This window comes from Lates calcarifer, linkage group LG21 (assembly GCF_001640805.2).
Source record: "Lates calcarifer isolate ASB-BC8 linkage group LG21, TLL_Latcal_v3, whole genome shotgun sequence".
Classification (NCBI taxonomy): domain Eukaryota; kingdom Metazoa; phylum Chordata; class Actinopteri; family Centropomidae; genus Lates; species Lates calcarifer.
Genome location: NC_066853.1, coordinates 10528109 through 11594225, shown reverse-complemented (window position 1 = coordinate 11594225; position 1066117 = coordinate 10528109). Strand labels below are relative to the sequence as shown.

At 40.3% G+C, this 1066117-nt stretch overlaps 35 protein-coding genes, 4 long non-coding RNA genes and 2 other non-coding genes across 87 annotated transcripts in view; 24 read left to right on the top strand and 17 right to left on the bottom strand.

The window, feature by feature from the left end:
- Positions 1–1765: 1765 nt before the first annotated feature.
- sik2b (salt-inducible kinase 2b) lies at positions 1766–50449 on the bottom strand. 3 transcript variants are annotated; one of them, XR_001961446.2, is made up of 19 exons: positions 49871–50449; positions 46272–46388; positions 41448–41511; positions 30892–31053; positions 25165–25289; positions 24544–24667; positions 21209–21435; positions 20387–20539; positions 19748–19906; positions 17888–18119; positions 17475–17768; positions 14673–14830; positions 13719–13832; positions 13383–13474; positions 11491–12645; positions 4408–4471; positions 3867–3945; positions 2923–2965; positions 1766–2617 (listed from the first exon to the last, which is right to left on the bottom strand). XR_001961446.2 is itself a non-coding variant. In XM_018681271.2 (15 exons), the coding sequence occupies exons 1-15, from the start codon at positions 50006–50008 to the stop codon at positions 12000–12002; spliced, it is 2805 nt and encodes a 934-aa protein (XP_018536787.1). In that variant the 5' UTR covers positions 50009–50413; the 3' UTR covers positions 10381–11999. The 3 variants fall into 3 exon arrangements, 2 of the variants coding, with proteins under 2 accessions (XP_018536787.1, XP_018536788.1); XM_018681271.2 differs by lacking the exons at positions 1766–2617; positions 2923–2965; positions 3867–3945; positions 4408–4471 and having other exon boundaries at positions 10381–12645; positions 49871–50413; XM_018681272.2 differs by lacking the exons at positions 1766–2617; positions 2923–2965; positions 3867–3945; positions 4408–4471 and having other exon boundaries at positions 10381–12645; positions 13383–13471; positions 49871–50412.
- On the top strand, positions 6711–11229 carry LOC108886413 (uncharacterized). The gene is made up of 2 exons (XR_001961447.2): positions 6711–7164; positions 7856–11229. It is a non-coding gene; the product is annotated as an uncharacterized LOC108886413 (long non-coding RNA).
- Positions 50450–51346: 897 nt separating the features above from the next.
- laynb (layilin b) lies at positions 51347–58248 on the bottom strand. The gene is given in 9 exon segments (XM_051078948.1): positions 51347–53601; positions 53603–53669; positions 54082–54199; positions 54347–54424; positions 54979–55023; positions 55311–55468; positions 55766–56072; positions 57297–57541; positions 57860–58248. Coding segments are annotated over 8 exon segments (1107 nt in total). The 5' UTR covers positions 57370–57541; positions 57860–58248; the 3' UTR covers positions 51347–53340.
- Positions 58249–63196: 4948 nt separating this feature from the next.
- Positions 63197–66454, top strand: LOC108886406 (zona pellucida-like domain-containing protein 1). The gene is made up of 11 exons (XM_018681267.2): positions 63197–63334; positions 63592–63690; positions 63890–64116; positions 64271–64461; positions 64594–64666; positions 64754–64851; positions 64977–65060; positions 65165–65336; positions 65921–66020; positions 66129–66152; positions 66255–66454. The coding sequence occupies exons 2-11, from the start codon at positions 63597–63599 to the stop codon at positions 66410–66412; spliced, it is 1221 nt and encodes a 406-aa protein (XP_018536783.1). The 5' UTR covers positions 63197–63334; positions 63592–63596; the 3' UTR covers positions 66413–66454.
- A 139-nt stretch (positions 66455–66593) lies between these two features.
- zgc:162608 (uncharacterized protein LOC100037332 homolog) lies at positions 66594–68514 on the bottom strand. The gene is made up of 4 exons (XM_018681268.2): positions 68458–68514; positions 68232–68290; positions 68057–68150; positions 66594–67944 (listed from the first exon to the last, which is right to left on the bottom strand). The coding sequence occupies exons 2-4, from the start codon at positions 68278–68280 to the stop codon at positions 67086–67088; spliced, it is 1002 nt and encodes a 333-aa protein (XP_018536784.1). The 5' UTR covers positions 68281–68290; positions 68458–68514; the 3' UTR covers positions 66594–67085.
- A 22834-nt stretch (positions 68515–91348) lies between these two features.
- si:dkey-103g5.4 (uncharacterized) lies at positions 91349–93115 on the top strand. The gene is made up of 3 exons (XM_018681277.2): positions 91349–91485; positions 91693–91890; positions 92117–93115. Exons 1-3 carry the CDS (start codon positions 91351–91353, stop codon positions 92249–92251), a joined length of 468 nt encoding a protein of 155 aa, XP_018536793.2. The 5' UTR covers positions 91349–91350; the 3' UTR covers positions 92252–93115.
- A 5260-nt stretch (positions 93116–98375) lies between these two features.
- ttc12 (tetratricopeptide repeat domain 12) lies at positions 98376–115778 on the top strand. Its single transcript, XM_018681266.2, is given in 22 exon segments — positions 98376–98594; positions 99428–99582; positions 99828–99849; positions 100884–100961; positions 101077–101198; positions 101684–101743; positions 102370–102441; positions 102896–102956; positions 103611–103799; positions 105682–105751; positions 107022–107110; positions 107541–107626; positions 107628–107710; positions 108073–108168; positions 109355–109418; positions 109499–109633; positions 109795–109887; positions 110138–110206; positions 112339–112440; positions 113439–113538; positions 113778–114006; positions 115252–115778. Coding segments are annotated over 22 exon segments (2100 nt in total). The 5' UTR covers positions 98376–98539; the 3' UTR covers positions 115322–115778.
- Positions 109567–146625, bottom strand: LOC108886409 (uncharacterized). The gene is made up of 3 exons (XR_007808947.1): positions 146399–146625; positions 130603–130750; positions 109567–109652 (listed from the first exon to the last, which is right to left on the bottom strand). It is a non-coding gene; the product is annotated as an uncharacterized LOC108886409 (long non-coding RNA).
- ankk1 (ankyrin repeat and kinase domain containing 1) lies at positions 134208–142900 on the top strand. The gene is given in 10 exon segments (XM_018681269.2): positions 134208–134673; positions 134865–135147; positions 135276–135427; positions 135779–135828; positions 136824–136979; positions 137634–137679; positions 137681–137753; positions 138179–138212; positions 138703–138943; positions 139539–142900. Coding segments are annotated over 10 exon segments (2262 nt in total). The 5' UTR covers positions 134208–134488; the 3' UTR covers positions 140581–142900.
- A 6878-nt stretch (positions 146626–153503) lies between the features above and the next one.
- drd2a (dopamine receptor D2a) lies at positions 153504–187547 on the bottom strand. Of its 2 annotated transcripts, XM_018681265.2 has the most exons (9): positions 187281–187547; positions 187013–187183; positions 169403–169713; positions 163850–163959; positions 159581–159717; positions 157355–157563; positions 156186–156272; positions 155482–155869; positions 153504–154830 (listed from the first exon to the last, which is right to left on the bottom strand). In XM_018681265.2, exons 3-9 carry the CDS (start codon positions 169679–169681, stop codon positions 154634–154636), a joined length of 1407 nt encoding a protein of 468 aa, XP_018536781.1. In that variant the 5' UTR covers positions 169682–169713; positions 187013–187183; positions 187281–187547; the 3' UTR covers positions 153504–154633. The 2 variants fall into 2 exon arrangements, with proteins under 2 accessions (XP_018536781.1, XP_018536780.1); XM_018681264.2 differs by having other exon boundaries at positions 187013–187547.
- Positions 187548–210084: 22537 nt separating this feature from the next.
- scn3b (sodium channel, voltage-gated, type III, beta) lies at positions 210085–220038 on the bottom strand. Its single transcript, XM_051065464.1, is given in 8 exon segments — positions 210085–211106; positions 211696–211779; positions 213959–214020; positions 214022–214098; positions 217164–217392; positions 217517–217689; positions 219223–219497; positions 219822–220038. Coding segments are annotated over 6 exon segments (660 nt in total). The 5' UTR covers positions 219278–219497; positions 219822–220038; the 3' UTR covers positions 210085–211106; positions 211696–211715.
- A 3589-nt stretch (positions 220039–223627) lies between these two features.
- On the bottom strand, positions 223628–254431 carry si:ch211-286b4.4 (zonadhesin). Of its 2 annotated transcripts, none has more exons than XM_018681257.2 (63): positions 254343–254431; positions 253833–253932; positions 253411–253583; positions 252866–253103; positions 252521–252708; positions 251950–252070; positions 251465–251615; positions 251121–251260; positions 250718–250864; positions 250231–250359; positions 249594–249749; positions 248314–248430; positions 248071–248232; positions 247659–247877; positions 247142–247312; positions 246678–246812; positions 245739–245954; positions 244914–245092; positions 244517–244619; positions 244238–244396; positions 243912–244074; positions 243425–243528; positions 243132–243311; positions 242811–243032; positions 242255–242434; positions 241931–242122; positions 241231–241380; positions 241001–241101; positions 240033–240235; positions 238508–238728; positions 238239–238385; positions 237986–238150; positions 237672–237823; positions 237286–237454; positions 236762–236870; positions 236191–236327; positions 235894–236019; positions 235176–235355; positions 234242–234466; positions 233971–234097; positions 233644–233843; positions 233326–233538; positions 232987–233132; positions 232260–232387; positions 231969–232113; positions 231214–231346; positions 230930–231091; positions 230696–230822; positions 230378–230589; positions 230099–230261; positions 229838–229926; positions 228543–228703; positions 228284–228398; positions 227390–227571; positions 227255–227303; positions 227019–227165; positions 226589–226924; positions 226333–226430; positions 226136–226242; positions 225962–226041; positions 225207–225235; positions 224981–225109; positions 223628–224574 (listed from the first exon to the last, which is right to left on the bottom strand). In XM_018681257.2, the coding sequence occupies exons 2-63, from the start codon at positions 253864–253866 to the stop codon at positions 224059–224061; spliced, it is 9858 nt and encodes a 3285-aa protein (XP_018536773.1). In that variant the 5' UTR covers positions 253867–253932; positions 254343–254431; the 3' UTR covers positions 223628–224058. The 2 variants fall into 2 exon arrangements, with proteins under 2 accessions (XP_018536773.1, XP_018536774.1); XM_018681258.2 differs by having other exon boundaries at positions 250730–250864.
- An 18916-nt stretch (positions 254432–273347) lies between these two features.
- Positions 273348–276088, top strand: LOC108886398 (uncharacterized). Of its 2 annotated transcripts, none has more exons than XM_051065505.1 (10): positions 273348–273505; positions 273677–273982; positions 274098–274151; positions 274252–274287; positions 274444–274554; positions 274667–274691; positions 274790–274830; positions 274911–274961; positions 275068–275181; positions 275798–276088. In XM_051065505.1, the coding sequence occupies exons 1-10, from the start codon at positions 273373–273375 to the stop codon at positions 275809–275811; spliced, it is 885 nt and encodes a 294-aa protein (XP_050921462.1). In that variant the 5' UTR covers positions 273348–273372; the 3' UTR covers positions 275812–276088. The 2 variants fall into 2 exon arrangements, with proteins under 2 accessions (XP_050921462.1, XP_050921461.1); XM_051065504.1 differs by having other exon boundaries at positions 274444–274560.
- Positions 276089–276096: 8 nt separating this feature from the next.
- LOC108886399 (enolase-phosphatase E1) lies at positions 276097–280061 on the top strand. Of its 2 annotated transcripts, none has more exons than XM_018681252.2 (5): positions 276097–276203; positions 276389–276617; positions 276700–276779; positions 276906–276949; positions 277651–280055. In XM_018681252.2, the coding sequence occupies exons 2-5, from the start codon at positions 276464–276466 to the stop codon at positions 279410–279412; spliced, it is 2040 nt and encodes a 679-aa protein (XP_018536768.2). In that variant the 5' UTR covers positions 276097–276203; positions 276389–276463; the 3' UTR covers positions 279413–280055. The 2 variants fall into 2 exon arrangements, with proteins under 2 accessions (XP_018536768.2, XP_018536769.2); XM_018681253.2 differs by having other exon boundaries at positions 276099–276203; positions 276393–276617; positions 277651–280061.
- A 1355-nt stretch (positions 280062–281416) lies between these two features.
- On the top strand, positions 281417–285777 carry LOC108886400 (neurogranin). Of its 2 annotated transcripts, none has more exons than XM_018681256.2 (3): positions 281417–281637; positions 283058–283259; positions 284802–285777. In XM_018681256.2, the coding sequence occupies exons 1-3, from the start codon at positions 281623–281625 to the stop codon at positions 284855–284857; spliced, it is 273 nt and encodes a 90-aa protein (XP_018536772.1). In that variant the 5' UTR covers positions 281417–281622; the 3' UTR covers positions 284858–285777. The 2 variants fall into 2 exon arrangements, with proteins under 2 accessions (XP_018536772.1, XP_018536771.1); XM_018681255.2 differs by having other exon boundaries at positions 281424–281637; positions 283055–283259.
- A 3363-nt stretch (positions 285778–289140) lies between these two features.
- hepacama (hepatic and glial cell adhesion molecule a) lies at positions 289141–295791 on the top strand. The gene is made up of 7 exons (XM_018681247.2): positions 289141–289369; positions 291843–292190; positions 292527–292808; positions 294188–294278; positions 294538–294605; positions 294797–294867; positions 295238–295791. Exons 1-7 carry the CDS (start codon positions 289273–289275, stop codon positions 295598–295600), a joined length of 1320 nt encoding a protein of 439 aa, XP_018536763.1. The 5' UTR covers positions 289141–289272; the 3' UTR covers positions 295601–295791.
- A 4013-nt stretch (positions 295792–299804) lies between these two features.
- On the top strand, positions 299805–310947 carry pde9ac (phosphodiesterase 9ac). Of its 4 annotated transcripts, none has more exons than XM_018681246.2 (20): positions 299805–299970; positions 300442–300618; positions 302367–302437; positions 303069–303146; positions 303406–303449; positions 303613–303667; positions 303925–303995; positions 304115–304202; positions 304321–304402; positions 304516–304590; positions 304680–304766; positions 304961–305065; positions 305300–305382; positions 305626–305782; positions 305957–306070; positions 306376–306480; positions 306595–306723; positions 306815–306910; positions 307826–307902; positions 308807–308906. In XM_018681246.2, exons 2-19 carry the CDS (start codon positions 300550–300552, stop codon positions 307868–307870), a joined length of 1554 nt encoding a protein of 517 aa, XP_018536762.1. In that variant the 5' UTR covers positions 299805–299970; positions 300442–300549; the 3' UTR covers positions 307871–307902; positions 308807–308906. The 4 variants fall into 4 exon arrangements, with proteins under 4 accessions (XP_018536762.1, XP_018536757.1, XP_018536758.1 ...); XM_018681241.2 differs by having other exon boundaries at positions 307820–307902; XM_018681242.2 differs by having other exon boundaries at positions 299805–299983; positions 307820–307902.
- An 11442-nt stretch (positions 310948–322389) lies between these two features.
- Positions 322390–337374, top strand: oafa (OAF homolog a (Drosophila)). The gene is made up of 4 exons (XM_018681237.2): positions 322390–323162; positions 334152–334286; positions 334405–334585; positions 335414–337374. Exons 1-4 carry the CDS (start codon positions 322863–322865, stop codon positions 335686–335688), a joined length of 891 nt encoding a protein of 296 aa, XP_018536753.1. The 5' UTR covers positions 322390–322862; the 3' UTR covers positions 335689–337374.
- Positions 337375–337554: 180 nt separating this feature from the next.
- tlcd5a (TLC domain containing 5a) lies at positions 337555–342433 on the top strand. Of its 3 annotated transcripts, none has more exons than XM_018681238.2 (3): positions 337555–338160; positions 339328–339534; positions 340008–342433. In XM_018681238.2, exons 2-3 carry the CDS (start codon positions 339336–339338, stop codon positions 340535–340537), a joined length of 729 nt encoding a protein of 242 aa, XP_018536754.1. In that variant the 5' UTR covers positions 337555–338160; positions 339328–339335; the 3' UTR covers positions 340538–342433. The 3 variants fall into 3 exon arrangements, with proteins under 3 accessions (XP_018536754.1, XP_018536755.1, XP_018536756.1); XM_018681239.2 differs by lacking the exon at positions 337555–338160 and adding an exon at positions 338886–339150; XM_018681240.2 differs by lacking the exon at positions 337555–338160 and adding an exon at positions 338886–339171.
- Positions 342434–344451: 2018 nt separating this feature from the next.
- Positions 344452–379696, top strand: arhgef12a (Rho guanine nucleotide exchange factor (GEF) 12a). 5 transcript variants are annotated; one of them, XM_018681233.2, is made up of 42 exons: positions 344452–345369; positions 345741–345900; positions 358556–358576; positions 359399–359490; positions 361584–361649; positions 364115–364213; positions 365482–365531; positions 365767–365824; positions 365921–366093; positions 366420–366497; positions 366893–367012; positions 367501–367608; positions 367926–368060; positions 368253–368354; positions 368523–368633; positions 368755–368853; positions 369200–369242; positions 369546–369651; positions 369823–369960; positions 370082–370114; positions 370719–370833; positions 370927–371032; positions 371115–371318; positions 371407–371545; positions 371637–371669; positions 371760–371911; positions 372163–372309; positions 372646–372731; positions 373474–373599; positions 373887–374001; positions 375509–375609; positions 375832–375909; positions 376093–376168; positions 376291–376458; positions 376585–376672; positions 376759–376836; positions 376930–377024; positions 377167–377370; positions 377502–377738; positions 377915–378144; positions 378266–378341; positions 378452–379696. In XM_018681233.2, the coding sequence occupies exons 2-42, from the start codon at positions 345869–345871 to the stop codon at positions 378460–378462; spliced, it is 4329 nt and encodes a 1442-aa protein (XP_018536749.1). In that variant the 5' UTR covers positions 344452–345369; positions 345741–345868; the 3' UTR covers positions 378463–379696. The 5 variants fall into 5 exon arrangements, with proteins under 5 accessions (XP_018536749.1, XP_018536748.1, XP_018536750.1 ...); XM_018681232.2 differs by having other exon boundaries at positions 344452–345591; XM_018681234.2 differs by having other exon boundaries at positions 344452–345900; positions 377918–378144.
- A 687-nt stretch (positions 379697–380383) lies between these two features.
- On the top strand, positions 380384–392959 carry LOC127139049 (uncharacterized). The gene is made up of 3 exons (XR_007808878.1): positions 380384–380532; positions 386264–386381; positions 392886–392959. It is a non-coding gene; the product is annotated as an uncharacterized LOC127139049 (long non-coding RNA).
- Positions 392960–393072: 113 nt separating this feature from the next.
- grik4 (glutamate receptor, ionotropic, kainate 4) lies at positions 393073–655466 on the top strand. Its single transcript, XM_051065501.1, is given in 25 exon segments — positions 393073–394462; positions 397630–397705; positions 398061–398223; positions 462413–462641; positions 517570–517703; positions 549082–549098; positions 549100–549247; positions 552160–552257; positions 570859–571024; positions 577959–578137; positions 581485–581538; positions 602116–602277; positions 605988–606140; positions 607655–607759; positions 624390–624497; positions 632625–632828; positions 635470–635529; positions 635531–635584; positions 643823–643932; positions 645231–645404; positions 645903–646068; positions 646830–647055; positions 647946–648074; positions 648182–648300; positions 649899–655466. Coding segments are annotated over 21 exon segments (2904 nt in total). The 5' UTR covers positions 393073–394462; positions 397630–397705; positions 398061–398223; positions 462413–462641; positions 517570–517621; the 3' UTR covers positions 650289–655466.
- A 138-nt stretch (positions 655467–655604) lies between these two features.
- Positions 655605–661629, bottom strand: ccdc153 (coiled-coil domain containing 153). The gene is made up of 6 exons (XM_018681229.2): positions 661218–661629; positions 661060–661128; positions 659981–660100; positions 659658–659750; positions 659427–659557; positions 655605–657862 (listed from the first exon to the last, which is right to left on the bottom strand). Exons 1-6 carry the CDS (start codon positions 661267–661269, stop codon positions 657734–657736), a joined length of 594 nt encoding a protein of 197 aa, XP_018536745.1. The 5' UTR covers positions 661270–661629; the 3' UTR covers positions 655605–657733.
- A 151-nt stretch (positions 661630–661780) lies between these two features.
- cbl (Cbl proto-oncogene, E3 ubiquitin protein ligase) lies at positions 661781–697605 on the top strand. The gene is made up of 16 exons (XM_051065699.1): positions 661781–662651; positions 667832–668079; positions 682527–682673; positions 683566–683722; positions 685980–686101; positions 688148–688285; positions 689094–689181; positions 690186–690317; positions 690512–690730; positions 692240–692375; positions 692891–693306; positions 693838–693926; positions 694120–694329; positions 694452–694540; positions 694941–695183; positions 696881–697605. The coding sequence occupies exons 1-16, from the start codon at positions 662505–662507 to the stop codon at positions 697174–697176; spliced, it is 2877 nt and encodes a 958-aa protein (XP_050921656.1). The 5' UTR covers positions 661781–662504; the 3' UTR covers positions 697177–697605.
- Positions 697606–701258: 3653 nt separating this feature from the next.
- mcamb (melanoma cell adhesion molecule b) lies at positions 701259–737034 on the bottom strand. Its single transcript, XM_018681225.2, is given in 19 exon segments — positions 701259–703051; positions 703196–703307; positions 703739–703862; positions 704315–704356; positions 705514–705603; positions 705920–706061; positions 706707–706809; positions 706811–706832; positions 707303–707444; positions 708694–708809; positions 708933–709068; positions 709291–709421; positions 709811–709844; positions 709846–709991; positions 710130–710217; positions 710339–710409; positions 710949–711180; positions 711273–711397; positions 736859–737034. Coding segments are annotated over 19 exon segments (1923 nt in total). The 5' UTR covers positions 736923–737034; the 3' UTR covers positions 701259–703048.
- Positions 737035–746701: 9667 nt separating this feature from the next.
- Positions 746702–750724, top strand: rnf26 (ring finger protein 26). Its single transcript, XM_018681226.2, has one exon. The coding sequence runs from the start codon at positions 747210–747212 to the stop codon at positions 748557–748559; it is 1350 nt and encodes a 449-aa protein (XP_018536742.1). The 5' UTR covers positions 746702–747209; the 3' UTR covers positions 748560–750724.
- Positions 750725–757123: 6399 nt separating this feature from the next.
- c1qtnf5 (C1q and TNF related 5) lies at positions 757124–761964 on the bottom strand. Its single transcript, XM_018681223.2, has 3 exons — positions 761750–761964; positions 758174–758418; positions 757124–758079 (listed from the first exon to the last, which is right to left on the bottom strand). The coding sequence occupies exons 2-3, from the start codon at positions 758403–758405 to the stop codon at positions 757559–757561; spliced, it is 753 nt and encodes a 250-aa protein (XP_018536739.1). The 5' UTR covers positions 758406–758418; positions 761750–761964; the 3' UTR covers positions 757124–757558.
- Positions 761965–765263: 3299 nt separating this feature from the next.
- On the bottom strand, positions 765264–803513 carry kmt2a (lysine (K)-specific methyltransferase 2A). Its single transcript, XM_018681222.2, is given in 36 exon segments — positions 765264–770179; positions 770285–770414; positions 770735–770815; positions 771083–771190; positions 771558–771732; positions 771871–771945; positions 772222–772448; positions 772532–772600; positions 773137–773457; positions 773459–775783; positions 775885–778561; positions 778690–778836; positions 778940–779100; positions 779263–779341; positions 779449–779560; positions 779723–779881; positions 779975–780112; positions 780195–780289; positions 780396–780610; positions 783195–783268; positions 783674–783784; positions 784123–784299; positions 784456–784640; positions 784888–785001; positions 785212–785332; positions 785643–785741; positions 786954–787100; positions 787211–787447; positions 787564–787637; positions 787761–788452; positions 789018–789246; positions 790007–790184; positions 790682–793414; positions 793416–794005; positions 794143–794215; positions 803142–803513. Coding segments are annotated over 36 exon segments (13650 nt in total). The 5' UTR covers positions 803388–803513; the 3' UTR covers positions 765264–769903.
- A 1935-nt stretch (positions 803514–805448) lies between these two features.
- ube4a (ubiquitination factor E4A (UFD2 homolog, yeast)) lies at positions 805449–818153 on the bottom strand. Its single transcript, XM_018681221.2, has 20 exons — positions 818047–818153; positions 815392–815561; positions 815037–815213; positions 813833–813945; positions 813439–813591; positions 813124–813283; positions 812795–812997; positions 812382–812573; positions 811953–812286; positions 811661–811787; positions 811150–811457; positions 810521–810653; positions 810182–810372; positions 809903–810003; positions 809082–809195; positions 808774–808948; positions 808502–808682; positions 808108–808255; positions 807781–807932; positions 805449–807616 (listed from the first exon to the last, which is right to left on the bottom strand). The coding sequence occupies exons 2-20, from the start codon at positions 815519–815521 to the stop codon at positions 807481–807483; spliced, it is 3228 nt and encodes a 1075-aa protein (XP_018536737.1). The 5' UTR covers positions 815522–815561; positions 818047–818153; the 3' UTR covers positions 805449–807480.
- Positions 818154–819889: 1736 nt separating this feature from the next.
- On the bottom strand, positions 819890–835573 carry si:ch211-235m3.5 (BICD family-like cargo adapter 1). Its single transcript, XM_018681218.2, has 10 exons — positions 835091–835573; positions 832966–833181; positions 827020–827139; positions 825746–825892; positions 824941–825123; positions 823237–823401; positions 822555–822632; positions 821971–822083; positions 821680–821800; positions 819890–820936 (listed from the first exon to the last, which is right to left on the bottom strand). Exons 1-10 carry the CDS (start codon positions 835334–835336, stop codon positions 820694–820696), a joined length of 1632 nt encoding a protein of 543 aa, XP_018536734.1. The 5' UTR covers positions 835337–835573; the 3' UTR covers positions 819890–820693.
- Positions 835574–839622: 4049 nt separating this feature from the next.
- im:7138535 (uncharacterized protein LOC797998 homolog) lies at positions 839623–842849 on the top strand. The gene is made up of 8 exons (XM_051065379.1): positions 839623–839790; positions 839909–840015; positions 840703–840828; positions 840942–841198; positions 841314–841397; positions 841485–841598; positions 842064–842210; positions 842311–842849. Exons 1-8 carry the CDS (start codon positions 839714–839716, stop codon positions 842476–842478), a joined length of 1080 nt encoding a protein of 359 aa, XP_050921336.1. The 5' UTR covers positions 839623–839713; the 3' UTR covers positions 842479–842849.
- Positions 842850–843007: 158 nt separating this feature from the next.
- Positions 843008–845794, top strand: chchd2 (coiled-coil-helix-coiled-coil-helix domain containing 2). Its single transcript, XM_018681217.2, has 4 exons — positions 843008–843176; positions 843941–844193; positions 844699–844885; positions 845365–845794. Exons 1-4 carry the CDS (start codon positions 843127–843129, stop codon positions 845373–845375), a joined length of 501 nt encoding a protein of 166 aa, XP_018536733.1. The 5' UTR covers positions 843008–843126; the 3' UTR covers positions 845376–845794.
- A 176-nt stretch (positions 845795–845970) lies between these two features.
- phkg1a (phosphorylase kinase, gamma 1a (muscle)) lies at positions 845971–852711 on the top strand. The gene is made up of 10 exons (XM_018681215.2): positions 845971–846306; positions 847773–847920; positions 849051–849229; positions 849492–849546; positions 849644–849709; positions 849821–849984; positions 850709–850799; positions 850887–851040; positions 851156–851281; positions 851519–852711. The coding sequence occupies exons 2-10, from the start codon at positions 847838–847840 to the stop codon at positions 851783–851785; spliced, it is 1185 nt and encodes a 394-aa protein (XP_018536731.1). The 5' UTR covers positions 845971–846306; positions 847773–847837; the 3' UTR covers positions 851786–852711.
- A 47-nt stretch (positions 852712–852758) lies between these two features.
- Positions 852759–855187, bottom strand: LOC108886381 (uncharacterized). The gene is made up of 6 exons (XR_001961441.2): positions 855019–855187; positions 854491–854568; positions 853840–853920; positions 853307–853402; positions 852969–853030; positions 852759–852879 (listed from the first exon to the last, which is right to left on the bottom strand). It is a non-coding gene; the product is annotated as an uncharacterized LOC108886381 (long non-coding RNA).
- Positions 853122–853260, bottom strand: LOC127139090 (small nucleolar RNA SNORA15). The gene has a single exon (XR_007808978.1). It is a non-coding gene; the product is annotated as a small nucleolar RNA SNORA15 (small nucleolar RNA).
- LOC127139088 (small nucleolar RNA SNORA15) lies at positions 853662–853802 on the bottom strand. Its single transcript, XR_007808976.1, has one exon. It is a non-coding gene; the product is annotated as a small nucleolar RNA SNORA15 (small nucleolar RNA).
- A 932-nt stretch (positions 855188–856119) lies between the features above and the next one.
- psph (phosphoserine phosphatase) lies at positions 856120–859968 on the top strand. The gene is given in 7 exon segments (XM_018681214.2): positions 856120–856276; positions 857777–857920; positions 858080–858214; positions 858870–859015; positions 859198–859295; positions 859297–859347; positions 859440–859968. Coding segments are annotated over 7 exon segments (792 nt in total). The 5' UTR covers positions 856120–856169; the 3' UTR covers positions 859551–859968.
- A 2-nt stretch (positions 859969–859970) lies between these two features.
- LOC108886375 (protein NipSnap homolog 2) lies at positions 859971–867120 on the bottom strand. The gene is made up of 10 exons (XM_018681213.2): positions 866978–867120; positions 866188–866327; positions 866049–866094; positions 865609–865703; positions 865005–865075; positions 864751–864891; positions 863382–863413; positions 861971–862065; positions 861337–861420; positions 859971–861109 (listed from the first exon to the last, which is right to left on the bottom strand). The coding sequence occupies exons 1-10, from the start codon at positions 867067–867069 to the stop codon at positions 861045–861047; spliced, it is 861 nt and encodes a 286-aa protein (XP_018536729.1). The 5' UTR covers positions 867070–867120; the 3' UTR covers positions 859971–861044.
- A 42473-nt stretch (positions 867121–909593) lies between these two features.
- Positions 909594–957250, top strand: elna (elastin a). 17 transcript variants are annotated; one of them, XM_051078967.1, is made up of 49 exons: positions 909594–909909; positions 920843–920932; positions 921592–921639; positions 922784–922867; positions 923372–923398; positions 935518–935568; positions 935671–935742; positions 937059–937088; positions 938134–938187; positions 938662–938742; positions 939759–939806; positions 939943–940005; positions 940217–940252; positions 940366–940428; positions 941204–941245; positions 941346–941432; positions 941516–941566; positions 941708–941797; positions 942022–942054; positions 942225–942371; positions 942620–942736; positions 942839–942967; positions 943054–943128; positions 943223–943252; positions 943439–943498; positions 943614–943652; positions 943883–944014; positions 944150–944245; positions 944426–944524; positions 944612–944644; positions 944998–945117; positions 945204–945239; positions 945759–945809; positions 947305–947331; positions 947446–947460; positions 947586–947615; positions 947747–947773; positions 948027–948053; positions 948254–948301; positions 949500–949541; positions 949616–949699; positions 949840–949896; positions 950120–950155; positions 950534–950596; positions 951632–951673; positions 952210–952266; positions 953772–953807; positions 955387–955461; positions 955629–957250. In XM_051078967.1, the coding sequence occupies exons 1-49, from the start codon at positions 909834–909836 to the stop codon at positions 955673–955675; spliced, it is 3003 nt and encodes a 1000-aa protein (XP_050934924.1). In that variant the 5' UTR covers positions 909594–909833; the 3' UTR covers positions 955676–957250. The 17 variants fall into 17 exon arrangements, with proteins under 17 accessions (XP_050934924.1, XP_050934926.1, XP_050934931.1 ...); XM_051078969.1 differs by having other exon boundaries at positions 922781–922867; positions 938683–938742; XM_051078974.1 differs by having other exon boundaries at positions 922781–922867; positions 942261–942371.
- Positions 957251–958897: 1647 nt separating this feature from the next.
- limk1a (LIM domain kinase 1a) lies at positions 958898–1013024 on the top strand. Its single transcript, XM_018681195.2, is given in 17 exon segments — positions 958898–959141; positions 962746–962845; positions 985968–986106; positions 1000536–1000645; positions 1002026–1002050; positions 1002052–1002242; positions 1002590–1002695; positions 1003263–1003474; positions 1003808–1003994; positions 1004295–1004381; positions 1006416–1006547; positions 1006768–1006827; positions 1007293–1007358; positions 1007785–1007953; positions 1008127–1008182; positions 1008866–1009023; positions 1009573–1013024. Coding segments are annotated over 17 exon segments (2025 nt in total). The 5' UTR covers positions 958898–959083; the 3' UTR covers positions 1009742–1013024.
- A 21936-nt stretch (positions 1013025–1034960) lies between these two features.
- septin4b (septin 4b) overlaps positions 1034961–1066117 on the top strand; it is a 34601-nt gene continuing 3444 nt past the window's right edge. Inside the window, exons 1-17 of one of the 15 annotated variants that reach the window (XM_051065715.1) lie at positions 1049225–1049389; positions 1050440–1050787; positions 1051226–1051322; positions 1051448–1051534; positions 1051653–1051776; positions 1051941–1052075; positions 1052810–1052927; positions 1053089–1053190; positions 1053789–1053885; positions 1054106–1054268; positions 1055292–1055391; positions 1056814–1057067; positions 1061708–1062177; positions 1062543–1062991; positions 1063357–1063826; positions 1064192–1064640; positions 1065006–1065454. In XM_051065715.1, the coding sequence (XP_050921672.1) occupies positions 1049240–1049389; positions 1050440–1050787; positions 1051226–1051322; positions 1051448–1051534; positions 1051653–1051776; positions 1051941–1052075; positions 1052810–1052927; positions 1053089–1053190; positions 1053789–1053885; positions 1054106–1054268; positions 1055292–1055391; positions 1056814–1056882 (1590 nt within the window). In that variant the 5' untranslated portion in view covers positions 1049225–1049239 and the 3' untranslated portion in view covers positions 1056883–1057067; positions 1061708–1062177; positions 1062543–1062991; ... (1 more) ...; positions 1064192–1064640; positions 1065006–1065454. Of the gene's footprint in view, positions 1035121–1042141; positions 1042567–1049224; positions 1049390–1050439; positions 1050788–1051225; positions 1051323–1051447; positions 1051535–1051652; positions 1051777–1051940; positions 1052076–1052809; positions 1052928–1053088; positions 1053191–1053788; positions 1053886–1054105; positions 1054269–1055291; positions 1055392–1056813; positions 1057841–1061707; positions 1062178–1062542; positions 1062992–1063356; positions 1063827–1064191; positions 1064641–1065005; positions 1065455–1066117 lie in introns of those variants that run through there. The other 14 variants (XM_051065714.1, XM_051065701.1, XM_051065706.1 and 11 more) reach the window with 14 other exon arrangements.

Genomic DNA, 1066117 nt, shown 5'->3' with positions numbered 1-1066117 from the left:
TGTCATAGTGTAGAATGCTGTCAAAAATGGTCAGAAAATGTCATAGTATAGTAAGGTGTAAAAAAATGGTCAGAAAATGTCATAGTATAGTAAGGTGTAAAAAAATGGTCAAAAATGACATAGTATAGTAAGGCATCAAAAATCATCAAAAAAAATCATAGTATAGTAAGGTGTCAAAAATGGTCAAAAAATGACAGTATAGTATGGTGTCAGAAATTGTTAAAAAATGTCATAGTAAGGTGTCAAAAATGGTCAAAAAATGTCATAGTATAGTAAGGTGTCAAAAACCATAAAAAAAAAATCATAGTATAGTAAGGTGTCAAAAACCATCAAAAAAATGTCATAGTATAGTAAGGCATCAAAAACCATCAAAAAATGTCATAGTATAGTAAGGTGTCAAAAATGGTTAAAAAATGTCATAGTATAGTAAGGTGTCAAGAACCATCAAAAAAAATCATAGTATAGTAAGGTGTCAAAAATCATCAAAAAATGTCATAGTATAGTAAGGTGTCAAAAATTATTTTAAAAAAGTCATAGTATAGTAAGGTGTCAAAAATGGTTTAAAAATGTCATAGTATAGTAAGGTGTCAAAAATGGTCAAAAAATGTCATAGTATAGTAAGGTGTCAAAAATGGTTAAAAAATGTCATAGTATAGTAAGGTGTCAAAAACCATAAAAAAAAAATAGTATAGTAAGGTGTCAAAAACCATCAAAAAAATGTCATAGTATATTAAGGCATCAAAAATCATCAAAAATTTTCATAGTATAGTAAGGCATCAAAAATGGTCAAAAAATGTCATAGTATAGTAAGGCATCAAAAATGGTCAAAAAATGTCATAGTATAGTAGGGTGTCAAAAACCATCAAAAAAAATCATAGTATAGTAAGGTGTCAAAAACCATCAAAAAAATGTCATAGTATAGTAAGGCATCAAAAATGGTCAAAAAATGTCATAGTATAGTAAGGTGTCAAAAATGGTCAAAAAATGTCATAGTATAGTAAGGCATCAAAAATCATCAAAAAATGTCATAGTATAGTATGGTGTCAAAAACCATCAAAAAAAATCATAGTATAGTAAGGTGTCAAAAATGGCCAAAAAATGTCATAGTATAGTAAGGTGTCAAAAATGGTCAAAAAATGTCATAGTATAGTAAGGTGTCAAAAAACCATCAAAAAATGTCATAGTATAGTAAGGTATCAAAAATTATTTTAAAAATGTCATAGTATAGTAAGGTATGAAAAAAGGTCAAAAAATGTCATAGTAGAGAATGTTGTGAAAATCCATCAAAAAAGGTCATAGTATAGTAAGGCGTCAAAAATCATCAAAAAAAATCATAGTATAGTAAGGTGTCAAAAATGGTCAAAAAATGTCATAGTATAGTAAGGTGTAAAAAAACCATCAAAAAATGTCATAGTAGAGAATGTTGTGAAAATCCATCAAAAACTGTCATAGTGTAGAATGCTGTCAAAAATGGTCAGAAAATGACAGTATAGTATGGTGTCAGAAATTGTTAAAAAATGTCATAGTAAGGTGTCAAAAATGGTCAAAAAATGTCACAACATAGTAAGGCGTAAAAAAAATCGTAGTATACTAAGGCATCAAAAGCGATCAAACAAGGCGTACAAAATTGTCATAGTATATAGCAAGGTGTCAAAAGAATATCATGGTGTAGTAAGGCTAAAAGCTGTACCCCTAACCCCTGTCTGCAAGTGGCCTATGGTAAAAATATTCACTTTCATAAAATATTAAACAGACTGACAAAATATTCAGTATTGAGAAGTATTTATTTTATTAAAAGTAAGATCATCCTTTAGTCCCACAGTGGAGAAATTCAGTGTTGTAGCAGCAAAAATATAAAAGGGCATGACATAAACAAGGCAAGAAATAAAACAACACAATATATAAAGATTATAAACAGGACTATGTACACAGTAATAGACTGGATTTAAGTACTGACATTGCACTGCTTGAAATAGCAAAATACCAAAATGAAATGACAAACACAAAATCTAACTTAACCCACAAACACTGTGTCATGAGTCAAGAGGCATGAGTGTGTGAATATGTGTGTCTGTGGAAAACAAAAATAAGCTGGCTGCTTTAGGTTGTTTCCTTTGTCTTAAGACAATTGTTATAGTATAGTAAGGCATAACACTACCATTAAAATATCACTTAAAAAGGCTATAGTATAAAATGCAGTGAAAAATGTCAGCATATTCTGTCATTAAAAGATGCCACAGAATATCATGTTGTTAAGAAAATACAATAGCATAGTGAAAAATAAAGTAATTCATTTAAATAACAGTACACTTTAAATTGTTTTCCTCAATATATTTCATGGTTTATTTATATCTGTGAAATTTGAGAGATAACTATGTAATAATTACAGTATGTTCTTATTTTATAAAGTTTGAGAACTATTTCTAGTTATTACTGTGGCTATAATAATTACAAAAACACACTAAAATATGTGATACTGAATGAGTTGTAAATAAATAGTTTATCAACAATGAATAAAGGTCAGTTTAGGAAAGGAAAAATAGATTTACTGATGAGTTCCTGTGATTAACACGTCTTCTTGTCTGTGCAGGAGGAGAAGACGACAGCAGCTGAAGACCTGAAGTGGATGAAAGAAAACAAAAGTGTTACGAAGCTGATAATGATTTTTCTCTACCATCTGTAATGTTGTCACGGGCACATTTTCCACAGACTAATATGTCTTTATTAAACACCTGTGTGAACATTCAACTGCTCATGAGACAACTATTTAATTAATAATTGTACCGCAATGCAGTTAAATGATCATAAAGATGCTTAATAGACATATTCATCAGCCATTTGTTCCAGACAAGAGGTTTTAAAGTGTCAAACTGCAGCTGAGATAATGCAGAGTCAGACTGAAAATAATAAACTATCACTGACCTTCTGGAAATGTCTTTATGTCTGTCTCTTCTGTGTTTGAATCCTGTGGAGAAAAATGCAACAAACATTAATATAAAGATGTGACTTTTAGTGCATCAAAATAAAAACAGAGAGTGTTTCTGGGTATTGAATTTTAAACTCAAAAGATAAGTAAAAGACTCCAAAGAAACCAGAGTGTGAACTAACTGGTTATGGACTAAAGAACTAGTCCAAGACTTGCTTTATACACAAAGACAAGAAGAAGCTGCTCTGACTGGAGTACTGACTCCATCAGCTCCAGATATTCACACAACAGCAGTGGAAGGAAATGTTTTTTTCAGTTAAAATTTGAACAAAATTTGGTCGTTAGAAGTCAAAATGAAGCAAAAATGTTTCCAGTGTGACACTGAACTGGAGAGACAGCGATAGAAAAAGAGTCTGGTTTGGGTGGAGGGGGGGTGCAGAATTAGAGAGAGAGAGGGTGAGGGTTAGGTCTAGGTGAGGTTAGGTTAGGGCCAATCAGGAAGCAAGCTGACTGAAGACGAAGTACAACGAACAAGAGACGTCGTCGTATGCCATGTTTGTTTACACTAGAGTTGTAAGATTTGAGTTCTGAGAGTCCAGACTCTGGTTGTTGGTGGTGAATCTGTTAGTGTGTGGTGTGCCGTGTTGGTCTTCTCTTTGCACATCACACACACTAAGAACAAAACTCTGAACTCTATCATTATTTGTTGTCATATGTGTGGTCTCTCACATTTTCTACATCAGATAAGATTTTTAAAATCTTTTGGTGTGTGCCAGGCTTAAGAGAGCGAGGGTGAGAAGGAGCGAGAGAGCTTATGTTTAAATTCTTAATTTTCTTTGAACTGTACATCCATGAACTATGTAAATAAACTTTAACAATGAGTTAAGTCTTTTAGTGACAAATCAAAAAGTACTGTGTTGGAAAGTTGTTTGTGAATTACCTGGAGGCCTCAGTCCTGGTTTCAAAGAACTTCTTCATGGTACGAAGACTCACGGTGATTGTGGACAAAGTGGTGACACCTGGAGGAAATAAAAAGAGAAAGATACAAAGGAAAATTATCAATACACTATGGGCTGTCACACATGACAAGAAAAAGCATCACATCTTTAGGGATTAATAACAATAAATATTTGGGAAGAATTAACTAAAATGATTATCTTCAATTTTAAATGTCTATATTAATTGTCTGACAACGAATCACTGGAGGAGTCATGTATATTACTGTGAACTGCATTATAAAAAATAATAAAAACTTTAACTCATTTTTGAGAGCAGGGTTTTAACTTGTGGTATTTTTGATTATACTTCAGTCCACAGGCAGAAAATTAACTGAAAACTATTTGGAGTTTTAAAATATTTTCTGACAATTTATAGACACGATTAATCGGTTATTCAATACTAAACTCTAAATACCAAGGATTTAAACACTGTTAGTAACATTAACATCAACACATTTTTTCTTAAATCTTTAGGACACATACCTGTTTGGTTTGTATGGTGAGAGGTGGTGTCTCTGTCCAGGCTGCAGCAGCTGAACAAGTAAACCTTGAAAACACAAATACAACACTTGAAAAAACAAATAACCTCATTAATAGTTCACCTCCAAAACCTGAACACTGAAAACTAAACAGTAGATCCTTGACAATCACACGTTTAGTTTCGAGGTATTATGTTACCAGAATATGACTTTATTAATCTCAGAGAGAAAAGCAAATTTTAAAATAATTTTCAATACTCATAATTAACTGTAATCCCAGCTCATACATTGTGACATACTCTTGAGGCTTGAAACTTGTGGAGGAGCACAGAGTTAAAATCTAGTTTTCAAGCTTCTATTTAACAGAAAACTGAGCTCTTGAGTCATCAAAAACAAATTTCTAATCAATAATATACACAACAGGGGATCAATTGGTGGCTATGGAAAGATTACCACAAAGCTACAAAGACACACAAAATGACAGAGGCAAAAAAAGATGCAAAATGCTCACAATGAAATGCTAAACTGCCACATTGAAACACAAAATGGCCAGAAAGAAACGTTAAATGACCAAAATCAACATGCGCGATATGCACATGCGAAGGCTCCTTGAGCTGCGATTTAAATGGTATATTTCCATGTGCTCTGCATTCACTCTCTACTTGTCAATATGTATGGCCAATCAGATGGAGCCATTCTGCCCTAGACGCCCACCCCCTGCATAGATGCTATAAACTGAGGTAGAAGAGCATGGAGAGTTAGGTAGTCAGCAAATTAAGCTAGACTTTTTTTCTGACGATCAACATGTTGGTTCATGTTAATGTCATGCTAATGTTAACATCCAGGTGTAAAACGGCCAGGTAGAGAAGCATGATGATATAAAATGACTACAAATAGCCACACACCGGTGACAAAGGCATGATAAACCATCATAAACTGAGTTAAAAAGACCAGGATGAAACACAAAATAACAAAGAGACGCAAAATGTTGGTAAAGTGCCTGTGGATATTCTCATTCATCCAGGTCATAGTTATCTCAAGGAAATTTAAATCGAACGCAACTGGACTTAGTTGTAGTCTGGGAAGACGTTTCACCTCTCATCCAAGAGGCTTCATCAGCTCCTGTACGCATCTGACCAGGCTGGGACTGGTCCAACTAAAATGTGTGGAGACCCAGATATTTAACCTCTGTGAGGGCTTTCACAAGACCGATGATGTCATGGATCCTTTGTGCTCCATGTGTCAACGACAGTCGTTAGGGTGACAGTCGTTGGTAGAAAAGTTAGTTTCGACTTCGTTAGTGGCCCATTGTGTTGTAACGACAGTCGTTAGAGTCACATGAGGCTTTTTGTGAAACGTTGTTTTTCTTAGAGGCCGAATCGTTGAGTCTCCTGGGAAGGGATGACAGGGCGGCATTGTAAATTGGGGATAGGTGGTGTCTCAGACCTCCTCCTCTGTTTCTCTATTTTTACATAGATGGCCTCTTTCACTCCTCTTTCAAACCATCTGTCCAAGACGTGGACCTTGTTGTCCTCAAAGAAGTGGGCTTTCTCCTTTAGATGTAAATAGACAGCAGAGTCAAGGACCTGAGGAGTTAGCTCTCCTGTGTTGGGCCATGCGTTTGTGTAGTGGTTGTTTTGCTACCACTACACAAACGCCATCATCACCGCGACCAGCTCCATCCGTAATCTTCCCCATGAGGAGGATTTACCACACTGAGACAGTTTAAGCCTTGAATAAATAAATAAATAAATGTAGTTGCTCCGAACTGACGACAGGTTTAATGAACTTCAATATCTAAATATCATACTGTGTGAAAATGGCTCGGCTTTGAGTCATTTATTCAGTTTTGCCTTTTACACATCACACAGCGTCGCTGTAAGCTAGCAAGGACCGCGCGTAGGGTGCCCGCACACAACCGTGACGTTACTCAGAGAAACTTGACTTTTCTGGGATTTTTCTGATCTTTTGAGAGGTTTTACAAAGATTAAAACTCAATGGTTTAAAAATATAGATTAGAAAGAGTCATAATTGACTATGCGTATAGCCAGAAGTGTCCTGCCAACAGTTTTACAGGCGTACTACTTAATGGTGGCCTATGAAGAAAATACGTTTTGGGCCCCATGGGGATTTTTCGTTGCAGTGCCACGAGTGGCCACTTAGCCGCAAGGCTGAGTGGCGACACCGTATCCAGTTCTCATAATACATCCATGGAATTAAACGACATCATTACAAGGTAATGTTAATGCTAACGCTCTCCGATAATGCTAATGCTAACGCTAGCCGCTAACTGTTTGGCTTACCTTCGTGCCACACGTGTGTTCTGCGTCCAGTCTCACTGGTGTTCGACAAAAAATACAATTCCAGAGTTTGTTTTAGCATCCAGACTTCTTCATTAACGACAAAAAACAGCTCCAGAGTTTGTTTTCGCATCCAGATCTCTTCAGTACCGACGTTTTCTCACAGTACTGACAAACAGAGGTAATGCTTTAGACTTGGTTTAAATGTTTCCCGACTTACTTTCTCCGCCTCTCTACGCTCCTCCCACAGGTTTGTGGCCAATGACGAGCTACGTCGGGGCCAATGACGACATACGTCAGCTAAGACAGAAAAACGCTGATTGGCCGGCCGAATCTGGTCCGCCTAGCAACCGCCCCTGACTGGTCTTAAAATACATCCAACCGTAAAGTCGGAGGGCAGCCTCGGATGTATTATAAAATCTGGCCTACAGCCATCCACTAGATGCATCATCAGCCACCAAGTAAGAAGGCGAAACTCCTTTATTTATGACTGTTTTCTGACAAACTGGACATATGTCACATGTAATTTGTAATAGCCAAGCTAATGAGCATGTTCCTGTAACATATATGTATACAGGTTTAATGAATTTAAGTCACCGTCGACGACTGCAACTGAGATGTAAGAGGGAAAATACATTTCCCAGTAATTCTTCTTTAATATCATCTGAACACAAGAGAGCTTGGATCTAATTTGTCTACAAAGTAAAACAAACATGGGAATTATTTAAATTTGGTTATAAGCCAATTTTGTGTAAATAGTTTGATTTAATGGAAATTCACCTCTACTAACCAAACAGGACTTGAAAACAAGTCAGCATGTTACTCTGACCAGATGGGTAGAGTCTATTGCCTCGGTGTAATTCTGTCCATCTAAACTGTCATTACTGACAGGTAAAGATATCATCTTTCCTATATGTTTTGAGGCAGCCTTAACATCCAACTACTCATCTGTCATCGCCTATGTAGTTGTTTCAGTTGGTAGCTGAAGTCTACCAGTAGAGAATATAAATATTTAAATGATGCAACACAACCAGTCCTGTAGCTTCTGCTGTGTTGACTGCCTCTGGTGCTTTAGTTCTGGTTGAAATGATTTCAGGTTCAGCTATGACTCAACAGTTTATATGAAGCACTTGGTGTGATTCATTTTTCCAGGTCATTAACCCACGCCTACACCGCGCAACCCCTGGGGCTCTATCAGACGGCTGCAGTTTATAGTTACAGGACAATTGGATTATGTGGAGAAGATAGCAGTGTGTGTGGTAGAAAATACTTAAGTGTCAGCTCTGTAACCATGTTTCACTATCCAGTCATTTTTAATGTTTGTCAAAACACACTGACAAATCGTGTGACTCATCAGCACACACAAAAGAAAACACCCACAATGTTATTCTGTTCAATAAACCTTTTTTAATCTCAACAGCAAGTTAGCTTATGTGTGGTCAACATCAATGAAGGTAAATATAAAACTGGATTTCTATTGATAGATTTTGTTTTATCAGCAGGAGGTGAAATTATGATACTTGGAAACACATCCACTAGAATCTTCATGACTTTAGTCTTCAACTAGAGAAATATTGCTATAATACTTTTAAATGGCATACACTGATTGACCAACGAGAAAAAGCACGGTAGAGAAGCTGACAAAGAAGCTCCAAAACTCCACACGGTGGGTCGTACAGGGAAACTTCTGAGGGACTTTGGTTTTGTACCTTTGTAAAACCTGGCTCTACTTACTTTCGGGGGAGAAAAAAATATAGAAAAGAAAAAAGTAATCAAAATAAATGATAAAAGGGTCCAACCAGAAATAATGATGGTAGTCAAAATCTTGGTTTCGATTGAAAATACGAAAAGTAAAAGGCACACTGAACACTTTTCACGTTCAACACAAAATTCACCTCTGTGCAACTTGAGTGTGCACTGAAGATTCACTACAACCCCTAATTTGTACAAAGAACACTCATCATAAACTGAGAAGTGTTACTCTTTCTTGGATTCAAATCAACAATCAGATAAAGTGTTACTATGTCTGGTCTTTCTTTGAAAGAAATTTGTTTTGTGTCCATTATTGGTGGGGAAGGGAGAGGAGAAAGGTGTTTCCTATAGATTGCGGTTTGTTTCATCTGCCAGGAAACAGCAGAGCAATACAAACCTTTTACACCTCATCCTTCTCTCACTACATCTCCTCTTCCCCTCATTGACAAAGTGCTCCAGTATTCAACTTCCACAGATCATCCTGTAGCTGTTCTAGCCTGACCACTGGCAAAATGAAAGAAAACAATCATCAAAATATTCATTTAAAAGGCAAAATCCACCCTTTAATACTCTTAAACTATCATGTATATACTATATAATATTATTACTCTATTACTTAAGTTCCTTGTCTTTTCTAAATGACATTCTCAACTTGACCCACACACTGGGCGTAAGCTTATTCCTGTCAATAAAATGTGGGTGTATGAGCATGTAAACATCCAGCTCACCAACTATTTTGTACATTTTTGGGTGGAACTATTAAAGCAGCCACAAGACCTGTTTTGCAACATGTCTTGTGGCTGTAGTGCTCTCTTGTCCATGGAGGCAGTTGTTGCTGGAATTATTAGAACCTGTGACTGGTAAATGTCAGGGCTACATGGTGACTAACTCAGCTTTAACTCCTACGTCTAAAGAGACTGGCATGAAAATTTGATATTTAACAGATATTTTAAATCCTAGAAACACCTAATATATACTCATACTCATATATACTCAGTCACAATTTATCAACACATTGTTAATCTTTTTCTTTTTTTCACACAAAAGAGCCAAAAAGTGAGAAATTTGCCAGTGTTATAAATATTAAATATGTTAAATTGTTTTTTGTTTTTGTTTTTTACTGTTTTCTGAAATTTAAAATACTAAAACTAAACAACTAAATCATTAATTAATTAATCATTTTATCATCAGCAGCCTTAATCTGTTGTGAAACGGTGTTAAAAGTATTTTAGGGTGGATTTATCCTTTAAGTCTTACACAGGACTGCAACCACAGTTGGTCCATATTCCTAGCCATCATTAAAGACTGTCAACTACAAAGTATAAAGACCACAAGTCAAACCACATCAGTACTTTAGAGTCTGATTGTGAACTCTATAAGGTGTCTGCTGAGTCCAGTCAACACACTGAGAGTTACTGCCTCATCTGAAAGCTAATCTGACTACAAAAACTCTGACAATTTAACCCACGACCACTGAAGGTCATGCAGTCTGTCAGATGGTCACAGTCCAATAATCTCATCTCAACCCACTGATGTTTACTGTCCTATTATTCCAATGAAAAGTTGTTTTTTTTAAATCAACATCATCTGTCAGAGAAGATACATCTGTGCACTTCAAGTAGATTGAACACAGTCTAAGCGCTGTTTAAAAAAAAAAAAAAAAAGATCTCTCGTCACTGGTTTGCTGTCAGTCAAAGAGCGGTGGAGAGCCAACAGTCAAAATCCAGTGTCAGGTGACTGATGACGTCCTGCTGGTCTTTATCTCACAGCAGCCCCAACGTTAGAGAGGAAACATTCTTTCATTAAATCTAATGCAGGGAATCTTTAAGGGGGTCATTCCATTATTCTAAACATAATTCATTGTTAAAACAACACAGAGGCATGACTGGAGCACTGAGGATGTAAACCAGAATTAATCTAAAAGCTACAACTGTGTGTTATTTTTAATGGGGGCTCTTTCAGTAATGACGACAAATGATGCAGAAAAATTTGAATTCTGAATTGTGCAAACAAACATAATCACACTCAAACTCACACACGCACACCCTCAAACACGCGCACACATTCACACAAATGTCTCCAGACTCATCCCTGCACTTCCAGGGCGAGTGAGAGGGAGAGAGGAGAGAGAGAGAGAGAGAGAGAGAGATTATCTCCTGGTTACATCATCAGCTCAAGTGATGTCACTGCTGACGACTCAAGAGGTCCCCAGGAACCAATCGGAGCTGGCTGTACAGGTGAGGCTTCCATTCATAATCCCTCAACATTAAGGATTAATATTGCTTCAGTATTGCCACAAAAATAGAATAAACTGTCACCGCAACTTCTCAACCAAAACACACGTTAATTATGTCAGCCCTCATTTATCAGGCAAACACATGACCCACAATTCAACTGCTAAACAGACGTGTGGCCATTTCGCCTGCAAAAACGGATAATTATCCTCATCGCATCGAGTATAATGAAACCTGGCAAGTGTGTGCAATCGGATGGAAAGGCGGAAAAGCAGTTCAGTAGTGTAAGAAATAAATCAGGATCAGTAGTTACAAGTTACAAAAACCACAAAGAAAACAAACAAAAAACTGTATTATTTATGTCACATAGCCTACACAAAAGCCTGCAGTTGTATCTATTATTTTCATTAGTCAGTTAGCTAAAAAAAATAGCTTGGAGAGAGTTTATCACTGTTAAAAGCACAAATGTAGCAAAAGCTCAACAAATGGTGCTTCACTCCGCACGTTTAGAGTACTTGTTTAGGCAAATGACAAAGTTACCTGTTGTTTTTTTGGAGGAATACTCTAAATGTTAGTGTTGAACCCTATGCACGACCATCATGTTAGCCTTTGCACTCACATTAGTGTGTAGAATAACTTCTAAAAATGGACACTTTTAACACTTGAATTTGCGGTGATATCCATGGTACCGTGATAAATGAGGGCCATTTTCTCTTGTTCACTTGTTTTTTTTTTTTCATCTACTGAAATAAAAAAATGCACAAAAGTGTTTTGAGATGTGTGTTGTAGATGGTGTCTTACTTTAAATACAAAAAGCACAGCCGGCCATTGTGCTTTTGGTTGCCAGTCAGTCAGTCCCTAAATAAGTTCACTTTCAAACCATTTGTAGGTGAAATGCTGCACTCTGGCAGCCTCCAGGATGTGCACCATCCCCCTCCCTGGGCTGCACGGCGCAGTCCTCATGGGTGGCACAACATCCGTGACAAGAGCAGCCTCGCCAAGTCGGCTGCGGCGAAGCTCAGGCTGCGCCACATATCGGACCTGTTCCTGCCTCACAGAGCTGATGAGAACGAGAACAGAGGAGGAGAGGGAGAAAGGGAGGTAGGCTAAGGGAGGATTTTGGTAGAAATGTTGTCTGAGGTTCATCACAACTAAGAAATGAAGTTTGTATTAGTCGTACAAAAATTAACACTTTTCCTTCCCTGTTGCTACACTTGTGACCTCCACTTATATCTCCATTCTCTCTGCTCTTAATGCTGTGTAGGTTCTCATTGCTTAATACTGCTTTCTATCAACCCGCTCAGCTGGCTTTAGTTGACCAGTACGAAGCCATGCTGAGAGTCCACTGTCTCCATCATCTCACTGTCCAGGAGGGAGCTCTGCAGCTCAGGCAGGCTCAGGCCATCTGACTGCCTTGGACCAGCTAAAACCCCAGCAGCAGCTCTGTTCTCAGCTTCTCCTAGAGCAGGTGTGACCAGTGAGGTGGGGTCCAGCGAGAACTCATACTGCTCTGAGTGAAGAGCCTCAGCAGAAGGCCCCAGGGCCTGCTGCTCACATCCTGCAGCGTAGCTGAACCCCAGGCCGCTGGCGGATGCTTCGTGAGGCTGGGGATGGTGGAGCTGGTGGTGGAGGTGAGATCCAGGGGGCAGGTGTTGGGTGTAGTGGTGGTGGCTCATGTAGGGATCATAAACGAGGCCCTCGCCCGGTTCCATTAAGGGACTCAAACTGTGGGGGTGACTGAAGGGAGGCGAGGCCTGAGGACTGCCCTGCTGCTGGGGCTGAGGCTGATGGGCGGCTGACATGGGGGGGCCCTGAGGGGAACTTTGAGACGCCACTGCATCCAAAGCAGGGCTGCCTGTCGGGTAGGATCCTTCAGCTATCTGCATCTGGTTGAAGTAGGCCTGCAGCCCCATACCCTGTGACTGCTGCTGCAGGTACATCCTCTTCTGGTTCAGTCTGTGGGGAGAGCAGTAGACCCCACTTAGATCAAGATAAAACTTTGAATCTATACAAGTAAGAACAAAAAGCTCACAAAATGTATGCATAAGCTCTCATGGGCAAAATTTGGAGTGAAAATGGAACTGAGAAACCGAAACGTTGAATTGAAACATGGTACGTCCTGCACATGTGGGAGGGGTAATTGTTAGCCGTCTAAGACCACTGAATCACTGCCAACATCACCATTTTGTTCATTGATTCAAATGGGTCTGTTGTGCTCATAAAACAGTAACAGTCCTCCTACATTGCTAGCTTGCTTCCTGGCTACATCCATGAAAAATAGTGAAAGAAAAATGGTGACAAGCGTGAATGAGACTGAGTTGAGACTACCCAACACTTTCCTGTCAACTAAAAATGACATCAGAAGGAAGTATGTGTCACTCTCTACAGACAAGGTTAGGGCAAAACAAAAAAAAAATGACCCCACTTCTGATTAGAAATTGCAAAATGAACACATTTTCATGTCTGATAACCAAGCTAGGTAACTATGGCTCCATGGCTCTTGAGTGTTCATTCACTTCTTGTCAGTGTAGACCAGTTTATGACTAACTCTTCTTATTAGAACTTATTTGCAATTGTGTTTTTGCTCTAAATACAAACTTCCAGCAGTGAAAGGCCACTACTGCTAACACTACTGTGAACAATAGTAAATAAAAAGTAAAAATGTGTGGAAAGACATTTGCAGTGTAATTTACCTGTGTTCCTGCAGCTGTTGCTCTAAACTTCGAGGAGTCTCCTTACAGAAAAGTTGGCAGCTAGCAGGACTGTTAGCCAGGACGCTGGCCTTCTGGGCAAAAGAGAGATTGGGACTGATGACTGCATTCTGGGTAACTACCATGGTAACTGTGTCATTATTGTTGCATCATAGCAGAGCTGATAATCCTCAAATTTCCAAAATGATATCACTGAATGTTAGGCAAATCAGCTATTTGGCTTGATAAGACAGGTCTGTATCAGACATAAACTTGTATAAACCAGTTGATCACTGGACACAGTCATAATGAGTGAGTGTAGCTGGTGTTAGACTGTACCTGTAGTCTATGAGTGAGGTATTGTGTCTCCAAACTCTGTCTGCGGGACAGGAGAGGCGGCTGCGGCCCGCCTTGGTATAAAGCTAGGCCCTCCTGCTGCTTGGATGCCTCACCCTTTGATCAAAAACATAAAGCATTAGAATTAGGGATGTGAATGCCCATGTGCGTATCTGTCCACGCATGCTCAAGGGCACATGTATCCCAGATCCCCTCTCCTGTCAGTTAATGAAGCCGTGTCAGGGTCTGGGTGCTTCATCATGTAGTCTAACTGGATTATCTGTGCTGTCTCCTGCCCAAATGCCTGAGTGGTAACTGATCAGCCAGATGCTTTTCTCTAAATGGCATGTACCACAGGGATTACACATTAGTTAAATGAAATGAAAGCAAATTAAAAGGATGATGGGGACTGAGTATCATAACCAACAAAGAGCTGTGTTATTGCATTATATAAGATGGACAAGAGGAAAACAACTAGATCTTGTCTGCTTCCGCAATTGATTTTGTGTGTGTCCTTTTTGTAGGAAAGCCAGTGAATGTTTCCTCAAATGGTTCCCGTTGTGGTGTGTGCATCATTTGGTGTATATGTGTGCCCGTCTTTGTGTGTGATTGCAGCTTTGCCTGTTGAGTGCCAGTCGCTACTATGGGTAAGTCAGACTGACTTCAACAATGGCTGCATTCACTTTGGCCTAGGCTCCAGGCCCCAGAGGGATGGGAGACAGTAAACAAGCCACAGTTGGCTGCCTCTCCTGAGGTTACACAACAGCCTGGGTGCCTGTATGTTTTTTTTTTTTTTTCTGGACAACATGCGGGTGAGGATAGTAGGGGGACTGAGGCTGAGAACAGGCTTGGGAAGAGAGAGAAATTGAATGTGTTTGAGTGAAGGATATGCATGTGTGTGTGTGTGTGTGTGTGTGTGTGTGTGTGTGTTTTGGATGATTATGCGGAAGGACTAACCTCCAGGAGGTTGTGCAAGTGGTGCTGTGGTCCCAGGGGGCCCATGGCAGCCCCTTCTCCGGAGCCCATCTGCTCCACCAGCATCTGTACTTTGTTCAGCTCCAGAATGCCTTTGGTCCTCGCCAAGTTCTGGAGGTGCTGACGAAACGCAACCAGACCTGAGAGCACAAACAAATCCCCACAAGTCAGAGTCACTATTTTTGCCTCTGACCGACAGAATCACTTTTGTCTTCGCAACAGGAAGTCAAACTTAATCACTGACGTTAGCAAACTGGTTGACCGGTTAGCACTTCTCATCATCCATCCTGACAATGTGACTGTGAATGTACGTCATGAGCCGCTGTGGGTGTGTGTGTGTGTGCACATGTGAGAATATCTGTGTGTGTGTGTGCAACAGCAAGTAGTTCTGGTAAGACCATCCAGTGGTGACGAGCTGTAGCTGTGAACGATAGGACCTGACTCACTGCAATGGTGGGAGTTATTTAAAACCAGAGTCAGCACTCTGACGCAAAAGAATCCACCGCATCAACACTCTCCAAAGAGGATTATGAAGAATAAACAAATAAATAAATAACCACAAATACCAACTGGGAGTGCACAGTGCAGGCTGTCAATGTAGAAGCTAGAGAAGTCATGCACATTTTTAAGCTATAACTATACTTTATGCTTGGCTAAAGCACAGGTGATTTACAACCAGGATAATGTAGCTGTAATGGGAAAAAATGGAGAGGCTAGATAGAGGTTGTTTAACATTCTCTCTTATATTTCAGCTCCTCTTTCTCTCTGATGTGGAGTAGAGACAAATCCTGCCTGCCACAGAGTGAAACTTTGAAAGGTGAAAAGAAAAGCGCAACAGAGAATGAGCAGTACAGAGGGAGAGGGAGTGAGTGAAAAAGAGGGGGGTAGAGGGATAGAAGGGGGAAGAGAGAGAGAGAGATGTGGGCTGAAACCTTCAAATATCTGCCTGTGATTCATAATGTGAATCACCACCATCATAGTCGTCACTGGAGAGGATGAGAGAAGGGGAGAGAGGGGAGGAAGAGACGTGAAAAAAGTGTAAAAGGGAGTGTGTGAAAGAGAGGGGGGGAGCCAACAAGAGGGTGGGAATGAGACAGTATATAGATATATATGTGTGTCTGTAGAAGGGTGTGAGGGACCAGCTGCAGCAGGGGTGTTGCGTCTGTGTCATGAGAATCAGAGCTCTTCTTCTTGACTGGTGCTGTGTGGATCCTGGAGCCTCAGACATATGTGCTGTGACACTTTATACATCAAACTCTCTGCAGCTCATAGTGACTGGGCTTCAGGGGATGTGTTGGATCTGGCATTTAATTGACACTTATATATCTGGCTGTATTGCTGAATTCAAAGCGTTTCTCTCTCAACCTGTCATGTCTACTTCCACTTGTGACAGTGATTTTCTATATGTCAAAGAATGTCTTTCAGCAATGTCTCAAGTGAAAATCTGAACTTGCTGCTTTCAGCTGTGATAACGGATGTCAAAATATCTTGTGACTGCATTACATTATGATCTATTGGGGCTTTTAACAGAGCACTGCGTGGCTTTAGCATAGCACTTCACAATCTTTTTCACAATCTTACCTGCCAAAGAATTAAAGTATCTTTATTGCTATATGACATATTGTTTTCAAGTCTTCCCAGCAGTACATAACAGTAATTCCTTATGATATTATTAAATATATTAAATTAATGTACCCTGAACTGAGGTAAGTGCTGTAAAATGGAGTGGAATTTTACAGGATGGAGGATGGACGAAGCTTTTCTTTCAAAGATGACACTTCCCCATTATGAGACGTGACAATGAGCTTTCTAGTTACTGTACTTAGCAGTACTGACAGTATTTGTTACAGATTTGACCCAGACAAAAGGACTAAACCTCCTGCACAAACAAAATTCACTCTCACAACAATCCCATTTTTCCAATTATAGATGTATATCATCTCCCAGCCTGCAAACACATACAAAAACATTTTTAACTAACAATGCTGCCCACAGCAGGAGAGAAAGAATATTTAAGACTTTTGTAAATTAAAGACTTTTTAATACCTTCTATTACCCTTTTTAGGAAACTGAATTCAGTGCAGATACCCTGCAGCTTTTAAAAAGTATCAAAATCCATGCAGCAGAGCCAGAAATACTGTCTTTTTTATTCTATGCATTCATCTTCCCTCAGTCAGTGGATTTAAGTGAGTTATGCTACCAGAAGCTAAGCTTAGCTCGAGCTAAGTAGAGGTGAGGATTGGGCTAAATACGTAATTTTTCCAAACTTAACACACCCAGACTTTTTTCATTTTCAAATTTATAGTTTTCAGACCCAACTGACATCACTTGAGGCAGTTTATCAGACTTCCATCTGGAGCCACAAATGGCCTTTTTTCCACACATATGCAGTAGTGCTGCACAACACCTGTGAACACACTTTGATGTGTAAAAATGGTACAGTTCCCCTTTAAGATGGATCTGTCTTATTGCCAATGGCTGGGGAGGAACTTAATTGTCTTTCCATTTCTTCTTTGCAGCCTTTTATCATCTCATCATTAAACTGCACTGAAAATGCAATGTCACATAAGACAAGAGAGACTTTCTATTAAGTTAAGAATGGCCTTGTGCATATTGAGGTTGATCCTCAAATGGAGTGTCTTACTGAGGAAGATACTTAACCCATTATGAAGTCAATGAAGTCTGAGTGCGTACAGAGAAGTGGGTAATTTGAAAGAGGTTCTTAAGAGAAGAATGAATGCATAAGAAATAAGGAAAAGACTAATTAACACTGGTGGGGCTGACCTTGGGTGAGGGAGGTGTCAGAGGCACGGCGTCCTTCTCTGAAGCTAATAGGGGAGCGGTTGTGTGTCTCCCTGTGCTGGGAAGTCAGGGCAGCCATTGCTGGGTTGGCAGGCCGAGCACTCAAGAAAGGCGTAGGAGTGATGCCGGGGGTGGAGCTGTTGGCCGGTACCACTTCACTGAGAGAGGGGGGATCCTCCAACAGACCAAGGTCACTGTGCATGGAGCCCATGTCATAGCCGATGTCAGAGTCCACACTACCCATGGAGGGGTTGTGGCCCAGGGTGAACAATTTACCTATAGCACAATTTAAAAAAAAACATTATCAAAAAAGTGATCCAGAAGACAGTTTCATTTTAGCACTGAATGCACGTGACAGACTCTAAAGGTATGCGTTTGATCAGGTGACATCATACCCTGGTTTGTAGGCCCTGGCTGGTTGGTGACCTCAGAGAGTGTGTGCCGCCGTTGGCCAAACCGAGCCGTCTGATAAGCTGAGAGCAGGTGGGGTGGATCATCCTCTGTGTCGGGCTCCTCAGTCTCGATGCCCTCATCGATCGACATCTCCATCATGTTGCTAGGCGACGAGGTGGAGGACTTGCGGAGGACAGTGGGGGGAGGCAGGGGGTCTAGCAGGCAGCCATTCACCTAGATGGAGGGGGGGATAAAAGGGACAGAGAAGAGAACAATAACTTTACGTTCAGTATTGACTTTGCCAGGAGGAAAACAGCTCTGCACTACTACGACATTCGCATTGAGACAATCAAAAACGAAGGCTGTTAGTCAAATCAGGAATCTTAAACACACACACATAAAATCCATCATTTGCAATAAAGGCTCCATTAGTTACTCTCCACTCTCTTGTTTTCCCTCCACTCACCACAGTTGGTCTGTGTGTTTGTTACAGTGCACAGGCCTGCGTGTGTGTTGGCGTAGAAGTGGAGGGTGGGGATGAAGGAATGCAGGGCCAGGAAGTGAGCTTTGACTGAAAGTGCTGTGTGACTGACACACACAGACATAAACTCACACACACTGACACACATTGACTGACACATACACACACACGCACAAAGATCATCTGCATGAGTTGCTGCAGTAACCGGAAAGCCTGGTGTTGGTCTAGAAAGAGCAACTTTGCGCAGTTCCCCATCTGCTTTCTGTGGTGTGCTGGGATAGGAATGCTGTTACTCAACCGACACACACACACACACACACACACACACACACACACACAGAGGACAGAAGGGGGGAAAATGACATTGAGAAATAAGCAATGAAAAGGGGTGGGGTCACAAGGGCAGAGAAAAATTAAGAGATGAAGAAGCAGAGAGGGAGAAGAGGAAAAAAGGAAAACAACAGGAGAAGGAAAGAGAACGAGGAGCCGTTGGCTGACGGGTAGGAAGTCACGGCAGTGAGATCGCTGGAGCTGCGCAGCAGCTTCCTGTCCATGTGTATTCACTCAGCCCCACATTAGGTCACATCATCATCACAGGACTGCTTACATAACCATGCTCCATTCATCCAGATAACACGCACGTCTCTGCTCTGTTCTGCTTACACACACACACACAATTTAATGTACACATCACTCTTTAATGGAGCCAGGAGAGGGGGTGGAATAGAAAAGAAATCTTGAAGAATGATACTGCATGTATGTATGTGTGTGTGCGTGTGTGTGTGTATCAGCATGCGTAGTCCTGCAGGTGTGTGAGGCCGTCAACTCAGACCACTGGTGTCTGTGTTCTGTAATAGTCGGTCAGCTCAACAACAGGCCTGGAGGAAAAGGTCGCTGGTTGGCACAGATAAACAGAGAAAGAGGAATAGCATAGTGTGTGTGTGTGTATATTGTGCGTGTGTGTGTGTCTAGAAGCTGTGCAGGACAGGCAGCTGTCCTGTCTGATGTGAGTGCTGGCTGAGTGCTTACATAAGAGAACAAGTCAGCTGCACTCTGGCAGGTTGACGGAGGGAGCCAACGCTCAAAACCTCAAAGGAGTCTGCAGCGCGCACAAACACACACATACACTCACACATGCAGGCGCGCACAGGCATTTCTGATTCAGTGAGTGGGGTATGCTTATCAAAGCGAATCACTGTCAAGCTTATTGGGATAATTTTTCAGGACATACTTGCACAAGCTGATAATGACCGTAATAACTACAACTTCCATAACGGGAAGGCCGGATGTGAGTGAGCTGTCGTATAAAGAACGAACACACAAACAAAAAGACATCCTTGTCCCCAAAGCCTCAACCTGTTTTTACTGGTAGTGGACCTACTTTGGGCGTGCTGATGTCCTCCACCATGAAATTCTGCTCCAGGGGACATGCAGTCTGGGGGAAGGTGAAAGCATCAGACGAGGCCTGCGGCACAGCGGGAGAGCGCAACAGACGAACACCCTGCGGGAGCAAACCCACCTGGGCTGAACCACTGGTCGACTGTAGGGAGAAAAACAGAGACGATGAGTGTCTTTGGTAAAAAAAAAAAAAAAAAAATCTTCTCCAATTCATGGCCAATACTTACACAGCATCCTTGATAATAATGCAATTATGACAAAACTGAACTGTAGTGAAATTGACTTTAGAATTCATACTAAACAGGACAGCCAGATCGTAGATGGTGTGGGAAATGAAAGTGAAATTGCCCAGTGTCGGTAACAAGAAACAGTGGGCAAAGAAAAGAAAATGATGAATTATGTAACTAAGGGAGACGCATTAAGATCAAGGCTGGTCAGAAAAGACTGCAAGAGACCATGTGAAGACAGAACCTGGCTGGATAGATAAATGAATGCGTGTCTGTGCGTTTGTTTGTTCCTGGGTGCAGGTGTGAATAACAGAGCTTTGATCAGGGAGGCGTGGATGATAATCTCTGCATACATTATTCAGATCCCCCTCGTCGCCCTGACGTCCTGCGGTTACCTTGACGACTGTCTGTTCAGCGATGGTGCTGGGCCGTCGCTGGCGGGCATCGAGCCTTTGTTCGACAGGGAAGCTGCAGCGATGGGCCTTGAGCCGCTCCACCAGCAGGTAGTAGATAGCAGCAAAGTGGTTGTAACTTTTGTTCTGCAGAGACTGGACGATGACAGACAACATAAATGGCGGCATCTGTAAGTTATTACTGAAGCACACCTTCCATTATGGATGACTGTGACAGCTCTTTAGATATACTGAGATAATTCTTTAATTATCCCTGGATGAAACTGGGTTCAGGACTCAAAAAAAGGGAAAACTTGTGCTGAATATTACTGAATCGCAATAAATGCAAAAATATATTTATATATTTTTAATTCATCAGTACATTTCTGTATGTTATTTACCTGTGTACATGTTGTCAAGTTAAGTACAAGTATCTCAGAACTGTACTACAGTACAGTAAATGTTATTTCCTCTTACTGTCTAGTTGTGTTAGCAGCCAATGAAATTCTCAAGTAAGGGTGAGATTAAGGCACAAGGGAGGCCCCATGTCTGGTTTTTCCCAGGGCCCCTACATTACTAAATCCACCTCTAGCTCCACAAGACTGAGGAAATGATTCCACGTTTTTATCCTACTTGTAACTGTATGTTGCTCCATTACACTTCTGGACACTGGCAATTCTATTTTATGAGTATGTGTAGTGATGCATATCTATTGTCCACTCTCTTTATCCTCTTCACAGTATGAAGCGCTGACCTTTAAATCTCACCTCTTCTTATCCCTGTTGAATAAATAAAGCCAACTCCTCCCTCCAGCTCAGTCCTCACCTCTATAGTCTTGTGCTGGTCGATGCCAAGGCTGTGCATCAGGCGAAGGACCTGTTCACTGTACTCTCCCACACCTGCCTCGCCCTCAGCAGAAAGGGGCTGTTGGTACAGGACAGGCCTCTGTACTGGAACGTCAAGAGCCATCCACTTGTGCTCCTTGATCTGGGCCACAGACAGACGTTTTGATGGATCCAGGACCAACATCCTGCGGATCAGGTGCTCACAGTCTGGGAGAAGGGGAAAAGAACAATCATAGATATTTTTTCTGGTGTCTCATATTTTAGATCATCATTTTTTGTTTCTGTCTGATAATGCTGAGCACTTCTTGTTTAAGTTATGATGAAGTACATTAAGCCACAAACAGTCATGTCCTTGTCAAAGTAGCCCAGACAAACTGGGGCAGAAATAACACTTAGAGCTTAAAATCTGCTAAATTTATTTTCTAAGTCTCTTCTGCCGTCACATTTTGAACAGTGTGTCTCTCACTCTTTTCTACTTTGCTCCTCTCCTAATGAGAGCTCCTCACCTCTAGTTAGTGGCTAGATGAGTTTGACGTCAGACACAGCTGGGTTCTTAACAGGATTACAGTTCCCCTGGCTGTGCCGCTTTGGCCTGCCTGCACCCCTACCGCCTGCACTGCATTCCAGCCTGCCACACAGCATCCTTACCCATGTACCCTGCTGCTACACTCTTAAAGTAAAACAGATGTGTTTTCAACAAATAGGCCTTGCAGTTGGTCATTATTTTCTTGATCTTTAATGCTTTGTTTACTGGAATATATTGTAAAATGAATGACCTGTACCTTGAATTTTCTGATTCAAAGTGTGTTAGTGATTAAAGTTGCTCTCTTTACATTTTAAAATCTCATTATCACATTGCGTTTCTCTCAATTTGCACACTTTAGAGGGAGAGCAAATTAACTTCCCAGATATAAATGACACTTCATACATGAGTCACTTTTGGTAAATATGATTAAGCTTTAAGCAATTTCAGAGTTTTCAAAGAGTGAAGGTTAATTTTCTACACAAATGGGCAACCTGCTGCTCTCCTGCTCTACCTGTGTCCATAGCTGTCTTCAGTCACAGTGTTAGGAATAAGCCCAAGGGCCTGGCTGCTAACATTAACTCCCTGCTGCACATTCTTCCCAGTTGCCCTGCTGATCTACTAACGTCTGCTTACATCACATTTTTTCTACCTCGTGCCTGGCAGTTCAGCCGTCTCAATTTTTTCCTCCCATTGTGAGCAGAACCAGTGTACCCTTCACTGCACTTTTACCCCATGCTGTGGAATCTTAACAGCTTGTGCAGCTGCAACCTGCTTCAAATACAATACAGCACAATAGACTACAATTTCTTTGACCCAGAAGTCACTCAGGCTCTGCGTTGCTACAGCCGTGTTTATAGCAACAGTTTAAGCTGAGCACATTTTTTAAAGCTACTAATCAGCAGGGAAGGTTGGACTATGTAAAGGGGCCGACACTGCATAACCGTCTAGCTGGCTAGCCAGTTGGGCTGGCTGATTGATTGGCACACTGTTCTTAGCCAGTACATTACACCACCATGACTCAACCACAGAACCATCCCAGTTAACACATGCAATGTCCCAGTGGTGTAGAGTTGCACCAAGTCCCCCAGTGAGGGAGAACAGCACTCGGTTGCGAGAAGTTAAAGAGCAGAGAGCAGGTACTAAGGCTGACTTAAGCATATCTACAGTATTTCACAACAGACTATAACCAATGTATTAAAAAATGTGACCATCATGCATGACTGTGACCATAAGATTAAGCAACACAAACTGCAATTTGAAGCTTTCAAACATTATCAGATTTCACCTGAATTTCAACAACTCACTGATTCTGTGCTGCTGCAACTCAAGACAGAGGAGAGAAATGCCACAAACAACAACACAACAGGCCAAGCTTAACAAGACAAAGCTGCACATGTATTTTTATTTTAAAATTGGAGGCAGTTATCACTCAATTAGTTAGAAAACACATTGATTTGTTAATCAATTGCAGAAGTTCTTAAACATTTTGTAGATGAAAAATGTATTGATTAAAAGAGAAAATACTGAGTTATGCTTTGACCTGCAGTTTGCAGTGAGTTTCATCTGCAAATGTGAGGTATGTAGGGTTAGACATACACAATTAAAAGACACAGACTCAAGGATTTGGTTGTTTGTTTTTCTGGATAACACGACTGACTCTAGGCTATTCTATAAACCAAGCCTGTGCAATGTGCAACAGCAGGGGAGTCATAAGACAATATCTACTGTAGTCAGTAGGCTGGGAGTGGACCACAGCATTCACAATGCTAAGTTGTTCTACTGAGAGTTTACTGTGTGGTGCTAGGCTGTGCTGTGTACCACAGCTCCGGTGAGAGGAACAAGAGTGGACGAGATGGACTTTTTCTGGATGAAGAAATCGGCACACTCTGTTCTCCTTGTTCAGGGAACAGGGGCTGGACTGGGGGTGGGGAGGCGGGTTTGAGTGTCAGTCTGGCCAAGGAGCTGACATTACACTCCTACATTCCCCTTACGTCTTAATTGTTTCAAGGTCCTGAAGAGAAAAAAAAAAATCTGGTTGACTCGCTCACCACACCCCCTGTGGGGAAAGTGCTACAGACTTGCAGATGGGATACAGAGAAACAAGACAAGAGAAACAGACAGGGCCACAGACGGACAGGAAGATGTCTCACAGACTGAGAGCATGAGTCAGACAGACATGCAGACAGACAGACAGGCAGAGTCTCCTGTGAGAGACAGACAGGCAAGCTGCTGGAAGGCTTCACTGGCTCTTCCCCAGGTTACATAAACAGCTCCAGCTCTGGACTTAATCTGCTGCCAGCTAGCTAGCACAGCCGCTAACAGCAGGGCAGCTTTGAGATAGTTAGCCATACTGACTCACTCTGCAGGCATGTATGCATGCATATACACAGTGGCACAATAAAGAGGACAATGGCAGAGTGTCTTTTACTGTAGCCCCTCTAAAGGAGCATAATGCTCTTCGCTTAATGAAATGACCCCCTGACTGGTTGCAGCCACAAGCAAGTCTGTCCGTGAACATTCAACAGTATGGTGACTCAGATAAGAAAGTGTGATCTCTTCATCTGAGTGGCAGTGTGACAGGAATTTTCATGCCATTTTTGCCTCAGATCGACTGCGTACCATGAAAAAAAAAAAAAGAAAAGAAAAAAAGGCTAGAAGGTGTCTCATAAATACACTGAATACATGTACATTTACAGGAATGCAAGGTACTGAGGGGTGAGAGTTGGCACAGTCTCCTATCTTTTTTAGTGTCTAATATCCCCAGAGATGATGAGCTCATCTCCCTTTACCTTCAGTCATGAAGTAAGGGATGCGAAACCTTCCTTCTAGGACTCTCTGTCTGAGCACAGGCAGAGTGGGCCCATCAAAGGGCAGCGCACCACACACCAGGACGTACAGCACCACCCCCATACTCTGTGAACATGAGAAGATGCACGCACATAGATCAAGGTCAGGGCAGGAGCTAGGAACAAGTAGTAGATCGATCAATCAATTAGAGGTGAGCAGATGTAAATAAGGTTAAGATTGTTTGCATTCACAGACTTACACGCTGTATACACAAATGCACTGCGCTTCACACAAAAACAAAAAAATGTGGTAAATGATGGCAAATACAGGAAGCAATAAACTGCGGTTGGGAAATCACACTTCACATCCTTGCAGCACCATGACAGGAACAAATCAGCTGACTTCATATTAAATATGTGTAGATACATATTAATATTATATTAATAATAATATTCAAAAAATCTATTGTATCAGCTGATGTCATGTGACTTAGTAAAGTAAATGTGGCACAAAATGATCTCAAGGAAAGAGATGGATTCGATGCATGTATCACTGTAGGTTTAATTAATTATTAAATATGATGTGGTACACAGTTATCTTCTTTATGCCACCAGTCATCTTACCCAGATGTCAAGCTGTGGGCCCTCATACTGTTGTCCCTCAAAAACCTCTGGAGCAGCATAAGGTGGGCTGCCACACCATGTGGCCAGAGGCTCCCCAGGCTGGAAGAAGTTCCCGAATCCAAAATCTATGCAAGACAGAACACCGCAGGGTAAATGGGTTAGTGGGAGGAAAGGTACAGATAATTTCAAACATTAAAGTTTGTCAGAACTGAAAAGGCCCATCCAAAATCTGATGGCTGACCACGTGGTGTTCAAAGCAGCAAGAACCAACCTCTAACTGTAAGTATTTCTTGTGACCGGAATAAAAAAGGGAAGAGGTTACAGTTACAGTATAGCTGTGGTAATTCACGTGTTGAAGTGGTCAAATTGTACAAATGTGCAGGACAAAGAGTAATGCCTTGTGAGTTTTTCCAGTGTCTCCATGGGGTCTGCAGGTTTTGCATAACGCAATATGTGATCTACATATTTTTACGCTGAGGACATGGGCTTTTGTATGAGGTAACCTCCCCTGGAGACTGACATGAGGTTACCAATGCCGTGCTCTGATTGGCTGTCTGCAGAGTGACTTAAAACTCGGATTTTAAATCTTCAGAGGAGTAAGACAGAGGGTCTAATCTTACACTTGCACAAACACACACAAACGCGAAACGCGGAGAAGTTCACGTCTGCCTTTCATTAAAATCCAACTAAAAGCTGCAGTAATATCTGCCAAATCGCACTGAGTCAACTTGCGTGCCTGCAAGCACTCAGCCAATCCCCCCCCCCTTTTTTTCTATCAGCTCGTATCATTCGCCCTCCTTCTCATCCCACCCCTCTTTCCCAAACTTTCTCCATTAAATGATCCATTGTCTCCTCTCCTCATTTGGTTTTACAAGACTTGCTACTAGTGCTCACTTCTGGTGCTGAAATTATCAATCCATTAATGGATCAACAGGAAATTCATTGAACACGAGTGACTTTGAATAACCAATTCATAATTTTAAGTCTTTCATCAATAAAAATCTTAAACAGTTGCTGATGGCAGCTTCTCAGATATGAAAATTAGACAGTTCTCTGATCCACATGGTTGTAAATAGAATCTTTTCAACTCGCAACGGGCACTGGTATTATCTTTAAACATTTTACAGCCGAAATGATTCACTGATAAGAAATAAAATCAACATATAAAAGATAAGGTAAATAATTGCATGCTCATTTAGTACATTATCAGTGATGGTGTCATGGGACATGACAGCTACAGAAGCAATCACACTCACTTAACCCTCCACCCCCATCCTTTTTTCATAATTCGAAACAGTTACATAAACAGAAAAAATGTATTGCAAAACAAATAAATAACACTGATAAAAAAAAATCTGACTTACATAATAGGGCTGGAGGTGATGCGGGTTCACACACATACACACAGTGAACACAGTGAAAGCAACAGAGGCCGAATATGTGACCGATTCATTTCTCCTTTTCTCTATTCTGCATCTTTCAATTAACAGGAAACAATCTGCAACCCACTGTCACATTCAGAATGACAAGTGCACAAACACAGCTTGAAGCCACACAACATCTCACATTGTGTAGAGCTGCATTTAATTTCGTATTTAATTACGTACACTAAGAAAGTAGTGAAAACATAATTGCTTAGGGCACAACAAAACAGCTCAAAAAATAAACAAATAAAAATAATTCAAAGATAATCAGTTTGCAAATATACTGAACAGAAAAGCGGCAAATCATCACTTTTAAGAGGCTGAAAGTGACAAACAGTTGGAAATTTTCCTTAAATTTACTTGTTTAATTATTAAAATTCTGTCTGACTGCAATGCCCATTTCTAGTAGGGGACCTTTTGTTGCATGACACTGCCAATCTTGCTCTCTTTTGCCGGTAAAGAGGAGAAAAAAGCAGGAAATTCCAGTTCACTGCAAAACACATGTAGGAATCAGGTTTGAGAGATTAGAGCCAAACAAACTCCAACTGAAAAGGAAATATCAGGGTTGTGAGTGTATGTATTCAATCCGTGTAATTACTGCAGTGCAGGTAGCAGCGGCAGGTGTGGTTGAAATAAATTGGAGGGTAGAGCAGTGTGCCACAGTGGGGTTTATTACAAGTATGTTTACTGTCTGATGCTGCTGTGAAGGTGAGATGTGAGATGCAGGCAGAGCAGAGCGGAGCAGTGCAGTTGGTTTATCGTCAGAAGCTGTGACCCATTTCATGGAGCTGAATACTGAGCAGACTGGTTGACGTCAAACGCTTCAGCACGCTGCAGGCTACTAACAGCACTCACAGCTCAACGGGGGTGGGTGGGGTGGGGACGATTGTGTGTCGCGCACAACAGTATTAGCATAATATTAGCCTAGACATGTCACACTGGAATACACACCAGCTAACAGGCTTCTAAAACTGTCTCTGTCTACGAGTGTGTGTGTGTGGATATGGAGTGTATGAGTAAGGAGCACAGTATCCAGCAGTCAAAAATGTGTTGTTTCTCATAAGAGGGCATGAGCATTGATACAGTTATGGCTGCAGCTGAGGATGCCCTGTGCTGGATTCACTTGTTATGACCTTAAAACTTTCTCCTTATATGCCTCAGGTTCTCAAAACCTCTGCCTGTTCCTCTCTTATGAAAAAGCATACTTCATTGTATAAGATGAGACTATGGAACTTTTGAAAGAGGAAATAATAAATTCCTCCCCTAATTAATGAAAAGTTAAATTCATAAGCAATAAAATGCAAACTTGAATTCAATCATGGGTTTTGCCAACACAGTCGTACTTGTTCTGGTATGACCAGTAGCTCAAACTAATTGATTACCTGAACCCAGTACAATCAGTTTAGCTTTGAACAATTTTCACTGCAGTTTTAAATCTGGTAATAATACTTTCTCAAAACGGGAAATACGGTACATATCATGGCATCTGTCACAATATCAACCTGTTTATAGACATGAAGATGTAATTGAACATCCATTTTGTTAAGTAACATTTTTTTTTTTTATATTTTTTTGTTTGATAACATAGATTTTAATTGATGAATTGATCATATCTGATTTTTGTTGAAAGGACTTTTAAGTTTGATGGGAATGCTTGATTGGGGCGGGGTGATTAAATAAAGTGAATACCTGACCTGTCAAGGACCTTCGTCCCACTGTTTCAAAAATCTTGTACAGCAGTCAGCAGTGATTTGCAACATAGACCACAATGATCCAATATATTCAGACATAATACTAGGATAAAGACATACCAGTACAATCTCTATCTCTAATGCAAGTTGTCATATTGTCTAACCTTAGTGGTTTGCTTTTGTTTCTTTACTATAGAATCCATTGTGCACTTGATCTGCAGATTGTTTGTATTCACTACATTGTTTAATTGAGCATGAAGCACCTTTCAGGTTTCGTGCATTTCCAATGACATCATTCTGCGGATGGTTTCAACCTTGAAAAATTCAAACAGTAGTTAATGAAGCTATAAAAGTTTTCTCATGTGGGGCAATGTAAGAAATATCAGATTCTGTTTATGAAACTGCTTTTCAGAGCCCATTTTTTTTGCCTTTTTTTGACCTTAGAAACTCAACCAAACATAACCCAAAACATGCAGGATACAAATATTTCCTGTCAAGTCATAAAGGCTGCCTCCACACCTCCTCTGATCCAGCAACTGGCTTTTGTTTTTGTTATTTCTCCTCCGCTCTTTCCATTCCCTTCAATCTGTCAACTTGAACGTAAAGGGGATGTTTGAAGTGAAAACATGAAGGGCACCCCCCGCCGCCACAGTTTCCCTCTCCTCTGCAGCCACCATGAGGATGACCTTTCTTTGACTGACCGCTGCCTGGTTAAGCTTCATACAGACTGACCAGTGGTGGCCTTTTAGAAAGCTGGGAGGCATCACTGGATTGTAGGAAAAACCCAGAGGCATAGGTGCTCTGCATGTTCAGAGCAGTGTAGCAATGAGAGACAGAAAACAAACTGGTAATTTTACTAATCAATTAACTGTTTAAGACATTTATCAAGCAAACATGCCAAACATTAATCGGAGCCAGGCTGACAAAAGTAAGGATTTGCTGCTTTTAGTTATTTTATATCACTGTAAACTGAATATCTGGGGCCCCTCTAGTGTGTTAATTTTGTTGGTTGGACAAAACAACCAACAGAATAAATGTACAGTCCAATCCGTCATTTCTTGTTGTTACTTGCAGCCCTACCCAATTTGCATTTAAAGTCTAAAATGAATCAACAGATGAACTGATAAGGAAAATAACCATTAGATGAAGCAAATAGAAGAGTACTTTTTGACTTCTCTTGGTTGAATAGAAGGCTAATCTACAATGACATCAACTGACTAAAGCAGTTGGGTATTCTGAAGTGAGGACTTTCTTTTTTGTGTACAGTACGAATCTAACATGATTTCTTCATGTACCGTTTACAAAACATGTCGGAGGACTTTGTGGGTAAGAAGGGTACAGAATGTACTTTGCTGCTGATGTCCTCCCCAGAGACATTTTCTCTAATCACAAACCAGGTAATGTTCTGTTCATTGTTTTCCTGCTTCAAATCTAATCTGTTGTGCGGACAATCGGCTGTGAGTCAGACACGTTGGTGAAAATTACTGCTGGGGTAATAACATCTCCAGGTTATCATCTTGGGCCTTTCTGAGAAACAGTGAACAGGATGATACATGTGAAACATTGGTTCTCTATCAGTTGTTGTATGAATCAGCCCAATTTTTCCTTATCTGATTTTACCTTTTAAAACAAATAAAAGCTACTGAACACTGACCATGACTTTCATGAAGATTAACTGAGGTGCTCATCTGTCATTTACCCCCCCCTTGAAGTAAAATCTATCAGACCAATGAACAATGATTTTATTTGACTACTTTAAGTCCATGATGTGAAGTCGTTTGAGGACAAGAGGGCATCTTCTCTGGAGCGCACATTCATGCTCAGTGTGTCTGGTATCCATTCACACCTGTATTTTTAGCTGTCCTCATGTGATCTGCTCACCTTAGATGGATTGCAGTATCAGCTCTGTATAAAGCCTGAGATAAAGCCCAGCCTCTTTCAGAGTGTTGCCACAGCTGCAGCCTTGCCACCCTGCTATGCACCGCTCCTTATCATTCTTCGTTCATCCTCTCATCTGCTCCTCTGTCTCCCAAGTAGCCAATCCATTTTATCACCTCCTCTCCTCCTCCAATTAAACCCAAACTCTTTCCTCCCACTCCCTCCCAGCCTCCCCCTCCTCCACTCCAGGACACAGCAGTAGGGTGACATTCTCACTAGCTAGCTCTAAATGCCAGTTGCTTAATAATCACACTTTGAAGCTTGTACTACAGACCTCCAGCTTAGTCTCAAATCTCAGCCTCTGGGTCTGTTTCGCTTTTTGTCCTTTAACTTTAAGCTTTCCAGCTCAAAATTAAAGCCAGGGTCACCGGGAAGGTATTTATGATCTCCTCTGATCATCAGTTTTGAAGAGGTGGCACAGGCCTTAGGGATTCTTGCTGAGATTTTAAGATGTTTGTCGTGGCATCTTTCAGCCAACAGCTATCTCACATACAACCTCAGACCACTTAACAACACTGTGCAAATGGCTCAGGCAGGTAGTCAAGACATTTCTGAACTACACCAGCACTGAAATCACATCAGGCGTTGGATCAAAACTAAATGTTTCCATGCTGACATTATTTCCCATCCATCAGTGAGCTTATGGGTCGTCCTGCACAGTGCTGTTGAGATACCTGCAATCTTGATGTTCATGTGGCCGTCCAGGAGCAGATTCTCCGCCTTCAGGTCCCTGTGGACAATGTTGCGGTTGTGACAATACTCCACCGCCGACAGGATCTGCCAGAACTTCCTCCTGGCCTCCAGCTCACTGAGACGGCCGTGCTTTGCCAGGTAGTCTACAGCCAGAGAGAGAAACACAGAGTGCAGAGAGGTGAATGCATCAGGTTAGAAGCATATTCATATGTTTTATATTGACTTACATAACACTACTCGACACTTTCAAACACAGTATAAGGTATCGTTTTGTGCAACTGAAAATAATGGATTCGTGCAGATTTTCATTCCACAGAGTGTTGGCGGTTGTGTTGAAAGGATAATTTATTTTTGATGAGGTGCAGGCCTGGTGCCAATAGTAGTGTACAGCTGCTCTATATTACAGCATGCTTTGTAAAATGATTCAGTGCAAGACGTACGCTGTAATTGTTCTTCGGAAACCCCTGCTGTAACCCTACGTGTGTGTGTGTGTGCGTGTGTCTGCACATGTGTGAGTAGGCAATGGCTGACAGCGGAGACTGAGCTGTGTTGTCATAGCCCGAGGAGGAAAGGGGAGTACAAGATTTCTGAGAAGTGGTGTTCTACTACATCACATCGACATTAGTACAAGTTGGAACAGGGTGCGAAACTCTGGGGTTGGTGAAAGGTTTAATGTGTGATGCAGTGTTTGTCAGTGTGTGTGACTGCAGCGCACAAACAGACATACAAACAAACTTGACAGTCAGAGGGACAAATCAAGATGCTGGTGTAAATATGAACCCGAGTTCTTGCCCAAAATGTAACAAAAACTTCAGATTTATTTGTTTATCTGCTGAGCACAGGCTGCGCACAGAGAAGTTAGACAGACCAAGTTTGTGGTTGTTTAGAAAGACGCATGAAACCAAAGTCAATGCTGTTTCTGGTTGGGGGCAAAGTCATAAATTTGACTGTCTTCTTTCTCCAAGCATTCAGATCACTGACCTTTCTCTCATTGTCTGCTCTCACAATGCCCTTCTTGTTTTTCTAACCTTTTGCACTCAGTGTTCACTAATTTTTTACGAAGTCGACCTGACAGAGTATTTTACAAGATGCATGATTTTTTTGCAGTCCCGTGAACTTTGGAAAGTGTGGTGTTTGTTGCTGTCGGCAGGGTTCCTCTTCACACCTCTCTGTCCAGATAGCTTGCTAACTCTTCAATTCACACTCTGTGGCAAACAAGATAGGACACTCTGTTGGCTTTCCTTCCAGCTGGCATGGATACAGACCACCAACCAAACCTGACAACAATGCACAACAACCACAACAAACCCAGCCAACAAAAGTTCATATATGAGTAAACAAAGTGTGCAAAATATATGGAATGCAATTACCTGAAGATCCACAAGGTCAAACTCATAAAAGAGTGATTCTGTAAACACAAAGCAGACAGGGACCTGCAGCTTAGTTTGCTCAAGATATTAGAAAAACAACTTTTGGTCTTTGCATTTGTTAGAAATACCTTATGTATTTTCCTTTTTTTTAAACACAAGCAATTCAGCTGTGATTTCCCTGGTGTATACACACATTTGTGTGAAGATAAGATCACTGACAGAATTTCAAAACTAGGCCTCTGTCAAGACGCACAGAGATGGCACACTAAGCCAATTTCACAGCCCATTAGCGTGAAAAACACTGTGCCATCAACTAAACATGAGATATCTAAACTAGAGCAACATATGTCCTAAGGCCAGTGACATGTGTCATGTTGTTGTAAACACCTCATCCTAACAACTCTGTATTGTCTCAGCTCAGGGTTGACCAAACGGTCAGCTGCATGCTGGGACAAAGACTGAACAATAAAAATGACTAAAGGCCTTGAGTTGCATTATTAAGCTTCAGGGAGATGATGCTGTGCCATCACCCCCAGTGTGGTTGATAAATAGCTAACATCTGACACAGTGAGAGAACCTGATTAGATAGTAGCTGGCAAATTCCATAGAGGAGGCCATTGAGTGACCAGGGCAGCTTTCATGCAACGCTGCTAATCAAAAAACACACTGCACAGGGGAATGTGCCAAAGAGGTCCAAATATGCACCTGTGAGGAGCACAGGACTCTGGAGTGATAACTGTTCCAGGATCAAACCTCTCCCTCTGTCTCTTAAAGCATCAGTAAGCTTCAACCAAAGTGCCTGTCAGATGGTGAAACAGCAACAAGTTACACAAACAAGTTTGATTGGAGGATGCCCCTGCCACATCATCCGACCACAAACCACATGAAACCAAAAGTGTGCATGGTATAGCTGTTGCACTCAGAGGCAAGGTGGAAAGCCTGCTGTTACAAAGAGGGGCAAGACAAGATAATCATCCATACAGAGAGATAGTCGTGTGCATTTTCAGACATTCTTTCCTCGAACGCACACAAAACACAAAAACTGACTGAAGTTGTTTTGTGAGGTGAAAAAGGGATTAAGAGATTAATCCTGCATACTTTCTCACCTCCACACACCTGGCAGATCACTGTCTGAAGTGGGTGTGTCAGATTGGTATACTAAAATTCAGGAAAAATACAAACTGTCAAATACAGCCATTACAATACACTGAAAAGGCACAAGGGTTTCCAACACCATTAGACCATCCTACAGTTAAAACATACTCATGCCCTAACTGTCTCACACACACACTGCATACATTATTTAATATAATACTTAATAAGAACTCTGGCACCGCAACTGACGATTACTTTTATCCGTCAGGCTAACTGCTAACTATTGTCTCCATAATTGTTTGGTTTATAAAATGTCACACAATCACTGTTCCTCAAGTTGACAAATTCATATTGCCTGTGTGGTCGAAACCAACGCTATTAAAGAAGACAAAGAAAACCAGCAAATATTCATTTTTAAGGAACAAAAACTAGCGAATTTATGGAACTCTGTCTTGAAATCTTAATTATTAAAAGTGTTGCAGAGGGGGTAATTAACTGATTGTTTTAGCTGAAAAATAAAAAACCCTGCTTGACTGTTTTAACACTTTATGCACTGAAATGCTCAACAAACAGTGGAGCTAATCTTAATTCTATATGAACAGCAGCACTGTGTTCCTATTGCTTGTTCTACAGTATCACTTAAATAACAAGCCATTACTGTTTTAGCAATCAACACTGTGCAGCCATACACACATACACATACACGCACATAATGCGGTATGTTGCCCCAGTGGAAGGATGAGTAATCCACTGATACAATGTTGGCGAGGGCAAGGACCTCAGCACAGTGAGGCATGCAGAGATGCATTCTGGGAACAGTGAACAGAACAAGTATGAATCATAGGGGTATTAGGGAACAGCTCAACAACCACTGTGTTCCACTTCTGCTGAGAGCCGGGTGAGGAGCTAAATCTCTTAACAGCTGCTCAGGTTTGGAGGGAACAAACATCATGGGTACGAACTGGCTTGTTGGATAGACCTCTGGCTGGACTTCAGAAAACACCATGGGCCAAGCCTGGGGAGTGTGTGTGTGTGTGTGTGTGTGTGGTGTGTGTGTGTGTGTGTATGTAGAGGACAGGGGGCAAACACACACAGTCACACACACTCTGTTTCCACATCAGTAACTGATACCCAAATCACTTAAATGCAGCAGCCACATTAAAGTCAAATCCCTGTGCCTGTTGATAGATGTTGGTGCTGATTTAATACTGGCACCCTCAGGGGTTAAGTTGGGCTGGAGCCAGTTGGAGCGAAGCCTTGCCCTTTCATCCAAGTTATAACCTGCCAAAGATCAACTGCAGCTACTGGTAGTGACAGTTAATTTCTCTTCCATGGTATTCATTCAGGAGGTTTTCAAGTACAACCCCCCCCCAAAAAAAACCCAAATCATAACTTATTTTTGCATCCCAGCCATTTATTATATGCTCTCCATTCAAATTCATGCATTATTTATAGTCAAGTCAAGTCATGTATAGTCACGGTCTGAGTTGGAAAATATGTTGACTGTGTGACTGTTTTGTATTTGAAGTCAAACTATTAAAACAGAATTCTGAACTTTCACAACTAGAATGTGTAGGCCTGATACAGTTAGGCAATTAATCAATAAGTCAATCAACTGAAAAAAAGGCACCTATTTTGAGACATTTTCAGCTTTTCAAATGTGATGATTTGCTGCTTTTCTTTGCATTAAATGACAGTATTAAATAACTTAATTTGTGTTTTGGACTGTTGGTTAGAAAAAAACAATTTCAACATCATCTTGGTCTCTGAGAATTTGTGATGGTATTTTTTTTTTTTTTTTTTTTTTTTACAAATCTTTCATGTTTCATAGACAAAATAATTAATGAATTAATAATTAAGAAAATAACTGGTACATTTACATTGAAAAAATGTTCATTTAGTGAGTGCCACCGGAAGTCAAGGCTATATTATATTGGTTTACATTGGAATAGCAAATCCCTACAATATTCCTTTGAAATTCCTACATGAATGTATAGCAGGCAATGTCTAAAGTTCAAATATCATTTACAGGGGTCATCATGTGACCCCTGTGACATCATGTGAAATGTGACTTAAACTGGGAGTTGAGTGGAGAACATGCTGCTCTGTTTCTGGTCAGTATGGATTCACTTCTCCTTTTATAATCGCATCTTTTTTAATCTCCTCAAAAATAGCACCTACATATAAAGACTTCCCATTTATCTGCTTCTTAAGTCTGATCAGGCCTGTTAGGTTTGGATGGATGGCTGCTTCCTGATGCAATCATTAAGTTAAGACCATTTTCAGACACAAAAACAGGTGCTCTGATGTGGCACAAAACACTGCCACAGTGTCAAACTACCTCTTGGCACACTTTTGGCTTTCATCACTGTCTTGGTCTACTGGGAATTATCATGCATTCAAGGAGTTAACAATTTGCATGTTGTTGGAGGAACACTGAAATTTCATAGGGGATGTTAAAACTGGAGCAGGAGTCAGAATTTACATGACAGGATTTCACAGAATCAACTTCTGACTCTACAGAGATGTGTTATGTTATTTATCTTGCTGGAAAATAAGTCTCTATGAAGGCATGTTATAATCTTCTCTTCAAAGTCTACTTTGAATGTTACAGTGCAATAGTTTGGTATTAAGTGGTAGTAATAAAGATACACTCTTTAATAAACACTTCATAAACATAATTAAGTTCTGACACTTAAAGATGTTTGACATACTAGGTCCTGTAGATGACGCTTGTTGGTTTTTCTGTACTGGATGATTAACGCCACCACCACTGATTAATGTTCTTTGGATTTCTGCTTCACAACCAGGTGCCAGGGAAGTGACTAAGAGACATTAATAAAGAATAAAATGATACCACTAAAATTTGATGATGGCAATACCTCTGTTTACCTATTCAGTTTTGTACTGAATGACTGGTATTTTGCACGAATGCAGACATCTAAAAAACACCACATTATTTATACGTGTTCTGATTTATTTATCGCTATAACGCTACACTGTTTCCAAATGTTTGCAACCACTGAAGAAGACGAGCACAAATTACCTCAGCTCAAATGTAGAAAAACATGTCAGGTTTATTCTGGCACAACATTTTCCTTCTTGTATTTCTTTTTTTTTTTTTTTCTTTTTTAAAGCGACAGGTGGATCCTTGAAAGCTACCATGTAAGATGCTGCCTGTCACTCAGCTGGAAACCCTTTTTGTATGTATCAAAAGAGAAAATCTGCTCTCTCCAAGCATCACCAAATCTCTGCACAGAAAGGCAGTCCTACTGGAATTCAGTTAGTAATGGTTAAATCTGTACAGAGGTAGAACACTGCGACTAATATAAATCAACAAATGTAGCATTCACATATGAAAATGACAACTCAATGCAACATATCTGGCATAAACCCAATAAAGACAACTGATATATTGCTATCCATGACTGATATACAGTACGGCTGCAGCTAATGATTATTTAATCTTTTTTTCGCTTCTTTTGTCATATCCTGATGTTAAGTACTCGCAAAAGCACTTTAATGAACTGTGCCATACAAACAAAAGTTATTATCATTATTCAAGTTGTTATTATTTTCCTTCTCAGTTAATCTGCCAACCATTTTCTCAATCAATTGACTGTTTTGTCTGTAAAATGTCAGAAAAAAGCGAAAAATGCCCATTAAAATTTTCTACAGCTCAAGGAAATGGCTTCTTGTGTTCAAAAACACTATTCATTTTATTCAGTCATTTAGAACAAAGAAAAGCAGCAAATCTTCACATTTGAGAAGCTTTCTGTCGATTGACTGACAGATTAATTGACTAATCGTTGCAGCTCTGTTACAAGGTTTGTAATTGACTGATATGTGTCTATGTATGTCTTTTGTAGCATATATGCATTGTGTTCTCCCAAAGGCTTGGATCATTTGATAGTTTATTTTTTTGTAGATGGAAAACTAAGCTTTGCAAGTTATTTGGTACCAAACAACAGGTCCTACTTTGGGCAACCCCTGCTCTATTCATTTATGTTCTTCTCCTCCGGTCATCAAAGTCAAAGCTGCCACACCCCGGCAGCTGACAGATGGAGAAAACTGAGTGCTCAGTATTATCAAGGACAGTCTATAAAGAAATAGAAACTGACAGCCTAAGTAAATAAGAATGTGTCTCAAAAAATAGCCAGAGTATTCCTTTGAAGTCAACAGTCTCTCTGCCTCACTCCCTCTTCATCAGTGAGACAAGATGCGCATGAGTGATTCTACTCACTGCCAGCTATTATACTCCCCTCTCTCCAGCAGCGCTTTCTTAAATATGCATGCCCTACATTTCCCCACCACCTTCCAAATTCAAATGGATGTCCCCTGCTCTCGCCTCTATTCTCTTCTGCCTCCTCTCTTCTCCTGCCTCTGCTCTCCGCAACTCCGCTTTATTTGTGGTTGACCCAATTTCCAGGTTTGATACATACTGCGGTGTTGAGGCAGACTGTGGAGCGGCAGACTGACTGACTGACTGACAGACACAAAGGCACATCAACAAGCTGGCATGGATGCCTCTGCTGTGCCCATTACTGTGCCCACCCACCCCTTTTGCGAGAATGAACCCATCACTCTCCGCCTCCTTGTGCCAAACCCAGCTCCGTTTCTTTGTCTTTACAGCTCCAGACGCACACACACACACACACACACACACACACACACACACACACACAAATATAGACTAACCCTCCTGCTCCTCCACAACACCGTTTACTGTTTGGTCTGAAGAGAAAAATTGGAGGCTCATCCATCGTCTAACTGATTCACTGTAACAGGGTGGGCTGTTAAGCATCCACAACAACTTCACATCTTCCGCTCTGTAACCTATGGCCAGGAGCAGACCTGAGAAATTCATCATGTCAGAAAAGCAGAGGCAACTCTCTGGAGGGTGATAGTGGAGGAAGAGGCTGGAGATGTGGCTTGGCAGCGTATCCATTTGCCTGAGTGCATCACGACTGGATGACTTGACCCATCTCCAGAAAATGCATTTGGAAATCAGAAATGAATGTTCAATTTTGTGAGATTGACTACTGTAATACTAGTCCAGCGTTACAGCTACCAGTCGGTGTCTGCCTGGCTGAGTCAAAGCTGCTATTGCTGCAGCTGATGATGACATACAAATGTCTTACATAACTATATTACATTGTGCAATCAGGGCAGAGGGGTCTGAGGAATCAGGACACAATGGTTTTATAATACTCTGAGATGATCTATGGATTATGGAAAATTAGGTTGACCAATCACGCCTTGTTATTTAAAGTAACAAGTTAACATTTGGGGAGATATGCAAACTCTTCCCAGGAGTTAGATGAGAGGATTGATGCCACTCTCACTGAAAATGAAAATGAAAATGGCTACCTATTTCTCCCTGCTCCCAGTCCTAGAGCTAAAGCTAAACTAGCCTAACCCTCTCCTGGCTATAGCTTCACATTTAGCACACAACTATGAGAGTGGCATATAAGTATATTTCCTTTAAGAGTATACATTACATAGCTTGTCTAGGCGAAAAGAAGCATGCTGCTTGGTTTTAACTACAAAAAGCTGCAGTGGCTGTAGCATACAGTATGTAATGAAACAGATAAATCGCTCTGTTTTATCTCTCTGCACGTCTGAACTTCCTTCACATTTTTAACCACGCTCTTTTCTCATTCATTTTTTTTTCTGGTTTCTGCTTCCCAGCTCTCTCTGGGTCACAGGAGCAGGAGCTGCTGCTGAGTCAACATCACAAGTGGAACACTGGCCTCAGAATTACAAAGACAGACACACACACACACACACACACACACACACACACACACACACACACACACACACACAACAACAGACATGACTATTAAGTTCACCTGTAGACTGTTTCTGCTGTAAGCTTCTCAGCTACTGTGTCTGGATGTAGGCTAAAGTGCAAACATTCTCAGACTGTCTAATAGGTGAGGCCAATAATCTATGTGGATCATGATCCATTTACAGCTTGTCTACGCCAATTACTAGCAGCACAAGGCAAGGGGCATACAGGGAAATTGTTTTCAGACAGGTCTAAACTTGTGCTATAATTCTCGGAATATCTGAACATAATTTTTTTTCATGTTTGCATGTTCAGAACTGGAATAATTCCAGGAATTTTTTGCTTTTGAAAAATATAATCCTGCGATATTCCATCTGAACCTTTCTAATGCAAGTGCAAATGCAAAGAAAAGTGCAATAAACATGCTCTTTCTCTCCCATGTACTGGATTGGAGATTGCATTGTGTACACACTGTACAAAGTGAGTGTGTGTTGTGTGTGTGTGGTGTCGATAGAGCGCATGTGGTTGTATGGCAGACGAAGATAATTTGTTATCTTCATGTACTATTCTTACTATGTTCTGACTTGTCTGTCCCTTCCAACACAAGTCTCTTTATTTGCACTTTAGCCTATCACAGTGTGTGAAACATTTCTACTGACATACTTAATAGAAAAAATAATTATTGTAACTTGTATGTTCAGACTGTCCACTAGAAAACTTGAATCATGTTTATGTGGCAAATTTGAGCCTACTTCCTTATTGGGAACATTTGTCTCTGAAAAACGACTGGAAATTATTGTCTACACTAAAGGAATGTTTTTTTCTGTGTCCTGAATGTCCAAAATGAAAATGGTCCAAAGTGAGTAAGGCAAGGTGTGCTGTAAAATGAGTCAAAACTTCAACATCTGGTCTTTTTAGTCATTTAAAAATCATTATGTAAGACCTTCAGGCTCCCATGACCAATCATTTGTCATCATTTGTTTATGTGATAGCTATTTAGACCAAGTACTTCATCCAGCTGGTCTGCTGCTGCCTTCAGAGAGCTCATGGTTCATATTGTCAATTTCAGAACACTGTTTTATGAAATTATTGAATTTTTGAAAATCAAGACTAGAGTATAGAGTTTTCATGCTACTTCAACTTGTTTCATGGCATTCTCCTCCTGACCCAGTCTCTTCTGGAAGAGAAAAATTTAATATAGCCGAAAAGATTAGATGACCCATTAATTAGCTGATCAACAGAAAAATTAATAATTTAAATAATTATTCATATATTATTTATTATTAATTATTCATTACATTTAAGTAATGGTGTTTAAATAAATCTTGATGTCTGATTCATTTTTTTTTTTTTATGTTAAATATGATCATGTGTTTGGGTCAGCATTGCTCTGTGTATATATCGCCTCATGTTTTCCTTTACTTGGTTTGTCTTTGTGTGTATTTTACTTTTTACTGATCTGGGAAAAGGTTCACTGTATAGTATAAGCCTACAGTTTCTTGACCTCTCCTGTCATGTGCTTCGCGGACTGTTATCTGTTATAATGCTGTTTGTATAGTGCAAATATAAGTGACCTAACTAAACCAGTAGCTGTACCTGTCCACATATGTGACATGTATTTGTGAAATGGTGTCTTATAAAGATGTTCCTATTTTAATCGCTCTTTTTTGCAGATCTGCTCTTAAACATCCCATCAGTTAAAGTGAAAAGCAGAATAAAATTTTATTACTTACAGTTCACTGTATGTAATCTAAGTGTCACGTAATGGTCAATGAAAATGGAGGAATGATGCCTTTGTTCGTCAGCAGGTAGAAAATAATCTTGATATCTTGCATAATCTTAACATCTAAGCAGTAAACCAGTGAGCAGCAAGTGATTCTGAAACACACAGAGTAATAAATCACTCTTTTTCTCTTTGAGGCTGCCTCTCTGTGGCCTTCAAGGGCCCTCAGTGATGTCACTTTATACAACAAGAAAACGATGTCAGCACATTTAGCTAGAGCAATAACGTGCAGCACATGACTATGGCCATATCGCTGCATTGTTCTCAGATTTCCATCAATCATGTGACCTTTGCGATTGAGGCCAGGATTACTGTAAGAGCACCGCAAACTCAACAAGACTTTGATACTTCCTTGTTTGTCAAAAACATTGCTGACGCAACAATGCAGAATTTTTTGTGCAACTGATATAGGGAGGACGTAAATGAACTGGGCGGGACAGTGTGTGTTAAGATACTGAGGTCAGACTGATCTTGTACTTGAAAAGCATCACTCACCGAAGATCTCCCCATTCTTGGCATACTCCGTGACTAAGTAAAGCATGTTCTTCGTCTCCATCACCTGAGAGAGGGAGAGGACGAAGGAACAGGGGCCAAGGGAGGGGAGAAAAGAGTAGGAGAGTGAATGTGAATACATACAGAAGACCACTTTTCAGTAGCAATATCATCAAATAATACAAAAGTACAGTCTCCTGCAACAAGAGAGAATTAGAAAAAGACACCCATAAACAACAGATAAAAATGACCAAAATATTACACAACTGTCCACAAGGCTCACTCTGTGGTTAAGCCGCAGCGTCTGGCAAAGTCATGAGCAAAACAAAATGCATGAATGGCACAGGGTCTAAATATGGTAACCATGTAAGAGAATGGAGGTGGACTGTTGGTGTTGCCGAGTATATTTGAATGGTCCTTAAAACCTTTCAGTCCTCATACGGTGCCGTGTTGTGTAGGAGGAGGAGAACCGATTTAGAAACAGAAACACTCTGGAGATGAATAGAATTAAATGCGGAGGGGAGAATCAGATGGAGAGGGGAGGATGAATCAGACACAGCGAGCCAGACATTCACACTAGAAATCCCACGCTCATTGTTTATGATCAATTTTCCATCTGTTACACTGACCGATTCATGGATTTCGGAAATGAAAGCCAGTTTTTTTCTCCCTTTGGTTGGCCTTGGTTGTGTAACAAACACATTTTGTCCTCTCTGTATCGTGGAGCTGGAATACAACCGATTGATGAATTAAGCCCGGCATCAGTATCTAATCTGGGAAATAAACCTTTTCTCACAGCGGACATTTTGACTTGTCGCAGCAGGAAAAGCACAGGTGTAACTAATAGTATTAACTATGGCTCCAATTCATTTAGGTGTGCCAGTAAACCAGCATGTACAATAGCAGGGCCCTGGCATTGGCACACCTGAGTGGAATGCAGCCATTATTAATGTTATTAGTTGAACCTGTGCTTGACAACATAAAATATCCACTGTGAGAGAGGTCTATGTTCAGTTTATGGCAAATATCTTTCTATAATTCTGATGTTCTAGCTGTGATGGAATCCAGCAGAACCATGTTGATGTTGGCCTCATATATTGTCTGTAATAAGTGCATTAGCTGTCTTAAGCTGTTCATTCATCCATTTTATATTGTGTCTGCAATCTCAGGGTTGTTTTTCATCTTGAGCTAATTGAACTAGCTTAACTTTTATCTTAATCTTAATTTTATTATCTAAATAAAATTATCAAAATTTGCATGATATATTAAAACTGAATCCGAACAGCTATTCAATGCCAGAAAGTTAGCGCTGACATGTTGGTCTCTACCAAAATATTACAGAGGTCTGATACCCAGCCCTGCTTGCAAGGCCAGGTGTCAAGCCAACACAATGACTCATGCTCTTGTATGAAATGAATAGTTTAACAGGATCTTAATATTTGTGTTACAGACCGTGCTACAGTAGGCAAAGTGGAAACACTGAAAAACATGCATTTTTATTATATGCCTGCAGCTGCTTAGCAGCCTTGCTGCACTGACAGTGATTACCATACCACTTCAATTCAGTTAAGATAAAACATTAAACGTACAATATACACTGTTATAAGTATGTAGTATATCTGGCTCCAGAGAAAAGACTCCTTGTTGTAAGTGACTGCTATGGGGGGAATAACTGAAGCCAAATATCTGGCATGATATAAATTCTAATACAAGCAGAGTATTCATAGTCTGCATTCCAGATACCAAGAAATGAAAACTGCACTTAAATGTGTAGCACTTCATGAGGTCTGTCAAAGCCTTTCTCTAAAAGTGATATTTAACATTCTATATACAACCTCACTGCTTGTGCAAACAGACTGGTCAGTGTTAAACCAATCATAACATTAATCAACATTTAACATTTAATCAAACATTAAACACATAAAAATAACAATTTGTCGTTGGTTTTGAATTTTATTATGAACATTATGAATAGGTCTGAAGATCATCTGATGCCATCTGAATATCAAGCCACAAGGAAAGGCAGCTATAGCCCCACACATGCTGTACACAGGCTATGCTCTTTAATGTTTTAATGCAACACTGCAAATGAATAATTTATATATTTAAATGTAATTATTTTAATGGTTTTAACGATGTGGGCATTAGTTGTAGTCTAGAGGATATTGACTTAGTGTCATGATCCATCCAGTATCCTCAATTAATTCAAGGATTTCCTGTAACACAATTGATATTCAAATGATGTATTCATTCTTTCTGGCATCACTTGAAAAGTACAGAAAGACATAGTGGTTTTGTCATTTTGAAAACAATATCCAGTGATAATTTTGTCTGCTTGTAGCACTTGTAAAGAGACTCTTCCAGCCTAGAACCAGGGAGAACATGGAAAGCTGTAAACCCAGGAGAATCAGATAATGGCGAGATGTGAAAGGGTAAATGAACTGAAGACTGGGGTCAACAAAGAAGAGGCAAACTAGAGTGGGGTCCACAGTTGGGTTGTCTGTGTCTCTGTGTGCCTTCATTAGCTAGGGCTTCCCCTCCGGGCAACAGGGCCAATCCCAGTTTATGAAACTGAAAAGGAAATCACTAATTGACATGAGCTGATTGGATGGATGGGCCGTGTGGAAATAATGATACACACCAAAATAACACAGCAGAAAGCTGGAGCAGTGCCACATTGTTGTGTAATGATAATGAACACTCATTTTCTTTCCCTAAACAAAGTAACAGGACCCAAAGGCTTACGTAATACAACTGCATCACCAAAACTGTTGAGTTATTGTATTGTGCAGACTGTGACATCAGTAGTGAACATGTTTCCTTTTGCCTGGCTAACATACTGACGAAGTGCAACAACCACAACAAATCATTTTAGAAAATAAACTTTGAACGTCTTATAAAATTCATTTGAACTTGGCATAGCTGGACATATGTATGATTGTTATAAAAGGTGCAAGGGTGACATGAGGGAAATGGCATTTATGGGATTTACTTCTATAAAACTGCTTTTAGCACACATTACACTACTGATACTGAGACTTTCAATAGTACAACTGGCAAAGACTACCACACATAGAGATTATTTGCTTTTTGAAGCAAATTTCTGCTGCATGAAATCATATTACATTTTAAAATGTATTTCAAAAATTAACAATGATATGTAACTTTCCAGTTAACAGTTAAGCCATGGTGTGCCTTGTCACAGACACCTTTTGGACAGAGGAAAGAGATAAAATAGACTGGAATTAGACCTTTACCACAGCAGACATAAGATTACTAATAACATTAACAAGGTGTCTCAATAAGTAAATGGAATTCAGCCAGTTTTAATTTATATACATCTGTGCTTTTCCTATTGTCACATGTCAAAATCTCTTCTTCTGTTTCTATGTGTCTGGAGGATGTCATGTAGAAACCAAGACAATACCAAGTTAGAAGCCACCAGTTTAAAGTGCATGGAGGCACACTGCATCCAGCATCATTCTGTACCTACTGGTTACCCTTCAGTTTGTGCTTTGTAATGCTTTACTGAAACAGATCCGGTCCTCAGACATCAATTCTCAACATGCGTCAGAGATTGAAAAAATATCAACATATCAACATAACTGTATCACTTTGCTCTGGCTCATGGAACTCCCATATGTTGCAGCTCTGCTTCCACCTTTTTCTCATGCATGCTAGGCAAAGAAGTCATTTTAGCTAAATCATTGTGCAAATGAATACTGACACTACGTGTTCCCATTTTCAAATAAGTACTTTTTCAAGGCCCCAGAAGAATTAATCAGGCTTTTTAACAAGCAGTAAATTTATGACTATCAATAAAAAATGTGGACGTGAAATACACCTACATCTGATTTTAGAGCCTGACGCTACAGTACATGTTAATAACTGGCATTACCTAGTTTCAATCAGGCCAGTAACACCTTCACAAAGTGTAGAGCACATACAGAGACGCACACAGCGCAGAGTGTCAGTCAGTCATTAACTATGCTCTCATATCTTAAACTATCCAGTGGTGGCAGGTTCTGCTAGGCAGCAGTTGTTTGCTAATGCATTAGAAAACGACCTGGATTGGTCGTGCGCTTCAGCACCCCGACTACTAAAGTACCGTGAGAGAAGATCAACAAAAAGCAGCGGCAAATTCTGCTCCACGAAACTGATTTGTTCACAGATCAGCCAGAGGCACAGCTAATTCTCGGGCCCCCTCAACAGATGTTACACTGCGGCCACACTGCAATGCATATTACATTATTGCAGTTTCACCCTAAGGGGGTTTCTTCACAGTGCCCCGTAAAACTGTTTAAATCAGACATCAAACCAATAACAGTTGAGATACAAATAGGTCTGTGTGAATTCAGGCTAGTGTAAGAGACATCATAGGTGTTACTAAAATGTTTTTCAAGTGTCAAGGTGAACACATTTGTTAATAGAAAATGATTTTAAAAACATCCTTATGTGTGGAATACTAACTGGGGTAAATATCTAGTACGGTTACATTCTTCCAACATCACTGCAAAGACTTGTGATGAGATGGGTCAAAGAATAAGTTAGATCCAAGCACCCAAGACAGAAATAAATCTCCTGAAAATCTCTTGCTTGACAAGCTGTGTCAATCAAAAAAGAAAACAAAAAATGCAGGTTACAAAAGAGGAAAACAAAAACCATTTATCATTGCACAGCAGTACAACATGGGGAATAACAATGTTTGCCATTATAGACAGACAAAGAATACACAAGAGCCCAGATAAAACATGATACAGGCAAAGATTTTGCATGCCAGGCAGTGAAGAGGTGTTGATTGTGTAGATAACAGACAGCAAAACTCACCTGGTAGAGCTTGATGATGTGGGGGTGATCAAGCATCTTCATGATCTGAACTTCTCTATAGATCTTCTCCAGGTTGACAGCATCCAGTTGTGTCTTGTCGATGATCTTAATGGCCACCTGCAGAATAATGGGAGCTATGAACAACACAGCTGTAGTCAGTCAGTTTCAACAGTAAAATCATTGTTAGAGCTCATCAGACTCTATGGGCAATAAGACAGACCTCCCCACACTAAAACAAACACCAGAACAGACAACAATTTAATATTCTCCAGGTAGCAAAAGGATACAGTGTGTTCTTTTCAGCTATGAGAGCAGAAACTGTCTCTGAGACAAAACATAAATTCTTAAATACAGCTCGTGCTGAAGCCTTCATGAACAGGTTTAAAATCTGAGCTATGATCAAATATCATATGAAGGTACAGCAGAGGCAAACACATGCCTTGTTGAATATACAGACACCCAAAGTGACATGTACATGTGTAAATCGCACTCTCACAACTTCAACACTCTTGGCGTTGAGTAATGATGTCCGGTGGGTAACAAGGCAATATTAACATCTATCCTTCGTAAGGTCTCATAAACAACATTTCATCAGTGTGATCTCAAGTGCTCAGAGTGCCTGTAAGCCAAGCTGGAGGAATAAACAACAAGGGACCCAAGTTCCCCTCTCAGAAATTAGGTGAGGATAGAAAACTAAGACTGTTGTGTTAAAAAAGAAGAAGAAAAGAAAATGAATCAAACTGTTCTGATAATCTTTAAGCAAAAATGGCAAAAAATGTAAGTTTCGGGCTCATAAATATGAATACTTGTTTTCCTTAGACCTCTTTGATAGTACACTGACTTTATTTGGCTTTTGGTGTGTCCGTCAGACAGAACAAGCAATCCGAACATGTCAGCTTGGGTTTTTGAGAAATTGTGATGGTTAATCAATGACTGAAAAACTGCTAGTGATCAATCACGAGAGTAATCGTCAGCCGCAGTCCTAAGTGAGATGACAAAACAGGATCCAGAAAGCAGGTTTGAGTAACAGATCCATGAATTTGAAGGGGTATCAGATTTTATCAGTTTTTCATGTTGTGCCTGACAAAGGATTTTCCTCTGGAAACTTATCACATTGGTGATCATTTTATCCTCCACCCTGACGATCAGATAAAGTGCAGAATTACCTTGTCCAAATTGTAAAGTATCTTACCAGGAATGTGCGACTGCATGTATTTGACTGGCTAACACAGCGCACTGCCTGCCGACATCACATTGTGTTATGGCAAAAGCGGAGCCAGGTGCAACGTTTTCTGCTAAATGACCCTTCATTTCTCTGAATTTCTGCTGTGTTAATGCAGTGGTATCACTGAAAAAAAACAAGGGGGCTGTGTTGTTTCATTCTGTGATCATGTCATTATGATATGAAGTCTGATACCTCCATCCTACTGACACCCATTTTGATCCTCTTTAGCCTATTTGTAGTTAGCACTTAAAGAATAATGGGAAGTGTTTAACTTCCCCTTATTATCTCCATCCCCACAGTACAGACAGGTATGCAACTTGGCATGAAATCCTATGAAGAAATCCAAATCTTTTAATGGCACTCCAGCTTCAAGTCAGGACCTCTAGGGCATCAAATTTAAAATGACTGGTCTTGTGGAGAGGGATTACAGGGTACTTAGCTTAAAAAGATCTGAGCTACCTAATCACATTGTCAACAATATACGCACACAAACTCACACACGCGACATAAGACCTCTTATGAATTGTGTTGGCAGAAGGTCATTTGAGGACAATGTGTTGCTGGGGAATTTAGCCTGTACACAAAGTAATAAGAGCAGAAAAGCAGGAAGATGCTATGGTGAAGATAGATAAATGTACACAACCACATGGTAATGGGTTTGCTCTATGTGAACCCACAAGCTGCAATATGTACATAATGGGATGAATGGGTCAGTATAACATGCGGGGGCCATGAGTAGAAAAAGTAGGTTATGCACACACAGGTACACCTATCTGGGAATATGTACACACATGCGCACAAACACATCAGATCTGCTGTTTAATGTGTCATTAAACTCTGGTTTTCTTCCCACACATGCACCAGGCTAACATCTCTTTCGCGCTGGCATATCCTCAAGGCAGATGGCATCACATAAAGTTGATAGCCTGCTTCTCCAACTGACCTTGGCCAGTCTAACAAACAGCCTGGCTCTGGCCATGGGCCTGGCCGAGCCAAGCAGCTGCAGTGGCTCTCTGTACCAACCAGTGCTGAGTGACCTCTACCAAACCAGCGGCCTGAAAGCCACCAACAACATGCATGTTTTCTGTCAACCCAAATACCACACCAGCTGAGGGAGAGGTGCAGCCACTCAGTGAAATCACCTGGTGTAGTGTTTGCCTGAAATGAAAACCCACATTCACGTAGCTGTTAGTGTTACATGGTTGCAGATTACCTGGCTAGACTAACGCTGTGCCATTTCACAGGCTTTAATAACTAGATTAACACAGTAAGAGTCTTAAGAGTCGTTTCCTTGCCTTGTTATTCATTAAACCTGACCAAGGGTCTGGTCTGACTGATGACGTAAATCTTTGTTTTTCTGCACAGTACAATTGCTCACGTTCAATGACAAACAGTTGAAGGCTCCGGAGACCAAAGATCAAAGTGTGCAACTGTGGTTTTCACAAGTCACTCAGCCTATTTTTCTATCACCCCTCCCACCCCCCATCTCACACAACTTAGCTTCTTCTCACACAGACTGGATGCTCCTTACAGTAAGTCCCTGTGTCTGTCATTACAACACAAAGTCATGACACTCAGTGGTACTGCTCAAGAAAGGTCTCTCTGCACAGAGCTGACATAAAACTGTAAGTAAACTCAGACAAATCCAAGCCCTGTTCCCCTCTGCGCTTGTGCTGCAACGCCCGACAGCATGCAGTGTTTGTAATATCAAACCCTCTCCATACTACATGAAGACCCCAGAGCAGTGTCAGTGGATTGCAGTCTGCATGCATGCGTGCAGAACACTTTGCTTTCCAATTACAGAGCTCTGGCTGGCATATCCTGCTCCTCAGAAAGCTCTTGGCACTGCTGGCACAAGAAACCACTAAATCACATCATTATTTGGATTACATAATGGGACCACCGACCCATGCTGCATGCCCCAGATACAGCAACAGGGGTGTTTACACCAGCCAGACTCTTGAGTTGGTACACTATGGTACTGTCTGGGTCGTTACCAAAAGAAGTGCAGGTGAATGATGCTGGTCTGGCGTAGGAAATAAAGCATGCATGTTTACAGTTTGTGTTTCCCAGCAGCACTGGTGGTCAGACCTCTTACTGGCAGTGATGTTGGCTGAGGGGGGGGGTGAACGTGCAGTCAGTCATTGCTCCTGTACCTGCAGGATTCAAACACACCAGCTGTTGCTCGCACTGGAGCAGCCAAGTGGCCGGTGGCAGTTACCTGATCCAAGTTTCTATTAGTGCACGATGTGGACAGCATTTCGGTATCTGCTGTGAATATCTGGGGTGTCAACTGGTGCATAAAAGTTATGTAACTCAGCTGAACAGTAGCCTAAGTTAGCTTTCAGGCTAACTAGTTCACCGACACACTCACCTCGGTCTTGGTAATGCGGTGTCGGGCCAGCTTCACGACAGCGAAATTGCCCTTTCCTAAAGTGCGCTCGATGTCGTAGAAGCCCACTCGGACCGGACCCCGGATCAGCGGTTTTTGGACACTGTCAGCCATGACCATGCTGTTCTAAATGTGACTGTCTGTGGACGAGTAGGAGGTAGCCAGGCGAGCAGAGGGACACACGGGGGGCTCACACGGGCTTGCTCTTGCTTGCTTGCTTGAGCAGCTACAGATAAAGACGAAAGGAAAACAAACCGCCCGCCGCCGCCGCCGCCGCTGCTGCTGCTGCTGTTGCCGCCGCCGCCGCTCGAAGCGTGTCCATTAAAAATAGACAAAGTTGATTTCTGTGTCGCCCGGTCAGCTTGAACGCCTATGTGGCGACACTCTCCGTCAGTGCAGCGATACGAAGCAGGCCATTTGCCGAGCCCGGGGGCTGTCACACCACGTTCTCCAGTACAATACAGCTATAATATTTCAGCTTGAGGTGCCTCTATCAGCTACAGAGCACACGAGTTGACTTGCAAAGAGGCATCATGTTCTCTGGTTGACGTGTATTGACGTCAAAGCCATAGGGGTATTTGTACAGGGGGCGGGGCCACGGAGCCGCTCCACACTTCAGTGCCAATTGGTTGCCAAGACAACCAGACCCACCTCTTACGTCAACCGGTAAAATTGCTATTCTGAAATCTGTTTGCTTGTCTGCTCTCCTTGATTGCACGCATAGGTAACTTTGAAGTTGTGCCCTGCAGGTGTTTAATAAGCCTCTGTGAAAAAAAATGCACAGAAAAGGGTTAAATACTTTCAAAATCTGCCTGAAGTTGCCACTCTTACTCGCTCATAGTAATGCTCTCTGCAAGTATGAATGGAAAAAAATACATTTATACAAAACAGCATGCTGGGATTTAATATAAATATAAAGAAAAGAAAACAAGTTCCTCATCATACCTACTTTTAGTCAAATAATCCAGAAAAAAATGCATTGAACATCACAAATCCTAAAGTATCTATACTATAGAATAATACCCTTATATAATGTAACATGCAGGACCTCATGTGAAACCAGACATTTTATCAGCCACAAAGACACTTTGTCCAGCTACATAACAGCACCATCTGTTGGCAGAAACTACTAATTGAAGGAAGGCTACACATTTCCTTTAGGCTCCAAGGAGTAGATTCTGGGGGAAGTGAAGTCTAATTCCCCCTCAATACGTTTCCCCTTTTACCTTAACCTGAGCCTAACCTTTGTGTGCTATGATACTTAATCTGACCTCAACTTTACCCCAACCCTTACCATTTCTCTCTGCCAGCTCCCATGCCTCAGTATCTAATGTTTTAAAAAGTTGTTCAGTTGTTCTCATACTCAACAACAACAGGCATTTTAAATCACTCCACTTACACAAAAATATGCACACATTTGAATGTACCCATACTATTAGTAATAACAGAACCACAATATCCTGTCACCAAACTTTATTAGACAACCAAAAAGTCATGTCATGTTTGAGATACAGCACACATTCACACCCAGCGGCTGTTTTCTTAAGCCCCAACGGTGACAGTCTAACAGAGAACAGTGGATTGTTAAGCAGGCAGGCAGAGCAGCGTTCCGAAGGCCTCCACTGTCACGCATAGACTTCCTGAATGTAAGAGTTCCAGATGTGCTTTTGGCATTTCCTGTCTAACATTCTCCAAGAACACACTCAGCCTCTCCTTACTGGGCTCACTACATCTTTCCAAGACACCGACCCAACAGCCCACTCGGTACATACTCAGAAAAAAACATGATTTTTATTTATTTATTTTTTACACATTTATAAGACAGGCATATGCTTTTACAAGCAAACACTGATGAATAAATTCATGACATGTTCAAAACTGTATTGTCTGTATTGTCAGATCAGTGGGAGGGTTGAGTTTCCCGCAGTCAAGTGGAGTCGGGAAAGCCCAAGGCTTTGAGGTTTACTGGGGTCAGCAGAGTTCTGTCATCATTGTTTCCGCATGTACTGTCCTGTTCCCTGACATCAGAGTCCAAACAGGAAGCCTTGCACAGGGCTGACACCACTCTTCAGGTTTCGAGAAAAGGTCAGAATAGTCCCTGAACAGGACAACTCCAGAGCTGTAGAGAAACAACTAAATCTTCTTGTCCTTGTGTCTCATAATATCTGGTGACGATTACTGGAAAAACAGTTGAGTAGTTTAATTTTGGATTGTTTACAAGATGAGTAACCTTGCATGAGTCCTCACAACTTGCACTTATTCCCAGGGTTAGATGTGTAATCTATCGTGCCAAATATATCAGCAGTACTGCACCACCAAACTGACCTGACTCATTAATGCTTATTTGAGTTCATTAAATGCCTTTTTGCCTCTATCCTGTTGTTACATAATTGGTCATTTTCTTTACACTGCCAAGATTTCCGACTCTGACTGATATTTGTTTGATGTATTTTTAATCATAAAATATATTAAATAAACTTGAAATATATTAACATTTTCGGTCTGTCCATCAGTTTGGTCCAGAATGATATTACTTCAACAACTATTAGATGGATTGGCATGAAAACTTGTACAGCTAGCCATGGCTCCTCGAGGATGAATCCTAATTACTATGGCAGTCCTCTCACTTTTCCTCTATGGCCTCAAACAGGTCAAACTTTTCACTTAGCCTGTGAAATATTTCAACAATTATCAATGGATTAGTATAAAATTTTACAGACATTCATGGTGTCTAGACGATGTATGTCAGTAACATAGCACTGCCATAAGTGTCTCAGCAAATATAGGATGGACTGCCACAAAATTTTGGACACATATTCACTTCCCCACCAGGATTATAATGATTTTTGTGATCCACTAATTTTCCTCTATTTAATACACTGGTCTATGACCAAATACCTGCAAAACTATTTCCATGACATTTCCATTTCTAGTGCTAATTAGCAAATGTTAGCATGCCAACACCGTAAACATCATCCCCTCTAAATATCAGCAGGTTGTCATTGGCCTTTGTGAGCATGTCAACACATTTAGCTCAAAGCACTACCTACATATCTATTACTCTTGAATCCAAAGCCATGGTCAGATTCCCAATTTGTTTGACAATTTGAGAACTCTCTGTTAGTGGGGTTCTGGGAAGTTTGGAGCCTAAATATGGAGTCGCAGTTGACCAAACTTTGGGAAACCCTGCATTAACCATTAATCTGACTTGTGACTTTGAAGGCTGGATGCTCAGGAAGCAGCACTGGTAATACACACAGGAGACAGACCTATGTTCAAATAACCAGGCTGACAGCCATCTATTTAGTAATCCTACACCACCCAAGTAACCAGTAGGGTGCAAAGGAAGAAAAGGGATGGAGAACATTGTGTTCTTCTGTCTAGCTGGGGCATATTCAGAGCTGCTGTGAGGTTTACAGACACTTGCAGAGACCAGATAGGCATCAGCAGCTTTATCCATAAATCTCGTTTTCCACCCAACCAGTCTGACTGCGGCAGCGCCGGCTTTGAGCTCTGCAGGTCTCATAGATGTCATTGGTCACAAAACCGCTCTCCCTGTCCGTGCAAGACACATTCTCATAATCATCACAGTGGGAGTCCTGGTAGGGAGTGCAGGAGTACTTTGTCATGATGTTTACTGGTACACTGCTGTCAGGAACAGGGTAAGGCAGTTTGGTAATGTCACTAAAGGCGTAAGGTCCTTGTATGGGGCAATGGTGAAGCTGCTGTTGGCATCCATGGTTTTGATCTGTTGGGGTAGCTTTCTGTTTCTGTCTTCCTCCTGAATATGAAAGAAATGATGTTAAAGAGCATGGTGGGACAACATGGTTTAAAGGAAGACACACTGTTCATCAGTGAAATTACCACTTTACAAGGCACGTAAAGTGAGAAAACATGTTTCTAACCACAAATTTTTATAAGCCCAAGGATACAGGAGATATATAACTTATATACAGTATATCCTTAGGAAATAAGTGCTCACATTAACCAAAACTAAATAAACACTTGGAGAGGAGCTGCATCAAGTGCATTAGTGCATTACATAAAGAGATACAAACTTCCTCTGCAAAAAGGAGAATGTTTCTAAGTATGCCATTTCATTAATCTGCATCCAGAAATACAGTGTTTTATACCTGGAGTACAACAGCTAAGGACACGATGTGGGTTTTAGTACAACACCCTTCTGTTTTTACCTCTTAGCATGCTGTTTGTAGCAGATGAACCCAGCAGCTGCAAACAGCAGCAGCAGGAGAGCAGGAATAGTTGCATAGAGGATGTAGGAAATATACAGAGTGTTGTCTGAGAGAGACACTGCAAAGGAAAGCATAAAGTCTTTTAACATAACATAACACAATTTATTACCACTTGAAACACTGATTTTTTAGCAGTTGCCCTGAAAGCATAAAGGGCATTAACTCTAAGTATCAAAAATAAAATATGAAGTGTTTTTTTTTTTACCTGATGACTCAGGTAGTGCTATTTTTATCCTCTCGTCAATTTCTGTGGTTGAGAGTAAGTTTGGCTTCAGAGATGGGACTGGAGCAATCAGAAAAAAGTTGTACATGACATGATACAATACGTCGAATGACACTGCTCATCTAAACCACTGCAGATTTGAACTGATTTCTACCAAAAGAAGCAAGTAACAATACATGCAAGAATAAGATTTAGAATATGAAAAGCATTGTGTATAGTAAATTCTGTGTAATTGTTTGAATTTTTCTGTTTAAATGTCCTTGGTGTTAAGATGATGTGATCTCACACATCGCTATTTAAATTTAGCCAAAGTGACCAATTTTGAGTTTTCAGAATGTATGTGAACACATGTATGCATGTCTTGACTGGGGTAAAACCGATAACTAGTTCTTCTTGAAAAACATCTAGAATTAATTAGAGCTAAACATATCATACATGTACTGTGTTACCTAACCTGTAGGTTTGAGCTATTATGCGAAATAAACAAAACAATCCTTAATACATTTTTACTATAAGAGGTCCTCATTTACACAGAGGGTCATTAGTGATATGTTGTTTCTTAAGTATAAGTATAAACATCTCACATATGTGCGGTAGTCAAGTGCATGTTGTACCTGCATGTGCCGTGTTCCCTTCATCAGTAAATACTGGTACTTTTTCTGCAAAAGACAGAGAAAACGAAAAGTTCACGCCATTCAGCCAGATTCACCAATTCTCCTTATAATATATTATATATTATATAATTTTAGGTTGCCAGAGGGCAGAGCATTACAGTAACCAAGGCAAACAACATAAAAATTTTACATTACCTGTTTAGTACTGGCTGTTAACAGCAGTAGCCAAATTTTAGTAATGGTCCAATTCAGATTTTGTGGACTTGAGAGCCAAATAAAACCAAGAGTGCCAAATAATTCCACAGTGCTGTGTCTGTGATCCTCTGGCTCACCTTCCGGGTACTTGCAGACAAAATTGTTCTTGGAGTTGCAGTTATCGTCATTCCACTGGAACAGGAAATGACCTTCTTCGTCAGGTGGTGCAGACGGCTGGTGGTACAGGACCACACACATGTCGCCACCACACGACGGCTCATCCCAGTGCCAGTTCCTACAGTAAATAATTTTATCACATTTCTTATCACAAATTGGACAACTTACATTATCACATTTGAATTTCTCATTCCCAAATTCTTGCAAAGAACTGCACACATTCCATCACTCCCACACAAGCATCATTTCATCCAATAATTTTTTCCAAGTCATGACTGACTACAAGATTTTTCCACTATCATTTCCTTTTTTTTACTGTGCGGCAGCCCTTGAGGTCCCTCATACAATTTTCACAGATGCAGTCGAAACATTCAGACAAGAGTGAAATGTTTAAAAAAAAGAGAGAGAGAAAGACCTGAACTTGGCCTTGCTTCCATCCAGCCAATAGTACTGTGAGGGGCAACCCGGGCTTGCGGTCCCTGCCTTGTAGCGCTGTGGGTTACGGCGGAGCCCGATCCAGAAGTCCCCATCTCCAGCCCGCAGCTCTTGTATGAACCTCTCAATCAGTCGCTGCTCGCTTTCTGTTTCAATGCTGAGCAACTCGCCTCCATCCAACCTGCAAGCCTGCCTGGCATCCTCAAAGGTCAGCCTCCGCCTGCTGTCCTGGATGTAGGACACCTTGTAGCATGGCCGCTCTGTCCCACGCCGACAGATCCTCTGGCCTGGACACCCCAGTCAACATCAGGGAGATAACAAAATGATGAGTGCAGGGTTTTTGGTTTCTGAAGACTTCATGTGGCAGGAAGATTATAAACAACTTACAGTACAACGCACAAATAAGGAACCAGAGTTTTTGAGTTGCATTGATTTGCCAAAGGCTTCCCACATTTTCCTGCAACGTGGGTAGAGTAAACCATATGGTAGTGAAATTGTAGTATAAACACTATATTTTTAAGGGCTTAAAAAAGATCTTTTTTTTCCCCTACATTGGTCTTGTACCAGTCAAAATAGTTCTGATGCTGTGGTGCATTGTAACAGACAGAGAAAAGAAACATTTTAAATACTCAAGTCTGAACGTGTCTGAAATGCAGTGGTTTGCTGAGGTGGCACAATGACTAAGTCAATTACTGACTGAGGTTAATTATGGCTTTTCACAATAAAGTGAGTCTTGATTGTCACTGCTAGCATTTCATCTCTTTTTTTATTTCAAAATGTCAACTAATAAACAGGAAGACAACTAGAAATAAGAAACTATTCTGTGTTGCCAGAGTGTTTGTTTGTTTGTTTACACATCTGTGATCCTCTAGGGAACCATTAAGATTCATCTCAGGGCATCTGTGGATGGGAAAACCCTGGGTTAAACCAGTGAAATGACTAAGCAGTAAGACAGTCAACAATCCAAGAAGCATCATTTCCATTTTTTTCTTTAATGAGCCAGCTCCGAGCTCGTCTACAGACACGGGCGTCTGTTGCATAACAGTTAATAGGACAATGAAACCTTTAGCTGTATAGTCGCTTTCATACTTGTCTAGTATCAGTATCATCAGCATGAGAGTTGTTATCAGAACAATTATGCGACCTCCTGACTTCACAACAGTGATCTGAATCGCAAACACTTCTCCTGTTGATGTTCATTTCCCACCGCATCACGTGCTGCTGTGCCGAGTTTGGATTGAGTCTGTTTGTCATTATAACGCACTTCTTCATGATGAGCCTGCTAACAACCCTGTAAACCACCGAGGATAATATGAAAACAAGATTTGGTGTACAACAAGTACAGCACAGTCTGCGCTGCATGCAATCTAAAAAAAATAATAATAAAAAAAAAACTCTCCGAGAACACAAACGAACAACAACTCTTACCATGGAAATACAATACAAAACATTACACATTAAACAGCAGAGTTTAAAACGGGAGTTTTCGCTCCACCGAAGTCAAATCTTACCATTTATCTTAGAGACGGATCCAGGGTGGAACAAAACGGCGATAACGGTGCCAAATAGCTTCATAAAATCCATCTCTACATGTTCACCCGAGTGTGCTGGACGGTTATTATTTAAATTAAGTGTAGACTACTTTGTTAGGAGGTGAACTTCGGAGATAAACACAGTCTATGCTGACAGAGGCGGCAGAGCACTTTGTCCAGTCGAAAGTGGGTCGAACCAGGGAAGGCGTGCATATGGCGTCTAGCTAAGGGGAAAAAAAAAAAAAAAAAAATTAAGAGCGAGATAGTCCAAGATCTTTGCTTTGAAAAAGACAAAGTGTTGTTGCTTTTCAGTGCCTCTCTTTCCCCTCCACATGCAAACTCAAAACACAGAGGTATGAAATTGTGCATTTGTGCAGTCAATGTTCAGCCTGTGTCCCCTTTAATCCCATTTCACATTTAGTAATGCCATTATAATGGAGTCAATGGAGTTCTTTGTGCATACAATATGTATCATGCTCCCTGTAATAAAATAAAGAATGAGTATCTCTCAGTCACACACACACACACACACACACACTCACTCTGATTGAGTGCCCTCTGGGGAAAACTAGAGGAGAAAATGAAGCGAGAAAGCAGAAACAGCAACAAGGTTGACTTCAAAAATAATGGTCCGTGTTAAAAGTACAAGTCAGTTTTTCCTTTTCTTTGTCTGGTAAACATGCTGAGCTCATGTGATGTGATACAAGCAAAGTAAGTTTATTGACCACATGTCTAATGTGGCTGGTGAGCACCACGTTTGAAAAAAAGAAAGAAAAGAAAGACAAAAATATCCAAATGTCCAGTAAAACAAACGTGGAAGGAAAGTGACTCAGGCCCCGCTGTGAAAACACCATGCTTAAAAAGACACTGCAAGGACAAAAAGTGAAATAGGGACAGGGTGAGAGATAAAGAGGAAGAGCGTGAGAGGGAGAGATTGCACATGGAGCAGGAAAGCAAGCAGAAGAGGAAGGGGAAAGGATTTTTCCCCCCTCAGAACCATACTTCCTGTTCATTGCTTTGGGTTGGTTTCCAGCCTTAATATCCAGAATATGAATGAATGTGAACCTCTGAGGTCATCCAGGTTACGCAACAAATATAAATCATTTTACACTGCCTAATCCAGCAAAAATCATCAGAAAGAAACGTTCCCCCTGAAAGACTGAGAGGCTGTCAGGTTAAATGGTGACCTGCTTCAGTTGTGGTTGTTGTTGTTGTTGCCTTAGAAAAGAAAGTCTTCAGGACTGTTTCTATTTATGAACCACATCTACTCTGGTCAAACAGGTTAAAGATGTGAAAGTGAAACTATGTCTGACTTTTTGTTTCATTTAAATTAAGTTGATTGTAATATGAATCTGTTATTACTACTTCATCTTTACAAAAGATACATGCCACAGCCTAACACACACTGTATATTGTACTGGTATGCTGCCTAAAAAAACACACGCACCTCCCAATTTAAAACATATAACAACACATGATCAAAACACAGCACTGAACAATTTACAGTAAAATACAACAGTCAAGATTTCTATGTTTTGGCTGATACGCATTCATTTGTGTTTTGAAACATACAAATGTAGAAAATAAAGATGGGAGAGGAAAAGAAAAAAATATTATTGACAAAAACATTAAAGATTTGCAATAGAAAACTGAAAAAGGGGGAAAAGGTTATATTTGTTGGAGATATAAATCTGGAGAAGTTTTTCCAAGACATAAGAAGACACACAGACTCACAACACATGATGTCAGCTTTGACCTCACCACAGGCTGCAGTTTATCCACCTCATGTGTTGTGTGATTTTTAAAACAGCCATCAACAGGATGACCTTGGAAGCAGAGTAAATGAACGCCAGCTCCTCTGTGGAGAGCTGTGATAGTACAGACAGGCAGCGGGCTGTTTTTCTGTGTGTAGCACTGTTGTCTACCACCTGGCTTCAGGCCATGTCTCTGTCTGTCTGTCCGTCTCTTTTTAAGGCTGACACAAGTGTGTCTGTCACACAGGAATCCTGTTGTCAGTCTGAGCCTCTGCATGCTTGTCATGTGTGACCTGGAATGATTTTTCCTTGTTTTGGTCTTCCAGAGCCTCTAAAATTCATTTGATTATTGGCTGGTGCATGCATATGTCTGTCATGTGATGAAGAGCTGTGACTGTGTGTTACAAACACTGCCCCTGTTGAGCTTCTCTCACATCATCAGTGCGTTTATTGTAGGGCAACAGCCTGAAAGATTATTTATGCTGAATAGAGATGTTACCATGGATCACTCCACAGCAGGTCCTTAATGCTGTGCTGTATATACAGGAGCTATTGTGAAATAATACATCTTGTTCTTATATAAGCATTTGAAAAACTGTGTAAATAGATGTATGAGCAGAGTTTTTTATAATCCAGTTTCAAGATAAACAGGACAGTTCAGGGCAAAAATGACCTTCTGGGCTTCCATTATTCCCTCTTTCTTTCACTCTCTCTGGAATGTGTGCAGTTTTTATTCCCCAGAATACTATCTGGACATAGATATTAGCACAAATGGAAAAGTAAGCTTCTACAACTAGTTTCCAAAACACTGATCCTTATTCAGCACCTCAAATCCATGACCTGACCTTAAGGCCCTTGTCATGTTAAGCTTAAGTGAGGTATACTCTCACACAAATCTTCAATTAAATTAGCACAAAACTTTTAATATTCAGTAAGCCCAGAGCTTTTGGGGGCCCTGGAGCAGTTGTCCACTTTGCCCAGTTGGTAATCCAGCCTTGGTCAGAGAGTGGCTCCTGGTACAGAGAGAAACATGAATTTCTGTTTACTGTAGATGATTTTGTTTTTGTGTCTTAGTTTACTCCAGATTATTTGCATATCTTTTGTTTATTGAAATTCATGCCTATTGGCATTTTTCTGCAAGCAGAATAAACAATGGCTCTCACTGCGCTGTGGGTTCAGTGAGGAGGATGTTGTGTCTCTTGGCTTGTGCTCCTCAGTACCAGTGAATCACGAGTCTATTAGACCCAGGGAACAACAAGGCATTTGAGCTCTGTCTAATTCTGGCCAGCAGATGACACCAAATTACTCATGAAATAAGGCAGAGCAGCAACTCCCACTCACTTCTGAAATGAATCCAGTTATTTTCCAGTGACGCCATTGATGAAAAAATAACTCAAGTACTGTACCTACCCACAATTGTGAGCTAATGGCACTTTACTTGAGTACTTCCACTTTATGCTACTTTATACTCCTACTCAACTACAAGGCAAAATTGTCCCTTTACTGGGCAACATTTATCTGACAGCTGGAGTAAGTTGCTATTTTTACAATTAAGATTTTACTTTAAAAACACACATGATAAGCTTATAAAATACAACACATTGAACATTAAATCAGTGGTAGAAATCTTTTGTGAAATCAAGTTGTGTGTCTAGTTGTCGCACCTAGATCTTGTTTCAAGCTGTTATCAGTTCCACCAAAGAGATATTTCCCCCTCTAAATTTTTCACATGGTTTCACATAAATAACAGTTCAAATTATCCAGTATTTCACAAAAAGAGCACTGGACTGAAATTTTTAACCATATATAAAGCAGCTACAGCAGGTACAACAAAAATGCCTCCTACACACTCATGCGTCAGTATTAACATATAACGTGTTTTCATATGTAACAATATTTTAGTTGCAGGGGACATTGTTTTGCATAACACATACCTTTAATTGTAATAGTAAATTTTGCTAATAATACTTCTGTACATTTACTAAGCAAGTAAAACTTAGCCTGAGTAAAACTTAGTCTAAGTAAATGTACTTGGGTAAGTTTTTTAGTTTTTAGTAAGTAAAATTAAAAACTTTTAATTAATTATCTGAATGCTTCTTCCACTGCTGAATGATCATATATTCTCAGCAATAGCAATTTAAACTTGCCTGGTGACATTTCATATGGTTTAAGAATATAACAGCATTGAAATTTATTGCTAATAATTTCTACACATGTAAATATTGTAGACACTGCCTTATAGAAGAGACAAAAACTCCCTAGTAACTTTGGAGTGTTGCAGCAAACATATTTACTTATTAGGTTATGTAATATACACACCCTGAGCAGTCATTAGCTACACTAATGATCTGCTTTGCTGTACATGCCCACAGAGTACAGTACCGTCTCCTCACAAGCTTCCCAGTGTATCCTCTTTCTTCCTAAACTAAATCTGTGTCCTCCCCAGGGCCTTGTTGTCATTGTTTTCTAATGGTGATTGTATGTCAGAAACCATTATTGTGTTTGGTGAAAGGAGCTGGTGAAGATGTGCACTAATCATTGCCGCAGCACACTGTCATAATAATCCTGGGAGTGTGGTCTATCTACCTTCAGACTTTAGTCTCTATATTATACAAAATGGTGATTCTATGATTAATCTCTATTACTTTATAATATCATTTAGCATCATGTAAAATAAAATCAAAATAAAATGTACATACTGCTGCTGTGTGCAAAAATGCATCTCAGAAATATCAGCCCTGATTTTAGTTTGTGACAATGCATTTATTATTAATATTTTTCTGCCCCATAAAAGAAAAGGTAATTCCTCAGTTTATATATCAAAATTCCTAAAATTGGAGATACAGGATTTCATTGGGGAGCGACCCTATTGGAGAGCAAAAATTAAAATGTAATTGTGTTATCAGCAGTTTACATGATGATTTCATTTAGTGATTATTTGTGGTTTATTCTGGCTTTTCAACTTTTCAACTGGACAGGTGAATGTCCAGACACCCTAACATAACCTGCAATTACCACCTAACCCTGCAGCCAAAACGGATTATAGCAGAATGAAATGGAGAATGTGATTAAAGTGCAAAAGAATGGCCAACAAGATGTTTCCAAACAGGTGTCCTATGAGCTAAAATCCTCGGATGCAGGCAAGAACTGAAGAGATTGTAAAAGAGTGACGCACCTGTGGATAGAGTAACAAATGTCTTCTCTCACCATGGGCACTATGGCAAAAACATTGACGCTCCTTTTCATTCTGTATTTCTGAGCAACAATGGAGGCTTCTCAGTTGAGCGGTAACAGTTGTGGCCTATAGCTATGTACACTACCTCCAATGCAACTGTATGGAGACAATAGAGGAGAGGTTTGACATGCAAGGGAAATTAACAAAGGTTATTCCTGGTTGGCTGAGTACTTCATAGCTTGTGGCAAGCATGATCACCTTTCAGGTATTCAAGGTTTTCCATTCTCAAGACATGACTCCACTATTCAAGGCAGGGCATCTTTCCACAATGAATATCTCAGTAAATGTATGTCTCCTTTTTGAGATTGACAAGATTTGATATTTTTGGTTCTGAATATAGATTTGTAATTCATTTAGAACATGATACAATATCTTTGTTATTAACTAAAGGGGTCATTGATACAGAATTAGCACATAAAATGTGTTTATTCTGCCTGTTTTCAGTCATTTCTCTTTTAAATTTTGCCAGTAGCACTTCAATTATGCTAATCAAGGACCTAAAGGGTTTTAGCAAAGTTCCCTGAAACTGGCAAAATGCATATGAAATGTGGAGGCAATCTGTTCATGGCCAACTGACAAACACAGTTCTCCTCCCACAGTACAGTGTGTTTACTCACTGACCTCAGCATAACCAGCCAACAACTTTAACTTTCACCACCATTCTTTAATAGCCATTTTTGATAGAGGGAGATGTGAGACAGCAACTGTAGTTAACCTGAGGCATCTGTGTCAAAACCCACTGACACATTAATCTACCAGGTGAAGATCTGACGGTAAACCCTGCCAGGAGCTGCTGCTGTCTAATCGAGAGGTCACAGTAGAAACATGGAGAAAGTGTGTGTAATTGTGTGTGTGTGTGTGTGTGTGTGTGTGTGTGTGTGTACATAGGGGTCTATAATTAGGTGAAGGGAGGGCTTGAGAGTCACACCTCTATGGTGGTTTTAGGTGTCTTGAGGCACTATCCAACACTATAAAAGTGACACTGCATGACTTTGTCTGTGACAAAAACCTGCTCAGGTACCAGCAAGGTAAGACCCTCCTCAGGTTGTCATAGATTTTAAACTGTAGCACTTTAGGGATAATAAAAGCAAAACAGAGCAAAACAAAATTAGCAACATAAATTGATATTGAAAATTCCACTCGCAGAAAAATTAATTCATGTTTTCTTTTCTAAATAATCACTTGCATTTTGTATATCTGCTCTGACTCAGTTAATTCTTGTAGTGTCATGTTTTTTTTGTCCATATAAATACAGGACTAATGAGTTTAACTATTTCTCCTCCAGACAGAATGACTCTTTACCTCTGTCTCCCTCTGGTGGTTGTGCTCCTGCATCCTGCTCTGTGTCTGTACAACTGCACCTCTGAGTATGAGAGGACCCCAGGTAGGTTAACTATAACATTCCAGTCAGATTATATGAGATGCCATTTGTGGTTGCCTTACTAGTAATTTTGTTATGGACTTTTTCTCATCTCATCGCAGCAACTGGATAAACATGCTAATTTTCTTTATATTTCCAATGGAACACAGTACACAATATTATGCACTTAAATTCTTAATTTCTCTATCTTCCTCTTTCATAGACAACTCAGACCTGACAGTTGACTGTGGCACCAGTATGATCACCCTGGAGATCAACCTGTGCACGGCTCAGTGGTCAGGCTTCAACACCACAGACCTGGCTCTGAACGGGAACCACAACAGGTCTGAGTGTCAGGGCACTGTCGACACCAGTGTGAACCCTCCAATCATCCGTTACCAGCTTCCTGTTAACCACAGTCAGGATAACCCCTGTCGCCAGTCTCTGCAGGTCAGAAGGTTTCTGGTAGAAGATGCTCTGTAATGTTGAGAGATGAGAGAGAAAAATGACACACACACATGGACATTAGATGGATAGTCGTTTATGCTAAATTATTTGGCACCAGAAGTCTATATATGATGATTGTATCTTTTGCTGACTTCAGATCGTGGATGAGGCCCCGGATCCTACAGGTCCCTTCAGCAGTTTCCTAAGTATCCAGTCAGTTATCATTACAGGGTACATTGACACACCCAGATCCGACCAGGGGGTGATCAGCTACTCCACAGACCTCTACTATCACTTCTCCTGCCGGTACCCACTGGAGTACCTGATCAACAACACACAGATTGTGGCGTAAGTAGTTATTAGTGCTTATTCGATTATTTAGGGATTATTTAGGCAAGATGTAAATCTATCCTTTCGCGTTTTAACTGAGGCAACACATTAAGCTTTTTTTTCTCCTCTACCTTTTCCATTATTTTTTAGCTCCTCAGTCTCGGTGGCAACCAGCGATAATAATGGAACCTTCATTGATACATTAAAAATGGCTGTTTTTAATGTAAGTGCACCTTGGCATCCAGCTGTTTTAGATACACTTAAGAGCCATTTCTCTTGATTTATTTTACGTTGTGCCTTATTTCTTCAGGACTCTGACTATGGCTACCCATTAGTGGTACCTTCAACAGGACTTGAGCTACGAACCAGGATCTATGTGGAGGTCAAGGCTGTTAACCTCACAGGAAAGTAAGCGAAGTACATTTGGATGAGGGGATGCTCACAGTAAATGTGTTTATCAGAAAACAAATATTGAAGTAAAAGAGTATTCTTGTGGCACACAGTAACTCACTGGCTTACTGTCCTGTTTTCAGTTTCTACATACTGCTGGATCACTGCTTTGGCACGCCCACCCCTTACAACTTGTCACAGAGCGAGCAGCACAACTTCTTCGCCGGGTATGGAGCCACACACCATTAGTACAGCTTTATATACAGGGGAAAAAATATGATTTTCACTTGACTTTTTAGAATATATACTAAATAACTATGCTCTCCTCTAGCTGCTCAGTGGACCAAAGGACATCTGTGACAACCAATGGACTTTCCAAGGTTGCTCAGTTCAACTTTGAGGCCTTCCGCTTTGTTCAGCACCGTGAACAGGCGAAATCCAGCATCTATCTGCACTGCATACTGAGACTATGTGAGCCCAGCAAATGTCAAGAGCTGCTGTCTGTAAGTTACAAAATCAACAATAAATGACTCTGCTTTAAAAACATCGGAGAAAGTGACAGAAACACTGTAAACTTGGAACGGTGGCATTATTTCTAATGCAAAGACTTGAATGATATAGGATAAGTTATGTGCGCCACTATGCACATGGCTTAACCTGTTTTTTGCATCTCACAAACGTGGTGAAAATAGAAATAATAGATAGAATATATAATAGGAATAATAATAGAAATAGAAAATTGCTCAGTGTTGAGCAGACAATAAGTCACATTCAAAGCCACAAGAAAGGCTATGAACTCCAAAAGTGGTTGAGTAACAGTAGTTTTTGGGCATGTCATTGCAATTTTAGATGGCTGATAGGTGAGCAATGATGGTTAATGACTGCAACAAAGACAGATTTAAACTAGAAATGTTTTGGTTCATAGTTTGCACCTTAACAATGAGGCTGTCAGGGCACCTCATTTTAGTTTCATCACTAAATAAAACAAATAAATCACACTTTGTTTCTTAAACTTAAAATGTATGTTGAAAAGCCATAGTGTTACATTATATGACATAGACTGGACTGGATATCTATTGTTTTTCAGGCCTGTAATAACAGAAGAAAAAGATCTCTGACTCCCTTTGGAGAAGAAAGCAAAGATTCAGCCACTGTTTCAATTGGACCTCTTTACACTGCTCCAGAAGGTTTGACCCATTAAAAAAAACAAAACAAAAACTTTTTCCTCTAATTTTAAAATAGCAACATCATGACAAACTATTTTGGTGACTCTCTCTTATCTTCCCTCACTAAAGACAGGCCCTATGCAGCTGCCTACAGTGAGTGTACTTTAATCACACCATAAATCCAGACATATATCCTAATATTGGAAACTTTGATCAACTCTAACCTCCATTACTCTGCCCCTTCCCCGTGTGTAGGTAATGACATGGCATCAAAGGGGAATGATGTGAACGTGACGGGCCTGGTGGTTGGGGTGGTGTTCGGCTCTGCTGCTGCTGTCTTGCTGGTTCTGGGTGGCTGGTTTGTCCTGAAGAAGTTTTATTGGGCAGGAGGAATACCTTATTCCTTTGACTGACCTTGTACCTCATAAAATCTGACAATGTTGTGATTTCTCAGTAATAAGTAAATGTTCTTGCCAGGTGACTATGGAAACCAAACAAATACTCTGATATCTTATGTAACTTTTTCTGTCTATACTCACTGCATATGTATTCAATAGTCATTTACTAGTAATGAAGGAACAGTCAAGCCTGAACTGGGTGTAAAAAAACAAACATTTACTATGGAACAGTAATTTCAATATTTTATGAAAGTATAACTTTCATAATGTTTGGGAGTCTGTCATTTTATAGATGTCTTTTGGTATCTTGTACAGAATCTCAACTGCAATGCTTAGAACATTTTTTGAGCAAATTTAAATATAGAATATATGTTTTATACAGATTCAAAATAAAGTTTGAAATCAGGTTGGTGTTGCACTGTGTGGCTGATTACATACCTAAAAAACAGCAACAGGTTATTTGTCATTTATCAATCATCAACAACTTTACTCAGCAGCTTTTTACCTAGTACAGAATACTGACAATTATGCACTCAGTCACATACAGAATGAAACAAATACAATCAATCAAATACATTAATTCATAAATATTTACAAGCTACTTACTTGGCTGGTACAGCGGCAAACAAAAGAACAAATTCATCGAAAATTATTAATTTTAAAAAAATATATACAGGTGTCTCTGTCGCTACACTGAGTGCAGAATGTCCTGGATCAAAGCAGAGAATTTAACTGAGAAATCCTCCTGCAAAGAGCCACCTGGCTGTATGGATGAGGAGATAGAAGAAGGAGACAGGCTGGAGGCTCTTTGGACCTCCAGCTCCTCTTCTAGCCCCTGAAACAGCCTCTCCATCCGGGCCTGAAAAACTTCGCTCTGCAAGGCTGCATTTTGGCAGAACCGCTCCATACTGGCTGCCACTTCAGCCTTAAGAGGTGGAGCAGTTTCTTGCAGAGCAGCAAGCTCTGCTTTGAGAGCCTCCACCCTGCTCTGCATCTCCACCCTCAGTAAACTCACTTCCTGTCCCAACCTGGAGCTCACCACCTGCCACAGCTCTGACTTGGCCACCTCTTCCTCGCTAGAGCCGATCTCTTTCAGGTGTTCGATCGCCCCGACAGTTTTGGTATGGAAGTCGCTGATGATGTCAGCCAGCTTGGAGCGGCTGTGCTCCAGGGCTTGTGTCATCCAGTGGAAGGTGTCCTGGTAGAGAGCCGGAGTGGCCTCTGCCTGGGCCTCTGCTGTCTCCAGGCCCTGCAGATAGAGGCTCAACTGGCCACACAGATCTTGGGTGCTGCTGCTGAGAGAGCTCTGGAGCTGCTGGGTGAGGGGAGCCAGGCGGTCCCTCATGCTGGCCAGGGTGGAGCTGAGGTGGGCTGGAGACGGGGACAACCTTTTCTGCAGCTCGGCAAGCTCTTGGCGCAGACGGATACGCAGACGCTCCGACTCCATGTTGAGCTTGAGCTGCATCTCCTCTGCCACTGGATTTTTGTTGTCATCATCCTCTTGGCTGTAAAGCCGACTGCTGTCTATGTGACTCTTATAGATCTTACTTTGTAAAAGACGGACATAAACACTCTATTACAAAATGTTACTTGAGTGTATGAATGCAACCTTATTTCAGGTATTGGACTGATTTAAAGTACTTGATTTGGTCAACTTACTCTACATCTTTAGTGAGGTCTGTCTTGTCATGAGCCTGGTTGGCCTTTGAATCAGTCCAGATTACTTCCCTTGTGTTTCGATGGAGTGGGTAAGCTACAGGCAAAGAAATCAGTCATGACAAAAACTAATTTCAACATAAACGACACTGAATAAAATCTGAGGAGCGATATATACCTGAAGTTGTCAAGAATGACAGGGTCAACACCAGGACTTTAAGATGCATGTTTATATTTCTGTAGAGGAACGGATGAGAGAAACACATTTTTCACATTAGAATAAACAAATTACTGAAAACTGAACACTTCCACAAATTATATAAGATTCCTTTTACATACATTCCCTTCACAGTCTAAGACAGAGGACAAGAGGATCAACATGTGAAAGAGTGGCTGGTCTTTACCTGAGGATCAGGGGTCTGTAGAGTGACTTCTCCTCTCATCTGACTTATAAAGGTCCTTGTTATCAGGGCCGCTGCCCAAACTCTGCCTGTGTCAATAGACAACACGTGGAGGGTCACAGTGATGATAGAACATAACATGCATACACACAGAGAGAACTACACACACACACACAAAGAGTGAGGCTATGCCACTGTTTGAATGGGATTTTTGCAGTATTAATTTAAGGAAATATTGAATGGAAATGGAAATGGAAATTGAAATGGAAATTGAAATTGAAATTGAAAAGGATGCACCACCGTAAGATAAAGTCTTGAAGGGAGAGAATACTATGATAACTAGCGTGATAGAAAAGAGTAAAAGGTGTGAATACTGTTTTAATAATGCTATAGAAAGACTGCAGCCAACTCAGGTTCAACAAGTTCAAGTTTGTTTCTCCACAGTCAGATAAGAAGGTTGGCTGGGTTTCTGGCTTTTTACGTCAAAGCCCCACTTTGTCAGGAACCAGAGTTATATGAATATTTACAGTGGGGACCACTTGTTTGATCCAGAGTGTTTGCTTCTAAGCATTTTGCAAGATTTGAAGTGGGTTTTCTATGTTTTAAATTGTGTAAGAATTCAGTGTATCCACTTTTAGACTGACTCATAGAACCTTGATTGTCATGGCTTGTTTTGGATACTTGACAATCAACAGCGTACACATCAGTGTTTGTGCTGTTAGTCAGGACAGGGCAGCTCAAAACAACCCCAGTAAACACCGCTGATTATGATAAATGGTGTGCTTTTCTCTTTCACAAAACAAGAAATAACAATTTACAGGGCAACTTTAAGTGTATTACTGCAAGCACATGCTCATGTATGCGTACAATGTGAGGCGCCAGTGAATTTCTCATTTCATAACTGGTAATAAAAGTGACTCATATTTCCTACTATCTCTTGTTTATTATCTAATTATGCTGTTGTGCATTTGTAAATGTAAGGGTAGAGGGATTTTTTCCAGCAGTGACATGAATATGTGGGTGAAAGTTGAATCCTGTTCAGTTACGTAAGATACAAGTCGTCATTGGGGGATCATAGTCCATGGCTACCATGTTGAAATATGTAGGTTATTCAAGTTATCCAAAGTCCACCATTTATTTCAATACAATAACAGTGCAGAGTGAGTAAAGCATCAGTTACTGTACATAAAAACAGCACAGTTGACGACTCCCTGCACTGATGGGTTGATTGTTACTATGTGTGCACACATACTCAATTATCTATAGCTCTATAACACCATGTGAATGAGTGGAAAACACAATGCATTTTACATTATAGTAAGCTGGAGCTACATCTCCTAGTTCATTTGAAAATAGAGCAAAGGGTAATAATCTTATCTTGGTTATTGTACACAGACATGTAAAGATTAGCATCAGAGGACCTACAGTATATGCAGGTCAAAGGTCTCCATGAAAAATTAAAAGTGTGCAGGTTACTTATGTAAATAAATACATATAAAAAGCATATATGTGGGCCAGAGCAGCTTACAGATGAAACAGATTTATTGATGAAAATGACGTGGCAGTTGTGGGCCACGCAGACCTTGACCATATCTCATTTTGATTTCCACAAGTAAAGACAAATGAACAACAGTAAATAAGCTTCGAAATGGGTTGCTCAAATTGGTTCATTTACAAGTGAAGGTGAACATCGCAGGTGGCTTGTATAAACTCAGTATATCTGTGCAGATATCTGAGCTGTCAATTCAGCAGCTGCTGTGACGCACATAATGCTAAGTAGACTCCTCTAAAGCAAAGCTGTGATGATGTGTTTAAAGCCAAATCATTAATCAGTTTCATGGTAGGATTGAGAAGAACAAATGCAGTAATGTGATCCTGCAGCAACAGGCAGTCATACTCTCTGTTTTCCCTGGTCCCTCTCGCTGTCATGGTCACCTTACCTCATGGGCCTCATAAATCATTCAGCAAGTCAGTGAAAGTTATGCAGACTAACAAGCCTGCTACTTACCGACAGGCAGATCAGGTTATGTGTGCAGAACTACAGCAGACAGGAGAGGTAGATCAAGGTAGTAAGTTAGCTACAGCATCTCCATAACTACTTTTTTGGCTATGGCCAAAACAAGACAGGCAACCAAGAGGTTATTTACAGATCCTGGATGAAGAATTACAGATCTGGAGGAATAGAGCTGGGGGTTTTTTTGTTCACCTGCCCTGTACTTAAACAGGTGGACACATTAACAATGCAATGGACTTGCAGATGCAAGAGTTTTAGGTGTTTGTGGTGGCTGTTTGCGTCTGTGCTACTAATTCTGGCACATGGAAACAACTTCAGTCAACATAAGCAGGAGAGGCCGCACTGCCAGCCAGGTAGGCTGTCCTGACTGTATGCAATGGCTTGGCCTTTTCTTTATTCCATCCCCTACTGGCTTTTTCCTGTAAATGTTTTGAGTGAATGATGGCCTTTTCCAGGGCAATTGTCTCTTAGGGGATGTTAGAGACAAAGTGACAGTAGAGCTGGATCTTATTGCCTCTGTTAGGTTTCTACTGCCCAGTGGGAAGCTTCACTCCACTCCCCTGTCCTAAGGGAACCTTTGGTCCGACTGCTGGTGCTGTGTCCATAGACAGCTGTCTGAAGTGTCCTCCTCACCATTACTGTCCTAGACCAGGCTTATCTGCCTCCTTGCTCTGCGGTCCCATGGCTCAGCAGCCTCTCTCTGGTCAGGACACCTGCATCTGCCCAGGGGAAGGTCAGAGTTTTCAGGTGACAAAGTATTCTCACACGATAGTAGGATTAAGTCAGTCAATTCTGCTGCGTGCATGTTCCCTCTGGCGTGTTTATGTAACCTAGTTTTCATACCATCGACCACCACCTCCTACTGTACCAGTCACCCACTTCCTTCTTTGTCTCGTGAGCTCCTTTATTCTATAAACCCAAAGAAGAACTCAAATTATTCAAGGCTATGATTTTTTTGTGTCACTGCTGAGTCCTGGGATACAGTGAGCAGACTAATATAGGCATGAGAGCTTCCTCACTGTCTGTCAGTAACTTTAGACTAAACAATCTGTAGCTTCAAGCTGAAAGAGCTCAAGATCAAGTTCCCTCGCAGCAGGGTCTTGTTTCCTGGTCTGTTGCAGCCTGCATGAGTGTTGAGCCTCCCACTCATCATCTCATAATAAGGAGAGTGAGATTTTTTTTGCATGGGTGTTGGTGTGGGGACTCATGTCAATGAATGAAAGAAGGAAGGAAGGAAGGAAGGAAGGAAGGAAGGAAAGGATGATGGAGTCAACCAGGGAAGGAAGGAAGAAAAGAGGGAAGGGGAAAAATTAAGGAATCAATTAGAGAAAAAAGAAAGAAAGGAAGGAGGGAAGGAAAAAAGATGAAGAAATCAATGAATGAAGAAAAAGAAGGAAGAAAGGAAAGAGGGAAGGAACAAGGGAAAAACAGATGAGGAAAGACATGATGGAAGGAAAAACAGATGAAGGAATCAGTGAAGGAAGGAAGGATGGAAGAATGGAAAAACAGATTTGGTTTGATAGAATGACCGACTGACTAAATTTGCACATTAGATAACAAGTTGACCAGGATGTGAACCCTATATGCATCGTTACACAACGCAGTTGCTGCTTTCTCTGCAGACCAGCGATGGGCGGTGCCACTGTGCCATCGGCTACCAACCTACCAACAATGGTGACATGTGTGCACACAAACTGTACGATGTCTGCAGAGATGGAAAAACACGTACGCAGTATGGAGACTGTCTGGACAGACATCAGTGGTCACTTCACTGTCGGCAGCAGGTTATTAGACTTTGTGCAATCACATCACACACAGCATCACGCACAGATGTACACACTAGAAGCAGGGCAAAGGTAACTGGCATGTGTTTCACAAACTGACACCCTGAAGATGTGACTAAACAGTGCTTGAGAAACTCTAGTTAGGTTGTAAACTTGTGATCTGTTTACAGAAGACACTGACAGTCACAGACAAGGTTAATGAATGCAACCTACATGTCTTTGCCCTTTTCCTCTATGAACCTGACAATAGTTTATCTAGTGCAGGATTGTATTAGTTCCACTTAATATTTAACCATAAACTGCTTCCTCTGACTGTTATCTGCATGCAGTGTTTATTTTTGTCACTGTCCTCCACAGTAGTCTTGTACAGTGACTTCTCACCCAGTTACACACTCAAACCGAGCATAAGTTAAGAATGCTGCCGGTTTTTTACGTGGTTCTTAAAAATAAAATATGGTCCAAGCAGAGAAAAAATAACTAATATAAGATTAGAGCCGACTAATAAAGCTTTGTGCTGACACTAGCTTTGTGCTGGTTACTTTCCTGCAGGTGTGTCAATCTGCAGAGGACTACCGGGGCTATGATGGAGAGCTGGGCCTGTGTGTTTGCAGAGAGCCTCCTGGAGGACCTGCGTGTGGAGGCTTGTGCAGGAGCAGGCCAGCTGCTGAGCTGCAGCTCCAGTGTCGGCCCGGTGGAGATATGGAACTGGTGTGGAGCTATGAGAGTAAAGTGAGCAAAGGCAGCTGCAGATTTACATCAGCACTTATATAACACAATATATTCTATTCATCCACTTTAGGAAAAACATACTGAAAAGAGAGCACATGGTCTGGCATTTTGTTCCTACTCATGTTACCCCATACCTATATCCATACAGTGTTTCCATTGAAACCACCTTAGAATAAACATAATGAATAGCCTTAACTATGTTACCAGGTCGGACAATGGATATAAAACCTTTACACAATGTAGTCTTTATTGCACCAGCAGTGGAAAGCTTAAGAAGAGCGTCTCTTGCGTTGCAGTGACCTACAAATGGTAAACACTGTTATTGTGTGTGTGTGTGTGTGTGTGTGTGTGTGTGTGCAGGTGTCAAGCGTCTCAGGCAGCGTGTTGGAGATGGTTTTTAAACAGTGGGACTCCCATGGGACTCTGCAATGCAACAGCCATCTCAACTCTTCACGTCCTGTCTACATTGTTCAGACAACAGGTGGAGAGACACACATTCACACATGCACAAACACACACAATGGCTTCTCTGTCTCGCACTTGATTTCCTTGTGCCCCCCTCCCCTCCCCTCCCCTATCTCTCTCATGTCTTCCTCTCTCTACGTTCTGTCTCTCTTCTCTCTGTCTGATTGCAGACGCAGGCTTCCTCGGCCTCCTGAGTGGCCTCTCAAAGGAACTACAGCAACTGTTTCCTGTCACCACACAGCGGGACTCACATAGCTCAGCTGGTTTGTCACAGCACAACAATATTTTCTTACGATTGAAACACAAACAATATTTAATACATGATCAATTTGACCTGCAGACTAATGAATAATTACTGCAGTAACAAAGGTCTTGTACTGTTGTTTTTTTAGAGGAAGATTCTGACTTTCTGTGGGAGGTCTCCAAAGTTGAAAATATCAGTCATGGAGGTAGAGAAATGAATTCCAGCAGGATGAGGGGGAACAAGAGTGATATGAGGGAAGATGTGAGAAGCGTGACTGGAGTTCTGAACCCAACAGCATGTCTCCGTTTGGGTGATGTTATACTGTTCACTGTTGACACGCGTCACTATCCTGAGTATGACCTGTAAGTCAGATACTGGGTTTTCCTCCTATGAACCTGCTATGGATTGCGGCCTACTTTACACTTGCCCTCAATGCATTGCCTCATGTCTTTCAGGGACAGTCTGTACAACACAAACAGTGACTTTGACTGGGGTGTGTTCAGACAGCTAAAAGAGGAGCTGACTCTGTCTTGGACACCTCCCAGCTTCTTTTCAGTGGTCTTTAGCCAGCCTGGCGTGTATGTTTTCACACTGAGCAGCCATCAGCACAAACACTTGGTAAATACATTTAAAATAATATGAGCATTAAGGGTAGCCTATTAAATTTTAATTTTAAATAAACACAAAGTTTTTTACATCCAAAACTCGGCACAAAAGTGCATTGTGCATTCCTAACACGCTGAATACATTTCTTACAAACTCCAACATGCAAAGGCATTTTAAAAATATATATATTTTACTATCTTTTCAGATCTTTGGATTTGGGTACCAAGGGTAAAGTCACCACTTTACCCTTTGTGTGTAAGGGCTTCCTGATAAATTTGCTGGTAGAGCACTTGATAAAAATAGCAGCAGGACTAGGTAATCAAAATATCGCTCTACAGCACCACCTAGTGGTCAAAGGTTTCACAGGGTACCTTTAAGTCTGCAAATACCTTTACTGAGGTCTATGTCAAATTAATTCTTACATAAATTTAAATTGGGAACACCTGTATAATTAAAATATTCTTAAGTAATCTCCCACTTCCTGCTCTTTGTAATTTTACTGTGATATGAAGAGGAAGGGAGAGGAGCTGTTGAATACAGAAAAGCTCTTGAAGCACATCAAGCTTGAAACACACTTTTTCTATTTTTGTGCCATTAAGAATCTGTATTTGTGTGATATTGTTCTGTATTATTATTGACCCATTTGGGAAGCCTTTTTCTACTTTTTTCCCATTCTAATATTTATAGAGAGATAAAATGATATGTATCAATCAGTGTTTCAATCAAACTGACCCTTAATTTTGTTCTTACTTAGTATGTGAGGGTGATGCCTGCAGGGGCCCAATGTTATGAACCTGGCCCCTTCTTTCCCACCATCCCACGTCATGTGACTAGGGTGGGAATCAGCAGGAGACGAGACCTGTTACTTCGGCCAGACTGGTTTGTGACTGGAGGATTGCTGTTTGGAGCTGTGGTCATCCTATGTTTATGTGTGACAGTTCTGGTTAGTGTACATACCCAAACACATGCCACCATCACACATTAAATACAACACATTCATACTGTAAATCCACCCCACATGCAGATTCTGTTTCGTGAATATGGATGGCCGGCAAAAGAGCCAGTCAGAGTGCGGTATCGCTTGCTACAATTGGCCTACAACATGGATGACTACGCATCAAAAGGTTCAAGGGTGATCTCACTCAGGAAGACTCACCGCAATCAACAAGCCAGAATGACACAAGACTCCATTCAAGCAGGTGCAATATTGTAGCTGTAACCACAGATATCACACACAAACACATGACCCCTCATGCTCATTTATTAAGAGCCAAAAGGCCAAGAGTTACATAACTTACATTCAAACATATTCTACCCAATGTCAGCTGATGCACCTGCAGCATGCACACATGACACACACATGCACAGAAAACACACTGACACTTTGTTGGTCTTTGAAAACCCTTGTGGCCTCTTATGTAACGCCCTAACGACCCTTGGGTGTTGCTCCCACCCAACCAGTTACTGCTGAAAAGGCTCTTGTCATAGACCTCATATCGCGTGCTGTGACTGACTGCTGTAAAAATGACAATAGTCCAAATGTCACAGGACTTCGTAAACACACAGAACGGCAATATCTTGAGTTTGTGCATTTTATCACTGAAACTGTCGCTCTATGAAAAGCAGTTAACATAGCTTCAGAGAGTTATTTCTGATCTCTCTCCTTCTGTGTCTTTGTATTTTACTCTGTTAACAGCAGTCTGTGCAGACACCTCGGGTGAGTTCTGGGATTATGAACACCAGGTGGATCTGGAGGCATTCAGCAGCAACACCTTCTACAGCCTCCTGCTCAAACAGAGCCTGTCTGTCACCACACGGCTGGGACAGCTCACCACTGAGGTCTGCAGCTCTTAGTTTAAATGCAAAATAAACATACAGTACATTAAGGGAATGACACAGGATGTCTTTTCCTTCACACATCCTTTTCTCTGAGGCTTCTCTATCTTGAAACATCAGAAATTGTTCCATGTGGTTCCATACACACAGTTAATGTCCTGTAGTACATTTATAATATTTTGTGAGCACCATCCCAATTGTAGGAGAACATCAATCACACATCAAGTCACTGAAATATACACATTGATTGATCAAAAGTTGATCTTAAAGTAAAAGTTTGACATTTTCTTGCTGGCTAGCTCTTTCTTTGTGCTAAGCTAAGCTAACCAGCTGCTGGCTGTAACTTCATATTTATAGCACAGATACGAAGGTGGTATTGTTCTTCTCATCTAACTCTGAACAAGAGGTGAATAAGTGTATTCTAATTATTAGCTATTTTTATCTGAATCCATGTACCATATGTCTGCATATGTTGGTCTGGATTTGGTTTCACAATGCCTTAGATGTTTTGTGGTTTTAACCATTAGCCACCACAACATGGGTATAACCAACAGTAAGCTAGGCTGTGGCTACAAGTTTGGAGTTATGGCCACAGAGCAATAATCTCACAGCAAAAAGCAAAGTGAATCAAAAAATGCACAAATGACACATTAATTTACACGTTTTTCCTTTTTCAGGTGTAGATAGGCTTGCACTAATCTTTTTATGTAGCGCGTCTTTGTGTTATTTTTTTCATCTCAGCCTCCAGCTAGGTTCCAGTTGCCATTGTTTAAAAGTAGATACTGTATCTCATCGAATGTCAGTGCTTTAGTTTGTCCAAACACAGCAGAGGAAGGGCAGATACTTTGCTTTCCAAAACTGCATATTGCAGCTTCATGTTAGTCCATGAAGCTGATATCCAGTATCACATCGTCAATTCTAATCACTTACTTCTTTCATTTCCCTCTTTTTTTCTCTCAATTGTTACTGTCCCATCTTTAAGTATATCCCATTTATAAAGTTCAAGTCCATTGAAACAGATTAAGTGTCACACTAGTATGCTTCTGTTTGTAGTTGCACTTCCCTCTCTCCTGCCTCCCTCCTGTTTGTACCATCAAACTGTTGGCTACAGTGTAGGAGACAGAGGTTTTTGTTACAGCCCTCGGGACAGCTGAGGCGATAAAGATGTAAGGGGAGATGGTACATCTTGCACCCCTGTGTTATCCCACAAACGTGCATGTCTCATCAATGTAGATTAGCTAGGTGCACAGGGTGGGGTGAGATGTACAATCTGATTACTACTATCTCATGATATTTGTGTGGCAGTCCATACATATCCCGTGTGTGCATCCAGGTGAAGGAGCTATACCAGGGTGTGCTTGGGAAACTGCAGCTACTCCACCCACGCCTGATCACCGAGGAGAGGATGGGGGAGGGATATGAGAGGATGAGGAGGGAAGTGGAGAGAGAGGTGGTGCGACGGAAGACTCTGGCATCGCAGCTGAGGACTCTGCTCGACAGTCAGCTACAGGTTTACATTACATTCCCAACCGTATATCAACCATTATCCCTTTCTAAAGACTAGAAAAATCCTGGTTTCCCTAATAAAGAACTAATAAGTCTATTCCAGTTACAAGGACAGTGGAAGATAAAGAGCAGGTGCATTTATGTGTTCTAGACAGATTTTAAAGAGACAGCAATCTCGATTGGGCTGCAAATGATCATTATTTTCATTGACAATTTAATTGCAAGTTATTTTCTCGATTAATTAATTAATTGTTCGGTCTATTGGATTTCCGAAATAGAGTAAAAGCCCATCACAATTTCCTAAAGCCCAAGAAAACCCTTAGATATTCAGTTTAGTTTCACCTATGACAAAGATAAACAGTAAATCCTTATAATTTAGGAGCTGGAAAAAAGATCATGTTTAGCATTTTTGCTTAGTAGTGACTTGGATTATTAATTGATCAATCATTTCAGATTAATCTTAATTTCGGTTTAATCTTTCTAGATTACTATTTTAGCATTTTACATCAAGAGTAACTGTTTTGCTTTTTTCCTCCAGGTTCTGAGGCAGGAGCGACAGACCCAGCAGAGGGTCCACAGTGTGTTTACAACTCATCTCAGAGAGTGCACCAGATTACTGTCTAAGGTTTATAACAACAACCAGCCATCCTGTGAACTACGTCAGCAAAAGTAAAGGTCCCATTTATCCTTTGCATGGTGTCACAGACAACAAGTAGAATGGAGTAAATGGAGTAAAATGGAGTAAACCCCTCACATCTTCAATCTCTTGTTTCCCATCTTCAGTTTGATCCAGAGGCTAACATTCCTGGTGGATGAGATGGGAGAGCTGGTGTCAGGAGAGTGTCAGCGTCAGGGGGCCTGGGAGTTGCTGGGTGAGGGTACAGGGGCTAAGCTGCTCTGCCCTGACACTGGAACTGTGCTGACCAAGGACCACATCTTTAGTGAGTCCATCACTCCTGAGTTAAATATTCTAAACACTCTGTCCTTGACTTTTAGACAAACTACACCATCTTCTGGTAAAAGTATGCACTACAATAATGAGATGGCCTAAAATTGTGGTCAAATAAAATCTATATTAAACTTTATGCTGAAATTATTAAATACATAAAAATTACACATTTATCAACATTATTTGCAAGCATACTTCAAGGGTCAAAACTTTGTGACCTAGGTTTTGAAATGTACTTACTTTACTTGAAATATATTAGTATTTATGTTCAAGCTTATATATTTCTAATCTGAAATATACAGATATGCATGACTTTCAGAGTATTACTTTACACCCATAAAGTTCCATACATTAAGTTCTGTAACCAGTCCCACGGTCTGAGATGTATGATATCTGCAAGTTATGATTAAAAAAAAAAAAAAAATCCTAGAAAATGAGGTCAGCTCAGATGTTCCAATTACAACTGATGAAGACCATTTCCCCTCCGCTAACAATTACATTATAAAATGACATGAGCACTCTGATTAAGCCAGCCCACCATTGTGATAAGTGATACAGAGACATGATTTGCTACTTGATTCATGCTTTTCCACAACAGTGCTCTATTCAAGAGCAGATCAGCATGAAACACTGCCTGGCCAGCATGTGACTGTACCCTAATTCAAAAGCACTTAAAATCATCATCATAACCATTTACAGTTTGAGGACTGCTCACAGTGATCTCTCCCTCTGCCTCACTCCAGGTCCTGATGGGTCCCTGCGTGTCTGCCGGGCGCTTCATTTTGAATCAGTCACAGGCCTCATAAGGCCAAATGCTCACACCCATATGCTACTGGGCAGCTGTCACACCACGGCAGTGCCACCTGATTTCTTCCTCCACCCACAGACTGGCAGAGTTATGCCCATTGCTGGCAATGTGGCCTACGATCCTGCAAGCTCTACTCTGGTGTTCACGACTGACTCATGTACAGGTAACGTGAGGGGTGGCAGTGCTAAATTAAATAAGAGTGTGGAAAAAGCATTTGATCATGAAAGTCCCCAAACTCTCAAGAAAGCTGCTACTGATCATTGTCTTTGCATTTGCACCTGTGGGAAACCAGCAAAATATAGATGATATTAGATAGGAATGGATGATTTGATCATATTATTATTGGATTAATTATAGTGTGAGAAGTTGTGGACTGGACTTTAGGCTGACTGGGTAGTTGAACATCTGGTTAAATGTCACTAGTTGTTGTCGTTGTTCTCAGTGTGTGAGAGCTATTCATTTGTTGAAATCTGTCATGAAATTAAAAAAGATTTCACAATGTTGGTAATTTGATTTCCAGCCTCCTTCCTTAGATCAGATAACATTTACATTTTTGAGTGCAGTTTGACCGCATACTGGGTTGACTTGTTCTGATTCATGGTCATAAAACTAGAAGAAGGCAATGGATTTGTCAAAGATGCAACAGGATAGCCAATGAGTAGCAGTAACAATGTTATAGTAATCTATATTAGAGACTAAGGAATTGAACTGTTGACCTACAGTTACAATCAAAAATATGATCTCTGCTGAATTTATCACAACTTCACTGAACTGTCATAAAGTAATCATGTGGGTGGAAAATTGGTCATCACTTAATCTGGGATGAATTTAATAATCTAATGCTAATTTTATGTGCGTTACTGAGAAGCATTCTAGTAAAAGCATAAGTCAGCAGTATAACAAGAAGAAAATGCAGGTCTGTGTTATACAATGTAACTAATAGCATTCATTAAACTGACTTGATGACATATGGGAGCATAAGAGTTATATGGCTCATGAAATATGTCATTACATCACTCAGATTTATGGCATACAATTCTCCAGGGTGAACCTCTCCTTCAAAAACGTATGCTATTCTTTATCCCAGGTGACAACAGAAAGTGGGACAGTCCCCTTCTTCCTTTCATTCCTTACCCAACCTCCTGCCACTCAGACCAGCCCCTGTCCAGCACTCGGCTCAGAGGCCTAAGACCGGGCCAGAGACTGCAGCTGGGAGCTCCCATGGCAGACCCCGACACGGGGGTCCCAGTGCCCATTCTGGCTGTGACCATCCACCCCCAGACTGGACTAGTCTACCCGCTGGGAGGGGTGCATAACTGCCCCATCACTCGCCTGCCTCAGCCCATACAGATTGGTTATCCCATGCTGGACCCCAGGACGGGGAACGTTGTGCTCACAGTTGGGGTCAGTTTAGATCCGGTGACAGGTCAGTGCTGCTGGTGAGACCCCAGTACAGCCTGTGTGAGAGTTACTATACCTTCATTGTTAACCTTGTTCTGTGTGCTTGTGTAGGAGCTGTGCTGCCAGTAGGTGGAGTCCTGCTTGCTGAGTCCTTCATTGAACCCCTGAGTGGGCGGATGGTGAGAGTGAGAGGGGCCAGCATGCGGGCGGGACAACTGGTGCCTAATGCAGGAGGATATCAAACTTTACTAGACAGCAAGGTACTTGATTACACTGTGACAAACTGATTTTGATTGCATTTAGAAAATAAGTAGGAAATTTAGTATGATGTGTGATAAAATAAGACAAATCTCTCCAGTGTGGCTTATATTCTCACAGTAGTTCTCAGAGAGCAAAACAGCTTTGAAATACTCCCTTTCTCCTGAAACAATGTAAAGAAGGACTTGATATTGTCACTTTATTACTGTTTGTCGGCTCAAGTCAGTTTTAAATTATCTGGAAAATGATGCTCATGGTTAGTGTGTTTGTCATTAAAATGTATTGTTTTTACTTTATTTTAGATTATATAATCATACCTGTTTATGCACTTTTACTGGACACTGTTTAACCTCTTTTTGTAGCATGTGATAATTTTCTATGCCTGCTTATGTTGTTTGTATTTTTTTCCTGTAACAACATTTTTTCTCAACCAGGTTCTGGCAGCGATGTTCAAAGTGTTGGATCTCCTGAAGCCACTAACCGAGGAGTGGGGTTCAGACCCAGCTTTGCAGCATCCGCAGCCCCATCCAGCCAGTGAGAGAGAGAGCGGTCGACAAGATCATCTTCTGGCTGTAGCCAAGGAGCTCCAGCAGGCCTGGGGAAGGAGCCTGCACTGTCAACTCCAGTTACAGACCAGGTTGGAGCTCCTGCTGGACTGGGCTGTGGGTCTCCAGCAGGATGGAGGGACTCTGGGTGAGGAAATGCCAGTGAGAGGATAAATGGATATGAAGAGTCTCTTGTGGGCAGTACATCACAAACTCTCATTTCTCCAGTCCTGCCTCTCTGTGCTGACATGGTCGCCTCTCCCCCTCCTCCACCGCTGTGTAGCTGCGAACAAGCTGTTTTCTTTTTCCTGTACTTTGCAGTTATCTATCTTCTGCATTTGCTGAGACTTTTGCAAGTGTCTGAGAAAATATTATCTTGTCATCACTGTGCCATAAATCTGCTCGTTGCTGAGTGGAAAAATACGCAGCAAGGGCCCATTACTTTGTATTTGCTCATCTGTTTCTTCTTTACAGATTTTATTGTGATATGTGAAGAGAAATTCATCACATGAAGGCCATTGCTGCTTTTAAAATTACATAATTTTATATTTTTTTCAATATTGCATGAAAAAAAGCAAAATCTTTGACTAACTTTTAGGCTCCCTCTGGGTATAAGAGTGCTGTCCTTAAATACCCACTGCTGCTAAAAACAAATTTAGACAAAAGTGCCTGTGCTTTCTTTTAAGTTTAAAATGGGTTTTTGGAAAGAATTCATAAGGAGGATGACATTTCCTACCTCAAAGACTTTCCGCATGACCTTTCTTTCTCACAAGCAGCCATCCTCCACAGAAACTATGCATGCGACCTGTTTGTCCCAGATAACCACATTATATTAGGACATGCGCCAACTCATATGCAGCCCATGTCCATGTTTTATGATATGAGATAATAAAGAACTTCTGTACCTTCAGCATTCGCACAGTGGAGCTCAAAAATATCCAGACATTAAAACCTCCAACTCAGGCCACATTACCTTTTCACTTATTTGAGTCCCTGACTTATTAATAATGAAATTATTTCAGCACCATCATCACAGTGATAGGCTTATTATGATCTCTGCATTTTGCTCACTTTGCAACACTTGTGGCTGAATATAAGCTGCTGTTGTTGTATGGTCACATGTGCTCTGCCTGATAATCTCCTTCTTATTTTTGCTTCTTATAATCTTTAATATGCTTTGCTAGATGTGGCATGCAGTCACAATCCTGTTTCACGTACCTCACTCTCTCTGTATTTATTTCTGCATTTACTTTTGTTTAGAGGTTGTTTGATCCCGGCCAAAGCAGACATCAATAAACAGTGTTAGCTTATTCTGGCACAAAAGTAAACTGAATGTAAAAACTGTCATTCCTTTCTACTTGGTGTCCAAATTCTGCTCCTCTAATTTGTTACAGAAGTGTGGCAGAAACTTTCAGGAATACTTTTGGAAATAAATATTTGAAGACCTCATCATGTTTAGTTTGCTTCACTCTAACCCTCTGACTTCTTCTGTGCTGTTCAAACCAGGTGAGATTCCTCTCTCAGGCTCTGATGTGCGTGTACCAGCTCTGCTAGGGATAGAGTACCCTGACCCCATGGGATCTGGTCTTACTGTCCCTGTGCTGGGATGTCAGACTGACCCCATCTCTGGGATTACAATACCCTTAGCAGGGACCATGGAGGACCCAGATGGGAAAGGTATTGTGAAAAACAAGCTGTTAGGGCAGTTCACCTGACACCTAATCCACTTAAAATTATATTGAACACAACAGAATAAAATGAAAACCTTTTTCTGTGTCTATGCTGTTTCACTTCACAGGTCTGGTGGCGATCCGTTATGGATCACAGACTGTTGATCCAGTGACAGGGGTGTTGGCCCCAGTGGTTGGAGCCAGGCTGGATGTGTCTAGAAAAAATGTTCTGCCTGTTACAGCTTTGTACTGGCTGACAGTAGCAGATCAAACTGATAGTGTACAGGTGGGGGAGTGATTGAAACAGATGTTTCCATAAATGCTGTCACACAATAAATCTTTAAAGTGACCATGGAGCATGAGGCTGATTCAGCTTTCTGTTCCTTGTATTTTACAGCCTAACAAGGGAATTTTATGAACTTGATAAAAGTGATTCCAGTCTACATGTGTTTAACCTTCAGCTAACTGAATTAAGTGAGATGGAATTGTAAGTCCTTTCTTTTGTTGTTGCTATTGTACACCAGGTAGAGGCACTGCAGAGAGAGGTGTGCGTGCGAAACACTTACTGGCAGCATCAGAGGCAGCGGGAGGAAGACATTCTCTCTGATCTGGACTCAGCTCTTTTCCAGAGTCTCATTAGAATCACAGAAGTTAACTCTTCTCAGGTCAGCGAGGGGTGTTTGCTGTGTTGCTCATAAATATCTTACATAGCCCAGCCACTGAGGATAGGAGGAGAAATTCAAAGGGGTTGAGCCTTTTGAGCATGTGGAAATGAGTGAAGGGATATGTGAATGTGGGGACAAACAGCATTGGAAAGTAATTCAAGGGAAGCTTTTCATATCCTGCCATGCACTGCCAGAAAGAAAGTTGGTGGTTAGCTTTTTCTTTGCGCACAACTAAGAGTTGGTGCAAACTGCAAAGTCACCGAATCTCTGTGTGTGAGTGTGTGCTTGTGCCATACCTTTGTTCCTTAAACTGAGTATGTAGATGCATCTTTTTGTGCCAGTATGTTAAATTGTGCTCCACTCTTCGCGTTCCAAGTGTGTGTACTCCGCAGCAGGTCCAGTGGTCGGGGAGACAGCTGAGGGAAGCAGCCGTGGAGCTGCAGGATTCGGCGCAGACAGAGGCCCAGAGGAGAGCGTCTCAGCGCTCCCGACTTGGCTCTGATCCTGCCTCTGCACGTCTTACACATCCTCACGCTGGGTAAATTGGCTGGCAAACTGGCAGAGTGAAGAGCATGAAGAAAATTACAGTCATGACCCACACTGCTGTTGCATTCATTGCTTTCCAAAAAGGAGACGCTCCATGCCAAGTGTCTCATATCGCACCCTTCAGTTTTACAGTAATTAACATAATTTCAATGTTCAATATTTTATATGGGTTGGCAGCATGTCTTTGTGCATCTCTGTCTGTGTGTGTGCTGTAGGTGATGAAGAGGAGTGGGATCAGCAGAGTGTTTGGCACTCAGAGCTCTTGTCGGGCCTTGATAAGGTGGATGTTTGTATGGAGCAGCTGCAACAAGAACGAGAAAGGTGGACAATGCAGGGAGGAGAGTGGGCTACAACCCTGCATACTATGGTCAGAATAGTGGCTCTGTGGTTTATTAATGGCCCTGTAGCTTAGTTTACCTTTCAAGACACCTATGCTAAATGTATATGACTCATGATAAAATAAGGATGTTGGGAAAGTCTATGAACTTTGATGTCAGCTCTGTGCTGTGAGACGCACACTCTCCCTCTAAATGTAAATAGGACTTAATGCTTCTTCTTACAAAAACCTGTGTTTATTTGTCCTCCAGGACAGAGAGCTGAGACAGAGAGAGCTGTGGGAGCAGTGTTGCTCCAGACAGACAGAGTTGGAGGCTGCTCTTATTGCGCTGCACTTTGTCAGACACCTTTCTCAGCTCCGCGCTGACACTGCTCAGGTCAAAACACACACAGTCGCACTCTGTATAAATAAATCTATTCTTTGTTTAAACCTAGGCTGAACAGTCAAAGAAAATGGTGTTTCATTCCGTAATTATTAGCTCTGCTTCTTCCAGAATTATTTTGAGCTACTTTTCTCCTCTTGATTGTTTAGGCGGTGCTGTGTGGGAATTTTTGGTACAAGGAATATGGTCTGGTCCAGTGCTGTAAGCAAAGACAGTCTGTGAAGGTCACAGGTTTGCTTCAACAGAAGGCTCTGCCTCTGCTGGAGAGACTGAACCAGCTCTTAGAAGATAAACAGCCTGCAAGCTTCTCACCCAACACCTGCAATCAGCACATCGCAGGTACTGTATCAATTCCAGATAAGGGTCCTGCATTTCCTACATTGTAAAGGTACTGATACATGATAGGAGGCAAATATTTAGATACAATACACACTTATTTAGAGACAGCAAAGTTTCTCATTGAATAATAGCATTATTTTGTAGCTATACAAATTTTTGGCATGTCTCTGTGTCGCTGGATCTGAGAGTTCAAAGTATTTTGATATACAGTACCAGGTAATGCATTCCATATTTCCTTGTAGTCACACTCCATGTTAGCCTATACATTCCTAGATAAGAAGCCATTATCTACATTTTCCCACGCAACCTGGTACTGTGGTTGGAGATTAAGGTTGGTCTTGTTCTATGTTTTTTTTTATGTCAACAAATCCCATTAAAGGACTGAGACCAAGCCCTGTGATTTCTTCCGCTAAATCTCTAGAAATTGTGAAATATGTAGTTCATAAAAAATTAAAATAAAAAAATAAATATAAAAATAACATTTTTTGGTGCTTAGGGAGTAATTACATCAGCAGGACAGTGTTAGTGGGATTGACTCAACATAAACTACACAATCCATGTTCATTGTAACAAAATGGTCCAGTGCAACACTGAGGCTTTTTAAAATGTGTTTTCAATAGTTTTTGTGAAAAACAATGGCGCTCTTTGGTACAGAAAAAATTGCTACAGCATATCAGGCTTTGACTCAACCATCTGGTCTATTGATAGGATTTGTTGACAATGAAGAAAAATATATAGTATAGCCAGGTTTGTACTTTAAGTTGACTGACTGACACATTACAGGTTTGTCGACAAAGCAGGCATACGGGTTGGAGATAGCTTCTAGAGTATGGACAGCTTCTGTGCCTGTGGTGAAAGGTATGTGGTTTTCAAGCTGCTCCAACCTTGCGATAACATGTGTGTATATGTGTGTACAAAGAGTGTGTGTTCACAGAGTGCCTAAAAATATAAATAAATACGTTGATTGTCAAAATGCAGCAGGATAGAGCAGTGAAAAAGGAAACAGCCTCTGTGTTGGAACAATTCACCTTGCTGATGTGTTCTGGAGTAAAAAAAAAAACAACAAAAACATTATTTTTGAAAGCTGAAGCCCTTTGAAATTAGGGATAGAGTAAAAGGAAGTAAGGGATCAATGGAGTGTCACAAGTATTATAATTCTGACAAGTGTTGAAAATAATGTTGCTTACGCCAAAACTTTACTGTATATGTAATGGTAGAAACCACTAGGCTAAGTTTTAAAATGAGAAAACATAAATGGTTCATGTCTCTGTCAAAGCTAGCCCTCTCGCAAAATAACGTGTCTTGGGAGAACTAACGTTACGAAAGGAGGACTCACAGCTGCTTGAGGAGATACTTTGATGTTTTTCAGAGGAATTGGCTTGATCTCCAGCTTGCAATATTCACAAGGTCTCTAACAATTCATGTTTCTAAAGGAATCTCCACCCAGTCTTTGAGGGAGCCTGTCAATCTAGTTCAATCCCAGGACACTGGTCTGCAGGCCAGCTCAGCGCCGACACACAACTCTCAAAGACACATTGCATCTTCTGGCATTCACTCCCAGGGTGAGGCGAAGAAGAAATTACAGTTCCGAATGTGAGACCCCCATTTCACCCTGTGTTGTCCTTTGTGAGTGATACAGTATGTTACTGTTGCACATTATCTACATTATCTAAATTCTGGTAATAGGTTTCTAGGAAAAGACACACAGATATATACACATCCATACATAGACATGGAGGGAATTAAAGTGCACATAAAGCTAGTTATACAGCAAAGCATACCTCTAAAGTTTACATTTAGGAAAATATGCTTATTCTCTTTCTTGCCCAGAGTTAAATGAAAACATCACACCACTGTGTTACAGCTAGCAGCTTGTCATTTTTACGCTTTGACGTTTGCATACAGAGAGCCCCATGCCCCAAAGGTCCAGTCACCCAAAAAGAGAATGAAGTTTAGAGTAGATTTCCTTATTAAACTCTTAGCACGAAGGTGAATAAGAGTATTCCCCAAAATGTCAAACTATTCCCTTGGCAATGATGAGTCATTTTAATCCTAATTTCAGAGAGCCAGCCTGTGAAAGAGTCTGCTCAGCCTACAATCATCTCTGTCCCGACAATACCAGGTAAAATTGTGATGTAAAGTAATGCACAGTCAGAGCAGTGTGACATGTGGTGTGTCACGTTAACATTATCCATGTTGCCTTTATTCCCCAGAAGAGGAGTGGACCAAGCTGCTGGAGCTCTCTCCTCTGTTCCAGCTGCTAAAAATGGTGGAGCTACAGCTGAAGGACTGGGCCTGTGGGGCAGGGCTTCTTAGAGGAGAGCTCGCTGGTAGGTCAGATACCTTTGGGGTTGTCTATTTTTAACTGAGTAATGAGCCTACACACACCAACTGTGCTGCACAATTTCACACATATACATGCGTACATGCACAAACACGTACAAACCATGCAGACAGCATAATCATCCAGGTATTCACACACAATCAAGCTGAGATATTTTCTCCCCAAATCAAACCTAGAGAAAACTTGAATGCAGTCTTGATTTCTATTTTTTAAATATATATTTTTGATGCTGAATAAAGGTCCCATTATGTGATTGTGTAGTTTTGTGAAAAGGGAAGATTACAACCTCGTTTAAGCATTGTGTATTCTTTAGAATGCAGCACTGCCTGCATGTTTTTTCAGCTGCCTCTTCCTCTCGCCCTCCAGAGCCTTTGATGAAGCCCAGGAGGTAGATATTTCCTGAACCACAAGTGTTGAAGCATATGCTAGCTTATTTGGCTTCAGGGACTCAGGGTTTAATTTACTCTCATCAGATCTGTCTTACTGAGGCTCTGCCAAATTATGTTAGCAAAAACAAATCCTGGTGTTACTATGGAGAAACAGCTTTTTTTTCACTAGCCAGTCTAACTGTGTGACAATACTGGATGGCCTGCCATGCAGTACTGCAGTATTGTAGTGTTTAGCTGGGCTACAGAGTAAAATAAAGCTAACTTTAGCTTTGTTTGCCCTAGTGACAGCAGTAAGCAATTAAAAATTTAAGTGCCACCATGAGTTTGACATTTGTTTTTTGGTGAAATGTCTTGAAAGCATTTGGATGGATTTTTAATTGTTTGCTGATGTCACTAAGGCAAATAAAGCTTAAGTTAGCGCTATTTGGACAAGCCAACATTCTGTGGCTCAGTTAAACAGTAGCAGATTCGACATGAATCACACAGGTTTTTCATTCAAAATGGTGATTTTTGTTAAAAGGTGATGAGTTTGCAGCTATGACAGTACAGTCAGTGACTTCCTGGCACTGTGTTTTGTCCAGGCAGAGGCAACAGTTTTGCAGACGTCCTTGATGCTCAGTGGGAATGTGAGGGAGAGCTGATCCCTTTGGACCTGTCAGTTCTTAACCCCAGAGAGTTCCTGGTCTACCAGCACGGACTATTCCTGATGCAAACATTGCATAATCTGAAACTGGTTGGTGCCAAAGTTTCACTCTTACTTTAAACTTTGTTGCTTATTCTTTTTTTTTTTTTTACTGTTTTCAACTGTTGAATCTTGAAGCTTTGAGTGGCCTGTCCCCAAGCTATCTTTTAAATGTTAATGTCTTGTGAGCCTCTGTGTGGGCTGAAGTAATCAGCCAGGAAAAGTTCTAACTACCACTGGATCGCAAAAGTCCAAAGTTGACTTGGCCTTTGGTACGTGAGCTCTGGGGCTTTAAAATGCCCTTCCTGAAGAATTCAGGTGGATAGCAAATACTTTTACCTTCATTCTTTTTGTTGTGTTTTCTCTATGTCTGTCTATGTTACAAACACATTTATTTATTAATACGTTGTTGCTATTTTAGTGTCTAGATATATTTGCCTGCATTTATTATTATTTTCATTTTTACTGTGAGCAGAGGTTTCAGTCTGCATACTTTAATAAAAAAAGGCTTAGATTGTTGTTTTCTTTTCCAACAGACTCCAGTCATTTCACTTCAGATAGCTGCTAGTCTCCCAAACAACAACTACATGAACAACGCCTTCAGAAATTCCTTTTTTTATCAGGTAAACTTAGAGCTGTTGTCTGTGAGAGTATAATTTGAGATTTTCTTTATGTCTTTCAGCACCAGTGCAATTGTTTAATTGCATCTGTGTCCAAATTTGAAACAGCTCCGTAATAGTTGTGAAATAGTACTCGCTCAATTGAGACCATCAAATCCCAGGATTTGCCACTCCCACTGAAGTCCATTTGGAGAACACTTTGTACAATTCCAATATTCCACTTGCCTTTGTGACTGTGTGTACTCTGTGCTGAAACAGTGCTGTCATGAGAGCATATGGTGCACACATGTTGTTCTGCTTGGACTGTGGTCTGTGATAGTGTTGTCTCTTGATACCTGTGGGTAAATAAATATCTGTAGTACAGATCCATAATAAGTATGTCTGATTAGTGTATTTGTTGACATATAGTTGGATGACTTGTCCATAACCTCCATCTTAACTGATTCTCTCAGCTGTTATGACTGTGTTGTGAGGTACCATCACAGATGGTCAGTATTATCATAATCTGTTAAACACCATTAACATCAGAAAAGTACTGAGTTTTTGAAGGTTGTGTTAAACACAGATGTCTGTTAAATGTAGAAGGAGGTGTGAACTAGATACAGTGGATAAGATTTTGATTTGTGGGTATGAGAACTGTGATACTATCTGTGGTGGAAAGTAAAGGGAAAGCATGTTCTCTTACTCCTACATTCCTCTGATAGCTATAGTCAGTGGTTACTCTGCAAATTAGTATTTTATATACAATAAAAACTGTATCATCAGCTTATAAAATACAACAGAAAAATTTCAATGCAAGAAAAAACTACTCAAAAGCATGCTAAATTCTTAAAATTTGCTACAACCTGGACCAAATTCAACGTTAAAATTCTGTCAGTAATGATAATTCAACATTATAACACATACTTATTTACTTTTACTTAATTAACATTTTGAGTGCAGGACTTTTATTTGTAATGGAGTATTTTTCATTTGTTGTTTTGCTCCTGTGGGGAATCAGCATACTTCCTCCCTCACTGAATACTGTCATCCATGCATTCATTGATTCATAATTGTAAGTGATACTTTCTGTGACAATATTGGCATGAGAAATGATGAAGACTTAAGTCCTCTGCCCAAACTTTCTCTGAATCTGAACATCAAAACTAACTAGCTCAGACAACACCACAACTGCAGCTTACTGTGTACACCTGCTGTTTACATTTTTTGGAGCCCTCACTAATGCTGAAGGGGCAAATCAGTGAACAGGCCTCAGAGTATAAAGGCTTTATGGGACATCCTCTCCAGCCCTGCTGATCTGTGGACAGAAAAGATTCCATCTCTGCTCACCCCCCACTGTTCACAGGGGAGAAAGGTCAGACTAAAACACCCTTCAAATCAGTAAATAACCAGCATCTCCACTACTTTCAGGTCTCTTGCATGAGCTCAGGGTTATAAAACCTGTTCTAGGGTAGGGTCACACTGTTTCAGATTCCTCCTACAGTACAGAGAGATCCACACTTTGTGAAAGAGGAAACCAGCTGCAGACTGTGGGCAACCATTTCATGCAATGGCCAGACAAATACATGCATTTAATTAAGAGTTTGCAATATTAGAAGTGTATTCCTATTTCATATCTACTGCTTATGTCAAACAGCACATAGATAGGCTTAATGCGCACAAACAACAAACAACTCCAGCTTCCACCGAGAATGTAACTGCATTATCTCTGAAGTAGGCATTTTCTGCAATCTAAGATGCATGTGAATGACTGCTCTGTTGATAGGAGGCAGAGGAGATGCTCTTTGTCCGTCGCCAGCGGCTCCACTCAGTGGGAGGCTTCTCTCTGCTGCTGCTCCACTGTCTGTCCCATGTCAAAATTAAAGACATGACCTCAGATTCCAGTCCTGCCTTCCAGAGGCTTTTCTTTAAGGTACAAACAAGCACTCAAAGGGTGAATGATTTATTAATGGTGTGAGAAAATATTGAAGCAGGAGTATGTTTTGATTTCAAATTTAGGGTCAAATAAAGCTGAACTTTGAAATTCCAGATGCTTGTTTTATGGGTTTACCACTACCAGGAAGACTTTCACCAGTATGACATTAATTCAAATGTTGTTTTGTTTAATGTTATATCACAGGTACTGCAGGCATGCCTGGGGGAGCTGTTTCAGGCCAGACTGGGCACCCCCCACTCTGGACAAGAAGCCAATTTGTGTGTGTGGTTTCAAGACCAAGGGGCCCCTTCAGGAGAGCCACAGGGGACTCTGTCAGACTCTCATGCTGCCTCCTTGCTTCACAGACTTCATAAACCAAGCAGAGGGCTGCTGTCTGAAGATGTAAGAGCAGATATATTTCCACTATGATCGTTTGCTGTGGCATGGCATCATATGTTAGCTGTTATTCTAACTTCTCTCAGATTCTTTAACTAGAAGCATGTTTGTTCAATATTATATTTGTCTGTTAATATCGTGCAAGACCGGTGGGAAAAACGGTGAGCCAGAGAATAACCAGAGCCACCTTGCGTGTCTCTTGTTGTGTGTCTGTTTGTGATTATGGGAGCAGGAAGTTGAGGAACTAAAGAGAAAGCACAAAGAAACGTCTCTCCTCTCCCATCTTGAGGAACTTTTGAGAGAGAAGAGTGCTGAAGCCACAGAGAAGGGGGAGAGACCGGACACATGTAAAGACCATCATTGCTGATGAAAATCCTGAGTTTTTCATAATATTCTATCAGTTGTGTTTAACAGAAAGGCAATGATAGCTAAACACTGACTGAACAATCAGAAATCTACGCCTAAGGCTATTTACCACCAACTTCAAAACATATTTTTCAACCTGCAAAATGTCCCAGTTTCAACCTGTTTAATGTTCTGCTCAGACCAACATTTTAAAAGCGTAGTTTGTTGAGTTGACTCATATATTTTTGCATCATGTGTCGAGCAATTCCTTTCATTTAAATAGGATATAAGTAAATGTAACTGTGAGACAAAAATACCTATAAATAGTATTTTTCTGATAATTTTAGGTCATGTGTCTACAACGTCGGTCACTTTTTATTTGTTTAGTCAATGAAAAGTATTTTAACTACTTCAGTTTGCTGCCCTTCATTTAGTCAATGGCTCGTTTAATTCCAGAAAGAGGTTTTTGACACTGCTGGTAAAGTAATCTCGCTTGTTTGTTTAGTGTGAGAGCTGTAAACTTTTTTTCTTCACCAGTGAACTTCATTTCTGACATTTCTGTAGCTCTTGTAATCACTGATCACAAAAAAGTCATATTGCTGTGTTTGTTATTTTTATTTTATTTTTTTTGCAATAAAACAATTATTCCACTGTAGACCAGCAACAACTCTCTCCTTATACAAATCTTTTAACACCATAAGCATTACAATGGCATTCCTGGGGTCTTTTTGGGTGTAACTCATTACAAGAGGTACACAGAAAAACATATGTGTACAATCTGTGTGCGTGTGCACATACAGACATCTGTGGTCCTATGTGTGGGGGGAGGGAAAGTCCATAGTAACAAAAGCTTGGCTGAAAAAAAAATGGTGCCCTCAATGCTGCTGTTCACATCTGAGTGGCTTTGAGAGCGATGAAAATGATGAGGAAAATTATTCCACAGACAAGCCCGATGACATTTAGGATCTTGGCTGTCCTTGATGCATCGTCAGCTATGGCTGATTGTCCAACAACATTTGCATTTTGTGCCTTTAAAAAAAATGATCAAAATTAGTTTTCAAATTCAGATGAACTTTTAGAATGTTTTAAAAAACTAAAAAATGTTTGTATAGATTTTGATTTTAGGCCATCACGTTAGAATACAAGATAATTAAAAAAAAGTTTGATAATTAGGAAAAGTTACCTACCCTACAGGAGCAAACAATAGCAGCAATTCCTAGAGGCAGACAACAGCATAAAGTGTTGAAAATGGACCATCCTAGGTAGGTTGGAGCAGCAGAACGGGTCTGACCTCCTTCCATAGTTGGTCTCTGTCTCACTTTAAGTAGATGGGAGTTATGTGTTGTTGGCCAGTGTCTGGATCCAATGGCTGGTGGGGGTTGCAAACCACACTTTTTTATCCTTTATGGGTGTGGTTTAAGGGGTGTTGTATAAACTATGTGAGAAACCAGTGGAGAGAAAAAAAAGACACTATGCCCATACTGAAAGCAAGTGAATTCGGGGCGTCTCTTGTGACTTGGACTTTACAGCGTAGAGTTAGTATAAACAGTTGAGACTTTAAGATGGAGGTAGAAACCCCTCAGATTAGCCATTTGCAACTTTAAAAGTCAACCCGGATAAGGAAAGCCACAAGTTCCCTCAAGTTCCCTAAAGTTCCCTCAAGTTATTCCTGAGATATTGTATTCACAAGAATGGAATGGATATGAGGTAAGTGCGGCTGTGACCTTTGACCTTCGACCACCAAAAACTAATTAGTTTATCCTTGAGTCCAAGTGAATGTTTGTACCAAATTTGAAGAAATTCCCCCAGGTTATTCCTGAGATATCACGTTCACAAGAATGGGATGGATGGCCAACCAACAACATAACACCCTCAGCCATGGCTGTCACTGCATGGAGGCATAAGAATAACTGCACCTCTACTGCCTGAAATATATTGCATCAGTCTCCAGTTATAGCACCATTCAGCCATAACATTAAGCATCTTCCGCAGATATTTTTCATGCTCTGCAAGTAAGATCATCATCTCATCATCAACATGCATTCTTGTTAGTTAACAACAGTGCAGTTTTAATTGTAAGCGGGTAATTGGGTCATTCATTAAGCCTGGTTTGTCATCAGTTATTATGCCACTTGTTTGCTCCTGGCAAATATATATCAGATCAAAAGAGAAATAATGAATGCAGTGATTATCATTAGTAGTCCTATAATGTAATGACTAATAATATTACTGAAGCAGTTCTTTTCTGTGCAAATAAAATAGCATTTTTCAATTTAGCAACTGAGATCTAACTTTTCTTTGCTTTGAATTTAAAACAATATTATCCATATCTAATATCGCCATAGTTATTAATTACTCAGCAACACAATACCATGATCAGTGTTAATTAAGTTCATTCTTTTCCTCAACTGAAAGAGCAGATCTCTTACTGCTATCGAAATAGATTCACAAGACTCTCAACAACAATCAAGAATTATCTGACAGATAAGCTGTCTTGTAAAATTACTATTTGATTGCATTAGTGAGTGAGGACAGTGACTGTGCACCTGGTTAGTGGCAGTGAAACCTTCATCACATCAACATTTATCACCACTCAGTTGTTGTGCTCATAAATCAGATGTGCAAGGTAATATCCGAACCTGGCTTCAGCAGTAATATGCTTACATTCAGGGAGCTGAGGTAGGGACACTGACTGACCTAAGACAGTCATGGTCATTCACTGTGTTCAAGGTCTTGCTTTAATGCATTTGATTCGAAGGAGTGCTCCTAGTTTTTCCTATTTTACACTTTGCTGTCTGACTCCAGTACTTTAGGAACAACCTTTAAGCCAGTTATACATAAAAGATAAAGTAGAAGTGTGTTTATATACTATCCCACATTGTAATTCTGAATGTTTTTGATTTACTTCAGATTTTTTAATGCTGTGCATTCATTCCATTTCTAGTTTTTATTGCCATTAATTCTTGTTTTTATGTGCATTTGTGTTATATTCCATTTTTCCCCCTGGTAAAACAATTTCCCACAGAAATAGCAACTTAACTATCATTATTGATTGTTCTAATGATATGTTTGTTTATGGATTATAGTGTTTTTTGCCAATTTCTTTTATATATTTCAAGCCTGTTCTTTCTCTTTAAGTCAAATTCAGAAGAGGAAGAGAGGGATTGACTGCATCAGGCTGCATCCATCAATTTATGCTGGATTTTGTGCAATTTTGTTTTGGCGTATTATAAAACCTAATAGGCTTATAAAGATAGGACACTGTGTCCAATATATGTCATTTAAACTGTTTACTATATTGGTATAAAAAGTTTTAGAACAGTATGGCCTGACTTGAAGCACTTTTTTTAGCTTGCGGTGCAGTCTTGAAGTGGGATTCATCTTTTGAGATAACCTCAGAAGTAAGACTGGAGCCATGAGCAGATTCATTGTGCAAAGGCAGATAAAGAGAAGAGCATTTAATCAATGACAGCATTGTGCTGCCAGTATCTGTCATCCTCTAAGACACGACACTATGGCATTCACAGCAGTTGGAGTCTGGCCGCAGAAAATCCTCTGCCTGTAAGCAGACCAAAATAACTCCATACATTCTGCAATGATCCATTCCATACATACAGCAGTGAAGCAGTTTATTCTTTTCCAACAGCTGCCATACAATGAAGTCTGGTATGTACGTCTGGTAATTACTCTGACACACAATACATAAACAGCTGCTGGACTTTGAAATTCTACAGGCTAGCTTTATTTTGAAAGCAATTCTCTGCAAATCGACAACTTGCATTATTTTTCTGCATGTGTCTGATTTGATGTTTGAATTCTCATCATACTCCTCATGATCATTAAGACATTCCTTTCTGTTTAGGCGTCTGGCTGTGACCCCTCTTGACCTCTGAGGTCCTCTGAAGTTCTGGAAAACTTTACAGCGTGCTATTTAAAGACTGGTGACTGCTGCAGCAGCAGAAAGCCTGTCACTGTGGAATGTGTGAGATATAGGCATAGTAGTCTTTAAATGAACCAATTAACAAACATTCAAACTGATGATGTAATAAATGTTACTACAACTTAACATTTCAACAACAAGATCAAAGTGAATGGTGAGTGAGGATGCTCAGTGCTGTGTCCCTGGAATGTTTTTATTTTCGTTTGCTTTGTGGAAGTGAGGATAAACAGCCTCACTGTCTGTAGCTGTTGTTGACTGGGATGTAGCTGTGGCTCTGGAAGGATGAGGTCAAAACTCCCATTCCTTTTTGGAGCACTTCATAAAGCCCAATTGTGCAAAAGTGATGTTGCTCAATTTTATTTCCCCGCTGTGTGGTGGTGAGAGCTCCTATTTTTCCCCACCAGAAATAACTTGGTACAATGTCTGTCCTTATCCAAAATACTGCATCAGAAAATTACATCCCGTCACATAATCTGAATGACAGTACAAGTCTCAGTCATTCGAATTATGTAGTATGTAGCAAATGTCCCAGACAAATACTTAGAGTTTTGGATTGAAAAGAGAGGTTAAAAAGGCAAGTTGTAATTTTGTGGCATAGTTTCACTTTAAGATGAAAAAAATCTCACTTTTTAATCTTAACTCGATTACTTGGCTGATGTTACCTGTTATGCCAAACATGCTATCCCAGCTATGTCAGAGAACTAAAGCTATTTTTCAACATCTTCACAATTAGACTTTCATACACATCCCCTGATGGCTTTGAAGTGGCCCAGATAAGCACAAACAGCTGAAAGGCATATTTGGGACGCTCATGTCACATCACGAAAACCTTTTAAAATTGGGTGACAGCCAACAGTTTCTGACAATTTCCATTGACTGAAGGGTGAAATTACCACTTTTACATGCAAGAAAGCCTGTAGCTGTCTTAGACAGACCCAATTGTTATGTTACTGCTGATTACTACATATGTAATAAAATGCATCAGTGTAATGGTTTTTACACACTCGTATTGCACAAATTAACAAAAGAGCTTAATTTTAAACAGTTGGAATTGATTAAAAATTATATATATATACATATATATATATATATATATATATATATATATACACACACACACACACAACTACAACTACACAATTAATTGTATATATATATTTTTTAATTGTATGAAATTGACCCTTCCTTTCTGTTACTTCTACTACTACTTATTTTGCTATTATTAATTAATTCATTAAGGGCACAGTTTGAAGAAATAGAATTACTGTAGGAAGTTACTGCACCTATTTTTTGGCAGAGGATTCAATTAAAAAAAAAAAAAGCCTGCTAAGCTGATGAGGCTTATCAGAGCCTGTGCTCCCTTTTTCCTCTGTTCATATATAGCTGTATTAAAGTCTTAGTTTAACCACTATATAAACATAAAGTTTTTATGTAAATAAGCTAAGACTTACTCCTTCCTAAAGTTATGGCAACATTGAATGTTTATTTGTTATTTAATAAGAATCAGGAGTTTTTTGCCTATGCATAGTTGTGTCTCTTTATATATCTTAAACCACAGGGAGGCAGTGTTGATCTGTTGCTGAGAAAAAGTAAGGAGGGAGTTCAAGATGTAGGGCGCTTTCTTATCAAGAGGGACACTAAAAGCAGGTTTGTTGAAGTTTTAAGATCTACAGCACATGATCTTTGGCCTTTCTGCACAGATTTCATAGCACATACAACAGTAGGGATGCACAGAGTACATGTGCAGGAACAGGAGTCCCGTGAAGCACTACAGTCTAATGGAGAAAAAAAAAATGACAGCCACAAAATGATATATGTTGATTAATGAAAATAAATAAATAAAATAAATAAAAACATCCAAATCCTGAGTGAGCAGTGCTGCCATCAAGTGCTTTCATGAAGATCACAATTATACACATAATAAACACAATGCACTTACAACAGTGTGATAAATAATTAAAAACTAATAGTATTTTGATGACAGCAATACATCGTATTTAAGTTTTAAAGCAGCATTTGTAATAAAGGAAGATGAGAATACAGATACAGGTGTTGATGGTGTTTCTTAAAAATAGTTTTTGTTTAAAATAAGTTTCGTTAGTCCTCTTTCTGCGTGTGCAACTCCGGTGTAGTTAAAAAAACAACTCCGTCGACTTCAGCCATTCTTTCATTATTATCTTCTACTGTCGCACAACGACAACCGTATGCACCCTCAGCTTTAGTACAGGGGTTTACGATCGGCCCCGAAAGCATCAGGTCACTATGGTAACGGGACGCTGAGACCTCTGAGGGTAGATTCGTCGTTAGCCAAAACAAAGTAGAGCTACCTAGCTTATTAAATAATCAAAGCAGGCTTGAACGGGCAAAAGCATGATGGAGAAACTTGAAAACGTCGAGAGCTTTTTGAAGAAAGTTGACAAGATAAGTGAGTAATATAGCTGTGAACTTTATAAGCAGGCTAGCGCTGGCTAAACAGGCAGATGAAGGATCGTTTGTATTAACGTAACTCTAAATTGTTAACGTTAGTGAAATGATCGACTTGATATTAGAGTCAGACAAATCAGGTGTTGTTTCACCATGAGGGAATAAAGAAACAGCTACTGTCTGCTTTAAATTATTGCTGTGGTTAAGACAATGAATTGTGAAATGTGCCTTCTAGCCATTGAGTAGGCTAAGAGCTATTTTGTTGTACATGATGTCCGCTTGCATGAAATTGTTGGACGTTTTAACATTAATTGCCTGGTAACAATTTGTATATTGTAACATATGCGCCATATGTAAATACGTTATAATGCACAAATATGTATGAGGAGCTGCAATGAATGGTCACTGGTCGATAAATATTATAAACAGTATTGTTATTATTTTGACAGTCGATTAATCGCTCCAGTCATTTTTCAAACATTTTGCTGGTCCCAGCTTCTTAAATGTAAAGATTTTATTCTTTTCTTCGTCATACATGATAATGAACTGATTATCTTAGGGTTTTGGACTGCAGGTGAGACAAAAAAAGGCATTTAAAGACATCACCTTGGAATGTGGTAGATTATGAATGGCTATTTGGCTATTTTTTCTAGAATAAATAATTGATTGATTAATCTCCAAAATAACTGGCAGGTAGTTGATAACAGTGGTTAGTTGCAGCCCTATTACGACAAAATAAACAAAGTTGTCGGAAAAAGTATATGAATTGTACATTCTACAGCATATGTTATTATTAGGCTGTAATCAGTAAAATAAATCACTAACCCTTTTTAGGTGAGCTAGTGAAGGATCTGAACTCTTCTCATGTCGAAGTACAGCAAAAAGCAATGGAGGAAGCGGATTGCTACATTGCTGCCTTGGATGAACCCTGCAGGACAAAAGTCAACAAGACTACAATCAACACAAATCCACCACTCCAGCCTTCCTTTGTAAAGACATGCACACAAAGTCATCTGCATACAGTTGCACGTCTCCTGTTCCTCAGTCTGTCTCAGTCTTTCTCACTGTTTGCACCTCTTTCTTTCCACCTCTTTCTCTCTCACTCTCTTGCTGTCTCTGTCTCTCAAGCACATAAACATACTTTGTCCCTTCTTGTCCAAGGTGATGCACAGTAAGTAGTGACTGGGGAGGGACTTCTTAACATTCTTCTAATCATTTTTTCCCTGTTTTACAGAGTTCACACAATGAAAGTCCAGGTAAGAACCAACAAAATAAATCTCTCGGTGGTTGGGCTCACTGCATGACTCTGTGTATTTTTTAAAACAGTGGCCTGCTTGAAGAAACTCAGCTGTAAAAGATGCAGTCTGTTTCACTTGGATTTTAGCTGGTGTGAATATCAACAGCCTTGACTATATACCGTGTCCTGGCTCACGTCAGTAAAAACTCGAATTACACACACTTGAATAATCCACAAGTAGAATGTATAGCTGATTCTGTTAAGGGTAAATAGGTTTATTTGTAGAATACCATTCCTGTGCTACATAGATTAGTGTAGACATGCAGTTTGTAATAACATGTGGGTCTATTTTTATGGTGCCACACTGAGGTTTACTGCAGACGTGACATTCAGGTTTTTTAATCAACAGCGCCTGTTTGGCAGGTTGGTGACTCACCACATGCTATAGTAGGAAGAGAGATGCGGTTAAAGATGTACCCTTGACATTAAAGTGGGCTGACCCTGTTTTGCAATATCTGCCACTTGGCTGCTCAGACAAGCTCAAACGCCCTCTCATTTTGTGCTATTTTTTTGTCGGTTTAGTTGGCAGAGTTTTGACAAAGAGTGTGAAGTGAACTCGTCACACCCTTATCAAACTGCCAGTATGTCATGGTGAGGAGTGCACTGCAATGGATTAGAGGATATAACTGATTGGATGTGACTGATATGTTTTTGTTGGTTTGTTTGTCTAGAGTCCTCTTATCAATACATACTGGATAGTATTTAAATTAATCTCCAACTGATATTTGTTACATAATTGAGCAATAACTGTTTTGGGAGAACATTTTAGCATTGACAATAACACACAGAAGATACCCTGTGGGGCTCTCCATAGTCACCAACAGTGACTTCAAAAACTTGAAGTACTTTAAAAACTACATTTTTAACTTTTTGATTGGATTGGTAAATGTGTGATTGGTATGAATGCTACCTAACGACAAATACCTTCACAATTCCCTTCTTTTCTGTTCAAGCACTCATGCTGAAGAGCTTTTGTGCTTTATTTTTTAATAGAGACTTTCATGAAGATTATGGAGAGAGATGCAGAAGACAGGAGAATAAAGCGTATTGCTAAAGAAAAAAAGGCAACAGGTAAGTGATTCTCTGCTCCTTAAAAATGCTGTTGGAACTGAATAGTTTGGCTGTAATTTATACTCTGCTGGGCCAGCAACATGTCCTTTTAAATGTACTGTTTGTGTCACTGCAGCATTCAAAGACAAGGGAAATGAAGCTTATGCTCAAGAAGACTATGAAACTGCAGTGAGGTATTACAGTGATGGCTTGGCTGAACTACGGGACATGCAGCCACTGTACACCAACCGAGCACAAGTGAGTATCTGCAACCTATGTTTTTCATCTCTTAAATGTTTTACGCTGAAAACACAAATTGTGTTTTGTTGGAAAAGTTTATTTTCAATTTAATACAAATCAGTTGATGTCAGTATTTAAGAATTACGGCAAAATCATTCTTTTTTCCTCAGAGGCAATCAAAGCTGCTTTTGTGGGTGTGCTTATCACTGTGACATAATGAAGAAATGTTTAGTTCCACAGAGCTGTGAGGGCAACCTGCAGGTTGAGCCACCTGTAGATTTTAATTTCAGTATGATTTTGGCAACCTGCAGTCAAGTTATTTGTACAATCAATATGTTCCCTTCCAAAGACCCAGCATCTTCAAAGTGTACTCTGTGGTATATTAATGACCAAACAATGCTACGCTACTAATTACATTCCTGACTTTGTGAGGCCAGATTTATTGCTTTCTCTATTTTTGATGCCCAGTTAACAGTTACTATGCAATGTTTAAATCTACTTAGGCCTACATCAAGCTGGGAAGGTACAGCGAGGCCATCAGTGATTGTGAATGGGCCCTGAAGGTAAGGCCTGGCTGGGAACTTGGGTCAGTCAGTTGCTGCCTCATTTGTCATAACGTCATACGAAGCACTGGTCTTTACCTGGGAGCTCAGAGGAGACTGTAATGTATGTGTGGTAGGAAAATGGGTTGGATGGTTTAACAGTGGGCTCTGCTTCGTCCTGTACTACACTCAAAAAACCAGTAATAAGTTCAGGATGAAGGTCACCAGCACAATGTTTAGAGTCTTCTCTTCTCTTAAGAGAAGACTGTAAACATTGTGTTGTGAAGAGGACATTCAAGTGCATAAAAATGAATAGTGTTTGACTTTATCCTAATTTTGTAATTTCTTTGTGCTAGGTTGTCTTTAGGTTATTCAAAAACGCACTAAACGCAGGTTTACAATGCAAAAGTCTTGATGCATGTTTTGGATGATAAATATACTCTATAATGTGCTCAAATGAATATCGATAATTTTACTGTAGTACCAAGCTTTCTACAGTGTAGTATACTTGTATCATTGAGATTGAATGCTTCTTTCTTACTATGTTTGTGCTATCAATACAGAAACATTAAGTCACCATTATGTAGATGTGCTGCTGATGAAGTGCTTTAACTAATACACCATGATGATCATTTTCTCTCTATTAGTGTAATGAGAGGTGCACAAAGGCTTATGTTCACATGGGAAAAGCATATCTGGAACTGAAGAAATATAATGAGGCAAGTATAATTGTCTCTTATCATATCTAATGGTACATTTTTACACAATGCTCTTGTATACAAATAACTACACTTGGCATCTCATCTAACTATAGCACAGACATGGCTACATTATGAAAGTTGTATGGCTGCAATAGGGAACAAAGTTAGTAAGAATTCTGAAGGAAATATAAGCATGTTGCATATATGCAGTCCTAGTCTCACAACAGTCCTCTGTAAAATCAGGTTTTATTTATTTCAGTTCATTTCAGTTCATTGAAAAATAAGTTTATATTTACCATAGTTTTATCTGGTAAAATTTTAAAAACTATTGAAATAGTTTTCTATATACCACACTGTTGTGCTGAGATACTGTAGGCTGCTGGAGTGGTGAGGACCATACTGATTTCTATGGGTCTAGAAGAGACCAGTGAAGCACATCACCTGTGACAAACCAAATTTTTCTCTTTTTCAGTCCAGAGACTGCTTTGAAAAGATACTGGAGATTGAACCTGCGAGGGTGAAAATGGTAAAAGGTAAAGGTTTTTCAGGGAACAGGTTGGAAAAACTCTGATGTATTTAAGTATTCATGTAAATATTTCATTCATTTCATTATTACTGCATGAAATCATTTATGCAGTACATTACTGAGAGTGGTCTTGCCATATATGCCCCAGATTTAAGTTAGCCCAGTCGATAAAGACATCTTGTTTTATTCCCTGTATAATTATGTTTAGCACTATAGTTCTTTTTTGTTGTTTACAAATACCTTTGAAAATGATTGATCCATCTAAAAACTCTAAGAAGGCCTTCTCTACATGTTGAGCTAAATATTTGGTTTGTCACAGGCAGAATCTAACCTTCCTTTACTCTGTGGTTATAATACATATGTGCAGTATTGTGCAGTCTCTTTGCTATTGTCATATGTAAGCTATTAATATAGGTGGTATAGCATTACATTTATAAGACATAGCTACTTATAATATAGAATACAGACCTACTTCTGTCTGAGCACATGTTTGTGGCTATAGGTGGGTGGGGTGGTCATCTCAGGCTGGCTGTTACACTGTAAGAGACTTTCAAGTTCATGTTTTTCTGTGACTGTGCAACTACGCTTACTGCTACAGAATAACTTTCTGTCAGATCAGTCTGCTTTTTCTTCTTTTATCTCCTTTGTTTCCTCCGTACAGAATACCTGACCCGGGTAGATTTGGAAGAGGAGAGAGAGCATCAGGAAAGGAATGCGAGGAAAGAGTTTGACAATGGAGAGGGGAAGGCTACAGCAGTGCCCCGGCTGCTAGAGAAGCTGTCAAGGCCTGGCCAGATGCCCCTCTTCTACTGTGGAGGATTGGAGATTCTCTTACAAGCAGTTACTGACTGTGAGTGTTCCTCTGGGAGAGGCTTTGCACAGTTATCTTTCTCCTCTAATCTCCTTGTGCCCACTCTTTCCTCAATAACCTGCTTCACTGCTCCACCTATTACATAGTTTTTATGACTAAAATTATTTCAAAAGATCAGCCTTCAGTTAGATTAAGAAGACCTGAAGGAGAAAAAGAGAGTTAATGCAATACTTGGTTCTCACAGCAAACATCTTAGGACATGACATCTATGACAATAAAACGGGAGACATCACTGATTTCGCTTTATGCTCCATTTGCTTGTCATAGTGAGCAAATTTGGAATATAGACTACAAAAGACCAAAACAAAACCTTAGAGTTGCCTGGTGATAAACTGTGCAAAGGACAGGCACTATTACACTATGTGACACTATAAAATGACAAAGAAACAGCTGCATCAAACAGCTGTCTACTACTTGGCAATGCCTGGCGACGAGTGAAGCTTCCAGTGGCATACCTGCACTCAACCCTGTCAGATTTAGAGTGGGTAGCTAGTGAATGGTGGTACCTGTCCTGCCTTTGTAGATTTATGACAGCCTAGCCAAAAGTCCTCTAGATGGACAAGAGCACTGGAACATGCCAGGGATTATCAATGCTTATATATATTTCATGCCAAGAGTGAGCTGCTGTCAAGAGACCCAGAATTCCTAGCAACATCCCTGATCAAGAAAAAAAGAGCTTATACGAAAAAAGGCATTTGGCTTTAGGTTCGGCACACTGCTTGTTGCTCAAGGTTTCAGGTGAATTGAACCAAACAGAAAAAAGAATTGTGATCTTGTGCTGTCAAAGTGGGAGATTTGTAAGGCAGGAGATATTTCACCGCTTGCACCCATCTGATAATGGGGGCATCGGGTTGAAAAGAATCTGATACTTGTTTACCAGGTCCTCTACCGCATGAAAAGAGGCCATTGTAGACAGGCAGCAGTTGCTGTCCTGCTCTGTCAGCTGTTGATATTTTTGTGAATGTTTTTGACCCAACAAATGACTTTGAGACTCCACACCTCTAATACAACTCCTTTTTAGCTATTGCTTTAAGGCAGAAATTTAGCTTTTTGTAAAACAGCTTAACAGTACAATTAATCAAGGTCAATGGGCCTCTCAGGAGTATTTATTTTGTTATATTCAGCTAGTCTCACATAGTGAGATCCCCACAGCACTCTGTCAGTACTGAAGAATGTTTATTTTAGCTAAGGAAGAAACTGTAACAAAGTATTTCTGACATGCTTTATCCCTTTGCCCCCCTCATGCAGGCAATGTAAAACTTCATATATTTTGACCACACAGCAAAGGCTGATGGGAGTGATGGAGCTTGTTGCTCAGAAAACCACAACCTATAAAAAACTTACATCATGTTGCCATGCTAACTCCATTTTTGTTTTGACTTGTATCACTATTTGTAATACACCATATTTTTTGTACTGCCTGTCCTCTGCAGATAGGCAAACATTTCTACTCAAATTGCTCTTTTTTCTTCATTTAGATGAATAAAAGTGTACTGTCAAATGATATAATGCCTGTCTCACAGTGCCATTCAACTGAAAAGGGCAAAACTTACATAACTCACAACTGAAAAGATCTCAGCAGGGCTGACATTACAAGCTTTCACCCCTAAGAGTACTCCCTCACTGCTCTGCTCTACTTTCTGTACACTCCAACTCATTATTAGTGGAAAATAGACCATTTCTCACTGTACCTTACTCTCTCAACATATTTTATTTATTCTTTTCTCTCATGCCCTTGACTGTAAACCAGTGAACAAGGCAAGCTAAACTAAAAGAGAGTTGTTGTACTGCTATAAAACCTTGAGGCTACCTGGTAATGATAGTTTTCTGTCTTATACTATCTACTGTTCTCTTCTAACAGGTACAGGCCAAACCCTTTTCAGACTCAACAATGGCTTTACTATCATCAGCAGCAATGACACGGTGAGGAGGTAAGGAGACCAGAGGGAGAGGTAGCTGTCAGCCCTCAGAGGAGCTTTGATAGATGGACCCAGAGACAGGGGCATACAGAGACAATGATGGCCTAAACTAGAGAGATCATTCTCCACCACCACCCCCCTCACTCTCTCTCTAGTTGCTTGTGTGACAGCCCAAAGAGGAAAAGACGATCACACTGGAGATTGAGATGAGCACTGAAACGAGCAAAGGCTCTGTGTTTTGTCCCAGAAAGAGGGGGTGTTTTGTACAAGATACAAATTATGACTCCCTCGTGTCAGATCACTAAGGCTATTATTAACTTGTCTCATACGTTCCACGTTGTCCATTGTTAGCACTGTCATTATTCAAGTTAGAACACAGTGTCTGGGACGTAGAGAGTGCAAAGAAATTGCAGTCTGAGCTTGATGAAAATAGCCAATAAGGATACTGTTGTGAGCCAGAAAAACCAACTGAAGTCTGTGTGGGCCATGTAGCAAAGAAGGCGAGTGCCACTGTTGCCTGTCCTGATCACAATCTGAAGGGGTACTCTGAGTGTATGTGCTCTTGCAACTGCTATAGAAAGTCTAAATTCTTGTCAGGAGTCAAGAGTTAAAGAAAAAGTGGGAAAAGGTCTAGAGTGTTTAAAGCAAAAAAAGTCTTAGTGCTCCATGGTATTACAAAAAGTGCTGTTGAGATGGCTAATTTATCATTCTTACAAACATAACAGATATTAGGACAAGAAATCAGGCTATAACCTTCAGCCAACAAATAGTGGCACTTACAAGCTTCTTCACAACAGAGACACCAGTGACATGTCAATGCAAACACCTTGGGAAAACAGATGATTTCTCAGGTGACATGTGACTGATGGCAAAGTCACCTGCTCCAAATGGGCTGCCAAAGTGCTTTAACATGTCCAACTGTAGTATCAGTGCCTTTACACCTGTATGCTCCCAAAAAAGTTTTTACATACATATTGCCTTTAATTTCATTATATAGCTGAACTAAAATAAACCTATTAATTCACTAGATTTTGACAGGAAAGTGCTTTAAAAACTTGCTTGCTGTCTGTATATTATTTAAATTAAGTAAATATTATCAGCATTTCTTATGTGTTACATTATGTTTTTGTGGTTTTAATGTGTTTCCATACTTATGGTTGTGTTGAAATATACTTTGTCAGGCATCCTTTGTGTAAATAAAAATTTCACTATGTGACAGTAATATTTTTAATTTGTATTGTGTCAATTGGAGGATGGAGTTAAGAGTTTATTGTCTCCACAGTTGCCTATTGCAGAAAACAAAGGATCCTGACAGCCAGGAGTTATGTGTGGCTATTCTGAAATTATGGACGGTTATTTGTTGTGGAAATGGTATGTAGATCTCTGTATTACACTTTCTTTTCAGTCTGTGTAACGATTGGCTCTCATTGATTCAGCAGAAATAGAAGAAAAGATTGAATAATTGAAATACTAATATAATCCTCTATTTTGGCATTGTGTGATTACTGCACAGCTCGTCAGTGTGATACCTAAGCCTTCACTTCTGTCATGCCTTAATTTGTCTTTGGATCACATAAGCTACGTGGGCTTCAGCCCATCAGCTATTTGTTTACACAACCTTTCACAATGTGTGTGTGTGTGTTAATACCATATAAACAACAAAGCATTATCTTCATTATAGCAACCTAATGCTCATGTAATTTTGTTTACAGCGTAAGTTATTGTTTCATGGGAACATAAAAGGGTACTGTGTCTTGTGAACTCATTCTTTGTGCATGCCCTGGATTTCTTTTGCTTTCAGATGAAAACCAGAAGATGTTGATGACATGCCCAATCACCAGGCAGGCCGTTGTTCATATGGTAACATCAGAACATGCTGCAGTGCAGAAAAGAATGCCTGGCATTACTATGTTTGTACTCACAGATGCCACATGGCAGACGTTTGGCCATTGACAGCCTGGATGTGCACATGTAAGACATTTCTTTATTTTGCCATCCAGTGCAACTGGAGAGAGCAGTAACATAGCTGTAAAAATGCCTTTCTGCTCCTTTAAACCAAGTACCATTGCAGGAACAGAATTATATCTTATTATCTTTATGTATGATCATATCTGAGATGGAACTGATTGGATGTTTTAGAAAATTAGGAAGAATGAGTAATTTTGCACCATTTTTGGCATCATTAATTTAATGGTCCAAAGGTGGACACCACCGTTAACTAGATACAATATATATATAAAATATTCATTAAGAACGTAGAATGGCTGATTCACTTTTTCCTTCCATTTCTCTCTCTTTCTTTATCTGACTTTACTCTTAATCTGGATTTAAAGGTTAGTGAAGAACCTCATGACGTGCATCTCAAAGACAGCGCAGCAGCAGGAGAACACAGCAGTCAACATTCTGGAGAACTTTGCAGCAGAAAACAAGTATTACTGATATACAGCCAAACAAAAACCATTACTCTGCTCACACCATAAAAATTATTAGTTTTATCTCTGGATGAGGAAATACATATTTTCAGATACTCTGCAGTCTATTATCCTCCTATACTGTAATATCCATTTATATTAAAAGCACTTTAAAATCTATCCACGTGAAGAGAGGTTGCCTGAGAAATAGGAAATGTGGCATCTTTAATAAATCAGCATGTGCTATCCAAGTGTTAATGTCACTCAAAGGCAAAAGGCCATTCTAAACCTGCTCCCCACTCTGGCGCCTCATAAAAACAGACATGAAAGGACATCTCAGGCTCTCTAACACAGCAGGAAATAAGTCGAGGTGTCAAGCGGTGAAATGTGGAGATCAATTCTCCCTGTCTATAGCTCAAAGAGAGTTACACAACAAAAACGTGTATATCCTACTGAAGTTGTCTCTTCATTGTAGGAGCTCAACTGGGTCAATGTTGGGCTTTCATTTCAGTGAAAATTAATACATGACTGATCCAAATTGACTCCTGTAATTGATTGTAATTAATTGTAATTGATTCTTGTAAAACATTTACAGCAGGTACACAAATTTGCATGCATTTGTGTATTTAACACTATGTACATGTCATAGAACACATTTAACTATTGTGTATGAGTTTAGACTGTGATGTGTAGAACACAGCAAATCAATCCCTTTATCACGAGTGGATGAGTGAGAGACTTAAGAGACATGACAATCAATACTATTTAATCGGTGAATTAAATTGCTATATGAATATTTCAATATGAAGTATTTTGTTTACTTTAGTGTGTAAAGGCCATATGGGTCTACGGTGGTGTTTGATGCACTAGGCACTTATTGGTTCACCTTAAAAAGACACCTCTCAGTTTTTGTGGTCCCGTTCAAAAATTTTCTTTGGAGGTTGTACCTCCTCAGTCGACAGAGTTGCTGAATCGTTTAATTTTGTCTATGAAGAATTTAAACTAAAGATTAAGCTCAACTTCATTCACTACCTCTCCAAAGCTTTTATGCTCATTGTGATACAACAGTGTGCAGAATGTTGTGTATGAGCTACTTCTGTTTAATAAGACCATTAACCCCTGTGAATATCATTACACATGCACTACTATAAATAGTATATCTGTCTGACATATACAATCAAAATGTTTTAATGTTTCCTTACAGATTCTGCTTTCAGTTAAGGAATGTGTTAACAGACGCTGTCATTGTGCCATTTACAACAATACTGGTAAGATATGTAAATATTTGTACACAGTGTGTGTGTGTGTGTGTCTAGGCAATCTTACACACCTGTTTCTCATTTTTCAGAGCAATATCAGCAAGTCCAATCATCATGTCCTTCCATCACTGATATCGGCCATTGGCTGTCTGGTTCAAGATGATGTCATCCGTCACAAATTAGCTCATGATCCAGGATGTTGGAGAGCCTTTCTGGTTGCCATTGTTAGTACTATTACAGTCTCTGCAGTGAAAAAAAGAAAAGTGCTGATTAATTATTCATTCAGTTATTCACTGGATTTCAGATGCTACAAGTAGGTGTTAGTGTTATTTAAACTCACTTTATACAATTTATTCAGTGCTGAATGTGTTGGCTTTCATTGCAGAAGCAGTGCAGTGAATACGGATACAAAGAGACCCTTTACCCCATGCTTGGGCTGATCATCAACCTTTCAACTATCACATCTCCAGTCATCCAGGTAAGACAGGTGACACCTGCCTGGATTTATTATGAGTGCTCTTGTGTGTGTGTGAAAATTGTGACTGAAAATGCACTTCTTGCTACTGAAAATCAGTAGGTTAGAATATATTGTCAAATATAAAAAAGCAAATGTACAGTGGACCCAGAGGGAGCAGCTGTGTGAACCATGATGTGTGATGTCACATATTCAGAGGTGACATGAATGTGAAAATTGGCTCAACCACTTTTCTGTCCCTGCCTTTTCGTAGGAGCATGCTGTTTCACTCTGTGGCTGCTGTCTGGGCCTGCTGAGGGATAGTGACGGAGGAGTCATAAACGTGAGTGAACCTTTTTTTTTAGCACTACACTATAGTATAGAAAAAAGAGTCATACAGTGGGACTTATACACCCTGACACATCACATATGTAGTTGCTTTATTGTGTCATAACTCCGGATAGGCTTTCATATTTGGATATATTACTGTGTTGAACCAGAGGAGGTTTGAAATAAATTACTTGTTTCATTTACAGTTGTGGAGGATGCTTACTGAAAACTTTTTCTTGTTTGTTTGCCAAACTTGTGTACATCCTTTAAAGCAAAAGCCATTTGTTCAGGTAACCAGACGAAAATAAAAGACATTAGTCTTGAGTAATGGGCCTTTTCCAGGGCTTGTGAGCTCACTGGCAGTGTGCCCCAAAAGGAGGTAACAGCAATCCATGATGTTCGGAGGATGCTGTATATGTGTCATTACAGCTGATTAAAACTCCAGCTCCAGGTGCTGTTGTCTGTGCTAATGGCTGTTAGAGCAGTTTCACACTACCTATGCAATGACCTCTGAGTCCCACACTTCCACCCAGCTGCCTCTTTTCTCTGTTTTAGTGTTTACTCGTTGCCTGGCTGGCACTTTTTCTTCCTTGTCACCTGATGTCAACATCGTTTTTGTAAATCCTCTACTTTTGTCTTTTCTTTTCTTGCCTTGACTTTTCTTACTTTCCTTTCTCTTAAATGCATCATAATAAGTACACCAAAGTCCTAAGGCCCCAGCCCATAGTATTTTTTTTTTATTTTTTAGATTTGAGGCTGCCTTAATCAGTATTTGGAATCAGGAGGCACAGGAACCCCACAGACACACAGCCCTCAAAACCCTGATAGTATTATTGCCTTTAAAACTATGCAAGGAAAGGTTTAATCGAAAGCAACTGGACTTAGTTATAGTCTAGAAGACGTTTCACCTCTCATCCAAGAGGCTTCATCAGTTCGTGTTCGCAGCTGGGTTTGGGCTGCGCTATGGGTTCACCAACATAGTTATTCCATATGTGTCCGGGTTATCTGAAAAACTCAGGAGGATCTTCAACACAGTATCCCTGTGTATTTCAAACCCGGCAACTTTCGATTAAACCTTTCCTTGGATAACTATGACCTGGATGAATGAGAATATTCACAGAACTTTAAAACTATGACTAACATTTTAAATAACCATTTCATTTTTAAATATAGCAGACAGTGAGCAGTGTGTCTCTTGCTGCCTGACAAACAGTCCTGTATTCATTGCTTAAAATATCTGGGTCTTTAGCTGCTAGATGTTCAGTTTTCTTCACCAGCTAGTCACTAACTTTGTGTGTCTGCCATTTGGTGCTGGGTCGGTGTCATACAGTGGGTTAATCAGAGCCCATTTTGTGAAAACAGCTGCTTGCTGCTTCTAGGAACACAGCTGATGAGAGCAGTGACACTCAACTGAAAGCTGTATTGGTTAAAATTGAAGTTTATCTGACCTATAGATGCAAGACTTCATGATAAATTATTCACTCAAATGAGTCATTTGTGCCTTCATTTACAACTAATTCTCTCAAATTACTAATTTGCACTCTAACTAACTCATTTCATTCCCTCTATTTAGTAAGTCATACACACAAATTTATGTGTCCTCAAGTGACTAAATTACCTCAAATTACTTTATGTAATGATGTGTAGTTCAAAAGATTCAGCCTCCAATCCAGAAGAAAAAGCATGTATGACCTTTCTCTAAATCTTATGCATTTGCATGCTTCTATTCTTGTATTTGTTCTTCTCAACTTGCTGTCCTTGAAAGGGTCACTACAGTTTTATGTTCCCTCAAACATGTCTTCGCACAACTCTCTCACCATCTTTCCAATGCACTTTCTGTGCTTGCTGCAGACACACGCCATAACACTGACTGATTAATGCTGTGAAAAAAAACCCAAACATTTTCTACTGTTTTCTTGTTCTCCACCTGTTTCCTACCAGACTCTCTCATTCTCTTTTTCTCCAATAGCAGCTGTTTTTCTCTCTTTCTCTCTGGTAACTTTCTTCCTCCCATAGCTGTTGTCTATTGATCTTGTGCTATCCTGCCTATTTCTGTGCTGTGTTCCCATCTATCTTTCTTCCTGTACTTAACTCCGTCTTGTATTTTCTCTTTCTCTAATGCCAACATTCTTCTTTGTCCTCCAGAGAGCCACAGGTGTGTTGAGCACTGTCCTCCCTCAGTCGCCCGAGGCTGTTCAGCATGTTACTCAGGGGGCTGTGGTTCAGACCATGTGCCGTTTGCTGAAGGTACATCCTGTACATTCCACAGCTTCTGTGAAGACACATATTTAAATGTATCTCACTTGTTAAATGATGTTTTATTTCCCAGCCATCTTAAAATGGATTCATTATTCTGTTTCTGATTTCTCAAACATCCTATATGAGAGAAAACTGGTTTCTGTAATTGCAGATGGAGATCAGAGGCACTTGATTTCCCCAGCTAGATTTCTACTGGAGAATGTTGATTTCTTGGCCATGTATATAGATTAACCACAGTTCAGCCTGTGCATATGTGCATGACAATGACTTCAGACTGGGAAAGTAACAGCTGAGGGGGGGATGGAAGAAGAGATCATTACACATAGCAGTGCATCCTCATAAAGCAACTCCATCCAAAGTCTAAAGCTAAACCAACATAAAGTAGCCTCTAGAAGTCTAAATAAGTTTGTCTCCAAAGTTGAACATTTGACTTGACTTTGTTAAAGACAGATTTGCACATTAAGGAATAGCTGTGTTCTGTGTGTCTGCTGTGATACACACAGAAAGTCAGGATTGAGACATCATTGTGTATCACTAGTACAATTATATTAAGAAAACCCTGGTTGCAGAACCAGACTTTTGACCTGCTGCATGTACATGTGATGTTAGAGTGACCAATTATTGTATCAGGTGGTTGTGTGGTGGCATTCATGTGCTGACATGACAGTCCAGATATCTAAAACGTGCATCCCCAGCATTGCATTCACATACAGTTTAAGTGATCGCTGATCACCAGCATTCACAAGCTGCATCTTAACAAAAAGATAATCAAAAAACAAAAACAACGTAAAAAGGAAACAATACTTTTCTCATGTTTCTGAATGTGGTCAGTACTTTAAGTAGCTGTGCATTTATTCTTCATAAATGTACTAATTCCACTATAAGTCAGCTTTTCTTCATACTTTATGTGACCTCCAAGTGTAAAGTTTACAAACATATGTTCTACTTTTTTAATGTCATTGTTATTTTTATGCCTGTCTACCCAGGGAACTGGGCAGATTGCCACTAAGTATGCTGTTAAGACTCTGACAGTGTGCACTGCTGCCAGTCACTTGGCACGGGAGGAGCTGGTGAAGTGTGATAAAAGTGAGAAATGATTGACATTTTAGCATTACTTTTACAAACTCCTTCATTAGTCCATGAATAATATTTGAGGGTTGACCTAATATGCAAATCAAGTTGTGTGTATGTGTCTTTATTGATATGCATGAGTGTGAGTGGAGTGTACAACATACCTGTATTTCATATCATTGCATGTACTTTAGTCAATATATTTAACAGCACAATTTTCTTCCTATTTCCTATTAATTTATTGTTCAACACAGAATTGTCTATTCTACGTCATTTGCTGGGTTCCAGCTGTGATGAGATGGTGTCAGGCAATGCAGCCCTTTGCTTGGCCCACTGCCTTGAGTTGGAGGGAACTGCCAGCAACCTGCTGGGGACTGATATTGTGCTACTGCTGTTGCGCCACGCTGCAGGGGATTCAAAGAAGACAGCTGTGCAGCAAAATGCAGCAATTGCTTTGGGGAGGCTGTGTCGATCTGAGCCCAGGTGCCCTCTCACCCCACTCTGTAAACCACATGCTGTTGATTACATTGTAGAGACTAGCCTGAAGGAGCATTAACAGACTTGACGAAATGACATACTGACAATGAGCTAATGTGATGTTATGGCTCTGGATGAGGAAGACAAATTTCTGACTTTTAAAACTCTAACATTATTATATATACCACAGAACTGACTACTGCAGAATCATTCTGTGCAAGTAATGACTGGCTACTGTTCTAATGCACTTTCCTCATATTTACAGTTGGTTTGCTGCTGAATCATGATAGATAGACTGATCGACTTTCAGCAGACTAAAACATGTCTCTGTTTTCAGAAGGAAAAAGTAAAAGAGAGTGAGAGAGAGTTTTGACTTCATAAAATAAAATAGTGATACTGATAAAAATGGAGACAATCAGCAGATCCTCAAATATGAGTCAAGTCAAGCCAATGTTATTTATATAGAACCGATTCACAAAAAAAGTTACCTCAAGGCTTTTTTTGTATAGAGTAGGTCTAGACTGTACTCTTTATATTATTATATTTACAGAAAGACAAGCTGGAATTTTGTGGATTTTTGCTTAAACATTATTAAAACAAATTATTGGTGATCAGAATAGTTGCGGATTAATTTTCTGTTGCTCAGCTTATCATAAAACTGATTAACTGTTTCAGCTTAGTTTCAAGAGAATGAATATTCAAACATTTATTTGGCAATTTTGCAGGACTGTAAAATCACATTTGTGCAAACTCTACTAAAGATCTTGTGAAAAATACTACTACATTTACACTAAGTTTACAGTATCTTCCCCTATCTTTAGTCTGTTAGCTCCCCTTTTCGTTCTTGTTTGGAAAGGGTTTATTTTGTGCTGCTGAGTAAATGTATGTGTAGACACAATTTATTTCTACATTCCAAATTGAGTTATATAAAACACGATCACATGCTAACTCAACAGTGATGTTTTGCTGCTGTAGGCCGTCTTCCATATTTTGTGCTGTAGTACCTCTGCGATTATGTGAGTGTAACTGTTGTGTTGCAGTATCCTTAATAATGAAAGATGGCAGCAACAAACACATCTCTTTGTTCCTAGTAAGACTTTTACTCCAGGCTATCGAGCTCTGCTATGGCTGTGCTGACAATGAGTTGATCTTTGTTTTCCAAAGTCACAAATTCACACAAACGAGGTTTCGATTGATTGCTAACCCAATGAACACATTGTCACTGTGTTTTTATTTTGTTTTCATTTCCAGACATATGAACAAACTTCGAGAACTACACGGCCTTGAGATCCTGCACTCCTGTATGAAGCTCATCACATGAACTTGTGATGATATTTTTTAGTGGTGTCATGGTTATCATCAGTCTTATTCTCTTCTATATTCTCTTTTTGGTTTAGACACCTACTCACCTATTGAGGAAAACATTCACTAGAAAAACATCATCATTCCTTGTCATCATATACTTTATTTTTACTCTATCATTAATTTCATTATCATTTGATTTCTAGCTTAAAAAAATCTTTTCTTCCTAAGCCTTCCTCAAGAATAATTAAATGTTTATTTAATTTGAATATGATTCTGCTTCCAGTTGCTTAATCTACATAAACAAGGTCATAAACATTAGCAATGTTCTTGACTGCCCTTGTTTTTCATGCCCATGTAAATTTATATGGTTAATTACCATGAATACACTCAGATGGAGGTAGGTGGAAGTGCAGTCAAGTTTTGCCATCTTAATGTGTCTGTTCTTTATTAAAATATTACTAATGTGTCATGAATCCAAGTATTTGTCCTGAATCCTTGAGAAAAATTACTTAATATGAACAAATATCAAATAAGTGTCCACTCATACAAACTGTAATTGCTTTTCATAGAAGTAGAAAACTAGCACTTAACCATTCTCTTGGTTACCATGACGAGGTGTGTTAAATACAAATTATGCAGAATACTGCTTCGTTAGCTAGTGTTATCAACAGTCTTATCAGCCACATATATCCATATGTGACCATAATAACAAGTTCTAATAAACAGTGTGTCAGGGGGGTCATTTTATCTTGTGATGGCCTTTGATATTTCTCCTGTGTTTTGGTTCTTATATGTGTGGTTTTTCATCGGTGTTTGGATTCTCTGGATGGCAGAAGTGAACGGACAAATCATTTATCTGCATATTTTTGAAATATGAATTTACTTTTAAACTCTCAGAAAGGGCTGTGCCCAGGAATTTAACGTGGAGCTTTTCTTGTTAACAGTTCTAACCACTGCACCATAGTGCTGCTGTCACTACTTGAGTGTTGAACCCAACCACTGTGAGAAGGTCAGAGCCGTAACTCGACTAGCATGATGTTTGCACAAACACGGTGATGGCTTGTAGAGTTGTACTGGGAGAGACAAGTGGAACAAAAATTATGTTTGCCTCTCACCTCGGCCACACCATATTATATGAATAGCCTTGTAGAAAGCTGGCATCAGAAATCCTATTATAATATTAGAAACAAAAAAGGAATTATGTCCACTGTGTCCACTTATTAAACCTATTTTCTAAAGAGGAAAGAAAAAGGTAACATGGATATTCAGTGTTTGTTTTCTTGTCAAAATTTTTTTTAACAAATAAAAACTTATCCAAAGTAGTACTACCACGGAGGACACTGGGATTATTTATTTATTTTTAAACCAATGTTGCAAGTCAATAACATTTTTAAAGACCAGTTTCAGTATTTTTATACCTAGATACAACCTCTAAAATACTTCAGTTCTTAACCACTTTGCCTGTTGTGTGTGTAGCACCACAACAGGCAGAAAAAGGAACAGTTCCTGAGAAATCTAATCCTTGTATAAATGAGCTGCAGAGGACAAAAGCTCCCTGTGAGGGATGACACCATCTCTGTGTGTGTGTGCAAACAACCGATACCTTCTGCTCAGTTGGATTAAACAATAATAAGAACACTTATCCACTGGGGCTTGAGTAATTGTAAACAGGACTAAACAAAAATGAGGAGGCTTTACTGTTTCACATTAGAGTTCTTCCTGCTTACAGGTATGTACTCATCTTTTTGTGTTTAGGTACAATACAGTAGTTGCTTCCATTATGACATTGTTTTTTTAAAATGAAAAGACCAATGCACTCATTTATTTCGAGTACTTTCACAGCTCTCAATGATGCGACACACTGCCACCATCATTAACTTAATAGTTTTTTTTCTTGCTTTTTATCTGCCACACCGGGGTTCGTATTATTACAGGTACTCTGTGGAGTTTTGAATGTACACCATAAGTTTTGCTTGCATTCAACTGTCAAATAAATTTCTTAGTGCAGGAAACAAGCAAAATCCTTGGTAACATTTACGTAAGTATTTTCTTAGTGCAAACACTACATTGTTAAATTGGCTTCTTCTCCTTTTTTATTTTCCGTCACATCGCTTCAACGTGAAATTACTCGAAATTTCCAGACCTCTTACAGGTATTCTCATACTGAGGAGACAGAGAGAATTGTGATTGATCACTGGGCTTCTTAAATGTGTTTTTTCAGATTCCAGCACTAGAAAAATGTATATATTGTAAAAAAAATTGTGTCATCACTGCATTATTGTTCATTTAAGAGTGCAAATATGATTACTTAAGGGTGCTGCTGAACAACTGTCTGATAATGTACAACACCCATTTAGTGTTGGTGTAGGTGCAACCTATAAAAAGGTAAAATCTGACACTGAACCATGAATCAGTTCTGGTGCTACAGGTAGTCACTGAGGGATCACTAAAACATGTGGAAAGAGAGAAATAAATGCACCTTAAATCTACTCTGTCCATTGTTATGGTTTTCTGCAGACAGCTGAGATTCTCATCGCATTGTCCTTGTCCTAAGAAAACATGTTGACATGGGGAAAACCCATTCATCTGAACAATTCTCTACAGCAGCCCTTGTTGTCAAAAAACCACCATACCTCAATCATGATATAAAGACTTGTCCTAAAAGTAGGAAGAATGTCAAAAAGTTTTTGCAGATACCCCATAACCAGAACTGATGGCACTTAAAGTGTTCTGTAATTCCTCCATATGTCCTCCAGACTGTACTTTTTGCACTGTAGCTATAATTATAGATGCAGATGTTGACATCTAAAAATACTTCTTAATTAGTAGCAATCCCAATTTATCCCCGAACACTCTCTCCAACTGTCCGCAATCACTGAGGGAGATGAGCACAAATTAAATGGGGGCAAGAGCACTCCCTTCAATCATCAAAACGGTGCTAGAAGTACACCTGATCTCTTCAAAATTAGACAGTAGTTTAGATAGTAGGGTGTAGCCTACATTACTAATTAGTCTCAAGTATTTTTTACATGAGTGTTTAGGGAGGACAGCCATTGGGGAAGAAACCTGAGTAATGTGCTTTGTTTTTCCTTTGCAGTCAGGGCAGATGAAGATTTCAAAGGTTACCACACAGGACAAACAAAAGGCACAATTGTCACAAAAGATCTGCTTTTGAAAAAGGAAAACACAACTATACACACAAAAGCAACAACTATAGAGAATACACATCGACACCCTGCAGTGGTGGTGACCGCCAAGTTTCCAGGGGTGGTCTTGTTTGACACCAGGCCAATGCCACCTCAAGAGAGAATACAAGTCACAAAAGCATCAGCTATTATTGCCTCATTGAGCGGAGAGAGTTTTGTTTCCAGAAATGGGCAAAACTCTCTCACACCAACAACAGACAATTCATCAGCTTTGAGGGTTCCCACTGAATCAGAAATCCCACTGATCTCTAATTATGAAAAAATTGTTTTCTCTTCTGCACAAGCTGCATTTGAATCAATGATGAATGGCACCTCTGAGCCAGAGGTCCATTTGTCCGCAGATGCGGAGAAAGCCTCTCTTTGGCTTCACACTCCGCTTGATAACAGGAATCAGAGAAACACTGACTCTATTACTCTCACATCTGCTGATGGAGGGCCAGGCGATCCAATCCTATCTGCATCTCATCCTCATGTAATTGATAACCTGGCCATGCTGCGTAATGACTATGATGACAAACGATCTCAAGGCAAGGATGAAAAGGGGATTTCAAACCTGGGAAGAAATGAGTATCTGTTGGGTACAATGCAATCCATCTTCCAAAATGATACAGCAGAAGATGAGAGGAAAGTGAGAGCAAACACTGTGACAAACTTGTGTTTGACCTGCCAGAAAGATCGAACAGCATCCGCTGAGAAATCTGTGGCTCTGCATGCACTGTCACCTGATGCCTCCTCAGACTCTCTTCGTACAGAGGGACTCGCTTTATATTTCAATCAATTTTCAACCTCATTACCTAATTTACATCAACAGTCAGCTGGAGAGCCAGATGAACAGAACAAAGACATAAGTCACCAAAACATTATCATTAACTCTAGTTACAGTGTGAGGGAACAAGCAGTTTTATCCCTCAATAAAACTGTGAATAACAGTGACAGCATTTTGAATAATTTCCAAATCAAATCTTTTTTCTCAGATACAGGAACAGTCGCAACCTGACACACGGTCTCTTGTGGAGATGTCATCAGTAACACAGAAAGACACCAAGAAACAATTGAGGAACACCTATCCTAGCAGAACTTTTGTCACTGAGAGACTGAGCTCAACAACCACAGCGCTTTATCACTCATCAAAGTCTGGAAGGAAACCAGAAACCAAAAATGGAGAACAAAATATGTTTGGAAAAGTGAGCATCAGGGACCAACAGTCAAAACTGATGTATTTCTGTGAGAATAGCAAAAATACTTCCCACAGTCTCTCGACAAACTTCAAACATGTATTTATCCAAAACCAAACCTTAGAGTCCAGCAATGGGACAGTAAGCAACACTCCTGTCAGCGCTGAAGCTCCCCAAAGAAGTCAGAAAAATGTTCCTCCAGAGGCCAGTGATCACAGCGCTACATCATATCCAACTGCAAGAATGAGGGTGATTGAAACCCTAAGCACACCCTTCAGCCTTAGTGGGTCAGCCACTTCTGCAGTCAAAAGTCCTGAGTCCCACTCTCTGACAGGAAGAACTGATTCCTCCATCTCCATACTGAAAAGCCAAACACCAGCTAAAACAAACTTTCAGACTAAAGAAACCACATTGACTTTGTTGCCAAAGGATTCTGTCATCAAGTTTGCATCTGTAACCACAAAGAGACACCTGACAGATAAGCAAGACTCTCAGACATTTAACACTGTAAACAGCACTTCTAAACCCTCCATTGTTGAGCCTTCAGCACCAGAGAAAAAAACAGTTACGAAAGAACTGCAAACTCCAACCATTGTGCCTGAGAAGTTGTTTTTTTCAGAATCAAGACGCAACTTTGATGACAACGCGTCCATGTTGACACTACCAGCACTGTCAAGCATGTCCTTCTCTGAGGGACTGACAATGAGCAGACTTTTAGGGACTCCATCAAAAATCACTCAGGACAGGGCTTTTGATGTTAGCAGTGATTACTATGTGGCACCAATGCACCAGTCTTTTGCAAAACATGACAGGGATTTAATCACTGAGTCACTAACAGACCATAATCTGAAGCTGGGAGATAAAAATGAGCAGGTGTTGACTGCAGAAAATGAGGACAAAGAAACTATTAAGATGGAAGGCGAGCATGGCGAAGAAATTAAGTTGCGGGAAGAAGAGGAGAGCAGGGAAGATGAAGCACTGGAGAGCAAAAGAGAAGAAGTATTTAGATCAGATAAGACAGAAAGCAGTACACATACAGACAGGGATGGGGAAAAAATGGAAGAACATAAGGCCAAGACAAGTAGTGAGGAAGGTGGGGCACCATTGGAGAGGAGAATGTAACATTGAAACAAAACAAAGATCCAAGAGAAGGGGATGTAAAGGACAAAGAAGAGGCTGAGACAAAGGAAGGAGCAGAGGATAGAGGAGAGGAAACAGAGAGAAAGGAAGACATTAAACATAACAGAGAAATTGGGAGAGAGGACATGACAAATTTTCTTGTTGGACCTACTACTAATTCCAAAGAACTTAACAGAGACAAAGGGCACACTATTAACAACTTGTCTTGCTTCCACAGTGTGATTCAACAGCTGGGGGCCACTGAGTATAAGGGCATTCATCTGGGTGAAAATATTGCACAAATTGCAGAAATGAAAGATAAGCCATTTTCCAACAAAGTGACAAGCGATCACAGACCACTACACTCAACTCTGAGTCCAAAACTTTCAAGTATGATATCGCTTCCAAAAAAGCAATACACATCGATTGAAATTCATCTGTTCACCCACAGGGCTATGCTTACAAAGCAAAGAGATATGTCTTCACTTACTGAAGCAAGTACTCAGAACAAAGTTGTCGAAGCTACACTTTCTGTGAACGCTGAACCAGAAATGGTCCCAAAACTCTCTCACACATTAGGAGTTAGCAATTCAAATTTTAGCAATACAGCAAAACCAACAACTTCCCCACTCAGCAGTACAACTAAATCAGCTCACCCTGTACTAAACAGTGTCTCTAATATGATGTCACTCACCACCCCACGATTAGCAATCACAGCTGGGTTCCTGAGAGCTCAGTCCCACTTTACAGTAAATAGCTCTACTCTCAGTGCATTAATTATTTACAGCATTTCAGATCATAGGCATAAATTTAGTACTTCAGTTTCAAAGCTAAATTCACTTTTAAAGACCATGAATGAGAGTGAGCAAACAGAACACAATGAACCAGCAGCGTATATTTGAATCCAGTGTCAAGGACCCTTTAACCTCTAGCATGATTGAAGAAGTGCATACATCTACTTCAGTGAATCCTGCTCCGCCCCAGCAGATGAATAATAACTCATCTGCCAGGCCACCCGCAGCTGCAGCCTTGTCATCTGAGGCCCACATCTCCATAGGCCAGCTGCAGCATCACCAAGGGCAGTCTGCCCCTCAGATAAGTCAGTTGTCCTCCTCTTTCAACATGACTTCAGGCCAGCCGTGCTCATTTAAACCGTCAGAGCAGATAGTCCATTCAGATGCTTTGCATGCTCCTGTTGATGATAACAAGCAGAGACCTGTACAGACCTTAATGCCATCAATGAGCCCTAAAGCAAAACACGATCAATTTCCTCTCAGCAGCATGTCACCGCTGCTAAATCTCCTGCTGTTTGGAGGTGACAGTTTACCTGGCATCCATAGCCTGACAGGACTAACAAGATCAACCTCAGAAAAAGAAATATTGAGGGCCACCTCCGACGCTGGATATGCAAATAGTGGAAGTGGCCATGCTGGGTCCTTGTTAGGGACTGCTGATGAGACAAATCAAACTAAAGAGTATGACAGTGTGCAAACTCCTGTGACCTCGGCAGTAAAGCATTCACATGCAGTCACAAGGAAAATGGCAGAGAACAGAGATGAAAAGAACATTTCCCCTTTTATAGCACAAACAGTTGGCAGGAGTAAACACCATGCTAATAAGACTGATGAATTCAACTTTTTGTCTATAATACAGACCGAGAAACTAGCGGTAAAAAACACTAATGAGAATAACCCTAATGACCTGCTGAATGTAGATGGCACCGATGAAGCAAACAATACAGGGAAAACTACCCTAAAGAATAATCATCTGTCCCAGATAGAGGGTTATGGTGAAACAAGCACTAAAGCCACAGTCTTTACAATGCAGACCACACACAGGATTGAGCAGATAATAAGTGAGGATTTTGTGCCCTGTTACGAGTAATTTTGCTATGCCTGTGCTTGACACAAATGATCGAACTGGCACAACTGCATTTGTTAAGTCAGATAGTCTGCCTGAAATACAGCCTAATGATGTGACTAACAATCCTATTTCTATGGTGCATCACCCAGAAAACACAACTGAAAAACAACTTGATCCCTCCACACCACAAGGCACTGTGGCTAAAAATAATATTCCTGCTCCACACAATTTCAGAAGTGACCTTAAGGTCCCCAGTATATCCACAGAGCAGATTGCTGACCAGATAATGGATGTTACCTCTGCATTTCAGATAACCACTCCTAAAACCAATGATTTTGTGTCCCTGGCACCAACTGCTAGCATAAGCAGGCCTATTGTGTCCACAGAGGCTCATGAATCAGTGCTGACCACTACTGAGAGTATGCAAGTTGTTATTGAAAAGTCACCTCAGGTTGCAGATGCTGAGCATATGGCACAGTCCAATAGTCATATTGAGTCTTTGTCACTGAGAGACCCTCCCACAGCTCCCACTACTGGAGAACTTACCCCTGTGGTGAAAAGAAAAAACACAACAGAGACTCAGAGTGTAGAGCAGCCTGAGCATGAAATGTCTGTACAGGCTATAGTACAAAGCCAGCATGCTCTGCCTGGTGTGACAGCAACAGTAGCACCTACCACTCAAATTGTGCAGGGTGTCCAAGCAGATTTGTCCAAAGTGACCCACAGCACTGGAGGGGCACATGACAGAACACACACCACAGCTAAAAGAGTGAAATATTCATCATTTAAAGATTCTCCACAGGGGAGGACTTCTGCAGTACATACATCTGTTACAGCAGTCCAACATAAGAAGCATGCATTACCTGAAAAGACCTCAAGTCAAGTGATACTTGGAGGTGTGACTGTCCCACCTACAGGGATCTCGCCTACAGAGATTATTAATAAAGCCAGCTGTGGCACAATTGGCTGTGCTAACTCAGGCGAGACTACTAAAACAACACTTGGAGCAGGTGAGATTGATCATACTGCTGCAGAGAAAATGCATAAAACACAAGCTGGAAACACTAGAGATCATTTCAATGCGCCGCACGCTCCTGACACAAAACCAGAGAGTGGCAACTGTAGCACTGACTGCCCTGTACCTGGAAAGGCTACACCACAGGCCACCAACCTCGATTATGCGGTGCTTTCACCAGCCACCAGTAAATCTGACCACAACCGTGCCAGTACTGATGCCAAGAGTATGCCAGGTGAAACACAGAGAGTACTTATTGAAGCTGATCATTTGGAGCGACATGGGACACAGCAGCAGGTTAAGTTTGCAGAGAAAACAACACAAATACCATCTCAGAAAAAGACCTCTGAGGCTCAGGAGGCTATTGCAACAAAGGTCACTTTACCTGAACTTGAAGCAAATACAGCAGAGCCCACTGTTAAGTCTGCTGAGAGAACACTGCCTGCTGAAAAAAATTTGAAAACACAATTAAATAGGAGAGCAGCCAGAGCTGAGATATTTGAGGCACAAAATGCCACCAGGTCAGCACGTGCTGTGGCTAAAGGAGAGATGGCAGTTCAAGAGTCTGGGCGTAGGCTGTTACCACCGGAGATAGAGTCTGAATCAGAGCTGCCAAGCCAGAAACACAGGAGGACCTCACCTCATCTGTATCTCCCTGGGTAACTTTATTGTGTAGCTCTATAGTACTAACATTATTTAGTGATCACACTTTAACAAATTAAAGAACCATACTAGTTATTTTGCACGATTTATGTTATTAAAAATATTTTAATATTTTATAAGTCTGCTGGGTAAAAGTGTTGCATGCGCATGCCGTCCCTTAACTTTTCATTCTGTGTCATCATTAATCAGACATCATTTTTTCTTCATCCAGCTCTGTGGTTTATGTACAATACCTGCAAAAGAAATGACATTCCCATCAGCCTCAGGTGTACTTTGTGTACAGTGTCAATTAGCAAATAGCCTGCTAACACGCTTATGGTCTGTTTATTGCCTAAAACAAGTAAAATTACTAGTATAGTAGTATAGTCCTTTAATTAAGATCTTTATTTGATAAACTGACAATGCTCATTGTTTCCATTTGCAAACTGCAATAACTGCATTAATCTATTGCCAGTGTAACAGAAGTTTCAGATGACTTGTGTGGCAGTGGGAACTACACAGCAGAGATGAGTCTGAACCTGGGTAGAGGTGTAGAGCCTGGTGATGCTGTACCCGCCCTGGGGAACCTACGGGTGGTTATCAACCTGAAGACAAACAACAGTTGGATAGACCTTGAGGTCACCTCCTGTTGCCTGTCCCCCACCATCCAGCCCGACCTCACCAACTCCACCTGCTGCCTTTTCTCCAGGTACACAGGGGAGTCTGAAATTAGGTGGCTGGGAAGAGATTTTGTTTCTTTGTTGATAAGTGGGTTAGGGTTTGCTGTGTTTTCATTTTAAGGGGAAGAAAGGCTCAATTTGGGAAAAATAATACAAGGTCAAAGAGCATAGAAAAATGTATTTTCCTGTGATATAAAACTAAACACAGATGAGCAGAGTCAGCTACAGTACATTGACTGACTGACATGTAACTATCTGGACTGCTTTTCATGAAAAGAAAATCAAGCTCTCTGTCTCACTGAGTTTATATCTCATCTGCTGCCTGAAATTAGACTGTGGTTTTCAAAGTAAATGACAAACACCCAACCTTTGTTTTTTATGAAAAATATTATAAAATACATCCACGAATAATGCTATTTTCCAACCTCTGTAGCAGGCTTACCACAACCTGCCCAGGTTGCCACTGATTACAAACATGTTTACAAGAGACACAGTGTTACTATAATTCACATCAATCCAGGGAGTTGCAGTTACATTTTTAAGAGCTGGATATTCTCCGCTCAGTGAACAGAGGACTGCTGTAGGTAGATGGTGTTATCTCTCTGAGCCAGCATCACTCAGATAGATGGAAATGCAGTACGCTGAGAAAAGCAGCAGTATAAATGCACAACCTCTACACAATGTGTCAAAATGCGAATAGGCTGGCAGTTGACTTTTACTGTGTATCTGAAAAGAACACTTGTAAAAAGTACGTACACTGGGGACAAGTCTTTTTAATATGTACTACTTTAGGTGGAAGGAAGAGAGATAAAACATTTAACATCACACTGAAATCATAACAAATCTCTCCTTAGATGCAGAGTACACTGGCCAAAAATCAGCATGCTCTGGAATAAATTCTAGGTGATAATGTTGAATTTAAATACATAACTTATTAACATTAAATATCATGAGTAATGATGCTAATCTGACAGCAGCATAAAGTAAAAGCCGACCTTTGCCTAACATGATTTATTTTCTCTTAAGCTTTCGACTTAATTAAATCTAAAATATTGATGGCAAGCAGGACTGTGCCATTTTTCTGCTTTCATGTTTATTGATCAATACAGCTTCATTGGCATTTGGTGGCTGTAGCGATACTTAACCTGCAGGATATTCTCAGTCTTACTACTTTAACTTAAACAATTCACTATTGCTTTTAAGGGAAATGACTCAGCTAAGGTTACACTGTGTGTTTGTGTTGGTGCCTTAGGTTAGCAGCAGAGCCAGCAGGGATCACGCTGCTGCCCAGTGCCCTGTCAACCAGTGCCAGCTTCACCATCAGTCTCTTCCAAATGATTAATTACTCAGTAGTGTACCTACACTGTGATCTCAGCATCTGCCTGAGGAACCGCTCCGATTGTGAGAGGGTAAGGCTTGCAGTGGGTGCACGGTGTAATGAATGCGAGAGGATGAGAGAATGAGCCGCTGAGAGTGATTTAAATTTAGTGACACAGGGTTTGACACTGTGAAAACAGAGAGACAGACGAGGTGTGAACAGGCTGATGTAAATGGGCAGGGAGACAAGCAAGAAGGGAGACCATGGTGAGTGAGGAACTGGAGAAGAGGTAAATAAATATATGGCCAAATATGAAGAGGTTAAGTAATTTTCCTGAACTAGAAGAGAAAAGGAAGGGAGTAGTATGATTACATTATCCTGCCATAGGCATAGGAACCGTGAAAAAGAGTGATATGCACTGGCTAAGGCCAAGGCTGACAGCCAAAGACACGCTGCCTAAAACATCTATCATGTCATTATGCACTCTGAGGGTCACATAAGGTCTTTACAAACTTACGAAATAACGTGCGGTGTAGCAGAGGATGCTGACGCTCTGACACCAACTGCTGTCTCCTGCTGTTGTGGGAACGAGGTATCTGATTTAATAGGAAAAACTGAATCATCTGACAAGTGCGTGTTAGAGGGCAGAGGTGAAACAGAGGATAAACTCTGGAGACTCATTTTGATGTCTGCCTTTGCTGAGCACTTCTGCACCTCTGTCAACATTGTTACTTCTACTGTCTCCTTGTTTTCTAGTGTTACAAAGTTCTCTAAGATCAGTAACTACTTTTTTTGCTGCAGGTTATGGTCACTTTAAATTCATTATATTATGTTTTCACAGCTTTACTGATGTTTAAAATGCATTGTTCAAACTACACTTCATTATGTATATATTTTCATGCTTTTCCACCTAATCTGCAACAGCATCTATTGATCTTTTTTTTCTCTCCTTGAAATTGTGTTTCTTTCTCAGCACTTGATGTCAGGGTACATATTGCCCAGCAACCTTTCTTTTACATTCGAGCTATACACTACATCTCAACTAATTTGTTTGAACTGCTCCAACTCAGAGTAGACCAGTGAGATTAAAAGGAACGTTGCTTTCAAGCTAAAATCCTATTTCCAGCTCTCTATTTGAAATAGATGTTTCTGCTCCTGCCCTTTTATCCAAATAAAAAATACCACAAAGGAAAACAGGTTTTTAGACATATCTATCAGAGAGGTGCACCTGTATTATTTCAGTTACTATTTCTGTGTATTGTTCCTGCTATCTTTGATAATAAACAGGAACATCATCCTTCTTCCAAAAAGTTAATTACCTGTTAGCTACTCTATCATTTTTCATGCACATATGCGACATGTTTCCTTTGTCTTTTTATAGCAGTGCCTTCAGCAGAGGAGTGCATTTCCCTTAGAGGCTATTGTCACCAATCTCAGTAATCGCATATCCTTTGGTCCCATGTTGAAAGAAGTGAAGAACTCCACCTTCCCAGAGGAGATAGGTAATTATTAGCTGTGCCTTAAAACAAAAACGATCAATCTGAGATAAGGGAGCATGCACAAGAGATGCTGGTGGACAGGAAATGAGAGATGACCATGTCATTTATCTATAGCATGTGAGGAAAAAAAGCCATGTTGTTAACCGGCATATATATATATATATATATATATATATATATATATATATATATATATATATATATATATAGAGAGAGAGAGAGAGAGAGAGAGAGAGATAGAGATAGAGAGAGAGAGAGAGAGAGTTCTTCATGGATTTATCATGTAAAACTAGTCCACACTCAATAAAGGCAGGGTAACTGGATGGAAAACCCTAGAGGACAGAGCACACACCAATCATGACAGAAGCCTCATGTCAGATTACTGTATCTCTCTATTTGACTTTCAGATCCATCAGAGCTGGACCTGGCTCTGGTCATTGTCAGCCTGGTGGCTGGCTCCTGTCTCGTCACGGTGACACTGCTGTTGGTGTGGCTGGCCTACCATCGCCGGGCAATCTATCCGCTCCACTCAGCAGCTCCACCGCAAGCCTGCTGTGGCTGTCTGTGCCAAGGTGGTGACTTGATCCTACCGTGACCAAGGAGGGACCACTGCCAATTACAATGATCACATCCTCACCAAAATAGCGGCAGACAATTACATTAGTCAACAGACAGTGGAGCAGTCAATCATATTAGCCATAGAGCAGAGGCGGCTAGTCGTATCAGCCGGTATAGGCCAGACTAGACGATGAGGAGCAATCCAATTCACACCTCCTCTCTTAGGTGACACAGCTGTTGCAGTCAAATTTCACACTTAACCAAGAGCAGTCTATTATCATTCACTGAAAATAAACACCTTCCTCAAATAGAAAAGCTGCTGTGATCCCTTTATTTTCACTCAGTGGCAACAAATCAATACTCTTTGTATCCCACTTTGAGATTGATAGCTCATTAATGCTGGTTTAATATAATGTATGCATTCGTTGCTTGACAGTTATATCGAGCCCCTGTGATAGACTGTTTAGGGAAAATGTCTCTCATTGGTTTAGGGCTGTTTCAAGCTCATTTATTATTGCAAGAAAACATACAAGAACCCTCTGAAAATCCTTTAAATGTCCAATCAGAATGACTTATCATACCATATGGCAAATAAGGTAAAATGTACAGTCATTAATCATGATCTATGTAATAATTGATTTAACATACTCTATTCCAGTGGTTCTACAAAGAAAGAAACTGTGGGTTTTTTTTTAGTAGTTTCTCTGACCTGAATCCTTAATAACTGCAATGAAGTAATATATAATGGAAAAAGCTGTTTCTAGTATTTTTCCTCACATTGTATTCCTTCATCCATTTCACCTGTATACATGAATTAACATTATTTACTTATAACACTATCAACATTGTGATTTTTCTTTCCTTACTCGTGTGTAGGTGCACATCTATGCAGAAAGCTAAACAAACTTCCCATACAGGTTGAAGTCAGCAACTGGCTTGTGAGGTTTTCACCAAAAGCAATTGTGAACTGTGTACTATTAAAACAGTACTGGACCACACATTGAGCAACGGTGACAACATCTCAGAAAATGATTTCAGATTTTGCAAACAAGAGTTAGAAGAGTTAACAGAGTAACAAGGAAACTGGATACTTAAAACTATAGACTATAATGTCAGGTAATGAGTGGAAATTAAGCAAATTCAGAAAAAAAAAAACTTCAAAATACTACAAAAATCTTTTTACGCTCAGCTGAGGTGGAAAATTTGGTGTATCAATAACAGCAAAATGTGGTGCAATGGAAAGTGCATGGAAACAGGCTTAGTGAATGAATAATAAATTCTACCAAAAATAGCAACCTAAGGTTACAATGATTCTATTTGGTTAAAATTTAAATTACAGTTAGATGGAAACCTAACTAAAACAATTACTTAAAACAGTAAGTTACATAGAATGTGGTATTAGCTACACACTAGCCTTGTGCAGCTTGTATAATGGCTAGCTTTGTTAGCACTAAAGCTATACTAAAAGAGTACCTACAGATAGTACAACAGGGACATCTGGGAGTGTAAAAAAAGCATCTCAGTATTTATTTTGTCATAGATCTGGCAAAAGGGTCAGTGTTTACTGACCTGCTGGCAGGGTTTGCACCTGAAAACAGCTGCTGTTGTTGGAATACTGATTCAGAGTTATTTTACCTGACCACCACAGAAAACAATGGATCTACTTTAAATCGAAGTCCACACACATAGCAAGAAAGGTTTATCCTGGCTAATATCCAGCTAGATCAAAGCAGACACTGCTGTATATTAAGTGAGGTTTCAAAGATTTCGAAGGCATCTAAATAGATGATACACAGGTTTGAAGCAGGGGACAAAAGAGGAATATATTATCATATTGCAATTATTCCTTCTCACAAGTACATCCTAGACACCCTGTGCCTCATGATTCACTGTGTTACTTTGCTCTGTCACATACCTCGCATGTTTATAATTCTGCATAAATACAAGTGGTAAAAATATCTGCATTAGCTAAGATTTTGATTAAAAATGTCCAATGCTCTTGAGAGATACACAGGAACCAATTAATGTTCTAGGCTGAAACACACAGCTTACAAACCCTGTTCAAACTGCCCCTCCCCCCAAAATAGTTAATTTTGCTTGGTTATGTTTAGCACCGTCTACGCTCACAGAATATGGATGAGAGATACTGGAGTTAAGCTTGTTAGTTACTTGAGGACACGAGGGACAATAGAAAAGCCTTTGGCTCTAACCAGTCAACTTACCCAGTATGGTGGAGCCTGCTAATGCAATTGGCTGAGCTGAGAGATGTTGGTTCCATCAATGAAGACAGACGTCTCCCCTCAGGTAGCCTATCAGGAATCTGATCACGACTGCCTGGTTTTCATTGGAACATCAATCCATGAGTCTGTCCTAAATAATAGTGTGAGTTAGTGAAGCATGAAACTATGGCTGTCAGTGAATGTTAAATTCATCTATTACCACGCCTGGGTACATAAAGGCAGAGAGTTGAAGGGTTGTGGAACACTGTGTTGGAAGAAGTTGACGCTTAAATTAAAGTAATCTGCAGAGTATTGGCCAGTAAAAAAAACATAGATGGTGCAGATACAGCAGATACCTGTGACAGTAATAGGTTTCAGTGTAGCTGTGAATGGCTTGCGTGGGGACAAACGCCATTCAAAAAGAACTGACTCTGTATTTAATGATGGTGCTCTTTCATGTTTTTACAAGTGGGTATTCTCTTCACATCTTCTCATATTTCAGCTTCAAAAATTTTTGACAGCTGATTGTTTCCATTTTGGGTGGACATGTATAAATGCAAATCCTCCCACAGATGTGCACCCTCTCTCTGTCACAGCAGTGCAGCATGAGCCAACAGATTTAAAAGGAGAGGAGGGATATCCTATTGAAGTGAAATTATTGATAAATATTTCTAATCATGTTTTAGAAATGAAAGCCTGAACAAAGAGCGACCTCAGACCACAGAAAAAAGAGAAGAAATGACAGCAGAATTCTGACCGGTAGATGCTCTCTCATGAGACATACTTTATGGACTGAAATCCAAATGAATCACACCTACATTTACAGTTCATAAAAACTGGAGAAATGGCAGAGATAATGGGAGATGGACGGCTGCCTGGTGAGAGCTGAACATAGGTTTGAGTTTGTGGTTGAGATTTGCGTCATGCTCTCAGCAGGAACCATATTGAATCTAAATGTGCTCTGTGCAAGGAATGAAGAAACCCAAGGGAGATGGCCCAAATATTTATATGCCTGCCAAAGCTACTAGTGGCCCACAGGAACAATTTCTATATGTGTGTGTGTGTCTATAAATGTACATGTTGGAGTTACCACAACAGTTCATGTCTCTGGATAAATTCAGCCATAAAGGGGGTTGAGTGGTGGTAAAATATAACTGACGAGCCCATAAAACGGAACTGCAGGTGGAAATAAAAGGGAAGGTGAGAGAGGACATCTTTGTTTCCCCATCTTCTTGAATGAGTTTCTTATTACCATAATCCTCCCAACATAAGCCTGGCAGTTTAAATCTCTCAAAGAACACCCCGCTTTAATGATGCAGAAAGATGAAATCCACAATTTTTGGGGTATAAGAGAAAGTCGAGGTAGAGGGCAGTGAATGTTCTGACACACTGGGAACTGGAATGGTTGCAGTTCACACATCATGGTCCTCACAGCATCGGGAGATACACTCAAAGTGAGCTTGCAGCAATGCTAAATTTACAATTCTTCATCATTTTACTGTGTGCCAAATGAGTTGCATGACCAGCTCCAGCAGAGAATGAGACAATATGTCATTTGAACTAAATAGTCTTTCCAAAGACAGAGGCAGCGAGTATAATGAAAAATGAAAAATTCCCTTCCCTTGTCTGTTGAAAACAATAAGCCTCCATACACAAATCAGTTCAAAAGCTTTTAATCTCATTCTGTTTTCTATGTCTCTGTGTTGTAAACAGAGAAAGGAAAACCAGCCAGACTGCATGTAAGTAATTATTAAGAGAGACATGAAGCTCAGCTATGGCTACTGTCATAGCAGAGTCTTTCTTTACACATAATGAATGCTTGGGCTTTGCCAGCAAAGTACTGAAGTACATTTTTAACATAATTTATTGCAATTCATTAACCAGTTTAACTTTACATTATTAACAAGTGCAAAATGTGAATATGATATGATATGATTATCTTTGGCTTGGTTTGAATTTTCACTCATTGTTTTAACTTTTTAAATTTTTTTTTGGAATTGTTGCCATAAAAAGAAATTGCTTTTTGTCCTTCACCTGACATTATGTGATAACAACAAAGTAATCCTAATGTGTTTGTACAATAGTTTGGAAAGCTCTGAAGCTTGAAGCTGGCATTTAAATCAGTGCCCAAACCGTCCAGAGAGTACATTTATCTCAGACAGGAATCTGCAGTAAATAAAGGCCTACACAAAACAGTTTCACAATAAACTGATAAAGAATATTGACTGATATCACTCTCGTGTCTATATGGAGATGAAAATTCAGACAGCAGCTGGTTAGCTTTGCATAGCATAAAGACTGGAGACAGGCATAAACAGCTAACCTTACTGTGTCCAGAGATAACAAAAGCAGCTTACCAGCACTTCTAAAGCTCTATTATGAATATGTTATAATTCATTTGTTTATATTTACATTTACTCATTTGGCAGATGCTTTTATTCAAAGCAACTTACAAGTGAGAGACAACAGTAAAGCTTCAGGGCAGTGGGAGACCTTGAAGTAGCAGCAGGAGACCTTGAAGAGTTTAATCCATTTTAAAAAAACAAAGTGCTAAAATTATAAATTGTTGTGTGTTATGTGCATGACTATGCCCTGGCTTGGCTTTTGGGAGCAATTTAGGGTTCAGCGTCCTGCCCAAGGACGCTGGGACACATGCATGGGCAAGAGGAGCTGGAGATCAAACTGTGAGTGACCCGCTTTACCTCCTGAGCCACAGCCACCCTGTTTCCCTGGTATTCTTGGCCAGAAGCCGTAACTTCCTCTGCTGGCTGACAGTAACAAGAATACTCCCCCTCCCCTTCTGTAAAACCACTAAAAACATAAAACCTGCTGAGCTTTAGAGGTGCTGGTACGTCGGGTGGACTGCTGCCCTTGTGCAGAGACAGGTTAACTGTTTCCCCATGTTTCTAGATTTTATGCTGCGTTAAAATAACTGTCTGCTGGCTGTAGCTTCATATTCAACTGACAGATGCGAGAGTGGAATTGATCTTGTCATCTATGAAGCTCTCAGCAAGTAAGGGAATAAACATACATTCCAAAATATTTAACTATTTGTTTTGCATGTGAGAGTATAAAAAAACTATAATAATATGTATACAGGATATGACAAGGCTTTCTCAGTAATTAGCTCTATTTTAGTTTTTGTTTTCTTATCCATAAATCAAGTTATGTTAGATATTACTACCACAAATGTGCAGGTGCATGCGGGTTGTACACGTACGTACACGTACACACTACACACACACACACACACACACACACACACACGCCGCGCGTACTCTGGTGCTACAGAGAATGGCCATATTCTCAAACATCAGACTACTGAGCCGCTCCACTGGAGCTGCTGGGGGTTAAGTGCCTTGTTAAAGTGCAATTTGATATAAGTGAACGGTTCATTAGGCAGCTCATTTGCTGTATATACAGACCCAAGTTACAATGGGCAAATCTATCATATCAGCTTTCATAACTGATACTCTGATGGTGCTGAATCTACACATTTCTGAGGACATGTTCGTGAGTTACTCTTGGCATTGGAGGTGAAAGATCAAACATCACACAGTATGACTGAATGACTAAAAGCTAGGTCGGCAGCCTCTGCAGCTGAAAACCTGCTTTGCAACATTTCAGTGCAAACAAGTTCTGCAGGTCAGCTCCTCCCACAGAGGAGGTGTAGTCTAGTATGTATGTGGCTCCACATGCCTTTCACACGGCCGGCTGCCACTGGGTTTAATGTGCATCTATGTTCTACGGCCTTCTCTTTCCCTACGTGACACACAAGCTCCTGCTGTGCTGCTGATTGAAGTTGAACTGGAGGATAAACCCTGTTTATGTTCAGGATTAAAGAGTGAGTGTGTTGTGGGGGCTTGTGTCAGAGAGGACCTCTGTGCTCATGGATTGCTTTGACGGATTGCCTGGGGAATTCAGGAACTTCAGGAAGGATGACTTCGAGGCGAACTGGATTAAGGTGGCAGAATGTAGATTTGGTCAAGTCTACCAGGTCAAGCTCAAACTCTGGCGGGAAAAATGTGCCCTGAAAAGCTTTGACACCTCCTTGTGCGCAAACAACTCTTACAGGTGGGACTTAAACTATGTAAGCTAGCACAAATTCCTTACTATTGAACTTAAAGATTTTCATTGATCTTGTGATTACTCTTTGTGCATTTACAATGTCTGACACAAAAAATGATGTTTCCATTGGTCAAATTACAAAATATCTATTTAATGGCAAAAAACATCTATGCTGACCATTATTTTTTCTATCACAGGAGAATAATAGATGAGGCATCCAACATAGCCAAAGTGAAATTCAAGTACATTACGTCCATCTATGGACTGTGCAGTGAAGCCAATGCTGTCGTGATGGAGTACATGAGTAATGGATCGCTGAACAATCTCCTGGCCAGTCACACTTTGATGTGGCCTAAGAAGTTCCAAATGATTCACGAGGCCTCCATGGGCATGAATTTCCTCCACAGTATGAAACCTCCACTACTCCATCTTAACCTCAAGACGTCCAACATCCTACTAGACGATCATCTCCACATCAAGGTCAGAGAAACTCAGCAAAAATGGCATAATGAGGCTGTTGATGCTTACACTGATCTCTTGACATTTCTGAGCTCTACAGAGCAATGTATGATAATTCTGTACAGTGGAATTGTTGTTTTTCTATTAAGATTTCAGATTTTGGTTTAATCCACTGGGAAGAGGGCATGAGCAAGACATTGTTCATGGAGCATCTGACAGCAAGAGGGAACATAAGTTACGTTCCACCAGAGACTTTCACTCAGTGCCCCAATCCTCCAGGAACTGCCTTTGATGTTTACAGGTGACTAGCCAAGGGCATTCTTGAAATTGCACCATCAGAGTCACTGCTTTTTTTCTGATTCAGTGCACAATCCACACAGTGTAACCTTGCACTCTACTGTATATATTTCTACTCTATTACAAGTCACCGGGACATATTCTATATAGTCTACTCTGGTCTGACTCTTTCTTACCCTTTTATATTTATTGGTTTTATCTTAAATGTGTTCTTCCTGAAACAAACAAACAAACAAGAAAAACAATCAAATTTTTATTGCCTTTTATATAAAAGGATTGCCACAGACTTCAATGCAGGATGTTGCAAAACTGAGATGATTAGGGCTGAAGTGCCTCTTTCTGCTTTCATCTATAGTTTTGGAATTGTGATGTGGGAGATCCTGACACAGCAGAAACCATATGCAGGTAGGAATTAATTCATTTAAAGTGCCTCACATCTTCATATCTGACAGATTTATAGGTGTACTTTTAGCAAGGACTTATCACAAAACAGCATAAGGGTCAGGGGTCAATGTCATCTTCCTGTTTGCTCACAGAGCACCAACAGCCTTAGCCCTCCAAAATATTGTAAATAACCATGAAAAAAAAAAACCCACAAAAAGTGAGAAAAACACTCACTCAAATGGTCTGGTAATGTCTACTAATGGGTATAAAGCACTTCAGTAAAACAACATGCTGAAAGATTTATTAGTGCAGAGGTTACAATAATAGAAAGACACATACTGTCCATCATCCCTCAGCTTAATTCATGGCATCCCTGAAGTCAAGGTTTGTTTTCACAAACTTTTTACTTAACAATGACTGAAAACTTGTTTTGGTGAATTGTGTTATGTGAATTTGACCTCAGCCCATCCACTAATTATCTAAACCAAAGCCACAATTCAGCCCAACCTGAGCATAACCATGAGGTAACATCTGAAAGAAACATTTAGACATTTTGGGAAATAGTTTTTCCCCGCTCTCGCAGACAGATCCATACAACTCCGTCTATTAAACATGATGCCAACAGACTCTTAGTTTAACTTAGCATGAGGACAGGAAAGAGGGGGAAACAGCTAGCCTGGATCTTTCCAAAGGACCAACCTACCAGCACCCCAAAATGAATTAATACATTATATCCTGTTTACTTCATACAAGTGTACAAACTAAGTGTAAAATTCCACACCTTGTGAAACCATTCTTCTAACATAAACAGGTAAACATGGTGTGCTGAATGAATTACAATATGTACAATACTAGAAGAAGAGTGTTCTCATAAATTTAGTGCACAACTCAAGAACTTGGCTCACAGCTCCTCTGACAAAATGTTTTGATAATGTCTAAAAACAAGTAAATCTGCTTTGCTCACTCTCTGCATGTGTTGATCTCCACTGAACCTCGTGTCTGACCTGCGGACGCAGGGTGGAGTGTGACCACAGTGCTTTTACAGGTGTCACATGGTAAGAGACCCTGTGTGGAGATGATACCTGACCAGAAGCCCCATGAGTGTGATCAGATAATCATGATCATGCAGCAGTGCTGGGAGCAGGATCAGAGGAAGAGGCCACCGTTCTCAGGTACAGCCGTCAAAAACAAAAACTAAAAAAATGTACTACACAGAGTTCCCAAAGCTATTGAGTTGGTGCTTTAACAGAATAAAAACTGATTGTCCAAATCAATTGAGATGAGAAAACAACAATAATGTTTTTCATGCATAATGAGTTTGAACAAAGCACCAATTTCAAGATATGCATGCAAATAAAATCTTAAATTCTCTAAACTTAAGGAATGATATTTGATGCACAGCTCTCTACAACAAAAATGTACCTAACAAAACAAAACAAGTATGTTGTCCTCTTTGGCTTTGTATGTAATTATCAGGTCACAGTTTAGTGAGAATGTTGTGATGCTTGAGTGAAATGCATACAGAGTGGTTCACCTTTGTTTAGACAAGCACTTATGGCTTGAGGAATCATGTTAATGAATACAAATGAGTGTCATGTTTATTCATAGACAGCAGCTATTTTAATTTGTGATGTGCACAGAAGCTCACTAATATTATTATTTTGTCTATGAAAGAATTTACCAGTAATTCATGCATGACTGTTCATTCGCTGTAGTGATGTAGTTATGAGAGGATCCCACTGGGTTTTGGAGTTGCAACTCTGAGAATATACACTTGCTTGACTGGGCAAATTCAGAACAGTCCCTGACAGTTTTTTTGCTTGCAGACACTGTGATGAAAACAGAGACTCTGAGTGAAGTCATGCAAGGCCCAAGGACCAAGGCACAAAAATGGTGACAAAGGACAGACATCAGATTATTCTTGGCTGGTTCCCCCGATACATGATGTGAGTTCAACTTGATACTCTGCTTGAATGGTACTGTAGTATCTACTGTAGCTACTCCACCTTTGCCAGAAAGGGTGGTGCAGGTTAATGGTATTGTAAGGAAGAGTGTGGGAATAAGTAACACAGTTTACACAATAAAAGACCACATTCCCACTAGCAGCTCTAGTAGGATGTAATTAGGCAAAGTGTGACTTTATGGTAAGTACCAGAGTTGCCAAAAACTAAAAAATACAAAAACTACCTTGTCATTATTCTGTGCAGTTATTAATACTAAATATGTGTTTAACTGTTGAGTCATTCACACCCTTGAACATTCATGCTCATATACAGTGCCAATTGATATATGTGCTTGTTAGCCACTTGTGATGATTGATGTCACAGATAATGACTTTTGAAGTATTTTCTTTCCTTCTTTTCCATTTCAGCTTGCTTTGCCTGAGATGCCTGACCTTCCCTCAGGTAAACACATGGTCAGGGTAGGGCAGGGCGGAAAATCTTGTTCAATGCAAATCCTAAATGGCTTACATTTAATAAGTGCTATTTACATTGCTGTCACATTTTTAATATTACCTTTAGTAGTGAAAAGACTAATCAACCATCAGTGAAGGAGAGAAAAAAAAAAACATTCAGGCAGCCTCTTTGATGCTTTTTCTCTGAAATGCTGACTAGATTATTAAATAGATGATTCACAATAGAAATATAAATGTACATTTGTTCAAACACTAACGCACAAGGTAAACATTTCCCTCCAGCGGCTGATAATGACTGATCACTACAGACTCTAGAAAGCTACCACTATATACATAAGCACACTGCTCTACACAATAAAATGTGGAAACTCAACTGTGATAAAGCAAAATTCATAAAAATAAAAGTTCCCATGACACACTATAACCATCATTTCTGCAGCTCTGTCTCTCATATAATTCCCTTTGCTTTCATTTCACAGATGACCAACATGCCTCAAACAGCATTCTCTCCATGCTGTCCAAAAAAGACTTTGGTAATTTCAGACAGTCTGTGAAAAAAGAGCACATACACACACAGCTTCCAGGGAAAAAGAGTCTCCTTCACTACACCGTAGCCAGCGGGGATGCAGAGAGTGTCAAGCAGGTCCTGAGTCTGGGTGCTGAAGTCAACTGTACGACTGCCAGAGGTTACACTCCTCTTATTATTGCTGTTCTGCAAAGGTTTGTATAAAAATGTATTAGCACACTGTTTAAGGAGTGACACAGGGAAAAGTCATTTGTGCCAGCAACTGGTTATTTTGATATTTTTGTCTGCAGTTCTAAGGTTATTCAAAAGTAAAAGTCATTCAGTAGGGCAGTTAGGTCATTCAGTTGGTCAACTTGGGAAAATGCACTCTCTAGTTTGTATGCTGAATTTGAGGCTAGACGCAGAAGATGGTTAAATTAGCTTTGCATATAAAACTGGAATCTTTGTTGGTTGCCAAGCAACATCACAGTGATGAAACATGGACTAAAGAAATATCAAACACATAACCCCCAGTAAAATAACAAATTGTTGTTTTGTCACTTTCATTTTTGTATAGACTGACAAACAAGATATAACATGTAAATCAATAAGCTTCAGAGGTGCAGGTAGATTAACTAACTGTATATCTGTGCTTCCAGCTAAAATAACCAGCTCAATATTCATATTTAATGGACAGACATGAGAGCAGTATCGATCTTCTTATCTAACTCCTGTTAAGAAAGCAAAAACTGTCAAACTATTCCCTCATAAGTTATAGACTACAGTAAGGATGAAACATATTTTCTACAGGCTTCACGACATCATCTCTCTGTTGCTGGAACATGGTGCAGCTGCCACCCTGGGAGATGAGGACCAGTGGACAGCGCTACATTTTGCTGCTCAGAATGGCGATGACAGAACTGTACGTCTCCTTTTGGACAAAGGAGCTGTGGCTGATGCCCGGGAAAAAGCTGGTTGGATGCCGCTCCACCTGGCCTGCCAGAATGGCCACGAAACAGTGGTGCGCCTGCTGCTTTCACGGCTGTCAGAGGAAGCAGTCGAAGAACAGGAGGAGGCACAGGGGAGGACGCCACTCCACCTAGCCTCCGCCTACGGGCATCTGAATATTGCCAAGCTCCTCCTCTCTCAGGGAGCGGATCCCAATGCTACCGACCACTCTCTTTCCACTGCTCTTCACTTAGCAGCTGACGAAGGCCACAACAGAGTAGTGAGACAGTTGGTGAAGAGTGGGGTGAGCACTGACAGTGCAGACAGCAGAGGATACACTCCACTTCACCTGGCTGCTCTGAAGGGTCATACAGGCATATGCAGGCAGTTGTTGTCAAATGGGGCCAACCCAGACTCCAGGACCCTCCAAGGCTGGACTCCCATACACCTGGCTGCCCTGAGGGGTCACGACGCCACGGTTGTCCAGCTGGAGAGTCAGGGTGGTTGTGTGAATGCTACAGGGGAGAATGGATGGACCCCGCTCCACCTCGCCTGCCACCAGAGTGAGCCGGAGGTAGTGGCAAAGCTCTTGGCAGCCAAAGCCGACCCAAACGTGACAGAGGACAGTGAAGGATGGACACCATTACATTTAGCCTGTACCAGTGTCAGTTTCCCAAGTGTCCTCCACTTAATTTCACATCATGCAGATGTCAATGCAGTGAACTCGGGGAAGGCGACACCTTTACACCTGGCTGCCCACCATGGCTGTGTGCCAATTGTAAAGGCTCTAATGCTGAATGGAGCAGACAGGACACTGCTGGACTCTTCTGGATCTACAGCACTGAATATCGCCCAGAGGTGTGAAAAATGGGAAATAGTACAACTACTGGAAAAGGGATGTTAAACGTGACTCTAGTTGTCCAATTTTGCCAGTAATTATTTTTCTGTGCCATATGAAGTCTTGCCATTGATGCCAAATCAGGAATTTCTATTGAAATCAATATATAATAGTGTGTAAAACCCTACAAGGTGAGCCAGCACATGGGGTCAGAATCAGGTGAGGTAGACTATAATGACAAAACACTGATTCTCCTGTGTGCTTTCCTGGTGAATGGGAATAATGCTGCAGCCACATATGGATGCAAATGAGAATATGAAAGAGCTGCCGTTATAATGACTTATAGAGAGATTCATTTGATTAAACCTGTCAAACCTTATGAAGACCATTATGTAATGGACTTTTCCAAACTATAATGCATATATGTTTTACAACAAGGCAAGATAACTTATGATTATCAATCATCCCCTGCAGACTGAGGGAAGCACTGCCCAGCTTATGCCACACTTTAGCACAGTGACACCTTATTAAATAGAAATGAAATGCATGGATTCAGGGGCTGTATTGACCTACATGTTCACAGGGTTTTCCCTGAAACCACAAGAGACTGATTCTGATGGAGGGGTGGAAGCTGAGATGAATCAAATGACTATAAATGAACAGAGCAGAATTAAATTTGACTTTTTTTGTTGCCAAACAAATGTATGATTTTTAAATGGTTATTTTATTATTTAATTCCAAAATGTCTATTTTTTTTTCTCCCTCAAGTGTTTGACCCTGAGTATATTTGGTGTGGTCTGTTAGCTGGATTTATCTCGCAGTGTTTTTGAATGTCAATGCTGAACCACCCATCCATCCTCTTCTAATCACTGGGGATTAGAAGAGGATTGCCATGTGTGTTGGAGTTTAAGATTCACTAAAATTACATTTGTTTGTGGTTGTGTAAAGCCAATCTAATGACAAATAATGCTTGAAAGTGCACACCCATGGACTTACACCAATTTGCAACCTTAACTAAAACCTAACTGACCTAAGATGAGTGTGGCTACTTCACAATAAAATCCATTAAAAGCCATGAAACGTAGCCATGGTAAGTTTAACAAAATGATAACATTGCTTATTCTCTCTGGTGCTGGCTGTGTTTTTACCCCCTGATACTTTAGTGACACTGTTTTATTATTTATTTCTGAATCATTTTTAGACAGCTATCAGGAACCTGCACTCACTTGGGGTGCCTTAGATTTAGATAAGCTAAACCTTGATTTATAATGTCATATGGTTTTTAATCAGGAGCCTGACAGAGTAAAGTATGTGCTGACTCTCACTGTAATTTGACCACTAGAGTTTGAAAAGCAGCTATCACATTATGAAAAGAGGCTCTCTGGAAAGCACCGTGTGCTTCAGGTTGGGTAGGATGATTTATAGTTGAAAGTATCCTTTTTACTGCAGCAACTCTCATTTGAAATTTATGAGGTTTTTCATGTCTTAAAAATTGGAAGCAAAACACATTTGTGTGATTGTATCTACAGTAAACAGTCTGATGACAATTTAACAGATGGGAATGGCAAAAGGACCACATTTATATAGTGCGTTTCTAGCCTTAACGTCTAATCAAGGAGCTTTACACTACGAGTCACATTCACACTCATATTCATACAGCATTTCTGTGTACACAGTGCCTTTCTAACACACACACACACACACACACACACACACACACACACACACACACACACACCGATGCTACATCAGGGGCAATCTGGAGTTCAGTATCTTACCCAAGGACACTTCGACACCTGGTCTGGGGATCGAACCACCAACCTTTTGATTAGCAGACAGCCGTTCCTCATGTGTAGAATCCACAGCTGTGTAACAGCGTTTTTGTCCTTCTAACATCCAAATCAAACTAGTCTTTGTGTGTTTAACTACATGGCTGTTCTGATGCCAGTGCCTGAAAAATTAAACCTACTTTCCCAACAACATCTAATCAGGCCTACCTAAATCAATGGTGCTGCCCCAACCTTTTTACACATATGGTGACACATCAGCCAGTAATTGGGTTTGCGGGCACCTAAACTAATTTTATTTTCTAACAGGAAGACAAGCAGGAACAAGATAATGTCATGTACGTCGCTGGTACAACAAACACTAAAGAACTAAGGAAAGAAAGAAGTGCAATGTGGTGTTTTCTTTTGTTTGTGGCTAACCAATTCCCTGCTACGTTCTTTAATAACACTCTTTAATAACTGCATTTATTTAGCATTTCTATTATTCATATGAAATAGAACAAAAGCTTAATGAAACACTTTAAAATGCTAATACACCTTTGTGCTCTTGCTTATGTTTTTTGCAATGCAATAATACCAGCTTGTACATTTATTTTAAATAAAATTAAATAGAAACCTTACTTCCTAATTGCTCTGACGGAACTGCAACTCACCATGGTGTATTTCCACCTATACAAATTAAAGATGTGCTGCTGCGTTCAAAGGCTCTAAAGGCTTTGCTATAAAACTCATCTGGAGAAATTTGCATACATAATAGTATTTTCAACAAGTTACACAATTAGATCATATGGGCTTGCTATGAGTGAGCTGCTTAATCTCATTCTCTGATGTTACTTAAACCCCTGCACACTATTTAGGCTGTTTACCAAAGTTTGAGAGCACAGATGTTATGTTTGCATAAAGATTTTAAAATGTTATTTTGTTGCACTGGTGCCTCTGACACACAAGAAGGTCTGTCCAACACTCACAGCTCTCATCTTAATGATAGGATGTAATCTGGCTACTTATTGGTATATTTAGCTTCTCAGAGGAGAGCCATTACGTGTTCTCTGCAGAGCCCCTCTTAACTGGCAGGGTTAAACTCACCACTGAGCTGTGCCCTGTGGTGTTAAGCAGCTGCAATCACGACTGATGCATCTGTGTCTTATGACCCAGGTGTGCCACCTCAGCAGGGACAAGCAGGCACCTAGGCAGGCTCTCTCTGGTCCTTGCCACCATAATTGATTGAGTGATCTATCATGTCCCCTTGGGGATGATTTTTCCAGAGTGATGATATGGAAAACATTTTTCGCCCCTGTCATCTCTGGGTGACCTCTCACTCTGCGAGATGACAGTGGAAAAAACACCCCAGGTCGGTCTCTCTACATCCCCAAGGTTTTTACTTGCTGATGCGCAAGTGGCTGCTCTTTTTCCACCTCGGTGAACCTCCATTCAGGGAGTGAAAGCATTTGGATTAAATGGCTTTCTCATCACGTAAATACCCTGAATAAGTAACCTAGATTAAGAAACAGCACATGGTTTGCTTTAGAAAGATGATTCTTAATTTTTGCCTGAAGGATTTAAAATGATTATCTATTCCTATACTGCAGAATGTATTTTCAAAGCAACTAAACTATTGCCACTGAATGGCCTTGTTTTCTGTGTATTCTTATTATCCTTTCAGCTTCCTTTCCTTGGTGTTGTCATGTTCTTGTGAAATGATTAATGGTGGATCTCACTGCTATCTCCCTAGCACGGAGCAGAAACCCCCCACCCCCCAAAAAAACACTCAGTAGCTTTACACTATCTGAATACCCTATACAACACAGTATGCATAGTTTAGCAGCGTCTCATACTGGGGAGGACTGTATGTCCCATCTGTGCTACAGTTTGTCAGAGAAAGTCTATGTCTGTTGACTTCATGCATCATACCCCTTTGTTTGTGGTAATATTTTATATCCCCAGGAAATTATCTAATTTAGCCTTTTATGATGATAAGTAATTCTTATTATCTGAGTTTGTCTCTGTTTCCTGTTTTCTTCCTCAATATTATCAGTGGTTCAAAGAGTGTTAAATTCCTGAATTAATTAAACAGAAAAGCAATTTTCAAGTCTCTATACAATAAAACATAGCTGTTGGGCTAGAACTTTATTAGCAGCCATAATGCTGAGTCGTCTTTTGATTGTTGTAAAAATACACTCATGGTGGTGAAAAAAAGTGTAATTTGAGCAAAATTGCAGAAAAAAGTAGCAATTGTTTGGCTGTTTGTTCTTGTCAGGCAAAGCAAAGGAATTGATGGCTGCTTTTAGTGCTGCTCTGCCCCTGCACATTTTCACAAAATGTATTAGTAGTTTTTGTTCTGTTTCAAAGGCTCTAATCAAATTGAATGGATAGATTATAAAAGAGTTACACGGAAGTAAAAAAAAAAAGGAACAGAAGTGATTCAGGTTAATTTTAATCCTGTATTATCTCTATTACTTATTTGTTTGTTATTTGGCCTTAAGCCTGTTTGCATTACAAGTGAACTTATATCTCAACAGGGGTGCATTTGCATATGCTAGGTTTCTGGGCTGTAGTTTCCAATTATCTCCTATTGGGAGGCACTGCACTGAGGAAAAGTTTCTTAATTTAGAGTAAGATTTTTTTTACCTGTAAATTTATGTGTCGTTCTTTAAGAGGCAATTCCTACCACAGTCTTGTCTCCTAAGGTTCAATGACTGCAAAACAATTACTTAATAATAATCATGATGGTCACATATCAAAAGCAAAAAAAAAAAAAAAAAAAAAAAATGGAATGGCCAAGGCAGCCCAGAAAAAGAACTGCTAATTTTGTGGCATCACGATTTTAATATCACTTGAGAGAAATTTACTGGTTTTCCTTCTATTATGGCAATTATGGAAGCTGTACAAGATTGTACAAGATTCACCACAAGTGCTCACAACTCAAGAGTAGCATGTTTGAGTGAGTCCGTTTTTAAATCTGACCAATTCAGGGGATGGATTTTCTGTCAAAATAAAAAGATCTGTTCTTTTTAAAAAAAAAAAAAAAAAAAAAAAAAAAAAGCATACTGTATGGATGAAATCTTCTGAAGTTAATGTTTTAATCTAAACAAGTAAGAACTCTTCTTTACATAACTGAGACCATGGGAGTGCCCTACATGCATGTGTCTCACAACTAGCCTCTGGGGTCTTATGGAGATGCATGCTTTAGTATAGATGTGTTTTCTGTCTCTAAATTGCTTTGTGCATCTGTTGAACTGTATACTATGAATAAAAGAAGAGAAAGACACAAGTCATGGAAGGCATCTCAGCAACTTTTTAGACTTAACTCCATAAAAGTTTTACTCTGCACAGATTAATGACAAGAAGATATATTGCTACTGTAGAGCAAGTGCAGTGGAGATCTCAATATCATAACGTTCACACACGCCTCTCCTTGGACAAGCTGCCAGGAAGACCAAACCGACAGTGAATTAAACACTACTCAGATATGTATCTGTTTCATTTCCTCCTGCCTTCACCTCTTGTCCTTCAGGCTTCAGTATAGATTACATCCAACCTCTGCAGATGAGCGAGAATTGTTTTCATCACAAGCCACTCCTTCACTTAAAACAAAGCATCTCAAACCATCAGTTAATGCTGCTCAGTCCCTGTCATCCTCTACAGACCTCAGTCACTTACACATGATTCACTTGAAATCATGCATAGCGTGCAGGCATGTCAAACTGCATGTTGGCACGCAAATAACTGCGCTGCACGAGCTTTTCAACGATATCTGACGGCAGAGCATGATTCAGCGACACTTCGGAGTTTGATAAGAAATATCTGATATAAACTGCCTGAACATGCTCTCAGGCCTAAAATACAAAACACCTACACTGCGAATATAAAGTATCCCACTGCTGTAGGCAAACACTTGAGTAGATATTCTCCAACGTACAGACTACTCATACAAATTTGCAGACTCTGATAAAACAGCCTACACATTTGTTTACAGAAATTGGGTAGAAACTAGTCAACTCCTGACAATAAAAACAGTGTAGGGTAGCACACGTCCATTTTACGGATGTCTGAGGCAAACACAATGTTTAACTTTTGAAATGTAAGCGTTTACTCACCGCTGAAGTTTCAGGAGAGGCACCGGACAATGCTACCGCACCTGTTTGCCATCTTCTTTTAGCACCACGGTTAGCAGTTAGCTGACTTCAGAGATGGCAGTCCCACGACAGGTGGAGAGTCATGAAAACGTACGGAAGCCTGTTTGTATTTGTTGTTAAAGCTGTCCAGTAGTCGTACAGTGGTATTTTCAGCTCCATTGCACAAAGCAGGCGGTGTTTTGGTCGTTTGAGGCTGTCACCTCCCCAATGGCTACCCCTTCACCTGCAATAAACTAAACTCATAATGGCACATGATGTCCTTTTTAGCTGAGTTCAGACTGGCCCCTTATGTTACCATCATCTATAATCCCTGAAAGGTCAAATGTTGCACTTTTGAAATATCCTACAAAAATGGGCCAGAATCCTCACTCAAAAGCAGCCACTGAAATACCCTTGATATTCTTTGCAGCAAGGCTGGAAATATGAAATGAGAATAGGTTATCTGTTATAACCCCCTTCACACTCCTTCATGCCAGCCAGGATCTAGTCAGAAAATGAATCAATACATTCAATACAATTCTAGATTAAGGTGAGACTGCTGGAAAAAGCCTAAAAGCTTTTATTAGAAACACTGAGCAGATGTGCCTTTGCAGATATAATTCATTTACAAACCTTTCCTCAATATTTCTAATATTTATAATGATGGTTATAAATATAATATATTTCCAGGACCTTTTCTTTCTAGGAAAAACATTTCTAAACCATTCTCATAGAATCAGTCACATACTAGTGATTAATCTCTCTATTTTTCTCCCTCTTTTCTCGTGTATCAGGATGTCACTTACACACATGACTAGGTGACAGTTATGTCTTGAAAAATCACACACTCTTAATGACTGTCAAGCAGTATCTGTGATGCCTCAGACGCAAGGATGTCGATTTGGTCTCCTGGGTCGATAGCTGACAATAGAGCAAAGGTTGTCAAACTTTGTGTAAGGACCCTCAGAAGACACAGCTTTTTCCTCCCAGCAGCAGTCACAAGGATGTTTTGAGCCCTGAAACTGCCTTTTTAAATGTAGTTACCATATTGAAATCTGCAGATTGCACAAAATATTGCGGCCTAATCAGCGTAGCAAAGCTTTAAGCTCTCTCTCTGATTAATCTGCATCTGTTTTACATATCGTAATTTGTGATCAGTGAATCAATAAGACATCATTACCTTTACCCTGATGCACGTTTTGGTGAGATACAACTAATGGACAGGATGGATGGATTGTCATGATATTTTGTAGCGAAATTCAAGATCCCCAGAGGATGAATAATAAAAATTTTGGTGATCCCCTGATTCCTCATCTACCACCATATTCAGGTCAACATTTTAATCTGCCAAATGCTTATAGCATCCTAGGAGTCATAGTTAATTTCAATTTATTTACAGAGTAAAGAAATCCACATTAAAAATTCCAAGGACATGACTTCAGTGTGCTCAAAGGTAGCTGCAGTTCTGCTGGGAAAATTTAACAACTAACTTACAAAAGCAGAGAAAACTGAAGGAAAGAAAGAAAACTGATGTCTTTCTGGTTCTGTAGGTCAGGTGCAGCTCTCCAGTGCTCCCCTGACTCTGATTGCACAGGCGAGTGAAGAGAGGAAAGGAGAGCGGTGTGCAAAAGCAGAGAGTGGAAGACTTTAAACACGGCTAAAGTGGAGACAGAGAGAGAGGAAGGGTTCATCTCACCAAGAATGTGATTATGACTATCTTCACCAAGAGTGCTCTCCAATCTCTCACTTTCACTCCCAGTACAATTAACAACATCCCCCACTGCTCCTATACCAACCCAGAGCTTCTGATTTGAAAGATTGTGTTAAGATTTAGATTGATACTCTGCCCTAGAGGGATAAATGATTACAAATGGCTCTGGCCCATCTTCATAGACCTCGACTAAAGCAGAGGAGAGTCAGGTGGAATCAGCTGGTTAGAGAGACAAGGGAGGGGCTGGAAGATGAGTTGAAAAGCTCAGCTCACTGAGCTTCATTTCAGTCATTTGCTTTCAACATCGTGCTGTCATGCATATCAACCCAAGTTTGCAGAATCAGAGACGAAACAAGACGTGGAGCATATCCAATCGATCAAATTGTATCTACTGCAACACTGTTCTTGTCTTACAAACCCCCCCCCCCGCCCCAGGCACACTTTGAGATTAAACAACTTCCACATTTTGAAGCTTTACTGTGTTCTTGTTTGACACTTTTAACTTGCTTTCACCATGCAAATGATTTGCTTGGTGCCACTGTGTAAGAGGGACTGAATGCTTCCTCCCTAATGGCGTCATGATTGGCATTAATTCACCTCTTCTAAAGATGTGAATGCAGATGAACAGGTTCATCATAGTGATTACCATTTATCTCAATGAACAGCTTGCAGCATTATATGAATGATGTGGAAAATACACATTCCATCAAGCAGGAAATGTTTAATGCAGATTTAAATCTACATCTAAATTGTTTTTAATTATAATAGTAATTATGACAGTAAGCTTAAATATGGTTTATTATTTGACAATTGTATTGAATTTGGATCCAGATAATTTAGATTACATGATACATTTTCCTTTTCCTTTAATATTCCTCAGAGCTATTCACATCTCATCTCTGCCACTGGAAAACAAGATTCAGTATTAACAGTTATTAGATGGATATTATTACGAAAAAAGCTCCCAGGCTCCAAAGCTGTTAGTTGTTTCATCTTTTTCAACCTTCTAAAACTCTCTTACATCCATCATCACTTTAGTGGAGATACTAAAAAAATGAGCATGTGTGAGATTCATGAGGTTGATGCTACATTCGAGGCAATAATGGCCCTAGTCAAGAGCAGTGATAAGGTGGAGAATATTCACACTTTTAACAGGCATTTCATTCAACATCCAAATGAATGCAATGATTTAATAATTGCTGATATCCTGGAGGGGTTCTCAAGCTGTTGAATAGCTGCCTCAACAAACACATATTTCAAAAAAGGTCATGATAAGAGCTGCTCCAAGCATTGTGAGTGTCTCATTGGAGCCTGAATGATGATAAGAAAATAGGGCCGGCTGTGCTTCAATGGGGCCTTCTTCAAATGCCATATCAGTTCCTTGACAATTAGTGTGAGTGCTTCACTAATAGCAACACAGTGTAACAGTAAATAATTCATACTGTAACACTGGTAATACTGAGCTACATTAACATAGGTAATAGATCCACAGAAAGTCCTGCAGCTCAAGTTCCCATACCAACACTAATGGCCACTTCTGACCTCTTGTAGTGGTGTGAATAAAAATCATAGTAATGGCATCTTGGTGGCAGGCTTTGACTTGGAGCAGCTGAATGCTAACATAAATAATGGATTGTTATTTGATTCTGTCACAGTAAGACATAACACTTTCAATTAATCCTTCACAAAACAAGAAAAGAGGAACACCAAATATTATTATAATGCTTAGCCTACCTTAGTCTATTGCTCAGTGGACTCGCATAATGGGGGTTCTGAGGTGACAGTGCTAGCCAGTGTGCTACTATTCCACCCCCCCCCGAGGAAACTCCTTATGAAATATACAGAAATATATTTTCCCTTGTGAAGACTGTACTAGGAACAGACATATATCAACAAATCAGTGGTATTTTTACAAACCATATACACAAAATGATTTTTAAGTAACTAAAATAATTGACAATTGAACAATTTAAGCAAACATGAATTTTACAGAACCTCGACGTAATTAAGGACTTATAATTACCACATACCCTTCAGGAAGCAGACAATGAGGCAGCCTCTTTTACATTTCCTCTTTGTGTCTCATGAGCAGGGAGAACAATGGTGTTTGCGACTCTCTTGACTTTTGTGGGTAACTAGCAATTTCTATAAATGGTATTACCATATTGTGTCACTTTGTCTTGCTGAGCATGTGGCCTTCAGGGCCTGAACAGAGAATAAATGCTGCTGGTTGATGGTCCAGCAGTAATCACACCTAAGGACTCAGTGCCAAGGTAGAAGAAGAAGAAGATTTTAATAATTCAGGAAAGCTATCATGGTTCAGTTAATTTACTGCTTGAACATGCAGTACACACAACCCCCACCTCTGTCTAAACTCTCCTTCTTCAACCTCTGGGACTATTTTTGGACATGCCTGTCACTGAGTTCAGTCTAGCCAGAGACTGTGCAGAGATGATGAGGGAAAACACCCCCTGCAGATTAAAGGAGGGAGAGAAGGAGAAGACAGACATAAGGAAATCTCACTGCAGAGATTCTGTGTTCCATCTCCCTTCAGGCACAGCTGACAGCCAAGGTTACCTGCTTTGTTATTGACATTGTATTTGATATTCCTCACAGCAGAATCAGTGATATGGTGTGTAACATCATAAATCACCAATGAGTACCAATGCTTGGTCATGTGTCATTTCAGATGCGCTTTTAAGAGACAGGCGGAAGATTGACGGGGTCTAGAGAGGATGTATGGATGTGTTGGTTTCGGAGTGTGTACCTGTGTTATCAGGAGCACTAAAGTAAAATGGACCTTCAGTATATCAGTGATGCTTGAATTGGAGTCCTGGGGGGCTGCAGAACAGGTGACACTGGGGGCAGGCTGGCCAGCATTCAGATATTTCCCCTGATGTAATCAGAAATTCAATCAGAGACATGGTGCTGCCCTGCAGAAACAACGATAAAAGAGGGATCAGAACAATAGCTGTTTATAGACTGACACAAAAGGATGGAGTGCAAAAACACTGCATTAGAATTTAAGCTTTTTTGTGCTGACAGGAATAACCACTTAACATACTTACATATGTGTGGCAGTGTGTCTTTGTCTGTGTGCCTGTGTTTGTCAGTGTGGATTACAGCAAGTGAGTCTTGCATTCACTGTTTTTACACTAACGAGCTCTTAATTATGCATGAATTCAGATGCAATTCTGGTGTTAAATCTCCAGTGAATTTTTCACTGATACTAAATTCAGATACATGTGACCATGTGTTAATTCTTTAAATACTCAACACAAGCACCAATAATTGAAAACAGGGATTTAAAAGATAGAAATAACAAGGACCACCAAAAGGGCTGAGCGCTTTAATGCTATATTCTAGCTTTATATATGGACTGTAAAATTGTTTTTTTATTTTTAACTGACAAGCCTGAAAATGAACAGAATTCATAAATAATAGTAATTACAAAATGTTAACATGTACAGCTGCTAATTAAAATGATTCAGTAGCTATTATGAAGACAGGAATGGTGCCAACACAGAGAATGTGTCAGACATGATTGGTGCTAGTCCAATCTGTTTGAGTAGGGAATTCCCCCAAGGGATTTTATTATGGGAATACCATATATACATGTGTCAGACAGGACTATGGAAGATCCATATATAGCTGAAAAAATACACATGGATCATATTTGGATATATGCCAATAAAAAATACACTTAACCAGGCTGTAAGAGGGTAACATGTGACTGAATTGTACAAGCACAATACAACATGCTTTTTACACATAAGTATGTTTTTTACCTCCCGATTTCACTATAGAGATACCTATAGTGAAATATGAGACATAAGATTAGATTTCTTTGGCTGTGTTAATAGAAATGATTGTTTTTCTTTTTTTGTCATTTAAAAAACCTGTGTCTTGGCTCTTCCACAACAGCTTTACTCTGATATGTTTGCTAGAGGGCAAACACAATCCAAATGTCTTCAGAGATAGTGTAAGTCCATTAAGCTGTGTCACCAGATACATCAGTCAGTCATTGCCTGAAGGGACTCAGTGAAACTGACAAAATACCCCGCACACTGATTCTATTGTCTTACCATGAAGAAAAATTGTAATGAAAAGAGATTAGAAGTTTTTGAGCTGCATTTGTCTGTATTCCCTATACATTGTTTCTTGCTGGTATGGTGCACCAGTGAAGTGCAACCGCTACAGAGTAAATCCTTAGGGTTAGGGTTTCTTCATCAATAAAAAATGGTAACAAAGTCCTGCCTGCCAGCAACTCTAAAACCCACAAATTAGTGTGCTATATCTTTTTTCATGGCCAAGAAACAATGTGACACATAACCCCCTGTAAAACTGTAACTGTTTTTGCGCTTTGATTTTTTATACACCCGAAAAAGGTGAGATACAATTTGTTAAATAGGGAGTGTTAGAGGTACTAGAAGGTGAAATTTCAGTTTTTTTCCTTTGAACAGAGCCTGTCTCTTCTGTTTCCCCCATTTTAAGTGTTTATGCTAAGTTAAGTGTTGTCTCTGTGTAAAAATCATATCATATTGTACTACTCAGTCATATGTAATCCTCTTACAACCTGCGAAAAAGATTTTGGGTTTAAAAATCAATTATACTGCTTTATTTATAAGAATTTAATTTAATTACATCTAGAAAAAGTACAACATTTTGAGCCCAAACTGGTTCTTCATCAGGCACATATGTAACAAACTGACTATGGAGTGTGCCATTGAAAAAAGTGCAGAGTCCCTCCATTGGGTTTTGCAACAGCCACAAGACCAGTGCATGTTTCGAAGCCAGACTTAATAAAATTTAAGTAGTACTATGCAAACTAGCACTGTGTACATGGGAAATTTATCACAAAAACAACATATATAAAATAGCATCACAGAAACAAATCAAAACATTACACACACACACACACACACACACATATATATATATATATATGCAGACAAAAACACTTAAAGAACAATCGAATGAATAAAGTCATACACACCTATTGCTTCAGACAAGGTTGATTTAGACAGCATGAGCTTCCAAGATATAATTTACCAAACTAGGTGTTAATGCAAAATTATATTCAGATTAGAATCCTCTTCTCCTACTTGTTATGTGAAAATCAGAGCATACATCACACTTCCCATGGGAGGGACTGAGATTATTCATCTAATGACACACACCTGAGTCTGTTTGATACCTCTCTGTCTCATGAGGAACCAATCTGGGCTCAAGTTGAATATTTTCCAAAGAGAGTATTGTACTGTTTTGCAAGTCTTTGGGAAGTAGCAAGATGTGCATGTCTTTTGCCTACTGTTTCACAGAATTTGAATATTGTGATTTCACTTGACCTCCAGTACTTTGTGGCTGATATTCATCAAACACTTTGTTGATAATAATAATCTTTATTGTTGAACCAAAAATAATGCAGACTTTGTTGCCCAAAACAATACACACAGATGTGTAGCTGTAACTCTTACTTTAGTTTTTCCAAGTTCACCTCATTCTTACAACTCTGGGGAGTTGCTTACGGGGTTGTGCATGTCCACAGGATAATACCTGGAAGCTGCAAAGTCCACATACAGGTCATTAGGTCAGTTACTTCCAGTAAACAAAATTACTCAACTCCAGACAAATTCTGGGAATAAGAGAGAGGCTGCTGAATAATGACAAGCCAAATATGGGTGTCTGGGTCCTCTGTATGCACACAGCAAACACTAATATTCATGTGGCACTTTACAGTGTCTCATTACTTCATTTATTGGACATCTTTTGTAATTTTTTTGTTAAACATACATTTCATGAGAGGTCAAGTAGAGGAGCAGTGTAGCATGCATCACATTTCCATTGCAGGCATATAATCACAGTTAATGTGTTAAGAAAAACTATGTACAGCAAATAATAATTAGAATATTAATAATAATAGTGGTAATATATTTTTCAATTTATAAAATTGCAAATATGTGGATATTGGCATTGCCACATTATACAGCAAGTAAATTGTCTCTGTCTTGAACACACATTCCAATCAGTGATAGGTTTTAAAATTAAGAGCTCACATATCAGTTTTAACACTGCAATGAACACTGACTTGATATCTATAAGATTTGCGGAAAATTTCCATCATCAAAACATACACACAATAAATAGCAGTTTGCAACTTGAATGTGTGTGGTATACACAGATGGCTCCTTATGTGACAAGTACAATGATTTTAGAGAACAATGATACATTTTTCTTTTTCTCCATGAAACAAGTTATTGTTACAGACATTTCTTGTTTTACATTCAGTGATTTGGAGTCCACAAACAATTCACATATAGAGCCAACATGTCTTTAGGTAAGACACTGTCAATTTTTTCAGTCACTCAGCTCCATAACTTTAAAAAGCAGATCGCTGTTTTCCACCCCCGTGGTGCGTTTTCCTTAGCAGGATGAGGTATTTGCCGGAAGAGATGCTTTTATCCATCACTCCTCCCTCAGTCTGATGAGACAAATGATGTTGCAGTTTAGCAGTGCAAGATCTTAATGAACGCCTTTCTGAACTCGACATTAAAGGTGGTGTATATGATGGGATTTACAGCACTATTCACGTAGCCCAGCCAAGTGAAAGCATTATACATCTCAGCAGGAACCTTGCATTTTGTGCAGTGGGTGTTCAAGATGTGCGTAATGAAAAACGGCAGCCAACATATGATGAATACACCTGAGGAGATATGAGAAAAAATGGAAATATTAGAAAAAGACAGAGAGGGCAAAGTGGCAAAGAAGGAAACTCTTATATTAAACACCCAAATATGGGTGACATACGGAGGAGTTACACTCAAGTTACAGAATGATTTCCTTTTGTTGCATCAGTGCCTGACTTGTTTTCAAGTACTGTTTTAGGTCATACCAAAACATTTGAGATAGAAATAAAAATACATGCGGGGCAGCCAAGGACCTAAGGATGGCTGGGAACTTATACAAAAGAAAAACTGTTTTTTAAATTGTACATATAAGATTAATCTATGTTTGCATTAAATTATAAGACATATACATATTTGGCCTTGATGAGTTTGAATCCCCTGCTGTTTTGATGCTGTGATCACTGCATGCTATGATAAACAAACACATAGTTATTTGGTTATGGAAATGTCTCATTTCACAGTGTCAGTTTCACTTTGATGTGTATACTTGCAAAAAACAGCATTTGATGTAACTTATCTTCAGTGTAACTGATCATGACTTATTTATACTGAATGGGAAATAAAAAACATGATACCCCCACCCCCCATCCCCAAACAAACAAACAAACAAACAAACAAACAAACAAACAAACAAACAAACAAAATCAGTAGCAAGCAGACCAACTTACCAAGAACTATGGCTAACATCTGAGTGGCCTTCTTCTCCTTCTGCTGGGAGAACTTCCTCTTGCTCATGGTTTTCACAGAGGTCTGAGTCTTGCCATTAGGTAAGGCCTGGGTCTGGAAGGCTTTGGCCACAACAGGTGCTGGATCCCCCAGAGCCTCCTTGGTAGGATCTCCATTCTTTTCTGCTTTCTGGCCCCCCTCAGGGGGTGTGGGAGGTGTGGAGGTGGGGCTAGCATTAGCCTTGTTGGGCATCAGTTGCTGATGGCTCGTGGCCGGAGTGTCTCCGAGAGCACATTGTGGCTGCTGCTTCTGTTTTTGGCTGCTGCCGCTGTTGTTCATCTCGTCCAGCTCCAGATCTTCCCCCTCATTGACTACATCTTTGATGAAAATCTGAGCAAGGTCAGAACGAGCAGAAAAACATGTATTCAGATAGTCATTTTTCATTTAGGTTATTGCACAAATGAGTGACATTTAAAGTAATGGATGAAAAATATTTAACCAATTATCACATTTTCAGTCTTTAATTTAGATTTGCTGAAGCACAAAGGTGCCTTTTCAAGCCGTATTTTCTCTAAGAAATGGAAGAAAACTTCAAGGTGACACCTCACTAAATCTTTTATGGGCAAAGCAAATATGTTTCCAACAATTAAACTTTTTAGAAAATAAAATAAGAGCCATAAACAAAATAACAAAAAAGATCACACACCACTTTCTTCTTGTTGACAGGAAAACTCCCATTAGATTTAACTATCATGGTGCATAACCTCACATCCTCTGGATGAGTGCACTTATCCTGAAACTGAAAACAGCTGTGTCAGGCAAAGGAGAGGGTACAATGTCAAAGCAAAACTGACGAAAGGGCTGTCTAAGAACAGGTCCCACTGCCTACTGGGTCAAATGAGGCCACAGTACAGACACGCATTTCAGACACGTTTCTCATACAGAAAGGCTGTTTAGCAAGAATCGGATCTGCAGCTTCAACCGCAGCTGTAGGTCAATTAACCTGACAGTTTAAAAAAATAAGTGGGCTGAGATTATTTCAGAAAGACGAAACAAACTCAGCCAACACTTTAGTGAAACTTAATTAAAAAGGGTTTTTTTTCACTCCATAATGATTAATAATAATCATATACAAAATCTGCCAATATGCTTCCATATAATGATTTCACACATGATTAAGTTGTATCGTAATGGATGACTGCCCTGTAAGCTCCCCTGTCTGTTATAATTTTTCCCTGAACTCAGTCTATTATATACACACATATACACAGAAAGAGCAAAGCCATGCATGAACATGAGTAATGTGGTGCACTGGATCAAGAACATTACTTGGCTTCCTGTGCGCAGCCCACTGAGTTTCACTATGTCAGTAAAATCGATAGCCAGAAAAGCAAAAGGTCATTTGAGGGCCATCATACCTAGTGTTGCGTGGTGGCTTTTGACACTGAAAAGTATCAGTAAATGTAACATTATGATTATACTTGACTGACATTAAGATTGTATGGGATGGAACCAGTTCTAGCATATTTGACATACACATAAGGCATTAAAAGGTATTAAAATGCCTTAGGTATAACTGAGCCTTGCCCTTACCATCGTTTGTCTTGAATGTTATCCATTGCTTTTTTTAACCCAGAAAAATAATCGTTTTCTTGTCTTCCCTTTAAAGCATGTTGTTATGTAATACAATGCCTGTCAATAAAACCATCAAGTATGATTGGTTTGAGAAAATCTTTTTTAATTGAAAAAGACATGAGTCTAAAATATTCAGAAAAGATAAAGATTTCTGGTTTTATAAAGGTGTAAGTCAAAATCCAAATAAAAGCCATAAAGGTGTGAGCTGTAAACAGGAGCCATTTTGCTATAGCAGCTCACCTTCAGCGAAATGGCCACATCAGGTTCAGCAGCCTGAGAGACACGCTGCTTTGGTTTCGTGTTCACGCGTTTCCTGCGCTTCCTCAGGACCACATAAATTTGCACATAAACCAGCAGAGTGATGATGAAGGGAACATAGAAGGACACGATGGAAGAGTATACCACAAAGGCTGGATTGGCAATCACACAGAGAGACTCATCACGAGTAGCTGTGGAGATAAGCACGGAGTGAATAAAAGCCTGAAGACTGAGTGTAATGTTCCATCCAAATTTATTTATTTATTAATTAATTTTTTGTGCAGTTTTGCTGTGTTTTTGTCACTGTGACTCTTGGAACTTTCTACAGTAAAACTGGAAACTTAGTTTGGCTTGAACTTGCAGCTAAGAACCAAGGATTTGTGCTTTGATTTTAATCTATTGAAAATTCATCTAAAAATCTTACCATTCCTTCACTCTCCTGACTTGGAGGTCATTCACACAATTTTCTTTCTCCCCCTCCCAATCCTTTTATTCCTACCTACGTCTCTCTGAGCTCCCTTATATTGTGGTTTATCCAGAATGCTGCCACAGGGCTTCTATCTGGTGCCAAATGTAGAGATCATATAAACCCAGTTTTAGAATCTGCTACTTACTACTTGTTAATTTTAGATTTTACTGATTTACTGAGTATAAAGTGAGCCAAATTTGCCTGAAGCTACATCACTGACTTTTTAAACTCCTTGCAAACCAGAGCACACACTAAGATGACAGATCTTTGGACAGAGCTGTCCTCGTCTGTACAGCTCTTGGACTCAGATCCAAAACAGACTAAATAAACAGACCCTAAAGACAGCTTAGGAGACAGTTGTTGCTGAGCAGGCTCATATAACAGCTGAGTCATTGTGGATATACTGTGGGTGTCACAGTTAGTGTCACAGTTGTGTAATTAATGTTAACAACTTGTTATCTTCATGCTTAGGATGACTGTGGCTCAAGAGGTAGAGAGTGGTCCATTAAAGGGGCACCTATATTTTACATGGGAAAATCAGTTTACCCGTCAGGAGGACTACTTCTGGTAATTTTTAACCAAAAGCCTGCATTACAAACTGGAGGTGTGACCAGAAGTGGACATCACGGGATATGTAGAATCCACTGTCTTTGAAACTTGACCCTACTAGAGACCAAAAGTCAGGACATCTCAGACTCTGCTGGTCAGTCTTGACCATTATTTCTTTAATCTGTCCCTGGCCAGACCCCCCAGCTTTATGGAAGTTATACTAAATTGCTGGAATACTGCATGTTTGTTAGTGTAACTATGACAGCAAAACTCTGGCACACCCACCGCCATATTAATTGCATCAAACAGTAGGGACACAACCCCTATGCAAAAAGTATGCCCTCACATTGGCATGCACTTAAACTTGTGACTGTGAGTGCGTGCCTGAGTTTGTGTGCGTGGGTGAATGAGAGGCACATTATACAGTGCAGTGCTTTGGGTAAAAGCACTCTATAGATTGCAGTTCATTAACTACACAAATCTGCAGTTTTCATGATCTGTGTTCACTATAGGTACCACCGACAAACTTCACTGCTCAACAAGCTTTCAGTCTCACAGGTAGAAATAGCTTAGCTATAACTTAAAAACAAATCTTGGTTGCTTGTGTTTCACTGGTTCCTGCTGCTGAGATTTCTGCTTTCATTCTCCCTGCAGCTTACGCTAGCTACATCTGCAGCCACTTGAAAGCGGTTGAGAGGCTCACAGATCCAAATGTCTGAGTCCCGGCAGACTTGACATTACATCAAGGCACTCAAAAGGATGAGTGGAGCTTCAAAGTGACAGGATGCAAGCCACAGGAGCTGGTCAGCAACAAGTCGGCACCTCCACAAAGCCTTTAATCGGAACCCGGTTTAACTGTAATCCTTTGTTAAAGCCCTTGTTCTGTGCAAAAAGCAGCCTGAGGGCCTAAGACTCACTAAATGTAGTTATATGTAATTATGAAGTAACTGGTTACTGGCATGGGAAAGTCTATGCAAAATGCATGTCTTCACCTCTGTAGTAACTGCAAATGTGCACTGACATTGACATTCTGTATCCACAATGTACATACTGTACTGTGCAGTGAATGCACCCATGAATAATACAGTACAACACCACTATTGTTAGACCAATTTAGTCATATACCATGAAAAAACATGTTTGTCTGTTTTAAAGACAGTAGAGGAGATGTGTATTGTGATCTCTCTTACCTGTGTTATTCAGGCCGAACAACAGGGGACATGATATGGCGAAAGACAGCACCCACACTACAGAGATCATTACTGTTACCCGTCTCCTGGAACTGTAGCGAGTGTTGTACAGCATTGGCATTGCAACCGCTGTGTAACTGTGAGGGGTGAAGAAAAAATAGGTGCTTCATTTAGAATGTATGAAAACATAACACCTCTCTGCAAAACATTGGGGAAAATATGACAAATTCAACAAAAAATTAATGATCTACGGCTAAATGTATCCCCTTTCTGTTTCCAGTTCTATTTCTTCATCAGAGGAAGATTTTGCTTAAAAGAGGACCAAGAACATGGAACCTACAAGTTGGTTAAGCAAGAAATGTTGCCTGTCATCTTGGATCAGATCCTGTTTGATGGTGGACTGGCCCTCTGGAAACAGCTATGTGCTGTGGGCTGCAGTTTACATGAAGATGAGGTTCTGTACGATACAGTGTTTTTCCCCCCAGTGTCTCACAGGAAAGAACTTATCATTCAACCTTGCTACACTGGTTGACCTTATTAGACCTTAATGAACCTCCTGTAATCACCAGGAAATGCACAGCTTTTTACAATGTCACATACATTGATTTCTGTGTAATTTGGTTTCAAAGATTTTAGAAATAAAGCCAAGTGAGTAAGGCTTTTAAGAGACAATTGTGAATGGGTTTCTTTATGAAAACACAAAAAGGAAATCTGATTAAACCTAAGGTAATTGTATTACTCCATGTATGTTGCCATAGCTTGTGCCACACACACCCACTGCAACACAGGGTACCACAGTCTTGGGTGAAACAAATTGGCCCCCAGCACTGATGCAAGCACAGAAGATAACCAGTTTCACGGGGAGCAAGAAAAACGTTGTCCACCTGCACCTGTATCTCAGTTTTGGGGCTGGAAACTGACCCCTCTGCACCTAGAGTGGTGCAGCAGAGGTAGCTGATGCAGATAAAGTTGCAACAAAAATTAATTACTTTTAGCTCATTCTTTAGCCATCGATCAATAACTTTACGGTTTTTGCTAATTCTTTCTGCTTGTATAGCATCGTTTTTGGCTGCAGCAAGCAGCTGTTTTCAGTGAAAAATCTATAATCCCACAGTAGATCACAGTAGACTACCTGCCAAGCATGAGCTTAAGCAACTAGCCCCAAATGAGAGTGACTTTTGCTCCATGACTGCTGGATGTGTAAATGAACAACTAACAAGTTAACAAACAACCTAAAAGGTGATGCTACATTAATTTTGCATTCACAACTTGTTTTTGCTTCCCCCAAGTGGGAAAAAACTATGTGATTGTTAATTGTATAGTAATGTCACCTAAATAGTAGTATGAAGGTGTACTCTTTCACATGGGTAAATCTCAGTCTCACGAATGATATGGGTGTCACATCTGCAGTTTTTAATTCTTCAAACCCATTCTTGCAGGATTAACATAATCATATTTATGTCATGTTGATGAGCTGGAGTTTATGTAATTATCCATGCAGTATAAGTATATACTTAAGTAAGTATAAGTACTTATACATATACAATATACAGAAAATATTTTTGCCTTGCTATGTCACTAAAGTTGAAGCTAAACTTCTCTGACATCATTGTCCTTTAAAAAGTTTTAGTCTGCATTATGACTCACTGAAAGCATTGTGGTATGGTAGTGTCCTCTGATTCTACTTAAAAACCATCTGCCTTTTTAGGGGGCGCCCCCGTAGCTGAATGGTTGGGGCGCGTACCACATGGGCTCATGTGCCCTAAGCAGCTGACTCCCGGCTCAGCCGGACCTTTATTGCATGTCATTCCCCTGCTCTCTCTCCCTGTTTCCTGTCTTATCTCCACTGTCCTGTCCAAATAAAAGTGAAAAAAAAAAACATCTGCCTTTTGGCAACACAATTGGAGTTCTGTTAAATCATATTTGGCATGTGTATATTCATATCACCTCCTACACAAGAGTTTTGTCTTAGATCCATTAGTCTTTTGCTAGATGATTTGATTGGCCATTGTTGGCGGGCACCCCAACTCCAAATGCTAATAATATATTAATCCTTTTAACAATAGATTAGGTAATTAACCTCTTTTCCAGCCTTTGGTCACAAAATTCTAAAAGTAAATTATTGATGCTGGTATATGCATATTCTCTGAATATTGACTTGCATTTGCACACAGACTGACCAATCCTTTGATGTAAATATTACAATGATGACAGGAGCTGCTAAAGTGATAAAAGGAAACACATTCATCTGTGATTCTTAAATTGCACAGCATGCAGGCACAAGTCATATAAATAACATCTAAATGTAAATTTGGATGCTATTCCTCTTAAGCATGCCTGTAACATTCATTTCACAAACACACAAACAATGATCTATCATCAGATTATTTCAGACTTCAGACTAATACGTTTTTTCCACATATGAAAGACATTTATATTCTAATTCAATCATTCCAATAAGAGATGAAACCGTGTACATGTGTGACCATTGTGAATATTTATTCTGCATATTGGTTTAAGATGAAAATGCACCCATGCAGAAAATCATATAAAATGAAACATGACAGAATTCTATAAAATATGGGAGATGTTATGTTCTCTGTATTATTCAGAATTATCTGCCAGTGCTTCATTCACAATATACTGAGCTCTCACACTTTCAATACATATTCTAGTTGTCAACCTTTCATGATCACTTCTAACAGGTTTTAATACAGAAAGCTCACACTTCAAAAGCCTTATAGATGAACAGCTTTCCAGTGCAACTCAGCTTCCTTCAGCTGTCTGTGATTATTGTGTTATTAATCATTCAGTTATCATGCCACTTACATATCTAAATAACTGAATTTATGTTTGAACGAGGCATTAATGAATCTAGGAAGATAACATCTTCTACTGCCAGACACTGGTGCTTTAAATTGGACTTTATTTGTGTATTTATTTAAAGCTGCTTTCAGGAAAAACCTGAAAAACAAGTGGGGAAGGATGATAATAATCGATAGGGCCACAAGACAGATTCCCTCAGCCCTGGAGTTCTGCATTTCTGCATCTTTCAGCACACTGTTATGATTTTCTAGCCCACACGACTCTTTAGCTGCTTTCATAGTGAAGTTTTTCCTGTGATTTGCCCACTTTTGTGATGTCTTCTATAATTATCAGTCCAGCACCAAACTACAGATAGACCAATTGTTCCCACTGTCCCCAAATGTCAAAACAAATTGGAAATTGTGGGTTTAAAGTAAAAAACATTTTCCACTGTCAGACTTTTGTTTCCATTGAGGGTGAACAGTGATGTTGTGTATTCTTGCAGTAAGTATATTCCAAGGATATTTAAATGAGCTTTGTCTATTAAAGAGTGACTCATTACCAGGCAGAAAAGCAGTGTTTCACCATCCTCTTGCATCAAAGTCTTAAGTCTGATCATGAGCGTCAAGTACTCTATTGAACATGTAACCACACCCAATAGTGACATCACAATGCACTGACTCCACCCTGGAGCACACTTCTACATCACTTCACAAAGTTAAACCAATGGAGGTCAACAAAAACAAGATTTACTGCTAGCTGCTGTTAGTGCTACTACTTTAACTCCCCTTATGGGAGCTTAATATAAGATTATATATTTAAGTGAGTAAAGTGTGTTGCCTTTCCTGTACTGTTTATTACTTGTGTTATTTGGTCTCAAGTATATATTTTTGATTCATGAAAATGTATAGCTCTATGCATGTATTTAGAATTTAGTGTTCAATCATTTTAGGAATTCCTGTGATTTGCCCACTTTTGTGATTGGTTGTTGAAGTCTGTAGGAAAGATACTGCTAAACTGTCTTGTTTATTTTATACAACTAAACATTAGCTGCCTCAAAATTTGTGCTGACAGTGTACAGGAGACTACAACTTTGTTATTAGACTTCATTCTCCTATGCACTTGTCTTACAGGTGTTCATTAAATCATACGCACTTTTTCGTCCAGAAATTGCAGCAGTTTGTCATATTATATGATTTTCACATTTATAACCCTGGGACATCTGGTAGCCAGTAATTATGATGAGTATTGTGCTTCTATATCAATTTACATAAATGTTGTTTATGGTGTAAAATCCATGTCTTGAAATTGCATTTAGTCTGTAAATAGACGTGGGCTTTGATGGTCATGCACTTAAAAGGTAGCAGTTCCCTTGTGTTATTCAGGAGGTAAAGATTTCCATTGAGAATCCATGCAGGAAGCATAACAGACAGGACTGAACAATCTGTGAAGTGACAAACTCACCGATCAATGCTGATGGCACAGAGATTGAGGATGCTGGCTGTACACATCATCACATCCAGAGTGACAAAGATGTCACAGTGGATCTTGCTAAAGCGCCACTCTCCCACTACCTGGAAGAGAAAAACATCAACAAATGGCAGTTTACAGCAACAGTCAAGAGAACAAAGCCACTTTTTTTCCTTCTGGAGCAAAAACGATTCTGACAGTCAAGCCTCCTTATATATTTTTTCATATTAGTTCCATGCCGGTAACAGGAAGAGAGGGGAAATAAAGAGAAACTGAACCATAGGGGGAAAGAATGAAGGAGGTTAAAATGAATAAACATAAAAGAAAATCTCAGAGTGCTCTGAGTTGTAAGTGGGGTCCAATAGAAAATAGACTGAATGGGCATGAGTTATACATTTCAGGTGAAAAACATTTTACAGCATAAACAACAGTCTGTCATTTTCACATTACCAAAAGAATGTTACACCTGACATGATGGCAATTGACCGATTATCTGACTTGATTACTCAGTGACTTCATGGCTTTTTACATCTTTTCACCGACAACAGTAGGAATTAAAGAGTATAAATTATTGCAAACCTACAGACACCCTCAGTGTCAGTGAGATAATTATCCTTTCACGTGCATCCTGGTCTCCAGCCCCAGGCGGCTTCCAATCAAAGACATGATTGAAACCTATTTGTATTCATACCTCTGTCACTCTCTGTTACATGGCCAAACCCCATGATGAAACTAACATAATCAGTGATGCTCTGACAGGTTCGATACCACCCACCTCGTCTGACACTACAACCTACCTGCTTCCTCCCACAGCTCTGAAAAGGGTAAGGGAGATCTGTGTATGTCGCAGGGCAACTCCTACCTCTCTGTGACTGATTAATCTTGGGCTGTGTCTTTATAAAATTAAGTGCCAGCTTAAAGAGGCATATGTTGTTGCTGGTGTCCACAACGCTAGCAGTGATTGCAGAATGATCTGACAGCCTAATGAGTGCCCTTCCCCCTGTCACAACCTCTCTTCTCTTCTCCTCTTTTTTTGCGTTTCTCTAACCTTTTGCTCCTGACATTTGTCTTCTCTGTATCTCTACACTATCCTTGTGTTCTCTGCATTCAGTCTGCCTGTTTGTCTCCCTCACTACCATCACTCAATTTCTTGTTCTTGGTCTTTATATGTCAATCTACAGGTTTCTCCTCTCGCCAGCTCCACCAGCACATCCACACCTTTTTACATCCTCATCAGTAGCTGCAGCCCATAACAAATTTAAGAGCCTCACAAGAGCTGAAAACCATTACAGTGCTTCATGGCTGCAACACAGGTCTATTTTCATCAGTACAGGGAGACACTTTTACTGGATATTAAACTGTGTTTTTATTGGCATCATGTCTCAGGCAATGAAATCAAAACAAATATAGTCTAAAAGGGGATAATTGCTATGGAACGTTGACTGTGGGATATACACATTTTCTCAATTTTGTCCATGCTATTTCACTCCCTCCCTCCACGCCCACCTCTCCAACTTAATTTATAACTTCCAACTGTGCATATGTGCGTTGCACAGTTTGGAGTGAATCAGCATTCTGATTTAATTTGCAAAGTTAAGGTGTTGGGAAATTGAAAATGCAGTAATGGGGGCAGTGGTTAGAAAGAGCAATTTGAGACGTCACTTAAAATCAAGGTGAAATTAAACTAGCGTACCCTGCTCTATTATCTAAACCTCTGTTGTTTTTTATAACATTGACAATAATAGTGATAAACGATGAACTTTGTTAATCTAGGACCATTCATAGCAGAAATGATTAAGTGTATGCATAAAAATAACTGACCTAAAGTGTAACAAAAACTAAATAGATATAAAACACATAACACACATTATTTACACATATTACTTGTCAGCGACATAACACATAATGACAAATACTACCCATCATTTATCTTTATATCACAAGGTTGAATGGACTCCCTTACTGACAACAGGGAACTGTTTTCATGTACTATTCACCATTTTTAATACATTTTGTCACATGTAAACTTAAACTGGACTGGTACTGGAGTTTTTTTGAGGTTTTATTGCTTTTCTTAATTCTTTTTTTATAGCCTGACTGTTGGCTGTCTGGCTTTATAGGTCTTGCTCTTACTGTATAGGCAGATTGTATGGTTGTTTGTGTCTTCTCCGGTCTCTTATGATCTGAATGAGACTACTGTCTGAGCATCATACATTTAGAAATATTACGTTATATGCATGATATATTACCATTTATATTACTAATGACATTTCTTTGTGTTTTTAAGGACATGTGACATGTTTTTTTTTTTTATTCCCCTTGATTTTAAACAAACTCTGAACTTCAAGTCATGCATAGTGTCCCCTCCATATGCTCTCTAAATCAGTCACACTTGGCAGAAAGCGAAAAACTGTGGTAATTAATGCTAATTTAGCATTTAATAACAAAGGGCAAGTTGAATGCCCTGCCCACACTCTGTGACTAAGCTCTCACTGTGTTTAATGCTGATACATTATTAACATGAGAAACACAGTCACGGCCACGGTCTGCAAGAATCAAGTTTAAAGTCTGCATGTAGAAAGAAAGAAAAGAAAGAAAGAAAAATGAGTTGTTCAGACAAGAAAATAAGAGACAAACAATACTGTTACCAAACAGTGAACATAATTGAAAGTGTGTCATTATCTGAAGACATACATAGTTTTAGGTTTTGTCTCTGATGGAAAAAGCATGTTCTGAAGAAGGTGAAATGAATAAATAAAAAAATCTTCCAGCCAAAGCTCAGCTGTGAGCTTTGCTTCATTCATGATATTTAGCTGGTATTTCACCTTCACGACACAAATACAGATCTAGAGATTATTATAAACTGGTATTTGCCTCAGAATGATGTAAACTGTGTTTACCCGTCTGTAGATAATCTGTAGGCAATTGGAAACATCAACATTCCCACTTATACCAAATAATTTCTTATTTGCAGGGATTTATACCAGTCCACAGATGAGCATCCCACTCCAAACACACGCCGGGTAATCCATTTTGACTTTGACAAACAGCCAGTGCATAGTTCTTATATTCATCTGTGGATGATTTCACTCAAACTGTTATTATTAACCATGGGTGTCTATAAGAAGGAAGCTTAAGAAGGAAGATTAAGTCCTTCTCTTTGTGAGAAACTTCTTAAATGGAGCAATTCTCCGTGTTATTGTCATAGAACAGTTGAGACAGGAAACCTTGAACATTGTTGTACATCGCCCCCACCAGCCCCGCAAACATGTTCAGGAAAACACTGTGAAACTCTAATCAATTCTAAACCTTAATTAAATAATAATCATTGCAGCCTCTGATCTAGATTGGAATTCCTGTCGCTCACATGAATAATTTTGCAACAGATTTTGTGATTTAAACGTGTCCACTTTGCCTCAGCAAAAAAAAATAAGGGACTGAAAATAGCAACAACCTTGTACTGTAGATCCATCCTTATTGATCACATATCAACAGACCTCAGAAGTATTCTGTTTCCTTTCAAAGGATCTTAAGGATCATTCTACAATATATGTACAGTATACCACGTTTCTCAATGTGCAATGACAAATTATGACAGAGGATAAATTGTAAACTTTTCAAAGCACATATAACTGATCTACTGTTAATACTTTACTGCATATACAGGTAGGTCAGTTTAGTTGTCACAAGGAGTTAAGCCTCTTAAAACAGATGTTGTTGTCACTTCTTCTATGAATACAGAGGAAGCCTGAGAGAGTAATTCCAGTGATGTTATAGTGATGTCTCCCAGGTTATCTTGGCTTGAGCCTGGAGACTAAAAATATTTATGACAGAAAGCCTTGCCTTGTCAGGGATGCCAGCAGAAGCACGAGAGCAGTAAGTGTTCTTGTAACTTAGTGTTGTATTTGCATGTTGCCAGTAATGTAAATTTACAGGAGACGCAGTTGTCACATTCGTGGCCAAAAACTTGCTGTGACTTATACTGTACAATCGGTGGTGCCAGAGCTCACCACATTCTAAATGAGTTGCCTAGAGACAAACGCAGTTGAAAACACGCACACGTACACTCAAACCACTTTACAGCATCAAAGACTCACTGCTCTGCTATGATACCAAAATTAATATTTTATTGACAAAGTTTTACGCTACAATTTGGAGCTTTGATACGTGGCTGATTACAATTCAACTCCCACTTTTCGGAAATACTTTGATGTAGGCTCCCTCTGTGTGTACCCAGCTGCCCACATCAACAGAGAAAGCGGGTAAACAGCTCTGATAAAAAAACACAGTATGCAGGTTGCATGTATTATGGAAAAACAAAGTTTAGTCTAATTGGTGCCAATGATCACAAAGAAGTTTTACGTTTACTGGTGACAGCAATAGTAATGGAATAGGAATTTATCTCATTCTACATTGCTGAAAAGTATAAGTGTTTCTGTAATACCACTGAGTGACACATTTCCAATCATCCCTGTGCTGTATGTACAAACAAACATATATAAAAACAGGCTGAGACTGTGGCATCCTATGGATTGATAAACTGTAATCTGATCAGAGTGATAATCATCATGACTCACGGAGAGACACAGGAGGATTAGAGTCCCTGTAGTCTTAGATTGCCTTTCTCTACATCAGACAGCGTGACCTAAAGCCTGATGGTCAGAAATAACCCCCAGACCGAGAGGATAAACAGAAGTGATGAGCAAAGACTGAGAGATACAGTAGAGAGATATTTTTTCTGAAAGATAGCCCACATCCTGCCTGCTATTGATTCGGCAGATTGGAGATGATTTTATGCTCAATCCAAGTCTCTTGTTTTCTTTTAGGTTGCCGTGGTTAACAGGCAGCTTGGCACTATCCCACACAGGAGTGAATGCACAATGCTGCATCCCAGAATTAGGAAGAATTATTCATAAACATGCGACCTCTGACTGAATAGACTTGTCTGCTGCTTCGACACTGTCACACAGTGCTGCTATCATAGGCCTTTAACCACTGTGGGACTGATATTTACAATGCTGATGTGAACACATTAGCCTTCACCCCTGTTTCACCTTGAGCCTTCGACCTGCTGATAACTGTGAGCAGCTTGTTCGGTTAGAACTCTTTTCGCCAGCATTTTCCTGGCACTAGATTTCATATAAATGTCTGTTGTTTGCATATTATGCTTTTCTGCTTTTTTTTCTTTCACGCTGGGAATTTTCTTTGCAAAAATAAAGTATTGATTGCTTTCAGAGGCTGTCCTCTCATATTCTGTTGAGAGTGTACACATTTGCGCTATTGGACATGACACAGAAAGAGGAATGTTTTTACAGCTCTTGTACTGCAAGGCCGCAAATCACGACTGTCTTTTCTTTTTCCAAAGCTGTTCTAATGGCATGAGATAAACACAGAGTGAAGAGGAGGCGTACTGTAGGTATAGAGAAAGGGAGAGCATGTCTGTTGTGTAGGGAATGTCAGGTGAATTATGTCTCTTCAATTATGTACAAAAGAATATAAATGTGTGTAGGTGGTGCGTGGGTGTGTGTACATCTTTGCTGCACCTACCTCCAGGTAGACAACCCAGGGCATAACCAGCGTGGCCACCAGAAGGTCAGCAACAGCCAGGCTGACAATCAGGTAGTTGGTGGTGGTCTGCAGGGCCTTCTCTCTGGACACAGCCATGCACACCAGCACGTTGCCGAAGACGATGACGAAGATAAGCAGAGTGAGCAGCATGGCGTAGTAGTTGTAAGGGTGCTTCTGCTCTTGATCTGTTTCGTTGAAGCTCCATGTTCCATTGTCATAGAAACTGTCATTGTAGGCATACTGGGTAAAGACATCCATTAGCTGTGAGTGACAAAGGCCAAATATGGGCCCTGCAAAACAGGCAGACAAAGAGGGAAAATGGCATTTGAATGAACAGTTGTATTTACCATATTTCCATCTGATCAAACTATAACTATAACTTTCTGGCATCATCTGGAACCTAAAGGGAAAAAAAATCAAAACTCTGAGAGGCTAGTGTAGGAAACTGGCAGAAATTCAGATGCATCCTGCAGCTGCTGGTGAGTGGCCTTGAGTATAAAACATATTGTGATTTATAAAAGTTTGTAAATGTATTCCCCTCTGTGCAGAAAGTTTTTCTTCAGGAATCTGAATAATCATTTCCAGCCACTCAAGACAGGTACATTAATTCCTTTTGTAATAAAACAGGGGTGAAAAGGGTTGAGAAGTTTAAAATGAAAAGGTAAGTTTTTTCTACAATGTTATAGGAGCTGTGAAGTTTTCTTGTAAACAAACACAGGTTTACATTCAGCGTTTCTCACCAAAAGGCACTGTGTATATCCTTGAGCCATAACAAAAATCTCAATGAATTTCCTCCCTGATATATATTTTAAAAAATATTTTGAAACCTGTATTTCCAGGTGCATTGCCACAATTTTCGGTACATAACAACCACCAGCTGATGATCAGTTGGATAGTGTAGCTTCCTGCATATTTTCCTTACTGCCCTCTGCAGCTGCCAGATATCCGAGTGATGTCACCCATGTGCTTGTGAGTGTGTACATTAATTTTCATCTGTGTGCTAGTAGATCAAGAGATCTACAAACAAATCAGGGACACACTTATTGAAATATTGCTCCACAGCACTGCCAGGGGACAAAAACTACATAGCTTACTTTTAAGGCAAAGGGTTTGAACCATTTAGAGCCGTAATTGTGTCTTATCAGAACACTTTTTCAGCAGAAGCTTTGACGGCTATTAATGCCTCAAAATCCATCCACCCATTACCTATATTGCTTATCCGTTAAGGGTCGTGGGGGGGCTGGAGCCTATCCCAGCTGTCATTGGGCAAGAGGCAGACTACACTCTGTACAGATCACCAGTCCATCACAGGGCCAACATATACAGACCAACTACCACTCACATTCACATTCATACCTATGGCCAATTTAGAGTCACCAATTAACCTAACGTGCACACAGAAAAGCCCCAGCCTCAAACCGGGGCTCAAACCTAGAACCTTCTTGCTGTGAAACGACAGTGCTAACCACTACACCACCGTGCCTCCCCGTTTCAAGATCTATTTTTCAAAAGCAAACAAACAAACAAAAAAAACCAAGCAAAAAACACTGACAGGTGTCATATCTGGTGAGGCAAGTAAACAGTGGAGCTGTCTTCCCTTGACAGACAGATCACCATGATATCAGAAAAGCCTAATTAGTGGTATTGTGCCACTGAAACACATTCCATTAGAGCAGACTAAATGTGTCTTTTGTTTAATGAGCGTAACCTCACATTCAACATTTCACATTCACTGAAAATGACTAAAAATACATGACTTTGACGTTGAAGTGACTGGTTTTCAGTTCTTATTTTATGACTTGTATTATCAGACAGAAAATGAAATGTTAAAAGAAAGTGCTCTGCCAGTGTGCCACAAACCAACCACAATGAATCATCAGTCTAATCAGTGTAACATCTTTGTTGCAGTTACTGGAGCTTCTGCTTGCATGATGAAATTAAAAAGATTTATTAGCTTCTGCTGCAAATAAAACTGCATTTTATTTAAAACATCATATACACTGCATGGGATGGTATATATGATTACGGACTGAATGTTCCTCATTAATATTAGAAGTCTGTTTACTTTGATGTATGTGTGTTTTGCATTATTTCTTTGTTTGGTCACAGAGGCTCATAGTCTATATCACTCAGCAGATTTCCGATTGTAACGCTATGAACCCACCACTCCAAACTTAATGAAGCTATATGTCTCATCTTTTTTAGAAGAATGTCAAAAATACACATGCATATCCTATTTTACAAAACCCTTAGCTGTGCAGTTCCCTCATACCTGTCTAGATGAATGTTTATGTCATCCTCCAGTTTCCCAGCTCCATTTTCACCCCCTCCTTCCCTCTCACTCATACCCTAATTGGTTCTACAGCCTTTCAGGCTGCTGCTCCTGCTGACTAGAATCTCCCCATCTACATCTAACTCATTTTATCATTGCACCTAATTTCATTTTCCACAACCCAACAATTATTTTCTTACCCTTGTAATTGTTTCTGTGAATCGTTTTTTTTCTTGTAATTTTTCCCCTGTTGTAGGTTATGACTGTTATTTGTCACTGCTAACCTTTGCCTATAACCAAAGGCATTACTGCAAAAATCTGGTTAAATAAAGTTTGAGAATGAATGAATGATATAAAGTTTTAAGAGGTTTTTTTGGATGCACTGCTTCCAAAATGTGACTGACTTGGCTACAAAGTTTTTACACAGGACTTAAAAGTCTCTGATTTTATTTTACTATCAGTACATAAGTACATTTAATGTTTGGTATCTTTCCCATGGCTACCCTCAGGTGGTGCCACACCATTAGGCTTATAATCAGGAGTTTGACTCAGGTGTTCCAAATTGCTAATTTTCTTCAGTTAGGGCTGCTCTGGACACCCCAGTTGTGAGCCATTTTTGAGCTGTTTGACCCAGCAAGTGCTAACTTTTCATAACACAAACAGATTACCCAGAAATTGTCATGATAAAAACTTCAGATTTAATTAAAAATTCATTGAGCCCGGAGTGGTTGCACTGGAAATAAAAAGAGGACACAAACCAAGATGCTCAGCGCATCAAAGTTCATGACTAAAGAATAAGGTTTTTTTTTCCATGTCTGTGTCAAAACAGCATTCACATAACAGTTTGTAGAGAATGTAAGAGATGGAGGACCAAATGTACTCCTCGTTATGTGTAAGAACATTAATACATTCCTTGGTTCAACTAAAGCTAATATGAAGACTGAATTAGACAAATCAAAGGGGTATCTTCCAAAGTACACGGTACAACTGTCCAACTGTGTGCTAATATCTAACAGCTCAGCAAGGAAACAGTACTGAAGGAGTGAATCACCATGTCCATCTCCACTGGAATCACAGTAAGAAGGGATCGTTTCAAAGCCATTATGGAGTGGAGGAACAATTACAGCAACAAGGGAAATAAAGAACAGTTTCAAGGTAAATATGAACATGAGAGTATTAGATGAAGGTTAGTCCTGGTGCTGCTATGCATACATGCATAAATTTCTTTTTGAAAACTCTCTACAGCTATTTTTTCCCTGCTTGGGCTTAATACAGAACTCTTGAACTGACTATTTTTTTAAATTTCCATTAGTTATATTTATCTGCTTGAATGATGACTTGTGAAGGGCAAATTCTTCGGAGATGCTTTTGAGCCCTTTGCAGCTTTATGTGAGCTTGACGTGTTCTTATTCAGAGATCCTTGAAAATCTCAGATGATCAGGACACGTTGCACTTGCGGAGGACAGACTCTCTTAGCAATTTGTAAATTTTTTAATAGGGTCAGGGTACATCTGACCTGAAGTACATCTGAATGTCACTGCACTGATTAGATTACCTTATACTTCCACAGACATTTGCACACTTGTTCTGGCCTTGACTGTAAATGTTAAAACCTCAAAAAGCATTTGTCTGCTGCTTCTTAGTTCAGACTGCTCTTACAGAGATAATCAGACTAGATAATATCAGGGTGCATGAATCACAACTAAGTAACTGTGCATGCAAAAGTGGCAATATAACTGTAAGATATACTCAACGAGATGAATTCAACTGTGGATTTGTGCAGAGGAAGCTATGTCACGTCCAACTGTGTGCGCATATGTTTATTTGGACAACACAGAGTGCAGTGCAGGAAAGACTGGGCATCTTAACATTTTTTAAGCTCAGTAGCCAACTATATTAATAAGAAAAGTTACCAGAGGAGGGCAGAGGAAAGCCTTAGTGCAGAGACAGGGAAAAGAAGGATTTAGTAAGAACCAGTGGGGGAAAAAGAGAGTGAGAATAAGGGAGTGAGTGAAGGAAGAGTGCTCCTGTTAGGATGTGTAAGCATTGCTCTGGGGCACCAGTCTGTGTGTGTACCCTGTAGATGCCCTGTGCTGTCTAATCTTATTTATTTGCCCGCTCTACTTCCTTACTTACAGTATGTGAGACTGTTCTCACTGCTGGCCTGATAGCTGGTGCTTCCTTATAAACAAAAACCTCAGCTCTTCCCCCTGCTGCCTTCGATATCTAATTTTCTTTAAATTATGTCCTCTGTGACCTGTATCTGATAGTAATAATAATAATGTCCTTCTCCACAGGTAAGTCAGAGGTCAGGGTCAATGGCCCAATATAGATTCAGTGGCTTGCACAAGGAATCTTCAACAGAGTGGAAGCCCTCTGAATGCTGAAACATGAACCACTGTTCCCTATTTAAATGCAGTATCACTACAGCAATCTTCTTATTGCTAAATCCTTAGTACTGTCCATCGACTGGCTGTTTACTGGTGCTCTCCTACAATGGTGTTAGGCGTTAATGGAGAGTTGTAGGTGACCTTTTATTTTTTGATTCTGGCTACAGTTGCGCTTGACCAATGGTCAACCACACCTTCAAGGATTTGTGTAGTTTTTGTGTGTACTTAGGGACTGATACTGTTGTAATCCAGATCCTTCCCACCTTTTGCTCCAGTTGGAGCTGCTATTGCTAATCCCTCACCAGCTTCCCACCTAAAGCCAGGCTCTCTGTGGGTAAGTGATTTTTAACCTTATGAACTTGCCACTCAATGAATGACTTGTTTTTCTTTCCATAAGCTTTAGATTTGAAACAAGCAGACCACCCACTGCCAGGGGTGATGTACTGTATTGTTTACAGTGCTTATGTACATCTACATAAATGATTTGGTCTGACCCAATTGATTGCCAAGCCAGCCTGTGTTTGTGACAAATCCTGCTATGGATGACATGGATGACAGTATGTCAGGAAGTGACAAGTGGACTGAGGCTGGTGGGCTTCTATGAGAAGCTGTGTGTATCAGTTGTGGAGTTCCCTAGGATAGTGTGCAGGACCTCTTCTGTTCTTGTGTTGTAAAATTGACATGAAATTTATTTGCACTAATTATTTGCTCTTACACAACATGATACAGGAAATACTATCTAATGAGTGAAGTAGAGTAAAGATCTGACTATCAGATAGTTGGGTTCTGATTGCATGGTTCAACACCTCAGAACCACTGCCAACAAAGTTGTTCTCACAAATAGTTGTTTCTGTGACTCTGGAAACAGACAATCAGCATGTTTGTAAATGTGATTGACAGTGTGATTAAGGCGACAATCTACAAATCTAATGTGCAGCTCTTGAGGCTGCTGCAAACGGACTGACTGAAATAACAGCTCTTAAATTGTTATACTGAAAGAAAACACAACAGCGCACTTAAAGGCATATCTTCAAAAAGAAAAATGTTTTTGCTGTTGTCCCCATAGGTTCTGAAAAAGTTTAATTTATCAAGTGGCCCCTGTGGTACTTGAGGAAATAGTTTTTAGTTTTAGTGCTTATAGTTGTTTCTCCTTGATGAAGGATTTAGGAAAAGAAGCAAATAGGTTTAGCAAAACAGCCATGTAGCTTAGAGGGTATAGTGAAAATGAAATAGTAAGTTGTTAAGTGTATATTTAATGCATAGAACAAGTAACTACAATCTACCTGACAAACACCAAGCTAACAGCTCCAAAACTGCTAACGTAGCAACAGCTGTGAAAATCAATTGCAGTAACTGGTTTGGTCAAAATACTAAATGGTAGTTCTGTCTTGATATCAGATTTCTACCCCACTCCAGGACTGCATGACCAAAGAATAGGCTGATACCAGGGCAAATAAGGACTTTGGTCTAGACATAAAAATTGGAAGGAAATGACCTACATCGTCTGATGAAGCTAAGCACAGTTGTGTGCTCAGTTTTGAAGATTTTGAGCAAGGAAACCAAAATAGATAACTGGCCAGGAAAGCAACATTCCTAGACATGGGATGCCTGAGCAACTGGCCTCCTGCCTAGTTTGGTGTCATTTTGAATGTGATTAGTTCATGGCAATAGGCCAACAAAAAAGACATGAAATAGAAACTTCAAATATAAGAAAGCAAACTGATTGGAGCTGAATTACAGTTTCCAGCTTAAGGTGCTTACATTTGAGAGAATATCGTATATATATATTTATAGAGACCTCCCAGGCTACTTTGCCAACTTCTTCGGAGAGTAGGAAAAGTTTACAGGTACAACACCAGAGGTAGTGAAGCAAACTAAAACCTTTACAGATATAAGACCAGGATATGTAAAACCTTACATATTTTTTTTCATGCCCACCAGTGAAATGGATGTAATTACATAGTTGTCACACACAATGATTTGCCCTGAGTATCATGCCCACCTCTCCATTCTGCTTGTTGTTGTCAGTTGTCTGTTGCCAAATATAAATAATGCTCAAATTCAGTTTCATTAGATAACAACTATATGAATACAACGATTTTACCAACATAATAATGTCAAAGTTGCAATAAAAGGTTACTCTCTCAAAGCACAAATTGGTCTTTCCATATCAAAGATTCGACTGACTGTGTTGCTGATCAATACCAGTTTCTCTGTCATTATTTTTCTAGGTGCTGTAATTTCCTGCTTTGAAAACAGATCTTTCAGTGTGTCGTCTCTGTTTTTGAATCAACATATGCACTTTGTGCCTCTTAAACAAAGAAGAAGGGGCAATAAACAAGCAAACAATGTCGGAACATGTATTATTTTTGTAGCCCATTATGGTGTAGCCTATTATCTTTTGAAGCGCTCTGGTAATTAGCCATCCTTCTTGCTGCTTTTGTGAAAATGTGACTCTTAAATTTGTGTCTGTTGTTTTAGTCATGTCTATTTGGGGACACAATAAGCAATGCCAGACACCTGTCAGTGGTGTTGCAGTCTTCCATATTATTATCCTTTCAGCTCAGAAGCTGCTGCTGTGTCGTGGTGAGTGTAAATAAGAACAGTAGTCAATGCACTGCAGGAAAGAAAAGCCTCATACACAAACTTAAAATACATAAAATGGCCAGAAAGCAATTGGGAGCTTTAACTGCAAAGTAGAGTTTATATCACAGATAGAAACTGAAGTAGCCCAGTGGGTGTTCTCCCTGTCCTACTAAACAAACCTGGCAGCCAGTAAAGTAAACAAAGTGTGAAAGCAATGCTAAATAAAGTATAAAATGGACTATTACAGTTGAAATTATGTGAAAAATATTTCACCCATTGCATCAGTTATTTGATGTGTAATACAAGTGTTAGTGTATGCTTTAATTATTTTGGCTTCAGCAGAAGAACTTGTTTTTGGTGTGTTTGTGTGTTGGAGATCAATGGTGTCAGGAAACTAGAGAGGAGAAAAGTAAAGTAAAATCATTAAATGTGTATCACAATCTGACATATAGTGCAATAGACTTTCCATCTTAAATAGTGGTTTTACTTTAAGCGCACCAGCATATATTTACAAATGTAAGGACACATGAAAAAGCCAACAAATACACGTACATGTACTGATTAAACATGGTATAGCTAATGTTTGTTACTATGCAAGCAGTATGCTATTTTATGGGTTTATTCTTTATGTTCACTTCTAATCTGATTATAATTCCACAGCTTTATTTATTGGGTTCTGTTCTAATTGACTGATGGAAAGGTTGCAAAGATGTGACAGCAGCCCAGAGTCTTTTTAAAATACAGAATAGCAAAGTTGATGTCACAAAATGCCTTGTTGTAATAAAACACCATGGATGTAGAAAATTTGTGCTTGGTCATAAAAGGGCAGTCTGGGCTACAAGCATTTAACGCTTGTGCAGATAAGCTGCAGCTACAGCTACAGGAAATAACTATAATACTCTTTTACAGACTCTGTTTATCTAACTTTCAATACTGCCATTTTCTATGGTAGTTTGGAAAGTACACGGAGGGGAGATAATAAAAACTAATGACTTTATAAGACAAAGTGCATAAAATACAAACTATTCTAAATGCTTTCTAGGCAAGACAGGAACACTTGGATGGTTTTAGAAATACACTTGTTTGCTGTCTTACTCAGTGCTAGTTGAAAATATATGTAGCCTAACTCTGCTCAGTCAAGAGAAGCAGGGTAAACACTTAGTCAACACATACAGTATTATACTGGACTTAAGGATACAAAAAGAGGTGATGCTGCACTGGTGAATCACAGTGCTCAATGCAAAAGTATTTCTATCCTTAGTACAGAGGCAGCCATTTACAAATTTGGAGTGAGTCTAATCAATCTGTGTGCAGTGGAAGCACTACAATTTTGAAAATGCCCTTTTCTTATTGTCACACACACCGTGCAACCCCTATCCAGAGACCCATTAAGACAAACACACTGAGAGCTTTTCCTGCTATATCATGTTCTTTACTGTACACTCATACTCACATGAAGGTTTTGTATTATTAAACAGGTGGATCACAGAGCTGCAACTACAGCGTACACAGCTGTGATCATTAAACAGTTAAATAGTGCCGTAGCCAACCAGGTGACCTCTGAATTCTGAGCAGTTGACCTGTCCTGGATATAATCTTTAAATAGCCTGACCTCACTTTCTACCCACAATCCCTCAGTCTTCCATCTAACTACATACTCTTATTCCCAGGTGACCCCAGCACTGATCTATGAAAGCAGGAAGCATTATCTGACTATCCTGGATTTCCACGGTAGTGACAGGGCTTTTCTCTGCTGACTGGCAAGCTCCCTGGCCTCTGCTGCCAAACAAAAGCAGATAAGAAGCACAAGTGAGAGTATTTGTCTTGTATCCAGTAACTACACGTCTTCCATGTAGGCTTTCTGTCCCACATCAGATAAAGTGAAGACTTTTATTCCGAGAGGTAATAGCCAATGTTGGCAATATTATATATATGTGTATGCTGTATATGTATGTTGAATCTTCCTGATTAAATATGGGTATTACAGCAATTTGACTTTATTGGGTGTAGTTTGTTATACTGTACTAGCTGTCATGTTACTGTCTAAGATTACAGCCAGCAAATGACAGTGTAATTATTTTGTAGTATTGGAGTGCTTATTAAATAATTAGGAGTTAACACAATTTAGTCATTAAAATTGTTTAATCATGATTTACTTTTACTTTTCTCTTAAATCCAAATTACTGTACACTATTACTGTACCCAAAATTGTTTTAATTCATAAAGAATTACAGGCATCATTTTGGGCTGTAATGTTGCTAAATGCTGCTATTATACAATTGTACTGTTCTGTAATTGCAGTCCAATCTCCTGTAACATTTTCAATTGAAAAACTAATCAGCAAATCAAAAAAAATAATCAGGCATGTTCCTTGTTGCTGTTGAGCAATAATCTCATCCAATCAGTCAGCAGCGATTCAGCCATCAGTTTATTAAACCATGCAACAAACTGCTCTGTTAATCTTAACATAAGCCCCATTTAATCAATAGCTTGGGTATATTGAATCACTGCTACTAAACAGGCCTGAAATTTGATTGTTAAAAACATACAGAAATACACACACATGCATAGACATGCACATGCATGCTTTCTTACTACACACATAAACAACACATACTGTATGTGCATGCAGCAGCTACACAAACAGAAACACACCATTTACCACAGTACCTGCATTACCTCTCTTCAATGCATAATACATCCCATTAGTGTCACTGTGCTCTATTTTCTCCATGTTGCCTTTAACCCATAAGAACCCATGGTGACACAGGTGTCACAAACTCTTTAAATGTCTTTAAGTGTAGAGAGTTCCTCATAATTGAATTTTAACTCATGAAGTCCCCAAGAAAATCATACAAAATTATATATTAAAAAACTTGCAGTGATGTTATATTTGGTCCATTTAGCTTGTTTTATATCCCCCATAATTTTCCTAAAAGGAGAAATGGGTTTAGGCTCTCATGGGTTAAGTTCTTGGGCATTGTTTGAAATGCTCTACCACCAATGTGAAATGTGTTTCCTTGAGCAATTACCCCAACTGAAACCAGCTGAAAGTGTCTACTAATAATGGAATCATAAATCAAATTTGAGTGGCTAATATATCAGGTTTATATCTTCTCCGCTTTGATTATGCCAATTATTCACACACGATTTTTGTTTGTGTTAGAAAGTAATGAGCATATGTGGTTCTAATGGCACAGATAGGGTATTTAGTTTTGCTATCCCTCTCTAGCCTCTGCAACATTAAATCTTTTCTTAATTCCCAGTATCAGTGTATGCAAAGGAGAAGCAAAACCACATGCTGATACCACTCTGTCAATACTGTCAAAGTGTTTGATTCTACTCTGCGATAGCCTTCATCCTAATTAGTTTTCTAACTGCCACAGCCCTCTTAGTTGCCTGGTGAAAATCATTGATGCAGGCAAAGTCAATGACTATCTTGTGAATTCCCTTTTGCAGAAAATAGCTCCCTTTTGTTGCTGTGTGAGTGAAGAAGCAAGTCATCACAACTGTGAAGCCACTTTCTGTGTAGGTGGTACCTGCTATGACTTTTACTGAGCTGAAAATAAACCTGCTCATTTGGAGTAGCAATTACTATGTCATCATCTTGCCGTTGCAATTATGCCCTTTCTCTCTGCACTTTCCATTACGGGAGAATTTTTTGTTACATCCATGAAGTTGCATCTGGTTTGGTTTGGCACCCCTCTGCGATAAATGCAATAAATAGTTAACTTAAATTGAAAATATGGGACCTGCTTGATAAAGTATATACTGTACACTGCATCTTCCCAGTTCCTTCCTTGTATAGAGGAGGACAAGTGAGTCTCACAGCCACAGTCTTATGTGTTTATAGCAACTGATAAACATCATCACACAGCAGCTGAAATGTTGCAGTTTGAAAGGATTTCTGATTATAAATCAAATCTACATTTTTGGTATTGTATGCACCTGATTAACATCTCTATATTTCAACAGTAAAAGAAACAGAGGGAGACATGCAGCAGTTTGTTTCAGGATGCTGATCTACCTGAAACTTGACTTATGAAAAAGCACAACAGAGACCACCTCTCAGTCATTTATTTGACTGACATATGCAATAACCTGTATCCCTGGAAATAGGATTCAGAGGAACAAATTTTAACACTGACAAGGGACTTTTCACTGTGGAGATGCTGTCAGAAAGAGGTTAAAACAACTGAAATACTGGAGGCCATCCAGGAAGCTTCGAGACAAGTCACACTGAGAGAAAGGAAAAGAGGAATATAAAAGGCTAAATAAAAGGCACTGATGCATCATGCTCAAATATGAAAGCCCTCAGGGCACAAATTCTACTTATGCATCAATGTTATTGATACACTAAGACATAAAGGTTATTGTGGTGGTGATTTCAGCCATTACCTACTCAATTCAAGCTGTAAGGGTGAAAATGGTAGAGCATCGGCCCACTGGAAAGGGAGGAGAGGGAGGTTGGTAACAAGCCTCCATCGACCTCATTAGATTGTAGGGAAGCTCCAACCTAACAACAGGTCTTGTCTCTTGTGAGGCCACATGCTGCACACACACACACACACACACACACACACACACACACACTTCTGGCTGCTTTTCCATTACACTGCATGAGAAGTACATACACACATAGAAGCGGATGTAGGTGTGTGCAACCAAACATCCATACACAACACCTCTGCTTTTTCCTTACACACCTTGGCTGCTCAACAGAGGCTTGTAAGCCCCAGGTAAATCAAGTGCAACTGTAGACATCACTGTACCTGTCTGCAACTATGCTGTTCATGAGGTAGATAAAACAGGGTTTTCCCCCACCTGATCGCTGCCCCTGCTGTACTGCACAGTCATCAGAGGCAGTTTGTAATCCTGCATTGGTGGGATCAGACAGCAACAAAGGAGGCAGATTCTTTACATTAGATCAATACAAAAGTATGGATATTGTGATACCTGTGTCTTGAAATTGATTTCCATAGCTTGAGTATCAATATAAGCTAAATACACTTATGTGTTCCTCCCACCTGTGTCCTTGTCGTGAAAATGTGGTCATCTGAAATATATTTAATTTATTTAATTAACTCTGGACAGAAAGTTCTCATCAATGAAAAGTTTAGGTATCACTACTTTGCATATGCAAATGCTGGAGCCTGTGACAACACGCAGCAAACTAATAAGACGTATCAATACATGTCAGTCATTTTCTAAGTGAAAATGGGATTTTGGAGGACAAAATTTGAATGTGTGAGATTTCCTTCGCACATTGTAAGGCACCTCCACCAGTTTCGTAGCCACAAAATCAACACACCACAGTGGGATGTGAAAGTGCAACAAGTGTGACTCTGCAAAAAGGTCACATGGCCAGATGGATTAGTAGTGACAACACAAACCACAACATTCAACATTCAATCAAGGTTGTCACTTTTACAATGTATGTGAAAGAGATGTAAGCTGCTCTGTGATCATTGAGAGGCATACAAGAAAAAACTGCATATCCCCAGTTTTTAAAAGAAAAAACAATTAATTTGCTGATTTTTGAGGTGACAAGCTGCCTATGGTTCTGGGTGGGTGATCAATGAGAGTCATTGGCAAACAACCACACAGTCTATTCTAGAGAGCTGAAACAATGAGTTGAACGTGGCTGCAAGCATACTGGAACCTTTGGGTTGGTTGTTAAATCTCAGTGGGTTAAGCACGATAACCAACCATTTACATAAACAGGACTATTCATGGTATTAACACACCTAGAAGCTCACTGGTTTCATTTACTTACTTACTTACTATACTTTTCAAAGCTGTGGTTTTTGTAGGCTTTGCTATTTTCAGAGATTAGCGGTTGCTAAGAAAGTACTTGATTGAACATTAATTTATCAAAGCTAATACCAAAAGGTCAGACAGACAGGAGAATCTATGCTGGCTTTGTTCACCAAACAAAAGACTCTTGAGGAAAATGTCAAGGAAGCTGCCACTGAAAGGCTGTACAACCCCAGCTTTTATTTGGCACTTGACACAAGAGGTTGAAAAAAATTGTTCAAAGTGACACATGAGTCATGTCATGCTAAGCTTTAATCTGACTCATCGGCCCTCCTCATCTCACTTTCACCTTTTAATTTTTTGGCCTTTTTAAGCCTGAGATACAGAGCCAGGAGAAGAGCTTTTGACTGAGCAGTGTAAATAATTTCTTTCCACACCTTGAGGGTCTGTGTGTGTCATGCTGTATCTTCTAGAGCTGGAGTGATGTAGTACCCGTGCTACTCATTTAAAGTCTACAGGGAAACACTCTTGAATGGACCCGTTTCAGGGTATTCAGACCAAAGACACTGCACAGAAAGATAATTGGGAAGAAATTTCATTTCTCCTGGGAAATTCTGTTCCTTCTTTCCACTTTTGCTATTCTTTTCCCTCTGTTCTAATAGTCACCCTATTGATGGTTGCACAGTGTCTGTCATCCCACTGATCCAAATTGTTTGCTGGAACATTCAAAGAATTCCCCTGTGGGCCTGGAAGTCATTTTTAAGTCATTTACCTCTGATATTTTATCAAACTCTACAGGAGCCACAGCCAATTGGGACATTCCCTGTCCAGTGACATTCATTGTGCATGTGTCCGCGCACAGTGCACTTGTGCATGACTGTAGGAGGGGGTGCCCAACATCCTCTGACAGTGTAGCCTAACTGTAGCTAAACCACTTTCACACCCCTCAGGGGAATATTGTGAGTGTGTGTCTAGCTTTTCAGCAGATCAGTGAGATAGAGAGTCATGGAAAGGTTCTCTGTTTTTTCTGTGCACCTAGAGTTTTGACCGCCTGTTGCTCTGGCTTCAGAAGACCCAGACCAATGGGTTGTTTTTCAATCTAAAAATGTGTGATGATGCATTTCCATCCAGCAGAGCATTCAGTGTGACAAGATATTTTGGTCCTCTTTTGATGGCAATGCAGTCACTTTAGCAACTTTGTGTATTTGCAAGACATGAGTTTGTGAAGGTGTTAGTGATATTCAAATGGTACAAACTGCACTGTTAGGGCAAAGAATACAGTACTGTGTGTGTTTGCCTCACTGCGTACTGAAGGCACTCAAAAACCATGTATGATAACAGATATAATTAGTGTTTAAAAATAAATACTTAGTGAAACTACTCAGTGCAACAAAATTCTATTCCCATATATTCAGTTAAGGTTACACTTATTACTCATACATACTGTTTATATACATCATGTGGATCAATAGGAACTTGCACATTAATGGACACACCATTAATGTACAGACAGACCAACTAGCTGACATAACTTTCTCAGCATATTACTGTAACCTGGAGCATAACCAGATCATGGTGGATCTCCTATTGGCTTTTGGACCTAATTGGCTCCTCCATCCTTTCAGTGAGGGCGCTCGTCCCTAGAGTGTTGACGTATTTGACATGGTGGGGAATGGGTTTCAGGATAGAGAGAATGTGGGCCAGTGGGATACATTCACAGAGATCCAATACAATTAAATGATTTACTTGTCAAAACAGAATGGGGCTGCTGAGCCACATGACCACCATACACATAATGTAAAACATATAGGAGGAACTGCAGAGCTGTTGGTCTGTCACATTAGGCTTATGAAATATTACTGATACATATATGAATTCTATTGCTAGTTAGAGGGACTGTGTTTACACTGTGTGTAATTTGGAGGCCATTTTGAGCACCCAGTTAGTATGCTTTAGGTTCTGCTGAAAAGGTAAACTATTTATATTTCATCTGAGCTTGCTTACATTTCAGACAGAACCACACGCAAAGGTCACCAAAGCTCCCCTGCCCATTTCTTTGCCTTTTTTCCTCTGCTTACATTGGCACAACTATGAGAAACATGCACTATTTTTTTTTTTTTTACATTCTGTGTCTGGTATAAGAGCCATGTTATCCATGCATAACGATTAGAAGGTGTTTGTGGACCTTGACATTTACATGGTTTAACTTTTCTGAAAGCAAAACTATCACAAATAATCATGTCACTATCAAAGTATGCAAGACACCAATTAACCTGTATTAAGGCATGCCAGAGTTTACACCTCTTCCAGATGCCCCAACACTGCTCTACAGAGAACAAAATGAAAGATGTAATTGTAGACATAGATGGATTGTGACATTCCCAAGAGTTTTTATTTTTTTACACCCTGTGTAGCTTGTAGGATTTCATAAAACTGGTAGCACTTCTTTAATGAAAAAAAAAAGATACTGCATGCCTTATGCGTTCCACATTTTGCAAAACCTGATCACACCTCACTTCAGTGCATGTGAGATTTCTCTGGTGAGTGTCTTTCAGATGTGTTTGTTTAATAAATGAGGTTGTGATTTCACAGTCTGGATCAAATTTGGGTGTCAGCAGCCTGAAAACAAATAACTTTTGTTTTGTTTGGGTTTGTAATTGGATTTAATAAGCACAGGCTGTGACACTGTTTTTGTTTTTGTTGAATGCATGTCATCTCTCTTGGGAGCAGTGTGTTGAATTTAAATGCCAGTATTGACTGACCAGCTGCATCAAGTGATTTGGCTTTAAACCCCTTAACTGTTGTGCTAATATTGTGCCTTATCCTCTTAAACACTGTGTACCACCTTAATGTAATTATCCTTATGTAATCCAGTCTCTCACAATGTAAAGTCCTTGTTATTGTTTCCCGATATTCATTTTAATAATTCATGTTAAGATACATTTATTTTTTTTCAATGGACAATTGCCTGGAAAAATCCAGGAGATTTGATTCATTGGAGCTGTCTGTGTCAAACAGCTGGGTTCGACAAGCATTGCATCAGGCAGCTCTGGTGACGCTGGTTTTCCACACAATGAGGTATGACAGATCAGAGAGAGGGAGGTGTAGAATCCATATGGATGAACAGTGAGCCTGAAAACTGTCACCAGAGAGACAACAAATGGACACAGCATCCAGTCTCAGCAGATATCTTGGTATCTAACTAAAGAGCTTTCACTCTGGATTAGCTGGTCAGTTTCTTCTGCTAAGAAAGTATTCAAATCGCTAATTCTGCCCAAATGGAGTTGACGTAACCAATTTCCCTTGTCCAATGAAGCCTGGCAGTGTCCTTTTTAATGACAGCACTGAATTGACTGTCAGGTGTTTTGACCAGCACTGAGCTATCAAGAAATCCATACCTGCTGACTTACACAACAGCTGCTGACCAAATGTCAAAGCAATTTCTATATTATTTTTTGGCTGAGGCACAAAGCCTATCATTTGTTCTTTTGGTTTTTTGTCTTCAGTTAATTCAGTGAATACTGACTCCTTAAAAAGCTGTATCAATACCATTATCATCATCATCATCATCACTATCATTCTGTCACATATTATTTTAAATATGGCAAATTTACCATAATTGTGGAACGATACCACAGATAAAAAGCACTAAAACACCGTGAAGTTTGGAGGGTCCAAATACAAACAAATAAACAAATAACAATTCAGCAACGTCAGACTACATATACGGGCAATTAGAACACCACAAATACACACACACAGAGAGAGGCCACGATAAACTCTCTATTACAGAAAGTACCGATACGCTGTAAGCCCACACAGGTTTATCAGCAGAGCTGCAGATAAACCGCCCCCTCTTATTTTTGCCTGCTGCTGTTAACTTATTAAAGCAGCTCTGCGAGTGTCGATAGATACAGGACGGGTTGTGCCGCCAGAACAGCAGTCACCTGCTCTGCATGTGTTGAGACGCGCTTCCTCTGGTGAACCCAGCACTAATTACTGTAAGGTACAAACACATCTGAAATCTGCGCTCCGTGTTTTGGGAAGGACAGTTTGACACAGGCACACGCTGCCACACTCAATAATTAAACTACAGCTCACTTAGACTACTTTACCTGGGCTGGATTTATGCAGGAGAGCAAATGTTTGCTTTCAGTTGTTTTACATTAAAAGACAACCTGGATCAATAACCTACAGTAAATAATCGATCTGTTACACAAATAATTCCTCCCTATGTACAAAGCTGCGTATGTGGCACATACACTGTTAGTGCGCGTTCATTCACAGAAACAGAAAAGTGCCCGTTTGGAAATGGGGAAAATGCGCTTTAGGGTAAAAGCCACCGACAGCAGCGGTAAATTCACCTTGAAAGTTAATATCTCAGGAATCACAGCCAATAAATCACTTTGTATAACCTCGAATCTCTCATGAGGTATAGGCTGAAGTGGATTGCCGATCCCTGCTGGATAGAAATGCTTGCACATATAAAATTTAAAAATATTTATTTCTAAGTCTGATCGAAACAATAAATTATCTTGTTTTTGCCACGTTTGGAACATCACATACAAAAAATAACTGTCTTACCTTCACGCCATAAGTTTTACTGAATCTTTGTTTTTGCAGGCACCAGCTGTTAAATCCAAGAGCGTCCACACTTAGCTCCCACTGTATCCTTCATTTGCTTTGCACATTGTTTACTCTTTATAAATTGACCGAGTCAGTGCAGCGGCTCGGGTGCGAGGCATCAGTGCGAGGCTGGTAGGGGGGGGAGAGGAGGAAACTGCGATACTGGAAGCCAAAATACATACAAATGAAAATAAATAAATAAATAAAGCCACTTAAAATCATTTACTTCATACACTGTTTTCCGGTTGTTTTCCGAAACCCCGAGGAATGATTTTCTTCAGCTACGGTCTTCAGAGAGATGAAGCAGAGGATGAAATTGTGCGGTGTCCGTCTGATGTCCTGGCGCTTTACGCACGGAGTGGAGTTACCTTCGGTTCTGACGGAGGCAGGAGACGCGGCGACTGTAAAGAACTGTGGAAAATCGAGGCGGGGTTACATCTGTTCAAACCTTGGCAGGGACTTATGTTTCCCTTAATGTCACTGGCACTGGTAAAACCTTACGCTCGTCTCACATTTTCCGTACTGCACTCACCACTTTGCGCCACTTTGCGGCTGTGCTTTTTAGTTATTAGAAGGTAATGGGGAAAGAGGTTTAAAAATGGATGTGAAGTATTTCAGCTTGTGATGGCAGACTGCGCGAGGTTTGAAAGATAAATGCTTTGGTAATACTGAGCACAAATTTATGTTATAGTTTGTGACAGAGCAGTGCATTAATGCAACACGACAAATTAATTAATAATGTGATGATAAAATTCAATTTAAACCCATACAGTTGTATCAATACCTCTCTCTCTCTCTCACACACCACACACACTCTCAGAAAAGCAATAATTATGTTGTTAGTGGGTTTTTTCCTCCATCAACACACCATGTCTTATTTGATAGGTGACATCTCAGTCCTCAGAGCTTTGAAGGCCATGTAATCAGGAGCCAGTTTACACATGGGATGCTTTGTGAATGAAATTAACTACTTGGAAGGATAGAAAACCTGTGGTATTCTGAACACTGGGGACAAGGGTTTAGAAACAATGCAGCATCAACTTTCATATCACATCACTGAGATGTATCTAGATCTGCAGCCTTGAGATGCATCCAACACAAATTACACACAGACCTCCTGTGTCTGTTTGTGCCTTTATAGATGAGTAGAAACCAAGACAAAAGCAGCATTAGCATTGCTCTCGACTAAATCCATGTTTGTGAAAGGATACAAGGGTTTATTAACACAGAAATAATTTCTTCTTCTTCTTCTTCTTCTTCTTCTTTATATCAAGTATGCCAGAAACAGCACCATAGTAGTTTCAAGTGTCATACAGATTTTCCTGGAGGTTTTAACCAGAATTAACGGTTGTGTTTACATACCCCTATACTGATGATCCCTTCTCCAAATCAGTTCTGAACAGAAGAAGCCTCTTGGAAGGGGGGTGAAACGTCTTCAAGTAGCCAAGTCCAACTGCCCTTGAATTCAGCCCTTCTTGGATAACCATGACCTGGATGACTGAGAATTTCCACAGACAGAATGTCCATTGGTTTTGCATCACTTTGCTCTCCGCTCCTCAGTTTTTGTTAGAGCACAACCTGGCCAACATATACAATATATAATCAATAGAGTACCTTGTTCTCATTATTGCAGAATAAAAAAATAGGAGAGTGCCAATATTCTGTGGAAGTCAAACATATATGTGGAGGCAAGCAACAGATTTGGTCACTTATAGGCTGTTGGTGGTAAAGATATATACTGTATGTAAACACCATTCAGCTACTACATTAAAACACACAGAAACTGATCATACACACAACTTGTTGTAACTTCTCATAGACTTACCAAACCCAAAATCAGTCAGCAAAGTAATCATTAACCACAGTCACTTGCTAGTGATTATTGCAACCTGGTTAGTTCACAAAATATCAAGCAGACCAAAACAACAGAGCTTTTCTTGTGAAAATCACAAGTCACCATGTCAGCTTTTGAGCTAGCATAGGTATACTAATGGCCAATCTAGGAATGCTAGTAGCTAGCCTAACATTTTGATTGACCAGCTACATATTCCAAGGTTGGAATATTAATTACCAGGCTTGTCAAATGAATAGCTTAGCTTGGCGAATGTGCAGCTTGCCTTGGAGAGCGATGAGGGAGAGATACTGCTGGCCTCTCATTTACCACTGCCAGCCAATCAGTGACTGAATCAGTTGCCTGCCTCAACATAGGCCATAGGCCTGTGCAATTTCTCAGTAGTCTGATAATTTGGCACTTTCCTTGCAACACAGTATTCAGCAATCATTCTCGGAGAAATCCACCACCACAGAAGAAGAGCCTACACATTTCAACACCCTATAACCCCCTGATGCCAGATTTAAGTTTTTCCCTACTGCAGACACCAGTATTACCTTATGTTATTATTGTTACCCTCACCTTCATGTGAAATCCAACTGGATCTAACAAGTCTGCAGATGTACTCTGGGGTTGCCAAAAGGCATTCTGGGATATATAGGCTACAAATAATTGAAGCATTAGTAAGCAACACAGACTGAGGGAACATGGATACAGCAAAAAAGCTAAATTGCAATACCCCAAATCTTTGCAATGGATGAAATGTCACTGATTAGTTATACAACCTAAGCATGGAATTTTCCTCTGCGTTAAGCAGCCCTCACAAGGAATGTTTTTTCTCACTTTAGTGCTCTTGTGGGGACATCTGTACCTGAGTAGATTGCCAAATCACAGCTTTCACTTTCTTATTCACACATATAGATACACACTCAGATGCATAAACCAGTACAGTACACACACAAACAAGTACGGTCCCCAGGCTTGATGTGGGAGGCACAAACACATCTAACTGCTGACTGCCATAAGGTAACACTGCAGCCTGGTGCTGCCTGATATGGCCTCTATTAACTTGTGTTGATGAGTGGATGTTGGCAGAATGCAAAATAAATTACAGCAACTTTGATGATGGTGCTTAGTTTGTATTATTTTACACACCAGTTTCAACCTCATGTTAAGCTAATGAAGGTTTTCATAATCCACCAAGGATTTCTTCCAGATGAGCAATTCACAATATTGTGTGTAATCTTAATGTCATGGAGTAAGGGGTAAGTCAATCTCGTGAATTGGCATTCACTTTTAGTCTCAGGTTAAACAGGGCTTAGAAGATTGTAGATTCTAGACACACAGGCATTTCTCTCAGCCTGGCCAAAGAACAGAGCCACCACCAGTGAGCTGGATGCCGACTTGAGGTGGGCTGGGGAAAGGCACAGACCTGGCAAGAGGGGGGACACTGCTGTGACATGAAAGGCTCTCACTCCCTCTCCACTCACATGAACATGTACAGCACACACACACACACACACACACACACACACACACACACACACACACACACACACACACACACACACAATCTCTCCACCATTAAGCAAGGTCCTGAAAGTGAATCATATTTTATGCACCAGCAGTCATCGCTTTAAAGTTCACCTCATCGTATAAAGAATTTAAGACATAAACACTGGTTAATGCCAAATAAGCTTGTGTGACATCTTATGCTTGATACCAAGGCTCGTTCCCTGGCTGGCACTGGCACTGTAATCTGACATGCTGTGTGCTGAGTGAGACAGAGAGACAAAGAGGCAAAGAGTTTTGGCGTGACTGCCTGTTTTGGAGATGGGGGTGACAGTAGAAGCACAGCAGAAAGGAGTTAAGGTGAGATGAGGAATAGAGAGAGAGATGATCTCTGGATATGAGAAATGTACTCACAGCTCTTTTTACTCTAGGGAGAGAGGATTGTTTGAAGGGTAAAACAGCCAATATTCTTTACTTTTCCTATTGTCAACAAATTCTGGAAAAACACCTAAAACAACAACAAATTGATCCTGTTGACAAGTATTGTCTGTGCAGCTAAAGCTTGACATAGCTTTTTGCTCTGTGCCTCTTGTTCAGACGCTATTAAAACACACTAGTGAGACACATCATTGTATCAGAACAGATATTCCTTTATGATGATGAACACAGCACTGTAGTTTATTTTGACTCAATTCAAACAACTAGTATACAAATGTGTATTAATCCACAGCTGAAAATAGTCCCAGTAAAATCATCATCATGCTGGTGGAATGGTTTAGGAATGTTGGTAGACTGGTTGGACCAGACTGAAATACCTTCAAAAACTATTGGATGGACTGACGTTGGTATAGACATGGCTCCCAGAGGATGAGGCCAACGAACACTGCTGATTCCAGGTAAAACATTTTGCTTATCAGGTGTATCTTGCCGGATCAGGACAATATTTGCTGCAGTCGAGTTCCTGGACAATTACTTTTCCTCCAGTGTCACCGGCAGGTTGACATGTTTGGTTCAGAATTAAATGGATAGACAGGATTTGGATGAATTGTAATGACATTTGGTATGGACATTAATGATCCTCAAAGGATTAATTGTAATAACTTTGGTGATTCCATGATGTTTCATCTAGCTACCACCATCAGGTCAAAATTTGTATTTTTCCAATACTGCAATACTAGCATACTGATATAGTATTTCACTCCAGTCATTGCTGTGCCTAAGCACAGCCTCAAAGAGCTGCTGGCATGGTTGCAGACTCTTAGTCTTGTTTTAAAAATGAAACTATACGTTTCTTTAGTAGTATCAGATGGGCTTTGTTTTGAGAGCCACAGGCAGGGTTCGGAAGTTGTTAAGTATTGAGTGGCAAACTAACATATTGTTGTTTGAGGTCTTTTCATAGGAACTTATTGACATTAAGAAAAGTACAGAATAACACTACAGCCTAATGAGAACATGATGTAAAAGAGTTGTAAAATCAAATCAAGTCAATGCTTTTACTTACCCCTTTTTGTAGAGTGCCACCCTATAAGTGAAGAACATACTATATCATTATCTTCTTCAAGTAGTGGCTAGAGGCTGCTTAGCCTGGAAAAAACATAAAACACAGATATATGGTGTTAAGAGAAAATCGCAAAGAGAAAGGGAAGGGAGAATGACAGAAAATAAAATTAAACTAAACTAGTGGCGATAGTTTCTTCAAGGGAATTTTTATTATAAATTATAAATGAAATGTGAGAAAAAATACTGTAAACAGCAGAAAAGTGAGTGCAAAGCTGTTTAACAACATAAAACTCAGATATACAGTATGTGTGGCGCAAAAGAGAAAAAGAAGCAGAGTAAGATGGTAAAAGAGGAGAATTAGACTAAACTGTAAAATGATAAAGGTAAAGTGAATTTAGATTAAAAAATCTAAATTAATTAGAAGGTAAAGCTCTGCCCACCCCAGAGATTGACTGTAGAGCGACTTAACTTTTTCTTCCTTTTACAGATACTGATTTAGTTTGTCCACTCAGGCAGAGTAATTATGCATTTTAGAGGACATTATGAGGAAACGATGTAGCCTGCGTGAACACAATGAAGAAGCTGCTTTCAGCAGGCAGGATTTATGTTTATTTCATAAACCTGTTTAATTGTACCATTTTATGTGCAATGTATGACTGGACTTAGCTCATTACCATTTGCTAGTGTTCATGGCAACTTTCCATCTTGTTTTACTGTTACTGCTTCTGTTACTGTCAGATGATACAGTGTGGCAGGTAGGGGAAAACTGGAGGAAGGGAGAGAAAGAGAGGTCCTGAATGAAATATAAGTGTTGAAGGCAGGAGGAGTTGTAAGATAAATAATTGATGGTGGAGATTTTTAAAATCCCAGGTTCATCACTTTCTGATGGCCAGGCACTGAATCTTTGCCCATGAGTAGCATCAGATGCAAATTATTACTTTGTCAAACCAGTGTGACAGAGGAGAGTTAAGGCAGAGAGAGCAGAAAGCAGTCTGGTAATCATGAGGCTCAAGGTCACTCGTTGCAGAAACTGCCAAGGCGAGCAGCATGTGGACAGTATGATGGGGCACTGTGGAGTTGACTTTGCATTCACAAACAAGCTTGTTAGCCTTATGGCCACCCATGCCTGAGAACAAAGAGTGTTTGCCTGTGATGAATTTGTTAAGATGCTTTCATGTATCTTGTTCCCTCTGCTTGGAACTGATTGCAGACTGATTCAAAATTGAAAAAGCTTTTCTCTTAGTGAGTTGGGAGTGATTATGCACAATCCAGAGGCCAAATGGGAAAATAGCCATTTACAGCTTGATTGAATGCAAAATCAATTTTTGCCTTTGTTCGCACTTGTCTGTTGTTGCATATTCTTTTGTAACCTTTGTTTCCCACCCTGTTATTTTCTTTTTCTGGACATATACATATACATATACATATACATATACATATACATATATATTCTCTCCAATACACCTGCCATTTACAGTTTGCCATTCATTGAACAATAATTATATATGACCACCTCCTGGCTGATATAAGGGAAAGTTTAATTATAGCTGAACCTCATATAGAGCAAACAGCCTATTCTACAGATAAACAACAGATAAAAAGAAAACCATAAGAAGACAGCAGAATGTAAACAATCCAACCCTGTGCACCATATTGCTGTTAATGGAAGCAGAGCTGTGGCATGTGACAGACTTTATTGGCTATATTGTTCTGCAGATTGAAGCACTGACTCCCTTCTGAGGCTTCACTGGTGGTTTAATCAGCTCCATGTGGGCTCAGTGCCACAGAGGGACACATGTCACGTTATATTAACTGACTTGTAGTTATCATCCCTTTCTCACCTTTATCATTATTAGCTTATTTTACATAAGTGGATGGGAGGGTGAGATGAATCTTCGTTAATTATTATGGGTCCTCTCACATGCTAACCAAAGCCATTGTATGAATGCCTTTGTCTGCTGCAACTATTAGATGTAAAAAAAATAAAATAAAATAAAAAATACCACAGTGGCGTCCATGTCATAGTGTATTATTAAAGAAAACAGTAAGAATCTGTGTAAATGAGTTTTGAAGGTAATATGCTTATTTGTTTTCTTACTTAGCTTAATGTAATGACCAGAAACAGGGCTAAACAGCTAGCCTGGCTCTATCCAAGGGTAACAAAATCTGCCTTCCAGTACCTAGAAAGCTCACTGATTAAAATGTCATTTGTTCAAAAATTGTGATTTAGGAATTTTCCAGGAGTCTCCACCAGTTTCTCGGCAACCTTACTGTAACAGCATGACTTAGTTAATTGCGCAATTACACAAACGAGATACAATGTGTTAATTACAGTGAGCTGTAGAGGTGCTTGTAGGTGGATTTTGTCATCATTAAATAGAACCAGGCTAGCTGTTTTCCCATCTTTCCAGTTTTGCAAAGCTAAGCTAACATCTCCCAGGTCTAGCTCATGTTTGCAAGCGTACTGATACAAAAGTGGTATGAAATTCTCTGCAGGAAAATAAGCATATTTCCCAAAATATCAAACTATTCTTTTAACAGGTAAACACTGATGTAGTCAAATCATAATGCGTACATCTAAATGCATAGGTTGTTAACTAAATTATATTTAACTTATAGCATAATCATTACAAAAGAATCATGGTTCTAACACAAACACTGCAAAACCTTGTCCACCCTGTTAATAGTCAGTGTAGACTTATGTTTGAACTCTGTACTACTTTATATTACTACTACTACTACTACTACTACTACTACTATAGCTGCTAATGCTTCTCTGACTATCCACGCATATAGAGAACCACATTCACATAGCATCTATGGTCTTACCTTCCCACTGAGACTTAGTTTTGAACACCAACCCTCATCTGTTGAGATGAGAGAACAACAGTCTTGCTTTTCCAGAGTCACTGAGACTGCCCTCTGGTCTTTAACCACACAGAAACACAAACACATGTCTGTGACCTACTGTGCAATCCAGTGTGTGGGAGAAAAGAGAAAACAGTTGAATGGATATGAAGAGACAGCATGAAAGGAAAAGGCAGACAAAAAAGTTATGATTGCGGATTTTTTTTTTTTTTTTCAGAAATTTTCTGTTTCTTTAAAGTTCATTGCATCACTGTGGCTGTAAAAACATGGCTCCTGCTTTCAGCTTTGTCAAGTGAAAGCTAGTTTGCTTTGCAAAGAAGGCATGTGCATCACTTTAAAAATCTCAAATCTGTCACTGAGGTGTCCTAGAGGAGAATTCACAAAGGAGAAATGGCTGTGAGTATCACCCAGAGGGCAGTAATCTATGTGTCTTCATTTGTCTGTTTCTGTCATTTTGTGGGGGGAAAAGTGCACACACACACACACACACACACACACACACACACACACACACACACACACACACACACATTTCTTCTGAATATTTAATTGGGGCAGAATGTTTTTAACCTCAGTTCTGTGCCGCTCGCAACTGCCCTCAATCTCCATTCTAAAGCCCAGATTGACTCATTATTTTCAACCTCTGTCTAAAAGAGCCTCATTTTCTTTTATAGCTGCAGAGGCTGAGAGAAATATACTGGTGACTCTTATGCAGCAGTCAATACTATATCATGCACTTCAACATACAGTCCTGACAACAATGATTAAACTACAAAACTAAAAAGAACACAGCTACATCCAAAACAAGTCATTTTATTCTGTTCAGCATGAGGAATTCTTTCCGTTGTATCTGACTACTTCAACAAAAGTGAAGTCGGTTCCTGCGCTTGGCATTACTTGATGAGGAGGGCAAAGTCTTGATCACGACTGTTCTTGTTTTCAGGAAAAGTTTGGTCCATTAAAGAAAGGACGAAACAAACACACAGCACAGGAATGACAGAAGTAGTGATTAAAGAAAAGACAGGCGGGTACAGGAGAGGCTGATGGGTCGGAAGGACTGGCAGACGGACAGACAAACAGACAACCTCTGGTAATGAAGTCAGCAGGAGTTGAAGTGCCCTCAGTAGCAGGAGGATAAGAATCTTTATTTTAAAGAAGCCATCTCTTGACTATAATTGGGAGCTAGTGAGAGCCAAGATGTGGGTCTATGATGTGATCATTAGTTCAAGTGTGGAGGTTTCCTCCTGAGTGAAAGAGGGGAGAGAGTAGGAAAAAAGACAATGAGCAGAGATGGGGAGACAAGTAAGGCCATGAGGGAAAGAATTTTTTTTAGACCAGCTTAAAGGTACCAAAGTGCAAAATTGCAAGTGTCTGGATGGAGAGATGGAGAGATGGAGGAATAAGATGATAATGGTCAGACCTGACAGAGGTGGAAAACAACCAAGAATAACCTGATTCATCCAGGACACCCACTGACACTGGAGAGCAACAATTCATCCATGTCAGAAAGAGCTGTGGGGAAGCATCTGCTGCTGTCTTGTGCTGGACTTTGTGGCAACATGAGAAATGGGTCCATTGGTGGTCCATTGCTATACCTGGCCTCAGTTTGGTGAAGGCAGCGACTGGATACTGTTTGAGAGATGGATGCCTGAGTGCGGATCAAAGGGATGTACTTTCACAGTGAGCCAACTCCATTTGTTGGATGAGTGGTATCAGGCTTTAACACCGCAACAAAAGACCAAAACCTCAGCCAGTGACATTAAATGTCTCATTACCACTTGTTGCATTAAGTGGCTTTTTTCCCTCAGGATTCAGCAGGCAGTGTGGCACATTTTGAAACAGAATGATTACTGGTTTAAAATGTGTATATTACAGGATGGCCTTGGGTCCTGACAGCACACTGGTGGGCCTGCTGAGAATGGTACTGTGGCTGCCACTGTATAACTGAGACCACTTGATCTGCTGGGAGTTCTTTTGTAACCATTAATTTGCAATACTGAGACACAACAGCCCACAAAATGAAAAGTGAAGCCCTAGTAATTCTTACTCTACTTGATTCATCGCCATCTCCCACATGCAGGGCTTTTGCCCTTTACCACTCGACCAAACCATAGACTGTCAGATCTTTCCATCTGACCACAGTGCCCTTCCCTAATTAGCTACAAGTGGATCCATCGCTCCAGCTAAATATTTTATTTGGTAGTGAAGGTCATGGCGGAGCTGTATGGGATGTTATTTGAGAAAATGTTTTAATTTATGCCTGCAATTATCAAAGTCAGGCACTGTGACCAAAAACAGGCCTCATTCTGCATTACTGAAGGAAAAATAATGAAGAGAAAGGCCCAGGAGCACAGACCTCTGTAGATGTGTCAGCAAACAACAAATGCATGAAAGATGGAGAAATGAACCACGTCTAAAACACGGTCCCGCAGAGACAGTTCACCTCGCACATTCCACCTACAACACATGGGAGTGTAACTGAAGCATGCACAGTCCGAGTTAAAGGCCATGCATTGATTTTCATGACAGTGTAATGGCTGCACACGCCGGTTTAGACTTACCTGCTTACATTACAACACTGCTCTTTTTAGCCTCACTCCTTCCATGTTCAGGCCTGGGACTGTGCTTGTTCGCCTGCCTCACAGCAGAGAGAATTTACTGTGCAAACATTCTCTTCATCTGCATTTTTAGGATTATTCATCACCCCAAAATGCTGAGAAACTGTGATCTGTATTTACATAAGGAGTCTGGACCAGGCAAGAGGTCTCCTTGCCCAGGGTGTGTTGGTGTTCCCGAGTGCTGTCTCCTCTGACTCTAGTCGCACGTCCTCAGGCTACCTATGTACTGCTCGTATTTGTCCATGGAGCCTGTCAAATTCAAAACTGTCATGCTGTCTCTCTCTTTCTCACTCTCCTTCTCTTCCTTTTCTTTCTTTTGATCTCTCTTTTCCCTCTCTCACTTCATCATGTGGTACCTCCACTGTCACTGTCATCTTGGAGCAGAAAGTCATCTTTTTGTGTCTTTGCCTTTTCCTGTCTCCCTCCTCCTTACCCTCCCTCTTTGTGCCATTTCTACAGTACTATGCTATCCCAGTATATTGAGTGTATTATGTCCTCTCACACATCAACATTTTTTGTCAGACGTTTAATGTTGCACCGAAGTCAGCACATCTATTGGGAGAACCCAGAGTAGGAGCCCATCAAGAGCCATTCTCCTCATTTGCTTGTGTCAGAAAATTCTTTTTCACCATAAACTTGTGAGTGTGTGTGTGTGTGTGTGTGTGTGTGTGGTAGCTTGTGTGTTAATGAGCCTTTAGTGCTCTTTTTGATCGGAGCACAATAGAATTCAACAGCCAGCTCTGCCGCTGTATTATGAGTGCTGTGAGGTAGGATGTGGAAAGGATGCAGAAAGTGGATTCAAAGAGATAGGAGGAGAAGAGAAAGCACGAGATAAGAAGATGGCATGGGAAGGGGGCCAAGGGAGGAATGAAAAAGAGACACATATGGAGGCTGGGGGGAGGCCATGAATAATATGAAATGACACCATAAAGGAAAGATCTGAAGTACCCTGCTGTCTCAACAGCTACAGGGAATACAGTTTTTAAAAAATTGCTTTGGATTCACACATGCAATTTTATTTAAGCATTTATTCCATTGTAATCAAGGACCATGACACTCCATAGGGGTTCACACCTCCAAACACCAGCTCTTATGTATGTAAACAAACTTTGTGGTTTGCATTTTATGCAGCATGTTCATTGAGTGGATCTTGTCAACCAATGCCTTTGAAATATTTAGTGACGCAGTCTTTAAGGGGAGATGTACAGTACAGAGCACTGCAGCCCCACATATCTGCAGGGCACAATGGGATTTGGAGCGTTTGTGGCGCTGCCTGTTCCCTCTGTCCCTCTGCGATAGTGCCAGTTGATTGGCATGTGTGTGGTTATTTGTGTTTGTAAGAGTGTTTATGTTAGTATATATGTGTGTACACTGGTCTGTATCAGGTGGAATGGCTGGTGACAGAAGTCTTCCCTTGTTAATGTGTTATTGACTGTCACTCAGCAGGACCTTCACAACCATCACAATCAATTAATGTCTTATCATATAGCCAAGAAGTGAGCAGAAGTGTCACCGTGTGGGTTGGTTTCAAGGGCAACTAGATATGAGCAGTGTAATCCACTCACACAGTTGATTATGGTGATGGATCAGCACACACACACAGTGAAGCAAAATAAGCACTGTTGGAAAAAGAATCATTGTGCAATCATATTATCAAATGTATCGACCAACTTGCACAGCAGAGAGAATCAGTTTGTACATCCAGTGTTTTATATAGAAAACGTGTCATCAGATTGGACAGACTGGGAGAAAAATAAAGACCTATTTCACATACAGAGAAAAAAACAACAACTCCATGATCATTTAAGGACAATGAATCAACACTATACTGTAGGTATCTACCTTTTCATAATCTCTGCTCATTATTACTCTTTCCCTCTCTTTAATGTTGAAACACCAGCACAAGTTCTCCAACTAATGAGTTCAGATGCTGTGGGGACGAATTTAAAGTTATGTGCAATTAGACTGAATGTGTTCATGTTAGCTATACAGCTCTTGCTTTCTAAAACCCTCTGTGAAGTAATTTCAAAATTCAGTGAAAGTGGAAATGATTGCTTTGAGGCAGTTTCATTATGGAGCCATATGCATGTGCAGAGTGGACTTTTTGACAAAAGGTCATTTACTTTTTTCTCTTGCACCAGCATGAAGTTGATTAATTTAGTTTACTTTGGTATAGTTAAGATTATTTATATAAGCAAACAAGAGAAATACTGTATTCAGGGATCAGACTAGGTTATATCAAACACTGGGAACAACAATCAACACTGGGAGCAAAAATTGCTCATCTTGTCAGGTATAGTCTGTCATAGTGTAAGAAAAGCAACACAACATCTGGAAACTTCAAAAGACCCTGACCCAGACCAGTGTGTAGATTTTTTCTACATCTCTTGTCTAGTTTGATAGCTTCCATGACATGTTTCATTACAGTGAATCAAAGGAGAAAGGAGCAGTCTTCCATGCGCAACAGTAAAGATGGTAAAGTGTAAAGGCTCCCTTACATTGAGCGATTATAGGCTGTCCCAGAGAAAAGTTTGTCAGTCCAAGAGAAACATGGTAAAATCACGTATCATATTGTGTGACAAGTCTAGTGACTGCTGATTCAAAGCCTCTGCAACCAAAGAGGCTATGTTAAAATTCTGTCAGAGATTAAGAGCCAAATTCTCACAATGTGATTGCTGCTATGACTCATATCTATCATATGTAATTCAATAAGACATTAAAGTACATTGGCAAGCGGTTCTGCTAAGAAACACATTATATATATATATATATATATATACATACACACACACACACAATATATATATATATATATTATAACACATACCTCAAACTCACATAGCAAAATCAACATTTCATGTTGTTCTCTTTTCCCTAGCTACAACCAATGTAGATGGATGATGCAAGTTGATGCTTTTTTAAAATTTCAATGTATGTATTCACATAATAATGGCAGCTGTAGAATGTCTTCACTTAAGCAGCTGGAGTTTGATGTTAGATGCTTTGCTCATGGGCACACGGACCTTTGTTGCTTGGAGACAGGAGAGTAATAAGCCTCACCCTACCCCCTCCCCCCTGATTCCTCTCGAGCATCGGTGATTTTGAACTCATTTACAGCTTCTCTGCTGCTCAATCTTGGCCTCCAACATTAAAGCCTTCGCCGACCCCCACTGTTGATTCTGCAGAGCTGTTAGCAATCAGACAGGTCCATTAAGTGCATGGTCGGCCAGCCCCGTGGTCTCTGACTAAGCTTTACCTGCTTTATCCCAACCATTCCTCTTTGTATATCTGAAAACCTCAGGAATATGGATGTGAATCCTATTTATATTCATCTTTATACTGTTTCTGGCATTATTGATTTCAACCTTCCCACAATTTCCAGAGGGTTCCTCATTTATCAGTTTGGCATTAGTTTGTATTTGCACAAACTAGTGAAAAATAAATATCCCTGGAAGCAGTTCATTTTCCATGCTGATGATATTTGAACACCATATTTTTTAAATAGATAGTGCAGGGAATGTGAAAATGTTTCATGTGTGTCATTGAAAAATGGATGTCATAGAAAATTTTGTTTGAGTGAGGGTGAAAGCTCTGTGTGTGGCTTTAAAAGAGCAGCTGGAGTTTTTTTTGTAATTGTTCACATACGAGTAAAAAGAGAAGTATAATGCAAACAGAGCAATCGGTAATTTACTTTAAGATCAAAGATGGTAATATACAGGCTGAGCACACAGATACTCATAACACAGACAAGGTATTACTGGAAAATGACTTTGTGCTGTCCATCACATTATTCCTGATCAGTAAGAAATCACTGACACACCAGTGTTACCACAGAGTTTGTATTTTTGAAAGGTATGTATTAAGTTCAGAGACACATATCTGCTGCTTCTTTTTTTTCTTTGAAATTTTAAATTTTTCCTCAGGTTTTCCTAGTGAAGAGAGAAAAGTACACAGAATAATTCATTATGTGACCAGAGAGATTAATATATTCAGTCTGCCAGTTACGACAAGATCGAAACAAGAAAAGCTCCTGCATAACTCATTTTTTTCCCCGGGAAATTAATTACTGCAGGACAAATACTTGTCATGCAGTGTGTGTCTGTCTCTGAGTGTGTGTGTGCATGTGTGTGTGCGCATGCATGCACATGTTTGTGCATGTTTCCATTGCCTTCAATTTAGGCAGCCTTTTACAAGGAAACCACTGAAGAAAAATTAACCGGAAACCAGAAATACAAGTACCATACCAGGAAAACTCAATTGTCTTAAGCCCCTTCTTTATACTCCATGCTCCCATTCTCTCTCTGTATACATCAGTCACAGTCACTGAACAGAGACAGAGTTACTGTGTCTACACCATTAGGGGACCTTCAGAAAATGAATAGCTCTTTTAGAATAAAAACAAAATCTAAGACACAGGCAGTTTATTTTACCTTTAATCAAGGTTGACTGAATAATCAGTTCAATTCCTCTCATATTCATCACCCAGGTACATACAATAATAACCAAAATGGGTCTTACCCTATATTTTTTCTTTGTCAAAACAGACAAAGTCAAGAGAAGCAATGGAGAACTGAGACTGCTGTTGTATGTGTTGGATGTTGTATAAGTCTTGATTTGAAGTCCCCGAACTAAGAATCCACAGTTGGTAATGAGATATGCTTAGCGCTCACATTTCTCAAAAGATGTATTTCTGCTATAATTTCTTTCCATCACTCCCTATAGGTAAGTACTTACATATGCAGGCTCCCCTTTCATGTCACTCTCAGTTTCCAGTGAAAGTGTAAAATTCATATTTGTGAGTGTCCACAGGTTAATTGGTTTGGGGCAGCTGCTGAGAAGCAATTTGTCTACTCTTATCAGAAAAGCCTCACCTCAGTCAAGGTCTACTCTAGTATTCAATCACACCTTTTCTTTTCTGGTTTCCACAGTTTCCAGAGCACGTAACTCAATCCAATTCAGCCTAGATCAAATTCACTTGGTTAAGTGATTTTTATGGTGCAGTGTAGGTCAAATTCACTAGGGGAGGTAAATTTGATCTACACTGCTGAGAGGTGCAACAGTGAGGTGTTGAAAATATATGGAGTTGGATGGAAAGACTGAGGTAATGATGTTGTTTGTTGCCTTTTTCTCTCTATTTTCTCTACCAAAATGGGCTCATTGGTCTTTCTTTCATTCTCTTTTCTTTTTTTTCCCTCTTCTTTTTAGTGCCAGACAATTCAGACAGCGGTACACAATAGACAAGACAAAAAATACACACACACACACACACACACACACACACATACATATATATATATATATACATACACTCACATACACATTTTAGATTAGCGCCACCAAAACTTTGACATTGGTGGTTTTCAGTGAAAGGTCTCAACTACTGTTGGCTGAATTGCCATGAAATCTGGTACAGCAACAATTCCTCCAACCTTAACGAATGAGGAGATATGCTGCAATTAAGTTCTTAAAAATTACTGGTGAAAAAAATAAACAACTAACCCTTTTATATTGTGACAATACTATGGTAAAGCTTTGGTTAGATTCAGGGGCAAACATGAATTGGTTAGGTTTAGGGAAAGATTATGGTTTGAGTTAAAATATATATTTCGTTAAGGTTAGATGACCTTCATTACCATAGTTACCATAATAAGCACACGGTTAAGGTTACAGAACAATTGCAATCATGGCTAAAAGAAACAATGTGAAACAGTCTCTCTTATTAAATAAATCTGTCACATCCATCCATATCATCCATAATTACCACGGCCAGTAGAGGGCACTTGAACGTAAAGATGTTGTTCTGGGGCATTTGCAGATAAGACTGATACTGTCTGTAGGAAACAAGGCACACAGCTTACAGATGGCAAGCATGGATAGTACAGCATCCAGAGAGGTAGACTTGAGCCCACAGACAAGCCACAAAAACAACAATGCCACGGGCTCTCTTTATAAAAAGCCTATCTCTAAACTACTCTTACCAACAAGCACAAGTGTGACCAACATAATTACAATATACACTATTTACAGTATACCAGAAATCTATGATATTCAACTATAAAATAAATTCTATAAATATTACATTTATGACAAAAACACCAATAACTGAACAGTTCAGTTATTGTGCAGCAGGAAAACACCACTACTCATCAACAGGAAGGGGACCTCAGAGGGAGAGAGGGATTAATTAAAGCATTGACACAAATACTCTACATGAACTCAAAACCAAAGACTAACAAACAAAACTAAGATAAAACAATTTACTGCAAATGCATCAGAAACGTTACATATCTCTAACAATCACTGAAGCATTATTTAGCAGAAAGTCTGTGCAATGAAGGGGATGTCTCACAGCTCCCCTTCACTGTTGCACAGGACCGTCAGATGTTGTTCAACAATAAAACATAACTATGCTCTCCATACTGGACAGAAGGCCAGTCCCTCACAGAGCTAGCAGCATGGCTGCAGACTCTTGGTCTTGTTGCTTTTTGGTCTAATTGAAAACAGACAGATGCAATTGTGGTCATTTCATGTATATGATAGAATACAATTCACAAAATAATCCTCAGGATAAGACTGGCCACAAACTCACTATGCTCTCCACTGAATGGGAACACCATGATTTCCTTACATTATCACGTTTACTGAATTTTTAAAAGGGTCGTGATGAGTCATGATCCTAGGAGAAAGCTGCAGTTCAGTGTGAAACAACAGTAAGTTTATCTCTTGAATTTAAAAATGAAAAACGGGTTTTGTAAACAACTCAGTTCCCAATACATCCAACACCAAAATATCCTATGCTCTATCATGCAGCTCTGTTTGATTCCAAGTGATTTATTATGTTTTGGATGTTGCCTCAATACAACGAGATGCCGATGAACCTTTGGTTCAACATAACCGTCTTTCCACTGATGTAACTTCCTGCGTCTCACTAACAGTTCCTCCTGTTTTCAGGCCTTTGACCCAAGTCGAGGCAGATAAGGTCAGCTGTTCCCACTGGTAGTCAACTGCTGCAGGGATGTGACAGGCATACTCCAGTAACTGGCTATGCTGCGCGGTTTTGCTATTGATCCAGTGTGTTCATTAGTTGCTGCTCCAAATTATTAGTTAAGTCACAGAGGATGCTCACATTTATCTCTGCCAGATAAGCTTGAAGGCTTAATCAAAGTACAAAGGCCAAACTGTAAATTCTGTAAATAATACTACCTCATTCAGGAAATAATCTGGCACAAATTTAAGTTGGGGATAAAACTTCCTGTGTCCTGTCCACCTTGTGTTAATTGATCCCAGAGGATTTGTGGAGAGGCGTTTTGACTTTAGTGCCTTTAAAGACTTGGATTTATTGTTGATATAGGGGTATACCACCTTCCCTGAGATAGGAGTAGAGAAAAGCAGCTGTTATTTCTCACTGCCAGTCTATAACTGTATCCTCCACGGACTGAACCTGCTGGCATGAGAGGCTACCATGGAGTTTAATTAATTGGGTTGTGATCCACAGCAGTAATGATGTCAGTCTCTGGTTGTGAGATGCCAGTTATAATTTCTAATGATTGCCCTTGATGCATGGTATTCATGTGAGCGTACTTGTGTGAGGAGTGTGTATGTGTGCATTTATAACCATGGGGTTAAAATAACATTAATCAGACATGGTGGGGTTCTCTCTAACTAGTAGTGTCAAGAAGGGTATCACTCAACTGCTGCCTTGGCTGCTGCTTAGAAGTAATGCAGCAGCAGGCTTGTCAGAGATCTGGCAATGTTTTCCCCTTCTCAACATTTGACTACACAGCATAATTGCAAATCTTCAGAAATCCACAAGGCTAATTTCCATTTCCTCTACTTTTGTAGAATCACATTTGGTGATGTTTTATTGTCTGCGCCTCTCCTCTCAGCAACACACAATAAATTCTCATCTCATTGACCAACCAGTTGTTGATTGATTAGATGAAAAACCCGCAGCTCAGGCACAGTTACCTTTGAATTCAGCCAGCCTGCAGTGTAATGTTCTGCTTTGTGCCACTTTGTGTGGAGGGCCTCAGGTGTGGCTAAACACACAGCAGTGATTTAGCACTTCTCTGGCAGCCAGGTGTTCATTTCACTAACAATAGAGCTGTGACGTCATCATGCCACGGGCTAGCTCCATCCTCTCATCGCAAATTAGAAAGCGTGGCCCAGTCACTGCCTCGCTTCCGAGTCTGACTTGTAAATGGTCTTTTTATTTAAGGCATCCTCTTTGTCTCGCTAATCAAAGATGCCTCTTGTTTGAAATGCGGGTGAATGAAATGAAGGATGGGTTGATGGATAGGAGGGATGGATGGGAGAGAGGAAAGGTTAAGGTATACCGGTGAAAGGGTTCCTGTTTAATTCAAGGATTCAGTTTTGATTAGGAGTTTTAAACAGCTGGGGTTTTGGATATGTTATCTCCTTTTTTTTTTCTCAGCGTCTGCCCTCAGTGACAAGCCTTATCGTGTGATGACTAACAAAGACAATGCAAAGGCTTGAGTTCAGTGATTTATTTGGGATTGCACACTACAGATAAAGGAAACATCCAATTTCAGCTGCAACATAAGACTAAAGCTACTGAGAAAACAAACAGTACCTGTGTTCTCTAATACACACAGTGGGTGAACAGAGGTCTGGCAGTGCTTAAGTCACACATATGAAGTGACAACAATGTGGCTGACAGCAACAGCCTCCCATTTGGTTTATTGTTGATTCTATATCTACTTAGAGGTCTACTGCATCTGTTGCTACATGTTTGTGAATCCAAAGAATCCAATAAACAAAAAATAGCTTTGTGGCTGTGATGAAAGAAAAAAAAAGATATACCAGATTAGAAAAGCTATGACAGGTTTGAGGATTGCTCGACAAATATCACACATCTGCGTGGAATGACAAGAGGAATAAATATATATCCACATTAAAAATCTACTGCTAGAGACAGGAGGTGAGGAAGCTGAAATACCCAAAAGACCATTTCTGTTGAAAAGGAGCTTTGATGGATTACAAGACAGTATAAATGAATATTCCTGAGACGATAGGCTTCTCATTCAGTAGTCAGGAGCAGCTCTCTATTTGTCAAACACCTCTACCTCTTTGCTCTCCTTTATTCCAAAGACACCACAGGGGGATGACAACGACTCTGTAATGGCAAGGTTGATATAATTATACACACACTCAGGAATAATTCACAGGGACTGCATTACAATGTCCAAAGTCAGATTATGCTAAACTTAAGTGGAGAGGTTCTCCAGGGGTGCTTCAGAGTAGTTCGGGTGCAATTTAACGACCAATAAAGACACTATATAAACACCAGTGATGTGTTGTGCCAGCCGCTTTCTGTTTCCATGATGAGCACTGACTTTGAGGAATGTATGAGTCAGAGGGGCGAGGTAAATGTCTAATCAAATACTGAGCAGATAACAGCTAATGTATCCAATTAGAATGACAGCCATGCATTAGTATAATTGTGCTGACAGAGCCTGTTCAAAATCAAAAATCATTACCAAAATATTTTTTTGAGCTGTATAGAGCTGGCTTGTGAAGAAATACAATACATGTCAGAAACACAATGATGGTTTATAAGGTTATAGATATATAAATTGAAAGAATAGTTTGGGAAAACACACTTATTTGCTTTCTTGACAAGAATCAAATGCAAAGATTTATATAACCCTCATGTCTTTCTGTTTAGTAAATATAAAGCAAAAGCCAGCAGGTAATTAGCTTAGTTTTAACATGAAGATAGGAACCAGCTAGCCTGGCTCTGCCTGAAGGTAACTAAATCTGCTTACCAGCACCTGTAAAGATCACTATTTAACATGCTATCTCTGTTTTTTTGGTAGGTTACCTGGCTGCTGACTCTAGCCTGATATTTACTAGACAGGTAGCCTGTCTTGTACTCAGGAAATGTCAGACTATTCCTTTAAAAGTGATCTTGAACAATACATTTAATGTTTGTTTTGGATGAAAAAATCCTATTTAGACTGTGACTGACTGAATCAATTATTGATGTTTAATGTGGTGTATCTGCAGAGACATTTACCCTTAATCATCATACGACAACACAGCACGATGAACTGTTACATTTCTAAATTGGCTTACCTTTCAAATAAGCCATTTTGTTTTCAAAAGGTGAGTCTAATTATTGCTGATTTATTATCAACACAGCCCGATAAGAAGAAAACAGTCTGGCTTTAGCTCTATCTTTGGTCCGAGAATCTGGATTGCAGTTTAATTTGTGTCCTCTTGAAGAGAGATTGTTTGCAATCCAAAAGTATCTCTCATCTCTCCTTGGCTGGAAATATATAATCAAACTGAAACTTGCACATTCCAAAAATGAATTAATAAGGTGTGGGCTTTTTTTTACATGGCACAGTCAACAGCCGTTCCCTGTCAAGAAGTATACCGCTTGAAATGTGTGAAGATTTATAATTATGAGTGGGCTGCCAATGGTTATCTTAGAAAAGCTTCCTTGGAAGAAATTATTCAATTTCAGTGCCTCCATTTGAAATGTGTGCACTCGTCTTCAGCCGCTAAAAGAAATGGAAATTGGCAGGCAGGAGAATTACAGTGGAAACACCCTCTTAGCTCCAGCCTGGTCTGGTACAATGCTTTAAAAATCCCTTTAGAGACTTCACCACACAGAAGGTGGACCCCTCAGAGGAAGAGGAGAGGAGAATGGGAGAGAAAACTGATTTCATGGTTAAAAGGTTACATGATATCCTAGTTAGAAAGCAGAAAACCAAAGCATAATAATCACTCATTTTATAATTTATCAATATTTTCCCATCTATCATAACTCTCAATCCTAAAACAGATAGAACTCAGCTTCAGCAAAGTGACTATTGATCAGTGATCAATAAGAAAGTGGTTCTGGGTGACTGCAATGTCTGGCAGCATACAGCACACTGCATCAATGCTCAGACCACAACCAAGCATTTCTGATCAACCCACCTACCAAACAGAAAAGATCAATACAATCACTAACATTAATATCTGAATTTATCAGAAAATATTGCAGTCATCAGAAACTTTGAATCAGCAATTGCTCTCCTCGTCGACCAATCACACAACAGTGTTTTTTTTCTGTGTGAGTCTCTCTGGACAGAGTGGAAAAGAAAGCTTGGTTTTCATAACTTGTCTGTGATTACACATCAACATTTGATGACATAATATGCTTTACACTAGGGGGAGACAAAGACCCTTCATAGATGGTCAAGTTTTGTATTCAGCAGATTACATGATTAATGATTTATGGTCACATTTTATGATGAAAAATAGCTGCAGCTCTTGTGGTTGTCCTCAGGCAACCACTTAAGGCAACATCAAATTAACCAACTACAGGCCCGCAGAGAAGGGGAAAAAAGCAATGTTGCATGTGCAGACTGCTTCATCAGTGAGACATTGTGCCAACAAATCGCTTTATGTCACTAGTGACACTTGACGTGATTAGCTATTTCCATTTATGAGCAAAGAAAATTAACTCCAAATTAAGAGTGTTTATTTTCACAGCTAGCCCACGTTCTAGGTGTGACGTGACTTAAAATGCTTACCAGAACACTGAGGCAGTTGGGACCTGGTGGTTTAATTGAAACGTATTTTAGTAGAATGTGGGCCATATTACTGGGTTGTATCCTCAGGGAGGAACAATGTAACAATAGAGAGGGAGGAGGGAGAGAGAGAGAGAGAGGGAGAGAGAGAGAGAGAGAGACGGGAAAGAGAGAGAGAGAGAGAGAGGAGGGGGAGGGTTCAGAATTGCACTTTCACAATGCATTTCAAAGCCATAATGCCACATTGTTGCAGAGTTTATGGGATGTGTTGCACAATCAATAACCAATTTATATGAACTTGATGGATGGATAAAGGGTGCACTTGTTACACTACCTGTTTGCCATTCAGACAATATACCTGACCTTGGTAGGCTTGTGAAGGTATTTCTTCTTTTCCAGGATGGTCTATCGAGCCTCCTCCATTCCTGTTGGAGCAAAGCATTCTGGGTGACTGGTGACTTCTTTAATTTTCTGCATAGTAAGTAATAAAACGCTCTACATTTTTTATGGCTGTGCATAAATGAATGTGTCTCAACTATTGCATGGTAATATCTTTGCCAGGCAGTCTGCCTTGCTACAGGCATGCCTGGGTTGCTATAACAACAGCTGCTGCTATATCTGTCACTGCTGTGGGTCACGGCTAGCTAAAAGAGCAACATACATCACATCTCTCTCTAACTGCCAGTCTTCTTCACATCCTACAGTAGGATGTGAAGAAGACTGGTGGTCTTTGTGTTCCACAACCTTTCTGGCCTTGCTTATCTGGACCAGTTCTGCCCCCACTGAACAAAAGCCCCTGCTACACAGTGCTGTGTGTCAGCTCTGTGAAGACTGACAATTAAAATACATCAGGCAGAAACAAATCAAAAGTCCTCTTTGTTAACTCTTATTCTGCTGTGTTAATGAGAGCTGGAAACGCCAGAGGTTCTTAATGTGGTTCATTTAGAGCCTTCTCCTTCCCTTCCAACACAACCACAGTCACAGATAATAAGGAGAACCTAAGATAGAAGCTGCTGAGAGTCAATACTGCATTTTCCTTCCAACATTCTTGTAAAAGGCTAAAAAAGGCTCATCTTATTGTGCAATTTCAATGGCATCTGCGCAATTACACTGAAGTAAGACGTTTTCAGGGGAAAGAAGAGCTTCAACATGAACTGTGGAATGCATTGTATTTAATAGTTCAAAAGCAGCTCACTCACACAGGAGATGTCATCTGTAATAGACAAAGAACAGCGCGGTATGATTGAATCACAAATTACATACATTTCTACAGTGTTGTACTATAGAAATAGGCACACATTTAGTCTCAATAGCAATGCTACTGTAGAACATCAGCAACAGTCAAAGCCTAAGAATAAATTTTATAGTGATTATATGCAGTAAGAGTTAACCTACTGAATGTACTTTGACATTAGCGCTGAATGTGGATTAAAGATTAACACAGAGGAGAGTATAGGAAAGACCTCTAGATGAATTCAGATCAGCTGAAATCGAGTAACTTGATACGGTTTTGTACATTTTATATATTTCTGTTACAGTGATTCATACAACAAAAACAGAGAAATGCACATCCATACAGTATAAAATCTATGCAATCCATTTTCCTTAAAAAGACATCAAAAAGATATTGGCCAGTACAAATAAAACTGTGACCCAAAATCTCAGCGTGATCTATAAAATTGTAATAAAACAGACTGAACTAAACAGTGACTACAGAGTCAGTATGACAGCCTTGACAACAGTAGGACAGGTTCTTTCCTTGGATCATATCTGACTATATAGGTTATGAGTCACATAGGCACCACTAACTACAGAGAAAATGTTTAGTAACTCTATGCACTGGCAGGTCCAAATGAAGCAAGGCTGGTATTTTTCTGATAATAAGTGCAGGATACTGACATTTTTGTTCTGCTGTTTGTAAAAGCACTTGATTTCAGATGCCTGGCACGAAGGTAAAAAGAAGAAAAGGTGAGAGAAAAAGGGGGAGAAAAATTGAGCACTTGGACATTTTTGACTGGCTCTTCACTAGACACAGTCGATACACAGGGGAGGTCAGTTGGCAGGATTCCCATGGCTGTCTGGGAGTTACGATACCTTCATAGTGGCATAGATGAGATTGTGGACTCTATGCTGTTTCTGTCACATGACACTGAAGTCCCATCGTGATTGGTCAATACCTGAAAACAACATGGAAATGATTTATATGCTAAATAACTAGTGTCATATCTGCAATATTAAACAATATACAAATTCCACACCATCTAATTCACATAAACAGCTTTGTCCTTTAGGATTATGATAATGCAGGTACCCTACTTCATATACATGCAAATGGCATACATTTTAGATTGCTATAATTTACTATCCTCATAATGCAGAGCAGTGCCAGAGGAGAATGTCTTTTAATTGTATATATTTGATTTTGTCATCCTCAAATGAACTCACATGAGACATTAAGCCATACATCAAACTGTATGATTTAAAACACTATATTCTGCATTAAATACATTCTAACATTTCTCAAGGCAAATTCTTGAGAGACATTGTATACTAGATGGAGAGTGAGTATGGAGGACCAAAAATGGCAGGAATGAAAGCCACTTTTAACGGGAACGAGCAAGAGGAGACACGTAAGGTGCTGAAGCAACAGGACTCCACTACAGAGCTTGCACAGTTATGACCACTAAAGGTACAAACAATGAGTTGAAAGAGAGGGGAATGATTTCACTGGTTGGGATCAGGTTGAGAGAGTCACACTGAAAATACCGTGTCAATGACAACCACTTTTATTCGGTAACAGGAGCGGCTGGATTGTCTTTCTGCTCAGAGGGAATGGCTAGGTAGTTTGTCCTGCAGGTAGATTGGTAGAAAAACAGAGGAGTGTCTGAGACCTGGTGGCAGGGCCTTCTTCTACCACCATTCACCACAATCTAGTAAAGTTTGAACAGTAATCACTACAGTGCAGCATGACTGCATTTCTTTCTTTTGGGGACAGCGAGGCTCTGGTGTTTTTAATTTATGAAAGTACCCCCAGGGGGAATTAATTTTAAAGCATCAAAATCATCACTGTAAAGTGAGCAGTGGAGAGCCACTAAACAGACTGCACATGAGGGAGACATGGCACCCTTATACAGTATTTAACAGCAAACTTTCATTTTGTTTAGAACCACAATACCTTCACTTAATATTCACTCAGTTCAGTGGAGCTGCACAGAAATGGTGTAGACGAAGCAAAATTCATTATAGTGAAAAGAACTTTGTGACTCTGTCAGCAAGTTTCAAACATAGCCTCACTTTGTATCTCTTCGACAGATTATCAGCTTTTTCAGTAACATGACTAATATGATCCGAGCCACTAATTCATCACAAAATGTAACCTTGCAATGTTCTAGCTGTGGTACATATCCATTAAGTGCGGGTAGCTAAGAAACCCACCACAAAACAGCCTCTTTGAGTGGGTGTAGCCTCTCACTGTGGGATATGCCGTCATACAGGTCAATAATGGCTCTGAGGTAGCCACAGCCCATTAACTCTTTCAGCTGCAGGAACTGATGACGTTTACACATTCGATCACTTGATGCTTAACCTAATGTGTCCTCTTGATCTGTGTATGGATCAATTAACTTTACCTAAATGCTTCGGGCAAAGTGGAATGTGATTTCTACTTAAAAAAACATTAGTCAGCTGCAGCTTTGTGGCTTAAATGCTTCACTAAGTGCAGCGTATAACTATAAATTATAATTCATGGTTATTATTAATTAATCTAAAAAGGACCTAATTGATCTGTTTTCAGTTTCCAAGCTCAAAAAATGCTAAAATGTATATCCTGAGTTCTAATAATGTTTTATCCCCAAAACTGCAATTATTAAACATATTATTGTGAATTTGGATGTAAAATGCAGTAAAATATAATTTAGGAGGAGAATAGTTTTAGAATAGTTCTGTAATAAACACTTCCATTGTGAATCTCACAGTTTTATCTGATTCAGTTGTTAATTAAAGCCACAATGAAAAAATATTATTTTCGATTTACTGAGTGATTTATTTTTGCAATTAATCACAATAATCACAACCTCAATTAATCACACTTAAGTCAAATAATAAATGGATAAAGTGAGCTTATTTTTATTTTAGGAAACTTTGCAGCAAACTTTTGTTCCCCTGGTAAACATACAGTAAACAGAAACTACTGTATTGCAGAATATCTTAAGGTTAAGGTTAAGGTTCTGGGATATTGTATTGTGTCCACTCCTTGTATAATCACTGTTTTGAAAGCAGACAGAGTTAGAAATACCTTGTGCAGTACTTGGGCTTTATATGTCATTACAGGAGTCAGACTTGGAACCAAAAGTAATTGTCTGGAAGACCACAATAACTCGATCAGCACCTGTGCTGTGTGTTATCTGCAATTGTTCTGTTCAGGACATAAATTGCCTTTCCAAAAGTTGTCAGCCTTGATAGACTGACCTCGTCAACACCACGACAATCCGGTGGGAGCTGACTATACAGGTGCATTCGGGTCTTTGTCAGCACTGACAAGGTGACGCAAAAAGTCAGTTTCTGATGGAGCTGCAAATCCACCAAAGATGTAAAAAGGTTGTTTAGAAAAAAGAGCAGTCAGCAGTGCTTAGAATTATTCAGGCCTGTCAGGCAGTCTTAGTGAAAGACAGATTACTGTTGGAGGAGGGTTACAAACTGACACAGTGTAGACTCAATTACCTCTCTGTCCGTCTGTCTGCTTGCCTGACTCTCTCCCCTCCTCTCTGTCCTGCTCTCTTCCTGATTGCCTCCTAAATTTCTTTTGCTACCACATATATTATATAGATAGAACATATATAGATTTTAAATTACTATTACTTAATAACCAGGATTCAAGCTGTCTTGCTGTGTTTAGAGTCATAGAGATGAGAGAGTTAGAACAGTTATGTATCTGGACATGTTTGTTTTCAGGGTACACAATGTTCCCAGACTCACACTTATCTGTGATTGTGTCTGTACATCTGTACATTTATCTCTGTGTGAGACTCACGCTGTGTCCTGCGCCTGCTCATCAGACTTGGAGATCTTCCTGTAGCAGTAGACCATTTCTACGAAGCAGCCAGAAGGTCAAGAACACCAGCAGCACATACATCATGATCTCAGAGTAGAGTGCTGTGGTGTCTTCACTGGCTGTGGAGCAGAAACAGCAAGGGACATGCATTATTCAGTTTGCATCCTTCCTCTGAATATTTTCTTTCTTTGTTGAATAGAGGAGGGAGACTCATCTATTCACAGGTTTAAGAAAGTATACTAAGCTTGTTCATGTATGTGCAACACTGCTGACCCACAATCAACCCCATCATAGTAGAAAAGCAATTCTACCAAACACTTCATTGTTACAGAATGACAAGTCCAATTCAATATGTACTACGCAGTTGAGCTTTAAGCAAAGTTTTCTGGTGAACATCCTGTTCGTAGATACACATATACAAATATACGCTATGTTGCATACAGAACATTATGACCATACCTGTGGTGCAACGATAGTAGAGCCTAGGTAGTTAAAAGTGCCCTGTGGAGTTTTCTTGTATACAAACAAAACTTTTGGGTTTTTTTTTAGTGTTTCTTACCAGAATGCATTGTATGTATCCTCAGCTCTAACAAAAGCGTTGGGTGTATTTCGTTCCTTGTAAAACATTTCCACAGATGATTTTTAAAAAAACATTAAACATCCATCTTTTTGTCTTGTTCCTCACTAACTCTGTTGTTGCATTGGAATGTTTTGTTGGTGCGCCAACAGCTGTCGATCAGCAGAATAGTATGAATCCTAGTACTTGTACACAAGCGCATCTTTGTTCTAGTACACGATAGAAACACAACAGTGACCCATTCATAAAAAACATTGCTCAATAGCGCTATTAATGGTCAAAAACTCCACAAAGTACCTTTAAAAATGAAATAAGATGGATATGCAAGGTCACAGTGGTTCTCAGGGCATCACACAGATTCTACATTTAGAGACATGATTAGATCATATTTTGATTTTATGTAGACTTTTATAAATATCATAATATCATAACATTATAAATATCATTATAACCAATTAGTTAGGTGATATCATTGCATTTTACTTGAGGGATAGGTTTACAAGTCTGTCTTAAATCAATACTCATAAGCTCATCAAGGCAGTTTTTGGTTGTTGTAATCCTTCCTCCTGTTCATACTGTTTATTAAAAGGTCCTCTCCCAACATGCTTCCAGTATAAGAGCTTGGGGAACAAAATAAAATCCTTGTTCTATGCAAAAATATATTCCAAAGTTATCTGGAGTTAATATGAGGCTTCAGCTGTCAGTTTGTCAAAACAAAGTTACAAACTTTTTAGAATAGAATTCCACAGTTTTTGTTGTGGTTCCACAGACAGTGTTTCCAGGCTGAGCTGTGGTGGAAGAACAGTAATGGAAACAGGGAATTTCAGACAAAAATTTTGTATTTTCTTGATGGCCAGTATGAACAGAAGAAATTATTGCAGCGAGCAAAAACCATTTTGTGTACACATGAGCACCTAACTAGTGTTTAAACCAGACTTGAAAAAATGTGAACCTATGCTTTACTATTATTCATTTTAGGATTATTATGACCCACTGTGAGTCACTGTGCCAGTGAGTGTGTACCAAATTCCAGAGAGCCTCCTGACCAGACAGTTGACAGCTTTCACAGATTCTGCAGTCTCTGCTCTATTAGTGTAATATAATCCCTTAGATGGGAAAGCACAGATACGTCCATCATGTGAGCAAATGCATTCTACTAATATGGACATCATTACTGTAACATTATCCCCAGGCTATGATGTACAGTAAACTGGCTGTAGGCTTTGTGAAATTTGATACCACTGTTGTATGAGATGTCAAGTGGAGGCTTTTAAGTATGCATAACAAAATCAAACAGTAGTATATTTTATAAAGGTTGCTTTGTTGGATAATCTAAATTCAAACTTGCACTTCTATTTGTCCAAATACAAACCAAACCCTGGGATACAACAAGCCTATCTTTATATGCCTCTAATTGTTAACTATGTACCACGTGCAAGCAGATATAGAAAATGTTAAGTTAAAGAAATGGGGAGAATTAAGTTGTTCCAAATATACATGTTGTATTGTATATTCGATCAAGGTGGAGAATGACACATTCAGCAAGCCAAGCATTCAGGAAGCAGAATACATTACCCCTTTTAATAGATAGCAAAGTAGTTGGTATGAATTAACCCCTTCACTGACAACAGAAGAAAGCTTTGATGGGCAATAAAGGCAGACAAAACAAAACACACAATTATTCCTCTTCATTAAAATCACAAGAAAGGGGAGAGAAGGAACGTGGTGTTGTTAGTGGCAGACTGCCTTCACACTGATGCATCACTTAGTGAAAAAAGCCAGCTGGAAATATATAATAGAATGCAAAACCCACTTAAAGCGCTCTGATAAACACTTTATGCAACATTAGAGGGGGGTGGGGGTGGGGGCATGTATGACACAAAAAGAACACAAGTCAACGCAGCACACAGACTAGTGTTTCTACCATGAGATGTAGCAAATTAACACATCTAAACTGAACCTCCTCAGCATATAACTGTGTGAATCATCATCATGTTTAATATAGGAGCTGGGCCAGTCTGTGTTACAATGTGCAATACTACAGTGAAATGATCAGTTATTGTCCTGCATCTGCAAATCAAAATCTTTTTATTAAAGTAATTGAAATCTACATATATCTGGTCTGCTGATATTGTAAAGCAGGAATGTATTCAGTCTCTCCTGTTGAGACACTAGGACCTCTACTAGCTTTTAAAAAAGCTTATATTTATATTAGAGCCAAATATGAATTATGCATTTGCTTTGGAGCTGTAACAACATTTCTTGCATTTCTTTTTTTTTAAATGTTGGAATGGAACAACTCTGTAATGCAATATATTATGTTAATTGCAAAAACAGTTTTCAGCTTAAGTGTCAGTTTTGAGTTGTGGATCCCTTGGGACTGATGTCTATTTTTGGTAACCTCGCAGAGGCATGCCACTGGCTGAGAAGCACTTAGCAGCAAACAAGTCTAAGGCCTGAATAACCTCATGTGCAGCTCTGGAATAACCCCGTTAAACTCATTTGTATCATCATCAAGTACTCACATAGAAATCAAACCTTTGGCTAATGCTTTGCACAGAACAGGGAGGAATAACATGGAAGAGAGTGGAAAACAATCGGCCGCACCTTTCTCTTTCACCCTCAGTGTGATGTTCTTCGTGGTGAGGGCAGAGGGAGTGAAGAAGTTAAACTTAAACTCGCGAAGAATGTTGCACTCATAGATACCACTGTCGTTAAAGGTGACGTTAAGGATTTGAATAGAGACATCTTGTAAGTCCTGGCTCCCATTCCAGGTCAGGCGGCCCTTAAATGGTCCATCCAATTCTACTGGTGTGTCATCCTCAAACTTGTATATCTACGACAGAAGAGAAGCAAGAATGCATACATAAATTATATACAAAGCATGTACTAGTATGAAAACACTGCTTACAGTTCAGACATATACACCTATGATGTACAATAATGGCAGAGCAACCTACGTTAATTTTTGTGATGTTTTTTTCATTTTTTGGCATGTAGTACCACTCCACAGTTGTCTTTGCTTTGACCTCCTCCCTCCTCATACAGGAGATGCAAGTCAACATCATGTTTTTCCCCAGGACTGCTTCTGTCTCCGATGGGACGTCGACACATACTGGCTGGCTCAGGTGGACTGGAGGAGCATGGAAATGTTACACACAGCTAGCCTGAAGAAAGCTCAGTCAAAATGTTCAAGTTCCATTAATTCCAAAATATGTTTGACTTGGATGTTTGACCTTCACTTTGCAGAATGATTCATGTGCAGAGTTAGACACTAGAAGGATGTCTTCACATCAGTCTGCTTAAGTATATCTGTGCTAGCCTCAAATCTCAGTTTAAGTTGTGTAAGTATATAATGGCATGGCCCAACTACTTTGAAAGCCAATCATGGTCCAGTGTGCAACTTACACAAGTGTGATTTGAGAACTTGAAAATTTGATTTTACATTGAAGTGGGAAACATCATGTTAAAATCTGAATCAGAGGATTTTCATAAGTTTAAAAACATGTTTGGAGAGGAGCATAAACTACAGAGTTTAAATTATATCCAGCAGCAGTTTTTGAGAGAGCTCATCAGCACTCATCAACAAGAGCATTTCAATGTAAAAGAGCTAGAAGATGAAGCTACAATTCATCTTCTCCAAATTCTTCTCAACAATTATGAGCACCAGTTTTGGCATGTAACTACAAACCCAGCACTCAGAGATGTCATTTTCAGTCTTTATTCAGTGACTGTGAGAATACAACCACACACACTACTATGACAGTTATTTATCTGTAGCAACAAATGGCCTAGTCTTTCTTATTGAGGCCATCAGCTCCTGCACTCTGTGAATTGAATATAACATTGAGCACAACGCAAAACTCAGTAAGCGACATAAATTCAATTATACAGCTCCTGTGAGCACTGGAGAGACTTGAGTCACAATACTGATAGCAAATCCAAGATCATCCATGCCAGTAAGCACTAATGATGGCCTCTGCCCATTAGTATCAGCTGGCAGAGGGAGGAATAAATGGAGGGAGGGAGTGTTGGATGGAGAGACTGTGTAGGAGGAGGACAGCAAAGTACTGTGGGCAAGGGGGAAGAAGGGGAGGAATTGACTGATATATACTGTGAGTGCTTTGTAAGAGGTGGAAGAATTAGAGGAAGGCATGGATTTCTTCTAGACTGAAGCAAGGCAGTAGTCTCACAGAGCCAGCCACATGTCTTTGTGTGACTGTTACAACGTTGGGTCCAGTGCTCTTATATAACCCAAAGCCCCCTGGGCAGACAGTGACAACATCGATTCCATCTCAACTTCTTTTTTTTTTTTTTTTTGAGGGCTGATACAAACACATAGAAAGAGGGCAGAGAAATATGGATACAGAGAGGGAGAGTTGGGGAGGAAACCAACTGGGGGGTAAAGAAAGGGGAAAAAGCTTAACCTTAGTGTCCTCAAGTCAATGAATCGACCGATTTGCACTTAAATGCTGACACCACTGAGCGGTGTTGCACTCTGCAGACGTCAGTGGGACTGCTCTGAAACTGGGTTTTGAGTTCACAGCCAGTTGGAAGATTCACAATCCATTAACAAGGCCCATGATTAGTCATTTGTGCATCTGTGTAACGCTGAGACAAGGCATGCAGAATTTACAACCAAGCTATCTTACACAGTTATACTTACCGACAAAAATCAAAAGTAACAAAGTGTGCAGGTGAACTCTGGTTTGAGTTACCATATTAGGCTTTTCTGTTTGTTTGTTTCCGTCTGACTGTTGGTTTTCGGAGGAACCCTTAAGTCGTCTTCACAGGAGGCCAGAGGTGAGATAATAGGAGTTACTGAAACGGCTTCAGAACCACGGACAGCGCCTCTCCATCGGCAGATGAGCGCGCAGGTAACTTCCTTCTTCACGACTGGAAATCCAAACCCAACTGTCTGCCAGAAGGCAGGATTTCAAACTACAAAAAGGTAGAGGAGAGTTGCAGAGACGATGTTGTGAAATCTTTACGTGCTCACCAATTAATCTAAACCTTCCGCCAGCCCCTGGGCTCCCTGGCAATTCATCATCTATCTAAGAGAGAACTAACTTCATTATTCCTTCCACTCGGTGAAATAAACAAGTCCGAGATGTCTGACAGCTACTGGGGTGATGCAACAGTTCCTTCGCCCACAAATGCTGTCATTCGGTTCAGATCCATCCAGAAACACAGAAGAAAGAGGTGGGGGGAAAAAAGCAAAGAGGAAGAACCTGTGGATTCTCAAAAGCCGATTCAGCCACTTACTGTTGCGAGATCTGGAGTCTCGTTCGCCCACAAACAGCAAAAGCAATGATGACGGTTCTGTGAACTCGCCCCTCAAACAATAACACTATTGACTGTTTATGGTTTATTCGCTCTATTAAGAATGACTGGTGACATTTCCTAGCCGCGTCTCTCTCTCTGCCTTTGTTTTTCAGCAGTCACTTAGCGCTGGCAGAAGCAGAGGCTTTGATACGCATGCGTGAGTCACTCCCTCCAACACTACAATGTGCATGACCATATTATTGTCATTTGGATAGGCCTAACCAAATCATCATGCAAGCCTGTTTGCATTTGTTTTTCTTTTGACTGCAGGCTGAGGAGCTAGACAAACAAACCACAACATTTATATAATAGCATGTGTAGATATATAAACCTAATGAAAATCAGTTACATTAAGGTTTATTCTATGAAGAAAAATAATGACAGCAAACTGTCTGTCATGTGTTATATAACCTTGTTTAGCAGCTGCTAGCAGAGCTCCTTCTCTCAACAGCTCATTTGTTACACATCAGTACTTGCCATCATTTCTACCTCCAAAGTCTTTGCAGTGCCTTTGTAGTCCAAAGACAAAATATATGATTACTGTTAAGAGTATACAGTGGTTCAGCCCAAATCTTTCAGTCTACAGTCATGGCTGCAGCAATAGACATGCAGGTTTACAAAGGATACATACTGTAGGCTACACATTACTAATGTATATCCACGTTTGCAGACATAAAAGCATATTCAAGTATTCTTAGCCTGAATTGGTATTTTCAAATCATGATTGCTAAGCACATAGCCAGACTAATCTATATCTTTGGCTTTCTGCAGCAATGAAGCTGATAAAATACAGCGCAGGATACAACCCACTAATCTAATGATCTTCCATCCTCTGGAGTTTAGTCTTAAAAGGGCCTGACCTTTTCTGCGATACTCGGTTTATATTTGGGTACAAACTCTTCCATGCTGCATGACTGTGCTCCAGTAACAACTGCCTCTTTTCTCTGTTTTTCTTCCATTTTCTTTTATCATTTAAGTGTCAAAATACAAAAGGTAAAAGAAGAAATCTTAATTTATTCAGTTAGAATGATTCAATGAGTCAGGTAGAAAAAACGTCATTCCTGTCTATCACACCAACACAGCCTGCACCAAAGAGGACTGAAGTGCTTGCTGAACAGTATAATTATATCACATTTTTTCTCTCACTGACAACAGCAGTGATTTGACTTTGGAAGCTGAAAGTGTGATGATACAATTAAATGGCCACAAAACCAAATCCACAGAGTACATTTAGCTTTTTTCTGTTCTATAGACCTGCAGTATGTCCAGTATGAATATCAATAGACTTACATTGACAAGTCTAATCTTTATGCATTGCCCCTCTGGGTGAAAAGGGTTGTGAAACTTAATGGACAGAAAGTAAGTAAATATTTCAACCACTGTTACCATAATTATATACAAAGATACCAACCAAGAGAGATGCTGTTTCTGTGTTTTGGCCTGCAAGTCACAAACTAAATTCTTCTCTTTTGTCTCAAATGTTTTACTCCATCCCAAATGTTTCTGAGACACCCAGCAAGAAATCAGGATGACTGTGATGTTTGTTGTTGTTATCTGTCATCTCTGTGAAAGAACAAAGAAAAAACAGGTTAAGATGAACCTCTGATAGTGTCCTCCTCGGGCCTGGAAGAGCCGCAGTAATCTCAGTGTGACGTCACAGCATTTAATCTTGCAGCTATTGTATCTGGAGTATTAGAGGATTACTCCTTTGGAGAATGGGAATCAATGGTTTGATAATTTCATAATTTTTTTCTTTTAAATTTGAGCTGAAAAACTGCATTTCTATTTTAAATATCAAATGAGTATGCCTTTAGGATACACTGTGTTAGAGCTGTAAAAATTCTGAAAACTGTTGAAACGGTAAATCCACAGGAGTATGAAGTAATGCTTAGAGTTACTAATGCAGATTTAAATGTAGAAAGAAGAGCAGAGAGACAGTTGAATTGCACTCTTGTGTGGCTGTCAGCATCAACAGTAGGCTGGCAATATGAGGAGCAGACTAAATATGGCAGGCCTGGTTGAACCACATCCTGGAGATAAGGAAACCATAGCAACGGTAATGCAGTGCCATGGTGACTACAGGAGGTCTGCTTAGCGACAGCCCGCAACAGGAAGCCTCAAGCCCAGCTCTCTGTTTTCACAGGTATCTTGGCTTACTTTCTGCAAAAAAGCAAAGCATTTCAAAGAAAAAGGGTGAATAAATAATGTGTTTTCATACTTCAGGCGTGGCTCTGTGCTTAGAGCTAAGGTCTTTTTATATGAGGGTAAACTTATCCTAAAGACAGTACCAATGCTAAAACATTTTGAGACAAAATACAGCTTTAACCAGGAGTTTACATTAGAAAATTAGGGACAAAGTGTACAAAAAGTGAGTTATAGAGAGTATGTGTTTGTTAATGTATGTGTATGTATGTGTGTGTGTGTGTGTGTGTGTGTGTGTGTGTGTGTGTGTACAGGCACTCTTGAGGATGTATTGCAACGAGCAGATTTCTAGGGATTTGGAAGGATTTCAAGATTATGACATGATTACAGCAGTCAGCCATGGATGAAACATGCTGGAAACTGAGATGTAAATCTCATGTGCTGCTTGCAGGAAAAAACCTCTTAATGCTGCAATATGGCCAGTGCAAGCAGGACTACACTCATTTCTCTAAATATCTCCCATCTATATTCATTCCTGACCCTCCTGTGGGTTGACTGTATCTGTACATCCTGCACTTATCTGTCCCAGTGCACTGTGAAATTACATTGGATTTTGCAGCTACAAAATATATACATTACATATACTAACTATCACAAGAAGTTTGCCACTGCTCAGAAATATTTCATAAAAAACTAAGAGTGAGTTGTTGGGAGGAATCAGTGTAGAATGTGCTGTTTTGCATCTGACTGTTTACTGCCAGTTTATTGTGCAAAGTAGGATCCAAGAAAACAACATTCAAATTAAACACGAGATCACACACAAAAGCCTACGCATGTGCACATATCTATACAGATGTATACTCACACAGACATCACACAAAGGCAGTCTAGCTAAAAATAACCCATGTGTTGATCTAAACAACTAGAGCAAGCATAATGTTGTACCACTGCAAATCACCACGCAAACAGTTACACGCACAATACTCCAGAGCAGCTCAGCATGAAGTCATATGATGCCACGTCCCACTTTGAGGCACACACACAAGCCAGATCAGTGGCACATAGCAGCTAATCTAATTGATAAGGCGTGTAATTCTCAGGGAGCCACTGAACCACACCCCTCACAAGCACAGACACAAACACACACACGCAGAGCTACAGGGCAATGCCAGATTCAACCCGGGGGGACTTGGCACAGACCTCTAAGCTAACACTGATAGTAAGTGAAGACTTGTTCCATCTGACCTTCTGATTTGGCTCACAGCCCCCTGTAGGAATACTCACTTTCTATTATAAGACCCAGAACCCTGTGCGTCAGATAAACCATCGAACCAGAAGGAGGCAGCGGTCGTGTAATGTAGACTTTTGCAGCAGATCCAACAGACTTTCAAATTTTGTAGCTACTTTTAGTTTCACTCAGTTAGCTCGTTGCTTGTAGAGGAACGTCACTAAAAATGAAAAGGGCTCAGAGAAGAAAGGTTAGCAGGCCGACGTGTGCCAGACAGAGAACAAGGGAAGAGAATTATTGTAGTCATATTGTAGTTAATATTAAATATTCATGAAGACATGTGGGTCATCACCTTTACACAAGGAGGAGGTTGTTGAAAGCAGGAGGCAATGCAGAAGCACAAGTGTCACCTTGTGTTCATTCAGTTGAAGTTTATTGCCTTAATTAGAATATGGTAATGAACAGAATCTGTCTTTGAGGCCGGTATTAACTCCTGACTGAGAAACTATTTGGACAAGATGATGCTTGTTGCCAGAAATCATTTCTGTCTGGGATCACAGATAATTACAAAGAATGCAGATTAATTGTTTTAAAGCTGGTGCAAATTACCACAGAGGTCACTCGGATCCTTCCTCTGACAAACAAGACAGAATATTATAATGTACACTGATAACCTAGCTATTTTAGGAATAACATGAAAGAGCACAGAAAAGGCAAGGGACTGAGAAATAGTGGTGAGAGAACCACATTACAACACATTTGTCAGCATTTATTCATATTCCGATCCAGTTTCTGATCAGTAGGCAACTATATGTCATCTGTATTTGTATGTCTGGTCATATTTTCTACTGTGATCTGACTGTTAAGCTCCTGTGTCCCTGTGGCGTTAAGACACACCCGATCTTTGCTCTCTAGCATCTGGCAGTTCAGTAATATTTCAGGGTTGTTGCTCTGGACAGGGTCACTCCTCTGCTGGTCAGAAATATGACTCTCCAGTTTATAGTTACCTAGACCTCTGCTCCCTAAGGTTTGTTGGCTGTGACTTTGGCTAGCTGGAATGCTGTCCTGCTGCTGGCCATCAGTGGGACTGCAGCCAGCTAGGCCGGGATAACGCTCCTGCTGCTTCTGCTGAGTTGTGCTGCTGTCTGTCTGCATACGGCCTCTTGTCCTGTCTTTTGACTTGCTGTCATGCTGCTGGCACTGTGTGATCTGGCCTAATGTGATTTGGAGCTCATTGAGGCGCTGCGATACATAGCGTCTCTTCAGTTCCAGCAGGATTGTTCCATTACGACTCAGGCTTGGCATGCTTGTTGGTGTTGCCCTCTGCAAGAGGATAGATCACAGAGTACGTATTGTAGATGATGTGTGGTAAAGAATATAAATGAATTCATGTGCACAATCTAAAGCAATGATGCAAACATGCAAATGCTGGCACACATCACACTTATGCATACTGATTCACACATTTTTCTCTTAGGTCAGGACTGAATAGGGGCAAATGAATATCAGCTTGAGGGAAAGACATTTGAATGATTTATCACCAGTCAACTGTATATATCAAAGTAATATGTCATTTTCATGTCAAACGAGGTATCTCAACATGTTGAAATTAGTAGGAGATAAAATACTAAGAGATCATTTCAGAACACCTCACAACACAATTACCACTCAGATTAATTCTTTGGAGTATGCAATTATATATGTAATGTGTAATATTCCAGCTAATTACCGCAGAATCGGCAGCACTCTTCTCTCTCTCCTTTTGCCATGCGCTCATTTGAGCTCTCTTCTGTAGCTGCATGCTAAGCTGCAAGAAAGACTCATTCAAGCAGTCAAGTTCTTCCTCTATACAGGATATCTGGAATGGAGGAAATGTTGAAGTAACTTGGTGCTTGAAGGACAGTTAATATTCTCTTAAATTAATATAGTTTATGATATTTAACAGGGGGATATACCTGCATTGGTGTCCCTTTTGGTGGTAAACCTGCAGAAATTAAACTAGACTTTTATTTTTTATTTTTCATTGATTTTGGGTAAACATCATAATGGACTTTGTATTGATGGAAAAGACATAACTCAAACACCTAATAATATATAATGTGTATCTACTAGAAATACAAAGACCTATTGGCTTCAGAATAGCTTCAGTGCTCATTGGCATGCTGTCATTAAAGTGTGTCCTAGGATATTGGACCATTCTTTAGGAACAAGGAGGTCGTTAGCTGACAAAGCAGGTGAATCGACTTTTTCTCTTCACGACTTGCTATAATGGTTTAATGACATTTAGATCTTGTGACTGTAGAACAGAACAGATCAGAAAAAAAACTACTTCAATCCAAAATCACCACTGGATTGGTTCATTAGTTTGTATGGGTGCATCATTGTTGTGAAATAATGGGACTTTGTGGGTTTCACCATAATGTTTCAGCCATAATGGCTCAATGGTTCGACAACTGAGAACTGTGGTCTGAAAGCATTACCCATCCCCATAGAGAGTTAGAGAAGTGTACAAGACTCCTGGTAGGACCTTGACAGGTTTTGCATTGATCAAGGGTCAAAGGTTTGTACTCCTTACACCAGGTTATAATTCTTATATATTGACTATAAATGTCATAATTATCATATTTTAAATTAACTAATGATCAGAGCAGTTCTGATTTTGCATATTGTATAACAGCTGCATCTCATTAAAAATTAACAATTGTCTTACCTGTGTCTGTGCCCTCAGCTGAACTCTGTCTGAGGTGAGAGATGAGCTGCTCTAACTTGAAATACTTGTATTTCTTGAGTCTAAATTGGAGGATAGGCAGAAAAGTTATTGAGTTGCCTGATTTTGTTTAAGGGCATACTATTTTGTGCTGCAGGGTTCATGTTTTTCACCTACCTGCTAGCTAATAGGTGCTCAGTGAAATGTGCTTCAGTAGGAACTCTAATGTTGAGAAATTCTTCAACTAATGCACCATGCTGGCCTTCTGACACATTGAATTTTGACTGTAAAAAAAAAAAAGGCATAAAAAGTTATATGCCCCGCACTCCAGCAGTTTGAGGATCATGTGTGAGGTTTATATGGCACTTACTCACCTCTGCTCTGCTCCATTTGAAAGAGAAGTTGAACAGCTGAAAGCTTAGAGCTGAAATGGCCTCATGAAGAGCTTGCATAAAGCTCTGTGGCTTGGATTCTGGATAAAAAAATGATTGTAGAGATTGTAAAGATTACATACTTTGTGCTTTCAAGATGATTGCCAGGGCTATTATACTACACTACACATGACTGTTGCAAGACAAGGGTACAAGAATGGGTATGCAGGACTCACTCCAATGACCAGTTTCTGATTACCTGATGCTATGTGGGCCATGGACTGCAGGATGATGCTGATAAAATGTCCCACATGCTGGAGCTTTGCCTCTGACAGATAAAGGATTTGATTGGCTGCATCAAAATAAAAGTCCCCTGAGCAATGTGCCAACATAGCCTCATTAGAGCAGGATGAAGAAACAGGGATTGACTTGGCCAGTAGCAGAAGCACAGAGGGGAACAGGGGGCAGTTTTCAAGCAACTGCATCACCTGGCAGCCAAACAGGAAAACAGCAGAGTGTTGAGGTGAGAGGCTGTCCAGTGCAGTTGGTATGAGCTGTCCATCGTGGTTCTCTGGGACAGAATGCTCTGCAGCAGCTAAAACAGATGGAAAATTATATTTTTGTTGTTACATTCAGTTTCTCTTTCTGAGATCTTAAATTATGTTTTCCTTTTTTTGATATGTCTATACCATTGTGGAGATGCTGACTAGGCTCAGCTGTGGTGAGGCTCCGTAAAGACTGCTGGATCTCCTGCAGGGTCTTGAATAGAGGAGATATGCTGACCAGCTTGGACAGGTCATGGTCACTTAAACAAGGAGCTGGGCTCTGTAGATGGACTAAGGAAGACAGAATCATCTCACTAGAATAGAAAACATCCTGAAGGTTTTGGAAATGCAGCAACCCTTTGTTTAGATTTGTTCCATACCTGGCTCATGAGGAGGAGCTTCTGCTTTGGTCAAATTTATTGATGAAAACTGTGGACATAATTTGGGGGAAAAAATTATTCTCCACTTCATTATTACACTATATGCTGCAAACACAACAAATGCCACTACAGTACCTGTGTATAGCACAAATTGGTTTCCCCAGGTTGTGGCTCACATTCCCTAGCATCATGAGGACCAGTGTGACAGTATGGGAGACCAGGCAAGTCCTGGCTCTGCCAACCTTCTCCTGTCAGCCTGCATAAGACAGCTTCCACAGACCTGAGAACAGTCCCCAGTAATGCTGTAGAAGCCTCAGCTGAGGTTGGTGGGTATGTTCAGCCCCATGCACAAAACAGTTTAGAGAGAAAAAAAACATTTAAGAAAGGATGTGACATAAGTTTCAGCCTCTAAAAGCTCAACAACAGGTGATTTAAGCAGCACAACAGTTAGGTAGCTATGAATCTTTTGGGCATTAAATACAAAGGAAGCACTCGCTTGGTTTAAGGTACATGAATAATTGATTGTGTACTTCCAGTTTAAAAAATGTGCTCCATTAGTTCTTCTGTGTTAGCCTACAACTGAGCACAAAATGTGACAGTACAGTTAAAGGAATAGTACAACATTTTGTGAAATACATTTATTTACTGCTGAGGGTCAGATGATACTTCTCTCATGTCTGTATGTACAATATAAAGCTGGAGACAGCTTTATATTGTCTATAGCACCTATAACAGCTCACTAACTAATGATGACAATTTGTGGCTTTACACAGGGTTATGTGCAGATAATACAAACAAGACATGATGTAGATGGATTTAGCTACCCTCAGGCAGAGCTAGCAAGTCAAGTCTTTATGCTAAGCTAATCTAACAGGCTCCTGGCAGTTGGCTTCATATTTATGCTCGATATGATAGTGGTATTGGTCCTCACATCTCAGCTGTCAAGAGAGTGAATGAGCATACTTCCCAAATGATCAGACATCAGTTTCTCTAATCACACACATCACTATCGTCATTATCCAGTTTTACCTTGTGCATCTCTCTCTCCCACAGTGCTGTTAGATGGTTTATCGCTCATTGCATTATGGACCAGCAGCTCTTTAAGAAGACTCAGTTTTTTATGATCCATATTCTCAAAGACATTCTGAAAAAACAAACACAATTTTACACTTTTTTCCTGTGGCGCTTGGGAAGACCACAAGTTTTAAATAATACAGATCTAATTTCCAATTGTTTCTTGAAAGAATTATTTTATGCATTAATATTTTTTCACTCTAGTACAACTCACCTTAAGTGTTTCAGTCTGCTGACAAATGTTTCTGTAGAACTCCTGTGTGTCTTTGCGGTGTCGAGCCAGTTGTGAGGCTATGTGGAGGTTCTGATCCTCCAGTTTGTCGTATAGAGTTTTCACATTGAACTCCTCCAAATCACACCGCCTTGACACACTTCCTGAATGGAAGCAGTAAATGTCAATAAAATATAAGTGAGAAAGGGGCTGAAATAATGTGGGAAAAAGTCTTTTCTCACTTTTTCATTATCCTAAACAACTGAGAAGATACTCTCATGATGAATCACTGCATCTTGAAATCAAAAGCTTCCTTAAATGGGCTTCATAACAATTCAGTAGTCTCTGGCTGTCTGCACAGGCCAGGATGGAGCATGCAATAGATGATAAGTACTTGAATTAAAATGGCAAAGGCTAACTAGAGAGTTAGATAACAGCACAAGTCATTAGAGTGTGATATTAGCCATTATTTTCTTTATCATCAATCAAACAGGGAATAGGCTGTTAACTGCAACCTGGTCATGCGTGATGGTTTCATAATGACTAGACCAATGGACGTTTAAACGCCCTATCAAGCCGCATGAATAATGCAATAAGCACTAAGTGAGAAACATTAAAGCCAACTCTACCTTATAGTCATTTCAAACATTATCACACACCAGACAGAAAACAATGGCAAATGTTTTGAAAACCAGTCAGATGGAAAAGTGTTTTTTTTTTTTTTTTTGTTTGTTTGTTTGTTTTTTTTAAGAAAAACTTCTCTGGGAACATTTTCAATGACTGGTTTATGAACAGGATTACTGAAGTGATGCAGGAAATAAAAGATTTATCAAATTTATCCAAAATATTTCACAACTCATATCCTAACTCATATATCTCTATTGACAGCAATGTTGATCAACCACTTTGGTACAGACTGAAATATCTCTATAACTATTAGACAGTTTGCCATGAAACTTTGTACTCGCTACTTTTGATGTAGCTTTATCATCGGGTAAAAATTAAAAACTTTCAAATAATTTAGTCCATGATTAAAAATCTGCACAACTGTACCTTGTTTTGCTTACACACTAAACTATCTCATAATAGCCAGTAAAGTGGCTTCTTGTGTTGTAATAGGTGATATCTAATTGTAGTGTGATGGATCCCATTTGTGATCATGTCAGAGTACAACACTAATCTTTGAGACATAACTGAACTCAAACTCCACTGCAACAACTGTTGCCACCATTTTAAGGAGGTTTGGGTCATGGTCATAGAACTATGCTACATCACAGTATAATAATTGGTGACCTTACCTCCCTTTGAAACAGCAGGTTCCTCAGCCTCAGCGCCTTCTCCTACACCCCTACTGCCTAGGACGCCACCTATGCTTGGGACAGTTATGCTGTAACAACACATGGCACTTCAATGAGACCGGAAGGAGGGTGCCATGCTGCTTTGAATATTTAATATATAAAAAGGGGACTTTGTCCTGTATGAGCCACCAGGACACACATAAACAAAATCCTGACAGATGGATAAAACACAATATTAGCCTTGCTGTCACACCAACGGACCTGTCTCCGCTGCAAACACAATCCACGGGACAGAAGGGCTCCCCAAGGCTGCGCCACTTTGGCTTCATCTTCCACTGGGATACAAGTTTTGATTTGCTGGGTCGCAGAATTAGCACTATGGTTGTCAGAACTACAACTACAACCAGCAGCAGACTCAGGATCCCTGTACACAGTCAGCATCTTGTCATGATAAAATATCAAGAGCTAATCCATCAATGTCATACTATAACATGACCAAATGATGAGTAGACATTACCAGTGAACAATAAGGATACACACCTGCAATCACTCCCCAGTCAGGAAGAAGGTTGAGTTTGTGCTGCTTGACAATCCCGTATCTCACCAGCTGTGCTGGGGTCATGGGCTGGAACACAGATGCTCTGGAATCACACTCAGTCCCCTCCTCGCTAACTACCACCACCATACTCCACTCTGGGACAGCACTGTCCACAAACACATACTTCCCTTGCTCTGAAAAGATGTGGGCAAACCTGAGAAAGGAAGAGGAGTTTGTGATTAATAGGAGACATTGTCACAAAATCTGATTTCAAATTAGCAACACCTGAGGCTCTACCTGCAGCTTGGACTCAACACTACCTTGTGGAGTTGAAGTTTGTCTGCTTCATGAGTATCTGCAGATGTCTGAAGGCACCAAAGTCCCAGCTGGGGTTACTATTAAACAGGTGGTCTTTTTGGTACACTGGGAAATGACTCATGCTGCGGTCTTGGGGGTACAAATGAATTTAGCTAAGTACAACATTCAAAACAAAGATTAAATTATTATGTCATGATTAAACCAATAATCACGTGTGAAGTAAATGAAAGCAGTACCAGTGTGGTTGATGGTGAGATGGAAAATAAGCATGTCACCAGAGGAGAGACAGACTATGGGGTTAGGGATTCGAGGGAGAACAGCCAAGTCACCAGCATCATCATCATCATCCTCTGTGTCTCTCCTCTGTCTGGGTCTTGTATTCAGGAGTTCTACTGGTTCTGGGTAAGGTTATCAAATCTATGTTATTTTCCTGTAAAATAGACTGACTATGGGAATCAAATAAAAAATAATAAAATAATAAAAAGAAAATCAATCAATATGACAAGTGAAGTCTGGTCACCTGACAGAAACTGGTTGATAAGTCCAATATGTGTGGGAATCCAACCAAACACTCCTTCAGAGTCAAACTGGACCAAATGGATTTTCCCAAAATTCTTTGTATGGATATCTGGTCCTAAAACATCCATAACAGTCTGGAAGTAAACAGAAACAAGCTTGATGAGAACTACTGCTATATTCCATGCACAACCAGGTGTCTAAGAATTATAAAACAAGGGCTGCAAAATATCTCTAAACAGGACTAAACCCACTCAAGTGCACATACATAAAACATGCACATTCAAAGGTGATGAAACTTGTGGAAAATGTTGAGAACAAGTAGACATCTTATTGAACTACTAACTAAATTTTCCTTGCACTGAGAGAGAAGTTCACTATTTACCACTTTCCCCTGGCTTTAATGGAAAGATATCTCAAAATCTGCAGCTGCAACATTTTTCAGGTGTCCTGCTGGTACTCAGACTGGCCAAGACCCTGATAAATGCTACACCTAGCTTTCCACCAGCTAATCAATTCAGCTAAACCCTACAATCTGACAAGTCTCTGGGTTGCATCAGTAAAATACTAATGTTGTGTTTGTGCTCATTCTTATCTGGTGGCAGCAGCTTCCGAAAATCTTTCCTCTCGTTCATAAACAGACTTAGACTTATACTTACCGATCAATTACACTCGTAATTGATCGGTAAGTATAGGGTATGTGCTTGCAAGGTGTGGCTGATCATCAGGTTGTCAAACGCCCTGTCAACTCTCCCTCACCCTTGCCCAGACCATGCCATTTCTCTCCCTCAGGCTGAGCAGCAGGTGTCCATCTGGCGAGAGCTGGGCAGAGAGCTGAGGTAGTCGGGAGAGGCAGGAAGTATTGCAAAGCTCCTCAGCAGACACATATCGCTCACACTGGCAGCTGGGGCATCAGGATCAGGCAGATAAGACAGAAAGACACTTTGAGATCATAATTCATCTCTTCACTTTAGTGAAGTTTTAAAAAGTCATTGACTTTACAGGGTGTTGTGAAGGACTAAAGTGAACTGAAAAATATGAGAGATTTACATTCCCATCTCCACATCCAGAGTTCCTCCATGTGGTCCACAGGTGATATTACAGGAGTGGTGGGAAGGTGACACACACTCTCTGGATGCTGCCAGACGTACCTGTCCTGTGGCACATCGTCTGTTCACCTGAAAACCACACACACACAGAAACACACATCTAAAAGGGACTTCAAACACACAGACTTTGCTGGTCATTACATCATTCATGACTGAACTACACCACAAAAATATTTCCCCATTTCAGAGAGTTATATTGATTTCCAAGTTCTCTGAAAAAAGCAAATTGCAAAGTAAAATCATGGCAAACACGACAAATCAATGCAGTGTTTTTCACATTTCAAGAATTTATTTGTCATGGTTGACCCTGAGTGGTGTGGGGGTTGTTTTTGTGCTACTAGAAAACTTCAGCATCACACACTCAGACACTTGAGAGCTGGCTGCAAAACATCTCTCTATTCACAATTTGACTTTGAAGGTAAGTCATTTTTACTCTCTGTACAATTGCACAAGAACACATCTGTCTGGAAGACTTTCAATCAATCCACACCCTCAAGTGAGAGACTACATTTCTATGAAAACTTTTGAAAGAAGGAAACTACAAATTAACATAAACATAAATGAGTGAATCTATTTGTGTAAATTGTTCAAATATGGGAAACACAAGGAAAATAATTAATAGATAACCGCAAGGGAAAATAAATCCTGATTCTATAGCCGATACTGACCTCAGGTTGGCAGTCCAGTTCACTGTCAGAGGTAGAACTTTTGAAATCCAGCTCGTTGTAGAAGATAAAACCAGTTCTGCACAAACATGAACCATCTGAGTGCTGGAATGCACGGTTCTTACCAATACAGGTACAAGAGGCAGAACCTAAGGAAACGTGTGACACAACAGGCCAATATGATCAATAGAGATACCTTCCTCCCAGCTGTAGGGGGAAAACAAGCAACATAGAGCCTGCCTAATAAAAAACTCAATTTTGATTGTTTTAGCTGATTAAAGTTAGCATAGTCTTTATTCGGGTAAGAGTATTTTAGGTGAGGGACATCTGATCGGTTCTAACCGGCTGGTGAAGTAGATGAGCTGCCACAAGGAAAGCAGGCCCTCTGTGCAGGCAGGTGGTTGAAGGTGCCAGCTGGACATGTGTGACAGTCACCCATTTTCTCAGCATGAGTGAGGTTACCATAGGAGCCAGGGGGACAGGCTATTGGTTCAGTGGATCCCATTGGACAAACATACCCAACAGGGCATGTGTTACTCTTATAGTAGTCAGTACCTGTTGAATTAAAATAAATTCACACTTTGGAGTTAAGCAATGAAATAACAAATGTTGTGAACATGAAATGAGATCTGGAATGATTTGTGGTGGTGAGTCAAGTACCTGGGGGACAAAAGTATCCCGGTGGGCATGGAAGGCATTGTGGGATGGGGGAGAGATACGGACGATAGGTGCCTGACTCACACACACTACAGCAGCTGCTTTTGGATCCTCTGAGCCCACTGGTGTTGACAGGCATAGAGCCCCCTTCACAGGACTTCATGACAGAGCTGTTGGCTGGGCAGTAGTAGGGAAACAGACAGCTGTGGAGCATGGTAACAGGAGATATTTATAAAGATTTAAGCCATTAGCATTAATCATTTCTATGTCCATCTTACAAACACATGTTTGCATGCCAGGGTTTAGGATATTAGACCATCACACACTCACAGTTGTTTGGGGGTATTGTAGGAATGGGATCCCTCAGGGCAAAAGTAACCTTCAGGACAGACTTGAGGCTCTGCAGTCTGAGGTCCACAGTATGAGCCAGCTCTGCACAACCTCTCTGAGACTGCCCCTGGATCCCAAGCAAAAACTCATTACTGCAGAACCTGATTAGTGCCTATAGGGAGAGAGGTATTTAATAAAAGAAAAAAATTCAAAGTCATCAGATTCATAAGCTAATATATGCTAACACTATAAACTGTGTTGATAAACCTACCCATGGGACACTGATAGGAAGCCCTGCAAGGGATCCCCTCCACATTGGGCTTCCCGGTAGCCCGAGGGTCTGGGCAGAAGGTTCCCCCTGCGCAGGGTTCACACTGCTTGGGTGTAGCAGCTCCAGGAAGGGGCCTCTTGGTGCCTGCAGGGCAAATGATGGGGGGTCCAGACCCACTGCACCAGTAGCCAGGTGGGCAGGGGCTGTTGGAGTAGTCTGTAAGCCCTGGGAAAGTTTTCAGAAAGACCTATTCATCACTTTGCACAGTGTAAATGCAGCATTAAAGTTGCTGCATCATTGTCCACACACCTTGAGCAGGACTAAGTTAAAAAAAGAACCGTTAAGCTTGTCACCAACAAAAGTGAAGTAGTGTAGCTCTTTATTACTCATTAATTAAGAAGCCTTTATTTATGCATGCAAAAAAAACAGAGGCAGTAGACAGAGGGGGACCATCTGCTGGGCATAGTCCACTAGACTAAATAGTAATATGGTGATTTTTAAACATTAAGCAATTCTGAGGAAGAATAGAAAAAAGTTTTACTTTGTACAACTACCACTCAATCATTACTGTGGCCTTGCCTGTGTGACAAGTTTTAAATTCATTGCCTTCAATCACATTGTATTCCCTTCACTCTTATCTCAGGCACAGGTATAATAGTATGGGTACATAGTGAAATTAATACAACCTGGGAAGGCACTGTGGTTTGAATTATCCATGCAAATTAAATCTGTGTGAATTCAAATTCAAATACATAAGAGAGAGGCATATAAGGGTATCTTACACTTTTCATACAGTTGGCACATAATATAGCGGAATAATACAAATCACTTTCAGTGGAGAATAAAGGGATCTGTTACATTTGCATGTATAATTTTAGTTCATCTTTGTAGTCATTGGGTAGTGGTCTGCTGTGTGAGAACCAGTGTGTCAGACCTGTGCTGTTACAGTGTGAACCAGGAGGGCAGGGCAGGCAGTCAGCCTTGCTGCCTGCTCCAGGGGAAGCTCGATAGGTATACAGAGGACATGGCCTGGGTCCTGTCCCTCCACTGAAGTCACTGCCAGGCAGACCATCACAGTAATAACCAGCTGGACACAGATGAAGGACTGGATCTCCTAAAAAGAAACACTGAGGAATTTATCTCACTTTACCGATCACTCATCAAGTACTAGCCCAAGGCTGCATAGCAGACCTGTTAGCCCATCATGAGCCCAGGCTTAGTCATATTTCTCAGTCTAAGTCTTAGACTGTGGATTTTGACTGTAGGTCCAGTGCTAGGAACCTGCTGGTATCTACTAACACACACTTTACACAAGACACATGATGACTGTACTTAACTATGTGCTAGGATAGCAAGCAAACAATATGCAGCATCCCAAGCATTAGGACATAAAACTGTTCATCTGGACCAAAGGAAAAATAATCAATTTCTTTACTGTCAGAGCTCTCAAACTACAGTATACAACACCCTTCTTGCTTTTACTGTCTGACACTCAGCCATTCCTTTTTATAACTTCTCAAAACCAAATCATCAAAAAAAGGCTGCTTCATTATTTAAACTCTACCCTGCACTTTTACCCTAGAAACCGTACAGTAGCTACAGAAACACTTCTGATCAAAGACACACAGAAACAGGCCATTATCAGCTCATACCAGGTTTACACCAGTACTGGGATGGGCAAGGTAAGCAGTCCTGTGGGCTGGCACCTCCTGGGGAGCTTCTGGCTGTATTTGCAGGACACCACTGAGCCTCCTCTGTGCCCTCAGGACAATAGAAACCTTGAAGAAAGGATGTGATCAGTTATTTTAAATAACTTATCTATAAAGTGATAAACCATTCAAATAAGATGGTGATAACCTCAGAAGCAAAAGAACTGGAGAATTAAGTGTCTGAATATCAGTTTTCTGTAGCATTTTTTTTCTTGTCATGTTTTCGCCCACGTATTGCACCTGGTGGACACGGTCCAGCACACTGCATGCCCCACTGACACTGGGTGAAGTTAGACACTGGTCCCTGGGGTGTGAAATCTGCACTCCCAGAAACACAAAGATATCCTGCAGCACACATGCCCTGGATCTTTCCAGCCCTGAGGAAAATACACACAGGGTTAGTTAAGCCACATACCTGCAAGATTCACCAACACAAAGAGAAACACACATAACATTTAGAAGACACTAAAATGTATGCTTCATTAGGTAAATAGAATGATAATTACATGATTTCTAACATTTTTGCCTCTAATGGTCATATCTACATTCATTATATTCATGAATATTAAGGTGTTAATTTGGCTGCTCTGTGAACCGTGACTCGTGAACATGATATACTCTTCCATTCTGCTAATTGTGAGTATAATCAAAGCAGAGATGAGTGTTTGCCTTTGGGAATGTGATTGTCTGTGTATGCATGCATAGAGGATGTGCTATGTGCTCTGTGTGTGTGTGTGTGTGTGTGTACATCTACATGTCATTTTGTGTGAGCACTTCAGCATGCATCAGGTGTTTGATGCATCCAGTGTACCTGCAGAACTTCCCTGAGGGGCAAGGTAAACACTCTCTCTCTTCCTGTAGTCCTCCCTGGTTTGAATCAGTGTATGTCCCATTGGGGCAGGGCTGAGGCACCATGGTGCCTAGAAAAAAAAAAGATGCAGTAGAACAGAGACAAACTGCATGATTTATTATGGTAATCACCATAAAGGCAATAACTACCACAAGGTAATATGTTGCAGCTTTATTTTGCATTCAAAACAAACTCCTTTAAGTCATTTTGGCTCTCTCAGGGATGACTTCAAATGTTAAACAATGATTTAAGGAATAGTTCATCATTTTGGGAAATGAGCTTATTAATTAACTTGTTTGCTGAAAGTAAATATGATACACAGTACAGTAAATATGATGCTAAAGCCAACAGTCAACCACATAACATTTTGTATGGATTAAACAAACAAGATATAGTGCGTTAATGTATGAAATGTAGAGATGCTGGTAAGTAGATTTAAATGAAAGCTGCCATCCTTGGTAGCCTAAATTGTCCTTTAAGTGTACCTGCAGGGCAGAATGAGTGTGGTGGGCAGGGCCAAGGCTCCCCCACTATGGCCTCCTCACAGTAGAATCCGGGTCGGCACGGAATACAGCTATCTGAGCCCTGGTTTGGTTGGTACTCTCCTGTGGGACAAGGCAGAGCCATGGCAGACCCTTCTGGACAGTAGTGGCCCTAGAAAAGAATGAAAATGACAAAGGTGCATCCAAGTGGCAGCATTCAATGCAACAGGAGATTAATATCAAGCAGTGTCACACAAGCTTTTCTCTGAGAGACACTGTTTAGAAAACAAAATGAACAATGAATAAGGGAAGGCCAGTACGGGGGATTTAGTGGAAGAGAGGGAATACAGAGAGGAAAAAATAATCAAAGAGTGTATGATAACCTTTACCTTGGGACAGAGGTAGGCATATGGAGTGGCTGAAGAAAAGTCAAAAGGGCAGTAGAAACCAGCAGCACAGGGGCCAGTGGGGCTGGCCAGACCCTCAGTGGAGCAGTAGTAACCTGCAGGACAGGCAGAGCAACTCTCCATGGACACACCTCCTATAACAGAGTGGCAAGGACCAGATAAGCAGAGATCCCATTAGGAAATGCAGGCTGACCAAAGATATGAAGTGGATGACAAATTATTCAATTTACCACACAGTGGTATGAGTCTAACAAAGGAAAATACTATTTCATGATGAGTGTAAACAGTAGGTGTACCAGTGGTGTTGCGAATACTGCCAAGAGGGCATGGAATTGGGGAGAGGCACCCTGCCGGGCAGTAGTGGCCCACAGGACAGGGACCGTTCCTGGGGAAGTTGTCAGAGCTCTGCGGTGTTGGTCCCATGGCCCCCCCCTGGCAGAAATAACCCTGTAAACAGGAACCTGGACAAAAATACAAAACACTGTCAGTTTGGTTATTTATTACTAAATTGTTTAACATAAGGCTGTGTGCATTTTATCGTAAGACCACCTTGTGGTGTTGAGGCTCCATATGAGCTACAGTACACTCCAGAGGGACAGGAAGTGCAGACAGAGAGAGAGTGGGCTCCTGTCTGACTGCTGAAAGTCCCTAAAGGGCAGGGATGAGGCAGAGCTGTCCCAGCAGGACAAAAATGGCCTAGAAAAGGAGCACATAATCATTACTGTAGCAAATTCCATCAATGGACTGTGTTATACATAAACTGTCCGATGATTTGATTCATACTGAAAGTTGAAGGCTTATTTTCAAAATTTCCCCACCAGCTGGGCAGATAGACGGCTCATGAGTGGCTGAGGATGAACACATTGTCCCTTTCGGGCATATTATGCAGTGGGCTGCTCCAGGGGCAGGGCTGTAAGTGCCAGGCTCACAAGGCACCTCACTTGCTGAGCCAACAGGACAGTTATGGCCAGCGGGGCAGAGGTAGCCATGGGAGCCATCTGATGGGGTGGGACTGGTGCTGCCACCCAGGCACACATACCTATAGGCATAAACAGGGAAGAAAACAAACTTCATATTATAAACATTGCCACAAGCCTAGTCATTAGCAACTTTCAACAAACTGTCAATGACAAAATTGAAGTTCTTAATTTTGGAAAAACATTGCTGTGAAAATGCTCTTGAAAATAGTTAGTAAAGGCAATAACAAACCAATGATCTTGAGTAGGCTACAGTACACCTCTTAGGATGTGCCATATAAAATACTTTAAGGCAGATTTTCAGTGGGTAACATTTCAGTTTACAATAACTATATTTGTCTGCATTTAGACAACCTGATCTGATATACAGACTCTGAAAGCAGTGCACTTTTAATCAGGACAGTCTAACCAGTCAGTTCAGTCAGTTTTAAAACCCCACACAGTGTTTAATGTTAATGCAGTTACCATTACCCTTAGAGTTCTATTTATTCAGAAGTAAGCACCAACACCTGTCAAGTATAGCATGTTTCTGGAAAAAAAAAACAATGTTTTAATAACTGGGAGATTAATGACAGAATAAAACTAATATTTTATGGCTAAATATCTTTGAACTGAATTGAATTATGTCTTTGTACTGAATTTTAATTCTACTTTCCCAAAGTGTGATTTTTTTTCTTATCTTACTTACAGCTTATAATATATAATATATAATAATATATATATATATATATATATATAAATAAAACATTCGGCATACAGAGTGCAGTGTCACAGGTGCTTTAAAGTGGGTTTCATCTCTGAATTTTTATTGCAGAGCATATTTGCAACCAAATGCATCATTTAGCAAAGTGTTCCAAGAGTAGATCTTGTCCCGCTGAAGACACCTGCTCCCTCTCCTGCGGAGACTCAGCAGACCAATTTAAAAGGCGTCTGCTGTCATCAATTATCTGTCTGATTTTGTAGTTTTCACGCATACTGGTTTGCATTTGATTTTTGAACACACCAGATTTTGCTGTTATGTTAGTCTGGTCATTTTAATCCAAGTATAAATCCCACACATAAATCCAAAAATAATTTCAAAGAACAAAGTGAGAACACTTTGCATTAGACATCTGAGAGAGGCTGAAAGAGGAACAGAAAGGTAGAGGAGAGACATTTTGTTGATTATTATATTTATTATTATAAAGAGAAAAGAAAACTGTTTCAAAACAAAACAATTTTCTCAACCATTTTCTCTTCAGGTCAGACGAAAACGGTTAACAATAGGAATAATACCCATTATGGACAGAAAATTGAACAACGTGTGCATCCGTACTCAGAATGGGGAGACGTGAAACTGAAAAAGCATAAAAGCAGAAGTGTTTACCCAGCATGACATGGGAGAGCATCTGAGAGCTTTGCTATTGCAGGCTTGTCACAAAACAGTCCAGGGGGGCAGAGTGGGCATTCATCAACTCCCTTCAGTCCTTGGGAGATGGAAAGAGAGCCTGTGGGGCAGGGGGGTGGATAGCCAGTGCCAGAGGGGCAGTAGTGGCCAGAAGGGCAGAGATGGCTTCCGGTAGAATTCCCCTAAGAAAAATTAAAAAGATAAAAACATGATAAAATTAAAGCACTAAGAAACATGACAAATAAAATGACATTTGCAGTTGATAATATAATTTCCTTAAAGCATTTGTTGCTTGCATTTAATAACCAACCTCTAATAAAGAAGTAGTCTAATAAAGACCTGAGATCTCTAGGCACTGGAATGTTTATTACACACCACAATAAAAATAAAGTATCTGCATGAATGCAAAATAGTGATATTCCTTTTCATAGAGTCTATCTAGCAGTGGGAATAAAATGTGATGTGGAAGTGTCATGTAGTCATTACATCAAGACATTATATTCCCATTAGAGTATGAATATGCTCAGTGATATGGCAATATTTCTATTTGATTATGTTATGTATGAATCTGACATTTTGCCCTAAAGGGAAATGGGGAGCAGAAATGTGTTAAGTGAAATTCAACTCAAGGTTAGACTCTAATATTTCTTGTGTAGCAGAAAATTTTGCAGTAGCATTAGAGGAGAACCAATTAGTCGTAAAGGCACCAGCAGTAACCGCTGCAAATATCCTGGGAAGCATGAATATTCTCAGTGTTTTTATGTTGTTCTGTTTTGTTACAATTTATCAGATTTTGATACTTCACGTGGACACATGGAAGTTTTAACATTAATGTGAAGCTAGATGAAAGGTTGAAGGGTGCCCAGTATGATTGAGAATAATTCACTGAGGACAAGAACCGGCTGACCAACATCAACAGGTTATGCACCAACGAACAAGAACACCACCTGATACTCAGAGTTTGGGCTGGTTGATCCAGCAGGACAGTAGTATCCTGCTTCGCAGAGTCCTGTGGGCTGGGAGAGACCAGACTGAGAACAGAACATTCCTGCAGGAAACATAATAAAACCATCGTCATCATAAATATTTTAAAAAGACTGACCTGACTGCACAAGAGTATTTTCAATTAGAGTTAGGGTTATGATGATGCAGAACAAAACACTAATCCTCTCCATACCAGCAGGGCAGGGCAGGCAGGCATCAGAAGTAGAAGCTCCGAGCTGGTTCTGCACAGTGCCAGGTGGACAAGGAAACTCAAGTCCTACAATCAGTCCTGGAGGACAGTAGTATCCCAAGGGACACAGGGCAGGCTGGACAGTACCTTCAGCTGAGCCACACAAAAAAGAATTAATAAGCACAGGTGATATCTTATGAGGTAAAATTACCAGCTTTTTTGGTGTCTAATGTCTTTGACTTTGGAAAGAAACAGCAGCATAATTAAAGTAATTGACTGTCTGACACTGCAAAATCAGTTGTCACTTAGATAAGCAAGGAGGTGTAACTTCCACAAGCTGTCCTCATTTTACCTCAAGATGTATCAGCTCTGCTTTAATTGGTAAAACTTTTCCAGAATGACTTTGGAGAATCCCCATAGAATGGATGTGAATCTGTTGCGCATTAAACAGACAAGGCCTGCAAATATTCTGGAGCTTGCAAAATAGCTGTGATCATAGCTGTGTGCCCTATTAAAGACAACTTATTAAAAATATATCTTGCAGCTGAACTGCCTGCTAATCTATTGTCACTGCTGCTGGAAAATAAATTACAATGTTTAACCCCCAGTGTATAGATCCCCAGATCAATGTTGAATCTTGAATGTATAAAAGCGTTCACAATTCTTGCTGAAGATGGCTTTAGGGACAATCCATGCTCCCTACCTTGACAGTAGGATCCAGGGGTACAGGTGGTGCAGTTGTCCTGGTGTGTGTTTCCTGTTTCAGAGCTAAATGTTCCTGCAGGACAAGGCATAGGGACTGGTGTTCCACTAGGGCAAAAGAAACCAGCTGGGCACAGGGCCTGATCTGGTCTGCTAGAGCCCCAGCCGCAATAAAACCCTGCCCAGCAATCACCTAGAGCACAACAGGGAAAACAAATGGAGGGTATTATCTTTAAAATTCAGCAGAAATTGCTTTGAACGGACTGAGAATCCTAAATATTAATCCTATCACCCCAGGACTTCTGCTGTCTTTCACTGTGTCTACCTGCTCTTTGCCCCCGCTGGCAGAAAATCCCAGGTGGACAGAGAGATCCAGTTCTGTTGTCAGTCGGGTTCGGTACTGTGGCACCCACCAGACAAAGAAACCCAGAAGCACATGATCCGGAGGGCTCAGTCAAACCTTCAGAGCCACAGAACTGACCGGGTGGACACACTAGGCACTCACCTGCAAACATAGATTGACAGCTTTGACTCCAGTCCCTAAAAGCAAAACACGCTTGCTGCCAGGTGCCATCAATCAACACTTCCCCGGGACAGCTGCACACTGCTGTGAGTCAGTATCCTGAAGCAAACTAAATTAAGGAAGATCATTTCAAGAAAAAAACATCTGTTTCACAAGACTTGTCTGTTATAGACAAGTCAGACTGTCTCACCTGAAACTTTTGTCTTTGGTCTGAGGCAAAATCCAGTTTGAATAACCAATTGTTGACTGAAGTCCGCAAGAGCTACACCACAAAGCATCTGCCTTAAATCATTTATACTTAGTCGGTGTAAGATAATTCCATTTGATCCCTTTTTTCACAAAGGTTCTGAATTTTTACCTGTGACAGTGAGACCCTGGTTTGGACTGTAAGTTCCTTTAGGGCAGGGGATTGGATGACTGTCTGGACTCTCCCTGGGACAGATGTAGCCAGCTGGGCAGGGCAGAGGGCTAGAGACACCAGTGGAGCTCCCCCTGGTGGGGATGGGACTCAGGGACTGGCAGTGGAATCCAGGAGGACAGGGATTACATTCTTTCTGGCCTGATAACTCCTGGAACAAGCCTGGGAAAGACATTCAAACAGTGAGGGCAAGGGAATTTGTACAGTACAAAAAAACTCAATTTTTCAAAGTTATTGCATATAGTATAACTTCTTGTTTACCAAAAGGGCATGGTTTGCAGTCATCTTTGCCCTTTCCTCCAGTCTCATTTTGGTAAGAGCCAGCTGGGCAGGGTGAAGGCACACTGCTGCCCTCTGTACAGTAGTGGCCTGCAGGACAAACACTTCCAGATTCACTTGACATTGGAGTAGCAGTCTGGGATCCCTCTAGACAGTAGTAACCTGGGGAGAAACACTTCAATATAATGCTTGCAAAGCTGCTCTTTCATATCAAGTAGGATAATGCATCAGACTTCACACTAACAAAACTAAATTATTCATCTTTTACTTCTTACCTGGCAGGCAGGGTCCAGAGACTGCAGAGAGGCCACTCTCTGAACAGTAGAAGCCAGGACTGCAGCTATGACACTGAGACTCATCTACAAGCCCGCTCTGTTCACTGTCAAAAGATGTGAACATTTTGATAACCACAAACCACAGTGTTAGGTGAGTGATTTCATGTAATTTGGATAATGATTGCTTAGTATTTCATCACAGAGAGCTCCAGAATTTGGCATCAACAGCATGAGTCCATGGACTTCCAGGCTGCTGCTGGTGGTGTAATGGTGTGGGAAATGTTTTTCTGGCACATTTTGGGCCTGTTAATACCAATTACCAATTAAATACCCGAGTCCATGTTTCTAACATCTTGTGGAATCCATGCCATGAAGCACTGAGGCTGTTTTGAAAGCAAAGGGAAGCCCTAACCTTTACTAGTATGGTGTTCCTGGTAAAGTGCTCAGTGAGTATGTATAGTACACAAACATACTGCAGAACATGCACCTGAATGTTCCTTTTGGGCATGGTTTTGGAACAGAGGTCCCCACAGAGCAGTAGAAGCCAGAAGGACATGGGAATCCAGTCAGAGCATCGGACGGTGCAGGTTCAGAGGCTCTCCCAACACATACAAACCCGGCAGCACATTGCCCAGTGGGGTGAGTCCTCCCTTTAAATAAATATCATTCAAAGAAGGTTCTTATCACTCTGATAACAGAGCAGCCATTTGCTTCCAAGTGTTTCCGGAACACATCACCAAATTTAAATTGCAGCTGTCTGAGAAATAGATTGCCTGTGAGAAATACATAACAAGCAACTGATAGGGGTCAAACCTGTCCCTTCACAGTACGTCCCAGGGTCACACGGTGAGCACTGCCATTCCTCAACCAGTCCTGATATGTTTCCATAGGTCCCTGCTGGACAGGGATAGTGATTTACTGATCCACTGGGACAATAAAATCCTTTCTCACAGAGAAGTGGACGGGTCATTCCTGATGTACAGACACAGAGTTCAAAGAGAAACAGACCACAATTTAATTGATAATGTACATTTATGCTCCCCACTGATAAATGCTTAGTCATCCAGCATTTTGTCAACCCCTCAGATTTACCTTGATCTTGACAATAGAAACCAGCAGGGCATGTCTCGCAGCTGCCCTGGCCCTGTCTGAGCTGGTAGCTGCCCGGAGGGCAGACTGTCTGTCTGACACTGCCCTGAAGCAACCATTAAATTGATTTTATTAGACTTTATATCTAGGAAATAACATGCATCATCAAAATTAATCATAATGTAACAATAACAATGGAGATAGACAGATATGGCACAGAAACAAGACAGACAGTCAAGAAAAATAGGAAGAAAACATCAAATGACTTAGTATGCGTAGTGCACAGCAATGCACTTGTTAAAAACCACATCTGAGGGGGTAGGCTCATGCAGAGACATCACATGCAATATTCAGCAATGATGACTGACAATAGCTTGAAGACTAATACTGGATGGCTGACCTTCTCACAATAATGTCCCACTGAGCAGACATGTTGTTGTGGTCTCTCAGAGCTCTGTCCCTCAGGACAGTAGTAGCCTTCTGCACACTGGCCACTTGGCTCAGCTCTGCCTCTCTGGTGGCAGTAGTGACCTGGAGGACACAGCTGGCACGCCTCAACTGTAAATCCACCAAGGGAAGCTGGTGGGTAGCACACAATATACATATCAATTGGAAATTTATTCCCAAGAAGTTCTGAATTATCTTTATATCCACGTGTACACAGCGTTTGATGACTTGCAAAAAAAAAAAAACATAAAAAACAAATCACATTGTAAGTTGAGGTAATGAAAGTATTAACAGAGATAACAATGTTAAGTTGATGCAAAGTACATACCTATTCCCTCATCAGTTTCTAATTCATAACCATACAAAGGAGCTACAGCACATTTTAATAGGATTCTAGTTGTCCGCCGCAAGACAAGAATACAATTACACGATTAAACCACTTTGTGACTGAAATTATTCATAGGCGCCCAAGGGGAAGAAAAAAAAGCTTCAGTGGAAAAGTTCATGTTTCCCTGCATCACTGAACTGCAGTGAAACCAGTTCACATGAGGACATTAACGGGAAAAACTGACAATGTGTGCAACAACCGATATCAGGTATTTCTCAGTTTAGCACTGCGTCTGATAACTCACTCGTCATTACTTTATGACTGAGGATTACAGGTCTCTCTTCCCAGAGGATGTGTTGATAACTAAACTAGTTCATAAAAATCAAACAATAAATGACATTAGATAAATCTAACAATTGCAGCTATATGACAAAAAAAGCAACATCTCACATTTTATGGTTCCAATAGGGCAGGGCAGAGGAAGAGGAGTTCCAAGGGGGCAGTAGTGTCCTGTGGGGCAAGGGGTGGCATGGGCGTCTAAAGAACCTTTCGGGCAGTAATATCCTGCAGCACATGGCCCTACTGGGGCATCCAAACCTGTCCTGTTGCAGTAAGAGCCAGCCTCACAGGGCTGGGGGTAGGCGGAGCCCAAGGGACAATAGAAACCTGAAAAAAAGCCACAATAAAATATCACACATAAATCAACTTCAGCAAGGGCAAAAGTCCAATCAGGAGGATTATGGTTCTTCACACGCTCCCTCTAGAGATAGAAGATTTTCTCAAACCCTGAACTTTTCAACAATCTTATTTTCTGCTTATATTTACAGATAACTCACCAGATTTTTTTTTAATTTTGCAGGGTGCAGTAATTACTTCGTTGAGAGAATTTAAAAGTGTGCCCTGCTGGTCTGACATCAGCTTTTATTTAAGTGCTGCTGTTTTATGCACATCACCACATAACTATCTCTAGAGAAGTCCAACTCCAGCATTCAGCCTTTCTGGTCTTCAAATTGGGGAGTTTAAACCTTCAAGGGTGAGGTTCATTTGCAGGAGGAAGTCTATTTGCATAACAATTAGTATCTATCTTGTGTTGCCTTCCCTGAGTTACTGTATCATTAAGATAATCTTATGATGGAGTGTAATTGACAAAGCCTTCTATGTAATTCTTGACTCCATTATAAAAATTATAAAAGTGTCCACATAAACCCAAATAAAGTGGAATCAAAGCTGGAATATGCCATGCACACTGCACATATACATCAGTTGAAATCAGTCATATGTCACAGCAATTACACTACCATGTCATGAGCAAGGAAGATAATGTGTATGCCTGAGGGGTCGAACAAAGTACCACATGGGTGTACAAGTTCACTGTGAGGATTTACCTACCCCTAGGGCATATATCTCCTCTGTAGGTGGAACATGCATAATCTTGACTCTTGAGACATGGCGGTGAGTGAGTCACAATATGGTCTGAATCTGCCTGTGGTGCTGTTACCACTTCGATCCACTTAGCATCTCTCCCTATAATAGGACATGGCAGATAAAAGCACGAAAGATGTCTAAGTTAATATATTTGTCTTGCAGACAGAAGACCAAAGAAGAGCAACTCTTCTCTTTCTACATGCTGATTTAACAGTTTTGACTATCAAGGGGACATCATCTTTGCACAATGAAACACTGTAAGGCAATGATTAATTGCAGAACACTTTAGGGGGAAGGTCAAACTGAAAGGCTGTTGCTTTGAGGGGCATTTATCACGACACATAAGGCTCTGTACTCTGGTTGAACAGTTTGAAGAAATTGATGTACTGCCCTTTCATTATTACAAACTGATGAAACCCGTGTTTTACCAGAATTACTGGAGTTATTGAAGCAGGGCAGATTGCGCATCCAGAAGGCGGTCTCTGTCATTGTCGTATAAACCTCCAGTATTTCATGAAGACAGCAAAACAAAGAGGAATTGGCTCGAGGTGTGGGGCTATCTGCACCTTCAGAACAGAAGAAACCTGGGAAACACAGACCTAACATAGGGAGGGAGGTATTATATAAGGGTTGCAAGCATGGATTAATTATATCTCTCATTATGTGTGATATTAGCCTGATAACCAGACTAAATTGCCATTTAGTTTTACTATATAATTTAATACTTGAATATCTGAAAAATGAAGATATCACTCATTTGGGCAGTGATTTAGAGGTCTGAAACAAGGCTAATGTGATGTGTATGACTCCTGAGCTTGTGCTTAGTTGCAATTTCCAGCTGAAATACGAAATGTTGCGGATTGTACACAGTTGGCTCTATACACTCATTAAGCAAACATAAGCATGACTGTGCTTGACTAATCGAAGACTAGTGAAATCTCCCACCTGTGGGCTGCGAGGCTCCAGGACTGAGGCAGTATTTCCCTGGGGGGCAAGAGTGGCAGTGAGAGGGGGAGGAAGCACCAGGCTCTGGAAGGAAGCTGCCAACCGGACAGGGTTTTGGTGACCCACTACCCCGAGGACAGAAGTGTCCCTTGGGACAAACATCTCCATAAAGCTGGGAGACAGGAGAAGGCTCAGTGGACCCGAGGGAACAAAAATGTCCTGTGGTAGACAATGCAGTTAGACATCTCTCTGAGAACACTGCAGTATTTACGATGTAGGACCAGTGAACTGTGTGATTCAGGAGAGACTGTGGCTTAGTACAGTGCAAAAATACAGTAGAGGAAAAGACACTTTTATACTGCAGCTCAGTTCTCTGACATTATTTCCCAGAGGTAATACTGGACTGTCAGACCTGGGCTGCAGGGTCCAGACAGCTCTGTCAGAGCACTGCTGTTACAAAAGGAGCCAGGGGGGCAGGGGGAGCAGTCACTGAGGGACGTCCTGCCAGGTGATGGATTGACATGGCCCGCCGGACAAGGAGATGGTACAGATGAACCCTCCATACAGTAGAAACCTGGGCAAAGTGGTGTTTATATTAACCTTCAGGTCACCTTTGTTGCTTTGTGTAGAGTTTATTGTCTACAAATGTGAGTACCTGGTGGACAGGTGTTGCAAGTTGACTGGCCAGATGAAGACTGAAAAGTGCCAGGACTACAGATGGCTGGTTCAGCACTATCATGTGGGCAGGCATGGCCAGGTGGGCACTGACATCCTGTGACACAAAGAAAACTCATCTGGTTCCTCTTTGTTTACAGTGAAAACCAGAGGATGGAGGATGTACATATAAAATATCCTACTCATACAATTTATCCTAAGTACACAGAGGAGACCATTTTCCCTGAAAAAAACACAGCTGATTTATTTCACTCTGCTATTCATGTCACTATTCACAGTGTGGTACCATGGAAACAAAACAATGAAGAAGACACTGACTCTGAGCAGTATTCGTCCTGTATGAAAATCCTGTGGGAGGCAAGGGGAAGAGCAAGCAGGCTCAACAGCAGGTGCCTTGACTCTGACAGCAACGAGCTGGATACTATTTTTAGGTTCTGGGTCATTTCATGCTCAAATTAGCAAAACGTCTTCACGATAAAAGGCAAAAAGAGGACGGAGGATGCCTTTCAAAGAATCTCTAGGTGTGCATGTAATATTAGACGAGGGGGAAAGCTCATCTGAGGTATAAAATCACCTCCATGGTACATGTAAAGTTGGTTTGGTCAAGTAGTGAATGAGCTCTGCTTCACTGTCACACCCCCCAATTACAGGTCCAGTTACTGCACCAGTTACAGGACAACTACATTTAGAGGGCAGGCAAAAAATAATATGAACACCTCACGGAAAAGACTTTAAAGTAACATATTACAGTTGCAACCACTGCTATAACGTTGGGTCTGAAATGTAGTTAAACTGCAAAATTGTCAAATATCAAAGAAAACTTTGTTAGTTATGATGACAAGCTGAAGCAAGATGAGAAACTGACCAAAAGAGGCAATGGAAAACATATATTCCCAATGTTGGTCACTTTTAGCTTTTCAGATAAACTCAAGGACTAGGTGTATTATGTGTTCCTTTACGGCCTGAGAAATTTCTCAGTCAGAAATCAGAAAATTCTGTCATAAAACTGCAAAACAGTGCTGTTTGTTTTCCATTCGTTTCAAGTGAAAATATGCAATCATAATCACATATAATGTCGCACTACTGTGCAACCTTTTACAGTGATTAAAGTAAGCAATGCTTGGTGTTCTGAACCAACTTCAGCACGTTGAGCATATGTTGGCCAACTATTTGAACTGACACTGTGTAGAAATACAGAAAATGATGTGCAAAGACTACTATGGTTAAACCTGAGCTGATCCCTGATAATGTTTTCTGTACCTGGTTGATGTCCAGACATTGATCCTGGTGGACAGAACCACCCTAGGGGGCAGAGGAGGTCAACAGAGATCTGAGCCCACGAGGGGCAGTAAAAACCTGGGTAACAAGCTTCACAGTCTGCCTCAGACTCAGCTGCAGACTTCCCCAAGAAAGTGCCTATATGAATGAGACAAATTATCATGTGAGTAAAAGTAACTTCTACTGTATTTCCTTTGCAGACACACACACCCACACGGAGAGAGAGAGAGAGAGAGAGAAGAGGAAATAACATGGTATAACAGTGTCTTCTGTGCACACCAAAGATGACTCCATGTAATTCACTTGGTTAAGTAGCTAGCTGACCATTATGACAGTTTTATTGGACTCCCATTAGGTTTTACAACCTCCTCTAAAGTTCTGGATACATTAAGCAATTATACTGTACCTCTGGGGGCTTTATGGCACTGTACACTACCTTTGGAGGCAGTGTAATAAAAAGCAAGAGGTCAGACACATAATTCTTTCAGGGAAATGACAGGGGTCTTACAGCATATACAGCCTTCTGTTTAGCAGCACATTCATAATACATACATACATAATACATGCTAACAGGAATAATTTCCATGCCTTTCAGAGCTCTGATATGTTGGTTTTCTACCTGGAGGACAGGGGCTTGGCTCTGCACTCCCTCTAGGACAATAGTGGCCTGCAGGACACACATCACCATGGAACTGACCCAGGTCTGAATCGCCAGGAAGTGGGGATGGAGAAGTGGTGTATCCTGTAACTAAGACAATAGACCTTTATTGGATGTCATTACTCATTAGGTTAGTGAGTGAACTAAAAGGCCAGGGCCATTTTCTGCAATCTGAGGCAGAAAAATACTACCAAGAGAAAGCAGTGGGGAATGGTAAATGTTCTGTAGAGACCTCTCCAGCAATGTGGTGTCAAAGGCCATGAAAATATTAAATGAAAACAGAAGTGCAGTGAGAGAAAACTGTGCACAGCATAGTATTTTTCAAGCTCATGTCAGATTACCCTGTTTGTTTTTTACACTACAAATACCATTTCTAAAATAAGCAGTTGTGCATGTTGCCATGCATTTATTAGCACTACACGAAGGGCAACAAAAAGCAGCCCGTTACCTATGATATTACCCCAAGGTGTTGCCGTTTTGGATCCTTCTTTGCAGTAGAAGCCAGGGTTGCAGGGTCCAGATGGGGAGGAGAGGCCAACCTTGCCACAGTAATGGCCAGGCAAACAGGGCTGACATACTTCTATAGAAACTGCCCCTGGTAAACCAAGAATACAACTCATATATATGATTTGAAAGGAAAAACTAGAAATAAAATATGGTATGAATTACTATAAAGTGAAGTATTTCCACTTGACCTGTTTTCAGTAGCTGTTTTTTGATAAAGGAATGTACATTACAAAAATGTTCACTAATCTAAATCAATAACCTCAATTGAGTTGGTCTATTATGTGCAATAGTCACACTAGTTCAACAATAGTGCATCTGTGTAATTATTCAGTGCTATGTATCACCATCTATGGAGCTGAAGGTGCCTGCAGGGCAGGGAACCATATAGCTAGTGCCCTGGGGGCAGTAGGACCCTGCGGAGCAGCGGCCTCCTGTTGGGCCCTCCTCTGGTTGGGCAGAAACAGAACCATGGATACAGAGGTAACTAGAGGCAGAGAGATGAGGAGGACAGAGACAAGGGGGTAGGGGTGGGGGGAGTGATAGATGAGAAAGACAGTGGGAGAGACAGAGAATAAGGGAGGTTTAATTATAGACAAGGGAGACAGAATTAAGCACAAAAAGGATGTCATATCTTTCATAGTCTGTCTGTGAACATGATGAAGTGTGTGTTCATTTTGCCTGTGTTTACCCAGGAGAGCAGACCCCAGTGGGAGCAGCCAGTCCAGAGGAACTGCAGTATCTCCCCGGAGGACAGAGCTCACAGCTCGACTTATTGGACAACCCCATCTGCCTGCTGAAGGCACCAGCTGGGCATGGGAATGCAACACCAGACTGCGTTCCTGTAGATTAATAGCATATAATATCTACAGATGGTCCTGGCCTGAACATCACAGAACAGTTTGTGAGAACCATCCCTATCTTGATTATGCTCTATAATGGCCATTTGTATAATGAGAAAGCCATTTACTGTTATAGCCACTTGTTCAGGAGTACATTCAAAACAAGATCAATATTCCACATTTTACATGCAATACAACACATTATTAGTTAACCACTCTCGCTGAGCCTGAGGCATCACTTGTGTCTCACATGTATTTATATCTAATGACATGACCTGATAACACTGTACATTTGTCATGAATGAATGTGAATAGCTGCACTATTGTATCGTACCTGACGGGCAATAGTGTCCTTTAGGACACAGCATGGGAGTGTGAGTCCCAGACACATATCCAGTGTCAGGATCCACTGAGCCAGCACAGTAAAATCCTGCTGGACATTTAAAACACTCTGCCTGTGGAGGGATAAATTTACGCACATAATTTTTTCTACACAGTACAAACAAAAAATTATGACTACAGATGTTCACTGATGGAGCCATGAACATTTTAGATGCTTGTGCAAGAGATAAAAGCAGAATTGTAAAGTGTTTGCAGTACACACAGATGCTAAAAAAGAATGGCTGTCGGGACATGATTTTTTGCTTTCAGGAGAGCCATAACTTTCTCCAGAATGTGCAAATAACACAGTCTCACAATATATCAAGAACTTAGCATTTATAGTGCTATTTTAGATGCAGAGCAAATCATTTTTAGTATTTATAAATCATTTTTCAGTCCAGAATATGACGCAAAACACTGTGTGAGACAGTAGCACAGTTACTGTAAGTTATTTTATTTGCATTATATAGTAGGTGCATTTGGGACTGCAGGACATATCAGAATATTCAACTTATCTTCCTCACCTGTCCTGATAAATCCTGGTAGGTCCCTGGCAAGCAGGATATCTGCCTATCAGATCCAGGTGGGCACATATTTCCAGGTGAGCAGGGTATAGAGGCCAGCTGGCTGTTGTTTCCTCTGCCTGGACAGTAAGATCCAGCTGGACAGATTTGAGAAGGGAAAGAGAGCCCTCTGGTGACACACAGGAAACCTACAAAACAAAAGCAACACTGTTAAGCAGCCACAGACACTGTGCAAGGGGATTATCCCTAGATAAATCAAGTTATGTAATGGAAGCTTTATCCTCTGTCTGATAAAAGACACATATTAAAACACTAATGTAAACAATGTGCTAAATTAGTGTCAACCTGGAAGACAGAGCAGGCAGTCGGAGAGATGACTGGTTCCCGGTTTTGTTGCTATAACGTCCTGTGGGACAGGGTAATGGTGCTTTGGAACCCTGGGGACAGTAATGACCTTCAGGACATCTGTCACCTGTCCTCCCTCCATCCTCTGGCATGGGTGACCAAGCCCCAGAGAGGCAGTAGTACCCAGCATCACATTGGCCTGATGCAACACCTTTCCCAGGTGACGCACAGAAGGAGCCTGGATTGAGAAGAAAAACAAAAGAAAGATTGAAAAGAAGATTTAAAAATGGAAAATTACTCTGCAAAACCAAGAATTTACAACAAGTACTGTACACTGTATGAATTCCAGTTGAAGTACAGTATATGTCTGTTTATTTAGCTACTTTCCTACACATTTTTTTTTAAACAACAGCTGCTTTCTGAAGTGAACTTATTTTGGCAATATGGCACTTAATTACCACTGACTGCCAAGGTTGCTCTAAACCCTGAGTCAACTACTTAATCTTGAAGAAACTCATACTCATTAGCAGTAAATGATGTGTGACCTGGAGGGCAGGGCAAGCAGTCCTGGGGTGTTGCCATCCGAGTGTGGGGGTTGATGGATCCAACTGGACAGGGGTACTGGTGTTTGGACCAAGTCCCGGATGGGCAGTAATGACCCACTGGACACTCATTACTTCCCGACAGAGAGTCATTACCAATGCCAGGACAATAAAAACTATCCAGTCAAAACAAAAGAGAAATAACTTAGCTCTTGGCTGTTGGCAGTAGCTGTAGTTGGCTTGAATGTGTTTGTGTTTGTCCATGTATATACACATGTATGCAAACTGAGAGGAAAAAATAATAATTTATGTGTAAACATTGTATGTATATTTACAGCGCTTGCATAATTTATTATATCCACATGTGAAAATGTGCATATGTTTACAGTACAGAGTGACTGTGTGTGGCTGATAAGCGAGTTTACCCCTGGGGACAGGTGCTGCAGCTGGCTCGGCCATCTTCTGTACTGATGGTTCCCAAGGGGCACTGCTGAGGAGCCACAGAGCCCTCAGAACAGTAATAACCTGGTTGTGTGAAGACAAGAGTCATGAAAGAGAGGCGCACTCAAGCACACACACACAGAGATGCACAGACCACAGGGGACAAGGTTCGATTTCTAGTGTCAACAGAGCAGCTGCTTATGTTTAACCCTATTAACTTGAAAGAGTGTTTTGTTTACCTGCTCACTAAGTTGGCTCTGGGCTTATGTAAATTTTAAAATTACTTGTGTCCTTCACAATTTCTTTTTTCTTTTGTATTTTCTATAATGACATGCAAAGTGTAGTTTTGCCATTTCCTCTTTAAACAATAGACACCTGATTACATTATCCCCATGTTTTTCCTATTGACTGTCTTCATGCATTTTCCTTTGGAAATTCTCTCTTTCACTTTAGATTAGAGTTACAGATGTCTAAATTCTGAGGGATCTGATCACCTTTTGGACACGGTCCTCCACGGCTGTCTCTCAAAGGAGGGTCAGGGCGATTTGCACCCCCCAGGCAGAAGAAACCTGCCCAGCATTCTCCTGAAGGCGCAGTGAGCCCCATGGTATCGCAATAGTAACCAGGGAGACATGAATGACAATCCTCCTGAGAGAGGAAATGAGAGAGACAAAGGAGAGAGAGAGGAGGGAGAGATGAAAACAGAGAGGCTGTAAGAAAATGAAAAAAAGAGAGCATGCCTCATTGCAACATTGATTTGGGATTAGGTATTGATTGGCTGACACAAAAGAGAAAACATTTTACATTACTGTATGTTTAAGGCTGGTGTAGCAAGGCTGCTGACCATAAACTAAGATAGATATCCAGGTGATGCTCTATGGTGTATAGAATTAATAGAGAATAATGACACTATATCACATAAATAAATACAAAATATCTAACCATAAAATTGCAAAACCATTTATTAAATGCCTGTTTTGGCTGTCAATCAAGATAAGCATGGCAGAACCAGTTATGTTATTAAGTGTTACTTTAATTTATTTTTCAGTATGAATCTTTATTTCACTACTTATTTTCCAAATGCCATCCTGGTGTAAAAAATGTCTCTCTCGGTCTCTGTCAAGGAGATATATGAGTGTGATATTGAGAAAAACTGACTTGGGAGACTAATTTGGTGAGGTTAGAGAATGTTCCACGTGGACAGGGCAGAGGATGGATGGTGGCCTGGGGGCAGTAATGACCAGCAGGACATGGCCCTCCCTCTCCTGGTGAGAGACACAAGGAACACAGCTGCCATTTGTCACCCATCTCAAAAGTGAACCACTTCCTTGGATAATTATATGGCTGATATATTAGTAGGACAAAATGTGGATATATTAGACTGTGCTGTATGGTATTTCCTGAATTTGTGAACATGCAGTGCAGGTCTGGTAATCATGTGTGTTTACCTGCAGCATGTAAGAGAGGTTGTGGAGAGGTGTTTCCATGCGAGCAGTAATATCCTTCCTGACATGGTCCAGAGACAGTTGTACCATTTCTGGAAGAGCAATAGTGGCCGCCGTCACACTGCCTGCACTGAGAGACAGACCAGTACCCTGGGTCAGGACCGTAAGTTCCCTCTGGACAGCTTCTCAAGTCAAATCCAGTTCCTTCAGGGCAGTAAAAGCCTGCAGGCCACAGAACACACACAAGGAAAAGCATAAATATGAAGGATCTGATCATTACTGTCTGTTTCTGTTTTTTCAGCAATTATTTTGCTTGGTTAGATCATTAAATTAGCATACAACCAAAATATTTTTTAAAGTGGTTTTAAAGGCATATAAAACAGTGAACCACAAACCTGCAGGACACAGGTACGGAGTGCCAGACATACAGTACCAGCCTGGCACACATGGCTCACATTTTGTAGCATGTGTAACTGCAACATATGTCCCTGGATCACAGGGAACAGGCTGAACAGTTGCCTCTGGGCAGAAGTAACCCTCAGGACAAGGTCCCCCTGTAATTCCATCAGTAGGGGTGGATGTGATGGCTCCCTCTACACAGTAATATCTGCATATGAAACATGAAAGCATGAAAACTCAAAAACAAATATAATGTGCATATTATGAGCCCCAGTGATGGGTAGTTTTGAAACCTAAGTGGTAAAATGGCTGGGAGGCATTTTTGCATGAGTTAGTCTTAAATAAAGTAATGCTTATTCAATCAGAGTCTGGTGTACCCTCCACTGCAGGGTCCACTAGGTTTAGTGAGGCCAACAGAGTCACAGTAAAAATCCCCCCAGACAGGGCTTGCAGTCCCTCTGGCTGCGCAGACCTGAGCTGTTTGACCAGCTTCCTTTAGGGCAGGCCAAGGGAGCAGTGGTGCCTGTAAAGATGAACAAATACCAATTCACATTTCAACTTCAGCAAATAGAGGAATATGCAGAAAACTGTTACAATATGACAAAAACACTGAACAACACAATATACTGTGACAATGTTTTCCACACAGTAAGCAGAATTCAAGTGCAAAAAAGAGTCAGACACTCTTAAAATAAAAGCACCACTGCTGTGTGCAACGTCGAGCAACTCACGACAAGGCAGAGTTTACCCCACAGCAGCATTTTTAAAGCATGGTCATTGCCCCAAGTCAGAGAGAACAAGCGTACAAATTAAAAAAAAAACAAAAAAAAAAAAAAAAAAACAGTATCAAAATGTATAGATAAATGTTGTCAGAATGTCCCATAGGCCACCAAATTGTAATTATCATGAATAAAACATTGTAGCTCTAGAATGTAATAGGGTAGAATGTTAATAGCCTCACACAGTATAAATTTGGTTAAATTAGCTTATAAAATGAGCTGCATCAGTGCTGGATTACAAAATACATTATTTTGAAAATGTGGGCCCCATGCAACTTGATAAATTTCAGGCATCAACAGTACAGCAGCATTTAGGCAGCTGCTGGTAGCTGATTGCTTATTAAGAGAAAACAAGCCAGTAACCTGAGGGGCAGTATTGACCGGCCGGACACAGGGAACCTGAGAGTCCATCCAGCGGGCTGGGAGAGGATGCTCCTTCTCTGCACCAATAACCAGCATGGCATGGTCCTACGGGTAGAAGAATATTACAATACGTCAGTACCACCACCAAGACCACCACTTCCGAGTTTAAAGAATCTGATCAACCAAATTGAGAAAAAAAAACATTTACTCACTTTAGTTCAAATACTGTAGTTTAAAGTATTTTTTGGCCTAGCTTTAGAGATATACTTCTCTGAGATAAATCTGAAAGTAAATCTTCCCATTTAAATACTTGAAGCAGACACAGGGGAACTGTAATGTGAACCTTACATAAACCCTTCAAATAGCATATATACCAACACAAAATGAATAACAAATGTAAAGTGCAGAAGCTAGTTTACTGAAAATTACAGTGACAGCTGAAAATAATTGGGCAAAAAAATGGAAGATGAATGAAGAGAAGAGATGTCTCCTTCTCACCTGCTGACTCTGACAGTCCCACAGAAGGGCAGTACTGTCCAGCAGCACATGGCATGCAGCCTGCTGGGCTGTCAGCGCCCTGTCTTGGGTTGAAGGAGCCTATAGGGCAGGGGTGTTGGTTGGGCAGGGCTGTACCTGCAGGGCAGTAGTGTCCTTTAGGGCATGGCCTTGGCAGAGAGGCATTTCCTAGACCCAGTCTCAAATCACAGTAGGAACCTTGAAAGAAGAAAAATGTGTATTTATGCAAGTGTGGAAAAGTACTGAGGACATGGTGATGGAAAATTACACACTTAAACCTATTTGTAGAATACTTCTTCACTTGAAAAGTGCAGTATAATAAATGAAAAACATTTATGTGAACAAGCCATCAACTTCAATAAATAAAGCACTTGCTGGGTTGCTTGAGAGCTGTTTTCATTGCAGCCTGTTAAGCCAAACAAAAATGGCACAAGACAAAATAATTCTTAAAAAAAATAAAATAAATGTATGCTTCTGTTAAGAGAGTTTTTTTTTAAATCAAAAAGGACAACTCTTACCTGCCTCACAGACAGTGCAGGCTTCTTGTTTCTCTCTGCGCTGGTAGGTTCCTGATGGGCAGGGCTCTGGGGCTGCACTACCCTGTGGGCAGTAGTGGCCAGGAGGACATGGTAGAGCTGTAGCCACAGTCTGACCAGGAGGGCACCAATATCCTATCAAGTAACAAGAGACACAAGACAGTAGAGTGCAAAAGGGTAGAAAGGAAGCTTTAAAAAAAATGTATCATACTTTTATCAAACAATTTGCAGAAACATTTCAAGTTTTACAATACCAGTGATTGACAGTGATTGACAAAAAAAATGTACCTTGGCTGCAGGGTCCAGTTGGAGCCCTGAGGCCTACTCCTCTGCAGTAGAAACCTGCGGTACAGGGTTGACAGCCAACCTCACTGGTTAGACCTGACAGTGGGGAGAAAGTACCAGCCGGACACAACTCTGGTTCTCCTGAGCCCTCAACTGCAGAGAGAAATAGTTGGAGTAGGTGGTAATTCAGTCATTTGTTCATTCATTGCCTTTACATACCAATGACTATGCAGGATTATAGGACACCGTAGCTTACACCAGAGTGTCATGGTTTGTATGAAGGAGCATGAAGGAGGACCCAAATGCAGCACAGAGAACAGTAAAGGCCAGAACAGATCAGTAATTTTATTAGAAGAGATATAATATTAAGGCTCACACGCAGGAGGCAAGTAGCAGGTACAGGAACAAAACAGGTAACAGGACAATAAGAACACAACAATCTGCTAAGCATGAATGATGCAACAGTCTGGCAAATGACTGGAGACAGATGGCTGGTATATACTGTGAGCTGATTGGGGAATGGGAAACAGGTGAGGTGGGTGTGGCAGTCATGCTTGGGTGATTAGGGAATGAGAGACAGGTGAGCAGGTGGGTGTGGGGAGTCAGGTGACTGAGACAGGGAGGAGAGTCTGGGGACATCTGGTGGGCAGATGGAGAGGGGCAGGAGACATGGGCAGACTGGCAAGAATAAACAGGGCTGAGACAGGAATCGTGACGCAGGATACACTGAACAAAAAAAAGTGTGGAGACAGGTCGACGGTTTATCTACACTAATAGACACAAGATGACTCATGCTCATACCCATGGGTAACTTAAGGTGTCCAATCCACCTGAGTCATAGTTATAGTTATTTTAGAGTCTCCAGTCCACCCTAATTTGCATGTCTTTGGTCTGTGAAAAGAAACAGGTAAATCTGGAGAAAATCCCAGTGTTAAAGGCTACGGCCCTCTTGCTATAAAAAAAGAATTCCAATCAATTCTTAAGAGCTGCCCTTTGAATACAAAGCTAGCTATGATAAGACTTTGCAGACTCTTGTACTGATTTACTTATTTGATGGTCTTGGTTTCCCTAAGCACCCTCAGTTTATTTCTGCTTAAGATTCTAATGTCCTCCCTTAATATATCAAAATGTACAAATAGATTCTTATAAAACAAAGACATGTATTAACTCACGTTTTGCTCTTCAATTCTGAGTGGCAGTCAACAAAGCTACAGACAAGGAAGTTTTTTTTTTTCCAATTAAACTCACATACAAATATTTAAATTGTTATGCCAGGCCTCTGTGGACTCAATCCACTGTCCATTTCTCCAAGCATCTTACTACACAACTATTAATAGGCGCAAAAAACGTGCTGGCAATTTGTTAATGCAACCGTTCCAAGGCAGTAAGGCAGGGCTTACCACAGTATGTCCCAGGTGGACAAATGCTGCCTGTTTCTCCATCTGTTGGTCTGGCCTCAGTGGCTCCTCCTACACAGTAATACCCAGGGGAGCAGGGGCCCATTGGCAGAGCCAAACCTTTTGAGCAACACAAGTACCATTGTTATTTGTATTGTATATACCTTAAAATATTATGAACAAGTTGAATAGAGATTGACATCTCATCATGCAGAATAATGCACCCATAAGGGACCTCGGATCAAATTGCTCCAGGGTTGTCTTATCTACTCTTTCACTCCCATATACTATGTTCAAGTATTCCCCCTCATGAAAACATATTATATGACTTAACTGACTTCATAACCTTAGGATATAAAGTGGCCCTCACTGACCCATATAGCCACTTAGAAATAACACTTCCATGTGACAAAAAGTGTATACTTTTCACATATGTATACTTGTGTAAAATATGGCATAATATATTTAAAATGTATTTTAAAATGTACCACTTTTTGTCATTGTTGAGGCAATAAACTGTTTTTGTTTTTTTTTAAAAATATATTACTGTTTATTTTTCAGTCTTTTGATGCTTTATCATTTCTGATGTTTTCTAAGCATAGATTAGTAAATGTGAAAGACAAATATGGCTTTTGCAGCCACCCTGCTGGCCTTGGGGTTAAGGTGCTGACAATGAATAGCAATGTCCCTGGTTTGGTTCCAGCCTTGGGACTCTGTTGAATTTCAAATAGCCTTACTTTACAAACACTATTTTGTGTTAACTGTTTAGTTTTACTGTTTACAGGTTCTAAGTGAGAGCTTAATTGTTATTAAGTGCATCGTTTGGTTGGGAGACCACTGACATGCTGGTTGTGAATTAATGACTACTGTACATAATTAGGTATTTTATTATCAGTACCTGAGATGTTACAGAAGGTTCCAGGTAGGCAAGGCAGGGGCTCTGAGCTACCCAAGGGGCAGTAAAAGCCCACCTGGCAGCGCCCCCCTGTGGAGGTAGCTGGACATAAACAGTTGGCATTTGTGTAATTGTCTAGGTCAAAAGGCTGCGAATTCCATGCTGCTGACACGCAGAACCAACCTGAGAGAGAAAACACAGAGACAGAGTGGGAGACAATGAAGGTGATGTAGTGATATTTTGACTGCTGTCAGTTTCTGTGATATACAAACACATTTGCTGCTGACACATTCTATAGCATGCAGAGTAGATATCATATGATAACTCTCTCAGCACAGGGTGAAGTGAGACACTCAACAGAGCAGGAAGACAGCAAAACAGAGCAAGGTGAGGAAGATGAGTCATCAATGAGGAGAAAAAGGCTAATAAACCATGTAGCCACTCTTGTAATATCTGTCTGAGACTTGTATGCATTTTCTGGTTGATATATGAGCCAGGCTGTTTTGCATCTTTGTACCTAAATAAGTAATACAGAGGGGATTTAAAGCTGCTGTTGTTGCTGAAATGCTAGAGTAGTGTATAAAGGGGTGACGTAAAATAATGACTGATGTTTCGTGCTTAATGTGCACTCTTTGTTTCCTACCCGCAGGTACTGCAGACTGCTTTGGACTAGCTTGCCAGCCCCTTGAGACAAATAAGCTTGGAGAGGACAAAATCCTGACACTGAGAAACTGGGCAGTATGGCTGTGATTGTATCTTTGGTAGAAATAAACAAAGACACTATTACTGACCAGCCTTGCATTTTCCAGACACTTTGGTCAGCCTCTCCTTCTCACAGTAGTGTCCTGGAGGACAAGGCAGGCAGCTGTCCAGACTCTGAGTCATGGGCTCTGGGTTGTAGTATCCACGAGGACAGGGAAACTGGGTGGCATGCCTAGTACCTATGCATAAAATACAATTATATTTTAAATAAATGGCACGAGCCATGTTGGTGTTTTAAATGCTGTAATGTTTTTTTAACACGTATTGTAAAAGCTGAGGGGAATGGTTTATCGAATCAGAGGAAATCTTTCTGTATAACAAGAGAGTCCTCTTTAGAGACTATACTAGATTTACAATATGTCAATAAAGTTATTCAGTAAATTTATTAAGAAACACAACCATGACTGATAGTGTTTTGGGTGAGTCTACCATCAGGGCAGTAGAATCCAGGAGGACAGGGGAACCTGGTGAAGTTGGCAGTCTTTTCTGGACAGTAGTATCCAGCAGGGCAGCGGGAACACAGTGACTGGCCTGTCAGGTTGGTGTAGCTTCCAGCTGGGCAGGGCATTGGGCTAGCACTGCCCTCAGGACAGTAATGAGCTGGTAGGCAAAGACCTCCTTCTGAGCCTGGAGAGGAAAAACCAATTAGATGTTGCAAATTACTGAGATTATGACTGCTAAGCCCTTAATGTGATGAGTCCTGTGATAAACCCTGATTAATTCAGTAATCATTCATTCAACAAAACACCCTCACACATTCAGATTTCATGCATTTATCAGCATTTGTTTCTCTTCTATCTGATGCCTATTCATAAGAGTTCTATTCACACATTATACATTAGCTCTGCTCTCCACTTTTTTGCTTCATGTAAGAAATACATTAATAAATAATCATTGATTAATGAACTGTTGAATCATTCTGTTGATATTTGAAGATGATTAAACTGAGTTTACCCAGCAGAAATGATTAATGAAGTAAATTACAGTGGCATTATTCCACAAGCACAAATTAACTTCTCATGACATAAACAAAAAGCCAGAATTGTGCAGTTTTACCTGTAGCTGTTTTATCTCCCCCTGGACAGTAGAATCCTGCCTCACACAGTCCAGATGGACGAGTGAGACCTGCAGTACCACAGAAGTGACCCGCTGGACATGGACTACAGCTAGAGATGTCTGTCAGATGAAGACTGCAACCATACACACACAGACATATATAGTTTACATTATAAAGAAGAAAAAAGAGCAGACTGCTTATGACTATGTATGTATGATATTTTGGCCTACCAACCTGTTAGAGTAGGTCCCTGGTGGACAGGGCAGAGGGAGACTGGTGCCCTCAAGACAGTACCTCCCCTCTGGACATGCTCCTCCAACTCCTGTACTGAAGTTGCCATCTGGGTTCTGAAAGTTTACACCTTGAGAAGTTGCACATTTTAGTTAGGTTTAGTTGTCAGCAAAATAAAGGCATGACGTCTACTCATAAAAGTCAACAACTGTGCTAGAATCACACATGTGTACCTGCTATGCAGTAATAACCAGCCTGACATGGCCCAGTAGGTTCAAACAGACCCCAGTCCTCACAGTAGAACCCTGTTATTAAAGCATCAAAATGGAGAACATTATTACAGTAACAAGTATTTATAATAATCACATCAGAAAATATTCCTCCTGGTTAAATGTGGTAAAACATTCTATCACTGCCTCTGTTTGATAAACTGCTTTTAACAGCAGAGTTAAAATAATGAGGAACACTTTGAGGGATGCTTTCCAGTGTCTTGCCAACAGAGCACTGATAACAAACATGTGACAATACTCTCACCTGCTGGACAAATGAGGCACTGCTCCACGTGACTGAGGCCAAATTGAGGGCTGTATGTGCCAGGAGGGCATGGTAGGATACCATCAACACCACCACCAAGACAGTAGTGTCCTGCTGGACAGGGCTGGACACCTTCGCCTGATAAACAGTAGGTCCCTGAGGGACAGTCATCACACGCTTCTGCCCCTTGATCCCAGAATAAAGAAAGAAAAAAAGTTTCCTACACTTGTATTTTTATATTCTTATACCTCATATGTTATGCAGGTTCATTAAATATTTTTTTCTATACCTGTAGAGTTTGAGTAAGTTCCATCAGGGCAGAGTACAGGAGAAGCTGAGCCCATGGGACAGTAGTGTCCAACTGGACAAATGTCCCCTGTCACTCCACCTGAGGGCATCTGAGACACAGCTCCTCCTGAACAGTAAAACCCTATAATTTGGAAGATACAAAATTTAATGACATACACCACAGAAGTGATGATAATTATGACTTTATTTCTGTATTTCACCTTTTATGTCACCTTAAGTATTAAAGATAAGAAATGACAGATATTTTCATCTATCCATAAAATTAAGTATGAAAATTAATGTTTCAAAACATCAAATCTGCCTGTCTTTAATGTAGCAGACAACTAACTCTTGTACCTGCATCACAGATTCCTGAGGGCTGGCTTAGTCCAGTACTGTTGCAGTAGAGTCCAGGAGGGCAGGGCAAGCACAAGGACAGGTTTTGGGCTCCCATAGTGTTGCTCCAGCTTCCTGTAGGGCAGGGGTGCTGCTGGGGGTATTTGGTCCCTCGTGGACAAACATAGCCTGCAGGACACATACCACCAGAGGCCATAGCCACCTGTGGGTATGTTAGAGCAATCATCTGAATATTACAAAGTTTTATTATTTTGGCTTTCAGTTCTAGTTAGATGTTTCAAAGTTAAAGCTGTGGGCAGTTTGAATTAATGGCTGTCATTCATTTCCCACGCACTGCAGCTTATCCAAAAAAGCACTTCTGAAAAACAATTATTTATTTAACTAATGCAAACTTGAACTTAATGTGCCTCTAAATTCATATCAAATAACGGAAAACACTTTCTCAGTGTGTGGGAAATGAACGGCTGCCATCAAATCAGCTACACAGCTTTAACTCAAAATCATCAGCAAGCACATAGCAGACAAAATGTTAAGGATTTCACCATCATCGTTTATCATTCAGAATTCAGCATGTTAATATGAAAAGTGTTCTTGGTTTCTTGTGACACTGCTGAATGTTAATCATGTTTATAGAGTGAAAAATTTGGTAATATGACATCAAAACACAGCTGTCAATTTAATTCCTTCCAGTGCTGGTAGAATGAGGTGATTGTATTAATTCTCTCATTATCTGTGCACAATCTCAGATAAAATTTTTATCTAGACTTTACATAAAGGCACTGTTACGAGACTTAACAGTTTTTATTATACTGATCACTTCTTAAAATTAAAATTTAAATAAAAAGATTTTATGTAATTATTTTTCTCTTTCAGTTTCATACTACCGGTATTTGCTTTCTACTTCAACATTAGTTCATTCTTCGATAAGGTGCCAAAACCCAAGTTATTAAAGTTGCCATCCATTGCATCTTACTGGAGAGGAAGTGGAGGCTCCAGAGGTGCAGTAGTGTCCCGGATCACAGGGACCCTGAGGGTCAGAGAGACCGGCTCTGCTGCAGAACCAACCAGCCTCACATGGCCGACAGTGCTGCACAGCATCACCTCCGGGCTGGTCAGAGTAATAACCCTGCATGACCACATAGTATTTTAACAATATTAATTATGTGAATTTGATTTAGGGTAAATTCGATTTGTGATGCTAGAGTGCAGAAATAAGAGATACAGCAAACATGACAGACTGAAAACACACATATAAGGTACAGTAGACTGAAGAATGAGCATGAGCAGCTGAATAGACACTCCCACACTCTCACACACACATACTAACACACAGGTACTGACTGGAGGACAGGGGTGAGCGACAGAGGACCCTGGAGGACAGTAGTGTCCTGTGGGACACAATGGTGCCTGGAACAAGCCCGTCTGGTTACACAGTCTGCCTCCCTGACACTCCACACATGACTGTGCACCTCGATGCTGTGGAGAATTTATAGACAAGGGAATAACCTTGAGTATCGCATTATCTCATTATCTAATTTTAACAGCAGCAGCACTCTGTATCCTGTATGGACGATTTCCTACCATCTGAAAAGTGCCAAGAGGACATGGTTGTGCTCTAGATGCCCCCTCCAAGGTAAAATAACCCTTTTCAGCTTCATTCTGAACAGGCGAAGCTGAGCCACCAGTACAGTAGTAACCAGGAAAACAAGGACCTGAAGGTGAGGTATTGTTGGAACCTAAACAGTAGAAACTGATAAAGAGAGAAATATATTGGCACATGAAGTATAGACCTCAGTTTCACAAATGCCCTTTTATATTAATCAACTGATATCAGATTAACCCTACTGAAAAAAATAACGGTGAGTGAATACGAGTAATGTTACCCTGGTGGACAGCTGACACACTCCTCAGGTCCGCTGAGGCCAGTGCTATTGCTGAAGGTGCCGGGGGGACAGGGGAGGGGAGTGGAAGAAGCTAGAGGGCAGTAACTTCCTGCTGGGCACAAACCTCCTGTTGGCCCATTAACTGGAGTCTGGACATATTCACAGTGCATACATGTAAAGAGAAGCCAAAATGTACTGTAGTGAATAATTCAACTCCTAAAATGTTCAAACATCCCAATAATGTAATGTTTCATAAAGTGAGTTTCTTCATGACACTGAAATTCAGAGACACTAAACTGACTTAATGTGAGCAGTTCTGCATATGTGATATGATTTCTCTAATATGTTTGCATTACCTCTTGTTTTGTTAACGAGATAATTAATGGAGATCAAAATGTACAAAGAAAACCTCTATTTAATAAATTAGTAAAACAGCATTCTCGTACTGCAGACTTGGCTCCCTGTCTACAGTAGAAGCGCTCCTTGCAGCTTCCCGAAGGCTCTGTGAGTCCCACACCAGTGCAATACTGGCCTCCGCCACAAGGAGAGCACTCAGACCCATCACTGAGAGCAGAGCGTGAGCTGTAGGTTCCTTCAGGACAAGGTTCTGGAGTAGAGGTGCCCTCTGGACAATAAAAGCCCTATGAATAATGGGACAAACAGAAAAAGAGAGACAGAGAGTGAGAACAGACTGTTGCTATCTGAGATCTTATATATATGAAGTGGAAAGCACACCATGCAGTAAAACATTTTTTTAAATGCTAGATATTCCCACAGTACCTGAGGGCAGGCTAAAGGTGTGTGAGCTCCCAGTCTGCCACAGTAATACCCAGATGGACATAAAACACACACCTCCCCACTGTGACCAACTGTGTTGTTCCTGTATTGGCCAGCCTGGCAGGGGAGGGTGTAAGGGTAACCAGTCCCTAGTGGGCAATAGTGCCCATCAGGACACAACCCTGTCTGAAATATTACAGAAATACAGAAAGATAATTGTGTCATTCTGTAAGCACATTGCTCACCTACGCATATATACATGTATGTATATATATATATATATATATATATATATATGTGTGTGTGTGTGTGTGTGTGTGTGTGTGTGTGTATGGGTGTGTGTGTCACTGTATATCGCATATCTCATTTATATGGTATCTTACAGGCCTGGTAATAGGCTGCTCTCTAGGATGTTCAGAGTAACAGTACTTCCCCTCAGGACACTGGACACATTCACTCATGTCACGAAGACCTGGAAATTCACTGTAGGTACCATTGGGGCAAGGAATGGGGTTGGGATCCTATGAGGGAAATCACATTTGCAGGTGGTTTAATGGACCACAGGTGTGTCAAACATTTAGAAAAGTGGACGATATTAATTAAAAATAATTATTCCTTTGCTGTATGTATTGTTTTCAGACTCACGATGCCTCCTCCAGGGCAGTAGAAGCCTCGAGGACAGAGGGTAGCTGAGCGCTGGGGGTCTCGGGCCAAACCCTGAGAGCAGAGAAAGCCTGGGGGGCATACCATCATGCTTAACATGGCTTCTTCACTTGTGGTCTCATTACTGCAGTAGTGGCCCTGCAGGCATGGAGAGCACTCCACAGAGCCCTCATCCTACACACAAGAGAACGTCAAGGAAGATTCAGAGAGTTGAAGTTAAAGATATCAACTCGTATGGGGGAGGGACACAGAAAAACACAGACCGAAACGCAAGGGAGAAGAAGACGTAACTTAGAAGATGCTGGAGTAACAATGATACTGCTTCAATGTTGAGAGCAAAGGATGAACTATAATAAAATTTGACTACTCTTCTTGCTGACATTTACAGATGTACATACATGGTGAGTAATGTAAGACGATAACACTGTGGGTGGAAAATACTGATCTAAAAATAGGACAATCAGAATGATTTCTAGAAGGACAAGACTAAAACACAAGCTCTGGTTTCCACTGGTTGTGTCAGTTGACCAGTCACAGTGGACCATGTTATAGACGGGGCCTTACAGAGTAGCTGCCAGCTCCACACACTCTTGGGTTGACAGTGGCTGAGTGGGGACAAAAATAGCCAGCAGGGCAAGCAGAGCAGTCCTCCAGCCTCCGACCTCCTTTCAGACGGCGAAATGTGGAGCTGGAGAAAGACAGGACAGAGTGGATGTGCTAAATCATACTTATTGCAGCAGCCTTCATTTCACCCTATTTAGCAAATGTTTTCCATAACATCATCATCTTTATCATCATTCTGACATATTTATGGTGATTGCCAACACACGATTACTGCTTACGGTGGGCAGGGTGAAGGTTTGGAGGTGCCCTGCTGACAGAATGAGCCTTCAGGACAAACTTGGCAGTCTTCTCTGTGTCTGTTACCCATTTGCACGCTGTAGGTGCCTGCAGGGCAAGGAAACTGGGTGCCATATGCAGTCCCTGGTGATGCAACATCGACATAGTTATATTTACATGAATGACTCATGATTACAGCTCTGGAAGAGAAAACAAATCTTTTTAATGAAATAAATGTATGCAAAACTGTGTTTTGTCTTTAACTGTTTGCAAAGTAAAATATTTATTTACTTTACCAACTTTGCATGTTAGACTTTTGGACTACAGCAGTAAACACATTTATTAATTCAAGATATATACCACCTATATTACCACTTATGTCATGCTCATGTGTACCTCCAGGACAGTAGTGTCCAGAGCTGCATCGACCTGACGGAGCTCCAGACCCAGCCAAACAGTACCAGCCCTGTGGGCACGGCCGACACTCGCTTTCAGTTTCTGATCCACTGTAACCATTCCATGTCCCCACAGGGCACTTGTACTGGGTGGGGAACATAGTTCCAGGGGGACAATAATGCCCCACAAAGCAGGAGAGTGGTGGTCTCTGGATACCACCAGTTCCTGATAAAGCATAAATAATAAAGTCAACAAGCTGCAAGCTATAGACTTTATGGATACTATGGAGGTCTAGGCAATATTGTCATGATTAAATATCACTACATCTTTGGCCAAATACCTCCATGGTAATATAACTGACAATATTTTGGGAGTTGTTATTAGAACTTTTAAAACGTGTTCATGCACCAGAGCAGTCAAGTAAGTTCAAAAATGTTTAATGCACATAATATAACAATTTCTTGTGATGCTACGCAATATCAAACAGTGCTTTTAAGGGCCAACTGAACATGTATTTGTATGAAAGATAAATGGCACCTCGAAGACAGGCATATCGTGCTGGGCACTGCTGACACTGTGAGCGGTCACTGAGGTCAGTGCGGTTGCTCAATGTCCCCGGTGGACAAGCATTGGATGGGTCGTTGGGTTTAGAGGAACCAGGAGGACACACAAACCTATAGGATTCAGGCAAACTGATTAAAATAAAAGAACGGCAATGCCAAGGCAGGATTTTATTAGAGGCAGAAACAGAAAACCTTCTTATACAGATCTGAAGAGGTTACCCACCCTTGCAAGCAGTCCACATCAGGAGCTCTCAGAGCTACCTGTGTGCAGGCCTTCCCTGCGTAGCACTCTCTGCAATCAGCCAGCTCATCCTGACCTTCTAGGGGGTTGAAGGAGCCTGGTGGACAGGGCACGGGGTCACTTGTCCCCTCAGGACAGTAAAAACCAGCAGGGCATTTGAGACAGTCCTTCACACCTGAAGGAAACAGATGATGATGATGCTGTTATCATGCTCAGATGAATGTAGGTTTAGAACGCACTGTCTGCACACTTTTTTAGGATGTCTGTTAAATGTTGGAGTTCTTGTCTTCTACACCTATTCTATACTCACTGCTCATGTAGCACATAGTCACATTGCCCTCCAACATCTTCTTTGTAGTGGACCCACAGCTTGCCATCAACAGGTGTTATTTCATTGCTGAATTAGACACTTTCTCTCTTTGCCCTCTTACCATCCATCTGTTGCAGTTTCTCATCCATATATTCTGGTTCATCATGGTAAACAACACTTATATTTGTATATTAACACTGAGTTTTGTTATGATAGACTGCTATAGCACTGTATTAGCGTTACCTGAGCTTTTGAGGGAGAGTGCTTATAAATCAAATGGAAAATGGAAAATCAATGACTCTGGATATGAAATATTACTTTATGAGTGGTGAGTATAAAACAGTATTAATATGGTATCTAAACTCACTTATTGCCCCTTGATGAGGGGTGAAGGTGCCTTGAGGACATATCACTTCTTCCAGGGTGCCAGCAGGGCAATATCTCCCCCGAGCACAGGGTAAGCCATGACCTGATGAGCCTGTCTCATACACACACATACACACACACACACACACACACACACACACACACACACACACACACACACGCACGCACATGCATGCATAGCATAGAAAATGGGACAGTAGACACAGTGCTACAGTAACATTTTACCTCTAAAATCTATCTCCATTTCACATTGTTTCCAAGTATTGCAGCAGTTACTCACTGATACACTGTTTTTTTAGCATTTCAGTATCTGTTGCTCCAGTGAAATCATTGTATTAGTGCTAAGACTTACCTGCAGGACAGAAGCGTCCTTCTCTACATCTCTTACAGGCTGCCCTACTTGTCTGACCTAGTTGTTCCCCCGCTGTACCAGCAGGGCAAGGTGACCCATGAGGGGTGGCGGTGCCCTCTTCACAGTAATAGCCCTGTGGGCAAAGGAACTGGGAGGTGGGTCTCCCTGAACTGGCTTCCAGACAGTAAAACCCTAGAGAAAAGTATTTATAGGTAAGGTCATAAGAACGTTTTTTACAGGATGTCACATATGACATGAAAAACAATTAGCTAATAAGTAAAATTGGCCTATTAGACATGAGCAGCTCTAAATGAGTAGGTGTGTTTATAGGTATAGTGATATGATTTTCTGCACAAATTATAGTCTTTGGGTGTGAACAAGGTTTGCCACTCTACCTGCAGGACAGATTGTGCAGTCTCTTAGCCTCTGCAAACCCTCTTTAGGCCCATAAGTCCCTGCAGGACAAGGTAGTGCTACACCTCCCACACAGTAATGACCTGGGGTGAAGAAAAATATGCTCAGATACATATTAGGGATCTTAAAGGAGGAAAGAAAACTGTAATATAAATGGCAGTAAGCACTGATAAACACTAACCTACTGGACAGACAACACATGCCAACTCCTCCCTTGTGTCTTTGTATGTTCCTGGTCGACAGGTGATGGGTTGACGAAATCTGTGCGCTGGTTGGCTCCAGCGAGGGGCCAAAGCTCCCCCACACTGTAAGGTTGTATCATTACACCTACTGCAATAAGTCTGTCCAGGTAAGGAAGACGAGCCAGGAGGACAGGGAAGAGGCTGTGACATCCCATTATCTGGACAGTAACTTCCTATGGCAGAGAGAGGACACATTTTTAATTGTTCAGGGTCTTAATAATCACAAATGAATAGATTTATTTTAAATCTACTTTCAAACAGTCTTTTATTACTGCATTACCCGCTGGACACTGCAGACACTGGATAGTACACACAGTGGAATAGAAGCCTGGGGCACAGTCATTACACACAGTGTGATCTAGACCAGGCTCCTTACCAGGTCCACACTATAAGGCACATATAAAAGACCAATAGGAGCAAGGAGGGAACGGATTTGACTTGGATTAATTCAGATTTTTAGGCACACTTAATCAACCATTTATACTGACAAGCTACTGTTGAAGTTTTTTCTTTCTCCAATACAAAACATTTTTGGAGGATGTATTTATTGCCATTGTTACCTTGTGAGGGAATCCAGAGGTGCAGACAGAGTCTACAGGGCAAGCCAAACACTGTAGGACCCCCTCAGGAGAATGTTGTCCCAGGGGGCATAAAGAGAATGTCCCATTGGCTGGGTCACATGAAAAACCTGCAGGACACAGCCTACAGTCCACCCTATCGACTGAGCTGATCAGACCTGGAAAACAAGGCTGAAACATACAGAAATGAAATGAGTAAAGACAGCATGAAGACAACAACACTACCTGTGATAGAGCATCAGGTATACAGCACAGGATTTGAGGTATTTCCAGTACAGACGTACATAACAAAATGAAGAAGTGGATATAAAAGTGAGCAGACCTTTTCCACAGAAGACTTTTTGGCCTGTCAAACACAGCTGTAACTAATTATTAACTGCTGCATCGCACAGCAGTAATTACTGGAGCAGTGTCCTCGTTATGACAAGTTAAAATGTCTGCTGTGAAAAAAGGTCTATGAATCTGATCACTGCTGAAAAGACAAGTGAAATATGCTGTTTCTTTGTCCCTCAAAGCAGGCTGTGACAGAACAGGTTTAGGAGGCACTGAGTTGTATGATGATGTGTTTTCTTGCAGTGGTCTTTTACCTTGCAGTCACTGAGGCTGCTCTTTCCTGTGTAGAGGTTGAATGTTCCTGGTGGACATCTATGAGGTGCAGATAAATTGCCAGGACAACTATACAACAGAGATATATTACATTACAGTTAAATGTTGTACTAGTGGTGATTAAACACATTTCATTTTTTACATTTTATTTCAAATTCTTACATGTGATTCCTCAAAGGAGCAAGTTAATGTCTCCTTTTGTACTTAAGTCTAATCTATATATTTTCTCAATGCACACAGTAAAGTCAAGAATTTCAGAGATTGATGACTTACAAATGGCCAGAGGGACACTCTAAACAAAGCTGATTGGAGAAGTAGTTTCCTCCTGGGCACTGATCGAGGTCTGTCTCTTTGCCAGTAGGGAGGTCTGCACTCCCCTCAGATGATTCTACCACAAATAAATTCATGTAAGCAAGATTGTAGACGTCTGTCATTAGTCAATATGTTTGACTATTCCTTCTTAATTTGTCTTAATTTTTTAAATATACTTGAAAACGACATCAATTTTAGCAATCATTACTCTTACCTGAGGCAAGTCCAGATTGTGTCAGCAGCAGAAAAATCAATGAAGCTAAAACACAGAACAGCTGCATTATTTTCCATGTGCACATCATTACCAAATATCCAATCAAGCCCAGTCTGTTTCAGTTATTTTCTATATTTTCATTGAAAACTGTTTGGTCTGAGCCTACATGACTGATTGTTTAAAGGCATGAAAGTGAGAGGCCCTCAGTCACTGGAACTGAAACAAGAGCACGAAATGTGAATCCCAGGTGACTGCTCTCACTGATAATGGTGTGCAATGATGTTCTGTAACTGTATCTTCCACTTTCATAATGTATGAGTATGTGCTAAAGCTAACCTAGATATTGTCTCTGTTAGTGCATTGGGTCAATTATTTATGAAACCTATGTAATTCATTTAGAGATTATAATGAAGATATAAAAAAAATCAGCTAGATTTCTGGATATTTTTCTTTCAGTCTAACATTGAATACTCTGTGACAAAAGACCCCCTTTGTCTTCAAAGGCTGAGGATTTAAAAATACTGTAAATGATTTAATGAATGGAATGGAAAATGAATGTCAGACACATCCTCTGTGCAGACAGAGAGTAAGCTGCAGCAGTGCATCTGCAGATGTATGTGCAAACCGCATTATCATGTGCTATATCTTTCCTTCAAGCCAGGTGTGAAGTGTATGCTTTACAGAATTAATGGGTCCTAATTTTTGCAGTTTAAATGTTAGTATGCCATTGGTGTATCATAATTTTTCAAAATATGCTTAAGGCCTTTACACTTTCAACAGAAATGTTATTTTCCAGGAAGTCAAGTGCAATCAATGGAAACTTATGAATTATTTTTACATAGCTCTAAATCCTGCCATATACCACTTCCTGTACCCTTCCCCAAAGGTTGGTATGTGTGCATATGTTTTGGTATTTCAGTATCTGCAGCTGCAAGCAGAACAAAAGTTTTTTGAGGCAGGAGGAATCAGATAGCCAGGGAGCAACAATGATGATCTCAGTCCACTTCACATTGCTCTTTTTCTGGGTGACAGCAGGTAAAGTTTATCTATTATTTATTCATGCTCTGGACTTAATCAATCATGTGTGTTAATTACATGTACATGTATTTAATAGTACCTGCAACTGTATTTGAAGTTGTGCTCGTTATATGATGTAAAATCATGTTTTTTTTCTGTAAAATAGATACAATTTTCCTTTCTTTACAGATTTTGTGAGCTGTGTTAATATAGAGATTCCCACTGATTTCTTGACTGTAGCATTGGGGGATTCTCTGACATTAAACTGCACCTACAATTGTTCTACTGGATTTGTTCGTGGCTGTTGGAGAAAAGCACCAGACAACTCTGGCTGTCATGGTATACCTAGCACAAACATCTTTTGCACAATATCTCTTCATCTGTCAAATGTGTCCACTGAAGATCTCAAGAAGAGTTACATTTGCCTCACAGAAGATACAGAGGACCCTCTACTTCCACAAAAAACAGAGCGCATTGTTTCACTACAACTCGACGGTAGATAAACATTATTATGTGAAAAAAAAGATATATCTAGCCTTTGGCAACTAAACAAATGCTACAAAGCCAGAAGTAGATTTGATTTCAGTGTTTTTTGTGTGTTTGTTTTTAGCTCAAACAAATGCCCCAAACTGGACAGTTACCGCAACGACAGAAACTAAAAATGGTGAGGACCTTTTATGGTCATAAAAATTACAATATCTGATATAAAATACAACACAATCACATTCCTTTTATCTATTCATATTATGTTCTACATTTCTCAGCATCTCTTCCTGCTAAGCCAACAGATTCAAATGGAGGTAGGATGGCACAAACAGTGCATGAGGTTTATTACCATAGATAATGTATGACTGCATTTTGTATAATTATGTGCATCGATATGTGGAACTGACAATTAAAAGTTTGCCTTAAATCCAATGCAATTCAGGTTAATACTGTTGTTCCAATGTTAACAGGAGAATTTACTGGAATTAAGGTTTTAGCAGCAGTTACCGTTGCGGTGGCCATGGTGCTTGCAGCTTTGGCTGCTTACCTGTGTCTGAACCGGAGCAGACAAAATTGGAATGGTAAAGGTGATTACAAAATAACACACTGGGAACATACAGTACACTTGCTGTAAAAGTAACAATTTCTGAATGAGAAAATACATATAATTTTTGTTCTCTATAAACATTCCAGGGGAGCCTGTTTTGTCCAGGTCAAGGGTGAGTACAATTTACAAATGCCTACATGAGTAAACCCATGTGTTCTACAACCTTTAAAAATCTATGATTAAATTTTTTTTATACATTACCATTTCAGCTCACCACTACCATCTCACCGTGTCCTCTTGCCAGTGAAGGGTAAATAGTTTTAAAATATCAAATATAAAATGCAAGAATTCTAGCCCCCAAATGTCATTCTTACCTGTAATATTCCCCAGGATCACTGTCAACACAAAGTGAAAGAGTGACTTTGAGGATTCCAACACCAGGTAAGATCATCTCTGGAGGAGCTTCTCTTACTGACACAGTATCACTGTTTACAATACATCAATACAACGACTGACAATTACTGATACTGAATTCTTTTTTTGACAGATAATGAGAGTGACACTGAGGTTCCATATGCTGACATAATGATCACTGTTCCGCGGTGTCAGTACACCAGAGCTCACTCAGGTTGGCTGTTTGTCTCCTGGAGATCAAAAAGAGGTGAGGAATACAACTTCAGAGTCAACATGTTTGTCACTTTTATCTTACTGAATCTCATATTCACAGTACAGTTCACTCTTACAGTTGAGTGCAGTTGGTCTGCAAGGAGGCACAATTAAGATCCAGATTATATCAGTCTAAACAAATAAGCATTTACTCAGCTATGCTCAAGGTTTGGGTGAACACAGGAGCTACTGTATGTCAACAGAATCAGTCACTTGGGTTGCCAAACAAGAAAAAGAGACACGTTATAACACAGTCTTATGTCTCCCTTACTTGATTATACTTTCAAGCATGGGTTTATGTAATTTATTTATTTAGCTATTTAAATCAGCTTAGTTCAACTAAACTTCTTCACCTACTTCACCTTCTCAGTGTGCAATACAATTCAACAGCTGCACAGCCTCTGAAATGATCGTCTAGTTGAATCACCATCTCTCTAAAACTGTTTAAATAAAACCTGAACACAGCCTTCGCTGAGGCAGGATGAACTGCATTTGCATTTTAAAAATAAAAAGGTGTGTGTTTGTGTGTTACTGTCACTTTTAAACGTACCATTAAGTATTTCTATTCTCAACATCATGCTACATGAGTTTTCCCTCTGCTTCCCCTCCAGTGGTGGGGAGATGAGTCAAGGTCTCACCTGCAGGCTTCACGATCAGCTGATAGACTTCATGTCCCCCTACCCAGGGAGGTCAGCCGGAAGATGAGCACCAACTCTGAATATGCAGTCATCACGTATGCCTGAGGAGAGAAAGGGAAAACACGTCTGATTTTGCTATACATGCTAATACGCGTTGTGTTTGTGTGTCGTTTTAAGTACTTATTATATTGTTTGCTTTACGTTCGCTCTGTTTATAATGAACCCGCAATTTTTACAATAAAGGCATTATTCTTGTGAGTTTTATGACATTTGAGTCTTGTCAGTATCCGTAGTTAGAATCGTTGCCTAGAAACAGCTATCAACAAGAAGCATACTGTTGCTAGTATTTAAAAGTAAAGGTGGATACAAGTAATTTCAGGTAACAGATATAACTAACTACTTATGTTTTGATATTTTCCAGATGTTACTCAATATATATTTGAGCAGTTTAATGGCATGTGTAGCTAATATGTTTAACTATAAACGTTAAGCTAACGTTATTTACTTTAGAAAGTTCCCAGCTAACGTTAGCCTCTCTCCCCTTCTACGCAAAACATCGGGAAGAAAGTAAATAAACTACTGAGGAAAAACTTCTCCAGGTCAGATATCCCTAGTTATCGCCCAAGCTTATCCTACAAAATGTCAGTGCCTTTCTCTAACACTCACCTGCGGATCCCACGAGGGTTTGGTTCTATCCTGGAGGGACTAGCCAGAGAAGTCATACGAGACCAGCCTGAAGACATCCCTGAATATGCTGCACAGTACTTCGAAGCGCTTCTCAAACAAAGAGAAGGTAACTCTAACTTTCTATGTGGTAAAATGAGACACATGCCATTAACTGTTATCAAATGATTTTGTTTTTCCTCCGCTTGTAGAGAGTGGCATGGACCCTGCTGAGTGGGCTGCTAAACTGGAAGATAGATTTTACAACAACCATGCATTCAAGGCTACTGGGGTACGAAATCAACCTACAGAATACACGCCTACTACTCTCACCATGCCTATAAATCTGTCCTCTGTTTATCAGTGAGTGTCTGTTTACCATTACACCTCTGTTGTTTGTTTGTTTTCACCCCAACAGGCTAGCGCTGAAAAAGAGCCTGCAGCAGAGACCACCATCTCCCAGTGAGTCTCCCCTTATGTGCTATCAACAGCCAGGAGGATCAACAGGAGAGGGAGAGGATTAAAATGAGGGATAGGATAGTGACAAGTGGAGATGAGAATGCAATATTATTTTTTGTGTTTATTACTAAAAGCTTTACATCAGGAGTCATTTGGTGTGAGGTTTTCTGTTGTGTTTTTGTCCCGATGAGGAAAAGACAGAATTAGGACTATACAATGGAAGTCATGTAACTGCGGCTATCACTCTACAGCTACACCCACTATGAGGTTTGGACATAACATCCATTTTCTCAGCAATGGAAGGTGTAGTTTTAAATGCCAGAAAATAATCACTGTATATTTGTTCAGATATGAGCTCAGATTTTATAGGCAAATGTAGTAGAATATACAAATTTAGTTTAGGGTATGTCTAGTATGGCCCAATCTTATGCCTCAGCTTTTCAGAGAGGTCCATGAGGCCTGGAAGTAGCATAGAATGTCAGCACAGTACTGACAGCACTGTTCAGTTTACAGTGTCAAAGGTGAGAGCAGGAAGAGCAGGGCTGATCGACAGCTGCAGCAGCACAGGAACAGGTTCGAGATGAGTGTCACAGAGGCATTATGATGTTGCATGGTTTTGGAGAAGCATCATTTTCACTTATATCATCACTTAAAATTTCCCCATTTCTCACATTAAGTCTTTCATTTTGATTGGTGCTTTTTAGAGAAAAATCATACGAGTCCCAAACTGAAGATGAATCAAGTCATTCAGCAGAAGCCTCAAATCTTTCCACCACACAACGTAATGTGTCTGAAGAGGGTGATTTAACTGAAAGCATGGAAGATGAAGAAAAATACTATATTACAGAGAAACACATTATTTCCGTGGAAAAAGGACTATCAGAAGAGGAATCTGTCAATAGGCTTCCAGCTGCAGATGCACAATCAGATGAACTGAGTGGGACAGAGGAGGAGAAAGACTCTGTATTAAATGCACTTGATAGAGTTGACAGGGCTGCCAATCAGAAAGATAGCAGCTCTGTCCCAGACCAAGATATACCTCAGACTGAATCAGAGTCCACTGACTTGTTATCATTCAGTGGGGTCTCTAATGTAGATGTGTGCGCTCAAGAGTTAGGAATGGCACAGGATGAGGCTAAACAAGAGACTGCAGTTATAGATAAGGACATTGTAGACTCAGAAGGAGAGGAAAATACTGAAGTTGAAGAACAAGTGGTGGCCTTTGGTTACTCTGGGCTGGCTGATGTGGATGTCTGTGCTACAGAGCTCAGAGGAACAGAGCAAACAGTGGAAAGAGCCACTGCTGAAAATGATTCACATGACGTTGAAGAAGAAAACATGAAACCCCAGCCCGAGGAAACTCTTGAACAATCATCACTGTCTCAATATGAAACCCCCGAGGGCAATCAACAAGAAGCAGAAGATCAGGCAGAAAAAACAAAGGAGGAGGAAGGAACAGAGACTGAAACTCCTTTTGGGGAAACACATGAAAGTTTAGCTCATACTGAGGTTGGTTTAGATAGTAATGTTAAACCAAAGGAGGATTCTTTGGTTGAGATTAGCTTTGACGATGTCCCAGAGGCTCAGATATTAGAAATGCAACAGGAGGAAGAGTCCAGGGAGGTTACTGCAGTGGAAACAGACCAAAATATATCTGGTACACAACACCACGATGAACCTGAGATGGAAGGAGCTGAAAAGGAATTTACGTCTGAAATGGAGGAAATGGAAAGTCAGCACAAGGCATCTGATATAAGGAAGGAGAAGGTGGACACAAATGATTTTAATTTACATGACAGTGATGATGATGAGACAGGAGAAGGTGTTAGAACCATCAGCTCATCACATCAGCCCACCACCAAGGCAGACAAAGAGAACCTAGAGGATGAAACTGATCATATGAACGAAGATAGCGAGAAAATAAGAGAAGGTGAATTTTGCCAGAATGAGGATTCTGTGGAAGAGACAAAGTCAAATGACTTTAAAGAAGATAAGACAACAGACACAGTTGGAGGAGACAAGGAGGACATACAGACAGAGGATTATAACGAGATGGAGGATGAAGACGTTAATGATGGTGGCGCAGAAAATCATCCATCACTAGTAACCCAGTCTAATACATCAGCGGCAATGGAGGCAGAGAGTGAATCTTTAGGGGCAAGTGCACAACATCTACCAGAGGAGAGACAGAGAGCACTTGCAGAGTCACACCCAGAGGATACAGGGGAGGAAAAGGGGGTCACATTAAAGGAAGCACGGGAAGTTGTAGAAGAAGGAAAGATGGATTCTGAAGTACAAGAGAAGAGTGATGTAATGTGTGAAGAGGAGAGCATCAGCCTCGCTCATATTGCAGATCGGACAGCTGCTGACCACCAAGGAGAAGAAAGGCCACTTGGGTCAGAAAAGGACACCACAGAGCCTGAAGGCAAGAGTAGCAACAAGGTAAAATTAGATTCTTCTTCTTAATACATATGTAATGTTATGGCACATAACACTGATAAAATAGCCTTGATTGCTTACCATTTGTTGCCATAATTTGTATAATTTGAATTCTCCTCTACTTTTATCAGCAGGAAAAATGTTCACACAGTTTCAGAAAGAGGTGTCTTTAGCTAGGCTACAGTCTGCTCTGCTCCCATTCCTGTCTCAGGCAGCCCATATAAATAAACCCTTCAAGGATGTGTCTGATCAACAGTGGCCCTCACGTTTTTTTCTCCCCTGGGCTCTCTAGGGGAAGTGATTGAAAACATCTCCTAAATAGTCCTTTTTCCAGATGACGTATGTTAGCTGCTCTGATAAAGTGTGAACGTTATTGAAGCAGGTCACAATCAAATTTGTCTCAACTGAAATGCACAGAAAGTGTAGTTTCTGTCTCAAAGTTCTTTGTCTTTGCTCATATACAGGCGTCTTCAAGATGCTATTTGAGGCCTTTCCTCTGCTACATGCTCATAAAACTGTAATACAGTTGCTTTGTCAGTGCCAGATCCAAACCTCTTCTCGGGAGCCACCACAGCCTCCACAGACTGAAACTTGATTCAGTTAATCTATCATCATAAAAGACAGCCTGAACAATTTGTCTTGTGAATTAGGCCTTTAACATTTTTACTGCTGTCACAGTTAGCCCCGTCTGATTTGTCTGGACCAACAGGGCTCCAAACACGCAGGGAGGGAGTGTAGGAAGGGGTACTAAGAACGTTACCATGGTAACCCCTCACCATCGTGCTCTCTCTCTCTCCTAGTGTCGTCATGGAATTAATAGGAGATGGTGATGCTGATAGTTGCTAGGCACCATCTGTATCAGTAATCTACCTTTAATAGCAGTTCCTAACTGACTGATTAAACAGTAAAACAGTACTTTTTGTTTCTTTACTGTAAATGCAGTGCTATTTTGTATGCTCTTGCTTAGTGCCAGAATTTATTTAAGCTGAGACAAAACTATCACAAAACTGAACAGTATATAGGCCATCTATTCTAACAGTGACCCAGCTGCAGCATCTCAGGTGCCTTGTCTGGTCTTTTTTATTTTAACTTTTATGCCTTTAACTCACTGTTCACAAGTGCCCACAAAAATGTTCCTATACTGTAATCATCTTAGGTAGATAAATACTGTGTTAGATGCAATAATGATTATGCCACTTTGGGCATATTAACTACATTATGATTGATTACAATAAATTTAATTACACAGTGGTTATAGTTCCTACAAATTAATGAAGTGAACTGATTGATAAAGCAAGTCAGCTGAGCGAAATTAGGCGTGAGGACAACTTAACATAATGTTTGAATGGTTAGCAAAGCAGCAGGAGAGCGTTAATGTCAGAGATATAACTCAGATAAATGGATGTTTTCTGTTTCTCTCCCTCTCCGTCTTGTCTCTGAGGCTGGCAGAGGAGTGTGGGCGGCCATACCAGCTGGGATCAGAGGGATGGAGAGGGCTGTTAGCTCATTCTGCCTCTAATAAATTTATAACACCTCCTAGTGTAAAACAGTCCAAGATGCTTACACTTTTTTATTTTCACGCTATTAGTAGAATTTGAAAGTCAGCAATTATTGTTTTGTGACCATCTGGGTTTTACATAGTATTTCTATGTTGGTCATCTGTTTTATTTGTGGACTTTATTATTGTAACACTGTGACTTGTGAAGTTTTTATGATGCTCAGTCCATGTGGTAGTCACTTAACATGTTCCTTATAAATATCCAGACTAAATACTGCCATCATTTTCACTTGTTTCAAAACGGTCAAACTTTAAATTACTGAAATAGCCCATTTCAGTTACTCTTCCTGAGTCTTTAGGCTGTGTTCAATTAATGCTGCTGGTATGTTTAAAGTCTGTAACAGTAATGTGAACACAGTAGGTCAGCAACCTTAATGAGACTGAAAAGATGGAACACATGTTGTCATGTTTGTAGGAGGTCTCTCTTTCCCTCCCTCCCTCTTTCTCCCTTCCTCTCTCCCTCTGACTGTATGTCTCTCTCTCTCTCTCTCTCTCACTCTGTGTGCGTGAGCGGGTGTTACTGAACATACAGTGATTGTTAGTAAGAGCCAGTGAGGCATCTGTATTATACCGGAGACTCATTTAAAGAGAGCTTTGCTTGGTCCACATAGAAATTGAGGCATACAAGTCATACTAGGTCAGCTCACCTGAAGACTGAAGTCGTCTCTGAGTGTAAGACATGGACTGTCACAATGTAAGTAGAAGCTTCAGATTAACTTTTTTAATTTTTTTTTTTTTTTTCATTTTTAACCATTTATTAGTTACTTGTGGTATTCACTAGTGTTTAGTAATTTTCAAACTGTATATTGCCATGTGTGTTGTTGATGTTTTTGTCCCTCAACTGGAGTAGAATATACAGTATCTTAACAATTTGTGTATTTATGACTCTTGAATAGTAAATGTTTCACAGAGAAGCAGCTATATAAAGCCCTATTATATATATCTAAAAAGCTTTCAAGCTATTTTCATCATAAGTGGATAATATTACATGAGATTTGCATCAGAATATTTCAAATCAGTCTGTCAGATTGAGTTAAAGGACCCTGAGGCAATAAAAACAATAAGACCCCTGAGAAGGTGTGTAGCCAGCAAAATCCAGTGTAGCAGCCCTGCATCTCTGCTGCTGCAAAAGAGCTGGATTCTGGCTGCTCAGTGAGCAGTCAGACACAGAGGCTAATGAATGCTGGCTGAACAGGTGGGTGGTCACACTCCTACACTGGAGGGGTTTCACTGGAGACATGATGCACTGCTTCACCAAGGTAGTGGGATGACAGTGGGTTTGTTCTGTGGGCTGCCTTTGTGTGAAATGTCAATCTGTTTCCATAAGCAAAGCACGGGGTGTAGCTGATATGTATTCGCCACAGAATCTGAATTGGTGTTTACATAACTCGTCGACAGCCTTGGCGCTATTCCACTGACACTTTATGACAAGCCAGAATTTCTCTTCCACCCACCCCACGTTTCCTTCGGGACAGTGGATGCTGTACTTTTCAGTCACTGAAAGAGCTGCTGCTGTTGACTGCAGAAGCGCTTTCGCTGGGTCATCCTTTTCAGGCAAGGGTTGCAGAGCAAGAAGTTATTTTTTTCCATGAAAGATGATTGTAAACCCAGCCCTAGCCATAACATAACATTATACACTCACTGTGTTTCTTAACAGAAAAAGCAGATTACTTTATTTTCTGTAATAAGCAATAATCATTGTGCATTGCTCAGTTTGGGAATCCATATGTCTGCTTAAAAACAACAACACAGTGAACTATGGTAATTCATTGCAAAACAGTCTGACTCAGACATGTTTTCTCCAGCAGTGTATTATACATTATATGACAACAGGAGCCAGGGAGAGCACATAAGGGAGGGAAATGTAGGTTATTGACCTCTTGAGAGCCCCGCTGAAGTCATGTAATAAAGGTGAGCTACTCTGCAACAAGCACACATCCCTCACTGTCAAAAAGACCGTGTTGTAGCATGTACAGTTAACTTTACAAAATATGTCCACAATCTGTTAAGGATTGGATTCTTCTACCAGTGTCTGAGGAGGAATAAGTCCCCATATGCTCATGTAATATGGTGTCCTAGTGTGAGAAACCACAACTTTGCGGTCCTCTCAGCAGGAGGAGTGCAGCCGGCCCCAGGAGGAGGAGGACATCATGGACATCCCACTGGATGACCCAGAGGCCAACAGGGCTGCTGCCAAGATCCAGGCTGGCTTCCGTGGCCACATGACCCGTAAGAAGATGAAGCCGGAGGACAAAGCAGAAGGGGAGGAGGTGAGCAGCACTGGGGATGTGCTCAACGGCAGCCAGGGGGACACAGGTCAGTGGTGTAGGACCAAGGGATAAGACTAGGACACATAATGCCAGTAAAGAAGGCATTATGGCTAGTGACTATAAGGATGGTAACAGAGGCTCCCATCAGGAGCTCTGACTACAGTAGGTGACATAAGGTAAGTAATAGAGTTTAAGTTAAGAAGTTAAAGCATTTTCATATTCAATATATGATAAACAAGCAAATACTCATGGTATTGCTGCTTAGTATGATATTTTAAGGATATACTCCATGTTGTTGGTAGAGCATTAGTCTTCTTTGGTTTTATGGGTGTACCATTTTAAGATGAAACTGTGAAAATCTTGTGATCGTAACCTTTTCTCACACACAAACTGATTTACCATCTTACACGCAAGGAGGGAAAACCATTTAAAAGCTATACATAATTAAATACACCTATTAGAGCCCCTTATGGGTTATACCAAGTGTGATTAATGCAATACGTGACTGAGTGACTCATTTAATCACCCGATGAGGTCTCTAGCAACAGATGATTGAATCTTTCAATTAAATCTTCTGTTAAAGAGGTTATAAATGAATCTGCTTCTATGCGTTGTTAAATCATGAGAGAGAAAATGCGTTCACAAGATGTCGGTTTACCTGGAAAATGTCAAGTCACGGTGTTTAAGATGTTTTCCAATTTTTATTTTATACAGTTGTGGAGGAGGAATGGTTTCAGAATTCAATTAGTCCAAAAACATTTTTCAGTGTCCTCCTGGGGATGTGTACAGCTTCACATAACACAAACAAAGGCTGCATTTAGATTTGTCTCTACGCTTATACAAACCAAAACTAGACATTTTCAAATAAAAATGGTACAAAATAAAACTCCCTAAAACCCATACCCACACATTTACATCAGATATCCGCTCAAATCATTTTTTTTACCTAAACCATCAAGAATTGAGAATTAGAGTGGTTCTTTGAGAAGTAAGAGAAGGTTTTAGATGCCCAGCCCTTGAAATTTCACCTTTCACTGTAAGACAAAGCAGCATTTTCTTTGGGGATGTGGCTGACACAAGGGATCTATGTCAATGATTCTCCCTAACCCAGTTCCTGGTTACCTTCCATGCTTATGTAGGAGATGTATTTATAGCTCCAGGTGCTTCAGGTACAGTATATGCTTCAGAGGGCTGAGCAGAATTAATGGACCTGTCGGGCTGGAACCGAGCATCCTGAGCACCTCCCATTGGGGAAGACCCCCTTTTCACAACAGACGTTGGGGTTTGAGCTCATCACTTATGTCAGATATCACAAGGAATCAAGTTCTCAGCGATCCCACAATACTTAGAAACTTAGAGATCCCTTGAACATGAATCCTCCTTAAGTAGCAGCACAGGATGAATTTTTCGTAATGTGTGGTTTTTTTTTTTTTTTTTTTTTTTTTGTGCAAAAGATCCACCCACAAGTAACATTACAGCTTGTGACAATGTATCTCAGCATTCAACCTTGACGACAAGAGCATGCACAGAAACTGTACTTTCCAGGCTCTGCAGTGCCTAACTACGCCTCGCCTATTTCTGTTTTTAGAGACAGGAGGATCGGGGGCAGTAGAGAGAGACGACACATCTGTGCCAGAGCAGTGACACCCCTGTCCTGACCTGGATGAAGAGAAAGAGGGGGAGCAAGGTAGCGAGAGATGGCTGGCATAAGCTGAGTGGGCTGGCTTTCAGACACACCTTTTTACCCCAGGAGTCATTTTCTTTTTCAACACAAATTAGCAGTAGAAAATGAACAGTTTTGAGGGTGTGTTATGTGAATTTTGTGAACTTAAACACTCCTTCTCTGCTTCTCCAGCAGTCTCATCAGTACGGATGTCTTTGACCCAGAATTTGCAACTCACTGCATGTACTTGTGAAACTTCTGGTAGTGTGCTAGTTTTTAGATGATGATCTGTGAATGTGAAAATGAATGTCCTCTAAATGCTAAACAGGGCTTATTTTGGATGGATCTGTTAATACCATCTGTGTATAAACCTTGTATGCATCAGCGTTAGACTTTGCGTAATTAGTGGCTTAAATTATCTCTTCTTTTGCATTGTTTTCTGATGTGCTTGTATCTTGACTTCTATTTATCTATTTGACTTGCTTACAAAAATTATTAAAACATCAAAAATATCAAAAGAAAAGTAGCTATGTATGTTCTATTTATTCTAAGTTAATTCAGATTGCAATTGCCTTGACTATCTTTTCAATCACAAGTAAGTTCTCTTTTCACCTGTTCAAGCATTTTCTATAAATCTGATCTTCCAGAACAGTAAGCATGCAGTAATTACACTTTTTTTCCAGATGCATTTGGTACAGCTTTACCTTAATGGGACACTGGTTCAATATGCTCTGTTGTTGTACTGATGGGTTTGATTTGTTTGACTAATGTTAAATCAGGTGTGTGAAATTCCATTGTCAGAATGTGCAGAGCTTTCATGCTTTAAAACAAATTGAATAGTACCTTGCTGAACTTTGCTGTAGACTCATGGCATTACACTAATAAATCCACCTTAAATATATGGTGAAATGTCTGCTTTAAACTTTATTAATTCAAGTTAAGAATCTGTTTGTTTCAAACAGTATTTTTTATGTCATCTGTCAACTCCAGCTCCATTCTTGAATTAGATGGTAAAGTTGAGATTTTTGTTCTAACACTACAGCAGCCAAAACCGCTCTTTCTTTTCTTTTTTTTTTAACTTTGTCACTGCAACATAAGCAGGGCTGCTAATTGGAGACAGCAGGTTTCCATGAAGCTGAAACAGTGTTTTGTCTCCCGCGTGGCTCTCTTACACAAGAAATCTCATGATTAATTCATAGCATAAAGCTGTGCTTTTCCAATATTTACTAATTACAGTTACATTAGACAGTTTCTTGAGTTTACAATAATGATAATAGCTATTAGAGAGGGGAATTTAAATAATTAGATTCTACACAGTTGCACAGCCTACATGCATTAAGCTATAAATGCTTCTATCTTATCAACAGGTGCATTATCATAAACATACACCATACAGTGATGTGTGTACCTGTCGAATATTTCGCAATAGATGTCCCTACCTTTATTGCAATAACGCTGTTTATATCACAAAAGAATGACACAATTTTTGCTTCGTTGCCCAGGCAGTCTTGTTCGTTTTATGAGAAGCAGGCTAGAGCATCTTCAGTCTCCCAGCGCTCCCACTCAGACCACCCACGCACATCTGAGCCATACAGCACACTGCACAAACTCAAACTGCACATGCATTCTCACACAGGAAAAACACAACTCCTACTTTAGTATGCAGATCCCGCTGAAGTCACTCATTCTCACTCCTGTGCACACACTCACACACACGCACGGGCACACACACACACACACACTCGTACACACTGGGTTCTTGATTGTGTCACCAGCTGTAGAGGTAGGACAACCAACACGAGTCTTGCTCTCTGTGGTTTTGCAAAGCCAAAGAGTGCACAGTACTTCCTTCTCAGGCTGACATTCCTCCTCCGCCACACTCTCATAAACATCCTCTATGGGTTTTATATGGACCTATTCTCTTTTTTCTCCTACTCAGTCCCAGAGGTGCCATGGCCACGTTCTCCTGTCTCTTTAATGACTGTGGGTGAACAATCAATATTCTGCACACCTCCAAACATAGCACAACACCCACTTGGTGCTGTAGATTGAATTCTGAGAGAGAGGGAAAAGACAGGTTTTCAGGGAGAAAAAAAAAGAGCCTGAAAATCATGTTAGAGAGGGTCTTAATAGATCCTTGTGTGAGTCATGTGAGCGAGTTTGTAAAGCACATGGTAGCCTTAAACCTACCAGAGAATAATAGTTCTATTCCTTCCTTTTACAACTTGTTAAGCCTAAGTGGACTATTTTAGGAGCGGTTCATATGAAAGATCTGCTTGGCTGGTGTGTTCTCTCTCTCAGACAGCTTGACAGTGAGAAAAGACCTCTGTAGTCTCTTGGGTGATAATTAGAGACGAATAAGCCAGGACAAACAGCAGGGGGCGCAATTATCTGCTTTCCAGTTGTTATGCTTGTGGCCTCGCCATCTTAGGACACACTGTATTTTTTACGCACTTGGTTGTAATGAAAGGATATAAATGAATGGGCTTTATAACCACAGCTGCATAAACAACACCTGATAGATCACCATCTGTCACACTGTAAAACAGAAGAATCCTGGAGTATCACATTATTGAGATACATTTTGTCACATCTGGATGTCCAGAGTCACACAGGATGGCATCAGTCTTGCCATGAACTAAATGTGACAATGGTTTCTGTCATAACACATGCACCCAAACTGTCCGAGACACACAGGCTCCCGTCTGTACCTCCTCCTCCTCTCTCTCTCTCTCTCTCTCTCTCTCTCTTACTCTATTGACTGGAAAGTGTCCCCCTTGATTTAGAGTGTGTTAGAAGATGAGAGGAAGAGGGAGGTGCCGCTTTTAGCGAGGGGAGAGGTGGAGGGGAGAGGTTTGGCTTTGATGGCTGACTACACAGGAGTCTGAAGCCTTGGGAGAACAGTGGCGAACAGCAGCTGTTCCCACAGTCCTGATGCTTTCTGTCAACCATGCGTCCTCCTCTGCATAAAACCTTCCTTTGTTGTCAAACAAAATGCTCTAAAAACTCCACAAAAGACTGCTTTCCTACACTGGGAGAGATGACTTATAAAATGAATGACTCATCAGTGCACACAAACTAATGCCCTAATCTCCAAAACACAGCAGAAAATGATTGATGTGACATATGGGGACTTCACACATGGCATCATGTCTGATTTGATAAAAAGTGACATCGCAGCTTATGAGAAATTAGAACTCCATGTTAGATGGGCTGTCAGGAGAAAGATCTAAAGCACTAAAATCTTTAGTTCAGACTACTGTATTTTGTACTCAGACTGAAGACTTTCTGCTGAAGAACATGTGATGTTTTTTTTTCCTTTTACACCTTTTGACATACGTGTCTTTTGTTTTTCACATGGATGGATATTTAAATGAAAGGAAACAAAATGAGCAAAAGCATAGTGACATTACAAGTCAAAACTTTAATGCCAAAACCAGCACTGTTTTGGTAGTTTCTGCTTAAGTATTGCATCCTTCTTCTGATTTCTCCCAATTCAGTCTGCCTCAGTGTAGCTTCTACACCACCTAGAGGACAAAATAGGTACAGGTCTTTTCTTTTATTTGTTACTCTATTGGTTAGCTTTATTACCATACAGCTCTCAGCCAGGTACAGTGCCATGGATCATGCACCTGACAAGAACTGTACAAGCAAAATGCCTAGAGGCTGTATGTGTTTGTGTGCAGGTCAACAGCAGGGCTTGTTGCCAAGTGACAAATTGTGAGTTTACTGTGTGCTCCAGTCCAGAGACAAGTTTGCATAATGTGACAAAAGTGGGCCAAAGAAGGGGGAAGTGAGCTGTTTTTCAAACTCAGACATTTCAGAGCTTTAAGTGGGCTTCTCTTAGAGCCACAGTTTTGGCTGAAGCGCAGTAGTTCTTCCCAGCAGGAATAATTGCAAAGTAGCTCAACTCAGGAGTGAATTCAACTCTTTGATGGTTTGCTTAGGATGTAAAAAATGAAGGAAAGTAGACAGCGCTTTTTTTCAGAAAGCTTTGAAAAATAACAGACACTTTAAGATGAGTAACCACCTAAAAAAGCAAACACTATTTTCTTTCATCTCCTTTCTGAAAGGGCAGTGTGGAGTGGAAGAGGGGAGCTCATCTACACTATGTCTCTGTCTCACTCAAACATGCACACACACAATCACACACAATCACACACAAACACACACACACACACACACACACACACACACACACACACACAGAGTTGGCTGTTGTTGGCTGTGACTGGGGTGCTGTGAGGAGAGTGGGGCTCAGTGTGACCAGGCTGAGGCCAGTGTTGCAGGCAGTCAGGCAGTCAGGCAGTGAAGAGAGTGCTGAGCTGCGGAGACGTGCCCAGGGTGGATAAACCATGCTCGCTAAGTGGGAGAAAGACTCTGCCCAGGACACAAGATGAAGGTGGAGAGGAAGACCTCCTCTACAAGTGACAGTTTCACTGACATTCCTCCGCTACTGACGCTCTTTGGCCTCCTCCTCCTTCTCTTCACAGGTAAGTTCAAACATTTGTTGGGCTATCAAAAGATTAGAATTGATTGATGAGAATTTCCAGGAGACTGCTATTGTATGCTTCAGATGGTGACCAAATAAGTATATTTTTCTTAAATTATGAAATTCTGGTAGAGAGAAACTTGATTGGGCCCATTCTCAGTAATTATGATTTCAAGTGAAAGATTGACATTGCTGTCTTATTTTACAGTCTTTGATTTACTCTCACCAGATCCAAACCTAAATCCCCAGTATTTAGGAAGTTCAGTTAATCCAGATTAAGTTAGTCAAAGATGTTTTTTCTTGTTGTTGTGTTCTAGCACAATGGATCCGCTCATGGGTGGTGCTCTTTATTAGGCCCCCATCAAAAGCTCAAAGGATCCTGGAGTGGCTATTGTAGGTGTGTAAGAGGGGATGTGTAGGTTAAGTGTCTTGATATCAACTTTTGAGGAGAGCTGTTTTATAGGGCATGGCCTGCTTTGTGTGAATGGGAAGCTTTAGGCTTAAGAGTTCATTTTAGAGAAAAAGTCAAAGGTTTACCCATATGGTGATTTTGCTTTTAAATGTATGATTTGATTTCATGGCCGTACCAAGGGTCGAGTTTACCCAACCAGGCTGGTTTTGGTAGAATCACTGGATCCTGTGTCTATCTCCAACTTCACCAGTGACAAAGAGTTTCTCTCTCCCTCTCTCTCTCTGTATTTCTCCCTCTCTAACCCTCTCTCACTCTTTTCAGAGGAAGAAACTTGTTCCAACAATTATGCCCTTTGTCTTATTGCCTTGGAAACCCCTGTCAGGCGGACCAAATGGTTTCCACGGCAATGAGGCGATGCCCTGCTAACTGCCTCACTGCAAAGAATAGTGAACAGTGCAGAGTCTCTCTCTCTTTCCCTCTCTCTCTCACCCTCTCTCTCCTGGGTCCATTTCTTCATCACTGAGGCCTAACAGTAGGATGCCCCTCACAGGCCCACAGCCAATGTTTAGACCTCCATGTGTCCAGCTACGGCTGAGTTATAGGAACCTCTGCTGTGAACATAATAGCTTTGCTGTGTTTGGTTTCCAAGACAGGGCTCCCCTATAAAGGATGAAATGTGACTCACACTGTAATACCTTATCCCTATTTCCCTGTAGGAGGTGGAGGATAATTGGAGAGCACAAATCAAAATTAGTTATTACTTGTTCACGATGAGGGGTCATGAGGAATTCCTGGGGGGAGTTCTTGAGAAACAGATTAGTGATCAAGACATGGCTAGACATCATGGGCCGCCGTAAAAGCAAAGCAACATGTGTGCATGTGAGTTTATTTGTGTGCATAGTGTAAGCTGACAATAATGGCAGTTTTAAGGCAAAAATGCATAGAATTTTTATTCATTAAGTCTGCAACTGAGAAAAAACCTCTTGAGCAAAGGCCTAAAGAATGAAAGACCTTTATGATGGCATCAAGATATAAAAAACGAACTTAAGCTTCTTTGTAAATAAAGGGATTCTGAATTTTTAAAAAATGTTTTATTGCTTACATCCAAATCCATTATTTTCCAGTTAGGGATATGAAAATATAATCTATACCCATGAAATCAGCTGTTTAATTCGAATCATAGCTAATGAGTCAGTCAGTGAGACACAATGTAAAATTGTTTACAAAGTGGATTTCATGTTTTAAGCAGTGGTAGAAAAAGAACTGACAGGGCAGAGCTGGCATAATGGAAAGATATTCAATTTTTCTATTTCAATTACTAATACAGGAGACTGTGAGGAGAATGGCAGCCTCTGTACAGTATGCAAATATTTAAATAGTTCTTTTAGATTCATTACTAGATACATGCATTGGATCTTGGCAAGTCTTCCTTTTTCCATGTTTGATTTTTTAGGCCCCACAGCATCCCAGCTTTGTGCTGTGAGTGTGGTGATCTTGTCAGAAATGTATGAGTAAAGTAAATTACCAATTGATAATAAAAGACCGAGTTCAAAACCTAACAACAAAACGCATTCTGGGGTTTATTATACAGTTTTTGTGTCTACAAAAATCACATAAATGAAATAGAGTGACAAATCCAATATTTTCAAATACAGCCCAATATCTTAGATGTAGTAATGAAAAATCGCACAAACAGGAATTTTGAAATAAAATGATAATACAGCATTAACAGCAGATCCCTGTACCTGTATAAATGTGGTTTGTTATTTTCTACCTCTGGTCTATAGGGCCATCGCATCCACACCCCTTACTGGTCTGATTTTTCATTTCTGTTTGTACTGGTAGTAATAGTAATTAGTGTAGCAGTAATTAGTGTGTTTTTGCATAACTCCTCTATTGTTTCAGTGTGTGTGAATGATTGTTCCTCTGATCTCTCCTCACTGGCAGACCATCAGAGGCAGCCTAGTGACAGTCCCCAAAACAAGTCCTCACTATTCTTCTATTCCTCCCTGTCTGCTCCTCAGTTTGAGACTTCATCACCGTCTCTGTGCCTTTTACCCAGGTGAGGTATCAGGGGTGAATGTGACCACCCAAACCCAGGTGGTGAGGGGCACCGTGGGTAAAGAGGCCCTGTTGTCAGTCAGCTACTCCAGCAGCAGCTCCGACAAGCCTGTGATTAAGTGGCAGCTGAAGAGGAACAAAGAGAAACCAATCACCGTGGTGCAGTCCATAGGAACAGACATCATAGGGAACCTGAGGCCAGAGTACCGCAACCGTATCCTGGTGTTTGAGAACGGGTCACTGCTGCTTCACAACCTTCAGCTGTCAGATGAAGGGGCGTACGAAGTGGAGATCTCCATCACAGATGACAGCTTCACTGGAGAGCACTACATTGAGCTCACTGTGGATGGTATGCAGAATTACCTTCCTTTTCTTTTTTTTAAGAGCTGGTTTCTCTCAGTCAGAACAGGACACTGAAGAGGAGTTATGAGCTAAAACAAAATCAATACAAGTTGAAAATACATTATCTTGCCCAAGAGAGTGTAATTGTAGTACTCAAGTTTACTTTTCCAGAGCACGACACAGAATGATTCACAGTGTTGGTGGTGTTCTTTTTAAGACAATAACTGGGATTCCACTTATCAGCTGTTCTTATATAACTAGAGGTCAACCACCCTCTTATATCTTTGAATTTCAATCTCAAGCCCTCCCCAACCTCCTCGTGCCTTTGTCTTGTCATCCTCAGTTCCTGTGTCCAAACCTTATATCCAGATGATGGCTTCGTCTGTCCTGGAGTACAGTGAGTACTTCAACCTGCACTGTTCCCATGATAACGGCACAAAGCCCATCTACGGTTGGCTGAAGGGAGGCAAGGCGCTGACCAATGACTCACGCCTGCTGCTTTCACATGACCAAAAGGTGCTGACCATCGCACGAGTTCTGATGTCAGACGATGATGTTTATACCTGCACGGTGGAGAACCCCATCAGCAGCATGAAGAGCGTTCCTGTCAAGCTCACTGTCTACAGTAGGTGGCATGTTACACCGGTAGGATCTCAAGTTAAACATGTTTATATTAAGGAAGCAGAGTTGATGGTATGATAACTTCAGATGGGTTTCTAGCTGAGGTGCAAGAAGTATTCAGGTGCTTTATTTAAATAAAATAAGCAACACCACAGTGTTAAAATACTCAAATTGTAATTAGAGTTTTAAAAGTGCTCATTATGTAGAATGATCTTCCTCAGTATTATGTTGTCATATATTATAATATTGTATTATTATTATTATTATTATTATTATTATTATTATTATTATTATTATTATTATTAGCATGGATTATTACATAGGCAATCGACTGTAAGGAGAATATTGATTTTGCAGTTGGCTGAGACAGAGTCAGGGTAAACTACTGTATGTACTGTTTGTTGTGTGTGTGTGCGTTTAATCTGCAAATTAACCTGTTTCACTACAATTGTCAGTTAAATGTAGCAGAGTAAAAATGTACATTATTTCCTTTTTTTTTTTTTTTGGAAAGAGTCTGATTATGAAAACTGTAAATATTTATCTCATTGTTGAACAACCATCCATTTTCAGTAGCTGGCAGAAGCAATTACCATCTCATGCCTGCCTCTCTAACAATGTTGTTTACAACAAGTGCAAATCCAGGCTGTGAGTGCAGCAGAGTTGGCTCAGAGCGGCTGTTACTGGGCACCAGTGTAGAGCCACATGTCAGCCTGAGAGAGAGGGAGAGGCAGTCTAATCCAATGAATGGACAGTTATTTATGAGGAGGGAGCAGAAAAAGAAGGCAGGTGGGGGGAACGCTTTGCCTCAGTGGACCTCAGTAATCCTGACTTCATTATTGCTGTACTGTGATGTGCTGCATGAGGAGACAGCTACAGGCCCTCAAACTGTTCTCTATTCCCTGTACATGCATAGCAGCACAGCACAAAGTCTCAAAGTGACTACCCTAATGTGCTACTTCACTGCACCTTATTCATGCCAGCACACTTAAAGGACTTGGCAGTGGAGAAAAAAAAAACTAATGTTCTGCATGCTCCATATCCTGGCCATGTTTCATTATAAGCTTAAGATCTAAAATAGGGAAAAAAAGAAAAAAAATAATTTACTACCTTGAAGACACTTCTACTGCAAACTTTAATTTCCCATTGTCAGAGACACAAGTAGGAAAAGGTTGACAGAAGCATTGCATGAAATATTGTTGTAAAGCAGGTTAATCTTCAGATTCTATACATAAAAGGTACAAGTCAGTGAGTGGGAAATTGAATTGCCCTGTTGTGCTGTGTTATTGACACAAACCTCTTTGTCTTTCTTTCTTTCTTTCTTTCTTTCTTTCTTTCTTTCTTTCTTTGTGCCCTCATCTACCTCTCCATATCACTTTGGTTCAGGACGGAGCTCGCTATACATCATCCTGTCCACCGGGGGCATATTCCTCCTAATCACCCTGGTGACAGTGTGTGCCTGTTGGAAACCCTCCAAGTGAGAGCTACTCTTTCTTCTTTTTCCTCTTCTTTCTCTCTCTCCTTCTCTTTCTTCTCCCCTCTCTCTCCCTCTCTGTCTCTCATTGGCTTTGATATTGCACTTGAGTATGTGACTAGAATCTCAAGTAGCTCAATAGTGTGACCATACTCTACTACCCTGAACATTTAGTGGGAAATTAATGAGCACAGTGACCTTGTACGAACCATAGTTTTGGAGTGAGGATTGGATGTGTTTTAAAAATTTTTTCTTGATGTAGAAAGAAGCATCGACCTGTCCCCCAAAGAGCTCCCGTCTATATAGAGCAGAGTGAAAATGGCAATGATGGTGAGCAACAGTTACTTCCTAGATGATAGGTCCTCATAGAATGTATTCATACACATATACATATACATAAACATATACTTTTACACTTTTTTAATCACATTGTAATTAACCTTTGAGACACATTATACTCAAGAACTTTGTCAACAATTATATAATATATTTATTTAATGATATAACATATTTATTTGCAGTTGATGTTGTACCCAAACCAACTACACTTGGTCGAAGGAGCCCAATGCCTCTTTATGTTCTCAATGAAGATGTAAGTCACTCTTTTTTCCCCAAACATTCCCATTTAGCATTTATATGAGCCACTAACAGACGAATAGTCTACAGCCATGCTAGCAGCCCTGTGCAGCTGCACTTAGGCAGTGTGTCAAAATGTCAACTGTCAACTGTCATTGGAATTGATCCTCTGGGGACCCTGAATGTCTACACTAAATTTCATGGCAATCCATCACCTAGACATATATCATAAACGTGGCAGACCAAAACTGCCATCCATAGAGCTACGTTGCTAGTCATGGATGGCTAAAAACATGCCCTGGCACAAATTATGGCTTCATTAAAATGGGAATCATAGCTAAAATGCATCAGATGATGATTGTAACACATGTATCTTCTTGTTTCAGGAGACTCTGGAGCGTTTGGAAGAGTGTTCTGGCAATGCTGTCAGCCAATCAGAAATGAGCATCCCTGCAACCTATGCTCCAGTCCTTCCCCCCTCTTCCAACAGAACTGATCGGCCCATCTGGTCTGCCCCACGCAGGTACCCTCGCAGCCCCTCTCCACTGGCACAACCTCTCCCACAGCCCCTTCCAGGTCCTACCCTGCGCCCCGTCCGCTCACCTGCTCACTCCCCCGGCACATCCCCACGCAGTTTTAGCCCTATAAGAAAGGTCCGTCCTCCAGTTGGCATCCCAACCAGCCACTTGCCTGTAGAGGCAGAGTGTGCAGATCCCAGTGATCAGACTCACTGTCCATCCCAACAGTGACCACTGCAACTTTCTCAACATTCCTGGGATGTATGCTTTCATTCTGTGATATGTAAAGTACATATATAGTTTGTTGGTATTCTGTTGCATCCTGAGGATAATGAGAATAATGGATTTGATGCCCTAGAATAAGAGACAAGATCCCTTACTGCTAACTCTTTGTCTTCATATTCCATTATTTATCATCATTTCTTGTGCTATGCACATATGACTCTATTTTTTTTTGTTGTTGTTTTTTGTTTGTTTTTTAATGATATCCTGTGATATGAGAAGTTTTATCCTGTCCACCAGCATATAGTAAATAATGTATATGATGCTGAGACAGTTAAACATTTCCAGCTCTGGTATATGTTTTGCTTCTTGTTGCATTATGAATTTTATTGGGAACTTTTGATATGCCTCTATGCCTGTACATATGTAAGTTAATGGTTTTTTGGGTTGGGTATTTTGTTTTGTTTGTTTTTTCTTTCTTTCTTTTTTTCCTTTAAAGACTTAAACCATTCTTTCTTTATATTAGGTCATTGTATAACCTAAGGAAATAAAACAATTCATATAGATTGTAGTTTGTCATAAATTTTGTGACAATCACTACAACAGGTAGTTTTACCTGTTTTTGATTTCTTCAGTAATATTATGTTTCTATATAATATTACTTTATTTATTTATTTTTGTTATTATTATGCACATTATACACCAAGGTCTTGATGCCACAAACCTTCCTTTTATCATATGTCTTTGCAATGTTCTTGAGTGGGAGTGTAATTCCTGTCTTGTCCATTAGGTGTCACCCACACATTTTCTTAAAATACTATGTTTCAACGTACACTTGTCAGGAAAAAGTTCCAAAGAGATAGATTTACATGAAAATGAATATTTACCTTAAATTTTTTTATCCATAAAATATAGCTGTTGACATATGACATTTTGGAGTGTATTGTGTAAGGTATGTTTCATGTGTAACGACTGCTAAGCCCTTTTACTTTACCTAAAGAAGACATCCATGAGCAGATGGTTAACATATGACAAAGTGCATCTTACTTTTCATTTATTTGACATCAGCTGGTCAGTGAGGATCAAGCTGTGCTCAAACCCAATTATACTTTTATCATTAACAAAAACAAAACATTCTAAGTATAGAAAATCTGATCAATTAAATGTCAAGAGGAGGCTATTACATGCACTCAAAGAGTTCATATTTAGAATCAGTTCTGACTGCAGCCTCCAAATGATTTTTTATAAATAGACTCTTGATTATTCATTGACCAACCATACTATGGCAACTGTATCTATGATTTTTATCCCCACTATACTGCAAGTTGTTTCCTATTGCACAAAAACACTAACAGACAGCATGGAATAAAAAAAGACCAAAAAGATTAAAGATTAAAGGACGTGCTGAACCGTATTAAGTTGTGATGTACAAGGTTGTGAAAGAGTGTACTAATGCATGCAAACGCACACAGACACACAAGTGGCCTGGTCCATCACTATTATCAGGATAATGTGTTCCCTTCAGATGACCAGCTGGACATCTTTTGTCATGAAAATCTGCATGATTTTATTTATTGCTTTTATCCTGAAATGTATCTTCCATTACTGAAGGTGTGATGAGTCTGGTAGTTACATAAGCAAATCAGATCCCCCTGTTTTGATCTGGGCTTTGTGGTCTTTGTTCTGTTTGAAACACTGTTTATTCCTTGGCACACAGACTCATGAATACACATATGGCATCATGGGTGCACACATGCACAGGCAAGCAAGCACACAAACATGTGCATAATCACTTGTGGCATATGGTAAGTGAAAAATGTCCTCATTTAATGAGAGTGAGCCATCCTTCTTATTGGACATTGCTTTTAATCCATTCTGATCTCACATTTTGTATGTTAGTCATACAGTGTATCTCATCATGCTCTACCTCTCCTCCATCGTGGCAGAGGAGCCTGCAAGCCCAGGCAGTAATTAGACTCTGGGGAGCAGCATCACATTTGTGCGCATGCAGTATGTGTCTATGAGTTTTTGTATCTGCAAATGTATGAGGAATAGGTGTCCTATGAGTTGAATAGAGATGATGTATGAAACTCTCCATCTCTAATTAATTACCTCCTCTTCCTGCCTGGTCGAGCCTTCTCACTAATAATGTCCGTGTTCACACCAGCCTGTTGATGTAAAATTCCCAGTAGAGGAGGGTGACTTTATTGTTAGAAAGCTCTTATCTGGGCTGTTTGTGTCGGGGCCAGGACCTGTCAGTGGTACATAACAGGTAATTCCCTAATAGCACACTGGATTTGGTCTCGATTTAGGTCAATAAACAAAAGAAGAAGAGAGGTAGTTATATAGCTGATGTCCTTTGATCGTTGGGCCACAGTCTTTATGCAAAACCCTCTTACTTTTTATTTGAATTTGTGCTACTTATGTCTACTCTGAATGTATTTTACTCAAATACATTTATTTGACAGATACAATCACTGGTTTGTCCCTTTGTCATGTTTCAGGTATCAGTGAGTTGTTTGCAGTTCCACGAAAGAGACATCTCCCTCTAAAACTCCCTGATGGTTTTATTCAACATATGCTTTTATTAAAATAACTGTTTGAGGCTCAAACGGAGAAAATATTCCAAAATTTAAAAAAAAAAAATTTTGAGAAACAGTCAGAAATGAATTTGTGTAGCAGAACTTTTTTTGTTCTTCTTTCCTTCCCTATGAATCATTATTTGGAGGACCCCAACCCATAGGTGGGGAACCAATGGATTAAAATACCTAACTGAATATAAAGCAGTCAAAACTTGCTCCACCTCAACCAGCTGCAGGAGTAAAATGCTTCTTATACACTGATACATCATTATGAATGATTAAGTATTGTAATATGTAATAATATCAGTAACAGGGGCCATTTTTCTGCAGAACAAGTAAATCTAATAGTATTTACTGTTAACAATTCGCAGGACTTTCAATAGAATAAGTATTGGTGCTTTTTACTAAAATAAAGGATCTGAGTACATCTTCAACCACTGCTGTTGTGGAGCACTCGCTCTTCCTAAGGTTTCATCCTTTTTTCCCTTAAAGGAAAAGACAGAGCTTGTTGTGTGTAGTAGAAAATTGGGATTTTGGGCCACATAGATAAAATTGACTTGGAATGAAATCCACCCGGGGTAATTTTAAGTCTTTATTGATTGAACAACTGAATAAGCTATAACATGTTACAAGAACATGTGTTATGACACCTAATTATGGTATTGTCCTTGTTTATTGATAATTTGAAGCTAAAAATAAAATGCACTCTGAAATCTCTTCAAGTGCTCTGCCGAACTCATCTGACCAAACCATCTGCTAAACCTGCTCTCAACAATGGAGTAGATGAGTGGACTGAGAAGGGTAAGACAGACACACATGTGTGTGCCCACACCCACACATGTACACACACACACATGCATGCGCTCACACTTGTGTCTCTATGACTTCAACTGACTTGACTTCAACTACTTCTTACTCAAACCTAACCTTAAAACATGTCTTTAATTTAAAATGTAATGATTTATGTCATGGGGACCTTTTGTCCTCATAAGGAAAACAAATCCCCATGTCCCCATAATGTGACTATGTAAACACATTAAGGTCCCCACAACAACACTTGTCCCACACAAAAATACACACATGGACAGATAGACACAATACAAATACAAATACACAATTTAACACACTTTCACACATATGTACATACAAATGAAGCACTCATGCAGATCTCTCATGGTTGACAGAAAGAACAGAGCCACTTAAAATTAGGGGCCCTATTGGTTAGAAGTGGAGTCCCTCTGATAAGATATAATTTTCCATGTATTGTTCAGTGCTCTAATCAGTGTTTTGTTTGTGCACTGCGTGCCTTTTAGGTCAATAATAATTGCTGTTTTAAACAGAACACAGGTATATAATATAATTTTCTAGCCAGGTTTTAATCAGATAACTGTTTAATAAACAAGTTAAGTTCAGTATCTGATAAAGCCATACTGCATGTGTGTGTTTTCCCTATGAGATACGATGAATAATTCTATATAGATAAGATGTCTGTGACCAGCACAGGTAAGAGCCCTGCACCACTTAAGATGTTAGGTTTGCTTTTTTTTCCCATAGTAACCGTCCCCTGGCAACCAGTAAGAGTGCCAGTTATATTTGTAGTACTCCATACCCCTCTGTCTCCCTCACACATACCCTTCCTCACCTGCTCTATCATCCACAGCCTCTCTCTCTTCCCCACTGCTTTCCCTTTGCCTATGTGTGTTTGTGTCTGAGCGTGTCTGCATGTGAGTCAGCTGCATCCTCTGCACCTGGGACATTACCTCCAGTCTCCACAGGGGAAGCTGCATCGCTGACACTGTGAGTTTAAGAGGTGTGCTGTTGCTTTTCAGAAATTAATTTGGCTGTGTTTATTTTTAACTGTACCATATGTATAAATATGTACAATTATGTTCTCTGTTTTATTGAAAGTGAACATTTTACTATTTGATTTCATTGTGGAGCCGTTTGTTATAGAAAATGATATATGTAAATTGCCTGTTTATTTTTCATGTTTTACACATAAGTTTGTATTTTCCTTGGTAATGTTCTGCATTTGTGCTCGTGTTTGTTTTTATTTGTTTTTTCTTTCTACTTGGCTGGAAATTGACAGCAAATTAACAATTAGCAATTAACAGCAAAAACATGAGAATTATGTAATGTATTTTTACCTCATTTGCTGATGCTTTCTTATTTTCTTATGTTTTGTTGTTTTTATTAAGCATTACATTCAGCTGCATCTGCATGAATGTACGTTTAAAAAGTGTGTGCCCCTCCAATTTGTTTATTTAGAGTTGTTTACCTCAGGAAAAGATCCTGTTCGTCGGCTCTTCAGATTTGTCAGTCAGGGTTCCAAGCCAGAATCTCTGCGGGTGTGTAAGAGAGGAGAGGGAGGTCAACATGGGCTCCAGCTCCTCCTCCTATGCTCCCAAAACAATTTACCTGGATGTGGATGGGAAGGTGCAAAAGGTAGGTGCAATTCCAGTGGAAATTTCTTGTTTATATTGCTAAAATTATTTTATTAGAGTTTTATTTGGAGTTGTAACTTGAGATGTCTGAAATGGGCTAATTTGACTAAAAACCAGTTTCATAGATATGTTTTGAACAGTTTTTCTAATAAAAGTGCTACTAATATGAATTCATTAAGGTTTGGATATAATAGACAAATACTGATTTAAGGTTAAAATAATGTGGCTATAAAGATTTTAACTGTATTCTGTAACACTGTTTGTAAAAATAGATATACAGTAATTTATAATGTATTGTAATCTAAATGTATTTAAAACATTTAGATTATTTATTATATTAATTACAATTGTGTTTGTACATGGATTATTATAAAAGTAAAGCTCTTGAAATTCATGCTACATGGTTTGTTTATGGAGGGAAAATCCAAACATGTTAATAATTGTCACTCATTCATTCATTATCTATACCGCTTATCTGTTAGGGTCGCGGGGTGTCACGTCATCCAGTATATCTAAATTCCTTTTGTCATTTTATGTCATTAATCAGAATTTGATCAGGAGTTTAATCAAAGAAGCAACATTAAACAGCTTTAACTATGGCAATTAAATGGTTTAATTTTTAATTCACCTCCTTGACTCACATAACATAAATATTCCCCATAGACTAAACTCACCTGAGCAGGAGCCAAAATTAGATAGTGTGATGCAGAGCAGTTTGCCTTACAGGTGTTACTGACAGAGCCAAACACCTGTTGTTAGCAGCTTACACACCACCATTAATTTCTGGGGTATGAGTGAAATTATGGATTTAGATCTGTTTCTTTCCTTACATCTAGGTTAACAGAAGCAGTAACTAAGCAACTGAAAAGAAATATAGAAAAAAATGTGGAATGCAAAAAAGAGAGCTTTTTAATCATAATGACAACAGAGCAGCAGTGTGATCACTTAAATAGTCACGACAAATGGTTTCAGGCTCAAGTTTCGTGTCTCAGCATTCCAAACATACTGGAATACAGATAAATGAAACACTTGCTGATCTGGTGACGTAGAGTGCTTCAAGAAGAGAGCTGCCAATGACACATGTCTGTTCAAGAGCCCCAAGCCCACGGCCTGAGGCTGAATGTTTGTCTGCTACACCTGCTCGCTTCAAGATGTAAGATCACGTTTTTTGGGCCTAGTCTTTGCCATGAACTCTCTATAGACAGATTTCGTACACTGTATACAAAGCATGCAGTGTACTGAATCTAGTAAACTGGGCTGATTTGTTTTCGCATGAGAGGCGTGGATAATGTTGCGATCTTCAAGAGCTCCACAAACTCTCCCACTCCAGCTGTCCTTTTCTTTCCTTCACTGGTCTCTCTCTGCTGATTTGACCTTATTCAGCCATAAAACAAAACCAACCCTTACTTTACACTCCCATGTGACTCAGTTGCCTAAAAACACATGAAATTTGATAACCTTCCTGCTCTGTCAGAACACCAAAGCCTTAGGTGAAAACCACTGCAGCTGTTTGTGTGCAGGTGTGCCTTAGACACAGATTGCACTGTGTTGGATTTGTGGGCCACAGAAAAGGTTTTCTCAATAACATGTGATATTATAGTAATTAATACAGCTACTTTTAGCCCCAAAAACCACTTCATTCAATATAAATCTGCAGCCTTCTGCCTTTATTTCCATTATATGTCTACAAACAAAGCCAGCTTGTACCTGAAAAAAGAAATTATCATAAGAGCTGTGTGCATCCTACAGGTGGTGTTCAGTCGGCACTGCAGTCCATGTGACATCAAGGAGCTTCTGTGTTCCTCATCTAACATCCCCAGGTCTGTTGTTTTGTTCCCTCACCTGTTAATTTGTTTGTGTTATCACATAAAGAGTTACTACATAAAGCTGCACAAAAACATCATACAATACAGCAAGTATGTTGAGAAGTTTCACAGGGTAAAGCCAGGTAAAGACATAGCCTATTAGTCATGCACATCAAACTAGATAATGATTAAATGATAAAAGCAAGATCTGGTTGTTGTCTGTCTTTATTGAGGAAGATAAACTTTTTATATGCTGCTCTATCAGTTGGTATGATTCCCTTCAATCTGAAGAGGATTACACAAGTTTTAACTGCATATGGTGTGTGATTAAATTATCTCTGCTGAATGCTTTTGAAATGTTAAATTCTAAGCACAATGCACATCATGTAGCTGTGTGAGTAACAATAAAATGAAAGAGAATTAAAAATTGTCAGTGCCCAAAACTAACCCAATGTATACTATTAAAATTATTTTTTTAATTCATTACATGAAAGATAATAATTTCTACTTTACTCTAATGTCATATTAAATACAGTATCACCAAAGTGCAAATAACCTTATTTTCAAAAAACCTTATAGTTCAAGAAATAGTGTAAATGGGGGGAATCATTACAACTCAGCTGGTCCTCTCATCCTCTCACGACAGGAACACTGCCATCATGATGGTGGACCCAGAAGGTGCCTTGGTCTCCATAGATCCCACCATGCCCACCAACTCTCCAAAGTAATAAAGCTGCACTTTTTTTTTTTTTTTTTGGTAAACAAACTTAATAAATTGAAATCGAGATTGTAATTTTTTTGATCTTGGAAACAGTAGCTGACAATACAGTCTCACCACAAGTCCATTTAGTAGCTGTTCAGGAGCTCTCAATCATATCTGCAGATCGGTTACTTGGTGAACTGTGTGGTGACATTGTTTTGTCAACTGTTAAAGGTTTGAAAACTTGAAAGGATTTGATTGTTAATCTTTGATTTTCTCACAGCTCTTTGTACAAAGTTGTCCCTCTGTCTACTGGTCAACTTGGAGGTAAATTGTCTGTGTTGGCCTTTACTCTCACAACCTCTCAAACACACACATCCATGCATCAACAACCCATCTACTGTGAAAAGTTGAAATCAGTTTGAAAATACCAAATTTGACAACGTGACTGCTCCACAATGAGTCATTAGGATTTTATTTATGTCTGCAGAGAAGGAAGACATGTTCCAGAACGTGTTGTCCCAGGTGGCTGAGCAGTTCAGCAGGTAACACCTCAGTTGTTTATGTTATGTTATGGCTGAAGCCTGCCCTTCCCCGCCCTAACACATAACACATAACTCACATACATACCTGGCACTGGTGCATTTCAGTGCTGTAACCTATGGAGATGAGTTAGACAAGTTCTTTCATTTTTTCCCCACACTAGGTTTTTTTTTTTGTCATTGCAACCAATGGACCATGTGAAATACACGTCCCCCTTCCATATTATTTTCTGTCCCTATAATTTTCCTTCCTCTCACAGAGCCTTTCGCATCAATGAGCTGAAGACCGAGGTCACCAACAGGCTAGCCATGCTGGAGAAGAGAGTGGAATGTAAGTCGTACATTTTATATAGTGTATCTGAAAGGATCTTACAAGAAAGCATTATAACCTGTGATAATACAAAATTAAATACTTCTGGTGGAAACATGTTACTTGTCATTGTGTTTCAGTGGAGGGCTTGAAAGTGGTGGAGATTGAGAAGTGTAAAAATGATTTAAAGAAGCTACGAGATGAGATGACTTCAAGAGGTGGTGGCAGGTAAAGTTAGATGTTTGACCTCTACACTCCTATTAAAACCACATTCATAGAAACTACATTTCAAATGTAATATCAAAATCGAATAAAATCCCTTAAACGTTTCCCCCTCTGACCTCAGAGTAAACTGTCCATGCAAATACAACTTCTCAGACGATGGAAAGAAGGTCACTCCTAGACGAGATGTCCCCAATTACCCAAAGGTCTGTCCACTGTGATGGATCCTGTCTTCACTACAAGACAAAACTAATTTCTGATTATCTAAAGATTCTTTTGATGTTCTGATGACTTTTTTTTTTTTATTCGGCAAATACAGTACACACTGTCTCAGGAGACTGTTGAGGCACTGAAGAAGCCAACATTTGATGTGTGGCACTGGGAACACAATGAGGTTTGGTGATATTGCCACTCAACATTTCCATTCCACGTAATTCAAGTGGGCAATATCTCATGTTCCTCTCTCTTTCTTTGTTGCGACAGATGCTGAGCTGTCTGGAGTACATGTACCATGACTTGGGGCTAGTGAAAGAATTCAACATGAACCCTATCACACTCAAACGCTGGCTGGTAAAGAGCAATAAAGGATGTACTAATACTGTGTTGCACATGGTAAACATAAACAAGCCTTTAACTAAAAAGCTGAGGTGTTGTTAAGAGGAGTATCAGTGTTCGTACACAAAATACAAGATATGAGGTCAAAAGCACATTTGATTCAAGATTCTGCAGCAAGCACACTAAATGAATAATTCTCTGTCTTCTAGTTGGCAATTCAGGAGAACTACCGTAACAACCCTTTCCACAACTTTCGTCACTGCTTCTGCGTTAGCCAGATGATGTATGGCATGATTCACCTCTGCAACCTACAGGTAAACTCCATGTTTGTCAGTGTGGTGTGTGTATGTGTGTGTTCATGCATGCCAGGGACATCACAAAAGTGAATTATCCACCATGCATTTTTACAAAACAATTGACAGACTGGGTTAAGTTCTGGATGACTACACGCCATTTCTTACAAGTCATGTTTAGGATAGAATCATCTGTCTTTGAAATACCAACGAACAACAACTCTGAAATCACTGTTTCTTTACACTGTTACCCAGGAGAAGCTGACTCTCACAGATATGGGCATTTTAATGACAGCTGCAGTGTGTCATGACCTGGACCACCCTGGCTACAACAACACGTAAGACTCACTATCCTGTCTGTAGGGGTGTTGACAGATAGAGCAGTGCAGATGCCCATTGACCCCCAGTATGTTTTGACATCCTCTGCACAACACTGTTGTCAATGAACTATGAAAGTAGTTCAGCATGGAGAGAGTTCTGGTATGAAAACAAGCTCATATTATCATGTTCTTTTGAGCAGTCACTTCTTATCAAGAAAATATGATCAGTCGATCATTCATTATCTGCTATCCATCTATCAGGTACCAAATCAATGCCCGTACGGAGCTGGCAGTGCGCTACAATGACATATCTCCGCTGGAAAACCATCACTGTGCTGTGGCCTTCCAGATCCTTTCTCTTCCTGAGTGCAACATCTTTGCAAATGTGGATCCTGAGGCATTCAAACAGATCCGACAGGTGAGATGTGCAGTTAAAACCCTAATTATAGAGCGGTGTAGCACTTAAGTAAAGACAGATTATCCTAGGGATCTGTTCATGGCAATAAATATGAAGACTATTTTGAGTTTATGACTTGAGCAAATGTCCTGCAAATTTCTCATTCGAGCTTTGATTTTGTTGTTATATTTTCAGGCAATCATCACACTCATTCTAGCCACTGACATGGCCAGACATGGGGAGATACTGGACTCCTTTAAGCAAAAAGTGGACAACTTTGACTTCACCAATGAAGAGCATGTGACATGCGTATGTATACATTATGTGTCAAAGGAATCACATTGCATCTCAACCTGATGTCAGCTGTTTACTGTATTGCACATACAAGATTTGACCTTCAAACAAGCAGGCTTTTATTAGTTGTGTGCTATAATCAGCAGCAGTCAAATGGATTGTATTAGCGTAATTGGGGAAGCAGTCACGGAAATATAGTAAATGCTGTAAGAAAGACTTGTGTGAGTGTGTGTTACTGTAATAATGAATAGGCCTCTTTGTCCCCTGGTTTGTGTGCGTACTGTACATGTGTTTGTACATGTGTATGTTTGTGTTTTCAGCTGAAGATGGTTTTGATCAAGTGCTGTGATATTTCCAACGAAGTGAGGCCGACTGAGGTAGCTGAGCCGTGGGTGGACTGTCTATTGGAGGAGTACTTCATGCAGGTGACCCCGACTAAAGCCTTCACTTTAACCTATAAATCCATGATTTTATATTGTCAGTCGGAAGAAAGATCAAGAAGATCAAATGTTCAATATTTCCACTTATGTGCTTTCCAGAGTGACAGGGAGAAGTCTGAGGGCCTCCCAGTGGCTCCCTTTATGGACAGAGACAAAGTCACCAAACCCACCGCTCAAATTGGATTCATCAAGTTTGTCCTCATTCCAATGTTTGAAACTGTCATGAAGGTAGAGCTATATGTCTTTATGCATATAAGCCTATTTCAAAACAGTCTGTTTGATTAACAGGTAATGTTTATACTGTGGTGTTTTCCAATAGCTTTTCCCTCAGATTGAGGAGATCATGGTTCAACCTTTGAGAGACTCTCGTGACCACTATGAGGAGCTGAAACAGATTGATGATGCCATGACAGAGGTAGAACCTCTTCTATCTATCTATCTATCTATCTATGTGGGTGGGTACAATGTGGGGTCAAGCCAGACTATTTCTTGGCTTTGACCAGTTGCTGGTAAGTAAATTCAATTTAATTATATAGTCCAAAAATCAGAAATTTTAGTTTTACAATTTGTATAGCATAGAGCACTTTCTATTCTTAGATGCCTGAAGCAACCAGCAGAGACTCTGTTCCCAGTCAAGAAATAGTCCTGTGCGTAACCCCTCGTAAAACTGCAAATGAACATTTTTACAATTACAGTTTTACTAATTCTCTGCCAGAGAGCTTTTTCTGGCAGAGAATTATGGCAGTAAATGTTGTAATTTGCTTTAAGCTTGCGCTTTGAATCTGGAAATGTAGCACCATAAACAATGAAGGAAGTGGGCTTCGAATGAAATTCTTATTTGTTGGTTCTAGTAAAATCATCACAATATCAGAATATTATTGTTATTGTGATATTTTTTGTGTCAGGAATCATACAGTGGAAAATTTCACATCGTGACCTCAGGAGATGCACAAAGACTGGTTTGAGCCTGTATATACATGCAGGCAAACATTGCTAAAAGTGACTCTCCTTTACGGTCACAAATATGCCAATTTGCCTGTGAGGACATGCCAAATTAGTGCTGGGGAAATGTGAAGGCAAATCAGAATGTAAGGGGTTAAAACAACTGCAGTAGTACATGCCTCTTGTAGCGAGAAAAACGTAAACACTTACATAGTCTCATTTAAGCTACAAAACACTACCAATTATCAGTTGCGCAATATGTTTCACATGGGTGGGGTCACACACACACACACACACACACATACACAAACATGGAAACATGCATACACACACAGGCATCAAACCACTTGCTAACATAAAGGTGTGTCTTTTGTTTAATGAGGCACAGAAGAAAAAAACTGAAAATATGTCATTAGGCGGGAAGAAGAAGTAAGCTCTGCAGTGAGTGAGTGCAGTGGTATCTGTGTAAGTAAAAGTAACTGACTCCTTGGTTGTGCTTTGGTGTTTAGTGTTAGTGTCACGAGTGCTCTCTGTCTCTGCCTCCCTCTGGCCTCTCCACAGCAACTCTCCTCTATACTGAACCATATCTACAAAAGCCAGAGGACTGTGCAGCAATTTCATCACTTTGGATTCTCTTTTTAAGCTGATATCAATTAACCCGCAAAAGAGGAAAACCAATGGGGTGATCCCCTTTACTCAGCTCAAGCAAAATTAGTTCACCGTCAGAAGGTCTTGACAAATGTGTAGCTCTTGGCTGTGTAGCAGATCAGTAGTGGACAAAGAAAAAATGAAGAAAGACAGAAGACAGACCGAAAAAGAAGAAAGAAATACCATGAAAATGACCAATTATTTAAAAAAAGGGTCAAGAGTTAAACAAAAACTGTAAAATTACATAAGAAAAGATCATTTTGAAGTAATGTCATGCCAGAAAATACCAGTTTATATAAATCATAATGTCATCATGACTGAGATGCTGAAAACAAAGTGGTGAAATTGTCACTCATTTGTTTCCCTCTTTTTTTTTTTTTTTACAGTGACAAGGTACATTTTCTGCTCATGAATTGAAACTATGACCTCCTCTCTGTCACTTTACATTGAACTTTTCCACAGAAATGAAATGAGGTCACCATTAGAGTCTGAGTAAGTTTTGACTGTCCTCAGAGGGAAGTCAATCCTCAATCATAGCTCTATGGTGACTTCAATAAAAGATATTTTCTCCTCTATGAACACTGAGGCGGATGATTTGTGCTCATCTAGGCACAGCTCTCTGTCAATGACTTGTTTTTTAAAACTAGTTTTAGTTTCAGCTTTCCTCTTTAAGCTCAAGCCATGTCTCTCTTGCCTAATCCCAGCTCTTACTTTGTTGCAGGGGTCTTCTTTTGTGATCAAATTCAGGAAAGACTTTAAAAAACACGACTGAGGCCTCAGTGAAGACGTCCTACGCTGTGTTCTGAAGATGAAAGATGGAGCAGGAGGGAGAGAAAAGAGAGACAGACTGCTTGGCTACATACTGAACTAAATTTAGGCATCAAGGTGGCATATCTTGAACTTTGACTTAGACTTTTGCACTGGATGTAACGGAGAGGGACCTGCTTACCTCTCTGCATATTTATGGTGTTTATGTTGTTCTCTGTACTCTTTTTTTAATTTCATAGCACCTCAAGAGTTTGAAGGCCCAGTTTCTCACAAAATGAATATATAACCTCATCATGAAATTGATTACAGTGCATTTTAAAAACGTAATGGCAGCAGAATTGGCTTCATATACCAATGCATAAACAAGAAATTTTGATTTCTTTTTTCAAAATTTTCCAGTAGAAAAATAAAATGCACTAAAGTGGGATGGTTTCACCTCACCATAGCAATAAATTGTAGACCAACATGGTGCACCGAGAGTTTTCCAAAGAGTAATGCAGCTTCGCACCTTCACTTTTTTTGTCCACACACCATAAGGGGTTCATTAAGCTATCACAATTTTCAACACTTTTTAATAAAATAAAACTATGTGGGGGTCTGAATTGTTCAAGGTGTTACACAGTTTGTCCTGTAAAAAAAAAAGAAAAAAAAAGAAAAACTTTAATATCTCACAATACATGTAAAACTGTGCTTTGAATGTCTGTTCCTCTGTCACACTCTGTGAGTTATTTCATATAAAGGCTAGACAATGCACATTTCAGAGTGTCTTCTATTTTAAATGGGGCATCTGTTCATCCACAGTGAGTCAAGTCACTTTATGTAGTAAAAACATATTTGAAAACAAATTGACCAAATTTTGTTAGAAAAAAGTCCAGAAATACACTTACGTAATTTAAATGAATCATAACACCCATACAATGATCACACAGTAGAGTTTTAACACAATAGAGTGAAGCAGGTTCTCTAGGGTTGGAGATGGACTTCAGTAATCAGCATGAACGCATCTCCATGTGACTTGTTACATGTTATTCCTTCCTGACCGGAAATAGTAATTTGACAAAACAATCCCATCCCAGTTTTTTCTGGTACTTCCAACTGTATTACACAGCCTCCATCAGGAGCTCGGTTTAAAATGAAATATCAATATCATGTCAACCTCATGTCAACCTGAAACGTTATATCTGAAAACCTTATTTCTGTTTTACACAACAGTCAAACAATTTCTCCTTTTTGACAGCACAGACCGATACTTTATTTAACCCAAGGTGTAAGACTGCATTAATTGTTGTGCAGACATTACAGTTGTGCATGGCTTTTTAGCTCATCGTCCTGATTGAAATACATTTTATTACCACATTTTGTCCTTGAGGGCTAGAATACAGTCAACATGTGTTGAAATATGACTAGTTATCCAGTCATGCACCACCCAAAGGTGCCACTTATCTCAGCCCACACCACGCCCCTCTCTATCTGTCTACATCTTCCCTTTAAGCCATATCAGATCTGGGTGGTTTCCCTCCATCTACTTACTCCACAGTGCTTTTATTACTGTGTTTTTTGGCAACATGTTGCCAATTACTCCAGAGCAGTTATTGCTTCACCTGCTGGCCTCATCTCACACTCATCAAATACCACCTACATAGCTCTGAAAAAAACATAATACATAATACAGAGTAATGCATAGTATGAATCACCAAAGACATAATTCATACTGTATCCGTTTGTTTAGGTTGGTCGCACATTCAAAAATCAAGCAGGAGAACGACTGAAGTTCAGTTTTCACTCCTCTAGTCTGTAGCTTCATTTAATAAATCTCACTGTTTATTCACATGCTTCTTTTGGATTAACCTGATCTTTTGAGTGCATACCACTGCAATCCCACTTGTAAGCTCATGGTCTCAAAGCAATAAAAAAAGGAAGGAAACAGCAGACCACATGTTATTGTCACAGCTGAGATGAGAGAAAGTGAGTAAACATATACAAGTGTGTGTTGTTTGAATGAACATAAATACCCGTCACCTTCTCCAAATAGCGTGACAGAGTGTATTGACAGTAACCTGCAGGAATGCTCTGATTAAACAACAAGCTGTCTTATCATAAAAGGACACTCAGCTATCTGCTGATTAAAGTGTTACTTATAAATAAAAGGACTTTCCTACTGACAAGTTGAGACAATGTGCTCTACATATTCCAGTGTCTCTTGCTTGTTTATGGGAAATAATAGCAGAGGGTTTGTTACAATGCGTAATTGTTAACCTCTCTTTTAAGTGACTGACAACATGGTTCATCATGCAGAGTTTCTTCTGAGCGTCTCCATAACTCATTTCAGTTACAACATCAAGATATGAATCACTCAGATTGAACTTCCACCCAGCTTGCTGACTTGTCACTCAGTAGACTGTTTTCATGAGTCCAACAGTAATTAAAGTAACTGATATCTAAAACCCTTTAGTCATTCTCTTTGCCTTGAGGCTGGGTGTCACATCATGTTCAACTGCCACAATACTTCAATGGGCCGGTTTGTTAATGTGGAAGTGAATACTGTATCTGTTACAAAGGCACCTTGATAGTGGTTAAACGAGCAGTTTTAATTCTTCTTTCTCTGGGTTTGCATGATATCGGACCTTTGCATACAACAGAAGGTGTGGCAGGTTTGCAGTGACATTTGATCGGGGCCTTGGCACATAATCAAGCTGTTGGACAAGTGGACATAGTAGATATTTTATTTAGTTTATTAATATGAGTGCAATGGTAGTTTTTAAGAAATGCTATGACATTACTAACATAGAAAAACACCCACCAAAGCAAAATTTTAGACAATGAAAAGAAACAATGGTTGGATAATGAGAGTAGAAAAGATTTTTCATAATGTATTTCTCTTGACATGTCAACATTGGAATTTTCCAATAGTTACTAGTGGCACATGTTGATGTTATATTGTCATTTCCATTGGCTTATAGGAGAAATAAAGGCTGAGCACTGCCAACAGTAAACCATCTGCCAAGGAAACTCGATCAGATCACATCTCTACCAGAGATCAGCTGGTTACAGGGCTACTCCGGTGATTTAGTATCTCATAACATTAGCAGACCCACAAAAGCAGATTTAAAAGAGAATAGCAGAGGCCAAGACTTTGACTCTGACTTTTAAATCAGATTTAATTTAACTTAACTTTAGAAAGCTCCTCCCAGAGCCACAGAAATATTCAGATGTTTTCACAGACTGAATGTTACTCCTCATGATGAGAGGCCACTGGATGCAGGATTTTTATGCAACTTTACTATTTTTGAAATAATTGATTATTGTTTACAGATAGTTTATCCAATAGTGACTATCGGTGCAGTTTGTGTGTTACTTTCCACCCTAGTGTGCCCTAGTCAAATCCATGGGCTCTTACCACAGAGGGGAGACAAAGATAGAAATATTCAAATCCTACACAGAGCTATCTTAAAATTGTCATTATTTGTTACATTCTATCGTTTGCTTTAGATTGAACTCTGAGTTGTGCTATGTGTGTATAGTTTAATGAATAATTAACTATGAAATGCCTTGCTAATCTATGCACCCTTATCAGGGGGTACATGGAAAAGAAAGGTTATGAGAACTGTCATTTGCACAGATACGTATCATCTATATGAATCGTGTAGCTACCTGCACAAAGTTTTAACTGCTTGCTAAGTCATGGATCACAGATATGCACCAGTGGTCTAACAAATCCTGATGCCTCAAGATACTGAGAGGTAATTTGATCCAACTTAAGTCTTTCAATCTAGTGTTATTGCAGCTTATCGGGCAAAAAGCAAGTGAAAAAGATGCACACAGGAATGTTGATCAAAACTGATAAAATATTCCGTTTGCAAAGCTGCACAGAGGACAGAGAAAACACATATGGTGTCTATTATGCCTGCTTTGTTGTACTGTGATATGAGCCTGTTTTGACTTGACCACTGTCATGTAACAGTAATGGGAACAGCAATGGATAGAGTTCAGTGCAATCCCTTTCTTTCATTCATTCTGTCATTCAAAAGGCATCTTGGACCCATCTCTAAAAAGCTCTTTGAGCTTCATGTGTGTGCTGCTCAGTAAAAGACATAGATTTACAGGTGTAGCAAAGACTTCTGGCCACAACTAAGAACTATGGCATTCTCTGTTTCCTCCCATTTTTTCTCCTTCCTTTTACTTCTCTTACAACTGTCCCAGGTCAGATCGCACTGTGGAGAATTCCTCCCAGCATGCACTCTTCCAGGGGTTAAGGTAAAAGGGCAGTGTGCATGTGTGTGTGCTGTCAACTGGATTTCCAAAATTGAAGTCTTGCAGCAGGAAACCGTGGATGATCCATGGCCTACTTTCATGGGAAACTGGGTAAAATCCAAAACACATGGCGCGCAGAATAAATTCTGACTGTACAGCTACCTAGCTGTTTTATTACCTCACTGTCCATTAATCTGTTCTTCATTATGTACTTCTAGCTTGTCCAGCAGTTTCTGCAGTCATCTGAATGAACTTGATGTGTAAGCTGTAGGATTCCCCAGGTCCATATAAACACATGCAAGTTCTTTATTTAACTGTTGTCCAACCGCAGATTTGACTGTGGCATCACTCAGGGGAATGAGTCAGCTGCACAGGCTTTTCTCTGCTGACCAGATAACTGCACAGCCCAGACTTGTTTCATGTGAGCAAACACATCACATAGACAAAGCTTGTGGGAGGGGGCAATTAAATCATCATGGATGTGGAGTCCCCCTGACTCCCATATTCACAAGAATGACCAGTTCCTGTTTGACCACTGGACTCTGAGGACACAAGCTAGATTTACTGGAAGGCAGTTACATCCCTGACAAGAATGGCGAGAAGTCAAAGGTCAGAAGTGAGAGTAAACCCTAAATTCTGGTCCTGCATTTTTGTGTCAGTGGCTTAAGACTCTGTGGCAGAGGAAACAAAAGAGCAGTGTCAGATGGTGTAAATCTGGGGACCAAAACAAAATTGTTTTTCTGCTCTTTCTCTCGGAGGACTGCAAATCAGTGTCTCTTTAATTTGGCTTCTTGAATCTCTCCTCCTTCTAAATGTACTTCTAAATGTTTTAGGTCTAGTTAACAGAATAACTTGATCCAAAAAAAACTCACATGTCTGTTTTACCTTTTTTACAAGGTAGGAAGACCTCACACACTCCACTACAGGGCTCTGAGACACCTGGGCTACATTCTGATAAAAACTGGTCTTAAACTTAATGTTTCCAGGAAGTGTTGTTATCAGAAAATAACTAATTTAAGTGAGAATAGAAGGTTCCCTACTCTTTAGGAAATTAGTAAATACACAGAAATGCGTGATGATGATATTATATTATATTATATTTCTTTACATTTGTTATATACACCTCATGAAAACTTTAAGTGGCTTTATATTTTTTTGGAAGTTGCTCTGTTGACTATGACTTCCTGACTTCTTCTTTTACCCTTTTTGTGCACATCGCTTTCATTGTGGCACATACGGGCCACCACCAGCAGTTGATGTGTCATACTGCCCTCTTCATTCAGAGTGTACTACATCATCCTCATTCTCATGCTTTGCATGTGTGTCCATGTTTATGTGCAAGTACAAACAATACAGAGGCATGTTCATCAAATTCATCATTGCTCTTCTGCATGACTGATGGCCAAAACCTCCACAATACAGGTTTCATTTGAGTAAGACATTACTTTCTACAGTCCTTGTCCAGACTGCCTCATGAACAGTTTATTCAGTGATTACATCAACATCATTTTGTTCTCTTTTAGGAGACAGTGGTTTAACTATCAAGGGCAAGGCTGGCTTTAAGTAAATATTGAAAGAGTTGTTGTTGTGCATATAGACATTATCTCAGCTCAAATATCCATTCCCTGCATACCAGAATCTTGTAGTGTCATTGCTCTCACGGCTGTCTCATGTAGGCTAGACCGTTGCAACGACGGTGATATATGTTGTCAGATAATAGTTTTACATAAGCCTGCATATTCTGTTTGTCTCTGCTTTTCCTGTACTGTATTGTTTTTGGTTGGCATTATGCAAGAAGCTGAACTTTATACAGATTTTGTACTTTGTGGTTGGCCATTCACACTCTGTCAACAAACTATAGAGAACCTGTCTAATTTAATTTCTCTCATCAAAGCAGATTTGTGCTGTCAGATATTTGCAGACTCATTATTTTGGAGAAACACAAGAGCAGATTGGAGATCACTGGTTTAAAGCAAGTATTAGAAGCGTACAAACAACAAAAAAATAGGACTGGGAAAGATATTTGTTTTCCACAGGCTGTCAGAGCTGTTGTGAAACACTGGGACACATTTTGTTCCCTTTAAACTTTGTACAAGAAAACAGTACAAAAATTGCAGTCACAGTGGTCCCTATGGTTATTTCTTCATACCCAAACACTTTGTATGTGTTGAAACAAGAACAATTATTTTATATTTACAATTTACAGTGAGACATTTCTTTAGTTTAATAAAACTCTGCACACATAAAAACAAAGACTCAGTGTCATAAAACTCAGCTTTAATGTTTCCCCTCATTTACAATTTACAGTCTTCCAAAAACAGACATTTTACTGGTTTATTGCTCTCCTCGGGACGGGCAGTTAGATTAATAGTTCCCTCAGTCAAACAGAGCACAAGAAAACCAGAAATAAATGAGGTGGTCTCAAAAACAGCATCAGATTATTATATAATATACATAACCTTATAGGTAATTACAAATATATTTACCAATTAATAATCTTGTGGAGTTCTGATTGGCCAGAATATGTGTTTACGTTTATCTAATTATTTTGTCCTAGACATATTTATTCAGCATGTCAAGAGTGAGGCAGAAGCATTGATCCCAGTCTGGCAGCTGACAGTTGGAAATTCTAATCCCAGCGCATGAAATAGGCCTGACAGTTAGCAGAGGTTTGTTTACAGCGTGATAATCTGGAGCAGGCATCTTGATTGTGTGTTGGCAGAACATCAGCAGCCGTGCCGTGACTACAGGGCCACACAGCAATTACACTGGCCTCTTATCTGTATGAATAGCAGGCCTGTTACTGCAGTAAAGCAGGCCTAATGACAGATGGACATATGGAGTATGGTTACCAAAAAAAAAAAAAAGCCACCAGTAGAAAGTACTTTATAGTCTGTAATCTCTGTCTGGGTGATAGCATGAGGCTGGAGTTGAATTGGGTAATGTTTATGCTAATGCAGCAGGTATAAGCTGTAAAAGCATCACTGACATATAATCACTTCTGATATTGGTGGATATGGTTGAAAAATACCAAAACACAGAGCAACATTATTTAGAGCTGTGTTCCTGGCCTCTTGATGAACATAAGCCCAAGATTGACTCTCCATTTAGCTCTGTTTTGGTCTCCTCCAACTCCTGAAGGAAATATCTGTCTCATTAGCTGCTAAATGCTCTGTGACATCAGTTAGTTGTTAACTTTGTCTGTCCACCATTTGCTGTTGAGCAGGTAGTGAACCATTAGCAACTAAAAAAGCATCTGTTTGCTACATATATGGTGGGTGGTGAGAGTGAAAACAGTAAAGTTGTGTTTGAATGCTACATAGAGCTGAGGGGAATGGTTTGAGTGCAAATAAACACTTACTCAGTAGCCAAATGCTCGTGTTTCAGTTGGCATTATTTTTCTCTCAGTTTATGTTTAAAGACATTTTCAAGTCCATGTTGTGTCATGTTGGCACACACAGTCAGAATTCCCTTTGTGCTGTTATTCACAACAGACTCAGAGTCACTCACAGCCAATGGTGTAGCTAAATTCACTTCTATTAGTTAGCTGAGGTGGTTCAGAATGCCTCCGTCTTTCTTTTTAACCTTTTGCCCTTTCTCCTCCCCAGCTTGGATTGACCATTTTCCCTGTACTGAGATCCTTTTCACTGCTAACTCCACAATTGTTCTCTATAGACAGCCATATACTGTGCCTCCTATGTTGAAAGGTGCTTTGTTGGGGCGCTGTAATAAACAGAGATCCAAACTATTAACTAATCTTGAAAATATGAACCTATTGTATGCTGGAGAAGTTTCTGCCAGCCATGTTATTATTTTGGTGGAAAAGACCTTGAGCAAGTAAGTGATACTGGCTCAGCATCTGTGTGATACTGGCTTGGTAATTGTGTTAGATGTCACGCTTCACTTCTGGAAAACAGCGGAGCACCCTATGTGGGATGCTCGAGCTCTGTTGGGTACAGTGGTTGACAAACTGTCTTATAAGTCAGCTCTTACCTGACAGAACATATATGACAAGACCCAAACACTGCATGTAGGATAACAATGGGTCCTGTTTGAGGGGCATACATTCTATGAACACAATTGTATGATTGTGCAAAAATACATGAGTATAACTAAATTCCAGGTGCAGTTACTTTTCTGTTACATCAGCACACACTGCACACTGCTTTATTGTAACCACAGCTTTACTCACAGGAAGCTGTGCCTAGTGATTCACCTCTCAATGACTCCCAGCAACCTTATTAAATGCCCCCCCACTGCGAATTAGCAGTAATTTCTACTTTAACCCCAGCGGGCCAAGAGTTTGATTAATTAAATACCAAGAAGATCTTCCCTGAATCCTGAACAGATGTTTTCTAAGTCATGTGTTCCCTTAGAACCAAGACTTAAATCAACGGCATCTGATTAAGGGAGAGCTGCTGGAGATTCTTGGCCAAGCATCATCTACCTTGAAGTTGTACATTTTACCACCAACAGTATGTACACTGGCTACAGCTTTAACTTCCATTAAGGGCTCTGGAAGATAAATGTATTCATGTTTATCAAAAGGTTTGGCACAGGTTTTTCCTGGTATGTACACAAAGGCAGGAAAGACTTCTCCTGCTCTGTAATTACCATGAGTGCATGCAGTAGATGCTCAAAAGTATTTGTATACGTATTTTCTAGAAAGACTGAGAGAGATGGGTCTACCTCAGCTATTAGATCATAACAGCTTTGACCTGCCATAATGGGGAAAGATAAATGATACGTTCCTACGCCTGTGTTTAAAGTGGGATTGTCTTTCATCTCCTGCTGGGACTCTGCCAGGAAAGATTCTCACTGTGGGGTTTAATGCTCTAAGCTATAAGCCCAAACATGTTTATTTATTTTTACAATTCAAACCCCCCCCGTCATTAACTTTATGGGAATTTCCATGGAATTCTTTCAGAATATAAGTGATTGTGTAAGATGGAGCTGTTTGTGGGGGTGTGATGCTTTTTTTGGAAGGCAGGGGTTAAGTGATCCCACCTTTGCTATTTCAACATGTTTTTCCTTTGAACTGTGTCCCTGCCCCTGAGTAATTCTAAATAATGTAGAATCATTTAACAGTATCCAAACATTTGTGTACTTGAGATTACGTAACATAAAAGATCCTCAAACCCTGACATGTCCCCAGTCTCCAGTGGTGGGGGAAGTATTCAGATCTTTCATCATCATTTTAGTAAAGGTAGCAATGCAAAAATACTCCAGAACAATTGAATCTCTTGCACTGAAAATAACACTCACAGTGTAAGTAGGAATCTGTTAGTATTATTACTAAATCGTACCTCAAGTGCTAAAAGTAACGCACAAAAATGATGAGTGAGTGTTATACCATTATACTATATTACTGGTCTATAATTGGAATATGTATTCTAATGCACTGATGAGTATGCGTTAGTAGCATTAAGTGATCAATATAAGCTAATTAGCAGTATTTTATATACTGTTTGGGGGTGTAATCCATAGTAGGGTGTCATATTCTATAAGATGATCATATGTTTTGTATGCAGAATTTGCAGAATTTCATAAAGGTTGGTAAAAGGACGTTTTGGTGGAGTAGAAGTATAAAGTAACATGAATGGAAAAACTCAAGTAAAGTACAGGTACCTGAAACTTGTACTGAACATTTGAACACTGCCAGTGGCTTAATTCTTCAGAAAAAAAAAAACTCCCTTTCTGTTTCTTTTCAATAATGTGTAATACATCCCTTGTAATTTAATAATCTATGTGTGAGTCTTCCTGTATACTTGCTGTGAATGACTATTATTCATAGTACTATTACTACTATTTCTGCCAGCATTGTTATCATCATTTTTCTCCTCCCTCTTCTCTCCTCAAGTTCTATTTCTCTTTTACTTCTTAATTTTCATGTAAAGCACATTGAGTTTTCAGTATGAAAGCTTTTCTTTCCTTGCCTCTTTCCTCCTCATTACTCTCTTTTCCTCCATGTGTGCCTGGGTTCCAGAAGGGTTACTATGGCCCCACAGCCCCACATGTGTAAGGGGATATCTTCAGTCAGCCTACAGCGGGGAGCTCAGCGGCAGCCCAAGCGACTGGCTGCTGCCCCAACACACTGTAGGCAAAACAGTAAAACAGAGGGAAGAAAAGAAGGGGTGCAAAGATACGAAAATATCATCAGAGGACTGGAGAGCAGCTTGATTTCAGCTCCTGCAATCCCTATATAAATACAGTTCACATTCTCAAAGAGCGGACACACACAAACTCTTCTGGCATCTGTCTGGAGGAGAGATCAACTTCAGATCACTCACAGAGCTTGGCTCTTGGTGTTATCTGGGGAGGCTTTCTCATTACTTCTGAATACTTTGTTCAAGCAAACCATTATGGAGGAAAATATTACAGCCATACAGGGAGTATTAGAGGTATTACTGTGCGGCTGCATGTGATGGTGATCAACCCACAATGCAAATATTGTCTTTCTCTATCTGGAGGGGTTTTTTTTTATCCCTACTATGAAAGCAAAGTGTTCCAGTTAGGGAGTATGCTCTTTATCCACACTACTGCATTTATTTAGAATATGACTAACCTGATGAGATGCAGAAGAGTTGGCCCACTCTTTCGTTGAGTTCACTGGCAAAAATTGCTGTTTTGGTGAAAAGCTCTATCTGGGTGGCACAAATCCCCCCTGTCAAACACAAACCGTTTTTAAGCTAACACTGTGCAATGCTATGCACACACATAAACACATGCACGACTGGAATGCAGTATTAGCACCCTGGCTGTAGTCAAAGCTGAATACCTCACAAATAAGCACAATTGTCCCTCGTCAAAGGGTGGAAATACTTTTCATTTCTAACAGTGAAAGTGGACTTGTGTGTGTGTGTGTGTGTGTGTGTGTGTGTGTGTGTTTGCAGCAGTTGAGGATTATTTCTCAACCATGTCACCCACATTAAATCCCACATTGTTGTCCTTAAATAATACACTAATTTTACATGGTTTTGCTTTTACACTTCTGATGGAATCTTAACTATTTGTATTTAATTCAGTTGTGATTTATTTAGAGCAGCGTAATGTTTAAGAATAATGCCATGATTATACTCTGTATGAGAATAAACAGTGACATGTTGAGATGCAACAGTATGTATATATACACAGCACATAAAGCATATAGGGCATATTACTCAAGAGTCAATGCATCACTTTTATCAAAGGGTGAGATGTAAATTAGCTGTCTTATTTCACAGCTACAGGAGGATGCTAAGATTACATGTGTTAAGCTAAGGAAACTTTTGCAGCTGTGTTGTTCAGATGAAAAAGCAAACACATAGAGAGTCAACAGGACACTGACCAGACAAGACTATGGTGTCTATTTCACAGGTTTTGCCTTTAGGAATGCAAACACCTTCTCTCCGTTTCAGCCTGAACAATCTAGAGAATATTCCAGTACATTTAGCATTTGCAAAACTGGGATACTGACAGTGCATAAGTAAATCAAGTAAACCTGAAAGCAGTATGATTAAATTGAAATTCTATCATTTGACAAGGTTTAAGTGTAAAGCAGATTTCATTCAAATGTAATCCTCATCCTTTCATTTCTACTTTTTCTCTGCTCTGGCCCACTGTTCTGGTAAAGCACCGATGTGGTTAATAGAACACTTTGTGTTGTGTCTGTAATTACTGCAGGACAGCGCAATTGCCAGTTAATCATAAACCCCCTCAGTACACTGAAGCTTCACACTGTCTGCCTTTGCTATCTGTTAGTGTCACTGCAGGCAAACAACCACACAGAGCTACTGCACTTTGGACTGGCTGTGACTGATACAGTATGACAATTCAGAGTCAAACAAGTACAATAGCAAGCTTGATTGTTGATGCTCCTGATTATAGGAATGAAGGGTGGAGCTAGACTTATGTGTGTTCTGACAGTGAACGAGATATTAAATTGCTGACTTCACAAAGTAGTAAAATCTAAGATGGCGACATGTATCCCACGGCCTAGTCTTGTCTCCAAGTTTGGCCTGCAGCTGTTTCAGTGCTCTAACTGAGATGTAGCCGGAGAATACTTGAGGACTAAACTCCATCACAAAGAGGTGTGTTTGCCTGACCTCCACTCTTCCAGTCTATCAGGGTCCAGGGCACAGTTTGGTTTGCCAGGCCCAGCTAACAATGTTTGCACTGCTTTATGGCCTCTGTGTTTGTTTTCCCCTTCACTGAAGCGACCACCTCTTGGTCTCAGCAGCACTCAAGTGCTGTCACATTTGGGGTCACCAGCCCAGGGCTTGGCCCACCCAGAATGCAGTGCGTCACGTGATAGAGATAACACACAACTGCTCAGGTGGTTTTAGTGCAGCAGGGATGTCACCCTCCCTCTTGGAACACACACACACACACACACACACACACACACAGTGGTAATCTACCATTTAATGTGGCTCTGAGATCTTCCTTCAGATAGGCAGCTTTTCTCTGTTTGGCAGCTCTCACCTCAGGCTTGTCAAGCTCGAGGACATCATAAAATTAAATAACATATGTCAGGAGAATAAAGGAGCTACTATATTTTCTCCTTCAGCTGAAACCTGTGAATCAACCATACCTTGTCTTCAAGGGTAACAGTTACCTGATTTATTTCACAGGGGTGGTATCGCAGCTGAGCTCATAAACAAAAAAGTGTCCAAGAGATTAGATAGATACATTAAATAAACAACAAAGTGAGGTCACAAAAACATGTGACTTACCTTAACTTTTATACAACTTTTGCTGTATAAACTGTTTTTATAGAAGTTATAGAGGAAAAATGCAGATTAATAAAACATCCTCCATCTTTGTTTTTCTCATTAGCCTGTGGGCGGCTGACTGAAGTGCTGATTTCCACAGCAATAGTCTCAATTTCACACATTTGCAATCCAAATATGCCACAAGAAATATTTCATATGCCAACAAAATATATTAGAGGAATTTATCCAGGTTTATTCCTTCTGTAGACAAGTACACAAACCAAGTTTTGGCATTAATTACATACTGTTCTCCAAAGATACAATTGTTTTTGGAGTTTTTTCGGCAGCTGGTTGTTGTTTGCTTTTTGATCACCACCAGCTGCTGGTTATAGTTTGCCCATGCCTTTTATTTATCCCTACATGGCAGAGAACAACATCCACAGAGCTATGATTTACAAATCCTAACAACACCTTTGTTATATTTGTTGGGGGGTATTATCAGTTCAGCCTACTCGCTGCAGTGCAGAGGGATCACATGAGGCCTTTAGGGGGATGGGCAGAGTTTTCAGAGGGTGGTATGGCTTTAAGAGTTTACTACCATCACAGCACTCACTCACTCGCACACTCACACACACACAACAGAAAGTTTGGAGGGCCAGGCGAGCGGTAGGATACCGACGGATAGGAAGTGACGGGACTGCATGAATTGCTGAATGAAGAAAAAATAAAAAAAAGAAGAAGGAAATATCAACACAAAGCAGAATGAGAAGCAACGTGCGATCATCGGACTGTTGGCAGTAGTGCCGGTGAAACTGAATTGCGCATGATCTTATCACCGGAGAGAGAGAGAGACTTTCAACGGAGGTGAACTGGGCTCCCAGAAGTGAAAGGCAGAGATTTTAGTGAGGGGATTGTCGTCTGATTTCCATGACCGTGTTTGTAATTCTGGAAAGTGCTCGCACACAGGGGGGCATATGGAACTGCGACCTGTAAACTAGGCTGTAACCCCGCTTTAAATATGAAGGAAAAGACTTTACGAAAAATCCAAGTAAATAGTTGAGGGATATGAACGCTGATCTTTGGATTTCACCTCGATTTTTTTCCTCTGTCGCGTTCAGTTTTGCGTCTTTGGGGATGTTTGCGAGTTGCATCTCTGCGGCTCCAGTTCGGATACTGACCCGTCTGTGCGCCCTGGTGCTGGTCGTCGCTGTGGGACTAGGTTCAGAGCTACGTGTCCGGGTCCGGCTCTCTGATGGACTGGTTACCGAGGAGGTTTTAGAGGCGGACAGCGAGAAAGACTCGATATCGCTTGAATTCAAGCAGGGAGACGGGACGCTCATCACTTTTGTGGCGGACTTCAAACAGGTGAGAGGTGGTCTTGTTTACCACTTCAATTAAACTTTGTTGTGGCCTGAGGGGACGTTGTCCCCTCCAACTCATTGTGACACGAGTTTATGAAGGTGCTGGTGCAAAATCCGAGACTGTAGAACTAATTTTTGCCTGAACTAAAACTTGTTGCGACTGAGCCCAGCTCATGGTTTATGGTCAGTGGTCCTTGAATTCTCCAGGAGATCCCCAGGTTTACAGGACTGATAGACAGAGATGCCAGTACAGACACAGTTAATTCAGTGAGATCAGTCAGTGGTCATTGTTAAAATTGGGCAAAATCCAAAATAACATTGTTCCTTGTTTTACTTAGGAGACCTCTGAGACCTCTTGGGGACACAGATGAGCCCCAACCTTAACTTTCACATAATTTGGTTCCCCCCAAGAACAAAATCTGATCAAACAACTGTTCTCACATAATCACCCCAGCTTCTCAAATCCAGATCATGTACAGAGATATATATAACAGCCCAAAAACCAGCTGTGTGCAATGTCCCCTTGTTTACCTTTTCCTTGATCTCATGAGATCAGCCCCAAATCCATAGTCCATCAAAGCTGAAATTTAGTAACTAGCCTACATTGGCCTGATGACCCCTGAGCAAGGATGCAGGGTCTCAAATGTTAATGTGCCTGAAGGAAGTCATCCCAAAAGCCTAAAACATCCTTGAGTAGATACTGTAAATCACACATGAACTCAAGTAGAGCTTGTAGCTTCATTCATCTTTTTCCATCTCCGCATGAGTCTCACAGAGGTCAAGACAGCTGCTGCTCCTTAGATGTGGATGCCCACAGACCCCACTGGCCTTCAACCCCCCCCCCAACCGTTTGCTGGTCCAGCCCAGAGCCGATCATCAGCAGCCATATTTAGCATTCTTCTAAAAGTAGACGAGCTGATCAAGTGTCTCTCCCTGACCAGCACTGCATTCATGATTTTTGGAAAGATGACACTGTTTCACTTTTAACAATCACCACTCAGAGACACATAAATGTCAGTCTTGGAAGGAAAACTGCAACTGCTGAGCGTAAAGGCGCGGGGTGGGGGGGTGGCTCACAGAGGCGCATAGAGCAAAGGCATGTGTCTGTGATGGTTGCTGTCACACAGAAGCTGACAGGCTGGCGAGATGTGAAGGGGGAGATTTACCAGGATTAAGTGGGCATGTCTGACCTTTTTGATCTGCACGTCTGGTTCACTAACCAAAACAGCTAATTTAGAGTTGAAAGAGAAGAGGCCGTCACCCCCAATCATTGGTGACACACCAATATGAGGAGACGTACACTGATCTGTGAGCAGGGAGCCTTTGCTTGGTTGTGCAGGCGTCCTGCATAGATGCTGTGTCCCTTCATGTGTGCACATGCGCGTGCTCACAAACACACATACATATGCACATATGGTTTTGTTTATTTGAATAAAGCCAACAGAACCTCTTAGATCACTTTACTTTTCCGCTGCCTGATTTATCTGTTCCAGTTGTAGGCCGGCCTCCTTGCCCCCCTCTCTTTCTGTGTCTCTTTCTCCCCCTGTCCCCCTCTCTGTCTCTTGCTCACTTCTTCCTGCTGTCTCCTCATTTCTTCTGCATGTGGTTTTTATTCAGCTCTTGTGCAGTATCTCCAAGATTTATGGAAAGTTGGATGAGCTGTCACTTCCAGCTGCCATGAATATACAACGCATGTGGGAAGTAGAGTGCTTTAACAGGGATGTTAAACACTGGAGAGTTATAATGAACTACACAGCCAAAGGTGGATAGGTACACTCCTGATACAAAACCTTTTTGGAAGGTTTGTTCATGTTATTCATCAGTGAGTGAATGTAATTGGTCAAACAAGCATTTCACTTTTGTCTGATGTATTTTTCTCCATAAAGTCTATGATCCTTACTCGGATCATTTTCAAAGGAACTCTTTATAAATAATTATCAGACAGCCAGCTTTTTGCTCTTTACTGCTTTGTGAATACGTGGCAAAGATGTGATGGTAAATGTTATAGCCATTAGACACTGGCGGAGTGGTCTGCTGGATGTGAGAAGGAAGTTTAGTCAACCTTATCCAAGCAATGAATCACTCTGAGAATCGGCCGCACTGTGATTTCAGGAGGGTTACATTTGCCCTGGAGGCATGTAGACATATGGAAAAGATGATGTGGTTTAACTTGCTCATGACACCTCTGTGTCTTGTTGAGTAAATCTCAACACGTTCTGTAGATATTACTGTCAATTAAGTTCAAACCATTGAAGATTTGTGGTATGATAATTTTTTAATGAAAAAAGGGTATCATGGGAGGGAGTTAATCATGCACTATTTATTCTCTACGTTTGTTTTTGGGATGTTGAACTTGCTCAAAACTTTTGTGTGGAGCAATGTCAGTAATTTCATTCCTATGTGGTATCACCGTGAAGTGTTTACGGCTGAATCTATTCTCAGTTATGTTAAATTGCAGCAATCTGTGTGCAGTTCAGTAATATTGTGATCACATGCTTAATGTCAATGTACAATTTTGCAACAGGAGACAAATCTGAACACAGATGTGCTGATGTAGCCTCGGACTGACAGTTCCTCTAACGTCATTGGTTGGTTGCAGATTCAGTGCAGATCTGCTTTTTTCCTTTAGCAACCGCTGCAACAATTTATGGTCTAACATAGGCCTAAGACCTTGAGCTGAACATAAACCATGTCTTGGAGATTAATCCTAGGGAAATGTCTCACATATTTGAGAGGCTGTCTCTCCAGATGTAGAAACAGGGAAGTTAATCAGTTTGTGTCTTACTTTTATGTCCTACTAGTGGGTTTGATCAATGCAGGAATGTGAGTGACTTCACAGGCCTCTTAGCTGAGTTAGCATTTGAAGAAGGTTTCATTTCTGGGATGCAATGGTGCACATCCTTCTATATCTACTAATTACATGCACCTTGGCTCTATGATAAAATGTCGGAGAGCACAGTTTGAACTTTTTTTTATTTTGACTCATGTAAAGAAAAGTATACCAGTAAACCTTTGGCTTCACTATAGTGCAGAATAATTTGAAAAGGCTGTTTAAATTTGAGCTTTCCACCCACACTAGTGCTTTCAGATCATGTTCAAACATTCTGTAAATGCCAATTTAGTGGAAAAGTGCTCAGGCAGAATCTTTTTGGGAGACATAAGCCATTTAAGCCAATAGCTTTATTACTGATGATGAAACAAATCAGACATCAGAGTTTCGAAAAAGCCATATTGTCGCCATCCATAATACAACATAAAACCATTTTCAAAGTATCCACATCAGAGAGTTTTTTGGTTTGCTGGGAAGTTTTAAATGTACCCACATTGGTGTGGATGTGTCATGAGTTACCCCTTGCTGTGCTGACAGGTCAAGGGAGCAACAGATGTTGGGAAGTCACTTGACACTCACACTATCTCACGCTATCATGTTAAATGGATCTGGATTTTGTAAACGATGGCACCACCATGTGAATGAGCACGTCAGCCATTTTTATTAATTCCCATTTCATTTCAGCTCTACTGTATTGTGTTTCAGCCAGGGGCTGTGTTTCTCTCAGGTCAGTTCACTCGAGTGTATATTCTGATTGTCTTCAAAGCACAGAGGTTTTATGGATACGCCCAACAGTAAGCTTGCTGTATGAAGAATGAATTGAAGATTCTTCACACACCCTCATGTTCTATGTCAAAAGCAGAAAGAGAGGTAGGGGTGGGGAAGCAGGTTGGTCCGCCTGTCTCTGTGCCCTCCCATTGGGATACAAAGTATCTGTGACCCATTTTGGCAGGTGACCATTCCTAGTTCTCTCACAGTCTCCACCTACTGCATTGCTCATTGTAATTGTTCAAATGGATTTGGACTGTAGTACTTATTGGCTATTAGGCTAACTCTCCTGTGTGGGAGGCTTGCTGGCAGTTCATTTTCTTCTTTTTTATATGTGGGAAACACCAGTGTTTGCCAAATGAAGCAATTGCCAGTTGTTGTTTTTTTTCCTGATTGCAGGCACTGTACATCAGTTACAAGTCAGTGCAGTCACCACATTTTATGCCTTGTTTTTTTTTTTCTTTTGGCTGCCACACCTTGCCTCTCACTCAACCCTGAAACACCATCCCACTTTGTCACTTGCACAAACTTGTAATGTCTTTTTACAGGTAAGTGTCACCTGTTCAAAGATATGTTGTTGTTTCAGACACTGTTGAGGATGCATGAGTCGTATTCTCTGCTGTGGGAAAGGTCACAGTGAGTCATTTGCAAGTCACCAGCAGTCAGTGGAAATCATCCATGTGATAAATTGTGTCCAGAGTGAGTGAAAATAAAACAGCTCAAGATAGATTTCAGTCCTTCATTCTTAACCTCAACAAATGGTCAGGTATTCAAAGCTTTTGTTTTCGTTGAGCAGTACCTTAGAAGACCTCTACTTCCACTGAGTTTCGCTTGTCATGCTATGGCTCTTATCCATGTGTGAGAGATAAAATCCACAGATAAGTCACTGCATAGCAAAACATGTGCTATTCAGGGGATCTGTGCTGTTCTTACCTGTTTACGAAAGTAATCACTGTTTAAGATTACTTGGAATACATTCATTTTCATTTTATTTTCATACCTGAAAGTTTTTCAGACTTGTGTTGTTTTTTTATAATATGTTTTTTATATATTTCTGTTCCTACTTCATGCATCTTTCGCTGCACTGTGTGCAGGCAGTGGACCTTTCCACAAGGATGAATCACTTTAAGTCTTTCTCCTAACCACCCTTTGTTCCATGCTGACTCTGAATCCCAGGAAAATGGCTTTTTCTGTGGCCTCGTTGCGGCCCTTCAAGGCCCTGCATGGGCCCCCTTTGGCCTCTCATGGCCCCTCAGCCCTTGTTGATGTCTTTATCCTTTATCCTCCTCCCCACCAGCAGGCCAGATGTTCATCTGTAATGCTGCTGATAAAGAAAAAGCTTCCCATTCCCACAGCCATGGGAAGAGAAACAGCTATCACCCACCCTCTCAGATTTTTTCCAATGACCAGGGACAGTGGACCACAGAGTGCTGCAGTAACAGCCTTCAATGGACAAGGAGACAGTACTTGTGGCTTGCATTGTGCATAGTTGTGATCATTTCTAACTACCTCAGAGGTTTTAAGATCACAGTTGGCAACAGAAAAGCTAACAAAGGGTTTGCTCTGCCAAAGCTTCCGTTCTGCTCTCCACACAGTGTCCTGAAATGTCCTTTTGTCAAATTCATGACTGTGTCCTCTTTGCTGGCTCTGCCTGCTTACTTTCAAACTAATTTACTGTTCTCTGACTTCACTGTGCAGCCCTTGTGACAGTTCAGTCAGTTCTGCTTAAGTTATAAGGGGTCAGCACCTGGGAAGGCATTACACCACCCTTCTTCTCGTCAAGTAAACTGCTCTTGTGTCACTTTTCCAGTCATAAAACACACTTTTTCTGCAGTAAAAGTTCTGAAAAAGAGCAAGAACTTGTCAGTTTTCTCATTAAAAGAAACTTTTGCAAGTGACATTTCCAAATAGATTAATAAAAGTAAAAATAAATGCTGTCTACAAAACAGATTACATTCAGTTTTTTTTTTCAAACAATTTTTAAACAGAATCAAGGTGTTTTAAACTCATGTTACATAACATTTCATATTGAAACATTATTCAAATATCTGCTTACGCAAAAATTAATGATGCTAAATAGTTGAAAAGTTATTGCATGTCTTGCACACACAAATAGCTGATCACGTATGCCTTGCAACAGGATATGAAAGCTGCAGGACAACGGTTAGAGGCTGAATGGGACTGTAGCTGTCTCTATTGTTTATGCCTTATCTATCTGCCTCATTTCCTTTCCTGTTAGCACTCTCTGTTTGTCTCCCCCTCATTTCCTGAATGCAAAGTCCCCATAAACAGTTTGGGTGTCTGGATAATTGTATCCAGATTCTGTGTGAACGAATAGTTTCCCCATTGTGGCCTGCACATATTTTGCTCAGGTTTGAAGCCTTTAGAATATAAATTAGAAGCTGTTGGTCCAGTTTTTATGGCTGTGTGTCTGAGTTCATGTTTAACACTTGAATATTAGAACCATTGTTGTCAAGAAAATAGACAAGGGAAACACCTTTCTTTCTGTGGCCTCTGCTGTTTTTATTGTCTGTTCACTGCCACTGTTTACTAATTGGTTTGCTCTTTGGACAGCCAGGTGTGACCGGCCCCAAATGTGACTCCACATTCCTGTCTTTGGAGCCTCTGTAATTAACTGCAACTCAAGCATTTCTTAGCACTGCAGCTTTTCTCCCACTCCTTTTGTCTGTGCGAGTCTGTCTCACCCTTTCTCCCTCTGTCTCTCAGTGTGATCTTTAATCCCTGCCCACACCTGTGCTTTTTGACCAGGCTCCCCTCATGCGCCAAGGCAAATATCCTCCCCATGGCCAAACATGGTAAATCCGTATGTTGTTTTTAAAAAGGAGACTGAGCCATTTCTGTAGGTGTGTGGGGGTGGGGGTGGGGTTGGGGGGTGTTTAAAGTAAATACAATGTTTCATCACTTTCTTCAAATAAAAGCCAAATGGATTAACTGGAAGGCTATATGATGCTTTTATGTTAGATTTGTCTTACTATGTAGGCAAATATAAGAATTTAAGTTGTTGGTCAGGTTGGTTTATACATCAGAAACGTTTTGGTTCCAACTTTAACAACTCAATTTAAAAATAATTTCAGACCACCTCAAATGCCCAAACAGACCTGCAGTGATCCCAAATCACTCAACAGAGCGTGGCTGACCAACAGTCCTCCCCAGCCAGCCATCAGCCTTATCAACAGACAGGGTCTTAGAGGGGATTGGAAAACAGGAAGAACCCACTGCACAGGGGATAGCTACTGGCACACTGTATGTGTTTTTGTGTGTGTGTGTGTGTGTGTGTGTGTGGTGGTGGTGGGTGGGCGGTGGTGTGTGGTGTGCATGCGTTTTTGTAGGTTCGCAAGTCTATCCATGCATGCAAGTGTGAGTTGGCACAGTTAGTATGTCATCCAAAGTGAGATTTACATGTCTTGCAGTATTTCACTGTGACATTTAAACTGCTCTCAGCTACAGAACACTCATAGAAAACAACCTTATTTTTCTCTTAGTGCAGGGCTTCACACAGCTCTCATTTTCAGAGCCAGTAAACCAGGTGCATACTCTGTGAAGAGAGAGTATTTGGCTAGGTGGGTTACAACTACAGTGACAGAGAATGTTCACTGTAAATGGCACCCTTTGAGTATCTGAATAGGCTTTTGTGTGCCTCTTAAATAATCTGGCCCACCAAAGGTAGCCACCAATGAAACAGGCCCCCGCCTCTCTCCTGTTTAACAGGTCTTAGTATGACCCACTAGTCAAGTTGCATGAATACAGACTTGTGTTTGGCTGTTGGCCAGTGGTAGTTTGTCTGCAAATGGACTAAGTCCCGGGTGTCAGGGAGCAATGCTTAGGAATCTGTACTTGTTTGGATTATTTATAGCCATGCTGACATTTACACTGCTCTGGTGGGGAAAAACTCAAGGCTACACTGTCCTTTGATTATGGTATTACCCGTCTTTTTCAAGACAGGGAAATGTCACTCTTTTAATTTTTAATGTCCATACCTGGTGATTTTCTCTAAATGTTGGTCTGCAAACCCTTAATTTTATGTAGGTTTGTGGAAATGCACTTTTAGGAGGTGACTCATTTTCCTGACATAGGCTTCACCTCTTTAAGCAGTACTTGGGAATTCAAGTTGCCTAACTCTACACTTTCAAGCTCTGGCAGGTCCACCTAAGTTTAGTGTTTTACTGTTACTTATTAGTTTCCTGTTCAGATGTATCACCAGTAATAAATTTGTCTGCCATTTGGTGATCTGGGGTATTTGAGCATGAATCTTTTATCTATATCCATAGCACAGAGGAAACAGTACATTACTCCTATGCTATGCTGCTATCCCATAGGCGCTTGATACCTGCCTCGTATTTGTCTGAACTTCTACCAGAGTCACACTGTGCCAGTATCTTCCCTCATCAACTCTTTGCATAATGGTCTGACTTTAAAAAGAACACCACCAACCCAGTTGGCAGATTTTAAAAGAGGAGGCTGTTGTTTGATCAGTCAGTTTAGTACTCACTCTCTCCTGGATGGATACTGCCTGTCAACACAACAACAGGTGTAAAACCCCTTTAATCATATCACCACGCATTTCACTCCTTTGCTGCTGCTTTTTTTTTTTTTTTATCATACCATGAGTGGCCCTGCACAAATGAGTCGATGTGTGCCTGTGCCAGCGCTGGTTTTCAGGCAGGCAGAACTGAGTCTAGTCTTGTCCAAACAAACAGTTGAATCCAACAGCTTCTGTCTGGATGGAGATGTGGGGATGATGTCATTGTTATTACTCTATTTGCTGGTAGAAGCCACACTGATTATTATCTCAGCCGTACCTAAACCACTAGGATATCAAGACTGGCTTGTTGTTGCAATTTAAAGGCAATTATTAAACTTAATTTCTCGTAACATGTGGTTTGAGACCTACTGGCTACAGACAGAATATTTTTTTTTTTGCGTCTTTCATTCAGTGCTAACTGTATGATTAAATGAATAGCTCACAAGTTAGATTAAAAGATTAATACTACTCTCATGTCTGTACACCTAATATGAAATCACTGTCAACAGATGGTTAGCATAACTTAGCTTGAAGACTAGAAATGTGGGGTGGGGGCAGCAAGTCTGACTGTCTAGTCAAACATAAGGTAAAAAAAAAAAAAAAAAAAAAACCCTCCAAACCTTATCAATTGACATATGTCACCTGTTTAATCCTTACAAAAATCAAAACATGAAAATTAAACTATTGGTTTTCTGGGGCTTATATCCTGGATGATTTCTTGGCTGAGATTTGACTGGATTCCAGGAAGTTATTGTGCCTGCTCAAGAGAGTGTGAGGCACATGCCTCCATAAAACCGCAAATTGCTGCTTTACACTTTCTTTTTTGTATGGATTAAAGAAATGGGGTGTAAAGCACTAATCTGTGAGTTTTAGAAGTGACGGCAGGTAGATTTTCTTGCCTTTTCCTTGCCAAACTTGATCCCCCTGTTTCCAGTCTTTATTAAGCTAAGCTAATCGACTGCAGGCTACAAACATAAGAGTGATACTGATTTTCTTATCTAACTCTCTGCAAGAAAGCAAATAAGTACAACTCTCAAAAAGCTATTTTTCTATTGATGTCAGTTTGTCTCAAAGTTACATCAGAAAATGTTGTTGCCACAGTAAGCACCAGTGCCCTCCCCTTGCCCTTTTGGCCTAAATCCAAATGCAGGGCAGTAGAAGTAGACAATCATTAATCTGGACACATAATGACACAAGAGGAGGAGGAGATCTCAGCGTCCGCACTTTAACATTAAGTAAGTTCCAAAGAAGCAGAGTTGGTGGAGCTGTACCCTGCTTCTCTGTAATTACCCAGAGGGCCCTGGGGCAAATCCATGTGGCTGACACAAATGCCTTCCCCCTTCTTTCTCTCTGCCTGCCTAGTTCCTACACACACACATGTACACACACAGTGTCCCAGTGTAGTGCCATGTGTCTGCAATATGGGAGGTCTTGAAGTCGTGGCCTCCACATCTCCTTACACTCGAGGGGAAATGGCACTCTTACCCCTCTCCCCATCTGCATTGTACTCCCTCTTCTTTACATCTCATTCTGTTCACTGTGATATATGCATTCCTCCTCTAGTCTTGACATTCTCTTTAATCATTCAGACTTTGTTCTTTCTGTTGAAAAACAGAGTACTTGGTTATTATCACAGTATGGGAACATCTGAGGTATTTAATTTCGACTCTGTGTGTTTCGAAGTCCATGTTTTCATACCACACTGAGCAGCTCACAGAGATGTGTGGGGGAAAATCTGAGGTTAATATCACATAAAGCCTGTGAATCAATATTTGTTCTGTGATTTGCTTTCCAAAGGTCAAATAGTATCGCATGATTGTCTTGTGTAATACCCATGCTTGTATTGTAAGCCTGCCAGAAACTCTTTTCACAGACAAAAGTGGTTCTTTGAATGAGAAACCAGTCATCATGCAAAGTAGTCTATAAAGAACTACAGAGCGTAAACACTTCTAAGACAGGTTGTATTGCTTTCTTGCCAGTGTGTACACTTGCATACAGGAAGTGGGACCAAAGAGCTAAAGGAGAACTCAATGAGGTTATCTCTGGGCTGTTTATCTGCCCCGGAGTTCCTCCTGCTCAGGGAGTGAAAGCCTTGAAACTGCTACTCCTCTGCAGCCTGTTTGCTTCAGACGGGTGTGTGAAAAGCGGAGGAGGGGTGTTTGGGACTGTGTGTGTCTGTCTTGAAGCTGAAGCCAAAGAGGGGGGTGGGTTTCTGATGAATAGGGAGACAGGTCTGCTGCTCTGCTCTCCCCGCTGCTGGAGCTTCCCATCATGCTTTGCATGCCCTCTCACAGAACTCTTTATGGCCTTGGGTTTGGTGCCAGATCTCTCACACACTTGCCAACAGCAACAAGTTTTTTTGTCAATTCTCCGCTATCACCATTTTCCTACTTCTACAGTTCCACATAAAACAGCGTGGTAAAACGTTTCTGACTTTGATGGCATGTGAGAAAGTTTGATAAGTTTGTCAAGAAACACACCCAAAGCCTTAATTTGACAGCAAAAATAACTAGAGCATGGCTGGAGCAACATTGCACAGGCTTACAGTCAATAAAAAGTATCAACAAACTGTCAGATGAGACTCTGTGGATGTAGTGAACATAAACCCTTCTTTACTTTTAGCAGACAGTTGTTTGAACATCTTTGAACTCCACATATTGAATTACTTTGAGTGTCTGGAAAAGTGCTACATTAAATACCAAAATGGAAAGAGTATTTGTTCTAATCTGTATGAGCCTGCACATATAAACAGTAAGTTATTATAACCTCGCCTCTTGCACCACTTCAATGTCTTCTGGGAATCGTCTGTTTATCCATTCAGCCAGTCATCCCTCATCCCTTGTGTCTTGCAGGATGTGAAGATATTTCGAGCACTGATCCTGGGCGAGCTGGAAAGAGGGCAGAACCAGTACCAGGCCCTGTGCTTCATCTCTCGCCTCAACCGCAATGAGATCATCCCCAGTGAGTCTATGGCCCGTCTCAGACAGGTATGACATGGCAGTTTTTTGTTTCATTATGAGCATTTTCAGCTCAGAAAAGCTAGTAATTTATATTCCTCAGAGCATTTGAGGGTTTTAACACTGATTATTTGTACTGTCTGCGTAGAAAAATCCTCAGGCCATTCGCTTGGCAGAGGAGCGGAGAGGACTGGAGCAGCTAACAATGAGTGCGGCTGTCAATCTAAGTCGGGCCTTGCAGCTCAGTTCCCACATCCACAACATGTGCACCGAGGCCCGAGAGGCCATCTACACCAGAGAGGCAGATGTCAAACACTGGCTGGACAAAGGTCAGTGGTCATCTCAGCTTTGATTGTTTTTGAAACTGGCACAGGTTCTGTTGGTGGTTTGAACAAAATGTTTATTTCTTTCCTCTCCCACCCTGATTGTCTCTATACTTATCTATATCTCAGTACTGCCACCCTTTATCTCCTCAATACTGTCTGTCTTACCCTGTTTCTATCAGCTAAGCACCTCCTCCCACTTCATTTTAGTGATATGACTCCATGTATTATCTCTGGCTTTTTGGTGACAAAGCTCTATTACTGTTTATTCTATCTACTACTATGTTTTATTTGTCTCTTTACATTCTTTATAAAAATTTCCACTTTTACCTTTTAAAAAAATCTAATAAGAGACATTTTGTTAATTTCTCTAAACAGCCTGTGAGATATTGTGCTCCACACTTCCCTTGCATGTTATTAAAGACTTATTTATCAATTTGCTTTTTAAAGGGTCTTTTGCAGTGGGCTCCAGTATCTTAATAGCAATGAAGTCCAAATTGTCCAGGCTGAGGAGAATCCATATGACAGCACCATTGTCCACTGACAGCACTGTTGTAGAGGGAACAATGTTGATTGTCATGGTTCACCAAGCGCTCTTTTGCATTAAACAAGCTCTGCGCCGTTATCTGCACAGGGAATCACAGTAGCATCTCCTTTGCATAACAAAGCTGCCATTTTACTGCACCATCTCTCCTCTTTTTAGCCACTTTGTTCACCCTCTCCAGTTCAATATGGTATTTAATTGAGTGAAATCAGAAAGAGGATGATTCACACAAATGTATGATTGTATGCTTTTGTTTTTAATAAAACTCTCTTCTCCTGTTTGTGTTTTAGGAGTGGATGGCTCTATATTTGAGGTCCTGCCCCAAACGACAGAAGTGCCCAGCTTTCAGGCCTGTCACTCTACTAAAGACTTGTGGCAGCCCTGTCTCTGCACGTATAGCCTGCGTCTTGAGTGGTACCCGTGTCTGCTGAAGTACTGCCGCAGCCGGGACACCACAGGCAAAGGCTCTACCTACAAGTGTGGCATAAAGAGCTGCAGCAAGGGTTACCATTTCACCTACTATGTTCCCCAAAAACAGCTCTGTCTATGGGACGAAGAGACCTAGCATTTTGTTCTGGATGGTTAAGAAAAGAGAAATGAATTTTTTTTCCCCAGCCAAGCCAATTCTTCTCCACCCATGCTATTCAAAGTAAACACAGTAACACTGGACCTCAGTTTATAAGACGAGGAGTGAAGCTGTCTCAGGTGGGGAGTGGTGATATCCAGATGTTCAAGCTTAAACAGAAATGAATTCAGGTTCCAGATGAGACCAAAACCTTTAAGGAAGGAGAGATGCAGCATGTCGTTCTAAGAAGACCTGCTAACTTTAAGCTTTTTTCTGGGAAAATGACATATCATTGTAGCTATAATGTGACTTTGCCAAGAAACTGTCACTTTTGTGCCTTTTTTGGAGAAATTATTGGAGCAGATGATAGAGACCAACAACAATAACCTCTCAAACAAGCTACGGTATGCACAAAGCTGGACAGTGCATTTCTGGTCAATTAAACACCAGCAGAGGAACAGCAGAGTCCCACTCTGATCAAAGGAGTCATACAAACATAATCTTCCATCCTGGTGAAGGAAAATTTGGATGGTGGATTAATCTTTCTTCTGTGAAAAACAGTTTATTGCCAGCTGAATGCCTGTTTATAATAATGTAAGCTGGCTGACAAAGGAATTACTTCTCCAATGCTGGTTTTATTTATTTTAGTTGCAAAGTGAAATTATGGAGGACTATTTTTGTATAATTCTGTTAAAAATAACCTCATCCGTTTTCTCTCCTTTTTGAATTAAACAAGCTCTTAAATGTACATGTCTAAATGACAGGTCCTCAGTAACAGGAAGCGTTCAAATACTTTTCAGAACATTTTAACCTCTTGGACTTTGGATGTATTTTGCAGACTCATCCATCTGCCATGCTAGTTCATTGCAAAGTTTTCATAGTTGTACACACCGTGTGGATAAACAGGTTTCTTGTTGTATTTAATAGGACAGGTTTAACTCTGCCTCGTCCCATCAATACCCATAGGGGACCCCTCATGCCCACCACTCACATTCACAGTCCGTTGTAAAACTTTCAAGTAAACCAAAGTCAAAAGAAATACTGTAGAAGGGTGTAACATTTCAGTTTCTAGAAACAGGCTCTTCAGTATGGAGTTTTTCCATGTTTAGAATTCACTAAAACTGCACTGTAGCCTTTAATAATCTATACTGCCATCTTCTGGTTATTCAGTGTGTCAGTCTCTGTCAGTGTTTTCTGTTATAACCCAGTGTCAGAGTTCTAATTAAATGTTTATAATTTATACATCTCAAATCCCTGGTCATTTACAGGCATAATTTAAGGAGCACTTCTTGAACTTGTGGGACCAAATTTCATTTTGTCTGTCTGTTCCGTAGAGCTATAGGTCGAAGTATGATTTCTGTTTTGTCTTACCTCCTTCATTTCTTTACTGCCATATCAAAAGTTCATTTTGTGTTTTGTGTGTGGGTATGTCCTGCTAACTAAAGAACCAAATGAGTGAAACATTTCTATTTGTGGCCTTTTCTGGTGATCAAGTGCCTTAACATTTCCACTGATATCTTTGCTATGTAATTGTAGATTAAGTTGTTAAACATATTTTTTCTATGGAAGAGTTCTAAATATGCTGTAAAAAGTTGCCATAAGGAGAAAATTGAAGCAATTAGGTAATGTACCATTTAAGAGTTGTTTTACATGAATTGTTTCAATAAAGTCTTTCTTTGCACTGCATATACAGTTAAAAGTAGCTGTTTATTTTGGGTACATTTTATGTCTTTATTGTGCAGTATATAGGAAATAAGGGAAGAGAAAGAGAGGGGGTAACATTTAACAAGGATGCTCTGTAATGTTCTAATTTATAATGTTCATACTTCATAACTGTTTACTGATCCACTCCCACGAGGTCAAACACACAGGTACAGGTGGAGCAAGGGGTGGGACTTAATGCGTTGTTGCTTTGGCAGGGCTTGCCACCAGGATTTCAACCAAGGGTATGCGGGTAAGATGTGCCCCCTGTAACACATATTAGACTATCAGTGGTGTTATTACTACGTACTGTTGCTCTTCCATTTTGACCCCTGCTGGAGGGAAATGTGTGTGTAATTCCTAATCTTGACCACAAGGCGTCACCACTGTCCACAAAAGATGAGACAGTCTCCCATCGTTTTGGGGAGATATCAAGCAAGGTGGAAGCATGCTGTTTCTGTTAAATATTTGGGAAGTCTGCCGTAATTTCAAAATTACGCTATAGTATGGGATAATACAACCAGGGCACAATTCTCGCTAGTACTACCAGTTGTTACATTTGCATACAGAGCGACTGGTAAGGTGGAGGTGGAATTCAGGGATGCGGACAGAGGCTGTTGTTGCTACCGGCGGAGCTCAGATAAAGGACAACAAATAGCAGCTAGTGTCTCTGCAAACAAACCTCTAACAGTCTCATCAAGAAACACAGCTTCACAGGGCACAGAACACCCAGGACGTAAGCGAAGAAGCTGCCACATGTGCGCCCTCAAGGTAAAGATATTTTACTGCGTTTGTGAACACGTTACAATCCCATAGGCAAACGTTTCGTTAGCCCTTTGACGTTAGCCGGCTATCTGATCCAGCTAACTGGGTGATAAGCGTCCTCTTAAATGTGTGTGATAAGCTGCTGCCACTTTCAGTTTGCAAACATCAGCTACCCTCCATGTTACCATATATAAACTAGTTTAGCAACGGAATAAAAACATGAATATTAACTAGCTAGTTGCCAACTGTGCTCCCTTGATAGGTTTCCATGGGAACGCAATTAAAACCTCATAAATGTACACCTTTCGTTTTTTGCATTTTAAAAACCTAAGAACTACCTACACTTTTCTCATTCAAAAATCATTAAACTTACCCAGTATCTCCCTCGTATACATATAACTTTATTTAACCAGGAAAGGTTTTAAAAATGTATTTGAAGGGAAGTGTGGCCAAGATAACAGCACCACCCAGAACACAGAAGTTACAAAACATAATATAGGGCAGATTTATGTGTGTGTTGCTTGTAGGTGTTTGGAAAAATACCCAAATTGAGTTTTCCCATCACATGTAATATCACAGCTTAACCTTTCCACACCATCCCAACACCCATGCAGCTATTAACTGAGCTGCACTGTAACCAAGACAACGACAATACAGTTGTAGACTAACTTATTTAGTTCACAAAGGGCACACGTCATATTGTAAGAAGCCTTTGTCTCTCATGGGAGTCTGAGTCTGAGGCCCAGCACCCAGTAACCTCTCATCTAGTTTTGAAACTTGCTTGAAGAATCAAGTATACTTCTTGTTCCAGTCCAGTGAGGGTGGGCCTGTCCATCTGCATGGTCTCACCTCCTAGTACAAACGTCACAGCAGAAGAAGAGACGTCCCCCTCACCCCACCAGACCCTCAGCCGGCCAACTATAGTGCTATTATAGTTCAAGCAAAGGCTAATTGTTGGTCACTTACAAAGGATTGCACAGTCCAAGTCTTTGGACGGTAATGCTGTCTCTTTCTACTGTAAGCGATATTACAGAGCAAGATGTGCCTCCATGCATTTTTCTCTCACCGTGTAATGTGATTCAGTGTTGGCTTGACGACGGCTGGCTGGCAAGAAAATTTTGAAAGAAACTGTGAGTTGGTTTCAGCTGCTTTTCTTTTTTGTTTTGTCCTCAGAAGAGAAGATGGCACTGCAGCTTGTGGTTTGTTCACTCCTGTGCCTGTCCTGTTGGGTCTCTTTCTACTTTATCTTGTGTAAAGTTAATGGGTCCAGGAGCTATGAGTGGAACTGTCGCCTTGTCACCCTAGTACACGGCATCCTGGCAGTCTGCATCACAGCATATATAGGCTACGTGGATGGACCCTGGCCTTTCACTCATCCAGGTAGGGCACTTATCTTCTGTGGATCCAAATTATGAAATTGTAACATTTTGTTTTATAATTATCGTAAATGAATGTGTTCATTTGTACAGTAAAGACAAAAGCACAAACAGTAAGGGATTTTGTAATGATATAGATACTGATATAGACTACAGTTTCCCATTATTTTCTTGAACAATCATTTGATGTACAAAATGTAGAAAAATCTGTTTATCTATGTTTAAATCTGTTTGTCTTGTTTTGTCCAACACACAGTCCAAAATACAATATTCAGTCTCACATAAGCATCACAATTTAGAAGATAAAACTAGGTGAATTTTTGCTTGAAAACCACGTTAAAATATTATTCTATCATCAACATTAATTGTCAGTTGACAGACTAATCCTTTCAGCTGTACATTGCTTAGCATATTGTGTAATATGTATTTAAAAAATATGCTGCTAAAACCTGTGTGTTTCTCTTTTGTGGATGCCAGGTACTAAGAACACCCCTCTGCAGATAAGTGCCATGGTGGTGAGCTTGGGCTACTTTATTTTTGATATGGCCTGGTGTGTGTACTTCCGCACAGAGGGACCCGTTATGCTGGCCCACCACACCATGAGCATCCTGGGAATCCTGTTGACCCTGTGGTTGGGGGAGTCTGGCATTGAGTCGTGTGCGGTACTCTTTGGCAGTGAAATTACCAACCCACTCCTGCAGGCACGCTGGTTCCTCAAACAGACAGGACATTACAGGTCCCTGCTGGGGGACGTTGTGGATGTCCTGTTTGTGCTACTGTTTGTGGTGATGCGAATCTTCGTGGGAGGCACAATGCTGTACTGTGAGCTGATCTCCCCAAGACCCAGATTCTTTATCAAGTGTGGGGGAGTGGCCATGTACGCTCTATCCTGGGTGTTCATGGTGGACATTGTTCGATTTGCCATGCGAAAAACCAAGAGCTGGCACAAACAGCAGAGAGAACTAGAGACAATAGCAGCTAATGGCCATGAGGGGAAGAAGGACTGATTGGCTTTTGTTTCTTTAAAGGAAGTCAATTTACATTATGTTTTTTGGACACACAAGGAAAAGGACAAAAAAACCAACTTTTTCTTTGTGAAACTGAGATTAAAAATGGACATTTCATAATTTTTTAAGCCGAGAAATATCCTCTGACATCTGGCAGTAAGGTCTAACACCTGTGCATTGTGAAAAAAACATATTTTTTAATGCAGTCATCGCTGCTGAACACATGTTACACTAAGATGCAGGTGCAGAAACAACACAGATGTAGTTAATGTTACTTGAAGACCAAAGCACTTTCTATAAACACATGAACAGATGTTGCTCTCAGTTGGAGTGAACTGTTGCCTAGTCACATATCTGGTTGTGTTCTGTTCAGTATTAGGAAAGAAACTGTTTACATGTTATTCCCATAATCCTTGTGAAACACTTTTAGCCATATTGAAACGTTGGGATTGGTTTACTTGGAATCTTGTAGGGGTTTTTTTTGTCATTTGTAAAACTTTGAGCAGATAGGTATACTCAGGGAGATGAAGTCATACTGGAAAGTTGGGATGAAATCTAGAGAAATATGTGTGATGAGTGTGTTTACTTTGTTTAATGTACTTTATAGTAATTTCATTTAAGCTTTTGCCTGCTGTCTGAGATCCTATTCCAGAGCCTGCCCAAAAAATTATTTTACCTCTTCCCTTGTGTACGGGGATACATGGAAAGGCACATTTCAATTACATAGTTCTTTACCGTTAATGCTATTTGTTTAGCAGTCTATTTGGATATACATGTAAGCTATAAATATATTCACGTTTGATGAAGTAGTATCAGAATTTGTACTTTAAATCGTTGAGGTGTCTGATTGGACTGTACCATTTGTGTGAACATGCATGACATAAATTAATCTTTGAGACAAAAGTCAGACAAAGACAAAGATTTGCACTCTATACTGATAGCCTCCAGTTATTCAATTCAACAGAGTAGTGTTTCAGTCTCACAGACAACCTGTCAACTGAGACTTGACAATTCAATCAAATTTACTGTGAGTTATCTGTACAGTGGGCTGATCTTTTGTCTGGCTTCTGCTTCAGATATGCATGGTTCACATACCTGTGCAGTCATTCATGCAGGAACATCCTTTTCTAGCCCCTAAAATTTTAGATTTTTACATTTAGCCTTTACATGAGGCAGTGTTACACACACTACTTGGGCTGGGCAATAGTTAGCATTTATTGACTTTTAGTAAAATTCTGTTGTCCAATTTAATGATTAATTTGATGTACACATGTGAAGAGTTTGATCAGAGTGAACATCTGTTTTAGTATTTTTTGTGATTTTGCATACATTTGCCATATTGTGAAGTTAATTGTTGGAAAATTATTAATCTTATTGTGTTATTGTGATGTTGTTTTTCACCATATTGAGACACAGACACAACACTTAAGTTGGTCATGGGATAAAGACAGGCGTGACTTGTTAAGAGAGGACATAATGACTTGGCTCTCTCCCAAACTGTTAGCTCCATGACAAGAAAGTGAATCTTTGTGTTTATCTATTTTCTTGTTATTATGACCGTATCTCGGTTGTTATTCACATGGACTTCTGCAGTAATGTCTACATGTGTCATCCTTTTGTTTTCTTATTTGTGTTGGATTGAAATTTGATGAGTTGCTCTCATACAAGGTCTGATTACCTGGCTGCCACTGTTAAAAACTGTGTGAGCATCACTATTATATCCGAGAAAGTAAAAAATCTAACAGGTGTGTGCCTTAGTTATCTGAATGTACTTCCCTAATTTTTTTGTGTTTGTGTGTGTGTGTGAGTGTGATTGTGTATGCTATACTGTAAACCCTTCATGATTTGCCTTTGAAATCCCCTGTGTAAAATTAAATATCTGATATATTGTTTAAATGCTTCTGAATATATTTATAACAACAAAATTCCAACTACTACTAAAGGATAAGCTGTATTTATATTAAATGTACTAACACTGATGTTACCCAAACTGACCACATGATGGTGTCATATCAATTACATATGAATGATCAGTGAGGAAAGATGAGGACAGTCATTTGGCAATGTTAAAATAAAGACGTTAAAAGGAGGGGAAAAACACATTTACAGCATTGTCAAGGGAAAAAGATGTCACAGTATAATTTTAGTAATAAGTAAAATTGGCCAGTTTCACTTTTTGTTGTAGTCCTTTTTTGCATGAATTCAGCTAAGTTACATTTTTGTGCACTGTGGCACACAAAGGTTAATATGGCACTATATGTAACACACAGTGTATTGTATACATTGTACCATTGCACAGTATGTTATCAACTGGCCAAAACATAAATGATGAAGTAAGACTGCAGTGCACAATATAGTCAAGAGAAAATCATATACAGTGTACTACTCCATGCATGTGGTGTGCTAAAAAGGTGACAGGGATGCAAAAAAGAAAGAAAGAAAGAAAACAGATCATGAGAAGATAGAGAGGAATAATTGTATGCATTTCACTCATTCACACAAGCACTGGCTGTCAGCAAGTAAATAAAATGTGGATCTTGGACATGAAACACTCTACTCTGACTCACAGGTAGACATGAATGAAAGCCTCCAGATAGACTTACTTTTGCATTTTCACTCTGTCTCCCACACTCTGTTGCACACATACTGCCACTTAAGTGTGTTTTCCCTCTGTCCCTCTGCATCTTTCAAGCTTTCTCAGTGGATGAGTTAAGGATCATCAGAACAGGAGTGTCTTCTTGTGAATTGTGGACAAAGGATTGGACTGTAATTATGTAAATAATTAACATAATGACTGCTCTTCCAGTCTCAGACCAACCACAGACAATCAGAAAGCCACGAAAACCTCAAAATAATCATACAACAACACACGAAATTATCAAGTTAATCAACCACCTGAAAGAAAGTGCTTCTTTACTGGAATAATCTCAAGACAGGTTTACCTGCAATGGAAAAGCAATCAATCAGATATCTAATTAATCTATCAGTTATTCAAATGGTTAAGTATTCAGACAGTGAAACATCAGAAAATAGTGAAAAATATTTATCTAACAAACTGACTAAAAAGATGTTGAACACAATGATGTAATGAAGAGAAAACCAGTTAATCCTCACATTTGAGAAACTGGAACAAAAAATGTTTGTTTGATAATTGACTCAAATGCTTAATCAATTGTCTAAATTGTGGTTGATTAACTTTCTGTTGACGAAATCGACTAATAAATATGACATTTCTTTCGTTGTCTCTTCATCTCTTTCTCAGAGAGCTGCTATCTGTCCTATGTTTAATAGTCGCATGATCAATTAGTCGGCTGACTAATTCAATAAACTATGTAACCATGTATATTAGGGCTGCAACAAAGAATTACTTTCATCATCAATTAATCTACCAATTACTTTCTCAATTCATAATTTTGTCAATGAACTGTCATTAAGTAGTTAAAAATGTCTATCACAAGTTCTCAGGGTCTCAGATGATGTCTTACCAACGGTTCAAAACCCAAAGATATTCAGATTACTGTTCTAAAGACTATAACTGATGAGAAAACAAGCAAATAATTATATTTGGGAAACTGGAACAGTGTTTTTTTTTTTTATCTATCTATGGCCATTTTCTCATTTGAAAAAAATGCTTAAACAGTTATTTCATTGTCAGTCTGTTGATTTCCTCTCTGACTGATAAATGAACTACTAGTTCCAGGTCTAATATGAATACGTTAACATTTTAGTATCAGACAATTCACAGGCTACTATATATAGTGAAATATTCTAAGAATAATTTATATACTATTTAAATATGACACTACTATAATCGGCAGTAGCGACGTAGTTGTTGTTGTTAACGTGTCATTATTTTTCGTGTTAGTTGTAACGTTATGCTGAAACAAAATGAGTTTTCCCATCTCCCGGCGGAAGTGGTTAGTGGAAGCGCTATTGGACTCTAACAGCTAGCTGGCTAGGGCGTTGCTAGCGGCAGAAAGTGGGATTTTTTGTACCTTTCCGCAAGTTATATTCCTGTACAAATAACGTGCTGCGTTGGAAAAAACAGCGTTTGATGTTCGCTAAAAGTTTTAAGCGCCCCGGCGGGTTTTTTTGTCGTTGTTTACAGAGGACTGTTTGTTACTTTCTGTCCCGTTAGCTGGCCACATAGCTAGCCTGCTTTCCATCCACGGGAATTCTGCCGAGAAACGACTGAATTCTGGAAACATGGAGTCAAGGAACGCTGCGCTGTGCTAACCGACTTCACTGGATTTTCTCTGCCCAAGGAGACTTTTTGAAGGACACAACACGGAGACATATCGCAAGCCAGTCAACATTCATGCGGTGTTGTATATATATTTTTCGGTCGTTGGCCGGCGCATTGTTGTGAACGGGAGTTTGCTTAGTTTGCACTCGAAACAAGAGCACACGAAGCAAAGTTTTTTGCTGAAAGAGCTCATCTGTTTTGTTAGCTGGTAGCTGGCGAGATTCAGCCCCAGCCAGCTCGCCGTGAGAAAGGATTTTCTGTAAACCAGTGTGCATTTTGTTTTTGTTTTTTTGTTTTTTTAAATCGACCGTCTAACCAATTTTGTTTCTGAATCTAACGTCTTGCGCCGGTATAACATTAGCTGCCGTTGTTTTGCTAATTTGTAACACGGGTCGTTTAAACTCGGTGTTGAGCGATTCTCATGGTCACGGGAGACTCTTCCCCACAGCCACAGACAGGCATTTCTTGGAGCAGGGAATACCAAATGGGACTGGAGGAATTTCCAGCATCTTCACAGATCATTTAGGCTCCGAGGCCATTCAACCGAGCAGGGGTGGTGGCAGACGGACTACATCGCAGGGCCAAGGTGTCTGTTACATCGGAATACAGATTGTTTACACATTTCATATTGGCGGAAACCTGGGACGTGAATGCAAAAGGATTCATACGAGGAGTTCATACATACACGACAACTTGTGCCAGCTGGAGCAGTATATTTATTCTTGTTGCCAAAATATTGTTTATTGCCGGGGTAGGATATCATCTGACTGAACAGCTAATACGACAGAGGCCCCGATTAATTTTTAAGGTCTGCACTGTAGATTCCTTGCTGCTATTCAATTTTAACAAGGAGTATTAATAGACAGATAACGTTTTAGGTAGTATTTTTTGTTCCCTCTAGTATTTGGACGTGTCTTGCAACAACCCAACAGTTTCCTACTGTTAATTTATTCTCAGCACCATTTTCAAAATCCTCGCCTACTTCAGACGAATGCCAGAGAAGGACGCTCCAAGAAATCGCCTCATCACACTCTGGAAAATGTTAATCGGATATAATTTGCTGCAAATCTAGAACCGGAAGCCCAATGAGTGACACACAGTCCAGCTTCACTGACAGGTATGGTATACAACGACTCTTTATATTCTGTTAGTGCACTGTCTGCACTCCACATTCATAAACTGAATAACAGAGTACTAAACAGAGTATTAAAACAGAGATTTTGTTAAAGTTTCTTGATTTGGTTATGATGCTATTAACCTGAAACACAACCCACTCACATAAAAATATGTTTTACATGGATCAAGCAAAGCTTTTCTTTGTGGTGATGCATTTAGTAATAACTGTTATACAATCTAATTACTAAGGGAAGGACATCAGATCTTAATGGGAACTCTGCTGATCTCAGCATGGGTAAGGGAGTTCTTTGCAGACAGTAAAGTACTACTTGTCCAAGGGGTGAGAAGGCCTGCCACTGTTTGTGTGCCAGGGAACAGTCATCTGTGATCCCTGTACACCTTTCAACACCACTATTACCTCTAAGCCTTTAAAGCTAACCTTCTCCTACACCTATTAAAACAATCTCTGGATTTAGACAAAACCGTAGCTCCGTCAAGTAATCACCTTATCTAAGGCATCTGTCAACTTAAACCCAAAGGTTGGACACTGTTACTAAGACCAGCAGGCTAAATAATGTGTCATGGCCTGGAGAACACACTAAATAGTAGAGAGGGATCAGATCTGTAGCATCCTTAGACATTGTGATGTACTGTATGTCAATGTTCTTTGCGTCATTACAGGGCAGATTCTCCTTTTCATTTATTTTGTTCCTGGAGAATAAAGAGGTTTCTATTCTTAATCTGGTGCACTCTGGCAGTGAAACAGAGAAGTGAAGCTGTTGCATTATGTCAAGTCTACCTGAATCCCACATACTGCGAGGAGAGTAGGTTAATACAGTGGAATGTGGTCAGTCAGTTTAGACCAGAGGGAAGCTTATTGCACAGGTTGGGATATGAGATTTCCTCATGGCTAGAGCTAGAGGCTAAAGCCCCAACCCCATTTTACATGACCCCCCTCCCCCACTGCAATGATGGCAACAGTGGCTGGCACTAACTACTGTTGTGGTGCTGTTTATTGTTTTTGTTTTAAGTAGCATTACCACAACACGGTGAATAGCAGTATTGACTAGACCTGCACAGATATCACAATGTCTCTGCTTGCTTTTATCAGTAAAATTAACAAATCAGTACTTTTTTAGTCACTTCAGTGAACCCATAATGAAATTCTGAATGCAGATGATAAGTACAGAAATACTAGGAACATGTAATCTTAGGTTGCTGTTGCTGTTAGACAGTGCAGTGAGTCTCAGAGTTGCTGCTGCATGTGAAGGCTTTAGACAGCGCTACACAAAGTTGTTGTCTATGCATCCTCCCTTAAGTCAGAAAAATGTGGGTTGATATTTTATTGCGCTTGTACATCTGTTTGTTTCGGTTTCTCAAGCTCTATGTCCTGAATGTCACAGTTGTTACTCTACCAGTAGAGAATGATTCATGCCATTATGTTAATGCAAAACAAACAAACAAAAAAAAACTAAAATGGTGTGAACAGCCAGTAGGCTGGGCAAGCAACTACCCCGTGCCTCTGCTGCACAAAAAGTAGAGTTGGCCTGTGATGTGAATTGCTGTTCAGGATGCAGCAGTTTTTGAGGGTGTTTTCCACTGTGGCTGATGATAATGACTTTATTGATTAATGGTGTTTTGTGTCTCCTTTCCTCTCTCCTCAAGTCCATCTGTATATCCCTGTCCTTGCTCTCCCTCCCTCAGAGTGTGGTGTTGTGCATTTTGTTTTCGCTCAGTTGGCTACGGTGTGAGTATGCACCCAAACTCTGTTGGGGATGGGCTGCCAGCCGATGGGTCAGTTTAGTGTGCTGTTAGCTCTTTGTCATAGAGTTCTGCTGATCTCCACGTTTTTCCCACCACCACCCCCCTCTGAGGCCCTCCCGGGAAGTAGTGCTGGTGACATCACTAATAGTAAACAATAGCTTTCAGGGGGAGCAAGCCGGCTGTCTGCTGTCTGTCAGAATGGGTCAGGTACACCTGGGGACGGCTGTTTGGGGTATGTCTTAAGTGTTACCCTGTTGGAGGGAAAGTGTTATGTCTGTAGCTAGTTAATCATAAGGATTGCAAATAACAAGTTTGTCATTAATTGAGTCATCATTCTTAAGTAATTTTGATGACGTTAATGTTTCTGCAATTACTTGTTCAGTCATAACACTGTCAACTGTAATGCCAAAATGCCCATCACAGTTTTATATGGCCTGAGGTGATGTCTTCAGATTGCAACAAATTTGGGATTCTGCAACCAGCAAATGTTTGGTATTTGTATTGGATAAATGATTAAAAAGGTCAAAATTGTTATCAATTAATATAATAAAGGATTTGTGTCATCATCAGCTGATAATAACACAGCACCAGAGTTGATATCTACTGCAGTGGGATTTGTATCCTCATAATAAATGTTTTCATTGAATAGTTCTGACAGCTCGGCCTGCTTGTATGCGTCTTCTGCATTTGGCATCTCTCCCTCATAATGCAGTATGCTTCTACTCCATCTAGTCAGCACTGATGCTGAGGGAGCTGTGTCAGCTGCTCTGATCTATGCATTAAAATTAGTATCCAGTTGTCCTTTAAAGCTCTGATCACAAGTGTAAAAGCACCAGCTCAGCATAGAGTGAAGGATGGTAGTGTTTATAAGCGAGCATGGGTCCTGCCATCGAATGATAAATAAAACTTTTGTAGGTGAGACAAGTTGAAGAAAAACTCCAGGTCAAGTCAAAACTAACCTCTAAAATTAACTTATTATCAAATGTTGAAGATAGCAGCACACATGATTAAAAGTGACAAGATAACATGTCACATCCAAGTAGGACAGTCATATAGACAGCTGTATAATTGTATGTAGAGCTGTATGTTTGCAGAGATGCAGTGATTAGATGATTAATGTGTTAGTCTCTTGACAGAACATTAATCAGTAGCTATTTCCCTAACTTTATCATTTCAGTCATTTTTTAAAAGCAGAAATACCAAACATTTAATGGCTTCAGCTTCTATAATATAAAGATTTGTTGCTTCTCATGGTTGTCACATGTAATGTAGTTAACTGTGTAATTTTTTTCCCCTGAGGCAGTGATGTTTCAAGATTGTGAGGGAATTCACTTACTTCCTTGAGCTAAAGTCAAGAGCAGAGATAAAATCTTATGAATAATTTCTAACCATACCTTAATCTTAGTTATGATGGCCTATGGGCCTTTCTTCTCCATTAAAATCTTTGTCACAGCATTTTTTATTTAGGTCACAGCAAGCTCTTGTCAGCCTAAATATCACCAGGTCATTGCCAGATGATGCTTTTAAGTTAAAAGTTATCTCAACCACGATTTACACAATTTTCTTTCTAAAGGAAACGACTAGTAAACATGCTTCAGGTTGTCAGCAGGTGTGCAAGACTCCATCTTCCCACCCTGCATGTAGGAAACATCAGCTAAGAGTTAACTTAAATAATCATGGGTTGTTGTTTACAAGGTGATGAAACAATACATTTACCTAGAAGAACAAGTTTACAGAATACCTCATCTGTGAAACAAATGCCATCAGTACATCTTTTTTTACATTATGGTGTGTTGGTGCAATATGGTGGCAGTGTATATGAAAATATCAAAGCAACAGGAACACCTGTGTAGTCTTAGGCAATCAAACACAACTGTTCAGCAGTAAATCCTGTCTTCATAAAGAGCATCATGTTAACAGTTGGTTCAGCTTGTGTCAGAGAGGTGTTGATTCAGTCTCACTCCTACTGAAAAGTGTTCCTATATTTTTTCCTCCTGTGGATAAAATATTAGAAAAACAGCGATGAAAGCTCCAAGATTCCTAGATTGATCTTTTGAAAGTCAATAGTTGTCAGTTGTCTCAAGTCGATCATGCTGTCTTATGGTACATTACAAGTGGCTGCATGACTTTGATACGCACAATGGAAAAGGAGATACAGTTTGATGGTGAATTGTTAGTATTTTCTGGTCTGGTCAAATCTTGTTTCCATCCTGGCTTTCTGTTGCATTCATAATCAACTTGAATGATTCTTCTTGTTAACACAGACACTCTGAGACTTAGATTAATATTTTTTTTTTTAAAGAGAGACAATAATAAGGCAGTCACAAGTACAGTCACAGACACACTGACATAACACTAGTTCTCTGACTCCTTTCCATACTGCAGCAGTTTCCCTGAATTCTGTCTCATATCAGACCTAGCACATTTACTCCATCTTCTTAGTGATGTGAATCATGGTTTTAAAGGCATGCCATCCTAATATGTTGTCATTTCACTATGTGGTACCCTGGAATTATTCTACTGTAGCAGTTAAAATTGTCAGTGATGTATTTAGCACAGTGCCTTCGAAATAGGTTTTGTCATTGATGACACGGTCGTATTTTGATTAAGGTCAGCAACTTCATATTCTCTGTACAGAAAAGCTGCTGTAATATCATCTTCAGATTCCCAAATGGTTGTTAGAAAAACTGGGCTTTGACGCTCAATTTTTTTATTTAGTAGCTGAATTGTCTGTATGCAAACCTCAAACCTGCAAGTCTGCACTGCATGACTGTCCAGATTCTTAGTCTTGTTTATTTATAGAATGTAAATGAAGACCTTAGGAAGAGTCACACCTGGATGTCACTTTGGCAGACACACACCATCTCTCACCATACTCTGTTCATTCTTGCCAGGTCCCATTTCACTCTTTTTCACACACTCTTTCAATCACATCTATCTTTTATTCCATTCTTTGCATCAATTAGTCCCTTTCTCCCATCATCACTGCATTTTTATTGTGCATTGGGGTAGGAAGTTTTCATTATTTCATCAGCTTTACTTCTGCCAATTAGCCAAGTACAAGTGAAAAGTAGAGAGGAAATAATTTGGAAATTACTAGCCCATTATATGCTTTAGCTTGGGTCTTTTTTGCATGTCTTGTGAGGGTATTAATAATCTTCTTTTAGTTATCTTATTCAAGTCAAGCCTGGCTAAAAGGAAAGAAATGGACACTGGGAAAGAAAAAGTGAGAGAGATGACAGAGAGGAAAGAAACAGGCGATGCCCCCGGGGTAGTGATGTTGGAGAGTGGGTGGAGTTTGGACATTAGCTGGGGCTCTCTGAGCTGGGGGAGTTGGGGTCTATCACCCAGCCCTGTGATGCTGATGCTTGTAGACACCCTCTACAATCCTGCCCTGTTAGCCAAGAAAGCTCCAGGGCCCAAACATTACTTTCACTCCACAAAAGACAGGATCACAACAATAGAGAAAAAGGGGACAAGGAAAGAGAGCTGTCTTGCCCAAGTGTCACGTCCTCACATGTCCATGTAAGGATTTTGTAGCCATGAACTAGGCTAGTGCCTTCAAGCTAGTTGATATTCTGCAGTTGCCCAAGAGATGTGATGGTGGCAATTTATCATAGATTTCTTGCTTTATTTTACACCACATTGGCTCAGTAAATATGCAGACAACTTACAACTAGATATTTGTTCTAGTTGTAAGTGCACATGTACTCTATGTCTGCCAAATCCTTGATACAATAGGAAATACTGCTTTAGCTGATTGGATGTAATTTATGTGACATTCTAAGACTCCCCTTCCCTGGGATGCAGGATGAGGATGCTCTAATTGAATGTTGTCACTGTGTGGTAGAAGAGGCTGTATTGTAGAGGGCCCAGCAACTTGCTGCTGCACTGTGATTAATCTTATGCTGCCTGTTTCTGCTGATTCAGGGGTGACTAGACAGACTAACACACCCCTACTCTTTCTCTACAAGAACCAGTGTCAGAAAACAAGTTCTGTCACCAACCTACAGTCATGTTGAACAGAAGACAGTGCTTCCTAAACAACTTAAAATCCCCTTGATAGGCAAAAGGAATGTGAGGAAAAGAACGCCATTGCCATAAGAATCTTTGGTGTAGGTATTCTTGTTGTCACATGAATGTTTTAATGACAGGCTGGTTCCCCTAGTGATGAATCACTCAGTATATTAAGTATCATCTTGCTTTCACCAAGCGGGTTTTTTGTGGTAAGTATAGTGTAATAGATGGAAAATTTTATAGCTCTGGGGAGAATGAAGTGTCAGTAATGTGCTTTTACTTAAGGTTGCATCAGCTTAAATGTCATCATAGGTCTGTGCCTAACAGCTGTTAGTAAACCTCTGAGATCACTGCAGGAGGATACAAAATCATTCACACAAAGTGCGTTGTTTCAGGTGTCAATGTTTTCCAGGCAGCATACCTTATCCTGTAGTGCTAAAGTCAGAACAATCTCCCCCAAAACCAATCTGGACCAAAAGCAAAATTAGTACATTCACAAGACTTCAGTTATTTTTTCAGTTACTCATTGATCTAAAAAAAAAAAAAAATCTCCAGTTTTGTGGCAGGGATCACAACCAGCAGCAGTGTGGACGGTGTAGCATGTTGAACCACCTCCTTTGCTTTCCCAGTGCTGGAGGACAGCAGACAGCATAGCGTGAAGAAATGTCTATCCCCCGGCCCTCATGTCAGGAATCCTGATGAGGTTTACTGGGGCAGAAAGGGCACCGTTTTCCCCCTGAGGCTGTAGCTTGAACTCCAGAGCTATTGCTCTTGTCTCTCTAACACACACCACACCTCTCTCTCTCTCCCCCTCCCTCTCTCTCTCTCTGTCTGTCTGTCTGTCTGTCTGTCTCATAGACTCACTTAACTTTCTCTCTCTTTAAAACCATACCTCAGCATACACCATGGATACATGGATACACTGCAGTGCTCACATGTTGAGGGTGACATCAGTATGTTTGTTGTTAAGACTACACTGTAATACAGAAGGTGGTTTAAAAGGGAGTATCACTGCGTGGGTGTAGACTACTTCTTTCTTAGTGGCAGGGAGTGTAAAGCAGTGACGTCATGCAGGCTGTGTGTTTGTGAGTGCACCCACATTGTGTGACTCAGGTATATAGATTAGATAACAAGCAGTGTGTGCGCGTTCTCTCCTATTGGCAGACTGCAGGCATGAATCAGGCCGTTGAAGAGACTGTATCACTACACCATTGAATAGAATCACAGACCAGTTATAAAGAGGTGGCATGAATGGCTGGCTGGCTGAAAAGACTATCGCCAGTTCCATAGGGTACTTGGCAGGCCAGTGGCATGACTCAGCACAAAACTCAGCTGAGGACACTGTGCCATCACCGCAGATTTACAAGTTTACTCAAGTTTTCCAGTGTAATCTTGACATCTAAGGATATGTTGCAGGGTGTAAGGTTATGTTGTATTTCAGACCCTGGAATGGAACACACCCCAGTCTGATCTCTGCAGCCTGCAGGCAAACTCCCAGAAGTGTCCAATCTGCTCAGTCTGTTTTAGATTAGGCTCCACCTCTCCCAGACCTAACAACACCTGTGCTGTGATTTGCTTAGTTTATCAAGCATTCACCTACTTTGTTCTTAGCTTGTGTACATTGGATGTATCCTGCCAACTCTTATGATGCTTTCACACATAGAGATACAAACTAGTTGGGAGAAATCCAGCCTTTCCTCCGTTTTGTTTAAAGTTCTTAGGCTACTTAATAAGTGTGCTTCTGTTTCCGCTGGAATCAAGATGATCACAATCGCGTGATAGTTAGAGCCTGGTTTTCACTTGGACTGCATCAGAGAATATTTGCATAAAGTTAAGACTTTCTCAACTTTCCCCCGAAGTGTAGCTGGGTGCTTTATGAGTATGTTGAGCTCAGTGGACAATAGCCGGCATCAGTATCCCAGCTTTTTTAATCTGTTTGTGTTAACCAGCACCAGCGCCAGCATCCTCATTTTTACAATTTGAAGTGTCTGTTTTTGTGTCAGCTCTTTTAAAATATGAAATCACTTGGCTCTAATTCAATTCAATTCAAGAGCTTGAATAATCTGTCTATATCTACTTAGATTGGTTCTAAGAGGAAGTGAGAATAACTTGAAGTGCTTCCCCTGCATGAGTTAGTCTAGTTCCTTATTGTTCACTGTTTTCTTTCCTCTTCAGTTTGGGAGACCCTTTCACAGAAATGGCTGTGTGTCAGAGTCCTGCTCCCTCAGGGCAGTTCGTCCCTCCCTCTTTCACTACTTTCTCTCTCCATGGTCTGGTCTGGTCTCGGCCTCTCTCGCTGCCACTGTTGCTGCAGTTGGCCCTGCTCTGCCACAGTTTTCCATCAAAACACCAAACCTCAATGGAGCATTCAAGCCCAGGCCCGCTCCACTGCTGCCCCTCCCTCTCATCCCACCCTGTTCTGACTCTGCCTTCTCTCTCCCTTTCTCACTCCCTGCACATTTAATGGCTCCATCCAGGAAGAGGTCGTACCTCAAGACTTGAAGCCTTTTATAGCTAGATCTGAAGAATTAAATGGACTTGGGGAAAATTGATCCATAAATGCTGTCTGTATGTTCTCAGTGGGAAAAAAAATGCATTTGTTATGGCATTTTGTTTTCAGAGTTTGTCCCTAGATGTTCAAACCTGAACAGATATAAGTAGAACAACTGCAGAAATATTTGTATAGTCCACGTGTTTTTAATATAAATTTTTATTCAGTACCAAGAAAACATTTTTAAATTCTGCAGCAGAGCAAAGCTTTAATAGGCTGTTTATTGATCAAACTTGATCAAACACTTAAGTACTATTTTACAGTGATATTTATATTTAAAGAACACACTGTACCATCACTATTGTTCATAATATAAGTGTGTATTTTCATAACTGATAAATCTGTTGATTTTTCCCTTATATGTGTGTGTGTGTGTGTGTGTGTGTGTGTATGTATAGTACAGTGTTAAAAGTATCATCGGAACGTACAGTAGAACAGTAAACTACTGTTTGAATTCACCACTGATGTGAAACCATTGTGATAGTTCACTAGAGATTTACTGTGAAGTTATGTGAGCTGTGACTGTGCGTCAGTGATATGTTTCAGTGGAATTTCAAGTGAAATGTTGCCCCGGAAGTGAGACCCTTTAATGTGACTAGCCAACCTCGCAGCAACTGTAGTCTGTAACAGTCAAAATACAGAGTTACTGCAGACTTCTCTCAAAAATTGCTTAGTCATAGCTACACTATTTTTCCCAGTGGCAACTGTGACTGTATTCATACAGAATTTTGCTAACAAACCCCAGTGCCTTCATTGTTAATGTAAATGTTAACAAAAAGTTTTTTTCAGTGCCTTGAAATTTAAGGCGACTTTGATGACGACGATGATGATGATGGTGGCATGACTCCAGCATAGGTCTGAAAAGTGCTTTAGACCTATGTTGGAGTCATGGCATTTCGGGGCATGTTTCTGTGTGTTATTTTAATTTGCTAAAACAGATTATAGAGGAGATCACGTTTGTTCTTTCAGAACTCTATCAGGCTTTTAAAGCAGTCATTAAAAAGTGGAACTCCCTCTCACCCTTACCCATTGCATTGTTTATGTTCTAAGAAATTTGGCATAGCAAGTGTCTTTGCTAATCTTCTCTGTGTTTGCTGTGAAATTCAAAAGTGCAGAACAGTGCATAGCAAGGTAAACAGGGTGTTTGACAGTGCCTTAAAATAAATTTGATCTGCCTTATTTGTAAATTCCTCATTTTCAAGTAAGGGGCAGTTTTGCTTCCTGAATGAAAGTAACTGCCTGTCATGATTTTTGTCTCACACAACACACACAGTAGCTCTGAGGAGACCTTGATTATAGAGAGCAGAGAGTAAGGTTTGCCAGTGAAGACGCATTGTGAAATAACTCAGTAAATATTTTTGTAATATTTTGTGCATGTAGGACACTGTATACACCATTCAGCCGCAACAGTAAACAGTTACCGGTTTTAATATTGTGGCTGATCAGTATAGACTGTACTGTGTATAGACACACACACAAGTGATAAATTAGTTTAACTATATGAAATAACGATTGCTACAAAGATGGATTGTGTCAGGTAGCAGAACTTCTCAACTTTCTGCACTCTGCCTTTGATTTTCTCTTTGCCTCCCAAGTTGAGCTGAAGTTTCTGCTTTGTTTTCAGATAGGTTTGACTTTCACTGTCAGTTCTGCTGTGTTGTGTAGTTAGACTGTTATACTGGTGGCTCGAAATTTTCATTTCATTCCGTTTTTCCCTATGCTCAATTTTTCTGGTTTAGTGCATACACCAATTTGATAGCGGTGCTCTCGCCCACTAAGGCGGAAAGATGTCCTTAGGGAGAGAGTTTTTATTTTATTTTAGCACACTGGTATTTTTATTATTAACATAGGAAAAGTAGTTATCAACACTGACATCCAGACCTTAAAAATGGTTTACAGTTTTCTAGTTCTGGTGCAGGGGAAAGGAGGGAGTTTTCATTGTCAAGCCCAGGAGTGGTATGCTTGTATTTTCATCAATTTCTAGCAAAGGTCTGCCAGTTTTTGGGATTCTATGCAGCAGGATATTTTTGGTTTGACATCTAGAAATGGTGCCTATGATTTAATGAAAGTTATGTCACAGTGTTTTTGTTATAATGGTGGAAATCACACAATGATTGACGTCCTTGAAACTCACACAACAGCAACCCCAGTCACTTCAGGTACTTGTATTTTTGTGCAAAATGATTTCCTCATCCCGATGTGCCACTTTCCGTTTCATGATTACCTCTTTTTAGCTTAACTGGGATAAATGTTCAGACTTTTCACTTTTTCATCTTTGTACGCAACTCAACACATCTCAGTCTCTTGCTGCCTCTTGAGAACCTCATTTGCCTCTGCTCAGGCCTTCTTGTTCCCTCTGTCCTCTTGTTTATATCCATTGCTGCAATCTCTCTTCATGACCATTCAAAATAGGTGTTATGTTTGTGGACACAATTGAAACTTTATATAAAGGTACACCATAATTTCTGAAAGCATGATTCATAAGTCTAGTTCCGCGTAGACATTATAGACAGCCTGATGCATCACCCTGCCCCTGAGAACTTGGTTTGACTGTCATGTTTTCATTTGTTCCTGTATGATCTACCAAGAACAACATCTGCCTACTCAGTTTTGCCATCCCTGAGCTTGTGTGTACGCATGTCCCAGTTCAGTGTGTGTTTATGTGCTGACTTTTCCATCTCTCCAATTCAGAGGTTTCTTAGGGAGTGGGCTACTTAAAGCTAGTTTTTTTCTGCTGGAGGCTCTGGAACTTATTACAGTCTGAGGCATTTTCATAAACGGGCCATTCAGCTGCCCCTGCATGGCTCTGAATGGGACACACTGTCGCCAGGAGAAAGAGAGTTAATGTGGGCTAGTTAGTCGTGAGACCTCCCCATTATGGAAGACTGGTGTTCTGAAATGTGTTTCGTACTGGTGTTCTGTAATATAATACTTTGTGCATTTAAAGATTAATAAGTACTAATGCAATTTATAGTTACCAGTTTTATATTGTCTATTTTATATTTAGAAATTTTACATAGCATCTATGGTGTAGGTAAATTTAGCTAAATTTACCATGTCAAACATAGCTTGAAATTAACAGTGTCTCATTGAGTAAAGACGCCATGAATAAAGAGATGAGAAAGTTTGAAAATGGATTTACTTTTATGGGAGAATTTCCTGGCTGAGACATCAATCTCTTCCATGTTTTCCACCTCATCACAATAAAAAAAAATACAATAAAACAGAGTCTAAATTTAGGCTTTATGGTAACTATGTAACAATTTAACTTTCAACCCAGTAGAAGTGGTTTTTCATTCTATGTGAACAAGAATGGTAAGACATGGCTCTCTGACTGTAGAAAAATGAGCCATGCTGACTGTGCAGACCCCACCAGGAATAATGTAGAGCTAAGGGGCCACCCAGATAATTGGCACAAACTTCTTGAGTGCTCAGGAGATTTTCCATTCAGTGGAAAGTGCATTACAAATAAAATATATGATTAATATTTCCCTTTAAATAGCTTTGCAATACATTCTCTTAGAGTCCCTCACTGATTTACAGAGAACCCCGAACACAAATGGGAATTTTGCCCAAGTTTTACTTATGTCTTTATTCATATTTCACAGAGTACTGGAGTTAAAATTGGCTCTTGTGTAAGAATTGCCAGGTCCAGGAAAGTCAGGTTTTGTGAGCAGCTTACTCCTACAGATAATAATGCATGCACATTTCAGTTCACTGCAGTGTCAAGTGAGGAGAGAAACCTTTAGTTTTAAGTGTAGAATTCTTTACAACTTTATGTGAATAAAAAATCACACTGAGCTACATTTAATTCTGTAAGGCTGTATCCTAAGATGAAATCAAACATCTATTGTGATAATTAACAGTGTAGTAACAGCAAGTCTCTAACTTCCTGGAAAACATTGCCTTTTCCAATATGGTGCTGTCTGTATCCCTAAATTATTTCATCACTATATCACTCTGTGGCAATAATCGGCCCCAGGGCAGGCTGCCTCGAAGGAAACAGGCCATGGATGTGATTACGATATGATTATTACAGTCAAGTCATGATGTCTGCGAGGAACTAAATCATGGCACACACGGCTGAGATCTGAGGACATTTGACCTGGAAAAGGCTTTAATCTGCAGCTGAAGAACTCTGGTGTTTGATCAGGATTATCGTGTTTACCACTATGTGGGTCTCAGGAGAAGCTGTCAGCTCGGCATCTTGTTTTTCTCCCGCCATATAGGCACAAACAGCTCAGCTTTTGTTTACTTTATTACATTGATCATCTGTCAGGTAATTCCTGTGAGATACTGATAGTCAATCTGTTTTACCTTGCAGGTTTCCCAAGAAAGCAAACAGGTAAGAATCTTCATTTTCTCATATTTTATTGCAGAGACATGCGTGCTTATGGGTAGGTAATCCTGTGGCAGCACACACATACACACCAGTGGTTTACATACATGGAGCTCCAGATGGGGGAAATGAGGCAGGTTTTACTAGGCCTGGTGTGCTGCAACACAGAAGTCTTCAGAGTTTGGACCAAACATACCCCCCATCCCCCCACCCCACCCCTTCACTCATGTACACACCACGCCACACACACCACACACACACACACATACATACACATACACATACACACAGAGAGTGACAGACAAAGGGGTCCCTCTTCTAAGGGCGGCCCATCACTGCCTTTCACTGTGAACAGAACAGTGGCCTTTCACAGTTGGGGCCGGTATAGGCAGAGGCAGCCATACATAGCCTCCCAGAGTTCAAGCCAGAGTCTGGCCTTGTGGCACCTCCTCTGAGGACCGTCCTTTCTCTGGCCTTGCTCCCTGGGCACTCAGCAGAGCGGCTCCACATCCTCTCTGGCTGTCACATTATACAGTAGACACACTCAGCATGATTCATACACTAGAAGGTCCTCTTGCCACACTATTCTCAATGCTGAAGTGAACAATTGTTGGTTCTGTATGTCACTGTAATTTCCTCTGAACCTTCACTTGCCCGCAGCTTGTGCGTACACAGGGTTGTTGTACAGCAAGACGCATGCATTACAATGACATGATATTGCAAAAAAATGTTATATACAAAAGACCACAGTGTATTTGTCTATTTGTCAATGTTTTGCGTGTTTGTGGGGAGATTACCTTTTTCTCATAGGTGTTCCTCTTTTTCTAGAACCAGCAGCATTCTCAGTAAAGACCATCCCCCGGACAAGAAACCCAAAAGTGAAAAAACCTCACTTCCCTCCAATGAGTTTGACCCTACAGGTAACTTTCCACTTTCATTTTCAGGCTTATAGTCATATCCTCATGAGACTGATGACTCATGAGACTCTTTTCTCAAGGAAATGCTTTCTTCATACTCTCTCTGTATCTCTGTATGCATCACTTTATCTGACTGCCTCATATGTTTCTGTCTGTCCTTTCTCATTTTTTCACATTTATTTCTTGCTCTCTCTCTAACACACACACAAACTCATAAAACAAGTGTGCTCATGATGGTGTGGACAAGGCATGCTGAGATGGTGAAAGGTGGTGTGTGTAACTTGCTTTCTGCTTTGTGCTGTGTATCCATTTTTACTTGTGTGGTCTGATCTGAGATAATTGTTTGGTCACTGGAACCTAACAACTTATTTTGTATCATTTAACGTTTTTTTAAAGTTATTTCAGCTCATGGACATTATCATATGTCTGTATTGTGTGAGTCATAGCTGCATTTTACTGCAACTGTTTGGTAGAACTTTATTTTGCATTACATGTTGCAGGTTTTAAGCTGATAAGCACAGAAAGGTTTGATTATAGAAGCTTAAAATCTGCAGCTGCCTGTTTAATGTCCACATGGTTCTTGTAGTTTTACATAAATCAGTGCACTGTGGGTTTTGTCTGCTCAAAGTGTTTGGGTGGTCTCAACGCATACTTGAAGGGCACAAAAAGCCACTAAGTCTGTTATGCACTCCAGTTTGCCAGTTTATGGCAGGGTGAGATTATTATGGTTCAGAAACAGACTAGTTTGATATGGTGACACTCCCTGCTGTATTTGTCAGCAATCAGGGCAGGATGATTTGAGATATGACTTCTGTATTCAAAACAAAACAGATAATCCTCTGCACCACATGGTGGTTTATCTCTGTATGATGCAACAGAACATAAGATGTGTTCTCTCAGTGGTTACACAAGACCATGTACTGTCTTTGTGTAGCACCACTCTAAAATCTTTTTCCATGTATTTGTCTGATGGTTTTTTACCCTTGTTTGGAACAATGTAGTGATTAAGCAAAGTGCACAGTAGCCACAGACAAGCAAAGGATGCCTTATTCCATTGAAACTTACATCTATAAGGCCTCTTTAGGTTATTTGTTTCATATTTGAATTTATGTCATGACCTTTTGCATGTCTGCATGATGTTAGTCAGTGTTTGCTCCTATTTAGTTATTTCCAAGTTGCATGAATCTTTTCCTAGATTATCTCCTGGTTGCATCTTTTCTGTCATAAGTATTTTGGGTTTATTAGGGATGGGCAGGAGTAGTCAGACACTCCTGAAATGTACCTTAAAACTGATGGCTGAGATTCACACTGTGGAATATCCCCCTCCAATTTGTCCAAAAGAATGGATTATGTGCAGTGATTAAGTAATTTATTAGCTTTAAAGGCTTAGAATACACAGAACATTATTACATTATTTAGGCTACGTATTTTGATAATTGGACCAGTTCACTGGAAAAGTTCCTCCTCTGTAATGAGGTGTAGGTTTGTTTTTAGCATAATCTCCTTTACCACAACTTGTCAAACCACTCTGAGGTGGATAGTCACATATGAAATTGTATAACTGCAATTGCACCAGCTGTATATTGAGCATGCTAAATCCGATTGCAAAGTGAATATACCGGAGCCCTAATGAAGGCTCAGTTTCAGTGTCCCTTTAGGTATAGCTGTTATTATATCATTCTAATATAAATAGAATTATTATATTATTATATGATATAATATTTTGTGTAAAACCAACATGGTTAAGCCATTTAAACGTATGATTTTAATTCAGGTTACAAAATTTGGAAAAATGGAGCCCCTGACTCTGAAGTCACAATGAATTAGCATTAGCATTCTAAAAAGAGCACTCTTAACAACAACCAAGCAAGTACACTCCTGCCTGTGCCAACCATTATGTTTTATTAAACTACTTATTTGTTCATTTAATTTTTATTCTCCCATGATTGTTTCTCCTTCATGATTTTCTCTTTCCTGTTTTGTGTTTCCTTTCTTTGTGTTGATCCTTGTTTTGTTTGTGCGTGCGTGTTTGTATGTGTGTTTGTTTACTGCTGTGCTGTCTGCGCTGTGGTCTGCGTGGTGGGGGCTGTGAGCAGAAGCTCTGGTGGTGCAGAAGAGTGGCAGCAGCAGTGTGCTAGCAGAGGGGAAGCCTGAGTCCTGTGGTAAGATGCTCCTGCTGGAATGGCTGGTGTGACAGCTGCATCTATACATGCTTCAAACCCTGGTGTGAAATTGTCACTCAATGTTTGTTTCAGTAATTATTTTATTAGGCTGTATTGTTAGAAGTCTGAGTTGCACGTCTCTCTGAGTTGCCAAGCAGTGCCAAGTGACTGAGAAGAACAAGAACAGTTACATTCATGCTGTTAATACACAATTTATATTAGAATCATTTACCAGACTATGCCTGAAAACTGAGAAAAAATTCTCCATATTTACACACAGAGAGAGCTAAAACCTGACTAAGAAACCACTTCCTTCTTAATCCATGGATGTTTTAGTTGCTGAAAAACTATCACTATTGGAATACATCGACTGTAGCAGCTATGCACAGTAATACTCAAAGGATAGATTTTGGATTACCAGGATGCAGTTACACTGTTAACTTTCAACTGTAATCCTACACTTGAGTCAGATCCAGATATATATCTAGATATGTATGTTTCAGTTAAGACATCATCTAAATGTGATTAAAAATTAAGCTTACACAGAGAATAATACATACATGCTTACAGGGGCTTACTTTCAGTTAGCCAAAGCCAAATGCAGCAAAATGCCTGCTGAACAATGGGTTTAGTGACTTGTTTTCAGAATCCACGTTAGCAAGGTCATTATGGAGCTTCTTCGACCCTGTGGTGTGAGAGTGTCACTATAACCCTGTTTACCAACTTTCTTGTGATTCTTACATCATCTGGGGCACTTTTTCACATTTTCACTGTTGTTGGCCACAATGGCACAGGAAGGTCTAGAGACAGAAATTGTCAGATAATGTGTGGTTTCCCATCAAATGACTCCTAGAGAGTGCCTTGCCTCACAAGCAGTGAATTGACAAAACAAATTCTTAAGGCAGCCACCAGAAATGCCAGTTTCAGCTGATGACAGTCTAGTCTCTGTCTAGGACACAGGTTATCAAGATAAGCCTCAACTGTCATATTCAACAAAGCATATTTGTGCTCTTTCTGTTTGAACAAGTTATCTCTATTGTGTCTGGTCTTGGACCAATGTAGAAATGAGGAAATCCACAGATGAGAGGCTATGATCAGATCTGAGCTTCTAAATACTCAGACTTTAGGATTTAAAAAAAGAAGTCTGACCTTTGTATGTGGTATTCTAATGACTTAGGTTTCTTCTTTTTGTGATCATTGGGCTATAGGTACACTGTCAGTAATAAAGGTCAGTTTATTCTCTAGAGTACATTTCCTTGTGTTTCAGCAAAGGGTGCTGATTACAGATCAGTTAAACCTCTGAATAATACATTAGCTCAGATGGATTAACCCGATCAGTGATCATGTCAGCACTCCCACTCCTCATGGTTTTCAAATACCAACCAAAGATCTAAAATACTGTTAAGTGTAGGAGAAGGCAAAAGATCAACATCTAGAGGCAAATTCACACCAGCCCTTTAACCCATATGGCTTCATCTGTTTTCTTGACACTCCTGCCCTCTCCTCCTCTCCCATCCCCCTGCTCCCTTAGCTTTACCTAACCCCCTCTCCACTCCCTTCCCCCCAGCCTGGGGCTTTTGGCCCCCCTAACCGCTTTCTGTGTATTAGCTCCTGTTCCTTCCACTCTCCAACCCCCATCCCACCACTGTCATTATTGATCGACTCACCTCTCTGGTTGATGCTGTACTGATCAGGAAATCCCTGACACAACAACAACAAAAAGACAGTTCAAGGGTCACCTCAGTTTGGGTCTCTATGTTTTATGATAACTTGCTAATATTGGAATTTTACTCACTACTTTTTTTATAGTAACACAAGACAACATTTTTTCTGTTGAAACATTTTGCATTCTTTGCATTGCAGTGTTTTCTTTTGTTCGTATTGTTCTGTCAGGCCAGACATTAGATAAGCTCTAATCTCTGCTTGCAATGCTAATGAAACTGCCTAAAGAACCTGAAGAGTAACGTTCCCCCCTCTGGCCTGTGAGACAACAAGCAAAACTGTCTTTTCCTTTTAATCATTATGTTGAAAATACATAAACTCACCCTCAAGAATTCAGGCTCTTTAAATGTTTTCTGGCCAGCCATAGAACAAAGTTTTCTTACTTTACGTGTTGCTTGTTATCCTGACAACAGTGGCTAGACAACTGGAGATGAGTTTTCTGCTGATATGTTAAAGGATAGATTAACATTTTTTGAAGGGTGCCTCAAAACAATACTCACATGGCCAAATGTACGGTCAAAGCGTTATTGATCGTCCATACTGGCTGCAAAAAGATCCACATTTAAAGCAATTTCAATATGAGTGATAGGGGCAAAAGGTTAATTTTTATTTTTAACAAAGTTTGAATTTGATGCAGAGTCTTAGATTGAGATATGTAAATGTTACGTTTTGTGACTTTAGTGACTTCCTGGTCCTTTTAAAGACACTGTTATGTTTTTCTGTCCTGTCTGTCTTACTTGCAGGTCTGGTCCAGCGATGTGTAATCATCCAGAAAGATGAAAATGGCTTTGGGCTCACTGTCAGCGGTGACAACCCAGTGTTTGTGCAGCTTGTCAAAGAAGGTAAGGTGGAGCTTCAAAACTTAGAAGGAAGAAGAAAAAAGTGTTATTACAATGACTACTTATAGTCTAAGACATTGTTATAGAGATGTGGGCTCCTCTTTCAGAAACTGACATCAAACTGTCATGGTTGCTTGCTCTGAACTCACAGATATGAGGGGTAATTGGGACTCAGCAACCACCACCACCACTCTGGCACTTAGAGTAGTGAAGCAGTTTACTGTATATTTTGTCCTCAGTAGTTTTGCTGTAGCTGCAGCTTCTGCTTTATCATCTTGTCTCTCAAAGACTTTGACAGGATACTTAAGTGGTCCCTGGCAGTCTCTCACTCTGTGGAGGATGATTTGGACTGTTATCAGGCCCCAGAAAACATTACAGTGTCTCTACAGTTGGGGAAAGAGACAGAAGAGGAAGGAACTGATCGAGGACTTTTGTTGCACTGTCATCAGTGCTTGGCAGTATTTAGCTATCCCTGTATGAGTCTCCATTTGTGCTCTGACTCAACACAAAGAGCAATCTACTTAGTTTCATCTGAATAATTTATACAACTTCTTTTTCATTTCATTGTAAACTGAGTAGCAAACAAAGAGTGTCTTGTATCTTTCTGTAGATTGCACTGTTCATACTTGTGTTTAGGTTTAACACAGACAAGATGAAGTCTAACTAAACCTTTGTTTGTCAGCCCGCCATGATGAAACACAGTGTTGTGGTTGCTCTGAAACAGATAAAATCAAAATAGCTATTTTCATATGTACAAATCTAGTCATAAGTTACCGGTCACACCTGTCCTTCTACTTTTAGATTGACTGGTAAGACAAGATTATGTCCTTTGTTCAATGACACTGGTTAAAATTTCCACACTGATCCAAAACTGAAGCCCCAAAATGCACATCATAAGTAGTGCATTCGTAAAACTGTATTTGGTTTACAAGACACTTCAACTGTATGCTGATGACTATAGAGCCAGACCTGGATCTCATAATAACCTGTCTCATGCCTAAATCCCTTTGTTTGGGGTGGAGCTGTGAAACAGGTCCTTCTCGTAATATAACCACTGTTATGGTCTTTCAAAATAGCACTCAAATAGTCACTTTGCAACATCTAGTCTGTCAAGGCTATATGGTGTGTTCATTTGTGCAGAAATATCAACAATTGCACCATGAAGCTGCGTGGCTTTTGTATTTCCCCTCCTCTCATTTCATTCTTCCATTTGTTTTATGTTTTCACTCGCCTCCTCCATTGCTTTAATATTCTTTCTTTGTGTTTGCCAGATGGGGCTGCTATGCGGGCAGGTGTTCAGACAGGAGACAGGATCATCAAGGTATTGTATTCATCTGCCTCCATGTCTTTTAACTGCTAACGTCACTGTTTTCCAGTCCAAGGCCAATGCAGAAGCTGTAGGCTGCCACCTTCTGGTCAATCATGGGTATTACTTCTCCTACTGCATCTGAAAATGGAATGAGATTTCAAACTGTAAATCTGGGCCTAGAATGGCGGGTTTTGGACTTCTATGTCTGTCTTCTAACCCTCATCATAGTACCACTGCTATCTTCCAGGTTAACGGGACACTTGTTACACATTCTAATCACATTGAAGTGGTGAAGCTAATCAAATGTAAGTTCCTCTTTCTGTGTTTAAGCACCCAAAATCCACATTTGAAAACTAATTCTTAAAGTGAAACTGACACATCCCTTTGTTTTTCTTTTCTAGCGGGCTCCTATGTGGCCCTCACTGTGTTGGGGCGTCCCCCAGGGCTCACCCAGATCCCTTTGTCTGAGGCAGAGTCTGAAATGTTGGGTGTTAGCATTTCCTCTCCAAACTCTCCAGCAGCAGAACGCCCCTACAGTCCTCAGGACCGTCTCTCCTCCACACAGCCACCATGGGTGCGAAATGACATCTGTCACTTCTATTGCCCTTTTTCTATTTATTGCCTCCACAAACTTTCCTTCCTCATTCATCCTTCTTCCTCATTATCTTGGGGATTTCCTATGTCTTGTGTATGTCTTCCTCTTCCTTCTAAATATGGTCACATTTTTGTGGTGGTTTCTATGTATCTCATCCTGTCTCACAAAAACTCTGCATGTCAACATATTTATTAAATGCAACTGTATTATGTAGATCTAATATTTGTTTAAATGCTTTTCACCTGTAGTCTAATTCTCAGTTATACCCAATATGCTTTTCAACTTCCCTTCTTTTTTTCCCACAGGATGAGAATAGCAGTGTCTGCAACCAGAGGGTTGATATCTTGCAAAAGATGCTCACGAAAGAGCAGCAGGAGCTGCAGGTTAGCATAACAATCACTGTCACTTACTGTCTCCTCTCTATTGTTACACTGTTTTCCTTGGTGGGTGTTGGAAATAACAAGGTGATTTGAACACCTTATTCCACAGTTGTGAGAATCTAAATCCTGTTAAGGCATGTTTTGTTATTATTTGCACTGAAAATGAAAGGATCGACTCTCATCTGTCTTTAAATAGAACACTGTGTTTGGGTAGGAAGCAGGTAGTGTGCGTACAGTTGGTAAGACTGTTTCTCACGTAGTGTTTTTCAGACACTATTTTATTTTCCTTATGCTTCATACCAAACTATACATTTGTAGTATTTCACTTTCCTTGTTGTATCCACATATCAGAGTACTGCTGGTCCTGATTCCTTGATTTCACCCCTCTTTCTGTGTAGGCCATGAAGGAGGAGTACAGCAAGAACCCTTCCCCCAAACTACTGAAAGACATCCAGGAAGCTAAAAAACACATTCCTCAGCTGCAGGGTCAGCTCTTCAAGGCCACTGGGGCAACACAGGTAAAAGCAAATAACCTCCCTTTATCTAACTAACATATAAATTTTGTCCACAGAATAGGGTGTCTGGGGACACTCATCTACCACCAACATCCAAGCAGTCTTTGTATGATTTTGTGTAGAGCATTTAGGGATCGTTCCAGACAAACATTAATCCTAATCTTATCAGAGGATTAGGCTTTCTCTGTGGGAAGCCACTCTTTTGTGTCTGTGTGACATCTTATTTTATACACATCGCTCACTGAGCCTTGTGCTATGTGCATCAACATATTCGTCTCTCAATTTTAAACGAAAGTTATATTTTGTGAGATTACACTCTTCAAAGACTGGTTCATTCATATATGTATTAATGATTCCTTTTGTGGCCTGTTAGTTAGCCCATAGCCTTTGTCTGTGTAAACATGTTTCATTCTGGACTTTGTAAACCTTCTTGTTATGTAATAAGGTTGTTCATAATTAGTAACACATAATGTGTTTACATAAATCCTCAGGAGGCTGTTCCAGGTGGTGATGCAGATGATGGTAGCATGTTTGAGACAGAGCACACTCTCGCTTCTAAGGGAGACAACAGTACAGACCTGTCCTGGAGTAGCACTCCTGTAAGTTGTCACTTAAACAACACTGTTAAAATTTCTCTCTTTACTTTAAACTTTGATGCCAAGACTGGGCAAGTTGCAAGATAGTAGATTCCTGGCATAATGCTAAATTTATTGAATCAGTTTTAATGTGCTTACTTCAGGTCTAGATAACACCAGTGCTAGCACTATTGATGTATGTATTGATCCTGTATTCAAATTATTTTTAGTCATGTATAATAACTAAATAAATTATTTGGCAACAGTTGCGCTGTTGGTGATTTCTTTTGTGAAATCGATACTGATTGAGAATGTAATGTTTTGTTCCATCCCACCTCCAGATATCTCACAGATTTGGGCCTGGATCTCCAGACAGTATGTGTCCAAGAGAGTCAGTCTGCCCCAGCCCAAAGAGCACACCCAGGAACAGCTTCAACTCCTGCCACTCCCCAGAGGCAGACGACGCCACTGACCTGGTAGCTATATTCTTTGACCTTTTACGAATACTCTAAATATTTATTCACTCTTTTTGCTGGTTTGTAAGTAGATATGTTTGACAAAAACTCAAAGTGCATGACTGTCAGTCTAAGTATATACCAGACCAGGAGAACTGAGCTTTCATTTATAAGAACAAGTAATTTCACAATATATCAATGTCTTGTCCCCAGGACTCTCTGTCCCCCACCACAGTCAGCAGTCCCTCTTCTTCTCGCCTCGTCTCACAAATCATTGGAGCTGAGGATGACTATTTTGATTCAGACCAGGAACAGGTATTTTACTGCAAGGCAATGTTAATATCTGTGTCTTTCATAATATCACTAAACACAACTGACATATAAGATTTTTGGCTCTTTTTGGCTCTTAGTTAACAAACCTAACTTTGTTAAGACAGTTAAAGTAAGACTTTTTGTTAAAATGTTGTACTGAATGTGTTTCAGACAAATGGCCAGTGTAACAGCTTTAACAGCATTGAGCAGCTCAAGTCTCGCCCTGCCCACCTCGCAGCCTTCCTTCACCATGTCATCTCTCAGTTCGACCCTGCTCCTGTGGTAAAACCCACTTCCTTCACACCTTGTTAAAAGCCTGTTACATATTAATTTCCTGTTTTTTATGCAGCCTGGCAGACTCTATAAATCACTGTTTTTATGACTCCTAATCTTGTGTCCTCAGCTGTGCTACCTCTATGCTGACCTCTACAAGCAGACCAACTCCAAAGAGACCAGACGGGTGTTCATGGACCTCCACACCTTCTTCATTGACCGTGGAGCAGTAAGTACATTTTTTGTCAGCCAGAGTGAAGAATGGGGAACACAGCAGGCCTCAACATCTGTTGTTGTTGTTGTTGACAACATTGTTGTCTTTATATCTTGCACAAGAATTTAAATACCAATAATACGATTTTTGAGAAATCATGACCAAAAGCTGATATACTGCTGATTGGCTGTCACATCATACATAAGTGATGACATATTTACAAGTTAATGAGGGCCTTGTTTTATCATCTGCATTCACATTGACATGTCACATCATTTGAAACTGTTTTGCTGGAGTTCAGCATTTTTTTTATTGTTCCAATTTGTTGTCAAAGAATAAAACTGTTACATTTTTGTTACAGAATTTGAAAGTTGTAGTTCCTGAATCCATCTCTGCTGATCTTGGTAAGTATTTCATGCAGCATTCTGCTTCATTTAGTTGTCTGCTCAGTGTCAGTAGGTGATATTTTTTTTTGTTATGCTCACCTTTTGTGCTTCTGTTGGCTCACTTAAACAATTTGGCCATCCTCATTATGCAGTCCCTGTAAGTTGATCACTTACTCGGCCATGCACATTCTTGACTAATCAAATGCTCTGATGGTTTGGAAAGTATTGCTTAGTCTTAATATCACCTACTTTGTGTGCACATGCCACAATCCTTGATACTAGGTGTACAGTGTATGTGAGTGTGTGCCCTTGTGTTTGCAGACCGGCGGCGGACAGAACTGATCCCAGAGGAAATAAACAGACAACATGTTCAAACGCTGCAAGACTCTCTGCTCCCTGACATTCAGAAGAACCTTGAGGATTTCAGGTAAACTTGTGAACTCAGAATTTTTATTTTCTGAAGTGTGGTAGGTTCTGATTAAAAGTTTGGTCAGTTTTCACATCAAGCAAATAAAAAAATAGTATCTGGTTTAGTGCAGTATTTTGCATTTAGCCATTTTTTGCTGAAGCATTGATGATCTTATGCTGGTACATGCAGGCAGAAGCGCAGTATGGGCCTGACAGTGGCTGAAGTAGAATTGTCGAGACTGGACCAAGAGCGAATCAGAGACCGTGTCACTCTGGAGCGAGAGCGCTCATATGCTGAAAACATCATCACCAAGATAGAGGATATCCTGTAAGTAGCACATGCACACATGGTCACATAACCCACATGGCACACATACAGATATTTGCTGCTCAGATACTCTCTAGTCTCATGTTTCTAAAACACATCTTCTTCTTTGTGTTGTTTATAGGTTAACTACTCAGCCCACAGAGGAAGAGAAATGGTGAGAAAACTTCTCTTTGTGGAGCATTTGGTTGATTGATATGAAGAGCATCTCTCAAAGCGTATGGAGGAAATCTTTTAAGGCTGCATGGGCTCTCATGGCCCCTCAAACCATCTGTGCTTTCATCACATTTACTGTCTGTAATGGGTCTCACGATAATCTCAAAGAATTACCATATCACAGACTTTTTGACTCTTTTAAATTTTTATTTTGTGCTAAATTAGTAATATCTTTAAGTCTTTATGATCTAGTATGATCTTTGCTGTTTCGACCCAGAGCACATAGCAACATATTGGTGTCATTCCAAGCCCCATTCTACATCTCCCTCAGTTTACAAATGAGGCACTCAGGCTCTCTTTAAGAAAACATGTAATTTATGCAGTATGTTTATATTAAATAATTCAGAAGTGTGACTGATTGAAACAGTGTAGTTTGAAATGCCATATGGTCGCAGCACAGCCCAGATGGTTTGTGTAGAAATTGTATGAGAATGACTGGTATGACATATGGTACAAGTCACAATATATATAACTCTTATTCTCCTCAAATTTAAGCATTGTGTTGTTTTCTTGGTTATAATTCAAAAACTTTGGTTGTCATTTAGCACTACAATGCAGTATGTCATCTATACATACATGAAGCACCTTGGCGTGAGGGTAAAGGAACCTCGCAGTCTAGAGTCCAAACGGGTCCGGATCAACTTTCTCCCCAAGATCAAGGTATTTTATGCTCATCTCTGTGCTGTGGGCCTTCTCTCTTTCTCTTTTTCTCTGCCTGAAACATTGTCGTCTCTTTTTTTGAATAAAATACAGAAAAGCATCAAGACAGAAAAGGAAGGAGAAGAGAAGGTGAAGAAACCCAGATTTCCCAGTATCCTTGGACCTCAGCGTCGGCCTAGCCGTATTGAAGCAGGACCAGGTGAGTATAGACTTTTAAATTAGGCAAAATTCTGATTATACAAGAGCTTTTTCCAAATGTTGATATTTCTCTCTGTATTCAGTGGGTAAAGCCTTGGATGGTCGTCCCCGTCCTCAGAAACAATTGTCCCAGCCAACACTGGGGGCAAGTGAGCATCTTGAAACTGGTCGTCTAAGAGGCAGCCAATCGAGTGAGGGCTCTGAACTCACACACTCCATGTCTATCAACACCTCATCCCCAAACAGCGCCACCTATAGCTCAGACACTAGCCGAGATGCTGATATGGGTGAGTTGCTGAACGACTGAATTCAATGTATCAGCAGGCAAAACAGAGACACAAAGTGATTGCTTCTAAATTATTACTTGTGTCTCAGGTGGGACTCCGACCTCAGGCCCTTCCAGGCTGAGCGACGGCCTTCAGTCCGACCCTCTGGATGGGTTGCCGTACCCTGCTTCACACTTTGACCTTTACAGCCTGGACCAACTGCAAGAGGATGACAGAGAAAGTGACAGGTGCATTTACACTCACATTTGCACCAATACATTTGCATACATAGTGAATATTTATTTTTAACTTTGATTTCTCTGTTGATATTTCTTGTAGAGCCCACGAGGGAACACCAAAGGCCATAAGAAGGTAAGGATAGGTCATTTTGACTTTTCTAACTTAAACATTATATGGTGGAGAAGTAGCCAGATGAAAAGCTAACTCTCTGTCTTGTCCTAGGCTTGAGGGACTAGGTGCTGCTGATGTCCAGAGTGAGGACGACCAGGGAACAGACTCTGAGCATGACCCCCTGAACTGGCAGCAGCTGGTGGGGCGAGAAGTCCTAGCGGGTCTCCGGCCTCACGAAATCAAGAGACAGGAGGTCATCAATGGTGAGAATGCAACATGTTCAAAACTCATTAAAGCTGCATTTCTATTTCTCAACAAATAGGCTATATAGCTCACCCACCACATGCTTTAAAATACTGTTGTAATACAGTATATACGGAGTAGAGAGGAGAAGAGAGAGATATGCTGCAGACCATTTGTGGGGATCCAACCCAAATTGCTGTCAAACATATTTCATTTTGAGCTGCGCAAGTGATCTGCCATCTTGAATTAACATCTTGCATTGTATCTGCAGAGCTGTTTTACACAGAACGTGCACATGTGCGGATGCTGAGAGTTTTGGACCATGTTTTCTACCAGAAGCTCTCCAAAGAGGCCATCCTGCCTCCTGCTGACATCAAGAACATCTTCACCAACTTGGAGGAGATTCTACAGCTGCATGGTACACACAAACACACATATAAACACAAACACACACATCCTCAGATCCATCAAGAATTATTATCTATGCATGACTACTCTTGTGCATGTACAAAACTGTGAAAAAAAAGATCTCAAAAGTAAAGTAGTGAGAGTTAGAAACAAAGTTTAAAGTAAATAAATAAACTACAACAGAATGAGAACATATAGAATGTAAACTGTGCATACACACAGCACCCTTACATTTTGATGATGCATTCTTCATCTTTGTTATCTTACACATGCACACACACACATATACAGATGAACACTTGCGCACACACTGACTATCCATTGGTGCTTCTCCTTTGAATTTCAGTTTCAATACTGGAGCAAATGGCAGCCATTCGGAAGAGAAATGAGTCTTCAGTAATTGATCAGATAGGAGACGACTTGCTCTCTTGGGTGAGTACAATTCTCAGGCTGAAATTGTATTTCCTCTTTCAAACATTTTTTTTATATTGAATAAATTTCAAGATGACTGATGTGGTTGGAAAAAAAAAACGTATTGTGCACAAAGAAATTGAACTGTTGCCCGAAATAGCTCTATAGCAAGAAAAAAAGTGTGGATTTTGGCATGAGATTGCTTTCCACAGGCTCACATCTTGTTTATTTTGACATGTTATATGAACAAGACAATGGCCATGTACAGTTTTTATTTGATAGACACGGGTTTATTGGCATTTTTTTCAACATGGCACGAAAGAACAACTCTGCTGTCCTCAGTAACAAGAAATGTTATCGCAGTGGAAGCAAGCAAGTGAAATGGAGGCCTGTTCCTCAGTAAATGGTTATGTCAGACAGTGCCCTAGATTTGCCTGACATCTCCACATCTCGATATCATGTGTGATACATGAGATGCGAGGTAGCCACATATCAGCTGGCAGCCTTGTTTAAAATGTCTCTATGGGGGATAAGTAGGGTAAACGGTCCCCTGAGGGTCTGAGCATTGATCCAGTCTACATTTAAACTTAAGCTGTCTCTGCTATGAGGACTTAAGCCTGGCCCCCTTCTGGGAGTTACTGCTCATTGTATTGGTTAAATACAAGGCATTTCCATGGCAACTACCCTTGACCCAGATTGACTAAGTGACTGATCTGTTTCTGTCCATCTCTGCTCCGTCCTGTCTTGGGTCGGGTGGTTACAGTTCAGCGGTGGAGAGGAGGAGAAGATAAAGCAGGCGGTGGGCATGTTCTGCAGTAACCAGCCTTTTGCTCTGGAGATCATCAAGACCAAGCAGAAGAAAGACTCAAGGTTCACTTCGTTCATCCAGGTACTGACATTGTGCTCATATATTGCAGGAAATTATTATTCGGTTTAGTGAAAATGATTTTTTCTTTCAGCCGTCTAGCTACTGTACTGAATGAAATGCTCAGATTATGTCATACATCTGCAATAGGCAGATTTGTCTTACTCCAGGAAATAAAAATGAAATGTCACTTTTCTCAATAAAAACCACGCTATATTAAGTGTAGCTCATTCACTATGTATTCTTATAAAATTATACATTTTGGTGACCGTGTTTATAAAGTATAACTTGTAATTTTCATCGCTTTGCAGGAGGCAGAGAGTAACAGACTGTGTCGTCGACTGCAGCTTAAAGACATCATTCCTGTAGAGATGCTGCGGCTCACCAAGTATCCTCTGCTGCTAGACAACATCGCCAAGTACACAGGTGCTGTGACTTACGAATCATCACAGTTGGCAGTGATTTGGAATCAGATCATGTTAACAAGGTTTTTTGAATGCAGATATCAGCCTATATATTACCTATGTCTGTGGTCTCAAATGAAATGGTAATTCCAAATAAGGTGAGTGAATAAATCATATAGCATATAGCAAAATATAGCAAAGAAATATTAATAGTAGAGCATGGCATGATGTAATTTATAGCATTTAATCAAACACCTGCTAGACTCTTAAATAAATGGGCCAGGCCAGTACATTGACTAACATTAGCTTATTTCAGATACATCAGTGTTGACTGTACAAGAAATTGCAGTACAGAAATCCAAAACTAGGTTTGAGTAAATGGTGTCACCATTACATAGCTTATCCACCAGAGAGCACTAACATGTTAAATTTTTCATAGATGGAAAATGTCCAGGTAATGTCCAGTATGTATCTCAGTCACAATCACAGGGATCTGTATCAAGATTGTTTATGTTTAGTAAAAATATTATAAGCTCATATATTGTTATTAGAATTTTTAAAAACTTCAGTATCAGTTGGGCTGTACAGTGAACACCAGTGAAGCCTTAATAATGTCAACATTACCTATAAACAGGGCTACAGGACAGACTTGTAAAATCATAAAAAATACATACAGGTACCAAAACTGATCCCTCTGTGGAAGACACTTCAAAGTCTGTTCTACTCGATCACAAATACTTAGTCAATCTCTGACTCTGTCACAGGGAGATAAATGATTATCTGCTTTTAAAAAGGACTATTTTAAACCACGATTATACTTATTCCCTCGCTCCACCAGTAATGCTGTACAGCTTATCTAATCCGATAGTTGTCATTTTTCATCTAGACAAGAAATGAAACTTAGTGGCTGCACTGCTGCAGTCCCTCTGTATGTGACCTCCTCAAGTAGAGTTCAGTTATTGTGTCCACCTTTTCTCCCCGGTGATCCTCAAATCAATGAAATCCTGTGAGACAGTTCATTGAATATGGAAATTACTTTATTCATGTTGTTAGTAACCATGGAAACACATAATACAGGAATAATACCTAGTTTGTATTATTTATCTGAATGTAGTATAATACAATTGATAAACATGGAAATTAACTCTTGTAATAGAGGAAAAGTGGATAAAAATGAAATCTTAAGCAAGGTTCTACGTGGCAACATGCCAACCATTAGAGAATTACAGAGACAAATGGAGAGATTATAATTTTAATGGTCCTGGAGCGGTGGTGCACATTTTGGGAAATGTCTCACCCATTATTTGGTCCATCATTTTAGTCTTGGCTGGAGTTCGGGTCTCACACTGAGAGAATGCACTTATGATAAAGTATAATCGACTATTATAGGATCATAATGCCCCCCTGCTTTATCATAATTTTTGAGAACGATGGTGTGTTAATGGACGGAGGAAATATCAATTTGCTGGACAGCCCCCTGCAGAACTAAGGAGGCCTTACTTCTTATTTGATGTCATAATATCTTTCAGACAACACTGCAGAGAGGGACAAAGTGAAGCAGGCAGCAGACTGCTGTAGGAAGATCCTAAATCACGTCAACCAGGCGGTGAAGGAATCTGAGGACAAGCAGGTATGATGTTTTTTAAAATCTCCTTTCCATTTTATGCCATCCTTTAGACTTTTCTCTTCCTCCCCTTCAGTGTCATCCTAAGTCCTTTCTTCTTTCCTGCTCTACCAAAATGTATTTTTTCACTACCTTCTTTGCTCCCCAGGCAGTGGCTTCCTTTTAAAGAGCACTCACTTATCCCCGTTCCTCTGTCTCTGTTTTTTTTTCTTTTCATCCTTCCTCTAGAGGTTGGAGGACTACCAGAGAAGACTGGACCTCTCTTCTCTAAAGCAGACAGACAACCCCATGATCCTAGAGCTAAAGGTGAGTTATCTACATGACCCTTTTAGCTTCAGTTAAGGCATACTGAATTGTTTTATATCCACATATGCTCTTTGTAACATCTGCTAGATACAAAAGTAGCACTGTGTAGAAGTGGCTCTTATGACCAGTGGCAAATACTATAACATCTTGTTTTAACCAATTTCCCTGTTCCATGTCCATCAGAATCTGGATCTAACCAAGAGAACGATGGTGCATGAGGGACCACTGTCATGGAAAGTGAACAAAGACAAGACTATTGGTTTGTAATCAATGCAAGAATTAATTTATTGATGAGCAGCTCATACAGTACAGTATGTGACTCCTGCTGACTAGTGCCCACGTTTGGCAATAAATGCAAGTGTCCTCTCTGTCTCCTTTCAGAGTTGTACACACTCCTGTTGGAGGACATCCTGGTTCTGCTACAGAAACAAGATGAGCGCCTGATCTTGAAGTGTCACAGCAAAAACCTGGCAGGCACTGCAGATACCAAACATATCTTCAGCCCCATCATCAAACTCAGCACTGTGCTGGTTCGCTCTGTGGCCACAGGTCAGTTAACATTCAGTCTCATAAAAGACACAAGTGAAAAGCATCATCCTGATGTCAGGAAATCTGTAGCTCCATGCATACTGATTAATCTCATCCCAAATCTTCTGTCTCCCTCTCTCTGGCCAGACAACAAGTCCTTTTTTGTCCTCTCCATGTCAGACAACGGAGCCCAGATCTATGAGCTGATGGCGCCCACAGTCTCAGATCAGAAAACGTGAGAGCAAATACCTGATTGATTCCTTTAATTTGTATTGCTCCAGGTGTTAAGTAGGGTAATAACTTTTTTTTTCCTTGCACAAGGTGGCAGCGTCTGATCACCCAGAGAGCTGATGCGATGAAAGTCAAACCTCACAGCGTCATACCATTACCTCAGACCGAGTGCGTTGCTTCACTATCTTTATATTTTGATCAGATCTGATGGCTCTCAGGGTTTGAGCTTGTTACTAACATAAGATGTTGCTTGTGTGCCAGTGGGGAGAGAGACGGAGTGGAGATCATTACAACAGGTGTTTCCAGGCTGAGTAGAGACCCCGACCGCACATCCATCGGCAGCACCCAGTCCACAGGTAACTGGAGCCACTCATTTATTCAGTTATTCATGGAGAAAAATGTTCTTCCTTATTACTTAAATATTCTACCCTACTCAAGTGTGTAGGTAATCCTTCTCTAATTATACCTCCTCTGATAACTGTAATTATACCTCCTTAGATAAAGAGAGCAGTCCAGCCTCCAGAAGTGCAATGCAGAGCTCTCTACCTGGTAATAATCCATTTGAGGGAGTGAAGGCAGAGGAAGAAGAGGAGGAGGAAGGTTTTGTGGACCCAGAGCTTCCTTACCAAGCAGCTGAGGATGGAAGAGAAGGAGACTCGTTTAACATATTTCCCTCCAGAGCAGATGAAGCACTGAAAACATGTAAGCGTGCAGAGCAGATAACTCAAAAACATGTGCTACATAGGCAGTGAATTAACCAACTGTTTGCAGACATTGTATGTGCATTTAAAAAAGAAAACATCATTAACCCACACATCTCACCTGTCCCTCAGTGGCAGCATTAAAGCAGGTGTTGGTGACCCAGCTAATGTCCCAGGAGGCTGCAGAGCAAACCAAACGCTCCACAGGGGCTCGTCTCCTCAGGACCACCTCTCTGCGGACCCCTGTAGACAGCCGCGCACGGGTGATGGTCCACAACGGCTCAGAGAAGAACAGCTCTCAGACAGAAGACCTGGCTCAGGACCTGGGCTCTGGGGACACAGGCTTCTTCGACACTCCTGAAGATTATGGTGAGCCAGGGCAGTCGACATTGCCCTGTAGGTTTAAATAGGTTTTACTTAGCAACATATGCTTCTTAAAGTAGTCATTGTAAGGTTCAGTTTGATCAGTGCTCTTTGTCTTTTTTTGATCCAGATGTTTTTTCTACAGCATTAGTATTAAATGGCTTCCTTCCTGATTCTCTCAGCAGGATACTTAGTCCTGGAGGGTTACGGTGGCCCAGGGGAGAGCAGCACGGATGACGACATTTTGGCGTCAACCACAGGGAAGCAGCTGAGCACCTCACAAGGCTGTGCTGCTGACTCTGGCATCAATTTGAGGTTTTCCTCAACGTCACAGGCGGGCAGCCTCTCCTCTTTCAGCAGACAGGTCCTGTCTCACCTTAGAAACCTTCAGGCCAACCTAAACTATCTGAAGGTATTGAACATTTATTCCCTCTCAGCTCCGCAACACATACACATATAATACCAGTATGATATATACACATAGTGATCATTTTTATTGCATGACTTGACAGCGAATTGTTTCTCTCCTGCAGGAGGTTGAGGCCAAGTACAATAATCTAATACGCCAAAGGCCAGAGAGGTCAACAGCAGATACGGATGGAAATAAAGGTATGTCAGTTCATACTCAGTGTCAACATATGGATCACTAGATGTTAATATAGGAATAACTTCTTGTATCTGTCATTCTTCTGATCCTACACCTCAATTTTTCTCCCCAGATAAGAGATAGTGGAAGTCTGTGCCGCAGCTTTTGGCTCTGGTCCCAAAGAGGAAGTACCGACTTGTAGTCTGTTCCTACTTCTTGTGTCCTGGACTTTTCTGGACGTCCTATAAGCTTGTCCTCTCACTGCTGAGCCCCCTGTTTTTCCATCGCCTGCGGTTGCCACAGAGAACGAGAGACTTGAGTGTGAGCGTAAACATTTGAAGGGAGGAGTCATCTTTGTGATGCCGCGCCCCCCTCCATCAGCACAAGGCAATCAGGGAGGTGGGATTGCCCCAGAACCTCACCCCTCTACCATCTCACACCCATTTCCCCCTGAACTCCCTGCAAGAAAGAGAACTTATACCAAAATGTACAAAGATGTGTGTTTAGAATATATATATATGAAACACAAAACAAGAAAAGGAAAATTTTAAGATAATGTATTAAGATTTTTTTTTTATCCCAAGATGTATTTATTTTCCTTCTTTTCATTTTTAAAAAAAGTGTTTCCCACATTGCTTGCATGCTTTTGGCCATGGTGTTACCTTTTTGGCTGCTTTTCCTGCTTCAGTCACACAGGGTTAAGTGTGAGTATTGAGTGCATGCTAGCATACAAGTATGCTAACCTAGTGTAACCCTGATGAAATGGCAGGAATATATTCAGACTGATAGAGGCCAGAGTTGCACTGGTGATGGATAGATCCCATTGTGTTAAAAACTCTTGAACTGTGTTAAAGTCTAGAATTTCAGATAAATTCTAGGTGTGGTGTTAACTAGAATGAAGAGTCTGAAGGCTCTGATCTGGTCCTGTTGCATTTCTGTGCTGCCTCCTTCCTCCTCCTCCCCATCCTCACTGTGAGGGGTGTTTTGCCTCTTGTCTGCTCCTCTACTCCTTTGCGTGTGATTCCCCCCCTCTTTTCCCTGTGAACAGTTAAGGTTGTCATCCTTCTTCTCTTCCTCACAGCCCAGTGGCTTTCATGCTTATTTATCCCCCCCCTACACTCTATATGTCATGCTTCCTCATCTGCCTTTGGGTATCTTGCCCCGTTCTCCCTCTTCTACAAGGAGCGGTCATTCTCTCTGCATCAGCTCCTGACAGAAATGCTGCTTCTTCTTTCTGCTACTGTTGGCGATGCTGATCTGACTGCCTGATATTCTAATAATGTCATGAAGTTCAACATATACTGTACAATGATCAAGTTGGAAGGTTATGCATAACTTTAATAAATAAATGGTGCCATGACACATTGAAAAAGAAAAACCTTGCCTGTTTTTTTTCTTTATGTACACTAGTATTCAGTCAGTTTTAATGACAGTGTCAGTAATGGAGAGATGATATAAGACCTTTTTTCACTTGAAGATTGATGAGAAAAATCAAGGACACCTGAGTCTTCGGCATGATGGATTAGCTAAGTAGCCTACCCTTGAATTTATTTCTTGTTAAAATGATTCCAAGTGAGAAAAATAGCGCTCAGTCATGCTATTAATCCATCAGCGTTAAATAACAAAGATATCAGATCATGACAGTAGGCTACTCACCCCTCTTTCTAATTGCGGTCCTGTTGAACAGAGTCATTGATAGTGGTCAGTATATTTAAACCTACTATGTCTACAGGTAATAACATACCAGGAGTAAATGAGCTGACCTCTTGTCCTTACATGTATGAGATGGTATATATCTTTCAGTTGTCACTACCCCATCATATGCTTGTTATATTCCCAGCTGATAAGACGTCACCTCCATAAATCTTCATGTCAGGCTTTATCTCGTTGCGTAACATGTTTCTTCATGTTCCCGGGAATTTAATATTTTTCAATTTCATTTTTCAAAGGGAGTTTAATATTAATTTCGCTAAAAAAAAAAATAACTAAACAATTACCTGACTTGACTAAATTCTTTATATTTAAACCTGCAATAATATTTTTTTTTAGCCACGTGGGAGCAACAGGAAGCAATGTGAACTCAACACAACTAGCCACCACACTTTTCACTTTTTTTCACAAATTTGGTGCGGGAAATCTGTTTGCAGTCGTCGCCTGTTTAGCCTACTACACATCCAGTTTATTCGGAGTCGTGTTTGTGGCCGTCAGATGAATGTAAGTCCAATATTCACCCTCCTTTTAACTCTGTTTTTGGTCTTCCCCTGACGTTAGCTACGTTTACTAGTTCTTTGCTGCTATGTTCATTAGCTAGATAACTTTGCTAAGCTGCTAAAGGAAAACTACTTCATAACAAAAAAATGTTAATTATAAGCTGCTCTAAAGTCGCCTTACATATCTTTACACGGGGTGACAGAAATGTTTTTATACTTCGTCAACGGTGGTTGACTATATTTACATACAGTTTTTACGTACTCGTACTAGACATTTTACGCCACTTTATGCCTCTACTCCATTACATTTTTGACAGTTTATGTATTAATATGGATAAATTTACCCAACAGTATTTACAGTAATTAAAATTAGCCTCACCATTACCAGCTGTAAAACTATAGATGCTCTAAAATCATCAAAGTGGAATAGGCTGAAATTGTAATTTGAGAACATGGCAAAGGGGAGGTGGTTATACATGTTTGTTGAATCATTGCAAACTCAGCTGTAATTCCTTAATGGTGCACTGTGCAAGTGAATGAACAACAGTGATGTGCAGGAGCAGTTTGGCAGAAAGTAATGTGTGACTGCCTCTTGCAATGCAACTGGCAGGGCTTTTTTTCTTGTTCATGGACACGGCTTGAACCATGGGCATTTGACAGATGACTCCTTTGATGCGAATAACAAAAAATGGATGATTTTTGAAATGTTAGGCACATTTTTTTTTAATGTCACTCCATTTCGTTATTGACGGGATTGGAAACATCATAGACACTTTGGAGCATTTTAATTTGATACTTATAGTCAAACATCAAGAATTTCCTTTTGACCTTAACAGAAGGAAATGGTTGTTGTAGACATTTGGCAGCACTAAATGTCAGAGGGGGAGAGTATTTTTAAAGGAGCCATCAGAGGCTTGATCAAGGACACTGGAGAAGGTGATGATTATTTCCAGCAGGTGGCAAACTTCCACCATTAAACATCATGTTGAGAAGACCCACCCTGAAACCTGCAGTGACATCAGTGTTTTAAATAACCCAGCATACCCACTGATCCTCCAGATATATTTGACTCTAGTGTCTAGTGATAAATATATCCATTTTGCATCCCTGATGAGTGGTCATGAGGATCCAACAGAAGACTGTGCAGCATTTACTGTGACTTTGCCTGGGTTTACTGCTACCTGAAGTGGTGGAGTCCCATCAGTGTCATGGCTGGCAGTGATTTTGCTTGGTGTGTCTGAATGGAAAGCAGGAGGAAGCCTCACAGTCTGAATGACATGTTCCCTCTTTTTCTCTTGCCGTCGCCCTGACTGTAGGCATGCTGCAGTGAAACAGAGAGAGCAGAGGGATACAGAGAGAGAGGGAGAGAGAGAGGGTATGTTATGAAGAGACAATGAGAAGCCAGGCAAGGTATGAATGGGAAGATGGTAAAAAGAGGGAGAAAAGACGATAAATTACGAGTAATAGAAAAGAAGAGGTGAGGGATGGAGGGTGATAAAGACACAAAGAAGATGGAGAGAGGACAGAGGGAGAAGAGAGGGGACGGTAATTGATTGTCTCGTTTCTCCACATGCACCTGTCACCGAGCTAATTGGAGTGGCAAAGACAAAGAGGGGAGAGGTGTCAGTCACATCAGAGGCTTTCAGGAGGGCAGTTCATGTCAAGCTCCGGTGAGACAAGCCTTTCTCCTCCTCCTCCTCCACCTACTCCTCCTCCCCCCTCAGGTGTGCAACAGTGCTGTGAGTCAGGCAGGAAATGAAGCGTTATCCTTTTGGAGGAATCCGAAATTAGCCTCGTGTACAACCAAAAGCAAAGACCTGCATTTGGTTTTTTTTGTTTTTTTTTCCTTTTTTTTCTCATTTTCACCCACCAGGCCTTTCAAGTTGTGTCATTCCTTTAAATATAGTATAAAAACAGAACAGAAAACATTCACCCACATGTTTTCAGATACTGATTTGCATAAATTTTGGATTCATATTCAAGGCTGAAAATCAAGTTGAGACTTGATGTGTTTACCTGATGCTGCATGCCACAAAGAACTGTTGCGGATGATTATGGTGGAGCGCATCATTATGGTTGTTGCCATGGGGCTTAATTCCAAGATAAGGATGCTTGACTAAATAACTCACCTGTGACAGGAAACAAGCAAGGAGAATTTTCTGTAGAATGTGGGCTTTTTCTTCCACATCTCTCCAAACAGCTTTGCAGTCATCAAACTCTGAACAACACTGCATAGAACTGAGCTGAAGTCCACACACACACACACACATTCATTCATTCATACTGTATATGTGTGCATGTTTCTTCCCTGAAAGAGTTTCTCATCAATATGCTAATGCATCTACAAGTGCATCTATTAGCATTCTGATATTCCAGGTCTTATATATTTACACACCAGGTTTCCTGTCTGCAGCAAGTGTTCATCCTGCATCACTGTGTAAAATTGAATAAAACTCCATTGTTGCTGCATGACTGGTTGCTATAGCTGGTTGTTGTCACATAGACAAGTATTCATTGTCACTACCCATGATAAAACTTGAAATTGTCACTCAGCAAATCATGCACAGAATGGGCCTCATTCTCTATTCTGCGCGCTTCATTTTGCCGGTTTGGTTGTGTGGAGTGCGCCGTTCATCAATATTCATCCGTGTGTTTGCAGTGGGATGAACACACACAGAATCCTGAGCTGCTGTTCTTACCATATGTATGGCCAGTCACCAGTGTGATGGGCAAAAGATTGTCTGAGGTGAAACTTAGGATCAGTCAACAAAATAATTTGTTATGTTCCAGCATTACCTCGAAGTAGTTTTACTAGTGGAGTCACAGTGGGGTTGTTTTCCTATGCAATAAATCACTGTCTAGTTGTGTAGTGCTCATCAAAGGCTATTATATTTCAGACTGTGGAGGAAATAAATAAAAAGGAAAATAAAGTGGACCGCTCCTAAAAAGTTAAAGTTGGATTAAAATAAATCAGCTATTCAGATGGTGATTTATGGCTGCGGCTATTCTCCTTTTCTTTTTTGGAGGGGAGGAAGAGAGTTTGTTTGTAACTGCTTGTCAAACCAGAAAAATTAGTTTGTTTTCCTCTCTCCTCTGTTGGCTTTCAAATACTTACTTTTCATTGTAAATATTTGCATTTAAGAAATAATATTACTTTGCCAGAAGCCTGTTTCTCATCAGGTTATACTGTCAAATGCATGTCATACTCAGTCAAGGACATTTGATGTTTCTGTGAAACATGGTCACCTCAATTACAACTTGTTTCCCAAACGGGAACCCCTGACCTCATGGGATTGATTTTAATGCTGCACTTCTCCCCCTCCATCGAGCAGAAGCCAATATCAGATGGATTGGACTGAAGATCAATGCGTTTCTCCACAGTCTGATTAATCCATAGCCTCTCTGGAGTAATCACTGTCTCAAGCACAACAATGAGCCAGGCGAGATGTGGAGAGGATGTGTTAAGCCGTCGCTGAGAGATGAATGAACCGACTGCTTCAAATGGGAAGAATATGCTAACAAATGTGCTGCTGAAAGACCACAGAGTCATGTATGCCAGACAAACAAAAAAGGATACTTGAACCTGTTCAGTAGCTGTTGCTGTGGGACACTTTATAATCAACCTATCCGATAATAAATAGGCACCTGTGGCTTGGCGTTAACCCTGTCTAATTACCACACCGCAATTTGATGGAGTATCTGGGTAAAAAGCCTCAGGCGGGCCAGCTGGCATTGGGCTCCCCAGTTCAGTGTGCTGTGAAAGAGAAACCTGAGAGAGAGAAAGAGAACAGCCGCACAGGCGTTGAGCTGTTGAGCTGTGACCTGGGACTGCACCCAGGCTTAACGTACCTCAGAGCCGCAGCAGAAATCGATGACACTGTTGGCAGCCGTGCTTCTGCTGATTTTGGTTACCGGTGCTGGCAAAGTACACAGCTGCTGCTTCTGTGCTGCCAGGTTGGTCAGGTAGAGAGGGTAGGTGTCTGGTTTTTTGTCCAACACTGTGCACAAACAGAGAGAGAGAGAGAAAGGGGAAATAAAAATGAGAAATGAAACCAAAGCGAGATGTTTAAGGCTTAACTAGGTTGATAGACATATGGCTGGAGTCAGCTGCTCTGCGTCGTCCTCCGGGCATGTGATGGGTGCTCAGTTACAGTATGTGACAGCGATGAATGGAGATTGCCTCGTTTCTCCTGATGCTGGATTTGGTTGAGAGGAGAAATTGATTAGTTATTTATCATCCTTAATATGTGGCTGCCACGATCAGGACACATAAGAAGAAGTAATTCAAAGCAGAACACAACTCAATAAGAGATATCTTTTTTTGAACTATAAAAGCTAACTAACTAACATGTTTATCTCAGTAAAGGAGTTATGAGACTATTCCCCTAAAATATGAATGTGAAAATAATTGCATGAATGGATTTTTCTCAGCTACTTCAGAGACAGTAAAGCAACATCTGCTTTACTGTGAGGAGCTACATTTGGGAATATGGAGATTTCACTTAGTTGGGCAACATGTAAAGCCACCATGAAAGGAGGCATCCATACATCCCTGTTCAGTTTTAACCAGCTGCAGGTGAACAGTAGCTCACATTGGATTAAAAAAACACATCTGACGAAGACCTACAGCTGAGTGATTAGATAATTGCTGCATAAATTGTGTGTGTGTGTGTGTGTGTGTGTGTGGCTTTTTCCCTTTTTTTAAAATTTCACCTAGTACAATTATAGTCATGAGTCACTAAGTGTGAGTCATCTAGAAATCACGAGTCTCCCTCTCTTGCGTGGAGCGCGTACATAGCGTCCTTAATTGTGTTATCATTCTTAGTGAGCATGTACAGTTTAAACAGGCTTTTGCAGTATTCTTTAAAGCCGACATCCATAATTACAACATGCTGTCTTCTTATGAGTCGCTGATGCCCCACTGCTGGCTCAGTTTATGTTTTAAGCATGAGCATGAATTTTACATGAGCTTTGAAGCCGAACAGGTTTGTTTTACATTGACAGTATTTGTAAACAGTGAGGTTTTTTTTTTTTTTTTTTTTTTTTAAAAAAGGGGGTTCAATCTTTATATGTAAGGGAGTAAAATGCATATTTTCCAGGTATAGGTGAAGCTCTTCAAGGAGCCACAATCTTATCTCTAAGGCTACATTAATTCAGGGAGGGAGGTTTTAAAAAAAGTGTGTCCAGAGACCTTCAACTGACCACAATCTAATCCCACTTTTTTCTTACCCTCTTACTCAGATTGCATTTCAGCTTTTGAAATAAATGAAAGATTTCACTTTCAGCTTTTCAAAATAAAACCAGTGAGGAAACATTTAGAGACTACACTAGATAATGCATTTCAATTCAGGATTTGAGTGTGAGGTGCATTTGAGCTGTTGCAGCAGTGTGTCTGGTGACCAGTAAGGTGTTGAGAAGGGAGGGCTAGCGTCACCTTGCTCAGCTTTCACAGCTACAGCTACATCTCAACATTAGATAAAAAGCAGTAACCTGCCTGAAAATCCTAAATGGATGCTGAGAGACCAAGTTGGGGTCAGGTGATTTAATCTACCTGACATGCTCTTGCAGAGTGCTGATCAATAATGCTCCAATACTAATGTCAACATCAGCAAGGAATGAATCCACTTGAAGGAATAAAAAAGACTGAGCAAAGATGGAAACAGAATAACAACGAAACCTGACTGGAATTGAAAATGACTCTTTTGTTTGGTCGTCTGTTGCTACTTTCTCCACAGGCTAAACTAGTCATTTGGAACATCCGAGAGGGTCTCCTGCCGTCCGCTTTAACTCATCTGACAGCATCCTGCTGGCTTTTGAAAAGGGCACGAATTCAGCGGACGCTAATAATCCCCGGTAAGGCCTGAAGGTGAGCTGTCTCTCCAGACCTACTGGAGCAGAAGTTCACCGAAGGGTTCTGCAAAGAATGACTCCAGTCAAGGGCCCTGCTAATCCCGCTAAACTGGTTCACAAGGGCACTATTTGGCAGAGGGAGGGAAGTACAGGAAGGGCATCTATTAAGTGGTGTCCCACAGAGATGCTTCGAGTCTCTTGCATTAACATCTTCACCTTGAAAATTGGATAAAAGGTGCTTCTGCCTCTCAAAACAGCTTTTACAGCATATAGGCTTTTGTCAAGTGTTAAGATATTTTGACCTATTGAAATAATACCTTTCACTTTATTCTTCTCTTTCTAAGTAAGAGCACCTGTTCTCGAGAGAGAGCTCATTTAGGTAATAACTGTTCTGAAATGGTCTTTTCATTTCCCCCCTGTTTGTAGAGGTCATGCACTGACAGTCGCAGTGTGCCACTGGCTGTGATGTAGTCACCTGATTACTAAAATACACTCTGCCAATGTATAGTCAGTTCTAGAGGTGGGGAAATTGAGATTTGTGCTATTTAACCCAAATAATAGGACTAGGACTAGTGATTGACACCCGGGGCAGATTACTCCTGAGCTGAGGGAAATGAAGATAAGAGAGGCTGTTGTGCGTGTGCATGTGTTAGCCTGCAAGTGAATCTTCCCAAATTCAAACTGACTTTCTTCATTTGGGGTCAAAGATGCATCTGCTTGAGTCATACTCTGACTGATGGTTTGTTCCTGAAAGGGCGGCTAAGGCAATGCATGCTGCATTTTAGCGATAGAAGGTGAACAGGAATGTGCACGGTCCAGTAGGCTGCACTATTTTCCCAGAGATCAGTATTTGATCTTGCTTATACACAAGAACAGCTCTGAGAGTCTGTATGTTTGTGTACCAACTCAAGTATAGCCTCCTACTTGCCAACCAGATGCCTCGCAAACACTGATTTGTGTCCTTCCTCAAATTATTACTGTCACTTAAACACTCCCGCCTGTCCTCATTGCTCATTTCTCCTGCCTTGAAATGAATAAGAGAAACATTTAACTGCCCATTCTCCTTAGCTGGGTGCAATATAGCTCTTCAGTGTGGCTGGGTAATGGTTTACTACTAGTGACGAAATTGTCCAAAGAAAGCACGTAACCTCTGGGTTTCCCCATCAGGCACTCATATCAGTCAACAGCAGCTTCTCTACAAAGAGACATATCCACTCTTAGCACATGTAAGTCAGATCCAGGCGGCACCTAATTGTATGATTGCTTTCAAAACTGTCACATACAGTTAGTGTTGGGGCTGGCTGGGTTTTGGCACAAACACGGAAAAGGAGTTCTTGATTTGCTGCTCCAAATTCATGTCACTCCACTCCTCTTCACTGCTTTATTCCTTATTACCCACTCTCTCTCTTTTTCTCTCATCCCTCATGTTATGCCTCCCCATCGCTCTCTGGCCACTGGAAGAAAGCCAGAGCCATTAGCCTGCTGTCGGTGTGAGAGAGGACGGGGATCTATCCTGTTAACTGATGCAAAATGAGCAGCACCACTTGGTCACACAATGCACAGTACTGGAGGACCTTTGGGGATGGGAGGTGATGTGGTAAAGTGTTTGTGTGCGCACACATGAACATGATGCCACACAACCTGACACGTGCACACAGTGGTGCTGCACCAGTGCAGCAGTGGTCTGATTGATAGCTAATGAATATTTACCGACCGGCCATGCCATGTCTGAAACTGCATCGGCTCACAGGGGAAACCGAGGTGTTGAACCGCTAGTGGCTGAAAGTTGTAAATTAGTCTCCTAACACAAACAGCTGCAGGTGAGGTTACTCTCTAAGTGTGTGTGGTCATGCATCAGTGCGTATTGAGGGCTTTACATACATGTACATATATTTATGTGTGTGTCCATATGTATGTGACATTGGATACGTGCTCTGTCTTTTGCCCCCAATGGGCACTGACAAAGTGTAGTGTGATTGAAAGCTGTTCATCCCTAAGGACAGTGAAATCAACATTGGTCATCTGTTCTGTATGATGCTGTTTGGCTTCATTCTCCCTTATCGTTTGATCATATACCAAGATTATGATATAACAAATATGACAAATATGCCTCACTAATGCACCACCTCACATACTAACCCACTCAGCTCTCCTGGAGCTGGAGCTGTAATCCCCCTAGAATCGGCTGCTGAATGTGTGTCGTGACCTTATGTGTGAATAATGCAATTGCATTTCAGAATTATTTGCACCAGAAAGGTAGGAAACTTTATAAACATCAAAAGAATCAACTTCAGTGCCTTTCTGCCAAAAGTACAGCTGCATTAGACTTTCACACTCACTCTCAGGAAATGCAGTTTCAAATCTGAAGTATTTAACATTAAATATTCATTACTAAGTGTGCAACAGTCAGAGTTACAAAGTTTGCTACATCAGTATTGTGTAGGTGTGGCTTGATCATATCTGATCGACTATGGCTTGTCACCATGAGCAAACAGCCCCAGAACTATCATCACATTTTGATATCAAATATCTCGACAGGCAAGAAGAGCTAAATGAAAATAACATGAACAACTCAAAAGATCTTTCACATGAATTAACCAAAACTGCTCAAGCTGTGGCTGAAAATGGGGAAATTGTATGACCCCGGCGTTCATAGTAAGAGGCTGCCTGAAAAGAACAAGTTTGAATGCTTTAACTCACACAGTAAGGTCAACAGAATTATTGGAGACCATGATGTTTGATTCTGGTTCGCAAAGTTCGGTGCAGAGTCCCCACCAGTCCTCTTGTAGAAAAGGAACCTCTCAGGTTGACAAGTGAATGTAGGAGTCAATGCCAAAACAGCTGTCAATAGAATAATGCTTTGACTGCTAATGAGGGAAATTGCTGACAATCCATGTTCTGATTTGTCAGTGAATTGTACTCCCTGTTAGCACACCTTGCCAGCCTCCTTCAATCAATACACCGGTGGTGATGCACCCACTCTCTGACTTCAGCATAAATGTGTCATCTGTTGTGAGTTGCACCACGCACCCTTGTTCGCATTGTAGTGAGGTGACTGTACCCTTGTCCTGCCATTTCAGCATCAGCAGCCTTATTCACGTCTGTCCCGCCCACACATCGCTGTAGCTCATTGGGGATTTAAGACTTTGCCAATAATGCCTATTGCAGTGTCAGTGTGCTGCCTAATTACAAAATGGCTCTCACTCAAATATGGTTTGTTACAAGTTGAGATGTGGTCATGCAAACATAAATCAAGGCAATACAGAGTTCACTCTCACTAATGGCAGATGGCTGGGAGATGGTGACAGACTCTTGGGTGACATGGCTTTAATGCAACATATTTATGAACACATCTATTTTTATATGGTGGATTTTCCATCTTGCTTCAGTGACCTGTTCCACAGTTCCAATACAACTCTCTACTAGATGGTACTCAGTAAAGCATATACTGTACTGTGCCTCAGCAAATGCTATGCAGCTGTCAATGTGCCAGTTCCACAAGTCAGATTTTCAGCCACAGTTAAGATTTTTTTCCATGCCCCATTAACAACCCCATTTCACATCAGGAGATGCACACTTCTATGACTGTGCCTGAAATGGGACATCAGATATGCTCGTTCATATTCCAGGCACTCTTAAGCTGCAACACTGCACAGCAAATCAAGTCCTGTTCAGTGGCTATTTGGACAGCTACCACTGCACTGCACTGAGCTTTGGAAACATTGACAGTGCATTTTATGTCTTCAGTGTTTGACTGTGTCAATAATGTAGGAATTGTTTCTCCTCTGTGTGTGTGTGTGTGGTGTGTGTGTGTGTGTGTGTGTGTGTGAATATGTTCACAGGGTGTGTAGATTCTAGTGTGAAACCAGAAAATATGACAAGTCAAGCAGTATCAACATTTACAGAAAATTAATTCAAGATGTCCTGTTATAAGACAAACAGTGAAGATTAGCAAATAATTTAATAAAAACTTTTTTAAAATTGTTTTGTTTGTTAGGGAATATGCTCAAAGTTTCACTACAAAGACACAAAACCATAGCAACAAAAAAAGCAAACATACCACAAAAGAGCAGACTGCTGGTAGAAATGAAACTACAACAAAAACTTAACTACTTCTGTGTACTTTCACAAGTTTAGACTTTTAGTAATATTTGCTCGTAGCGCATTGGGAGGGAGGTCATCAGTCTCCACTGTGGCAGTTTCTTTAGTAGTTGTGTAGACATGCTGTACTCAAGGGTAGAAAAGTTGATAAACTTCCTGAACAACTGAGCAAGTTTTTTTTTTTGGTATGTTCTTACTTTTGGTATGCTTATTACATTTATGAAGTGTTTGGATTGTTTACTTAATTAGTAATTTAAACTCTTATTTCAACGCTCTGACTTCAGCAACTGTTGTATCGTTGTGCTTTGTTACAATTTAAATCTGATTCTGTATGAGCTACATGTTCATAAGCACTTCATCAGGGTTGGATTTGAAACCCACTGACTTTAATTGACTAATTTCATTTTTCCAACAGTTTTCTGGAATTAACAGATAATGTGAAAGACAAAACACATGCAAATTTGATATAAAAATAAAAGGCGTTAATGTAGTTAATATAGTTAATATAAAAACATACTGGTTTTCCTTTTGTTTTCAGTGTAGCCTGTGGAAATTCAGCCCCAAAGATGAAAGGCTGGCTGACAAGCCATGAGGTTCTGAGGTCTGAAATGTTGCAAGATCAGACCCAAGCCATACATTCTAAGTGATCAATAAAATAATGAAATTAGTTCTGACCGCATGGGAATGTTCTGATTGAAATTTTGCTCAAATATGTTATGGTTAGTTTCAGCTACTTTTTCTGAAGCTTTTGATTTGATGGGCAGCTTTGAAATGAACCAGCAGTTATTAAAGATCATAAGATCTGAGGGGGGTTTGCTCAGGAGGGGGGTAGACTGCTGTGTGTTAAGAACCAGCCAGTGTGGTCAGTGATGTATGATTGACAGAGTACGAAATCCAACAATGTCAGTAAAAATTATTTGAAAAAAAATAGTTTTTTAAATATTAATTATGCTATTGCACAGTTCTATGTTATTATAGACACATTTTGTTATTATGTTATTACACACACACACACACACACACACATTCAGGTTCTATGTGTTATAACTTGAAACAACTTGGATTTCAGTCTTATGTATTAAATTTACTTCAACTTAGGGGTCGTACAAAAATTATTCGGGGCATTCTTTTTGCTTAAGGACGGGTGGCCTTGTGATAGACTGGTGACCTGTCCAGGGTGTACTCCGCCTCTCGCCCAATGTCAGCTGGATTTGGCACCATTTCTCTGTCTATTAAGCTGCAGGTGCCGGGGTGTACTACCAAATAGGTGAAAAAAGTTCCTTAAAAGCCTGCACAAAGTCTGATAGGCTTCCTCAAGTGATGTCACTTGAGTCAGCATCAGTTGGGGCTGAAAACAAACAAACAAAAAATATCTGGGCGTGTGGAGCTACAGAGGTGAGCTCATCAAACCTCTGTAGCCTGCTCCTCATCCCTGCATGAGGCTAGAGGATCTCCAAATGGCAGTCGAGTTGCATCAGTTTTGACTAGAAAGAAAAATGCATAGAAAAAATAAGAAGATATTTCAGGTTCTTCTGCACCTTCACATCCCTGAGTGACTCTTCCTCCTTGTTATTGAGTGATGGGATGTTGTTGACAAATCCACCTGTTATGATTGCATTTTGAGTCAGCAGAGACAAACTCCTGATAAGCAAATTTATAATAATGATTTGTCTAATAAGTTTGTGGAGAACAGCAAATAGCCAAATACATATTCGGCAGAGCTTTGTGTTTGTCCTATGGGGCTTATGAAAAATTTATATCAACTCCCAGCCTGCATTATCAGACAAAAATATCCCATTACATCTCCATTCTGGCCACATATAATGGAATGTGGATGATGGGTACCACTTCATTGAGCCCCACTTGAAGCATGCTGATTTCATTTTTTATAAATAATAGATCATAAATTACTCAACACGTAGCTGACTGTTTGGTATGCAATTTGCATTAGTGATAATGCACCTCGGGATATGGCAAATCTGCTACCATGTTTGTGCATATTATAGTTTAATTCATTCATTCATTCAGTGCTATTCCTGTGGCTGTATCTCAACATGCCTGTGGATTTCTTCCTATTGCAGGTAGGAGCCTTGCCATCTGCTCACGCATTACATGACTTTTTGATTCTCCAAGCAATGCTCTTTTGAGCGCTATGGTTGCATGTGGATGGGATGCTCTCTAGTATCTCTCTGCAGCCTCTCTGCTGTAATGACACGTATGGTATGATTGGTGGGTGTACTGAGGGTGGGGATGTGGGCTGGGGTGAAAATGTCAAGACATTATGTCTCTGATGTCCCTCTACGGCGCTCATGAGCGGTTACATCAACCTTCACCTTTTACTACAGTGTTTGGTGTTTAAACAGACATTCAAGTCCACTGAGCCTGTGATTCATCTGTGTGTTACAGAATGGACGTCCCCCTCTCTGACTGCAGCTCCACCATTTCTCCCACTGCATGATGAACTGGTGACCACTCTGGAGGCTTGGTGAGTGGAAGAAATGTGTAACCAACAACCAGTCAAAGGGCAAGATGGAGCAGCCGTATGACCTTATTGTTCACCCATTAAATCCCCACAGATCTTGACAGATGTAAAAGTCCAAGCTGAGGCTGTAGGCTGTTTGCTGATTGCTGATAAGGCCAGTAGGAACTCTTCTCTAGAGGTTATAGTGTACTTTTCACCTGTTCAGGAGGGAGATCACCTTGTTGCTGTTGTATCTGCCCTCCATATTGTTGCTGCATCCCCAGTGGATTGGTTTAAAGGTATTTAAAATGTGTTTACATTGGAACCTGCCCTGGAGTGCAGTAGTTAGCTACATATAGCATCAAAGTGATGTGTTTTATATTATGCAGAGACATAATTCCTTTTTTGCATATATGATGCTTTTATTTTGGTGATTTAGTGTCTTTTGCAGAAAGTCTTAATAGATCTAATTTTTTTTACTCAATACTGCACCTTCCAGGTTGCAGCCACCTTTAGTAAAATGGACTATGTCAGTTTTCTTTAATATTCGAGGTGCTGTTTCATTTCACATGTTGAAGAAACGCAGCTTTGGAGTTTCCACAGCTCCTATAAATGCCTCAAGAGTCCAGAGCGTCTTCCCTTTTCACGTCTCGAGCTGTGGTGCGAGGAAGCCACCAAAAAAAGAAAAAAAAAATCCCCTCTGACTGTTGAGTGTGTGCGCGCAAGAGAAAGGGACGAGACTTCGCCTGCACCTCAATCTGCTCTGCATCTTTCCACCGGACCGCAGTGGATACAGCCAGCCGACCGTACAGGACTACATCTACCTACAGCACAAGATGTAAAAGGGAGGTTTTTGGTACAGAGACGGTTTCACACAAGGTCCGCTTGTTTCGGAGGAGCTCAGCACAAAGCGAATTCACTGCCTTTCTTTTTCTTTGCGCTCTTAGCCTCACTGGTAAGTGGGATGCAGGATACGCAGCATCACCGGTATCGTTAGAACAAGCCTAATAGATAGACCTTCCAGTTGAGCAGGCCCATCAGATTGTAAGGCAGTTTGGTTGAAGATTAACAGGAAAAATAAAACTCTCCGCCGGTGCGAAAAGGACTGCTTGCCTTCAGGGGATAAAGTGAGAAGGGATATTTTTTCCAACTATTTGGGATGTGGATGGTTTTTTTTTTTTTTAATTTAACCGGGCGCGCTAATGCCCCATAAAACAGGAGATGATTTGGTCATCTAAAGATCAGATTTAACTGGACTGCTGTTGATCTTATTGGTTTCGCATTTTATCTGCCCGTCTATCTGCCCCGAGAGTCTCGGTGGTGGCGGAGGGAGGCGCGGAGCAAGATCCAGAGAACTATTCAAGGGGGGAAATTGAGTTACATTGCAATTACGCTTTATCTTGCAAAACGACGTATTTTCTTCGGGCAGCGGACACACACACACACTCAGACACGCAAAACCTTTGCCAAACTATCAGAGAATTTAATTAAAACCCGGACAAGAGGCAGCACGGATAACCAGGTAAGGTTATTGAGTTTTTAAAGTCGAAATATACACAGCATGAAAGAGCATCATGTGCAAAAAGCGTGCTTTAAGGGTTTAATGCCAATTTGAAAAAAAAAAAGGATAGAAGCTGCGTCAATGACTGACTAAACCTCCTTTGTAACATGAGGCTATTGCTTTATGCAGCAGAAGTTGAGACATTGATTATCCATCATATGGTCCTAAATGACATGATGTTTTAACCTGTCTGATTCAGCCCTCATACTCGATCAGTCAGATTTCTTTTTTGTGTATTTGTCTGGTGGTCGTGAGCCAGTTGCCACTGGTGAACTCTTGCTGTAGTCAAATTGTTGCATGTTGGAGCTGATGGGAAACTGTCCTTTGTGCAGCAGTGATTGGAGAGCACGGCTCAGAGTCTCAATAAGCGCTCCCACAGATCATTAATCGGTTGGAGGCAGAGGCCGAGGACGGTTTCAGTCGTGACGGATGATAAGAGGGCACACAGTGATAAAGTATTCACTTTAAGGGGAGTGATACAGATCAAGCGTAAATTCATTAGGGGGATGATCGATTGCCGTCGTGGTTAAGTGTTGATTTAACTCTCCTTGCAGGCTTGGAGTTTGGACCTTTACTCGTTAGATTTTTCTATTTAAAGGAAACAAAGAAGGAATGATTGAACGTGATGTTGTAATGAGAGAGAGAGTGAGAGTAAGAGAGTGTGTGTGCGAGAGAGAGTGAGTGAGTTCATTTTTGGCACCACCTTGTGGTTCACTTTAGAGCTCGTTTTTGGCTCCAGTCGTGGCATCCACAGGTTTTGCTGTTATTATTAATAGCATGACGGTCGAAACCCCTGTTTGTATATCGTCTCAAATAATTAATGTGGTGTGCAGGGCTAAATTGAAATGCGAGGCTAATTCTGCCTGCGGCAATGAATGGTCATAAGCTCAACTAAAAACAGCATATTTTCACCAGATGCTCAATTTAAGAGTACATCTGTACACAGCTTAACGGTTTAAACATCCTTGTGAATATGACATGCCAGCCACAAATTAACATCAAATAAGGCTCAAAGAGAACTATTCTGTTTTCTGTTTTCCAAATGTAAATGTGTGATTTCATGTGGGTTTGGCTTTCTCTGCACCCCTGGTTAAAAGTAGTTCTCTCCAAGAAATGTTTAACAATTCGTCTTTTTCTTATGTAAAGAAATAAATCTTTACTTGTAGTTTTTCTTGCATATTCTCCCATTTTTCAGCAAAACAGTTACTGAGAACTTTATTGGCAGCTGCACAGTAACCACCTGTTAGTGCTACACTGGTGCCAGCTGAAGCCAGCATTTCTGCAAGCTCAAGTACTTTGTGTTGATCCCGAAATGAATAAATGCTGCATCCATAAACACAAACTGCTTTGCTGGCTCTGTCTTGTTATAAGTCAGATATTCGCTCCCCAGAATCAATTTCATGTTCATAAGTTTATCTTCAGCTTGGCAGTTCAAGTTCATACAGTATTTGATGCCAAATGCTACAGCTGATGCCTCAAAGGAACACTTCTAGTTTGTCAGCTCGGTAATAGAGAATGGTGATAATGTTTGGCTGTATGTAATTATGAACTGGGTGCATATCAACAATTTACTGTCCTGCAAAACCAGAGGTTTTGTTCCAAAACCGTTTTGAAAGCCAGCATGTGGGGATTATTTATTAGGATGATCACATAAAGAATAATTGGGTGTCAATGGACAATCATTAACACAAGTTATAAGTTTGTGCCGCCAGATAGTTAAAAAATAAAAAGCTATTGAAACTGCTTTTATGAGATGAGAAACTGACATTACAACTCCTTGATAGATGGTCAAACTCAATCCACTGATGGAGACTGTGAGATAGGGTCGAAAACTACTGAAAAGCTTGACCTCAAGATCATCAAGAGTGAACATTCACACTCCACGTGGGAGAGTGCATTTTTAAATATTTATGTAGTAACTCAATCATTCTGACGTTAATTAAGACCATTACAGCCAATCATAATATTAACCTAGGCGTATATATTTCCTAATAATTAACCTACAATATAACCTATTATACAATCACTTAGCGTTGTTATATAAGCCTCTCTACAATTTAAGATACTTTACTGTTCGTTGTATTTTCTTTTCCGAGGCCCATTGAACACATCACGAAATTGCGCAGTTTTACCGCTGCCGGATTAAGGCAAAAAACCACGGTCAGAACAACGACTGAAGGCAGGTTAAAGCGAATTTACGAGCGTTATATTAGTTTTAATTCAGTTCCTGGTGCGTGGAGAAGAATAATCGAGTGAATAGCATCATTTAGGTGTTCATTTCTGTACTTGTTTGTATGAAGCTATTTCACTTTCGCCTGCAGACTAAAAGTGACGCAGTTCTGTACGTTAGTAGTATAGCTCAATTTATACATTGATGAAAAAATTAAGTACTTTTCAGGCAGCTAACGTTATGTAGCTGTCCAAAACATCTATGCACACAACAAACTTGAAAAAAACAAACAAAAAAACAAAAAAACAAACAAACAAACAAACAAAAAAACTGATATTGTTAGCGTTACTAGCATGGTCACATTATTTAAAAGCTGCTTTCAGTTTCAGCTGGGAAAAACGTTTTTTTTAATAGCTATTCAAACGTCTTAAATGTCATTTATAAGGCTCTTTAATAATTTATCCACCCTGCTTTTGATAGTAAAAGTTGTAAAATGTTTAATTAAAATTGATTTAATTGAACTTTTGCATCTATGAACGGTTTTATTTTAGTTACCTGCACATTGACTTGTTTTATCCGCACTCTGTCATGTTTTTATATGCACATTTCCTTTTACATTTTGAATATAGGTTATATTTTTTATATATATTTCCTTTTTTCCAACACAGTGAACCCTGCTGAAACCCTGTTGCAAACTGCCTTACCATTAATGTTAGCTAACCTAACTATATCTTTGTCAAAGATAACAGTATACTAGTTATGTTCAAACAAGCTCCAAACTAGCCAGTTATATTTTTTTTAGAGGTAAGTAACCTACTGGGAAAAAAAAATTATTTGGACTGAATTTAAAATAGCTTAAGTGTTTCACAGGATTGGCCACATTAGCCACTATTCTAACAGATAAACGAGAATGAATAAACTTGCCTTTATTGAATAAATAAACAACTTATCTTTTCAGAAATCAAAGCAGGCAGGAGAGAGAGAGAGAGGCTTTTCATGACCTACCTTTCAGAAGGATATCAATTCTGTATCAGGTAAATTGATGTTTAATGCTGTTTCACTGTTATGCATTACATTTGAAAAAAGTCTTGAACTCATTAATTTTGATAAAATTATAGCTGCACTGTTACTATTCTGCCAAAAGGCAATAAACAGCAAGTTTGAAACACTCAAACCCAGTGAGTCCTTAAAAATAACACTATATACTGCTTTCTATTGAAAGCCCTTTCTGGAAAATTTATGATATGTGGTTTGAGCTGTGTAGATAAATTTGACTCGTACAGACAGGCAGTGCCTTCAGCCACCTTTGCATGCATTATTTTGATGTTACTTTGAACAAATTACTTGCCTATGACAGATTTTAGAAAATGCTAAATTGTTTTTTAATAGAGTGAAGTAAAAGAGAGGAGGGAGAGGAGCATCAGTTAAGCCCAGCTTGATCGAACCCACCTTGGCATCAAGACACCACAGACAGGGGTAGTCCAAGCTCCAGACCAGCAGCAGACCTGTTCTCACGCAAGACAGAGCTTCAGTTAACAGGAGTGGCCCACAGGTAAAATCTCTGTCACAGATGTTCAAGCCATGGGGATTCCACTTTTAGATAATCACACAAATACCAAATTTCTATTTTTAGTGGCAGTTATAAAGCTTAATGGCTGTGTTTTTGTGCTACATTTGGTGGAGGTGCAAATGCTGGTAGGTTTTTTGGAGCAAATTTTGAGTCCTCCTGTGCCAGTTTGTGAATTTCATGGCTGTGTCTCATGGCTTCATTTCTGAGATGTGTGGAGTGGTGCTGCTCACTTCACTCACTGGCTGCATATTTATTTTTTGTGCGCTTCAGAGTTCAGTCATTTGCAATGTTGTGCGTTGAGCACAATGGGGGATTGTTGACAGCTGGTGTACCTGGAGCAGTGGTTGGCAATTAGGTTCAACCAAGGGCCAGTTTCTCTGCATATTTAGTGCCATTACTGGTTTATTGTTGCAGCGGAGACACAGACCTTAATGTTTTTTAATTTTTTGTTTGTTTGAATGTTATTATTTGTAACCCCACTTATTACTCTGCCTACATGTATAGCCTCTGTAATTTACATACATTTACAGCAAGGCCATGGTCCAGACCTGGTCCACAGGTGCTATTTTACCAACATCTAGACTGGAATAAACAAATGACTGGAAGTAGACCAAATGTAGTTATATAATTATATAATTAATCTAACAAAAAATCTAAAATAAAACCCATTTGGTAATAATAATAATAATGAATAAGATGAGTATAAAGGTAAAACAGAGATAATTGATAATAAAATAAAAATAAATATGAGTTTAAAAATAGAAAATATACATAAGATTAAGTAATATATATATATATATATATATATATTATATATATTATATATATATATATTTTTTTTTTTTTTTTAAAGTGTAGTGCTTGCTGTGCACAAGTGCAAAATAAAGTGCAAAGAAGAATTTCAGGTCTATATCAGCAAAGTCTCAGCTAGTTAAAGGCTAAACTGAAGATTTAGCCTTAAGCTGGCTTCCTTAATATCTGTAGGCAGTTTGTTTCACAGTTTTGGGGTGTAATTGTCAAAGGCTGCATCCCTTATTTTCTTTCGGTTGTTGTTGGGAACCTTCAATATACCAGCAACAGGAGATTGCAATCTTCTTGAATGCAAATTGTTAACAAGGGAGTTAACAATGCAGCTCGGTCCTGGCCCATTAGTGACTTTGTGTAAAAGGAGGAGGACCTTAAAATAAATAACCTAATATAAACTAGAAGCCAGTGCAGAGCAGCTAAAACTGGACTAATGTGCTCCCTCCTCTTGGTTCTGGTTAATGGCAGAGCTGCAAAGTCTTCAATGAGCTGAAGTCTCTCAGTGTTTTTTTTTCATAGTGCATTACAGTAATCGAGCCAGCCAGAAATAAAGGCCTGAATCAGTTTTTCAGAATCTTTTTGATTTATAAATGGTTGTATTTTTTGAGGTGGAAAATTATATTTTCATCACCTCGTTCATGTGGGATGGATGAATATTTATGATTATGGTAATTCAAGTGCCATCTACTACTATTTGTTAAAGGTTACGTGATTACTGGCAAAACAAATAATGATAATTAATATAGAGGCATTTAAAAAGGAAGGGTGAACACCTCATTTGCAGAAACAGGAACCTGCTATTCATTAAGTGTTCATTGTTATCTAGTGCAGAAGCACATTCACACATCTGAATCACAGTTCTGTAAGAAATTACAATGATTTGGATGGTTGAAAGGTCAGAAAGATGAAGCAAGTATGACATTTGATGAGAGGTTTTTAATTCTCGCAGCAGTTTAATTGGTGGTGTGTGTTGTCTCTTGGTACGTTTCCATCCCTCCAGCATTTCACACTCTGGTCAGTCAGAGTCAATACAGCACAGTGTTTGAATCCATTACGTTGCCATTCTTAGCTGGCACCTTAAACTGCCTGCTTTAGCAAGCAATGCAGCCAGTGTTTTTTTTCTACCTTCAGTGAACATCCATTATAGGCCTGACTAAACTAAATATATCTCAGCAGCACAAAATAATTAAGACGTTTCAATGAGGTGCACTGAACAAATTATGGCAATTTGGCAAAGTCAGTTTGACACATGCTGAACAAGCTGCAGCAAGTATGAGCTTTATTATACATAAACACATGCTAAACAAAATGAGCTAATTGTATGTATCTTGAGCATTGAGGTACTCACAATAAGAAGACAAGGTCAGTACCAGCTCATTTCTGTAATAGGTCATGGCCTCTGAATACAGATTGTTTTTCTCCTTTGGTTGATCCTTGGTTCTGAGCAATTCAGCATATGTCTTATTCTCTCTCTCTTTTTTTGTTTTTACCCTGACAGTATTGGTTTCATTTTAGATTTGTAAATGAAGTGAAATTTAGCTTCCTTTTAGTTTCTTCGTCACGAATACTGAAATTTTGGTGTCACATGTCCTTTTAATTACAGGTGTGTTTACATGAGTGAGTACATGATCCCGCTCACAGGGTTTTTGTGACATTGCTTTCTGAGGTCTTAGCTGATTGTGTTGAAGGTTAATTATCATCAGCTGCTCTCTGTCTCACAGTGAGGGACACAGTCACAATCACTAGTCCTTAACAAAGTCTCTCTTTCCTGTGAGTGAGAGAGAACAGTGCTTTGTACTCTGCATCTGTCCCTCTTCATTTAGCTAGCCGTTGCTGCAACATGCTCACACTCATGACTGAATGCTTACACACATACTCAGCATATATTAAATATGGATAAAAAAAAAAAGAGATTATTTTGTCTGTGTGCTGAGCAGGCTTCCTGTTGTCATCCTTGCTTCAATAGGTCACGTTTAGCATATTCTTTGTGCTAATATAGCTGGTGGAGTCATTTGCTCAAGGTTACACTAACAATGTCCTTCACATGATAAACACAGCAGCCTAATGGCACTCAGGTATGCCTCTCCACCTTCGTGATTTCCACTCATACTGTACATTATCAGGCAGTCTTCAAGGTTGAGTGTTTAGGGCATATCTTTGGAGGGCTGCAGTGAAGTGTTGGCTGGTGTAGCTCCACGGATGTTGACATGAACGTGGGAAAAAGTCACTTCCTTACTATCTTTTAAATATATGGACTTTTTCTTGCTATTCTTCTAATATTTTCCTCCCATCCTTACCATTTTTAATGATGTCATCCTAGCCTGATAATGAGATTGAATTTCTAGTTCGTTTGTTGTGGTAGTCGTTTATTGAAGCATTTACTTCACATCTCTAACAGCCATCAACGAAATTTGCCAGTTGAGTTGTTCTTTGAGTTAAGTTTTTAAGTTTACTTAAAGCACCTTGTAAAACTTCGATATCGTTCATGCTTGTTGTCATTTTTGTGGCCGCTTTGCTGTTCCCATTTTTCTCAAGGCCAATTCTAGGTTTCTGTGTGGCTGCAAGGGTCTGTATCTGTCATCTGCACCAAATCTGTGGTGGTCTGCATTCACACTACAAGTCTGCTGACTGCACATGCACTAGAAATGTCAACTGGATGTTCGTTTTGTGCACTGTATGTACTGTATTCTATATTTTATTGATTCTGTTCTTGGTGAACAGTTTTCATTACTTTTTCATGTTTCACCAAATGCAACAAACAGATTAGCTCTTCTTCTTGCTGTCAGGAAGTTACCATCATGTTTTCTGGTGTGTGGACTGTGTCTGTGTACATGTACCCCTGACAGTAGCATGTATAGAATTGTGTCTGTGTCCTGAGTCCCAGGTCTGCAGCTCTTTGTTTCCACATCCATCCTGGAATATGCCACAGGAAGATGATGCCATTGTTAATAGAATCTACAAAGCTCTTTTTGGCTTGATTGTTTTCAAACAAGGAAAACCGACATCAGTTATCATAGCACCTGACCTGCTTGAACTGCTGAAAAAACCTGAGATGTTGGCAGTGACTCTGAGGTCTAGCTATCTTTATCCTACCACAGGAATTTCAAGTAAAATACAGTCCTTTTACCTCCAGTTACCTCTGCAAAACACTTTTCAGTATGAACATTTATTGTGTTTTGCCTGTGAGAAAATGTCATAGTAGAGGTCGCTAATTGATTTCATTGACTTTTTTCAGTTCGCCTGTTGAACAAAGACATCTTTACAAGCAAATAAGGGCTAAGCAGCAAAGTTCACCCAAATGTACAGTTACACAGTTGCCCAAGTAGTCTATTTATTCCTGAAGCCTCAGACTTCAACTTCCATTACTTTGTGAGAGTTATCTGTTCTAGCTTGCTAAGATCATTGCCACAAGCAGTGGCATTGTGTCTGCACAACAAGCTTTCCAACTATGTTACTTGTTTTTAAGCCTAACTCCAGACCTTCAGATTTGCTTTCCACTGTGAAACACATTGTCAGAAATGTTATTTCTCACTGCCTCTGGCATTTTGTGTGCACAATATTTTGACTGAGATGAATGAGGTGATATGATATTATTTTGCCATCTAAGCTCCAATAGGTCACCATTCATTAAGTTAACATAACACATAATTCTGAAAGTCTAAATTGATTCACGTTCAGTCAGACTTATTCACATTCAGTCGAAACTAAATCAAGTTCACTGTTGCAGTTACAATGATAGCTGTGTTTTGCAAAAATAAAACACAGTTAGACAAAAATCTTGCTGCTAAGACGCTGTAGGAAAGCCCAATTTGTAGGTGCCTTTAGAGGGATCAAAGTCAGTTCATACTGAGTCTGATTCTGCAAGCATATACTGCAGTACCTTTCTGTATTCAATGGACTTTCAAACTGAAGAAGCAGGAAAGAGCAATAAAGCTTTTAATTATGTGTCTCACAACATGCAGTGAAATGCTCTGTGGGGAGATTTCATAGTGAAACAAGAATGACCATGATAGGTGACATAAAAAAGAGGAAACCGTTTGTGGGTGTAAGTAAGCCTAGCTCCTGAATTTGAGATTTCTCAGTCAAGACCTCAAATACCTATTATTCCTAGCTGTTACTGCATAAAACTGTTTAGACACATTAAGAATCCCAGTCTTGTTGTTTTCCGTGCAGGTAGTAATGATCTAGTTTTCTCCTATGCCCTTGGAAAAAAAATATAATATACATTCAAGGGCTTTATTAGGTACACCTTTAAAATGTTATTCAATCATGCAACTGCTCACCATAATGTCTACCTTTACAAAGGTAATAATATTCAGTTCTTTTTTAAAATAGGCTTTGGGGCTTTATTTGATAGGACATTAAAGAGAGACAGGAAATGGGGAGAGATAGAAGGGGAGTGACATGCAGCAAAGGTTTGGCCAGATCGGGAGTCAAATCGGGAACTCACTGCTCAGAGCGGTAAGGCCAATGTGGTATGCACCTTAACCATTTGACTATCAAGTAATGTTCAGTTTTGACTGACACTGTCAGTACTGTAATTTAACTGTATGTTTATTATTGAAATTGTAGTTTGTAGTGTTGTTGAACTGGACTATGTCATATTGAGAGACGTTTCTAGTGTTTTACCCACATCATTTACAAATGTAATGGGGATGAATATTAAACACACATTTCACTATAATGAAGTCCAGTACAACACCATCACACTAACACATCACTTATTACCGCCTCTCTAAAAGTTTTAATAAAAATGGTCATTGTAAACTTTGTAAAATGAAAATAGGTAGCAGAGCTTATAGATTGTATTGGTGAACCAGAGTGGCTAGGGAGTATATTTTCTGAACTAAATTTTAAACACACATTTATTCAAAAGTTTCAAGTAAATAGTCATGGCTATTGAGTCTGTCTGACTGTTTGTTTGCTGCCATCCAATAGAAATATCTCTAGAACTTCAGACCTAAGAGTAAATAAACACTGCAAGTTCGTTCAAAAGAGGAAAAAGTTAAGAGAAGTGGAAAGCCTAACCTTCTATTTTGAATAAGTGCCAGGCTGAGCAAACATGATATTACGTCTGGGCCATTTGCAATTTGCTGACAAGAAAAGTGAAGTAAGATTCATGGTCTCATTGTGTTCTTGATCAATTGATGGATTGGACATGGGAGCCCAAGTCCCCAAAGTTGTGAAGGTTAACCGACTCCTGCACATCCATCCTTTAGCCTTTGAGGCATGCACACAGCAACTAGTGACAATGCAAGGCAAAGGCATGTCATTTACCCGGATGCTGGTGTACTCCAGGAGGCATTTGCATGACAACCAAGAGCATACACAAGACAAATCCTCTTTCAGATACACTTTTGGAGTTTTCAAAGTGTACCAGATGAGAAGGGAGTGACTACAGGGGCCCTAATCTAAAAACATACTGTAGATCCTTCGAGATAAGAGATGAACAGCCTGCACAGAGTTGTAGGTTTTGCAGAGGTTGTCTGCTCTTGTCATCAGTCCAGGTGCAAGTACAACACAGACCAATACCAGGTCATGGCCTCATCGTTGAGAATCACTGACCTACGGTATGTACGTGATTCCTCTTGGGCTTTCTTTCCTCATTTTTCTTATGACAGTATGCCTGTTCATGTGTGCACAGCGTGCCTTTGGGAGTGGTTCATCTGACTGTCCAAGATGATCCATATCCACTGCACTACTTGTCAACTGTTTAGACAGTGATAAACGAGAAGGAGAATATGTGCAAGGCAGGCTGCCATAGATAAAGCACCTGCTGGGATTCTGACCTACCTGTGGTCAAGAGAAAAGAGAAAACCTAAATGGACATGCCACAGCTATAAGTGCTCCTTCCCTGCATGAAAAGCCAAGTAATGGCACTGACTCTCTCTAAAAGAAAGATGTTTATAATAGCCACATAACTTAATTGTAGTGATGCTATTAGTACTTTTAAATCAAAATTTAGATTTAAGAGTACAAATTAGAAGAGCCAGGATTTTAATTAGGCTATAGGTCTCAGTGTCTTAGCAAGTTAAATGAGGTAAAATAATTATTTGGTGACCAGTGATTTCATGAGCCGTGCTTAATGACAACTGTTGGCAGCAAATTCAAATGTCAGTTGTAGCTATCTAAAATCATGTAATTTCTCGAGTTTTCCACACTACAGGACTGAAAATCTTGGCTGTCTGGTTAATGTGTTCTCAGCATGTCTGTGTCACCTAGTTACATTCGACCAAAGATCATTTTGCTGAGAGAGAAACATCACACTCTAACATTTTGATAAATAAGTGTACCACTAATGTAACACCTTGCTAAATGTGAGCTCAATTTTGCTATAAAGTAGACCACCAACACAGACCTGCAGCTAATATAGAAAATAATGCAAGTTAAATTGTAGTATTGGTTAGAAAAATCACAATTAGAATTAGAATTTCCTCCAAGCCAGTCAGACCTATTTCATTGTCCCTTTTGTGCATAGTATGTGTTTTGAAGTAATTTAAGTGGTATTAGAGCAATGCTGTTTTCTATTATCTTTAGACAATCTTTGTAAATTTGCTGTGTATATTGATTGATGCATATTAGTTAAGGTTAAAGGCAAAGTTTGTTTTTATGCTCTGTCTTCTCAATCTCCTCCTCATGTACCACTTAGTGGCATGCAATGCACAAATGAGAGGGCATATTGATCGTTTTCTTCGAGGGTAAACTAAAGCTGGTGTCTGAGTTACAGTTGGCAGCCATTCATTCACACAGTTTCACAAAGCCCTTCAGGTCATTGTACATCAGGGTGGATTTCAAAGATGGCCTGTATAATGGACTCTGAAATGGCCTGAGTCTCACTCTAAAGCATAAGCAAGGGAGAGACGTGTAATTTCCCTTTGCGCTATGTTGACACAGATAAATGGTCTCCTTGCTGTAGCCTCGCCCTCATTATTATGCTACAAGGGAGGTTAGATTCTCCCCACTGCAAATCAATAACACATTAAAGTTGTAAACTAATAAAGGATATGCAAGTGGACTGGACAGATCTTGCTCACTTTTTTTGAGGTAATCATCCATGATTAACCTCTAATTTCACAGATGGCTTGAACTGCCAGGGATATGTTTTGAGCTGAATATAGTGTGGTATCATTTGCATGATAGAGCTCTGCTCTGCTTTTTGATATTACACTGTCCTCAAGAAGCTGGATTTTGACCACACTTGTAATGTGTAAAGGAAGTGTAATTTAGTTTGCACAGGGAGGAACTTTCCATTGCTTTTATCCAGCACTACTACAGCTGCATGATACTTGTTGCCATAGCAGCCAGTCCCTACCTAACACTTTGTGTCATTCTTGTGATGAGCCATAAAATGTAAGCTAATGTACGAGTCCATCAATACAGGAACACAGTGAAATTAGGGCCGTGTCATGTTGTCAGATTGTGGATATTGTTTATTTAAATCAGGATATAGTGCAAAAGGGTAGACATTTTCTGACATGTCCTAAAAACAAATGACATTTTCTACTATATGCTTGCATTTTTCTCCACAGGTAAGGAGTTAGTTATTTTGATAAAAGTTCATAGTCCTTTGTGAAAAACTTTATTTTCCTTCCACGAGCCTTATTCCAGGGCAGGATTTTCTTTTACATGTAGGGCCATGAATTTATTCAGTTTGAGATAGACAGCAGAACTTTTTATTATGAGGCTCTAGTGGCTTCAAGATAAAATAAACTAACTCACAAGCAGCAGCAGTAGTAGAGGCTGTATGGTCAGCCACTGTGAAATCAGAAAATTTTTTAAGAACCTGCGGCAAGTCTGAGCATACAGATATTTCCATTCCTGATTTAACAGCCACAAACAACAAGTAGAGAAAAAAAATGCTAGATAAACAGTTTAAACAAGTTTTGGGACATGTTTTGTTCAGAGCCAGACCAGAAAGTAATTTAGTCGACCCAAGTAATCAAAAACGTAATATGATAAATTAAGAAAAATCTGCATAAATGTGTGAAACAAAAGTACATACAAATGTAGATACTTCCAAAGAGGGTGCTAGGTGTCAATGAATTGTCTGGTGAGTATGATGATGATGTGAATAACTATTTTTATGCCCCTGGCAAGCACCAGATCTCAACCGAGTCGAACACCTGAGGGAGATTTAGACAGTGTTGTTAGACAGCACTCTGAAACAACCATCACTGAATTACCAAATGAGGGAGTATTTTTGTTGGACAAATGGTGTTCATCCCCCCAGTAGAGTTCCTGAGGCTTGTGGGTACAAGAGGAACTTAAGCTTTTCTGTAGGAAAGTGGTAACCAAAAGCATTACTGAAACACTTTATGTTGATTTTTCCTTTAATTTGTCACCCATGTGTGATAATGTCTGTGAACTGATAACAAAATCACTACACAGTTATGTCATGGTTAGATGTGGTAATTGATGAAATTCTGTACTCCATGAATATTTATTCAGGTAAAACTCAGGAATCCTGCTCCAGGTCTCAGCTCCGAAGACTATCATATTAATCTATCTCTGTTTGACTACTTCTCCCATTTATGTGAACAGAAAATGAACGTTGTCAGAACTGATCCTAGTACATCACTCCTAAAGCTCCCCATCTTGTGAGGTAGCCCTCCATGCTTTCCCAGTCCCCCCTTGCTGGCCTGTATGCCAGCCAGCTCGACTGGCAGCCTTGCACTTCACTTTGATTTGTGAATGTGAATTTTATCAAACATCAATATTCTCTTTTGAATCATATCCAAATGGACATTTTATAGTGCTGCAAGCAAGAGACGATCTCACTGCTCAATATTGTGCCTTTCCCAGTACTGCCAGAACACCTCTTATTCCCTCTCCAGTACTTTAATATGAAAATTAGAACTCTGCTTATCTTCACTTGGCCACAACAAGACAATCGGTATGTATTAGACTTTTTCATTTGTATGGATTTTGTTTTTTAAGCGTAACCTTGGTGCCTAAGACCAGAACCTTCCCTCATTCTTGTCTTGAATCTAGTTCACAATAGACTAGGATGTTACGTGCTGATTGACGGAGACTTTTGTTACACGATAAATTCTTCAGCCCTGAGAGAGTAATCCATAGCAGAAAAATTACACTCATGTAGGTTTTAAAACCTGCCGTGATTTGTCTTATGGTGACAAAAGACTCAAGTTTTTCAGGTCCCAGGGTGTTGGAGCTAAACATGGTAGTATTAAGTGTAGTATTACCTTTTTCAATATCTTTTTTACTTATTCCCTTTTAGTCATTTTGTGAAAACTCACATTTCCTTTTTCCATTTTCCTTTCTGTTCCCCTTGCCATGCTCCCCTTTCTGTCTCTTTTCGCTTCTTCATTCTGAGTAGCTATGGGAACCAGTATCCATCCATTTTCACTCTGGGACTGTTTCAGTACCTACAGTCCCACTTGTCTCTCAGGAGAATCACATGCTATGCTTTCCAGGTCCCTAGCCCTAGATTTATCAGCTTGCATCATAGAGTCCATTGCACCTTGCTTTTTCTCTCTGTTTCTTGCTTCTTCCACTTTTTTTTTTCCTGCTTCCTCTCCTCTGCCTAATCTGTCTCTTTATGAGAGATTTGACTTTCAGTGGTTTGCCCCAGACTGCTAGAGGTAAGTTGCCACTGACTCTTCCTTTCTCCTTGTCATGCTTCAGTCTTGTAGAGCAGCAGGGTCGTCTCTCTTCCCATAGTCCTCATCAGCATACACTTGTTGATCTATGAGACCCACTATTTCTGCTGAGACCCCTTAATGTATGGCATATGCTATGTGGCTTTCCAGTCATTCTAATTGGCTAGTGGGGGTCGTGAGTCAGTGCACATCTGTACCTCACAGCTTGATTGACATGCTGCAGCAGGGACTAGTCATATCCCAGGTGCAGAGGCAGTATGTCCCGGCCACTTTTTAATCATGTTCTCCAGGCTGGGGCTGATAAGAGATGTAAGGGTGATTATGGTTCAAGGAGGACGTCCTTGCGCAGGGTCCTTGGGATTATGGCTCTTCACTGTGTTCTGACTGGGGGAATGAATACATCAGTATTCAGATGGTACCCTCCTCAGGGGTTACAGAGTTACTGGAGAGATTTGGAAAGGAGAAGAGTGACTCACTCCGTCAGGGAACTCGAATCGAACGCCCTAGGATTGTGTGTAATCTGGGAACTCATTCCATTCTGATGAGCACAGCAGATGACAGTATGGGTGTTAATAGCATTTTAGATATGATGAGCTTGGTTGACCTCAAAACTCTGTTCTCACTTCATTTTCAATATATGAATAGCACAGATATGAACCAAGGTAATGCTCCTGTGTAAAAGGTGTGAAGAGAAGTCACTTTGTGCCCTTCTCTGATAGTTTCTATCAGATGTCTAGAAAAACTGTATTAAATAGAATGAGATCAAAAAAACCCAAAAATAGCAGAGCCATTTTTGCATGTCACACCATGCAAAAATGTACTGGCTGCAAAGGCAGTACCAGGGCTGGCTGTCTTAATGTAGAATAAATTCAAGAAGACGTTGCACATAGAAATTCCACATTTTGAAAACACACATTTCATCCAAATAGATAGATTTATTGGTTGTATGTAGAAAAATGTTAATTTTGCAGTAAAGCTACTGTTAAAGTATTTATTTTTTACAGCTCTGATGCAGTAAGTTTGACTGATGCATCATCTCAGGTCATCTCATGTCCTCTGTTAACAGTTTTACATGAACACTCTGCGGAGACTACAGCTGACAGCCAGCTAACCACAGGCTTGCACAAATGTTCTGTGCTGTTTGAGACATTAAGTAAATAGATTGTAGTCCGCATTTGTACTCAACGTGAAGAAACAAACAAAACGAACTAGCTGACCATTCTCATTGCACTGTAAATGTGATTAAACAGTCAGGTCATATGCTTCGAATACAAATGTGAATAGGCTATGACTCAGAAAAAAAAACTGGCACTGATAATGTTGTGCTTTGCAATGGTGTTGTCGGCCTGTGTGTGTTTTGCTTGAGGAAGAGGACCGGAAGAAAAAGGGGTGAAAATTAAGGAGAAAGAGCACTAAATGGTAGAAATCACTGATTCACGAGGCTCAAGAGCCAGTAAATCAGCGATGGTCAGCCACACTTGGCTTAATGGTGCCCAATGGCTGTCTGGCCCCTTTATTTATGAGTGTAAGCCTCTTTGTATATATATCTCTATAAATATTCTACATGGGAGGTTATATTGCTCCTGTAGATTGCACTAGAGTTGATTACTTTCCATGCATTTACTAGTTGATGTATATTTTATGTAGTGTATAGTGACATAATACTATGCATAAAATGTAAATGTATTTATGTTTTATGTAGTAGCAGCATGGTCTTCCATTGTATATCTGACTCTTATTATTGTCTGACAGAATTGGACGTTGCATGCTCCTGAAATTGCCTGTGATAGGAAAATTTTGCAATGATAGGAAGAGGCAGTTTCTTGTCCTGCTGCAGCTGTCATCTGTGCTCTGTGATTAGTCAGTTTGTAACAACAGGAAAAAAAGGGACTGAAATTGGGAAAGAGGGTAGATATGATTATCTTCATAGACCCTGAACCCCAGATTTCTGCATCTGACCCTTTCCTACTGCACAATGACAAAGGAATGTGCTGTCAAGATCTGTAATACATTCAAATCAATACCTCCATGTGCCAACAAATTCAGAGAGACATTTGGAAATAGTGTGTTGCCATACAACTGAAAGGACACCTACATACATTTATAAATGCACTTCCATTCAATAGATTTTTTTAAATTGCCATTCCTGCCCTACCTGTCTGGATTGGTACAGCTCTCTATTTCATACATGTCTTTCATAAGCAGAGATGAGGGGAGAAATAAAAAGGTGCAGAACAGATTGGTTATAATTATCTGTATGTTCATGCTGATCACAGTATGTGACCTGCAAGGGGAGGAGACTGAAAAATTGGAGTCCTGCTGCCTGAAGCTTCTCATTTAGCCCTCAGTATGCATACCCAGTCCACACCTCCAGCCCCCCCTCCCTCCAGCCCCCCACCCGCCACACACACACACACACAGACACACACACACACATTCACTTTCCTCCTCTGCTGCACGAGATCCTTCATCATTACAGAGCCATCTTTTCTGACCTTTTCAAGCATGATATTCATGAACGCATGGATAATTTTTCTCTATAGCCTACATTAAGTCATCACTGTTGCATTAAGAATAGTGTAGTGTTGCAAAAAGGGATTCTGCACTGTGTACCTGTCAGCTCAAAAGCTAATTGGGCTCTCAGTCATTTCAAAGTAATTTTCAAAATTACATGAAGACAGCAGTACATTTTAAAATATAGTTAACATGGTGTACTATATATATATGTACATTATTATTATAGTTCATTAAGCTGTACAATGACACATAGATTTGGACATGATTTGCAGGTACAAATATAGATGATTAAACCATATTATTTTTGTGTTTCATGTCAGTAGACTGTTTTGTCACATTTATAGTCTATATTTATATCTTGATTATGACCTCTATACAGTCTCATTTCTAATGTTATCAAGATTCCACAGGATTTGCAGGAAAAGCAGTTGCATCAAACAAATGCCTAATTTATGCAGTGAAAACAAAAGCTTTTTAGAAATACCATAAAAGTAGTTGCAAAAACTCAACAGTGGTGAACAGAGACAAATTGATTCCTCCAGTTCTGACAAAAATGCTGTGCTTACCCTGGTAAAAGTTGTTCAGTATGCTATGTGAAACCAGACTCAAAGAGGATGATGGCAGTCAAAAGCACCTACATTACTCTATAAGCAAAATCAACATGAACAATTACTGCAACTACCTGAAAGGTTGCAAGAAGGCCATAAAAACTACAGAAGAAAATCCCTGTCAACCCTGCCAACATTTTTAAAACACTGTGACAGTGACATAGTTGAATTTAACATTTCATGCAGTTGCATATGAGCTATAAAATAAACCAGTGTGTCCTCTAACAGTGTCTAATTCTTACATTGAAGACATCGTGGATTTCATTAAAATGTTTTCATTCAAAAATGGTGTCCCTAAGAATTGTGGGAGAAATATTGTGATATCAGTTGTCAGTGGAACAAATCTCATTTTGACCAGAATCATGCAGCCCTAGCGTCTTTCATGTCTAAAAATGAACTGCTAACAAAAGACTGTTTGTCCTGGCTAGCGTGAAATGGCAGTCTTACCAGAGTAGCTTGGCCAGTTGTTTGTGAGAAAGAGAGGAGAATGAGACATGAGAGAGAGAGAACTGTTGTCTTTACCAATTCAACAGTCAGTAGCAATTGTATATTTTCAATTTTGGCCCTGGAGTTCCCTAGGCTAATCGGTTGATGCACTGATGCCTGAATGTAACTGGAGTTAAAACTTGCCAACTTAGTCCATGGTACCTCCAACAACAATAACTCAACGCTTCCAGCAGCTGCTTTACAGTGTGGTACGGTACAGTATAATCAGTTGTTTTCACTGGTAGGTTTTTACGATGAAGCACCTGCAGAAAGTACTGTCTGTCATTGTCAGGTGATTTGTCTTGACTTTGTCCATTCCTGTGGGTTGCTTCTGTTGTGTTGTATAAATCCCAATGACACAACATAGTTGTTCTCTCATCTCTCTCAAAACCCAGAGGACCCTTCTCCTTTTCTAGTTAGAAACAGTAACCTGTAAGCAGGACAATGTTGAGTGATGAGCTAGTTTGCAGGCAGAAAAAAATGACAGGAGTCATTAATGATGTGGTTAAGGGAAAAATTAGCTCTCCTATTATGTCTCTCACATCAGTAATGTCTGCTACAAATTGTTGATTAGCATAATCAACAATTAGCTAATCAACAGTTTGACAAAAGCTTCACGTAATTTCCTGTGCCAAGTGCCTATGGAAATTTCAACACTGCTGTCTGGTTTTTGGGTTATTCTAAGCCACTTGCAGTACTTGAAAGGAAGTGTAGAGAGAAGGGAAATCTTATAAAAATATGGGAAATTATCATACCAAGACACAACATCCTTATCTGAGTACACAGTTGGCAGGAACAGCGAGTGAGTAAAAGGTGTTTTTTTTCCCTTCCTTTTTTTTGTATTCTTAAGTTGAACAAAATAGAAGTTGAAGTTGACATTTCCTTTATCTTTTCCCAAACCACTCATTTCACCAAGGAACTTTCACAACCCTACTCACTGCTCACTGGGTGTTTAACCTTGTTGACCATCTTGCAACCCATTTCCACTGTTGGTCAAATGTTCAGCAGCTGACCTACAGCCCAGTGACAGGACAGCCATAACCAGATGTAGACTTGTTGAAGTATTGGACAACTTAATGTGTGTGTCACTTGGCTGAAAAAGTACACTGATCACTGATGATCCCTCAAATGAAATGATAAGTGTGAAGGAATTGCAAAGTTCTCTCTATTAATTTTCAGTTTGTTTTCTGGTGTGTAATAAGCATTGCAGCCACACATGATCATAGATACAGAATACATAATTTTCACACTGAGTTCATTTGTCTTGAGTTTGATTGTCTTTGGTCTGCTTTCACATCTCATTACAGTTGGTCTGATCAACTGATCAACTCTCATCAAAGTGCAGGTCTTTACCACCATCGCCAGGAAAGAGTTTTGGTGATGTATTCAGGGAAAATAGAGAGTAATACACAGCTTTATAGACTGACAATGACTCAGACAAAGCTAAACTACTCCTAGAGGTCAACCAGTTAAAATATTCTTTGCACATACATCAGTGAGGCATTTGATCACTTCAGATTGTCTTGCCAACAACAATACAAAAATGCCAGTAATTAGTTATCAAACTGGAGCCTGATTTAGAAATCCACTGACTGGTATTATAAGGATCAAGTGTTTTTTAGCCCAATCCTCATCAGAGTTTTTTTCTGCTAATGCCAAATGCAAACACCTCTGTTTACCCAGATAATACAGCTAACCATCGTACACAGTTTTTAGGGAAATCTTAACCAATTTTGTTCTAAAGTGTCAGTCTGAAAGTGTTTTTCATTGTAGTTCTTCTTCCCTTCTCCACCTTCCCCCTTTGTCTTAATTTTCCCGCTTCACTGAGACATTTATAAAAAGTGAGCTGATGCAGGGTGGCATTTGCAGAATTACATCTTGTTTTAGGCTGAATATATGGGTTTTTAAAGAGATGCAACTCTGTACTGTTGCTGATGGACAAGTTATACCACTCCTATCACAGTTTGGGCCCACAGTCTGTTCATATCTGCTTCAAGCAATACTCAGGTTTGACACCTGCCTTGTGCACAAGTTACAAGGCTACATCTGTTACTGTGCTGTCGTTACCACCAACAGAAAAACACCTGCTTCTTCACCTGCAGAAATACAGGTTGCCTCTATATTTTATAATGTTATAATTTCAGGAGAGAAAGCCCAGCTCCTCCACAGAGTCACCAGCACTTGGTTTACCATCTGAACACCTGTGATGATTAAGCAGGGCCTGGAGGAAGCCTGGGCAGCACAGGAAGAACCTAGGCACCTGAGAGGAAAAGACACAAAGACAGGAGAGAGTTGAAGATTGGAGGCCGAAGGGCATCTGTGTGACAGAGGCAGGTACTGGCAAACAAATGGTTTTCAATGGCATTTTATTTGGTCTTTTGTGAACTCAGAGTAGCTGCTATATCTAGTTTCACTAGACTTAGCAGGTTTCCTCAGATCTTCTCTTCCCCCTATTACCATCTTAATTAGCCTAATGAGTTGAGCTGGGAGAAAAAAATGTCGAAAGCTGACGAGTTTGTTGCAGGCAATTATTGTACTGTCCTTCCTGTACTGGCATTATCTGCTGAAGGGCGGAGATTGGGATCAGTGGACTAGCAGCCTCTTCGAACCTGGTGTGTGCTGTGGAGTCTGGTATCGATTAGAGGAGCAGAGGAAGAAGAGTAGGAGGAGGCTGCAGACAGAGATTAGTGAACCCTGATGTTCTTTGCTTGTGGGTTGTTTGCAGCCCCTGCTGTTGTGGTTTCTATACCTGGTGATTGCCTCTATAAAGGCAGTGGACTGGGTACATTAAAGGCCACATCACTGTTAACCTGTCTGGCAGTGTAACAAAGCATTCGTCCACTGCTCTGCTGTCTTTGACAGAATTCTGACTGAACGTCTTTGTATTTACAGACATTGTGTGGCATTTGTCTGGTAGTAATTATGCTGTTTTATTGTTGCAAATTACCAGGGTTACAGTAAGGGCTAAAGCTGTACCTCTGTGTCAATGCATATATGTCATCAAATCTTCAGCTTGTTGCGCTGGTATTTTTGTACGTTAATTGATATATGGCAGCTGATTTATTGCAAGTCCTTGGCACATGCTTTGTGCTTACATTTACTCTGTTTCTTTCTCACACCCACTGCCCACCCTCAGGCTGCAAACCAACCTCACACCCACACCATGTTGGCATTTTTTCTAATAGAAATACAGTTTATAAATAGACAATCCCATTCAACCCAGCAGCTCTGTTGTAATGTCAGAGATGAAAGATAAAGTAAATAAACAATAGAGGCTTTCGTAATATGTATAAACATAATATGTTTGTAAATTTGCCTGCATATTTTCCACATTACAGCTAAAGTGGCAGATGACCAGTGCTAACACTTTCACACTTACCGGTGGCATATGAATCTCGCTGTTGAGAAATTGAACTTAGTATTCCACTTATCCTTGGAACTACCCTACTACTACCCTGGAACTGGCGCACCTAAATGGAATGCAGTCATTTTTAATGTTATGAATTACAACAGCTTTTTCTGCTATGACATGCCAAAATGTTTATTCATGTGCATTCTGTTCATGAGGCAATCCTATTTTTTTTATTATACAATAAAAGTTGTCAGTGCTACTAATATTCAACTTTTTCCATCGCTACTGACAATTGTGTTTATCAAATAAATGTGACTGTGCTTTAGTAGACAATGTTTGTCTAATTATTGACAAGTCAATAAACTTATCAGCCATGCAGACAGAGGAAGGAGGAATGCAGTGAAGCTGTTTTTTAGAGACAGTAATGTTTTATGAGGCTATAGTTGATAGAATCATGCATTATATATGCAAGGTACAACATCTAAACACAAGATTTGGCATCTGTGCAGGCAGGACAAGAAAGGGGCAGTTTAATTATCTAGTTTAATACACACTAAAGTAACACCATCAAAATGGCACCAGAATCAGGTAAAACAATTAATACACACATGTTTACAAACATGTTGTCAACTCATAATTATAGGTTACATTTTAAGGTTAAAAAATTGTTACTTTCTATGTGGCATGTAAATGTATCCAAGAGCATGTCAGACATGAAGCTTTATTGTATAGCTCTCAGTTGCGACCTGCATCAAGTGTAACTAGTACATTTCATTTATTTTTAACTACTGTTTCATTTTGTAATCAATAATACACCTCTCTAAATGTTACAACACTTGTCAGCATTCAGTTTGTTGCTCGACTTACATTAAACATAACAGGAACAGTGGTTGTAGCTATTTAGCTTGCCTTCGAAAATGTTAATGTTGTGATTAGTCCACTTTGAACATACTTTTTTTTGCTACTTTTACTGCTACTTACTTCCAGGTGTTTTTATGTCTCCTTGTAACAGTAAAATGTTCATGTGGAACTATAGTATTGAAGGGTATCCATAGCAACAAGCAATGTTCCCTCTAAGCTGCGCACCTGCGCAATCGCGCACTGCTCCCGCTTTCTCCACGCACAGCAAAACTATGTAGCGCATAAAATTACAGTGTGCGACAGAGTGCACGTCTGATGTTGCTCACAGTGGTCCAAGGAATTCTCAGGGAGTTTGTGTGTATGCTCAGACACATGAAAAATTAGGGGGAACATTGGCAACAAGCATCATTGGCTTCACTAGCAAACTTGATTGATGTGAATTCATCAACAGGGAGCTTATGACCTATCTATAATTTTTTACTAGCTTTTTCTGTGTCATCGGATGACCTCCTTTTACATCTAAAGCATTTTTATTTTTTTTTATCTGAGATTAGCAAAGATTGCACAGCTGTGTCTGAATCTGTGATCCATTAAAATTTGCAATTGAATAGCATCTATCTTATTTTGTATCAGTAGATATCAGATATATTGTCATCTGTTGCTTGAACACCCTGAACTGCTGCTAATTCTTCTGAGGGGATAAGGCCTCTATTTTTCATTCCTGGCTTTTCATCACAGTACAGAGGTGTATTAGCAATGCCATAATGAATCACTTTTGAGTGTGATTGCCTGTGGGCCTTCTGGGAAAGGTAGTGTGTTGTTAAGAGGGCATCTGGCCAAGTTGTGCTAAAATAGAAAGCACACTTAATAAAGCAAGAGTGCATTATGGGCCAGCATTGGACAATTGCTCCCCAGAGACACAAACCCTTAACCCATCGACATTTAGGATTGAGGCTCACATGTACATGCACAAATACATACAAATTCTCAAATGTCCACTTGTTCACACACTTACATAAACATACAATTAGACATTTGACATTTTCTGCCCACAACATTAAAGGTTCTAACATATAACTGCATTGAACATTTTGACAAAATAATTAAATGGGTGATGATGAGGTTGTCTGTATGAAGTATGGCTCCTTATCAGGATAGCACTTCATTTGGTTCAGGTATTGAGGCAAGTGTACACCCAGCATCTTTCTTTGCCTCCTTTTGCTGACATCTCATTAGAGGCATGTCAAGCCCCTCCACACAATGTTACGATGATTATACTGCAGGGATGGTATGGTTTACTGTGATGGAAAGGAAAGGGAGAGAAGCTTCTAGCTGCCTTCTACTCTCATCATGGGCAGTGATATGACCATGGGGTTAATTGTGGTGCCAGTGCAAGAAGGATCAAAAGCTTTATAGAGCTTGGAAAATAGTAGTTGTCAAATGCAACTTTCCATCAGTAAAACCTTTTCAGGTTTAACAAAAGGCCCAGTTTTGGTTAAATGAGAAACGAATACCTGTCTAGTGAGAGGACACATCAGCACATTTAAAATCCATGATAGATCCTTTACGATCATGTGCTTTATGTAATGCCAGAAGTTCCTTTTCCCAATGGGGGAGGACTATGCCCCCCCATTCATATAAGAGCTGACTGTTGACACACCTCCATGGGATCAGTGCTGTTTTCAAAGACTCACAGTAGTTCTAGCCAATAACTTTAAGGCCTTTTCACACTGATGACATACATCAATTTGTTTTTGTTAAACTGCTTTTGTCATGACTCACACTTCACACAGAACGCAAATACTATGTCACAAAAAAGCAATCAATTTTTTTTTTTTGAAAGGAGGTAAATTTTTTTGAGCTTTCGTGCTGCAAATAAAGGCATCGCAATCTCACAGACTGAGACTGGGTCAAAGGATCCTGGTAAGTGGTCCCCTGCCTCCTCAATGATTCAAAGACCCAAAGATAGGTCTGCAACTGGCCATGGTGGAGCTTTAGCTCCTGTATATTCGCGAGCAAATATCTTGCATTTTCGCCTTCTCTATTATCGAGCATTTGAAAAGGACTTTACACTAACTGGTAAAAACAGCATCCGTCTCACAAGCAGGTCTCTTATTCCAGATATCCTAGAAATAGCCAGCAGCAGCATAAAAATTGCATCTTGTGGCCAGTGAATGACATTTGCTAGTGGAGAGCCAGCTTTGATCTACTGATCCCCTGCAGTGACCTGCCAGCACCCAAAACAATTCAATTCACCCTTTTCATTGTTCAGCAGACCATTACCTGATGAGTATCAGTTTTCCATTTGTTGCTACAAAACCTCTAATGACAAGTGCCCTAGTGGTCTTTAAGAACTGGCATATTAGTTTTACAAGTACAAAGTCATAACATATTATATAATATACCATACCTCAACTTTATAACCCAACTGATACTAGGTTTAATGTTTCTGTAGAAATTTTACAGTTGAAAAAGAAACTTGTCAGTCTCTTAAGGTCAAACTACGTACAATATACAGCAATGCAATATCTGCAATAAGCTTATATTGGCCAGTATCTGGGCAAGGCTGATTTATCCATGTGGCTCTACTGTACAAGCATATAGTTAAGTTTCGGCAAGGGTGTTATGATGCTACCTCGTTGGTGCTGTTGTACTGTAATACCCCAGACAGCACTTCAGATGTAGCTGGTCTAGCTACATTTATCTGCTGATGAATGTGCTGTTTCTAAAAGCTCAGGCTTCGCGTCTCAGTGTTTATGTTTCATAGCTTTCTTCCCAGTGGTGTTTCTTAAAGCTGCTCTTTACTCTTTTACACTTCTGCAGGCTCCCAGCCAAACACAACAGACTGCTTTTAATTAGCTAGAGCCTCTGCATACAAAGATAATTGTGAATTGCAGTTGCAGTACCCAAGGGTGAGTGAACACAGCATTAAGCTCATGGCTTGGTTTCTCCATGGGGCATATCGGGCCTTTTTTTCAGAATTGAAGGTTAAGTGTTATAAGGACACTGCACAGAGGTGAGAGGAGGCCGCCTGATCATATTGACCCAATGATTCATCTTCCCTTCCCCTGATGTTTTGTGAATTGGGTTTCGGTGTGCTGTAGCTTTGTTGTAAGTGGGTGGACAAGGTGACCCGTGCTGTAGATCAAACTGCTGAACAACTGCTCGGGGACAGGGTCCTGCCCGCCTGACTGGACATCATTTTTCTCCATTTAGCCCCATCTCACACCTGTAATAGGGTGGTCGTCCACATGAATGCTCATGGCTCTGCTGGGATAGAGCCATGTTTTCGCTCACATGGCTCTGTCATTAACGACGGGAGTCAACAGATTTACACCACTTCTTTGGCTTGAAATGACGTTAAGACTCAGTTCAGTATTCAGATTTTTTGAGGGAATTGTCTGGGGGTTTTTTGTTTTTTTTAACTTGGAAATTTAGCTTGATGTTGAAATGCCTCTCGTTAAAAGAGCAGCACTCTAGTCATTGTCTTTTATGTGTTGGACACATGTTCAGTATTGATTGCAAAGCCTGAGCTGTGAAAGAATAATGTAGAAAAGTGATAATAACCTGCACTTGGTGTAGCCTATTGTAACAGAGGCTGCCATTGTAGAGAGATGGTCCCTTGATATTTCTGTCAGACACATTGACATTTCCTTTGCTATATCGATGCCTGACCCTCTTCTGCTGAAGACTAGCACACACACAGACGCACAGCCAAGATAATGGAGACACACCTGTGTTTGCTGCAGGAAAGGTGTTGGTAGATGGGTGAGGTTTGTTGATAGTTTTAAGTTAAATTTACAGTGAGCTGAAAACATTTGTGACTCTGTCACTCTGTCATCTTTTTTTAGACTGTACAACAACACAGTGATGAACAAAGATCAGTTTCTGGGTTTGAGTAACCAAGCCCACAATCCTCACAGTACTCCCTCCTCTGACTTGGAGAAGTTGTGACTAATTGCTATATTCAAATTTGAAACTTAGGTAGACTCAGTATGCAACAAAATATTCATTTGTCAGCCCAAACTATAGTTTCTGCCAAGGTAGCCTGCCTTGGTTATCAAGCACTACAGGAATCGCAGCATGGTTCAAAGGTCACTGCATGAAAGCAGCACCAAAACACAGTCTCTCTCAAAAAATACTTGCTGCTCTATTTGTTTTACTGAAAAATAACATTGTGTGTCCCTGGAAAGGTTAAGTTGGAAATGTAAGTTTGCTTTATATAACCTTCTCAGAGAACTATTGATGGATCCAACACTTAACCAGTATCTAGCTTAAACTATAAATAAATCCAGTTCCCACACGTTACATGCAGCATCATTGTGTGTTACAGTATGATTGGTCCTGACTGGCTTCAGCTTTAGAGAATTAGCTGAGCATGACAGGATCTCCTCTGCAGCAACCCACAATGATGTGTCCAGCCAGCTAGAAATCCACATATAGATACACACACGCACACATACACTCACACACAGAGTTAATGACTTCTATGAGGAGTGAATCATACCAGTTAATGGATGGGTGAGCAACATTAGGTTGTCCAAGTTCAAGAGCTGCAGGGCTCTTAAACATGCCAGTGAAGAGCATTTTCACAATTGTCTAAAGAATCACTAATTGAAAAGAGTAAAGTGAGGTCATGAACACCTTAATAACATGTCACTATAGACCATGTAACATGTGTTGACTCAAATCCAACATTATTTTTCTTTTTTTAATCTGCTAATTGTATCTGTGATCAGCATCATGAAGTCATGAAAGCACCTTTGATCTAATCTACCATAGCCTGATGTAGAAAACATGAGCTGACAAATATTTGTCATTCCTTACCTCTTTGGGGTCAGAGGGCTACAAGAACAACAGCCCAATTGCGTTTTGCCCAGCAGCCTCTCCAAGTCTTTTGTGTATTATTGATCCTAAAAGTAACAATGAAAATTCACCTTGTTCCACACTCATTTAATTAAACACACTAGAACAGCATATACAAAAATATACTTTGCCCTGAAATTAACCTTACATTCATTATATTACTGTTCCCAGATACAAAAACTAGATGATGGCATAATTTTGGATTTTTTAATACTAGAACCAATATCACTAGCTGATGGTGTCTGTGGCAAATAGTGTCCTCACTAGCAAGCGCGCCAGTTAATTTCCCTGATGAAATTCATCTTAGCTGTTGGTTCCAGAGATTAGTCTAATTTAAATACTCACTTGTGTGTTGAAGTAACTAATTATTTGTGCATAAATTAGGCTGTTATTATAGGTAGAAATTCCTACCAGGAGTGGTAAATGGCTGCTGTGTGAATAGCCAAGTTGAGTTGGCTTCTAATGAATGATGTATCACAAAAGACGTTGTTCTTGAGAGAGCTAATTTTAATAGAATCTTTCACTGAGACTTATGTGGACAAGATCTGATGTCAAGAGTCATTAACACAGGTGAAGATAAATAATAAAAGTGAACAAGCACATATTGTCAGTCCTTGTGTGTGTGTCTGCAAATCAGACACACTGAGCTCTCTTGTTAGCTCTTGATGCTCAGCAGTCCAGGGCATGTGCCTGGCCTTGTGGGAGCATTGATTGAATTGACAATGTAGCCAAGGTTCCACTGAGACACATTGTCTGCATTCTCCTGACAAAATATAGGAGAGAAATGGCCTATGTGTGCAGTGTGTGTGTGTGTGTGTGTGTGTGTGTGTGTGTGAGAGAGAGAGAGAGAGAGAGAGAGAGAGAGAGAGAGTGGGGTGGGTGGTGGTGAGGTGGGGCTGTTACATGTTTGTGCACACACTCATTTGGTACACTATCTGTGACTTAAAAGCACATAGATGGCAACATAGACAGCAGAAGTGCGGAGGAAAAACGCCATGGTGCCACTGTCCTCCACTTGAGTGACGTGTCTGAGTGATTGCGATACGTGCTCTATCAGAGGATCAAAGAGAGCTGGAGTCGCTCTGCCATTCAAGTCAAGCAGAGTGACTTTGGTACACACTTGGTGTGATGTGTTAGTTGATGATAATTGAAATTTCTCTTCTCTTCACTTCAAGCTAGTGGCTGTTCTCTTTTTTTCTTCTTCATCTTATACTCCCTTTGCGCTCCCTGCAGTTAGTCCCCTCCTTCCATCGCTCCATCCCCTCAACCTCCTCCCTCTCCCCGCCCTTATCCCTGCCCTTTCTCCCTGACTGAGTTGCTCTTCATTCACCACTTCCTCCTTTTCCCCTATCTATTCCCTGTTTTTTGGCTCCTGTCTCAGAGCAGAATGTCAATGGTGCTCAGAAACTGTGTTTAGGATTCACACTGTGTGCCTGGCATAAGCTCATAAGAGTAATTAGATGTTCTTTCACTGTTGTTCTTCCCTTAAAATGGAGGCTATCGTATTTGTCTCTTCTGCTCCCCTATCATTTGACATTCTGACGTCTGCATGGGCACAAAGAGAAACAAAAGGAGAGAGAGGCAGAGAGAGAGAAAAAAAGGAGAGAGAGAGGGGATTACAGATATAGAGAGAAACAGCGAGAGAGGGCAGGGGAGGGAAAGAGACCTCTGAAGTGAGCAGAACACAGAACTTGGCTAGAGGAAAAGAAAATGGAAGCCTGATAGCTTCTGATATACAGTACACGTAACGATTTATTTAAGGACTTAGACAATAAACAGGTCCACTGGTATATACAAGGACGGCTGAAGAAATAGTTAAGTAGGAGCAGAGTGTGTCATTGTGTATATGTGTGTGTCTGTGTGCATGCATAAACACTGACTGTTCTTCTTTCTAATGCAAACACACACACACACACTCTCTCACACACTCACATAGAGCACATACATATGTATGTACATACAAAAATGACAAATCTTTTATTCAATGATCAAATGTAGTCTGATGTGTGTGTCATGTCCTTGTCAGTGTCTTTTCTCGTCAACAAGACTTTACGCCAACTTCAAGCTTTTCTACACTAGAAGAATTCTAATCCTTAAGTGTTGCTGGATCACGTTTGGCAAACAGACAACCAAAGCACAGCTTATGGCTCAAGGGGCTCAGAGTAAATTTGAAATCGGTAGGCCTTTTTCTGCTTTGATAATATAAGCTTCGATAGAACAACTGCATTTAACTTAGAAAGCACAAGTGATCAAAATAGCATTTTCTCACAGCACCAAGAATGCTCAATTAGCAGTTCATTGATAATCTTTACTGTTTAACGATACATACTTAAGAATAAAAGATAACAATCACTGTGTGGAGTTCTGATTTTCAGACCAGTCATTTTAAAATATATTTCAGTGCAAAATTTCCAAATATATATATACAATAACCTCAAACCTCACCCCTCCCCACTGACTATCACTCAGCACATTCTGTGGCAAAATGAAAACAACACGTAATTAGGAGGCTTTATTTGTAAAACAACAGGAAGTTGAGTTTCCATTAACAGCATAACAACATTACAATGATGCTTTTTTCTCTACACTGGCACTCTACTCTTCAGCAGCCCTTTGTTCTTGTAATGTGTCAGATTTTTGAATAAATATTTTAGTTAACATGGTGCATGAATGTAAACCCTGCACAAAAGAATGGAGGAGTAGGTACTCATTGACACTAATAATAATCAAATCAGTTTATACTGTCTTTGACTTCAAAGATGATACTGTGTATATGCACTGTGTGCACGCCTACTACTCAAAATCTGTACAGAGTTTTTTCTATGACCAGATAACTGCAAGGCTAGGAAAGCTTCACCACAGTGGGTTTAGTGAAGGTTAACAGACTCAGCACCCAGTTTAAAAGCAACAAGGAGTTGCATTTTGTTGTTGACTGTGTGGCCTCTGAAGGGATTCGCTTCAGTCATTTATTCCTGGTTAGAGGTTTACTGGCCTGGAACTGCTAGACTGTGTGTATGTTTTATGTGTCTGTCTATGTGTCTGGCTACCCTTTACATGGGAATGAGTCTCCATGATAGCTATTATAGCTCGAGTATGCAAAGAGAAAGGTCCCAGGTAAGTGTTTTTTTTTCTTCTTCTTTTTTTTTTGGATAAAACAATAGACTGGACCCATACAGTGGTGCAACCTTGTAGTCAGACAACACCCTCAGTATGACAGAGGACAGACCCAAAGCATTATCTAAAAACACAAGCCAACCAAATATTTCTAGTTTTTTGAAAGAAAAACAAAAAGAGGAGAAAAACCTTTCTTTGCTTTATGTAGATATACTGTTGACTGCTTGAACAAATGCTAGGCCAGTCACAGTCTGACATTTTAAATCCAAAAACAACTGCACCATCACAGCACAGTGTGCATCACTTGAGATCTCTAGTACACATTGGAGCAGGGACTGCACAGGAATTAAAACAATGTATTTAGCATATTAAGGGGTTGGTTGTATGTTATTCTGTGTGATTTCTTCTTACCAGAGGAGGCTATCTCTCCAGCAACTGTTCACGAGGAAAAGTCTTTTTCAATATTATCTTTAGAATGCCAGGACTGTGGGTCATAGAAGCCTGGATATTTTTATACCTCAAAAATAAGTTTCTCCTCTTCCATTGTAATAGCTACAAGACTGCAGAGGAAGATGTGCTGTCTCCCGACAAGAAAAGAAATCAAAGTACAGGAGTTAGGATATGCCAAGCGAGTGAGAAAGTATGAAAACAATGCTGCTTTTCTGACTGGTTTCCAGAATCAATACTGAAAAATAGGACATCAGATATTCTGTTGTTGTGGAGTGGCATGTCCGTATGTACTGTTGAGCCTTTGCGTTGCTTGTATTTAGATAGCAGTGTTCGGTGTGGATGTACTGATGACTTTTGCTTGTCTGGTTTGGACATCCTCACCAGTCCAACCCAGGCCAGTCCAAGTCCAATAAATCAAATCCGATTACTTTGTTTGCTAAAGAGTTGTATAGTTGGTCAACTGAGAAAAGAGACGTTACCCTCTGATGGTAATAGCTGTACAGAATGGTAGCATCTATAACATGACACATTTTTAATAACACTTCTTGCTTTCACCTAAAGTTCAATACAGGGCTGTTTATTATCAATTTAAGTTGACTCATGAAACAAACAACACAACAGTATTACATTGTGTGTGTAAGATGTAAAAGACAGAAACACATTGCAGTCATATATTCAGAGTTAGTGTGAGTTTAATAAAACAGTAGTCACAGAACATTCATATTTTTTACCGTATAGTGTTGGAGTGAAGTTTAACCTGAATTGTTTTGCATAATGGTATTTTGTACTGTCTCTTAATACATTTTTAGTTTTTTAAGGAGCTTAGAATGACATTTAGATGAATGCTGCACTCAAAGCATTATTATGAAGTTTTTATTGGAAATGATACATTACTGCACATGTTCTCCATAGGTTGTCAAGTTGTTCCTCCATCAAGAATTACTCATATGTGAGGGGATAATAATGGTGAGGCTGACATAGCAATTTCTTGGTGGGTCACTTTGTTCCTGACAATGAAAACTGATGGATGATGAAATTCTTGGCTGGCTGAATATACTGAAGATACTGGACCATTCCTGCCCTGCAGTCTCGTAACCATGGATAGAAGCTGGCTGGCTAATGTCAAACTGACTCACTCCTCTGTAATACAGATACAGGACAAGTTATAGACAACCAAAAGCCAGAATGCAGACAGTGTCACATGTCATTTAAAAAAAAAGGAGGAAACACCTCAGTACTTACCTAAGTACTTTTAAGACAGGTATCCATATCTGTGCACAGAATTCTGGGCCTGCCACGGGAAAATTATTGCAGCTGATATTATAAAGTTGTAGAATACCCCGTTGAGCCGCGAAGGAGGGAGAAAGAAGGAGAAAGAGAAAGAAGAGAAAAAAAGAAAATGGTAGAATGAACTAGCTAACGTTAAGTTAGAATTGTATTTGTATTTTGTATTTTCTACCGGGACAAATCCTGTAGAGTTTTAATCGGCTGTGTCTGTCTGTACCAGCTCTCTGCGTGCCTGTCAGTCTCCTGTCATTCCCTCTCAATCTATCTGCATTTGAAAAATCACCACAGGCAGCAGTATAACTGATGTAAAGTTAAGTTATGCAAAGAAGGCAAGCGAACATAGCACTACTGTTTGTTCTGTGAGAATTGTTCTATGGTTCAGATCCTGGACTGAAGCTTGACTTTCAAGGTTATATTGCAAGTCAAATCTCAATTGCAATATCTGTCAGAAAAATTCTGACATTTTCCCAAAATCCTTCAGCCCTACTGTGTTGCCATTCAAAATCTGTTTCCTTAAATTTGTCTGAAAATGAAATAGTACTTCTATTGATATTAATACACGTTTTAACTAATGTTGTTTTATTAAGTAAATTATCTATATTGCACTTAGTCTTGCCCTTGCACTGATATTAAAGTATTTTGTGTCTTTTTTACTACTTTCATTCTCACGACTGTTTTACATTGCAGTTTGTCAATCACTTTGTAAAGCTGATTATGATAAGTGGTACATACATAAACTTACTATAATATTATTATTCAACAATCCATTAGTTGCTCTAGTGGGCTGAGTGCTCTGTGAGCGATTAGTTGGGTTTGTTTCTCTTGCATCAATCCAGCAGTGCACTTATTCTTCCCTAGCCTTCTCTAACCTGTCTTCTCTCCTACCATTTCTTGTCTCTGTCACTGCATCAGTCCTTCCTTACCCCACTAGCCCCCTCCCCTCAGTGACTCAATTACACAGAGCTTTTAAAAATGGCTATCAACATGTTTCCCTCAAAGTTAGATCATCCACAAATCCCAGATTTTCATTATAGATAAACTTCACATATGAAAATACTGTAAATATAATAAGGTTCTGCTACACTTGCTCCTTAATAAAGCTTGAATTAATCTGAGAGAGGCAAAATGATCAGAAAGTGAAAGAAAGAGAAAAAGAGGGAGCTGAAAATGAGCATTATGTGGAGGTTCCAGGCTGCCACTTCTAATCCCCCCCAGTCAGCGCTGCCAATCGACATATCCCAGCTAGCTGCTGCTGATGGGGCTTGATGTGAATGTGGTGGGAGTGACGGTACACTCCCACAGAGAAGCAGAAGCAGCAGCAGCAGCCACTGATTAATCCTCGTGCTGCAGCCACTAATGATTTATTTATTTGGAAATTACAGAGCCCGGGGAGAGCTGGGCACGATTGATAACAAAACCCAAGAGTGAGGGTGGGGAGGAAGGAGACGTAGGCTTGAGATTTAACACTTCCTCCCACCTCAGTGCTCGTCTGTGCATGTGTATATGTTAATGTATGTGTGTGTGTGCGCGCCTGAGGATCCATACCCAGGGAGTGCATCAAAAGGCTAATTCTTATATTGACACCAGTTACAATTTTCCAGCACAATATTTTTTAGATGCAAAATCTTGCATGGGTCTTTTCTGCTGCAGGCAGGAGTTTAGCGGCGGCACCAGACTCCCGCTGTGAAGATATTGATGTTTGATCACAGAGTGTCTTGCTCTAAACATGGGGATAGATTTTTTTTGTGCAAGGAAGGCAATTAATTCTTTTTTTTTTTTTTTCATGTTTGGCTCCCGCTGAAATTTAAGTCCTTATGCAGAACTTAGGCAATAGTGTATTTAAACATCTGCCAGCTGTCTTTGTCTGAAGCAGAATGTGGCTTCGGAGCCTGGGGTAGCAGATTCTGTTGAGACTCATTATTACACAGACTCTTTATATCCATGAAAGCACAGACAAAACATACAGCTCAAATTCACACCAAATGAAATTAGTTATGATCAGCATACCGTGACATGATGCTCTCTGAGGTGATGGTTTGTTCTTTGCTAAGCTATTATAGCATAGTATGTGTCAACATGAACAGGGGGTGAGGTTGATGATGAGCTTTCTCCCTCAGTCTTTGTTAATGGCTCCAGTCAGTGAATCAGCACCAGTGAGCCCTGCTAACATGATTCATTTTAGCTCATTAACGTTAATTGAAGTAGCTCTCTTCTTCTTACTGAACCTTACGTAACTACTGTGGGGATCATGGGCATTGTGGGGAGGGCATCTCAGAAGATCTCACAGTCGTCTTCAGACAATGGTTAGACTTTTCTAACTGGAAGCTATAAAGATATTTCTTGCTGGGTGTAGTGTAGGCAGTCTGGCAGTGTAGACTCTGAGGATCCTGTTTAATTATCCATTTTCTCTGCAATAAACTGTTTTGATGCTGCTTAAAGTATCAAAAATGTTGTCTTTTGGGTTCTCATTCTGCAGGTGAAGTTATGGTCTTTGACTGAAAGTGATTTTACTTGCATTTTGCTCCAAAATGCCCTCTGAGTTCACAGATTTTATGACTGTCTTAAAGTGTTCAGGGAACTTATTTCCAGAGGCAATTTAGCACCTCATCCAACTTATTTGTCAGTGGGTAGCACTTCTTTTTTAAAGTTTAAATTGGTTGTTTGTTAATGTGTCACAAGTGTCACTTTGCTTCACTAGAGAGCTTTAATTTAGTTTCAGTAGTCCAGGGAACATTTTCTCCAGATTTAAATTTGTCTAAATGGATCTTCAAAGATCACCCAGGTTTCCCAGATCTCTCTGTTATAGGGTTATCCAGTTATTATCTGGATTGAATGTCATGCAAGGTAATTTTTTCGATACTTTCAATTTCTAATATATGTTATTGGTTAATTTAATCCTTAATTACATGTAAGTCTGCAAATAAAAAATAATGACATGAAGTGTTGTGAAAGGTGCGAGTGATTAATCTCAGAGCGATTAATTGTACTGTATTAAGAAAATAATGTGAAAACATTATAGTAGTATATAATATCAATGTTCAAACCATACTCGGTTGTCTGGAAATGCAACAGCAATTTTAATTAAGCATATTCATGACTTTTCAAACATTTCTAAGAAGCGTGAGTTGCAAAGAAATAACAGAGAGGTTAAGAGAGGCTGGCCAAGTGCAATGTATCCACAAAACTGCTAAGGTGGTGTACATTTTGTCATCCTCATGCCCATGTTCATGATTGTACTCGTAGACTGTAGCTACCAACTAGTGCATGAATGTGTCCAAACAATGAGAAACCAAGTATCTGTGTCTATTTTTAAGTACATTAGGCTTTCTGAGCTGTAAGGTAACTTATTAGCTGCTGTTCCATTTTTGAAACTAAGCTAATGACTCAGAATTGTGAGCAAAATTGAATAAATATCTCTTCATTAATACATTTCCCTTTAACCTTTGTCTGCTGTGAATAATAAATTATACACCTTTTGCAATAGATAATTATCCCTTAGATCTCCACCAACGGAGTCTGATGTGAAGCTAATAGGAACTATTGTGAGGAGTTACAGTTTACTTTTTTGGTTTGTTTGTTTCTGTTATTGAGACACCTTCTCAATCAACTACCAAAATTCCATGCCTGTAAATGTGTAAATACAAATTTCAGTAAATTGTCACTAGTATTAAATTAGAAGAATCGTTTTATATTAATTAATGTACTTATACATTTTGAGAGCCAGTAGTGAGCCAGTAGTAGCTTGGATGAACATTACAAGGTAAGAATGCAGGTTTTGTGGTGTTATCAGACAGTTTCTAGTATACTTTATTGTCAAAGGGGCATCCTTAAGCCTGCGGGAGGTTCGTTTGCTGTGTGATTCTGGAAGAAACTACAAAATAGAGAGAGAAGAAGTTAATTAGGCTGCTTGCTTCATAAACATGGCTTTAACTGCATGTGGAAGCTGGATTTTTACATTTATAGGCAGCATGAATTAAACAAGACCATAAACATAAAATCATTAAGGTAGTTTTCACCTTTGATTTATATGGACCACAGTCAAACCCATAGAAAGCTGCATCCATTGCAATCAAGCCCCTTTTGTATGTACACTTGTGAGATATATCACTATCTTATATATAATATTTGTGTTAAATGTCAGAGTTTAAAAGATAGTGTATTATCAAGCTACTTATTAATTAAAATGTGCAAGCATTTCTTGTGTTTGTGCGCTTTAACAGCAACGTCTGACTTAAATGTTCTCTCATAAGAAGCACATTCTGGTGTGGGCATTTTGCAGATTGCAATTAGGCTTTGGGGTGAATGTGAGTGGAACTTTTAGCCCATTGGCAAGTGCAACAATCTGAACAGGGCTAAACAGAACAGATGCCCCCTGTGGCACCATGCCTCAGCCTGATTAATCCAGGGGCTTTGCTCATATTCAAAAACACAGAGAGAAGAACATCTCTCTCCTCACCACTGCACCTTCACTTCCCTGTTTTTGTACTCTTGCTCCATCTCTTTCTTTCCTCTCTCTGAGAATTTGCATTCTTTCCCTGCCTTGCATCCTCTTCCCACTCATTGCTCTTTCTCTGTTTCTCCCTCATTCCCCTAACTCTGTCTCCCGACCTTGCTCTCTCTCTCTTGCTTTCTCAGAAGTCTGAACAAGAGATAAGTGTATGTGTATCAGGATTAAGGTGAATCTTCTCATATGCACTGATTCGTGGTCCTTGGGAAGCTGACTGGAGGGTTGCAGTCTGCTCAATGGGACGTGACAGCTTCTTTAATTAGAAGCACCATACTGAGTACGGAGTACATAGGTGTTTGGTTAGGGCTCTCTCTGAGCCCCAGTCAGTGTCTTGGTCCTCACCTAATTTGACTCTGTGCCTTGCTTATCTCTAGTTTTGTGGCATTCCATAGCAGACAGCAATTCCAAAAACAACTTCAATCAGGTCAGCTTAGCTGGTTGCATTGATAGCCTTTGATCAGCCCTATATCTTCCTCAGCAGATTCCTTTCTGAAGAGGTGTTATTATTACATGTAAATTGTTCTGTTGCAGTTTAAGATGTCAACAGAGCCATAATTTGCCTTGCCTTGCCTAAGTTGTCTCTGAATCTCTCACTCTCTACCTCACGCAGAAAACCATTATCATAGTCCTTGTGCTTGTTTGACCATTATATTAAATGTGTGATCGTGATTAAGTCATCTTCTTCAATTGTTTGCCCCTCTATTGTGAGCATGCAAAGAGCTCTTTGGTACTGAGGGCTAAGACTAAACTTGAAAATGTAAAGTATATTTTTTATCAGACATTATTGCACCAAGGGAGTTTTGGTGTTGTAGATGTTAAATGTTAAAGGATCAGAGTTAGGGTCAGTGATAGAAGTAAAGCAAGATCATTAGTTTACAACTCATCTTTTCATTATCTTCTCTCAGGTAGATTATTGGCCACGATAATAACTGTGGTGTTCATTATGTGGGTGTATTGTCATCACACACACACTTATTTAAAAAAAAAAAGCACAGAGAGGACGTTGATTGGGTTCAAGTCTTTGTCAGTGTCACATTTACACGAGTATCACAAGGAATGAATAAAAGAGAAAATAAGCTCTATCCATTAATGGAAACACACAGACACACACACACACACACACACTCTCTCTCTCTCTCACACACATACACACACACAGCTATGCACCCATAGTCAAATATAAAGTGCTCTCTTAGCCATGGCCTGCAAAATACAACAGTGCTCCAACAATCACTGGCTATCAACATGAAATAAATAGCCTGTAAGAGAACCTTGAAAAACTGTGAAGGCATAGCATACATTGTTTTGTGTCTTGAGCTTGACTCATTAATGCTCCACTACTTAGGTGCAGTAACATAGTACATTACTGTTAATGTTCATTACTTCTGCTCTACAAAAATTGGCTACCTAATGGCCACCATTTATTTTTAGAAGAAAGAATAAGAATAAGAGGAAATTAAAAGAGCGTATTCCACGAATCAGAATTCGTGATTATACTCAAAATGCCACATTTCAATTTACAGAAAAGAAATGGCACAGACCTGGTGCCTCCGAACCAAACACTGATGTACTTCAAGGAGTTGAACAGTTGATCTAAACTGGTCATGTCATCAGGAGATAGTTAAATGTGAAGTAGTGTATCATTGGCATAATCTTGATAACTGATATTGTGTTTAGTGATGATAGAGCCAAATGAAAGTTCTGAGTATGGACACTTCTGGGACTCCATACAGCAAGCCAAACTTGCAAGAGCTGAAATTACCAAGAATAATTATGAGACTTTAATGTTGAAGAGAGGCTCTGAATCACTGGAGTGCGGTGTCAGACAGACTAACCCAGCTCTCATGCTTGTTGTTCAAACCATTGTGGTTGCGAGTGTCAAAACTCAAGCTAAGATCAAACTGAACAAGCACAGAATGATTTTTGAGTTGAAAAGTTATTAACAGCTTTGACAAGAGTTGGTTCAATAGCCAGACTGGTATTTATAATATATATTGTTAGTAACAAAGTACTGATGCAACTGATGATTAAAAAATAACCCCTCTTCATTTACTGATATTAGTAAGGCTTGAAATTGGTCAATAGTTACTTAATATTGTAAGATCATGATGAATAGGCAGGGACAGTTAATTGTAGCAAAACATTTTTGGGGCTGGAATGGCAAGGGCCACTGTGGAAGGGCGTATCTTGTAATCATATGAACACGATACATTTCTGTGTGATACTAAATATAATCAGTTGCTGCACCATGTGACCAAATACAGAAAGCTCTGTTTTGATCTCATTTTGAGCCATCCTTTCCATTTGTCGAGTCTGCCAACTTCTCTCCATTGGTGTTGCCGAACCACAACACATCAGGATGTCAAACAGTGCTGACCATTATGGACTAGTGGAAGATATGGAGTAGTTTGTGGCACTGAATGACTTGAACCTAATCAAAATGAATGCTTTCAAGGGTATGAGTCATATGGAGTGCGTATGAGTTTTCAAACTTGTCAGACAGTCAAATCCGTCACCTGTCTGGCCTGTCACCAGACTGTCATGACCAAACACGCCGCTCTGAGTTAGACATGCCTACTGACTCCATCTGCTTTGCTTTGAATTGAGTTGAGGAGAGTTGGGGACTTAAAGGGTCACTGGGCCCCAGACTTGTGATCTTTATCTAATTGTGCATTGATGTGAATGATGATCCTTAAATGTGAATTGAGCTTGGTTTGAAACCGTGTGCACCAGTAAGCAGGTAACATGACTGGCCTGTTTTCTGCAGGCCACTGGTTACCATGCACTCTGTCTTTATGGCTTTGACGGGCACCATAATATGATAACTAAATATAGCCAAGTGTGTTTTTCCTTTAGCTCTGTGAAAGTCTGTAATCCTTTTGTGTCGTTTGTTTCTTATACCTCTACACCCCATGTATCCCCACCCATCTGATTCATCCTGTCTGATGTTCTCAACTGTATCAGTCTTTGACATGACCCTCCAACTCTCCCCACCGCTGTGGTCTCACCTTAATTACTTAAGTCCTTCATTCCTCACTCACTCCTTTGTTATTTCAACTCCACTACCTCCCCTGGCCTGTTTTACCTTAGTACCTCTGAATGGCACCCCACTGCACGCATGTCGCTGCCCTGCAGAGAGACTGATCTTTGCAACTGTACTGCCACCCTCACCCCATTTGATGTGTCACCCCGTCTTCTCTCTCTAACCTCATTATCAAAAGTTCCCTGGGTGTCACAGCGGGGTTTAGAAAGATCAGCACAGGGTGCAGTCTATGGAGCAAACTCATTAGGGCAGAATAATCGTTACACTACATAAAAACAGAAGAGAAGAAGATAGCTCTTAATTTGATTACACCATTGTTATTAATTACAAAGTCTGGAGAGGCTTCTTCTGTTCCATAATGATGCACATATGTGTTTGTAAGAAAGAGAAAACATGCTGAGAAAGAAACCAATGAGAGGCCACGCAAAGATTTGTTCCATTTGACAAGGAAGGCTGTGAATAAAGATGACTGCCTCATCTATCAGGTTCCAAATAAAGAGAGCTGTTTTACTGTTTAATGGCCACTCACACTGTGCTTCTATCACCCAAATGAGTCCAGCTGACATTTCCTCCTAAATCCCATTTAACACAGAGGCTTGCCTTATCTCCATATGGGGATTCAAGCCACTAATTCTTGTTTGCATGTCATAACTGCTCCCTAAAGGGATGTGACATAAGCAGGTTGATCTGAATGAAAATCTTAGGATTTACATGTGGAAATGCAATAAAATTCCTTTTACACACTTTCTATATTCGGTCTTGGTGACCCCTTTTATTCCTTTTATGGCAGTGCTAATGTTTGTACATTTCATGCCCAGTGGCATCAAATGTGTTTGCAAAAGCTCTGTTTTTAAGAATTACTTTGTAGAATTCCTTTAGGTTTCTAGTTTTTAACCTATTTATCCAGGATAGGGCTGCCGAACACAAATTACTTCTCTAAATCTAATTAATGAATGTCTGCGCCGCTCTGTCTAGGCGTAAAAGTCCCCTCATCATCATTAGTTTTAATTCTTCAGCCTTGACTTGTTTTGGGTATACTACACTACAAATATAAGTAGGAAGCAGTAGTATAGTTTGTAGCTTGCAGATAACACTCATTTTTCAGAGCCCTTGTTACAATTAATTTTGCATGACTCTAGTTTTACAGTATCTGCACTCTGGATCTCAGCCCAGGACAAGCAGATCACTTCAGCCCACTGAGCAAAACAAGAATTCTTGTGCATCTCAATGGATAAATTCTCTTGGTTTCTGTCTGACAGCAGTCACCATGACCCAAATGGAAACCTACCATCAGTTTCCCCCTTTGATGGAAAATGTATTGGAACCGTATTTTCCACCCAATAAAACAGGAACCACATAATGAATAGTCTAAGCATACAGTGAGATTTTGAGTGAGATAATTTACATGCTTATTTAAGTATTGATTCAAACACTTAATTTAGTTGGGTTGTGTAATTTGAGTACATTTTGTGTTTCATAAGCTTTGAATGATTCATTGATTACTACTCATTTTCAAGGTTCAAGTGTGTTACTAATTGAATGTAATATAATTGTATTTGTTTAAAAAAAAACAGCTGAGATAAATTAGATGACTAAATGCCCATATTCCTACTACTAAAAGTAGTAGGGGGTTTACACACACACACACACACACACACACACAAACACAAATACTCTCATACAACTTTATCTTATGCTCATCTGCCACAATGGCACTATGCCAGCTGTTTATAATTAATGAGTGTTGTAATAGTGTTCAACAGGAGAAATTCTGGTGGGAATGAACATACTTTTCATGAGTAGATGAATGAAATCTGGGCCTGCATGTACAGTAAATGTGGGTATAGATAGTTGCAGGAGGGTTGACCCAAGAAAATGTAGTGCAGGCAGTTGAATGCTCTTGCCTTCAAACTGAAAGGTCAAGCAAATTTTCCATGAATAAACAACCACTGAATATGTTACAGATTTTTTGTGACATGTTAATTAACATGTTTTGACCTTTTAAAAACACTAATAAATGCTGTCTATGTGGAAAACACAGATTACAGAAACACCGTGCTCTGTCCTAATCCTGATCCCTTAAATATGCTGTTTGTTTTGCTAAAGCGCACACGTTTCACACAGAACTCATTCATTCATTGAGTCATTTGTCTCACCGCAGACATGAACACACACATGCACACATCTGCGCAATTACAGTTTGGTGCTAATTGTTGCTGTGGAGCTTGTTGACATTCACACAGCCATGTTAATCCAATTGAGATGTGACTATTCAACCAGACGGATGTAGCGAGAAGCTGAAGGGGCTTCAGGATATGAGATGTAGATAAGTAAAATCACAGAGCAGGGAAGGTGTGTGTGTGTGTGTGTGTGAGACCATGTGTTAAATGGGCATCAGTACATTATCTCTCCCCTTGTGCTGGCCTGCATTAATGAGGTAATTGCTGCTAGAATGTAATTGCAATGTTAAGTACAGCCGAACAGCGGTGGCACTACATATCGATTGATTAAATGTAATTCAGGTCCCTTGTCCTTATTAATGGCTGTAGCGACGTATCACTTCATGCATCTCGTCCCATGAAAACAAGGATAACTGCAATAGACGGGGAATGGATGGATTACTGGTTGTGGTATTGGCTGCTCTCACCTTGCAGCCCTGTCCTCTGTCTTAAGGGTCTGATTAGATAACGCGCTTTTGTCACACTTAAACCACAGTGGTAAGATCTGTGTTTTAACCTGCTGTATTGGCTCTACTACGCTCTGTAGGTTGGTCTTGTAGGCCTCTAAAACCCTGCTGCTGTGTTCAAGCTGAAAGGTCAAGCAGATTTCCCATCGATAAACAATAACTGAGGATGTTATACATTTTTATGACATGTTAATTGAGATGTTTGACCTTTTAAAGCTGTAGAGTAATATGTTGATATGTGCTGTCTATAAGTAGTGTCTGTGTAGGAAACTGCATCACTTTATAGATCCAGCAAAAATACATTTACAAGTTTATATCCTCTATGTAAATTGTTTAATTATAACTTTGAGTATATGGGTATTTATATTTATATTATTTATATATTTATATTTCAAAAGCCCTCATTTTTGTTTTGTTAGAATATTTTGGTGATTTAAAATGTAATTTGGAGTGACTAGCTAAACACTGCCAACACATAAAACATTAAAAAGTTTACTGTTAGTTTGTGGGTTGCAGTAGCTAATTGAGCAATATCAGCAGTTTTAAAGTGTGTGCTCAGATATTAGTTAGGAAAAAACACTGTTTCATGCAGGTACAAAAAAAGCCAAAAAGATGGTTGGAGGTCAGCAGTCCTCCAGCTGTGATTATACCTGCTAAGCCACACCTACCTTTGAGTGCCTTCCTGATGATAACCTGTTCACATTTTATGTTTCACCTCGAAATACATTGCTCTCACTGTTGTTTGACTTTGACGTAGCTGTAGCAGTCTTTTGTGCAGCCTTGTGGTTATTCATTCCTCCCAAGCCACCACTTCAAAATGAATGAACCTTGTAAGCTTTTCAGGATTTTGAATTGTCTCTCAGGCAGATCATTTGTCTTCATTATTTGCTTCTGCAAGCTTTGTGCATTAACTTTTATAAAGTACAGGTGGGTGACATCATAGACACTATGTTTTTCAGAGATACTTTGTTTAATTTCTATAAATCATTTCCCCATATTGTAGAAACTCTGATCACACAGAACACATTTTGTGCATCAACTTGCTAATATGCAATACATGTAATCCTATGTCAGAAATATATCAAGAATATTATCACTGTAGTATCCCAAAAATCTGTTGTGCTGATATTTCTGTGTAAACAGGAGTCTTATGAGTGATTGGACTAGCAGATGGTGGGTCTTTGTGCATGAAGGGCTGAGTATTGGTTGGATTTACAAGCTCAGAGTGTCAGGGAAGTGCGATATCTGAAACACACTCATGGTTAAATCTTGAGATTTGCTCTGACATTTCACAGCAGATTTTTTATTAAGTGCTCACAGACACTGAGACTACATGTATTTTGTGAGATAATTGTCTTTCTGTCACAGGGCAGGCATCTAGATGAATGATATATTTGATGAAGATTACCCAGTGTTGTTGTCCAATGCATCACAGCAGATACCAAGAAAAAAAAATTGAGCACACAATATTCTCGGCAGCAGCATCCCTCCCTGGTCGCTTACAAGATGGTAGCAGCAGGTCTGCAAATGTCCCAGCGGTCCCCATCTCCAACAGTATTGTAGCTCATTCATAACTCTTTTGCTTTGGTGACACTCTGATTAATGTGCCCAGACATCAGCAAGCTGCCTATGCAAGGCAGAGGCAATACACAGAGTCTATTTATTAACAAACAGCAAGAACTCTCACATCACTGTCCATGTCAAATTGTATCAGCCCTCATGTAGACCACAGGCTCCATTTCACCTGGGATAGGTTTGCCCGGTGTCATTGTTATTTTTTAAGGAAACAGCTTTGTTTGTAGTTATTATGAATAGTTTTTACTCAGTCTTACCAAGTACTTTCTCACACTACTAAGCCCCTTCCAGGCTTTTATTCCCATACAACTTTAATGAGAACACACATTGGAACTGTAGAGTACATTTTCAGCTCTGCCTTGATCTCAGATTCTTTTCTGACTGCTAATCGTCACCCAAAACTCTCAGCAAGCCACATTTAAAATTGAGGGCCAATGAAATGTGGTCCTTTTCTGGGATCCCTGAACATCATAATGTGAAACTAATGAGAATCTCGAGTCCCTAATGATGTAATTGAACACAGCTCAAAGGTTTGAATGGTGTTTTTGCATGCTTTGAATGACTTTGGATGATCACTTTACATTGTGGCTCAGTGGAGTGATCACCACTTGTTTTCTTTCTTTTTTTATCAACACATTGCAGAGCCTCATTGAGCAACTGGCACACATGCACACTGCTCTTTTTACTGCCATTAACCACATACCTGGGGTGCTTGGCCACAGTAATGATGCTTGACTCCAGCACCCACCGACTCTCTTCCAGTGTCAACCATCAATCTACCCAACGAGAGTGCAGCTATAACCCTTGTAGACACACTGTTGAGTCCTCTACTCATCACCCTGGATCAGCTAGGTCTTTTGTTAAATTATACCTTATTTGATGCTTTTTCTGAGTGTGTGTTACATTCTCCGCATGTGCGAAATTATTGTTGATTTGACAGAGGGTTAGCTTATTCACCTCACTGTCAGACGGGGGGGGAGAGAGGGAGAATGGGTGAGATCTATCACTGAAATGAGTTTGGTAACAAATGCTGATAATGGAATCCCTTGGCAGTAAATAAGTGGAAAATGAAGAGACCAGCAGGGCTCACAGAGATCATTTATTCATCCCCTCGAAAATTCTGCTCAAATTCTGCTTAGTCATGTCCTCACCTCATTTCCTTGGAGTTGATTGGATCATGGCAGTGGTGGGTGGCTGTCAGCAGCTTATATGATTGAGAAGTAAAGTGATGCTGCTGTTTGTACTGAATAAAGTAAATTGTGTTTAATAACTTCATTCCTTTGACTGTCAAACTGCTTGCATTCACTTCATCATTCTATTTTCATGGCTCTGTTGGTATCATTACATCGCTCTATTTCTTTGACAGCATTGATCGATTTTATGCTATATTTAAAAAAATAGGGAGTTCTGTGTAAGGTAATAGGCCCATTTTTATGTCCATCAAATTACTCCTCTCTGTCTTCGCTGCTCTGTTTTTATATATGTTCTGTAGGTGCAATCAATTCACAGATCTGTCGTGAAGTGTTAGAAAAACTGTGAGATATAATAATAAAGCCAGTGGCAGGTAATGCATAAAACTCATAGTGCAAGATTGAGGAGGATCACCTGTGTTGGTGGTGTTTATGTGTGAAATTTCATGGGTCCTGACACTGTCTGTCCCTGTCAGAGAGTGAAAATGTATTCATCTCCCCAGCAATACAATTCCACCGTGAATTCTTTTTAGAGTGAAGGAGGCAAATGATGTGAATGTTGAAAGCAATGCCTTAGCATGAGATATTGCATGTGGCAGGGCAATTTCCATTTCGAGCAGGAGCAGCCCGTCTAGTCCAGTGTTTAATTTTCACGTGTGATTGCAAAAGATTTTTCTGAGAGCCGACTGGTGGTTAGACTCTGTCAGATTAACCTCAGTAGAATCGGCACCTTTCCCATAAATAATCTGGTAAATATGGAACAGTCACTACAATCATACTTATGTTACATTTTATGCCTCCCCACATAATTTAGAATCATCTCCATAACTATCACGTCTGACTTGTCCTATGTGGATGGAGGACAAGTGGGTATACGCCTCCTAAGACATAAACCCTCTTTGTTGTTGATTGCTTTAAGCGCTCATGTCATGAACGCTTGATTTTCCAGCAATGAGCGCCATTCTCAGAGCAGGTGAACGTTGGCGAGTAACTATCCCAACCATCTGTACACCAACACCAACAACAACCCACCGTGCTGCAGTATGGCTCTATAGCATCCTTTCTCTCCCATCTTCTCGCCTTCCTTCTTCTCCTTGCTCTGACGGAGACAGGAACAAGTCTCTGGGAAGTGAAGCTGCACAAAACCCACGACAGCATCTCATTATCCACTAAATAGCACCAGATTAATTACAATGACAATGACAGATGGCTTGTTACTGGATCATTGAGATGGGACCTAGGGGAGGGATAGAAACATGCAGGTACAGAACACTGACTCTACAACAGACACACATGTAATAGTTGCTGCTGTAACCCATCTGATGGACACTTTTTTACTGCACTATGAGATGAATCAACCCTTATAAGCAAGATCCAGTATGCATTTTGGGAAATTCAACCATATTTTGGAGGTTTCCTACATTTTTCTTCTGCACAGCATGTGTTAGAAAACAGTATCTCAGTCATTCAGAACTCTGGGTTACTCATACGAAAATATAGAATATGGCTAGGGCTCATTATTTTTTATTCAGCTCTGTGCTTTTTTTTATACATTTTTTTCTTTTTAATTACTTGGTGGGACTGATGCACAGCATAACCAGCAGTTCTTTTTGTGTTTCCTCTCCATTTTTACCCTCTACTTTTCTTGTTAGAAGCATACTCTGGGCTGTTTCTGCCATAACTGTAAACCAGCAGTGTCCTCTTGAAGTAAGAAACAGAACAACTTGTAGATATGAGGGTGCTTGCTAGATTTTTTTTATTTCTTTGGTTTTATTACAATGACCCGCAAAGGTCAGCTCACTTGTAATGTTTGCACTACACAAAGTCTGTTATATCCCTTATATGACACGTCACACTACCCGTCTGACTTGATCCTCCACACTTGACATGCCACTCTGTCTTACTCAGCAGCTTACTATAGCAGGGCTGAATTACATGCTCATGTTAGTGTGCTCTACAAAGTGGCCTGCGTTTATTCACCTGCTACAGAGCACTTGGCAGAACAAGTAGTGGCAAATTAAAAAAAAGGCAGAGAGAAAATACATTGTCTCATTTTAAATCCTAACTGCAGAATGATTTACTGAGAAGTACAAAATTTAACCAAACACTGATAATCTTGACAGTGTCATCTCATTCCAGAAATGATGTTCTTGTTACTTAACTTAATTTCACAGAACACAGTGTTTTCAGTTTTAATAAGGTCTGTCGCTAAGTTGCATATTAGTTTTAATGAAACCTGAGAGATATGTTGCTGTTGAGATTTTCTATGCCGCTTCTAAATCCATCCATCCATCATCTATACTGCTTATCCGTTAAGGGTTGAGGAGGGGCTGGAGCCTATCCCAGCTGTCATTAGGTGGAGAGGCGTACACCCTGTACGGATTGCCAGTCCATCGCAGAGCCAACACGTATAGACAAACAACCAATCACACTCACATTCACACCTACGGGCAATTTAGAGTTATCAATTAACCTAAGATGCATGTCATGAACTGTGGGAGGAGGCCGGATTACCCGGAGAGAACCCACGCAGGCACAGGGAGAACATGCAAACTCTACACAGAAAAGCCCCAGGCCTTAACTGGGGCTCGTACCCGGAACCTTCTTGCTATAAGGCGACAGTGCTAACCACTGCACCCGCCCCCACTTCTAGATAAATACTATAAATAATTATTGTGTTCCAGTTGTATCACCAACAGCTGACTTGTGAATAGATGTGAATCATTGCTAAGCTAAGCACTCACACCCTTTCTTAAAGGAAACAGTGTTTTGTAGGTACATTTGGTGGGAATTACAAAGGAGTATTGTTCAGGACATATTCTTACTGTGTGCAGCCACAGAGGGGACGTAACTAGATCCCAAGTGGTGCTGGCACAGAAATGCTTACAAGCAGTAATGGAGCTATCAGTGATAAGATAGAGATAAGTGAAAAGTGATAGAGGCTTTGACCTGAATGTTTATGTTTACCACCTGTAACCATTGGCAACCACTTTCAAAAGGAAATTTCCACTTTGTATACAGGGATAAAGCAGGTAAAGTGCCGGAAACACATAATATAACTGTTCCCCTTTTGACCTGTTTACAATATCCTGTAATAATGTGCCAAATTCTTACTTTTATTTTTGAATTTCCAGTTCATCAGCACGGAGCAACTATTGTTTAGCACATTGCAACTGTCTCTTCTTTTTAAAAAATAGGCAATTTGTTTTGCACTTCTATTGTTTCAGCATGAAGCAACTTCTGTGCACCAATTTATAGGAGGTAAAAGTAATAGATTAAATATTTATTTATTTATTTATATCATTTTTTTCAGTGTAGTTGAACATTTCCAGATGCATAGAGACAGTGCTGTGGGAGAAAGCAAAGCACTGTTAGAAAACTTCAGCATTTTTCCAGACAATAAATGACCAGACACTGAGTGAATGTGGCTTTTGTAAGGACCAGACATAGTCACAATAAAACACAGCAGAGCAGCAGTGATTTGGGGTGGTGGTGAATTGGTAAAGGGGCCAGTTTATGAATGAGAGGAGGCACAATAGAAAGTCTGAACTCATGCAAGTGACTGGATGAAAAAGAGAAAGTTGTAGGTAGGAGGAAAAGAAAAGATTGGATCAGAATGAAGGGTGCAAATGAACCTGGCTTAGTCTCACTATTGAATCTCAGTAAACCTCAACTTGCCAACTGAGGTTGTGATGAAAATTCTATTTTTGTGTCAGTGTTTGTGTTTCACGTTTTTGTGCGATTGAAAATAGAAAAAAATACAAGAAGTTAATTTCACTATGGAGTGAAAAGAGCTGGAAGTCAGTCACTTCTTGTTAGTTTAGTTCATTGATGTGAGACTCTCATTCCAAATAATCAAGACATTGAGTACTTTGATGAAAACTTGAGTGTTCTGTGTTTGTTTAGTTGAGAGAGCAGTGACATCCAAGCAAATAGCAGAAAAAGGATCCTTAGTCTCTGACAAAGTTTTGTTTTAGTAGAGAAATATACAGTTACAACAGCTAAACACCACAAGATGTATTTTAAACAAAGTGATCTTGCAAAGAGAATACGTAGATATTTTATGTATGTTATGGATATATGTATATTGGCTTTATTGCATTTTCTTCTAAACCTGCACATGAGTGCACCACACTGCTTTACTCGTTATCAGCCATTATGTGTTCCCTGGGCAGCCACTATTCTGGGCACTGTAAATACAAAAATACACTTAAAATTGTCACACTCATTTAGCTGTGGACAGTTACAGGACTATGGCTGACATGAAATTTCTTTTTGAATCTTCTTTTAAAAAAAGAATAAAAAAGTTACAGATGAGATTAACTTCGAATTTAGTTTCACTGTAGCATTTAATTTGCATGAATTATATATTCTGTTGTAAAACTGTAAGGCTACATAAACATTGATAAGGGGTGACTATGATTGGGACAGTGGGGACCTGTCACGACCCAGTCCTTCACACGTCATTGGTGCTTGTGATTGTTAAATGAAAAATAAACACAACATGGTAAACACACAGAGATTAGGAAGATACTACTCGTTAGATCACACTGTTATGTTTTCATCTCTGAAATCACTGCCCCACTCTTTCTGTCTCCTTTTGTCTTTCTCTGTGTTACCTGCTATTTTAAGGTGAAATGCTGAGTTTAATAGATAAAAGTGTTTATTGACTTTAACCAGTTCTAGCAGTGGGTGGATAAGTCCACTTACGTATTTCCTTTCTCGTGGGAGTGAGTGTATTTTCCACACCATAGACACTGTGAATGTTCATACAGTATACTGTACTTTGGATCTTGTGCTCACACTAAATCCAGTTGGATATAGATTCAGATTGAGATACTGGGGACCTACTTGGCTGTGAAATAAAGTCCTCAACTGCCTCGTAATCATTTAGGCAAGCAGGTAATAGTCATATTCCAGTGGATACTGAGTCCAGACAGGCTTTACAGCAGCAATACCAAAAACTGCCCAACTAAAGTTAAAATATGAAACTTTCTCTACGCTGGCACCATTTCCAGCAGCAGGAGGTGGTTGAGATGATGTTCAGTCTACAGGAAAGATACTAGTAGAAGGTTGTGTGGAAGGGCCACTGTGATACAGAGCTATTGAGCTCCTGCTGTCAATTTCAGTGATGTTAAAATACAAACTTGGAGTGAAGCACATTACTTCCAGTGTGCTCACTCTGTCTTGAAGAGTTATTTGGCAATGTCAACCTGGACAGGTGCAAATCGATAAGCACATCAACTTTTAGGAGAGTTTAGAGAGCATCGCCAGCAATGCTCAAAGTGCCAGTTTTATGTTGTATTTTACAGTGCTCAAATGTACAGATGAATTTATTACAGATAAGTTATTAAAAAGAACACCATAAATACAACCCTTGATAATTGTAGCTTGAGAGCCAACTGTGGCAATGGCTTTGTGCCTTTTCTCTTATTTTTACAATTAAGACTTTTGCACAGATATAAGCCATTGTTGTCATAACCCAGCTTTTTAAAGAAATTAAGGTTAATTGGTACTGTAGCATTGTCTTACTCCTCCCTGACAGCTGCATTTTGCAAAACAACTATCTGCGGACACATACAGTGCAATAGGGTATTTATTCTCTAGCAGTGATCCCCTGGGTTTGGTGTCTTGATTTTTGAATAAAATCAGACTTGCTTCTACTTAATTCACAAGTTATTGGTTTACTTTAGCTGTCTGCACTAAGAAAGTGGCATATGTACATTTATCTGTTAATTCTTGAATTCACTGATTTTGATTTTTCAAGATATATCTGTGGCTTTTTGAATCTCTTACCTCAGATTTTACTTTTGAATGCATAGGCATCATCATTATCATTTAAAGCCAATGTTTGAAAGAATGAGAGATTTGTTTAAATAACGTCACTCTTGCTCATTGTCCAACACCAACATTGCTCACACTGAAAACATTTTTGTTATATAATTTTGTTATAGCTCTATACATTGATTATGAAAAAAGATGTCTCTGTATATTATATGGTAGCATACATTTGTAGAGCAATAATCTTGCTTGTTGAGGCTAGAGAGCAGGTGATGTGAATTGCTCTCAAATGTACGATGCCGAATGAGTCACTACAGCTCTGACAGGAGCTTACAAGTAGATTTTCTATTCAGCTCAGTGCAAAGCATCTCAATTAGAACACTCCTCGATTTGGCTCCAAGGTCAGCTTATTATTTTGTGATTGCAACTTTTGTTATGTCGACTGTACCTTCATTCCTTGAGACATCCTCTTTGCTGTCAAAGCCTGTATAATATAACTCCTTTCAAATAGCCATGGAACTCGAATGGAGATTTCTAGAGTGGAGAGGTGTCAAGGAATAGAATGAAATAAGAGGCAATAGTTCCAGGTATATTAGAAGGTCGTTCTGCTCCCAATAAGTAGGCTCACAAATGGTTATAATTATGCTATCATTCAGTGAATTGAATTGCAGTCAGTGAATTCACAGTATGCATTCCTAATGACAGATTTCTCATCTTGAATATGTTGTCTTTCCCATTAAAATCTTTGTGTCTCATTTCAGTATTTTTATACTTTAATTTTTCTTTCTGTAAATTCATACTCACGCATCAGCAGCAGCTTTTTACACTTCAGAGTGTAAGAGAACTACTGTTGTTGCAGTTCCACCTGCATTATAAGCCATCTTAGTTTTATTATCTGACAGGCTGGACAGCTGTTGTTCCACTCTGTTGTTTTCTCCACAGTGACGTCAGGTAATGGCTCTGCAAAGTGCAAAGTATGACTCTCTGGGTAAACAAAGCAGTACCTGGAATATATCAAGATGAAATCCTGGAGGGATGTGATGTTTGCTCTAGCTGCAGTCTGCTATTGGATGTTTTTTTGTTGTTGTATTTAGTCAGGTGCACTTCATAGCAGGGCCATTGCTATGATGAAATATTTGGTTTGGAGGTACATAGGGGCAGAGGGAGTATGTGGGCATGTGTTTGTCTGTGTCGGCTCATGCATGTGTATTGTATTACTATATTTTGTTGTACTCTGATGTGCATCTGTGACTGTCTCTCAGTCAGTGTTGCCTTCCTGAAGAATTTTCATTACAGCTGGCATATCAACCTGGAGGCAAGTTCATTTTCTTTCCCCTTAATCAACTTGTCACTCTGCTTTGTTGTTAACCTTCATTTATTGAGAAACAGGTACATATCTTGTATGTTATCGGTCCTGGTCATCTCCCCCATTAAACACTGTACAGAGTGTTAAATGTCTGTTTGGAGTTGGGTAGACGCAAAAAAGCTGTTGCTTGCATCTATGTCAAGAGTGAAACAAGACCTCTATCCAAAGAAATCAAATGCACTTTTAAATGTCATTAATTAAAAAGGAAGTTAAATAGAGGATGCAATTTATCACATTTGTATAGTTGAAATACACTGTAGTTTATACTCAAACACAACTTTATGTCATCCAAGCAGTCTGTCAGGGGTACGGCTTAGTATAAGATTATCATCAAGAACTCATTAGTTGGATTGAATAACACTAAGATCATAGCCAAAATAGTGCACAGGCCTTGTTTACGATGCCATTACTTTTAATCTCAAGATGGCAGCCAGCTCCTATCTAGTAATGGAAAATATTACCACACGCTCTTTGAATATCAGTGCAGTGCTGCTGCATTCTGCAGTTCAATCCTGATCTAGTGGCAGCAGATTGGATGATGTCCAATATTATAGATATTAATGGGCACTTTACGCACAGAGAGAGTAAGAATGACACAATGAAAGTGAGGAGAGAGAAAGAGACAAGTATGTGTGTGAGACATAGGGTTGTGATGACCGCTTTAAATGCAATACCTGACCTACCTCTGATCATTAAAGTGCTTAATGTTCATAAAACATGTAAATAAGGAAGAGGAAGATATCCAATGGCCTTCTTTTACATGTGATTACAGAAGTACTTCTTGTCTTCATTCTTTGCATTGTATAATTTATGCTTCTCTAATGGATATTAGCCTTCAAATATGAGGCAAAATATTAATTAGAGGTTAAGTAATGTAGGTTTATACTGACGAAGTACAAGGACAAGCATGGGTATTATTTTTTTCTTCATGCTATAAGTTTTATTCCTATTCTCTCAGTTCTAACACAGTCTCATTCCCACCTTTGGTGTCACTTTTTAACGCTCAGTATACCCCATTAGTGTGATTGTTCAATGTATAGGGTAGTTCGATAGACTTCCAATGACTTCTGCATAAGTGAAGCATACTGCAGCCCGTTGACGGTGGGCATATATGGGGCGAAATTGCATTATGGTTTTCAAGTCACTTTCTCTGTGACTTTGCACACCACAGTCTTAACCAACGTTAACCAAGTGCTGTAAGTGCTTAAACATAACCACAAAAAAGTATATTAACGCTGTAGTGTACTCTGCACGTTGAAAAATTAAGATAAAAGGTTCTGACTATGCGTCTGCATATAACGTGTAGAAGGTGAGAACAGGTATTCACGTCATACAGTATGCATAAACAGACACTTCAAGTCATGTGTATACGTATACTTAACCATGCACTCCCACACACGTGGAAATGAATAAGTACGCTGCATAAGTGCACTATGTCCTCAATCTTTCACGTGTCAGATTTTCTCTTTGATTCCAGATTATCTAGTATTGAATTGATGAGACCATATTAATGTACCCATCAAACACAAATATTGTAAAACATGTTCCATAATGTTAGTGCTCATAGAATTAAAATTGTCAAAGATTATAAATAGAACAGCTTATCATGCTCAAGATTGATTTTGCACACACAAGAGTCATCTCTGTGAAATAAATTGTGGTCCAATGCAGACAAAGCTATTAGTCAAACACATTATCCTGCCCTTGTGGGCTGGCCAAGAACAACAGCAGGTGGGTTGGGTGATCTGTGTGTACATATATCTATATTTGGGTGCATAGAGCTTGTGGGATATGGGTGACGCTGATCATGGCCAACTGTGAGAGTACACTGAAGAAAGATAAAAGTTACCATGCAATCTCATCCTCTACTTTGATAGTGGGCTGCCATGATGGACCTATTTCAATAATGGCATCCATCTACTTGAGCTTATGCAAATGCAGGAAAATGAAACATAGGACATTTCAGGCAAAAGAATTATTTGTTCTGGAGAGCAGCACCATTTATCACATAAAACGTGATGGAGTGGCTGTGAAAGACTTGGAGAGGTGGAGATTCCAATGAATTTCATTTGTGGGGCAGTCAGCAAAACGCCTCCTCATCCAAGGTTGAAAAATTTTCGACAGACTGTTTTTAAATTTCAAACAGGAATGGAAAAGGCGGAGCGCCATTATCTCGTTCAATGCAATTACTGTGGTGGATTTGCTTAGGGAAGATTTGCTTTTATCATGTTTATTCAAATGTTTATGTTAATTTTTTTGGTTTAAGCGTGCAGGTTGTTCTCTTTTTTGGTGTGCACGTTGATGTTTTTCTGTGTGGGTGGATGGTTGAAGTCTGCAGACAAGTTGAAAAGAAAAATGCTATTTAATGAACATTGCCTTGGATGATTTTGATTGAATTTGAAAGCTTTGAATGAATTCCCATGCTTTCAGTCTTTGACCCCCCCCCCCCTCTCTCTATATATATATATATATATATATATGTATGTATATATAACATGCTTAACAGTGGCATAAATTGAGTGACATGATGGTGTAGAATTGATCATTATGATCATTTCATGAGAGACCGAAGAGAAGAAATAAGCAGGAGTGAAACAGGACTCAGTGATTTTGTGGACACTCCATAGCATTGATTATGATGGAGACCTGTAGCATTGATTTGCTTGTGTATGCTGGGCAGTATGTTGTCTTTCAGAGTGAGATAATAGTCTGTTAAATGGGAGAGATGAGAACGATTCCAGTCACTTGGTTTGATTTCTTCCTTCATCAGCACTTTGATTTTAAAAGAGACTGGCCTTGGCCTCACCCAACTTGGCAGTTTTTTTCTTTATCTGTCCCTCCCTCTCCCTCGATCCTTCTCTCTCCCTCTCTCTCTCTCACACACACATACACACACACACAAACACACACCCTGGGTGAGGCTGACCATTACGACAATGTTAGCACTGTCTGTCATGCTCCTCGTTCACAAATTCCCCACTCAGCTGCTGTTGCTTGGGGCCACCTCTCTGTTTGGATGAAGGCTGATTAAATTCAAGTCACTGACTAGTCGCAACGGCTGTAACAGAGGAAAAGAAAGAAGAGCAGAAGAGACAAGGGAGGGGGAGTGGGGTGGGTGTTGCTGGGAGAACAGGCTTGGAGTGTGATGGCTGTCTCTCTTTGGGTGTCATCCCCTTTAATCACTAAAGTAGAGCTCTGAAGAGGCACACTGCTGTTTCAGCCAGCAGAGGAAGGACTTGATTCATGTTTTGTGGTTTTGATTTTTATGCTGTTTACAAAGTATACAGGGAAATCATCCCTGTTTGAAGACATGACAAGTGATGCCCTCAGGCTCTGTGCTGGGCATGTGTCCCACACCATGTATTAGAGTAATAGCAGGTGTTTTCACATGTCCTGCTGTATTGAGGGCGCTTAGTTGACGTCACAGCCTGTAACAGCAGGAAAGGTACCACTGGCATATAGATATATTTACTATTGTTAGCAACCAGTCTCTTGTTAAATCCCATGGGCACATAATGTAATACAGTAATATAAGACAAACTTTCATGGAGATCCAACAGATAATCATCTCCACAGTTCATGGATCTAAACAATTGAAAGGATAATGGTGATCTGTGAATCTGCAGGTGAAGAAACCCTTGTTTTGATTAAACCTGTTAAAATTTCAGAACCTATAGAGTTTGCAAGGCTTAAATTGATCCAATTTTTAGAATATTTTGTGAACTGAGGGCAAAAATATGAGGACAAAACTAATGGAAAGAGGATCATTTCTGGGTCCATGTGACCCTTTGTGAGCATGAGTATATAAAACCGAACCTTGAGGAGTAGATGTTGGAACTACGAAGAAAACAGCTGCCTCCAGTGACCCTGGGCATACTAGAAGGGGGAACATGAGCATGATGGTGAAATCACTGAGTGGCCTGGGGGGAAATCACTGGGTGGTCCGGTGTGTGTTCAATGGTCTGGGATTGGCCCTACCCTGGAGTGTGGAGGCAAAGATGATGGAGATGGAGATGGCCACAGTTGGAAAACAAATGAAAGGCATATTCTTCTCATGTCAGATTACTCAGAAATAGCTGTGCAAACCAACCACAAGCACAGTATCTGAAAGTGCCTCTAATAGGGCTTTTAATACTGTTTGTTCTTTTTGCTTCTGGAATCCTGTTGAGGAAAAAACATGTTGTGCTATGTGGACTACTGGGAAAATATATTTCACCAACTATTTGGTTGGTGTGTGTCTTTGTAGTATGGTGTAAGATATCAAATCTTACACTAACGACATGCCTCCTAAACCTCCCAATTTCACCCTCTTACTGTTGGTAACTGGCTGGGTGTAACAAACAGCACGAAGTGCTGCCTTCAGCAGGCTTGTCAATTGTTTAATTTTTTATCACCATTCCTAAATACATTTTAGTCCACGAACACCACCTACCTCAGCTTTAGATAGGCCTGTCTAATTCCAGTTTTTTCTATCCACCAGTTTTAAAATTCAGTGAACATCCCTTCTGCACATCTGTTATCACTTGTTCATCAAATTCATCATTCATGGCTGGTACCATGTTATTGATCTCATTCTGTCAGCCTCTGTCAGTAGTCTGTTTGACTGTGGATATTAAACACAACTACAACATACTTGACTGAATCGGCGGGGTGCCTTTAAGAGATGTTAAGAAGTGTTTGTAGTGTAAAATGAAACATTCATTAAGTCTGTGTTGTGTTTTATCCGTTACTCCAACACTAATTTCCTGGTCCATGGTTTGCCCGTACAAATTTCCTGGCCCATAGCTCTCATTGATATTCCAGGTGCATCAATAAAACGGTGTTAGTTACAAGTAGACAAAATAGGAAATGAGCTCAGAAAATCTACTGTTTGATTTCTGTTTGTGTGACATAGGCACCAACATGCATTATGCCAACTTCAGAGCTGCAGATCACGGGCTTCTCTTGTGATTTCAGACTTCATTTTGAAGGAGGTAAATCAATTACTGCCAGACAATACGCAATTGAGATGATCAAATTATCAGGGAGGCTGAGGGAGGATGGGAGTCGTGAAGGGTTACGTGGGATAAAAAGAGATACATGAGAGGGTGAAATAGGAATCCTAGGAAGGGAAGCAGGTGATGTTCTAAAGTAGGAAGGGATCCAGGTAGACAGAAAGAGACTGCAACAAGATCATGAGGATCAGTGTTTTCCTTGCTTGATGATCAGTCTGAACTGGCATTTCATTTTACCTCATTCATTCAACCTGAAGTTATGTTTGTGTTAGTTTCTTGTTGCAAGGAGGTGTTATTTTGTTTGGAAGCAGTCACTGTGTATCTGTCCCTATAGCATCTCTATATCACACAGAATCTGCAGTAGCACTTGAAAGGAGCTGTTAAGTGTTTGTCACATTAATCAAAGAAACATGTTGAGACTTATTTCCAGGGAACCCTGGCTATTGCCCAAGGCCTAAGATGCTGACCATGAACTGCACTGTCCCCAGCTAGAGTCTGACTCAGAATCTTTGTTATTTCTCTCTCTCCCTCCTTTCTGTCATGTCTTTACTGGTGTTATCTAATAAATACAGGAAGTACGCACAAAAAACCTTATTTCTGTAAGGCAGCCTCTAACAATTTGTACAGCTGCTTCAGTGTCATCAGTCTCATGTTTTTAATGAATGTAGCTTGATAGTTAACTAACTATGTAGGAAGATGACATCCCCATTCTTAAAGTCATCTCCTAAGCTCTCATACTGCTCCCAAACAATTGTTAATGAGCATAGCTCCAGACCTATTTGAATCACTGAACAAATCTGAGATGCTGGCAGTTGTTCAGAGGTCAGGCACCAGGCTAATGTTCTTCTCCTACATTGTCTGCAAGATAATCCTGAAATGACAAAACTCATTTTGTCGCGTTGTTTTACCTGGTATCGAGTCTAAAAATCTTAAAACAAGCACAAAACACTGGCGATGGAGTGAGATTATTTAATCTATTCTTCAATATCTGAAATTAGAATATTCTGAAATCATGTCTTCTTTTGTGTTTTTTTTTTTTTATTGAATTGCTGTAGGTCTGCTTTAGGTGTGCACTCTGCAGCTATATACTATGGAATAGGGAGAATCATATGGACTTCATATGTAGGCAAGGTACTCAATATACTGAGTAACCTGCCTAAAATTTACTTACTTATACAGAGTGCTGGGATTTATTGTACAATTAAGTACAGAATTTGCAGATCACAGATCAATAAGTTTGGATCTTCCAGTCTGTGTACTTGTAACATCACACAGAGAGGAACAAGCTCTTTTTCTCAACTTTCCATCAAATCTAAAGATCTCAAAGTCACAAGGGGGTCAAACCTGTTAACAGCCTGAATCAAACAGATTCTCCTGTCACTTGTGAACTCATGACCATAGTGAATCAAAGGCATGGATATATGATCATCAGTGGAACAAAACAACAGATGCATAATAGCACTTAGGAACACATTTTCATTAACACACTTCATCAACGCTATTGATTTTAGCTAAGATTAGGTCATAAAATTTAAGCCTGCAGGTTCAAATCATAATTAAGATGATGGTTTGTGGTGGTAAGAAGACAATTTTACCAAAAAGATAAGGTTCATGAAAATTTAATGAAATGAAATGAATAGATGAAATATTGCACCCTAAAGCCTCTATGATATTGTCTTTCTTCACAGTGATCAATGATTTCTCTGCAGTGTTTGAAGAAAATAGAGGAAATATTTGATTTAACACTTTATATGCCAGCTTGTTCTTGGCTTAAAAAAAAAAAAACATACAGGTTTTTTTCATTGTACTGTTCTTTTTATTTTTTATATATATGATTTTAGACAGATAATAATAGGTTGTATATACACCTGAGCTCTGTGAATTACACATTAGGTAGGGTGTTGATATGCTTAGAAGTATGAAATTATTAGTTTCTGGCAAGCATTTGGGCACTGCTTTGTCCTTGAGCTGCCATGTGTGCATGTTGTGTGTGTGTGTGTTTGTGTGCGTGTGCAATCATGATGGTGTTGATTTTAATTACAACCTTAAGGTCAAGCAAATGCAAGGGCCTTTTTGACATTAAAACTTTTTTTTATGTATTAATTAATTAAACTCAGAATTCACTGCAGCCACTGGTTCACACTAGTATGCGTCTGTCAAGGCCCTTCCTCAATGTCAGCTTGTCTTCATGGTCAAACATCTCATCAAAGTAGTTCCTATTAGTGTGTGTTGTTGTCTGTGTGTGTCAGGCTGTGGCTGGCTGTGATAAAGGAGTAGGTCGGGAAAGAAACAGACTGCAAAACAAAACTGGAAGCACCTGGAGACTTGAATACGAGACAGACTTGGATCAATAGAAGGGATGGATACTTTATGAAGCGCTGAGGGCACATGGCTCATAATAATCACAGGAGTGTGTAAATTAGCTTATGGCACACAAAGATGCTAATGAATCACTGCTCATGAGAGGAGAGATGAGGCTGGGAGGGAGCAGGGAGGAAGATAATGAAATATATTCACCATGGCAATTGAGATGAACTCCATTCACATCTGAAATATTTTTATCATCCTGTGCATATTTGACTATAAATAAACAGTCTCACAAAATAATATTTTCTAATTTCCTGGATGTTCATAGTAAAGAACACAATTCGCTTATAGCTGGCACCTCTCATAGACTGATATAAACTAATCCCTTTAGTGTTTTGTGGTATGTTCTAGGTCACAAAATGGCAAATGATACACAATTGACATCAGTAAAATGTGAAATAAAATATACTTTAATAGAGTTAATACAGCTCTAAATGGAGTGATATGTCACCTTGTTCTCATGGCAGAGTGGTAGTGATGGTGAATGACATGCTGAATTCCATGACAACTGTCTGATTTGGAAGAATGAAATTTGATGCATGTAAGATACCCATAATATCTCTTACCGGCACAATGAAATTTGTGTTTAGTCCTTTGTGTGTTTTGTCCCTGGGGGGATTTCAGAAATACAATACATAGTCCTATAGGTCAAAAACATTTCAGAAGTAAAGGACAGTTAAAAAATCTGTCACGATAAACCTTAAACTGACATGACATTTTGATAGGAGAAAGGCTGTCATTCCATTTCTAAGAGGACCTTCATGTATAGAATATAGGTTTTCATTTCATTTTCTGATTTATGAAAATACGATTGGTTTTGTGCGGTGGCTGTAACTCAGCTGTCCATGTTCTTGTCTCATTGATGGATATAAAGAGTGGAATTTGAATCTTGTTGAATGCTGAAATATGCATTACACAGTTTTTTTCCCCACAAATCACTGGAATATCAGTTGCCAGCAGTAATGTCATCATCAGGATTTCCTGAGGATACACATTCCTCCAGTGGTAGTGCTGTGTGCCGTGCCGCATTCATGGAATCTGTGGTAAATTATGCATATACCTGTGTACCCTCAGGGAAGAATATTGTACTCCAGGTCATACATTATAAATGAACATGAACAACTGTAGGATACTTGAACACCTGGCATCCTCAGGTAAGGTTAAAACCCAACAGGATTCAAAGTCATGTTGCTTTCGTAATTCAGGCCACCCAGGGGATAGAGGCAAGGACACACCAGCAGTGTAGGTGCCTGCCTTTGCTGTTGCTTACTATCGCTCACAGGCTCCCTGGATTGAATAAGTCTTTCTGAAATCCTTCCCTTCTGGCAGAACAGTACACCTCAGGCCTACCTCATCAGTTTCTTGAATGTCCGTTGCATTGCATCAGTTAGAGCTTTGTGAGAAACCTCCTAATTCATCTTCAGCACTGACATATCTGGATGTTTTTTTTAGGGCTCCCCATTGGCTGGTACCTGTCCATGATGTTTCATTACCAAATCTGTTTTACTTTTTTTTCTCTTGTAAATGTTGTCAAGTTTAAGGTCAATATTGTCTTCTTAAGTCTCACCCTAGGGTCATAGTGAACAAATGGGGCATCACTGTTGGCCACGAGAAAGAGAGTGAGAAACAGTGGGAGAGAGTGTGTGTGCAGCTGCTCGTTGGTGTGTCTAGTGCAGAACTGATTTAAGGCCCCAGGCCACAGGAAGAAGGCTACTCTACACTCTAGGCACGTCCCTGAAACCAGCAGCAGAGGAAGCACTATTGCCATTCAGCAGCGGCGACTACAGACGCCTAAATGAGTCTGTTCTGTCCTGCAATGCCCAACGTGGCAGTCTGCCACTTACTCAACTTCTCTAGCTCCTAATATGCCCTCCCCCTCCTGCTGCTACTTCTCTATTCTCTCTTCCAGTTCATCCTTTTTTTCCTCTCTGCCTCTTTCATTCAGTCTCACTCACATCTCTATCTTCAATATTACTGTCTTTCTCTCCCCCACACTCCTGCATTCCTTGTCTCATCATGCATTTTTATCTCTCTGTCACCTTATCTTTACATTCGCAGTCTACCATATCCAGCTACTGGGCTCTGATTGGTTACTGTCCTTTTACTGCAAGGTCCGAGCCAGAGATGCCAACCTCGTGTGATCAGAAACTTACAAAGCCTGCAGATGTGTAGCCTGACAAACCATACAGCAGTGACAGGTATAAGCGTTAGACATGTTAGCAGGGAGGGTCTTTTGGTTGTGCTATTTGCTTAACACTGTGTTGCTCACACATGCACAATTCTCTCATAATCAGGGCTTGATTGTTTTTGAAAAGGTTTTTGTGTATTTATTAGGAAATGTCAAGTTAATTCTGATTTCAGCCCATTAAAATCATCCCCACTGTTGCATGACTGTGTCTTAAAAAGTTCATACTTGTCAATCACAATAGCTGCCACTGACTGGTCAGTTATAGAACGACACAAACCATATGAAACCAAATGAAAATGTAGTACTTAAAAATGTGTATGGTATAATCTACACAGACTAGTTTCTAGTCTAACCCAATTTCCTTTAGACCATCTGAAAATCCATTTTTTGTCTGTCACCCACTTTCCATTTGTTGTCTGTTGGCTTTTTATAGCTTTTTTATTCCTTACCTTTCCATGATCTCCCTTTGTTTTACTCTCTGCACTTTTTCTGTCCCTTGCAGATGTGGATGTGACAATTTTTAGCTAAAGGAATTTTTTTCTGTGTTGGTTTTCAACAAAAATACTCAAAATTGTCAGTGAAAATGATAACAAAATGGTTTTGCAGCTAGATTAATAAACAATAGAGGGATTACTGCTTTGTTTTGATTAAATCTGTTTGCGTGCCTGCATATAATATTTAATGTCCACTAACTTCCATGTGGTTTGGTAGAGAAAATGGTGAGGATTTGTTTCCTCATGCTTGCATATTTGTGGTGTCACTGTACGTAACTTTTCACCTAATGTCCCTTTGCCACCTGGGGGTTGATGGAGGAGGAGCGGGGTGGGTTAGTATCAGGGACGGTATGATGACAGCTCGTGAATTCTAAAAGCTTTATCGGTCCCCTGCAGCCTGCCTAGGCAGCTCACTGCTGCCTCTCATCTCTCCTGTGTGTTGCATTGAATATGGCTCTCCAATTGGGGTCACGGCACAGACTGATAGGAAGCTATATTCCTTCATAACTGGAGGCAGAGCTACAGAGTTCAGCATTAAGAACAGCAGCAGAGAGATGGCAGGTCTGAACACAAGCTGACTGACAGACCAAGACGCCCTCAGATATAAACATTAGAAAACAGGAAATGCAGGGGTGAGATGCTTCATTTTTCAATTTTTCTCCTTTAAATTCAATCTACGATGTGCAAGTTTTATAGAAATGCCCTCCAGTGGACAAAACTCTCTCACTAATGAGCGTACACAGAAGATAAGCAATCCCCTCTTCTGTTTTGGCATTTGTGGCCTCAGTTTCAGCTCCGCATAGTATTTATACCCAGCTGTGTGAGACCTTTTCTCGAGCCGACCTCAAGATCCATTTAGTAGCTGTTCTTGAGATTTCAATCATATTGTATGATCTTTATCAGTAGAATGACTTTACTGAGCGTCTTTTGTCAACTTCTGTTCACCAAAGTCAAAACAAGTCTAAAACCAATTAAGACTGCAATTAATTATTATTCTCATTAACAATTAATCTGATGATCTACTTGTTTGTTCTATAAAATATCAGAAAATAGTGAAAAACCCAAGTAGTACAGTCCCAAACCCAAAGATTATTCATTTACAGCCAGAGAACAAAAATAAAATCAGCACATTTTCACAACTGAGATGCTGAAACTAGGGAATGTTTGGCATTTTTTTCTCTAAAAATTTCTTATAATAATAATAATAATTGTAGAATAATTTTCCATCAATCAGCTAATTGGACTAATTGTCTAATCGTCTCACCATCAAAACAACATAATCTAGTGTAGAAACAAACAAACAAAAAAAAGATTGTCCTGATTGTTCTTCCTCTGAAATATTCCTTTTCACAAACACTGGATTAATCAGTGCTGTGGACTGATGGTTTGTTCCATCAGTTTGCATCAAATGTCTGATCTGCTTTGAATCAAAAATATGAAGTCAAGTGTGGTATAGTAAAGATGAGACTGTTAGACTGTTAGCTCTCATAGAGAGCTAAATAGCAATAAGTATGTGTTATTTTCTTATCTTAGCAAACTGTCACACAAAATCAGCATTTACTGTTAATTCAGCATTGGATAGTTATGTGACAGAGTGGACACACTGTGATGATGATGTGCAGCTCTTAAACTCAAATTGCTAACATCTCAACTCTAATTTTGGAATTAGTGGTAATGTATGTCCGTCAGATGCAACATATTAGATTCCCTGAGAAGACATTAAAAGCTCCTACTACATGAGTGAGTCCTAAATGTCTCTGTTTGTTTTTTTTTTGGTTTGGTTTTTTTTTTTAGATTTTTTCAACTTGTAGTTCCAGTAATGGCAAATATATTGCGTACAGAAAGTGTGTTGGAGTGGTGGGTTGTTATACTGCTCTGTAAAGGGCAAATAAATCAAAACCTTCCTCACCCATCACCTCAGCTGCAGCAGCTCTTAGCAGCTGTCTTGCTCCTTCTCCCCTGTTCGTCCCTTTTTCCCAGATTACCTATAGGGATTGATGGCTATGCCAAAGCAAAAACAGAAAAATCCATAATGCTCTCCTGCCCTTTCCATATTACATTGATTTTATGGTGAAATATCAATCTGCATATGTCATGTACTGTTCCAGCACTTAAAATACTACAACACATGTTAAGAAGTAAATCAACATAAAGCTGCTTTAGGACAGCATTTTATCAAGTTGCTTTAGGAGACCTTTTTTTTTCCCTCTCTCTTTTGCAAAGGCAATCAAGGAGGAAAGTCAAATGAAAAATCCATCCAGTCCCAGCTCTGATGGATTATATTCATAAAGTAAAAGTAAAATTTATGAGTACACTTTAATTTGCGTGTACTTATAGTACACACATGTATACAAGCATAAACAGTACAAGCACACATACGGCAGAGTATACACACACAAGCTCATTAACTTAGTCAGTGCTGTGTTGACAGCTATGAAAAATAACACACATAAGAATCAGCTCTCTCTTTATGTTTTTAACAGATAATTTGGAAATGTTTTTAATTATCACTGGAAGTAATTAGTAACATGCCATATATGATATGCCCTACACCAGCACAATCCTCCCATGACAACAGCACTTTAGTGGCAGTGTTGACTCCCAGCAGGACCCTGCATCCACAACCCCAGATCTCCGTCAAATTGAACATCACTCAATTACTACATCATTAAATCATGGGCTTGCCCTGAACTTGTTTTTTATCTGTTTTCAAAATCTATAAATTCATAAACTGCAGAGATAAATAGAATAGGTTACATTCATTATGTTTTACATTCCCTTCTCAAGTGAGCTTTGCAACTGCACTAACAGTGTGACAAAAACAATACTCATCGTAAAACCGAAGCAGCTGAATGGAATTCAGCCACCACTGATTTTATTAATTACACCCGTGCCTTTCCCACTTTGACCATTAACTTGGTTGTGCAACTCACTAAGCAAACATTATGTAAGCTCCTGTCATAAGATTTGTGTTTGTAATGTTCAACAAAGAGTTAACAGGTGGTATTTAAACAGACATGAATATTGTCTATGTGCAAAACACTATATCTATTTGCTATTTTTACAATTACAACAACCCAAATTTCTGTTAAGGATGTTTGAAAGTTGAAGCCTAAGGCTAATCCTTTCTCTGCGCAGATGGTCCAAAATACATGAGAACAGTTTCATAAGGTCTTTTCATAATGTAGCTTTTGCAGTGTTGTGGTTGTGTATATATTAAAATGTGCCTTGCAGCTAGTCAGGGCTTTTTTTTTTTTTTTTTTAAAAACAAAAAAAAAAACAGTACCAGTAGCAGAATAACAGCGTAATTGCTTATTTCTCCACCATACATATGCACATATTGTGGTGTAGCTATTTGCAGATATGCTCTGCACCCAGAATAATCAGTGAATTAATAGTCAATGGGAATTTTCAAATCATGTTGTTTAAAACAAATTGCCAGAAAACTCAGCAGCATATGTCTGGCATTTCTACTGTGTACATTTGTTAGAATATGATCCTCTTTATTGCATTTCTACAACTTTAAAATCCCAATCAGTGTCTACATGATGTGACGTAGATTCACATTATGACATTGAAGAGCAACAGAACAATTCATTTGATGTGTTGAGGCTGTACTTCAGACTTGCCGTGCAGTGTCACTGCTCAAAAGATGTAAAAGTTATAGTGCTTCTTTAATGATATAGGCAGGCAGTACAGTAGGGATTTTAGTCCTTTGGGGCAGTGTTTGACAGGGAAATAGAATCTGTACCTTTGGCTTGTACACAGCTGCCTGAAGCTTTAAGGCAGAGAGAAGAATAGAAAGTGAAAAGGAAGGAGAAAGAGGTAGGGAAATGAGGTGGAGAGGAAAGCAGGCAGAAGGAACATTCAGCAACAATATCCTTTCTGCTGAAACTTTACATTTGTCAGCACTTCAAAAGTTTTCCCATCATTATTTATCCCACAACCCCTCCAAGAACTTCAAATATTCATTTGATCTAACCTTTTATTCTGTGCCTACTGTAAATTGTCTCAAGCTGGGTACATAAATTCTTTAAAACGTATTGGAAGTAATTACAGACAAGTGGATTTCTCGACAGAATAAAACAAATGCTTTGAATTGATTCATCTCAGTAAATGTACTTGAGCCACTGGAGGACGTTCAGGACAAATCTAAGTAAAGCAGCAGTGCTAGCAGTATCTCTGTTTTCCTGTTACCATTACAAAGAAGCTGTATTAATCTGTTATACAGTCTGTCGACAGAGGAGTCAGCCAAATATAATGAGATCAAAACTGCAAAAGGCAAACCACCAGAACTAAACCGTTGTTTATTGACAATATAATAGCATGTGGTTTGCCTAGATGGCCAAATGTGAGACTTGAATGGTAATGAAAGTGTGTTTTGTCTGCTGCAATCAAGTTTGCGCAAGAATTATTTATTAATTGCTCTGCATTCCTAAAGTACATATTTTATGTAACCAGTTTCTTAGATTTATTAATTATAACATCTGTCAAATTATTCAGATAGTACAAGTTTTTTTGTTTGCACAAAAATGAAACATTGGAAGGTAAACGTGTGAACAGCTTCTCTGAACAACAGTAGGATGGGCTGAAAAGGTAACTGTTATAGGGAGGGATGATTGATCATCAAAATATGGAGATCACACTCTCAGCCAGTCTCTCCTAGAAAGACATTCTTAGTGTTTACACTGGGTTGTTCCCACGAAAAGTGTCAGAAATAGATATGTAAAGAATGAAAAAAAGAGAGCTTGAGAGAGAAGTTCAAACACTGCTCTCTCTCTCACCTCCACACACCTGGCTAGTCATGGTGTGAAGTGGGTGTCCATATTGGATTGTTACTTACAGAAAGTTTCAGAAATTGCTGGATGCAGCTCCCTTCAGGCCTAACAGTACAAAGGTGGTGGTGGTTGGGGGGAGTTAAGAAATTGTTCGACCATCTGACGTAATTTTTATTGAGGCATGCCAATGTCTTTGGTGTCCTCAGTTTGCGATCCATGAAACAAGAAGACAGGTTGTGTAATGTGATGTTGTCTGTAAAATAGTTTTTTTGATATTACCACTGGATGGTCCCAATGTCTGAAAGTTTCAAGTTGTACAACTTAAATATTTGTAAAAGTCCAACCTTTGTTAAATCTTTGACCATCAAACTGAGAGTAGATTTAGCTGATGTGATGATGGTTAGAAGAATCTGGTCATGAATCAAGAAATTCCACTTAGCAAAGTCATGTGTATATGTGCACACTTGTGTGGTTGCACAAACATATATTTGTAGTTCATGTGTAACACAGCAGGTTCTGCATGTGCATCTGCTGTGACATAGGCAGGTGATTTCACCATGGTGCTAAATGATTAGGTTGATCTCTGGGGAGAAGTTTAATTCTCCTCTGAGTAAGGATGCCATTAAAATGCAATGACATGAGATTAATGCTCTTCTTGTAAGTGACATTTACTTTCTCATTCACCGTGGAAATTGTCTTGCAATATTGTGTCCTAGGCCTTGTTTTGAATGCTGATGAGTTTCAGAAGTACACACAGTGACAGTATGAAAAATGTTGGATGTGCTATATAAAGAGGAAGGGTATCTAGCTGAGTAAGGGACAAATAGTAAAACAAGACCATCAGCAAAACAGGATGGTGAACTTTGAAACTGTGGTTTACAGTGCAGATTCCAAACTTACAGTATGTTGTATAAATGGCTGTTCTCAGCATTAGTAATAGGAGTGCAGAGGCTGATAACTGAGCAGAGATATGATTTATAATTCAATACCATTGTTCTGAGGTTACTCTCAGGATAGTAGGCAGGACAAACCTTTATACCTTTATGCATCTTTTGATTTCCTGTATGCTCCCACAAGGGGATCTATAACAATCGAATGAGTTTATGTCTGAGGTTACTAAAATGCTGCACAGTGTGAAATTGATTACGCTTCTTGATATGTCTATGTAAAATCATTCATCCATTTATGTGTTGTCTGACTCAAATTTGTCATCTCTTTTTTTCTTTTCCTCCTACAGTGTCCACACACAGCAGCGCAGCGTGCAGAGCCCAAACTGTGTGTCTGTGTATATAAATATATATATTATATATATATTTATATATACACTCACTTGTGTGAGAGCCAGAGGCACATACTATATGTGTATGTGAGATGAGGAGAAGCTAAGTGGCTACCACGACCACCCAGATCAGACAGCCTCCTGTGCTGCAAGATGGATTAGAGCCCCACACCTCAGGAGATCAAAGGTAGGAGAAGATGTTTGGTAATCAGCCGCCACTCACCTGCCCTGTTCAGTGATGGTATAGAGAGAGTGAAGAAGAGAGTGAAGCAGAGAGGAAATAATGAATGACAATAAGTTTAGGCTAAGGTCTAGCTGCCGTCTGGGTGCTGTAGGCTTGGACACTGAGGCCTGTCTTGCCCACAAATATCACTATTTGTTGAACATGTACAAGAGGGACAAATGGAAGTAAACACTGTTAATTATCCTTACAGATATCAAACTATCTACTGCAGAGATGATATTAAAAAGAAAAGAATCCTAAAAGTTAAACCTCCTAAAATGTTAAATAAACAAATAAATAAGACCTAACCTAATACTGTATGTCATGATGAGACTGATGGAAATGCACATGAAATGATGCTTATGATATTATATACAACATAGGCCACTGTATGTTGTATGTTTTGCTGCATACATAAGAACATGGCATATTAGGTTTGAATATTTCACTAAAACATGAGGTTCTAATACAATACTATATCATCACACAAACAAAACAGTGGTACAAACAGAGAAAATTTAGTCTTGACGCTGTTGTACTGTAGATTGTGGAAAATGTAGACGTTACCTAGGGGGTATATCTAAGTTCAAGAGGTTAATTTGAGTGGAAAAATACCAGCAATCTAAAACATGGCTGGTAAACATCAGGATAGACCTCTGAATTGCCACCCACATCTCCAGTTTTGTCAGCATTTCCAAAAGGTCTGGTGTTGCTCTCGTGAGTTGGAGAAACAACCGAGCCAGGGAAAACACGCGCTTGTTCTGATTAGTATGCTGTGTTGCTCTCCCTATCTATAAATAAAAACACTAGTGAAGGCGACAAGTCTCAACAATTTCTCTGGGAGTTGTTGAAAGTAATTCTGGAAAATGCAGGAAAAAGCTAACTGACTTAGAAGCAGATGAGGCAGATTTAGAAAAAAAAAAGGATGTAACGAAAAGGTGAATTAATTTGACATCACAAAATGGCCCGTTGAACATACTTAACATTGCAGGTTCTTGATATACTTAACTATAACATCATAATAGCTTCCAGGGTCAAGTTTTCCTTTAATCTGCTTGAGACATACATTACTGCTACAGTAATGATTGTGGTCACTCTAATTAAAGGGCTAAAAAGATATTTTCTGCTGGGCCAAATTAGTTCTATGTCCCTAGTTTGAAAAAAAGAATTAGATAAAACAGACACATCACTGACTGCGACCTCACAGTGACACACTTGTTCTTTTTTGTGGCTGCTGCGATACATAAAAAAGGAAAAGTGGACTTTTTTGTCATCATCACAAAATGTTTTTACAGCACTTACTTGTGACAACAAAAGCTGCTTATTGGACCATAATTCAGCACTGTTTGCGTGAAAGGGGATTATTTTATTGAGATTTCTCCAGCTGAGAGGTTTTTGCCCATCCATGTAAAATAGATCCATAAAAAATGCATTTTCTCTATTTTTTACTCCTAAGTGGGCTCAACAAGCCTCATGGATGAACTTTTACCTACCAGTTACCTTGTCCCATTTTCTAACCAACAATTTTGAGATGACTAATTTTTAGCAGAAATTTCCCATGCTTTTTACAGAAGGACATATCCTGACAGCCAGTCATTTTGAGTGTCAATCATGACACATTTTGCAAAATGCTCCTCTTTGGCCCCTCTTGTGCACTATAGTTTAGAGGGAGAGCTTACATAATGCTAAAGGTTCTCAACAATGGGGATAGACTCATTTGTAGACATAATAAAACTTTTTTCATCAATCAACAAACTCATCAAGTGCTTTAATTTTTAAGACACTAGGAAATCCATTAAGTCTTAATCATTTTTATAATTGTATACCTTATTTATATATCAGTAAATATTGTGTGTCTGCATATCAAGCTAACGTCTATGCAGTTTTAAAAGGTACTTGTGTTGAGACTTAAATGAATAGTAAGAATTTGCAGAAACATTTGAGTGGAACATTAGAACCTTGCTTCAGGTATTTGTTTTGTTTTATTAACCTTGCCACAGCTATTTCAGTTTTTCTTCCAGGATTTGTGCTGTAGGCATGTGGTTGGTTGTGGTTCAAACAATCTGACCCAGACTATCGTCAGAAAGAAAACTAAATTCCAGATGACTATATTCCACTGATATGAATGTAACCCTGTATCCTACAGCATAAAAACAGGCAGAAAACTTCAGCACTCCTCTCGGGGCCACCTTTCCATTCTCTCTGTGACCTCCCTTACAAGTATTTGTTGATTTCTGACTAAAACAGCTCACAAAAGCTGCAGAAATAGTGTATTTTTAGATAAAAGTGCCAGACTGGACCCCTATAGCAAATGACTGAGTGTGACAGAGTTGTTTTTTTAGTTCTATTTATTTAGAGGACAGGATACATTGTCATCTGGAAGCTTCCCTCCAACTTCCACCTGCTGTGCTCTGTTGAGACAAAAAACAGGGAGTGTCACAGGAGGCTTATAGGTGAATACCAGGAGGATCTGGATTTGCCCAAACCATCTACAATCGACTCAGGATGTTTTTATAGAATCAAACAGGGAGTTAGAAGTACAAGGTAGCCTACTTTTTCAGAGTGCAGATTTTTACTGTGAATTCTTCTCTTTTCCATGTCGTTACAGAATTCCCCTTTAAATCCATAGTAAACTAATTTGAAAGCTTACAGATTGCATGTGCAAGTGCTGGTCATACACCAGATAGACATGGTCAGTACAATGAATGATGGATAACATTCCTCCACCAGGAGCTTTTCAGTTATTGTGACAAAAGATATTTTTACACACACACACACACACACACACACACACTCGCACACTCTTCTGAAAGTAGACTGCTTATTTGGTGTATGTGACATTACAAACTCTTAAGTGTGCCAGCGACAGAAAAACCCAATTCATATTCATATGCAGAATAACACGCTTTTCATATTTTTTTAAGCCACATTCCCCCACAGGCAGCTCCAGTACACTGTGAATACAAATACCAGAACACACAGTATGCTGTAAAGACATTGAATTTCTCTAAGGCACCAGTGCCCTGTGAAATCTACTACTGACAGAATTTGACTTTTTACTGACTTTGGCTCAACGAAAGTGGTTTGAGGAGATGGTTTCAATTTCATTGCCCACATGTGCAATCTTGCATGAGATGCAAGTATTGAATATCACTTTGGTGCAGATGGTGTATTATAGCCCCACAGTGTGTGTCAACCACAGCTTTCAATATTGCCACTGGGTAAATCCTTCTGTTCAGCCTTACTGGAAATGTTGAACTGGTTCTGGTATATCAGGCTTATTGAAATTATCTTAGCTGCACTTTGTGTACTGCATCACTGATGATCTTGCCACTGCCTGTAGCAAATTCTTCTTTACCTGCTTAGCAGAAACACAGTGCATAGCCGATGATCTCAGTCCTGTCTTTATGTGCTTCGGTGTGTTTGCGTAGTGTGAGATGTACATATACACATGTGTTTAATGAACCGTTTGTATTTGTGTGTTAACTGAATTCATGAGTCTGCCTCAGTCTGCTTCTGTCTGTGTTGCCACTGGGCCACCTGCCTTATTCCTGTCTCTTTCCCCGGCTGCTCCTGAGAAGTAGAGATAAGGCCCACTGATGTTTGTCTGCTCCCTGGCAGATTACTGAGGCAGACAGGTACAAGGACTCTGGCAGACAACTACAGTATACTGGAGGCCAAAGGAGAACTTGCTTAGGATGCCTAAGCTGACCACAGCACCAACCCAGCCTGAATGCCATCTGGCCTCTTTATATCTGCTGTTGCTGCACAGCTAATTACTGTTCAAAGAGAAACACATGTGAGTCAATGTGGGCAATATCTGCAAATTACTTTGAACTAAGAACTTTAAATGTGGATAAGCAAACATAATCTCACTGATTTCCTTTGATTAATAATGACTGAAATGCAATCAGTTAACCATAATTGCATAAGTGATGAATGCAATTAAAGTCAGTCAGATTACCAGTGTGCCAGAGACATACTGGAAACAAATGAATATACTGGAAAAACTCTCCATCTTAACATGTTATTTTGTCCAGTAAGTTCCTTTGTATGAGATCTATAACCTTTTCTTTAGAACCAAAAAAGATAAGTAGGATGAAATTATTTAATGTTTTTCACAATCCACAATTTTGTTTATTCTTTCTTGAATCCAAATATTTACTTATAGAAAGTTCAGAGTAACCTTCTTATAAAGATTATTTTTTGTGGTTGCCAGTGCTGAAATGATGTGCTTTATTGCACATCATGTGTCTGTGTTGTGAAAGTCACAGTAGAAGCTGTAATTTTGCCACTAAAAACCACACTGGCCGCTTGTTTTTGTTGAAAAGTTGCTAATGGAATCTTGATGGGGTTTCTGATTGTGACGTTTTTCAATGATGAGAATGAATTGGGGTTCAGAAAATAAAGAAGTGGGTGTTTTATTCACATGTGCGTGGGTGATTAATCAGTAGAATCTTTCATAAGTGAGGACTTGAGGGAAAAATATAACTATCAAGTGTTGGGCCTTTTCTGCTTCTGTGAAAAACATTTCACAACCTTCTTCAACAGAAAATTACTATACCTCTTCATCCACAAAGATCAGGGTAGAGAAGGTAAGAAAGACAATATTGCTAAAATGGTGTTGTTGGGAGGCTTGGTGTGGGTGCTGAAGAGATCAGGGGTATCATCTGCATCATACCTTTGTGCCTCTGAACAATATAGAGGTGTATTTTCTTAAACACAAGAACAGAACCCATCTGCTTAAATGATCGTGGTTATATATATATATATATATATATATATATATATATATATATATATATGAAGGTTGATGTGCACCTGCAAATTGGTCATTAAAAGGAGAAATAATGTAGAACATGAGTTTAGTGAAAGTGAGAATAAAGAGAAGGGGTCAGAGTGGAAGGTAAAAGGGATTACAAATGGATCACAGGGATTTTAGAACTTCTGTTTCCTAAATAAGTATTACTTGTATATATTACAGACAAGGCTATTACCATGCTTAGTTCTGCTTATCAGACATTATGAGCTTATGTCATAACAAAGTGCCCAACTTCAGCTGTTTGTGTTATTTAAAACTGTAATGTTTTGCTTAGCTCTCTGCATCTCTCTCTAATATGGACGTATTTTTCCTCTTTGTGCCTGTTGTTTCTGTGTGATCGACCCGTGTTTGATCAGAGCTGTTTAAATAATTGTCTCAATATTTATGTGGCCAATTGTGAAGATGCCGTGCGATTGTGGCCCAACTGGCAGAATATAAATTGTTCTTGCTCCCCACATCATGTGGTAGACAGGTCCTTCCACATGTCTGACAACCCGACTAGAAAATAAAATTAGAGGAAAGGAGAGATGTACGAGCAGGAGCAGAGGACAAGGGATAATACATGATTCACATGCAGTAAGCCTTGGCTGTGTAGCACATCGGATATGCATGCAGGAGAAAGCGCAGAGGGGATCTAAGGGTTTAGAAAGAGTTAAGAGGCAGACTTTTACATGGTGAAGTACAGCTTATTAAGGGAGCTCAGACTGAATTAGACAGTGTAACAGCTACTGACTGACAGATTAACAGAATGACAAATGATTTATGTTAGAATACCTCTGATATATGTACATTTTAAACATTGTAACCACATACCGCACCATATTGTGAAATATACTCTGTGTGAAAATGCCTGGTTCATTGTGTGATAAAGTTACTGTAATTAATAGTAAACCATCTTAAATAGACATGAATAACATATGGGTGAAGGCTGAGAGATAAGATGAGATTTTTCCATCTATTTTTAGAAAAAAAAGAAAAAAAACTGAAAGGAATGTATGTGGCAAAATGTTTTAATTTAAGAAAGCTCTTTCCAAAGTGTGGTTGGTATTTTGTTACATTGTTTTTTTATTTTTATTTTACTACAGAAGAGTAGTAAAAACACCAGACGCTGCAGGTTACTCTCATTAGACTATGATGATAGAGGCTTTGCATAACATTCAGTCACACATACTACTTTACTTTTTGTTAAAAAGGACCAAACAGCATTTCTTCAAGATCTCACCTTTGGCTATTGCACTGTATATCCTGCTGTGCAGGCCGCAAACATGCAGCAGTGATTTTTGTCAGCATTATTAAGTGCTGTTGGGCTTTATCGGGGCACAGCAGTGCATAATTGGAAAATCCAAACCCATGAAACATAACCTCCATAAGGTCTTCTTTGCCACTTGCATCACTGTTATTTATGAATGTGCACTGTAATTTCTACTATCTAGTCTTGGGAAGTATATAAAAGATTCACTGTTAAACTCTGTGGCACAAATCTACTGTCATAATTCACCGGTTTTGTTAGTTTTCCTCAGGTCGTATTTCTGTAAGTCGAGTCAATGGCCATGTCCAGCTTTACTGTGGACTACCATACTGCCTGTTGAATGGCAGTGAATATCCTCTACAGGTACTCTGTGTGGGATCACAAACAGATAGGGAGAGATGGAGGACTTTCAAGGACAGGTAAAATAAGAGATAAAGAAGAAAGGAAGAACCAACTGAGAGTAAAATTAAAGACCGTAGGTGTAAGACCGAGCAGAAAAGAATATGTGATAATAAGGGGTAGACAGAGGGGTTCTGAGAAAGAGAGAAGAGGAGACTGTCAGAAGATTTAGCAAGAGGAACTGAGGCAGCAAGAGAGACATGATACTTCAGATATTAGTAACAGTGTTAGAGGTATAGAAGGAGCTCGAAGAGTGAGTGAAATGGGCAAAGTCACCGCAGCATCTCCAGATACGATCAGAGCGAGAATGAAGGGCAGTGGCGGGTAGAGAGGCTAGATGCGACAGCTGGCTCCAGTGGTGTGTGGTGAGGGGTGGTATTGTTTCATCCTTTGTAGATGCTCTCCAATCCCATTTACAAATTGGAAGGACCACCAGTCACAGTCACATAGAAACTGGCTGCTGTCACTGGGTAAGCTGGCTGATGGATGGGACCACTTTGCTTGACGGATCTAATGATAATGGGGCAGAAGAGGTCAGAGTTGGCTTATGACTGTCTGTTGGCATGAAGACAGTGGTTCTGACAGTACTCTGTCTAGTTGATAAAACCACTTTGTTCCATTTGATTCTACTGATAATTGACTGGTTAAGGCTGGTTAGAGGTATTAATGGATCCAAAAATTGGATACACATCCTGAGCTCAGACCTATTCTGGAAAGGGTGCACTGAGTACGCCTTGTATGCAATAATGCGTACTTAACACTGGGTTAAACTTATTCAATTTCTAGCCAAAAAATTATAGCCTTGCAAGAGAATACCATCTGTACTTGTCAGCAGCAAAACACATTACAAGAGAGGTGTGGGATTAGGAAATTGCTGCAGGTTAGTTTAATAATTATTTACCTAAATAAGACATTTTGGAAAAGTACTTTTTGAAGCAGTCTATTTTATACAATGAGACAATTGTGAACAGGGGATTTCAGTCAGCTGTGTTTGTTGCTGTAATGGGAATGAAGCACACACAGAGTAGCCAGGAACAGCTTAGTGCACACAGAGCAGCGAGAGGATTTGTCTTGCGACTTTGTTTCTGTCTGAGGATGCATACTGTTAAAGCTAGAGCTGATCTAGAGCTACACAACTGATTCCTCTGTTATTTGAGGGAAGAGGTGCTCCAAAGACCCTTAGTCTGCTGTGATGTGACACAGGATTGTCTGCTATTTCATGATGCTGGAGAATCGTACATGATTGAAAGTATGTGATAAAATCCTTGGACTGTAAGACAGTGCACAAATTTCATGGTGCACATACTTGGGGTCATGGTTACGTACGTTTTGGCCTGGGTGTAATTCTTAATATAAAATTAATGTTACTACATTGGCATACTGTCAAGAAAAAGTAAGCAACTGTCAACTCACCTGTAATGCCCTATCTTTATTGCAAATACAATAGAATTTATTGTCATTGCATTGAAAACAGTACAACAAAATTTAAGAGCTCTCCTAGAGTTGCTTTCATCACTCACATGCACATCTCACACATACACAGATAAAAGTGTTGGTAAAAAATTATATAAATAAATATAAATGAATATTCAAGTAAATGGTAAAAAATTTCATTCAGACAAATGCAGCATATTGTAAATCGACAGATAAGGTGAGATAAGGTTTTTTAACATGCAAGAAGCTTTGTTGAATTATTATTCTAATTTGACTGGGCATACGGAGCTAAAGAAAGTTGTGTACCAAAATGAATATCATGTACTTAACAGTTTGAGAGCCATTACACCCTCATTTAGGGTCTACTGAAAGTTTTACTCCTGTGGTTTTATAGGTGATTTTGCTTTTTAAGACTAAATGAAAAGATAATGCAAGTCTAATACTGTTGCACATTAATTTTACCTCCGGAAATCTGTCGACTCTTAATAATCACGGAGTCCATTTGTATTCAACCTTGTCACAGTCCATGCTGTAGAAAATAGAGAGCTGGGATGAATGAGCACAGCTCATGCGCCACATTTCCATTCTCGTTGGGCCTTTAGTTTTCACTGAGCTGTGAACGGCTCTCCCATGACAGCACAGGTAGAGAGCATCTGCGACTGGCGAAGAGACAATTTGCTGTTGAGTAACCCCGGTGTTTGCATGTGAGTGACGGGTCCTTATCAGAGCCCCCGCTGGCTGATCAAAGTTGAAAGGGGGTCAGACTGAATTAAAGACTGGCTAATTAAAATGTCCAGGGAACATGCCAACCCTCATTTCATTTATCTCCTCGAGCACAGTTGGGGAGAGAAAGAGAAAGGTGAGATGTGGGAGAAGCGAGGAAAAAGAATAAAGGTGTGGTAGTTGAACTGTATCTGATACTAGAGGATAGATTATTTAACAGTCTCTCTGTGCATTTGGTAACAATCAGAGATGCTCTGTTCTACGATATCTTTGTTTAAAAGTCCCACCTGTGTGTGAGTAGATGATTTTGGCAAGAGTTTGGTAGAAGTCTGTTCACCTGAAAGCAAATTGCCGTAGATGGATAGATCAAGGCCCAAGGCAAAACAGCAAAGCATGTAATGGGACATCCTTAAAAGGCCTGTTCTGTTTTCAGCCTACTCTCACTTTGTCTCTGTGGCATGGCCTTTTTCAAATCTCCCATTTTCACAGCCTGTTGGAGAACAGAGACTCCGGGGTTAGTGGTGTATGTTTGCATGCATGTGTCTGTGTGTGTTTGTTTGTGTAGGGCATTAAGGCTGTTTCTTGAGTGATACAAAGGTCACTCTAACATCTACTGTGTAGACAGCACCCTGTGGCTGGGGTTGTCTCTCAGGATGCAGTTGGAGTTTGGGGCTTTTTAGAACCATGATGCATTCACACACAAGTCTGAAAAAAATCTAAGCTAAAGGGTATTGCTGACTCTGTTAGAATGAGATATGAAATATCTCTGTGTTCTGAGACATATATCCTATTTTTGTCTTGGAAACAGTAATGTAAGAAAATTTTACACTTAATATTACAGTTTCCCTCATTTCATTGATTGAACTGTATTAAGCATGTTGAACAACCGTAAAATGCTGCTGGAAAATAGAAAATAACACTTGGTCAATAATGCCAGTGTGTCGAAGGTGTGAGAGCCTGTGCCATCAGCTTGTCCAATAATCTAAGTGTGTGTGTTCTTTCACACCAGAGTTTTTGTTGTGAAGGTGTCTGAAGCTGACTGACACTGAGAGCGAATCAGCCTAATGAGATGCCATGTTGCTCTGTAGAAATGATTACCTCAGGAGGAGAGGCATTAGATTGATGAGGGCAATCTTTACCTCCGTCCCTGAGATACACCAGCTCCTCCACCACCACCACACTGTTTAGACAGAGACAAGTCACTCCCTCTCAGCCCAAATGACCCATAACACTTCCCTGGAGAGTTAAAAAAAAAAAATGGGGGTTGGGGGGTATCTGAACCCTACCACCACAGCTTTAAGTGACAAAATCAATTTAAGTATTGTGCTGCATTTGTAAAAGTTCAATTTCTTAATGTCATCAGTCACAGTTTGCCTTTGCGCATGCTGATCACCATGGTAACCCGGTGTCACCCCAGACTACAATATCTGTATAGATCTTCTTTCTGTGAGCCCAGTTGTCTAAAATGTATTAAAAGAGCATTTTTCTGAAAATGAAAGCTGGGAATTTCAGATGTGCAATGAAGATGTGTCACACACCGACAATTAAGGGGTGTTTCTCTTCTAAAATTTTAATGCTGATTAATCGATAACTGAGGTTATTGATGCAATAAAGGATGATTGCTGAATGTTCCATTTGTTACTGTTTGGCCCAGCCCTCTGAGTGTGATTGCCTCTAAGGAGGCTCAGAGACCCATTAATCAGGACTTGGTTGATCGCTTCTCAGGTCAGCAGTGATCTGAGGGGGGAAGCTCCTGGAGGTGAGTGCAGCAGCAGTTTAATAGCTCACAGTGGACAAGCCCTGAAGCCTGCAGATTACAACAGAAGTAATAGTAGTACTCGTGTGCTGCTCTGGAGTACTCATCTAAATGCAGTCAGTGCACGCAGACTGTGCCATTTCTGTTCTCATTTTTAAATTTCAGCCCATCCATACATTTTTCAAACCTGCATACCCAGCTCCCCATTATGGCTGTTTTACTGTCTAGTTAATAGATAGAAAATAAAATGTAGAGTTTTATATATATATATATATATATATATATATATATATATATATATATATATGGCGATGGCAGAGAGGGTGGTGGCTGGATATTAGGATATTAGCATCACCTTCAGCAGCTGTAAGCAGAGAACAACAGAAGCAGCTAATTGGATTGTGGTTAGTGATTGAAAGGATGGTATCTTTGGGGTACAGCTAGACCAAACATTACGAGATCACAGGCAGCGAGGTAAATGCTAAGCAGCATGGAGGGTGAAGTTCTTATGAGTGACCTGTGACATTGGGCATTTGATATAAATAAACTGCAGAATGTTTTTTACAATATTGGCACCAGACATCCCCTCTTCACTTCTTCCCCTCTTAAGACAAGAATGATTTGTGAACTTAATCTGCAACAAACAAGTCAACAACCTGTAAACCTTGCAGGGGTTTGGTCTGGTTGTACTCTCAGATGAATTCAATGGTGTGAAGTAAGTTGCCTTTTAGATTTTAAAGTGATTAGATAATAGAGGGAAGTAGGAAAGTATATGACTGGATAATGACCAAGAGGAGTGGCGAAGAGGAAATAATGAATGAAGGTGCAGAGGAGAATGAATGAAGTCATCTTCCTGATTAAACTTCTGCGAAGCTCCATTTACCAACTGCTGTAGTTACCACTAGTAGAGCAACAACAAAGCCATACACATCTGTTACTGATGAACAAAATGAGAGTGTATCAAGTGAATTGACTTCAGGGTAATAAAATATCATCCTGCTTCAGAACAGTTTATACAGCGTATGCATTAATACATACATGAACAACATGAAGCCTGAATTTAAGAAAATATATATCTTCTTGAAACAATCTACATGATTTGATTGAATTAACAACTTTGAACACTAACTCTAAGTGTAATTATGAGTTTAATAGAATCACTAAATGCTGATTTTCCATATACAACTCTGAATCCTCGATTATGTCCTACAGGTATAGTATACCTCAGATTTATGTGGACAGAAAAGTTGGCCTGTACCAGACTGCTTGTCTATTTTCTGACCCATTAGTGGCTTGAGTGTGAAGTTAAACCCTGCTGTTGGCTATTCACAGAGGAGTGGACACTTAAGCTGCCTGCATTCTAGTGGTTTCTATTCCGACTGTATAGAATCTCACTTAACATGCTGATCCAGCTCTGGAGTGGATCCTTCGGGAGACGGGAGGCAGTGCTTTGAGGCCAAGGCTTAACTCTGGGATTTGATGCTTCACCTTCCCTCAAGTGTGCCCGCTCTCTATTGATACTTCATACAGTATATGTTTTGAAACATTCTGCTTGAGGGACTTATTAGCATCAACATCCTCATCAAAGAAATGTTAGTTATATGATTGTATTCTTATTAGTAATTCTGTGACCTACTATAGATGCCATCACACTTTATATGGAAACATCAAGATTCAAATATCTTTCAATACTAGACCTTTACTTCAAGTGCACACTTGTTATAATGTTGCTGCTCTTGTTTCAGCAGACAAGATTCATCTCATGAATCTGGAAAGGGCATTGTGTTTATGTTGGCTTCAGACTCTCAGTTTTGTTTTTACTTAAAACACAAATTTCTGCCTGTTGCACAGAATAGAGTGATGATAGCTGAATGATTAGATAAGATAAACATGACCAATGACACAATTAGATCAGTATTTTTTCAGTTTTTTATCATTATCTTTGTTTATATTCTAAATGAATCAGGTTAGAGTTGTTTGTTAGGTACTGAACTGATAATATGACAGGAGAGAAATAGAAGAATGTATGAATGGACAGGCTCCCAATTGTAAGTTTCAGTAAGTTACATCAGAAAGTATGTGTAAAAGTTGCTGTACAGAGAGAGACAACTAATAAATGTCCACCATTTCCCAAATTCCTATGGCTTCCATCAACTGCACATTTTGTACATAATTGATGACTGGAGTCTTTTTACTCCATTTCTTCAACTGAATGAATCAGTCTAAGATGCTATATGGTGAGCCATTTTATATTTTTCTGTTCAGATTTGAGTGTTACCACAGGCGAGACAAGTCATTTCTTAAAAGTAATTTTTCTTTCCCTTCAGTGTGTTTCCTGCCAAACAACAGAGACACAATACCCTTGAACTCCAAAGTTTCTCAGGTGAACAAAGGCAAGAGAGATCCCTCTGATACATTAGCCTTTGTATCCCCTCTTCACTCTCTTTTTGACTCCTGCTGCCTTTCTCTCTCTTTCTGACACCTTATGTCTCCTTTTTGTTTGTCTCTCCTACGCAAACACATACGCACAGTGTTCTGTTTTCAGATTCCAGTACTATTTATTGTGACTATGTGTTCTCAAAAAGTTTCTCCAGTATGTTAAGTCATATTTAAAGGTTTCACTCTTATTCTGAGCAGAGTGCATATCTAGCTAATAACCAACACCACCTTGAACTTACAACAGTCAACAGCTTTTAACAAATGTTAGATGAATAAGGTCATCTATAGTGAGTCTATTCATCAGTAAAATAATTTTATATTTTTAGTCAACCTTGAATGACAACATTTTATCAGGTGCTTTTAGTACTATCTGCAGTCTACTGTGTCTACAGTATAAAGCTGACAGAATGGATTTAGACCATTACATTTGTCACACCGCTTCTTTAGTGTTGAGCATCTAAACATTAGGAAATTGGCACTCTGATCACCACAGAGTACATTGGCACAAAGACCTGCCATTAATTTAGAGCGCTGAGAGGATTTCTAACCCCTTATTGAGTATCTCCATTTATTTAGTATCACACTTAATTAATTTTTAGTATCACACATTCGCAACATGTGAAAAGAACATTGCTTAAACCACAGTTTGTTTTTATAATAAAATAAAAAGGTCAGAAATGTAAATTTCTCCATCTCAATAACAACCAGTATTTCTCTGTTGAGATGACTGGTGATAATTATGCATGATATTCTATTTACATCACTAAATACGTAAACATAAAAATATGTTGAGATGCATGCGATTAAACACTAATCTGGCTTTATGTATAACATATTTATGGCAAGAAGGTGACAGACTGTGTTGGCAATGGATGACACCTGCACTGCAAATGAACTTTTTCCAATTTTAGAAAGCTCTAAAATATGAGAAGAATCTTTTCTGCCTAAAAATAGGAACTTTCTTCATATATTAAAAGAAAAGAGAGCTATGAGCTTTAGCTATGATGCACCGCTATCCTTAGACATCAAGAGAAAAATGTGTTTGTACAACGTTGGTCTGATTTTCACAGCTTTGGCCATCATTTCTATTAGTTACCCACCACCCATCAAATATTATTGCAGAGATCTGAGGATGCTGTGGCATTGCTAGACACAGCTTTAATTTTGGTTTTCTCCCCGGAGAGCAGCCAGACAACCAGACAGGTTTTAAACAAATTCCTTGTTTAGTCAAATTAACACAGTCACATATTTGCAAATGCAAAAGGTGAATGTAACAAGTTCAACAACTTAGTGCACTACTTCATGCAGACAATACAACAGCAACATAAACTAAACATGAGGTAGGTGTAAAATGTAATGCACAGCTTACGTTTACCTTTGCTCAATCTGTAAAAAAGGTTATAAAAGCTACATAAAATGCACTTTCTCTAATGATGCTGTGTAGTGGAACTGGCACTGTGTTGGTTATGGCATTATCATTACAAGTAATCTTTTTATTATGCCATCTTTGTCCTCTCTCTATAGACCTATGTTAAAAAATGAAAATTGGGTCAAGTAAAAATCAGGAGGGAGTTGTAAAAAAACTAAAATGGTTAATAGACCTTTACCAAATAACTGTACATTTAATTAGTTCATGGCAGATTTTCAACATACCACTAACACCACGTACTGCACCATACTGTGCTCTGTGTCCTTAGTATCTTGCTAATTTTCTCAAAATAAAACCACTTTGTCCTTTCTTTTTTTGACTGAGAATAGATGAGATGTTCAAGAACATCCAATAAATTTAGAAATCCTACATGATGACTTTTGTACTGTGGGATAAATCAGAATGTCTAAATGACTGCATCCAGGGAGTCAACATGTTTCATGAACATTGCCCATGGCCATTAGCTTCAGATTCGATGAAATCGATCTGGCATGTCCAATCTAGACCCAATTTAAAAATTGATTGACTTTCTCTTCCTCGTTATGTGAATCAGCATTTGTCATCTGTTTCAGCCAGGTTATCTCTCCTCTGAGTGCATATCAGGCTCCCACTGACCTTCAGACATGAAGAACTATATGAAAGATTGGACAGTGGAGTTTCCATTAATAGGAAGAAGGAGGTGTCCTGAAAGGAAATGAGGCCATAACAATAGGGTGTGGGAGCATGTGGGATGGGATAGGGAAGGGACACGCCAAGAGACAAAGGGACAAAAAGGGAGCACAGTCTCCTGTCTCTGTGGCAAATAGATTCCATTCTCACTCTTGCTGAGCAATGGTGTCCATGCTGTGGCAAACAAACTCCCATCTCTTTGTCCCTCCATCTCTGTGTAATTGCACCCCTGCCTCTTTTTCACACAGGCCAGATTTATCCTGGCTGTAAGTCCCACCAATGCAGCACCATCCACGAGTCTCGCCTGCTCCCCTGACATGGCTCGTTCCCCCATCAGTGTGACAGTGGCAGTCCACTGTGTGGGAACTGTCTCAGTTCCTACGCACACAGAAATAAATGTCAACACACCCTCTCTCACACACAAAAACACACACACACATTCACACAGTAGTAAGTCCCTTGCTACCTTTACTGGAAAATGCAAAATCATAATAGTTGCTTGATAGCAGAGTGTTTTGTACGTGTGTGTGCGTGTAGGATTGTGCTCTGCCTGTACTAACTCAGGAAGTTAGTAAGTAAGCCAGAGATTTGGGGAATTTTTGGTGGTGATGCTGGGTAGCAGGGAATAGGGGCAATGACCTAATACTGGGTGGTGGAGGTGGGGGGTTAGGGGTGTTCAAGTCTGGATATTTCCATTATGACTTGAGTGGCAGTTCTCTGTAGGGTTTTAAGGCTGTAGCTTGGACTAATACTGATTGACTAAGTATGTGGCTATGTGATTCTGTCTGCAAAGAGGTTCCCTGGGACTTGCGCAGGGTGGGATCAGTGGCTGGGGTTTCTGGTTGGCAGCTTGGGTATGATGGGTGTGCTGGGGCTGAGGCTGGAGTGAGAGGATATGTTGCTCTCTGCACTGTGTCTGTTTACTCTGCTGCTCTGTTGAATAGTTGAAGGGAATGATGGAGGAGTACTGTTTGACAAAGCATTGTCATGCCTCAGTTAGCACTTTGGGAACATGGCTGCCACTGCACTGCAGTAGACCTACTGACAGGCAGCGCAAACTGGCTTTGAATTCTTTTATTAGAACATTATGTTCAGACTTTGTTTAAACTGATTTAGTGTTTAGTTTTTAGCCACACTAGCGCTGTGCTCTAGGGAGAGTGATGTCTGTCTGTTGGTTGGTTCACCACTTTGGTCCAGATTGAGATATCTCAACTATTGTAACGCTGGTCATGAAATTCTGTACAGGCATTCGTTGTGCCCTGAGGATGAATCCTGTTAACTTTTGCACAGTTTTAACTTATCCTGTAACCTATTTTATCTCAACAACTGCAGGATGGATGCATTAATGTTGGGGGAAAAGTATCATATAGGATATCATTGTACTGTGTTCTCAGGTATTATTTGAAAAATAAAACATAGAAGTACATAATACAAGACGTTAAATAAAATGAAATGGGGAATATTAATGTTAATAGTAATTTGGAACAAATAAGACTGTTCTGCATTATTAAACATTAAATTAACATAAAACATTCAAAACACAGGCACAGACATATAGAGCACATACAGTACATCAAATAGATAAATCACTTTTACAGGGTGCTACAGTAGTCTGCTGGTCTCAGTGAGTGTTTTGCTATAAAGACCAACTACTGATTTTACAAAATTTATATCATCAGTCTGAATATCTGCTGGGGTGAAACCAGCCTGCATTATACCATTACTGTAGTCTGTTCCCACATTTCCTTACCTGTTGGTTCTATACTTTATCTTTCTTTCTGACAGAACTACTTTACAGCTCCAATACACCTAATTTATATAGTCAGTGGCATGGCATTCATACATTTTCCATCCGAGTCTCTACCAATACTCCAAACTGATTTCCATGCTGCCTGGCAGAAACCTGTGCTACAGAGAAAGCACTAGCAGCTAGACCAAGGCGGTTTGAGAAAATGAGTGTTCCATTATTTATGCTCCCCTCACTAACTTTATGATGCTGTTAGGTGGTCATGCTGTTGTCCTCTGTCTCCTTTTATTAGCTGTGGTGCACCGCTGCATTTTAATGGATACGTCAAAGAATGAAGTTTCCTTTTGGCAATGTAGCAAGGAGCCCGTTTCTCAGGCTCAGTGAAACAAAAGGATGGATGGTGCACGTCATAAGATGAGAGTTTTAATGAGTTGGTTTGTCTGCCTGCCAGAGTCCAACATTGAATGTGTAGCGTTTTACCAGCAAAGCACTTTTTACCAGTATTGGTCTGAAAGCCTTAGTGGCTCAAAATTTAGCGGCATTGACTGTGTATGTATAGTGATTTTGCCATAGTGGCATTCTTTTATTTCATTTCAATATCCAATTTCCTGAAAAACTTATTTTTTATTTGTATTTTTATGGGTTCTCTGTTTACTTTGTGAAGTATTGATGTTAGTTTCCTCCCTCTATATCTTTTTGCAGCTTTTAAACAAGTACAGCAGTTTATTCCATAGTCATAGTGAATATTTTTTTGACCAGAGGGTGTCTGTTAAACCCACAGATAGTTTGGTTCAAGTGTGATCACTTTTATTGCAATGGCCTCTCTCTTTTGCTCGTCCTTTTTGCTGCTCTGAGTTCAGACTGTAGGGCCCAGTCAGTGAAGTCAGGACACTGCCATGGGACAAACCTGAGCTATGTATAATAGGCCAGAATAGCAATTAGTCTGGCGAGACCTCATCGCCCCGCTCACATCTGTGCTTTGGCTTTTTGTTAATTTATCTTTTGTTTTGCACATGAATGCAGCGCATTTTAACTAATCCACTCCTGACACTGCTAATGTTTATTACAATGCATAACCCTAGGAACATATTGACACTTTAACAAGTCCAGTAAAGAGGTATAGACATGGTTAACTGGTTTCATTCTGATGCAAATGCAAACGAAAACAACTTAAACAACTACCCTGATGTAAAAAGCAGGGGATGTTTGTCACCATAGCATGTGTTAAAATACTTCATTTCAGACCCCACTGTGTATTATACAATTGTATTTATTACTTGTTTGCAGGTAGGAATGGGTAACTACTTTTATAATTAGAATCAAAATGTAATAATTTATTTTATGTTAGTGTCATGTAAGTAGCACTGACTTGTAAAACAAAGGAATATAAGGTCTGGTGTACTTTATGTCTAGCACACAAATCTACAGTGGTTAATAAACTGTGGAAACATGAGAAAATGAGAAATTACACTGCATCTCTATGGCCTTTAACAATTTATTAATTTATCTTTCAATTGAGTAAGTGTCTCTTAAACTATGTCTATTCTATACATTGATGGAACCATCCAAGATCATAATAAAATGTGAATTATACCCACACCTTTAAGACCATTCACCCTGTCACATAAATTTTTAGTTTAACTGGATGTGGAGATAGATATATATGCTGTACACGCACTACATTACAGTATAGACTCATCATACAGTGAAATGGTTATTGCGGGTATTTAAGGTCATAGAACAGTCAGTGGTGCAATTTTGACATAGTCTTGCTTATTATCAAATGAATGTGTTTATACATTGTTGTAGTAGCTGTGTGTGGTGTCTTTATCAACTGCTATTTCGTATCTTCACACCAGCCTATATATTTGTGGGTTTCATTACCTAATTAGAGATGTCAGCTTGGATGCAGGTCACTGGCAGATGATTTAACATCTGCATGCAAATGAAGAGTGACGTTCATTATCACCATTCATGGCAATAACTCACTGATTCCTCTGCTCTTATATGTGTTGTAATGACTCTTAACTGGAAGAATTGTTTACAGAAATCCACTTTCATTTCATGTCACGTGGCATTTATGAATATGCAACACCTTGAGTAGAAAGACAGCACCATGCCCTTATACACAGCTTACAAGCCAGCTCTTGATATTTAAGCGGGATTATGGTGGTATCATGCCCTGAACCCTTCAGCTTATTTTGTTAATATGTTTCAGTCAAAGTGTGAAAGAGCACCAACCTTTGTAGCAGCAGTGACTACTCATCTCGGCTCTATTTCAAACATCAATATTGAATGTGTTTTAATCCTTGCTGTCTCAAGCGTGCCCATGGGTGGATATCATATTAATGTCTCTGGTTTTAAACAGGTACTGAGCATTAGTCATCAAAAATACAACAGCTTACAAAATGTAAAAAAAAAAAAAGAAAGAGGAAGAAATACTTGGGTGCAGGCAATGTAGTTTTACCTCATGCAAGGTAATAATGGTGCTGATGATGAGAGGAATGGGTGAGAATGCTCTCCGGATGTCTAAATGCCACGCTCGGGTAATGTTGACTCGGGCAAAATGCCATGGCTCTCTATTGACACTGTGAATGGAGTCTTTTTCTGTTTTTTCACAGTCGTGTTTTTCTATTGAAACACCACAAAGGCCAAAGAAGGAGTAGAATACAAAAGGACGATATGAAGTGTTTTAAGACTAGACTGTCTAATTTCTGTCGACCATGTTCCAGTTCATTTTTGTATGATGGCTTGTATATTTCTCAAATAAAGGAGCAGCTATGATAGCAACATGGCACTATGGCTGGTAATTTCTGTCTGACTGAAATATCTCAACAACTGACTGGATGGATTGCCATTACAGATGTACAGGATAATTCCTACTGAATACTACCTACTCTGATGATCTCCTTTCTCTTTGTCTAAATGTTATTAGTAGGTCATTTATCCAGTGGAATAGCTCAACATCTACTCTATGGCTTGATACAAAATTCTTATTCACGGTACCCAGATGATGAATTTTAATGACTTTAGTGATACCCTGTCTTTTCTTCTAGCACGAGCATGAGGTTCAGATTTATGGTGTTTTGTGAAATATCTCAACAACTACAGAATCTTTTTTATTTATATCTTTTGTGTTCAAATTTCAGATGAATATGACTGTTTTTGCATGCTTTTTCTTGTAGTTTTTTTTCCAGTTCAGTCTATTGAGAGACATCCTGTTCAACTTTGTCTAGGCCACAACATTCCTATTATTCTGTTTTCAGAGGCTTACGGCTGATTGCAGGCTCTTCTTCTAGATGGTGTCAGGTCAAGGATTGTTTATCACTTCAAGCTACCTTTCTTTCCCACAACTACATCCCAACTTTGAAAGCAGTGATTGTTTTGCTTGCACTTTTGTGTTCCTTCAGATGAGATGGGCTAGAAAATGTAGCAAACAAATAAATAGCTCTACATTGCAGAGGAGTACATGTGCAAATACTCCCACATAATGTGGTAACATGGTGTTTGAAGTAGGACTTCAATTGGACACCCCTGAACAGTATGCAACTCAGTATCCCACACAGCACATCCCTGCTCCCTCAGATCAGCATTCAGCCATTCTCCCATGTGGCCAAAGCTTGGAAGGAATGCAGAACAGTGATGTATCTGTGCAGAGAGGGGCAAAGCTAACCGTTTTGTTGTCACAACAGGATGGTTTCAGAGATTGAAATGTGCTTAATCCCCGGTTATGATGTGTGTTATAACTAGTGTGATTTTGTATAATTTTTTGATCAAAGGATTATGTTCTAACACTTTATTCCTTGTTTTTCTCTTATAACTGACTCTAATGTTCATGCATTTTACACATTATGTGTGTGAGTGTGTTTATACATTGGCACATTACAGTTAATGTGTCATACACATGATGACCCTGAGGCCTTCATGTGTTCACACATTTCTACTGCGTGAATGTCATACACATGCTATTACTCATATGGCGTGTCATCATGTGCGTTATGGTATGTGTATAGTATATGTAAAAAGTTTGGGCATGCTTTCTGCAATAAAGCAAAATTCAAGTCACAATTACAGAGACAGTTGCTGTTTTTTGAACTATAACTAATAATTCAAGGTGAAAGGATGGAAACTAGGAAATGAATGAATGTTGACAACATCTCGCTGAAATTGGCTTCAGTTTGATAAGCTGGGAGGATTTATAGGTCTTCACATGCTCTCTCCTCTCCTCTGAGGAGTGAAGAGAATGCCTGGGTGTTCAGTTAACGTCAAACATAGTTTGAATTGAAGGTGGATTGGAGGAATGACAGGGCAGAAATATAAGTGATAAGGGAGACTACTGTACATGATGAGATATTGACGTAGATTGTGTCTGGTCTCTACAGGTAGATCTACGTATGCTTCACAGGTGCTGGGCAAAAATTATGCACATCAACAAAGGAAAATTGCCTGAAATCTTTTATTTCATGTGGAAACAATGCCAGGTTTTTATTTTTATTTTATTATTTTTTTTGAGCACGTACAATCACCTGTCTTTACACATCGAGGCACATTATCAAGGCTAGCCAGGTAACAAGGCTCCAGTATTGTTATACCTTCCTAGCTTGTCTCTAGTTTACATTGTTATTTACATAGAATAACACTGATCTGCTTACGAGAGTTTTCAGTTGTAGTGTGTAATCACAAAATTTACACTATCTTTATTGACTTTTACACTATATTTTGTTGACTAGTTAAGACACTATATACATGTAATATTTGGATAACATCTTTGTTACAACCACATAATGTTTGGTATCAGAGCACTTTCTTCATAAAAACATTATTTGTCATGGGGGAAAAAACAGTGGAGGTGTATGTGTGCAGTCAGTGTAGGTCCTTATAAGGGCATAAGTACAAGACATGAATGTATGTTTCACATGTATGTGTTTCTGTGGGTGCAAGAGACTGAGACAGAGAGGCGGGCAGTCATTGACGCAGGTCATTGAAATGTAGAGAAGCATTCAGCCAGATGCTGCAGAAATCAATCCCAGTGTAACAGATGGCAAGATCACCAGGAGTGTGATTCTCTCACCTCTTTGTGCTATGCTACCCCGTGGGATATTCAAGATGTCTGTCTTCTATAATGAGTGTAGCCCATAGTACACACACATAATTTTTACAGATGCTGTCACACCTAGAAATGAGATCTTTGTTTCTATATGTGGAGGTTTTGAGGGAATACTCCAGCATTCAGTAAGAAGTTTGGTCTAAAGGAGGTAAACCACCATAAAACAAGATTGAAATCAAGGTGCAAAATCTGATAGCACGGTGGTGTACCACAGCACCTTCATCTTTTCCTTCAGAGGAAAATTCTCTTTTGTAAAGATGGTGAAGTTTCCACAGTCACATTTTAGGGATTAGATTTTACAAAGTTTGATCTCAGCTAACCTTGTCTTCATGTATTGTGTTTGGTAATTAAATAGTGGGATGTTGCCTTTCCCATGGTCTTTGAAATGAGCACATGCTTTTTATTCATTCTTATTTACAAAATTATTATTGCTGTTATTAAAAAATGGTGAAGGCTTTGTTGTCACTTGCTACATTCTTGGTTGAAGTGCATTATGAATGTGCTGAATCCTGGTGAAAAGAAGGCCTGATATATTCAGAAAATGCTGCCGCTGCATTTTTTTTCTGTTGGATGAAAAAATATTCACGGGGTAGCCATTTCCCAGCAGCTCACTGATTTTCATATTGACTCAATCTACAACTGAGCCAAGATTGGGTCTGGTTTTCTCCCTCTGTGCAAACCTTTGTTTAAATTGATCATTTCCCATTCTAACACAGACAATTGCACAGATGTGTTCTCAGAAACACACACCTCTGTTTTTCTCTGTCATTCTTTCTCTTTCTCTCTCACAAACACATTGACATGAACCTTTAGTGGTCGTTATTGGAGTTGAGTGATAGTCAGAGTTGCTGGACAGGTCAGTTGGCTTAGATGTTGAGATCTCATTATCCAAACTCTCTGTCCCTTTCTTGGCACAGCTTTTGATTTTGTCAAAATAACTGATAAATGCAATACACACTGTGGGACACATTGCCAAGGTTTGTTATGAATGAGTTCACCCACTCATAACAATAAATTGGATTTTAATTGCCAAAAGTTGGTGTTATGACAATACAATATATCAAAAAGGGGCCCAGCCCACACACCGTGATACCAATTTCTTTTTACACAGATACCACAGCAACAACACTGTATTGGAGTTGAACTCCCATATATGGTCTTTTCTATGTGACATATTATCCAAAGTCCCAGAGAGAGTATAATACCATCTATCCAATGGCTTTGTTCTTCAGACAAAAGAAAGTGTCTTGTAGGGAACTGTTATGTCAAGTTACTCCTCATTTTTTTCCTGAGAGTGATATCTAATAAAGGGGCTGCAGCTGCTCTGAATTCCCCTGTCGCCTCCTACACTACAATGCGACTGTACAGTACCTCTGGGGGAAAAGATGCTGGTAGACAAGACAAGTTCACCCCTGGGGAGTTTGGGAATAGGAAAACAGAAAGATATATGTGCATTGATGTGCACTGATATACACACTGACACACACACAGGCATAAATCCTATCTTAGTAAACACCATCTACAAAGAAACAATGTTACGGCAATGGTAAAGATACAGGCTTTTTACACATGGCTACCTCTTATTGCAGACAGGGGGCAGAGAGATTAAATCAGCAGCTTAACTTGTTCTCAATTAAAATGTAGAGCACTGCAAGCTTCAACCTTCTGTCTCCTCTTCTGACACAGTCGTGCTTTAGTATGTTCTCTGCTTTTCACCCCACCGAGTTCCCTCTTTGGTCTTTTTATAGACAAAGTATTTGGACATACAAGTGGTTACTCAAGAGCACTAATGGGCAATAGTTATCAGTCATGTTGCAGCAGCACTTTCTATTTAAAGTATAGCCAATAAAATGATAAAGCATCTGATTTGCATATTTACAATTTACAAAGTATGCCTCATATTAGCTGCCCTAAGTTGTTCATTCTTGCAAAATATGCAAGATAACCCAAAACACTGTCACAGTTTTTGGTCACAAAGAATTTTGAACAACTGAATGTCATGACCCCCCTTCCTGAGAGACTCTGTTTTTGGTTTTAGTCTTTGAATTCCTCTTGTGTTTCCAGTGTCTTTTGTTCCTATCATCCTCCTAGTGCATCTTTGCTGTTTTTGTCATTCCTCTGTTTTTTGCTCACTTCCTGTTTTATTTTGAAGCTACTTGTTCTGGTGTGTCGCTTGTGTTTTCACTCCTAGTCTTTGTTCTGTTTCCCTCCTTGTTGAGTTTGCTCCTGCATTTGTTCCTGTGTTCTACTCCTTGACTCCTGTTTTCTTGGTTCCCCAGTGTTTTGCCCTTCTTTTGGATTTTGTGCTTTTGAAATCTGGTTATCTACCTACTGGTATGGTTTTTGTTGCCTCCTGTCTTTACTTAAATAATCGAACTCTCCTGGACTTGAGTTTGTCTGCATTTTGAGTCCTCACTCCCTAAGCCCCTGAACACAACTTGCAACAGATCTATAGCTGAATGGCAGCCACACCCCTCCTCCTGCAATCTATTTGCCCCAAACTGGTCCACCAGCCTGCAGTCTGTACCAAGTACCATCTCATTTCACCTGAATGAATTCTGAGTCTTGACTGACAAGCTTCATAGAAGATTCCCAGTATCACTGTTTCAGTGTGATGAAATCATCAGATATTATTTATCATATGTTGCCCAATACTGGATGTGTAAGCTTCAAAATAAAATCTAAAAGCTGTCCAGCCCACACTATGGTTGCATATTACAAAGTGACCGCTCGTGTCCACATGCAGCCTTGAAAAAAAGAGCCCACGCCAGCATCTGCTTTTGGTCTCATGGGACTTTCACACCAACACTTCGGGAGGCTTCAACTTGGCAGTTTGATTCCCAGCAAGGTCACACCGGAAAAAAATGTCCTCCAGCATCACTTTAACCAACCAGCTAAAGGTAATACTGAATCAATTCAAGGTTTGGTTAAAATGGCTGCTAAACAATGGATATTTGAAATGAGAAAGCTCATCACTGTCCTGGGACCCTAGTGCAGGATCATTTTAAAGGAATCAACATTTAATTGCCAAAACATAGATCTATTCCAAGAAAGGCAAGAATAGTAACATTTCCTGAAATGAGGGTGTGCACTTGTTGAAAGCTGTGAGGAGGTGTGGAAGTGAGGCAGAAAGAAGTAGAGACTGAAAGCTGCAGTGTGTAGGTGGCACCCACACAGCTCAACTTGGCTTAACTGGCCCTGCATTAGCAAGAAGGCTAGGGCCTGTTTGTCTGAAATCTCTTAGGAAGGGACAGATCAAAGGCAGGGCATGGGGCCACAATACAGCTTACACACTGTTTAAGGCACAAGCACACATGTACATTTATGTGCGAAACAGAAGAAGAAGCACAGAGCAGAGCTCCCTTGGCTCCTATTGATTGCTTTCTATATCTCTCCTCTTCTCCAGTCCCCACAATAAAGGCCTGTCTTCACTGGCAAAGCATTTAGCATTTGGAAAAGTCAACTCCAGCCTGCAGCCAAATTATGTGCACAATAAGCAAGAAGACACAGTGTATAGGCTTTTATAACAAAGCCATGTTTCTATGGAGAATATAGTTTTTATTGTTGTTGTTATTATTTTGTTATGTTGTTTATTTTTTTTTTGCAGTTGTAGTTATTATATTTTGATGGCCAAACTACAAACTTGAATTCTTGGGGGAAAAGGCCTATAGGCTTCTAGTTTGCTGCCAATTTACAATCAGATCAACAAGCGCTGATTGTTTTTTCTCTTCCGGTATTAAGGAGAGGTGTAAATGACCACTGTTAATTAGTGACTCAATGCGTTTATCTTACCTTTTCCATCTGCCATTCCTGGCAAGTGCGCTGTGCAGTCTGACAGTACCCCACACCTCTATTCTCCATATGCCTGACCACCAAAGCTTTCTGTGCATCCACTGGGTCTGCGAACCATGCAGGACCCCGGCTCTGTTCCCTCTCCCCTCTATATTTTTGCTGCATCTCTGAAGCATGGAATTCACTTGTGAATACATGCCTGTAATTTCTGACATTTGATTTAAAATTACTTTTTTTCATTTCTTACTGACTTTGTCCTAGCACATACTGGATATGACAGAGAAGATAAAACTGAGTGTCTTTTTTGATTCCCTGACTTTTCATAAAGTCCAATCATCAACATGTCCAATACTCTGCTTTATCTATTACCTGTTTTGCCTTTCTTTTCAATGAGCATTATGGCCTTACAGAGCAGCTATCATAGCTGTAGACTCTTAGTCTTGTTAATCAAAAAGTCGATTAAGTCTCCGAGGGAAGCCATTGCGTGTTTTGCATAGTATCATGTTACAACCTGACACATCTTGCACCTTTTAAAATGACTCTCACTCCTTGGATTGGCTTTTTGATCTAGACATAGATTAAACAAAATAGATGACAACCAACAAGATGTGTGATTTGTTTCACCTTCATTGAACTTGACGGGGGCGGTTCTTATTGTGTCATCTGCATGAACGTTGGGATCATCCTTCACTTCTGTGTGTCAATAAATGTTGATTGCTTCATTTCTTCATAGTATTATGAACACATATGCACAGCTCTTAGTTTTCTGTGGCTGTCAGTATTTTTATAATTGCTGTGTGGTAAATGTTATACTTTGACAGCTGGGTTTTAGGGTCAAGGACTATGGGGTATTGATTGTGGACAATGGCTCCAAGAGACTCATTGTGCAATTTGTACAGGCTTTTGTCTCAGGAGGGTTTATTTATACCACATGTATGCATGAACTATGCTGTCACTGTTTTGTGGATTTTTGTGTGCAGGAGGCCAGAATGTTACTTGTATTCATCTCTGATGATGTCTCTGATGTAGGTGGTAGTTAATGCTGTTTTTTTAAATTGTGTGTGTTTGTGTGTGCGACTGCCGGCCCACCTACATGTGTCACATGTAATGAGGCAGCATGCCTCTTTCATGACCCTCTCTGCCTTGTCATCTCTTCTAATCCCTGACAAACATTAGGCTGACAGGTGGTGACAAAACATGTCAAATCCAATGATTAATACTTTTCTTTTCCATCTTTCTCACTTTGTCCATCTAGCCTCTAATCAGTCTCTGTCTTGTGTCAAGCTGGTGTGTGTGTGTGTGTGTGTGTGTGTGTGTGTGTGTTCATGTGCAGCATGTGTGTGGGTTTGAGTCCTGTCACTTAACTACTCTATTGGGGTCTTCAAAATGTCCATCGGTCAAATGTGATTGGTGGGACAGAGAATGAAAGGCAAATTAACCCACAGAGGGGATGTCTGTTTGCCTTTGGAAAAAGGGCACATGGACCCATCATTCAAGCCTCATCCTCCTACAGGGTCACATTCAGCACAAGATACGCTGACATTTAAATGTATTAAATAGAAAACGACCACTGGTTACTGTCAATATTGTGTTACAGTTTTCACCATCTCTTTCTGTACTTAAGGAGGCATAGCATAGATAATATTGTTTCTTTGGTACTGATAAAACAAAAAATATTTTTCACAACTTGCTGTAGCTAGGCTGAACTGAATGTCGTTTTTTTGTTGTAACTATAAGGTGCTCCAGTCACAAATGTGACATTGTTTTTAAGTGAATTTTATAAATATTTCCTATAGTATTGTACTGCCAGTACATCTTCAAAAACTTGAATGCTTTTCTAGTGCCATTTGGTCATTTGGTAGAATTAACCAGTTATTTATGAAGTTGATTTCTGTATTTAATCTCTTTGGGAGACTGCTAGTAGTTGGCATTTTTTTTTCACACACAAGTTTGAAATATACAATTTTAAGATTTTTTTCAATACTTTCTAATAATTATTTTTTATGTAAGTACTTTACCTTCACATTGTAGTCACACAATATAAGTAAAAGATGTGGCATGAACAGTTGCCTAGCAACTACCTTTGCTCTCCAGAGTTTTTCCTGAGAAAATAATGTAACCTCCAATTACTTTAATGCTCAGAATTTTAGCACTATAACAGCATCTCTAAGTTGGACAGTGAAGGATATTTTTATGGTAGAGGCTAGCTAAGGTACATGTGCCCATTCATTGTTCTGTAAAAGAAAGCTGATCAGAGGGCTTTAGAGCGTGCTGGCATTATAGGCACCAGTACAAATGGAGAAGCACAAGACACTGCACTGCATTTGCGTGTGCTTTCACTCTTTGACGTCAAGTCACTTTCAAATGCTCAGGCGAGCAGCCTGATGTCTTCTAAACTGAGAACTGTGGGGAGATTGGAAGCTCATACTTGCTCTTAGTTTAGACAGTACAGACAATACTTTGGTATGACTACAAGCCATTTTATGCCTCTTATTGCATATAATGGAAGCCTTTCCCACTTTACTAATGAATCTCTTTTTTTCCTGTGTATGCTCATCTACTGTGTAGAGCTGAATTGAATAAAATTTATTAGAGTTCAAGAAAGTGATACCTGCAATGCCAGGACCCATTGATATAAGACAGATCAGCAGTAGGCCATTCTAAGCTTTCATTTTCACCTCTACTTTTATGGTTGTCTAGGGCATGTAAACTGTTGTCTGTTCAAATCCTTCAACAGACAGAGAAGGTTTAAGCAGGTTAAGTACATAAACATCCTTCTCAGCTCCATTATTAACTGTTTCTGAAGGATCATTGCACACAACACTTAACCTTAACCTGAAGCACTGGGACATTTCCCATGTATGATTTTGTGAAGCAGCTTATGAAGCCAGTCACTGTTGCAAATCAGCATGGCCAGTAAACAGCAACATTCCTTAGAAAGACAGAAGAAGAAAAAAAACAGGTGTTAGAGAACAGCATGAAAGCACTGTGTTAAGGCTTAGACAAGATTGTGAAAAGACTGCAAGAAAAAATATTGAACCATCAATCCGTCTTTTCGACAGCTCAGTATGGAGCCATTGTTATTTTTTCTGTTGTGTGTGTGTTTATCAGCTTGTGTATGTTTGACTACCTCATGTTTACAAGCTGTGGTCAAGATCAGCTTCCAGACTGGCACATGGCCATTGACCAGTATTATCCCAACAGCTTGAAAATTTCTGTCTTTTGTGGTGCTATTGATATGAGCAACTCCACACTGTTTGTGGGTGGGCAGTTGTACTCAGACCATTCAGTGATTTTTTTTTGTATCTATGGCCACTCAAACAAAAGGGGTTGATAGCACAGATATTTTTAAACACAAATGTGTTATATGATGAAAAACAATTTTCAGCACTTGAGCAGAAACACTGATTGCAACATTACCTCTGGCTCATAGAGAGTGTTTGTGGGTCACAGGTGAAACCATTCAGTTCAGTCACGCCATGTTGATTATAATGTAGTGTTTTCATCCAAAATTAGATATCCACCTTTTAAAAAATGGACACAGACTCTCCAGTATTACCTACTAGTGCTCATGTACATTTTTGTAGTACTTTGTGACAGAGCTGAAACAAGTGCTGCAGCTAATGATGGTTTTCATTATCGTGTCACAGCATAGGGAGTACTGGTAAAATGATTAGTTGTTAGGTCTACGGGATTTAATCACCACCAAGCTTTATGGCTGCACTACAGTAGCTACTAACAGGTCTTAACATACACTGAATGCCAACAACAAGAAAAGATGCAGGCCTTACCTGGAGTCCTGATGAGCTCAGCTCGCGCTCTGCAATGGTTCTACTCTTTCCCCATAGTGCTGCTTACTCTTGCCACCCTGTTCCTCTTGTATTGCAGACCGTGCACTGAGGTGTTGTTGTTAGGTTAACAAGCAGATGCAGCCAATACAAAATACAACTGATGATCATAATATTATAATATTATTCATCTTTAGGTTATGTTTTCAATGAATCCACTAATAGTTTAGTCTGTAAAATGTCGGAAAACAGTAAGAAATGCACATTGAAGTTTTACAGAGCACAAGGGGCAAAATTACTTGTTTTGTCTGAGCAACTGTCAGAAAACCAAACATGTTTAATTTGCAATGATAAAGTAGAAGAGAGAACAGCTGCAAGTCCTCACATTTTAGAAGAAGAAATGTTTTGGCATTTTTGCTCGCTAACTGGTAATTAGTTGCTTAATCATTTAGTTGATCGATAGAAAAACAATCAACAATTCTTTTGATGGATGATTTTTCTTTTCATTACAAAGCTGCGCTTCATTCTTTAAACCGAATGAGTAACTGATTTAAAAAGTAATTGTCACATTCATCCTTAGCTGAAATAATTGTTGCTACTTTCTGAAGAATTCAGGTTATTCTCCAAAGAAATTGCATAAAATACTGCTACACGCTACTAAAGAAAGTGTCTGTAGAAATATTCTTAGCAGTGTGAAAATCAAATTCGTTGTTGTCCACTTCTTTGAGGAAACACACTGAGGCACCATCTGTAAGACTGTTTTATACCTCTTTCACAAGTGTTCTTATAGCCCATAGGAGGCTGTTGGCCAGTGATGTTTTGTCAGTGTAGAGTGTCAAGGATGTTGTAGTCTCCTCTCTGGGCTGTTGTCGTTCTGCTAGGCCAGGCAGTGTGTCTCTGTGACACCGCTATGCTGGGTGCAGGGGTGTGAAAGAAGAGAGGAAGAGATTTTAGGGGAAGAAAAGACCTGAGAGATGAGGTGAGGTCGAGGGTTAGGATAGAGGTGTGTGAAGGGGACGGGAGAAGAGAAGCAAGGAGTAAGAAGATGTGGGATGAGAGAAATAAAGGAGGGTAGGTGGCATGCTTTGATATTCTCCTGGTGCCTGCTGTAAGCATGTATCAGCGCTTCAGCTTCTCTGACTGTTATTGGGTGATGAAACCCCAGTTGCAGTAAATGAAATTTAATCAGAAAAAATTTCCACACAGGCGAGCTGTGAAATTTCATAATAAGTTTGGTGTGTGTGTGTGCGCGCACGTGTACAAGCATGTGTGTTTTTTTGTGTGTGTGCGAGTGAGAGCATTTGCATCTGTGTCTGCGCGCTCATGAATGCACATACGGAAAATTGATATAATCTTGGGCTCAAGTCAGTAATAATATGCAAAGTAGCCATGGCTTTGCAGCTGCCGGGTTAAGACATCACCATTGAAACCACTTACTGTCCCCCATTTCCTCTGTGTTTATCCATTTTTTATAACCTTATTGAACGGTTTGAATTTCACTTTATAGCTGTACCTTTGACAGGCTTTAATTTCACACTGGGGAAATTGTCACCTGCAGGAAAGAGTTTTTTTTGTGAGTAATTTTGGGTACATGACACACAAGCCTTACCGGTTGGTAAAATGGTTTCACGTCCTTGTGATCAGAGGTTAAATTGTGATTTGGTATGTTCAGAGAGGGGGGTTGATTTAGGGCTCAAGAAATATCCACTATATTCAGTGATAATGGCCTGCTGCTTAGTTCACAGTCTCAAATTATCAGTTGTGCTGAACAGCACGTGTTCGTGTTTTTGTCTTAATGTTAAGTGGTCAACAGGCCCAGTAAAAATGCATTTTCATGTCTTTCCACCAACTGTGTTATAAATGTAATTTTCAGGTATTTGTGGTTTAAGAAATAGTGTGACATTATTAATTTCTCAAAAACCCTGTATACATTCTGCAGTACTGGCAGCAATAGTTTCCTGTGTGAGTCTGAAATAATTAATGGCCTTTTCAATCCTCACTGCACAAAACAGAAAAATATAGCTCATAGATTTGTCGTTGGTGGCAGGTGTATCTAGGTTTGATTGATGTTTGTAAGCTAACATGTCTCTGCCTAATTAAAAGTAATTACTTTGCATATATTTACAGAAACTCATTACCATCAGTTACTACATCAGATACCCCATTAGTAAAGTATAGCTAAAACTGTCTCTAGGTACCAGTATGTCTCACATAGAAAATGTGTACATCTGCGCTCGCTTGGAAGTTCTGTCATTATTTTATACTTTTCAATTCTCCTTAAACAGTCAAAGCACTGATAAGTCTAGGCAGGATTAAAGTTGTTCATCCTGCCTTTCAAGATTAAATTCTCTCATCCTTGCCTGCATTATCAATGAATAAGATTTAGGTTTCTGTTTGTTTGATGAATGCAAGTTAAAGTTTATTCCATGTTTCCCTTATTGGCCTGCTACCTTGCCTCATTTAATGCAAGACATTCAACAACACCTTCATACACATTAGTATCCACTGTGATATACACAGCTGAGCAGAAATGATTTTAAATAATTATTATAATTATTTTTAATATGCAGCCATAAAATGAAAAACACAGAAATACTTTAACTATTTTATATGGCTTATCAACGTGTTACCAACCTGAGGTCTTGGAATCCTGTTTTTCAGCAGAGTACCTTGGCATGAGACTTGGAGACTTGGTTGTAGTTTGCAGAGCTCTATCATCTGCACAAAGCAATAATGTGATCCTCAGTTCACCAGAATAGACACTCTCCAATCTTCTCTCTCTTCTGTCAATCAAAATCACAAACACAACTGGCAGAGTCTAACACCCCCAACACCCACTGAGAACCCTCAGTAATGTGGGCATTGTGCTGGACTATCTATGGTCATGAGCTTTGAGCAGTGACTGTTACATAGTTTAATAAGTTTCATTTATATTAAGCATTTTACGGCCATGATTCATGTGATCACATTGATTGAAATAAACTGCCACATGTCAAGTCAGAGTTTATTCAATTTTAAAAGAATGGTCTCAACCAAGACTGCTCTTAATTTTCAGAATACGTATGCTGTCTTTGTGTTTGGTTGTCATCTTAATGCAAGTCAAAGAAATTCCCCTGGGTAGATGTACCACTCTCCTCCTGTTTGTCATGTACAAACACACTCTACCTCCTTTCCAAGTAGTGGATAACATAACAACATTGTTGCCCATGTATTAACTTAGCATTCTTGGATTTTATATTCATCTTGTGAAAATCCAATGAAGCCATATTGCAGAGAGAAACTTAATTAGCCTCCACCCTGAGCATTGTGAAGCTGGACTAGCCTTGATTTACTGCTGCTCTCTTGGGTTAAAGAGAATATGACCTAACATATTACCTACTGTACATAATGAAAATCATAGCATGGTTTGCATTAATATATTGTTACTCTGGAAAAGATGAATGCAGAGAGGAAGAACTACTGTAGAGCTAAGTGCCTCATCATCATTTTTTGACAAAGGGCTGGGATTAGCTTGTAGAGAGAGATTGTACTTTCCATGTTAATGATCCTGTTCGCCTCAAGTGCATGTGTACTGTAAGACTGTGGTGCATGCAGATGTTTCTCTTGAATCTATAAACAATTGCTCCAGGCATAACACTGCACATTTGTTTGCATCTTTCTATCTTTCCCCCCCTCACTCTGGAAAGCAAGATGGATGTGTTTTTTTTTTTCTTTTTCTTGTGACTCACATTAGAATATCACTGAAGTGTTATACAAAACATGATGTTTTGCAAGCACACCCTGTGAACACATACAATCAAACACACACATGCAAGTATTCACATAACTATCAAGCCAGAGCAACTGAACAGTCTCTATCATCATGCCGACTGCGCATATGGATATATATCTCCCTGTTCCCAGTGTATATTCTAATAGATGAACTGCTGAGCTCACACCACACTCAGCTCACTTACAAGGGCTGGTTACTGCTACCTCTGCTACCTCTGCTCCCTAGTGATCTTCATGTGTCAGATTTTCCCTGAGAGGCAACAGCAAGCAACATAACTGTCAGCTACATCACAATAAGACACCAGATTACATCACACACACACACACACACACACACACACGCATATGTGTGTGTGTGTGTGTGTGTGTGTGTGTGTGTGGCAGCCATCAAAAATTCAACATGTTCAATCACCTGAGTGGATGCTAATAAGGCCCAACTAAAGCAAACTAAGACACAATGCAGAAAATAAAGGCAAGGACAACCCAGCAGCACCTAATGGCCCACTCTCTGCTTACTGCGTTGAAGCCCTTAAATTGCCTAGAATCAGGTCTCACTCGGGGGAGTGGGATCAAATTAACTAAAATACAGTCATGCACATTTGTATAGTCCAAAGTCCTTGCTAAATTGACAATACAGTCCTGAGGAAAACATTTAACCCAGAAGGTGATTTGAAAACTGTTCATTCAGGTGGCAACAGCAAGTAGCCATGCACATACATGAGACAGGAGCCACTGACCTTCTCCTTGCTGCTGTGTCACTGCTCACTTTCTAAAAGCACCTTCAGATATTCACTTATAAGGGGTCATTTGTCTGAACTAGACTGTGTAGTCAGGCTCACTTAGACGTGGATGGTGATGAAGGCACAGCAGAGGAAGAGCTGGAAGAGAGCCTAGGAGGTGCCTATCACAGCTTTTGTCTCTTGACAGGATCTGCACAGGTCTTTTCGTGTCTGTGTGTGTATCTGTAGGTGTGTGTATAATATGGCAAAATCTTCCTGTGATCACCAAGGCTAGGCAGCCTTCACCCCATTTCTCCAGGCTGTGTGAGACTCAGGAGACCCCCCACCCCCTCCCCCTGTACCCTTCATCCTCTCCTTCTCCTCCATTTCCCTTAACACCTCCTCTGCCTTCACCTCTCTTCTTCTTTTGTCTTTCCTTGATCCAAGCCTTCCTACCTTCTTCCTTCCTGTTTTTTCTTGCCACATGCACACACATACGACCTTGGACTCTCCAAATCCACCTGATATCCTCACAAGTCTCATTTACACACTCTACCGTTTTCTCACCCCTCGGCCACCTCTTTGTTCCCGCTTCTCTCCCCCCTTTACACTTATCAACTTTTCAACTTCCCTGAACCCTGCCCAGCCCCACAGTATTTCCCGACACTTACACCCAAACACCCTCAGTGCTGATTCATCAAGATGCCTCTGCCCTGCAGTTACCTACCTACCAGCAACTAAGCAACTACACTATATGAAACCGACGTGACCTTTCTTGTTTCTCTGAGGAACAACTGTGGTACAGGCCTGTAAATGTGAAACTGGATTATGTCAGACATAAGTATAGAGCAGTATAGGCATGTTGGTGTCAGAGCAGTGCAGGCAACAGTGCTTCCAATTTAATACATAGTCATATTTATCCTTTATTAGGACCTTTCCTTGTGAACATTTACCCTTTGTAAGTTATAATAAGAGGCAGACAGGGAAATGCAAATTTAGTGGAGTAAAGCTACTTGAGACACATAATATCCATTTCCAGGCCAAGTGCAGACAGCCAGCCCTTCTTTCCACAAAATTTAATCTTTAGAATCAAGCATCCTAACGAAATAAAGGAAAAAAGCTGGCTGGGTTCTGGTAAAAACAAATACTCACAAAACTTACCAACCCAACCCACATATCCACAGTTTTTATGTGTATACACATGGGCTGGGAAGTTGTGCGTATATTTGTTTTAACCTTAATCCAACCAAATTAATTTTAGATTTCCCTTTCACTTAGATATGTTCATCAACCATTGGAGTTTTTACAGTTGGTGGTACTGGCAGCGGTTTTTAATGTGAAGGCAGCTTGAGCATACAGCAACAAAGGATTCCTTCCATTTGCATGTCATTGGACTTGGTGGTCATGGCATGTGTTTGAATCTAAAGGAACTCATTTTTTGTCATTGGCCAAGGCTAAGGACTGAAATATCATTGGTGGTGGGGTCCACATCAGTTCCATTTAATGGAAATATGCTATTTGTGTGCCTCTTGTATATAACATATAACATGTATATTGCAGAAGCATTTTTTTCAGAGGCAGTGGGAATCTCATAAAAAGTGCGGTTATATTCCAAGGTCAGAGCCCAACACATTGAATAGTCATAACAGATGAAATGACAGTGGGTTCTGATTATTATTATCTGCAGTCCTTCAGTATGCCCTCCTTTATGGTAACAGACTTTCAATTTGTTTTTATCCCTCAAATAGGACTATATATCTCTTAAAATGTGTGAAACCAAGGCGACCTTGAAATTCTCTTGTCCTCTCCTCTCTTTCTTTCTTTCCTTCTTTTCGTTTTTCTTGGAGCTGCACCAACACTACCATTGCCCAGCATCATTGACTACAGCATACACAGAGCAGTAATTAAGCAGAGTAATCCTGTTTTAGTGACAATAAACTATAGCAACCGTAGATCATATATCCTCATGAAATGAATCACTGTGAAAATTATTGTAACATTACCAGAGGCTTTGTAGAGGAGCAGTACACTGTAGCTACACAAAGATTATGTACATAGCCTTCAGAATCTATTGCTGTAAACCATGTAGACCCTTTCAGAGGCATACTTCATTAATCAGAAAATTAATCTTCCTGGTGGTTAAACTGGGTAATAAAAGGGCTAAGTTTATATATATATATGTGTGTATTTGGGGTAGGTGTGCGCTTGCATTTTGTCTGCATGTTTCTGAATGCTTAAATGCACAGACTGATGAGGTCAGTTTCCAGAGTAATAATTATGCAGTCTTGACAACAGGCAGTGGACTCTCTCTCCATTCATCAGAAAACTCATTATCTATCTTTCATCTTCCAGGTAGATGGAGAGAGGGGGTGGTGGGGGGGGGGGTGACACTTAAACCCCAACCTAATGTATACCGTCACAGGTGTTCTCACTTGAGTCACCCAATTTAGCCCTCTTCACAGGACTCAGGTTTATAAACTCTGCTTGACTTACACCTCCCTGCATCTGCTGAGTCAGGGCAATTCACACCTAATTTATTAGTGCCTAGATTTTGGTGATGTCACATAGTACCCCTCATAACTCCGTCCAACTTAAGCCAAAGCAAAGGTCTAATGAGCCACAGTAAGTGAAAACACCTGTGTGCGTGTGCACGGCCCTCAAGTATTGCTTTACTATATACGCTACTGTTTGGCATTTAAAACAGAAACTTTAATTATTTGAGTCTGATAAGGGGTTTTTTTAGTTAGAAATTCTTAAAAACATAAAAAATTCTGAATCTGTGAAGAATCAGAAACCATTCTCAGTGAATGTGCGTTGGAAGTTGCATGGGTAAATATCATACGTGTTGTATACTGGACCACATTTGGCTCCAAACTAGTGGTAATGTCACAAAATCATGTTGTATCCTCATGTGTCCTTGTGTAGCAGTGATAACTGAAAGAGAAAGATAGGAAACAAAGTAACTTGGAAGTGAAAGCCCTCCTTAAACCTAAACCTCAAAGCATGGTTTTCTTGTGTTGGTACAATTTCTAACCCCCCTGACTGCTTTATGAGTAAGTACTGAATGCAACTCTGCATACTGTCTGTTTTACTGTGGGAATGGAAATCGTATCTAGGTTACACTGGAGATCATGGAAAACAAGAAGCCCTTGCTGGGTATGCTTTATCTCCGTGCTCCTCTCTGCCAAGACATACTTGTTAATTAGTATTCTTAGTAGGTAACAGGAAGACAAGAAACAAAATACCTTCAAATTAAAATTAATATCAAAACATTGTTGATTGTCTTTTGTTTTTCCGTTGTGCAGGATGTTTTTCATCCTGTCTTTCATCTGTCAGTGTAGTCTAAACGACTTTTGCGTCTTTCCCTTCCTTTCCACTATCGTTTATTTCAAATTATGTCTCACTGACACCCAGCTCACCTCCTTCTGCTATGCAATACTATTTTTAATGTAGATGTCACCTGGCTTCTGTTGCACCGTCTCAATTGCCTGAACACCTGTATAGTCTGTGCAACCAGGAATGGAGCAAGTGGCAAAACAAGCACAACAGCATTGGTTGTTTGTTTAAATACTGAAACTACCCAAGTATACTCTTCCTGACAAGTGACCTCTTGCGGTCTTGCAGATGATAACAGAAGTAGTCTGATGTTATTATACTGCCACAAACTCTTAGGCTGGACGTCATAGTGACTACAGGGGCATACAAAGCCTGTAACTTCAGATAAATGAGTGTCTCATCTTGTAAAACCACAGTCAAGGTCCTTTTCTTTAAACCTCAAAATCCTGATTTTAATCATGACTCCCTAACATTAGCCAAGTATTCTTGATGTCTGAACATGACAATATCGTAAAAGTAGAGGTGGCAGATCAAGCTGCTATGATTCCAAATTATTTGGTTTTCACTGGTCGATGGTTTTTTGAAAAGTAAACAGCCTATTTTGAGGACTTTCTCTCTCTTCTTTCTGTGTTTCTGTGTGTGATTTGGTTCTTTCTGAAAACAGTGTCAAAAACTGACAGGATATTACTGGAGGATGAGTTTTGGGTGCAAAAACAAAAATCCTCTACTTGTAGTCTTCAGCACTTATCTGGATGTAGAGCAACCAAGCTAACCAAGAAGACTCACATAAATCAGTGGTGCTTTTGTCCTATTTAAATATCTCCACCATGGCATTTTTAATAAAGAGAAACATGTTTAATATCTGACCATGGAAACAGGAAGTTTGACCGTTTTAAGCGACTCAATCCGTCAGGGTTCTAACATGATTCTTTTCTTGTTTTTGCATATTGTTGAGCGTTATGCACCTTACTTTGTCCTTTTACTTAATGAGTTTTCTACCTTCAGGCCACATTCTTTTATAACTGTTATTGTGTAGAATTGTATTTTAGCTGAGCTATTTCCATCTAAGACAAGTTGTTTTTATTATTCAAGTCAGGCCTGGCCAAGGTCTCAACCAGCAGAATACAGGTAGAATAAGAGGATTTTCAGATTAATTTGAAGTAGAAATATTCATATTGACGTTTTCTTGTTGACGCAACTGATTATTCTAGTTATTTCCTCAGAATTTTATGGTCACTTCCGGCTTCATTTAGGAAATTCTTCAGTACAGTTTAACTGCTGTTTGTGAGTATCACAAGTTCTTTAATTCATTATTGGAGGTTTTCTTTCAAAATTCTTTCACAAATCCCTTCCCCTCTCACCCTTCAACCAAACACATGGCCCCTAGTTATAGACATATATCTATGACCTACCACTCTGTACCTTCTTTGTACTCTGTTCTCCATTTTTGTCATGTGTTGCTACGATTGTCACAGCTGTTAAAGAGGCAGCAGGTTGGTATTATGACTGGCTGAGAAAATTATTAATAACCATACCATCCAATTATTTTCCTCTTCACCCAACCATTGTGGTTTCATGTCTTGTGCATATATATAAAGAAAAATAAGTGTGCTTCTAGGATCTTGTTGTCCATGTGTGCATGAACTGGTGCTCTGTGCTTGTTGTTGCAAAAACAGAGTGCATTGATTTCTATCTGAATCTAAAGCAGCCCTCAGAACCACTTGCACTGCTTTAGTATCTGAATCAAAGAGTTGGCTCTCACATAGCTTTTATTGATGTGTACAGGGTTCTTGAATAATTTCAGAGTTGGTTGGGCTTGGGACAGATACTGAGCTGCTGCTGAAGCACCGTTTGCTGTCTCTGATGCTCACCTCCATTATCCACCACCCTGCAGGTACAAGCCATTTTTCTCATAGGCTGTGCACTGCCACAGAGGCAGGTTAAATCTGTGATTGTTTTCTAGCCAGGCCTCCATGATGGATGACTAGCATGGCTGGTTAATATGATGCCCACACACCATAGATACATCTAAGAACTATGTGTGGATACACTGTATTTACTGCTTGGGCTGGTTTCCATCTTCCACTCAACTCAGTGATGGGTGGCGTACTGAGTGGATTCAATTTAATGTTGGGCATTAAATTGACTGATATTGCAAGAGACGTGTAACCTGCGCTATATAGTCACAAAACATGTCTACGTCTGGAATGTGTCAGATAATGGCTGTTAAGGCATATTCAACAGAACTGGCTTGCAGCTGCTGATATCTCATATTCCTTGCGGGTGTTGTCCTGCTCTGCCAACACACATACTAGTTAGGGCGCACTTCACTGGCTGCTCGGATCAAGTCCAAATTGATTAATTGAGCTAATTAAGGCACAATCTCAGGCCCTTTAAGTAGATGAGTGTGTCTTTTTCTTACAATCTGAAAACTAAACTTTCACCTTTCCCTCTTCCCCAGCACATTATAAATGGCACCCTTGAAATCTGAATTCACAGTGGGCATTAGTGTGGCGGTATCTTATATAAGAAGAATCAGGCATTCTGCCACTGACTCATGTCATTATAGTTTCAGCTGCAGCTACGGAGTAATTAGTTGTGGGTCCAAGTGCCAAGACGAACAGCCTTTAGTTAATTACATAAGATACTTGACCCACATCGGCATCATGGTTTAAACCTATTGAATTAATTAATGGACAACAAAATCTACATTCAAAGCGTTCTCGATCCCATAAGCAAACTGTCTGCAGCAATGACCACCATCCTTCACTGCTTTCATGCAAGAGTTAGCAAATGGATTTCATGCATCTCTGTTCATCCCTTCATGATTGGTCATCTCTCTGCCTTGTTACAAAAACTGAATACAAATACTGAGCTAGGGGAAATGTTTCTGAGGATTATGTGGCTGTGATGATAATAGTTGATAATTTTATTTTATAGTGCTCTACACCTCATAAAATATTCAACTGTTTTGATTAGAGCCACATTATTTTGTTCACAATATTGGGATATATATTAAAATATTATGAATGTTTACATCATTTTGTAATACATATTCCTAAATCATTCCATGACAAATGCTGAATATGTACTAAAAATGTCTTAGGCAGCCAGTGGTTGAGTGTGAGCAGGGTGGCCTGTCAGCTGTCTGATATTAATGGGTGTAATTTTGATGTGTATATTGTGGGAAAGTGCCTGGATAAGAGCAGTGTGTCCTTTATGGCTGTGGCTTTACTCAGCAAAGAAAACAACCCAAGAGCCCATAGATATGCCTATAATTGTGACATTAGAAGGAGGTCTGGCTTGTACCTCATTAGGAGAAGAGCACAGAGGGCCTTGGGGCCATTCAGGACAGGCGTAGGAAAGACAGATTGACTGACAGAGACAGAGAGAGAGACTGACTGCTTAGTCGCAATGGGGATGAAAGTAGACTGCAGATATTTAACTACAGCTGCACACCAAATTGCATGCATGCAGTAGAAATACACATCTGTCATACATGTGTGTGCTATGATTGTGTTGCCGGTCAGTTTTGTATTTGCCGTAGGATGCAGTTCAGTCAATGGACCTGCTGCTTTATTAAGAACAGCTGTGTTCCAATTCCTGCTGATTATAAATGGATCTTTGTGTATGTTTATGTATGCATTCACAATGTAATCCTAGCAAAATTAAGTATGGTCAAAAATGTCAGCGTACTAAATTTTCAGTGTTGATGGACACTATTGGCACACAGTACAGTGCACATAAAAACCAGAGGAGCTATTCAACGGAGTACTAAATCTTGTCAGTACAAAATGGCCAAGTCTATAACTCTCTTAGAATCTGTAGTAGAAGACTGTACTCAGTAGACTGCACTGTAGATCTATGAAGCACAATCTTGACATTGTCATTTGATTTCAGATCCTTTCTCCACTTCTACTGGGACATGGTTTTTGAGGTTCATCAGTATAAAAACTGCATCCCATACAGAAGCTGCTGACTGATGCTGTTTCCACACCATCATATAATATACAGTACCACATCCAAAAAAAAAAAAGATATCCATGTAAGTGTATGGAATAGGAAAGTTAGATATTAAACGGTGTTGTTTTTATCAGTTTTAATACCACAGTTGAGGTGCTATTCACAATGGCTGAATCTCATCACATTAAAATGTTGGAACATTGAATAAAACAAAATAAGAAAGAATAAAAAATAAGATTAAGCAATTCTTGTTTCTCTAATCACCCCCCCCCCCCCCCCCCCCCCCTTCCTTTTTTTTTAAATCGATACACAGCCATCTTTAAAACAACAGAACCCGTTCAGTTACACATCGTTACTTTTCATTATGCCATCCCTCCAGTTGCAGGGACACATTACGTTCTACAGGCAAGGGAGAGTACTATTAATAGAGCCTCTTTTTTAATCTTTGTTTCCCTCAGAGGCTGTTAATGAGTGCCACTTGCCCCTCGATCATTTCGACCACAAGATGTGTCCTTGAGCAAGGCATTTAACCTTACATGGAGGTGCTCAGGGCCTATAAGTTAAAACCTGGGATAGTACTGGACAGGTTTCCTGGTGTGAGTTTGGGGCTTGGTTGCCAACAAAAAAAGATCCGTCCTCAGTAATAGACAAAGTAAATAAAGGTTAAAAGAACTGCTCTTTTATCAAAGCTCCGAAGATGCACCTGTGGTGTGCAACTGATGTTATTTTCTATATGACACCTGTAGGTATGAAATGTAATTTCCTTGAAAAGCTAGGGGCTGAGGTCATTATAGTGTATCCTCTGGAACATTGCTTGTTGAAAAGTGGTAGAGACTTTGCCATATCTGGAAGGATACAGGTTCACTGTAAAGATAATGTTTTTATCAGCAGCGTGCCTGTGTACCATTTACACAGTCCTGAATAAGACCATCAATTTAATACTTGAAATGTGGTTACAGTTAGCACGAATATTGGGTGATTACAGGGAAAAATACCTTATTAACTGCTTATTAATTCATGTACATAGCCTTTCTACATGCTCCCCCTAAAGCAACAATGAATTCATAAATAATAGTCATCAGAATGAAAAAAGGTTTTCAGCAAGTTTCTTTACACCTCATTAGTTTTTGTGTGTTACATTTGTGAACTAAAACTAATCACAGTCATAAAACACCTATGTGACAAACATACCTTACAGTTTGTGCCCTTACAGCTGTTTAACCACAGTGACAAGCTGTTACAATTTGGAGGGACATTGATTTTGAAATCAAGTTTGTTTCCCTCCAATGCGTTTTGCCAACTGGGAGCCGTAGCTCCCTGCGTCTGCCAAGGAACTGATTTTCAGGCTACACTGCCTGTCTGCTTATGACTCGTGTTTCTGCCTCTTCCTCTGTCTCCCTTTCTGTTGCCCTTGGTGTTGCAGTGTTGTACAGAATGATTGAGAGTGTATGTCCCCCTGGAGTATTCTATGGATCTAAGTCATTTAGTACAGAGTGTGAAGGGCATCATGCACACTAACACACAATATACACACACAGGTTAGGGTCAACCACACACCGGTTTGACCTGTATGCGTAGACACTGATATAAGTAACAGACGGAGAATTTGTGGTATACCAGTATAACATTGGAGCACACTGGGAGTGGGAGACACTTGAGAAGAGATATAGATCAGATGAGCATTTGTTCCACATCCATTCATCTTTGATTCAGCCCTGCCCTTTCCTCTCCTTCCCTCTTCCTTTCATTTCTCCTCTTACGCTTCATGAAATAACACTGATTTCTGCCTCTTCATGGGCCACTTGTGAGGTTACCCTGCCTGTGTAATTCTACTGGGCACCTCCAGGATATTCAAAACACTGCACCAATCAGACACAATTGTAGGTGTGATCGCAAGAATTCATTACAGCTGATTGTGGATTGTGCTCTCTTGGTTTATTGAACACTTAAAAGGATACAAATTATGTCAATTTCCAATGGAATGAAAAACAATTACTGGCCATGTGTTATTTAAAACAAATTTTAACTGTGGCGTAATATGCCATTTATATATATAAATATATATATATGTACTTATATACTGCATATGCATGTTTTTCTAATTTGGTGTTTATTACTTGAACAAAGTACGTGTGCTGTATCTGATTGACACTTAGTGTTTTGTGAGCAGTATACTCTGTAAACACAAAGTACAGGCTCTTAGTGTTAGCGAGGAGCATTACAGCACTTACATTGCACAGCAGTCATATTGAGTGTTCAATATACACATCCCTTTATCAGAAAATCTTGTTTTAATTTATTAATTACTTTAATTTATTTAAAATCCTGTAATAAAAGGTTTTTGTCCATTTTTTTCTCCATGCTAGAAAATTTAAATGAGCAAAAGCGTAGCAACTACAGCATACAAAGAAATAAATAGCTGTAGCCAGCAAAAATGTTCTAATTTGTCTCAGAACCATCTGATTTAAATAAAATATTTAATATTTTTCATGTTCTCCTTTCTTACTTTAAGGTGGACACACAATACAACACATCAAAAAATAGTATTCACTGTGATGAAAAGTTTAAATCCTAGTGAATTCAAAGATAGCATGGATTACACCTCTGTTGATATAGATGTTCTGGCATCCTGCATCATCTAAAAATGTTTGTAAGTTTCCCCCCATAGAGATAGCTATCGATTAGCAATTTGTTACCTGCCTGAGTCACTCCCATCTACCTGTGGTGGTGACTGGCAGTAAGCGAGCAAGGGAAAATAGAAGGATGCTCTTGATAGCTTTCTCCTGATCTCCCTGCCATCTCTCGTCTTGTCTCATTCTGTCTCCACTCCTCTCCTTTCCTCTCCTCGCCTCTCCTCTCCTCTCCTCTCGTAAATTTGTCATCTTACTGCCTAAGGTGGACCATCCTTGCAGACTATGAAGAATGTATGAATTCACTGTTGCACAGGGTTGATGGGGTGATCATATGGTACACATACAGTAATGACAGCTTGTCAACATGTTCTTGTAATAATTAATAACAAATGAACTGTTCTTGCAGTATCACCACAGTGAGTTTGAATACGATGTTGACAGGCCTGAAGTTGCAGTAATTTGCCCACTAAGGGGAACACTAGCAGTGTTTAAATAGCCTGAGGGCTGTGCTCACTTTGACACTTTATTTATGTGAGGAGATTATTGAACCTGGAGACTTTTCAGCCTGCAATTTAACACAAATATCTCAGATCATCATTTAATTAGAACTTCAAATTACTGTCCTTTTGGGATGATTCCACTTTACCCCTGTCATCATAGCCATTTATTGCTAAATCCCTAACTTCCAAAACAGCCTGGTGAAAAAAAAAAAAAGTTTCAAACCTGCTCTCAAAATGCTATTAAATATTAATGGACTGGGCCCACCTGAGATCATTCTTTACTAAGCCTTTTTTCTGCCCCTGTACCTTTGAAGGTCATTGCATCAGTGTTTGTTGTATTTTCACTTTATTAATCTTTCATTACAACTCACATTTCTTCCCATCTTCACACTGCTTTGAGATTCATTTTCTATTTCCAGGCAGATTTTATTGATGCACAGTTCTGTTTTCCCTGACTTTTTGAAATGATCCACATGTTGAGTTCCATACCTGGGTGTAAATAATATGTTTGTGTATTTAATGTCAGCTTCTTGTAGGCCAAGTTGACAGTCATAACGTGCAAATGAGAGTGTAGTGCAATATGACACTGTAAATGGGAGCTCTGGACTACTTAATTATCGTACATCTGACTGTGTCTGTGTCATCTATGCATTAAATCTAGATATGGTTATGTTCTGTAGAACAAGATGGTCCAGGGCTCCCCCCTGTTTGCCTCCCACAGTTACAAACATGCAAATGAGGTGACTTTGAGACTGCAAGCAGTGAATATGAGTGTGTTTGTCTATGCCTATTAATTCAATGTTAGACTTACATGCTGAGTAAGACTCCAGTTCTTTCCTGATTTTGAGTAGCGGTATGGAAAATGAATTAATAATGTTTGCTGATTGGTCAGTCAGTTGCTTTGCTGTAGTACTTGCACATGCTCTCTCTTGGTAAGCTGGAAGTGCTGATGTAACCCAGAGCTGCAGGATGGCAAGGCTGATTCAGCTACTGTAACAAAGATAGCAAGTGTAGTGACAGACAGAACAATAGTTGCCTGTGCTTCAGGTGAAGACATCAGGGACACTTGTACACACATTGTGATACAAAATGTATAAGCCCAGCAAAAAATGGAGGGGCAAGCCATACTTTGAAAATCATGCAAGGTAACATAAGCTACTGTGTTTTTTCCTCCTAGTATATCATATCTGCATTACATCTCTTGTCCGCTTGTTTCTCTTTTTCTAGACCCCCAAAGTCTACTGTCTTATTGTTCTGTTTGTGTTCAGCTTAAAATGTTGGACAAAAAGTCTGTGCTTCTGGGAGAGTGGGCCTTTCAAAGGTGGGAGCCAGTTCTGGTACAGTTACTGTTCAGGGAATCACTTTAAAAACTTCAGAACAACATAGAAAAACTCACAAAGTGTTTTTCAAGTCTTTGCTAAAATATTGCCAAATAAACCACCTCTGCAAAGTCTACAAATGCCCTGGACTCCTCCCCAGTCAGCAGATTTTAGGAAGCCTCTTAGATTAGTGTGCTATAAGCCTGGTTTTCTTGGACTTACTACTCTTAGATATCCTGATTGTATTTCATGAGCTGTCGCAGCAACAGACCGGTTTCCATCAGCCTGGTATTGCCCCTGACAGAGAGCATGCTGAGATTTGGCGTTAATAAAATGTGTGTTTACTGCTGGGAGATGCTGGTGAGCATCATGCTGGCTGCAACGGTCCAGTTCATTCTGAAGCAAAACCTCTCAGGTTGTTTCAGAGAAATGAACAATGGAGCTGTAACCGATATTTTCCATCCACAAATACTTCTTCTTTGTGCAGTTCATTGTTTTCTCTCATGTCTAGACATTTCAAACAGACAGACAGACATTCGCTTTGAACTCACTGCAAATATTCACCCGAGGAGTACACATACCACATGCATATTCATTTTCTGCAGCTTGTGACAGTCTCTCAAACCTTCTTGAACATCGGTCACACATCACTTATTTCCATCTACAAGTTGCTTTTGTGCCAGTTCTGAGACTCCCAATGCAACAGTACATGAATATATGCAAATATATGAGTCTTATTATGCATCTGACTTGCCTTTGGTTCAAACTGTCAGCTTTAATGGGCAGTTTGCAATTGAATTACACAACGTTTGATGTGTGATTGACAGTTTTGATATTTGGATTGTGTAAACTGTTGCTCTGACAGGCAAGTCAAACAGCTGTCAGACCATCCTGTTCTGTCAATCGTTGATCTTCTTCATCTTGCCCCGTTGACACAGTGCAGACAACCTCAACATCTTGATTGTCAAACCAAGCTGAGACCTCTTATTGTATTGTCTGACAGGATGGTCTTATTGGATGTGGAGTGGTAATTTGTTGACTGGGCTAAATAAGAGTTTGGGATAGATTTGAAATAATAAAACTTTAAAAAGTTGTAAGTGCCCCAACATGATCCTGTTGGATGATTAATTCAGGAAAGAGACTATAAAATAATTTTATTGTTGGACCAGATTATTCATGCGGGCAGTTCCCTCTGAATGAAAAGATAATCAATCATTCTTTTTATTGAATTCTCACAGTATTTTTCCACAATGCAGTTTTTGCAAACGTTTGAGAAGAGAATCAGTGTTAACACCTGACCGGTGTCATGGGATGCAGAGTGAACTGGCGCTGTTGCCAGACAGTCAACGTGATTAATATTTAAGGTCAGCCTTGGTGCCAGCTAGTCAGTCAGTGAGCCATTACCCCCATCAGTGCGTGTGAAGTGAGGGTCAGAGTAGAAACTGCTGTATTTATAGCCTTCTACGCCCCTCAGAAGCCAGAGCTGCTCTCCCTTCATATTAGTTAACTCCTGCCCTGATCTGAATGCCCACCTGTAATAAAACATGGCCACTATATTTGTACATCTTACTGCTCCAATAGCGTATCACAACTCGCAGCCAAAAACCATATGCTTTCTAATAATGTGTGAGGATTTAATCTGCGGGAGTGTGCTTGTAGATGTGTCATATAGGACAGTAGTTTGATGACTACAATATAAATGCTTTTATTTCTTTTTAAAGTAGTTTAGAGATCTAGAGATGCAAATATATAATATACTGTACATACACATTTCACAGTCACACAGACAAGACCGAGGGCAGCAGGTTGAGAATTGAGAATGAGATTGAGGAAAAATTGCTTTATTACCTCAGAGTGTCTGTTTTCCTCCACACGCAGGATAGATACAAAGGCCTATTTGTCAAGTATGACACTGATACTTAACAGCAGTTTGTGCTGCAAGACTGTTGGTGTCACCCAGTTGCTTTTATGACAGTGGGATTTAGGCAAAAATGCCTCTGTGTATGTGTGTGTGTATGTGTGTGTGTGTATTTTATTTATTGGACAGGCTGGGACCAGCTACTGGTGAAAGGCATATTAATAATTTGTGAAAAGGAAGACTTACCAAAACATTCTTGAATGTAGTGTAAATGTGTTGTTTTCTTCCAAACCAGAAAACCTCCTTTATCAGTCCCTCCAATATTTTGCAGTCTTTCAGCTGAAAGAATTAATGTAAATTCAACCAATCCCTACATAATTATTACCATCTCTAACCTATTTATCTGAGTCTTTTGCTTATCGTTACAGTTCTTCATTTATGGCACTAGCTGCACTAAAACATTAATTTTGAAGATATATTTTGTCGCTCTCTGCAGCTAATTACATATTTTGAGTATTAATTGACTCTTAGCTACTTGGGGGAAGAAAGAGTGTAAAAACAAGTTTTGTCCATGGCTAATGTGTTAGCAAACAGTTGCCTGCTTACACATCAAATGAACATGGAGCAACATTATTATCACATTTTTCAGTGAACCCTGTCAGTAGATTTTAGTAGATTTTCCTCTCCTCATCATCTCAGTTCTTAGGCCCCTTCACCATATTCCAATAAACGTCTAATAAAATCTTGACAGCGAATGACTTGCTTTCCTTATTTTGAAAGAAATTACAATATGTCATTATTATACTGAATACTACATCTGAAACCTTTGCACTATTTTCAAAACCCTGTTGAGAACAGCTATGATTACACTGCAGTCTTCTTTTCTCTGATTTCATCTCTCCATCTCAGCCTGTGCTGGCTTTTCTGTGAGCAAAGAAACAAAAGGAGAGTTACAATAGCCAGTATTTTATTTCATGATCCTCTGTCTATTCAGTATTCAGAGGAGGCTTATACTGAAAATGCAGTGGGTACAACTCTATATAGTACGACTGCCTGTCTGTCTACCTATTCATCCCAACTCACAGTAAAGGTAATCTGTGCTTTTGTTCTCTTCATTCCTCCACAATCCAGTCTCTGCATTAGGACTTCAAAGTTGTTGTAGATTTTGATGCTCAGGAAGAATCATCACAGCTTCATATTGTTGCAAGGTTTCTGTCCAATGGGTTAGTGTCATGAGGACTAAAAATATCTGCAGCAGTGGCCAGTCCAAATCTAGCATCTAATGTTTATTTTTAGCTGTTAGGTGGGATGCAGTTACCTCACAGGGAAATACAATAGTCAAATAAATTGGTGGTGGGGATGTTTGGACTTCAGGCTCGAATGAAGTGAGTTTAAAGAAGAAGAACATTTGGGAAAGAAAGCCTAAAGGAAACTAAGTGAGGAGATCTGGAAATTCCACATTCCAGCACAAAACAGGAGAAAATTCAGCAAATCATAATAAATCATGAATCAAACACACTTGGTCAGTTGGCTCTCTGTTGGTTTTCAACACAGATAGCTACATATAAAGTCTATACCGACACATGTTAGAAATTTATGGAAGTAATATTTACGCCCGAGGTTACCAAGGTAACAGTTTATCTCCTCTCTCCTGGATGTCCTGACCTCTCATTCGTTTCACTGCTTCACTGTTTACTTGTGTTTTTTTGCTTCTTGGACTCACAGATTTTACTCATTTATCTCCCAAACATAACCCATGTTTTAAAGGGCTAGTGTGAAATTCAGGCAGTTCTGCTACAGTGTGGTTGCAATACAGTAGCAGAGCTCTACATCAATTTTTGTTTGTGTTTCTGAGATCAGAGGCTAAACACAGGTTGATATCATAGATTCAGGAGAGTTGTAAAATAAGGGTAATCATTCAACTCAATTTTCATTTTACCCTTATATTGAGTGTATTGGGAATTGTGATGAACTCACAACACAAACAAGCTGATCTCACTGAAGAGCCATTAGTGTTACAGATTGCATTGACTATCAGTCTAAAGCCTGCCAAGGCTCTTGTCTCCACTCAGTGATGATTTAGCCTGTGAAGGCTGCTGCTACATATCTGAGCTATGATTGACATTGATTTGCTATAGTTACTTTCAAGGGTACTGAATCAGCTTTGTGTATGCTTTCTTTTAGCTCCCAGTACAGTAAGAGAAATAGTGTCCTATTTGTAGAAGTGGTAAAGCTTTCAGCTGCTATCTCAGAGATGTACCATCTGAGTCCATCAAACATGATGCTTCAAGAAATCTGTCTGTTCTAGTTGACTCTTTCCTGTGTTGCTGTACTAAAACATGTACCCTGGGTTATCAGCTGTTAGTTGTATGAACGTATTTTACATTGTTTAAAACACACTGCTCTAGAGTCAGGCTAATTGAACAATAAATGCAGTAATCCCCATGTGTGCATAACAATATAAGCTGCAAGGAATTTTCAGTACTCAATTAATTTTGGAACAGGCCTCTCATTTTAAGCTGTTTTCTGTTTTTCTCCTTTTCTGAGAACCTCCGGGGAAGACTTTTGACAGCTGTTATTTGCATAGTTTTCCTAGGAAGGTCTGTGAAATGATCTTGATGTGTTGACAGTCCTATCCAACTGTTCCCCAGGCCGTCTTCTGAGTAATAAGTTAGTAAGGTAGTCTGAGAACTCACAGGATCCATCTTATTGCCCATCACAGACAGTGAGCTGCCAAACATTACCTAAATGCCAACAAAATAAACAGTAGGCAGATGAGATTGAAGAAAACCTGATGTAAACACATTTTTCACAATATTGGTTCTTTGGTGTTCACACTGTAGAGCTTTGGGGTTTGATTTCCTCTTGCCAATGTGGGTCATTAATACTGAAATAATTTCCACTGCCAGAAAAATCTGTCAAATATTTATCTGTGAGGCAGACACAGAGTATGCAGGACACATGCACGGAGCAGAGTACATTTCTTCATTTCCCCATATACATCCACAAATCTAAACTGGTGACCCAAAAGACAGAGTCTTGATGAAATTATGTTAACAAAATAAACCATCCAGAGGAACTATTTGTTATGAACAGCTTCAGTTCAGACATTATCCGGGCACAATCATCACATGGGTTGCTGCTTTAGCTGTAGATCTATTTGCTGATAAAGCATTTGGTCCATTTATTACAAGGATTCTAGCTTCAAAGAACATGACTGACATCAAATGCATTTTGTTCTGACAGACAAATGATTCAAGAGATATAGAGAAATGCTCAGTCATGTTCATCAAAACAGAATAGGTTTTCTGCTAAGCTTATGACATCATCTGTGCTACCAACCTGCTGCTGAGATTCACCTCAGTGTTATATCACATAGATTACACGTTAGCAGAAGAACACACTAAAACCTGTGAGGACATTAAAAAAATGAAATTAAACAAAACCAAGCAGTTGCCCACAAAAACTTTTGTGCAGCTCATAAAAGGTTGAATTCCTCTGTTCTGTTCCCTGCCTTGTAGTAAATTCTCCTCAGCACTATAGTGCTACAGCCACTTGTTTTTGCAAGACCTCCACTGAGTCTTCATACTCCACTCTTTGATTTTTGTGCTTTTGTGAAGTCCATCTGACCAGCTGAGACTCTAAAACAGTACCACAAATCCAGAGACCACCCACTACCTCTGGAAACAAATGCGCCAACATTTTGGAAATAACCAAACAGGTGCAAACACAAAACAGTGGACTTCTTCCCAATGAAAATGACTTTGTGGCTGCATTTGCACCTCTGCTGGCTTTGTGCCTGTATGAAAATAGAATCCATGGTCTATTCAGACAGGCTGAACTAATCTTCCTGTCTGCCATCTTCACAGGTGTACTGTCTGACATTTGGATGCTTTGTCCTCCAGCCACCTAACAGATCAAATTGGCTCTCTATATTTGGGAGGATGAGTCTAAAGAGGGTCTGTGTTTGTCCTGTCCAAAGCAAGGTCTTTAATACAGGTCCAGTCTACTCTCCAGTACAGTATAGTCACTCTGGTTGCACTGACCTTGTCACCGACCCCTTTCAACTTGATAGCAGATTCTCTGTAGCTTGATCAAGAATATAAAACACAAAAAAGAAAAGACACTGCCCTCTATCCCTGCTTATCAGAACCACCTACCTACTTTGCAGTCTAACCTTGATGAAAAGAGGACTTGCATCTATCAAGCATGTAAGAATCACCTCAGTGAATCAAGATTAGTTGAAATAGGACTAAACATATCACAAATGGCATCACTGTTTCACCGTTTTACACTCAGAATCATGTTATGAAATTAATGATGGCACCATGTGGTTTTCCTTACTTGTTCTGGTGTGCAATCAGCACAGTCGGCACTGCCAGACTGAGTCACAGTAAAGCTAGACTGCAGTAGAAATGAAGCACATTACACAGAAATGTTTCATACATGACACTGTCCTGTAATTGTACAGAGGTAAAAACTTGAATGGCACTCAGAAGTGCACATACCTCCACCAAGGCCAAACAGTCCTACACGTGTCTGTCTAGCTCTTAAACAATAAAAATAAAAGGAAAAAGGAAGTAGTCTGATCACATAAATAATTCATTTGTAATATCTGTATATTTAACTGGATCTACACAAAGATTAGTGTAAATTGGTTCAGTAGGTTTTGCGAGGAAACCAACAAACAGACAGTGGTGAAAGCAGATGGTCCTTGGCAGAGGTAATAATACAGTTGGGGTTAGCGTAAACAAGTTGTGAACACAACAGAACAGTGACATACCATTGACCTTTTAAATGAATATTTACTTATTAATACATCCAGCAGTTACTGAGCAACATTGTCATTCATTTGGAGTCATGTTACTGTCCACCTGGCAAATATAGGTTCAATACTGACACTCTTTTAGCTCCATTTTTGGTCCCTACCAGCTCTTTAGGGGAATATCTGGCTCTTTAGCTCCTAAATTCTCCACTATGTTCACCAGCTAGTTTGCTAACTGTGTCTGTTTATTGTTTGGTACTGAGCACTTAGTATTACTATTTATTACTTTGTTTTGATGTTATCATTTGATATATTATTATAAAACAGTATAAAACTGTCAGTTATGGCAGTGTTGGTCTGCTCTAATGGTTGACCAAACCTGTATGTCATGCTCTCCTGGAATTTGACCACAGTTTCAGGGATAATTAATGCAAAACCAATAAATGTTTAATTGTTTCTATTTTTTCTTTTGTATAATTCTTGGCCTACCTCATTTTAATGATGTGAAAATATTGAATGTGGAATCAGAACTACGGACAAATCATCCAAATGCTGTAGCTCTATTTCATTGTTTTCAGTTAAGCGTGAATGAACTCTGAGAAGTAGGTCCAGGTTTGTAATTATCCTGAACATGAACAAATCCATCAAAAGATTCAATCCAATCATTGTGTTTGAAGAAGCTTGTTCCTATAAATTAAACATTCCTTATATTTTCACACGTGGACTATGTTTGCATGTTTGTTCTGTCACTGTTTGGAACTCCTAATGGCTCCTCTAAATCTTAGAGGACAGTAATTTTTTCAGTTTATGGTTAAGATGCTTCTATATTACTACTAAAAGTAAGACCAAATACAGGGGGACTGATTTTCCACTCTGAAATCTGCAATAAATACAGGCCCAGCTTCTCCTGCACTTAAACTCTTCCCATGACTAAGAACATAATGTACCTCCTCCTAAGGCCCCAGTGTACCTTATTATCCTCATTTCTGTGGGTCTATTGAAGGAGATCTAGAACCAACTTCTGTCTGATTTATCATCTCTGCACCCACAGCTCCTTTTATTTTTCCCTCCCACCATTAATGTTTTAACTCTTTGTTTTTAAACTCGTGATTGTATTACTGAAATAAATAAACAGAAGAAAAATCAGTGAAAATAGAAAGTAATGAAATGACACACAGGACACATTATCATATTCATACTTCTTACATATATATTGTGCTGTGTGGTATCTTTCAGCATTTTAAGTCTCAGATGCCTTTTTGAAAGAAGTAACATGTTTTTTAGGTGAACTTTCTCCCTTTTGTTAAGAAGAGCATGAATGCAAAGAAGCACATGATCTGATATGTTTGTTAAATTTGGAACTAGAGCTCAACCAACAGTTGCCCTGTGGTCTTGGGCAACCAGATTTGGGCTCCTATCTAGCATTTTTGTGCAGTCTGTTTCCCCCTATCGGTCGACCACTTTTACAATGAAGAAAAAAGGGGGCGGGGGGGACGACTGTTTTCTGCAGTCCTTCGCCTTGAGTGAATGAGAGGCTGCTGTCACATTGGTTTACTCAAATAAAAGTCAAACAATGACCCATCAACATTACTGAATAACCCACAAGAGCAGATCAGAGTCTGACGCTGCTAAACAGAAGAGAGGTGCCCGGAGAAATAGAGGGCATGGAGGACACCACAGAGTATGAACACAGCAGCGCCAACAACAGCCTTATTCATACATGAGAGACACATATGACTGGTTGTCATAACCAGCCTGCAGCCTAGCAGTAAGGACATTACAGCTTAAAAGTGTGTTAGAAGTTGGGGGCACCCCCATAGCCGAATGGTTGGGGTGCGTACCACATGGGCCTAAGTGCCCTGAGCAGCTGGTCCCCACATCAACTCCCGGTTTGGCTGGATCTTTACTGCGTGTCATTCCCCCACTCTCTCTCCCTGTCTCCTCTCCACTGTCCTGTCAAAATAATGGTGAAAAGCCCCCAAAAATTAGAAGTGCATGTGTTAGAAGTACATGTAGGATTGGGAAGGATTGTATTACCTACCTCAGTATAGACACTAGGACAATGGAGGCCTAAAGGTTGGAAAAGCAGCCTGTGATTGAAATCTGGGTAGAGGTGGCGAAAGAGCAATGCCACTCCCAAATTATCATCACTGAAGCACCCTTAAACAAGATAACAAACAGATGAAGAGAAGAGGGCTCTTTAGACTCATGTTCAAGGCAAGGGTCTACAAATAAAGTTGGGGATAATTTTGGGTCCAAATAGAGCACACTTGCAATGGCATGCAAGTCATAAGTCACATTATTTGTGTTTTGGCTCCATGCAGGAAAAACTAAGGTACCTTGGAGAATAACATCTTTCCATCTCTGACAAAAACAACTAAACCCCAAGAAGCAAATTCACTCCTACCCAATAATATGGAAAAAAAAATCGAAATGAGGGAAGAAAAGTTGTCAAAAGTCCCATGGGCCTCAGATTCACTTAGCAGCAGTTTCACACTCACACTAACAGACTTCCAGCATGCAACAAGAGAGATAGATACAGAAAGCAAAAGAGAGAGGGAGAGAGTGCTATATGTCTGTAGGTTTATCAGTATGCTGCACAGTTTTGACTTATGTGTCCTTCTTGATGTTGGTTGATGTATAAACAGTGTGCTCTCGTCTGTGTATTTTTCAGGTGGCTGTGACAGGGGCACCCCCGGGGCAGGACCCATGAGGAGTCATAGAAGATGCTCACAGCCTGGGCGCTTCTGCTCTTCTTAGCCATGTGGGTGAGAAGCACCTCTGGTGGCCCGCTCTCCTTCAGAATAGGTAAATTTTAAGATTAAATCGCAATAATGTACAGCCTACTGACAGTGACAAACTGCTGCTTACACATGTTGACCCTAGAAGTCTTCTTTCTTATTGGTCCTGGGTTTCTACAACGCACACTTGCAGAAAATTCATAGGGATAAAAGGATTTTCTGTTTCATATTAATTGAAAAATCAGTGAATGAATGAATTTCAACATTTTAATTATTGAGTTTGAGTTTAACTGAAATTACCATTGACATGTCAGGTCAATTTGAAAGTACAGTCTAACTTCACAGGCTTTTTTGAGAAAATTGGCTGAAGAAATTCAATCATAAAATTGAGATTACCAATGTTTCCCCAGTCACACAACAGACAAAAAAAGTAATGTGTGGATATAACACAGCACCAGTCAGTTCTGAAATACTCTCGACCAAGCCTAGACAATAAATGCTCCATAATATGTTCATGTAGTGTTGCAGAGATAAAACTCATCAATCATTTTTAGGTTACGCGACAATTACCTGTTTGTTATATCTCAGGATGGAGGATGGCTGGATGAAGTGTCATAATATATTGTGCATATTTTTTTTTACTGCATATTCATTCATATATAACAGTACAGCTTTGACTTTAAATAAAACAATAATTAGCTGAAAACATCCTGTTATCTCATAGACTCAACATGGTAATGTAATCAATTTTCTTTATATCTAACAAGTTTCACTTAAAAGACTGTGTGGTTTGGATATGATAATTCAGTGGAGCTCTGTGTAACTCACTTTTTAATTAGTTGTAAGGTTTTCATGTTTCACTCTCATTTAATTAATGACAAGATTATGACAACACCTTTTCATCAAACACCTAATAGATGCTAATATATTTTTACTAGTAGTGCAATCTTAGTCTGTCTTTCTGTCTTGTCTGTTTGCCACAAATCTGTTAAATATGGAACCATAACCACGATCTTAGTCTGACTCAAGTACTACTCGTAACCTGACCTTAGCCTAATATTAGCTTCAACCGAGATGTTAAAAAACAGTATGCTGTTTTTCACATTGACACATGATACTATTATAGCATATATTGTGAGTTGAGTTTCATTCACTAGACTATTTTATATACAGTATGACTAGTATAATTTGGACCTTGATTAATGACTGCTTTGCAAGCAGCTTAAGCATAAGAAACAAAGTTGAGCGGAAACCATTGTGATATTCAGCTTCAGGAAATAGTGGCAGATCAGGCGGACCAAGGTTGAAACTGACTAGACTTTGCATTTGAGGGCATGGTTCAAAAGTCTCATAACCTGCCAGAGTCCACTGGTAACCAATGGGAGTTGTTCCTTCCTGTTATTATTCTCTTACAGTCAGCAGGTCTCTGACTCCCTGTCACTAGCTCCCTGTCTACCAAAAGTTTGACTGACTGTCTCTTCATTTATGCATAGACCTCTTGTCTTAGATGGGAAACTGTGTGTGCAAGTGTGTGTGTGTATGTGTACTGTATATAGACACAGATGGGAAGTAGAGGTAAAAGATAGAGATTGAGAATGAGATTGATTCTACAGCTCACAGACTGTGCTCCCTTCATGGTCTCTCAGTGGCTGGCTTTAAATTTCTAGCATGGTTGTCAACTTTCAGAAACAGCTGAGAGTGAGATTTCTTGTCGGGGGAAAAGGGGAGAAGTTAATAACACAAAAGCTGTATACAAATCCCTATGTGATCATTATAAGGCTATTAAACCATCAAGCAAACCCAAACAGCACACTGAAAATGTGAACGTTTCCTGAGACGGAGCATAACTGCAGTGATAATTGTAGAAAACAAAAGGAAAGACTTTAAAAAAAAAACAAATAGTTTGCCTTTGTAAAAACTAGTCTTTTCTGGTGTGATGAATCAGCTCTCAACGTGATAAAACTACAGTGCATATTTCCTGGAAAAATGAGTTCCAGTAATTATGAAAAAATGGTTTAGTTTAACTGAGAAAAGGTCCCAGTTTTACAGGCTCATAAAGGCATATTGGAACTTAAATACAGCCTCCTTCTGATCTTTCTCCTCTCAGTTTGCTTATCCTTCTGTTAGAGAGAAATAAGTCTTTTTATCCTCCCAGTATTTTAAACCTCGACAAACTGAGTCCGTTCAAACTGTCATCTTTGAACAGTACCAGCATTTCTCATTTTTGAACATTTTTTGTATCACTCACCAGTTTTCTCTCCTGTCTGCTTCCTGTCTCACAGCCCTGCCAAGCATAGTTTGCAGAATGTGTTTGGTGGTTTGGCACATGATGCCCCCAATAATCCTCAGTATTTTGAAAACAACACAGCTTCAGAGTTTACTGTATCAACATGACCTTAGAACAAATCATTCTTTCTTTGTGAATATTGTTGGATAAAGGACTAACAGCGCTATGTCTCTGCTTTCTGGATTCTCTACTGCCCTCCACCTGACTGTACAAAAGCACCTCTGCAGTGATGGTGGTTTATGTTTATCTCAGTGGTGTTGCATTGCTGATGGATAATTAGGTGCTTGGCCTGTTTTTCCTTTTCTTCTAATGTCATCTGTGCACAGCACAAGTCACTTTGCCAGTGTCAGTATGTGTCTGCGTGTGCCCTGCCTGTGTGTGTGTTTGTGTTTGTGTATTTATGCATAAGGCAGTACAAGGCATAGATATGCACAAGCACACACACACACACACACACACACACACAAACATTTCAAAGCACACTAAGGCATGCAAACAAACACATACCCCCAAACACCACCACAAACTGCCTGCCATTTGCGCTCCAGGAGATGGTATTTAACATGGCTGTCCCTTGAGTCCTGCCTGGCTGGCATAATGTCACTGTCTGGCCTTCTCTGAATGTATCAGGGCCAAAAACAACCTCCCACCCCTGCCACATTCCCCTCCAGGACCAGCCAGCAGCCAGCAGCCAGCTCAGTGTAAGTGAACTGAGGAACTTCTCTTTGTCTCTGCTGTGTTGTTTGCAAATCTGTGGTATAAAATGGACTTTCGTTTACAAATTAGTTTGGCCAGACAGTCGCATGTACGCTGGGTCTACATGCCATCTGACAGGGATTCTGATTGGTATAAATAATAGGTGACTGTTATGGCATATTGTGTTGCAACGATGGAACAATGTGTAAGAAATAATCAATTAGAAGTATAATTCAATAAATGAGAGCAAATAGAATAACACAAATGAAATTATCAATACAGTGCATTGGTAAAATCAATTCACAAATATTATCATGAAGGAACATGTTGTTTAAAGACCTCTCCAGACATGGGACCACAGTATGTAAGTAAAACATTTAACCTGCATAATATTACATGAAAATGCCTGTTCAGTACCATATGGTGCAGCTTGTTATTGTGGGTGGTATTCCCTCATTAGTTAAGTGAAAGAGTGTCTGCTGTCTAATTTCATGCAGCCGGCAAACTGCTGCTTAAGCTAACTTGGAGAAATCATCTTCCAAGCGTGCATAATCACTACCACGAGCTGATGTCTGTTTTTGTTAATACAGGGAGTGAAAATCTAGGAAAACCACATGATCCTTCAGTTAAGAGTGAAATTCATCAATCCTGCCAACTTAGTCTTACCCTCACTTTTCACTCCAAAAACGCCTCATGCACCACACACACACACACCACACACACACCACACACTGTCTCTGTCCAGTTCGGTATCATTATATGAAAGCCAATTATCTTCTATTTGTAAATCAAAGACAGTAGGAGGGTTCATAGGAAAGGGATCGCTTTTCTGCCCTGATTGAAATGAACTTAATAAGAAAAGTAGGAGCAGCAGGAGCAGAGCAGAATGATGTAAAGTGATCCCCTAAGATTGAAAAAATAGTTTCATTGTTTTTACATCTCAGTGCCTCTTTAGCACAACCAATGAGGAATTCCAATTCTCATAACTCTCATAGTGACTCATAATACACTCTAGATCTAGACATGTAGATCTGCTCATCCAGACAGGCACTCACATTATCTCTCAGAAGCCTTCCGAATGTTTCCTAGCATTGGGTTTCACCACGGGGAAGGCCTCCCTCTATAAGACCAACACTAAATTTAGCTGTTGGCACCCACTGGGTGTTGGCTCACTCAAGTGCTGTGAAATTCCCTCAGCAGATATCCTTTCGCTCACCTTAATGTGCTATCTGTAATACTGTGATAGAGAGCAGCCTTTTTGGTTTTAATTTTTAGAGCATGTGTGGTCCCTTTTTAACCAGAGAGTAAGGATTAATGCTGATTGTTATGGAAATCTGGCTACACACAATATCACCAGCACCAGCACTTTTTATTGTTCATAATGGATTTGCAGAGCCAAAATCTTCCAGTCTTGCTGTATTGTGTTACAATGCCTCTGAATAGACAAGTGAAATGTGCTTTAAATATTTTTAAATTTTACTTCACAATATGTGATCAAGAAGAAACTGTTATTTATTTATTTTTCTCTAGTCAGGGTCACAGTGGCAGTAGGATATAGGTTGAGAAACCCATACATTATTTTCCCCAGCAACTTCCTCAAGCTCTCTTGGTGATCCCCCATGTGCTCAGAGGCCAGCTGGGAGAGCATGCTCTAGGTCAGCCCCATGTCTTCTTGCAGTTTTATAGTTACTGCAGAAGGTCCAATCTCTCACATGTATGCTCCATCAAGTTTAAGCACACTTCAGTAAAGAAAAACTGACCTTTCAGTTTCTTGTATTGACTGCTCAGGTTGTTAAGTCTCTTCTGGCACATTAATACAGTAATGTAACAATGTGTCTTGGTTAACCTGCAGCCATAGCAACCTAAGCCATACTGTATGTTCATCATTGTTTGCATTAATTGTGTCATGTCAGATCTTGCAAGTTTGCCTGCATAATAGGAATACCTTGCACAGTCCTAGCATTTAAACAAACTATTTTTGAGTGAGATTTCTAAAGTCATTATTGTCTATCAATACAGTGCACAACAGAAAAAAAGGCCAACAGTCATCAAAGAGAGTATAAGGAAGACTCACTTAAACATTCTTTTTTATGAAGTTTTCAGGTGTAAAATAGGCAGTACGTTAATATTTCAGTGTCACTATTTTCTTGACATTTATTGGTACACGTTGTATTAAGATTTCTGTTGGTACAAAAGGGTAACGTGTATTGATTTCTTACTAAATGTCACACTAGGACACTGTCAACATTAGAACATAGGGAATTAGCTGCATTTTTACACTGTCAACAGTGCATTAGATGTTGCTGCTACATATGACAAATAACATAATGAAGTTTGCATCTATTCAGGAATGACACATAAGTTATGTCCTGAGCTGACAAACAACTGATTTATGTAAATAATCTCCAGTCATGTTTGGCACCAACAACATTCTGACTTAAAATAAAACTTCAGACTTGTATCATAAGTAAATACTGAGGCATGCACGCTGTATGAAACCTGCACACACCGCACAAGATCCAGCCTGAGGCTTGTTAAACACAAAATTTTCAGATTCCTTTACCTTACTCTGAAAAACACTCACAGAGCATCCCTGAGTACTGAGGGAGCAGCAACCAGACTAGCTCCACAGGAAGAAGTCAGACAGATCTTTCTTTGCCTCTTTGCTCCCTTTTCCACACTCAGTTGGAGAACACGATAGATGATTCTTGGTGGGCTAAATTCAATTGGCTCCACTTCCTCAGCAGCAGAGGCTGTGTCTGCACCATTTTTACCTAGCCTCCTAAGACTGGCATCACTGGAGCTGTTAGTCAGGGTGGCATACAGTTTGTGGTGAGACAGATGTAAGGAAGGCAAAACGCACAGAGCATGAAGTAGTGTTTCTCACTGGAGGGGGCCTTTGTTTAGTAAATACAGTTGAACAACAACTATGTAAGAATGCTGTTTGTGGACTTCAGCTCAGCTTTTAATACAATTATCTCTCACAAACTGGTTCACAAACTGAGAAACCTGGGCTTAGGCAGTTCACTGTGCACATGGATACTGGTCTTCCTGAGCAATAGACCACAGAACGTCAGGATGGGACATCACATCTCATCCACTCTCATCCTGAACACTGGCACACCACAGGGTTGTCTCCTCAGCCCTCTCCTCTACTCCCTCTTCTCACATGACTGTTCCCCCATTCACCCCACCACCACCATCATCAAATTTGCTGATGATACCACTGTAGTAGGACTGATATCAAACAACGATGAGACAGCCTAGAGGGAGGAAGTGCAGTGTCTGACAGAATAGTGTCATTAAAATAACCTGGACCTTAACATCACAAAGACCAAAGAAATAATAATGAAGTTCAGGAAATCAAAGCGCATTGAGCACTCTGCCCTCTGTGTACAAGGCGAGGAGGTAGAGAGGGTAGAGAGCTTCAAATTCCTCTGTCCTCGGTCAGCTATAGAGAGGCTCCGGACCTACTGCTGCACCGTGTGGTTCACCAGCTGCACAGAAGAGAACAGGAGGGACCTGCGATGGGTGGTGAGCGCAGCAGAGTGTACCATCGGCACAACACTACCCCCCTCACAGACATACACACTTGCCGACTTCAAAAGAAGGCCATTTGCATTTTAAAGGACCCCACTAACCCTGGACATCATCTCTTCTTCCCTCTGCCTCTGGGAAGAGATACAGGACAATCAGGACTAAAACTAACAGACTAAGAAACAGCTTCTTCCCACAGGCAGTTAAATGCACATCAATTCATTCTATCATTTTGCACTAAACCACTGTACATATCTTATATATCACTGTAAATATCATCTATATTTTGATATATTATTTTTTATCTAATTGTTTTTATTCTTTTGACTTTTTATATGTATCTGTCATTCTAGAGCTGGGCTAAATAGTATTTCATTGTTTTGAACAGTGACAGTAAAGACTTTTCTATTCTAAACACCAGCCCTCTGTTTTTAAGTTGTAGCCATAGGGGAAATCCTGATAGATATGCATTTGTGTGAGCTACCTAGGACCATAAACACCTGTAGCAGTATATCACACACACACAAAGCCACAATTGCCCCTGTGGTTAGATGATTTATGATTTTGTGTGATTTGACTCAGACATGGCACTTAATCAAAGACTTTTCAAAAATGTTAACATATCAATATTCATGCATGCCAGCTACAGTATGGTTAAGGTATAATAAAGTCTAGGCAAACTGGATACTCAGTTTAGGAAACATGCTCATCTACCACACTTCGTCTTTTTCCCTGGTACTGAATGTTGGAACTAAACATGCATCATGTACTGACAAATATTCTAATATGAATAGAATTTATAGAATTTCACACTGCTCTGTGTGTGTGCTTGTATTTGTTCATGTATGTGCACAGACATATATACTGTATGTGTGTCCAGACACTAAGGGCATGTAGGGTTGATCAGTGAAATTGAAGCCCACAGGTAGAGTCTAATAGCGTAATTAGCCCTGCTGAGCCAATACCCACAAGTCAGGAGCACCATACTGTCAATTCCCTTGGCTCAGCCCTGTCTACACTCACAGTGACTTATTCAGGCTGGCTGCTAGAACCACCATGTGTGAGTCATTGTGCCCTTGCCTCCAGTCAGGTTCATTCTGCCCTCATACACTCTGACTTCAGTTGGCATCTATGAACTCATTTAACTCACTGTTACTGGAAGAGCAGAGGAGATAGCATGTTGGGAGGGAAGGAGAGTAAATAACTGTGAGGGAAGTAACTGCATTGCTTTGAAATGTCCTTTGAATTGTAGCCCTAGTTCCTCTGTAGCAAAGGTAGCACATTTCTTATGAATGGAGGCTAAAGTAAAGACTGATGATCCAACTGAGGAGCCACGTGATGAGACTTCATGATTAATCTCCCTGCTTTTAATTACTCAGCCATGTGCTGTGTGAGTCATTAGGTTAATGACAATCAGACATGTGTACTCACAGACCTGAAGCTACAGGGCACATCTGAGCTAAACCCCTTTTTAGGTGACCACCTGTTACAAGAGCCAATTGCCCAGTTCTATCTGTTTCACTCAGATGCCAGCAAAGGTAATGAGGACATATCAGAAAGAAAAAGGAGCTTAATTACAGAACAGTGTGTGTGTGTGTGTGTGTGTGTGTGCCTGGAGGCAACCATGTTCACTATCATAAGATATTTTTCCACAAAAGTCAGTCACCTAATTTGAAAATGTGCGCTTGGGATCCTTTGATAGACAATAATGTGTTTGCATAGAATTGAGTCCATGTACATCAGGAGACAAATCTCAACTTCAGGCGTCGACTGAAAGGGGCAGAGTTTATGATTAATCTCTAAGGTTTTAATTACCAGGGCAGGTGCTGGGACCAATCGTTTAGTTAATGGCAGGAATGGCAGATAGGAGTGATGTTATGCAATTATGCACACTACTTTGCTCCTGAGCTTACCACATAAATTATTCAGTAAATCTGATAAAGTCACAGCACACAGGCATGAGGAGTATGTGTACTTAGTTTCAATCGTACACCCCAACACACACACAAAACACACTCCCCTGAATTAATGTATCCTCCCTGGGATTGATAAAGACAAATTCAAATGAATGTTTGCTCATTTGCCTATGCACATGCTATGAGTGCACATACTCTATATGCACTCATAGAAAATGCTCCCATCATCCTCAGCCACACACAAACATGAAAACATTGGTTCTTACATTATTAACAACCAATTACAAGCAGCAGGGTGATGTTTGTGGATGTGTAATGGAGCTTGCCACATGCTGAGATGGAAGACATGAGCTTAGTTCATATAGGATAGTGTGAAAGTCCTGCAGTAGTGTAGAGTTAAAGTCATAACTGGGGCATTGTGCAGCAGCATCATGGCTGAAGTTTAAATGGAATAAGGTAAACGTTCATGTTATTTTTATGAGCCTATAGCCTGTGGATCATCCATTAAATATTATGTTTGGCTGCAGATGAATTCTTTACACTGAATGATTGAAGTGATGTGATCTGGGATGTACACAAGAGTATTAACTCCCACTGTACACTTAAATCGCTTGATCACATTACCATAATCACTCAGAGCAATAATAACATTTGTTTGTAAAATAAACATAACAAATGTGAGGTATTTTGAAGCTACGATACCAGTTTGTTATAATAGCAGTGAAATGATCACAGTGGGTATAATAGGATATGTGCACAGTTAAATGCAGTCATGCACAACAGCACTACAGTAAATACAGCTTGTGAAACTTAGGATATGGTGACAACTGCATTGATGTGTTAAATGTGGGGTGCTCTTCAAATGGTTTAATGTTCAGTATTTTTTGTCATCATTAATATTATTATTATTTATGTAATATCTTTACAAAAATTGAACCTTGTTAAACCTGAACCTGGTACTCCTCTCCACTGGATCTATCTGGAACAAAAAACTGATGCCAGTCTATAAAACCAGCAATGGAGAAACATCTGTAACTCTCTGGATCGTGGTAAAACTTAAAAAAACTTAAAAAAAAAAAAAAACTTAAAATTTTTTATCCTTATGAGGAAGGAAACCATTGTTTCTCTTTCTCTACCTTACATTTTATCTCAGAAACATAGGTGGCGCATTTGTCCAGCAGGTCAGAGCATTTGATTCATTCTTGTTTATCCAGACGAAAAACACTGATATGACATTTTATCTCAGCATGAGATGGATATGATCAGTCCTTGCATTCATTTCATCCCACTCCTGTCCAAGTCCCTTTTCACTTGCCTCAGCAACACATTCCTGTATTGCTCACAGGTGGTCCTGAATACTGCTTCTAGGCTTTGTCCTTTTTACTCTGGCATCTTGTAAAATTCACAATCCACTTGTAATAATAATGTTATGATTACCTGTTAAGGCCTGCATGATTAGGTACCTACGTCAGGGAGCTATAGTTGTTTTTCTGCCACATGCTGAGTATGTAATCTACAATAACTAGCATTTAATACTTAGCCTTGCACTTTCTACAGGAAGAGGCAGGAAGAGGTTTTTCCATTGTTTATTTTATTCATCCCACATTTGCACCTCAAGATGCTACATCTCCCAGACAAGGACATCAATTTCCTCTTAGCAGTAGCTGTTTTTGTGCGGCAGATCCTGACTCTCCTCATCCATTACAGTCAGTGCATTGTGGAAAGAGCTTTGCTTTTAAAGGGAATTAGAGTAGATGATTTGATTAGTTATGATTGATGCCAACCAAACACTTATTGTAATTCATTCCCTACTGTTCTAAACCATTTTACACCTGCAGCACGTGTGTACCACTGCTGTACTAACACCTTTGGTCTCAGAATTACTAAATATGTGTTGCCACGTCCAGCCATGCAGACTCCATGAACTTGTGCCAGTGCTTTTGCCTCTGCCTTGATTCATGAATACATAGCTGTAAATGCTGAAAATGCTCTGTTTTTCCTCCTGTGGAGAGCTATTATCTCTTGGCAGCTCACAGGGAAAAACAGCTTTTGTTGACTGGGTTTTGATTAGGGCAGAACAACACAACATCAATCCCAGGTACACACACATGCATATACTGCCTCATGCATATACAGTATGTAAGTGTTCCCGGGGTCAGGCATTTTCTCTCTGTGTCCCTGTCCTCTCTCTCCCTGGTTCTCTCTATCTTGTTTTGTTATTTTAAAAACACATTGCTGTTAAACTTTAACTTTCCTGACGTCTTCCCATTTAACTGATTGTTTTGGTGCAGTGATAAGGTTTTTGTGCTCTGATGGCTACAGCAGCTGCTTCAATATGTTCTGTATATACATTTGTTGGCCACAACATTGCTAATGAAAAAGCAGAGCCTTGTCCCTATATTATTCTTTATTGCCTACATTTCAAGAACACACTGGTACAGTGGTTTAATTTTCACATGATGTCATTACCATAAAAATCATTACTACAATAATGTGCACTTTAGGGTAACAAGACAGCATTTGTGTATGAAATAGTGAATATTGATCCTAAATTGCATTTGTATTTCCTATTTATAAACAGACACAATGGAAAATGTCCCACCAGTGACAACAAGGGAGTGTCTTTTACCAGTATTTAATGTTATTTAATGGAGAAATTACACCTTGTTTGTTTGTTGCCTTGTATTTAGACAGTTTAAAAGCCCGTAGAATTTGCTGCTGCTGTGCAATTGCAATAGCAACTAGATTTGAACCATGAACCATTTTTAAATGTTTTCTAAATGTTGTGTCCTGGTCACCCACATTTTATTTTTTATTTTTTGCTTTGCATCTATGTAATGACTACCATAAAATGGGAAGCAACAATAGGTAGAGTAGTATAGTAGGACAGGAAGGCAGAATGATTGTGTGTGATTCTGATGATCCTTTGGACACATGAAAGTGTCAGAATTCGTCAAACTGGTCATGATTCAGAACATAATGATGACATTGTTACATCTGTCACAACTGCCCATCATGCTTTGCAGTTGGCATGTTTTAAAGGTTCACTTACTGGCATATTCATACATATAGTAACTAGAAGTACATACACAACCAAACACACACACGCACACACAGCCAAGACCATATCTTTTTCTTTGTCCTTCTTCCAGCACTGTTGCTAAGGGGTAAAGAAGATCACAAATAGCTGCCATTACAGAGAACTGTCCCTGTCCAATTCATTCCAGATAAGAAGCTTCAGTCATACACACACACACACACACACACTTGCAGCACATGTACACATTGTCCTTGCAGTACAAGAGAGAAGCAAGTCTTTCTTACAGGCAGGGAAGCATGTATGGGTCCATAGCCCAGATTGATGGCAGCTATGCTGAAGCTAATGGGTGTGTGCTTGGATCATCAGAGACAGTTTCTATGGGATTTGGTCGATTACGGCAGAAAAACACCAGTAATGGCTGAGATTAGAACATTGGTTCTATGGCCAGGAAGTTTCATTGACCTATCATAGCAGTTGTTTTTTTCTCTCCTATTTCCTTGTCTCACTTTATTCTCTGAGGGCTATGGGATGGCTTAGATGGAAATTTGTATTCTTTCTCTGTAAAGCGTAAATCCTTTTTCTTATTTTGTACACATTTTTCTTCTCATTTTCACCCCTTTTTTCTCCTAATTCAGATTAGCCAGTTCCTCTTGCACTGTGGTGTTTGTCACTGTTGACCTGCAGAGGGTAAAGACAGTCAAGTGCCTCCTCCAATACATGTGGAGTCACTAGCTGCTGCTTTTCACCTGACAGCAAGGAGGTTCATAAAGGCTCACTCTGTCCCACTGGGTTCAAACCCCCTTCATACCACTGCTCAGATCAAGTGGTAGAAATCCAAGCCAGGACAACAACAGGGACATTATCCCTCTCTGGGTCGTGTGAACCTAGGAGGGTGTTGTAATCTCTGGGCCACCTTGGTGTCCTGGGTGGTGTAAAACTATTTTTGGGCCAGTGTCTAATATTTTTCTACATCATTTTTGGTTCCACATCTGATAGACAGACAAAACAAACCCAGAATTGAGGGTTTTTTGTTCTTTTTTTTTTTTCTTCTTTTTTTTAAGATGCGACATGACAGTATATAGATAAATTGTCGTCTAAAACATTTAAAATACTACCATTTTCAAAATAGCTGTTCGAGTCAAGAACCTTAACAAGCCATGTCTTCCTATTTAAGAAATACAGGGTGCATTCAATTATTGCAATTATAAAAATGCCAAGGCCATTTTTAAGAAATGTAGCTTCAGGCTACAGAATGACAGCAAAAAATTGCAAAAAGTAGTCTCCTTGGTAATCGTTTTTTAATGGATTAGTAATGTTGAGAAGGAAGCATAACTAACCACTCAAAATTCTTTGGTGGTTTACTAAATTTGGTTAAAAGAACTTTTATTTGTTGGTTGGTAGCTCGCTGTCAAAAGGAGGAGGAATGTTAAAAAATGTTAAAGTTAAGATATATATAGTCTGTTAATGTAGCAACCTCCTATGTAACCAGGTGGTGAATTTGCACATGATTTGGTACCTGTGCCCCAGTGTCAAATGCCTTTCTTACCTCATTCATCCATTTTATACCTGCATGAGCAAATTATCCACATGCACTCACACACATGCACATATGGAGACCCCTCTCCCACACACTTCCTCCCATGACACCCCATTCTGCCAGTCCCACTCCATTATGCCACATCTTTGATCATGACTCACAGTGAAGAGTTTGGCGAGTCCTCAGAGCCCCCTCCCCAGCTGTTGCCAGGCCCTCTGCCATTACAGTCAGTTGGCACAACCATCGGCAGCTGCCTTGAGCACCACCTCTGGCTACACAGATGCCTGATGTGTGTATGTTTGCTCGTGCACCTACCTGTGACTGTGTGTTAACACGTATGTGTGCGCTCACCTGCACACATGCCCTCATCCATCATCTTATGCGTGTGTACATCTGTGGCATTGCCTGCTGTTTTATTTGAAATTTATTGCCATGTTTTAATGGTTAATTTACCAGGCTCTTCTCCAGGAGGCAAGGGGTGGCTGCTTGCCTAATGGCTAACTAACCCTGGGAGGGACTTGTAGTTGGCTCGTCCCCACTTCCAGGTAGACTACATACCAAATATGTGTCTGGATGTGAGGACACAGGCAGCAGCAGGCTTCACCAATGATGCTATGGCTACAACTTGTCTGAATCCACTCATGCTGGTCAAGGGACAGAGTTTCAGTCATGAGGGATGGTGATGGTGAGATCAGAGAAACAAACTGTGGCTGCTGCAAGGCAGCTGTCAGTTGAAAACAGACAAACAAAAGAAAATGACTGAATAATAAAGAAAGAGGTCCCATTTAAAAGCACATTGAAGTTTGAATATGAGTTGAAGGTTAAAGGAAAGGAAAGATATTGACAATAAAAAGGGAACTAATGAAAGGAGTGGAGGGTGGTTTTACGTAAATAAAGAAAACATGAGGGCATAGATGGCTTGATAGCAGTTGATGGCATTCTCTTATTACCTGAGATACAAGCACAATAGATAAATGGAAAAAAACCAAAGGAAAGAAAAAATTGTTGGACTGAAAAAGAAAGACAGATAAATTAAAGTGAGAACAGCTGAGCTGTGTGATTGTGTTGTCATTTTAAATTCTTGATGTTTTTGGCTGTTGCACAAAAGTACTTTCATGGGCTCATTTTTTCCTTCAAAACACTTACAAACGGTTCAGTGAGTTAATTTACACTATTTCATTTACATCTGATTATTGTTGGACTACCTTAGTGCTTAATTTTAATGCAACACCAAAGCACATGTTGAAACCACAGAATATGCGTTGGTATATTTAAAAAAGCCTCTGAGGTCACTGTTGTCATGGCAGTGAATCAAAGTAATGTTTTGTCTCTTTGCATTTTATTTTAGGTCATTAATTTTACAATAATACCGTATGTACACTGAAAATGAGACAGTAACAGTGACTAAAAATAGGTATAATTGTACATACAAATACCCTCCATTCACTAAATTTTTATTTTTTGCCACATCTGCAGCACTTTGAGTCATTATAATCTAGTCATCACACATCCATTGAGGAGAAGTCCAAGAGTAGGTAGTAGGGAGCTTGGACCTGGAAACAGAGGATCAGACGGATTAATGAGGTCCAGATAGTGGACAAATTTCACAGTAGGACATCATGGACACCAATGATAAGATAACCACAATTAAACACACACACACACACGCACAACTGGGTCTCTAGGGCAATATGGCAGTCTATTAACTGTGTACAGACAGGTAGGCTATTTTGGCTGTGCAGCCAACTGTGTTATTAACTCGCTCTGCACTGAATCAATTGACAGGTCTCCAGGTGTCAGTGTGTGTGTAAGCGGGTGCTGTTTGCGTGGCTTTTCTCCTTTCCTCTTTTGCCTCTTCAGTCTCCATCACCAGTCCTCTGACTGCTCAGGGTCAGCGGATGATTGTCCCTCTTGTATTTCTCCTATCTCCTTACCTCAGATTACACAGAGTGGAGTCCTGTAGGGAAGCACCGTGGATTACCGTCCACTCCTGCTCACCTGTGTCCCGTCCTGTCCTGTCCCCGGATCCCTCACCTTATCAGCTGCATACACACTCCAGCAGGGACTCCCATGTGGATACTCCATCCTCTGGTTCTATTACAACCCCAATGACAAAAGCATATTGTCCTTTTTTGCTTCTTGCTCACATACACAGGAGCAGAAGTACACATAAATACACATACACACCCACTCACAAACAGAGTGTTTTTTCAGCATCAGGCTTAAGCACACAGTGTTTACCCTGGTAGATCCCTTGGGGTCTACCAGTTACATTGTTAACCCTCCTATTTTCTTCACTAGGGGAACCTCTGTAGTCCATTCCTGCATGATAACATCCCACACCTATTCAGAATTCAGGCCCAATTTATGGAGCCAAGTGTCTGTAAGTATGAATGATTGGGAGGTGCTGTGGTGGTGTTCGGTAGCCTCCAGGGCCCTGACTAGCCATTTGGGTCCCATGCACTGTTTAGCTGTGGGTATAATGAGGCAGAAGTGTCCCTTAGCTGAAGCACCAGAGAGTAGAAACAGTAAGAGAGAGACCGAAATATTGCCTACAGGGTACTGTGGCTGTAGAAGCAGAGGGCACGAACTCCCTGGAGATACAGCAGTAGCTGCAAGAGGATGATGATGCTACACATAGGTATGAAGGCACAGACCAACACACTGTACTTGTCACCAAGTCCATGGTTATTCTCCCTGGAGCTTTATTAGGCCAAGCTACAAGAACTTTGGATGCCCTCAGATACATCCTGCCCCCCCACCCCCCCAACTCTCACAAATGACTTGTCTTGCTCTTCCTCCCTTTGGACATCTCTCCACACCTTTTCTCTCTAAATCTCTGTGTTTCCCTTCATCTTATTATCTTCGTAGTCTTTTCAAAAGTGCTTTAAGTCTCTCGAGGAGAGCCGAGTTTACCCTGAAGCCCAGTATGAATCTCTCGCACCATTCCGTTTGCTGCAGAGATAAACACAGCCTCACCAGTATCTGTCTCTCAGACCATGCTTAATCCAATCTGATACTTCTTAATGCTGAATAGAGATAGTGAAGGTTTATATTAAGCTACAGTTCCCTCTGCTCATTGTAGTTTTCATTTGAATCTTGTGTTCTTTTGAATTGTATTTTAGCTGATTAAATCACTATATGTTGATCTATTATGACTCTGTGGAAATATGTATCTCAGTTAATTCCTTTCACTCAAGCTATGCAAAATCTTTGCAAAATCCTAAATCCAACCAACTTTGGCCTCTCTCAAATCTTTCGTTTGAAGTTCCAAAACAAAATCTGACCTTTTTTCAGCCAAGAACTTTCACTTAATCACTTAATATATGTTGGTTGGATAAGATTAGGAGCAAAAAAATGGTCATGAAGCAAACAGTTTTTTTTTCTTTTTTTGTCTCCTTGAATGTGTAAAAGGCAAAGGCGAGCAAGAGAGAGGGAGAAGGGAAGAGAAATATGACTGTGAGCTGGTATCGGGGGATATCCAGTATATATCAGTGCTGATACTGTTGAAGGGTCTAAGGAGCTTTGGTTTTGTCTCTTCGGTGATGGATACTTGCAGAGTCCACGACTTTAGCTGTGTCCCTGCCTGCCCTGTTGAAATGGTGATAAAAAGTCGATACTTCATGTACAGTGGCCATCACTCAGACTGTGAGCATATGACTACATGTCAGTGTGTGTGTTGTGTGTGTCTGTCTTTGTGTGTGTGTGTGTGTGAGAGAGAGAGAGAGAGGAGAGAGAGAGAAAATAAAGAGGAATAAAATTAGGCAGAGCAAAAGAGAGAGAAGAGTGATTGAGAGAAAGGTTACTAATGTTCTTTTCATGCGGTGGATTATACTGTAGCATTGGCCTAAAGCAGTAGGATGAGCACTGGCCCCCTTGGGTGCTCTCAGCCCATTGTAGTGGCTGAATGTCTGTCCATTTCCCTAGACTGTCACATCAGTGACTGTCACAGATACAGGAAACAGCTATGTGGTAGTAACAGATAACAGGGGACTGGTCCAGTATTGCCAACATCTTTCCCTTCCCCTGTTGCCCACTTTCTCTGGAGTGTCTGAGTATCAGCAGTGGCATTCTTTGCTTATGGCTCTGTCAGCCACTGGGGGCAGTTCTGTTGGTCAAAATGTTGTCTGATCTGTCTCAAACTGAGCTGAGCGTGAAGATGCGAACAGTATGGCTCCATTGTAGTGCCAGCAACTACAGTGTTGTGTCAGTATACTGGGATTCCAGTCAGACACACAGCAGTGTTGAAGTTGAGCTCAGAGAGTTTGCCTTTCGTTTGCAGTCCACAAAACTGTGCTTAAATTATTCAGTATTTCAAATTTTGAATAAAATTCTTCAACATTTTCTAAGATATTACATCAGAGCTCAAATTAAATTTAGTTACTGACCAGGCCAGTTAGTTGCACAGGAGCAAAGGTGCCTCATCCATCCATGATGTCTAATATGTCATCAAGTACAAAACAAATGGACAGATGAAGCTTCTTCTACATTTGTATGGTAGATAGCAAAGCACAACATAACGTCAAACAGATGTTTACAGAGTGGTAAGCAAATTCAATCTTTTTGGTACCAAGCTCTGTATCGAGCTCATCAACAAATACATCTAGCACTGCAACTAATGATTACTTAAATTATTGATGAATCTGACTATTATTATTATTTTGATTGATGGACTCATTGTTTCATTTATAAGATGTCAGAAAATAGAGAAAAATGTCCATAATAATTTTACACAGACCTAGATGAAGTCTTCGAATGTCTTGTTTTTTCCAACCAGCAGCTAAAAGTCTTATTCATATTCAGTTTATTATCATGTATGACAAAGAATGAATCTAATCCTCACAATTGAGATGCTGGAAAAAACTAATGTTTGGTGTTTTTGCTTCTCAAACACGTCTCAAGTGACTATCCGACTATCAAAATAGTTGATTTTCTGTCAATAAACTAATCAATTAATTGTCTAATCATTGCAGCTTTCAATGCATCAGTATTGCACAGGACTGGAATATGCATTGACCTTTGCATGAATGAGGTTTGTCTGAGGTCTGTCCATCAGACTGTTATGAAAGAAATGGCCCTGTCATCCACTGTCAGGCATCGTCTTGAATAATAAAGGTCAGTTTACTGCAGATTAAACTACCATGCTGTTTATGGTCAGCGGACTGTTGTGTCTCTGTGGCTACATCAGGTTGTTACAGTACATATACTATAGGATGCCATATTACTTTAGGCTCTGTAGATACAGTCCCTATCAACTGTTCACCTGGAGGTGACAAACATTTAGATCCTCTCCCTCTCACTTGCTGATTTTTAAAATAAAAGACTCCTTTCCTCTTCCTGTCATCTACATTGCTCTGTTCTTTCCTTCCTCCCTCTTAACCTTTGCCCCATTTTCCTCTCATCACACTGTCCACTGGTCTCCCTTGACCTTCCAGACAATTACATGCCAGTGGCTCTATCTGTAGGCCAGGCCTGTTGAGTAGAGATATGCTGACTGACAGGCAATGACACCCACTGAGAGCTGGAATTCCCCCAGGACCCACTGTCTGCCTGCCTGCCTGCCTGCCTGCCAGCCCGCTTGCCTCCCTGTCTCCCATCCCTTGGGTGCAGAAGTTTCAACGACAAGTGCCACATCAACACTGTTTTCATCGCAATAACCATCCTCCTCCTCATCATCATCGGCATTCGTCAAGATTATCCCTATGCCGCAGACATCACACTCCCCAGCAGCGTGTCAGCCGTCTCACTGTCTTTCTCTGTCACAATCTGTCTGTCTGTTGCTCGTTGCAACAGGTCTGCTCAGGGTTTTCCCTCTGTCGCCATCTCTCCCTGTCACTTTCTCTCTCTTTTTCTATTTCTCTCAGTCAGTGACTCTCCCCTTAAATCTCTTTCGTCCTCCCGTGTCTGTCATTCTTGACTCTTTCAGACTCAGCCCAAACTGTCATTCATTTTCACTCATTTAGACTGAAAGACAGAGTGAAGATGAACTTTTGGCATTCATTTCCAGCTTTCCACCTCCTGTCCCTTTCATTTTAGTTGGAAAGGACTATTACGTTGACTTTAATTCCTCCTTTGACACCAAGAAAAGGTGGTGGTGGTTTAAAGGAGTAGAAAGCAAATGTCTGTCTGGATGTATGAGCGTGTGTGTGTGTATGAGAGATGGGAGAGGAGGCTGTGCTATAATTCATTGAAGATGTCCTGAGAATTGATGGCAAGTTGAGCCACGGGCTGTGCACCAGGTGCTGCCATTTTCTCTCAAGTGATGGAGTTCAAGTTTTTCTCTACTCCCATCACAGAACCACACAGACACTTGTTGTATAATACAAGTTAGTGTAGTGAAGGCATTGTGATGCAGTTCCACTGGTTTGCAGTGAAGAGAAAGACAAAGAAAAGATCCATTAACACCCCCATTCACAAATACATATGCTTTTACAACTTTTGCATCTTTATTCACAAACAGTTCTTTTAGTCTCTGCCATTTATCACATATAACCAGCACTGTCAAGGTTCAGTGTTAGCGTTTTTTTCCCTACAGCCTTATTTGGTCCATGACTTATAAAACTACTGCCCCTAGACATTTTTTATTGGTCCCATCAAATTTTTAATCACCTATAATGAAACAGAAACATAAACTTGTATTCGTTTTTATGTTTTGTCACATTTATTACTTTAATCTATGTATCCAGACGGTGCAAGAATTCCTAACATGACTGAGCGAGGATTTCTCTGTGCTGTCTGTCTGTGTTACCGACTCTTGTCATGGCCCTCCAGAGACTCTGCTGCCTCTAAAGAATGATCTCCTCCGTCGTGTCCAGCTTTGACAGGAGCTGGCAATACACCACGCAATGCATATTTCCATTTCTGTCGTCATGTTTGACCCAGGGGGATTCATCCTTCCATGAAGGAATGAATGTTCTTTTTCCTTTTTTTCTCGTAGCTTTCTCTCACTGCTACCACATCCATTTTCCCTAAATCCTGATTCCTGAGTGAAATTGGAGCGTCATGGTTATGGCAGTGACAGTGACAGACCTGTCAACCAGCTTATGATCGGTTGGCTTCCAAAGCTCTCTGTTGAGGGGAGTCAGGTGTTAAGGGCAAGCTAAGAACTGCATGTTTGTGTTTTTTGAGGCATTTTCAGGACTGACCCAATGAAAATGATGAGCTCTTGAATTCAGTGTCACAATGTGACTTTCTGCTGGTCCTTGGCCAGTTGGCATCTGTTACTGTTAATGTTCACAATCCACTCACATCATCCCTTGTGAGTGATTGGCCATCATCTTGTCAATTAAAACTTTGCTGTGAATGTCACACCTGCAGTTATCTGGACAGACACGAATTCTCATTAAGTGTCAGGGTACAATATGTTTTAAGTGCAGGAATTTTTAAGGTAACTGTGCATACTGAACTGTAACATTAAGTTTAGAGTGTGATCAACACTGGATGGAAAACATTACCCCCTCATTCATTTCAATAAGACCGCTGCATTGGCCAAAAATAGGCAGGGTTGTCAAGCAAAAGAAAGGCTTTCTTTTGTCTGTAACACACTGCTCTGTCATCCAGCTAGGTGCTGTTTTGCCCAATCAAATATGTGCGAATGCACATTCCTGCAGGTTTTTAACAGGAACACAGTAATTCTTCTGTTTCTACTGTTGTAATAGAGGGAAAAATAATTGTCAGTTATAAAAATGTCATCATGTTATCATGAAGTGCAGTGTTTTGGCCTCTAATAAACCACCAAACTCTTGGATTTATTACTCTCTTGTATTTCATTGTCTCACCAGTGCCCACATCCACATGCCCCCGCCAAGTTAGCCCCTTGCATAATTTTAACGCAGTGCTATCTGAATGCAACAAGGTTGTGTGTTTTTCGTTTTTTTTTTTTTTTTTTTTTTTTTTTTTGGTCCCTTGCCATTCAGTAAACATGTAAAGTGCTGTGTGGGCTCAGGTAAAAGTCTTAAGTCTATCTAATGTAATAAAGCTTAAATGTCGTTTGTATTGAATGACCTGAAAGATGTAGAGTGTTGGTCTTTGTTTTCAGTTAACACTTTAGAATGTGCTGAAGTTAAAAATTTCCCTGTGCACTTCTGCAATTGCCAGCAGTGTGGCTTTTGGGCAGCAACAATCCCTCACTACAACGCAAGCTCCACCTCATGAACTTCAGGCTCAGGAATAGACACCCACTGTTTCGTAGCTGTCGGAGGCAAGCCCACGCCAGTGTGGCCTGGGTACGATGAATCATACCCCCTGCTGTCTTTCCATGACAACCATTGCTCATTTTTTATCGCCATGCTGTCAAAAATAACCCATTCTTTCTAAACTTGATGTTTGCCAACAGCTACTGAGAATGGATGGCTATTAGTCGGTATGAAGACATCAGGATTTGAAGCGTTGGCTCAGCTGATTCAAGAGAAAGAGGAGTAGGCAGGCTGCTTTGCACTGATGAATTGCTTTCAGACTTTTCCAACCCAGTGGGAGTGGTATTGAGCAAATAGCAGCATCCGTCTGTCAGTGGATGAAATAAAAGATGAGACTGCACTGTACACGCACAGGAGGATGAACTTATGGCCCAACATGTTAATGCTAAGCCAGCCATTCACGTTGCTTGTTTTTGTGGTTATCCACCATCATTTTTCTCATCTGGCATCCGCCACTCCCTAACCCACCTAGCCATGTCCATTTTCATCAATCTGAGTGCTGCTGTGACAGGTTCTCCACTGACTCTATTTTATGCTTTGTGGATGTCTTGTAATCATGCTGACATTGGCAGGGTCCCGTAGGTGGAACCTTTCTGCAAACAACTTCTGTGCTTTCAATTTATCTGATGTTGTTGTGCAGCCACTGGCAACACTCTGTTGGTGCTAATGTATTAACAATAGCAGGCAGGAAATTTTGTTTTGTGCATCCATTGGCTCTTTAGTGCTTCAGGTCAACATCTGCAGTATTTCGACCATCTGCAGTCCCTATGTGTTTGTGCCAAATGTAATGTTTGCCAGATATCATTTTTTTCTCTCAGCTGTTAGTATACAAACTGAGTCCATCACACATGGCATCTTTGCATGTTTTCATGCTTGTTAAGTGAAGTATCACTGCTCCTCAAACTACTTATGCTTTTGCAGCTGTTTTGTTGCAATTAAAAAATATAAGAGACAGGAAAGGCCTCTTCAAATATAAAAACTTTTTGATTTATTATACAGTATTTTCGACTTATTTTGTTGTGTGATCTCGGGTTTAATTGGATTTTGGTTTGAACATCATGTCAGTAAAAGAGGCTGTTAAAAGTTACAGCTGCAGCTTCTGAGTGTTCCTGCATAAACTTCAGCAGATTGTGCAGCTCTCTAAAGCCTCTGTGGTACTGCATCAGCTAGTTGTGTATTTGCACTTGGCTAGCTGTTGTTTAAAAGCTGTGTGGCTCTGCAGTGGTGCCAGGTAATAAGCTGAAGTAGAGCAGAAATTAAATAGAGTGGCATTATATATACAATTATTCCCAAGACACATATGCATACATTGCACATACACACTAAGAAACACTTAACACAGTAACATGTATGCACTCAGCTTCCCATGAGTCCTGTCTCACAGACATGCTGGATGAGACCCTGTGCTCGTTATTCCTATTCCTGAGTGAAATGAGCCTCCAGTTACAACTCAGATCATAAATATATATTGTATAAACATGCACTTGGCATCCAAACAACCAACGTGTGCACATGCAAGAAGACATGTAGAGTGCACACAAGCGAATACATGATACGGTAGCTCTTGCATATTACGCATACAATCAGCGATTATTGTCTGAGACAGCTGTCATCACCCTGTCTCCCTCATCCACCACCACACTGCAGTGCATTCTGGGTCACAGATTTGCAGAGTATTCTTTCTTCCCGTCTCTATTTTTTAGTAATATAGCCATGTTTTTTGAGAACCTGTAAATAGATAAACCACTCATGCTGATGAGGTTACAGAATGTATGAATGAAAATTTGAACTTTGCTTTATTTTGCAGTTCATTTTACAGCCACATTGATCAGTGTCAAGGGACAAATTTGGTTCATCGGTATTTAAAAATCCATTTACTGTAATGTTTCATCAACCATCATTGTTGCTCAGATTGGGGTAACAGTTTGATTATATGGTAATTACTTGACTTGGCTACTGTGAGCAACATCAGAAGCTCTATTCTCTGATGTCCCTATTGTCTCAATATGGCAAAGGGCGGTCTGCAGAGAAATGCTGTCAGAAACCATCAACAAGAGCTGTAAGATTACAGCCTTCTAATTATCATCTCTTTATCTCAGTGTTGCCGTTCTCTCTTTGTCATCAGCTTTCGCAGATTCTTTGTATAAGGAAGTTTGAATACAAAGGCAATGCTCCCTCGTGTGCTTCTCAGTCAGTGGCTTTTACATTCACAGACCCAGAGGGACTCTATTAAAGGTTTCCTTTTAATCATAAAAATGGTGATTTCATCACCAATTATCATAATTATTGGCTGCATCCCAATGATATCTATGATTTTGGTTCTATCTATTTCCCCATTGACCACCGAAGATGTATGAACTGCTGCCTAAATACACATTGATTGGAATGAATGCCAAACTTTTTACAGGCCAGTAGAGTCAGCTGTAGAATTCAGCCTTGGATTAATGAGACTTAACACATCAGTCCACTTGCACATATTATGATAGGTGTATGTGGGCTATAATTACATTATGTGACACCAGGAAATCAGTTTCTTGTCGCCAGGTCTTCCGTGAGCGAGGTTTTCTAATTATGTAAGATAGCACCTCCGCTTCCTTCGGTAGTGCACACCACAGGGCTTGCGGATGAGATTGATTAAAGTGTGGAACTTGCAATTCCATTTGCCATGCAGTCAGACAAGCAGACAGATTTGCTGTGGTATAGTTCGCAGTCATGCTGCTCCAAGTGAATAAAACAGCTATTAGACGAGCATGATGCACGGCATTTTCATCTGCTGACATATACAAGTGCATGGGTGTTCAGGCACACACAGGTACATGTGCACACATTCACACACTCACAAAATAAACAGGGAATATCTGGCACTGAAAAGGCTGTGATAGCTGTCTAGTGTCTCAACTAATTAATGTCTAGGCAACCATCAAATAAATGAGAAATGTTGTTTATGTAATGTTGAAAATAGCAAATTAGTAGAGTTCTTGATTTACAACTGTTATGTACATAGGCCAAAAAAAAAAAATCATGTGTGTGTGTGTGTGTGTGTGTGTGCATAACTCTCTTTGATGTAGGTGAAAAGAGTATCATTTTATTTAGAAATAAAATAGATAACATGAAGTAGGATCTACTGACATAACCTTGACATTAAGTGCATGCTATTGGTGAAAGAAAAATAGAAAAATAAAACTTTCATTTTTATCACCCTCCTTAGTGCAGTTGGCCTCTCCCTTTGAAAAGAGGGCACAATGTACAAATCCATTTAACTAAAAGGCAGCTGAATGAAAGTGCTGAGAGAGGGCAGCCCCTTGCATTTTCAAACTGTGAGGTCCTTGACCTTCACATTTACTGTTCTCTACGTCTCGTATAAAATGAGGTCTTTATTTGAATTGCACCCTTTATTTGAGTGGTATGGTTTCAATTTAAATCAGACAGGTTTTTCATATAAATGTGTAAGGTTTAGGTTAGAATTTTCCAGCAATTCATGTCTGAACCAGTGATTCTAATACAGTATATTAAAGCTATTAAATATTTAAAAGTAGTGCACTAAAGCAAAAAAAAAAAAAAAAAAAGAAAAAGAAAAAGAAAAGAAAAGAAAAAGGATGGCAGTGACAATGATAAGGAGAGAGCTAAAGTTATGAGTCAGTGTCCCACACCCACAGCAGAGTTTGATTAGCTAATTAGTTGCTTTGTTATTTTGTGTTTTCAAAAGGCATCCAAGTGCATGGCCTGGCCCATAGTGACTTCTTAGTTGATGCTGTCATTAAGCCCTTTCCAAACCATTACAACAAAGCTCTGTTTCTGTGTGTTGGCCCGTTTTCAGGAAAAACAAATCTGATCCCTCCTGAAAACATGATAGGGCGGACTAATCAGCCAGCTACAACAAAACAAGCAGACCTCTAATGAAGTTGCTAAAGTAGGTGTTGGTGCCAGAATATGGTGAAAAAGGAGTGTTTGCACTGAATAATCTAAAGGCCCAATATGCAGCTTACTATAAAAGAGCACTTGAAGTGATCAGTTTGTAAATCAAATAGTGTTGGTCTTTGCATCAGAAAATCCAGACTCAAATCTATTTGTAGGCACTTTGTCCAGTTTGCTTTGCATTCCTGTCAGTTTCCAGACGTACGGCAACAACATATTAATTATACAGTGTCATTCAAAATGAAATCTGTAAACACTGTAATTATTTCTAAATCAATCATGGGACTCATCACATATTCATTCATATTTGTGCATATTTACACATCATACAAGGTGGCTTTATTTTAAACGGACGCTGAACAAAAAGGATACTAACAGGGTATGAGAATGGCATGAAGAGATCTTAAAAATGTTTGGGAAGCCACTTAGTCCATCCTGGGCTTATATGTATATAGAGCGTTAATAACAGACTTGTACCACCTATGAAAAATGATTTAGAGCACGTTTCCCTGAATCAATCAAGGGTAAGGTACTTCATGTAACGTGAGTTGTAGATGTAATTTCTCATATAATTAAAAACTGATTTTTTAAATCAATTTTTGTTTTCAAGACATTTGAGAACAGGATCTGAGCAAAAAGATGCAAAAAGTGAAAAGTGATAGTCTTGGTTTTTCCACCATATAAAAGAAAAGAAAAAAGAGGCAGATGTCTTGAATAAAACATATGCTCAGTCTTAGGCATGGCCAAAATCCTCAGTGCATGCTGAAAGTAGATACTGTAGACGGATGACTTATTTTACAAGAGAATTGCTGCAAAAAGTCTGAATAGAAACAGGTCAAACATACAGATGTCGGCCACTGTAATGCTTTCATGATTTTCAGCATCTGAATTGGGCCATAAAATAGCAGAAGTTTAGCTCTGTTAGCTTAGTTTCTTGACCTGCAGGGCAACTAAGCTTTATTTTATGTCAATACTTAAACAATTCATTACATTTGGTTCTATGAAAACAGTATGTTTCGCACCAGTGCGCTCATTCCTTACTCTGAATTAACTCTAGCTTCTCATTTACCTGAGGCGAGAAGAGCAGTCACTCATGGTAATAATAACTACTGAGAGCACATGGAGTATATGTTCAATGGTGGCCCTGCAAAGTGCATGATTTTAAGTAGAAACCATTGATCTACAATTCAAATGAAAGCCATGTGAATTCACTTACAGTATCCATATTCTTTAAAAGCGTTTATCTGATCAAAGGCCAGGTCCCTCTGAACTCTTGCCCCCCTCTCCCTATCAGGTAATGGCTTTTCCCCCAATCAAAGCCCGGCAAGTTGGAGAGCACGTTACCATTAATTACCTTGTACAGTAGGTGAGGAGCTAGTTCATTTGATCTGCATTTAGCACTTGGTCTGAGGGAGTGGGAGATGCAGCCATTGAGTTAATAGAGAAGCCAACAGATCTTTCAAAAGGATAACGAGTTTTTTACCCTTGACTGCCACTTTCCAGAGACACTTCAAGAGTCTGTATGCTTGCATTATAAAAAGTATCACTCCTAAGGGAATGCTAGACTGTTGTTGGGCTTTCTCTTGTGTACTACAAGGGCTCTGTTACTAATTTTCCCTTAGCTGGACACTTTACACAGGTTGAAGTCCATATGCCTTGATTCTGGTTTACATTTAACAGCCATTCTTCAGTTCTCTCCTAAAACACACACTTCATAGACCACCCTGTCTCTTGTGGTTTGTCTGTTTAGAAGAAATAAGCAGAGAGCAGGATAGGAACCTGCAGTAAGTGAAGTTTTTAACCTGTAAACGTTTTGCTGCTTTGGTTTAAATCACACGTTCAGGATGGATGATTCATGGCTCTAAATGCCGGACTCAAAGTGACAGAAACTTTAATAGCAGTGTGTGTATGTGTGTGTACAGTATGAGTGTGTATGTGCATCTGCAACAAGACCTGCGCAGTTCTGTTCCTCGTGTTTCTAACAAAGGTGGCAAAATTGCATTACTTCATGTAATAAGGGCGCTCAATCTTTTAGACAGGACTATTATTGAGAATGACAAGGTTAGCAGAGTTTATACAGTTTGTGCAAAATGGTTTGGTGCTGTCAGTCTTTAATGTACCTGGGGTGTTGCAATTAAAATAAGGAAGGGGTCAACATGTTTACAAAAAGATCATATTTGTGAGAGATACTAAAAGACCTCATGAAATCACTTTCCTGTGCCACGTGCCTTAATCTCACTGGAATTCTCATTTCATACCTACTTTTCACTGAGCCTCAGCATCCCTCGGGGCTACTCATTGATTGGTTTCAATGGATCAAGGCTGAGCTCATGTTTTCTCTGTGCGAAAACAGCCTTGCTTGTTTGCCAGCTGTCATGTATTGACCACTCCCAAGTGTCAAATCCTATGAGACCAAAACGTGTTATACTAAGTTTCATTCACTCCTGTAGGCATACACATACCTGTGTGGCCAGATTTGCACTGCCTGTTTTTTTTTTTTTTGTATTTGTATTTTTGAAGCCTTTGAAAAGGGAGAATTTTTTTTCCTTGGAAAAGGAAAATTGTCACAAACGGAATGAATGAGAGAAACAGTAGGTGAAAAATACTGATTAACAGAAAACCCTGGACACGCTAACACAAAAGTTATGAAAAACATTTTAAGATTATAGTATAGAAAGACAGCGAAGACAGATGTCATAGCAAACACTATGCTATTCATTTACAGCAAACACAAAACTTTTAATAAAGCAGTTCTTTTGCTGAGACTACAGATTTTAGGACATTATGAAGCATAACATTGGAATTTTTATGTAGATGTAGATCCATCTTGTTGTAAATCCATTGCTATTGAAGTGGGCTGTTAAAATCAGTTTAACATTAAGTGGAAGCATGGATAGTGAGCCTCAAAGTCAGACCTTTCACAAATACATACATACATCAAATATATAAAAATATAAATACATCAAACTGAATTCATTTTTTAAATCACTTTGTAAGGTTTGTTCTGTTTAACTGCAGTAACTGTAAGCACAACATTGACATTATCACCAAGTTGTTACCAAGCAGAAGGTTATTTACATATGCAGCAAGTAACAAGCAAGTGTTCATTTGGATTTGTCTTACTGGCCAAGTGACAAATATAAGTTAAAAATTCACTCTCATTCATATGCTAAATGTTATGCTACGTTCAACTTTGACTGTCTGCCATTTGGTTTTGGAGAGGCAGTGTCCGCTGCCCCTAAACACCATGCTGATAGGAGAGGTGAGAGTGACTGTAGAGCTTTTAGGCCATAAAGCCAATAATAATAATAATAATAATAATAAAGAATAAAAAAGCTGAAAGACACTAAAGCGCTCCATAGAGATAAAGGGGACAACAGTGCCAGTTCATAATTCTCTGTGAGTTTGTCACTATGAGCGACTCCTTTTGTATACGGTGCATGTCGTCATTTGATCCATTATTGGCATCAAAGTACTGTTTGTAGCAGCAAGTCCAAGGATGAAATACTGCTATGTTTGGATGTAAAACAACAATAGAGTCACATCAGAGTGGCCTAATATCTTTAGTCAAGATCTTGTCAAGAAATCATACTGAAACTTTAATCTTGCTTCTATGTTGACGTAAACCTCCATCACAGGGTTTTCCTCAGGATTTGAGGTGTCAGTCTTTGGACAGAGAGAAGACAAGAGAGCTGAGTGATGAATTTTATATATATATGTATATACATACAGCAGTCTTCCATCCTCTAAAAGACTATAATGAAAGCTTACCTTGAACACGCCTGCTTGTCCTCATAAGATTGTTTCACACCCTTAACATATTAACTACAACTTAGGTTCATTGCTGAGTGCAGAGAAATATCCCATGCCTCCCTTATGCATAAAAGTTTAATTGAATGTTTGCCTTTGATTTTATTAAACTATCCAAGTATTGTACCAGTGATCATATAAAACTGTTGTCAGCTGTACGTGATCAAGAGGGAGTCAGTTAAGTGCTTAAAGAAGTTAATATGTCCTTTGTCTGCAGCTTTTCAATCAGGCAGAGATGAGTACAACCTTGGATGACCTTTTACTGCTACTGTCTGCATTTTTATTGGTTGTGGATATTGGCTTGCTGTGACTCAGCCCTGTGATGATATCAGATGAGAGTATATGTCTCATCTTTGCAAGTCAGAGTTAGTTATTGTTTAGTCAACTGTGTGATCAGCAGAGAAAAGGTCACTTCATACATGTTCCAGCTCTTTATGCAGCCCATCTACAGTAATTCTGACATGATTAGACTTAACACTCAACCTGCCGTTTTTCACTTTAATGGATAGCGTACAGTACATTTACCTTTCAGCCAAGTTGTGCTTAATTCTTTATTTTTGTGCCTTATTAATTCCATACTTTTCTGGGTAGGTTACTTTGATCTCCTGCCTTTACTTACTGTAAATTTGTTTTAAATTTGTTTAACTTTAGAACCTTTGTGCTAACCCAACATAATTCCATTAATTACAACGCCTGCTTTCAGACATCTGCTGCTTGTTTTGTTGTTTTCTGTTCTACCCTGTGTTTAAGACCCATTCAGGTATGTTACAGTTTGTATAAATGTTGGTTGTTCATGCAGCCTGCTGATGTAGTTGGACTGAAGCATGATTAAGTTGTCAATATGAAATGTTTAAATGATTACATTTCAAAAATGGACAGGCTCTTCAGTGTCCTTGGAAATATTATAGACTTCTTGTGAATAAGATGAGTATTGGTCCAGTATGGAGTTGTTCATAGAATTACTGAGATCACAGTAAGACTGATAATAAAAAATATAACATAGGTCATTTATTCAGTATATATAAAATTATATGCACTCAATTATCAGTTCATCAGATACATCTAGCTAAAATTAATGCAACAGTTCTGTAATAAATCCTCCTTCATGAAGGTAATGATCAGTTTTTGTTGAACCTGTGTTTAAGAGGTGTTGACTCAACTGTATGATCATTTTGGAGGCTGCTATTTGTTGTGCTGTTGAGCTGTATTGTGTTATGTTGATAGGTGTTCTTATTACTTTGCCCCATTCAAATCAATGGTGGGAGGCCGAACAGCAGACCCACCTCTGCAGTACAGTCCAACAGCACCACAAACTGCAGCCTCCAAAATAATAATTCAGTTGACTCAACACCCCTTTAACACAGTTTCAACAAAAGCTTAACATCATCTGTGCTGTTAAAGGTCAATGAATAAATTAATAATCTTATGAATCAAGATGAAACATTCTCTGAAACAGAATACAGTTACAGCGTGCAGACCTCAAAAAACAAGTTAATCTGAAAGTAAATGTTGAGAGGCTGAACCTGTCGTCTGAATGTCTTTTATTATTGCTGCAGTGTACAGTATTTGGAGAATGCATACAGATATACCACTCCTTAATTACCATGTGATATGGAATGATTAACATCCTTTTTACATAACCAGTCTCCTCTGTCTTATTGTGGTGGAATTACATTACTTTTTCCTGCATAAAATATGAGAGGGGCTCATTATGTACATCCTAGTTTCTTTTTAATTGGCTCAGCTAAGCCATATACAAGACAGACATCATTTATTCAGATTACAATACAACAAATATATTATTGCATACAGAATGCGTATAAATCATTTCTTAGTATAACATGTTGTCTCATCATTCTTTAATGTTCCTGTGTCAAACTAATTTAACTTTGTGGTAGGTTAACAGAGTGTAGACATCTCTGAAAACCTACTGCAGTGACTGGAGTTTTAAGTGTCTACTGTGCCTTTATGAAAGCTAAACAAGCAGCAGATGTTTTGAATGCTTTTGCTGCCTTAAACAATATTCTATGTGATGAATTCATACATTTGCAGTGTTCTTGAAAATACCACAGAACAGGTGCAAGATTTTAAAGCTTTTAAGCTTCCAAGCTTTTATCATACAGATCAGATATACATATTACATTAAATAGCACTCAACCTTTTAGAGTTAGATTCAGCAGACAAAAAGCTGCTCCCAAAGTGTATGGATTTATTAAGCACAACACTGTGCCTTTGTAGGCACTCCAGATTAATGGAGACCCTTGTGAACAAAATGTCACCTAAGTATTGGTGCTAATAAATCCATACACCTGGGGAGCAGCTTTCAGTGGGCTGAACTTTTATTTTAAAGGTTTTAAATACATGACCTGTCTTTCCAGGTTTGAATGATCATTGTCCAAATGGGCGGTCCTGGGCTTGGAAAACAGCATTAATTGCAGATAATTATTCATCTCCATTTTGTTGTCTCTCATGATGACAACCCGTTGCTATTTTTCCCTTTCTTTCTCCTCAGCTGCCATCCTTGATGATCCCTATGGAGTGCAGCAGAGGAGAGCGTTTGGCCATCACGCTGGCCAAAGACAGCATCAACAGGAACACAAACCGCTCCACCACGGGCAAACTGGAGGTGGACATCTTTGAACTACTGAGAGACAGTGAATATGAAATGGGGGAAACAAGTAAGTAACACAGGGAAGAAATGCCAATTAACTGGTGAGGAAAACATAGTGTTTCTGCCTGTATTTATTCATTTGGGTGTAAGTCTGTTGGTCAGTATATGTGTTGAGTCAGAGAAAAAGATGGAGAAAGTAAATAAATGTGAAGCACTGCTGGGTCCAATCAGCAATCACACCAGCAAAAAGTGTCACTTTGAAATCAGTAAGTCTGTCATTTCAATTCAGGCCTACTGTCTTCTTTTCACTCAGTCCTCCTACACTCTTCCCCCAAGTACACAGATAAATCTCTCTGGTTTAACAATATGTTGGTCAAACAGAGGCAAACAAATTATTGAAAATAGACGACAGACTGGCATGGTGCGAAAACACAAAGTGAGCTGTCATTTCTTGATAGCTGCAAGAGTCAAAAGGTGTGTTTCTTCTGTTTGCTTGGTTATATTTTGTCCCTTACATATTAGCAACTTTTCGTCTGTGGTAGAGCAGAGCACAGCATTTTCTGTGCAGTGTAATGTAAAACATAATTTATGTCAATGCGGAGATGACCAACATGAAAGGCTTATGGACCTTTTTAAATGACCCATTATGAGATTTGCTGTAATTTGTCACATAGATGTGGCAAATGCATCACTTAGGTTGACTCCATTAACACTAGCTGTTTTTTTTATCAATTGTATTGATGCTGTTACTTCACAGCTACCCACCAGTGACTTGTTGCCGTCACACTTTAGTATTAATCAGTTAGATTTTTTAAAATATTTGATTGAAAACTATCCAGAATCATTATAGCACAGTATGTGTCTGTAGAAAAAGACCAATATCAATAGCTAAGACAAGAAGTGTGAGGATTGATTTTCAATATGACACATTCCCACTTTCACAAACCCAGGAGCTTCGATGGTGCCACTTAATCCATGGAAACACCGCTTCACTTACCACAACAACAAGAAACTGTATTACTTTCTCGGCCTGGTTTACTACAAACTCTTCCTAGATGTGCTTCCTCCTGTGTGTATCTGTGTGCATATGTTTGTGTATACGTGTGTGTGTTGACGTGCGCATGTCCAAATGTTTTGTGTGTGAAAGTGTGAGTGTAATTAGAGGCAGGAATTGGATTAGGGACGGATCAGTGGCCACAGTTAGATGGAAATATCACAGAGGGAGTACTACCTGCATGGAAATGTCCCTCTCCCACCCTTCAAGCACCCACTCTATGCTGTGTAGCATACAGCTCCTAAATGGATGCTTCCATGGACTGGCTGCTGCTTTTAAAAGCAGAAAATAGCACATGACAAGACTCTAGTTCACAAACAAACATTCTTTCACAGTTAATCTATCGCATATAAAGCCACATAACACATGTAAGTGGTTTGCTTTAGAGCTGCCACGTGTGCACCTGAGGAAACTCAGAATGTTTTAATCCCAAGAACGTTGGTGTTTTTTCTGTGTGCCATGTTTTTGCTGCATGCCTATCCCCCTTTTCTTCCTCTTGTGACCAGCAAATTTGTCAAGTATTTCAAGTAGGTCTAACTCATTACAGCCCTAATTGTTCCAAGGTTCCAATAGCTTGTATTGATCAGTAAAAATCAATGTTAAGCAGGGAAAATGGACTTAAGTCGACCTATTGACCCCCTGACCATAATTTGACCGCAGTGAGTTGAGCTGTACTATTCTGGCAATTCATGGTACTAATTGACACCTTGACCCTGATGCCAATGTCCAGGGGGCAATAAATAAACTATGGTGAGGAAGTAGAGTTTTACATGCATATTCTTGTTTACATGGACACATACACATTTACACGCACAATGCTAGTTATGTGGAGAGGGAGAAAATCAAATTGTCACGGGGGCTAGGAGCATGTTGGCTGGCAGTCAAATCATTCAGCTTTATTATTTGGTGAACCCACGCAGGCAGGTGCAAATCTGTGAGTGCATGTGTGCATGTACTCTAAATGTGTGCGTACATATGTATGTGGGTGTTTGTGTAAGGTGTCTGTGTGTTCATGTCTTACAGCCCCCATGGGTGACTAAGGGATTACTTATTAATCATTCGATTCACTGCCTCTGGATTCATCGCGCGGGTCAGAAAACGGTTCCCCTTTGCCTCTTTCACACACATAGCTGGTTAATGCTCTGCATTTGCCCCACTAATAATAATACTACTTGTGTCTGCCTCACATCATTGACTGTAGAGGTTTAATTAGAAGCCAAGGATTATAAAACCACAAGAAATGGCATTCTGTTTTCCAACGCAGGAGATTAAAGGACATGGCCTATGTACACAGGAGAGGAGTATAACTCACATTCTCTAAAATGTTTCTGTCTAAAGATATGTTTTTATCCCCAAAGGTAAAGCTTTTAAATCAGTCCTAGAACGTGGAAAAAAAGATGAGATGTGTGTGTCACTTTTGGGGATATTATGGCATTCATGTGCAAATGTTCAAATACCAGATTTTATTTTTTAAGCCTTTAGATATGGCTGCCTGTCACTATTTCTGGCTCTCTGCCTTTCTCTGTCTATTGCAGCTGAGAATCAGTTTCTACCACAAACTCTCATGAGCAGACTCTATAGGATGTTTTTTGTATGTGCATCACGTTCAGCATGTTAAACATGGACAAATGCATTTGGCCTTACACACATTTCACCAACACATGTAGGTTCATGTTCCCTTGAGACAGTAGAAGCGCTGGCTCAGGCTGCTCTCTGTTTAGAGGTTGAGATAGTCAGCATGTGCATCCATTAGCATCTGACTGAAGAGGGCCTTTTTTTAAATGCCTTGCCTCAGATTCTTCGAGAAATCCTGTGCTTTACTTTCCCGGATAACACCGACTGACTTTCGCTTTGTCTCTTGCTATCTTCATTCCCTTCTCAACCCTTAATTCTTATCCCTCTTCCCCCTCTCTATTTTCTCTCAGTGTGCCAGATCATGTCTAAAGGCGTAGTGGCAGTCCTCGGCCCCTCTGCCAGCCCAGCCTCCAACTCCATCATCAGCAATATCTGTGGAGAGAAGGAGGTGAGTTTATGCACCCAACTGGCCTGTGGCTGCACGCCCATGTCAAGCAGCCCGCTCACTGCACCACCAAAAATACAGCGTTTGGAAACAATGATGCTCATTAGTGCCTGTGTGGTTTTTGTAGGAAGTTAAGGGGGAATGAAACCCAACTTGTTAGCGAAAATGATGAAATACCTCTACAATGTCATAACTTTCCATTCCTGTCCCACTCAAATCAAAGCTCTACTGGACATTTTATTTCCTCCATTCCCGTCATTAGCTTGGAGTAGTTTGGCCCACTGAGGCTTGCTAGCCACTGTTTTGAGATTTTTATAGAAACAAATACGAGCAAACAACAGTAAGTGCTGTTGTTTTGCCCCAAATTACATGGGGTGAGAACAACTAGCTCCTGCCGTCTCTGCAGTACGCCTAGTATGATATGACAGATGATAGCATTATCAATATTATTTTGATAAAACAAGTCAACAGCCATATTTTGTTTTCTGAACAGTGAAAAAAACATGTTTTTCACGATTTAAACATGACTGAGTGGATTTAGCTTTAGAGCTTGACTGCATGCAAACAGATCCCAGTTGGATGCTAATTGGCTTGTCTGAACTCTGACATGGTGTGTTTTGCTGTCTGATGTCAAGACTTTGAATTATACAAAACCATAAATAGATCAAAATCAATTATGAATAAGAAAAGAAATGTATATTCATGGATTTTATCTGTTAAGGTTTTACTGCCGCACTTTGTTGCATTTACTGAATTTGATAGTCTTTTGTTTTGCTCTCTTTGTGGAATGCTTATTAATAGCATCTATATTATCAAATGTATACTAACTACACATTTTAAAAACTACATGTCAGCTTTCTTTCACTTCATCAATCACTGGGTTTTCACTAGTGTGTTCTGGTGTGCTCCCTGCCATAATTGGATTTGGTCCACAGAGAAGCCGCCTTTTTAACTGCATAAATTTGATCAGCACGACTATTAAAAGACATCCCATTACCATTCTGTTCTCTATAATGTCCTCTGGTTCAGTACAGCCTGTCTTTCTAATGAGACATCAGTCTGTTATAGTGGTAGACAGACCAGGACTCCCTGCTGTTAAAAACCTCTAGTGGCATTGACTGGCGGGGTGGACTGCTTTGAAAAACCGACTGTGATAATACCACTGTATGAATATTAAAGACCCCATCAAGTGAAAAATGACATTTTTGAGTTGTTAACTGATACATACAGTAGTCATAGAATATTCTAAGGAGTTGATAGTGGCTCAAATGATTCATAGATTGTCTCAAATGTAATCTCTCTTTATCCCTTCTTATTGTACTTATATATGAGTAGGGTAATAATTTGGTTGACCAGAATCTTCTTAAACTCAGCCAAATTTTCATGTTTGTCACAGAAAGTAGGATTATAAAATCTGTCTTTGTCCTTTTCTCCTTTAACACTAACTTAAGCAGTAATTTCCAACAGGTCTTGGCCAGCACTGTTGCCGGTGTTTAAGTCTGAATTCTGTTCAGTATTTAGGTTAACAACTAATAATTCAGTACTGGTATGCCAGGGGGGTGTCCAATCAAATACTACATCTATATCTCCCAACTCCTCTGAGTGGACTTGATAGAGCTATGCAACTCTATCCTGGTACTTATTCATCTTTTCTTCATTTTCAGAGCCACATAAAGTGTCCAGAGTTGAGCTCTGGATTAATGGTAGCACATTAAATAAAACTATGCAAGTGTTCATTAAGTGTAAGTTGAGAAAGCTGACATAGAATCCTTTTTATTTATTTTTTTTTTTGTCATTTTACCAGTGGTGAAAGAGGTACTCTTTACTGTAGTAAAAGTGCTAGTGCTGCAATATATAAATACTCCATCCAAAGTTAAAGTACTGCACTCAAAATGTAATTTAAATAAACTTATGTAAGACCTACATAACCAACAACATATTTGATTACTCAAAAATTTGTATGTAGCAACATTATACTGTTTGTCAGCACTGCAGAACACAGGTATAAAGCAGTATAAAATAGTAATACTCAAGTAAAATACAAGTAAAAGTTCTTAGTTACCTTCCTCCTCCTCCTTTTACCTTAAAGGGAAACTCTACACAAAATTGCATTTGGAGTAAGACCATTTCTGTTCTGACCCCTTTGAGCTCAAGTTTTGAGTCTGTTCAACTTCATCTTTGATGTGTTGTGTATATACATATTTGATGTTTTGCTCTGTCGTACATTGTGAAGTATTGTACTTCACAGGAGCCAAATAGAAAAGCAACTGCTTGACAGCACCAAGCAGGCATTTTAGCCCGTAAGTAATTCATCTTTGCTGGTTCTGTTAAACGTGTTAGAGATTGTAAAATGGTTTGAAGAGTTCCTTCTCTGACATGACTTAGTGGGAAGTGCATAGCTTGATGTGCCATGACATGTTTCTCACCTCAACATCAAGAACTTGATTTTTGAGTCGAAAAAGTAGCCAAAAAGTTTAAAGCAGAGGAAGAGAAGATATCAAATGTTTGAGTCTTTGGAAGTGAAGATAGCCTGTCGTGATGCTGGCAATGTTTTAAAAAATCTGACAATTAAATCCACTCCAACATATGTTAATGCTCCTAGTTTTATAGATCTGCAGCTTTTATATATTTATAATCACATTATTATTTGCAATTTTGTGTCCACCCCCAGTACAGCATAAATCATGAAAGATATTCAGTCAGTTTGCTGGGAGAGATGATATTAAACCATTTTTGAACACATAATTGTCATGACAACAGATTAACACACCCAGTTGAAAAACCTGTTTCCTTGGGAATACTTTCATCCTCTTATCTCATTCTGTGTTATATAAAATGAATTAATAACTATTTTTAGGTTGTCCAACAATTAAAAGGATAATGAAGCTCGATGGCTCTCATTTGTGGTCATCAGGACCCTGCTGCTGGTTTTTAAAAATCAAAGACGATTCCATGCTTAGAATACACAGGATTAAAGTTTCAGGATTAAAACTGATGGTCTTGACTCAGCGGTCGTCCCCGGATGCTATCAAGACCCAAGAGCATGCAGATTTTTATTCTAACCAAACACTACGCCAGCTGATTTCACTGATTAGGTCCCCCATCTCAGACTTGAGGTGTGCAAATCAGTGAAGTCAGCTGCTTTTGTGTGTGTGTGTGTGTGTGTGTGTGTGTGTGTGTGTGTGTGTGTTTGTGTGTGCGTTCACTGTCTAGCAGAGAAGGTCACATTGCTCTTCATGATTACTCTGAGTGGGTCGACTGGGTAATGGCCTTCAGCCATTGGCTTATATTAGTAATGGGGTGCAGTAACTAACAATATCACCAAACATTACCCACAAGTGTATTTAAGGATTTAAGGTACAGGAGACCCTGTAATACCGCATGTAAACATAATTAGCCATGAAAACGGTTTTATAACTAAGAAGGAAAATATGCCTTAGAAGCGAAGTAGTTTTTCAAAAAGTAGATTATCTTTTCATTTGTTGCCTCATGAAATGATTTTAGTTTAAATATCAATTACCTTGTGGTGGGTTTGCAATGAAATTCTTATTTTAGCAATCATGGACATCTCACATTCTGACACGGTAAGGAAGAAAGACAACCTATGCAATTATTACCAGTCACAAGAGGATAATAAACAGAGCTAAAGTAACTCAAATCTTTTCAGTTCTGAGCATATTAAAGGTCTATCACAGTGGGGAATTTTACAGTAAGAAAATGTTTCTCTGCTGAGTGAGAGGCTTGAGCTGAAATCAAAAATCATATAATGGCAAGATGGCAGAGGAATCCATGAGCATCACAAAACTTACAGTGCTTTAAGTCAAGCTCAACCAACAGCACAGTTGAGAAACCAATAATCCTTTTGGAAATAATGTAAACCTATATTCTGTACTTGGCAGCCAAAAGTCAGCAATGCATGCCTTAGGACTGCTCAGCAGGAGACAGGTAGATTGGCTGGTCGATGCAAGCAGTTGCTTGTGTCAACTCAGACATTTTTCCACCTTCCCCCAAAGAAGCCTTTACATGATTAGGAGCTTTATGAACAAAATAGATATGCATTTTTTTATGGTTTATAAAGCTACTATAGATGTTCTTCTTCAGTGGATATGACCCTAGCAAGCATAGCAGTGTGCAAATCCCTTAATTAGTTAATTATCTGTTAAATAACTGTAATAAAAGACAATTGAGAATGTATTGGAATATAAAGAATGTTTGTCACATCCTTAACTAGTATCAACAGGTGATCCCTGTCTATGATACTCTGTCTTTAAAAAGTAAAAGCAGATCACCCTTAACCATAGATGCTGGGAAGAGGAATGTGTGTATGTGTGTGTCGGTGTGTGTATGTGCGTCTACACCTGCCACTGTGCACACATGACTCTGACCACCTAATCCCTCACTGTGAGCGTAAGGCCACAGATGCTGGCGCTCCGGCAGCTGGTTGCCTGGGACACTGGCAGCAATATTGTGGCTGACAGACCCCACAAGGTGATCAGCACATCATCTACCCGTCCCTATCAATCACTCCCCGGGTTCCAGCGCTGCTGCAGAGGCTACTTCCACTGAGGCGACAGTGGAGTGAGACTGAGCCCATCTGGGTTTCACACTAATAGTGACTAATAGAAAAACAGCGACTGCGGAGGGGTTGACTGTGTGCATCATGTTGGTAGTTTGTTTCCATCTTGCGCAGCACGGCAAGCAAACCTTGGGGTCAGGATTTGGAGGAAGGGCAGATTAATATCGACTAATGAGAAGCATTAACTGGGGTTTTGGATAAGAGGCTCCTGCTGCTTTACAGGTGCTTATCTGCCGGGTGCTGCAGCCAACTGGAATAGCTAGAGCATGCAATGCCGTTTTCTTGTGGTTGCTTTGTTTCCTGTGAATCTCAAGGATAAGAAATCAGATTCTAATTTATAAGAGGTGACTTGGGTATGAAATAATAGACTCAAGGACTTTCCATTCCCCATTTGGATTTGCACAAGGCTCCATTTACACTCCCCATCTTGCACTGTTATTTTCATACAAAGCCTTTGACTAAGATCATTTTGCCATTAGCCATAGGGAGCTTTCAAAGTAAATTGTGTAAATGCCAGCAATTACATTTTTATGTGCCAAATAGTTTATCTGAATTCAGTTTTTATCCACTGCTTTTAGCAACCTTCAGATTCATTCATTTTTTTTCATTCATTTTATTTATATAGCCATATCACAACAACAGTCATCTCAAGCACTTTCATATAGAGCAGTCTAGACATACTCTTAAAATAGTATTACAGAGAGAACCAACAAATCCACAAGAGCAAGCACTAGCGACAGTGCAAGGAAAAACTCTTTAAGAGCAGAAACTCGAGCAGAACGATCAGGTCGCATCTGCTCGACGTGGTTAAGAAGGAGAGAGAGAGAGGAGAGGGTAGGAATAGCGAAAGAAGAACATAGCATAACACAGGTTCCATATCAGATGTTCTTACTGCTTGTTTTTATCCCAAACTCCCATCCTTCTTCTACTGTAAAGGGTAAAATGTGCAATATCCCTGTGTCCACTAAAAAGGAGAAACATATTCCTCTATGATTCAAACATGTGTCAGAAGCAGTCATGAATATTAATGTCCAGTCTGATGTCCAGGGGTTGCTCTGGGCTTGCAAAACCATCTGCTTGTAGAAGTACAGAGAGATTATGCTACTGCATTTTGGTTGGGTGGTGCTCAGGTTGGATTTAGAGGTGAACCTGAGGTCTGCTGGGCAAACAAAGAGCATGCTGGATTGAGGTTGGGGGTCACTGGTATAGCACAAGCCCTGGAGACAGGCAATAATGAGAGATTTGTGCTTTCAAACACACACAGACATGTACACAAAGAAACTCACAAACACAATTCTGACTCACTTTTATACCAACCATAAAATGCAGTAAATAACATGACATTTGCTTGCCACTTGAGAGTCATTATGTTCAGATGTTCAAGTGCTACATTATTTGTGCCTTTAAGGTTTTCTGTGCTTTTCTCTCCCCATCACTCTGCTGTCAGCGCTCTCCTCATCTCATTTTCTGCCTCTTTCTCTCCCATCTCCTGTGATACAGAGTTGTGCTGAATTGTGAGCACAGGTGTTGAGGTAACACTGAAATACTGTTCCTTTCCTTCCTGAGTCTGAGTTTAATTCTGAGATTAATAGTCAAATTAACTCTGTAGGATTCCTCCACATGGCCAGACAGGAGCAATTCTTGGACAGGACCACAGACAAAGTGAACAGACAAAGCTGAGGCACAGGTGATTGCTCATGAATGGATGTTGAACAAATTTGAAAACCTTTGTCCATGCTTTCAGGGAGAGAAATATTTTGCAGGTCCAGTACTTCATTTGCGCCATCATTGTGAAACTTTCGTGAGAAGCTCACTCACTGAATAGTTGACGTAGATCTGAGTGCATATTCAGTCTTTTGTCCTTTCACATGTTCAGATACTCATCCTGCTGTGCTGTGCTCAATATGTGTAAAGCTGCCCAAACTGATTTAAATGGGTGAGTCGTCCAGCAGCTCAGTGCTACACATGGTGTGGAATTGCTTTTTGTGACACGATAAGCCAGCTAGCCAACCCAGTAAATCCTCTCTGGCCAGAGACCGTTTATATGGTAGCTATGCTCACTTTAGACTGTCTCACTGCCAGACACTGCACCACAGTTGGTCACAGCAAAGCCAGCACACCACATCTCCTGTTTGTGTACAGCCAACTTCTGCTTAGCTTTGCTCTCACATGTGAACACCGGTATCATCCAAATAGTGTACCTGCACTGTGATACACAAAGGGTAGGTGTTTATTTTTACCTTAATGACCATGCTTTTTTCTTATTGTGGTGACCATTTGCATTGTAACAACTTGTTTTGTTAGATTGAGTGAACTAATTTGTACCAGTGTCAAGATCAAAAGAATAGAATAAAATCCGTTGATGCATTAATATACAATTTTCACAGTAATATGCACTTCATCTATATATTGTGTGGAAAATTATTGTGACTGTCATCGGATAAACCCTTTAAAGATAAGTTGATAGTCATTAGTTACAAATTTCATACACTGTTTCACATCATTGCATAATGTAGCTTGTCTCCTTTAATCATGGCAGTGATTGAGTTTTATCATCTTTAGAGCTTTGGAGCAACTTTGTTTTGTTGGAGGCGATGCAGTCTCCAACAATAAGAGATAAACTAACCATGTTTAAAAGAACCAGAATTATTCTTTAACACAGTCTGGCACTCTGTCTGCATGCATGAATCAAACAGCTGGTGCATGTATGAGCAGAACACTTTCTGTTTTAAACTGTGTGCTGAAGCAGCGCTCAAGCAAAGTTTGTTCAGCTTTTTCTAGAGCGTATAATCACATTTCACACTCTTCACCAGAGGATTTACTTTGCTCATTTGTCATCACCTGACCTAAGAATTGAACTTGGGTCATGTGATAACAGATAGTGGTGTATAAGTCTTTTCCCTGACAATTGAACTACTGAACTCCTGTGAGATGTGGTTGAAAGCTCAGGTAAAAGCAAAAAAGTAGAGTTAAAGTTCCTGTGTAGAGATTGTTTCTGCATTTCTATTATGGGTCATTACAAGTGTTCTCCAGTATTTTAACATCATGTAAACACACGAGGCCCTATTTTAAACTGCACAAGCAGAAGAATGAGTTCAGAGCATGAACTGCCTATGACACACAGGACTGATAAGGTGCCTTTAATCCAACATCCCATTGAAACAACAGAATACCGAGTCATAACAGACCAGTCTAATGTGTGTAGTGTTGTGTCAGGTTACTTTGTAGCAGCCTGTGCTTTCATTACAATAAATGTTTATTTCTTATGCTGATTTAAACTCCTCTACATGTTGGGGAATGATTAGTTAAAGTGGTTTATTTACATTTGAACCATTATTCTGTTAGTTCTGTTTGCTCTTGTTGATAAAATCAGCAAAGTGGCAGCAGCCTGACGTTGTGACAAAAACAGATGTGGTTCTGAGGCGTCTATTCTCAGTACAAAGTCTAGGACACATTCTCCACCATAATACCAACAACTCACTTTGGGCTGCCTCATATGAATGAACCTCCCACTTATTTGCACCTGTACTCCCACCTGAGCACTGTGCACCCTGTGCTTGGCATCAAAATACCACACAGACACAAAAAGCAAATTTCAAAGTCAGGAAAATACCAAAACGGTCGGAGCGCTGCTTGCACTGGTTGTTTGCACAGCCACGAAAATAGGGCCTTTCCATGCCACAGTTTGTAGCTATACCACATACCTAACTAGCCTGAAGAATCAGATCTTGCAACAAAACTTTTCCAGTTGTGAGAAAGCAAGTTGGTACAGCATGTCACCACAACAAACTTTCTCATCTGATTACACTGTCACATTCTTGTAGTGACTAGATTTGGTTAGTTGAGTCCTGATGTGGCTGTTGAAATTTTTTCCTGCTCTTCAACAAGATCTGCTAGGCACCATCCAGATGTCCCTATTGCCCGATTGTTTTTGCTTTGCCCAGTCCATTTTTATTTCGTAAAACAACAGATGACAGTCTTGACACAGATTCAGTAAACAACGTTAGTTCTCCTGTCAATATTATGAACACCTCTGTCCTTTGTTGTTTTGATTTACACTCTTTTCCTCTCCATTTCACCTTTATTTTTCTTCTTTCCTTTCACCCTACCATAGTTTTAACCAACCCCCTCCGTCTGCTATTACTGCCCTCACACAACCCTCAACTCTCCTCACTCTCTTGTCCTTATTCTCACCTTTTTCTTTCTTTGTCTCTCCTGTCTCCCCACGTTCTCACATTCATTATTTTCTCTTTTTTCTGTCATTTTCCTTCTGCCTCAGACGTCATCTGTAGATGACTACCAGGTTCAAGATTCAACATTCTTAACAAAACTAATAAAAAGAGGAGCAAATGCTATTCAAAAGCCAGCTCCCTCTCTGTCTGTCTCTCCCTAATCTCCCTCCATCAGTCTCATGCTGACTCTATGTCTGAGTGCATAGTGGTATTAGTTCTGCTGTGTTGGTCTTGTTCTGCTCAGGGGGTCAGCTTATGGTTCAGCTCCCCTCTGTAATTGGGCTTTAAAATCACTATATGTTAAGTCAAACGCTCCCCGGTCAACAGCAACATTGTTTTGGCAGCAAGTGACATATTATTGGCCACAACCACTGATCAGATCTGATTACACAGAGCTGATCTGCATGTTTCACAGTGCAGTATGACCAGCTGGAGGAAGTGCCACTTCACTGTTGATGTATGTAATATAAATCCAAAAAGTTAAGCTGCAGCTTGCTTATTCATGGCAGTGCAGGGACAGTAATGCCTGTTGAATCTCAATAAGATTTCTGCGTCTCTTGGACACTCACAGCTTAGTATTCTTCTAGATTCCTCACTCAGAAAATAACAAAATGCAGCAAAGTGAGATGCAAATTATCTTTTCCTTACTGTATGCAATATAATATCACATGTGATCCCACAGCTTAATGCAATTCACGTTTCAGCACTCAAGTTTTCATCCATTTAACTAGTTTTAGGCTCTCCACTCAACATTCGTTATCATCATTAGGATTCATTACGATCTGAGGAAAGAAACCAACTTATTCTCTAGTTTCTAAAAGGCACATCAAGAAAGGGAATAAGAGAAATCCTGCAAAGACTTTTTGTGTTAAAATTCAATGGTAATTTTAGTTTTGTGTATTTGTATCTGTCTGTCTGTGTTAGTGTATTGGAAAAATGTAGAAATTAAATCTTAGACTCAGGAGTGAAAGTAAAAAAGGTTTAATAGCAGGTGCTCAACTGAGGAAGTCTCAGAAGTGGAGCTGCATCATCCCTCACACATTTATTTCCCTTTTTGGACTTCTAAAGAGCTTTACTGTTAGCCTCAAACTACAGTTTATAAACCTCTAGTGCTACTTAATGACAGGTCAATAGATCGTCTATAGCTGTTCCCTTTAGTCTCATTTCAACCTTCTCCATAGTGTCAGTGTAAGAGATGATTTTACTGTGTTAATTATAGTAATGCACCATCTGAGAATTAAATGTATGGTAGTTACTGTAGTTGTTAGCAGGTGTCCTTTGCTACACCTAGCAAAAACTAATGCAGCCTAATGCAACAGACCTGCAATAAATCTTCTCCTCATGGAGGTTATACTGTTCAGTTTTTGTTGATTGAACTTTGTGATCATTTTGAAGGGTAAATAATATATAGGTATACAGTATAGTACAGTACATTGTACATTTATCCAGTATTATACAAGCAAAACATTTTTACCTGCAAGTGCTTTGTTTTTATACTTGTCGCAGCTCAGGCTACAGTAAGCAGTGTGTCAGGCATAAAATGGCCCAAAATGATTTGTAATGAGAATACATAGTGACACCATAATTCATTTCTCTAAGGTTTGTGTGTGCTTGTGCATACAACAGCATAAATCTGTGGGTAGAGCAGTTTAAAGAATGTGGATGTTAAGCTGGGTGTCACTCTGTACAGGATTCATCTGTTTAGTCTGCTTGCAAACAAAACGCAGGTGCTTCTTCTGTCTCTGCCTGATCATAATTAGAGGAGCACAGCTGTCGTCTGCACCTCTGCTGACCCTCTCCTCACAACACTATTGATCTGTCTTGTCAAGGCCTTACCAGCAGAACCGCCATGTGCATATCCAAATCCACTATCTTGTCATCAGGAAGCAGTCTCTTGATTTGATCACTGAGATGAAAGTGAGGAGAAACAGAATGACTCCCAGGTGAGCAGCAAGTAAAATGGATTTCAATTTAGCTGATTGTTGTCATCAAGGCTATGAAAAGGGACTGTGCTCCTTATTACCATGTTGTTTTTGTTTGCTCTTAGTCAGCTGCGTCAAGTAGTAGAGTTTCTGTCTTGTGTGGAAGGAGCCAGTACTCAACCCAGCTGATATTGTTCAGCTCCCTGCCAGCTGCTCACTGAACTGATGCACTGCCATTGTCACTCAGCAAACTGAAACTCATCAAGAACATATGAGTCTTTTGTCTCTCCATCAACATGTTTGTGTTGTATTCAGAAGCCAGGTTCTCAAAGATTTGTTGGCCAACTGTTTGCCAGTTTTGTTGTGTAAAGTTGAGCCATGCTTTGTTTTCTGGTGTAAGTCAAACATTTGGCTTTATTCCCAGAACTGGATTAAGCCCACTGTTAGATAAAAAAAACAAAAACAAAAAACACTTTTCCAATCAAAGCTCCCTATAGAAAATTTTGGATTCAGCAATACGGACATGTATTTCTATGCTTGATAAACACGGATAGACCATATTTACTTGTAAATGTTCCCTCATTTAATCAGGTAGGAGGATTGAGAAAGCTCCCCAAATCAAATTAGTGGTTTCTTTTTTATCCTGACTGTTCACTATAATACCACCACAGCTGGTAGCCAAGCAGGGGAATTTAAAAGCATTCTCTTTTTTTCGCAAAGACATTTGCTCTGAAATAGGGCAGTGGAGTGAGGAACAGACCTCTCTGGAGGAAAGGAACTTTTTTCTCTCTGAACTGGCTGATCAATGAGATAGAGATCTCGTGGTCAATGTTCCACTCTCCTAAAAGGCACCATGGGATCCGCAGCCCACTTCATCTTTATCACTGGTCTGCTTCTGCTCTGACCGCAGGGACCTGATGCCGGCTTATTACTACCACAAATAGAGATCTGGCTGCACGGGCTCAGGCTGGAATGAGCTGGCGGGTGGGGATGGAGATTGTGGGTAGGGTGGAGTTGACACTCAGACTCTCCTAACACCGGTGTTTCATCCTCCTTTTTTCTCCCACGAGATTTCTATTTGCCTTTTCTGAATGCCAACAGCTGGTCTCCCAAATCCCCCATAAACCTTTTGGTTCAAAAGGGGATCAGGTAGCCATAATAGACTACCACCTGCCCTCCTCCATCTCCTGCCACCCTGTAACACTATCCTTGCCAACTCCACTCTGGCGTTCCAGCCTTGGCACCACTCTTGCTGACTGATGGACAATGTCTCCAACAGCATCTGTTCTCTAATGCTTAGTGGCCAACATAATTCTCTGGCTTGCGATTGGCTGCATCCAGCCAGACTTCATACTCTGTGTTCTGCTGTTGGTCGGTTTTCCACAACTCATGATCTCCAAACTGATTAGCTATGTCCACTTTTTGACAGAAAACGAACTGTTCTCCGTCTGGCTGCAGTGAACCTTGTATTCAGCTCACTGAGACTGAGTGGCTGCTGTCCACTTGGCTGCATTGCTAAGTGTTTTCAAGGACAGTTCATTCTTTCTGCCAAGCATGTGTTGTATGCTAATTGATAGCCAGGTCAATGTGTGGTAATGTAAACAAGTCACTTGAAACATTACCAATGAACAGCTCTAATACTTACTTTTCTAAAACCGTGCTTGATGCATTCCAAGACCCATAAAAGGGTAGTGATACTTTATTAAACAGGGTTTTGTTCTGCTGTCCCTCTGAGTCCAAGCCAACAGATGTAGTTGCTCATTACATCTCTGATCTCCATATGGCACTCCTGCACATCCACCTCCTCTTCACCTCCCCTTGCTTGGACCCCCTCCCAGCAGGCTCCTGTTAGGTTCACAGCGGACAGGTAGCAGAACGACTTGGGCACTTGTCAGCTCAACGACCGAGACAACCCAAAGCTTGTTGTCTGGATGAAAGGGAAATTAGCTTTCACCTTCACTCCAGCTCAGAGCAATGGTCTCCTCACTAATGCCCGGTCAGATTTGAAACTAGCCCTCTTGAATGTAACCTTGAATTTTCCACTGAAGAAGGGGGTATTAGAAGCTATTGGAAGCAATGAAAATCCCTGGCTGTTGCCAACAAACATCCAACAATGCATCAGTGGCTTTGCAGTTTGAAAATGTGCAGGTTCGTTTTACTCCGTGTTTTAATAGCTAATCTGAGCAGATCAGAGTGCAGTCTCAGTGTAATTAAGGCGAGTATATTACAAGCACATTGTAATTAGGTTGAGGTATTTTTGCTGCCAAACTAAGGTGCCTCCTTTACCCACTGCTCACTCTGCGTGCAAGAGTGCACATATGTGTGTGTGTTACTTGTGCAAAGCCTGTGTCCTGTGAGAGCTTCCTCATTAAACGCCTGTCAGACCTCTGTCTGCAGACCTGCCAGCCATCCTGTCACACTGCAGGAAACACACTCACACACATACACATATATACAGACAAGCACACACATCCAAGCAGAGTGAGTGGACTCAGTTGCTGTACGAAAAGGTACAACTCTGTACCTTGTTGTCTGGCTGGGGACATCTTTTGGCTTGTCATTGTGAGGGCTGGGTATCATTTGAAATTTTCCAAGTTTTGTGCTGTTATTCTTTCTGGGTTTCAATAACAAAACCAAAACAATAATTTTTTTGATACTTGCCAATAAGGAATTTTTTGCACATAACTTTGAACACTAAGCAACTGTACATTTTTCTAAAACAATTACAGTCCAAAATATTACAAGATTTCAAATTAGGAAATGTCATAATGACTAAATATCTAATCAGATAGTGTAAGTAAACAAGGCTTCATGAATTTGAATAGGACAATGCTTAGAGCAGGATATTGACACAGCAAAAAACAAAAGGAAGAAGAAACTCAAGGATCAATAACCCAAACTGGACTTCCTAGATTGTATGTCATTGTGTAATTAGCACTTGATAAATGCTGCCACTTTCACATTTTCAATCTGAACGTCCAGTAAGAATCTGATCAGGTATTCAGTGCGTACTTGACAGTTTTTGATACTTGGTGCTAGACATACAGCACTGTGGAAATGCTGTAGGCACTAAAAGTAAGGTGAGGATGCATGCAAAAAAAGGATAGGTTTATTTATCAGCAACTTCACAGAAACAGAAAAAAACCTAGATCAAATCAATATTTGATGTGACCACATGGGGGCAAGACCATCTGTTGCAGGACTCCTTGTTCTTCTTGTTCACTGATGGTAGTTCTTCATGGTTCATTGTCTTGCTTCAGAATTAATTTGTGCTGATTAGACACCTCTCTGATGGCATTGCATGATAGATAAGAATTTAAACAACTAAAGTGCCTTAAACTTTTTCACAGAGCTGGCAACCAAAAGTATCGAAGTCCAATACTGAGCTCTAGTCATTACATAATGAATGCAGCATAAACAACTTTTATGACTTCCTGGTCTATTTGTTAATAAGAACCGCATCTTCTAAATAATAAATGAGAGCCACAATACTCTGCTTTAAGTTGGAATGTATTTGTAGCCCATGGAGACCAAACAATAACAAAGCTAAGTGCTGATGTTGTTACTGAAGCCCATGAAACTGTATGTCTTGAGAAATCAACCAATAAAGAGGAGAACATGAGACAGATTGCCTTTGACAACAGAATCAAATTTCACACTGCTTAATTCAATGACACCATTTAATGAGTGCTGATTGTAGCCCCTTCACCATTCCTCACTCTCTGTTTATATCTATTAAGTGTGTTTATGTTTTCTCCTCTTCCTGTCCTGTAGACTGTTTCCCCCATTTCAGTCTCTCTGTCGTTCACCTCATTGCTCTCTTCTTCTGTCAGTCAGACTGTCAGGTTCTCTCTACCCGTCTCTCCCTTTTTTTTCTCTCAGTTACGCACTCATCTCCCCCCACCGAACCACCCGTCATTCCCTTGACACACGCTCATCTTTCTCCACAGCAGTCACCGTGGTATTTAGTTCTATTTACAGTCAAGCTACCAGATTATTAAAAGCAGAGCAGTTACCTTGGGCTTCATTGTTTGCCTGAGATTTTCTTCCCTTCACAAATTCCAGATGTAATTAGTTTATCTTCTACACCAATAGTGCCGCAGCCTTGAGCAGATGCTTTTAAAAGACACTTCCATCTAATTTTGACTTACAGCTTGTTTACTAGTATCCACAAGTTGTTTACATAGCTTCTAATAATTTTCTGTGCCCTAGCTAAGTAGATTCATATTGGCAAAACTTGCTTGAACTTAACTGCTGTCTCTCCTAATAGTGTTGTAATTTACAGTAATTTGTGGCATGAATATGTTTAAACCACAAAGTGGAGGAAATATGCTCTCACTGCTTGAGAGTGAAATGTTTGACTGTGTAATTTGTCAGTCTTAGTCGTCTCATGAAAGATTACTGTGCACTCTGACTGGAAGCTTTTAGCTCAGTTAAAATCTCCTTTTTGTTTTTGCCCTGCTAACCTCTGAGGACAATATCTGACTCATAGCAGCTAAATGCTATACTCTGTTAACAAACAAGCTGCTAATTTCGCCATTTGGTGCTGGGCAGGATAGTGTTCCACTGGTTTATCAGTTTCACTTAAAAAAAACACTATTTGACTGGAAATAGTGGTTGATTAGTGTGTTGAGACTGTATCAGAGCAGTTGAGCTGCAGGACAAAAAACTAAAATAATATGATGAAAAATCCTAAAATGGTTCATAAAGCTGAAAACAAACCACAGACTCTGAGGGTTTGTCTCAGTGAGCAACTCCTTTCACATTGCACACTTTCATTTGATTAATTGTTAAAATGAATATATTGATTAATGAGGCTTTAATTGTTACCATAAACCTAAACAAAGAGCATCATTGTCCATTACAGTGATAAGATGTGCCAGTTTGGCACTAAACTAACTCACTGTAGTTCCTTCCTTAAGAACTAAACCGAAAGTGATGCAGCTGTTCACAGAGTCTTTGAAGCTATGCCCTGCAAATACACATGTAGAAAACATTTTTCTTTTTTTTCTTTTTTTTTGGGATTAATCGACCAGCAGAGTGACTGATACTAGCTGTTGGTTGCAGATAAGAAGTCTGGCAAGCGACTTTGATGTGGCTGACAACTTGCTGTTAGTAATGTGGAGATTGATTTTCTTTGCTTGAAGTACCCCTGTTTTGACTCTAGTCTTGATTCAAAACACTTTGTCACTCCACCACATGAGGAGGATAGTGACTGCTACAGTTTAACAATTAATCACATGGCTCTAACCGGGGCAAATGTATTTAGGCATGATATATAGGTAAGGTCCTCTTCTCCAAGGTTTTACTGTAAGATACTTTTAGCCTATAGATCCCTTGTGAACGCTAAATGCAAAAGGGACTGTTTTAAATACAGTGGAAAAATATTGCAAAAAATGTGAATTTTCACTAGAAGAAAAGCATTTTAATGAAATGTTTCCGGTAGGCTTAATATGGGAAAATGATCAGGATTTCTAGTTAGATGTATTCAGTGTGAGTCAAGGCTGCATGCTGCGGAATTTGATGATAAATCAAGACTCAGACCCAAGTAATTCCCCCAAGATGCCAGCATTTCCAGCAATAGGGTCCAGTGGACCAATTCGATGGAAAAGGACAAAGTGTATCTGTCTGTGCGTATGCTTGTGTATGTGAATGTGAATATGCGTGTGTGTGTGTGAGAGAGAGAGTGTGTAAGCAGCTTTCTAAACCCCCCGCTGCCTCAGATACAGCCTATCGAAGCGTGTCAGGTTTCTAAATGAAAGGGGTCGGGCAGCACCAGTCTGCAGTGCTGAAAAAGAAGGAAAGAATGAATGGGGAAAAGGGACAAGCGGAGAAAAGAGTAAACAATCTGGGGTACGCAGAGAAACAGGAGAGAAAGGGACAGAAATGAGAAAAGGGTAGTGAGAAATTGTACAAATGCAACAGGGAAGATGAAGGACACACCTGAAGAGGGGCACATTTCCCCAGTGTGGTGTATGGCTATTACCTAGGTTTTAGGACTCCTTGAGAGGAACGAATGGCGTTCCAGCAGCGGCTGTCAGTAGTGACCGCGCCTCCATCCATCCAGACACCCAGGGACTCCATTACACCCTGGTGGGCACGGATGGAAAACCAATCGAGGGGATATGGGGACGAGGGGGAAAGCAATGTATGGGCACTGGGAACCACAGAGACAGGCAATCTGCCATGATGTAGAGGCTCCCTTCCCTGTACCTCCTCTCGGACCCAGCACGTCCTCCTGCATCCCCTTCAAGCCCCACTGCGCTCTACCGCAATGCCTTGCCAGCTGACCGACCCAACACCTGCCACACTCATTCACACTCTCCCTTGCCCCCCTTTTCCTCTTAGGCCAAACTGTAAGCCCTGGCAGCATGCACCCGTTCACATCATCACAGAGATGGATTTCATTGGAGGGGAATGTATGAGAGATGTGTTTGAACTGGGATGGAATGTAATTTATGATTTACCTGAAGTTCAGCAGATTTGTAAGTAGCTCCAGTCCAGATTTGTTGCTGTACTCAGTTAATGTTGAGGGCTGCAAGGTTAGCTGCAGTGTACTTAACCTCCCTTCTCACAGCAGAGATGAGACTGTGTTAGACAGCTGTTACTACAATGGAGGTAGTATGATAAACTCATTAGGGGCAGCTAAGGAATACAGATACTTATATAGCTACAGCCGATCAACACTGTGCAAACATAGCAGTCAATCTCACTGAGGACTGTATGCTTCACAATAGTGCTGGGGTGCAAGAATTGTGTATTTATTGGTTCTTATTGAAAGCTTGGCTGGCTTTGTTTTACTTACTCCTTGTGTCTGATCTTTGCTCTGAGTCTGACTGCTGGCAAAACACATGCACCTTATGTGAGGATATGGTTTTCAGACATACTGTGAAGTTGCTGGTTGTCCAGCAGCACAAAAAATGTAAACAATGGCAAGGAGGTCAAGATGTTGACTTACAGCTTCTGTTCACATCTATTTTGGGCCAATTTTGTGGAAAATAAAGTGTATTTTACACACAGTTCCCAAAGTTGGGGGGACTACAACTATGTAGTCCCTCTGATGTAGATATAAGTACCCTCAAATTAAATCAATTTTATTTCATGTGCTGGAATACAAAACCAATTAGGGCATTAAGAACCATCCTTAAAAGGTATTAGTTTTATATCTTGTTGACTTTTCTGGCTGAGTCTAAACAACAGTAAATGTTTCTACTTGTTTGGTCACCATATTAAAATCACTAATGATGAGTTCTGTCTCTGTCTCTGTCTCTCTCTCTCTCTCTCTCGCTCTGTGTAATAATATTGTAATGGCACCCCCAAAATATCATCACATTACTCCAGATGTTTGAGAGAGGAAAAAGAAAATGCTTTTTTTTTTTTTTTAATGTGTGTGCTTGTCTGTTATGAAAGTATCACCTGAAACACACAGCAGAGCAGTGAGCAGGGTAAACAAATGTTTTGTAACAGTGGGTGAGGGGGTGTTATCCAGAAGAATTCTCTAACAAGGGCTTGTTCGTGTGGGTGGAACAAAAATAAGTTCCTACATCCATACTTGTAGTCTACATTAACTTCAGTGCCTCAGTCACTGAAAAATATGTCTATTCTGAATATGCACATTACCACAGATCCCTGGGTTATCTTTGTTTGCAATTTATCATAACAGATTAAACTGATTTTCTCAGAGCTATTCTTTCTTCTGGTTGTCTGCTGGTATTTGTACTATTTTTATTCTGCAGTTCACAGACATATTTTCTCTTGTTTTTATCTTTTAAGGTTGTTGTGTCTGCAGACGTCATTAAACGTGAATGTGAAATGTCAAAATCAAGTGCAGATTATTAACATGCAATATATAATCTAACATTATATCTGTGCAGGTGCCCTACGTCAAGGTGGCTCCAGAGGACATCCTGAAGGTTCAATTCCCCCGGTTCACCACTCTGGACCTGAGGCCAACCAACACCGACATCAGCCTGGCTGTCGCTGGCCTTCTCACCTTCTTTAACAGCACCACCGCCTGCCTCATCTGCGCCCAGGCTGACTGTGAGTACAGCATTCACACCCTCACGACAAAACACACAGTGATACACACCTGTGGAGAATGCTCACATGCCACCTTCCCTACATCTGCCAACAAAGTGCAAACATTTTTGTTTAATGTCTGCTATCCTTTAACACGTGTTAGCAAACATAAGCTTCTTGCACGCACGCCGACTGTGTTCTGACAACAGATGCAGCACTTATCAACATCTCACCCTGTGACACGCTCCCCTCTGAAGCAGCTGCTGCACTCCACAGCTAGAACTCCCCCACAGCAGCATGCCCAACGTCTGCATCCCAAAATAAATTACATTTACTGCCAGATACTTTCTCTTTCTCAATGTCATCATCATCCTTAAAATAATGATATGGAACATCACACTGTGTCATGTGTAATCTGTCGTAAGCCTTCAGTCTCAGTGTGATGTCTGCAAGCACCGCCTACGGATGGTCAAAATGTATCTTTAAGACAGACAAAAGAGAATGAGGATGGTGTTTGCAGCTGTATCCACCAGTGATCTGACCGCCTCTTTGTCAAAGGCACTCGTTAGATTCTAAAGATACTAAACTGAATGACCTTAAAAAAAGCTTGAAAATCTGCTCAAGGGAGGTTATTTTTGTAAATAAAGAAGAAGATTAAATCATGACCTGTTCCCACCCTCTTGTAGTCCAGCAAGCAGTAATTACAACTCCCTAGACAAAGACACTGTGACCCTAAGCGGCACCCGCTAACCTTTTTCCTAATCAGCACAAGGCTTTGAAGAAAGGAAATAGGCTTGAGACATCAACCATGTGTCAGACAGCCCAGAGATGGCAATGAGCCACTGTGAACCACCCACCCCATCTATCTCAGTTCTCAGTTCTTCTGCCTTTCAACTTCCTCTTTGACTGTTTCTTGGTCTCTCCTTTTGAGTTTCCTTTCATTTATAACCTGTGAGAATTGTCCCTTAAAGCACCATGTTTCACATATTAAACCATACTTGTGTGTGTGTGTGTGTGTGTGTGTGTGTGTGTTAGAGCTTTATACACAAATTCAGTTACAGTAATTGAATGCAAATATGAGGGTGCCTCTTCTCCTCCTCTCTACAATTTGCCAAATATGACATTGGAAACTGTTGCTGGCAAGAACTGATTAAACCAACTAAAAGAAAATACTATGTATCTAATCATAATTTCACCCAACCACACTACATAACCCCTTGTAACTGCTGCGGTCAAAAATGTATCATCAGTTACTTTTCCTTCTAGGTGTTCCTGTACCTGTTTGTTATTTTTCTAATTCAGCTCAGATCCTGTTTTTGTGACATTTATTCCACAGAGAGCTGATGAATACAGCTCTGGTGAGAACAGTGATAACAAGTGAACCTTTTAGGCACCCTCTGACTTTAATATTGCCGAGTTTGGAGAAAAGAAACTCATTTTAACATTACTTTTCTTCTTCCCTCTGGTTGTGTGTGGGTGTGCAGGTTGGTGGAGAGGTTCTTATTCTGTGTCAGTGGGCTAAGAGAGGACTGGAAAGGAAATTAAATGAAATGAAAAGAAATGAAATGAGGGGAGATGAGAGTTTGATAGAGAAGACCAGGATGAGAGAGAGGAGAGGAGAAGAGAGGATGCTATTCGGCAGAAATGGGAGAGGTGAAATGTAGTGATTGGGGTGAGTGAAGGAGGCAACCATGCTGGAATTATACATTAGCAACAAAAGGGAAACAGTCCAGGAAATGACGTGGCCGTATCGATTTCACTCTCTCTCATGTTACCCTCATTCATTCAATAGAAAATGCAGCAAATGGCAGCATGCCCATATTTGTGTATGTGTTTGTACTTGTGTGTGTGTGTGTGTGTGTGTGTAAAGGCCCATGTTCCGCAGTAGCATAAGCTGAAACCCATTTGACTTTGGCTCCAGGTCTGCCAGCCCCACCCCTCCCCGTCAGCTTGGGCAGTCAGTTGGTCGGTTGGCAGCCTGCTGTCGGTGGCTCGTCCACATGTGCCGGCCCCATTAATCACCCAAGCCAGTGACAGCCTAATAGAGCGTGGCCAATTCATGAATATTTTCCAGCCATGGCTGAGGAGGCAGGAGTGGAAGGGGAGCTTCGCCCGAAGGCATGGTGCACACCAGGACAGACATTAATCTAGCTAACCTCCACTATCGATGGCAGTGTGCACAGTAGCAGCTGCAGTACTGTACTTTGGACAGAATACTGTTTATGCGGTTGAATTTTCAGACCCGAAGGGTGGCCCCCACAATTTGGCTGAAGCCTTTGGTAAATGAAAGGAGACACACATAAAAATCCATGCGCAGAATCTGCCTGCATGCATACACTGCGCAAAGCGCACACATTCACATGCACACCATTCCCACACTTACAGGCACTGCACTACAGCAGTTCACTTTCATTAGTAAGGTGCAGATGTCAGTAAGCTGAAAGAGAACGTCCAATCAGCTCTGAAATTTAACTGGAGCTGCAGCGCAGGTACAGAATTTCTAAGTTCAACAAAACAGTGGGCATCAAATGCTTGCAGGGCATTTTTCCACTTTCGATAGGCGCAGTTGGAGAGCAAGGTTTGTCATTTTAGCTCACTGCATCGTTCCTCTGCAGCTAGAGCAGTAAACAACACTTCCACTACTTGTGGTATCACAGTTTCCACTATATTCTGCTCAGTACTACAACATGCCTTATGCTCTTTTTTCTGGTGATGATGGGATGCCTAGGTCATCTAATAAATTACAGATCTCCATTACTCACTGGTTCTAGGGCTCACCTATTGTCTCTCACTCTACCACTCTGTGGTATTGCCATCCATAACCTGTAATCAGCATTAGTCAGGTGGAAGAGATGCCTCAATGACTATTGGACAGGAATGTATACAAAGGTGTAAGAATGAGAGGAACATAGTGATTGCAGGGGATGGTATTTATGATTTTGATGATAGTAATTATACTGTGGCTACTAATGATCCTGATGTGGAGGGTAGCAAAGTCAGTAGTCAGAGTGATGGCGGTGGAGGGTGGAGCTAATAGTTGTAATTTACAGCACTTTGTTCTTTCAAAAGCTTCTCATTGAGTAGAGGGAAAGAAGTTGTGTGAGTTTAGTATTTACCTTTGCCAGAGTGAAATGCAAAGCCTTTACTTCTCCTTTTTGTCTATCAAAAAAAAAAAAAAAAACAGAAGAAGGATTTAGGCTAATTTCTCATCTGCTTCAATAAAATATTGTAGTTTCCATCAAGGCATCTTTTAATAATCGCATATAGTGCAGTTGTTTAGCAGGGATTGTCACATGACAGTAGCCAAGTTTCCATATAAATGTCATGAAAAATTCAACAGAGCTTCTAGAAAAGTGACAAAAGATAATGCAAATTAATGTTTCCATCTAAATATTAAAGTTTCCTCATTGCTTCGCACAGATCGAATGACACTGTCAGAGTCATTGCATCATGTCTGGTACTGGGAGAAAAAAAAAAAAAAAAAAAAAAAAAAAAAAAAAAAAAAAAAAAAAAAAAATATATATATATATATATATATATATATATATATATATATATATATATATATTTTTTTTTTTTTTTTTTTTTTTTTTTTTTTTTTCTCCCAGTACCATCCCTTCCTTCCATCACTTCCATCCCTTCCTTTCTCCCTCTATAATTTATTTTACTGTTATGCAGCCTTTAAAGAAAAAATAAAAAGCCAGAGTCCTTTCAAATAGAACTATCCTTTCTCAAGCCATTTGTCTTGGTCCTTTTTTGCAATTTAGCTCTTCCACTCCTCATACAATAATATCACACGCGTGCTGAGAAACCTACAAATGAACCTCTCTGCTGGATAAGTCTGTGTGCATTGTGCCGTAGAGAGAACAATTATCTGTGTTGTTTGCAGAGAGAACAGGGGTTATCAGCAGGAGCACATCAGATCAACACCACTATGCAGGGTTGCAGGGGGATTACAGTCAGTGTTAATGGTTCCACTTTTATGATCATTTGGGTTAATGGAATAATATCCTCAGACATACTTTAAATGTTTTGACACATGATCTTGTCTACAACCGGGCCCAATGGTGGCAAAGTCATAAAATTAGGTCTTAATCTCTGCTCAAGGCTAAATGATGAGTCAGCATAATGTACGGCTGCCATCAGGGCTTTTGGGTCTGTGTTAAAAGCTTCGTCCGTGACTGAAGGTTACATTATGTATTATTCACCTACACCTGTGAAGGAAATCATATTCAGCTGCTGTGTTATATTCCCAGGTTAATGTTTTTACTCTACCTGTGCCTCTGTGGTGTGGCAGTCTGTGCTTTGGGGTACTTTGTGTGTCTGTAAAAAGTGCATGTGTGCGTATGTGATCTTGCAGGCACCCCGTGGTGACAGAATGTGAAAGGTAAATGAGTGGTTGCCTAAGTTGAATGCCAGCCCTCACCTTTATCTGAGTGCCTGTGAGAGATAGACGGAGCTATGTGTCCTCCATGCCAATGAGGGAGTTTAGTCTGACTAACACACTCACAAGTGTGTTTTTCCATACTTGAGAGGACTTCCTTTGATATAATGCATTCTCTAGATTCAAATTACGTGCTCAACCACAGCTCTCATATCTTAAACGTAAAAAGAGTTAACTTAACACCTGACCTGATGGAGGACGGTTGGGTATAGTCAGAAGTGTGCTTTACTACACCTGGTACCACACCCAACAGTAATGATGGGGTCCTGGGCTGTACCTGCACTGTGCATCATTGCACAAGTGAGCAAAAATAAGCTTTTCAGAGGGTGTTAAGTTACTATTTGGGAGATGTGGAAATGCCTGCTGTTTCTGATAACAACATTTTCTGTGCCTGCTTCACAGTGAAAGCCATCCTGCTGTTCTCCAGCTAAATACTTTCAATATGAAGTGTTTGTTATATGATATAATATCAACAGCAATTGAAAATATTTTGTTTTCCATTAGCAGTAAAATAACACAGTTCTGCTCCAGCTGCAGGGAAGCCATCAGTTAATCATGAGGGTGATGTCAGTTAAATACAGTTATGAACAGTAACACTACTTTATAAAGCAGCTGCACAGTGCAAATAGATTGAAAGGGTATTGCCAAAAAATATAGACCATTGAAGTAGTAGTAGTATCATAAGCTGGTTTATTTAATGAAAATTAATTAAGTAATTTTATTAAATATTAACTTATGAAACCAATTCTTAACACTCAAACTGAATAAGTAGAAACCAGCCAAAATATCCCCACTTTTCAAAAATGTTCTCACTCTCAAGGTCTTAACCTCAGTCCTCAAAAAGACAGAATATAAGCACATACACACAGACTGCCTTATATTCTGTTGAACAGAAGAGGCTCACACTTTACAGGAAAACACAACACGTACACACAACCCCACAGAACTTGTTTTCTTTGAACAGGGACCTATACAAGTTAAACTAAAGAAGACACATTTTTTTTCACTGAGCTGCATGTGTTTCATTTGATTGAAACTAGTTCACCAAAAGCAAACTGAGGGAACAACATGGCTGCTGTAAAGCACCCCAGTGAAAAAAAATATTCTGACTCCCCATTGAATCCCTTGCAGCCAGAACACTAAAGAGAATATGAGCTTTTCTCATGTGTGTCGCTCTTAGTGTATGTGTGTATATACAGTTTAGCCAGCCACATCTAGTTCAGTGCACCGTCTAATGTCATGAACTCAACGTGAAATTGCATTTGATGCCCTGAAAGAAGCTATAGAGAGTGGATGCAGGAGGCAGACAAGGAGGGCAGTTTAGCAGAAGCTATTTCAAGCTCGTCAGAGTTATTCTTTGTTACACTACACAGGAAGTTAATCTGACAGGTTTGAGACACAGGCAGGCGAACAAGCAGCAGCTGGAATGATGTCTCAGGAGCCCACAGACACAGGTAGCCAGGTACAGAAAGACAAACACACACTGTGATATACTGCCATACAGGTAGGCAGAAAGACAGGCAGACACTGAGACATAATTACAGAAGCTATTAGACATGATGCAATGACTCTGACAGTACCGTGGCTTGTGTTAATGTGCTGAGGAGAAGCTAAGGCGTCAGCTTGAACTTAAATTTGCTACAACAAAATTGGTCTCCATGTGTCAGATGGCAAAAATCACATAAAATATCTGTTGTGGCCAAAGTGTAGAGTGTTATTTTATTATTACATAATAATAGAAATAGTGGGCAGGGGCTCTGCTAATGCCTTCCCCACAAAGTTACTGTGTGTCCTTCCCATATGACTCTCTTTGTCAATATCAAGTAGTGTTATATGAGTGCGACGAGATTGAGCCAATTTGCCAAGGTGAGGTCAATGTAACTGTCAGTGTAATGTAACTGGTTTCATTCGGGTTGTATTTTCCTCACTTATACACACCTCACAAATTAGTTTAAAATCCTATATGGAAAATTAGCCCAATAACCTCTCAGAGTCTGCTAATATATGGATGTAAAGTGACTGGTGAAATGCTGCCAGGAGCATTTTGATTAAGTTGGCTATGCTTTAATTAGGGCAAATCCCACTTACCTCACTAGAGTCAAACGGTCTATTACCATGGGATAGAGTACAAGAGAAGTTGCTGAAATGCCCCTTTGTGTTGGCTGATGGCTTTACAATAATTGTAATTAAAAGTAATCAGTCCAGTTGTTCTGCATGGAAACGTTTTTAGGGCTTCATTGTTGTCAAATGTGGCAGAAAACAAGCGAGAGGCACATTTGTTTGTATTTGAGGACAGTGAACTTCTATTAAGTTTAAACTGCATTACCCCATTTGCTTAACTTTCCTCAACTTTTTTGTTCGGTATTTTCTTAACTTTTAAAAAAGACTATTACAGTAAAGCTCCATATCCTTGGAAGAGTCTTCCTTTTATTACAAGTAATCCCCTTAAATGTTTTTTTTTTGTGTGTGTGTGTGTGTGTATTTGTATGTGTGTGTGTGTCTTACCGGCAGGCTTATTGAACCTGGAGCAACTCCTCAGGCAGTTCCTCATCTCCAAGGAGACTCTGTCAGTGCGCATGCTTGATGACAGCCAGGACCCAACCCCGCTCCTGAAGGAGATACGAGATGACAAGACTGCCACTATCATAGTCGATGCCAACGCCACAATGTCACATATCATTTTGGAACGGGTTAGTATGGTTCACATGGTAACTTTTCTTTATTCCATGTGTACATTCTTTGCTTTATACTTAAAATAAATTCCCATGATCCACATTTATATAATTCTCATATATCTCAAAAAGGAAAAGTAGTTGAAAAATGCCAGTGGCAAAAAGTGTTCATGGCTAAAAGTAATGGTATATGTTGAGAATGATTTTTTAACTTGAAGAAGAAGGTAGTTACTCTTCAGTTTTGACCTGTAGAGACAGAGGTTGTTTTCCCCACACAGCTCAAAGAATAGTGTGCTGAACGTACTGTATAAAAAGGGAAATATTTTTTTCATCTGTCTCGAATCACAAGTGAGATGACGTGAACTTGTACACTTTTGGCAGTGTGTTCAGCTTCTAAAGAGAAAGGGTTGTAGAGCCTACAGTCAAAGAAGAGTCCAAAATAAAAGGCAGATGAATAGAGGCAATCTTGTCAAGCAAACCTGTTACATCAAATTATGTGGATGACAGCATTACATCAAGCTGTGTTGCAATGATTCATTGTCCATAAGTGAGAATTCTGCACAGTTAAGTGGACTGGTGTGAGTAAGAACAGACTCACAGATAAAATAAAGGAGTCCTTTTGTCTACTTTCTAATACAGTGCATGTTATGAATTAAAACAAGCTGCTCTGTAAGTGAAGCAAATTAAGTCCACTGATTCTTTGATTTCCTTCTTATCTATTATCCATCTGTTGGTTCTCTTTTCTTTTTTGCATAAAAACTATAAAATGTAATATCCAAAGCTACATAGTTCATTCATTCATTCATAATCCCTACTGTATGTGCTTCCTCTGCTATCTGCACATACTAATAATTAGTATCTCTGAACATCAGACCTTGGACGCTTTAATTCCAACATAATGCTGGAGCTTCTCCTGATTGATTGGAGGCTTATATGTATGATTTTAAAGAGACTTGATGGCATCAATAAAGGTGACTGTGGGAGGCGAGGAAGCAAGGGTGTTTGGCAGCAGCATATGGTCTCTTAGTAATTAATACACACCTCATTATTTCTGGAAGACAATGGATGGATTGGTAGAGTGGAGATGACAATAACTGAGACAGAGGAGGGTTGGGAGGAGATGGCAGGAGAAGGAGAGATGTTTCTCTCGCTTTCTACCTCTTCCTCCCTGATTCTCTCCATTATACCCTCTCTCTCTATCTCACACTTGTCTTCAGTTTCAATCTCTCACCTCAATCAAGTGTTCAGGCTGCCATCAGTGGTCATCCAGTCACCATGGCAACTCTGGCAACCCTGGGCCACAGAGCAGCAGGAGCCCACAGTGGGATGTCTATTCTCTGTTCCCCCTCTCCCTCCGTCTGTCTCTTCAGTTTCAATATGGAGTTGCTCTCTTTCTCACTCTTTGTTCTCATCCCAAATGCAGAAGAGACTATTTCACCTTGTTTCTTCACACCTCTCTCCCTGTGTGGTCTGGTATATCCTTCCCTCTATCTCCCACTCTTTTGTCTCCTTTGTGTGTCATTCTGTCTGTCTCTCTGTCTGTCAAGAGACAGTCCTGCAGCAGGGTGGTGGAAAGTTGGCAGTTGGCTCATGCAGAGTGCCCGGTTGCCAAACATATCAAAGCTGTGCGCTGGCATATTTGCCAGTCTCAGATGATGATAAGAGGGTCCAGCTTGTCTAAAGGGACAGAATCGTCCTTTGTCGTGCAAGACATTCCCCCTTATTTGTCTGTTTACATCTTACATCAAACCCTCGTCAGACAAAGGTCTCACTCACTGAGGTTTTAGTATTCAGAGGGGTTTAGGTCAGCTGTGCTAGATTTCTGAATGTAATCTCATTCAGTCAGGCCTCCACCGTTGTGCACAGCTGTACAGAACCAGAGTGGGATAGATAGTGAGCCCAGCGTAGCTCAAACCGCCTGCACTCTGACCAACAGCTGCAGTAGAACAACAAGGAGATCAAAAAGTGGCCAGTGAAGCTTATTTCAAATGCAGTAAAAGATCAAAAGGATATTTTTCATCAGCTGCTTGTTTTGGTTGTATTGTGTCTTCTGAATGGGACGTGGGCAGCAACCAAAGGCGATTTAGGTCATAATGTCAGTTTCCTGCAAAGGGAAAGATTCAGTGCTTTGAAATATTACTGTGTAAAGAGGAAAGAATATCAACCACCTTGTGTCATTAGCTAGATTTACATACTCTGTGTAATCCCAGGGCAGATGCTAACAAACAACTTCCCTGAAGCGTAATAATTTACTTATATAGTCAAAATGCTAGTAGTTTCAGAGCAGTAACATGTTAAATATACTCAACAGGGAAAGCTTTTTAAAGACATCATGAGAGGTTATTCAGAGTTCATTAATGAAAGATGCATTTGGATGTTTTTGCTATAATAATTGGTGCCTTTCTACGTTTTAGTGTTTTATTATTTATGCACTTGCAGAGCACTTAAGTTGAATATTCAACAACTGAGTGACGTACCCTCCTAATGCCACACAAACACCCACACAGAGGTTACACTTTTTGCAGATATGACAGCCAAATATCTGTTATTAAACTCTTTTATGATGATGCACAACCTTAGAATAATGTCTGTGTGGAAGCTGTTTATTATGGAAATAGGTATATTTGAGTACAGCCAGGTGTGGAAAAGGTACTCTCGGATTAGCATCTCAGAGGGAAGAATCAGAGGATTAATTAATGCTCATGGAATATTTCTCTCAGGATTACATTATGATTTGTAAAAAGAAATTCTTGTGAAAAGAAAATTCTTGGAAAAACAGGATGTTCTTTGAAACATCCCTTTTGGTTTGGTGTATATATATATCTACATGACATTTATTGATTTTAATCATAATGTGCATTGCAGCATGATTAAACAGAAGTCTATAGTTCAATGATTTTCTTTTTTGCTAATGATTTTAATGAAATGAAACTATGAAAAGTTCACCCTGTCCTTCACAACTGCTCCTCACTGTGACTTTGATTTAATCAAATTGTAAGACAGAGTCGAGCAGCATACTAATGCACCTCAGAAATTAATTGCTCCATTGAGAGCCATCGTCAGATAAGAATGTGTCTGGTCTTATCAAGATGTGGATTTGATCTGTTTTCTGTGGAGAGAGGAGCTACACTGAATCACTGACCTCTCAACTTCTCTCTCCTTCTCTCCCCACCCGTTTATTCTTGACTCTTTCTACTTTCTCTTTTGGTCTCCCCTTCCCTCCTCTGTTTCTCTGACCTCCATCTTAACATCTTTTTGTTCAAACTCCAATCCTTGAATTTCTGTTTTGTGCCTTTTGTACCTTCTTCTTCTTACATTTTTTCTCTATCCTTCCCCTTTTGCCCCTCTTGTCTTTTGTTCTGCAGGCATCAGAGCTGGGAATGCTGTCTGTCTACTACACTTACATCTTCACTTCTCTGGTAAGGAAATGGGAGATGGTGTGGGCATTTAGAGGCAATATTGATTCCACACCTACAGGAGCACATCAGTACTCCAATGCTGTGCTTCTGTTGTGTATAAAAATAGTACAGTTTAATTGGTACTCACTGAACAAATGATTGAATGGATAGAGTTAAGCTGGCAAGAATTTTAGCTTAACTTCATTATAACATAGTTGATTTTCCTCCTCAGTGCATGTGACTACAAATTAAGAGACACACTGAGTGTAGTGTCCATAGTGGCTCCATTGGCTGCTCACTTACCTTGTTGGTTAAAGTGCACTTCTGGACCATACATATAAATAATAATTTCTTTCTTTCTGTTTGAGTGAACTCAAAGCACATTTTTAAATAATTATTTTGTGGGTGGTTTGCTCGGTTATGGCTGTATAATGTTTTGTTCTTGATTGGTTCTCATTGCTATTAATTAGCACAGAGTGCACCTCATGGTGTTTGGTTTTGTGATGTTTCTTGCAACTGCTATCCTTGAACCCATGGAATGTGAATTAACATTTGGGTTAGTTTGGTTTTCATCCATGATGTAATGCTTTTTCATTCATGCCCATAAACTATTTTATTACTGATTTCATCACAGTGCATTATACATTGTGGGCTGTACAGTTTCTTAAAGCTACTTGTTATCTGTGGTGCCTTTGTAAATGATGCTTCATACAGGATGTTGTACATTGTTTACAGTGACATTGTCTTCAAAAGAGGCGACAGAGGCAGAAAGAGAAACAGCTGAGAGAGGCAGCTAAAGGGAGCGTTTCTTTGCAAAGTTGCTTTCAAAGCAGTAGCAGGCCAACAGCTGAATCATTACAACTGAAATATCTAACAGCCACTTCTTAAATGCTGTATCTCTAGTAGGTGTACACAAAAGGTACCATACAGGTACCATACATACAGTTCTTTATGTAAAGCTAAATGCTGCATTAATAATATATTTAGTAAATAAGGAGTGGTTTACATGTTATTTTATATGTGCACTGTGCCAACATCAGGATGAAGACAGAGGACAGAACGGGGGTGAGGTGGGGGGTTCCTTTATTTAAAATGTGTCACTACAATGGTCTGTGCACATCCCTGCTGGATGTGAAAGGTGTTGACGCCAAATTTGAGAGTAGGGGATATGTGAGATGTATTGTAAGATTATAAAGATAGGAGAAAATTTGATGCTATAGTAAACTTACCAGAGAGTTGCTCGCTAATGGAAATTAATGAGGTTCGAAACACTTTGCTCTAATAGCGCTGTAGAGATGATTCATATCAAGCTGATTTATGACTCATTAAGAGTGGGCTGCCGCCATCTTCATGTTTTCCTCCACAGCCCTTGACATAGTCACTTCTCTTATTCTCTTAGTCATTTCTCTCTTTTCTCTTCCCCTTTTCTTTAACCTTTTTGTCTTTCCTTTGTGTCTACACTTAAATAAGCTTTCTCATCACTCTTCTCTGGTGTTGCTGTGCAGGTCTGCTGGAGGGCACAGCATAGCACACAGATTCATAGTAGATACTAGATGATGACCCCACATCTCCCCTCCTGCCACCATCACCACCATTTTCTTAAAATCCAGCCATTGCTCAGTGACGGCATCGTTAATAGCTTCAGCTAACATCATTAAAATGGTCAGCAGTGAGCCCCCGGCAGCCTGGGACATAATGCAGAAACTGTGAGTAGAAAAATAGAAGCGCTGTTGTCTCTTTAGTTGTCGAAAGTAAGTGATTCATCCTATTTATTGTGTATTTAAATGGCTCTGCTGCTTGAGCATAATGCTTACCACACACACATATGCATAAGTACACCCAAACACAAAAGAGGATTGGAACAAGTTTCCATTATGTTCTCTCACAGTTCAGTTCATTGTTCAGCCATTTTCCAAACTTACTGTGATATTACATTTCTGAAAGTGGCAATAATACATTGAATGCTTGCATCACTTTTTCATCCTCTCATTAAAGTACACTATGCCATTTCATGAGATTGTCCTGTGCAGAAAATGACAGCACTGGCCATTTGTTCAAATACAGTAACACACTGAGAACATTCAGTGCCAAAGCAGGACATTATGTGATGTTCTCGCAGTGCAGCGAAAAGCAAAGGTATGTGGGTCAGAGTGATGAGTGGGCGTTAGTATGATCTTAACAGGCGTTTACTTAAACCAAGGGTTCACATCCCAGTCAGGGTGGATTTCCTTTACAACAGTGATCTTTCCAATTTTAGATTTAACAATTTTTCAGCAATTCGAAAAACTGAAGCAGTGGATTCTTGATTTCAGACAGACAAAAGGCAGTCACTGGTGTACCCAGTTTTGTTGCACTGAGGTTGTACCTTTAATGCAGTCTGTCTAATATGTTTGTTTTTAATCATAAATATCATAAAATACCCTGCACTTCAGCTTAAAAATAATATAATTATTGTACAGATGATACAGCTTTGAATCATAGTGATATTGCACAGGAGTGTACTCAGTTTTGTTGTTTACTGTATTTCATCCTGCAGTACAATATCCACATGTAGTGACTACAGCTTTATTAAACATTTTTATGTCTGACATCCTCCCCAGCTACCTCCTTGTGAATCCGCTTGTGTTGTTAATAAATGTAGCACTTTATTCTTTCGAAAAGAAAAAAAACAAAACAAAACAAAAAGAAATACCTTTTCTCTAAACGCAAACCAGCCAGCGATTACAGTATGTTTCATATAAAATGTATTTGCTTTTGCAATTCAGTTATATATAAACATAATTTCTAGGAGACAGGATTGCGATTGGTATAGTGTATGCCTGTTTGTTTTAGAATATGGATAGCCATGAACACAAAGTTACAGAGGCTGGTGGAACAGAGGATATATCCTGGACATGACCTCATGACTTCAGCTCTATAAGTGCAGTCTTTATTCAGCTGCCCACACGTAACCTCAGAGGCAGCAAACCTGTCTTTTCATTTAGGACTTGTTGGATTACATATAAGTTTGAGCTGTTATTTGATTGAGGTGATCATTTTTTAAGAATTCTCAACACCTTTGTCTCCAAACTGATGGTCCCTCTTTTAGAGCGACAGATATACAGGAAGCAAGATAGTTTATATAGAAGATTGTACGATCACTAATCTTATGAGTTTATGAGTGCATATATGCACTCTTAATGGTAACAGGTGTTCCAGTCCAGATATTTCCATTATCTCAGGCAGCAAATAACATTTCTGAAGTCTAGTCTATTTAAAGGTTACACTTATCGCTCACTCCCTCACCTTTCCCCCTGAAAAAGCTTTTACAGATGACCTGTGACCTGATACATTTACTTCTTCCTGACAGTCCTTTTTATGGTCATGATTAATTTAACTATATAAGTACATAAAGAATTCTGCAACACTTAAGAAAAATATGGAGTTAAATGTGTCTGAGAAGTAAAATGAGCAACTAACTGCATGTGATTATCTTGTTCTTAAAACATGACAAGCTTATATTGAATAGTGGCAGCAGTAATTAATTAATTTATTTATTTATTTACTTATTTATTTTATTGTTTTGTCTCTTTAGTTTTTTCTTTTCTTTTCAGGGTTGAGGGGGTTGTCTTTAGGAACCAGTGCTGAAGATTTGTTAAGTGATTGTGCTTTGACATCAGTGTGACTTTATTAGCTTCAAAGAAGTTTCTGTATGGAGACAGCTTCCCATTGCCACAGAGAATTAAAGTGTTTTTCAGGTAGCGATCAGTTTTTTGGAAAAGTAATTGCTGGGTTTCCTCCCCGGAACTTCCTGAAGTTATTTATCCATTCTCTGAAGCAATTTAGTTTAACAACTAGATCTTGTTTTCTTGTATTTTTAAAAGACTGCAGGCAGCACACATAATTTCTGTTTCATTATGCTATATATATAGACATTGCTAAAATATAGAGGGAGACAGAGCACATAAAGCTCAGAGGTGAAAATCTTTACTCTGTCTGTGGGAGCATTTTTCAGATATTTATTTGGCAGTGCCACAGAGTTCGTGGCTTATGATGTTTTCTTGTTAGCTTACATAAATCTGAATTCTGCTGTCTATAATTTAAACTTGTTTTTTAGGGGGAAGTTTGCCTACCACAGCCTCTCATTAATGGAATAAATACAAAAATACGAAATCTCTATCCGCCGTTATCATTAAAACATTGTGTTACTTGTGCCAGGAGAGTTGACCTTCTGATGGGACCTAAATAAACTTAAACAGGTAATATAAATTACATTCTGAGGTTCAGAATCACTGAACAGTCATATCTGTGTGCCTAGGGTGGCAACCTTCACTGTGTATTCTGATCAAAAGAACATCTAATCCATGTAAATTGCTGTCTAGAGTTTCCAGTTTATGGTTATAATTACAAGATGAAACAAGTGAGAGCTAATATAACAGTTTTGTTTCAAGTTACTATGGTTAGTCACTGTATTAGAAACTGTACTGTCTTATTTTTGTTATTTCATTTATTTGTGTTTGAATCACATGTTGTGTGTCTCTCTTCTTCCATTACTGGGATGTACTAAAGGTAGGATTTTCTTAATTGAGCCTGACATTAATTCAGTGGTGAGTGTGGATAAAGCACAACATTGTTACTCTGTTTAAATTTATCCTGAACAACTAGCACAGAATAAATACACTGACATGCCAGCACAATTAGCTCAAATACATAACATTAAACTAAAATGTGTTTTCATGTCATTCCTCTCTCGCAGTCTCTTACCCTGCTCTCCTGGCTGAAAAATAAATAAGATTTCAAAATAGTCTGAATATAATTATAGCACTTTCACAAAAAATTAGAAACATTTTGAACAAGGGAGAACGTGTCAAACACCTGTTTGCTCCACAAATGATGACATATATTTGTACTAAATTACACTATTTATATTCACACTGAAGGCTGCAGAAACAGTTTAGATGATCAAACACACATACTTTCAGTTTTGTAATATATTATAAATTACTCACTTTATAAATAATTTCTGAAGAATTTAAGCAGCAGCTTGTAATAATCAATCATATAGGATTAGTAAAAGTGATGATAAATACATGAGTTTCTTAAGAGACCAACTTAAAATTAATTATGCATGTATTAACATTAGATAATATATTTGTGATTCACTGATGGATCAAAAGAAACTTATAGCTAACCTAATTGCTAGTGATGTACAACTCTGTTGCAGGTCTTAATCTGTATAATTTATTGCTCCGAAATTCCACAATTATTTTACAGATTGTCAAGGCTTATAAACATGAGTTATTCTTAAATTTTCCATCCTTTCTGCATCTGCTCTTTCCTCCTTCCCCATCTCTCTCCTCTCTCCCTTGTTTCGCCCCTGTTTTCTCCAGCAGTACTCTCCTTCTGTCTCCCTCCTCTGCTGACACTTCATTTATCTCTGGTCTTGACATCCCTGACTAACGATCTGCCAGACTGCTCCCCTGCCTAATCTGTTTCCCTTGAATCATCTCAAGATGCTCATCAACATCCTCACGCAGCTACCCGTCTCGAGTCAGGGTTTTTGTCATGCCCACTTATGGGTTTGACTGCTTTCAGTCTTCATTTCAGTTTTGTTTAGTTTATTGTGTTATGTGTTGATCTTAGTAATCTGATGCAAGAAATCAAGGAAGGAAGAAGAGGTAGAAATGCTTCCTTTCTCCCTTATCATAAAGTGGAGTTATTGCACTGCATTCTAGTGACTGTGGTCTGAACTGTTTATTATACAATCCAAGTATATTATAGCTATATGAGTTGTTCGCATCCTCTCTCAGCTCCCCATAATTTATACAAGTGTGTTTGTCTTTGCATGTTAGTTATATATGGCAACATCTATTTAATATTAAGGTCTCTGTGGAGAAGATGGATTAGAAAGAGTGATCATTCATTGACCATCATTAGAGCTAATGATCTTGAATGGATGCTGCCTGGGGAGAAGAGAGATGATATATATATAATATATATATATATATATTGTTTGCCTGTATCTCCATTAAAAGCCTTATGATTCAGATTGTTGCACCTCATAACGGTCTCTGAAACCTACCATGTGTTTGCCGCTGCATTAATTCTGCTCTGTGATTTCCAAGGCACTGGTCCTTGGTAATGTAATGCTTAATCTAGATACAAGTATTCCCTTTAGTTGATGGTGCTGATCAGAATTAGACTCGTAGGTGATGGGGGAGAAAAACGAGCACAGAGGCATCACTCGGCCTGTATCAAACATTGTTTCTTTTATTCCATGTGATAAAGCTCTCAGCGCCGGTTTATTTTCCTCTTTCCCATTAAGTCCACTTAATACCAGCTGTTAATATCCTGGGCTTTAATTGTAGATCTAATAGAAATCCTGGCCCTTGGGTCACAGTTAGCAGAGAGATTAAAACAAAAACATGCTTCATGGAAGAGCACAAACTCTGAACAGCTCCACAGGGCTTTTTACAGCTTCTCTCTGTGAAGACAACTTTGTTTTTGGGGATGTGAGGAGCCGACATCACGCGGCTTCCTCGGCTTTAACTTAATCCAACACGCAGAGTCACACAGACACATATGAAGGTCTGATGGATGTGCACACACAAACAACCAAAACTAAGTTGGTGTACACACAATCACATTGGCACACACGTTTTTTTCTGACACATACGCACTCAGTCCCCGCTCCATGGCTTCCATCTAAGTGATTTGTATCCCGCGATCCAAGCTACTCGGCAGGATTGAATAAATCACATCAGGTTGGCAGTGACTCGTCATATGTTGACGGGACGCCTAATGTCATTTGAAGGTTAGGTGAGCACGGGATTGGGCCTTAGCAGCGCCTCGCGTGGCACACTTTCACTTTGTGATGTCATTTTGAGTCTTGATGAAAGCGTGCAGGCTCACTTTCTCTCTCTCACGCACACACACAAACACATACACACTTGCATTCACATAAAACAATCAAAAACATGCTTTGACACACAGTGCTGGCTGACATATTATCCTTCTCTGCAAAGCGGGGGCCATCAGTTCAACCTCCCCCCTCCGCCTGTTTGTTTTGTTCTTCATGTTCCATTTCCCCTCCACACACCCGTGATCCCTCTTGTCACTGGAGTCATTGTCATGCATCCGTGCCTGAAGAGCTGCCAGCTCTTCCTGACTGTCACGCATACATACACATGCACGCACACATACACATACACATGAATGACGAAAGTCAAATAAATAAACCCATGTACATGCTCACCCACGCAAAATCCCGTCCCTCCCACTCACTCACACATACAGCTGTAACATCTTGGCCTGCTTATCTTACCTGCCTGTCTGTCTGCTTACCGGAAATAGGCTGTGTCTGATTTATTCTGTCATCTGGTGTTGCTGTCATAAACTAGCGTTGGTGATACAGAAAAAGACTGCATATTTGCCTGTAAGGCAGCATAATTCATCATGCAAATACACAAAACACATTTATTTAAACTCATCTTTCTTTTTCCTCCTCCTTTCTCCATTCATATTAGTTTTAGCTGATTGGCAGGTTTGAATAAAAGGGTGATGAGGGGAGTTAGGTTTTACTTCTGAAGCATGGCTGATGCTGTTATTCACTAGTTAATCCCTATTATTTCCCAGACACTGACCCGCTCCCCGCCATTTGTTCCTGGCCAGTTGGGGTTCTGGGCTTGACATGCTCCACGCTTCTAATTATTCCTCCCAACACTGTCAATTTTTTTGATTCAGTGTGCCACTGAAGAACAGATTAAATGTATGCCTGTCTCCACGGACCTGCCCAAACTTTTCTTTCTCTAATTTTGTAGTTTCTGCTTTGTCCTCTGCACCTCTAGTAGCAAAGAATTGATGGTAGTTGTTGTCTGCCCTTGTCCTCGCAGTTTCACCTCTTTCTGTGCAGCCGAAACCTGCATCCCTTCTGTCTGTCTTTCTCTCTCTGTCTTTCCTTTTCAGTGTCTCTCTCCTACTCTGTATTTTTCTCTGGGTGTGTCTGGCCTTGATAACAATATTGTCTAGGTGATACAGAATTCAATTTCACAAGTTTATTGTTCTGGTAAAATTTCTTGTCCCATATCTGTGAATGTGAATGAATGGAGGGAACATTCCTATAAAAAAAAAGAGAGGAGGAAAAAAAACACTTTACATCAACCTCGCCCTCCATCTCCGGTGTGCACTGTGGTACAGAAGATTTATAAATCCAAAAAAAAGTCTTGTCAGTCAAACTGCTTTAGAGGGCAGCCACTGTGACTGTGAAAATGATTGGGATTTAATTAATTCCCCTCCACGGCTTATGTAAAGTTCATATTTCCCTGTTTAGACACAGAGTTTGAGAATCAATCAACTGAGTAATAGAAAAGGTAATAGGCTACGTGGACGGTGACAACAGAGAGTCACATCCAGCCAGAATATAAACTATGTGATTATTATGTCACAACAAGTGTGTTTCGCCAAATAATGTCTTCTTGTCGCTCATTTGTAATGCAAAGATGCCAACTTACTTTGCTGAGAATTACATGAATTGTGATGGCACATTATAAATACCAGCACAGCTAGACCCCAGATATAAGGACAAATTTATGCACTCCCACTATACACACTTATCCCAGTGTTAGTTTCTGATTTGACTATTACAAAGTATTTTCAAGATCCAAGTTGAGCTTCAGCAAGTTGAAGGAAACTTTGGTAGTGTTATTCTCGCAGTCCCTCTGTGGGATGCCACCATAGCCCTGACACATTTTTGAGGAGAAACATGTCTGCGATGGTGTAGCCATGTGCATGGCGTCCATATCTATGTTGTAACTCCCTAATGCATAACTATAAATCCAGATTTACAGTGGGAAAAGGTCAGGGCCTTCCTGATGGCCTGCATCAATAAGGTGTGTATGCTTTCTCCTGCCATCCTGGTTTTGATTTAGATTATATTTGATTAAGACCACCACCCATCTTCCAACTCTGTTTCATCTGTCCTGTCTCTCTGCACCATTAACTATCCAATAAAGAAGGGATCAAGGCCTCAGCCACTCAGTGCTCTGTGAATTGTTACAGAGAAAATTTCATAAAAAGCTTGATAAGAATAATGTTTAGTAAATGGCTGTAGTGTGGGTACAGCTCTGCTTCACCTGCGACCTTTGTTTATCCATTTACAAAAGATTGATAGCATAACTCTGGATTTATGTTTGTTTATTTATTTTATTTTATTTTTTAAAGTTCATCTACTCCATTGGGTCCATTCCCTGAGGGTCATCACCCACTGGTGAACAAACAAATGTAAAAAAAACAGTTACCTTTATTAGACCTACAAAGGCTTTACTGTTCATGTATTAGTCACATTTCTAAAACACTGAGAAAATAATGACATATCCAGCTTAAACTGTGATGCTTTTTTCCTAGTGCCACCATGTTGTAGGGTTTGGAGTTCATTTAGAAAACAATTTTGAAGGCTGAATATGTGCACTGCTCTGACATGGAAGCTGAGTAAAATGCTCTGTTGACACTTCCAATCAGCTCATTATGCTCCATATCAGATTGCACAGATGATTAATAATCTGAGTCTCATTCATGTCTTAATCATTTATTTATTGCCTTATTTTGAAGACGTCTACTTTATTAAAACATCATCTGTCTGTTGTGAGCTCACGTGTCCCAGTTTATTGCTGCAAAAAAAGCAACTACTGAAAGTGAAAAACTCATGTAAAGGCTTGTAATTATGATGCATTATAATGCCTTATTGCTGGTTTTGTAGGGTACATGGGGCCAGACATGCTTCAGCCACCTTTTCATCACTGATTGAACTTATTGTCTGATATTACAGGTCAGAAAAAAAGATTAGTCTCCACAAGTCTATTGAAAGTCCGCAGTTCTCTGCATGCATTTCCATTCAAAGAAAATAAATGAAAAATAGTGAATAATTGGCCACCCTAATTCATTAAAAAGGCACATGCAGAATACTTTGGTTACCTAGATGGTCACCCACCTCACAAAAAGGGAAACATCTGTTTTAAGTCTTGTACTCTGACTGTTCTATTTTCTCACACAAAGAGAGGAGAATGACAAATGCATTGACATTCGTATCAGTATTCATGAAGGGCATTCATTAATCATTTATGGATAATTTTGAGGGTTAACAGGTTGGGACGTGAGGTCTGTTCATGTTCAAGAAATTATAAATTGATTGGGATTCACAAAGAGAACCCGTGTGATCGAAAGCATTCAGATTTTTAAAGAGTACTGACATTAATGGAAACCACAAGCCAGCCTATAAAGAAGGAAAATGCATTTTAAAAGATGGTATGCAGTTAAAAATGTTGAGTAGTTCTGACTGCCTTATGATAGTGGAGATAGTGGAGTCTGTGTGAGACTACTAACAGTCTGGCATGTTTAATATTTGAGTCAGACCTCCTCGCCTTATCACCCTAAACATAACTTTTCAGTGATATTAAAACACATTGAGAGGACCTGTTTACCATAAAATCATAAGACTTGAAGTCCCCCAGTCTCTTTTTATCTTTTCAGATTAGCCAGATGGCGGTTGGATGTTGTGTAAATGAAAGTAAACAATTTAGTGCAGTGTTCCACCTCTCACATTCAGACCTTTGAATGTGTGAGGAGTTCTGGCGTATTGATTACTCAGTGTCAGCCCTATTACCACCAACTCTCCCTCTGAGCCCCATGTCTGGATGACTCAGTGTTGACAATTGTATTACAGCCTATTATCTTCCAAATCCTGGGGCTAGAGCCAGCAGCTTATGGTAGGGTCTTCTTTGGAAAGTTGAAATTGCTTGCCTGACTTCATACCTGACTTCCTTTCTATGCTCTATAACTTTCTCATCCGCCATCATCCCGCAATCCTCTATCTACATGGCCACTACTGCCCTTCCTTCCTCTTCCCTTTCCCTTTCCATTCCCCATCACTTCATTCCTCACCTACTCTCTGTCTACCTCTTTTTTTCCTCCTGTTTCTGTTCCTGCCCAATTTTTCTCCCTCCTCTCATTCACCTATCTCAAATCTGCCATGTACTGTATAATAAGCTGGAAACCTGCCACCACAAAGTCAACATCAGTCAAGACTCATTTTACTACTTCACGTGACATTTATCAAACACCTTACATGGATGCTTTGTTAAGACTCCTTCTATTAAGTAGAAATTTCTCACCATTATAATTCTAAAATACCAGCACCCAGGCATGACTTGCAAGGGTGCAGATGCTCCTGCATGTGCAGACACATTACTTAACACTAATGTGCTTGTGAATTGCTAATTAACTAAAAGAAAGTTGTTTTGTTTTGTTTTTTTTAAACTGTGCACACTTGTCTTTACTTTGTTAATTATTTTTCAGCTTGAAATCAGCATCCGAAAGCTCATGTGGCTGTTGGCCATGATCCCACTTAGCCTGATGTCATGCCTCTTGAACAAACTATATACTGTTAAATTTAAGTGTATATGTTCATGTGTTAAATTCTAAATGTGGCCTTGGTTATGCCAGTGCTTTTGTATTCTAACTTATAGCACATTTATTTACCTCTGCAGGAGTTATGTTCTCACCTTGTCTTTTTCATTGTTTATTTGTCAGCAGATTACACAAAATACTGAACCAGTTTGCATTAAACTTGGTGCAGGGATATGACATGACCCAGAGAAGACCCCATTCAAATTTTGGTGCAGATCTAGAAATTTAACTTTCCTTAAAATTTCAAGATTGAGCAGAGGTGTGAGCCCTACTGAGTACCATTCTACTTTGTGATAGTTGGAGCAAATATCACAGATTGCCTGTTTTAATCAGGCTGATGGGGCTTTAATTTTGATGAAGCATAACTGTTATTGTATTCTGATTATCACTCCACCCAGACAAAGAAATCCAGACAGAAAGTTCGATACACGGTCAAGCTGTGCTGATTGCTGAGCTGATCGTGTCCAATCAGGATTAGTGAGGGACAACAAACAAGTTGTTTGTCTCCCTACAGTTTGTTCTTGATGATCTGTTGTACAGGCAGGTGAAGGTTCATTAGATTGTTGAGAATCTTTGGACACTCAGACCTCAATTAACTTTGCATCAGGGTAATGAAGATGTAGTCTCACATTGCCAGACCTCCACAGCACTGTGCCAGTGCTTCTGGCTGCACCTATTATCATTCTGCTGTAGGGGGAACAAATGCTCTGACTTGTTTGTATTTCTTAAAACCAATCACAGTTGTCAAGTCTAGGATGCAGCAATGGTACCCCTGCAAAATAGTGTCAGGAGGGAGTTTGTTTTGGTGGAACATTTCCATGTGGGGAGGTGATCATTGTCATTAAAATGTTTAATGCCCAGCAAAGAAAATGCAGCAAAAAGCAGTAAAAGATGTATATTGACTGTATGATGAATTGCACAATCCAAATCTTTGTCAAAACTTGCCATATTCAGCATGTAGGTTGCTATCTCAGAGGCTGTGTTATATTCCACAGTGAAGATGATTTTGAAAAAATGGTAAAAGGCAGGAAGCGGAAGGGAAGGAGAATGCCGCCTGAAACAGGCGGCTGATGGCAGGTCGTCTTCTTAAGCGTCTGTGCTGCACATGATTTAGGAAGCGAACTTAATTTATGTGTATCATTATCACAATACGACTGTGATTTTCTAAGCAGATGGCTTTAATTTCAGTTTTTGAGCTATTTATGATGCCAGTGTGTACTGTATGCTTAACAGTTTTCATTCCCATCACAATACAGAACACCCTGCTGATCCAGTTAAATTGGTTGCAGAATTAGCTTCATTTTTGACTGGGCTGAGAGTAGCACAAAGAATTTGTAAGAAAATACTCATACTTACATTTCCTGTGAAACAAAATGAGGCAAATGAAGATGAAAACAAAACTAACGACTAGGTCACTAACACAGTGAAGCAAGTAGATCGAAAGGATTTTAAAATAGCACTAAAAGGCATTTACATTGATAGCCACCAAGGACAGAAAACAGCAACACAGGATTACTAAGGTATCTTGTATAAAAGTCAGGGAATGTTATGTCAAATGAGACATAGCAGAAAATTAAGTAGAAATCAGACACAAAATGCTTATTCAAAACAGAATCTGAGAGAGGCAGCAAAATCTCCCTCTTTTTTTGGTACAAAAGACCACAGTGAGCCCCTGTCACTATCGATTCACCAACTACAGGGCTGAGCCAGCAAGGCTCACATCACCTCAGCGAGTCAGCACAGATTAAATGTGGTTGGAGTTTGTTTTGACCAGAGAGCATGAAATCCTTTGAGCTGCTTTCCCTTTGCATCTTTCAAAAAAAAAAGCACAAGAAATGTCTGATATTGAATTATAGCAGATGATACGAAACAAACCTGGATGCGGCCATTAAGCCAATCAGACGTTTCCTGTATGTAGTGTATTCTTTTCCTGCTGTGGCCCCTCTAACAGAGATAGAACATCTAGTCCCAAAGCTGAGGGGTTACTTGGTCTTGATGAGAAACACTCAGGTGATCGATGTGAAACACTCAGGACTTTACTGAGATGAGCAGAGTTTAGATGGAGTCTTATCTCCATTATCTGCTGCTTCTCCCCCTGTATTTTTTTCTGCCTCTGTATTTTAGCCACACAGTCCTCCACTCCCACTGCCGTCTGCTGTCTTCAGCCTTAGAGGTCCAGGAACCATTTTCTGTTTCCCAGCAAAGTAATCTGCTCTTTGGATGCTAAGCTTTTCAATTAAAAGAGGCATTCATAAGTAATTTGAAGACATTTTTTGACTTTGAAGGCTTGTTCTTGTTTGAAATGTCATTTTCTCTGTGTGTTTTAGCTGTTATGTTCCTTTATAAAATCCTGCTGGGATTTGAATGAATAGTTTACTGGAAAAGATAGACTGTTTCAGATTCCAAACATATGCTAGTATCTGCAATATTCATGATGTTTTTGGCCTCCACCAGCCTACGAATTATTCTGGGCATAAGGTCTCTGCCTCACAAATAGGTTGTTACTGTTGCAGGTCAGACATAATTCTATGAATAATGGAATAAAATTGGTAATTTGTTTCCAACACTCTGCAGGAATGCTGCCAGATTGTTTTGATGTATGTGGCTATTAAATGCTTTGAAACAAAGCTAATGTATCAACCTCAGCATGCTGCGCTAAGATATATGGTATGTTAATTTCATGGTCATCTCACAGTGAATGAAATGACCCAACCACTGGGGATGATGTAAGTGACAGGTTAGTGACCTACTCATGAGAGATTACTCTGGTTCAATCCTTGCACATATAGCAAAAATATCCAGACAGCAAAGGGTGAGAAATTAGAGGAGCTGCAATTTCACTTTTCATGTCCGACTATTGTGTTGGGTTTCATGAGCAGAATATTCAGTAAATCATTTATCCAATTTTGCTGTTAAATCCCAGGTTCATAACAAGTCACTAGGAAGGACATTTGGTAATGCTCCCTCTCTGCTCCTTCTCTATTCCCATCCCACGCTCACTGAGAACATTGTAATTAAGAGGCTGCAGGAGGCTTTAGAGCTCAGCCTGAATTTACGTGGCAATTGATACGAGCATGAAATGACTTATTGCCAAAAACACTGCATGAACATTCCACTATTAGAGAATAATCAGCGTGCCACTAGAAATGGATTTCATTGCAGTGAAGACCAGACTCAGACCTAAAGATTTTTCCTGTTTTTCCCTTCCTCCAGTATAAACGGAGGGACATCATTAATTAGTATTTTATCATTACAGAAATCAATATGCAATTTACAGAAATGTTACTCAATCATAAGCTACTGCAGACTGTTTGTTCTTTCACAGTGCCGCCATGTTAGATAAGGGGTGGAGATGATTTTTCTTTTCTTTTTTTTAATTGTCAGTGATGATTATCAACACAGAAGGTTCTGTCTCTATCTGGGGCACATTTTATGGAGCAAAAAAAAAAAAAAGAACTCTTAACCATCTGAGGATTCAGCAACCTAAGGACATGTCATATGCCTGTGTCTCCTTAAAACTGCACTAATCAACATTTTTATATTGAAAATGGATCAAATAACTACATAATGCACAAAATAAGAGATTTATCATCTAACCTTGGCGTTTTCCTCAAACATATGGAGCTTTTAGCATTTTTCAGCTCATAGTTTCAACTCTGCAGCCTACACCTTAATGTTTGGTGTCGTCTCATTCTTATCAGTCTTGTTTCCAATAGCAGCAAATCCTCTGATAGACCCAAATCAGAAAGATCAGCAAAGTTAGCAACTAGCTCGTGAACATAGTATAGCATTTAGCAGAGAGGACCAGATACAGAGACCCAGATATATCCCTCAGGAGTTAGTAGAGACCAAAACAGCAAGGCATAGAGTGGAAACTTGACTTACATTCATTAGGTGGACACTAACACATCTCCAAATGAATTTTCATCTTGGTCTTTATCTGCCTTGATGTGTAAACAGCAGTTATTTGCTAACACGTTCACTTTATAAAGTGATAGTATCAGTGTTGCATTTACAGCTTGTTGCACAGCTCCCAAGTGGCCAAAAATCAATTATTGCTGCTTAAACTGTACTTCTGCTTATGATGACTTTAGTATATTAGCACAAAATAAAAAACATTACATTTACTTGTGCGACAGTCCTTAACACTCATTCAATTGATGTAAAAATTATGCACAAGAGTCATTCAATGTGCAACTTTAATTCATTGTTCTGACTCATTTGACATTATTGCAGTGCTTCTTCACGCCACCATTGTGATGACTGGTAGTTCTCAACTTCAGCAAACTCCATTAATTTTACAACTGCCAAAGTTCTTCAAACAGACAAAATGTTGAGATGACTCAACCTCTAGACTTTTCATACTCACAAAATGAGAAAAGTGACAATATGAATTTTAATATTCCCTGCACAGCATGCATGCATATTACATAACTCCCTATACGGTCTAACTTGCATTTGAAAGGATTATCTGTCGACTGATTATCTGTAGAATGTTTCTGGTTGAGATATCTGAGTTTCAGTTATAGGATGTACAATGGATGCAGCAGAGATGCAGCCTGATTCAATAGATCCCCTTGGAGCCTAGAGATTCACTATAATCTCAGCATTTCTATCCTATTTAGGGAGATGAAATCAATAGACAAAGAGAAGAACTGAAAGAGGCCAGTTGATCTAAAGAGGTTTTTGCTTCATTTTGTATATCCTGTTTAGGATGGTGGATTTATAGAGGCTTATACCACCGCCAAGAAATATGTCTGTGTGTATGTTTGGATGGGTGTGTAGAGGGTGGAGGGGTAGGGTTCATGACAGGGTATCCCACTATCAGCAACATGAGTCCTCCTGGGATCTCATTATTCACCACTCAAGCTGACTACATTGTAACAAACACCAAATGGTCACACATTCAGGCATTTGTGTTGGTGAGTGTACATGTGTGCATGCTCTACTAGTCCATTGTGTGAAATGCAAGCTAAATCACTGAAAGCTAAATGATATCAAAATCCATAAGAAACGATAAAAGAGACACTGTGAGAGTAAAAACTGAGACAGAAATAAGGAATAGATGAGACGGACTTCCAGATTGTGAGGTTTTCAGAGGGAAAAGGACAGGAATTGAGGAGGTGAAGCAACAGTTTTTGGTTGGTTGGCTCGGGTCCCAGCTGCTGATTGATCTCCAGGTGACAGCCGGTGTCGGGGGCCCTCGGCCAGGCTGTCATTCCCTCACACTCTCCCACCCTCCTGCCCCCTCTCATCTTCGCTCTGTCGCTCTCTCTTTCTCCCCCACTGCTTTTTAAGCTCTCAGTTGTGCCAACTAATCTCTCACCCTCTTCTCTCTCCATTGATTCAACTTCGAGCTCTCTCTCAATCGTTCTCTCTCTCTCTCTGTCCTCCTCATCATCATTCTGCTCCTCCGCCCTTCTCACCCCTTCAGTGGTGACAGTTGGTTTCTCTGCTGCTCTCCTCTATCCTCCAACTCTGCCTTTTCGTTCCCCCAACTGCTGAGAACCAACTGTCCTCTACTATGCACTGTCCATTTCACACCACCTATTTAGTATGCAAGAGAGCATAATTGCTCATGTGGAGGGATTTAGTTTAGTTTGTGGTTGTTTCTGACTATATGTGTGTGTGTGTGTGTGTGTGTGTGTGTATTTGAATCTGAATGCGCATGTGTGTCAGTGTCTGTGTCCTGAAAGCCCACAAACGCAGCACATTAGTTTTCTTCAGACATAGCCTAAGGATATTTTGGTGACCTTGGTCTTCAGTGAGTATGTGCATGTGTTGCTCAATTATAGGGATTTCATTTTCCTGTGCATGGGTGTACACATGCACTCTACAGTTTGTGGTTGTGGTTGTGTTTGTGCGTGTGCTCGTGCGCGTATGCACATACATACATACAGGCACCCCTGAGGGGCATGCTTAATGATAGGCTCGTTTGCACAGCTCTGCCTCTAATGATCTATTAAAGTACACTTAGCCAGTAATTATATGGCCAGTCCCAAAAGGCTTAGGAGCCCCCACAAGGGATAGCTAAAGATACAAGGAGACCAGTGTGTTTAATGTAATTCACAGGAATCAATAATATAACCTTTGCTTTAAGTTTATGATAAAAAATAAATACATAAAGGATATTGACAAATTTGATTTTTCTGCTGACGTGATCACGCAGGTGGTTAAAGCTAACATAGGGATTAAGTGTTCCTCAAGCTTTGCAGAGGAATATGTAATCCTTCTCTTAGCTCTATTCTTCATTCACATAGACTTACTGTACTGCACATTTAGTTCCAGGGCTGCAGTTATATCCACTCTTACTGTATGCTCACTTTTTAAACGGTTTACATTCAAAAGTAAAATGCAAAATCAAGAGAGCCAGGCTATCAGTTTCACTGAATGATGTTTTTTAAATTCAATAGAAAAGTTAAAGAACAGACAGCCTCTTCTCCAATAAGACCATTAGACCATTATCCTCCTCATTAACAGAAGTTTCAGAGCAGGCAGCAGGCCCTCAGACTCAAGTGTCTCAATTCCTAATCAGGCAATACGTATTCTCATTAAATGTGTTTTATGGTTCTTTTCTGCTTTAAATTCTATGTTTTCTATTAAAACTGCTGTCTTTGCAGTATTTTTTCAGTCACAAAATTTGTTTTCTCACACATCTTTGAGACAAATTCGCAGTTTCACACATTTTTGTCAACTCTTGTTTTTGTGGTTTCCGTGGTTTAAAACAACTGTTTGGGCTGAACTTTTTTGACACTGAGTGCAAGCGCAAACCCAGGTGCACACACAGTGCTGGTGCAGCGCAGTCCAATCTGAAAGCACTATTGGAGCAGGATGAATAACAATCAAGTCAGACTGTTGAAATTTACTCACCTATTGTGATGAAAAGCAGGGGGAAGAGGAAATAGTGTGGGTGGAATTGTTAGCAATAACTGCGGGAGCTAGCATAGCTAACATGGCTGAGTGCTGTGATTTTGCATGTCAAAGTTCAGTTAGTTTGAACTCTGCACAAAGTTAAGGAAGATGGGTCAATTTGCCGCTGAAAGCAAAACTGTTGCACCATGTTCCTACTTGAAATGAATATGTTTCTTTAGTAGGAGGAAAACATGATCAGCAATCAGATACCCTCCCATTCATCCTCTTTGAAGGCAGCAGACAGTTTTCTAATGGATGACCAGGAGAGTGTGAGGTTGAGTCCCCAAGTACAAATACATATACTTATGCCATTAAAAAGTGCACAGGCTTTCAGATACATCACACATATCATTCCTGTTGAGGAGTCTGCACTGCTGCCCAGAATAGATTCATGTATCTCCTGTATTTCATTTCCTTTACAACCCCATATCCTATCCTCCTTAACATGTCTCTTGCGATGTCTTAGTATATCATCTTGAATCCTGTGTAGGCCTTTTCTGCATTTACATTGAATTTATTTATTCGTTTAACAGAGTTGCTCGCTTTTAACATGTAGCAGAGGTTTCCTGCTACACACCAACATAACTAAATATTTGGGGTTTCCAAGGTGTCTGGGAGGTTGGCATTAGGGATAATAGGCGCCCCACTCAAAGTCAATATCCACTGCTTCCTCTTGCCCTGCTTTGCTCTGAGTCTGTATCAGTGCAGTCACCCACTGGTGTCTTTGCTGTGGAGTGACTCATGCTTGGTCTCCTCTTGGTCTGAGAGCTTTTTCTACCCACCTGCTTATCAGTTATTTAATTCACTGACCTATTCACTCTTTTTGTCTGAACCTCCATTATCTGATTTGCCTAATCCCCTCTCATCCATTTTCCTTCTACAGATGAAAAAGACCATTTTTCTGCTTTCATTTTTCTGTTTTTCATTTTTCTGTTGTGACATAGCTGTGCCTTAGACTGTGTAAGCTTTGATATCTCCAGGAGTCAGTCAAGATTTCCCTTCACCTGACTGAAATATATTTTTGGTTTGTTTATTTGTTTTGTTTTATTTTTAAATAAGATTTTGGCCTAATCCTGAAGGCTGGCACCACACATCAGGTGGGTTGGCAGGAGGTCTAAAGGAAGTGTATTTAGTATTTAGCAGTATTGATCATTGTTTTTAGTTAAAAGATAAACTGACAAGCCACAACATTAAAACCAGTATACTGTATGTACAGTATAAATATACAGTATGTACACAGTGTATGCGTGTATGAATATATATAACCAGTAACTAGTTTTAAAGTTGTGACTGATCAGAATAATTGTTCCCTACCGATTTTGGTTCCTCTCATACCTACATCAAGTCTTTTACTTGCTTTTCCAAGGTATTGTCCATGGTAGGCTATCCTGGTTTAACCAGGTGTATCTTTCCTCCCACACCACGCCTTTTTATTTTCTACCTCAGTCTCCCCTTTAACACTCAACATCCCCTCCAACCTGTCTTATCTTCAGAGTCCCTGGCCTTGGTGACAGACAGATAGGTAGACTGGGCTTGGTCTGGCTGTCACGAGCTGGATGGCACAGCGGGCTGCCAGGCGAAGGCTACCACCTGAGGGGGTACTGGGTTCTGACACCTCTATTAACCTTCAGGAGACGTCCATCCCCCATCACACCCCTACCTCCTCTCTTTCCTGCTCTTCCTCATCTCTATCTCCACCTGTCCCCTGTCTGCTGCTCCCCAGGCGAATAAAAAAAAATCAGCTTGTCCCCGGAGCAAAAGAGCCAAATAACAAATACTTGTATTTTCCTCTCCTCCCAGCATTTCAATATGCCATGGATTTCTACCTTACTTTGTCAATTACCATTGTCTCAGTGTCCTTGTTTTTTTCCCATGTTCTGTCTGTCCCTCTCTCTAATTCTAGCCCCTATTCCTTCCATTATTCATACAATGACCTATATGTCAGAAAATGCATATGGCAAGTGCAAAATGCATGATTTGGTGCAGTGATGCGTAGCTAAATGGTGAGAATGAACAAATTGTTGCAGCTCTCTCATGCCAATCAACTGGAATAATGGAAGTTAATGAAAACTAAGTGAGACAGATTAAACATGTTTGATTAACACATGGCATTTTTACCTTGACAGTGATTTAATATATCATTTGATGTTATTTAAAGCAGGTTAGGGTAGATCATTGTAAAACATTGTCACTGCATTAACCCGGTCATCTTTTCTGCCTGTCCCTCTCTCTCATTTCTCCCTACAGGAGTTCTCTTTATTACGACTGGATGATGTGGCGGACCAACGAGTCAACATAGTTGGTTTTTCAGTCTTCAACAAAACTCATCCCTTCTTCCAGGATTTTGTGCTAAGCCTCAACCGCTCCTGGCAAGAGAACTGTGACCATGCACCCTTCGCTGGCACTCCAGTTAGTGCAGACAACACACACACACAAACACGCACAAATGCACATACATGATCTCACACACACTGTGAAAACCATGGTTACCCATGTAAGAATAAAGAATAATGAACTCTCTTTGTTTATTTCCTCACCACGTCCAAACACAGCCTTCCTGGGGATTACTTAGTGTACCACTGCCAATGTACCACTGTATCTCAAATTTACCAACTAAAACACTGAAGTCACTTAGACACAAAAATGGCTGTGAAATATACAAGGATGACATTTATCCAGTTAAGTGCTGTAATTGCAGGTGTTGCTGTAGGCAGTTGTTGTTTCCCAGACAGCTCATTAGCAGCGTTTGCCACCCTCCTTATTACATTTATAATGGCATCTTCCTTGTTAAATTTGCTTCAGAGGAAATGCAAAGCAAAAGAGTGGCTTACCTTCACAGCAGCATCCCTTAAATCATCCACTGTTCTCATCTAAACAGTCTGTACCTCAACATAACCTAACATACTGTGCTCTGCATATTTGAATGAGTGGTCTCAAAACAGCCTTAAATCACCAAACTACTGTTTGTATATAAATGACTGAGGAATCCTGAATAATTCTCATTCTCATTCTTTTTTCCCTACATTTGAGTCAACTGTACTAGACAGAAATATTGGGCCTTGAGCAAGAACATTTTGTATTCTTAACACAACACTCTCACACCTATTTTATGAGATAGACCTAGCTGAATTTTCTATGCCAGATTCAGCAAATAAAATGTTGTAAATTACCTGCATAAACATGACGAGTGCCACCTATTTGTAAATGACTGCTTGTTTATGAGATGAAAATTTACAGATACCCCCATAATCCCTCTGAAGGCAAAGCACTCTCACCCATTTGTCCAGAAGTGTCACTCATAAAAACGTCATCTGAGAGTAACAAGATGAGCTCCACCAGCTATTAGATTGGATTCCTGCTCTCAGAGACCAGTAAAGGCGAGCTCACTATATCATGTCTTAAATGTTAATGGTATAATGAACTTTCTCTCAATACATCTTATACTAAATGTTGTTTTCCATTATGTGTGCTGAAGCCTACAGTATATTTTTACATATCTGTATATATTATACTTGAAATATAACTGAGTGCCTACATGATTTTACACATAAATATGAGTTTACATTTATATATTTGAACACAACTTCTTCAAAGTAATTAAGGTAGAAATTTTCTAGCTGTGGAGACTTTTTTCGAACCATGTAGTGAATAATTAGAAATACAACAAATGCAACAAAGCCAACAAAACCAACAAGATCAACACTACTGTCGCAAATCTCTGTTGTCTTGAGGGCTTCATTAGGAGCCAGAAATCCAGTAAAGTCAATTAATTGAATGTATCTCCTCTTTGTTTGAAGTTAAGAGAAAGTTAAAAAATAAATAAATAAATTAAAAAAGAAAAAGAAACAAATCCGCCCATACATGCACCCACCACCACCACCCTCTGTTTCACACAAGCTGGGTGGTGAAACAGGTTAAGAATAGTTTGAACACAGCATGGAAAAATGTTGTGTTCTGTGCACAGCGGGTCACTTGGATACTTCTGAGCCTGCAGCAATTAGGACTTGTGACTAATTAGCTAATAACTGGAGAGAATAAAGGCTGATGACGGCAGAGCAAGAAAGTGATTAACTCATTTAGACATGCACATAGATAATATGCTGTCTTTTTATTAACAGTAATTAGGACTGGAGGAAATGTAACTGTGGGGCTTTCATACACAACAAATGCATACAAGTGACCTCTTTACAGATGTAGAACTAAGGCTTTTAATGCATTCAAAGATAAAACATGCACTTTTCCAACTGATCATAAAAGTTCCACTGAGAAGATGAAGGTTGTGACATTAAAAATTGATAGGTTCATAGTAATAGAAACTTTCACAGGAGAAATATCTGGCAATTTTGAGATTGATATTCTGTGATGATCCAATTGTTAAATTAGCATCAAGCAAAGACTACACAGACACATAGATAATCCTTTCCTTCGTCTGAGGCTAAAATATCAGTAGGTGCACAAGACCTGGCTGTATCTGTGTTACAGATCAAACAAAACCACAGACTGAAAGGTTTTAGATATAATACTATTTTTTGCAAAACAGGCCTGAAATAGAGTGTGCCGCCCATGTTGGCACACAGAGTGCACCTGTGACAGTGGAGCTGCTGTGCCAAGTGAAGATTATCAAAAACTCTCAAAAATAACGTCCACAAACCAGACCTAATGCAGTAGATTTTCCGATTTAGTCTGGAGCTGTCTTTTGCTACTGTGCAATGCAGTTTTGCATGTCACTGTATTTCTACGTATCATCAGCTGGGACAGTAGGTCACAAGCAAAACCCACCGATTTCAACAACCACACCCATATAAACAAATTTTCTTCTATGCAGAAATTCTAGTAAGACACAAACAGAATTTATAAATGGTCCAGACCTATAGTAAGAGACATGTAATATTAACTTACACATACTAGCTACTCCATATGCCATAGAGAAAAATAGTGAGTAGTGGAATGAAGATGAGTAAATGTCATGACATCATTAGCTTCACATCACAGATATTAATAGATACAAGTGGAACATAATCATAAATACTGCTGTAACATTTTGTCATTCAGTTTTTAATGCCAACTTAACAATCTGACTTTATCTTCTCCCAATACCAAGACATTATTCCCATATGTCAAACCTAAAATGCTTCAACTCATGATTGTAATGTCTCCACAGGCTGTTTTTGTACACCATATTGTTCTTAATGTGCAATCCACTAATTATGTTGGCCAATTTAAGGTTGTAATACATCACAGCTTTGCAGTTTAATGTCCTATTGTAATTCTCTTTGGTCTCCAGAATTTACTATGCATCACATTTCCTCTCAGCCCTGTACGAATATCCACCAAACATCAGGGCCATTTCATCTCTAGTTCCATTACACAGATGTACAGCAGTGAATCTCAGACTCTCTCCTACCTTCTAATGCGGGGCATCATGCATTTTAATCAAATGTACATAGCAGGATGCAGTGGTAGTGACGATGAGGCTGTTTGTACAGGGGAGATGAGAGGAAAAGCTGCCTCTCCCACTGTTTTCTGGCCCTTGCTGAGAGAGGCAGGCGGTAATTGGAATAGTCAGGGTGTGCCAGCTTCAGTGGGGATAAGAGTAGGAAGGACAGAGTCTCTCAGAGAGACAGAGGGAGAGAGAGAAAGAGAGAGAGAGATGGTTTTCAACGCTGTCAGCAGATCAGAGTCTTTCTAATGATCTAATGGAATAATCTCACTGCCACTCCAGGGATGGGTTAACCCCTCACTGACTGCTAACCACTGACATGTTACACTTGCAGTTTGTGTGCTTTGATTTTTTGCAGCTGTTTTGTGTGTCTGCGCTTGTTTTTCTATATTCATGGGGTCTGAATACCAGAAGCCCACCATCCATAGCTTCACAGGGACCAAAATGCTGGACCCTACAGGTTTGAATTGCTGTTGGGGTAAAAGCAGTTTTAGGTAAGGCTTAGGGTTAAGCATTCAGGTGTCATGATTAAGGTTAGGGTAAGGGGCTAGGAAATGCATTATGTCAATGATGGGTCCCCACAAAAATAGATGTACAAGGATTTGTGTGTGTGTGTGTGAGAGAGAGAGAGCCATAATGTATTCACCTTCTTCCCTTCCCTCTCCCTCTTCCTCTGCAGCTCTCCTCAGCTCTGCTCTTTGATGCGGTATACGCGGTGGTGGCGGCAGTCCAGGAGTTGAACCGTAGCCAGAACGTTGGCGCCACTCAGCTCTCCTGCAAGTCCTCCAAGATCTGGGAGCACGGCACCAGCCTCATGAATTACCTGAGGATGGTAAGATTGCCTCTGCTAGATGTGATGGAAACAGTCGACAGCAGTGGCCTCTACAATCCTTGAAGGAATAGTTTGACATTTTGGAAACATGGTTATTTGCTTTCTTAAGTTAGATGAGAACACTGTCATGTCTCATGTGAAACTGTAGCCAGAAGTTGTTAACTGTTGTTGCAGTGGTTGTTTAAAGGTAACAAAATCAGGCAAATTAGCCTGATTTTGATTATGAGCAATGTTATTGCTCATAATATTTGACATTATTATCTGCCGCAAATAAAAATATCTAGGTTATGAAATACCAATTAACATAGAGAGTAAAGCACAAAGAAGAACTAAATAAGCTTGATGATCTAACATCATCTAATTAATGCTTTTTCCTGCCCTTCTTGTTGCAAGTCAGAGTTAGAAAAGAGAATAAACAAAAAACTCAAATATATCTGTATGCTATAAATGAAGCTACTGCCATCAGACAGTTAGCTTATCTTAGCATAAAGACTGGAGATGCTGACAAACGGTCTGCCAAGTACCTCTAAAGCTCTAAAGCACCCAAATTAACATGATATTAATCTGTACAAAAAACTACTTCTTGGCTGGATGCAGTGACCACCTTGTTACCATGAGGTTGCAAAGCAAAGGGACACTACAGAAAGTCACTGTGTGTGTCTAAGAAATAGTCCAACACATAACGTACAGTAAAACCAGATTCTCATTTTTTGAAATTAGTTTTTTTTTTTAATTATAAAGGTTAAACGAACGTAATATAATGTGTTAATAAGTGAGCTTCAGAGATGTTAGTAGGCAACTTTGTTACCCTTGGTAACTAGCTGTTCCCTCCTGTTGTTTCACAAGGATCTTCACAGCTTACTCTCACAAAAAAGCAAATGAGCTTTTACCCATAATGTCAAACTATTTTCAAAGTTTTAGATTTTTTACATTTTCATGCTTTTTTTAATATAGTTTTTTTCTGTTCAACAACAAGGACAGGAAATCACATTAATTAGATGATGTCAGATAGACATATTTACATGTTAATTGCATATAGTAGATATTTTCAATGACAGCAGGTAATAATGTGTAGTCTTATTTAAATATATATTCCCTATCCACCAGGTCAGTTTATCTCAACTCTACATTATACTGAGAACAATGCAGGAGGAGAGATAAAGATGAGCTGTCAGTGAATAAAATATTCTTTCCTATTAGACAGAAACAGCTAGAAGTGATTGGGCTATCGAAATACTTGAATGTGACATGTGTTCGATATCAGACTGATTGTCTTTCGCTCTCTGAGAAAGAAGACGTGACTAATGGCTCTCCTGTTTTGCTGTAAATTGAAGATATTACAGCCTCATCTTCATGTTATTATTCTAAATTTGACATATTTCAAAAAGCTGGCATGTGAGCCAGTAGTGCTAATGTAGCCTCCAGACATATCCATAATAGGTGCTGCCGAGAGGGAAGCAGGTAGGATTTCATGGTGACGTCTTTTAACATGTTGCTGTCTCTGTGTTGGATAGGTAGAATTGGAAGGTCTAACAGGCCACATTGAATTCAACAGCAAAGGCCAGCGGTCTAACTACGCCCTGAGGATCATGCAGAACAGCAGGGACGGCCTAAGGCAGGTAAAGTAACTCCCAGTCTTACGAATCTGATGCTGGTATTATCTGTCTTCAAAACTAATTACACGCTATAGATTCAGGCAACATCAACTCAGGCTTGCTACTGCATAAGGTTCATGTGATTGGTACAAAAGAATTTACATATAAATAGTCTGGTATTTCTGAAGTGACCCACACAGATTCTTCCATTTTCTCTTTAGATAGACACTGGCCACAATAAAACTGTTACTGCTGAACACAAAGCACTCCAGCACAGTCCTGTTCCCTGTGGGGTGCTACTTCTGGCAAATGTTATAGTTGTATTTATGGCAGTGATGTAACACGAGCTGGATCGTGCAGCAGGGAGCTGTGATAGCACTTGTTCAACTGACATCTTTTGGTACAGACAATCCCCATTATCCAACTAGCACAAGTGTCAAAGTGCCAGAGGACAAAATTAGATATCAGGGATGCCTCTTTGAAGGTAAAAGAAGCATATTTTTACAGAAAATAAATTTAGGTTAGAACAAAAGTCAATAAGTGTTGGCTTTGCTGTTGCTGCTGCTATTGTTGGTTTCACAGATATGTCTGTAACTTTGGATAAATATGAGGTCCACACTTCAGAGGCTGTGATTTTTATTGGGACAAAGAATCACAGTAGTAATATTTTACTGCCTTTTTCACAAATGACTATAATATATAAACAGAGATTTTGTGGGTGGCATTTATCAATACCAGTCACTCCAGTGTTGCCACAGTGATTGTGGGATTTCAAGCTTCCTACACAAACAGCCTTGTTTTGCTCTTTCGTTTAGTGAAAATACTCTACATGCACCACCAGGCATTTCAGCCTACGACCTGAACTACCCTTCACAATTTCTGAAGATGGTCTCCCCTGACATCTCTTTGCCTCAGTTTCACATCAAGAAACATCGCTTCAAATTATTTTCCTTTTTTTTAACAGATGAAACACATTTACAAGGATTACAAAGAGTGAGAGTAGTCAGTAATGAAATGTAAGTGACAAGGTTTTGAACAGCTTATAGTACAGTCTGTTAATGAATGGATGGCAGAACTACTGGTACTCGTGTCCTATGTACTCTATCTGTTATTCAGGGTTTGGGGACATTACAGCAGCGGTTTACAATGCTTCATATCAAGGATTCACAAACTGACAAGCATTAGACCTTAGATGTGTATGTATATGATTTCCAGAAACCCTGTCTGAAGACTTTTTGTTTGATACTGTATGATGCACATAACTGTAAAATTCGAGCTTGGTATGTATTTCTGTGAACCCTCTGATAAAGAACCAGAGATCAGGAGTTAAGCCAGGCAGGTAGAGATGAGAACATTGCTTCAAATCCAAGACTGGCTGGGGAAAAGCTGTTTGGGCAAAGTGATTACCCAATACTCTCCCATCTATCAGCAGCATCTCCAGATGCTCCAGTGGAGCTGAGCCGTCACCAGTGGTAAAAAAATCTGTGGTTGATCTCTCATATATATATATATATATATATAAAAAAAAAATATAAATAAAAATAATAAATATATATATATATATATATATATATATATAGGTTATATCTGAGTGATGAATGCAAGGCAAAAAGGATTCAAAGGTAAACATCAGCACAGCACAAAAGTAGCAGAAGCTTTGAATAGCTGTAAGATAGAGGTGTAGATCAAGATGAATAATCTGGCTGTGGTTGTGTTTACTTTTATGGTAATAGTTGGGTAACCCTGGGTTTTAAATATTTATAAAGATAACATCTTTCATATGCGTCACAAAACAGCTTAAGTCTCTGTTTTGTATTTTGATATGTTGTGACAGATATGGCAGTGTGTGCAATATCGAGGACAAATAAGACTATATTGGTGAACCAAGTGATGGGGGAAATGCACAAAATAAAATAAAAAAGGGGGGACATGTATATGGATGAGTTATATATGTGCAAATATTATGTCAGTTTTTTTCTGCCAGTCCTGTTTACAAAAGTAGTGAGATTTTCATGTCGACACAGTCCTTGATATTGTCTGTGGCGTTACAAAATGTACGAAACAGCATCAGTTGTGCCTCAGAACATGTTGTTCAAAAGAAAATGGGTTAGTTTTGCCAAAAAACTACTCTGGAGAGTAACCAAGCATAGATTAAGCTGTAGTGTGGCCTTGAGGCTTAGACAAGAAACATTCAGAACCACCAGCATGAGGTGCTTCCGACTTGAGTATTGTATGTGTCAGTGCAGACATAAGTATTAATTTCAAATACAGACCATAAATGTACAATATGTATGTTATGACTTGCTTCATACATACTTGATTTTGTAATGGGTAACCTTTAAACCTCACACAAGTTTACCCAGTGTAATGACAAACCACTGCTTTCATTTTGTAGAAGCAATGACTAGAAACAGTACATTCTCTAGTGACCGTAACATGTCATATTGACATCAGTGCACATACACACTATGTAAGAAAAACATCAGAAATACACTGGTGGCCAGAGGATTGAATATAGGCATATACCTCTGTGGTAACATAACTGAAAAAACATGTTCAGTGTTATTTTTCATGCATTTCACGAAGACTGCATGTGGTGTGGCTTTTCAGAGCAATCGTCTAATCTGGTTTGTTCACTCCTGTAATGGCTGCCAAGGTGAGGGGAGACACAATGAGAGAGCTCTTTGCATCTGGGGTTTTGTGGCCAGTAGGTGCTCATCTATAAACACACACAGACACAAATAGTCAAGCAAACATATGCTCCTTTGCTTTTGTCCCGCCAAACTGAATACAGTAGTTATTCCTGTTTTTCTCTGCCTCTTTCCTACTCCCATGCAGTCCATGGAATGAAAGGATTACAACCTGAATATCTACTGGCATCTTTACTTGCTATGTGTGTCCTGTTAAGAGTGAGTGGCACAGGCTGTTCTGAATGCCATCGTTTTTACATTTGGCAGATACTATGTGCTAGTTTTACACAGCTTGCTCTTAAAACCCAGTTTTCTGTAAATGCCAGGACTCAATATTTCACATTTCATCTTAAGGTCTGATGCTTGATGTAAAGCGATAACTGTAATCCCTTAAGTTTATGCTTTTTCATGGTGCTGTACCAAACTATGCATAGTATTTCCCTTGGAAATACCTGTCTGTCACCCTGACAGCTATAGTCTACACTTCCCCTGTTGCCCTGAGTGCTGTGTTTTTCTGTCATTGCTGCATACATAATGCAGCAATGACAGATAAGTTATTAACTTATCCATAATCCAACAAACTGTCACCACTTTACTGCAGCAGATAGCTGTATTTGTGCTTTCTTATCTGCAGCATTTTAAGTAGTTGTTATTGTATGATGACACACACAAGATGCACACAGTACAGAGAGGAATAACTGAGTTTCTCTCCCCTGTTTTAAAACATCTGATCCTTTCAGTTGAGATGATCTCCATGAAAACGTGGACACGATCGCCTCTTTCACAGAGATGAGGGGATGGACAGGAGATTTTCCTGCCTGACTGTGAGAAAAATCTTACCTAAGCAACCCGTAAAAGAGTCAGACAGCGGCCCATCTGCCTTTATTAACCTTGTCTGTGTCTCCCCATGTCCCCTCTTTATACTGGCACTGGGCCAGTCAAGCAGAAGGATAATGCTATCAGCCCTAATGTGATGATTTCAACCAGAAGTATTATAAAGCAGCCCTGCCAGTTATGTTAATGGGGAGAGGCAAGGTGTTAGACGGGGGACAGGATGGGGGTGTTGTTTGTTTTGTTGACTAACACCTCCCACATGCTGTTGGGTTGGGGCTGCTTCAGCCAGGCAGACACTGGAGGTGCCAGGGCCTTGGCAGAGATAAGAAAGATGGCTCATTGCCCACACACACACACACACACACACACACACAATGACACACACACTTAACACCTGCAGAGTTTAACAAGAAAATTTGCAAATCAGCACATGTCAAGTTGAAGCTCAGGTCTATTGTTTGGTTAAAATAGAGTAGTAGCATCACAGTCTACAACGCCCACACTGTGTCTCACTTGTAAATTCACGTCTTTCATTCAAAATGAGACCTGAAGACTGAAAAGAATGTCTTCCATCAACATCCATCCAACACTTTCTGGAGACAGAGAGTATTGAGGCTTGTTGTGTGTAGCCACCAACGTCCATCACCCCTCCCCACATCCTCTTTCTTTCTTTAGTTGGTACCACCCACCTCTCATCTCAAGCCCCGTGGCTGCACTATAGATCGCATCACATGTGTGACCATCAGCTCCTCAGGGGTTCAGCACTCTACAGCCAATCACCATCGCAAATTGAATTTCTCTAGCAGGCGTTTTTACACATCACACACTCAAACACATTCCACACTCTGTTTAATCTATCTATCTATCTATCTATCTATCTATCTATCTATCTATCTATCTATCTATCTATCTATCTATCTGTCTATCTATCTATCTATCTATCCAGCTCTTTCTGTCTGTCCGTCTATTCTTCCGTCTGTCTATTTACAGATTTACAGGTTGTTTTCTGCATTACTTTATACTCTAATGAGTAATGAGAACCAGTCATTGGATGCACTTTGCCTTTGCATCTTTGATGCAACTATCAGCCATGACTAGAATATTAATCATTGGTTGGTTTTGCTTGAGCGCTAAGAATTTGGAGAAAACAATCCATGCTTTATTTTTAAATCAAACCTCCACATCTGTAATAGTCAATAACAGTTAGTCATCACTGGCTCTGTTCTCACTCGTTCAGCACTCTAGAGTCTTATTTAAACAAAGGACCCATATCACTCACTACAACTTTAGGACTGATTTAGTGTAAAATTTTACTTTTGGCAGAGAGGGTGTTCACCTTGGTCCAGCCCTTAAATATGATTGTAGTGTAGATGCACAATTTTTTACTAGAACACCAACCAGAAAACTGGATAATGTATTCCTGTTGTTTGAATAATTTATCATTGAACTACTGAAAAATGTACTCTGACCAAATGCATTCTGATGCAAAATCTGTCACAGTGAGAACTACTATAATATCATCTGACAATGATTCGTAAACATGACATAAAAGCAAAATACTAGTAATTGCTTTAAGCTTGAAATCCACCATTTCAGATGACAGTTTGGTCAGCCTACTTATTTCCAGAGCATAATGTGGCTGAATTATGTAATAATCATTATTTGTTCAGTTTTGGCAGGCAAAGTAAATTTCCCAGCTGCTCCTGTGCTGACAGCCAGGTAGGCCAATGATGATGGTATAAGAAGTTGGCATGGCATTGTCCGTGCCCTGGCCGAGGCACCACTGGCACTTGTTACCAACAACAATCCACAGAGGGGGAGAGAGAGGCAGGTGGAAGGGTAGAAGAGAGGGAGGGGAAAGAGCGATGAGGGAAGGGGACAAGAGGATGACAGGCAGAAAGTAAATGAGACAGAAAGTACATGTGAGAGAAAAATAGGAAATAAAACAGCTTAAGGTGAAGCTATGTAACTAGAAACAGTAAAACATTTTTTCTGCATATCAAATAACAGCTGGGGCTCTTTTTTTTGTGCCTCCACTATTTTAGTTGTCACCACACCTAACACTTACCTTTACCCCTACTTCTTCTTGGAATTACTAATCATATTATTTCAAGAGAATTGACTGTAATCCTCTGTATCCTTTTGCGACATCCTTTCACAAGCCAGTGTAATGAGCTAGATAAAGGAGTATAATACGAAGAACTATCTTGGCTCATGTGTGTAAATGTGAACGTGTTTCTGAGTGTATATTCTCCAGATGGCGTGAACACCAGGGGTACGCTGTAAAACAGTATCATTCTAGATATATACAAATGGCCAATATAACCCAACCTGTTCCTCTGAACGCACAGACTGCTTCCTCCTCTCCAGGAACATCAAAAGATGGAGCAGTTTCCTAACTCACATCCTTGTTGCTAAAATGGATTACAGCATTTTCTGTGTGGGGGATCAGAAGTATGTGAGCTGTTGTCACTTCATTGTGATACTTGGCTATGGCATCTGTAGGACCACTAACTGATCTATCAAAAGTCAGTTCACAGTGTGTATGTGCTGACGTGTGTGTTCGTCTGTGTTCATGATTTTTATGCTTATACTTATGTGTGTGTGTCAGTGCTTACAGTGTGTGTGAGCACTGATGGGACTAGTGCCAGCTCCCGCTGCCTGCTTCTTGGCTCTGCACACAATCGCACACAACGAGCCCACCGCCATCTTTGCATGTTTAGCAGAGGCACAAGTCTTTTCCAAAACAAACACACTGCAAACTGCCAGCCAACCGCACCACAGCACACACCATACTGACAGAGCAGTCCAGCCTCTCTCCAGCCCCCTGGCCTCCGTGGACTGGCCCTCATTTTCTGCATGGAGCTCACTGACAGCAGCACGCCTGTTAATTGGAGGAAGCTGTAAAATGAGTAATTATTGCAGTTTGGGGTAGGCAAGCTGTTGCCTGTTACAGCACAAGGCTCTGTTGTGTGAGAGTGCAGAGGAAAGGGTGTTATGAAAGCAGCGCTCATGTATTTGTCTATGTCTGTTAGTATATTTGTGCTGCATGCACATATGTTCATCTGTGCATTGCAGGGGGTTGGTGATCTGCAAACACTCCTTGCCTGTTTCTGGAGAGAAGACAATCACTAATTAAGTTCTATGACGGAGGCACTTAATCACAGCTGTGGTATAGAACCAAAAGAGAGAAACAACGAAGAAAGAGAGAAGTATTTTGAGTTGCAGACTCAGTTGAAGAGGCTGAAAGAGGCTATGGAGAAGTGTGTGGGTTATGAGTAGGTTACAGCTGGACAGGTTAGCCAGAAGTGGAAAAAGGCCAAAGGCAGACGCCAGCATGACTGAAAGCAAATTGTTCTCATTATCAAGTCCACAGGTGCTTTACAGAATTCGATGCTCAAGAATAGATTTGGCTCTGACATTCTAACACATTCATAATGTGTTCTCATGAAGCTTGCAAAATTGAACTGAGCTGAACTGCCATAGCAGTAAAACAAATGTCAAAGAAGCATGACTGAATCTGAGGTATTCTTTTAGTGACAGGGGCTTACCAGATGTACTAGTTGTCCCTGAAGCTGCACAATTTCTCTCACTTTGTTTTATGCCATCTTCAAATTCTGCTCCCTTAATCCCATCAACATAAGTTGAAAATGTTTTTTTTTTTTTTTTTTTTTCCCATCGAGTTCTTTTTTTCTCCTTTACTTCCACTGAAGTAATAGAAATCCCTCCCTAGGCAAATGCACAAGTTACCCAAATAACCCCTGGCAGATTTACTGAAATAGAAAGCAAGTGTCCCAACTCATTCTTTTTTATCAGGGTAAATTACATTTGCTACAGCATTAAGAGTGACGTGCTTAAATACAAAGAACTGATTAAGTTTCCGGCTCAGGTAGTGAATACTCTAGCCATGTACGACACCATGGTCAAGTTCATTTCAATTATTTTGCCTCATTTCCTATATTATGTCCATTCAGCAGCAGCCACAGCTCAAACCATTTGTTCATCTGATGTAAATAAAGAGGGTCCTTGATTGCTCTACACTTTCTCTAACCTTGGATATCGATTTTTTTTAATTAACCCTTTCACATGTTTTAGTCCTGTGTTCTCCATTCTATGCTTTTGTATGTCCCCACAGTGAATCTTTTAGAGAGATCATCAATAAACTGTTAAATCAACCAGACCTGCCCTCGTACATCCTTTCCAATTTCCTGAGTTATTATAACATTCACAACCAGGTTGCTTTTTTTCAATAAACCTTAGTTCCCAGGTGTCCTTGTGTCAAGGTCTTCAGAGGTGGAGAAGTAAGAGGATATGATATTTTATCCTCATCTGCTTCCCTGTATGTGAGGGAATGCTGAGCGCCTGGAATATCTCAGACACGCGCACAGACACATGCTCACACACTCTCATACTGCATGGGCACCACTTCAATTTGCATGAAATGATTTGAGCTGTGTTATTTACACAAGACTTCCTCCAGTTAAAGGGTGAATGTGCTCGTTCAATTTCTTTCTCTTTCCTATTGGATTTATTTATTTCCTGTCAGTTCTGCTCCTGTGTTTATTACAGCAATCTGCTTTTTTCTTCCCCTCCCCTTTTCTTCACTCCCACCCCGTCTCTGAGAACACTATTACTCTAGCTGCTCCCGCTGCTGTGGATGCAGATGCACTCAATTCAGTTTCTCTCCGCTGCTGCTGCAATGGGGGGGGCAGGTACAGCAAGGTAAAGGAAGGGGGAAAAAAAGGCAAAATGTAAGGGGGTAAGGAGGTGTGGGGTGGTGCACAGCAGGTTGACAGATTCAAGACTGCCTCCACCCTTTTCCCTTCCCTTGAAGGACATTATCATAGGAGCTCGGAGTAGCTCAGCACATCACGACACGGCTTGGATCTCTTTCTCTGCCTCAGGCTCCAGCAGAGATGAGTACATCTTAACCAGGTCTGATAGACATACAGGGGCTAATTCACAAGAGCTGCTGCTTGAGCTACTACCACCAAGGTTAGAGTAAGTTTAGAGACTGAGCCCTCTGATCTCCTCCAGCTGTGAAGTTTAAACATATTGCAGCTTTTGACTCTGCGTGTGTGTGGTTTTTTTTGCATGAACAAAAGAGTCAGATAGACTAAGAGTCTGTATTAGAAAGAAAGTAGGTCAATGTCTGTGTTACAGCTGTCTAATTGGAAACGATAATTACAGCACGTTTTACATCGCAAGACGTGCCAGTTTTAATCAGAGGTAAAGGTGCTCCAGATGGCCTCCTAAAACAAGGTGTTCTTGTCTTATACATTAATTCCTGGCCTGCAGATTAAGTTTTGCCATTAATCATTTTTTATGTGCCTTTATCAGGGTCAGAACCTAATAGGGGCTCTGAGTGAAATTGTCCTGCAAAATCTATAAAATGCCTGTGAAATTTAAAATCTATATAGAAAAAAGTCCCCTGGTTGTATGCAGTCTGATAGTCAACAAAGGAAGTATACAATATTGACTATTTGGGGACTAAGACTAAAATGGAAAGCTATTTGCCAGCAGGGGAAAGGAAATAGTAGTGGTATAAATTCAATGTTTATTTGCCACTATGCAATGCAGCTGTATTATTTCACTGTTAAATAAAATTGTCCCTGAAAAGTTGCAGAGCATCTCAGAAGATCAGATGAAGGGACTATAAAGCCTGCTGGAAAAAAAAGAGTTCTTCTCTTTCCTGGGTTTTTATATTTGTATTTCTGTAACACAATATTTTATCCACTGCAAGCTATATTCCAATGACAGTATTCAAATGCGCATCAGGGCATTACAGTGAGATTTTGTTGTCAGTACTCTGCTGCTGTAGATGTTGTGTATTTATGTTAATTTGTGTGTGAAGTTTACATTTCAAGCCACTAGAACTGCAGCATGTTGCTGCAACACGTCAGACCACGTAAAAGATCATCCATTAAACACAGTCTCTCTTTCACCTTGTTTATGTGCCATCTTTTTTCCCCCATTTCTGCACATTTCATTCTGAGGATTAAAGGTGTTCAGTGCCTTTCCGGAAGGGAATTTAGACTTTGAAAATCAACTGCCTGGAAGCTCAAATTAAAAGTGTGAATTCATTATCATCTTTTCTATCATTTCCTCAAACAACATTTTGCATGCTTGCTTCATTTTTTATGTTCAATACTCCCTGGCGTAGCTCCTTCTTTTATGTTGCTTTAATCTCTTTGGTGTTAGTGATGCTCTCTGTTCAGTGTACAGTTGTTTTTTTTTATCACATTACCAACCAGCAATATAATGTTGTTTAGAAAAAGTGTTCTGATGAGGGAAACTGTTACATGAAGTTTAGTTACAGTGTAAAAGCCACATGCCATCTCGCTAATGTCAGTAACACTCAGTCACAAAGCCATGGATTGGTTTATGAGCAGCTTTTTCTCCTCCCGTTTATTGCACGCAAAGCTGTCTCTGTTACAAGGTAAATGTCCTGAGTGCTGCAGAGTCCTGGAGGTCAGAGGAGCTATGAATTCTGAGAAGAAACAACTTGTCTGCTAGCAAAAGACTCAGGTCACTTTTATAAGATTTCCTCTCATTTAATTTTCTCAAATGTGTTTGAATACTAATCACAAGTGATAAATGTAATGTAATGTATTGCTTTTGAAGTGAGTGATTAGAATGTCTGGCCTAACATGTATGGGTTTGATTCTAATTATAAAGCTTTGTACAACATGAGCATGCATATGTAAGCTAATGCTATCTCACTGATGTTTTTTTCTCTCAGACACACACACGCACACAGACATAGAGTCAATTTTAGGAGGGATGTAACAGTGGTGGAGGCTATGTCAGCTGCACAATACAGCTGTTGATTTAAATGTATGCGACTGGGGGAAAGCTGGGCCGCACTGTTTACAAATCATAGTAGTCGTCTTTTGACATATTTTCCCTCAAGACGTTTCACCTTTTTTTTTCTTGCATCTTGACCGAGATTCATTCAGCTTGGAAGAAATCCTAAGCTCCTGAGCATGTATAAAATGCATCAGTGTTACACATATTAGAGGTAGAAGGGCTATGTCACACACATTTTGTGGCACAAGTCAAATCAAATAGCAACCAATTACATTGTATGAGATCAAATACGAAATTAAAGCTATCCTACTGAATCATCAGCCTGCACAAAGTTATTATCCCTATGCTGAATCTGACTCTATATTGAAATTCATATTGAATTTGTCGATGCAGAGACTCACATCACTAGTCAACACACACCGGTATCCTTTGTGTGTCTCTAGTTCTCTCCTTTGTTTGGTCTCTTGGAGACATACAGCAGTCCCCTTTCCTCTTTTGTTTTTCTCAGTTTGCACTTTGCAGGCTGGAGATGGGGAATAGATCAAAAGCAGAATGGATGAGCTGTTTTGCAAGATCCCCCAGTCTTAACGGATTTCAAGGCTGGGTGAGACTGGGTATGTGTTGCTTGGCTGGGTGTGTGTGTCTGTGTGTGTGTGAGTGTGTTCAAGTGTGTGTATGTGTGTCGTATGCCTGTACATGCAAATTTATGTGTATGTGCCTGAGTGCCTCTGTGTCTGTGCGCCTGCGAATTTCCCTCTGTGTCTCTGTTTTTATCAGTCTGCACAGTGCACCCTTGAATTCCTACCAAGGATCCCAATATAATGTAGCTACAGAACTATAGATACATTGTAACCGTATAGGTATTGTTTCACTTGTTCTCTATCTGGGTATACGGGTTCATACTCACACTCTGTTCTTGTTAGATACTCTAAGGGATTCCATTTTATGTCGCATACATTGGGAGCATCTTTTTTAACATCAGTCAGCAAAACACTTGAAGTTTGATCTACTGTGCACACTGTACAGTATTTACATTATCTTGTCTCAAACGTATGCAGGGGTAACATATGTATAGACAAATTAAAAATATATTAAAGTAAAAAAAAAATTAAAAAAAACTTGCCATACAATGCTATAGTGCAGCGAAAAGTAATTCTTCTAGCTGAACTCGCTCACATGATAACACATATGATCAGATTTTTATGAACACTCCCAGAGTTCTGTGTTGGAAATGTTAAGCACTATATATCCTTGTGGTGGAGCCTTTGAGATAAACTATATCCACAAATGAACACAGGCGTTTGTGCATGGACCATATGGTGGTGTCCATCTACACAGTCATGTCTTATCACATCATCATGTCATACAAGCATGCCCCCTAGCAGTTAAGCACTTTATATCACAGATCTGTGTGGAGAGTAGGAATAGAGTAGGAATAGATGGAGATCATGAGTGAATTGAGTTTGGCACATATCCCTAATGGTCTCGGTCTTTCCCCAGTGTTTAGATTATGTCTTCACTAACTCGGTCACCATTGATGAAGACATTTGGACTGTCAGTAGTGGCGGGGTGCACAGGCTGAGCAGGGACTGTGACTGCAAGGGCATCTATTGTTTTCTGTCTGCTCTATAGGGGATGCAGCACTTGGAGAACACGCAACACTGCTTTGAAGATCTGCTCTGACAGCCCAAAGACCTTCTCTTCAACCCACAGCTTGTGTCTCGTTAAGACAATTGAACAAGCAATGCCATTATTCACTGTAATTGTAAATAATGGGTGTGCTGCCTAACTTTGGAATGATTTACCAAATCTACAGTAACATGATGCATTTGTGTGTGTGTTCAGAAGTAACAAACATAGCTCAAATCACAGTTTAGACTGTAACAAAACAACAGATTGTAAAAGTGTAAGCAGGTCAAGTTTTTCCACGCTTTCTCCACGGCCAGGGATTAGAGACGTCTTGACCAGTAGAAAATAATAGCAAGAATACCATAAGTCTGCAGTGTCTTTTCTTCAGTTAACACTAGAGTTACAACTGTGTGCTTTCCCAGTTCTCTCTTTACTGTACGGCTGTGCCAACCACCTACGCCACCACCTGTGTATGTCTAGCCCCTGAAGTTTGCCTACGGCACCACCCTGATTAGTCTCATTCCTGCTGATGATGAGTCATACCAGAGAGAGCTTCTGTAAAAAGATAGCCCGTTTTTCCCACTCACTATTCCATAGAGAAAACATGCATAACAGTTACCCACAAACACACACTAGTACAATGACTTTGCTTGTCATTTGAACAATGTGATCATTGTGAGGCAGAGTGGGTGCGCACTAAATATAACTGTCCTCTGTTTAGTTTTAACCGAGCACTAGGTGCTGATTCAACCAGTGGTAATGTCCGCTGATGGGTAGAAATTGCCTCTACTTCAGCATATTTTCCTCAAGCTGAAATAGCTTAATGTTGCTATAAGAGCAATAAAAGTCCATTCTCTGAGGCCCATGAAGATATTTTACTTCTGCAATACAGACAGCCGCAAACAGGCTTGCACACATGCAAGTATACAGCCAGAAACACACACACTTCGACTCAGACTCATTTGCACCACCGTGACACCTGAATGCTTTAGCCTCGGAGTAAGTGTGTTGTATGACATTATGCTTGATAATGGCAGCTATTGCTTTCCTCATATATGATGGATGCGTCTGTCACAGTGCAGTCTCGCCACACACTATTGGATACGGCATTTTTCTGACAGGAAAATCAGCCAATCCTGACGCTCCAGTGAGCAGCCACCCTAATCTTTTCCTCATGCTGTAATTCCAGGTTGCAGAATGAACCCTGGGTAATCCCTCACAGGGTGCATCGTTCCACTTGTTGTCACTCTCTCTCCGTGTCTTTCTCTCTTTTCCTCACTCTCATTCTTTATTTCTTACTCGCAAAACCCCCACCCCCCACCCCCCTCTGACTTCTCCGTCTCTCAGTTGCTGTCTCTTTCTCTTGTTCTCGCCGCCTTATGTTCTAGCTCCCTAGCTGGCTGCTCCTCATACTTTCTCATTGATTTTTCTTTCCATTTGCCAGCCTCACCGCACCTACTCAGTAAGTGATTGACATTCCCCTGCATCTTTCTATTTCTCTCTCAGTCTTTTCCTTTTGCTCCTCTCCTATTCCCCTCTCTCTTATTATACCCTATTCTTCCTGCTGCCTCCCTGTTTCTCAGGAAAAATAAATAGTGCACAGTATTCGTCAATAGTCTGAACTTTGTCTGAATTTGTTTCCTAGATTCACTGGCTGTACTGCACGGTAGTTATTTTTTGTAATTGTGGTGTAAATACCAATTTAATGACACTGCAAATGAGAAACATCAAGTTACAGCTATTTATATTGTTGTGCACAAACACAGTCTGTTATATGGCAATATGGGGCTTCCTCTCCCTATGATAAAAGCTTATGAGGCTAATAGATTCTTGGGTTGTGCTGCGTGTATAATGAGGTTTTATGCAATGGCTCAGTACTGTTGCTTCACCAGGATTAATGCAATGGTTAGGGTTCCCTTGATTTTAGAGTTTGCACAACCTACAGAATTATTACAAACTGTGCTTCAAGGGGAAATGACATGTAAGCTTACTGATGTTCTTTCCTGGCTCTCAGATTAATGGCAAACAGTGTTGCTCCCTTATTAATATTTCATCATTTTAATTAGTTGTGCATTTCTGTCTCTCCGCATTTTAGACACTCTGTTGTCATCTCTTCATCCTATTTGTGCAATATAATGAGTAGCCTCCCTTTTTTATTGCCCAAATCAATAATAAAAAGTGTAATTTATTGCATAGAATAATTACAGCATTAAACTTTTTGATAAATGTCACAGTGTTTTTGCTCCCAAGCGTGCATTCCTGCTTACATAAGCTGATGTATACATCTTCCTTCCTGTTAGTTGAAGTGACTCATAGACAGCACAGCTCTATTTTCTCCCCCTCCCAGCTCAAAGAGAGTTGATGGTGGGGCCACCGGAGGGCCAGTTCCTCCCCCGCCAGCATATGCTTCTTCTCCCTTCCTGCTCCCAGCTTCCTCATCTCCCTCCCTCTCTCTCTCCACACTCTCTCCACCTCCTGCTCCTGGGCAGGAGTCACGGTGCCACCCCATCCCATTACCCTCTCAGTCACCCCCACGCTCAGACCTCTGGTGACACCTGCTGAGCCCAGCCAAGCCAGACTCCCACCTCCTGCCACCTCCACAGGCTCTGACAACTGATTGTGTACGCTGATTGCTGAACACCATATTTCACAGGTCCCTTTTTGGTCCTGCCACCGTATGTTCACATTTTCTCCCTCTCCGTTTCTTGAGGCTGTCATCAGCAGAGTGTGGAATGTGTTGTGCAGGGGGTTTGGGTGGCTGTAGTCTATTTGTGTGAGCAAGGTGCTGTTTCTCCCAACAAGTACACCAGAGGAAATGGAAGGGAAGATCTTTTTGATCATACACTCTCAAAGGAAATCTTTGATTCCGGGAGCTCTCTGTTCCTTTTTTTGTATCTCACATCAGAATTCACCATTCAGTGTTGGGAGAGTGGTTAAACGGCTTCCAAATGTAGGCACTGATCAACATGAATGGCTTCAAATCCCCTGAGAATTTTGGCAATTTAGCCTTGAAACAGTCTATGACCAAGCTGCAGAGCTTTGTTTATTGTGGCTTTAGTTTTCTTTTTATGAGACTTCAGTCACTGATTATCTAAGTTCATCCCCTCCAGTCTGACTCCAACAAACCAGGAATATTCCCAAAGGTTTTCTAGCATGTAATCAGAGAACTCATTCTAGTGACATGGACTGAATCACATCAACAAAGTATCAAGGCAAAATTAGATGCTGCATTCGCTCATTACTCTTCCTATATAATATTCATAATGGAGGCAGGTTGATTATTATGATAAGGGATATTATTTCTTTGAGATAGAGGTGGTAATGTTTACATAATGAGGTAGATTACAGAGTTTGAATGTAAATGACTAAAAACAGAATGTTTTGAGTCATCATCATTTTACAAATATTTAATTAAATGCTGAAAGTGCTGCCTTTTTTCTAACTAGTTTCCATAACAATAAGACACAATGTAATCTTAGTAGGAACACAGTGAGCAGGATAACCTCATAGGTTCTGAAAATACTCCACATATATTAAATCTAAACATGAGATAAGTTATCTTGGCCTTGATTTATCTCGAGGTTATCTTCAGTACCAACACATCCAGCAATTCTCCGTATATCATTGACGCTGAAATTGTCAGTAATCTGTATCAGCTGCATAAATGAAATAATGGCTTGTGAAACTACCATGATAAGGAAAAGAAAATTGTTTTGCTGATAGTTGCCTGTGGTGGGTCACCAGTGCAGCCACATCATTCTTACCATATAATCATCAGAAAAAGGTGTATTGCAGTTTCGAATGTGAATGATGGAGAGCACACCACAGCAAAGGTAGAGAGTAAATTGGAAGTCACTGGAAAAGTCAAAGTTCTGTCGTCATGTCAAAACTAAGAAAAATACTCTTCCTTTTACTGGACCACTTTGCATTTTTCACTTTATTCAGTACTTGGACAGATTTTAATAAGCTCCGGGGTTGCTGAATTTTCCTAACCATTAGAGGAGCCATGTAAATCCTTCAAGGTCAGAACATAAAAATCACCAAGGTGTTTTTACCTGTCAGTGTCATTATAGTAAAATGTAGGTGAGTAAGAGGACTGTAGCAAGAGGCAAAGTATATTCACAAAATGTTTATGTTTGCAGAGACTGTCATGATGGAGTTGATGCTTGACAAACTTGGGTCGAGCAGACAAATGGATGAAACAGGAGATGGCAGAGACAGATTGAAAGGGGATGGGAGGAAAGACACCATGTGAGGTGGAGGTGTGAATCCCCACTCGAGCTGTAATGAGAATGAGAATGTGGCTCTGCGCCACAGGATTTGCCGGTAATTGGTTTAATGAATGCATTCTGTTGCCTCTGATTGAACACATGCCCTGTGCTCGCTCCTCAAGGAGCCACACACATGTTTTCTTTGTTTCCTCCTGCAGTCGTGCTAACTTTTCCTATCACCTTGTCTTATACTGGTGGTGATCTGTCCACTGCTTTCTCCCTGTCCTACTGTCATTTGTGAAGGTCATACTGATTCTCCTTCAGAGAAGAGGGAGGCAATTAAGACCAGACTGTTTCTTTTGGCCTTTTCCAGCTGATGGAACTTAGTGACTGATCTGTTTGTATATATGCTTGTGTGTGTGTGTGTGTGTGCATGTGTATGCATGTGTGTGTGCGTGCGTGCGTGTGCTTTCTTTGCAGATTGGCCTGTGGCACTCTGAGCACGGACTGTCCATGGAGAGAAAGCTTCCATCAATCAATGTGACAGACACCCTTTTCAACACTACTCTTACCATCACGACAATACTGGTAAGTACTACTGTATGCACACTAATATGCACACATCAACAGCAGTCCATGGCATTTTATTTGCTCAACTTCTAGGCTGATCTACATGTGGATGACACTCTGCGGCTGACAGACAATTACCATATCAAAAACCCATTTTGTATTTTCAGATCCAAACTCAGTCCTCTCGGGATCTGAGGAACTGATGCTGCGCGATTGTTTTGCCCTCAGTACTTCAGATGAGGCTACATCACAGTGCATCAGCAGGAGCTAATAATTCACCATGTCAGCCATTCTCAGCCTCTGTTGTAAATATAGATCCTGTGAATGCTAGGTCTCACTACCCTCACTATACTACCTGTTACAAGGGATGCAGTTTTTTAGCAATTTTCTTAATCTCCTGCCATATCAGTGATCAATAATCTAACTTTAAAAGCTGATAAAAAAACAAAATGCATGCTTTTCCTCTATGAAAGCTATGTTTAAACAGTTGACTTGGTCTATTTGTGCAGCACATGCAAAGTAAATTAGTTACCTGAATTATTAATTAAACAAACTCAATGAATTATTTAAATATGTTAAAAAGGGGAACAATACAGTCACTCAATTGCTGTTTCTGCCCTTAGTGCCATTATTTAACAAAGGGCCAAACTAATTTCCTATCATAAGAATTCAGCACAATTTTAACGTTTTGTCAGATGACAAATTAGACAACACTAAACATGGAGGGCACCCAATTCAGCCTCTCATTCTTGTATTAGTGAGAAGGGTTGTATAGGTTCAGTATGCTTGAAACAAAAATGTTTATAGTTATTCTGAATGGCCGCACTTGAGGGGTAAAAAGCATAATGTGATCACCTCCTGGCTGCATCATACTGCCTTCTTGATCTCTCTTCAAGATTTCTCTTCCTTTTCCTGTTCTGATAGTCTCAACGCATTGAATTATGAATATAGTGGAGATAACAATGAACACTTGGGGACGGTCTCTCCACAAAAGCATTTATGCTGTTGCTCTCAGATGTCCATAACAAAGGGCTGGGAGTAGTTTTGCAAAGAATAGATCTTCCGAGAGAAGCTTACAGACACTATAGATAGATTGCTGTATGAAGTGGGCGTGTTTGTTGAATTGTTGCTTTCAGAGAGTGACACTCTGGCCCTTGTGATCTGCAAATGCCTACACACATATCAACTAGAACTCCTTATTATTTATTAGGATATCAATATGTTCAGTGGTGAGTCATAAATTCTTGACATCAGTTCACAGTAACTCCTTCTCAATAAAGATGTTGAGGATTTTGCAATAGATAAAATTGCAATGGTGAAATGGTGAATTTGTCAGATAAAAAGCTGCAGGCAAAAGGCAATTAATTCATTCCGAATGAGCTCTAACATCCAGAAGGTCAACACCTTTACTGTACCATTCACCAACAGATCACAGAACCCATGTCCCAGTCATAGAAATTAAGTCCAGCAACTGAAAACACGCCCAAGTATTAAACTAAAGCTCAAATATGATGTTGCAGCAGTTAAGATATTCTTGTGCCGTCACATTCTTAAGAGTAATTAATTAATCATCAATTAATCTCCTACCTGTTTTAATCAGTAGAGCAGACGTGTTAGGAATTTTCAAACCTTATGAGAAGAATATAATGCTCTTGGTAATCTTGCCATTTCCTCTTTTTTTTTCTGTCATTAGCTTTGATATTGCTTCTATATACTGGTGTACGACTGTAAAACATAAAAGGTGATAAATGGATTTATCTTGGAATTGTGTAAAACCATTCACATTTTCAGTCAGCTGCATCTGTTGCATGCCCTTGCTCATCACTCAATACACACATAAACACAGTCACACACACACACACAAGCCTGTCACTCGCCCAGCTCCTCCTCCTCACTGATGAATCAGGCGATAAGGCACAAAGTAGCTTGTAAGCAGAGGCAATTGGCCCAGTGTGTTATTCTGAGTGGCTGGCTTATCAGCTGCGAGCTGTGAGAATAAGGGAAGGACATATTGCCATATTTTGCCACTGAACAACTCACTGGTCTCATTGAGACTGATTGGGATTCAGATGGAACGTTTCATTTCACACAGGAGGGGAAGGGCACGGGGGAGAATGGAGGTGTGTGTGTGTGTGTGTGTGTGTGTGTGTGTTTGGGCTGAGGGGGAGTACAAATGAGACAATGTTTTCACAACAGAAAGAGGGTGCGAAAGAAAGAATTGGCCAAGCACAGAGCTTTGATTTCACTTTGGAGATACAGAGTCCCTGGACCAAACTTCGGAAGCCACCAAGGAGCAATTTTCAGTGCCTATCACAGCTCATTCATCATGGTGTGATTGCTGTGTCGCTGTTATCTCACTTGTGGGCGGCAGACGAGCCGCAGCTGAAAGCCTCCATAAGAATTCCTTACCTGTAGCACTGGCCTGGGAGGCAGTATGTGTTTGTGTGTGCTTGCACTAGTGCTTACAGTATTTATGGGCACTCTCTTACAAGCATTTGTGTGTGTATGTTCAGTGTTTGCATTTGTGTGTCTCTGTGCACTCTTGACATGTCCACCTGGCTTAGAGCAGTTTCATTTTAGCTGCACATGGACATTACCTTCAGAAACAGCTTCAGAGAAAAAACTGAATCAATTATCTCTTTACTGTAAGGGCTACATGCCATGTGTTCCTAATCACTGATTGAGTTTGTTACAGGCACTGTTTAGGTCTCTGTGAAATGATGTCTTTATACCCTCAGTAGCCACACTGATGTTATAGAAAAAGCCCATTCTTTGCTTGCTCAAAATAATTCTCTTCGTTGTGTTGCTCCAAGTCATGTGTATTGCGGCTTCTCTGTTTCCTGAAATACAATAACAGAGCAGTAGTCAAGCAGTAGAAAGAGAATTCTGCTTTCATTTCTATATTTTCAGGTCTTTCTGATCTTAGATGATTTGCATTGCAATTGTAGCTTCTGAATTTTCAGAGCTACAAGTATCATCTTTTCAAGTGGAGCTAGTGTATTCCAGAGTTTGAGCAACCCAGTACTAAAGGCTCTGAAGCCAAGAGCATTGCTGAATGGGGCTCAAACAGGCTGTGTGACCTGTATTCCCACAGTGCACACTTATTCCCAAATGCATCACATCCACACATCTCAATTTTTTCTAAATTCAACTCAAGTTTCATTCAACATGTCTCCTCCTGGTCATGTGTGCCTTCCCTGCAAAAGGTGACCACCACCAACCACCACCATTTCCGAGTCACACAGTTGATCAATTTTGAAATGAACATCCATGTCTGAAAAAAACTTTTTAGTCATTAGTCATTTAAATTTTTTGGAGCTACAACAGGATACATAACAAGAAAATACTCAAAGCATAAAGCCACTAATATATTTGCACCCCCACATAGTCTTCAAATACACACCTAGCTTTCTGTCTCACACCAAGTGGGAAGATTTTTCAGTCTTTTTCAGTGCTTTGACAGATATACATGCCATTACTATGCCACTAGCAATCATTAGGTAGCCTTAGATGTTAATGAATCACTTGTTTAATCAGACTCTTAAATGGTACTCATGCTCAATGCACACATAATTCAAAACTCTGTGTCATTCCTTTTTTCTGAAAGGAACCAAATGGAGCAGAGATTTACCTGTAGGGACATCTCTCTTTGGTGCCAGCTTTCTGCCTTTGTTAGTGAATTGTGCCGTCTCAGTATTTAAATCCCAACTCAGGACCCATTTTTCTTGTTAATGCCTGAAACCTGCTTAAAGTCCCCACTGTAAGAGCCATTTTCTGCCTTTGTCAACTGACTGCGCTCTCAGTTGTTGGCTCAGTTTTCCTGCAGACTACTCTTGTATCACTGAGTGCTCTGATACCCACTCACATACGAAAACGGGAAAAATTCAACAGTGCACATAGAGTCGACTGATAAAAGCAGACACAGAGGCAGATTTGCTGGCACACAGGTTAAGAAGCACTGAGGCATGTGCACATGGATTTGCACACAGAGACACAAGATCTGCCCCCATTTTGCAAAGTTTCTGTGCACTTGTTCTCTCTCCGTTTTCAGCTCATTTGCTTTAAATATTCTGCCATTTTCTTTACAGAGAAGCACAAAACTGTTGTTAAAAATTAACATGACCTAGCCCTTTTTCTAATGACCTAGTAGAATATCGTCAGAGCTTCCATGGCTCCTCTTCAAACAGGACTGCAGAGCCCTGTGAGAGAATTGTATCTCAACTGCCAGTTTGCTGAGCTCTGGAGAGCAAGTTTTTAAGGATAAGAAAACAGTTGAGTAAAGTGAGGAGGGTTGTGTGAAGACATCTTGAACATCTTAAGGTTTTAAAAGGGAAAACTCCACTGTGGTGTGTGAAGCTGAATGTGAACAACGCCCACCAGTGCACCTGGCGCTCTGTGTGTGTGTGTGTGTACTTGCTTGTGCATATATAAGAGTGCGCTTCCTCCTCCAAAGTTATCAGTCTACAACCAGACTCCTCATGGCCAGGGAATAAGAGGCTGCTTTAAAAGTCTGCATTTCTTTATAGCTTCAAACTCATAGCTTTATTGCTGTTTTGCTGTGGTGTGCAAAAGAAGGTAGATGGAATTTCTTGTGATTTTGCCTTCATGGAAGACAGCACTTTCATACCCCCGTATAGACTTTTCATACCTTTATATAGTTATTTTTATATGATTTTGTTCTCAACTTCACAGAGGTTTCTAGTGGAAGTGGTTCTTTCCTGATTTTGTTTTCCTTTCTTTTTTTTTGGTCAGCATTAGGTGGAAGTTTTGAGATGAGTATGAACTGCAGCAGATATATCAACTTTTAATAGCAGTTGTGTTTCCATTTCTGCCACCCAGCACAGGTCCAGTTAATAGACAGTTTTAACGTACTTGACTTTTTTATAGAACAGCTGGAGCTCAGAGAACGAGAAACAGCAATTCAGGGAAAATGACCAAGAAAAAAGCAGAGGAGTAAAAGGGAAAAGCATTTGGCTTGATAACAGTCAACAGATCCCTGTGTTATTGATTGCTGTTGGGTTTTTACTGGTGTGACTGATGTTTTCCAGGTCTAATTTTATTAGTCTGTACTTAACCGGGTCAAACACAGTGGGATAGAGGGAAGAAAAGATACAAAGGCAATATTTTCTGGCCTTACTTCAAGAGAATTGTGCTTCCTAATGATGAAGGCCATTTGTTAGAAATATAGAAGGCTTTTGCTGCTCTTTACACACATAAATCAACAAGAAGCTTGAAAGTGAATTATGGTTTTCACTTAATTAAGTGTTGTAGCAGAATGAAAACATACATTCATCTTGGCACATTGCTGGTCTGTTGCTCAGTAGGTGTGAAGAGCATCTATGTGACCGTAGCGGGTTTGTGTGTTTTCTTCTGTGTTCCCTGTTATATACCAAATATCATAAGTCATACTCTGTAATAATGTTGCAGAAATTGGAAGGAGAGTGAAAATGTTTGACTTTGTCTTCCTTGACCGCAAGTCAGTGCTTGAAAAGTCTCAGCAGTCTGTGCAATATGAAATTTTTTATATCGTGCTTTATGCAAGCCCAAACATAAGCATGCACAGATGTCACATTAAGCCAGTGAGGTGACTTGTGACTGTTTTAAGGAGTTAATGTACAGACAGACAGATTTACTTGTACAGTGTTGCACATATGGTCACTAACTGGCTGAAAGCTTGACTGACTCTGAGCCAAGACACATTTTGTTTTCTCCTCTACTTTTTACAGAACAAAGCTGACAATTTTCCATAGTTGTATTGTCAATAAATCTTATGAAAACACCTACACCAAAAATGTTTTAGTTCATCTTTCAGTATTTTCTGATTTCTCCAGCCTGTCTTTGGCCCTCAATCCCAAATCCAGTCAGTCCTATTGAAGACATAAATTTTGAAAAGGATTCACAAATACATTGTTTTATTTTTGAAAAAGGCTAAACAATTTACTCACAGTGCTGGGTGCTATAGGTTTTAGCAAATGTTTCACAAACTGAGAAACTTTCCTCCCAAAAAACACAAGAGCATCAATTGTTTCTGTGCTGTGGCATTAACATATAACCTGTAGGTCAGGGTGAATCGATAGGTCAACAAAATGTTCGTTGAACACTGGAGACCTCTGCTCATTTCCAGTTTCCTACCAATAGTCAACCCTGGTTTCTTGTCACCATGACGATCATGGTTAAATGGCTGTTCCCTAACCTCCTAACCAAGTAGTTATTCTAATTCAAATTGCGTTTCTGTTCAGACCTAACCAAACCTCAGTGGTCAGAAATCAAGCTTTTGGTCTTTTCAGTGAATTTGGAATTAACAATGAGAAAAATTAAAAAAAAACATTCATTTAACACACTCACTTAACTCTTACATGACTCTACCTTGTAATCTGGTCTCTGTCAACCACCTCTCTGTTTGCTTCTGTAATATAGGCTATTGTCACTACACAGCATCTCTATTTAATTGAACCATGAGTCTGGGTAGATAAATTGAATCCATATGAAGAATCAAAGTGTAGAGGTACTCTGACAGAGAGAGTCACAGAGACACAGCAACAAAAAGGCAAAGCCGCCTAATCTGATGTCAAACTGATCTGAACCCTCTGCATGCAGCTACAGGTGGAACAAACAGTTGCTATGACAACAGGGCAAGTCTCAGTAACAGTTGTGCCACCTGATGTGCGCAAAGTTCTCAGATGTTCCCAATTTCAGTGTAACTACTATTTTAGTTGGTTTCTCTGTGAGGCAAATCAATCAGCATCCAACCAGCTGCCACACAAGTAAGTGTTTCCTACTGTGGCAATGACAAAACAATTTCACTTCTATTCCAGCTCTCAAAATACAGCACCACAACATTTCTGCTTATGCTTTACCCTCCTGAAAGAAGAAACAGTGGCTTTGAATGACTCTGTGGTGAATTACATGCACCCAGCTGTAGGCATTTTTGTTAACACAAGTAGTTGATAGTCTCTTGAACAAGCTCATGGTTAAACAAACTTTTGTGCACACATTTTTTCTCTTTTTTTTGCATAAGCACATAAGCTTGTTTTGTTAAAACATACTCAATGAAACGTCTTTGTGCAACAATAAAGAAAAGGGAAATCTATTTTCCCTTTGTTTTGTTTGTTGTTTTAAAAAAAAAAGTGTCAGTGCGATGAAACACTATATACTTGTTAATCATTGTTATCTGATGTCATGTTGCCAAACTAAGTTAGTTGGACCTGGATTCACGAGCTGAGTGCAGGGATAGTGCAACAGCAAAGTGGTACATAACACTGTCTTTTTTATGATGTAGTGGAGCCTGAGCACACCAGTTTGACAGTTGCATTATTTGAAAAATAGCACAATAAGGGTGGCTCCAGAATACATCATGGCTGGGCTCTTTAAATCTTCCCACAACATCAACTAAATGGCACAACAGGACATAAATAAACAGACAGCTGAGCAGAGAGTTGGTTCTCCAAAAGACAGGTTGTAAATAGGTTTATGTTTGGGTGTGTGAGTGTACATGTCGCTTTTGTTTGTCTACTTTTTGCCTGGATCTAACAGATTAGCACACGCCAGTCTGTTCCTGATTTTACTGCCTGGCTCTGCTTCAAACCCACAAATCTCACTTTTCACTGAAGGCTGTAAACTTGATGTGAACCATGACCTCCAAAAGTCATATGGGATGCCTTCCCCGTTCCTCATGACAGTAAAATCTTTGGTTAGGTTCTGCAAAGCTGTAACATTTAACTTTAAAGGGGCGCTCCAGTGATTTAGCATTACACTTACATAAAGTTGTTATGGCTTTCAAGAGCTGGACTTTAAGAAAAATCATCAAAATCAAAGCAACACAGTCTAGGATATCCTGATTTTTAGACTCAAGTATAGGTCAAGCCCCCGGAAACACTGAATCCTGCATTTCCCATAATGTAATTCAGAACCATATTCCATTTGACCATTGTTGTCTGGTGTCAAGCCCAAGCCAAAATAACCCTGATGGCATCATCTCCACACACACACAGAAACCTGACTAGAAGAGTAAAGTTTGATTTGTAAAATGCAGTACAAAGTGCAGTATCTGTCCAGTACAATTTGCCTTTACTGTGACTGTACAATATGTCAGTATCTCGTCACTACCATTGCATTATCTACACAGCATACATGTGTGTTTTTCAGGAGAATCCATATGTGATGCTGCGGCAGAACCATCAAGAACTGGAGGGAAATGACCGATATGAAGGCTTCTGTGTGGACATGCTTAAGGAACTGGCAGATATTCTCAAGTTCAAGTATCGCATCCGGCTGGTGGGGGACGGACTGTACGGGGTTCCTGGAGCTAATGGAACGTGGACCGGCATGGTCGGAGAGCTAATCTCAAGGGTATGAAAATATATACACATGCAGAGGCTGTAGTGTGGAGTACAATCAAGCCTGAGAACCATAAATTATCATATTTATCAGATTGTATATACATGTAAGCGCGCTAATATCTGAAGCACTTCCTAGAGGCACTCGTGCACAAACACACAAATGCAAAAGTGTATCATTTAGCTCTCATGTGGTTCATAGCCAGCTTCATAGCAGCTTTCCTTCATGTCACACACTCTTTTTTTTTCACTCGGCAGTTGGCCTTTCCAGCTTAACTATCGTATTTTCCAAAACAGTCACGGCTTGTTGGTGGCTTGTTCCCTGTCAGCTCCTTTCCTTTAAGTCTTCTGAACTGACCTTAACAGACTTTCCTCTTGAATCAGTCTATGTTGTTGATGTTAAATCTCTGAGTGAGGTCTTATACTCTTACAGCTATGCTGTATGAAGGTGTTAACAGGCAGATAAGGTTATATAGAGGAGCTGAGGGGAAAAGAGGGGGAGGAAAAGAAGTGAAACAGGAGGAGGAACACTGGGGCGAGGAAGAGGAAAAGGGAATGAAGTTGAGAGGAACTGAGTCGATCCTAAGTGGTGATCTGTCTTAATTCTGTGGGCTAATGGAGGGCAAAGTCATTAAGTATGTAAAGCAAGGAGTGCCTGCTCTTGTTATTGTTACAGCCTGCCACTACCCTAACACCCCCATCCCCTTCCCACCCCATGTAAGTTGCCTGTGGAAGGCTGACCTTCAGGGGGGCCACAGTTGAAGTCAACATGTGTCTCTGACAGCAGCTTTAGCTGAGGAGTGGCAAGGTGGGGGGGGCAAAAGTCAAAATGTGCTTGAGAGGGATTTGTCATGGGACGAGGGATGTCTGGAGGGATGTTCTGCAGTGGACAGAAAGGCTTGAGCTTGTTTGGTTAAAGGCTTAGAAAGCAACGGTAAAGATAGGCAGAGTAAAAAGATTGCGAAAGAAAACAAAGGAACAGCCATGGTGGCAATTCAAATGGATAAATTGAGAGGATATGAAATATACACTTGGAAAAAGAAAAGGAGGACAGCCTGAGGTTATTCCAGACAACAGATACCTGTGTCCCTGCCAGTACCTTTCAGACTGGACAATATTTCACTGTATGACAGCGATTAGTTTGACGGGTGTCGGGCAGCCTGAGCTAACAATGAGTCAGGCCAGGAGGAATCGAGCCTAAAGTCTAAGTACAGTATGTCCTGGTTCCTTAATTCACAATGTTGCAGTTAGAGAGAGAGTTAGAGTAACAGCATCTGCATACAGCATCTCCAAAGACTAAACTCTTGAAGTCAAATGCTACATCCTAGAGGATAATGTTTAATTCATCCCTCAAATTCAACAAAGTTTTATTTTATCCTTTTTTTACTGAGTTAGCATGATATGATTGAATGCAAGTGGAAACAGGTATGATGCAATATTGAACAGCTAGCATCACACTGTGAGTTTTTTTTTAATTTTGTTTCCAGTTGTACTAGAAGGCATAACAGCAGGCAGGCAGAGGAATCCAGTAATCAATATTAATATTCTATTGTCACATAAATATTTCAGTGGCTGTTACGACTGTGTGTTCGTTTTTCAAAGGATCAGTGACTTTCTTTGTTCAAATTGCCTGGATGGTCGTTCCCTGCGCATGGCCTCCTCCATCAGACTTTCAAACGACAGAGAGAGAGAGAAGAAAAAGACGAGGCGGAGGCTGGAGACAGCTGATGATGGAGGGTCAAAGCCTGCAGGCTGAGGATAGAGCAGCAGGAGACATTAGGCCTCAGTGTGGAGTGTAGAATGGGGGCGCGGTCAAAGAGGTGGAAATTTTCAGTGTAATGCGCTAATTGAAGCACAGACGGAGCGGGACTGGGGCTTTTAGGTGAATCTCTAAATGTCTAAAGGTCAAAATAATTACATCACATCATGACAAAATGGGTTATTGTAGCAAATATGCTCATATATATTTGTTGGCTCTCTCTTTCTATGTCTTCTTTGACGTAGAAATTGTGTTTCTGTGGATTTTGAGTGGCATATACGGCACTGCAGCAGAGCTCCCCTCTCCTCACTCTCATCCTCCCATTCCCCTCTGTCTCCCCAATCCTCTTAAGTTCTCCTGCAGCAGACAAAGAGCAATGCGTTGCTGCTTTCACTCTTCGCTCCTCAGGGAGATGAAAAATCCCTAGCAGTTGCACTTTGCTGGCCTGTATTATTAGTAAGGAGCCATCCAGTATTCAGCGTACATTGACCATTTCTATGTGTGTGTGTGTCAGTGTGTTTCTAAGTGTGTGTTTTACCAGCAGCTGCTTTGTCAAGTGATTTGTCTTGACAGTGCTCCCTTGGCCAGCCACAATGGTTACCCTGTGCTCTCTTGTGCCCTACACACATACACACACACACACAAAGTGCCAATGCTGGATTATCCTTGCCACATATAGCGCTATTGGCAGACAAAAAAGCTGTGGTACACGAAGGGGCATTATTAGGGAATTAGCAACTAGTAGTCCACTTCTTATGTCATCCTCGTCTTCTTTTGAAACACTCAAATTATGCATCAATTATACATCCTCACAGCTGTCTTCAGCATGCCTTTGAGTGTATGTCTTTGACTGTGTGTTTACATGATGTGATTCTACTCGTCCTCTGTGTTTCAGAAAGCTGACCTGGCAGTCGCAGGCCTCACCATCACAGCAGAGCGTGAAAAGGTCATTGACTTTCTCCAAGCCTTTTATGACCCTCGGCATCAGCATCATGTACCGCGTCCACCTGGTGAGTTACAACCCACCAGCCCCCCCCCCAACCTCCCCCCCCACCCCCCAATCCACACCTCCACACCCTGACCGATCGAACTGCCTCGTGTACAGCTTGCGGATATATCGCAGCACGCTGTCAGCCATGTCTAATGGCTGGAAAAGAACTACTCTCCCTTTTGGTCTATAGAGTCTGTTTTTTTTAGACTGCCTAAATCCCTTTGCAAACTTTACTCCTCCTCACCTCCCAGCTACTTAATTTCTCCATCACCTGTGTGTTTTCTTGGCTTTACTTTCCTCTTTCTGCTTTCCTCCTCTCCCCCAACCTTTAGTCTTGGCTTAATGCTTCTTCTTTATCTTCCCAACATCCTTCCGCTTCTGTCTCAGCAGTCTCAGCTTTTTCACAGTGTCCAGTTCTTTTCACTTCTCCTGTGTTCGCCCATTTCCTCCTTCTGTTGCTGTGCTCCCCCCATCCTGCCAGCACCAGATGGCGTGTTTGAATGTGTGTGAACTTCCTGATGAATGTAGCAGTTCCACAGTTGTGTTCAGCTTGCCCTCTGATTGGCTTTGACCATCTTATTCACACAAGCAATGCCCTCCATGCTCCGTAGAGAACAAGCCCAAGCAACAAACAGTGAAACAACAGCAGTGCAGGTGGAAATGAGCCAGTGTTTGCAGAGTCAGTGTTCCATTAATCATCAGTCCTCCCCCCAAAACCCAAGGTGACACCGCAGGGCCCAGTATGGCACTGGCCACAGTCTGTACTGAGCTGCTCTGGCACGTGTGTGAGCTAACATTAGTATAGTATCCCAGAGGGGCATTTACTCACATTCCCTCTTGCTCCCATCTCCCTTTCTTGTAAACCTCCCTGCCTCTCACCTAGCCATAGTCTGCACACAGCACTAATAGGTGTAGCAGTGAGGGACTCATTTGAGCGCCAACAGTTGGGGAGACTCAATCGATGCTCACAGCAGGTGCAGTGTTAAATGGGCTGCGGGGTAGCGTATCACCTCTGAAGTGGGAGGCAAGCAGGCAGGTGGCAGCATGAGGTGGTGATATGGAGCTGATGTCCCTCAGGGCTGGCACACAGCGTCACAGAGTTGAACCAGACTTGACCTAGTTGACGCCAAATTCCTGACTAAGAGGTAAATAAGAGAGAAATGAAGAAAGTGGTTGTTATTGACATAAAGAATATGGAGTTTTTGAAAAGATAGAGAGAAAAGAGGAAGGTACGTGATAAGAGATAGGTAAAGACAGGTGTCCCCTGTCTTTGTCTCTATCTCCTCATCCCTCATTTCCTCATCCTTCCTTTAATTTCCTATTACCCTTTGGTATTTTCTCAGATCTGACTCAGAGCAGCCCCTCAGCATGGCTCTACAATTCAATATTTGAATTTCTGTGACTGCACTTGTTTAGTTCTAATCCACTGACTATTGATCTGAGGCACACTGATTTCTATGAGGGGGTTTGCTGCTTATTTCAAACTTTAAATGAAAATTTCAGTCTGATCAATAAGAATGGCGAATGCAATAAAATAAAGGTGCCTGTTGGGTATTAATTACCCTCAGACTATTGGCTATTTAATCTCCATTTCTCCTCTTTGTCAGTATGTATGTATTGTACGTCTGTCTTTCTCTGTGTTTCTCCTTTATTGTGCATCTTTTTTGTTTTGTCATTAATTTCTATTTATTAAGGCTGTGACAGTCATTCCCATTCGGAGCCAAAACAAAATGGACATTATTTTTCTTAGTAACAACAATATAGTAAAAGGCATAATCCTGTTTAGGCAGAATTTCTCATGTGTATTACAAACCTATTTCAAACCGATTCCACAATATCACAGCCTTTTTAAGCACAATTCAAACCAAAGACAGCAAACCTAAAACAATGTATTTCCTGTATGAAACAGCAGAAAGAAGCAACAAACCTGGACTGAACCTCCGTTGGTTCCTCCACTGTAAAAACTGTCATCTGTCACAGTCAAGTTTTCCAGGGGGTGTTCAGAATAGTGGCAAATCACAGCACTTAATTACCTGTCACATGATTTTGTGACAGTGTTTTACATTACACGAATAGACAGGGGATCTGATTCTCTGGAGGGATCACCGCTGCCTTGTCTGTTGATTCTGTTGTATGATTTCCGATGCACCAGACTGAAATAAAAAATATAGCAACAAATCTCAGACAGCTTGCAGCTTGTCTGCAGAAGATGAGCTCTGCCTGCCCAGGATCTCCAGCGGTCCTGGCTGAGTTTTTTGTGCCTGGTTAAGGATTTGTAGCGCTTGTACTGCATACTGTCATGTAGCAGTGAATGTTATATGGTGTGCTTTCTGTCCTTTGACATGCATGTGGTTTGAGGCCATATGAATAAATCTAATTTGCTCATACACACAAATCAAAGAGAACACCTTCACCTCTGCAGCTGGTACAATATGTGTCACTGCTGGCCTGAATTGGACGTCAGAGTTATGAACCCAGACATAACCCAAAGCTACTGTCAACCTCTTCTCATAAAAGCTTTCCCTCCCATTACATTCATCATCTGTGTGACAAAAAAACATATTCCGTAACCCAAGATCCCAACGCTCCGAGGTATTTAATATCTGTGCCAATTCCATCATTTAAACATTTCCTTCATCTTGGGGACTGTACAACAAAGTAAGCATATGTGTGTGTGCATAAGAGGAAGTGAGAGTGGTGCTTAATTAGACATAGGAGTTAATTAGGGGTGTGTGGAAGCTGTGTCAGATTCAGCAGCTGCCCTGAGGGTAGAGCGCGACATATGGAGCTTTATTGACTCTCTGGCCACACACGACCCCAGACAAAATTACACAGTCACAAAAACATGCAGCTCTCTGCATAGATATTCACACCCACATACACTCACTGAGCACTTTATCAGGAACAGCATGCTAATACTGGGTAGGGCCTCCTTTTGCTCTCAAAATAGCCTCAATGCTTCGTGGCATGGATTCCACAAGATGCTGGAAATGTTGACATTATTGCATCACATCATTTCTGCAGATTTGTCCCCTGTGCATCCCTGCTGCCAATCTCCCATTCTAACCCTTTTTATATACAATCTATGGTTTTCTTACATTGCAAAGGTGTTCTAATGGATTCAGATCTGGTAACTGAGAAGATCACTTTCCTTTTGCTTCACACCATTATACAACCATCACCAGCCTGGACTGTTAATACAAGGCAGGTTGGGTCCATGGATTCGTGCTGTTAATTCTAAATTCTGACTCTACCATCTACCTGCCTCAGCAGAAATCCAGAGAGGTGGAGCCAGGCAAGGTCTTCTGCTGTTGTAGCCCATCTACCTCAAGGTTTCTCGTGTTGCATTCTGAGATGCTTTTTCTGCTCACCACAGTTGTAGAGCTTGGTTACCTGTCTCTCTGTCAGGTCCAGTCCAGTCTGGCCATTCTCCTATGACCTCTTCACCAACCAAGAGTTTCTGTCTGCAGGGGACTGTTGTGTGTGAAAATTCCAGGAGATCAGCCTTTTCAGAAATACTCAGACCAGCCATGTGACACCAACAATTATGTCATGGTCAAAGTCACTGAGATCACATTTTTTCCCTATTCTAATATTTGATTTTACATACTGCACTGCTCACACATAAAACTGTAACACACAGTTGCATACATGTAGAAAAAACACAGACATAAAGCCTAAGAGGTAGCAGCATGTTGTTTGAATGTGACCCTGTGACCTCCAGCAAATCAAGTATTCTCTGTAGATTGCCCCCACGGCCATCTAAACAACCTTAGCAGCTGACAGCATCTGCTCTGACACAATTAGACATGCACACACTATCAAAGAGCAAAGAGAAAAAAAAGAGGGAGACACGGGGATGGGAGAAGAAGAAAGCCAACATAAAAGAGAATGGGCGAGAAACAGGTAGAAAGAGAAGCAGAAGGTGTGGAGAGAAGATGGAGAAATGAGAGCAGAGAGGCAAGCAGGAGTTGAAATGACAATGGAAAGTCTCCTTCAGTGAGTCGGTATTCAGGCAGGCAGCCTCAGGGGGCAACAATGTGGTATGAATACCAAGAGGGAGGATGACTAGGTGAAATCCTTGACTGGATAACCTCACCAGCTCCTTCAGCCACCCTCCTGGCATGCAGGCAATCCCCTGGAGACAGACTGGGGGGGGCAGGCAGGAGTAGGAGGAAATGAAGGAGGGACAGTGGGAAGAGAACAAGGGCAGTGCAAGGTAAAATGAATGAGCTCTTTATCTATGTGTTAAGAGGAAGAAGGGACATACACACACTATTATAGGCAGCAATTCCTCGCTATTCTATTTGTTGAGATGTACTCATAAAAACAGGTCATAAAGGATGTTTTGCCCTCTGTGCCACGTCTGTATTCTCTTCCATCCTTTGATTTGCCTCACACCCTCTTATCATCTTAACATGACGATAAACCTCTGTAAAATGATTCCCCTGGTGCTAATAAAAATAATTTAAACACAGCAGCAAATGTTTATGTGTGAAGAGCGAGGGCAACCTGTAACTGTAATGTATACTCATATACTGACATTTAGTGCTCGTTCTGCTTTGAAATCTGTTTATAGCAGCAAGTTTACTTTTGATATCTAACTTGTGTGCCAAGGCAACTATAAATGTCAGTACCTCTAGTTTGTTAGGTCATTATCTCTTAGTTTTGGAATCTTCTGCCTCTTCCAAGTTTATATCTCCCATTCAACAGTTACTACCAGACTAGCCATGGTTGCTGTGGTTTCCTCAGCAGAAGTCAACTACCTGCTGCTTGTGTGTTCAGCACTGGTGCTTCCTGTGCACCGGGTTGCCCAAGCACGTTCTATACCTGCCTTGCTGTAGATGACTGACAGCTGCTGACAAGCTTTGACACAAAAACACACACATACACAAACACATAGCCACTGACAGTCTGTCTTGCACACACAGACTAGCGTCCTAAAATGAAGAGAGCAGACCACCAATGTGAAGTCACTGTTTAAACCTTAGGTGGACTGGAAGGTACTCATCGTTTCTTCAGTTGCTCTCTTAAATCAGAGATAACTCATGACTGGCTAAATACACTCAATATTTGTGTACATAAGTATTTATAACTGTGCTAATGTGAGTGGCACAGACTCTAGGGTAGGCAAATGCACTGTTTCATAATTACAACACAGGAAACGGGAGTCACTTCACCTATTCTACAGGTCACCTCCACCCAAATAAGGTTTCAGTTGTGTACTTACTGTACTGTGAAGCTGCAACAAAGTGAAATTAAACCTTTAAACATTTGCATGCTGCGTTTACACATCCAGCAAACAAAGAGCAACATTAGCATTCATTTGGATTCATGTTTTAAAATGTAAATCCAGTATTAAGTTTCCTTTTTGATCTGTTTTTGGTCTTCATGAACTCCTGAAGGAAATATGTGGCTCTTTAGCTGCTAAATGCTCCGCTATGTTCATCAGCCTGTCACTCACTTGGCTGTGTGCAGTAAGTTTATTGGAGCTGGAGTAGAGTGGAAACAAGGTTGATAAGAGCAGTGAGTGAATCAAAACAGTAAAAGTGTTACAATAAAAAAAAATAATAAGCTGAAAGGCATTAAATAGAGGGATTGCAAAGTCAGGTGTTAATTATCTGTTGGTTTGTCACTACTAACAACCCTTTTCGCATTACACATTACATCATAATATTGATTAGCGCAGCTTTAAAAACATTATATTGGCAGACATCTTAGTGGCCACAATTATGTTCTTTGTTATCACAAGATGATGATTAAAGGGTTTCATTAAGCCTGTTCTTTCTAGGGCTCAGTTTACTAGACCTAAAATGTTTGTAAAATGGAAAATAAATGTTTCCAGAGAAAAATATCCACATTTTTCATTTTGGAAATGTGCACACAAATTTTGAATACAGTTTCTGCAGTTCCCATTTAGCCTATCTGAATCTCTCTATGCTCATTAGTGTGTCTGCTGCAGCCTCACTATGGATAATTTAAACTCCTGAAAATACAACTTTGTCTCTGAGTCCTCTGAGTCTTAAAGCACACATATTACAGCACCAGAGTCAAGAGTTCTCAGCAGAACAACTCCCACTGTTTTCCTGTTGTCCTTGTGATCTCTGTCTCTTCCTTCCTTTTTCTTGTGTGTCTCTATTTGTGATCTGCTCTCCTGCACCTTCACTTCTCCACCATCTGTTAGCATGGAACTCTGCTGCATCTCTGCAGCTCTCTTCATCTTAATAATAGCACCTTGGTGGGAGCTTAAGATGTGGACAAGCGGGGCAAGCAGTTAACAAAATGCTGGTTCAGCATGCACCAAACTGGACCCAGCAAACAGGAGGACTCATGTCAGCACATACTGCTGTTGCCCCAATAATGCCAGTACCAGCTGAAGCAGCTTCAGCAGGGGTTGTCACTTTGCAACAGTACGCTACCTCTGAGATGGCCATTGTGTGTTTCACCACTCTACTGTTCTATTTTCAGACAGCTATCATCATCATAAGCATCACACTCTACAGATAGACAGACATTAAGTCTGGCAAGCTGATTTGAATCATGCTAAAAATGATACAGAATCTCACTCTCCTCTCCTGCTTTCTGTCCCTTTCCTATTTTACTCAGTCAGGCTAATATCCAAGTGATTACAGACACATTAATGAATTTCATCTCTGCGCAAGTCTAAATGGGGGTTCGTTTATCATAACAAATGCCCACCAAAATAATTTCACCCTCTTGCTGCAAATTTAATTTTGGAGGGCCTCAGAAATGTATTACTGCAGTGTTTTGGCATGCGTGATGTCCCAGAGGAGTACCTAATTGAGTATTTTTGCATAAAAGTGATTTTGGCTCACTCAGGTGGGCTCTGTGGTGCTGCCTGTTGATGTAGAAATGGAAGACAAGGAATTTCTATATGAGTGAGTGCATCTGCCTCATAACAACACTTGAACAGTTGGTAGTTTGATCACCTCCACTATTTAACACCTCTGCTGGCTCTGACAACCACCTTCATTTCATAGTCATTAGCAGATGGTGGACGGGCATGCGTATGTAAATGGCTTATATTCCCCTGCTGATGTTCGGTCAGCCAGGCTATATGCTGAACATGGACACAAGAAATATGAACATACGCACACACATAAATAAGCACACACAATCACTCTGATGCTTGGCACTAGTTCACCAGTAATTGGTTTCATTTAGAGGACAATAGCTGGTGGTGCTGAATAATGAAACATTAGGAATTAGCCCCTATATTCCCAGTGGTCTACAAGCTGCCAACCTTATTTCAGCCATTGTATCGCCACGACTGCTGGTTACCAGTCCAAACCGATACATAATGGCCCATAGCTGCTTTGCCCCAACTAGCCTTTCTGTCCAAGCCAAAGCTATTAATCTCTTTCCTTTTATTCCTCCAAGCTGGGACTCCCAGTCATACAGGAAGTCAACTATAGGTCACAGAAATGAATTTCTGTTTAATATAGCTGTAATGGTTTAGTTGATTATTTGACCTTTCTCTCTCTTTTGCGTGCAACTTTGTATGTAGAGTGCAAATGGTGGCTGTTGTCTTTATCTCTGTTAATAATTTTGACCTCTAATTCTTCTTCATGAATAGATGTAATACTGTACCTGATGTAATTTAATATAAAAGTATAGTATATACCAGTTACTATGAAATAGTTGTCAGTTGATTTGATTATTTCTACTTTTTCAGTGCCAAATTCAGGATATAAAAATCTCTTATCTGTGATGTTGTATCAGTATACAGGCCTGCGCCACTCTGTTGACAATTCATGGGAGACTGAGTTTGTGCTTTCATACAATGTTGATCTGAATGTTTACATGCAAATGAGATTCATATAATTATGGTGCTATCAGTTAGGGACAGGAAAATCTATGCTTATCACATCAAAAGCCCTTTATTTACTGTCCCAGTCACCTTTTCCATCTTTTCCAAATTACACAGGCGGAAGTAAACGTTGGTTAACACAGACCAAATTGGGCCTGGGGCAGAGGAATCAACACTGAAATTCAGTAACATTTCTCCTTAATTAATCTTAGCACTGTAAGGAGGTGGTGTTAATGCTTTTTTTCACAAGCTAATTAGTTGGACTTCCCCTTTACAAGTAAGTGTTTCACCTCTCACCTCCTCCTTCGATAGAAGTCCTTCATGTGTTGGCTTGTGTGATTTGAACATGGGATCACATGTTTACTTGGCCTGAGCAGGCTTTAATGATTTTAACTCTGTACTCTGTGTGTGTGTTTTGTGTTTTAGGGACGTAGGCCAGGCTACTTCTCCTTCCTGGATCCCTTCTCCCCTGGAGTCTGGCTCTTCATGCTTTTGGCCTACTTGGCTGTCAGCTGTGTCCTCTTTCTGGTGGCCAGGTAAAGAGCTCACTGTAGATATGACAGAGGGAAAGAAAGAGACACACAAAGGGGTAGAGAGCAGAGAGTAAAAACAGTTTGTTTGGGGGTTATACAGGGGAGGAAACAGGTGTCGGTTCTCTTGCTTTTCTCTGCAGTTGATCTTCCACATCACAGTGAAATAGATGTTCTCCTCCCAGTGGTGGGTCTCCAGCGTCACACTGACACCTGCTGGACAGGCCGGGAACTGGCACAACTGCTGTTCAAAACACAATTATGTATACAGTTGAAACATCATTACATCAAAAACTTACACTTTAAACTTTATCAAAAATGCAAACTGTGTGTCATATGTAACACCTTCGGTAAACACACCATCAATACCTAGACATTACCGCTCTAAAAATATGTCCTATGGATTGGCTAGTCTAATTTGTCATATGAATGATATGGATGTTGAGTGATATGATTTGTTCATGTCAACCATGTTGATATCTCTATTTTTGTCGATGTTTGCCAAGATCAATAGTTCCTCTAAAATCATACTGGGCATTGTGCCTCAGAGGATAGGTCCACATTTATCCAGGTCTGTCCTAAAAACAATACTAAGTTCAACCGAAGAAGCTCATATGAAGTTTCAGAAGTCTGAATTAGACAAGTGGGCATTTACCAAAGTTACAGTCTTTGTAGTATCAAATTCCCTCTTTGTCTTACGTTCCCCACCACAGCTCCTAAACACTTTCTGGGGAAATATAAACAGTGAATTTCATGCTAAAACTTGAAGTAGGGAATAAATCTTTTCAAAGTCAGTATGAACAGAAAGAATAACAGCAACCAGTAACTCTTTCAATGTACTTGTGGACATGTGAGTATTAAGATAGATTTAAGTTTAAATCTTTGTTAATTTTGACAGATCAGAAGGTAATTACACTCTAGTTTTAGGAAAGAGACAGCACTGTTGTTTCAGTCACACACATGACAGAGTTGTCACATAACCTTAGCTTCATGCAACTTCATTTGAACATACCAATTACATTTCCTTCACTCGCCCCCCACTCTTAAAGTAAGCAGCACATGGGGAATAAAAAGCAGGTTGGTTCTCTCTAGAGAGCCAAGGTGACTTTGTGCTCAGTTGACTGTTAGAGTTATTGTGTTTCCTTGTCTTTCACTCCCGTTCTTTCTCCATTTTGCTCTCTCCCTGTCTCTTGAGTTTTGCTCTCATCAGAATGCTTAATCCTGCTTTCATTCACTCTCTTGCTAGCTGTATTACTCCACAGACTGTCTCAGTTGTCTAACCACATTATCTTGTTCTTCCCCAGATTGACACCTTATGAGTGGTATAACCCCCACCCCTGTCTTAAGGGTCGCTGCAACCTGCTGATCAACCAGTACTCGCTTGGCAACAGTTTCTGGTTCCCTGTCGGAGGCTTCATGCAGCAAGGATCTACCATTGCTCCCAGAGCTCTGTCCACACGTTGTGTCAGCGGAGTGTGGTTAGTATTGGCTACAGAGACACAAACACATAAATGCATCTGCATGTTTTCGGCTTTCAAATCCACACAGGTATACACCCATTCAATTCTTTTATTTTTTTGCATATTGCTCCATCACTGAATGCATTTCATCTCTGCTGTGATCTTGAAGCTTCATTCCAGATTTCTAGGACATCAGGGTTCAAGATAAGATAGTTATGGCATTTGTGCATGTTCATATGTAAGATATCATCTGTGTATGTCTGCCTTTGCAGCTAAAACTTCACTTCCTTTCATCCAAACTGAGTATTGCCACCTTTATCCATACACACCCACCCATTCATCCATCCACTTCTTCACCCACTGAAAATGCTGCAGTGTCTTCTTCTCTCAGGTGCGCAGTTATTTTAATCCTCCTACACTTTCACCCAGACAATCTATCTTCATACACTAGCCTGCTCATTTACATACTTTTATAGGTGAATACATATGTTCTTGTCCTCTGCTTTTCCTCCACAGGTGGGCCTTCACATTAATCATAATCTCATCCTACACCGCCAACCTGGCTGCCTTCCTAACAGTCCAGAGGATGGAGGTGCCGATAGAGTCCGTTGACGACCTGGCAGATCAGACGGCGATAGAGTATGGCACCATGCACGGAGGATCCACGATGACCTTCTTCCAGGTCAGAGGTTACGCACATCATTGCATGTGATAGATTGTTTATACTCGTAGATCACAGCCACATACACATACTCACCCCAGAGCCCTCTGTGATCAATGGGCCATCACTGATGTTATCCTCCTCATCACCTTCCTGTCCTTCCTGTCCCTCTCCTCTAACCACAGGTTTTATCTGTTTCCTGTCTGTTCTTCGCCACAACCATTCAATATCCCTCTCCTCAGGGAGATGGGGCACTGTCCCAGTCCCTAAGAGAGACACACACTATTCTCTTTCATCCTCTCAAGATCTGACCTCAGAGAGAGAGAAAAAAACAGCATGAAAAAGAGAAAGAGTGTGTTACGGGGGAGAGAGACAGTGAAGGATGATATCAAGGGGAGGAAAGAGAGACATTAGCCTTGTGTTTCTGAGTGCTTTTACATCCACTGGACCTTGAGTAACTCAGGGAAGACAGGCCTAGATAAAGTAGAGGACAGGTAGAGATGTTAAATGAAGTTTCTGTTCTGGATGCCAAAGCTACTCAAATGGAAAAGGCTGTGCTGAAGAAAAAAAATCACATTTAATTGTTTTACTGCTTTCAGAGAATCAGAGTTTGAATAAATCAGTCAAGAAAATGAAAAAGAATAAAAATAAAAATAAAAATCAATCTCCACTTCTGCGAAAGTAGACATGTATGTACAACTGACTTTTGTTTACTCTGTGCATTTTCCCTCTGACATCTGACTATGTCTGTGCCTCATATCTCATCTTTCAACATTATGCAGAACTCCCGGTATCAGACCTACCAGCGTATGTGGAACTTCATGCACTCAAAGCAGCCCAGTGTGTTTGTAAAGAGCACGGAGGAGGGGATTGCCCGTGTCCTCAACTCCAACTATGCCTACTTGCTAGAGAGCACCATGAACGAGTATTACCGCCAGAGGAACTGCAACCTGACTCAGATTGGAGGACTGCTAGACACCAAGGGCTACGGCATCGGCATGCCACTGGGTGAGTGGAGGATGATGGCGTGGAGAGGCAGAGATGGGACAGAAAAGGTTGGAGTTCTTATGGATATCAGCAGCTAAGACAGAAGACAGTTTGGGAAGTAGGGGGAAGGAAAGTTCAGTGTGAAATGAAGGCAGCAAAGGATAAAATATTTTGCTTAAATGTACTCTATAATTCATGTTGAAGCAAAAAAGGGGGAATGAAGGGCAGGGGCATTAGTTGGCGGATACACCATAAACGTCACATTGGAGAATTAAATTGAAAACTAAAGCCTCAGCAAAGCCAAACCATTATCTGCTATCGTGAAGGAAAATGATGCAAAAAGTGAGAAACTAAAAAAGACTTACTGCTAGACTTTAATAGAGCAGCTGTTTCCATGCTGTGATGGGAGAAGTGAGGGCGAGAGAAAGGGAATTTGAAATATTGTTCCTGTTGAATGTTGAACTGTTTCTGTACCACTCGATTGCTGCTCTGAGAGTACACTGGGTTTACTTACACTTTGATCTCAGGTTGAGTCAAACTGCAGATAGGGGAAAACATACCTTAAAGAAAACAAGATTAATTCTTTTGATGTTTAAAGGATAGATACTCCCACTCTTTAGTGGATAATGTTCCGTACAGCATACTGAAAAATCAAAGTAAGTCCTTTAATCTTATTTGAAATTTTATTTTTGTTCAAAAAAAGTCCTCTAATGGAGTGACATAATGCCACATTTACCTGGACAAATCAAAAGAAAAAGTCATGAAAATGTCATTTGTGTGTTGGAACTGGAAAAGTGTGGATCTTCTTTTGTCCAGAGGTACAGCTTTAAGGTTGAATGCAGGTTTAAAGACACTGTCAGGACGTTTTTTGCAGTGTACATGTGTGAGCTTTGCCCCTCTCTTCCCTCCAGGATCAGTGTACCGTGATGAGTTTGACCTGGCGATTCTCAAACTGCAGGAGGACAATCGCTTGGAGATCCTCAAGAGGAAGTGGTGGGATGGTGGCAAGTGTCCAAAGGAGGAGGACCACCGCGCCAAAGGTTTGTCTGTGCTTAATCCTCATCTTGTCCTTGTTCTTTAGCTCCACTTTAACTTTTTCCTCCCTTTACAAATCCATCTTCCCTACCATATCCCGTTATCTCTCCAGGTCTGGGTATGGAGAACATTGGTGGCATCTTCGTGGTGCTAGTGTGTGGCCTGCTGGTGGCTATCTTCATGGCGGTGCTGGAGTTTGTGTGGATGTTAAGGCAGACACCAGGAAATGAGGTGAGAGAGGGCTATCTAACCTGCATCTGCTTTGTCTCCCTCTCCCCTCCCTGGCACCCTCCCCCTCGTGGAGCTGCTAGGCTCTCCCACAGTGCGCAGCTTTGACAGGAAGTGTAGCAGGCGTCTTCTTCTTCTGGGTTCCTCTTGAGACCCAGCCTTCCTCCGTCCAGTCTATGAGACATAATCTGCACAAAACCAAAGATATACCTCACTTATACCTCACTCAGAGTAAATGCATATATGGATTATTTTCTATTTATAGCAGTAGAAGATTCATACATATATATATTACATTGAATATTGCACATAATATAGAATATTGAATGTAGTTAGATCTTATTGGTGGTGAATATATGTGTACAGGGTGCTAAAAAAAAATTGTGATTGTTTTATCTTAGCCTTAATTCAGTTATTTTTTTACTTAAAAGATGGCTGGCATTGTGTGCACATCTTCAGTTATCAGAGACTAGAAGTAATTCATTCCATCACAGGGTAAATGATGGACAGTGATCAAATAGTATTAATGCAGCCATAACATTACAATAATATTCGACTTTCAATGCAACCAGATGTAGGAAGTAGAGGGGTTTCTAAATGAAAGATTTCTACTTTAGTGTGACATTATTATTATCCTAAAAAGTGTACAGAATAAATGATCAATCGAAATTATTTCTATAATCATATAAGTTTCATTCTAAAGGACTATAGAGCAATATGAGGAGTGTGTCTACTTGTCACAGAACTCCTGCCATTTGGAGAGGTGTCTATATCCTCACAAAGGCCAGTTAAAACTTCCAGAAAATTTATCACTTTTGTTATTGGAGGAGCTCTGCTGTGCTGCTCCTGAGGCGGGGACACGGACACGATTAAAAACACGCAACATGTCGGAGAGAGATGTGCATGCAGTGTTATAATTATTTCTGCTGTGATTTCTTTAAAAAGATACCTGATACTTGTCTTTTCAAATGGACTCCACACTGTGATTTTAATTCAATAAACATTCAGAATGTGAAAGTCAAAAACCAACTCATGTGATTTCTTCTTTTTGAGCAGCATAGATTGACGTTGCACTCTAACATTTAAACTCTGTGTGTATGTTTGTGTGTGTATATGTGTGTATGTGTCTGTGGGTTTATACCTGTGTGCATCTGTACAGATTTAACTGTGCTCATGTGCAGCATGTGTAGAATGATAATTATCTTCTCCTGACCTTCACTTTAGCTGCAGCAGAATGTCTGTCATTATAATTATTTGAGTTTACATGGTGTAGATACCAAATGGAGCACTTGACCATCAGTCCAGGGGATGAAATGTCTGAGTTATGTGTCTGTCTGTATGTATGTGAAAAGTAAGTTTAAAATTATATGTATGTGTTGTTATGTTTACTGCTGGTTGTTCAGTTGTCTCCCTGTTGTTTCCACTATTCAGTGATTATAAAGCATAACCATGAAATATGTATGTGTGTTATGTGTCTGTGATGTCCATCAGTCTGTCCTGATCAAGTCAGTCAGTCAGTGAGTTGTCTGGCCTCTCTCCCTTTCTCTCCCTCTCTTATTCCCCTCTCCCCTATCTTTTTCTCCCTGTGTGTGTGCTTGCAGCAGTCAGTGTGTGAGGAGATGCTGCGGGAGCTCCAGGGCATCGTCCTGTGTCGCGACAGCCTGCAGGTGAGGCGTCGGCGAGCGTCCTCAATGCTGCGGCCCCGGCCCTTACCCCTGGAGGAGCGCCGGGCGCGAGCTGCCGCCGTGAGCCTCAGCAACGGCAAGCTGTGCGGGGGCACCGGACTGCCTGAACCCCTCTCCCACAGACTGGCGCAGGAGGCCGCCCTGGTTGCGAGGGGGTGCAGCCACATCCGCATTTGCCCCGAGTGCCGACGCTTCCAGGGACTGAGGATGCGTCCTACAGGGGCCACCGGGGCCCTCCCATCTCCCACACACAGTGAGGAGAGCATAGAGTGGGATAAGACCACAAATAGCAGTGAACCTGAATAACGCCCGGCAATTCCAACAGGATTGACTTTCCCAGCAGCCACCTCTCTACTTTCCAGGGATCAAAGATCATGTGGTATTTTGATACAGCCATTCGGAGCTCGGTCTTAAAGGGCAGGACAATTCTGTGGACTCTTTTTTTTGCCCTAGAGGCAACAGCCAGCAGTCAGTTTTTGGAATCCCCTTGGGTGAATTTTTTCCTTGGTCATAGGAAAAACTGATGAGTCTGTCTCGTTGTGGTCTGTCCCTGTTGGCCCTCTGTACCGTGTAGAACAGGACGGGCAAAAACAGCTACAGGGCATTTGTACTATGCAGTATTTTCAGTCATTTATCATTGTGCTGTTTCTTTTTTTTCATTTTTAAATTATTTCTGTCCTCAGTTGGATTATCAGTACTGAATATTGTTATTCTATTGTTCTTTAAAAAAAAACTTCAAACAAGTTCCTTTTTTATCTGACAATTTACTGTATGAACGTATATTGCCTCTGATGAGCTGCAAAGATAAACAGACTAATGCAAGGTCATTCTTCAAATCCTTTTATTTTGAAAGTGCCAAAAACCATAAGTATTTTCTTGTGGCTGAAGAAAGCACCACAGCCTTGAGAAGACAACAAACTCAACTCAACCTAGAAGACAAACAGAGACATAAAGACTCATGGACTTCTTTCATAGTAGTGATATTCTATTAAAAAATGTTTTAACTGTTGGTATCTCTGAAAGACAGCGATGCATGTCTAGAGGTGTTGGCAGGTGCTCATTGAATGATTAATTGCTAAAGTGGTGGCTGCGTAGCTGATGAAGAATGATTTCCTGTTTTGAATACCTGCTTAAAAACATGATGGCTACACGCACATTGCACACAAACATCAATTTATTTCCTTCCTCCACTGTCCTGACATTCCCTTCTCCTCCATCTGTCCTACATCTTTGACACCATGACACATTTATTGTCTCGCCGCCTGTCCTCTTTTATGATCTCTCACTTAAAAATATATACACAGTCTCCTGCACCGTGCACACTCTCCGCTAGAGATTAGAGGTCACTTTTTCCATCTCACGTATTCGTATTTGTACATGTAGAAGGATGTTTCAGGTGTCATGAGGACATGCCTCTGTATGAATGAAACCCAGCATATATCAGAATCAACCAAAAACATGAAGTCCCTGGTAAAGAAAAAGGTTTATTTTTTAAATATCAACAGTTGACTTGAGTTCTTTTAAATGTCAAGGCAGTTAAACCTTTATTGATTGTGATGTTTTACACACTGCTTCGAGGAGTATTTCAGTTCAGATCAGCCTAGATCCTGTCTGACATTTTCATACCTTTATTCTTGCAAAACCCCAAGCCAAACTTTGAATATATTAATTGGTTCCTCAAGAGATGTTTAATCCAAACTGAGAGAGAAAAAAACACACATAATTTATTCTACTGTGTATCAATTCAGATTTGGTGAGTGCTATATTTGAAGTGTAGTGAAATCAAATGAAGTTGAACTTGAATGACTTAGTGATTCTAGTTTTCAATCACTGTTTGAAATGTATTCATTCTGTTTGGTTGTATTTATTGAAAGAATAGTTGTCTTTATTTGCATTATATCAACAATACCTCCAGAAATGAAACAATGAGAACAAACTACCAGCAACAGGATTCTTAGGATCCAGTTACTTTCTGCATAGACTGTGACGTGGGACTTAGTATTTTCCCACTGAGCTGACTAGTTTGGAGGTGTTACCGTATGATAGCCTGACTGTTGCACAGTGGGAATTCGTAGTCGTCCACCTGTCTTCATTGCTTCTTGCTTATCTCTGATGTGTCCATCATTTTAAATCTGCCCATCAGGTTCTGTCGATCATCATCCTGCAGAACTAGGCCACAAACTCCACGTGGCTTGAAGGTAACACTGCAGTATCTCTCTTGTATTTTTATTAGCAGCATTCACTTTCTATCTTTGTCATTTTTCACTCGCGGGTTGTTAGAAATTCTTTGGATATGTGCTTTTAAAGTAGCAATGTGGAAAAGGGGTGATAGTTTAAAGGAGGTGTCCACCCCATTGATCATTCACTGTGTTTAAATGTGTTTATGTTCATTTAAAATCACATAGAAATAACATGTAGTTTTGACCTTTTGACACTGTTATATGTGTGTGGTCACACTGTTACAGTGTTGTTGAATCATTCTGTCATTTGTTTTACCATTTCATATACACAGCAACATTATTTCACCCACATTGCCTCTACATTTTTCAAGCTCCTGTTGTTGCAATAATAGTCATGAAGGGTTTCCTGTTTCAGAAGCTGGTGACCATGTGACACTGTGGTGGATCAACCGCTGATCAACCTGGAGTGAACTGTAATATTAGCACGATTGTACTAATACTGAGTTTTCAGTGACTTGATGGTTTTGAACATTTTGGGTGACTGGAATCACAAATCAGTGGAATTTTTGTTCAGGGGGCTTTTTTCCACCTTTTTTCAATGTCGGCTTAATCAGTCACTGAAAAGTTTCAGGACTTCAAATGGCATTTCGACTCAGGTCTGCAGTGTGTCTGAACTCCCACGAGAACACACCAGTGTTTGAAACAGGATTGAATCTGCTTGATTTGCAACACCATAGAAAATGAAAGGGAGTAGAAAAGGCATTACGTTATCATCTGCTGTCACGCCAGGCATCAAATCCTCCAGTAATGAGCTATCATTGTCCCACAGAAGGTGTGTAAATACAGTATGATCCACAGGGTTCCCCAGTAATGGTCCATAGTATTGTTTTTTATTATGTTAATAGAACAGACATACAGACACAGACCTACATGTGTAAAACGTTTATATGGGCACACTATGCCATTTAGACACACTTACAGTATGGACACAGTCACAGATTGAGAGCTTAACGATAAGAAAAAAACATTCACAGTTAATGTAAACTTTCTATATTTCTTTGTATAATAACTTCTTAAAGGCAAATTGCCAAACAAATAGCAAAGAAACCCACATTTCATTACCAGTTTTATAAAAGAAGTTTCTATCCATTTGCTGAATGTCACTAAGAAACTCATGAAAGCAAGAAGGCTCTCGCTGCACCCGATGCTAACTTCTTAAACACTAAAAACATTTACAGGGGTGCTAAATCAAGCGTAGTTGGAATGAGATTGCCAATTACCTTGAAGGCATGAAGAGCAGTAGAGTAAGAATTAAAACAAATCCCTCTGAAACACTGGGCGACCTTCGCTGGGATACCACTGAGAGAGATGGCAGGGTTTGGCTGCTATATTTTATATGCTTTATTTTCTTATGTTGACATTTTTATTTCATTATAAATGCATTTCTTAAAACAGCCTCCATTTTGTGGGGTTCTGGTTCTGTCTCTTCTTTACTCTGATGTATTTGACCTTCTGAGCTGTTCAGATCTGTCATGTTAAATGGCTTCTGAGTGCACTTTGTTTTTCAAGTTTTTATTATTCAACCGGGAGGAATATTCAGACTGTGCACCTGTTTTGTTGTGACATGCACACATGCAGAGATGCAGTGCGAGGACGTTATGGGGTCCTCTAGCTGAGTAAACACGATGGCAATTGTTGAGTGAACCAGAAAGAACTGATGCATATATATCTCCCGTTTCTCTCCCATAACTGAATTAACGTCTGCACACTTGTGAATCTGTTGAACAGCTGAGAATTTGTGTGGGTGGGAAAGTCTAACGGAGGCTAATGAGTTTAACAACTCACTCATGTGCTATATAAGCATCCGCTCACCCGTACTCCATTTATCACTGTGATTTTCAGTGGATATTTCTCTCTCCTCAGGATAGTGAGTGAACACAACACCCTGCATCTGATTTATAGTTTAATTCAGACTGCTTCTCTCTTTCATCTCCTCTCTGAGTGCCTGTCTCACAATCTCTCCACTGCAGCATTAGAGATGACAAGGTTTTCTGTACGTCACCCACCTGCATGTCACACAGCACATCCACAGCACATCCACACACACACACACACACACACCTCCCCACATAACTCTAACAAGAGTGACACTCGCATATAAACACTCACCGCCACCTGTATGTCAGTGCTGTGTCAAGTTTATTTCATCATGCTCATGCTTCTCCTTCTGCCTTTGGTGCTCCAGGTCCATAAATTAAGTGCATCTCTACCCACCACTGCCTAGCCGCTGTTGGATTTATGGAGCCCATGATGAGCATTGAGTGCCTGCAGAGGTGTGTGAAAATCTACTTCACTCCTCAAGCTTACCCAGTTGTAGCACATAGCAATACCAATTTCCCTGTAGTTGATTGTTATTCTGTGAGGATTTAGGAAATATAGTGTACTGAGTCTGATGCATTTTGCCACGCTAACAGCTCACATCCCATACACTTGAAGAGGAAGTCTTTTTTTTATCAGCCTATTCTGCATAAATCCACACAAATAGAAGTTTTTTGGGCTTTTCACTTTCATAAAATTCATATTCTTTGGGCTTTGTCCAGTTGTACGAAAACAAAACATGAAACCTGGGATATTGTTAGAATACTGTGGGTCTATAACTTTGCATTCAATATAATTTGTATTGCCTTGTAATAGCAATTGTTAAATCTACTCATCCCATTCCTCCTCCCAAAATTGCATCTCTTTGTCAAGCAAGTGCTTTCTCTTCTCCGACAGTGGATTTCTCAAGGTTAACAGCGTGCATGTATACATCCGCCCCATAATAGCCACTAACAATCACAGGATCCAAGGATACCAATTGAAAGACGTAACAGGCTATCAGTGAGAACTACCTAATACACAGTGAGGCTGGTGCACATTTTTAAGTGAGAGCTTTCCTATTGATTTGCTGGCAATTAATTGAAAAAGGCTTGTTGTTGTGTTGTGCTCAAAGAAAAGGTATTCAGAGTGCAAGAATTCTCTCCAAGGTGAGATGCTGTCAAGGCTGTTATACAGCTTTTTGTTCACTGACAGTTGTTGTTGAACATATTGACCAAAACATCTTTACATTGTTTGTCTTTCAGAGAAATAAAATGGAGCTTCATTTACTTTGTGTTTCGTTCCCTCACTATTCATCCCTGCTGTGATCGATGGCCAACAGATGAGGTAGCATTGATTACCTAGTTGTGTGTGTACGTCTGTGTGGGTTAGAGTGAGTGTGTGTGTGTGCACGCGTGGGTGTATTTATATGCACTTACCTCCATGGGAAATCACAGTGTGGGCATCTTGATTCATCAGCTGGAGGCCATCTCGTTACATCATTACCCAAACGCTGAACAGACGCAGTAGACAGCCAAAGTCAAATTCTAGTGGAAGAGCAGCAGCCAGCGCTCATTGTCAGGTAATCACCAGAAATATGAAAGTAGACAGCTTTTATTGTGGAAATTGGTCTGTGCATAACAAAGCTACATGAGTTGTGTTGAATGTTGGCAAAATCTTTGTTGACCTTGGATTAAAGTTCCAAAGATTTAAGTACTCATCAGTCACTTTCCATAATGACTCCACTTTTTTTGCAGAGCATCATTTGTCTCTGAGCAAATGCTTGGATGACAGCAGACAAACATTTGCAGGGTTCAAATTAGAATCAGTTCATTAATCATGTGCACCATGGAAAGAACAGTATCTTATGTCTTTTCTTCTGCTTGCTCATTGTGCAAAAAAGGTAAACCTGTGGGAAAAAGGTTTCTGAATACAAGTACTTTTACTTTTGAAATTTAAAGTACACCTCACTCATAATATTTCTATACTTTACTGTAATATGCAGTTACTCTTACTTATAATTGAGTATTATTACATTGCTGTATTGGTACTTTTAGACTTACTGAGTACTTCTTCCACCACAGACTAATACAGTATTTTCCTAGTAATGTTGTACTCCCCTACTTACAGGTACATTATGCATATATCATTTTTGAAAACTGGGATGACTGCAGTCAACCCCATTAAACCCTTAGCAAACAGAAACACATAACCTCTGAAGGCAACAACTCCTTGTGGTTTGAGGAGAAAATATTGGTTTTTCAGATAAAGGCCTCTTGAGTTCCTGCGTTAATTGGTCGTTAGAGCACAGAATTATCTTAATCCCTGAGTAAATGATTCATTACCTCACAGATGAGAGGTTAAAAAAAATTTGCACTGGGCCATGGAAAAGACGCACAAATGACAGCCTTGGAAGTAAAATCTGTTTATCTGGCTCCCCGCAGGGGAAGTCGAGTTTTATCGATGCTGGGCAACTAAATCATATTTCCTGCACCATTAACTGTTATTTTGCCTTTCGCTTGTTGTTGTCTATTGTTAGGCAACCTCATATTGAACATTACTTTTTGTTTACTTTTTATATTTTCCTGTCTTGTAATTTCTGTTTTGTCATAATCGTGGGCTGAATGAAAACACTGCTGTGTAGTAGTATTACAGTTTAGCAGCAGTGGTTGTGCTGTTTCCTGTGTCTCTGTGGCTCATGTGGTCAGTTTCGCCTTCCAGTTCCTTGCCTGTTACCATATTTGGATTCTGGTCCACTGATTCAGCATAAAACATACACTGGAGTTACATTGCCATTTTTGCTTCTACGTCTACCTGTTGTAACATCATGACAGTCTTTGCTGTAATGTGCTCTTTTACAGTACAGCATACTCTTTCCCAATTTCACTCATTTCATACCATGTTAGTGTAATCCTAATATTCACATACTTTTACTCATCATAAAAAAAAAAATCTTGTCTCAAAAAGAACATAGTACACCACCTGTTGACACATACAAAATACCAACTATACACTACAATATCCATCCATCCATCCATTATCTATATTGCTTATCCGTTCAAGGGTCGCGGGGGGGCTGGAGCCTATCCCAGCTGTCATTGGGCAAGAGGCAGCGTACACCCTGTACGGATTGCCAGTCCATCACAGGCCCAACATATACAGACAAACAACCAATTAGACTCACATTCACACCTATGGGCAATTTAGAGTTATCAGTTAACCTATGCTGCATGTTTTTGAACTGTGGGAGGAGGCTGGATTACCCGGAGAGAACCCACGCAGGCGCAGGGAGAACATTCAAACTCCACACAGAAAAGCCCCAGGCCTGAACCGGGGTTCAAACCCAGAACCTTCTTGTACACTACAACAGTCTATGAGAAACTGGATATCTATACAGGTCAACAATCATTTGCTACATCTAGTGGGCATTAGACAACATTACAGACTCTATGGTGAACCACTGAATGCAGGCATTGATAACGCAGCCTATTTTGTACTCTGATGGTAAAATATTATATAATAACAGCATCCATCTGTGCGTTAGGCATACTAAATTGTGAGTTGCAGATTGATGCTGTCGCGAATGTCGCTTTCAATTGAACCAAACACAGATGCAACAGTCAGATCAAATAGAATCAAGTTGTAGATACAATATTAAACAAATGTGTCTCACTGAGAAGAGCAGCTGCTTTGTATTTGTAAGGAGTCTGTCTCTCAGATGTCCAGTGCATTGAGGCCAAATTCAGAGAGCAGTCCCTTGTAATTTTGATGAAGAGTTGTGCTCTTGTCCTCCCACCTCTGCCGAGCCACAGACAGCTGGGAAGTCAGGCTGTCGAGAGTATCCTGCAGACAACAGTAGTAAAAATGAGATGCGTGTTAAAATTTTCACTTTAAATCACCCAGTTGTCTAACCTTATATCCCTCCCCTCTTAACCACCTTTAACTCTAATGAGTTTCAGGAGAGAGCTGATGGAGAAGAGGCATAATTAGATTCTGTGTCATACTGGGAAAGGGAGAAATAATGATAATTACATATTAAAATCCTAGTGCCATAATCACAGGCTGACTCCTCTAACAGGGCTCTAGGCTTGATCACTTATCTTTAAAGATCTGTGCACTAAAATTGTGCATGTACTGTCTGTGCTCAGCCAATTTGGCTGTACTTATAAAAGGTCAATACTGACCCCATTCCTCATCCATTATGCCCTGATGGAAAATTCTGCTACTTCCCAAACTGAGTCTTATTTTCCTGGTTTAACACAATATAATGTGCCTATAGATATGCATAATACTGTGTCATTATTGTGGATATTATAAACTTGAGCCCTTGTGCACACTGCTTGAAATATCTCCACAACAGAGCCCAGTAGGACCAAGGAAATATGATTCTTAAACCAACAACAAAAATTTTGTCTCTGTATGACTTCTCAGTTCACTGATTTCTCAGTAATGCTGGCCAGATACTTTTTCACATCTCACTGTAAACAAAACAGTGGTGTACATCCAGGCCAGCCTGCAGATTGATGCTCTGTATTGCCAGAAAGCCCTAAGAAATGATTGGAGGTTTAAGGTTTAATGCTCACCTTTGTTTAGATGTCCAAATACCTGCTTTTGACAGCTGGGTCAAGCCTGGACTGTTTGAAAACTGTCTGAGGCTTTTGTAAAACTGATTCCAGCTGTGTGCTCTCTGTTATCTCTAAAGTGATGGCAGTGAGTGCAATGTTATGTTAACCTACAGGTTTATTGGACAAAAGTATGACCGAGGTTATAAACAGAGGATTCTCCTTCATGTGAGTCATGAAGCAGCAGGAGAGCTAATTACACCATTACACATAGTTATGTCTCTGCTTGACACAGGCAAAATCTGATGACCCCCTGCCATGCTCTTAAAGTTGCTTTATGTAGGATTTTAGAATTTCTGACTTTATCTACTGCTGGTGGTATAAAAAAAAATATTGACCTTTTAAAAAAATTCAAGAAAATAAAATTACTACTTGAATAGACATTACTTAGTCACAAGCCTTACTGCACCATACAGAAAGTAAGCCTGAATAAAACCCACACCCCACCTGACCTGTAGTTCAGAGTGGAGTCACTGACAATGCCTCACACCCAGGCACAGATCTGACCATTATGTTGAAGTACTACTCCCTGCCCATTATTTCTGTTGAGTAAAAATACAGATCGAGTTTGCACAAGGCTGATCTCTCTACACAGACAAGGGGAAGTCCCAAATCACATTAAATCACTATAGAAAAGGGGGCAAAGAATGGGGACTGATGTTCATCCTAATCAGCTTTGAGCCTACCTGTACATACAGGTTTACAGTGCAAGGGGCCTCAAAGACGTCAAGTCAAACCTACAGAGTCTTGTTAGCGGCTGCTTCTTCAGAGCTCTCTTTACTCACATGCAGGACCTTCTCATAGTCTGTTTCCATGTTGTCCAGCTTGTGTTGGAGGTCATCTATAGTGGCATCCTTCTCCCGTTCCATCTGCACACGCTCTCTTTTCTCTTTCCCCAGGTCCTCTTGACACATGGCTAGGCAGACAAATTCATACAGGCATGCCATCACTTTTAATTCTGGAAGATAAGTGGCACTCCTTTGTCTCATAGACTTTAAAAATAGATGTATTCATACCAAGTTCTTCCTTCAGCTGGCTGACCTCCTTCTCCAGCCTCTTCACCTTGCTGGTCAGCTCTGTCTGCATGGTTTTGTACTGGCGACTGAGGTCTAGAATGACATTTGTGTCAACGATTTCAGACTTAGCCTTCATTGCTGATTCACTTTGTAAGGCTAATGCAGCAATCAGCTTAGGTACCCAACTAATTAGACTTTTTGTTCCTCAAAAATTACCTTTGGCAAACACACCCCTTGTCCTCCACTCCCAAAGGGATTCACGCTTTATCTCAGGTTATTAAATGAGAGACTAATTGTTGATTCATGCCCCGTCTGTACCGTACCAGAGTTGACGTCCCTGTGGTCTTGTCTCTCGTGCTGCAGCTTCTGCTCCATATCTCTCATGCGCCTCCTCAGGTCAACTCTATCAGACTGGACCTTTATTACAGACTCACACTGTAAAGCTGTGGTAATCATACAAACGCATGCATGAATGTGCAGATAAGTGGCAGAATTTTGGTTTTCTTAAGCAGAGGTGGCAATAACCCTTTGCAAAAATACTGCAGTTACCGTTCTGTTGGTAAACTAAAGCCTCATTAGTAAAGCATGCTCAAGTGCTCAATTATGCTTGAACATGTAAGTAATAATTAAGTGTTGTAGGAGGTACAGATGGTGTATATAAGTATTACCAGCAAAATACTCTCAAGATTATTATTGGATTATTATCACTGAATCAATACATGTTTTAAGTAGCATTTAACTGCTCAGGTATTTAAAAATAGTGTGACCTATAACAGTGGATTTATCTTTTAAATGGTAATAGCAGTAACTGTCAAAATGTACAGTATTTACCTCTGAAAGGTAATGGAGTAGAAATATAAAGTAACATAAACTAGAAAGGTACCTCAACATCATGCTGATGCACAGTACCTGAGTAAAGGCATTTTGTTTCTGCACTAACCACCAATACTAATACTTTAAACAAAATCATATAACCTTATGATATGTTCTACATGAAAAAAATTGATCTGAAGAATAAGTACACCATCAGATGAATTTAGATAATTAACAATTTCCCGCAAGTGATATATAAAGGATTCTAATTCTGATTCTGATAACAAAACCATGCTTTTCTCCTTTTAAATGTGCTTGAGTCTCAGTATATGGTCTTGCATAGTGAAATATCAGATCAGAGAGCCAGTAAGCCGACCACTAACTAGCCGTGTAAACACACTTATATTTTTCTTGGTATTACAGGTGTGAAGGTAAGTTGATAGCAATGTTTTTTAACAAAAAAGCAAAATTATTTTTAACAAAAGTCACCTTCAGTTTGATCATGGAGGTAATGTACAGTTGTTTGGGCTATTTATAAATTAAAGCACATGCTACATTGCATATAAAAGAACTCAAAATAGCTGCTCACCAATGTGATCCTGTAGGATGGCTATATCCAGAATACTGCGCCTATACTTTTCCTCCAAGTCATTGTAACCTGCAACAAGGCAATAATACTCATTAAATGCGTTATTTAGCATCACAGAAGCAACAAAAAAATCTGGATTATCTCCTGAGCAAAGTTACTTTTTTCTGGTTTCTTTTTTGTGGTCTTTTTTGTCTTTTTCTTTGGAGGCATGTTTGCGTGCTGTGAGGCTGCTTGCTCAGTCCTTTGAGCACACAAAGTATACACACAGAAGGCCTACGCTAACTACAGACAGGGGATGAGTCTTTGTTGCTGGGCACTGGTTGCCAAAGTGAGTTGCCATGGCACAAACTGTCCAGCTTAATTGATAGTTGACTGACTTTGATCACAGCCAATCACAACTTGACTGGGGGCACCGCTGCCTTTTTAGTCCATGCATGCTGGCCATGAAATTGGATCCTTACTTTTAGTGAGACATGTCAAAGCGTCCTTTGTTGTCAGGGGTGACCAAGGCCCGCGCTGGGAGAATTCAGGGCTGCATTCAGCATCTCCTGAACGTTTTATGAATGCTGCGCAGGCAGGGGCGCGCGCCCGACCACATTCATAGATCGTGAACGCGCACAGGGAAGGCGTGGAGTTTGGGTTTTGAGGGGCGGAGGAGGAGGAGGAGGGGGGCGAACGGAAGGGGACGTACAGGAAAGGCAAAGGGCCGTGCATACACGTCACGGGAGGGGAAACAGAAAAATACTGGGCAATGCTCAATTCCCACAATTATTTATTCACCCCTGTTCCCGTGTGCGTCCGAGAATCTTTCGCAGTTTTAAGTGCAACTTCCTCTCTTCAGTCATCGGTGAGTGCGCTCTGTCGTCAGCCTCACCGCCCGCAGAGGAGGGCTGACACTGTCACACAGCCACTGAACTTCCCGTCAAGACACAGCACAGGCAAGAAGCTGCCGCTGACAAAAAAAGGGGAACGACATCGGGGTTTGTCGAGAAGAGAGGACGCACCCCAGTTCACAGAGCTTCTGGGCAGAGAAACGGTGCCATTGTCCTCCAGCTGAGGGCGAGTAGAGACAGGTCTGGTGCTCTGCTAATTAGCTTGCGTGGGTCCCTGCAGAGAGAGACAGAGCAACGCAGCTAGCTGCAGCATAGAGCAGCATACACAGGGTGTGAGTGACTGAGGGGCTTGTTTTAGCCACTATCGGGGCATTTATCTGACGAACTGATGCTAGGTTTACTGATGGGACCATTTATCCGATAGTCATCCCTCCCTCCCTCTACCCCCCGTCGGACCCTGGCTCGGATTCGCCACTCGGGCGCTGTCCTCGCCGGGGGGTGCCGGATCACCATCGCCCGGTCCAGCTAACTCCAGGCAGCGGTTCGGTCCCCCCTGACCCCTGCCCTGCCTCGCCTGTCTGCCGCTCTGGCCGACCCTAGCCGAGCCCGAACATGGCAGGGAACCTGAAGAAAGGCGGGGGGCTCATCGGAATGATGAAGGATGCCTTCCAGCCACACCATCACCACCTCCACTCCCATCATCAGCCCGGGGCCGTGGACAAAAAGACGGTGGAGAAATGCTGGAAACTGATGGACAAGGTTTGTGGTGATCACCGTTAACTAGCCGTTAACGTTAGCCACAGCGTTGGGTGCCTAGGGCGACTGCTAGCTAATCGCAGCTAACTAGCGATAAGCTAGCTAATCTTCGCCTGCTGCAGGTCAGGCGTTGCTAACGTTAAGTTAGCTAGTCAGCTGGGACGAAGACGTGGTTAGCTAACGTTAGCTAATTTGAGAACATAAACCATATAATTCTTTTACCATAACACCGAAGTTACCTCACATCACTTTAAAAGACACTCGGACTTTTAAAGCAGCGTAACATTAACGTTAGCCGACGGACAGAGAAGGGCTTTCTACAACACATCTGTTTGCTAGTGCTGTGCCATTCTCTGCTAACTAGTTGTCATATCGTGTTACATCCAACTTGTTGGACCACGTTTAAAAGCTAAGTTGTATAGTAAACATTAAAGAAAGGAGACATGCGATACAGGAATTTGATTTCGTGAACTTATGGCAGTGCACTAAAATTACAGGGCTCCCAGCACAGTCACAGTCCCTCCTGTACATTGTTGTTGAAATGTCTACAGTCAACTATTTTGTCAGTCACAGGAAACTGTAACAAAGCACTGAAATAAAATATAGGCAACGCGTCCATTTAACTAGGCCAATTACGCTCTCTCACGGGGAAGACTCATTTCACAGCTTCACTTCTCGGAAAAAAAAGTCTGTTGCAGTTTGACCCCCAGTTTCCTGTGAGATTCACACAGCAATATCAGTGTGAATAGGAAGACAAGACACTCTTTTGTGTATCTTCTTCCTCTTTGAGGCCTTGGTTTAGAGCTCTGATGTTAAGTTCTTTTACAAAGCTATTATTTAGAAACCACGTTCCAGTTTATTTTGCACCATTAGCATCTGTGCTAGATTATCAAGCGAGGTTGTTGTCCACATTTTAAGAGGTACTGTGCCTAACACAAATAAGAAAATAAGGCAGCACTTCAATTGCAGTTTTTGCTTATAGTTTTGTTACCAGTGACTGCGACTGTTCAACAGTCTTATATCTTATAAATCTTTTGTGTCTACATCTTGAAGTACAGTCTGGACAAGATGACTGTACAACTGACCTTACTCCACTGAAACCACCTGCATAGTCAGGTTAGCTTTTGCAGTTTACAGTATGAGAATAATTTACCATATTCATCTGACCCAGTGAAACAGTTGAGGGACAGCACCAGTGAGGTGAAAAAAAGAGTAGCTTACCTTTTGAAAAGGCTATAAGACCAAAAGTATTTTTACTCTACCAGATTGTTTAAAATAGCAGCGGAAATGTTGTTCAGTGCTGTCTTAAGGAAAACCACAGCCCAGCATATACCCTAGACCAACACTTGTCAAATAATAATACGGTTACTCTTTGAAAACACCTCAGGCACAGGACTAAGTTAAATTTTATCCAAAGTATGAGGTTAATTTCCATCTTCAGATTTACAACCTTGCCTATCCTCAGTGTTCAACAAACCAAAGCTTAATAATTGAATCCTTGTGTTCAGTCTTTTCACCTTAACACCAAATTTGTGATGCTAGACATTATGGCAGATAACCATCAGTGAATTTCAGTTGATACAGTGCCCGGAGATGATATGGATAATATGATAATGATGTTGTGCTGCTGTACAACTCAGCAACACATATTTCTTAACTTACAGCTGAAATTGACTATACCTCTGTCTATTAAGTTTTTTTCTTAATATAGACACTATGCACAGCTTCAATGGTACTTCGAAAATCTGTCTCAGGAAGTTATGAAATTTATGGAAGACAAATGGATAATTCAGTTGCCTAGCATAGTTCATCATCAGACTGTTTTGTAAAAATATCTATATTCTGACATTGAAAACTTTCAGAGAATTAACAAATTGTTGTTTCTCTTCTAATTGCTAAACATAGGGCAAAATATGTTTTCTGGGAACGGTCTCTGAGCTCTGCAAAAACAAGGAAGCACAAAAATCACCTGTTTACAGCTAAAGTCAAAAAATACAATGAGGGGACAACTTTTCTTCAAGCTGGTTAACCTTTAAACAACTTGAACTTGATGTGGAAAAACTACCTGGTCCATGCCAGGTGTAGAATCAGCCAGGAGACTGAGAGAAGAGAGAAAAAGATGAGTGGAATGCAGTTTAGCTTGGAGGGACTCAACATTTTACTTGAAGGCAGTAGCCTTTGATATACGCTTACACACGCGAGTGCTTGGATGTTGTGGCCTTGTACGTGAGCATGCATGTACATGTGCTTGGCTGAGGTTTGGGCACAAGTGTTAGATGATAGATGGGTAGGGGAGATGATAATGTTAGTCGTGTAACCTTGGCAACAGTCTTATCTGGTCTCAGACATAACCATTGTAAACCTGAACTTGGAGGCCTGAAGAAGGGTGAGGACTCACTGTTGGTTATGATACTGAGGGCATATTAGTTTTCAGTTCAGTTGTCAGTGTAGCCAAATGAAAAATCGGCTCTTATCCAGACATCAACCACAAGCAAATTATCCAAAACACACAAAGGACACAAAAGGTACTGTTCTTTTAGTGTACTGCATACTATTCAGTAGAAGTTGTTCCAAGGCTTCTCTTTCTCCTTCAGTTGCATTAGTTGGCAACTAACAGTTTTTAAGTGGATTAAATGATTAGGGCATTGCTGATTTTATCTGCTCAGTCTAATGCTGAATGCAATATAGATAATCCGTATGACTAATAGTAATAAAGACTTTGCTTTTTTGTGTTTCCTGGTGCTTAAAACAGCCATATTAGTTTTTGTAGTATCCACTCCAGCAATGCTTTTATACACCCTGGTCATCCTTGATGTCCTTTTAAAACTAAGGACTTCTGAATTTTATCTATAAATAAAAAGTGTAAAGTAACTGATATGGACATAATGTAATTCCATTGAGAAATTTCACCTGTGATCCTTTCACTCTCAGTGTCAGTAGGAAGCTGACCTTTGATTTGATGCCCACATGCTAAAAACATTTTGCATGTTGTGAAAGCAATACTGCTTAAAATATCCCGCCAGTCAAGTGTGACCTCATTCTTTTTGACAGGCATTTGATACAGTGATGATGAACCAACTGGTCTGAGCTCAGTGACCCATTTACAAACTGGGATCAAATATTCCTAATATGTTACAGTCTCAGTATATTAAGCATGGTGTCTTTATGTTAATTGAGGAGGAATACTCTGAATGACATTAATGATCAGTAATTAGATATAAAGTGTCAAGTGAGAATGAGAGGCTGTAACTAGGGAACTTTTTTTTCTTTAAAATAATTTATTATTTTTCCATCCATAAGCTGATCGATTAGTCTCCAATTAGACATTAATCCTTGGTTGGTCAAGAAATTTAGAGGATCTGATGAATTGTATCAAACATATAAATGTTTTATATCAATATAGTTTGACTTTGTAAAGCTGAGAACAGTATAGATGTATATTTAGTTGATGAGCATTTAAACCCCAGAAATAAAGATCAGATGGATCTCACCATGGAATCACATGGTATTACATTAAACCATGTCACCATAGCATAGATGTATGTGTTTGCATGCATAGACATAAAATTGTTTTGCTTTGGTGATAGTTGATACATTTATGTGGTTCTAGACTGATTTCAATTATATTAGAAGTCTTTTCTAAGTCTGTTGAAGTCTAATTTTCCCATAAGGACAAACTGATGGTTTCCAAAAAGAAGAGGCAAGGAAATTTAAACCGACATTCTTGTAGTGCTATTCCTGCCATATTTCTTTCTAACACTCAGACATGATTAGTAGACAATAATTTGGCTCGGTCTACAAAAAGAATGAGCCATGTCCTGTTGTTGACATGCAATTGTTCGGTCACCACTGAAGCTGCCAGCCCAGCTCCATATCAATGCTGGTTCAAATCAGGACGTGAGACCCCAGAATTTTTGAATGGAAGTGTAGTTTTATGTCCCTGTGATCAAGTTAGACTTGAATCCAGTGGTAAATATGACAGCAACCATGTCCGTACAGAGCTTAATGACAGAGTGTTCTAGGCTCCCAGCCAGTGTCTTTTGTAATGGTCAACGAAGTGACTCAGACACAGTGCAGCAGTACAGTGAGATGGGTGAGGAAAGGTTGAACATTAGTGAGGATGAAACAAGCATTCATACAGTCTGGTGAACATGTTTGACTCAAGCACGTAGTTGATTTTCTGTGGTCTAAACGTCAAACAGGGGGGATCTAAATATACATGTTTTATAACGCCATCTAATAGAAGATTATCCTCTTGTTCACCCATTACAAACACTCCCTCTGATGCATCAATGATTGACATTAGTCAAGCTGTTTGAAGTTTGAGTTTTTCAGTCTTTTGTACTTGAAAAGTCTTTGTGATGTACCATTGTAGTTGAAGCTCATATCCACGTCGTCAGTATCACAGTCGGTGTTTCAGCTGTTCAAATTTGCAAAGCAATCACATACAAATGTTGAGTAAAGAGAATTTGTGTTTTTAAGGCGGAAGTGATCTAGAATGTGCAGACTGAAATGGGGAAGTGTAAACATATCAACATCTTGTCTAAACATGCTGAAGAAGTGGAGAATCAGACTGTGGTGACCCACAAGTAGACATATTCTAAGCTGCAGGTCTACAAAATACATCTGTAAATTGCTTCAAAATGTGAACAAAAACGGCATAGATAAATGCAGGTACGATTCATCCTCTGTCACCCCCATCTTTTTTTGTGTAGATACAAAAGGAGGTAGTGTGACGGTGGTGATATAACATATGATTCTATGAGGGATTAAGTCAGTGATATTCCATTATATAATGTGTAGACTTGCCACACTCTGAAAGCTCCAAGCTTGACAGGGCTTTTAAGGGCCTTTCTTTGAGTCTTCAACCTTGTTGGCATTTTCCACTTTGCATGTCTCCCATCTGGGCTCATGGACAGTATTCTGCACTAAAGATAAGTGCTTTAAATCAGAAAAGAGCTATATCATGCAAAGATCTGTCTATAACGTACAGAATGAAAACACAGTGACACTTCTCAGATTTTCTTTCTCTCTCACCCTCCTTTAACCTTTCTCTCACCACTTTCTTTCTAACACGTCTTCTGTCTTGCCTGTCTCTCATCTGCCTTCCCTCTCGCAACCACCTCTTGTCTATAACTGTATCTTGTCTCCCCCTTCCCCCCCCACATCCTCCCTTTCTGCAGGTGGTGCGCCTATGCCAAAACCCCAAATTGGCTCTGAAGAACAGTCCCCCTTACATCCTGGATCTGCTGCCAGACACCTACCAGCACCTGCGCACCATCTTGTCTCGCTATGAGGGCAAAATGGAGACTCTGGGGGACAACGAGTACTTCCGGGTCTTCATGGAGAACCTAACAAAGAAGACAAAGCAGACCATCAGCTTGTTCAAGGAGGGAAAAGAACGCATGTACGAGGAGAACTCACAACCCAGGTGAGTAAAGTGGATTAAAGTATGGCACCTAAATTAGTATTAATTGAGTGGATGTGATTCTAGAGGGGAATGGCATCAAAAATGGCTTGATTTGGTTTTTCTGTTCTCCTCTCAAACCATACTGCTGAGCCATTGTGTTGATTTTCCTTAATGAACCCATCTGAAACAGGTCAATGTGAGGTGTGAAATCTTCATAATGCAGCAGTTCATTCTGATAATTATGACTGTAGGCACAGACTGAACAACTGCACCCATCCCTAACCCCCAGGGTGGTTGTAGCTCAAGATGTATGAAAACAAGAGGAGAGAGGTGTTGTGGTTTGAGCATGTGAGCGTATGTGGTCAGAATGGGGCTTAATCTACAGCTGCCTGCCTGCCTGTCACTTTGTTTTTGTGCCTTTCTATCTCTACCATCTACTTCTCTACTTGTAGCTGTAACACTTTCTTTTTTGAAATCACATAATGCCTCTTTCTCTTTATTTCCTCTTACATTCAGAAATCTTTGTCCATCTTTGTCCACTGAAAACAGACACACAAGTATACAGTCTGTATTAAAAATAAGCAGTTGTCTGGTTTTATGTGTGGAGAGACTTGTGTAAGCGTGATTAATAAGACATTCCCCTTGTTTCCCTTGTTTAGAAAATATCAAAGGCAAAGGCTTTGACAAAATGGAGCTCTTTAAAATCCTGTTGTGTTAATGAGTAGTTTCTCTGAGGTGTAGACTAGCTACTGAATGGAGCTGTTCTTACCTCCTTGTTTATATCACTACAGATTCTCTTTGGTTCATTGTATGCTTTGAACAAGGGCTTTAGACATAGTTGTAACAGACCATACACAGTATACAATGTGTAATGAAATAGTGTGTTGGCCATCATTAGGTTTCTCTAGGGAGTGTTTCACAGAAGATGTGAGTCAGTATTAAATATTATCCCTGTAAGGGCTTTCTCTAGGAACTGTCGCTGGATCAGTTGTTTCTCTTGCTGGCAGTGAACAAGATGACTTGCGAAAGATTTTTAAAAATCCTTTGTGATGTCCAGACTACTTTTTATGTCTGGCTTCTGTAAGTTGCTGCTGTCTGCTAGAGCTTTTTTGGATTGGTCTGTCAGACAGTGACACTGAGCGGATGTGGAAATGGGTGGACAGAAACTATTGCCTGAGGGGAGAAGTTAATAGCAAAATCTGGACCTAAAATTGGCTTCATCCTTGTGCCAACGGTTATTCATATTTTCTATTTTAAGCAGTTTTCAATGACATTCTTAACAAACCTGAACAAAAGCAGTTTACTCAGCTTTCCTGTATTTCTGAGTTGTTTTGCTTCTTGCCTTAGATAATTTCTATTACTAGACTTTACTTCTGCAGAACTATGAGCATGCTATATTGATATAGCGTGGGAAGACAGTAATGCTGTTTTCTTTCAGTTTTCATCACCTCCAATGAAGGATCAAGTAATAGTATTCAACTCTTGATACCTCTTACTGTTGTTTGAGCTACCTCATCCCTGTAGAGCAGGTATATTGTCATGAGCAGAAAGTTGATGCATAGCCAGTGTTTCCCCAATGGTGCTGTTGTGCATATGTCCACAAGTGCAAAATGCAAAACATATTTGCTTCATTAATTTTCAAGTTATGACACTGCATATAAAATAAGTAAATTATGATAAGCACATATGTTTGTTTTGCTTGCACAAATTTGCACAAATAGTGTACAAACAAATGAAACCACTTTGGAGTCATTTGGGCATTAATGGTGTGCTGGCAGAACAGGCTATGCTTAAAATTTTAATATAGAATTTCAGTTTGAGCACAAATTTGATTTTGTGTGCACAAACATACACAAACAAACTGAAAATAGTTTTATTCATATTTTGATCATATGGGCTCTAATTTTTGCACAAGGTTCAGCAGTATTCCCTGCAGACGTCAGTAATTCAGTACACCGTTGTACTAATTGTTGGTGTGTGAAACTAATTGTTTAATTAGACACCCAACCTGAGTAATTAATGTGAAATGTGCAGGTATTATTGCAGTGTAGGGAATAGGCTGCACAACTGTGTTAATGTGTAGCCTAACAGGATTAATTTGTAACCATTTAGCTTGTCTTGTTACAGTCGCTTCACCATGGGACATTTGGAAACTTTCACTTTATTTAATTCAATTCTGACACATATGTTACATTTCTATTGCCTTTACCAAAGAAGTTAAGTAAAAGTCTTTCCCTTAGGAGAGGTATACAGGTCTGTATGCTACTTATCCCAAGTGAATCGGCCAGCTGTTGCGCACACACCCGCGAACAGCCTATGTTTGACTGCTAAATCGTGTCGTCACTGTGCATGCGAGCATGTATTTGTTTGTGGGTCCTCTTGGGAATATAAATGAACCATGTGAAACTTTAGCATCAGCTGGTCATGCTGCCAAAATAAGAGTGACTACAGTCAAATATGAACAGGAAGCTGACCTATGAGAACAAATCAATGAACAAGACAGCTCTAGAGCCTCAACTTTGCAACAATGTAAAGTCAACATGCAGTACATGAGCCCACAAAATAGTAAAAGATGAATATTTTCTAGTATTGCTTTGTGTCTTCTTTAAGAAAAGATTTGGAAGCTTATACTCTTAAATACAGGGAGAGGGAAGCTTTAGGAGGTTATTGTATTTTTGTTTGACCTGACTGAGAAGATTAAGTAATAGTTTTATCTAGCCAGTGATACAACAAGCTTAGTTCCTCAGTGAGACAGTTGTTTCTCAGCTAGCATGACAGTAATTGTGCAGACAGAAAAACCCCATGAAGGCAACCAGAAAGAAGAGGAAGCTTCTATCTTAACAATCCCTATATTGAGCTGATAAAGTTGTTTTAGGCATTTTATCCATTTCTCTGTGAAACACATTTTCGTCATCACTTCATTGCACCAAGAGGTTGTGCAGTAAAAAATTCTTTGTTAAAGCAGAGGAAATACACACACACACCACACACACACACACACACACACACACAGAGTACCCAGACATTACACACAAAGACTGCTATTGTCTGTATGGAGAAGGCAGTGGCAGTGACACTAACCAATCAGTATCAGCCCACTTAAGAATGCTATAGAATCAACCAATGACGTTGAGCCACTAGAGAGACTAGTGTGTGGTTAGGCTGCAGCTGAGCCCTGCACATGGCTTAGACTGAAAAATAGAACTGTAAGGATAACGATAATCTCCCTAAATGCAAAAAGAATAGTTTGATTAAACACTGCTTTCACTCTGTTCTTCAATTCAGTTTGAATTAAAATATGAATGAATACTGACACTTATAATTTCCACCACTGTGACTTCAATCAGCATCCCTACTTGATAGTTATTCACCCAATTATTGAAAATTGGGAGTCTACAAAGTCTTAATAGCTATTTTCTTGTCAGAGTGAAAGATCCAAGCGTGTCATGAGAGCCCTGAATGCAGCGTGGGTGGATATGCTATATTGTGATGCTGTACAGACTTCTTCACAGTGTCTCCCCCCCAGAGATTTAGATTCTCAATTTATCTACCCCCCTACTCCCATACAAATCACACACATTGTTTAGCTTTAGAGTTGAAGTAGAGTTGAGGTTGTGTAGTACCAGTCTGATAAGCTTGGTCTTTAACTTAGTAGCAGCTGGGTTATGTGGGGTAAGAGGTGTAATGTATTTACGTACTGACTGAGGAGAGAAAAAGAAATGCCTCAGTTTGAGAGAGTGCCACTGAAAGTGAGTCTATTGTGAGCGAGACTTAATTATTAACATTGACAGCCCATATTCAGTCAGAATCAACACAACACAGTCAGCACTTCCTCCTTGTTTGCTTCACTTACTTCCTCTTCTGGCTTACACAGCACAGCCGAGACACTTTTTGGACTCAGAGTTGACAAAGACCCACACAGGAGTTGGTTTTCACTTTTTTTTTACCTCTCATTTTTCAAATGTAAAAACTTTTCTCTTTTGCCTATTCTGAAAAGAGTGGTAGAGGAATGGTTGAGGAAAGATCTAAACTTGTGGTTAAAATCTCAACCAGATTACACTATATAATGGTGCATTATAGTTAGGCCAGAGCTAGAGCTTAAACATCTAATAGATCAATTGTTTAGTTGATCAAAATAGAATTAATTGGTCTGAGTTTGATTCAATTTTCTACTCAAAATCTGCATATTTTATTTATTTCATATTATTATAGACTGGATAACTTAAGGTTTTGAACTACTATTTGGACAAAACATGCAGTTTAAAGACATCACATTGGTAAAATATAATGTGTATATGTTATAATTGTCTGACATTTTACAAGCTAATAGTATAGGAGTAGTAGGATAGTAGGATATGACTCAAGCACAGGGATTAAGCCAACAATTATTTTCATTATCAACTAATTCTAGTTATGTTCTTATATTTTGTGAATGTTGTTCTGTCTCAGTTTAATTGATTAATTGTTATAACCCCATCCAAATCACATTTTTAGATAGTTATTACTATGGTCTATAAACGTTTTTCCATCTTCCAGAAAGAAAAAATATAATTTCAGCTCTAGAAATTTTCACAAGCTGCAAACCAAATGCTGGCTGGCATTTAACTAGCTGCCTGGCTCACTTGTCTACTCTAGAAGCCATATAGCAGAAAAGTGTGGTTGTTCAGGCCAACATAGTATTTGACTTAGATGAGAAGGTTTGCTAATTATAGTTTTGGTTGATTGTTCTGTCTTGAGAAATGAGTGTGCTGTCCTTCTGAGCTCCCCCTTGGTTTTAACACAGCTGCTTTGTCTGTAGCCAGTGTATTAATTTACTTATGGTCAGATAGGAAACCCATATGTTAAACATCACACATTCTCCAGTCCCTTAGTAAAGTAATACAGTAGAAGGGTTGATCAATGTGTCCACAGAAAAGCCCTTTAATCCCCCTCCTCTGTGGGTTTAACCGGATACTGCTTTGACCTCTCTGTGAGACTCTGTTTGATCGTCTTCCTGGGCTAAGCTGCCATTGCATCCTGACCACTGTCGATAGGTCCAGCTGGTCACAGGAAGTGGTGGGCTTACAGGCTGCAGGGTGATGCATTTGTACTGTGGGACAGCCTACACTGCAGAAAGTGATAAACCCAGAGGCTAATAAGATGTTGTAAATGGTATTTATAGTACGAGTGTATATCTCTTATGGTCTAATTTGTCTCATATCTTATCTTTACACACCTAAGCTGTTGCTGGTGAAAGGCTGTTGGCTGTGTTTTAAAGTAAGCACACTTCGCTTAGTGCTGAATGGTGTGAACATTTTCACATCCTGAGTTTTTAGATTTGGGATATCATCAATCCTGATCTGCCTTAAACAATTTAATGAACAAGGAGGTTATCAAAGACAAATCCAAATTCCTTGACATGTAGTAGTACTGCAATTATCATGATGTAATTTTTGACCGCTGGGAATTTGTAGAATTTCTGGTTGATATTTCTTTAAAAATTAAAAAAACCACACTCACTCTCTTTCTCTCTTAAATCAGGAATATCATCACTTTTTTCTGTCATTTTAAAGACTAAATGATTAATCAATTGATTAATTTGTTAGTTCCAGTCCTACACACATGGTAAATTAATAGTTTAATCCACTCATGTTTTAGGCTTACTCTTAACTGCTACCCCTCCTCCTTTACTTGCTACCGTCATCTCTACCTTCCTTTACTGACAGCATATTGCTCCAGTCCTTCGCACAATAGAAAAATGCATTCCAGACATGCTTCAGTGATATTATTACAATGGTTGGTAGGAACAACTTCCTCAAGCTTCAACTCATTCCGCCTTCTGTGCAGCAGAACTACTGTTTGGGCTTCAGTTGCAGGTGTCATGAAGAGCATTTCACTCAAGATGATTTGGGTCCATTTCTCTTCACTCATCTTGACAACATTCAGTTGTGTTTTTGAAATACTTCAGTTGTTACCTCTGTATGAAATATGCAATCTTGGAAATTAAAAGATGAACAACTGATTATTTTTTACGTTTTATTGTCTGTAAAAATTAATAATCAAATTAGACCAAATATTTATTATCATCATCAAACAATTATCAGGACCGGTCAGAACAGCTGCACCTTTATCTGAAGCACAGTGGAGGTGAAGCACGCACACTTTGCATGAGGCCTTCTTTTCAGTAGGTTGTGAGAGCTGCTTGGCACTGTTGTCTCTGATGTCACACTAGCAGTTCTTTTCACAACACCTTGCTGTCTGTACATTTGTGTTTTGGACATAATTCTTAGTTTTAAAGTTCATTGTATTTGTTGGACAGGTCATGTTTTCAAACCTGGATAAAAAAGATCATAGGAGGAAATTTGCTGTGCAGCTGTTTACAGTAAAGTGCATCTGTGTTATCAATGATTTATGTAGTCAAGCCTTTGTGAACAGAGAAAAACATGGCATTGTACGGTACAGTGCCTCTGGTATTTGCAAATGTCATTTGCACCCATTCCTATTTTGGTTCACCAAGACAGCCCCGTCCTAAAATATGACTTCCTATTTTCTGTAAATGTACCTGACATCCATGTGAAACAAAAGTGTGTCTCTGAGAGCACTGCTCCTGACTTTGACTATCTGAAAACCAATCTTATCATTGCAGCTATAACGCTGTAGGAAAGGTCTGTGTTTGTAGTATTGGACTGAAGCATGAGGAAATGTGGCGGTGCATTACAATGGTGTACAATGATCAAATTGATTACAGGAGAAGGTTTGCATGAATATCATTTAGTCCTGTTTTATCAGTAGCTGTATGGCTAAGTTTAGCTTAATGATTCTTGCTCCTACACGTTTTAAAAACAGAGAAATACACTTATGGGTCGTTTGATATGAAAGATTAAACCTGCTACTAAATGTGGACATGGACAGATTTAACTATGCATAATTCACAGTATAGTAATGGCAAATATGCACCACTAAACTGATAGTCCTGTATTGTTGATTTCATGGTACGAAAAAGGTTTTAAGACCATATTCAGAGAGCCAGAGTCCCCTGCTGCCAAACAGTTAAAATAAAAAAATGCTGAAGGCGATAACAGGAGAAATAGGTAAATGCGTTTTTTTCCCCATAGATGTGAAACCCCAGTTTTTGTCAGTCCTTTATCTGTTGTTTGCTTGTTCACTTTACCAGAAAAGAAATGAGTAAGAGTCGAACCCTTTTAACCTTGAACTGTTTGGAGCTCAAAAAAACATTGCCCTGAAATCTCCCCCCTAATGTAGCTCAGGTTGACCTGATTGAGGTTCAGACATTATGCATTCTCATGTGCCTAAACTGAATTTTATTATTGTATTATTTTTCTCATATTGAAGACAGCCACAGTGTTGTTTCACACCACTGCTGTTTCTCTGCTGCATTCACTTTAAGATAAGATAAGAATCAAACTGAGCGCACTGCCTTTGTGGCTCATCTCTCTGAGATGAACAAACTGAAAAGAATTAAGGGGAAAAAAGTGTTTCCTCTCTCTGCACTGCCACAGCAGGGACTCTTGGTGGTTAGCGAGTTGGTTGTGATGGAGCTGGGAGTAAAGTAAGGAAAGCTTTTAGTGGTTAGCCTAGCAGCTAAAGGGGTATCAGTGCTGGGAATGGAAAACACAGTTCACACTTAAGAGGCTGCGGGTGTTTCTGCTTCAGTTACATTTGCCTGCGCTTGTAGCTTGTGGCTCTGTATACAGATATATACATACAGATGTGGACACACACACACACACATACACACACACAAATAGCAGAACATCATGGTTATTTATGTTGCTGCGGTATCACTAAGCAGCCGACTCATGTAGTCCTCACACTATTAGATTATAGTGATTAGCATGACGCAACCCCCAGCTTCTCAGCCCCTCAGGGTACAACAGGCACTTGCTGTTTATCCACACAGAGATAAATGAGCTCGGATATGCACTGAGATATGGTTGTTCATCTGTATTGAGCGGATTAAGCTAAAACAGCTGTTTTAAACTATCGTTTATTTCTCCAATAATCAACAATAATCTGAGTTTAATCCTGTCTAATTGTCTAGAGTGATTAGAGCTTTGACAGTGAGATGAAATGAAATTTGAAATGCACATTTGGAGAAGTTGGTCTAGATTTTGAACAGGTGCACAGTTGTTTTTTTTGTTTAGGGTTTTTTAATTTAAGAGTTTCTGTGAGGAAGCAGTAAAATGTGTTTGGGTCATTGCTTAAGTGCAGTGTAGAGTGTGTGTGTGTGCGTGCATGTGTGTGTGTGTTGTGTGCTGTCATGGCTGTTTCCTGATGGAAATCTGGAGCGAAGCCAGTTCCGGAGAGTTAAATTTATAAAGTGATGACTAGAGCAAAATGGTAAGCCAGAATTTCAGACACATTATCCACTGTGTTTTCCAGACAACAGTGACATTTTTTATTTAGCCCCCTCGTATTTTACATATACGAGGGGGCTTACATAGCTAAAAATCATATGCAGGGATTTTGATATCAATGCACCGGTATGTTCTCGTACTAACGTGTCATAACATGTTCTAACATGAACCCTTAAATGCATGTTGCAACGCAAAAATAACCATCATAACTTTAACTGTTTTTTCCAACTGTCCTTTTTCCACTGACAGTTACTTTCACTATCGATTAATCAGTCAATAACTGAAGGGAGAGTGTCAGAAATTAATTTGCCTGGTGGTGAAATACCAGTACTCTGAACTGAAAATTTTCTTTGTATTGTTCACCTCTCATATGCCAGATTTCTATGTGGCTGGTATAACTGTCCCGTTGTCTAGCAGCTGTGACCAGAGCCTGTGATGGCGAGTGCTTTGCATGACTTGAACAGCACAATAAAAAGTGACGTTCACTATGTTGTCATGTTGGAAGTCTTGTGATGTTACTTGTAGTAAATGCCCTTTCACATGCAACTTTTGATCTAACCAGCATACTGAAATTGTCTTGTCTCTTATAATTTGTGTAAATATGGCAGATGGTTACACTGGTGTCCATGTTTCCTCAAAGGAGTATAAACAGAGTTTTGCAGACCTGCTATGCAGTTTATTGCAATAAATTCAGTGTCTTCCTAGAATTCTCTCATTACATAAAAATGGAATCCACAGGGCTGCAGAGGTCTGAAAGGGTAACGATTATGGATTTGTATTTTGCTGGTCTCAAAGTGTAGTTATCCTCCAGGTACTTAGTACTGATCTACTTTAATTCATTTTATAGATTGTTGTAAACAACTTTTGGTAGCTTTGTTGCAGGGCTCAGTTCATGCCTGATCTGCATTTTCCCTTTAGCCTTGAGCAGAAAAGATAATACAGCTGCATGATGATATTACAGCTACTTGTGACTCTGCCAATCCAGACAGACTCTCATTCTGTAAGGTTGACCCTTGCTGGCTGTGCTGCGGTGTATTAGCGCAGTGCGGTGCTGGCTGGCTAGCTGCACTACTTTATCACAGCCAGCAGGAAACAGGAAGGGAGCAGCCAGCTGCAAGGTCAGAGGTCAGTCTATAGCATGAGGGGGATGGTGGACAAAAACCTAGTGTTCAGAAAAAAGGTTTGGTTCTTTGCTGTGGTGGTGGTTAAGAATGATCATGAGAGACAGATATGGAAAACACTACAGATATATGACAATCCAGAGTGGGTCACCAAACCAGCCTATGTATGTCCGAAGCCCACTTGTCAGTGTTGGCATAGCAGCTTAAATAGCAGGAACAGTTGTAGGGGTAAGGTATTGGAGCACAGACTGCTGCTCAGTACACACACACACCCACCCACATGGACGCACACTCTACAGAGTGGGCATTGTAGGATAGAAAGGGACAGGGACAGAGGGAGATGGAGAGATGCTAAAACTGACATTGGCTTGTTCTGCTACTTATACGATTAGATTTGATCCTGTATCTTACTTCCAGTTTCAAAATAATGTTTTGGTAATGCTGCCTCTGCCATGGAGACAAAAAGATGAATGAAGACAATGAAGTCTCATTCACTGGGCAAATCTCGTGCCAGAGACAGCTGTACCACCCCACGAGCCTGATGCCAGTCAGACCAGTGTTCACTTTTCACATTCCTTCACACGCATTCATATCGTGTGAAAGTGCCTCTGATTCACATGTTCACTCGATATGTATGTTTGCTTTTACAGCACACACCAAGTTTATGTGGACCTACTGTGTGTGCACATTGGGTGTACAAATTCAGACCAGTGAATATCAAACTGTTTGGTTATCTGTCCCATAAAAATCTCGACCTGAGGCTTGTGACCCCCCGACATTGTTTTAACAGCACACATGTACTGAACAAGCAAATGTGCAGTCAAATGTTTGGGGATTTTTTGACTGAGCAGTTGCGTATGTCGCTTCAAATGAAGCTTCCTGTGATTTTGCAGGTACAGCAGCTTGGCTGTCTGAAAAAACGGCTTCTCCTACTGCACAGGTTTATCGCTGTGGTTTTTATTTTATTGCATTTTTTCATGCTTTAAAAGCCCTAACAATCTTTTTCTCTCAGCTTTTTATTATGAGCATAAGTGTTCTACATGAACACAGAATTTCCTGTTTATATTAGAAACAGTTTTGATGAACTCACTTGAGAGATGTCTGTGTTTTCTTTTTGTATTTTCTTACTGATTTTTAGGGAGGGGCGGAGAGCAGTTTGAAAAAGTTTTGTCACATTTTTCCATTCACCAATGCTCAGGTATACAACACAGTCTACAACATATCAATAAATACATTATACATCAAAATGTAATGAAAGTTTTTGGGCTGTTTGCTTATGTTTCCACCACTGCCAATTAAATTTTATCAAATGGCGCCCTCACAAACCTGATAAATTCCTGAATATTTAATGTAATGGAGAAGTACTAAAGATTTCAAACCGAATTTTCAGAGGTGTTAAAGCTGCATTAATCAGTAGCTTTGATAGATGTATAAAATGGCTGTTTATTCTGCAGCTCAGTGGGCCCTTTTTGCCTCTTCCAGCTTGTTGTTTTGTATTTACTGTATGAGCTAAAAAATAAATGAATAATGAAACTGATTAATGTGGTTAGAGCTGAAACTATAGATAGAAAATTAGTCAGCAACTATTTTGATAAGATATTAATCTTTTTAGTCATTTTTCAAACAAATAATTGTCAGTTCTTGCCTTTCCATTACAATTAACAATTGCTGCTTTTATGTGTTTTAAATCATTGTAAATTAAATATTTTGGCGTTTTTTTTTTTTTTTTTTTAACACAGGTACTCTAGTCAATAATGAAAATACTTCCTAGTTTCACCCTTAATCACAGTTTTATTCTGTGTTCCAACTCTTGCTTGAACATCAGTGCACGATGTGCAGAAAGGGTTTTTTCCTTTTTCTTTTCTTTTCTTTTCTTTTTTGTTTTTTTGTTTTTTTTTTTAGGAGCCAACTCTTTGTTGTTTGGTGCAGTGGTAAGCTAGTTGAATTGTAGTGTTAATCAGGGTGACCGCACTGCTCATACACACTACATCCAGTCTTTTCCCTTGTATCTATACAGAAATTCATTCATACAATTTGGACTATCTTTTCATTTGACAAAAAACACTTGAACTCAGCATAACCTCAGTTTCCAGTGCTTAGAAAGAATGCCTACAATGTTTTATTTTTTTCAGTCTGATTTCATTTCTAGATCACAGCGACATTGGCTGAACTAGGTGACATTGGTTATATGTAGCTCCAGCTCACAGAACTATAGCATACTGAGAATTTTCGGAAAGACCTGAATGAGTTTCCTTTTGAATACATATAAAATCCAGCCAAGCATTAGTCTCCTCAGATCACAAAACTTCATTGCATAGAAATTGTGGCCCCAAGTTCAAACATATCATTAGCATTTGCTGGTGAATTAGAAATGAAATTAAATGGTGGGTTTGAGAAGAGGGCTTTATAAGCTTGAAGTCTTAAGTAGCCTCCATGAATGTTTCAAGTTCAGAGATGAGGGGAGTAGATAAGTGAATTCATAAGACAGTAAACTAACCTAGATGTGGAAATGAAGGCTTTGAGTGAGGAGAGATTAATTCCACACATAAACTTGAGAGAGTATAGCTGTCTTCATATTACGTTGTAGATGAAAGTAGAGCAGGAAGGGGGCTGTTATAACTTAGATAAAAGCGCGGGGTAGAGAGAGGTTGACAGGAGAATGGATGAAGCTACAGCTTTAAGGCTCAGTAGGCCAGTAGGGCCAGGAAGCAGAAGAAACAGAGGAGGACCTCCTGCCGAGATGATAGCTGCCGAAGAAAACACACAGAAATGCAGTGTCACAAATGCCTGCTTTTCCCTGAGATGACATGGAAGGGGTTCAAGTCAGTGGTTGTGTGAGCTCCTCTGGGAGATACAGAGGGTAGTCGAAGGTCTAATTTTCCACATTGCATCACTGATGAGGGGTAGCCCTGTCTTCAAAGACATACAGTTGACGATGCAACAAGCTTCAAGTCTTTGCTGTAAATTTTTAAGTGGGCAGTGTAGTTCAAAAGATTAGACATTCAGCTACAAGAGTGTTCACTGTTTGAGGATCATTTACTGCTGAGAGGGTATAAATATAATGCTTTACCTCAGTTTGCGAGTGTTGCATTTTCTCTTTCAGACTCTCGTCTTTTCCCTCTAAGATTAACTATCACCCTAACAGGCACTGGTCTATTTTGGCAGGGTCTCAACGTACACTAATGGTATTCATCCATCTTCAGTCACTGTCCTCTTTCCCCATTCACTCTTTCCACTCTGCCCCCCGCCCCACCCTCTCCACTCATAGGGTACATAGTGTAGTGAGGGGCAGCTGCAGTGTAGCCACACTTTCATCGCTGTCTCTCTCGTGCATGTCAATTCACCCTGCCCAACAGCCAAGCACAATCTCACTCTGTGCTGCCTCGTAAATCATGGCTTTCCCAGCCTAACACTCCTAATGCTGTGATGGGGTGCAGGGGGTATGGTGACACTGTGCAGCTTCGTTCTCTCATTTCCTAGTCCCCCTCTTTTCCTCCTCTTTGTTGTTCTCACATCTTTTTACTCTCTTTATTTTTTACTCTCCTACTCTCAAGCTCTTTCCTCTCCTCTGTGCTTGTTGACCACCCGCTTGCAACTGGAACCGGAGCTGTATACTAGGACGTGCTAGCCTCTACATCTCAGTCACTCTGTGATCGTGTGTGTGTGTGTGTGTGTGTGTGTGTGTGTGTGTGTGTGTGTGTGTGTGTGTGTGTGTGTGTGTGTGTCTGTGTGTGTGTGTGTGTGTGTGTGTGTGTGTGTGTGTGTCTGTGTCTGTGTCTGTGTCTGTCCTTGAACACTGCTATGTTGTCTCCATGGACCTGCGACTATTTCTGTACTGTGGAAGCAGCTAAGGACAATTCTCAGTGGGAAGAAAACACCAAGCAGAAACCCAGCCTTGAGTAAAATGCTGAGCCTCCTCTGTTAACTACCATCCATCTTACTGCATATTTTACAAACTATAACCTGTTATTCTTATGGACATGTAGAGTCTACATTCACATCTTATGTTTATTTAAAGAGGTAAGGCAAAGCATTCACGTTGCCTTCTCACGTGAGTGTCAGAACTAAACTAAAGAGTCAGAGTTTGCCTTGTGGAAAAACAAGTAAAAGCAAAGTTTGTGTTACTTGGTACAAGCATTGTTTTTTTTTGTTTTTTTTTTTCTGAGACCAGTAAAACAAGTCACTTGCATGTTTAAAATGTGCAATAATTCTCTACACCAAGACTAAGCTGAATCCATTCAGAAGACCAATATCCTCTACAACCTGCACCCATCATTCTATCCAGCAATTGTGGCCACAGGCCTACATGCAACTGGTTACCTCAATTTATGGTGATGCCAGTTTCACCAGCAATGTGCGATTTATCTCAGACAACAGCACCATCAACCATGATAGCATGATTAGTGTCAAGACTAATTCCCTACTGAAGGAAGTGAAAAAGATATGTTTTGGAAAGCAAGTGTAAAAGCAAAAGAAAAAATCAAAATCTGTACAACATACAATACATAATCTTTCAAGAGTTCATTCTGTGTCACTGCAACTTTGCATCACTGCGTTTTTTGCATTGCTATAGATGGCTGAGCCAGCACAAATGCTGAACAGGTTGCTATTTATAGGTGACTTAGACAGTAGCATGTTTAATGCACATTTGAATACAGAAAATATTTTCGAACTCATGTTGTCACTTTTCCCAAGTGCTAACCTTGAACAAAATCTCTAGCAAGCAAAAACTATACAGGTTTCAATAAATGTCATTAGCAAGTCTTTGCAGCTAAACATTCTTAAATATCAGGATTAGGACTGATACACCCTATCAATAATATCCACAATATATTTGGTGTTATCTGATTAATATTAACACATGTAATGCTAATAAATCACCAATGTTGATCTACATTGGGTTTTGAGGCTGTTTTATGGTCAGATGACGCTGTAACCACAATAAAGACATGAAATCTCACACGCTCCCCTCTACTCTTAACTTCCACAGGAGGAACCTCACCAAGCTGTCGTTGATCTTCAGCCACATGCTGGCTGAGCTGAAGGCGATCTTCCCCAATGGTCTGTTTCAAGGTGACAACTTCCGCATCACCAAGGCAGATGCTGCAGAGTTCTGGAGGCGCGCCTTCGGGGACAAGTGAGTCCAATTATATATTACTTTTCACTTTGAATATTATACTTTTCCAGTGGTTCCATACTGGCATCCTGGAACCCTATGGGGTCCCTTACAGGTTGTTCCCCAAAAAAATAAATTGAATTCACTGCTTAATTAGAAAAACAATAAACGTGTCTTTTTTGACATGTAAATGTGCAAACTATAACCGTATACTAGACCATCACACACATTTAATCAGTCCCCGAGTGTGCACAGCTAAGTTGGATTATAACTGAACACATTGAAAAAATAAACCAGCCATGTGGAACTGCAAGACCATTTTAATTGCTGGGTTTTCCCAATACCACATTTATTTCCCCTATATATCAGATAACTATGTGGTTTATATATGTTACAGGAATTGACCAAAAATATGACCATCATATGGAACAGTTCTGTATTTTGCAAATGTTGGCCTGAGTGCATTGAAAGTTATCTGATAACTCTTTCTTTAAAAGATCACATCAGCTCAGCTTTTGTGACCGTTGACCCTCAAAGCTCTATCAGGGAGTACTCAAACAGTCTGTTTAGAAAATAGCATTTCCTCTTTATCACGAATGAATCATTAGAATTTAACTTTTTGACGGGAAATGAACTTCATATCTGTATTTAGAAGTGTTACTGATGTATCAGATACAGGTGCTGTGCAGTGACTTTAACTGTTCATGATGCACACCACAATCAGGTAACAGGCCAGATAAGCCTAAGTTAAAATTCAGCCTGTCACCCCACCTTCATGCACCTAGGGAATGCCTCAAGGCAGCATGCATGTAGTCTACACTCAACACTCATTATTTATGGTGTTTTGATGTTTGATTTCAGTTTTTGCAGGAGGATGGCATCATCTCTTTTGTTTTTGTTTTGTGTGTTACAGGACCATTGTGCCTTGGAAGGTGTTCCGTCAGTCTCTCCATGAGTTTCACCCCATCAGCTCGGGACTGGAGGCCATGGCCCTTAAGTCCACCATAGACCTCACCTGCAACGACTACATCTCTGTCTTTGAGTTTGACATCTTCACCAGGCTATTCCAGGTAGTGAAGACACGCACATCTACTTGTGCACATGCTAAACCTTTCTCCTTGTGTTATCATTTCCTTGTGAGTAAATGAGAGAAGAAATGTGCAAAGGAAGTGACAGAGCAGATGGAGAGAGAGAGAGTAATTTATAGCAGTCTGTTAGCTTTGGTGAAGGAAACAAATTTCATTTGAGCAGCACATAGTGAACTTAAACTAATCTGCCACATCTTTTTTCGGCTAACTCTATCAACTTGTTAGCAGGATGCCTGCTGATGTATTCACACTGTCAGATGTGACTGAAGTTGAAACTTTCCTCCACTCTGCTCACTCAGTACAGTAATTATTTTGTCCTTTTTAAGTGGTGTCTGTTGTTGCTTCACAAGACCCAGACAGGTCTGTGTTGTGTTTTTTTCTTTCTAGCTAGAGTCACTCTGAGATCCTTCTCAAGGACAGTCATTATTATATGTGCTCCCCTAAGGTTGGACTGTCTTGCTGCTAGATGAATCATAAACAGCAAGGATGAAAATTAGTGGAATAAATCCCTAGGCACGAGTCTAACTGAGCTTGCACACGTTGTCAGTTTATGAGTTGTTTTACTTTGCCAAACCTTGACTCAACTTTGTAATTAATAGACCTCACTAGCAGCACACAGCTCATGTGCTTGGAGTCATGGTGAGGTAAAGGGCTAAACACAACCAACCATTTATATTTTGCAATCATATACATGAGGCAGCAGGAAACACCCCATTTATTCTTTTCTTTTTCATCAACATAGAATGAAGAAGCAGGACAAAGGAGGGCGGATAAAAAAAGAAATAATAGAGGAAGGGAAGGCAGACGCTAGGTTTATCAGGCACCATCCTCAGAGCTGATCTTACCTATTGCAAGCACTTTGTATCAGCATTGTAATTAATACTGTACCAAATGATGGCCGTTGACATTTTATAGCATCTCACATGTAAAGCTAACTCAATGTGCTTTATAAATTAGTACATGTTGTTTATTCCCTTGGTGACATTATCCTGGGCTACTTGGGTGCAGGGCACCAAAAGGCTTAATGAAACCTAAACAGATTACAAACATTTCCTATGACGCTCCCTCTCACAGAAAAAGTCCTCCTCTAAATGTCCTCAAACTCAGAAGAGGAAGTGAGCCTGTGGCCATTTTAAGCTCTGTCCTTGATATGCAGTAGACTGGGGGTGATTATGCTGTGTTTTTATTACATTAAGAGCCCTTCAAATGTCTCATGTCATGCAGTATCTGTAGGCTGAATGATGCAGTGGTGATTATAAACCAATGTATTTAGCAAAGTTTGCTTGCTCCTCCTCAGTTAAGTGTAAACAGAGCCAGTCTAGGGTGAATTGATGTTTAAATGGCAATAAGAAAATAAATGTCCAGTTACCGGATATGACATTACTGAGCACACTTTTATTTACTAATGCAGCTAGTCTGTGATCACATTACACTAAAGGGTACAAGAGAGATGAGATACAATACATCTAACACTGAGCCCAGTAGAGGACACGCTTTCACCTTGTCACTTCCTGTGTGCAAAAAGTATGAATAACCACCATCAGATTTTAATTTTGGAAAATTTGGTGAAACCACAGTGGGACAGGAAAGTTCCTCTTTGTCACTGAGCTAGATAAAAAAACAGTGTTTTATGCATTAATTGTTGTATAACCTTAGCCATGGACATGACTTCTGCAGCTCATTTTCAGTGTTGCATTAATTCCACTTCCTTTCACACACCAGACAGACTGGTGAGAGCAAATTGCGGAACCTCCTACTCACTACCGCACTCAGTCAGCATGCTTTGGAGAACTGTGAATTATTTTATATATTTTTTGCTCAAGTCTTCATCCCTTACTCTTAGGATGGCTCTGCATGATTCGGGTCAAATAGTTGTTCAAAGAAAGAAACACCTGTACAGTTGTCTGTTACCTGCTTTATATAGAGTATGGTAAAGCAGCCTGCTGCTTATGTCCACCTCACCTTCCTCATTCTGTGGCTCCAGATGGTATCAAATGAGTTGCATGCTGTTTTAAGTGTTGCAAATTCAGCTTAAAGGACCTTTTTACATTGCTTGACCCAGATTGTGACGGCCGTTGTAAATCACACTCATGTTCAGTAAACAGTTGCTTTAGCTTCATCCATGATGAAGTATATCTCCTCATTACTCTGCACATACTGTTATTGCTCTGTCCATTCACTCACACATCAGATGAGTCACTCTCTTCTCTCTTTCTATTGTGTGTGTGTGTGTGTGTAGCCTTGGTCATCCCTGCTGCGGAACTGGAACAGCTTGGCAGTTACTCACCCGGGGTACATGGCCTTCCTCACCTATGATGAAGTCAAAGCACGGCTGCAGAAGTTCATTCATAAGCCTGGCAGGTGAGACATGAAGAGACATGACCTGAGTTAACCTCCTGTCTGAGCACAAGATGTGGTCTCATTTGGTTCTACTTGCAGCGATATAGGCATAACTGCACATTGTTAACACAGTAAATATCTGATTTTGCCTTGTCCTCAGGGTCAGCTTAGACTGACATTTTAGTGGCATATGTTTGGAGCACAGTGAGCAACACACTTTTATTTCCATTTTTGGAACTTAATGAGACTCGTCACATAACCATGTTCATGTGTTTCCATGGGCAACAGTATGGTTGCTTATTTCCTGAAGCTCTGGACCCATTTTCATCTCTGCTCAGACGATAATATGTGTGAGAGTGCATAATGCACATAGTCAGAATCCTTGTTTTACATAAGTAACTAGTGCTTTCACTGTGCAACTAGCAATGTTTGGCTTTAGCATCAATACAATCACAAACAGGGCACAAGTTAGTCTCACATACCATTTATGCTGTAGTGTGTTTGTCTATGTGTCTGTGTGGGCTTGTGTGCAAAGGACCCAGGGCAGCATGGCACTGGTACCTAGCATCAATGGTCTGATTGTACACTGAAAGCTGATGTCACTGTTTAGGCCTGGCCTGCGTAGGGCCACGTTGATATCTGAGCAGTAATTGGGCGATTTTGAGTGCAGCATTTTGACACTAAAAATTACAGTTTGTGGTCAGGAGTGATCTGTTCATATTATGGGTACAACATTCATTCCACTTCTAAGCTAAACATCAAGGCCATCACCAGGACTCCTTTTCTCTACTTGTGCAGTATCACCAACCTCATTCCCGTGACCTGTGCTTTCAGGAAATTCTAATACATTCATTTGTGTCATCTACAATTGATTAATGTGATGCTTTTTCTGGCCTAAATCACTTACCAGTGGTCTCCAACTTGCCCTGAAATACCTCAGCAAGAACAAAGACAGGCTGCTTTTGGTGGGTAGTCAATACCCTCCAGGGCTGATTTTTAATTTGGTCATTTCCTGATAAAATTTTGTCAAATTGTAAACAGAAACAAGCAGCCAGGAAATGTTAGATACTCTTAGCCACTCTTGCGTTTCCATACTTTGTCTGCTTCAACAGTTTTCCTGACTGTGGACAGGTGCACCATTTAGGCATAGCTTCACCTTTACCTGCTGAAGAAGGAACACCCAAGCACACCACAGCATCATTGGCTATTTCCTGTAGAAATTATATTTTGATGAGTAGTGATGAGTTCTGGTGCCTATCACAGCCCTTATTCCACATGATTCTGTCACTCTGTTAAAATCCAGGCTATAAATAATAAAGTCTTCTTCAACCAGGTTCAGCTACATGTAGGGCTGGGTACCGAACCTTGGTTCTTTTATGGCACTGACCGAAATGCTTCAATACTACCCAGTGTCGAAAGACGCTTTGTTTTTTGGTGCCAAGTTTCGATACCAAGGAGTTAGTCACGTGATCAAGGTCTGACAATGCTGCCGGTGATTGGCCAGTAACATTACACACGGTAGAAGGATTCAGGAAAAATACTTACGTGGTTACGCCCACAGACGGGGTTGACGTGTATCTGTGTTGTGAACTACAGTGTGTATGTGTGTCTCGAAGCGGTTAAAAAAATGCGACCGAGATCAAAAGTGTGTCTCCATTTTAGTAAGATTGATGCCAACAGTGCGAGCAGAAAGTTGCTCCATGTTCAACTGCACGAAGATTTAAAGGTGTTTAGTATACAGCAGTGAGCATCAGACACTGACTTGTTACTTGTTCTTTTACACTGATTGCACTTTATATTCAGACCTTTTTTGGTGATCACGGACATTAGCTTAAATTGCCAAGGGGTCAGTTCCATACATGGCTCTGCCTGCATATTTTCATTTGGACTCATTTTATGTCATAATACATTGTGTGCATGCTTGAAGAATATGCCTATTCATGTGCACAACTTGCAGACACTATTTGCAGTGCCCTACTATTTGATCACTTATTTCAGTGTAATAAAGTGCCCTACTATTTGATCACTTACTTCAGCATGTCTTATTTCTCATGTCTCTCTTTCCAGTTACATCTTCCGCCTGAGTTGTACACGGCTAGGCCAGTGGGCGATCGGCTACGTGACAGCAGATGGAAACATACTCCAGACCATTCCCCACAATAAACCCCTCTTCCAGGCCCTCATAGATGGCTTCAGGGAAGGATTGTGAGTCCACTGGCATTTTGTTTGGCACACTCAAATCTGTCATTTTCTTGGGGGTTTACATCTGGACCTCTGATCTGCCATTTTGTGGCTAAGTCTTGGTCTTTATTCGATGCCGCTTTAATAAATGACCTATAAGTCAAACTTCCTGTCATATGCATGAGTCTCTTTTCTGTCATTCCTCCTTTTCTCTCATCTTTTCTTTCCACAAAGCATGCATCACTGCATGCTATGCAGCTCTGTTTTGCATCCCACAATGATGAATCTGCCTTTCAACTTTAAACCAATCCAGCCATATCATATTGCCTGTTCCCATCATTCCAGTGTTATCATAACCAGAATAGAACTGTTGGTTTCTAATGTGCAGCTCAGTCAGTGGTTTAGCTGGCTGGCATGAAAGTCATCTTTTTATGCCAGCGTTGATTCCTTTGTTAAATGAAAGCTATGGTTGGCCTGTCCCAACCTGTAATCAAGAGCTGATTTTAACTGGGAAAAACCTATACAGTTTATCGCCTACATCTACAAAACATTTATCAAATGATAATTACAGCATTTGACCCATTTGTAAAATAGTCACGTAATGTACATGCATTACCTCTGTGATAACATTAAAACATTGCCAGATTGAATGAATAGATTGAACAGATGTTTTCATCACCACAGCCTGTTAGGTATACATGCAGTATGATCATACTAACTAATGATGATGATAACTTTTAAGGGTAAATGCCTGTGGAAATGCCCCAGGATACTTTAAGGGAACCTCTGTGCTGTGCATACCCTCTAACTTTATATGCCTCTGCTTCTTCAGCTATTTATTCCCTGACGGCCGAACCCAAAACCCTGACCTGACAGGACTGTGTGAACCCTCACCTCAAGACCACATCAAAGTCACACAGGTCAGAGCAGTGTGCTTCTCAGACTGCATCCTCAGTCATTTATATCTTTTACATTCTTGGTGGTCTTTGCCATTTTATCATAAAGGTCAAATGTTTTTTGTTTGTTTGTTTTTTGCTTATCTTTGGTGGACACACAAACCAGATCAAGGTCGAAAAAATGATCTAACAGTGCTGTGCATGACCAAAAAGGAGAAGTAGAAGACATGATAACTCACCCTGCAGGAACTTAGTCAAACCTAAGTAGCTGAATAAATGAACAGACATCAACAAATAGCGCTTAATATCCTCTGACATATATGTTTAGAGGCAAGGTTATAATAAACTAGATTCAATTAGTTTTGCGCTGTGTTTAAAAAAACAAATGTGAGAGAAAGTGGCAGTGCACAACAATTAGCAGTAGATTGAATGTTTCATGCATGGCATTCTGTAACATTTTAAACAGAATGTTTTGGCTTTAATGTTGAGTCATCTTCTTTGTAAGAGTGTGACATTTAACCTCATGTTCTGCAGTAAAATGTCAGGATATGACTCTGAGCTAAATGTAAATAAAGTTAAAAATAAATGGTGTGTTTTAGAAATGAATTATTTTAAATCAGCCCTTTGTCAATCCTATCTCCATTGTTAAGCATGACAGGAAACCCATATCTGTCCTGCAGTATTTCATACTGTCATCACGTTGAAAGTCTCAACATGTTAAATAAGAAAGATGCATACGGTAACTGACAATTCATGAAATATTGTGAAAGAATATTCACCCTTGTGTATCGTAAAGCGTCTTCAACTTGTTGGGCTTACGAATCTCAGAGTTTTGTAAAGGTGTTTATGAACAGGCTAATTTTTTGCTTGAGCACAGGACTGAAACTAAAAACACGCCCCCACATTTTGACTCTGCTCCAGATCCTTCTAGGCTCTTTCGAAATGATCTCAGGTGATGTTTTTACCGTATGATATTACTCTGTGTTTAGGCACTGAGAACTCATAGTTGTCTCATCTTTTCCCCTCAGGAGCAATATGAGCTGTACTGTGAGATGGGCTCCACTTTCCAGCTGTGCAAGATCTGTGCCGAGAATGACAAGGATGTGAAGATTGAGCCCTGTGGTCATCTCATGTGCACCTCCTGTCTCACTGCCTGGCAGGTAAGAGAGTGGGTGGATGGTAAGGGGTTTGTGTGGTTTGGTTGCTCCAAGTTAAGTGCTATAACTCATACCTGTTGAGAGGAGAACTCACTGTTGAAGTGCTCTTCTGTACAGACACAACAGGCGTATGAAAGCTACATAACCTCCTTTCATCTCTGTGTGCTATTACATCTGCCTCTCTGCCTGTGTTACAGGAGTCAGAAGGCCAGGGAACGGGATGTCCCTTCTGTAGATGTGAGATTAAGGGTACAGAGCCCATTGTGGTGGATCCTTTTGACCCCAAGGACAACAGCGGGGGCTCCTGCAGGGGCACATTTGGGGCTGAGGGTGCTCCATCACCCAGCTATGACGATGATGATGACGACAGACTTGAAGACCCGCATCTCGTGATGAGCAAACTTGCCTGTACAAAGGTAAGATTGTGGAAAGACCTTGACTTAATTGAGACACAAGTTATCTCGGTTTGCTAAAAGTTTCCAGTCATGACTGGATGAGCTGTTCTGGTATTTTCCACTGATAAAACCTAGAGGTACTTGGCTTAGTTAGTTTGATGCCCTGGGTGCACCTCAAGGGTTCCTTCTGTCCTCTTCTCTGTTTTTCTGAGAGACCCATCTCTGTGCAGATGAAACACTCCCTGCTTTGCCCTTTTCACTTTTTGTGTGCTTCAAGCTCACAGCTCATATCTAAAGTCTTTCATCTCCATCTTTCATGGTGCCAAGGTAGCAGCTTTTTTGTGCCTCTCAGTATTTGATATGTGGGGTATTCTCCTATCCTACATCTTTTATGTGCCTCTGAGAAGCTCTGTGTGCATTAGTCTGCTTATAGAGTAGGAGAATACCTGAGATCACACACACTTTGATGTGGTCCCTGGAATTTCTTTGGCTTTGATTGCTGACCCGGCCTCTGTCTCATCCTTGACTATTTCTTTAAATGTACTTGTAGACTGTGAAGTACTTGGCTGTACTTCATAAATATTTTGTGTTGATTTGTATTAGTTTGAAGTGTTTCGTGTTGAAACAAAACACATTTTGGATTTTTTTCTTTATTTTTTTTTTTCTTTGAAAATAAAGCTCTCCCATTGGAGGGTGCAGTCAAATTTAAAGATCTAGTAACTGTTTTATTGGCAATGCATGCATTGTAGCATACTGTACACACTCAGTGACCATTTTATTAGGTAAACCTGTAAAATCCAATACAACAGCTCAGCAATAAATTCTACATTTAGAAAAACAATAATGTTCAGGTTTTTTTTGACACTATCAGAGAGGTGTTAATTTACTATACATTTATTATTGAGGTTGCAGTGGTGCTGAAATTGACTGTAATGCCACCCCCACAAACATGAGGGGGAAGACACAGTTTTCAGTATAAACCAGTCTAGTACTACACCACAAAAAAACTCAGTAGTAAACAACAACATAATCTACCCAAATGTAGAATATGTGACAGATGTGTTCTGTTCGATTGCATTAAATGATTGCATTAAGATGCACTTAATAAAGTGGCTAGGGAATCTGTATCTTTGAATATATTATTGGTTTAAATGAGTGCTACTGCAGATAAGTTGTCAGACTGTGACAAACACATGGCCCTCAGTAGTTCATTTCAAGGAAAGAAATGACAAGAATTTAATAGAAAGGCCACATACAATGTGAAATCTTCTAGACAGAGTTAACCTTAGACCATTCAAAGAGAAATAAGATGAGAACTGCAGTGTATTCCTTCATACCGTCAATCCATACCAACACGGCTAGGCTTACATTCAAAAACAGTGTTGGTGGGTAATATTAGCTGCAGTTTATATTGGCAACAGCATTCATCATGTGTATCATGTACTGAGCAAAAGCTGATTGTGTTAAAATTATTCCCATGTAGCAGAATTTGATCACGTGTCATGCTCTGCTGTTATAAATGTGATCCAGGTGGAGCGTCCCCCATCACCCATGTCCATGCCTCCTCAGTCCTCTCTTCCCCCTGTGCCGCCCAGACTAGACCTGCTACCACACAGACCTCCCAACCCCCCTGGCGCCTCCAGCCCTGGGGTCACCACTAAGGCAAGTGAAAATACACAACCAAGTTACTTTTATGGTGCATTCAACAGAGTCGAAGCAGAGAGCGAAACCAGACTAAAATTTAAGAATAATTTCACTCATAACCCAGCTCTGTTATTGAGATTTATGCATACTCCTGTTACCCCCTTGACACAAGTAAGGCGTTGAAATGAGCCACAGTAATCATTGTATTTTGCATTCTGCATATAGTTCATTTTAGAGCGTATTTCCACTCACTGACACATTGATATTATCACATTTTTCTGCTTAAATGTAGACAAATGGAAACTGTTGATAGGAAGCTGGAGTTGTCTGCAGATAGAAATAACATGTAACTCAGTGTTACTCATCTAAATTATGTATATTGTTGATTATGATGATGAATCATACACCGTGGTCTTGTTGCTGAATGGATTATTTCCAGTGTGGAGGATAACAGCACAGAGTTTTCTTGGATTTCACATCAATATTGTATGTAGTCTAAATGGGCTCCCTCCATCTCTGTTTCTCCCCCTCAGGCAGCATCTCACCACAAAGACAAGCCTCTTCCCCTCCCCCCAGCACTGAGGGATCTGCCCCCTCCTCCTCCTCCAGACAGGCCCCACACAGCCGGGGCAGCCCCCGATGGACGGCTGCAGAGGCGGCCCTTACCCTGCACTCCTGGGGAGCCCCCTCGAGATAAGCTTCCCCCTACACCTCCTAACCGGCCGCTGGCTGAATGGAACTCCAGGCCCGTACCCAAGGCCCCCACCTCCTCTTCCTCATCCTCATCATCATCCTCCTCATCCTCCCAAATGTCCAATCTGGGAGGAGACATTCGAGCAGGTGTCAGGGAACTCTCAAACCGTCACTCCCTCCCCTTGGCGCTGCCCTCTGCTCTGGACACCCGCTCAGACTCACAGAAGAACAACAGCTCCCTCAGTCTGGATCACCAGCTGGTCAGAGGAACCACAAAACACCACACACTATATTTGCTATGATTACAAGAACACAGTATTAAAGTTAGTGTTAAATACACTTGAAATAATCCAGTATACTGTATATGTTGATTTGAGTTATTGTAGGTTCTTAGCAAGGCATCAGATCATGACACAGCCACTGTTTGATCACATATACAACAGGGGATGTGAGATAAAAGTGTGTTTGTTTCCCCTCTTAATACTAGTAAAATCCATGTTATTCACATGAGTCTGTAACTGCTGTCTAAGTGGCATCACAGTAAAAGTTTTTGTTTGACTGTCAAAGGAATAATTTAATTTTTTTGGAAATTTGCTTATGTACTTCATGTTCATAGTACATGACAGTTTATAGTAGACATGACAATGTATCATTCTCATCATCTAACCAGATATTTCTCTAAATGCAGAACTAACTCTTTAATATGATTTACATATGGTCTCTAGATTGGGATCGTGAAAATATTCATCACTTTAAAGTTTCTCAGATTTCAGCTTCTTTTCCTTTTCTAGAATTTTGCCGCAGTAGCTGGTCAAGACTATGACAACCCCAAAGTCAAGCCGTCAGCCTCAGCCAATGCCATCTATTCACTGGCAAGCAGGTACGTTGTACTGGCATTATAATGACATTACATCTTACAAGACTGTAGATGACTGTATTTCGTATAATATACATACAATGCATATTTTGTTTGATTTAGAAAGCTTGTTCCTCTCAGTAAATTCAGCCCCCAGTGTTTTAGATTTTATAGATCCAGTTCGGCAGATAAATATTCTTGGGTTGTTTGTTTGCAGACCATCTCAAGCCCTGAGGCCAGTGGCAGGAGAGGATTCACGCGACAGTGAGGAGGAGTCAGAGTACATGATCCCCTCCTCTCGGCCTGTCCTGCCCCTCATCACGGCACCACCTGTAGGGGAGACCCCACCGGTCCCAAGACCCCCACAACCTCAGTCTCTATCATCAGCACTCCAGACACAGAACCAAGCCTCCACACTCAACTCAAGGTATTCAAATCATTCAATGAGTGCAAAAAAACAAAAATGAGCATCGCTTTCGTGATAGTGTTTCGTTAGTAATTGCAGTTTTGTGTATGCCACTGTTGTTTTATTGTTGTTTTCTGCTGCAGGCTAACACTGGCTGAACTAGAGGATGGACCTCAAATGTACGAAGCTATGTACAACATTCAGGCCAGGTCACAACAAGCCAGAGATTCAGGTATTTTGATTTGCTAACCTTTGGGAACTAGGATTAGCTGGGCGAGGGCATCCGCGAAAGGCAGCATGAGCCGCTTTCATATCCTGTTTTAAATTTCTATTTTTGTGCCTTTCTGTCAACCTTGTTTTTGTTATCTGTGCTTACAATTAACCACTGGTGGAACAAAACTGAGTGCAACCAGTCAACCTGAATGTCTGAATATTAGTTTCCTTCCAAAACAAGATCTGGAAAAAATACACCTACTCTGCATGAATGTTAATTATATTTCTGTTTACAGTTGTGAGTCATCTGAAGCTGTTTTAAAGGATATAATGATCTGTGTATGTGAATGAAACCAGGCATATTCTGAGTCTGTATTTGACTTAATGAAGTGCTAACAAATTGTTTTCCATCACTCCAGACTATTCAGAGTTGCCCCCTCTGGCGATGACCAACGGGCCGAGAGACCACACAGCCGAGGACGGGGAAGAAGAGGAAAATGGCTATGACTTCCCAAAGCCTCGGCTGCCAATGCCCCCCGCCCGTCGGACCCTCTCAGAACTGGGGGGGTCGTCTTCCTCCTCTTCATCCTCCTCATCATGCTCATCCTCCACGGCTGCTTTCAGCCGCCTTTCTTTAGATGCAGACGCTGGAGCTGCAGCATGTAAGTGTACTTGGCCCTGCTGAGCCAGAGCTTGTTTTTTAATACATAATATAACTTCACTAAATAATTGCTCAGTAACTGTAATAAATATACCACCTACCTTACGAGTGAGGCCCAAGCAGTGTAATTGTAAATTAACTGTACAGATACCCCCAAATTATTAATTAATTAATTAACAACAAACCATGTCATAAAAGAGAGGTTTGTTACTGTAGCATATGACCCACATCACTTTGCTTCTACTTGCACGTGTGCTAGATAAGGTTATATCTGGCTGTCAGAAATAACAAAATGAAAATGAAACTACCTAAATAGCTAGATACCTTTAGGGTAAGAAAGAAATACCTTCCGTGATTTGAGCCCTTTAAAACATGGGCTTTTATTAAGAGACTTGACATTTAAAAGTTTGAATTTTACATTAATGGCATATACAGTACCCGGTTGGCTGGAATGGAAAATGGTGCGTCTGTTTCATAAAATCACTTGGATGTAAAAGATCATAACAGCAGTCTCTTTAGGCTCTTCCGGGCCAAAATGAATTAAAATTGCTGACGAATCAATACCTTGACGTGGTATAAAAGTTGTGTGACAGAGCAAGCAGCATGAAAATATGACTAAAGTGTTTTGCTGCTACCTGGTATTGGGCCAGACATAATTCAGACTTTCCAGAAGCTCTCTAAAGTTAATGCTTTACTCCAATTCAGACATTAATAAATGGCCATGAATCGATTGCTATACGTCGTTTCCTCCAGTATACGATCACAGTGTGCAAAGAAGGGTAAAGACCGGTAATTACAGAGAGCTGTTCAGTTACATCAGTGACCTTAAACCAGAAAAAAAGAAGCTCTAAGTGATGCCTTTAGGATACTGAACAAATCTGGTAATCTGGTGGTGGAATGTGTCATCAGAATCTCATACCGACTGCAAGGTTGTGCAGAGGTTTAAATGATGGAGCATTAGTGGCTTTAGCAGACCTCTTATGCTCTGCACAAGATGGGTTCAGCAGGTGCAGGAACGATCATGGAGAGCAGGAGAAGTGCTTGACTCCAAGGCAGCGTGGGAAGTATTTCTTATGGGTATTTTGGTCAATGACAGGCTGAATGATGGAGTGATGACAGAATATTTGCTGGTTGATGGTGCTAGTGTGCTGCCTTTTAGTGAAAGCCACTGTGCTAAAACATGTTTCTTCATGCAGCTACCGTGTATTTCTCAGAGTAATCTATTTATCTTTGCAGCGCGCTGACATTTACCACCTATGATGATTGCGGGGTGTCTGAGTGTTCCACTTAAGGCCTGAATCTTTGTATGTGAGGACCAATTAAGTGGCTCTCAGACACGCTGACAAGCTCTCACATCATAATTGGACCCTTTATGATCGCTTTGTGAAAGGTCACTGCATTGGAAAGGTCAACCAGTTCACCATATATACAGTAAGATAAAAAGCACCTAGCTTACCACAGACAGATAATCAGTATGCTGTCTGCTACAGGTGCCAAATTACAGTGATCACGATTATTTTCAAATTAGATCAGAACTATTTCCGGTAAAGTAAATCGTCATTCACATTGACCTATGTTGGTTCTTTAAAGTTTTTTTTTTTTTTTCTTTAAGATTTAACCAAAACTCAAAACTAGAGAGTTTTTCGGACATTTTAGAGGTTTTAGAGGTTTATACACTCCATCTCCGTGTTTCTTCAGCCTTCTCAGAGCCGGTGGAAGCACCAGAGAGACCTCCAAAGCCCCTGCCCAGACGAATCAACTCAGAGCGTCGACCCAGCCCTGTCCCACCCGTCCCTGCTCCGCCTAGTAGTGGGGCAACAGGAGGAGAGGCCAACCCTCAAATCAGTAGCGAGATAGAGCACCTCATGAGTCAGGGATACTCTTACCAGGACATCCAGAAAGCACTGATGATTGCACAGAACAATATCGAAATGGCCAAGAATATTCTACGCGAGTTTGTCTCCATTCCCTCCACCGCTCATATCCTTACATAGCACACTCTTCGTGCCTCTCCTCTCGTGTTTGCTCTCTCGCCCTAGCTTGGCCCAGCCTGGTTGGGTTTAGGTTGGCACAGGCCAGCCCAAAGCCCAAAGCCCATTGCCTGCAGCACTACCTCCGGTGCTGGCTGACTACGCCCCTGTGGATTTTAACTGGCTGTTACTCCAGTGAGCTCACAGCATCTCTGGGAACTCTGCGCCCTGCACTCCATGCGCTTTCAACAGTGTCTGGCCTTCTTCAAACTGTTACAGCAGGCCTCTTCGTTTTCAAGAACATCTCCGTGGGACTGACTGAGCATATGTGGAACAATGATGGGACGCCACATGACTTCAGTAGGAATCCTGGGAAGACAGATTCTTATCTTTCATGTCAAAGCCTCTCGCTGAAAATGTAACCAACACCTCACAAATAAAACTAAAAATGTATGTCTATATGAAAATTTAATATATGAGTAAATATATATTAAATGTGTGTAATATATACAGTACGTGCATATACAGTATGTGAAAATGATTTCAGCTTTGAGGGTCGCTGTTGGTACAAGCGATATGGGTAGACAGGGACCAGATTAAAGGGGGGTTTGGCCCTCTGTCGGACTAAGGGATGTGAGAGCGTGGAGTATATAAGTACGTGTGAGGAAGAGTCGGGGTGCCTTTCTCGCCAGGATGTGTCGGTCGGCAGCAGCTTAGAAGACATGCAGCAGAGCTTTTCCATTATGAATTCAGTCTGTTATGGCCTTTGATTAACAATGTTGCTTTGGTACTTTTTCTGTTTTTTAGAAAGACATCCTCGTTTTGTCGTGTTGTATTTTTCAAAGTAGCATGACGATGGTTTCAGGTCTGGACTGTTGTCTGGCAGTGTGTGTTGTGTGTGTGTGTGTGTGTGTGTGGTGTGTGTGTGTGTGTGGTGTGTGTGTGTGTACTTGTGTGTATGAGTGTGAATGTGAGCATGCCTGCGTGTCTGTCAGACCTACTCCTCATGACCTGCTCTTTAATGAACCCCTGCTCCTGTACAACATGAATGTGGAATTACAGTCAGTATACTCAGACTCGTGCTCTGTAAACATACTACTGCTCTAACTCATATGGCAGGGCCTAGTGTAGCTGTAGAGCCTGGCAATGAGATTATTAGAGGACGTACTAATGTCGACAACCCTGCAGTACCAGACAGGCTAATGTTGTGCGATTCGTGGCGGCTGAAACGTTTTCGTTCTGTCTTCGTCTAACTTCATTGGCTGGCTGGTTCAGGTTTCTGTCTCCAGCTCAGTCCAGTGTTATGAAACAAACAAAAAAAATGTCATTGATTTACTTTGTAATGGTAATTGGTAATATATTATTGTAATATGATCATAAATATTGTTATTATAATTACTTCAGAAGTGCTTCACTGCTGCTACTATTGTTAGTGCTAAACAATTAAGCCTTAAATGTACATTTGTGAATATTGTGTTTAACCGTCAACCTGTTTCTTTAAAGTGACAGCATCACCCGTGTTTCTCCAGTCCGTAATGTAGCATACTTGAAAGTACAAACAGCTTGTGAGCTTGCAGCGCTCTCAAGCAATCAACTCTTCAGTGTTTTAAAATCTTCTTTTTTTCTTTTCTTTTTTCTTTTTAAGGTAGACTCTGTATAGCAACAGTTAGAAAGCAAACAAAATGCTTTGGGTTTGGAAACCAGCCATTTTGTAATAGATTCAAGCTTCTCTTTCACATCAGTTTCCTTTCTCCATGGAGTTCGCCCCACTGAAAGGGAGCGAGGCTTTTTTAATACGTAGGCTCATGGGTTTGCTGGCCCACCCCCAAGTCTACATTGAAATCAGTATTTGGGCCAACTGTAAGAACTAACTCAGGAATAATGTTTATCTAAATGAGTGGCGTTCACCCTGGCTGTCAAAAAAAATAAAAAAATAAAAAAAATAAATAACCGGAGAACACTCATTGGCATAGACAGACGCTCACCTGTCAGCTGTCTGTTCATCCAGGTGACATGTAGCCAAAAGTATCCGCTTAATGAAGTCACACAAGTAGCCTGTTACTTTTTTTTTTCATTACATTATAACTTGCACATTTTTCATATTATTTCCAATATTCACAGGACTAGAGACAGCAGCTTCATTTCCAGGTACTATGAATGAATAAGAAACTAATGCAAGGAGCTTTTAGGTACATTGACTTGAACCTCTCCCAGCATATGAAGAATGTTGTAGGTGACACGTCAATAGCTAATCAGCCCTAGCTTATTCTGGGTAATGCTGTGTGTTGACTGGAAGCCATCTCCCGCGCTGTCTGGCCATCCTCTAGTTTTTTTTTTCCTGTTCCTAGTTGCCTTGAGAAACTTCTTGAATGATGGGTAATGGACAGGGAGGTCCCCAATCCTCAATACTGTACCAATGTTTTGTTGATGTTTTTGAGGACAGCATTGTTGTGTATTATTTACCTTTTTATTTTTGTTTTTCGCACAGTATACCAATTTGTGCTTTGATACTGTCACTCTAAAGAAAAGCAAATTGTAAAAAGTTAGTGATATGAAAAGAAAAAAATTGCTGTTTTATTTCATTTTGCATTCCTGTTCATGTATTTTTGTTCCAAAGGTTTTGTTTACTTATGTGAATAATTCTGTGAGCAGTGCCATATGTTTAGGGATCCTCACTATGTTTAGAGTAATGCCTTGTTTTTGAAGAGAATTTGTAGGTATTGATCTGTACCTGTTGATCTCTGAAGGCGAGATTGTGCAGTATTGCTTGTATTAATCTGTCCTCTCTGAATCGTCAGCTGCATCAGGCCTCCTCTGAGAGAACGAGTGCTGATCTGTGGAAAAAGCATCTGCTTCCCTCTTACCTGAAAGATAAATCAGGTCCCAGATCAGTGCTCGGCCTTAGTGATGCTCGATTCCCCCCCCCCCCGTCCCTCTGTTGGGGTACTTCAACTTTCAGCCACAAGAGGGAGCTGTTGTTCCATGTAGCCGTGTCGCTTCTCATCAGTAAAAGGCATTCATTAACTTTTTGATGGTTTTTAAAGCTCATATCACTTTGGAAGTATGCACAGTGCTGTTAATAAAATGATAAGCAAAAGCCACCACATGTCCCCTCTACTCATTCAGAGATGTTTGTACTGCAGATACTTGTATGTTGTGTTAGTTTAGATTGCAGTAGCACGATTGTGCTGTGGTAGACCCTTTTCACAGGAGACATTTTGACTTGCCAAAGCAGGTGGAATCAATATCATTAACGAAAGGCTGAAGTCAAAATGTCTGCTGTGAAAAGGGTCTACTGAAGTCAAGCAGGAGGAGGGATGAGAAACTACAGGACTAGACAAGACTCTGGAAACAGCATGAAGGTACTGATTTGATGAAACTGTGTTTTGAAGATGATTCAACAAAGTCTGCTTAACAAGAGGTACAGAATAAATTCAGAAACTACCTGCAGACAGGTTCAGCACCTCAGTTCTGTTTCTGTTCGTATCTTGGCTGCCAAAGTTCAGTGATGCATTTGGTAATCGCATTAGAAAACTAAATCTGATTAGACTGTCCGGCCAGTAAATCATATCTGAGCCATTTTTAAAACTCTCTCATAACATAATAAACCTGTGCTCTGTGAACCAACAGACTACTAAAGATAAGTGTTTGTTTATGTCTGCAGGAGAGAGACAGCACTATACCAGCACGTTGTCTGCATGTTACTTTGTTAACAGGTCAGTAAATTCCAAATATGTTCCCTAAAAAGTTGGTACTAATTGTAGGAAAAATATATTTAAATATTAATTTCCTTTTAAAGAACATTCTCATTTGAATGTTGAATGAAGTCAATATTCATATATTACTTTTAACATGCAAACTTTAATCTGTATATCTTTGGAAATGTGCCAATTGAGTGCTGTTTCTATTTGTCCTACAGTTAATGACCTAGACTAGATAAACTTAGTTGGAAAATGATTAAGTAATAATAAAATAAAATATAAACCTGTAAATCAACAAGATAGAAATATGATATTAACTAATAGATTGTTGCACACCAGCATGCAGTTGTTTTACTATGTTAAACTATTGTGAAGCTTGTTAAATAGACCCATTTTCAGTTCCTCTTTCCATTTAACAGTCAATCTTTATTTGGTATAATTTTCAAAAACTACAAATAATGCTTTTTTTTTTTTTTTTTTTGGTAAATTGGTGTGAATGCCATCAGTGACATTAATTTGAACATTTTACAGCTCCAAGGCATTTAACAGATTTCAAACATCCAAAACAATTTAACAGTGGTTGTTCTTCAAAACAGCAGAAACAGAAAACGGACTAACAGAGGACAGGAAGGGTTATGTATGACAGCTGCACAGAGCATTGTGATTATTGATTGTCTTCCAACTTAATTTGCATATGTGGAGTCACAGTCATTTCCCCCTCCTCAGTCGTCATATAGGTTACAATATCGCTAGTGTGTCACCATGAAATTACATTTAATTGTAGAGTGGGCGTCAATTTAAGGCAACAGGTCTGAGGGGGATTCTTTGTCTCTCTGATCCAACAGATTATTTCAAGTTTCAGTCAATCACATGAATTAATTGATTCATTAAAAAGAGATGTGTGTTTTCCTTGTAATGAGGTTGACTTCATGCCATGAACCATATTTACCCTCATTCCTCCTCTTCAAAAAACAGAGAGAATAAAACTTGCACATTAAACACATTAAACAAAACAACAGTTTCACATTAGAGAAACACAACTGCATGGAGAATAACAAAGAAATCAGTGCACTGAACATTAAATATAACTATAACTAAGTACAAAATGTGGAGGTTCTACTCAAACATAATTACTAAGGCAACTTTTTAAATTTGGTTGTTGGCAAAGCTTGAACTCAAACACACACATAAGATATCAAAAGTAGACTGTGATGGAAAGAGACAATAAAGTAATGAAAACTCCAAATAGTGTTAAACCCTTCTATGTCAAATCCTAAACAGATGATTCACCCGTCTCACAAAAATATTTTCTTTAATATACACAAACTGGGCAGTGTAAAGACAGCGGTGTTAGCCGTAGACGAAAAAAAGGAAAACAACAAATGTGAATCCATGTGTGATTAAAATGACCTACATGTTTGATTTCAGAGCTAAGGAAGGCTGGAACTGGCTGTGGCAGGGGCATCGATGTATCCCCAGAATTTCAGTGTACAGACTGAAGCAAAACAAAAAACATAGACAACCAAAAAAAAAAAAACAAGATGGCTAAAACAACCTAAACTCTCCCTGCTCTTTACACCGGAACAAAATCAAACACTATCTGGTTGTTTGTTTTTGGTTGTTGTTTTTTTTTTCTATGGTGTTATTTTAAATAAAGAAATATATATACACAGATTATAATATATACACTTGATAAAGAGCTGTTTCAGGCTGCTCTTCAGTGATTGCTTTGCCTGAGGTGATGCTTAGTTAGGTATAAAAACAGTCCCTGGTCAACTTTGTGCTCTAATTATTCTTCTACAGATGATCAGCAGTTTACAAGGCTCACGGAAATGAGAGCTACAGTTTAAGGTCACTCCGTCAGTTTGAAGGTGGAAGATTTATTATCAGACTTATGCCATGGAGCGCTCAAATCATTTCTCATTAAAGCTTGCGGTGCTTTCCAAGAGAAATGTGCTGGGATTTAAGGGAGCAAGCAAAAGCTGCAGCTTGGAATGATTTGAGTCTCAGTCGTCCTTCAGGATATTAACTGACAGACAACTGAGCTTCTCTATGACATAACTCTAGGATAAAGAGCTCTGGTGGAAGCTTGAAGGCATCGGCAGGTCTGAGCCTGAGAGGGAAGAACAGGAGCAGCTGTTGGTGTGTCTGAAGTCACCTCCTCGCTTCTGCACGTCCAGGTTACTCACCACACTTTACTGCAGAGCGCACAACACAGATATTCAAACACACACAGAGATGGGGGTGGAGGAGGAGTAAATATGTTAATGGTGTAATCAGATCAGCAGAAAAACAGTATTATCTTTGGTCCGAGCTGGTTCATTTTAAGATTAGGTATCTACCTGGTCGCTGGGAGGTTGTTTTTCCCCATTGACCCCGAGGAGAATGGCTTCCTCTGTGTTGTCGCTCTTCATCTCCACCACAATGTTATCTTTGTTGGACTTCTCTTTAGTGCTGCAAGACCAGGCAGATGTTCAAGTTAGAAACATGCATACTGCAATATTGTGTGTATGTGTACCAAGAAACATTCTTATTTTTTGGCTCAACTTTTTGTTTTTACATTTTGAAAACTCTTACAAATATTTGGCTCCTAATTTTGGCCCCAAAATCTAATTCTTGCAAACACATGGTCCATTGATTCAGTGACCTACACATTTTGTAATAAGAAGATATGAGGTGACTCTATGCTGAGGACTGAATGTTTGACTTAGTCTTTTGCACTTTGCACAAAGGGCAAAATTTTGTGCTTAAAGGTAAGAATTGACCAAGTCTGTTTGTGCACTGAAAATCTGTTCTGAAAACTGAGCCCTTATAAAATACTAGAATATTTTGATGTTTGTGTGTGTGTGTGTATGCATGCATCAAGTTACTCTCATTGCACTTACAGGTCTTGCTTTCCAGATCGGCCACAGATCTTTCCCTTTTTGTAGAGGAAGTAGAGCACACTCCCCAAGATGGCCAGCAGCAGAATGCAGATAATGATGACAGCAATGATGACACCATTGCCCTCTGGTGGAGAGGAAGCACAAGAACAATCACAGGGTCACTGACATGTAAGTGGACTATGAATGAGATGACGGCATGAGGTCGGAGATTCAGATACAGCATCGCAATGGGCAGGATGTGCAGCATTCCACAGCGTGTAGGAACAGTGGGTGGCATTGTACAGTGCATCTAAAAAGAGTGCATCACTAGGAGACCTAAACCTGGCAACCTAAAGAAAAGTAGGTGCAAAGTCATTCAGGAGTGTAGGAGGAGAGTTGTGCCTATATAACAGCATGACAACATGCACAGGAAGAGCAGAGGATAATTCAATTCAATGATGGTTTGATGGTTTTGTTCATCAGAAGAGAGGGGAGAGTCTGACGAAAGGGAGGTGCTGTGGAGGAGAGGTGGAAGGAAGCATTTCGCCTTTGAGTTGGAAAGGTGAGGGAGACTCTGCAGCCGCACAGCATACAAACCTTTCTTGATTTTCTTTGGTGGGATAGCTGTTTCTGGTTTAACTGAGAAAAACCACAAGAGCACAGTTATCAGTGGGTGGGTGGATGTATTAAATAACTCATATCAGCAGGGCTGATGCGCGCACACACACACACACACACACACACATTCACACACAGGCAGTTCAGACCTTCAGCAGAGGCCTGAACTGAATACAATAAATGTTTAATTTGAGGGGACGTTATCTGTGATTTGAAGCTAAACATCTTGTCCAACTGTGGTCAGTAGCACAGCAGTCATTTCCCTGAGCAGCAGGGCTAAGCTGCCCTGTTTAATTTCATTTAAACGGCGCTTTGCAAGAAACAACAACCCAGAACAGTTTTCCTCTGAGGGGCTGGAAATTTCCTGACATGACGTACAAGAGAGAGGAGACACAGGAGAGAGCAAACACAAGGCAGCAGCCATAATGGGAGTCAGGAGACTCGCTCTGAGTAAATTTAAAGCATCAGCTGCTTTCTAGAGTCACACAGATTTCATGTGTGTGTTTGTAGTTGTGTGCTGTGTATGTATCTGCACGGCGTAATGCTAACAGGAATTCTTATTACTCATACTATTCCTCTTTGCAGAAGGTGCCTGTAATTTTAATCTAATTTAACAGATTACTTTTCTGGGCTAACTCATATCAGCTCCCTTTCATAGCTGCAAAGTTTTCACACAATCTGTAAAGCTCATATTAAAATCACATATAAGCAAATTAAGTTTAATTATATAATAACTTAACAAGAAGAAAATACTTAAGGGCTGTGCCAGCAACTTAGTCAGTAAGACACCTTGCAGCAATAACAGGCTTCAGTAATATTTTCCATTTAAACTATAAAAACCTTGTAGAAACCACAGAGATTTTAATCAGAGCAATCACTCATCAACATTGTTGTAAAGACCTCTCAGTCATTCCAGTGTGGTAACTGACGCAGCCTTCACGTGGATTCTGGTTTTCTTCCCTCGCTCTCATTCTCTCTGTCTGACTCACTGAATGAAAGGAAGCCTACAGCCCACCTAACACCTTTTCTGACTGGTTATGTATTTCTCTCACTACTTGGACACCTTCTTTCTAGTGATGGAATTTCATTTGATATAGTAATTTTGTGCACTTCTTGTGGTTCATTTGAGTCTTGACTTGATTTGAGAAGCAGTCTGAGCAGACTGTCTGTGGTCTTACCTGTGGCAGAGGAAATGGTAGTGCTACTAGTGGTAGTGGTAGTGGTGGTGGTGGTGGTGGTGGTGGCGGCTTGTGTGGTGGTGTGTATAACTGAAAACAGGTACAGGCACAGAAGGGAGGACACTCCCTGTTAACACACTGGGGAAGGGGGGGGGGGGTGAACATTTAACAGACACACAGCTTCACGTCCGAAACAACATTGATAAAAACACAGATTGAAAGGTCAAAAAGAGCACGTGGCTGAGCTCAAGGCCTACAGACAAAGTAAAAATAAACAAAGACGTGTCAAAGACAAGAAGGGGAAGAACAGAGGGAAAGTGGGGAGACGAGGAGGACAACAGGTAGAGACGTACACGCATATAAACACAGAAGGCAGTGACAGGAAAGGCAAGCAGCAGGGACTCACTGGCTTTGATGCTGAAGGTCACTGCATCAGTGCCGTATTCGTTGGAGGCGTTGCAGAAAGCAATGATGTCAGAGGTGACCTTGACACTGACCACACTCTTCACGCCCTCCTCAGTCGCCTCCTGGGACACTGTCTTGAGGACCTGGTGCAAGAGAGAAAAGCAAGTTGAATGTAGCTTTGCTCTAAGCAGTACTCTAGGATCGTTCAGGGATCTCTTTTCAGTGAATAAACATAATAAGAAAATCCAGAGTTTTGTCAAAATCAGACCAGTGGTGATGAAGATATCATACCTTAATAAACAAAAGTGACCTGACAAACCATGCTAGCATTCTAACATGCTGACAATTACAATGCTGCAGTTTAGCAGATATAATGTTTACCAAGTTCATTATTTTAGTTTAGCATGTTAGCCTGCTTATATTTAGTACAACTAAGGCTGGCAGACATGGCATTACTTTTTTCGGGTATTTAGTCATGAAATAAAAAATTGGGAAAATAAAAACTTTAACCTGATAATGGCGACACCTAGTGATAGGTGGATGAAGCGTTATCAAGCTTTTTAGTACCGAAAAAGAGATTCAGAGCTTCAGGGCTTCAAAAGCAACAAGCTGAGTGACATCTGGTGGTTTGCTTAACTTAAATTAAAGAAGGACATGAATTTGTCATAATGGACTCTTCAGGACTGAACAGATTAAAATCTAATCTAGCGAGCACACAACTGGCAAAACTGCATTTCTTCTGCAGCCTGTAGCTAACCCAACAATGCAAAGCTTCCCCTCTGCTGTACCTTTCCATCAGAGGTGGTCCAGGTAATTCTGGGAGCAGGGAAACCTCTGGCAAGGCAGCTCAGTTCGACTGACTTCTCAAAACTCTCTTCTATCTCAGCGTTCCTGTGTCAGGATCTCTGGTCGGCCTACAGAGAAAGAAGGGAGAAATATCACTAAGGGTTACCCATGATCGATATTTGAAATCAAGTGCAGGGGAGGAATGTTCCCATGTCTGTTGGGATGTCAGGTGTGTATTTTCAGTCACAGTCAGAAACAGAGACTTGAAAGAAATGCATAAGACACGGTCTGTAGCCTAGCAAAAATTACTGCTTGAGAGAGCGTTTTGAAAATGACGTCATGGGTTCTTCCAGTGAAAAAACAGCTACCTGTGGACACCGGCCCTGACATGCCCTTTATTAGTGCTTTTGAATCTTGCTTGGATGGATGGACAGATGGATGCATAAAAATACACAGAAATAAACTAAACATAAATTGCATATAAACCCTAATAAACTAATATCACAATGTTATGTGATATTTCTTCAAGAATAGCAGATTAACTAATGACCAGAAAGCAGCATAATATTCAGTATGAAGTGTCTGTGATCTGACTCACCATTGACATTAACATGAAGTGTGCCACTGGTGTTCATTCCCTCAATGTCAGAAACAGTCACCACACACTCATATGTCCCAGCTGTGTCGAATGTAACGTTCTCCTGGATCAAAATGTGATTCCTTGTTACCTCCTTTCCATCCTACACACACCGGGGCAGAAAAGGGCACATGTAACACACACATTGCTACAAACATTTTGCTGTGAAGCAGGGGTGACCAGTGTACTCTAACAAAATCTTTTACACAAAGTTGTGCTCAGATATAATTGAAGATCCCTTTACAAAAAAAAAATAAAGTCCTGTTTTAATTCAGTAGTCACTGTGTCTTGATTGTTCTTTACTTCAAGTGATGTGTGGCATTGTGACAAAAATAATAGTGAAAAAATAATATTAATCTGCCTTTCAAAACTTTTAGGCAAGCTGCTACCAACAGGAAACTGTCTGTCTGGTAGACTGGCTCTATGCAGATGTTAAAGTTTCACTGACATATGCATGATAAACTCACACACTAAAGGTTGAAACTTAACCAATAGTCTGCACATCCTAAAAATGAGCCACTGACTGAACAAGTGAGCAAGTTTCATCAGAAAATAAGAATCAACCACAACAGTTGCTTAATTTATCCTGTGTAGTGTCTGTCACAGAGGAAGACAACTGCTGATAGGAGAAGTTTACTTAAGTAAAAGTTGGAAAACCAGAAATAAGAAAGGCTCTATTACAAGAAAACATAATGCATTCAAGATTTTGTTTAAGTTAAAGTTCCAAAGAATAGCATCAGGATAAACATGCCAAAGTGCTGCATCATGCAGAATGGCCCATTTCAAAATAATCAATATTATATTATTGGATTATAATTAGTGATGCATTAATGTATGTGTCACTTTAACATTATAATTGGTGAGGATGATAAGATAATTTTTTTTTACTTTCTATACTGTGGTGCAGCTTGTAAATTTCCCCCAGGGTTACATCAAATCACAAATCTTATCCTATGACCTATTATAATACTTAATAATTAATTGAATAATTATATTTTATATTATTGATCTATATCTTGAAACTAAGGAGTAAAAAGTACAATATTCGCCTCTGGTATCAGGAATATAAAAGTGGCAGAGAGTGAAACTGAAGTAACATACAAGTACAAGTGTCACCCTCTGAACACAAATACAAAAAAATACAAAGCTCACCTCCACCTGCAGTACACTCATTAAACTCTGATTACACATGTAAATATTCACTGTTAGTGATGTGAGGAATTGCAAAAAAAGAAAGCATAGAGTAGGTTTTCTAAATGCATGTTAATTAATTTGGGGGCATATTTTTGAGACAAATTGTAATCGTAGTGTGTGTGTGTGTGTGTGTGTGTGTGTGTGTGAGAGAGAGAGACCTTAAACCAGGCTACGTGTGTCTGGAGAGAAGAGAGGGCATTGCAGGTGGCCTTCAGCTCCTTTCCCATGTCCACCTCAATAGTGTCTTTAGGAAACACCGCAACAGGATCGAGATCTACACACACAGCAAAGAGAGAGAAATGACAGAAAATAATTCAAGCTGGGCACATGGAGTCACACTGCTGGTAAAATATATTTGTTGCCATGGTCACACATCAGATCAGTGCAGATTCCTTACAGTTGACAAACACTGTGGTAGATGCCTGGATCAATTCAAAGGAGTCCGTGTCCAGCGAGGAACAATTGTAAAATCCACTGTTGAGACGGGTCACATTCTCCAGTACAAACATGTTGGCCTCAAAAGAGCCCTCACCCTACAAAAAGCCAAGGTAATGTGATCAACACATAAGCATAAAACTTTTAACTCAACATAGTCAGGAAGTGACAGAAAGTGTTTCCATTTACTAAGGAAGACTGTGCAATACAAACAAAAGCTACTAATGGATTCTGTGATCAGACACAAAGTAGGCTTAAACTGCACTATGCTGCTGCCTTTGGTGCATAAATCATGGGAACAAAAGCGTTGATTTTCTTACGCCTGGGTATGTAATCGACAACTCTGCAGATGGGTCATTCCCGTTGCCATGGCAGTGAAGCTCGATCGAGTCCCCTTCCTTGATTTTGCCTTTTGGTGACTCCACCCACACATTTACGGCTGTGGAGGGGTCTGAAACAGATAGAGGAATTCAAACTTTAAGTTGTAGAAGGTTTATGTGATGGCACAACCATCCCTTCAGAAAACTAGAGACACAATCTTAAGCTCAGGCTTAACTGGGTCCTTCAACAAACACAATTTGGAGACTGGACAGTAATCCGGATGGACCTGGGTTGGACCGCCTAACTCTGATTGTATTGTGCCCTCCTGACTTTGTTGACAGGTGAAAAGAGTGACTCAATGTAAACACATAGGATAACTGCTTTCAAAGCTTTGTCTGGTTGAGTTTGAGTTTTTGGGTTTTTTGTGAAAGCAGTTTTCCTGATTTTTAAGGAATGAAACATACAAATTAACAGTATTCAGCAGAGTTCCTATGTGATATTTTAATATGTGAGACTCACAGTATACAGTGATGGTAATACGTTCGGTCTCTGTCCATCCTAGTTTCTCCAGGAACAAAGTAGTTGACTTCACAGTAAAATTTAGCATCCTTGTCCTCCTCCTTTACCTTCAGGCTCAGCTCACTCTTAACTGAGTACAGACCACTGGATTCAGTAGTGGTGCTGGATTCGATTTTCACTGCTGGGGGAGACAAACATTGGCAAACACAGAAGCTGGGTGAGGGAATTGAAGGGAAATTGAGGAAAATACATTAAACCACATTAAACACAACCAAAAATGGAGAAATGCGTCACTGATGTTGATGTCAGTCTGTCTCACCATCCTGATCACTACGTAGTGGTGTCTCATTTCTGTACCAAGTGATGTTCGGTTTGGGAAAGCCATGTTTAACCTCGCAAACCCCAATCTGTTGGAGAGGAAACGAGAGAGAATGAGAGAAGAGTACATTCAAAGAATTAGACTGTAGCCTGACAGTATTTCCCTAATTTATATACTCCCATGTTCACAACTTGTTCACCCTTGTTTACCTTGGATGGCTTCTCTTCTTTGACTGAGAATCCTCCTAGAAAAGCCTCAATGGTTGGTGGGTCTGGTTTTGCTGCATAGGAAATAAAAAATGAATCAAGAACTAATTTTGAACGTTCATGTAAACAAAATGTAATGTTTTTTCCTTCTGGGGGTTTGAAGCACATTGAAATCACTCAAAGGACTTTAAGTCTCAGTCGAAGGGTTATCACTGCGATGAGCTGAAGTTTCAGTTTTAATCAAAATGCTGAAAAACATTGAATCATCATTTGAAGTGTACTCATTGAAAGCAGTTTAACTCTCATTAGAGAGAACAGGGTGAAAGCAGCTGAAATTACAGGTTAACATTCAAGTGGTGAAAGCAGTAAATACATTTCAGCTGACATGGAAGGAAGCAGGTGAAATCTCAATTTAAGCACAAGATCTAAAGTGGTTGGACTGTAAGCTGATGATTAAAAAGTTGATATATAATGAGTGAAAGCAGTTGAAGTATCAGTCAGTGTAAGTGAGGAAAGTATTAGTAGTAGGTATATGATACCCATTCTTTCAGAAAACCTCTGTTGTTATCCTACATCTGCTGCTGTTAACACGTCGTCTCAGACTGAATCTTACCAAACACCTTCAGCTTTGTACGTCCCTCCCCACGCCCATCTGTTAGACTTTTGATTTCACAGATAAATTCCACTTCGTCCTCCAGCCGCACTTTGTCGATGGTCAAAACCACCCCCCCAGGGGCTCCGGTATTGTTGACAGTGATCCGGTCTGTGAATGGTGTGCCTCGATCTACACTATTCATGGTGGGGTCCTGGCTGTGGATTCTCTGCCTCTTGCCCTGTTGTGTCACCTAAAGATTGGAGTTTGAGCAAATCAAACATCACATGAATAGAAACATCATACACATCTGTGTATGCATGCATCAGGCCCACTGACACTTACATAAAACCACTCTATGGTCATGCCACCGATGCCATCATCCGATGTGAAAATACAGGTGATCTGAGCTGTAGTTCCTCTGTACACCTCCACTCTGTCCTCCATGTTCACCTCCACAATGGCCCATGCTGAAAGAGAGGAAGAGAATATGGTTGTTGTTGAATAAGTCTGTTCAACATCGTTCATCACTATCAGCTTCATATTTTCATCAAAACAATGAAAATCTTTCTTCTTGAAAGAACAACAAATGAAAACATGGTGGAAACTGTGGAATGGAAATATCATATGTTAAAATATTTAGGCTTGTTTCATGCTGTTATACTGAAAAAAAGGATGACACCAGTTAGGATCTAAAGTTGACTTATATTGACGACTGCAGGACAGGAGATTAAAAAGGTAATCTCTCATTTTGGGTGCTGACTTCTTCTCAGAGAAACAGAGCACAAGACATATAACAGGCCTTTTTCACATTTTTTTGACTTGTTATAGTAGGAAAAGCACAAGTGTTAGTAATAACATTAACAATGTCTCTGTTCTGTACGCAGTCCGAGTAAACCATGACAATGTAACAGCGAGCCAGAACAACAATACCAGGACTGAGCAGCTAAATGGAATGTAGCCATCATTAATTTCATTGTTTACATCAGCGCTTTTCCTACGTCAAAAATATCAAAAACATTTCTTTGAATTTCTCATCTGGGTGGTGAAATGCACACCCATATGAACGTATCACTGAGAAGCTGATATAGAAGCAACATATCAACCGAGCCAATCAAAATGTCATGTCAATAAAGCTACACTGACCTCAACCTGAAATGAACAACATGGCGATACAACAGAACATCAAGGTCAAAACAACAAGAACCTGAATGCTGAAGAAACACACAACTTCTGCATCATTTCTGACACAAACTTAAAGGAGGCATGGAGGCAAAATGATGGTGTGTCAAAGGCAAGAGAGAGATGCTATGACAGGAATGAGAAGCCCACCCATGTCCACATTAATGTGCTGCATTCCACCATGTCACCCTCTCACAGGAAGAAAGGCTCAATTTACAGACGGCATAGTAGCCCCACTGTTCCTTCATGGTGTGTCTCTGAGGAACAAGTGCTTTTCCCCTTCCAGGATCTTTCGCCATGACGCATCCTGCTAGTCTATAGGAGGGACCCCCAGTTACACATTAAATCACAGTGTTTCAGTAGATGTATGAGATGCCAATGAGAGCTGTGGCCTGGAGGTACGAGGCTGCCAGGTTTGATTTAGCCTTCACTGAATCTGTTCATTGTGTTGGTGAATGCATCTTTTTTTCATGGTAGAGAAAGAAGTGATGGTGTCAAGTGCAAATGTAAATGAAAGTTATCTGTGTCCTGCATTGACTTTATTTATCCCCCTTGTGGGAAATTTACATGTTACAGCAGCAAGAAACAAGAGTGACAAAAAATAAAAAAGAAAAGATAAAAATATAAAGGGCACAGAACAGTAAAAAGATAAATAAATAAAGTGCAGCAATCAGCATTTAAAAAACTCTGTAATAAACTTAAATGTGCAGTTTGTAATATAGGAAAATGGTGATAATCAGTGAGGTAGATGAAAAAGTATGTGCAAATAAAGTGGAGTCCAGAGTGCAGGTTTATTCTTGGATCTCCGGTCTTGTTCCCGGGAGTACCTTTGATCCCGGGTGTAAACAATGGAACCGTCTCCGGATGCCGAGTCCAAGCAGTAAAAACACACATATTCCTAACCTCACCAGCTGCACATCCATAGGAGTAAACTACCGACCGAGGTTGGTGACAAAAAAGACGCGACAAAGTGCAAAATCACATAAAAACGACGAGAAACACTCGGAGCTACTGTTACTAGCCACCGACCTGAACGGCGCCATCTTGATTTCCTGTATTATCATGCATCATTGTATATTACAAGCATATTTTTTTCTACAGAGAAGGTTCATTCAGGGCCTTATACGCATTAGTTTGTCAAGAAAATCATATCAAGATCCACCTTTTCAAGAGCGTTCAGCCGTATCTCATGGTATTCCTCGGCAGATCAAGTTGCATGGTGCATTGATCACATAAGTTATCATGACTGAAGTGCCAAACTCTCCATCCACTTAAGAACACCATGAGATTTGGTAGAAAACTCTGGGAAAAGCTAGTGAGTGGCCTTGAGTTAAAACTTTATATTATTGATATACTGACTAATTTCTGGGTATGAGTGTTGACCACTGTGTCGCTACAAAAGATGCTCCGAAAATTTGGCTTATCATATAATGGCTCATATATATTTTAATCTGGAAAACTGTGAAAAAAGGTCCATTGCTTTACATTTTATCAGTCTACAAACATTAGAGAATTGTTAGACACATTTTTCAGGTTGAATCAGGACACTATTGCTCTGTATCTAATATCAAAACACACTTCATCCAGGAAAAATGATCAGGTACGTGGTCTTAAAGTTAAGTGAATTAACATAACACCAGGGCTGCCAGATGCATCCATACTTCACTCCTGGCATTTTATTTTATTCCACCATCATCGGCACAGATAACAACATTTTCTGTTGCCTTGCAAACTAAACCTCTGACTGCTCCTTCACCCGTATCAACAACAAACACCCCCCCGCCCACCACCACTTCTCTAACTCTCTCCATCTCTCTTCTTACCTCTCTCCCCCCTCATTCTCTCCCACCTGCCTCTCCCTCTGCTGTGTGTTGCTGTTTACCACTGGCTAATGGAGCTGGACGGATGCTTTCCTGTTAAAGAAATCCAATTATGCTCTCCAACATGACATTTCCTGGCCATTAGCAATGGGAGGACAACGCTGACTCACTTGCAGCATCCCATCCCCCACCTGAGGGTTTACCTACATTAAGGAGTGCATCTCCAAGGGGCACAACAGGGTGGAAAGTCAGAGTCTACTTTGCAGTGCTGTCTGACAGCTGGAGTCTGTTTGCTCACGGGATTCTCAATCAAATCTCATTAGTAATTTGAGCGGGATTCATATCTATGGTGCATCAGTCAGAGAAGCTGGCACTCCAAGGCCTCAGATCGATCCTTTCTTATAATGAGAGAGCAGAGTCCATGCGCATTGGATAAATAGCCCTAAATCAGTATGACAGACCAAAAGCTGAGCATCCCTCTGACAGCTGGGAAAACTGGGCCTCTCCAGTTTTATGAGCTCCCCTCAGCAAGTGAGTGTGTGACCCTGTGACAACAATTTCACACACTGAGTGTATGATTTCCATATGAGAGGGGAATGTGCTCTGTGTGCTTTAGTAAATATCTGCTGCTGACCCTGAGGAGAAAAGGGAGAGGAGAGGATGAATATCCCAGTTATGTATTATGTATTATCTTCCAGATACCTGGATATGCTAGCTGATTTTTAAAAAAAGAAAGAAAAACAAATCAAGACACATCTGCACAGAGCTGAATAGAAACGTGAGTAGTGTTACGATCAGCTTTGCAAGGATATAAATATCCAGGTTCGTCATCTTCAGTGTAAACATCATGTCCTGAATAACGTCCAGTAAGATGAACATTTAGCAACAAACTCAGTGTTCAAATGTTCAATCTTAAACTGTATCAAACTGATGAACTATGAGAAACGAAATGAATAACAGGGTGGCAACTACACTAACAAGTTTCATTAACAATGATGCTACGATCCATGCTTGCAATTAACCAATCTTTTGGACTACGAAATGTCAAAAAATAGTAAAATAAATAAATAAAGCCTCAGCTTGTTTTGTCCAATCAACAGTACAAAACCAAAAGATGCTGACATTATACACAAATCAAAGAAAAACAGGAAGTTAAGAACTATTAAGCAGCTCATGTCAGTGTGTTTGGCTTTTTTTCTGTTTTTAAAAATGACTTAACAAGACCTTACCTTATTCAAATAAAAATATCTTCACTTGATAAGAATGTGAAACGGTTGAAGGAATAGTTTGATATTTTAGCAAATATGTTTATTTACTTCCAAAATAAACTTGACGTAACGTCGAAAAAAGTGTTGTTTTAAAGATTCTAAGAGAGAAGTCAAAGAAATCAATTTTGCTCAACTTAACAAGAATGCTTTCAGTTAATGAAAGGACTCCCACAGCACTGAAAGAGGAAAATCCTTATTTCAAGAACAGCACTTTTTATATTCCCTCAGATACACATGAAACATACCAGTTAAAAGGGATATTTCACTTTGATTTATGAAGCTAACTGAGTCTAGTTCACACGCATACACTCACATGCACACAGACATCTCAGCTGGTGTGTCAGCTCTGCTAATCAAGCTTCAAAGAGCTCCTGTCAGGGCTGCAGGTGATCTCTCGGCAGAAATAAACGTCTTGATACAGCTGTTCCCCCCATAAAACACAGCTCATCCCACAAAGAGGGTGGATTGTATTCAAAGGCATGACAAAATTAGGTGCATTTAAAGATAAGACTAAATAAGCCCCACAATATCTCCCTTATAAAAGGAGAGCAGAGGCAGATAGGATAAGATAATCTCAAGGGGAAGTTGTATCAAAGACATTGTGTATCATGACAAAAGGCTTTGACTTCATTGTAGTCATAACAATCAGTTTCTGTCTGTGGAGAGAAATGATAGCACAGCTTCCTGCCAGGCTCTAAGCCTCTGTGGCTACTTTATCCACACCACAGCGAACCTCCTATAAACATGGAAAACTATTTTCAGGTGATCAGCAGACAATCTTACATCACAATCACTCATTTCTAAACACTTATGACCGCGTATTTTAAACAGATGCTTCAGGCATCCCTCTGACAGGTACAGTCGACAGATGAGATGTGGCATGTGTTTGTTCAAAGGCTGGAATCTGTTGAATCTGGAATCTGTTTTGACTTAGATTTATTGACAAGCTGCAGTCGACCTCCCCTCCCTCAGTCTGCTCTGGCAACCGGCCCAGACCACAGATGGTCAATCGGAGAAGGAGAGGGGAGAACGTCCACCTTCAGCACATTAACTGGCATTCAAACCACATAAGCGTCCCGTGCACTTTTGACATTAATCTAACTGGGTGACAGAATGGTGGCTCAGGTACAGAACACAGTCCCATGTTCCTCTTCCTTTATTTCTTCCTTCATTTATTTTATTTCCTTCCTTCTTCCTTCCTGTTTTTTCCTCTTTATAAAGTCCACATACAGGTGCCTTTTGTTCTACAGTCAAATGAAACCCCTCAAACACACAAGTGATTCATTTAACTAACTGGCTTTAGAACCAACTATTTTGTATCTTATATTATAAATTAATTTAGGTCCCTTTGAAGAGATCTGTTTTCACATTATAGTTTCTTTTCCTGTTGATCTGTGTCAAAAACAAACACATTAAATCTACTTTAGATTCAGTGATGTAAGACAGTAAAACAAAACTGCATAGATGACTACCCTCTGTCTCTCCCCTGTGTCAACTTATTACTGTAAATGAAACAACCATGAAAATTCAAGAGACTACATAAACAATAGCACTAAAATATTTAGATTCTTTGCTTCCTATGTTTTAGGGAAATTTCAACCAGTCAACCCTTTCTCCTGGCATTAGTATTAAAATATATTCTGTGAGAGCCTAAACAGAACCATAAACACACGCTGTCTGTGAATATTTTACTGGCGCATTCACTGTCGACATGTCGACACATAGCTGAGCAAACAGTTATACTCTTAACAACACCGATCTTTCTTTAAAATGTATTTAATGTTGCAAATCAGTAAAGAAATTTCATTTCTAAGAGCCAGAGCTGCAACAAGAACAAAAGATTGAAGCCCCATCTGCAGCCTCAAGAGTTCAATGTTTCCTACACCACACAATCTGCTGGATAAAGTCAACAGGATACTGACTGGGTTGTGCTACAGGAAAGGTAGTTACAAGAGGGTGTATTCCCTAACAGCAAAGTCGACAATTAGATTAACACACATCTTGAGAGCAACATTTTGACCTAAGGATGGGGCAATAGAAAAGCTCATGGAGATTGTAAAATGGTAGGAGTCTCATCTTCTGGGGACCATTAAACACAGAATAAATATAATTAAAAGTTTATAATATATTTTTTCTTGTGTAAAAGTGAAAACGTGGCCTGATGGTAGCACTAGAAGAAAGGTCAGAAGGTCGCCAAAATCAGCAGGAAGGGAAAATCCACCATTTACTCGTTGTCAGATATCTCCAACATGGATGGACAGACAAGCATTAGTTTCCTTAGGGCCCTGCTGTGAGTGTGGTAAAAAAAACATTAAGAGAGCACTTTCTCAAATCTGAGAAAGACTCAGATCAAAGCAGCAGCGACTGACAGGATGATCACTGAGGTCAAGGGGAAACAGACACACACACGCACACAAAACCTGTGAGCTTTCAGCTTGTCTGTCTGGGAGGTGTGAGTTGAGACGAGCGCATCAGATGTGCAACAGGATCTGGTACACACAAACACACACAGGATATACACACCTCGAGGTCTCTAAGTTGTATCTAACTCATACGTACCAGAGGCAAGCAACTACTGAGCTTGACTTGAGATTCAATTCCAGCACTAAACACATTATTACATGGTTTGCAAATGTCTCAGAGCACAATTATCACATGACACACATCTCTACTCTGCTATGTTTCATTCACTGCTTTCCAGACGCTTATTCTGGTGATTCAACAGTAGACTCTCTGCTCTCTGCAAAGGTAACTATGTTGTCCAGAATCCATTAATCTCAGAGAGTGAGAGCATGCTGTTTTGTTTGCATTGCAGAGTCCTTATATAATCAGTTTCTTCTATCACAAGGTTAGATTTTAAGTTACTGTATTAATATTTACATACCGAGGATTCCCCCGGCTTTTACTCCAATTCATGTTTAAATTGAAAACGCCTGGCATGTCCCCTCCAAAGAAAAAGCTGCGACTCCACTGAACTGAGACATGAAAGGAGGAGAATAAATATTATATGAAAAGAGAGGACAGACATCAAGACAGCAGAGCTTCCCTTGTGTAAGAATGTGTATGTGTATGTGCGGTCATGAACCTAGCTTTAATTGCTGGCCATCACCCACTAGCTTATCCTGTCAGGTGACAGCACTGCTGCGAGACAGTATAAACATAAAGCAAGCAAAAGCAGCAAAAAACAGAAAACATATGGGAGCATAATTACAATCATCTTCAAGATAATTATAACCAAACTGGATTTGATTTGATTATTAGAAATTCACCTACTGGCAGTTTTGCACTGAAACACAGCATGGATACCATGGTGTGTATTACTCGCAGCCAAAATATTTCCTCCCAAACACCGGTAAAATGAAATGACAGCCCTGCGGCATGTTTCCAGCCCTGTCACATCTAAGAATAACAATGGCCCATCAAGCTTGTTTGCTTACATGATGCAGCAGAATTACAGCACACTGACCCGACTGGCACCAGAAATAGCAGCCCTACTTCAGGACAGGGTGAGACAGAGAGAGGGAGCATGGGAAAACAGTGCCTCAGTCAGGCTGCTCTTTGTACGGACGTAAATGGTCTGAGAAGAGTGAATAGAGTATAGAGTTAAGATGAGGAAACAGATAAAAGAAGAGTGAGAGAGGAGAGGAGGAAGAAAAGATGTCAAGACGGGAGGAGAAATCAAGGTGGATGGGTTTAGAAAGCGTTCTCTGACAGTTGCTGCGGCCTCTGACATTTATCACGCTAATCACTCAATGGAGCGCTTACAGCATCTTGCAGAGAGAAAGAAATAAATTAAATTAAATATTCCTTTATCAACCTAGTTAATGACTTTTCTTCCAAAAAAGATAATAAGATAATTTATCTTATGTTTTATCAAAACCAGGCTCAATTTTTAACGTGATTTCAACCCAACATAGATTTCTATCCCAGAGAATAAGGACTTACAGGCGTCCCATCCAGATAAAAAAGACCAGAAACAGCTCTGAATGTAAGATATGCAAATATGCAATGCATTAAACATGACATTAAATATGCAAATGTGCTTAGTCAAGATTGTGTTGGCATATTCAAGGACACAAGGACACCCCTCTTTCATGATGAAAGTAAAAACAGACAAACTAGAAAACAGCAGAACTGTCAAAGGTGGTTGCACGTGCCTCTCCCTTCCTCTACCGCTCCTCTTCTTCCTCAGCCTGCCTCAAGTTACAAAACTAACCCATTGAGTGCAACTGGAGCCATGTCACAAGCCATGTAGGTAAATTAATATAGGTCTGACGTGCTGCACCACGTTATCAGTTAAGACCAGTGATTTCTGAGCAATGACTCTGTACCTAATCCTGTCTGAAAGATTTTAGAGTACATGGTAAGTGTATTCTTCCTGTTGTCCTGATTTAGTCTTGAAGTGTAAACACAGCAAGGAAGGAAACTGGGACCTTTGTGCACCAAACCCATCAAACACACAAGCACACAATTTCAAACCAACATCATTTCATTGTAAACAAAAGTTAAGTTCCTGAGGTTTCCAGAGATGAACAATGCACAAATGTGTATAAAATGTTCAAGAATGCACCCGAATCTGGTCTTGAAATGCTGTTTTGTTCTTCTAGACATCAAAAATCCAGGATGGCTTGAGAATCTTCACAGACATATTTGAGGGTTGGGCAGACAGAGTCAAATTCTTGTCCCCACCACTTCAAGGATCCAGTTGCCAGAACAGTAGCCCCACTTAGTTTGTGTCAACTCAGCTTGGCTAAATGGTGCAGAAGAATGCTAGAAGTTCTTGAAAACACAGACACTAAAGGTCTTGTCACACGTTCATCAATCACATTAGTCCTGTGACGCACCCCAAGGCATTTTAACACAGAGACACACACAACACAAGACCTCTTGGATTTAATTGGGCACTCAGAACGAAAAAGGACTCTCACTGACTCATGGATCCCCCACACAGCTCCTGGTACCACAGGCACATTTCTCCATAAACGCAAGCACGCAACAGAGTTTATAATGCCATGATTAGGCCATTCAAATAAAAGATTTTTCTACAGCAGAAACTAATACATATACATGGCATGTGTAGCCATTATTTTGCAATAAAGATTTGTATTACACCATCTTTAAAATACAGCTAGCCATCCTCAAAGCTGCAGTTCATTATTTCACCCAACCCCCACCACCAAACTCTTTGACCCCAATGTGTTTTATTCCTTCTTCATAAATATGCATGTTTCTTCTTATCCTGTTTACTTGCATTAGCTCTTACCAGTTAGCAAGGCTTTTTATTCATTCGTTCATTATCTATGCCGCTTATCTGTTAAGGGTGGTGGGTCATTGGGTGAGACACCCTGGACAGATCACATATAGACAAACAACTATTCACACTCACATTCATACCCACCGGCAATTTAGAGTCACCAATTAACCTAACTGTGGACTGTGGGAGGAGGCCGGAATACCCGGAGAGAACCCACACAGAGGGAGAACGTGCAAACTCCACACAGAAAAGCCCCAGGCCTGAACCGGGGCTTGAACCTGGAACCTTCTTGCTGCAATGTGACAGTGCTAACCACTGCACCACCCAGTTACCCATCACCCTTTCATTTCTTAATTAGGACTCTTGTGACCTAATTTAAGTTACATGAAGTGGGGACATTTCTAAAACTAGTCTTGTTGCTGTGACCTTGGGCTGGGCAGATGGCTCTGCTCCCACTATGTTGGCTGCGCACAGTAATTCTTATGAAGCAGAGAGGACTGGCCAACTGTACCAAACAGAAATAGCATCTAGAAACTGGACTCCAAAGGAATTACAGGAGTTTTAGGTGTGAATGGATCAAGATAGGAAGAGTCCAGATTAGTAAACCAGATGTAGCTTATCTGTATAACATATCATAATATACTGTAGGTTTTAATATCTCATAGCAATTGTTAGTGCTGAAATTAATGGTCAAGTGATTAGTCAAATGGATTGATCATTAACAGTTTTTATATTCATTTAAGTTAGTTATTAAAAAATAAGTCAAACAGATACTAGTTCCACTTCCTCAACTTTAAGTAGTGCTGCGGAGTTCAGGATGTTCAGCTACAGGTTGATGCACAGCATTATGATTTGTAATACTCACAACGTGCAAAATTATCACAGCAGTAACTATTTAATCTTTCATCCCAACAATTAAGAGATAAACAGTAGAAATATGGCATTCATACTACAAAGAAATCTACCAGGAATGTGCACTTGCATGTATTTGATCAGGCCTACATGGCACCTTGCTGGATGATGATGCGCTGCAGCAAAAGTTGAGCCTGGTTGAACTCTTTTGCTGCCAGATGATCCCTACATTGTTTTGCTGGAGCCACCTGTGTTGGCAGCCATTCAAATGAGTGAGAGGTCTGTGTTTCCTCACACGTTTTTCACCACTTCTACTTAAGATTATTTTTGGCTGAGAGGTGTGTGACATGTTACAAGGATCCTCAGTTGGAAATAAACCAGGAACATTGCAGTTGCAGTATTTGGTGGCATCTCAACCACTTGGGCTGTTAGGATGCCCCTTTTTAGCACTTTCTGATGTCTGGTAGACTGAAAATTAACCAACAGATCAAAGAATAAACTGACAGTTTAAGCAATAATATGAATACAGAGTACACAATGGCCCTTTGTAGGGAGTCTGTGAGGGGTTCAGGTGATGTTTTAACTGCTGTGTGCAGAGACAATGAGATAGACAGTGGCAGCTGCAGCAAGCAAACTGCACATTCCCACGATGTCAACTTGTCACACTGACCTGCCAGACACTTTCCCCAACACAAACACACAGACATGTACTCACACACACACATACATACACTCACACATACACACAGATCCCCGGGGTGCTGGAGCCAAATGCCAGCAGTATCCACTCAACATGCCATCAGAATTAACGATTTCCAAAAGGTGGAGGAGACGAAGGTTACAAAGAATGTAAATACAGTGGAGACGATCAGAGTGGACCACACAACAGGGGAGATAGGGAAGGAGTCACATTGCTCTCTGATTTCTCTTGGTGATCTGACACTGTATTCCATTTCAACGGACCACCTGTTGCGGAGATCAACCCGGGCTAGACCTGGCTCGGTTCTCAGCGCGCCAGACTCTATCCCATATATCATTCAGGGAGCGGGGGGGCTCTGCTGACTCACAACTGTTACAATAGTACAGTAATACAGCTCTGACTGGATGTCTTATAAGGTCACCTCTTGTGGCAGGTACACTGAAGGTCAAAGATGCAGGTTTAAACTGAGAAACAACTAACATCAAGGTACCACTGAGCAAGGCAATTAATGCCTGATAGCCCAAGCAGGGGAGCGACCACCAGCACAGAGAATGCAGTTGTAAGATGAAGCTTGTAAACGCATTTTAAGTGTCAGCTCAACAGCGAACAGCTTGAATCTCAAAATTTACACCAGAGGTTCCTGAACTTTTTCTGTCATGCCCAGTTTTGGAAAGCATAAACCCTACATGTAATCTGAATGCATTTTTAACAGGTGGGAACAATATTGGGGAACTACTGACAAAGCCTCCCCTGCTACACTGACTTGTTTTTCACTGCAGACATTTTGACTTGTTACAGCAAAAAAATCCACAGTTGAAACTAATTACATTAATGATGGCTCTGTTGCAGCAATTATAGTAATTACATATGCATAGTTAAACCAGTGTTTAACAAGTTAAAATATCTGCAGTGAGAAAAGAAAGGTCTATTCAGTTTCACCCTGCTTCATGCAGCTTCAAACTTTTGCATTTCAGTAAACACCTCAGAAAATGAAGACCTTACGACCGCTGGAAGAGAGATAATTTCTGAGCAGCCTCAGACCACAGCTGTGAAGATCCAACCGCAGGCCTTCAGCTACAGTCTCACTGACCTGTGGCTAATCCCTCTTTGATAAGCAACTCTTTGGTCTTCCCTCAGCAGTTACACTCCAAAGAGAGTTCACCATGTTCCCCAGCCTTTGATAACTACTTGGCAACAAGCCTGACTCCCCTTTGCTCAAAGTTTCCACACTTGGCTATTTTGATATGCCCACACACACACATACACATACACACACACACACATATAAAATACTATATGTATTGAACATATGACTTCTGACTTCACGTGGGATGCGGTCATCTTCCCATGTCCAAAGCTGCGACTCCCATAATATTAAAATAACATTTTCAAATTACGCTCACAATCTCACAAATCTATGCCTACACTCGCATTTGTGTGTCTACAGTATGTGTGTGTTTGAATCAATCTCAGTGGGCCAATTTCTCATGCCTGCTCCCATGGTGGTACAGACGCCCCCTCCATCCTCTTTCCCACGTCCCATACCACAAATTTGTCTCCATATCAGCCACTCTGTGAACAGGCAGAAATAAAATAACACAAGCTGCGTGGAAGTATGGGAAAGGCCCACAGAGACAGTGTTTTTGTATGACATTGACTGTACAGAAACAGAGAGAGAGAGAGAGAGAGAGAGAGAGAGAGAGAGAGAGAGAGAGAGAGAGAGAGAGAGAGAGAGAGAGACAGAGAGGTCCCATGACATGGCCTCACAAGTATGAGATGTGCGTTGCTTGCTGCTGGCATATTATGGCTAAAGATAGATTACAGATACACGCACACACAGACACGCTGAAAGCTTTTTACCCACTGACTCACAGGATAAGGTATTTAGCATCAGCGCTCTCCTTTTTCAGTGGCTGCTACAAGTGGCAATAATGAAAAAAAACTGAGATCAGACCAAAATCACGCTTGTTAAAGTGCCAGCATTGCCAAGACAAATAGTCTGATGGCTAAAGGGCAAAACACTTTTTGTTTTGTGTTATATAAAGAGTCTTAACACCACTGGAGAGTGAGCTTACATAAAAAACAATAGGTGTGAGTGTATTTACACACGTCATACACTGTCAGTTTGTGATGCCCTTAGGCCCTTTCATATGCAATATGGAAACGTGGCATTTTAAAATGAAAACCCTGGCATAAATCAAATGCATCCCTGTGCATGTGTATATCAACATCATGGAAAACTGGGAAAAAATTGCATCTTCCCAGGAAGTAGTGACCTAATGCAGTGTTAGTGTCACTTGGGATGACTGATGATGGGAGAGATTCCCCTGTTTAGGACTTGCAGGCGCCTGCGTAAACATGACAACTCAAGCCAGTTGTATGATTACAGAGTTGGTTGAGTGAGGGTTAAAAATACTCATCAATATAAGACCATGTGAGTTTAATCACCTTGAAAAACAGCACGTGGCTAACGAGGGGTGTCCTGACAAGCTTGGTTTTGAGGCACTTCCATATTATTAAGAACTAAGATGGATTTATTGGAGCCTTTTGAGAAAGTCTGAAGCTCCCAGTCACATGAACACGATTTACAAGTTGGAATCTTGTAATTGAGATAACTCTAATATGATACGAACACAGCATAATGTTTGTTGCAGTAACAGGTGTAAGTCCAACCAGGTGAAATACAAGAAACAGGTAATGATGCCAAAGTTGTGGAACCTGTAGAGGCTTCATGAAATTGGCACTTTGAACTGTACAAACTGTAGCTTTCTGTGTATTTATAGTACATCTCATGCTGTTCTAATAATTACAAAAGTACCTAAAATGGTCACAAAATTTCAGATATTTTTCTCTTTATTCTCCCATTGCTTTATACTTAAGTGAATGAATGAATAATTGATCTCTGACTGTGTCCAGCCACAACATCCTCTTTCAGTGCATCAAAAACATACCATCTAAGGCTTCTTTAGACACTGGCTAAGTACAAATCCCTAATACAGTAACAATGATTCACGGGTAACGATCAAAATGGTAAATTTCAAACTGCTCGAGGTATGTGTTCTTAATCACACTAACGTCATCTAAAGTTCCTACAGAAAACAGTACCAGGGTTGATGTGGACTCATTTCTCTCTCACATGCTCTACTTGCCAAAAGCCTTGCCTATTTATCACAGGACAAATAAAAAGGTCGATTTAAAATATCTCACAAGCTGTTATCTGAGATCCAGGGTGTTTGTACAGCATGATGAAGCAATGGAGCGATGAAAACAATGATCTCTTTTAAGCGCATCAGCTGTTTCTACTTGGGGAAGTCTGATTAAAATGAAATGAATGAAACTGAATCAAATCATACCAGCTCACTTTGTACTGAATGTCTGCTCTGACCTAGATAGGAAAAATATTTCGGTAATCATAGTTTCATTAGAGGACAAAGAACTTGAAGCATGAAGATGATAAACTGGTAAAATAAGACTATAGATTTAGGTCTTAATAATCCCATAGATAAAAATTAAACCCAGAGAGAAGAGCAAACCATAAACGTTAACTACTAACAGTGATCTGCTGTAACTAAACACTGTGAGGCCACAGCAAACACATCAGTCTGCTGTGTGGAGTCAGCAGCACAGTGTCATAGCTGAAGGCTCATAGGTTGCATTAGGTTAAAAGGATCCTAATGTGCATTAGATCAGCACAGAGCATTATTTCAGCAAAACAACATCCATTATTTAGCAGGGTGTTGAACTATCAGAGAACAAAGAGAGATCCTGACAGGCCTCTAGTCTCCACTTGTCCTAGTGCAGCTCCGAGAGGACAACTTCAGACCCAAGGACCAACCAGGATCGGTGTTCCCCAAGCTTCTAAATCTTTCTAGCACCTATCTGCAGTGGCTCTGAGAGCTCAACATGCTCCAACTTAAGAAAACACCTGAAAATGAAGAAAACACCCTCACCCATTTCAACAGTGCATGAACAGCATTTGACAACAAATAAAGGCACTTCAGTCGACCACTCAACAAGAGTGTGGGGAAACAAGGTAATGACTTAAGTTTAATTTAGTTTTAAAGGTCCCAACAAGCAATTTTCTCAATCAGTTTCTTACGATGGGACCCTACATGAACACACAATTCTCTGCCAAAGTTAGAAGCATTTCATGAGACATTTCTGTATGTGTGTTTTTGTACCTGGGTCAGGTAGCTCTGAGCACTCATCTGCATTTAGCAACATTTAATTTAAAATCTGGTGACAGTTGTGGGGTTGTTTGTTTATGTTGCCAACATGTGTAAATCAAAACACACCCACACAGTAATGAAGAGACAGATACTTAAATTTCTGCATAGAGTCAAAAATATTCAGTGCCAAAGGGAAATATCAAAGAATGCATTTTTTGCTATACACTTAGTGTATATTAAATATTTATGGTGTCTCTAGTTTACAGACTAACTTAGTCTGTATCTAAGTCATGTACCGCAAACCATGACAAGCACTTGTGAGTCCATGCATGTGTATCAGTTTTAATGTCCCCTGGATACTTTAATTTATAAATCCATTTTGCTCTATTCAGCCTTTGTTTCTGTTATTTTGCTGGGTAGCTGTTATGAAATTGTATGTGTTGTATTTCTTTGTCTTGCTGTCACAGCCACAGAGATTTGTGCTCTTCAAGTCTGGAGCTTGAGCCATTCGTATTCTCGTTGATCTCTGGATTTGAAGTTGTCCACTGTAGAAATCCACTAAGTAAAGTCCATGTTCAAGGTCAGACTTGTCTTTGGGGTTGAACATAGACTCATCCCGCCTTAACTGCACCCTCTAGCTACATTTCCTTGGTTACTTCCCCCAATTATGAGGCACAGCAGGACAGATGATGGGTTTATAAGTGATACATAACTTTCCCTTGACGATAGCCCAGCAGCGATCCCTCTGCAGTAATTAGCCACGGTCCCTGGTAAATGAGCAGTCTCATCTTTATCACTGAGAAGCAAAAGAGACCAGAAGGTGAAAGGAGAGGCCCCTCAGGCGAGCAGCAAGGGTTTTTCTCACATGGGCAATACTTAGAGGGACAGAGAGGGCTCTGTGTGTGTTTGACCTCAGAGCAGAGACGAGAGGTGGAGGAGGACATAAATCACAGAGTCAGAATGAAAAAGAGATGACTTCTCCACCAGAAATCAAAGTGCAGCAACCAGTGATGGAGTATATGTCAATGTATGAGACGATGGTGCATTCCTCTGCAGCCACTAATCCATGGTTTTTATTCACACCAACCAAATAACCTTTTATGATATATAATAATTCTTACTATATTGTCTGACATCAGTTCACCACCACCAAGTAAAAAACATAAATAAGACTAGAGATCGAAGTTGCCCTCACTAATCTAAAGCCTGTTTTTTCTCATCAGTGCTACAAACTGCTCTCATGAAATGCACTTGATCGTATAACATGCTGGATAAAATCAATCACACACTGTAACAGCTTCGCAGGGGCACCTCACGCTGAAGTCTGGAAACCACATCTCACATGTCTGAGGTTTGGAAAATTCAAGCCCATCATCGTAGCCCCTTCCATTTACCATCTTATCAGGTCAAGATGAAGTTCCTCAGGTACTCACTTGTGGTGCATTAATGTCTTATTGATGCTTTCCAGTGTCACAGATTTGCTGCCTGGGTGTCCTGCAGCTCTGTGTTTGCTCTCATTTGACAGAACTATAGAGATAAAAACCTGGAAATATATAAAGAGAGACTCCTTAGTTTCTTTTAAGCCATCTTAGTGGCCTGACACCTTGTCAAATAAATCCCTTTCTCTTACTCAATCAATCAAACAAAAAAGGACAAAAATAATCTTAAGAGAGCAACTGGAGTTAATATTCTTTAAGAGTCATTACAAAAAAATTAAGAGCAAAGTGGCTCTAACTAAGCGACACTATCAGTATTAGATCTGCTTACACCTGTGTGTAGGTATTTGTGCTTGTATCTCTGCCTGTGCAGTTCCTCAGACCCAGACTGTGGAGTTAAGGACTGTATTATCGGAGCAGAATTTAATTTGGCTCATATAATCTCACCGCATTTTATTCCTTAAATAGTCTGAGGCAAACAACGTCAGCTCTAATCATCCTCATCTATGAAAACAAATCTGGAGAGAAGAAAAAGAGCAGGGACACTCTATGTACAACCAAATTTTTTTTAAGCATGAAAGTAGCAGTTTTCAAGATGATGCATTGACAAACTTTCAATGATTTCTTCTCTTCCTTCTAAGGTTTCAGGTTATTCACTGAGGAATAGTAACTGAGGACATGCTGACAATAAAGTAGAAACATGAGTCTCAAACTCTGCAGTGGTAAAACCTTTAAAAGAGGGGTGTAAATATATTTACAAGCTTATTATAAAAACTAACTACACTGGAGACACTGTAACAACAACAGAGTGATTCATGCTTGTCATGTCACTGTAAAAGTTTTGTGGGATTGTGGGACATAAATAATTAGATTTTCTTACAAATTAAGCAAAGTGTGAGTTTTGCAATGTCACTGAAGTTAATTAATTTCAGCCCGGATGCATTTTGTAATACACATATGGCTCATGTATCATACATCCCATATCCCGTCTGACAGTGTAAATGGTGTCGATTTCAACATTTTGGTAAAACTCCACACCCCTGCAAAGCCTAAGAATGTTAACTATTTCTTGAAGCCAAACGACCATGTAGAAAACATCATTTTGACATTGGAGTCAGTGTGACTGACAAGATGGAACAACTGGCTCGTCTGGGGGCCACTAAACAACCTTTGACCCAGTGTGAGAAAAGTTTTTTTTTTTAAAAGCCAGATCTCAAATGTTTCCCTCATGTAGACCAAAAATACATTAAAAAAGACCAAAACCTTTACTAAAAAATGTCTTTGAGTAGTAACACTGCATAAATTCATGCACTGCAGAAATATACTTGTGACACTGTGATTTGATATGCAGACAGAAAAGATGCCATTCGTACGGTTTGTAGTCTTGGTTGCTGTGGTAAACAGACAACCAGTTTAATTTTCTTTAATTACCAGCCACTGAGACCCACATCTTTAGGCTGTCTGGTTGGCTTTAGGTTGCATTAGGAGTAACTGTAATCACAGTCTTTCCATAACCCCTAACCAAGGGTTTTTGCTGCCTAACCCTAACAATACATTGTTTATTCCCCATAACCACAATCTTTCCCAAAGCTTAAACCTAATGAAGCTGTCTGACTCAGATACTGCAGAAAGCGAGATTTTTTTGAAACACTGGCACCAGGTGTAAAAAACATTGTAACTGAACATAACCTGGGATTTTGCTGAATCTTCTCACACTGAAATTCCTGTCTGGTGATAAAGCTGAATTTAGATCCACTTAAAAACAAAGGCAACTCTTTAGTTGGGCGAATATTAATTTGGATATCACTCAACTGAAACAGCACAAAATAAGACTAGAATAGAGCTGCTCTTCCTCTGTGATATGTGAACTGTAACTTCCTCTTCTTTATATCTACCCTTGAATGAAACAGCTGGTCTGTCCACTTTCAGAAGCTGATAAAAACCTCTGTGGCCAAACACAAACCACAATTATTACTTTTGTGTATCAAAGTGAGCCAGAAGGACATACCAAAAATCTAAACGGCATACTTGTGGGGGGGCACAAAGTTGCAAGCATAGTTCTCTATGATCTGCACTGCTGTAAGATACAATTTCAAAAAGGAATTAAATATAGCTGTTAACGAATATAATTAAAATATATATGTATATATAACTAAGATCTTGACCTATCACAGGCTCACTGGTTCCCTGCACCTCTCACATAACCACAGGAGTCTCCTCAGTGACCTCCAAAGTAATGTTGATTTTTCTGGCTGATGAGAGTTTGCTCAATTAAAGAAAAATACACCCATGGGAGGGTGAGAGTTTATTTCAGGCCTGATACACTATTGTAGAAGTTTGGTTTGGTTTGTTGTTTCAACCGTGACCCAAGTTTAACTTAGCAAGCCATCCCACAGAGTAGAGTTACATCTGTTACAGTAACCTCACTTGCACTCACTGAGCAGACGTCTAGCAGATGATCATGCAGGATAAATGAACAACAGTTAATATTTATGAGTGCATCAGGTCAATAACTGATGATAAAGCTACTTATGAGACAGGTCTCATAATGGACAGTCATAAAAGAGGCAAAAAACTTCACAGCAACTTTCAGTCATAGATGCTTGTTACATGCATATCTGCTCTGCATTTCATAGTCAACAGTGGAGCATCACACACTGTTGCACCACTGAAACAGACTGCCGTTTGGTGCTTCACTCAAGCAAAGCCTTCTTCCACTTGCCAGCCTCACAAAACCAGTTCTCTGTGATTTAAGGACTTGGTTGGACCAAATAAAACTGCCCTGTAATACTTGTCCAGAGAATTGTGCTCTGAATAATATATCTGACTGAGGACCGGACTACATTCGGATTTTCTACAGAGTGTACAATGTTGAATATGCTTTGAAAAAAATCTCAACTGAGCACAAAACAGATGATTTGAATTTTCATTGTTTTTGACTCGAGCGGCTTTGAAAGCACCACTGGCCTCTTAGCCTCTCTCATGGCCAATAAAAAAGTTCCAAGGTCACAAAAAAAAATTTTTAGGTCCCAGTTTGCACATATAGGTTTAATGGTTCAATAAATATTTTGTTTGTAGAAGGGATCAGGTAGCCTTCCCCAGGGCTGAGGCCTTTATACTTTGTGCTCATTGACCTTGTGTTAATATCCTTAAACTGTTTTCACTGGGACTCACAGAATCTTAACAATTACATCATAGTTTGGAGCTACTTTTTCAGAACAATGCATATTTGTAGATGTAATAATCTTTTGTGACAGTGGCCGCAGCAGTGTGTAAACAGGACATAGATAAAACATTTGATAAAATTTCATTTATTTATTATTGAAGAAATTAATGACTTTAGAAATACTTGAGAGAGTGCTCTAATGAGCACATCCAAATTATTACTCAAAACTATTTTTTACCACGGGTCAAGGTTGTCTCTAAAGTAACATTTATTCCAAGGTTGCCAGTGTGATATTCCAAAATATGAACAAGCAAGACATTACTCCTGAACCTTAACAACAAACTGGTGATTTAACCACTTGACTATAAAAACAACCAACCTTTTCTCAAAAGCTCCTTTACAAACAGTTTGTGGGCAGCTGAATAGCTGAGGCTAGATTACTCTGGTCTGCAGTGGTGATGGTGTTATGTTTATAACACAACAGAAAATGAGGCCTGAGCTTCCATAACGAGGGCAGAACAGAAACGTCGACAGCATCTCAACACTCCTCTTTCGAATAAATACCAACTAAGCACAGATATAACATATAAGTAAAGGCAATTTTAGACAGTTGGGTTCTACAGTTTGTTGAGTCCTGCAAACACCCTGCTCTGAGAAGAACAACTCATGGTGACAGCAGGTCATTATGTAGTAGCAGTGGGCTGACCTGAGTGGGCACATGTTGTTTGTGTGTTTATATGTGTCTTTGAGTCTGGGGGTGTGTGTACCAGGTGTGCACAGTTGTTCGTCTGTCTGACTTCAAAGGCCGTTAGAGCAGCAGGCACAGTCTGAGGTGAGCTCGCTCTTCAGACGCCCTGCTAGCTAAAGGTGATCTCTAAACCATCTCATATGAGTGGATTTGCCCAGCAGCCAAATATAGAGCGATACATCAGAGTACACTGAAGCTGTCCAATGTGTGTCGAGGCACTCCAATATGACTTACAGATGAAATGCCTCACTGCACATCTGCAGACAAGGCTGATATTGTGTTAAGGCTTTCTGCTGGATATCACTGATGGTGTTTCTTATAAAAAAATAACTAAGCTTAGCTGAAAAATGTTGAAAGACGCATTAGAACTGGACAAATTGTGAAATCGCTTTCATTGCAGATGCCTACCAACTTTAAACCACAATGTATACAACAAAAGATTATTTTCTTTGGGAGAAAAATGTTAACAAAAGGTTGTATTTTCCCCTGCTCTGATAAGTGAAAACTAAACAAAGGAGTCTATCGACTTCCTTCCCTTTACATGCTAAACAAGAGTTAGACCACTCACTCTGCCAACAAAAAGCCCTGATATTGTGATATCAGTCAACAGGGCTTGACTGCAGATTGTTTCTTTCCTTGAGCTACATTATACAAATAATAATGTGCCGCTACTCAGAGAACGCGCACGAAATGGCCCCGATGACAACAGCACAAAGACCTGGGAGCTTTCTCCACCAGTAACAGGCCCCCACCTCCTCCATCGCTGGTTTGCTATATTGACCCAAGTAATGGTGATAATGGATGTTATTCACATCAATAGGAAGATCAAACAGTAAAAGGAAACCTTTTGCCTCTACAGTTCATGCTCCCAAGTGCACAGCCTCAACCCATTATATGGTTCTGCAGGGAAACACTGGATGAAAATGTTTCCATAAAAACACTTGAAAAAAAGCAGCTTTTCCTCTTTTCGTGGCCTAACACTCATAAACCCAATGACTAATCGGTAATGTGTGTATGTTTTCATTTTGCTCACGTTACCTCACATTATTGTGCCAACAGCTAAACAACATCTAAAACTGTCCTCAGCCTGACACTCAACCTACAGTATAAGCAGAGGGCAAGCAGAGTCAAAACAGAAGAGCAAATCATGTACACCAGTAAATCCATTACAGACACATGTTATCTTGTGCCTTTATCAACAAATCAGTCAGGAAATACCTTCCCCATGGCACTTGCACACACCAACCTGTTTATGACATGAGATAATGAACAGATGACTGTTCAGACTGATTATTCAGTTCAACAGTGGTCTAGTATGATTGTTCATACCAGACTACTGGTGTCATAGGGTGAATAGGTTGCCGGCAATCACATGCTGTAAGACCTCTGTCCAAAACTGCAATTTCTCTCCACATCACAACATTGTCCATGTATCAAACTTTACTTTAATTCTATGTGGTTTGCATTGTTTCTTTTACACTTGAAATTTCCAGTGTTTTGCAATGGACAAACTTTCTGATGATTTATGATGTATGATACATAATGATTTTAAGGGCTAGACATCACTGCCAATATCTTTTAGATATTCTTTTAAAGCCAGGCTATATAAGTTTTGCTGAACAGCAACAGCTGTGCCCACCAGTGGAATTACTGTATACATTACTGAAGGGCTGGGCAATAAAACAATCTTGATCATTATCACAAAAAAATCCCACAATTATAATGAAAAATTATTTTCAATGAAATTTATCTGTTCTGTATTTGGGTTAAGCCACACCTGTATGGTCAATGTGCAAAAAAAATAATATGATCATATTTTTGGCCCTAGACTCCCATTCTTACTCTCTGTATTCCTATAAGACAGTAACTTGATGTAATCACTGGCCAACCTGACTGAGAGCAGGTCAAACCAGAGTATAAGCGGGAAACAATGTCTTTTAGTGTGGTATAAATCCACTGAAATATTTATGTGACATGCTAAAACATGCTGTAAGCACAAGAAGTCTCCAAGACTGATGTGTCATTTAGACAGCAATATCCATTAGCCACTGATTACACCCAACAACAGAAATTCTAATTTTCATTTGCATGTTTTGATATCGTGTCATTAACTGTTTTTTTTTTTTTTTTTGAAAAACACAAACTAACTTTGTACTTCTAGCACACCAAAGCCAGAGCCAAGCAAATATACACTTAACATGACTGTGCCATGCTCAAGAACAATTGTGGTTATTTAAAATATACAGATAAGTAGATCAAAACTGTTATGAGCACTGTCCTTTGCCTTTCTATAAAGTTTCGCTACATTATAACTTTCAGTGGTACAATATTAATAATCACTAGCCTTTGTACTGTTTCCTTTCCAGGTTTCACTGGGGATCTGGATAATGTTTCAGTAATCCTAACAACCGTAAATTCACAAAAACATCTTAGACATCTCCAGATTGATGTTGCGCCGTCATGGCCCAGATCAAAAACAGTGGTGGGACTGAGACTGCTCCTTTTCTGTGTGGTGTCCAGAGAAGCCTGTTGCATGGGAACACATAAACAGAGCGCTTGTACAGCTCAAGGCCTTACTGCAGGACAGAGATAAGAAGCCATGTCCCCTGAAAAACTTTCTCTAGACAAGGTTTTAGGGCATAGTGATTATTTCCATCATTTGGTTACCAAGATGTTTTTTTCTTTATACCAAAAATGTTTTAACAAATCCTGTTTGCAATGAAGAAGAGTGTTACATTTGGCAACAAACAAGAGGAGAGCAAAATTACTTTTGAACACAGTCACAGTCCTCGCTGTGGATATGTGCCGGAAGAGAGGTCTGAGTTTAGGGACTTTCATTTCAGGCCCACTCTGCTCTGCTGATCTTCTGCCAGATTGCCAGGCCTCAATTTTCTATGCTGCGGTTGAGACACAACAAGGACATTTATTGTGTGTGACCAGCTCGCTTCTTCTGAAGAGCAGCAGTTGTTGAAACTGAGGCTCAGAGCCTCAGTTGCAGCAGAGAGCGATGACCTTTAAATGAGCGAGGTCCAAAGTGGCTGCGCCCTGGCCGGGCTTGATTGGCTGATGTCACAGGAAATGAATAGTATCCTTATCGAGGGTCACCACTACAGACCAGCAGCATGTCTGTCTTTCCTCTGATGTCATCACGGGTTGGAGACAGAGTTTTGGCACCGACACAATCACGCTCATTTGCGCCCCACGTGCACGCACTACATGTGCATGAATTCACACAGAACGTCTTTGCAGATCCAGCGGGCCAGAGTGGGTGTTAACCAACATCATCAAATGCTTGAGATAATAACTATTAAAGATTTTGTGGGGGAGAAAATCTCACCACAAAGGCTTTTTTTCCCAACAGTTAATTATTGAGCCAGAGTGAAGTCTGTCTAAAATCAATCAGAAGTACATACGATTAGTTGATTAATCGATTACTTGATTAATTGATTAGTTGATTGATGAAAAAATCAATCTGCAGCGATTTTTCAAGGAAAAAACACCAGAATCTATCCTCCCAGTTTTTCAAATGTGAACAGATTCTAGTTTTCCTTGTCTCATATGAGAGTAAACCAAATATCTCTAATCAGAGAAAAACTTTATATATGAAGACATCACTGGAGCTCTGGAAGATTGGGATTTTTTTGTCATTCAAAACTGAAAATAATTCTTAGCCACAACTGTAAAATCAACTGGCAGTGGTCTATGTTGTTGACAGGTGGAAAAGAACCATGTTAATATACTGTAAATTTCTAAATGACATGTGACATCTTCCTCTTGGGAATATGGATATGGGTGAAAGGAACCAACACAGGCACAACTTCAAGAGGCAAGAAAGCCACAAAACCACAAGTCCAGGAAGTGCACAACAAAGGAACAGAAAGAGTTGGAAGAGATCACGGACAATGGTCAGGCTGAACTTAGCACAATACACTGCGTGTAATTGATGACAGACAGGAACAAGGAAAGGTGACGATGTTGGACGAGGTGTAGGGCGGGAGAGGGGGGAGTAATGGGGCGTTTGGGGGGGGGTTTACTGACCTGCCTTGTTTAAACAAGACAAACTCCTGTAAAATGAAGCTGTAATGTGGAGAGCTGAGATAGCGTGCCCCTCTCACCCACATAACACCCACATATAAATCTACACTCACATGCTCTCCCCTGAAAATAAACATGCTGTACATCTGCACCTCACTGTGGATCCACAAGTGTTTTTTTTTTTTTAATTTAGTCTCTCACAGCCAATTTAAAGCCACAAACTAATTAACAATAAGTAAGATGATAAACATCACAGATGATAAACTTCTTTGCTTTCTGTTCGCACAGAAACGTCATAAAAATATTGAACTGTAAAACCGTGAGAGCTACATCTCACCCCGAGAATGTGTTTGACTGTGTGATAGAAACATAGTGGAACTATTCACCAGGCAAGAGCTGACAGAAAGCAGACGGAGAGCTCCCTCTCTACAACTGCACCTCTGTGCATGTCGGGGGCTAAAAATACATGCAGCAAACTATTCAAACCAACTGAAAGTAACTTCATGTACCATGGAAACTGGCAAAGTGTCAATTTTACAGTATAGCTGCCCAACAATCCTGGCATGTTTATTCACAATATACAGGAAAATCCTTCAAAATTAACAAAGAATGGGTGAAAATCCACTTCCACACAACCTAATAGTATATACTATGCTGTAGAAAACATTTTTAGTTAGTGTTACAAAGCCACAGCTTTAAAGTTAGTGTGTGGTGGTGGTCCCTCTAAAATCATCTAAAATCATTTGAGCACACACATACAGTCAGGTTGCAACAACATGCAACTGCACTGACAGGATGGTTTACTAGCCCTTGTTGATTTTTACTGAAAAATAATATAAGCAAAAGGGGACTGTGCAGTGTCACATCTTTGCAGTTTACACAGGAGCTGCACCTGGGCCAGGGCGAGAACTGCCCTGCAAGGGGGTGAAGTTTCTCTGAAGGCAACAGTTGACGCTGGGCCTGTTTGGTTGCCAAATATCTCTTAAAAACTTCTCAAAAAAACCCAAATATGTTTTTTTTAAAAACAGCTAAAAGCTGAATATCGGTTGCAATGAGAAGCAGTGTAGGACTGTGGCGAGGAAACCCAGACTGAACTCAACAGTTCCTTCATCACATGCAGTTTCTAATTTTCTACTTTCAAACTTTTAAACTTCTCCTTATTTTGTTTTCTTTCTAGCGGGGGGGCGGTTTATGTGCATCTATGCGTGATGCATCTTGGGACAAAAGTTTCCAATACCCCACTTATAAAGTCCAAACTCCAAACCCTCGCGTTGCACTGATCGGATGTTCCGGGTACTCACCTCCCCAGGTGTGAAAGAAGACCAGAAGTCCGACGAGCAGAGAGGCAGTGTCCCGTACAGCCATGATTGTTGGTCGGTGCTGCAGCTGTGTGTGCTGGGGTGTGTGTGCAGGGCGTCTGACAACCAGGGACTATCCTCCTGGAAAACTGTATGAGACACACACACACACACACACACGCAGAGAGAGAGAGAGAGAGAGAGAGAGAGAGAGAGAGAGAGAGAGAGAGGAGCGTTGGTGCAGCGCGGGGAGGCAAATGAAGGGACAGGAGGTTTTCCACTGTAAAAAAAGAAAAAATTTAATTAATAAAGAGAGTCCGCAGGAGTAATTCAGGTATACAGTCGGTCTAAGAATGCATCATATTTTCTCGAAACACAATAGTCTTTAAAAATCTCAGTTTTAGCTCTCTTATGGTTTACTTTTGCATAGGAAAAGGCGAACATCAGTTCAAAGCCCGTGTTCAAGATGACATATTGAGGTGGATATTTTTTGCAGTGTGCAGAATAGGAGGACCTTCAGTGAGAGGAGGAGGAGGAGGAGGAGGGCGGAGGTCTGCAGCGGAATATACACTATGAAGTTATAATTTACAGTTTCTTTGTTGTTGCCAAGACTCTTACATGATACATTTTCTCACCAAGACTACAATAACTCATGTTTTCTCAGTATGAAACTGAGGTGGAGCTGGAGGCAGAAGCAAAGAGAGGGATGAGGACTAATCACAAGTGCATCCTGAACAAAACTCCCAGCGTGCTCCGTGGTGAAATCCAACTTACTGCCATTCAAAAAGCTGAAATGATTAATAACACTTTAAGTCTTGTTTTGGTGTTGATGGTCATCAGACTGTCAGGAGGGACTGAAGCAGAGCACTTAGTAAACTACTTTACTGCCCTTGATATCAAACTAATACAAACATACATGATGAAATAACATTAAGTTTAAGCAATATTTCATATACAAAATACAAATTAGGGGATAAAACTGCTAAAAACATGGTCGTACTCTGGTATTGTCACACAAGTATACAATATCTCTCTTGTTTGTGCCCATAACAAGACAAATATCTAAAACAGATAATATAAACTAAGATCAGTAGAGTTATGCTTAAAATTGACCAGGATCATGTGAGTCTAAGAATATAATAGTGCATGGCTTTCATTCTGTGTGCCAGTTCCACATAAGCCTAAGGGTTGTTCAGACTTTGAATATATATTTGGACATATGTTCTTGGGGACAGTTGATGCAGAGTATCACATATGAAGAACAGATATTCTCACATTTAAGAATATACACATGCGATGTTGACTGACATTGACATTTGAATACATTACCTACATCCACAAAAGTATTCTGATAGTTTTACTGCAGATACTACTTTAACAACTTTCTGAAGTTGTTTTTGTTTTGTGACAGTTTAAGCAGAGCAAATGGTCTCAAACGTATTTCTTCATTGCTGCATGGCATCCGCAGCATTTGCTCGGCAGAATTTTGCTCTCTGTCGGTACCAGATAATCTTTATCTACATCCAGGCACTCATAAAAAACTGTGAGCATGACTCCCTGTGTGCTTGATGCCAAGTTTAATATGTACTTAATAAGGGAAGTTGAATCAGTTTGACTCCCTAAACAAACCATGTAAAAACAGTGCTTCGTAGAGGACGTCATATCATTTACATGATGCTGACCTCCTGCGTGACGGTTGCAGGACTCTGGCCTCTGATATGTAGGTAAAACAGCTTATAAAGCTAGTTTTGACTGTCAGGGTTTGGATAACTGCAATGTTTGCAAAACTGTAAGAGAGCACCCACATATTACTGGAGGGTATGCAGTAAAGACATATTCTCAGACCAGAGGGCAGCAGCAGGAAAATGACACAAATTACTGTGTAGTTGACCCTCTGGACAGACACCAGCTGGTTCTGGCTTTGCTTGATCCAAGTCAACATAATTTAAAAATGAAGTCTGCCCAGTCTGCCACAGACTGGAGGGAAGCTCAGTGTATTTACACAGGAACATTTAGGAGTTTAGATGAGTAAGACTCTTTTAAGATGACAGGTTAATGATGGCTGAAAGCCCAATTTAGGGCTGCCAGATTTTTGAGGCTGATACAAAATCAATATCTCACAATGATATATTAACCAGTTGTTTTTTAACTTCAACACATAATAATTTGGTTATTTAAGAATTGTAACCAAAATATGTACCCACTGGGACATTGTACAATTGACAAAAACACATCTCTGACATTTCCTAACTACAATTTCTAGTCATTTATTGGTTGACATCATAGACTGTATACCAAGTTTACATATAGTATGTACCTATATGCTATCAGTATACATATTGATTCAGTACTTTGATAAAATCAGCTTTATTGTATTTTAAAATCTGTATCACAGCATGGATGCAAACAGAATTTAATCACACACCCACAAAAATCAAAGACATAGCAAAAAACAAAACCAAAAAAAATCATTAACTGGTCTTTGATGTTTTTGAAATGGCAGCAAACTGTGCTGACCAAACATATTTTTAAAGGGTTGTTCCACTGTCTGGAGCTGCAGTCGTAAAAAATACTCCTCAGCTTAACCCTGGTGTTTGGCACAGCCAGGAGCGCCTGATCAGAAGACCTGAGGGACCAATGTATGTTACAAACAATACAGCGCTTCCCCGAACTCTGCACAGACAGTGATAAAACCTCAAACTGTTAGTACAGATAGAACAGTCTGTTTAATCTCAGTATTATTTGATCCCGTGTGAACTATCACAGCCTGCACAGTTGGACACGGATCAAAGAAGGGCAGGACGTGTCACGTACACTGTCATGTAACCTTCAATGCTGGAAAACACCACTGTGTCTACCATCTGCATCTGCCAAGAGGACTGCCTCAGAGCACAGAGCCGCATAGGAAGGGACAGGCAATGATACTAAACTCACTGATGCGATGAAGTCCACAGTGGAGCCGAGGTCCAACAGCACAAACAGCTGCACAATCAAGGTACTCAGAGGAAGTGACAGTTTCCCAGAATCATGAGCAGTCATGTTTGGTTTGGTTTGGTTGGAGCCTTTTCCACATTATTATTGTTTGATATACCTGGAAAAAAGGAAGTGAGGGCACTGCCCAACAAAGAATGGCTGATTTACTTTATGTGCTTTATTTCATTTTGGTCAGATCAGGACATTTGGTCAAAGTTATTATCGTGTTTCAAGATTATTGTTTTTATAGGCAAATTTGAGATTTGTTTTGCTGTGTTATCCATTATTTTCATTGCTCTATTTCAAGCAGTGGTCTTTAGATATGTTTTTTTTATTTATTTTTATTTGGTGGCAACCAAATAAAGAGGCCGTGAGAGAGCCTCAGGGAACTTTTTCAGTGTATTTCTCTGCCAAAACCTTGCATAGTGCATGTGAAAGCTCTCTGTATGAGGTAGAAAAGTCTGAGATGTCACAAGAGCATAGTCAAGGCTGTAGAAACCTCAAATAAAGAATAAAGAATCACAGTCCTGTCAAAGATCTTGGAGGACATGGGTAGAGATGGTTCGGTTTTGTTTTCAGACAACCTATTTAAGGTGAGTACCTGTGAGCATGATTTGCGATGCACGACTAGTTTGAAAGCCAATCCTAGTCCAATAATAGGCACCGTACACAAGTGAGATGAAACTTGAAGCCACCAGCACACACACATACACTAAGAATAGGGAGATATCTTGTATCCAGGAGTTAAAACTTTAAAATAAAATGTAATTGCAGATTCAAAGATTCTGGATTCAATGGATGAGAAGGCGCAGGTGTTGCTTTTAAAATTTCTAAACAGTTGATTGAACTGAGAGTTGTATCCATATTCCCAAACTAATTCCCTGCAAGAAAGCAAGTAAGTGTTTCCCAAACTAACTCCTTGCGAACTGTAGACTCATTCCTCTAATGGCAGTGTTGCTATCAAGGCAGACATTAAAATATTAGAAATAATCACACCCATTGTCTCTGTGCAGTTCCTTATTTTAGGGTACCTGGTGTCTCAAAGTTCAAAGCAGGTAGACGTCAGAAGTAAAACAGAAAGGAAGAGAGACAGTGTGTCAGCTTTCAGTCAACAGGTCCTTTCACCAGATTTCACTGGTGCTCTGTTTTTTCCTGCCCCCTAAAAGTATCAGGGTGGATCTGTTGGTGGAGATATGAGCACTATTGCTCTGTTTTGATGGAAATATGAGGCCAGTACTAATAACACATCCTAACATCTGCCACCCTCTCTCTCTCGCTCTGAGCCGGCTGTGATGTTGTGTTAATTGGATCTTGTGTTTTGGGGAAACTCAACACAACATCCTCTCTGGACTGCAGTTTCACTGCTGTTTAGAGTCAAACAATTGCAATTGTTTGACCCCTCACAATGTGCTTTACACACAAGACAGTGAGGTTCCTGTGAAATATACATCACAAGTGTCTTATCTACAATAGATTACAATATTTATCTTAAAACATAAAAGGTATCCGATAGAAAACAACAAGAGGCCAGCCAGCACATACTGGATTCAATGCTGTTTTAAAACTGATTGTACAGGAACGTAAAGAAGGGTTTAAACCACTATGCTGGTGCTTTCATTTCCTTTAGAGTCAACCACAATCCTTATGGTTTGCATTGTTAGCAAAGAACTAACTGTTCTCAAAACAACTACATTGTTCTGCCACAAGGTCAGTAAATTATGGCTGAATCTTAAGGGCTGCCATGTGATTTGGGTGTGGCGCAATGGGAATGGGCACACTATACAGTATAAATAAACATATACAGTAGGAATGGGGGGGGACTATTTTTTTACTAGCCCTCTTAAAATTCCTGGTGGACAAATTGCAAGAATGTCCCCTTTTCACCCTTTATTTAATATGATACATCCTGGACAGGGCGTTTGGGAATATCAGGGGGCAATGGGTTTGGGAATGAGGCCTGAATGAGGAAAATAGAAGCAGGAAAAGCATCGTACCCTCCCCCACACAGTTCCCAGGCACTACAAAGCTCTGATACATGTTTAAAGACCATGTTTCACAACCTCTACAACTGTTCAGTTTTCAGCCACAAGACTATTCAAATGAATCTCCAGTGAAATCTATATTTTTCCATTAATGGTTATATTAAATTAGCAGTTGCAGACAGACTGTGTAATTTATAAACAAGTATTTAGTTTACACTTATGACCCATCAGATGATTGTCATTGTCTGTTCTGGGAGTACTCACACTCACAATTATACTGTTGCACTTGGTTCCTTTAAAGGAATAGTTCAACATTTTGGGAAACTCCCTTACTTGCTTTCTTAACAAGAGTTAGATAAGAAGATGACACCACTCTCAAACGCAATCTGTCTGTTCAATATGAAGCTGCATCCAGCAACTGGTTAGCTTAGCAGCGAGGCTGAAAACAAAGGGAAACAGAAAGGTAACAAAACTCACTAACCATTACCACCTCTAAAGCTCAGTAATTAACACAGTGTCTTTCTTCATCTTATCAGTCCAGTGTAAAAACAACAAATTGCTTTGTTATTTGAAGTTATGTGTCTTGGCTGGGAGCAGTGATGTGAACGACTATCATCTTTTTTTCTTGCCATTTTTACACTTCAGTTTTAGTATGGATTAAACAAATGAGATATAATGTGTTAATTCATGAGCTTTAAAGGAGCTGGAAGGCGGATTTACAGGCTAACCTGGCCTCAGCTCAACAGACAATAATGTTCAATTAATTTTTTCATCAAAGTATCGCCCAGAGATTGGATAAGCATATTTTTCTCAGTGTGACACTAATTCTTCAAATAGAATAATGTAATTTATAAACAGGTATTTCAGCTTCTGGCCCATCAGATAATCACCCCTGTCTCTAATGGAAGTACACACACTCAGTTTTACCCTTAAATTTGGCTCCTTTAATATTTCCACTCCTGGTGCACTAACTGGAGTGTCCTTGCCATGCACCTCTGTTTGTGTCATTCCTCAGTGATTGATGATTACTCACGACTTCTGTTTATCTCACCAGGGCTCACAGCTTTGTGCTCATGGGCTAAGGAAAGCCTGAAGGAAGGAAACAGAGGAAAAGAAGTCATTCTTTCCAAGCCACTGAAGCCAGACCCGAGAGCAAGTTGTTTTGGGGGGTAGTCTGTCCGGCATGAGAGACAGCCATTGTCTGAGTTGCTCCAGAGGACGGGGGGCTTTTGAGCGTACACTGGTATGGTGAGGGGGCTCTGGGGTTAGAGTGGGAGAGAAATTTGAATTTCTGCTAAACTCCATCACAACAGCAGGGATTGTGACAAAGAGACACTTTGATAACAGCATGGGCCAAGAATTGAACATTGCTTCTCCATGGTGATTATATGTAATAGAGGACATTAATCATAATAAATCCACCCACTGACATGTTTCTTTAGTGTTTCAGCCTGGGAAGAGTTTGGTGTTAAAAATGAGAGAGAGAGAAGATGAATGAAAAAAGTAGTAGTGAAACTTGTTATCTCTGCTTGGGCCAATTATAACTGGGAGGGTTTGAGACAAGACTCTGAAGAGACACTTTTCCCCAGCTTTCTGTGAGAAAAATCTGCCAGTACAGGAGGATAATTTTAACTTGTTTCCAAAAGACTTGTTTCACAAATTTTTCACAAATGAGTATCTGGATCTTAGGAACATAAGGAACATCACTGCGATCAAGAAAATCGAAAGTGTACCATTAGTTCAAGATTGAAGAGAGACTTTGAGGACATAAATTACAGACAAGCATTTCTATATAAGAGGTGGAGTTTTGCAGTGTAGCTTGTGTGGCTTTCTTTCTTTAAAATAAAGCCTGTATACAGCTACAAAGCTTGGTTTGTGAAATTCATCACATAATAAAATCGTGACGCACCTGAACACTGATATATCAGGTTAAAATCCTAGCACTAACTTTTAATGATCATTTCCACCCTTCCTACTGAAAGACATTGGTTATGGGTTATAGATAGAGTGTGTGTGCGTGTGTGTGTGTGTGTGAGAGAGAGAGAGAGAGAGAGAGAGAGAGAGAGAGAGAGAGAGAGAGAGAGAGACCCTTAAGAGAGTGTGTTGTGTACGTGTGGTAGTAGAAGGCTGGATTAAGGTTCCTTGATGACTGTTTTTTTGTGGTTGTTGGTTATTTTCTTTTGGGTTTTTTTGTTTTATTTTTTGTATATTCATTTTTGTCTGTATTCATAAGCACAAATAATCTTCATGATTATTTCCTAAGGATCAAAACATCATCTTAATAAAGTGAATCTAAAGTGAGGTTTTCATCTGTTTTCTTCTCAAGTCACCCCTGCACCTGCCACTACTTAATGACATTTACTACCTGATCTTTAGCAGTCAAAGAAAATAACTAGCGGATTTGTTCAGAATGAAAATGCAGAATTATTTTAAATCCAAAATGATTACATGCTCAGTTTCATTGTTGAAAAAAATCTAATTCATCAGTAATAAAAATAATCATCAATTGCAGCCCTGATTAAACAATGGAGCTCACTGATGTTATTTCTTGGCACAGAAGCAGAATAGTGAGTCATGAAGCAGGAAGCTGCTACTGCATCCTGCAGACTCATGGACATCCTGCAGATGCAAAGACAAGGTCCTGAGAAGACGACGACTCAAAGAACAGGAATGTCACGCTGAGGGACCTCCACAGTCTTAGTCATCCCATTCATATCTATCTGAGGCACATCAGTAAAATTAATCACTGCCTCTTTTTCTCGCAACGACTCTTTTGTCCCGCTCAGTTTGCCATCACTCCCTCTATTGCCCTCTCAATGTGCTGCAGAGGCAGCAGGCTTGAGGCAAAGGGTTCCAGTGGAATGCAGGGTCCTGCTCTGGGTCTCAACCGGTCTGCACTCCAGTGATTTCTACTGTTTGGAGTTTGTGTTTTCCCAGAGAAGCTTCTGGTCTGCCGCCTACCCCCTGTCCTCTTTCTAAAACACACACACACACACACACACACACACACACACACACACACGTATTCTCAATGTAAATTTATGTGAACCCAGTGTACTGGCTGGCAGCCAAAGTCATCACTGAATTGGAGGGTCTGAACTCTAAATCCCAAAATAAACCACACAATCTGGGAACTCAACAAAAAAACTTTAAGTCGCCCCACCTTGCCATGATGACAGATTTCCTAATTTGTAGATACCGGTCTGTGCAACTGTGGTTACTATAGACAGCTATAGATAGTTCTGTGTTGTACTGCAATCTGGAAAAAAATGAGCAGATTAAATACAGAAATCTGAATGCGATGCCAAAGGCTATATTTCCAGTTATCAGTGATTCTGCAACTCGTGATTTATGTCCCGTGCGGGACGTAAGCAGTGTGCCCTCAGTGCAGTGAGGGTGACAGTAAGGTGGAGGTTGGGATGATCAAACATAACCACAGTTTTCCCCTAACCTTGAAGTAATAGTCAAATGAGAGTTTTGATGACTCGATGAGAAATTTATGTTCTGCAGTCACACCCAACACATAAATTACACACTGTGGGTTTTCAAGCTGCTTTAAATTTTTATATTAAACTAAATTAAAATATAGCCCTGGGAATTAATAATCTACCTTGGTGGTGTGGAAGAGGTGTGGAAATGTTCTCATCCATTTTTTGTTGGGAGTTAGATGAGAAGATCGGTATCACTCTCTAGTCGGTACTGTAAATATGTACCTAGAGCCTGCTAGCTTAGCTTAGCACTAAGATTTGAATGGGGGGGGGGGGGGGGGGGGGGGGGGCAGCCTGCCGTGCTCTGTCCAGTTTCCTTTTGCTTAAGAGTTCAGATGGGAAGGATGAAGCACAAGGCAAGGAAGGAAATACTGTTGGTATTGTTCAGGAGTGCAAAGCTGTTGTGTTTCGTTGTCACTTAAGTGGCTGAGGTAATGGAAGAGAATAGTTCAACAAGTAAGATCATTCTGTAAATGGAACAGGTTGGGGAAATTGGAAAATACTGAAAATTCTCTCTCTTTCTCTCTCTCTCTCTCTCACACACACACACACAAAGAAAAAGACAAGGAGAGAGAGTTTCTAAGAACACAAAAATGAGTATTTCTTAAATGTATATAAAAATAAATAAATAACTCCTCTGATTGGACCCACCCTGCTTTGTGTGAATAGCCCAGGCTGCTGCTGCTGGTGATGTGATGGTGTGGGGAATGTTTTCTTGGAACACTTTGGAGCCTTTAATATCAATCAACCATGGTTTGAATACCACAGCCTATCTGAGTATTGTTGCTGACCATGTGCATCCTTTTATGGCCACAATCTACCATTTTCTAATGGCTATCTCCAGCATGATAATGCACTACTATTGGTTTCAATGAGTTAGTTGTACTTCAGTGGCCTCCCCAGTCACCAGATCTGAATCTAATAGATCACCTTTGGAATGTGGTAGAACGGGAGATTGGCAGGATGAATCTGCAGCTGCCAAATCCAAATGAAATGATATGATGCATCATGTCAGCATAGACCAGAGACTCAAAGGAATGTTTCCAACATCTTGCGGAATCTAGTCATGAGGAACTGCGGCTATTTTGAGAGCAAAGTCATGCCCCACCTAGTAATATTATGGTGTTCCTAATAAAGTGCTCAGTGAGTGTAAGTGAAATTGCAGTGGTAGTTCAGATTCAGTATTAATTAACCTGCAGGAAAACCAGCGCAATGATAATGAAAATAATAATAAAACAAACATTAAGGAAAGCAGAGTAGAGCTAAAAGGGAAAAAATAATATATAAAAATTATTATAAAAAATAAAATGTAAATGCGTTGTCTTAAATCATCCTATTTGTATGCCATTTTATATCTTTTAATCGTTTTATTTTGTAAATCTCAGCGGAAGGAGATGGTATGGTCAGCTGACACGACCAAAACAAATATGGCGGCTGGAGTACTGAAGTAACATACTGAAGCTTTTTGTGTGTTTTTCCCCGTCTTTCTTTATTTCGCCTGTGGATTTTACAGATTACCGCTTTGGTAAAGTGACCGCTTAATAAATTAAATGTTCCCGGACTATTTCCTGAATGAAGAGAAAACGCGAAACCCTGAAAATAAACGGAAGTGTCGTCTCGTGGGGAGGGAAGTGTTTGTGTCTCGTTTGAAACCAAACATCCGCCTCTTTAACGCGTGTGTTTATGATGCTAGCTCGTCATTATAGTCGAGTAAAGACGAAGAAACTATGAAAAATAAACCAGTGTGCCGTTCAGCTAAACGGGGAATGGCGTGCGGTTTCGGCTAACACTCAAGACGAGCTAATGGTCTGAACAAGATGTAACACTTAATCCTGAGCAAATAAACACGATATGGACTTTGCCGTGGAGACAACCTGAGAGAAAACATCGATAAGTTGAAGATACGTTACCATGGGTTTGTTGAACTTTGTTATCTCCACTGTAGGAAAATGCCTGGACGCCGTCTGCGTACTCCTGGACCTGAATTTTCTCATTGTCCACACCGTGGTGCGGACTCTGTTGGCGGTGATCGCCTTCATAAACAGCCTGCCCGCCCTCCTTCTCGCCTCGGTGCTGGAGCTGGGAAACTTTATCGTCGTTTGCTTAATGTCCATGGCAGAGGCTACTTCAAATGTAGCCCACGGTACTGTCAGCATGCTGGGGAGCTTGGTGCTGGCTCTGGAGGGGCTGCTGGAAAGCCTGAAGATGGTGGGTTACCTGTCCATGCATGTCCTGCTCCGGGGGAAGGAGCACCTGTGTCGAGGTCTGCTGTCAGTGCTGGAGGGCTGTGGCATCGCCGTCAGCTTGGTGGTCTATTTCACCAACACGGTGGTAAATTATGCTCTCATTGCCACTCAGAACGTGTACCTGGCGGTTGTCAGTGTGTGGCAGACAGTGTCCAGCCCGCTGCAGAAGGTGTTGGAGCTCACACTAACCTCCTTCACCTTCCTGTACAGCAGCCTGGTTGGGACATCAGCTTTCCTGTGGTCGCCCTGTAAGCTGATTTTGGACTTCCTGGTGTCACTGGTGCACATGTTCATCAGCATCTTCATACTGAACATCTACGGCCTCCTGCTCACTGTCACTATTGCTCTAACTACCACGGCCTACCTGAACCCAGAGCTGACCAGACGGGCTGCTGTGCGAATTCTGGATTACATGAACTCTTTTCCTGCTCTGCGCAGACTGCATCTGGCTCTCTGCCACCTCACTTCAGCCTTGCGGAGCACCCCACATTTGGTTCATGGTAACATGCGACGCCTGCAGAGAATACTACATCACCTCTACCAGCTGGAGCGAGGGCTTTGGCAGCAGTTGTCTCGACACAGCAGCCAAATAGGCCTGGTCCTGCGGACACACCTCCACAGGGACAACAACAACAGAGTACGAGGCGACGGTGACCCTGGAGAGGAGCGGCGAGGCCCACCAGATGGAAGAGCAGGAGATGGAGCCCACCAGGAGCAGCCAGATTTAGTCTCCCCCTCCTCCAGTACAGACGGGCTACTGAAGAAGAAATTGTCTTCAGGCAAAGACAGTAAACCTCTGCCTGCTGAGAACCTGCTGACTCTACTGAAGGAGCAGGAGGAGAGGAAGAAGTGTGTGATCTGTCAGGACTGTACCAAGACGGTGGTGCTGCTGCCGTGTAGACACCTCTGCTTGTGCAGAGACTGTACAACCATCCTGTTGAGGCAACCTATCTACCAACAGAACTGCCCGCTCTGTCGGCACATGATCCTCAACACTATGGACGTGTATCTATGAGGGACCAGTGGAAGTGGATCAATGGGCCTCTGATATCAAGGAGCCTCATAAAAATCAGTATCTATTCCTAATGTTTTACCACCACGTAAATGATGTTGTATGACTAATGTTTTACTTGGTTGTGTTAAAGTAAAAGTCTGGTAATATTCAGTAGTTTTCTTGCTGCAACAAATGCCATGATAGAACCAAAAGTAATAAAGCATTGATTACTTTCCTGATTCTCAGCCCTGACTGTGGCGCTCAGCCCCAAGCATATTCATTCCCACCAAAGACAAAAGTAATTCCTAAAAAACAGCTCATTAATATATCCTTTTATTTATTTAAACAAGGCTGCTTTCCTAAAACCACTGGGCTTTTTAAACAAATTTTACCCAATACCCAGATGTAAATGGGCCTTGCCTACACAGACAGTACTAGTAGGATGGATTATTAATGATTATTAGGATTAATAGATAATAAGAAATGGAGAATATCACCAGGCCTATCATCTAAAATTTGTTTTCAGATCTGTGCACTCTCTGTGAGCAGTTCATAAGCACAGGAAATGATAAAATACTTGCGCCTTCAGTTGCTGATTAAACTACAACATTGAAATGCCACTTCCAAATGAAAGACCAGGGTTGCAGCTAATGATTATTTCCATTATTGATTAATCTGCTGATTATTTTTAGTAGCAACTTCTTAGAGCTCAAATAATGTCCTTAAATTTTTTGTTTCATGCAACCAGCAGTCCAAAAAAGACTAAGAAATGATTAATCTATTACCAAGATAGCTGCAGATGAATTTTCTGTCTATCACCTGATTAATTGAGAAATCATTGCAGCTCTGAGAGAGACTGTAAAATATCTGAACTGTTTGACCACTATCCATTTTATTTTTTCAGTGTCTTTTGTGCATTGAATTGTGGGAGAAAGAAGGGTTTGGTTTGTTTGTGTACCGACTGTTTAAGTTTACTTCATTTTGTCGCTTTTCATGTGTGAACACACGATACACTCAAATCCTGCTTTTTTAACTAAACATGGATTTGGGTCACAGCTACATCTCTGTTTTGGCACCATGATGTACCTGTTTAAATGGTCCAGTGCTGCCACATTGAGTCTCAGGTCTTGTAGCCATGGTAAACCCGTAGGTGCCCTCCCTCCCTGATGCTGAAATGTTTACCGCTGCTCATGTCTTAAAATGTTCTGCTTTGAGTTGGCCAAGCTGCGAGAGAGAGAAGAGAGAAAAACAAACACTGTGCTTTATTCCACATAAGCTGTATGTATGACAGTATATTCACAGCAACACCATGACTTTTTTTTTTTTTGAGTGGAAGCTTTTACTATTCAAATATACTTCTGTAAATGTTTGTGCTGCATAAGGTGATTTATAACTTTCCAGTCAGTGATGATAAAATACAGCTTTATTTCATTTATATGTTCTATTGAATGGGCTAATTCCAGTCCTCCATCAGAGGCATATTACAGTCACCACCAACACATAATCCATAAAAGGTTTCCCCTTTCCTTTGCCATTGTAATAAAACATAGATTTGTGTTGTATAAAAAGGACCATAAACTAATAAGGCTTCACAATTTCATTTGCATTTGTTTTTCATTTGTTGCTGTTGAAGCTGAAGCTGAAGCTAATGTTGATATTGATCTGTGTTTAAAGTTTACAGGGCAATATTGTGACACCACTTAATGTATTATTATTATTGATGGTGGGTGCTGTGGAGTCAGATCTGTGGGATAAGTGCTATCTGTCACACGTCCTCATTTGCTTTTTGAAGTTTTTTTCTTTTTTCTTTAAATAATTTGTATGATTAGAAGAAATTTGAAATCTGCATTGTTTTTGTGAATGGAGAAGATCTATTACACAGATATCATTAATGAAAGTGATCTGATCTGATAGGGTTGTAAAAGATTTCTGGAGACAAGGTTGTAGTCATTGTAGGCTACTACTTCCCTCAGGTATTCCTGAAATGCCAGTGTATAGCGTTCCTAATTTAAAGATTGCAGTGGACTGAAAACTCACATGACCATCATCTGTTGCTACCTGCAGTATGTGTGACATAATAGGGGACAATGTGATATGAAGACATGAATGTAAGGTGTGTTTTTTTTAAGCTGTGGCTGCCATATAATGGTAAGTCTTCTGTTCATAATAAAACAATAGTGAAAACAGCTTCTTGTGATGCTCTTCACCAACTCAACACATTGTACATGTATATGTTGTCACTGCGCTGCTCTTAGACTTTTGTCCCATGAACAGGACTAAATCTGAACATAGTCAGCTTAGTGCCAATGAAAAGGAAGAAAACTAGAACATGTGAACATTTCAGAAGCTGGAACCAGTGAATCTTTGATTACCAAAATGATTAGCAAAAAGACACGGTTCCTATGTGGTGTCGGACTTTGATTTTAGTCATTTCCAGGTCTGGATAAATATGTAAAAAAGAAAAGAGTATGGAAAAATACAAGCAGGGATTTTCATGGTCTTTGGAGCAGACAGCCAGTGCAGCCAATATGTTTATCACTGTGTTAAAGAGTGAGTACCAAAGCAAGCTTGATGTTGCTGAAAGCAAGGCAAGAAGTATGACTGCTCGCACTCCTACCCAGAGCTGCCTCTACGCCTGGAACATCGCCCAACTTTCTGCATAGAAGTGTGCACTGAGCAGCCACAATGGCCACAAAGTTTTAGTAGTAGTAGAAGAATATAGTACAAACAAATAGGTAAGACTACTCTAATGTATGTGTACACTAGGATGTACTTCTGTGTTGGCAAAGGAATAAATGGAAAAACTCACATTTCCCAGCTTCTGCATCTTTTACGAAATTTGGTTTTACTGGTTCCACCATCTTTTTCCTGCAGCCTGCAGTACGTCCCCGGGGGCTTCACATGTGGAGGGTGATGCAGATTTCTTCATCCACGGGGGGTGGGGGGGTTGAACACATGAGACGGCAGACTCCTTTTACTTGTTGACGCTGTAACCAGAGATAATGCGACTGTTTAGTCCAGAGATAGTTCAACTTTTCACATCTTGCATCTGTGAAGGTAAAGGGGCTGTCAAAGGTTTGCAGGGTTAGAGGAGGAGGGGGGTCCTAATGTCCTAATGTGGACCACTTACACCAACATATGACAGATCACCAGGCTTTGTGGTTTACAGCTCCAGAGATTTCCCAATGCTCGCTCTAAAAATATCCCCAGCTCCACATTAGACATCTGCTAAAATTAAAGAATGCACTCAGTGACATCAATCTACAATATATCTAAATTTTTGATGCTGAATTTGTCTCTGATCCTCTTGTTTGCTGGCACAAAAGTCATCTGTGACTCAGCAGGAGACACAAAATCTTATCATCTTTATGACTGAGAGGTTTCTACTTGATGACCCACAAACTAAACATGCTGTTAGGAGGGATCAGAAAACAAACCCAGGGGGCTGTTTATTGTCTCCTGACCCACAAGTCCAGCCTCTGCTGCGTTTACGTGTTAGTTGTAAAAGAGGATGGTGTTAACAGAGGAGAGGAAGTTTAATGTCAAGGGAAGAGCAGGGAGGAGTAAACTGAGGAGAGCTTTATACTCCGGGGATTCGACCTCTTCCTTGTGGCCTCAGTGGTCCTGAGCAGTGTGGGAAAATGTCAAACTCCAGTGCACTTTTCCCTGCCTCACTCAGGGTCTATTTTTTACTGTTTATGATCACTGCCTCCATTGCTTACTCTGACTCTTGGTTTCTCTATCATGTCCACATCGTGTGCTTTTATCTTGGCATCTTACTGAGTGGGAAAACCTCTTCAAAACCAGAGGGGTTCAAACCATTAGAACAGGCTCTGCTGAAACGCAAAGGATGGTGAATCTCTACCAGCTACAAACAGCGCTGGTCTGGTCTGGTCTTGACCCTGACCTCTGACCTCCCTTTGGGGGATTGTGAACAATGAGATAATTTCCCTGTATACAGACAAATTATGGGAGCGTTTTACTATAATGTTTCTATTTGTTATAAACATGACAGAGCCCCCCATCACAATGCAAAGACAAACAGTGATCAACATTTCATAGACAGAAGATAAAATCTAGGGATTTACAAAAGGTGAGAAGACAGAAAGGAGAGAAAGAGAGCGCTGTCAGTGGATTAAAAGGGAAAACAACAGTTTGACAGTAATGAGATGATGATGAGATCAAGAAGAAGACACATTGACCACTCATTAGCCTTGGCCTCCACCCAACCCCTGACTCTACTGTGGTTAGGATGTTTGTTGTAATTAATCCAAATAATCCTGATAGCCTTGAATACATGCAGTGTGTGATTTATAAGCAGCACAGAGATTAAAGCCTGTGACTCCTGAAGTAGGAAGTTGGATGATATCCATCAACTCAGGAGGCTGGTCAGAGATCAGAAGCCCCCCAGTATTACTTGACCTTCAACCTTCAGACTGAGAGAGAAATGAGATACAATGAAAGGTGCCACTGTTTCTACAAAAAGAGAAATACACAACCAGGGCTGACAGAGTACTCACTAATCTAATCAAATAGATGTTCTGCTACTGTTTAAAGTACAGGTCCCTCTCTTCTCACAGTTTCACAACATAGAATCAAAGGTTATTTGAACACAGATCTCTACAAGAGCTACAAATATAACACACAGAAGATATGTGCTCACCCTCTTTAACGTGAGACATCACCGGTGCAGCCATTAGAAGTCACATAATTAGTTAAATGGAGATCACCTGTAATGTGAGTGTGTGTGAGGGGTGGGGGGTCAGTTGATTACACACCTGTGGCCAGTATCAAGACAAAACCTACTGTGCACCATGATATTAATACTTTTTATGGGCACTGTATTACAAAAAGCTACATTAGTAAAAAATTACAAACACAGTTCTTTTGATGACTGGTTCAAGTAAGAGCTTGCTTAGTGTGCAATGTTGCATCCTTACCAGAATATCCTGTGAATATCTGATTCTATAATACCCCTCAAAAGACTGGACTGTCATTTTTTTTTGTTTTTAGAAACCTTCTCAGTGATTACCTTACAAGGGAAACAGGGCTTTTAAAAAAACTTCAGTGGAATTTCTTCCCGATGGTGCCAAAACAGCATAACTGCAGTCTACTGTTTAGTAGGCCTATTTGTTCAACAATTTTTCATCAAATATCTATTTTAAGTACAGTGGTTAATCTGAAAACTCTCAGTTATAGAAGAGATTTCTTGTGATTTCTTATTTTTTACATCCTTTGTAAAGCTAAGCTATACGAGGATCCACACAGGAACAAATTAATGAGAACATGTTTGATTTTAAATGCATATAAAATAGTCCTCAACATGTAATCTGCAGTCCTGAACCTGCAGTTCATCACCTGCTGTACCAAGTTATTCATAATACATGCTCGTCTGCAGACAGTTCAAAACTCCATTTAGTATTTAGATTTTTGTGGCAGTGTTTTCATACATTTATAATGAGCAAAGAGGAGCACAGTGAGATCTACTTATTGATCTGTCTACTGTTTGTCTGAGGTGCTTCGCAAATGTGGTTTCATTTAATAATTCCACTTGTAATGTCCATATAACCGCTGATATTTGACACTTCAGGCTTTATTTTATCAGTTATTAATTTATTATCCAAATATGCCTGATTGGCTTTATTTTTGTGGTGATAATCTCTTGAGAGCAGGAGTCATTTTTCAAGTGTGAATATCTGCTATCGAAAGAATTTTTTTTTTTCTAGCTTGTAAATTCTGTCAAAGGAAGGATGTGGTCAATAAATATTGGAGTCCCTTCAGGGCAGGTTTTTTAATAAATGTATTATACATTCCTGTCTGATTTCTTTTTAACATCCACAGCCACTGTTTCACTCATCATAAATTCACCTCAGGACTGTTGATTCAGCTGCTAAAAATCATCAGTCCTGCCCAGATAATCTGAAGCACAAACTTGGTGATACTCAACTCCCTCCTCTGCAGATGTTCCTGCAGTTTTTTGCCTGTTGAACACTGATACAACACTGCCCCCTGTTGGAATATCTAGCGCCCTCCGCTTTACCTGAACCACCTCTGATGCCAAATCACTGAGGAAAATATAGTTGATGATGGCACATTTTCTCTGGATTCTGGCTGCTTGACTTCACATATCTGAATTTTAATTTGGAGAAGCCCACCCATTGAGGACGATGAGGTGATATCTTTGATATTGTTTCTTTTGATTTGGGGATTACACTGGCCTGAACGGAAGTTTCTGTTTCTATAATTGCACACATGAGTGATTCTCTTATTATTATTATTATTTTTTAACTAAATGTCCTTATATTTGTTTCTAAAATAATTTGTCCAAAGGCAACAAAATCTACCAACAACTCTAAAGCTCACCAATTACTACATTACATCTCACTTGTTTGATCCTTCAGCCCTCTGGTTGCCTGGCAACCTCGCAGTGATAACAGGATTGCATAAATGTCAAAATGTTTCCAGTAGAAATGTCTATTTCTACAGATATGTCAGATTATTTCTTTAAAACAACAGTTAGACCATCATGGAGGGACATAAAATGCACAGAGAATATAATCTAACTTAAATTAATTGATAATATGAGGAAATATTTTGAATTTTATAGACATTATTGTTGGTCAGTTATATATCTTAATATCTTTCAGTGGTAAGGTTTTGCTGGGGGAATTTTAATCTTTTCCAAAATGTTCTGTCTGTCCCTCCCTCTTTTGTAGTGCATGTAGCATATAACTAAACCCTATCTGCATCAACATTGTAATCCAGAAGACAAACTTGCCTCACGTTTCTTCACCCAAAAAAACTCCTGCGGAGCTCTTTCAGAGAGTGATGTCACTGTCTGCTCGGCCAGTGGCTTCAATTTACAGGCCGTGGACTAATGGAAATAACTGATTAATGCCAGAGTAGGATTGATTAACTCCCTGCTTCTCTCATTCTACCCTAGAGGGAAAAGTTATGAGGATATATTTAGAGCTTAATTATGTGTAGGAGACTCAGGGAGTGAAGGGAAAATAAGATTTCCTCATGTCTGAGGTAGTGTATTTGACAGGCACACAAAGCCTTCCATAGACTGTGGCCTTGTCAGCGTCAACCCTCCCAAACAAACGATCATGCTTGAGACAAAATGTCAGAAACAAGGGGAGAGACTCAGCTCATTAAACTGGAAAAAATAATACATGTTCCTTTTTGTTTTAAGCTATCATCAGGGACGGGATGAAGGTGATGACTTACAACCAGCTCACAGTGTTGAAATGTATGAGTCTGTCAAGGTACTTACAGCGTTTGGTGAAATCATTAGGCAGAAGTAAACAGAGTGAATCCCGTGGAAAATGAACATTTTCCAGCCTTTTTCATTATGGTATTTACTTTGGTAGTGCTCTGCCTTTGGGAATAGAAACCAGAGGACTGTGTGTTGGATTTTAGTAATAAAAGTGCCACATGAAAGTTGATCAATCAGGCAGAGGTGGAAAGTAACTAAGTGCATTTACTCAAGTGCTTCTGAGGTATGTGTACTTACTTGAGTATTTCTATTTGTGCTACTTTACAGTTTTACATCACTACATTTTATAGGGAAATACTGAGTTTTTGCTCTATTTCACTTATTCAACAACTACAGCTTCTATAATAGTAGTAGTTACTTTTCATGTTAAAATCTTATAATACACTTACAAGATACAATATAGTAAACTATTGGTTCTATTTTTGGCTTGTGCTTCTGTACAAAAAAGTGTCCTTACAGATGTCAGCAGCTCCAACTAAGAGAGATTTTCTCTCTAATCACCCCAGATGGTCTCATTTAAATAACAATTTGTGGCTCCCATTAGGAAAAATTATCCAAGAAAAAGCAAACCACATTAGACAGAAATCTAAAATAATTTTACGTTTTCTCCTTCTCTGTCCAAACAGTAATTTTACAACCCTGCAGATTTATCTTGTGACACGTAAGAGGAGCCCAACCCCCAGGTTGGGAATCACTAGACCAAAATACTAAACGGTTAATTAATTCTTTGGTCAATTTAAATCCATCATCACAAATCATTCATAATTTCTGCTTTTTTTTCCTTTTTTTTTAATGGATTTGTCTTTTGTATCTGTATCTTATATTTTTAAGCAAGTCATAATTATGTCATTTTAAACTGTTACCTGACATCATTGTAAATGAGGGCCAGTCCTCTGTGATTTTCCCAGTATAAATAGAGGCAAATTAAATAAATAATTAAATAAAATTCTCCACCTCAAGCTGCTACAACAGCAAAATGGCACTTACATGTTGATGCATTAGTATTAACAATAATGTCATGAATAAATAGATAAGAGTGACATGGCACTTTTTAAAAGAAGGAGTACTTTTAGTACATTTAATGTGAGGATATTTTGCCAATGATTCTTCTCTGTATTTTTACTTAACAGGACTTCCTCCACAGCTGAAACCAGATAAACATCTGTATAATAATACAGATGTGCACAGGGAGACATGTTATGAGAGAGTGGTCCAACAGTCCAACACGTGGCAAAACTGATCCTCTCACATTTGTCACTCTCCAGAATGAGGGGGTATTTATTGCCAAAAATATGTCAGTCGCGTGTGTTTTAAAAGCTAAAATGATTTATTCATGTTTTATGTTCACTGTGCAGAAACTGATGAGAAACAATGTGCAATAATAACATAGAAGCTATTTGAATTTGTGGCCAGGAGTTGGCTGGAGGCCGTTGTCACAACATCTGGTACAATAATCAACTGTCACAACAGTTTAAAAGCTGCAACTGAAGAACAGACGCTGAATAAACATTACTGCTCGGTGTATGTGCCCCACACTTCACCAGTACGGTATGTGCCATTCAAGTAACATTGTCTGGTGTGTTTTTTACTTGTTATGCAAATACAGCTGTACCACGTCACAGCCGATTCACTTGTCATTATCCAGAACGTCTCAATTAGGAAACTAAAATAGGCAAAAGAAAAAAGTTGTGGTTCATTATCCCCCAGGGGAATATGACTTTGTTTTGTTCACAAGCACATGTCAAGCAAATACAGCAGAGTTTTTCCAGTCTGAATACACCAGGAAGCCGGTGAAGGTGCTGTCTGTCTTGGTGCTTGAGTAAAATCCATTGTACTCCGACAGAGCCATCTGGACCCACACCTGGTCACCAGGGACGAGGTGGAGCAGGGAGCCACCTGACAGAGACGCAGGTTTGGGCCAGTTTCCATAAAACTGAAAATAAGACGCCACCGTGTGTCCGTTCTTCATCAGGTCAAACTGCAGGCTGGCACGGTAGACTGTGGCATGGACGGCAAAGTAGTAGACTCCAGGGACTTTGCAGGTGAAGCGTCCCGTCTCCGTGTTGTAGTCACCCTGCTCATTCAGCATGATCTTGTCGAAGCGGACTGCATCGCCCACAGTGAGGGGTAAAGTGAGGCCCTCGGACAGTTTGGCACTGAAGGCTGATTTGGGGGCCACAGCGCACTCCCCCGGCTGCCCCCTCTCCCCCTTTTCTCCTGGGTCACCTCTGTCTCCTGTTAGGCCTCTCACTCCTGTCTCGCCTGGAGAGGAAGAGGAACACAGACATGAACATCCAGTACAGACATTCATCACAAGCACACACTCACACACATAAAATTAAATGAAAGAGAGCACCTGTGTCTCCCCTGTCCCCCTTCTGTCCCTTCTCCCCCGGAGCGGCATCTCTCCCGTCTCTCCCATCTCTCCCTGGCTGACCAGGACTGCCATGAGCTCCGGGAGAGCCCGGGATACCAGGGTGACCAGTACACAAACTAGGAGGGATCTTGTTGTCTTCTAACTGGTTGGAAAGATGGACTTGTAGGACGAGGAGGGAGTGCAACACGGGTAACAGCCTGAGCGAGGTCATTGCAGTGTCACGGCTGAGAGAGGGAAATGTAATATTTCAGACTTACAAAGATAAAAGAAACATTACAGTTTACAAACAACACTGTGGAGGAGTAACACCAAAGTTTGAACACACAGTGGGATAACAGTGACCTGATTAAACAAAAGTGAACCACAAAAGCCACTATAAACATCAGGTCAAATTAAACATCATCAGATTACTAAGGCTGGGAGAGCACGTATAAATTTTGAAACTGCAGCATGTGTAAACACACTGAAATGAGTGTGTGAGGACATACAGTATGATATTCACTTTACATGTTTCTTCTTGGAGTTTAATCACAGTTAAAGGGAATCTATCAAATTAATTCTAGGACTACTATTACAATACTATACCATGATAGGCAACAACTTTTTCACTGTAACACTGCAAGAGATTGCTGCCATGTTTCTGATCCATGAGCCAAGCACATCAACATTTAGTCCCAAAACTGCCTCTGTGGGCTAATTCTAAAAAACATAGATACTTACTTGTGTCTACTTTTAACATATTTGATCTGGTACTTAAGATGTATTACCAGAGAAAAATAGGGAATATAATAATATTCCTTTATGTTTTTGTAACAAATTCTTCACTTGAGTTAAGGAGAAAGTCAAACTGAAATAACCATATTACATTACTGAGCTGACATCATTAGATTTCAGCTCTGCCAAAACTCGAAGGAAATAACCAGTAATTTAGAACAGATGATATTTTAAATGTGTCCCTCTCCACTCAGGTAGCCGTATTTCTAAAAATATTATAGGTTTAAATATATTTAAATGAGGTGGAGGTTGGAGGTTTCAGTGCAGCGACACACACACACACACACACACACACACACACACACACATGGAGAGCTCGTGTTTATTAACACAGGTGCAGTTTTTGGTTTCAAGTTATGATTCAGAGTTGTGATACTAAGAACAGCATGCTCTGTTTCAGGGAAGGCACGTGGAAGGAAGTGATAGAAAGAAAGAGAGAGAAAAAAAGACAGGAAATGAAAGAAGACTCAATAACAACCAACGGCAAACAGAAAAGGCGTGTGACCATCATCCATGATCCCAAGGTGAATCATCTCTTACATAAGCGTTTATACCCTTTCTTTTGGTTCAATAATTCACAACTCAGATGATATCCAGTTGTTTTATATTACAAACTTTACAGAAAGTAAAAGTCAGCAATCTATGTAAATAGACATGTACTTCTGACATGTCATAAGTGATGTTTCTATGAGGGACATGCTAACTTAGCTATATAAAATCCCCTGATTTGCAGTTCAGGATGATGAAAATAATACAATTTCCTGTTTTCCCAGCTAATGATTAAGATTACTCATGTGATCTGCAAAACACAATATTACCAGATGTTCCTTATGAAAGTTTGATGAGATGCTGAATACCAGACAGCCTACTCAGAAGCTACTCGCAGTCACACCTAAAAGTTAAAAGGTCTGTCCTCAAGTTCTCCTCTCTCTCTGTCTGCCTCTGTTTCCTGTCTGTGTGAACATGCAATAAGAAACTCAATCCTCAGCTGACCCTGTTGGACAGCCAGAGAATTATCAAATTATAGCTATCCACAAAAATCACCAAATTCCAAATGCGTTTGTACAGCAGCACCCTTATCTTTTCCAGCAGGATTTTTGGTCAAGAGACATCAGCTCGTCTCTGCTGTCACCCTGTCTGTCTGAGAGCACGACAGGCGTCACAAGACCATAAACTGAGCTGATGAACTGAACAGGAGGACTTAACAGGCTCACTGGCTCACAGCACCGCGTTCTTTGCAGCTTTATGGTTTAGTCATGAAAGCTGCCTGTCGTCTATCTGCAGGTCTCCTAATTGCAATCGAGGGCTTTTACTGTACATCCACAACAGCTGCAGAAAGAGAGAGGGAGAGGGAAAGAGAGGGAGAGCCTCACAGAGGGAGGAGGGGGTGAGGAGGGGTGGTGTGTGTGTGTGTGTGTGTGTGTGTGTGTGTGTGTGTGGAACAGGAACAGAAAGAAAAGAGAGAGACGGTGAGAGAAAAGGAGGAGGGAGAGAGAGAGAGAGTTGCATGTCAGCATTCCTGGCAGAAGAGGAGGGCAGACAAGAGGACAAATACTGGGGAGTCTGAGCAGCTGTCTGCCTCAGTAGCCCTCAGATGATTAGAAACATGAATGTTATCAATAAAAGCAGAAAAGAAGAATCCATTGTTTATAGACCACTAACATGTGAACTACAGTGTTTACTGTAAACCCTCTGATTCTGTTTATGCTGTCAGAGCAGCTTATTATCTTTGCTTTTTTTGTATGCAGAACCATGCAGAAAAGTAAAACTTTGGGGAAATGTGGTCAGGTAATTAAAAAAAACGTATTTAGGACTTTTCACCTTTTCTTAATGGCACTGTATTTATTATCAGGTGAAATCCAGTTGTTTTCATATTAATGAACAGTTTTAAGATCCATAGTTCAATCCAAATCACTGGACTGAAGTGTTCTTGTTTGAGTCAAAAGTCCAGTCCACTGACTTGGACTCAACTTCACCACCGTGTTTGATTCCCATTAGCATTCACGGGCAGTTAAAATATCTGATTTCTCTGAAAGATATAAATTGACAAACCCCAACAGCCATGTGGAGAAGTTTGGCATGTTGCCTTAAGACCAGCTGGAGTGCATTGATATAATCCACATTTACTGTAACTCATTATCAGGCTATTAAAGGCAAAGAATGCTCATTTATTTTTAACCCTGAGTTGCTGAATAATGCTCTTACCTTGTAGTACTGTAACTAAATACATTCACTCAGTTACAATTTACACTTCTTACTTGTACTTTGTACTTCAGCTGGAATTGTACTTTTTACTCCACTGCATTTACCTGACACCTATAGTTACTGATTACTTTACAGATAACCTATAGTGGCTCCACTGGCTACATTAAAATATAAATTAAAATACGGCTTAAACTTGAATGCATCATTCTTTAAAAAAGTTAAAAAAAAAAAAAAAAAAAAGTATTTTTTGCCAATAATACCTACCTAAGTAAGATTTTGAGTGCAGGACTTAAGATCTGAATGCTTCTTCCCTCACTGCCTTTTAGCTTTCCATATAATCAAGCTCAACAGTCATTACTACACAATACACAATTGTGCTCTTATGTACTTCTTATTTGATGCTCTGAGGAAACAAAAAGGTGCCACTACTTCTGTTCTCAACACTAAATCTATTAAAGATACCTCAGCCCTGCACCCTGACATGTGCTGACTTCACCTGTATGCCTTGACATTCAAACACTGAAGAGCAGCTTTGATTCACAACTCAGGAGAAAAAAAAATCAAAACCTAACTTACTGGCTGATGTAGTGAAGTCTTTGAGAGCTGCTGCAACTGCTGCTGATGTTCGTGAGTGCCGAGGAGAATCCAGCTGAAGCTGTTCCTCCCAACCAGAGAGTCTGGCTGGGAAAAACTGAAAGGAAATGGTAATGAAATCCAATTAGAAACCAGGGTGGGTGGGAGAGGAGGAACTGCGGGTGGAGGAGAGAGAACAGGGAGGACACAGAGGGAAATATTTGATGGTAATCCAGCACAAATAAAAGAGAAATATAACTAAAACAAAAACTGTGACAAAAAGTATGAAGGGAGGGATTGGGTTTTTTGGGGGGGAGGGGGGATGAGACAAGTTTAGGGGAGGATGATAAATACAGGAATGTTTTGGAGATTGCATAACAGTGTTTGGGGAAAATCTCCAAGACAGAATTACTGAGAGTTCAGAGGGCTGTGGTCAGAAGAAGCCGCCACAATGAACTGCAGCTGAAGATGAGCCAATACTCCTTTCTTTATACTCAAAAACACCACGACTTTAAGAGAAAGTGAAGAGAGCAAATACAAACATCAGCTGACATATAAGGCACACAGACGCACACACATATACTCATGTACTTGTCTTCTCTACTCTGTGATTTTCATTATCTGCCTCCAAGATGAGGCAATTTGCTCAATCCAGATATCATCTTCCCACTCATATCAGTCTTCCACTCAAGCAAGACTCTCTGACAGTAATCCTCTTTTCATTGTAATCCTTCAGTGGAAGTGTTAAGTTGATAAAGCAAGAGGTCTTAATATCTTTCTGGCGAGGGAGCTAAACTTAACCTGATAAAAATTTTGCAGCTCCCTTTAGTTCAGGCCAATGAAAACATCTCTTCACAGTTACCATACAGTGGTGACCCCAGAGGAGCCAACGCTGTGCCAAAACTGGAGACGGTAGAGGAGTGCGAGACCACAGGTCACTGGGTTAATCTGTGTGGGAGAGGAGAAAACAGAAAATAAACAGAGTGGAGCTGTAACAGGAATGTGTTGAGTATAATACAGGGGTCTGCAATTAGGTTCAACCCAGGGCCAGTTTTTTTTTGTTTGTTTGTTTGTTTGTTTGTTTTTAAAGCAGCATTTTACAGACTCAGTGGAAACACAGATGTACTGAATTTTCGATGTGTTTGTTTGCTTATTTGATTCAACTGATTTAGAAATAAAACTTTATTTAGCAGTTTGTTTCTAGTTTGTATCCAACAATCAATTTTTAGCCATGTTAGCAGCTTGGAAGACGCTACAGTCTGTTAGCTGGTGAGTTCAGCACATTGGTCCAGATTGAAATGACACAACAACCATTTCAGATTGCCATTAAATTTTCATCACAGTTTATATTTGTGGCCCCCAGAGGATGAACCCCAATAACTTTGGTAATCCTCTGACGTTTCCTCTAATGCCACCATGAGATTAACTTGTGGTTACAGCAGCTTTTGTTCATATACATGCCATGTTAATGTTGCACTATATGACTAGAGATGTGATTGACAGGTTATCCACACAATTTATATCACATATGTAAATATGTGACAATAGATCTAAAACTAATGTCTGAATAAACTTAAAAACAGGGGTAACTATGTGTCATTCCTTCATTTCAGTGTCTACATTTAATAGGTGTTGCTGGAGCCTGCATTGAGAATGAGGACTACGTAAATTGTGTGGGTCCCATGTGTTAGGTTGAATGCAGGATAAATGTGCATGTGTTGGAGCTGGCTGGACCAAACATGGGGTTAACCTACCTATGGTAACCAGCTTCAGTACTCCTACTCCTTCTCAGAACTACCTCTTCTTCATGTGTGGGCAGTAATAACGTCATGAGACCATCATTTTTAGGATTTAAACATTTTGTAAACATGTAAACATTTTGATGGCACCAAGGCTTCAATTTGCCAACCACTGGTGTAATAGCTTAAATACAGAGTAATATTTCATCAACATTAATTCAGTCTTCATGTGTAATAGTCACATATTGAGGTAATTAAAATGACATAATTGCTTGTGAAAATGGGCACACACCCCTTCAGTTTGGAAATGAAGTTTGTTGGTGTGACATGGATTCACTAAGAGCAAAGAGTGAAACTGCTCTGACTGCACATGGGTCTGCTTAGTGTGTAAACGTTAAAACACTGGTTTTATGGGACTGTAATGATTGGGATGGGGGGTCGGTAGCTCTTTGAAACAGCCCACTTTCCTTTGAATTTGAGTCATCAGGCTGCTGTGAGGAGGGGCATTCAGCAGGATCCTGTGGAGGCTGTGAGCTGTAACTGAAGTGAGACGCAGCAGAGTTAAGACATGTTTTTAATTAGCAGCACCAGAATCAGCACATTCTGGGTCTGCTGCACTAATTTCCTGTAAGAATCCATAAACTGCTGCTTGGAGGATTTACTGTTAATTTGGACCACTTGGCAATTGAGCAGTTTGAATTCATTTGTAGTGGGTGGTGGTGATGTTATAGCAAAAGCATGATTTGGTTAGCTAAATAACAAGGCAGTTTTAGCTGGGGGTTGAACCGTTTCAGAAACAGCCCTACTTTTCAGAGTAGAAACAAAGACAAGCAGGGACTGTTTTGAAGTCGTGAACACAGATGTTGTGCCTGTTAAAAAAAGATTGTCCTGTGATGATGCACATATTTCCCAGAACATCTGCTCTTGGTGGGAAAAAAATCTCAGTTTTGACCTTTAAAGCAACTTGTTATTTAATAACCTGGCTCTATTGTCAATTTCTAGTTAGAACATTCACTAAATGAGTTTACGATGACATTTAATATAAAATACCACAAAGGGTACAGATTAAAAATGAATGAAAAGTGAATAGAAGCAGGTTCATGTTCCTCTCATCTCATACTAAAAAGCCACAGCCTCTAATTTGGATACTTTTTTAAAACACCTGTTCTAGAAGGCAATAGAACAAATATGTTAATTTTGAACAATATCCCTCTTACAGGACTGTACTGGAGTGTAGACATCAACTCACTCACAATAATAAACAGATGAAGAAACTCCAGAACAAACACTCATTTCATGTGATAATGCAGGTTAAGTACAGATTGATTTGAAAAGTCTGTACCATTTTAATTGCAATCTAAGATGGACTCAAAAGAGTGCCAGTAGATTTCCATTGTGTATGAAGATGACTGAATGATTGAATGGAACAATGGAAAAAGCTATATTTATATTTCTATGGTAACATACAGTACATGGTGAGCTGGTGTGGGCTCAAAGATGGAAAATCACTGGTGTAGCTAGTTTCAAATTCATTCTTGACCTTGGGGAAAAGTTGAGAAAACAATCTCACCTTAAGGTCCATTTAGTAGCTGTTCCTGGAGCTTTTGATTGTATCAAACAGTCTTTATCAGCAGATGGAGTTTTGTCCTGAGCTGGCTTAAAAGGAGACTCCACCTGCTGATAAGGGTCATGTGATATGATTAAAAGCTTAAGACCAGCTGCTAAATGGACAGCAGCTGTTGAATCAAACAATGAACCATTCGTGAAACAAAAAAGAGTAAAGGAGACATGTTTATTATTTAAACTATCACTTAAATAAAAAAGTGCATAGAAAATAAACATGATTAGAAACTTTTCTTTTTACACTTATGTACAACTTTGTTTCCTAATTATACATTCAACCAAGTAGTTTGTGGTTTATTTTCACTGTGGTGGTTTTCCTTCATTTTGTTGATGTGTATTGAAAGAACACTGTCAAAACGGGAGAAAATATGACTGTTGAACTCATGAATACCGTTATTACAGAGAGCAGGAGGAATATTGATAAGACAAAGGTATATTCAAGGCATAAGAAAACAAGCCTGTTCATGACCCATGATCCCTCTGTTAACATGTCCTACATCCGCTCCCTCTGTGACACCACATCCCATCCTAGCTGACAACTTCTATACACAAGAAACAAGTAGAAAATTACAAATACATGTTAAGTACTTGTCCGACCTCTCCCAAACCTTGACTTGTAAAAGAACAATTCAGGGTGGATGTTGCACAAAATAAATAAATTAAATGTTTTCAACATCAGCATTATCTCAGCATTATGACTTTCTATAAAAACAGTACATGATAAGTACAACCAAAGCTTCGGAGGAGAGAGAGGTGGTCAGGGAGACATGAGAGGTTTCCAAAATGGAAAAAAAAAAACGTGCATTTTGGTGCGATCTTTAAAACTCCTGATCAGTCTCCACAAACCAATCTCTTAATTTATACCACATCAAGTAAGCTGTCTAAAAAGTCCCTGTTAAAACGTACAAAGAGAAAACAGAAGAACATTCACTACAACAACCAGGGGGGAAAAAAACAACAAAAAGTTGAAAAAAAAAAAATGGCTGACCTCAAGAAGTTCACAACCACATTAATACAGTTACATTTCTCATCACATAGAAACCGTTGCTTTCCAGAAAGAAAATAAAAAGAAAAACTGCAATGTTCCTTGCTGGCGAAAGAACACTCACAGGCACAGCAAAATTGGTACTGGATATCAATATACAAAAGAATGATGCACGTTAGTTTCATCTGATAGTACTGTAACACAAAACCATTATAGAGTACATTGAAACATTGCTATTAACCATTATAAATCTGCTGTTTTGCTACTGTAACTAAGTTTGTCTGTCCATTCCATATATTGTATAGATACTAAAGTACAAGAAATTACTATGCATGTTTCTGTATAATATTGTTATGTATTTATACTATAATTACAGAGAATGACGGAGAAGGGCCACTGGTGTGGCGTGGTAAAATGAAGTCCAAAGAAACAACTGAGACCATTTCCTTATTGTATATATGTTGTGTAAAACAGTGAAATAAATGACTTATTGTTCACCGAACCATCTGACCCTGAAAATGCAGAAGTGGATCTCGAGAAGTGAGAGTTGTAGACAGAGCCCTTGGCATTGGTGAACGTGTTATCACCGATGCTAACGTGAACTGTTGAGCTAACCCAGTAAGAACCGGTTGTCCTACAGACAGAAATGCCACTGCTGTTCACATGTCAGTATTATTCCCAGTGGTGAAATGAAGCTGCTGCTGCCCAGCTTGAGGTCACATCTACACATCGTCCATTATCTACCAGGGTTGTTGACGCAAGAACTGAAAACAAATGTCGCTGACAAAGTATCGACATCATCACACGTCGTGTGATGCAGAGGAGGAATATACATTCATTGTTGACCTTAGCAGCAGAACCCAGCAAGCCCAGTGCAGGTGCAGCTGCACAACCGCGAGGCCGGCCTATCAGTCAGGGTAGATGGGGCCTCAAGACCTGATCTTGGGCCCTAAATGGAAAAGCACAGCCGGGGAGTTTGTGCAGACTGCACCTTTCAGGAAGGAAAGGGCTGCTGGTGTGGTCCCTGCCTTCACTTTGTTGCAGAAAAAGAGTCAAGTGCACTTTTGCTAGAGCCTCAAACACCACTTTCAGGAGTCATCAAGACCAGTTCTAAGTCGACTGAACTCAGGGCCTAATGCACAAACTCAAAAGTATTCTCAGTGGCTATCTGTGCTTGTGGTTTCAGCATTGGAGTTGCATTGTCTGTCTGTCTGTCTGAAAGAGCTGAGTTTTCCTATGTCTATTCAGTGCCTGTGTCACAGCTAAAGTGCAAACCAATGCGTGGGTCACTTTTTTTTGTTTCAGTTCACAACAACAAAGGGCAGTGTGTGAGTAACTGCTAACGGCCTTAAGGTGATAACAAAGTCAGCATGAACGGTGGACAACAATAAATTAATCAAAAAGGGACAAAAACTAAGCAAGTGACTTCAGAAGCAGTCAGTCTCAACAGTCTAATTAAATATTCGGTCCAGGACATGAAGGCTTGTAAGGAGAGAAGAGGCATGCTCATTTACAACTAAGGCAAACCATGAGGAGACTGAACGAAAGAATAAAAAGTGATTTCCAAATGCTGGTGAGCACTGATGAGCGGTCACCAAAATAAAATGTTTTTTTTTTTTTAATAAATGGATTAGCTCAACTGAGATATGTCAAATGCTGTTGGTAGCTTAAAATAAAGGCACCTCTTTATTATAAACTGCAGAGGGACAAAACACCTTAAACTGACAGCTGGATTTTACACACGTGAACAGTTTGTATACTCAATAGACTGTCGCTTTATCAGCGACAAGAAAACCCGAATCATTTTGATATGACTGCCCGGTAGCAGCCTGCAAGTGGACTTGATACTCGGTGTGATGTGGTGTGGAGACAATAAGGCTGGAGAGAGGAGATATCTGCTATGGATCAACAATCTAAACTCTCTCAAGTGCATAATAATAGTTCACATGACTGCCACACTGCCAGCTAGAACTGGAACAATGTTAAAAAAACAAAAACAAAAAAAACAAAAAAACAAAAAACTGTCAGCTCTGACCAAACGGCCCGGGATAGATAAAGAGCTACTGGTGGACTGAACTAAAAGGGGACCAAGCCACAGACCGGCGTCAGTCTTTGGAATCAAAGAAAACATTCAGGCTACAAATTAAAAAAGAAAAATAAAATTACGACAAAAACAACTTTGAAAAGGCAGCGGAATACAAAACATAGAGACCAAGCATTAGTGTTTGTAAACCTCTATTTCCTACAAAAATGGCAATAAAATAAATACGATTTTTTAAAAATATAAATACCATCATTAAGTGCTATTCACTAGTGAGTGCTTTTTAAGTCTTTTTGTAGAAAAATATACATTATTTACATTTGTTTTTTTTAAAAGCAAGCATGATACTTCCCTGTCCATAATAAAAAGACAGATAACAGACAAGACTTTAAAAGACTTAATACAAATAAAAAACATTTTTCATAGTAATGGTTATCACAACAGGCCAAGAGGAAAACAAGCGGTGTGAAAATTCAATTCAAGGGTGTGATGTTTGGTTGTCTTTGCTGCTGTAATTTGGAACGTGATTCAAAAAGTCCAAGCTTATATAATTACCAAAAACAAGTCTGATATCAACATCAGCATGCACAAACTTGCAACACATCTGTTTGTATGTTTCTGTAAGATCCATGGCTGTTTGTAGATCACAGCTCCGAAAAATCAATTATAAATATGTCTACTAAAGCACATCAGTAGGGTTTTCCAGTCCCTTGGCTGTCAGTCCACCAGAATCTCTAGCTGCCTCGCTCTCTCAGGCCAGAGGCTTAATCCCATCAACAACATGTCTACATAGCTACCAAGCTGTCAGACTAAACGTTAAAGGATGATATCAACCTTAGTTATCACCCCTCACACAAACATCCAAAAGTAACCTTTTGTTTTTTGAACAAATCTACATTTCTACCCCCCTTGTTTCTTTTTTCTCTCTTCCTTCCTGTGGCTACTGCTCCCCCTAGTGTTTCCGCCTGTACAGCTCTTATCAGGCTGCTACACACAAGTAGCTCCTATTTACAGTGTCGAAAAAAGCCCAGTTAGGGGAAGGTTCCAGTAAATCACAACAGCTCTGAAGGCATCAGGGCACATTCAGACAGGGAGATGTGCATCACTAACAGCTGAGACTGAGATTTAAAAAAAAAAATGTCAAACATTTTTCTAATTTTTCTTTCTAGTAAAATTACTGTTCCAAGTCCCTTCAACAAATTGCACTTTGGTGTAAAATGGAACCAAGTTCTTTGATATTTTTTTTTCTTCTTCTATGTTCAAATCTCAGCATCAATGGACCATAACATATTTGTAGAAAATTAAGGAGGATGGGTCAATGTAAAAAAAAACAAAACAAAAAAAAAAAAACGAGGGGTTAACTTTATCATCCAAATGTAAATAAAAGTTAATATTGCAATGTTGTGAAGGCTCAAACCATTTCATAACTCACCTCTGAAGGTGAAACTTCCCGTGCCAAATGTAAATGAGACAAAAGGAGGCACAATATGTTGGAATTTCTACAAATGGCCCCTCCACCAAAATGGCCCTTCCTGCATATACAGTACGACCTACAACTGCTGTCTCTGCTGTGTTCTGCCAACACCAGGAGCAGGAACACTGACAGGGCTCGTGCCCTGTTGGCAGCTGTGGTCCTACGTGGACCGGACCCAGAATCAGCATAGTGAGCTGGTGCCATGGAACACCCCCCAGCATGGGCGTCCTCAGAGCATCGTGGCACTTCTGCTAAACGGACATGCAGTCCTCTTTAAATAGTTTTGATATGGGCATCAGTTGAGGAACTTGCGACACTTCTTTGCACCACAGTTGCAGGGCAGCTTGTTGCTGGCATCCTCAATAGGGAACTTGTAGTCGTAGGTGAGCTCCTCTCCACAGTAGATGCGACGAGAGGCAAAGATGACAATGTGCTTCTGGCCGTCCACAGTGATGACCCGAGAGTAGCAGTTGGGCTCACAGGAGTGGTTGATGAAGCGGGCTGCGTTGCCATGCACCGTGGCATCTACAACCTCGTAGTCGTCGATGCGAAACATGTAACAGCCAATGCCCTTTGAGGAGAGAAAAAACAGAGGTTGTATGTTTGATTCTATCTAGACTTTTTTAGTTAGTTTTTGAGTTTTAGTTTAACTCAAAATGCATTCCCAGGACCTCACCTTTCCATCATAATATTTCTCCCGTTTGTCAGTGAGCACAGACCGAATGACATTTCCAGAGTATTCAATAACCATCTCCCCAGAATCGATGGTTTTCTTGCAGAACAGGCCTCGGCCATGAATGGGAGACCTGCAGAGGCATGCAGTGAATCACAGTAATGTCAAGTCTCTGTATGTGAATGCATGTATAATTTAAAATCTTTTTGTTTTGGCTATGCTTTTTTATACCTTCAAACTTATCAAGACTTTGCTGAAAGAACATAAATTGTCATGAAGAACTGATCATGGACGAACGAAACAGTCTCACCATTGTAACGGCCAGATATTTGCTGCTGGTCTGAACAGAGGAATCTAATGGCTAATTTCACACAACTCACATCTAATCTACTTCTTGTGAAACTGTTCATCAACCTAAATGATTTACACATTATTAAACACCACTGATCTAACCTGTAGACTCCGACAGTTTCCTTGGAGGTGGCCTTGAGCTGTTTGAATCTTACAGCGAGTGGCAGCTCCATGGAGGCACGCCTGCAATGACAGCATGATGGAGAAATGCTTTGGTGATAGTTTCTCTACAAACTCATATGAAACCATCTTGGCACAATTATATTATGTATTATACACACAATAAATTATATTATAATTTAGAACTGCTGACTCTCTCTAAATTATATGTTTAATTTTAAGTTTAGTTTAGTTAGGAGTTTATGGACTCCCAGAGAGGAGTTGCAACAGCACAAGGATCATATTTACGTTAAGAAATATAACAGGGATTTTGTGTGTGGTGTAACTGACCTGGCAGTCCTGAGCTGCCCTTCCTCATCATCGTCTTCCTGCGGCCTATACTCAGGTGGCTGGCGGTGTTTTGAGGCCAAGAAATTGAACATGTCAAATACAGACCTCCTGGAGTGTAGACAGGTGGAATAGACAGCAGTCAGAAACACACAAAAGGTTGTCATTGACTGAAGCAGAATCCATCCACAAAATATTTTCATATTTCCTGTGATGTTTATTAACAGTGTTCAGCATATAGAGTATGGCTGGACTATAGCAATAATGTGCCCTGTCTGAGTTCTCATCACCTGGGATATTTAAACACCTGACCAATCATCAAGCGCATTATACCTCCATGTGGCAAGTGTTACTGCTTTAGATACAGATACAAATATATTTATTATGTCTTTTATCTACATCAGGCAAACATTAGCCTACTCTCCCAGTTTCTTACAGATGTGTGTGTGTACTGTATGTGCGCAGGTCCCTCCCTAACCTCTGGTGGATCTCCGCACGAGCTGAGCCATGGGGGTTGATAGGAGGTTCATCGGTTTCCTCTGGTTTGTGGAAGCGGAAACGGTAGCTGCGACAGTGCCTGGACCCGTACAGCTGTTCCAGCAGGAAGACCACTGCTTCGTGGACAACTCCCAGCATCTTGAGTCCGTTCACACCTGGGAGGAGTGGAGACAGACCTCAATAATGAATTTTCTGTTCAAGTATGTTATGTGTATTTAGGAAGAATTTTTGAGTTTGGACAGAAACTATTTATTATTTTTTGTTGTTTTTCTGTAGTTAGAGGGATGCATCACCTTCAAAAGAGAGCTCTTTGAGTCGTGCATTGGAGCGAGCTTCCTTCACCTTATCAGTCAGGGACTTCCAAGCCTCTGTATTAGGAGTAGGAGACAGTATTTTACACCCAGTGCATGGTTCAGTGTTTCACAGCAGTAAATAACACTTGGTTATGATATCATTTGTGCTATTATCTTTACAGAAAAGCGTGTAAATGTGATGTATAGTACATGCATGTACCATTTTACATAAATAAATAAATAACACTGAATGATTATTCACTAGGAAATCTGATGCATTTTGTATTTACAGTATTTAGTGTTAAAATTTCAGGGTGCCGTTAGTCATAGAGGAGAACTGTTTTCTCTCACCTTCAATACTCTCACAGCGGATATGAAAGCCATCCTCACTGCAGATTTCAAAGATGATGCCTTTCTTGGGTTTGCTGTCCAAACCGGTATCTCTGCTGTTGCCATCCTGGTCGGGTGGTGAAGCCACAGGAAGAGACCCTGCTCCTCCAGTGGCAGATGGTTTGTCCTTTCCCACTAGTTTCCCCGGTAAAACAGAACCTTCAGATGTCTTCTTTTTACCAAGCATGCTGGAAAAGATACAAGGCAAGCATTAGAAGTCTATTTTGTGATTAGTTAGTGAAAATGGATGACTAATATCGAGACTCCATACCTCTTGTTGGTTGCCTTATCTGGGGGCTTGCCAGTGTCCATGGGTTCAGTAGAGATCAGCTCTTTGGAACTGCACGCAAAGGTTGTTAGAGGTTCAAAATGGGAATATATTTTACATAAAGCACTTTCCTGAACAAGTAGTAGTAGTCCTACAAGACATGACACTGGACTGTTGATGCCTTAAAAATCATTTTAATCAAATGCAATCAACATATTTTGACTATCAAGGGATGCAGTCAAGGTGACATCTTTCACATATCTGTATCTAACTTTATTGTGGTGTGGAGCAATTAAAAATGTAATTTTGTGTAAAAATAATTGGTTTCTTTGGAGAAGCATCTGATGAATAAAACATACTTCAACAATCCCATTCTTAGATTCAGAAACTATACTGTATCTTATCACCATGAATATGCAACTGGACTGAGGGGAATTTGTTTGATATTAAGTTACAATGACAGCAGACTATAAAGTCATTAATTTTGCTGGAGATTTTTTAAATGTTCTAAATGTTTTTTTCATTATGTAGAACAACCTCGATAAGACTATTTCTTCCAGGTATTCTTGCAGATAGGAATAAACAACACACAATTTAAACTGTCTCACCTTGGGTTTGATGGAAGTCGTCCTGCAGGGTTGCTGTGATGCTCCTCTGCCTGAGAGGCCTTGAGCTTCTTCCCACTGGACATGTCTGGACTCTGTCTGCTCCTCTTGGCTTTCTGCTTGGCTTTTTCTGCTCCTGAAACTGCGACTGCCGCTGACACCACTGCACCGGAGTTAGGAGTCCTTTGTTCTGATGATCTGGAAATAGGAGTTGTTCTGCTGCTCTGGGAGTGGGCGGAAGTTGCCGTTTGCGTGAACACTCCGAGGACACGCCCCTTGGCAGGGCTTAGAGGGGTGGCTGGACTGGGGGCTAAAGTAACAGTGGGAGTCCACAGTCTGGGCTCTGTTAACAGGCTGAGACTGATGCTGTAAGTGGACATTACTGCCATCTGTGTCTCCTTGCTGGTTGACAGCCATGCTGATGGTCTGTTGAGAGGGCAGGACACAGATGCTGCTGGCTATAGATGTCTGCACAGGGGAGCTAAGCTGTGACATTAGTGGAGCTCCTCCAGCTGATTGAAGGACCATTGGCTGATCTGACAGGCCCAAGCCATGTGGACTTGCCTTGAACAGGAGGTTGCTAATTGGCCCTGTGATCTCAGTGGAGCTGAGTACAGGGGTGGAGAGGGAGACCGATCCTGGTGCGAGAAGACCAGTAGCACCACTAGGGGGCACAGACACAACATTCAATACTGACTGACTGGGGTTGAGACCAGAGACTGTGCACGGCAGGAGATGGGTAGAGGAATCATGACCCAGGATACCAGGCTGAGCAGGACCAGGAATTCTCTGCTGAAGGAGAGTAGTGGGATCCAAGTACATAACGCCACCTGATTTTGGTCTCTTGATAATATTTGGGACCTTACGCTGTGAAGTGGAGAGGGTGCTTAACTCAACCAGGCCACCAGGTTGGCCAGGGATGCTTGCAGTGATCTGAGGGGAAGACAGGTTGATGAGGGTCATGTTAGGAGGTCCCACTTCCGACGGGGCCAGAGTAGGCTGGCTGCGGGAGCGGGCCAACTTTTTGCTTTTTCTTGGCTGAAGACGAGAGATAGGCCTCTTCCTGCCGTGAGCAGAGGCCAGTACAGTTGGGGCAGAAGTGAGAGAGGAGGGACTGGACACTATGGCAACACTGTGACCCAATTCGTGTGGTCGACCAGCCTCTGAGACCAGGATCTGGGACTGGTCGTGGGGTTGAGAGGGCAACCCAATGAGAAGCCCTGAGGTGGTGCTGGGGATTCCAGTCTGGAAGCCTGTCTGTGTTGCTCCTGTAAAGGTGTGAATGTGAGAAGGATGAGGCATGGTGCCTAGGACTTTGCCACCAGCTGGAAATATTGGCTGGGCTGAGGACAAACCAGTATTCAGCCCTGTTGTAAGCGTCATAGAGCTCAGCACCGCAGGAGAGCTGGTGTCCATCACTCCCGTGGCACTAATTTTTTGGGTAACACCATTAGGGACAGTCTGGAGGACATAGAGGGGTTGGAACTGCTGATTGACCACAATGAGCTTGTCAGGGCCTGGTTTGATGACTGCTGGGCTGGAAACCTGAGCCTGTGACGGTCCTGGTCCTGGGACTGGACTAGGGCTGCCTGCAGCTGCAGCTGGTGTCGGGAGGTATTTCTGACCCTGTAGAGGCAGGGATGGAGAACTTGGCAGTCCAGGAGTACCAGAACTCCTTGGAACGTCCTGGTTACCTGGAGGGTCAACCACTTGGCCGATGGCAGGGCTGGGAATAAACTGCTCAGGAGTCATGTGACCTTCAGTGACTTGTGTATCCCTGTTACCCAAAGTTGTAGCATCATGCTGATTCTCTGATGGTGACACACCCGGCCCTGCTCTTTTCTTGTCCCCACTCTTTTCTCCACTGATGGTCTCTGGGTCGGAGGTCAAGCCAAGCATGGTGCGATCTGAGGTATCTGAGATGAGACTTCCAGCAGTGTGGTTCTGACTCGTGCTGACAGTCGGGCTGCGTGTGGTCAGGACGGAGAGGTCAGAGGGCAGCTCCAGAGGAAGATATGGCTCCTCTACGGATATGGAGCTGTTTACACTGCTCTCCACTACACCTCCACTCTCAGCACTGGGCAGCGGCTGGGAAAAGTCATCAAACAGGATGTCTTTGCGCCGGTTGACGTCCACCCCAACGTAACCTTCATCCAGCAGCAGCTCTGAGGAGGATGGCTCAGACTGCTGACCCAGAGCCTGCATTGACATGGAAGGCGTGTTCAGGACAAACTCCATGATGTCTGACGGCAAAATGTTCCCACAGTCATCACTGTTGTTGTTATCAGAGTCTGATTTCAGCAGGTCTGTGCTGAGGGACAACTGGGCCTCGAGAGGATCCTGACCCTGACTCTGAGGCTGGGACTTGACCCCAACTCCCAGAGGAAGACAATTTTCTTTCTGGTTCTTTCTTCCTTCTCGCGTGTTGCCGCTCACTGCTCCTCCACTGCTGTCTGCCTCCTTGCTTGAGTCATGGGAGTCAGGTTTCTCAGTATGCCTTTCTCTGCCCCTTCTCTTAGGAGTGCTCTTATGTGGGGTGGAAGAGGAGGTGGCCGTAGTGGTTGTGGTGCTGGTGGTGCAGATGCTGGTATCACTCTCTGAGCCATCATCAACGCCATCGAGCTGCCCAATACGCTGCTTGCCTAAGGTCCTGTTAAACACAGCAAAGACAATTTATCAGACTGTTACTGAAGATCATAGAATCATCAATAACCACAAATAGATTTTAGCAAAACAACTGTGTGTACTTACAAAGCACTCAGCATTTCCTCCTCAGTTTTTCCTTGAGCCCTCTGTTGTTGCTGTTCCTCATCTTTTAGAAAGCGCTGAAGCTGGGAGCCTCTTCCGAGACACTGGTCTATCCCCTCTATAGACGGTAGGCCGTCACCAGGGTTAATTATTGTTCGGGTGAAGTTGTAGTAGTAAGGGTCTTTTCCCCTCTGTTTCATTCCGCTGTCGTCATCCTCTCCACTGTCTCCGGACGAAGAGGAGGTGCTCATATCATCTGCTCCGTCCACCTGCCCCTCAGCTGACTTCTTGCGACCACCAGTCCTCCTCTTTACCACGGCCCCGGCTCCATCCCCACTACCATAGAAGGCAAGGTCCTCTTCACCGTATGACCGAACCCCATAGAAAGGTGTGAGGCCAAAAAACATGTTGGAGCGTGCACGGGCGCTGCGTCGAGGGTAACGCCGCTTGGCCGACCCCGATCCGTCGCTGTCGTCCTCGTGATGTTTGTCATCCATGCCCCTGTCGTGGTCGTCATCCGGGCCGTCACCCTCATCCTCAGGGCCTTGAGCGAGGAGGTTGTGATGGTCTCGGAGCTCACTGCGCGAGTGCTCCTTGCGCAGATCGTCGTCCTCTGTCTGGGTCTGGGTGTCAGATTCAGAGCTGTCACTGCTGCTGGCAGAAGGCAAGGAGAAGAGAGTGGAACGGGCAGCGCGACGGGTCCCCTGGCCGGCAGGAGAAACAGTGGAGGTAGTGGTCGTGGGACAGGAGGAAGAAGAAATACCACCAACAGTGCTGGTTCCATTAGGGTCGGTCTTTACATCGCTCTTTAGTGGAGTTACAGTGGGGGGTTTAACTGACCGCTTTTTCTCTCTGGAGGACAACGACAGCTGGTTACTTGTTTGCTTGGAGTGAGACTGGGAAGAGGTCTTCACTCCTTTCTCTGGTGTTAAACCAGCCTGCTGCAGCTGCTGTAAGTTGTCCAGACTGGAGATGTTCTTCTTCTCAGGACAGGAGTAATTTTCTCTGCTCTTTGAGGAAGATCTGTCTCCTCCCTGGTTTTCATGCTTCTCCCCCTGTGCCTTCCCATGGGTTTTGGTGCTGTTACCAAGCACTGGGGCTTTGCTGTTGCTGCTGTTGTGAGAGCTGGGGTTCGCAGAATGCGTGTTGGAGCTGCCAGTGGCTTTAGAATTATTGTTGAGAAGAGGAATTTTGTTGCTGCTGTTGCTGTTTTGGAGAGTCTTCTCTTTTTCACGGTCTTTGGACACATCTCTGCTGCCTGTCATCTTCACTTTGGGGTGTTTGTCTTTGGCAGCCGAGGCTGCAGCAGGGGAGGCCAGGTGCATGGAGCCTCGCTTGACAACGTCATCTTCCGCTGGAGTCCTTGATGGCCACAGAGGCTTCATAGCTCCTGCTGTGGCTGAACCTGATGAGTAATCATTTGATTTGCGTGCATTGGACTTCTGAAATGAAGGCTGTGGGGAGCCGGATTTCCCAACAACAGTGTCCTTATGGTGTGAAGCTGGCATTAAATTTCCAGTGCCGCTGCTACTCTCCTTCCCTGAGCTGGGCTTGTCCTTAGACTGAATGGTGTTAGAGGCGGGGGCGGACCGGTGACGAGGCAACGAACTGAGGCCTGAGGAAACATCTTGGTCTTTGCCTCCGTGTTTCCCTTGCTTGTCTGTCTGCTTGGTGCTGCCACCTCTCTGCTGACCTGTGAGAACAGCAGTGCCTACAGGAGGGGAGGACTGGCCTGAACCTGCAGGTGCCAGTCTAGAGCTCTTACTCTCACCTCCAGCCTGTTTGGACTGACTGCCAGGGTTACCATCTTTCCCTGAGCCAGAGTCTTTGTTTCTCTCTGTGCTTCGATAACTGGAATCTCTAGAGGGAGGTCTAGCCTTGTCAGAGTCTCTGCTAGACGGTCTGTCTTTTCCTTGGCCTGAGTCTTTTCCTGTTTCCCTGCTATGTTGTCTATGCTTCTCAGAGTCCCTAAACCCTATACCTCTACTGAATGACTTGGCTCTGTCCATATCCTTATAGCTGGGATCTCTCGAGGATGACTTGCTTTTATCCATTTCTCTATTGCCCGACTCTCTGCTTGCCTGTCTCCCCTTCTCAGAGTCTCTGTTTACTTGTCTCCCCTTTTCTGAATCTCTTAAGGCATCTCTACTGAGAGGCCTTCCCCTGTCAGACTCTTTCAGACCTGAGTCTTTACTCAGCTGTCTCCTCTTTTCTGGCTCTTTGGCTGGTTGTTCACTCTTGTCAGAGTCTTTCTGCCCAAGCTCTCTGGATGATCTGTTCTTCTCAGAATCCTTAGAGGCTTGGTCTCGACTTGACACTCTCCCCTTGTCAGGATCTCTCAACCCCTGCTCTCGGGATGGTTGCTGTCTGTTTCTGTCCGCAGAGAAAAGCCTGCCTCTTTCGTCATCTCTCTGGACCGGACTCTTCGCCGAGTCTTTGCTGAAGTGTTTGGACTTTTCCGGGTCTCTGGCAGGGGAGGGGATTAGGGGAGGGGGTGAGGTAAGGGGTCGTGACAAGATCTGGGGTGGGGAGGTCATCCCTCTCTGTCTGTTCAGCTGGTGGGGAGGAGGAGAGAGAGAAGGCGAGCTGTGGCGACGTGAGTCAATATTCCGCATGCCGGGGTTCACCAGGGAGTCTCCTACTGTCACAATCTCATGGCTTTGGGGCTGAGAAGTACCTCCTACAAAATAAAACAAGTGGAAAGTGATACCGATTACTTAGAGGAGAGCCGGCACTGTCAACATTATAAGTGATTCTATGACTGAATACTTTGAACAAAATGGTTCTAAATCAGAAACCAAATTATACCTGGAGAGGGCATGGGTCTGGGGCCTAGTGAGCGCTGACAAGGGGGGTAGCTGGGATGTCGGTTCCTGGTGTAAACCCTGAGCTTGGGAGTGTTGGTGGGGGAAAGGGTGTCAGAGCGCCTTGGTGATTCAAATGGATCAGGGAAGTCTGAATACGAAAAAAAAAGGAAAATCGACACACAGCACAGTTAAGTGTAACACATTACAGTCCCAAATATGGTACACACTGAGACCTGAACTATCTAGGTTACCTGCTGTGGGAGGTGGGCTGTGTGCTATTGTACGATTCTCCTCCAAAGCAATCATGCTCTTCAGGTCATTCTCTACCACTGGAGGGTGACAAACTAGGATCCTGCAGGTGTACACGCAGCGCTTTCGAGCATCTAAAGTACTCCAGTACACCCTTGAACACCTGTATAGATGAGAATTTATTAGTTTGACTCAATTAACTTGGCAATTTTAATTTCCTGTAGCAGTTAGATGTACTTTAGCTGTTGAGAAAATAGTAACGGTGGCACTAAAAATAGCAAAAGAACACTTTCGGATAAATGAAAAGGAAAAAAAAAACACTTACTGGTATCCTACAGGGAAGAGTTTCCGTTTGCAGTCTGAGAGTTCAGTCAGTATCCCCAAACAATCAATGGTCATTGAGCCTGCAATGATGATGTTTAAATCAGCATTCAAGAGACACTGGCAGCAAGTCAAGGAAATGGCGCTACAGTTACAGTTATCCACAAACATTTACCAGCAGTTGACGTACCTATCATCATGTGGACATTTTCAGGCTCCAGTCCTGCAAGCCACTTCCTCCTGAGACTAATGCCCTCCAGGTCTACCAGGATTCTGCGAGTCACCTCAAACCCAGACACCACCTGGAGAAAAAATACACAAACATAGGATAGGTGAAGAGAAAATTAAGAATATCAAGTCACAGTCTGACCTGGTTCATCTACACAAGAGACATACATTAGATTTACTGACAAGGGGTTGTTATTGAGCTTTTGATTATGTAGTAAATAATGACATTTTCTTACTTCTCCTTTGATGAGGTCCCTGTGCTTTGGACAATAAACTTTCTTGTCCTCCAGGAAGACGCAGTGGCACTGGCGGGCGCACATGAAGTGGTAGTTACTGGTGCAAGAGGTGAGGCAGCAGCCAACCGTGGCCCCTGGCTTTTGACACTTCTCACAGCGCTGAATAGAAAGTATAAGTTGTCAATGTTGGTCCAATAAATAAAGACTGAATATAGAGCAGGACCCTGCCATAGACCAAGTGTTATGTCTTACCAGCTGTTTTCCCCTGAGAACAGCCATATGAACATTTTTCAGTGAGCCGTCGTCATCCTCAAACACCTCGGCGGACCACAGGGCACAGTTCACATGGGCCCACTCGTTCTGACCGATGTACAACAGCCTGCCACCCTCCTGAAACATGCAGAAATGTTGTGAGTGACACAGATTGAGCCCAGTGTGTGTTAAAGTGAGTTCAAGCAGATTCCGGACTCACATTAGTGTTCTCGTCTCCGTACTTCAGACACAGAACACACTGCCTGTTATCGCTAACGCCTGGCGGAGGAGGGAGCTCTGGACTGTCTTCACGGTCTGAAGAGAAAACATCAAGTTTGAATTTGTCAAAAACAGTAAATGAGAAGATGTGAGAACCAGAATGCATGTACGTATCTGTACACATATTTGTGGTTTGTCTTACCAGGTAGGAGTGGAGGTGGTGGGGGTAGAGGAGGAGGGAGTGGGGGCGGGGAGGCTGGAGAATCTGGTTCACCGGGTGTCTTGGGCCTGGGAGCTGGGATGATCTTTTTCATGAGGTGGGGGTGCTCAGCGCGGGAAAGCTCCTGTCTCTCCTGCCACTGAGCGTAGTTGTGATCCAAGGATGGAGGCAGCACAGCATTCGGGAGGAGCCCACTGCTGGGGAGCAACGGCAGGCGGACAGAGACAAGGGCACTCTGTTAGAATCAACACTGATTGGATTAAATGTGAAGTTGTGATTGCTGGATTGCCCGACCCCCACTGTGAGGAGTAGAACAATCCCAAAGCACTTCAAAATAACCACACGAGTCATCATGTGGATTTACAACTGTAAAGCCTGAGGACATGAAAAGGACTCCAAGAACATATTTCAGGGTTAAGTGTGTGCGGTGTGGTTTGTTTTTAGATTGAAATAACACAAATCACCTGTCAAACCTCTGATTAATAGATGGTATCATGCACCTCCAAGGCACAGGGTGAGATTTTTCCCAAATAAAGACATTTGAAAGTCAGTCTTTGTGAGGTAGATAAGCAATGTTAGTTTTTTTTTTTCTTTACATGCTAGGGTAGAGCTTTTGCACCACCAGTAACAGTATCAACCAATCATAAAGACTGCCAGAGGCTGCTCTGGGTCAAAACATTCTGGTAGTTGGTCCTCTATCTCAAACTGTCCCACCACCATCCTAAAATATGTCCAGAATTGACTGTGGCAGAGCTTCAGCTCCTGTATGTTCACAGGAAAGTATTTCACATTTTTGTGTTGTTTATTCGTCACCCCCCAAAAGACTTTTGCCTGTACAGTAGATTTTGCTTTTGAGGTGATGCTGAGAAATATAATGTAACAAATGTCTACAAATAGTCACCAATTTAAAATAGACAGATATAACAATATGACAATATATTATGTAATATTTTGTAAAGCACTGAAAGGATGTTTAATCCATCAATACTATCACACAGATTCCTATGATGTTCTCAGAATTTTTCCCACAAGAAAATATAAAAATTCCTCTGAATACTAAGTGAGCAATGACACCAGTAATAAATAAGCACATCACAGGAGCTTTGCCAAGTTGGATTTTGCCAAGTCAAACAAGGCTGGGTAACTGGTTTGATGTGAAGTCTCATACTTAATAAACCAGCACCCATCCAATGATGGCCACAGGATCCACTGGATGGATCATTGGTTTCCTGGACTGAAGCACTGATACATAACGCAATAGACCAAACTGACAAGTAAACCACAATTAGACCACAAATATGTATCAAAGAGCCTTCGAGTGAAATGTGACACTGTTACGGTTTGCCTCCCACAACGCCTGGACATGAGGCAGAATGAATGGTCGGGGGAAAGCTGATGGCTAAATTTAAGTGTGAGCAAGTGAGTTAGTGAATGAGTGTGAATTAGTGTGTGGGGTAAAATCCCAATATGCAGAAAAGTAAAACCACTCATTTGCAAAGTGAAGAACTTCATGTTACCACAAACAAATGGCTCTGAGCTTTGAGCTATTCCTTCTAATAATGTCAAATGATCAGCCTGTCTCTCTGTAAACAGCATCAATTATTCAATATGATCATTTCATCAATCATTGATGAAAAGAAAGGTGCACTAATCTGCATGAAATATATATAACTACAATTTTGGGGAGTTAATTACATTGATCCTGTACTCTCTAGTCAATTAAGACGGCGCGTTTTAGTGGATATTTTAATAATCACATCAGTAAGTATTATACTGAGTGAATGAGCCTCAAATCATCTATTACCCACTTACATTCACCACTAAGCTGTCCAGTGGGTTCACTAAATCAGAGAAACTGTGGAATCAATTTCATTACTGCAGCTTTAAATCTTGACTGGGACCTTTAATCACAGTCATCCTGAGTTAAGGTATGTTGAAGGAAAACCACTTCACTCATTTCTTGAGCTGTTTAAGGAGTTTCTCTTGCTTTTTAATGCAATGGACAGGAAAGCATTTACGTAAAACATCACACAACTCTGCAGATTTCCTTGACCACTCACAAAGATAATGTGACGATCATATGAAATCCTGATCTTGCCACTCAGCTCATGTTTCTTTGAGGGTTGTTGGTACAGTCAGCCCACACATTTTATAAATATTAGTTCACTGCCTTCTGGTTCCCTCCTATACACAGATGATGGTACGGCTTCTCCCAGAGAAACCACATCTTACTCCTCATTTCAATAATTACAGACCTACGGTTCTCGAAAAACTGCAGTTCTTCTTTCTGGACGGGCTCGCATTACAAGAGAATTAAAAACAAGTTTTCTTCTCTGTAATCACAAACATAACTCGCACTATAAGTTTAGAAAATAACAGCACATCATACACTTCATAATACTATTAAGATTGACAGCACTGCCTGCTAGGAGGCATTGCTTAAATCCTGATTTTCAGACTGTTCGTATTAGTTTGAGCTTTCATTTTATCCTCTTGTCCACATCTGTCGCCCGATTTCATGGCTGTACTTTCAAACTTTTCAAATTACCACAAAATTGTGAAGCAAACTGCTATAAAAAGCACATAAATTGTCTTAATTTTCAAAAACATTTTCAAATAATTACATCACAACTCTGTAAAAGTAATCTAGAACCAACTGGTAAATATAAATGATGGCTTACGTAACTCTAATGAGTTACTCAGAACAGTTGGATACTGCATACTGAACACTGTGTAATCGGTACAGCCTCTTGCATTGACTACGATGTGATACACACTCACTTGGCAGAGACTTTTTGCCTTTCCCAGAACCTGGACTCTTTCACTTTGAACCATGGGAAGATTCGGTCCATTTGCTGAAACAGAAAACATGTGATGAAGTTTGCATATCAGCCTGTTAAAGCATTTGCACAGACCTGCATTTAGGGAAAGATGGTGGCTAGTCATACTGTAGCTCAACAGAGGGCCCTTAGCTGGACTAAGATAGCTAACCTATACTTGCTGCAGAGGCACCCCAATGCGGGGATAAAGAAAGTTATTTCTTTAACTTTCAAATACATGAAGCCTGTTTGTGAGTGTGTACGTAAGTCTGTGTCTATAAAAAAAGAGTATGGTGTTATACACCTTCATAAAAACAGATAAACTGCCCGATTTGACCCAAAATTGTGAGGTTGCCCTGTTGACATTGTGGAATTTGTGATAACTTGTGGAGTGTGGACTGATATAATACATTTGTTGCAGAGTTGATTTGAGGTTCTTACCCGAATAAAGAAAGACTTGACCATGCTGTTGGCTTTCCTGCTCTCAGGCTGCCCACCGTCACCGTTGATGGCCGTCTGAATGATTCGCACAATGTCGTCGCTAAACTCCAGCTGGGAGAGAAACCGTGTACAGATGCAGAGAGTAACTGTTAAAACAGTGAAGTGCTAATGAACACTGGTGGAAAAGTCATTACTGCAGCTATCTATGTTCATGACCACATGACCATGGATTCAAGAGAACAGGACACATACAATAATAAAATCTATGAAAAAATGCTTTAAATTTATGACTGTTTTAAGAATATGATTAGCTTGTATAGATCCCCCCTCCCACCACACACACGCTTTTGACTAAAATGTAGCAACAAATTACTTCTGATATGGTCTAGTGAACTAGTTCCAGTTTTTCGGAAACAGCAGACATTCTGCTCGAAAGATAATGTTCTAACCACTGAATTGTAGCGGCCTTGATCCATCTTTTTCTCAACAGACTCAAGGTCAGGAGGGGAGTCACTGGGAGGTGTGGGGGTGACTTCTGTCAGGACTGGAGGATCCGGGCCCTCTGGGGAACGACGGGATGGAAGACTCTCCTCTGTCTCTGGGTTCAGCTCTGGAGGCTTCACCGCCTGCCCCCAAAGACACAAGAGTCACATACATAAAGTCAAGATATTGCCATTATGTCCATTAAGCTGCAGTTGCTGCTTCATTTGTTTCTAACTGAACACATCTGTGTATCCCTCTTGAGTGCAACAGGAAAGGTAGCAGCAGAATGTGTATCTAACCTGTCGGTAGCGCAACAGATGTGTGGATGTGCGCGAGTTGAGCAGTGCAGTAAGGACGTGGCGAATGCAGCCCTGAAGCTCCCTCTCCAACGCTGTCCTCCACTCGGCTGGGTGGCGTTCAGTACATTTGGTACAAGTGTAGGCAACACTCTCTGGCAGCTTTGACAGCAGCTCGTACATTTCATCTGGGGGACAGTGAAATATGACAGGTCATTATTGCGCCCATTATTAAGTTTATCGTCTTTCAGCATCTCATCAAGATGACAGCACTCCTGGGGCAGCCCGTCAGTCAGCTGCACAGACACTGACAGCTGACAAGACAAATTAAATGCAACAAGTGCTGGAAAAACACAGAGCTCTACTTGTGAGGAACATACAGTAAACTTGTGTTTTAATATGATCTTCTACCTGGATTTTCTGGGGCCTACTAACCTGTCAGATTCTCACACTTGGCATGAACCCAATGGTTGCAACGACCACACTCCATCATCTTGCTGTCATAGTCATCATCATCATAGCACTTATCACACAGTGGGCAGAAGTTCCCTGAGAGAGAAGATGGCAATAGGTACAGATTAAACCACCCACTATGATATGGCTTGGATTAAAATGTCATTTGAATGGCTGTCATCTCAAAATACAGGTCAGATTCTTAAGAAATCCTTCTCCTTTGCCATCAGAAAGAATACTAGTGCATGGTGTATTCATACTCATTCCTTAATACTGAACAGCATTTTCCCAGCTGCTGTCACTCACCTTTAGCAAAGAGTTTGGCACAGTCATGACACATGGAAAAGTCATGCGACCACTGGGCATCCCAGGACTTCCCAGGTTTAGTGGCTCCACAACTCTTACAGCGCACACACTTGGTGCAAACCTGAAAAGAAAGAACGGTGGTGACTACATGGCAAAAAGCTTGCGAGCAGTTGTTTAAAGAGTAGATGGTGTGAAAGTGACACTGTGAGAGGAGTAAAATGTTTTCATAGACACTGCCTGTGAGAGGGTCCCATGAATGTAAATAGCACAGTCATGAGAAGCTGGAGAAATGTGCGAACAAAAGGAGAGGTCAGTAGAAAAATGTGTGAGCATAATGCGAAAGCTTGGTCAGGCAGTGGTGCAACTGTGGTAAGTTACATAAAGGTGAGAGGGTAGAGGATGTGTAAAGGAAGAGTGGTATGTGTCCATACCCAGACTCTCTTCTTCTTTGTGGGTCTGGTTGGATGGTTGGGACCCAGGCACTCCGGGTGATAGCTGTTACGGCACTTGTCACACTCTAGCAGCTGCTGCTACAGTGACAGAAACCAAAAGATGAGATTATTTAAAAGTCAAACAAGGCGACACTAAATGGTTCGTGTCCGACAAAGAATACAGTTATGTTCACAACAAGTAGTAGTAAAGTTAGTAAAAAACAGGTCACTTGGTTTTGACCTTAATGGTATTATTCACCTTAGCCAGTGGGTGGTGTTTTGAAATGAATAAAGAAATTAGGTGAAATATTGCAGGAGATGATGTGTGTGTCTAACATTTATGCAGAAATTTTACTGTCTATTGAGGGGCACATTCATAGTGGGCTTCACAGATGGATGAACATCATTATTGAAGGCATTACAATGCAGCTACAGTGTAGCTGTACAGAGCTGTGCTTGGCAGGGTTTGTGGACAGCCACTTAAGTGGCAACTGCAGTCAAATTTTTCCTGTGGCTTTCGGTCAACACAATTAAACCACGTAAAAGCTTTACAACATACAGTTAATGTGCTGCAGCATCTCTCTCCTAGTCCAAACTATGAGCCACTCTGCCATTCATCAATACTAAAAATAAAATATCATGAGCAAGTTAACAACTGTTTCATGGGACTTCCACTCAATATTTGTCTGGTAATGACATACTGCTTAATGCTTAAGTGCAATAAGCAGAAATTGTATGATGACACAGCACTGAATTTCTGTGATATGACATATCTGCAGCGTTTGACAAGCCAGTAGCCTCGCCAGGAGGCTGAGATTTCAGGCTTTTATGCCACACTCTACTGTGGAGTCAGAGTGCCAGAGACCTCAGTTGGTCAGGGATAAAAGCCAATCAAAGTAATAAATTGCTTAAAGCTCTGGGCAGAGATTTGTTTCAAAGAACTAGCTACAATGAATCTATTTCCTTAGCATTCACATCCTCTGCTGCAGGACCACTAAATGACTAACAAGTTCATACAACTTATTAACAAGTACCCACAGAACAAAACAATCTAACAGGTGCTTGTTTGTGTTGTGTAGAATAAATATGTTTATACATTAATTCAACAATGACAACCATAAAAGGCTCACACCATGAGTTAAATAATAAAATTATGGCAGGAATCCAAGAAACTGATTAAGTGCTGTCTGCTGGCAAGGCTAGCAAGCTTCTTTCTAGGGAAGATTCTTCAGCCTTTACACCCTGTCACTCCAAACTAAGCTTCTTTTGTGTGCAGCTTTAAAATGAACAGAACTGAATTGAATGGCTTACTTTAGTTTTCTGGTGCTGGCGCCCACAGACCTGGCAGAATCGGCACCGTCGACAACACCAGTTCTCAAACTGCTCCTGGAGAGGGCGCTCCGACTCCCCCAGGCAAAAGAGATGGAACGGTTCACAGCATACCTGGCAGAAGACAAACTAAAGAAAGAAAGAGAAACAGCGGACAGGAGAAAGGCGGGGGGGTTAGCCATTACTTAAATTTTAAAGCATAATTTTTCAGGACAATAACCAGTCTTTTTTTTTTTTACCTCAACATTCCCACTGCTTGCACATAAGAAGCAGAGCACCCTGGGCGTGACAGGCACAGAGGTGAGAAGGCTGAGGCCGCCAGCCTCCCACACCTTCTCCACATCATGGTCCCTCTTGAAATCCACTCTGATACGATGCACTCCGTCGCAGGGCGCTCTGGACTTCGCCTGGCCCCTAGTCGAGGGAGTGCTCAGCCAGTTTAAAGTACTGCTGCTAGGGGGTTTAGTGGTCAGCGACTTCACGTGATTATCATATAAGAAGAGAGAGACAGAGGAAGGTGAATTACAGGAATTATACAGTATTCGGTCTTATACAGCGAGCATCCACCGTTTCTTCAGTTTCTACTCCTTACCTTGTCTTTTGGTCTCTGTTTGGGAGATGGAGGAACAGTACGAGAAGATGGCTTCTTCAACTGTTTTGATTCAACTATGAAAAAGAGACAGGACATAACATTCTGATAAGTACTGAGTATAAAACATAATTTTTTATCATAACTTTAATATCGGTAGAAAAAAGTGCAACCTGTTGTTTTTTTGTTTTTTTTTTTACCTGTATCTGAAATATTTGTAGCTGAGCTCTGCTGTTGCGATGAGTGCTGCTGGGGCTTCTTCTTGGGCTCGCTCATGGGAATCTTGGGAGAAGCATCTTTTTTTGGAGGTGCCTGACTCGTCAGAGGCCGCTGCTGCTGTTGGGGTGCTTGATGAGACTGCGTAGATTGGGAGGGGGAATTCTGGGCCGAAGATGATGAAGAAGAAGAAGAGGACGAGGATGAAGAGGACGATGAAGTGGACGAGGAGGATGACGAGGAGGAGGATGTTGGTACAGGCTGCTGTGGTTTGTGTCCCTTCTTACTGGCGACACTGCTTGTGACTGAGAGCTGTTTGGGGTCTGGTGTCAAGGCTGGAGATTGAGTGTGGGCCGTGACTGTGCTGGGGGTCTGAGGGGGTTCAACTGAGGAAGGGGAAGTTGCGAGGGCTGGAGATGATTGCTTCGATGATGGCTGCTGTCTTGACTTCTCCTCTCCCAGCTTTAGAGGAGGAGTTTCACTCTTTCTGCGTAGAGGCTCCTCCTTTGGTGGTGCAGGAGTTGGTTTGGGGACAGACTCTGAGTTTGGTCCTTTAACTGGATTAAGACCCTCCTTCTTCTCAGACAACTTCTTTTTCTTGTCCTTCTTGCCTTTTCCTTGCTTCTGAAGAAACATCTTTGAGGGCATCCACTGCAAGTTTTGGCACTTCCTCATCCTGGAGAGTGACACATTAAAAGTTCAACGCTTTCATATATTAGGGGTGCAAACTCATAATGGGTGAAAAAGGTGACAAAGATGTGATGCAGCTACTAAAGATGAATGTGGGTGTGTGTTTTGCTCTTTATGGTTACTGCAGCTGCTGGTTGGTCAATTAATAGAAATATTAATATATAATAATTAAATATTAACATTTCTAAAATCTTTTTTCCACCACTACAATTAAAAGAAAAACTGTCACATGGTCATTTCAATTCATTGTTTTTTGACATTTCAGTGAGTTTGGCATTTGACCTTCTTGATCTTCTTAGGTTGTACTTATGACAGTATTAGCATAAATAAAACAGAAACCGTCATGGGCTAACATTACTGTTAAGCTGGAAAAATTCCGCTCAGGGTCTTCCTACCTGACCCATGAGCCATGTAAACCATTTTCAAATACTGCTTATACCACTCTTTGGATTAAAAGCCAAAACAAAAAGTCACTGTTTGCACTGTTAAATATTACATTCAAAATAAATTCATAAAAAAATGTTATTCAAGACTTATCATCTGGGACTTACTTGCAGCATTGCTTTTTAATGTTTCGTCCTCCAAACTTAGGCTTGTCGAGACAGTTAGTACAGACACCGCAGTCTTCTGGAACCTGGCAGCCTGAGCACTGACCACATCGTCGCGACCGACGGCCTTTCTTGGGAGGAGCTTCTTGAACCGCCTTTTGCCGCGTCTCCCGTGGCTTTATGGGAGGGGACTGAGGCTCTGCTTCCTCTGAACCTGCTACTGATGACTTGTCTGTAAGTGGAAATATATCATAAATGTCACATTTACTGACACACTGTAAGACAGCAAGATGTTTTTTTTTTTTTAAGAATTACATCTATTGCCTTAAAATGGCAGCAACAAATCTCACACAGTGTCTATACAGCTGTACATATAGAACAGTCCATAGGTAGTGTTTCAATAGATTAATAAATCTGTAGGTTCAGTCATCCAGGTCATGGTAGTCTTAAATGCTGAAGTTGAAGGCAAATGGACTTTTTTAGGTTCTTCTTCTTTTAGATTCTAATAAATCCTCTAGATCACACATAAAATGCAAGATGTCCAAGGGTTTGTCTTAAACACTGAGGTGCTCAGATTAAATGACCGGGCAAATATGGGAATAACTAACTCTTAATGCGTCATCGACATCAGGTCCTCTAGTGTCACAAAAATTCACGTCATAATATGGCATGAAACTGGTCAAAATAACAGGAACAGGGCGGCCAGGCTCCTCTTGCTCCATCACAGCTTCACTGTGTACTGTGGATTTCTCTGCTCTTGTGATTAATCTGTCATCACTGCTGCATGCTGCAGAGCTCTTTTAGGACGTGCACAGATGTTGTGTTATAAATAACAAATGCTCAATTCTGACTGTTGTGTAAGTCAGTCAAAGTGCTTCATGTCAAATTTGTAAACACATCACACCACCGTAATACCCATGTCAAGCAGTGGAGCTAAGCAAGCCCCTACTCAGACCCACGAGTTAGTCAAATGAAAGTTGAGTATGCCTCACCATCATTCCCCATGGAAGATAGGATCTTCTCTCTCTCCTCCCAGGGCAAGGCACTAAGTGTGGGCATATCATCAGGGAACACTGCCCGATTACGGCCAAGAGCCACAGCTGCACGACGACATACATGCTTGATGCGTGGACCACGAACTGAGGCCTCTGACGAGTCACTCTCTTGACCCTGCTCGTCGGCACAGATCACCGGAAAAAGTGAGAAAGATATTTGAAGAGCAGACAATCATCAGCACTGCAAAGGGACTACATGTACAGTAACGATGAAGATGATGATGATGATGAGGTGGCAGAGTGAAAGAAAGAGTGTTGAGTTTAACTGCAACAATTGAAATATAGCAGTGGCTGCCTATAGCCACCTAAACGTCACATCAACAGTGGAACAACAGATGAATATATCCTGTACAGAGGACAATACTTTCAAAAGCAAAGCCAGTGCGGCGTTCTGCATAATGTATGAGGCAAACAGAATTCCCCTTAAGTAACACCCGCTGTGGGACTTTCCTGTTATCAAGTTTCAGTTTGAGTACAAACACAGATTTCTATTTATAACAAATATTCATAGCATCACTTGCTTGTGGCTATATAATGAAAATGAGAGAAACAGAAAAGCTTTTTCTTGAACACAATAACTATGAAGGCAACACATGGAGAGGAAAAACTGACCTGGACCTTGGTCTGGTCCGCAGGCTTCAGCTTACTCTTCTTTATCTCAAAGAGCTGGGCTTTGGCCTTCTTCAGTAGTCCAACTACCCGCTTGTCAGTCACAGGCTGTTTCTCTGCTTGTGCCAACATTGATCCTAGGGAGGAGACAGGGAGCTGTTGTCTGCCTGGCTGCCCTTGCAGGCTTGCTGTCTGCTGGCTTGGAGCACTTTGTTTCTCCTTCTCCTTTTCCCCATCCTCAATCTCCACTCCTTTCTCAGAGGGTCTGCCTTTCTTAGGTAAACGTCCTTTAGCAATAGATATGGGAACAGTGGAATGGAGCCCACGCACCTCTGAGGAGGCAGTGTCAGAAGCCGTGTCAACTGAGGTTGATTTTTTCCTCCCTGGAGCCTTTTTTGGAGCAAGGGCTGAAAGAGCATCTTCTGAATCCCTCCCATCCTTCCTCCCCTCCTTCTTGTTCTCCTTCTCTTTCTCCCGGTTTTTCTCAGAGTCCCTTTCTTTTTCCTTCGGAGCAGGTTCCTGGGGAGTCGATACGCTTTTCTCTTTACCTCCTTTCCCAGCTCCTCGCCCTGCGTCCTGGGCACTGGAAGGAAAGAGAGGGAAAAGTGGGGAAGAAGTGGATGATGCAGTTGACAAAGGAGGTGGGTTTCCAGCAGCCCCTCTCCTGCTTTCAGGTGTCCCTTGTGAGGCCAGACCCAGGGATACAGTGGAGAAGGTGCTGAAAGTAGCAGGAGTTAAGGCACTAGTGGCTAGTGGACTTGAAGAGACCCCTGGCAAAGAGCTGGGGTTACTACTGGAGACAGAGCCTGTCAGCACAGACATTTCAGAGGAGCCCTTCCCCACAGATATCTGGCCTCCAATTTGGCTGCTGCGCCTCGTCATTGAGTGGGAAGGAGACCGTGGATGGCCGCGTAGCGTTCCAGGGACCAGTCGTCTCCTGCGCCGTGAGGATCTGCTAGAGCTGGAGGATGTCTGGTGTGGGGAGAGAGAGCCAGGGGTGCTCCCAGAAGATGACTGCAGGGTAACAGACTCAAATATCCGTGAATGCGCCTCACTGGGTGTAAAGCGTGGAGCACGGAGCAACGGGCTGCGTTTCTGAAGTGGTGCATCAAATCGGGATGAGGAGGGATGTTGGTGGTGGGTATGTGGGTGAAGAGGGGCAAACAGACGAGTCCCTGTTCCTGCTCCACTGCCTGGTGCAGGGAATGCCACTGGAGCAGCTCCCCCTGCTCCACTAACACTTTGAGGCAACAGCCCCACATCTTCAGCTGTGAGAGGGGGAGGACGGAAGTTGTCAAATATGGGCTTTCGGATAAGGCCCTCCTTGGCATATTTAGCAGAGGAAAAGTACTGCTGTTCAGGGTGGGACAGGGACGTCCAGCGGAAGGTGGGCTCTCTCAGAATTGAGCGGCTTCTTTTGTCTGGCAGGCTGGACAGAACTGACGGTCCAGACAGGAATGGAGGAATAGGATGAGGCATCCAGGGCGACTGCGGGTGATGTTCACTGATAGCAGCTGTATTGGAGGAAGCCGACTGGGGCGGCTGTGGAGGGGTGAGGAGAGGGGGAGGGGGAGGTGACGAAGAGGAAGAAGCTGTGGATGAAGCTTGCTGGGAGTTTACAAGTGTAGAGGAGGACATCAGCACTCCTGTTGGTGGGCTGATGATAGGCTTTTTAGGCCCAGTGGGGAGAGTCTCTCTCACCCTCTGGCTCTGATTTCCCCGGCCGACCCCCTGTCCTCTCCGGCCTCGTCGACTCCTCTCTGCCAGCACATGCTCAGGCTCTGGCTCAGAGGGAGGGGAGGGAGGCCGTGAGCTGTGTAACAGGTTGCCCTCCCTCTCTCCTTGCGAGGACGGAGAGTGATCCTCTGGCTCTGACAAAGCCTGTGTGGCCTCAGAAGCCTGGGAGTCACATGATGAGTCATCCAAGCTTGGGCTGCTGGACCTGGAAGACTCTGCAGAGGAGAGCTGAGAGGAATGCTGCGACACAGCGCTTGAGCCGCAAGACGCTGCGCTGCTGCTAAATCGCCCGTTGGTGGCATTGTTGGTGTTGCTGTTGAGCAGACTGGCAGCTGTAGTTGGGACAGTGGGGATAGGGGCAGGGGGTGGAGGAGGGGGGAGGGTGTCAATCTGAGCAGTGGGACCGGTGCTAGTGACAGCAGGTGTAGAAGAGACCAGCACAGGAGAGGGAGAGGAGGAGGTGGTGGAGGTGAGTTGGGCAGATGTAGAGACAGATGAGGGGGTCGTTTCTAACCGTGGCACCTTCATGTGTGGTGGCGGGGTTCCAAAGCTGCCCTCATCTTCAATGAAGCGCTTGGGGGTTTTGATGATGCGAAGGGAGACAGTGCTGACGACAGGCATGATGAACTGTCTGATGTTCTTCAGTTGGGTTTTCCTGATGCCAGCTTCAATGGCTCCTGCCCCACTACCCCCGATGGCTCCAGCCTCTTTCTCCAGTCGCTTCTGTGCTCCTTTCTTAGCACGCTGCAGCAGCTGTTTAGCGATGGTTGCATCAGTGCGTTTAGAAGGGGGGACGATTCTGACAGGCTTTCTATGGCGAGGGCTTTTTCTGAGGCCCACTGGCCTGCCTGGCTTGGAGGGAGACGGGGAGGCAGGTGGATTGGAAGAGTCCTGGTCCTCAGCTCCATCCACATTCCTCAGCACGGGCTGCTGGGGAGTGTGTGGTTCTGTGCCTCTGTCCCCCCCTCTGACCCTAAAGGCCTTGTGTTTCCCTTCCCCACATTCCAATGGAGGTAGACAGCTGTGCGGCGGCAGCAGCAGCAGCAGCAGCCGCAGCCGCCTCAGCTTTGAGGCGTTCAGCTGAGGGCGGTCGCCCTCGTCTGCGGCGGGGTACACCAGGCAAAGTCTTGAGCCGTGATTTGAGAGGGGCGATTTTTGTCACTCTCAGCCTCTTCAGGTTGGCAACTTTGGATTCACCCCGCCCACCTTTGGGAAGCTTTGCCTCACTGTCATGAGGCTGAGCAGAGCCCAGTGGCGTCCTCTTCGCGCCCTTTCTGTCTTTGTCCTCCTCTGTTTCCAAACCCAACTCAGACCCAACCTGTCGACTGTCCTCCCCTGCCACATGGCTGCCTGTGCTCCAAGCTTTCTTGCTATTTGAAGACGGGGGTCGACCTCTTCTCTTTTCCCCCGTGCCAGGTGGCCTCCCAGGCAGCCTTTTCACCTTCTCAGCTGGCCTTTCCGGGCCCTCAGGTTTTGCCTGTGTGGGTGAGGGAATCGGGGAGGGGGAAGGTAGACTTGCAGCAGCTTTCTGGGCAGTCAAGGCTCGTGGGGGTCGGCCTCTGGGCTTCTTCTCCTGTACGGGTAGGCCCACTGATAAAACCAGAGAACAAAGCACAGGACATTTAATTAGCATGGAAGCATCAGATACACAGTAGATAAGCTGTGAAAACATAGGCATCTTAAGACAACTGTAAGGACCAGAAAAAGTCAGTACAGAGTTACTTTACCTGAAGAAGTTGTTGAAGGGCTCTGTACTCTTTTCTGCTCAACAACTGTTCCAAATCCTTCAAATGCTTCTTCCTACAAAAAAAGAAAAAACAAATTAATCTTTTGTGACCATACAATTTTTGTAATGCTATAATACAGCAAATAAGTAATGGCTGGTTCACAGATCAAATTCACAGCATCCATCATGCCACATAATTGTCAGCTGGCCTAGATGAGCAACACTTGAGTCAGTCTTGAAGTTAGACTCAGATGAAAACCAAGGCCTCAAGGCTATAATGAAGTGCTCAATCTCACTTTCGCCTGCTGGCTTACTCTGGTGCTCTCATGTTTCTCTGGCTTTTGGGATGACAAGCCTGCAGTTGGAGAGGGCTCAAACCACAACAGACAGTTTGAATTACAAACATCCAAATCTTACTGGGTGACTAACACATGGCACTTTGTTCATGCTCCCTTAAAGAACTGTAAAATTCTAAGGTGGTTGGTCATACAAACACAGCTGGACAGACAGGACACAGACACGGAAAAGAAAAAGACGCCTCAAGTCACCAGCCATGTGAGCAGCCCCGTGAGGCTTTAATGCTCATTACACAGTTTCCATCCTTTTCACAAGAGGGGCAAAAAAATGTAAAGTGTGGGTTTGTCCTCGGCACAGTGACCATTTCACAACATCTCACATAGAGCTTATCAGACTCAGCTCTATATTAAAACGCTTTAAAGACACTGCATCCAATTCATTTGTCAAACAGTTGGCAAAGTATCAAACTTCAATTTCGACAAGTCTCTGTGTTCACTGCATACTTAGGCGTTATTACCTTAGTGGAAACGCAGTAACACACAGTGAAGGAACACCAACAAAGACCCATCACCTATTTGTCACTCTCTGGTTCTAATAATATATCAAAAAGCATTTGCGAACCTAACCTGGCAGATGAAACAGGCTATAATGAGTAGTTCCATGTTCTTGCACCACAAAAACATACTATATTCCAGGAACAAACACACGCAGGTATAGCACAAGTAGCACTTAATATTTCACTTTGTGAATTACTAACTTAAGCATGTTTTGATTTGCTCATTGACTTCATTTTGATGGTGGTGGTTCAGGAAATCGTGCGTAAATGTAATACACTTTCCCCTCATGCCTCAGTAGAGCCTTGAGATGCGCAGCGGTGAAATCACCGGAGGATGATTAACATCTTCAGAATCCGGTGTGTGCCACTACTTCTTGCAATCAGTGTGTGTGTTTAAGAGTGGAGGTGAGTATGTCATTTCATCGTGTTTATTTATAGCAGCGTGCGGGGATGCAGTTGAGGTCTCGTTGGCCCAGTTTGTAGAGCAGCTGCTATCCAAGTGTAGTCCAAGTGTGTGCACACGACTACATGCAAACTGATCTGCACCAGCCAAGAATCACACTCATCACAATGTGAATAGCTGATACCTAAATGTGTCTGAAACACACACGCTGTGGAATCTAATTTAAAAATCAAAAAACAGGGATGTGCACAGGAAAACTCTCTTTCATCTGTTCTGCATATAAACAAACAACAATAACAGATAGTCAATACTGCTGTTTATCCTGGCAGGCAATACTAATTGGAACATCCCCCACTCCTCACAGTGCATTTGAGCATCTCTTCCTTGTTACGTTTCTCTCTTCCTTTTCAGTCTGTCTCCTCACAGTAATACCAGCATCCTCTCCTCTCTGAGCAAGCCGCTGCTCTTGGTTGGTGTTATTGCAGAGCTGAGGGGGGCGGAGTACCAACGGATGGCTCTGACTCGCTGTAATACTGCGAGTAGCAGTCAATGACATCACGGCACGCTTTTGTAGAGGCAAGTGCACAGAGCGAACGGCACAGGTTCGTGATGCACATGCACACTTGCACAAGTGCACATGTACCAAACACGCACACAAACCCTGCGCGTGAACTACACAGCGAGATGTAAACAAGCAGTACGCAGGAGTGAGGTTGCGGGGGAGGGGAGCACAGGCAAGGCAAGCAAGCAAACCAGAGCAAAGAAAGGAGGAGGGCTGTGGGAGGAGAGAAAAAAAGAGACAAGGAAGCAGCATCTTGACCACATGCACCAACAACAACAGAGGGAGCACAGACGTCTCCTGGGAGCAGAGGATGAAAGGGGTTTGGGGTTTCAACATGCTCATGCAGAAGCTTGCCAAATCCCAATCTAAACGGGCCTCCCACACACGACAAGGCACCCCGTTCCTCCCCCTTATTCCTGCTCTCTGCCATGCTCCCAAACACGTATTCAGTCACTCACTCACTGCTCACTCACTCGCTTCCCGCCCACTGGCTGCCAAGCACTGAGCAGGCAGCGTGTGAAACACAAGGCTCGCCATGAGCTCAGGAGTAGGGCAGGCACAGGGAGGTAACTTCAAGAAGTAAACAAACAATGTAGTAGACTAGCAAGGTGAGGTTCATGCACTGCCTTGCTTTGCAACATGCAAGGGATAAAAAGGTTACTGAAAAGATCTGAGTTTCCTTTTTCTCCTTTCTATTTCATCTCTTCAGCTGAAGAGTGCACAACAATGTTTTTGAACATAACTGTTCGAGTTCCTCTTCATCTTTGCTGGCTTCTGCTGTCACCCTCACCATGAAATCCTGAGCAGTTTGACTTCCAGCTAGTCTGCCACATCTTCATGAAAATGATCAATACAAAAATGACATGATATGAAATCACCAAACGAGAGAGAAAAGGAAACTGATCTGAATCATTGCAGAAGCAACACCATTATTTTCAGGAGGTACAGGGGACTGTCCCTGACAAGTTGAGACGGATGTGAATTTGGTTTGACATACTTCTCAGACTGAGAAAGCTAATGGGACTTTTACTGTCTTTTAAAACAGCATTTAAGAGAAATCAAACTGATTCCAGATGATGGGTTGCAGATTAAGGACCAGTTTTATGGACAGTATATAACCCAGGGTTTAATCTAGAAAAGATATTCCTCAAGTATGGAGTCCCACACTACATCAAACAGATTAATTTTAACCACCTATGTTCGTCCGCATTACTTTCGTAGAGTTAGTGCAGCTTTAGCCTGCAGGTGCTCATAAAAACTGTAATTCATCACAACAAGCCCATAACTTGGTGAAATTGGAGGAGTAAAACCTGACGAAACAGCAGAAGCAGAGAACAGAACACGTTCACAAAGAAAAAAACTCTTGATCAGTCGACCATGCCCCTACAAATTATCATTATTTAAAGTGCTACTGTATTTGCAATAGCTATTTATACTCATGAAACATAGCACTGCAGAGGTGAGGGTGAGGGTGAAAGTGAGGGTGTGTATGTTGGAAGGTGGAGCGGTGTATAAAGGCTCAAGTGATCACAATCTTTCCCTAACCTATACAAATTATTTCAACTTGATACATTTTGATTTCACAGTGAAAGCCTACCAGTGATGCCACTTTAAACATGCAATGGCCATTTTAATAACATGATTGGTAGTGCTGTTAAGTTTACCCAAACAAAGTGTTAATTAAAACTTACAAACATTGTAAATTGATTACTGTATAATGCAGCATGCAAAACAGCTGCTACCATGAAGCTCTTACCGGAAAGACTAACCACTGCTTATGCAATCAATATCAGCAAACTCAACAGTCACAGTTTTATGATGGTTTATTACTAAAGTTAATATTACATTTATTAAGTTCTATGCTAACTTATAGAAAACTCAATGACCCTCAAGGGTATAACCACTCACTCTACGTTAGGCTGAAGTTACAACAATATCATCAAACGCATGTTACAAACGGTAATATACTGTAATACTGTTTTGACAAGAGAAACCAATAACTGTTCGTGTGTTGGTTTGACAACTGTGTGCATGATTCAGTGTTAAAACCAACATTCACACAAGTCAAGTTTATGCTGTGAGAAGAAACCAGCTGAAAGAAATGCAGTTTAAATTTGTGGTGTGGAAAAATGAAATTATCACATTTGAGTTCTTCTTAAACCAGATACAAAAGACATTATCATAAAAGTTGCAATGTGAAAAGCTAGACTGCAAATGTGAAACCCAAGACACTAGTGGTATGTGGCAAATGTTTTGTCTCAGCTACCTAACTGCCTCACACCCCTACATCTTACTCTCCTACATATTTTAATGAGTGAAAAAGCTTAAATTCCTATTATTATGACTAATGAGGAGGAAAAGGAGGGTGGGAATGTGGCTCACAATGCGGGGAAGGATGTTAAATAGATGTCGATTTTTCAGGTTAGGACCCTGTCAGTCACTTTGATCCTCTAATGAAGTCATGCCTGCCTACTATTCTGAGAAAAACAAATAAACAACCAAAAAAAAAACCAACATCTTTTTGACACATTCCAGGAAGCTTCCCTCTTGGATTTACTGTACAGACACTATGCCTCATCCCTTCCTGGAATGTAAATTGGTGATGAGCTCATACTCCTATATGCCCCACTGATGACACATCTCTTCAAAAAGCCCCTAAAGGAATTCCAGAGATAGCTGTAATACTCTTAATAATATAAAGCAGCAAATATGAGAAACATGAAAGGACACTGGAGTTTCCACTCACTGCCCACAACATCTTGTTTCCTCCACCAGAGAGAATTACACTGAGGAGGTACTGCTTTGTGACCCCTGTCGGCCCCCAAGCAAAAGGTGGACATTTGTTTTTTCAAGTGTCCAAACGCTAAGTGCGACTGTTTCACATTTGCTCCACAGTGGCACAGACCAAAACAAACACTTTCCAGAGTGAGATGCCTCCTCTCTTTACACCTCACACGTAAGGAGATCAAGACGGTCAATGGACAAAGACAAACAGACTGATTGGCACGTGTGCATGGTGTCTCCCTCACTCTTACACACACACACACACACACACACACACATGGCTGGCAGGCACCCACAGACACACACACCCTCCTACCCACCCAAGCAGGGAGCGTGAATTGAAGTTCTAATCAAAATAAAGACAAAGAAGGCACGCCTACTCCTGAGTGCAATAAGGGACATAAAGTCTGAGGGACACCCCTACTCCACCACCACCGCCGCCGCCGCCACCACACACACACACACACACACACACACACACACACACACACACACACACACACACACAAACACAAACACACACAAAGAGTAAGAAAGACGACACAATTGCCGCCTTTCTCCCAGTCAGGCAACTCCTAAAGCAGAGGTGAAAGCTCCTTGCCCGCCTGCTGTAGCAGAATAAAGCCATGGATGGGAGGGTCTGTGACTAATTCTCCTCCCAGCGTTGTCCCGTTGGGAGGAGGGGGGTTGCCCCGCACCCTTTGATATCCCTGCCTGCGCTCTTTCAGCCGCCCGCACTTTGTGAGAGCTAGAATAAAAGCAGACACAAAGCTTCCTGCTCCAATCCACACGCTGTCTCGGGGATGGGTAAGCGGGTGGTGGTGGGGGTTTGTGTGTATGTGTGTGTGTGGGGTGGGATGGGGGGGTGTCTTCCATTTAAATAGGCCAAACACCTGCTGGACTGAAACCCCTTCCGCTCAAACACACCATTTCTCTCAAACCAGTGAGGCAAAGAGACATTTGGGTTGATACATCTATTCAGCTGCACTTTTGTATGAATGATTAAACATTGGTAATAATATGTGAGTGGAATAGATGCAGCAGAAGGCAAGACATAATGGACCAAGAACAAGAAGGGAAAAGGGAAAATAATGCAAAGCCTGATTAGGTGGACAGTGAGGTTGAGGCTGTAGAGGTGTCGGTGATAGTGTCACACATTTAATAAAAAGTCAACAAGGACTGCACTCAACACTAAAACAAGCAATGACAATTTGGCCGGATCAAGAAAATGAAAATTCCCTACATGCATAAAGCTAACAAATGCCTTCATTTGGATAGCAACAGCCGACAAGCACCCTTTTGAGCCACCCCAATAGGCTTAGTAATCCATTCCAAAGTGGCAGCTGTCAGAAGAAAAGTTGCTTTGCCTCTCAGACGGGGCTGTGTGTGTCTGGAGTGGATTTGGGTTTTTCTGCCTGGATGGAGGAAGGAGGGGTGGCCAAGTGTCCGGCTGGCACTCTGTTCAGGGTCGCCCTGTGAGCTCAGCAGGCTGCAGTGAGCCTGAACAATCCTGCCCCGGTCTGGCCAGACAGGCACTACACTGCTTCTCAATGAAATCACCATGCTGTGTCCGCATCTTCCATTGGTTTCAGGTTCCATGGGGAATTAATGGTCCAGCCTGTCTCCACACATCCCAAATACAACTATACTCCCATTCAGTAAGGGAAGAGGGGAACCCTAGTTACCCGAAACATCATTTGCTTAGAAGGATGACATTACACATAAAATTAATGTTTCTCCTGAATATCACAAAGCTGTGATGTAAAGCATAAATGTATGTTACAATATATATGCTGTGTCCGCAATCTTAATAAGATTCAAGTTGCACTGGGATTTGATGGTCCAATCTGTAGTCCAGTCCATACCAGTCCAAATACTGCTATATCCTCATGCACTGTCGACCTGTCTGACTATGGTTGGGATAAGCTCAGCAGGCTTAAAAAGCCACAAAAATTGTACTTCAAGTAAAATCTGTGTTTCTCCACAACATCATAAAGTAGTACACAGTAGTCCACAGTACATTATACTTCAAAATCAATAAAATCACCATGCTTTGTCTGTATCTTCTATATAGTTCAAGTTCAACAGAGATTTCATAGTCCAATCCATCTCCACACATCCAAATTCCTGCCACACTCTCAGTTGTTTACAGGGTCAGGGGGACTCCTAGCTCCTTAAGAAACAATTTGCTAACAAACATCTTGCTTGCAAATAAAATTCAGTTGTCCAGAGGATCATGAAATTAGTGTTAAAAATAAAAATATGATCCAATATTAAACAAACTGACTGCTACACTATGACACATTTCATTTTATACATAGCATGTTTCATTTTATCCACTGCACATTTTATTGTTTATTTTATCTTATTCTATTTTATTTTATTCTATTCTTATCTTACTTTATTTTTACTTTAATGTACATATGTATAGTGTCTCTATAGCTGTTTTTTTCTGTCTGTATATTTTAAAGTATGGTGTCTTTGTCTGTGTTTTTCTTATGCCAAAAGCTACCAAACAAAATTTCGTTATGTGGTGTATATTGACAATAAAGAATTCTTGATTCTTGATAAGAGCTTTTATAATCTCCCTTTCATCGTCCTTTAAAATGTATGCAAAAATTCGAGCATTATTCAAGTTCAGAATAGAAACAAAAAACATAACTAAATACTAACTAATATGTATGCAAATACTGCTGTGCTTCAACCAAATAAGACGAGAAGCACTGGAGCTGGTGGTAAACATCCCCACACAGTGTACTCCCACTGCAATGAACGCATGCTGCTCATCATGAAGAAGGAAGATGGTAGTTCGCTAAGGCGAACACACCCCCACATCACACGGTCCGTCAAGAAGGGGCTCGTTGTTATTGTAGCCAGCCCTGCATGCGCACTGTCACTAGCAAGTCTCATTCCTCTGTTAAAACCAAGCGAATTCAGACGCCAAACCCCATCGATATACTCTTATTAGCGCTTCAGCACCGAAGAAAGTGATTTTGAATGTGTAGCTGTACATCAGACGTCATCTCCGAGCAGTATAAACCCGATATTATTTTGGTACTAGCTACGTAGTGGCTGTGTAGAGAAGGGGAAAACATGTCCACCTCCCATTTTCCTATGCATCAGCAATAGCCCCAGTGGCTAGCGTGGCGTAGTGCGTAGCATGGTAGCTGTCTTAGCTTAACATTAAAACAGCAATGGAAATTATTTAGTGTTGTATATGACCTCCGCCAACTTTAGCTACAAAGCCTACACCCGCTGCGTAGCAATATGCTCGCCGGAGGTAAACACATAAACCTCCTGAGCAAACCTGCAACTTTAACACCGCTTACGAAAGGGGAGAGAATGGTGTAGTTTTAGCTGTGGTGTAGACAGCTAGCCTGCGAGCTAACCAATCAGCTATGTTAGCCGAGCCTCGCTGGAAGGTTGACACCTCACTGCAAACAGCCAGCCCTTGAGCTCATTTTGTAAATTCTAAGCTATTTAGCTCGCAAAGATAATCTGATAGAAATCTGGAAGCAAGTGAAGTGAATAATCAACAGCCCTTCACTGGGAGACGCTGCAGACTGGCGCTAACTTCACGTTAGCTAGTTACAAACCACAATTGTGTACTCTCGCCTCCTTCAAGTTGACATGTCTTGTTTTCAAACACATTACACGCTATCTTGAAGGTCCCGGGCTATCACAACACAAGGAAATGTCGTTATGATATGATAAACACGGGTGGTTAAATGCCATTTTACTGTAGAAAATAATATTAACGCCAATACGGGACGATAACTTTTACTGTGCGTTGATGTAACATGAATTTGAAGGCTTCACATTAAGCTAATGTCAAGTAGCTAACTGGTAAACCAGTTGTAACGGCTTAGTTACACAGTGTCCAATTAGTCACTAAATGTGCCAGTGTGTGTGCTATGTGTTTACTATATTGTATGGTATTATTAACAAGACAATACCAGGATTTCTCCGCAATGTTTTGGTCGGGCTAGCACCCTAACGTTAGCACCAGTTCATCCAAACTGTGTGGATGTAGCCTGTCCTCACACTCCACTGAGGAGCAAACTTTCTCTCCAGTAGAACTGTTGAGACCATAAATCTGATAACCACCTGGCGTTTCTTGTGTTTCCAACTAAAGTTGACGTTATAACGTGTTACTGTAGAGTTTAAGGCCACACCACCAACTCAAAGTTAACTGAGCATCCTGGCAATGACAAGTTTGCTCACAGCCCCACTGAGCGTTAGGGAGAGGAAAAGATGGTCAACGGCTGGGCAGAGAGTAACCGTTAGCTCTTCATTTGGGACGTGAGAAACAGCTCTCTGTGTGAACCGAGCCCTTCAGCGGTCCAACCAATGCTCCCGAGCTACCATCGGACTGCTCCCGTCCTGTCCTGTGCTTACCTCCCCGCTGCTCGAGTCGCTCGATTCCCCCAAAACATCCCGAAATTTCTGCAGGTTGCTCCCGATAACCGAAGAGACCTGTAGTGCAGCATCAAACCCGGGTCCGAGCCCAGCTGCGTTGGGGTGGGCTCCCGAGACACTCCGCAGAGAGGCAGTAACCCTGATTCGGCCCGCTCTCCTCCCGGTACCGGAGTTGCTGCTCCCTCCGGGCCGAGCGGGGAACCGCCACCGACAGCTGTGCGCCATTTTACACTCTCTGCCTGTCTGCCCTGCGATCAGAGATACCTCGGTGGGCGGAACCCTAACCCAGCACTCCACATAAACAACCTCTACCACAGCGCTCCGCTCTCACTGGCCGACACATCGTTATGCATGTTGCGGGGCGGAACTGTAGAAACCCCGACAATGCATTTTCTCAGCGGCCCTATTCAGACTCTGCATGGCTGAATCCAAATCAGGTTCAGGGGCTTTGCCCGGGAAAGGAGCTTCGCACTTGAATCACAAGAAAAGACCAGGCCGTTGGCTCTCGGTGCGGTTTCTTACACAAGGAAAGTGAAAAGCTTTTTACAAACTGCAGACAAACTCAAAGATAACGCAAGACAAAATACGACTGAAAAAACGAGGTAGTATATTGTAATAGTTACAAATGAGGTATTGATGTATTAAGGCATGGGCGCAGCTATGAATTCTGCATCCCATGAGAAATATTGTTCTGTTGCCCCAGTTCCAGCAATGCAACTTATGCTAACCACTTTTTACAAGAGGAATTGTCTTAAAAAGTTGCTGTTAACATGCATGGAGCTGAAAAAATCGGCTGCATGAATTTTCTTTTTAAAGGACAATTTCCCATAAAAACTGAAAAGGGTCAGGCATAACCTGCAAGCTCTCCAGGTGGGGTCTGATCCAGGTGAGAACCTTCACAAAGTCGCACATCTAGAGGTCTTTGAATCACTTTTATTTTGGCATCTTACCCAAAATACTAAATAAATAAAAACAAACAAAAATCAGTACTGTACCTAATTTCATTTCTTTTAGTATCGCACATTAATTACATATAATTAAACTTTTTTTACATACACATATTCATATTATTTCAATACATACATGTTAAGTGCTGGTATTCTTCTTATTAGTTAGTATTACACCATGTGAGAAATCCAGATTAAGTTGTTTTCCGAGCAGAACATCGTGTAGAGCATCACACTGCCTCTGCCAGCTTGCCCTCTCCCCTTAGTGCGTCCTGGTGCCAACCCTTCCCCAGGTAAACAGTGCCCAACCACATGGCCATCCACATGATGTAAAAGAAAACTTGATTCATCAGACCAGGCCACCTTCTTCCATTGCTTCCAGCAGTGGACAGTGGTCAGGATGGGTCCTCTGACTGGTCTATGGCTACACAATAAGCTTTGCTGCAGTGCATGTTCTGACAGCTTTCAATCATAACCAGCATGAACTTCTTCAGCAATACAGTGGCTCGTGTGTGGGACTGGACTGCACAGGCCTGTCTTTGTTTTTCAAGTACATAAAGTCAGTGTTGGTCAGATCCTTACACTTGCCCATTTTTCCTTCTTCCATCAACTTCAAGAACTGACTGTCTTGCTGCCTAATATATCCCACCCCTTGACAGGTGCCATTGTAATGAGGTAATCAATGTTATTCACTTCACCTGTCTGTCAGTGGTTTTAATGCTATGGTTAGGTATATATATATAATATAATGGAAAAGTAAGAGTCTCTATCCAAATAAAGATGATGTAAACACACAATCCAAAATTCCTCAGTACTAACTAGAAGTTGTTAAAATAAACATTTAAGTGTATGTTGTTAACTAGATGTGCAGTTATGTGTCCCAACACAACTTTATTTTAGCTCTTACAATCTCTGGGAGGATTGTTAGTATGTACAGTACATGAGTGACTCAGGCTCCAAAGAATTTCACATACAGTTGCTACTATACAACTTATTTGGATGTGACTTGGAGACATATAGCAAGAACCCTCAAGACTGAGACTGAAAGGGCTGCACCAAGGCACCTGAGACACAGTTGATATTACTAAATAAAGAGTAAACTATTCTGACATTCATATTATCTTTAAGATTAAATAACTATCTCAACCTTGTTCTAAATCCATGGTTGACTAATAAATGATCTACATTTCTGTTTTAACTTGTCCACTCAGGTCCTCTTTTTGTGCCCGATGTCTATCTCATGATTGATAAGTACTGTTAACAAAAACACTCATTTTATAAATATATTGCAATGGGCTAAATGAAATCTGTGATACTTCTTAAAGAGAAGATAACACTGTCTTATATAACGCACATTAGTTTTATTTTTTTAAATCATACTGTACATCCAAAATAAATGTTTTATAATCACAATTAAAACAAAGATATTGCATTATAATTTAACCCATGTAATCCTTCAGGTGGTAGATATTCAACATACAGTATGAGGGCATGCCAAAAAATACATCTTGTATGCCTTTCACATTTTGCCACTTTATACAACCACTCTTGCTTTTGAATTAAAACCCTTTAGATCAAAAAGCTACTCAAAAACAAGTTCTCTTTTTCTCACTTTCTACTCACAGCTCCCAATATGCCTAAAAGAAACAAACTCATTATTATGTCTCCTAGGAGTATGAAACAAGTCAGATCCTCATTTGTTGACAATTACTGCAAGGCTCTTGGTTTTAGGCACCAATTCTATTGATCAACTGTTTGCCCACATGTTAAAACACTATGCATTTACAACAAAACCTCTTCTGTTATAATCTGGTGATTGTTAATTAAAAGGATGAGAATGAGAATGAGTATCACATGCACTGCCAGTCAAAAATGATTGAACTCTATATTTCTGACCTTTGTTAAGACCTTAAAATAAAACCATACAAGCAGATGTTAGGGGTAAAATGAGAAAATATTGTGATTTTTAATCTTATTGAAAACAACAAGAAGATCTAAGTCTGGAAACATCCATGTGCGAGAAACCATTCAGCTCAGTCAAAGATGCACCTGACAAATCAGGAAACGTTTAGAGAATAGACTTGCATCCTTTCCAAATTTTTCATTGAATCTATATGTTGCCCATTTAAAATGAAGCATGCTTCTGCAGCTATGTGGCTTATTTTCACCTAAGATTTTGGTGGGGAGTTCAGAAGAAATTCTGTGATATTTCAACAACGACCACCACGTTTTTTCCAGTTTGAAAATCTGATGCAAAGACCAATACCGGTCTATTGAGTGGTCCTCAGCTCGTCATGATTGGCTGACCACAGTCCACGTTGTTGTCAATAGAACCTATTGTGCTAAAATATATCATGTTTTCCTCTCTGTATTTATCTAATAGCTAGTAACAGCTTCTCTCTCAGGATAGAATGAATCTAAAATATTTCTGCAGGTACATGTGTATATGTACTACATCCTACAATACAGATCAAATTAGAGTAGTTACTGTGCAGTAGCTAAAAACCTAATAATTATCAAATTCTCAGATTCTAACAAGGACTTTAATTGGTGCTTAATTGAAGCAGGTGCACTTGAGGATTTGAAGACCCTCATCTACTCATGTTTAAACACAGACCACTGTAAAATAAATACACAGTATGATTTTGAGCTACAGGTTCTGAACGTCTTATTATTTCCAATAAAATAAAAGTCAAACACAATTAAATTCAGTTTTACTTATGTCTTACTTTTAATTACTAGTTTTATTTACAATGCTGCTTGAGATTTGACCAAAAGTGCTGAAATATAAGGTGTTCAAGACCTTTTGAAAGGCAGTGTATGATGATGTATTCTTCATGAAGGTGAAATCAAGGTTAAATCATAAATGACTCCATCCATGTTCTGCCTCATGAGTTCCCAAAAATACTTACCTTGCAGTATAAAATCTTGTTTTGGCCAGCTGGTCAGTCAGGAGTTCATACAGTACATTCAACAAGTCTTGTTGAAACTGATACTCTGGCCACAGTTCTGTCTGTAATATCTAATTAATACACAGTATTCAGGGGGAGTGGAATCAGAGGTTGCATCACCCTACTACTGTTTACCATAGGGCATTGTGGGAGTCGAACAGCTACTGTGCATGGATTTTGACGTCGTCACCAGTCCGTGTGCAGCTACAGTTTGCCTGGACTGTTGTCACAGAATGAATCCACTGAGGATGAAGACTGCGTGAAAAGGTTAATGTAATGTTTGTCGGACCAGAGGAATCAGAGGAAATCCACAGAGGCAAGCACACCATGGATTAGCCAAGAAGCAGAGAAGCACGTGAGATGTGGGCCAGGAGAGAAAACAAGGATGCAGTCATGGTTCGTCACAGTGACAGATTACGGCTAGCCACTGGGTCCCAGCTGCAGCCTCTCCTGCTTATGCTTATCCAGCCACTGTAAGATCTGCTGTTTGAGTTCCTCATTTGGCCTGATCTGGTCCATGGTTAGAGGACTGCGATTGAACGGGTCTGTCTGATCACTGTGAGGAGGACAGAATCAATAAAAGGTTACTCATTTTACTCCTGTCTTTATGTATACATTATGCTCCCAAGATTACAATAAAGACAGATATCTGAAAAGAGATGCCCGCTAGATACCTCAAGTGAACTTTTTGGGCTTTGCGGGAAGTAACTCACCTGAGGCAGGTGCCTTGCTATAGTTGAGCGGTCTACTGTAACATTAGAAGAGGGCAGAAGAACAGGATCTAGCATCAGAGTGGACATGATGGGGTCCAAGAACTCATCTGGAGCATCTGAGTATGTCTCCTCTTCCTGTTGCTGTCTGTCTGCATGGGACTAAAACAGATACACAACAGCAACAACATTATTTTTAAATTAACATATTAATTAACAACAAATTAACGACTAAATCACTTATTACTTACAGATTCCTAAGACAAATATTTGTAAAAGACTGAACATATGCTGTTTATTTCCCACAGGAAAAGGGATGTCAGCATTTTTCATTTACCTTTATTTTATCAGCAAGAAGTCCAAAAGCTACTATCATGTCTCCAGGCTTGTTGATCTTCTTCAGTACCCTAACGGTCTGGGAGAAGAGGGTCGGAGAGTACGATCGTCCATCCTTTGGGACTGTAGCACAGAAATTCTCCTCGTCACTGCCAAAGACAAAAACAAACAAAAACTCTTAGGAACCATAATAGTGTTTGCACTGCAGCAGTGTAGTGAGCAATGTGTCACTGTATTTCTTCTCCAGATATGACACTAATAAAAAAAATAAGATTATACAGGGAGGAAAGTATAAACAAAGACTGCTAAATGTTTATTTTTTAATACAGTATCTTTTGCCTTGTATTAAATTCTCCCATGTACTCAAGCTGTAAAAAAGGAGTGAGACAACATACCCCAGGTTCAGGTAGATGGTGCAGATGTCAGAGACCAGCTGCTGGGGCTTGAAGTCAAACTCACTGAAGTCCTTGACTTTAAGGGCACCCATTTTAGGACCCACCAGGTGCTGCAGGAAGTAGTTCAGCATGGAGATGATCCTCTCAGCCAGGAAGGGGTGCACAAATATCCCCTTGATTTCTGGAGAGAAAAACAAACATCAGATTGAAAAAGACAATGATTCGTCAATACAGCAAAACAGGGTCACACGTAACAATCTTTCCTGCCTGACCTGAGGTGAGAAAGGCCAGTGTGCCGATGGTCTCATTAGACATGATGTTGTGGAAGCGTCCCAGCTGTCCAAACATCTGTAGGCTTGACTCCTTCTCCCTTCGGGCATCAGGGGCCAGGCCTTCCCACTCTCCTCGATCCCGCTCCAGCTGCAGAACCTTGATTTTACTCAGGTACTATGAGAAAAGATAATGTATGAATTTTATTTTATTAAACTCTTGAAAGAAGCTTAATAACCTACTACAAATCTACTACTTTATGTTACATACGGTGAACATGTTTTGCATGTATCAATGGCTGTGAACTCACCTGAATAGCCTCGTCCAGTAGGAAGATGGCATCATTCATCAGTAGGTTGAGGAACCTGAGGAACAGAGGGGGGTTCATGGCCTCCAGGTTCTCAGATGCATAGTCGGCCAAATGCTGAAACGAGAGACATCAAACAAAATGACAACGTGGTGAATACAGTATCTCTATTTATAATCACCTGGAAGACCTCAGACCTGAAAACAATTTGGATGAGATGTGGTGTGTGCGAGTGGGAGTTTATTTGCTGCTCAGTCACCAAAAATCAATGCTTGCTATTGCAGAAGTTGCCCCTTCATAAACTCCATTATACAGTTCATAGCCAAAAAAGGTTTTTATGTACACCCACCACAAAATATTAACATCGTATTTATATTTTTCCTGTACTGTCATCCTGCCAGTGTACATCTAATACTAATATTGTTACATAGAATTTCAAGAATATGTAGTCTGGACACACATCTATGGAACCTACTGTAATGCCTTCAGTGGTGAGTGAATTTATAGAAGATCATATTCTTAAAAAAAGGTATGTAAGGGGTTTGGCTACTGGGACAGTAAGCAACATTAATGAGACAGGATTTGATTAATCCAGACGAGGGACACATCACACGTGAGCTTGTTTTTGTAAGGCAAAAAAAAACAAAAACATCACACAACCATCTTAACTTCTGAGGACCACAATGGAAATACGACTCACGACTGTGATTTTTTGATGTTTGATGTGTAATGACTGCAGTGCAGTTATATGTGTTTTTTTTATCATCAAAATAAATTAAATCAATCAGTCAATAAAGACAAACTGTCAAAAACCTTCTCATTACCTTGATGCTCTCTCTATAGCTGTCTTTGCCCCACATGTACTTGAGGATGGGATACATGGGTCTCCTGTAGTTGAATTTCTGTTCAAACTGATGAGGATCACCTGAAAAAAAAAGAGAGGAAGAGCAGTTAAATCAAACATGCCTGATCGATGCCTTCTATTTGTTTTCACTTCATCCAGCTTCTCTCCTTATCTTGTTCTGCAGAATACACACAGGTGTTCACACACAATGTCTCTGACCTCTTTACAGTTTCACCTGACTAGAAAATATCGGTTTCACCTGTGAATTCAATGTCTACAAACACAGTGATGAGGGCCTCGGCCAGCTGAGGTGCATGTCTGTAGGAGCAGAAGACTCTCTCTCGCTGGTAAACAATTGGCTGAGCAGCACCAGGAGCCACCGGCTCCATGTGTGGCATCACCGCCTCTAAGACCTCTGCAAGCTTTGCTCGTAAGTGTGGGTTCTTCATCCTGTTGGAGATACAGGACAGGGAGGGATTGGAACAGTATGTAAAAAAATTAGTAAGACTTGCACCATCTAAGCCCTCACAGTTCTTCCTCTCAGTTCGCCAGACAACTATCTCCTCAGTATACAGCAATACATTATTGAGTAACATACCTCTCTACATTTCCCATGAAGACAGTGATGAAGTTAAGAATCTGCTCCAGACTTTCTGCAGAAGTCTCCAAGACATCGTCTGCGAATCGCCGCAGGAAGATGAAAAAATCTCCCAAGTTTTCTGCAAAAAACTCTGACAAACATATACAGACACGCTTAAGCCACGAATATCATATTGAGTAATGTTTCACATTGGCAAATGAATGCACAATGAGAGACTAACCATGCCTACTTTGCATGCACAACTGTGGTAAATTCAAAACATTTTGTAGTATTGGCCGTATGTAACCTAATGTTATGATGATATATCTATTAATATGCATCTATCTATAATAATAGATAATGGATGGATATATATATATATATATATATATATATATATATATATAAAATAATAGATGTATAAATATCAGGTCCTAAAGTATTCGAACTTAAATTTTTTGCTTGGACCAAAAATTTATTTTTGACAATTGAAGTGGTCTGGAGTATTATTAATTACAGGCTGGCAGGTGAAAAGCACTGTTACATTCCAATTATGTTGGACCCCAGTGGGTCAGTCTGACAATCAAAGCTAGAGTTAGGCTTTCTGTTCCACTGTATTTGTAGTCTAACTGGAAGAAGTGACCTACCTGGTACATAGCAGAGCATAGTATCCTGCAGGGAGGACAGGGGGAAACTGAGTGCTACATGCTCAGGCCCCTGGTTTCCAACACCAAGCTGAACCAGCAGAGCAGCAGTGGAGGCTTGGAGGTTAAGGCAGCATTGCAGCATAGCTGGCTGCGTAGTGGCAGCTTTGGTTGACAGATAAACAATCATCAGACGCTCAAACTGCTCCAGGAGTTGCTCCGACATCGGGTTGCCAGTTCGCTGGGCCTCCTGCCACGTCACCTGGAGCCGGTGGAGAGACTGGTTCATCTTCACCATCTGCTCGTGGAGCCTGCACTCGTACATTTTACATGGACACAAACAGAGTGAAACAACATGGCTTAATGCTGACATATGGTGCAAACATGAGAAAAATAAAGTCTCCTATGTTGATAAGAGATCTGCTACACTGTGCACGCTTTGGTTCAGGTAAGTGCGGGTATGCTCTTTTAACTTCATAGCAGAGGATGTTGGTGCTCGTTTGAAGGTATGTACCTGTGGAAGCCGAGATGCAGGGTGAGCTGTGTGAGGATGAGGTTTTCAGTCAGCAGGCTGTAGGACTGTGCAGACTCCACCGGCTGCTGAGGGGGCACAGGGATCAGACAGGTTTCCTTGTCGAGACCTGGAATTAGCAATAAAGGATAATTTGGTCAAACTCTTGGAAAATCGAATGCTATTAAAAAGTGCCGTAATTCACTGCCTACTTGTCAAGGCAAAACAAATACCAGAGCTGCTGTATTAATACTCATACATCAAACGAATAACACTAATTTTCACATATATCAACCTCTTGCATGCACATTGCGGTTGCGCCTCTCTTCTTCACTCAGCTCTTTGAGTGCACAGTAGGTCGGGTTGAAGGTGAGCAGCTTGGGCGAACGAGGCCTGCAGAAGGGCTGGCACAGCTTCAGCAGAGCTGCACCCAAATTTAAAAAGAACGCATCTGAAGCATACATCTGGAAGAAAATCTCGGGCATCTGATTGGCCCATATCTTGGCTCGACCAGCGTTAGCCTGCAGACAGCTGCCCAGCCACGAGAGCAGCAGGTGGCGCGTCTCGCCTGATCGCTGGAGCAAGTTTTTCAAGACCTGGTGCAACTTGTCGTGAAACTGGCCCATAAACTGCAACACAAGGGGAGTAAGGATCATCAGCTGTGATGCAGTGTAAAACCAGTGTATGGCTTTAATGCCAGCTAGAAAACAATATATCTGATTACCTGGTGGATGTTGGCCTCCTGCACCTTTGTCTCCTGGGCGCTGGAGCGGGAGGGGTTCAGGAAGTAGCCATGCCCCTCTACCACACCTGGGGTTTTTAACAAGCAAGAGATACTCAACACTGTCCCCAACAGGCTCTTCTGGTACTGCAAACCATTGGCTGGGTCTTTGGGCTGAATATGTTCCACCAATACCTGAGGAAATGCAAAAAAGAGGAAGAACTATTGGAAGGATTCAAAAAGATGGGCCCTGAAATATCAAACACTAAACATAGGTAACGCAGTGAAATGTTATGGGTTTACTGTCTATTATAGTGTATTATTTGATCAGCATTAAGCATTGAAATTATCTGTTGTTGTCACAAGGTACATTACAATAACATCTGCAGATCTAATGTCGGTGTGTGTCTCCCAACCTTGGCAATATCTTTATGGTGGCTGAAATAGAGGAGGACATCTAAGTAGGAATAAAGGAGAGGCTGGCAGAGGTCCAAGTCTTTGATGCGTCCCTGGAAGATATCGAACACTGGAACCATCACCTCCTCGAAGGTACGCACCTCCTGGTCAGAGAGCAGGCCAGCAATGACCTCCTCCACAAACTCAACCACCTCCTCTGGCTCTATAAAACACAGTGATTTTGTAAGTAGAGAAAACTAGAGGGAATACTTCAGTGAGAATGTGCGAGGACAAAGAAGGCAGAAGAAAGGAGAGAGCCACGCTTAAACAGGCCCAATCCTGAACCTACGTGCTCCACTGAAACCTTCCAGCAGCAGGTCCAGAAGCTGTTCGTAGACGTTCTGGCTGATGTAAATCTCTGGGGTGAGAAGAACTGTCCGTGTATTTGAAACTGTCAGGTTCTTACAGCGAACAGCAAACGACAGTAACTTCTCTGGTACCTTCGTCACCTGGAGCACAGATAATCAAGAATCACTGAATTATGAAAGAGAGTAGGTTATTTTTTATATTTCAATTACCAAGAATAATACATTATCAGCTGGCGATTTCTGAAAATAGTTGCATTAAAGCGCCTCAATTACAGTGACATAGGAAAGTCTCGCACCTCCTCTTTAGCCCTCTGGTAACAGGCAAATAGGTAGGGGATGGCACATTTCTCTCCTGCATCACGATCTGCAGACAGGTTTACAGCGCTGCATGACGTCATGTAGATGAGGTGGTTTCCTGGCTCTAGCAGCAGCAGACGGTTGAACAGAGCCTGGGAGACAGAGGGAAGCATCACAGACAACAATTTCTATATTAATTTCTTACATAACTACATACAACTTTCAAACATGTCAATTTCTTGTATCTGATGGATTCGGAATTTGCTTGTGCCGAGAGGCTGCCCTCTGCCTGCTCTGAGGTTGGACCAAACATTCAGATGTTTATTGAGAAGAGAGAAACGAGACATGGCAACAAAAGAGCAGTGACATAAGAACACATTGTTGACATCTGACCTGTTCTATGTTGTCCATATCCAGCCAGTCCTGTCCATCCAGATCTGCAGCCATCTCCTCCAGGTACACACAGCGAGGAGGGATCCCATTACCTCCTCTTAGACTGGGGTCACCTAGGGGTGAAAATAAAACCATGGTCCATAAAATAAAGTCTGCTTAAATCATATTACATGCAACAACACATGACAATTAAACCAAAGCAATCATGAACAATGGATCAATTGTAGTTGAGAAATGATTCAACAGCCAGACATGAGAATAAATAAGACACAGGAGGATTAAATGCACAGCATGTATTTACTCTGGTTTATTTCAGACTGAGAGGAATTCATCAAGGGGCTCTCTTTCAGAACAGGGGGGCTTTTCAGCCTGCATTTCCTGAACATCATGAGTCATCCTTAAGCAGTCACAGCGGTGGAGAGCTGCAGCCAACTCACAGTAAGACTTCACAGTGAGACTTCACAGTGTGCAAGGTCTTTGTATTGTCTTTAAGGGTGGTGAGTCATTTGTTACTTACTGGAAAATTCAAATTTGACTCTCAAGTCAGCCAACACCACAGGAAACAGCCTATGCTAGTACTTACCACAACCAATACTTTTATCAGTACATCATCAGGCACCTGTCTGACATACACATGCCTGATGACTGTCTAATTTCCTTCAAAGCAAAAAAAAAAAAAAAAAAAACTAACCAAAAAAAAGGATTATCTGATGCAACTGTCTCTCATACTTAGGCTTTTACATGGGCCTCAAACTGGTTTGCTTAGGTATGAATAAGAATGAACTAACTAGAGTTAATGTTAACTTGCTACAAGGTTTACTATAAAATCTATAGGTACAATAAGTTAACTAGCTGTTACAAAATTGTAGAAATTGTTATTATTATTATTATTATTATTGTTATTGTGGATCAACTCTACAGCCATCAATGTCAACTTTCTATAATAAAAACTGTGGCACCTTTAATTGGTGTCAAAACATAAAAGCTGTGTTTAGCAATGAGTAGTAGTTACTCCCAGGCAATTTACCTGTGACCTTTCTGATGTGGGATAAATGCAGGTAGTGTGTTAATCTGACACGTTCAAAAAGCTACAACAGAACAGTGTGTGGGAAAAAGTGAACTCAAAATAAAAGGTAGCTTGTACTCCACATTGACCCATCCCAATGACTTAATAAGTGTAAATCATTCTTCTCCTTTCACTTACTGTTGTCCAGAGTGATGAGAAATATTCGCTGGATCATGTGATTGACATTGAGCTGTTCGCACAGCTCCTGGCGGGACCGGAACGAGCGGCTGATCTCTGCCACGGAGTCGTCATTGTCATCAACGCTGTCTGACACAGAGTTTTCTGAGTCTGACTGGCTCTCTCCTGAGTCCTCCACTGTGATACCAGACACACGAGTTAAGTATGAAACCATGTGGATAAACTTAAGTCAGACGTTAGTATGACCTGTACTAACTAGAAATAAAAGATCACAATGCTTCTGTAATTCTGAAATGATGTTCTGCACGGCATTTTGACTTTGAGGATTGCAGGGGATCAGATTAACTCTTCTTACATGGTGGTTCAGCAGACTGCTGTTGTGGTTTCTGGCCTGATGCAAACTGTTTGGCATCAGCCAGTGAGCTGAAGAGGGCAGCGAAGGGGTTGCAGGAGATGTTCTGGTTGTTGTTGCCCTGGTCAGTCATCTCATAGGGGCTCAACACTCACTCCATCCAAGATCCCAGCCTAATAGGAGCAATGCCAGCATGACAAATAAGTGGCAATGGCACAAGACTTAGTTAGCATGTACACTGTATTACCACATACACAAGATATCATCATCATTTTCCATCACTTTACCAATATTATAAAGAGATGCCCACCTTCTGCACTGATCATAACAGTTCTGTATGATTACATTTTTTTTCAAATTATCGCTTCATTCAAATGAACTTTTGTCTACAGGCCACTGCATGACTGTTGTTTGACATCTATCTATCATACATTGAAATGCATCATAATGCACACAAATCTCCATCTTTTTCTGTGGGGGAATTGTCTAAAGTCAACATCATGCTGAAAATGTGGATCAAATGGATCATTAGCGCACCCCCCTCTTCTTTTTGAGGTTTTACAGCAGCCAGTATCTTTCATGTGACATTACTGCTTCCCTCTGGATTCAGCCCTGCTCATTGTCCAGTTGCTACAGTGGTTTAATCAAAGTCCAGTTGTCTTTAAAAAAAGAAGAAAACTCTCCACGACACCAGTGTGTAACAGTGTTCATCTGTGCAATTCTGCAATAAATTCCTGTATTTGTATCTCATATTTTATGCTGTTTGAAGGACATGCTGCAGTGTTTTAATCTTTTGACACTGATCTCAATCACCTCCATACTGTATGTTTTCCCAATAATGCAAAGTATACTGTTTTAAATATTATTTCCAAATTTCAGTCTACTCATTATTACCTTCTCTTTACTGTTTCTTCCCAGACCAACTCTACTTTGGACAGAGAACACTGTAAATGCCTCCTTTGGTTGTATGATCCCAGTCCTGTTAATCTATTTTCTTCCACACTATTGTTTCTCCTTCAGATTTTGAGAATGAATACTGACTACCACTTTCTTGTTTCCAAGAATACAGGGATGTGCAAGAAGGTGGCACCTTTGCCTTGGTTGGTTACTATTCTTACGACAGTGAACCAGATTTCATACAGCTGACTATTGGGTGTAGCAGATTATCAGCTCTTGACCTAAACTCTTTAGCATCATCAGCACTGTATACATCTCAATGTTGCTGAGTCATCATGTTGTGTCAAACTTAATATACATGTCAAATTCTGTTCCCCTCAGATGATGGATAGGGCATGGTTTGTTGATTAGGACAGACAATGGTACCACTTTTTGATAAGGCCAGCATGACATGTTACTTGTCTTGTTAGCAAGTTCTTTAATTCGTTACAGGGACAAATTATCTTCTAATAAACTGCTGGATGAACAAATGTATAAACTGTCTGTTAACATTTAGAACAGTAGAGAGTTATTATGGTATAGCCACTTATCCATAGGTATTCAGTACAAAAGTAAAGACAGCAATCCATTAAATGTGAAATGTTGATGACAAGAGCTGTTTTTTATGACTTTTTCCCAAATGAATAAGGTTCTATTGTTTGACTAAATATTCCCTCACATCAGTGTACTCTGTTCAAATAAAATGAATGATGGAATTTTTACACTATTTCCTGACATTTAACAGACTAAACAATCAATTGATCATTAAAGAAAATTGCAGTCAGGCGCACTGATGATTTCAACAAAGGAGCTCAATATAAATTGAAACAGCTACAAGATACAGGTCCCACTGACAGTTGATGTTGTACAGCAAGTGGCATAAATTTCCTGCAAATTTGCAGCTAATCAAATTATGTGGCACCACACGATATGAAATACGATATGAAGTAAACTGCTTTAGGGCAGTTGCCTGCCTTGAGTGGTTGGTAATCTAGTCTTTGGTTCTACAGCAACCCACGTAGTCAACAGATGTATGAGTTAATGAGCAGTTTCTAAATTAATTTTGGTCGAGATGTCCTCAGGAGTTTTTCCATAAGATCATTTGGAGAGATCTCCCAAATGAATTAAAGAGCTTGTTAAATACATAAACAAAGTGTCACGCTGGTGGAGGATTTTCCACAACCTGGCAACCACAAGTTGTTCTTGTGAATAGATCATTACGGTCATTAGTAATGACATACGAGTGGTGCCTTATTAGACTGTGGCAGTTCTGACGAAGCTTTGAAAGCTTTTAAAATGATATTCAGGATAAAAGAGGCTCACACAAAACAAGTTCTCTTGCCCGCAGTTTGACAACGATCACTGGAGACACGGTGTGTAACGTTCACCGGACGGTTTGCTCGTTGCTCGCCGTGTCAGCTTCACCTTACAGCATGTCATCACGGTTACCCATCAGTTTAGCACCTCACAGCCATAACATGTGTCACTTTACGGGTCTTGGTCTCCAACAAACCTTCATTACTCTTCTTCACAGATGTCGTTTCACCTGATCAGACGTTTAATAAGCAGCTTTAGCTAGCTAGCTAACGAGCTAGTTAGCAAGCTAAGCTGTCATGGGGTCACCACGGCTCTATTTCATCATCGATTGTACAAACAGTCACATGGATTTCATGAACTATCGTCATAAATAATGTATACAAACGATAAAGAGTGTTGTCGTACCTGTTTGATGGGAAGAGACGTGTGTTTTAGTTATAAAAAATTGCTTCTACGAAACTGACAGTAGCAGTTCCTCAGTAAACAGAAGTTGTAAACGTCATCAATCTGCGACGTAGCGTTCGCTTTGCTGAGTAACTTTTTTATATAACATTTAAACGCGATGGAAATCGTTAAATTAATAAATAAAACAACACTTCTGTGTTATAAGATTACAGACAGCAAGCTTATTGTTAATTATCTTCTTCTATCTTTTTTTTTAAAATATTTATGTATTTATGTTTTTATGAGTATAATTGTTGAGTTTTATGTTAAAAATAAAATGCTGATTGAACACAATTCGCATTTTAATGGAAGAACTGTGGAAGAAAAAAATTTTCAAGAGAATCAGAGTTATTATTATTTTATTTAATCGGCATGGCTGATGTTTTTAATTGGTACATGGATCGATTAACTTCCCAGGGCAAAATTTGTTGTTATTTCCCAAGGCACCAATCAGTAGTGTCGAGATTACTGAATTGATAAGAGGACTGACAGAACATTAACTGGCGAAAATGTTTTTTATTTTCTTAAATGAATTTTGAAGCAAAAATGAAATGTTAACTGACAAGCAATTTGACTATTTTAACTTGGGCTTCAGAGAATAATGACAGACATTTTTCACGGTTTCTGACATCTTATACACAACATAATAAATTGATTAGTAAGAAAATAATTATCGGATGTACTGATAATGAAAATAATTTTTGGTGCAGCCTTACAGTTCTCCTATGATGGAATAATAAAGCTTTTTGTGTTTGTTAATTACTTGAAAGAGAGAGGAAAATAAAAGCAATCCGATAAAACACAACATTTCATTCACTTTATATAATAATTATGTAGACCCCAGTGATGTGGAGTAAACCTGGCACAGTTGCCTGTTTTACCTGGTACAGCCTTGATCATGCTGATGAGTGATGAGATAGATGATCAGTCTTTCTTTCTTTCTTTCTTTCTTTATTTATTTATTTATTTATTTATTTATTTATTTCTTCTCTAGACAACACTGACTGTGCGAGGTCATTTAGCGACATCTATTCTACTTGGACTGTAAGTTTTCTCTGAAGCTTGTAGTGTTTGCTGATCATCAGCAGAGGGCAGCAGCAGACTGCATCTCTGTCTTGGTGATTAACCAGGGTTAAGCGGTCTACTACTACTAGTTTTCCACATAATCATGCAGAGGTCCTACGCTATCATCACTGAAATGAATACTCGGGACTGAATGTCACACACGATTAAACCAGAAATTAATGAGTTAAAGCAGACAGTTAACAGACATTAAAACAGAAATCGGACAGAGACACCCAGTGTGTGTGTGAGTGTGTGAGGAGATTGGTCTATGTGAGAAGTGTCTTGAAAGTCAGTGTCAAAGGAATTGGCGTATATGTGCGGTATTTGCACTAAATGCTTTGGACACGTTTTTAATCTGTGTATTTGTTAAACAATCTCAGTGTCATGGTCATCCTAGGTCCAGTGCTGCATTTTGATATTGTACAGGAGAAAATTCGTTCAAACTCTAAATTGAAGACATTTTTCAGTTCTCCATTGAGAAAAAAAGATTGACTTTCTCACATTCTCTTCATAAGACAAAGAGAGACAAGAAAATTACAAGAGTGATAAACTACAATGTTTCTAGAGCTAGGTCACCCTGTGTAAATAACTTGAGAACTAATTGAGTGCCTCTTGTCACTGGCCCGGCAGCTGATCAATTCACCTATTCCATATTGATATTCTGGACACAAACACACACACACACACACACACACACACACACACACACACACACACACAACAAAAAACACACAAAAACTGAGAGGATTAGTTGTTTTTATGAAATTACTCAACAGTCATTCCAGATGTGGTCAGTCAAGACAGCTTAGGACACAACACAGTTTGAACTAAGCAGCTTCAATATTGAACACTGAATCACAGAACATACACATACAGTACATGTGCATACAGTACACCAAGTTATCATTCAGAGAACATAATAGGTATTTATTTTTTAAAAAACAACAAAAAAAGAAATTATAAAAATAATAGCGTTCTCAGTGTACATGACGTACAGTGTTATACAATCAACATGCTTTCACCTCTTAATTCTCACATCCAACTTGGTATGTAAAGACAAAAACTCAGTACAGTTACAAATGAAGTGTGTGATCATTTATTTCCTGACTGATTTTTCTCTTTGATCGGTGAAGATAAATAATCCAAACATACTCATACTCATCTACACCTACAGTATTATGTATACCATATAAAGTCTCAGACAGAAAGACATTCATAATATTACAAAATAAGGCACAATATTTACAGACTCAAGCAAACCTTCATGTGTAATTCTGTGAAAATTCTAGTGCTCCAAGTTGTCACAGTTTAGGTTTTAGGAAGGCTCAGCCTCTCAGTGAAATGTGTTTCAGTTAAGTGTCTGTTTGACAAGTCTTTGTCCGTTGTGGCTCTGTTGTTCGTCACTGAATTAAGTGTTTTTTATGGCTCTTTTGCACCATACATGATGGACAGGGAGGTTTACATGTGACTTCCCCCCATCCTCTCCTCCAGGTACCTCCTCCTCCTCAGCACTCAGGAGGTAGTTGCAGAGCTTGGTGTTCCTTTACTTGCCATACTGCACTCCTTTGCCACGTCTTAACCAGTCCCTCCAGGGTGACTGGGTTTTGTCTTGATCAGCGTCTGAACTCCAGGTTGAGGATGAGGTGGAGGACTGACGCGACCAGGTGGGAGTCGTCCTGCTGGGCCTGCGGAAGAACGACATGCCATTGGAGGCGGGCTTCTTCTGAGGCTGCTCGGACTGCTGCTGAGTTCTGAGCTGCTGGTTGATGATGATCTGGATGTCGTCCTGAGGAAAGGTGGAGGGGAAGAGGAAATGAGCAGGAAGTCTGAGGCTCAGTGGCTCCATCTGGTGTCTCATGTTGGTCAAGAACAGCACACTGACTGTTCTCAATCATATAATTACTTTAGCTGCTCCTATATACTATTCAGCTCAGTGTATCTGATGGCTTGTAAATATGCCTGTACATTTCTAGGCCGATCTCTGCATGTATGTTTCCTCCATCTGAGTGATTTCAGCCTTTCAGGAGTGAACAGCATATTTTTGCTTTCAGCTAACAAACATGGTCTCTCCAGAAAACTAACAAGTGTTTTGGTCTAAATATTATCTGCATCATCGTCACCAAAGCACAAGAGATCAGACCCTCCAGCAGATGGCTTGGCTTGGCATAGTGAATCAGCAGCAGAAGGACGCATGGACAGAGACACCTGCCGTTCATATCCCTCCAGACTGACAGGACTGAGAGGGATGTGGCTGCGTCTGTCTCTGACCTCCCACTGAAGACACTCAGACTGAGATACACTCACCTCCTGTCTATCATCTATCACTAAACTGCAGACAGCATACCTCAAACTGCGATTTTTAATCAGTGCTATTTTAGAACTTAAAGGTGTACATTAAATATACTGATTAAAGATTTAAGGTGCAGAAAGATTTGAAGACCATAAGATAGAGATGATTTAGGGAGCTGAAGGATATAGTAGACTGGAAATGAAGGATGAAAAGCATGACAGAGAAACAGGGACTCCCACCTGCCAGGCCTCCAGCTCCTGAGACAGTTCCAGTTTACGTTGGATGGCCTCTAATAACTGGTTGTTCAGGGACATCATATCATTTTTACTTCTCACCAACTCGACCTCCATCAGGTTTTTCCTACCAAGAAACGATGAAAACTCTTCAGTCACTTCACTGTCATGTGCAAAGATGTTTTACAAGCAGGATGTTCAACCTTGTCATCATTTCTATTTGTAGACAGAGAATTGCATCTGCATATATTTAACATAATTTGCACTGAGAATTCTGAAAAATAATGAGCTCCTCACTTGGCTATGGCTTCATCTCGGTCTCTGATGGCCTGTTGGACGACCTCAGCTTGTCCCTGTACGCTCTGCAGCTTCTGCCTCAGCTCAGCATTTTCCTGCTGCAGCTGGACGTTCTGGAGGAGGAGGACATGAATAGTGTTAAGACCACTGTGTAAAACTTACTGAATATACAGCAATGTGAAATGTTCCCTTTAAAATGTTCTGTTTTATTACTTTGAATCTTTTTATTGCTCTGTACCTTTTTCCTAATGTAATAAAATAGAAACTTTAAAGGGAGAATTTAATAGTGGTGTGAATCCTTGGATGTCAGAAAGAAAGATGTGCTGACTAAAAAAGTTTTAAAATGAAAAGACCTCTGTCAGTGATGCAGTATAATATTTTATTTATGTCAATTAAAGTTGGCAACAGACAAAAAAAAGAATAAAAGTCCTGTAAAAATGCACTCAAAGGTCACTGAATCTGTCTATGACACTAAGATGGATTACAGTAACAAGGTCAATCCTGGCACAACCAAATCCTAACATAATGAGCCGCCACAGGTGCTGCCCCTCCCTGACAGACGTGTTTGTTCAACTCTGGGTTACCTGATCTCTCAGCTCCTGCGCTGCGCTTGGATTCCCACACTGATCACCCGTCTTGTCCACAAAAGCCCAATTCAGCTCCTGGGACAGAGACATTAACAAAGAGATCAGGTGTTGGCCGTGCGTTTCACAGAGTTTTACACCAAAAGCAGTTTCTGTGGTGCTGGCCTATTTGCATGGTGCTCCGATGGAGGAGGAGGAGGAGGCTGGGCAGGGATATTTAGTTACAGTGGTAAATGCATGTTACCAGTCTGAAAGGTCTACAAACGCCATGAGACACAACTGGACAATTATATGCGCCCGCTCATGGAAAACAGAGGTTTAGCAGAGCATAAACTATCAGTATCAACTGCAACAATTCATTGACATCCTTTGGATAAACAAGGCCACACAGTTCCTCAGCACAGTTCAGTGCGATGACACTGTAGTGCCACCTGCAGCCACTAGGGGGCAGATAAGCCAACAGTGGATAAATGAATGAATGTGGTATGTGAGTCAACTGCTTACTGAATCCATAAACAATATACTCTACATCTACTGTAATTATATATGGTTTAAAAATGTATAAAACATAAAATGAACAATGTAACATTTCCGTCTTCTTTTGATTCAAACAACAATGTCAGTCCTTTCTTTGCATTTCCTCTCCTCCCTCACTTGCTCTTTTCTTGTGGCTCTCACTCACCTCAGGGCTGGATGCCTGTGCAAGGGTTTGGGCCACTCCCTTCAGCCTGTGCAGCATGGCCTGCAGGTCCTCCTGTTGATCCAGGACCCCTGACCTCCCTGAGCCGTTCACCTTCTGGGTCAGTGGAAGCAGTAGCTGAAGGATGGACCCCATTTCTTGCATTATCTAAGTACAACAGGAAAGGAGGCATGTTGATTTATGTTGATTATGACTTTCATTTTTAACTTGACTATTACCTTTCTGAATATATGGCTAGAACTAGGTAGTTTGAGGTTTTGGGTTACTTTTACAACACAATTGGTGTAGCTTAGAGGCTGACACTGTATAGTTGGCCTACATGAGGAGAGCTAATGTTTCAGATGTTCTAATGTAAAACCTGACAAAGATACTGAGCCAAAAACAAGATGTTTTTTTCCTCTATTCCCTTCAGCATTATATTCTCTTCACATATCACATCTCAAGTGACATCAATTATTTACACCCGGGGAGGTGCAAGCATTACCTCATCACTTTATTTAACTTCCTTGAGTCAAATAAATCACATGATGATTATGATCTCACTGTAACTTATCAGAGAAATCTGCACAGGTTAATTTTAGTAGAGGAGATAATCGTATAATATTTTATGATAAGGTTACAGACACAGGTGTGTGCATGTGCTGAAAGGCTGTTAAACGAGGAAACTCTCGTACAATGTGGTCGTGACAAACAGGAAACAGTGAATGACTCACGAGCGCGGTTATACATCAGACTTTCCTGCTGGAACAAAACAATAACAGTAGACACCCAGAGAGAGTTGGCTTCACTGTCAGTTTTCCTGCTCTCTGCCAGGCATAATTCAAACGTGTGTCTTCTGCAACAAGACAACATCTGATATTTGTTTGCAGTCTCCTCACTTTGAAAAACCAGGACCTTCACGCCTTCTCCTCACAGAATGCCTTCTTGCATCAAACACAAGTCATACTGTCGTGGTGAACTTGCACAAAAGTGTTCTGTCAGCTCCCTCTGACGACGTTCATACATATTTGAAATTCAACTCATAGATGATGTTGATGATCCGGTGCAGTTATTGTACTTATCTTTCAGGAAAGATATTCTAAAATTTGGCTTTCCAGTCATCACGGGAAGGCAATTTCCCCTCAGAACATACATGAATCATTGTGGGCAGGGCTACAATAGAACAAGCCCCAAAACTAACACTTGCCAACCACAGTATGGAGACAGAGTCAGTGCAGCCGGTCCCACACTAAACTTTCTGCGGTTAAAGTGCTTGGTTGAATTTACAGCATCTCTGCCTTGTAGTCAAGGCTGGCTGTATTTGTTGCATTGTTCAAATAATCTGAGAATTTCTTACTTCTGGGCAGAGACACGCTTTCATTTTGCACTACTTTACAGCCTTCACTGTAACTGTGTTAGAAGAAGAAGAATGAAAGTTTTTCTCAAGCTCACCTACTTCTCCTTCAATATATATTGTAATACAGTGCATTTTCTGGAAAATCAATTGAGAAGTATTTGCTGCTGGAAATGTAATTTCCCCGAGGGAGTCATCCCAAAGAGGATCAATAAAGTCCGTCTAAGTCTAAGTCTAAGTCTAAGCTCACTGACACAAGATTTCAGCCAAATTTTCTGCTGGCAAAACATTTTAATAAAGTGGGGTCTGACTGTGTTAAACAGTAATCTGCACAAGTCCTGCTGCTTCTGTACCTCTTCTTTGCCGACCCCCAGCCCCACCGTCTCCAGGCTGCTCTCCAGCTCGGATAGCAGGGAGGCTTCTCCGTGGCTCCTGGCTTCCTGCAGGGACACCTCCTCCTGAAGCTCCTCCACCTGGGCCTGCAGCTGCTGCGAGCGACCCCGCACCACCTCCACCTCCTGCCATGCCTCAGCTAGCTGAAAACACAAGGAGGAACGCGCACGTGTGAACAATCACGAGTATGAACGTATGTGGATACAGAACCCGCAGACACAAGTGTGAGTCTGATGTTAACAAGTCCAGCAAACAAAAGAGATTAAGATAACATCATGAATTCTAATGGATAATACAGGGAATTGACAGAAGGAGATAGTTATGATAACACAAAAGTGTTTTCAGGCTGGGCCAACTGTGCTCTTTAAAAGCTGTCATGGGACACCAGTGCAAAAACATAACGTTCAAGTGCGAGAAAAATCCTGACGTGCCAGATTCCAGCCTCCAGCCCAACATGAAACTAGACGAACATGAGTGGAATCCAGAATTGCGAGGGAAAGTTACAATGACAGGGATGAGGTGATTGTTTAGCAATGCTTTCCACAATCCCGCCGAAACCCAGGCCGCCAGGCAGGGCATAGAAAATCCCTTTGTTATTGAGGCTCTCCCATTCATTCACCAACTGCACTGAGCTGTTTTGTGTTGCCTGCTGTTACAATGAACACAAATGAGTGTGTATTTACTTTGAAGAAAGAGTGAAGCTCTTGGTGTGTCTGTGTTGGCTTGCCTGTGTGTTTTCGGGATGTAATGTATTTGTATATGTACCTGCTGGCTGTGCTGCTGGTTGAGTTGGTCATGCAGAGCCAGACGTGTGTGTAAAGAGGCCAAACTCGCCCTCAGCTCAGCGTTTTCTTCACACACACTCTCCAAACGCTTCTCTAGCACCTGCTCCTTCTGGGTGAGACGCAAAACCTGGAAGTACACACACAGACACAGATAACTTAAGACTTAAATATGACAAAAGGTTATTTCTTCTCTGAAAGGAAAACTCACACCCAGTGTTCCCTTGCACCACACACCATTAATATTTGGGAGATGGGTGGATGATGGATTGTCTATGTTGAATCCCTAATTGAAAAGACTAATAATCATCAGGGGAAGTTCTGTGAAGTTTGGTTTCATTTTTAACTTTATATAACCAGGGGTACATTGATTTTGCTATGTCAAGTCATGATCTATGTGACAAAAGAATACATATACTCACAGTAATAGTAATCATTAATTTGTATACACAAGAAAAATTGTTTCTTCCTCATTAAGTTAATTAGTTTATTAATTAGTAAAGTTTTTTTACACCAACATGATTCATTTCAAATTCTTAAAGTGTTAAGGAGTTACAGCAATTTCTGGCAAATCAGTGTTTCCTTGTTAACATGCAAATTTATACAGAAATGTGCTAATCAGACAATTTATACCATATGGGCTACCTGAGGTGTAAGTATGAAGTTTCTATCTGTTGCTTTTGAGTTAACATGTTCACAAGAATCTGTCTGAGAGTAACAGAGTCAACGAGTCACATTCAAAGAGTCACAGAGTAACAGCCACAGAGGAACAGATGCCACTGTGATGATCCAAAGTCCCACATACTGCGTACCGTGCTGGCCAGACATAAAAATGATTATTTTATAATGAGGTGATGTTGCAACATATTCACTGTCCTTCTTTGTGCTTTTTTGTGTTGACTGCTCTTTGATTTTTTACTGTAAGATTTAGTCTTGTGTTATTTTGTGCATTCTCAGCCAAAGATTTTCCTCTGTAAATGACACTAAACTGAAGAGTAGGTGAGATGAACCAGCAGCTGACACTGCAATCATCATCTCAGAAAATGTAACATGAAAGTACATACAGACAATCTGTAGCGCAGTGTGCAGTGTGCAGTGTGCTCTGGTCATGGTGTCCCTGTGAGTACATGATGCTCTCAAGACCAGAAAGATTTTAATCAGGACATCCTTTTATCGCAACAGTTACACTTTAGATTAGCTTTGGTTTGGTTGCAGCATGTGGTGGAACATGTAGCATGATTGTGCATGGTAGGTTACCTGCTCCCTCATGGCACTGATCAGCTCCTCATCCTGCGGCCTGTTGTGGCTTCCTTTTTGCTGGAGCTCCTGTTTTAGAGCCTGCAGTTCGCTGGACATGGCCCTCTCCACCTCCATCGCCTGCACACACAAATACACATGAGAGAAAACACAAACACACAACATTCACAAATGGTATAAAAGAAAATTGCATTTCTTTTTTACACAAGGAGTGTTTAAGAAACAGATTTAAGCACACTCAGCCAGAAATAAAATCATGACCAAAATAAGTGGAATCGTACACGTGTATCAGTCAACGTGAAACAAAGCTCGCCTGAGGCATGAGCTTTAAGAGGATGGAAACCACAATTTTGAATCTAAAAATAGCCAAATACATAGCAGGAGGACTCTCTGAGATAAAGTCCTGTAATCTAGACAGTGATGAACAAAAACATAATATGATACCAGCCTGAAAGGACGGTATTAGGTGACTAGAATTGAGAATGTTTGGTATTATTCTTGCTGTGGGCCCTTCACCGCCCTTCAGAGGAACTGCTGGTGTGTTTCTGTAACCCAGTGGTTCCTAAGCTATAGATCTCAATGGCATCCAAAGATAAAATCTGGGCGGGCATAATAAAGAGATGAAAGTAGTAAGAAAGACAAAAATACGCGTTGCCTTTTTTGATGTACAATACTGGCTATTTTCAGCTCTTCAAGCCTCCAAGAAGGAAAAATAATATTTTTGTTGAACTGCTCAGAACATGCATGTCCACACATGGAAGCCATATTGGCTAATTCAAAGGGTAATTTTAATTTAGCAGCTGACAGCAATGGACCAAGAAGAGTAGCAATGTGCCAGTTAGCAAACATGGCTATAAAGGACAAAGAACCAAACTTGCCTCTGCAAATTTTATGGGGAACAAAACACATTCATCATGTTCATTGGGCCTCAAGGCGACATATATCGACATAACTTTATTTACAAGAAAACTCCAATGGGTGCCTTTAATAGATCATAAGCCAAAAAGATGGAAATGACCACAAAAAGCAACATGATCCATCAAAAGAAAAGGGAAACATTAGCCAGCCACTGACAAATCACGTCTCAAGTGGTATATTAATTTCTCGTCTGTTTTGTTGGGGCTCTTCTTGTTTCTCCTAAAATCATCCGCTGCTGTGCCAGTTCTAAAGCTGCAGCAAACAACCCATCACACGCCCACCAACCCCCCTCCCGCGTCCTGTCTCGGACCCTCAATTCCCTTTACTCAGCAGTTTTGGCGGGCCCCTGTCAGGTCCCATCACCACCACATAATACAAGATGAAAGACTGGCCTCTGCGGCAGATGGAGTGGAGGGCTTCTTGGTCTTGCCGGCAACATCACCGCACCACATTAGACAACATGTGGCGGAGAGTGAACTTGGACATCGGGAGGGCGAAGTGGAGGGGCCAGCTTGTGTGTACGTGTTTTGTAGGAGTGTGCGTAGGAAGTGAGGCAGGCGTGAGGGCTAAAATTAGTGGGAAGTGCGTGTGTGTGTCTGAGAGTAAAGCATGCACTGATGGACAAAAACAAAACGTAGCATGCAGACACACTATGAGGACGAGAAGGGAGTGAGGAGTGGGGGGCTTTAAAGATGAACACGAGTCGTCATTACTGCTGCCTCGTCTCGTCAACACGGGCCTCTTCCACAATAGAGGCAGCGACCCACTGAGAATCACCAAAATAGGAGTGGAAGGAGGACGCTCCATTTGGTAGAGACACAAAGATGACATCCCCTCACACCGACCCCCACCCCCAGGCCTCAGGCCTTCGCCAACCCAAACACTGAGGTATCTAACAGCTGACTACCCCAGCTATAGCCGAGCCCCTCGGGGGAGCATGCTGAAAAGATGGCTTTCCCCTGGGATGATTGGATGTTTGGGTATGAGGGGCAACATCAAAAGAGCAAATGAAAGATTTATATCTCCCTGCAATGTATATTGTCTTTTCCTTTTTGTTTATGAGCTGGGTGATGCTGCAGGAGGGAGCAGAGGTCACAGGGGGAGCTTGGGCGTCTCCTTTTACAATAACGGAAATCCACAGTGAGGGATTTGTCACAGTTGTCCAATAACACACTGTGATCCATGGGCAGGGAAGGTGATCACGTATCACTGGGTGGAAAGCAGGAGGTGAAAAGTTGACATGACATAGTAAAAGACCAAATTACCAAATGTTTAGTTTATGCCCAGTAAACTATTTGGGCAATGACTAGTGATTATTTTGATTATTAACTAACCTGATGCTTTTTTCAATATATCAATCAATCAATATATTAAATTTAGACAAAAGTCGAAAAATAGTAGAGCTTCACCAATGAGTCAATTAATTGATTAGTTGATCAACAGAAAACTGAAAACAGCACCTATTTTGATAATGAAATATAATTTTTTTTTTTTTTAGCAAAAACACCAAATATTTGCTGGTTCCAGCTTCTCAAATGTGATTTTATGCTTTTTGCTGAAACTTGATAGTAAAAAGTGAAACAATAAACTACTCAGAGCCCAAGGTAACCAGAAATATCCAGCTGACTATCAAGCAAAAAAAGCATAAAATCCTCACATTTAAGCTGAAACCTCCACATTTTTTTAAAATATTTTTGCATTTAGAAAATCACAGTAACAATTAACTGATAATGAAAATAGTTATTGGTAATTACGTTCCTGTCACCTGATCATTTCATGCTCTTCAAAATATTGGAAAAACCTGCAACGTGGTACATCTAACAGCTCCACAAAACTGCAGCCTCCACAATGATCCTTAAGTCAACACCTCTCTAAAACAGTCTCATTCTAACCTTCATGAAGGAGGATTTACTGCAGCACTGTTGTATCAGACTCCATTAGTTTTAGCTTGCTGTCCCTAATAAACTGGTAAGAGCAGTGTGTGTTATTTGGCTCTCCAGTCTGACTGTTTTCATCCTGACTCAAAGTCAAACCACAAATATTCTTTTATTAAAGTGCTGTGATAATGCAGGTTAACCATTGACTGTGGCATAGCTTCATGTAACCGTAAAAATGAATCAGCATTACCAGAACCTGTTTGGTGATTGATGGTTATATTTAGTTTAACTGACACAGAGCCAAACACATGCCCCAAACTTACCTTCAGGGCTGTATTATTTACTTCTTCAGAGTTGATTGAATGACTCTACCCAATTAATAAACCATTTTATCAGAAAGTCCAACTTATCGCCGTCTAATCATACTCCCTCTCCTGCCTGGTATTTCTTCCACAGAAGATCTGTTTATATCTAAATTTCTAATTCACTGATAAAGTTGAGGCTGTGAAACATTTTCTTGCTCAAGAGTGGAACTAAATCAGCAAAGTCTTATTTTTTTTCCTGCAGTGTAATTAATGTAATAACCCTCTGGCTCAGCAGAATCTCATTCCATGCTGTTAAACATTTAGAGATTGCCTGGAAATTCACTCCTCAAACTGAGTCGAGTGTTGAGTCAGATACAAGAGAAACTCTCGAGTTAAGTGTTCTCAGCTGTTTGTTTTTTTTTTCCCAGAAGCAGGACTGATAACATTTGTAATGTGATCAGAAGAAAAACACCCTGACATCATTCAGTGCTCTCAGACATTTTAACACTCGCTCTTCCTGCACCTTAGCCGCTGTTTAAACAGTCACCATGTGACTGAGTCTGGCACACGTCAACATTGTTTTTGTGCAGCCGTTCCCTCAAACACACCGGGACTGAGAGTCGTAGCAAATCTTTCCTCTCTCACATCAGCAGCTTTGCTTTGCCCTTGTTGGTGAATGTGATGAATTCTTTCTCTCTCAGGTTTCTGTAGTCCTCCTCCAGAGTCCTGTTGCACTCTAGTTACACTCTCACAATTAGGATATAGTGTTTCGAGCTCTTTGAAACCTGCTAGTGCTTCATTATATGTCAGAGTCAACAAAAATTCTGCTCCAAAAAGCCAAGAATTGGAACAATTAGTCGAATAATTGATTAGACCACAGACCAAATTATTCAGCAGCAGTTTTGTTAATCAATTAATCATTAGAGTAAAGCAGAAATGCCCAAAACTTGATGATAGAACACAAAATGTCTCAGGGTTTTGGACTGCTGGTCGGACAAGTGAAGACATGTTTATTGAAAAGACAATCAACAGATTCACAATGATCATTTATTGCAGCCGTACTGAAGCCTGATCAGGACACACAGAGCAAAATCTCATATCCCAGTCATAACTGTGGGAGCGCCTGTACAAACACACTCACAATCACAGAAATACGAACACAACTCACCACACCTGGCAGCAGAGCAACGGAGGCAGCGGTACCCTTCACCACGTCTGGCAAAGACACGTCAGACATGAAGCTTCTTCACGCTCTGTTTCTTTCCTCAGAGCATTCACTCTCTTCTCTCACATTTACAACCACAGAGACTCCAGAGTTGCCCACGTCTGATGCCGGGCAGCCAAATAAAACACACACACACACACACACACACACGCACCCACCACCACACACACTTCCTTCTCCTTGAACAGCCCAAACAGAGACAGCACCTTTTATCTAAATTGACTTTTTCCTGAACTTCTAGGGAGTCGGTTTCCTTCAGCTAAAGTCCTTCAGCTTGACCACAAAGGGAAGGAGGGGGGAGAGAAGACACTCACAGTTCCTTATTCAGCGGACCTTGACTCTTGGGAGGGTGCACGCCGCTGTTTGGATTCATTTTTAACTTTGTGAGCTCTAGGTTTGATGATCATTTTGAAGCAACACAGGGAAGTGCTCTACCGAAGGATCAGTCAGATGTAAATTAACACGACACGACTGCAACATTTCGCAAAACAATCCCTGTTTTCTCAGGCTGGAAAAATACTCAAGGTTGTACAGCTGCATGATCCAATAGTAGCTCCTCCACGTTAACTGATAAGAGGCTGTAAAATACATCACCAGTTTGATTTTCCTCAGCAGTGTACACTGTTTTCTTAGGATCAAACGCTGAGGATCATAAATGTGTGACTTTAACACACATACACTGATTCTGATTCAAATCATCTGTACAGTATGTTGCCACAGCTCTTGTCCATTATATCATACGAGCACACAAGTTAAACATTAACTTCAGTTTACTAGATAAACTGGATCTGGTTTAACAGATCATTCACGCAGAGCTGCAGCTAATGATTAGTTTCATAATCAAGTAATCTGCCAATTTTTATTAATTAATCAATTCATGTTTTAGTCTACACAATGTCAGAGAATAGTGTTCTGTTGAATGTTTATTACATTTATTATTTACTAAAGAAAAAAGTCAATGACCAGCAGTAGTAACACGTTTCAGCTATATTCCCATGCGTTGAATTCTTTTCCACCAAACTAACAAACATGACTGACTGGAATTGAAGAAAGTGAAACCAGCGTCTCTCTCCAGACTTTCCTTCCTCTGTCCTAGATCTCAAAATCACATCATGGCAGTAGCTCTCCCTCGCCCTCTTGTTTACATATTATTTCCATCCTGCGTCACAGTGCCATGGATCATTTGCTTCAGATCAACAACTCAGACTTGGTTTCATAGTTTCTGACAAACCAGCTTCCACTCCTGTCTCTTCTGGCCAGATGAAAACTTCTTATTACTGAAGCTTGTACAGTGAGGAGCAGTTTTGCCATGGCCTTGTTCTGAGTTTTTAAACAGCCTGAGAGTCTGGCCTTGCTGTAGAACAGATCTGACTGAGTCAGACTGATACCTTGCACAGAACACAGAGTTTCAGCATGTGGATTGGGTGACAGCCTGTCTTATCAAGTTCGACTCAGAGGGCCTGCAGCTTTGGATCCGCTGCAGGTGTTTGTTTCACCAAGGCTCAGTTACCTGTCACAGCCGGGGGCGGGGCTTTCTTTGTACCCAGCTCTATAGTTCACCCTCCTTTTAAATAATGCAGACACCTTAAAATAAAAACTACCATCTATATGTGGGACTCACCGTATTGAGCTCCTCCCTGAGTCGCTGCGTGTGCTCGCTGTGCTCCAGCTGGGCTCGACTCTTGTCCCTCTCGGCCTCGCTGAGCGCCTGGGTGAGCCGCTCCACCTGGGCGCTCAGGTCCCTCACATCTCTCTCCAGGTCCAACACCTGGCTCTCCCACTGGGACTGGCAGCCCTCCAGCTTCAGCCGCAGCTCATGCCTGCCCTGCTCCAGCTCCTAAACAGATGTTGGTGGAAAAGATTCATGTCTTAATGGGTGACGGTGGGAATATCACTGAGGGACAACAAAAGTCCAGTTAGGTTGAGCCACAGTTCATTCAACATGTTTGTACGGTGTGTTGCTTTGAAACCACAGTGCCAAGAAATGATACTTGTTGGCAACCGGATGTGACAACAACAAGGTATTGTTTTGGAAGGAATCTGAGAGACAGAATGCAACAATGAGCCTCATTCAGTCGTGTAAAGGATCAAAACAAACAAACAGTTTGTCCTACTGCAGTAAAATATCAAATCTGTTTTTATATATTCCATTACAGCTGAAACGATTAGTCGACAAGTCTACGGTCAGAAAATTAATCTACAACTATTTTGATAATTGATCAATTGTCTGAGTTATTTTTCTAGCAATGTGAGGGCGTCCCCTCAGGGCCTTGGGACGCTTTATACACTTACATAGACCAAGTGATCAATTAACTGACAAAATAATCTGTGGATGAATAGATAATGGAAATATCTATATGCACCTTGCTAGCAAGGCCAATCAGATAAGTTCTTGACATATCTTCATGTCACTTTGCACTGTGATTTAAGTTGTAGTCACACCTGATAAGAGTTAAGACTGAACATCTGAAGGAGACATCAGCATTCACCCTGAGAAAAGCAATGAGGTCATTATTCAGTCTGTCATAACCTCTCAGGTGTACGATGCGGCGTAGCAGACAACGGCTTCACACAACAAAGACAAACACAGCTAACACAGTTGCAGACAGCTTGATTTCACCTACTGCCTTTAACCTCACCACTGTCAGGCTGGATTTATCCTGTTGTTTTGTTGACATTTATCAAATTTGGAGAATCATCACTCAAGTCATGTCACAGTGCTTTTAGGGGGATCCCAGCAAATCTGTGCACCTCACTGCTGCAGCTCTCTCCTTGTATTAGAAGAAGATAACTGCTAATACCTCATGGGGAGTTAATGTCTTACAAGTAGGTTGCCAGTTTCTTACACAACCTGGGAGGGTAGCTTGCCTGAGGAACATTTCAGTGCAGACATGTCTCTTATGACAGAAATACTTTTGAAGTCAGATCTTTTCAAGAAGCAAGGAAAAAGACAGCACGAGGCGAGCACAGAGGCATGAGCCTTATCACACTTTATCACACTTGTGATGCAGTGATGCAGCAAGGTGACATGAAACAAACTTCTCTGCCTGTTTACACTGCAGTATATGAATGGAGCTGCTTTGGCAATGGTAATGGGAATTATTCTATACATTTCCTATGAATACTTAACACATAAATTGTTGGAATATAGGCTACTGAATGATGCAGCTATGATATTATAGCTCATTCTGGTTCTGACCACATCAATGTCCATTTTTTCCATTATTTTTTCACATTTCAAGTCATTTATATCTCTCTCTATCAACTAAGTAGAGTATTTACAGTTGTCTTTAAGACATTACATTAAAGGAATATACCCAACTGGGAATATTTTTCATATTTTCATCGAATGTATGTCAATAAAAATAACCATATAATCTACGGTCAATATAATTTATGATACATTCTTTGAGAAAAATCAGTATGTTGAGTGTATTCTCTTTACTGGATCTTCACGTTGTTCTCAAAGTTACCCTTTAATCTAATTAGTGGGTAAACTTCACTGCATCTAAAAAAAAAAAAAACAAAACAAAAAAAAAAAAAAAAAATCAGGAAACTTCATTTCATTTTCATCCGCCCTTTTCAAACACCAGCTGTAACCACGTCGTCAAAACTTCTTAAACCATATATTTCTTCGAATAATTTCCATTAAACGCTATTTATTTTATCTCGATGAAGAAAAGACATTGTATATATATATATATATATATATATATATATATATATTAAAGGCAGATTAGTCTTACCTCAAGCTTGTCCGCGTACTGATCGTGAAGTTTTTCGCTCTGTTCTTTCAACTGACGGTTTTCCAGGAGCAATGCGTTTCCCAGCTGGGCTGCCAAAATAACCTCTTCCTCCTTTTGTTTCAAAGCAGCCAGAAGTTCATTGGGGTCTTGATAATCTGTTATTTCCTCCGCTCCGTAGTCGAAGTAGAAATCCTCCTCCAGGTCCATTTTCTTGGACTTAAAGCTCCATTCATCCAGTCGATCCATAACAGTGTAAATTTTGTCTCAACCTCTGAATAAATACTGTGTTGTTGTTGTTGTTGTTGTTTTTTTAAATTATGGTGAAAATACAAGATCGCGCTGTAATAAAGCCAAACACGTGTGGACAAGGTGTCCATCCATAACACCTGACTGCAGCTGCTGCTGACTGAGTGAGCGTCTGGATGTGAATGAGGTTGAGGGTTTCGGCTCTACTGTGAAAGTAGGCTGCTCCCTCTGTCACCGGCAGATGACTGTTTGTCTCCAGGGGGAGTTGGCCTCAGTCACCTGAGCAACTGTTGCCACCCCCTCTATCAACAACCACACTGACACCTGTCCCGACTCAGGGCTCACACTGATACTGTGTCATAAGGGAACATTACACATAGAAACACCTGTATGACGTGGTTAAATCCAATAAACACATCTTTGGGATTTTATTGTGGTGTAGTAGAAAAGATTAACCCTTCAATAAATCTTGACTACAGACACATGCATCTGAACTGACTGCATCACATCTTTGTCAGTCCTCTGCCTGCAAGACAACACTCATCAGCCCAGCAAATATGCCAATTTGGGGCCCATGTGGGCCACAGTAGGCTGCCACTGTGGCCCATTACCGTCGTGAAATGCGGTGCACGTGTGCACACTAAGTAGAATAACCCCCAGGGCTGGCGATAGCGTGGCCTATTGCCAGCATCGGGTTGGGGGGCAGAGCTGCGGAGCCCCCCGCCCAAGGCTGGCAATGCCAAATTTCAGCCATTAGTGGTCAAAAGCAATAAAATAACTCCCACCGCAAAGGATGGTTTCAATCCATCGATCTCTGGGTTGTGGCCCCATCCCACTCCAACCCCCTGTTTCAGGAAGCCATTGCTTTATCCATTAGGCCACTGGGGCTACAAATGATTTCCATTATATGTGTGCAAATCTCCTCCTAGCCATAGTGATGCCTTTGTGGCGTTAAATTCCTGCCTGGCCTTGTACTGCAACCTTCCCTCAGCAACCTGGTGTCAGTGGCATGAGGACACCAAATACAAACAATCAAAGGCGACTTACAGTGCAGAGTGTGAAGGATCAAACCCTGCATGATGCCATGACCTGGACCAGCTTTTGATGGAAATCAGTAGAAATAAAAGCAAAAGTAACAGCTACTGTGAGGAGGAAGATGTATTTCTGCTGCATTTTGCTTCTATAATACGACACATTCCTCTCACCACTGCAGGAGAAAAGAACTAGGACTGATCTACGTGATACTGGAAAATCACAACAGGATAAAATTGTTCGTTTCTAGCAGAGGATGGTTTTGATCCACTGACCTCTGGGCAAACCCACATAGAGCCCACATGGGATTAGTGTGGGTTTTGCCCTGCCCACACTGCCCCACAGTAAACTCACAACTACCCGCAGTGGACCCACACTGGCATGTTTGCTGGGATATACACACCGGAAATGTATTATTGTTCATGAGCAGTACATTTTTGAACCACTTTTATTTCCACACATGTATACAGGTATACATCATGTAGCATTTTCTGAAGGGCATTTTGCCTTGTTATTATACACCAGTGACTTTCCTTACTGTTTGTATGTTTCACCGCTGTATTTGTCTTAATTGTAAAATGTGTAAAATCTTATTTAACTCCTCATTTAACTCAACTATTATTTGTATTTCCCATTTGCTCTCTTTAAAATTAGCCACATCAGCTTTGTGCATTGTATAAAACACCACCAACAACAAAACAAATGTATTTTGATTGCCTTCTGACAAACATCATCATCATCATCATCATCATCATCATCAATCAACATGAAGCCTACTCAGACTGTATACTGAAAAAACCTTGTGTACTATGGCTTTACATTTATATTCTAGGGCACTGTGCCTATAAAAAGTATTCGCCCCCACTTGGAAATATCATGTTTCATTGTCTTACAACACTGAATCAAAGCAGGTTAAGAGAAAAAAGACCCTTGTTCCATGTTGGCATAATCATTCACTCCCTCCAGGCCAGATTTCAGTAGATGCACCTTTAACAGCAGTGACAGCATGATAGTCCTTGCAGGACGTCACTGTGTTACTCACTCTCCCTCATCCGGTAAGCGCTCAACAAGTGCATGATCGTGGCTGCCAAAGAAGGGGGGTGTCTGCTCGCTTTGTCTGGCTGCTTGCCAGAGGTCAAAGGTCAGCCCCCACAAGGTTTCACAGAGCAGGGGGCAGTGTCGGGGGAATAAAAGACAAGGCATCCTGACGCATGGCAAGGCTTTTGTTGTCAGGGAGGCCGCGTCTTCTGTACATATGGCAGCAGGGACCATGCAAACGCAGAAACACTGTACACAGAGGCTCGGTACGCCTTGCTGCCATTGTCTTCATTGTTCCTGTTCAGTTTATTGGCTGCTGCTGGAGGGGTGCTTGTGCCGTAAGCGTGACGAGGTGTCTCATGTACCGCCTGTAGTGAAGGCCACATGTGGTCAAACAGTGCACGCAAAGGAGCTGAGGCCTCTTGGAGTCAGGCACAACAACACATTCAGACAAAGCTGGTGAAGCAGACGTCAGAGGGAGGGACAGTCTTGTTAGGCATTGGGGAAAAGAAGGCGGCTGACTCTCACAAAAGATGAATAACAAGTACTTTGAACACTTATTACAATAAAAAAAAATGACACCTTGTTCTACTGAGTCAGAGGACTATCCCACTTTGGTTTCTTAGAGTGATAGAGCTGCTTAAGTTCAAGGCTTTCTGCTGTGTGAGCTGCTGCAGGAGGTGTGGAGACGTTGACTTGACAACCATAAAAGCCTGGACGATGTTTTAAATCAAGAGTTGCCGGTGCTCCCTGACAACAATATTACTGTATATAACACTCGCTTGTGTGCTCAACCCGCTCCACTGAAGCAAACATTAGCTGCACTGCCTGCATCAGCAAGACCTGTGACGGTGTGGAGAGTGCTGAGTGAGCCAAAATGAGGCTCAGAGTAAAGGGTGCATAAATATTAGGAGAATTGATTATGATAAATATGAGGAGAAAACTGTAGCTGTGCCAAGACATGGTGAGTGATACTATATATCATGATTCAGAAAAGAGAGAGCGTTCATGCTCATCCACTGGACCTGAATACTTCACCGAGCTCTAACTAGACTGAAAGAGCTGAATGTTGGGATTCAGAGAGGATGAAGTCTGTGTTTGACAAATACTTGTGTGTTAATTTCACATATCCATATATTTACATGACTGAGGAGAGCTGCTTAAAGAACACATTAAATGTAAGCAGTGGCAGAATTTTACTGTGAATACAAAGTACAGCAAATTTATATAATGTCTCAGATTAGCTTCTTAAAGAGAGTCACAGTCTTATCTATATAGTTTTATTGAATTGTTATGGAGATGGAGCTAATTTTAATACTTTCATATGGCACTCAATCATGTCTTCCAGTCCAAATCTCCAAAAATAACTAGAAACTAAAACACTAATATACTAATAAAATAAAGGTAGTGCAGTAAAAAGTACAATAGTACAATGTCAGTGCAAGTGAAATAAAAGTATTAAGTAGCATAAAATGGAAATACTCAACGAAATACCTCTAAATTGCAGTACTTGAATAATGTACTTTGTATTCCACCTGTGAAGACATGTAGTGTTACTTTATCAAAGACCTCTAGTGACATCTAGTGGATATAAAATACATCACAATTTAACAGGACTGAAAATAAAGAGAGTGTGAATTAACATGTTAAAACATTGAGGTGTTTTTAATCAAAACAGTTTCTTATGAGACTGGTGAGGGAAAACATCAAAATATCATAGGGAAGGTTAATCAGACTTGACTTTAATCTTCGTTTCTTCTCTTTTACAGATTTATTCCTGTTTTATGGCACTCCTGTGACTCCTAGTCCAGACAGTTTACAGTTTTTGAAAATTAAGTGAATTTTTTTTTTCTTCAATAAGAAAAAAATCTACTAACAATCTAAATCCAAAATATAGAGACGACTAAAGCTTATGTACTCAGATGGTCATTCATGTTGTATCTAATACCAATTTTTCTCTTTCCCTTTGACAATATATTTTTATTTTATATATTTCTATTTTTTAGAATTTCATTTCATTGTTTAAATTCTTAGTCTGACTTTTTAGAGTGACGGCAAGATCTAGTGTATTATATAAATCCCCTTTTCTTTTAATTAATTCACATTTGTCTTACCCAAGAGAGATTTATTTGTATTATTATTAGTTTTATTTTTATTCACGTATATATTTACACTTCACTTCCTACACACTCCGGCCTGCAGGTGGCAGTGTGAGTCCCGCCATTAGACACTGTAAAAAGAGGAAGCACAAGCTGTAAACACGTTTGAACTTCGGGTATTTGAGAAGAGCTTGACGCGAGGGAATAGATGTCAGTTTGTTGTTTACCAGTACCAGTAACTATGGAGAGAAGCGTGGAGACAGTTTCAGCCATTAAAGCTTTAGGGTAAATCACGTTTAAATGCTTTTGTTCTTTCTGCAAGGTCACCACCCCTCACCTGTTAATTATACTCTGGTATTTCCAGTACATCTGATCTCACCTGTCGGCTTTACTCCCTGCTCAGGTACCCGGGCGGGTCCTGCCTGACACGGTGCAAATGTGACGAGCTTCCCTGTCCGCTGCTCACCTGGCTGTCTGAAGAGCTGAGAACCACCTGTCCGGAGCTCCGAGGTGGGAAACTACAGCTCAGGTTTAATTATAATCCTCTGTCGTGATGAGTGTAGCTCAATAAACTGTAATGATCCAGTCAGACCTCCCAGGCCAGAGTGTTTTTAGTTACTTTGGTCCTTTGGGATCTGTTATAGCTGTGTCCACGTTTAAAAGCTAAACGAAAACTATTCTATTTCCTCAGGCTTATGATAAGTTACTGTATGTGCCGTGTGCATGTCAATGTTAGTGTGTGTGGGATGGCTTTTAGGTTTTAATAGTTTATTTTCCCTTTGTTGTTGTTGCGTTGTCTTACAGTATGATTATGGTGGTTTTTGTACATTTGCTGCAGTATACATTTCATCAGGACTGCAGCTAACAATAATTTGTATGTGAAATTGTATGTAAGAAAATAGCATCAAACCCCATCATGATTTCTCAAAGCTTAAATCGACACATTCCAAAGGTGAAACCAGGAATTATTTACGTTCATGGAGCTTGAGCAATATTGCAATAAAATTTTAGTTAAATGATTAATCAGTTACTAGCAATTCAAGCAGCTACTCATTTCAGCTCTGCCTGTAAATGTAAAACACAATGACTTATTACAACTTACTATTAGTTTCATCTATGACTCACCTGCTGATTAATAATCATTTCAACTCTAAAATGCTCTAAATAAAAATTCCTTACCTTATCTTTTTTTTGCAGACTCGGGTGGGACAGGTGACGTCTTGCTCATGGGAGAGCTGAGAAATTTACTATCGGACATGTCCTCTCCCCTCACTGTGCTGGCTTCAGAGGTGCTGGAGCCATCTGGTCTAAACAAAGTCACTGGTGAGAAGTAATACATCCTGTCCTGTAGATGTAGATCTCAGATGATTGTGGTGCCCATGGATTTGTTCATTTACTGCACATTGTCCTAAAAAAATTACTACTCCATCCCTCAGAGTTCCTTGTGTCAGAATTGCAAGCAGCTCACATGATCAAGCATAAGGAATCACATCCTGAGGACAAGACGCCAGGAGAGGAGTCTGAAAAAGAGCAGCGGGTTAAAGATCACAGCCAGGAACTCACTGAGTTTTGTGAGGATGATGATGATTCTGACAAAGACAGAAGGAAGGCTGAGGCGCAGGCAGAGTGGATATTACTGCTGCATGCTCTTGACATGGACACCACCTCTCAGTTTGCAGATGTGATGAGTGAAGTAAGGCTGATTTAAAAAAAAAAAAAAAAAAAAAAAGAACGAAAGAAAAAAATGCAAAAGTCATGATTATACATGCAAGAATCACGTAAAGATTTTCAATGTCATTTTAATCCAGGTGGAGGCCAGGCTTGCTCGTCTACCAGGTGGAGGCATCATGGACTCTCTTCTTAACACCAGCCTCAGCTCAGAGCAGTGGGTAAGTTTCCAGGGCTGTTATCAGCTCATTAAACGTCATCTGTGACTCTAACGTCAGCATTTCAACACTTTTTTTCTGTTTCTCAGGGTACAAGTTAAAAAGATCAATCAACATCTGTCAAAGGACTATCATTGTCGACGGCAAATGATGATTAAGCGATTTCAGGTTACACTTGAGTCGTTTGCATGGGGCGAAAAACAAAAGGTAGGCATGTTAAATCACTGCACTTGTTCCATTTTACTCAGTGGAAAATGGCAATCACAAGCAGCTCTATTTCTACATTTCTACATCTCATGTGAGAGAAAAAGTCATAGAATTGTCAGATTTATCAGGCTTCATCCTCTAGGGAGTATGAATGTCTGTACAAATTGTCATGGTCACCTATCATGTTTTAGTTTAATTTTATATAGAGTTAGAGAGTTTAGAATTAATTTTTTGGCTCCACTATTTCAGTCTGGACCAAAGTTATGGAGCCAACATTGGCAGCAGTGTTGTTAAAAAGAAATTACTGCTGGTGACTTTTTTGTCACTCAGTTAGTCAACTACTTGTTTCAGCACTTATCAAAATGTATCTGTTGTTGCTGCAGATCGGCTGTGGATGCTACAGAAGCATCATTATGCATCATGATAAAATCAATTGTCCCAGTTCAGTCAGTCCTTTATTTACAGGAGCGCAGTGCAGTGCTTGCCTCAGTGCCTCCTCTTGCATCCTTCGCCTGCTCTTCCCGAGTGTCCCCGTCTCTTCTGCTTGCTGCCAGAGAGGATCAGTCCTTCATTGAGCCAATAAAGGCTGGAACAGGCACAGCAGTGTACAAGGTACAACTGTAAATAGTTATAAACCATACCTGTGAGTGTGAATGCAGATGTCTGTAGCTGAGAGTGCAAATGCTTTCTAATTTTTCTTTGGTGTCACCAGATACGAATGGGCAGCGTACCTGACAGAGGAGGACGACCAGGGGAAATTGAACCACCGATGCCGATGTGGGGAGAGCGAAGGACGCAAGGAAACCGGTCGGGAAGAGGAAGTGGACACCATCAACGGCGTAAATTTTCAGATAAGAAAAAGAAAGGGAAAAAAGAGTAGCATGTCTTTCTCTTTGGCTTTACTGCTTAATATGAGAAATAAACGATCATTTTCCTTTATTTAAATACTTATTATGAAATGAAATATGGCTGTAGAATGCTATACACAAATTTAATTTTATAGTTATAAATGTATGTCTAATTTGTAGTTATAGTACACAGACACACCAGACGGTTTCACATTTCTGAAATATATTGACATTGCTATAAGGTACTGGTATGTAACCAGATATTTTTGTATGACTTTTGTTGATATGAAATAACAAAACAGAAAAATAATTCTTGATTTATTTTTTTTTAACATGTTGGCTTGGCACATCTGTAGATTTTTGTTGGTTCATTTACTCAGGAATAAACCTAGTAAACACCTAACATTTGTTGTAATTTTCTGTGTAATGTTGGTAATGCGTTTATGCTTAAAATAGCCCAGCAATGACTGTTTACATTTTTTAGCGAGAAAACATACATGTAACTGAATTATGAAAGCACCCCCTATGGTTCCGCCATACAGGAAGTTACCCGGTATACAAATGATGTAACACATGGAAAGTTCCGGACTAACTAAAGGTCGAGTTAACGTGACAGCAGCTGAACACTACGTCTGTTTTTATCAACCAGAAAAACTAATAAATATACTAACAATTTAAAAATGCCGAGAGGAAGCAGAAGCCGGACATCCAGGATGCCCCCTCCAGCCAGGTAACATTTAATAATCAATACCATTTATCAGTTAAAGTTGTTGAAACGCTGCGAGGATGGTGTGTGAATTAGCGAACATGCTAGCGGCTTTAAGTAACGTAACAGTGCTGTGTGTTAGCCAGTAGCCTGTGATTAACAGCTGTAACTTTTATATAATTATTATCTTTTCACGCTTAAATGGCGTGAAACCGCAGCTTGATATCATGTCACTGATAAAAGGAGTGAAGGTCACGGTGGATATCAGTGTTTACCCGTTGGCCTTAATTTTTTTAATGGCTTTTAAATAAACTACATTACAGGCAGCTAAGATCAGCTTCCCTTAAACTTATAGCTAATGTTTCACAAGAGGGTTATACTTGCTTTTTGCCTTAACTAGTTTGTTATCATATTCCTATTACTAAACATATATTCGTCAAATATTGACCCGTGTTATCCAGATTAAGAAGTATTACATGAAAGCTTTGGACTAAATAATTACGTTTCACGTATTTTTATTTCATTTTTATGCTAAACTTACCTCCACAGAAGATCTCATAACAGTGACCTGAAACGACCCCATATGCCACTGCCACATACAGTTTTCACACTGACCTGTTACAGCACTGATATATTCTACTGCTCTATCACACTGCACAACACTTTACCATTTGTGATTGCTGAAGTCTTCTTTACAATTTAACTTGATGTTTGCAGTTAACAGAGACACAGTAGAAATGGTATCAGTGTGCATAGATTGAACATTTAAACAAATTTTCTTTCCACAGTCGGGCACCGCCATCACCACCACCTATGGCCAGGGCTGCACCCCCTCCCCCCAGTGTTCCAATGCAGGCTCCTCCGTCTGCTGTGGGTGCTCCAGCCGCAGCACCCAGGCAGCCGGGTATGTTTGCCCAGATGGCGTCTACAGCTGCAGGTGTGGCAGTGGGCTCTGCTGTAGGACACACCATCGGCCACGCCATGACTGGAGGCTTCAGTGGAGGACACTCAGAGCCTGCCAGGCCTGACGTCACATACCAGGTAAATAAACTCAGATCTCAGGACTTTAATAGCATCTGGGCAGATTAGCGTGTCTGACACACGGTAGGTAGGTCATGAGTGACTGAAATAGGTGTGTGTGTATGTGTATATTTGGGGATTGGTAGAGGAAGCACAGCAGTGATGAAAGAAACATCACAGTTGCTGTAATACACAGATCAGTGCAATAACTGAGTTTGATAAGCAATAAATAAAGGTTGAAGCAGCTATGATTTACACACTTTATCCAGGTTATCCTTCTTTCAGAAAGACTACCAGGAGTTAGTGCTACTTGATAAGAGCTGGATCTCTTACCTGTATTACTCTGAGCTTTGTCTGCTTTTTGTTGGTGTTTTTAGAAGATGGCACTTTTTTATCATTGTGTTACAAATGGAAACAAATGTTTACATGGAGAGGTCTGTTTTGGGTACACCTGCAGCTGTTTGTCATCAGTTAACATGAACTTATAGATGTGTGAATAACCCAATCATCTCCTTGTGTCTTTCAGGAGCCGTACCAGGCTCAGCCCATGTACCAGCAGCAGCCACAGTCCATGTACCAGCAGGAGGCTCCTCAGCAGCAGCAGGCATGCTCCTATGAGCTCAAACAGTTCATTGAGTGCGCCCAAAACCAGAGCGACCTCAAACTGTGCGAGGGCTTTGGTGAAGTGCTGAAACAGTGCAGGTTCGCTAATGGTGAGTATTACTTGGATTTAATAACCTATGGATTTATATCTCAATGTTAGGTGTATCACAGGCCACTAATGTTAATGTCATTATAATTTTTGTTAATTTGTCTTTGAAAGCCAGTTCAACACAGTTTAGGTTTTACCCTCGCTCTTATTTTCTACCACATCAGCACATTATCTCTGCTGTCTTGGTTTTGCTGTTTGCTGTATTTTTATACTTGATTTAACACATGAGGAGGTTTTGTATAAGCACTTAGTCATCCAGACATCATAACCAAATGACTTTACACTGAGCACACAGGGTTCTGATGTAATATGTTGCAGGACCCAGTGTGGCCATAGGGGGGAGTAGCTTTAAAGGTTTTATGAATGCTTTATATAACCAGCTTCTTTTTCTTGTAATGTGTGTTTTTTTAATATATCAGATAAGTTATTATAAATAACAGGCTGATTGAAAACGTAATTAAACTTTTCTTTTCTCCACAGGTCTGTCTTGAGATGGAGACAAAACCCCGGAGAGTGAAGAGCACGTACAACACTGCAATAAGCAACTCTACTGGATACTAACTGGGTGTGATTCACAAGCGAACAATAAACAGGCTTTATTTTGACAGTTGATTATCATCAGATAAAACAAGTAATTGTATTCATTTCTCAGGAGAGTGCTGCAGAGCTTGTAATCATAGTCTTATAAATAATGTTTATATATATTTGGTGTTGCATGTTTTGAGTTGATTTCAGTTGTCAGTGTTTTTCATCAGCTTTAGTGCTTTTAATTTAAATTTCCTCTCATATATTTCAAAGTGAACTGTTAGTAGAACATGATAACTTAGTTTCCATTTCCTGGGTAATAGGAGTCCACAGTTTTATTGCAACAAGTTTAGGTTTAAAAATAATAAAGCACTTGGATCATGAATGCAGTGTGATGTGTGATGATTTATTTCACTGCCTGTCCAGACAGAGCACATTATCACACTGTACTCTTCAAGAAACATTTCTATTTTTACACGCCGTGTCTTTAATTAGACTACAAAGTGGGGATACCACGGCGGTCCAGCACCTGTCGTGTCACTCTAGCCTCACTGCACACCCCACAAACTGATCGCTGCTTGTGAAGTAAAGTTGGTAATGAAGGACAGCCCTGCCTCGGTAAATGTCTCCTGGTGAGAGCGGGAGCTGCGGGGTGTCACTTCACGGATCTGGTTTTTGTGTGGAGGCGCGCTCAGAGTGTGCCGCCGCTGTGGAAGCAACGATTTATTTTTGGCATCTGACATTAGAGCTCACCCTTCATGCAATGGCAGGAGCAGCCCCACAAAGCAGCGACGGCACCGGCGTCTGACCGGACCTCTTTGTTTGTCCTCTTACACTTTGTGAACAAACCGAATATTAATGATGCTTCATATCAGGGACTGAACTGTGCGAGACACGGTGAGTGATCGAGCGCTTTGTCCTGGTTTCTTTAATGTTTTTTTTTTCTTTTTTTTTTTTTTTTTGCTTTATTGGAGCCCGCATAAGGTCAAATAGCGACAGAGGATGAGAGGGAGATCCAGTTTACACACTGTGGTACTTTGCTTTATTAGTCTGCACCCTGTGATATGTCGAGTATGACATTAAGTTCGGGACGAGAACTTGTTGTCTTGCTCCATAACAGTTTGTTCGCTTATCTGATCCCGTTGCAAGCAACATACGCAAGACAGCTGACATTACTCAAAACCTCTCACAGCACCGCTGCTATCGACACTGATAAAGGCAACATAAGCCCATAGTAATGCATCTTGGAACCCCCGAGAGCTTTATATCAGAAGAACAAGATGAAATGTGCATGAAACAAGTCATTTAAATTAGATCCACGGACCACAGGAGAGTCCTGCTCAGACAGATGGATAGCTCCTCCGTTATCTGTCTAGTCTGAGAAGCTGGTTTTCTTTTACAATTATTCCAAGAGAGACTTTTAGCTGGAATATGGGGTTATAAATACTCAGAGCAAAACTCTGCCATCTGATATGTGTCCCAGTAGAGAAGAAGCAACAATGTTGGTTATAGAGTTCAAGTTGGTCCTAATCTGAATGACTGTGTGAAATGAGAGTAGACTGCTGTGAGCACTCTGAGTACAGAATATAAAAACATCAACACATTCATGCTCCTTTATACCTATGCTCCACTACAGTAGCCTATAGAGGAAAATATTGTACTTTTTACTCCACTACTAATGTTTATAGTTATTAATTACTTTGTAGTTAAAGACTTTACTTCCAAACCATATGATTAGTTCATGAAAACTGATGTTGTCTTGTTAAAGATGAATCTACCCACAACCATATAAAGTAGCCGTCAGTGCAATCAGTGATTATTTCCATTTATGGTAGTCTGCAAATGATTTTTCTCAATTATTCAATAAATTGTTTAGTCGTTAGACACAGACAGTTATTCAAAGTGAAGAGAGACAATGTCTTCTCAGGCTTCTATTGTCCAGCCAGCATCTTAAACCCATTCAATTCAATTTACAATTATATCAAATAGAAAAGCAGCAAATCCTCACATTTGAGAATCTGTGGCCACCTAATATTTATATTTCTGCATAACATATGACTGAAACTGTTAGTTTTGACCATAGCTCAGTGGTCTCACCACAACCCAGTGCTGTTTACACACGAATGCATCAGCAAAGACAATATATCAATATAAACACTGAGGGAGCTCCTTATGCTCTATATTGAGTATTTTTGCTGATGATACTTCAGTCCTTTTATTTTAGTGAGGCCACCAGCGCCTACCAAATAATCCTCTTCAGAAGTGTTAATTTACCTCCACCTCTGATAAAATTGTCTCACCTGAAGCAGAGTTGTGTCAGTGAAAAGGTTGCTTGCCCCGTTGAACATGTTTTCTGTCTGCAGCCTGTTGTGAGCTGTAAGAGGAGAGCAGTTTTGTTCGTTTGGTGGTGAACCAGTATCGCTCCATCATGACCAAAGAGGAGGAGATCCCCGACTGGGTCGGAGCGAAGGAGTTCTACGACAAGTATGAGCCTAAGGAGATTCTGGGAAGGTACGTTCATAAAGCACACATGTCCGTGAGCCTGAAAGTGGGGGCAGGACCACCAGAAGGGATGCAAGCTAAATCTGAGGTGTTATGAGACACTTATATGACAATTTTACTTCTTTTTTGGCTCCAAAATCATTCAGATGAAAGGAATATTACACTGTCTTTGAAATGGTCACAACCAGGAGACATTTGTGACCTTTGATTTTAAAGGAACAGTTTAACATTTTTGAGAACTGCTCATTCACTTTATTGCTGAGAGTTGAATGAGAAAATTGATGCCGCTCTCATATTTATGCCTAAAAGTGACACACTCAGCACATTAGTAACATTCATTTGACTGAGACTTCAGTTTGAGCAGATATCCCTGTTGGTGTGGACAGTACAAGTTTCCCAGAAGTTCCCTGAGAAATGTCAGCAGTGCCAGAACCTACTCATTGTCATTCCCCACCATCTGTCAGACGGTGGTGCTGTTACGTAAACCGCAGTGTTCGAGGAGGCCGCATTCATTAACTTCAGCGTGTTTTTGGACAAAGGGTTTAGTGTTGAGAGCGGCCCCGGGGATTGGCCGGCGTGCTGACAGCTTACGTAATTTCACTCCCTTTCTCACATGCAGGTCACAAGGCCACCGGATGTGGACAATGTGCTCAGCTGCTAGTATTCTTCACATGGCTCTGGGTCGGAGAGTTTAGTCAGTTTAGCCTCTTTATACTGCTCACATTTAAGTTTCTCTTATGAAATCATGCTGTATATAGTTGAGATAGAATTGAATTAACTTAATCTTTTGCTGTTTTTCTGGCACTTCATGATAAACAAGACAAAAGCCAGCAGTGTGTATGAATACATTATCTATTAACCTGAAGGACACATTCCTCACTGTTTATACTTTGTCTGCCAGACTGATCAGATGCTATAAAAACATCTGGAAGGGGACTTTTCCAAGCATTTGGCTTTGATTTTGTCATCAAAAAAGATGGTAATATATGGGATAAAAACATGTAATGATGAAAGAAGCATCCATGTTGATGAGATTCCAGGAGTCCAACTAGAAACATCTGACGAGATAAGTAAACTGACAACGCTATAAATAAGGAGGCTGATGTGTTTTTTTTTTTTCTTTCTTTCTTCTTCCTCAGGGGAGTGAGCAGCGTGGTGCGGCGCTGCATCGACAAACGGACGTCTCAGGAGTATGCTGTGAAGATCATCGACATCACCCCCTCGGACAAGATGAACCCACAGGAGATCGAGGAGATCAGAGAGGCGACGGTGAAGGAGATCGACGTCCTCAAGAAAGTCTGTGGACAGGAAAACATCAGTGAGTAATGCACCCCCTCACCCCAGACAGATCTGAAACATTATATTTACTAAACATTATATTTGAAAGAGTCCAGAATAAGAGTCTTACAAAACTCAAAGAGAGGTTGTTTGGCCTTTGTCCCTCTGGCCTGACAAAGAGGTCAGCTGTGAAGTGTGCTGGCATTTGCTCCCAAGTGATCCACATTATCTCCTGAACTTAAGTCCTCTTTGTTTTGTCCTGATTAAATACTGACTGTGCCTCATGTGTCTCTGTTCTCCAGTACAGCTCAAAGACTGCTATGAGTCCAAAGCCTTCTTCTTCTTGGTTTTTGACCTGTGAGTGTCACATCTCAAGTTTTACATGACTAGGTTTTAAGCTAAAAAGCAGTGCCTGTGCAAAAGTTTTATTGTCTTTCCCACCCCCCCACCCCAGGATGAAGAGGGGTGAACTTTTTGACTACCTCACAGAGAAAGTCACTCTGAGTGAGAAGGAAACCAGGTTAGTGAGTGTGTTGTTTCACTATTTGACTGTTTACTAAGACAAAAGTGATGAATTATCATAATGTTTTAAAGGCTGTTTGAAAGAGTTTTTGGTGTGTGTTGGTTTCAGGAAGATCATGCGTGCTCTGCTGGAGGTGGTCCAATATCTCCACTCCCAGAACATCGTCCACCGGGACCTAAAGCCTGAGAACATCCTCTTAGACGACCACATGAACATCAAACTCACCGACTTTGGCTTCGCCGTGCAAATGCAGCTGGGACAAAAGCTCAAAGGTCGATAAGAGAGTTGCATTATTACAGAATTTTTCTGAAGAGCTAATAAATTTAATCTCAGACAGACAAACTGATCTCTATACCTCTACTTAACAATATCAGGGGTTGACTGATGATTAAATGCGGATACAGCAGCATATTCAGTTGAGGATCGCTTAGTGTCCTCATTCAGTAAAGTTACTATGCTTACAACCCCTAGTGCACTTTCCAGTACACCAGCTGCTGGTGGTCGGTGGATAATCTGGGTCTGGTTGCGCAACATGCTCCCCTCTCTCTTAGCTGCTCTTACAAAGGTTAAGATGCAACAGGACACTTGGAGCACACTGACCTTTCCAAATAGACTCCTCATTAATAGTGGGAACTGGCAACTGTCTAATGGAGCTGTACATCATCTTGTAATTTTGCTTAGTTAGTAAATACAGTATGTGAGGTGCTTGTTAGATTTGAGCTTTCAAAAGGTGATTTTACTTCCATTGGAGTAATATTCTGACTGTAAGATATTAGCACTCTTTTCACCTCTGCTCATGAGATTAAACTGCTTTTTGAGAAATAGTTTTCAACAAGTCGACACTGACTTCTCTCTCACATGTAAAATCCCTTTGTAATGTTCACAGACAGAACCCAGATTGTTTTACAGTTACACAAAAAGGTTTGTATTGCCCCAAGAAACACATTATGTTTTACAGCAATTAATCATTTCTATTTTGATTTGTCTGTAATATAGAGGTGTGTGGGACCCCTGGATACCTCGCTCCTGAGATCATCGAATGCTCCATGGACACAGGACACCAAGGATATGGGACTGCTGTGGACATGTGAGTATGTATTATATGTATATATATATATAATGATATATATAATAAACACTTTGTAAATTGGATTGTCCTGTTTCATGTTTGCAGATGGAGTTCAGGGGTGATCATGTACACGCTGCTTGCAGGCTCTCCGCCCTTCTGGCACAGGAAACAGACGCTGATGCTGCGTATGATCTTGTCTGGGAGCTATGACTTCTCATCTCCAGAGTGGGAAGACCGCTCAGACACTGTTAAAGATTTGGTAGGTTTTATCCCCACCTCTACTCTGCAGTTGGTGACCTAAAAAGGTGAAGTTGCAGTAAGTTTTTAATTATACAACAATTAAAAAAACCAAACCCTCCATGTGGTTTCCTTAGATCTCCCGCATGCTGGTGGTGGACCCGAAGCAGCGTTTCACAGCCACAGATGTTCTCAACCACTCGTTCTTTTCACAGTATGTGGTGGATGAAGTGCGACAGTTCAGTCCATACAGACGTTTCAAGGTGAGATGAAAGACCTTTTTGGGAACCTGTTTTTCTTGTTCTCTGTTGCAATCAGCTATTAATATATAACATACCACTGATTGTGTTGTTACCTTCCATCGTGCAGGTTTGATTTTCTGGTCTGACAGGAAACATAACCCATGAATGTATTTCTTTTAATGTTTACTGATATTGGTTGCTTTGGACATGTACATTGTGTGTCGAGATGCAAACAAGATCCAAAACTCTCTCCATCAGGTCATTTGCATGACTGTGCTCGCCACAATGAGAATCTACTGCAATTACCGCCGCGCCAAGCCCGTCACCAAGGAGGTGATCAAGAGCGACCCGTACGCCGTCAAGCCCATCCGCAAGCTCATCGACGCCTGCGCGTTCAAGATCTATGGCCACTGGGTGAAGAAAGGCCAAGCTCAGAACAGAGCAGCACTTTTTGAGAACACTCCCAAGGCCATCCTGCTGTCCATAACTTCTGAGGCAGATGAGCCAATGCACCACATCTGGTAACAAGCACTTGTTCCTCAGGGCAAATCTGCAGGAGCTTAAACTGGGATACACTTGTACTGTGTGTGGCTTCTCATACCTTTCCCCATTGGGCGAAAAGGCTCATTTAATTATGCTTTTAATATGGACAGCATATTCTCTCATGAATTTTAAAGCAGTATTCACCACTACAGTGCTATTATTTTACCTCAAGAACTGCCAAGTGTGGCAAATAAGACATCTGGAACATCACCGGTAAGAGGATGTGTCACTGTTTAAGTTTGCTTCCTGTCGTAAAAATAGAAACAAATGACAGATTGACTAGTTATAGAATGTGTTTTAGAGAACGTATTTAATTTTAAATTACCCTGTTGTCAATTGTACATGCTTGCATTGCATTGATGCTTGTTTGAGGCAAAAGGAGCCAGAAGCCATTTTGTATTATCAGAGACTGTTTAACACTATGAAACAATCTCCATATGTCAAAAGTGGACTCGTGGTTCCTGCCTTGTCTCTTACTGTATGAAACATAAAACTTATCCTGATGTGCTCTTCAACATTAGAATATAAATTTCAGTTTTAAATGGTCATGTTTATATTATTATAGTATTGATTGATTTCTGGTTGTATAAATATACCAACATGTTCAACATGTTCCATGTGTTGTAATGAAATATACATATTTGTTTTCTTAGAACTGTGAAACCTTGGCTTAGCAGCTAAAACAAAACCTGTGGAAATAACTTCATAATATAACTGACTGGAATATGAAACGGTGAACCTGCATACTTGAACTGGCACTGCTTTACATTTTTGTGTATTGTGTGGCTATTAGATCATTATGCAGGATGTATTATACTTGTAGCAGCTTCAAGGGAAGTTTTAAAGATGACAGCACTTTCAAATTTATGCTATGAATTTATTTATTAAAACTTGCATTTAATTTAAAATCCAAGTTTCTTTCTCCAACTACTCCAACAAGAAGACCCATTCTGAACACAGTTAAAGGTTTATTATAAATGAGTGTGGTACATTCACATCCGCAGCATCCTGAATGTAACAGATTCAAGGGCAGACAGTGCTACTTTCTGATACAAGATGTGCTTCACATTATGGAGCTATGGGTGAAAAAGTAAACAGAAAAACATCTTGAGTTAAACACATCACGCAGTGAGATAATAATTACTTTGACATTTCATTTTCTTACCATATGAAAGGAGTAAGTAAAGTTTTCCCACAGCCCTGCTTCAGAAGCTGACTCTGGTTGCTCTGCATAATTTAAGCAAAACAGAGGGAAAAAAAATCACTCCAAACCCAACAGCAACTATTGCAGAGCAGCATCTTCAATTTCAGAATGCATCATTGTACTCATTCCTGTACAGCTGGATGAGGCTCAGGGCACAGCACTCATCCTGTCATTTAGCAGAAATGAGACGAGACTTTTGCATGGTGTCTGACTGTATCCACCACAGACCAGCTGGAACAGAATTCGGCCATGCCTCATCCGTAACTACAAATAAAACTGATATAGCATGTCAAACATACCATCCTCAGGCCATTTTTCATAGACTGGAGGTCAGTCAGCTGCGTGACTGAGTGTGCTTTACTTCACTTCTCCATTAAGATATATCCTGACACATGCTGGAACAAAAAGAGTAAAACAGAGGATATGAGATGAATTTGTCTGCTGAGATAATACAGACACAAGAAATCACTCAGACACACACTTTAGACCAGGGTGTATAAAGTGGATCTATGGTTACTGTTTGACAAAAATATTAACTTGTCAAAATATATAAATTAATATGTAGACTGTATGTCTCTGTCGATTAAAACGATATTCATTCGCAGGCTTGTAGATATAATCATATACAAACTAATATTCAAGCTGGTAACACATTGCTGTATTCACTCTGACATAAGAATGAAGCACATAATAAGCACTCTTCTCCTGTTGTTGAGTCAGTGTGTGAAAACAATCATTTAGCATGGTGTCTGACTGTATTTACTATTTCAAGAGTAAAACAGAATTCAGCCATGCATTCAAATACATGATGTTATTACCAACAATGAGTTACCTCTCCATGTTTGTCCTTTCAGCTCTGTAAGGATCAACAATCCCATCTTCACACACTGATCCTCAGCAGCATGAATCAGTTCTATGTAAGGAGAGAAGATGTCAGCTCAATAACAGAAAGCAGGTTAATGTTACACATTAAGATGTTTACTGACCCAGGTTTAGCTGCACAAATTAGACTGGTGAGTGCTTGGTATGAAAACACGATGGAGGTTAAATGTTGACAAAGACCAGAGGACACATCTGGGCTTAAGAGATCTATGTCCATACAAAGCATTTAAAGAGTGCTTTGGCTCAAGAGCTGAACTGCTCCAAAGCAAGACAATAACCAGAGATATATCATTAAGTAGGAAATTTCTCAGTTACTTGCTGTAGCTTTGTTTGATGTTAAAGAATATTACTTTATTAGTTTATTGTGATGAAAATTAAATAAGTAATGTAACACTTGTGCATACACTTGTGGCCCAGCTACAGAAAAGGTTTTCCACCATGTTACCTTACCACACCCTGGAAGAAGCATAAATTATGCCCAGATTATATTCTACAAAACGTGTCTTTGCTGTATCATTCACTCTGTTGACTTGACAAACACTAAGTACACTTTCTCCTCTTGTATTATGATAAACATCTATGATAATCTGCCCCTCCTCACCTCTGCCGCATGGTCTGTGACTTTAAGGATCAAGGCTCCTCCATGTTGAATAGGCTGAAGGTCTTCTCCAAGGTGATCCTGTGATTTGATCATAAAACAAGAGGTGCACAAATATTTAACCCAATTGAGAGCAATGTTTTATTTCTATACGCACATTCAGAGTGACTTTCTAAATTTCTAACTGGGAATATTTACTGAGGAAGTTTTAAACCTAGCAAGTCTTACCATATTGCAGCCTTGAGCGGTCCTTCAAATTAGTTACACTAATTACACAACATTTAAGAGTTTACAGAGGCTTGATTTCTGTTGTGGACCAAACTAAAACACCTAGTCCAGTCAAATATCACAGCCCTGCACTTGCAATGGTCTGCCATAAAAATACTCAGAAATACTTACAGGTTTCTGCATGTGTCTGACCACATGCTTTCCTAGCTACAGAAGCTAACGTATTTCACGTGTATATCCAAAAGCTTATCAAAGACATTTGACCTGCTCGCTGAAGTAAACTGTCCTGACATGCAAACTCACATTTTCCTCGGGACCCAGGTCAGGTTTCGAAGCAAACCAGGACGACAAACAGCGGTATTTTATAGCCAAGCTACATTAAAGGCAACATACTATAGCATCCCCAGGCTTCAGTTTCTTCTTCATGGTCGTTTTTCGTCCTCCTCTTCTTCTTCCATCCTATGGCATTTGCAGTCAGCTTCCGGCCCGTTACCGCCATCATCTGGTGGAGACATTTTTAAGGTCAGGGTAATGTCTTTGGAGGCTGTCCGTTTTCCTTAAAATTTGATTTAGGGCGTGTCTTATCTGCTATTAGAAAATTAGAGTATTGTTTAAATGCATTTGTGCTATTCATGTTTTCATTTTAATACTTTAAAAAAATTATCTCACTAATTCTGCCACCTCAGTTATCTCAATGGGATATTCCAATTTCTTAAATAAACAATATTACAACTTCTTTAAATACTCCAATGTTGCAGCTAATTCAGAGCAGATATCCTATATTTTCCTTCTTGAAACTAAAGTCTCTATATAAAGAAACAAGAATGGCAAATGCCATCATGTGTCTGTATCTGTGTGATATTATTGTAGAATAAGATTATACTGTACTTCCATGATAATTCAGTTTGTGAGACCTTCCCCTCACACAAGCGACTACTTTATTGTTGTTTGGTTTTGACTTTTTTTTTTTTTTTTTAAATAAAATGGGCTGACAATATAAAGTACCACACATCATATAAGCACCATACTGTGCATTATGTTTAGACAATCTAAAAGTTATCCGTATTGGATACAGTATAATGTTAGAATTTGTGTTTCAATCATCTTCGAAGAACCAAAACATCCAGACATTGTCAATTCATCAAAATTATAACCTGGATAAATCGGTTATCCATGTAAGAACTGGGCCCAAGTTTGCGCCAACTTCTTGGCTGGGACCCCCACAGGCTGCTGTCAATTAGACTATAAATCAAGCCAGAATCAGTTCTTCCTGAAAAGTCAGCTTCGTAATAAAAAAAAACCCACTTTAAAATGGAAGGATAGCAGATAAAACTCTGCTAAAGTACAGTTTCGCTTTATTTAGCATAAAGTGGCCGTTAGTTGACCGTTGCTGTTGTCATGGAACCGGGCCAGTGGTGTGGAGTGGCAGTGGGCGGGCCCTCACCGGCTTAGCTATGATTGGCCCCCAGTCAGCGCTCCGCTTCCTCATCAGTGAGCCCATTGAGAAGGGTCGGCTAATGCTGGAGCTGCTGTTAGTGCCTTTTCGACGCTGCCACTACCAGTAAGTACCAGGGGACACATTGAGCATATATATTTTAAATAGATTTTCGACGACATAAGCCCGGCGTTGCAACTTGAGTAGTTTCTCACGTTGGACAGCCGAACAGAAGGTGTACAAAGCACCTAAATCAAACGACGCGTACCGAACCGGACAGGTAACATCCTCGTAAACACCGGCATCGATTATTTTTAACGTAGCGACGAGACATTTCAGTGCCAGTCTCTTGCAGCAGCGAGTTTCACCGGACAGAAACACAGGCTGTTTGTTTGACCGGGTTTCATCGTCCTCATGTTTCTAGTGGGTTTCTCTTGCCAGCCCCGGTTCCTCTGTAGTGTGTCTGGGGGTGACGCAATATGGACAGAGGATGTCCATAACGGCCCCTCGTATGGTTTGTTTACGCAGACTGCTTTATGTAACGCGTTTTTGTCACACACCACCGGGCCCGGGACACGTGTTTGTTTGACGAGATGAGTTCCGTCGATGCAGAAACGTTTGCACATAGGTATTTTAGTCAATGAATGTGTTTGCTGCTCCAATGGATTGAAGACATCCGCCGCATAGCCTACAGGGCTTAGTTAAACAATACAGTCAGGCAACTGCCGGGTAAAATCACAGACCTCACGTTAAACCAACAAATTCAGCTCGGGACCCTGATAATGACTATTAGATTTGTCCTCAGATTACCTCCTTGCCTGACCTCTATAACCTGAAATCTTTGACATCTCTGGTTTATTGCCTTACAAGTTTTTCTTGACAAGATCAAAGAGAAAAAAGAGAGTTGTATCTTTTTGGGGGAGCTTGTTGGAGCATACATTTTATACTGTCTACTTCATATCTGCTGCAGTTTATTTCACTCTCACTCATAATTTTTTCTCTTTACTGATAATATTGTGTTTTCCATGAGCACATCAGTTTTGCAGTTGCCCTTGTTCATAACAACTATGGAGTAAATTGTCAGGGTTTGTTGCTCATCATACCCTTCATTTACATCATTCTGGGAAAAATGGATTGTTTGGATTCACTGATTATGACAGGAATCCTTCCTGCTCACTTTTATTTAACTGATGTGTTTGTTATTTTGCTGTATGTGCATCTATGCATAAATCAGAATTTAAAAGCAAAGGGCCACATTTCTGTGGGCTAGCTCTGAGCAAGTTGGTCTGACTGCACCATAGCACCACTCTGATCTCCTTTGTTAGTGAGTCTCTGGCCTGCTTGTACAGGGCTCTATTCCCACTTCTGTAGACATCCTCCTTGACCTGATGAAATTTCCTTAATCTGGCTGTGAACCACCGCTTGGTAGCAGAAGGTCTTGGCTGGCATATACACATTTTCTCAAAAGCTGATGTTAAAAAAGTTACATTCACACACACAAAAAAGTGAGTCTGTATTGTTTTTGTCCCAAGCCAGTCATCTGGTCAGCCAGGGTTTTCACCTGCAGTGTTGAAATGATGCTGTTGTTTTGAGTGTCTCCTACAGTATACTTTTTTCCCTCCCTAGCATGATGACGACACTTTCACAGACAAAGGAGCTCTTCAGGAGAGCAGATGCGGTCTGTTTCGATGTGGACAGCACAGTCATCAAAGAGGAAGGCATTGACGAACTTGCCAAGTTCTGTGGTGTTGGAGATGCAGTCACTGAGATGTATGTGTATAAATGCTGTCAACATTGCATTAAATGGGAAGAAACTACTTTTTATTAATCTATACTGTTGTACTTAAAAGAGAAGTTTCATGTTATTATTTGATATGATTGGATTTAGTCCAGATGTTAAAGCCATCCTGTGTTACATGTACATTTCAGGACTCGCAAAGCCATGGGCGGCTCAATGACTTTTAAAACAGCCCTGACTGAGCGTCTCTCCATCATCCGATGTTCCAGGGAACAAGTGAACAAACTGATAACAGACCACCCACCTCAGCTGACTCCGGGTATCAGGTGAGTGTGTCAAGATTTTATTTATGTCAATAGTGTCAGTCATTCAGGGGGCCTTGTATTTCACTCAGTACAAAAGTATCGTGGTGACCCATTTATTTCTAAGAACACAGCACATGTTAATTGTTGTGGCCATTTAATAGCAGAAAGATGAAAAACAAGAATATTTCCATGAGTATTTTTTAAGGCATAATGGTCTCTGGAAGCGGTTTATAAGAAAATAAAAAGCAGTTGATAAATGCTCCTTCCTTCCAACATGTATCAGTCATCCAGTGTCATTTAGTATGAGCAGAAATGGGCTGTCTGTATTTAACTATCATAGTTGCTGACATGGCAGACAGTTTATTGGTGATTTATTCACCTTTTTTATTAGACATGAGACTAATGTCATCCTGCAAATATGAGTGTGCTGGCAATAATGCTGTGCATGTGTTTTATCATTTCAAGCCTTTCCTGCTCCTTTGTGCATATGCAAAGGTACCTAATTACTCACATCTACTTGTAAGCGCGTGCAAGCATAGTTTATCCACAAAACTACTCAGCCACAATTGATAGATGAGGCTTCTTGGTCCAAATTATCGTCTGCTACAAAAAAAATAATAAAAAGCTGAATGTTTCCAATATGAATGTTGCTGAATGTCCATTTGTCTTTATCCAGGGAGCTCGTGGACCGTCTGCACCAGCGCAACATAAAAGTGTTCCTCATTTCTGGAGGCTTCCGCTGCATCGTTGAACATGTGGCCACTCAACTGAACATTCCTCTGCATCACATCTACGCCAACCGGCTCAAGTTCTACTTCAACGGTAAGAGCTTGAGTCTTTGTGGGCATTGTAAGTGTGCCTGTCTTTAAAAAAAAAAAAAAAGCACATGAAACAATTTAGTACAACCCTGTGAGCAGAATGATAAGGCTTGAATCTTATTCTAAGAACTTTCCTGTCACCTTGTTCTTGTCCTACATCTCTAAATTAAATTGTGTGTTTTCCAGGAGAGTATGCTGGCTTTGATGAGAGTCAGCCCACAGCTGAGAGCGGTGGAAAAGGAAAGGTCATCAGCATGCTGAAGGAACAATATGGCTTCAAGACTGGTGGTGATGATCGGCGATGGAGCCACTGATCTAGAGGCCTGCCCTCCCGCTGTGAGTGCACATGTAAATATGTAAATAATAGTTTGTCAGTTAAATGTATTGAAGCCAGTGTGTGATGACAGTATTGTCTCTTTCACCCTCAGAGTGCTTTCATTGGATTTGGTGGGAATGTCGTCAGGCAGCAGGTTAAGGAGAGGAGTTCATGGTATGTGACAAGTTTCGGGGAGCTGCTAAAAGAACTGGAGAAGATCTAAAGATTCTAAAAGAGTACTGTTACTAATTTTGACATTTTATATTTGCACCTAAGGGAGTGCCTCTAATGGTTCCTTAGATTCTCAATAAATTTTTATAATGGAAATGTTTACACTAGTGAGACCAATTTTACCTTCATGGAGATGTCACCCTGTTGATTTTTATACTAGACAATATTACAATAACCAAACACTGTCTATGTGAAGGGTTAAGATGATGATTTTAGTGTTTTTGCACTTTTTGCATTAAAGTCTTTAGGTAAGCTAATACAACTCCTGCATGTTATTGCATGTGCAATGAGCAGTAGAAATGTTTTAACTGTGTATGAGTACTAAAAGCTGTAACTGGACATGTCAGTGAGTGTGGTGACTTCAGTCCTGTAAAGAAGATCAGCAATAAACACAAGAACATGCTGTCAAAGATGTTGTTTGAACTACTTTAATCTGTGTTTGCGTTGCTGTCCTTCCCTCTACACTGTTCCAGATGAACTGATGAACAAAAAGATAGATAAACATGCTTCCTTTCACAATAAAATCTCTGATATTACAGTATTCAGCAACATGACTGGCCCCTCAGCCAATGATAGATATCACTTGTTTTCAGAGTTTATCATACATGATAGTTTGCCCCATTAAAACAGGTTGGATAAAAACAGTTTTTAAAACCAGGCATGCTGTCTCCACAAGAAAAAAGTAAAAGCCATAGTTACAAACACAGCACCATGAAACATCAATATTACCATGACAGGGAACTCAGGAACAACCAGAAAAAGCAACTGAAAGGAGAAATTTGCCAAAAAAAGGAAAAAAAAAAAGTTTGATTTAGAATAGACCTCAATTATAAAATTCGGGGGTTATATTATACACCACACTATCATCTTCATCATGATTTGCACCAGAAATACAGTTTTCATTAATATACAGATTTCTCCTCACTCAGCAATGGCATGGCTCACATCAAAGTACCACTTCCTCAGCACACATAGATAATATAAGTACTCCAAATTTACACTATAATAAATAAATAGCCACTGCATTGTGCAGTGAGCATCAGCAGTACTATTCTTTCTAACTGTTCTCACGTGTATATACCATTTAGCTGCTTGTCTTTTTCAAGTAACTTTGGTTGGTTCTAAACTTGGACATGGACCAGCTTAAATGTGGCACGTGACGTTGGACATAATGACCATCAGGAGGTTTAAATTGGCCAGATTTACTCATCCTGCCTCAGAAATCCCCCCAAAAAAGACAGAGTTGTGCGTTGTCAAGGGCTTTAAGTGGCCTGGACTATTTCAATTCCAAATATACAGTATGGTATGCATTGTTGCCTCCTCTGACTGAGTGACATATTGCAGTATTAAAGCAAAGACAAGAAAAGAGAAGGGGTGTTGTTTGGCAGCACTGACAGAAGGTCAAAACCACGATATTGATGATCTGGATGGATGTTAACATTCGAAAGGGTGCCACTTGATTTCAGCTTCCAGTTCGCTTCTCATTTCACTGCAGCGGGGAAGCTTTTGTTGGAATCATAATCCTGGAATCCATGTGCTGAATGAGAGGAACTGGAAAAAGGTCAAACACAAAGGATTTAGAGCTGATTTCATGTGTCCTCATAGTTAAGTCTTTTATTGATTAGGTTCAACAGGGTTTAAGGGTGACTAAGAAGTTCAATATGTTGTTACTCAAGACAAATGACCTAAAAAAATGAAGGTCTTGGAAAGTTTGCAGTTACACAACCATGAGTTTCATCACCACTTTATGTTTGAAGCAGGATTTTATTTTTGCTCACCTGTGTAATACACCACCTCGTGCCAGCCGTCCTGCTGCCAGACAGCATTCCTCGTGTCTTCTCTGGACTGAAGGTCTTTGTAAGCTGAGATCAAAAAAATCACATGCATTTTAATATTGTTTATAGAAAATCCATTCAATCTACTGTGTCCCTGATGAATATGTCTCCAATATTCACTCTCCTCTTTATTCTTGGTCTCTACCAACCCTTGAGGAGAAAATCTCTCTTAAGCTACTAAATGCCCCACTACATTCACCAGGTGGTGGCAAACTGTGCCTGTCTGTTGTTCGATGCTGAACGAGTAGAGTGCAGTGGGTTTATCGGTTCTTCCTCACTGACAATAGCTGTCTGCTAAGGGCTCCAAGTTGCTCAGTTCATGTTACACATACTGATTTGATCCACTGATTATTGAAAAATTAGTGCAGTTATTAGTCTAAACAATGTAGGAAATTGTGAAAAATAAAGCAAATTTTGGCATTTTATCATTTGTCATTTCATAAAAAACTTTATCATTAGAACAGTTATTCATTGAGTTTCTGTGGAGCAGCTAATGATTTCAGCATTAGCACAATTATCTACAAGAACAGTATGAGTTTGTACAGTAATTCTGCATGAAAATGACATTTGAACGTACCCCAGAGGTGATGAACCATATAGAGGTTGCCAATCTGTGAGAAAAAGCCTCCCACAGCTTCTCTGTTGTGCTGGCGGTATCGAATGGCCCTGGCCCTGTGGACAAGAACAACTCCAGTAACAATACAGGCCAAAAACTCCAAGGCTTCATCTGGCATAACAAGACCAGCCACACACATTAGATATTTGACCAGTCTTCAGACGAGGATTTCAACATCATCTTTAAATTTACTCTGGACTGTTTTTAATTTACACAATTGGATTTAGTCTGTTTTGTTAACGTAAGATAGACGACAACTGTCTTCCACAGCTGTGATTATCCATTGCAACATTGTGTCCAAACATAAGACGTGACGCTATAACTTACTGTATGTATGTTTATGAATCTTAACGCCAGCCAAGTCTCTGTGAAATGAGTAGACTGGGGTGATGTTTAAAATCCATTATGTATTCCCCCAAAGCAAACATGCACTTATTCAAACCGTAATCACTGTCTGGACACAAAACTATACAGCCATAGTTCTTCATGTTGTTGTTACATGAAGTAGGAGTTAAAGCTTTCAACTCCTCAAATTATACTGAAATTGCCTTAAATTGCTTTACTGGCATTGTGTGCATGACTATAGAGGTTTGCTCAAATAAAGCTTGGTTAAAGTAAACATAAATGCAAATGCAGGAAAAGAAAAGAACTGGCTTTAGGGAAAAAAATGAACTTGTGTTAACAAGGTCTTTTCATCAAAGGTGTTTTTTTCCCTTTATTTTAAAAATCACATTTATGCTTTTTTGTAGGCTGGGTGGAATCATGAAGCCTCAAAGCAGAAAAAGGGTTCAAGGGTTTTATGTTATATTTGCCTAAATGGTGCCTGTGGTGGTCAGGAATCACCACAAATCTATTAACCGGAAAAGGATATAGATGATTTGACAGCATGAATACTAGCAATACACGTTTCAGTAACTTTGGAAGCATCTGTTGCAGCCAAAAACATGTTATGATATGTAATCTAGTGGACTTAGTGGCAATTGAAAAAACAGGTCAGACAAGTACAAAGACCAACAGAGAAATCCACTAGAGCTATCAGAGAAAAAAGTCTAGGGCATGTGCAGAAAAGTCACGTCTTCGTTTTAATCAATTACAATCAACTATGTTGCACAAACTGATAAATGCCGACCCGTTGGCTCCATCAGACCACGCAGTGAATTCTTTCCAGGCTCATTATACACACACAATTGTAGTGTACATCATGTTACACTTGTATCTGAATCTTGGCTTGAGAGCATGACAGCACGGCTTCAAAATAGGGCCTCTCTGTGGAATAGCGCTTATTAATGACAGTGTGATGAGGAAGGTCTCATGTAGTGCAACTGTTCTGTAACTACAGTTCAGAGATTCAAATGAATACAGGCTGCCTTACCAGTAATTACCCCACTCGATCATGGTTCCTGGCTGCAGGAGAGAAAACACAGTATGCTTTATTACAATGAAACATATATAATTCTGAACTTTCCAAACTACAGATAGATATCACACTTTCCTCTTCTTTCCAGAGTGAGCGCATTAACACAGATGAATGGTAAAGACGTAAGTCGGGTATTTTGTCATTGTGAAGATAAGCTGCAATAACAACTACACCCAAAAGCCTCCTTCAATCATTCTCTGGTGCTTAAAACAACAAACGTCCTGCCGTTTCTGAGATGTAATTTCAGTCTGTGATGAGGGATAATAGCTTGCATTCATCACATATCACAGGGAGCACTGATCTAGAGACAGTTCTGCCTCTCAGATTAGGAAGAACCGCTTCTGCAGCTGGGCAGAGTGTGTATCAAACATTAAGTACAGTAGGACTGAAACAGATTTCAGTTCAACCATTGATTCAGGCTAAAATCACGTGCCACTGGATTGTCAATCTAAACTCTGAGTTCATAAGTGGATATAAACTGCTCATAGTGACCCAGTTGAAAAAATAGCACAAATGGTGACTGTTCCAAGCACCACGCTCATCCTGAATGCTGAGGACATAGGGGTAATTACATGTTTCTGTGAGGGTGGACACTATTTAGAGGTCAGAAAAGTAAAGCATGTGACTGGGAGATCATCAGTTTAAGTGGGAAAACGTGAGCGAGGAAAGTGAAGGGGTAACGTTCTCCCTTTCTCCAATGACAGATGATTTTTAGCCTTGAAGTTCCAGCTGCTGCTGTGGAGCTGCTCAGAAGTTAAAAGCTGGTGGCGAGCAAAAACAGAGTGACTGGTCAGAAGTGCAGAAAAGTTTTTACATGAAACAACACACAATATGTCAGGAAATAGGCCCTGCATGTTTTGCTGTTATCTACACTAACCAACACAAAGCAAAAAAGAAACTACTGTTATTTTTGTCCACTCTATACATCCCACATCTATTGTACTTCCTTCCGTCCTGGAAGAGAGTTCCCTCCACTGTTGCTCCTCCTGACAGTGGGAGGTTGGTTCTTTATTTGAACCAGCAGTCTAAGGATAGAGGGTGTTGTATGCTGTTTGGGTTGTAAAGCCCTTTGAGGCAAATTTGTGATTTTGGCCTGCATAAACAAAACTAAAAACTTAAAAATACAGAGCAATTAACTCAATATAAGCTGTTTCATCCATGCAAGTTTTTTAAGTTTAACAAATGTTTGGATTTCTTGGTAAAAGAGCTGATTATGTTTGGTAAAGCAAAGGCACAGGCCAAGTCATTAGGCATGACTCATAAATCTGTCGCTATCGTCAACAACACCGCTAATGATAAGATAAACCCTGGCTCTGGTACCTACCCTGAGCTGGTAGGACCTGAGCTCATAGACGTTGGGGCCCTCTCGGGGTATGGGCTCATTCCAGAAGCTGAACTCCAAGAGAAGCTGGTTCCTGCGAGACAACAGCATCTTACCTCGCTCCTTCCTGTACGCTGTGAATTCCTGCCAATGGAATGGACACCAATCAATACACTTTACTTCCACTGATGGCTTTTTCACGACTTAAGCATTATACAGTGGTGACACAAACAAGAAGCTTGTGAGGGAGTCTTTACCTTGTTCTGTCTGAGCTTGTTCATCACCTCTGTTAGAGCTGGGTATCCACCTCTGTAACGCCACAGGTGAACTGGGGGAAAAATATATGGTAGATGCACAGCACACAAACTACAGAAAAGCAAATTCATTATGTATGATCATTAATGAAAAACATTAATGCAGCCCTCAGACTCTGTATTCTGTATTTGTCTCTGAAAATGCTGCTGCATACACATGCTAGCTGAGAACTCTTTAGTCTAAACAGGTAATATTGTTTTTCATACATATTTGATCTGATTGTACTACTGAACAATAATTAATGCAACTATTTCTGTAATATAATGTAGTTCTGCAATGAGAAGAATGTGAAATACTGACCCTGGAAAATAGGAATGCTCAAGCAAGGTGGTGCTATAGCTGCTATTGCTTTAAAAAAAAATCAACCATGACAGGATACATACATCACAAAAGGATGTATATCACAGTTTTTTCCCTAATAGTAGTGTTTTTAGGTGGTATACTTGCATGGATATGTAGTATAGCACGCCTGCCTATTTTAAAAACTGTGAAGACCCCTGATCAGTTACACCGCAGATGTCTGTGTGTTGATATTAGTAATCCTACCAGCCTGGTCTTGTTCTCCATACCAGGTATTCCAGGTTCCCACCAGCTCACAGGGGTAGTACTTATCAGCATGGATGGAGGGCAAAACATCCTCACTGTGAAGAATGAGAAACAAATTAATTTAATAACACATGGATCAAATGTTGAAATACAGTACATAGATCATCAGTGTATGTGACACTGGATTCAAATGACAATCACATGTTTTCTGCTCACATGTCTTCTGTCTAATGTTGCAAGTCCCAAGTTAGTCTCTAACTGTAAGTAAATGGCCTCCAGGCATCTTAGGTATGAGCAAGGTTGGTCTGTGAAGGACTCACGGGAATAGACCCCTCAAGACTATTTTTACTCAATACAACACAACACTGTACTTTGGTTGTCCTGGTCTCCTACTACTACTGTTGGCACTACTTTAACAATAATATGCAAATACCACTCACCAGAGTTTGTTGTATGCATCCAGGCACTCTGGCTTCACATTGTGGACTGAAAAGAGAGTTTGCATTTGAGATCACTATTACATTAAATTAATCAACAGTTTATTATGGATTAAGTACAAATGTAGAGAAAGCAACTTACATTGAATTTTGTAGAGGTTACTTTCCTCATTTTTGGTCAGTAGGTTGGAGTGTGCATCTTTCCTTGGATCAACTTTCCTCACAAACAGTGATTTAAACCAGCTGTCCTCTCTGTTTCTGCTGCTTGATGTTGTGAACCCCCTGCAGAAACAGACAGGTCACGATCAACGACAGCTGCTGGTAGCTTAATCTTTGATACCGGATTAGATTCACTGGGCACATATATTCCTTATCTTTGCATGAGCTTATAAATATGGTAACACTCCAGTTATGGTATACAACTGTGAAAGCTGCTGTGGCACATGATTTTGCAATAAACTCATCATGTCAGCGCCTCTGATGCACATAACACACACACACACACAACGATACTGATGTATATGCATTACAGCAGGTGCCAGTATCTAACAGAGTATAGCTTATATGTAGCATCTATCAGAGAGCAGACACACTAGAGGCTGCAACAAAGATAAAGTATCTAATTAACCTTGAGCATTTGAGATGCTCACTAGCAAAAGATGACAGAAACTTGCTTTCTTTCACCTTCACCAGCAAACACACGTAGCGTTACTCTTAAATATCCCGGAATAGATAATGTTAAAGTGCAGCAGCTTCTGTGTTAAGTTGAAGCTGAAGGCCACTGAGGACTGGGCTGGCTAACGGTTAATGGGGCTAGCTTTCCCGGGCTCACCGTAGCCACTTCAGAAACCTGCTGATAAAAACACACAGCGGACAGCTACAGACACCACAGAGATAAAACATTGAACCCTGCACACTGACGACGGCCCCACCTGCTCCAGAGGACGAGCTGTCCGGCCGAGCGGGCCCTGACTTTAGCCCGACCCAAGCCTCCGCCGACTCTCTGAAGGACTCCAGTCGCCATCTTCGACTGTGCTAATGTACACAGACCTGAGGCTGTTCCTACGTCTGACCAGCAGGTGGCGCCGCAGCATCGCAGCACTCACCGGTGACGAACACGTCCCTTATTTATCAAACTGCTAGAGGCAGCTACAAAAAATTAAACATAAGGGAAAGACAAAAGTATTAATCCTTTACTGTTATTACCTTTTAAATTGTTTATCGATCTATCTATCTAGATACAAAATAAAATTTCTATCAACATGTAATGTAATTTTGAAAATACTTTTTGCAGTATATTTGCAATATTGACAGAATAAATGTAGACTGTGACTTGTTTTTCTCATGGATACTCTGCACAACATATATGTATATCTCTTTTCTATCCTTTAAACTCTTTAACTCCTTTAAGAAACAGGAGCAGTCTTTTCATGTGTTTGTAGGCTACAGTCTGTTTTTTTTATATTGACTTTTATAATGCAGAATATAGTTTTCAACAGTTAGTGTTGTAGAAATGTGTAAAGAAACAAAGAACAAACTAATGGAGGTGAATAAATAAAACAGATAAGTAAATAAACGACTGGACAAAAAGACCTCTAACAGACACAGACACAGGAAAATCACTGTTACTAATAACATTAAGATGACTTTGTTCTTTTAAAGTGCATCTGTAACTGAAGCAGCTACATGGAATGCAGCCATCATTAATTTTATTATTTACACCTGTGGTCTTCCTACCGTGACAAAATCCTCCATTCAGAGAAGTGGCTCACAGATTTCAAAGGTGTGATATGTGTCCATATCTAGAAGAAAACCTCTCAAATTCTCCCCTTGTTAAAGTGTCTCATCTTATAAATAATTTAAAAAAAACTTGTCAAAGCAGAGAAAATGCAGATGTAACTGAGAAAAATAATGATGTCTCTTTTTCATTTGGGTAAATTACAAAGCCATGACAGCGAGCCAGCACAATATCAGGACCCTGGAGCTAAAACACCCAACACAATAGCCCTTTTTTAAGGTTATTAATTACACCTGTGGTTTTCTTGCTATTATTTTGCCAAAATGTCTGCAATGAGAAAGGTCTATTGTTTCTTGAAGTGAATATCAGCCCAATCAGGGGCTGGTCCCACACACATCATAATGATAAATTATCCCCAGCTGGCATCCCTGGAAAAAAAAATCTGGTCCTCTGATAGTTGTTAGGGCCCTAGATGTGAAGACAGGTGTTAATCCCTCCCTTCTGTTGGCCCTAATACAAAGTACAGTATAATATTGTGTAATAAAACAAGTCCACATTATACCTCACAAGTATAAATCACAGCCACATTAAGAAATAAAACATTACAGATAATGATAACATGTAAAACAACACTAATATGAGATGTGAATGACATCAAATATAAAACTATATACGAAGCCAAACAAAAATCACTGATTTACAAACTTAAACATCATTTCTACAAATTAATGATACAAAAATCAAAAATACAATAATAAGATGTTCCATGGTAACTTTACTGTAACATGTATAAAAGTTGATGTTCATGGCAGTCAAATACTTCCCAAAACATACTGCACCAGTTAAACAGGTGGGGGCGCTACCATTCAAATCATAGCCTATTAACAGCAGTTTTAGTGCCCACTGTCCAGTCAGATTAACAATGCAGACACCATCAGACTCAACAGTGGGCATAACATGACACAAACCTTTACAATGGTAACTTCTGGAACCAACAGAAAACATTGTAAATGTGTTTAGGGTCTTATGCAGCAGCTTCAAATGGCCTTTCTGTACAGTTTTGAGGTACTTTACTTGAGTATTTCCATTGTAGTTCTACTCTAGTTGAGTTAGAAATATTGCGCTTCTTATTGCACTACATTTACTTGACAGCTGTAGTTACTTTTGCATTAAAAATGTATGGATGAGTATAGAAAGTGCAACACTTTGTTAGTCATCAAACCAGTGATTCCTAACCTAGCTGTTTTATGACCTATTATATGAAATCTGTTTGTCTCTTCTCATCGTCTTTCAGACATCTAAAAGTTGTTCCAGCAAAGAGGCAATTCCCTTCTAAACCTCTTACATGGTTTCATTTCAGTATCTGTTCAAATGATCCAATATGTGCCTGAAAATTAGATAAAAGTCTAAAAATCTATTAATCATCTCCCAACCCCTCAGCTTTATCTTGTGACCTTAAGAGGGTCCCGACCCTTAGGTTGGGGTAGTAAAAGTATCATGTTACTTAAGTATATTTAGCTGCCAATGCTTATATACTTCTACTTAAGAATGGTTTTGCATGGAAGACATTTTTACAATGTTGTATTTGTATTTGTATTTTTTACTTATTCAAAAGTTCTGACCGCTTCTTCCACCACTGCATCTCATGCAAGACACTTGACACATTTACTGTACAAACTTCCCTCTTGGCACACCAAAGTCTACCATAATGAATGGCTCATACAAGAAGACAGAAACATGACATAAGATGCTAATTCTTGTGGGGCATTTTATCCTTATACTGATATGGTACAAGTAATGGATGAGCTGAATTTTTGTGTGTTGTGAGGCCATTGGGAAGAGCACATCAGATCCAGTTGCACATGGATGATGGAAAGGGTGATGGGATTGCAACCATGGAGGAATTCAGTACAGTTGAGATTGATTTATTATTTGAAGGAGTGACTATGAAGCTAACGGGGACCATATTGCTAAAGCCTACTTGGCTGTAGGAGAAAGACTACTTACTACCAGTGGAATTCAGAAACTATGGAGGGATTTGTTTTAAGTTCAAAGACATGAATCATAGGGGAGTGTTTTCTCTGTGAAATGTTTTTGAATAACAAAAGGAAAAATGTCTGGGAATTCAAAATATGATCGTATCCACTGAAATTCAGCTTTTTTGGTAGGAAATTTATCAAGTGGTTTATTGTGAGTGGGAAACCTTTTTAACATTACACTTCTGTCCTTTATACACTCCTGAACAAATGAGACCAGGGGAAAATTACTAGTATTCACATTTCGCGCTGGTCGATCATAATCAGAGCTTCAAAATGGAAAAAGAAGAAACAAGAGCAAAAGACAAAAAAATAAAGTAGGCAATTCAAAAACTGCATTTAAACTCAAACAGGCTGCTCATCATGAGATCAAAAGTTTAAGACCATAGCCTTAAAAAGTCAAAATCTGTGCAAAAATCTGGCTTTCATGTAATTTTCTTTTAGGCGTTCACACCGTCATGACCTCCTGATGGCGAAAAGACAAAAAGCCTTTCTGTCTTTGAATGTGGCAGGATTGTTGAGCTGCACAAGCAAGGCCTCTCACAACGCATCATCACTGCCGAGGTTGGACACAGTAAGAGAGTCATTTTAAATTTCTTGAACCTGAGGGTTATGGGACAAAAAAGTCAAGTGGTAGACCCAAAAGAATTTCACCTGCGGGTTGAAATCCTCAGGCTGATCAGGCTGCTCCTCAACCCATATTAAGGCCCTTACTGATACTAACTATAAGACGGCATCTGCAAGAGAAGAAAAAACATCTTCAAAGGCCATGTCTCCTCCCACGCCACAAACATGCCCATTTGGACTTTGCAAGGAAGCACTAAACATCGGACATTGAAAGGTGGAAGAAGGTTTTATTCACTGATGAGAAAAACTGTAACCCGGATGGTCCTGATGGCTTGCAATGTTACTGGCATGACAAGGAGATCCCTCTGGAGATGTTTTCTATGCGGCACAGTGGAGGAGGCTCCATCATGATCTGGGGTGCTTTTTCCTTCAATGGAACAAAAACAAACCGCAACTGGCTATATGGAGATGTTGAATTGGGCATCCCTCTTGACTGAGGGCCCTCTTCCTGTGTGGTGATGACTGGGTCTTTCAACAGGACAACACTGCAGTTCACAACGCCTGCCTGATGAGGGACTTCTTCCAGGAGAATGATGTTGCCCTTTTGATTTTGAAGATTTTGTTCAGGACTGTATATTACACTATTTTTAATTAAAAGGACACCTCACCAACAGCAATAAACATCAGTAGAGTGGTGCTTGTCTCCTTTGGATATCAGCTCTCTGCAGTTGCTATTATGTCAGTATTAATCTGAATGGCTTGATCTGTATTTTTAATGAACTTGGACATGGAATGACTTCACAAAGGACACATTTTATTAATGGAAGCAGTGAGCTCAGCTTTTTACAAAGAACTTTAGTTTCACTGCTCCAGCTGTACCCATACTGTACGTGAATACTGGGATAGTAAAATCTCAGTTCTTGTGTTTGACAGAGGAGAGCCTGTATTTTTGAGTGAACATCTTACAGTAAGTACTTAATAGGCTCATAACTTCATCTATGTTCTGTAGCATCTTATGTGTCATGATTTGCCAGTTATCACCATCACTGTCATCAGTGGACACTGTGCAAGGGATCCCACAGGGTTCATTTCTAGAGCCCAACCTTTTCTTCCTTTGTGTTCCACCATAAACCTCAAATACTCAAAATAGATATGATCACTGAAGCTAAAAAACTTTATTTCATAATGATTTATCTCATAATCTCAAATAGTGTGTCTTAGCCCTTTTTGAGTCCTGCTGTCCTTTGTTCAGGAGTTATGATAAATGAGATTTTGCCATCAAGCCCTTGGATGATGAAGCACCCTGCCTGGAATTTAGGAAGGAAGTTTGGATCACATTTATCCAAATGTAACAAATTTTCTTGTTTTATAGACTTGAGCTTTTGACTTGAGGTTTGGTTCTACCCTGCAGTTCCAAAATCACTTACAATACTCTCTGATTTTGCTTTTGGATACAATGAATTTCTCTAAACCAAGGCTTTGAGAAGAACAGCTGTGAAAACAGCTGATATGAATCCTCCACTAATGCACCAGAAAACCATGGACACCATTTATCAGGGAGTTTAGAAATATATAAAAAATGCTCTTTGCTTAACTCTCTTGGACCCACATGGCTAAATCCCTTGACCCAGCCTCTTGTACACAGTATGTCCTGGGTGGATCTTCAGCAAATTGAATATCTCCAAGCCAAATTATCTAACCGGCTGTCTTTGCAGTTTCCCTCTCCCTCATCTTATTATCTTTGGCTTTATTGCGGACATGCTTGCTGTGTAAAGCTCTCCAAGAAATGCTGTCGGACTTGTGAGAAAATATTTTGGACATATCGTTTATAGTCTTCACCCCTTATCGTGTCTGGGTACTGCAGTGAGTAAATGCAGCACTACTGCACACAGTGGCACTAAAACATTGAAAATGTCTGATGTATGTAGATTAATATCCAGGAATGAGTCTGTGTTTATATTTCAATAAAGTAATATAGATAAGAAAATTACCATTTCCAAGAATTACTAGAGTGTGGCCAGTCTTTAATGTTCTGGACCGATAAGCTGATGGCTGATAAACCACTGTGACTCAGGCTAAAATAGAAATGACTGACAGCTCCTACAAAGTTGCATATTTTTGTGTCTGTAATTTTGAAGGAACACAGTGCATTGAATGTTCCTCTTCATATTGTTAATGCAATACAATGTACAATTACAAGTAAAAGCCTTGCAATGAAAATGTTACTTAAGTAAAAGTATTTTAGGATTGCTACCAAATGTATCAAAGTAAAAGCAAAAACTGATGAGAGAGTTGTATTTACATAAGTATCATATTATTGGATTAATATTACTGATGTGTAAATAGCATTTTACTGCCAAGGTGGAGCTAGTTTAATCTGTAACAGTATATCATTTTTTTTTAGAGAATTACATATAAAATCTTATTCTGCAAAATAAGTGCAACTGCAGCTGTGAAATAAATGTAATGCAATGAGAAGTACAATAGCTTCCCTTAGTGGAATTTTAGTGGAGATATATATATATATATATATATCATATATATATATATATATATATATATATATATATATTGTTGTAATCATTGGTGTAATTGTTACCGTAATTAAAAACAAAATACCAGCGCATTAGAGTATAAATATCTTGCACTTGCAATTTTCTGTCTGATTATGAACCTGAGAATATTACAGCTGCTGTTCTACTGCCCTGTAGGCCAGCTATGCAAATTCCCATACTTGACTTGACTTATGTTGTCACAGCCATGCAACTCACTGAAAGACTGATGATATTATTTACACAACCTAAGAACTGAGGAAAAGAACCATTACTTATGAAGGCAGAGCCAGAGTAGGTGACACACATGAAAGCCTTAGTTAAAGCAGGGGAAGTCCAACACTGAAGCACAGAGTGCTGAAACTTTTTAAATTATACAAAAGAAGTGTAAAGTGAGATCAATTGCTGGAGTTGTTGAAATCCACTTCTCTATGCCAAATTACCTTTTACACTTTGAAATGTCTCTTACCCTGTAAGGTTCAAAGTCACACTGGTTCATTTGTAAAGGAATCACATCCACCATAATATATCTTACAGTATTTATTACCAATATATTCATCATTACCATTACATCTGAGATTTACCCTTTGTTTTCGGCAGTGGAGACTCCTCTGTCTGCATAGTCTCAGGCTTGTGTGAATATGTTTTATCTTAAATGATCCCTCGATCAGCCTTTCAGAGTGGACAGAATGGGGTCCTGGGAAATAAAGGAATCCAGTGTACTTACTTTGGTATTTCATGACGTCGGACCCTGTCTATCCTTTCTGTCTCAGCTGCTGCAGCATTGCACTCTGTCTCTATACAGTAATACTCAATACTCAGACATAAGGTCAGAGGTGTGGATAAAAAATTGAGTGGCCAGCGCTCAAGGCCAAGAATAAGATTTGTAAGAGGGCGAGAACAGCCTTCTTGACCCAGGTCTTCTTTCACCTATGAGGTGTTTGTCTGGAAGCAATTTAGCCTTTACATCACATCTTGACACTCAGAAACACACAGAAAGGTATCCACAGATTACAGTGGTGTTTTTGTCATACATTACAGGAACTAAGGTCCATCCACTGATTTTAATTTTGTAATGACATGGCAGAAAAAGAGCATGGGCTGTCTTCCCACCACTCAGCAGGCATAGACATGTGTGAGAGAAGAACGTGCTTTTTGTGATTTGATGGATGAATGGTAGGCCTAAATATTTTCTCTCCTTTGTCCTGATGTGGTATTTCAGACCACATGTTTTCTCAAGATTTTCTTGGGAGAGGTTGACAGTTTGCTCTAATTAAATCAATCATTATATCATCTGGCCCATTGCAATTGGAAACACAAAGCTAGTATCTGTTCAGGCATATTTTAATGTTTCTTGCCAAAACAAAGGTACGCAAATGCTTTGTATTCTTTCTAAAATGATTATAAATGGACTATTTCACCATAAAATACAGTGATATGTTAAATATTTCTCACAGTTGAGCATCCTGGATTTTTTCCTCACAGAAAAATGTGCGATTAATCTGCAGTTATATCTGCTGTCATATCTGTAGAGTCATTTATTCATTTTCCATATTATCTTTTTCCCCTTCAGGGTCACAAGGGGATGAAGCCTATTACTTTTATTACTGCAATGACCGAATAGCCACATGTGGATGAGTGAAGTTCTCTATCTGAACAAATAACCTATCTGGAAAAGGTTATGCATATGGATGGCTCATCAGGTCATATTGATGCTTTTTCAGTTATTCAACTCCCTTTCTTATGACTTCCAACATTTTAATATTTATAGCGATCTTTTTGTTTGCTCTCTTCACAGGGATTATACTTGGCTAAAGCTATTTTGGATGCATAAATTAATAAATAAATTTGATGGAGTCGGTCATATTACTTGTAGTATAACATAAAAAGGTAATACAACACAACAGCATTATTTTCTTTTTGAAAGATAAATACAAGCCAGAGTTTAAAAAACAAAACTTGGTCCACAATAACCACAATTTTGAAGACATGCCCAGATTCCTCAGAGACTCTTTTATTCAGCTGGGATGAAAAATATTGTGTCTACTGGACAATACAAAAGATTCTTTTACTCAGCTGGGATGAAAAATATTGTGTCTCCTAGGATGATAAAAAAGAATCTTTACTCATTTCTCAAGTTGAGACAAACGTGGAGAAATGACATCTACTTGCAAACTATTAGCACATTCATATATATGATAATAAAATAATTAGAAATATTTATATATACAAATATTAGACCAGAAATTAATTCTGGTGGGTGGTAGGTCAGACAACTGTGCCGCAGACATTAAATTTTTCAAGCTGTACAGCTGTAGCTTATGTATTAACGTAAGAAAAAAAGCATGGTAATGAAGCAGTAACCTGTTGGCTTGAGTCCTTTGTGCAAGTCATCTTGTGCTGGTGCTTTAAGAGGAAACACCCCTTAACACTGGCCCTTTTATTTGGAGTATGAGTAGGTGGGTTCTCAGCTTTGATTGGATAATAGCTGGGTGAAATTAACAGCTAATTAAGGTAAATGCTGAGTGATGAGCTAGTCATTTGTTTATTTTGATTGCACTGTATATATGTTGACACATGTAAGAACAAGATATGGCCTTGTTGTAATGAATAAGTGCAAGAAAAACTAGGTATATTCTTATAGCTTTGTCCTTGAGCTCTGACCTGATAGGCTAGTTTGAATTGGAAAGGCGGGCTCTCATACATATATATATATATTTGAGTGGGATAGGGGAAAATGGAGGGAGTTTTGAAGAGCAGCACCAGAGTGGGTTCCCCCCTTTTGTTTATTTGTTTTGTTTGCTCTTCTTTTATTTGTGCAGTCTACAAATAAAAGCCTGATGTTGATGTTTTCTCCCTGCACCTCACCTTATGACAGAAATGTCTTCTAAACAGAGGTGAGTTTGTCTATTGTTCTTTCAGATGAATGCTTTGTTTACTGAATTCAGTGGTCAGCTATCAGGGAGGAACTAACTGGGACTAGCAACTGTAATCACAGCTAATGGTAACAGTTAGCAAAAAATTCAAATGTTTAACGTTGACTAGCAAACAGTTAGAGGCAAATGTTAGGCCTGGCACTTTAAAACACAGTGTATACGTTTATTTAGCTGTAGTGTTGCAATGTAACCAAGTACATTTAGTCAATTGTTGCACCAAAGAAGTACAAATTTGCCGTATTTTGTGCTTTATATTCGTTCTACTACATTTAATAGGGAAACACTGTGCCTTTTACTCCACGTTCCTGTGACAAAGGTGCTTGAAATTGCACAAAGGAACTTAAAATGTGTGTATTGAAAAAACTCAAACTACCCAATAGTACATGAAAATGGCTAAAGATGAGGTTAAGTTTAGGTTGTAGTGAAAAAATGTTAATTTTTAGGTACAATACTGGTCTGTTTTATCTCACCAAAATCCACAGCAGTAAAACTGTAGCAGTGAAGGCCAGACCTGAGAGCTCACTGTGTGGATGCCTTTGGCAGTTATATTTGAGGTAAGAGATCCCATGATTCATCACACACAACAAAGATGTTATGTTGCAGTTGATTACACTGCAACATCCCAATGCACTTTGAAACTGGAAGTAAGAAACATTACATTTTTGATCTCTGCACAGAAACATCAGAAAAGAGGCGCAAATCTGGCTCATGGAAGAGTACCCTGAGAAGGAGAAGATAGACCCAAGGTAAGATTTAGGGTTATCCTAGTGTAATCTTAATGAAACGTTTTGATAAAGATTGATAAACTGTTTTAGCTTAGATATCAGGAGACTTTAATGGAAAAGTCAAGCACAAATATTGCATGCCAAACTATTATTATTATTATTACTGACTTTAATACTAAATTTATATTGTACCTTTTACACATAAGAACACTATGTAGTAAAACATTCACATATATAATATTCACATAAAAATAGAGTAAATGAATCAGAGAAATTATTCATCTTGGCAATAAAAGGCAGGTGCGTGTCATTAAGTGATGGAAAAACTAAGATCATCATGTTGTCAGTTATTAAACTAGTCAGTTTTCCTTAGAAATGCAAACACTCTAATGCCAGAGACAAGCACAGTGATCCTAGGAGGAGGGGATGAGTGGTAGATTAAAGCAATATTATGTAACTATTTTGCCTAGAAATAACAGCTTCAAAATTATTTTGATGGTACACTGACTTGTAATAGGGAGAATGGTGCCTCTTCCATTCCCACTCTGCATCCTGAATGCCTGTTCTTGCACTATGTAACTGTGGTGATTAGGTATCATCGCCTGCTAACTGAGTGACAGTCAGCAGTTTAAACTGACAGAATCAGCCCAGCAAGATCAAGAGTAATGCTGAACTGTAAATCAGGAGAAAAAGAGTTGGAAGTCCTTAAAAACCAGCTGTTGATCTTCGATATCTAGTGAGGAAACTTTGATAAAAACAGAGTTTGGTTTGCTGCAGTGACAGCTCTTCCAGGTAACACTGCTACACTGTAATTTTTGCCCAAGGGTTTACATGAGGAACATTCACCCAGAAGTCTGCCACAGTTTAGCTCACTGAAAGAAACAAACATCCTATGTTTCCTGCTTCAGTCAGTGGCACAGAGGTCAGACCTGGAGGCGTCATCCATTGTGTTACACCTGTGAAAAGAGAACAATGCTTGGTGTCTGACACAGTGTGCATGAATTAGAGGCATCACTGACAGCACATCAAGGTGCTGAATCCACAATTTATGCAGTTGAAAGGGGACTACATAAAGAGAAAATCTTCTACATCCTCCTCCGTGTTAGTATTGACAAGAGGGGATGATTCATAGTTAACCTACATTGGACCCCAGAGGATGCATCATGCCAGCATTTTGAGAGCTTCCAGTTTCTACAGAATCTATTCAACATCGCTCTGAAGTAAAACAGTGGGTGACTTGCAACAGAACATCACAGTCGTGGGAAGGTAGTCATTGAGCAAAGGGATTCAAAGGATAAAGCGCAAATGTAGGCGTGAGAGATATGCAGAAGACTTATCGGTTTTCCACACAGATATCCACAAGGACTGGATTTGCAGGAAGCATCTTCGCAATATTTATTATTTTGTCATTCAGTATTGTTTCCCTGCTAACGAAGACATATCTTCTTCTTTTTTTCTGGACCCATCATCCTGTGATGTTTTTGTCAGCCTTTGCTGGCGAGAACCTTACGTGACTAAAGTTTTCCTCAAAATAACAAGCAAATTCTCAGTGTGTTTTTGTTATGTTAACAGGGATTTATTACTGACATTTATGATTGGCTGTTGAGACACCCGTAATACCAAACAGCTTAGTGAGCAAGGTTACTCTGACTCTGTAGATTACCGAGGTTCAATAAAACCACTAAAGTTAAGCCACTGCTGCTTCTTTTGCCCTCATTCTGACAGGTTTCTGATCCGTGTTCACCTGTAGTTATGACTCTTCTTTATTCAAATGCAGCATCAGACATGCTCTAAATACTGAGCTGTCATGCCAGGTGGCTTTTGTAGCCTAGCTGCCAGATGATTACAGGTGTATGGATGCAGATATAAAGTACTAACTGTGGAAATGCCATAGGCGATGCTGACATTTCTGCTGGAGTGGAATCTGTCAGGCAGTTGTAATATTGGGTCAGAATTAACTGTGTGTGATAGTAAATAAAATAAGCTAATGTAATTTTGTCCTCTAATGACAGCTAGAAATCTGAGCTGATATGGTGATGGTAATTGTTTTGAACTTTATTTACGGTTATTTATATCTGTCCATATTTCTCAGAAGTATCCATTTAAAAGCAATATATTGAAGTCAAGTGTTATACAGACTGTGCTACCAAAACCTGTAAGACAAATGTGTCCCTACAGGAGCCTACGCAGTTCAAAAAACCTTACAGTAATACTGACAACATATACAACATTTATTTGTGTATGATTATTATATTTAAAAGTCACAGTAGCATTGGGCCAGCCTCTGTTAAAATATATTTAAAATATACTGATTGGAGTCTCAAGACAAGAGAGCTAAGGACAAAGAATAAGGTTAATGTTCAAGTAATATTCCAGCTGCAAAATAGTTGAGTGATCTTCTGTGAATTCCATGCGTAATAGCATTGCATCAGCATCTCTTGAGAGGACCACAGTTTTGTACCATATGTGAGCATGAATGACAATAACAGGTAGCTCACAGAGTGATAAGCATGAAAAGGAGAAACCCAACCTGCACATGAGACTTAACCCCCCAGTCGATACAGTGTAAATCTAGCTTTGTGTTGCAGAATATGCAGCTGTGCTTCACCCTAATGTGTGAAAAAAGCATAAAAATATCATCAATCATTTCTGCAGTGAGAGGCACCACTTTACATCAGGTATTATATAACTAGTCAGTGTGTAGTTAACAGTAACATGAACAAATATATTCTACTCGCTTTTTTTGGAATCTGCTCTTCAGAGTTATAGCAGCAATAAACTGTGAGTATGTGTATGTCAGTTAAACTACATGTAATGCTATATTGTTTGTGTGCTGTTTTTTTTTTTGTTTTTTATGATATGTCCAGAATTTTTTTTAAGATAGTTTACAGCTGAGGCTCAGGAAACATGTTGAGATGCCTAAAGGTTGGGTCTTAGTTCCTTATTCTAAGTACCATCGACATTTATCAACGTTTTATAAGACACCATGTTACCTTTCTCTCAGCCAAATGTTTGCAGTATTAGGTCACATGCAGTAGGCTGTTCAAAAGCATGAAGCCAGACTGCACATCTGAATTTTATTATCACAAAACACTGTTTCCATGAATGAAATTGAGATGTATAGGGATAGAGTGGTATGTAAAGTTGAATTTTTAATGAAAACAAGGTAGATGTGTATCCTGGCTGCTTCAGAGAAGGAACCAAATTTGATTCACACAATACAAATAACAGGGATATCACAAATATATTTCTATTAGTTCGACTTTTGATCAAAGTCGATATTTGACACAGTGTTGTTCCAAAAAGATATCAGTGATCAGTCTCGATTGAAGCAAGTGTATTTGGCAAAGATGCAAGAGTGCAAAACATGTCACTAATGTATTAGATATAAGGATGTTGTCAAAGGGTCCATTCATTGTAGAAGATAACAACAGATGGTTTTACTTGAAGGGGAAATCCTGTGGGTTTATTTTTCTATGGCCTTTGCTTGTTTGATGATATTCTCATGGTGGTTAGTGTTTATTATGCAGATACACGCATCTCCAAACCGGCAGGGTGTTCCAGTAAGATTATGAGAAGTTCCTCCAAAAGAGATGATGCTGTCAATATCATGGAACGATATTCTGACAGAATGTGGCAAACACTACTTCCATATGAGAGTAATTTCCTGCTTATGTTCAAAGTCAACAGCGTCAGAAAGGAAAAATGCCCTGAAAAGTCAATGAAGCATGTTTTCCTTTTCTTTTAGTGGAGCATAGATTGATCGATATGTGTCAAATCATGGCCTCTGATTTTAAGCAGGTGAGACAAACCTTGTGTGACGTGACATTGGTTTCTTTATGAAATGCAATGATTTCACTGGCTTGTGAGAAACAGAAAATGGTGTCAGATGACTACATTGTTTGGAGCTGCTCTAGCCTGTGCTTACACTTTATCTCACTGTTACCACAGAATAATCGATAAAATGTGGTGTGTGTGACACGTCCAACAGCCTATGTCCTGAACAGAAGTTTGTAACTGTAAACCCAGAGAATACAGTTGGCGTGCATTGAGATGCAGTACTACAACACTATATTTGTTCCAGCTGATTTTAAACTCTATTTTATTCAATATTCTACAATATCTAAAATTAACCCATTTTTCGAGAGTTACATTCACGGCAGTTTTGAACAATTCTGTGTTAATGCATTGTGGGAAAGATAAAACATTGTACGATGATATGCAGCATGTGTGAAATTGCTCCATTGGCCTGCGCCATAAATCAACAAAACTAATACTTGGAAAAGGTCAGTGAAGTGGGATTTTAGCTTTTTATGGCTGAAGTTGGGGAAATGATCACTCCAGGTCTTAGTCCTGGAAGCTGCACCCATTCAATTTGTAATATTTGTTTCCAAAATTGAAATTTATTGGGGGAAAAAGGTTATACCAAAAGGTTAGCAGCACTGTTCATACTTCATGTACTTCATGGATTGTACATACTCCCGAGGCATGATGAATTGTGGCACTTACCAAGGCAATGTTTTCTGCTGAAGTCACTGTTAGACTCTGCTGACTAACATCTTGACCTGTGGATCCAAATAACTGGGTACATTTAAAATTTTAAGACATCTATGAATCAGATGCTGCAAAGACTTTGTTCTATGTTACAAGAAAAACTATTTGATCCTTACTCTTCCTGAAACCAGATTAGACTATAAATAACACGAGTGGTTGTCTAGAAACTCATACCAGCCAGGGAATGTAGTGTCAGACCATTCTGTTATCACAGAAGCAGTCATCAAAACAGGTCATAGGGTGTGTGTGGTGTGGCACTTGCTCATGTTGGGCTGTAATACTATCTATCTGTAATCATACCAAGTCTTTCCACGACTGCAATCACGAGAACAATATTGCAGTCCAGTTTGTCAACACAAAACATTCTTCAGCAATACTGTTGCTGGATGTTATTTGACCATGTATTGGGCATTAGACTCTGCCAACCCAGCTTTGATGTCTCCAGTGCAGTTTCAACATCTGAAAGGCCAAACACTCAAACAGATGTAATCATTTGGTGCACTTTGTGCCAACATGACCTTAAAATTAAGGAGGATTGATTCAGTCTTTTTGAATTTTGATGCTACCCAGATGGGAATCATTTTAGTGTTAACAGTGCCTTAGTATTCACCAGAAAACCCAGTTTGACATGAACATGTTTGTCTGTTTTGTCATAAACATGATTAATGGGTTTTTTTTTGAGTGTGCGTGTGGGGTGTCATTAAGGTTAGATCAAGTATTGTTATTGGTATCAACATTTATTTTCACCACATCTAGTTTTGTCCAGCAAACACACAAACTGTCATTCAGCTGATGAATTTATTGTAAACATTTATATTTTTTGTAAATAGTTTTATTTGTTTTACATGTATTTAATCCACTTTAGCTTCTTGTCATGGTTGAGATGTGGTCTAAGCTATTGTCAGTGGAGGGAATGTTGTACCGCAGACTGATTGCTGTTTCATATTTTCTAGGGAGCATCATATTTTCTAAAAGCATCAATCTGCAGGCACTTCACCTGACACCTTGTTTTCATTTTGGTTTTGGATTTTGGTTTGTCTATCTCATGCTGAAAGAGGCAGTCCCCATCTGCAGTATGTAAACACAATTAAGACTTGTTCAGATAGGTTAATTGTCTCCTCTGGAGTCAATAACCTGAGACACAAGAGTTCAAATACCTTTGTCATGCATTTTGGAGTTTTGAATTGATGGTAAGCTGCTGACGATTTGATCTGTGTAATTGAAATGTACACTTGGCATTTATCATAAAGCAAATCCCTTAAGTCTTCCCACAACACTATTACAGCTGAACCAACAACTGGAGACCTCAGCAGACTGTTGGGAACATCATCAATTTATTTAGCAGACTAGTGCAGACTAGCAGTTGCACCTTCCTCCACATGTATCAAAGCAGAGTAGTAGCTGATGGACTGTATGACCCCTGCACACTTCATGTGGAATGATATTTTTCTTCAGCCTGTTACTCAGGGAAAAATAAAAACAATTAAATATCCACCTCAAGAAAAATGTGACACAACTACTGATTTATGGCAAAAAAGTGAAACAAGTGCACATTTTGTACAGTCCCATTGTGCATTTGTGACAGTGACATATAACATGGGAAGTTTGTTTGATTGTGATCTCATATTTCTGGCTCTTTAGTTCATCAGCTGCCTTAATGTTATGCCTGGAAAATAGATTAGGTTGCTTGGTAGACATAATGTTAATATTAGTTATCATTAGCAGCAGAAATATTGCAAAGCATTTTTCATATTATGTGCATACACTGAATTATGCGACAAAGCTGTCGGGACAATCTTGTCTGAAGTGCTCAAGTATTATCATCTAAAACTGCTGGTCTTATTATACGTGTGGTTGCACTTCTACATATGTCAAAGTAGAATTACTGCCTCTTGGTTGTGTGCCTCTGCCAACCAGTCAAGTTGCAGTACAAGTATTGAAGACTTTGAAGGAATTTGATAAAAGGTATTAAGTGTATCTTTTGGCAAATTGGAAGTTGTTAAGCCTTGTTGTTCTTGTTCTGTTGTATGTCTGCTGCATTAGTGCGTAAGCTCATTGAGAGAAACAAAAAACAGAGTCAAATTCTTTGTATGTGTTCGCATGCTTGGCCGTGATCCTGATAGAACACACAGTTGTAGCCATGACAGCAGACAGTGCTTCAAATATGGATGTTGCTGCAAAGAAGCTACAAATTCTAAAACATAGATGCTCAAATCTTCAACATGGCAGCACACAGGATCTCTAAAAAATCACAACAGTTTCGAGGTGCGCACCTGAGATTAGTGTCACCAATTCGGTATCTGACCAAATATGAAATATGGTCACAATCTCCCCTTCTGTTCCTGAGTTATGGTGTTGAATAATAGGCCAGAGAAGTGTGCTAACGAGCTCCTGTGTATAGAATGATCAAACTCAACTTTACCTAGATGTGTCCCATGACCCTTAAGCTCACTTAAGTATTTTAAATTCAGTTTGAATAGTTTTGGAAGGTTGGATAATTGTATTTATTATTTAGCCATTACATGAAACTCTACTTCTGTTATCTAACAGAGATATTTAATGACTAACTTCATTCTTCAGTCAGTTCAGTGTCAGTGGAACAAAACATACACTGTTGAATGCTACATAGTTTGCAGTTGTAACATCCATATGATTACAATTGGGACGTAATCTAAATGATGACCAGTTCCTGCCCAAAAGAACCTTTAAACCATAATTATATTTATGTTGAGTAACATTTCAAAAATAACAGGAGGTGGTGTGTTGTGTGCCTGTTGTTTTGCCTGTAGCTGATGTCTGATGTTTTCATGGTGACTCATAGAGCTGAGGCATGAACAGCACCTGAAAGGTTTCCATCTGATGATGTAAAGACAGAGAACAGGTGGCAAAAATTAGACTGCAGACTTTCCAGTTATACTTTTGTTTCCCACCTTGCCCGTGGTGTTGACAGAGCATTGACAGATTATCGTCTCGACCTCCAGAGTTCTGCATCAAAATGACAAATTTTAACACAGCACATTTTTTCTGTCTTGTGGTGATTTTGTAATCCGGTAGAATGGTTTTAGAGACACTTTTTAATCGCCTCTCCGTCAATGACTGTAAGTCCTAACAGCCAATATATACACTAGTTGCTTATTTTGTGAGTTTTCTTTCTTCTTCTGTCTGGTCTAATAAGCAATCACAACAGGTGAAATGCACAGTAAAACACGTGGCAAAGACATTCCCCTACTCTCCCACACTTTTTTCAAAATTAGGTTCTCAGTTTATTTTCTAGATAGTAAAATATACAACCTCCTTTAATGTTGTTTCACATGTTTGGCAGTTGTTGCTTTTACATTGAAGATATCTCTTTAGGCTAACAGTCACAATGTTTCTGCATTAGGGCAATTTTACAAATTCCAAGCTTAAGCCAGCGTGGTGACAGACAGGATACACTGCTGCAAAGCTAAACGCTTATCACTGTATTGTTTTTACTGTGTTTAGCTTTCTCAGGATTGCTTAATTCTACTGAGCGTGATTAATTAACTTCTAAACCAGGGGTCATGTGAAATTACTTGCAGCATGCCACCATTTGATTTCTTTCTCATTTGTCTGCAGTGAAGCAAAATTGTTTTACTTGATAGTCATGTAGAATGAAAATGAAATAATATCGAACATAGAAGAAGCATTTCTGTACATATAGTATTAATATAAGTCTGGGAATGTATCAGGATGGTAAAGCAGTGGTCACATTAGTTTTCAGCCATTCATTTATTAAATAGAATAAAGAAATTGTTCATTAAAACTGGTGGTTAATGTACATGTTTATACAATATTCAGGACTAGGGCTTATCGTACACTCATTTCTTCTAATATTTCCCCAGTACTGGAACTGATATTTTAGAATAGGTCCACAGGTGCCTATGGACATTTTATCTTCAATCTCAAACACTGCCCTTGCTGTACTTTACAAAACTTTTATTATCTTTACTGATCCATCTAAAACCCTATTCAAGGCAGGAGGGACATCTTTGTTACTTTGATAAATCCTCCTGCTGTTCCTGCCAAAAAAATATAAAAAGAATCTGTAGGAGCAATGACAATCCTATATTTTTTGTCATTTATTTCTTTTTACTCATGTGCCTCACAGTATTATAAATAGTCCATGAGTCACTGTTTGACCAAAAAGATGTAAATGCAGGAAGTGGCTTCCCTATTGGTATTTGATTAACTATGGTTTGAGTCATTATACTGAGATCAATGGCTTCCTTGATTTGTTTTGTTACAGTTGTCCTGGCTGTTGGAGATTCATCCTGGAGCATAGATCAAAAACTTTTCAAGTACCATACCACATCAACCCATTGCAAATGAGCTGTTAACGCACACAGACATCTGCATGGAGATAACTAATCTTAATTCAAAAAAACAATTTTCATTCCAAATTATTTGATTTGCCAAGACACTGTTCGCTTTGAAATCAAAAGTCTAGTCGTTGCTAAGAAAGCGTGACAATGAAAACAAAATACATCACCTCTATTGCCGTCTCATGTTCCAGGTTAGCAGTATGTCAGCTCTGTCTTACATTCTTAGTCTGCTTGTGTTTGTTCCTGACAAATTTTTGGCAAATTTGGGTCATCCACTGTTATTGGTCGGCCATGCCCTCTGGCTGCCTCTCATGTTGTTGTTTTTTTTTTTAAACTAAATTTTCAGCTATTTTTGAAATTATTTAAATTTGTTGGCAGACAGTAGTCAATGCAAAATGTTGGAAATGTGCAACTCTGCTTGAACCTTGTGCCTGTTCAGTATGTAAGTGCTGATGTCACAGTGTGGTATTAAAATATACAAAGAATCCTAATATTGAATTGGGATTTTCGTCCAAGCAATGAGCTAAAAAAACTCCCTGTTGGAGCCTTATACCTAACTTACATTAAAATGTGGCCAAACAACTAAAGCTTTACAGATTGGACAGCCATCTTATTATTCATATAAAATAAGCTGTTTCATATGTTTTCTCTTTAGCTCTGGTGTCATGATTCGTCTCTGGGCTTTCTTATTCACTCCCCTGGGCATACCATTCCTTCTCTATCATTTCTGTCTCTGCCCTGTTTATTTTGGCCTCTGTCTTCTGCCACTCTCCATCCACCCACCAGAGGTCCATGGACATCCTTCCTGTCTCCGTATCCACCTGCTCAACTGTTTTCCATTTTGAATCACCTGTGCTTCCCTGTCCACTCACACACCTGTTCCTCTATGTTCCCATGTGTTTCCCCATATGCCTGCTACCTGTGTGTCTACTTACCTGCCTGCCTGGCTGTCTGCCTGATTGTCCACTCATCTGTCTATACGCCTGATTCTCTTCAGCTTGTGCATTAAATTTCCTTCACTGCACCTACTTGCCTGTGTGTCTGTGCTTAGGTTCTCCCTGCCTGTGTTGCTACTTTCAGCTGTAACATCTGGACTCCTGTTTAATATTTATATGGAACATATGAAGGACCCAATGTTACTACAATGATGTAGTGGACAGGAGTTGTATTTAACCAGGTTTCTATGCATATTATCCACAGTTCATTCTAAGGGACATTGACTGTAAAGTAGCATGAATCTCAGTGCATGAGTCATCTCGCTAACTACAAATAAGGTCTACATAGACTTTTTTCATCGTAAAACTCCAACACAGGCTGTTGCTTTTGGTCCACTTTCACCAACTTTGTACACATAAAATACTTTTAGCCCCTTGCATGCACAGGAATTACTTTGGGCACGCTGGTGTTCACTGTCTCTGCTTGACTGTTGGCAAGGGAGTTTATCTTTTTGAATTCGTTTTTGGTCCATAAGTCATTCTGCTCAGGTTCAATGTTGGCAGCTCCCATGTCGAGTCCTGTTTCTGGAGGGTAATAGAAGCAGCTGCAGTTTCTATGATCACAGGTGTTGTGATTTCAAAACAAAGAATCAGTTAAAAGTTTAGGCAATGTAACAGCATCTTTGTATCTCCTGCGCCTGAGCTCAGGTGGCTTGTGCCTGATCAGGTCCTCCATTGCACAATGGTAGGGAGGGCCTTTTGCAGAGTGTTTATGGCTTTCTCCTTGCAGCTCCAGTGGGACTCTGAATCCTCTCTGACTGGCTCTCTGACTTTCTGTGTGCTGTGTGGCACTGACAAGAGTGGGTGATGAGGGTTCAAAACTTGAAAGAGATGACTTGAATAGATGATGATGATTGACTTTCCTCTGTGTATTTAGATCCAGTGACTGGTGCCACAATTGCCACTGCACCCTGTTTGTGTATAGACTGAGGAGGCCTAAGCACAGGAATGTTTCAAAGAGTATATCCTGACTCATTAGTAGTCAAGGCACAGAGCTGAGTAGTATAGTCTTATTAGATGCCAGAGGAACGTGCATTTTGGAAGCACAGGAACCCTCATTAAGCATCTTCCTATTTGGCAGATAGGGACCTTGAGTCTCATGAAACACTGTACAGCTGGAATGCAACTCTCTGCTGCACCATGGTCTGATGAGCCAAAAACTGAAAGAGCTCTGTAAATATATTTGAACAACACAGTGGAGTTCACTTTAGTCCACATTATCCTCTGTCACTGGTTGTTTAGCCTCAGACTGGTCTTTATAGACTTTATAATAACTTTATAATAAGTCACATTATATAATGTTATCATGAGTGATTATTCATTGATAATATATAGTGTATAGGGTTCAAATCACAGATATTGCAAGCATTTTGAATTTACTTGAAGGGCTTTTTTATCCAAAGATCCTCTGTAATGTAAGTTTCTGCTTGATCATTTTGAGCACCTTGAAACTATATCATACTGTGCTTCTAACAATATATTATGGGTAGAAATTTTCAGATATACTGCTCCAGTTCTGTTGCTGAAAACCAGGTCCAAAAATGTCTTTCTTGTCAGTCAGGTTGTGCTTTGTCTTCTTTAAAAATCTCATTACACTGTAAATGTCTATCATCTGACATCTTTTTCTTATATTTCATGGAGAAATGTTATGGATGCCACAGCACTGGCAGTTTTGCGTCCTCATAAAGGTTAATAGCTTGGCTTGTGCTTTATTTGGATTCTATGAAAGTAAAACCACATTGTTAGTTATGCAGCCATTACTCTGTAGACTCCTTAGACTCCTTAGTGAGCAGATCAAACCAGCAATGACTTTGTACTGCGTCCAAGTTCAATTTGTCACAGAAGACTCAAAGCAACTTGAGGTGATGGGAGACAATGCAGTTGTTGGGTTGTGTAGTGCAAGTTATTCAAAGTAAGTCATGGTGTATCAGGTTAGAGAGCTGGTGAGGGATCACGTTGTTGTTGCTGCACTAGCAGACACTACTCATTGGTCATGGTGTCTGTTTGGGGGAGAGAGGGCCATTGGGGGATACTGTGAACGTTTCTGTATTTTGGTGGCCACTGAGAGGTAAAAAGAAGCAGATGGGGACACTCTGGATCCAAAAAGCCACATCTCTTTTCCACATCTCACTGATACAGTTCTCCTAAGCCTAAGAAATGTTTGGTTTAAAGGTACATTGTGGTCCCTGTGGAAACATATCTCTGCTTTTAGATACAGCAACTGACCACAAAGAAAGGAAACAGAACAGTAACTCTAAAGGGTGCTGCCACAGCAACATGCTTCTGTGCTCATAAACCTACAGTTCTGCTGTACTTTTGTCCACTCTGTCTGTTACCCTGAACCACTAAAGTAATAAATTATGGCTAAATAACTCATGATGTTTACACCTTCTTTCCCGCTATTTCGATTTCATCATTCGGGCTGTTTTCACTTTCTAAACTAAACCAAATGTTGGGATGCTAGCTTTGTGACAGTCATCCAAAGTACAAGCATTTCTATTTCTATAACTACACATGCATGAAAAAATTGCATTTTTGTTATGTTAAAAAGTGATGTATCCATCTGCCCTCACACCCTCCCCCTTCCACATCAAAGAATTACTGCAGTATCCTTATAGACGTAACTAGACACTTAATGGTGAATCAGCAGTTCTCAGGGTTGCCAGCTTTCATCAGACCTTACACCTCCATGCCAGGAGTTTGATCTAACAAAGGGTTCATTAGGTATGTGCCATGCCATGGTTGCACCAAAAGCATTTTTGTGTTATTTTCCTGGCAAAGTCTGTGGAAAAACGTCTGCACTGGGCTTTTACTGCTTTCTCTCAGTAATGCAGTTTGTCCTGCCTGTCAAAACTCTTGACAAGACAGTCATTCTGCTCGGGCGATTTATGAGTCAGTGACACAAAATCTTGACAAATTAGTTCTCGTCCTATTTTGTTTTTATTTCGTCTCCATTTTGACAAAGGGTGTTATTGAGCTTTGATCTGATATTACGTTGACATCTGATATCCCATCTCTGAGGTTATAATGGCCAGCTGAATTGTGCCTTACTTTGTGATTAATGAGTTTAAAGTGGAGTCATCCTACGGCAGACATGATGTAGAGTGACTTAGAATTTCCATTTATGTTTTATATTTTCAGGCTAGTTCAGCGTCCTACCACATGAGTAATTGGCAGTTACAGCTCTTTACAACATATACACATAGTATATCATTAAACTCAAGGAGCTGTTATATTTTTTTTGTTAACATCAATGGCATTTTAATTGTTTTCTCATGATCATATTAACAACAAAACCAAGTCGTTTATGTTAGACTACTTGTATTTTTTCGGCCAACAGGCCGTTTGTAAGTGTGTGCGCTGATCATGCACCATGTGCAGTCATCTGTCAGCCAACAATCCCTCAGTCTGTCTCAAGCTTCCACTGCCTCTCAGAGCTGAGCAGTCCTGACAGATCAAACTGCAGAGGCTGAGGGCACTGATTAGAGCGGACGAAAAGCAGCCGAGCTGCACGGACGATAACAGCCTGAGTATGGGAGAAAGCCAAAAAAATTTAGCTCAATGACTCTGACAAAGCGAAACATAACAGAAGACAGTGACCCATGTTCAGAGCCCTTTGTGAACCTGATCGCTGAAATCCTTTAGATGCTGTCGAACTACTTATTCTTGCCTGATACACATACTGTGAGTTTATGGAGAAATTTCTGTGTGCTACATTATTTTAAAGGATAACACTGTTATACACACATATATACCATGCTATGTATGAACTCTGCTTTTTATTTTGATCAAGAATCACAAAAGCTCATGACAGTGAGCAGGATACGCAACTCATGAGGATCATATATTGACTTTACTCATTAACTTTCATGGTCCCTCTCATTGGTGTGTGTTGAAGGCCATATTGTGAGTTTCATTTGTAATTAGCTTTTTTGTTTATGCTTTCTCAGCTAGGTTGTTCTTGAAACAGAAGTCAAGTGGCTTGTAAAGTTTAATTTATTTACAAGGTACATTTCCAGGTGCTCTGGTTTCCTGCCGTAGTCCAAAGATATAAATATCAGGTGGACTGGAGACTCATAATTACCTAAAGGTATTTGGTATAGTCTTTCTGTCTCTGGTTGAATTGTGATCAGTTTAAGGTACTCCTGTGCCCTTTTACTCTGCCGACAGTATCTCAGTAAGCAGTGGGCAGAGAAAAATCTGGTATCTGGTATCACAAAAAATCTGTGTCCACTGATTCATGTCACGTCATCATCTTTCAGTGTAGTGTGCAAAAAATGCATTCTCTTTTTTTGTTTGGGATTGTTGTTTCCTGAAAAGTTACGCAGTTGCATTATTTTACTACATGCGATGAGAGTCTCATGAATTTTCTTTAAGGTTTATTTCACAACATGCCAAAGAAGATTTTATTTTATCCATAATATGCCTGTCAGACAGTATTTGTTGAGAGAGGCATTGCCAGGAAATGAGTCAGTTGTGTTCCGCCAGTGACTCGGAGACAAGCTATTAAGTGATTTACTGACCCTCTGGTAGATATTAAGTCGACATAAAATCCCTGTGTTCTTATTTCAAAATATGGCACTGTTCAGGCAACGTGAAGATCACGCAAGGGAACTGCCACCTAAGGATGCACATTATTAACAAAGGTGAATGTTTTATCCCTGAGGGCAGTAAGAGGCAACACTTCTTAGTTTAGAGTGTTGACCAGCATATATCTTTCCAACTGATCATCAAGTATCTGCATAACTTCAAAAAAACAGATGATAGAAAAAAGACATACATTCACAGAGCACCAGACATTATTAAAAACAGATTATAGATTTGATGAATAGGGGAGGCAGTTATTAGCATTGATGTCTTGTGGTTTACAGAACTGCATCAGCATGAAAAATACAGATCAAGAAGATCATTGTTTTATTGAAAACTTCTGAGTTACGTTACATTTTCTGAGAGAGTCTCCAGAATCATCTACATACAACAACCTGCTGTGGTTGACTCACATTAATAGAAAGTACACGTGTTTTATAGTAAATCAGTAGATACACAAATTGGTAACGATCCTTTATGATCCTCTGTAAATTGTGACCATGTGACAGGACCTCAAGTGGTCTCTCACGCTCATCATGGTCATGTAGTCATGTGGTCTTTTTCCCTGTAATGTCTGGTACCTATGAAGTAAACAAGAGGCTGCCTCTCTCTGCCCTGCAGGTTTGGCTCCTCTCAGGTAGGAGGGCATGTGCAGCCTGTCAAGAAAATGTAAGAGCAGCTCTGAAAGTTCCTCTTCTTGTCCATAAATTTTGTATCTATCATTAGACTCCCCCCTGGTTTGAAGATGTATCTTGGTGCCAGGCCATTTGAAACCCACCCGTCTCTGTTTAGTCCATGCTTCTTAATTTACATGCAACTTGAAAAGTCAGAAGGGAAAAAGGCAAAGGGAAAATGAAGTTACTAAAAAAAAATAACATGAGTTAACTGACATTGAACCAGTTGCTTCTTCTGTTTTAAATCATCTTAAGTCATAACTATTCTATACTGTAGTGGGTTCCTGACCCTTTGCATGTTCACAGCCAATGAGAATAACCAGACACAAGCTCAGGCCCTGCACTGCTCCAGGCCACCCAGCACTCACTAGATAAGATAAAAAGAACAGGAGCAGCAACCACAGCAGAGGTGCTGTGCTGGCCAGGCTGAAGCTTTTCTACACGTGCAGATAATTGTGCTCAAGCCGTGTACCTACTGATAATAGATGATTCAAAAGCTGGTGTCCATTAATTTTGCATTCTTGCTGCATTCTCGGCTTACTTGTGATTGGCTTAGGGTGATGTCAAACAGGACTGTTGCCAGTTGTCAAAAATCACAGACAGAAATAGCATCCAGCTGGAGCGAGACAGTGATGACAAGAATAATCACATCGTCACTGAAAACCCTCCATCTGCATCCCTGGATATGATTTTGGAAATGACTTAAGTTAGCGTGATGCTACTACAGCATATTTAGCAGTGGTCCTGCTTAATGATACATCTTGTGTCTCATTTACCTCACTAACAACTGGACTTGCTGCAGGTTCATGAAGTCCTTGAGGCTCGAGGGTCATGCAAACGACTCTTAAGGTGGTAACGACCCCACAAGAGTTGAAATGCTTGGGACCCCCCCAGTGGTCAGTTAGAGACCTTTTGGATGAGAGGCGAAACATCTTGAAGATCCTCAAGCAAGTCCAGTCGCCTGTGTATAGCACTTAGAAAACACCATGACCTGGATAATGAGAATCTTCACAGACATTTAGCTCACTGCTATACTCCTACAGAGCTGTGGTTTTGGAGTCATTGTCTTTTGTGCTGCATGACAGTGATGCGCTTTCACAAAAGATATCTGTCAGGATTCATTAGGATGTAAGCTGGTCAGGAATCATAAAGCAACAGAGCAGCCAAATATGTTTTTACTTTTGAAATAAGACCATTGTTCTCAACGGATGTGGCAATCTGAATCCATTGAGCCTGCCATATCTTGATTCACACCCGTCAAGGGTAGCACAAAATTTTTATCTCTTGTTGACAACCTCTGAAAACAGAATCAAGAGATGATTTCCTGATGTAGCCTTAGCCAAAATACAATATTGTGGATTTATTCTGATTTTAGAACTAAAAATTCCCTTTGAATGCTCTGAGGTTGTAGGCTATTCTCTAAAATGTGACTGGTGGTGAAAGCAAACACACCTGCAAGGGGCGCCTCTACTGAAGCTTTTGTTGTCATTCCTGGATTTACTGAAACTCCAGAGAGGATATGACAGTGCTGTAGTGAATTACACTTTGATTACATACAAGAGCAAATTATACATTTTCTTTTGGCAAAATGTACAGCGTTGGAAAAACATTCTTAAATCAGAAGGGGAAAATGTTAGGTCCAAGTCACCTGCCTCCAGAATTTTAAACTGTAACCACAGAAAAAAAAACAGTGGAAGAAACACTTCACATGGGAAAAAATGGAGATAAGTGCATGCCGATGTTAGACTAAGTCTGATGTTTGACCCAGTAAACCTCATCACAGATAGAGATATACTTGTATATTTACAAATAAAACGTGGACAGAAGTCTTAATAAGAGATATCAGATAGAGTCCATGTGTTTGGTATTTCTATTTTTTAATTGTGTAGTATGTCGTTACAAAGATCAGCTGTATATCACTATCACTGTGTCATTTTATTGGACCCAAACACATAAAATGTTTGTGTGGTAATACTGTACCTATTCATTTTAAATCATAAACAGATTATTTGTTGGTAACTGAAGTTGGTTTAATTAAATTTGGCCACACTGCCACCCAAATACACCTATAAAACAGTCACGGGTGTTTAACAGTGTAATATGTGCCACCTGTTACATCAGTCTGTGGTGGTGCTTATAAGACATTACAAACTCTTTGAAATATAGAGAGGACTGCGACAACAGACATCAGTACTTCAGAAAACAAAAAGAAAAAAAACTGGCACATCCTGGGCACATCTTAGTTCACATTTTCCTTTCGTCATTCCCTCCCAGGCGAGCACAGCTGCTGCAAAACAAGAGAACAAGAGGCACTTCAGGAAAACTGGACTAACAGAGAAGGGGGGTGTTTTTGTTTCCCCAGTGTCTACAATCTGACCAAGCTGGCAGTGCTTAATTAGCTCGCATACAGAACAATAATGCCAAACCCTTCCTGAGCATGTTCAGTGGACATATCACAGACATTACGCAGTGGTTTTGCCCCATTAAGCATCCATATTTTCATGCCAAGAACCACATCCAGAAATTAACAGGCCAGCTTATAGCTATACGAACGTGGGACAACTGCAACAAAGTGCCAAAAGGGATTGTCAGAAAAAGGCCTCTACTGTTGAATAGTGCATCTGTTTCATGAGGAAATGTTCACTCTTAAGCCTCCTCTTTCACTGCCACCACTAGTGAACAGAACTAATGTCTGTCAAAACCGCAGCGCCAGCAAGCATTGGCCGAATCATGTGCTTGGAAAAGAAATTCACTAGAAAAATTTGCAAACCTGGCCTAACAGCGTAGTGCTGCATTTATACTAACATTTTGAATATGAGGTACCATAGGTCAGGTTCCATCCAACAATCTCGCTTTTGTGTTAAAAATAAAATTAGAAAAAAAGACTCTGGCCCCCTGAAAGTTTGTGAAATCAATGGAAAATGTGACTTGAGCACAAAAGGTGAGAAAAACAGTGCTTGCCACAATAAAAGAAGCAGTAAATAATAGAAATAGCCCAGTGAAAAGTATGTGCTGTGATTAATTGGTGTGACTATGGCTTTCATGTCTCATACCCTGGGCTCTGTTCCCATTACACCTCAAGAACATTTCTACCATGAAACTACTATTAACTTTCCATTTTAAGCTAGTTCTCCTTATTGAACCATGACTGAAGTATTTCCTAGTCCTAGATAAATAAATGTTGTTGCCTTAACCTGACTCTGTTTACTTATCTAACACTAACTCTAACCTCAAAGGTTTGTGTTTTGTTAAAACACAGCTCTTGGGCGGCTCCTTGATGCAGTTTAATGATCAGGTGAAAATGGATTGCCATTGGCTCTAGCCGCTGCCAGGAGATCTGGTGAACCAGACTGCTGCAGGTGGCCCCACAACAGCTCTCTTAAAACTTGGTGGGCCTGCCAGTTCCTAATGAACAGGCTCCTTGCTGAGGGTCTGGGGGTTGTTCTGTAAGGACAACAAGATCAAACCTTGGATTGGCCAGCACCTGCCCGAGGGTATGGTGCAACCCAAAAAGGAGTTTACATTACATCTTAATTAGTGTGATGAAAACTGAAATAGAGCATAAGAGATCTGGCTGGCCACTAAAATTGACAGACTTGGAAAACAGGGCATCATCTACAGGAACACGAGCATTAGTGCTAACCTTACTCAAATTATGCCTATGTAAAGCAAGGGCTTACAAATATTTTCAGGGTGTGGTATAATTGTTCGTCTGGCCTTGTCTCCAGATCAGGCAAATGGTGTGCACTATTTTAGTTATTACTGGAAAAAGGATACTGGTGTGGATAGTGTGGTAATGGCCCAAATGGTCCTGAATCTCTGTTAAATACTTAGAGGTGAATGTGACACATTTATTTGTGCTTAAACCAGTAAAAAAAAAAAAAAAAAAAAAAAAAAAAAGAGGGGGGGGATTCAGTGAGTGATGTAATTTTGCTGTAGTGAAATAAATAGGGTGATTAGAAGTTACTAAATACAGTTCAGGGATTATGTACTCAGTATGTTTACACTGAAAAGGAGGGACCATAGCTGTTTTAATGTGGCCCTGGTAGCAGTATCATCTAATCTCTAATTATTTAGCTCATCTCTCTTATTAAAAGAGACTGAAGGGAAAGTGAAATAAATACTTAATAAAATAATCTGTATGCCACAGTTAGAGAGAAGAAACTACCCTGATGTGTGTGTGTGTGTGTGTTTTTTTTTATAAAGTGGAAAGCACCGTATAATCTCCATAATAAATGTTCTATCTGAGACTTAACTGTATAACTCGGCTGGTTGGGCTTGGAGTCCATACTAATTCAGATAACTCAGCGCGTTAGATGATACACAGCACACTCTTCTCCTTGAACATGGTGTAAATTATGCACGGCATCTCCTGGGGAAATTTGGGAACAGGGGTCATAATTAACAACAGGGCTGCAGAATGAGTTTTGGGCTACATATTTCGCAACGTTAAGCTGTGCAAATTGGAATTCTTACAGGATTGGAAGGCTGGAGTGAAATTTGTGGCGCCTTTGAGGATTATGGCGGATGACCAAACATAAGCTCTTTCCTGTCTTGACCGTTGTCCATGAATTTCCAACTTAGGAGCGAAGGTATTATTGGTTAATTTCTACGAAATGACCATTTGTTTTGGGGGTTATCAGTCAAAAGAGTTTGACTGTCAAAGCAGTGGCATCCATAAATATTAAACTGGTTTGAATACACTGTGTTAAAGGATAAGTTTGGATTTTTTGTAGTCTGGCTTAATACATTAATCAGAAGCCATATGTACTCCGAGAGACTCAGCCTGATGGTTATTTTGCCCAAATCGTTTGTATTCGTTGTCAGCTTGGGTAGCTATATTTGCTCAGCCAAGTGAGTTTAAATGACACAAACTGCTTTAATTTTTTGTAATGCTTTCAGAAAGATCCTTGAGATCCTGACAGTCAGCTCTGCAGGTACCATACCCACCTCCTCCTTTATAACAGTGTCCTCAAAATAGCCAGTCAAATTGTGCTGGAGCAACAGGCAGTCAGCCCCAGCTGGCATTAAATTTGTGTCATCTGCTTTCATTACTAAAGGCTCTGAGCAAGTGGATTATTGTTTTCCCACATTTGAGCACCTGGCATTGCAAGCACTTGGCTATTCCCACATCCCACAACAGCCTCTCAAGCCAAACACTATACTATCCAGCCACTGACCTTAAATTTTACATTAATGATGAATAACAGCTGTTATTTTAATGTAATGAATTAATGTGGAAATTAATACTAATTTCTAAGTTACTCAGTACCATTAAAAACACACTTTTTTGCTGCCAGCAGGTGGGGCTGTGTCCCACTTGCCCCAAATGACCCATCACCTCTTAGAGCAAGGACTGTAGATTTTGTTCCCCATTTGGTAAATGGTTACTGTAAATAATATAGCATGTGAGTAATGTATCAGGGTTGAAATTCAAACATTTCCTTTTTAATGTGTCAATTAAAGGTGTGTATTGGCTAAAAGGGTAATCATTATATTGAAAACAGCTGTGGTTTCAGGCCTGCTCTTTGGTTATGTTGTTTGGTGTTTTCTGGCAGCTGTTTGGATCATTACACAGGAGAGCACCTTGCAGACAGCAATGAAGTGATCTGGAAGAGACATCAGTAAAGTGATAGCATCAAAGAACGCTACAGAGTATGACATGTAGTTTATGTTCAGGTTGGGCAAATATAGTTACTGCAGCTGTGTTTTGTTAAGCAGTACCTCATGCAAAATCAATCATGTATCAGACCACGCTCCTATAAAGTTCAAACTATATTTTCAGAGGCGAACTACAGTTTATAAGCTTACTGTGCAGTTTATTAGCCTCTTATCACTAAAATAAGTCTTAATAGAGTTCATGTCAAAAAATGGATGAAAGTGGATCTACAGTGGTGATCACCTCATTATGGATGGGACATAATATTGGCATTTACTCAGTATCAAATGTTTTACCATTCTCTGTTCCATTTATTAAAATAACATTTTATTTGTTATATTTATAAAGGATGACAAAGACCCTGCATGCAGAAGACATACTGTACTTTCAGCTTTGACTTGTTTCATATCATTGTCACAGATAGTCTGAGGTCCTTTTTCATTTTTCCTTAATTGAGATGAAACACATACTGCCTTCTCTCCCAGACAATGCATTACTATTACAATGGTCAGCTTTTGGAGAACAGTTGTGTAAATTTGTAACTTAAGAGGACAGAAGTACTGAGAACTTGGAGGGTGATCAATTTGGGGTTTGTGGAATTGTGATTGAAGTTTGGTATCTGTGTCAGAATCTGCTTTTGAATACACTTGTAGATCAAATGCCTGTGCTATTGTAGTGATACTCTACACTGTGGCATTGGGAGTGCTGGGGTTTTATCTGATGTGATCTCACTCTAGGTAAACATCCGACCTGGCATGCGCTTTTAGCAGCTGCAGAGGGAATGTAATGACTTTTCAACAGAACATACACTGCGTACAGTTCAGTGTAAGCAGCAGGCTGGGCTTTTATGACTAGTGTTAGATGGAGAGTTTTATAGTCAAAAAACATAATAGGGGTACAGGAGAGTTTTGAGAGATGTTAGTATTTTTGCAGGGGACAACCTCAGGGGCCTGTGCAACAAATGTGTATCAGTGGTAACATTTTACTAATGTATCATCTGGCATCAGCTCAGCATACACATAAATAAGACACACATAATTAACATACATTTTCTCCTTGCTCCTTGCCTTGGAGTCCTTGAAAAACCAGCATAGCACCGTTTGTCTACCTGTGTGGTCAGAATACGCTAAGCTAAACAGCTGCTCCTGTTATTCATTTCGCTACGTTGTCTTTTTTGTTAAGAGCAACCTGCTCCAAACTTTGTTGTGCTCTTTCATATGACTCCATCTTTCTGTTTTGTTTGGTCTCTTTATTTGTGATTGGTTTCCATCTCATAAGTGAATAACAGCTGACCCACTTTGTGTTGCACAAACAAACAGTGGCTTTTTGTTCAGCCAAAAGCAAAGGTTCATGCACTGACGTCTTACAGCGCCAGCGGCAGCACCTGACAGTTTTGTATTTTTCCATTTTCCAGTCAGTGAGAGATGTTCCGTACCATCACAGTGCAAGTGCTGTAAAGACATTAGTCTCATTATATATTGTAAATGTACTTATTTAATCAAGCTCTTTCGTTTGTCAGATGTTATTCAGAGTAAACTGTTAGCTGATTACGATTTTGAAATGATCTTTTTTGTCTACTTTCCATTATTTTGCCCATTCCCTACATTAAATGTCCTCTTGTCCTTATTGTATGCTTCCAGTTGTTTTTTTTTTTTTTTTTTTTAAATATAATCCATTGTTGTCATATACTCTAAGGAGTAAACTTCCTTACAGTTTTCCCCTGTCAAAATCTGCCTCCAGTCCTCAAATGTTGTAGTTTAATAGAACCATGTACCCAGGGTACAAGGATTTAACCAGGATATATGACCTGGTTATGACGAAACATGTGGACATCTTACAGGACATATTTTAATCTGAGTATTTTCACACTTTTATTAAGAAATTAGTATTTATGTACATGAACTGTAAATGTCATCAGTGACGCTAGACAAGTGGAATTCATTTGCGAGCCCAAAACATTTATGACAGAGATGTATCAATTACACACTTATTTAAAAACACTAGTTATTCCAGTGGTTATTTCATGGCTCATGGAGCTTTCTGACACCAAGAACCTTCATTAAGCAGAGCTGTTATTTATGTTGTTTTGTGGGATGGGTGTTTTGAGCCAAGACAAAGTCCAGAGACATGCTCTTGTGCCATTGCCTTTCACTGTTGGCCAGTTTGGTTTTCAGAGGCAGAGCTCGCTTCAGTCTGAGGTGTTTATTTCCATGTAATTGTTTCTTTTCTGACTTTTTACCAGGCATTTGCTGGTAACACCCTCAGATATTACACACCTGATTTTGCTGCAGCATTGATTTCTCAACTTAACAAGTCTTTTTTTTTGATTATTTCATCATATTTGGGGAGGGGTGTTGTATACAAGTAATGTAATTAAAGGACATAGGAAATGTTTTCAGGGTGAGCACACAGTTGGATAAACTGAGTGTAAGATTGGTGTCATGTGTTTTTAACAGAGTGGGAAGAACAGAAACTTTTGCTTGTGATGAATTTGCGAGCAATGTATATAGAGCCTGTAATTCCCTTGCTTGTTCCCATTTTCAAATCAAGCAATTGAATCTTAAAGGGCCATTATGTAAATAAATAAGTGAATTCCGTCCAAGAAAAATCCATCTGCAACATTTGTCAGTGTTTGATTGACTTTACACAAAAACCACAAAGATCACAAAATGGCTGAATTCACTATGATATACACACAAATGGGCTGATAGTGAAATAAAGAAAGTAAAACATGCGCATTTATTGGAAAGTGATGACAGGTCTTTTTAGCCTTTTTCATTATTTCATATACCATAGAAGAAGGTAGTATATCAATTTTTTTCTAAATATTATTTAGGAAAAAAATCCTTGTTACAGCATTTCAACCTAATTTAGGCAATATGTTAAATATTACCGTAAAATAATATTACTCGAGCAGTATGAAAGGAACTGAGGAAGCCACTGAGAGCAAGGATCACAGTATGCAGTTCTCTGTGGTTTTTAGCAGCTTTCAGCTCATTGTTTTGGTTCAATGGTCTGATAAGTCTCAAACTATGTAATAGACAGCCACATAACACACAAACTGGTGCATCCTACATGTCAAGTGTGAGATGGTTGTGAGCTGAATAAACAAGTGACTACTTAAGAAAATCATAGCCAAATACACCTAGATATTTTTGTTGGGAATTACAACCAGGGATTGGATAAGATTTAGCTGCAATGAATACTGGATTTACCTTGGACAGTAAGTGGGATATGGGACTTCAGGCAGATGTCCATGTTACTCTGTTTGTGCTGGATGTGCAAGTAGTAAATATGAGCAAGTAATAAATTGTGGACATGTTACCTAAAAGATGCTCTGTTAGCATCTTGTTCGTGTTGTTCCAAGTGTAGAGCAGCTTTAACTTGGCTTTAATGTAATGACTGCTTTTTGTCACACCTGTGCTCAGAGATTTTGCTGCTTTTGACATACCTGTAACTGAAACTATGTGGCATGTACAGTGGCACAGTTATTACACCATTAGTTGTTGTGTACAAGCATACACACAGACAAACATACATGCATATAAAGGCACACACGCACATTATGTACACAAACATGAAGACTACTTGTACTCCATATTTCTCTGAAAACTTGACATGGTTTCAGATAACGAGTGGGCAGAGAGTGAGAGACAGCAAGAGATATTCTTGATTGCGAAAGTAATTTAAAAAAAATATTTTAGGCCCGCATAAGTTCCCAAAGTGGATGTTGTGGTTACAAAAACAAACACAATTTTGGAAAGTGTCTCCTTCAGGGGTGTGACCCACTTTGACCTGGTGTGAGAACTTGATGCTTATCTGTGGACTGGGTCAGTTTATCACAGTCTTTCCTCTGTGGGTATTTATGAAAATGCCACTGCTTCATGTTCACACACTGAGAACACACACAAAGTAAACTAAGGTACTTAGTACTTATCACATGAGGTGAACTCCCTTCTGCTGGCTATAGAGTTTGCCCTAACAGTTCCGTTATGGGGGACGTAAGGACATTCTAACAATGTCAAGGAAGTGTGCTAGTGTGCCTGTCGGATATAAGTGTCACTGCACTTAATTGAGCCCTGAGAAATGGGGTTAAACTAACCGCTACTGAGTTTCACTTGTATATAAGTAACTTTGATCTGTAAAGGCAGGAAATTTCAGTTTTGCTGTTCCTTGATGATCTCAGGATTGGCTTTTTAAGTGTGAAAAGTTGGTGAAATGCATGGGAATGCTGACCATCTTGGCTTCACCTAATTGGTTTTCCCATGTCTTATGTGCAACCACAACAGCATGTTGTTAACAACTCACTTAATGGTGACGGTATCCCAAGCTTGTCTGTTGCTGGACACCATCTGACGTGATGAAAAGTTGTTTCATCAGGATTTTATATTGCCTGTGAATACTGCAGCTTAGACTCTTTCTCACTATTTGGTGGCAGAGTGCCAGACTTTCTGCCCCTGAGTCCCAAAGAAACCCTGAGAAACTCTCTGATAAGCCCAAAATCAAACATACTACAAATATGTAAGCATCACTTTTCACTGTCAGTTGTCATTGCCTTCCCCTGCCAAAACTGCTATTTTGTTTTATATAGAAACCAAAGTGCAGATTCAGAGAAAATATTTGATACAGTAATGATGATGATTTAGCTATTTTTTCCAAATACATTTTGAAACAGTTTTTTCACCCAAGCCATCACTTGTTTTTAACAAGGGAAGCAAGCTTCTTATACTTGTGGTTGGTTAGTTCAGTATCGTAAAAATATTCTTTTCAATTGAGCCCTGAGTAACACCAATCAGTAGTAGGGACCGAAATGTCAAAAAGTTGCCTTCATTTGTTATAACTAATTTTGACATCATTAAAGTTACTGACCCAACACAAGGAAAGATTGATAAGTTTTTGGCCGAAGGGAGAAGGAGACGAGTTAAACAGCTCTCATTACGTGTATGTGGCTTTCAACTCTTTGAGTGATTATGTGAAAGTTTGAAGTTAATAACCTTTGTGGTATTCCTGTTTCAGGTAATTGAAAATTGTAGGTCAGCACTGTCTAAGAAAGTGGTCTACAGTAGCGTACCACAAAAGTTATTACTTTCAAACTTTCTTCATAATCACCCAAGGAGTTGAACTGTATGTACATGTAATGAGAGCTGTTTAACTCATCTCCTTCTACCTTAGGCCACAAACTTATCAATTACCCCTGGTATTTGGCATTGACCTTCTCCCTACAGATTGAATTCCCCTAAACTACTTCCTGTTATGTGAATTTACCACCAAAAAGTTGGTTGACGCTTGACTGCCTCGAGCTCTAAACCCTCGATGCAGTCTAAACTGTGCATAACACTCTAAGCTCTTTGCATAGCCAAAAGCTTTGCACATGAACCAACAAAGGAAACACACAGCTTTTATAGTGGTACTCCTCCCAAACAACTAATAACGGAAACGACTGTCTCAGTACTTAAGTCATGCTCAAAGGATGGTGTGATGAATTCTTGTTTATTTTTAATCCTAATATTTAATTTTTAAGCTGATAAAACTATTTATCTTGTAAGCCCTGCTATGAAACTTGAGCAGCTACACATATAAGATAAACTGAGCGATAGTGGCCATTATGACAAAGCCTGCATGTCTAATGTCTGCTTTATTTTACACTAAACGTAACCAAACTCTTAGCCTGGCTTCACTGTATATGCAGTTGACATTCATGTGAAATTAATGATCACTGCAAAGGTTGAGGATACATAAAGACTTGGAGGTTTTACTTGAGTGCATGCAAAGCTCTCTTAAGGCCGGAGTCTTTCGAGGTTTTAATGCCAAATGTGAGTCACCCTGCTGCCTGGTCTGGCCCTTACCAGAACTCATCAGTTTTCCCTGGGTGCCTGGGCTTGGATCTGATGTTCACTGGAACCTGCTTCATACACAGAGCAATGTTAACTGCAGAGAAACCACATCTGGAGTGTGGTCTGGATGTGTGTATCACACTTTGGAGGTGGGCCAGTCTACTTGCCTGTGTGTGTTGGTGACACCACAGGCCATTGAAGAATGGTGTTTGTGCTGCACCGGGGCACTCTCCATGCACAAGTCTGTGGTGGCTTTCACTCTGCAGTGTCCGACTGCTCAAACATGAAGGCAGGAGACATAGGCTGAAAGAATAAACTTCATTTGTGGTCACATGTGACCATAGTGGTTTACTTTTTGCATGTTCTTTGGCAGCTTAAAACAAATATGGTGTAGACTGGCCTCAAACCAGTCTGTATAGTGTCAGCTGTAGATCAAAAGAAGATCCTAAAATTTTTGGCATGCCACTGTGCACATTATGCTAGAGCCACCCAACACGGCTGACCCGCTGCGCTCTGTGATCATTGCATGATAATGATCCCAGAACTGATTCAGTGCAGCACCCCACACCAAGATGTAAACACTTACCCAGTGAACAAAGGTTCATTGTACCAATAGTAGTCCATGTGTAGAGTGTTAAACAGTAATTTCCCCTCATGCTACAAGAAATACACAAGAAAACAGCACCATCTGTATCAGTATACTGGTCTTTTGAAACTGAGCCTGGCACAGGCAGCCAAATCAGTTCACGCATGCCACCAATAAAGGTAACATGTTTCTGCTCAGGGAACAGATGCTTGATTTGTCACATGTGACATCATGTCCATACGATATGAGTGGCTTGGAAAGGGAGAGTGGGTGGGTCGGAGCCATAGTCTATACAATTTACATGTTACTGAATGAAGTTTGATGGTGTAAACATGCTGAAAATTGAAATCACCTTCTATATGCAGAAGTGACAGCAAGTCAAAGTAATAACTTGTCCATTATTCCAGTATCTGATCTATGTAAATATCCATCATTTTGTCAGTCACTGACTTTCAGTAGTTGGTAGAATGACCGCCCCTCCTCTGCACGTTCATTAAGCATTGAATAATGACAATTGCAGGTAATCTGTATGCGTATGTGAATGGATTGGCTGCGGCAGCCCAGTATTTACTGTACATTTGTCCCCTTCCCAAGAATATTTGGGGATAGGAAACACTAGCTTGTTTTGCAGTCTGTTCTCTTTTTCTGCAGTAAGGATGTAGCAAGATGCTATGAGCACATTTACAGTCATGATGAATTTATTTCCTCAGTGGCAGCAAAACACATTACAGAAGCCTTCAGGTTAAACTGGGAGGACGAAACACTGATACTAGCCTAGCAATATTAAGGCCACAAACAACCCATAATGCAACACTCTCTGTAGAGGATCATGGTAAACTGCTTCTCTCTCTATTAAAAAAGAATATCTGATGTTGTTAACATGTAATTGTTTAGTCCTTGATTTACTGAATCAGTCTGTTGTCTCAAATTAATTTTAGAGTAATGTGCATGTGTGGGACCAAGTGATTTTAACTAGAATGTTACAGCTGACTGTTGCGTGGCTGTTTTTAAATTGGTTGCTGAACTGCGGAAATGCAGTCATTAAGTTTTAGAGCAGAGAATTAATTAATATGTCTGTTAGTAAATAAAGCCTACACTGCCTTGGAATTTAATATACTTCTACCTCAGTGAGTTGATATGGTTTCTGGCAGTGACCTCAAAAGTTGTCTTTACAGACTTCATTTCCCTTCAGCCAAAGCCAAAAGTACTTGGAGGGTTGAAATGGATTATATTGTGATGCTCTGCCAACTGTGCCTGCAGATGCAGAGCCATTATAGCGAGGGTCCTTTGTAATCCATGGTTGTCTCCAAGGGAGCTGGTTCCAGTGCAAAAGCCTACGTGTTGTGGCATGTCGGGCAATGTAATGTGACAAAGACACAAAGATGGTCCAAATTCTCACAGAGATTTATATATGAAGCCTTTGGCTCAGTGTTATCAGGTTCATAATCAGTAGATATGATTGGCTAGTGACCTGGGGCTGCTTTTTTTAGAGCTTGTCTACTGGCTTCAAACCACCATTACACATTTACACATCTGCTGAAATAATCTGCAAGCCAAGATGTTAGACACAGATACCACTATTGTCTTGAAAGACCACTTAAATTTAAAACAGGAGGTACAATTAAATTCTGTATACAGCTACACTAATTAGATCAAACTGAGGGTTTTTTTTTTTTTAAGAGTCACACTAGTTAGCTGGAGATATGCAACCACTGATTATAACTGTAAATAAATACATTTTTTAATTTGGGAAAAATGAAGAAAAAAATTAAAAACTGGCAACGGAATTGTTAAAGAAGAACCCACAGTTTAAGGTTTAATTAATAACAGTGCGTTCTGTGTGACCTCTCATCAGTCTGCACCAAAGTCCATGTTCAATCTCAGCCTTCTTGGCAAAAACACCATTCAACTCGGCCCAAAGGAGGAGTACCAGACATGAGCTAAAATAGACGTTCAAACTTGCAAATAAATGGAGAAAAACACTGCTCTCATCCAGAATACACTTTTGCTTCCCGAACAGCCTATTCAACTGGGGTTTTTGGTCTTAAATCAAACACTGAAAGAATAGTATCATGCAGAACACAGCATTAGGTCAGTGTCCTACTGATGTTTGGATTGTAGCTAATAATTTATTGTAATCATAAGAGCTGAGAGCAGTTCAAATGTTTCTTTGTCATCGACCATAATAGATTTTTTGGACTTATTAGTGTCTTTTGTTATGTATCTGATGAGTTCACTGAGAAACACAGATGTTGCACTCACTGTTGAAACCATCTTTCCAGTATGTATGATATAGGACTAGGAAAGCAGTTATAAGTTACTACTCACTGTAAATTATATGGTAGAGTTCACTATAGTGCAATGGGATCTCAGGTTTGCCCGAAGTAAAGCAAGGCAAAATTAGATAGTTTAATCAAATGTAAACAATTCAATAAGCATATAAACAAACCTATTCTAATAAGTTAATAACCATGGACTCATATTTACTTGCTGGTCCACTCAGTTTGTTTACATGCAGCTACAGTATGTGATGTATGTTAACATATTTCTGCCTCAGCTATGTGTGTCTGATTACAAGAACTTTTTGATATAATACGGAATAATTAATTAAGCTGCCATCTGTCATTCAGATCACATAGTCCAGCCAATGAGACCATTATACTTCCCATCATTTAGGTTCAGTCCTACAATAACTGGCTTTGTTGTATGTGGTAAAAACAAATGGATTCCCACTGTCATGAAAAAAATACTAAATTTATAATAAACTTAAAGAACTGGTAAAAGAATGGCTGAATGCTGTACATAGTGTAGGTGTCTTAAAGGTGCTATATGTAAGTGTCTTCTATCGCTACATAGCCAATGTTAGTATCAACAGCTGTTTACTCAGTAGTCTTGAAGAAGAGTTTAACATCAAAATTCACTCCTTTACACACCAAGAGCTGTCTCCAGCAGTGGAGAGCAACACCAATGTTAACTTTTGTTTTGCTTCTGTGTCATGCACACTAACCAGTTACCCCTGTCCTGTCCTGTCTCATAATACTACTCTGCCATAGAGAGTCACTTTAGTGTCCAGTCTGCCCTCAGTCCGACATCAAAGGATGAAAAAGTAGTCACTGCCCAGGGGAAGTATTCTAACCTCTTGTGAACGCAATAATGTCTGAAGGTCTTGGTGAGTAAACGGCTGTTAATTGTCTATGCAGTGATAGCAAAAATGTACATACAGTATCTTCCAGGTGTGTTTGTACCAAATGAAATCAGAAAATTTGTGGTATAGGAGATGTGAGTTACAGCAGAGCTAGATTTTCTCTATGCTGCACAAAAGAAAAGGTGTTGGGCTCAAATGGAAATAATTTCTACATGAGTGAAAAATTCAAGCTTATCTGTTGCTGTATGACTGCGTTCATTATTCAAGCGAGATCATCCTTTGTGTTCAATCTAAACAAACCTTTAACAGCTGATATTGTTAGGATGTCTGACCTAACGTTAAGGAAATCAGCATGAGGGAATATGAACACTAATGGTGGATGTCACTACCATGAAGAATACTGTGTGTCTTGGAAAACAGAACCCATTAGCATGTGTGCAACAGCCCGGTCTGTCAGGTTTGTTGTCTGGGAGAGTAATGATTTTGGCTGCAGCTCTTGCCAGTAAAAAGTACCTCTGCTCAACCTCTTCTGTTTGAAATCCCAAAAATGTGTCCCAGGGCAGAACAAAAAGATGGACAATGACAGCCTTGTCAGCGGTGAGGTGTTTCCTAAGTAATGGCCCGACATGTTGAGCCAAGATGGAACCAGTGCACAGGTGTTTGGAGAGGATGTGTCCTGTTAGTGATATAGCTCTTGTGCAAATCTTCTATCAACACAATATCCGTAAAACAGGAGTTTATAAAGTTGTTTTAAAGTGATTTGTTGATGTTACATTTGCTTAATGAAGATGAGTCTTAAAACATACTTTAGAAAATACAGTGAGGCTTTTGTAGCAGTTAATTTATCTTACTCTTACTCACACTGTTTTTTTTTCACCAGTGCATTAAAGGGCATTTGCAAAACAACTCTGTCTTAGAAATAACGTTTATACAGGCTGTTATGAAATTGTTTTCCCAATTACGCTGTGGTGGCAAATGTAATCACTGCCTGGAATATGTTCAGAGGCAATGGTTTTTGAATGAATGAGGCCCACCAGAGTCGCCTGGGGATGGTGTAGGTCAATGGAGGCTGTGCAAACCGCAGGACTGTGACTGCAGTGACCTGAGTTCACACCCACAGTCCTGTCTGTGGTTAGGTTTCGGAAACGAAAGCGCGTTGGGTTAGGGGAAGGTTTAATGTAAATAAACACGTTGTTGAAGTCACTGTTAAATTTTTCTGTTTTAAAACAGGCCACAATCTTTCCTTAATCTTAACCAAGTGCTCTGAGAGTCTAAACATAACCATAAGAAAGTTCAAAAATGCTTTAGTCACTACTATTGTACTGCAAGATCGAATAGTTTAGCAGAATACAAATACATTATCTGTCAACATTTTATTGATACATCCAGTATCAATATATTTGTGACTTTCCAAAAGAATTAACCACATTTCCTTATTATCTTATGAAAGAAAAATGCAAAATACCACATACAGCGTTGTTATCAAGTGGTATTGCAAACAAACTGTATCATGCTTGAGGTAAAATTTGGTCAGTTTGTCTGCACAGTATTCAGTAGAACTTTGATTATTGTTTGCACTTAAAAATAAGACTGAGATAAATGTAGTTTTATTTTCTATGTTACTTTTGTGGAAAGGAGTTCAGTTAGAAGATTACACACAGCTTCAGTCAGAAGTTAGAAAGTCATACGCAGACATTTCAAAACACACCAGCAGTTTTGTGACATTCAGCCAAATAAAATATCTCTGTGGTCATATGTTTCATCACTGAAGTTTTCCTAAAATTAGTGTTAGAATTTCATCTTGTCTCATTCTGGTGAGCTGAGTCTATCATCACACCCCTAGGATTTGGTGATGCCTATTCTGCAGGTATTGTTAAAAGCACAAACAGTTGGTAGGACTGGTTGTGAAGAAACTGTGTAGTACGATGATTGATGGTCCAGGGGTCACAGGAGCCATCTGATCTTGGACTGAGGCTGGTCCTTGATCTACCTCTGATCTCTGTTACAAAACTGATAATTGCAGCTATCCTAGTGAAGTGGCTGAGACCAGCAGGCACAGACCAGCAGGCTGGTGTTTCTTGTTTTCTTTGCTGTCTTTGTCATCTCTGTGTGATGCTGACACTCTTATTTCTTTACACTGTGACTGGCTTCCACACATGGACTGCCAGGCACCAAGCACTGCTCTTTCCCTTCTTATTCATGCAGCCAGTGACTTTGTAATGTCTGTTGCTCTGATATTTTGTGCACACATGCTGATAGTTGCTGTGTTCTTTTCATTCTACCTCAAAGTTTTCTGGATCACTTACTTAAAAGAAACAGTAAAAACTAATGTTGCTGCTTGTGTTGAAAACTAACCAGCTGAAAATTAGAGCCATAGAGGACAGGTAATTATCTGGGTATGTGGTTTGCTCTTCCTCGGTCTCTCTCTTGACTCTTACAGATAAGTATGCTCTGTATCCATGCAAATGCTTGGCAGACAGTTCAATTCCTTCTGGATGAGAGTGGGGGGGGGGCCAGTAGGGGGGGTTGTCTCTCTCTCTCTCCCTCTCTCTCTCTCTCCCTCCCTCTCTGTGTGTGTCTCTTTCCCTCTCTCTCTCTCTTTCCTTGCTGGCAGCAGCGTCTGCACTGTTGGCAGGAGTGACCAGAATAAAAACAGCAACACCAGACATAGAGGAGGAAAAAAAGCAAAGTGATCCATTGAACCAGAGTCTTTGCCCTCTCTTAATTACGTCGAGTCTCATATCTTTTCCCTTTTTTCACCTTTTTCCCCTCTCTTTAAGACTCCGGGCTCGTGGTAATTAGCTAGGAGAGAATAAAACCAGCTGATCGGGAGAGGGGTGGTGCATTTTGGAGCGAGATGGCTAACAGAAACATTCTGTTGCTCGTCTGTGGACTCTTCCTCTTAGCACTGATTCAGCCCTCTCTTCAAGGAGGTAAGTGTATACTACAGGTGAACTGAGCCCATGATCTTTGCTGCATCAATCAGACACCAAGGACAGGTGCAATTTTTTTGGTTTGTGCCTTTTGTCCATCAGTGACATTCAACTGATTTTTTTCATTTATTACAAGTTTTCTTGAGGCTTATCGCCTATCAAGGAGAACTTTCACTTATTTAATTGCAACCTTTATATAATATATAAAGCATGTGTATCTCTTCCAGTGTAATTTAATATACGTTTGCATGAAATAAAAGTAATGTGTCTAGTGATAACCTGATTGTTTTCTATGTTTCTTTTGGATTAATCCCAACTCTAATTTAAAAAAGAAAGTTCTGCTATTGCATTGCTCTGTATTTTTGGTTTGGTGAGTTAAATAAATTGAAAATATAAAGCTCCAATGCTACAGTCATGAAAATTAAAGACTGTTTAGTCTAATTTAGCGTCTGCACCCGCACTGAATCCTTACATAGTACTGTTCCATCACAACATTGTTGAAGAAACAGCTGCAATAAATAGAAAGAAAGTTGTTCTTTGGAACATATTTACATGTCCATTGCTGCTGTTAGAAGTTAGTTTCAGTATTGTCCAGAGCATGACCAGATTTTTTTCCCATGGCTGTAAATTCTTTCCCTCTTCAATTGTTATTGGCTTTAACAGTAAGAGATAACAAGATCCACTTTTGATGAATTTCAGACAAAAATTAAATTAAATACTATACACACCTATGCATACATAGGATATGCTTACATGACTGCAGACCCTATCCTATAACATGTCAGGAAGTGAAGGTTCCAGCTGCTCCCTCTTCCCACTCTGCAAAAACCACAATTTAAATTCACCCCCGATGAACTCCCAGCTGGACTGGGAGTGTATGTAAGTGTCGCCTTGACAGCTTCGACTGGGTCCTCTCTTGACGTTAGAGCAGCAACATGCAGAGTTGAGGGGTTAGTTTCAAGTGTAGCTTATCTTTTACAGACAGACAGAAAGTGAGAGAGAGGTTGTCAGCATGCCTTTCCTCTCACTCTCATTCAGCCTGTGTGTTTGCTTTTTCTCCCCTTTCTGCGCTGCTTTGATTTGGTTCTTGGTCTGTGTTTTGGCCAAGATTCTCTGAGTTATAGAGTCCCCAACTGAAAAACATGTTTAGCATCTGGGGCTGGGTATTCTGGAGTCAAGTACATTTTCTGTTATATTTATTTGTTTAAAAGTCACAGCTGTTTATGTTCCTTATCTTCCACTGTCCAAATGTCCTTTCAGATGCATTATGGTTAGATTCCTAAAAGAAATATTTTGTCCATATAAAGTCTCACTTTTCCTAGCCGCATGTTTGGCCCTGTCTAATTTGATCACTTTGACAAAGTCCACCAAGTCTGTCTTCGTCAGGTCATAGACTGTATCATCTAAAAATGTCTTTGCTCTTCTTCTCTCTGTCTCATAGCAGATTTATCCTTTCTTCTCTGTGCCAGCAACATTTCAGTTGCGATTTCAAGGTGTATTCAGGCAAAAATATTGCAGGTAAAGCAGCCAACAAATATCAACACTGGCTTAGGAGCACAACTTTGATCTCAACTGAGTGTTGAATCCATCTATATCAAACATCTCTGTGGTGCACAAACTAGTTCCATCTGTGCACTTAAACTTAAAAAAAAAAATCACACACTCTCGGGTCGGTCCAAGGTTCAATTATCTGTGAGTAACATGAGCTTCATTAACACCCAACCACTCATTTAATGCCTCTACGCAGAAAACATCTCTAACACTTGCAAAATTCACCCCATTATGAGTTATGATAGAGTGCAAAGCCAGTCTGAACGTTTTCCATCAATAAGTGTAAATGAGTTATAGTCCTTGAGGAAACATCTGTGATGGGGTTTGTTAATAAATTTACCCCCAGACATATTACCCTTTGACCACGTGCAGGTATATTTGTTGTTCGCTGGCAGACTTACTCTACATTCCACAAACAAACAGCATCTGTCACATGGATACAGTGAGTTGGATGTTATTCTTATCAAAATTAATTTGTGTTGACACAGCTTGGTCTCAGTGGCCTCTGTTTTTTTTTTTTTTTTTTGGTACATTTGATAACTGAATCAAACCCAGGCCTAGATGGTTGATAAAATTCTTTGAATAGATTCCGCAACTTGGGAATTTAATCAAGCTTATTCTTCACCGCCCTAATAAAGTGAGCTTGTAATGTGCTTGAAAATTAGTTGTGAAATGATGCAGACTTTGAGAGTATATCAACACGTAAATCATTCTACACAAATTTTCCTGGTGCCTTAAAAATGTGACTTAACTGAGGCTTCAATAGTAAGTTCAATGTTGTTCTATGAGTCTTGAAAATATAAAACTAAAACTGTGTTAATTTAATTGAACTTGAGAAAACAAGTTCAATAAACTAAAATAATTAAGTTGAAATGACTGTCTGTACTTTCTTTTTTTTTTACATTTTCTCAATTTAAAGAGTCAGTTCTTTATTTAATTTGATATGACAAGTCAGTACAAAGACAGCAAGTGAGGCCTCTCCTTCTGACCCGTTGAACCTTGAAGTGTTTGGGGTGGAGATTGAATTCAACACTAACCAAATCACAGATAACACTGTTTTCATTATTTTAATAAAGAAACAACCATACCTGATCTTTGCATGTATTTAAGGAAACAGCAACTTCACATCATGTCCGTTCTCTTCAATCTGCAAAACTTACATGTCTCCTCGTGTAATGTAAAACAGTGCAGTCTGTTAATATGCTAGTTTTACTGCTTTGAAAAGATTTAATGTTGGGTGAACTACCAGAAGTGTATTCATTCAACTCTACATTAGAACAACTCAGTTCAAATGTGATAAAATAAAAACTAACAAATGCAAAACAAAAACAAAAAGTTGAATTAACTTGAAATTATCAAAACGTATGTATATTTACATTAAGTTAACTTGGATCCCGTCCCTCTATTTTCTTACTTCAACTTATGTTATAATCCTCCAGACACCCTCAACAACCAAATGGTGGACTTGTGCCAAAGTCATTAGTTTGGCTTTTATGACAGACACAGTTAATGGCACAGTTCTGACGGGCAGCGACTAGTGGGAGATGAAGAGGGAAAATAGCTGCTCTGTTCCTTCACCGTCTCCAAAGAATTAAAGAGGTTGTGTGATGTTTTCTTTAGTGCTGCTGGAAGCCAGTTTGCCTCATTTGGCATTGGCTGAGTTCAGCCCAGAGACTTCAGAGGAATTTAATACATTAATCAGTGACACTTGCAAGGCTATAGGTGAAGTTAAACGAAATCAGTGCAGATTGGATGGCATGCCTTGACTGTCACAAAAACACTGGTGATGAATTGTAGCATTACGCCAGTATTATTTGTAGATACCTAAACTGATTGTCTTGATTACCCAAAGAAGTGGTGCATCAGGCTTTATTGGTGGCGTGTGCTATGAACACCTCTTTGGCTCTAATCCCTCTTCTGGCAAGGTTGAGTGCCAGCCACAGCATGCTGGATTAATGTGACACATAGTCATCCTGGTGCTCAACAACTCTACACTGAAATTAAAGAAACAGACCATTTTAAGTACTGTCTGAACAAGACACAGCAGTTTTTCTTCAGCTAGGTTTTCATTCAATTTCTACAGCTTCTTTAATGCTGGACCCGCAAAGGCATTTTAATTTGTTGATATTGAATGGTTTGGTGTAATTTGTAGTGAGGTGACCTCATTCAGTACTCATTTGGTTAGGAGCCTTTTTGTTACGAGCACTGACCGACCGGGGTTTGCTATTGTGAAAGAGCTGTTGTTCCATGCATTCAAGTCTTACTCTGGCACATGTTCTGGGAAAGTGTTAGGAGATTGGACAATTCCATCCCCGGTTTGCAGTTTTACTTCAAAGCATGTTGCCTGGCTGGGAAGTCATTCTCTGCATCGAAGTCCCTAGCCAGAAGCGATTACTAACATTTTGGCCAACAGGTTTTCCTATCACCATTTTTACTGTAACTACTGTTAAGAGCACTGTAGGGATCAGACCAGAGGTTTGGGATGGATGAGTTGTTTTAATAGACACATAATTCTAAATGGACTGCACTGCAAATGTCTAGGGTATAACTCCTTCATTTTTAGTATCTCTTGTCTTAGCTATGTAAATCTGATGGACTGTTTAATGCAATCCAGTTCTTTTATAACTGGATGGTCTTGCTGACTTGGAGTCCACCCTGCTTATGTTTCAAACACCTACAGTTTTCTCACAAGGCTATCACTTTCACATACGTAGATACAGCATGTGCGGCATTACTGTGAGGGTAATTCACATAGCAGCGAGTCCTCGCCACTGCTAGAAACACATATCAGTTAATAATTTGTTTCGCTCTTGCTCTGTAGTTGTGGATAAATGTCAGTCCTAGCATCTCCCAGTCAGATGTTTGGTCTGCTCTCAACCAGTGCCAAGTTTTCAACAAAGAAGCACATTAACTCAGATGATTCATTCCAGCCACTCTGTAAGCAGCCCTCACCAGGCTGTGAGCTGCTAGGAGCAGTTTCACTGGGCCAGCAATCTGATGAAATGGGTCCTGTCAGGAATGTTTTCATCCTGCCTACTGTTGTCCAAGCTTTTCTAGGTTTACGAACAACACAAAAACATAAGCACTACGTTAGTTAAAAAAGTATTTCTTAATAAAGAGCCAGAAAGCGCCATGAGAAAAGATGTTAATGAAATGAAATTCCGATTAAACACATTACGTCAATTCAATCAAAATCCTTTGGCATGAAAATGTTGTTTGCTGTGTTGTATTAGTTTCAGTGCATTTTTGGTCGGAGGGGGTGGGGATTAACATTGCTCCTTTAGGCCTTTTGCATCAATTAGTTGATCTAAACCAAACAAAACTTCATTTTTGGAAGTGTTTTGTTAGATTTTAGCAACAGAACTACTGCAGAACATTTCCAGTTCCCACACAGACTTTATGAAATGTCTGCAGACGGATCGTGAAGGTTTTGTCCTCTCTGGCATAAATCATTGATTTTATCCCCCCCAACTACATAAACTACTTCTGTCCTTGCCAGGAAATGTCAATATCTTATTCATAAACATGACTGATGATTCTTCACTCGGTCATGTTCTTTCTCACAATTCAGATGCAAAGCCACAATATTTCAGGGAGTTCATCCCAAAGCACAACCTCTTATACTACTTTGCAGAACTCTACACATTTCAGTCGTATAGTGCTACTAGCAACAGTACCTTTGTTTGATCTGAAAGGTCATATCTAATGGATTTTTTTGGTACTAGAAATGCAAGCCAAATCAAACATGCAGTGCGTTGTGAAGAGTATAACACTGCACCAGTTACTTTGTCAGTTCTACTGTGATATTATCGCACAAATCACTTTCTGGAATAGAGTCATAATATGAATTGTTTGTTCCACTAGCTTGTAGCGATTTCACATGTTGATGGTTATCTTCAACCAAGGCTTATTCGTTAGTCATGTTCAGCTCTGAAATGCTTACACAGGAGAGCCCAGAGCTGTTCCAAACCCCTTCTTTTAGTTTCAAAGGCAATGTTGTAGCGATCCCCCTGTCAGCTTCCAATGGGAAGGCTTCGTCCAAGACACCCCACGGCAAACAATGACAAGATTAGAATCAGGTCTTCTTTGTCATTAAATATTGCCATCTGTGGGCTGTGAGTTTGTTTGCCGGTGCATACTGTACCTCACACTGCTTTACAGAAGCATCACTGGCACAAGGTAGGGCAAGTGTAGAAAGAGAAGTCAAATTGGGATGGGTACAAGAATAAGATGAATTTTTCCCATTTAAAATTTTTATGTTCTGAGATGCGCCGCACACTTTCCTCCTCCACCCTCCAACACACTGTGGAAAATAGACAGTGCACAGGGTGAGTGATAGTAGGCCAGCTGTCACATTTCTGATAACGGGACATAAGGGTGCCAGGAACCACAGTGTTTGCTTCACTGCACTGTTGCTCCGGGTTGCAGTATGTGAGCTTTCCATAAAGACAGAACCAAACTTTCTCTTCTGGGAGAGTGGTTTTGGATACAATTGTACGCAGCAAACAGTTGTTAATTTGCCAGAACGTTTTATTTTTTTATTTTATCGAAAGAGATGGAAATAGTGCTGCAGAATTGTGTAAATATCAGGTGGCTGTGCGGTGTAAACACATTACATAGTAGTTCTCCTTAGGTCAAAGCTATGTGAAGCACTGTGATCATGAATAGTAATGGTCCTGTAAGGGACGGGGAATGCCATAATTAACTTTTGTGAGGTTGCATGTGTGAGTGTTTGTTTTGCATGCCTAACTACCATGCGTGTTCCATCAACTTTTAGGCATTTAATGATTTAGTCAAAGACCAATTATTAAACAGCCTCAGCACGGGATCGTGGAAATGTCACATTACTCACCAGCTTGTTGTAAATTAAGTAAAACTAAACTCTTTCAAGTTACAAAGAGCAATTGTAAAAACTGTCATTAACATGGGAGGTACTACGGAAAAACCCGTCATTGGCTTTGGTTTGATTCAATAACAAAACAAGTTCTGAGTTACAGTTTCCTAACTTCTCTGCTATTCAGTCATTATTTGTGGGCCCAGTAACCCATATCCCCCATAAAATGTGGTGTTTTAAGCCAGAATAAATTTTCCACTTAGAATGTAATTTGTAGATAAATTCATGAATCACACAGATTTTTTTTCTGAGGTCTGTATCCCCCCGTGTTGATGCTCAGGCTAAATATCAAAAAAATTATCTTGCCAGCTAAACAGTTGATAAATACGTCATTCCCGACTTTCCAGGCTGATGCTCAAAACATGACATTATGCAAAACTAAACATACAAGAGACTGGATACGCTCCTTTTCACCTGTTAGCTAGCGTCTGGTGAATTATGTCATTTTATCAAAATTCAAAACAAGGGAACTCAGGAGAGAAAAACACTTGCATACACACATGTTGTGTATGAAAATGATTTTTATCTAAGCCTTTGAGCTTTTCGCAGACTGTACTCTTGTTTTTGTTGTATAAACACAACTATGAATGCTCTGGAAAATGAATCCTGCTTATGAAATTTCTCAGCAATTGTGCTGCCTTGTTCTATTTGGGATTTAATAATGATGTGAAAGTACTGAGTGGTGACAGAGTTTTCACTTGTAAAGAAAAAAATCACTCTAAAAAACTTTCAAGCTGCAGCTATTTCTGTAACTCTTTATCCAAGACCCCAGATTAATTACAGTTCTGATATGTTTTCTCTGGTTTCCTAAGGGATTCTAGGAAATGCTGGAAATCACTAAGATATAGTAAGATAATACACACTGAGGGAAAGTGGACATATCTCAAAGTAAATTATAACAATTCCAGACAAACAAACAAAAAAAAACCTCAGATTTTTCTGGAAAGGTTACTCAGTTGCAAACTCGCAGCCACCATGTCTCTTTGGGCTTCCACATGGGCTGAAATCTGGGCAAGACAAGTGTATTAATAAAAGTTAAATTTTGTCCCCCAGCTCTATAGATACCTTCAGATATGTACAGATGTTGTATGCTTGTCAGCAATAATTGTCAAGGTCACTTCAGACTGCACAAAAGTAGAGGCGTCTTTCTTTCTTCATCTCTATTCACTGCAAAGTTTTAGTGCAAAGTTGGCCACTGAATTAAAGTTTTGAGATTTTTGAGGTCATTTTTTAACTTTTTTATCGGTTCACCTTTCTGTTGATTTTGTAAGTAATCACACCATGTCTAAATGCTTTTGAAGCCCGTGAAGTTTGAAGTTTGAAACATATGTCTCTTGATATGTTTCAACTTTGTGTGCAATTGCACAGCCTCTAAACGATGGGCTAATCCTGGGACTGAGGATTGTCCAAATGGGACCTTACTTTATAGCCCACATGAGAACACATTTGTTTGGGCTGAAATGGACCCAAATTCCAATCCATCAATAACCCATGTGAGACCCAAACAGACACTGTGATATGAAAATAATTTGAACAATCGTCTCAGCACTTGTTCTATATACACACTGTAACTGACATTGCACAAAGTGTCAGTGTTTCACTGCAGTGCCATGTACCCTATCTCATCTGCTTGACTTATCTCCCTTTTACCGATGATTGATGGCTCCTTCCTTAGCTGACTGACAATCCCTGTCCACTCTGAGTGAGTCTTACAGTTGGACCACATTCAAGTCCAAAGCGAAGCAATGATAAATTCAAATCACTGTCAAGATTCTTGCAAGTGCATGTACATCATCACCTTCTTAATGCACTCAGAGAAACTCTGGACTCAAACCATAACAGTAAAAAGTTCAGTTCACCACAGTCATTGTATTTAACTGATAACAAGAGGGTTTATTACTCACTGCAGCCTGTAACAGGCAGTAATTTATTGACGCTTTCCTGTCTTTACTTCTTCACAATGTCAAGCTTAAGTTGTAAAATTTGCACACATTTATTTCTCTGTGCAAGTGGAATCAACCTGCCCCAAACTGAATAATTGGGTTGTAAGAAATGGCTTCTAACCACTGTTTCAGCAAGATCAAATCAGTGATAAAAGTCACGTCATGGTTATAAATGTCCAGATCTTCTTTCCGTTTTTTGTTTCTTTATTCACCAACATTAATCATATCATAAACACTCAGGTCAAACTCTTGACTGGCGTCAACTATGAAATAAATTCAGCCTCATCTAATCCCTTGTGCTCTACAAGTCAATCTTGCCCTTCATGCACATTCCAGCACATTCCCATGACCTGGCTGAGTTCACTAGGAACGTAAGCGCATGATGATGATGATGACGATAATTAGGACAATCATGGAGAAATCTTCAAATTTATTGAGGTAGGTCAGGTCACTTGGCAGAGGTCAGTGTGTACCTTATTTGGGCGCACAGTCGCAGTGAACCTAATGCACTCTGTGAAAGTGGTACAGTAGCATGATGGGATTCTGAGCAAAAAGGAAAACTGGAGCAGACACACACTCCCTCTTGCCTCGCTTGCAATGCCGAGACAGGAAATCCTCCTTTTGATTGTGAAATGAAGGAGCAGAGTTAAAAACAATCACTGCAGCCCCCGTCGTGTGGTGCCTGCACCTCCGATCTCTGCCATGGAGCAAATGGCACGGGCACACTGACAGACGCATGCACACACACATACACACAGACACATTTTACTTTCATCGACTTAGTCCATTTGATAATCAAGTACAGAACCATGGACCTTATTATTTATCCCCCATTTTTATTTGAGCCCACAGGATTTTGAGTTTTCTTCAGTCAGCCTTCAGCAGTACAAGGCCAAACCTCAAGAAATCTGATCGGTTCTACCATCGTCCAGCTCCCTGATCTTCCCAGTCAGGATGAGTTAGGCAGCCTCCCTTGCATCTGTCCATTTGTTCATTCATGGAGCCATGGAGAACAATAACTGCTCCCATTTGCACTGAAAAAAACAGATATGGGCAAATTCTCCTATGTTGCACATGACCAATTTTTAGTCAAGAAAAGAATTTTCTCTCTTAAACAAAAACAGATAAATGTTTTTTACCCAGTTCCAATCAGATTTTGAGTGCAGTTTTGGAGCGTGTAAGTAAATATGACATGTGTTGTCCTTGCTAACTTCAACATAAACAATTCACGGTTACATCAACACTTTTTGATTCTGCAGTGTAGGCTTTCAGATTTTCTTAACTTTTTACCCTAAACCGAAGGCACGACAGAAAATATCATACTTCATGGCTTGTTGTCTGCACGAGCCCTAACCTCATCCCACACCTTTTATTCTCAAATATTGTTAGTATCTTGTATATATTACATTATCCTCACAAACCCATCCAACAGTTGATTCTTACAGTATGTTTCTTTTTTTGCACTTCACTGGTTTCCTCCATTGATTGGCACTGACTGCTCATTTTCTTAACCTCGGCTGTACAATAGAGAGAATACTGATGTTACTGTGGCACGAACCCAATAAATATGTCACAACTTGTTAGTGAAAAGGTCAAAACCGTCTTCAGTGCGATGGATTGTTACTTTTTTGGCATTTTTCAGTGGCATGTGTCATGAGTTTTCATTCAACTAGATCGGACAGTAATACTTTGTAATGTCCTTCCCCTAATGGCCACACTCAGTGGACAGAACTCAAAACGTAGTGTTCACACAGTATTCGCTAATAAACACATGAACGCCTTTGACATGTGGTTTAAATTAATTGGCCTCCCAACACATGTAAGAACCATTAAACATAATCATTGTAGTACTGCAGCTCTAATCTCTCCATTTTAGTGATATAAACCAGGTTTTCCCCTCAAAAAATATAACTTTGTAATTTTTGCCTTAGCTCACCGGTCCCGTTGGATTTAGCTGTTAGTCGTCCCAGAACAGCTGGAGTCATTTTTTCGTCCTCCCTCTCTTTTATTTCTGTTGTTGTTCCTTGCACACATGAGGCCACCATGTCTGGGATCCAGAACGACCATCTCAGGAGTTACTCTGGGTTGCAGCCAGGAGTTGGGGCTAGAAATGAGGCTAGAAATGAGGGTAGGGGATATAGGTGGGGGTTGACCCTGTCCACAGTGCTGCAGTGGCTTTCTGAAAGAAGGCTTCCAACTGCAATATCTCATCAGCATGAAAACAATTGGAGTTTTCTCCTAATCAAGCCTATAAAGTTTTTCTTTTTCTTTCTTTCTTTCTTTCTTTTTTTTGGTTTCACTCTGGCTCTGGCTGGAGCTGCTGCATTCACGTTTCATTGCACACTCCGTCGCTGCTATGACCTGGTGCAGATGTAAACGCTGATGACAGATTTCAGTTGTGCTGTCTGGGTCACAGATGACGAAAGTGTGAGAATGTTTGTCTAATAAATAGGGTCACTGTTTAGACATACTGTTAAAACAAATTAGCCAGTGTCACACATGTTGGTGATGAGCTTTTGGTCTTTTCTGTTGTGTGTATTGCCAGGTGTGTATGTACCACCTGGTGCTGGGATTGGACCAGGAGGTGTTGGGATTGGACCAGGAGGCATTGGAACAGGAACTGGATTCTTTCCAGGTAACAGAGCCTCCAATGACTGTCTGGACTTTTTAAACAAAAATAACCCAGACCACAGCCACAACAAACAATGTCTGTTTATCATTAGCGGAGGTATAACAGTGAAATTATACTACTGTAGACCAAATATTTTACAAAAACAAAACACTAATATGGAAAATATCTGAAAGTGAACCTGAAATTCAGTGTAGAAATGTAAAATTTGTAGTCAAAATGTCCTCTGTTACTCAAATGAAAAGGATCGTTACCATGATTCCTCCTAATTCTCTGTGCATTTTTTTGTAGCTCATTTTGTGTTGTTCTCTGCAGTGTACTCATGCTGCACTCTCACTGTTTACATAGCATTTCCTCAACAACTAACAACAGAGCAGGGTGAGCCTGTATCCTGTAAACTAAACCTGTATAAATATGCACATGCATGGTGGACAGCATTTCTTATATCTTAAGGATCCCTGCTCCATCATGATACAAAAACATACATATATGCATATTTAAGGGATATAAAATGGCGCAAGATGTCACAACACCCTCTCCTGGCCTCCTGGTGAGAAAGTGAGATGAAAGTCAGCTGGTGTAATGATGAACTGTTGAGCCAAAAAACTGTCCATTACATCACTACATGTAGGCATACCATAACTCTATGATTGTTGTTTTACAAGGGTCTGCTGGAGGAGTCCCCGCAGGCTATAAACCAGCTAAAGCTGCAGGTGAGTAGAAGAGACCATAGATTTATGATTTTTCCCCATATATAAAATGTATTTTTTAGAATAGCATCTGGTTTATCACACACTGGTGCACACAGTTATGTGCCACTGATATTGATATAACAAACTAAAACTGCTTGTTTTTATGCAGTAAATTATATTGTAAAATATTTAGAAAAATGTTTTTTGTCTCACAATTGCTCTATACCTGATTATGGTTAATAATACATTCTTTCAGTAATTTTTTTAAAACTTTATTCATTCATTATTTATTTATCTTTATTCCAGGCTCATCTGGAACTAAATGCAGAGGTTCATATGGGAAATGTTTGCTTTAACTGATTATTAATTAAATGTTTTCCATATAGTAATCTGTAAATCATGACAGCAGCGTTGCTTTCTTAGGATCCAGATTATGTGTTTTAATGGTTGTTGCCTCCATTGGGTTTAATGCACAGCCACAGATATTCTATCTGGTGTTCGTCATTTCACACATCCATAGCAGATACACTCAGCTCTGCCTGCAGCAGTTCGCCAACCGTAGGTGTCCTGGCATCGCTTCAGCTCCCATTTGCTGAACAAGTTTGACCTTGTGTACCTTTTTTTGGCTTTGAGTACTAAAGCCATAACTGCAGGAAGAACATGATGAGACTTTTGAATTGTGATATTTTTATACTGTGAGTTGAGAGTTGTTGGATGTTTGTAAGCTGTATTTTAGTGCTACATGCAAACTAAACTTAGAGTACCCAGAAACAGACTGCCGCTCCAAAGACTGATTCCCTGTCAACACTCAGCCTCGGTTTGGTCAGATCTAAGGGAAACACATGGTTAGACTTCCTTGTCACAGCACCACAAGCTAAGAATAATTAAATCCTAGGGATATTGCTGTGGCAATAAACAATGTGTTCAGGGCTAACCACTGTTGTTAAGCCAGTTTATTGGAAGACGTTATGAGGTTTGAGGCTTGGAAATTTGAAACCACATTTCTTTCATACAACCTCAGTCATGAGCTTAACGGTGAATAATGATGGTAAGGATATGACGGCATGACATGAACTTTGTTAGCAGATGATGCTGATAAATGTTGACAACAACAATGATGATGGCAGAACTGAGCACAATCGTACCTGTCTCTGTTTGACAGTAGGAGGTTATGGAGGTGGAGGCCTTGGTGTGGGCACAGGTGGTTTGGTGCCGGGAGGTGTTGGGCCTGGTGGCTTGGGCATCGCAGGTATGGAAAAAAAAACCTTAAGTACATTTCTTTTTTTTGTTTTTGTACAGCCAAACAGCATACAGCTGCCTTGTGGAGCTGTTGTCATCACCCATATTCACGCTTTTTTCTGCATCTTTATATCATTAATCAAAAACAGGCATGGATGTCTCTCAAATACAAAACAAACATTTGACAAAAATTGTAGCTGTTGGAGTGCCCTGTTAGCCTTACTCTTACATTGTATGCAACAAAACCACAGCATCCATGGTACGATTCTGTGTGGGGACCTATGTTACATGTCTCTCCCCCCTGTGTTTCCTGTCTCAGCTTCACTATCAATGGTCCAATAAAGCTAAACATGCAGAAAAAAGTACCATCAAAAAAAGATTGCTGTCTATGTCATGCTTTAAGAGTTGAAAACTGTGGTTCTTTAGATTCTTTAGATCTTCAGATTTTGATACTACAGAGGAAAAGTTCGGCCTCACATACATGTTTATCTTTTCACTTGTTTTCACCCAACAGGACAAGGTGGAAAGCCCCCTAAACCAGGTAAGTTGGAACATAAATATGTTGGTGTGTTTTATGGAAATTGGTGTAAAGTAAATACACATGAGCAGGTTTTATGAAGCATATACATACTGTACATTAAAATAGTATGTAAAAATGAGCAATCAGCAGTTTTATGAAATGTTTCAAATATGAAGTGTGTTCTTGCTCACATCATACAGTAATGCTGTAAAACAACACTGTAAAAGAGGCAAACAGATTTCTTTTGTTTACAACATTCCTCTGCATTATATATAATGTTTAAGTGCCTTAAGAGGAAGGAAACAGAGTGTATTGTTATGGGGTGAATAAAGTAGGTTAATGTATAGGCTGTATAGCTTGCATACCAACAGAACAGGGAGACCTGCACAGATACAGAGCAGTGGCTAAGGAGAAACAATCTTTTGATTGGTTGTCACCAAGCTTTTCTTATCACCCCTGTGTTTTCATCGGGGTTGGTTTACACTGGCTCAGCAGCTCTTTGGGGCGTCCTGTCTGGGTGGGACCATACAAAGATTCCACCACTCCTACACCTCAGCTGTATTAATGAGTGATGAGTGCCAGCCAAACAATGGTGCCAGAGCACTGATTAATGTTATTGTAATGTTAGACCCTTACAATGTCTGGAAACCTCCATGTTGAAATTTACCACGGCCCCCTCTCTCTGATACAGTACAGTAAATATTTTCCTTTGCGGTATTTCAGTTTGCGCTGCACTGGTGCTTGAGCAATGTTTAGCCATCATTTAATTTCCGTAAGCACTGCTGATACAATCTCAGCTTACCTCTATGTGTTAAGAGAGATAAGGAACCAAGCAATCGTCTTATAGCCCTGATAACCCACGAAGCCCGTTACAGAAGGGTCCCCCTGGAGTGCCACACCCCTCGCCCTGAAACAAAAGTTGCTGGAGAGCCATTTTGTTAAAATGACCTAATATCCAGTATTTGGTGGAAGTTGATTTTGGCTGGGATCAGCAGAGCATTACTTGGGAAATATTGCCCTAGCTTTTGTATGCATTCAAGTTCTCCCTCTCCCTCACCAGGCGTACATGGCAGAAATTACGTTAGTGAGAAAAAGGGAAGCAACCGGTGTTAAAAACAGCTCCATGTGTGTTTTTTTTAAGGTCTAGGTGCTCTTTTCCACATAACATGCTAATCTCTGCTGTATGGAAAAAAAAACCTTTCACACAGTGAAGAGCTGGGGGTCAGCTAAGGTTTTTACAAATTTTTGAAATGAGAGACCCAAATTCACAGAGGGGCTGTAATATGTTCCGCTTCATGACAGTAATTGTATTCAGTAATCTCTGAATGTTGGTTTCCATCAGTGCTGACTGTTCATATCAGCGATTTCCATTCCATCAGAGGAATACTGACTGAGGCTATCCAAATTTGGATAAGAGAACTTTCTACATACCTTACAAGTATGAAATTTCCATTTCTACACAAATGTACACCCACAGCTCACTAAGAGGTAAGCCTCACACAATGGCAGTTTGAATCTGTCTGCATCTGTCAGCCAGAGTTTGGCTTGTGCCATAGAAAACACGCCAGAAGAAATTATTTGCTACCAGCATATGAAAAACCACTGACAATTTTTTATTAACTATTAACATATAAAGCAGGTTGCTAAAGAGACACAAGTGCAAACAATGGTAAACTGCTCAGACAAACATCATGAGAGCTGCCGTTCATTTTCATGTGGAAGCCAAGCAGTGACATTGCATTCCCCAGATACACACCTTGCCTGGCCAGTAATGGAGAACAGCAGCTGGCTATGTGAGTAGCGTGACTGCAGTGAATTGCAGCGTAGCTCATGCAAGACCTTGTAAATGTTACACTAATTGTGAAGCCTGTCAGCATCCAGCTTTGACAATACACCGAAAGCTGGAAAGAGGAACTCTCTTTTTATGAACAGCTGTTGGACACCATCTCCTTTCCTGTGTTCCCTCAAGCAAAGGTGGATTCAATCCTCGTGGTGTGATTGCCAAAACTTGGCTTTCATAGGCTAGCCTCTTGTCACTTTCAGGCAGTGTGAAGGAAGTTAACAAGAAACATAGAGGTTACTGTTTTTGCTGTTGGTGTGGTTTTATTGTACCATTACAACGGTCTGTTTTAGGTTGAGAGAGGATGTGTCTGGGTGGGATGTCTACAGTACGTATCCACGCTTAGCTTGCCAGTCGACTCTTTTTAGAGCAATACAAATTGAAGACAACACGCTGTCTGTTCCACCTTTCTCTCACTTTCTGAAAACTGACCATAGCAATGTCACACAATGCTACATTAATCTTAGAGCAGTGCAGACAGAATCTGTAAGCAATTTCATTTAGCATTTCTCTGATTAGAAATATCGTATGGTAGATGGATGAAATACTATAATCACCATTGTGTTTCCAATATTTTGTCCATTTACATTATGAGTGAGGGTCTGCACAACTTTGTATTAGAAACATGACCAGCACTCAACTCTTTATTAGTGTCTAGGCTCATAAAGTATGTGGGAGGTGTGTGTAAAAGAAAATAGCAGTAAGTAAAGGAAAGAAATTGAAGGCTGGCTGGCAGTGAGTTATTGGGGCTTCCCTCAAGTTGGCATCACCAAAGGGCGTTCGTCATAGACGCTCATGCGGTAATTTCTTTGTTTGTGGTTGGTCCAAAAGGAAATAAATCTGATGGTAGTCTGAAAAAGACAAGTAGGCAAGAAGGTGTGGGCGCTCTGTTGGTCCAACTTCTTAATAAAGTTGACCTTTCATGCTCCACCCACGACCGGCGAACCAAAAGACAGAAAGAAATTGATTTTGTGAGCCTGGTAATATGAGCTACTCTACATAACATTATACTGCAATACAACTCAACAGCAGCACAATCTGCAGCCTTCAAAATGATTTCATGAAGGTAGGATTATTGCACCGCTGTTGTATGAGATTGCATTAGTTTTAGATAAGTGTTCCAAATGATCTGGTAGCTGAGTGTATATAGTCTCACTCTTACCTCACTTTTATTTTGGCTCTCTGTTGCCCCTGAATAAACATAACAATTTAAAGTAATGGGAAAATCATGAAAATAGTACCAACAATTAGATGCAAGATAAAATCATGCTGGACAAACTACAATACAAGTATAATTTATGATGATGGATTACGTTGGTCAATGCAGCAACATGTCTCTGTGAGTTGTTTTTGACAGCGTTCTGAAATATTGGATGATCTGTGACGGCAGGCCAACCTGCAGTATTTCACAGCCTGTGGCCAACGCTTGACTGTTATGAAGTTGGTACTCACTTTAAGACTGTTGCTAGAAAATCTGCACATATGCAGATACCATCCACCCACTTATTTTAAACTACAATCTTTGGATCATTTCGAAGATTATGCGTATATCTTCCAGCACGGCACATCTATACACCTGATTATTTTTGTTCATCTTCGAACCCTCTGGTTCATATCAGGGTCATTGTTTGAAGAAGCACTGAGTCTACTTTCCTGTTTCCACAACAGGAAGAGTAGAGGAAAGGCAGAGAAGTGGAAAAATAAAATGGATATGGGGAGGACAGAGACGAGACAGCGTGAGGCAAGGAGGACGGAAAGGGCCGATAACTCTTGCGAGCATACCGTATATATGTCACACACCACCATTCAACACCTCATGCGCGAACACACAAAACATTATACGCACATTCATTCATGCAACACACGTGTTTGGAGAGCTTGCTGAGAGAAAGGAGACTGATAGATTGAGGTGAGGATGAAAGTGTTTAGCCAAAAGAAGATGAGCTTGGACGAGGTTCAGTCTTCTGGAGCACATATGTTTTTCATTGCCGGAGTTCAGACCTGTCCTCCGAGTTGTCAGAGACTGGAAGCATCTGAACATGCACGGCCGTGAGTGTATGTAAATATGTTTACGTGCTTCATATGTGTGTAATTACAATCATGAACACGTGCACACACACACACACACACACATAAATACTTACTATGTATCCTGACATTGGTTTGGGGACTTACAGTATCCCCTTTAGCATACAGACATACCCATAAATAAAGTGCTGCTTGTTCAGACACAATGTGACAGATGGCCCTTTCCTCTATTCTTGCCCACCTATCTTTCCTCTTCCTCTCCTCAGTCTGTCCTACACTGAGGCTCTGTGCCAAGCTTTCAATATCTTGGAATCTTAACTGTCTGCAGAGGAAACTTTTTTTATATCAAACCCACACAGCCCCCACGCTCCTCTCAGCCGACCCAATATACACACAGCCAACACAGCTTGTTTGTTCACATTAGAAATGCCTGTTGCTTCCCAAACAATTTTTCTTGTATGATGTCACCACATGTTGTTGTTAGCATCCGCGGTAATCTTGCTAATTCATCTCGAGAATTAAATTTATGTCAGAGTAAGGCGAGATAAGATAAGGCTTTATTAGTTTTTATTGGTGTCTAATCAGTCACGCATGCCACACATTACACTTTTCTAACTGTGGAATTTTCCTCGACACTGAACCAAAACTTTCACTATGACTCAGTAACAGCTCCCCAGCCATTCACCAGCCTGTTCTCTGTCATGATTGCGCAGTGGTTCTCTAGTGAGCGTGTTACCACCAGTGTAGTGTTTTTTCCACGTTCACTGTGCTAGTTGATGAGCCATCCCTTGGCATGCTCTCACAACCTCTCCCCTGCAATGTTTGCCAGCAGGTCTGGAGCATGGACCACTATCCTTGTCCATTTGGCAGAACAGCCTAAGTGTTGTTTATATAGTGATGGAGAAATTTCTTGCTCTTATTTCCCAAAGAGTCCATGCAGACAGATCACTGGTTGAACCTTGTTGCATTCACTGGTAAAAGTTGACACAAATCTGTTAGATCAAAGGAACTAATTTGTGTATTTGTGGCTGACTACGAAACTACAATGATTTTTTTTTTTTCATTGGGAGAAGAGTTGAGAGCTCTATTTACAGCAGATTATTGATTATGTAGGTTGATTACACAGTATGTGTTCCACACTGGGTGAGATTAGCTGTAGCTGATCAAACAAACACAAAGGTTAGATGGTATACACTGACATACATGGCATGGCAATGCTGAAAACATGGCTGATGGTGATTGCTTCATGGAGCACTTACGGCTAAGATGAAGTGTAATGTACGGTATTACAAATATAAAGCACTGCTTTACAGGTACTATATCTAAGTTTTGCTAAAGCTACATAGCCAACATTAGCATTAACAGCTGTTTACTTATCAGTCTAGGAGAAACATTGCAAGTTCTGCATAAAACTTCATTCCTTTATTTGTTAAGAGCTGTTTCCAGCTGTGTTAGCTCTTGTTTTGCTTCTATTTCTATCACTTTTCCTCTACACCTTGCAATAGTGAGTCACTGTAGTGTCCAGTCTGCTCTCAGTCCAACATGAGAGGATGAGAAAGTAGCATAGTTCAGATAGAGTATTATAACCTCTTGTCTTGTAAATGCAATGATGGCTAAATCTGTCAGTAAGTAAACTGTAAGCTGTTAATGCTAATGTTGGCTATGTAGCAATAGCAAAAACTTGCATATAGCACTTTTAAGCTGTAATGCAACTTAAGTGTCATTTTAAATAATCACTGCAGAGGGTGTCTTTAGGTATTCTTGTATCAGTTTTCTTTTTTTAATACTTACATTTAAAAAATGTTTTCTCAGAACTTCAGGACGGTCCAAGTCCCAGTGCTGGACTAAATGACTTGTGAAGATGGGTGGTTTTTAAATGATTTCAGCTTTGGCCCTTTTGACCTTCTAGACATCCTGGTGTGTTAGCCCATATAGCAATACCTCTGCATATATGTAATGTACGATTTCAGAAACAGCTTTTTTTTTTTTTTTTTTTTTTTTTTACTGTCAGTGACACAATTTATCTCTCATAATCGTTTTCCTCTGTAGAGCATCCCATATGTTTGTCATAGTGAAATGCCTCAGATGGCTGCACAATGATCACAGCCTTTATAATGACAGAGGAACTTGGAAAATGTTTTTGAGGCCGACTCAATGAATCTAACGTCAGCATTTCAATTTGCATGTTTTGAGCTGAGCCAACCTGTCGAACACTAGTCTCGTTTCTCAACCCTGAGTTGTCAGAAAAGTATTCAGTGGAATAGTAGTTAGATGCATATGTGGACCATCTGGGAGAGGAAACACACTTAGCCAACTTTACATACCATGGCCACAGGCTGCGTTTATTGACTGGTTTTCTCGTCCTATGCATAATTTGCACAATTGAACCTCTCTAGACAAGGAACATACTGATAGAAATGAACAGTTTTACTAAATCGGTTTCTCCAAGTGCACATGTACCCTGTGTGTACTCTAATGTTTGCAGTGTGTTTCTGCCTTGTCTGCATGCCTTTACCATACATGCTGTAAGTGAGTGTGCCAAGCTAAAATGGGCGATGGTATGAGCTCTGGGTTAGGGATACTCTTCAGACGTATTCAGGGGCTCAGTGTTGGCAGAGCAACTGTGACATTCCTTTAGAAGTAGATAAAAAGTAGAATAGCAAAGGCTCTCAACTCTCATAGAAACAAGCAAAAGGGAGAAATGTTTGGTCAACTTGAAAGCTTATAGCATAGCGTGTTCTGCTCTGCATGAGTTTTAACATAAACAATGACATCACAAACTCAGTGGATATGGTGTGAGGCATGGTGTACAAATTAGCACAGTTTGAATTAAGCCACAGCGGTGATAGTCTTCATACAGATGTATTTGAAATAAGCCATGTGTTTGTGGAGGTGAGAGACTCACAAGGACTCCGGCTGGTGATGTCAGACAGCCGCAGACGTCACTGGGCAAGGCAGTGTGGTTTGGCTCCGTGGCAGCGCTTGTAATCCACATAACGTGTAATGGTGACTTTTACAGTTGCCGTTAATTTAGAGCCATTTGTAAGAATTGCTCAAGAGATGATGTGTGTGTTCTGATGTCCAAGTGCGTGGGTTGGTGTGACCCTCCAAAGTAAAGCAAAGTTGCTTCATCAATGTAAATGCTTACCACATAGAGAAACAGAACACATTCTCTTTTTGGTATGATGCAACTGCCCCAATAAAAGTAAACCACCCATACCAACAGTAACTAACTACACTAATGTGGACGCGTCACCAGTTTTATTACACTGATTTTGACCTGGACGCTGCCCCAAAAGCAAGGGTGTTAGAGAATGCGGCAACCATAGACCCCTTCCCTGTTTGTCTGTAGGATCTCTGACAGATCTGCACTTAGGGTCATCTGGCAAACAGGGAGGCTGAGGCTTTGGGACCTCTCATTGATAGTGTCAATGACTCCATGGAAAAGGAAAGCGAAAACAATAAAAGGCTTGCCGCCAAAGTCGGCTGGCTCACACCAGCCAGCGAGGGAGAGAGTCTGCGTGTAGTGGTGTGACTGTGTGAATACTTAATTAGTCCAACATGTGACTAGTCCTGCTTCTCACAGCTCGGTGCCCGTGACTGACAGCACAGAGAACCTGGAAGTGACAAAGAGCAGGGGAGGTCACGGGAGAGGGAGAGGGAGGGGGCAGAGGAAGCGAGGGGAGCCTCTGTGTGTCCACTTGTCTCACGCGATCTGGAATCACTACAGCACCTCGCGTCGCTCTGCTTTCATCCAGCTCGTCCTGCGTCACCTAGTAAGAATGCAATCTATCCACCAACTTGGAAGTGGAACAGTGCGATAATTTGATACTGATAAAAATCTGGTGTCATGACAGTGAAGGACATAATGATGGGCTTAGCTTTCAAAGTGAAAATTTATATGGGACCACAGCCGAAGAACAGAATCTGCCTGTCAATCACAGTGAAATGCTGATTCTCCAGGGGCCTCCAGGGAGCCTTTGAGTATGAAGTTAGCATCAAGATTTTCCATCACTTTAAAGAAAATTGCAGCATTTGTATTGCCATAGCACGCCTCTGTGCTTCTTACAATTACCCTTTACTCTTTGTAAATGTTTGTGGTTTTTGATGGTTTTACAGCAAATCATGTGTTTAGCTGCACACAAGACTCACAATTTATCATTCCTCTGTGACCCTCCTGTCATTTTAACACATTGACTCTGGTTTCCATCTCCGACAGCACGATTAAAAAGACATGTGAGTTGTAATCTTCTCCCCTGGCTTTCCAGTAAACAAACATTTGTTCTTTGACCGCTTGCATGATTAAATATAAGCTAAAACAAAGAATACGATGAGAAACAAGTCCCAAAAAATTTCCTGGACATTCCAGAGCTCCAGCTCCAAAGTCTGCTTTCCGAGCGCCTGCCGTCAGTTACAGTGGATCTCTGCCATGGAATTCTTTGCTCTCTTAAATTAAACCCTTCACCAGGCCCAGCTGGTTCACAAAGTAGGGAGAAGGGGAGAGGGGGAGGAAAAGGGAGGAGATGGAACGGAGCGAGCAAATCCATCCTTCACTTCTCACGTTTGGCTTCCTCTGGTTGCTGCCATTAACACCTCACGTCTGGTCAACGAAGCCCCTCCGACACCTTTTGGAGGGGAGAGAACGAGAGAAGAGGGGAAAGGATGAAGAATTGGGGAGAACAAGAGCAATAGACTTAGATCCGAAGACAGTGTTTTGATTAATGTCTCTTGTATTCCTCTGGTTCTGAAACAGAGGATTACCTTACCTAACCCCAACGGAGAATGAGCAAGACATTTCAGTGGTGAGATTGAAACCAGATATTTCTGTTCACACTGGCTCATATCCATCACTTGTACTGGACCTGACTTTGAGAACATGGCTGGTGACTGAAAGAACTAGCCATGCTGTCTGGCCAGTTTTACCCCGGTGTCAGTCTTCATTTGAAAGGCCGATGCATAAGAAATGGTGCAGCAGGAGGCAGTGAATATGGCAGCCTGTCCCTCGTCACATTTTCATTCCTCTGAAAACAAGACTCCCTCTTAGTTGGAGAAGGTCTAGACTTGCATTCACATGTGTACCCTCACTGAGATCATTCTCAAACCAGCCACCGCATATGAATCACTGCTGCTAGTCGATGCTCAATTATTCACTGCCACACCATCCTAAATTTCACCTCAACAACCTGCTGGTGCACTTGTCCCTGCACAGCTGTGAAAGCCAGCGGCCTTTTCTGAATGGAAACTGGCTATTAAACCATGTTTCTGTCACATGTTTTTTTTTCTTTTCTTTTCTTTTTTAAAGAAATCTAAATGGAGGAAACTATGATGCATTGCCGTACTGCATCACTTACCTTCCAATTTCCTTGGCCCCCAGTCCTCCCTCTTGTGTAGTATTGGGTTTCAGTCCCTTCCATCTTGTATTCAGAGCATTGACCTTTTGTAGGGTTCCTTTGTCCAAGGTCCAAAGGCAGTTGGGGTTTCAAGTGGTCTCTCGGGCTTCCTGCTATGCCTTGAGGGTCACCGAGAAAAATTAGCCACTACATTAGTGTACAGAAATCCTTCAGCTTGTCAGCAATCAGCTAAATGCTGGGAGCAGCACCAAGGAAAAGCGATGATTTGATATCAGGGTCATGGCGCAGACTTTCCATGTGTGTGGTTCATGACAACAAACAACATTGGGGTAGACTTCCAATAATGTGTGAGCTAAGACAGGTCTATTTGTGTGAACTGACGTGCTGTAATGATGGTAGTCCAACAAAAGCATGCTTGTTTGAGCTGACAAGATGGTGTAAATACGGCTAAACACAGAGCTTTTGTGCAAAAACTCTACCCTCCATCTCCCAAAAATGCAATCGGTGGATGCCAAACTGACAAAGCTCCAGATTCTGTTAGTGTGTCCTCTCGCTTTGACCCTGAAAATACACAACCTCCAGAGTAGTATTTTAATCGCTTGAGAGCATTTTATTTTCTTAGTGTCTCATGATGTCAGAACTACAGCAAATAAGGTCTCTTTTCTTGTCTTCCTTGTCTAAACCTTATGTCTGTCCAAGGCCTGCCCTCATGGTCACACACAAACCCACACACACCCTCTCAGGCTGACTTCTGCGTGTCTGCCTCTTGTCTCCTGATCTCAAATCAGAGAGCTGAGCTCAACGTGGCAGGTGCTGGTCGACCCTGAGTGCGACTGCCAGAGCCAGGTTGGGTCATGCACATGTGAGCACAGGTGGGCCCGATGATGGATGAATAGACTAAAAGTCTGCACAGTTCTGCCTGTCTTCACTCTCTGCTCATGTTTCTCTTCCATTGACATGCATAATCTCTCTGTTGCGCAGACTCTGCTGTATACTCTCACTGACAATCACATACACTTCGGATTGGCCAGTGAGACGTTCTGTGATCTGGAGGCAAGACCAGACAGTTTAAAAGGAACGTTTCATGCCAGAATTAGTCATTTTAAGGCTTTTAAGCATCAGCAGTGTTCCATATATCTTGTAACTCGTTTGTTTTGTGACAGTTTCCTGTCAATTCCTTCACATTTTTATGGTATGCAGAGCTCACTGATAAAAATTAGACAAATGATACAGATTCCTCGTGTCAGCTCAAGAGACACTGGAAAAGGAGAAGCCCTAGATCAGTCTGATTTATATACGAATTGATTACTGTTGTTATTACTTCGAGGTGTGTCTGGGAATGGTTGAGCAATCGCAGAGAATCGGGCTGAAAAGGAGATGGATTATCACAAGGACGCTTAGCTTAGCGTCTGGGCTCGCATTGCATGCTCAGTCTGTTTGCCAAGCCCTTGGCAAGGCTAGTGCCCACATTTGTTTTGACTAGGTCATGAAACTCCACACTTCCATCTTTCTCTCTGTCTCTCCCAGCACATTCCTCCTCCTCGTCAGTATCATTACCTGCACTCTGCAGATTGCTGGACCAGCTCCAAGCCCTCACCCTCCGGTCTCATGTGTCTCTGTCTCTCTGCCCCCTGCAGCCCCCCATTTCTCCAGCTTGTTTCCCATGCTTAGTTGTTCTCACCCCAGATTTTTTTGGCTTACAAGTATTGATGAAAACAAGTTCCTTGGTGGACTAGCTTGTTGGCAGCATTCAAATTTCTTCTCGTTTCAAAAAACCGTCATTACTCCAGCATGTGTGTCTCTGATCGGGGAACTTGTTCAACTCGCAGCTTCTTTTAACACAAATCTACGTAATACAACTCTGAGAATCATGTGACCAACAACTTATAAACATATGGAGTCCCTTAAGATAGCCCTGGAAACTAGACATATATCACTTTATCAGTTGTCTGGAGATGATCATATTCAACTTGCTGAAGCTATAAAACCTTCACTCACTTTTTTAGACATTTTTCATATCCTTTATAATTTGCATGTTTTTGACATCCTCTCATGACAGCCGCTCCGTTCTTGACTCTTATAGGAAAGTAGCAATTGGTTTTCACTGCTTATTTGCTTTCTTCACACCAGCCTTAAAGTATTTTCCAATTTTAAGTCTTCTAATGGCACTTGTAAATATGTATGTTTTAATATTTATGTCAGAAATAACATAACATAATGTAGTTTAATATTCCCTAAATATTATCCTGAACTTTAGCTGTACAGTGTTTTAGACTCCTAATTTTTAGAGTCGTTCTCAATCCATGTGCAGGTGGTGAGCATCGCACGCCATGTCCTCTCCACACTTTTTCCATTTCCCTATCTTCTTCTCACATTTTTTCAAACTTGTCAGCAAGCAGAGACCCAAGCTGGGATATGACTTTATTCATGCATAAAGGCAAGCCAAACGTTTTTGCCGCCCATGGATTAGTTTGGGGCTTTTTGTTTCACAAAGAACAGACTGCTCCCTCCAGTGTTTAGAATACAGCACAACCAGAAGACAACAATGTTTTGTCTATCGTGTTCTTAGTCAGTGGGGTTCGGCTCTCTCCCCCTGTGCCCAAGGTGCAGTCATTGGCTGTAGAAACACAAATGTGAGTGTTTTCAATCACATTTAATTAAGCACACATGATTGTGTCATATTCCATGTGCTTTACTGTTTTTTTCAAATCTACAGTTTGCAGGTCCTGGAAAATGTTTTGATGAAAGATTGAGTGATGGGTTATTTTTATTGAAGGATAATTAGTGCTGGATAATTTGCAAGTAACTCATTAAAACCACAGTGAAGAAAGCTGTGGTCTCTTTGACTCTCTTTGCCTCATCTGTACTTTATTTCTTTTTCTCCAATCTACTGCCCATCTGTCATTCTCTTTCCCATTCAGGTTATGGCAATCTAGGAGTCAGTGGTCTTGGAGGTGGTGGTCTTGGAGGAGGTGAGTATTTCACAACAAAGGTCTAAATTATCTTTTGAAAGCTTACACTACGCTTAAAGCCAGAACTCCCATTCAACTCAACTTTGCCTCTGTTCCTTTTAGGTGGTTATGGTGGATATGGTGTAGGCCCTGGGGGATTTTTCCCAGGAGGTGCACAAAAGGCTGCCAAAAGAGGTATTTGACTGCAATGTCAGCATCTCATAGAGTGCGGTACAATTTCAAAGCAATTTCACCTTTTTATATATTTCTTTATCCAGAAGGCACCAAATAATGAAAAATGAGTAGAACAGAAACCGTAGAAGGAAAAGAAGGAATAAATAAATTAACCAAGTGAGCGTGTATGAATGCATGGCATTTGAATAGTGTGAAAGCTTATAACAGAATAAATAACCTCTATATGAATTTTGACTTTTGGAGCCTTGATGCACATGTGGTTTGCTCCATCCTGTACAGTTCCCATAGTTTGTAGATCTAAATGTTGTATGATGGAGGATCAGGTTTTAACACCTATACACGTAACTTTTATAATGAGGTACTGTATTTACTTGTATTTGTAACTCCCGTGAAACAGGCCTTTCCCAAGTTCTTTGCCATCTGGAGAATATTTACGCAAACATTTACACACAAACCAGACAGGTGTCACTGAAACTGATCATATCATTTATATTATGTCAAAAACTATGATTCTGAAGATGTACATTATACTAGAACAGAGCAGAGATATTTGATGTTGGATTATCTTTATTTTAATAATAATGTTAGAGGCATGTGTGCATCTGCTATTTGCTGTACGTTTGAATCTTGCCATCTTTGTTTATGGCTCCATTGGACATAAACACAAGTAAAGAGATCACAGGCAGTGGAGGGCTTTTTCCTTGATTTCTAAACAAAGCGCAGTGCTGAGGGCTCACTGACTGTGATGGAAACTGGGGGTCATCAAACACGATGATGGATTATTTGGTTGTTGGCACGAGACACTGATTATGTTCCTCTTGGTTGTTATGAGTTGTTTGTTTTGATGGCTGGGGTGATAGTGTGTAGCTTTCCATTCTCTGTATCAGTCTTTCAGTAGAAATGCCTCAAATTCAAGGTTCCTAAATTTGGCTCATATGTGGTAAAAGATCCATCTAGAGGAGTCCACGGTGTACCATTTAGACAGATTATCTCCTCCTTCATGTTAAATGAGCTTTTGAGTGGTTTATTGAAAACACCAGTGCTTGAAAGTTAAAATTTTCAGCTTGAGTTATCAGCTATCAGGTGATCATCCTCACTCCTGCCTGGTTTAGTAAAAGTATGAACTAGACAAATAATCAGCCTGGCTCAAGCACTGTCCCAGACTTAAATCAATTACTGTTGTGTCATTAAAGAGATGCTGAAAAATAAGAACAAAAAAGACACATTAGTTCTGATAAGGCTCCTTGATGGTTATTCCCATTATGAATCTCTCATATTTACGGATGTTGCTGGAATTCTGGTTGATCTCCCCACAGGTGCAGGAGGCCCTCTGCTCCCACAAGGAGGTGAGCTGATTCTTGGCCTGATGGCAGACTACTGTACAAACATGAATTGTACTGAACATTGACACGAGGCTTTTCAGAACTTTGAAAGATCTGCACGCTTGCATGTTGTGAGAAAGCCAAAATGAATGTTTCGCATTAATGGTAACTCAGTATGAAAAACACTGTTTGGCAAATGCATGTACATTTTTATCATGTACCTGCAAACTCTGGACAGTTTGAACTTCAGCAGAGCCCAGCATGACCTCAAGACCTGTGCTGTGTACGTGCATATGATTTGCTTTAAATTAGGCAGGCTGATTAAGCATGGACTCCAGTCATGGCTAGGACTGTACTATGGCAAGGAGCCTACTCTTAAGTATTGGTTGGCAATGACAAAACTTAAGTCCCTAGAATCAGTCTGTACTCTTTTCATGACACTCAAAATAACAACCCGTTCCTCTGAAAGAGCACAGATAAAACAAAACATTCCCTTGCCAAACTTTTCCTCACCAAATCTCCCAGGTCACATACTTACAGGCAGTGCGCAATGTCTGTCCGGCAAAGTATGGGGAATTTAAGATTAAAAAATGAAAAAAAGGTTTAAACAAATAAATGAATGTGTTTTATTCTGCTGCCAAGCTCCCTTACAAGTGAAGCTGACAGCTCATTTCCTCCACGAGTGGATAGCCAAAGAAATGAGGCATTTGATGAGGCAAGGCAAATGCCATGCATGCTGGCTGCCTCTCCTGATTAGATTAAACATCAGCCATGTTGCTTTTGATCATGTGGTGATGACAGACTTCTAAAGTCAGATTAGCTGCTCTCAATACCCATGGTCAGTCTCAGGATCTGGCTCCCCTGCTGAGGAGGTGAAGTCTGGTACATGTTGGCTCATTACTCCGTTTCAGTATCACAACGCCCTCTGGTGTTCACAGGATGTATAAACATAGAACACTCAAGGTCTACGGATTAGTCAAACAGTGTAACTAATAGTGAGTTTAACCTTGAACCTGAAATTGTATATTTATATTTCATATTCATGTCTGGGCACTTTGTGTATGAACAGGGGCTGGAGGAGGTCCTGGAGGTGCAGGAACTGGAGCTGGAGTCCCAGCTGGAGGCAAGTTACACACACAACACATCGCTCTGTCCCTTTCTCATTCTTTATTTTATTTTATGCTGCTTGTTAAAAATGAGAAGTTAAACATGTGTTAGCTAAAGCTTGTGATTATATTTGTCATACTGTGATTTCTGCCTCCCAAGGACAACATTTTTTTGCCCAAATTGGCAAATTCATCAGGTACTGTGACCTTGATTTCTCTGACGAAGAGCAAAATTTGGCTCCAAACATAGAACTTCTCCTAATGTAATAAAGTAACGATTTTAAGGAGAGCTGTTGACAGTGTCCTTGGGAGGCAGAAATCACAGTTACAGTTGTTTGGACTCAGAACCTGGACGAGATAGACGTTCATATGTTTTTCACACTGTATATTTGTCATGCTCCCTCAATGAGCCAAGTAATATTTTTTGTGTGTGTTTTTTTTTTTTTTTTGTTTGTTTTTTGTTTTGTTTTTTTGTTTTGTTTTTTTTTCAGTACCTGTTATTCCTCAAACAGGCCTTCCAGGAGGGACTGCTGCTGTTGGTGGTGCAGGAAAGAAGGCTTCCAAAGTGCCAGGTTTTGTAGACTCAACAATAAACTCATAAAACTGACGACAGATGGATGTCGTTCACACGGCAGCAGAGCCACATCATGTTCATTTTCCATTGCACATGGCAGGTGTTCAGTGCTGCTGGAAAAAAAAGCTAATATAATTGCTAGCAACATAACGATGTTTTACAAAATCTGGGTCTTCATTTTTATGTGAGATTATACTGAAGGCCTTTTGTTTAAATCAGCTTCATCTATACTGGCACTCAGATTTTCAAACATGCACTTAAACTAAACTCAACCTTATACTGTACATATTGTACTTTTAATACTTCAGAGTTGATCCCATGTGTTTTACAGAGCAGGGAGAAATAAAACAAAAGAAAGGTGTAAACGAGGAAAAACACAAATTTTAAATATATATATTATACATACAGTATTAATGTAACTTGAGAAAAGCATTGACTATTGTGAGACACAGTGGGTTCTTGTTATATATTGTGATACGTTTTCCTAGGAAATATTTCAAGCATCAAAATCTCTGATTTGTCTTCAGTGAAAGATTTCACTGTTAAATGTATGATATAAACGGAACGTTAATTCAACACTTACATACACTCAAGAATTTCATAGTGGCTCATAGGAAAGTAGCCCATTATGTTTAAATGTAATAACTGCATTTTTTCCTGCTGAAATAAAACTCGATGCAGGCAAAGCACCAACATACACTGTATAACTCCTTTCATTTGTAGAAGTAAAGCATAACACATCTGCATGTGCAGTGAAAAAAAAGAAAGATCACAGACAATGAATAAGCCAACGAGTTGCCAGTTTTGTAAGCTGCCAGCAATGCCTATCTGGCTTCACTATGACAGTTTTGTGGTAGTGTTTTGTTATTATGATTGACAGGTGTATAATTTTCCTGGTCATCATTGATATAAATGCCTGAAACAAACAAAGTATTACTGCTCGTGCATGCCAGATCCTTCTCTTATATTTGAATGTGGATGTAGAAGTGCAGTGCTGTCCTCTCTTGTTGGCAGGTGTGGGCGTGCCTGGACTTTACCAAGGTGGACTCGTGTCAGGAAAAGGTTTGTGTCTTTCATCGATTAATCTGCAATATTTGTCAAACGTTTCACCATGTGAATGACCAGTGCTTTTGCAAACAGTTGCTGTGCAGGGATGTTATGTGATTTTTTTTGTTTGTTTGTGTTATGCTGCCCTCAGGGTTTGGTGGACGTGGAGTTCTGCCTGGGGTGCCCACTGGCACCGACCTGAATCAAAAATCAAGTAAGGTGTAGTTTTTTACTCATGAGCGTTGAATTTCTCTCATTGTCCTTGAATGCAACTTGTATTTTTATTCATTAACACTATTTTTATTTCCTATTTTAAAAATAAGAACAGTTCTACAACAGAGAATCTGTATAATATACAATATACACAATATGTTAATAGACAATAATACTAAGATATCATCATGTGTCTGATCTTTCTATTGCAGTTGGAGTTGGAGGACAAGGGGGAGGTCAAGGACTAGGTAACTTTTTTTCACAAATACATTTATATTTTTGTCAGTATTAATGGTATTAGCTTTAATACCATTTAAAATTAGGGAGATTTAAAATTAAATTATTTTTTCTGTCACACCAGGCCGTGGACAGATACACCCGGGAGTGTTCCATGGATACCCGCTCAAATCACCCAAAGTGCCAGGTGAGATTGAGTGTGTTATTGAGAACTTACATTCTTCTATATTCACAGCAACTATTTGAACTTTGTCAATATTGCAGTTTTTTTTTCTCCAGCACACAGACTGTCTTACTCGCCTTAAGGCCTGATATTCAGTGCGCACTTCTACCACCCTCTATTTGGTCCTAGACATCCAAAAGCAGAATATTGCCTGCTTTGTAGAAATTCCCACCAACTTTGCTGCTGTGCCGCTGTGGGTGAAAAAATCCCAGCTGCTTAACTGCTAAACTGTAACTGCAGTACAGTGAGCCTGCAAAATACCATTCATGAAAGGATGATGTGTTTACAAAACTGAATTTATTTAAGGGCTCTTTTGAGGGGAGGGTGTCTTGTATTATCCCTCAGAATGATGACTTCCAGGTGAATGATATTTTCCAGGTATTTGCCAGGTACTACACATCAAAGAATGCATTGTGCATCAAACTTAGCAGTTCACAAACACTGATGCAGCAACAAATACCAGGCTTAAATCTTAACTTTTACTGAGGCTTACTAAACTCTTCAGATTTTAAATGTAATCGTGAACAGCTGTTTTCATGCATTTCAAAGGAATTTGGACTTAGTCAAGTCAAATTAATGGAACTCAAAATAAATATAGTACAATTTAAAATATGAACAATGTCCCAGATAATTAACTTCCGATGGGTTATTTAAGTACTCTTTTTGCATGTGATTATATTTACACACTCACAATCATTCTGCCATCTTCTGAAGAGGTTTTTTTTTTCTTTCTCCTCAGGTGGCTATGCAGCAAAAGCTGGAGGTGGCAAACTTCCCTTTGGTACCAATACTTTATTTCCATTTTTGAAAAAAACTTTATCTAACTGTAGCATCAGTGGAAATCCAGAGGTTCACTGACATGTCACATTAAAATGTTTCAGGCTATGGTGGCTTCGGCACTGGCGGAGCTGGACTGCCAGGAGGAAAAGGTGGCCCTGGTTCAAGACCTGGATATCCTATTGGAACTGGTGTGTGTTTGTATAAATCTACTGTTAACTAATATGAAGTAGAGAGGTAGAAAAGACCTAATGATTTTTTTCCTTTTCTGCAGGAGTGGGGCCTGGGGGCATCTCACCTGCTCAGGCTAAAGCTGCCAAATATGGTAGTCTATCATATTCATTACCAAACGCAAGCTTCACTATTGTTGCTTTGTTTTCCCATTAAAAAAAAAAACATGCTATAGGTTGCGTCATACCAGCATAACATATTTTTATCTGACTAAAATCTGCGCTCTGTGCCCCAGGTTTGGGTGGCACTGGAGGTGTTGGAGGTGTTGGAGGTGTTGGTGGCGTTGGCGGCGTTGGTGGATTGTATCCAGGGCAGGTGCCAGGAGGTATAATATCTTGCAAAAAAGATACAAATAGAAAACAAAATTCTACAGCAATGCAGCTCTCATCTGTCAATAAACTCTCAACAAATATGTCACTCTGGATCAAAGATATTGTTATTCATAGAGCAACACATGCATAGTTTAAAAATTTACTTTTAATTGCCATTTTCTCTTGTTTTAGTTTTAAAAACATTGTCATATCTCTATCTTTAAATATTTTACTGCAGGATATGGAGCTGCATCCAAGGCTGCTAAATATGGTGAGAACTTTTATATTTGTGCATATAATGGAAGCATGTTAAAATCAGGTCCTCACATATTTTTTGACATTTTTTGTTCACTCAACAAGCTGTAAAACATATCTAATGTAGTTAATATTATCTTTTGTAGTTTATGCTGTTACATTTGACATGTTTCTTCTGCTGGACAGGTGGGGTACCAGGAGGAGTACCAGGAGGAGTACCAGGTGGGGTACCAGGAGGAGTACCAGGAGGAGTACCAGGTGGGGTACCAGGAGGTGCACCCATTGGAGTACCAGGAGGAGGATACTCAGCAGCAGCCAAAGCTGCAAAATATGGTATGGTGTATAAATGAAGTTATCATATTCAGCTCAACATTATGTCATGTTATCAGATCTAAAGTCTGTCTTTAAAATATGACTACGTGCTCAACATGTAGCAAGTATTACCTGTAATTACGTTCTCTCTCTCCCTCCGAGGGATAGGTGGACAACTCGACGCAGGAGGTCATCTAGGAGCTGGAGGTCTGAAGTTTTGTTGTTTTATACAATGACAATAAAGAGTACATTCTAATCTATTCTTCTAGGACTGGGCGGAACAGGACTGGGCGGAGTAGGAGGACTGGGCGGAGTAGGAGGACTGGGCGGAGTAGGAGGACTGGGCGGAGTAGGAGGACTGGGAGCTGCCAAAGCTGCTAAATATGGTAATAATAATGCCAGATCTCTTGTCACATGGTTCCTGTCAATGGGTCTGAATTCTAGGCAGCAAAGCCCAGCTTTACATGGGAATAAATTTGTTTCCACAGGAGTAGGGGGACTGGGAGGCACAGGAGGACTTGGAGGCACAGCAGGACTAGGTGGAACAGGAGGACTAGGTGGGACAGGAGGACTGGGAGGTGGAGGGTACTCTGCTGCTGCTAAAGCTGCTAAATATGGTAACTAGAATTAAAAATCTGTGTGCAAGTACTGTTCTAAGTGAAGGTGCACGATCACATGATTAATTTCTGCATGAACGGTCCAGGTGGTGGTGGTGCTGGTGGTGGTGTGGGTGGGGCAGGAATTCCTGGAAGAGTCCCATTTTTACCAGGATATGGATGTAAGCATGCCACACAGACTTTTTCATTTACATGAACAATTATTTCAAATCAAACACTTTATAATCTAACATTTCTGTGCATGTTATGTTGCAGCTTTGGCAGCTGGTGCCAAACCTCCATATGGTGAGGCTGTGATTTACCATTTCCCATGGTGTAATGATGAACATGTCCTGTAGCTGGACATCGTGTAGCATTGATCTACTCACTCATTTTTATATATAACACACAATTACATAAATAACTAAATAATGATGCCATCACAAGTTTCGTTCATAATGGTGTAAGGTTTGTTCTTTATTCATTTCCCAGGAGCAGGCCAAGGAGGAGTTCCAGTGGGAGCAGGACAGATACCTGGTGGCGGCCTTGGTGGTGAGTTGTTGAACTGATACACTGGTACAGACAAAAAAAGTTTTATTCAGTGCAAGTGCTTCTGCTGTTTCCTTAGTGATAATTCAGTCATGAACATTATGTTGCTTCCTGGCAGGTTATGGAGCTGGTGCTGGAGTCAAACCCCCGAAGTATGGTGAGATGTTTTCCTTAACTAGGCAGCAGAATAAGCATAAAATCATAAAAATGTTACACATTCAGAGACATTTTCTCATGTTTTACTGTATTTTCATAGGAAGTGTACAGTTTTTCAATGATTAATGTAAAATATTTGACTTATTGTTATTAGATTAGTTTACATTTTTTTAATTAAATCAATTATTATATTTTGTTAACACCTAACCTGTAATGCCACCTGCTCCTTAGGAGTAGCAGGAGGAGTCGGAACAGGTTTAGGAGTCGGAGGATATGCAGGGACAGGAGGAACAGGAGGAGTAATACCAGGAGTAGGAGTAGGAGGTGGACAATACTCTGCTGCCGCAAAAGCTGCTAAATACGGTGAGTGAAATGAGCACACAAATACTACATATGCAGATACATTTCCTTGTGAATAAATTGATTCTGATAGTAATGGTTATATTTTGCTAAGTGTAAACAAGTGACGCAAACTGCTCTGGTTCACTGGATCATTAGGAGTTGCAGGAGGAGCTGGTGGAGGACCAGGGGGGGCAGGAGGAGTTGTACCAGGAGGTGGACAATACTCTGCTGCTGCAAAAGCTGCTAAATACGGTATAATAAATAAGCACTCGAACATAAATATCATTCAATTTTCAATAGTTATGAATCTATCTTATTTTTTTTATTAGATTTTATTTATCATTGTATAAAATACACTCTCATCCTCATTTTCTTATAAACTAATCTTGCTGGGTATAAACTGATCCAACATGCTCTGTTTCCCTCAATCAGGTGCTACAGGAGGAGCAGGATTAGGAGCAGGAGGACTGGGAGGGACAGGAGCAGCTGGAGGAGTTCCTGGTGGTGTACCTGGAGGGATTGGGGCACAAGGTATTGCATGTGCATGTGTATTAAAAAAACAGTAGACAAAGAAAAGTGTTGTGATAAAGATACTGATGCTGGTATGTTTTTATGCAGGATATCCAGGTGGTGTGAAACCACCTAAATATGGTAAGGAGAATGTTTAAATTATTACAATCATTTAGTCTTGTTATGTCAGTGATACTCGTGCAGTGCAAGCACATACAAGGTACAAGCTGTACAAGATGAGAATATAAAATTTAAAGAAAAATGGACTGACTGGGTGAAGGCAGAGGCCACGTGCAGCCTCGTTTCATCCCTGAGCCTGACTGCGCCTCATGGGGTAAGCTTACTTGACAGTGAGTGCCAATGCAAATCCCTCCACAGCACTATGTTGGTGGTCAAGGGAAAAGTCAGATACCTTATTCATAGCAAAAGCTAATTTGTATTAAGAGAGTGTAACAGTGGCGTCACCTTCCTGACCTCATGTGTGCCTCTCTCAGGAGGCATCACTGGAGTAGGACTTGGCGTGCCAGGAGCTACTCCAGGTACAGCTGTCGGTGGTGTCCCTGACGGTTCTGTTGTTGTGTTGCCAGGTGGTACAGGTGTTCCTGGAAAACCAGGTAAAGGTTAGAAAACAGTTGTTGTGTATTATGATCTCTTTTTAGTAAGTTTTGCATAGTGAATGATCTTTTTATTGCTTCTACAGCGAAGGATCTAGTTCCTGTTGGAACTCCTGGACCAGGTATAGTTTATGTATGTTGTGTTTTACAGTAGCTACAGTATAACATATGGGAGGAAGATTTTACTGCCAGAACCTACAGTACAGTACTTAGACGCACATTCAACAAGCACACCTGGATCAGCTGAAACTGATAATAAACTTCAAACCATGAGGGATATACACATGCTACTGAGAGGCTCATTCAGATTATATCACCACCCTCCACAACAGACAGAGAGCTAACCCGCCGCAGCATTTCCACTTTTATTTGGCAATGGCACTCTTACCTCAGGGGGTTACTGCACCAGTACTGTGCCATCATTTATTCCCTCTACATTTCCTTCATCCATTTCCTGCCCACAAAACTCACATGTTGTTTGTACCGCGAGTGCTACCAGCTATTGACCACCTCTAGCTTACAGCCTCACAGCTGTGGCAGTATCAAGGTCTACCTTACAGCTTCTGCCTTTTCTGGTTTCTGGCGCTCTGCGGCTGTTTGAAGCACAGTGGATGAAAATGGAACCTGTTGTCTTTTGGCAGGGCCCACAGCTATTGCCGCAACTGGCAAGGCCCCAGAGGTCCCGCAGCCCAGTAAGACTTGCTGTTTGCATGAAACCTTTGACCGTGAAGTTAAATCTGTCATATTTCATATATATCAAATTGTAGTTGAGTTATAATGTATTTGTTACTCTGATCCAGTATCCAGTCCACTCAGTACTTGTGAACGTGATTATTTCTAGTCCCAAATGAGACACTTCATCAGCACAACACCCCCCCCTTTTTTTAGCATCTTAATAGCAACAATCTGCAATTGTTGTTAATTCTTTATTAGATTCATGGTATCGTCTATTTGTCTAAATCTACATGTATTTAATTATACAATAATTTGGAAATATACTAGAAATTTATATGGTTAGAAAGTGTGGGACTTAGGTTTTCTGATTTAATGAGAATTGTTCATCTTCTCAAATACTGTTTGGAAAGACTGTAGAAAACTGTTCAGCATACATTAATTATTTTTACTCCGTTTTGGGATTGTAAACAGAGGCACTATTCAATCGCTTCTTTCAGCATTACATATGATTTAATAAGAGAATTTAGTGTTTTATTGTGACCAGTGTTGTATACTTTGCCAGATATGAGATACGCATGATATCAGACTCAACCCTTAAATGAAAGGCTTCATGTAGTGCTGAAAGAGGAGGTGATTTATCCTGTCTGACCCTTGCAACTCCCCCATTATTACAGTATGTCAGCTGTGGCCACAGCTTGTCTCTCTTTCTCAACAGTCCCGTGCACTCCTTTCTTTTTTACTAACAGCTCACTGTGCTTGTTTTACTTTTCATCATATCATAGCTGTATTTTTTTCTGGATAGTGGCAAATCTAATTTACTCACTGAGAAGACATTCAGAGGGTTGAGAGGATAGATTAATGCTGGAATCTCATCTTACCGCATTAGATTGCTCAGAGGTTTGTTTTCACAATATCAGTGCTTGCATTTATTGTAGTGTTGCGTTAGTTTAAGTTCTACAGTGGGGGATTTTTGTGATATCTCAAGAGTTTAAATGTCATAAACCTCACATGGTAATAATGTGACATTTTATCTACACTTTTATCTATGTGTAGTGTATGAACCATGAGGCCCCTGCTGTAGAATAATATCTTTCAGTAGATGTAGTTGTTTTGTATGTCTGCTGTCTTGACACAATTTTCTCATCAAATGTCTATTTTATATTATTTTGAAAGGTGTCTTGCCTTCAGTCCGTGTTTCTTACTCCCACACCCTCCTCTTCCAACATGTAAAATTAATGTAGTTTTGTCATTAACAGCAACTGTAACCAAACCAAACAGACAAAATAATTTAAATTCAACAATTTAAAATACAGTTTGACTAATTTTCCTTTTTTTCTTTTTCTTTTTTCTTTTTTTTTTTTTTTACTCTTTTTTTCAATTCGTACACTTGTGATGGATGTGAAAACAGGCGGTGGGTTCACATTAAGTTTATATATTTGCAGTTACTTCATTTGATTATGTAGTATGTCAACCTGTTCTGATGTACTTTTATTCCTCTCTGTTTTTATACAGTTGCTGGTGGAATTATTCAGCCTAGTGGTGAGTAGTACAAATTATATTATTTTTAATTAATACCATATACAACTAGAGCAAAATGTACATATACTTAATGTAGATAGCTCAACTTAATCATACTTTTTTTTAATTCCACAGCTGGCACAGGTGTTGGTAAATACACTTTTAAAATATCTTATGCTGAAATATGCCAAAGAAGACTCAACAGTCTATTGTTTTGCACAGGTTGTATTTAGACATTAGATATGTGGTAAAACTTGAGTGTGTATATGTTACAGGGGGAGTGGGTGTCGGACAGCCTCCTGGTGGTGAGAACACTTTTCTTTTTCATTTGCAGATGTTTTGTTCCACCTAATCCTCATTTATTGTCAAAGAGATATGTCAGTTAACATATTTTATTCTGGATGTTAACTGATGTGACGTCTGCCTGCGTTTTTAGTTGGTGCAACAGGCCAAGGTCTGCCTGGTAAGTATAAACAACCTCTGTTTGTATCTGTGGACATCAGCATTGTTCCTTTAAATGTGTTAAAGGTGGAAATCATGTGACTTGTGACTTCCATTGTATCTGTAATCAGAGTCATTTAGTTGCAGCTGAGTGTTAGAAATATACAGTCACTGGTTAAACTGTGCATCTTACACTGTGAGATTTTTCTTTTAACAAGTTCTGCTCAACACATTTTGCAATAGTAAATGTTAAAAACTGGACTTTTCTCATTTAGTCGCAACTGGAGTCCAACAGCCTGGAGGTAAGCAGATTTACTTTTATTTACTTGGGAACTGTCTGTTGCTTTTTAGCCCTGAAACTGTGTTCTGTTATTGAAACTTAATGGGGGTACAATACATCCTTCTGGCCACATGGTGGAGACAAAGACAAATCCAACAATTACCTTTATTTGTGTCTGAAACAGACTCTGACTGTGGTAACTCTCATCACTGCTGTTTTCAGGTGTTGGTGCTGGCGTAGGTGTCAAACCTCCCAAACCATTTGCACCAGGTAAAGATGGCCAGTATCATTCTGTTAAATCTTTTCACCGCAAATCATCATTTGTACAATAATGTTTTAGATTTTGTAACATAATCTCCTTATTTATCTCTGTTTATCTTGCTTGTGGTGTACAATGCATCGACTGTTTGTTAAGCTGATCTTGCACATTCCACTGACACAAAATCAACATCAAATCACTTGTAGATATAGGCGCTGAATATTCAATATTACTGTAAAATAAATAAAAGAATTTATTAATTTGTTTATATTTATTTAACAATTATATAAATGTACATTATATGTTAAGTGTTTGGTCTTGCTGTTATATTAGTTTTCCTTCTTTCGAGGATCATTGCTGCACTTCATAAAACACACAGTACATAAACACACTCGCACAGCATCTTCTGTAAAGCCTTTCAGAACCAAAACATCCTAATGATGTTATCATTTATCAAAACACTTTTTATGATCCTATTCCATGTTATAGATCACTCTCAGACTGTGTTTATCTTACCATGCACATTCTGTCTAGACGTTTAATGACCCAACTTGAATCAATAAAACCAGGAGTTAATATATAAGGAAAAGCTGCATCAGGCCTTTCTTCCCCCAATTATCCCTCCAATAGAATGAACAGTCATCAGTTTTGTTCATCTGTGGGTTAGCAGTTTTAGGGCATTTTTGCTATTCAGCACTATTTTACCTGTGATGGACATGAGATCAAGTTCAGTGTGTTTTTTTCTTGCCCCTGAGGATATCGGGTGAAACTCTGTTGGCCACAGGAGCGCCTGTGGTAACAACCCATTCAAGATAATAACACAAATAAACACACACTGAATTTACTGTACTGTAGGCTTTGAATGAAAACAACAAACTATAAATCTGGTGGTAAAACCAAAAAATATCACATTCCTTTGATAAGCAGAATTAGGTGATAGAGCCTTTGATTTTGTGTCTCCAGTTTTTACTGAGAACGCAATTTTTTGATTAAAATTTTAAGTACTCAGTCTAATAATATATGAAACAATTCACTGGATTAGTTGTTAGTAACTTGTGCAGTGTTTTTTCAGAATCATAATGTTAATCTAACAATGAGATGTAGCTGAAAAACCAGCATAAACAGAAACACATTTTCATTGTAATTGGGAATCTTTTGTTAAATCCTCTGAATTCACACCTTCCGTCTTCTAACACTTTTACTCCACAGGTGCTGGAGGTGTACTTCCCTATGGTGGAACTTATGGTGGTGGTAAGATCCTTTCAACATTCATAGGCTTGGTTTGAATTGCAGTGAGTATTACTTCTATCCTTTCTGTGCTTTAGTGCCTTATGGAGTGGGTGGTACCGGCACTGGAGTTGTAACTGGACCCGGAACTCTGCCTGGAGCGAAGCCTTTGAAACCACCAGGTGCGCGTGTGTGCATGTGTGCATTTCTGCTTTAAAAAACAAACCACTCCACCCAAGGTTTATCCAAAGGGTGATTTCAAACTGCATATTTATGTTTTTTTGGGATGTTTAATACATTGCTGTGTTATATTTTTCTGTAGCTGTGGGTGGAACAGGAGGTGGAGTAGGAATCCCACTGGCAGCAGGAGGTTATCAAGGTTAGAGGGCACCTATATTTCATTTAACATGATTAATTAGATATTTTTGTGAACCTGAAGAACACTAGACGTGCTGTAGGTGTTAACAGGGAAAGATGAAGCATCGAAAACATAAACTGTCACTATAAGAATTTCTTCCATGGGCCAGTCCCTGACACAAACTGTAGAAGATGAGATAACCTACCAGACAATAATGCTGCTTTTCTCTGTCGTCATGATTCAGGGGGATACAGTCCATATCATCATGGTTATGGACTGGGTATGTATGAAAGGAGAGGAGACTGACAGCACTAATACACAATGTATATACCCAAACTTTAAAAAACAACAAACAACGTTCTGCCTAGTGCTCAAAGTGACAGTTGGTCAGGAGATGCCATCGCACTGCACTTCCTCTGCAGGAAATCAGCCAACATGCTGATAAGTTTCTGCATGGGGCGTAGTATCAGGAATGAGATGCCAGCTGGATACTGTGATGCAGGAAATCAACTGGTGTTTTAGTGGAGGCAGTATCAACCGTCTTCGTTTATTTTTCTTCGTCTGGTTTACAGTCCTGTGCAGCACAGCTGTATTGCAGGTATACTGTTTGAGGGTCTTTATCACTTCATCTAATCCAGTCTTGTGTGTTTTGTGGCAGGTGGGTTGACGTATCCCTCTGCAGTTGGACTGGGAGGTGCTGGGGCTAAAGCACCCAGACCAGGTAATGTAACAGGCCTGCTACTGTTACAGCACATGAAAGCACAATGTGTAGCTGTTGTCAGTGTATCTGCAGCTCTGGAAAAGTTTTAAAAAGAACTGACTTCTTGTTGTATTAGAAGCTATTAAAATATTATACATATCAACGAAAAGTAGGACTAATTTGACAGTGGATTGTGTGTAAATTAGCTTAAATAACTGATTGGTCCATCCATTAATTTTCTGCCACTTATTCTGGCCCAGGTCATGTTGATTTCATTAATTATATCATTAGGAATTATTGTTATATACTGCTGGGAAGTGCTGAACAATTTAGATATTATAATAAATAGGTCTAAGCCATATTGTCCCTACTAGTTTTCCATCATACCTTCATATTTTGTCCAGTTAAAATGCAGTCTACATGGTCTTAAAAAGGTCTTGAATACAGCCTGGTGAACCCTGCAGAAACCTTGATTGTGAGACTGAGTCTTATTTAATCTGACAAGCCCCTTTAGTAAAAGTAGCACTAATAAGAGTGGGACAGATGTTGGCAAACACTGTATACAAGTGTTCAGCTCATGCTCAATGCATGTATTAGTGGAATTAGGTTAAGGTTAGGTGGTAGTGCAAAATCTGTCCGTCTAGTTTTATTGCCAAAAAAAAAAATCACAAATTCCCACTCCACCAAAACGTCAGTGTGCCTGCAGTGTTACAGCACCGTCAGGAGTCTGTAAATGGAGCAAACGGCAACACAGCATCTCCCAGTGGAGACTGATTACTGTTAGTAATACTGTGTACAACATCAAAGTGTGACTGTTTGAAGATAACACAAACCCCTGGAGAGTCCTGCCCTGAAATAGCTAAACTCTGCCAAGGGGAAGTTTGGATAAGGTCGTCTCTGTGACTCCATCTGAGCCACTGGCTGCATGTCACCACAGTGGAGGAAGCAGCAGCAGCAGCAGTGACAGCAGCTGTAGAAAACAAAAAGCTGCCAATAAGTCATGTACTGCACATTGCAAGAATAGGAACATGTTCATGATTGATTTCATCTGAACAGGCTATGGCAATCTTGGAGGTGGTGGCGGTGGATATCAGCCAGGTGAGGGCCACCACATTTTAAAATATGTGCTGTATCCTTTTGTTATTAAAAAAAAAAAAAAAAAAGACAATAGTATCACCTCTGTCTCTGGTCCTGCCTTTCCTCCTCTTCTTCTGTTCATCAGTGAGGGATGAGTGTAATCACACAGACACTGCACCAGCTAGTCATAAAATCTCATGGCCCTAATCCTCCTCCTGATGGCCACAGACATATCCGTCTGTGTGAAAAGCTACTACAGATGGTTTAATAACATTCACTTAGCAGCACAGTTTTTCCAATGGAGGGAGAGAGAGACTGTAATTGTGAGAATTAGGTCAAGTTGTCAGACTCACTTTACTCACTGTGTATAACTCAGAGTTAAGTTAAGGGCATGTTTATTCACAGTTTACATGCAGGATTTGATTAGAACTGATGAGGTTTACTGCAACTGGATTTCCTGACGACAGCAATTATTCTGCTTAGTTTAGTTTAAACACTTTCTGTATAATATTTTTCTGTCACTGAGTCTCCATGGTAACTGCTTTTTAACTTTACAGGTGCGGTTCCTGTAGTTCCTGGTTATGGAGGAGGTTTCCCCCAGCAGTTCTACCCAGGTACCAGCACTGTTTCTCATGTACCCAATATCACAAATCAGAAATTTGCTTCAGTGGTACAACACCCTCTGTCCTTAGACAGAGAAATGACAGTATGGACATTCAGGATTATGTAACATACTGTATATTTGTGTTGGGTGGTAAACATCATTCTCTAGTGACCTTTTAGGTGCACTGGTTGTGCAATAAATCAGTGGAAGGGACCCAACAGACAACAGAATAGAGTCATTTATCATTGGGAGGTAGAGGCAAAAGAAGAAGACAGTAGTGGGATGGTGTGTGTGTGTGTGTGTGTGTGTGTGTGTGTGTGTGTGTGTGTGTGTGTGTGTGTGTGTGTGTGTGTGTGTGGAGGGCTGTTTCTTGCAAGAAGAAATAGACAAAAACAGGGAACAATGCGTCACTAGAGTAATGTGTTCATTTCAGGACAAGTTCATGAGAAGGATTTTTAATCATTCACAGTTCATTTATTCATTCGTTATTTGTCATTATTTGTTCTGCTACTGGAAGCCAAACATCAGCCTCCAGTAAATTAGCTGGCATCAAAACCTGTCTCCACCTAGATGAGGATTTAGAGCACAGATGATTCTTTAACTTTTCACCCTTGTTTCTGGATCAGGAAGAGGATTAGTGGTGAACTGCCGCCAGTCAGGTAACACAGCTGGAAGGATGAAAGAACAGGCAAACTGACCCAGTGCTTTAGAGCTGAGGGCATAAAGAAAGAGAGAAGGGAGCAGCTGCAGGAAGTTTCACCTTCCTCAATAATTACAATCCTGTCATGTTCAGTAACCACAATATATATGTTAATGCTTGTTTATGAATCATTAGCCCTAAACATTGACCCCTTCTCATTCTCCTTCCCTTACACATTGTAACTCCTACACCCTGGGTTTAGATTATAACCACAATTAATCTCAGGTTAAATTTGTCCCAAATATTTGTGACAATATTGATGAATGTAATCATGAACACACATAAAATCCTGATTACACACATTTATTGAAGAAGTATTTTATGTTCTCTTGATTTCTTTAAGCAAAAAATGCTTAGGGGCTTTTGAGCTTTAACTTAAAATCATTTTATTCCAACTTGCTAATACATAATAGAAGGCTGATTTTACTTTTTTGCATTACTTAAAGCAGTGCAAATTGAAATGCTATTCATGTCTATTGCAATCTTTTTCCCCTTTGCAAAGAAAATTAGTTTATTCAGTCTGTGTCAGAGCTCACTTTATTCAAATCTGTGCAGATTTATTAGGCAAAACCAATCTTTCTACTCTCTGTCTGTTTACTTGAATGCAATGAGAGCATCTCTGGATCAGGCGGCTCAGCACCAGGTCTAAGTGCCTCCCATGTGATCCTCTCTAATGTCAACAGTTTTATTCTTACTGCATCATGGCCAGAGGACATACATCACCCACTGTGACAGATCCAAAGTGGTTTCATCTTAGCATTAGTCTGTTGGCACCAACTCATCTCTCATTTGTCTTTGTCTTTAATGCTGTCTAGGTGGATATGTACCAGCCCCGCTGACTCCTCAACAAGGTGCCAAACACCCACCTCCTCATATTTCTCCATGCATCCAATACACACCACTCTATGAAGTCATTTCAGTAATAATCAGCTCATTTTGCAAGTTCGCTCCCATAAATTCTGCTCTTTGGCAGAGGATGGCAACATGTCAGATTATATGGATCAAGGGTGGACTGTGGGTTAGTACTGAGCGTGCTTGTCAGTGCAGATGGCGCTGCACAACCAGTATGCTGAGTTCATGATAATCTGCATTTTCCTGAACATCTGAGATTACCACTGATGGAATTATTTCAAGGAAAGCACAGTGTCTTAGATAACTGTGTTTTACTGGTTTGTACTCTTGTAGTGTTTAAGTTACCAGTGGCCTGTGTGTCTTTAAATGTAAAGAGAGAAAATACGTTTTCACATACAGAAACGTCCAAAATCCCGGCTCAGTTTAAAGTGGAATGCCATCATCATATAAATTCCCAAATGGTATGGTCTAGCTGTGTCTCAGGACTGTTCAGTCAGTGTTTAAGAAGCTGCATCAGTCTTTCCTAAAGCTGGAAACAGGGGAACTAGTCCATGTAATTCTAAATGTCACAGGGCTATAAAAATATGGTGTTGCTCCATTCACACTGAGTTGACCTGATATTACTGGCCTGTAATACTTAATACTGAGCCAGTGAAATTCACACTCTGGTTTGTAACTGTCAGAACTGTAGAAGAACTTCGGTTAAATATTGATTTATATGATTTAGCTGAATCTCGTCAGTTTAGGTTTTGTGTTTTTTCCCCCCTAAGAATTTTTTACCAGTCACTCCAATATAGATGCTGTATCTATTTGAAATTCTTACTTTATGAATTTCCTTTTATCTTTTCACATTTCATCTTTTATTGTCATATGTTTTATCCCTCACGGCAGCTCTTTCTATACTGTAGTCACAGTAAGCCCAGAAAGACAGGGGTTTTTCCATGCCAGAAAAAAGAAGGGTTTCTGAGGAATTATAATCTTAACACAATGCATGCTGGGAAGTATATGTGAATAAGAACAATTCTTCAGCTGAACTCATGACTTTAAGCTCTGAACGTGATAGCACACACACACACACACACACACACACACACACACACACACACACACACAGTGATTCAGGGCAGCATGTTTACCAGTGTGTTTTCACATTCATGTGCTAATTTTACATAATTGTAATGTGATTGTTAGGATAAACAATATTAATTGGTGTTTTAGGATGTTTAAGATAAAAATTCCTGTGCAGTACAGTATCCATCCTGACCTTATTAACAGTATAGATCATCAACTTACATTGTGTCAGTTGCTCTGTATCTGCCACGTTCATCAATAAGTCCATCTGTAATTTTCATTCACAGCACCTCTGTTCAGTTCAGTGGAAGTGAACATCATTAGGTCTCCTGTCTTCAGTCGTATTGCTGAATAGAAGCTGTGGTCAAACGCCACACAAGCACTGCTCATAAACTTCACTCAGCTGTGAAGGAAAAGGAGAACACTCATTAAACATTTGTGCACCAGAGGAGCATTTTTGGTTAAAGTAAATCGCTCTTATTGTTTGTCCTTTCTATTGTTTTGCAGCCAAAGCAGCCAAGTACGGTGCACTGCAGGGCTTCCTTGGTGGTGCAGGAGGAGGCGGAGGAGGAGCCTACAGAGGTAAAAGGACTTACAGACTAGTTATTTATAGATGAATCATAAAAATCCAAGCAGTTGTTGTGTAAAGGTGCCACAGTCTCAGAGCTAACAAACAGTACTGGGCATACATGTGAACTAGTTAATGCTGAGCAAAGACTAAGCTGTGATTCTGGTGATCTTTGCTGCAGGTGGAGTTGCAGGATGCCAGGGCAAATACTGCGGGAGGAGGAAGTAAAGAAGAGGATCTCTTGAGATCCAGCGTGACCTCAAGAAACTATGGTGCTACTGCATGATCGAGAATGTACATTTTATATGCAAACAAAGCCCCATTAGACAATGTGTAAAGATGTTTTTTTTTTTTTTTACCTACTTGACTTCAACGTCTGTTTTTATACAAACCCACCGACCCAGAGTTTTGTAAACGTTCTGATGTGACGTATGTTATTGATAAGTGCCTTTAATCATTAATGTGGTCAAGTTAATCAGCTTTAACTCCCCGTACTGCACCAGCCTACTTAAAGACAAAGAGTGTGTTTGTGTTAGCATGTGTTGCAGTGTGTGTGTGTGGGTGTTGTTTTGGCATATGTTTGTACTGTTGTGCGAAAGACTGTCTGAACCATCGGCCGCCGATGTGACCTATGAATGATTTTCCCTCTGTTTTTAATCCTAAAGCGAGGTGATCTGTCCTTAGTGTTACAGCCCACACTGTCACACCTCGCTGTGCAAGAGGAGGACATGTCAGAGAGGGGCTGGGTTTGGTCGAGGCTCGTCCAAAAAAACAACAAAATCTGGCCAGTCTCAGCATCGTTTCTGGCTCCCCGTCTTCCTTGCTGCTATTTTTAGGCCTGCTGGGTATAAAGCAACGGGGAATCGGGGCTCCGGCCAACCCATCTGCTCTCAGTAACTTTGCTGATTCTTGTTGCTATGCAGTCCAGTTTTCTCAGCATTTTTATTGTTGCCAAACTTGTGATGTATGAAGAGCAGCTCCTGCTCTGAGGAACGGTATGCTGAAGATAATCCAAAAACGTTTGATTCATTATAGGATGTTTAAAAACCACAAGAAAGCAGTGCCTTTTAGTTCCAAGTAAATCATTCAGATACTTCTCTGGCATGTACATTATGTATGTATGAATGTTTAATTATGTGTCACTGTCCTAAAGTCTGGATGGAGCGCTTTAGCCCACTTCAAATGTTTAGTCTTACTTCAGCAGTTATTTACATTTATGTAACTTGTCATTACATGAGTATTCAAGATTTTTTTTTTTTTTTTTTTTTGCACCATGCTTTGACTCATAGCTTTATTGTTATCAGGAATGTGAGAACATAAATCAAGAACAATCCTTTGCTTTTGCATTTATTCACTGTTAAGAATTGTAATACAGAATAAGACTTTGTTCAATGGGAGAGCCTACAGTATGTGTTAATGTGAGGCACGAGCTCCTATTGTTCTTCATTTACTTGAGCTGCTTAAAAAAAAAAGGCTTTACTGACCAAAGGTTCATGAGCGCTGTTGCCAAGTGACCCCATCTCTTTCTGTAATTGTGTACTGTATTTTGTACTAATTTGATGTTAGCCTGGCTTCAGTTCCTTCACTCGGTGCTGTGTAAGAACTGTCTTTGAGCCTCGCTGGGTCAGACCTTGTCTTATGTGCCGTGGGATGCTCTTCATCTTTATTTAAAACTGTTTTTATAAGGAGGAACAGTGTGGTTTTGCACTTTTTATATTTCCACGACACACATGTGACTTGTTCCCGGATATCCCGGCATTTTATTTGCTTCATTAAATAACAAAATAAAATGTGTTTAAAGATCTTGTGTCTTCCTATTTGTTTTTTTTTCTCTCTCCCTTTCTATCTTGGCGCATTAAAAAAGCAGCAGCAGCTTGTCCTGAGCGTTGATCAAAACCACCTGGCCTGGAGTGTCCACATACCATATAGCAATAATACCCTGGGTTCAAGTCCTGCCTACTTGGGACCTCTGAAACAACTCGGTTCTGACAAATCTTTCCTGTCTCTCCCACTGGGCAAAATGAATCTGGGACCATCAGATTTTGTGTATTTTAAAATTCGACTTCCTTTTGTGATGAAAACAAACCCTAGATTAATGGTGGACATTTTGCCAGTGCCCCAGTGCGGTGACTATAAACTCTGTTCTTGTTGTGCCAGCTGGAAATAATGAACTCACGCTGCTGTTCTCTGGAGATCTCCTGGGAGAACCACTGACCCATGATCCACATCCTGTAAAAGTAGCTTACGCTGTTTGTTTCATAGGCAGAAGCTTTTTGTCCCAGATTAAACTACAAACCTCTTTAGCTTTACCACAGGGATATTTTAACTCTGTCATGTCCTAATCATTTCTTGAAGGTTCACACCAGAGAGTAACTTGATACTAATCACAGGGGAAAAAAGAGAGAAGGTTTTGGGACTTAGGTGGGTGTGATACATTTATATGTGGTTGTTGATTTCCAGGGAAATTCTTGGGCAGAAATTCTCAACCCTATATTATTCATGATAATCCTATTACTTGAAACTTTAGTCTCCAATAAAAATGTTGAATTTTACACTTGCCTGTAGACAAATTCAACATAAAACTTACTGTCTTTGTTGTTGTTTGCTGAATCAGTATGAAATAATGATTTAATCACAGCCAATAAACATGAATGATGTGAACCAGCAGTTATTCCCAAGCTGCTGTGCTGCTGTGATAAACTTCTTACTTTAAAATGACAAACTCATCTGACAATTGAGGCGACATTAGAGACAACATTCTGGAAAAGCTCTGTTTTGCCTGGACGGAGGGCTGAGACAGAGAGAAAAAGGTGCTTGTAGAAATTTAACCAGCTTAATGTGGACATACAGTACTCTTACATTTCAGCTGTGCTTACCACTCACCCTGACTGACTGCTGACTGCTTCTGTTGGTCTCTCATCAACTGACACTTCAATTTAAACTTCAGCTGATGCTTCAGTTGTTTTCAGCTCTTACTCTTCAGCTGACCTTTGACCTTCTTGTAAGCAATCTCCTGCTTTCTAATGAGAGTTCATCTGTTTTCAGTGAATACACTTCATTAGTCCAGCTGTTTTCATTACCTCCCACTTTCACTGAAACTTAAAACACTTTCAGTTGTTCAGGCGACACATAAACTCCCTGTGTTTCACATTCGACCTTAACACTGATTAAACATCGCACACACTGATGTAAAACGCCTTTAAATGTTGTAGAAGCTTGTAATGTAACTTATTTTCAGAAAATGTTAAAAATTTCCCTCATCACCAGACCCACAGTGGAATATGCTGCACTGCACTGTCTTCCTCCTGACTCCTCCTCCTCCCCTTCCCTAAAAAGAGAAGAAGAAAAAAATGCATTAATTATCCAGGGAGTGTCGCTGGTTGGCCGGTCCGTGTCTTCCTCTCCCCGGCTCAGCAGCTTCATTGGTCAGTCACTCTCTTGAATGAAGCGCCGCAGAAACGTGCAGGCAGCAGGCAGGAGGAAGCTGTGTGAGCCGCCGCAGGGAGGAAACCGACGCACACAGCGACACGACCGGCGGGCGGGCTACGGTGGTGGTGGTGGCGTGGCGTGGCGGTGGTGGTCGGACACCGGTTAATCTGTCGACCCAGAGGCGGCTGGCTCTCTCCCGGAGAGTGAATGAGGTTGATGCTGCTCTGCTGCACGTGGAAGGACGAACGCATGGGAGAGGAGGAAGGTGAGAGTCCGCGAGGATGTTTACAGGCGGCGGATGGAGGTGGTGGTGGAGGAGCGGGAGGTGCAGGCACAGCGGCGCATCCTCTGCTGCTCAAAACACAGAGAGGATGCTCCGCCGAAACTGGCAGTAAACAGAAATGCTTTGCGCTACATCCCCTCACTTTAGGTGTCGCTTATTCTCGGTCTTTAACAGATGAGGGTGTAGCACTGGTGTATCTGCGGGGGGCGTCAGGCTGTGTTCATATTGTGCTGCAACTGAAGCCATGTTTTCTCTCCGAGTGGATGCTCCCATCATGTTTGTATGCGGTGTTCACCCTGAGGCCATGCACGCTCCTCATTTGCCAATCAGTCCTCCAAGATGGCCAAAGATATTCCGCTGACAAACCACACAGGTTGTTACATCAATTAAATAAAAAGAGGACTTTGTAGGGTCAATAATACAGAAATTACACCAATTTGTAAGCAGCAGCTTGAAGTTGTAGCCTTGCCCAACATAACATAAAGGTCCTGCAAAGTTGAACTTAAATTAACATCAATTAGAGTTTTTTTTCCTGATGTGGAGCAGGAACAGTAATTGTTCAAAGATGTAAAACTCCCCAGACTCTTCTTGTGTGTGACAGGTGCAGAGTTAATAATAGATATCACAACATGATAACTGTTTTTAGCCTTATCTTATATGTCTTGTTGATAAAGATCATTAAATGGACAAATGACTCAGATATATTTTAGAGGTTGTAAGATGATTTACAGAGGAGGAAAGCCCAAATGACCCCTATGAATGCAATGTGTGAGACTTTCCTCTAATCTTTCCTTTTTAAATTGTTCATTTCTGCCTATTTTTACCCAATAAAACAAAGAAAAAACAGGATCTTTAGATCATTGGTTTAGATCTTTGGTTTAATACTTTGCCCCACCATTAATATTTTGGTTTCTGCATCAAGGTGTGATGTTGTGTACGTGTGGAGTGCAGTTCAGGAGAAACTGTGACTGTACTGTAGCTGCCAGTCAGGTTCACTGAACTTTACAATGGACCTTTTATGTGATGACTCACTTTGCATTACAGTGAGTTCAGCTCATGTGGAGGAAGAGCTGCTGCAGGACACCGTGTTTGTGTTGAGTGGGGAGAGGGTGGGGCTCACACTCCTAAAGTTATCCTGTATGTGTTTGAGTGCAGGTGTGTTTGTTTGCCTTCACTGAGGAATTTTACTCGGAGACCTTTGCAGATAGGAGAGGTCAAGAGGGCACCGCTATCAGGGAGAGGATGAGGTGAAGAATATTCCTCCACAAAGAGGTGAGGTGCAAGGACAGGAGAGAGAAGGCATTAGCACAAACTGTACCTGTCTCTTACCCCATCTGATCAATAAAACTACTACAGCAGGGCTGATCGCTCTGCCATCACAGGAATGAGCCGACCACACAAAAGCCCTGCCAACTAATTTTTCAAACCCAAATGCTGACAAATAATATTTTCTCTCACAGTACGTTATCAATACACTGGCACCAGTATCCTGATGTTCAGTTGCAGGAGGCAGCGGTGTGTATTGTCTTTGAACTTTGGGTTTTTGTGTATTGCTGCTTTGATGGTGGACATGTTGTGCATGTGTTGAAATGAACTTATTATTAATTATTTGCACCTGAAAGCACCTAATAATGCAGTGAGTAAACACAGTGTGTGATTGATTGTTTCCTTTTGGTTGGTTGTTTGTTGTTTTCTGTCTTTCTGTCTGAGATCCTCTTTCGGTACTTTGCAGTGTCCTCTGTACTGTAACAGAACTGTTATTGTGGGCATTGCATTGTCATAGTAACATCATCTATGATTCCTGCATCTATTTAAGTCAAATCTTGTTTTAACAGTATCTTCCGTGTGTGAGATGACAACCCACACTTTCTGTTATGCTGCTGTGACAAAGTGGCTTTTAAATGATGTTCCTGGTGTTATTTTTGACTGCAGGTTCAAGATTTCAGTCAGTTTGTTAACTTGCAGACATTTTAGGCTCCGAGAGTGAAAGTGCAGCAGCTTAGCAACGATGCTACTAAAGGATAATGCAGTGGAAACCTGAGGAAGTAGCAGTAATCATCTCTAGATTATAGTCCTGCTAACATCAGAACATCTGTTGAACAGAGACATAATCACCATGGATGAAATTCACTTAACTGGTCGTCATGTCTATTTGTTGTTACTCTGCATGTCAGCGTATTGACGCCTCGCCACGTCCTGCCCCAGGATGTGTGATGTGTCTGTAAAAAAATGAACTGCAGCAACAGTAATATGTCCTGTGTGTAATCTAGTGTTTCCTACTTACTGCTGCTGCCGCCAACTCATCCTCTCTGATGACACTCTCTGTTGCTTTCTCGTTTTAATGCATTACAGAATAAATTGTACCATCTCTGCCAAATTGCTTCTTCCTGAAACTCTAATCATAATGAACATTTTCCTCATTAGAGAATGGGAGGAGGGATTTGTGGTCTGCAGCTCATAACGGTCGGGTCAGGGAAACTGTTCTTATCAGATTTTGCTCAAGTCTGAGGAAAAACTCTTTTTTTTCTCTAAAAGTTAATCTTTGTATTTCACGATGGTTAATTTGTGTTGTTGGCACTTACGAGCATAGTTGTTAAATATGAAAGTTGAAAGAAAAGTATGGAGTGGGTAAGTTAGATTTAGAGATGTGGCAGACTATCAAGGTCAACCTATGGTCGCTGCTGTTTGCTCACTGCCCATTGTCATTATCCCCTTTGACCAAACTTGGATTTTTAGCCCCAGTGATGCCCAGATCTCTTGCTCAGTAAACATCAGAGATGCTACATCCAATTTTTCTGTACTCTGGCACCAAGCTACTTTGGATCAATTTAACCCAAAAACAGATGTTTAAGTATTACTTATTGCCAAAAATGATGTGTTTCAGTAATGTAGTAATGGCATTTTCTGAAGACAGGATTTAAATTGCTGACCTAAAAGCTGTTTTAATTGAACAACAATGAACATTACTTTCTCAATTTTGATTAAACTCGATTTCAGGAGTGACTCACTTCAGTAGCAATTAGCCTAAACTTCATAAAATTCAATAAATAAAGTGTGAAATTGTCCTTATTTAGTGACAAAAAAAATGCTCATATATTATTGTAAAAGTGGACGCATAACGTTATGTTTCCCTTATTTCACTAAATATTATGATTTGATACCAAACACTGAAGACTTTCTATTAATCAGTGTGATGCAGCAAATCAGTGGTCACACCCCTGCTGAGCAATACTCTCATTAAAACTGCCTGTGGGCCATCTGTGGACACCAGCAAACGAGGAACAGTTCACTGTTGCTTATATTCATGTGTTTTGCTGGTTTGTCAGTAATGATGAGGGATTGTCAGGCACACTGTGCTGTTGTCTGTTTGATCTCTGGTCTGGGCTTCAGTCGGGTTATTCATTTGCACTGAGGGAGTGATAAGGATGGAGATAAAGGTCACATGCAAACACACATCAGTAATTATCTCCTCTCATAATAAGAACCGTTATTGATTTATTGATTTAAGCTCACAGTAATGAGTTATATAACCTGAATGTGAGTCATTGTGTACATACAGTATGAATTTGTGTTTCTGGTGTTACAGCAGGAGGAAGTTTGCCCGTCTGTGCGGGATGCAAACAGAGGATCTACGATGAGCAGTACCTCCAGGCCCTCAACACTGACTGGCACACCGTCTGCTTCAGGTACTCACACCCACCCCAACATGTTAACATGGACTTTATGAGTTCACATGCCTTTGGTACTTGGAGAAGAATAAATTGTGGACACAAGATTAACATAAAGTCACTTCGTGAACTTGTTTACAGACGGTTATTTACACATCCAGCAGTTATGGAGCAACATGTTACTGATGACCTGTGGAATATAAGTCTGTATTCAGTCTCTTTTAGCTCTGTTTTTGGTCTCCATTAGCTCTTATGGGAAAAATCAGTTGCCGGCCAAACAGTGAGCAGTAACTCACTATGAAACTCTGTACAGCTGAGGGGAACTGCAGATTCACATGATAATTCTTTGTTGATCCGTCACTACAAGCGACTCCTCTCACATTATCATTTGATACGTTGTTATTGAGAAAATATTGATCATAGCTGCTTTAAAATGCAGTGATGGAGCAACTCTCCTTGGATTGGATCAACAAATGGATAAATCTGGGGACTGAAACGAGAAGTCGATTAATTGATCAGTTGCTTGACAGAAAATTAATAAGCGAGGCACCCTGGTTCTTTTTAGCATTTTATTTTCATCTTTCTCCCATCCCCCTCTTATTCTGTTATCTTTCTACTTTTTGCTATCCAATGGAGGCACAAAAATAGCCTTAAAACAACAAGAATTTAAAATGAAATTTAATTAGAATCTGTTTTGATAATAAATTCATCGCTGCAGTCTTTTTCCCAAGAAAAACTGCCAAACATTTGCTAGTTTCAACTTCTCAAATGTGGGGATTTGATTCTTTCCTTTGTCTCCAGATAATTTTTGGTTTTGGAGTGTTGGTTGGGTAAAACAAGCAAAATTGAAGATTTGAGATTTAGAGCAGGGAAATTCTCCTGATTTTGTTTTTTTGTTTTTTTTTTTTTGTTTTTTGCAGTTTTCTGACCTTTTATAGCCAAAACAATAAATCAATTAGTTGAGAAAATAATCAGCAGATTAATCAATATAGAAAATCATTGTTAATCCTCTTTTCTTAATTAACCTGGAGATTGCTGCTGTTGTATCCAACCCTGTTTTCTCGCTGCAAGACATCAGACATGTTTGTGCATGTGCTTTTGGCAAGATGTCAGAGTTAACATGTCTGTGGATGTAAGTGTGAATATCTTAATGCCCATATTTGCACCTTAGTCTTGAAACTCTCTTCTTCTCACCCATCTTTCCTTTTCCTTCTTGTTTCTTTCTCACACATCTGGTCTTGGTCTTCTTTTGTCTTTGGTGACCTCAGGTCGAGCTTGTGATTATTCTGTGGGGCTTTCTTGTCTTTTAGTAGAAATGGTGTTACAGCTATCCAACATTTGAGCATTTTTGTTAAATTCAGTCTTTTGCCAGACGGTTTTATACGTGGAAGGAGGTCATATTTGGACTGATTTCTGGGCTACGTGATGCAGGACATGATGTGAAATCGCTCAGGCAAGGTATTGGTTTCGTGCAGTTTGTAAACATGATGCATTACCCAACTCATATGATTCATCCTTATGACCTGTAAAAATTACGACAGCATCTAACCTGTAGGTTGAGGGAACTGGCACAGACTCAAGCATTACAGATGCTGAACAAGAAGAGGCAGATACACAGAAACAGAAACACAGCAGTGGCTGTGAGCAGGTTCTGACTCATTCACAGCTGCTCTTCTTTGGTATCATACAGTTTACATATTGCTTAATGTTGCATGGAAGTGCTGTAATAACAGCCAAAGAAACAGCAAAAAGTCAAGTTCCAGACATCATCAGTTAATGTGTTTCATTAGTCATCATTAGTTATCACGTGTCAGAGATGCCTCAAAACATGTTACATGTCCGATTCATTTCTTCAGAACATCCTGTTGATACACACTGTGGTGACCACAGTGACCACCACACTGTACTGATCAAGGTTTTTAAACTTATTATTGAGCATGTAGAAGTGTTGCCTTCTCTGGTTTAGTGGAATATCACAATAAAAGCAAGCTTTAGTTCCTCTGATAAAGCTGCTTCCTCTTGTGTTGAGCTCCAGTATCAGACCTTTAGCTGCCTCCATGATTAACATTTCCACAGCGGTCTGTGTGTTTGGTTTTACTTTCCAAAGGTTTTGTTTGGAGACAAGAATAGGAAGGTTTGTGTTTCAGTCTCAGGCAGGTTTCTCTCTACATGAGGTGCCACGTTTGAAAGACTGAGTTCGGTACATCTCTGACACGTGATAACTAATGCACATCTATAGACTGATATGATTTGAATGTGAATATGGGGACTGTGCACAAAATGTCTTCTGTTTCTTTTTCTTAGATTCTGGTAATTTATCCTGCAGCATGTTGTGCGTGTGGGTAGTGAGATTGCACATGTCTCTGTGTGAAAGAAATCTATTCACATTTTTGAATTTTAACCAGCATCTTGATTTTGACTAGTGAGCACCAAGTTTATCTATTGAACTGACCTGATCTCAGTAGATAAAAACACAGGAGGTCTAAATGTTTTGGGATCAAATTTAGGAGCCTGCGCTGGACAGAGAGCAACATGAAGCTAATGTATAATGTCCTAATCCATTAATTAATTAATGCAGTGTCACCACACAGAATTGCAGATGCTCAAATTGCTTTTTTCTAATTTCTCCAGTTGCTTTACGTTCTCTCTGCAGACGTCTTTATAAAGCACTTGTGTATGGACCTCATTTGTGGCTCTGGCTTTTTATTTTCCATCATGTTGTTCTGATTCAGACTTTAAAAAGAAAGTCTTGAAGTCCAGGCGTCTCTAAATCTTCAGATCAACACAGTCACCTCAGGTCGTATAACACTATAACACGATGCAGCCGAGCACATGAACAAAAAGAGATTTGCAGATGTCTGAGATGCACTAATGGCTATCGATCCTTTACGCACAACAAAATTCAATTAGCGAATTCCACCAAGAGCCTCTGTGGAGCTGGAGAGGAAGGAAGAAGCTATATGATATATATATATATATATATATAAATTTTAGATTCTTAGACAGTGAGTACAAACAATCAAACAAGCTGTTTTAATGGGGGAATTTCCCTCTATTAAATAGAAAACAGATATTATTATATGTATGTAGCCCTCCTTAAAATGAAATGACAGTCAAAAAAAACTATGGCATAAGTTGGTTGATTTAACTGTTTTGGGTTTTGTGTGTTGTTTTGTTTTGTTTTTTTCAAGATCTTTGCTTCGTCAGTCTCATTAGCGCTGATGATCTCATTAACTTGAGACAGGAGAATTTATTCACTTCAGAAAGTGGGGCAGTTACTACAAGGCTGTTCTGTATATGATTAATAGGACACAGTTGTTGGTGTTGCTGCAGCTTTTGTTAGCAGTGGTCTTATGTAATGTTTCCTCCTCCTCCTCTCCTCTGCTCTCTTGTCTCACATCCTTCATCAAGTTAACCTCGTTTCCGATGAGCAGGAGATCAAACGACCTCTTGTCGAGGAGTTGTTGTCGATGTTTGCAGTTTTCACCGTTCACAACATTCAGAAATGAACCTGCATTTAATTCCTACCCATGTAATGGTATGATAATAATGATAACGGGCAGCGAAGACAGAAAGCAAACAGGGCCAGAAGATCCACTGAGTTGGAGTAAATGTCTTGAAGACACTCTCATACAAGATGCTGTTTGTAAAAGTGCAGGCAGTGTAATGGGAGAAAACTGACTCAAGCTGTCAGGGTGTGTGTGAAGGACATCAGAGAAAGAGGCACTGGGACTAATAGAATCTCTTATTGACTCCATCTTATCAGTAAAATAAGATAAACTTTCAGCTGGGGCACAAGACAGCACTGGATTTACCAGCTGATCAACAGTTTTAAAATAACAATTCAGACTTATGCTAATGGGCAGAAATAAGCTCAGTATGCTCGTGTATCCTTCACCATATTATTACAGCAGAATAAGAATTCCCTCCTAACCTTGTGATATACCTTACTGACTGAAAAGAGAATGTAAAGGTCCAAGTCTCATATAGTCTCATATAGTTTAAAATGTTGTAGAGACCCTTATTCCATTTCGTGTTTGCCATCAACTTATTAAAACTCATTGTTAGTTTTATTATCAGGAGACCTCTAGTGGTTATAGTAATAAACAGGAGCAGTTGCTTGTTTATCATTGTTACCATGACGACAAAAGTCCAGTACACCTGCAGTTGGTACTCTCCTATGAACTGTGTCTGAGGGTAGGGGCTGATATGGTTGTTAAGGTTGGAGGACTTATTGCAGAATAAAGTTACAAAGCTTTTTTCCTGATGCTTCACCTCTTCCTGTGCTTGGTTGGCAGGTTGGCTGTCGCAGTGTGGAACAACTCTGTGTGTCATTATGTCTGAATGGGAAATCTGAGGAGGGCATCTGGGCACGGGGCAAAGTCACACACATGCCATGGTTTTATGTGTGTGCAGATAGGGAGTTACTTCTGGCTGCCTCAGCAGGGATGAAGGATTGCAGTAGCTCTCAGAGGATTGTGTTTTTTTTTTTTTGTTTTTTTTAAGTGTTAACGTTTCATTTTTGCATTTTTCTCTTTTGACTGTGTTTGTGTGTGAACTCATTTAAAACCTTTTGTTTATTTGCACATTCATGCACTTTGTGCTTTAGCTGAAAATTAAAGCACTATTTTGCATTTCTTTCTGAGTGCAGTACCAAGTATGATGTATGTGCAGTAATGGATTAACCAACAGGCCTACTGTGCACAGACCGAGAGGTCAGGGGCTCCCTGGCCCGAGTCTCTACGTGCGGTGACTGCTAATATTTCTTGTTTGAAAGTTATAGAGCTCAGCAGAGAGACACAAAACAACCACAAAAAAACAACCAGAAAGAGGTGCGAAATGGAATGAATAGAGGCAAATTGATCAGAATGGTCAGAAAGCACCTCTTACAGTTTTCATTTCACATAATCCGTCCACACTCACACTCCTTTAAGGTGTCAGATATCAGCCTGCAGCTTTAAGCCTTCTGCCACCATGTAGTGACACAACACATACCAGAGGTGTTGAATTTACAGAAGTAAAGCCAAGTCTGTTAAAAAAAATATTTAAAAAAGTTATTGTCCCCAAGAATTGGGGATGATGATGTCTCCTCACAGAGCACACCTCTGGAAATTAGGGGGAATCTTTTTCTGACCTAGATCCAAATCCTCAGGGGGGCCAGGATTGTCATGGATGAGGGGGATTTAGGATGGCTTCACTAGTTAGACAAGACTTCCGTTGAAAATTGTCTTGTGGGGCTGGGGAACAGAGCTGAAATCCAAACAAAAATGTCCAACTGCAAGGCCCCGTGCTGTGATGGAGCATTAATTCAGTAAAAAGGAAGTGGTGATGAGGAAGGGAAAAAAAGGAGGGGAAATGCAAAACGAAAGTACCAGAGTGTTATTTCGAGACTTCAGGGAGTCCCTTTGGTGGGGAAAAAAATGCTCCTCAGAAAATAGCGGGGGCTGCCTTTACTGTAGGTTTCATGGGAAAATGGAGCCATGCTCCCACTGTGAACTGTTTGTGACTTCTGTTTAGCTTCACTGCACAGACAAAACACCACAACACTCTATATAACATTCATTCATTGCCAGGAATGACTAGTAAACTACCAATATGGTTTTTATTGATCTGACGAAACACATTACAACTACACTTTGGCACTTACTTTTCCATCAGTCCACAAAATGTATCGATTTTTGTAATGTAGTTTTTGTGGTGGTGTCTCAGAGAGCTACATGAGAATTATGAGTTTTTCTTGTTACATAAAGTCATCTCTTGGGTGTAGCTTTAGAGGCACTACATACCTCTATCTGGTTTCACAATAACATAACTTGAACTCGGTTTTGATAACATTTTACAATAACATTTTTTGCTGCTGTGAGGTGCAGGAGTGGCTTTCTCTGGAACATGGAAACTGACTACAACAGTGCAGCAGTAGTTTGTTTATGATAAACAGTGAGGAGTAAACATGACCAGGAAATATTCCAATGGGAACTCCAACTATATGAATGTGACACTGAGGGCAACGCAGTAGTTTTGAACTGGCCTTTGGGAAGTGTAGTGAAAAAACATCACAGGGGGAACACACAAATGGTGGAAAATTATATATATAGAATAAATAACATTTAGAGGATGAAAATGGCTTGTTGTAACTTAGATCTTATTTTTGTAGGTGTGGCTATTATTTCTGTCAGATATAATTACATTGTACTCAGTAAGGGCGCCTTTAGACTGAGCGACAACAACATTTGTGTAAGTTTATTCGCATGTCACACTGTGCTACATACACCTACTAAAATCATCCCCATCTGTGTCAGACTGTTCAACATCAGTTTGAGGCATGTCAGATTGTGAGATGAACTGAAGCACTGCATTGCACATACTTACAAAAATATTAATCCATTCATTATTTCTGAAAAGGTTGGAAGGACTCAGACTAAACACTCTCTGGAAGCTTCTCAGAGAGAGCTCTCATTGAGGAGCTCCTGGGAGAGTTTTATTGCCTCCACTGGGGGTTTTGAGGGGATTAAGTTAAAGTAGCTCTTGACATTAGAGAAAAGACAACACCTGTGTAGTATGAAGGTGTGTAGCATCATTATGACAGGACTCTGGAGTACATCCCAACCTTGACTGCCTCCTGGGAAAAAGGAATAAGAGGATTTCTAGTGCTATTAGCATTCTGTATGATCCTCTTGGTTCCATGGTTTTTATTCACTGTATGGAATTTTCATTTTATGTTTTTGTTCTCTTATCTTCAGCCATTATTTAAATTCTATTATATAGTCTTAATCATCAGCTTACAGCTTTGGGAATGAGCAGGAAACTGGATAAAGCAATACTGAAACACCTACTTTTACTCCAGCTCTGAAAACTCGACCTGTGCTGCAGTCTCTCTGCAGTACAGTGCTACACTGTCCTGTTCTCAATAAAACTATTTCTGCTTGACAGTCACTGCCCGAGCACTTGTCCCGAAGGACTACAAAGGCTTGTGCTTTGTTAGCACTTTAGCTAACAACCTCTTTTTTTTAACATCCACTGTACTTTTACCAATGACATGTAGAATCAAACGTGTGTTTTCTCATTGTACACAGACACTGTTTTTTAACATTAGTGGTGTATTAAGACTCGTCTGTGCATATTTTCATGTAGACATACACATAGCTGTTATGAAAAACTATGTGAGAGTGAAAACTGTTTGGTCAACACTGTCCTTTGTTAAGGACAAGCTGTCACAAAGCCTGCAGCTCCCCTACTTCCTTTCTGTGCTGGCACGTTTCTATCTGCATATGTTCCTCTGCACCCTGACTCATTTCTGCAGGACCAGCGTCACTGCCACTGCCTCCAGAAAAACTTCATCTAATAACTGATGGATTGAGGACTGATAACATAGACTGAAGCGAACAAAAGATAATAGACGACAGCAGTCACAGTGTAGATGTGGGGGGCAATTATTTATTGGCGAAATATCATCTGCACCAGATTTTACTTTCCATCTCTTCTTGCAGTGAAGTTTTGCTCAGTAACAGACAGCTTAAAGGGCCGCAGTGACTCAGCTGTTTCTACCTGCAGATGAACTCTGCCTGGTAACAGAAGCTGCAGGACGCAGTGGAGGCAGACGAAGATGATTCATGGAGCCTATGTGTCGGATTGTTTACTGAGCTGAGGTTAGAAAATAAATCTTAATGCAGAACCTGGACGCTGAACTCTTAGTGTGTTGATGGTTCAGTAACGTTAATGAGGTGAGATGATGAAAACAGTGAAGGTTCCCCAAGGAAAAGTCATTATGGATGTTAATTAGCTTTGAGGTTTTATAAATAATCACAACACAAGAGCTTTGATAAACAAAAAGCTGCGTAGTTTGAGTGATGTTTAGTAAAGCTGATTAATTGATTAGTTGATTGACAGAAACATAATCTGCCACCATTTTGAAAATTATGCATTCATCTTTCTAGTCATTTTTCAAGCAGCAATGCCAAATATTTGCTGGTTAAAGCTTCTCAAATGTGATGCTTGATGCTTGTATTTGTCAGATATGATATTAAATTGAAATATCTGTAGGCGTTGGGCTGTTGGTTGAATAAACAAGTAATCTTAATATATCACCTTGGGCTATGGAACATTTATAACAGGCATTTTTCATAATGTTTTGACATTTAATAGCCAGTTATTAATGTATAAAAATAACTGGCTGAGTAATTGATAATGAAAACCACCGGTAGCTGCAGACCTAATGTTTAGTTTCATGTATCAAATATGGCACTGCTTGTGACAGATGAAATTATATAAAATTAATGTGGTTTAAATTATGTAAAAACGTGCAAGAACTAAAATTAGCATCTTAAAACTTTTATGTTACTGACATTTTACAACACTGTGAGGACAATGTTTATACCTTTGGAGGGAAAAAGTAAACATATATTTGGTTATAAGAGAAATTTACAAAATGTTATTAAACATTTAAAATGTTATTGGACAGAGTTTGCCCATCTAATTTTAACTGTGAACAGGTGCTAGTCAGATAGCTGTTTGTGCAGCCCAATGCTGCAGTACAGTGTGAATATAGTGATCTATATTAATCTATAGAGATTGTTGCTATGGTGACGTGTGGCTCAGACATCCATGTGGGATTCAACCTCCGTCATTTACTCACTTTTTCACTGTAACTCAAGCAATTAGCAGACATAACAAGTGGCGAGGGAAGTACTATTCACTTTACTTAAGTAAATTTCCACTAGGTTAATGCAGAAATATTCCATTACACATAAAAGTACTGCATTCAGAATCCTACTTAAGTAACAGCACAGATGCATTATTAGCAAAAAGTACTGAAATGATCAAAATAAAAGTCACTCTGTGGACAAAACACTAATCTATTATTACATACTATTAATAGATACTAATGCAACAGTGTAAGCAGCATTTTACTGTTGTAGCTGCTTGAGGTGGAGGTAAATTAAATTACTTTAGATACAGTTAGTTTAGTCCAGTGCTTTAGACTGTGGGGATCTGGACCTGACCTAAAGCTTGAGACAAACCAGCCAAGACTCACTGAAACCTACAAGACTGTTTCTATCAATTTAGGCAGTTTTTTTTAAAGTATATGACAGGATCCCTTAAATTTAGATGTTGTAACTGTAATAGTTGCTGATGGAGACATTTTACAGTTGAAAATAAACTTGTTAATGCTCTTGTTTGTGAACTACCTCAGACACAAATCTGATATTTCTGTACTGTAATTTCTTTTTTCCTTATTTGCTGACAGATACCAATGTCTGTCCGATGTTAAGGCTGTATTGTGTTTTCCTGTCAGGTTGTCTGGAGATGTTTGTCTCAACAGTTAGATGATGACACTGACAGAAGTGTAGACGAAGTCTGACTCAGCTGATCTGTCTGAGGCCGTTTGGACAGACTGTTTGTGCAGAGGTTACAGCCTAAATGAGATTTCATGGTGTATCTCTGATGTGAGGTTACACTTCACCTCATGTGATAAGAGGAGATGCTGTCTCACTTGAATCTCTGCCTTGTACTTTAGAAAACAAAGCACCCCAAGGCTCACATGAGGAGGTTGGTAAATCAGATTATTTGAGAGGAGGTGGAAGGGTTTAATAGATGATGGATAATAGGCAAATCTGATTTGTGCCACCAGAATCTTTGAACATATTGAATAGCACAGGAAATGGGCAGGTTCATATTACATAAGGGGCGGATGGGGGCCGGGTGGTGGTTTGGACAGGGGGTCTGGATAAAATTTAAAAACAAAAAAAAAGAAATAAGCAGCCATGTGGTGTCACAGGGTCATTGCTGCTCCCACGATAGGAAATAGTCAAAGAAGAAGCATGACCCCATGGTGCAGCTGCAATGAGAGGAAGTAGAGGAAGGGAGAGACGCAGCACAGAGAGAGAGAGAGAGAGAGAGAGAGTGAGTGTCACTGATGGTTGTGACAGCAAGGCTGTGAGGCTGGTTGAGCTGTTCAACATCAGAGCTGCTGACATGAGTCTGTCTTCTCACTGTCATAACAAGACCCTCGCTCCCACGGGTGACATGTCAGCAAAGACCCGACGCAACGGGATGCTACTGCAGCGCAGAAAGTAAGTGAGTTTGATGTTAGTAGAGTGAAACTTTACTTCAAATTAACCAGGTCCACTCGCTTGCCTGTTCTTCCTCAGCAGATGTGGTTTGTTGTGTTATGGACCTCTAGATGTACACTTGTAAACTCTCCAAACTATTCTGAGCACTTATAGGACTTCCTGTCCATCTTATCCACAATTTTCTCTAAACATTTGGTCTATAAAACATATGACGGCATGAAACATCTCATTTTGTCCAACTTGCAAATCCACAGCCTCCAAATCTGATCTATTTACCATAATGTTCATGACCCTTGTACATGTTACTGCCCGACTTACTTTAATATGTGAGTATGAACAAATTTGAAATGAAAATGTAGGTGTTTTCCCTGTTTCTGATAAGTGCAAGTTACAACTAACAATTATTTTCATCAGTGGTGACTCTGCCAGACATTATTTTGATCAGTGAATTCATTATTTGGCCTATAACATGCCGCTTTTGTCTAACAGAGCTATTCTTTTTATAGAGACATAAAGAAAAGCAGAAACACCCCACAGCTGAGAAACTAAACTTTTATTGTTTCAGCCCTAAACCAAACTGTAAACCATGAACACTGGTGATCAGATCAGTAAGTGGATGATCAGTCAGGTGGCTCAGATGACTGTCAGACCAGCTGCGTTTCACTTCCCATCATGATTTTGCTCACTGTTAAACTGACACAAATTTAACAAACAATAACTTCATCATTCAGTACTTAAAATGCATTAATTACACTCATTGTCACATCTACAGTATCTTGTCAGAGGGATGTAGTTATTGAAATGTGGTTTAGATAATTTGCTCATTTCTCTTTACGCTGCCTTGCACTTCCCAAAATGTAGAGCAAACCTTAGTCCATTGTGTCAGTCACGCTTCTGTCTCTCTTGATCCAAAAATCCCCTTTGTTTGTTTGTTGGTGACTTCTCTCTTTTCAAAGCAAGACAATGAATCAAACCCTGCTGTCCTACATGTGACTGACACTGTCTGTATGGTATGGATTATGTTGTTGTCACTGAGTGTTTCTGTCCTCATATGATGTGATATTATTTTATGTTATATTATAAATAAATATAAGCCAGGACATATTTGTTTGTATTATCAGCCTAAACCAAACTATGTGTTTCTACAAGTTTACATACTGGTGCCACTTTTGGTTTCAGCATAGTTATTGTATCTCAAGAGGGAAGACATGTGAGTGTGTGTGTGTGTGTGTGTGTGAGATAAGCATGTTATCCAATACTGTCAGGCTGTCAAAGGGGAAAACTAATTCGTTCATCTCACATCTCACAGGATGTGTAGTCTGTCTTTTGCTAATCCAGTGAGGCCAGAAATAACATTGTGCTTATACATATTTATTATATGTGTGTGAATTTGAACATATAATGGTAGCTTGGCCATACGTATGTGTATATTTAAACATATTGGTTCCACTTTCTGATAAGGCATTTAAAGGGGTTATAAGTGGAGGTTAATAGCTCTGTTACTGGCCATTTAATCATTTACTGATGCTTTACAGCCATTAATACTAACAAATTTTGGGTTACCAGCTTGTGGGAAATCCTCCTCCAGCATGGACCTTTGCTTGTCATGTTAGTGAGCTCTTTAATTAATTTTGGAGACCCCTCCTCTCCAATGACCTGCTTGACCACTTATCTGCTGGAAAAGTGGGTCTCCCTATGGAAGTGTTAGCTTTAAGAGGATTTTCTACAGCCTGGCAACCCAAAAGTCACTGTTGTTAATGGCCTGTAACTGATCTGTAAAGCATTTGTAAACAATGCATTACCCATGGGTCCTTACCAGAAAGTGTTATCAACATATTTATTGATAAGGAATTAAAAAAGCACCCTCCATTACTAGGAGGGTGGAACTGCTTTAAAATAGGTAATCAGGTCCTTTTTTGAGGATTAAGTAAGATTTTCCATCAGATTGGCTCCCTTTTATTTGTCCTACTCTAACCACCTACTATACAGGAAGCTCTAATGTGTTAATGAATGAATGAAACTTAATTGAACAATGTTAAGGTAGGCTATTTTAGATTTAAGATAGTAAAGTGAATGAGATAATTCTGGCCTGTTGTGTCACAATCAGTCCATCATTACATATTCTCATATGTGTTATATTAAATCTCCTCAGCAATGTTAAAGAATCTCTTTCGCCAGTGTTAATTATTTCCTTTTTTAAGCTGCTAGATATCTAAGCGAAGCCTGTGATTTAAAAATATTTTATATTCTCTGTTCACACTCATCCAGTGACACTTCCCTCTTGTGTCTGCACCATGTACTCCTGCTCCTCCTCACAGGGGTTCATACCTGCTGATAACATTTGCAGAGGGAGAGAAAAGTGTTGGTGCATTTTGATTAATCGCCTGTTCCCGAGCTCTAACCTTTGGCTCACACCACAGTTCTGTAATCTCACATTGAAAATTCAATTTTGTCGCTTTTGGAGTCCAGACTTAAACCCTGAATGTGATTAAAGAAAGGAAGATTAACGCCCCTGTTCTCTCTCTATTTAATGAGTCCTCCCACTGTCAAATTTGACCTTGATCATTTTACAAAAAAATCAGTCTTTGCCTTCATTCACCTTTGACACTTTAAAATATACATTGCACCAAAAACAGGCTGCAACTCTGTTTTCTAACTTGAAAAACTATACTAAACTTAGACACTAAATCTTCATAATTAGACATTTCAGTTTTGCTGCACTGAAACTGTCACTGTTCAGTCAAGCTGCAGTTACTTTATTTGCATGAGACTAGTAGGTTTAAATTAAACAACTAAAAACAGATCAAACTATGAATGATTGTTGACTGTTGCATGGTCAGTTCAGTCATACTCTGGTGCTTGGTGTGGTTTCTTTGTTGTTGCGACACCAAAGAACACAATGACTTGACATTAATCTGTGTTTTTTTTTTTTGTTTGTTTCCACGAAACTGGCTCAAAATGATTGGAGCCGTTGGCAGAGGAACAAACTCAAACCAGCAGAAGTGAAGCTCATTGACATTTAGCCACATCATGACTGAGACATTTTAGGGTGAATCCCATACGTGACCTCATTTTTAGGTGCATTTACTGATGAGCACATGCTGGTTATTGTAAAATCACTACGACCACTTATTATCATGAAGAGTTCAAACAAAATGAAATAAATAACATTTAAATAAATGCAACCATTCAGAAAAGTTTAGACTGCTAGAGTAGGGATTTAACATTAAAGAGGAATTTGTCATTTGATTAATTCTAAAACGCACTTACTGAAAATTTTTTAGGAATTTAAATCTGTCTTTTGAGAAATTCACAAATGTTTCATTTTCATGTGATATCTTAAGTTTAACAGTGATCAAATGTGGAAACAACGTGAAGCACAACATAGAAGAAATGACACCCTAACAATGTAAGAGTAAACATAAAATAAGACTTATGTCTATTGATCTGTTCCCAACGCAGCTCATGTATGTGCACTCATGTGATCAGCACCCAGCCAATCAAATGAACCCTGACCGTGTTGACAAGACTGCTCATTATGCCTTTATTTCAAAATAAGAGCGCACAGTTATTCAAGATAACTTCATCCAGAAAATCAATCCTCAAACTTCAAATAACCAAATTAGCTGGATGAGAACAAACAATGTAAAAACTTTATTTTTGTCTGGTAACCACATACTAGACTGAAGTGGTGAAGCCACATTTTAAGAACAATGTTAATGTATTTTTCTTCGGTCCAGATCGAATAAACAGCACTACAGGTGTCAAGACTGTTTTCACAGCAGACACTAGTTTCACTTCATGTATTAGGGTCCCCTCTGATTGTTTTAATCCTAGAGTTTGGAAAACAGACAGCAAGAGACCTGATAATGAGAGGGGGGCTCTGCTGTCTTTCCTGAATCCCGCTAAACAACACTCATCCTGGTTCCCAGAGCTCGCTGAAACCTTTTATCATTTCCCCACAGTGGAACAAGCACGAAGGCCCCAGACCGACTGTGCTGACGGTCAGCCAGCCCAGGGCAGCTTAACTGTCACAAAGGAAACTGCTGCCGTGCACGTCATGTACTCACAGTCTGCCAGGGCTCCTGTTTACTCACTGAATAGGCCACCGAGCCTCAAATAAAGAGACTGTCTCCCACAGTCTGAAACATTTGTTTGGCAAAGCCAAAGCCATGGAGGACACGATTATTTCCACTGTTTAAAATGCACAACCTGCTCTTTCTCTGCTGCATTTTGTATTTTTTAAGAGTAGCAAAAACAGAGCATTTGAGAGGTTAATGCTGGTGTTTGTCAAGGTCAGGCGAACACTAAAGCAGAAGGCCTGTTGAGGTTAGGATACACTGCTCTCACCAGATGTTTGCAAAGAGTGCTGCACATCCGTAGCTAATTGTATCTGGAAAAACAAAACTCGCCTCATTAAAAAGAATGTAGCTGTGAATAATCCAAGGTGGAACTGATAACTCAGATTTATAATCAACCAACACAGGTTTAACGTCAACTCAATACTTCTGTCATCAGTTCCTTTTTTGATATCTGCATTGGATGGATAGCTTATATCCTATGTTAAATTCTGCTTTGTCAATAAAGTTAAAAAAAAAAGAAAGAAAGAAAGAAAAGGTCAGAGGAGCAGACTGAAGCCTGACTGGCTGAGGGATTTCCTGGCATCGCCCACCACATCACCCACTACAGAGCGAGGGGGGTTAGCAGGAGGCGATGAGGTAATGCCTCTTTTTTTATGTGAGAGGGTGACATCATGACTGTGGCATTCTCCGTTGCCATGGAGAGGGAGGAGGGAGAGGGGGCTGATAAAACAGGGGGCACAGAAAGGGAAATGTGGGAATCAGACAAATGTGTCTGTGCTGGGTCTGTTAATGTGCAAAAGCAAAACAAATTATACCAGTTCATTTTTTTTTATCACTTTTATTTCTAAAAAGCTTAAAATATTTTACAAAAGAAAGGGGGTGGAGAGGAGGCAAACAATAATAAAGTGTGGGAACCGCTTTGGATGTACACTTTAGTCCCTCTGTTTACTCCATGACCTTGACTTTATCCAAAATTATTGTGTCCTTGTTGCAGAGAGGGTGATCTATTTCTGCCATTTTATGAGTGCCCCTCTAATTCCTCAGGGAAAATAAATATGGTTCATCACATTTTGGTCTTCAAGATCAAATTTCTTTTTCAATTTCTTAATTTTTCTACCTTGAATTAATATGCAAAAGGCAGTTATACCTTTGTTCTTCCACAGCCAAATTATTCTAATAGGTACTGTCTTATAAATTTGTCTGTGTGGAGGTTTGGGAATTCTCCTGGAAAATGTTCGAAGTGGAAATCTTGGCTCTGGATAAGGAATCCTGGTCTATTTATGTCTCCTCTGAGGGGGAAGAGAGAGGAGTCTCCCCCAGACAGTCTGCCATTTCCTCAGCTTGACTTTCACCCGTCTACGTCCGTGTGTGTGTGCCTGTTAATGTGTGTGTGTGTTCATCTGTCCAACCCACAACCCCCCCAGCCTCTTTCCCAGAGGTTGTATTTTCTCTTTGTCTGCAAGGATTTCAGCTTAGCCTGCAAGTACAGTAACAACAGCTGAGCGCTCTGACGATTTCATGAAGCAGACACATTTGTTTTTGTCACTGTCAGACTCCATTCTCCTGACATTTATTGTCTGATTTTTACTTGAAGACTTGACCGAGCAGTGTATTGGCTTATTGATCACGAGTACTCAAAGCGTTTCTGCTGTCTTTGCAGGCAGAGAGGAGATGGATGTCCTTCTGAGCTTGACGCAGATGATGGAAGATTTAATAATTAATGAGGAGATACACACACGTGCATGTGTATGTCTGTATGTGTGTGTGTGTAGATTCTTGAGAGGTGTAGTTCCTCGTAAATCTTTCAGCTTTGCATCTGTCAGTTAGTAATGATCCTGCTCCACACCTCTACCAAGGCACACACACCATTTCCCTTTGACTCCTCTGCTTCCTGTAGCAGTGTCAGCCTGCGCGTCATTTAATGACCTGTGGCTACATGTACACACACACACCCACACACACATCATTAAACGCTGACAAGAACTGGGTGGTCAGCAAGGCTTGTCTGGGAGTCAGATTAAATTCCAGTGTTATTTTACTGCGAGGCGTTTGAGGGCTCATCTTAAAAGGACACGCACTGAGATCAGAGAGTGAACAAAATACAAGAGCTACATGTTTGGGTGTAGTTCTTATATTGCTTTGCTCAAATTAGATCTGCATCAATTGGTCATCAATTAATGGATTAGATGATCGATAGAAATATAAATGACAACTTCGATTTCAATTCAATTAATGGTTTCAGTCATTTTTCAAGCAAAATAATGAAAAAGTGCCAAAATTCTTATCTTAGATTAGATTAGATTAACTGATAATCAGAATAATAGCTAGCTGCAGCTGAAGCTCAGATGTATACTACATACACATGTGGCAAAAGATAAAGACACTGCATCATCTTGGTGCAGTTTTAGTTGAGCAGCTGCTGCATGTATTCATATTTAAGACACAGCTGACATGTAAAACCACAAAGCTCTGCATGTCAGTTCAGCTTCAGCAACAGACAGCTGATATGACGGAAACATTTACCCTTAGGTAAATAATTAATTGTCTATCTGTATGTCTGCCATTTCCCTATATGTGTATAGGTGCATGTGTATGAGCTTAACCCAGTTTATTTTCACAAACAGAAAACTGGCCTCCACCTAATAATTATTTTTATTGTTGATTAATCTGCTGATTTGTATTCATGGATTAACTGTTAGGTCCAGAAAACACCTAAGAATAGTGAAAAAATACCTGAATCACATTTCCCACTGACATCTTCAAATGATTTGTTTTGTCCCAGTGACAGCCCAAAACCCAAAGATATTTAATTCATTACCATATATGACAAATAAAAGCACATTTTAAAAGCTGGAACCAGAAAATATTTGACATTTTTTGCTTTAAAAATGACTGAAACTTGGAATTGATAAATTTTTTGTTAATCATCTGATTGTTTTATCTGCAGTTTAAACCCACATAAACAAAAAGTACTGTAAAAAAAAAAATAGTGTAACGTCTTTTTATGTATCTTTTATATACAGAATGATTACCTACTGTATGTTTATGCAGATGACCCAGTACTCTCATTTGTTAAGGCATCTGTATGTCATCGCGTCTCGCTCAATATATTTCCATTTTCATCTTCTTCAGCACTTCAGTCCCTCGGGAGTTTTGACTCCATTCATCTACTCAGACCTGATGTTTTTTCATACAACTTCAGCCCATTCATATCAGTTGGGACAAATTAATCTTGTTAGGTATTGACCTGGGCCGGGCCGTCAGCATGATAAATAGAATGCAGGGTCTTTCAAAAGCACATTACATCATGAAACTGTCCAATGAGATCATCTCAGTGGGAATAATGAATATGAATAATAGCAGACTGATAAAGAGCAGCACATGGATAACTCATCGAGCAAACCACACACACATTTTTTATTCATATGTCCACAAAATTTAAACGTAATAATTTATTTTTTTTCGATTGATTTCATTTAACATATTGAGATTCAAAACAACCTTTTTTGCTCTGTCACTTCTAAAATACCAAGAGCGATTTCCTCTATAGTGATTTCACCATTTGAATATTTTGGTAAAACTACCTAATATTTTACAATGGAGAAATGTCAGGGAAAAAATGTTGAAATATTTATAGGCATGCCTGTGGACTGCAGTGTTAGTCGGTCCACCACGTTGATTCAGACTAAAATATCTCAACTACTATTGAATGTAATGTCATAAAATCTTTTGCAGATATTCATGGTCCCCAGAGGATGAATTGTAACAGCTCAGGTAATCCTCTGACTCCTGGTCGCCCATTTGGGAAACACTGACCCAAAGATTTTCTCTAAGAGTATGAAAAGTAGCCATCACAAATTACAGACACCGAGTGACTAAATGTGACAGCACTCAGGCGGAGTCAGATGTTAGGTGAGAGGCCAGGGAAAAGGCTGCCTCCTTTTGACCTGGAAAAGGAATTTATGACTCTCTCAGACACTTTTACTAATTCCATCAGGGATTTGAGCTGGAGGAGGAAGGGGGGGGGCAGTTACAGATTTACTAATGTTCCCCCTTCATTTTCATGTTCTCCGTCATTGGTTGTTTCCTGACCCTCAGGGAATCCTGCTGGGTTTCATGTCTGAAATCTGCTCTGCTCCCTCTCACTTGTTTGCAGGAGATACTTATGTCCGAGCAGCCTTTTGTTTGTCTTTGACTTTTTTCTTGTCGGTCATTGTATCTTCAACCAATCAAACCACCCATGCTATTTAGTCTTTATTATCTTTTTGTTTGCCCTTTCTGATATTGCTTTCTCCCTACACTCTATTGCAGATTTTCTCAAACTCATTTCTCACTCTGTTGACCTTGAATATAATTATTGATTGCTAAGCAAATACACGTGCAATATTTTGTTTTTGTATACTTTTTATTTTCTCAGTTTTGCACACTAAATTGGCAGAGCTTAACAGAGTGTGAGAAACTGATTTTCGGAGCTTCATAGCAGAGTGGGCAAAGACTCTCATTGAGTCTTTCACACTGATAATCCTCTTACACGTCTGTGCTGACTCACACGTAAACACAGTCACACAAAAAATGCCCAAATGTGAGCACACAAACACACGTTGACACACTTTTACTGCAATCTTGGAATACACGTTAATTTTTATTGTGGTATTCTTTCCATCCATGGGAGTTGTAACTGAGTGCTGCTGTCTGTTTTCTCTACCTCTGAGATAAGATTCTTGTCCTGGAGGCGTCTCCATCTGGGAGTCACTAATGTATTCACTCATATCTTTAATACTCTGCTGCCACTCCCAGCTCTGCTCAGTGCATTAAGATCACTCTTCCCTGTGTGTGTATGTGTGTGTGTGTGTGTGTGCAGAGTGAACGCTAGCACATCTATGTGCACCTTTGTGTATCCTCCCCAGGTATGACTTTGCCTCAGCAGGGGTTTGCAGTGTGTGTGTGTGTGTGTGTGTGTGTGTGCGTGCAGTGAAAGGCAGTTATTGAGCGGCAGAAAGAGCCAAGACAGCTGAGTAGCTCCTGGCTCGGTGCTGCGGACGTCTTCTGAAAGCCTTGACCCACTTCCAAGTCCCCCCCCCCCCCCCCCCAAACACGCTGCATACTGAAGCAGCCCTGCCACAATCTGCTGAGCTGCAGTGAAGCTCTGCATGCAGACACTGAAGAGAGTGGGTGTGTCTGTGTGTCTGTCTAATAAATAAATCGTAAGTGTGTCTGTATGTGCTGCAAGGTTATGTGTGTGTGTACACTGTGTATGCACGGGCTGACAGTAGGTACAAGACCTCGGGCAAAGTCATAGCGAACTGCTGCTTCTGCTGAATATTTTAATGAGTCCTTCACTAGTTGTTACTTTTTCACCAAACATGTTTACCAGCAGAGAGGGAGGAAGGGAGTGGAGACATGGAGCTGCAAAGATCCAGTTCAGATTTAAGCCCTTGCAGAGCAATTCTGCTGCAGAGTGGAACAGTTTTTTATTACTGAGTAATCTGCTGATCATTTTGTTCACTAACTGACAAATTATTGATTCCATTACTTGTCAAAAAATTGTGAAAAATGCCCATCACAATATCCTGTAGTCCAAAGTAACATCTTTAAATATCTTGTCTCATCCACTAGCAGTCCCAAACCCAAGGATATTCAATAGATTTTCCAAAAAAGAGAAAGAAAAGCAGCAATCCTCATAAGTAAGAATCATTTCACATGACTGTGTAAATTAAGTGACACAAGACAAAGTATGCATTATAGTTATGTGTTATTGTAATTTAATCTTGAAAGTAATGTTCAGTTTTAACATTCAGTGTTTCGTGATGATATTCAAACCTGACCTGACTACCTCGATATGCTTCAGCTTCTGTAGAGTTCAGACTGAGTTGAAGGCTATATATCAAATTTGCCTCTCTACTGAATTTATTACAGCCACAAGGCCCTACCCAGGCATTTGCACAGCAATATGTAATGTGTCAAGGGGAGGGTTAGTTACGGTCAGTACAGTTTACATGCACACTCAGTTTCAGTGGTTGACTGTTTTAAATCATGGCCCATGAGAAGTTTGAACCCAAGCTGTCCTTAACCAGAAAAAAAGTATGATTCATAGAGCATGAAATAACCTGTATTGTGCAGATAAACATAATATCTTTGCTTTCTTTGGTTTCTTCAGCAAGCCAAAGCCACAGGACAGCGTAATGGTTTGTTTTGTTTTTGTTTTTTTTCCAATTGTACATCACATCCAGACACCAAAAACCCCACAATGCCACTTCAACGAGCCACTGAAGCCATGTACTCTGATATTTTTAACGCAGACAGGCCTGGGTGGTTTAAAGCTGATGGGAGGGAAGTTCTGCGTGAAGGACTGGAGACACTCACTTGGTCATGGCTGTTAGACACAGAGATTTAGACAGATTACAAACAGGCACGCACAAGCCTGCAGGCACGTAAGCGGTGCACTTACTCACTAATGTATGAATGTTTATACCATACGCGAGGGGATTAGCACACAGTTTGGACACACACAGAGCTGGTGTGCTCGCTTACATGAAGATGCAATGTTTACAAACAAGTTATCAGTGGATATGTGCAGATAGAGACTCACTGTCTGATCAGCTGGAAGATCGGTGAGGAGATCAGTTTTCACTTGATATGTTCAACAGAAACTCTTGAGTCATATGAGATGGTTAACATCCTCTTTCCTGTGAAGTAGCTCTTACTGTTACCTACCAGGAAATAACCTTTACTCACCTGTTTTCGTCATTATTTTTGAGCTGCATGTGCAGCAGCCTGTGCCACGTTATTTGCATTGTAAGTGAACTCGGAAGGTGTGTGTGTGTGTGTGTGTGTGTGTGTGTGTGGTGGTGTGTGTGTGTCATTCATCCTCCACACGCACTCTTTATCACCGTATCATCGCCTTCTGTCTGTCTCCGTCTCTTTATCATCCGCCCTTCACTCTGTCAGCATCTGATTCTATCAGGCTGACGTCACTCTGGACTTTTACAGCAGTTTGTTATTGGACTCTGGTGACAGACTTGAGCTCATGTTTGATAGATGAATGTGTCGTGATGCTGCTCAGTACCAGACTGTTTGTACAACAGGTAGACTGATGTGGTGTGACCTGGAAAAAGACAAACTTAACACCATGATCAGATTAACCTCCTACATTTCCTGTTGGATCCCTATTGTGCCTGAGTATACATACACCCAGAAACCAGCCACTGTTTTAAAGATGAAGCAATTAGATGATTAATCGATTGACGGAAAATTAAGTGGCAATGACTTTGTTGTGTTTTATTTATGTTTGGTTCTATCTTCTCAAACGTGAATAGTTTTGAATGACAGTGAACTCAACATCTTTGTATTTTTGACTACAATTTAAATATGCTCATTTGGACTTCAGGGAGATACACTGACCAGTCAATTGATTATTAAGCTTTACTGATACCACAACACAACACAGCATAAATGAAAACAATAAGCTCTTAAAACTAGATATTAACACACACATTCTCTAGAAGACAAGGTGAGAAGATGGAGGAGGATGGAGCACTCACTTGATATTGTTCTTTAGCAGCGCACATTTCAAACAAATTTGTCATTAATCAAATAATCCAGACCCAATCCCCCAGACTGTTGATGCTCTCAGCAATATCTAATATCTAGTCCTGTAACCTCAGCACTCTGTGAGTCAAATTACAGTCAAAACAAGCATCAGTGATATGCAGTGCTGTGCAAAAGTTTTATGCTAGTGGAAAAACTTGGCAGGTCAGTTTTTCCAACAGTGTTTCTTTATCATATAATCCCAGTCTGACTCCGTGATGTTGAGGTCAGGACTCTGTGGGGGCCAGACCATCTGTTGCAGGACTACTTGTTCTTCTTGTCAGTGAAACCAGTTCATCGTGACTCTGGCTGTATGTTTGGGCTTGTTGTCTTGTTGCAGAATGAATCAGGGACTGATCAGATGCCAACCTTGATGGTACTGTGTGATGGATCAGAGTCTGAGCATTGAAAGTACTTAAAACATTCACACAGTGCTATAACCTGATTTCTTAGCAAACATTAATTTAAATTTTTGTTTAACTTTAAAATCTTTGACTTAATCCAGTATTTGGATCCCATCAGCTTCCACAAAGTGGTTGCTGTCTTCCTCAGGTCCACATATTGACGTAATGTTTAACCAATAAATATGGGATTCCTTGTGGTTGTCTGAGTAAACACACACACTCTGCTCTGAGAAGCATGTTGTTGTAGTTGACCACAATGATATTGTTTTGTCTTTGTGTTCTTCCCTTTGGTCATAACTCTTGTGTTTTTTAAGGTTCAGTCATAGTCAAATGTTTTGGTGTGATCTCATTTGTCTGTTCCACTTCAGCTGGGGTGGTTTGTGATATGTCCACAAAGGGACTTATTATCACCATGAAAACTATAATTTGGGGCCCTGTAGGGTGGCATTTGGAGGATTAAAATAGGGTTTACAGAGTACAGTACAACATAATATTCTGTCGACACAATAACAACTTCATTTGGTGTGCACTTTTTAAAATTCTAAAGCTCTGAACACACTGGTGATGCTTTCTGCTTTTTCTGCTCACTCAGATTTAGAAATATGTCACAATTAATACTGAAAATAAGCATTGATTAATCAGTTATTAATCAGCCATTGTCACAGTAAATTAATTGTTTACGTTATTTTCAAGCAAAATGATAAATATTGTCTGGTCTCAGCTTTTCAAATGTCAGGCTGTGCAGAATATTTTCATTCTGTATCACTGTATTATTGTAAATTGAATATCTTTGGTTTGTACTCAGTTGTGCAATTTAAACCCATCACTTCGGGCTCTGGGACTTTATGATAGGTGTTCACTATTTTTGACAGTTCTCTCTTATTTCTGCAGATTTCTATGTGTCACTCATGTTCAGTGCTGATTTAAATTTGAACTGACTATATTTTATCTTTAAATGTCCAACCGCTCATGTGTCTCTTTTCTCTTCTTCTGTCAGATGTTGTGAGTGCAGCGCCTCGCTGTCCCACTGGTATTACGAAAAAGATGGCCGGCTCTTCTGCAAGAAGCACTACTGGGCCAAATTCGGGGAGCTGTGCCACGGCTGCAATGATCCGATCACCACCGGCCTCATCATGGTAAGAGGATCTATCCTCTGACTCTCATTTCTCATCACCTCCGTGGTTCTTTGTTTGCTGATAAACCTCAAGTTACAGCTGAGGACTGTGACACTCGCAGTACACACAAACATGCAAGAGGATAAACACATGCACACACGCACACCTGCGTCCATACATTGACAGCCACATTGGCGGGCGTGTGCCAACATATGTACACACGCACGTAGGATCTGTGCCAGACCTGTAACTGACCCTGATGCCTTTGCCTGCTTTATTAGATTGCTTTACAGACCACCAGTGAAAGTTGGAGCTGTTGTTGTGACATAGGAGAGCAGAGGAGGTTCATGTGCTGAATAGATGTGGTCACAGCACCGGAAAGTAGATAAACAATAGACTCGGCCTCTGCTGATAAGTGCTGCTGCATTATAGAGAAGACAAGATGCCAGCATCAAAGGAGAGTTGTGTCTGTTTGTTGATTAGTGATGGAATCACACACATTCAGAGCTTGGAAAAGCTGATGAATACTGTATGTCGGTGTAATAAAGTACATTGTGTTTGTGTTTTTGAAGGCTGTATTTCCTAATGTGCAAAGCCAGCGGTAGCACAAATGCAGGTGCAATGTGATTTTCATTGGGCACTGGTCTATTTTTGTGCCTGTTTGGTAATTTCCTCGCTCCAGATGAACTCACCTCTGCTGGGGTGGTTGGAGAGGTGCAGCTGAAGCTCTGTTTGTGCTGATGAGGCTGATTTTGGTGCTCTTTTCAAATAGAAACAAACAAATAGAAACTCAGACCTAGTTTTATGTATAGTTTTACTATAGACTGAAATACAACAAACAATGAAATACAACTTTAATGCAGTCACGCCTTGTTTTTTTAATGGCTGGAAAGATTATTTGCTCAATCATTTAGTTGATCAATGGAAAGTGAATCTACATCTGCAACTATTTTAATTATTTACATCAAATTTTCGAGCTTGAGTTCGAGTTGAGATGTTTTGCCAGTTTCTCTGAAAAGTGACAGAGCAGTTGGACTTTGCTTCATGCATAATATACAGTCTCACTACCTGTAAGTAAGAAACAGGTGGGTGTATTTAGAAACATGGTCATTGTGTAGAGCTGATCCATGTTCAACAACAGCAGGATTTATGAAGTGCATATTCCTCCCCGCTCACTCATCACTGGGAAACTTTGCAGAGTTGGTTTTGATAATCCGAGTGGTGTTCACACCACCCAGTGAGGTAAAATTAGAATTATCAGCTGTGGCAACAGACGATATGAAAACTATGTCAGCTGTGTGTGGAAACATGCGAGGCTCATACTCTGGCAAAACTACCGCCTGAGCACTTTGCATGAAGTTCTTATGACAGGGAAATTATTCACAGAAAACACTGGTGAATCATTTGCATTTCAGAGGGAGTAGGCTCGGACAGTAAATTTAAGTGCTATTTGAAGGGATTTTACATAAATTATCTCAAATTGCAATTCAGTCTTATGCAATTAGTATTGTGTATTTAACTAGTGTGTTGTTGTTCAAATTTCTTTGTAAATTATTCAATGATTAAAAGAAGTTGAGCTCACCCAAAATCAATCAATAAAACCCTGACTGTTTGTGGTCCCTTTATAGGAGAAGCATTCGTTACACATATAATCTGCCTTCTCTGACACGTGTGCCTCCAGGTTGGATTCTGCAGCCGTCATGTGTCATGGTCACGATGAGCAGAAATTATTCATGGCCTGGCCTTTCTCTGCATCTCTGAGTGTGTGTGTGTGTGTGTGTGTGTGCATGTGTGTATTTTATCATTTACATGGCCTCCAGACAGCTTGCCCTTTGCAGTGCAATCTCCGTAATGAAACATGTAGGAGAGTCTAAAGTGAATTAGGTGAAGAGATTGCTACACCACCTTTACTTTTCTCTCTCCTTCTCTGGTTTATTGCTCTGTTTGCAGTGCAAAGACACTGATTGACTGTCTCTGCAGTTACACTTGAGAAAAATCTTAGATAGGTCAGCCAGCCAGGCTTCATTGCCAAGATGGCCGGACCAATTGTATTACCGACCAAGGTCAGGTCCCTACGTCTGTGCCACGCCCAGAGAGAAGGAGAAGCGGCACAATCCTGTTTTTAAAATTCACTGGTGCCACTGCACCTGAAAAAGCTGCTGTCACAGTCAGTGAAAACACTTTGAGCTTCATGATGCAGTGATGAGTCAGAGACTGCAGACACAGAGACGTAGAGCTGATGGTCAGCCAGAAAAAAACATTCAATGAGTAAAGAATGAGCTGTGTTTGCATTTCATGGGATGTCCACCACAAAGGCTGAAAAAACATGATTTGGTCAGGTCATGGGCCAGTTTCCTATTTCAAGGTTGAAACATTTAAGTTTCAACATTTTTAGGATTTTCTCATTGACCACTGTAGTCATTATTACACTGATTATATCAAATAAAGTAACAGACAGTGAATTTTGTCAGGACAACAGTAAGTTCTTTAATTTAATAAAACAATCATTTGTTTGTTGTTTGGTCAGGAGCTTTCAATTGTATTACTCTCTTACTTATGGCTCTCTTCAGGAATATTAAGTTTCCTCTGTTGGTATGGAACTACAAATGTTCAAACTTTCCATTATTCTTAGCACTCGAGGGACTTCTCCTGCGTGTCTGTTCAGTTGTTTTATGGTTGAAAACTCCAGACCAAGCATATAAGTTGACCCTGAGCCGAGATTTTTTTTGTTTGCTGCATGTTCTGAGGTCAAGAATGAGCCGTTGAGCTCAAAATAACTTACTTGTTGGTGAACATAGACAGTGTTCTCTGTTTCATAGAGTTGGTTGTATTTACTTCACATTGTTTTGTCAGTAACTGCAGCTGCCCTGTGGATGGGGCCATTGTCCTAACTGATTACAATCTCTTACACTATAATATTATATTGAAGAGGCTGTCTGTGTGTGCCGGTGTGTGTATGCTTAGTTACAAACAGGTGTGTGTCTACAGCTTCATCTGCAGGCTCTGCTCCCATCAGCACCTTCAGCCTTGAGTAAACTGATAATAACTCAGCCAGAGGATGTTACTCAGTTATTTACTACCTTTACTCTGATTTGTGTGCACAATGCAGAGTTAACTTCTGTAATTGAATTTTCTCTTCTCCCGTCACTCCCTCATTCTGTCCATCCATCACTCCTCCTACTGACAGATGGATGTGCAGTAATCCCAGCCGTCTCCACATTCAGCTTAGAGTCAGTCAGCTTTTCTGCAAACAGCTCGTGGCTGAGAGCCAGCTGATGGGAGCGGGGCCAGGCATCGACCGGAGCCTGTTAGACGTCCAGAGTTTAGGAGAAGCTTCTGGTTTCACTGTTTCTCACTCTCACCATGTTATCTTTGCCACAGTTTTCTGTCATCAGCCTGCCTTCCTTACTCCTGTGTGTCTTTAAAGTGGACATCAGTTCCAGTGTAATTCAGGAGTAACCACTAGTTTGGGATTAATTGTTAGCATGAGAAGTCAAGGCTGGGTTATGATAGAAAAAGAAGTTCACGTGACATATTGTTTAATCACATTGGATAGCAAAAGAGTATAGAGCTGTTTCGAATGACCACACAGTGACCATCACAGAGAGGCATAAGATGTGCTAATCATTTATAAATGAAGATAACTGCACATTTAGAGTGTCACACTTGTTAACATGAAAAGTGACAGAAGTAGTTATGTAAAGAAAGAAAAAAATAATAGCTTTAGAAAGCAGCTCATAGCCTCCTTACTGTCTCACCTCAACACACCTGGATAATTGCTGTGTAAAGTGAGTGTGAATGTCAGATTGTGAGTTTCAGAAAATTGCATGATTGGTTGGAAACCCCCAACTCTGGCATTGGAAAGGTGTTGTGGAGAGAGATGTTCCTGACTGGCTTATGGAGAATTCTGGCAGCTTAAGACCTTCCCAATACGGATGCAGTGGTTCAGTCTTGCCAATGAAACTCATTGGCAAGACTGAGTATCAGCCATGGTGTGACCAATCCACTTCTTCACTGTCATCATACAACAATCTCTGCTATCAGTTTCATTTATTCAATCATGGTTGGCCACTGACTCCGTTAGTTTCTCAGTTAGCTCCACACAGTGTGTTATATAGATTTTCAATTTGGCGAAGAGAGCACTGGTTTCATATCTGTGCTCAGCATCAGCCGATGCCTCGAGTCCAGGTATCAGAAAGGGTATCTTGACAGAAAAAGTCAGATCAGTGCGTCCTGACTTACTGAAATTAGTTGGTTGGACATGAAGGTTACAAAATGAGTAAGAGCGAGTTTCTTTCCACAGAATAAGAATGATGAATCAGTCTGACACTGGTTGATCCATATGGTATTGATTTTGTAGTGAGGACATCTAAACTGCCCTAAAACTTTCTAGCACCAAACCTGTGGCTGTTTGTCCATCAGGTCCCATTTTTGTTTTTACATGACCAATAATGAATTTGCTGTTTTTTTGGATTATCATCATGTTAGTGCTTTGAAAAAAAGCCTCTGTCAGATGGTTATGGTTTGGACTGACTGACTAATCAGTTCAGATCTTGGGGACTTTCTGTTTTCTGTTCCTTTGTTTCTGAGATTGTACAACAAGTACAGAAATAACTGAAGGTGGAATCCAAGGCATTTCCTTGAAATCAGAAGGTCTTTTGGCATCATGTGTAATGTTATGAAATACAAATCACATTCTCTGACACAGTCTTCATTCCTTTCACCTCGTCTATAATGAATATTGTTTTTGGTTTCAGTTTGGTGCAAGTAAAGCAGACATGGACATCATGTCCATCATTGTCCTAAATAACAAACCTGACCTGGTGTGAATTTTTTTTCTTGAGTTTTGTCTCATTTAAAATGTGTTAAATTCTAAGGTTTATCCATTACCTGATTTTAACTTGACATGTTGTATGTCATGTTGTGTTGGAATAACTGACACTTAACTTTAGGTACTTTAATGATTTAACTGTTAAACCAGTGAAACAAAAGCAGTCGAACAGCGAGAGACATCAGGTTTGGGTTAAATGGCTTCTTTGTGTGTTTGTCATGTTGTATTCTTACTCTGTGAGTGGTCTAGACATAGTGTTCCCTACATGTGTGGTTCATATTGAGAAATAGAGATATTTTTTGGGTTGGCTGTCAAACAATGGAAAGTCCCATGTTTAAAGTGAACTTTATAAACTCCCACTGGTGTGAACTAGTTCTGTGTTTGAGTAGGAATCTGCCAATTGTTTCTGTAAATGCCTGATGATAGTTTCTTGCCTCTAAGTGAAGACAGACACATGTGTAATAAGATGTTGGGAAATGTTATTTGTTAAGATCTTGTTTCTGCTCAGGCTGAGATACTGTTTACTTGGCAACAGGATCAGCTGTTGATGATCTCATCAGTGACAGTGAACCCAGCGCTCTGTCACAGCGTAGAAAATGTTTTTCGCAGTATTTAGGAGTTCAGAGGTCGTGCTCACATGCAGAGGAAGGATGCAGCTGCTGGGGGCTGCATGCCTTGCTCAGGGACACATCAGCCTGATGTCTGCTCACTCTAATAGGGGTTCTAACTAAGGGTTTATGTTTTCTGTTTAAAATGTTGCAATCAGTATCTACACAGATCATAACCTGTCCGACAACCCTCAGCTGAGTATTTGTACATACTTGTTTAGCATTGCCTCTTTCCAGAGTGGAAACAGTGACGAAAGCAGCAGCCTCTGTGGGTTGAAATCTCCCCCCGTGGCACACTCGTGGGCTGCTGGGTTTCACTTCTGAGCTGACTACCAGCAGGTCTGACTAATCTTAAATTTTGGTTTTGCTATAGGTTTTGGGCACAGTAAATTGTTAATCTGCTCAGGTAGTGAACATAAAGCCACTGATATCACGTTTCACTGTTTCACTTTAAACAATTAGTAGTTTGTAGCTTTGATGTCGGGGCTACTTTGTCAACAAATTGAGATGTAATGTTATAGGCCTAAACACAATGTTACAGTAGTAGAAAAGATTTGTAAAGTAAGTTTACATAAAATTCATTTGATAACAATACCTTCCTGAAGTTTTCTAACAGTAGCCAGCATAAGTTTCTGGTCATACCAGACCAAGCAGCAACACCCCTGAGTGTCGTTAGAGCGAGGGTGTGTTTCATGACTTAGGAATTTAAATTTTTATTTGTAAGAAGAAGAATGTGTTATTTATTCTTTCCAAAGTTACACAGTCTCTCTTTAAAGGAAAGTTGCTTCTAAAAAATTGCTTTTTGTTGTTTTGTCTTGTTACTTGTTACATTTTTCAGATAATTGGCCAAATGAAGATGATGGGAGACAAATTATCAGCTGCCTGCAGACAGACATAATTTGAATTAAGAGAAGTAAAGGAGATAAATTTATTTTCAGACTTACTACAAGATACAGACATGTTTGTTCTGAGCTTAAGGCACAACTGACGCTTTATCTCACAAGAAGTGAACTACTACAACATATAAAAAATAAAATAATTGTGGGAAAAGCAAATCAGAGAAACATCAGATTGTTGATGTTTAAAAGTGAGAATACATAAGTGAAAATATAAGACAATAGTGAACACCAAAAGAGTTTTAAAAAGGTCACTTCCACTCTAAGACCTAGTATTTTGGAATTAGATGTGGAATTGGGTAAAATTAAACATTTTTTTTTTTTCTTTACTAATGTCCAATTTTGTTGTTTTAATCATCAGTAGAAATGCAACTGGATTTATAACCAAACAATAAACAATCTGATCATTCAAACTGAATGTAAACCCAGTATTGCCTGCAGTGATGCAACTTCCATGACTCTCACTGTAACATAATCACGTCTTCCTCGCTAACCATCTGTCTGTCTCCACTGCTTTAACATAAGAACCACCAGGCAGTGCAGACAGAGTGTGCATCTGACCATCTAATAATATCTGCCCACTCAGATGGCCCTCCAGCGCTGGCTCCTAGCGAGGGGAGGGGTCGACACTTCTCGGCATGAGGGACATGTTATGGACATGAAGTGAGACAACAAGGACAAGTGAGGCAGAGTTAGAGGGAGGAGGGTGGAGGGTGAAGGAGAGAGTGACGCAGCAGCAAAGATAAAGCTAGGAAGAGAGGAAGGGCAGGGCGAATAAATCAGCCAGATGCTATTAATAAAGATCACACAAGCAAATTATGTGTCTTTGTGCTCAGTGCTTTGTGATTGCAGCCTGTACTTCCCATCTAAAGACAGAAAACGCAATATAATCATTATTCTACATGTGACTAAAGGCTGCATCTCTGTTGAAAAGTGGAAATTTCTTATTTTGAAACCCTACAGGTCGTCATCTGATCAGACTGGAACAAGAGACTGATCTTTTGTGACCTGTTAAACTATTGACTATTTATTTAAACATTTAATTAAGCAGTCTACACAATATCAAACAACAACCTTACAAACAGTTTGAAGAAAAACATATGCTGTTCTCGTCAAAAATTGTAATGTCATTTTAAACTATAATTGAGACTAGTGTTGAAACTGCAATTGTGATGATTAACGATCAGTTACCAAGCAAAAATATCAACTTCTCAAATATAAAGATTTGCTTCTTTTTGTGTTTTTCATCATTGTAAGTTAGATATCTTTGGGATTTTGATTTGTAGTCACAGAAAATGCATCAAATTGAATTTGTTATCTAGGACTCTCAGGCATTTTTACACTGATTGACTGAGCAATAATCATTTAATTTTAAATATAGTCTACAGACTAATCAATAATGAAGATAGTCATTAGTCGCAGCTGTGATAAGGACATTTTATAGTGATCAGATGGACTCAAACAAAGCCTTTGTTTCACCTTTAACATAACAAAAGGTTCAGTACATAAACAAATAAGTCAAACTATTTCCTCACATAACATCCCATAACTCAGGCTTGTAACTGCCACTCTGTAGTTTTCACTTGTTTCAAAATGTGATTGCAGCATGGCAGAAGGAGGAGGAGGGGTGAGGAATTTACAGAAGACATCAGGAGCTGCGGGGGGTGGGGGTGGGGGCGGTTGAAGCCGCCGGCCGGCGCGTGTGCAAGAGGGGGCGGGGCCAAACAGGAAACGATGAGGTCATAGCAAAAGTGAGAGAGAGGAGTGGTGGGAGGGGGGGGAGTGACACTGATTCAGAGATGAGCTCAGCTGCAAAGGCGTGGACTGCTCTCTCTCTCTCTTTCTCTCTCTCCCTCCGCCCTCTCTACCCCTCAGAGCTGTGTCTCTCTGCCAGTGTTTTGTTGTGACAGCGGGGGGAATCGCCTGCCTCAGTAGAATGAACTGAAACAGCGAGGAGAGACGCCGGCTCTCGCTGACATGGTGGGAGACTTGTTTTTCTGGAGCTTCTGCTGTCTCAGGCTGTGGAAAAGGGACAAGAAGGTGAGGCTGTTCACATCTGCTCCTGCTGCTACTCTGAGATACCCGGTGTCTTGATGGATGATGTACAGTACAGCCATACATGAGCTGGTGGGGAGGCAGGGAAGCAGATAGTCTCAAGGGGGCTGGCTGAGATGGTTTGCCGGTTGCTTCTGCAGAGTCTCCTTCCATCTTTATCTCTTTAATATTAGAGCTGAAGCTAAAGCACATTACTGTACGCTGCTGTGTTTTGTGTGTCCCTTTAAACTGGGTCAGTGTACTGCTCTTTAATTACAGATCTGTTCCTCTTTTTCTGTACGGCACTCCAGTTTTTTCTCTTCTCTTCAAGTCATGAAAAACTGATGAGCCATGGCACGCGGGCTATTTTTAGAGAGCATTCTTCCTCAGATAAAGTAGGATTCAAAGTGTGTGAGTGCATACAGGGATGGACAACAGTTGTCATGTTTAATAACTGTGTCACAGCACTGTGTTATTTTTATTTACCACCTCCGGTACACGCAAGCCACACTGTAAACAGTTTCCTCATTTCACCACAGTGGACGTGAGACTTGCAGAGAGGAGGGAAGAGGCTGAATACAACAGCATTTCTAAAGCTGAGGCCTGTGTATACTGTGGTACTGTACTGTTTGTAGCAGAAGGGGGGTTTCCATTCAGAGAGCATGAATGTGGCCTTCTGTCTTCTCTCTTAGGCTTTCAGTCTAATTGTATTTGGCTAAATGATGTCTTCTGTAGCTAGAAAGTCTATAAGGAGTTTTGGCAATCAGGATCGTGTCTGCCTTTGACTTTATTTCTGTTTCAAACAGCCTTGATTACAGCTACATTTTGATCATGCATTGTGTATTTAAGCGTTAGGAATTCCCTTCAACACATTTCTGGAATCTGATCCAGTTGTGGCTCTGTCTCTGTGGGGAGTATCAGGTACCTAATGCACATGTTGTTTTTACTATTTCTTCAAAACATTCACATGAGGTCTTTCTTTTTTCCAAACGCATTTCTTAAACTAATTCTACAGGCTTAGTCACATATGGACTGTGTTTTTGAGTTTAGCCAATTAAGGAGTCTCTGCACTAAAGTTCATTACATCAAACATGAGGTTAAGCAGAACCAGATCTCCCATCATTAAGTCAGGCCATTCAGGAGCACCTACAGCAGTGTTGATATGAGGTCATTGTGCCACATTTATCCGGAGCGGAGTGAAGTCAGAGGGTCCGGCTGGTGTTTATCGATGTGGAGGCAAAGGGACGAGGCAGAGTGTAGAGGTTCACGATGAGGTCCTGCGTATAAACATGCACACAACAAGATCATGCACTCAACATAAAGTTAAATAAATGAAATGTGGTGAAAACAGAATAATCTGAGGTTGAGACAGTGGCTGTGCACAGCTAGGGACAGCTTCATTTGATTGCTTTACATTACTGGTACAAAACACCCCCCAATCACAATCATTCAGTCAATAAAATGTCAGAAAATAATGAAAAACGTTCATCACAATTCCCCAGAGCTGACAGTGATGTCCTTAGATATCTTGTTTTGTCTGAACAACAGTCAAAAACCCAAAGATATTCATTCACACAGCATAAAGGATAAGAAAACCAGCAAGTATTGCATTTTTGAATATTTCATGTTTAATTTATTTTCCCCCATGCAACATTTTGTTTTTAAAATGCTTGCTGATGATGCATCAGGGACTCACTGATGTGTCAAGAACTCTGTTGCTTTAGTGTTAAGATGCTAGACTTCATGATTTTACAAGACTACTCAGAATTATTGGCACTCAACAGATATGACAGTCTCCTCTTCAAATATGTTCTTTATTATTTGCGATTGAACGATTGGCATCTATTGCTGCTCTTCATCTTTGTATTTACTGCCGGATCTTTGCAAACACACCCCTCTCATTACCAAACATAATCAGCAATGTTGTGAAGAAATGAGAACATGTCATGGCAAAGATGTGTGATTTGTTGAGAATGTGTTATTTGGACAACGGGAACAAAATGATTCAGTTTGAAATATGACAAATATAAAGAGCAACTAAGAAGTAGAAGTGAGAGATTTTTCATCAGCTGTTTAGAGGCCGTCAGCTCAAAGTTGACATTTTCCTGAATAGTTTTCAGCTCAAGTCGGACATTGTATGCAAGCTAATTGTAATGTCCAAAGTTGTGATTATCCAGACCTCAGCCCAGAAGAAGTTGACATCCTAAAGGAATTGTCTAGAAATCCACCAACATGTATCTTAACTGCTCAGTGTCTCTGAGAGCATTAGATGGTCATAAATTCCTCCAAAATGCTTAAAAGGGTCTCTTCACATTCCACAGCAGACTTAAGGTCATACATATAAATCATTAAAAACAAATAAAGCTTAAGGGCCCTAACACGCCAAGCCAACACCTCTCTGTGTCTGACCATTGCTGGCAGTTCTTTATGTGTGTGCTGCACAACTGACCCCTTTCACTCCTTGTAATTTGAGCATGTTAAATGTTGGAAACAATTGTTAAAACCATTTAGTGCAAATTCTACTTTATTTTCCCCTTTGCCTTTTCTTTATTTCTTTGATCAAAAGACCCAGAGACTGCAGCAGATTGTACTACAGTGTTTTAGAAGGGACCACCGTCAGTGTAGTCCCCTTCCAAATAAAAACCAAGACAGGGCTTTCCAACCTGGTAGTTGAGACCCTCCAAGGGGTTAGAAGAGGAATCTAAGAGGTCACAAGATGATTAGTGGAGCAAGAAACAAGAGAAAACAAAATTCTGCTAGTAAAAAAAATGTTTATTTTGTAGGCTTTTCACAAAGCGTTGCCATTTTTCTTGTGAAATAAAGATGAAAATAACTTAAAGCGCTAGTGGCACCAGCTCTTCATATGTTCAGACTCAGCATAGTTTGTCTCTATTTGTCTGTCTCTATATTAAAATGAGCTGCACCACAAAAAAGAATAGAAAAATATAGATAGGTAGAAAAAAAAATAGCAAACACAATTAGCAAACTGACAAAACTAACGCTAGCTTGCTAACATATGACTTGTTTAGACATGATACAGAATATGATCAACATGTCTCACAGTGATATCTATATTAATAATGGATCAAGAGTTACGTTTAATATACACCCCAAAACTATGTTACTACCTTGTACAGTGACTTTCTGTTTACATAGTTGATCAACTCAACAATGCCAGAAATTATTCCTTACAACAAATTACTTAAGCCACATTTCTGTGAATTATCTCATATTCTGGGGGCACATTGCACTATTTCTGAAGTCATGGTACCGTATATGACTGAGATTGCCATCACCCATGGCGACTGAATATTGTTCTCCAACTTGACCTGGATACTCCTGGACACTGTCGACCCACTCAGCCTCCCCCCCTCAGGGAGACACATGCACACGGTTTGGTTTGTTGCCACTAGACGAGGCCACGAGGCTACAGGACCGGCGAACACGCAGTCACACACTCATGTGCCTGATGAGCAATTCTGCAAATAATGGAATACACCCTCACACACACACATGAACACGCACTTCTGTGTCGAGCGAAGATAAAAAGTGGAACCAGTGGTGCGTTAATACATGTGATGTTTCTTGAATCGGTCTTTTGAAAGGCGTGAAGTGGTCACATGGTTTGACATCACACAGAGTGACAGTTTCTTTCCTCCTATCTGTCTTTATATCTACACTGTGGAAAGGAAGCATGTCCTAAATGTGAGGGCAGCAGCTGTCGCCTGTCAGATGTGGTTTTAAAGAGGGTGTGTGTGTGCGGACATGGATGTGTGTGGGGATGCGTGTGTGTGTGTGTGTGTGTGTGTGTTGCCTGCATGGCAAGCAAATGGCAGCCAACATGTCAGGTTGTGTAGATCCACACACCCTTTTCATCTCCGTCCAGCTGTCCTCTTTTCCTGTCTTTCCCATTTGTAGGGCGACACCTAAGTTACACACCACACATACTGCCAAAAATCACAGTTATCCACGTGAAAAAAATGTTGTATTTAACCTTTAACAGTTACAGTAATGTTAAATCAAACTTGAGTTAAGCCCTTAGATTCTGTTTATCCATCTCTCTTTTGTACTTTCTACTTTCTAATGTATTGTGTTTACACTCACTAGAAATGTTTGACAGTAATTGTTTATAGCTCCTTTTTATGAGGCTGCTTGGAGGACAAATAAAGAAATTAAGGCAGTCATTAAGCCCTGCAGCTGCCTCGTTGCCTTGTCCTTTACACAGCCGCTACATCTCATTCTCTCCTCCTGCTCTCTCTGTCTCTCCGCCATGATCTTGTGTTGTTAGCATGGCTGTTAAACAACGTGTACAGTCAGGAGGACCCCACTCTGGCTTTTATCAGCAGCAGTAAACCTTTTTACTCCAAAAACAGGAAAAGAAAGATTCAAATAAGTCAGGATGTTTCAATATCTTTCTCCTTGTATCAAAGCCAAGTGGTGGCATCTTTTCATGGTATTTAGCTGGAAGGAGCTGCTCCTATGAATTACTTAAAAAGCTGTTAATTAATAAGCTTGTACAGTGTCTTCCTCCCTGCAGCCTGAGGGCCCTTTGGCATGTGTTTATCTGTTTGTGTGTGCTCGTGGTTTCACTGCTGTTCTCCCAGGAGGGTGGGGCAGCAAACATATGGCCATAGACAATGATTTTATTGATTCTTTTGTCTTCACATTTTCTCCCCTTTTGTCTCAGTTTGCCCATTTAGTTTCACTTTTATTGACCATTTAGAAGTAGCTCTCTCTATCTGGGCAACTTTTAACGCCGCAGCTCACAGTTATGGCTGAGTCTGCTCCATGTCTGCATCCATGACAAAAAATGAATAAAATACTCAACCTTTTATGATCCAGGAATTTTCTCTGCATGTGCAACAAGCTAATTATTATTTTCATCATCGATTAATATGATGATTATTTTCTGGATAAATGTATCAATTCATTTGAATAAAAAACGTCAGAAAATAGTAAAAAATAAAATAATGCCTGTTATAATATCTGTCAAGTTTCAAAGAAAAAACGTCAAATACTCACAACTGAGAAGATGGAAACATTCAGCAGTTTATCAGATCAGTTTTCTCTTTATTGACTAATTGATTATGCTGCTCAGTTTATTTTAATATCCTCTAAATGTGCATTTTTAAAGAAATATTATATAACTATCCTCTTTAAGTCATGGGACTACAGACTTGAAAATGCTCATTTTCTTAGATTTTTCCTTTGCATTTAATTGATTATTCTGCATGCATTCCCCCTCCTCGATCTTGTTATACTGAATTAGCATTGCAGATCATTGCAGTTGAGAAGTGCTGTCATGGGGCCTGCTCCCTCCAAAATTTTTTGCCACTCAAAGCATAACGTGTAGCTCATGTTTAATCATAGAAACCGTTAGGTGTCTGAGTGGGTGGGTCATTTACATCGATGGCGGCGAAATTATCTGAAGGAGTTAAAAGGGTTCGATACTGATATGTGAAGGTGTGGGCCACTCAATCGATTTTCAGTCGATCAGAGTCACAACAAGCAAGGACACAGATTTAATGAGCTGTGGTAAAAATGGAAAGCTCAGTGAAGATGATATAGCGCTGATCTTTTCCTTTTTATGAGATTTATCTGATTTTAGCAGCCTTTGATTATCTCCTGTTGCTCCAAAGAACACCCAGAAATGAAAGCTCCAGCGGGGGCACCATCCCCTGATCTGCCAGAGTGATTAATCTGCTCGTTGCCTTTATTGTTGTTTGGCCATAACTCAATTCCCTCTCCTGTTTGCAAAACTGCCCTAAGCTCTGGATGGGGGATCTGGCTTTGGCAAACTCAATCTCCTGGCTTGTAACTGAGTATTAGCCTCAGCAGCCAGACCTCGCCCTACTTCTCCGACCAGTTATTAAAGCCTCATGCTGCCTGTTGCTCTGGTCACATCAAAAACACTGTTGTGAACTCCTGCCCTCCAGTGTTTTCTCTTTAGATCAGAGAACAATCTATTCAACATCCTTGTACATTGGTTTTTCACTCAGTGCATTGTTGTTTGCACGCAAGTTTCTGGGAAACAAATTGAACAGTGTTTGTTTATGTATGCGTGTGGTTTTTCTCTAACAGGTCGCAGGGGAACAGAAATATCACCCAGAATGCTTCACCTGTCTGAACTGCAGGACGTTCATTGGTGATGGAGACACATACGCTTTGGTGGAGAGATCCAAACTCTACTGGTGAGCCTCAAACACTGTATACTCAAAAAAAATGCATGAAATCTGTCAAAATCAACTGTAACATGTCTTGAGTGGCTGCAAAAGTGAGTTGGACAAATTATGGTAATTCGTCCAGTTTTAACAGCTGGCAATCAGTAGATAATGCTTGATAATGGTTTGTGCTGCTGTATTTCCCCCTGACTTACCCAGCTATTACTTGTTTTAGTTAATTTTCCTAATTCCCTCTTCTGCCACAAGCTAATCCTACTTGAAATTCCCTTTGAAGTGTAATAAAAACCACCAAAAAAACCTACAAGTAGCCAAAGCTGCCATCTTAAATTCATGCAGCTTATATTGTGCTTCAAAGAGCTTGTTGTCAACACTGTGACAAAATGTGGTGAGAGCTGACACAATGCTCGGTGGAAAGATCACAGCAACCACACTCTTAACACACATATTTGAGTTTATGGCTTAAAATTTATTTTTTTTTTTTCCAGCTAGATACACACAAGAACCTACTCTTAATGCAGATGTTCACAACTGGAGATGTACTATAGAAAATTGCTCAGGTGACAGAGAAGATCATCACCGTCTTTTTCAGTAAACCTGCAGATTCAAATCAGGAACATTATGAAAGTCATTAGTCTCTCACAGGTCCTGTAACGTGTCTGTAACAGGTTCAGGTTGTTCTTGACTTGTGTAGCTCTGGGGTCACGGTAGTGTGACTGTCGTAAGCCCCAGGCTTTAAAAACAGGATTAAAGCTGCACAACACAGAGATACATACAGACAGAACAGCCTTTGTCTTCTCCTCAGAGTAGAAGTGGATGATGACTGTGTGATTGAGTCAGATCATTTTATTTATCGAGGGATTTACATGTTGCCAGACCGGGTCGATTCAGGCAACAGCAGGAAAAGGAAATCGTCTATTGCGTAAATTGGTGAGGGATGAACGAGAGAATGGAGTGCACTCAGTGTTCTGTAAATAGGAAGGTCGTTCAGATTAGGTTTCACCACTAGTGTGTTAGTTTTGAATCACTTCATAGTTGTTGGTTTTTTTTTTTCATGAGTCATTCTTAAATTCCCAGCATTCTTCATGTTTTTGGGGGAAAAATAGTCTTGTTTGTAAACCAAGCTGACTGAGGGTCTGAACAATGACTGCACAGTGTTTTCCCAAACTGGGCTAAAGCAAACATCTCGTCAACAACATGTGATGCTGTAAAAAGTGTTGTAATGAGAACTCGACGTTCCTCTGACTTGCATGGACGCTTGTAAAGCCAGAACCCTCACGAGGACTGACATTTTCTGTACTTGACGACTTCTTTATTTTTCTCCCATTCTTCCTTCCATCCATCATTCCTTCTCCCCTCATCTGTTTCTCCTCTCCCTCTCTGGTTTACCAGTGGTCACTGTTACTACCAGACCATCTGTCACCCCGGTGTCGCTGCCGGACTCACCATGCTCGCGAATCCCTCACACGGTCACACTGGTGTCCATCCCAGCCTCTGCCGAGGGCAACAACGGACGCAGAGGGCGCGGTTTCTCTGTGGCCATCGACCAGCCGCTCAGCCCGAACAAGGGCTACAGCCCTGATCATGGACACACTGTCAGAGTCTCCCAGTGAGTCCATGTTTGTGTGTATGTGTGTGTATGTGTTTGCATATTTTGCAGATGCAATGTCATTTTGTGTTTACATGGGAGTAACAAAGAGAGTGTGAACAAAAGCACAAGTTGGAAATGAAGAGGGAAAGTAGAGAGAGGTCAGAGTGGTGGAGGACAAAGAATGGAGGAGGGAGGATTAAAAATGGAGGACAGGTTGATAGATGAGACTCATTTAAAATGTATAATCGAGTGGAAGGAAAAGGAAATGAGCAGAAATCCAAGTCACTGTTATTCAAATGAGCTGAGAAAGGTGTGAAAGAGTGCTTTTATCATTTTTTTTCTGCCTGTTGTTTTCCTTTATCCAGAGTGGACGCAGACTGCATCAGCCCAGATGTGAAAAATTCCATTCATGTTGGAGATAGGATCCTGGAAATCAACGGGACACCCATTCACAACGTTCCTCTGGATGAGGTATTCACCACAATGTTCCTGTGTCACTGTAACTGAACGAAATCACAGTGCATTAAATGTACAATACAGTATTTACCTAAACTAACCAGTTGTATTTGTATTATCTAGTGAACAAGAAATTTCTAAACTCTAATTTTATACTCTGTGACTGTCAATAAAAAGAAGTAGAACTGTCAGTTGGTACACACAGGAACTGACATTAAGAGGGCGAAGGAAGCAAAAACTTATGTTTTTAGTTTTGTTACATGAATAATGAAAGGAATCAATTTAAATATCTGTGATCTGCTTAATATACCTGTGTTACTAATGGTTTATGGTTTAGCTCTGAGCAGCGGTAGATATTTCTCTTTTGTAAGAGGGAAATCAAATATTAATCCATGCTAGGGGCATTAAGCAGCAGAAGTGAATGTTTCATCTTGTTCTGAACTTACAAATAGATCCAGACTGAGCATTAAAAACCTTTACTTCATCCATTAGACTGTTTCTTCAGCTATAAGAAATATGTCTGCTGTTCTAATTTTGGTGCTGACCAGCCCATCTTTAAACAACCCCCCTCTTCCTCTCCAGATCGACCTGCTGATCCAGGAGACGAGTCGGCTGCTGCAGCTCACCATCGAGCATGACCCTCACAGTCAGGGGCAGGAGGGAGGCTCCTCGGAGGCTGAGGAGCAGGTGGATGGGCCCCTGTCCACCCCTTTCTCCGAGGGGCCCAGCCCCATCCTGCCCATCACCCAGCCCCCCAACCCCGACATCAGCAACCTGAGATCCCGCATTATCACGTAAGAAATACAAACCAGATTTAGTGCTTTAGTGAAGCACTCGAATTTATGTACTAAATGTGCAAACATTTAAATGACTATTACAATGTGGTGATAAACTTTATTGCTCAACTTACAGTTGTGTCATCAGGATTAGCAGCAGTTTACTGAAGTGTGTGTTAACACCTTAAAACATTTTCATCTGCTTTCAATAACAATGAAGTCAGATGAAAGTTTCCAAGTGAAATCACAGCGGAATCAAACAGTCATCAAATATCCCTGCATTCTTGCATCCTCCTCCTTTCCTTTCTTTTCTCCTCACCCTGTGTGTCCCCCCACCTCCCCACCCTCCAGGCGGAGCTACAGCATTGATAAGTCGCCAGGCTCCAGCAACGCAGCGTCCCCCATCTCCCAGAGGAAGGATATCAATCGATCAGAGTCACTCCGCGTCGTTTCAAACCGGACACACCGCATCTTCCGCCCGTCTGACCTCATCCATGGAGAGGTGCTGGGGAAAGGCTGCTTTGGACAGGCCATCAAGGTAGATTTGGGGGATTTGAGAGGCACTGCTGTCATACTATTTTCATGTGCACTGTGCATTGTAGTCATCCTTAAAAAGTCCAGAAGATGGCAGCATTGAGATAAATGAGAAGGTGGGGAGAGGCAGGGCAGGAGGTTAAACATTTGTGGTTTTAACACATGTTGGACTTTTTAAAATTCCCATGCTGACATCTAGTAGGTGGAATGGAAATGTCACAACCAAGTGTTTATTGGTAATATTACATCAGAATAATGTCTCCCAGCCTGTTACTCAACTTGAGTTGATGCGTCATTGTTATAGGTGACCCACAAGGAGACAGGGGAGGTGATGGTGATGAAGGAGTTGATTCGCTTTGACGACGAGACACAGAGAACATTCCTGAAAGAGGTGAGTAAAGGAAGACAGCCCCAGATGTAACAGCATTGAGAAACATAACACTTACTTAGTTGTATTCAGCTGTTAGCTTGTCCTCTGATAAAAAAAAAAAATATTAGTATGATCAATGTTAGATATTGGTGATGATTCAGTCCAGGTATTTAAATCAGTGAGGCAGGTTTGTTGTTTGAAATTTCTTGAACCAGCTAGGACAATCTGTGCAGAGAAAGTAAAAGAAATGTTTTGTGCATGACCAGGAGCTAAAGATTGTGGTTAAAATTAGCAGCGCCTCCGTGTGAATGTGGGGCATGACTGAATAAAAAAAGGGGGAGTTTTCTTGCCTGAATAATTGAAAGTAAAATACATAAAATTACCTCTGAAACAGGACAAAAGGCAGTGTTAACATCTTCCCGTTCTGTCAAAAATGAATGATGGGCAGAATTTATTTTACCTCCTGCGCAAAGCTTCATCTCTGTCCTGTCCTTCCATTAATTTGAAAAGATAACACGAAGTGACTCATGCGTATAAGTTTAGACTTCTGTAGGAGTTTTTGAGTTATTGTTGCCCTTGAAGGAATCTAAATTACGCCTGATGTTCCTGTTTGATGTTTAGCATTGTACACTCCCTCATTAAGTTACAGGCCTTCTAATTAAGATGTTTGAAGTTTGCAAAATTGGTTCTGCTTTGGTTGTGTGTGTGTGTGTGCACTGTGTGTGTGGGGCTGCAATAACGCTGAGTCTTTGCTTTGTAATTGGTGTGAATGACGACAGAGTAAAAGAAGCGGCTATAAAACAAACTTCGACCACAGTTAAGCATGATTATTACTCCCACAGGCTGTTTGTTTGTAGGTGGCCCACGTCTCACATTACTGTGTCTCTGTGGTGAAGATTGGATGAGAATGCACCAAACATTTCAGACTAAGATATCATGAGGCTTGAATGTTAATATTTCAGGTTTATGTCTGTGTGTAATAGTGTCTCCTCCTTCACAGCCCAACCTTCAGGGAGGGAAATGTTTTATGGGGTGTCAGGGTAGTGCTCTCAGCAGCATCTGTAACATCTTAAACCACACTTGCAGCAGTGAACTATGCAGGAAGTTTCTCTGTTGCTGTTAAAATTTGAATAAATAAAAATAGTAACAGTGGAAACAAGTAAAATGCACTTGAGTGTGTAGTGGAGACAAGGCTTTTGTTTGGCTTGTGTCACTGATATTTGGTTTAGTTTTTTAAGAATCAATCGCAGCTAGATCAAGATGCTTTTAAAGTAGTAATGACTCTGTAAATCTACTCTCCAATGTTCATTCTCAGTATCATTAAACTGTAAGTTATGAGGAATAGTTCAGCATTTTGGGAAATATGCTTATTCACATTCTTGCTAGATGAGAAGATTCTCTAAGGTAAATCTAAAGCTACAGCTAGCAGCCAGTTAGCTTAGCTTAGCACAAAGACTGTTCCCAGTCAAGAAAGAGTCCAGCACAGCTTATCGTTTTTACAATTTGTACAGATTAAGCATACAAGATACAACATCTTAATTTGTAAGTTTTAGAGGTGTTGATATTTTGTTACCTTTGGACAGAGCCCTGGTTTCAAGTCTTTATGCTAAGCTAAGCTAACCAACTGTAGCCACAGTTCTCAACAAGAAAGTGTATGTCCCAAAATGTCAAACTATTCTTTTAAGGTTTTATTTTACCCAAAGTCTAAATATGTTTTTTTATGTAGTATCAGCATCCAATGTTGTGTGTTTCTGATTTGTAAGTAGAAAGCCTACAGTAACTGCAAAGAGTGGTGATGCTGATACTAAGTGAGGCTTCAACTCTCACTCAGTGGTATAACTGAGCAGATAGTGAGATCATATTAACTTCAGCATTAACATTTAACAGTCCAAGTAAAGTGTAAACCATCCTGACAAGTGAGCAAATCTTAAAATGACCCTAGAGCAACATTTACAAGATGAACTGCTGTGATATCTCTAATGCTGATCCAGAGAAGTTATGTCAGGCACAGACGATGCATGTGACAGTGTGATATAAATACTCTTTTTTTCTCAGGTGAAGGTCATGCGTTGCTTGGATCACCCCAACGTGCTCAAGTTCATCGGAGTCCTCTACAAGGACAAGAGACTCAACTTCATTGCAGAGTACATAAAAGGAGGCACCTTGAGGGAAATCATCAAGAAAATGGTGAGAGTAGGGCATGTGCCTGCAGGAATGTGAATGTGTCTTCTTCCTGCTCAGTATTCAAAATGCATGTGGAGGACCTGCCAGTAACTGATGGTCTTGTCTTGGATTGTTTTCAGATGGAGTCTTAACAATGTAATTGTGTAGTGTAGTTTTCGTTGTGACATGATAAACCAGCAGCAATGAAAACAGTGGCAATTCTTTTCTATTTTTCTCCATACAGGACAGCAACTATCCCTGGAACCAGCGCGTCAGTTTTGCCAAGGACATAGCTGCTGGGATGGTGAGTTCAAAGACCAAAAAGTGCATATAACTCTAGTAGTTTATATTATCAAAAACTGTTTTTTTTTTGTTTGTTTGTTTTGTTTTTTTTGTTTTTTTGCGTCGATGGATGCACCATCAAGGGAGGGTGCATTGCTTCCTGTGATCTATACTGCTGTCTCCCTCTAGTGGGCATGCTAGTGATCTGCAACACTTGTCATAATGTGTACTTTTCTTTTCCATCACCGGAAATTACAGCATGAATTCCTGCTGGATTAGACCATGGCTTCTTAATGTTTTCCCTCGATATGAGCACAATGATGAATGTCGTGCATGACTGGATTACTGTATTTACAACACCAGTTACTTGAGATGAAACAAGGCGGGATTGTTCCTCTTGGCATGGGTTTGAGATCACCACTAAAAGGCTGTTTGTTTATTTTTTTTATTCTTCCTGTCTTTCTGCCTTCTCCTATCTGTCATTCAGTCATATCTGCATTCCATGAACATAATCCACCGGGACCTGAACTCACACAACTGTCTCGTCCGGGAGGTAAGAACTTGTGTAGTCCTGTACACTTAAAGTACGTGTGCCTGTGGACATACCTGTGTATATACAGCATGCTTTCTTTGAGGATTGCACCTGTCATTTGCTGGGGCAACTCGGACACAAAAATAAAGGGTGGCATTGTTAGCAGTAGCTGGAAGAGACTAAGCTTCTAAAAACACACTCCACTCAAGTACCCTGCAGTGGAAACTTCCAGCGTACCCTGTTCAAACAGAAAGATCATATGAAAACAAAAGGTTTGTGCTTTAGAGCTCATGTGTGAACTTTTTCTATACTAAGAAAAATTAGAAGCTGTTAGTTGCATTTCAGACTTTCTTAACGGGTGTTTGAAACACTCTCTTGCAGTAACAAGCATGTGCACTTGCAGCATGGCATTAACTTTTCATGGTGTGTTTAATTTTCCTTGTGTAGAACAACACGGTGGTGGTGGCGGACTTTGGACTGGCTCGGCTCATGGTCGACGACAAGCATGAAGAGAAGCTGTCGCAGGGGAAACTGTCAGGTCTGAAGAAGCCCGACCGCAGGAAGAGGTACACTGTGGTGGGAAACCCCTACTGGATGGCTCCTGAGATGATCCACGGTACGATCTACTGGGACACACGTGTCCCCTGCTTCTTCATTAATACCTAGATACTGATTTATTCAGTTATTCCAACTATACCCAAATCTACAGTCAGTGCAGGGCTACATTTGACTGTATATAATATTCCTTCTAAATACTGACAGCATTTGTCCTTTGTTCCTTTTTCCCAGGGAAAAGCTATGATGAGAGAGTAGACATCTTTTCCTTTGGTATCATGCTCTGCGAGGTAAGTGACCCTCTACTCTCTGTAGTAATAAAAACCTTTGGATTTCAGAGAGGTTATCATTTGATTAATAAAATCAAAAAATGCTTGTAAAATGTTGCAAATAGTTTTACTTTACTTTAGTAGTTTGCTTAACTGTCACTTGCAAGAGTTTCTTTCCTCGTCACTCAACATGAAATCCTTTGAACCTGTTTAAAACCCTCTGGAGTCTAAGGCATTCCTGTAGCTTTAGACAGTAAGACAGTATCCAGTTCAGTTTTATGAGTATGAATTTCCATATATCTGAAGGGGATTTTCCAGAGCCCTGAGGAGTTAAAGATATTCACTCCCTGAATGAAAATCCTGCCTCAAAGTGTTGTGGATATTGAGCCTGGCCTCACACTATGCACGGTTGGTTCAGTCGCTTGAAAGCCCCAGAATATGACTTCCCCAGATGGACACCATTAGTGAATAGCGCAGGGATTAGAGAGAGCAGAAACACAAAGTTGTCTTCATGTGGCCTCTGAAAGGCAGGCAGATGGTGGTTGTGGTCTTTCTGGAGCAATCATCTTTACTTTGGAAGGTTTACTGGTTTTCAGCAGACCTGCACGAGAGGACTACCTTCACCCTAATAGAGAAAAGAGACTGTGACACTCGTCTTAAACTCCTCTAACTCTTTCTCTTTTTGATTGTCTTGTTCCCTCCAGATAATTGGCAGGGTGAACGCAGACCCAGACTACCTCCCCAGGGCGATGGACTTCGGTCTGAACGTGTCTGGTTTCCTGGAGCACTTCTGTCCCCCAGATTGTCCCCGCGCTTTCTTCCCCATGGCTGCTGTGTGCTGTGACCTTGATGCAGACAAACGGTCAGACATCTACAACAGATTCATAATTAAAATGTTACTGTGTCTAAAAGGACAGTTCACCCAACATATATGCCTACATATGTCTTTGCAACACTAGCACCAAGCACAACAACATTAGCTATGACTGTGTTGTCTCTTTGCTCGATTTCACATCCATATTTGATCTCTAGTTTTTCTTCTTCTTTGGATTAGGCAGATTAAATGCTACACTATCTGTGTTTTGTTTTTTTAAATGGCTGTCACAAAATTAGTTCGACATGACCTTTTTGGTCACGATGATCCGAACCTCCTAGACCAGCAAAGTGTTGGTGCCACCCTTGAACAAGTTTTCTTGGCCGAGTGCCGGTTCTTTGGCTGTCGAAACACAAAGAACTGGTTTGCGATCAGGCACAGGCTCCGAAACAGCCCTCAAACTGCCTCGCTGGAAATAGGAGATAAAAACATAACTTTTTTTAAACGCTCTTTAGGGTGAACTGCCCCTTTGATTATATAAAAAAACTAGAAAATATGAATAAACCCATAATCCATACCTGTTTTCTTAATCCTTAGCCCTGCTTTCTCCAAACTGGAGGAATGGCTGGAGAACCTGAAGATGCACTTGGACATTGGTCTGCCCCTGGTGTCTGAACTGGACCAGCTGCACAAGGCCTTCTGGGAGAACCACAGTATCACACGCCCTGAGAACGGCCTGCACACCCACCCCGAACAGCCGGAGTAGGACTGGACATGATGGGAAGGCGTGGGAAGTTAGAGATAACCCCCCCAACAGGGTGGCGACCGCCTGCCTCAGGTGGTGCAGTGGCCGGAGGTGTCGTGTAAATACCCCTCCAAGTTTGGAGCAGATGCAGCGGGCTCAGGCTGGCTCAGGCTTAATGAACAGACTCAGGGGGATGAATGTGGATGTGAAAAGCCACCCGTGCGAGATGCACACACACACACAAACAAACACACATTCATTGTCAAATCAAGAGACATTACTCTATGATAGCTAGATTCTGCTGCACCCGAAGCTAAAGTGGAACACGTCATATGCAATCAGACCCGACTTTAAAGTCATGACTCAGCTCCTGAATCATATAGGTTTTACATTAGTAGTCAACCCATTCAAAAATACTTGCTGTAGTTACTGTTGTGTGTATGTGGATAAAGTAGTCCAAAAAACAAGGCACAAAGCAAACCTGCAGCCTCCTCACTTCAGGCCTCTACAGAGTACATAGTGCAGTATGTGTTTGCAGGTGTTTTCTGTGTGAGTTTGGTTTGATTTTGCTTTTTGGTTTGGATCTCAAAACCGAAACTTAGGAAAAAATGCAAAGGGGAGGGGCCCAGTCTGCCACTGAAGACACACAGGTTGAGATCAACTCGCTGTCCACTTGTACAAGTCAAACAAAAACCTTTCAAGCTTTAAATAGCTCGCTGAAGAGTGCATGACTGTAAATAATGCTGTCAGGTCAGATCCTTGTTCATCATGTCCCCTCTGACCTCAGACCTACTTGTGTCTATGGCGCTGCCCCTCTCCCTCATCTGTTGTGTAGCACGGACGCAGCACTGAGTTACACATCTGTCAGCGTAAATTCGGTACATTGTCTCCCCAATTTTAAGAGCTGTTGGTGTATCTCATTCATATTGACGTGGCATCTTAGTTCATGCATTCACACCAGTGTACATAGCTGGCGACATTGTAAATGTTTTAAATATTGTAAATGTACAGACATATTTTATATACGTAATGCTACATTGCCATATTTTTATTGGCCGACCAGTTGAAATTAAGGAGAGTAAAAGTTTGACTGCAGTTAAAAAGGCACAGCCGAAAGTTTTATTGTTTTTTTCGTCACCACTGTGGCAGGTTAGAGGTTTGAGATATGAGGAATCTTAAAACCACAAAGCATCTCCAACCCTCAGTTCAAGCTCAGTAAATGTTACATTCTGTTATTTCCCTCCATCAAACGTTTCATCGGCCCTCTCTCGAGTTTTCATGTCGCCATAGATGTGTGCTGGAGTAAAGTTAATCATAATACTGGATTATTTAATCACATCAAATTGTTGGAAAGGGGTTTATCGCCCTTTTTTAACTTGCTGAACTGAATCTGCACATTATGATCAAAGCAAATTATATGTGATATGATGATTTTGAGGGTCGATTTGTTATTGATTCTCTCTCGTCTCATGTACTGTACAGTAGTTCAGGTGTGTGAATAATATCACCAGGTACTGTCTCATCATGTTGGCCGTCTCTCCTCCTGTGGATAACTCACTGTTTGTTTACATGTAAATGCAAAGCTGTAAATATCACTGTATATATGTACATGTCTGTCCTCATCTCTGTCTGCGTGCATCGCATAAATAATGTGCACTCCTCAGAAATAATCTCCTCCACTGGTCAAATTTATCTCTCGCACCTTCGAACATAAGATTTCTGTCTCTAATGGTTTTTTTGTTTCAAATTTCCTGCTGTTGTTTTCACAAGCTGCATGATGTACTAGGTAGGTCTGTTCAGTTTCTACACCGAGCTATTTTTGTCTCTAAATATTGTGATTTTAAATAAGAAATCAAAGATCGAAAGACAAAAAAAGTCAACAGAGAAAGCCAGGCTAAAACAGAAATGAGAAAAGAAAAACACAGCATTTGTTGTTTTTATATATATATAACCACTGAAATCTTTTTGTATAGATTTGAGTACTTTAATTTGCACTATATTACCAAATGGCTCTTTGGAAGCTATGTTTATTAATTTCCTCTCTTGGGCTACTTGTGATAAGGAAATAAAATATGTTGGTTCAGGTTGATATATGAATGCAAGACACTGATAGAGCCTTTCAACTGTTAAAAAAAAGGGATCTGGGGAATTCATCCTCTTGATAGCAAACTGGACCATGTGAGGATTAGTGAAGTTTCTGATTATTTAGATGCATTTTTGTGCAGTGTTTTAGCTTTTTAAAACAGTTTTAGCAGGAGCCTGTTTGATCCCAATGTGATATTATCGTAAGTAAAGTTGTACATATGTGGTAGTGTTGATTATATTTTCCAAGTCTCCAAAATTCTTAAAAGTGCTTTCATGTCTCAGCTGAGTAGCTCCTGAGACACAAGGTTTTCCAGGTCTTTGCTATCAAGAGGATGTGATGTCCCAGCTCTGCCTGCTGCCTACAGACTGGTCCTTTGTGAAAGATGTTCTGTGTTGTTTCTGACTGCTTGGTTTCATATGTGATGCCCACAGAGGCTGCAACCCGCTGCTGGTTCCTTCAGATAATAGAGCACTTAAAAACTGGCCTCTCACCTCTCACCTCCTCATCACACTCCTTTTGGCTCAGGGCCGTAAATTTTCTGGAGCTTAACTTCACAATTCAGTTAATTCAGCAGCTTTATAGGAAAAAAAACAGTGAGACTCAAAGAGCATGTGACCCTCTGTTAATATATAGGCTGATACCACAAAATAATGCTTCTGTAAAACACGCCCCTCCTGGTTGATGTGTTCGTCCGTGGGCATGTACTGTACATGAGCGGCTTCTGCCATGTTTCTGTCTCCATCCCTATCTGAGCCATGTTGAGCATGTTGGATGTGTCTGTGAGGACGTGTTGATGATCAATGAGAATGTTTTCAGCAGCACTTCTTTGCAAAGGATCGTTACCTCTGAACAATGCTGTGCCTTTGTTGTAAGCTAGCCTTGCCAACGACTCGAAAAACGTGAACTGATTTCCTTTTTTTTTAAATGTATCATAAGTGCAAGCCTGATTCAAGTGGATTGAATATTATTGCTGATACTATGTTGTATGAGATTCATCTTGTTCTGTATCATATTTATATTTTCCAGATCTCCATTGTCAGTTTTGATATTTTAATATTAGATTTTTTTTTTTTTCTTATTTAATTTTTTTTACACAAGCTGTGAAAACAATTCTGCACTTTAATCCTGAACGTGAACATTTAAACTCTGAGGAGGCGACTGTTTTTTTCCCTTTTGTCACAGCTAAAAATAAAACTGTTGCTCCTTAAACAAACCAAAGATTCAAAGTATTTCTTCATTGACGGTGTCTCTCAGTCACTCAGTCCACTGTCAGGTGATAAAAGGGCCCCAGAAAGGCTTCAGTTTTGTTTTCTGTATTCACCCTGTTGTCAGACTTATTTCCACCACTGAAGCAAACACAGAGAACAGAGCACAACAGATCTAATAATTTGTGAGTTCACACTATAAGAGTGCTGCCTTACCCTGGTCAGAGAAAACATGTGGGCTACATAAAAGTGGTAAAAGTAGTGCCTGGTTCTGCTTGAAAAAGAAATATGTTTCTAAATCAACCACCAGATGTCACTATCCATCTTTGCTGTTCATTTTATGGTAAAATAAAAAGGATAAGAACCTCATTCAGTACTGACAAAAAATAAATACAACTGGATCTGATCTCCCAAACATGTATACTGTGTACATACACCACTGTCACTCCCTCTACCACTACAAATACAGTAAAATACCAGTGGTGGAAGAACCATTCAGTTTTTTACTTAATTAAAAAGTGCAATGCCACAATATAAAAACACTCAGCAAATATATACTTAAAGTATCAAAAGTAGTCTTCAGCACAGAGAAATGTCCCTGTGAGTGTAGCTTTGAGTATATCAATCACCCATCCATCAACAATGTGTTTAAGCTCAAATATTTATACACTGTTTGGGTAGTTTAATATTTTACAATGCAGTGTGTTTTAAGTTCTTTGTATGTTTTGTATTTAAAATATAAATTTGTGAAGCAACAACTAATCTGTCACATAAAAAGTTACATTGTTACCGCTGGAATTTTGTGGTTAAGAGGTACAAAGCAGCATAAAATGGAAATAATCAAGTAAAACTGCATTACCACCACTAATGGTACTATACATAATAATAAAACCACCACCACCACCACTAATTTATACATGCTGTTACCACCACCCCTACTACTACTATTACCTCCAGAGCTAGTACCACTACTATTATTACTACTCCTACTACTGCTGTTACTGCAACTATACCTCTACTTGAGAATAATGATATTAATAGGGGTTAAATGTGCTAACCTACCACATTACGAGGTTTTAAAGCCGTGTCTTTGATGATAAATCATAGTAATATTTCAACAATAACCCTATGAATGAACTGTTTTGTTTCATTGATAATATTCTCTGGGTCTAACAATTACCTTACTATCTTTGTTAATTTTGGCAATGAACGGTTCATTGTATTTCCTGCAGGTGCACGTGACCCTTCTCCTATCACATCCACGTGCGATTGTTTTCATTTCGACGCTGCTGCTGCTGCTGCTGCTGCTGCAGCGGCCGGTGTCTCGCGACGTCACTGGCCCGGCAGGCAAGGGGGCAGGATCGTCAGTCCGTGTTGCCAGTTTGGACGCTTTTCCGCCCAGCTGGGTTACTTTTTCTATAGTTGTACCGGTAAAATGGATTTGGTGTGTGTTATTTGGGAAGCCTTTTGTGCTAGTTGGGAGGTTGTTACATAAAAAAAGTCAGAAATGTGAGGGAGGTGTGGAGGGAGAGACACGAGGTACAAATACTGTGTGAATTTAAAGGGGAGGTGCATGCAGGTGTTCTAAAACAAGAGAAAGTTAGTTATTGTAGTGTGACCTGCATATCAACAGATAATATTCAGATTCAGTGTGATTTGCTCGTTCAATTACTTCCGAAACTCACACGGAAATCATAGGAAAAAAGACGGTACTTAATTACAAAACTTCCCTGAGAATCCTCGCGTTTTTAAGTTTTCTTCAGTATCAGAGACATGTTATAATAACTGTTGCTATGTCCAAATGTACATTGCAAACAGGAACTGCTAATAGAGGAGTCGGCATAGTTAATATTCAATTATAGTGTGTAAAAAGAATCAGGGTTCAAGTTGTGGCCCAAAGCGTAAAGGACTACTTTTTTCAGTCAAACATGGCAACACTGTCTTCAGTGTGTGTGTGTGTGTGTGTGTGTGTGTGTGTGTGTGTGTGTGTGTGTGTGTGTGTGTGTGCGTGCGCGAGCGAGTGAGTGAGCGAGCGTGCTGCTACCAAACACACTCTCACTCACACACACAGTCACACAGGGGGGACGGGTTTGTCCGGTCAAACACAACACACAGACTGTCATTTCACCACAGTTGTCTTCAGATTGCCATAGAGAGACAGGAAATTAAGGAAATACCGAAGAAGAAGAAGAAGAAGGAGGACGCAGCCGCTGCCGTTTAACTGAAACTTTGAGCGATGGAAAATTCGTCCAGCAACAACCGGTTTCGGTCCGCAATGTTCAACCACGGTGAGTCCCGTGCCATTATCACATCTGACACCGCATGTGGGATGTTGTATTTACGCAGGTGACGCTCGTTTGCTGTCTTAAATCACCTCTTTTCTGGACTGACTTCAATCAAACCAGTGTATCTTCCATTTAAATCGTGCTTTTTATTCATTAAGGACACACGGGGGTGTAGCACGCGCCGTTAAAACGCATCACTGTCCTGTTACCAGGCCTGTTTGGCTTCTGGTCAAATTTTATCCAGGTTTATAAACCGAACATGTAAGAGTGCTGATTTCATTATGGGTGCAGAGGAATCACTCTGCATTTGGTTCTGCTGAACGAAAATCCCTGAAAAGCCTGGCAGTCTGAGAGTCCACACGGGACACGGCAGCAGCAGACTGTAATTCTGCAGTTATGCAAGAACGGTACCAAGACTCGCCACACTAAACTATTTCTGGACCACGAAGATATAGCTGGATTGCACCGATAAACTGAGGGCTGCAGCTGGATTGAGGTCTGCATTAAATCCCTCACAGACTCGCCTCGTCACACTGTTTGCTTATTTATTCTGCAGCAGTCGTGAAACAATCAGTTCTGGCTCAATTTGTTGTGTCAAGAGGCTTTATACTTAGGTCAGTGGTAGATTTTCACCACCTAGCTGCGTTGTTTTTCTCTGTAAGGTCAGAACATGAACATTTAAAATGGCTTTATCACAGTCAGCAGCTTCCCTTTGATACTTAGCAGCAGGATCTGCAACTAAGGATGATTTCCATCATCTATCATTGATTATTTGGTCCAGAAACACCAGAAAACTGAAAAATAGCCTTCATAGTTTCCCAGAGCACAACATGACATCATCAAGTGTCTTGTTTTGTCTGATCATCATCAGTCCAAATCTTCATCTTCATCTTCAAGAAACATTCTCACATCTGAGAACCTGGAATCAGCAAGACGTTGCCATTTTTGCTTTAAAAATGACTCCAGTGATCAATTTAATATCAAAAATACTGGACAATCCATCTTCCTTTGATTGAGTAATATCATTTAATAGCAAGACCATTAATCAGGCTGACTTTATTCTAGACATCTACTCAGCTCAGAGTGCGTCCCTGTGGTGGCATCAAAGGCATTTCCTGTCTCAAACTGCATCAAACACAGATCACCTGTATCTTATCATGTCTGAAAACTGTGTTAGCTCTGTTCTCATCTTATGAGCTCTTGATCTGTGGAGGTTATTTACTCTTCAGTCTCATGTTATAGCAAAAGCTACTGGAGGCAACAGTCACACTGAAACATCTGGCTCGTTGAAACTGCTGCCCCGTGGCGTATATATACGTAGAGGGGCGGTGTGTTGGAGAGGACAAAGTGGGAGGAGATGAGTGTACTTGTGCAGATAGTGGACAGAGATAGTGCTGAGGTTCCAAGTATGGTTTTCTTTGCATGTATTGGTTATGGCTTATCCTGCACCTCAGATTTAATGATCACATTTGACTATAAATATAAGTCAAATGCAGTAAAATCTGTGGTAGAAGCTTTTAATTTGCCCATTTCTGTGTCCAGTTGTTCCCATTTATTCACCCGCTAGTGCTGTATTCATAGATATATGACTACATGAATAGATCTAAATATAACACTATATATTACTGCATTGGTTTAACCCAAAACCATGGAAGTAACCCTTCATGGACAATGAGAAACAGACATATTATAAGTCCTTGTTGCATGCTACAGAGTTTATTTACTATAAGGTCAGTTGTGTTACCAGAAAAAGAAACTGCATGCACAAAGATTCAACTGTGATTCAACTGTGGCATCTTTGCAAGTTCAGTTCAGAACCACCTCAGATTTTACATCTTGGTGATAAGTTCAAATGTTAGTTTTTCCACATCTGACTTCTTGTGCGCTCCTTACATCTGTTTCAGCTCACTGGAAAAAATCTTCTCTACATCTCTTTAGTGATATTTCCTTGCAGAGTTAACTCACGTCAGTCAGGGTGTTTTACTGAACTGACTCGTGAGCTGTAGGTGGAATGAGATCTGCTTTATTAGCAGCCTGTAACCCCATTTAACAAATAAAGCTACACTGGCTGCTGACATCAGGCCACACTCACTCAAAAACAAAGTCTGTAACTGTGAAAGGCACCAAGCAGGAATATGAGTGGTGTGGATGGGTGGCACAGTCAGCAGTGGCTAACATTCCTCAGGGAAAGCCTTGTGGAGAGATACTACCGTCCTCGCCGCTGTCTGTGGCTCTGCTGACAGCATCACTGGCGGAGGACCTCTGCATGTAGGTCAAGAAATGAACCGCAAGAAAAAATTGACAAGTGAAGCAAGTGGCCGTTATAGTGCAGCGCAGGAATTCCACGTTGATCACATGTTCTACATCCCTGTAATAAGATGTTTTCAGATCTAAATTTGCAGACGTATTTGGAGAGTTGTGGTCGTGGACGTTTGAATTATCTGGTCATTTGTTTGCTCTGTCAACAGTGCACAGGAGTCTTATTTGCATGTCATCCTGTAGCAGTAATTTCACTCAGAGTGCATGTGGAGCAATAGTCGTACACACTGATGCCAGTTCTGTTTTAAAAAGCAGCAGCAGCGGTAATATGCAGCTCATACATTATATATTGTCCATATGCAGGGACCACTGAGGCGCTGCCTGTCAGCCGTAACATTGCTGCTGTTTCTGAGGTGGTTGTAAATGTTGGCAGAGGCCATAATGATATTTCAGTCCCCCGACCTGAGGCTCAGCACAGTCTGGTCTTACAGGCAGTGATGGTCCTGAGTTTAAAGTAGTGAATCAATAATTGTAACACTGCCAGTAAGTTTCCCAGGACAGGCAGCTTGAAGTAAAGAAATTTTTTTTGCCACTTAAGAACTGAAAGAATTAGTAAATGGCAAACATCATGAATAATTTGGACCGACATCTGCTCCTGGCTGATTACTGGAGAGGCTTACTGATGGGAAAGTGCCAGTTTCATGACTGAACGTGCCACACTCCTGCTTTGTGTCCTGAAGCAAGACCCCAGCAGGGAGTCTTCTCCGTGTGGAAATGTTAGTTTTCCAAACGTGTGGTCTAGTAACGATTAATACACGCCATTCTCGTTGTCGTCGAGAAGTGACCAATTCTGCAATATCGCACTTATGCTTGACTGAATTTCATGCAGCCTTTGAAGCTTACAGTCTTTTGCAGTATCCTCACTCAGGTTTTATCACAGACATATGTGTACACACACACACACACACACACACACACACACACACACACACACTGGTGCTGGCCAAAATCTGGACACTTTCTAATCAAAGATTAGTTCAATATGTGTCTGTTAACAATTCACATTTGCATTTAATTGCGATATTTTTGCTTAGAGAGCTTTGCACAACTCAGTACCATCAAAGCGTGAGTGAGGAAACCTGGTATTGAGCCTCATCCAAACATCGTCACTAGATCAAGAAAATTAATCTTAGTAAGATTCTTCAGTGGGATGTGAGAAAGATTAGTTGACAAGTTAGTCTCAAGAAAGTCATATATTTAAAATTATTTGCTCTGCCACTCCATCTGGGAATAGGTTTCTTGGCTGTCGTAGCATTGATAAAGCCTGGAGTTTTTGGAACATATTTTTAGTAACTTGATTAAAGCCCCTTAGAGAGATGTAAAAGTTAACCAGTCGTTGACGTCTAAACAAGCTGTACTGATAACACAGGCTCGTCTCTTCTTGAAGAAAGAAATGAAATCCTGAAGGTGGATGATACTATATGATGCCTTTCCACATGTCACGAGTTGTTTCTCATATTATTGTGAGCATTTTATTTGTATCCTAAATGTTCAGTTAACTTGTAATGTTGATGATATGTTTCTGTTCCTCTCCTATGTGCCTGACCTCTGTTGGATTATGAAATCGTTTCTCCCGCTGATCGATCATCCTCCTCCGACCAGACGATGAGGTAAGAAACCACAGTTTTCCTCATTCCTGCTGCTGAAGATGAAGTAGGTCATTGATGAAGGGATGTTTGGCTTCAACTATCTCACCAAAATGAGGACATTGTGGTTTGTTGATGTCAGCCCATTTTAACCCTGATAGCCAATACCGCTCACGCTGGATTTTTGTGCAGTTTCATCTGAAAGGAGTTTGTGCATTAGTTTTAAATAAGTGGAAAGTCATCTGCCCTTGGGAAGTTTAGTATTTCAAACTCTATCTATCTACCAGGCTCGCTTTTCAGTCTGAAAGTGAAATTTTCTATAATTGAGAATGTGATAAATGTTTCCTATTCAGTCAGTGTTGAAACTGAGCTTGTGATTCTTGCTGTGAATACTCGTGTGACTTATCTCTGCCTGAGTGCTTCAGGGTTTTATTTGACACCACAGAGAAACAGCTGCCTGAGAATAGGTGTGTTCACAAAGCCCAGATTTTCTTGTTTCTTGTCTCGCGAAAGTGTCAACTGAGAATCTGCTCCATGCGTCAGCTTTGTTTGTGTACCTGCTGCTTTTTGTCTGAGTTTCACTCTCTTAAGTTTTACTGGTTATAACTGCCTTTTATGCTTCAGTGTCCTTCAGCAGAGTCAGCTGCTCTCCTAGAGCGATATCAGAGCTCCAGAGTCATGGTGGTCATCTGTTATCACCTTTGCAGTAGCCAGCAGCCTGTCACCTCAGTGTCAAAACTGACCCTTCCTCTTTACTCCTCTCCTCCGTGTCTGTGTCCCGAAGCCCTGCAGCTGTGTTAACCCCGGTTGAGTGGGGATGAAAAGGGGGGGGTGTTTGTTTTCAAACCCGAACAGTTCACAGACGAGTGGAGAGGAGTGACTCTGTATGGGTGTGACAAAACCCTGGTTCCTTCCTCAGCAGCATTCCTAGCCTATGTGACAAAGCTGAGAGAATGCTGCCAGAGGGAACACCTTGTGAGGACACTTTCAACATCTGTCCAAGGCCCGAAGGCTGCTGCCGCTGCTGACAGCGGCTCCTGGCTGGGTGATAGAATTTACTGGTTACTCATGGTGGTTTGGCACGCCTCTCGCTGGGTATGTGATTAAATAAGCAGATGTCCAAGTCTGCACAGATTTAGTTCCTGCTCTGCAAGACAAACCTATTGTGTGATTCTCATCAAACACAATGTATCTCTCCTCTGAAAGGCATCATTCAGTCCAGGTTAACATAACTGAAGTGCCCTTCCCCTGCATCCACACCCCGTGGATGCAAAGCACGCAGCACGGTTCTGGGGTGTGGTGAAGCCAGAGGGTGGCTGTGGCTTCCTTTTGTTAGCCTTAAAATGCCACATAACCTCACACAAACACACAAACACGCACATACACACATACACAGACACAGACTGACGTCACTGTTCGTGGGCAGTGCCAGCTGTGGACAGAGAAGCATAGAGGAGGGGACGGTCGGTTGTCTCTCTTGAGACGGTTGTCTTCACCATGGTGCATTCCTCTGTGGCTTTTACTCAACTAGCCATTAGCTTCCTGTGCCTTCAATTGCTGCTTGCCACTGCAGCCAGATTGAAGCCAGGCTATACTTGGACTTTATTAGCCCATCAGCTAACTAGCTACTGCAGTGGATGCTGGATATCCCCTTTCCTCTGTTTTGCTTGTAGCTGTGTCTGTTTTTCTCATTTGCTGTCACTGGCAGTGTGTGCACACTCATTGCATTCATTTGCAAACTGGAATGGCAGAATGTGCAAGATTCGCTGCACCACACCCGTCTGTCCACTGATTGACATTTTATTGCTAAAGAAAAAAATACAGTACATATTATTGTGAACAAAGCATCAGCAGTAATTAAGCCAAGAGAATGTCAAATGATGGGTGTGATCTGATGACATTTACTTACAGCTTTTTCACATTGTTGTGTTAAAGGAGGAGGAATCGACACAGACTCAAGCTACTCTCTCTCTTCCCTCACAAAGATCTAGTCATGTTTGTTATCATGTGAATCTTAACCACCATACAGTAGCAAATGTAGCCTATGCAGTAATTCTATCATCCATTACATTATCTCACTGAGTCCACACACCAACAATAGTGCCACTCTACTCTGTGGGCCCTTCAGTGAGAGAGGGTGGCGTATCACTCATCGATGAAACCTGACCTATCATTTTGTATAACTCTCCACTGGGTGAAGTGTGTGGGCTTTATTCCCTGAGCATGTAGTGATGGCACAGCGGTGATGCAGTCACTGAGGCTGTGTAGCGGTTGGGGCTTTGGCCTGCGGGTTTGGCTTTGACAGGCTTCCCTCTGGGCTTTTTCAGTTTGATGTGAGGGCAAACAATCGGGTTAGGGAGCAGGCACGCAACACTCCACTGAATACGAGGCCGCTGTAAGACAGCAATGAAGAGATGGTGAAAGACATGTGCTTTAAGAGGGGTTTGTTGTGAACAGTTGACGCCATCATGTGTCCAGTTTTCTTTTGTAAGAGTCGCAGGGAGAGAAGCTGTGCTGTGAGGCACCTTTCAGTTATTATGAATTAAATGTGGGATATAATCATCTATCCCCATCACAAGGGTGTAAAGTATTTCTAGTGCAACACAGAAGGAAATATTGTGTATATATATATATATATATATATATATATAAACCTTTATATATATACTTTATATTATATATATATTTATATATATTTTATTATATATATATATATATATATATATATATATATATATATATATATATATAAAGGTTTTTTTGGGGCTTTTTCACCATTATTTTGACAGGACAGTGGAGAGGAGACAGGAAACAGGGAGAGAGAGTGGGGGAATGACACACAGTAAAGATCCAGCCAGACCGGGAGTCAATCCGGGGACCAGCTGCTCCAGGCACTTAAGCCCATGTGGTACGCACCCCAACCATTAGGCTATGGGGGTGCCCCAATATTGTGTATATTTTTGATCTGTTTTTGGTAGATTAATGGGGGATGGTGGCTGCCGATACTAGGTTACAATATTGTGTTGACCTTGATAATGTCTGTAGAGATTCTGGGTCGTCCAGGTCATGGTTATCCAAGAACATAGATGGCCTTGATAATTACCCAACAGAGGTTAGAGGTTAAATACCCAGCACTTCCACCAGTCAGTCAGAACTGAGGAAGTTTCTTGGATGAGAGGTGAAACATCTTTAAGTATCTACAACCAAATCCAGCTGCCCTTCATTCAGCTCTTCTTGGACCTACAATATAATCTATGTAATGTAGTCCAATAGGCCTTTTTCACATAACACATTTTGATGTGTCAAAATAGGAAAAGAACTAGTGTAAATAATAATTAACAATGACTGAATTCCTTGTAATGTTCATGCTGGTTCACTGTCATGTCTTACTGGGACACTTGACTTGAACTGAGCCATCAATGATCATAGGTCATTGATGCGACACAACAAATATTCTCACTAAATGCCAGAAACACACCCTTGTTATGCATTCCCCTGCAAACCTCCCTGGAATATCTGCTTGAACACTGATGTTGAACGTAATAGTCTTTCTTAGCTTTAAAATGGTTCGCTGAATTGCTTTATTTGGTCCTCCACTGACATCATAACTTCCTATGCTCACCGCTTCCTTCCTGTCCCCGCTGGGCCGACTCACCAGACCTTCAAGCTAATTGGCTCATGCCTTCATCTCTGCAGATGTCCCACGTCAGCCCAAGTTTGCCTCCCAACCTTCAGCCTCAGCACTCTGCAGAAGTTTTGGTCAGAGGGCGACCTTAGACATTCCTCTAAAGCCTCATAGAAGTGGCCCCTGCCAAGCCCCCCACCCGCTATAAATAATCTCAGCCCAGTTCCCATGGCCCCCACCGAGGTCCCGGCTCTCAGTTACCAATGCACGATATGCTACAGCTACAAACAGAGTGAGCACCACCCTGCTCTATCGGCTCAGGGATGATTAGCTCTCTGGGAGGAAGTGGGGGGCAGGTGCTGAGGTCCTTGCAGTTGTGATCAAAGTGGTCTGACCGCCATGATCACGGGAAGTAACATTTCTGTATAATCATTTGTCTGTGCTCCAGCTACTGCTGGTTTGAGAGTCTTGTCCATCTAAGGATTGTTTGACGAAATATGTCATTCACAGTTTTTCCCCTGTGCTCAGTGATGTAACTGTGGAGCTGACTGCATGGTTTGTCATCACTTAAATTTATATCTCTTGTGCGGCTATCATATTTTTGGCATACTTGGTTTCTGTGTTCATGTTGCACAATTTTTGTATTGGCATCATCCACTCCTAACCTCTAACCCCCGTGGGACAACTCTCAAATTCCTCCAGTTTTTTAATCTGTGGTTTGGAGTGCAGTCATGTCTAATCCTTCAGGCATCAGCCTATCAGAAATATATGTACATGAGGAGTTGTGATTGTAGTTGACCTTAGGTGCATCCATCATGTTGTCATTTAGCCATAAGTCTGTATTTGGGACTAAATGTATGCCATAAATGGAAAATTCAGCCTATTGCACTGTAGCTCAGCTAAAAAGAGGCTTTTTAACAAGTGCATGGCCTGTGCAATCACAGCACAAGACCTAAATATATCAATGTATCCATCAGCAGCCAAGAATAAAGGACGCACATGTTGTTAATTAAGCTTCTGCTTTTGCTGACAAGTAAAACCTGCAGTGTAATGTCTAAACTCCAAACCTTCCTATATTTTGTGTGTTACAAACTGCCACATACAGCAGAGGCGATGGACAGTAGCCTGGGGTGAGAGCCAGGAAGCCTTGATCTAATCTTTGTGCTTCTGGGAGAGTTTACTCAAGACGCAACTGCACATGGACAGATAACAAATTAAGACAGTCCCTAAAATTATAGTATCAAACCAGCCGCATATTTTCATGAGAAAAGCATCTAATGTTTTTGACATGTGATGTGATGTCTGCAGAAGACTGGAAACTGTGTTTGTGACAGTAGCAAACAAAGATTATGTAATGTAGGGTTGTATCTCTAGGTGCAGCCCTCACACACTGTTTGGCAGGGCACATTTTTAGCACCCAGACCATCATTCATGTGTTTTTTCGGAAGCCAACACTTGTTAAACCATCAGCAGCCGTTGATCTCTGACATTCCCATCAGCATTTTTTCTTATTTTTTGTACTTGAGATTAAATTTTACATAAGTTTGACGTCTTCTAACGGTAGCCATGGGTGCTGAGGTCTGTGTGTAGTGGTAGAGTGTGCGCGTGTGTGCGTGCTAATGCATAGAGATGAGATGACAGTTCTGCGTGTCCTGAACCTAGCATGGTCCTCAGCTGCAGCAGTCTTTACTCCCTTTAGGAAAACACTTCCAGATGCTCCCACCATGCTGCAGGACAGTGAGAGGAAATGCCAGGCAAGCCAAAAGGAAGAGCAGGAGAGATGGAGGAGATCTTCTTCAGGACAAGGGATGTAGTAAAAGGATGGTTTAAGTCCCTGGAGAACATAAAGCCTGTATCTTGATGTAGTCTGCCACTTGATAAATTCAAGAGTTAATGAGCCATGTATCTTAAAGGCCTGGGAGTTAAAGATATACTGTATAAGTTTTATGCAATAAAATGTAGAAAAACTACTCGACCTATGCTATTCATTTTGTTGAGTTGTGTACTTACATAATCCCAAATTTTTCCAGCAATTTTCAAACCTAGAGAAATCTGAACTTTTAATCAAGCTAACAGGTCGTTTCATTCGGTTGACTTTTTATCCAGTTTTGAGCCACATTTTTAAGATACAACTTTTTGATCTTGGTTGTTTTTAACCAGATGAAGGATTTTAGTCATCAGATGTCTTGATCTTAAGTTATCAGAGAAACAAGCGATCAGTAGCAGCAGCTTGGCTCAGACAAACAGTGTCAGAGAAACACTGATGTTTAATGTGAAACTGCTTTATTCAGTGTTTTGACCAGTTTTTTCTTAGTTTGTTTTGGAGAGGAGGGGAGCTCTGTGGATAATTCGGCTCCTGGTAAAAACCTCCTGAATGACACTGAAGGAATCCCAACATGGAGACGCTGACTGCAGTGACAGCAATGGTGGTGAAGACAACATGATCCCACTCTACTTCACAATGTCATTAAACTATATCCTTTATTATTGTTTTGATTGAGAGACCCCTAACAGATATTCCATATGGTGTGTTTAGGTATGAAAAGGAGTGGATATTGGATAATTTGATATAATGCAGAGAAAGGGGAAGAGCAAAGATGAGGAGCGTGTGTTGGTAATAAGGAAAAGCAATGAAGGTTTCTTGACTAAAACACTGATGACAAAAGATAAGCAAGCTCACAGAGATGCATCTTAGCAGCACGCACTTTACTCCACAAAAACCACCGGCATCCAGTTTACCTTTATATAGGATATGATATGCCATTAAAGAAATCTCAGCCTACTCTATGCCTCCATTTACACCATCAGCATCCACACAGCAGGGACAACACAGACACAACAGATAGTTACACAGACGGTGGTATCAGATTTAAGCACTTAGGTGTAAGTAGAGCATGGAATGTGTTAGCATGCTGCGACATGATGATGGATGGAAGCGTGAAGAGAGGCCGGGAGTTTAAGACACAACCACAATATTTAGGGAATGTTGCTGTAATTGGGATTTAGGAAGTGGTTTAGAGAGAAAGAGAGAGAGAGGAAATCAGTGAGAGTGAATCTATTAGTCAGTTATTTAATCAGTGGTGACCCTGGTTTTCGGTGGACTTTTGAATTTGCTGTTCCCTTAACTTCACAGATCTTACTGCCAACGTAAACATGAAACCCCCCACCCCACCACCACCACCTCCCCAACTGCGGCAGATAGATAGACACTGCACAAACAAGCACACACAGAGTAGCTGTGGCACCCAGTGTGAGTAAACAGTGTCAGAAATGAAAACACAAATGTAATGGCGGTGCAGGGACACACCACGTGCGCTTATATTGACCATCAGCTCCATGTATGTGTTTTCTTTCCTACATGTGTCACAACAGCGTGTGTGTTTATGTGTGCACATGTGTGCGACCTAATCCATATCACTCTACAGCCAGCCCTTTTGAAACCAGACACTGAAGTCATAACCGCAGCACTGGCACGCCACCATTCAGTAAATATTTGCTACTCTTTGAGCGGTTTTATGGGAATAGTTCTATATTTCAGAGACAGCTGCTATTTTCTGCTCCTTTTCTCGATCTGGACACAGATTTACTGTATTTGGTGTCCATCAGTGTAGGTGCAGAAGATGATTCAGCAGTGTAGGTGAACTGGCATCGTGTACAAACACCATCAGTAGCGCAGGATATCCAAGTGCAACTCAGAATCAGCTGTGATCTGATCCTCTCCTTCCACACAGTGATGTTACTACACGCGATAAGATCTCTTTCATGTTTCCTGGCACGTCAAGTTCTGCACAGACATGTTTGAAATTTGCGCTAAACTTTTCTATCGAGACCTTTTCCTCTTTTTAAAGCTAATTTTTGTGATTCTCCTTGAAACAATGTGTCCCAAAGTGTCAACGACTGCTACAGCTACAACTAGAGTGTATCAGCGTGGTCAGTATTGATGAGGTCCCTGTATCTCTGGATCATCTCATGACCCGTCTGGGAACTTGTCTGGGTATTGATTGGTTTCATGTCCGTGACCATGATGCTTTGTTTTGAGTTGAATGACTCGTCTGTAGTTTGCTAAAGGCTTTGAAATATGAAGTGTTCTGAGACTCAGCGATTGAAATCCATAGTGTTGCGAGTGTTGGGATTTCGGAAGCATCTGAAGTGTGTTTCTGTGAGGACCAGGATCATACGAACTGGGTGAACACCACAACATGTGCGTCTCATTGAAGGATCAAAGACGAGACACGTGGCTCCTGCTTCATTCCTGCCTCATTCCCTTGAGCTGCCCCCGACCCCTCCACCTCTCTCCCCCCTTTTATGTGCTCCCTTCTTTTCAGACTTGTTCCTTTGTCTTCCGGTGTACGAAGGAGTTCCGTCGTCTCTGTCTAAAATAGTCCGTCTCCTTTGCAGGACTCGCTCCCTCAGGCTTCAGGCTTTCTCTCTTCGACCTCCACATAAACACACTCACATATCTGTGGCACGTTGACCTCCCTAGTATCCAGGAGCTCAAACTACACCAGGATCCCTCTTCATAGCCACCTCTCTCCATGAGTCTCCACCCTCACTGTCAAGGACCATAAAACTAAAATTAACAATTCGAAATAGGTTAAAGTTTTTGAATTTTTATTTTATTTTGTTTTAGATTATTTTTAGATTATTTTTGTTTTAGATCGTCATCTCTCATACAGTATATTATTATACAGTAAATTAGACTTGTCAATTAGTACTGTGCTGGAAATGTCAAACAAACATACACTGTGCTAATATCTGTTATAAGACAAATGATCTAGACTGTTTCATAATAACTTTAGATTGTTTCCAATAAATAAGAAATGCCAGAAACATTTCTTATATCCTTCATACCTGTGCGCCTATTTTTATATTTCCTAATTTAAGGGTACTCAGAATGAATTTTTAATGATGTTGCTTCAGTTTAACCAAAATTGCTAAAACATAGAGTGTAGCCCAGCAGGAAACCACATACTCATTTAGAGTTGCTCTGTGTGAGGTAGCTTTAATTACAGGTGTATGTTTTATTGTGTGTGTGTGTGTGTGTGTGTGTGTGTTTATGATCTTCAAAGGTTAAGAGGACACAGAACATGGTTGCCCATTACCAACTGCTTTATGGAGCTGGCCTTAGTATTTAAGCACCATGAGCAGCTAATGACTTCCTTATTTTTACTGTTAGAAAACCTCTTCCAGTCTCTTTTTAGGCTCCTGGTCATTGAAAGGAAACAACAAAAACATCCGGTAGTTTTAGCAGATTAACAGGTTGCCACGGGCAACTCTTTATAGGGTGACACACACTGGCAGTGCTTATTCAGATCTTTCTCTGAATGGCCCTAGTTTTTGTTTTTTTATTTTTTATAGGTTTTATTTTTTTTAAGGAAGCTTTCTGATGGAGACAGAGGAAACTATGTTTTTATAGCAGGTGGACCACTCTTCTTGTAGTTTTCCATAGAAGATGTGCACAGAAGAATGAGGTTATTCTCACTTCTGAAGATATTTTTAAGAATAATTTATATCTTTAAACACAGAAACTGACGAAACACTGAACAGTAAAAACATTGTATTTGTCTTAAAACAACTCTGACATGTGCTGCCGCATTATTTCCAGCTAAATGAATCATATTTATCTCTCATAAAATCCAGACCTTTAAAGGTCTAAAGAATATTTACAGGTGGAAGTTTTTAATGAATTCATTTGGGTAAATTAGCACTCTTCTTCCTCAGCAGTCACCATCACTCACTCTGTTATTGTCCACCATAGGAGCATACTTTTAATAATCCATGAATGCTCTGCTGTTGTCCAACTACAGTAAAAACCTCTGTCTCTTCATTTTGCTGAGCTGCTGTTGAGCAACTCTAGTACATGTTACTAGTTGACCTGGAACTGTCTGTTTCCTGAGATGCCAGGGGAAAAACAGAAACCAAACCTGCTTCTTGCTGGTAGAAAAATCCGTGGGAATCTGGGAGGGAGGCACACTTTATTTTCAGATTAGCTATTGAACAGATAGTGGATAATATTTAAACCACTGGAAGTTTCTTCTTTGCTTTACTGCTGCAATGTCAGCTGCATGGGTCACCTCCAAACAGCTAGAGAACTAAAATATCTGAAAAGCATAACTTGTAATTAGTAGAGAATAACTGGCCAGAATTCATATTTTTTACAGTGCAGTGCTACAATTTGTCGCACCAGCTTGTGGTATTGATTTTGGGACCCAGACTGAATGTTATTGTCATGTTTATCACAGAAGTTATGTGATTGTTGCTGGTGATTGCTCTCACAGTCATTTCCCTTCCATCCAGTTAACAGACGAAAAAACTAAAAATATTATTCTAAAAAAATTATTAAAAATAATTACTATTTTTATTATTACTATTTTTAGATCAGTGAGCCACACTGTTGTTGGATGACATGTTTTTTTTCATTACCATGAGCACACACAGTAGTTTATTTTGACTCAATCCCACATACACTTTCCACTTGCTCAAAATACTCAGGCTACTAAATCAGCAAATGTGTATTAATCCGCTGCTAAAAATAGTTCCCAACAAAAGCATTATTTATTCCTATTTGAGTACTGTTTGCTAAAAACTGCAGTGCCCAGCAATTTAAAGAAATTACGGAGCCTTTTTTAAAGTACTATATTTTGAGCCAGTTTTAAAGATTTACGTGTTCAGTAGGTACCAGTGGGCTTAGAGCCAAGAGCCACAGACAGGGAAGGAAAGTCAGGAAGATAAACATTGTTGATTTGTTAGTAAGAAAAATACAGCACACCAGCCTTACCCTTTTAAGTCAAGTGGATTCTCTTGTTTCTCTGGAATGCATAGAAAGGCCCCCTTGGGCTCCTGTAGTCTCACACCACAGACCAGACAACTGGGCAGTAAATAAACGCCATCAGTGTCCTTGCCCTTGCACCCCACCTGTTAACCACCACCACCACTACAGCAGACTGCCAGCCGCCGTCTTGTGCCGCCTGTCTGTGATGCATATGTTTGTGAGGAATGTGGCAGATTTTAGGAGCACCGTGAAGGAGGTGGAACAATTTTAACCTGCTGTGATGTTTCAGGTCAAATTACAAAACACACACTGAGGACATTTAAAAATGTAAAAGTTTAAAATATACTGTATGACCTTATAACCGATGAGGTTACAGCCTAACTCCTCATTTAAGCAGTCGATTGAGATTGTTTGGTAATGATGCAGACAAGAGTGTATATTTCAGGCACTGTTAAAGTTAAGTAGCACTGTAAGTAGTGTAGTTTTCTTGTCATTTTGGTTCTTAGACAATAGTGCAAAACTCTACAGGCAGACATTAAGATGTAGCTCTGAGACCATGTTTATCTAAAATGACAGTTGTGGCCTTATCCACTCAGCCACTTCGGTTATGACATTGTTTTCGCTGGGAAAACTACAGCAGGAGTGGGCCGGGGAAAAAAGATATCTTGGCATTGCATAACATCCCAAGACAATGTGTACCAAATCCCCCGGTGCTTTAAAGAAAGCAAACCTCACACAAACACGGCAGTATAGGGATTCCCGTGTGACACAAAGATGCCTGAACAGTAAATTTCTGTTGCCGTAAAACACAGCGAGTCATGATGGATGTTCGGCGTGTCTAAAAGCATATCTCGGAAGCCTGTCAGAAGTTGTTAATCTCTTGCTGGATTTAAGCTTTTTTTCTGACTGATTTACAGCTAGCTCTTGTCAGTGTTGGAGTTGCAGTGCACCAAAACTCTCTAAAGACCTTTCTGTTTTCAGAGTCTGTGGGGACAAAAGCTCAGTTTCCTCACTCTCAGTGAGCTTGGTTATGGCATAGCAGTGTCTGTCTTGCATCGCCACCCAGTTTCCCTGGGACTTGTGCCAAATGGGGTACCCTCTTCTCTGCAGTATTGCCATAAGATAAAAATAAAGTTTTATGCGTTGGAATTACGCAAACAGACCATTTTGCTCAAAAACACAAAGGTTTAACTTCAGTGCAGTCTGTGTGTGGCAGGAGTGGATTTAGCAGTATTGTACTTTTATCTATAAAAAGTGAAGAATGACTAACGTGAATGAGTTGAGAAGCCAAATTGGGAGCCTTGTTTTTCTTTCTAATCAGCAGCCTGGTCCATCCAGAGCCAGACTAAAGCAGGGCCTGGTGAGCAAGCTCCGGCTGCTGACTTAGGAGTCTTGCGCTCACTGGTGTCTGGGCTATTAATAGAGCTAGCCTGAGAATTCAGACTAAGGTCAGCAATCAGATTCCTGCTCCCAACTAGTGGAAGGGAACAAGAAGGAAAAGTCCCTCCCTGAAATGATGCATTTTTCACATTTCTATTCATGTATGTAAACTTCCACTCCTGCAGGATGTCTGTGCTGTGAGGTAGGGGTATCCATTCCTGCTCGCTGCAGATTTCCCTCCACAAAGTGCCAACTGTTGTGCCCACTTAGCTCAGTGCTTTAAGCTTTTTTCTTTTTTTTTAATGTGATTCACACAATGGAAAATACTTTACCCGTGGGATGCGTCCTCAACATCTCAACTACATCATGTCTTTTTAATTCATGAGGTGAGACACTGGAACTGTCCTTCAGTGTGGCTTGTATTTCAGTGGGGGGAGAGATCTCCAAGATCTCTGTGTTTGTTTTTAAGAAGTAACAAAATTACTGATGTCAAGTGCAAGTGATGTAACCCTTCAGCTTTTATTGAAATTGGAAATTAAGGAAAATGCTTAAAAACAAGTTCAGCCCTGCTCCTGTGCTATCAGATATCATTGCCTACCTCACAAGTGAACTGATGTATAGACCTGCACATTTTAGAGGTGCATGTCAGTTGTCAGTCTATGTCAATATAGCAGACACAGTGCAGAATGTGCAAAATGATATGATATTTTTATTATATGCATAACATTTTTAGGTTATGTGATCAACATGTTTTTGGTTTCTGCTACATTTTTCATCACATTATGTGCAGTTATGAAATTAAATTAATGACTGTGCAAAGCTGCTGTGAACATTTGCCCAAATTCCTTTGACCTGTTGTGAAATATATCTGGTAAATGTCCAATTCTTTTTCTCCTGGATATAAAACTCTGACAGCCTTATAATTCCACTGGCCAGTTGTGACATTAGTGGTTAGATGGCATTTCATTTATTTCTCCTCTAAAGTAGTTGTGGTTTTCTTTACATTGCAGATGTGGCTGGCTGGATTATTGTTATTAGCACAGCACAGCTGCTGGCTAGACGATGGCAGCTTCGTCAGCTATCTGTCCACTCACACAGATAGATAAATAGACACACACCAGCGTCAGTGAACATAAACACAGTCTTACACATTTGGAGTTTAGAGCTTAGCTCAGAGACACACATGGCCTGAGAATCACACACTAATTTAAACAAATATCAACACGGGACAGTTTATTCTGCAGCCACAGATGGCCTGGGTGAACCCAGTATAACCCTGGCAGATTAATGTCACCGACTCTCCACCCAGTCAGTACATCATGACCCACACAGATTACAATCCACTCAAAATGTTACACTGCTGAGGGGTTAAATGTGACCATAGTTCACCATGTTTGACATCATTATCTGTGTGTTTGTTGTCCATAGAATAGTTTAGTGCGTGACTGTATATTCACAGTGGCAGTAATCTATTCTGTTCATTCTTGAGTGTGTGCTTCGGTCACTTTGTGTAACATAAGTCTACTATTTTTGGTTTATGGAGATTACACCATGAACATCTGGTGGAATGCCTTTTTGAGTGCCACACTGAGTGCCGCCTCTGCAACAGACGCAGAAACAGAATACTCTCTAAAGAGCTGGAAACCTTTTGCTATGTACAGTTATGGCTATTACAGTCAGATATAACTTTCTTAATTGAGCAGAGCTGAATGAAATGCAGGAATGTGAACTTTATGACTCTGCTTTGTAGGCAAGCTGATCATTTTTTGTCCTTTTGGGGTCATGCCTGCAATAGATAGAGTGAATCAAGCTGAAGGAAGAAAAAAAAACAACAGCCCTCGTGGATAGTTATGAGACGTTATGTGATTCTGGGCCTCTGAACTTTTGGATCCCTGTGCACCAGTCTGTGTATTGCTCAGAGCGTTTTCTCTCCTCCTCTTGCTGTTTGTCTGTCACTTCTAACTTGCCCTTCACCCACTTCCTTCGCTCCACATCACTGTCACGTTGTGCTGTGGTGGCTCAGTCCCCGTTGTTCCCAGCAGCCATGAAGACCCAAGGCTGTTACACAGTGGAGTTCCATTCCATTCAGCTCAACTCGCAGAGCAGACTGCTTCTGACTGCAGCTCCCTTGAAGAGGCTTCTTACAGTCCCAGATGAGTTTCTCTGTGCCATTTAGCATTGTCTCTGTGCCAGCTGAAGGTTTACTCGTCAGCCAGGTTAAACTTTGTTGGTCATGCCTGGTTTGTGTGTTTGGTCTTGGCTGCTAAATAAAAGCGTCCAGTGATAAAAAGAAAAAGTTTGCCTCCAAACTACAGAAATAAGGGACAGGTGCACCGACCAGATACAAATCTCAGTACTCGTGTACACCTGTATGTTCAACATTTATGTGTAGTCAGGTATTTCTTACCTTGTACTGCACTAAATTCTGCATCTACCCAGCTACACTCAGCACCTCTCTGATGGTACAATGTCCCAGTTTAAGAATAAGGAGGACTTTGAGATTGTTTTTTGCTTTTGACTGTTTTTTTCCACAGAAACATGGCAATGACAGTTATTGACTTACCACTGGCAGGCGAGTAGCACATAATATAAGGCTAGCTTCTGTCTGACATTTATTGCTCGAGAGTTTTCACATCTGCAGAAATCCCAATATAAAACTCTCAGTCTCTCAGTACATTTACCTCTGGTCAAATCGAAATGCTGATGTTGAAACACAGTATTTCCACATTAAAAGTTGGTGACTCTAATGAGTTGCCAGTTGAGCAACCACTTAAACTTTAATCTTTGTTTTAGGACTGGGGTGTGCTACAGGAGATTGAGGTACATTAATGACAAAAAAAAGTCCAAATAAGGCCATTAATTAACTCTAACTTATAAATATCTTCATAGTCAGTGCACAGCAGGACTTATAACTCAGTTTCACTTGTCAGGCCTGGGTTCTGGGTTAATCATCACACTGTGTGAGACCCTGCATGATGCCAGGTGTCTCACTGCGTCTGTGCCACTTCCTTTTTACGGTCTTTTGACACCTCGTTCACCAGGAGTGTGAGTGCTGGTGATGCGCACCATGTGCTATACATAATTTCACGCTCTTTGATTCAAGAATCGTGCAGCTCTCTTCAGAAATCTGCAGCAGTGCTTTTCTCCAAACTCAGTGTGCACTGTTTTTCAGTTCACAGATAATTGAGCGGTGAGGCTCGGTGGAAATGGTGACAGCGAATATTTAAGCAGCACCAAAAAGTAATGTAATCGGAAAAAGAAAAGAAGATTCTGGCCTTAGTCAAGACTGTGTTTTACCCACAAGCCCAGTGACAGGTTTTTGAAGTGCTAACTCTGACACTGCACCATCAAAGTTTGTCACTGCCTGTTCACGTGTACATGAGGGAGCAGGCTATGCACAGCCTGAATAAATATTATCATACCCCACTAAATGTACCCAAACACACTTCAGCCAGGGCAGTTACCCAAACAAACCTGAGGTGACATCCCTGTCCGCAGCTTTTAAACCACAGCGGTTAAGCTTAAGTTGTAGCAAAAGTTGGTTGTAGTGATTCAACTGCAGTAACCTCGGATTTATTATTTGCTTTGGCTTTCAGTGGACCATAAATATGTGTACTGTGGTTCTGAGATGAATTACTTGCAAAGAAAAAGAACTGTCAACACCAATCCAGGTATCTAGCACATGGGCATCCAGCTAGGGTCCTCAAACAGAAGTAATGCATCATTTTCTGCAGCAGATTTCTGAAACAAAAATCAGAAATTCTCATGAAATTAGGCAAACAAAGTTTGTCAGCACAACCCTGCCTGGACATGCCAGATCCCTCCTGTGGTTTTTCACGAGGTCTGCGACTAAGCCTGGTCCACACAAAGCTTCTCCTTCCTCCCTCTGTCTGACCCTCACACTCAAGCAATTCTCTCCCTTTCCTCCTTTTCCACACTCGCTGCTCCTTTTTGCAGTAGCAGCAGCAGCAGCAGCAGCAGCCTCCGTCCAGCCTGGGATGCAGCATGTGTCTGTGCTCGGCATTACGTTATTAATGTCTGGCTGTGAGACTGTGTAGCTCTGACGGAGCAGCTCGCAGTCTGTCGCTGTCCTCTGCTGGGTCGTGTGTGTGTTTGTGTGTGTCTTGGCCATCCGCACAATGGTAAGTGTAGCATGTCCTCTGCATTGTGATGAGAGGTGAGACAAGCTCAGCTACATGGCACAATCGTCTCTGTCACAGAGAACCTCCTCTGGTTTATCATGTGAAGAGGTGGACACACCGATCATGTCTTCATCAAACTGCCCTTTCTTTCTGACATTGATGTTGACAGTCTCTCTGCGTCATGTCCTCTGAACCTGTCTTTAATTGGAAAGCTGTGCTTTTAATAATGTGTGAGTGACTGTCTGGACCCACTCTGTCTACTCTACCTGTAATGTGCGTGTCTTAGAATCGATATTTTCTTGCTGGCTGTGTTACAGAGGTCAGAGGGATGTATAGTAGTCAATGCTGGGGCGTTTTCATCTGTATGGGGCCGCTCCTGGCAGGCAGATGTTCCTACAGTGTCATACAGGAGGATTATGATTCCCATATGAAGGGTTGCATCTACACTGCACATGAGTTAGCACAACGTATGTTTGAGCTGCGTGTGCTGAAGTCGCTGGCATCAACGATGAGTCAGCTGGCATCTTGTTTGTGTGTGGGTACTTGTGTTTAGGTTTCCAAGCTTTTTTTATGTGTATGTAGTTTTTTTGTGGCTCTTGGTGTGTTTAGGCATCAAGATTAGAGAAGCGGATTATGTCCGGGAGGAGGAGGAGGAGGAGGAGAACAGATGGAAAGAGAATGAGGAAAAGGACAATTATGTGTAGTTCATGTAGGAACCCAGGCCAGTCAGGCACCAGCCCCAGAAGTCACCACTGCCATCTGTTGAGGCTGCATGCAAGTCACAGATTGGCACGTATCTGAATCCTTCTAAAGATTAGCAGACTTTCACCATTACTCTGTGTTTGTCGTGTAAAAGCATTATCCAAATGTAAGTGTTAACTTTTTAAACACATTTGTGGATTTCAGACCAACCTGGTTGAAGAACAGACTGCTATGAGCGAGACCGTTGAGGCTGCACGGTGGAAATCAGCTTTGGTTGGCTCATTCGCAGGTGAAGCCCAGATGTAACCTCAAGCCGTTATGGCAGCTTTCATCCCCCAGTGTGTAGAGAGATATTTTTAACCTTTGACAGGTCAGCCTGAGACCAGAGAGGCCTCCTGCTTATTATGCTAACAGCTTCATAATCCAGGAGCACACAGGGATATCTCATGTGGTGTCTGGACTGTCAATCACAGATTCTTGTAGGTTCAATTTGGGAGCTGCTACTTGTCAATCACTGATGTTGTTAGGAGCATAACAATCTTTGATGGATGAGATAAACAACTCAATCACCGGAGAGATGACCCCCGATGACCCAGGAAGGGAAGGAGGGGAAACCGAGGAGGCTTTGCACTTGACAAATATTGAATCCAGATAAAATGTCATGAGTAGGTTTGCTGGAGAGAGAAGTGTTTTCCTATTGTATATTTATCCCCTTCGTCACCCCAAACTTTATTTATAGAAGTCTACAGACCAAAAGATGTCCATGTGGCAGGGTCCTGAAATGGAGTGGTGCTTTCTTTGGGAAAGAGTTGGTACAGAGGATTATTCTCTCACACACTCAACTTTTGTTCTGCTTTATAAGAATTTAACACTTTCAAATATCTGACTTGTTCTCACTTGAAGTAACACTTTGTTGCTGTATAGTGTTGGTGAGAAGTGTTGTGTAATGGCTGTACCAAGAGTGTACATGAACATCTGATCATCTGCTTTAAGGCCTGTTGTGTGTACTCATGTATAAGTGTGTGTTAACGTTGTGCTTAAAGCTCAGATATGTGTTACTTTTTAATGCACAATAGGCACACAATAGCTTGAAGGCTTTTTTGTGGGAGGACGTATCCCAGCTTCTTTGGTCAGTACACGACCAGAGAAATTTCTGGTATCACAGACATAATCTGCAATACATCATAAATCCTCCCTCCTCATATCTTTGAAATCTCGTCCCAAGAGACAGTCTGAGTTATTGCAGATGTTGTTAATGGAAACACCCTCAGGAGGCCTGTGGTTTTGGAGAACACAGCATGAAATATTATAAATCCTTTTTCTCCAGATAGCTCTTACACCACTGTGTTTATAAAGTGCTTTTATCCTAATTCTGCTTATTGTTTCAGGACTCTGTGATCAATTTGTGTCATAATTCTGTCAGCAAAAGCATGTTTTTTGCATTTTAAGAAATTCAACAAAGCTTTGGATGGTGAAGCGTAGATTGGATGAAATGGGGCTGATAATGTTAATGTAGTCGCAAAGCTGCAAGTTGTTAAACTTCATAGATTATCTCCCAGGCAAGTCAAACTTTTATCATGCATATTGCACATGATGTAATGAACAGTCAACCTCCAGCACCGCCTGCCCTGGAGACTGCCAACTGCTTTCTTGTTGTAAAAGTAATGAATCTGAGAATACTTTAGCTACTTTGTGTTTATTTCCACTCCAGTGGCACTGTTCGACAAGACGGGAAACCCAGTCCAGACTCTGATGTAATTTCTCTTATTGAATCTGTGCGAGACACAATGCCAGCACTGTTTCAGCAGATCTGTGGCTCTGACTCTAGACTTCACCCTCTCCAGTAGCGTTGTGATAAGGCCCAAGCAGGAGCCAAAAATCACATAAGGTGGTTTTGTGTTCATGTAATGTGGGAGCTGGATGGGCTGGAATTCAGTGCTACAGAAGTGAGGCCACACAACAACTGACTTCCTTTCACCAGGGCAAAGAGAGTTCACCGCCCAGCAGATGTGGACTTGTTTTGGCTGCTGTTGGCTTTTCTCAGAGGTGTTGGTTTATCTCACCTGTGTATGGCTGCAACACACCAATCTAAATAACGTTAATAGCACCTTTTTAGCACTGGTCATGCAAATTATGCTGCGGTTTCCTTGTGGTTCCGCAGTGAGTTGTTCAGCGATCTGGGAGTCAGCGGAAGTCAGTCAACATAATAAGTCCTGTTTCTCATTTCGAAAAATGGCTGAGAATAAATCAGTTTGTCATTAAAATGTCTTTGTCTCTGCCAAAGGTGGTGGGATAATATGCACTTACTGGGTTCAGGGGAAACCAGGCCACTTTGTTGTGGCTTGTGAAGTGTAATTTCAGCGCCCTGTGTGTGCTGATTCTGATAAGCTCTAAATCTGCTGACATTTTAAATAATTCTTTCATGATTTAGCCAGGTTAAATTATGCCATCCATGACACTGCTAATGATGCGGTTCAGACTTCTCAAACTGTTAGAAAAGATCACAAACAGAACAGTACAAACCCCACAAAATCTGTAATACAGTTCACATGACTGTGATTGTTCTTATTTTCTGCTGTTTTTTTGTAGCAGTCTCTCAAAATAGAAATAAAATATAGCTAAAATGATCTTGGCACAGATTTTGGACCAGCTTGAAATCACACTCTCTCCAGGCCTGAGCTTGTGTGAGTCCGTGTGGGTCAGTGGGGACACAGGCTGGACAAGCCACAGGTGACAGCGTTTGACCACACACAGCACATTAATCTGGCAGTCCATGAATATGAAGTGTAGATGCCAGTTATGTCCCTCCCAAACTGTTGAACCCCTTAATATACTGTATGATTAAAATGAATTAGAATGAACAAAGGAATTCCTCATTTTTAATCTGGATAAGTCTAGCGGAACCACCCCTCCACCCCCAAACTCACCAGAACGGCATGAGCCATTGTTGCACCCTGCCACCTCTTTAGGGGGAAAAAACAAAGTGAGAAAATGCTTTAGCTCCTTTCCAACAGGAATCTCTCTGTGTCAGATAAAAAGCCTTAATTGAATGGAGGAGGAAGTGTAGGAAGTGTAAGTTCAGCAGATCCAGCGTCTCCTCATTCCTCACTATTGTGGAACAATATTTATGTTCCTGCAGAGGTGGTGGATATCTGCTTCAGAGGGCGTCAGCGTCCACTGCAAGTTACTGTACTGTTTAGATGTTTCATCCAGTTTCTCAGACAGCTCAGAGTGTGTATCCAATTCATATTTTCTACATATTTCCTGTCTGCCTCTAACAACACAGGTTTTCTTTCTCTCCTGGATCTTCCTCCTGAGTGTTCATGTGCACAAAATCATCCCGCTGCAGACAAAGTCACAGGACTGCTTGGGTTAAGAGTTCAGAGCTGATGTGTGCTGTATTCATCTACCTGCAGTACAAAACCAATAAATATTCATTAATGACAACTTGTCAAATGCACTGGACATGAAACATATGTCCAGGATTTTGTTTTAAAGATACTATATATATGTTTTTGCTATCAGCTACATAGCCAGTGTTAGCATCAACAGCTGTCTACTTACCAAGAGCTTCAACCATTATTGTGTTTACAAGATAAGAGGCTATGATTCTCCCTCTGCTCAGTGCTGCTTCTTCATTCTCTCATGTTGGACTGAGGGCAGACTGGATGCTAAAGTGAGAAACGATGGACCAGGACTTGCTGGTCAGCATGCTAACTTCAGTAGAAGAAAAGTGCAACACAGAAAAGAAATAGAAGCAAAACAAGAGCCAACATTAGCGTTGCTTTCCACCACTGCAGATGATTAAAGGAATGAAGGTTGATGGCGGACACGCAATGTTTCTTGTAGACTAGGAAGTAAACAGTTGCTAGTGCTAACATTGGCTAAGTAGCTTTAGCAGAGTGGAACTGCATTGTGATTATGATCATGTAAACAAGTGATGCCAGGAAAGTTGTAATCAAAATCTCACAAAATGAGCTGTTACAGTTTTTGCATCATGTAATGCTTGTTGACACATATTCTATCACATTTAGTCACATCAGTCAGATCATTTTAAATTTGATTTTGCCCACTTCCATATTGTAATATATATTGATATGAGATATTGTGATTCAAAACGTGATTTCAATTTCAGCATGTTTTTGAGCATCTAGACCTTTGGTGATCAAATGTTAAGGTAGTAAACAATACACCACAGCAGACATATCGACACGTCACAGCAAGAAAAACACAGGTGTAAATAATAACATTGCTGGATTCCATTAAGCTGTCTCTGTTCCAGGACTCTGTATGTCCATGTTGTATCACTGTCATGGTTCACTGGGACACTTAAATAGAACAAAGATGTTGTTAATGTTGTTAGTAACACCTTGTCTTGCTTGCCCTGCCACTAAACAGTCAAAAATGTCTGCTGTGTGAAAGGCCATAACAGGACTGTGCACATCTACAGCAAACTCTGTTTCCAGTTGTGAGCAGCAGGTGGCACTGCCCTCCCTCCTCTATCTGCTCCCATTGGGGACAGTGGCAACGCTGTATCCCCTGCAATAAGTAAATGAAAGTCTGCATTTACACAGCCCCATACACATAAAGTCATGTTTTGTGCAGATGCATTTAGTAGATCAGATCTCCTCTGTGGTTTGTTGGCTGGGTCTTTGGACATTTTTGAATACCAGTGTTTGTTGGCTGCTGGACTGTGTGCAGTGGCTTTTATCAGGGAGCTCATTCCAGCCCTGCTGGCCTCGAGCCAGACGACCTTACAATGTAAACAGGGACAAAGAGACATTTTAATTAGGACCGGCAATATGATCCTGACAGCACCATAGACAGCACTGTACTGTCATGTCTGGTGTGTCCTACTGTGTGATGTGTTCATGTACCACATGTGTGTCTGCAGGCCAACACATAAGTTGGTGCGTGTGTGTGTGTGTGTGTGTGTGTGTGTGTGTGCAGCCTGAGATTGTATATCTAAAGCCATCCATCCCTCGGGCACTGTCAGCCCTTTCAGACAGTCCATGATAATCACCCTTCATCATGATGAGGGCGAGCCAGAGAGGATTAAAGCAGACCTGAAGTCGTTTCCCCAAACACCATCTTTCCTTACAGGAAGTAACGTCTCCTGCCTGCTATGTTTTTCCTGCCTCCTCTCACTCAGTTCTGTGCATGTGTCACATTAAATGGAGGTTTAAGTGAGATTTGCCTGCTGTGTGGTTTTTTAGACTGGCATGTCTGTTGACCTGATACTATTTGTGTTACTCTCTGTCTACTACTTATGGTAGTTATTACTGTTGTATAAGTTGGCACACTTGCAGTGAGAGCTATTAAGATTGGGATCATGTTACGTTTACTTCTTCCTCCCATAGGCAGAAAATGAATTCTCAGCTGAATTCTGCCTCAGTTTTTGCTCTCCCATGTTAAACTAAAATGCTGAAGATCAGATCCCAGCCCTCGACACAAGCTGAGCTTTTCAAACTAGATCTCTGTCTTTGTGCCATAAACGGGCTATGATAAGTCACTGGGACTGTCACAATCTGTTAAATGCAGGAACACACACATGTCGTGCCTTATTTCACTCCTGCTTGGCTTCTTACAAGTCACACAGTATATACAGCTTAGCCCATTCACTTATGTACAAAAGTCAAAGCACTAACTTAATCGCAAAATCCTAATTCCTTAAGAATGAATGAGTATTATAAGACTTGCAAACCACAGAGATCCATCGAGATTAACAGAGAAGCTTTGTGCTGTGGCCCACTTAAGTGTGTGTGTGTGTGTGTGTGTGTGTGTGTGTGTGTGTGTGTGTGTGTGTGTGAAAGACAGAGAGAGAGAGAGAAGAGAGAGAGAGAGAGGACAGAGACAGTGTGTGTTAGATAAAAAGATTATTTGTAGCATGTAGGGCACAAGTCATTTCTACTCGCCACCGTGGACACACAAACACACACACAGATTCCTCTTGTGCCACTCTGGCCCTGGTAGTACCAGCTGGGAGGTCTGTGGATGTGACAGCCATTGTGAGAAGTTGTTGTCATCATCTGATGCTCAGATCGCATATCTTTGAAGTTTCACCTGAGGTGATTGATTTTTGTTTCTCCACCTTTATTATTGCTTCATAGTGAATTTAAAGTATTTCTTAATCGCCTGAGACATATCTACCATCTTCATTCATGTACATGTGTGTTAGTGATAAACATTTTGTTTGTGCGTTGAGGTCCCACATGTGTGGCTTTAAGAAAGAGGGCACAAGAACCTTGTAGTAAGGCGACAAGGCAGATGTTGTCGAGCTCCCTGCAGAGCAGCACCTCTTCTCAAGTCAGGACGGCTCTGCGCACACACAATGAGCTGCAATGAGCTGCTGCCGCTCATTTGCATACCAGCTGCATGACTGGCCGAAAGTGGAGAGCAGGGTGGAGCTATTGAAATGCTCCAGATGCAGAGCAGCAGAGATCGAAGGTGTACCTGTTCTTCCAAAAAAAAAAAAAAAAAAAAAAAAAGGGATGTTTCCAGAGTGTCGCAGGGAATGTGTAGAAAAAATCGGGATGCCATCTGATTGGTGAGGCAGGGAAAATAGGTGCGCTTATGTAACGTGGGGTGCTGTGAAACTAAAGAAGTGACAGACTGAGGAGCTTTCCAAGGCCTTTTCACTGCTTTCTGTCTCTAATTTCTGCTGCCTGGTGAAACTAGAGGAATACCGCTGGTTGTGAGGGGGATAATATGGCAGCAAATTCAGAGGCTAACAGTGATACAGAGGTATGTGCTTGTTTCCTTCGGACTGACTCTATGATTAAGATTGTGTGTGTGTGTGTTACTTACTGCTCTCTATGTTTCCCTAACCTTCCAATGTAGTCATACATGATTATATGTACAGCCATGAAGCCACACACACAGGAGCTAGACCATTCACATGAATGCATGTGACCTGGCTTTGTGCTCAAACATGATTTTGCACAAGTAATGACAATTTTCTGCAAAGCTACTGAAAGAATTTAGTGTATCTGTTTTCCACATGACTGTGGAACACAGTGGAGTTGATTAGTTTCTGAGCTTTTCCCCGCTATCAGCTTGTAAGATGTTAAAATGCACATGTAATGATCAGATGTGACAGCTTAATGCATTGGGAGTGTGGTGAGTGTCTGCCTCTGATAGTGGAAGCACATTGCTGCTCAGTTGTTTAAACTCACAGGGGTACATGTGAGGCAAAGATGCATGCACCTTTAGGGTACTAGCATCTTTTTGTTAAAATATCTCTTCCAGATAAAGCAGACAAAAACTTGAGTCTCAATTGTCTTTTATTTTTCCCTGAATATGTAGAATTTTGGTCACGTGGAAATTTGCATGAGCTCTATAGCTGTGGGAGTGTGTGGTGAAGTGGGGGGGGGGGGCTATTTCGGTCTCCCTCTCTCTCTCTGCACTGAGCCAGCATCACACAGAGCCCCCGCTATAACTATCCAAACAACCACAGCATTCACACAGAGCGCACATGGCTCGCTTCACCACCTGCTACTGGCCTCGCCACAAGGGGAAACCTCACTGGTATTCAGCCTGTGCATTCCACAGCATTCACTTTTTAAAGAGGAATAAACACAGAGCGTTGTCTCTTGAGTGAATGGCCATTTTTATGTTGACGCTTTTTTTTCTTGAAATAGAAAAAACGTCTAAAAATTCAAGAAGAAGATCATAGTGTGTAGAGAGTGGTAAATGCAACTCTACTGTGCGCACCATCCCCCACACTTTACCAGCGTACAGTTAAGTAAGCATTCCTGCCAACGAGGGTGAAGTCTGCCAAGTAAAAATGATTTAGCATTCATTGAATAATGGCTTAGTAATTATTGTAGCTGGATTATAAATGACTCTGTCGACTGCATTTCCTCTGGAGCTGAAATCTGCTTTCATCATAGAAGGTCAATAACAACATGGTCGTATAGTTTCTTTATGACATTTGGCAGCATCTGATTGCATTTCCCATGTCATACCGGGACCATTTGAAGTGGGTCCCCCTCCCCTCCCCGAGAGCCGTGTTTCATGCAACAAATCATCATCTATCAGCGATGTGGCAGCCAAACCCACTGCCGCAGTCCAACAGTAACAAAAATGCAAAGTCAACCACACAACTTGTTTATGTTGAATTGGGTCTCATGTCCTTCAATTGTTTCACAGGGACTGTATGGGTTTGCCGTAAAGATTGTAGTCCCATCGTAAAATATTCCTCTCTGACATACTCAAGAGGTTACTTTTCTTTCAGCGGCCTCCTTGAAAAGCTTTGACTGAGAGACCACAAAGGACACCGTTTGTTTGTTGTTATTGTGCAGCAACTGGCCATTTTCCCCTGAGAGTGCTTATTAGATTTCATTAAAATGATTGGATCCAGTGCTCTTTACTGTACACGCAATGAACTTGTGGTCATATTGTTACTTTAGCCCCATTTTACTCACTTCACATGACAAACAGGACATTCCAAGCCAGCGTCTCCTGGAGAGAGGAGATCTTAGATTGGGCACAAGCTGGAGGTCACCATGGGAGTGTGTTCAGAGGCATCAACACACCACAAGTGCATTTTTATCAGTATTGCAGGAAATGCCAAAGACGCAGCTGTTGACAAACTAAGATATGCTCTCATTACCAAAGGCTTAATGTTCCTGTCCACATACCATTGTTTTAATTTCCCCCTGCCTCATATATTTGGCAGTGTAGAAACTGTGAATGAATTTTTCAGTAATGTGAGGAAGTCTTTAAAGCTGAGGGCGCTTAAGTCGTTCTATTGTATATGAAGGCTTATTTGTCCCAAAGTAGTTCCTGAGCCTCCATGTTTTCAAGGCATTTCCCGTCATGTGTCTCGCTCCAGGGCCTCAGCTGCGTCATCATGCCACTTTGGACATGAACCAGTCTCCACACTGTGGTTTCACCTGCTCTGCTCTTTATTTATTCTGTCTCATCACCGGGCAAACTCTGCATGGCATCACCGATGATAAAGGTTACTATAGCTCATGACGAACAAACCCTCAAGAGGAGCTGAAATGTCACTTCGGCCAGTTATGGAAATTGTAATTGGTTCAGGTCTCAGCTGGGACTCATTCCGGTGGGAGACTGTGTGTGTGTGTGTGTGTGTGTGTGTGTGTGTGTGTGTGTGTGTGTGTGTGTGTGTGGTGGCCTAATGAAAATGTGTGGAATTGATGTCAAAGCCCATTAAGCCTTATTCTAGTTATAGAAAATTGTTTCCACGTCATCTAATTAATGTTGCAGAATGAGGGAACATTAATGTAAATCACACACAGTGTGAGGCCACAGTGTTACGCTGTTTAAGAGGTCAGGATGTTTGGGTGCTGTTTCCAAACTCATAATCAACTTGTAGAGGAAAAGGACGGGGATGCTGTGCTGGGTCAAAAAGCAGAAATACTGGTGATGTTGAAGTTAAATAATCAGGTGCTCCTCAAGGATAGTAAGTAGTCAAGTAAAGTAAAGTTAAAAAGATTCTTCAGCTTTCTCAATAAAGGAAGTTAGTGGTATTAGTTGGCAAAATGCATTTGTTTTTTCTGATTTATCCATGACTGAATAAAGGATTTTTAAATTACAGATCAGATTGCCTTAAATGGCCTTTTTTGTTGCCAACCAATACCACTAACTTCCTAAGCTGGACTTATCTTTTTGTTTTTTTATTTTTAATCAACTTATCTGGAGGTTTTTGTTTGTTTGTTTGTTTAAGGAATAATGCTGGGAACTGTTATTGAGTATGTTGTAACTTTTCTGTCCAGTCAATCATATTTTTCACGAGTATATTGATTTATCTGCTTCACGCACGATAGGCTGATTTTGGTTTTCTGTTGGCTGTGGTCTGGAAGTGGTCGTGCTATTCAGCTTGAACAGCCTGACATGGAAGAAATATCTGCCAGTGAGACTTGTTCAAGGGAATTTTTGCTGATCTCAGTATACTTTTAAAACTGTTGGGCAGGGAACAGACAGAAATATTTGCCAGTATTCAAGCATCCTACATTTAACACTTTCAAATCAGTCCATCCAGCGCTCTTTAATTTTATTACTTTAGTTTCTGGTCAAACGTCCACCTGGACTTCAGTAGTTCTTTGGAAAACTGGAGTTAAGAGAGTGACGCAAAAGAGTAATTCGGTGGGATTAAATTCAGCAGAAACTCAAATGGATTCATGAGTCGGAATCAGGACCGATGGAAACAGTTGCATGTGGAAAAAGCACACGCAGTAAAATCTGATCAAATCAATTCTTTGTTGAACCTCTAAGATCACTTAAATATAATAATTCTCCCGTATCCCTTTTCCTAAAGTAGGGAATGTTGAAAACAAATGTCAAATGTGCCCCAAGCTTTTCCTACTTCACACAGCCAGGAACAACGAGCAGCTCTGATTGGACAGGCCCATCCTGCTGGAAAGCATGATGTCATTGATAAAACTACTCTCCATAACAAACACTTTTGTTCTTGAGCTGCGTTAATCTCTGTTCGTCTTGTGCATCTGCTCTCTCCTGAGAACAATCACAGCTTCTTTATATTTTTGTTTTTTTAATTCCATCTGACTCAAGCTGATAAAATGTAGAGTAGAGGTGCAGTGATTTGTTGATTATCAGTTAGTCAAACAATAGAACATTTATTGGTATCACTGGATGTTGGACTGTTACTCAGACAAAACAAGACAGCTGAAGGGGAAAAGGGGTGTTTTTTACTCTTATCTAGAATTTTATAGACAAAAATATTCAGTACATTAATCAGCAATTAAAATAATTGTTAGCCCTAATCAAGGGAACATTTATGTTAGCCACTTGTGCAGCCAGGCAGGAATATAAAAAAGAAAGATCCCAGTTACAGCGGAATACCTGCCCTGTCATACCTCTAAAAGCCTTTTCAGCTATAACTCTAGGTTTTTCCCTCCAGAGACTTTAATATCAAGGATAATCACATCATGGATTGATGGCCAGGCTGGTTCAGTGGGAGAGGAAAAAGTTGCACCGTGTTCCAGTTTTGACTTTGTCCCTTTGCTTTACAAAGCTGCTTTAGTGCACTTAGTGGAAAGTAAATCTATTACCTGCACAGAGAAATGCCTGCCTCATCACTCAGATTTAAAGACAGTGTAACCAGATAGTGTGTGCGGCTTAGAGAAGAAAACTGCGACCCAGATCTAAAGGAAAGCTGGGGTCATGCTCAGGAATGCTCAGGAAAGTGGGTGGAGTTTTGAATTTGATGGAAAGGGTAGACATGCTGCATAAGAATACAATATATGTAAATTTGATGTAAAAATGAGGGAGGAGAAATGTTGAGTTTCATATCTCGTGAGGCTGTTCAACTCGAATTATCCCAGACATTTTGTCATCATGGTGGTGTTTGCCCATGTCTGTGTGTCTATGTCTGTGTGTGTGTGTGTGTGTGTGTGTGTGTGTGTGTGTGTGTGTGTGTGTGTGTGTGTGTGTGTGTCTTGTGAAGACAAACGCCCTGTAGAGTAGATAGTTAAAACTTTGGAGTAACTTACTGCATACATTTACATATGAATGAGAACATCTCCTTAATGCTTAATGTAGTATGTGAAGACAAATACACTGGCATATAAATACTTTATAATTAATTCATTTATTAGCTTAATTAGTCAAGGCATTAGCATAGCAGGTTATGTTTAATATAGAATTTGTGGTTATAGTGGGGCGTTTAGCAGCTGAAGTAGCTTCTCTTACAGTTTGGTGGATACTCAGGTTACCCTGGCTTTACAGTGCTACTACACCATGTTATTTGCTCTGTTGGAGTGAGCAAAGTTTCAGTAGGTTGTAGTCTTTATTAGAGCTGAACTGATTAGTTGAGTAACCCATTAATCAGATGACACACAAGTATTTGATTACTTCTCCAAATAAAATGTCAGATATTCCCAGGTTTTACCCTGCTGTCACCAAAACAAGAAAATTATGGTTGTGAAAAGTATTTCTTTTTCTAAAGCTCAAAGTTGTAAGTGTTATTAGATTCAGGATTGGAGCCTGCACTTCGTGTTTGGGTCAGTGTGTTGCATTTGAGTAGTGACGTGCAGCTTGTCAATGCTGTTGATCAGTTCCCCGGAGGGGGCACCGAGCTGCTCGATGGGGCTGAAGGACGCTGTGTCCTCTGGGACAGAGGCATATAAAAGCCAGAGCCCCTGGTCTCTGCTTCCTGCTGGGAGTGGGCATGAAGAGCAGTTCACACAGAGGCAAGAAGAAGAGGCTTTACGCGCTGGTTAAAGGGACCACAGGTGAGTCACTGCAAGAGATGAGGTGAGGCCCATGTGGAGGGACGGTGAGCATGCGTGGTTTGTGTCGCAACTTTTTGCGATCCACTTTTCTGAAGAAGAATTTGCTTTCTTTTAATATTGTTTCTTTAATAGCGTGGGTTGTCAGTTTGGCAGGAGATTACACCTGATACTGCTGAAAGTTTTTGCACCAAAATCAAAGATGATAAACTTTTGTGCATTTCTGCCCCAAAGTTGTCAGAGCTTTGCAATCGACTGTCTCTCCTATGTAGGTCACAGGATCCACCATGTGGGACATTGATCTCTGTGCTTTGGTTGTAGGACAGGAAAAGCAGGTCACTGATTTCCTAAACTGTGAAACTATCAATTTCTTCTCTGCCCTTAAGCTCTCAGTACCGGTATAATTAGAGCTAAAGTCCATGGATGCAGGACATAGAAAACCTTTTTACAAGAGAAGCTTCCTAACTCTGGTCGAAAAGTGATGGAAGGACATCAAATTTGCATCAGGCTTTAAGTAGTTTCCAGTGAGGACAACATGTAAAGGAATAAAACTGTTAGTGATTCTTGACTCCAGAGTGGCTTTAGAGATAAATTAAATCTCTTTGGGCAGAAGCATGTCTCACTGTGTTTTACTTTGCCGTTCAAATTTTAATGAAACTTTGAATGACTCTCTGCATTATGTAACCGCAGCCAGGACAGATAGTCTTATCTGCTGGCACTGACATTGGCTGGAGTGGTGCTGAATTTTTTTGGCGGTGCCTGAAACACTGACCAGGACGATATCAGAGGAACTAATAACATTAGGCAGAGCTGCGGTGGCAGGACGCCAGGTTGGACCAATTACATTACGTTACAGATTGTGGAAACAACTGCCCTCAAAATGCCATTATGCATCAGTCAATCATTTTGCTGGTTACTCAACCAAGCAGCCGTCTTATCTCCTCTGCAATCATACCATTTCCTGTGGTAAATGGTATGTCGTTTCATATTGTATGTGGTTACCTTGCCTTTATTTAATCATTTAATATTTGTTTCATTTTCCCTCTTGTCTTCACCTGTCTTGCCTGAACACATTCACTCCTCTTGTCGTACTGTTTCCAACTTCTAATTTCCTCATGGTGGACATTCTTGGGGTTCTTCTCCCTTTCTTCCTGACATGACCCCCCACCCTTTTTCTTTGCCCTCATAAATCTCCCCACATGCGTGCTCCCTTCTGGTTGGAGATTGCAGAGTGCACTGTTGCCCCAGTTGCAATGGAGGAAAGTGACCATGAGGCTCACTCTTCATCAGACGAGCAGGACTCCTGCCCTGCCTCCCCTAATCACAGCAGGGACCATGAAGCTGAACAGGTACTGGTGACATCCCCAAAAACTCCTTTGCTCTCCATTTTACACAGTCTTCAATTAATTTGGTCACAGCAAACATACTGTACAGTTAGAGGACCTCGACTTACCTTTACTTGTTGAGCCTTTCGGTTATTTTCCATTGTATCTTGGTGCTTCATCTGACCTGTCACAGAAAACCGCTTTGCTTTTACCCCTCAGCTAATGCATAGTGCATAAACATAAGTGCAGAGTCACAGTAGGGCCCCATGGCTGAATTTAAATGGCCTCATTGCTTTCTTAGGGTCACTGCATTATTTATGTTTGTACTCGACAAGCAGGGAGACTTTAGTCAGTGGGACTGGGAGAGATGCTGTAACTGGAGTCCAGAGTGTGCACAGTAGCTTACACTTCAGCTGTGTATCTTCTTACATGAAAAGCTTTTCTATGTTATTTTTTATTTTAGCTTTTTGGCAGCTTAGTGTTGTATTACGCCTAGAAATCTGGGAATGAGAATAACCTATGTACCTAATGACTGATATAGTCCTTAAATTACAATCATAGAGAAAGTTCAGTGTTTTGGTTTTTTTTTCTGCCCCACATTAACACTGCAAAATTTATGAGGTGGTCAGGAGATGTATAACCCTTGATGTAGGAAAAAGTGATTGCACAATACTCACTGCTGCTAGAAATATACAATTGAATTTATACTCAAGTATAAGGGCTCATTCATTATTAGTCAATCAAAAAATAATTTTTGTCAGTTAAGCAATTTTATTTGTTGGACTCTGTGGTTTCTGCTTAAACTCTGCAATGAATATTCAACATTAGAAATATCATATCTTTTCATTATGCGTCTCCTCTATAGAACTCAAAACCAAGCATTATTTTCCATCACCACAAAACATTGCGACCGTTTCTAAAAGTGTGCATTTTCTGCTCCCTGGATCTCCATCCCTTCCTTTCACATCGACACCGTACCTTTCTTCTTTCCTCTACCTCTCTTTGCGTCCTCCCTCAATTTTTTTCCCCACCTGTTCCTCTCATCCACCCCCTCCAACTACCGCGTCTCTCCAGCACTCGAGCCTCTCAGACGACTCAGAAGTGGAGAACATTATGCAACACCCTCACCACGAAGGTGGGCATGGCCACCACCACCACCAGCACCATGACCACAAGCGCCACCATCACCATGATGGCCCTGAGCCTCATGATGTAGATGCAGACAGGGAAGCTGAGGGCGAAGACCGCCCCCACACCCCGTCTTATTTGCGGCCCCCCGTGGCGGGTAGGGCGCAGTCGGATTCAGGTTCGGACCCCAGTTTGCCGCAGAGCAGGAGTGTGGAGTTCGACTTGTCGTCCTCTGTCAGCTCCTCCAGGCCCAAGAGCCCCTGGGGTCGATTTGACCCTTACGACAATAATGAGGTAACATGAGGTGGTCCGGCCAAGAAACCAAGAGAGGATAAACAAGATCTGTGTGGTTTAGTTCTGCTTCCAAGGCGACGTTGTCTGTGTGTTGTAATGTGTGAACAGTTCATCTTCAAAGTGATTGATATAGTTCATAGGATGTGACAAAGCTTGTGCACTGTTGTATTAAGTCTAAACTATGTTGCTTTATGTATTTAAAGGTTGATTTGGTTTTCTGGTGGTTGTGTTTGACGCTCTCAGATGGCAGCGTTGCTTTTTGTTCTTGTGTTGTTGACTTTATTTAGGCTCAAACTACTTGCGAGAAAGTTGACAAATGCGAATGGGACAACCAACTTTTTTTGAGCGGTTGACAGCGTTTTTACACAGTCATATCTACACAGTAGCATGTGCTTAACCGTTGTGTTCTTTCTTTCTTCTTTGTGTCTGCTTTTTTAGGACCAGGACAAGGAATACGTGGGTTTTGCAACGTTGCCAAACCAGGTTCATCGCAAGTCAGTCAAGAAGGGCTTTGACTTCACGCTCATGGTGGCAGGTAAATCCTCATCTGCACATTAGCTTAGACATTTGATCTTAAGCCCAGTCTTTGACTTTGAAGAGATCTCTAATCACACAGTCTTAACCTCACTCTTTTTTGTCTTTGTTGTTCTTTGTTTGAAGGGGAGTCTGGCCTGGGAAAGTCCACTCTGGTCAACAGTCTGTTTCTCACAGATCTTTACAAAGATAGGAAGCTGCTCAATGCTGAAGGTGAGGAAATCACAGCTTTTGACATAGATTTTTTCCTTTTTTTGCTCAATAAATATTTGTTCTACAATATTTGGTGGCTGATATTAAAAACAAGGGTCTGTTTGTGTCTGTCCTCCAGAGCGAATCACACAAACAGTAGAAATCACCAAACACACAGTGGATATAGAAGAGAAAGGTGTCAAACTGAAGCTCACCATTGTGGACACCCCTGGGTTTGGAGATGCTGTAAACAACACTGAATGGTACTTGTCAAATGTCTTTAATGAAAATAAGATGGCCTCGGTCTCTTTACATAGTACAGCTGGATAACCTAATTTGAGCTCTGCTGTGGTGGTTAAAAAGTCATGTGCAATGGTGCAGCTGTTGCCTCAGAGACTGAATGTCCCTGTGTGTGTTTCTGCTGTAGCTGGAAGTCAGTGGCTGACTACATCGACCAGCAGTTCGAGCAGTACTTCAGGGACGAGAGCGGCCTCAACCGCAAGAACATCCAGGACAACCGCGTACACTGCTGCCTCTATTTCATCTCACCCTTCGGCCATGGGTATGACAAAGCTGCAGTGCTTAGCCCTCCCTCTCTTTTAATAGGGAAAATTAACCCCTTAATCAGCAGAGGAAGCTAATGTTACCATTACCTTCACCTTCCCCAAAAAACACACATTACAACAGCTTACATGTTTACTCACAGCCTTTGTTCTGAGCACACACAGCCACATGAGTAATTGCAAATATCTAGTATTTACTTGCAAGGCATTCAGCCCCATCAATTGTTAATGCAGCAGGCTCTCGCCTACAGTTAAAGCAGTTCTCCACTGCCTTCAGGTGAATTTACATCTGGTGCAGTGCGTTCAGTCTAATCAGTTGTTTGTGCTGAGTGCTGATGTGGTTCTTTTCAGTGCATTTGTGCACATGCACCGTTCCACATTACTGTGCTCATTAAGGAACTAATACACCATAAACCTGCAAGTAATGCTGCAGTGCATTTTTCAAAAGTCACTGCGATGGAAAGACTGCTCCCTCTGTTGGTGAGCTTCAGTCATTACTCGTCAGATACCACACAGAGGTCACTAAGAGAGCAATCCTCTGCCACCACTTATCGATCATTATCCACCTTGCAGGAGACTTAATCAGTGTCTTCACGCTGCCAACACACAATTACAAATCAGGTCTAAATGAATTCACAGTTAGTAAAAAAAAAAATCAGGTTACAAACGTGTCCATTAGCACTAAACCCAGAGAGAGTATTGTGTTTCATTGTGTGTGTTGTGTCTCTTTCAGCCTTCGGCCTTTGGATGTGGAATTCATGAAAGCTCTGCATGAGAAGGTTAACATTGTCCCTGTTTTGGCCAAAGCTGACACACTCACCCCGACTGAAGTCAAGAAAAAGAAAATCAAGGCAAGACAGATCTCAATCAATAAACTGTGAAACATAGCAGAGATGTGAAAAAAAATACTCAGTCAACATGTATCATCCCTGACAGTATTATCCACACTTTTACATTAGAAACACACGTTTTCAGTCTCTACTTTCTCCTACCTACAAATGTTTCTCTGCAGATCAGAGAGGAGATCGAGCAGTACGGTATCAAGATATACCAGTTCCCTGACTGCGACTCCGACGAAGACGAGGAATTCAAGCAGCAGGACCTCGAGCTGAAGGTGAGAGCCGGGGCTGTGAGGTGGCTTTGTTGACCTGTACATGGTTTAGAGTAAAAACCAAATGTTAACCGAAGTTTTTGTATCTAAACTCCTGCGATGTAGAGAGGAGAAACACACAGCATCAGCTGAAAACACATGTAAATTGGATGTTCAAATGGATCACATCAAAGAAGATGATCCAATTATGTAGTGTAATGACGTTAAAATGAATATACAGACCATATAATGCATGACCTTGTTAGTCCATTTCTGACTCATCATAAACAGGCACCAAGGACTCACTTTGCCTCTGTCCTTAGCCTCTAATAAAAGCACTGTGTTAAAAAATAAAAGATAGAAGACAGAAAATGAAGCAAGTCAGTGTTTATGAGTTGGGGTTAAGAAAGTCTGAATTAAGTACAGATTAGGAAGAGAAAGACAGATGTTGGAGAGAACAGGACTAAAAAAGAGTCAAATGTGTAGAGATAGCACATCTGCATTGCACCACTCAATACTGCACTCATCCATCCTTACCAACTGACTCATCTACACCATCCACTGCCAGATATTTTTGAAACACCTTTTTAATTCTATGGCCCTTTCTGTTCTCCCCACAAAGGAAAGCATTCCCTTTGCAGTAATTGGCAGCAACACGGTGGTGGAGGCCAAAGGGAAGAGAGTGAGGGGCCGTCTGTACCCGTGGGGCATCGTAGAAGGTAGACCCATTCTCCAAGTCCATCTCAAGTTGATGTTTGCAGCAGAATGTAAAAAAATCATCATGGTCATTTGTAACATCTCAAGCCTTTAGAGACACTGCATACATGGATCCTTTGTCCTTTTAACATTTTAACTCATAGTTGCCTGCATGACTTGCATGACATATTTTTGAACAACGCTAAAACATGTTGAAGTTCATCTTCACACTGTGTTTCACAGTGGAGAATTCAGCACACTGTGATTTTGTGAAGCTGAGGAACATGCTCGTTCGCACTCATATGCAAGATCTCAAAGACGTGACCCGTGAGACTCACTACGAGAACTACAGAGCCCAGTGCATCCAGAGCATGACCCGCATGGTCGTGAAGGAACGTAACCGCAAGTATGCTTGCACGGGACACACACAGAAACACAGAACTACACTCTCATTATTTTCACATACAGATTTAAAGGAGCTATTTGTAAGTTTTGCTATTACGACATAGCCAACGTTAGCATCAACAGCCGCTTACTTCCACCCTAGAAGAAACATGAGTTCAGTCTCATTCCCCTGCTCACCAGGAGCTGTCTCCAGTGGTGGAAAGCAACAATGTTTTGCTTCTTCTTTTATTCCACTGAAGTTAGCATGCTAATCCCAGCCCTGCCAGCCCATCTTGGCACTTTCTGATACTGTCCTGAGGCTGTAGCGCTGCTCAAAGGGCGCCATATTCTAACCTCTATTGTAAACACACAACAATGTCTGAAGCTCTTGGAAAGCAACTATCACCACCACCCACTACCTGCAAGAAACCACATTGAAATACATCAAGATAAGGATAGAGACATTACAGACATTTAAATAAATATATTTTGTAGAGAATCTAGTGAATTTAATCAAACAACATGTTTTATATCCTTAAAGATACAATTTATTATTTGTTATCCTTGGAATTTTTTTCCATGTATTCAGTGGGTTACGGTTTATACAATATTTATCCTCACAGACACGTACAATTATTAACTCAGCAGCTGCCCAGTGCAGATTTAAATTACCTTATGTGTTGTGTGTGCAGCCTTGAAAATCAGGCACAGCTCTGGTCTTCACCTAAACACTGAAGCACTAATTCCTGGGCAGTATTGTATTACCATTCTCTAAATAAATGCACTACAGTACAGTTTATCTGCTACCAGGAACTTATGGCAGTTTGGGGAAAATTGGTCTTTTTCTGTGTTCAGTGTCTTTCACAGGAAATGTTTTTAATAGCCAAGTGACAGGCAGTCAAACACTAAGCGACTACACTTAGCTAGTAACAGAACTAGCTCCACTTAGCATTTAAGGCTCACTTGTGATTTGACTTGAACCCTTCCAAAAACCAGCTGTGAATATAAAGTGTCTAACGTCTCTACAATGTTTATTTCTCTGTAGTAAACTAACCAGGGAGAGTGGCACAGACTTCCCCATCCCTGTGGTGCCAGGAGTGGCCGACAGCGAGACAGAAAAGCTCATCCGAGAGAAAGATGAGGAGGTACGGCACGCAGACCATGAACCTGAGTCACATCAGCACCACCACGATCACGACCACAAGTCTGAACACAGCTCTGTCCACCATGAGCACTCAGACCCTCAGTCCGACCCAGAGACACCCTCAGATCAGATACGAGATGAAGCTCTCTGAGTGCCTCCAGCTCACAGATTTTGTTTTAGCACAGTCTTTGTATGTAGCACACTCAGGTCATGTTTTCTGAAGCTGACAATGAGTAGCCTCAAAAACATGAATCGGTGATATTATACATTCAAATCTCTACTCTACTGGACCTTTGAACTGTGGGTATAGTATGTGCTCTGCTCTCTAGTGGCTCTGCACGGTTACATCCAGGTAACCATGTTGAGCAAGGCTGATATTGGAATCCCTGAATATGTTGAAAATGATGCTTTATACTCACCATAAAACGAGATCTTTACCCACGAAGCAGGAGCCAGCAGAAGTTAAAATTGCCAGGTTTTGCAACTTTTGTCCAGTTTTTTATAGCCCCAGATCAAGCAATGTTTCATAATCCCACATTTGAAAGAGTCAGCACTGCTTTTACCCCTGGGTTAATAAAACTTGTTCCATGGCACGTGCCAATTCTAAAGGTTAGAATTCAAAATTAATTTAAATATATTCAAGGGCTAAACAAAAATAGTATGAAATATGACATAAAGTGTTTCATTGTCACGAAAAACCAAAAGAGTAGGCACTGATTAGAAGGAATATTCTTAGAGGAAACACTATTAGTTGAAATATTATTTATTTTATTTAAATTCTTCACATGAGCCCAGTTGCTGATTTTTTTCCAAAGTAAATGAACATGAACCTAGCAGGCGTCATTGTACATAGTATTAGTGCTCTTTCATTTCAAGTTCTTACCCTCTTCCACACTAAATCCATTTATTTTGTCAAATAAAGAGATCATTTGTCCTCAGTTTCTTTTTATTATTTTTTGCGTAACCAACTTTAAAATGGTTGAACATGACAGTGTTACTATAACATGATACCATCTCTATAATGTGGAAATGGGTGCTCTAGCACCTAAACAGCAAATCTAAAGATCATAAAATCATTACATTATGAATCATTTAAACAAAATAAAATGATTATATGAGTTTAATTTGTTAACAGATAAAATAAATAACCAGCTGACTGATCTGAGTGTATTTTAATATCTTAAAATGCTACTTTTGTAATATTAAATATTCTGTAGTGTGAGCGAAAAAGAACCAGTGTTTTCCTGCAGTCTGACAGGTCACGTGATCTTGAGAGAACAGATTAATCTCCAGAGCGTTATTGATTTGTTGTCCGTGCAGTCATGTGTAAATAATGAGCTTGCATATAAGGCTGCATAAGCCTGTTTAGACTTCACACCGCCATAATTCGCAGTGCTAATACTCGTCTCATCTCTCCTCACAGTTGCGGCGGATGCAGGAGATGCTGCAAAGGATCCAGGATCAAATGCACACTCAGAAAGACGCCTATTAACACAGGACACCAGTCACACTGTGTACATGTCTCTCTTTCACTGGGATTTAAAACACACACACACACACACACACAGGAAATCTTTATTCCTTCTCTAGAACAATGACATCCCTACGTGTCCACCCAACCACTGCTCAACCTCATCAGCAGCACGTTACACATGATCAGGGACCTGCGAGGAGGTGGTAAGATGATCTGACGTTTGCAGCTTAACAACTCCCTTTATCCTCTCCAGAGATCTCGGACATTAATGGCTCCACCGCTGCAAAACACTCAACCCTCCTTCACTCCACTGTTTTCTGTTCTGTCAAAAGTATAAAATAACTAAAGAAATGGACAGGTTTGGTGTTTGTTTGAATTTATTGATGTCTAGTTTGAGGGTTAGTTCACGTATCTCAACTTTATTTAGCCACATGATCACAGGGTTGTTGTTTTATTTTATATTACATGAGGTCTATATGAGGTTTACATCTAAGTAACTGGTGACCTGCACAGATTTTTTTTACAAGCACGCTTTTCTGGCGCAAGTGTTTATTTTTATTATCCTTATCAGTCAACGATGCATATGTACTGTCATAATTTAATTTTCTATTTTACACTCATAAACATTTTTTCTACTGTTTTTCATCTTTTACTGTATGTGTTCCTGGTTTTATTTAACTGCTTCCTACAACACTGCTTGATATTAATGTATGGATGATTGTTTAATGTATCAGTTGCTGTTTTGTTGTTTCATTTAAATTTTGTTTTATCAGCGTCTGCATGTTTATCTCAGCTGCCTGACAGCATGGATGTTAGCAGCTCTGTTCAACATCAGTCACTCTTAACTCACATAAGAAACTTCCCTTTACTAATTGCCATATCAACATTTAAAATAATCCAACTTTTTATTTTTATTTTTTTTAATGAGAGAGAAGTCCCTTACTTTTATTTGAAGAATTCCCCAGTGCATCTCATTCGTGGCTGTATCATGACAGAACCATCAACAGGTCACATGTGAGAGCTGATGTGGTAAGAGATGATCAGGACTTTGATAAGACAAGACCCTTGTTTTGCATGATATGAGTATCCAAGGGAAGGGTCGCATCAGAGGCCATGCAGTGTACTTATTTTTGCATGTGTTTTGTGAAGGTTACTCAGATTGCAGATCAATGTAGTGATCATAAGGTTATTTATGGGCAATGAAAATATGTAGCTACTCAACTGTTGGGGAAGATATATTGAGAAGAGATATATTATTATTATTTTGGTTGGTTATATTGATGTCCTCAAGGCAACTCACATGTTGGATGTTTGCTAACCTTAATGTTTCCTGTCTTATAACCAAAGCCAACAATGACAAACTTAATTATTCTAAATTTTCCTTTTCAAAGTGTGAGTATTGTTTCGTATTGACATGAGGAATATTGTTTTGGAATAACTTATCAAAGCCAAGAGTAATGATCAGAATCAGTGAATGAACTTGATTCTCTTGCTTATTGTTTCTTTGCTCCAAGTACCAGTGAAAAAAAAAAAAAAATTAGTTGACTCTGCCCTGTTGTGTGACCTTTGTTTAAAAAAAAAAACAAAAAACATTCCTTGAGCTTCTGTCCCAGAGTCAGGTATTACTTTTTCTTTATTTTTTCTTAATTTGTTTGTTTTATATTACATTTGTCTTTTGTTATTCTACTTTTTGGAGTATATTTATGTAATAAATTTATAAATGAAATGCAGATGGAGAGGACAATATGTACAAATTCTAATATTGTAATAAAATATGAATAGAATTTCATGTCTCCATCACACATTGGATTTTGCTTTGTAGTGTTGAACAAACTGAATGCTATAGCTTGATTTTTTTAAAGAAAATCACTAAAATTTGAAGCCTAATACCCACAACAAACACGTTAGAGTTAAGAGAAATCACCTTCTTTGAACTGAACAGTTCCAACCTCTGTCACCCAGTGGCTTGATGGGGGACGGACGCTGGTGGTTGCTAGGCAGAACAGACTCAGCTGGCCAATTGGCGTTTTTTCTGCAATTGTTGGCTTGCGTGAGTTCTCATTGGCCAGGATCTTCTGGGAGGAGCGCAGAGAGGCGGAGAAACGAAACCGGAAACAGTACAAAAGCAACGTTTGAGCAATTGCCTCGGTTTGTTAGTACTGTGAGAAAACTTAATTACCGAATAAGTCCGGAAACAGGCGTTGAAGCAGTTTTTTGGCGAACACAACTGAGGCACGAAGGTGAGGCTAAGGAACGAGCTAGCTAGCGGCTAGTGTTAGCATGTGTGTTAGCGACGAGCGTTAGCATTAGCCTTCTCTATTAATGACGACTTCTTTTGACCTGATTTCCATTTCAGTCGCTTTTATCGCGTGGGTAAGAGTGGGCTTGTGTTTCCGTGACTATGTGGTCCGAATTTTGTCCACCTACGACAAACTAAGCACAACGGGGGATTACTTTTGACTGTTCCCGGGAAGCGCTATAGAGCAACTTAAAACCCTTTAAATTTAGGCCCTCTAAAAGTCGATTGATTTCGGACGATGATGATAATAAGAATCAGCGCAATTCCAATAGGGCCTTCGCACGCTTTCCGCTCGGGCCCTACTAAGAAAAGTAAAATGGAATGGTAAAAGTTATCTAAAACTTGGTCAGAGTGTGATTTTAAATGTATCTCTACAGTAAATAACGACCTTATTTACTTCAAATTTCTAACATAAGCTGCTGTTAAGACCTTTGTAAATTTGGTTGTTAGTCATTAAACGAAAACAACACTGAACAAAGACATTTTAAATATGTGTTAATAAGGAGGAGGCTTAAATGTGAAATAATGATTCTGTATGTGACTGTGGTGGAAGAAATACTCAGACTTTTTACTGAAGTATAATAAACAACACAAGTTAAAATCCCGCATACAAAGATTTACTTAACTGACAGTGTTTATTATTGTTGTGCAGTTCACTGTAACTTACACCGTTGTTTCAGTGATTAGTTGATAGACACGCAATTAATAATCATAGTGCTTTATCCCAAATATTTGTTGTTGTTGGTTCTTCAGGAGGTGATAGTCAACTGTTGATTTTTTGAAACAACCCTCTAATGTTTGTTAAATACTGTGGTTCAGCTGTAATGTTGAATATTTATCTGTGTTGATGAGGAATAGGTAGTAGTGTGTTGCTCATTTTCTTTTGTATGTTTCTCTTTGATTTCCTCCATGTTTCACCACGTAGTCCACGATCGCCAAGACGTCGTCCACGATCATAGAGACATGGTCCATGATCGGAGAGACATTGTTGAGGATGAGGGAGACATAGTCCTCGATCAGAGACATTGTCTGTGATCACAGAGACCTTGTCAAAGACGAGAGAGACGTTGTCCATGATCAGAGACATTGTCCATGCTTCGTAGAGACCTTGCGATAGAATCGGCGGAGACGGGGGTCACCGATTTGACGGCATTGCCCGCGATCAGGGACATTGTCGATGATCACAGAGACACCGTCTATGATCTCAGAGACATCGTCCACAATCACAAAGACATTGTCCATGATCGCAGAGACTTTGTCTATAATCTCAGAGACATTGTCTGCGATCACAGAGACGTAGTTCATGATCACAGAGAGTCTTCATACAATGAAGAAGTTCTTTGAGACCAGGACAGAGGCCTCCAGGTAATTCACAAACAGCTTTACATCAACTGTCAAACACAGAGCATTGACATTGTTTATATTCAGTATTCGGTATATCAGATAAGTGTAATGATAGAAGCAATCTGCAATAAAAAAATAATGTATAGGTAATCTGTATTAATAGATTACAATAGAAGTAGTGTAAAAGTAATTAGCAATATCAGAAGTAAGATGTAAAAGTCAAAGTAATCTGGTACTAGATGTAGTTTGGAAGTTATCTGTAAATTTTGAAGTAATATTTAATAAGAAAAGTAATGTGCAGTGGTAAAAGTAAACTAATATTAGCGGTAACAGTAAATGTAGTCTGTCATATAAAGGCAATGCAGAAGTAATAGTAACTCAATATAGAAGGAAAAATGTCACGTTATAGTTAGACATCAAAAATGTCAAGGAATGCCACAGTATAGTGAAGCATCAAAAATGTCTTGCTATAGTAAGGCATAAAAATGTCAAATGTTATTGTTACTGTCAAGGATCAGTTTAAGTGGGACTGAAAAATATCTTAAGTTTAATTGTACATGATCATAAATTCTTAATCTCGTCTATGTGCTAGACACACTAGACCACACTGTACAAAACAATATCAAATCTACAGTATTGGAGTGAGTTGCTCATAAGTGTGTTAATTTTAACTGTTGGTCAGAGTGTGATTTTAAATGTATCTCTACAGTAAATAACGACCTTATTTACTTCAAATTTCTAACATAAGCTGCTGTTAAGACCTTTGTAAATTTGGTTGTTAGTCATTAAACAAAAACAACACTGAACAAAGACATTTTAAATATGTGTTAATAAGGAGGAGGCTGAAATGTGAAATAATGATTCTGTATGTGACTGTGGTGGAAGAAATACTCAGACTTTTTACTGAAGTATAATAAACAACACAAGTTAAAATCCCGCATTCAAAGATTTACTTAACTGACAGTGTTTATTATTATTGTGCAGTTCACGGTAACTTACACCGTTGTTTCAGTGATTAGTTGATAGACACGCAATTAATAATCATAGTACTTTATCCCAAATATTTGTTGTTGTTGGTTCTTCAGGAGGTGATGATAGTCAACTGTTGATTTTCTGAAACAGCCTCTAATGTTTGTTAAATGTTGTGGTTCAGCTGTAATGTTGAATATTTTTCCTTTGAATGTTTCTCTGTCTCTCCAGGTGTCACTACTTCACGTCCATGACATCGTCCACGATCGCAGAGACATGGTCCAGGATCGGAGAGACATTGTTGAGGATGAGGGAGACATCGTCCACGATCACACACGTTGTCCGTGATCGCAGAGACCTTGTCAAAGACGAGAGAGACGTTGTCCATGATCAGAGACGTTGTCCCATGCTTCGTAGAGACCTTGCGATAGAATCGGCGGAGACGGGGGTCACCGATTTGACGGCACTGCCCGCGATCATGGAGACATTGTTAATGATCACAGAGACACCGTCGATGATCTCAGAGACATCGTCCACGATCGCAAAGACACTGTCTATGATCACAAGACTTTGTCCATAATCTCAGAGACATTGTCCACGATCACAGAGACGTAGTCCATGATCACAGAGACGTAGTCCACGATCACAGAGAGTCTTCAAACAATGAAGAAGTTCTTTGAAACCAGGACAGAGGCCTCCAGGTAATTCACGTACAGCTTTACATCAACTGTCCAACACAGAGCACGGACATTGTTTTTGTTCAGTGTTCAGTATATCAGATGAGTGTAATAATAGAAGTAATCTGCAATATATAAATAATGTATAATTAAACTGTATTAATAGAAGTAATGTAAAAGTAACGTACATGATTGCTTCAGTGATTAGTTGATAGACACAAAATTAATAATCATAGTACTTTATCCCAAATATTTGTTGTTGCTGGTTGTTCAGGAGGTGATGATAGTCAACTGTTGATTTTCTGAAACAGCCTCTAATGTTTGTTAAATGTTGTGGTTCAGCTGTAATGTTGAATATTTTTCCTTTGAATGTTTCTCTGTCTCTCCAGGTGTCACTACTTCACGTCCATGACATCGTCCACGATCGCAGAGACATGGTCCAGGATCGGAGAGACATTGTTGAGGATGAGGGAGACATCGTCCACGATCACACACGTTGTCCGTGATCGCAGAGACCTTGTCAAAGACGAGAGAGACGTTGTCCATGATCAGAGACGTTGTCCCATGCTTCGTAGAGACCTTGCGATAGAATCGGCGGAGACGGGGGTCACCGATTTGACGGCACTGCCCGCGATCATGGAGACATTGTTAATGATCACAGAGACACTGTCGATGATCTCAGAGACATCGTCCACGATCGCAAAGACACTGTCCATGATCACAAGACTTTGTCCATAATCTCAGAGACATTGTCCGCGATCACAGAGACGTAGTCCATGATCACAGAGAGTCTTCAAACAATGAAGAAGTTCTTTGAGACCAGGACAGAGGCCTCCAGGTAATTCACGTACAGCTTTACATCAACTGTCCAACACAGAGCACGGACATTGTTTTTGTTCAGTGTTCAGTATATCAGAAGAGTGTAATAATAGAAGTAATCTGCAATATATAAATAATGTATAATTAAACTGTATTAATAGAAGTAATGTAAAAGTAACGTCCGTGATTGCTTCAGTGATTAGTTGATAGACACAAAATTAATGATCATAGTACTTTATCCCAAATATTTGTTGTTGCTGGTTGTTCAGGAGGTGATGATAGTCAACTGTTGATTTTCTGAAACAGCCTCTAATGTTTGTTAAATGTTGTGGGTCAGCTGTAATGTTGAATATTTTTCCTTTGAATGTTTCTCTGTCTCTCCAGGTGTCACTACTTCACGTCCATGACATCGTCCACGATCGCAGAGACATGGTCCAGGATCGGAGAGACATTGTTGAGGATGAGGGAGACATCGTCCACGATCACACACGTTGTCCGTGATCGCAGAGATCTTGTCAAAGACGAGAGAGACGTTGTCCATGATCAGAGACGTTGTCCCATGCTTCGTAGAGACCTTGCGATAGAATCGGCGGAGACGGGGGTCACCGATTTGACGGCACTGCCCGCGATCATGGAGACACTGTTAATGATCACAGAGACACCGTCGATGATCTCAGAGACATCGTCCACGGTCGCAAAGACACTGTCCATGATCACAAGACTTTGTCCATAATCTCAGAGACATTGTCCGCGATCACAGAGACGTAGTCCATGATCACAGAGACGTAGTCCACGATCACAGAGAGTCTTCAAACAATGAAGAAGTTCTTTGAAACCAGGACAGAGGCCTCCAGGTAATTCACGTACAGCTTTACATCAACTGTCCAACACAGAGCACGGACATTGTTTTTGTTCAGTGTTCAGTATATCAGATGAGTGTAATAATAGAAGTAATCTGCAATATATAAATAATGTATAATTAAACTGTATTAATAGAAGTAATGTAAAAGTAACGTACATGATTGCTTCAGTGATTAGTTGATAGACACAAAATTAATAATCATAGTACTTTATCCCAAATATTTGTTGTTGCTGGTTGTTCAGGAGGTGATGATAGTCAACTGTTGATTTTCTGAAACAGCCTCTAATGTTTGTTAAATGTTGTGGTTCAGCTGTAATGTTGAATATTTTTCCTTTGAATGTTTCTCTGTCTCTCCAGGTGTCACTACTTCACGTCCATGACATCGTCCACGATCGCAGAGACATGGTCCAGGATCGGAGAGACATTGTTGAGGATGAGGGAGACATCGTCCACGATCACACACGTTGTCCGTGATCGCAGAGACCTTGTCAAAGACGAGAGAGACGTTGTCCATGATCAGAGACGTTGTCCCATGCTTCGTAGAGACCTTGCGATAGAATCGGCGGAGACGGGGGTCACCGATTTGACGGCACTGCCCGCGATCATGGAGACATTGTTAATGATCACAGAGACACTGTCGATGATCTCAGAGACATCGTCCACGATCGCAAAGACACTGTCCATGATCACAAGACTTTGTCCATAATCTCAGAGACATTGTCCGCGATCACAGAGACGTAGTCCACGATCACAGAGAGTCTTCAAACAATGAAGAAGTTCTTTGAGACCAGGACAGAGGCCTCCAGGTAATTCACGTACAGCTTTACATCAACTGTCCAACACAGAGCACGGACATTGTTTTTGTTCAGTGTTCAGTATATCAGAAGAGTGTAATAATAGAAGTAATCTGCAATATATAAATAATGTATAATTAAACTGTATTAATAGAAGTAATGTAAAAGTAACGTCCGTGATTGCTTCAGTGATTAGTTGATAGACACAAAATTAATGATCATTTTACTTTTTCCCAAATATTTGTTGTTGTTGGTTGTTCAGGAGGTGATGATAGTCAACTGTTGATTTTCTGAAACAGCCTCTAATGTTTGTTAAATGTTGTGGTTCAGCTGTAATGTTGAATATTTTTCCTTTGAATGTTTCTCTGTCTCTCCAGGTGTCACTACTTCACGTCCATGACATCGTCCACGATCGCAGAGACATGGTCCAGGATCGGAGAGACATTGTTGAGGATGAGGGAGACATCGTCCACGATCACACACGTTGTCCGTGATCGCAGAGACCTTGTCAAAGACGAGAGAGACGTTGTCCATGATCAGAGACGTTGTCCCATGCTTCGTAGAGACCTTGCGATAGAATCGGCGGAGACGGGGGTCACCGATTTGACGGCACTGCCCGCGATCATGGAGACATTGTTAATGATCACAGAGACACCGTCGATGATCTCAGAGACATCGTCCACGATCGCAAAGACACTGTCCATGATCACAAGACTTTGTCCATAATCTCAGAGACATTGTCCGCGATCACAGAGACGTAGTCCATGATCACAGAGAGTCTTCAAACAATGAAGAAGTTCTTTGAAACCAGGACAGAGGCCCCCAGGTAATTCACGCACAGCTTTACATCAACTGTCCAATACAGAGCACTGACATTGTTTTTGTTCAGTGTTCAGTATATCAGAAGAGTGTAATAATAGAAGTAATCTGCAATATATAAATAATGTATAATTAATCTGTATTAATAGAGGTAATGTAAAAGTAATGTACGTGATTGCTTCAGTGATTAGTTGATAGACACAAAATTAATGATCATTTTACTTATATATACTTATATATAATAATTATTGACATGGTATACTAAGGCGTCAAAAACCATCAAAAAATGCCATAGTGTAGTAAAGTGTCAAAAACCATAAAAAAAATTGTAATAGTATAGTAAGGCGTCAAAAATCATCAAAAAATGTCATAGTATAGTAAGGCATCAAAAATCATCAAAAAATGTCATAGTATAGTGAGGCATCAAAAATTATTTTAAAAATGTCACAGTATAGTAAGGTGTCAAAAATGGTTAAAAAATGTCATAGTATAGCAAGATGTCAAAAATGGTCAAAAAATGTCATAGTATAGTAAGGTGTCAAAAAATGGTCAAAAAATGACATAGTATAGTAAGGCATGATAAAAAATCATCAAAAAAAATTCATATAGTATATATATAAGGCATCAAAAATGGTCAAAAAATGTCATAGTATAGTAAGGCGTCCAAAAT

Excerpts from the sequence above, each read along its gene's own strand:
- sik2b (XM_018681271.2), bottom strand. The coding sequence starts at position 50,008 with ATGGTCATGGCTGACAGTGTCCAAAAACCGCTGATCCGGGGTCCGGTC. Across the intron at positions 41,512-46,271 it reads ACATCATCAAGCTCTACCAG|GTGATGGAGACGAAGAACAT; the intron begins GTGAGTTTTGCT and ends TCCCTCTCTCAG. Across the intron at positions 14,831-17,474 it reads TGACACCTCCCTCACCCAAG|GTCTGGTTGCGTTTCGTCAG; the intron begins GTCAGCCCCACC and ends TTGTGCTCTCAG.
- LOC108886406 (XM_018681267.2), top strand. The coding sequence starts at position 63,597 with ATGACTCTTTACCTCTGTCTCCCTCTGGTGGTTGTGCTCCTGCATCCT. Across the intron at positions 64,117-64,270 it reads CCTGTCGCCAGTCTCTGCAG|ATCGTGGATGAGGCCCCGGA; the intron begins GTCAGAAGGTTT and ends TGCTGACTTCAG. Across the intron at positions 66,021-66,128 it reads TCTTTACACTGCTCCAGAAG|ACAGGCCCTATGCAGCTGCC; the intron begins GTTTGACCCATT and ends CCCTCACTAAAG.
- zgc:162608 (XM_018681268.2), bottom strand. The coding sequence starts at position 68,280 with ATGCATCTTAAAGTCCTGGTGTTGACCCTGTCATTCTTGACAACTTCA. Across the intron at positions 68,151-68,231 it reads GTCATTCTTGACAACTTCAG|CTTACCCACTCCATCGAAAC; the intron begins GTATATATCGCT and ends CTTTGCCTGTAG. Across the intron at positions 67,945-68,056 it reads GACCTCACTAAAGATGTAGA|TAAGATCTATAAGAGTCACA; the intron begins GTAAGTTGACCA and ends TCTTTTACAAAG.
- si:dkey-103g5.4 (XM_018681277.2), top strand. The coding sequence starts at position 91,351 with ATGCTCTTTGTCCGTCGCCAGCGGCTCCACTCAGTGGGAGGCTTCTCT. Across the intron at positions 91,486-91,692 it reads TCCAGAGGCTTTTCTTTAAG|GTACTGCAGGCATGCCTGGG; the intron begins GTACAAACAAGC and ends GTTATATCACAG. Across the intron at positions 91,891-92,116 it reads GAGGGCTGCTGTCTGAAGAT|GAAGTTGAGGAACTAAAGAG; the intron begins GTAAGAGCAGAT and ends TTATGGGAGCAG.
- drd2a (XM_018681264.2), bottom strand. The coding sequence starts at position 169,681 with ATGGATGTCTTTACCCAGTATGCCTACAATGACAGTTTCTATGACAAT. Across the intron at positions 159,718-163,849 it reads TGTGCCATCAGCATTGATCG|TTACACAGCGGTTGCAATGC; the intron begins GTGAGTTTGTCA and ends CACCCCTCACAG. Across the intron at positions 157,564-159,580 it reads GTTCGGCCTGAATAACACAG|CTACTCGTGATGAGTCTCTC; the intron begins GTAAGAGAGATC and ends TTATCTCCACAG.
- si:ch211-286b4.4 (XM_018681257.2), bottom strand. The coding sequence starts at position 253,866 with ATGGCCGAGCCAGCTGCAGCACCTGTCCCCAGGG. Across the intron at positions 242,435-242,810 it reads CCAGGGTCTCACTGTCACAG|GTGAGTGCCTAGTGTGTCCA; the intron begins GTAAAAATTCAG and ends CTATGTTTGCAG. Across the intron at positions 236,020-236,190 it reads TGCTGGACCGTGTCCACCAG|GTTTCTATTGTCCTGAGGGC; the intron begins GTGCAATACGTG and ends CCTTTCTTCAAG.
- LOC108886398 (XM_051065504.1), top strand. The coding sequence starts at position 273,373 with ATGTTTTGGTATTTCAGTATCTGCAGCTGCAAGCAGAACAAAAGTTTT. Across the intron at positions 274,831-274,910 it reads TGTCCTCTTGCCAGTGAAGG|GATCACTGTCAACACAAAGT; the intron begins GTAAATAGTTTT and ends AATATTCCCCAG. Across the intron at positions 274,962-275,067 it reads TTTGAGGATTCCAACACCAG|ATAATGAGAGTGACACTGAG; the intron begins GTAAGATCATCT and ends TTTTTTTGACAG.
- LOC108886399 (XM_018681253.2), top strand. The coding sequence starts at position 276,464 with ATGTCAGTGCCTTTCTCTAACACTCACCTGCGGATCCCACGAGGGTTT. Across the intron at positions 276,618-276,699 it reads GCTTCTCAAACAAAGAGAAG|AGAGTGGCATGGACCCTGCT; the intron begins GTAACTCTAACT and ends CTCCGCTTGTAG. Across the intron at positions 276,950-277,650 it reads GCAGAGACCACCATCTCCCA|AGAAAAATCATACGAGTCCC; the intron begins GTGAGTCTCCCC and ends GGTGCTTTTTAG.
- LOC108886400 (XM_018681255.2), top strand. Across the intron at positions 283,260-284,801 it reads CGGCAGCCAGGGGGACACAG|AGACAGGAGGATCGGGGGCA; the intron begins GTCAGTGGTGTA and ends TTCTGTTTTTAG.
- hepacama (XM_018681247.2), top strand. The coding sequence starts at position 289,273 with ATGAAGGTGGAGAGGAAGACCTCCTCTACAAGTGACAGTTTCACTGAC. Across the intron at positions 292,191-292,526 it reads CATTGAGCTCACTGTGGATG|TTCCTGTGTCCAAACCTTAT; the intron begins GTATGCAGAATT and ends TGTCATCCTCAG. Across the intron at positions 294,606-294,796 it reads GAGTGAAAATGGCAATGATG|TTGATGTTGTACCCAAACCA; the intron begins GTGAGCAACAGT and ends ATTTATTTGCAG.
- pde9ac (XM_018681244.2), top strand. The coding sequence starts at position 300,550 with ATGGGCTCCAGCTCCTCCTCCTATGCTCCCAAAACAATTTACCTGGAT. Across the intron at positions 304,203-304,320 it reads ACTTCAAGAGGTGGTGGCAG|AGTAAACTGTCCATGCAAAT; the intron begins GTAAAGTTAGAT and ends CTCTGACCTCAG. Across the intron at positions 304,591-304,679 it reads GGCACTGGGAACACAATGAG|ATGCTGAGCTGTCTGGAGTA; the intron begins GTTTGGTGATAT and ends TTGTTGCGACAG.
- oafa (XM_018681237.2), top strand. The coding sequence starts at position 322,863 with ATGAACGCTGATCTTTGGATTTCACCTCGATTTTTTTCCTCTGTCGCG. Across the intron at positions 323,163-334,151 it reads TTGTGGCGGACTTCAAACAG|GATGTGAAGATATTTCGAGC; the intron begins GTGAGAGGTGGT and ends TGTGTCTTGCAG. Across the intron at positions 334,586-335,413 it reads CAAACACTGGCTGGACAAAG|GAGTGGATGGCTCTATATTT; the intron begins GTCAGTGGTCAT and ends TTTGTGTTTTAG.
- tlcd5a (XM_018681238.2), top strand. The coding sequence starts at position 339,336 with ATGGCACTGCAGCTTGTGGTTTGTTCACTCCTGTGCCTGTCCTGTTGG. Across the intron at positions 339,535-340,007 it reads CTGGCCTTTCACTCATCCAG|GTACTAAGAACACCCCTCTG; the intron begins GTAGGGCACTTA and ends TGTGGATGCCAG.
- arhgef12a (XM_018681233.2), top strand. The coding sequence starts at position 345,869 with ATGAGTGACACACAGTCCAGCTTCACTGACAG. Across the intron at positions 370,834-370,926 it reads ACTTTCTCCCCAAGATCAAG|AAAAGCATCAAGACAGAAAA; the intron begins GTATTTTATGCT and ends AATAAAATACAG. Across the intron at positions 373,600-373,886 it reads GGTTCACTTCGTTCATCCAG|GAGGCAGAGAGTAACAGACT; the intron begins GTACTGACATTG and ends ATCGCTTTGCAG.
- ccdc153 (XM_018681229.2), bottom strand. The coding sequence starts at position 661,269 with ATGCCTCCAAAGAAAAAGACAAAAAAGACCACAAAAAAGAAACCAGAA. Across the intron at positions 661,129-661,217 it reads AAAAAAGAAACCAGAAAAAA|GTTACAATGACTTGGAGGAA; the intron begins GTAACTTTGCTC and ends GCCTTGTTGCAG. Across the intron at positions 660,101-661,059 it reads CATCCTACAGGATCACATTG|CTTTACAGTGTGAGTCTGTA; the intron begins GTGAGCAGCTAT and ends TGATTACCACAG.
- cbl (XM_051065699.1), top strand. The coding sequence starts at position 662,505 with ATGGCAGGGAACCTGAAGAAAGGCGGGGGGCTCATCGGAATGATGAAG. Across the intron at positions 686,102-688,147 it reads TTCATTCATAAGCCTGGCAG|TTACATCTTCCGCCTGAGTT; the intron begins GTGAGACATGAA and ends CTCTCTTTCCAG. Across the intron at positions 694,330-694,451 it reads GCCTCCACACTCAACTCAAG|GCTAACACTGGCTGAACTAG; the intron begins GTATTCAAATCA and ends TTTCTGCTGCAG.
- rnf26 (XM_018681226.2), top strand. The coding sequence starts at position 747,210 with ATGGGTTTGTTGAACTTTGTTATCTCCACTGTAGGAAAATGCCTGGAC.
- c1qtnf5 (XM_018681223.2), bottom strand. The coding sequence starts at position 758,405 with ATGACCTCGCTCAGGCTGTTACCCGTGTTGCACTCCCTCCTCGTCCTA. Across the intron at positions 758,080-758,173 it reads GGGGGACAGGGGAGACACAG|GCGAGACAGGAGTGAGAGGC; the intron begins GTGCTCTCTTTC and ends CTTCCTCTCCAG.
- ube4a (XM_018681221.2), bottom strand. The coding sequence starts at position 815,521 with ATGACTGACCAGGGCAACAACAACCAGAACATCTCCTGCAACCCCTTC. Across the intron at positions 813,284-813,438 it reads ACCAGAGGGCTAAAGAGGAG|GTGACGAAGGTACCAGAGAA; the intron begins GTGCGAGACTTT and ends TCTGTGCTCCAG. Across the intron at positions 810,654-811,149 it reads TATGCTCTGCTATGTACCAG|AGTTTTTTGCAGAAAACTTG; the intron begins GTAGGTCACTTC and ends TATGTTTGTCAG.
- si:ch211-235m3.5 (XM_018681218.2), bottom strand. The coding sequence starts at position 835,336 with ATGGATCGACTGGATGAATGGAGCTTTAAGTCCAAGAAAATGGACCTG. Across the intron at positions 825,893-827,019 it reads TCAGTGCCATGAGGGAGCAG|GTTTTGCGTCTCACCCAGAA; the intron begins GTAACCTACCAT and ends GTGTACTTCCAG. Across the intron at positions 822,084-822,554 it reads CGCAGGAGCTGAGAGATCAG|AACGTCCAGCTGCAGCAGGA; the intron begins GTAACCCAGAGT and ends CTCCTCCTCCAG.
- im:7138535 (XM_051065379.1), top strand. The coding sequence starts at position 839,714 with ATGTCAGTTTGTTGTTTACCAGTACCAGTAACTATGGAGAGAAGCGTG. Across the intron at positions 840,016-840,702 it reads CACCTGTCCGGAGCTCCGAG|ACTCGGGTGGGACAGGTGAC; the intron begins GTGGGAAACTAC and ends TTTTTTTTGCAG. Across the intron at positions 841,398-841,484 it reads TCAGCTCAGAGCAGTGGGTA|CAAGTTAAAAAGATCAATCA; the intron begins AGTTTCCAGGGC and ends TTTCTCAGGGTA.
- chchd2 (XM_018681217.2), top strand. The coding sequence starts at position 843,127 with ATGCCGAGAGGAAGCAGAAGCCGGACATCCAGGATGCCCCCTCCAGCC. Across the intron at positions 843,177-843,940 it reads AGGATGCCCCCTCCAGCCAG|TCGGGCACCGCCATCACCAC; the intron begins GTAACATTTAAT and ends TTCTTTCCACAG. Across the intron at positions 844,194-844,698 it reads GGCCTGACGTCACATACCAG|GAGCCGTACCAGGCTCAGCC; the intron begins GTAAATAAACTC and ends TGTGTCTTTCAG.
- phkg1a (XM_018681215.2), top strand. The coding sequence starts at position 847,838 with ATGACCAAAGAGGAGGAGATCCCCGACTGGGTCGGAGCGAAGGAGTTC. Across the intron at positions 849,230-849,491 it reads CTGTGGACAGGAAAACATCA|TACAGCTCAAAGACTGCTAT; the intron begins GTGAGTAATGCA and ends TCTGTTCTCCAG. Across the intron at positions 850,800-850,886 it reads TATGGGACTGCTGTGGACAT|ATGGAGTTCAGGGGTGATCA; the intron begins GTGAGTATGTAT and ends TCATGTTTGCAG.
- LOC108886375 (XM_018681213.2), bottom strand. The coding sequence starts at position 867,069 with ATGGCGACTGGAGTCCTTCAGAGAGTCGGCGGAGGCTTGGGTCGGGCT. Across the intron at positions 865,704-866,048 it reads GATGCATACAACAAACTCTG|TGAGGATGTTTTGCCCTCCA; the intron begins GTGAGTGGTATT and ends CATTCTTCACAG. Across the intron at positions 862,066-863,381 it reads ATCGAGTGGGGTAATTACTG|GGCCAGGGCCATTCGATACC; the intron begins GTAAGGCAGCCT and ends TCTTGTCCACAG.
- elna (XM_018681198.2), top strand. The coding sequence starts at position 909,834 with ATGGCTAACAGAAACATTCTGTTGCTCGTCTGTGGACTCTTCCTCTTA. Across the intron at positions 943,129-943,222 it reads ATTTTTACCAGGATATGGAT|CTTTGGCAGCTGGTGCCAAA; the intron begins GTAAGCATGCCA and ends GTTATGTTGCAG. Across the intron at positions 945,810-947,304 it reads CCCAGAGGTCCCGCAGCCCA|TTGCTGGTGGAATTATTCAG; the intron begins GTAAGACTTGCT and ends GTTTTTATACAG.